Source organism: Microcebus murinus, chromosome 5, assembly GCF_040939455.1.
Source record: "Microcebus murinus isolate Inina chromosome 5, M.murinus_Inina_mat1.0, whole genome shotgun sequence".
Classification (NCBI taxonomy): domain Eukaryota; kingdom Metazoa; phylum Chordata; class Mammalia; order Primates; family Cheirogaleidae; genus Microcebus; species Microcebus murinus.
Genome location: NC_134108.1, coordinates 48,161,823 through 49,315,255, shown reverse-complemented (window position 1 = coordinate 49,315,255; position 1,153,433 = coordinate 48,161,823). Strand labels below are relative to the sequence as shown.

The 1,153,433-nt window shown below is 40.4% G+C and overlaps 17 protein-coding genes, 1 long non-coding RNA gene, 2 other non-coding genes and 1 pseudogene across 40 annotated transcripts; 11 read left to right on the top strand and 10 right to left on the bottom strand.

Moving 5' to 3' along the window:
* The first annotated feature begins 7,821 nt into the window (after positions 1-7,821).
* On the top strand, positions 7,822-34,807 carry LOC142861056 (uncharacterized). Its single transcript, XM_076003567.1, has 11 exons — positions 7,822-7,836; positions 13,633-13,825; positions 16,838-16,965; positions 22,326-22,526; positions 23,252-23,373; positions 24,927-25,155; positions 28,442-28,644; positions 30,983-31,138; positions 33,602-33,695; positions 34,047-34,254; positions 34,770-34,807. Exons 1-11 carry the CDS (start codon positions 7,822-7,824, stop codon positions 34,805-34,807), a joined length of 1,587 nt encoding a protein of 528 aa, XP_075859682.1.
* Positions 34,808-47,453: 12,646 nt separating this feature from the next.
* LOC142870945 (coiled-coil domain-containing protein 162-like) lies at positions 47,454-66,103 on the top strand. Its single transcript, XM_076003073.1, has 5 exons — positions 47,454-47,596; positions 49,189-49,354; positions 54,182-54,320; positions 64,035-64,188; positions 65,963-66,103. The coding sequence occupies exons 1-5, from the start codon at positions 47,573-47,575 to the stop codon at positions 66,065-66,067; spliced, it is 588 nt and encodes a 195-aa protein (XP_075859188.1). The 5' UTR covers positions 47,454-47,572; the 3' UTR covers positions 66,068-66,103.
* A 24,633-nt stretch (positions 66,104-90,736) lies between these two features.
* On the top strand, positions 90,737-105,033 carry LOC142870944 (coiled-coil domain-containing protein 162-like). The gene is made up of 8 exons (XM_076003072.1): positions 90,737-90,891; positions 93,552-93,704; positions 93,951-94,082; positions 95,049-95,201; positions 96,965-97,174; positions 98,698-98,818; positions 102,826-102,953; positions 104,878-105,033. The coding sequence occupies exons 1-8, from the start codon at positions 90,745-90,747 to the stop codon at positions 105,001-105,003; spliced, it is 1,170 nt and encodes a 389-aa protein (XP_075859187.1). The 5' UTR covers positions 90,737-90,744; the 3' UTR covers positions 105,004-105,033.
* An 11,949-nt stretch (positions 105,034-116,982) lies between these two features.
* Positions 116,983-133,676, bottom strand: CD164 (CD164 molecule). Of its 2 annotated transcripts, XM_012753078.2 has the most exons (7): positions 133,366-133,676; positions 130,876-130,959; positions 129,107-129,178; positions 126,865-126,900; positions 126,295-126,326; positions 121,238-121,294; positions 119,311-119,537 (listed from the first exon to the last, which is right to left on the bottom strand). In XM_012753078.2, exons 1-7 carry the CDS (start codon positions 133,541-133,543, stop codon positions 119,517-119,519), a joined length of 480 nt encoding a protein of 159 aa, XP_012608532.2. In that variant the 5' UTR covers positions 133,544-133,676; the 3' UTR covers positions 119,311-119,516. The 2 variants fall into 2 exon arrangements, with proteins under 2 accessions (XP_012608531.1, XP_012608532.2); XM_012753077.2 differs by lacking the exon at positions 126,295-126,326 and having other exon boundaries at positions 116,983-119,537; positions 133,366-133,673.
* Positions 133,677-140,489: 6,813 nt separating this feature from the next.
* On the bottom strand, positions 140,490-163,748 carry PPIL6 (peptidylprolyl isomerase like 6). Its single transcript, XM_012753207.3, has 8 exons — positions 163,363-163,748; positions 158,124-158,219; positions 154,697-154,885; positions 151,340-151,402; positions 151,086-151,233; positions 148,030-148,086; positions 147,059-147,194; positions 140,490-141,536 (listed from the first exon to the last, which is right to left on the bottom strand). The coding sequence occupies exons 1-8, from the start codon at positions 163,495-163,497 to the stop codon at positions 141,425-141,427; spliced, it is 936 nt and encodes a 311-aa protein (XP_012608661.1). The 5' UTR covers positions 163,498-163,748; the 3' UTR covers positions 140,490-141,424.
* Positions 163,749-163,765: 17 nt separating this feature from the next.
* SMPD2 (sphingomyelin phosphodiesterase 2) lies at positions 163,766-166,872 on the top strand. Its single transcript, XM_012753206.3, has 10 exons — positions 163,766-164,103; positions 164,304-164,400; positions 164,518-164,594; positions 164,954-165,047; positions 165,195-165,284; positions 165,494-165,576; positions 165,705-165,837; positions 165,931-166,035; positions 166,223-166,376; positions 166,469-166,872. Exons 1-10 carry the CDS (start codon positions 164,054-164,056, stop codon positions 166,855-166,857), a joined length of 1,272 nt encoding a protein of 423 aa, XP_012608660.1. The 5' UTR covers positions 163,766-164,053; the 3' UTR covers positions 166,858-166,872.
* Positions 166,873-167,014: 142 nt separating this feature from the next.
* On the bottom strand, positions 167,015-178,292 carry MICAL1 (microtubule associated monooxygenase, calponin and LIM domain containing 1). Of its 4 annotated transcripts, none has more exons than XM_012753195.3 (25): positions 178,095-178,292; positions 176,271-176,590; positions 175,969-176,176; positions 175,623-175,727; positions 175,196-175,300; positions 174,931-175,086; positions 174,260-174,360; positions 173,306-173,563; positions 172,952-173,067; positions 172,633-172,759; positions 172,377-172,458; positions 171,714-171,861; positions 170,892-171,082; positions 170,650-170,738; positions 170,494-170,547; positions 170,160-170,243; positions 169,877-170,033; positions 169,498-169,574; positions 168,924-169,200; positions 168,686-168,792; positions 168,303-168,416; positions 168,083-168,176; positions 167,739-167,838; positions 167,568-167,641; positions 167,015-167,228 (listed from the first exon to the last, which is right to left on the bottom strand). In XM_012753195.3, exons 2-25 carry the CDS (start codon positions 176,526-176,528, stop codon positions 167,080-167,082), a joined length of 3,231 nt encoding a protein of 1,076 aa, XP_012608649.1. In that variant the 5' UTR covers positions 176,529-176,590; positions 178,095-178,292; the 3' UTR covers positions 167,015-167,079. The 4 variants fall into 4 exon arrangements, with proteins under 4 accessions (XP_012608649.1, XP_012608652.1, XP_012608646.2 ...); XM_012753198.3 differs by having other exon boundaries at positions 176,271-176,587; XM_012753192.3 differs by lacking the exon at positions 178,095-178,292 and having other exon boundaries at positions 170,494-170,535.
* A 4,935-nt stretch (positions 178,293-183,227) lies between these two features.
* ZBTB24 (zinc finger and BTB domain containing 24) lies at positions 183,228-200,133 on the bottom strand. 6 transcript variants are annotated; one of them, XM_012753202.2, is made up of 7 exons: positions 199,557-200,133; positions 198,330-199,309; positions 194,885-195,052; positions 194,305-194,388; positions 193,565-193,648; positions 188,450-188,531; positions 183,228-187,670 (listed from the first exon to the last, which is right to left on the bottom strand). In XM_012753202.2, the coding sequence occupies exons 2-7, from the start codon at positions 199,279-199,281 to the stop codon at positions 186,947-186,949; spliced, it is 2,094 nt and encodes a 697-aa protein (XP_012608656.1). In that variant the 5' UTR covers positions 199,282-199,309; positions 199,557-200,133; the 3' UTR covers positions 183,228-186,946. The 6 variants fall into 6 exon arrangements, 4 of the variants coding, with proteins under 4 accessions (XP_012608656.1, XP_012608655.1, XP_075859184.1 ...); XM_012753201.3 differs by having other exon boundaries at positions 199,949-200,133; XM_076003069.1 differs by lacking the exon at positions 194,885-195,052.
* On the top strand, positions 189,536-190,200 carry LOC109730830 (single-stranded DNA-binding protein, mitochondrial pseudogene; annotated as a pseudogene).
* A 4,453-nt stretch (positions 200,134-204,586) lies between the features above and the next one.
* On the bottom strand, positions 204,587-315,414 carry AK9 (adenylate kinase 9). 2 transcript variants are annotated; one of them, XM_012753169.3, is made up of 41 exons: positions 314,672-314,731; positions 309,364-309,491; positions 307,656-307,719; positions 306,089-306,141; positions 305,893-305,989; positions 301,367-301,479; positions 298,741-298,929; positions 293,016-293,144; positions 288,491-288,565; positions 284,942-285,040; positions 281,599-281,738; positions 281,338-281,518; positions 276,174-276,318; positions 271,926-272,036; positions 271,719-271,838; positions 269,137-269,211; positions 267,150-267,286; positions 259,961-260,114; positions 259,167-259,281; positions 253,617-253,693; positions 250,299-250,451; positions 244,349-244,441; positions 243,672-243,872; positions 243,182-243,303; positions 240,441-240,653; positions 237,256-237,516; positions 234,881-235,005; positions 231,883-232,102; positions 227,819-227,884; positions 223,196-223,402; positions 222,461-222,679; positions 221,495-221,708; positions 219,166-219,367; positions 216,960-217,106; positions 216,633-216,853; positions 211,142-211,338; positions 209,685-209,854; positions 209,352-209,450; positions 207,273-207,375; positions 205,871-205,985; positions 204,587-205,273 (listed from the first exon to the last, which is right to left on the bottom strand). In XM_012753169.3, the coding sequence occupies exons 2-41, from the start codon at positions 309,478-309,480 to the stop codon at positions 205,071-205,073; spliced, it is 5,742 nt and encodes a 1,913-aa protein (XP_012608623.1). In that variant the 5' UTR covers positions 309,481-309,491; positions 314,672-314,731; the 3' UTR covers positions 204,587-205,070. The 2 variants fall into 2 exon arrangements, with proteins under 2 accessions (XP_012608623.1, XP_012608624.2); XM_012753170.3 differs by lacking the exons at positions 204,587-205,273; positions 205,871-205,985; positions 207,273-207,375; ... (17 more) ...; positions 250,299-250,451; positions 314,672-314,731 and adding an exon at positions 314,911-315,414 and having other exon boundaries at positions 250,478-253,693.
* Positions 234,555-722,354, top strand: CDC40 (cell division cycle 40). Its single transcript, XM_076003066.1, has 16 exons — positions 234,555-234,559; positions 675,556-675,763; positions 688,718-688,804; positions 695,722-695,851; positions 700,472-700,555; positions 702,203-702,342; positions 703,877-703,973; positions 705,314-705,453; positions 706,293-706,367; positions 708,246-708,291; positions 710,409-710,510; positions 712,298-712,413; positions 712,672-712,805; positions 716,832-716,908; positions 719,129-719,273; positions 720,401-722,354. The coding sequence occupies exons 2-16, from the start codon at positions 675,575-675,577 to the stop codon at positions 720,576-720,578; spliced, it is 1,740 nt and encodes a 579-aa protein (XP_075859181.1). The 5' UTR covers positions 234,555-234,559; positions 675,556-675,574; the 3' UTR covers positions 720,579-722,354.
* Positions 315,524-419,645, top strand: FIG4 (FIG4 phosphoinositide 5-phosphatase). Of its 2 annotated transcripts, XM_012753173.3 has the most exons (23): positions 315,524-315,771; positions 329,026-329,124; positions 330,369-330,492; positions 341,816-341,972; positions 346,357-346,407; positions 348,959-349,107; positions 352,151-352,279; positions 354,552-354,652; positions 356,929-357,091; positions 357,488-357,585; positions 363,930-364,063; positions 365,588-365,704; positions 367,410-367,455; positions 368,169-368,317; positions 369,703-369,869; positions 375,260-375,398; positions 385,040-385,098; positions 386,785-386,932; positions 389,882-389,965; positions 391,742-391,937; positions 392,940-393,022; positions 396,114-396,200; positions 419,296-419,645. In XM_012753173.3, exons 1-23 carry the CDS (start codon positions 315,706-315,708, stop codon positions 419,471-419,473), a joined length of 2,724 nt encoding a protein of 907 aa, XP_012608627.3. In that variant the 5' UTR covers positions 315,524-315,705; the 3' UTR covers positions 419,474-419,645. The 2 variants fall into 2 exon arrangements, with proteins under 2 accessions (XP_012608627.3, XP_075859180.1); XM_076003065.1 differs by lacking the exons at positions 315,524-315,771; positions 330,369-330,492.
* GPR6 (G protein-coupled receptor 6) lies at positions 512,802-516,368 on the top strand. Its single transcript, XM_012753286.2, has 2 exons — positions 512,802-512,960; positions 513,554-516,368. The coding sequence occupies exon 2, from the start codon at positions 513,573-513,575 to the stop codon at positions 514,662-514,664; it is 1,092 nt and encodes a 363-aa protein (XP_012608740.1). The 5' UTR covers positions 512,802-512,960; positions 513,554-513,572; the 3' UTR covers positions 514,665-516,368.
* Positions 602,684-602,751, top strand: LOC142871310 (small nucleolar RNA SNORD77). The gene has a single exon (XR_012919560.1). It is a non-coding gene; the product is annotated as a small nucleolar RNA SNORD77 (small nucleolar RNA).
* On the bottom strand, positions 605,619-675,217 carry WASF1 (WASP family member 1). 5 transcript variants are annotated; one of them, XM_076003062.1, is made up of 11 exons: positions 675,034-675,216; positions 674,567-674,651; positions 636,579-636,739; positions 629,783-629,917; positions 626,609-626,762; positions 625,433-625,550; positions 623,799-623,971; positions 622,047-622,226; positions 620,288-620,916; positions 619,238-619,391; positions 605,620-617,139 (listed from the first exon to the last, which is right to left on the bottom strand). In XM_076003062.1, exons 3-11 carry the CDS (start codon positions 636,709-636,711, stop codon positions 617,070-617,072), a joined length of 1,746 nt encoding a protein of 581 aa, XP_075859177.1. In that variant the 5' UTR covers positions 636,712-636,739; positions 674,567-674,651; positions 675,034-675,216; the 3' UTR covers positions 605,620-617,069. The 5 variants fall into 5 exon arrangements, with proteins under 5 accessions (XP_075859179.1, XP_075859177.1, XP_075859178.1 ...); XM_076003064.1 differs by lacking the exon at positions 675,034-675,216 and having other exon boundaries at positions 605,619-617,139; positions 623,799-623,968; positions 674,567-675,020; XM_076003063.1 differs by lacking the exon at positions 674,567-674,651 and having other exon boundaries at positions 675,034-675,217.
* On the bottom strand, positions 722,315-824,884 carry METTL24 (methyltransferase like 24). 2 transcript variants are annotated; one of them, XM_076003067.1, is made up of 6 exons: positions 803,875-805,137; positions 803,131-803,315; positions 793,325-793,423; positions 786,417-786,556; positions 774,670-774,898; positions 722,315-733,626 (listed from the first exon to the last, which is right to left on the bottom strand). In XM_076003067.1, the coding sequence occupies exons 4-6, from the start codon at positions 786,539-786,541 to the stop codon at positions 733,312-733,314; spliced, it is 669 nt and encodes a 222-aa protein (XP_075859182.1). In that variant the 5' UTR covers positions 786,542-786,556; positions 793,325-793,423; positions 803,131-803,315; positions 803,875-805,137; the 3' UTR covers positions 722,315-733,311. The 2 variants fall into 2 exon arrangements, with proteins under 2 accessions (XP_075859182.1, XP_020142962.2); XM_020287373.2 differs by lacking the exons at positions 803,131-803,315; positions 803,875-805,137 and adding an exon at positions 824,564-824,884.
* A 23,558-nt stretch (positions 824,885-848,442) lies between these two features.
* Positions 848,443-872,526, bottom strand: DDO (D-aspartate oxidase). Of its 3 annotated transcripts, none has more exons than XM_020287159.2 (5): positions 872,441-872,526; positions 870,461-870,636; positions 867,025-867,133; positions 862,635-862,811; positions 848,443-850,356 (listed from the first exon to the last, which is right to left on the bottom strand). In XM_020287159.2, the coding sequence occupies exons 2-5, from the start codon at positions 870,630-870,632 to the stop codon at positions 849,789-849,791; spliced, it is 1,026 nt and encodes a 341-aa protein (XP_020142748.2). In that variant the 5' UTR covers positions 870,633-870,636; positions 872,441-872,526; the 3' UTR covers positions 848,443-849,788. The 3 variants fall into 3 exon arrangements, with proteins under 3 accessions (XP_020142748.2, XP_075859175.1, XP_075859176.1); XM_076003060.1 differs by having other exon boundaries at positions 870,461-870,744; positions 872,441-872,518; XM_076003061.1 differs by lacking the exon at positions 870,461-870,636 and having other exon boundaries at positions 872,441-872,510.
* An 8,250-nt stretch (positions 872,527-880,776) lies between these two features.
* SLC22A16 (solute carrier family 22 member 16) lies at positions 880,777-915,950 on the bottom strand. Its single transcript, XM_012753282.3, has 8 exons — positions 915,768-915,950; positions 906,611-907,090; positions 897,869-897,986; positions 893,306-893,840; positions 890,412-890,539; positions 887,901-888,010; positions 886,980-887,079; positions 880,777-881,146 (listed from the first exon to the last, which is right to left on the bottom strand). The coding sequence occupies exons 1-8, from the start codon at positions 915,818-915,820 to the stop codon at positions 880,979-880,981; spliced, it is 1,692 nt and encodes a 563-aa protein (XP_012608736.1). The 5' UTR covers positions 915,821-915,950; the 3' UTR covers positions 880,777-880,978.
* LOC142871253 (U7 small nuclear RNA) lies at positions 906,118-906,179 on the top strand. Its single transcript, XR_012919507.1, has one exon. It is a non-coding gene; the product is annotated as a U7 small nuclear RNA (small nuclear RNA).
* Positions 915,951-951,400: 35,450 nt separating the features above from the next.
* LOC142870891 (uncharacterized) lies at positions 951,401-953,607 on the top strand. Its single transcript, XR_012919216.1, has 3 exons — positions 951,401-951,567; positions 952,274-952,357; positions 953,081-953,607. It is a non-coding gene; the product is annotated as an uncharacterized LOC142870891 (long non-coding RNA).
* A 40,192-nt stretch (positions 953,608-993,799) lies between these two features.
* Positions 993,800-1,140,465, bottom strand: CDK19 (cyclin dependent kinase 19). 3 transcript variants are annotated; one of them, XM_012753114.3, is made up of 14 exons: positions 1,140,095-1,140,228; positions 1,109,931-1,109,992; positions 1,092,851-1,092,926; positions 1,045,899-1,046,009; positions 1,043,387-1,043,527; positions 1,020,847-1,020,904; positions 1,015,916-1,016,047; positions 1,010,949-1,011,092; positions 1,010,723-1,010,792; positions 1,005,528-1,005,600; positions 1,005,036-1,005,133; positions 1,004,142-1,004,220; positions 1,003,186-1,003,452; positions 993,800-998,152 (listed from the first exon to the last, which is right to left on the bottom strand). In XM_012753114.3, exons 3-14 carry the CDS (start codon positions 1,092,872-1,092,874, stop codon positions 998,021-998,023), a joined length of 1,329 nt encoding a protein of 442 aa, XP_012608568.1. In that variant the 5' UTR covers positions 1,092,875-1,092,926; positions 1,109,931-1,109,992; positions 1,140,095-1,140,228; the 3' UTR covers positions 993,800-998,020. The 3 variants fall into 3 exon arrangements, with proteins under 3 accessions (XP_012608568.1, XP_075859174.1, XP_012608567.1); XM_076003059.1 differs by lacking the exon at positions 1,140,095-1,140,228 and adding an exon at positions 1,117,032-1,122,645 and having other exon boundaries at positions 1,109,931-1,116,960; XM_012753113.3 differs by lacking the exon at positions 1,109,931-1,109,992 and having other exon boundaries at positions 1,140,095-1,140,465.
* Between the last annotated feature and the right edge of the window lie 12,968 nt (positions 1,140,466-1,153,433).

Here is a 1,153,433-nt window from a genome sequence, read left to right as displayed (position 1 = left end):
GTTAAAATTAGGTTTGGCTGTTGATCATAGTAAAAACAAAATGACGGAAGATTAAAGGAGATGGAAATTTCTCTCCCTGGGTGTGGAAAAACCAACTCAAACTGTTTTTCCTCTGCTCTCACACCACAACAACAATTAACACAGAAGAAGACTTCTGTGACCAAATGTTTGGGCGTTTCTCCTCCACACACTAAGCAAGCAATCAATTCTGCAATGGACACTAGCTGGGTGTCCTCCAATTCAATTCTGACCCTGTCTACCTGGAGATAGCCTTGAGACAGGTGGAGGGCTCAGTCCCACGAGACCACCCCACTCCTTTCTACCAATTGCAAGTGTGGGCCTCAGGAACATCTGACATTCCCAAAGACTTCAAGTCCCATCACCCCCCTTTTGGGGTCAATTAGTTTTCTAGAGTAGCTCACAGAACTAAGGGAAAAACATTTACCAGTTTATTACAAAGGATATTTTAAAAGATACAAATAAGCAGCCAGATGAAGAGCTACCTAGGACAAAGTCTGGAAGGGTTCCTAGCACAGGCGCTATTGTCCCCGTGGAGCTGGGGTGTACTGCCCTCCCAGAACATGGACGAGCTCTTGTTCACCCTCCTGTTGGCCTCCATGTGTTCAGCTATTTAGAAATTCACTGAACCTGGTCCTCTCAGACCTTTTATGGAGACTTTGTTGGATAGGCATGATTGAAGCATGGACAACCATGTTGAAATGTGACTGGACAAAATGGGTATGGATTTAATACTAACAGGCTAAGTAGGGAAATCTAGTAAGACCTGCCTGTTCAGATTTTTTCTGGCCTCGCTGTGCAGCACTCCTTCCTCCAGGGTGTGGGGCAGGATCCTCTTTGGAATGAGGGTCTTATGAGGTTAGAGTCCTGCCTTGGGTGAAAGGAAATTAGAGTCCTGCCTTAGGTGAAAGGAGGGCAGGAGAAGGTCAGAGAGAGAGAGAGATATTCTGTTTCCTGAGGCCTGCTTCTGAGGCCTAAAGTGCCTCTCTATTATAGCAAAAGACTATAATAAGGGCTATGGGAGTTATAAACCAGGAACTGTGGACCAAAAACTATATATATGGTAATATCACACTCCCCCCTCATATTATCATCTAAGGTAGGAAGTGCAGAGCTGGTGTGGCAGCTCTGCTCCATGGCATCCTCAAGGAGCTCAGTTCCATCTCTCCTGAAGTTCTAGCAAATGTGGCCTCCATATTTGAGATCAACACCAGGTCTGAGGTGGAGCTACAGCTGCCACATTCATGTTCTGAGTAGCAGAATGGGGATGGGGACACTGACTCTGCCAGGAAATTCCCAGAAGCTGCAACATGGCACTTTTACTCCAATTCTGTCAGTCACATAGCTACACGTACCTGCAAGAGAGGCTTGGAAATGTAATTTTATCTGAGTGGCCAGGTGCCAAGATAAATATTCAGTTACTGTAGGAAAAGAGAAAAATGGCTATTGGTAAAAACCGTCAGTTTCTGCTATAAGAACTTGGAATTCCAAGAACCAACTATTAGAATATAAGTAACTCAGAGGGGAGTTTCCAACCTCAGCCATTGCCACTCAGTGCTTTTGTGGGGACCAATGCCACTATGAAAGGGCACAGCTTATGAGAATGGGGTGTATGCCCAGGGAGAGGCAGAGAGGGCAACAAAGAAGAGGCTGCCCAGAGAGCCAGCGGCAGGACCACAAACAAAAGTTACTCTCTTTGCCATTTTCTCTGGGCCCTGATAAGGATGGGTATATGGCTGCATCCTTCTCAGCATCAGGAAAAGTGACTCTGGAAATAAATGTAAACCACAATGCCATGGGAGATCTTACAGAGCTGACTGACCACTGCAATTCATGACAGGAGAAAAGTAGCAACTTTAGCACCTATGAGGTGCCAGGCACTAAGCCAGAGGCTTTATGTACATTCTATCATTTAATTCTCACAGCAACTTATTATCATTTTCCATCATCATACCACTTTACAAATGTGAAAACAGGCTCAAGACTAAAGAGAGTTTTAATCCATTGCTTTCTCTCAGTGTAGAACAAGACTAGGTTGGACAGACTTCAAGCTATACTACAAGGCTATAATACTACAAGGCTATAGCAACTAAAACAGCATGGTATTGGCACAAGAACAGAGACATAAACCAAGGGAACTGAATTGAAACCCCAGATATAAAGCCATCCTCACATAGCCATCTACTCTTTGACAAAGCAGAAAAAAACATACACTGGGGAAAATAATCCTTATTCAATAAATGGTGCTGAGAAAATTGGATAGCCACATATAGAAGACTGAAACAGAAGACTGAAACCTCTCACCTCTCACAAAAACCAACTCACAGTGAATAACAGACTTAACCTAAGGCACGAAACTATAATAATTCTAGAAGAAAATGTTGGAAAAACTCTTATAGACATTGGCCTAGGGAAAGAATTTATGAAGAAGACCCCAAAGGCAATCACAGCAGCAACAAAAATAAATAAATGGGACCTTATCAAATTAAAAAGCTTCTGCACAGCCAAGGAAACTATCATGAGAGCAAACAGACAACCTACAGAATGGGAGAAAATGTTTGCATGCTACACATCCGGTAAAGAGCTGATAACTAGAATCTATATAGAATCATGAAAATCAGCAAGAAAAAATCAAATAATCCTATCAAAAAGTTGGCAAAGGACATGAACAGAAACTTTTCAAAAGAAGACAGACTAATGACCAAGAAACATATGAAAAAATGCTCAACATCTCTAATCATCAGGAAAATGTAAATCAAAACCACAATGAAATATCATTTAACTCCAGTGAAAATAGCCTTTATCAAAAAGTCCCAAAACCATAAATGTTGGCGTGGATGCAAAGAGATAAGAACACTCATACACTGCTGGTGGGACTGCAAACTACTATAGCCTCTGTGAAAAGTAATATGGAGATACTTCAAAGAGCTACAAGTAGAACTCCCATTTGATCCAGCAATTGGATTATTGAGCATCTACCCAAAGGAAAAAAAGACATCTGCACTAGAATGTTCATAGCAGCACAATTCACAATTGCAAAGATGTGGAAACAACCCAAGTGTCCATCAATACATGAGTGGATTAATAAAATGTGGTATCAGTATACCATGGAGTACTACTCAGCCACAAAAAATAATGGTGATTTAACACCTCTTATATTATCCTAGATAGAGCTGGAGCCCATTCTATTAAATGAAGTATCACAAGAATAGAAAAACAAGCACCACATATACTCACCATCAAATTGATATTAACCGATCAACACTTATGTGTACATATAGAAGTAACATTCATTGGGTGTCAGGCATGTGAGAGGGGGGAGAAAAGGATGGGTATATTCACACCTAATGGGTGTGGTGCACACCATCTGGGGGATGGACACACTTGAAGCTCTGACTTGGACAGAGCAAAGGCAATATATGTAACCCAAACATTTGTACCCCCACAATATGCTGGAAAAAAACGACTTGGTTAGAGAGGTTCAAGGTTCCAGGCATATACATTCTTAAAAAATGTGTGTATCAAGTTTTGTAAAGTGAACCACACAACAGTCAGGAAGATGGGTGGCCTGCTACTATTTAAAAGCTGCGAATACTTTCATAAAACAAAGCTTTGTTTAATAAAAACAATGACTTCCCTAATTTACTGTAGAAACCCAGATTTTTATATGTCAGGTGGAAATGGAGCAAAATGTTCTTCTACTTATTCATCTAAATATCCTGTGGATTATGAGGTTTACTTTTGCAATGACCCAACTTTGATTTTGTTAATAATATTGCAAACGTTTATGTAATTCAACTAATGCTAATTTTTTGATAGAATGAAAATATGAAGGATGATGACCTCTCAATGGAACGAAATGAAAACAACCTAGCACAAATAAGTCTCAGCCAACACACTGCTCAGCCTCTCAAACAGAAAAGAGAGACAGGGTAAAGTTAAATCATTTTATTGGTGACTCAAGGAAATGAATTTAAAAACACTGTGGGGAAAACTAAGTGTCTGATTAATATGTGGTTTACATGTTGACGCAAAAACATTTGAAGTCAGGATGAAAGACTGTTAAAACAGGTCAGAAAACTAAATTATCCTAGACCTGTGTTTTTAGTGAGAGTAATTGCTAAGAGAGCTTTCTTTTTATATTTATACATATAATTATTTTCCCTCCAGTACATTTTTAAAGGGAAGCTATCATGAAACTCCCTTAAGTTAAATAAAATGACTTCAATTTGTATGTGAATTTTCTGAACCACTTTGAAGTGAAAAGCGTGATTAAATTTCTCCTGCCTGCTAAAGGTACAACTATGCAATGGCGCTACAATTGCTGGGCTTGGATGAGGGCTTCGAGCCCAGTGATAGGAGTCCTGTCCTGAAAAAAGGCGCCTACTTGTCCTTTCTGTATCTGCGCCATCTGCGAATCAGGGAACTGCAGGTATGTGGATGGCAGCAGAAATGCCTTGTTGTCTCGAAGGGGGGCTTTTCTGCTATTCTGGTAACAATGTGTTTTTATGCTTTTCCCCTGTGTTCTGATTTTTTTTTTACACATGAAATCAGCCCCTTTCTGGGGTGGTATGTTCCTTTCTCCACAGTAGGGTTGACCTGCCACCCTTGAGGCTCTCAAGTTTTTCTCTGTAGGGTGGGGCTAGGCAAAAGACAGGGTCCTGATTCTGTTCTTTTTGTTTGTTTGTTTCAGCGCATCTGCTTGGGAATTCTAAACTATTTCAGATCCGTTGAGCGAACCCTGACAATCAACACTTCGGGCCTTACCTTGGTTTCAGGGAACCTGGTTCCCACCGTGGAAGATAGTTCCTGGGTAAATATGGCAAAAGGAGGCTTGGGCACCTTGCATGGCCTGGGATCTGGCCACTACGTCCATGAGACACCTGCTGAGCACAAGGTGAGCCATCCTGCCACGGCTTTCTTCCTTGATGATTCTGTCTCCCAAGCCACCCTCTTCTCAGCACCTGGAATCAGTTAACATGGTAAAGTAACAGGTGGAGGGTTTCTTAGGAAAAATGGCCTTTTAAAAGAAATTATAGTACCTGCAATCCTGGCACTCTGGGAGGCCGAGGCGGGAGGATTGCAAGAGGTCAGGAGTTTGAGACCAGCCTGAGCAAGAGTGAGACCCCGTCTCTACTATAAATAGAAAGAAATTAATTGGCCAACTAAAAATACATAGAAAAAATTAGCCAGGCATGGTGGCACATGCCTGTAGTCCCAGCTACTTGGGAGGCTGAGGCAGCAGGATTGCTTGAGCCCAGGAGTTTGAGGTTGCTGTGAGCTCAGCTGATGCCATGGCACTCCAGCCCAGGCAACAGAGTGAGACTCTGTCTCAAAAAAAAAAAAAAAATTATAGTAAAAGGGGAAATGTCTTTTTAACCACAATGCCCCAACAATGTCCGCTTGAGAGCAAGACACAGGCAGCTAGTACCCTGAAAGCCACACTGGGGGCCTAGTAGAAGGGAGCTATTTCAGAGCATGAGGGGCCATTTCTGCTATCCTGGCCTGAGAGCCGCATCCTTTCAGAGCAGCTCTTCTTAGACCCTCCTTGGCATTGCTAGAGGGACCTTTTTGCCACTCGCCTGTTTTCTAAACCCCACATGAAAAATGTAGACTAAAAAACAGCTATAGAAAAGATTTGAAAGAGCTAAACAATAAAAGAAAAAATCTTTTATCCCTCCACAAACCTGTTTGCCCCTTGGTGCTTTTGATGTCTGTGGAGCATATTTTTTTATGAAGTATATATATTTTCAACTCTGCCTAACAAAAGGCTGGTAAGACAAAATTCATATTAACTCCCCTTCTTTGGGAACAAAGTTGAGAATGCCTACATTTTATTGGACTATTTTAGATATTCTTGTAATTTTTCAGTCTCCAGAAAGATAGAGTTCTGGAGACTGAAAAATTCCTGAAGATAGAGTTTAATATGAATTCTATCTTTTTAAAAATACTAGATTGACAAATGTGAAACATGAAATCTATTTAGCTACCGCAACAAGTCATATTCTAAGCTACTGTGACTCCTGATTTATGCCTGTCGTGTCTATAAAATCATACCATTAACTGTTGTTCATATGCACACAGTCTAGAGCAGTACTGTCCAATCTGTCCAATGCAAATATAATGCAAGCCACATACATAATTGAAATTTTTCTAGTAGCCAGAAGAAAAGTACAAAGAAACATGTGATATTAATTCTAATAATACAACCTGTTTAGCCCAATGTATGTAAGGTACTATCATTTCCACATGTAATCAATACTAAGAAATCATTGAGGAGATATCGTACATTTTTATACTAAGTTTTCAAAATCTTGTGTATGTTTTATATGGGCAGCACATTTCAACTCAGACAAGCTGCCTTTCAAGTGTTCAATAGCCACACGTGTCTAGAGGCTACTGTACTAAACAGTTCAGCTCTAGATATTGGGAAATGTTTTCTTATTTTCCCAACCAGTCACCTAGATTCCCACCTTCCCACCCTTCCTCCTTTGGTCTTCCTTCCTAACAAGCCCCCCCAACTCCTATCCTCTCCCCACACAGACTTCCTCTCAGATCTTCCCCACCGCCCTCCTTCCTGGATCCCAGCTCCTTAAGCCTAGTTTGCCCCTCAGTGGAGCTAGAGAGGAGGGTTAAGCCACTTTAAAAGCAAACACACCTACAAAACAAATATATCTTTCTCTTACTAATATTGATCCTACCACAGCAGTGGTATGTTATTATGCTAATAGACATTTAAAAAAAATTTTCTTTTTGCCAACGAGCCCTCTCTCAGTTTGTTTATTCTGGGGGTGCGGTGGGGAGATAAACACCATCCTGCCCTATTGTAGGAGATGCTTCTCAATAGTAATGCAATTTTTCTTTCCTACGCCCTCATGAAATGATAGGGATTACAGTGCCCTTTAAGGCTCCCAGCTGCTATTACTTTAGTGTACCATAAGAAGACCACTCAAGGAAGTGGCCTTCTGTCAGAGTCTTTAATAGGACTTTGTGGTTTAGCTACACCCCATGGATATGGACTTGTTAGCATTTGTGCCAGAATATCCAGGCCTGGTTGGTGTGATTCTTTCCCACATAAGGATGGGAGACATGGGTGCTTCTATATAGAGTTGATCCCACCAGGCCCAGCACCAAGACTGCTGGGGGTAAGACCACTGGGCTTACTAGACATCAGAGAAACTCCTAAGATGGGGATCTCTTTCCTGACCCTATTCCCTGGGCCCAGCGTATTTGATCCCATGAGGAAAGTCTTGGGTTAGGATTAACAAACGGTCATTCAACAATACCTAGCATGATTTCTAGGCAGAGAAGTCAAGTTTGATTCCAAAATTTTGGCCTGACCATTTGAAAGTGTGAAGTTGTTAACAACTGAGATATGATTGGAGCAGATTTGTTGGGAAGAGCAGTATTATCTTAGTTCAGAACATGGAAAGTTTGAGACACTTCTGAGATGTTAAGGTGGCAAAAGGAAGTAGAGAGTTGGATATACATCTTTCACATGGTATATGGTAAATGTTTATTTAATAAAAGAAAGGCTGCCCATAATAGAATGGTTGCGAGATTACAAAAACACCACGTACCTGAAAGTGTTTTGCAAAGTATATCACACTGTTCAAATGCAGAACAATTAGCTATGATAATAATATTATACTCTGCAAACTAAGAGGACAGGTAGAATACAAGATATATTTGAATTCTTGTTTAAAGGATTTATAAGATTATAGCCAATGGATTGAGTCATTCACCCAACAAATTTTGATGGGATTTTTAGGCTGAACTATTATTATCTGAAACTAATGTAAGATGGTTTATAAAAAGGTAAATTAGTCAGAGAAGTATTGTCTATGTTGCCAAAATGCCTAAAATTCATTAATTCACATTAACAAGTGATGGCAGAAGCCACTAAGATAAAAGAATGACAGGCCACGAATTTTCCTATAGTTACTGTATTCAGCAAATAGTTACCTTGGCATCAATTAATTTTCAGACTTGAAAACATATCCATCATTTCTAAGATCACATTATTTTATACCCAAAGGTAATTATTGCCCTCTCCTTTCTGTGACTCCTCCAAGCATAATATTGAAGGATCAACTCTCTAGACAGCAAAACCTTTAGAGGGAGGGTTTCCATGTGACTGTGAAAACAATTAAAATAAAAAAGAAACAAGAAAACATTATAGTGACTGAACCCTAACCCTGCATGAAGCAATTTGGCCATCAGATCTTTAAAGTGCATCTCCTGTGCTCCTGAGAGCAAAGTATGGCAGAAAGAGAAGGCATACGTATGCCTATATAGAGTTTGAACAATGGGGCATGGGAGGGGAGAGTGAAAAATGGCCATTTAAATAGATGGTGGTATTAAAGTAGGCATCTTGGCAATACTATCACTTTCCATCAGCTCCAGAACTCAATCCAGTAGCCATTTCCTGAAAGTCTTATAAAATTCCTCTGTACAAGAACACTAGAAAAGGCCTTTTCCAGTAAAGTGGATTAAGTATAACACGTTAAGTTGTCCCTTTTTTCCTCTAAGGAGAGCTCATTTTGATATACAACGAGACAGGCGCCAAATGCCAATAAGAGCCAACATGGTACTTTATAAATGTAAGAAGGCTATTTAATTTTTGTATGCAACATGTCATTTTCTCAGCATCTTTCCTGGTTTCCTCTGGTACCAATCGTTTTGAAAGCAATGATAATTTTATTTTTGGAATTCTAGTCAAAGGAAGCTCCCATTATTAAAAACTTTTGAGGCTGGGCAAGGTGGCTCACGCCTGTAATCCTAGCACTCTGGGAGGCTGAAGCGGGTGGATTGCTCAAGGTCAGGAGTTCAAAACCAGCCTGAGCAAGAGCAAGACCCCGTCTCTACTGTAAATAGAAAGAAATTAATTGGCCAACTAATATATATAGAAAAAATTAGCCGGGCATGGTGGCACATGCCTGTAGTCCCAGCTACTCGGGAGGCTGAGGCAGCAGGATTGCTTGAGCCCAGGAGTTTGAGGTTGCTGTGAGCTAGGCTGACGCCATGGCACTCACTCTAGCCTGGGCAACAAAGCGAGACTCTGTCTCAAAAAACAAAACAAAACAAAACAAAAACATCTTTTGGGACTAAAGCATAGCAAAAAGCAAAGCAAAACAATCATCATCCTGCTATTATGAACCATAGTTATTATTTAGAAAAGCTCACACTTTTACTTGTTAGAAGATTTTTAAGTTTCTGCTTGAATGATTAAGAATCTGAAATATAACAGCACATATAAACTGATTATAGAACTAAAGGGACCTAGAGAGCACCCCATCCACCTTTCTAATATTGGCAATTAGCCATCTAAACAGACAATAATCAGCCCTGTTTGTGAAGGTTCCAGAGGGATTCCTGTACTTGTACAATAGGCAATGCCGTATACACAAACCAATGAAAGGATGAAGCCTTAGGAGCCACTAGTTAATTCCATAGTTTAAATGAGCCATGGATAACAACTAAGAAAATCAGGTTGTTTTTCTTAAAATATGTTATACATATGTGTTTAAAAAAAACAGAAAATAACAAGTGGTGGTGAGGATATGGAGAAATTGGAACCATTGTGCTCTGTTGGTGGAAATCTAAAGTGGTGCAACCACTATGGAAAACAGTATGGAAGTTCCTCAAAAAATTAAAAATAGAATTACTATATGATCCAGCAATTCTACTTCTGGGTATGTAGCCATAGAATTGAAATCAGGAATCCAAAAAGATATTTATATGCCTATGTTCATAGCAGCATTATTCACAATAGCCAAAAGGTGGAAGCAATCCAAGTGTCCATCAACAGATGAAACAAAATATGGTGTGCAGATACTATGGAATATAATTCAGCCTTAAACAGAAAGGAAAGTCCCAAAACACATGCTATGACATGAATGAACCTTGAGTACATTGTGCAAAATGAAATAAGCCAGTCACAAAAGGACAAATACTAAATGATTCCATTTATATGCATACCTAGAGTAGTCAAAGTCATAGAGACAGAAAGTATAATGGTGGTTTCCAGGGGCTGCAGGGAGGGAAAAATGGGGAGTTATTGTTTAGTGGGTACAGATTTTCAGTTTTGCAAGATAAAAATAATTCTGGAGATGTAGGATGATGGTGGTTGCACAACACTATCAATGTACTTAATGTCACTGAATTGTACATGTAAATATGGTAAATTTTATGTTATATGTATTTTGTCATAATAAAATGCACACATATTTAAAATATATAAAATACAAAAAACAAAGCCAATGTTTCTTAACCTTTTCTCATTATGGCTTCTCCTACAAATACCCTTTTTAGACTTTTTTTCTTAATACCCACCTAAAGAAATGTTAACACCAGAAATATGCCATATATTTGTTTATGTATAGTTTGTATATATGTGCTTTATATGTAAAAATAAGAAAGCGGTCATTTTGCCCTCAAGAACCACCCTAGGTGTTATCTTCCCATATGGAATGTTTGTATTGTTAGGCTTTAGTGACATGAGATCAGAATCTATGAGGGCAAAACACAGGATTTTTTTTATTGGTATATGTTAAAACTACAGCTAGAGATCATAAATTAGATACCCAAAGAAACCTATGTGCAAAAGTATCACTAGCCATTCATATATTCATCCATTCTTTTACTTAACATATTTTCTAAGTACCTATTATACTATGTATTAGGCCCTGCACTAAGCAATGGGAATACAATCATGAACAAAAATGACACGCTCTTTACCCTTATAGTACTTTCTACTCCAGTGAGACAAATATTGGTCAAAAAAATCACACAAATAAATGTAAAACAGTGACATAATTAAGTTCCTCAAAAGAGAGATAGATATTTGGTGCTGTAGGGAGGCTGGGGTGGAAGGGTTTCTATGGAAGTGAAGATTGATTTGAGGCTGGAAGATGAAAAGGCTTTAACTGGGAAAAGAAGAGAGGGAGACTTTTCCACGGAATGGGGACAGCCTATGCAAAGGACGTGTGGCCAGAGGGAGGGTGGCACTCAGGGGACACCAAAAGAAGACGAGAGTGGCCGGGACACAGCAAGTCACATGGAAAGTGATGAAAAAGAGAACTAGCCCAGGGTTTCTTAACCTTGTCTCTATTGACATTTTGAAAATGATAATTTTTTGTTGTGTGAGGCTATTCTGTCCATTATAGGATACTGAGCAGCAGCCATCCCTGGCTTCTACCCACGAGATCCCAGCAGCACCTCCTCCCTCTAAGTTGTAACAACCAAAAGTATCTCCAGACATGGCTAAATATTCTCTGGGGGGCAAAGTCACCCTCAGCTGAGAAGCACTGGACTAGAGAAATAGGCACGTTTTACTTTATTCTGTGAGCAGTGGGAAGCCTTTTAAGGATATTACAGGGGGAGGGGGTGACATAATCAGAACTGTAATGTCTAAAAGATCCTCTGCCAGCAGCGAGTGAGAATAGAGAAAGCCCAGGCCAGAGGGGATGTGGATAGTACAGTTAGGAGGCTGGACCAGCTTCGAAGCTCCTACAGCAGTCCTCGTGAAAGATAATAACAACTTGGACTAGGCTAGTGGGTGGTGGAGATGGAAAGAAGTGGATGGATTTGAGAGATAGGAAGTAAAACCCGCAGGACTTGGTGATAGATTGGACATGGGAAATGAGCCAGAAGCGATGTCAGGAATGATTCATTCTAGAGGAAGTGGATGTACGGTGGTGCTATTCAGTAAAATGGGCTGGAGACGGTCGATGTTTGGGTGGGGAGGACTGCATAATTTAATCATGTTAAATTTGAGAGGCCTTCCAGATGCCCAGGGGCAGAGGTTAATTAGGTACTTGGATGTGTAGGTCTGGATTGGAGATATAAATTGGGGGGCAAATGGTCTGAACATGGTAATCTTAGCTGCGAAAGTATATGCCACCTGCTAGGGAAGGAATATAGGAGGAAAAGATGAGGACCTAGGATTGGGGCTTGAGTGTGGCCATCATTTAATGACCCGATCAAGAAAAATACACCTCAAGGCATCAGAGAAGGAATGGCTGGAAAGTTGGCAAGATCAAAGGGAGTGTGGAGTTCTAGATGCCCAGGGAAGAGAGTGAGTCAAGAAGCTGGGAGCACGGAATGATGTCAGATGCTCCTGAGAGATTACTAAAGTAGCTAAAGAAAGTTTGTTGGATGTGGAGCAATGGCCATAGTTGGTTTTAGCAAGAGGGGTTTAGCGGCTTGATGGGGACAGGGCCAGATGGGAATGGGTTGAAGAGCAGGAGGTGAAGAAATGGAGACAGAGGATATAAATAACGTCTTTGGAGGCTGGCCCGTGATGGGGAGGAGAGGCATAGAGTGGAATTTGGGGAAGAATATGAGGAAGTTTTAAAATAGGAGGGATATTCGAGTGTTTCAGGTCATTTGGGAAGGCTCCAGCTGAGATGAGTTGGATATCCAAGGGAGAAGGGATGCTCCCGAGGGGGCAGGGAATGGACTCAATGCATGGGAGGCAATGGCCTTGGAGAAGGGGAGGAAGGAGGAGAGGCGTGAGCACAGTGGGGTGTGGGAGTGTGGGGGAGTGGCGAAGTGGAGAAGCTTCTGCTGAGAGTAAGGAGAGACTGGGCCCAGGAGGGCGTGAGTTTAGAGGCTTGAGAAGAGTAGAGAAGTTTGAAATTGTGATTATTAGAATCATTAGAATAATGATTTCCAGGAAGTAGGAGATCCTCACTTATCTAAGAAAAATAACATTATGATTGAAATACTCCTACTCGTATTGATTTGCCATAACAAAGTGCCATAAACTGGGTGGTTCACAACAACGGAAATTTATTCTCTCACAGTTCTGGAGGCTACAAGTCCAAAATCATGGTGTTGGCAGGAGTGTGCTTTCTCTGAAGGATCTAGAGGAGACCCTTCCTTGCCTCGTGTAGCTTCTGGTAGTTGCAGGCAATCCTGTGCGTTCCTTGGCAGATGCTCTAATCTCTACCTCTGTCTTCATGTGACCTTCTCCCCTGTGTGTCTGTCTCCAAATGTCCTTCTTTCTCTAAGATACCCAGTCACTGAATTAGGATTTAACCTAATGTAGTATGACCTCATCTTAACTCGATTACATCTGCAAAGTTCCTATTTCCAAATAAGGTCTCATTCACAGGTTACAGGTAGACATGAATTTTGGGGGAGACTATTCAACCCAGCACATCACTAAAGACATGGGACCGTGCTGATGCATTTTTGAAGTAATTACAGAATTAAAGCGAAAACGTTTTTAACAGCTAGCTTATGGATCTCAAGTGCCTCACATGCACGGTGTCATACACACCCTACAATCATTGTCGTCTGCAATGTCTCCTCTGCCTGCTCTATTGCCTGCCTTTTTCTAGTTACTACTGAACTGATCAGAAAAGCAAACTAATCGGCTAGCTATCCACCTCAGGAACTCTCTCTCCCTGCCAGCATTCTTTGTTTGTGCATTTCTTTGTTAATATATGTTTTCCATACACAGCTTTTTATACATTCAGAGTGTTTCCAGCCTTCTGCCAACTGCCCCCCGCTGTGGGAGCAGAAGCCTGCTGCCTGGTCCGTTTGGGCTGGCCAAATGCAGCTCTCCCTTTCCAGTGACTGCCGGGCTTGGCTATCTTTCCCCAGGTCCACCGCGTCCAATTCATGGAGTTCTCGGAGGTGGAGAACCAGGACGACTGCTACAGCATGGAAGCTGGCTGCATCCACACGCAGGACCAGCGCGGGGTGCATGTCATGTACGAGGCGGCCTTGAGCGATCTGAAGGAGCTGGGGGCCGAGCTGCTGCTCGTGGCCAGCTGCTACATTGAGAAAGAAAAGGGTGAGAAGTCAGACTTCTAAAAATCAATCGGCCACATAAACAAACAATACCAAGGGCTCTGTTTAATGCTCCCCACCCCAACATATAAACACATATCCCATAGTGTCTGAAAATTTAGTAAGCGCACGCCACCCCCCACTCCCAACACACACACACACTTTAGAAAAGACACAATTCTGTTTCTAGCTCACGCCCCCTTCTGATGGAGAATGTGACTACTCTTTAATGGCTCCGTGGTAGCTCTTACTGCTGTTTAGACTCTGCCTGCTGCCCAGGGGCATTTCTGTGTCACCCACTGGGTACAGGGGATGTGGTACAGGGCCCTGAGGCAGGCAAAGGAAGCAAGAGAAATGAATGACTGTTTTTTTGTTTGTTTGTTTGTTTTGTTTGTTTGTTTGTTTGTTTGTTTTGTTTTTAAAGCGATAGACCTTGAGGAAACTTCATTTAGAAGCAGAGACATCCCTTGGTTCTTTAATAGGAAACCACCAGGATGTAAGAAGTTCTGGCTAGGAAAATGCCAGACAAGCCCCAGAGGAAGAAATGAAGAAATCATTACTTAGAGTAATCAAGTAACCTATAATCAGTATTTGCTCTTCCTTTTGGCATTACTCAAATTTATCCAGTTTAAACATAGATGAGCTAAGAATTTTTTTTTTTTTTTTTTTTTTTTTAGACAGAGTCTCACTCTGTCGCCCTGGGTAGAGTGCCATGATGTCATCATAGCTCATCGCAACCTCAAACTCCTGGGTCAAGCCATCCTCCTGCCTCAGCCTCCTGAGTAGCTGGGACACATGTCACCTATAGGCACACCTATGGGCGCATATCACGACACCTGACTAATTTTTCTATTTTTATTAGAGACGGGGTCTCTCTCTTGCTCAGGCTGGTCTCAGACTCCTTAGCTCAAGTAATCCCCCCACCTGGGCCGCCCAGAGTGCTAGGATTACAGGTATGAGCCACTGCGCCTGGCCCAAGAATATTCTTTTGGAATACTATGACAGCATTAACATTACATTTGGAAAGAGCTTAGAATTTCTAGATCCATTGCAACACCTAAAGGGAAATTTAGCAAGGGCTTGTGCTATTTTGTAACATATGTAGACTATACTTAAGGATAATTCACTTTTATATTGTTATAAAATGCTGCTCAAAGAAAGTATGACAATTAGCTTTTCAGATCCCAGGCAGAATTAATTTAATATAGGATTGAACTCTTTGTCCTATCTTTGCCACAACCATTGGTATCTGAATCGTGAGATGCAGCAGTAGCATCCAACATTCCACAGTGTTTAATTTCAGCTTTTAACTTTTATCTTTGCTAGTTATCCTACATACTAATGCATCATTTTTGTCCATACAATTTATTTATTTCTTTATTTTGAGACAGAGTCTCGCTTTGTTGCTCAGGCTAGAGTGAGTGCTGAGGCGTCAGCCTAGCTCACAGCAACCTCAAACTCCTGGGCTCAAGCAATCCTGCTGCCTCAGCCTCCCGAGTAGCTGGGACTACAGGCATGTGCCACCATGCCTGGCTAATTTTTTCTATATATATTAGTTGGCCAATTCATTTCTTTCTATTTATAGTAGAGACAGGATCTCGCTCTTGCTCAGGCTGGTTTCGAACTCCTGACCTCGAGCAATCCGCCCGCCTCAACCTCCCAGAGTGCCAGGATTACAGGCGTGAGCCACCACACTGGGCCTCATACTACTTATAATGCCATGCAACTATTTCTAGCTGCTAAGAATTTAATTTCCTTGAAACACTTAGTCAGTAGTCATTTAACCACATGGGCATCTTTTAATTGAGCTAGTAAATATATAGTCATCCATTGTGAAACTTCCTAACTGCTACTGGAGAAGTTCCTAATCAGTCTTTCTCTTTCTTAGTACCCATCATATACTTGATTATTATTATTATTCTGAGACAGGGTCTCATTCTGTTCCCATGAGTAGAGTGTAGTGGCATTATCATTGCTCGCTACAACCTCAAACTCCTGGCCTTAAGCCATCCTCCTGCCTCAGCCTCCCAAAGTACTAGGATTACAGGTGTGCCTAGTCTGATAATTATTGAACTCAAACTTCAGCACCTGAAAAATCTCTTAACTTCAAATATTTCATTCTGAAATAGACCACTTAAAAATTTAAAGCAATAATAATGCTGGTCATGAAAAGTAACATTAATACAGGGAAAAAATATTTCAGCTGAATAACAATAATAATTAGTTTTATTAATTTAAGTTAGTAATTAACACAATTAAGGAATATCTTGGAAACTTCTCTGAAAAATTTTGACTTGGCTAACAATAATGGAAATAGTAGGTTGAACTGAACCGTGTTGTTTAATCACAGAGGACCTGCTTTTATAGATTAAATGTGTGCTTTGCTTTTAAATTGTAGGTTTGAGGACATTTTGGCATAGATTACTTGTTAACTGAATTTTGGTTTTATTTCTAAAATTAATCTTTAAAACTAAAATTAGAAATTAAAACAAAAACTCCTCTGGAACCCATACTACTAAGTGAAGTATCCCAAGAATGGAAAAACAAGCACCACATATACTCACCAGCAAACTGGTATTAACTGAGCAGCACCTAAGTGGTCACATAGGTACTACAGTAATAGGGTATTGGGCAGGGGGAAGGGGGGCGGGTATATACATACATAATGAGTGAGATGTGCACCGTCTGGGGGATGGTCATGCTGGAGACTCAGATTTGTGGGGGGAGGGGGGAAAGGGCATTTATTAAAACCTTAAAATCTGTACCCCCATAATATGCCGAAATAAAAAACAAACAAACAAACAAAAACTCCTGTTGACTTAGAAGTCAACAAGTATGAACTTGGGGCCTAGTCTGTACAGATGGTTCTTTAGCTGATTCTTAGGAATCAGAGTGACTGGTTCAGTATTTCTGTTCCTGAGATGGATCTAATAGACCCCGACAGGGGCACATTTCTAACTGAAACAGCTTCACTTGGAGGCCTGTCTCTAATCAGTCCCACCCACCTCTCTCCCAGGTCACAAAGAGGACGGCCAATCAAAGCGTGGGCAGGACGGGGGATGGGCCCACCCAGGTGTGGACAGGTTTGCTGTGCTGTATGACATGTGGACTTGGGAAGCAGCTCTTCTGGAAAACAAGCGCCAGGTATTTTTGCCTAGAAGACAAAACATCTATTAAAAACCATTCTTACAAAATCCAGTCGTTTTCTAATTTGTTTTTGTTAAGCCCAGTGGGACTTTTAGAAAAGCTCTCCATAAAGCCAATAATTATTTTAAATAATCTTAGCTAATTATAAAGATGTACTAAATTTTATTTTCTTTACTGGGGTTTCTCATCTTAAAAAATAAAATGTGAAGGACACTACTTTATCTTACAGGTGTAATTCGTTAGAGGGCTGTGGCCTTTCTTATCTGTATGCTCTTAGTGAGAATGGACGGTGATTCCATTCCCCCTCACTGCGCAGTCCCAGGGACAAGCCTTACTTTGCTAATCACAGATAAACCGACTGACCGATCATGGCCTTTACACACAGACAAATGGACCTGATCATGTTATGTCACATGGGGGAAAGCAGCTGGGCAAGGAGTGCGGAGTGCAATGAGTTGTGAGGGTGAGTTTAAAGCAATGCAATCAGTTAAGTCATCACCGTATCATGAACAGATCATATCCCAGTAATAAATGAAACACTGCAGGTGTACTGCTCTTCATTTGTGTCCTTAGCATGGATTATCAGCCCTTCTGATAGTCACCAATTATCAGGAGCTTATCCATGAAACATTAAGTATTTACTCTGACAGGTACCATTGCAGGCATTAGGGACATACAGATAAATAAGAGAAGATGTTTTCTATCTTTAAGGAATTTGTAGTCTATAAATGTTTATCTAATCTCTAAGCAAAAATTATAGCCTACTGGCTAACAGCCTACAATCGAGGCATATTCAAGGGCCACTGGGACTCCACAAAGGGGGGGGGTTGTGCTGGCAGGGACGGGCTGTTGGAATGGAGGAAATGCTAAGAAGCCTTCCCAGAGGAATAGATATTTAATCTTGTTACTAAAAGATGAGTTAGATGTTGTCTGACAGAGAAGAAAAGATTCTTAAGCAGAGGACACAGCATTCGCGATGTCAGGGAGGTGGAAATGGGAAGGGCCAGTTTGGGGATGGTAAGGAGGCAGTGTGGCTGGGTGGCAGGCACGATGGAAACAAGCTGAGCGTGTGTTTTGGGTGCAGCCTGGGAAGGGCCTGCTAATCATTTTAGAGTTTGCCTAATAAGCAAAGAAGAGCCATTAGAGAGTTTTCGTATGGAGAAACATAACTGTGTTTCCAACAGCTATCTTGGGTGTCAGTGTGGAGAATGGATTGGATTAGAGAGCCCCTGAGAAAAGTGCAGTTATTGCAACAGTGACCTAAAGAGTGAGGAGGGGGCCTGGACTAAGGATGTGGCAGTGAGAATAGGAAGGGGGAGCAGACGTGAAAACACTTTTCAGAAGTGGAAAAATGACAGGGTTTGAAGATTGCCTCTGTATGCTGGAGTAAGAGAGTAAGGGTGGAATTCAAATGATTTCCTTAGGGCCAGGGAAGAGGCTATTAACTGTAACAGAATGCAGAAGGAGGAAGAGTCTTTAGAGGAGAATAATACTGACCCTAGGACAATAAGGCTTTTGAGCACGTTTGCTAAAACCCAGGTGTGAGAGTTTGGTGGGGAGCTATAGGTTGGAAGCTCAGGAGCAGGTATGAACTGACATATGAATGTGAAGTTGAGCCACAGTAATGAATCGGAACAACTGGGAAAACCTAGAGACATCTGAATGAGTCCCTGGGTAACACCTACACTTAAGGGCCAGGTCACAGAACAGGAAGGAGTCAAATTTAAAGACTGGAGGAAAACAAGGAAGAAATAGTATTGTGAGAAGCAATGGAAAAAAGAGTTTTAATTAGGAGAGGATGGGTACAAACATGGAGTGCAGTGAAATGAGAAAAATAACTCCTAAAAACCAAGCAGATTGATCAGGCGGTCTTTGGCAGCTTTGTAGATTGCTTTCAGAAGAGTTGTGGTGGTAGAAACCGGGTTACAATGCACTATGATGTGGTCAGAGATGGGGAAGTGGAAATGTTTTCTTTGAATTGTTTTTCTAGTAGAATAGATGGTTCACCATTTCATCTACTCTCTGGTTTGTTACTCAGAATGATGTAGGTTACCCGATGTTTGGAAAACAACTAGCTGGGCTGAAAGGGTGCAAGCCTTGGACTTTGAAAACATATTCCTCTTTTCAAAGATAGCTGGCCTCTACAGAGTTTGTCTGCAACCTTAATCTGCCAATTAGAACCTTACTTTAATCAACTGAGGAAATGAAGGCTTTAGATGCACAGTGTCACTGGGGAGGCTGTGTGAAATGTCTATAAGACAGAATCCCTACATGGCAGGTTTATTGGTCCAGGCTTGAATTTTAAACACCCCCCCTTTTCTGTATTCTCTCTCTCTCTCTCCACCTTTCCTATCAGTGCTTCTAGGCCTCCTGTGGAGGGTCCAGGCGGAAGTCAATGGCGAGAGAATAGAAAGGCAGAGAGGACTGAAAAACAGATTTCTCTACACTTTAGCCAATGATTCATTCCATGCTAAGCTATCAGGGCTGTCCACCAGTTTCTTCTATGGTGAATAAAACCGTTTTAACTGAAAAACAATTGTTGAAAATATCTCCCTTCTTTCTACCCTGAGAATAAGTTTCCTATAGAAACTGAGCTATCTGTGCCAAAACTATAAAATATGACCTTCTAAGTCAGAAATTTTGTCAAAGGAGCCTATTTTTAATGGATAAGCCAGATTTGTATCTAAAGTACAATTGATTCCCCTCGGTATTGATTCTACTGCCAAGTTTCCTCAGCTGTTTTTGATTGTTAGGTATATTGATATCACTAGAGTTAAGAATTGCTTGAACATATTGGGTTCTTTTAAATCCTTGAAATAACCATATTATGTATGAAGGCTCATAAAATTAGAGCTGGTGTGAATTTAGGTGGATTAAGGGACTCTTAGAGAAGCCAGGTATCAGCTGCACCAGCTCCTAAATGACACTTTACCATCTGCTAATTCTTTCTACTGCCACTAAAGGACACATGTAAAGGATAATTGAGTTGGTGTATGCAGCACTAAAAATATTTTTATGTATTATTCCTTTGAAAATGAATAAAAAACAAATTTCTGTGACAAGTTAGGTCTAGCAATGATTTTCTATTTTGTACTTTCTGTTTTGACCTAAAATACTATTTTTAAAAGTTTTCAAATCCCAGGAAAAAAAAGTTTTTGAAGTAAAAATAATATAACACAGTAAGGTTTGAGATTATTTATTTTGTCTATTTTCCTATTCTCTCCAATATTTGATGCCTACTATCAGTGGGCATTACATATTATTTTTGCCTGAGTGTTGGCCCTTGACACACACAAGTGACATTTGACAGGCTGGGAAGACTTCTTAGACAAATACCAGCCCAGAGTTAAATGGAAACGGGCCAGTTAGCAAACAGATAATAAATAGAACCCATGAGGCAGAAAGATCATGGTCCCACCCCTGTTGGGAAAGAATTCATAATAAAATTATGCAACCATCCATCTGAGAGCTGCTTGAGGTTGAGCCCGAAGCTTGAAGAAGCCTCATCAGTTTAAAAAGAGAGCCATATTTTCCTTCTCAACAGCTAAGGTCACCAGATACAATATTGCAGGATTTGTGACATGCTAAAAAAAAACTATTTGTTACTTATCTGAAATTCAAATTGGACTGGACGTCCTACATTTTTATTTACTAAATCTGACAACCCTATCAACAACAATAGTGAGCATGGCAACTGACCCCAGGCCTCTGCAATCAATCGGATATCACCAGATCGGAATCACCAGCTAGAACCATCCCCCAACTCCCTATAAACTTCCTCTGCCAAATAACCAAACAATTGGGATCTTTGTACAAAAACAGGTCAAGGAAGTATAAATACCATAAACCAGTTCCTGGGATTGCCCTGGGCCCAGCCCAAAAGATTCAAGTTAGTCCAGAAAGAATTAGGAAAGTGATTGTTTCTTTCCTAATCTCCACCTGGGGCTGCTTGATACCCCAGCTAGGCATTGCTCCTTCATTTCTGTTTTATCTCCTGCTATTTAATAAGTAAATGTTATAGGAGAGCAGAGCCTGTACACAAGGTAATTTAGATCACCCTGCTTGCTTCATATTCCTCAGGGCTCACTTAAAGGCAAGGGGATCTCCACCTTCCCTGCCATCTGGCTCTCGATGTGTGAATTTCTAGCCTGTGGACCATCTTCTGTGGCTTGAACTTTTAGGATCCTCTTGTGTTTTCATTCTCATGCTAAGGTTGATCTAAGATCCCTTATGCCAATGCTTCCCAAAGGTCATCCTACAAAACTTGGTGCCAAATAAAGTGCCCCAGGCTCCTTCCTTCCTCCCTGAACTGAGCCTTAGCATCGGGCCCTCTCAATAAAGCAGCATTTGATTCCTAACGTGCTATTCATTCTCAAGTGTTCAGCTCTCTTGTGTAGAGGAGGAAAAACTTTTTCCTCTGCCTTCTTAGATTCAGTGTTCAGTGCCTGGGCTGTGAAAACTAAACGTACCAAAGACAGATTAACAGGAGAAAGGGTTTATTATGTACTGCGTCGATCAGCACTACTTATCTTGGCCGAGGGGCCCAGCTTGGTATTCAAACCCAGTGATCTCTGAAGAGCTTTTTCTGCTTAGCATCATGACTAATCACACACAGAATAGAAATTCCTTAAGCTCACAGACAAATGTAAAAGCAAAATAAAGAGGCATCTCTTTCTGAATTCCCACACTAAGAACGCTCTTCAACTGTTAGTGTCTAGAAGCTTTCTTTAGTTTTTAGAAAAGGCTTGTGAACCCCACTAAAACCTAAGCTCCACTGGGATTTTGCACACTTGGTGGCTTTGAGAGTTCTGTTTATTTCCAAGGCCCTTTCTAGAGGAGTCCAGCCTGGGGTAAATCATTTTGTATTTAGGAAGCACTTTTACCCTCAGCCTTCCATTCTACCATCCCCATCATTTTTATGTAGGTGAAATTTGGGCAAGCTATGAAAGAGAAGGGGTCAGAAACAGGCCTGAGGATGTAGAAGGCAAGAAGCCACCTCCCCAGCTTTGGTGATAGAATAAATGGAGGAAGGAGAATGGGTCCTTAAAGAAAAGAGATATTTGATGAAGTGCCTTTGAATGTGTTGCCTTATTGGAGCTTATAATTATTACATATTATGTCATTGATTATATAATCCCCTTTTTATTTGTGGAGACCAGGGGAAGAGGGGATGGATGCAGAAGGGCAAATTCAAATCTCATTCTGGCCCCAAAGCGTGTGTTCTTTCCCTTGCCCTCCCTAATTCTGCCTGTGGGCCCACTGATTGCACTGAGTCCTAGCGGTACTGCTTCTGCCCCTCTTGTTGCTGGGCCCTCGGGCTGCCTCCGTTGTTCCCTAACTATCAACCTTACTTGCAGCTTCTCGACAGTTACTTTGAAGCCTACCAGCACACGTTGGACCCCGAGGAGAGGTTTGCTTTAGCACAAGTAATGACGGACATCATGCACCGGCGCCCGGGCTTTGATCTCAGCCACCCTTATTTTATTAAGGCCTACCAGGATGCATGCACCTGCCTGAGGCTTCACCTGCAGCTAGTGAGGGGCATCCTCAACCAGCAAGTAAGTACAATTGGGTTTGTAAACTACTACATGTGAGAAGAGGATGGAAAGCGCAGGCCAGAAATGAAAATAGTGTTTTCCTACCATTGCAGATCTGGAATCCGGGTTTTCTAGGGCGGCATGTTCAACATGTTCATTTGTAAGCTCATTCATATTGTTGGATTCCAAGTACAGCTGTGGTCTTAAAGGAAGATTTCTACCCCTATTTACAGTTATTGGTCCACAAGGAATCAATGATCTCAGTTTTTATTACATCATAGGGCTTACCAGAAGAACTAATGATACATCTTTTCAAGACATTAATGTATAAAATTGTGTTTATTTAAAAATTTTTGTGATTATTTTTAGGACACTGAAAGAAACAATCACATCGTGTGTTCTCTAGGGAAAAGCCAATATCATGGAGCAAGCGGAGACAAAGGATTGTTGCAACCTGGTTGGAATTTTTTCCATGCAGTGAATTATTTAACAGAAAGAAATTTTCCCTTTCACCTCTTAAAATTATCTGCATTTGGTTGCATTTTTGCTTCTCTTGGCTGACTGACTTAGACTCAGAGACCAGCATGTCTCATTGCAAACGAGTCTTCAAAACAATGTCTGGGTAAAACTTAGTCAAATGATAAAGAGACACAAAGGAATGAGATCCTTCTCATGTCAAGACTCATAACTCATGTCCATGGGAAAGTTTAACTTTTCTAATTTTAACATTTATGCTACATTTTTAGATAGAGCATCAGAGGGAGTATGTGCAGAGGCTTTGGCGAGATGATCATTCAGACAATAGCAGTACATTTGGACTTCCCCTTAACATAATTTGCAAACAACTTATTTCCATCAACAATAGCTAGTAAGTTGGCATTGTCTTTTACATTTATATTTTACATTTAGTCTTCTAGCTTAATTAAGGGTATAGTGTTAAATCTAAACACTGCTTTATAAGTACCTGTCAAGTATTTGGGGAGATGAGAGAAATAGGTCTAAAAGCCACAAGAGGGATTCAAATATTGAGTATCTGTTTGATTTGTAAATAATAAAATAAATAGGAGACTGGAATTTAAACTTACGCCACTGGGTGCAAAATCATCATTCCCTTGATAAGTCCTGGGGGGAAAAAGCAATTGCTCTTGAAATGCTGCTATAGGATTTAATCAGCACTAAAACACAGGCCCACATATATAAAACTTGGATGTGCTTCAAAGTTTCTTAAAAAGTAATTTCGTTATTCTAGCAAGTGTCACTAAAGAGGTTTCTGCAGACTTGCCTTGGGACTCCCACCCTTTCAAGGAGCAGAGTTAAATTCCCTGAGGCCACTCAGAGAGGGCATACGCCTTGTCGCCCACCCAACATATAGCATGACCAGCCCCCTCATTCCCTTCCAGCCTTGCAGGGGGAGGTGACAGGGCAGCAGCTGTGGTACTGCAGATAGTCAGGGTGCCGTGAGAGCTGAGAGCTGAGATTCTATCCTCATTTCTTGAGAAAGAGCCCCAGGCTTCTAGGCACAAGAGTCTGCATTTTCTCCATAGCGTTTTCTTAGGGCTGAATTCTTCTCTGCAATAAACTTAAGACACCAGCTGTGTGTGCGTAGCTTGCTGCTATGGCAAGAATCTACTGTTCAGGAAATGGTTTTTGGCAGAACAGGCTAGGGCTATATGGATGTTAAAACCTGCCAGAATAGTCTCAGAAGTGAATGTTACTTGCTTGGTGAGATTCCTTTCCAGACTTTGGGCTATATTTTTTAAAATGCAGGACTGAGAAGGATCCTATTTGCATAGATTTAAAGGGAAATGTTATGTTCTTCAGTTCTTTGTAGGTATGGAAGGACCCTTGACTTGTGCTGTGTCCTTTATTTCCAAAGGAATAACCTATTCTGGGCTCATACATTTATAAAACATAACATCCTTACATCATCCAGTATGAATGATTCCAACAGTTGTATACAGAATTTAAAAATTGTCTTTGTCCATTAACATTTTGGGAAACAACGGAAACAGATTCAAGTGAAAAATAGAAACTAATAACCATGGGGATTATTATTTTTTTATTTAGTCACTTTTCTTTTGAGTTATTTTGTTTTCAGATATTTGACTAAAACTATTTAGTGAAATATTGACAGTTTTGCTGTATACAGTCTTAATAGTATTCTTATTGGGCATTTAGAATACACACCCATGTCTTTCAGTTTTAAAAGGATTCCCAGTAAAGCAAAGAGTACGCTGTATAACCCAGTGGGTTCCCCGGACAGACTCTGAGGTCCCTCTGAGCTCTCAGTATTTTAAATAATGCTCTGGACCTAGAGGACCTGTTTTACTGGTCTATAAAAATATAAAATTCGAATACCTTCAGAGATAGATTAAATTCTTTGTTGTGTCAAATTGCCATTCATTGTTCCTCTTCTTCAAGCCCCGCTTTGAAAAATGTCTATCTGCTGGAGTTCCACCCTTCCCTCGGCCTGGCGGCGCTCATCCCCGGGGCCCTCGAGCATCTCCTCCGAGAGGCCTGCCGCGCCCGCAGGCCCACGTCGGCCGGTGGCCTCGCCGTGCTAGAGCGACGCGTCCTGCGGCTGGCCCTGGACCTGTGGCTCACTCCAGCCAAGCCCGAGGCCTGGTATAGCGCTCAGCTCCAGAAAGATGTAGGTTCTTCCTGAAGGGGGTAGTTGGGTCTTTGGCAAAAAGAACGCTTCCTTCCAGATGTTACTACTTAGCTTTGTTTTTCTGTTTGGCTCCATTCCCCACAATTTGGCCAGAGACAGATCACAGTCATAGGCTTTGCCAAAATTTTTATGTGATTTGTAGAGGGGATGCAGGGGATAGAGTCAAAGTTTCTAATTTATAAGGATGCAGCGACACTTAAAATGAAAAGAATGATATATATATAGGTACGTGGAAAATGTTTTCTGGTTTGTTATTTAGATTTTAACAATATTTTAAATTAAAAATTATATATTTTCTTTTCACTAAGACTCATCCTAAAATTTGCTCTTTTTTTTTTTTTTTTTTTGAGACAGAGTCTCGCTTTGTTGTCCAGGCTAGAGTGAGTGCCGTGGCGTCAGCCTAGCTCACAGCAACCTCAAACTCCTGGGCTCGAGTGATCCTTCTGCCTCAGCCTCCCGAGTAGCTGGGACTACAGGCATGCGCCACCATGCCCGGCTAATTTTTTTTTTATATATATATATCAGTTGGCCAATTAATTTCTTTCTATTTATAGTAGAGACGGGGTCTCGCTCTTGCTCAGGCTGGTTTTGAACTCCTGACCTTGAGCAATCCGCCCGCCTCGGCCTCCCAAGAGCTAGGATTACAGGCATGAGCCACAGCGCCCGGCCTAAATTTGCTCTTTTTTGTCTTGAGTCAAGTCCCAGCTACTCAGGAGGATGAGGCAGGAGGATCACTTGGGCCCAGGAATTTGAGGTGGTTGTGAGCTATGCTCACACCAGTACACTCAACACCAGGCAACAGAGTGAGACCGTGTCTCGAAGAAGAACAGAAAAAAACCTTTGTATACATATTGGCAGATTGCTTTCCAAAAAGTTGTGCCAACTTATAATGCCACCAATAATGTACAAAAGTACCAGTTCTGCTATATAGTGTTAGGCAAAAGCATATAATGTATGTTCTAATATCTACATATGCATAAGAGGACACATTATGCAGTAAATTTGCATTTCCTTGCTATTTATTGAGATTAAATGTTCTTCCAAATGTTTTGTTACTATTTTTATAAATTTTTTTTTTGTTTTCCTTTATTTATCTGCTGGAATCCTAATGTCATTCCTATCTACTTACATGAGCTTTTTTTAAATAAAAACTTTTACTTCTTTGTCTATCATTTTCTGCAAATATTTCCCCATTTGTCTTTCTATTTTTTTAACAGAAATTTATTTTCATGCAGTCAAATCTATTGATCATTTCCTTTGTGATTTCTTCTATACTCCTAAATTTAGAAAAAAATCTTCCTCCAGATGTTTCATATTTGTCTTATTGTAATTTTTTTAAGGATTTGGTTTTATTTTAAAAACTTTTAAAAACATTTAACTACTTTAAAATTTCACTGGAGAGAGGGAGAGAGAGAGACTGCATGTGTGTATGTGTGTGTGTGAGAGAGAGATATGTGAGGTACAAGTTAAAATTGAATTTTTTCCCAAATTACCAGCCATTTATCCTACGACGATTCATTGAAGATTTTCTCACATTGACTATGGTACCATATTTTTAAAATGTATTTGAAATTCTCTTATAAATTATAGTGAATATCTGGGATACCTGTCTAGTCTCTCACTGATGCCAAATAGTTTTAATTAAAATTTCTGAAATGTGTTCAAATTTGCACCTTGAAGTGATAAACATTCAGATAAACTGATGTTTATCTGAATTTTATCTGAATTTTCTGTATTGGGTCAGAAAATGGAGGAGGGATTGCCCTCAGAAGACAGGCAGGAATGTAATAGGTCTCTTTGTTATCACTCTGGAAGACTTTAAAAACCTAGCAGTAGCATTCTTGAGTAGACAGGTGCTTTGGTAGATAAGCAGGTGACAAGGGAGCTTATCTGCCCTTGGGAGCCAAACAGGGAAAGGCAGGTAGGGGATCCCCAGAATGGACATTGCTGGGCGTGGTATGTTAGAGGACAGCAAAGACGTTAGAGCAGAGGCACTCACCAAGGCAGAAGGATGTTAAAGGACAACGTGGTCGCTTCACAGGTCACTCAGGGCCTGCTCTGAGTGCAGGAGGACTACAAAGGCAGTTGGGCACACTCTAAAGTAGGGGTCCTCAAACTACAGCCTGAGGGCCACATGCAGCCCACCAGGGACATTTCTCCCATCCTGCCCGCCGGGTGTTTTTGCAGCCGCTGCCTGTCCTGCTTAGCAGCCGACTCGTCCCGGGCCCACAGTGCGCATGCGTGGAATGTGCGCCACACTCTCCAACGGACCTCCAATGGTCTAGGGGACAGTGAACTGGCCCCGTCTTTAAAAAGTTTGAGGATTCCTGCTACTGAACTTGGAATTAGGAAGCCCAAGTTGGCTATTAGTACTGCCATGTGACTTTGGAAAGTGTCAGTGTTGCTTCCAATCCCTCGTTGATAAAAGGGAATAGTGGCATCTGAGATGCCTACTTTATGGGGATCTTATGCAAATAAAAATGAGTTAATAAATGTAGAAAAACACTTTACAATTTTGAAACTGCAATAACAGGGGATATTTAAACCCCTGTTTAAAAAGTTATTGTTATTGGCCAAGAAAATACTTTTTAAAAGCAGAGATTTCTATTTAGGTTGTCTATGGAATTTCTAGTATTTTTTATTTAGACTTGAAACATTTATCATAATGTAACAGCAAATACTTTTGCATCTATTAACTCATTGAACCCTCTCTACAGCCCTATTAGGTAGTTATTATCTATTAGTATCTAGTAGATACTGTTGTTATCCTTATCCCCAGTTTATAGATGAGAAAACTGTGAAGGCAAAATTGAGTAAATTGCTCCAAATCTTACAGCTTGTAAGTGGCAGAGCTAGGACTTGAGGCCAGGAAAACTGGATCCAGAGTCTGTAGCACTGACAGTATTTTTTTTTTTAAGAGACAGGGTCTCACTCTGTTGCCCAGGCTGACCTGCAATGGTGCCTTCACAGTTCACTTCAACCTTGAACTCCTGGGCTCAAGTGATCCTTCCGCCTCAGCCTCCTGAGTATCTGGGACCACAGGCACACCACCATGCCTGGCTAATTTTTCTTATTTTTTTTAGAGACAGAGTCTCTCAGTGTTGCTTAGGCTGGTCTCAAATACCTGGCCTCAAGTGATCCTCTTGCCTCGACCTCCCAAAATGCTGGGATTATAAGCGTGAGCCAACATGCCCAGCTGAGAGTATTTTGTTTTAATGTGGAATTTCTTCTTTTATGTTTTAAAAAGTACTTTGCTTGCTTTCAGCTGTTTTCAGCTAAAGTGATGGGAGATCCCTTTCTCGTGGAGGAAATAGGCCTGCTTGCACTCAAGTCTGCAGCAGATGAAGGACAGAAACAAGGACAAGATTCTCATGTGCTGCAACTGGAGACGTTTTCCAAACTTCTGGAACTCGTGACCCTGCGCCACCGGCTGGTAGAGCTGAGTGTGGAGAGTGCACACTTAGCTCGGTCAGTAGGGGAATGGTGGATCCAGGTGGAATATAAGTTTGGTGGCAAAACCTGGGGAATAACACACCATGGGTCTTCCTGCCTACAAGCCACGTCCCCTCTCTGCTCCAGAGCAGCTAGAATGAGTTTTCTAAATGGCTAAAATGACCACTGGCTCCCTCGTTCCTTCTTTTTTGCAAGCCTCCCCATGTTCCCCTCTGACCACTCAGGTAGGCTAAGTCCTCCTACTGGCACCTGGGTTTCCTCTCCATTCAGCACATTTTCTCGTAATTAGATGCTTAATATTGGCGTACTGGTTTTCCTGTGAGCATAAGCTCTCCTTGAATGCAAAAGCCCCATCAACATTGTTTACCATGATATCCCATTACCTGGAATGGGGCCTGAGCCACACCAGACACTCAGGGAATATGGGTTGAATTTGCTCTTGAATGCAATGAAGGAGAATAGCAGAGGGCCTAGAGAAAGGAGAGAGATGAGTCAGTGACAGCATGTATTAATAGGTCTGGTGGGTTTAGTGAGTAGAAGGAGAAATTAATGAGTTATGTTTTAGGTGCAAGTATGAAATGATGGTAAGGTGTCAAGCATGCATGTTCCATAAGCAGAAAAAATATGAAACTAGAGGGTTTGTTGCAAATATGTATGAGTGCAGGTGTCAGAAAGAAAAATAAGTAAAAATAAGAAAAAAAGAAAAAGAAGTAAAAAAATGACATGAGTGCTGTTGTGCCCTGGTTCTCTTGAGAGGCCCTTGTAGACATAAAGAGTCCAGTCACCCACCACCAGCCATTATTAAGAGCCTTCCGTGGCCAGGGTCTATACTGGGGACTTCATGTATATTATTTCACTTAACTCTCAGAATATCCTTATGAGGTGGGTTACATTAACATTTTATCAGCAAGGAAATAGAGGTTCATAAAATTAAGTAATTTGTCTAAGATCATACAATCAGAAAGTAGTAAGAGCAAAATTCAAACTACTGGTCAAATATATTATTAACTTCTCTGCATAATTTATGATCCTTGCCTGAAGGGAGCTCATAATGAAAAATTACCCATAATGCAGTATAATGATACGTAATGTCTACTCATATGAACAAAAAGCTAAGGGAGTACAGAAAAGGAGGTGTTTCATTCTTTCTAAATGGATCAGGGAAAGTTCCCTAGAAGATGGGCTATTAGGGGTTGAATTGTGTCCCTCCAAAATTCTCATGTTCAAGTCCTGACCCCTAGTACCTCAGAATGTGACCTTATTTGGAGATACGCTCTTTACAGAGTAATGAAATTAAACTGAAGTTATTAGGGTGGGTCCCAATCCAATACGACCAGTGTCCTCATAAGAAGAGGAAATTTGGACACAGACACACAGAGGGAAGACCATGTGAAGGCAGAAGGAGAAGACAGCCATCTAGAGCCAACGAGAGAGGCCTGGAACAGATCCTTCTCTCACAGGAACCAACCCTGCTGACACCTTGATCACTCACTTCTAGCCTCTATGACTGAAACAATAAATTTCTATTGTTTAAGCCGCTTAATTCTTAGTGTGTTTCTGTGGTACTTTGTTATAGCAGCCCTAGCAAACTAATATAGGTGCCAAGAATTAAGCCTTCATGTGCCAACTTCTCAAGAGGGAGGAATGTGTTAGAAGTGGGGTGTTAGGGAAGGGGGAAAGCATTGTAGACATGTATGTAAGGCTGAGATGCCAGAGGGACAACTACATGGAGCCATGCATCAGGCCCCATGGACTTGGGATCGGAGTTCAGAGTCTCGAGTCGGGAGAGAGATGAGGGTCACAGGTTTTTACACGAAGGATTGGTCTGAGGGCCTGGGGTTGCACGTACTCCCCAACCAACTAGGGGATGTAGTGGATGAGAAGAGGGCCAGGTTTGGAACCCATCAGAATTTGAAAACAAGGAGGAGGAGAAGCCAGTGAAGACAGAGAGAGTGGTCGTTAGGCAGGAGCAAGCAGATCCCGGATCCAGGAGAACAAAGATGTTCCTCAAGGAGGGGACAGAGAGATCAGCTGTGAGGAGCCCAAAGAGAAGATAGTGAAGGTTGTATTGAGGCACATTGGTGACCTCATGAGGACTCTGAGGTCAGCGGCTGGCTTGCAGGAAATGAGAGTTGAGAAAGCATTCAAGCATATCTCCTACCATCTGTAACTGTCACAGCAAGAGCAGAACATGAGACCTTTGTGACTCATTCACCTCACACGGTCCTGGGCTCACTCTTGTTTGGCTTTTGTTTTTGTGCTTGTTCAGATGTTTTGGTTTTCTTGCCACTTGCTTTTCCTTTTAGGAGAAAGCACTAACAAATGTCTTTGGCTCTTTTTTTTTTTCTTTTAGGCTCTATAAGGAATTGGCATTGGAGATGGGTTTTGAAGAGTTCCATCTGTATCTGAGGCCTGTTCACTTTGAATTTGCATCACACAAGGACAAGGTGGACCAACCAACTCCTGTCTTTATAACCTCTCTGCTGGAGGACAGCAGTCAGGTAGATAGGTGAGCTTGAGAGGGTCAAAGGGAAAATAATGTAGTGGTAGAATCAATAACCAGTGAAAAATAATCCCTCTCACCGTTGGACATGCAAGTGCAATCACATTTCTAAATTTTCTTCTTTATAGTCTATCTGCTATGATGCTGGGTTTTTTTCTTTTCCTTTCTTTTTTTAATAAGAGGGGGGAAAATAAGATCTCTGTTGAGGAGGACAATCAGATTTAAAAGCACTGAGTAACTGAGAGATGAAAACACCACGTCAGAGAACGCAAATCTGATGAAATCACAGGCTCAGCAGCTTCCCAGAACATGTTACTTCCAGGTAGAAGGGGGTGTGAGGGTCGGTCTGACAGAGCAAGAGCCATGGATCAGAAGTTCAGGTTTCTTCTCTCACTGTCTTTGGAACCAGAAAGAAGTCACGTAAGTTTTCTGAGCAGTTGTTTCCTTGAAACTATACCACATTGTATAAATCTAACATCTGCCAGACTCCTTTGTTGGTTAGTGGCAGAAGCCAACTCAGACCAGTGAAACCTCCCTCTCATGCCCATAGATTCAGCCCATTGCCTGAAAGAAAACACTTTTGCTAGGAATAGATCATGAATCTACTCAGTCCGGGGAAGGAATCTTTTTTTTCCTCATAGAGTCAGCCTTTGATGTGTAGGGAGGAGAAACTTCTGTCTCCCTCTTCTTTCCTTCTCTGCTAGTCTGCCCTTCCCCCTAGGGGAAGGAAAAAGTGACTCCAAGGAGGCAAAGTCACCTCTGTTTTGCTAATGTGGATCACTGCTTAAAACACATCTCTCATGTGTTAGTAAGATAAAGGAGCAGGGGTGGAAGGAAGGGGTGGATGATAGAATATAGTATCCCAGGATTTCTCAACTTTGGCACTACTGAAATGTGGGGCTGGATAAGTCTTTGTTATAGGGGACTGTCCTGTGTGACTTAGGTTGTTTAGCAGAATTCCTCACTTCTACCCAGTAGATGCCAGTAGAACCCCAATACCCCACACCTCTCTTCCACTGTTTCTGACATCAAAGATGTCTCCAGACATCGCCAAATATATCCTACAGGCAAAAAAAAAAACACAAAAAAAACCCTCCCTGCACTATCCTGCCACACTAGCTAAACCAAAACAGAACTCACTGTAAGGACATGGAGATATCTGCAGAAGCCAAGGCAGGAAGTGTGATTGGGCCTCGGGTGAGGCTAGGTCTCCAGCTGGAAAAAAATGTCTGGAGCCACACTGTTCTCTGGCTCTTCCAGGTCCTCCTGCTGAGTTAGTATTTTATACTGCTGTAAAAATAGGGCACATTTTTGTTCAGTTGAAATCCACCAATTGGCACAAACTCTCTGAATGCTCTGTGGTCTGGCCAAGCCATGATTGGTCCTCCCAGTGATGATCCAGAGGTGCTGCAAGAGAAGGGGAACCTTCTGAATTCCCAGAGCAGGGTATATGCATTCAAAGAATTGTGTCTTGAGTTTGCATTTATTTAATGTATGCTAATTCCTTAAAGTTGCCACTTTGGTGTGCTGTTATAACAACAGCATATATAGTTGTCCCTCGGTGTTTATGGGCGATTGGTTCCAGGACTCCCTTCGTTACCAAAATCCAAGGCTGCTCAAGTCCCTTATATAAAATGGTATAGCATTTGTGTATAACGTGCTCACATTCCCCCTTATACATTAAATCATCTCTGCATTACTTATAATGATTAATATAATGTAAATGCTATGTAAATAGTTGTTATACTATATGGTTTTTGTTTATATTATTTTTACTGTTGTATTGTTACCTTTTGTTGTGTTATTTTTCTAAATATTTTTTATCTGTTGTTGATTGAATTCATGGATGAGGAACCCATGGATATGGAGGGCCAACTACACCAGACATCATGAGTATTGTGACTTACATTTTAAAAAGCACATTCATGCATATTATCCCACTTAATATGAGATAGGTGATATCCCCATTTATAGATGAAGAAACAAAGATTGTTAGATATGAAATTACTTGAAAACGTTTCATAGTTATAGACAAAGGACCATGTCCCAATGTGAGAACTTGGCTGTAAAGACTATTTAGATGGTTGTTGGAACCACAGGAGAAAGTAATAATTGGACAGCATTTAGGAGAGTATTCAATGGAAAGAGTCAGTGAGGGATCCTGAACAGCTCTGGTCAAGAAGAGAAAAAACAGGACAGAGTAGTGTAAGGGTGATCAAGGAAAAGAATTTCAAACATTGTGGCATGGTTACCACAACCAAACCGCAGAGAGATCAAGTCCAGTAAGGACTGAAAAGACCCCAGAGTCCTTATGGTCTTTCGATTGAAATATCATCTTGTATAAAACTTTGCATTTGCTATTACTACTGACTTTTCAGATCTGATCACATGCCATTCTGTTCCCTCAGAATGGGCATTTCTTAATCAGTGGCATGTCACATCAAAACAACTTCATATTTCTTCTTGCAGATATTCTCCTCCTACTCTTGTCTTAGCCATCTCTGAGTTAGATGATAACCAAGTTGGCAAATTTAGTTTTTATACAAAAGAAGGCATCCTTAAGGTAAACCATTTAATTTATTTTTTAAAAAAGAAAATAAACTAAAATAAAGCAATTTGCTCATGTATTCCTTTAAAAAAAATCGTAATACTTATGCATATAAATTTAGCTCCCATCTATAAGAAAAGCTTCCAACTTCATAATTAATAATGATGGTTGTCTTAGTTCATTTTCTGTTGCTATTACAAAATACCTGAGACCTGGTAATTCACAAAGAAAATAATTTTATTTAGCTCATGAATCCATGCTTAATTCATGTATTTACATGTTGAATAAGTGGTGATCTCAACCCTCAACCTCACCTCCTTCTTTATGCAAGAAATGCCTAACACCTTTCATGTTTTCTTTATTTAGCTCTTGCTCCATTCAGGAGTGGAAAATATGCAAGTGACCCTTGCATGCCAAGCTGCTCATAAAAATGCTTTGATGGTGGCTGTCCAGCAGGTGTACTTCTATCTTGTCCCTCGAGGGGACCATCCTGCCCATGTCAAGGTCAGCCTGCTTGATAGAGAAGCTGGAGTCATATTACCACTACCACCAGCTAATGTCAGGCTGCCCCTTTGCTTTCTTCCTCTCTCTCTTCCTTCCTCCTTACCTTCCTTCCTTCTTGTTTCTCCTTCTCCCTTTCTCCCTCTCTCTCACCCTCTCCCTCTTTCCTCCTCTCTTTTTATTTTTCTTACTTTCCTCTTTTCTTCCCTCTCTTCTTTCCTATTTGTGAATCAATGTACAACAAAATCCTTACTGGATCTCTTGATTTTCAGGGATGTGCTAATACTTTTTCCTTTATGTGTAACTCTATGATATTGACTGACTAGAATCATGCAGCAGAAAATATCCTGTTCCCAACCCTTACCCTCTGTAGATAAATGATTCCATTGTTTTCTGGTTTACCCTTCCCATAATTCTTTTTGCAAAAGTAAGCAAATACATTTGAATCTTCTTTTTTACTCAAAAGGTACCATAATATATACACTCCTTTTCTCCAGATTTTTTGGATTTTTTTGTTTGGGTTATTGAGATATAATTCATATAACATAAAATTTACCCTTTTATAATGTATAATTCCATGGTTTTTAGTATATTCACAAGGTTGTGCTGTCATCACTGTTATCTAATTCCAAAACATTTTAATCACTCCCTAAAGAAACCCTGTACCTATTAGCAGTCACTCCCCTGCTCAGTCTCTAGTAACCACTAATCTACTTTCTGTCTCCAAAGATTTGCCTAGTCTGGACATTTTATATAAAAGGAATCATATAACATGTGGCCTTTTGTGTCTGGCTTTTTTCACTTAGCATAATGTTCTCAAAATTTATCCATGTTGTGCAGGTATCAGTACTTCATTCCTTTTTATTGGTGAATAATATTTCATTTTATGACTATACCACATTGTGTTTATCCATTCACCAATTGACATATGTTGGGTTGTTTTACTTTTGGGCTGATAGGAATAATACTACTATGAACATTTGTGTATAGGTTTTTGTGATGACATATGTTTTCAGTGTTCCTGGATACATACCTAGGAATGGAATTGCTTAGGTCATATGGTAACTTTATACTTCATAATTTGAGGAACTGTCAAGCTCGATTAATTTATAACTGTCGAACTCAGCAGACTTTAGACAATTGCACTCTATTCTGGAAATAGTCACATTTAGTGCCTCACCCCGTCATTGTGCAAAGGGTTATCTCTCTTCCTGCCACTCCTCCTCTCTCACATACCCAGGCGTTTACATGTGTTTGGATTCAGTGTGGCTGTGAGATCATTTTATAGCTAGTACTGCAGGGTTTATACATCCAACAAATTTAATTCATTTTGGCTTAAAACATTCTAGGAAATAGGTTCAGATCTGAGAAATCATGGTGGCTTGGGTCCAACCAGAAGAAGACATTCCCGAATTGTGAATGGCAGAGAGAGCTTGCTGTTAGCTCCAAGTCCCAAAGCCCCAGACACCCTTACTCATTCTTCAGAAAGATTTCAGGCTACCAAAAGGTACTGTACCTGGATGGGGCTGGTATTGCTTAACAAAAATGTCGTCTTTTAAGTCAATTGATAAAGTAGTGTGGGATTTAAGGAGTCTAAACTCTCAGAGTGGCTGGCATGTGTTGTATTTTTTAATACCTTATATAAAGACCTTGTGTGAAAACTGAGAAGGCTCACCTCCTTCCAGTATACTCCAATCTATGAAGGACAGTCAACAGTTTCTAATTTTAACCTCTTTTCTGCTCTTTCTCCTCCTCTCTTCTCTTTTTCTGTCTCTTTCTCTTTTCCTCCTTCAACTTTAAACTTCAAAGAGGTGTATGCTTTCCAAACTTTGAAGAGGTAGATTACAAGGAAGAAGAGTTAGAGGCCTCTCCAAATTTTCCACATACTGTCTTAAATTGAAAAGCATAGAACTGCCCTCACTATTCTAACAAAGGTTTTAGCATTGCTTAGAACAATAGGACGGTGAGTTGTCAGAGAAGAGTGGCCTCTACAGAGACATGTCTATAAATCAGGGATTCCCTATTCTGTCTTGATCTCTTTTCACCATGACAGGGACAGATATTCATATTCTGTAATAATTATGATTACTCTGAGTATTTTATTGGGGCCTACCAATGATACTCTAATTTAATTCTGGCAAATTTAGAATAAAAAATAATAACAGGCAAAGCAACTCTGCTACTCAGGATGACATTAATCTGCCACATGGCCAAAATTCAGGTGCCTTAAGTTCTCCAGTGTGGATGGAAGGTTTAAGACCAATATATCTAGTCATAAGCACCCCTGGGAGGCCACTTAGCCGAGGTATCCCTACAGTTAAGGCCAGGAGGGCACAAGGGGACGTGGGTAGTACAAACACTAGCACAAGCTGGACTGTGGAGTTTGGGACCAAGGAGGGACTGCTTCAGACACATGGGGGTCCCCAGGAAGGATGGCGACACATCAGCATCCCTGGTGAATAATCAGAAACACTTGAAGCAGGTGAGAACCATGAAGACAGACCCACCTGCCCTCCTGCTGCAATGCCCAGTAACATGAGTTATCTTTGTGCTAAATGTCCACTTACCTCTCACCTTGGCCTCTCACATCTCTGCTCACTTGTCAGGGCTCCAGAGGCCTTCGTGTCTATTCAGCTAGAAAAGGTGGGGCTGCGGGACATGATGCTGAACGCCTTCCTCCTCAAGCAACAAACCGCGACTGACAGAATGCGGAGCCCCGTGAGTGTGCAGTGGGAAGTGCTCCTGAGAGCACTCGTCTCTTTCTACATCTGAGCAAATAAAAATTCTTAACTTGGAATCTGTTGCTTTCAACCTATTTAGCTAGGACCATTGAAAATACATCCCAAAGAACTGAAAAGGGGCCGGGTGGGGTGGCTCACACCTATAATCCTAGCACTCTGGGAGGCCGAGGCAGGTGGATCTCTCAAGATCAGGAGTTCAAAACCAGCCAGAGCAAGAGCAAGACCCCGTCTCTACTAAAAATAGAAAGAAATTAATTGGCCAACTAAAAATATATAGGAAAAATTAGCCAGGCATGGTGACACATGTCTGTAGTCCCAGCTACTCTGGAGGCTGAGGCAGGAGGATTGCTTGAGCCCAGGAGTTTGAGGTTGCTGTGAGCTAGGCTGACGCCACAGCATTCTAGCCTGAGCAACAGAGTGAGACTCTGTCTAAAAAAAAAGGGAAGTTCATTAAGAGATAGAAAGGAATTAATTCAAGCAGATTATTCAAAATGTTATTAAAATGTCATGTTATTAAAGAGGTATGCATTTTTCCAATGCCATACTTGGTTTTGTCACTTTCTGAATGAATTAGTTTCAGTACCTGCACTGGAAAATTAGCCCCCTCCAGGGGTTCAGGGGGGTTAGACAAAGTGAGCAAGGGCTCTCACCTGGCAACCATCTGGTTATCTTGGTTTTCCAGACACTACTGCCATGTTTCTGTTTAAAGGTTTTTATATTAGCCTAATCTGTTGAAAAATACTATAAAACTCAAAGCTTTAGTCAGTTAAAATTATTCCTTAATTTTATGAATATCATTTCATTATTCATTAATGTTTTGATGAGGAAATCATTATGCTAATGCCTAATGCATAGTTATTTGGGAGAAAATTGATAATGTTTATAAACTCTAGGCTTTGTCCCTACCTGTGACTAAAAAGGGAGGACTTAAATTTACTTAATCCAGTTCTACAAATGGGATATGATGGAGTCCAGACCTGCTAATTACTGTTCAACAATGATGAAGGCAAAGGGCCCCTTCTAATAAGGAAGTCTCAAAAAATATTGACCAAGTGGAAAAACATAGTAGTTCATTAAATGCTGTTCAGGATAATCCAACACCTATCAGATCAGAAAGAGCTCAGGCAATATAATTACCTATATCACTTTTGTCAGGGTCTGGGATTTGAGCCTACTTCCTAGCTGATAAGTTAACTTTTTACTGTTCCATAGATGCTGGCAGAAGACACAAGACTCGTAGGTCAAATACAAAGAACTTTAATACTCACAGCAGAGCAGGCAACATGGGCTAAATATTTCTATCAGTTCCCCTTGCCTCCCAAGTCTCATGGAAGACTATCTGCACACAGTGGATTTGTGTCACCGGAAAACACTGAACTTGGGGAACCCTCCTCTTTTATAGCAAATCTGATCTTTTTCCTAGGGGGAGCCATTATCTCATCCTTCAAGATTGCTCTCTGCAAACACAACCCTGAGAAATGGTTGTGAATTGGAGTGGTCAGGGCCTTGCATGCTTGGCATACTCAACAAGGTGTGCAGGAGCAGGAGAGACCCACGGAGCAGCGTGTCTCCCAACACATCTCCTCCTAGGAAGAATGTCCCATGTCTCTGGCCTTCTTCTGCTTGAAGTTTGCTATACGTTTGCACACATGTGTTAGGATGGGTATTTCTTATGGCCAACTGTCTAATAGAACTATCATTCTCTTTTATACAGGATGAAGTTGGAAAAGTCAAGAGAGACGTTATAGTTGACTATTGTCAAAAGTAAGTATGGTATATGTGAGTGACACGTGCTGCTTTCTCTGACTCTGAATGCGATGACCAGCAGCATGATGTAGAAAGCCTGACAATGATTCAGGTGGTTTGTGTTTAAATAAAGCACAGTTCTGTCGGGTAAGCCCACGTTAAACTGTCTCTGACGTGCACACGAGCATCAGCAGTGAGGGGCCAGGGTCGCTTTGCAGAGGTTCACGCCTCTGCTTTCAGGCAATAGCCACCTGACCCACGTGAAAATTTCCTCTTCACAGAGGTAACTCTATTCTCTTGGAAAAGTCCTCCAGGGAAGTAGAGCCTGGAACTTCTGTGAGAGGTGGATCAACTTGGATTCTCCTTCCAGGTGTCGTCTCTTCTTCTGACTTTCAGGTTTAACCGCCACATGTCTCACTGTGCTCTCCGGGGTCAGATCATGGCATACCGCAACAGCCTGAGAGCCCGGCTGGAAGATTTTCCTACCATCAGGGATACCTTTTTCATGGTAGGGCAGGCACAAGAGAAGAAGGGATTGAGGGACTCCAAGGAGGGCCTCAAGGCTGACCCCAGGTGCGTAATTTCCTTCAAAACGTGTTGCTCTCCTTCCCAGACCTGACCTCCCCCTCGGGAGAGGCATGTTAAGTTTCATATAGGAACCTCTGCTCCCTTTACTGCACTCAACCTTGATCTCCTGGTCTAGAAGGGCAAAAGAAAGAGTTAACAGTGCAAGAATAAGAGTATCTTTGTATTTAAACCCAGAAGGAGTTCTTTGTTTATGGGCTGTTTGACTGCTTTTTCAATCTATGCAGTTTTGTTTTCCCCTGGGTAGTCCAGAGATTTCCATCAGTCACGACCTTTTATATAAGCAAGCATCTAAATTATTTTAGGCAAACAAATAAGTTAACCTTGATCTTGAGCTGTCCTAGCTTCAAATATCCCACTCAATAGCACAGAAGAGGCTGATGCCACAGCGCTCCTAGCCTAGGCAACAGAGTGAGACTCTGTCTCAAAAAAAAAATAGCATAGAAGAAATCCTGAGAAAAAGAAATGATAAACCAGTGCCTTGGATAAATCAGTGTCCTTCTATTTTTCTGATAGGAAAAAAAATATATATGTTTAGATATATAAATATGCATATATATTTCTTTTAGAGAGAGAGAGGGAGAGATTAAGTGATAAGAGCCGAGCTGCTTTCATATTTTCTTATCATGATTTATCTGGTTTTCCAAATGTTCTAAACTCAGCCTACCTAGAGTTCACTCACCTGGATAGAGGAGTTAACATAGCTGTGTAGTCAGTGACCACATTTCCTTAAAAAAGAAAAGAGAGAGAGAGAGGGCTGTTATATGGTTGTGTAGTCCCCAAGGAAGAGCAAAAACACCCTGCAGAGTGAGCTTACCTCCCCCCTTACTCTTTCCCTTATAGCATGGAACTTGAGTAACAGTAATACTTAATAAATATGCCATAAACTAGAAAGATGAAAGGGAATTGAAAGATTGTTAGTATCAGGCTCCTCTTTCACCCATTCATGCGTGTGTGCATGCATTATTCAACCATCATTTATTCAGTGCTGCTTAGTACAGGGCACTTTGCTATGTGCTAGATTTATTAACATAAAGGTGAATAAGTCAATGACTCTGGCAATAAATTCAGTCTAGTGAGGGAAAGTTCAATAAATAAACAAGCAACTTCAAAGATAATACATTAGAGATATGTGAAAAGGTCCAAAGGTCACAAAAGAGGGAGTGTTTTGGTCTAACCCAAGGCTTTAGGAAGGAATTCAAAGAAGTAACAGGAAAGTTGTTCAAAGAGGATGTTCACTAAGCAAATGGGAATGATAGAACAGGCTAGAGAATGCAAGAGAATGAAAGAACTTGAAGTCCTTAAACCCTTGACTGACATAGCTGCCTATCAAGATAATGGTCAGTCCCACCTTAATACTTAAATGGTGCTGGTTTATGGACACCAGTGTTTTGTTTCCTGAGCTCAGCCAGTGCTCTCACTTGAGTGGACGTCAGGATTTACCTAATGGAAGAATGCAATTGAGAGAAGAGTGGGGGCAGAGATACTTCAGTAGACTATTTTGCTGAAGGCTTTGGCTGGACCCCTGCTGCCCACTCAGGCTGATATGCATCATTTTCTCACATGAAGCATCACAGGAAGATCCTCTAAGACTTCTTAGTTCCATTATTTCATCCATCCTCTCACCAAGTTAACCATTTATAAGCCCAATCTACATTTGGGATCGAACTTTTAAAATAGTTTCCGGAAGTCTAACCACAAGTTCACTAAATTTGTGTTTAGGATAAAATGTATTCAGGAAGTCTATTTTTGTTTCTCATGTTCTCTGTTTCATTTGCAGCAACCAAATAAGGAGGTCAGGCTGTAGAAGGTGGGAGGTGAATCTCTCTAACTTGCTCTATGTCCTTGTTATTTCTCATAGATGGCTGTGTGTTTCCTAAAGATTAAGGGAAACAGCCATTTAAGCTGGAGAGCCTCGACTCTAAACCATCTGGTCAGTTAATGTGTGATAACTTCCGGGTAAGGTCTTGGGCAGGAAAGTGGGAGCCAAGTGAGTGCCCAAGTCACATAGCCAGGCAGTAAATGAGCTGTGACTGGTACAGGTTCAGTGTTTCCCCACTACACTACTCCTGCTTCCTAAACTCTCTAGATAGTAATAAGTCCCTTTTCATATACTTATATAAAAGGGAGCATAGAGAGAGTAACTTCTGTCTTAACCGGAAGCTTGGAAAATGTACTACATAAGATTTTTTCTGACTTTAAAGCCAGTGTTCGCTACACTGAGTACCTACAGTTAAGACTGAACAGCAACCACAGGAAGATGTAGTGGAGAGAGACGTGGCCTGGGAGTTAGAATAGTGGGACTTTACCTAGCTCAGTCACATGTTGCCCTAAGGTCCTGGGCAAATCACTTGTCTTTTATCTCTGGATCCAATCCCTTCATCTAGGGAGTGAGGAAATTGAAGTTAACATGTTATGATCCTTAGTGCTGAGGTATCTGTCTCAAGCATGATTCCAAGAAATAGGACTGCTGAGGAAAGACTTTCTGGAGAAAGACCATTTTCAAGACTGCTCATGAAATGATAAACAGGAATCATTCCAGGCCAAAGTTAACTAGGGATGAAAGGACAGAGGACAGAGTTGAAGACTGTGTGTTGTAGAAGAAAGAGGTCCTCATCTCATTCATAAAATAAGGGGTTAGGTTGGATGAAGGATAAAAAGTAAGTTTTATTTTAAATGTCAGTTCCAATTATTTGTTAGTGGCCCTGCTAAGAATTCAGAGACATCCAAATTTGTGAGAATACTGTAACTGATTGGCAATGTCTGCCATGGTCAAGAAAAGGAAGACGGGTAGCATTACTGCCATGGGTTTGCCATCCCTTGACTAGAGCAGCCCCATGAGTCCTGTCGGTTTAAAATTCTAAAATGCTTCTTAATCCTTAAAAGACTGTAATGTACTGTGTTTAGGTTAGCAGAGAACCCCCCCGCCCCCCACCAAACCAGAGTCTCTATAGACCAGAGGGGAGCTCTCTTCCTAAGAAGGAAGTCCCTTGAGGCTTCCATTCCCTTCGTGGCCCCAAGGAGACAGGAGTCTGGAGACTAGGATGACACTCTGTTGGAGCAGGAGCAGTGCACCGGCAGATGGAAGAGTAAAGAAAGCACAGAGAGGACACTAACACTAATTGAGCCCTTCCTATGTGACAAGCAGAGCCACTGCCATCCCATACATCTACTTCGTGCAAATTCGAAGGTAGCAGCCCTTCCTTGGGGTTGGCATAGCCCCACACCTGGGTGCAGTGTCTGGCCAGTAAAGTACGGCTGTGGGGGAGGGATGGGGTGCGCACAGCAAGAGGTGAGCAGTAGGAGAGCAAGCAAAGCTTCGCCTGATTTGCAGCCGCTCCCCGTCACGTGCATCACAGCCTGAGCTCTGCCTCCCCACCCACCCCACTCCCAGCCCCCACCCACCACCATCCGTGGAAAAATTGTCTTCTATGAATCCAGTCTCTGGTGCTGAAAAGGTTGGGACCAGTGTATACAGCAATGAATTAGACATGGGCCTTGCGCAGCAAGGGGAATAGGTAATTATGTTGCACTGTGATAAAGAATGAAATACAATAAAATAATAAAATGTTTAATGAAACCACCCACCAAGAAATCCTCAGTATTATCTGAAGGATTAGGGAGATGGGGATGGAGGACCTGGGTCTCGAATGATTACTAGTACCAGGTGGACAAGGAAAGGAAATTCAGCTCACACTGGGAGAACCGCGTGTGCAGAGGTACAGAGACGTGAGATAGCACGTAGACTTCTGCTGGCCCATATCCAGGGTATGTGAAGACAGACAGCAGTGGGAAGGAGAATGTACTGAGGGTTGGGGAAAGATCCAGAAGTCTGGCATTTGCCCTCCAGGTCACATGGAGAAGGGGAGCAAGACGATTGTGCAACACCATATAGGGAGTGGAGGGAGTTCCAGCCGTGACCTTTAATTCAATCATGAAATAGACCATGTCATCATCTGCTGGCAGGAATTTGGTCTGGTGCTTAAAGAGGGCTTGGAATTATGGAATAAGAAAATGGATATGAGAGCTGATAAAAATAAAGAAAAAGGATCGTTCTGGGGTGACATAGCCCAGGCTGGAAACCATTTATGTGTCGTTGCATCAGTGTAATTAGTGGGGTGATTTCCTGCAGCTGTGCTCAGCAGTGTGCAACTAGAAGCAGAAAGCTGAACAGTTGGAGGAATCCAAAACTGAGGCTTTGCTAGGTGAGTACAAAGAAGCAGAGAACTGAAGGTGTTGGCGACCAGTTCACATGCTTGACTATAAGATCCAGTCTGGGTAGGAAAGGGAGTTAGGTCAGAAATGAAAGGGGAGGCCAGAGGATGGGGTGCATGATGTCAGGGAGCATATCTTGGGGGGATGAATAGGGTTTAGTTGGAATGAATGAGTAAGACAACTGGAAGAACAAAAGATCCGTCTGGGAAAGTTAAGACTTTAGAGGTGATAAGGCCTCAGGGGATGAGAAGGCCTGACCTGTGGGCCAGGCATGGGCCACTGAAGGGGAACAAAGGTGAAGGCCGCCATGTTGAGCAGGCCAAGGCACTGTCTGGCCAGGCAGTTGGTGGGCTGTCCCCAAGGCAGGAGGGAGCCCGTCTCCCCGAGGAGCTGAGAACCTCCGCTTCCTGTACCAAACCTACAGTTTTCTGCTCCCATCTCTGCCCCTAGGCAGATGGCTGCTCTCTGCAGGCAGGAGTAGAAATGGCAGGAAATAGCAGATAAGAAGTTAAGGCTAGGGCTTAACTTAGCACAGGGACACGTATGTTTCTTAGCGGCAAGGACTGCTTTAGCCCCGGTGCTGGGGAGCAGCTGCCAGCCTTCATCCCACCGCCCCTGTGCTCAGATGCCGGCCTTGCGACTTTTCGGTTTTGATACTCAGTGTTACTTTGGGGCACCATCAAACACTGCGCACTGAATGATAAAGATGAGACTGGATTAAGCTGGTTTTGATCTGCTCTAGGACAGGAATTATCTGAATTATATGCAGTTGCTTAAAAAAAAAAAAAAAAAGGAAATTCTCCGAATTAAGGCCATACTTTATTCCTGAGCTGAGCATTAACTGATTAAAAGCTTGAGGCTTAGAGTTACTGCAGCAGTATTCGAAATAGCCAAAATATGGAGTCAACCTAAAAACCTGCAAATCAATCCTTTGCAGCAACATGGATGGAACTGGGGGACATTATGTTAAGTGAAATAAGCCAGGCACAGAAAGGCAAATGTCACACTTTCTTATTCAGATGTAGAAGCTATAAAAATTGATCTCATGGAGGTAGTGAATAGAATGGTGATTACCAGAGGCTGGAAAAGGTAGTGGGGAAGGGGGTGACGAGGGGTTGGTTAATGGACACAAAAATACAGCTAGATAGAAGGAATAAGATCTAGCATTTGATGACACAATAGGGTGACTATGGTTAACAAACAATAAGCGATTGTATATTGCAAAATAGCTAGAAGAGAGAATTTGGAATGTTCCCAATACAAAAAAATATGAAATGTTTGAGGTTATGATTATCCCAATTTCCCAGATCTGATCATTACCCATAGTATAGTTGTATCAAAATATCACAAGTACCCCATAAATATGTACAACTATCATATATCCATAAAAATTAAAAAACAAACACCCCTGTGACTTGAAGTAGGTGTAAGGCCAATAATTCACTTCAAATAGAGTTGTAATGATTTTAAGTCTCATATTTGGAATGTTGGATGCTGAAAGCATTCAGCCCTCAGTTGAAATGAGTTACATTTTGCTTCAATAAACTGGAAACGTTATCTAAATATCTCCAGGAGACCCAGACATAATTTTGTTCCTCATGGGCAATCCTCATGACTCTCAAAAACTGCCCCTGCAGTTTCCAAAGTGCCCCCAGAAGGCGAGGCCGTCCCACTGAGAGCCACTGCCGTGGACAACAGCGGAGTGACACTGGTGCAGACGGGAGGGGCTGCGTCCTGGGATCAGTAGGGCCTGAGGTGTCGAGGGGAAGGGAGAATCTAAAAGCGATGCCTCGATTTCTGGCTTCAGGGACTGGGGAGGTTGTGTTTACTTTAGCGCAGGATTGGGGTGAAAGAGAGTGAAGGGTTCAGTTCTTGCCTTTTTTGATTGAGCTGATCTGAGTTGCCGCCAGCCTAGATGCCACAAGTTGGAACCCTAGAGCCGTGGAGAGGACCAGGCTGCCAGTGTGGTCTCAGGAATCACTGGCAAACAGAGGGTAGTTGCAGCCGGAAGAAGCAGGGAGGCTGCCTAGGGCTGGGGTAAGAGTGGGAAGAGCAGAGGGCTGGCACCGAGTGCCCTGGGCAGGGGGCAGGTGCAGGCAGCAGGGGTGGGTGGAGTGGGTGGGGAGTGTGGCATCTACTGCGCACCTCTTTCTGCTGTTCACCTCTCTGTGAGGCCGCCTGTTCTAGCAACCAAGACAGGCCTGAGGTGGCGCTGGTCTCTGGCTTCCCCACATAACCCTCTATTCTGGGACATCCCCTCATTAGCGTTTTCAGGTCCCCACTTCTTAACAAATTACCCTGAGAGTGCTCTGTGCATCACCCCTGGCCACTTCGCTCCAGCAGATGCCAGTCACCCACACCTTAGCATAATAATAACAAACTCTGTACAGCAACTCACAATTTATAAAATACTTTTTACATGCTTGATACTCTTTTTAAAAATTATTCCTGGCCGGGTGCGGTGGCTCACGCCTGTAATCCTAGCACTCTGGGGGGCTGAGGCAGGAGGATTGCTCAAGGTTAGGAGTTCGAAACCAGCCCGAGCAAGAGCGAGACCCCGTCTCTACTAAAAATAGAAAGAAATTAGCCAAACAACTAAAAATAGAAAAAGTTAGCTGGGCATGGTGGCGCATGCCTGTAGTCCCAGCTACTCGGGAGGCTGAGGCAACAGGATCACTCGAGCCCAGGAGTTTGAGGTTGCTGTGAGCTAGGCTGACACCACAGCACTCTAGCCCAGGCAACGGAGTGAGACTCTGACTTAAAAAAAAAAAAAAATTATTCCTTATAACAGTCTTGAGTTAGGAATCATTACTCCCATTTTATGGAGGAAAACACTCAAAGAAGACAATTTGTCTAAAGCCATACAGCTATGAATGATGGAAACTCAAATTCACATCCTCCGGTGCAAAATCCCACACCTTGTTAACTATGCAAGTCACCACTTTCCTGCACACCAGACAGTTAATTAGACTTGATGGCACTGAATCCATTCAAGTGGGATTACAGAGAGCTATGTCACTCATGGGATGATACAGAAACCAGGGCAGGATGCCACCTCTCTCCAGGGTGTATGGAAGAGAGATCAGGGGCTTCCATTTGCATGAAGGTCAAAAACAGGTAAAACCCAACAAAATATCTCCTAATGGTGTATCCATAAAACTGCAAAGAAAAGGAAGGCATTGATTAACATAAAATTCAGGATGGTGTTTCCCTTGGGGCCCCCAGGGAGGTGTGCATCATGCCTCAAGGGTGCTAGTGACATTCTATTGCTCGTATCCAGGTGGTGGATACCTGGGCTTGTGTGAATCCTCAAACCAGATGTATATGGATGACATGTTTGTATATAAGCCTGCAGCAAAGAAACAGCTAAACTGCTGCCTAAAAAATGACAAGGTTTTTGGAAGAGGAGAAGAGCAGAGAGGAGAAAGAAGGAAAATAGGGCCAGAGGCTAGAGAACCAGGCAAGAAATCTGGTGGCGATGGAAAGAAAACAGAGCCTGGTGTCTGGAGCCCAGATTCTAGAGCAGGACAGATATGCATTTAAATCCCAATTTCTTCTTTCGGGAACTGGGTAGGCAAGATCTCTGTAATCTCTCTGGGCATCAGTTTTCTCAGCTGTGAAAGTGGGACAAAAATAGGTCCATCCTAAGGCTGTCAGAAGAATTAAGTGACATAAAATATGTACCACCCAGGGCGGTGCTGGCCATATAATTCATCACCTTCGATTCCTTTCTTACCACGCCTCTCCCTTCCTCCGTGCCCACTCCTTCCCCCAACACGGCTCAGGCTAAAAGCAGCCCAGCTGCTCTTCTTCCTGTTGAGTTATTTATAAGTAACTCTGGCCCCCTGGGAGAGGCCTGAAAAGGAGGGCTGCTGTCGGGCTTGCAAATTGGCCCGGTGGTGACAGGCCTGTGTGAACAGAGGGGCGGTAGCTTAAATAGGGTAGCTCACACTCAGAGTCTCATTTAGTGGGAAAGACTGTGCTACAGGTACTTTCTTCTAACACCGCAGGACTTTTCAGCCCCGGCCACGACGTTTGCTGTCCGCTGATGGAAAAGTCTTCCTCAACTTATGGTTCATACCCCATCCTTCTGAAGTGCTGGTTATGTTCAAAACTCTGCCAGAAGAGGTTTGTATTTTTTTAATGTGTCCCAGAATGGACACTGGCTTTTTGTTTTTTTGTCTCATGGTTAAACATCAATTCCAGAGAACATCTCTTGTTTTTTTCAGAGACATCTAATAACTGAAATCTTTTCACAGCTCCAAACACTTTTGCCTGCTTTATTATAGTTTCTCTTGGGCCTCATTATTTCACGATTTCTGTTTCTCCCTGGTCACTGATGAACATTAATTCAGGCTTCTGACATTCCTTATTAATCCTCAATTTCCTCCCAAACTCTTCAAGAAAATCCCACCCTGATGCCCTAAAACTAATAAGAGATTGAGCTTGCACTTGCAACCCAGCTAGTTACTGGGTTTTTTTTTGTTTTTTTTTTTTTTTTTTGCAATCACACAAGAGGAGGTTTATTTTCTGGCTAGCCAGGGTCCAAGCCCCAGAGCACCAACGCAGTGGCCACTCTCGCAGGCAAGGACCTAGTTACTGGTTTTTGAGGGGTTGGTCTATGTACCTAACTTACTGACAGAGGGTAATACTGGTAGTCATTTTTTTAAGTAGATATAGAAACACATAAAATATATAAACATTAGCTAAATAAATAAAATTTGATGTTGAAAATGGCATTTGGGGAATATTCTGATTTTTCTTTGTAAGTAAAAATCTGTTTAGCAACCTAGGTTTCTCACCCTGTCTTCATTGAAGAATTTTCAGATTTTTTAAAAACAAATATAAAAATAGTACCTTCAGGCCAGGTGCAGTGGCTTACACCTATAATCCTGGCACTCTGAGAGGCCGAGGTGGGCGGATCACTCAAGGTCAGGAGTTCGAAACCAGCCTGAGCAAGAGCGAGACCCCATCTCTACTAAAAATATAAAGAAATTAATTAGCCAACTAAAAATACATATAGAAAAAATTAGCTGGGCATGGTGGCACATGCCTGTAGTCCCAGCTACTCGGGAGGCTGAGGCAGGAGGATTGCTGGAGCCCAGGAGTTTGAGGTTGCTGTGAGCTAGGCTGACGCCACGGCACTCTAGCCCGGGCAACAGAGTGAGACTCTGTCCCCCCCCCCCAAAAAAAAAAAAAAAACAGGGGAAGCCTGTTTCAAAAAAAAAAAAAAATTAGTACCTTCTGCAGTTACATCATAATTTTTCACTTTTCTGTCACTTGAAAATGGATATTTAAGATCCAAGGTTTGATTTTTAGTTATGTGTTGGTTTAAACTATGTGGATAAATACCTGTACTTTGCTAATAGGTATCCACTCAGGACAGTGTTGTCTGATTATGAGTGCCTGCTATGAATTTGTCTGTGACCCTTGTAATTCACTGATGGTCATGCAAACATGTTCATGGCCATGAATGACTTTACACAAAGAAACACATTGCTCTAACCCCCCACGGGAGTTACCTTGTCCAGAGGCATGCAACCCCTGTTTGTTAATAGGTTCCCTGTTCTCTTTTTCAGATATTATCCTGTATATACTGTCAACATGTATACTTAAATATCCTTATTTAAAGATATTGTCCCTAATCAGTACTCATATATTTTTATATGCCTCTTAGAAACTTCCTCAAACTTATTTCCTTATGTTGATTTTACCCACAGGAAGCTTTTAGAGCCTTAAAGTTAACTCTACAGCTGATGGCTCCTCTCCATGACATTGTGGCCTACCTGTTCAGTTTTGCTAAACTTGGCAATTGTCCCGCATGTTTTGAATTTCCTCTAAGTCCTAACCCTTTGAGAAGTGACTGGGGCGGAACCGAGGGCATTGGTAAGTGATTAAAGGTGGTTAAAATCGCCTTCAACATTTAGTTGAAATTCTATGAAGCTCTTAATACTTGGAAAGACAGAACGACAATATTTTCTCATAAATGACAGTAATAAGAAGGGCAAAGGAAAAGTCTCATTATATGCTGTCTGTCTCCAAACTGTGCGTTTATCTGATCGCCTGCACAGTTATAGGCCACACCACAAAGTGCACCAAGTCAGGAGTTGGAAGGCCGGGGGTTTGCCCTGCCTCTGCCACTTGGTCACTGCAAACTGGGCACTCTACTCTCATCGGGTGCTAATACCATCTCGTAGAGATGTTCCGTGGTTTGGAATATGTGTAAAAATTCTAGAAGGATATATAAGCCTCCATTAAATATTACTTTTCTCTCATTCCCTTTTCCTTCCTGGGCTTCATGAACTCACGTGGCAAGGTCAGAGCCAAGCGCCTGCTGTTAAGAAGCTTGCAGATAGCTTTGGTTAGCCATGACCTAATAGTCCCATAGCAAGAATGAGTAAGGCTTTAGTTTCATATGCTCAGTGCTCATCAGTGAACTCTTAACTCAGCACCAGGCTATAAGACAAACACATGAGGTAAGTTAAAGACACTGAAATGTTCAGTAAGCTTCATTTATGAGAAGCAAGGAAATTGATCTTAATAATGTGACTCCCATCCAAATTATGTCACTAGTCTTATAAATATTAATTAATAGCAAAATCTTGTAACATAGTAGCCAGGGATTTCAAAGACTGAGAAGAGCCAAAGAAATTAGGTAACATTTTTGTTTAAACCTGGTGGTCTTTTTTTTTCTTTTTTTTTTTTTGAGACAGAGTCTCATTCTCTTGCCTGGGCTAGAGTGCCATGGTGTCAGCCTAGCTCACAGCAACCTCAACCTCCTAGGCTCAAGCGATCCTCCTGCCTCAGCTTCCCGGGTAGCTGGGATTACAGGCTTGTGCCACTGTGCTCCGCTAATTTTTGTCTATTTTTTAGTTGTTTGGCTAATTTGTTTCTATTTTTAGTAGAGATGGGGTCTCGCTCTTGCTCAGGCTGGTCTTGATCTCCTGACCTTGAGCGATCCTCCCGCTTCGGCCTCCCAGAGTGCTAGAAGTACAGGCTTAAGACACCAAGCCCAGCCTAAACCTGGTGTTCTTAAAACAAAGGTGATATAATCTGAATGTATTCCCCTCTGGCTGGTGGGAGCATAAAGGAAATATGTTTGTAGAAGACCCTGGAGTTTGTGGCAGGTAGATTTGCATTGTGCAAGGGATATGGGAGAAAGATGGATGCAAGTCTGAGCAGAGACAGTGTGAAAAGGGGCAGCCACAGGCTACCTCAGCAGAAGGCACAGAATTGTTGCAGACTAATGAGCTCTCACAGTGCCTAGCAAGTCTTCAAGATAAGCCTCAAAAGATTAGAGAAGTTCCAAAGTACTCTTAGATCCTTTTTTTTTTTTTTTTTTTTTACTGATTTGGGGGCTATTGTAAATGGGGTTTACTCAGAAAATAAGGTAAGACACTCTTAGGAGAGCTGCTGGGTGTGGGAGGGTGTAGGGACTAGGCTGTAAACGAGGCACAGGAGAAAGGAGGACAGCCAAGAAAAGTGCCCTTCCTGCCCTTGCGATGGGAGGCAGGTGTTATACGGAGATGAAGAGGAAGCCGAGAGAGCCAGAGCCATGTTTCCAAGCAAGGTCACCGCACAGGAAGTCCTACGGCAGCTGGGAGTAAGGAGTGCCTTGGGCAGAACCTGCAGGGAGGTGATCTGGGGACAGCTGCCCAGATCAGGAAAGGAGTGGCCTTGGATCAGTGAAGAAAGCAGGAGGGACAGTCCCAGTAAGATAGGAACAGAACAGTGGTGAGGGCAGCAGGCAGGGCTGCACGTGGCCAGTCCAGAGAAGTGAGCCCACCATCCACCAGCGTGGCTCTGAGGAACAGTGGGAAATGAGGCCCAGGTGTGGAGGACCTAGAAATCGGGGTGAAGGGAACTGTTTCCTTGCTATTTGTGTGCTATAGACCTGGAAACCATTGCGATGTGTGGGGCTCAGGCTTTCCAAAGTGTGCAATTAGAGATGCACACCTTGTCACGTTGCCGGTGAAAACATTGTGTTCAGGGAGAATGTGCAAAGTATTGCATGCTCTTCTCTGCTGAAAATAAAGAGCAAACTAAAAAAAAAAAAAATCTCACTCTAAGATAATCATCTTTTTAAAAGGACTAGGCCACTTAGTGCCTGCCCTCATTCCCGGAGGAGGCAAAGAGAGCAAAGGTGAAAGATGACATGAGATTCTGTTCCTTTAAGCCATCTCAGAACTATTAGGAGTTAGATAAAATTACTTTTGTGGACTTATATGCTTTAAAATATGTTTATAAGGGATACTCAGAATTTCAGTTTTTGGTCCTCCCACTTGGTTGAAGAAGATAGGTCTTAGATACTGTGGACCAGCTCTGAGGTCTCAGCCGAATGCTCTCATTCCCAAAAGCCGGTGACTTCCTTTGAAGTCAGCGTGAAGCAGAGGGTGTCATCAGAACGTGGAGTTTACATTGTGGTTTCCTTTGTGAAGGATTAGAAGGCCAATTAAAGCTGGAATACTACACACTGAACTTAAGGTTTCAGGAACTCTCAAGACAACTAGGAACAAAGTGTCTTGGCTCTGAGTCTTCACGCGGAGACAGGGCCACTGTGATCTCTCTCCATCTCTCTCTCTTTATCCTTGTCCCTCTCTCTCCTCTCTCCATTGTGTCTCTCCCTCTCTCTCTCTCTCTCTCTGACTTCCCAAACAGGACCCTCTTGGGGAAAGACATGAGAAAAGGCTCCTTTCCTGATGTTTCCCAGTACAGGCCCCCCCACCCCGGACCCCACGACCATCACTGGTGACCGCCTGTCCCATCCTCACAGCCAGGCTGCTTGTCTTGCCCATCTGCCACTTCCCCTCCCATCAAGCACTGTCACCCCACAAAGAAAGGAAAGCCAGAATGAGGATTTTAAAATCAGTAAAATAACAAAGGAAGGTAGTCCTGCCTTCAAATCTGTATCTCAATGATAATGCCATACGTGGGAACTATTTTGCTCACTGTTTTGCTGGGAAGTGATCACATGCCAAAGTATACAAACAGCACTATATAAACAATGGAAATGATGAAAAGAGGAAAAATTACCTATAATCTAACCACTCTAGCAAGTGAAATATTTTTATTTATCTTTACTCCCTTCTAGCCCTTGTCCAAATATATTTTACATTTACAATTTATAGAGCTTTCATGACAGGGTTATGTGATTTTTATAATCTCCTTTTTTTCGTTGTCGTTGCAAAGGATTATGAACACTTTCCCCCGGTTGCTGCTTAGCCTGACAGAGTATGTTGCTTGTAGGCCAAACACACCAGGCCGTGAGCAGATGAGGCTCACCCTGATGCGATTCCTCTTCTTTTCAGCCCAATAGGACCATCAGATTTGGAGAAGTAATAAAGAGTTTCACGATTAGACTCAATCATTTGGAGCTGGAAAAGAATAAAAAAACATTTTTCTATTATATGTAAAACATCAAATGGTTGTGAAATCTGGATTGCTCATCTTTTCCTAAGCCAAGAGAATATGTTACAAGTATTAACAGCCATTCTCAGCCCTGGACCTGCCCTACCAAGCTCTGGCTTCCCGACTCCCACAGTCCTCAGCTCTCCAGCCAGAAGATGCTGGAGGAGGACCAGGACCGGGCTGGGGAGGTTAGAGGGTGAGAAGGCCTGGAGCAGCTGTCGAGACAGAGCATCTCCAGAAATGCCCTGCGCGTCTCCCGTCTCACTCCTGCCTTAAGCTACATATCAAGGCATAATAATCATCTTCACAATCCTTCCCATAACAGGGATGTCCTCTCCCGGTGATAGAAAACTATCACCGTTCTCACAGGGAGTTGATACACATATGTATGTTTTACCTGCTTTGGATGTTCTCGAGTCTTCTTTCATCCATGAGTCGGTGACAATGAGGGCTGATTTCAGACTAGCTGAGGTTCTGCTCGCCCTGTAAGCCCAGGCATGCTCCTTGAAGGCTGCTCGTTTCTGCTGTGCTCTCCTGTGCTGACTAGCTCCTTCTCTGTGCCAATAACACACCAGGACAGCCATCCAGACACAGGCCAGGTTCCACAACCCGCACTCAGCACCCTAAAAGGCCGCTAAGTTAAATTTTCATCTACAACAAACATAAATTTATTTATATGCAGCCTTCTCTTATGGTGAGGGTCTAAGAAATAAGCCAGATAGGGGTCTCCCACACCTACTCTCACAATGACTAGCATCTGCTAGGATATGTATGCACATGTATGCACATGTGTGTGTCTGTCTACACATATGTATGTTTTACCTGCTTTGGATGTTCTCGAGTCTTCTTTCATCCATGAGTCGGTGACAATGAGGGCTGATTTGGATAGCTCAGCAATGAGAAATGAGCACCAATTTATAATCTATAATAATCTCAAGTCCCTAATGGATATACTGAGGACTATACTTTCCTAGTCCTTGTAATTTCTCTTTTTTGGTCTATTTTGGGACCATAGCCTTATAAATTTTAAAACTCTCTTTCAACAGCATGCTCTTATTGTGCTGAGAAACAAAGGAAATTTTTATCTTCCTGAAGGAGGAAGGAAGAAAAGCGAGATAAATTAGACCTTGAGTCCTAGAGCATAAAGTTTTGCTGGTCTTGCAAAACATATAATTAGTACACCCACGAAGAAAGGGAAGTCTGTTTGGGTGACAAGTTGGCTCTGCAGATGAAATGACGGTTTATACTGGGTTAGCTAGAGTAGCCTATCTTTCACACTGTCTGACTCAAATGTCCATCTTCTAGGGTCTGAGCTTCAAGAACTGCAGAAAATGATTGACAGCCTCGAGAGCCCCGGGGACCCTACGCAGGTGGCCCAGGCACTCCTCCTCCGGAGGGAGGTTATGTTTCTGCAGTTTGATGCTGCAGTGAGGCATCTCATCCGGTAAGGGCTCGAGCACTAATCCTGTCTAGCAAATTCTGCTGGGCAGGTGTTTGCCAAGTGACCATCTAGGGAGGCCACTCTTGGCAAGATTAGATAATGAGCTTAAAATAGTCACGGGCACAACCAGATCCAGAACACTGTAGCCACCAAATGTGTCCTGCTGCAAAGGCTGCCTGTGTAGAATATGTTCTTGTTGGATAATAACATTCTTGATTTTATTAAATGTAATTTCAAAACCGTTTGTGTAACAATTGCTGCTTTCAATGTTCAGCTTTTATTGGGAGTAACATTTTTACACTCCTGAAGATTATTATTTCTAAGTGTTTTGGTTTTTTTTTTCAACCTTTATTTACTTTTCAAAAAGATAGAATTTTCATTTCACTTCTAAAGCTAATGGCATTGGCTGCCAGAAATTTGTAAATAAAGCAGTCTACCTCTGGCCTTGTAGATACCATTGTATTAAGTACTCCACATAAAAAAGAATGTTTTATTTGGCTAATTAATCCTGACTATGATGGGAAAATTAGTTTGGATTAAGATTCATTATGTTTCTAGTATAAATAAGTTTTATATGGGAGGCAGAGTGGGTTGGCCCTGGGGGGGGGGGTCTCTGCTTATTCTTTGTCAAAATTAACTGTTTTTGGTTAATTCCCAGTGTGAGCATTCATCCAATGAGAGGGCTTCAGAGGGCCTTGCTGTCACCTGTGGGTTGCAGATGCTTCCCACGGTTAGCATGAGCATCCTTAGGGAATGGAAATGTGGGAATTGTACCAAACTATATTTTTCTCTTTCTTCACTGCATTTTCTTTACTCTGATCACCAGGGGACTTTTGGATTCAGAATGTAAATTCAGCAGAACCAAAAATCAGGCTAATTTGTTTTCTATTTATTGACAAATAGCTTCCTGAGCTGTAGCTCAGGCTCAGGTAGTCAAGCAGGTAAGATGTAAAGCCTCTGACTCATTGTGGGGATGGCCATGTGTTAGCCCTCTGGGCTCTGAAAGCCCAAGGTCAGAATTTGTAAGGAATTTACACACTGTCAAAGAATCGGGAGTATCTACCAGAGGTCCTTTTTGGATTCCAGCTACTCAGTTTGGTGCTGTTCTTCTGGGGGACCCGTTCTGCCTTCCCCTGGAACTACTTTGCCAGGACTTTCTTTGTCCTCATCCTCACTCTGCAGGAACCGAGGGCGTTGTGTCCTCGCCCTGGTTTTGGTATATTTTTCAGAGGCGCTCCCGGGGACCCACCCAGATGGCACAGCCCACGAGTTCCTCATTGGCTACGTCTCCCTGGCCTTTTTTCTTCGCAGCCCTTTGGGTTTCATGTGTCTGGGATCACACAGCTAGTAAGGGGCGGACCAGAGTTAGAACCTCCGGTGTGTCTGACCCCAAAGCCTGAGGACTACACCAGGGATGGAGCGGCACATGGACAGAGGAGGGGACTCTGGAGAGGGGGCCTGTGTGTGTTCCCACTACAAGCTGTGTTCCCGGCGAGGCTTACTCTGCAGTAGCTTGGAAGGGCCTGAGGTGCAGGGAGGGCCCTGGCTTTCCCCTGGCGGTGCTGAGGGTTTAACTCCTGAGGAAGAAAGAGGACTATTTTCCTATGTTGGTAAAGGTGTCAGTTCTCTGTGAGTCCTGGAGGACCTTTCTTCCCTTGTCAGAGGAGGACAGAAGGGTGGCTCTTTTTTGCCCCCTTCCCTATGAGTCCCCACATGACTGGTTCCTCCTCTGCAGAGGCTCCTAAAAGTGACAACATTGTCTCTCTGCCCCTCTGGCCAGTTTATATACCCTGTAGTTTTTGTTTGTTTTGCAACGATGGGCTTTGATAGAATACCCATACATTTATATAAGGTATTTTATCTCATCTGTCCTGTTCCTTGTCAAATAGATCCAATTAGAGAATTTTATTATAATTAAGTGACCCATTCTGCAGCCATTTTTTCTGATGTTTTAGGAACTACTGGAGCAGGCCGTATTGCAGTGAAATATCATTGGCTTTCTGGTCACGGGTCGTTGTCCACTGGGAGAGGCCCTGTAGCGTGCTCTCTTCCAGTACAGAGACTCGGCTCCCCGTGTTCTAGGGTCTTTGCCTGGAGTTTGAGTCTACTATCTAAGGGGCTTGCACTGGGCATTGTGGCGATACAGATTTCCCCAGTTTCAGCTCACAGAATATTCTTAGTCCTCTCCACTTGTCACCACACGCACGCCACCCCAGAGTCCGGGGGTGATGAGAGGATAGTATGAGTTGCCCTTTTCTGGATTGTGTGCAGTCTGGGCAGCTCCCAGGAAACCGTGTTGAGGAGGCAGTGGGGTAGAAAAGGATCTGGCTCAGGCAGTGGGAAGGTGGACGGATTGATTAAATGGGTGAGGTGTTCCCTTATGAGGGGTGCGCTGTCTCTCTGTTGTCTCAAGGCCCTCTCATGGCCCTTCCTCGTCAAACCCATAGTGCCTGTCAGTGATTTCTGTAAGGTTGAAGCCCAGTGTCTCAGGGGCTGCCACTGACTAGAGGGCGGGGAATCAGACTTCACATTCTCTTGAAGACAAACAGTCCTATAGATACACCTGACAGGGATCAAAACCGAAAGATGATTGTTCTCGTCTTTCTGTTGGAGGTTCCCCTTGTTAAGACGGATGGAAATTTCTCTCCTAGACCTGAAGTAGAGTCTGTCCTTTTTTTCCTGACAACCCTGGATCCCTTAACCTAGGTTCTAATCCAGGGTCCTAATGATCAGACCCAAAATACTCTTTTAGTCAGTCCACGGAGCCCACTACCACTCACCGCCTCGAAGGGGCACTGAACATAAGGTTCAGGCAGCCACTTCCGCTCGCTCGGGGAGGTCCTGAGGCCCCAGGAGACTAGACACTGGGTGCGGTGTCCCAGGTCCCTCTCCACTCCCCCCTCTAGCAACTTAGAGAGTTAGCCGGGGCTTCCACAGCCCTCCACCTCCCTGCTTGGGAGCCAAAAGAGAGGGTCAGGTCAGGGCCTCCTCCTCGGTGGTCTCACCTGGGGCACCAGATTTGTTTCCCGAAAGACCAGCACTTGTTTGCCTGGCGAGTCACTAACAACTCTCCACAGGAGTGCGGGTCTTGATCAGTAGGAGTTTTTATTCCTTGTAGCAAGTTAAGGAGAGCCCCCTGGGAATATTTTGTAATATGGTATCTCCCCTAGGGAAAGTGGCATGGGGGTTTTATGGGACAATAGAGAAAGAAAAAGATGTGTCACATCACATGTAGGGGCGGGGTTCCCATTGTGCATGTGTGCTTAGTTTGTCATGATAGCAATAGGTTGTATGCCATGGTGATGAGGCTATAGTTTTTCCTGGGGTGGAGACTTCAGCATGGTAATGAGGAAAGTTTACTTGAGTTTATGTATAAGCAGCCAGGGTCTGTCGGGTGCTAGTTTTAGCCATCTAGGTAACCACAGACCTCACAAACAAAAAGGCTGTAAAACAGGTTGATTGTTCAAGTTGGTTGAATTTCTATAGTCCCTGGAGGCCCTCTCTTTCTACTGACAGTGGGAGAAAAAGAGAAGCTGAAAGATAAATGTCACTATTTTGATCATTTTACTTAGTTCTGAACCTACAAATAAGAGAAAGTCCTTAACAATCAAGAGACAGGAAGTTTGGGATAGTTCCCTGGCCCTTCCCAGAGCTCACCAAGACTGAGCAAATAGGATGTTTTACCCCAGGAACTTTTCACCTATATAAGCTGAAGGCTTCTCCAGAGTTTGAAAAGGAACTGAACTCTTACCTGGAATGAGAGCAGCATGCTGCCACAGAAGGGGGGTGGAGTGGGATGGGGGAAGGGCATGGCTCAAGGACAGCAGGACAATAGCCCTGCAGAGTCACCTAAAATCTGGCTCCTGTTCCTCTGGGGCATAGATCAGCTCAGATTGCTGGTTAGGCATGTTTCTAGTCTGCCCCTGTCAACCTGACCTCTGTCAGCTTAGGCAAAGACCTGATGGAAATCGGTAGCTTCCTCAGATGGGTTGGAGTCACACTGCCTAGGGCCCATCATGCATCTCTGGGCATGTCCACCTACCTGCGGAGTTACTTATTAGTCAATTCAAGAAATGCCTGAGGGGTGGAACTGGAGGCCACCTTCCTAAGCAAAGTATCACAACAATGGAAAAACAAACACCACATGTACTCACTATTAAATTGGAACTAAATGATCAAAAAAGAAAATGAACCAGTATCATCATAATTAATGAGGGTATACTGGGTCATACTTTATTAAACCTTTTGCCTACTAAAAAAAAAAAAAAGAAGAAGAAAGAAAGGAATGCCTGAGGATTGAGCTTATCTTTAATGCCAGGTGAATCAATCACTAGCATTGAAGGTAAATACTTGTTTGGTGCAGCGGTTCTAACCAATCTTGTATATTTAAGTCAGGAGTTGGCAAACTCCTGCCAGAGGTCCCTGACTCCTTTTGTATGGCCTCTGGGTTAAGAATGGCCTTTACTTTAAGTGGTTGGGGAAAAAAATCTATAAAGTAAGAGTATTTTGTGACACATGAAAATTAGATGGAATTTGTATTTCAGTGTCCACAACTAAAGTTTTATTGGAACACAGTCATGCCCAGATAACCCATGGATTATCTCTGCTTTTGCAGTACAACCGCAGAGCTGAACAGCTGCAACAGAGACTATGGGGTCTGCAAAGCCGAAAATATTGACTATCTTGGCCTTTAAGAAAAAGTTTTCCATCTTCTGACTTAAAGAATAGAATTCTTTTGCAATTCAGGAATAGAGGAAAGTGCAAAGAAAAAAAAAAGAAGTCCCTCAAAGGTACTCTATAGAATAGAATAAAATATATGGCATGGAAAGTGCCTCTAATCTGAATGTAATATTGATGTGGATGTGTTGATGTTCAGGGTGATTAGGGTGAAAAGGAGAAACCTGAAGAAATATCCTGAAGATACAAAGATACAATAACATCCTGCAGCAAACCTGATGCAGAAGTACATCAAGGGCTCTCTAAAGACAGCAACACCAGCCCCTCAGTCCTTGAATGTTGGTTGTTTCTCTCTTTATTTTTGAATTTATTTTTATTTTCATGGTCACCTACCTAGTGTCTCTAAACACAAGGATATGAAGGCATGCTTCAGCTTGTTGGGGATTTCAGGGAGACACACAGAAGGCCTCGTGTGAGCTGCGCCTGGCTCATGCCTAGAGCCCTGTTACCTGAGAGCTCCAGTACCTGAGAAACAAACAGCCTTATCTTTTGTGTCCACAGAGCTACTTTGCAGGTTTTATGAGGTCCTTACCTCCAGGAAAAACTGCAGCATGTGCCCTGTGAGTTCTCCACTCCCTGTGGTTTGAACCAGCTTGCCTGGTATCATGCTGTGGGTGGCACTCTCACACGTAAGGTGATTGGCCTTCTAGGAACATCTCGACCGCTTATGGACAGTAAGGCAGGGGAGTGAGGCAGAGCAGCTTGCAGAATTAAGATCATGTAGTGGATGGATGGGGAGACCTGCTTTTATGAGGCAGTGGCAGATGGCAGGTATACCATTAGCATAAGCGACGACTGGTCTTTTATTCTTATGGCTTTCCCTGAACCCCGAGTGCAGCTGACAAACTGCGCTGGTGAGACCTACTCTGAAAGCAGGCACGGGGGGGGGGGTTGCCGGCTGAGGGTCTGAGTGGGTTGTCACAGGGTTCATGAGCTGTTTTCAGTATTTCCAAGGGTGAGATGAAAAGGACACATTTGCCCAAAAGCTTTCCAGGTAGAGAAAATGTCAAGTCCCTTTTTTTTTCCAAACTGGAAGCATGAGAACTGCATGAGAAAAGGGGGAGAGGGAACTTGCTGTGGTTGAACTGCACCATGTGCCAACCCTGTGGGATATTTATTATTCCACCACTTTTTAAAATGAGGAAATAGAGATTCAAAGAATAACTTAGCCGGACTCACACAGCTTGTTACAGCAGAACTTGCATTTGTACAGTCTGTCTGACTCCTTTATGCCATGTTTCCTCAGCCCTTCCTGCAGCTTGGGCTGGAGGCTGACATGGATTTGATTTAAAAACAGGAAAAAACTTACTAGATGTTTGGTAGAAAAATCTTTCAAAATATGGAATCCACAGAGAGGGAGGAAATCAGAGGATGTAGTTCTAAAAATGCTGGTTATCACCATGAAACCCCTCTACATAGCATCACCCTGTGCAGTTCCCTAATAAGCAGTTCCCCTGGCAGGGGAGAGTGAGTCCCCGGAAGGACAGTGATCTAGACTGAGACATTGGGAATGGGAGAAAAGGAATAACCCATGTGACCAGTGGCGGTGCCTATAATCTGACTCTGGTCTCTCCAAGGAGTGCTTCATACTCTATGATTCTATAGCAGTGACGTTTACATCTGAACTGCATTGATAGTTTGGAATAGTCTCCAAGCAGCCACAAATTAATAGACCTAGTGTGTGCACAAAGCTGTGTTTGGGGCTCTAAAACTCTGCCAAGAATTGTGGTCACATCTAGCATTTGGTTGTTCCAAAGTTCTACACAAACTTGCCAGTCAAGGACTGAACAAGTAAGATGTTAAGGAGGCTGGGCCCAGAGGCAGAGAGAGACAGAGAGAGAGAGAGAAGTCCATGGATGGATGTCATGGCCCGTTTACAGGGTGGAGGATGAACACAGAACATAAAACACAAACGCAGAACACAAAGAAAAACACGGACACATAGACAGATGGTTGACTCAAGTAATAACACACTGGGTCCGTTTTATTTTTATACTCTAAAATATTAAAGTTAGTTCCTTGTACACAACCGCCCAGGCTTGGCAGTGATAGCCATAAATTCCAGAATGCATAACCTTAGGGAAGCAGATATCCCCTGACCAGAATTTCAAGGTGGTTGCTCTAGGCACTAGGCATAGATAAAGGACCGAGATTAGCAAGGATTGGCAAGGTGAGCCACAGGGGGCATTTCTCATCCCCAGCTTCTCTTAGGGTGACTCCCTAAGATCTTCGGCTGAACCCCTGGCGGCTGTGCCTGGCTTAGGTCGCCCCTCCCTTGAGGGGTCTTACCCGTCATTGACTAACCAGCCATCTTATGGGGTGTACACAGCAATCACAGGAACAATGTGTTTATCATGTGGCCTCCAGACCCCAATGCTGTGGGGCAGGGTAGCTCAGCTTGCTTACAACTCAGGTCCTTTGTTATGCCTCTAGGCAACAGCCTTGTTTATCACAAGGACCTTGTCCAGAACAGATTACTTTCAAACACTCTGGGCAGAACACGTACATTACTCACTAACTTTAATTCTTACACTAGGAAAATATATGTCAGTCCCCTAAAGATGGAGTCAAACATGAGCAGGAATGATGGGGAAGGAGCCAACCAGGGAGAGATTATGTCAGGATACTCTGCTTCTGTGCTCTTGTTTTAGGTTGAAAATAGCTATTTCTGTTAGAATCTTCTGCTTTTTGACCCCATCATTTTAAGAGGACATATATACCCAATAGGTGCCATCAGAGAGATGTGTGTGTATTATATAAAGTGCCTCAGGAGTTTAAAGGAAGGTGTGAAGCAGCTGTGCCCCAACCTCACCCTGGCCCTACTAAAGGTCAGAGCCCTTGGGAGATTCACCTTTGCATCTCAAACTGTTCCTTGGCGGGGTCCCCCTGAGTGTCATCAAAAACACGTGAAAGATGAGAAACAGGAAAAAACATTTATATATCCTTTGGGCAACTTCAAATGATGGCAAGCTCCATCCTTGAGCTATCATATGTTAAATCAGGCAAATGATAAATCAATTATTTTACCCGTGATCTGAGTATATCGCAGTACTCAATTGTCTTTTGTTAATTCTCATTAAAGTGTAAAAAGGACGGTATGATTTTTACACTAGTGTAATCGTTCAGTGTGCAAATATAGAGCTCCCTGTATCGGTCTTTGAACTCAAGTTCCTACGTCCTTAGCTTCTTCCTGGTGGCAAGAAGACTAAACTTTCCAATGCCCTCTCCTTGAAGCACACTTGGAGTCTACAAATGATCAGTCTGAGATTTAAAATCAGTGAATTCAAGCTTCTTCCCCTTTCTTTTTGTTTTAACTGCCTCCTCTTCACCCTGTTGGGGGGGGGGCAGGACCCAGCCCAGGCTTATGGGGGTGGCTGCACACACGGCACCTGACGCTGGGCAGATGGGATCGACTGCGGTTTATCAGTCACAGACGCAGTCCAGGGGAAGAGGACGTTGTGTGCCACGCAGGGCCACGTGGGAGCAGAGCGAACAAGCAGGGGCTTTGTAATATCGAGGGAGTGTGATACTCCCTGGTTCCCACAGGAGGACGTGACTGGTTTATTTGAATAATCCATGGTCTGGCAGGGAACTGAAACCATTACTCAGGGATGAGCAGGAACTGCACCTGGTCCCTTTGATAAGGAGCATTATTAAACCAGGAGACCTTATCTTTGGTAGTAGAGTCGGGGGGTGGGGATGGGGGTACTTGCGATTTTTCCAGATGTCAAGACAGCAGATAATCTTGAACCTTAAGTTTGGGCCTCAAACTACGCCTCTTCTCCTTCTCCGTTCCTCTCAGAGATGATCTAAGTTCCTGGGGTGCTTGTAAATCATCCTGGCAGTTGGGGAGGAGCAGCCAGTTCCCCCTTCTCTGTTGTGACTTGGCTGATCCACCCTCAGGCCTCTTCTGGTGGGCCTGCTGTTCAGTACCCTCCTGGACACCCACTTGTGGGGGCTCAGGAGCTCCCAGTCTCTCTCCCCACTTTGGGGGTCTGCTAGTCCCTGGGAGGCCACCTTATTCCTGTCGGTGCTGACTTCTCCCTCAGCCATTGCTCATCTCCTTCACTTTGGTGTCTGCTGCATGTGGGACTTGGGCCACTTCTGGGGGATCCAGGCAGAAGGTGCATTCCGCTCTGGGCTACCCTCCCCCTATCTTGTCCTGTGTCAGCATCTTTCCTTAGGCATCCACTAGAACTAAGCTCTAGAAATAGTCTTTCCTTGCTTGTTAAACTCCTTTTGGGCAAGAACATCATTCTAATTTATCATGCATACTTCCTTCTCTCTGACTTATGGTATAAATTTCATGCTCTGGTCTTCAGGGTTTCTGGTTTTTGACACACAAAGCCAAGTTTTGTTTAAAACAAAACAAAATTTTTTTTCTCCCAAACATCAAGTAGGTTTAAAATTTTAAATTTGGTTTACATATCAAGAACTGTTATTTTAGCTATTGGTCTTAAAACAATTCCACAAAACAACTGATATCTTTTTTTCTAGAGTTACAGCTAACTGTCCAATTCAGTAGCCACGTATGGCTATTTAATTTAATTAATATCAATTTAAATGAAATAAAACTAAAAAATAAATCCCTCAGTCACAGTAGTCACATTTCAAGTGCTCAACAGCCACATGTGGCCCGTGGCTACCACATTGGATAGTGCAAATATGGAACATTCCCACCACTGCAGAAAGTTCTGTGGGACAGTGCTGGTCTAGAGGATTAATACATCAACCTTCGCTGTGAGGGCTGTGTGTTAAGAGGGAAGGTATGGCTGAGAAAGAAACCTCTTAACACATGTCATATACCTGCACCTCCCTAAGGAAAAAAAAAATAAATTAAATAAATAAATAAATAAAAATAAAAAAGAAACCTCTTAACACCTCAAAATGTTATCTTGCTTCAGGATCCTTGATAAAAATTTTGAACTTTAGAAGCCTAAGTGCCTGCTTTTAATGCAATTTCCCACCATGTTTCGGTAGAAGAACATTTTTGGCGGCTGGAAATGCTCCTGCCTATCAGTCTGTCACAGACGGCATGTACCATGGGCTGCCCCCGCTGAGCAACTCCCTCCTGAAGAGCATTTTTGCTTCGCAGCTCAGCCTGCCCCAGCCACTGGATCCACGGAGCCCCCAGGTGTGTTTCAGAGGTGTTTTTATACTTCTAGAAGGTGTGTTGTGAGTAGGGGATTTTGTCACTTGGTTTCCATTTGGTTTATGTTTCGCAGGGAGCTCTCAATGCTGTAATGCCCTCGGTGGAGCAGTGTGGGCCCCAAGGCCAGCTCTTAATCCTAGAGCCTCCTCCAAACGCTCAACAGGCTGAGCTGGGCAACAGCTTGTGTGCTCACAGCTGGTAGCAAAAGAAACACTTAATCTTTTCCCTTTAATAAACAGTCATGATGGCAATGACAATACATAAATTAGGCCAGCAGCTGAGTGTTGAATAGCCCTGTTTACAACATGTCTTATCGAATGTAACCCTGGCAACTCCTGTGGCTCCTAGGCAGAAGGAATATGACCCACCTTCTGCAACTAGAGTCCAAGGGTCAGAAAAGCCAGAGATCAGACTATAGGAAAGTCATGGCAGCACCAGGTCACAAACTGTATTAGTTATCTATGGCAGCATAACAAATCTCCCCCCAAAATTAGAAGATTAGAATAATAAATATTCATTATCTCACACAGTTTCTGAGGATCAGGAATCTGGGAGCAGCTCAGGTGGGTAGTTCTGGCTCACCGTCTCTCCCAAGGCTGCAATCCAGGTGTTGGCCAGGGCTGTAAGCATCTCAGGGCTCGACTGGACGACAGTCTGCTTCCAAGCTCACTAATGTGGCTGTTGGTAGCACCAGAAGACCCACTTGCAAGCTTATCCACGTGGGCTGCTCCACAGAGCTTCCTTACAACACGGCAGATGGCTTCCCAGAGCAAACAGTCCAAGAGAGAGCGAGAGAGGGAACCCAAGATGAAAGTCAGCCTTCGTATTACTGAATTTCAGAAGTGGCATCCCATCACTTCCACCGTATTCTATTTATTAGAAGTGAGTCACTAAGTCCAGCTTATCCAAGCACCTCTTTTTGGGAAAAGTATCAAAGAATTTGTGGACATATCCAGAAAACCACTTCACAATCCCAGGTCTTTTGCCTCCAAAACCTCTGCCTTAATGTGCTGATGTGATAAAGGTAAGCCAAGTAACACCAGCGTCAACTCCAAGAAAGTCCCACATTTCAACCTTCATTGGCCCAAGCCTTGACTACCATTTAGACCCAGAACAGGGTTGGACGGTGACTGCTGCTCCTGCTGCCTTTGGATGTTGCCTGGGATTAGGTGGATACAGAGTCCTGGCTCCCAGCTATCAGAATCAACTCCAACTCCAGGAATTGACTAAAGCCAGAACCAGGTCTGAAAGTGTAGAACAGGGTCAGATAGGCGGGCCCGCTAGCTCCAGGGCTGCATCTGGTGGTGCAAGGGATGGGGATGCCTTGGCTACTGGACAGTCATGTGGAGAAGACAGAGACCCATGTACACCTAGAACTGGGGCACAATGGTGATTGAAAACAACTTTGTAAGGTTCCAAAGATTGAGAGCATTTGAGTAAGTTTATTTTTACTGATTATAAATATGTCCCATTGGTGTTATACCATTCTGAAACTTCTGAACGCTGGTGCTGATTAGTTACACTGAAACCTTAAATACTCTTGTGTTTCACCATCTGCTGAAAAAACAATGTAAAAAAATAGATTATTAATCTCTCCTCTACCTCACTAAGGACTATCTATCAAGAAATATTTCCATATAAATAAATTATCCAATAGTGTTTTGGGATGCAGACACAGATACCCTATTCATATACAGATGTTTATTATTTGTGAACTCAGTACAGCATTATCCTGTTTATTATTTGGTTCTTTTAGGCATTTATGCTGTTCCCTTGGAGAGCATTTCTGGAAGACGGAGGACCATTCCCAGTCATGAGTAGCAGCCCAGATACCCTAGAATATAACATGCAGGTAGGTTAGGTCTTCCACATCGTTGCAGAGAGAACTGAAAGCAGACTGCAAAGCAGGGTGTCAATGGGTCCACGGGTCAGAGCCTCCATACTCTTGCCAATGATGAATAATTTGTGAGATAAGCAGGGTGTTTGGTTATGAAGCTGTAAACCTGGTGCTACAGGTGAGTCATGTTGTCTAACAATAGGAGAGAATCATGGTTCAGCTGATATCAGCCTTGGCTGTAGACTCAACTGAAGTTCTCGTGGCAGTAGTGGTCTGGGAGAGTGGCTGTCACCCTCTGAGCCTCTTAGGGAAACTCTCAGGCTGGCAGCTCCGAGGCGAGTGACTCCTGATCCGTCTACAAGCAGGGGTGGGAAGGGAACTTTTTAAACAGGACTCATAAAGAGAATTTCCATTTATTGTTTTGTTCTCCATTGTTAACTTCTTTTAAACTGTTAGTTATAATTATTATATGTTTCCCCAATTAAGTAAATATTACTGTGCTTTATTTTAAAAAATAGAAAACATAAAAAAGTGTTAAGAACAATATAAAAATCAACTATAAATTTGCTTCAAAATAACACGGAGGTGGGGAGTGGATGAGATGGAGCAAGACTGGCCATAGGTGGATGGTTTTGGGGGCTGGGTGATGGGAACTTTTGTTTGCTTTTCTGTATTTAAAATTCTCCATAAGTAAAGAGGTTTTATTAAAGTAAAATAGGAAAAATGATTTTTAAAAAATCAATAATATTGCCAACACTAAGAGATAATTACAGTTCACATTTTGGTTTTTTCCCAGTATTTTCCCTATGCATGTATGTATTTATATCCATACTCTTAAAGGAAAATTGATATCGCACTGTACGTTCACCATGTGCAGACCTGCTGTAAGGGCCGGGAAACTTGGTTCTGCCATACAGAGCCGAAAATCTGATGTGGTCAAGGAAGATGTTAAGCTAGAAATGTTACTTTGGTTTTTATGGATTTGCTAATAGTTGAGAGGGTGGGGCTTGTAAATACAGTTTCTCCTAGTTTTCTTTCCCGAAACCATATGTAAAGAATACATGGAAGTCTCGACATCGAGGGTGGGCTTGTTTGTTTTTAGCTGTGCCTCTGTGGGCTGAGTGACGGTGACCGCAAGGTGGCTCGTAGAGAGCTGGAGGGCGTGCAGCTGCTAATGGAAGATGTTCTGAGCAGCTATCACGTGACCACGGAGGGGGCCCCAGGACGGCAAGCCACACTGGACAGAAACACACAGGTATTCTTGGCGAATAGTCCCCATCACTGGCCAGTGCTGTACTGTACTGAAATACCGTCCTTTCTGGGGGGTGGGTTAGGGAGCCCCGTCTTTCCCACAGCCTCTCCCACTGGGCCCCAGGACTGTGCTAATGGCACACGGGAGCAAGGGGGAAGCAGGGGAGCCCGTGAAAGCCACTCCAGGGAATTTTCTTTCACAGCAAGTTCCAAGATCAGTGGTATAACCCTCTGTTTTAATTTTAAAAGGAGGACAAATTTTATAAGAAATCTGTTGAAACCAAATGAAACATATACTCCAACCAATGCTTTCCTTGTGAGTCACACATTTAGGGCTGGAGCTGGAAGGGCCAAAGGGGTATATAATATAACAGAAGCCCCAGGTGGACATTTCAGGCTTGGGCTCTGATCCTCATTGTTCAAGTAACCCATAGACCCCAAGGCAAGCACTGCTGCCTCTGGACTTACCCCTTAGCCCTCAATACTATTAGTACTACTGCTGCTATTGCCTGTGAGTTGAGGTCTCTTCAGCATGCTTTTTTATGTATTAATTTATTTAATCCTCCTAATAATTCCATGAGGTAGGTACTTTCATTATCTCGTTTTACAGATAAGAATACCAAGGCTCAGAGAGGTTAAGTGGCATGGCCAAAGTCACATCATTAGTGAGGAGAGAAACTAAGATTCCAACCCAACAGTCTGGCTCTGAGGTCCCTCATGCTCTTTTCTGCTATGTTACTCCATTCCTCGTCCTCTCCCTTGGCAAACCCATCTACTTTTATGACTTTGATGGTATTTATATGTGATGACTCCAAAATCTATATGTCTAGCCCACTGTCAATCCTAGCAGATTCATATGTTTACCTGCCTGCTGGACATCTCCACTTGTTCTGTCTCAGAGATAGCGTGTCCTAAGCTGAGCTCATTTTACTCCCCTAAAACTTGCTCCTCCTTCTGTGTTCCCTGTCAGTTCACCACCACCTGCCCAGTTGCCCAAGCCAAAATCTCTGGGTACCATTTTTTTGTTTGTTTGTTTGAGACAGGATATCACTCTGTCACCCAGGCTGGAGTATAGTGGTGTCATCATAGCTCACAGCAACCTCAAACTCCTGGACTCAAGCAATCCTCCTGCCTCAGTCTCCTGAGTAGCTGGAACTACAGGCACGTGCCACTATGCCTGGCTAATTTATTTTTTGTAGAGACAGGGTCTCGCTATGTTACTTGGGCTGGTCTTGAACTCTTGGGCTCCCAAAGTGCTGGTATTACAGGCATGAGCCACCGTACCTAGCCCTTTTTAACTTCTATCACACCCTACAACCAAACATCCAAGTTTTAATGTCCTAATATTTTAATATCTCTCAAGTTTATCTACTTTTTCCATCCTCCCTCACCACCCCCTTCCCCCAGTCCAAACCATCATCATCTCCTATTGCTGGGCTATGACCATGGCCTCCAATTGGACTCTATACACTTACGCTTGCCTCCTTCCAATCCATTCACCAGGGTAATATTTTTACATGCAAACCTGATTATGTCATTTCCCTCCCCATAAATTTCCATGGCTTCCAAATGCCCTGGGAAGTCCAAATGCCTTAACCAGACCTTCATGACTCGGCTGGCACCAATGTTTTTACCCTCAGCTTCTTCCAGTTTGTCAAATGCACCATGGTCTCTTCTGTCTCTTTTTGCAAGCTGGTGGAAAACCTCCCTCTCCTCCCTCTTTCTACCTCATCTGACCTGATTAACTCCTACTCATCTTCAGATTTCAACTTCCTAAGCACTCTCTTTAGGAAGCTTTCTCTGATCTTCCACCTTTGAGCTGATATTCCTCTGTGCAAATTAAAGTGCCGCTGCTGCAGGCATTAATAACAGGTTGCCCCACTAGCCATGACTCACATTAAAGAAGTGTATTAATCTTGCATCACAGGAAGTTGAGAGGGAGGCAGTTCAGGTTGGTCCAGCCACTCAGCAGTTACCTCAAGGACAATCTCTGCCCTCTGGGTGTGTCAGCAAAACATCTCTCTCATCCACCTAAGATGAAAACAAGAGTAAAAAAGCTTTCTCCTTGAGGAACTCTATCTTTTCATCAAGGAAGGAAAATAATTTCCAGAAGCCTCCAATAGACTTTCCTTGTGTCTTTTTTGGCTAAAGCTGAGTCACAAGTCCACTTTAGGCCAATCAGTAGAAAAAGAAGTGGTCTTATATGTGCCATCTAAATTTCACCATTAGATGTTTCACCCAGTGTGATCATTTGCAAAGCTGGGTATAGACCAAGTAGTGTCAAGATTAAGGGACATGTTGAGACTTTGGTCCCTCTGTTTGCCACTTTGCAGCCTGTGTCTGATGCATTGCCATCTTTTCCTGACACCCCATACCAACCCCCACCTTGTTCTTTATCCTGTTTCCTGTCTCTTGTCCCTTCTCCCATGCGTTAAAACACTTAGGTAGAGAAGACTTCTCTTAATATGAACATATTAACAAGTTTGCTTTAATATTATTACTTATTTTAGTTAGTGTTATTTTATGGCATGTTTTTATTCAGGAGCATTTAGCTATTCATAGACAATAGGAAGCACTAGGACTCACACTGCCCTGAGAGTCAGGACCCCCTGGGACAAGTTCTATGATCCCTCTCTGGGCCTCGGTCTCCAAAGCTCCAAAGTGAAAGTGACAGATTAGCTCAGGGCCTTTTAAATTGTGGTTCAAGGAGCCCTGGGGTTCCTCAGAGAGTCTTTGGGGCTTTTATTTTATTTTATTTATTTCAGCGTATTATAGGGGTACAAATTTTAAGGTTTCAAATAATGCCCTTTCCCCCCTCCCACTTTGGGGCTTTTTGAACAGAGGGGGCCAATTATGTAGCCCCTAGGCTGCCCCCTCTTACCATGCTTGGCTGTGGTCTATTGAATATTTTAGGCCACTGCCCAGATCTCATTTAATGAAAGGGTTCTGAGGATAAAATACAATCTGGAAATCCATGGAGCAGCTGATAGCTGAGGGGGCTGGACACAAGACAGAGGGGTTCCCGCTGTCTATAGGAGTCACACTCTTCTGGGTCTTGCTTGACAGTTCTTCCAGCAACACTCCCACCAACCCTTTTCCTGGCAAACAAGCCTTTCTTTAGACATGTTAATAGCACTGAAGAGGATCCAGTTTCTCCAGGTTGTTCTTCCTGTTTCTAGCCAGGAAACTTGAGTGTCTATAGTACTGTCACCTGAACGGTCTCTGGGGCTCTTCTTGTCATAACATCATGGGATTTGCCATCCTGATGTGCCAAGGAAAGCTCCTTTTTCTGTTGCTGAGACACTGTGGGCAGGCTGAGGGCCTGGAGTCAGGTCCCCATCGTGTCCATCGCTGTCCGGGTGACTCTGGCCCTCACGCTGCTGGCTGCAGGAGAGCAGAGACATGAGCACCTGTGGATGTTTCCTCCACATGCTCCAGGCTGCACGTAAAAGTTATCCTCTACTGGTCCATGGTCAATAAAGAAGGATTTCTGTAATGCTTTCAGCCAGATTGGCCCAAAGTGCCAGGATTCGGAAGTCAGTTTCAAAGGAGCCCAAAGACCTCCAAACTGCTGGAGGGCCCATGCGATGCAGTGATGTCCCTGGCTTTGCTGAGATCATTTCTGATACTGTGGAAGCAGCTGGAAGTACTAAAGGAGCACTGGGGCCGACTCAAGCTGCAAGGCCAGGACGTCGACTCTGTCTCTCTCTACAAACAGTTCTCGGAGCTCTACGAGTGAGTGGCGCTGAGGCTGAAATTCACATCAGTGACTCGGGCCTGGGGGTGGGCAGATCCCAGCCCCTTCATCTGAGGGCGAGGTTTGGTCCATGAAGCCTGGCACACCCAGCTCCACTGAGGCCAGTAGAAGCCAGCAGTGATCTCTACAAACAGCGCTTTGTAGGGAAAGCTGGGTTGTATTCACTGCAGGGACAGGGCCGGATTCCACTGAGCTACAACTGTGTATCTTTTTTTTTTTTTTTTTTTTTGAGACAGAGTCTCACTTTGTTGCCCAGGCTAGAGTGAGTGCCGTGGCATTAGCCTGGCTCACAGCAACCTCAATCTCCGGGGCTCAGCGATTCTACTGCCTCAGCCTCCCGAGTAGCTGGGACTACAGGCATGCGCCACCATGCCCGGCTAATTTTTTGTATATATATTTTTAGTTGGTCAATTAATTTATTTCTATTTTTGGTAGAGACGGGGTCTCGCTCAGGCTGGTTTCGAACTCCTGACCTTGAGCAATCCACCCGCCTCGGCCTCCCAAAGTGCTAGGATTATAGGCATGAGCCACCACGCCCGGCCTAACTGTGTATCTTTTACCAGTCCCTACAGTCATCCCTAGGAACTTGAGCTTATGGATTGACTCCACAGTGCTGACTCTAAGCTTTTTAGCTCCTGGGGTCCCAGGGAACACTAGCTGCTGCTCACTTGCTGCCTCGTTAGCCCCCAGGGCTGAGTGTCTGGGAGCGCACAGCACAGGGGCCAGAGGTGGGCTACAGTGTGAGCAGCCTGAGGCCTTAGGTCTGCTGGGAAGTGGGGCATTCTAGCAGCTGCAGGCCGTGGCTGGGCTGACTTAGCTGGCAGGAAAGACACTTGCTTCTGCCATGTGTCTGTTACCAAACCAGAACTTACTAAGCACCCCCTCCCACTCCCTGGACCTTCCTAAACTTAAAAAGGTTCACTATGGCGTAGCCAGATTGTCTATCTTGTGAAGTTGTTATAGTTATATCATTCCCTGATAACTAGGGAATGAGAAGGCTTGTCAATATTTTGAAGAATGAAGACCGAAATTATATGCACCTGATGGGAGAAAGCCTTGAGGTTTCATGTTGACTCAGGGAGTGGCAACGGTGATGAATTTAGATGTTGATGTGAGTGTCTGTGAAGGGCTGGGAGGTTTATATGTGGTAATAGGAACTAGAAAATCAATGAAAATAATTGCCCGAGAATCAGAATGAGAAAAAAATTATGTTTGTTTGCTAATTTCTGTCTTTCTTCCTTAATAGAAGTGACATTCTCTACCCCAGCATGAAAATTTTAGCCAGGAAAATGGGGAAAGAAGATGAATTTGAAGTACTTACAATAAATAGTCAGTCTATCGTTCCCCCAAAAGGAGCTTCAGAAATTGAAATAAAAACTCAGCAGGTATGCAGGAGCTATTTTGAATTTGCCTTTGAAAACTTGCCTTATGGCATTTGCATGTAAAACTACAGATACACCCAAATGGTGTTTTTCTCTAAGAAGTTAGGTATCAATGGAAGGGCTGTAAATCATTGAACAGGCTGGGGGTGGGAGGACTATTTAAAGGCATTTGATTAAGCAAATAACTACCCCTGAATGTTTCAGTTCTGTAAGTCTAGATGTTCATTATTTTGATTTTCCTCATATTGAGGCGCACCTTCACCAGAAAGGCAATGGAAAATGTAACCACTATCATCTTAAACATAAAACCTAGCATACAAGTATACACAGGGAAACGAAATATTTTAAAAAACTCTTTATAATTGTTTTTCTGAGAATAAGAAAATGCAATTTGTGCACTAGCCCATTTGGTGTGTGTTAGATGATCTGTGTGGAGAGAAATTGTTTTCCCAAGTCTTTGTTCAGCTTGGTCCTGGGCACAGGCTCTCCACTGCTGGGCTTACAGCAACAGCAAAGCCTGCGGCTGCTGGTTCCAGTGTGGGGATGCCTGTCCACTGAGCCACAAGGAGAATTCGGGGCCACATCCATCACTTGCTCTTCTGGCCTCCGGTTCCTCTGGGGTCCTTATGCAAAGAGAAGCATGGGCTCCGAGAACACAATGGCTAGAGTGAAGGCTTACCGTTATTGGAACAGAGTTTTTTCTTGGTTGTGTATGGAGTTTTAAATCTTCTTGTGAAATCCTCCTTAGTATCTAAACCAACTTTCAGAGCTGAGAGCTTCTCTCATAAAGAAAGACAGCTCATAAAATCCTGGCAGTATTTAGAGACTTGGTAAAAAGGTTGTATTGTATCAAACAGGATCTGGGCCAGAAAGAAAAGATACTGGTCTCCAAAAATGTCTATCTACCCCCTGGAAACACCAAGGAGCCCTAGAATGGAAGCCCTCCTTCTTTCCAGGGAGAGAGGGGCTGAGCAACAGGACCTACCCCAAAGCCCTTCTGCAGGAATTTGACTTAGGAGCCCAAAGTACAAGCTGAATGTGGAGAGTGACCCTTGACCTATGCTTACTCTAGCTTCAGAAGATTCTGGAAAACTTTGAAATTCATATGATCCAGGAGGTATTGAGAAAAGTTAACAGAGAGATGACACTGGTTTTATCAGAAAAATCCAAGCAGGAGTGTACTCTCCCTACAGGTAAAATGTGCTTATTTTGTTACTTCGCAAAATAACTATTGGTTTTTTCTAATTATAAAAGCAATCAACGAATCCACATTCATTGAAAAACAAAGCTAAACGCCACTGCAATGCCCAGAAAATGATATAAAAATTAACCTGTAATACCTCAACCCTGAGAGAAGTACTGTTAACACTTTGGTGCATCTCATTGCACTCAAAAGGCTTAAAACATACTTTAATTTCAGTCTCAACTCTACTGATTAGCTCAGAACTGAAGTAAGGTTGAAATGAGGGAAACACATAAAGCCCTTCTTTTCTGTAATATATATAAGTATATACGTGTATCAAAATCGAACAAATCTATATATTTAGGGTGGCAAGGCAATCAAATTTTTTCCTTTCGTCTGAGGTCTAAACTCAGGGCCAGAGGTTCACTTGGGGTTTCACATTCTGTGGTCACCATCTTGAAACTCTTTTTTTTTTTTTTTTTTTTGAGACAGAGTCTCACTTTGTTGTCCAGGCTAGAGTGAGTGCCGTGGCGTCAGCCTAGCTCACAGCAACCTCAAACTCCTGGGCTCAAGCGATCCTCCTGCCTCAGCCTCCCGAGTAGCTGGGACTACAGGCATGCGCCACCATGCCCGGCTAATTTTTTATATATATATATCAGTTGGCCAATTAATTTCTTTCTATTTATAGTAGAGACGGGGTCTTGCTCTTGCTCAGGCTGGTTTTGAACTCCTGACCTTGAGCAATCCGTCCGCCTTGGCCTCCCAGAGAGCTAGGATTATAGGCGTGAGCCACCACGCCCGGCACCATCTTGAAACTCTTAATTATTTTAACTTGGAATTTGTGCTTTGTAAGTGAGGTCCAGTGAGTCAATGGAATACACACAAAACTTGGAGCCTTGACTCACGCACAGTCCCACCTCCTGCTGCCTCCCAACCTCTCCAGGAGGGCTTCTCGGCCACCTGCTCCTCTGCTCTCTGGCATCCTGGGTGTCCCTAACCTCCCTCTCCCCAGATCCCCCCAGCAATTACTGCCACCATCCCCCACCATGGGGACCTAGGCATGGGCATGTGCACCAGGCAGTGTCTCAGGAACCCCAGGCTGGCAGCACCACGATGTGTTCCACAGGTAACTCAGTGAGGGCAAGCCTCTTGCCCACCCCTGGGTACCTAGAGTCCCCCGGACTGAGGTTGCAACACCCTTGGGGGTTGCCTCTCCATAGTGGATTGGGGCAGTGGGCCCGTGGGAAGGGGAGATGCCTGGCTCAACCTCCCCACCCCCGGGCAGGCACGGTGCCTCCGTCTGGGGCTGGTGGGTCATGCACACTCATGCACTGAGTCCCAGGTGGGGCCGCTGGTGCTTACAAGGATCTCGCTTGCACTCCCTGCGCAAGAGAGTGCAACATTGAAAGCGAAAGTACCATGGCAGGTCAAGAGAGAGACTGCAGAAGAAAGGGAAAAGGTTTATATTTTAATACCTATAGCAGCCCTTTTTCCTGCTAGTTTGAACAAGAGGCATTTTTATTTTGCACCTGGCCCCAGAGATTATGTAGCTAGTCCTGTTGGAACTACAATGTCTATTTCTAACTCCTAATAATTCTGTAGGAAAATCCATAACCTTTGAGCTTGCGAGGAGTTGTCTGACTAGCAAAATAAATGTGGTTCTCCTTTTGAGACAGTCTACAAACACCGTAACGTTAATTAATCTGTCCTCACCTGAGTCATTGTAATTTTATCAGTGCTTGGAGTAACTGGATTCCGTTGGCTGGGCTTTGGGAAAAGGCTGTGCAATGGGAGGGCAGGCCTCTCCCCAGCTGGGCGTGTCCAAATGTCACCAGAGCCAGTGGGGCTGAGCTCTAGTTACGGAACATTTAACAAGACACAAAGCGCCTGTTGTTTGTGCTGTGTTTGCTGCATCCAGGCGGCTCCCTTCCGAGTCCTTGGAGAAAATCCACAAGCACGCAGCAGGTGTAACCATCTGCACATTTCCGAGCTGTGGTTCTCATGAGACGCCCAGGGTGAGGGTTGGGGGAAGCATCTTTGCTTTGTGGTTGTGCTGCCTTGTACAGGGTGCCTGTCAGCTGTGCTTGGAAAGGGCCTCAAATACGTACACAGTGGGGGGTCTGGCAGAGGAGAGGGGTAGAGTTATTTTTAATGGTGGTGGTAAGGTTGATATTACCAAACCTGACTTTGGCTGGAGTATACTGGCCAATTCTAAACTCTCGTTTGGAGTCTATACTTGCAAAACTTTTAAAATAAATCCCAATATCGAGGAGGGTTTTGTTGTTGTTGTTTGATTTTGTTTTCGTTTGTTGTTTGGTCTGTCGAGCATGACTCAATGTGGAGGCCTGGGTCTCCTCCACTGAGTTCCCCTAACACCAGTGACTGCGTCCCCACTGTGTGCCAAGGGTGCTTTTCTCATATATACATTTCTTCAATTTAGTCTTCTTGAGACCTCTATGGGCTGGGTAACTTTGAAGAAGGCAGTAAAACCTTGGAATCTCTACCCACCTGCTGTTTATCTCAGAAGTAGCCATAGTGGACGGGGCTTCCAAGCAGGGTCCTCTTCTTCATGCAAAGATCACCTTTTGTGGTCAAGGTTAGCTCGGGGGTGGGGGTTTCTCTAGAGAGAGTTAGGAATGGAGAGTATCGAGAACCAAGAGGACAGCAAAGGCTCTTGTCCTTTCCCTTGTGGGTCTCCTCTTTCCCTGCTGGCCCACTGTGGTGTCTACATTTATACTTGCCGAAAGGAACCCTGGAATACTCCTCTCCCTCCACCTCCTTCCTTCCTCCTCACCTGGTCTTGGAGCTTAATCCTTTCATACAACTCCTGAATGAGTTTCCAGTTTGTCAGTAGCCTCTGAAAATGAGGCATCCAGCCCTGGCCCTGGTGCTGGGTCTTGGTAGTTGAACTGGTACTCTCCTGAGAACTAGCAACAGCAGCTCCAGGCATCTTTGCTCAGCCTCCAAGTTTGCCTTAGCAGAGAGATGGGCTCTGTTGCCATGCCCCTCATCTTTGACATTTTGGTATCGAAATGATTTTTAATTGATTTTTTTAATTTTCTCTGAGCAGTTATAAGGCCAACAGTCTCCAAAGTAGAATGCATATATCCAGGGATGTGGGAAGAAAACATTAGAACTTCTAAATAGATTAAGTGCGCATGTAAGGAGTCACATGTCACATTCTATATTAAGGTATCCTAAAGTGACCAGGGGAAGGCCATTCTTATTTTTTTAATAAGGAGATAGTAGAGGTGACACTTCTAATCCTGATGTCTGTGCTTATCCTCAGCCACATTATGAGGTTTAAAAAGAAAACCTAATCACATCTGATAAGATATCTGACAAAAAATTTTAAAAGGTCAAGGAAACCACTGGGAATGTGGATTGAGATCCATTCTCACTGTTGATGAACCTCACCCTATATACATCGGGCGTTGTGATATTAGCTAGTGATAGTACTGTAGGTAGTTATAAATCATATAAATAAAATAAAATGTAAAAATATATAATAGAATTATAAACATGCACATAGTAAAGGTGAATAATCAAAAATGTTTTTACATCAGAAGAGCATCGTCAAAACAGTGAGAAGAGCATGGTGTCAGCCAGCGTCTCCCCGGCAGTGCGCCGTGGAACACAAGTCCCTCAGTGTATTACAGCAGCAGTTCTTCCAGCCACTCTTCACCAACAGACTCCTGGGTTACCTGAGCTTTCCGATCCCTTGGTAACGCAAGCCAACAAATCACACTCATCACAGTCTTTGGGTTGCCTATGCTTGCCTAACGTTATTAATCAGTGTTTGCTCCAAGTCTGTTTATGCTGGTTTTACTTGTCATTGAATTGAGTAATTTAATTAAAAATTATGTAAACTAATGATACAGGAGTACAAAAAAAAAAGAGATCTGTTGGTTCTATGAAAACTAAGTTGAAATCGATAAACTGTGGTACATCCAGTCAATGGAATATTATTAAACATTACAAAGAAATGAGCTATCAACCCATGAGAAGACCTGGAGGAAGCTTAAGTGCATGTGACTGAGTGAAAGAAGCCAACTGGAAAAGGCAACATATCATATGATTCCAACTATGACATTCTGGAAAAGGCAAAACTGTGGAGACAGTAAAAAGATCAGCAGTTGCCAGGGTTTACAGAGGGACGAACAGACAGAGCGCAGAGGACTTTTAGTGCAGTGAAACTACTCTGTATGACGCTACAGTGGCGGATAAATGTCATCATATATTTTTCAAAATCAATAGACTGCACAACACCCAGAGTGAACCATAACGCAAACTATGAACTTCGGACGATGACGATGTGTCAATGTAGGTGCGTCGATTGTAACCAATGTAGCACCCTGGGGTAGGACATTGGTGGTAGAGGAGGCTGAGTGTGAGAGGACTGGGGGCTTATGAGAACTCTGTACTTTCTCCTCAATTTTACTGTGAACCTAAAACTGCTCTTAAAAAATTAAGTTTAAGAAAAGAAAACAAGTTGAAATAACTAAGTTGAAAGTTTTGAAAAAACTCAAAAAGGCTAGTTGTTTAGAAAAAGGAAAGTTATCAAATTGGTTATAAGACAGATGACTAAAAACATTAGACTAAAGCATGAAAACATATAAACAATTCATTTGGATTTTTATGGTCTTTAAGTTCTCTCCTTAAAAACAAAGAAAACCAGGTATTGTAGACCATGCACTATATATTATGGTTTATAGAAGAAAGATGGTACAGAACTCCCGTTAGTGGGTATGTACAAAGAAAATACCTGGGCTCTATGTTAGATGATTGGCAAATGTTTGTAAATTTATGTATTTTATAGTTAAATAAAGAGTTCAAGATAGCACATGTCATTTCTAAAGTTTTCTTTGCTTTAACTGACTTATTTTGACTAACCAACCAACTCTTAGTCTTGATTGCATTGGATAGGAAGATTTCTACTGTGTTTTTCAGGGGTCAGGGAAGAAGGGTTTTAATTATTTGCTTTTATCAAAATAAATTTGGGAAACTCAGGGTAAATAACATTAAAAAGTTCCCTCTAAACCTCAGAGCCTTTTCTATCCTCCTGTGCACTGTTTACAGCTAGGAGAGAGATTGAATATGCAATATTTTTCTATTCATCATTGATTGATTTCTAAAATTTATTTGACCACAGAACATTTTTCTCCCTGGGGAACCTTTATTATCAACTCAAGGATCTAGTGTTCTGGAAAGCAGTTTGAGCAACACAGGAGTGCAAGACACATACATATATTGCAATAAGGCTTTCAACCTACCCACTCATTTGGGCCCCTGGCTGGGCGAGAGAACAACCTTGATTGGCAGTTGAGTGCCTTGGAGTTTCAGTTCTGCTTTGGCCCAGGACCCAGGGGCCACTGAGGCACAAAGGGCTGGTGGTTGTGCTGGGGAAGTGAAATGTCACCAAGCCAAGATGCCCTTCCTAGAGGGAGGAGGCTGGGTGAGGGTGTTGTTCAGAGAGGGAGGGAGGGGAAGTGGTTTGGCCGACAGAAAGTGAACAGTTTCTTGTAGTCAAATAACCTGGAAACAGAGAAGGAGGGGAAAACAAAATCCTAATTTAACCCCCAGAGTGCTGTCTCCTTCCTCTTCCATGCTTCTATCAAAAACTGCTGCTTCATCTTAAAAAAGCATTGACCACACACACGCTGAAAATAAGACACGTTTGGAGACAGCCAACTCCTCTGTGCCAGGAATTACTTCTCTTGGAAGCATTCCACTCTCCGTGGCTCCCTGACTCCTGCCTGCTGATGCGGATGCAGACAGATGTCTGAACTTGAACTCATGAGCAAGGAGGGTGCTGCCAGCACTCGGGAAAAATACTGTCAGCTGAGCCCAGAGCTGACCCCCAACCAGCTCAGTGGGCGTTTGCCAAGCTAGAGACGCGTGACAGATATGGTCCCTCCAGGCCTGTGAGCTGGAGACCTACCATGACAGTACCCTGGAAGGAGTGTCCAACTTCTTGTCTGAAGAATTTCTGAAATATACATGAGCTCTGTCTTGTCAAAGCTTAGACTTTAAACAGTCCTAAATATCGTAAGAAGTGTGAATTTCTGGGCACGTTAACCCTTGGATTTTCCACTTCAGCTGTGCTGGGACAGCAGTGATATGTCTTCTGGCCTTTATTTCCTAAAGGAAAAGCAAAACCAGATTTATATGTTTATTATGGAAAGTAGTCAAGTGGGATATGTGGGAACTCATTTTCAAAACCAGGACAACTCCCCTGTAAATAGCACAGAAATTGCAAATAGCAGAAGCTCTGGCTCTGTCATGTCCGCACTTCCGGGTCTATCGTGCTGGACGCTTCCCGTAGTGTGCATGGAGCCTCCTGTCAAGTAGTAAATCTCATCTGAAATTGGAAGCAGCTGGGCAGGGAGTGGGCTGGTGGGCATTCTTGCTGACGGCCAGCAACCTACACAGAAGAGGGAGCCAGGGGCTTGCTTCCTGGGTCCAACTCCAGAGGTCTCTTGTTTTCAAGACTCTCCTGGGACCACACACAAGGAGGTAGCCCGATCTAGTCTGTTTTTCCCAATGTGATTAATATGCACATATGCTTTTGCTCTTCTGTGTGGAAGTTAAGGAGTGTTCACATTCTTCCATTGTTCCAACACCATCAAATTATTTTTAAATTTTATTTTATTTTTTAACAGGTAATGTGTACATATGGTTCAAAACTCAAAATAATATTAAAAAATACATCTAGAAGTCTTTTTGCCACCATTGCCTTTGCACCCCATGATGCCACCTATATGTAACCACTTTTGTTAATTTTTATATACCTTTTCAGTGATTTTTTTAATGTCTATATTAATTCTTTCATCCAATAACTATTTACTGAGCACCTACTATGTTCTAGGCTACTCTATTTTTAGGAACTGAAAAATTTTTAGGGTTATATTCTCACCTTCATGGAGCAAAAATTCTTACTTTCATGGAGTTTATAATACAGAGCGTTGTAGACAACCAGCAATCAACATAAGAAAAAAGAAAACAATGGAGTAGGGAAGGATGGTGCTGTGGGGGTTTGAAGTGTGCACACTGCAGTTTTAGATAGGGGGTGATCAGAATAGATCTCACTGAGTTAGTGACATTTGGAGCAAAGATTTGAAAAAGGTGAGGAATTTAGCTATGAGGCTATCTGGGGCAAGAGCATTCTAGACAGAAGGAAGAGCCCATACAAAGGCCCTAAGCAGGGCATGCCTGTCACATTTGAGGAACAGCAAGGACCCAACTGTGGCTACAGTGGAGAGTGTGAGGAGAGAGTAGTAGGAGCTGAAGTCAAGGGAGAGGGAGAGAAAGAGGACAGATTATGCAAGGCCTCACAAGGCCTAGTGTTTACTCTGAGTGTAGTGGGGAGCCCATCCCAGATTTTGAGGTTCATGATCTGGCTTATGTTTTAATAGAATCTCTGACTGCAGTCTTGAGAATAGACAGTGAGGGAAGAAAGGGTGAAAGAGGAGAGAGGATGGTTTGGAGGCTCTTGCAATAATCCAAGCAAGAGGAGATGGTGGTTCAAACAAAACTGGGAGGAGTAGAAATAGTACATGGTCAGATTCTGGGCATGTTTTGAAGTAGGCTCAAATGGATTGTATATTATTGGATGTGAGAGAAAGTGAAGAGTTAATGATGACTCCAAAATTTTCAAGCTGAGCACTTGAGAAAAGAGAATTTCTATCAGTTGAGATGGGAAGGACTGTCGATGAAGCCAGTTAGGAAGGGAAGATCAGGAATTTGAATTGATGCACAAATTAAGTTGTAAATGCCTTTTAGATATCCAAGAAGAGATGCTAAGTGGGTATTGGATCTAAATTTGAGAGTTGTTGGGTTATAAATGGTATTTAGCTATGAGACGAGATAAAATAGACAAAGGAGTGAGCATATATATAGAAAGGAGCTGGACCAAGGGCTGAGCTCTGGGATATTCTAATGTTAAGAGCTGGAGGCAGGTAGAGAGAACAGCAAAAGAAATCAAGAAGGAAGAGAAGGAGCAAACAGTGAGGTAGGAAAACTAGGATAGAGCCGTGTCCCAGTGCCTAGGGAAGGAAGTTTCTCCAGCAGTAGGAAGCGACAAACTGTGTGCGATTCTGCTGGTAGTCAAGCAAGACCACTCTGGCTTTCGTCATGTGTTGATCACTGGGGTTTCTGAATAAATGAGTTCAGCAGAGTGGTGGGAGGTGAAAACCAGGTACGTGGGTTTTAGAAGGACTTTGAGAGATGTCGAAAGCAATTTAAGCGTAGACATCTGTTTCTGGGAGTTTTGCTATGAAAGGGTGCAAAGGAGTGAGGCAATAGCTGGCAGGCAAAGTGGAGTCAGGAGAAGGAGTTTTCTGAGCTGGGAGAAATAAGGAGTGAAAGACCCAGGAAACAGGGGAGAACCGATAATATAAAAGGAAAGAGGATTTCTGGAGCAACAACCCTGAGCAGGCTTGAGGGGCTATCCTTCCCCTTTATTACAATTATACCTTTCTTACCAGAGAGCCTTTTGTGTCCACTGTTCTGCACCTCCTTTGTCACGTAACAGCCTGTGGTTCTTGTCATGTCAGTATATGGAGAATTTCCTCTTCCTTTTTTTTACAGCCACATACTATTTCAGAGGGAGGATATGCCACGGTTTAAGTAACTAGATCCTGAGTGACGGACACTTGTGGTGTTTCCACACTTTCGCTGCCTGGCTGCCGTTCCTCTGGCTAGCTGTGCGTGCTGCGTCCCGTGTGTCAGCCACGTCCCCGCTTCCTCCCAGCCCGTCAGCTCGATGTTTCTAATCCCCGACACATTCTTCTCTCTTCTGGACTTCCTGCTCTTCTTTATTACTGTATATTCAAATGAGTTTTGCCCTGTAGCACTAGGAATGTACTTTAATATAAATATAAGATAAATATAATAGCTCTTCCTTTATTTCTGATAGTTGTGTTAGACCAAAATAACTGTTCAGATACATATAGGGCTTTAATGAAAGTAGATGTCACGTGGCTGTCAGTAACATTTCATCGGGGCTCTTCAGTTACAGTAACAGAGTATGTTCACTGGTCTTCAGAGGTGCTTTTCCAGATCTTTGCACTAGGAATCTTGTTCGAGACCTTCCTTATTCCCATGTTCCGGGGGGCCCTGGGTCCTCAGCCACCACCACCCCCCCACAGCTCCCCCACTATTTTTCGTGCACAGTTGACCCTGGGACAACACAGGTTTGCCCTGCGAGGGTCTGCTGATAGGCGGAGCTTTTTCAACCACGCGCAGATGGAAAATACAGTTTCTTGGGACATAACAGCCGCCTATGTGAAGCAGCTGACTGTGCATATTTGCAGAGTCCACAGGATGGACTATGGGACTTGAATATGGTGGATTTGGGGGTTTCCGGGGACCAATTCTCTGCATACTTCCAGGGGTGACTGCATTTGGAAATGACCACTTGCTGTGTCCAGTGTTATGTCTTAGAGAGTTGCACTTCGTGGCCATGCATGATTGCTCAATGTTTTGTGACACCAGTCATGGGATGTTTTTTCCCCTAGATCTTTGGAAGCACCAAGTCATGAAAGAAAACTTTTCAGTCATAAGACCACAGATAGTTGAAAAATTTACGCAGAGATTAATGGAGGATTACCAGGATGGCGGACTAGAGGTATGTATTGAAAATTAGTCATTCTGTTTGGGTTTTCTTTTAACATAAACCCAAACAAGGAAGACTTTCTCATTTAGCACATCTCCTAGTGCTTCCTTTACTCCACAAGAATGATATGAATACTGAGGCTAAACCCCAAATAGTAATCATTAGTTTTTAATTTTGGAAAAAAGAGTGATTTCTAGTAAAAATATGAGTGATTAAAATATATATGTTGGCTAATTTCAAATTTTGTCGATTTTTTAAAGTAACCTTGGAGTTTATTTATGAATGAGTTGATTTTAAGCTACATTTTCTGTTGTTGATTTGTTGGTATAGAAAATTCAAAAGAGGAAAACCAAAATAGCCTTTAATTCCACTACCTAGAAAACATTATTCAAGTGTACAATATGAAAAAATCCAACTGCACAGAAAGGTAACTTCTCACCCTTCCATACTCCTCCATCCCCAGTTTCCTGTCTGCAAAGGCAAACCACATCAGCAATTTTTGTGTGTGTCCTTCCAGAAAAATATTTGAATCTATAACAACTCTATATAATATCATCCTTAAAAATAGTATATATTTAATACATACACACATGCATATACACAATCCTTGGAGTTTTGAAACATGTTTGCTCTTGGCAAGAAATGCCTTGCTAAATCAAAGGAACCCACAGAAAAGGCAGGATAATAGAGTCTATGTGGATATTTGGCCATGACAGAACTTTTAGGAGTGTTAACTAAATGCTTTAGGTAGATTTGAATCCAGTTTCCTTTGAAACTCATCTATTTTTTTTTAAAATCTGACTTAGCAAAATGTGCTCCATTTTTTAAAACAATGTTTTCTCCAAATTTCTGTTTTTCTAAGTTCTTCAAATGTTCTCTGTCATTTTGTAATACACACTTCAGTTCTTAATTATGAGGTAGAGAATTCATCAGCTTGATTAGGGATACATTTTTCCTCAGAACTTGATGATTCACATGTATTTGTTTGAACTTTCAATTACCCACAAACATGGTACTCTGAGGAGAGGGTGAAGTGTTTTTCCATCCTCAAGATACAGAGTGATTTATGGTGGGACGTGCTCAGAAAAAGGTTTGAATCAAAAAATTTTGTGGCTCACCTCAAAAAGGAAGGAAATTCTGACACGTGCTACAACAGGGATACACCTTGAAGACATTATGCTAAATGAAATGAGCCAGTGACAAAAGCACAAATACTGCGTGATCCCACTTACATGATGTACTTAGAGTGGTCAAAGTCATAGAGACAGAAAGGAGAATGGTGGTTGCCAGGGACTGGGGGAGGTGGGGGTTGGGGAGTTACTGTTTAGTGGGTGCAGAGTTTCAGTTTAGCAAGATGAAGAGTTTTGGAGATGGATGGTGCTGATGGCTGCACAACACTGTGAATGTGCTTGATGCCACTGAAGGGTACACTTACAAATAGTAAAATGGCAAAAATGGTGTATTTTGCCACAATAAAAACAAGTTTTTGGCTCAAGTTCTTCTCATCCCCTATCTGTATGCTTCACCCCAACATTCAGGACAGGACCTTGTAGGAAAGCAAATGTGGGCACTGGCAGGCGGAGCAGACCACATCAGGTACAACCGAAACTTGAGGCATGCTTGGAGAGATTGGGGTCCGCTGGCATCACAGCACCTCAGGATGCTTCAAAGTCTGTGCCTGGTAGGCTTCTAGCCTCTTCTGGGTCATCTGCAGTGACAGGGAACTCACTCTCCCAAACCTGCCCCCCTCCCTGTCCCCAGGCAGGTCTTGTTTTACTAAGATGGATGTGGCCTCTCCCTCATCTCCATCTCGGCTCACCCATCCCAGAGACGCCACAGGTCGTGGCTCTGACCCCTGGCAACAAGGCTTTGGATGTCAGAGAGGCTCATTAGAGCCACTGCTAACGCGTGAAGACTCCACAAATTACCATGAAGGGCCTACCCTAGGGCAAGTCAAAACAGGCGACTACGAATCGTCACCCTTTCCTCCCGACAGTGCAGGCCTGCGCTGGCACACGTGAACGGGAACATGGAGCGGGCACTGGGGCCCCTGCACCTGGGAGCCTCCGAGCTGGGCACAGACTGCTCACACAGACCTCGGGGACCTCAGCCTGTCTGCTCTTCTTCAGACTAAGCTAGCTCCACTTCCCTCGGTCACTTTGTGGGAGCACCCTTGCCATTCTGGTTGGTCTTCCTTAAATTCAAGCTGGTCTGGCCGGCAAAGAGTGCCCTAGTCCTGGGTGCTCTGCTCTGATTAATACCCACGAGTGCTGACCATAGTCGACGCTGGGCTGTGCGCGTTCATCTGTGGCTATCGACTATAGTTGATGCTGGTACCGATGTGGTTAAATTGATATGAAGTATTCCAAGATGAAGCAAACCACAGAAGCTCAGTTTGCTCCCAGCAGGCCACAGGGCCAGATTTTTGCCATAACAAGACCTGGCACCTGCCATGCTTCACCCCAGGCTGGCACCCTTAAAGAATCCCTAGGGAAATCTAGTGCTCCTCCAGCCAGGGCCACCCATCAGGGTTCAGGTTTCAATATCAGTGATGGAACCAGCCCAGTGGAGGGAGGGTGGGGCCGCTTACTGGGCAGAACTGGGCCAATGGTCCTCCTCTGCAGCTCTGAGGCCACCTGGGCTCTTGGAGGGAAAGTTGGCAGATGAACCCTACTCACACTGCATTTTGACACAAGCACAGCTGATATTTACAGTGACCCAGGAAGGCAGGGACAGGTTGCAGAGCAGCTTTTAGGAAATAAATTGCTTTGAAAGCTCAGAAGGATTGTGCGAACAGAAGCCACATAGGCTGAATGTAGTCCAACAGCAGACGTTGCTCCAAGGTGGCTCCAAGTGCTGCTTCCAGAAGGCTGAGTGCACAGCCATCAGGGCCAACGTTCACCTGCAGAAAGGGGCTGCTGGGAGCCTGGGAGCCCCCTGCACCTCCCCATCACCTGTCAGTCATAACTTCCTCACCACACCTCCCCCTCAGCCACACTCTCCACTCCACGTCCTCCTGCAGAGCTCTGCCTGTGTCCTTGCCCCACTCCCTGCCTTCAGCCCTACCCCCTCTGGACCACCCCCTCAGGCTGACCTTTCTGCTCAACCTCCTGAGACCCCAGCAGAGCCACCAAGAGAAGGAAGTGACAAGGCTTCTCTGCCTCTGCAGGTGCTCAGGGGAGTCCCGGCCATCCCCACCTCTTTGGTGTTACACAGACTCGCCAAAGGGTTCCTCACCCTTGCTGGGAAAGCATCACGCCGGCTAAGAGGACGTGGCAGAGGCCACTGTGGCTCAAGTCTGCATTTCTGTTTGTCTGGGATCCTATATCTGCAGGGGCAGTGGCGGTGGTAGTTTGAGAAGTGTTTGCCTTGCGTCAGAGCTGTTGGAGGCCCTGTTGGCACACCCATGTCCTGGCACTGGTGTCCAGGACATCACCCTTTATGGGTGAGTCACTGTAGCTGGCTCCAAGCACTGGGCCCTGCCAAGGTCACTGGCCACACCTTCCTGGCCTCCAGGGTGTCTTGTGACTTCTCATGGCCCCAGGCTTCCATCACAGACCAGGAAGTGTTTCCTTTGTCATTACTAAACCCACGTAGCCTTGCCTTTTCACCATAAAAGGTCAAGCCCAAGGGATAGAATATTAAGTTCCCTTTGCCTTGTATCGGCAGCTCAACTATGGCTGCCCTGGTGCCATTTCCAGGGGCTGGGGTTGGGGTCAAGAAGTGTAACAAGCAGAATGACCTACCCTCACGCCACCTCACTGAGGGGGCCCCTTGAGGAGGGCCCTAGAGAGTGAGTCAGGGGAGGCTGAGCTCCTGCTCCCAGCTGCCTGGCTGCTGCTCAGTAAATCCAGCCTGCACGGAGCTTTCGTTGCACAAACATAGATTGCATCCCGCCAAGCTGGTACAGTTGATGACTTAAAAAAAAAAAGCTTAACTATCTTTTAATTATATATACATTTTAAAATATATTTAATAATTATTTTAATTATATGGTGTATACATTATAAGATTATAGTGTAGTAGCAAATACTCATGTCTTAGAAAATACACCCAGTCTTACCACTCATTGACAACCACTGTTATTATTTTGACATATTTCCTTCCAAACTCTATAACCTTTTTCCTACTCATGCACTTTTTGTTTTACAAAAAAGATTATATGTCGTTTTTTGATAGTGTGCTTTTTTTCACTTGACTATTTCTTATAAACGTCTTTCCTTGTCAATAAACATGTGTCCATTTTTGGTGGCCATTCAGTATTTCCTCGTGTACATGAGCCAAATGGAATCAACTCTTTTCCATTGGTAGGCAATTTAGATTGTTGCCATTTTTCTTTTCTATTGAAAAATGTATAAAGAGCATCTGTTAGCATATATTTTTGTGTAAAACTTTTCTTTCCTAAAGATAAATTCCTAGAAGAGGAATCACCGGGTCAGGGTCTGCCCTCCAGCACAGAGTGCAACTCCCCTCCCCACTCCTTCGTCAGTGAGGGGTGCCGTCACTACCTGCCACCTCTGCTAATTCGATTCAGTAACTTACCTTACCATTGCGAGCTTTCCCTGGAGGTCAGTGGGACACTGCAATGACAGGACAAGCAAATCAGAGCCAGGGGGACCACCCAGGCTCCAAGGGCAGGCTAGCTTCTACAGCAGACTGCCAGTGGACCAGGGGCCAGCCTGACCCCGGGAATGTCACAGATACAGCTCACCTAGAGGACGTGCCACGTGTCAGACTCGACCACATAAAACCGCACAGATACTCACACTCAGATACATTCACTGATACCTGTAGTCAAACACATGCGTAGGCAGGACAAATCTACCATGCAGGTAGATTTGTCCTGCCTTCCGTGTATTGGCTCCCACTTCTCTCCAGAGCCTAAATCTAAGCTTGCCTTGGAGGGGTGGACTTTTCCCCTCTTCCTTAATTGCTACGTTTTCAAAAGTATGCCCAGTCTCCTGGAGATAGAGGAGATAGGTGAATGGAATTGCCTAAAGAATGAGCTGTGTGGTGCCTAGACCAGAGCAGGCAGGGCTGCTTCCAGTTGCCCCATTCTGCAGAGGGCCCCTCTCTGGCCTTCCTCCTGCAATGCCCTTCTCCACAAGGCAAGACATGCCCCGGGCCATGGGGACATGTCCACACAGAGCCCTGCCTTCCTTCTAGAACATGCTCTAAGTACCTGGGGCACTGGAATTCCTTGAGTCCAGGGCCTGCATGGGCCTCCTCTCTGCACCATCCTCCCAGAGTGAGAGTGGACCTCACCACTAGTGTGCACATGCCTGGCCTGGGGGGTGGCCAAGGGCAACTGTAGGGCTGTGGATGGAGTTTGGACTTGCGGGCTTGCGTGTCTACTCACAGGCATGTGAGGGCTCTCACCGCATTCTGTAAACTGTAATTTGGAGACCAGCGATTCCCAGGTCACCACATTTCAGCATAGAACTCAGAGTAGTCCAAGAATAATAAATTCAAACCTGGCCTTCTGTGTCATTTTGAAGGTCTATTTTTCTAGGTAGGAGAATTAAACATTTCATTTTAATAATTTGTTAGTTTGATTTACAACCTTTAAATATTTCACCACATGCTATGTGGGCCCCCATTGTTCTCTTGCCCCTGGCCCTGCGGACCTGAAAGAGAGGTTTGCAAGGCTAGAGCCGATGTGTGGGTACAAGGAGAAATGACAGTGGGTCTGTGAGCCAAAGTGACACGTGCCCGGAGCCCTGGCATGGTGGGGCTGCCTGCTGGAGTGGCTATGGATGATGCCCCTTCCTTTTCAGATCACTTTCAGAAAAGACCACCTTGAAGCCTGCCTCCTTTCCCTGGGTTGTGATGTGATGGCAAGAGAGCGCAGCAACTTTGAGACCTACTCCATGTGTTACGAGCACATGTTGCAGCATGCGACACACAGGCTCCGCCGGAAGGAGCAGGTGGGTTCCCAGAAGACAAGAACTGCAGTGGGGAATGGGTGTGGGCAGGGAGGCTCAGGAGTCACTCAGAAATGGAAAGAAAATCTGAGAGGAGGGGAAGGTGGCTGGTTTTTATGCCAGAGTTGAGGCTGATCGGTACTCTCTCCAAATTTCTCTTATCATCAGCTCATTTTCTGGGGCTCTGGTATTCTCAGTTGTAAAGGTGAGAGCCCCAGTAACACTGGGTTATGTGCTTTGGAGGTGTCCGACAGGGAACAGTGAACAAAAAAGGGGCCGCCCTAGGGGAAGGTGAATAGCTGACCCTCCCACCCTCAGCAAACACAGGCACCTTGTGCTGCTCCTGGTCAGGCACAGAAACCAGGATCCTCGAGTAACCTCTGTCCTCAGAATGCATATCATGATCAGTCTCACTGACCAGAGTCCTTAAAATGCAATCCCATTGGTAGAATCCAAGAGTCACTTTTCCTGCCATCAGAGGTTCAGTGTGGTTTTAGTTTATACCTAAGAAAAGTGCAAAAGTCTGCAAGACTAGTCAAAAAATCAAACGAGGCATTAAAATGTCAAATAATGTGTGTGGGATTCATCTGCATTTTAGCTTATCCCCACTGCTGAGTTCTCTGCATCAGTGTGGATGCAGAGTTGGAGGTTGATGTTGTGTTTTGATGCTGTGTTGGACATCCTGAAGTCCAAGGGACAACAAGCACAGTCCCAGCTCCAGGTAGAGACCAAAAGTCTCAAAATGAGGCTCCATGAACTCAAACAGGAGGTGTCTGGAGCACATTACACTGCCCTGAGCCACGGTGTGTGTCTGAGTTTGGTTGTGCGCTGCTTTCTCCTCCTCAGGAATTCGATGCTATGCGAAGAGGTCAGGGTCCACCTGAAGACCATGCTGGCCAGGTAGGCCATTTACTATTAATATTAAAAAGGTTTTCTTCTCCATTCCTCACATCCACACGCTCAGGATTAGCCAGCAGCGGGACATCTTAGTGTCATTTGTTTGTGTCACCTGTAGAAGTCCCATCAATGAAGGTCCACTACAGAAACACCTGAGGAGTGTGCTTTTTTTTTTAAAAGCAATTCTGCTTAGAGGGCATTTTTTTCTTGAGTTTTTTGGTTGTTCTTGTTATTCTTGTATTGGCTTTTTGTTGAGTTTTTGTTGTTATTGTGGGGAAGGGTGTTGTTTTTGTTGTTTGTTTTCTTTGGGGCCAGTTAAAGTACATTCCAAAAAAGAAGGGATATTTGGGCTAAGTGCCAAGGGAAGGCCAGTTTGGAGTTGGAAGTCAAGACAGTTGAAGTATTTTCTTCAACTAAAAAGTGCTTAAATAGTGGTATTCTGGGGTCATTCACTCCCCAGCTCGTACTGAGTGTGTACTAGTGTCTGACACTGTTTGGGGACCTTTGAATCAACATAGAGTCTTCTGCTCACATTTATGCAGCAGAATGTCACTTCCTTCATTAGGTTCTACACAGACGTGCAGATTCAATACTAATCCATAAGCAACTATTTTGTTGTAGCAGTTTGGAATTCCTCAATTGTTTTCCGTGTTTATATTTCTGCTTCTAGGTTGCAGAGCTCAGTCACGATATGATCATGGAAATCACTGCTCTGAGGGCCCAACTCACGGACTTGGAAGAGGAGAATCTGAATCTCAAAAAGCAGATTAGAAAAGAAGTCCAAGAAGAATACGAAGCATTGGTCCAAGCTTTGTTTGTGACCTGTTTACACATAAAAGTGAGCGTCATGTGTCGAATGTCTAGGCAGCCCACCTGGGAGCGGGCCGCACACCTCGGGATCAGTGATAGAGTGGGCTTCGTGGTAGCGAGAGATTCTTAGGCCCAAGAATTTTCCATCTCTAAGCTTTCGCTGCAGAGGGAGAGTCAGCAATGGGTTGTCATTATTTTACCATGATAGACACTGAATTTTGGATAATTTAGCTGTTTATTTTTCACACTCTACTGCCAGTTGCCATTGTCGCCATCTGTTGCTGCCGGAAGAAAGGGGGTGTTCTGCTGCTCCAAATCCCCAGTTTCCACCATGGTTTTATCTGTTGAGTGTGACAACCCAAACGGGAGAGCACAGTGTCCTGGGCCAGGCCAGATCCCATGGAGGTAGCAGCAGGTGCCTCCTAAGAGCTCTCTGAGCAGATTCAGAATTTGAATCAGCTTTTGGAGATTTTTTTCCAACCCTCAAAATGCCTGCCAGAGTTTCTCTCACATTTGGTGTCAGGGAGCTGCTGACCTGGCAGTGAAGACCCACCCCGGAAGGGAAGTGATGGGGCGCCATTGGCCTGTAGCACTGCAGAAGCCAATTGCCGTCATATGATGTCTGAGCAGCCATAAGATCGATGGCCCATGTCCAAAATGAGCCATCAGGGAGCCTGGTCCAGCTGCCTCACCAGTGCGAATTTCAGTACAAACCTACCATCCCCAGCCCTGCCCCCTTCCCTGCTATTGGATGTGCCCCAAAGCCAGCCCTATGTAGGTCCTAACCTCCTAGTCGCTCCCTGGGGGTCCCACAATGGTCCCTAGGGCAGTTATGTTAATAGGAGCTTCCAACCAGGCCCACCTCGGCCTGGTTATTCCAGAGAGGATTGGAGATTTCTTCTTACTTGCAATGTATAGTGCTTACAAATATTAAAGGATCGAAACCAAAATGTACTCGGTCTGGTGCTGCAGGAGAGAGATGAGCAGACAGTGAAGGCTGGAATCTGCCAAGTGACCTTTTTGAATTTGAGATTATTGAGAATTTTCTTAAGTTCCTTCTAGCTTCTGCCAGATTCCTGGATAAAAAGTGGACTCTTCACTACTCCCAGGCTACAGTAGTTCTACCAAGTCCCCTAAAGTAGGGAATCCCTGTTCCACTCTAGGGTCCCAAGAAGGTGGTGAAGCTTCTGCTGTGTGACCAGCAGCCAGGCTCCTAGCTGGGCTCTGTCCTCCTGCCTTCCTCTCCGGGGAAGCAGTTTAGAAGTGGGAGGACACCCCTACTGCTACCTTTCACCCCAAGGACACTGAGTGTCTTGTCTTCTCAGGCTGCTATAACAAAATGCCACTGACTGGGTAGCTTACACCACAGAAATGTATTTTTCACAGTTCTGGAAGCCAGACGTCTGAGATCAGGGTGCCAGCATGGTCTCCTCCTGGCATACTGCTGGCCACCTTCTCCCTGCATCTTCACATAGCGGACAGAAAGAAAAAGATCTGTCTCTCTCTCTCTCTACCCCCCTTCCTCTTATTACAAGGCCACAGTCTTATCAGAACAGAGCCCCACTCTTATAACCTCATTTTAATCTTAATTACCTCCTAAAGATCCTATCTCTAGATGCTGTCACATTGGGGGTTATGGCTTCAACATACAAATTTGGGGGAGACACAATTCCGTCCACGACACTGTGTGTGCAGTTGTACTTACCACTGATCAAGCTGTTATTATCAAAAGCCATTAGCCATAAGCCACTCACAACAGAATATTTCAAAACGAGGATTTTGCTGGATCCTAAATAGAAAGGCAGCCAACCCGATTCCTTCCTCCACTTTATCTATATTTAATGGAGTTCCTGGGTGGCGGCTCATCTACAGCATCTTGTCTGGTCAGATTCTGCTCTGAGTCAACCTGATAGCAAAAATCCTCACTTCAGCTCTCCAGGCAAATCTCACAGGGGTAGTTTGGTCAGCCAGTCTTCTACCTGTGCCTCCCACTGCCCTGCCGGCTCTGCTGGCCTGGGTGTTAACAGGAAGGCAGGCTCTAAGACGTCAGCTGTCCAAATGAAGAAGCCCCATTGACAAAGGAGAATGTGAAGTTTTCTGGGAGTGAAAGAAACAGACAGAGAGACAGAGCAGGGCCAAACAACGTGGCTTTATTGAGCACTCCTGGGCAAGGTTCGAGGGTCCCAAGAGTGGGGGGGGGGGTTGAGAAGTCCTGCCCGTTTGGAGGGGGTGTGGGCCTTTATACTGTTTGTGGCAGGCTAGGGACTTTTGGCGGGAAGAGCTGGGGATTTTCCACTGTGACCTTTGGCAGTTATTGTGAAATAGGAGGGGTTGGCGGTATTTGAGGAATCCAGGAACCAAAAACTTTCTTCTCTGGGTGGACATCCAGGTGTTGTTGTTCTCAGTGGGGCCTGGCAGTTGTCCTTGGTGGGTCTGGTCTCATGAGCCTTTTCTTTTTGATCTAGGGAGGGGAGGGGGACCTGCCACCAGCCTTACAGAGAACACCCGCAGGGCTGCTGGTGTGACCTCCACAGAATGTGTGTTAGAACCACTGTCCAGGTGGATGATATTTCAATGTGAAATCACTTCCAAAGGTTAGGTTTTAGAAAGCAAAATGGCTGTTTCTCCACTGCCCTCCACTCCGCCCCAATCCATTTCACTTCCTTGACTTGAGTCTGCAATTTGCAGGAGAAACTGGAAGAGAATCAGCTTAATTTGCTCCAGAATGTGTGTGAGCTCATCGGCGAAGTGAGAACAGAAGGGATTGACAATATGAAGGACCTGAAGAAAAAGTGGGGCTCTGCCAGACCTGACAAAGGAAGGAAAGAAAACCCAGCCAAAGTATGTGATTTCATTTAGCACCGGGATCTCAGCATTTCATCCCAGCATCTGACCCCACTGTTCACCCCGTTAACACTCCGATCTGATGTCCCCAAGAAAGCATTGCAGCAAGCATTTTAAAGGGGCTCTGGGACTCCCTGCACAATTGTGTCATCTTCTGGAAGGCGTGTTTCCGAGGTTAGGATTCATAGCCTTCCCGGGGAAGTGTTGGGGGCAGCCCTTTCTGAAAGCAAGCCTTCTTTGCAGGAGCTGCTGTGGGTCTTGCAGCGGGACAACTGCAGCCTGGCCGCCCTGGTGTGCAAAGTGAGGAGCCTGGGTCGCTGGAGACTGGCGGTGCGGGAGGCGCACTTCCGGGCCCAGCTGAGCAGGGCGGAGAAGGTGAGCGCTGGGGAGAGAGGCCCAGCCCGGTCCCAGGAGAAGCTGGCCCCATGCAGCCTGCTGCACTGGTGGCACCAGTGACAGGTGGCAGGGCCAACCATCCTGAAGGATCTGACAACTGGCAATTCTTCCTGGGAACAGGCAAGGTCAGAGCCCTGGGAGAAATGGAAAAGAGGCAGAAGCAAGTGACGAGGGATGGCAGATCAGAGAATTTAGCACAAGGGGAGTGAAAAGATGGAAGAGAGACCTCACCAGGGCTGAGGCTGCTTTGTCAAAATGCTGCATTTCTTTAGGTGTCACACGTGATTATCCGAGGAAAACGAAGTACAAAAGTATAAATGGAAAATCTGCCTTAAAGCAAATTGCAACCAAAGCACATATGGATAGCACTTTGGAAACTTTCACTTACCGTTTCTGAAAGTGTATGTGGTCTGATCTGTCACACTATTCTTTTTTTTTTTTTTTTTTTTGAGACAGAGTCTCGCTTTGTTGCCTAGGCTAGAGTGAGTGCCATGGCGTCAGGCTAGCTCACAGCAACCTCAATCTCCTGGCTCAAGCAATCCTCCTGCCTCAGCCTCCCGAGTAGCTGGGACTACAGGCATGCGCCACCATGCCCAGCTAATTTTTTATATATATATATTAGTTGGCCAATTAATTTCTTTCTATTTTTATAGTAGAGACGGGGTCTCGCTCTTGTTCAGGCTGGTTTCGAACTCCTGACCTCGAGCAATCCGCCCGCCTCGGCCTCCCAGAGTGCTAGGATTACAGGCGTGAGCCACCACGCCCAGCCTGTCACACTATTCTTAATTAAAGTCATGGAAGCAGTTCCCTACAGGAGCTCCCTTCTATTAGTACCAGAAGTTTGAAAGAAGGGCGGATGATGAAGTAGTTTAGATACTGCTTATGAAGCTCAAAACATAGAAAGGAAACTTATTTCCTCCCTTACTGTGTTTGGGGTGTTTACAGGAATCTATTCAAAGTAAAAAAGAGTGTTTGAGCATCAAGCTGACAGCAGAGCAGGAGGCGGGTGTACTTCGCCAGCAGTTGCTGGCCCTCAGGCAGGCCCTGGCCAGGGCGCAGGCCGACAACGTGAGGATGTGGAAGCAGCAAGACGACCAGGTAACTGAGCCTCAGACCCCTCCCTCCCTCTCTTGGAACATGCTCTGCAAAGGCGAACGTGGCAACTAGAAGTGGCACCATGGCTGCCAGCAGCAGTCACCAAAGCCACACAGATGGCACAGCCAGGAAAAGATGGCTCGGGCTCGGGCTTCCCTTCTTCTCCCTCCTTTGCAGCCCAGAAACCAAAGGCAGTGGCCAAAGGCTTTTGTTCTTACTTGTATTTGGCTAAGATGATAAAATACTACTCATAAGCAAGATCATTGTCTTGTGTGTATGTGTGCGTGTGTTTGTGGTGTATATCCGTCAGCTTGAGGATCTTTGTGACCAGCGGTGTCTTGGGATCCTGGACTCTGCCTTGAACACAGGCCTTTCTTGGCACAAGCACACTCTCCGTTGACAGCAGCTCTGCACGTACAGTGTGCCCAGCCTTCATTATTGTCCACCAGACAGAGAATCTTGAGTCCTGTCCCCATCAGCCATTAAGTCCTATTATCAGAAGTTACTGCTGCTCAAAAGGGGCTGGCACCAAAGTTAAGGTGTTTTGAATCTAAGCTTTTCATAACTGTGCCAACCCTCTGAGGATGAATGAAGCAGAGAGACTCTGGGTTTAGAGTGAGTTTAGATAATAGCCTAGGAAAATTGGACATATTTAAGCATGAAATAGAATTTGTTCATCTTGGACCTTAATTCCTCCTTGATCATGCACCAGGTGAGTTAATTGTGTAAAGTCCTTGGAAAACTTTAAAGTCACCATACAAATGTGAGTAATTATTAATATTAAAATTAAGTATTGATCATCTAGTACTTACGATGCTACTTATTAGAAAAACTTTAGAACAGAACCAAATTATCACTACTTCTTTCCTTCTTTAACCATCTAGAATCTGACTTCTCTGAAGGTATTTTGTAAGTCAAAACAGAGCTGAGGCTGGGTGTGGTGGCCCACATCTGTAATCCTAGTACTCTGGGAGGCCAAGGCGGGCGGGTCAAGGTCAGGAGTCCAAGACCAGCCTGAGCAAGAGTGAGACCCTGCCTCTACTAAAAATAGAAAGAAATTAATTGGCCAACTAAAAATATAGAAAAAATTAGCCGGGTATGGTGGCGCATGCCTGTAGTCCCAGCTACTCAGGAGGCCTAGGCAGAAGGATCACTTGAGCCCAGGAGTTTGAGGTTGCTGTGAGCTAGGCTAATGCCATGGCACTCTAGCCTGGGCAACAGAGTGAGACTCTGTCTCCAAAAAAAAATACGGAGCTGAAATCAGACCCTCCCTTGGCCACTCAGTGTATGTGTGGCGTGACCCTGTCGCCTGGTGTTAAACCCCTCCATTGCTATCTCCTGATAAAGGCTCCATGACAGTATGAATGTCATTTGTCATAGATATGATTATCAAGTTAGTATGCTAATTAACATACACATTATTATCAAATCTTGGTGTTAATAACACCAAACCATTTGGTCTGGTATGGCCGCACAGGGGCACGATCACTGCCTGGCTTTTCTTGTCTGTTCTGCTCCCGCCTGACTATTGTCGCAGGACTTATGGCACAAATGCCCGGCCGGGCTGGGTCCTGGTGCTCTTGCTACTGGCTGGCACAAGACAGAGTAGTTGGGTTACATCACCGAGAGCCCAGCCCAATACACTATATAGCTCTGCCCCCGGGCCGCAAAGGAGGGGCTGGTTACTGTGCTGTCCAACCTCCCCTGCCTCCTGCTGAGAAGGGCTCTGTGCCTGTGTCATTTCCTTTGGCTGGTTCCTACCACAGGCTCAGCGGCTGAAGGAGTTAGAGCACAGAGTGACCCAGGAAGCCCTTACCCGGCAGCAGCTGGATGTCATGAAAACATCCATCATGGAGAAGCTCCTGGAAGACGTGGGGCAGAAAGAGCAGCAACTGCAGCTCCTCACGGAGGAGGCTGAGAGGGCGTCTAAGCTGGGCCAGCTGCAGCAGAAGAGGATGAGGAGGGAACTCCAGCAGGTACGCTCCAGCCCCAGGGAGCGTCCATTCGCGCACACCTGGGTGTCCCCGCAAAAGCCATTCCACCCTTCCCTGCTTTCCCGCGCCTCTCGCCTGCCCTCCACAGCAGTGTTTCTCAGCCTCCACAGCTTCTAGGAATCCCAGGAAAATGGTCATATTTATAGCCACACTGGGGTGATTGCTGGGCGAGTGATGAGAGCTTGATGGCCCCCTGGTAACATGCTTGAAAAACATGTTTCCATCCAGCTCTAATCTTTGAACTAGGACTTTTAGAAAATTCCAAGAAGCAATCTGGAAAAGCAGCAAGTATGATGGAAGCTATTATGAGAAATTTGATTCAAGTGTTTCTGGAATTGCAGAGACAAAACTGAAAGGCAAAAGTGGTTTGCAGATACAATATATTATGTTAAATTTACCCAACAGCAAAAAGAAAAAAAAAGGAAATACTATTTAATGTAGATGTGGATTAATGCAAGTTTCAGCAAAGCGGACCACAGAATGTGGTTCGATAAAAAAAGGAAAAAGAAACAGTTCCCTGCAGAGCAGGCACTTTCCGCATATCCACTGAATGAGTAAATCACTTCATTCATTCACCAGTGGTAACAGGAGACAGAAATCGGAAAGTTAAATTATATTATTTGTCAAGTGTTTCAAGTGCTCGCTTGAGGCCAGCAGTTCAAGCTCTGACCAAGAGTGAGACGCTGCCTCTACTAAAAATAGAAAAATTAGCTGGGCAAAGTGGCACATGTCTGTAGTCCCAGCTACTTGGGAGGCTGAGGCAGGAGGATCACTAGAGCCCAGGAGCTTGAGGTTGCTGTGAATGGTTGCACTCTAGCCTGGGTGACAGAGTGAGACTATCTCAAAAAGAGAAGAAAAAAACAACAATTAGGAGATGATAAATTTAAAAAGAAAAATGCCTGTGATTGATGCAGAGGAGATGCACATTGGGTTCGGGGACTCTCTGGCTGGGGCACCGAGGGTTTTTGGTGCGAGGGGACAGCTGCACAAGCGATTACAAAGGCTGCCTCTGGGGAGAGGCCTCTGTCAGGCCTGGGAGACGGTGCTCAGGCAGCCCCAGCAGACGCTGAACTGAGCGTGGAGATCTGGGAGGGAGATCAAGTCTTTCCTCGGCTCCACATTGTCCAGGGCTTTGCAGGTCCTAAGCGTAGGTGCCGTGGCTTGGCCTCCAAGGTCCCAGGTGAACTGGGCTCTCACTCCCCTCTTCCTCTACCCATCTGGTGAAGTAAACATGAAAGACAGAACTTTGTGAATAAGCTCCTAGCTGTTGTTTCGTAATAAGGGATTCCAAGGGCTGCCTCTGTTCCTTTTGGGTTAAGTGCTTGACCTTCCTGAAGCTCTTGATTCTCCAAAGGCTAAGTCCAACCTGTCTGGGACTTCAAGAAGACCTGGTTATCTTCCTGGGGTAGCCTGGACCCACAAGCTCCCTAGGAACGCCCCGTGAACTTAGGAAACCGAAGTGAGCACCACGAAACGTCTCTGCTTCTCAAACACTGTCCCCTCAGGTGAGAAGCCGGCTTGCCCAGGAGCGCAGCGTGAAGCTGGACGCTTTCCAGCGCATAGAAGAGCTACAAAGTCAGCTTAATGACGCTGCGCGATCATCTGTCCAGATGAGCTCACCAGGAGGTAAGGATATCCCTTCCTCTGGCTAGGAAAGTCTCCCAGTCTCTGGGGTCTGCACTGAAGGAGGGTCTTGGTGACTAGCAATGACAGCTCAGCGATTACTGAGTGGGTCATCCATAACGTTTATTGAATGAATGAATACACATGAATGAATATACCTCAATTCTGACTTATGGACAGTCAGAACTTTCTACTTCAGTTTGCCTTGGAGGTCTGACATCCTATACTAAAAAGTTTCAATAATAGAATCTAGTCCCAGGAGTGTGTAATATACCACTTAAAGAATATTGAGTCCTTCACTAGATTTTGAAACATCTTAATGCGTTGGGACATCAATGACCACGTTTCTCTGATGTTATTCATAAAGTACATTATGATTCTTGGATGCTGGGAGTCCTGTGAAAATGGCAATCAGAATAGTCCCCTGGTAGTACAGCCAGCAGGCAGCGTGGAGCAGACGCCAGACCCCAGGATGCCCCTAAATGAGCTTTCTCCTCTATAGGAGGACTAAATATTATAAATTCTGAGTTCTCCTCTAGGTCTAACTATGAGAACTATCACCAGATATCCACAACCATGGTTGGCCGAGTGTTATGATCAACCAAGTCCCTCCTTTCCTGTTTGGTAGTCTGGTGGTTGAGTGTGTGGGCTTTGGAGTAAGGCAGGCAGAATTCAAACCCTGGCTCTGTCACTGCTGACTGTGTGAACCTAGGTTAATTATCATCTCTGTAAAATGGGAATGCCCACCCCAAAGGTTTGCTCTGATGATTAAATGAAATCATGCACGTCTGGCACTTAGGACAGAATAGTGGCACGTAGTAATTGTGCAAATTTTAGTTACTACACTTACATACATGTGTTTGGTCCTTTATCTACGCTTCCTTTTGGCTACTTACCAGGATGGATGAGCTGAGGAAACACAGTCTTTCAGAAGCAAAGTCAAAGATCAAGTTATTTTGGGTTTACCAAGAGTAGAGCTGGGCTTGGCGGTAGAGCTTCGAGGGCCCTTTTCCCTGCTCTGTGTTGCTGTCTGGCCCCGACAGCGGGGGTGGGTGTCCCCTGCCCCAGCCCAAGGACAAAGAGGATCAACAGTACCCCAGGGCCTTATTTTGACACTGACCTTGAGCAGTTCTGCACCTCACATTGTCCTCTCCACATCCATGGGATTTTCTCTCTCCCTTTCCCCTCTGCCTCCAGCCTGCCCAGGCATCTTTTTAATCCCTGTCTGGGTTACTGTGTCCTAGTGAACTTCCATCCACGTCCTCCAACACCTGCACATTTACCACGGAGAACCAGAGTGAGCACAAGGCAAGTGGGGGAGACCCTACTTCCCAGGACTGGGGGTGGGGCAGGAGGGAAGGGCAGCCTCTTTCCCAGGAAGTAGAAGTAGAAGTTACTGCCAGGCCTCAGCCCCCATCTGCTCTCCTCCGCAATGAGGGGATGGCCAATTATCACCTCCACTATTAGTGCCAGAGGGTAAAAGATCAGCCATCTTCCCACCCTCCTTCATCAGCTGTTGTCCTGCTGGAAGTGACCCAGGGCTCTCCTTCTGCGGCAGCTGCAGCAGCTACACCCCTGCTTCCCACATCAGAAGCACACGCCGTCAAGGGGCGAGCTCGCTTTACTTGGTATTGACGAGGCTTCCCCCAGATCTTGCAACTCCTGAGAAATTATGATTTGTGTTAGAGCAGTTATTCTCGAAATGCTTAAGGAAAAAATGAAACCAATTGGTTCATAAAACCGTGGTGTGCAGAGTGGACTAGCTAAAGGTGAGGTGGCTTGATCCAGGTTTGAATCACTTCATGCGGACAGGCTTCGCTGTCTCCTGTCTGGAGACAAGGCTCTGACAAGGCTGGGAGCAGGAGGGAAGCAGGCCCCTCGGGAAGCCAGGTGCCTGCCGCCCCTGTGGGCTCCAGCGTGGCCAGGCTCAGCATGGCAGGAGCAGGTGTGGAGAGGAGCTCTGACTGGACCGACTTGGGCCGAGTTGCCAGTTTTGAACAAGTCACCAAAGCCAGAGACTGAGATGTCTGGAGGGCTTAGGCCCAGCTCACGCATTCTCCCGGGAGCTGAGATGGAAGCAGCAGCTCTCTCCTCCTCGCCACAGAAACTAAACCCTCCTTGTCTCTTCAGATTTTCATGCACTCTCCTCCCACCCCTCAACCCTTCATCTCCTACTTGACAGGGAAATTAGAATCCACTGGGAGGGAACTCCCTCTCCTTGCTGTCTCCTGGTCACCCCCGTCTACACTTAGCCCTTCTCCTACCTCCCGTGCACAGGGAAAAGGCGCCCTGTCTCCTCCCTGGGCCAGGCCTGTGGAGAGGAGCCCACAGGCTCCTACCTGCTCAGGGGCCTTGAGCTATTCTTCATCTGTTTCCTTTCTACAGACTCATCCTCCCACCCATGCATCCTTCTAATCACACAAACAAAAATTACTTATGGGTCATGGATGTACCAGGATCACAAAATCTACTGGAAAATAAAAACCTCCCTTGACAACACATTCCTTCTCCAGCTGCTGGCCTTTCTTTTCAAAGTCACACTTCTTAACATAGTTGCCAATACTCACTTTTGTCATTCACTTCACTGTGAATTAAGTATTCAGTATTAAGTATTATAAGTTATATAATACTTAATTCACTCTTCAGGCCATATCTGTTAGGGTTAAGTTAGGACATACAAAAAATTAAATAAAAAGTAGCAGTGGCTTAAAGAATATGAGAAGGTTATGTCTAATAAACAAAATCCAGAGGTAGGCTGTCTAGTTGGCTATTGTGGTGGCTCTGCTGTCATCGGGAAGCCAGGTTTCTCCCTGTTTTGCCATTCTCAACTTGTGGCTTTCACCTCCTGATCCAGGATGGCTCAAGCTGTCTGGCCAACAGGAAGAAGGAAGGCTACAAGAAGGGTGCTTAAAAGACACTTCCTGGAAGTCACATATGACATTTCTGCATATATCTCATGGGCCAACACTTAGCCCCAACACCACACAAAGGAGACTGGGAAATGTGGTTGTTATTCCAGGACACCGCATGTCTAACAAAAAATTTAGAATTCTATTGCTAGCAAAGAAAGGGCAGAGTGGCAGTTGGAAGCCCAGTACAGGTCTCTGCCACACCACCAAAAATCTGATTTGTATCGCCACCACTTCCTTGCAACTGACCTTGCCAGGACCGACATGTCTTCTGTGTCTCCAAGTCCGATGGACACTGTTGAGTCCTCACTTCACTTCTTAGCAGCATCTGAAACAGATGACGACGACGCCTTCTAGAAGCTCGCTTTCCTCTGTGCTTCCATGGCACTGTTCCTTGTGGTTTTCCTCTTCTTTCTCTGGCTGCTTTTTGAAGTCTCCTTTTCTAGTTCCTCCTCCTGCATCTAACCTCTAAACGCTAGAGCTGTTCAGGCTCTGTCTGGCTTCCTCTCCTCTCACCTTGCATGTGGTTTCTGGACAACTGCATGAGTTCCCACAGCCTTAGTCATTGTTTGCTGAGTCCACAGCTTGAAACTCTCCTCTGCCCTCTACACCCATGCATCCGATGACGGCTTGACATCTGCACTCACAAGTCTCTGGCTTACAAGTTAACAGGTCAAACGGAACCATCTTCCTCTCCTCCTTCCGTGCTCACTCCTTTTAGGGCCGAGAGAGGTGCTGTCCCAACAGATGGTATTGCCAGATATCCAGTTGCTTGAGCCAGAAATTCGGAAGCCATTCTTTCTCACCCTATAAATCCAGTTAATTATCAAGTATTGTTAATTTGAACAGCTCTCAGTCTACCCACTTCCACCTACCATAGTCCAAGTCTCTCATTATCTTCATTTTTATTTAGTCATGTGACCAATCCTCAGGCAAAAGATTATCCAGATATTGATGTCTTTGCTCAAAATTGATGAAGCTGAAAAGAAAAAACTGATGAAACTTGATGAGATGTCCATTTTAAGCTCTAAAATTTTATGAATTAAATCTAGGCCTATACGTTGCAATGAGAGATATAATTTAACATTTTTAACTTTATAGGTTTCATATCCCAGGCTCAATACTCCCTAAGTTCTGCTTCCATATCATCCAGATACTCCCAGCAATACTGTTTAAAGACTAATCTCACAGGCAGTAAAACAACAAGAAGGATTCCAAGGCCAAAGACTGTAAGTAATGATAAGTTTGATTATATGTATGGAACAATGAAAAATTTAAATCTGGCATTATGGTTTTAAGGTCACTTCAAACTTACATTAGAAAAATCACATATCAGGCTTTACCTAGGTGCTTTGGATCTGGATAACAAAATTCTAAAGTTGAAAGAATTAAGCTCAATAATAGCACCTGCTTAATTACAAGTCAATAAGTAGGTCCATACCAACACCTTGCTATGTTCAATCACTGACTTTCTTCTTTTTTTCCAATCATCTACAATACTTATTTAGTAGCATCAAATCCCTTATCTGAGTTCCCTGACAGAGCAGAAATAAAGAGTTTCAAAAGTCATTTTATTAATTATTATTATTATTTTAGAGACAGGATCTCACTTTGTCACCAGGTTGGAGTGCAGTGGCGAGATCACAGCTCACTGTAACCTTAAATTCCTGGGTTAAAGTAATCTTCTTGCATCAGCCTCTGAATAGCTAAGAAAATAGGCTTGCACCTACTTTACCATGCCCTGCTAAAATTTTTATTTTTCGTAGACACAGGGTCTTGCTATGTTGCCCAGGCTAGTTTTGAACTCCTGGGCTTAACCGATCATCCTACCTTGGCCTCCCCAAATGCTGGCGTTAGAGGCAGGAGCCACCACACCCAGCCAGAAGTCATTTTAAAACACGTGAGAAACCTACCCTCCAAGGAAATTCTTGGAATGCAGATTAACACATACTTGAAGAACTTTTTTAAGGTTTCAACTTTTGATTTATGTAAAACAACATTCACATCCTCTCTCACTGCCTTCTGTACATTACGCTAACAAGTATTTTACTCTTTGCTCCATTACCTTTCAGAATCCCCTCTAGAGATTTATATATCTAATCAACACATTAAACAATTTCTCCCCTTACCTTGAGAAAAATTTGCAGGAAAGGATTTAATCATTCCTTCAGAGAAAGTGGTGCCATTCTAAGAAGTCATTTGATAGTCTAATTCTGCAGCTGATGGTCTAGTAATTGAACCAAAAGTTGCAGTATTTCTAAACATGCAGTTAAGAGAGGGAAAAAGCAGGTTGGGAACATACCCAGTTGAGATCTTGACCTAGTGAGGGCCACGCTATTAGTGTCCACCGTTTGCCTCACTCACCAATCTGTGCAGTCATCTTTCCCCAGAGTGTGAAGTTCTAGTCCATGTCTATTTGTTCGTGCAAAGGCCTTTTCCAAAAGGAAGCACAGTTCAGTTTGTATGTGTGGGACCCCAAGGGCTTCCAAGATTCCCTTCAACTCCACTTCACCCTGAAACCTCCAAGTGGTGATCACAACTTTCGTGGTTGAAAAGGCTGCTAAATAGCTAAGTGCATTAGTGAAGATTCACTATATTTGAGAGGTTTAGGAGGGTGATGGTCCAAGGCTAAGTGTTTGAGGAACATTGCTCTACTAAATAAATAATCCCAACAGTGAAGTATCTTGTAGGCCCATTGGCTTGTGTATGATATAGGAACCCCAAGCAAAAAGCTTCAGGGCCAGGAAAGACACCAAATTAATTGGGACCTCTTAAAGTCTGTGTAATGTTTGACTTCTTAATCAAGGCTTATAAGACAAATCAGGTAAATACTTATTGAAGAGGAATTTATACCTGGCTGGAATGTCAGAACATAATTTTCTAAAAAATAGCACTGCACTAACATAAATGATAAAATATTAGGGAACGTTTTATTACTCTAGATACGGGATGTCTTTTCTTCCTCAGTTGGAAATGGCTTTCCATTGGTGCATTTATTCTTGACCAGTTCCCTTGATGTGCAAGAAAGCACACCAAATGGCCAGACCCAGAATGAGTCAATGATCTCCGTCTCATTAAAAACAGTAATTTTTTTATAACAAACTATAAAAAACCACCTTCTTAAAGAACAGTAATATCTACTTAATATTACAGGTGCCTATTAAATACAAAAAAAGGATTGATGATGTTTTCCTACCGAGTGTGGCAGAAAATGTTGAACTTCCAGCTTTTCAAGTTCAAACAGCTCCATCCAGAATCCCATTCAGACTTGACTGGTAATCATATCTTCTTTTTCCAAGTTTTATTTCCATGAGCATTTTATAAATAAAAATGACTATAAACTCTATTAAAGCTTATACCTAATTTTTCTTAGCCATACTTAGAAGATAGTGTTGAAAGATTGAGCTGAGTACATCTCAAGTGCCCCAGGTGAAGTAGGGTTTGGCCCTAGACTTTAAAACATAAGCATGGATTTGCATCCTTACAAGCCATCCCTTGTCTCTGGTCAACCAATAGCCTTTCAATATGAGTTCCAGAATTACTAGGTAGCAAAGATAGAGGGACTTACTGCTAAGCACTGTTTGCTAACAAGTGAAAAAACAGAGTATTTGAATAGAGATTAATCCAAATAAACTTCAAAGCATTTGTTTCACTCAAGAAACAGTATTTGCCATCCTCTACAAATAAGTGTTTCCATTTTTCCTACAAATGCCAAAGCCTTCCACAGATTAGTAAAGTCCTAACCCAAGTCTTTTTTTGTTGTTGTTGTTTATACAAGAAAATCTATCTTGCGTAAAGCAATAAATAAATAGAGGGATGGAACAGAATAGACCAGAGAAACATTTACATACATAAATTTATATGAGATATGTGGCTTTTCAAATTAAGGAGAAGGTTGAGGCTAATCAGAATAAATTATTACCTTACACCATACACAATGAATCCCAAATAGATTAAAGATCTAGATGCATGTGCACACACACACACACACACACACGCACACGCACACGCACACACACACTGATTTTTTGAAGCAAAATATAAAAAAGCAAAAAGCCAAGAGAAAGATTGATAATTTTGATATCAAAACTAAAACTTCAATATGTTAAGATACCTTGCCAATTATTAATTTATTACATCTCAGCTTGAGTTCGCCCTTTGTTGTCTGTTCTGCAATAATGAAAATAGACCCTGTAATAGAGCTGGAGCCCATTCTACTAAGTGAAGTATCCCAAGAATGGAAAAAGAAGCATCACATGTGCTCACCAGAAAATTGGTTTCACTGATCAACACCTAAGTGGACATATAGGAATAACATTTATCGGGTGTCAGGCGGGTGGGAGGGGGCAGGAGGGGATGGGTATATACATACATAATGCGCACCGTCTGGGGATGGTCACGCTTGAAGCTCTGACTCAAGGGGGGAGAGGGGGCAAGGGCAATATATGTAACCGTAACATTTGTACCCCCATAATATGCTGAAATAAAAAAAAAATAATTAAAAAAAAGAAAATGGACCCTGTAAACATTTCCTCTTTGGCAGCTGGCAAGATGCTAGGCTTTGTCAGTAGAGGGTGCTGGAGGGATCCTATAGGGCCGCAGCCAGGTGCCAGTCCGTGGCCTGTTTGGAACCGGGCTGTGCATCACTGCCTGAGGTACCCCCCCTACACGCCCCACCCTGTCTGTGGAAAAATTGTCTTCCATGAAACCAGTCCCTGGTGCCAAAAGGCTAGGGACCGCTGCTATAGGAGGAAGAACGGTTGGATCTCCTTGAGGAAGGACCCTACACTGTTGCTGCAGGTACATACTGTGAATCTTCCTCCAAACCTTTTCCTAAGGGACCTACAATCAGTTGCTAAAATGACTGTTCTTCAGAGTAAATGAAATACGCAGACATTTTGGTGATAACTAGACACTGGCTCTAAATTAATGCTAATTCCTGGGGACCCAAAACACCACTGTGGCTCACCAGATAATAGGAGTCTTAGCTCAGGTCTGAATTACAGTGGGACCAAGTTGGTCCATGGACCCAAAACCTGTGGTTTTCCACAGTTCCTGAAGTATAATTGGAATAGACATGACTTGCAATATGAGAATTCTCATATTGGTGCTATGACCCATGAGTTAAGAAACAATTATGGTAGGAAGGGATAATTGGAAGCCCCTGGAACATCCCCTCTCTATCAAGAAAAAAACCAGAAGCAATACCACAACCCTGGGGAAATTGCCCTGGGAATTAATGCCCCCATTAAAGACTTGAAATAAGCAAGGTTGGTAATACCCACTCCTCCACCGTTTAACTCCCCGCTTTGGCCTACGCAGATGTCTTAGAAAATGACTAGGGAGCATCAGGTCCACACTCTCATGAGGTGGTGACTGCAATTGCAGCTGCTTTCCAGATTTAGTATCTTTACTAAAACATATCAATATGTCCCAGCACTTGGTATAACAGTTACTAACTTGATCCCTTTTGCTCTACATCGATTTTCAAGGACCACGAGAGGCAGTTTACTTTTAGCTGGCAGGGCCACAGGATGTGTTTATAGTCTTGCCTCAAGTCTTTGTCCATTCTCTTGCTCTCTGCCATGATATAGTCCACAGAGACCTTTATCATCGTCACATTCCACAAAACAGCACATTGGCACACTATAGGGATGATTGGAAATGATGAGCAAGAAGTGGCAAGTACCTAGGTGCTTAGTAAAATATATTAAAAAATAGTGGGTAAAAGAGCCTCCCACAACTCAGAGCCCTTAACCTCACTGAAGTTTCTGGGGTTCAGTGGTTTGGAGCATGTTACAATATCCCCCTCCAAAGTGAAAGATAATTTGCTGCACCTCACACCATGTACCATGATCAAAGAGACATGATGCTTAGCAGGTCATTTTGGGTTTTGAAGGCAATGCGTACCATATTTGAGTGTGCTACTGCAGCCCATCTACAGAGCCACTCAGACAATTATCATTTTGGAGTGGGGGCCAGAGCAAGAGAAGGCTCTGTAGCAGGTTTGAGTTATAGTACAAGCTGTGCTATCATGTGCGTCTCACGATCCAGCAGATCCAATGACACTCAAAAGTATCATGGTGTATGGGGACATTGTATGGAGACTGTCAAACACCAGTAGGAGAATCACAAGGCAGACCTTTAAGCTTTTGGAACAAATTTATGTCCTCTTGTGAAGATGACTGTTCTCCTTATAAGAAATGGTTTCTGGCTTACTACTGTGTTTTGGTAGAGACCGATTGTCTAACCATGGGATAACGGGCCATCACGTGGCCCTAGCTTACCATCAAAATCTGGGTGTAGTTAGCTGGCCTAGTCATAAACGTGGACATGCACAGCAACAATCTATCATCACATGGAAATGGTCTACAATAGACTTAGCTTGCTCAGGAAGGAGGCTCAGACTCTTTTAACACCAACTCCTGTTTCATTGCCTTCTTTCCTTCCATCCATATGCATGGCCTTCTGGGGTGTTCTTAACAACTGGTTGGGAAAGAAAGAAAGAAGAAAGAAAGAAAGAAAGAAAGAAAGAAAGAAAGAAAGAAAGAAAGAAAGAAAGAAAGAAAGAAAGAAAGAAAGAAAGAAAGAAAGAAAGAAAGAAAGAAGGAAGGAAGGAAGGAAGGAAGGAAGGAAGGAAGGAAGGAAGGAAGGAAGGAAGGAAGGAAGGAAGGAAGGAAGGAGAGAGAGAGTGAGAAAGAAAGAAAGAAAGAAAGAAAGAAAGAAAGAAAGAAAGAAAGAAAGAAAGAAAGAAAGAAAGAAAGAAAGAAAGAAAGAAAAAAGAAAGAAAAAAAGAAAGAAAGAAAAATCAAGCCTGGGTAATAGGCTGGTGGTAGGTTGATTACATCTCTTGACAGATTAGGCACTTGACAGTAGTGCATGTCAACCTTGGTAAGGGGAAACCCATGTTGTACCTCCATCATGAAGGGGGAAGAGACTCATCTTCACTGGAATAGACACATATTCTGGATATGGATTGCAATTCCTGCCCACAATGCTTCTGTTATCCAATCCATGTGCTCACAGAATGCCTTACCCACCATCATGGCATTTCACATAGCATTGCTTCTAAGTATGGAATCAATTTCACAGCAAAGGAAATGCTGCAGTGATCTCATGCCCATGAAATTAACATACCCCAATACCCAGAAGTGGCTGATCTAATGGAAAGGGGGACTGGTTCACTGAACACTCACTTTATGGTAACAGTTGGAAGACATCACACTGAAAGGACAAAGTTCAACTTTACAGTAGTATGTGCTTTAAACCAGTGTATATGGGTCCTGGAATCACCGGGTGGAAGTGGGAGTGCTCCTTTCATGACTATACTTCTCATCCTAGTGATGTTGAGCTATGCTGGTTTGGAGGTCTCAGTTCCTGGGGACACACCATGGTTCCACTGATGTAAGATCTAAGATGAGACTGCCATGCTGCTTTCTTATGCTACAGAACCAATAAGCAACAAAAGGCGTAACTATTGGCTGGAATAATCAGGAATAATCCTGATTACCAAGGGGAGATTGTATTGTTAGTACACAATGGAGGCAAAAAGGAAAATATTTGGGATACAGGAGTGTCTAGGTGCCTGAGTATGCCTATGCCCAATAGTAAAGACTACTGAAAAACTACACCAAACAAAACAGATAGGACAACTGGAAGACTCCAATTCTTCAAGGGTAATGAATATTTGGGTCATCCACCAGGTAAAGACCCGTGGCCAGCTGAGGTTCCGGCCAAGAGCAAAAAAAATAGCAAATAGGTAGTGGAAGGAGGTCAAAGATTTACAGATACAAGGGCTGTGGTAGCTTTGAATATTTGCCATTTTCCTCTTATATGCATTTATTTGTATGTTCTAACCATTTTTATTTTCTCCATTTTCATTTTTTTTAGACAGGGTTTCGCTCTGTTGCCCAGGCTAGAATGCAGTGGCACAACCATAGCTTACTGCAACCTCAAACTCCTGGGCTCAAGTGATCCTGCTGTCTCAGCCTCCCAAGTCACTGGGACTACAGGCATGGGGCACCATGCCCAGCTAATCTTGCTTGAGCCTCCTGTGCTCATCTCAGCTTCCCAAAACCACAGTTGCCCCATTTTAATTTTATATACAAGTTTTTGGAGCTTAAATTTACAATTTGGTCTTTAGGTAGCAGAATATTTGGTGGAACAGTGACAATACTTGAAGAGTAATTAACATAGCCAACAATAGATACAGTGACTGTTGGTACTGGGCATCTTCTCGTGTTGGGGAAGGGGAGTGAACGTCACTTGTAAGAAGTATAGCTGCTATCTTGTTAGGTAGAAATAGAGCTGTTTCATTGTTGATCAGTTTTAAAGCATGTAGGATGACACATGGAAACTGAGTAGCCAAACGGGTAGACTGTGACCATTATCAATGTATTGCCCTCAGCTCCCAATTTGTCATTGCCTGCTCTGTGATAGCGGAACTGGAACACATGAATATTTCTCCTTTACTAGGTGGCATGTTTTGTCAGTAGAGGGCATGGGCAGGATGCTGGAGGAATTTCCTTTCCTGGTTCCGGTTCAGGTGTCTCTAGGCAGACACCCTCAGTGCCCAGCTCCAGCAGCTCAGAGCTTCACAGCGGAGGGCCACTAGTGTGGCATTTCATATGCATGGTGTACCTCATACCTCCCTAGATGACTTCCTAGAATACTGCCACTGGTGTGCCATCTCCCAATGGATGGCATCCCTGGCACCCTCTCAGATGGATTTGCAGCCACCACAAGTTTCACAATCCTGAGAGCCAAGACTGCATCCTCTCTGATGAGGTCTGGAATTCAGCTTTCAGGACAATGAGTAGTGCCTGCTTCCTGTATCTGATATCCCTGTATTCTTTAGCGTTCTCTTTACTGCATTGCAAATTTTTATTTAAAATTCTACAGATAATATGCCCCATCACTCCAACTCAGTGTTAAATTTCTCCTGTTCATATTGTGCGGCTTCTGTCTCCTGATTGATTAGGGTGTGTGTATGAACCAGAGTACAAAGACTTGAAGAAAATAATGAAAAAATCTTTTCACTGTGGGTATCTTGTAGTTCAATTAAAAAAAAAAAAAAAAAAAAAACAGACAAGGCTGCCCACTATCTCCACTTCTGTTCAACATAGTGCTGGAAGTCTTGGCTACAGCAATCAGACAGGAAAATGGAATCAAAGGTATCCAAATAGGGGCAGAAGAGATCAAACTTTCACTGTTTGCTGATGATATGATATTGTATCTAGAAAACCCCAAAGATTCAACCAAGAAACTCCTGGAACTGATCAATGAATTTAGTAAAGTCTCAGGATACAAAATCAATACACAGAAATCAGAGGCATTCATATATGCCAACAACAATCTAATTGAGAACCAAATCAAAGACTCAATTCCCTTCACAATAGCAACAAAGAAATTAAAGTACCTAGGAATATACTTAACCAAGGACGTAAAAGACCTCTACAGGGAGAACTATGAAACACTGAGGAAGGAAATAGCAGAGGATGTAAACAGATGGAAATCCATACCATGCTCGTGGATCGGCAGACTCAATATCATCAAAATGTCTATACTACCCAAACTGATCTACAGATTCAATGCAATACCTATTAAAATCCCATCAGCATACTTCACAGATATAAAAAAAATAATTTTACGCTTCGTATGGAACCGAAGAAGACCCCGAATATCAAGAGCAATTCTAGGCAACAAAAACAAAATGGGAGGCATTAACATGCCAGATATCAAACTATACTACAAAGCTGTAGTAATTAAATCAATATGGTATTGGCACAAAAATAGGAATATTGACCAGTGGAACAGATGTGAGAATCCCGATATAAAACCATCCTCATATAGCCATCTAATCTTTGACAAAGCAGACAAAAACATACACTGGGGAAAAGAATCCCTTTTCAATAAATGGTGCTGGGAAAACTGGATAGCCACATGCAGAAGGCTAAAACAGGACCTACACCTTTCACCTCTCACAAAAACCAACTCACGCTGGATAACAGACTTAAACCTAAGGTATGAAACTATTAGAACTCTAGAGGAAAAAGTTGGAAACACTCTTCTAGACATCAGCCTGGGCAAAGAGTTTATGAAGAAGTCCCCAAAGGCAATCACAGCAGCAACAAAAATAAATAAATGGGACATGATCAAACTACAAAGCTTCTGCACAGCCAAAGAAATAGTCATGAAAGTAAACAGACAACCTACAGAATGGGAGAAAATTTTTGCATCCTATGCATCCGATAAGGGACTGATAACTAGAATATACTTAGAACTCACGAAAATCAGGAAGAAAAAAATCAAATAACCCCATTAAAAAGTGGGCAAAGGACTTGAACAGAAACTTTTCTAAAGAAGACAGAAGAATGGCCAACAAACATATGAAAAAATGCTCAACATCCCTAATCATCAGGGAAATGCAAATCAAAACCACAATGAGATATCACTTAACCCCAGTGAGAATGGCCTTTATCAAAAAATCTCCAAACAATAAATGCTGGCGTGGTTGGGGAGAGAGAGGAACACTCCTACACTGCTGGTGGGACTGCAAACTAGTTCAACCTCTGTGGAAAGCAATATGGAGATACCTTAAAGTGATACAAATGAATCTACCATTTGATCCAGCAATCCCATTGCTGGGCATCTACCCAAATGATCCAATGACACTCTACAAAAAAGACACCTGCACTCGAATGTTTATAGCAGCAAAATTCATAATTGCCAGGCTGTGGAAACAGCCCAAGTGCCCATCAATCCAAGAATGGATTAATAAAATGTGGTATATGTATACCATGGAGTACTATTCAGCTCTAAGAAACAACGGTGATATAGCACATCTTATATTTTCCTGGTTAGAGCTGGAACCCATACTACTAAGTGAAGTATCCCAAGAATGGAAAAACAAGCACCAGATATATTCTCCAGCAAACTGGTATTAACTGAGTAGCACCTAAGTGGACACATAGGTACTACAGTAATAGGGTATTGGGCAGGTGGGAGGGGGGAGGGGGGCAGGTATATACATACATAATGAGTAAGATGTGCACCATCTGGGGGATGGTCATGATGGAGACTCAGACTTTTGGGGGGAGGGGGGGAAATGGGCATTTATTGAAACCTTAAAATCTGTACCCCCATAATATGCCGAAATAAAAAAAAAAAGAAAAAAAAACACTACAAATTGATAAGGAAAAAATAGAAAAATAGACAATTCACCAAGGATATTATTTCACTCACCAGAATATTAAAATGTAAACACTTTCACTTCAAATGATACCCTGCTGGTGGGAATTGGATGGGAATCTCAGTCTGTTAATATATTCAGTGTGCGCCAGGCATGGTGGCTCCCACCTGTAATCCCAGCACTTTGGGAGGCCAAAGCAGGAGGATCACTTGAGCCCAGGAGTTTGAGACTAGCCTGAGCAACATAGTAAATCCCCATCTCTACAAAAAATAAAAATTTATTAGCTGAGCATGGTGCCTGTAGTTCCGGCTACTCAGGAGAATGAGGTAGGAAGATTGCTTGAGCCCAAGAATTTGAGGTTGCAGTGAGCTATGGTGATGCCAGCCCAGGCAACAGAGCAAAAGACCCCGTCCTGGAAGAAAAAAAAAAAAAACTCATTATGGAAACCCCCGTGATACAGCTTTCCACATCTCCATATTTACTCTAGAGAAAGTCACACACAGGGTGGCAGGTACAAACGTATTCCCTGTGAAATCGCTATCATAAAATAACAACTGGAAACAACCTGTTTATCCTTCAATAGGTAAATACCTATGTCAATTATGGTATTCATACCACTTATACCAAACATAGAAATTAAGAATTTGGTACAGCCATGTACACTAACATTGAAAAATCTCCAAGTAATGGGTGAGAAGTTACAGGATGATGCTACAATTAAAACCCACATTATATATTCTCTAAAGGTACATAAAACTGTATGTTTACAAATTACAAACCGATTACAGTGATTTACCTCTGGAACACAGAGGGCAAGAAGGGAAATGGACTGGGGATGGTCAAAACAGACTTATACCTTATCTGCAATATTTAAAGAAAAAAAATAAGAAATACATTTTTGCATTAATATATTTAAATTTCAGAAATTAAACTTACGTATTACTTGAATACTTAGATGCTAAGACATTAAAAACCCTGTCTAGAACTTTTTCTTCCAGCCAGGATGAGACCGCATTTATTCTGAAACAACTAAAAAATTGAATAAAATATATGAAAGTGTTTTTTTCAATGCACTGGATATTAGGCGAAGGAGGACAGTGATCCCTGAAAGACAAGAAACCACTGACCCATCTTACTGCCTTGAATTTCTAGGTTACGATGAGGGAGGAGGAACCAACCCAGGCAGAGCCCAGTGGTCTTCCTGAACTGAGGAGATGGAGACGAAAGTCAAGGGAGATGAAGACAGCTAATGTTCCCATGGCAGTGGACCAGAGGAGAAAGCTGCAGAGACAACTCTAGGAATCTGCAGGGGATGCCCCTTGAGTATTCAGCAATAAACTAACTCATCCTCCATGCATGAGGGAACTACCCATGGCTGGGGAAAAATTTAGAGGAAACAGTGCCTGGAGGTCACACAAGGCTAGAATAGAGCTTGTTCCTACTAACCCACACTGGAAAGCCTCATGGAGGCACTGGGCACTCAGAAGGGTCTTGCCTCAGTGCTGAGCAAACAGCAACTCTAGAACAAATACTGTTCTACTCTCACCCTCACAAAGCTTAAAAGACCCAAAAGGATCAAACTGAACTTAACTTTGTCTCCAAAGAAAGCTCAATAGAAATACAAAACTTGGCCGGGCGCGGTGGCTCACGCCTGTAATCCTAGCACTCTGGGAGGCTGAGGCGGGCGGATTGCTCAAGGTCAGGAGTTCGAAACCATCCTGAGCAAGAGCGAGACCCCGTCTCTACTATAAATAGAAACAAATTAATTGGCCAACTAATATATATAGAAAAAATTAGCCGGGCATGGTGGCGCATGCCTGTAGTCCCAGCTACTCGGGAGGCTGAGGCAGGAGGATTGCTTGAACCCAGGAGTTAGTTTGAGGTTGCTGTGAGCTAGGCTGACGCCACGGCACTCACTCTAGCCTGGGCAACAAAGCGAGACTCTGTCTCAAAAAAAAAAAAAAAAAAAAAAAACTTATATTGTACTTATAGAAATACAAAAAAATTATCCAGCATATAGCAAGATAAAATTTACTGTTGGCATCCAATAAAAAATACTAAGCATGCTAAGAAATAGGAAAATATGACTCATAATGAATGGAAAAATCAATCAATAGAAACTGACTCAGATGTCAGAATTATAAGTCATGGGCATTAAAACTTCTTACTCTAACATGCTAAAAACCTAAACAATGATTGGCCATGTGGAGATGTGAAAGAGATTTTTTTAAAAGCCCAAGTTGAACTAATACTATATAAAGGAAAACATCTTCAGATTAAAAAACACACTGAATGAGATTAACAGTATATTTGATATAGCAGAAAATATTAGTAAACATATAGACAGTAATATAAATAATCTAAAATGAAACAAAAACATTAAAAAAACCCCACAAAACCTATGCATTGGTGAACTGTGGGTCAACTTCTAACAGCCTGTTTAATTTAAATCCTTAACAAAGGGAGAGAACAGAAAAAAAAATTGAAGAGAAAATAAATGGCTGGAAAACTTCCAAATTTGTTGAGAACTATAGATTCGAGAAACTCAATAAACGGCAAGAACAAGGAACAAAAACTACAGCACAGCATATCATAATCAATTTGCTCAAAACCAGTGATAAAAAATCTTAGAATCAGCAGAGAAAAAACAGACATGTACAGAAGAACAATAAAGACAGCAGACTTGTCATAGGACACAATGAAATGAGAAGACAATGGATCAACATCTTTAAAGTACTGAAGGCAAAAAAAGGTCAACCTTGAATTCTACATCCAACGTAATTCTTTCAAAAACAAAGGCGGTTTATACCAATCATGTGTAAGAGACACAAACAAGGTCAATGGTTTTTGCATTTGAAACAAAATACTACCTAGAAAAATAAAAGGCAAAAATAAATGGAAAGAATTTATCAATAGCTATACCAGCAGGTAACAGAGAAACACATTTCCATAACTAGAAATGTTAAAGGATATCCCTCAGGAAGGAAATTAGTAACAGGTTATCCACGTAAGCAATGAAGAGCACAGGACCCAGTACTTACATGGGTAAATGTAATGAACCTCTTACCTAAAAACCTTCAACCTTATTCTTATCAAAATAATGTCTAGCAACATTTTAGGGAGTTATTAAGCTTGGCACAGTTTTATAATACTTAGGAAACTTAACCATATATAAGGCTAATACAAAATCAATAGTTCATGATTTCTAAGGCAGATTATACACCTACCCCTATAGGTTTTTTTTTTTTTTTTTTTTTTTTTTTTTTTGAGACAGAGTCTGGCTAGAGTGCCATGGCGTCAGCCTAGCTCACAGCAACCTCAAACTCCTGGGTTCAAGTGATCCTCCTGCCTCAGCCTCCCAAGTAGCCAGGACTACAGGCATGCGCCAGTATGCTCAGCTAATTTTTTCTATATAATTTTAGTTGGCCAATTAATTTCTTTCTATTTTTAGTAGAGACGAGGTCTCGATCTTGCTCAGGCTGGTTTCAAACTCCTGACCTTGAGTGATCCTCCCACCTCGGCCTCCCAGAGTGCTAGGATTAAACCCGGCCTACCCCTATAGGTTTTAAGGCTTAAAGAGGAGTAAATTCTCTCAGTCCAAGTCCAGTGATTTAATACAGAATGTAATTATGCCCACGACATGGACCAACGTAACCAGACTTTGCACCAGCATGTGGCTTTTAAGTTATGTACACACCAAGTACTCTAAACAAAAGCCCAATTTTACATTACACACAATCCAAATTAACAAGGCAGAAAGTCACAATTTTCAGATATATAAAAATAAGATGGTATTCTTTTCATAAATTATTGGTAGAGCATGATACCTATTGATTTGTGGAAGACTAACTTGCATGTCGCACCCATAGGCATACCAAGTCCTCCCTACAACTATCATTTCTAAGGCTCTCTTCTCCACTAACGAATATGTACCTTTGCAATTATCTGCTGGTCTAGAGGAGCAAAAATTTTGAGTAGACAACCTACCCCCAAATTAACCAATAAGGTAAATTCACTAGCATTAAATTTCATAATAAAAATACAACACACACTCAGTCAATAAAAAATAGATTAATTCAATAAACATGTAAATTTATTTTAAATCAGTTTGGTACATGATACAGATTCATTTTGCAGTTTTTAATGAACTGAAATAGAAATTTCTAAATACAGCAGTGTCTGCCTGTGCAACAAGTATCTGTAAGGTAAAATAAGGTATTTGATAGAACATCTGCATGAACAAATCAGATGAAAAATCTGAAAAGGTTTCTGTATACCTTCTGGATTAAAAAAACCCAAAAATTATTAATGGCTCAAGATACTACATTGCTAAAGGAAGAAAGAGTCTGAAAAGGCTGTGAGTTCTGTTCCAAGAGCGTGTCTGCAGACTTGCAAGAACTAATTTTATATTATGCTTTTACTGTTAGAGCAGTGCTCAAAATTACAGAAGCTTCAAATCAAGTTACATTTTCACAAAATTTGCTACATGAGTTGACATTGATGTGTGGTAAGGAATTCGTGTTCAGGTAAATGACATCATTTACACGTAAATTACATCATTGTAGCTAATTTTTGCCACCTTGGAAGGAATGGAAATTCTGCATATTTTCAAATCAATCTTACAGCACTCCCTAAAAACTAACAGCCATGGCACCATAATAAATTTTGTGAGGTACCTATATTGTTGCTACTAATGGAAACACAAAAATGTGAGGTAAACCTACCTTTTCCCAAAAACCTTTGAAGCCAAGATTTTAAACAATTAAGGCACTTGAAAACATTAGGTGTATATACAAGTGTGCAAGTAAAACAAACTTTAGCTGTACCAGCAAGTAACAAAGAAACAGTAAATCTTCATTTTAAGAACCTTTAATTATCTAAATGCAAAGTTTCAGTTTATGAAATGAACCAGAGAAATCTGTCATTTCCTACCATAAAATACTGAAAACCAAGTGCTAAACTCAGCCACTATTGGCTAAAGAAACTCTAACAAAAAAACTTTAATGTCCTAGAAAAGCAAATCCCATTTCAAACTAATTAAAGCCCCTGAACTAATCCAATGTGTCAAAGGCAAAGGAGAAGTAACCCTCTAAAACTGAAAAAAAAACTAGTGCTTTTCAAAGAAACTAAAGAAATGAAAGTATGCATGCTTATTATACTATGGGATTGAAACCAAGGAAGGAAGAGAGGAGAAAGAAAGAGAAAGCAGTCTATTCATCCATGGCAATCATCAAAAATCTACAGTAATCTGATCAACCAAAAATCCTTGTTTTCTGAAATTACATTGGTTACATGTGCTGTCTGAAATCTTAAAATGATTGTCTCATTTAAAGAGTAAATGATCCTAAAACAACTTATTTCTTTCTTGCTTCATGAAAGAAGTTACTTTTCAAGAAAGCTTGGTGGAAATCCTTTCAAAGTACAATAGAGTTAGGATACTTTTTTAAGTACAAAGGAAAATATGTTTAAACCAATTTTATCTCTATACTTTTCAACAGCCATAAGAAAAATGTTGGGAGGTTCAATATATGGAGGCTTTTGATTTTGTATAATATCCTTTATCTTAAGTTTCTCAGCTCTGAAATAAAGTAGATAAATTTTCAATTAAATATTAACAGTATGATACCCAAAAGCAGGTTTACTACTGCTCACATCAACAGTTACATCTTCAGACCAATCTTTACCTTCCTTAATGTGAATGAACAAATCACAAACATTAAGCTAAACCATACCTTTCAGTCTGTCTTTTAAGGCACTGTTCTTTATTTTCTTAATGATATAAGGTGCTTTACAAGTATGAACAATAACCTGTTACACATTAATGGTTTGTAACCTTTCCATTCATTTCTTTAAATCTGGAATGTAATTCCCTGTGTGGCATCTTATTTCTAATGTAGAAAAAAATAACTTATCAAGCATAAAATTTTACTCTAAGGATACAGTTTAGCACTACTAAATTTATAAATTTATTCCAATTTTGAAAAGATAGCTCGAAATCCACCTGATTGATAATCATTTGGCACACTCTCAACTGTGTTCGCTAAATTACATCTTGAGTTAGGATGAAAATAATGCAGCTTTCAGGCTTCAAAATGACTAAATTTAAACTGCCAAGAGTCATGATGTTGTCTGCACAAGACAACATTTTCCATCACTTACAGAAAGTTACATTTGGCATGTCAAGAGAAAAACGTAATCCCACAGCAGCAGCCATTTAAAATAAAAGAAGACAGCTACTAGGATTCATGCAGAGTATTTTAAATATTTCTGTTGAACAAAATGATTTAACTGATTTTTCTTCAATGACGATGCTTCCAGAAAATCTATATGCGTCCTTTGGAAATTTAAAGATCCTGGAACAGTGTCTTCCATGTGGGACATCTTGAAAGATGGTATTTTGGTTTCAGTGAGTTACATGAATGAATTGCCAGTCCTTGTTAATTTATAGGGTCTGTTTACAGAGTGTGGTAATTTCGTTCTTTAGATTTGCAGAATTTATACAGAAAGAAAATTACAGCTTGCACACCCAAGACAAGGACAATTCCACCAATGAAACTGGCTGCATCAAAGGTAGACTTCCGCATAGGTTGTGAGGTTGGAGTCAAAGTGGTATTTGTTGTACCTGTTAGATAAGACATAAGAAATAACAATCCTCAGTAAGTATCATGATCCTCTATCATAATTTTAAGACCTACCCGAGCTTATTTTGCTATGTGTTAAATTCTATAAAGTACTTCCTTTTGAGTCAAGAATTTATCCATAATGAAGGCAACAATTTATCAGACCCATTTTTCATTCTACCCAAGGATATCAAGTGCTCAGTGTTGCCATACTATTTCAAATATGAAAATAACAGAAACAGATTCTCTCAGTATGCAAAATTATACCCTGAGAATATATCAACCACTTTAAAAAATGCAATAATTTCTTCAGACTATGTATTTTATGTTAATTATCAGTGTAAATATTAATGCATTGAAAATTCATATGACTTTTGAAATTAGGTATAAGGTAAAGGCCAGGTATAGTGGCTCACATCTGTAATCCTAGCACTCTAGGAGGCTGAAGCAGGACTGCTTAAACCCCAGGAGTTTGAGATAAGCCTGGGCAATATAGTGAGGCTCCATCTCTTAAAAAAAAAAAAAAAAAAAAAAAAATCTAGGTACAGTGGTGTGCTCCTATGATCCCAGCTACACAGGAGGCTGAGGCAAGAGGATTGCCTGAGCCCAGGAGTTGGAGGCTGCCGTGAGCTACAACTGTACTATAGCACTCCAACCTGGGCAACCCAGAGAGATCCCATCTCAAAAAAAAAAAAGGTCAAAAATTCAGTTGCAATTTTTCAAGTTACAAAAATAATCCTATTAATAATCCTGGCCTAAAATTAGGCCAGGCATGGTGGCTCACGCCTACAATCCCAACACTTTGGGAGGCTAAAGTGGAAAGATCACTTGAGCCCTGGAATTTGAGGTTACAGTGAGCTATGACCAGGCCACCGTACTCCAGTCTGGGCAACAGGGCAAGACCCTGTCTCTAAAAAAATTTAAAAAAATAAAAATAATCTGGAATTTATGATTTCAACAAGCAAAAGAATTTGTCATTAAAGGCATCTAAAATAGCACTGTCAGCAAGTTTTATATTATAATAAAGTATTTACAAAGTCATAAGGAAAAAGAACATGAAAATCTGAATTTCCTTTCAGGGAGTAAAATGTTTCAAGAGTAAATAAGAGAGAATAGTGGCAAAAACATAAAGCTGAAGAAATCACAAAAGGCAGGTAAAAGTATATTCATCAGCATCAAGACAACAGCTTATTTTGAGTATGAATAGAGAAAAGGGTTCCTAAACTGTGTCCCATGGCATAATCTCAATCTGATTTAGATTTCAATATGTCAAATCATCAGTTAATAACAAGTTAGTTTTCACATATACAGTCAACAATTTCTGAGGAATGTTAAGAAATGGTAAGAAGGATGGTGAGGAGCACATCTGGTAGTGATCTTGGCTTTTCTCAGTAAAAAGGATGGACACCAGTAGTTACAAATTAAATTTCAGTACATACAAGTTGTACTGAAAGTGTCTTGGAAAAACATTACTAAACTCTAAAGTTCATGCCAAATCTGATTATACATTAAAAACTAGAAGAGGACTCTCAGCAAAATTGTCATTATTATAACAGCTTCTACACTGGTCCCCTAAATGTAAGAGATGAATTTCAGCTCCATAACCATTCATGAACAAAACTGGAAAATGATGGTAGAAATAGTAGAAGGCAACATTGTATGCACATACTACATCACTGTTAGTTTTAAAAGCCTCAATTACCTGATGTAGTAACTGTGGTGGAAGTTGTAGAGGGGGAAGGCAGAGTTGTGTTTCCAGCTAAAATGAAAACAAAATGTATTAAAACCTTAAATTTCTAACTTCCCAGTTATCTAATATCTTTAAAAAAAAATAATGCTACCAACTTCAACATGCTTTAAATTTTTTTAGAGATAAAAGCTAAATTTCAGTTAATGGTTCCCTAACATATCTACACACCTAAGAACACTAGCTTTTAAATACATTTAAATGTATTTAAAAACATTAAGCAATCATAAAATTCTTATCTATGTTAATATCTATATATATATCTAAGTATGAAATCTACATATACATTTGGATAAAGTTTACAAAAACTTTATCTTGCCCACACACAAATGCAAGAGTATTTAGGTGAGGGAACTATAGGTTCTTTATAAATAACTTTGCATCTAAGAAAAAAATATTAAAGCCATGGGAATAAATAAGTGCAACTTAGTACCTCTTATGTGGGTATCAATATTTGCCTATCTTTATCTTCTTCACTTCAGGGATTGGCAAACTCTTCTTACAGGGGCAGATAGCAAACATTTTAGTCTTTGTGCACTGTGTAATGCAAAAGCGGCCAACGACAACATGCAAATTAATGGGCACGGTGTGTTCCAATAAAACTTTATCATCTTATGATGCCTCTAAATAAGTGTACTCTGAGAAGAATTAGCTTGAATATAAAATCATTTTAGGAACTGAAGTTCTCCTTTAATATATATTACAGAGAGTCATCTATAAGGGTTCTCACACCAGTATTAGAAAGGAAGGTCCTAGATACAGTTCACACAAAGTAACATTTTGCCTAGTCCCAGAGCTAGCTACTTAATGGATTCAAAGTTTGTTGGAACATTTGAGAAAGGTTTCACTGAGAGATTGTCCTTAAAGTTAGGGTCCAAATATTTGGAAAGAGGACATGCTCTAGGCAAGGAGTCACTAGCTAAAAGAGTTCTTTATCGTGTCTCAGGAAATAACTAGGTTGGTCAGGCTATAGTACAGGAGCTTCAATATGAGAATTTGCTTACTCTGGTGGGCAACTAGGGATGATTTGGGAGGAAGATAAGGAAAATTAATCACATGAGGCTCATATACATTTATTTCCTTTTTAATATGAACTTAGCATGAATAGTGTTTTATATTTTTATGAAAAATGTAAGGTGCTATATATACAAATGTTAGTTTTTGCACTGTTTCAGAAAAATGGATGTGAGGACTAAAAAGAATTTGGAAACAAATGCTATTTCTGTGTAAAGTACGTTAACTGAAAAGACTTCAAAATGATATGCTTAATTCACAAAAGACAGAGAAAGGGTGCCAAATAAATGTTGATAAAGCATTAGAGATGAACTCATCTTTCATTATATTATATTGTTTTTAAGCTGATTAAAAGAAAAACAGGAATAAGCATCCTCCCAAATTCCACTGATAGAAAAGAGGAAGTCCCGTTTTTAACAGTTTAAGAATATCACTAAAAAGTAGATCTATAAAGACAAGGACTCTCATAACACGTAGACTGCAAACACTCCAAGGTTGACAGGGATCCTATAAAGTTAAGGTATTCTCATTTTTATAGGACCATGAGTAAAAGGGAGTCTTTTCTGTATTTCTGAAAGCTCTGGTTGGACTTCTCTTTTTGTACTGAAACTATTAGAAGCTAATAGATGATATGCTAATAATCCTGATGGCTATGTTCATACACATCTGTTTTCTTTCCCCTCTTGCTTTGAACATTGCTGTACGTACTTTATCCATTCTGTTCTTGAGTCAATAGTTCTCTCATCCCCATTTTTCCATACCATGAATATCTTATAGGGAAATATCCGATCTCATCTTTGACAGAACTGATTCTTACACAGAATTCCTAGAGTAGAGGGTATAATTTTAAGACTCATTATTCCCTTCAAGGTTTTTATTACTTGGATAAGTTTATTTTATGTGTAACTGTAAAAAATACAGTTATGAGTTGAATAAAAAATTATTTTCAATCTTAAAACACTATTATTGATTTTGTTTGATAGTGTTAGGGGAAAAAAAATTCTGCAAATTTGCTACTTGGTTCTTACTACCACCCTCAGAACATGACAAAAACTAATGCTTTTTATAAATAGGCAAAACTTTTTTTTTTTTTTTTTGAGACAGAGTCTCACTTTTGTTGTCCAGGCTAGAGTGAGTGCCGTGGCGTCAGCCTAGCTCACAGCAACCTCAAACTCCTGGGCTCGAGTGATCCTTCTGCCTCAGCCTCCCGAGTAGCTGGGACTACAGGCATGTGCCACTATGCCCGGCTAATTTTTTATATATATATATCAGTTGGCCAATTAATTTCTTTCTGTTTATAGTAGAGACGGGGTCTCGCTCTTGCTCAGGCTGGTTTTGAACTCCTGACCTTGAGCAATCCGCCCGCCTCGGCCTCCCAAGAGCTAGGATTACAGGCGTGAGCCACAGCGCCCGGCCCAAAACTTTTTTTTTTTTAACATTCATTTTTTTTGGAAAAAGTATTTGGTTGGATGACATTTTCAAAATAAAGCCATTATTTGGGGAATATACCTCTATTAACCTACAATGTTAATATCATTTAAAAAAAATAAATTCATAGGTTATAAAAAGTTGCTCTTGGTCCTAAGAAAATTCAGGAAAACAGTAAAGATATTTAAGAAATCCCACCACCCAGAGTAACAAGTTACTTCCTCCCAGACATTTTTCTAGGTGTGCATTTAACAAAAGCTAAAATTATACTAGAACTGCTTAATACAGTTTCTCTTCTACTTAACATATTATGAATATTTCCCCCTCTATCTTTTGGTCCTTCTGCTGTTAGATATTTGTATTTTATATATTGGGGGAGGGCCATTATAATTCACCTCATTGCACATCTTTCTACATAAATCAGATTCTCTTGCACTGTTTCCTTAACAGTCCCTTAATTTCTCACTGTTCCATTCAGAGGAAGCAACATACATAGCCATGTAGAGACACCTAAAGTGTTGGTCAACTGATGCATTTTCTGAAGGCAAGCTCTTACTTCTTTCCACTTTACAGAAATAAAAATGGGTAAAAAACTCGTGGTAGTTCAGAGGAGGAGCTAGGATGGAGCAAGCAGCAGAGAACTACACCAAGAGTGGACTCATAGGGGAAGAAATTAAAAGTGAACCCACAGGCTGGGCGCGGTGGCTCATGCCTGTAATCCTAGCACTCTGGGAGGCTGAGGCACGTGGATCACTCAGGAGGTCAGGAGTTTGAAACCAGCCTGAGGAAGAGCGAGACCCAGTCTCTACTAGAAAAATAGAAAGAAATTAATTGGCCAACTAAAAATATATAGAAAAAATTAGCCGGGCATGGTGGCGCATGCCTGTAGTCCCAGCTACTCAGGAGGCTGAGGCAGGAAGGATCGCCTGAGCCCAGGAGTTTGAGGTTGCTGTGAGCTAGGCTTACGTCATGGCACTCTAGCCCAGGCAACAGAGTGAGACTCTGTCTCTAAAAAAAAGAAAAAAAAAGTGAACCTATAATGCTTTGGGGGAAATTGTCTACTCCGCCCCCGGCTCTGTTCATACCCCGCCTTTCTGGAAATGAGTTTTTTCCCAACACCTCTGCTTTCATTACTCTTTAACATCCTTCTTAGTCAATGATTTCTAATGGGTGCTAAACATTTCATACCAATCAGCTCAAAATAAATTTTGTAGCATTTGCAGATTCCCATGTCACTGTTATTTCCACCTTAGCCAATTTCAAATTACCAAGATGATATCACCAAGCACAGGGTTGGCAAAAGCTGTGCACAACTGGCTAGCAAAAACTGGTTCAAACCAGCTCCAACACACCACTGTCCAAGTCTTTCAAACCAAATTCTTGTCCTTGTTACAGCACTGGACTACTTTTTCCTTTGAAAAACTACACCTACAACCACACGTATGCGGTTAGTTTCTTGGACACACTTTTCTGGGTTTTCTTACTTCTATACCCATTACCCTATTTGGTTTCCACTCAGGTCCTCTTCCCAGCCCTTAGATATTGTTTCCTAGAATTTGCTCCTCAGGCCCTACCCATCCTCTATGTTCCTCCAGTGGCCTCTACAATTGCCTATGATGATCATCTGTATTTTCCCAGAGCTCTCTCCAGACTTACGAGTTTTCTGAAAATGGATCCATTAAGATCCCACTTAAATGGACTCCAGGCACCTGAAACTAAAATCCCAAATGACAGCCCCAATCAGCTGCTCCTTTCTCTCTTGCTTACTTTGGTGAAAACTCCTCCCCTTCTTTCTTACCACTCCGCCGCCCCTCAGCCACCAGGTCTTACCCTTCTACTTTGTAGGCCTATTTGCATACACCTGTAGCCTCCCTACTTTTCTCTAGAATTATGGTAACAGGTTATCTAACTTCCCTGAGTTCACCCTGGTCTTTTTCCAAACTGCTCTCCACAATGACAAAATAAGTCATTTTATTAAAATGCAAGTATGATCATATAACATACATGCTTAAAATCTTTTAAGATTACCATCAAGGCGTACAAAGGCACTTTGCAATTCTGCTCTTGACCTGGTGACCAGGTCCAGCTTAACTCCTCACTTTCTATTGGACACTCCTTCACCTCACTGTACTCTTTCACATCTCCACATGTGCCAACCAACCTGGACCACCTGGGAAGCTCTCCCCATATTTTACCAGTGTAGTCTTAGTCGACATCTTCACTAGCTGTCACCATGTCTACCATGCTACCCAGTACACTTTCCTACAAATTCCCCAACACATGTGCTCACTGACATCTTTCATTGTTCCTATGCTAGACAAAATGCTGGCCTATTTCTGCCTCTATATCCCTATTCCCATTACCTACCTAGCCTAGTTCATCTCCTGGAATAGATGTACTTAATGTTGGCAAAATGTTAAGTTATTTATTCTTCCTATCAAATTAGTAAGTTTTTAAAAGGAGATATTATCTAATGCTGCTGAGAGTGTGATAAAACTTTCCTGTTGTTGATAGAAATGAAAATCATTCATCTTTGTGGAAAGCAATCAAAAGCCTTAAAATAATCATACCCTTTGATGAAGCAATTCTGTTTCAATCAGTCCTATCACAGAAACACACAAGCAGAATTTCACATAAGATGTTCCCTCCATGGTGAATGAAAGAGCAGGATAAAATGTGCTTACAGAACAACGCTTATAGTAAGAGGGAAAATACAAACGTGCATAAGCCTATTATCAAATTTCATAAAAAGTATACTTATTTAGATGTACACATAGAAAAGACTAGAAGAAACCAACCACTGAAAACATTTTGGTGTATCTCTACATGATGGGAACTATAATTTTCTTTAGGCTTTTGTATTTTATTTCCGCAAAATTCATAAAAAGCAATTTTGTGGGCTAATATACAAAGCCACAACAAATCTGCTAAGATTCACCAAATGTGAAACACTGGAGCTACGTGTCACCATCACAAATGGTGCACACTGATGTAATTATTGTGGTCCAAGACCAAATAAGTCTTTACTGATCTTTAAAATTATACTAATAACTTTCAAGTATTTAATTACTAAAAATTTATCCATTAAGAGAGCTTAAAAATACTGAAAGAGGAAGAAAGAGTTAGTCATCTTAAATTACCTGTAGAATTGGTTGGCACTGGGGTAGCAGTGGGCACTATTAAAAAAAAAACAGAAAAATCATACATATCAAAGCTATCAAAATTTCACATTCTATAATGCTATATCCCAACCTGCAATCATTTGAGTATCACTTTCACAATTTTTACAACACTTAAGAACTACCTGTGGAAGAGGCTGACAATTGTCTCCACCCAACACTAGTCTCTTCTTCTTTAGAAATAGAGCCAAATTTTAGCAACACCTCCCTATCACCTTGCAAAGACATTTCTTAGCCTCCCACGCATCTAGTTAGCCACAAGTAACTTCCAGGAAGCATCCTTTTAAGGTAGATATGGGCCTCTCTCATTCCCTTCCTCTTCTTGCTGGCTGGAAAATCAATCTGATGACTAACCTTAGCATTCATATTGGACAGCAAGGTCAAAGCCATTTTTGAGAAATAAAAGAGTGAAATCATAAAGGAGCCTGAGTCCCTAATGGTTGCAGAGCTATATACTCTGGCACTCTAGATTTCCTTTACCTGAGAGCAAAGTAAATTTGTCCCTTGCTTAAGGCATTGTAATTTTGGGGTTTATGTCCTTCACAGTTTAAATTATTTGTAATTGGTACATCATCAAGTAAGTAGCATTACCTACTCAATCTTTAAATCAATGATTTAGAAAATGTTCTACATAATCTTCTAAGCAATATCATGCAATCACAAGTCTGAGTTATTAGTTTTTTCTAACACACATTAAAATAAATATTAAAAATGCTCTTAAACCACCTAACCAGATTATACACTCTACATAGAGTAAAACTAATACTAATGAAATTCTCAGTTACAACGTTCACATTGGGATGGCAGGTGGGGCAATGCCTACCAAAATTAAAGAGTCAAGGTAGTCTTTCAAGATTATTGACACACTCCACAAAAATCTTTTTTCTATTCAATTATCTATTCACCAAATCAGGAGTATGACTTTCCCATTAATTTATAATCTCATTTAAAAATTTAGCTGTTTCAACTAGGAATTTTAAATGTTATGCAGGACAAAGAATAATGGTTAAAGAGCAATCAAGTTCCTCAAATTAAAATACAGATTAAATTAAAATACAGGTTAAATTAACATTTAACCACAGCACACACTGTGCTGGAGACAAAATGTAACAATCACCAGTACTAGAACTCCAAAAGTGCCAGAACAAGGTTGTCCAGGCCTGTAAGATGCAAATAAAGACAGAGTCTATACTGCAGTGAATTCCTAGAAAAGCTTAAGGGAAAAAAAAGTAGATGAAACATCTACACTTATAACATTCCATAGTACAAATAAATCACTAAACCAAGCTTCGAAATATTTTAACAGAGGGAAAAGGAAAAATGTTTTAGGAGCTGTCACTTTAAAACTTCCATCATTCTTTTTGGAAATTAAAACCTGCATCTCTGGCCAGGCGTAATCCTAGCACTCTGGGAGGCCGAGGTGGGATGATCACTTGAGGTCAGGAGTTTGAGACCAGCCTGAGCTAAAGCAAAATCTGTCTCTACTAAAAAAAAATAGAAAAAAAAAAAAATAGCCAGCAACTACAAATAGGAAAACTTAGCTGGGCGTGGTGGCACGTGCCTGTAGTCCCAGATATTCTGCAGATCCAGCTACTCCTGAGACTGAGGCAGAAGAATCCCCCGAGACCAGGAGTTTGAGGTTGCTGTGAGCTAGGCTGCAGCAATCTAGCCCAGGCAACAGAGTGAGACACTGTTGTTCCAGGCCAGTGGTGGGAGGGGCAGGGAAGTGTCCTCTGTTCTCTTTGCGCCACAGGAGATAGGTCAACGGAACTGTCCAGGAAGTCACAATCAAGAGATTGTGGAGATGCACAGATGGCTCAGAATCATCAACTACAGTTAAACAGCCATAGCCTAAAGCTGAAACCCCTCCCTTTAAAAGCTCTGTATTTCTGTTTACAGTGAGGAAAATTGGTACTTTAAGATGGGAGTCTGCCATTTTCATTTGCCTGCAAATTAACAAACCTCTCTTTCCTTCTTAGATCACTTGTCCTTATTCTTCTGATGTGGCCTCGGGGACAAGGATGAATTGTAACAATATCATCCTTTTATTAATTAGTATGAATATGCTATTTACATCTAAATTTTTGACAAAATGAGAATTATGACAATGATTCAAACAAAACATTGAAACAAGGCTTTGGGAGGAAATGATCTTCCCCACCTCTCTTTGGCCACCTTCCCAGCAACCAATATGAATACATACCAGAACAGAGGTTGGTCGTGTTCACTACATGACAATCGCTTACTGTTGAATTGTGAGAACAATAGCTCTGATCTGTTATGGAAAAAAGAGAGAGACAAACAGCACAAACCATCATTTGTGTTATCTTTGACTTTGCTACTAAGTTCTAAAATCAAACCAAACACATTAGAAATCCACAGACTAATAAATACTGTTGTTATCCTTTTCCCATTGTCTTAAAGATATTATACATGATCCCTCCAAAATGTTATCCCTTAAAAATCCAAATGAGGCCAGGTGCAGTGGCTCATGCCTGTAACCCTAGCATTCTGGGAGGCGAAGCAGGATTGCTTGAGCTCAGGAGTTTGAGACCAGCCTGAGCAAGAGGGAGACCCTGTCTCTACTAAAAACAGACAAACAATTAGCCGGGCATAGTGGCAGGCAATTGTAGTCCCAGCTAATATCACTTGAGGCCCGGAGGTTGCAGTGAGCTCTCCTGACCCCACTGCACTACAGCAGGGACAACAGAGTGAAACTCTGTCGCATAAAAAAAAAAAAAAATCCAAATGCGTAGATAAATCTGAAACACTTAGATCTCAGAATTGTGGCATACCTACTGTACAATCAAGGAAGGCAGCCAGGATACACAAGAGACCAGAGTCAGTAGGGAGAAGTGGTCAGGATTTTTTAATACAGGCTTAGTAAGCAGAGGAGGTGCTTCAAAGCAGCAGAATCTCTGTTCCAGATCTCACTGCTCTAGTCTTCTGTACTCTCTAATAGCTTTCCTGTATAGGTAGACTTGGAGCAAAATAAGGGGAGAGCCTTCCTCAACACATCTTACAAGTACAGCATTCAATCTCCAAACTTCACCAACTCCTATATACATATATATATAGGGGGGGCACCCTAAAAAATTCCATTTTATGACCTAAAAGACACACAAAAGTCAACTTAACCCCAAATTTAGTTAGTACCCAAATTTTAAAGAGCTTTTTGAATTTTATGTAGTGATACAATTTCTAGAAGCATTAAAATTTTCACCAAAGAATAAACTTCACCTGCAGTTTTGGCTTTTTCTTTAGAACAAAAACCCCTAAACTGATTATTTTACTGATAAGGAAAAAATGCAAACCATTCTACATTAATAAAACAGATAAGAATAATTTATGGCATAATCCCTTGGTTCTAACAAACACCTTATTCCCATTTCAACATACTCCCCCCTCAATCAAATGCACACAAACTTATTGTAAAATGTAACAGAAGCACAGGAAAGTCAACTCCCCCCACCTCATTCTTCCCCCATATCTAAGCATCCAACAAAGTTTCATAAGGTCTTTTTATAGTTCACTTTGCAGGACATCTGCAAGGTAAACGTCTCAAACTGTTTTCAGAGGAAAGCTTTCTTTAACAGCTAATTCCAGTGTATTAGTGTACCCTTAATCCCTAACAATGGTCTAAAATCTTCCTTCCTTTAAAAACTACTGGGGGAAAAAAAAAGCAGGGCATGGTGGCATACACCTGTAGTCCCAGCTAATGGGAAGGCTGAGACAGGAGGATCAAGTCTAAAATTCTCTCTCTGAAGGGAGTGGATGGGAGACAAGAAGAGATTTTCACCAGGAGTGTTAAGCAATTAGCATTTTAAAGGAGTACTGGATTTGTAAAATAAACAGTACATGCTATCCAAATGTTCTACATAATTTTCAAATGGTCAAAGAATCAGAATATTTAAAAATGTTATAAAAGAAGTTTTGCATTCTCAAAATTACTGCATCCCCAAGGCTTCTTACCTTTACATTCTATCCAAAAGCAGGCAGTATTAACAGTGCTAGCATTAAAACAGGAAACACAGCTATTGCGGCCTTCACAGGTTTCTGGCGGAGACGGATACAGGGGAGAAAAGTATAAAATCAATGAATTAACTGGTATTTCATTTGAGTTTGTTCTACTTATATTTTTTGAATAAGCAGTAGACACACTGCCAGAATTACTAATTCAGAGAAATGATAAAACTTTATAAACTGGTTTACTAAGAAATTCCAATAATTACAAATTATGAAGCTGTAAGTAAACTTGTTTAAAAACAAAAACACGCTAGTGAACACATTCAGTACCTCACAACACTATCTTCTAAACAATCCTTTCTCACATGGCAGCCATACGAAAGCCACTCAGGGTTTCTTGAGGCATTTCAAAGCGTCCTTAATACACAAAAATATTGGAAAAAAGGCTTTGCTGTAAGACCAATACTACACATAAGGAAATCACTGCCCCCAAATAAGAGATAAAACCCTGGGATTTTTAATAGTAACAGATTTATTACAGGTTGAATCCAAGCTCTGATGATGTTCTTTCTGCAAAGGAGTTAATTTCCCAGGAATTCTTGATTCAAAAACCATTCACTCTTCAGAGTCCTCCACAACTGGGGACAAGATTTGGAAGGGCCACATTCATGTGCATGTAATTCAACAAGTTAACAAGGTATTTGTCAATAGTTTATCCCAAGCCAAATAGTCCAGAAAATAGTATTCAAAGAAAGCTAATTACAATTCAATGTCTGGACAAATGAACCAACCATAGTGGGCTCTATTCATTTTCCTATAAACTAGATGCCTCCCAACTCTCTCATTTGCTTTCCCCTGCAAACAACAACAACAACAAAAAAAAAAAACAAAACACTCTGCAAAGGCACTGTCACTGCATTACAATACTTTATCATTAGTATTTATTAAAGACAGGGACAACAAAGAAGTAAATTCTTCAGAAGTTTGTATAGATACAAAATGCTACCTGTGTAAAATCTTTTGTGCTTGATGAAGGGTGTAGTGAGTGAATGTTATTTACAATGACTAAACTTGCTACCTTTCAGACTGTACCTTATCCAACTAAGATTTCCAAACAATGCAAATTATCTCCTTTGAATGCATTTCAGTTATACAAAGGCAACTGATTCGTTTCCAAGCTTCTCTTACACTTACACACACACACACACACACACACACACACACACACACACACACACACACACACCCCTGAGAGGAAATTGCTGATTACCTAGGAGACAAAAAACATTCTGGTCTATCATCTTAAATATAGTGCGGTTAGAACTCCCAGTACTGTACTGCAATTTACTTTTCTCATCTAAAACTTTTTAAATTTTACTATTTCATATCTTTCTGAGGCTAACAAAAAAGCATTAATTATATCTTAAATTTTATAAATTACTAAAACTAGAGAAGATGTTTTAGAAGAATATGAATGACATGGTAAAATCATTACACTTCAGCAATCCTACGGTCAAGAAGCAAGATACGCCTTACCCCACTGTTAACTACAATAACCAATCATACCATACGGCAGGTTTTAAACATCTAGTGTTTCTTCACCTTACCACCTCCTATTTATCATCCCTCCCTCTCCTGCTGTCACAGCGTATGCCAATTTCTGCTTTAAAATTTGTGTATGCCTTAACCAACCCTACTTGACTGCAGAGTTTAACAGAAGTTACGTTCTTCATCAGGTTTTAGAAAAATCTACAGACCCGAGTTCCAATCCCGACTCCACAACCCACTAATCACACGGTCCCGGGAGTTACTTTGTCGCCGTCTTTCTGGCTTCTAGGTTTCATCTATTTTCCAGTTTAGACTTGAGTAGTAAAAGATACATATCCTTTGCACATAGCATAAAATGTAAAGTTTTCACTAATTAAATGATCAAATCTCAGTTATATCTCATATCCATCTGCAAAATCAATGTAATAAAATCTCAGGTGACTTATTTTCTCAGACCCTAGTCTGAGACACGAACAAGCATTAGCGTCTCTCTCCTTCCCTAACTTCCGGAGAAGGGTACCTCTGGAGAGCAACCCTGGGTGGATAAACGACTGGCCCCAGGGGGAGGGAGTTCGGTCTCACCGCCAACTTCAGAGGCGCGTCACCTCGCCCCATCATCAACCCCACAGCTGCCACCGCGGAAGGAAGCCACGTCCCCACTTCCGAGCCCAAGGTGAGACTAGGAATTACGATGCACTTTTCAAAAGTAGCGCGACGGGCAACACTTTGGGGTCGGCATCAGCCCAACGGCCACGGGGGCTCGCCGGGCCCCTTCCCGCCGGGGCGCTCCCCACTCGCGCCGGCCGCGGCTGCACTGGGGCGGGCCGCCATGTTGCCCGAGCAGCCGCCGCACCCGGAGCGCGGCCCGCCCGGCCCGGCCCGGCCCTCACCCGGGGGAGAGAGTGCGGCTGGGCGGGCGAGCGCAGTAAGCCTGCTGGCGGCGCCCACCTGGTACTGGAACGGTGACTGGCGGGGCGGATGTCGCCAGCGTCGTCGTGTTTATCTTGGTGGTGGGCTCCAGAGTCGTCCCGTCTGGGACGACGGTCGTGTTCTGCTCCGCGGATAGCACGCAGAGGGCGGCCAGGCAGGTGGCGGCCCAAAGCAGCGGACAGTAGAGCGCCGACATCGTGTCCTCAGCGCTGGTGTCCGGCCGAAAACTGCGGCGCACAACGCTCAGTCAGTCCCTCCGTCCCCTGCGGCGCCGCTTGCGAGACTTCGCTCCCCCGCGGGAGCGCGCTGGGGTCACGTGAGGGGCCCCAGGCCGCGGCGCGCGGGGGCGAGGCGGGGCGGAGGCGGGGCGCGGGCGATACCAACGGGATTCTACGGGGGTGAGCAAGGGACTCAAGACCAAGGTATACCAAGGAAACTGCCCAGATTCTGCAAATGGTTTTACTTGCCCTCGGATTTCCACACAAGGAGCAACTGGACTTTCCTCGTGCCTACCATAGGGAAAGCCCCCACCCTGGCTTGGATGGAACAACCTACATGACGTGGCGTGTGGCGTCCCCCTGAGCGCCCCGCGAGGCCGTGTTTCCGCGGCCCCACGTGACCTCTGGGGCCTCGCCTGCCAGACACAGGGCGGAAGTTGTTTTTGTGCGATGCTCGTAGAACTTGAGAAAGAACTAAATCTATGCTGTGCCACAGTGTCCCAAGAGTACTTATATCCTCAATAGGACCCCCGCCTTTTTCCTTGAAGATCGATTTTGCTGGAGGTAACCTTGTGATGGGACTCTCTGGGGAAATTGAGACACCACGTGGTTGCGTTTCTGCTCTGCCGCCCACAGTGTGAGCCGCTGAGGCGCCGAAGCGGTCCCAGCCAGAGCTGCATGCTATCCTGTGTCACACTTTCCCAGCCTGGCTTTTCCGAATTTTAATTTCAGACGGCAGTAGCAGCACTCAACTCCAGCACTGTAGTCAGAGAATCAAAGGCGGTCTGAGTTGCAAGGCCATTGGGTCCGTTGCCATCCCCACATTACAGGTGAGGAAGCTGAGGCTCAGAAAAGTTTCCTGAGCTAGAGCAGGATGGCCTTGGCGTCAGTGCTGGATTTTTAAGTGCCTGCCTGTAAGTGTTCAGGCACTGCATAGGCTTTTAAGTAAGGGTGAGCGCCATCTGATGCCCAGTCTCAAAATATTTGCAAAATTTGGTATGCTTGTGTCAATTGGTAAAAATTAGACTTTAAAAGTTATATTTAATGCCGTGTGTTTTCAGTTGTTTTATATTTATCGTGTAATTTTAATTATGGCATATTTACTCTAATATGAATATTAATTATTTTTGTAAAGCCTTGTTTTGCTGTGCCACAAACACCGGAAAAGATGACTGCATAAGCGCTTTACCTTTTTGCCTCGAGCTGAAAGCTTTTATTTTCCCGTGGAATCTAATCAGTGTGGTCCTTCTGTGTCCTCATAACTATGAACATTTGTTCCATTGACTACACTAGTTGGAGATTTGCTTGTATGTAAACAAACTGATGATTTTAACTGATCCAGCCTATGGCCGTCGAGTAAATAAGAGTCTGCTCTTCTCTCAGGACACCTGTCACACCATATTTAGCACGTGACTATCTGACACCCATACTAAATGAAGGCAGAGTCAACTTTTATTTCTTTAAGGTTAAAAATATAATAGAAGTTCTATTCTCAGACCCCCATGGATTATCATGTTTCCACTTTAGGATGAACACACACCACTTTGGAGACCTTTGTTTCACAATTTGTCATCTGAGTGTTCAACTCTAGTCCTCAGATTTTCATTAGTCCTCATAAGGGGGCATTTCACTGTTTTAAGACTAGAGAACCATTGGCTTATTTTATCTTGCATGGCATCTGTCGAGGTACATCAAGGACATTTTCACCATTCTAGAGAAACAGCTTTATTTTCAGTTCCTGAAGGAGCAAGGTATCTCAGCCTTGGCACTATTAAGATTTTAGGCTGGTTAATTCTTGCCTGTCCTGTGCATTATGGGATGTTTAGCAGCATTCTTGGCCTCTACCCACCCCTCAAAAATACCTCCCAACATTGTTAAATGTCCCTTGTGGGGTAAAATCACCCCTATTTGAGAACCACTCTAACAGAGGCTTCTGTTTGCAAGGTCAGCTATCACTCAAGTTATTTCCTTTTAGAGACTTTGCCTGCAATTAGATTATTGATTGGTGGTTAGATTCACCTTCCTAACCATTTCTTTTCTTGAAGGCAGCAAGACAGAGCGCTTCTGCTCTTGTGAATATACTAGTAGTATAAGCCCCCTCTATTTTTCTAAACAGAAAATTTTAAAAAAAATTGCTTTGACCTTCTGTCAACACCATCCCCCAAACACCAACACTCCAAACAGGAGCCCACCTTCTAGCTCTAAGTATAGCTAATATCCAGTGGTCCCTTAGTAATCAGAAGTTTGCCTGTACTACTTGATAGCAAGAAATAGAAACCCTCTTGTACTAGCTTATGTTAAAGGAGATTAATTCATAGTAAGAATATGCAGTAAATTTCATAGACATTCGGGGGTGGGAAACCAGGTATGTGTGGGCCACAGGAGATTTGAACTTAAAAGGAGGAATCCCTGGCATGTGAACCTGGTTTGCTAGGACATTGCTTCAGGCTCCAACCCCATATGACCTTGCCAGCTCTAGTCTCCACAGCTAACCATCTCCATTGGCCAGTATTACCGTTACAGTTCTTGGAAGAGAGAATTTGAATGACATATAAGACCTTCCCAGCATGTCCACTACCCACTGTCTCCTCTATCCCCATCCTATGAAATCTATACTAGAGTTCTTGGAACTTTCAGTTCTAACTGCTTATATTTTCTTTTGTGTCTGGATCTTCATGTAATTTCTTCTGCCTACTCTTATCCCCTTCTGGCACATAGCTGACTCCTACTTCTCCTTTCAGGTCTCTCAACTAAAAGGTCACTCCTGTCATAAGCCATCCTTAAAATCCTCAACTCTCCTTTCTTCCCACCCCTAGACTACAGAAGGTGTTCCTGCTTTGTGCACCCATGCACCCTGGACTTGCCCATAACAAAGCATATACCACATCATATTGCAATTGTCTGTCTTCCTCACTAGATTGGCAACTTTGAGAATAAGGCGGTCCTCACCAATTTATTCCTTGCTCCAGGCGTGAGGCCCTGTTCATAGTAGGCACTTCATTATTATGAGTAAAAAAAAAAAAAAAGAATGAGTTAATGAATAAACTGGCTCGCTTCAGTCAGTTGTCCATCCTTGCCAAAAACAGCAGTAGCTAAGAGCACAGGAGGGCAACTGCTATCGATAGCTCCCTGAACCACGCCCTTCCTCAGCTGTGGGTCACGGCAGATTCATTTAGAAGGGGTACTCGTGGGAGGCCAGGACTAGCACCTATAACACAGTTTAACAACATGGATTAAGCCTCATGTAATAGTATCTAAATCAGTTTTGACAAATGATCAGGACAAATCAAAGATTAATAGCTAAAACTGTATATTAGATTCTTACTATTAACACTGTGATTAGGATTGATGATGAAATACTAGAGATATTCTCATTAGGAGCTTTTCCACTTTGACTATGGATATTTCTTTGATATCTGTTCCAAAGCTCCAGAGGAGGAGTGTTACACTTCAGAGCAGTTGTTCTCAACCTTGGCTGCACCTGGTTGGGGACGGCCTGGGGCAGTTGAAAAATACTGATGCCTGAGTATTGATTTAATCAGTCTGGAGTAATGCCTGGGCATTGAGTTTTAAGAGCACCCCAGGTGTTTTCTAATATGCAGCTTAGGTTGAAAGCCACTGCTTTACTCTTCCCTAAGTGTGGTCCATGAACCTATATCATTTATGTCACCTAGAAATTTGTTAGAAATGCAAGCTTTCAGCCCTCACCTCAGAACTCCTGAATCAGAACCTGCATTTTAACAAGGTCCCCAGAAGACAAGCACACATGCATAGTATCAAAGTGTGAGAAGACTGCTTTACACTCTTTCAGACACTGTTCTGTCCCTGTAAATTGCTACTGTTCTTAGTAGCAATTCTTCATCTACAAAATTATATTAAGACATTTTATAGTTTTTGTTTTTTTCACAAACATATATAAGGTTAGGGTACCAACAACACAAAACTGGACGTGCAAGAGTCATGGAGTCCAGCATAGGTTCTCTTTAGGATGGCACCTAAGGTGCATAATTTTTATTTTTATTCTGCTTCAAATCCTGGGCCTGTGGAGCTCTTTGCATCATATGCCTTGGTTCTTTAGGAAATGGAAGCCTTTTTCTGACATGTTCCTTAGGAATAGCCTCCAAGTTCACGCTGAACCACACAGCAGCTTTCTGCTATCCTGCATCAGCTATGACTTCCCTCATGCCCAGGTGTCCACTGTGCTCCTCCTGCTCCTATCCTGGAGAGCTGATTTTCAGCCAGAACATACCCAATGGCCACTCTGATTATTAAAATACTCAAGTAATTCTGTACTGATTGCCAAAGAGCATGCCCTGAGCAGCCCAAATGTCCCAGTCCCTGGCCCAGGCCCTCAGACTGTCATACTGCCATTCTCCAGCAGCTGGAGGGCTACATCCTGCCCAGCCAAGAACCCCAGGACCTTGCAACCGGCTCTGGGCACCGTCTATTCTGGTCGGCCAGTGTATGCACACCTCCTCTGCTGCTTTGATGGAATCAAAGTTTCTGTCTCATCGCTTTTCTTCTTTCTTTTCTGTTTTAGGTCACACTTTAGTGTTTTATAGCTTTTCTCTTTCTCCTATATACGTATGTGCCACCAAGTCACTCATAAATCTGTCTTTAATATGTCCCAGTGGGGTTTAAAGTGTGGTCTCCAGACCAGCAAATCAGCATCACCTCAAACTTGAGATTTTCTTAACCAATATTTTTTATGATGTATAAAATTTGATATGGACTGACTTAAGATTTGCCAGATTTAAGTGGTGGTGATCCATTTTGGGAAGGGTAGGAGATAGTATGATCGATATAGTTTAAAAAATGAGTTTCCATAAGAGAGAGATTGCTAGGTGTTTAATTAAAAAGAATTATTTTTGAGATGGAGTCTCCTATGTTACCAGGCTAGTTCTTGAACTCCTGGGCTCAAGTGATCTTCCCACCTCAGCCTTTCCAGTAGCTAGGATTATGGCCATGAGCCACTGCATCAGGCTCAATTTTAATTTTCAAAGATATACCTTTGAATTAGTTCAGTCAATTGAAAGTTAATGTGCTGTTAGAACAGCTAATTCTCAGCATAACAGGGACTTGATGCTTCTTGAAATGATGATATTCTGTCAGTGACATCTTGACTGGTTTTTGTGGGGGGACATTTCAGAAGGAAAACTAATTTTTACTGAATATCTATGTGCCAAGTGTTATTAAAAAGTGTCTTTACTTGCTGTCTCAATCCTCAAAACACTGTGAGATAGATGTATCCCATTTTACTAATGAAATTGAAAGCCAAAAGTAAAAGATAGTATTGCTGTTGTACTTTTAAATGGTGGTAATAAGAACCACTGCACAGAGAGATCTGTGGTTGAAGTTTCTACAGCCCAGAAGTGGAAAGTTAGAGTGAACAAAGGGACCATGGACTTGCCATCCTTGAGAAGATTGGCAGACTTCTATTTTTACATTGCTGCTAAACTGACAAATGAAGCTGGAATCAGTTTCTTACACCCACTCAAATATCCCAGTTCTTTCACAATATCAACTAAAATGCTTGATGCCATTAATGTACAGGTTCGTCACCAGCAAGAATTGCTCTGCTGCTGGTCATTACATGACTAACACTTGTAACTAGTTTTCACCAGGGGCCCTGCAAAGCATTAGTTTTCATTGACTTATTGCTTCACTAGTTTCTTAGAGTGTTGGTGGCATGCTCAGCTCTCTTTTGTTTGCGATGTCCCTGGTGTGACCGGAGGAACCTGGCCAAAGGCCCAGAGAAGGGGTCTAGAGGCTTCAGACAAATAGCCTGAGTTCTCCTCTTCTTGCACCCTATGGATGTAGGAAAAGGAGATGCCTCTTCAAGGGTCCCCAAATCTGGCTATCAGAGTCATTGGAGGGCTTTTAAAAAAATAGTAGTTCTGTGACTATACTCTGAAGGTTATCAGTAATTTATTGAGTGTTACATTTATTGAGAATATATTTATTAAGCACTTATATCTGGCCCTGATTCTAGGTTCTTTATTCAAATTATTGATTCACTGAACCCTCACAACAATCCTAGGTGGTAGGTACCACTGTTTCTCAAATAAGGAAATTGAGTCACAGAGAAGTTCTTGCCTGAGTTTATGCAGCTAGGCAATGGCAGGGACAGGATTTGAACCCAGGCAATCTAGCTCTAAACACACATTCTTAACACTATGCTGCCTCTGAGTCAGTTGAGACTGATACAGGTGGTGTGCTTTCTCGTACTGTCAGATCTTAGTGTAAAAGCATATGTCACATAGCAATCAAGCTGTCATTCAAAAAAAAACATATGCCAGTTGTCAGGAGTTAGGGAGAGGGAGGCCAGGGGAGTGGGTGTGACTATTAAGGGGTAGCACAAGGGAGGCCTTTGTGGTACTGGAGAAGTTCTGCATATTCACTGTGGTCACACAAACCTACACTCAGTAAGATGGCATCACACACATTGTACCAATGTCAGCCTGGTTTTTGATACTGTACCATACTTGTCTAAGCTGTAACCACTGGGGAAACAGGGTGAAGGGTACATAGGACTGCTCTGTACTATTTTTGCAACTTTTGGTGAATCTATAATTGTTTCAAAATAAAAATGGGGGGGGGAGCATATGCCTACCTTTGGCAAGCTCCGTATAAACTAGAGACCTGCCTATTGAAGACTGAAGAGAGATCATTCTTGGAAGACAAACCTTTTGCCAGCACACTGCCCTGGGCAGAGCAGGGGCACAGGGTGGTGGCAGTGATAGGAGCTGAGCAAGGTCACCTAGAAGAGTCAAGTACTCTGCTGACTACACCAAGGGGGCTGAAACCAGTCACTTATGCCTGGTGGTGATTCCCCAGTGACTAGTGCCCAGCTGTCTCTCTCCACTGGGAGAGAGCTAAATGAACACAGAATCCCTGCCCCCGCCCCCCCTTAGACTCTGACTCAGTAGGTCAAGGACAAGGTCTGGCAATCTGTAGATAAAAAGATTCCCAGGTGACAAGAGTTTGAGAACGTTAGATTCTGGAGCAGCTGATAAAGCTGGATCTCCAGTAACATCACATGAGTCAACCACTATGGGGACTGTAACCCAAGCCCTTGCTTTTCCTACTGTTGGTATGGCTCAGAGAGAAGGATTATATTCTCGTCATATATAAAAACAACCAAGTGTATATACCCTTTCAGAATGCAATTTATGAGCAATGAAATACTACAATGAATTGTTTTTTTTCTGTCACATCACTCCTATTTGGTTATTAATATTTACCAAGTTTCTCCTGGTGGAAATGTAGTTACAAACAAGAACATAATTCTATTACAAATGTTTTAGGATTCAAAGACCATTAGGTACACTGCCAAATTAAAAATGTTTTCAGCTACAGTTACAAAATTCTCAGCCAACAGTAACATCAACAACACAGGGGTCTATTCATCTCATATAAGTAAGATTGCAGAGATAAGTGGTTGCTGGTATTGGTCCCGAAGCTTAAGAGTTGGAGCTGTTGTCTCTATAGTTCTCTTGGCCTTTACTTCATGGACACCAGGGGCCAGCTGCTAGCTCCGGCCGCTCTGCACTCAAGTCTGGATGAAAGGGAGGGGGTAGGACCAGGGCACGATACCTCTGTCTCACAGGCCAGACGGCATCTCAGGGTCATGCCTGGCTGCAAAGGAGGCTGGGAAATCGAGTATTTCACTTTTAGAGTCTGTATGGTGAAGGCGCTGACTAAAGGAAAATGGGGAGGGATTAGGTGTCAGATGAGCCAACCTACAGTGTCTGCCACAGCTTTCAAATTACATATTATCAAGCACTGTTTAATTAAATCTAGAAACAGCTGATCAGATAGAAAGCAATAAATTATCACAGAAAATATTGATATGAAAATCAGGCATAAATGTCTCCACAGTCAGCAATTATACATGCTTGTTTTGGTCTTTCATTCTCTGTTGGAACTAATTCTAGTTGTTTAAGAACTTCTGTTCCTTCAACCAATTGCCTACATAGGAGAAAAAAATGGAAAAATTTAGTCAAGTCATAAATTTTCACAGTTAGCTTACATTCCCAAATGGAGTCCTACCCAGCTACAGCTAAGGTTGTTTCCTGCGAAGTAAACTAACATCAGTCATAAGTCTCCTAAATAGCTCTAGATATCCACTTAGCCATGTCTACATGGGTAATACCCCCATCCAGGCAGCTGGCCCTCCTGCCTACAACTGGCTTCTGGCTGGCCCCTGCCACCTGCTTGGCAGCCTTTCCTCCATCTCCTTACTGCAATCAGGGTGATCTTTTAGAAATACAAATCTGATGTCACCTCCCTGCTCAAAATACAATAATTTCCCATTATCCTTAAGATAAAGACCAAAAATCCCTACCAGGGTCAGCATGGTCTGCTTCCCATGGCCCTCAGGGAACCTGGGTGCATGTCCTCTGCTCCAGCCAGGCCAGCCTCCAGTACCTCAAGAGCCCCATACTCTCTCCTGTCACAGCTGTCCCCTTTGCTCTTTCTCCTCACCCATTGGCTTGGTCACTTCCTGACCTTCCTTCAGACCTCAGCTCCGTCATCACTTCCTCAGGGATGTTTCCCAGGCCTTCCTGCTCATGTCAAGGTCCCCTTCTCCTTTAGATGATTTCCCAGGGTTGAAATCTTATATTTGTATGCTTCTTTGCTAAATTTCAGATTCTCGCATGAGGGCAGGGGTCACCTTTGTGCTCAACACCTCGCACAATGCCTGGTATACACCAGGCACCTGACCAGCATCCACTGAGTGCACCAATCAAACAGCTCAAAGCTGTGCTAATTTGATCTCTGTAAACACTCGCTGGCCAGGAGGAGTAAGGAGTGGAGCTAGCCTTCTGATGGTTCTTTCAATTAAAAGAGGACAGCATGAGGTAGAGAGATAGGCCAAGACATAGAACTGGTGCTCTCTGCCAATGTTTGGGCTGAGACAGTGGCAGGGGAAGGGCGCGATTCCATCTCATGACCTTATAGGGTGTGGTCAGTGCCAACCCGGGCTGTGCTCTGGCCCTTGCTTTGTCTCCAGGCTCTACTTTTGCCATCCCAATCAGAAACCATGACACGGGACAACAAAAGGTACATTCTGAGGATGAACAGCACAGGATAAATGGGCAAATTCACCTCTGTTCAAAGAGAATGTGAAGTGTGTTCTCCAAATGGGTTTCACAATTATTGAATGCACACTTACTGTGTATACTTCTCCACTGTGACAGGTATTAGGATATAAGATGAGTGAGACCCGGACCCCACTTTAAGTTGTTCACAATGTGCCAGAGAGGACAAAGAGGCCACTTGCTTTTGGTAATCAGGGAGGTTTCTAACCTGAGCCTTGAATAGGATTTTTATAGACTGAAGGGAGACAGGAAGGAACAAGATAAGCAAAGGCCCAAAGACTGTTCTGGAAGTGATGGTATTCTAGTCTGGCTGAAGCTTGACTGCCAATCTACAAATTGCTTCCAAATTTACATCTCCGGCCCTGACTCAGCTTGGATGTCTACCTCCTGGGATGTTACCAACTGGCTGTCCTATAGGTATCTTAATCTGAAACACAACTTGTCCAACCTGAACTCATAATCTCCTCTTCCAGCCCTCTCTACCTCGGTGAATGGCACCAACCATCCAACCAGTTCCCAGATCCTAGTAGTTACTCCAGACTGCACTGTCCAGTATGGTAGCCACTAGCCACATGTGGCTATTTAAGTTTAATTTGAATTAAATAAAATATAGTTCCTCAGTTACACTAGCCACATTTCAATTGCTCAGTGGCTGCATGTGGCCAATGGCTGTCAAATTGGGCAGGGCAGACTACAGGACATTTCCATCATCACACAAAGTTCTATTGGGCAGCACTGGTCTAGATTCCTTCTATGTACTCGCCCTCAATATCTTGACAGTTGTCAAGTCCCACTGGCTCTAATTTCTCATATCTTGAGTTTGTCCACCTATCCCCTGCTCATCTGTACTGCTAGTGCCTTAGGGCAGGACTTTAGCTGTGGTCTATGATGACCATAGCTTTTTAAGTGGTCTCAATACTTGCCTTTTTGCCCTTTGCCAATTCATTCCTCCCATCTGCTAAAGAGATTTTTTTTTTTCAAAATGAGAAGCTGGTCATGTTGTTCACAATTTAAAGTTCTTCCGTGGCTCTCATCAACTTTGCATGAGGGCCATGCTCAGGAGCACGGCACCCACAGCCTTTTGGGACCTCAGCCCAGGGTGACCTGCTTTTCCAGCTCTCTCTGATCTCGCCTGGGCACTAGGCTCTCTGAACCAGACCACTAGTATATAAAATGCTCTCTTCCTCCTTAGGGCCTCCCTAAGAGTGAAGAGCTCTTCACTCTTCCTAAAATCGATTGACTGTGATTTCTAGTCTTCTCCATCTGGCTAACTTCTACTTCGGCAATCCCCAACCTTTTTGGCACCAGGGACCAGTTTCATGGAAGACAATTTTTCCACGGATGGGGGAAGGGTATAAGGGAAGGGAGGTGGAGCTCAGGCAGTGAGCAATAGGGAGCAGCTGTAAATACAGATAAAGCTTCACTGGCTCTCCCTTCATTTACCTCCTGCTGTGCAGTCAGGTTCCTAAGTTTCATGAGGGTGGGAAGCTTAGGCAGTGATGTGAGGCCCAGTTCCAAATAGGCCATGGCTTATGCGTTGAGGACTGCAGTTCTACTTGACTCACTATTCAGCCCACCTTCTCATGAAGCTTTCCATGACCCTCTCCCACTGTACAAGTCTTTTGAAATTAATTCCCGTCACTATCCCCGACATCTACCCCCATCCACCACGTGTATGCACAAAAGGAGATCTTACAGGCCTGCGCTGTGATAGTCTTTCCCCAGGAGACCACCTCAGGAGAGCTGCCCATGCCCTGTGGATTGCTGCAGTCTCTCCTGAAGGGCATTACTAGTATCATCCATCTGAAGAAAGGCAGGTTCATGTACTAGAAACTAGAGCTTAGAAGACAGAGGGCCTGTCTCAGATCAGAGAGGAAACTTCTGTATCTCTCTGGACTTTGCTAACTATGTCTGCTTCCAGAAGCTCAGACACACCAGGGAATGCTATGAGATAAGGAGGAGGCAGCCCTACAACCGGGACAGAAGGTGCCCCTGAAGGGGTTATATTTCATCTAGTTTAACCAGATTGTCTAGTTGCCTATTATGTTATGACCTTTCTGTTTCTCCCTTAGTGTTCTGTAAGGTCTTGTTTAAATATTCCAGCCCAGCCCCAACTGATCTGGAGATTTAAGGGATAAATTTAGATCATACTTGGGCCAGAATAATAAAAGTGGTGCAGTGCCTCCCTGAGGCTAGAGTGGTGAACACAACAAAAATTAGAAATTTCCCCCTCCAAGAGGAAAGTGAATCATGGAGAACAGGAATCATCAAAAGGAGACCAATGCTCTCCCACTCTCCTGCCATCCTGTAAGGCTCTATGCTCATTTTGACGAAAGGAGTTGGAGGGTGTTTTCTTACCCCTGTCTTCTATATTTGCAATGAACCATTCACAGAACTTGCCTAGCCCGTGTCTCACCGCTGTATAGCTGTTGGTTTCCTAATATACTCTGAGCTTCCTGAAGAGCAGGAATTGTGCTCTTCCCCAGCAGAGTACCATGACTGGTATATTGCAGGTGCTTTATAAAGTTCTGGTTGAATGAGTCAGGAAAACAGCAGAAGTGAAGGCTGGAAAAAAGATATGGGGCCAGAGAGTGGAGGACTTGGAGTGGCACTGGAGACTGCAGGTGCTGCATATGTGGGGGTGGTGATGGAGGCCTTAAAGACTGTGAAGTAGTCACATTTGCATTTGAGAAAGGAACCTTTAGCTGAGATATAAAGGATCACTGAGCTGTCAGTAGAGGGCGGAGAGTGTATCAGCAAGATGGCAGAAAGAGATTTAAATGATTTGAGAAATGATGAGGGTTATTTGCATTTAAAATTAATTCAAGAATCCGTTTTCAAAATCACAATACAGTTTATTTAGGATGATGGCAAACTGAAGACAACTCATTATTTTAGGTTCTGCATCTACTAATGTAAAGTCAACTCTTTTTTTTTTTGAGACAGAATCTCACTTTGTTGTCCAGGCTAGAGTGAGTGCCATGGCGTCAGACTAGCTCACAGCAACCTCAAACTCCTGGGCTCAAGCAATCCTGCTGCCTCAGCCTCCCAAGTAGCTGGGACTACAGGCATGTGCCACCATGCCCGGCTAATTTTTTCTATATATATATTAGTTGGCCCATTAATTTCTTACTATTTATAGTAGAGATGGGGTCTCACTCTTGCTCAGGCTGGTCTCGAACTCCTGAGCTCAAACGATGCACCCACCTCGGCCTCCCAGAGAGCTAGGATTACAGGCGTGAGCCACCGCACCTGGCCTAAAGTCAACTCTTTAAATATATCTTTTGGATGAAAATACACTTTCTACTTTTTCAACCTGGAAATATCATGGAAGCATTATGTTGAATGAATTATAGTGGTTAAAATGAACACTGGTATGAAATTTCCTCAGGGGTTAAAGGTCAATAATTATCCCTATGGAGTGGCTGGAATAAATGTAACAGTTATTCAGAAAAATTCTAATACTTTATATCATTTCAGGGAAGACTAGGTAAGCTCTACCCACATTTGCTTCAGTAATTAAAGAGAAAGATGAAACACTGGAGTGATGAAAAATATGCCATCACCCACTCTAGGTCCACATGCCTATAAGCATCTTCCTAATAATATTCTAATAACTATTATCTGAGTTGTTTCCATATTTAAAGTTGTTCAGTAAAAAAAGTTACACGTAACTTGCATAGTTTTTATCTTTTCACCATGTCCATGGACAATTACTTAAATGGCTTTACCTCTTCATTTCTGCATATAAATCTATCTACATTATTAAGCACTATGGTATGGTTGATAGTAATTAAGAATTGATAATATCCTTGAGGCTAAAGATAGATAGATGGATGGATGGATGTATGGATAGATAGAGACACAGACAGATAGAACATAATCATGGCTGTCCCTAAATGGTTTCTGCATATTTTTTGTATTTTCTTTTAGAGACGGGATCTCACTCTGTCACCCAGGCTGAAGTACAATGGCCCAATCATAGCTTACTACAGCCTTGAACTTCCAGACTCAAATGATCCTCCTGCCTCAACCTCCTGAGTGGCCGGGACTACAGGTGCACACCACCACACCTGGCTAATTTTTTTATTTTTTGTAGAGATGGGAGTCTCACTATGTTGCCCAGGCTGGTCTCGAACTCTTGGCCTCAAACAGTCCTCTGGGATTACATGCATGAGCCACAGTGCCCAACAGTTTCTATGTTTTTATAGATAGCAAGCTTCTTCCAAAATACTTATTTCTAAATATTTTTGTCTTTATTTGTATTACTTTTGCTTTTAAGCCCTATCTTTAGCTATCCATAGACTATGTACAATACTTACCCAAATCTTTTTGAATGACATTTTTACATGTGTGAATATTATATAGACAAACCTACAATGTACATACCCAAAAGCCACATATTTTTTATCTAGATAGGGAGCTGATTGTAGTGTGATATAGAACTGTGATCCATTGCTGTGGCGGCCTCTGTTGGCCATTCCAAGAACTCCCCTTTTATTATGAAGGATTGAAAAGTTTTCATCTAGGAAAGACAATAACCAGTAAGTCATTAAAATATTTGTATTATTTCAGTTGATTGTAACAATTAAGGAACAAACAGAAGGCTTGGCAACAATGTCAATCATATTTATCAATACATTCCAAGTTGCTTCACATTACTTTCAAACATTCAAATGGGCTATTAAAAAAAGATAAGCTGTAAAATCTTATTAGAACTATTTGACTATTTAGCTTTAGTTTATCTTTGCCACAAGTAAGTGTGCAAAGAAAATTAATAATGTAAAAGGAAGTATACACAGTACTTTGCTTAAGAATAAAGGTTAACCAACTTTCTCCTGTTTTGATAGTGGCATTTCATTCAAACAACCAATGTGATCATTAAAAACACCTCCTCTGAGAAGTCATTCTCAGATCTGCCTGACTCCCAGCATCTTACACATAGCTCTAGGGCAGTCCTTATAACACTCTGTAATTATTAGTTTACATGGTGTTTCCTCTCTGGTCCAGAAGGCAGGAAGCTTGTCTCCTTGCAGCTGTAGCTCTAGGCCTCCTACCATGTTAATTTTCATAGGTGTGGCCTTAAGTGTTTGGCAGATACCACCATGCCTGGCTTATTTTTCTATTTTTTATAGAGACAGGATCTCACTACGTTGCCCTGGTTGGTCTGGAACTCCTGGCCTCAAGTGATCCTCAGCCCCTTAAAGTGCCGGGATTACAGGTGTGAGCCACCACACCTGGCCCTCCCATCATTTTTAACTCCCGCTTTTACTACAAGTGTTACCCACAACAACTTTCCAGTCTTATAAAGTCTGAATAATCACCTAATGTATGACTGATAAAAATGTAAAGATACGTACCTTCAAATATTGGTCCATAAATTGACTCTCCCTGATCTCCCTTTCCATTTACTATATCTGAGAAGTAGCAATATATAAACATTAGAATTCTCAGATTAAAAAGGAGTTAGAGTACAGTAATGCCACAGGAAGAACATGATGTTTTAAATTATGATTCCACTTATACCAATGAGGAGAGTAAGTTAGCTAATTGTTCACTATCTATACCATGAAAATATGACTATAATAATTTCACTTGTATTTTATAAGCATTTTTATTAAATACATTCATGATCCCATGTTTTCCTTACATGATCCCATGTTAACCTACTCTCTGAGGTAGGTTAAATTCTAATGCAAAACTTATGAAATGATGAAATATTAAATTATAATTGTCACAATTTTTTTAAATGTGTTCCCATAAATTCTGCTTACTTCATGATTCCATAGTCCATCTTTCTTTTCAGAAAAATGGAAAGATTAAACTGGGAGGATGAAATAGGAACAGTACATTCTTTTTAGAATGTGAATAAAAATAGGTGTTCTAAAAAGAATCCATGTTCAAACGTTCATTCCTATAGTTACCTTATAGTGATAATTCATTTATTTACCCAGTATTTTGGAAATGAAGTTCCTTATAATGTAAGGAAGGTGTTTATATGACATGCATATTCTGGCTTAGGGAATGCTCCCACATATAAAGATTCCAAGTACAAGTTGTTTTTTGTTTTGTTTTTTGAGACAGAGTCTCACTCTATTGCAGGCTAGCATGCAATGACATCATCATAGCTCATTGCAACCTCAGGCTCCTGGGGTCAAGTGATCCACCTGCTTCAGTCTCCTGAGTAGCTAGGACTACAGGTGCGCCCCACTGTGTCAAGCTAATTTTTCTACTTTTTGTAGACACAGGGTTTTGCTCTTGCCCAGGCTGGTCTCAAACTCCTGGCTTCAAAGCAATCCTCCCACCTCAGCCTCTCAGAATGCTAGGATTATAGGCATGAGCCACTGTGTCTGGCCTATTTTATCTATCCACAGCTAAAAGAGAAGCAAAGCTTACTCTGGTGAAAACAGAGGTCTCCGGCTAGGTGCGGTGGCTCATGCCTGTAATCCTAGCACTCTGGGAGGCCAAGGCAGGCGGATTGCTTGAGGTCAGGAGTTCGAAACCAGCCTGAGCAAGAGCAAGACCCCGTCTCTACTATAAATAGAAAGAAATTAATTGGCCAACTAATATATATAGAAAAAATTAGCCGGGCATGGCAGCGCATGCCTGTAGTCCCAGCTACTCAGGAGGCTGAGGCAGAAGGATTGCTTGAGCCCAGGAGTTTGAGGTTGCTGTAAGCTAGGCTGACGCCACGGCACTCACTCTTAGCCTGGGCAACAAAGCAAGACTGTCTCAAAAAAAATTAAATAAATAAATAAAATAAAATAAATAAAAAAAATATGAAATTCTGCACAGTCCTATGGGAATTTGACATCTGTAGGGATAACATTCCCAGAGCTGGTGCTTTCAATATGCCATGTCATTGAATCCTCACCACAACCTGTAATAGTCTTATCATTATCCCCATGTTATGATTAAGAAACTGATTCAGAGACGCTAGGTGGCTTATCCAACTTATATGGATCAGTTTGGATTTGAATCTAGCAATCCATCTTTTTCCCAAACTGTCTTTAACATTGTTGCCTCACTAAAAACACAACTGAAGATCTGTGCACTTTACTAATGAAAACTTTACCTCGAATAAATAAATAAACAAAGAAACACAAATAATAGGACTTTCTTTTTCCAAATCTTGCTGTGAGGGTGAGGAGTGGTTAACCAAACCAGGACGTAACAGAACAGAACAGAGCACCTGAGAGCCAAGCACACGAACATCAGCACCCAACGCAGTGCCAGTAGCCCTGATATCGGCCCCCTGGAGGAATGTTTTATATTACCAAACAGTTGAAAACAAATATGATAAAAAACTAAGCAGACTTTAAAAAGTTTTGTACATTTCTATTTATTGGCATGAGAAGATAAAACCACATATTAAGTGGAAAAACATTTAATATGGAAAAACACTTAAAAGTGAAGTTAGATATTAAATAACAGTATTTGTGATATGATCTTATTTTGGAGAAATTGAGGGGGAAAAAGCTGCTTTAACATGTAAGATGCTTGGAGTAAATCTATGCTTTTCTCCTCATCAGCCCCAGAATGTTCCAGATCATACAAAAAGAATTAAACATCAATTTATGCTTCTACATATGTCCTCAAGTTCAAGTAGATCTCCTTCTACACTAAGTGAATTATTTTTAAATTGCTGCCTGATTGCTCTCTATGGAATATTCCCCCTAAAGGCCTCCAAAATTTAATTTTCTGCTGTTAATCAGGCATGTACTCTGAGTAAAGCCAAAGGATTGGCCTGAAAAGCAAGCAAAAATGGAGACCAAAATCTTTTAGACATTACTTTTCACTTGGAACAATGTAACATCTTTGATGAGAAGTTGTTTTCCTTTTATTCTTTTCCAAATTCGCACGCTTAGTATATTTCTTAAAAGCACTGTACTTCTAGGTACTTTTATGTATTTAGGTGAGCTTTAAAATTACATTTTGATAAAATAAAATGTTGCCCCACTCTCCTGTGTTACCTTTTATACAGTTTTACATGATCTCAGTAACATAATTTACATGTGTTTATTTTAATAATTAGAGATTTTTAAAAAAGAATACAAATATTTTAATTTATCATTTAAAAAGATCCTTTAAATATATCTATTTAATATTAGGTGTATCTAATTCTATATGCATTTTATAAAGGTAGATTAACAAAATTTTGGACATCCTGATTTGATATTTTTTCTTTCTTTCTTTCTTTTTTTTTTTTTGTAGAGACAAAGTCTTGCGTTTTGGCCAGGGTGGTCTTAAACTCCTGGCCTCAAATGATCTTCCCACATTGGCCTACCATAGTGCTGGAATTACAAGTGTGAGCCACCACACCTGGCCTGATTTGATACTGCAGTTAAGTTGTATTCAGATTTAAACTAAATAATAAACTGAATTTAATATATAACTACATTTAGTTTAAACTCACCTCCCCCTTGTATCCAACCATTCTGTACTACTCGATGAATAATTGAACCTTTGTAATGTAATTTTATACCACTTCGAGAAAACCCTTCTTTTCCTGTACATAAGACCTGAAAATTTTTACACGTCCTGGGACATACATCACAGTACAGCTACAAAATAAAGATAAAAGGTTTCAAAGATCATATATTTAACATTTTGACAGTTATAAATACTACCCCCCTGCCAACGTACTAATAAACAACAAAAACATCTTACCTCAAAAATCAATCTTCCAACTGGAGAAAAATTAATAGTAATGTCCAAGAACACAAAATCATGCTATTAAAATTAGGGATAAAAGATAATATAGGTCAATGTCTTGTAAGAAAGCTTTATAAAATATAAAGCTGACAAAAAATATAACAGATACAATGTTTTCAGTGACAAAATTTCAATAGCATTATCAGTGGACAATATAACAGCAAAAGTAAATGAATTACTTAGAGAAGTTTATTTCTTTTCTTTTTTCTGTTGCCCAGGCTACAGCACAATGGTGCAACCATAGTTCACTGCAACCTCAAACTCCTGGGCTTCAGTAATTATCCTGCCTCAGCCTCCTAAGTAGCTGGGACCACAGGCATGTGCCACCATGCCCAGCTAAGAAGTTTATTTCATTTTATCAAGTCTTTACAACCTACATTACACATTTGAAAAACCCTTCAGTAGTGAAGCTTTGAAAAACATTAACCTATCACATGGAACTGAGAACACATGGCCCAGATATCCATGACATCCTAAACTAAGTGTGGAAAGGAATGCTGGTTAGTCTCCTTGAGTAAACAAACAGACTGGGGATTCTTCTCTATTTCTCTTTTCTTTCCTGAGTTGTTTTGGGGGAAGAGCCATCATGAACACCATGGATTTGATTACCCTGTGTCCTGATTTTCAGAGAGAGCACAGATTAGCTAAAAAGAGCCATGCCACACCCTTTCCAAGTGGAAGGCAAAGAGAAGAATACTGGGTTTTCGAAATATATACAATAATATCCTCATGACCACAGATGCTCAGCTAGTTTTCACTTGATACCTTTCTGGTAAAGACGAATATTTGTGAAACTTAGTCTAGCCCAATGAAGAGGCATCGAAAATGAAAACACTAGTCTTCATCACAATAGCATTCATTTAGGGGCCAGAGCACATTGAATAGAGTCTATTTTAAATCTTGGACACAATTTTCATACATGAAAATGCCACCTTATTTAACAAGGTATATAACTTGCCCTGCCTTCTTTCTTAAGAATCTAGGAAACGTAAATAAAGTAACTTTAAGTGTATCACTTTGATGTCATTTAATCCTTTTTTTAAATTAAAAGACTGAAATAATTTTGTGCTATCTGGCATCCAGCAATGAAGTATTATATCCATACTAAGTATAATTCATTTGTTTGTGCCTCTCAGCTTCTATAAGTTCTTGGAGAAGGACTATAAAAGAAAATTATAAAAGAAAATATTAAAACCAAAGAATAGGAAGCATAATATAGTAAACTGCACAGGCTTAGGAGGAAAAAGAGGATATACTGAAAATCATGGTTGACTTAGGAAATGAGCAAATCCATTCAGGTATCATTAAACTTCCCTGTGAATCAATACATTAGCTTTATGGGGTTGTCAAGAGTATATAATTCTGCAAATGCTAATGAAAGAGATCAAATGAATGCAATACAAGGTAATGTCCCAGTCATCTAGCAGCCAAACATGCAAACATACTTGTCTAGCATATGGTTCTAACTAGAAGTAAGCTAGTTCCTGGGTTTCACTCAGTAAGAAAAGTCTACCCTCTGTGCAATAATCTAAGGATTGGCTCTGGCATCTAGATCCTCTATCCTCACTGCTACTAATGAATGCAGGCTTTCATCATCTCTAGCTCATCTACAGCCGCTCTCCAAATCCCCGCTACCAAGTTTCTCCCATTCCAGTCTGCTTCTGCACAGCCCTAAAAATTTTTCCAAAAAAGCAAAGAGGATTATGTCATACTCTTTATGAAAAGCTCCATTGGCTTGGTTTCATTCTGTATAAAGTCTAACTCCTTCATTCATAATGCAGGATAAATCATAATCTGGCCTCAACCTTTCTTTAGGATCTGTTGGGTTTTTCTCTACTTAACATCTGAATGCCCTTCCTACCTGGGGAACTCCCCACAGGATCCACCACCCTCACTAGAACCTAAAGGGGCCAGATTCTCCCTCTCCTCACCCTAGGATAGCCAAGTTATGGAGATACGATCTAGGCTGGCCAGACAGGTGCATCCTCCAAGGAGTGATGATGCAAGGACACAATAGAGTTGAGAAGTTAATCTCAGTGAGGGCAGCAGTGTGAACCCAGGGCCAGCAGCACCCCTGGTCACACATTCCTATGGCATGACTCTGGCCATGTCTTCATGCTGCCAGGCCTCACTTGGTTCCCATGTGCTTTCCAAAGCTGGTTCTCTAGCTTTCCTGTCAGCTATGAAATAACCAATATCATTTCCATATGTACTTTTTCTCTTTTAGTTAATCAAAAGAACTCGGTATGGTTGGCACCAGGAATCGTGACTGATACTCTCATTTTCCCAGCCTGACCTCCTTGCTGTCCCCTATTATTCCCAGAGTATATCATGTACTTCTAGACCCCTTGCCCTCTGGGAATTAACTGCTATGAATCTTAATTCCCAGCTCCTGCTCCCCAGAGTTTCTAGCATTTTCAAGTATACTGTTTTTTCAACCAAGCTTTCATTGAGCATCTTCTATGTTTCAAGTCTGCTCAATGCAGTAGTGTTAATCAAGGATGAAGGTCTTTGCCTTTGCACTGGGTTATTCTGTGGGCACAGCCACCATAGGCATGAAATGACTTTCAGCATGTGACACGTGTAACTACAACAGGTTTGTGAGAGTAATTACAAGGTGCTTTCACTGCTATTGTCATACCACCCTGATGTCTGTCTCTTGGCCCGGACCTCATGCTTCATGATCACCTTCTACAACCGGACGCCTCCCTACTACCACAGCCTGTCTGAACCTGCAGCTATGTGTCATGCTTTAAAATGTCACCTTTCTCCAATCAAACTTGTCATTCTTCTACCACAGGAACTCTCACCTGGGTGCTAGAAAGTCTTAATATTTCATAAGGATGTATCTTTGACCTTCTCTGAGGGCTTTTTTAATATTTTAAAATGGATAATTCATGCATATAAATCTCTAATGGAGAGTAGAAATGATTAAACATGATGTTCTCCCTGTGAAGTCAGCCTGCTGTGAGATACACCTGCTTTATATGCCACCAAACCCAACCTTGTCATATTGTAATCTTTTGCAACTGGAATATAATAAGATCATAGAGGGCTTCAAACCTGGTCTCCCATCTATCTATCTATTTACTTTCTTTTAGAGACAGGGACTTGCTATGTTGCCTAGGCTAGACTCAAGTGTTCCTCCTGCCTTAGTGTCTCGAGTGGCTGGCACTACAGGCATGCCCCACTGCATCCAGCTCTCTTCTACTCTTTTATAACCTTCTTTCTTAGGATATCGATAATTAATGCTGAATCAATATAAGCGATCAAAAATTCCATTATTTTTCTTTAAAAGTTAGAGTGACTTGCCTTGGTGTCTCTTAAGAATTTAGCCGAATAATCCAGAGTGAGTGCCTCATAAAGAGCATAGGGTTTAAAATCAACTTCGTCCCACACTTTGTAGGCCCATTTCTGCAGATCAAATGCATCACCCAAGAGCTGATCATTAACAAAACATATCACATAGGAAGAATATTCCCATGTTTCATTCTTGAGTTCCTGTAAAGAACAACAAATGCGTAAGGAAGGGGAAAAAATCTTGCTTAACAACCATAAGCCAGAGCTTAGGACCAACTCTAGGTATGAATTTTTCAACTCTGGGATTGAACCCTTTACAAATATGTTTTTACCATCCTTCAGAATTTTGCTTTTAGAAAGAACTGAAAAATATTTTTAAGAATCTGACATCACTAGAAGCAAAGAATGAGCTAAAAAGTAATCACATTCAAAAAGGAGCAATCTCCACTGAAAGAAAGAAAAATTTTAAAAAAGCATCATAAAAATGTTATAATCAAGGGGGAAAAAACTCTTTTTATCTGAGGGATGTGAGCCCCTTTAAATTAGCAGGCCCAGAAAGGCATTTGATATGTAACAGTTGTCCCATCTCACACCCCCTTGAGCTAAATAATTATCTCTTGAAGCCACCTGCTTTGAGATCCCTGGACTAACTGATACCAAGTAGCCATAAAATGCCATATGCCCTGTAGTTCAACCACGGATAGCCAGTCACTAACCTATGTTATTTCCATAAGCCAATGTGAACTCCTGACAAAGAACTTTTGTAATTGCCCCCTTTCCTGATTCATTGTTTCTTTAAAAACTTAAGCCTCTCTTTTGTTCTCCTGCAGCACTCTGTGAGGCAACTTGGAGGTGTGTCCCAGGCTGCAGCCCTCAACATTGTCCCAAATAAACTCTCTATATTAATTTTGCCTCAGTTTCCTCCTTTCAGATCAACACAATCGTAGAAGATACATGGTAATCTGGTCATAAAAATCACTGTGCTTTCATCAACACGTTGCTGATGGTCAACCTCCTAAATCTCCGGCATGTGGCCACTGAGTAACCTCCTCTCTGAGAAGACCTGGGTCATTATTCCTGGGTCATTATTGCTAACTCAGGCAAACCATAGGTAATTTGGGACAACTATTCTTTGTTGTTTTGGGACAAATAAACTTTAGCAGGCAATCATAATCACAGATTCTTGAGCTCCACTTGATTCTGGGGTGAGGTCTGAGAATTTGCATTTCTAACAACATCCCAGGAGATGCTAGGCTGGAGATGGCACTTGCAGAAATACTAGTTTGGGGAACAGTTTGCCTGCAACTCTCCATTCTCTCTCTTAGATTTAATATCTTATTGCTTGCTTCCCAGGCCCTTTTCAAATCCTGCTTCCAGGTGGAGAATAAACTTGCTGAACTATTCATTTCTGATAGAGCCTATGGGTCAATACTCCCCGGAATATTTAAATTTATCAGTGTTATCCTATTTTACAGGACCCAAAACTTTAAGAAAGGGAGAAAAAATTTAATTGTAGATATTTTAGTTAGCCTGGTGAGAGAAATGCAGTCGAAAGTATATTTTATTCAGAGGTTAAAGATGTAAATGCCCTGTCTCTGTCTCTTCTACACATAAGGAGACCTCCTCATCTGCCTTGAGTTACCAGGCTAGACCTGATGGTTTCTGGGGCTTTCCAGCACTAAGATGTATGATGTATGCTGCTGCTGCCTTCTTTGGAGGGGAGACAGAGGCCTTCCCAAAGCCCCTGAAGCCACCCTTGAGGGTGGCATTCTAGTCTGCTGAATCATAAGGCAGCTGGACCTAATGCGCTGATTCACAGAGACCAAATGTGCTAAGAAGCACTGCATACAACACAAGACACAGTGACTTACACTGAAGAAAGACCAAAAAAAAAAAAAAAAGCCCTGAGGAGGAAGAAAAGGTTAAGGTGACAAATATCCAGAGGATGAGGGGGGCAGAAGGGGAGAAGGAAGAAAGGAAGGATAAGGAATAAAGTTCAGGTGGAAGAAGCAGCAATGATGAAAGCCTCGTTCAGGACCAGCGAGAAAGGCAGGAAGAAGACAGCACAAAACACCTCGCAGTAACACAGGCTGAAAAGGGAGGGAAGTTGTGGAATGGAATCACTAAGAGGAGCAGGCACAAACCACAAACTGAAATCATAGTTTTCCTGTAGGTGGACAGCATGACACTGGTAGGCAGTATAATAAATTTGATGATAAAAATTAAGAAAAAAACATTGTTTTATGTTAGGGTGACCAACAATCCTGGTTTGCCTAGGACTGTCCCAGTTTTAGCCCTGAAAGTCCCACATCCCAGGAAATCCCTCAGTCCCAGGCATACCAGGACCACTGGCCACCCTAGTTGTTGTAAGGATTAGAATTTATATATTTATATCTATATATAAGTGATTGGAGTAGTGTCTGGCACATAACAAGCACCATATATAAGTGTTTGCTATGGTTCTATTTAAATTGTGATGAAAACATTTTATGGCTATGAAAGTATGATCCTTAACAAATGGTATTCTCGACTCAGTCTTACACGGTTCATGTGACTGAGCAGAGAGTGAAGTGGTCTCATAAAGTAACGCTATCTAAATGATACTTAATCACAAGATCACAGGACATCCTTGTACAAGCAAGCACAGAACAATTGAAAGTGCTCTGGTCAGGGGAAATGAGATTTCATCAGTTACTGGGGAGATGGGGTGGATGGGGAAACCGGGCCTGGGACCCTCTACTGGACTAGGCCAGAGATGACAAGCAGGAGGTATACCCCGTCCCACCTTCCCCAACATGAGGTACTGCTAAGCCAGGATGCCACCTTAGTATTCTTCTTATCACATACTCCAGGAAGCTCTACCAACTGATCAGGTCACTTCCCAAGAGGAAACCTATTATCCCTGGCCAAGCTCTGCTAGCCCTAAGACATGGCATCATCTGAGGGCACTGTCAGAGGGGAGAATGCAAAGAAGGAAGCTTTACCTAAGGAGCTTGCCCTATAGGAACCTGGTACCTGTTGTCATCAGAGCTCCACAGGCGACAGCCCCGCACAAACCCATGCCCTCACTGTGATGTACACCACAGACACTTTCCAAAGTAAGGAGCAAAGAGAGGGTCAGGGTGTCACAGGAAGTATAAGTGATGTACAGGGAGATGGGACAACCATCAGCAGGGATAAATAGTACCACTGAGAGTTTAAAACTTACCTTTACCACATGCCTTTCTAAAGAAAATTTTGTTAAAGTTTTACTTAAAAAAAAACAAAAAAACCTAGCTTGGTAAATGATTCACGTAATTTAGGAAAAGTACAGAATTTAGAGAAATAAAATCTAGTTGTACTAAAATTACTTTTAGTTTTTCCAAAATAATGCATAGATAAGTATTCAGGTAAAATTTTGCTTGTTGTCAATATCCCCCAGACCCCAAATATCTTTTACCCTTTTTTTCTCCAGTAGATATTGATCCCATGCAAATTCTTGAAGAGGAACTATTATAGGATCTTCAAATTTGGATGGATGATTATACTTCAGACTCTAGGTTTCAAAATAGAATAATCATTTTAGAGTAAGCGTGCTTTTCAAGTTGAAATCATTTCCCCCAACTTTTATGGGGACTTCAGAAGTTTTCCCCAACACACACCCAGGCACATAGTCTGATGCCCCTGGTTTGCTCCCGGAGCCCCCTGTGATCACCTCTAATTCACTCCCCAGGCCACCCTGGGGCTCTGGCTTAATTGTCTCCCAATTCTAGAGTATAAACTCCTTTTGGTTTTTTGTGGGGTTTTTTTATTTTTATTTTTTTGAGACAGAGTCTCACTTTGTTACCCAGGCTAGAGTGAGTGCCCTGGCATCAGCCTAGCTCACAGCAACCTCAATCTCCTGGGCTCAAGCAATCCTACTGCCTCAGCCTCCCAAGTAGCTGGGACTACAGGCATGCACCACCATGCTCAGCTAATTTTTTGTATATATATTTTTAGTTGGTCAATTATTTTTGTTTTTAGTAGAGACAGGGTCTTGTTCAGGCTGGTTTTGAACTCTTGACCTTGAGCAATCCACCCGCCTCGGCCTCCCAGAGTGCTAGGATTACAGGTATGAGCCACCACACACGGCCAAGTATAAACTCCTTGAGGATAAGAACTATGTCTTATGGTAGACATTTTCCCCAGTGAAAATAGAAAAACAAAAAGAACCATGTGTTAATCTTCCTACATTCCCATCTGCCGCAACATTTCCACATAGTAGACTACCACACATACCAACTGAATAAACAAATGAATGAATAAATGAGTTTATGTCAGTATTTTTGTGATCTGCTATGTTCTTTTAGGACTAGTTTTTTCCCTAGGTTATACTCTTATTAAACTTCACTGGATCTACAAATACTTTACTTGTAACTAAAATAAACAAATGTTATTGCTTTAATTCACTGATGTATGGATATTGTTGTAGTCATACCTCTTAGGAAAAAGAGAAACAAATACTGAATAAGTTTAAGTTGAGGTATTGAGTATGTTTTGATTGAATATATATTGTTTTGTCTGTAGGAATCAGAGAAAATTCTACTGGTTAGCAACCCTTGTCAAAAAAAAAAAAGGTGGTTCTGAGTATCAGTTATACTTTGCCTGCCTCTAAAGCAAGAGAAGGCAGTTGAGGCAACAGCAATTAGGCCTCACTTTTCTGAGTGGGTTTGAGAAGTAGATGGGCCAACAGAGAAAAGTGACAACCGACACAACTGGCAACATCTCTGGTAGGGACTGTGCTTGGAGGCCCTGTGGTGGTCTAAAAGAGGGCAATGGCCAGGCATACTTCATCTGGGGTGAGCATTTCAAGGGAGGAGAAAGCCAGGCCTGCGTGCAACTTCCTTTGGGAACACTGAAGAAGATGGCAATAGCAATCTGGCCATTTCTGTCTTAGACTACTATACCCACCCGATAGATGACATGTCCTGTTTCTTCAGTTCTAGTGTCTGTGTTCAGTTTGAGGCAATCTTGCAGGATGACTGCTATTTCTAACTTAGGAACCATCTACAATAACTAGTAAGCCCAATACTTTTCAAATTAAACACATCATACATTTTTCATAATTTAGTATTTGTTCTAGAATGAACTATATCCAAATTAAAACATATCCTTACTCTTTACAAATGTCTTTTTTTGTTTTTTTTTTCATTTTTTAACTTTTAAAATTCTATTTGTTCATTGACATAGAATAATTATACATATTTATGAGGTACACAGTGATGGCTAGATACATATAATGGATAGTTCTTAGATAAGGGTAATTAGCATATCTATCATCTCAAACATTTATCATTTGTGTTGGGAGCATTCAATACAAATCTAAATCTCTGTCAGGTAATCAGGCATCTGAGATTGCTCACAAATTATCATCTTGGGAATATATTCAAATATCCTTTATTAAGATAGAACTAATTGAATTTTCATATTTGAGTAGAGCTAAAGTGGGTAAAAGCTTACAAAAGGAAAAATTAACATTATTAATATAATAAAGATATTATTTTCTTGACCTGGTATCCACTATATCAGGGGTTGGTGAACTGTGGCCAGTGGGCCTGATCTGGCCCATTGCCTGTTTTTCTAAGGCCTGAAAGCTCAAGGAATAATTTTTAGATTTGCAAATGGTTGAAAAAATCTAAAAGGAATCATATGTCATGTCACGTAAAAATTATATGCAAGTCAAATTTAGAGTCCATAATAAAGTTTTATTGAACACTCTCATTCATTTACATGTCTATGTCTGTTTTTGCAACACAAGGACAAAGTTGAATAGTTGTGACTGAGAAAGCCTATGGCTCAGAAGACCTAATATATTTACTACTCGGACTTTACAGAAAAAAAATTGCCAACACTTTTTCTAAAGTGTGAAGTAGGCACAGAAAACATGTGCCTTGACGGGCGTGGTGGCTCACGCCTGTAATCCTAGCACTCTGGGAGGCTGAAGTGGGCAGATCATTTGAGCTCAGTTGTTCGAGACCATCCTGAGCAAGAGTGAGACCCCATCTCTACTAAAAATAGAAAGAAATTAATTGGCCAACTAAAAATATATAGAAAAAAATAGCTGGGGCCGGGCGTGGTGGCTCACGCCTGTAATCCTAGCTCTCTGGGAGGCCGAGGCGGGCGGATTGCTCGAGGTCAGGAGTTCAAAACCAGCCTGAGCAAGAGCGAGACCCTGTCTCTACTATAAATAGAAAGAAATTAATTGGCCAACTAATATATATAGAAAAAATTAGCCGGGCATGGTGACGCATGCCTGTAGTCCCAGCTACTCGGGAGGCTGAGGCAGAAGGATTGCTTGAGCCAGGAGTTTGAGGTTGCTGTGAGCTAGGCTGACGCCATGGCACTCACTCTATCCTGGCAACAAAGTGAGACTCTGTCTCAAAAAAAAAAAAAAAAAAATAGCTGGGCATGGTGGCACATGCTTGTAGTCCCAGCTACCTGAGGAGCTGAGGCAGGAGGATTGCTTGAGCCCAGGAGTTGGAGGTTGCTGTGAGCTGGGCTGATGCCATGGCACTCTAGCTGGGACAACAAGAGTGAGACTCTGTCTCCAAAACAAACAAACAAACAAAAAAACCCAGAAAACATGTGCCTTCAAAAAGAAGCTAAGAAAAACAAGACAAAAATATCCCTGCAACTCATTAAATATATTAACTTTGTAATTAAGTTTATGACCATAAACTTTGGCCATAAAACGTTGCTGATCCCATCTACCCAGGCAACACAGCCTATAATTTCTACTTCTTTTGATGTTCCATGTATTATTTTCACATACTTCTGATCACTTGTTTTCTTCATCTTGATGTAAACTTTACCTACGTTCCAAATTAGTTACTTTCCAGACTTGACATAATTACAAACTTTTCTTTGAGGACTCTGCAGCAGACAAGAAGGTAGGGATTTCCCAAGATGGCTTCTGCTTGGGAACATTTTCTTGTTAAGTATCCAGCTGGGTACTTCAGGAGATACAAACATGAATAAAGTATGGTCCTGAAGTCTAGTGAGGTTTTGGAGAGAAGCTTGTTATAGACAGCATTTCTGGAGCAAACTTCAAAGACATTCCAACATTTCATACATTTCTCCTGCATTCAGGATGTAAATGTGCTGCAGCATGAGTGATCTGGCCAAATTCTTCCAGCTTATTCAAGTGCTTTTCTTTTTATATCATTCCGACTGTTTACAAAGAAATGATTCTCCAAAGCTGTGGTTCCCAGTCCCAGGGTGTCAGACTGGTATTGCTCTGTGGTCTGTTAGGACCTGGGCCACACAGCAGGAGGTGAGCTGTGGGCTAGCAGGGATGCTTTACATGTATTTACAGCCACTCCCCATCGCCCACATCACTGCCTAAGCTCCACCTCCTGTCTGATCAGCCCAGGCATTAGATTCTCAGAGGGTCTCAAACCCTACTGTAAACTGCGCGTGCGTGCGAGGGATCTAGGTTGAGTCTCCTTATGAGACTCTAATGCCTGATGACCTGAGGCAGGAGCTGAGGTGGAGCTGAGATGGTGATGCTAGCACTGGGGAGCGACTGCACCTACAGATTATCATTATCAGAGACGTTTGCCTGCACAATAAATGTGATGCGCTTGAATCATCCTGAAACCACCTGTGCGACTCCCCCTGGCTCAGTCCTTGGAAAAACTGTCTGCCATGAAACCAGTCCCTGGTGCCAAAAAGGTTGGGGATCGCTGCTCCAAAGCACTGTGGGCCATTTATTAAGAAATCTCTGAAGCATCTAAGACTGCTATATAAAATTTAAAGAAAAGTCTTAATGAATAGCTTTCAAAATCACTTGAGGAGAAAGTTAGGCTGAGCCTGACGGCTCACGCCTGTAATCCTAGTACTCCGGGAGGCCGAGGCGGGCGGATTGCTGGAGGTCCAGAGTTCGAAACCAGCCTGAGCAAGAGCGAGACCCTGTCTCTACTATAAATAGAAAGAAATTAACTGGCCAACTAATATATATAGAAAAAATTAGCCGGGCATGGTGGCGCATGCCTGTAGTCCCAGCTACTCGGGAGGCTGAGGCAGCAGGATTGCTTGAGCCCAGGAGTTTGAGGTTGCTGTGAGCTAGGCTGACACCACAGCACTCACTCTATCCTGGGCAACAAAGTGAGACTCTGTCTCAAAAAAAAAAAAAAAATCACTTGAGGAAAAAGTTTGTAAAAGTCAGCTAGTTATATAATAACACTTTGCCCTAATCATTTTCTTTATAAATTTTAAAATTTGTAATACAATAAAAAATTGAAGGCCTGGTGCTGTGGCTCACACCTGTAATCCTAGCACTTTGGGAGACCAGGGATTTCAAGACCAGTCTGGGCAACATAGGGAGACCTTATCTCTGGGAAAAAAAGAAAAAAAAAGTTGAAGTACAATAAATCTTGCAGATATGTTGGGGGGGGATGCTTTTTTCTCAGCGAGGTTCTGTATTCTTCCTTCATCCAGATATCCCTTTAAAGGTCGCCCTTCTCGAAGTCGAACGTCCGTCCTGGACCCATACCTGCCCCTACACTCACCCTGCGGTCATCCCGACTGAGCCCGCCCACCCGCAACACGCCGTCCCCTGCTCTGCGAGGTAGAACACTGACCCCTGCCACCAGCAGGAGGCGTCGGGCGCGCAGTCCACGCGGCCGAGACGCCCACCCTTGTGGTTTCTTTGCCATTACCTCAGCTATGCTCTTCGCCATCTGAAAGCTGGAACTTTTGAAAAGCCCCACCACCTTCATCTGCAGCGGCTGCTCGGGCGGCGACCGCGATTCGCACTGAGGAGGCCTGGGCCGGCGCAGCGCCGGGCTAGCCATGGCGGCGCTCTGGGACACCCGGGAGCACAAACACTACGCGTCGCCGCGGCAACCGCGTGGCCCCACCCCCGACGCTCTCAGGGGGCGGGCCCGGGGACCGGGCGCAGGGCGGCTGGCGTCCATGGGACATTTTCTCAATTTCGCGCCTGTTGCTGGTGAGACCGGCAAGGGGCCGGCTACGGCCAGTCGCGGCCTGGGACCAGCTCCTGAGACAAGGAACGGCAAGCCGCCCGCGCGGGCGCCCTCTCGGGACCCCCAAAGCCCCCGCGCGCGCCCCTTGCCGACCCGTCGGCGCCCGGATTTCGCAGCGGATCGCTTTTCCGGATTGGCGGGCAGCCGGATCCGGGCCGGCTGGCCGGTTGCCGGGGTAACGCGGGGGTCAGGCGGGGTCTGAGCCGCGCGGGCCTGGGGACCGCGACCTTCCTGGCAGCGCGGGGGCGGGGCAGACCACCTGTGCGCGCCGCTCGGGGAGGAGGAGCCGCCGGCCCGCCCTCCTCCTCTTCCTGGCTGTAGCCGGGGAGGCCGAGCTGTCCTGCGTCCCTGGAGCGCCCCCGCCATGAAGCCCAACTTCTCTTTGCGGCTGAAGGTCTTCAACCTCAACTGCTGGTGAGTGTGTCCGCGGAGTGTGGCCTTGGGGCCACCTTCCCATTCGCAGCCACACAGGCTTCCTCACAGCCGGGCCACGGCCCTATCCTGCCCTATGATGTCGAGTGCAGGGGGAACCCAAACCTCCAAAGCCCACTTCTGGCCTCAGCTCCGGAGGTGCCAGCAGTCAGCTTCCCTGGTCCCGTCCCCCCCTTCCTTAGGGGCATTCCCTATCTGAGCAAGCACCGGGCGGACCGCATGAAGCGCCTGGGAGACTTTCTGAACGTGGAGAGCTTCGACCTGGCTCTCCTGGAGGAGGTGAGGTTGTGGGGCACTCGTGCGGAACCCAGGCTGGGAGAAGGGCAGCTGGGGGCACAAGAGAAGACCTTCCTCCTGGGGAAAAAGCCAAGCAGACATCCTCACTCCTTCCCTCAGGTGTGGAGTGAGCAGGATTTCCAGTACCTGAGACAGAAGCTGTCGCCCACTTACCGGGCTGCACACTACTTCAGGAGGTGAGAAGCCCGCTGGCCTGAAACCTGTTCTCAGACCTGGGGGATCTTGGCTCTGCCGGCCCTTACCTATCCTGCCTGCACCCTGCTCCCTCTCCCCAGCTTTTTCTCCCTCTGGGTGTGGGTAAAGAGAGGGGGAACCAGGAAGATGAAGATCATTGGGGATCTTCCCTATCTCGTCAGCCTTCTTATCAGGTTGCCCCATCATCCTCCTACACAAAGGTTGCTGCCTTTGCTCTGGGGCTGGTCCTAGCAGTAGCGAAAGAAAAAAGTAGCTGATCAGAGCTGAAAGACAAGGGAGGGGAAGAGGGCTGGGTGTCTCTCCCTGCTTTTCTGGTTATTAAGCAGGGCTTGGCTTTCAGCGGAGTCATTGGCAGTGGCCTCTGTGTCTTCTCCAAACACCCAATCCAGGAACTTACCCAGCACGTCTACTCCCTCAATGGCTACCCCTACATGGTAAGTGTGACCTCTGACCTCTGCTACCTCCCTTCTCCACCTCCCTTCTCCAACACAAGGTAGAGGAGGCAAAACCCTCCTAGGGCTGCAGGGATGGGCAGAAAGAGGGTGGCTGTGTCCTAAGTTCCTGCCTCCTCCTGCCTGCAGATCCATCATGGTGACTGGTTCTGTGGGAAAGCCGTGGGGCTGCTGGTGCTCCATCTAAGCGGACTGGTGCTCAATGTCTACGTGACCCACGTGAGTGAAGCCAGCAGTGCTTAGGGCTGGGACGCAGGGATGGTACTCTAGTTCTGCTGACTGGGCCTGCGTGAGGTGTGGGGCAGGATCTCCTAAGGTCCACTCATTCTATACTGAACACTGTGCCAAGTGACAGACACAAGCTTGATTTAGACCTGCCCTCTGGGACTCTCAGTCTTATCTGCTATAATCTCGTCTATTCTGTTCAGCTCCATGCCGAGTACAATCGACAAAAGGACATCTACCTAGCACATCGTGTGGCCCAAGCTTGGGAACTGGCCCAGTTCATCCAGTGTGTGAGCCTGGGCTTGACAGGGGAAGTGGGTTGGGGTCCAGGGGCTGAGGGGTGGCCAAGGCCCTGTTTATAGGGCAGAGCCTGGCAAGGGAAGAATTCTTGTCTTACCAACCTGGCTCCCCCAGCCACACATCCAAGAAGGCAGATGTGGTTCTGTTGTGTGGGGACCTCAACATGCACCAGGAAGACCTGGGCTGCTGCCTGCTTAAGGAGTGGACTGGGCTACATGATGCCTACCTCGAGACCCGGGACTTCAAGGTGAGGACCTGCCTGATTATCTCCCCACTGGCATCCCCAGATTCTCCCCCTTGACCTTCCAGGCATCCTACCAGGACTCAACTGTTCCCTTAGGGCTCTGAAGAAGGCAATACAATGATACCCCAGAACTGCTACGTCACCCAGCAGGAGCTGGAGCCTTTTCCCTTTGGCATTCGCATTGACTATGTGCTTTATAAGGTCAGCCTCCTCCCCCTAACATGCCTTCACCAACTGTGTCTCATCTGTCACCAGCCTGTGCCAATCCTTTGTTCATTAGTCTAGCCTTGGGCCATCACTGATAGCCAGAGAATGGGATAGCTGGGAGCTGGTTCTCTGCAAAAAGGCCCTCATATATAAGCTGCTCTCTGACCCTTACTTTTCTTAGGCAGTTTCTGGATTCTACATCTCCTGTAAGACTCTGGAAACCACTACAGGCCATGACCCTCACAGAGGCACCCCCTTCTCTGATCATGAGGCCCTGATGGCTACTCTGTATGTGAGGCACAGCCCCCCAGAGCAAAACCCAAGCCCTATCCAAAGTAAGTCGCCCCCACCCTTTCCCTTGGTCCTTCCCCACCTCAAGCAGCCCCCCCCTGACCATCTGGTGCCCCCCTGCCCTGCCTTCTTCTAGGACCAGCAGAGAGGTCACCGTTGATCAGTGTGCTAAGGGAGGCCTGGACAGAGCTGGGTCTGGGCATGGCTCAAGCTCGCTGGTGGGCGACCTTCAGTGGCTATGTGATTGGTCTGGGGCTGCTTCTCCTGGCATTGCTGTGTATCCTGGCAGCCAGAGGAGGGGCCTGGGAAGCTGCCATACTGCTCTGGACCCCCAGTGTAGGACTGGTGCTGGGGGGAGGTGCAGTCTATCTCTTCCACATGCAGGAGGCCAAGGGCTTATATAGAGCCCAAGCTGAGCTCCAGCATGCGCTAGGAAGGGCAAGGGAAGCCCGAGATCTGGAGCTAGAGCCTCAGCCAGCCCCACTCCTAGAGCAGCAAGAGGGGGACAGAGCGGAGGAACAATAAAGCTTGACTCTTTAACGGCTCTGCCTTTTTCCTTTACGTAGAGACAGTGATGGGAGCCAAAGGTCAGTGTGATCATCACACTTTAGATCTTAAAGTCCTACGTGTCTTTTGCCTTCCCTGCACACCTCCCACTTCACACCTACAGACAACCTGAGCCTTGTTTATGACAGAAACATTTTAATTGTGAACAGTGAGGCTCTTTCCTAGGCAGCCCATCCTCTTCTAGCCCTGGGCCCCCGTCCCCAAGGCCAGCTCACTGAGCCTGCGCTCTTCCTGGAAGCGAATGAGGGCATCTCGCTGGTTCACCACCTCCACCAGTTTCCTCAGGACCTGGTTCTCAGCCTGCTGATCGGCAGCTGTCTTTAGGGTTTCTGAAGGGAGGAGATAAAACAGAGAACAGGGAACTGGGCAGGGAGGCAGGAGAGGCACAACCTAATCCCAGCCTGTGTGATTTCTACAAAAAGTCTTAATCTGTTTCTTAATCTGCAAAATTAGGTGCTTTGTCAATACCAGTGGTTTTCTGGCATTATCTAGAAGCAGCGCCGTTTTTGAAGCAAATCTTTTATAAAAGCCCATTGTGCAGCTCTCATTGAACTGAAAGGAGTAGGGCTTTGGAGCCCCATCGACATTGCTTGATCAGTATCTGAGATCGTGAGACTTGTGCGGCACCAGCTGTGGCATATGTCTGCCTCTCCCCTCATCACACCTACCTTCTCGGTTCATGTAGCTGCGTAGCTCCTGGTCCAGCTGCCACTGCTTCTCCTCCAGGTTCAGCTCCTGTACCCTGTGGAGGTCAGGGATTGAAGAGGCACACCTGTTCAGGATACTCAAGGGGCTGGGGCCTGGCTCTGGAGTCACTGCCACCATTCCCCACTCCTTACGTGATCATGAGCTCAGCCTCCTCAGCCACCAAGCTGTTTTTCTTTTGAACAAGCTGTAGCAGCTGTTCTACCCACAGTTCCTTTTGCTGTTCTGGGGAACCTGATAAGAAGATGGGTAGGGGGTGGTCAGGAGGCCTCTAGCCAGGGTCACAGGAGTCATGGGCTTAGGGGTGACAGGATCCAGGGAAAGAAGGGTGTTATGGGTGTGAGTGTCAGAGAGCTATGTGGCACAGCCATTGGGCCTGCTGTGGGCCATAGCCTGCTGGTTTGAGGGATGGCTGGGGGCTAAACACAGTGCTAGGAGACAGAGGGGTGTCCTAGCTCGTCCCTCCATCTTCACTCACTGCTCTGGCTCCTCAGAGCCTGCTCCAGCTTCATGCCCTCAGCCTCCAGTTCCCTCAGGGCAGCCTCAATCTCATTTAGTCGTCGCTGGATGGCCTGAGGAGTACAAGACAGGAGACCCAGGAATCCCTGGACTGCTCAAGAACAGAGCACTGGAGGAGCTCTGCATCCAGTCTCAGAACTCAGACCCCATCAGAACTTCTAGGAACCCCAGGGCCTCACCTGGGCCTTGCGGAACCTCTTCATCTCCTCTTCCTTAGCACGGCGCAGCAGAGTCCGACGCCATGTTGGGTACTTATTCATAGTGCCTGAGGACTTGGCCAAGGTCAGCAGGGCCTATGGGAGGGTCAGGCAGTTAGCCATAGGGCCTGGCCCCCCTGGTGGATAGAAGTGGCAGAAGCTCTGTTTGGAAAGGCAGGTAAGAACCTGGGCTGAAAGTGAGGTAAGTTCTGGTAGAAAAGATGGAAGCTTAGAGACAAGAAAATCAGGTTGAGAGAAGGGCGCAGAGAATGAAGTGTGGTGTGGGTTCCTCCTGTGGGGGGTGGAGAGTATTTAGTGGATGTGTGCTGGTTGGGACAGTAGGTGGCCACGTTCCACCCACTCACCTGTTCCATGTCTGAGTCCAAAGGCATATCTTCCTCCCCTTCCTCTTCTTCCTCTTCTTCTTCTTCTTCTCCCCTCCTCTCTTCTTCCTCCTCCATGGCCACAAGAACTGAGCCGGGGAGAAGCAGACAGGGCATGAGATACCCACAACTTACCTTTCTATTCCCCAGAATTCCCCTTGCAGGAATCCCCATTCTGCCCCATCCCCACCCCGAGTCAGTAACTGGGGAGAGCAGTTACCTTGAGCTGCCTGGACTGGCATGCCCAAACCCACAAAGCTGCCCTCCAGGGCCTGGCGGGCCAAGGCAGAGCAGCTGCGGGGAGGCTTAGGTGGCGGCTCCATTTCCTCATCAGGGGTAAGGTTGAGGGAGGACAACCGCTGGCGTTCCGGGCTGGGGAGGTGGATCAACCGACGGGTGGGCTGGCTGGGGCTTGGAACAGGACTGGCCCCCTCCTTCGACGCTCTGCGAGTTGAGGGGCCTGGTGGCATATTAATCTCACCTCGTGTAGGAAGCTCCTGGAAAAGCCACCATGTGGTCCGGTCAGTGACCTGCCGAATGTGGGGTTGAGGCCACTCCTTTGGAAAAACTGTGGGTCATGGCACTCATTCACTTAGCACCATTTACTGAGCAGTGTCAGGCAGTGTTCCGGGTGTTTTAGATAAAACAAGAGTAAAACAGATATCCCCCCTGCTTTCGTGGGGCTTACATTCTAGTGGAGGGCAACATTCAGTTACCCCCAGCAGTGTGCTGGGCTGGAGAGACCCCTCTCCTCTGCCCATGCCCCAACACACACACACTTTCACAGTTTTTACCGGACTCCCAGGGCCTCCGTCCCTGACATCCTCTTTGTGGTCTGGCTGGGGCAGGTGCTGGAGGCAGTAGAAATGTCCTGGGAAGGGTGGAGAGGGGAAAGAGGCATCAGGTATAGGCAGCCCAATGCCCACACAATCAAGGAAGGTGGGGTCAACTCAACTTGGGTTTGCAGGTAATTTCTGCCAGCCTCCTGGTTCCTTAGAACCTCTCATCTGGAGCTTTGGAGGGGACAGAAGAGCCTGAGCTCAGGGGAAGAAAGTGCCATCTTGAACCCATTTCCACCTTGTGCCTAGCACCCTGTCCTCTCCCATCAAGCTCCTTGTCCCCCAGACAGGGCCAGGCCCAAAGTCTCTCTAGAGGTCTCCCAGGCTCACTCACCATCTCCTGGGTGCCGCCCATAGCCACTTGGCCATAGTGTGGCCTCACAGGTATGGCAACGGAAGCAGCTCCGATGGAAGAAATAGCCATCGGCACAGAGGCGTTCTAGGATATAGAGGTGTTCCCCACAAAGTGCACACAGGTCCCCAGCACCAGCCTGCATGAATGCCCCAGGACACAGGGTTAGTACAGCCAAAGCCAGCTGCAAAGTTCTTCCCTTCCTTATACTCCTCTTCCCTGCCCTCCCCAGGCCTCTGTCCACAGACAGAGCCCTGGCTCTTACCTCCTGGTGTTGAGACGGGGGTGTCAAGGGTGCTCCAGGCTCAGGGACAAGTGGTTCCCCAGTACTTGGTGTCTCAGCCTCTACCTAAGAAGGTTAAGTGCTCAGGCTGGGAGGGTGGAGGGGTAGGATCAGATAGGAGTGGATGTGTGCAGATGCATAGAAAGGGCTGGAGGGAAGATGAGGAAGCCTGGGCAGAGAGGCAGATGGGGGATTACAGGACCTGGGGTGGGGAGCAGGACATGGGGGGCAGGACACAGGGAAGATAGTACCCAGGGAAGGGGAAGAAGTGGAAGAGAATGAGCAGAGGGGACTGTCCGGCCCTTGCCTTATTTACCTCCAAGCGAGGTTTCTTGCCACCAGCATCCTCCCCATTTTCCTGCAACAAGTCCTACAACTCTGAGCATGAGGCTTTGAGCCACCAGTCCCCCCAACCCCCTTTCTGAATCACCCCTGGGACCTCCACTGGGCACCCCCTGCCCAGACTCTCCACCTTGGCCCGAGTCCGTTGCAGGGTCCTCTGAAGTTTGCCAAGGAACAATACAGCACTGGAGGTCCCTGGAGAGGCTTGGGTGGCAGGGCCTGCAGGGAGAGTCAGGGTAGGTGGGGGGGCCAATATTGTACTCCCAGAACAGACACTTTTCCCAGGCTGGCCCTCAGAGGACACCTTCCTCTCTCACACACACACACACTCCCCTCCCCACCCCTGACCCACATGCCCACCCCCCAGGTCACCTGGGCTGTGGGTTGTAGTCTTGAAGGCACTGTGGAAGTGGCTGAGGTAGGCAATAAGGCCCAGTGGGTCACTCCCTGACACCACTGCCTGTGCAGATACCACTGGCGTGATGCCCAGCTCGTGCTCTGCCACCTTCAGTGCCCAAGCAGTGGCTTCCAGAGCCCTCATCCCCTGCAGGTCTGAGGGTTCCCTGGGGGAATCATGGAGAGAAGCCAATGGGAAACAAGAACCTGGCCCACTGAGGGGAGGATAATAGATGGGGACAGCAGGAGGGGAAGATGGCAAGCAGGGGCAGGGGTCCCACAGGCAGAAAGAGGCATGAAAGTCTGTTTGTTGCCTCTGCTACCCCCCACCCCAATGACCACTGCTTCTGCTTGGAAACCCTCTACATCAGGTGTCCTCAAACTACAGCCTGTGGGCCACATGCAGCCCACCTAGCACATTTATCCGGCCCTCCAGGTGTGTTGCCGCCATTGCTTGTCCTTAGCAGCTGACTCATCCCGGGCCCACAGTGCTCACTCTCAAACGGTCTGAGGGACAGTGAACTGGCCCCCTGTCTAAAAAGTTTGAGGACCCCTGCTACATTCCCGAAGCTCTTCCCTATCAGAATGCATTAGATTCTCACAAGACTCTGGGGCAAAGTCAGGCAGGAATTATTGTTTCTAGGGGGAGCGAAGTGACAGGCAGAAGTGGTGGAGCTAGGACTCAATTGGATGTGCTAAGTCCTGCACAGCGATCTCCCCACCATGACACAGAGAGAGGGGCAGGGGCATGAGTGAGAGTATAGTCTGCCAGCGACCCCATGCAGGTCCCAAACTCACAGCAGGCTGGGCTGCAGCCGGTGCACCAGGGCACACAGAGCGAGCCCGTCAGCCCAGGAGGAAGACAGGTCAGTGACATGGACTCCTGGGTACCCAGCTGTCTGCTCCTGGCACCAGCGGAGCAGCTCCTCTTGGGTGCCCGCCGACCCTGGGAGAGAAGGTGTGCTGTGCCTGAGGCCTCCCCCTGGCTCACAGGGAGCCCAGCTGCTGGGTGTGGGGGTTTGTCTGGGAGGAGGAGTCAGGGCACCAGCCCAAAGCTCACTGTCAGCACCTGCATCCTAGTGCTTTCATTTTCAAAAATCCCTTTTTGGAATAACATGGAGGGATGAATAAAGTGAAATCACTACTAGCCACACACAGGACAGCCAGTCAGGAAAGGCGGTATGGGGGTTGCAGGGCAGGAAGGGGTTGGCAGTACTGCTGCTGCAGCAGCAGTGGTTCAGATACTGAAACACATCCACTCGGACCCACAAACAGCTGCTGCTGGTGCCCCCTGCCCCTGCACCCCTCCAGGAGGCCCCAAAGCCTCCACTGTCCCAGTAGTGAGTGCTCCCATCCTGAGGTTACAGCTGCCCTGAGGCCGCAGCTGCTCTTATGAGTGCTTCCTGGGCCCCACAGGTTGGTAGATATTTTGGCCACCCCCCTGGAGGAAAGCTTGCTCACCAGTGGCCAGTGTCCCTGCGTCTATCTTGTCACTCTTCTTGCGCACAGGCTCCTTGGCCAGCACATCATACAGGTCTCGTACCTAAGGCAGTCCCTCTCAGGTCTCAAGCAGGCTGACCACGCAGCCCCTCAATCCCAGCATGGAGGGTCTGCCGGGGGTAGGACTGACCCCAATGGGTAGTGGCTGTGCAGGGAAGGCCTGACCTGGGGGAAGTGGGCTGTCTTGGGAAGTCCATGGGGGTGCCAGGGGTCTGACCTGATTGGGGGTCACAGCCCGGAGGTTCAGGTTGGGGTAGCGGGTGGCTGGGTCCAACCCATACTGGGCCACATTGCGATGCATGTTTTCTGGGGATGTCTGTGACAGAAGCTGGTACAGGCTTTCACTGAGGGGGTGAGGGTAGGGGACATGGCCATGAGTTGGAGGGTACCTGTCAGCACCTACCCCTCAGGAACTGCCAGGCCTTTCTTTTATTCTCTCTTGTCCATGCCCCCATCTATTCACCCTGCACTCCTACCCCTCTTCCTGACCCTTGTCCCATATCCCGCCCTACCCACACCCGTGACTCAGGCCTTACCGTTCGGCCAACACCTCTAGGGGCCCAGCGCCCTCTGCCCATCGCTTCACCATCCAGGCTGCATCAAAGGCTGCCAGGAAGCCCCGGGCCACTCCTGTGCCCAGGGGCCAGAAGGGCTGCAGAGTCAGAGGAACAGGAAACTGCTCAGGGAGAAGCCAACAGGAGCATATCAAGCCCAGATGCCCCCTAAGGTCATTGCACAGGGGCCCATCTCCGTACCAGGCAGCCTCTCACCTCCACCAAGCAGCCCTTAGCCCTTCCCCCTCAACAAGCAGACATTTTTTTATCCCCTCCTCCCTATTAGGCGGCTTCCTCCCCCAGCCGTGAAACCCTCATGTCTCCTGAACACCTCACCTCCACCAGGCAGTCCCCCACCAGTTCCAGCAGCAGGCGGGCGCCATGCTTCTCTTGCACGCGAGCAGAACTTTCTGCCCGCATCATGCTTGTGAAGTCAAAGGCAGAGACGTCAGGCTGCCCGTGGGCATCCCGGGCGAACTCTAGTTTTCCCAGCTTGCCGTGGGTGGCGAAGTCAGCAGCTGCCCGGGCAAAGCGCTGCAGAGCTTCAGGCTCTACATTGGCACTGCCCAGCAGCCGATCAGTCTCCGGCCAGTCCTACATGGCCAACAGATCAGAACCTCTGAGAGCAGGGCCGGTGTACCAGTCCCATGCCCTTGGGTGTAGAAGGTGCACATACTGAGGCCCAGAGAGGGAGGGGGCTGCCCTAGACTGCACAGCAGTTGAAGGCTGAGCTGGGACTAGAATTCCAATGGCCTGGAATTCTCAAAGCCGCTTCCTTAACACCTCCTCTGCTGCTGGGGGGCCCAGGCTCTGCTCTGCCCATGAAGCCAAATATCATTACTGTCACTTGCCACTGAATTTTTTGTCCATCATTTAGAGACAACACATCTAATTCACCAAGGTACTCATAAGAACTAGATGAGAAAATGCAAATTTAGCTCTCAACACAGTACCTAGCACAGAGTAGACGCTCAACTAGTTCATTCATTCAGCAAATACACATTGGGTGCTTACTACATATTAGGCACCATTCTAGGCACCAGGAATTAGCAGCAAGCAAAAACAGAGACAAAAATCTCTGCCCTCATGGACTTACATTTGTAGTACTGTGGCTGGTATAATGTGTTTAGCCCAGAATATGATTCCTGTTGCCATGAAAATCCCAGGGGTGAAGAGCTTGCAGGGGTGGAGTTAATGCCAGGGGAGATGGGGGCCCCCCTCCACCCAGGCCTGGCCTCTACCTCCCGGTGCCCACTGTCCATACTCTCCTAGCCTGGGCCTGGGCCCCACCTGACGCAGCACTCCCAGCCGCAGCAGGCACTGCTTCTTGGCTGTCATCACAAAATAGTGGGTGTCATCCTTGTAGTACACGATGTTTTCTAGATCGATGCCTGGGGGAACAAGGCAGGGGACAGGAGATATGCCTCCTCCAGATTATGCATCCCCTCTGCAAACACCCCTTCTGTAGCCTGACATCTGAGATCCCCAGCTTAGACTGCAGTGAGTGCTCCACACACAGAACCCTGCAAGTCCTGGTGGCACAAAGGACCATCTGAGGCCCAGGAGGCCTGAGAGCTTGGAGCAAAGAGGGAAACATGGGTGGGATGGCAGCTGGGAGACCTGCACCACATGGTCACATAGCAGTGTAAAGCCAAAGCAAACACTGGCTATCTTTTTGAAGTTTGTTTTGTTTTCAATATACGTTATTTTTATAGTATATCATAAAGAAGCACAAAGCAAAATGCATTTTGTAAGAGATTTACAGGACTTTTCATGCTTAGTGGCCAAGTGGGGCTGGGCCTGCTTAATCCCTGGGGGGAGAGGTTCTTTCTTTGCTGCTGAGATCACAAAGATGGGAAAGCTGAGATTCCCTGCACTGAGGGCCGGTCTAGACAGGAGAAGTGGCAGCCAGCCCACAGTCAGGAAGGGGGAGGGGAAACCCAGCAAGAGGAGGTCCTGACCTGTGGCTTTGAGCAGGCTCTGGAAGAAGCTCTGGTTGTAGATCCTGGCCACGCCGCTGATCTCTGGCACCTGCGTCTCCTCCACGGTGCGCCTGTTCACAAAGTTGACTGTGATGCCAATAGCCAACTTGCCTCGCATTTCTCGAACTTTGAAGCCTAGAGGTGGGAGTAGATGGGTAGTGGCAGGAGAAGAGGGGTATAACAGCCTAGAAAGGCCCAGTAGGAGCCAAACATGCTGGCTTCTTTGAGGGAAGGGATCACTCACCTTCAGGGATGAATTTACCGCCTGCAGCCGAGATGAGGACATCGAATTCATAGTTGGCCAGCTGGGCAGGGGGGTTGGGCTGGAGCTGGGCACTCCAGCCACTCCCTGAGGAGGGGGTCATGAGAGGCACAAAGGTGTAGAAGTCAGAGGGGCCCCTACACTCCCAGGACAAACCACTGAAATAACTAAAATCAATGTGTTAAGCACTCTGTAGTTTAGAAAGCAATGAAACATTGTCTATCAGATTACACCTTCACACCATGAAAAGCAGGTAAAGGCAAATGTTCAACTTGAGGCTCAGAGTGGTTTGCCCAAGGCTGCACTATTAGTAAAGGATTATCAGCTGACTCCCAGCCCCACCCTTTCCCAGGCGCTGGCCAAGATCTGCTTGGTGGGTGGGGATTCCTGGGAGCATAGAAGGACTTACCCTTTCTGGGAGGGGGCTGGAGGCCAGTAAAAGTGACACCCCAGTGAATTTCCACCCCCAGCAGTAATGCCACCTTCAGCAGAAGCAGCTGGAGCTGCCGGATGCCTAGAAGGAAGAGGACATTAGAACAGGGAACCCAGGGCTGCATAGCCTCCCCAAGCACCAGGTGCACCTGGTCAGAGCTGGAAAAGATCTTAGAGATCACTCAGATCAACTGCCAGCTTTACAGATGAGGGACCTGAGTCCTCAAGGTCACCTGGCTGACGTGAATCTTGCCCACTCACCCCACTGGCCTGCCTCTAGGGTCAGGCTCACCCGCCCCTCCAGGCCACCACGTGGTGCTCACTGATGTGGTCCAGGGTGCCAGTGCAGAAGCGTCCATAGAACTTCTTGGCACCAAGTGCCCTCAGGTCATGGATGGTGAAGGGCCAGAGGTGGAGCACGTTGTGGCGAGAGAACTTGGTGCGCTTTTCCACCAGTACCACACGGGCCCCCAGCAGTGCCAGCTCCACAGCTGCCCGCAGCCCGCAAGGTCCAGCACCCACCACCAGGCACTGTGAACACACAGGGTGGTGGGGGTATGGCATCCCGTCCCCCTCCTCTGGCTCCCCCATTCCCCATACCCCATCTCAGGCACCGCATGTCCACCTTGGTGCTGGTGCAGGCCCGGCCCTGCTGGTAGACAGGCTGGCCTGCTCGCTTGTCCAGCTTGGCCCACAGTGACTTCGCACTCCAGTAGTTGAGTTGAGCCTTGATCTTGTGGTACTGGGGCAGCCCCCCACCGGGCTCCAGCCCCAGGACCCCACATAGTCCCTGGAAGCTGTTTAGCACGTCCTGGCACAGCTGGGCCTGCAGGAAGCTCTCAAAGTGGGCGTGCGCTGGGTTCGTGGAGGGGGGTGAAGCCATGGCGGTCTCCTGGGGCTCCCAGGGAGGGGAGCAGCTGGACAGCTGGGCAGAGGCAGTGGCTGCTAGAAAAGAGGGAAGAGAAGGGGTGGAGGCTGGAGAAAGGAGGAAGGGAAAAAGAAGAGGAGGAAAAGAGAGCAGGCTTGTGTCCCCAGGGAGCTCCAGGCCCACCCCTGATTGGCTCCACTCCTCCCTCCAGCCCACTCCCCTGCCCTGTGTGCTCCAGAGACAGATGCTATCCTGTCCACTCCAAGTGAAATTTACCAAATTTGGAAATGAAATATCAGTAGTCCTGGGCACACAGGGCATATGAGAAGCCCTGGCAGTCTCCAGCTCGGCCTCCCTGTCCAAGGATCTCCAAGCCCTGGGGCAGGAATTCTTAGCCTGCCTTCCCCAGGTTCTGGAAGTAGTGCGTAGGGGACTTTTTCAGAAGCGGTGAAGGCAGGAGGAAGGCTTCCTTTCCGTGTAGACAGAAATAGGTAATTCCCACAACCCCAGCCGCTGGGCACACATACTGCCCCATCTCACCCCACACCTCCCAACGCTGGGTGCCCCTCGATGGCCTCAGTGCCATGCTGGGTGTGGGATGTGTCTCGTGCCAAGGGCAAAATTTTCCTCCTCAGCACTCGTGCTAGCCTCCTGACGCGAGGGAAGACAGCCTCAGCCTAGGGAGGTTCCACTTCCCACCACCAAACTACTTCAGCAAGCAGCCAGAGATGTTGCAACTTGACTGGGTAGCAAAGGCCCGGGTCTATTTCTGACTCACTGTGGTCAAAACACTTCCGCTGTGAACTTGCCCTGCTCCAGGGGGCCTTGGGAAGAGTGGGGGGCCACAGCAGCTGCTCTGCCCCTCCCAGCCTCCCTATCAACACCCCACCCCGCCCCGCCCGCTGCGCGCCCTCCCAGGAATCTCCGGACACAAGGCCGCTCTTGTCCCCACCTCCTTCGCTCCGGCCCCCACGCCACTTGAGGGACGTCGGAGGGGCTTTCTCACGCTGGGACCGGAAGGGATCAGAGGGTATGAAGGATGCGGCTGCCCATGGCAGTTAGGAGGGGTGGTGGCAGCAAAGGGCACAGGCCCCTGGGGCTCTCCGAGACCCCCGGCCCCAGCTGCCCCGCCGTTCCCAGCTGGCCGCACAGAGGCAGGAGACTAAAGCCGTCTGCTACGGGATGAGGGCGGACCGAACTTAAGAAAGGGCGAAGGTTCCTCTTGGGGTGGCGGTGGGGGTGGGGTGTGGAAGGAGGAAGACCTCGGTGAAGGGAGAGAAAGGGGCGACCCAGCCTGGAAGCGCCAGAACAAAGGATGTGCGAGGGATGGGGCGGTCTGAAAGGATGGAGAGGGAGCTGGAGCACTGGCGGCGGGTGGGAGTCACCCAACACTCGGGACGGAAAAGTCTGGAGAGGGGCTGAGCAGGGCGGGGCGCAGGGGATACCGGCCGGACCGGTCAAGCGTGGTTCCCGGACGCCCGGAGCCTCATTTTCCCGGAAGCGCCCGCGCGCCCGGACCTCCACCCTTCCCCGGCCCGGGCCGGCAGCGGGGCGCACAGCTGGCTCAGCTGCACGACTTACCGGGCGGCTCCGGGGCCGGGAGGCACCGCTTCCTGCCGGGCGGGCCACCAGTGAGGGCGGGGGAGGCGCCGAGCGCAAGCCGGGATGCGGGGCGGCCTGCCGCGTGCGCCCGGCTCGGGAGTCCCGCGGGGTGTGGGCTTAGGCTCGGGGCGCAGGGCCCAGCTGAGGATTTATTCGCTCTTCATTAGCATGTCATTACCCGGCGATCTCCCCCCGCTAGGGACAGTCCCGGGCCCGCCCACGCCTGCAGGGTGGCGCTCTAGGGCGTGGCGCTGCAGACACCCGTTCCGCTTGGGGGCCTCCGAGCGGGTCGGGCGTGGGGACCTCGGAGCCGGAGCGCCAGGGGCGCGGGGTGCCTCAGCGCGCACCCGCGGGCCGGGCGAGGACCACTCTCCACGGCGCGGCACCAACTCGGGGGCCTCCGAGCGCCGGGCGAGAGGGCGCCCGGCTTGGCAGGGAGTTGGGAGAAGCTGGCGGGTCCGAGGGTGGCGCCGGAATGTCTGCGTTCTCTTCATCTCTCGCCGGAGCGCCCCAGGATGGATCCAAGCGCCGGGTCGCCTCCCCGGCGACTGCTCTGCCCTTAGACCGGGGCCAAGGGCAAATGGCGCGGATTCAAGTCTTGGGAGCTCCGCAGTCTGCGACTTCCAAATGGGTGTGAGAAGTGAGGGGGCAAGGGGATGGGGTGGGGGTATTTAGACTACTACTAAGAGAGGGGGAAATGGGAGGGGTGTGTGGAAGAGTCGCAAGCCCCTCGTGTTCAAGAATGCCTTACAGTGAGGACCCACGGAACTGTCAGTGCTGAAAAGGGCTTCAGGAGACCTTCAGGATCGACTTCCTCATAGGTCTCGTAAGGAAACAGCACCTAAAGTGAAGGGAATCGTCCAGGGTCATTCAGATAGTTAATATTAACCAAATTTGCCTTCATTGAGCGTCATACTACTCAAGAGTATCACCTTAGTGTTCACAACAGTACCATTTACCAGAAAGGAAACAGAGTCACAAAGGTTCGTTACCTGTCCACAGCAAGTGCAGAGCTGGCACCCTGGCCCAGGTCTGTTCTGGGCTCCACCACACCCATGTTGATCCAACGTGACAAATGAAAGGCTGGCGTTGTAAGAAGCTGTTTCTTGTTTAGAGGAAGTGACGCCGTTACACTAAGCAAGGAATAAATGAGAGGGTTGCTTTCCTTGAGATCCAAGGACCAGGAAGAGCTGGGGGTTCTATGGCTCTCCCTCTCCCTTTATTGTCACTTTGCATTACGCAGTAAGATGGGAACAGTCCTGCTGCCAACTGGAGCTGAGAAGCAGGCAGAAGGAGGAAAGAGAGGGGAAGTGCCTGCTCTCTGCCAGGTCATACTCAGGAAACTAGGGCAGCCACCCTCCCAGCTGGGCCCATGCTAGCGCTTGAGTGCCACACGTCATTTGGCTTGAAATTAATTTGCTATATACGACACACCCGTATTTAAATAAAATAGTGCAAAAACGTTCTAAAGTCCACCACAGCTGGTTACCAGGCTTTTAGAACCATCCTATTTCCCTTTCATTAGCAGATGGCAAACAGCTGGCTGCTCCGGCTTTCCACATTTGCAAAGGGCCAACAGGGTCTGGCTTGACTCATGACTTCAGTTACAGCCAAAAGGGATATGTGGCTCTCTGAACAGCAAATCACAAAACATGTCTTTAAGAAAGATCACAGAAGTGAGTTCATCAGTGCTAAAAACCCCACTGACTTGGAGCTTAAATTTATGCTGCTTACAGACTTACACCAGAGCATGAAGTGTGGGGAATATAGGTCTGGAATCCAGAAGGCTTGGCAGAATCTAGCTTTGCTTCACACTAGCCTGGTGTAAACTTGCAAGTCACCACCCTTCAGTCTTTTCATCTTTAAATGGATGCAGTTTAGTTACTCAAACTCCTCAGTCCATTTCAGTTCTGAAATCCTGTTATTCAATGTTGCTGGCCCTAAGAAGTGTATAGAAGACCCAAACCAAGTTCTACTTACAGAGTTTCTTCCAAGAAAAACGAAACAAAACAAAAACCTGATCTCTATTAAAGCTAAAATCATACACTTACTACTTATCCATAAGTGCTTGTTGAGCCATGACTCACATTCTATGTATATATAGAACTATAAATACTGGCACATTCCTGCACATCATCTTGGGGCAGAAAAAATTACTGGCTCAATCGCATTGACCAGTTTATATTCGATCAAATAAGGAGCTGATACATGAAACGTCAGTTTTAAAAGAATCCATTCTAATGTTTTCACAAATAGTCACTGCAGCAGTGGCCATGAGTTAAAAACCTGAGCCACTAAGACAGCTAGGAACCTCTTTCCTCTGCCCCACACCATGTTCTGGCCTTCTGTAGTGCCATTCTTACCTCACCTCCCAACCTCTCATCTCCTGGGCCAACAGCCAGAAACTAGGTCCCAGCCACTGAAGGTGACATGTTTAAGCCAACCTGAAATATGACCTTGCATCTGCACGTCAGTGAGTTCAAAGAACAAAGTCCTGGGTTAAAAGCTGTGGCTGCAGAATGGCCAGAGAGACACAACTACTGATGTAAAATAATTAATTACATCTGAGCCTCGGGGTAGTGAATGCAATGAGAGGATATGACAGGGTGGCTTGATTGAGATTAGAGGGCCTCCTTGAATTCTGACAGGTGAGCAGTCATGAGTCAGAGTGGGGACAGACAGTTTTCAAGGTGAGAAGCACCTGCCCCAAAGCCCTCAGGCAGGAAAGAGCTGGGTGTGTTTGGGGAACAGCAAGAAAGCCAGTGCGCCTGGAAGTCAGAATTGGGAAGAGGGGCCCACGAGGAAGCTGGATTGTGGATTTTATTCACAAATAAACTGCAGAAGGATATTAGGCAGGGACATGATCTTATTTGTCTTAATAAATAATGCAAATCCATTCATTTAGCAAGGCACTCTGCTGGATGCTAAGCTAAGGGGACAATGGTGAGCCAAGTAGATCGCCACTTCTAGTGGAGAAAGAGGTGAGGGGAGGGTAGAAAGATCAGCCAGGCCTTGGCAGGACTCCAGGCAAGAGACATGGTATACAGTGAGGATGGCAGAGTGGAAGGACTCAAAAGATATTTCAAGGTGGAACTAACATGTGATATACTGGTGTGAGGGGTGGGCCCCATCAAGAATGATTGCCAGCTTTCTGTCTTAGCTTCATGGATAGATCACACATTTGGGTCCCTCTTTCTATCCTGTTCTTTCCCCCAACCTTATCCCTCTATGTGCTACTTTTTATAGCACTTTCAATACCCTCCCCAGAAGTCAAAGCATAATTTTGATTTCATAGACTCCAAGATAACACGAGGGACTCTTGAGAGGCTGCAAGTAGGTTCAGGATAAGTTTAAATACTTTCTCATATTTTTGTTTATAAGACTGCTTTTGCCCTTCAAACACTGATTATAAGAAAAATATTTCTAGAAGTCACAAAATCATACTAAAATTATCTGAGATGTGGATTTTGAAAATGTAGTTTTTTTTTTTTTGTTTTGTTTTTTAGGAAAAAAACCCCTCTGATTTAGCATAAGGAAGATTCAGTTTAACTTTTTATATAACAAGTATAAAAGTGAACTAAAACCAAGGGCCAAAGAATTCTGGAACATCATCTTCAAATTCTTATTTATGAGAGGATATTAAGAATTCAGCATAAAAGTTCCCTACCCTGACCCCTGCTCAAATTTTTTTCCTTTTCCACACTTCACACTGAATACTTCCCAAACTCACAAAATAAAAGCTAAGATCCCTTGCTAATGTTACCTAAGTGTGTTCAAGATCTTATGTTTTGTATTGAAAATGTGATTGTGCTTTAGTCTAAAAGCTTTCATAATGTGATAGGTTTCAAGTGACACTGACACGCACACACAGATGTATATGTTCAAGTCAACTAAAGTCTCTGCTGCTTAATTATGTGTAAAGAATTTAAAATCAGGATAAACTATCACAATGACATTCCAGCTGCTTTTGGAGGTCACTCCTTGATAACCTGCTATTCAGAAAAGGCAGGTAAGGGGGATTTTTTAGGGGTCATTCCCTCTTATCTGGTATTTACAAAAGCAAGATAAAGGTTTTCTTTCAATTCTTAGGAACTCAGGCTTATTTAAGTTTGAAAGCTAAGGATGAAAATTTATCTTAATACTTATAAGATTAACAAAAATAAATCTGTCCTAAACTTAAAATATCCTCAGTTAAAAGTCTGAAAAAAGGGCTTACAGAGGTTTGTGTTAACTAAGACATTTTCACTTTAGTAGTAACTTTCAGCCAATTGTAAATTTCAATTAACCTTTAAATCCATAGTAGTAAAATACTATTGTGAATATTAATATGGCAGTTACTGAATTTCACCATACTTTCACTATTATTGTTTTATGTTGAAAGCTTATGATTGTATGCTATAATTTCAGACATAGATCCTCAAGTTTAGTCAAAAAGCTTCTACTACATTAGGCAGATCATAGGTAATAAGAAATTCAACTTTGTTTCAAAAGCCCTGTGCCCCAGTTCTGGCGCTGCCACTTACTGTATGACCCTGGGCAACGGACTGTGTCTCTTTAGGCCTCGATGTTCTCATCTGTAAAACAGGCATAATAATATTACATGACCTCACTGGAATATCATGAAGATTAAGACATACCTCAAATGGGTTAGAGGTGTGTCCTAGACATTGCTTCCCTTCTCACTCCAGATGCCAGTTGTTATGAGGCCAATTGTGCCCGCCCCCTCAATTCACATGATGTTCTAACCCCTGGTACCTCAGAACGGGACTGTACCCTGTTTCCCCAAAAATAAGACAGGGTCTTATATTTATTTTTCCTCAAGAAGACACCCTAGGGCTTATTTTCAGGGGATATGTTATTTTTTTTAAGTATGGTACAACAATCTACATTTATTCAAATATAGTTAAGTCATCTTCTTCTGGAACATCATCATAACTCTCCAAACCCCAAATTCCATCCTGAATTTCTTGCGACTCTATTTCCTTTAGGACCATTGGTCCCAATCTCTCATGTTGAGCAATACAGCTCACATGGGACAGATGAGAATAGCTGTTCATCTTCTTTGCCGCTCTGCCACGAAATGCATGGGTGGGTTGTGCGGATAGATACATTGAGTAGCCACGCCCATCACTAGGTCCTATTTTTGAGGTAGGGCTTATATTGTGCAAATGCTTAGAAATCCTGCTAGGGCTTATTTTATGAGTATGTCATATTATCAGGGAAACACAGTATTTGAAGAAAGAGAAGGTGAAATTACAAATGAGGTCATTAGGGTAGGGTGGGCTAATCCAACATGCCTGTTCTTAAAAGAGATCAGGACGTAGACACACAGAGGGAAGAACATGTGAAGACACAGGCAAGACAAAACAGCCTGGAAGGAGGCCTCAGAAGAAACCAACCCTGTTGACACCTTGATCTTGGACTTCTAACCTCCGGAATTCTGAGAAAATAAATTTCTGTTGTTTAAGCCACTCAGTCTGTGGTATTTGTTACAGCAGCCCTAGCAAATTAATAAACCAGTTGTGGCCAGAGGTACCTGGAGTCCTCTAACCACAGAATGCTATTTTTTTCCTGTGCCACGATGTGGAAAATGTTTGAGACAGTAAGATAGGATATTCACCTGCTTTGGCTCCTGGCCTAAGGGAAGGACTCCATTTGTGGCTGACATTGTTATTGCTCCCATTTATGAAAACCCAAAAATCTATAATGAGAATTCTAGGAAATCATCAATAAGAAGCTTTTTTACTCCTCAGCATCACTTAACCTGTTCACAACATTTGTAACACAAGAACCAAATGTAGGAAAAACACAGAATAGAGGTGGAAAGAGTAGTTTCAAGAAACACTGGGTAAGCACAGGAGTAACTTATTTTGATGGTAGGAGCTTGAGTCATCCCAAGGCTAGTCCTCTATCGAGAGGAAACCAAAGATTCCCCTTCAGAACAGGGTATGTTTCAGTAGCCCAAATGCATAGTATTCTATTGCCTAAGAAACACACTTTGTATTTCTGTGTCAGTTACAATTTTAAAAACTGTACACATTTAGTACAAAATGAATTGTGAAACATTACACTGGCTATATAATTTCTCAAGGACATTGTGTATGACACTTCTTTTGGGTACAGAAGTCACTGAACTTTAAAAATAGGGATTTCATTCAAAGGGGTAGAATGTGTATTTGGGACACAGGGAGAGGCCAGATTGACAAAACTATCATTTTCTTGTTTCCCTTTGACAGTGGCGGGTCAAATAATCCAGGTCTGGCAGGGACTGACTCTCTAGCTGGAAAGAGGCCTGCGCTGTGGAACACAGGAGCCACTAGCTACATGTGGCTATCGAGCACTTGCAATGTGGCCACTGTAACTGACGAACTGGCTTTCAATTAATTTTAATATAAATTTAAAAACTGACATTTTTTTCAGTTATTGAAAAAAACCTTAAGTATGTCTGCAGCCACTTCATATGTGAATCTAGGCTTCAACTGTAAACTGTATGAAATCTAAATATAGATGAAGTATGTCCAGTGAACATTAGCATTGAACTGAGATATGCAGGAAGTATAAAATACACAACCAGATTTTGGAGACTTAGTATGAAAAAAAGAACATAAATTACCTCACAAATATTTTTACGACGATTTTACATGTTGACATGATAATATTTGGCAAATATTAAATAAACTTTTATTACAATTAATTTCATCTGCTTCTTGTTTTTAAATGTGGCTACCAGAAAATTTAAAATTACCCATGTGGCTCATGTTACAGTTCTCTTAGTACAGAGGTAGACTGATATAAAGCCAGTTAAACTTGATTTATAAACAGCTATGTAACCATATTTCCTGAATAATTACCTAGCTATCCAGAGTGAGCAAAAATTCATTTACATTAATACTATGTATTTCCTGAAGAAAATTTGGGTCAGCAAGCTTTGAAAAGCTGGTAAAAAATTTGTTTTAAAAATAAAGTTAAACAGTTTAAACAACTAAATCAAGAAAATGAAATAATATTTAGGGTTAAGTTTGCTCTACTTAGGCCTGATTTAACATTACTGTGGTTGATACACATATGTATCATTTTGGAAATTTTGTGAATTACATATAATAAAATACAGCTTAGCAAATATGCAACCAAAATGTTTTCACCTTCTCTCATAACTAAAGAATTCTCTATTACTTTAACCTCCAAAAGAACTTTTATGAGTTAGGTAGAAATCAAGGATGTCTAAAACAAGAAAATAATTGAAGTAAAGACCTTACTGATTTTAGAGTAATTACCTTACTCTCCAATATTATTAATTTAGATATACTAGTACCCATGTTTTTTCCTTAAAAATCCTCTACCAGTTTATGTGAAAGTGGTCAAAAAATTCAATAAAATATGCTGAGCTTGAAAACCTAACCCAAATATAATGTAATCCTTTGATGATTATTTAAAATCATACAACAACTACAGACAGATACTGGCTACTAAGTCTCTGAGGCTCAGTTATTTTAAAAGATTAGAAGATACTGACTTTTAAAAATGACATGTCCATTTTGTGGAATTTAACCTAATCTGCAATAAAAATATATGATAATATGCTTCCAACTCCAGAAAGTTATCAGATACAACACACAGATCAACAATTTCAAGAGATGTATATTTAACACTTAAATTATACTGAATACAATTTTATGTTCTAGGATAAACTTCACCATAAAAATCAAATATCATTTATTTGGGGTGAATGTCCTTTTTTTGTTTTGGTTTTTGAGACATAGTCTCACTCTATTGCCATGGGTGTAGTGCAATGGTATCATCATAGCTCACTGCAACCTCAAACTCCTGGGCTCAAGCAATTCTCCTGCCTTAGCCTCCCAAATAGCTGGGAATACAGGTATGTACCACCATGTCAGGATAATTTTTATATTTTTAGTAGAGATGGGTCTTGCTCTTGCTCAGGCTGGCCTGGAACTCCTGAGCTCAAACAATCCTCCTGCCTTGGCCTTCCAGAGTGCTAGGATTATAGGCATGAGCCACCACACCTGGCTGGGGTTAGTGTCTTGATCTAATTTCATATTTTAGGCTTTTTACTTAAAATTTTGATAGCCTTTTCCAAAAATATGTAAATTCAGGTTTCTCAGAAAAGTTAGATTCAGAGTTTTTAAAAAAAATCCTATACTTTTGGCTTTGTTATATGAATGTTGAGTTAAAGTAGACACTTAGTTTATATGAGTTTGAATCTACATTAGGCATGACACAATGAACCCACTGTACCGTACAAAGATTAAATGTTGAGGATTACACTGTCTTGGGAGATTGGAAGTTATTAAAAGGACAAATTCCACAAACATTGTGATCTGTCATATTTAGGCTTGACTTGTCTTAGAGTGGCAATTGTGATGACTAAGAAAAATAAGAAAGTGGAATCAACCACTCTACCCAGTTCAACCAACATGACTTCCTTTGTTCTAAAAATTAAAAGTATAATGGGAAAGGTCAACAAGACCATAACCTATGGCTGTGAATATTTAACATTTACAGAAAAGTCTAAATCAGTGCTCCCCCCCAAAAAATTACCCCCATTTTAAGAGATGTAGATAAGAATGAAAACCATTCATCAACATTGAAATGCTAAATCCAAATCATTACTACAGATTAGACATGATACACACACGTATCACACATCTTGCTGCCTGTATGGAAAGCATTAAAAACATCAGCTAGGTATCACATCTCTCACAGAAGGACCTGCAAGTTAGCATTCAGGGAGCCTGACTTTAAGCATTCACAATCCAGTTCTTGCTGGCTTATGAGAAGAGCCCAACTGAGCAGACAACCGTGTTTACAGGTCAGCTCTGCTCCTGGCCAAGTGGCGTGGGCTGGGGCACATGGTGAGTAGGTGGCGGTGGATCAGGCTCCCCTGTCAGCTGCAGGTGTTGAGCCGGATCTGAAGTGCTTGCTGCTAAGTGGAGCTCCTCTGTCTGCTCCTGATGGGCGTGAAGATGTTCCAGGGTTTCCTTGGACAGTGTGATTACATGCACTGGCTCTGTCTGTGAGGACTCCATCTGGCTTTCCATCATATTGAGGCTCTGAATGTGTTCTGTTTGCTCCTGTTGAGCCGAAAGAATTAAATTCTGCAGTGGCTCTGGCGGCTGTGTGAGCAAGGTAAGATTTGCAGCTTGGTCTGCGGTCATGTTCTGGGAACCCTCTGCAGTGACAATACTGATTCCCTGGCTAGGACCAGGCATGAAATTGATGTTATGTACAGAATCAGTTACAAGAAGCTGAATTTCCTGCTCTCCCGAGGTAGAGAGTTGATATGGCTGTAGCTGAAGAATATTTCTGACGTCTTCAGTATTACTATTGCCAGAAACACTGCTGGCATCTGACACATGTTTCTCTTTGCTATGGATTTTCAAGTGAGCCTTCAAGTTGTCTAAGCGCGCAAACTGTAAGTTACACTCAGGACAGGAGAAAGGCTTCTTGCCGGTGTGCAGAATGCAGTGTCTCCTCTTGGCACTGGAGTCAGAGAAGGATTTGCCGCAAATGCCACATGAGTAGGGCTTTTCTCCTCTGCAAGAAAATATACATTTTCTTTTACAAATGGAAATACTTAGTACCTACTTATTACTTCCTGATTTAGGGAGAAGCAATCAAGAATAGAGGAAAATTAACTAGGCTGCAAGTCATAAGTCACAAGTTCTGTTATAACTTGAGGACTTGAAGCAAGTCACGTTTCCATGGACTTCAGTTTCTAATCTTAGAAAAAAGGAGGAGGTGGTGCTTTAAGGAAGAGTGGCAGATGGGGCTGGGCTAGATGTAATAAAATTTTATGATCCCACAGTATTTATTTCAGATAAGAAAGTAAATATTTAAACTTGACACATATAGTTCTTTTTTGTTTTGTTTAGTACTCACAGGCAAGTTTAAGACTCTAGTAGCCAAAAATAAGTATGTATATGATTGATGTCAATTTAAAAATTTGAGTAGCCCCTAATTATTTGTGATGCTATTAGAAGCGCTCTTAAGTCCAACCTGGGAGTAATATAACATTAAATTTAATAGTTATTTTTGATTGAAGATTTAAGCTCTGGACCAACCCCAGACCTCAAATTGAAAGCCAGTAAATGAAATCAATAATGCAAACTTTCACTGGTCCGAATCACTATTCCTAATTTTGCCTAAGTGAGGAATTTCATTACTGAAAAGATAAACCAAAACAATAAACTAAACGGAAAATTCAGAGTATCAGTTCAGGGGAAAGGACTATGTAGGTGTCACATGTCATCCCACTGAGAGCCAGAAGTGAAAGTTGAGACCTCTATGTGAGAAAACTATCTGCAAAACTTTACCGATGGATTCTGATGTGGGTCTGAAGAGAACTCTTTGCCGTGAAAGATTTGCCACAGATTTCACAAGTAAATGGTTTCTCACCTAAAAAAAGGAAAGCATTTAGAAATAGCCATTCAACATAAAGCAAAAACCACTGCAGTTTCACAATATAGTAAGAACAAAGGCAATATTCTCCATAAGCATGAATGAATGAAGCACTCACCAAATACCTCCTCTGGACCTAAGAACTGTGTGCTAAGTGCCAACAGGATCAGAGAAAGCACAAGTTATGCTGCTTTCCCTTAAAAATGTGAACACTGAAATAAGGCGGTAAGTTTGCACACACAGGAAACAAAGGAAGGCACCGTATTTATTCCTGTATTCTCCCCCTGCGCCCCCTGACCCTGATGTAACAGCAACTTCTGCTCTCCTGCCTTACTGCTTGGTTAGGTGGTCCACTTGACCACAAAAGGACTCGTGGGCACTAGGGTGACTTAGGTATTAATCACATTTATGTCTACCTTCCACATATATCCAGAATCACACCAGTGCTCACCACCTTCACTGCCACTCCCAGTCCACACCACCCTTACCTCGAGCCTCCCACTGGGCCTTCTGCTTCTGTTCTTGCTTCCCTGCTATCCACTGTCAATGCAGCCACTAGAGTGAGCACTGATGCAGTCACCTCATTTCCCACTTGGACTGCAAACACTCCACTGATTTCTCATCCTGAGATAAAAGCCCAAGTCCTTGACCTACAAGGGATCACCCTTACTCCTGACCCCAAACTCCCTGACCTCATCTCGGGGTGTCTCCCAGGGAGGTTCACTTGCCTTATCTGTTTCCAGTCTCCGTTCACCCATTGCTTGACCAGTGAAGCTCCGTCATCACCAAGAGCACTACCTTGACTGCACGCAGCATTCCTTAGTCCACTTCCCTGACCTAGTTTTTCCACAATGCTATCACCACCTCATACACTGTATATGATACCCCCCTTCTTATGTAAGATAATTTGTGGGTGTGTCCACTTCTAGTACCCCAGTCATGCCGTTCCAGAAACCTCTCTGATCATCGAATTTCACAGGGTGGACTAAGGCCCACACGGAATGTCGCAACTGCTCCAGACCCTACTGTGCTTCTCTGTCATCAACAAGTGTTTATTCGGTCAGGGCTAGAGTGTCAGAAAGAGTCTAAAGATTAGACTGTACGAAAAGAAAACAGAAGCTGTGTTTCGAAGACCTCTATTATGGGCACTTCGTCAGTTTGTAAAACATGAGTCCAAAATAGCTAGCTCTTTGGTTCTTAAGGGATTCCTGAATCGTGTGCAATTACTCGGGCAGGTGGTCAGGACCATGCCATGAGATAGGTGGAAGGAAAAAATCCAGTCACAATATTTTCTCTAGCAACAAATGAGATGTGGTCCTCAGGGGACAGTGAAGTATACCAAACGGGTGATGTCAGTCAAAAGACAACACGGCACAGAATATCAGTATTCCAGTCAGGCCTCAGAGATGTGGCATATCAGTAAGTGAAAAATGGGGTCTTGAATTTGTATGGAAGGGAAAGTAGACTATGGTGAATATGTGGATAAAAATAATGTGAGGCAAGAAGCAACAACAATCATAGCTGATAATACTATATGTCTGAGTAACCAGGCAAAAGAGAAGGATTGTTCTTCTTTGGCCACTGTTTGTTTGGTACAATCTCAATTCCAAATCCTGTATAGTCTTTGTAGTTTCTAAAGTATTAAAATACTCTTTTATATATATAAAAAAAGAATAGAAAACCCCACAAGTGTTTATTCAGTGTTAGTTTGCACACTGCACATACAATGACAGGTTGTTCATGTCCTCTACAAACAAAACTAGCTTGGTGTGGTGACACGCACTGTAGCCCCAGCTACAGGGGAGCCTGAGGGAGGTCGCTTGAGCCCAGGAGTTGAAACCAGCCTAGGTAACATAGCAAGACCCTGTCTCACAAAAACCCAACTAACCAAGCAAACAAAAACTCCAAAACAGACAAAAAATTAAGTGATCCTAATGCAGGTGAGGAAACAAATGTTTTTTAAAAAAAGCAAGCAGCAAAATCCTGCTTAATTAGAGAACAGCCAGTGATAAGTGCAAGTAGAGGATGGTTAGTGAGCTTCCCTTTTAGTCACTGGAAAAGTCAAGCAATACATTTCTCCAAGCTCCAGCTAAGCAGAAGACACAGGTCTACTTGCCATTCCTATACTGACCAGGCCACTGCTATAATCTGTCTATAGCTTTCTACATCAGGGCTGGGGCCTGGTTTTCTCTGTCACCAGATTCAAAGACTGAGCACCTGCTGTTTGCATGTGAGTGTAAAGTTCTGTGTGGGAAATATGTGTAACAATGTTAACTGTTAATTTTATTCAATTACAGCTGGGTTTACAACATCTCAGAAAGTCTGTTGGCAAATGTTTTTAAAGGGCAAATGCTTAAAATAATAGAAAAATCTTTCCTAGAACAATAGCCTGCAGGTGAAGCTCTTTGAGGGCGTGAGCAGGAAAGTAAGACAACTTTTTCTAGCCAAGGTGAATCTGGGGGAAGTTTTTAAACTCCTTGGTTTCTGATTTGTTCCCTTGTGTATAGCTCTACCACCTTCAACTAAGAGACTCATTTCTTTTTAAGTTTATTCAGTTCTGAAATACTGATAGGCCATCAACAAAGTGCAGATTACATAGTAATCAAGTGACACAGGGCTGTGTTTGACTAAACATTAAAATGAGTGCAGCAACAATACTGAGTGCAGACAGGATGGTGGATGTGTGTAGAGGCAGGATCCGGCCAGACCAGAGAGAAGCCGGGACCAGGGCACTAGCATAAATACTATGACCAGAAAGCTGGCGTTGGAAATGGCCACGTGTGTGGACTGGGAGAGATGAGCACTCACTCTGCAGAGCGGTGGAGCTCAAAGAGGATGCAATGCCATGAAGAGCCATAAAGAGCAGACAGAGGCCCTTTGGAGGCTCTGGAAGTTTTTAGCAGAATGATGACATGACTAAAGTACTAAGAAAATAAACCTGGGAATGATAAGGGTGGGCTGGGGCAGGAGGGCCAGGCACAAGTTCCTGTAACAGTGTGGGGTCCAGGCATGGACCAGGAGGTGGCAGGACGCAGATGGAGAGGAAGGACAAGAAGGTGAGGGGACAGGGCCTGAGAGACAGTGGGATGAGGACGTTTGTTACAGGAGGAATAGAAAACGGTGATTAAAGGACAGGGCAGTGACATGAGGATGACTAAAGGTTCCACCCAGGAGGATGTCAACAGAACTACTGAAGTAGCTCCCCTAACCCCCAGAGCTTCTTCTCAGCAGTCTCCTCCACTGACCCCACCCTGATGACCCGTGAATCCCAGACCCGCTCCAGTTAGTACCCACCACTGGCTGCTTGCTGGGCACCATGGCAGTATCTCCCATCCCACTGGCTCAGACTAGAGTAACCTTCTTGGGTAACGCCAGCTTGCCCCGCCCGACACAGTGCTGCCGCCAGTTCCCTCTGCCAGCACGATCAACTGGCAGCCCAGTGCCACACACCTGGGCATCCTGCCGCCCACGTGGAACACAGCTTTGTTTTTCTTACAAAATCACCCGTGTTCATTATAAAAGAACCAAATACTGAAAAGTACAAAGAAAGCAAAAACCACCCCACAGTCTCCTCTCGAGATAACCAGTTTTCACTGTGATAAACATCTTCAGACAAACCTGTCAGTGCATATAACACATGAGTACAGGGCTTTACACCATGGGAGCATCCTGTGTGTGCTGCTCTGTCATGTCAAGTAAAGCCAAGCCACCATTTCAAAAGGCTGTGTTGTGTTCCATTGTATATAGCCCAAAATTTACCTAACTTACCATCCTTATTGGTGAACATTTAGGTAGTTTTTAAGCTTGTAACATTATAAATAATATCCTTCTGCAAATATCTCTTCACAACTAGGTAGTCTACATTTTGATAAATACTGCCAAACTTCTTTCCAGAAAGTTCCCAAATGATATCCCTACCAACGGGAAGTAAGGATGCACGGGAAGTAAGGATGCACATTTCCTGACATATTTGCCAATCTGCTGGGCAAAAAACCCCACACCTTCCCTTTTCTTTGATGATTAATGTGGTTAATGTGGTTTTATACCTGTCTACTCGCCATTCCTCCTCTTCTGAACCAATTTCATTCCTGTGCTCACACCTCTACTGTGGCTTTTGTCATGCCAAAGATTCTTAACAGATGGTATGCGGACTCTATAAGGGCAATGGTGAGGGGTCCCCAGATCTCAGAAAGATGGGAAAGAACAACATTAATGGACGGTTCCAACACAGTTGAGGAGATTTAGGAAGCTTAAAATCCAATCCAAGGAAGTGAGGCTGTGAATAAAATTATGGCTTAATTAACTTCATCATGTGTTACCAGGCAGGGCCATGTACAGTAAGTGGGAGCCCACTGGGTACAATCAGTGCTTAGCTAACACCATCCAAGGGACAGGGATACTGGAGGGGTGGCACTGGATATAGGGTCAGAGGTCACTCAGAGGCTTCTCCCTGGCCTGGGCTAATTCCCTTGACTCACCTTGACTCAGTAAAAGAACCACATTTTTACTTTTCTGAAAAAAATTTGACCTGCTCTACTCAATCCTGCCTCCTCTTCATCCCTGAAGCTGATTTTCTGGAGGTGGCGATGCTAGAGTTGTAAGTGCTGGTGCTAGGGCAGAAAGTGAAAAAATTCTCAGTATCTATGCTACCTTAGTGTCTGTTTCATTTTGCTTCCTTTTCTAAAAAAATTATCTTTAGAATTTTCAATGCTGCAGTAAATTAAAAGTGAAACTGAGAACCACACCCAGACTCATACATTTTGTGGCATAAAATGAATTTTCACATATGAATAGTACTCAGTCAGTGATCTCCTTTTATAAGTTTTGCTAACCTACAAGATGTGATTTTCCCAGACAGTACTGATAGCATTCTGCCTTGGGCATTTAGGCTATCTACTTATAAAACTCCCACCAAATTTACAACAAACATTCCCAAATACAGGCAGAGGAGGGGACTCAGAGAACTTTGTTCTTCGCACTCCTGAAAACGTCCAGTATACCAGGGAGGATGGGTGAGATGGAGGTTTTACCTGTGTGTGTCCGCATATGTTTCTTTAGCTGAGACACATCCATGAATTTGCGATGGCAGTGGTTGCATTCCGGTAATGAGTGGCCTTGTCGCAACAATAAAAAAAGTGTCAGTGCATATATGTTCTCCCTGCATTTCTTCAGTGATTTGTGTTAAAGCACTTCCCTGAAAAATAATCACTTTAAATGTTGTATTTTAACAACAAAATTTTTTACTAATTTGGTAACAGTATTTTCCTATGCACCTCAACTCACTAGTTCCCCTCAAGAGAGAGCTGGGACCCTGTTACCCCTCCCATCTCCTCTTCCCTTCAAGCACTGGTGTGTCTGTGGCCCCAAATGATCTCCCAACCCATATTCATTTCTTATCAGTTGGCAGGAAAGAAAAAGGACAATGGGCAGAACCATGTGGGAGAAAGCCTGGGTTGACAGCCATGGGGTGATGATGTCTCTGTCCTACTCATCACCAATCAACTGAAGCCTCCTCCTTGGGCAAGTGGCACTTTTGAAAGATACTGATTCTGTAGGGTTTCTGTGTGTGGCACCAAAACTGGAGTATAAAAATTAAATATAATTCACAAGTAGCATACAATAACACAGGAACATCTAATTGAGATTACTATCTAAGACTCTCTTTCCCAAATACCCATTTGTCATCTACAATATGAACCTAACGTTTCAGAAACAATCTGTATTTGCATGTCTTCCCCATCAATCCAAATTTTCTCTCACTTTATTGTACCTGTATGAACTCGGTAATGGCTCTTTAGTTGTCTTTTCTGGCTGAAATATTTTCCACATTGATCACAGGTAAAAGACTTCTGTCCTGCCAAAAAAAACAAAACAAAACACTAAAACATGCAAAAACCTATAAAGACCTAGAGTGCTCGCTAATAAGATAAACATCACAGTGGGCTCAAGTCCCTATTTTCTACAAATGATACAAGTGACTTATCTACAAACCCCAAAGCCTTCACAATCTACTGCAGAAACATAAATGTGCAAAGGTATATAAGGCAATAGGGGGTGGTGGAGATTGGGGTAGAACTGGAGAATTTAAGATTCCCCCAAAGGCACTTAAAGTAAAATAATTTAATAAAACATATTTGTACACTGAACTCCCAGAAGCCAGATTATAGGCTCTAGCTTAAGGACCAGTGCTGTGCAGAACTCTAAACTATACTCTGACAGATGTATAATTCTTTCTATGACACCACGTGGGAAATGATATTAGGCTGAGAAACACCATTTAGATCTCGGTAATGTCCACCCTGGTTGTGGGAATCTGCTGGCAGTTGGCCCTCTGGTGCAGGCCCGGCTACCTGAGTGCAGACTCATGTGCTCCAGCAGCGAATGCTTGGTGGTCAGAGCCTTGCTGCACACGGTACAGGTGTATGGCCGCTCGCCTGTGTGCATCCTGGTGTGGACCTGGAGGGAGTGCTTCTGGGCAAAGCCTTTCCCACACTCATTACATTTGAAAGGTCGCTCTCCTGAAATAAGAGCCCCAGAAGCACAATGTCAGCAAGAATCTGCACATCTTTCTGTTACCTCCCAAATTAAAAATAAGAATAAAGGGATTTCCCTTAAAAGGCATACATCCAAAAGGCCAATAAACAGATTAACAACAGCAGCAATAAAATTTTGAAACCTGGAACAGATGCATCCAAAGCCAACAGTGAGTAGCACTGACACAACCTAATTTTTAAGACAGGGCCTCCAAAAGGCTCAGGAATGGGTGGCACCTGCTATCTCTGGAAAGAGGGATGAGGGAGGACAAATGACAGTCTATTTCAAAGGTGGCTAGACCCCAGATCCAGTCTCCCATTCTACATAGCCAGGAAACTGGCCCTCTCCTTAGAAGAAGATAGAGAATATTCTCTGAAGATGGTAAAACAAAGGGTCTCTGGATTAGGGGTTGCCAGGAACAGCTGAGTGGGACCACCACAGAGAGAGTAAGTCAACATTTATATCTGAGTTGATGGGATTTCCCCCACCAGCCTTCTTCCCCCTCTAGCCCTATAGGGTTGCCTATCACCTTCAGGAGGGACAGTGAAGATCTTCTACTGGAATGTGAAAGGCCTGAGGTAAGAGAGCAAAGATGCTGAAGCCAGGCACCAGCAAGGAGGTGGGGTCCGGCCACAACACCTCCAGCAAGGCCACTATTTACAGGCTCTCTCCACACACAGTGTGCTGGAAGCTTTTAAGCAACCCACTCTAACATATGACTAAATGTGATTTTATTTTTTTGTTTATTATTTTGATTTTATTTCCAGCATTCAGGGAAACCCCTTAGTAGTAGAGACAGATGCCAAAACAAAAAAGAAGAAAAGGCAACTTGCCCAGGATGAAGAAAATGGTAAAATCTAACAAATATGTAAAAGTTATCATTAACATGCTCAGAGGTAAGATATTACATTGTGGAAAAAGAGAATTCAAATACAAAAGTTTAGAGAACAAAAAGAACTCACAGAAGTGAAAATAAAAATCCTATAAGGGCTGAAACATAAAGTAGAAATCTCACAGAAGGCCGGGCGCTGTGGCTCACGCCTGTAATCCTAGCTCTTGGGAGGCCGAGGCGGGCGGATTGCTCAAGGTCAGGAGTTCAAAACCAGCCTGAGCAAGAGCGAGACCCCGTCTCTACTATAAATAGAAAGAAATTAATTGGCCAACTGATATATATATAAAAAATTAGCCGGGCATGGTGGCGCATGCCTGTAGTCCCAGCTACCCGGGAGGCTGAGGCAGAAGGATCACTCGAGCCCAGGAGTTTGAGGTTGCTGTGAGCTAGGCTGACGCCACGGCACTCACTCTAGCCTGGACAACAAAGTGAGATTCTGTCTCAAAAAAAAAAAAAAAAGAAAGAAATCTCACAGAAAGTAGAGCCAAAAATGGTGGAAAATATGAGAGAAAAGGAAGTTAGAGGATGGGCCCAGAAGGTTCAACATCCAAACAGAAATTTTGGAAAGAGAGATCAGAGAAAACAGAGGGGAGGAATCACCTATGAAACAATTCCAAAAAATTTTCTGGAACTGATAGTTTCCAAACTGTGCAGATCTACCTGGTATCTACCCAAATGGAAGAAAACAGATTCACACTACAGTGACTGCAAAATTTCAGAATATAGATGCTCCTTGATTTATGATGGGGCAACAACTTGGTAAACTCATCATAAATTGAAAATATTGTAAATAAAAACATGCACCTAATACACTTAGAGAACTGAGCAGGTTGTTTACTCTTGCGGTGGTGGCTGACTGGGAGCTGCTCACCGCTGCTCCCTAGCACTGCAGGAGAGTATAATACCAAATATTACTAGCCTGGGAAAAGATCAAAACTCAAAATTCAAAATATGGTTTCTACTGAATATATATCACTTTTGCACCACTGTAAAGTTGAAAAGTTGTAAGTTGAACCATTGTGAATCGGGGCCCATCTATACTGGGGGCAAAAAGAAAGGGCCTACATGCTATTTTTTTCTTAAGTCTTGTAGAATGATTTAACTCTAACCGATTTACATACAAGTATCTTTGACAAAAATAACCAAAATACAATCTCTTACAGTTCAAATATTTCTCAAGTATCTACTTTGTTTTAAGTAACAGAATTCAGGGTTTTCAACCTATCTGCAGGTAAAATCTCTGGGGAGCTTTTAAAAGCACCCAGGCTCTAGACAATTAAATCAGAAGTTCTGGGTGGGGCCTAGGCACCGGTAGTTTTAGAAGCTCCCTAGGTGATTCTAACTTGCAGGCTGGGAACCATAGCAGCAGATACTGGATGTTACAAGAAGATTTAAGCGCCAGCCCCTATACTTGAGCTTACAATAAATTGAGGGACATACAAAAGTGGCAAATCACAATCTGATCCAAAGCACAAGTGAGTTAAGCACCTCAGAGAGGAGTCAAAGGAGGAAGGGATTTCTGGCTGGGGTTACTGTCCAACATTGTATAGCCACTAACCACATGTGGTTATTCAAATTTAAATTAACAAAAATAAAATTTTAAATTCAGTTTCTCAGTCACACTAGCCACAATTCAAATGCTCAAAATCCATACATGGCTACTGGCCACCATATTGGACAGCACAGCTATAGAACATTTCTACCATCAGTGAAGGGACTCTTGGCCTGGACTGGGCTAGGGGAACCAAAAAGGAGAAAGAATTTACATCTAGACGGGTGAGTAAGAAAACTGTCCACAAAGACCTGGGCAAAAGCATGGCTATGGTCAAAGTTAAGGAATGTTCAAGAATCAGAAAGCAAGTAAATTGGGCTTCTTCTCCATAACTAGACGTTAAAGCCTTGAACCAACAACCCCAAATAAGAGGGGTTCTGAAATCAGGCCATCTAGGTTCAAATCCCAGTTCTGTCACTGAATGGCTAGTGTGACTGAGAAATTGAATTTAAAATTTTATTTTCATTAATTTAAATTTGAATAACCACATGTGGTTAGTGGCTATACTATGTTGGACAGTAACCCTAGCCAGAAATCCCTTCCTCCTTTGACTACTCTCTGAGGTTCTTAACTCATTTGTGCTTTGGATCAGATTGTGATTGCCCTGGGAAAGTTATATAAATCCTTTGGAACTTGGTCTCTTCATCTGTACCACGGGGATCTTGTCTACCTTGAGGGGTGGTCATGAAAATTAAATGCAGTGACATTTTATTACAATGCCTGTCACATAGAAATTGCACAATAAATAAAAGCTACTACTATCATTACTACTTCAAATTCCAAAACACACTGCAATAAGCTTTGGAAGCATAATCACCTGTGTGGCTCCTCTGGTGGACTGCTAAGAAATGATTGTACTTAAAGATCTTGCCACAGTCTTTACAACGGGCCTCAGGACCACCAGGGCGCTTTCTCTTTCCACAAATCCTCTTGGCTGAACCCTGGTCATCTTCATCCCCAACAAGTTTGTAATCTTTAAGTTTGACTGATCTCCGGATTCTCCGTTTGCTGTACCGACTCTGGTTGTCCTGTCCATTCTGAGTCTTGGGATCATAGTTCTCATCTTTTTCAGTTGGCATGTCCTCCAATCTACCTGGTGCACAAGCAGGCTCAGTTTCTTCCTTTTCTTTTGTTGGAATCTGTTCATTCAGTAAACCATTGTCTCCTTTAACCACAAAGTTTTGTCTATTCTGAACTGAATTGTTCACTCTTAGCTGTATTTCTTCTTCTGCAGCCAGTTCTGATTTCTCCTCCTGCAAACTGTAGACTTTTTTGGGTCTTCCCCGTTTCCGCTTTGGAGGATCATTTTTCTTATTAGAAATAACAACCACTGGAGCACCAGCAGTGTTCAAAGTCGTTGGCTTTGGGGAACTATGATTATTTTGGAAGTCTGTGTAAGCCTTTACCAGGTCATAGATTTTTAAGAACTGAGCCGTAGCCAAGATTTGTTCTGTAGTTTTCTCACTGGTGTGGAGATAACCTGTGTAGATAAATTCCAGCAGGATACCAAAGGTGTCTGCAACCATGCCCTCCAGCATATAAATGGACTGGCCGATCTCCCCCTCTTCTGCAAACATCATTGAGAAGTATTCACTACTGGCAGCAAGTAAGGCTTTGTGGGCTCGGAAATGCACATTCTCCACGATTAAAGTAATGTCACAAAGGAAGCCCTTCCTCCTCTGATCCTCCAAACTGGCCAGGACAGTGTCACTGTGAGTGTCAGAGTGTACAACAAGCTGCCCTGAAGGTGCTGGTGATGTTTCTGCCATTTTCTTTAGAAGCCAAGAAGGCTTGAATCTGAAATAAGAAAACAATGTTTAAAGAGGAGGAAGCATTGTCTAAAACGTTAATCCCATACCACATGAACCTACTATTCACTTAACCTGATTAACTGAATTTTACTATTTAAAAAAAGTTCATTTTAAAATGTAGCTTTGAGTTTTCATTCCGGTTGCACCGTTACCTAGCTGGGTGACTTTCCATTATCTATGTAGCCTCTCAGGGTCTGTTTTTTTTTCTAAAAGGAAGGAATGGGATTAGTTACCTTTAAAGTCCTTTCCAACGCTAACTTTCTATGGCTGCACAAATATCGCAATGATTCCATCTCACATATTAGCTATTTCTTCTGTGAAAATATTGAAAAAGGCGAAGAAAACGTACACGTGAACTGTGAATTTGGGGTAGCCGCAAGATAATAATAACGTAAAGAGTAAAGGGGCCTCGCTGTGGAAGGGCAGCCGGGAAACCCCAGGCTGGCGCCAGCCGGCGCGTGAACCTCCGGAGCCCCGGGCCGGCAGAGCAGGCAGCGGCGGCGCGGGGGAAGCCCCCAGATCAGGGGTCAGGACCCTCGGGCCCGCCAGAGGAGCAGACGGCTGGGTAGGGGTGGACGCAGCCGGGGGTCCCCAGCCATGGACGGCGGGCGCGCGGCCGACCTACCTCTCAAGGGCGCCCGGCGGGGTCCGGGTCGCGGCCAGCCCACCCGGCTGCCTGGCGGGCGCCCCAGTACCAGACCAGCATCAGCCCTCCTCTCCGCCTCGCCGGTATCAGGGGCTTCTGCGCCGCCTAGACTTGGGTCCCTGCGCCGCCGCAGCCGCGGCAGCCAACCCGGAAGCGACGCCCGACCACGTGGCCCGCGGAGGCGCCCCCGGCAGCCGTCTCGGCGCGAGGGGGCGGGGCGCGACGCAAGGGGCGGGCACAAGGGCGGGCGCAAGGGCGGGGCGGGGCTTGGCGCGGCGCAAGGGGCAGGCGGGGCGCAGGCGGCGGGCGGGGCGCAAGAGGGGGCGGGGCGCGGCGCGTGGGGGCGGGGCGCCGGGGGCTCGCAGGCGGGCGTGGTCTTTGCGCTAAATTGGGGTTAAGGGATGGGAATGGCCTTGAAACCCTGCACTGTGGGAAGTTTTATGTTGTATTAAACGTTAGCTCCTCACTGACACCTTAATCAATTTTGCCTCTTCCCAGACATGGCATCAAGTTCTTGACTGTGTGGTGAAGGAATGAGAGCGCATTACCGTCACTATCTAATGCTAATAATAGTAACTTTTTCACGTCTGCCTCCTTTTCCTCCCCGTTTCCGATGGCCTTAGTCCAAGGGAATGAAGAGAGCTCTCTGGTTCGACACACCTGGGTTCTGAGAGATCTCGGGCAGATTATTCTCACGACCTTGTTTACCTGTAAGATGATGGAGATGTTAACACTAATGCCAACTTGGTAGGGTTCCTGTGGCGTAAGCAAGGTTAAGCAGGTAATGGGCTTAGTAAGTGCTTGGTTTAACTCATGTCTGCTGTAATTAAAATGATTATTATTATTCTGACTTACATCATCTTTCTTCAGTAGGCTGCTGAGGGTCTCTAGTCTTAGCTGCAGTGCTGTTCCCTGAATACACAGGAGGATAGAAAATCTCTAAGCACAAGTCAGATCCAAAGCCTAGAATCTCTCCCCTGCTTAGAATCCATTGTGGCTTCCACCTGCCCTCTGGATAAAGTCCTAGCTTCTTTTCTTCTTATTATTTATTTATTTATTTTTGAGACAGGGTCTCACCCTGTCACCGAAGGCTGGAGTGCAGTGGTGAGATCATAACTAACTGCAACCTTGAACTCCTGGGCTCCAGTGATCCTCCTGTCTCAGCCTCCTGAGTAGCTGGGACTATAGGTACAAGCCACCATGCCAGGCTAATTTTTAAAACATTTATTTTGTAGAGACAGATGGGGTCTTGCTATGTTGCCCAGGCTGGTCAAGCTTCTTTATATGGTCTGCAAGCCCCACCCAAATCTGCTCACCACCTATTTTTAACTATTTATTGCATCATTTTCCTCCTCTCAATTTATGCTTCACCAAATACCTACTTATTTATAATTTATTACCATCCCTCTTCCAGGTCCCCAACATGCCATCTGTAGCCTTCATGATTTTGAAACTGGAAGTGTAATTATTGGCCTTGCTCTTACATATTTGCTAGCTTTTATTAAAACTAGCTCAAGCCTCATGTTCCCCTTCTCTGAGGTTTCCCCTTCATCCTGAATTGCCTCTAAATCTTCCAGATTTGGGGGGGTCCAAGTGGGATGGCGGGGAGCTCTAGCTGACTTTGCATGCCAGCAGGAAAAGAGCTCAGTCCTAGGACTTGACTGCCCCATTATTTTTGCTGCCACATAGGTTGCAGTAGAAACACTTGTCCTCCACAGATCCTCAACAGCTGAAGATGACTCAGTGCCAAGGTAAGCCAGGCACTCCCATTTCCTCATTCAGTCAGTGCTCACTAGAGCACAAACTCTGTGAGAGGAAGCTGAGTCTGAAGGATCTTCCAGTATCAGCCACCCATAGTGGAGGCTTGCCTTTTCTTCAAGGCAGTTTTACTCAGGATCCATGTTGACTTTACTCCTTCCTCCCTCCCTTAAATTAAATATACTTTTTTAAAAAAGTAAGGGAAAACAGAATAGAATATTTATTAAATCTCTGGAGGTGGAAGAATTTCCAGAGCTTAGAACACTATTCAAAATCGTAAGGGAATGATAAACAGGTTTTCTTTTCCTAAAAAAGAGGATTCATTTACTACAAATACAAAGGGTTAACGTCTATGTTGCATAGAAGAACTCACACAAAACAATTTAAAAATGCTTAATAAGTCAGAGGGCAAAGGATGGGAAGACATAATTCACAAAAGATAAAATGAAACTAGTGACCAACATATATGTTCAACAATAATGTTCAATGACCAACAATAATGTTCAATCTCACTATTAATTCAGATTAAAGTAACAAAGTTCTACTTTTCACCTATTAAAGAAAAAACTGATAATGCTAAATGATAGTAAAGAAGTAATACAATTGGTGTTCTTGGGCACTCCTGGAAGCGGTATGAATTGTTATAACCACTTTTTAACCTAGTTTGGTAATATGAATTGTGAATGAATAGTCATTTAAGAATATTCATGCCCTTTAACTCAGCAATTTTATTTCTCAGAGTTTATGTCAGGCCAATAATCCTAAATACAAGAGGGAAAGATTCATCACAGCATTTTTAAATATGGTACAACAGTACAGAGTCCAGCAGTAGGAATGGTCACCTGTAGGATATCTACTCAATGGATCTGAGTATAACTTAAAAAAAGGAAGGAAAGGAATTATTCCAAAACCCTTTCCCTACTTTTCCACATTTCATTTATTATAGTTGCATGACTTTTTTTCTTAGGATCTGTCATATGAAGACTACTTCTCTGCCCTGGGTGAAATTATCATTCTTTTGGCTGCAGTGAAAACAAGTATAAACAAGCCATATAGAGGCATAGGCTGGCTGAAGAGTTTCCTTTGCCCTCAGAGCTGTACTGTCTCAGCCTCTTCCTGAAGCAGTCAAGGCTGGTACAGAGGCTTGAGGATAGGGGTGGGCACAAGGGAGTCTCAATTTGTGGGTGAGCCCCAGTGCCACCCACTCTCTTATTGTTTCACTCAGGGAAGATATTAAGGGTCTCTAGACACCCAGGCAGAATATTTTTCCATTATATTTGGTAATACTAGTTTACGTTTTATTTATAATAATATGCAAGCATAATTTCTAAACAAAAGGAAAATTTCAATAAGAGGTTTTTAAATGATACGTGTTCTCCTTTCTTATCGCAGAAATGCAGTTCTCCCTTGTTAGGGACCCCTTGACATAGCTTGCTAAAGGAAACACAACTTGCTCTCCTGAGAAGGATAGCAAACAGTACAGGTGGCTATGAGTGCATGTGTGGAGTGATACACACACCCCCACACACATGCACACGCACACACACGAAGGACTCTAGGCAATGACACACCTTAAGAACACACACTGTTATGGTGGTTTCCAGGATGTGCTTGCAGTTAGGAAGTGGTAAGGGTATGTGCAAGGCTCTATAGTTAGGCTGATAAGGTCTGAATTTGGATTCTACTCCTTATATGATCTTGGTGTAAGAATGAAGAGATAATGTGTGTAAAGCCAGTAGTACACTCTCTGGCCATGTGGCAAACAGACTGGATATGTAGCCCTGTCTGCAGTTATGCTAAATAAGTTCTCATTTGTAGACAAGGTGAAGAGAGCTGAGGACACTTACATCTTGTTAAGAATAAAAAAGCCAGTAGCTGGTAGTCTGGCAAAGGCAAGATGGTAAATTACAGGCATTAAGAAATGGGCAGGAACAAGAGTGGTTAGGGGCCTAAATTGCCACAAAAACTTGTTAGCTACTGGCAAGTCCCAGTCTCCTGGAAAAGTAAAGGCTTTTGAGGTTTATTTTAACTTTGACAATAGGCTTACAGCTTTTGTTTAAAAATCATTTTTTATAAAATAAATCATACAAAACATATATATAACAGGCTTCTACTTTTTAACTGACATTATTCAATTTATAGGGATCAAAGAACTAAATTATTCATTTTAGAGATTAAGAAACCAAGGCTCTCTGGGAGGCCAAGGTGGGAGGATCTCTCAAGGTCAGGAGTTCGAAACCAGCCTGTGCAAGAGTGAGACCCTGTCTTTACTAAAAATAGAAAGAAATTAATTGGCCAACTAAAAATATAGAAAAAATTAGCTGGGCATGGTGGCACATGCCTGTAGTCCCAGCTACTTGGGAGGCTGAGGCAGAAGGATTGCTTGAGCCCAGGAGTTTGAGGTTGCTGTGAGCTAGGCTGATGCCACAGCATTCTAGCCCAGGCAACAAACTGAGACTCTGACTAAAAAAAAAAAAAAAAAAAGAAAAGAAAAGAAAAGAAAAGAAACCAAGGCTCAGAGAAATTAAGATTTATCCAAGGTTACACAGTTAATGGTCATATTTTTTATAGTTTTAAAGAGCCAATCTTGCTGTTTCACATTCTAGATCTTTTTATATTGCTGCTGAAAAGTTGGTCTTATTTTTAAAATCTCATTCAAATTCAATTTAGTAAGTTTTCTTCTACATATGCTTTTTGATAGACGTCACATATAATGACTCTCTAGATGTCATCCTTCTTAAAACCACAGGTGATATCTAACTACAAAATAATGCATAATGGATGTTTCAGTGAATGCTTAAGAAATGAGGCAGGGAGTTAGTTATCAAAAAATCCATTTATTTTGGGAAAATAAAAGTGTCTTATGTTCACAAAGTTCATAAACAATTCATTATATAAAACATATAACCAATATTTCTGTTTTTATATCAATGTTAACTTTGTTTCTTGAAGCTTTCTAACCTTTAATGAGTAATTTTCTTTAACAGAGACTTTAACACTTCTACTGAAAATGTTAAAAAGAAAAGTAAACAATAAATCTATTAAAATAAGTTACTTCAGTATTCTAAATGGAATTATAAATGGAATGTCTATTTTGTTAAAGCATCGAAGTTCAGCGAAGAGCAATAAACCTTAAAATTGTATTGTATTAAAAGTTATGCTTACAGAAGAGTGTTGCTTCCTGGCTGGCAGAACTTTGAGTCCATTTGAAGTCTGGCAAGTGTGTGCGTTTCTTGGGAGGGAAAAGTACTTCAGAGAGGCCCAGATTTTCAGTCCACTGCTCTTGACTTCCAGCTGTCACTTTGTGACAACTTGAGATTCAAGTTGCAGTTACCTAAGCAAACTATCCATTAATTGGGTTGATATTTCGGAGAGAGAGGAAGGTCTGTAATTTATGATCAAAATCAATGGCTCTGAACTGAGGTTCCTTGTATTTTCTGGTCATCTTGGCACCCAAGTATGTTATGAGTTCACATCTCTCCACAAACTGTTCCATCTTCTTCTTATACTTTTTTCTTGTATATTCAGAACTGTTGGGATTAAATGCTGTAGAAAAATTTCACAGAACTGTGAATCTATTAGGTCAGTGAGTCATTAAAGGAAAGAGAAAGACAACTGGCTGTGTGATTGAGTTGCACAGCTATGGTTGAGGAGATATCCGAATCCCACATGACAGTCAGGATTATCCTATTTTAGATCATAATTACCTATATTCACCTTGCAGGAGTGGGGAACCTGTAGCCTCAAGATCATATGTGGCCCTCCAGATCCGCAAGTGCGGCCCCTCGACCAAATCCAAACTTCACAGAATGAATCTGTTTATTAAAAGAATTTATTCTGTAAAATTTGGATTCAGTCAAAAGGCTGCACTCAAGGATCCAGAAGGACACATCTGGCCCCAAGGCCCCAGGTTCCCCACCCCTGCGAGAGCTGACTATATTATAGTCTCTGCTTTGAAAACTAGAAATTCAATTTTTATATTATCTTTAAAATATTTGCCCTGTATTATATTTGAGACACACACACACACACACAGTCTCCCAACCAAGCAACCAACCCAGTTTAACAATCCTATTCATCACGTATGTTACCATTAATGTTACATTAGTTCTGAGTAGTATGTAATTTTAAAAAAAGACATACCTTTTAGATGAAGTGCTATGTATACTAGTGCAGATCTCCTTATACTTAAGAAGGGGAACTTGGGCTTTAAGCATCCTGCTGCATTCATTGCTTTAATTAGAGGAGCTGCGATGCCCTGCAGGTAGGGAACAAAGTCAAGTATGTGTATATTTAAGTTTGTTTTCTTTTCTTAGTGCAACCAAATAAAGAGGCTTATTCCTTGCCTCAAATAGCCTCCTGGGGGTAGGGATGGGGCTCATGAAGATGGTTAGATGATTACTTAGCCAACAAGAAAGAAACACAAACACATTTGATTAGGAAAAGGAAAATTACATATTGGCTTAGTGCCAGCTGGGTGGTGGGTACATGTATGGGCTTCACTACACAATTTTATTTTTATCTGTTTGGCATTTTTCATAACAAAAAGGAAAGAAAGAAAGAAAGAAAGAAAGAAAGAAAGAGAGAGAGAGAGAGAGAGAGAGAGAGAGAGAGAGAGAGGGAGGGAGGGAGGGAGGGAGGGAGGGAGGGAGGGAGGGAGGGAGACTGGGCTTTGAGTTGTCTTAGCCCATATCTGCTTCCACTCTCAAAACTGGCCATATTGCCTGCCACTGTGAGGACCCTTGGCCACCTGACAAAGAATTCCAGAGACCACAGTTATCACTGTAGCCAAGATTCGGGAGCCTAGAAGAAGATGTGAGGCCCTCCTGATAAAATTCAGCATTTATGAGAAGACTCATTTCTGGGTGAGCCTCATCTGGAATTTTCAAGTTAAACCAGGTCAAAGGATAACCGTTCTAGGCAAGTTGGAAAAAAAAATTTCTGATAAAGCAAAGTTGTGTCCTAGGCTTTTATTTTGTAGAAATTTAAAAAATAGCTTTAAGAATAGTTGGCTGCTGCCAAGTTTTATTATCTTTAAAAAGAGTTATATTTGAATAAATAAAATATGATGAAGTAATATCTTCATCTGAATTGTGGGCAAAATATGGGCTTTGTGGCTCAGTTGTCATTGTACTGCCACTCAACTCTTTTCAGTAGTGAATGAACCTGATGGAGACTGAATCTGCACATTTCAAATTATGAAAAAGTTTTACAGACACTGAAATTCAAAAATAAGAACCAAACTACATATTCATGCCAAATGTCAATAATTTTATGACATCAACTCTCTTTTTCACTTTAGTGCAGATATCTGGGAATTAGCAATGCAAGCAGGGGATTTTCACACATTTTATTTTAACAACCATCCATAAACAAAATAGGGTAAGAGTGGATTTGCAGCTTAACAGCAGAAAACTTTGACTTGAATTTTATCGTTTGCAGCTTAAAATCAGAAAACTCTGCCTTCAATTTTGAAAATTATTGCTAAAAAGAAGATACCATTGTACTCTTCTAACATGTATCATAGAAAATGATGAAAGATAACCTGTTCCAGATATCCAGGCAAAGGAAGACTAGTGAGACTTATAGGTTCCCTTAATGGGGGCAGTTTGTGCGGAAGCTTCTGATCCCAGTATTTCATTGGTGACCTAAGAACACAAAGTTCATTAGAAGGTTGTTCACAAATATACTCATTGTGTGTATATAGGAATATGCAAGAGACAATTACAAGATAAAGTTCACTACTTGTTTTCCTCCCCTGGAGAAAATTATACGAGTGGGAAGATTGGGGCTCCTAAAAGTTTATGGCCATCCACCCACCTGGGTCTCCATCCCTGCCCACCTAGTCTCAGCTTTCTTATTGTTCACAGCAACTATATAAGACTTTATTCCTCAAACTTCTGACTCTTCTAAGGACCCTCTTACCCCCAGGCAGATGCCGTGCTATACACAAAAAGGCCATCAGGTTGGACTTCCTCAGCTGCTGGTCACAAGCAGAGGTACCTCCCACCTGACACCAGTCTCTGCTCACACATTGGATCCTGCAGCTTCTCTCTGGGTATCTTACTATAGCAATTTCTCACTCCCTCTCCCTTGCACCTGGCTTTTCCTTCTTTATTGGGTCCTTCCCATGTATCTGCATGTAAACATCCTCATAATTCCCCCATTAAAAAAAAAAGACAAACCTCCTTCACTTCTTGCATTTCTTCCAGCAGATAACATCTCTTCTTTTTTTATAATTAATCTTCTTCAAGCAGTGAGCTTCCCTAGAGATTGCAAGCTACTACACAAATGCTATCTGTAGATGTGATTTGATCTACATGGTATATTATTTTTAAATTTGAATCAGTCATGAGTAATCTGAACAATTTAAAAAGAAATCTGGTTTCCAGCTCCTTGTGGAAAGGTAAAGCAGAAATGTCTGGCAGTGCATGAGGAGCTGCTGCTCCCTGTAGCCAGGCTATAGGCAGCCTGGTGTGCAGCAGTCCCCACACTGTGATGGCTTCACAGCCAATCTGCTTCCCTCGGGTCCTCTGCCTCCCGCCTGCTGTAGGCATCTGTGTTCTTAAACTCTGGACTACAGGCAAGGCCTTCATTTCCTCATCTTTCATCCACTCTTCGGACCTCTGTGGCTGACTTCCACTCACTTTGCTCGACTGAGCCTTTCTTGCCAACGGCACCCATGAGCTGCTGCCGCTTCAATCTCAAACACTTCACAGCCCTTGACTGCTTGACCTCTAAAGCAGCATTTCAACCTGCTGGTCACACCATCCCAGAGCCTTTCTGCCTCCCCTCCGACGCCTCTTTCACCTCACTGTGGTTCCTTCTCAGTCTCCTGTCTCAGCTCTTGGTGTCTCTCAGGGCGTGGTCCCAAGCCTGCTTTCCCCACATGACTCTTATAGGTGAGTTTAAACAGGCCGCCAAATGTTGGACAGGATTACTCAGACAGCCTCATAACTGGTCTTCCTGCCCCCAACCCATTATCAATACTCCAGTGATGGTCTCACTCCAGAGCAAATTTGATTATGACACTGACCTAACTTACAACCAATGTACTCATATTGCCCTTGAGTCAAGTCCAAATGCTTCGTAGTGGTTTTACTTGACCTCCCAAGCTCTGGCCCTGCTCCCCACCACCAGCCTCACCTTTGCTCCTTTGTCCCTCTTCATGTCACATCCAGCCATGCTGAATTCCTGGCAGTTCAGTGATCCCTGGGCCAGGTTTGTGTGTGGGTCCCTTTGCTTGGAACATGTCCCTCTTTCCCCTCATCTAGCCAAGTCCCACTCTTTATTCTGGCCTTACCCAACAGACAATTCAGTCAGACCTTCGGGCTACACTGTTCCAGAAGGCCAGGCATTTCCCCACCCTAAACTCCATCACATTCTGTTATCAGGTACTTAAAGTTCATCTTACCCTGGACTTCAGGCTTTGGGATGGCAGGGACTAGTCCTGTTCACCATCTCTCTCTCTCTCTCTCTCTCTCTTTCTTTCTCTCTCTCTCTCTTTCACACCCCCCCCCCCACACACTCTCACATATAGATCTCCCCTACCTAATTCCCCAGTATGCTGCATGGAGCACAGAAGAAATTCAATAAATATTTGTGATTTAGTGAATGGTCTCACCTCAAAAATTTCTGGAGTTTTTCTTCACTTTCACAAATATATATACGATTGCGATATTCTGCAGCATAGTTAATGTTACCAGGTACTAGGGCTTCATATCTGAAAAGCCAAAAAACAAACCCCAAACCCCGTACTATATAATTAATATGCAAAACCATTTAAATAAAACATAAAAAATGTTTAATTTTTCTACTTATGCAGCTTGAGGAAGAAATAGAACATTTTTCCAACTAAATGATAGCAACCTTTTGACAAAAATGTTAAGATTGTTATATGAACCACTAGTTCTGGGTACAGCTATCATTCTGTACTTGCAGGAAGGCGAGGACTTGCCTTTGTTGTCCATCTCGGTAGGTCACTGGGCAGTAGCCCTGGAGCTCGGCACACTTGGGGAACCGACTCTTCAGCTCTGACAGCGTCAGCCTTTTGGGAAGCATGTCAGCTGATGGGAGCGCATGGGGTGCTAAGGGAGGCACGTATAATTCTGGGTTCTCCAAGAATTTCTATTAGAAAAAGATCACAGGGTGGTGGGGGGACAGGAGGGAGTGGATGATGAGAAATTACTCAATGGGTACAATATACATTATTTGGGTGACAGATACCCTAAAAGCCCTAACTTGACCACTGTGCAATCTATCCGTGCAACAAAATGACACTTGCACCTCATAAATGTACACCAAAAAAGGGTTACACTAGCAAGACCATTTAAACCAGGAATGCTATGCCAATCAGAAATTCACCCAGGCTCTCCTGTGCTCTCCCCATTTTCAGTAAAAGGAAAAAGACTTATTCGTTTTGAAGAGAAACCAGAGTATCCCTCCCCATTTTCAGTAGTGGCATCTGTTGCTCCTGCACTGTGATAACTTCTCCCCTGACTGGAGGTTCCTTAAACTCCTGACTGATCACATCTACGGTCTCTCCTAATCTCACTCATTCATACAAAAACATTTGCTGCACTCCTATGACATGACGGGCAGTGGAGCATGCCGGCCTGTCTTCCTGTCCTGCCGCATAATTAACCAGTTGGGTGCCCTTTGGCAGGTGAGTTGACTTCTTCAGCTTGGGGTACCACTCTGTAAAATGGAGGGGGTGGGCCAGAGACATGATCTCTAATGTCATTTCAGTTTAAAATTTTGTGTTTACCATTTAAATAAGCAGGAAAAAATGGTGTCTCCTTAATAAAGGGATAAAAAATTCTAATTCTTAGCGGAAAATAAAATGTTCAGAGGCATCTTTGTTTTCATTATTGTTTTCAACCACCAATCTTTTTATATCATCCAATTATGGACATTATAATATCAGAACAAATCTATATTCTGCTCTATTAAACAGAAATATAAGGTGTATGGGAAATTCTAGCAATAGAAAACAATTTAAAGCCCAGGAGACATATGTCAGCTCTTGCTTCATTTCCACTGACTCTGATTTTCCTTCTGCAGCCCCTGAGCTGAATCCCTGGGGTGCCCACCTGTGGGCAGAGCCCTTGATGCTCAGCATCCCAGAACTGGAGTGGCTCACCTTGGCTCTCTCCATCTATTAGGCTGGTCCAGACCAAGGGGCCATCACTGACCTTGGACTTCTGCAATGTTTCCAAATATATCCTGCAGTGCAGTTGCAGGACTGACCACTGAGTTGCCTCACTGGTCCCAGACTCACACTTTCTAATAATGGAGCTCCTGATCCCAAGTTTCTGGGTGTCCCCAGCAATGCCCACCCCTTCCTATTTGACAAATTCCAAGATAAGGCATTTTCTTTCCTTAGTAAATTTTTGGAGTTAGGAACAAACTTACATTCAGTTTTTCCTGAGAACTCATTTTATAATAGTGCCCCCTGAACTCTGCTGCAAATTCCAAGGAGTCCGTTACAGAGCAATCAAGTAATTCATTTGTTTCTGCCAGGCTGACAGGGCAGAACTGTCCAAATTCTCCCAGGCGAGAAATCAGCTCTTGTGGTGTGATACATAACTTGTCAATGCAGGCCGCTTTTCCTGGTATTAACATATTAACTATTATTTTATTTTTTTCATAGAAAATACAATGATTTAAAAAATTAAAATAATTTCACCTATACAGCCTTATACAAGTACATACAAATTATAAATTCCAAATAATAGAGTAAAAAGTAAAAGTTACTATTCACACCTCCATCCTCCAAATCCAACACTTCTGAGAGGTAATCACTGTTGGGTTTATACCCTTTGTAGTCTTTTTTCTATACATTTGCATATATTCTTTTTTACATATAGTATACTTATGCCACTATACTGTAAACATTATTCTGCAACTTGCTTGTATCAGTTAGTTATGGTCTTTGACATCTTTCCATATAAGTTTACATAATTTACCTAATTCTTTTTAGTTTATAAATATTATTCCACTGTATAAATATATTATAGTTTACTTGACCACTTATCTATTGATGAATGTTTTGGCTGTTTTAGTTCTTAGCTATTATAAACTATATATATGTTATAAACAATACATATACACACAATTTATATATATGTGCATGTGAGTGAGAATACATACCCACTTACACACATGTGTAAATTTGCTACATATTTTAAAAATTTCTATGGGATAGATTTCAGGAAGTTCAAATAGTTTGTTGACATGATGTTACTCACACAAACTTCTCCTTGTGCCACCCAAGAGAAGGCAAAAGTGACTGGTTTTACCCTAAAGAATCTATTTTAAAAACAAAGAACCCAAGTTCCTTTAAAAGGCAAGTTAAAGAGTTTTTCTCTCCAGGGGCAGCACCCTATAATCTTTCACTTTAAATTTCTCCAACCAAATAGGATGGCCCTTCCCTACTAAGTGGGGTACATAAAGACTACAAATGGCCACATGTCAGCTTAGGTCAAGTTTTGCCTTCAAATGTCTTATAGAATAAACTTGAGGTTTTTAGAGGCTTTTGGGTTTTGGAATCACTGGCCAGAGGTGTGGACCTCACCAATCTGCCTGCCTCTAAGGAGAAGGAGGCTGGGGGAGTCCAGGAGATGAGGTGCCCTGATACTAACTACTCTCCCCACCTCCCCAAAAGGCCAGACTTAATCCTGAAAAGGAGATGGGTGGGAAGCCATGCCCAAAGAGGTTTGCATTATGCAATTTTGCTTTTAAACACGGGGTGGGAGGAGGAGGAAGAACATGCACAAAATAAAGGATCTTTTATTAACTGGCACTCCTTTAAGCAATTGTAGCCCTCCTTCAACAAAGCAGACATTTAAAACCATTGGCTTATTGGCTGTCATCCTCCATTCACCTCTTGAAAGCAAAGAATCATCATGGTGTCAGCACTATTCCCAACAGGTCTTTAAGAGGAAAATCAATGATAGTACAGTATTTTTCAAATGGTCAAATCTAAGACTCAACAGAGTCAACAAAGGTCAATTAGGAACCCCAACTGTACCTCTGAGTCCCACAAGAAAGGACACCAATGACGCATGCTGACCCTATCATCAGGTTCTGGTCTTCTCTGAAGAGTTCAGAGTCCCAGTTGAAACTCAGAATGCCAGACATCTCATGAATGTTTTTGTACATCTTTCACAGAATTAAGAGAAGGCTTTCTAGGGTAGCATTACTTGTCTTAAAACAAAATGACTTTGAAACTTACCAAATCTCACTACAGAAAATTCTTGTCACCTAACATTCCCAATTACCCTATTGATCTGATCATGAATCCGATTGTGAATTCCTTCACTGCATCATGTATCATGTACATCATTGGAGGCCCTGGGGTGGACTGATCTGACATGACTCAGTGGTATTCTGATCCCTGCCTGGTGGTGTTCCTTCCTTGTGTAACACCCACCCCTGTGTGACAGATGGACCCAGTCACTTGCTTCTAATAAACAGAATATGGCAAAAGTAATCAAATGTCACTTCCAAGATTAGTTTGCTGTTATGGGCTGAACTGTGTCTGCCAGAAAGAGATGCCAAAGTACTCCCAATACCTATGTTGTGACCTTTTTTAGAAATAGGATAGGATAAATAGACACTGACAGACACAGAGAGGAGAATGACATGTGAAGACACAGAAAGACACACACAGAGTGCCATGTGATGACACAGGAGGAGAACGGAGTGATGTGTCTACACACCAAGGAACACTGAGGATTGCTGGCCAACACTGGAACTAAGACAGAAGCATGAAATAGATCTTCCCCTAGAGTCTTCAGAGAGAGCATGGCCCTGCCAACACTTTGATTTTGGACTTTCTAGCCTCCAGAACTGTGAGAAAATACGTTTTTGTTATTTAGGACACCAAGTTTGTACACTTTGTTATAGCAGCCCTAAGAAATGGAAACAATTACAGAAAATTGTCATTTCAGTCTGGCTAGCCCTCTTTCTTGCCTTTTCAACTTGTTCACTTGATAAAGCAAGCTGCCGTGCTGGAGAGGTCCACCTGGTCAGGAACCCAGCGCCAACAGCCAGCAAGGAACTGAGGTCCTCAGCCCAATAACCCTCAAGGAACTGAATCTTACCTACACAGCGAGCATGGTAGTGGATTCTTTTTCAGCTGAGCTTTCAGAAGAGACCATAGCCCTGGCCAACATCTTGATTGTAGCCTTGTGAGAGACCACTCTGCTAAACTGTGTCCAGATTCCTGACCCATAGAAACTCTGTGTGTGTGTATGTGTGTGTTGTTTTCAGTTGCTAAGTTTTGATTAATGTGTTATGTAGCAATAGATAACTAACACATTATTCTATCTGTTGTTTATGACACAGATGAAAAGGCTAAGAAACTCCAATATTCATTTCCTACAAAGAATATTACACTACTATAGTACTATAGTAATATAATATATTAGTACTATAGAACAATACTATATAGTATTATAATATGTAGTGTTATAATATACTATAAGGTACTACAGTATTATATTAATAATACTATGTATTCATAGGTTGCTCTTTAGCTTAGATGTGCTGAACCTTACCAATCTGGACAGTGTAATTTAGAATCACATAATTTCAAGTTTTAAAAGACACTTATATGTTTCTTTTTGTAATTCTCAGGATATTCTTGGTGACATCTGGCAATGTCTACATATCCTATGTTGGAATGTGGCAGAATGAGGAAGTATCTCTTTATATTTTAGCCATGGCCTTGCACCATTTCATTGGTCAGGGTAAACCTTGACCCGATGGGCAGGATTACTTGAACAGCATACAAAAGGAAAGGCAGCATGAAAAAAAATGAACTTCAAGCAAATAGGTACAGGCTGGATTATTCATTGGAAGCTGGAGCAGAAGAGAACAGGACAGGCTTCAATTCGATTAAACTGTCTGAGGCAGAGACAAGGCACTAGAATGATGCAGTGGATGCTCTGGTACCCTATCCAGGTTCTTCTGCAGGGCTGATGTACCCATTCCTGGCTTCTGGGAACAGTGGCACTGATGGCTAACAGCTGAACTGGGATTTCCCCTTTGCCACAGGTTGTACAAGTTATCCTTCCCCTCCAGGTGGCCTGCGGTCAATGATAGACTGATGGGGGATACAAAGCCTGGACCCTCCCCTCAATTTGGGAAATTTTGAAGGTCCATCCCAGCTCTAGTATTTCCCTAAAGGATCAGCTAAGGGCTCTGTTTCCACTACTCTGCAGGTTAGTTTCTCCCTCTGCCCAATTCTACCTTTCTCCTGCCTACAGGTATATCTCCTGATCTGAGGTCCCAGAGAAAGTACTGGATGCCTAGTTACATTTGAATTTCAGATAAACAATGAATAGTTTTTAGTATATGTTGTGTGATATTTAGAATATACTTATACTAACAAATCACTTGTTGTTTATCTGAAATTTGAATTTAACTGGGTGTCTTGTATTTTTAGTTGCTAAATCTGCCAACTCTGCTTCTGAAAGTATTTCTTCCTGGTAAAGCTTCTGCACATGACTTTTTTATCTTGAGTCTGTTTCCAGGGAACCCAATCTAAGACAGGGAGGGTGAAATAGAGTAACAGAAAGGGGAATGAGGCACATTTTTTACTTTCAAAGTCTGCTTTGGCATGTTTAACTAATGCAATGCTATCCAGAGCTTATCGAGAATGGGTTTCTAGAAACTCAATTCTCCCTTCTCTTGCACTCTTATTTTCCTGTCTTATAATCCTCAAGTGAAAACAAATTCCCAATCTGTAGACAAACAGGAACCAGACATACTGGTCATGCCAAATAATGAAGCAAGATAAATGAAGCAGTTATCAGAATCCTCACTTCATTTTTCCTTGTACAAGGTTCTCTTATCATTTTGCTCCCACGTACCTCATCATATCTTCTCTGTGGTTTCCCAAGTTAAACAAAATCATTAAATAGATGTTTGTGAGACCCCTACAGATAACTTCTCATTAGTCATCACCCTTTTCAGAGATATCAGAGTAGGTAACTTTTCTCCTATTTTGTGTATTTTTGGAGAAAATCAAGAAACTATTTAATAGGACTATATAATCAAACATGTTCTTCCATGAATTCCAAATAGAGATCAACAATCATTTTAATGCTCTAGTTTTTTTCTTATAGACTAACATTTATAGCATACCATAACGAATGTAAATGGTAAAAGTAATTTTAATGCTGGATTCCTAAACAAAATTTTGCCAAGTGTCCCTCCACAGACTACTGGCCCCATATAACTAATCCGAGCATTCTGGAAAATAGCTTATGTGGCATTCCAAACACTATAAACCCTTCTAATAAGAGATCATGCATTATTTTTACATCTTAGGTTCACATAGGCATTCAATAAATGATAGCTTCAGTAGCAGCAGTCATTTATTAGAACAAATATGCTCACATGTCTTAGTCTGTCTGGACTACTATACCAAAATACTATAGACTGGGTAATTTATAAACAGCAGAAATTTGTGGCTCACAGTTTTAGAGGCTGGGAAGTTCAAGATCAAGGTGCCAGCATATCTTGTGTCTGGTGAGGTCCTGTTCCTCACAGATTACACTTTTCACATGGTGGAAGGGACAGACAGGCTCCCTCAAGCCTTTTTTATGTGGGCACATATCCCATTCATGAGGGCAGGGCACTCGTGACCTAATCACCTCCTAAAGGCCCTATCTGTTAATACTACTACATTGGAGATTAGGATTCAACATATGAATTTTAGGGAGAAACAAACATTCAGACCATAGCATCACAATAATTGGATAGTACTATAGGCTTACATTTAAATTAAGATTGTCAGGACAAATGCTCAAATTGAATACATTACAGTAACACGAGTCAGGCATGTTTAGACTTTAATTCATATTTTATTCTACCTTTTTAAATGTTTTCTCACCTTCTTGTATTCTTTCCAGGTATGTCTGCATATATTTATTCACCATTTGAACTTTCTTAATGATTTCATTCCAAACCCACCATTTGCTGTGAAATCCATCAATCACATACCAGTTATGATGCTGTTCTTGATAAAATTGCCTAATCTCACCAATATTTTTGTGGTACTTGGCATTCTTGACAGCTATAATTTGTGTACTATTGTGCAATGGATAAGGGAAACTAATAGAGAAACAGAGAAGGAATGGAAAAAGCTGTTAAAAACATACTTTTTTCTTCCTAGATGATTAAAGTTCATTCCTTTGTTGTTTTCATCATGGTACATTACCTTTGCTCACTTTTTTTTTCCAGGTGCAATCTTCTGAAAATCTCCTTGGAAGGCACATCCAACTCAAAGATGATCATGGGAATGATTGACCTAGCATTGAAGAGATTGACTTGATGTGCAGTTACAGGATATCCATCGATGACAACACTAACAAGGAGAAATGTTAAAATAAAAAACCCACATTTCTTGTTCTCTCATGCTTCCCTCTGCCTTCCAGAACGAGTCTATCTCTTCAGGAGCAGTCCCATGCTTTTGCTTTTGTAACTCGACTCATCTGCTTCACAGGTTGCCCTCTACATCTCTGCATCCTGAACCTCAGTTATTTTTAACCTCACGAGCCATGAGGTGGGCAGTAAACAAACACACAGACACAGCTGGGAAGGTGGAGGTAGGGGAGAGCTCCGAATTCATACACACTTAGCATCGCAGAGCTAGGTTTTGGCAGAATTCAAGAGATAACACATATAATACCTTGAACATTGTGTTCAACTGGTGCTATTAATCTAAGCATGGATGAAACAGTAGGAAGAATACAGGTCTTAGAGGCAGAGAGACTTAGATTTGAAACCTAGTTTGAACTCTCTGAGATTCAGTTTTCAGTAAAATAGGGGAAATGATATTAATAAGATATTTAATCTTATTTTAAAGATCAGAGATCAGGTATGTAAAGCCACTAGAACAGGGCTTGGCACATATTAGGTGTGCAATAAATAATACCTTAGTGAGGGATTAAGCAGATATGGGAAAAACTGTGTTCTAAAATTGCTTTTGTAGTAAAAGGTCTGTGAGGAGGCTGGGGCTGCAAAAGGGGAGATGGAAAATCGGTAAGAGGAGCCCTAGCAGATCTGCGTTGGGACCAGTCCATCAGGACTCATGATTTATGCCTCTGAGCAGAGGTGACAAAGAGAATTTAAGTTAGTCCAACAGTTTGAGATAATGAGATTGTTACTGTCACACTGAGAGGAAGAATAAAGGCTGTCCATAAATTCTGGAGGAGGGGGCCCCCAAGTCAGGACACTCGCTAGGAGGTGGGAGCAAGCTGTGCAAGCTGGCTGGCAGTCCTCAGGGGCTTGTTTGGCATAAGTCACAGACACCCTCCCTCAGTGCTCTCCAGCTAAGTCTCTAGACACTAGTGTTAAATTGCATGGCAGAGGGAATTATAAATTCACAGAGCGAGGCTGGCCTAACAGAGAATATATGAGGGTGCCATTGTGGTTTCTTTAAATAGAGAGCAGCTCAACTTCTTGAGCAGTGATGGGTCACTGAGTAACCCTTAGGACTCAGGAAATTCAGGGTGAATGAGCAGTCCTTGTCCTGGTATTAAGATGAAAAAAAAAAACAAAAAAAAAAAAACACCAAAAAAACCTTTTGACTCAACCAAGGTCCCTGCACTGAGGTCCTTCCTACACAAAGCTGAATACCAGGGAGCAGGTGGCTCAATTTGTATAAGTTCCAGAACTTCCTCTGGGGAAAAAGTCTGACACCCCAGAATCTGCTCCCCTATAACTGAAATTGGGAGAATTGTTCAAGGATTTGATTAAGGGCCAGTGGTAAGGAAGGGAAAGAAGGCTCTTACTAATAAAAACAACTTTAAATAAATTGGGGTGGGGGTGTGGAGGTGGGTCTCTAGGTCAGTGACCTGTGCTCAAACCCAGGGCCGCAGGCGTCACTGGGGAGGGCTTTTATAATGGGTGTGGCCAGTGGCTGTGTTCGGGGAGCACGGCTGAGCAGAGGAGCGTGAGCTGGAGAGAGCTCAAGCACACAACACTCTTGTCCAAATATGGCTTCAAGGGAGGGGCGCTGCTGCCTGTGCAGAGGGTGGGCCAGAGAGAACATCTAACTGGACCAGCACCATCTGAGGGGAGGAGGAGGGCAGCTCTTCTGTCACTCCATGGGGCAGTGAGAAGTCTACTAGGGTGAGCCTCCTTTGTGGACTGTGTGAGCCTGGAGGCTTTTGGACAGCTCAGGCATTGCTGGAGGGAGTGAAGTGTTACTGCCCGCTAGCTAATCTGCCATGTGAGTACTCAAGCCAAGTTGTAGCTTGGCAGGAAATTAAAATATGTAACCATATAGGTGTCCAGAGTTTGTAGGTCACATCCTTTACAAGAGCTTTAAACCCCATTTAAGATAATGTTTTAAATTCCTAGTGAGCCATTTCTTGAAAGATTTATCCCCCTCTGCCCCTCCTCCCACCCCACTCACTCACCCTGCAATATTGCATACGCTTTCCATCAGAGAAAGTTCTAAGGCTTGAATAGCCAGTTCATCAGGCGCCGTCATTCCTTTATGAAGATGCCAATTTAACATCAGTGCCAGCTCTGTTTCTGGGTGGTGGTTTAATATATAACGCAAACTGTCTCCTATTGACAAACGCTTTAACCCATATTCACTTGCAATTTTTTTGGCAACTGAAAAACATAAAACTTTAAACTCATTTCATTTCACAAATTCACCAGTTACCCTTAGTTTTAGACTCTAAGATCTAAAACTAAGACTTGAACAGCAAGCTAATCTTTACATTCCTCCATGAACTTTTGAAAATTAAAATCTCCACGTTACCGAATGAACTGTCAAAGGTCAGTCATTATCAATACTTCAGGTATGCGCCTGATGGATCTGGTTAATGAGCTAACTCTGTGATTTTTTTTCCCCCACAACCAAACCAGTGTTTAAGGTTTTCTTCCTTCTGCCTGAGGCAGCAAAATTTTTGAGAGCTTTGCAAGGCATTTTATGTGTTTTCGATATTTGGTATTATGCCCCAAATAACAATAACACTGTTGTTTCCCTGGATTGTACATTCCCCTGTCTGTCCATTTATGTACTCCATGCCGCAATCAGGACAGCATAGTCTATACAGTGAGGTCTCAGTGAATCCTCTAGGAGATAATTTTTAAAAATTATGATGGCATACCTGACATTTTAATAGTGATTTATATCTTATGAGGAATTTTTCATCTGTGACCTTGTTTGATATTTTCAACCATTCCATCAGATGGGTGGAATGGATATTGAAATTCCAATTTTATAGATGAGGGGAACTGAAGCCCACTAGAACAGAAGGATTTGTCCAAGTCACACAGACGTTGCCATTGGCTGACTGAGGACCCAGATTGGCTTCTCCTAAGTGAGACCATAGACAAACGGCTTCCAGTAACCACTAGATGTGGGAGTGCTCTGTTGTCTTTATGCCTTGCCTGAGCATTGTTTGGAGACAGCCATGGGTAAAGGATTCTGACAGCCCATCTCTTCCTATGAGGAATGTGCTTAACTGACCAGGGACCACCCAAAAGGGAAGCCCCTGTGAGAGCTACAGAGCTCTTAATCTCAGCTTTCTACAAATACTGGAACTAGACCAGATTTTTTTTAAAGTTCTAAAAATAATTAAGCTTTGAAATTTGCCATCTTGTTTAAAAATTGACTGACATTTCAGCAAAGAAATGAGAAATCATATTGTTGTGTCTACATTTTCGCCTTTTGCTCTGCATGTGGAATCTTAATATGAATGTCAATGTTCTGCTGTTTAGGGGAAATACCATTAGCTTTGTGAACATTTAGAAAACAGCTATTATAGACTCTTTTGTCATCTTAAGAAGTTCAAAGGGCAAAACAAACTTTCCATCTGAAGAGCTGGAACACAAAACTCTCCTTTATTATTCTTGGTGGCAAATTAATCTTTGACCTTCTCTCTCCCCTTCATTCTATATTCAGTGAGTCGTTAAGACTTACTGTTTTCCTTTAACATATATCCACATCTATCCTTTCCATCCTGTTCTCGTGACCAACCACTGTTCTTGTTATCATGTCATCTTGAAATATCACAACCAATCTATTTTGGGACTATTTGCCTTAAAAAAAAAAAAACAAAAAAACCCCCTACAGCCTAAAGTTAAACATAATTCAAACATTACCAGAATATGATTTATCAAACACCTTTTTCAGTAATGACTAAGACAATCGATTTTTTCTTTTTAAACTATTAATGTAGTAGAGTATATTTATAAAATCGTTTAATACAATTTTTATGCTAACACAATCTTGTAATACATTGTTACAGTCAGTTTTATAATTTTTATTTAGGATATTTGACTGTAATTACAAATATTGGTTTGTAATTTCTTTTCTTGTTATCTTACTATGTTTTGATGTCAGAGTTATGTTAATTCCAAAATGGATTTGCATTCTTTGTATCTTTTTGATTATATGGCCTATATTCTTTAATAAAAGAAAGAAAAGAAAAATAAAATGGGAAGCTCACTGTCTTTTCCCCTGCTATGGAAGAGATTATAAAAACACAGACATGATCTCTTGAGCTTTTAATTTTTTGAAAGTTTGATATCATTTTTCTCTAAAATCATTCGATCCTTTTTAGGAGCTGGGTTATATTTTTCGATGCTTTTTCTTCAATGGTTATTGGTCTATTTTGGTTTTCTATCTCTTTTTGAGTCAATTTTGATAGTCAGTTTCCTGAAGAAGTGGCACTAGTTTTCAGGGGTTCCTTTTATGCTTGAGGAAAACAAAGGCAAACACACACTCACCTGTAGTTTTCCCAGATTTTGGAGGCCCCACAATTACAATCTTAAGGGGCACAGTAGGCTTAGGTTTGGGTTGGCGGATATATTTGATTGGGTTCTTCATAAATTTCTCTTTAGTTTCCTTACTAGATAAAAAATAAATATACTGACGATGAATCACAGGATAAACTGGATTCTCTGCATTTTCAACTGGCCTGATTGTCTCTCCTTCACTTAGCTGCAACAAATACACAATTGCATTTGAAAGTTAGTTTTGATTTAAACAGCCTTTCTCCCAAAGACATTTAAAAAAATTTGTAAAATAAGAAACAATTTTTTCTTATAGAATAATAAAACTAATTATAATCAAATATTAATATTAGATAACTGTGGAAAAGTACAAATTATTTTCCACTCACATGTAGTCAATGTAATATTTCTTAACTGGCTTTCGGTTTATGACAGTTATAGTTCTTCTACTTCCTTTATAATATCAGTGTGTGCTGAATATTTCTGCCAAGGGGTGTGAGGTTGTTTGCATTTATTCATAGGCCAATTTATCTTCACAAACAGGTCCATTCCTAAGGTGGTGCTATGGATTGAATTTTCTCTCCCCCACCCCTCAATTCATATGTTGAAGCCCTGGCCCCCAAAATGGCTGTATTTGAAGATAGGCCATGACAGATGTTGAAGGTCAGTGGCAGTGTCAACATCACCATTCTTGGGCTGGAGTGAAGTTCATGACTGGAAGTAAATGCTGGAGACAAGGGGGAACTCAGGCGTGAGTGGGGGTCTCTGCTCTGTGTCATATAGTTGGTAATCAAAGTTGAAAGTTTAATGATTCCATTTCAAATTTCCAAGTATTTTTATAGCTAGAATACTACATGATTCTTACTGTCTTTGATATTATCCGGTCTTCTTCCTAGACACACCTTTAAAAAAAATAAATAAGGGAAGAACATGGCTTTCAGGTACATTTGCTGAAATTACCTTTACAGGGTCCCAATAGCCAAATGAGCTTGTATACTTATAGGTATAGTTGAGCATTTTCTGGGCAATGTGTGCCGATATTGGATAACATTTCTCAAAAATGCTTGCACGGTTTTCCACCAGTGGTTTCATTCTCAGATTCAATATATACTGTACAATGTGGATTTTCCGAGTTCCATTAATAAAAATTATTGGTATCAAAAACTTATCCAAATCATCCTGATGAGAGAAATAATAAAGCCAAATATATTTAGTGGGAAAAAGGCTGGTAGTATTCAGTCACAACATATAAATACTGCTGGTGACTGACTACTTCAGCTTAGAAAACAAATAGCTTCCAAGAGGCTGTGGTTGGTAGCTACATTTACTCTGACCCTGTGTGTGTTCTCTTTTTTGGAGACAGGGTCATAGGGTCTTGCTCTGTCCCCTCAGCTGGAGTGCAGTGGCATCATCATAGCTCACAGCAACCTCAAACACCTGGGCTCAAGCGATCCTCCTACCTCAGCCTCTCGAGTAGCTGGGCCTACAGGTACATGCCACCAGGCCCAGCTACCATGTTGCTCTTGATTTGTGGACTTGTTTTCATAATTCTTTAAGTGGTACAGACAAAAGGGAATACAGCCCTAAAACATGCATTTCTGTTGAAATGTTTAAAAGAAGGCATAAGCCAAATTGCTTTTGTCTCATTCTCAAATGTTACTTTTTGAATGATGAAAACTGAACAAAAAGTAATACCTGTATATTTTGAAAATTATGCAAATCTGCTTCAAATTTCTCTCCCAGTTCACCTCTCAGGCGTTCAATTGCTTCACTTTCCTGTTCATCTTCCTCAGTCATCTCTTCCTCATCTTTTGGAAACTCCTCTTCAAGGATGTTGTCAATATCATCTTCATCTTCTTCAGCCTCCTCTTCACTAATTTCTTCATCATCTTTACTAGAACTCTAAGGAAGAAAATATTCCCTTTTACTATATACATATAAAATATGTAACAAATGCTGCTGTTAACCAATCATCTGGAATGTTTTGTAATAACCAGATATTGGTTAGTATTGTATCACAACATTCATCTAGTAACCCAGTAAGGTTTTAAATATTAATATCTGGTATCCAGAAATTTAATACCTTCAAGACTCTGACATCATAGTGATACCACAAGTAAATGAATAGACAAGATATTAAATACTGCTTATGTCTATGATTGCCAAAATGTTACATGATTTTGATGGTCAAATAATGCAGTTCAAAGAGTATAAAACTAGCTGTATTAACTGGGACAAGATGAGTTTCCTTACCTGTAAAATGGGAATAATAAAGGTGCCTACCTCACAGTGTTGTTGGGAGCATTAAAATTAGTTAATACACGCAAGGCCCAGAGAAAAGTGTCTGGCACATGGTAAGTATTTGAATGATTGCTATTATTGCTGTTATGTGAGTATAGCTATTATTGTCATCTTGTGTAATGCACTGTACTAACAGGAGAGTAAATGCCATTCAGGAGGCTACAGCCAATTTAAGGAAACAAGAATAATACATAAATGATTATTAAAGACCACACCAGGATATTGGTACTAAGTTGTGTTGTATAGGCTTTAAGTGCTATCGTTCACTTTGCATGAAACTGAACCTTAATATTTATCCTCCTGCACTGCCTCCACACTGTTCCATGTCTCCGTTAGAGCACTGCCCTCCAGTCTGCAACCTGGGAGTCATCTTAAACCTGGGAGTTAGCTTGTCTCCTCACTCTCCATCCCTGCCCATCCAGTTACCAAGGATTGTCATCTTAACACCCAACTCTCTCCTTTCCCAGACCCTCTCCACTGTCTTATTATCTCTTGCCTGCAATCTTCTGATTAGCTGGCTATTCCCTAATCTTTCTGAATGACTGGGCCTTTGGTTCCTTGAAAGGTGCCTGGAGCTGAGATTTGGACTTGTGGGTGCAGGGGGAGGATGAGGGCACAAGGGCCTGTTCCTACTCCTGCCCAGGCTTCCTTTTCCTCAAAAGGAGCTTGGCCATGGGGCGGGGGTTCTCACTTTTGATGCCTTTTAAAGAATTTTGAAATCATTTGGTCCTCTTACTATTTTCCCTTTTTATTATATTTTGACTTTTTTTTTTAATCCTGAGATTTCCTTTTGTAGGATTATTGCAATTATGGTGGGATGAGTCCACACTACAAGCTGGGGACATCTCAGTTCCAGATGAAATTGGGGTCACTTCTCTGGCACTACTTTTTGGCCCTTCTAACTTTTTTTACAAAATTAAATTATATAATTTTAAGAAAAAACTCATTTTTGTTTCAAAGAAATCAAATTTTATAGCGTTATATAGGGTAAAATGTGGAACTCTCTCTTCACATTCCATCTCTATTTCTACTCTCCTACTTGGAAATAATTTTGGTTAACAATTTGGTCAGACTACTTTTGGATGTTTTTCTATATACATCTAATTATATTTTATTTTAAACATAAATGGGATCATTTTATTTCCTACACCTTATTTTTTTAAAATTAGCAATATACTTAAAAATAATAAGCTATATGTTGTGGTATGGAAAGAAATTTAATAGCCATATAGTATTTCATAGTATCACAGTTTATTTGACCATTTTTCTATTTTAAAAATGTGTTTTTTCCTATAGAATCCAGTTTAGAAATTAACAAAATAAACAGTAAAAAGAGCCACTTTTGACCCTTGTGATAATTTGATTTCTCTTGCCCACTAGTGATGAGAAATCTAGCTAACTGACATTATTCCTCATCTCTTTTCTCTTCTGTTCCCAGTTTTAGTTATATTTTTATTCTTAATTTTGCAATTGAATGCTTGCAACTTTAAAAACTATCCCCAAACCTCTATTTATTGAGTTGTCCTCTTTAGGCTTAAGTCTTGATTTCCTATCAAGAGGATGTTCTTCCTCTGCCTTCTAATTCTCCCTCTCTCCAGTCTCCAAATTTTTGTCTCATATTATTACATTTACATTTCTGTCCTATAACGCTAGTTCAGTATTTAGTGCTTCATGTAGAAATTGGTTCCAAAAATTGAAAGTAGACAGGATTGCAGTGTTTTCCAGCACCAGAGAGGGAGCCAGTGCGTGTGCAAGGCAAGGTCGGCTTCCAGCCCCAGCCTGAGACTGAGCATCCACAAGATGGCGATATTTTCCTATGAAATTAATGCAAGTAGTCACTGGGATGTTGAAGTCAGACAGCAAAGGCAATGATTTTGTTAAGGCAGGAAGACAAACCTGGGAAGCACGTTATCTGCATGTGATTTCCCAGTAAGTTTTAAAAAGATGAGTCATGGAGCTGCATATTCTGCACAAAGAGGCAAATGGGGAGAAATCCCCTGGATCTGTGGATGAGAGCAAGCTCAGGGTGTCACCTGGAGGTCAGCGTGGATTCGAGTCAGAGTGTCACATCAACTGATGGTAACAGTCCCAATAAACGATCCCTGAGATGCTGTATGTTGTTAGCATTTTGTTGTCTAAGGTAGTATTAATTGCGAGATGTATCGCAAGGAATTGGAAAAAAATAAATACATATGCTGTTTTAGTTTTTAATTCATCAAAAATCTCAGGAGTTGTGTTCCAGAAGTTTGTACAAATTAATTGTGTGGGATACATAGCCAATTTTATAAAAGATTAAGTCTTAGGAGAGCCAATTTACAAAATCTTATTTAACCTATAGCTATAAATATTGAATCCTTGATTGCAAAATAAGAAGAAATCACTCCATTCTAATGTTAACAAATGGAAAAATTATAAAGATCATTTTAATTTTATCCTGAAAACTAATGCTTAAGAAAAAAGATTTAACTAAAGAATAGCAAAGGAAGAGAATTAAAGTATTATTAATCAGGAAAACTATTAATTGATTTTTCCCATTCAACATGAAAAACCTAGGCTCATAGAGGCTAAAAGGAACTTGCTCAATGTTATACGACCTTAATAAAACAACTGTAAGTTGAGTGTCTGCCTGTGTCAGCTCTCTGCTAGGTACCGGAGAGCCAGCAGTGAACTGAGTCAGTGAACATTGGACAGAGGACACCAGTTTAGGTCTGCTCATCCTCCAAACCTGGACTCCCTTGTTGCTGAGACATTTGAAGTGCCTTAGAAGGGGACCGCTAGGATTTCTCAAGGGCTTAGAGTAGTTAACTATACTTGACTCCAGGTTAGGATGCCTGTCTTTTTGATCCTAAACATTAGCATGACACCTTGAACAGAGTAAATTTTCAGAACATGTTTGATATCGGAATAAGCCTTAGAATAGGGCCAGAGATGTCTGTAAATTTTCTTCGTGGCTGATTTGTCAGTATCTGAGACACTGTTAGCCACAAGTCTTAATTAATGTTTGCTGATGGACCGACTGAATGAATAAAGTCCAAGGTAAATGATGAAGAGGGTTCTTATTCTTAGATGGTGTCGTAACTTTCTCTGTCTAATGGTTTTGGATCTACTTTTGATTGTAAATCTTTTGTTTTGGTAAAGCAGCAATTGCTTCGGCCTCTCTTCTGCAATGCTTCATGCCCACAGTCACAACTGCGTTGCATCAGCAGTCCTCCGTGCAGACGTCCCACATGTCCACACCAGGGCGGCATATGGTGACACTTGTAGCTAGTTCCATTTTTGTATTCCTCTTTTTTTCTTCCTGCTGTTTGGCTGGATATTTTTATGTAAATGGAAATCAGATTACAGGAGGGTCAGCCTTGAAAAGATGCTACAGAGGTGTCATAAACCAGAAGGAAAAGGAAGAAGGCAGGGGCTATGCTATCATTTGCCTTGGTTACGAGAATGACTGTGTATATATGAGCCTCAGGTTCTTTATTGAACAGCTTGTCTAGTCACACATCGTCTTCAACTTCTGCACCCTTGAGTTGCTTGGCTGTAGCACTTGTGTAGGTTAGGTCTGCTCGGGAATAGCTCCTTTCTAAATAAAACAAAATCCGTGATCTGCAAAGTTTATCAGCAGATACCAAGAAGGTGCTGCATTCAGGGCAGGGGTCTGACCCTGAGGTTCACAGGCTCTGCCCCATTCCATTCCTTACCCTGAGTGAATCAGTGTTTTAACTCCAGCACAACTTCACAGGCTCTGTCTAGCCTCACCCAAGCTCCCAGCCTGTCTCCCTATGGCACTGGCTGGAAGTGTGAAAAGAAAAGATGAGAATCCCAGAGAAGCATAGTTCAATGCTGTATTATATTTTACATTAGATTATTTAAACACCTTTAGTGGTCTTTTCTTTAAAAAGTGTTCATTCTTCTGATTATAAAAATAATAGGTCATTGTAAACAGTTATGAAATACCAAAAAGTGGAAAGAAAATAAAAGGTGTATATATAATGCTTTTTTTAAAAAAATTTATGTACTTACCTCCCCTTTCTTTTTTCTATCTCTCTCTGCCATAAGTTCAGCCCTTCTTTTAGCAATCATATCTTCCTGTTAAAGAAAGAGACATTTAATAATTTTAATGGAGAATGGTAACACTTACTTTCTATGTATTCATGTATTTTTCTCCAAAGTGGAAATATTAATAACATTGGGGTGGAAGGATGGCAAAGTTTGCAGGAAAGGATGCAATGATGGTAATTATGTTGCTTGCATCCTCCTGCCTCTGAACCTCTTGATCAGCTATTTACCGCCAGGGCATAAACAGCACTTAGAGTCAGTCCCTCTTTCCACAAACTTTATAACTTCTTTTCAAAATTTATTACTCATTTGGTGGCAGGAAATAGGGAAATACTTTGGAGGTAATTTGTTGAAAACATTTATTATACTATTAAATTCAATAGCCCAACAAACCTAAAAATACACATGTCCATATGAGGAAAGCATGTGTGCTTGGGATATCCTCACAGACATGGTGTGTAGACAGCCAGTCTTTCCAGGGTCCTCTAAATCTAATGCAATGGATCCTTTGCCATGTCTCCCAGGTTTGCATGAACACTAATCAGCTTCCCTGGGGTTTGGGCCTTGTTGACTGAAGACCCTGCAAACTGGAGTCCCTTTAAATACCGGGAGAACAGAGCTGCCTGAGGACATGCTCTTAGGGTTCTGGTCTAGGCCAGCAGGACCTTGCTGCTTTCATCTGGTAATTGTTGAGTACATTTCCTGAGGACTTATACCTTAGGCAAAGAAATAGTTATAGGCATTCAAGAAGTATTTGTAGATAGAATTATAAAACTGAATTAAATGAAATTCATTTAGTTTATGAGCCCCCGTAGAGATTCTATAGCTCTTAGAGAGTGAGAATTTACAAACGCTTCTAGTATTTCTTTTTTTAAAACATAGTTTTACCATAGGTTCTTTAAATGTGGATCTGTGAAAACAATTTCCTTTGTGTTTTGATAATACATAACGACCACTCTATACACCCTAAAAATGCAAACTATACACAATAACACCCCTGTATATTCTGAGTCTACTTTTCCTCTGCTCCCTTTACTCAAAGAAGTAGTCAGTGAAGTTTAACTAATTATTGAATGTCTAAACAGATGCCAGCACTGTCCTGAACACTATAATATTTACTCTTTCTTTTCTTTCCTTTTTTTTTTTTTTTTTTTTGGGACTGAGTCTCGCTCTGTCACCTGGGCTAGCGTGCCCTGGAGTCAGCCTAGCTGGCAGCAACCTCAAACTCCTGAGCTCAAGTGATTCTCCTGCCTCAGCCTCCTGAGTAGCTGGGACTACAGGCATGTACCAGCATGCCTGGCTAATTTTTCCATTTTTAGTAGAGATGGGGGTCTCGCTCTTGCTCAGGCTTGTCTGGAACTCCTGACCTCAAGGGATCCTCCTGCCTTGGCCTCCCAGAGTGCTAGGATTACAGGTGTGAGCCACCATGCCTGGCTTATATTCTTTCATTTTCTGTTCAAACATATCTGCAGGGCAGACAGTGATATCCCACTCTATAGGTAAGTTAACAGAAATTCAGAGGGTTTAACTCATGTAATGTCACACAGCTAGTGTAGTTGGTTTTAGAAACTCCCAGATAGGGGAATGCAAAAGCATATGTTGTGGCGGCTACTGCACAGAACAGTTTGTATTTGTTCCAGTTGAAAAATAAAGTTAGAGAGAGGGTTTGGAAAAAGAGTGGGAGTTCAAACCTTAATGGGGTGGCTTGGCTTAATCAAAATAAGAGTTTTAGGAAAATCAGCCTGGAGGTAGTTGGAAGGATGGCCTGGAGGGTGCAGAGATGAAAGGCAGGAAGGATGATTAGGAGGTCACTATAGGAGTGCTGGTGTGAGCTGAGAAAGATCTGAACCAGGGCAGAGTTAGTGGGTGTGAAAATGAAAGAGCAAATGCATGAGCTTATAAACTAGCTCCTGGAACCTGCTGCTTTCCTATTCCAGGTCCCCAAAATTCTCAGATCATGTGATATCTATGATGGGGCTTCACTGCCCTAGAGCTGTTCTGTCCAATACGGTAGCCACTAGCCACCATGGCTATTTATATTACAATTAACTAAAATGAAATAAAATGAAAATATTTGATTTCTTAGCCACACTAATCACATTTCAAGAGCTCAGAAGCCATGTGTGGTTAGTGCCTCCTGTGTTGGACCGTGCAGACCTAGGACATTTCCATCATCACAAAGTTCTATGACAATGCTGGGCTGGACACTCCAGGTCCCACAGTGAGGCAATGTACAAATGTGCTTCTCTATGTCCTCTTCTTTGATTCTTTCATTTCATTTCTCATCCTTACAGAACACTCGCCTGACAGACAAGTTTGGTCTGTTTCCTTCAGAAAAACCAGGCAGCAGGAAAGGGAAGAATGTCATCAAGAATAAGGTGAAGCCAGATATTAATATCTCCCCTCATCTCTCTCCTTACACCACAGTTCTTGGACGGCTAAGAACTCTGCTTGCTTTGATTTTGTGTAGGAGAGGGCTGGCCTGGGATGCACAACTTTAATGTGGGTTGGGAGAGGGATGGATGGCAATGCCCTTGAAGGGATTTTGTCTGGCTAACCCCAAAGAGGGAAAGAATTTGACTACTGTGTTTCCCCGAAAATAAGACCTACCCATAAAATAAGCCCTAGCAGGATTTCTAGGCATTTGCGCAATATAAACCCTACCCTGAAAATAAGACCTAGTGATGGGCGTGGCTACGCAGCCTATCTGCACAACCCATGCATTTTGTGGAGGAGCGGTAAAGAAGACGAGCAGCCCTTCTTATCTGCCCCATGAGAGTTCTATTGCTTGACATGAGAGATTGGGGCCAATGGTTCCTAGGGAAATAGAGTTGCAAGAAATTCAGGATGGAATTCGGGGTTTGGAGAGTTATAATGATGTTCCAGAAGAAGGCGACTTAACTATATTTGAATAAATGTAGATTGTTGTACCGTACTTAAAAAAAATAACACATCCCCTGAAAATAATCCCTAGGGTGTCTTCTTGAGGAAAAGTAGGCTTCCTGCCTTCAATCTTGGTTCTTTTTGAATGTCTCACTAACAATAAAATATATTACCTGGTACCTTCCTTCTACCAATGGCAGTTCTTTCCTTTGTGACCACATGGAATACCTCTTATATAAGCTCTCTTCAGTATGAAAGCCTTTCAAACATTTGAATATGGCTCTCATGTCCCATCTTGGTCTTCCTAGCTCCAGACTCAAAAGCCCCATTCTTTCCACCCCAGCACAGATCTACAGATTTGCCTTTTTAGAGCATGCCATATAAATGGAATTGTACAATTCCTCCTTTTTTGCCTGGCTTCTGTCACTTAGCATAATGATTTTGATTTTTATCCATGTTGTGGGGTGTATCAATAGGTCATTCCTTTTTAATGCTAGGTAACTTTCAAGTATAAGGATAAACTCCCTTTTGTTTATCCATTCATCAGTGGATGGACATTTGGGTTGTGTTCACTGTCTGGCTATCATGAAAATGCTGTTATGAACATTCACGTACAAGTTTTTATGTGGACATATGTTTTCATTTCTGTTGGACAGATTCCCAGGAATGGAATTGCTGGGTACCCTATAACACTTTTGAACATTTTATGGAATATTCCTCAGAATATAATTTTAGAAACAAAGTTCTAATCTCATGTGGATCTGGTTTCACTAGAGGTTCACATGGCCTTGAAGGATGGTGTTGTCCATCATTCCAGGGGCTAGTGAAAAAGGGCACTGAAAACTCTACTTCTCTGTGTTTCAAGGATCCATTTGTTGCCTCTTTGCTGCTGGGTCTGGCAGAGGAAGCCTTGGCACTACCACTGCCTTCTATTTGCCTTAAAGAAAGAAGCATTAACACACTGATAATCATGAGAGCCTCAAATAATTCTTAACACATTATAAATAGTCTTAATATTTGCTGAAAAATATTTTTATGCTTCCTGTAGCATTAAACACAGAAAACTACATTTTTGTGAGGGCCACTTTATACTTTTAATAGATGCTGGACATATTTATTTTCATGCTTTTTTACTGGATACATACCCTGATTTTTGACTTCATGTCTTTGATGAGTTTTCTCCTTTCTAATTTCTTCTTTTGTTTCAGTTTCCACTTTTCAATTCGGGGAGGAAGGAGGCGATCGAAAATGTCTTGATCATCAACTTGTATAAAAACAACAGCATCTGGGAAAAATCCGTGCTCCCCTAGAAACAATGCCTCTTCGGGATATCGTGGGAAACCATCTAGTATAAAACCTGTGGACCTAGGTGAAAATGTTTGTAATTTACTTTATTTGCTTAAAATCTTATATTACAAATATAGATATAAAAGTAAAAAAAGTGTTGCTAAATCTCAATTTTATATAAGATATGTAATTAATACCTTAAAAATTCATTGTATATCTTTTATTTCTTTTATTTTTTTTATTTCTTTTAATACTTCTAGTTAATAAACATATTTCTTTTCCCAAATATATCAAATTGGATTAAAATTATAATATTTTATATGTATATTTATAATATAAAATTTTAGTCAATCAGTTTATAATTACTATTAATTAGAAGTTTACTAAAAGTAATGTAAAGATCAAAGGAAAAGAGAAAATAAGTTTTCTGCTTCGGAGGAGCCCGGCATAATGAATGTGTTACCCCTTAGATAAAGAATACACCTGGCTGGCCCACCTTTAATAGGAGTCCTTACCTTTAGTAGTTTTTCTTCTAATTATGCTTCCTTTTATGAGACAATTCATACCCTCTTCCCTGGATCTCCTTGTAACTAATGACAATTATTAATGCATATATGCTGGCTCCCAGGTGTAAGATGATTATTTTTAAATGGGATTGTCAAATTTGCCCAAGTATGATGAAACTTTAAGGATTGTGCAAATAACCATAATGTTATTACGTTCTCATTAGGGAGCATTTATAAAACAATTAGGCTTTGAGAACTTGGCTTTGTTTAGTCAAGAGATTTAATATTAGTCCCCTTTAGAGTAAGAGTCTGTTTCTCTTGCTTATCTGAAGTTTGGTTTGTTTTAAATGTTTATATTTAGATACATGTTTTCTTCTTAATATGAAGAGGACTTTCATGAACATCAAAAGTTTCAGCTTTCAAAGATGTTAATTCAAAAATATTAATTTTCTCTTCTCATTACGAGGACAAATTTCCACACATTGGCCATAATATATGTGTCTTTTTCGTTAGAGAGGTCTAGTCTCTTCTGAGAGGAGCAACTTTATTCCTACTGTTCCGATATCACTTCTTTGTCAATTATTTCTGAAGTTTTATCTCTACTCTTAACTTCTCTTCCGAGTTTTAATTCAGAATTTTCAAAAAGCTGCACAGTTTCTCCATATATTCATATTCCCTTCAGGAATAATATATGTATTATACTGTCAAAAATCATACTCACTGTTACCCTTCCAAACTGCTCTTCCTTCTGACCCAAATTCCAGGGGCCTTTGGACCTCCCTGCCAGCTCCCTTTTGCTTCTCACATAGAATAGCTGAGTCCTGGCATGCCCTCCTCTGTGCTCAATTTTCTTTGCTGCCACTTAGTTCAAGCCCTGACTATATGGCTGCAGGATTAATGCAATTTTTAAAATGTGTTGATTTTTTCCCATGATTATAAAAGCAATACATTTCACTATAGAAAAATTGAAATATAGAGAAAAGCATGAAAAAGGGCAAAGTTATCTATCATCTCATATCCCAGAGGTTATTGACATTTTGTTTTATTTCTTTCCAGTTACTTCTTCAAGTGTCTATCTCTCTATCTAAAGTTTTGTATCTTCTTTTTTAACTCAATAACATTTCTCATGTGATGACAAATTCTTCATTATAATAAATTTTAATGGGGTTGCATAATATTCAGCTATTTTATTTAGACTTTCACAATTTCACTTTTTACTTCTAATTCTTCAATTCATATCTATATCTGTCTACATATCTATATATCCTTGTCCATATCCATCTATCTGCCTATATTTTAATGTACACTGTGAGGTCAGAGCTAAATGAATGAAGAACAACCTGTGACTATATAGCTGCAGGTAACCTGTCTAAATTTTCTACAACTACAAGCACTACCTGCTTTTTTGTGTTTTCTTCCTTAATTTTAACACTGGCCTAAAGAGCAAGCTCTTCAAGTTCTTGTTTGGCAGCTAGTTCTTCCTTGTTCCCTAATCTAATTTAGGGAACAAGAAACTAAACATAAAATTTGTGACTAATAATCCCACTCACTCATTTAGACCAGGGACTAGGTGAACAAGAGTGCCCAGAGACTTAAGAGGAACACTGGAATTAGCCAGTTATTTAAATTTTCTGTGATTCAGTTTTCTTATCACTTAAATGAGATAATAAGAATTTTTTATCTCATAGGATTGTTGTAAGGATTAAGCAAGCTAATAGGAATAAAACATAGTCCAACCATACCTGGTACATAGTAAGTTCCATATATGTGTGTGTGCTATAATCAGTATTGTAAATATAATTTCATTTTCTTTTGGTGAATATCAAGGCAAGATATTCTGGTTAGGAAATGAAGGTGAAGTTTTAAGTTTGAGTGACCTGGAGATTCTTAAATGTGTCCTTTCTGGGGTCAGAATTGTTCCTGGCATTTGGTAAAGGGATAATATTATGAATAGCTATTAACTGGTCTTAACAGTAGTTGTTAAAAGACCACAAGTATAAATAGTCCAGCATGTGTTTAGAGTACATGGGTTTAGAACACGAGTTTGCCACACCACAACTGCACATTGGAATCACTGGGAGGTGAGGGGTTCCTTAAAAACATCAATGCCTGGGTCCCAGTGTCATATCCCTAGAGATTCTGATTCAACTGTTTTGGGATGGGGTCCTGGCAACAGGATTTTTAAAAAAATCCACAGATGTTTTTAATGTGTATCTCAAGTGAGAATCACCAGTTTACATGAATATAAATGAGAAAAAAATCTTGAATATATGTTGAACTACATTTTTAACTTTTAAAAATAAAACAAATAAAAGTAAGTAAATGTATAATTCTACATAAATTAAGGTACCGCATTGGTTCCTCAAACCACCACTCAGAAAGAATCATGTCGAGAATTTCAGAAGGCAATGGATCATTTTCCATTAGATTTGCTTTGATTGCTTCCTCTTCTTCTGTAAGTTGTAATTCTGGAGGCTAAAAACAAAAATCAGAAAATAAAACAAGTTTTACAACTCTATATTAGTCATTGCATGTTCTTATTTGTATGTGGGCACTAAAAAAAAAGCTGATCTCATGGAGGTGGAGAGTAGAATAATTGCTAGAAGCTGGGAAGAGTATGTATGGGGGGGATGAAGAAAGATGTGGCCGGGCGAGGTGGCTCATGCCTGTAATCCTAGCACTCTGGGAAGCGGAGGTGAGAGAATTGTTTGAGCTCAGGAGTTCCAGCCTGAGCAAGAGTGAGACCCCGTCTCTACTAAAAACAGAAAAAATTAGCCAGTCAACTAAAAATGAAACAAACAAACAAAAATTAGCCAGGAATGGTGGCTCACACCTGTAATCCCAGCTACTCGGGAGGCTGAGGCAGGAGGATTGCTTGAGCCCAGGAGTTTGAGGTTGCTGTGAGCTAGGCTGACGCCATGGCACTCTAACTCGGGGAACAGAGTGAGACTCTGTCTCGAAAAAAAAAAAAAGATGGAATGATGGGTACAAACATACAGCAGATAGAAGGAAGAAGTTCTAATGTTCCATAGCACAGTAGGGTGACTATAATTAACAACTATTGTACATTTCAAAACAGCTAGAAGAGAGGACTTGATGTTCCCAACACAGAGAAATGATAAATGCTCAAGGTAATGGGTATCCTAAATACCCTGATTTGATCATTACACATTCTATGCACATAACAAAATATTAATATCACACGTACCCCACAAATATGTACAAATATTATGTATTCATAAAATATCAAAACTATATTAATATAACAATTAACATAAACAATACTATATTACATAATTGAATAGGATGAAACCTGTTTTTTCTGAGATAATATTTTTAATACTATTGCTTATAAATATTTTAAAATTTGAGCTCTTTTCTTTAAACCAATATTTAATATGGTTATAAGCAATAAGTAATATTTATTATAACTAAGAGGAGTGACTTAGTGATAAGATGATTGATTTTCATACATAGCTTTGGGGTCATATTTCATTACTTTTTGCTAAAACCTTGTTTAATTTATTTCACACATTTATATGGCTTAACTTGTCTTTGCTGTTTGTCTTTTAATTATACAGTATTATCTCTCCGGCCTAGATCCTGATTATGGGATGGGCCAACCAGACAGCCCTCTGAAATACAATCTATAAGGGGATTCCAACACCATAATAACAAATAGAAAGTATTATGATTATTAACTCAGGTCAACTCTCTCTAATAAAGGTTCACCCTTGATTCGATAGTAAAAAACAACAGTTATTACTAGAATGAAACTATTTTTGTTTGAGTACTTTTGTTTTCCAAAATTATTATATGAAGCTGAATAAATAAGGTATGATGACAAACTGCTGCTTACCAGGAAGTAGGATTAATTTGATTAATATTATCTAGAAATAAAATTCCTTAATATGCCTCCTGAGAAGTCTACTAATTCAGAAAATAGCAAAAGAAAGCAAAAAAATGAAACAACAACAAAAAAACTATGGAAAAGCAGAAAATATTTGTGGTATTTTAAAATCTAGACCTGTTAAATTGAAAAACTTGGATTAATGTACATTTTTAAATTAGTAGAATATCAGTTTTTTCCTGATTCTACTAAATATAGGTAGAAAACATTTAGGGAATATGTTTGAAGGGGTACCCCATTACCTGTTAGGATACCACATGTCTCTGTCCAACCTTGCTCACACCTGGGTCCATCTACAGGGGATCATTTGAGAATGAAATGGTCTAGCTATATCAGAAGTAGTTAAAGTGTGAGTTGGAATTAAGAATTATCATTTTACAACTCTGGATAGAAACCATCTAAAAGATGCATACAAACTTTCTGGCAACACATCATTAGAAATTAATATTTTGAGATCTCCATTGGAGCTGGGGAAGATTTTTATAATACTTGATAGAAACCAGAAAACACAATAGTGGAAAACTTTATTGTCTAGGTCAGGCATATCAAACAACATAGTCCCAAATAAATCTGTATGACAGTCTTATTAGGGAAAGCTTTTCTGATTTTTATCGGAGTCATGTAAAACTCAGTATTTTATATTCTAGATGAGCAGGAAGGTCTGTATTTAACATATGGGGACAATGACTCTTTAAATGACATTTATAGATTAATTTTTTTCTCAGAAACTTTATAAAGTGTTATACTGCTTTATTCTACTTCCCCAAAGTAACACCAGTAAGTACAGCTTTCTATAAAGAGATTAATATTACTACCTGCTTTTTTGCATTTTCTTCCTCAATTTTAACATTGGCCTGAATTGCAAGCTCTTCAAGTTCTTGTTTTGCAGCTAGTTCTTCCTCTAAATCTTCCTCAAATTCAGGTCCAACTTTCTTTTCAGTTTTGAGCATTATTTTTTCTTGAAGAAATTCTTCAAACTGAATGTGAAAGATGCCCAATTTTTCTGCCAACGGTCTTCCACAAGTAGTTTTGCCAGAGCCATGAGGGCCAACGATGCATATTCTTAATGGAGGAACCTGCCACAGCGGGTGGATCAGGGAAGGTTGGGACAGAGACGGAGTGAAGAAAAGGAAGTTTTGAGTAATTTAAAAAAACATAAAGTTTATTAACTGTCCTTGTTAATAATAGGTAGGAATTATCACTTCATGAACTCAAGGATGTTTAGACATTAGGATTTCAATTAACATAATTCACTGCATCAACAATAGTCATCAGAGAGCATCAATAACCACAAGATTATCTTCATATAATATGCCAAAAGCCATTTAATAAAATAAAATTTAATTAACTTTGTTTTAAAAAATGTTTTGATTAATAAAGAATGGAAAGACTTTCTTAACATGATAAAAAAAAAGAAAAAATCTCTGTACCAAACAAAAAGCCCATTACTAATAAAACTCTAGAGGCTTCTCCATTTATTTCAATAATCTCTATACTGGAGATGAGGAAGCCTGAATCCAGAGAATCCACAGTTATGTGGATCATCCATTGGATGCTGAAATTGTCAAGAACAATGGTAGAGTTGAGATGAAGCAGGAGCTAAGTCTTCTGTGAGTGTGGGGAAATATGAAATTGGTAGGCGAGAGCAACAAGGAGGGAGCGTTGGTGATATATCTGTGTAGTATAAGCCTCAAAGGGGCTGGAGATTTTGCAAGGGGAAGGGAAAAAATAAAATGGTATAAAATGCAGCTGCAGACTCACTCCATACTTTTGGATCCCATTTTAAATCCCTCAGTGATAAAATTGCTCATCCACCAGTTAAACCTCTGACAATTAGAGCTGTCTGGCACTCAGAGGGTATTAAGGTAGCTGGGTAGCAAAGGGAAATGTTCCTGGCAAACCCAGTGCATTTTATGCTTTGCAGAAGAACTATGGAAATATCACCATGAGTTTAGGATTTTATCCACATGGATTTGTGTAAAACGAGGTAATAATCACAAGCAGCAAGCCAAGCTAAGAGAAAAATGACAGCTGAAAGCAGTGATAAAAAAAAAAAAAAAGACAAATGGCCACAGTCCTTAAATGATTGGCCCTAGCACCAGTTGATTGGGGCTTCTCAGTAAGGGCACAACTATCCCTGTGGGCACTTTATAAAAGTTGAGTTTCATGAAAATGGCCCAACTTATCCAGAAGAGTTTCATGTTCTGTGTGTTCAGTTTAAGAAGTCATTGGTGTTATCAAAAGTAACAAGACAACATATTATGATTTTATGTCTTGATCCTGTAATCCACCCCAGGGAATTATGGTATAGTGATAAAATAATTCAGGAAAAACAAACACAGCCTATTTATTTATGACAAAGGTGCCAAGAACATACATTGGGGAAAAGACAGTCTCTTTAATAAATGGTGTTGAGAAAACTGGATATCTATATGTAGAATAATGAAACTAGATCCCTATCTTTCACCATATACAAAAATCAACTTAAAAGAGATTAAATATTTAAATGTAAGACCTGAAACTATGAAACTACTAGAAGAAAACACAAAGAAAACACTATAGGATGTTGGTTTGGATGAAGATTTTTTGAATAAGACCTCAAAAACACAGATGACAAAAGCAAAAATAGGAAAGTGGGATTACATCAAGAAAAGAAGCTTTTACACAGCAAAGAAAACAATGAACAAAGTTGAAGACAATCTACAGAATGGGAGAAAATATTTATGACCTATCCATCCAACAAGGGATTAATAAGTAGAATATATAAGGAACTCATACAACCCAACAGCAAAGGAACCAATAATCCAATGAAAAATGGGCAAAAGACCAGAACTGACATTTCTCAAAAGAAGACATATAAGTGACCAACAGATATCTGAAAAAATGTTCAACATAACTAATCATTAGGGAAATGCAAATCAAAACCACAATGAGATATTATCTCACCCCAGTTGGAATGGCTATTATCAAAATTACAAAAAAATAACTACTAGCAAGGATGTGGAGAAAATGCTTAAAATAGTAAAATGATTTTTACCATTTTTTCAAGTGTACAATTTAGTGGCATTAAATACATTCACAGTGTTGAAATCATCACCACTATTCATCTCCAAAACAGTTTCATCATTCCAAACTGGAACCTCATACCTATTAAACAATAACTCCCATTCCCACCTCTCCACAGCCCCTGCTAACCACCATTATATTTTCTGTTTCTATGAATTGCCCTTCCTAGGTAAAACATATAAGTGGAATTATAAGGTATTTGAACTTTGTGTCTGGTTTTAATAAATATTTTTTAAAAGAATATAGAAAATTACTTCAATGATGATAAACAAGTAAGAATTAAACACAAACCCATTCATGCAAACTTAGGAAAAGATTGATTATTTTATAGTCATGGTAACTAGCCACTCAATCAATTTTAAACCAGTTTAATTGACCAAGGTTAACTTACCTCAGGGAACACATTTTTGCAATCCAACCAATCAGTGTCAGCCCTCACTCCTGAAAACCAATCAATCAGGGCTGCACTTACCTCCATGACATTCCTCTGAGTGTGAACCAGTCAACAGCAGTCTCACCTTAGTGATCACACTTCTATAGATGATGTCAACCCGCTTATGCCTCTGCAAGTCCACAAATCCCACACTTCCCAAAGCCCTCTAAAAGATCATCAGTCTGCTCCTCTCCAAGAGACTAACTAGGGTGGCTAGCCATCAATACTGTAAGCAGTAAATCCAGCTGTGTCTTTTTATTTCAGTTAAAAAGACAGATATTAAGTGCTGGTTTGACACAAGTCATTACTGTAGAAATCAAAATAGATAATTATTTTATGTTATATCCCAAAAAGCTGTTCTTTGAACTTAGATATTTCACTATATTGCCATATGAGATGGGGGACATCATTATTAAGTAAAATGATAGTGGTTGGTAATCTGTCTTTTAAAAAGTCCTCAGGAGCAACCAAAAGTATTTAGGACAGGAATACTTTTTTCACCTTCAATGGTTCTTCATGAGCCACATAGTCCTCAGGATGCTCCAAAAACTTTTCTTTTGCCTCAGGACTAGAAAAATAGTAGATCTTGTCTCGATATTTAGCTGCTTCTTCTGTGCTGCATGGTTGTAGGATGAAGTTTTCTTTGAGAACCACTGGACAAAAGTGCTTTGTATCTCCCAAATGCCTCCTTTTCTCTTTAATTCTCTCTTCATTCTAAAAATGTTATTCAATGTTTTAGAGAGCATTATTAAAAAGTATTTCGATGTAAATACTAAGGAGAAAATTTTTAAAAATGGATCTTGAATAATATTTAATGTATAACAATACAACCTTGAGGCAATCCACAAAAGAGCAGTCCTTATACTATTTTAATAATTTAAAAAATCATTTTTTCATATCCAGGGTCACATTATAATGAAAATAAAGCAGCATTGAGAACGAAGGTGTTCCCAGTCATCTACAGACATAGATGTAATGAAAAACTCCAGGTTATCAAGCAGAGTACAATGGATGGTGAAAGAGAAAGAAAAAGAAAGAAAGGAAAGAAGGAAGGAAGGAAGGATAAGAGGAAAGAAAATAAAAGAAAAAAGGAAAGAATGAAAAGGAAAGAATGAAAAGGAAGGAAAGAAAGGAAGAAAAGAAAGGAAGGAAGGAAGGAAGGAAGGAAGGAAGGAAGGAAGGAAGGAAGGAAGGAAGGAAGGAAGGAAAGAAGGAAGAAAGGAAGGAAGGAAGGAAAGAAGGAAGAAAGGAAGGAAGGAAGGGAAAAAACCTCCAGGATGTGCTGGTTCAGGGTCATTGTGAGGTTAGTTTCTAAAATAAAATTATTCTCAAGAAGTAAACAATGAGTCAAGATCAAAACTTCTTACCCATCACAAATTAAATGGCAGATGCAGATCTAACTGCCCATTAATTAGGCTTTCTTTAATTTTCTCAGCACAGTTTTATAGTTTTTAGTTCCTGGACATCTTTTGCCAGATTTATCCCTTAGTATTACATATTCTTCATGCTATTTTACAATGCATTTAAAAATCAATATCTGTTTGTTTATTGCTTATGTACAGGAATAAAATTGATATCTGTCTCTTGATTGTATATCCCGAAACCTTGTTAAATTCATTTATTAGTAGCTTTTTTGTGGATTCCATTGGCTTTTCTACATAGATGTGTTAATTTCATATTGTTGCTTAATGAATTACTATACATTTAGTGGCTTAAAACAATAAACATGTATTTTCTTATAGTTTTGGGGATCAGAAGCCCAAAGTAAGTTTGATGGGCCTAAAATCAATAATATTCTAAGCAACAAAATACATTTATAAATTCATATTTAATTATGCTTTGCTCTTATATTGGCTGGAAATAAATTATTACCTATTACTAAAACCCAAATTATTTGGATACTTAATATGAGTTTCATATAGAAAATTTAAATGTTAATAAAGTATATGAAACAAAATTTGATAAAATTCAGTGCTATCATCTGGTTAGACACACTTCTAATGGAATAAGCTAAATTAATATAATGCACACCAATTGGCATATGACATAGAAAGAATTAGTGCAACTTGGTTGCACTAAGAATTAGTGCAACTACCATATGATCCAGCAATCCCACTGCTGGGTATATATCCAAAGGACAAGAAATCAGTATATTAAAAAGATATCTGCACTTCCATGTTTATTGCAGCACTATTCACAATAGCTAAGATTTGGAATCAACATGAATGTCCATCAATGGATGAATGGATAAAGAAATTGTGGTGCATATGCACAGTGGAATATTACAGAGCCACAAAAAGAATGAAATCCTGCCATTTGCAACAACATGAATAGAACTGGAGAACATTATGTTAAGGAAAATAAGCCAAGCACAGAAAGATCAATCTCGCATGTTCTCCCTCACATGTGGGAGCTAAATATTAAAAACAATTGATCTCATGGAGACAGAGAGTAGAATGATAGTTGCCAGAGACTGGAAAGGGTAGCAGGGAAGGGGGAATAAAGTGAGGATAGCAAAAATATAGTTAGGTAGATAGAATGAATAATATTTGATAGCATAGCAAAGTAACTATAAACAATAGTTTATAGGGTATAAAAAATAGGGTATATTTTTTAAAAAACTGAAAGAGTAGAATTAGAATGTTCATAACACAAAGAAATGATAAATGCCTGAGGTATTGGATACCCCAATTACCTTGATTTGATTAATTCACATTGTATGCCTGTATAAAAAATCACATGTACATAATAAATATATATAATTATTATGCATCCATAATAATAATAAACAAATTCTGGTGTCAAGGGAGTAGATTGGTGCCTGAACATGGATTTTTTCTGCTTGAGAATACTGCACATTTTTATCATGCAAGCAGCCTTGCAAGACTTCATTGCTGTGTTTTACCTAAAACACCCACCTCTGTTAAATTTATAAATATACAAATTTGTAAATTTATTTACAGTTCTAAAACCTATACATCTTTTCCACGAAAGAAAATTTAAAAGATTTCTCTTTTATTTTTTCACAGGTGTCTTTTTTTCACAGTGTATAAGTTGCCCTGGCATTTCAAGGAGTCAAGTGAAGCTGGGGAGAAGTAGAATGTGTGTTAGAAAATGTTTATTTGTGCAGTTGAGACTGCCTCTTTGTTCCCTTGGGGTCCAAAAGTGATAGTTACCACTCTGGGTATGTACGTTTTCAGTGACTGGCCAAATGAGAATGAGGAGTAATAAAAGAATCATGCCTCTTCCTCTTCCTCTTCCTCTTCATCTGACTCCTCATCAAGCTCTCCTTCGGCCTGATAATCTTCTGTTTCTTCATCATAATCTTCCATACCTAACTCCCATGCAGTATACTGGAAAGGTTCTGTTAAAAAAAAAAAAAGAAGAATCACTGGGGAAAATAATTTTAGGATAAAAGGTTATCAGCATATTACCACAAATGTTAGGAAAATTAATTGTCGTTATTGATCTCTTAATCTATATATGTATGCAGATAGGCCTTTACAAAGTCCCTATGTGACAACTGGCCTGTATGGACAGTGCTGTTTGTGCCCCATGGCTGTTCTGACGGGCCGGAGCCTGTGTTATGATGGTTGCTGAGTATTTTCTACATCATCCTTTGATACATTGAACATTTACTTCATAAAGCATCAAGAAAGTCTTTCAAGTTTCAAAATGCTTTTAATACTATCACTTACTCTTGATAATAAATTTTATGATTATGGCTCTTACTTTCCATAGTCTCAACTACTTTTTGAAGTAGTTCCTTTGGAGTACTGTCTGCAATCTCCAAGTTTAAAATCTCAACGAAAGAGTCATGAAACAATGTTTCCAGAGGTTTCCAGCTGAGGATGAAAGAATTAACCCTCTCTTTAAGAAGCTCCATTTCAGGAACATCAGGATAAGAGTCTTCTGGAAACTCAGGTAGTACAACTTTTGAGTAAAAGACAAAGGAAAGAAAAAAGAGTCTGTCGATATCATATATTTAGCCATGTTGCCAAAATAATTTATACTTTATAATATTTTAAAGCATTTGAAACAAATAGTATTCTAAGCAACCAAATACATTTACAAATTCATATTTAATTATGTTTTGCTCTTATATTGGCTGTAAATAAATTATTACCTATTACTAAAACCCAAATTATATGGATAATTAATATGAGTTTCATATGGAAATTTTAACTGTTAATAAAGTATATAAAACAAAATTTGATGAAAATTGGTACTATAATCTGATTAGATACACTTTTAATGGAATAAGCTTAATTAATATAATGCACACCAACTGGCATATGACATAGAAAGAAATAAGCAGGAAACATATACTATGCCTAAAATAAGGGACTCTTCCTAAGAAAACATGAAAGCACTTATATGTACTAACTACTTTTATTTTACAGTCCAACCTGTTTCAGATAATTCTTCTGTTTCCAGGCCCTCTTTGGATCCTTTTGAAATTTCTGTGTCAACAATTGTAGTATCCTCAATAGGTTCAGATACTTAAGAAAAAAATCTAATAATTAGTATTTGAATTTTAAAATGTTATTCATTTATGAAAGTTTTGGTGCAAAGAAAACTTCAAAACATATTTAAATTTTATATTATATGTCTAACAGAAAATATAGTTCTTGTTAGGTAAAGTATGGCAAAAAATACATAATAATATAAGGCAAAAAATGAAAAATATTCTTAAACATATAAAAGAACATTGACTAGAATAATAACATGATACATACAATTCTGATATCTGTAGTTAAATATTATTTGAATTTTTGTTTATTGGCATCAGACTAGCAGTGCCTGATGTTCCTTTTAATTTCTCATTAAAATACCCACGAAGATATTAGGTTGGTGCAAAAGTAATTGCAGTTTTAGCACTGTTGAAATTTGCTGTTTGATATTGCGATATATTCTTAAATAAACGTGGTTATGTCATACATAATTTTAATGCACATTTTTTGCTTTATTGTTTTGCTAATGACTTGTTACTTGCTGTTTATTTTATATTTACTTTAGACTATGGAAATGATGTGTTAAACAAAAAGCAAATTCGAGCGATTTTCTTATTCCAGTTTAAAATAAACTCGTAAAGCAGTGGAGGCAACTGGCAACATCAACAACACATTTTAACATACAGTGCAGTGGTGGTTCAAGAAGTTTTGCAAAGGAAATGAGAGCCTTGAAGATGAGGAGCGCAGTGGCTGGCCATTGGAAGTTGACAACAGCCAATTGAGAGCAATCATAGAAGCTGATCCTCTTGACAACTATGTGAGAAGTTGCCAAAGAACTCACATGGAGCATTCTAAGGTTGTTTGGCATTTGAAGCAAACTGGAAAGGTGAAAAAGCTCGGTAAGTGGGTGCCTCATGAGCTGACCAAAAATAAAAAAAATCATCGTTTATAAGCATCGTCTTCTCAAGCATCGTTGTATACAACAACGATGAACCATTTCTCGATCAGATTGTGACGTGTGACAAAAAGTGGATTTTATACAACCACCAGCGATGACCAGCTCAGTGACAGAACTGAGAAGAAGCTCCAAAGCACTTCCCAAACCCAAACTTGCACCAAGAAAAGGTCATGGTAGCTGTTTGGTGTTCTGCCGCTGATCTGGTCCACTACAGCTTTCTGAATCCCAGTGAAACCATTCCATCTGAGAAGTATGCTCAGCAAATTGATGAGATGGACTGAAAACTGCAACACCGGCAGCTGGCATTGGTCAACAGAAAGGGCCCAATTCTTCTCCACAACAAGGGCCCAACCGCACATCGCACAACCAACGCTTCAAAAGTTGAACGAATTGGGGTATGAAGTTTGCCTCATCTGCCATATTCCCCTGACCTCTTGCTAACTGACTATCACTTCTTCAAGCATCTCAGCAACTTTTTGCAGGGAAAACACTTCCAAAATCAGCAGGATGCAGAAAATGCCTTCCGAGAGTTCGTCGAATACTGAAGCAGAGATTTTTACACTACAGGAATAAACAAACTTATTTCTTTCTGGCAAAAACGTGTTGATTGTAATGGTTCCTATTTTTGACTAATAAAGATGTGTTTGAGCGTGGTTATGATGATTTAAAATTCATGGTCCCAAACCGCAATTACTTTTGCACCAACCTAATACAGCAAGAGTGAGAAGGGGGTTGAGGGAGCTAACAATTGTATCAATCTATTTACACAGATTCAGGTTGCAGGATTACTTAGGGGCAGGATCAAGATTTTACTCAAGAAAAAAGTGATAATCCACCCAAATTCTTAAACAAATGCTCAACTAAAACTGATCTGTGCCTACCTCTGAGCCTTTTGAGTGAACTATCTTTGTCCAAATCCTTTTCAGCCTTTCTGTCTTATCTCAATCTCATCTTCTCAGATGACACTGTTCCTTGACCAAAATCTTCGGTGTTGCTTCTTCCAAACTACCCCCATGATCTCTACTGGGCTCATTCTTTCAAGAAGCATTTACTGAGCTCCTCCTCTATCCCAGGCACTGCATTAGTGCCTCCGTATTTTCTTCATTGCCCGTAACACTATCAGAAGTGATCTTAGTTATTTACTTGTTTACTCTTGTTCTTCACTCATGGAACATCAGCTCCTTGAGGATAGTGGCCTTAAACTGCCTTGATCACGGCTGAGTCCCTACTACCTAGGGTTGTGCTGTTGTTTTGCCTGGCACTTAGAAGAAATGCAATGAATATTTGTTAAAGGAATGAATGAATTCCTCAATGTTTAATGGCTGACTCTAGTATATGTCTACGTAGTGCTTGGAATGAAACACTGTGATGTGAACTAATGGTTACTGTAGGCTCATGTTCTGGCAAGTTCCATGTAATGTACCTATACCTAAGCAGTACAATCAAAGTGATTGTTCCCAAAGCCCTGGAATGCATACATTATTGCCCATGAAAGCACTGATTCTAAACAATGTATGTATCATTCCATTCTAAGAAGACTAGAATGACAACAGGATTGAAGTGAAACCTTAGTCATCCTACGTGGGCATTGACAGAGGTAATGATGATTTTGTGGCCCCAGCAGAAGTCAAACTCCAAAGGAAAAGATGTGTTCTCTGGGAGGAGGTGTAAAAAACTGTTTTGGGTATATACTATATTCTTGTGACTGCCATAATAAATTACCACAAACTCTGTGGCTGAAAACAACAGAAATTTATTTTCTCATAGTTCTGGGTGCCATAAATCAGAAACCAAGGTGTGAGCAGGCCCACCCTACCTCCAGAGGCTCGGTGGGGAGAATCACCTTCTCCTATTCAAGCTTCCCCTGTCTGCTGCCATTCCTTGGCTTGGAGCTGCATCACTCCAACGTCTGCTTCCATCTTCACATCACCTTCTCCTCTCTGTGAATGTTAATCTCTCTCTGCCTTGCTCTTTAAAGGATACTTGTAGTGGCATTTAGGGCCATCTGGATAATCCTGGATAATCGCCCCATATCAAGATCCTTAACTTGGTCACATCTGTAAAGACCTTCTTTCCAAGTAAGGTGACAATTCACGGGTTCTGGGAGTTGGGCTGTGAACATACCTTTGGCAACCATCATCAGGCTACCACAGGGTAATCCAGGTAAAGTAAAAAAAAATCCAATCTGATTTATGTCAGACAGGGCAGTTTGAAGTGGGAAAAAAAAGCCTACTTAATTCAGAGAAGAAGACTTTATAGAGAGGGATCCTTGCATGGAAGAGGTAATGACTAGCTAAATCAGATGCAAGCCCCTCTGTGAAATAAAATAGGGTTTACAATGGCAAAACAGACTCATGATCTCACAGAAGTTAACCAGCTCTGGAGAAGCCCAGTCATGTCTGCAGCATTGGGCTAGAACTGACCCTAAATGGAGTAGGACACTAGGTTTAGAATATCCAGAGTAGGTTACCTGGGGAAATAAGGAGATTAAAAGGCACATAACTAATCTTCCCCCACCTGCTGCCTTAGTATATATATACTTAATATATATATACACACACTAATTGTGAGACATTAGCACCTGGGGATATGTTTGATGTAACATATTTAATAGGGGTCTGTTTTCTTTTATTTCTTTTGGTATTTTATGGCCTATCTTCTTGCAAAGGTAAGTGAGTGGGGAGAATTGTTGTCAGCCTAACTAGTTGGGTAGCAAAGAAAATGATGAAGTTTCTGGGTGGGAGCTCCAGTCAATAGAAGTGTGAATCTCTCAAAAGGAAATTGAGTATTTTCCTGCTAGCTCCTCTGCCTAGTGCAAGTATTCTGACTTTATAGTTAATTGTTTGCTATATTCTGAATCAGGGGTCCTCAAACTACGTCCCGCAGGCCACATGTGGCCTGCCGAGGACATTTATCCGGCCTGCCAGATGTTTTTGCCACTGCTGCCTGTCCTGCTTAGCAGCTGTCCTGGGCCCACAGTGCGCATGTGTGGAATGTGCGCCGCACTCTCCAATGGCCCTCCAATGGTCTGAAAGACAGTGAACTGGCCCCCTGTTTAAAAAATTTGAGGACCCCTGTATCTGAATGTTTGTACCCCCCACATCTCGCCAAATTTATACATTGGAGCCTAAATTTCCAATGTTAAGGTATTTGGAGGTGAGACCTTTGGGAGGTAATGAGGTCATGAGGATTCAGCCTTCATGAATGGGATTAATGCCTTTATAAGAGGGGACAGGAGAGAGAAGATCTCTCTCTGCCATGTGAGGATATGACAAGAAAATAGCCATCTGCAAACCAGGAAGAAGGCCCTCACCAGGCACCGGATCTGCTGGCATCTTGATCTTGGACTTCTCAGCCTCTAGAACTGAGAAATTAATTTCTGTTGTTTAAGCTGCCCATGTTATGGTACTCTGTTATAGCAACCTGAATGAACTGAGATACTGTCCCATAAGGCTAATGTCAGTCCCTGTAGGAAAAATGTTCTATGTTGAACATGAGATTTTTCATTGTAAAATTTTCCATTAGTTCTGCTTCTTTTGCCAACTAGCAGCAAGTTCTCAGCCCTTAACTGCCCCAGGCTGGCATCTGAAGACCTTTAGTTTGTAGGATTAGTTTCTAACCCAGTACTAACAGTGCTCAGAAGCATTTAGGAGCCTCATCTAACCAGTGTGGGGGCTCCTGTTTTAAGCCTAATCTCTAGTCTTTGGAGTGACTTTCATTGGACATAGGCTCCTGGTCCTGCCCCAACCCACCAAACTGAACTTCTACAGTAGCGCCAGTTTCATAAAGTGTGACCTGATTTGCCAGGGTCATTTCAAGTGCTTCCCACTTACTTTAATGATCTTTGGTTGTCATTTTGAAGTTCAAAATAATTTCCCCTTGAATTTGTGTTTTGTAAGCAAAGTCCAATGGGACTCCAATGAGACAATTGAGCCTACATGTGACACATGCATGTGAACAGATGGGATATGCACGATACCTGTTTGCCATTCTGTGCCATCTCATTCTCATGAACATTCCTGATGCCCCACTGGGAGCACAGAATCCCAATGGACCCATGCTGTGTAGGTGTAAGAACGAATGAGTGGGCAGTGGGGGGAATGCCAACAGCCCTGAGAGATCATGCTTTCCTTCTGAACTAGAATGTGCTTCAAATGCAGAAAGTTAGCAATGGCATTCAAAGAAACACAAATGACCAAGGAACCCTGTTATATCCTTTCTTACTCATAGTACTTTCTTTCATAAGCCAACCACTTTAAAAATGATGACACAGAAGGAAAGGAAAAGATAGGGCATCCCAGGGTTTCTTTTCCTTTCAGTTCTTCCTCAATCAATGGTCAGCTAAAGGCAGAGAGTGCTGGAGAATAGGTGCATGTTACAAAGTCAAATAAAAAGTTGAGTCAGTTGTATGCAGCAAAACTAACTTAATATTCTGATAAGAATGAAACATATGTACATATGAGCTGTGAAATATAAATTGTGCAATTTTGGTGATTTTGCATGTGAGTTAAATGCTCTTATATTTGCATTTAAAAATTTCATCGTACAACATAAAGATGAACTATAAAAATCATGCTAATAATCTAAAAATTAAATTTTTCTTTACTGGGAATGATATTAAGTAGCAAACAAAAAACACCATCAGAAGTTGAAAGACCTTGGAAGAAAGGAAAAAGCTTTATATATTGGTACTTTTTTCCTGCTTTTTAAACAACATGCCCCCAAAATTACGTAGCCTGCCCTTCCCCTGAGTGCCAGTATGAGGCAGAGCAGATTTGCCTTTCCTGCACACTTTACTCCATGGAATCTGGGCAGAGCAGCTGCTCCCTGGGGGCTCATCTTTTCACTCTCAGCCACTTTCCATTTTATTAACACACACATACACATACAGAAGCACATCAGCGCCCATCAGTGGGATTAAGGACTTGGCCCTCCATAAAGTCTAACCTGAATCACGTTCTGTTCCAGGGACCTCAGATACAGATTCGTCAGGTAACAATGACCCTCTAGTCTCGTCGGATACCTCAGATGGCTCAGCATCCTCGCGAACTTCGGACTCCTCACCTTCACTCTCTTCAGCCTCATCAGGATCTTCAGCTTCTAGAAAAAATGAGAAGAAATGAATTATCATTCAGTCTAAGTCAATGCATATATATTGGGTGCCAATAGTGCTGAGGCCAAAACAAAGAATAAGGCAGGGGCCCCGCCCTCCTGGAGTATGTGGTATAATGGGGCAGAGAGACAACTTATCTCTATATTATATCTATTAAAATGTAGTGGTAAAGGATGATAGTCATCTGCTCAGAGTGCTATGTGAGTCCCAGCCTAAGGTATCCAAGTCATTTAAAAGAGGAAATGTTGATAGCAGTTCCAAATATTCTGGCAGTAAAAAACTGGAAACAGCCCGATGTCCATTTAATAAGGGAATGACTAGGTTTGCACTGTTCAATATGGTGGCCACTAGCTACATGTGGCTATTGAGCACTTGAAATGAGGCTAGTCCAGATCGAGATATACTGTAGGTATAATATATACAATGAATTTCCAAGATTTAGTATGAAAAACTGAATGTAAAATATGTGGCTACTAGAAAATTTAAAGTTACATGTGTGGCTTATATTTCTGTTGGGCTAGAATATGTATATAATCATGGATTTTCTTTCTTTCTTTTATTTTTTTTAGAGATAGGGTCTCCCTCTGTTGCCCAGGCTGGAGTGCAGTGGTACAATCATAGTTCACTGCAGCAGCCTTGAGCTCCTGGACTCAGGCTATCCTCCCACCTCAGCCTTCTGAGTAGCTAGGACTAAACACATGTGCCACCATGCCTAGCTAATTTTTAAAAAAATTTTCTAGAGATAGGGTCTTGCTATGGTGCCCAGGTTGGTCTTGAACTCCTAGCCTCAAACAAGCCTCCCACATCAGCTTCCTGAGTTGCTGGGATTACGGGCATGAAGATTTCCTTATAGCTAATTAAAAATAATAAATAATGTAGTATATGGATCAACACGTTAAATATAAATTTAAAAAGTATAAGTCTGAGTTTTATGTAGTTGCTGATAGCTACTAAGCGGATATGTGTTTGGAAGTCTTTCAGGAAGAAAATGGCATGAATGGTGGTGTCCAAAAACCCATCTCCCAAATTTCCTCTTATATACTTATGAAATTGACATAATATTCTTGTAAAAATGGAAAACAAGGTACTTTCTATGCAAAAATGATATGAAAAAATAAATGAGCTTGTTTTCTGGATTCTTGTGGGAATTCCTTTCCTCAATGAATACCTCCAAGAATCACTTTCTAGTGGTGTGACATACTTCTGGCATCTGGATTTTAATCTAAATCTGGATGATGATGCACCAAGAAAAAAGCATCTTCAAGTATTCTTATATGTAGGTCTGAATGAGGACTAAATGGATGTGGTTTCCAAGTAACTTGGAATGTGGTGAATCTTTCTGTGTTAGGTGGAGGATTTTATGGTAATATACACAAGGATGAAGCAGCATCTGCTAAATCCTATTATGGTTTGGGAAGCAGTTATGTGGTTTACAGGAAGGAACTTAAAACTTCTTTCAACTGCATATCTCTTACAGTACAAAAAATGTATCATATACCTCTAATATGTGTATATAGGTTGTATTCTTATCCATAGCAGGTACATTATAAAACATATAAAAAGAATTTATATAATGATGCAGAAAAATGTAAAAAGTTCAAATCATTTTTTTCTAGAGCCCCCAGGGGATAATCTGTGTATCATATAAGTCAAGAATAGATTGAAAAGTATTCTAAGACCCTTAAACTGTCTGGGATTTTGACTGTTAATTATGAGTTATTCTAGTTATCTACTGATTCATAATAAATGACCCAAAAACTTAGTGGTAAAAACAACAATAATCACATATTATCCTTGCAGTTTCTGTGGGTCAGGAATTTGGGAGTGGCTTAGCTGGATGGTTCTGGCTAAGGGTCTCTCACGAAGTTGTAGTGGAGATCTCGATCAGGGCTGCAGTCATCTGAAGGTGCGACTGGGGCTGGAGTATCCACTTCCAAGGTGGATCACACAAAGCTACAACTGAGGTGCTCAGGGAGCAGAGAAAAGCTATTATCATTGTGCATTGCCCAAAGTCCTGACCCAAAGAATCATGTGTGTAATAAAACTGGTGGTTGTTTTACACTGCAAAGTTGTGGGGTGGCTTGTTGCACGGCGTGGAAAATTGAAACAGACACTCTGTACTCCTCTGAGCCATGGACTCCTTTGGCATTATAGTGAAACTTATGGACCCCTTCTCAGAATAATGCTTTCAAATTCATAAAATATGTAAGAAACCAATTATGTTGATGTACAGTTATCAAGATAAAAATTTTTGTGCTATAGGCAATTTGTGCATTTTTACTAATATGTTAAAGAACAAGAACTAGCAGCTGGTTTAGTAACTACCATCATTTTGGATCAGTGATAAGCATAAACAAGATATGTAAAACTACAGGCCAGGCGTGGTGGCTCATGCCTGTAAACCCAGCACTCTGGGAGGCTGAAGCGGGAGGATCACTTGAGCTCAAGGAGTTAGAGACCAGCCTGAGCAAGAGCTCTGTCTCTAAAAAAAAAAAAAAAAAAGATAAAATATCTTCATTCCTATCAGTGACAAAGTCAAGGTATTGCTGATACTATTGTGGTTTCCTGACTATATTAATTACCTGTTGAAGGAAATGCTAAATTTCAATTCAAGGTTAGTGAAAATAAATTTGGATTTATTTTCCTATTAAGTTCGACAACCCCTGAATTTTACCCAAGGGCTCCAGGTTGAGAACTCCAGTCTTAAAAGAAACAGAGTAAGTTCTTCTATAATGGAGATAAAATTTCAAGTGAAAAGACAATGGGTGTGTAGTAACAGTTTGGCTGCTTTCTCAGCTCCTGCAGGATCTTTCTAATAGAAGTAATTCCAACAGGTACATGTCAGCTGTGACAAGAGTCATTTAGAGACAGAGTAGGCGTGCTATTCTGTGTATCCGTCATAGAGGGGTATGAGTAGGTGTTTGTATTGGGACTGTTTTGCCTGTGAATCCTCTACTACAGTGGCCATGTGATTTATTATTCCAATTGGAACACTGTGAGAATAAAAGGGAATACTATAAATACTTTAGGACTGTAGGCATAAACCTGGGCTCTCTGGGAAATGTTATCACCCTGTCTATAATGCACTTAAGATACTGCAATTGCTTGCAGTAACAATACAGTGACACATCCTGAGTCATATCAATGTTTGCCTTTTCTTTTCACATTCATAGCTTCCATTCGCTTTCGATTTTCTTCTTCTAGTTTCAATGCCTCTTCTGTGGCTTTTCTGAAATGAAAACATTCAAAATTTAATTCTCTTTGGAAATTCAGACATCCCACCATATTATAGGAGTAAATGCTTATAGTGGTAAAAGTAAAGAGTGAATTGTTTATAATATTCATCACAGTTTTTACTTTACAATGTAAATTTTTAAATTACTCTTGTTGAGACCAGTTAATATTTAGAACTTTTTTTTTTTTTGGTAAGAAAACCCGAAATGTTATACTTTGAAAAACTTTGCTTGTTAATTAGGAAAGCTGTCAAAATTAATAAAGGATTACCTAATCCTAAATTAAAAAGGCAAATGAGAAGACTCATACCATTTTTTCTTCAGTTAAATGTGAAATGTTCACAATATAATGTTAAGTGAAAAAGTTGAATATAAAACTGTATTTAAAGGCCGGGTGCAGTGGCTCACTCCTCTAATCCTAGCATTCTGGGAGGCTGAAGTGGGAGGATTGCTTGAGGTCAGGAGTTCAAGACCAGCCTTGGCAAGAGCAAGACCCCATCTCTACTACATAATAGAAAGAAATTTGCTGAGCAACTAAAAATAGAAAAAATTAGTCATGCGTGATGGTGCAAGCCTATAGTCCCAGCTACTCGGGAGGCTGAGGCAGGAGGATCACTTGAACCCAGGAGTTTGAGGTTGCTGTGAGCTAGGCTGATGCCACAGCCACTCTAGCCCAAGTGATACAGTGAGATTCTGTCTTTAAAAAAACAACAAAAAACCCCCTGTATTTATAATGCATTTTTAATTTTGTATTTAAAATGTTTATAAATGAGGAGACTAGAAGATAACCAATTGAACTGTCAATAGTAATTATCTGTGGATGGTGGCATGTGAGAATTTTACATTTTCTTTTAACATTTTTGCATTTAGGAGTTTTTTCTATATTGAATAAATAGAAAGTTTGTAAATTTATCTTTCCAATCAGAAAAAAAACTCGATTATTTTCTTTTTAACATTGTAATGATGAAATTTAAAGAGACCTAGAATATGGAAACTTAAGTATCTGGAGGAAATTTGTTTTTCATTAGGGTTGAAGCAATAAACTTGTCTTAACAGTAGTGAAGAAAAGTATAAGGAGAGTCAGTGAAATGATGGAGAAAGGCAATATTTATTAGAAATTAAAATATGTATACTTTTGATCTAGAAATTCTATGTGTAGGAAATTTAGCCCTCAGAAATAAGCACACCACTGCCAAAGAAACATATATAAAAACATTGACTATATCTTTTAAAATTTTTACCAAACAGCTATATCAAGCATTCCTCAATAGGGGACTAGTTAAGTAAAGAAGAGCCCATTGGTATCAGCAGCACATGCTGGGGCCACAGCTCTCCTAAGAACTGTCATTCTCTCATACTCAGCATTCTTTGTGTCCATTTTCCCCTTTTGAAATCCTTTGAAATTTCGTTACATATATTCTCTTCAGAAGACTCTACTACACCTCTTCTCCCAACAGGTCTGTTTCTTGTTAACAGATGGTGTTCTCTCACTGTATTCCAAACCCTATGTTCTAGCCTGAAGTCTTGGTATAATTCAAATTCTCTTTGTTTGTGACTCAGACCTCTGAAACTACTGCATATTGTTTCTGAACTCCTTCCCCATTCTGACTATGTGTGAGAATAGTCAGTCATTCTGCAGGAATGCCCCATTTTATTGTGCTTTGCTTTATTGCACTTCACAGGTATTGCGTTTTTTTACAAATTTGTGGCAACCCTGTATCAAGCAAGTCTATTGGCATCATTTTTCCAACAGCATGTTCTCATTTCATGTCTCTGTGTCACATTATGGTAATTGTCACAATTTTCAGATTTTTTCATTGTAGTGATCCGTTATGGTGATCTGTGATCATTGATGTTGCTTTTGTCATTGTTTGGAGTGTCATGAACTGTGCCCACATAAGATGGCAAACTTAATTGGTAAGTGTTGTATGTGTTCTGATTGTTCCACTGACTGGCCACTCCCTGTCTCTCTCCCTCTCCTCAGGCCTCTTGATTCCCTGAGACACGCAATATTGAAATAAGACCAGTTAATAACCCTATACTAGCCTCTAAGTGTTCAGATGAAACAAAAAGTCCCACATCTCTCACTTCCAGTCAAAAGCTAGAAATGATTAAGCTTAGTAAGTAAGATTTATCAAAAGCTGAGATAGGCCCAAACCTAGGCCCTTTGTGCCAAGTTGTGAATGCCAAGGAAATATCCTTGAAAGAAATTAAAAGTGCTACTCCAGTGAACACGTGAATGATAGGAAAGTGAAACAGACATTGCTGATATGGAGAAAGTTTTAGAGGTCTGGATAGATCAAACTGGCCATAACATTGTCATAAGCCAAAGCCTAATCTAGAATAAAGCCCTCTCTTCAATTCTATGAAGGCTGAGAAAGGTGAGAAAGCTGCAGCAGAAAAAGTTGAAGCTAACACAGGGTGGTTCATGAGGCCAAAGGAAAGAAGCCATCTCTATGACATCAAAGTGCAAGGTGAAGCAGCAAGCACTGATGGAAGAGCTGCAGCAAGTTATCCTGAACATCTAGCTAAGATCGTTGTTAAGGTGGCTACACTAAATAATAGATTTTTCATTGTTGATGAAGCAGCCTTCTATTGGAAGAAAATACCATCTAGGACTTATACAGCTAGAAAGAAGTCAATACCTGGCTTCAAAGCTTCAAAGGGCAGCCTGACTCTCCTGTTAAGAGCTAATGCAGGTCAGCCCGGTGGCTCACGCCTATAATCCTAGCACTCTGGGAAGCCGAGAGTCTGCTATTGAAACCTACTGCTCAGAAAAAAAGATTCCTTTCAAAACATTATTGCTCACTGACAATGCACCTGGTCACTGAAGAGCTCAGATGGAGCCACATACTACACAGAAATCTTTCAGGAAAGGAAGAGTAAATAGATGAGATAAACTTGTCTTATTTTAAGAAATTGCCACAGCCTTCCCAACCTTCAGCAAACACCACCCTGATCAGTCAGCTGGCAGCTATCAACATAGAGGCAAGATCCTCCACCACCAAAAAAGATTATGAGTGGCTAAAAGCTCAGATAATTGTTAACATTTTTTGCAATAAAGTATTTTAAAATTGTAATATGTATAGTTTTTTAGACATAATGCTATTTCCCACTTATTAGAATGCAGTACAGTATAAACATAACTTTTGTATTTGCTGGGAAACCAAAAAATTCATGTGACTTGTTTTATTGTGGTGGTCTGGAACTGACCCCACAATATCTCTTTTCATGAGATCTTCCTTATTCAAGACCTAGATAAAGTAGGTTGCTGCTAAGAATTTAAGACCTGACCATATATGAGGAGGAACTTTGCTGCCACTTATTAAAAACTTCTATAAACCACTTGGATAGAGGATCCAAACAAACAATGATGGTAGAAATTATCTTCCCATTTGACTGGCAAATTTGGAAACTGATGCTGGAAAAGTTGCCGAATGTGGTCTTTAGATATTTGACCCAAGGTGTAGTTCTTAATCCTGTTAAGTTTATCTCTTTTCTAACAAACTTGTAAAGCTTTTAAATGAGTCTCTGGCCACTTTTTTTTCTTTTACATTGTCTTAGATTTCATTTTCTGCAGTATATGAAAAAATTTGTTTTGAAATGCTCATGTTCAATTTCAAAAATCAACATGTAAAAACATTGAAAATCCTGCCTCTGGACAAGTGACATTAAGAAGTTTATAAAGATGTAAATATTTAGAATCAAAAGAAGTAAAAATTAATTATAGAAATAGCTTAGAAAATTTTATATGGTAAAAGAGGTGATGGTAGAGTTAGGAGAAAGTGGGGAAGGTATCTTTTTCTTTCTAAAAAAATTATAGATATACTTTTTATATTTTTAAAATATAGTACACTGTCAGTCTAGAAATCACATAAAATTTATTTTACCTTTATGTTGAGATTGTCATCTGTTCTCAAATATTTGACTGTTTCTTATACGCCAAAAAAAATTAAGTTTTCTTTAAACACTAGCAGATTATAGCTCTATTTGTAACAAAAGTTTTACAAGCTAAATGTAATAAGTAAGTTTGTAATTATCATCTGAATTAAAATATTTTGAGTCAATATATCAAATAATTTTATTAACTAATTTAGCTAAATTATACTCACATATCTTTATGCTAAGTTCCTAAAGGAATGACTAGCTTAAATGAATAATGAACACACACACACAAAATTCCTCTGACATATACATATTATTTAACCTCTCCACACCTTTGCAATTACCCACCTCCCAGCTTCGTAGTTTCTGAAGTTTAAAGAGCTCTCCTAGGCCGGGCGCAGTGGCTCACGCCTGTAATCCTAGCTCTCTGGGAGGCCGAGGTGGGCGGATTGCTCGAGGTCAGGAGTTCGAAACCAGCCTGAGCAAGAGCGAGACCCCGTCTCTACTATAAATAGAAAGAAATTAATTGGCCAAATAATATATATAGAAAAAATTAGCCGGGCATGGTGGCGCATGCCTGTAGTCCCAGCCACTTGGGAGGCTGAGGCAGAAGGATTGCTTGAGCCCAGGAGTTTGAGGTTGCTGTGAGCTAGGCTGACGCCATGGCACTCATTCTAGCCTAGGCAACAAAGCGAGACTCTGTCTCAAAAAAAAAAAAAAAAAAAAAAAAAAAGAGCTCTCCTAAATCTCAGCTCATGTTGCTAATATCTGAAGGGGGGAAGGAAATATCATTTGAGGAAGCTATAGGTGCCATCATCAAATAGTAGGAAGTTTAGTGGATTTACAATAGAGAAATTTAGTTATTATATGTCTAGGCCTTCATCACTTTGAACAGTAGAAAACTCAGTGCCCACATTAATATGTGAAGTATTTGAAGAGCATGTTTCAGCAAGGAAGAGCAATTAGCAAATTAAGTCACTTTCTATACTTTATTCTTTAAACTGAAGGACTTTATAGTCTATTAAAGTTTAATACTGACTCCTGCCATGAACAGATAAATATGTGTTCACATTTTAAAAAGTTATTCACTACATGTAGATTACAGAATAAGCCCTTAATGTTAAAGCTGTCCAATATAAATAACTAGTCTTGTTCTTTCATTTTGTGGAACTTAGGCTTTGGATTTGAGTCATATCACACAAGTATATTTTCCTTTACTTCCTTATCATATTGTTTCTTCAATTTGTGGATACTAGTTAACAAAATTAAGTCACAGATAAATATGGTAAAAAAATACATATCTTACCCATGTTCACTTTTTTACAGTGTCTTTGGAGAATAGATGCTTGACTTATTAATAGAATAAGTTTGATATAGACTGTGAAAACATCTGCAATTGTATACCTTGGAGATTCTGGAAGTATTGGTGAAATTACTGTTTTTCTTAGAATTAATTAGAATCAGACCAAGTCAATAAATTATCATTTTGATATTAAATATATTTCATAAGTGTAAATCCCAAGAAGATATTTAATAGCTATAAAAGATACATTCATCTATTTTATCATTCTAGGCAGATTTTACCTTGCTTCTTCTTCCTCTTTTTTTTTCTTTTGTAGTTCATCTAACATTCTTTCTATAATCTTAGAATCAATTTCAGGTTTATTTTTAAAATATAATCTATTAAGTAAACATTTTCCTGAAATACAGATAAAGAGAATATTATTATTTTCAAAGCTTATAAAATAGAGTGAAATATAGTTTGGAAATCAACACAAAAATTTATTTTTGCCTATATTCAAAGAATGTAAATAGAGCCCAGATTATTTAAAATATTTATAGATCATCTTAAATCCTTTTTAAAAAGGTATGTATTAGTACAGTCTAAGTAACTAAAACATGAAAAGAAGTAGTATACATATTTTTCCTCTGGAAATTCTCATTTCAAACATATTTCTTTCAGAGGCAAAATGAGAGAATTAAAATTTAGTTCTGCTATCTTTATGTACCTCTTTTTTATCACTTGAAGTGAAGGAGGATGAATATATAGTCTTTGCCTTCAGTCTTACATATTGTTCATTTAGAAGTTATAGCTGCTGACTCTGTGTGTGTGTGTGTGTGTGTGTGTTTAACATTCTCAGCTTCAAAGAACAACAATTACAAAGGCCTGCTAGAATGTTCAGCGCACCAATACTTTTCCCTGGCCACCTCTTCAGTAGATAGTAGCCTCATTTTGTGTACCTCTAGGTCCTGCAGGGATTGCTGGAATGGTATTTGTATCTAGGGAGGTGGAAAGTTTTCCATTCTGTATTTTAATCAAAAATATTATCAGCAATAAAAACTTCACTTTCAAATTTACATAGTAAATATTTACCAACCATTGTTTTCTGTATCTGATAAATAGATTATCAAATCAGGTGTAATTCCTTTCTCAATTATGGCCATCCATAGTTCTTTTATAATAGGGCAGTTGTCCACAACCCATCCTCCATTTGGGGCACCAGAAAACCTATCCTCGTTGTTTTTCTTTACCTGTGAGAAATTGCACACTGATATTACCATCATAGTTTGACAAGTCAAGGATGCTACCTTGATATGTAATTTTTGTAGATCTTAAACAAGTATCTTTTTGCTTCTTCTGACTTTGAGAAGGAAAAAAAATAGAATTCAAAGCAATAAAACAGTAAGTTTTAAAAGTTAAAAAGCAGGGTTAAATGAATATAACAATACATTTTTGCTATATATTATTCAGTATCACAGAGTACAGGTCCTGATTCAGAAGGTCTGGGGTGCGGCCCCAGAGTCTGCATTTCTAACATGCTTCCAGGATGATGGTACATGGCCCACTCTTTGAGTAGCAAGGTCCTAGTCCAGCTTGCCTTTTTAGTGACAACATCCTTCACTTCTTGTTTGCTTTTCATCACTCAGTGTGACAGCTGAGAGGTACTGAGATGCCTACTAACAGTAGAGCTGGTTTCATGAACAAAAATACCTTTTTGCAGTTCCCTTATGTTTCCAGTTCCCAGGTCAGTAAGATTTGCTGACCAGAACTTTGTCATTTTCTGTTTCACTGATCCCCTACCTTTTGAGTTGTTTTTCAGAAATGGCGGACCCTCCTTGCAGTAATGAGATAATCACAAGGCCTTATACTACTGGTTGTTCAGAGAAGTTATGACAAGCGACATTCCACCACATATCTTGCCCAAGGACCCGCTGAGCAACCTACTCCCTACCACCCACATGCCCATAAGATCAAAAATATGACTGATATTACTCCCTAGCTCATCATACCACTAAAATCTCCACCCTGGAAGGGGCTCATCTGCCATTTTTTGACCATGCCATGTACGTGCCAGTATGATTTCTCACTGCACTTGCATGCCCTGTACTCCACCCCAAACATGTAATGATGCTCACTCACTTCATGCATTATTCATTTCAATTCTAGAAAAACCCCTGACCCTGTCAGTTGAGGAGGCAGATTTGAGGCCATCCTCCCCTTTCTGGGTTGATATCTTCCCATAATAAATTCCCTTTTTTTCTTGACAATTCTCATTATTTCAGTAATTGGCTTTCTGTGCAACAAGCAACTGAGCCTAGGGGAAAAAAACAAAACAAACAAAAAAAACGCCTTGTGTGTTCTTAAAAAGAGCAGCAGGAAGAACTGGGTCAAAACCAATCTTGCAAGTGCTTAGAGAGTTCTGCTAAACTCTTGCCTTCTCTCATCTCTCCAACAGCAATAGCTTCAACACAAATATGGAAAATAGTAATGTGGATCTCTGAAGACACCAATTCTGAGGGCTTTAATAAGTTGTGTGTCATCAGGTAATCATAAAATATTAGAAACCAAAGGGGAGGAGATATCAAGAGCCAGTATAACCCTCAGGCCTATGGAAAATTTGAAATTATCTCCTTTTTGAATTTTTATCTGAATGATCTTTTGAAAAAAATTTTTAACTACTTTGAAATGTTTAATATAAGAGTTAAGAGAAAAAAATGAAAGCTATAAAAAAGAAATATAAATAGTAAATAAAAATTTTACTGTCCAAATTTCAAAGATATAAAAATTAAAATAAGGGATTTGGGGGTTGGGAGGGATAGTCCCACATCTGAGTGATGTGGTGAGCATTATGGAGGGGAAGGGCATACCTCTAACCCTTGCTAGGGAGAGGCAAAGACATAAAATGTAACCAAAATGTTAAAAAAAACCCACATTTATCGGGTGTCAGGAAGGTGGGAGGGGGGAGGAGGGGATGGGTATTTACATACATAGTGAGTGTGAAGCACACCATCTGAGGGATGGACACCCTTGAAGCTCTGACTCGAGGGGGGAGGGGAGGCAAGGGCAATGCACGTAACTTAATGTTTGCACCCCCATAATATGCTGAAATAAAAAAAAAATTTAAATAACTGAGATAATAATTTATAATTTCTCCATCTCGTTTAACATTTTTTTGAAAAAAAATGACTTTATGTTATTAAATAAACTTTAATTTGTTTAATCACCTCCCTACTATTAAATACTTATATCATTTATAATTTTATTATAACATCATGATGAACGACTTCATATCTAAAATCTTTATTATTTAAATAACAGTGTGATGAACATCTTTATATGTAAATCTTTGTCCAAATATTACATATTTCTTTAGGTTTGAGTCCTAGAAGACATGTTTTTAGGTCAAGGGGAATAAGGGAGTGAACATTTTAAAGGCTTTTCCATACACATTGCTGTCTAAAATATCTGTATCAATTTTCACTTTAAAAAATACTAATTTATTTTAATTTTTAAAATTCACAAATAATAATTGTATATATTCATGTGGTACATAGTAATGCTTTGATACATACAACGTATGATAATCATATCAGGTAATTAGCATACCTATCATCTCAAATATTGATAAATTTCTTTGTGCTTGAAACATTCAATATCCTCCTTCTAGCTATTTGAAACTATATATTATTAACTATAGTCAGCCTACAGTGGTAGAGAACACTAGAATTTACTCATCCCATTTAACTGTAATTTTGTATCCTTTAACATGTCTCTCTCTACCTCTCCCTTCCTTCCACCTTCCCAGCCTCTAGAATCCTCTGTTCTATTTTTTACTCTATAACATCAACTTTCTTTTAGCTTTAACATATGAGTAAGAGCATACAATGTTAACCTTCTGTTCCTGGCTTATTTTACTTACTCAACATTCTCCAGTTCCACAATTTTTATTCTTCCTAACAGTGGTTGAAAGTAACTATATTATTATAGCCTCACTAATATTGATTATTCAGAAAAAAAAGCTTTTCCTATTAGACCATGAGAAATTATATCTCATTGTTTTCATTTTCAATTGAAAAATTTTAATGTTTAAGTTTCAATAAAAATACTCTCTATTTTATCACTTGCGACTATAGGTATCATCAGGAATAGACAGAGGGAGGAGACAGACGGAGGGAATCAGAGGAAGGAAGACATGACCCAGAGAGATGTGGGAGGCATAGGAAACATACGACCATGCCAAGTACACAGATACAGGGCAGAAATTGCCCTGTACTCTACCCCAAGCATGTAACGATGCTCACTCACTTCATGCATGTGATGACTAACGCAGCGCAGGCTGCAGAGGTAGAGAAATAGGCTGTGGTTAGATGTGCAGTTGGACAACAGGTCACAGACTTCAACGGGAAAGCACACAGTGGATGCTTTGACACAAGAGGCCATTTCCCTAGAGGTTGCTACTGTAGTTCTGTTAGTTACCGGGCAAGTACCTTTTGTGTGGTCAGTGTAAAAGCTTTACTCAACAAAAGTGTGCAAAGCAATGGGAGCAGAGAACACAGCTGCTTCTGAGATAGGTCCCCCGTGTCCCTCAGCCTCTGCTTCCATGGGTGCTCTGTAGCTAGTCAAGCTAGAAACTGTGTAAAAGTACAAATGGTTTGGTATGCAAAAAAATAATTTCTGTGCACTCTCAATGGCAAGGGAGTGGCTCTTCTCTTCCCTGGGTAGAAATGATATCTATCATTATTTATGTGTTTTTTTTTTTTAAATAAAGATAGGATCTCTCTATATCTGCCAGGTTAGTTATGAACACCTGGGATCAAGCAATCCTCCCACTTCAGTTTCCTGGGTAGCTGGGACTACAGGTGCGAGTCACCACACGCAGGAAGTTTTTTTAGTTTTTAGAGACAGGGTCTTGCACTATGTTGCCCAGGCTGGTCTCAAACTCCTGGCCTCAAGTGATCCTTCTGGCTCAGCCTTTCAAATAGTGGGACTATAGGCGTGAGCCACTGTGCCCAGATTATTTATACATTTTTAAGGCTTTAAAAATATTGTTAAACTATAATTCAAGGAGATTCTTTAAAAAATGCCTAATTGATCAATTGGTGAGTAAATTATAACCTATTTGCTTTCCCTGGACTGGATCACACACATTAACCCAAATGTATCAGTCATAACTGTTCTGCACATGAGCTGTGAGCTTCAGATAAAAAAACAGAATTTAGTGGGAGGCACAGTAAAAAAAATAGGATAAAAAAATGGTTGCAGAAACAATTGGAAAATAAAATAAAACTCTAATGTCATTTATAATAGCATCAACATACATCAAATACCTAGAAATAAACCTAATGGAAGACGTTGAAAACTTCTACCCTGAAAATTACAAAAGAATACTGGGAAAAATTAAAAGAAGACCAAGATAAAGTACAGTCAGCCAACTGTATCCATGCAATCCATGGATCCATGGATCCATGGATTCAACTAATCAGGGATAGAAAATACTTGAAAAAAAAGATAGTGGTGTCTGTACTGAACATGTACAGACTTTTTCTTGTCATTTTTCCTAAACAATACAGTATAACAACTATTTACATAGTATTTACATTGTAGTATTATATGCAATCTAGAGATGATTTAAGGTATACCCAAGGATGTGTGTAGATGAAATGCAAATATTGCACCATTTTATATAAAGAATTTGAGCATCTGAGGATTTTGGTATCTGTGGGGGTTCTGGAACAAATCCCCCAAGAATAATGAGGGATGACTATACAGATATTCTATGTTCTTGTATTGGAAGACTCAATATTGTGAAGATGGTAGTCTTCATCAAATTTATCCATAGATACAAAGCAACTGAATCAAAATCCCAGCAGAGGTGTGTGTTTGTGTGTGAAAATTGATAAGCTGATTCTAAAATGTATGTGGAAATAAAAAAGGACCTATAATAGTGAGGATAATTTTGAAGAAGCAAGCAGAAGAAAACATAATGTATGACACAGAGAAGGATATGACAACAGGAGAAACAGATTGTTAAAGGATTCAAACTACTAGATCTCACAACTTGTTTTAAAGCTACAGTGGTTAAATCCTGTGGCACTAGTACAGATAGACAAAGAGACCAATGGAACAAAAAGCCTAAAAATAGCCCACACATGTATGGCCACTTGATTTATGGTAGTGGAGAAAGGATGGTCTTTTTAATAGATGGTGCTGCTAGAGGAAGTAGACATCTGTAGTGGAAAAAGTAAACCTTGACCCTCACATTGTGGTTTTAATTTGTATTTTTCTGATATTTTGTGATGTTGAGTACCTTTTCATATGCGCTTTGGCATTTGGATATTTTTGGGATGCATAAAAACTAATTCAAAATGAACCTTAGATTCAAATATGAAAGATAAAGTTTCCAGAAGAAAACCTAGGAGAGTATCTTCCTGATTTGGGGTAGGCAAAGATTTATGAAACAGAACCCCAAAAGCACTAACTATGAAAAAAAAGTTAATAAATTTACTTAATCATTAAAATTAACTCATATTATTCAAGATATTATTATTCAAGATAGGAGATATTTATAAAGATAATTGCAAAATATCCAATAGAGAACTCATATTCAGAACACATAAAGAAATATTTTTTCCGGGTGTGGTGGCTCACGCTTGTAATCCTAGCACTCCGGAGGCCATAGCAGGAGGATTGCTTGAGCTCAGGAGTTCAAGATCAGCCTCAGCAAAAGCGAGAGACCCTGTCTCTATCAAAGAAATATTTTTAAAAAGAGACAAACAATCCAATTTTATAAAATTCCTCAACAGCCCCCCCCCCAAAAAAAAAAACATGGGCAAATGACTTTCAAAAAGTAGCATATCTATGGCTGCTTGTGAAAAAATAGGTTTCCTAATTGTAGAGATCATAGAAACTGATGACAGGTAAAACAGTCTCCTGCAGAATTCTCTGGTCTCTTGAGAACTGACAATCTAATATGAGCTTTAATGTTACAAATGTTACAGTCTCATACGATTTAAACTCCCCTTCAGTCCCAGAGCTGCAGTTTACCATCTAACAACGCTCCACATATTCCTGTACCAGAGGCGCAGTGCTCCCTGTACATCTGCACCCTCCAGAATGAACTCTGAAGAGAATGGAGAAAATTTTCAGCCAAAGGCAAGGATGAGACTCCCAGTCCCAAGCATGTCCCACACTTGCATGTATGCTCGTCTGGGATGCTTTGTCTTCCCTTCCGGGCAGAGATGATAGCTCCAACCTTCATGGAATTTCCACACCTTGTACATATCTATTTGCCACTTAGTACATGATAAGTTCAGTCTTCCCCACCTAACTGACAGCTCCTTAAAGGAAAGGGCTGTGTTTAATTAATGTTCAGATTCTAGTATCTAGCGCAGTACAGAGCAAATAGTAGGTGCTCGTAATGTTTGCGAAGGAATACACCGATGGCGGAACAACCTGAAGAGATGCAGAAGGAGTTGAAAGGTCTGTATGGCAAACTCAGGAAGCGCCTTGGGAACCCAAGGGTCAGGGAGGCTGGTACAGCCCATGGCTCAAGGCCTGAGTCACCCTATGTGTTACAGGGTATTTCTATACTCTCATAGAATATAATTTTTCTTTTCACATAATAATTTTAAGGAAGACCACAGAGAAATACAGAAGTTCATTGAGAGTCCAAAACTGATTTGTTCTGTTTTTGACTTTTGCTCTGAATGTTCACCTGAGATCTCTGTGCAAAACAGACCCACATGACTATCGTGTTCTTTATAAACGAAAGATAAGCCTTCTGATTTGCCTTTGATAGGACATAGCATTGGACACCTTTTTTCCCATTTAGACTGGAACATCACTCATGTGTCCACCCATCTCCCCTATGAACACATGTTCAAAGTGATTGGATGAAATTATTTAATGATGGAGCAAAATTTGTCTTGGTCTATGATTAAACAGATGGAATATCTAACTTTGGTACTGGCTTCATATATGTCATCTTTTAACAAACTGAACTGAATCAAGAACAATAAAAGTTAATGAAGAATTAATTTGAAAGCCATGAAATTACATTATATAATTTTGTTCATAACCAAAACTTTACCAAAGACCATCAGCAATTTTTCACTAGGGTACTTTACATATAACGATGCTGACTACAAAATGTATATGAATTTGAAGGCTACAAATTTCAATACAGTGGAATAAGATACTAAAATAATTATACATATACTAGATGAACATTTTCTTAGTTATAGTTACATCAATGATAGAAATTAACAAACTGGATTTTTTTTTACCTCGTTGAAGACTTCCTGTAAGATTTCAGCATATTTTTCATATGGCTGTTCAAAGTTTATATCCTGTGCCATTTTTATAGTCTCCTCAATCATAGCAAGAACCTCTGGATGACTTGCAGTTACCTCTTCTATTGAGTCTTCAATTGAAAATAAAGTAAATTAATTTTTTTTTTTTTTTGAGACAGAGTCTCGCTTTGTTGCCCAGGCTAGAGTGAGTGCCGTGGCGTCAGCCTGGCTCACAGCAACCTCAATCTCCGGGGCTCAGCGATCCTACTGCCTCAGCCTCCCGAGTAGCTGGGACTACAGGCATGCACCACCATGCCTGGCTAACTTTTTGTATATATATTTTTAGTTGGTCAATTAATTTATTTCTATTTTTGGTAGAGACGGGGTCTCACTCAGGCTGGTTTCGAACTCCTGACCTTGAGCAATCCGCCCGCCTCGGCCTCCCAAAGTGCTAGGATTACAGGTGTGAGCCACCACGCCCGGCCAAGTAAATTAAGTTAATACATTAATGCCATTAATACTTTTAGTGGACAATCCTATTTGCAATGAAACATGATTGGTAATATCTGACCCAAGAAAGTATTACCTTTGTGCTACGGAAAACATGCTAGAATAAGGGGGAAGAAAGACTAGGGAGAGGAAATGTTAAGTCAGGAATCACAGAATCACAAACTATCAGAGGAGTGATTTAAAGCCAGTGCACCAGAATGAAAGCCAATGAGGGAAGAAGAAAGTTCTGTTAGGCAGGAGTTAAAACCAATGCAGAAAGGTAGGGACCAGAGGATTCCAGAGGTCAAATGGAAACACAAGCATCTAGAATGAGTCAGAAAACAAGATAAATACTTCCAGTTACTACCTGGGATGGTTAAAGAACAGGAGGGAGGCAAGTTGGAGGGGACAGGGAAAGGTGGCATAGGCTGGTTTTTCAAGTGTTACACTTGGTTCTTGCCCGCTTTCATGCTGAAGCGTCTCCCTGTGTGGATGAGTTGGCTGGCAGGCTGCATCGTGATGTGAATGTTTATCCATCCCTCCGATGAGACAGGAGCTTGGCAGCTCCACTTGACTCCTCTACCTTTGCATTTGCAGTCCAGCTTCTGAGCTGCTGCCCCAGGGCTCCATCTCTCAGGGTCTCTACTGGAGCCCAGTTGATCCCAGCCCAGAAAACCCCAACAAGGCCTTGAAAGAGCAGGTGCCTGCTGCCCTCCCTGCCTGAATGTGTTCTCAAGGATGGAGAGAGCCACAGAGCCTGGAGAACCAGAGCAGAAGAGTCAAGAACCCATGATCTTCCTACAGCCATGGAAGTGGGGGGGGGTATGCCGAGGCAGAAATACCCAGCGAAGAGAGAAACGTGCTCGGAGCTGCTAGCTGTCCACTCAGTAGCTGTTCTCTTCTACCTTAGTAACTGAACCCTGATTTTGTCAAGGCCAGCAATGTGCCTAGCTAAAAAAAAAAAACTACATCTCCCAACTTTCCTTATTGTTTGGATGGCCACGAAGATGCAAGCAGAATTTTTTTTTGTGTGTGTATATGTGTGTGTGTGTGTGTGTATATGTGTGTGTGTGTTTGTCTTCCTGTCCTCTCTTTAAGAGAGTTGACTCAGCTGAATGCAAAGGACAGTTTTGTCCCATGCTTTTTTCCCTTTTCTTACTCGGGACACTGTCATGATGGCTGGAGCTCCAACAACCATCTTGTAATTATTATAGTAGCTACATGTCAGGGATGGCAGAGCACAAAAATAGATCACCTGTCTTCCCAATATTCTTTTTCTCCAAAACAACATATCATGTGCTATTTTGTGTGTGTGTATGTTCCTGTATGTCCAACTGTTCATATTAATAATAGAGTAGCCTTTAATATAGAGTAAGTTGGGTATTAATAATGTTTTTTAAAAAATCACAGATTTCTTCAAATTCTGAAGGAGCTACTTGTGTTTTTTAAAAGCATAATATAAAAGAACCAAATTGACCAAATATTAATTTACCTTTGTCTGAAGATACTGTTAGACTAGGATATTCATAACTTCTAAATGTGGATGTTTCACTGGTTTCTTCTTTATCTGTGAGCAAAAAATTGTTTACACCTAAAGAATGGTATTTTAAAAATGTAGCTGGATTCCCAAGGAAAATTGTGACAAGAGCTTGGGGACCCAGGACTCACTTTTCTAATTTTTAATTAAAATAACAACCATAACATTCAAATAGTTAAACATATCTATCAGCAGGGAAAATGAAGATAACAACTTAACCTGTAAGAAAACCAGGAATAATTTCAGTTTACTATAATGCCAGTGGCTCTAATTGAAAAAAAAAAAAATCTACAGGGCCCTTTCTGATGCAACTCACACTGTCTTGACTCAAAAGGTAAAGGCTGTGCTTGTCTCAGAGCCATGAGGCAGGGAGGGTGCCTTTCTACCAAAGGCTACTGGCAATATTGGGCATCCCTCCAGCAATGGGTAGAGGAACCAATGCCTGCTTCTAACTTGGACTGCCCTCCCCAGAGAAAGAACAGAAAGTCTTGGGCAGGGGCTATCTGCAGATTGGTGCTGGAAACCACACAGCAGCAGAGATGGGGCTCCCAGCTGTGACTCAGTGGCCAAACTCTTAATGCACTTGGGGGGCTGGGGGGATTGTCTGTGAAGGCTGTGTGCGTACTGGGGAGAAGGAATGCCATACATAAGTTTCTTACTGTGCCAAGTTTAATTCCTACTAGGCTTGAAATAAACAGTAGGCAAGCATATCTGTCGGAATCAGTAGGAAAAAACCAAAAAACAGCTCTACATTATGTATCAAAATAAATTACAAATGTACTTAAAACCTGAATAAAAAGTTTGGATCAATAAAAAAGATCTGACTATAAGAACATAATAAATATTCTATAGAATATTTATATATATAAAGTCAGAATATAAGAATATAAGGGCTGTCAGGAAAGTATCCAGCCACCGTCAATACTATTTTTCATATTATATGGCTGGATACTATATGGACAGCCCTTGTATAATAACAGGAGAATATAATATATATTCTACATATAGAAGATTTATATATATAATGTCTGGCTGACAGGAGGACTTTTAAAGCCTAAATGCAATGGAAAAAATAAACAAAGAAAAAGGAATGATTTGACTGCAAAAATATGAAAAATAACTCTACTCCTAAAACAGCAAACTGACTTACATAGCAAACCACTCAATTTGGAAAAAATATGAAAAATAAGAGACTAATATAGGAAGTTTATGAAGAGACTGTGTAATTGACACAACATTTTAGAAAAATGGTCACTTCAGCAAAGAAGAAATATAAATGCTTCACAAATATTAAAATAAACTTTAGAAGTAAAAATTAAAATAACAATCAAAAAGAGAAAACACTGAAGAAACAATGACATTTATTTTGCATATTACTGAGAGAAACAATTTGGAAAATTTTTATGTGAAGCAATTTGACTCTATAGCTTTATAATCATTAATCTAGTAATTCCATTTATGTCGACTTGCAGACAAAACTTTATGTAAAACATTAATTGAAGCATTATTTGTAGTAGAAAAAAAAAGAGAGAAAAATAAATTTCCAACACAAACTACTACTGGTTAAAACTACTTCCTATAAATACAGAAATTATGCAGCAATTTAATGCAGCAATGAGTGTTGGATAGCTAACGTGTGTAATCCTAGCACTCTGGGAGGCCGAGGTGGGTGGATCACGTGAGGTCAGGAGTTCAAAACCAACCTGAGCAAGATCGAGACCCCATCTCTACTATAAATAGAAAGAAATTAATTGGTCAACTAAAAATATATAGAAAAAATGAGCTGGGCATGGTGGTGCCTGCCTGTATTCCCAGCTACTTGGGAGGCTGAGGCAGAAGGTTTGCTTGAGCCCAGGAATTTGAGGTTGCTGTGAGCTAGGCTGATGCCATGGCACTCTAGCCAGACTCTGTCTCAAAAAAAAAAAAAAAAAAAGAAAAAAAGAAAGAAAAAAAGAAAATTAGTGTTAAAATATTTCCTAATGAAGTAATATAATTAAATGGTATAAGTCAAAAAAGGCAAAAATAGTTTATATTATAGCTATTATGTAATATTATATTACATATATATAATTATTATGTTATATAATGTAATATTGTATGCTTTCAATTATATAAAATATGAATAGAAAAATTTTATAAGAGTAAATAGCACTGTGGATAAATGGTAAAATTTCACAGCTAAAATTGTGGGTTTAACATACTCTGATTCCAATACATTAAAGGAGATAAAGAGCTTTTAAGAAAGTATTTATAATTATATAATAATGATTGCATCACATTTGGAAATATTCAAAAATTTTTCTTTGGGCCCTAATTGTATTTGACTCCCCATTTTCTATGTTTTTCTCTTCATTCTAGTAAATTTATTTCTGTTCTATAGCTGTTCAGTTTAAGTGTGTAAGAGAGTAGCTAGCATTTTTTTCTCCTGAAGTTTCTAAAATTTTTTTTTGGTAACTTGAAGCTTAAATATAAACATGATCAATGAAATAAATGAAAATAAGATCCATAAGCATGGAATTTGTAGCTCATTTTGTTACCATCTTTATCAACTTTAGCAGCTTTAGCAGCTTGAACATGGTGGCTACTTCCTGACTTTGCTGGGGCTTCTTCCTCAGTGTCCTCTAAAAGGTTGTATCTTTGGAAGCCGGGAACTTTCACTGCAGTGAAAGAATAATACACTTTAACAGCTACTCCATTTACATTAGGAAGATCTGGTCAATAACATCAGCAATATATTTCTTTACCATCATCAGTTGAAGACTGAGTGTCTCCTAAGCTTTTGCGTGTTTCCATCGGGAATTCTTCAGACTCCTTTTTTTCATATTGTCCTTCAGTTTCTTTTAAAGCTGTCTGGGCTGAAATGCAATAATTGGCTGTGTTAGCAGTTGGGGACAGGGATGCAGGGATAGTGAGCACAAGCCCCTGCTTTAAGGTCAGACAGACTTAGGTTTGAGTTCTGACTGTCATTTCAGAGCTATGTGTGGCTTTGGTAAATCACTTGATCACTTTGCTTTACTTTCTACTCGGCAAAAAAAAGAGATCATTAAACTTAAAGCACTGCTGTGAGGATTAAATGAGGGAATTGATGTAAACACTTAACTTGAAAAATGATTGGCACACAGGAAGCCTGCTCCATGTTAGCTGTCATTCTCTGTATTATTATATAATTTTTGTATTTAAAAAAAATCTCAATATTCTCCACTAACAATTTCTCTTAAAAATATATTGGGGCAAAATTCAAAAGCAAAAAAAAAAAATTCCAATTTTTTTAAATTTTAAGAAGGGTTAATTCTATTGTCAGGTTTAGAATAGTGAATTTGAAAAAGAAAATAAAACGGTTTTTAGGTTTGCAGCATATGACAGAGAGCATCGATTTCTATATTTCAGTGGAAGAAGACAATTTGTGGGAAGCTTTAAAATCTATGATTTATTACCATAATTCAAAGTGAAAGAAATTACTACTGATTGCATGAAACATTACAGATCACCACTCTTCCTCCAAGAGCCCGCTAGCTTCCTCTCTTGACCCAGGTCTCAGTTAAATGTCCTCTCTTCATCCCAATATTTCAGCATCCCTACCTGATCACTATCTGCCCATTACCATGTTATATATATTTTTTCTATCTGTTCTCTGGTGCTTTTTTGCCCCTCTACCCTCTATTAAAATGTAAGCACCACAAGGACAAGGACTTCATGTGTCTTTTTCACATCTGTATCCCTAGTGCCTAGAATCATGTCTAACACAAAGTAGATACTCAATTATTTGTTGAATGAATTAATGCATTTTGTTCAGACTTAAAAAGGTTGAATAACAAGCCACCTTAGTAGTCTGAGCCAATATTCCTCCAGTTTCAGTTTTTAAGTTGCCTATGAGTATTTTTTTTAATTTTGACTTTCATTTTGAAGATAATATACTAAAAGTATAACTCCATTCTACATCATCTGGGTGATCATTTGGATGGCATATAATTTCAGCGCTGGTCTTTTTGTTGTTGTTTTTGAAATCTCTTGGGCATCATGTTACATTATTTTACTTGTTTATAGGCTAATGAGAAAGAAGATAAGCAGACTTATTAGGCAAGTAATGTGTTCTCATCTAGCAAAGCCCAACATTGCCATGTTGGAAGAGGTAATTTCCTTGCTGTTTAAATAGTTTCAAGCATAGAAAATAGGGAAGTTAGGAAGCTTCTTGATTTTTGTCAAGAGTTTTAAAAAAACCCTGATAACAAAATCTGATAAATAGCACATACACACACAAAACCCCCTACTATAAACCAATCACACTTCTAAATGTAGGGAAAAAGTCCTAAATAAACAAACAATAGTGAAAAATATGTTATAAAAATAATACACCATGACCAAATAAGGTTTATTTCAGAAATACAAGAATGGCTGAATATTGGAAAATACATTAGTATAATTGATCAAATCAGTAAGTCAAAGGATTAAAAACTTATGATTTCCTTAAAAGATGCTGAAAAGACATTTAATAATTTTCAACATTCATTTCCCATAAAAATACTTAATAACCTTATGGAGAAACATTGGCAAGAACCCCTTTAAAGAGCTCACCATCACTGCCACTATTTAACATCATTCCAGATCTGCTGGCCTACATAATTAGTCAAAAAAAGAAATAGGCATAAATATTGGAAAAGGAGGAGTTGAAACTATACTTTTTTTCAAATTATATGAAGGGCTCTCCAGAAGACCCAAGAGAATCAACTGAAAGTCTGCAAGAACTAGAAAGTAAGTTTAATAAGGTGAATAGTTACAAAGAAATAAACTTTAAATATATAATAAAAATCAAACTGCTTTTCAATAATCTGGTAATAACTATGTAGAAAATATTAGAGAAAAACTATCCCATTCAATAGTAACAAAATGACAAAATATCTGGAAATAAACTTATTAAGAAAAATATGGACAATACATGAAGAAAATTACAAAATGTGGAAAGATACAAAAACTAGACTAAAAAAATGGAGATTTTATGTGTCTGTATGAGATTTAATAGTAAAGATGAGAATTATTGCCAAATTATTATATAATATTAACACAATCCTCCCACTTGGATTTGTTGCAGAACTTCACAAAATTCTACAAGCATCCCAACTTAGAGTATAGTTCCTAGTACACAGTAAGCACCTATTTTTCAGAACAAATGAAAGAAGAACCAGGAAAAAAGTTAAAACAAAATGTTTTGAGGAAGGATTTATATTCCTGGATTTAAAATGCATCATAAGGCTTTGATAATTGCATTTTGCATTCAAGCCTATAACATGGAGAAAGATCAATAAATAGAAAGTTCAGAAGTTTACACCCACTTATACACACACCCAAACTTAATATTAAGATAATCTGGCACTTCAAGTCTCCAGTAAAATTATGGATAATTTAGTAATTATTATTTGTAACAGTGGTTCACCATTTGGGGAAAAAAAACAAATTTAGATACTTAACAAAATGTATTACAATAATTACATATTAATTAGAAGGCAGAGAACATAATGTTGCACATACCATAGGATCATAATTAATCATTACAAATATGAATAAAAAAAGAGAGAGGTGGAGAACACACCAAATTCTTAACAGATATCTCTGGGAAGGAAATATAAGTGAGTTTTCCTTTCATCTGCTTTTTCCAATTTTCTGTGCTCACTTGAAAGACATAGAGGAAAAGAGCACAGACCCTGATTTGAATCCCAGTCACTTGTTAGCTGTCACCTGTGGGCAAGTTACTTAACTCCCCTGAGCTTTAGTTTTTTCATCCACTAGAATTGGAGATAATAATATCTACTGCATAGGCACGTCATGAGGATTAAATAAGATAATATATGCAATGCACTTAGCATTGCTCCAGCATGTAGTAAATGCTCCATAAATATCAGTTATTATTACTTTTGTAATGAGAAAAATGTTATTTGGGAAAGGATATTTGGAAAAGACACACTGACAGCCAAATCAGGGGACAGTGCACTGTCATAGTTTCTGGGACTGCAAACAGTGGTGACTAAATCTAGTCTAAAATTGCTGGAGCTAATCCCAAACTTTTGGGTCCAGATCTTGGAAAATATGGAAGAGCCCATGTACTGCACAGGAAAAGCCCACGTAATGCACAGGAAGTGCTGCATTAAGGGTATTGCATTAAGAGGAAAGGTTTAGATTAGGCTGCTTTCATTTATTCTATTATGACTAGGTACAAGGGTGCCAACTAGAGATATAAAGTATACCAAAGCCAATTAATGAATTTCAAAAGTAGCTATGAAATGAAAATTCTCATTTTTCCTGGAGAAAAACAGAAGGGAAAAAAAAACCCAACAACTTTGTGTCAGTTCTAAGACAATGGGATTAACAGTCAGAGAGATACAGGAAGAGGCAGAATGGTCAGGGAGAAAGAGCTTTGGAAAAGAGGGTTCAAGCCTCAGCTGTGCCACTAGTTGGGCATTACCAGGCAGCCATTTAACCTTCCTGAGCCTCAGGTTCCTCATCTGTAAAATTAGGAAATTGTTTTAATTGATTACTATGGTTTCTTCCAGTTTCACTGAATTATGGCTTTTTGAATGTGAAATTATTATGCCCCAAATAGAAAGATTTAATTACAATCAGGGCTGACACATAAGCCTAGAACAACATCAACAACAAACTCCACAAGAGTCTGGTGGATTCTTGTTGTTTTAATGACTGGTGTATATAAAGGTGTAAATATTGCTCAGTCTGCCCAGTAAGTGGATCCATAAAAGTAATAAAAAAAAAAAAAAAAAAAATTCGAATGTGAAAGCTCCTTCTGATTCCTTTCCTTAGAGGTCTAGAATTGAATTTTTTCTCTGCTTATGAATTGCCTTATGCATATCCATTCTTTCATTAAGAGACTACAACGTGCAAGATTCCAAGGATACCAGGATGAACTACACAAAATCCTTGCCCGCAAGTACCCAGGTTTAATTGTTTACCTAAACTTAAAACATACATTTTTAACCATGGTTCACCTTGGTTTTTAGCTTGTAGTTCTGTGAGAAGCTTTCCTCTCACAACTTGAATAGCTGCTTCAGTGGCCTCAGCTATAGTATTTTTCATTAATGTTTCCCGGGCTTCATCAAAACGTGGTTGAACAAGTTGAGCAAAGTCAATTACCTGCAAAGAATATTTGAGAAAATCAACATAAGCACAAGTTTTTGCAAGTATTAAAGACATTGCTCATCTATTTATCTCTATCCCTATCTCTATTCTAAAAACATTAATACTTCCTGAAGTAACCTTTGGAGTTGTTACATTCAGAATTCTCTGATTTTTGAGTACTTGCTTCAGTAGAAATTCAGTCATATTTTTCATGTGAGATCTATATAATATATATCATGTAATATATAATATAGATCATATAATATATAGAGCATGTAATATATATTCAGGTGACATATTTTTTGGCTTAACAGAAATTAAAATAAAGATATATATTTAAAATCAACTTTGTATATATCATTTACATACAATGAAAGGCACACATTTTAGGTATACATTACGATGAATTTTTACAAACACATACATATCACACCACAACCAAGATGTAGAACTTTTATATCACCCCCAAAATTCCCTTATGCTCCTTTGTGGCAATCCCTTCCTGCCCCATCCCCTCCCCTAGTTTTCATTCCTGGCCCCTGGCAACAACTTTCTGCTTTCTGTTGCACTATAGATTAGTTTTGCCTTTTCTAGAATTTCATATAAATGGAATTACACAGTATATAATATTCTTTAGGCTTTTCCTCATTAGCAGAATGTTTTTGAGATTCATCAGTGTTAACATAGGTATCTTTTTTATTTTTGACACTATTTTATTGAATGAATATACCACAGTTTTTACCCATTCATCTATAGGTAGACATTTGGGTTGTGTCCAGGTTTTGGCTATTACGAATAAAGTAGTGATGAACATTTATACAAAAGTCTTTTTGTGGACATGTGTTTCCATTTCTCTTGGGTAAATACCTAGGAGTGGAATTACTGGGCCATATGGTAAGTGTATATTTGTCTTTATAATAAACCATCAAACTGTTTCTGAAATAGTTGAACTATTTTACATCCCTAGCAGCAATGTGTTCCAATTTTGCAATGTTGCAGTATCTCCACATCCTCACCAATAATTGTTTTTGTGAATATTAAATTTTTAGTTATTATAATGGATGTGAAGAAGTATCTCATGGTAGTTTAAATTTACATTTCCCTAATTATTAATAATTTTGAAATTCTTTTTAGGAGCTTATTCACTTATCTTTTTTAAAGCATATGTTCAACTTTTGCCTATTTTAAAAATTGTGTTAGAATTCTTTATATGTTCTAGATAAAAGTCCTTCTTTAGGTAGATAATAGACTTAATAATGAACGTTGGGATCTTAGAAGTAGATTTTTATATGCCCTTTAAGATTAATTAATATTTCCAGATCCATTCTAATATTTCCTGGATTCCATTCTGCTTTTCCTGTAATGGGCTTATATTGATTTAATCCATGGCAATAAATCTACAATCTACACCAGTTTTTAATGGGTACATAGTATTGCACTAGATGAAAATATTACAACTTATTTAACTAAAATACCAAAATTATATATTTAGGTATATGTATTTTTGTTGTTATTATATAAACTAAGCTGTGATGAACACAATTATGTACATATATTTGTCTGAGTTTCTTTAGGAACATCCATAAAACAGAATTGACAGTTCAAAAGATGTGCATGGATTTTAGGCTTGTATAATACATGTATTTGCAATTGCTATGCCTAATGGTTATACTCTTACCAGCAATATATAAACATGTATTTTTCCTCATTCTAGCTACACATCAGTATTTGGTGTTAATAGCAATCTTTTAAATGTAACAATGAGACCAACATGACACATCTTTGGTTTTTGGCATCTCTTTATTGGAGAGTAGTATCTTTTTCTAATGTTTAGTGGCTATTTGTGCTTATTATTTTGTGAATTGCCTGTTTGCTATATTTTTTCTATTGGGGACTATGTATGTATTGATTTGTCTCTTTATAATTTAAAATGATCATTTTTTTATCTGACACATATTGTGACAGGTTTCAAACGTGTCCACAAATCCTTTGATACTTCTCCCCGCTTCAGAAGGTGAAACCTAATTCTCTTCTTCTTTAGTGCAGGAAGAACTTAGTGACTTGCTTTAAATAAATAGTGCAAGTGACAGTGGGAGACTTTTCAGACTAAGTCATGAAAGACATTGAACCTTCCTCCTTGGTTCACTCTCTCTGAAAGAAGCCAGTTGCCATGTCATGAGGACATATAATAAGAGTATAAAGAAAGAAAATGTTTTGTACAGCTGTATAATATGTTTCATGTTTTAAGTTAAGTGTTATTACAAAAGAGTCAAAAGGTAAAAAAATTAAAAATTTATAAATGCATCATAAGGTGATTTTGTCATTGTGCAAACATCATAGAGTGTACTTACACAAACTTACATGGTGTAGCCTATTACATACCTAGGTTATATGGTATAGCTTATTGCTCCTAGGCTACAAACCTGTACAGCATGTTACTGTACTGAGTACTGCAGGCAGCTATAACACAAAAGGAAGTATTTGTGTATTTAAACATATCTAAATATGGAAAAGGTACAGTAAAAATGTGATATAAAAGATAAAAATGATACACATCTGTATAGGGTGCTTACCATGAATGGTGCTTGCAGGACTGGAAGTTGCTCTAGGTGAGTCAGTGTGTAAGTGGTAAATGAATGTAAAGGTCTAGGATATTTCTGTACACTACTGTAGACTTTATACATACTGTACACTTGGGTTACCTTAAATTTATAAAAAATATTTTTCGGCCGGGTGTGGTGGCTCACGCCTGTAAATCTCACACTCTGGGAGGCTGAGATGGGAGGATTGCTTGAGCTCAGGAGTTCAAGACCAGCCAGAGCAAGAGTGAGACCCCATCTCTACTAAAAATAGAAAAATTAACTGGGAATGGTGGCACGTGCCTCTAGTCCCAGTTACTTGGGAGGCTGAGGCAGGAGGATCACTTGAGCCCAGGAGTTTGAGGTTGCTGTGAGCTAGGCTGACACAACGGCACTCTAGGCTGGGCAACAGAGCAAGACTCTGTCTCAAACAAAAACAAAAACAAAAAACCAATAAAAATTAAAAATATTTTTCATTCTTCAATAATAAATTAACCTTAGTTTACTATACTTTTTTACTTTATAAGCTTTTAATTTTTTTCCTTTTTGATTCTTTTGTAATAACACTTAGCTTAGAACACATATTATACACTTGTACAAAATATTTTCTTTCTTTATATCCTTATTCTATAAGCCTTTTAAAATTTTTTAAATATTTTGTATTTTTTACTTTTTAAACCCTTTTGTTAAAAACTAAGACACAAATATACACATTAGCCGAGGTCTACACAGGGTCAGGATCATCAATATCACTGTCTTTCACCTTTATTCATAATGTTTATAATCAAAAAGAACTTGTATGTAGACAATAGTAGGAACACATACTAATAATATACAAAAAAACTCTCACAATAAAAACTGGGAAGACACTTGAACAAACACTTCAAAAGTAAATATCTAATGGCCAGTAATCTGAAAATATACAACTTTGGTAATCATCAGAAAGATAATAAATTAAAACCACAGTGAGATATGACTGTACACCCACTGAAATGGCTAACATTAGAATAACTGACCATAATAAGGGTGGGCAGGAATGTGGAATGACAGAACTCTCAGATACTGATGATAGTTTTGTAAATTAGTAGAACTAGTTTGGAAGACAGTTTGGCATTATCTACACAAGTTGAAGGTTATGCATACACTACGTCCCAGAATTTGTCTTCCTAGATATATCTCAGAAATTTATAAAATGTGCATGTGTGCATCAAGAGACACATATAGGAAGGTTCATAATACCCCAATCTGGCATCGATTCAAGTTTTATTAGCACTTAAATGTGGATAAATAAATTATGATATAATGTAATCATCAGAATACAATAGAATATAAAATGGACAAACTATAGCTATATGCAATAACATGGATAAATATTATAATCATAATGTTAAGTGAAAGAAGCCAGGCATAAAGAACATAAATTGTTTAAGCCCACACAGTTCAAAAAGAACATGCAAAACTAACCTATGGTATTTGGATATATGCTTTCATGGCAAAACCATAAAATAAAAATATGGAAGTGAATACCATAAAATTCAGGGCAGTGGTTACCTTTGTGGGAGGAGTGAGGGGATTGGTATTCAGAAGAAACATGAGGGGTTTCTGAGGTACTGTCAACATTCCATATTAGACCTTGGTGGCAGTTATATGGGGTTCACTTTGTGACAACTCAGGGGGCTTCACTTTTCTGTATGTTTGTCATAATTTAGAATAAAAAAGTTAAAAGCAAATAGAAAATGTTACCCCTTGTGCTTAAAAGAATTCAATAGCACTTTGAACAACTTCAATGCCCTTCCCACGGCCTGAACAGCTTTGACTATGCCTTTCAACCACCATCTTGTACCATTCCTTCTTTCCCAGGCAATACTCTAGCCACACTGGCCTTCTCATAATTCCTTTGCATGTCAATCCCACATCAAATCCTTTGGCTCTGCCTTCAAATTATATCCCAAATCTGCCTTCTTCTTACCACTTTTACTGCTATCACTCTGGTCTACACTAAATATAATTTCTCTTCATTTATTGAGAGTGGAGAACAAGATCACTGGGGGAGATCTTGGGAGGTCAAGGAACTGATAGGCCATCAGGCTGTTGGGAGGCTCATCTTTGTAGGTACTGAGATCACCAGGAACTAGGGCAGGATGAGTGTGTGGGGAGAGTGAAGAGTGAGCCAGGAGGAGTAGAACCCAGGAAACAGAGGAGTGGAACCGAGAGAGGTTAATGGTGGTGTAGCCTGGATGACACAACATTTAAATCGGGGGCTCTGGGGAAGCAGGCAGGGACTGTGGTCTGGAAATGGCAACAGGCAGCAAGGTGGATGCCTTCCCCACTCCAACCCAACGCAACAATTATCCAGTCAACAGCATAAAATTTAAAAAACTGAGTACAAACAAAATCCTACAAATTATAATCAAGTACAGGTAGATAGAAAGTAAGCTAAATAGGTAGTAGTTACCTTTCCTTTGTAATGTTCTGCAAGCAAATTGCCAAGTGTTGTTTTCCCTGACAATTCAGGTCCAAATATGAACACTTTACACGGTGGTGTTGGCATAGGTGGAAGAAGACAGGGACGTGGGTTCAAACAAAATGTTTTCAATTTTTCTTCTGAGGAAAGACAGTACATTTTACCTAGAAAACTTAAAATATGCCATAATAATAAACAACTGAAAAGATGTATGGACAAGTTTTAAAATTAGGTTCTGAAAATCTAACTTACCTCACAACAAAATCTGGTGATCCTGGATAAATGTTGCCTTGTTTTAAATTTACGGGACATAGACGTCCCCATCTGCTTCTCTGCCATCTATATCTGGGTGCAATAAGTTTATAAGATGCAAAATTACGGAATAGCTCCTCCTGTGAATCGCAAAGTATTAAACAATTTTATATATTAAAAATGTGGCCATAAGTTTTGTTGAAATCAGCAGTATCAAACATTTCATTTCTTATTTGATAGTACAGTGGTATTTAAGAAAGAGTTTAGAAAGCATATTTTTGCCTTTTCTTAATTGCAACATTCTGCACTTACCCTAGATTTAATAAGACTAGTTTTCATTTCTGTTTTAAAAAAAACCTAATTTAAATTTTAGTGAGCAGTTTCTATCATACTGTAGAATGAGCACAAGGTAGATAGAGCATTTTCTATCATCTTCCTTAGAAAACAGATTCTGTAAAATTCTTATTGGAAAAATTCAAAAATGTACCAGAGTTGTAGTTAATTTATGTAAGCATTTAAATAGTAAGCTGCTATGTGCAGATTGTTTTCATATTTACTTAGCTATAAGTGGTTCTTTCATTCTCAAAATTTAAAGTCTCTCTTAGTAATCATTTCTGTTGGTAACCTCTAGAGAAGTTAAGAAATATTAATACTTCCGTACAGACTTCAAGGATTGCTGAAAGGTTTACCTCTCCTTGTGGTACCTTAGCAGGGGATGAGAGAATCGGTGAGAGAGGGCATAGTGGGTATTATGATTTGAATGTTCCTTCCAAAACTCACATTTGAAATTTAATTGCCATTGTGACAGTATTACGTTGTTGCGAAAGTGGGCTTGTTATAATAAAGGTGAGTTGGGGCCCACGAACACTCTCACTCTGGCCCTGGCCTTAGTCATTTATATATTTTCTTTGGAGAATCGTCTATTCAAGTCCTTTGCCCATTTTTGAACTTGGCTGTTTTACTGTGGAGTTGAGGTTGTTCTTTATATATTCTGGATAGTAATACCTTATCAGATATGATTTACATATATTCTTCTCCATTGTGTGTGTTGTCTTTTCATTCTGTGATAGTGCCCTTTGGTGCACAAAAACTTTTCATTTTCATGAAATTCAATTTCTCTATTCTTTTTGTTGTTGTTGCCTGTGCCTTTGATGTCATATCTGTTTTGTTTTGTTTTAATGCCAGAACCCTATCCCAGAAATTTTGTTTTAACTGGTCTGGGCACTGGTATATTTGAAAAGCTTCCTAGATGACCACACTTTGCAGTCAGGACTGGAAATCACTGATTCAAATATTCCCATTATATTGCTTTTCTAAAAATCACCTGTCTTTAGCTGAAGGGCATTCAACTAAAGTCTTTCAAAACACACAGGAACCTATAGATCAATCAACTTTAATCAACCAGGCTTATTTAGTGTCCCAAACATTAAAGTAGGGGTTCTCAAACTTAAGTGGGTATAAGGATTCATTCTGGATCTTGTAAAAATACATTTTCAGGTCTCATCTCCAGGTGATTCTTTTGGGGGTGGTCTGGACTGCCAGGGAGAAACACTACTTAAGGGACAGGAATAATGACTCCAGTGCACATAGTCAAAAATTCTTCCCTTTTACGAAAAAGAGAGCAGGCACACATAGTTATACATCTTATGAACTACCACCTTATGCCAATGTATGCAATAATTTCTAAGGACAGACTTTCTAGCTGGGAAGGTTTTTTCTTGCCTGCAGGTTTTATGGATATTTTTTATTTTTCCTTCAGTAATGACCTAGAAGAGGAGGCCTCAGCACACAGTTTATTTATTTATTTACTTTCATTTTAAAGTCCCTGTGGCCCTTGTAACACTTAGTAGTTACCCCGACTCTCCATCACATTCAAAGCATATCAGGGGCCGGGCATGGTGGCTCACGCCTGTAATCCTAGCACTCTGGGAGGATGAGGCAGGTAGATTGCTCAAGGCCAGGAGTTCGAGACCAGCCTGAGCAAGAATGAGACCCCCGTCTCTACTATAAATAGAAAGAAATTAATTGGCTAACTAAAAATATATACAGAAAAAAAAAATTAGCCAGGCATGGTGGCGCATGCCTATAGTCCCAGCTACTCGAGAGGCTGAGGCAGGAAGATCACTTGAGCTCAGGAGTTTGAGGTTGCTGTGAGCTAGGCTGACGCCACGGCACTCTAGCTCGGGCAACAGAAGTGAGACTCTGTCTCAAAAAAAAAAAAAAAAAAAAGTGCATCAGGGCCAGGAACACAGTAGTTCTGTGGTCCCCAATCCCTGGGCCACAGACCAGTATCAGTGCATGGCCTGTTAGGATCTGGGCTGGCAGCAGGAGGTAAGCCATGGCAAGTGAGTGAAGCTTCATCTGTATTTACAGCTGCTCCCCATCACTCGCACCACCGCCTGAGCTCTGCCTCCTGTCAGATCAGCTGCGGCATTAGATTCTGCATTATGGTGAGTTGTATAATTATTTCATTATATATTACAATGTAATAATAATAGAAATAAAGTGCACAATAGGTGTAATGTGCTTGAATCATCCTGGAAACAGCCCCCTCCCCCCCATCCCCCTGCTGGTCCATGGAAAAATTATCTTCCATGAAACTGGTTCCATGGTGACAAAAAGGCTGGGGATCGGTGCAGTAGTTACTAAAAATAATTGATTGAATGATTAAAGGGATGAACGAGTATACAGAGTTGAGGGCCTTTATATCTTTGCCTTTTTTGGTGCTGCGAAAAGAAACTTGGGTTTTTCTCTTTTTCATTATTCCTGTGGTTAATTGTTCTGATTTTATTGTTTTTCTGTTTCTAAAGCTTTGCTGTGTTGTGTTTAGTGTCTAAAAGAATATTGTGCTAATATTATAGCTTCTTCTGAGAAGTCAAATCCATTTTTATTTTTATTTTTTTATTTTTTTTTTGAGACAGAGTCTCACTTTGTTGCCCAGGCTAGAGTGAGTGCCGTGGCGTCAGCCTAGCTCACAGCAACCTCAAACTCCTGGGCTCAAGCAATCCTCCTGCCTCAGCCTCCCAAGTAGCTGGGACTACAGGCATGCGCCACCATGCCCAGCTAATTTTTTGTATATATACTTTTAGTTGGTCAATTAATTTCTTTCTATTTTTAGTAGAGACGGGGTCTCGCTCAGGCTGGTTTCGAACTCCCGACCTCGAGCAATCCGCCCGCCTCGGCCTCCCAGAGTGCTAGGATTACAGGCATGAGCCACCGCGCCCGGCCCAAATCCATTTTTATAAAAGGTATCCTGAAACTTCTTTTAAACCTTAAAAGGATATAATTAAGGTCACGACATATATTGAAAAGGTAGGCTTCCAAACAGTTAAATGTAACTTACAGTGTCCATTGAGTCATTCATTTCTTCTTCTGCACCCTGAAGTTTGGTTAAAATAGCTGCTCTTCTTAGGTTCAGACATTTAAGTCGATCCATAACTATCTGAATTAAAAAACAAATGTTTAAATACATTAGCATATGAATATCTCAAACATCCTAAGAAAGGATGGGCTCATTGTTCAAGTCCACAGTCCTTCTGGGACTCTGGGTAGATGCCTTGATTGCTTCTTCCTGGCTCCTGGGGGTTTGCTGACATCTCTGGTGTTTCTAAACTTGTATATGCAGCACTCTAATCTCTGCCTCTGATGTCACTCACATAGCCAACTTCTCCCTGTGTGTCTCAGCCTTTTCTCCTACATCCATATGGGATTAGGGCCCACCCTAATGCAGTCTGACCCCATTTTAACCTGATTATATATGCAAAGACCTTATTTCCAAATAAGGTCATATTCACAGGTATTGGGGTTAGGACTTCAACATACCTTTTTGAGGGACATATTTCGACTCATAATAGTCTGTCCTCTGGCCCCCAAATATTCACACCCATAGAGGTCTGGGTCTGCAGGACCTCTTTGGCAAAGGGAAGACAGTCATGAGAAGATGGAGGCAGATAAAGAAGTTATTTGTTCCTGAGCCAAGAAATGCCTAGGGCCACCAGAAGCTGGAAGAGGCAAGGATGGCTCCTCCCCCTGTGGCTTTGGAGGGAGTGTGGCCAAGCCGATTCCTTGATTTTGGACTTCTAGCCTCCAGAACTCTGAGAGAATAAATTTCTGTCATTTTAAGCCACCAAGTTTGTGGCACTTTGTTGTGGCAACCCTAGGAAACGAATACAGACCCTACGTGGAAGAATCTGAAAAAAAGAGAGAATAGTATATAGAATTATGAGAGATGGTGAGACAGACAACATCCTGATGGTATGTGGTAGCCTATGGTAGATCATGTTATTTGTTCACGATCAGCCTTCCCTGCCCTTACACATTAATTCCCGAGCTCATCTTGAGTGAAGTATGCCTCCTTACCCCATTAATGTTGAGCTTCACCATGTATTAATATCTTGCTCTGGCCAATGGAATGTAGGTGAAGTGCCAGAGAACCAGCTCCAACTGGAGCCTTGTTAGGCCTGGCAGTTTCCAAACAGGCCTCTTGGAGTTTCTGCCCTCTACTTTGGAAAGTGTGTCCCAGGTAGTAGAAAGTGGTGAAATTCTGGCTGTATTTTGAAGGGGAAGCCTGCTGTGTAAGCTGATGGATGGATCGGATGTGGGTTGTGAGAACACAAAAAGAGGAGGGCAGTTGGCTGGATGGCTTTGACATTTAATGAAAGAGAGAACTGTGGAGGGACATACTTGGGGCAGGGTGGTTGTTGAGGGGAGTGTGGAGTGTGACCTTGCACATTTTCATCTGAGGTGAGCATTAAACATCCAACTGGATATGGAGCAGTTGAGTAGCACTTGACTATCATGTGTGGAATTCGGGGGAAAGATCTGGGATAGTAACACAACCTTACGAGTTTTCAGTGTTTAGAAGGTATTTAAAGCTGTTCGACGGAAGAAAGTCTCCTAAGGAGTGAGGGTAGACAGACCAGAGTTCACAAGCAGTGAGCTCTGGGGTCCTCCAACACTAGAGGTTAGAGATTTAGAGTGTCCAGTAAGGTGCAATGGAATGACCGTGGTGTGGGGTTCAAGGAGCCGGGGGAGTAAGGCAGCACGGAGGAAGAAGTAATCAGCCATGTCAATTATCCCTTCTAGATTGAATTAGGTGGAGACTGAAAAATGACCACTGGCTTTGGTCATGAGGAAATCACTGATCTTAGCAGGAGTGTGTCTCAAATAAGGAGTTTCTCCCCGATTTGGCTCCCTCACTAGCATTATTACCACATTGCCACCAAGGAGATCAAGCCAGAAATCTGGGCATTATCTTTGACTTTTCTCTCTCCCTTAATTCCTACATTAAGTTGCTCACCAAGGGCTGTCATGTAGACTTTTTACATCTCTCTCAAATCCATCCTCTTTGTCTATTCCTACAGTCGCTACCCTAGGTTAGGCCACCATCTCTTACCTGATCGACAGCAAACACGAGAACTAGCCTTCCTACCATCAATTGGATTCTCGGTCTGTTTTTACTTTGTGTTGCATGCTGAATGATCTTTCTTAAATAGAGATTGGATCATTTTCACTCTCTGACTTAAAACCTTTCACTGGCTGCCTAATCCCTCATGATGAGGTCTAAACTCAACATAGCTTATAAGGTCTTTCTTTCCTGGTGCAACACCTGCCTATTTCTAGAGTCTTGGCACTATTCCACCTCTGGCCCCCATGCCCCTATGTTCCAGTCCTACATTCAGTTCTTACAACCCAATATGTTCTTCCTGGCCTCTGGGGCTTTTACGCTGAGTGACAGACTCTTCCCTCAGCATAAAACAGTAACCCATCTTCCTCTCCTTCCTACTCTTCAAGGTACAACTCTTACTGGTCCTTTAAGTTTCGATTTCAAGATAATTTCAGACAGGTGGCCCCCCTTAGCAAACTAGGTTTTGTCCTTCTGCTATGAGCATCTGTGATACCCTTTACTTCCCTGGAGATAACACAAACTGCTCTCTAAATATTTATTTTCCCCAATATATTGGATACTACCTCAGGAGAGGGATGCGTGGACTCATCTGCCTCCTTCCCATCTGCATTCCTAGAGCTTATCATGATGCCAGACTCCTATTAGATGTTTAAGAAATAGTTACTGTATTTTTGTATTATATTATTATTTGTTGTAAAATATTTTTGGGTTCCAAATTTCTCCACATCCTTACCAACACTTGTTATTATCTGTTTTTGTTTATTATTATTATTTACTTTGGCCATCCTAGTGGATATGAAGTGGTATCTCATTATGGTTTTTATTTGTATTTCCCTAATGACTCTTTTTTTTTTTTTTTTTTTTTTTTGAGACAGAGTCTCACTTTGTTGCCCAGGCTAGAGTGAGTGCCGTGGCGTCAGCCTGGCTCACAGCAACCTCAATCTCCGGGGCTCAGCAATCCTACTGCCTCAGCCTCCCGAGTAGCTGGGACTACAGGCATGCGCCACCATGCCCGGCTAATTTTTTGTATATATATTTTTAGTTGGTCAATTAATTTCTTTCTATTTTTAGTAGAAAATAGACGGGGTCTCGCTCAGGCTGGTTTGGAACTCCTGACCTCGAGCAATCCGCCCGCCTCGGCCTCCCAAAGTGCTAGGATTACAGGCGTGAGCCACCGCGCCCGGCCTCCTAATGACTCTTGATGTTAAGCATCTTATCATGTGCTTATTGGTTGCCATTTGCTTTCACTTTTCTTTGAGGCACTTTTTGTCATACTGAGATTTTAAATTCAAATGTAGTTTAGCTTTAAATATGGACAGATAAATAAATATAACATCAAGCATTTTAATTGTCAAAACAAGTTTTTCAAAAATAAATGGTGTTAAAATACAAGTAAAGTTTTCTGTTTATTAAAATAAGTACAATATTGTATGTAGAGTTTTACTTTTTCAAGCTGTGAGGTCTTGTTGCTAAACATTTACTCACCATGAAGAGCTCGTCTGGTGGCTTATTTCCATCTAGCTCAATGAGATACTGGGGGTTGTGTTCAGCCATCACTTTCTGCAGATAATAGAAAAGAAAGCTTATAATCTGGGATAACTGGGAAAACTGAATACAAGATTAGAATCTTAGTATGTTATGAAGAAATCTTCAAAGCTAAATCCTTTACCTTAAACATGCTGTAATGTATGCTATTTTCAGTGCTGAAGAGATCTTTTGCAAAAGCCCCAGCTAGTCTTCTCACCATGAATTTTATTCTCCTGTATTTTCAGTTTTTTCCCTATACTGAAGTTTTAATGTCTTTCCCAATACAAAATATTTTGGGGAATCTGTTTATCTGTACATACTTGTAGCTTTGGTATTTGGCTTCAAACCATAGAAGAGTCTGACTGAAATTTAAATACTGACGTTCTTCATATAGATACTAGCATCGTTAAGAAAATACAATATCTTTTTATTATTTTAAAATATACTTCTTATAGGAAATGTAAAAAACAGAAAAGTAGAGAAAAAACAGTCTTTAATTTAGTCATTCAAAGGTAATTACTACTACTTTCCTCCCATCTTTTATTCTGTGAAAAATTGTTTGAGATCATAACTTTTTCACTTAACATTATAATTAACCTTCCCTATACTGTTATAAGATCACTGTCAACACATTTTAATGGTTTTATAAAATTACATATTGTGACTATAGCATAATTTATTTAATGTTCCTTTGCTGTTTGACATTTAGGTATGTTATCATATTTTGCTATTTAGGTATTTGCATATTTAGGTATTTGCATATATGCATTTTTAGGTATGTTTTCATGCATTTCTTTTTTTAAAAAAATTTAAAAATCACATTCTTCAATAATTACAAAAGTAACGAGCACTAACTGCAGCCCGTGAAGGAACATAGACGAGTATACCAAAGCAGCTAATATGACCCCTCCCTGCTCCTCCACTCTGTCACCCAACCAGGTGTGTCTCTTTTCTCCCCATTCTGCTCATTGATGTAAATATGTACATATGTATAAATGTTCGATAATACCGAATAAGCATCCTTTGGCATATCCTGATATATTGGATGTATAAGCCAGATTTCTAAAAAATAAGTTTTAATATTAATACAGGTAGGTATTGCTAGTTGGTTCTCTGAAAGGTTGGGGCAATTCAAAACTCTTTCCAGCAATATATGAGAATGTTCATTTTTTTCTGCCACCATTGGTTATTTTGGCTTTTAAATTTTCTACCAAACTGAGCTGTAAAATGGGATCGGTTTGTTTTACTTTTGACTTCCCTGGTGGGGTTCAGCATTCACATATGTGTCTCTATAAACTGCCAAATCATAACCTCTGTGCATTTTTCTATGAGATTGTTTATTTTCTCTAACATTCATGTAAAGGATGTTAACCCTTATCTGGCATATGGATTGCAAATATTCTACCTTTCCATGATTTATCTTTTAATTTTGTTTATGATGTCTTCTGAAATACAAAGTATTTTGACAGTCAAATATATCTGTTTTCATTGTTTCTAGATTTCCTTTCTTGTTTAAATTAGATATCACAAGATTATATTAATATTCTTCTAAATTTTTTTCTATTTATTTTTGTTTTTAATATTAAAATCTAAAGGCCACTGGATTTTATTTTTGTCCATTGACAATGTTGAACTCAGTCCTGTGTCCTCAGAAAGTAGAGATGGCTGAGAAATAAGATTTACATCCTTCCTCAAGGAGACTCAGATAAAATCTGTTTCCATCCCTGATGACTCTGTGAGACTCAGGATGGTCCCCTTGTTTTCCTGTTTCCATAAACCTCAGCCCCCTTCCATTTCTTTTAGAAGGTCCTCATTAATGAATGTTCTCCCTATTGCAATAGTCTCAACAAAATCATCCCTCTTTTTATCCAGTGTATTTTTTTTTTCACAGTATTGTGCAAGGTTGGATTCTAAGTGCTTTCTTCTAGACAGATAGCAGATTATGCTAGCGTTATTTATTTAACTATAAATAACCACATTACGAACAAGGAAGTACTTAATGCTCTTCTGTATCTGAGATTCTTTCCTTAAGCTAGATTTAATCTTAAAAAACGGACTTACTAAATTGAAGGGTATGAACACCCCTGAAAAGAGACACCTGCAGCAGGAGTCGAATCAGGATTCACCTGATCTTAGCCCACTGACCGAGAAGTGATGAACTGGGATTCAAAGACAGACAGGAAAGAATGAGGACCTGGCATAGGCTTACCCTTGAACCAGTGTGTAGGACATAAACCAGGAAATGATACAGCATGGTTTGTTCCCACTTGCTTTCCTTGTTTCTCTTGAAGGCATTCTGAACTTTGATGGCCTCCAAGTAAGTGATATCCCAGCTAGGTCAGAGGAGACTAGAATAGTAGACTTTTTATGGTTCTCCCCCGCTCCCACTATGCACACCAGTACCAAGGAATTAACATACAAGGCAATTGCTTGGCTATCCAGCAACTGTCACTCAGGCCTAAAATCTCGGTTCTAGGTTCTCGGCTTCAAAATTCTTACTCTGTTGGCACTAGGGCAATGAATTCTTACCTATCTGCAGGGCCTGGAAGTTTCTACTTCTAGACTTTTCGTCTAGTATGTATCAGCCATATATACACTTGCTAGCATTAGGGATTCTTATTACTAGTTCCTCTTTTAAAATTTGATCATGGAAATGATATTTCATTTTTGAGATTAGCATTTTATTATTAGTGAGGCTGAACATTTTCCTACAGGCTTGTTACCATTTTGTCTTTCTTTTTGTTAATTGTGGGCTCATATTTGTTGTCCATTTATCTCAGGAGAGGGTGAACTTATAGGTTTTAAAAAAATCATTTCTATGACCCTTTATGATTTCAAACCCTTAAGTCTTTCATCATAGTCAATATGAATATTTTTCCCATTTATTGTCTTTTAATTGCAGTGAGGCTTTATTGATTTATTTGATTTCCAGAAGTTTATATTTAATAAAATTGAAGCTATCATTCTTTTTCCTTCACAATCTTTGTGATTTGACCATTGTACTGGGTACCAGCAATGTGAGGAGGTATGACCGGGTGCCTATCCTTAAAGAGATGACCTTTGCATTTTTCCCCCCTGAATATAGTTTTTTATATTCTGAATCTGATGCTAATTTTGCTTTATTTCATACCCAGTGCCAGCCACTTATGGTGTACTCAGAGTACTTTTATTAAAGCAAGAAAAGATGTTATTGAAAGTAATGTAATTTACTTGTAAGAAGCTATGTTTAAAGGCCAGTGATAGAAGGAGAAGTGGGGAAGAATAAAAACCATATATAAGAAAACAGTTAAATGTGGTTCTCATTTTGGGGGATAGATGATGAGAATGAAAAGGATCTACTCATTTGTTTTAAAAAACATAAACAGGCCGGGCGCTGTGGCTCACACCTGTAATCCTAGCTCTTGGGAGGCCGAGGCGGGCGGATTGCTCAAGGTCAGGAGTTCAAAACCAGCCTGAGCAAGAGCGAGACCCCGTCTCTACTATAAATAGAAAGAAATTAATTGGCCAACTGATATATATATATAAAATTAGCCGGGCATGGTGGCGCATGCCTGTAGTCCCAGCTACTCGGGAGGCTGAGGCAGGAGGATCGCTTGAGCCCAGGAGTTTGAGGTTGCTGTGAGCTAGGCTGACGCCACTCACTCTAGCCTGGACAACAAAGTGAGACTCTGTCTCAAAAAAAAAAAAAAAAAAAAAAAAAAAAATAAAAAACATAAACATTATAAAACATCATGAAACAAATTCTTTTAGTTTTCTATCAGATGGGAAGAGGCAGTTTGAAGACTTTTTTATTTGTCTTCATAGTTCTGTTACTTAGCATATAGCGTCTGGCCAAATACCCAAGTTCAATAAATGTTTGTAGACTAAATCTTCAACACAGCTGCCTATATTTGGCAGAATCTGTCCTGGATTTTTGACCATATATGCTTTTCACATAATTATTATCTCAGTAATCATACCTTTAAAATACTAATTACTTTAATTAAAACTTTCCTATTGCAATACTTAATAGCCTTATCATGTTTACATGTAATTAACTTTGAATGGGCTCACCATGGAAACACCCTGGGGATAACAATGCTTTAGATTGCAATTTAACTAAACTAATAATTCCTTTTAGAAGAAAAAGTATGGCTTAAATGGATATTTGTTTTGATTAACCTCATGGATTGAAAATGTTTTTATAAAACAGTCTCTTAACACGAATTTTCCAACCCCCACCCATAAATGGATTCCCTTAGTGACTTTTGAAAAATGCAGTTCATTTGTCACTTTACAGGAACAGAGTTGCTTTGTAAGAGTAAAATAATATTACTGTGGGAAACAGTCTTTGGGATAGAATTCTTTTTCTAGTAGCTTTCTACCAGGATCAAGAGGAGAATCGGACAGATAATACTCAGGAATGAAGACATGAAAGCTATTTAACCAGTGGTGAAACACAAATATCAATATTCCCATTTTTAGCAATATATCTTGTTCTTACTTCTAAAAAACGAAGAATTGTTTCCTTATAAAGTTTAACAATGTTTTCAACATTTTCCAAATAATCCTCAGGCCTCTGAACTAGAAGGTGAAGAATTTCAGCCACCATCTGCATTTCAGCAAGGAACGCCTAAATGGAAAAGAAGAGATTTTAAATATCTTTAGGTCAATGATTATTCAAGTTACAAGCCACATGCCTCCTTCTTTACACCTAGAAATCATTCTGGGGTGAGAAGCTGGAGGTGGGGAGTTAGAGACTGAGGATTTTTTCTTTTTTGAGACAGAGTCTCACTTTGTTGCCCAGGCTAGAGTGAGTGCCATGGCGGCAGCCTAGCTCACAGCAACCTCACACTCCTGGGCTCAAGCAATCCTGCTGCCTCAGCCTCCCGAGTAGCTGGGACTACAGGCATGCGCCACCATGCCCGGCTAATTTTTTCTATATGTATTAGTTGGCCAATTAATTTCTTTGTATTTATAGTAGAAACGGGGTCTCGCTCTTGCTCAGGCTGGTTTCGAACTCCTGACCTCGAGCAATCCACCCGCCTCGGCCTCCCAGAGTGCTAGGATTACAGGCGTGAGCCACCGCGCCCGGCCGAGACTGAGGATTTTTATCCAAGAGAGCTAAGGGGTCTTTATCAGGTGGAATAGGGCTTTACATTGACTTAGATATTTACTAATTTATTTTTGCTCCCTAATATGTAGGGAAGAATAGCAGAAGAACATCATATTTTTAAAGACAAAATAGAGAAATCAGATTTTCTCTGAATGCTTAAGTTTGTAGTTCTTTCCTTCATTCATTCAGTAAGCATTTATCAAGTACATACTATGTGTCAGCCATTGTTCTAGGAGCTTGAGCTACAAAATTAAACAAATCAACTAACACCCTGGGCTTACGGAGCTCACAGTGCAGTTGAGGAAGACAGAGCATACACAAAGAAGTAAATAAATATATAATATACTAGGTGGTAAGTACCATGAAGAAAAATAAGGCAGGGTAGAGGATATGGAGAGTGATGAGAGAAGCTGCTATTTCATATCAAATAATCAGAAGACGGTTCTCTGAAGAAGTGGCATTTGAGTCAAACCCCCCAAAAAGTGAGCAAGAGAGCCACATAGATTTCTTTCTAGAGAAAGAACATTTCAAGACAGAGGGAACAGTATGTGTAAAAGCTCTCAGCTCAAGGCTTGACACATGTTAAGTGTTCCATATTATATTTATTATGATAATTACTCTTTCCAGTTTTTATCAATGCATACATATACATATTTTACACAATTTGAATCATATTATCTGCATAAGCCATTTTATGATCTTTTCAAACTATTATTTTAGTGGTCAAATAATATATTAATTTCCCTGAATATATGATCATTTAATCATTACTCTATAGTTACACAACAAGAATGTTTCAGATTTTTCACAATTATAATGTTGCAATGAATAGCTTTGTAGATAAATATTTATGTTGCTAATATTTCCCTTAGAATACTTCCTAAAAGTAGAATTGTTGAACCAGAAGTTAAATATTTCAAAGTGGCTCAGTTTATACTGTTTTTTTCCAAAAGATGCTACCATTTCTTCTCCCTCTAGCAGAGAGAGAAGACAGATAATAAGCAAGTAAAATAGTATAATTTCAGAAAAGTGACAACCGCTATAAGGAAAAGGAAGTGGGGCAAGGGATTAAACTTGTGCTGTCCACCACCTGACCATTAGCCACATGTATCTATTGAGCACTTGGAATTTGGCAGGCCTGAATTGTAATGCGCTGTATGTATAAAATACACACCAGCTTTCAAGAACATATTATAGTATGGCTGGGTGTGATGGCTCATCTGGGAGGCCAAGGCCAGAGGATAACTTGTGGCCAGGAGTTTGAGAAGAGCTTGAGTAAAATTAGCCAGGCATGAGTGGTGTGCACCTGTGGTCCCAGCTAACTGGGAGGCTGAGGCAGGAGGATTGCTTGAGCCCAGGAGTTTCAGGTTGTAGCGAGCTATGATGATACCATTGCACTCTAGCCTGGATGACAGAATGAGACTGTCTCAAAAAAAAAAAAAAAAAAAAAAAAGAATAAGAAAAAAATATATAGTATGAAAACAGAATACATCATTCTTAAATTTTTTATGTTGATTATGTATTGTAATAAAATTTTGGATGTATTGGATTAAATGAAATTTATTATGGAATTACTTTCTCATTTCTTTTTGCTTTTAAAAAGCACAACTACTAGCAAATTTAAAATCACATATGGCTCACATGCAGTCTTCTGGATCTTTGAGTGTGGCCTTTTGATTGAATCCAAATTTTACAAAACAAATCCTTTTAATAAAGGGATTTGTTGTCTGAAGTTTGGATTCAGTCGAGGGGCCACACTTGGGGATCTGGAGGGCCACATGTGACCTTAAGGCTGCAGGTTCCCCACCCCTGGATGTTCTCTGAGGATGTAATACCTGGGGTGAGATCAGGAGAAGAGAAGGAGCACTCGTGAAGAAGACGTGAAGAAGAGTGTTGTGGGCAGAGAGAAGAGGAAACAGTAAGTACGAAGGTTTCAAGTTCAAATGAGCTTAGCGCAGTTGAAGAGCAACTAGAAGCTACTGTGGCTGAAATACAGTGAGCAGGCAGGGAGAGAGTAGCCAGGGTTGAGATCAGAGAGGCTAGGGGTCCATGGCCTAGTAAGCCATGTAAGGGTGTTTGGATTTTAATGTAAAGGTAATGAAAAGCCACTGAGGGTTATATATATATATAAATATATTTGTATTGAAAGGTCTCAATTGGCTTTATTGCAATCCTAGAATTAGACAACACTTCATTCCTCAAAACAGAATAAGTGTTCCTGGATTCTATATTTTAAAAATGGGTCTGGCTTCTGGAAAGAGTGGAATGGGATGGGGATGGTGGAGAAGAGTGGACGCCAAGAGAACATTTACAAAGCTATTGCTGCAATTCAGGGCAATTGTTTAGATTTGTGTGTACATAAGGATGGGCATCCTTTCATGCAATTATTGGCCACCAACCTGAGTGGGCATCAGGTCTACTCCTCTAACTTCTGAACTTGCCTGTGCCAGCAAAGATCATGCAAACCACACTCCACAGGCTGAGCCTAGCCTATTGGTGTGAATTGATCATCTCCTATAGCATTATCCTACATTGTGTTTTAAACATTTTGGATTAATTGCCCAGTACATGTATTTTAAAATCCTGATTTTTGACTTCTTGGAAAAATCAGACTACCTGGTAAAAATGGGCTAAGTATTCTCACCTGGCAACAGTTGGCTGGGCTAGAGCTGAGAGGCAGCTGTGCTCTGAAGAGGGGCATGTGCTCTTTAGCTGTCCAGTGAAACTTTAATGGTAGCAGAAATGTTCTGTATCTGCATGTCCCAATTAGGAAGACACAGCTATATTTGGCTACCATTTGAAATGTGGCTAGTGCTACTGAGGAACTAAATTTTAAACTTTATATAATTTTAATTAGTTTAAATTTAAATAGCCATGTGGGGCTAGTGGCTACCATATTGGAGAGTGCAGCCTTAGCCTACCCTAGTTGTCTTAAGGATTATATCCCTGGCCAACATAATGACATATCCCATCTGGCTCCTGGAACTAAGTGAGTTGTGACCTCTGTATCTCACATATGAGTGCTATATTGACTTTGACTTAAGGCGATATACTTTATTTACGCTAAAATGACACACTTTTATTCCCAATTGCTAAGAGGGTTTCTTTGCTTTTCTTAAAAAAAATCTGGAATAGATGCTGGTTATTATCTAATACCTTATTTGCATAGGTGAGATTATTTTATGTTTGTAAATGGGCTTTATTATGTTACCAGTTTCTTTTAATGAAAGAATATATTTCAAAGATTCATTTGCCCCATTAGTGAGGGAAGCAACAGGATGTCAAAGCAGAAGTATTTCTAATCACTGAAATAAGATTGGAAAGTCAGATACAAGGCTGCTTAATGTCCTATAGGACTGAGGTCCCTAAGCCCCAGGCTGCAGACCAGCCCACAGAGCTCTGCTCCCCCAACCCCCTCATATGGATGCCTCCGATCCATAAAATAATTGTCTTCCATGAAACTCAGGAAGGGGGAAAGGGGCACACAACAGGAGGTGAGCGGCAAGTGAGTTAGCAAGTGAAGCTTCATCTATATTTACAGCCTCTCTTCTCCCCATCACTCCCATTATCACCTGAGCTCCGCCCCATCCCCCACACCCTTCCATCGGTGGAAAAATTGTCTTCCATGAAATTGGTCCCTGGTCTCCAAAAGGTTGAGGACTATTGCTATAGGACAATAAAACTGAGACCTTTGGGGCTTATCTTTTCTACTGGACAAATGATTTGCAATGTATCCATCTATAAATTAACAACTGACTTCACAGAGTCTAGCCCCTAATAGAAATAGTCAATCACAGGCACATTTCACTGGAGCAGAGATGGGCAAATTGTGGCCCATTCCACCCTGCTGGGCCTAATCCAGCCCAGCACCTGTTAAGAGATTTCTTTTTTTTTTTTTTTTTTTTTGAGACAGAGTCTCATTCTGTTGCCTGGGCTAGAGTGCAGTGGCACCAGGCTAGCTTACAGCAACCTCAAACACCTGGGCTCAAGGGATCCTACTGACTCAGCCTTCCAAGTAGCTGGGACTATAAGGCATGCACCACCATGCCTGGCTAATTTTTTCTCTATATATTTTTAGTTGGCCAATTAATTTCTTTCTATTTATAGTAGAGACAGGGTCTCGCTCTTGCTCAGGCTGGTTTCGAACTCCTGACCTCGAGCAATCCTCCCGCCTCAGCCTCCCAGAGTGCTAGGATTACAGGCATGGGCCACCACGCCCGGCCAACAGATTTCTTAATGTGAAATTTTTCTCTTTAAGTCATGATAGAAGAGTTTTTCGATCCCCTATTCATTATGTTTATTAGTATTTACTTTAGGATGGTTGTAATAATACGTATATGTGAAATTAGACAATGGACTTCTTTGTCAGAGTTTGGAAATCAGGATTGTGTTATCTTCGAAAATTGAATTATGCCTGGGCTACTTTCCCCAATGTGGCAGTATTAAGATGTGGGGCCTTTAAATGGTGATTGGGTCTTGAGGCCTCTGCTTTCATAAATGGATTAATATATTACTGGGTTAATGGATTATCATGGGGGTGGAACTGGTGGCTTTATAAGAAGAGGAAGAGAGATCTGAGCTGGCACACTCCACCCCTCGCCATGTGATGCCCTGCAGCACCTTGGGGCCCTGAAGAGTCCCCACCAGCAAGAAGGCCCTCATCAGATGTGGCCCTTCAACCTGGGACTTCCTAGCCTCCATAACTGTAAGAAATAAATTCCTTTTCTTTATAAATTTCCAGTTTCAGGTATTCTGTTGTAAGCAACAGGAAATAGACTAAGACATACTCCAATTCCATATTCTAACTTGTACAGTGTTTGACACATAGTAGGTGACCATTAACTCTGTTGCTGTGACATGAAGAAGGCTCCTTGCTAGGAGGTAGAAGGACTTCTATACTGACAGGAAGGTTAAACTTGACTTCAAGATTATGATCTCACAGTTCTTGCAAACATAAAATATTTTTGTTTATTTCGTTCAGACTCAATAAAAATGCAAAGAAAATGTAATTTTCTCTACTATTGGCTATTTCCCATTATCCACACTATCATTTAACTTAATTGTAGCAAATTTAAAAAGTATAGTGTACGGTAATGACCCATGGGGATATTACCTCTTCTTCTTCTTGCTCTTCCTCCTCTTCTCCTTCCTCTTCTATTTTTCCTTCTTTTATGGCCTCTTTCTTCCTTTTCCTGCGACTCTCAATGACTTCAGGATCCCATTGTTCTCTGGTGTATATGTACCCTGTATTACTGTGCTGTCTTTGCCCAGAAACTCTTTGGCATAAATCATAGTCAGGGCACTAAGGAACAATATTATTAAATCACTTAAACCATTTTGAATATTGAACCAAAAATTCATTAAAAACTTTAGCAAATACAATATTGTGACTGGCATTTTGCATCAGGTTTCATTACATGCCAAGCGAGGCATAAGACACTTCTAGGCTATGCCAACATCTTTATTTGTCTGAAATTAACAAAGTTTGAGTTTGGGGCAAGGCCTTGGACACTTTAAGAAGCATCCAATCACTGTCGGTGATTCCGACACTAACAGTTCATGTACTACGTGTTGAGAAACAAAGGAAGCAGGAAGTTTAGAACCTCCCTTGTTCATTTTCTGATTTCTTCATGCCACCTCTATGTGGAGAAGGAATGGGTATTTATTGAGGCAAGAGTTATATTTAGGCTTTATAATTTTTCACAAAAAGGAATTCAACTCATTCAGTTAATTTTTAAAAAGTATATTTACAGTACAGGATACAAGGACCATCCCCTTCAGCTGTCTCCTGTTTTCACTTGTAGGAAGTGATTAATAAGAGGGTGTGTCTGAAGGATGTGCCTCAGGGGAGTGGTCCTCAAGCTTTAGTAGGCATCAGTGTCACCTGGAAGGCTTTGCAACTCCCATAGCTGGGTGCCACCCCCATACATCCTGGTTCTGCATTCTGGGGTGGGGCCTGAGAATTTGCATTTCTAACAATCATCTGGGTGCAGCCCATGCCATTGGCTCTGGGATCACACTCTGAGAAATATTGCCCTAGTAGATTGCTGGCCCTTAATCATTTTCTGTAGCACAGACCCTTTAGACGATGATGAAAGCCATAGACTTTTGCTTTGGAAAAACGCACATACACACAAAGTTTTGCATATAATTTCAGGAGGTTCATGGATACTTAGTGATTCATGAATTTAGCTAAGAACTTCTGCTCTAGAAATTCCACACTGATCCACAAATTAAGGCCAAACCATGAGTGAAGTGAGTGTTGCACTGAGTTATGTCTCATGTTAGGCTCTCTGATAACACCCTGGTTACCCCATTGAAACTGGACACTCACTATCACATTTACAGTATGAATGTGGTTACAGGCTTCATTCCCTACATTAAACAGTCTCTTATATTAAGACCCTTGTAAGAAAGTTCTCTCATTTTTAATGGGAATTTTGTTTTTCCTGAGGAATGGCTTGTCTTCTCATGGACAATGCAAATTTTATAACTGGTTACATTTCCCCTTTTCCTTTGGCTCATCAAAATTAGAACCAAACTGATGACCCAAATTTAGTACATTTGGGGTCTCCTTGTTTGTATATCTGTGCTTTCCCTTTCCACCAGGTTTTTATTTCCTATTTAATCAGTCTGTTCCCTGGCTTAGACTTTATATTTGGTTTCAGTTAACTGTTAGAGACCTTCTCTCCATTATACACACGTTCACACGTGTGGCATTCTCAAGTTCACTCAAGATTTTGGTTGACCCCTTGTGGTCAGCTGTGGCTGCAGCTGCAGATGACACCGCACTCAGCAATGCAAGGCCACCTCTCTCACAGCTGACCTTCACACTCCACTGGGTCCCAGCATCTGAGCTGAGAATCATCTAATTTATTTTGAGCTGTCATGAACTCTTTGGGGAAGCAGCCAGGGTATGAATACAAAAGCTTATCATTCATTTTCACATAAAGAACCAGACATCACCTCAGTGAATTCTTATCACAGCCCCATAAAGCAGCTATTATTATCTTTGAAAAGAGGAAATTGAGGCTTCTAAATGTGATTTACCAAATTCTAAGAGTTAATAAAGGAGAGAATTAGGAACAGGACCCAGCCTTGACTCTTAATCAATGTAGCAGTATTTTTTAACCTTCATATGTCCAAATCATGTGTCTGTTCTTTCATTTTATTTAATTGGTAATCTTATTAGATGTCACTAGGTACCATACACTCTACTGGTTGAATTTTCTATGAGTAAGACATGGTTTCTACCTTCAAGTAAGACAGAGTCTAGGAGGAAATGGACAATTATAGTGAGATGAGTAATAGGGAGAAGAGAGGAACATGAATGGTCATTAGAGAAGTATTTAACTCTTCCTGTGGTAAGGTGTGGATGAGAGAGAGAGAGAAAGAGAGAGAGACAGAGACAGAGAGAGATTGAAAGAGAGAGATTGAGAGAGAGAGACGGTGGAGGGGGTGGCTGGTTGTCAGGGAAAATTCTGGAGATGAAGCCTGAACTGACTTTCAAAGGGTGGTTAAGATTAAGCCTGGTGAACAGGCAAGGAAATGTTCCATCTGGATGGAGCTGCGGGAGCAAAAGTACAGAGCTATGAGAAAGTATAACTCAGTCCTCATGACGGATGCATAAGTTACTGAGTATTTCCATAACCACTTAAAAAGTTTGAAAACATTCCTTGAATTTAACTTCCATGAAAAAGAATGGTATACTATACTAGAAATACAACTAATATCCTTACCTTAATATTGATTATAATATCAGGTTTCAAATTTAAGTTTTTAAGTATTTCTATTTGCTGCAAGGTAGTCATGGCATCCTGTGAAAGTGATGGTAGTTCAGTGATAATATAACCTGTAATGTTAAACATAATTTTAAAAGTTTTATATTACCAATATTATCAATATATGAGAGCATAGATTTATTACTACTTTATAAAATATCATCTAGTTATTGATGAATATTAATGCAGGTCATACAATCATCTGTCAGATTATTAAATTTATATTTAAGGTTATTGCCTTAAATATTACACATGAAGTATAACTATTAATAATGTTTTTCTGATAATGAAATAAATCATTGAGTTAAAAGGAGACATTTTTAAAAATTCCAAATCAATTTATTTTAGACAGATGAGGTACCTAGGGAAGTAAATTCTATGCCAATAATTCTTTTAAATCATGTTAGGAAAGCTTATATGATGAATTATAAAGGTATATTATAGGAGTTGCATGGTGTATTGTTTTCTTTCTTAAATTAACATGTCATAATATAATAGAATATATATGTGCATAGTGCTTATGTAAGTTACAGAGAGTAATAAAACACCCATGCCCCAAACATACAGTTTAAGAAACAGAACATTATCAAAGTGATTTTGGCTTAGCACATTTAGTGGCCTGCATCCCCACCCAGAAACCTAAATTTTCTCATTGAAATTCACCATATTTGCCACCATCACATTAATTTCCTTAATATATTTCTTTAATTACGGTATTCTCTTGCTTAAGAAATTTTCTTTTTCTTCTTCTTTTTTTAAATATGAAGTGGGGATAGTGAAGAAAGGGCTTCAGTTTCTGTTTTTTTGAGACAGAGTCTCACTCTGTAGCCCCAGGTAGAATGCAGTGGCACCATGAGAGCTCACTGCAACTTCCGACTCCTGGACTCAAGCAATCCTCCTGCTTCAGTCTCCCAAGTAGGTGGGACTACAGGCTCATGCCAGAAAGCCTGGCTAATGTTTCTATTTTTAGTAGAGACAAGGTCTTACTCTTGCTTATGCTCAATCACACCAACCAATGGAAAACTGAAAGATTGTCCAGACCACTTTCCAGAGGAAATCAACTGGTCCAGGCCAACACCATTACATTGCCCCCATTTCATGGCATAGTGGGAAGGAGAAGGCATTCCCTGTTTCCATAAAACTGAATATGGCAGGCTACTGCTTTCAGGTTGAAGCGAGAGATTCAGAGATATCAGATAGCTTCATGTCCAGCCAGCCACGCTACCTGTCTGTCCTCAAGCCAGCCTGACATGAGTGGACACATTGGTAACTTGCAAGGCCATGCACAAGGTGATACATGTGGGTCAGGGAATACCCAGATTGGGGCTGTCCATAATTCCCTTGGGAAAATTGAGTATTTCCAGAATTTAAAAGCAGAAAGCAGAGAGTAGTTTTTCTGCCCAGGCATTGACTCTATCTTTTTCTTTTGGGTGAGATTATAGCTCCCAGAAGCTGATTTTGGTTAATGGCCAACATAGCATGATAGATTGTGAATGTAAAGATTATAATTATAGATTGTGTAGGCACTTTTTAAATAGTGATGGAAGATCTAAGTATAAAGGGTTCTGGTACAGAAAAAAATTAAGATTATATTTGGTAATACTCTACTGTGTGATGTCCCTGGCAGCATACATCTCTCTTTAGGGATTTTTGGAGTCCTTAATTATCCAGCCTCACTCAGCTCCTGACTCAAGGTTATATCCCTGTTTTGAAAGCCCTTCACTTCAGATATCACTTCTACCTTTTACCTGGCTACTGGATAAGAGTAAATATCAGAATGAGAACCCTTGCTGGGAATTTGAACAGAGACTTGACTACAGTGTTTCCCCCAAAATAAGACCTATAAAATAAGACCATAAAATAAGCCCTAGCAGGATTTCTAAGCATTTGCGCAATATAATCCCTACCCCGAAAATAAGTCCTAGTGATGGGTGTGGCTACGCAGCGTTATCTGCACAACCCATGCATTTCCTCGAGAGCGGTAAAGATGACAAAAAAAGCAGCCCTTCTCATCTGCCCCATTGTGACAGCTACTATCCCAAAGGTGATCGGGAAGGTGCAGGCAGCCCCACCAAAAAGGTTGGCTCCCCCTGTCAGGTCCCAGACATCCTGTGCGTGCTGCAAGCTGAGGCTTTGAGGGGAAAATAACACATCCCTTGAAAATAAGCCCTAGGGTGTCTTCTTGAGGAAAAATAAATATAAGACCCTGTCTTATTTTGGGGGAAACACAGTATGTTTAGCAGAGGGCTCGGTTCCAAAAACATTCCTTTAGAGATGCTACAGGATGGGTGAAGGGAGGCTGGGCCGAAGGGGCTCTAGGTCCAGTCTCCACATAGTCTTTAAAGGAGCCCAGTTGTGCATGCCAAGGATGCCTGGCCATGCAAGCAGATAGTGAGACTGTGGCCCCAGACTCGAGAAATCATTTATATCACTTTTTCTCTGCCAGCTCTCAGGACAAGTAGCAGTGTACAGGAAGTATTGGATACAGGATACATTGAATGATACCGGGGGATGCAATAAGCCAATTCCAGCCAAACTCTGTAAAACAAATAACCAGTTTCTTCAACAAACAAGAAGATAGAAAGAAGTAGAGGACACATAAATGAAAACAGACTTGAGACATACCAATCAATTGCAATATGTGAAACCTGGCTAGATCCTGCTTAAAAAAAAGCAACTGAAAAAAAAATCTATGAGGCCATTAGTGAAATCTGACCACAGAGTGGTTAGTAGATGATGATGATTATTAAGAAATTATTAACTTTTTAGGTGTTATAATGGTAATGTGATAATAGGTTTATGAGTCCTTATCTTTTACAGATACATACTGAAAAATTTCTGGATGAACTGATATGATATGGATTAGCTTCAAAATAAAATAGGTTGGGAGAGGGAAGTAAGTGTATAGATGAACCCAGACAAGACACCATTGCTGAAGCTGGGTGATGAAATCATGTTGGGGGGAGGGATCTTCATATTAAACTCTCTACTTTTGTTTGAACTGTTTTCTAATAAGAAATTTAAAGTTATGAGCACGGTGGATGGCACAACTAAGTTTCTTTTTTATGTTTTTTTCATTCTCTTTTTACCAATACTTTATAATTTACACTGCCTTTACTGTAGCCATGTAAACTGCTCTAAATTTTTCAAGAGTAAGTGCAGTAACATATAAACAAATAGATATTTACTTACCTACCTATATACATGCTTCAGTGTCAATTACTATGCTTTTTGCCATCATTTATTGACCTAATTTGGAATTCTGTGATTGTCCTTTTTATCTTTTTAATCTTCTAACCTCCCACATTCTGGATATTTTCTCAAGTTCATCTACTTTATCACCAATGAATAGATAGATAAATAGATAGATACAGGTAGGTAGTTTACAGGTAAGCCTTATTTATCTATAAATATCATGATGCATTTATATTACACACGTATTTATAACACATAATCTACATACCTACATATTATATATAATCCATATATGATATATTAAGATATATCTATATATGTGGATAGAGATGGATCATTCCATACATCATCTCTATACACATGTCGTCTATGTAGAGAGAGCTCTTTCTAACTACAGATATAGACCATACAGATATAATTTGCACAGACAAGTCTGCTTCTGCTGCTTCCATCATGGATTTGCTTTGAGAGTCATAGTTTTTATTTACTGTGCTTTATTTTTATCCCTGCATTCTTAATATTTACAATGTCCTCTCTTACTGAGAATGTAAAGCAGCTTTCTAAATTTTTCTTCATTCCTTCAATAAATCTATTTCAGGTAGATAATTTTGTTCCAAGTTCATCTTTATTCTTCTTCCCTTCTTTTGCAGATGTCTTTGAGTTTGTTCTTTTCTTTTTAATCATTCTGGGCTTTAGTGGTTTTTGTCTTGAGAAATTAGACCCAAAGCCCCTGTTGGGGAGACTTGTCAGGTCCAGAGTCAGAGGGAAGACTGGATGGACACACTGAAGCCTGTCAATATCTGGAGCCAGAGGGCAAGTTGATGCCATTCCAGTCCCCATACCTGCCTTAGGAGTGTGGATTAATGCAGAGAAACCGAACCAGTGTTAACCCTATGCATTCGGATGTTGATTGTGGATAATGTTGAGTGGATAATGAGAAAAAAGCAAGCAAGTGCAAAGGGTTAAAACTCAGGTGAATGGGGAAGCAGTCAGCAGAGGCTAGCAGCGCTGCAAGATGGACCACAGCAGATTTTGATGCATTTGTTGGATAATACAATATTAAGTAAGATTGTATCATATAAACTTATTTTTTTTTAAATAAATGTACCATCTGGAGGATAAATACCCACAAGCAAATAAAACTCCCTGGGCTGCTCAGCTGAATATAGACACTGAGATTCCTATGCCAAGGCAAAAGAAAGAGTAACTCCAGAAACTATTTCTGCCTCAGATAACGCATGAGTTTTAAGGCTGCTTTGTGGGCTATAGGTGCATAAGAGTAAACAAACCAAAGTGAGAGACTTCTGTGGATTTGAGCTTCTCCAACATTAGGTTTATGATAAGTTCCTCCGGAATGCTTTGACCACTGATAAGCAATGATTGCACCTAAGAACAAGCAAAGACATTACACATTACTGTATAATATATCTGTGATGCAGAGCTTTTTTGGTAATCATAATAACTTTGAAATTTAGATTTGTTTACCGTAGCTCCTATTTCAGTTGTAGCAGCAAGCTGTTCCTCTAAAACTGATAAAGCTGAAAAGTGAATTCAAAATATTAGTACAAACTGGTATTAGGATTGCCAAAATAAGCAACCCATTTGAGTGTCTTGTAACTGATAACGAAGATTAACATTCATAGATCACTTTAGAATTTACAAAGCAAATTTATAAATTTATGCATATTATGTCATTTAAGCCTAATCAAAGTAGAGCCAACAGAATGTATTCCATAGAGAATTTGTTTCTGCCATTCTCTAGCTAAAGAAACTTGGGGGAGCTAACTCCCTAAACACCTCTGCGCTTTATATGCCCTGCCGTATGTAGTATGCAAGAGAATATGAGTATGAAATAAGGTGGTGATTTCTAAATTATAAAGTATCATACAAAATTAGATACTAGTATTATTAATTCAGACTTTTATAACCATATAGTTCTATCCAGAGTCCATTGATTTTGCACACTGATTGTATAAAAGGAAAATATTCATCAAGATATGTTAAAATGGATAAATATTGTTTAGAAAGAGGGAGAATGAGCCTGAAATTCCAATGATTTGTCTCCTTTATAAGAAAAAATACACAATTCCTTAATGGACGATTGATAGAACATGACCCAGGGAAGGACCCTGGAGCTGAAAACTATGTCACTAGCTGTTAATAATCTATGGAGTGTTTGGTACTCTTTAAGATTTCCTAGAAGTGAAATTTTTCGTCAAAGAAAGAAAAATTTTAGAATATTGTGTGTGTTTTATGTGTTACCAAATTGTTACTGAAAAAACTTATACCAGATTGCAATTTTACTAATAGCATGTGGAATGCCCATTTCATAACATTGTTACCAACAATGGTTATAGTAATTGTAAAGATCCATTGCCAGTTTGATAGACAAATAGGGATCTGTGTTATTTATATTAATATTTCTTTGAATAACAGTAATTAAACTCTTTTTTTCTTACATTATCTGTTTTTATTGCTACTTTAATGAATTGCCTATCATTCTTTTCCTTATTTTTCTATTAGGGCACAAATAGTTCTATTGATTAAAAGAATTTTTATATATAAAGATATTCATCCATTGTCTTATACATTGCAAAGAATGCAAGGACATTTATAAATAAAAAACACAAAAATTTATCATTGAAGATATTTAAGTTCTGGAAAATGCTCCCAATAAAAGCTATGAGAGTTCCTTCTCTTCCTTCACAAGAAGACACCCAAAATGCACATATTCTAAATAGTTATAAACTATGGGATTAGAGATTTGGAGGCAGTAGAATGGAGTTAAGGAAATTTCATAAACCTGTCTAAATTCTATGAACAGAACTAGGACTAACAGAAGGGCAAAACATGATTGGATTGATGCTATTATAAATATAATATTCACTGGGTTGATAGATGGATAGATGTGTAATAAAGCAAATATAGCAACATTTTATTCATAGAATGCAGATGGTGGATAGATGGGTATTCATTGGATAAGTCTTTCCACTTTATGCATACTTGAAAGTTTTCATAATAAAATATTGGGGGAAAAAAAGATAAAATTTACCTTCAACACGAATACATCTCCATGCCTGTGTTATCTGATGGGCTAATGTTGACTTCCCAACTCCCTTAAAAAGAGAAATGTTCTTTAAAACCCAATATATCTGTCACTTGCCAATGAAACAGATATACCAATTTTTAAAGATTCTATTGATGGTTACTATCATATTACATCAATGTTATAAAATAAAGTAATTTTTCTCATTTTTTATAGCTTCATTTTTCTCCACTAATTTTTGCATATGCCACATCTCCTGAAGTGATTTAAATAAAATTTTCTAAATTAAGAAAATAGCCTTGAAATCAGGAAGCTATACCATTATGGCATCACACTGTTTTGATTGTCAAATTTTGTAATTTTGATTACCAAATTATTGTGATTATATTGAGATTCTTCATTTTATTTCCTTCCTAAAGTTTATAATCATGAATGTTTTGACAAACTTCCATTTAGTAATTTTCAAGGGCAAAAATTCCTTCTTAACTGACATTTTGTAAAGTATCATGTTTTTCAGATGAAAGGTTATTTGCATGGAGTAACATTTGCATCTGGTTGCTTTCACTGTTGATTTTTAACTGTATTACGTTTTTGTTTGTTTTTTATTTAATTTTTTATCATTTTAATTTCAAATATTAAGGGGCATATTATGTTTTTGGAAACATAAGTGGTCGGAACCCTTTCTTGTTATCTGTCCCAGGGTCCATATAAAATTAAGGACGGGACCCAGCTCTTAATCTCCATTGTTCTGGACAGACTCCTTAATTACCCAGCTCAGGCCTTCTAATGCTAAGTGCCAACTAGCTCAGTGGCTGAAAATAGCTCTTATCTAGGGGGCCTCACTAGAACTGCCTAGAAAGGCAAACTATATCACAACAGCCACTTGGGTTTCTTCCTGTTTTGTGGAAAGACAATACATAGGTCCTCTGACACTGTGGTCTCCAACCACAGGACCACAGTCCACGGCATGTTAGGGCCAGAGCTGCAGAGGTCTGCCACAACCCACCACTGCCCTGCTTCCCCTGGCCACCCCCCACCCAGTGGAAAAATGATCTTCTATGAAACTTAGGAAGCAGGGTGCCACAGAGCAGGAGGTGAATGGAGGACATGCAAGTGAAGCTCCATCTATATTTACAGCTGCTCCCCATTGCTGGCATCACTGCTTGAGCTCCACTCCCTGCCTTCCCCAAGCCCGACTCTCCGTGGAAAAACTGTCTTCCATGAAACAGGTCCCTGGTACCCAAGAGACTGGGGACCACTGTATTGGAGGTAAGGGCTAAGGCATATTGTCTCCCAGCATCTTCAGGCATTAACAGGAGACCCTCCTAGCTCGTATCAATAGTGTCCTACCCTCACATTTCTAGAGAGCCTCACAACAAATTTCAAAGAAAGTTTTATATACAAATCAAGTCTGAAATAACCTTACATGACATTCTACCAATAATTGTCATGGTGCAGTGTTTTGATGAATTAATTTCCTCATAATATAACAAAAATATAAATACAATATAGATTCCTTTTCAATTATAGTGTATAAGACAGAAAGTTATGAATTTATAACAAATAGTATATCAGATTTTAAGCCATACAATGAAAATCTATCAGACAATCAAAAAACTAGCACAGTATGTGGTTTTCATTATTGTATGTTAACTCATAAGGTTGTGATTTTAAAAATAAAAAATTCTACTAAATAATACAAGACATAACTTACTGGTTTCCCAAATACAGCAAAGCAAACAGGTTTGGACAACAAAAAATTTTTTTCAGTTTCATCTTCACTAAATATATCTGCAAAAGGAAGCTCTTCTGTCTTCTCTTGAGAAATCATAATACAAAATACTGTAATAAGAAAGAGTAAGATTGTTAAAGTGCCTAATTTGGTTGGAGCAGGCAGGATAAACTAGGGAGAGCTGAAATATACTGTGAATTTACTTAGCCCAGAAACCATTTTACACTCCTAAATATATTGATTTTGTCAGTAATTGCAAATAAGTTAAACTTATCTATTAAAACAATAGTAGGCTTTTGGTTTGAACAAATACAAAATCTAACTATATATGATGTAAAAAAGAGAGCTCAAAGTGTTTCTGAAAGACCAAATCAAGAGAAAAACCATATATATGCATAAATACAGAAAAATGTCATTATGTACATATTATATTAAAAATCAAAGTTAAATATGTTATATACACACACATGCACATACACTATCTCCATATAAAATTTATATAGAGTGTATATAAATGTACATGCTTATGTGTGTATAAATTTTATGTAGAAATAGAAAATATAACACTAGCTAAATTTATTAGATTCATAGTTTCAGAAATGCAGAAACAATGCAGAAAATGTTTATATTCACTGTGTCATATTTTATAAATGTCTGTAAGAACATATATTTATTTTAAAATTATTTTTGGAAACTGTTTGCTACTTTGAGCTACTGAGTGGATTTCTAGGCACAGAACCCCAATTTTAAACATTATATCCATAAGAACTAAGTTTTCAACTTACAATAGCTCTTTTAGAGTCAATCAGAAACAGACCAGGTCAAATTATTTTTTTACAAAGTTTATTTTTGTACAAAAACCATGTCTTGTTTTCAAGCACTTAAAGACTATTTATATATTTATCCTCATAAAATATTTACAAGGACTCATAGGATATGTCTGTTAAGTAAATATTAAAAATAACATAGGACATATTTCTTGATCACAATAAAATAATGTTAAAAATAATTATATAAGTATTTTCAAAAGCTACTAATTCAATTCTTGAAAATTAAAAAGAAAAAATGAACAATATTCTTCTAAATATTACTGGATCAAAGAAAAACTTGAAGTGAAAATTATAAAATATTAACAAAATAATGATAATGTTATTTATTGGAACTATTAAATAATTAAAATTATATAGCAAAAATATCTTTTTAAAAACCAATCATTTTCTCTAAGACCAGTAATAATAAAAAATTCTCACAACTGCACAAAAGCTACAAAAGAGGTGTGAATAAATTTAGTAAGAAATGTACACTAATGATATATAGGTGCACTAACTATAAAATTTTGCTGACAGATACTAAAGAAGACTCAAATAAATGAAAAACCGTAATATATTTCTGGATGGGAAAATTTAATTTTGTAAAGTGACTATGCAACTAGAAGTGTCCTTCATCTGCTGGGTATGTCAGACAGATCAAGTCCTAAAGTTAGGTAGATGCAGCAGTAATCCATTGAACAATGAAAATGGAACACTGGAATTAGGCTCAAGCAGGTCTGGAAGGCACAAATAAGTTCTATAAATAAGCAGCCCAGACCACCGTGTCCACCTGTCTTTTGTGCACCATCATGTCTTTCAGCTCACACCTCATGTGGAATTCCCTAGGAAGGAACAGCTGGCAGAAAACGAAAACAATATTCATGGAAGAATCACAAAGTATTGGTGCGAGCTGTTAATTGAACGCTTCCAGGCTTTAGTTCCACTCCCAATAACCCTGAAAAAAAATGGCAATTAGGGGAAATTCTCCTGGCAGCAGAGTTTTAAGCAGTATTCCTAGGCCCTCAATTTGGAGGACAATCCTGAATGGCTTCATCAAGAGCCTAAAAGGAGCAAGATCAGAAGATAAAAGTTCTGGGGAAGGAGCCTGTGATTAGACCTGTGAGAATGGTGTAGCAAACACACCCTAAGGTAACTTCTAGTGAGTCACACTCTTATATGATCTCCTTTCCTTGAGTGCCAGTGGGATCTGTTACTTGCTTTTAAACATAGCAAAGGTGATAGAAATGTCACTTCCATGATTACGTTACATTATATAGGACTCTATCTTAGCTGGCTGGAGAGAGACTACCTGTTGGCTTGGAAGAAGCAGCCATGTTGTCAGAGGACCACATGGCAAGGAACACCACATGGGTGGCCTCCAGTAGCTGAGAGCAGCCCCGGCCAACAGACAGTAAGAAAACAGAGAAATCAGTCCAGCAACCACAAAGGGATGACTTTTGCCAACAAATATGTAAACGAGCATGGGAGTGGATTCTTCCCCTGTCGCATCTCCAGACGACAGCACAGTTAAGCCAACATCTGACCGCAGCTTGTGAAACCCTAAGCAGAGGACCCAGCTGAGCTATGCCAGGACTCTTGGTCATGGAAACTGTGAGATAATAAATGTGTGTGTTTGAAGCTGCTAATTTGTGGTAATTTGCTATGCAGCACAGAAAACTAATGCAAGTGGACACAAAATATGTAGATCTTTGTGTCTCATAAAGCACACACCTCAGTAAAGGCACTGAATAACCAGGTGGACAGGATGATATCCAGTAGGTGCCAGCCAGTCTTTGTCCTTGGTCACCTCAGTGCTTGCATAATGGGCTCATAAACAGCGTAGGCACGGTGGCAGGGATGGAGGTGGCAGAGGCTATGCGTGGGCTCCACAAGGCTCCCTCTCACCAGGCTGATCTAGCTACTACTACTGCTGAATGCTCTACCTGCCCACAGCAGAGACTGAGGCTGAGCCCTCAACATGGTACAATCCCTTGAGGAGACAAACCAACCATTCAGTGACAAATTGATAACACAGGACTCCTTCGCTATGGAAGGGGCAAGTGACATGTGTTCCCGGTATGTGTTTGCTTTCCCTACCCTCGGTACTTTGGCCAGCATCCCTACCTAAGAGTTTTGAGTGTGTTTCATTCACCTCCATGGGATCTCATATAACATTGCCTGGGATCACAGGTCCCTCTTTACAGTAAAGGAGATATGACAAGAGGTAAGTGAACATGGGATCTCATCACATGCCACCTCACCTAGAAGCTGCTGGTCTGACAGAAGGTTGGAATGGCTTCTTAAAGGTATAGCTAAGGCACTAGTTTGAGATTGTGTGGGATTGAGACAGTGTACTTCCAGATGAGGAATATGCTTCTAACCAAGGGTTCTAAGTAGGAGTGGCCCCTCTCATCCGGACTCTCAGTGATTGATTTGGGGAATTTTCATTTCCCTTCCAGGGGTGGGGAACCTCCGGTCTTGGGGCCACATGTGGACTTCTGGATCCTTGAGTGCAGCCTTTTGACTGAATACAACTTTTACAGAACAAAATCACTTTAATAAGGGACTTGGGTTTGGTTAAGGGGAGAGATGGATCTATTAGGGTGCCTTGTAAAGATTTCTAAAACTAAATTTAAGACTCTTGCTGCCACCTAGTCATTTTTGGTTCCACTAGCCTGTAGGGGTTACTGCACTGGGAAGTGGAGATAGGCTACTGCTATATGATTGGGGTGGGGGATGTATGTCTTGAACTCAGGGGATCCTCTGAGACACCCCTTGATGCTTTCATGTCCAGTGAATGGGTAATTGCAGCAATCAAAACCTCACAAGGACATAGTAATCAGGGGCTTATACTCTTCAGGGATCAAAGCTGGTTATCCAACTAGGCAAACAACTTAGACCAGCAGAAGTGCTAGCCAGGGGTAAGGAAAACCTAGAGTGGGTAGTAAAGGAAGGACATGATGAATTATCAATTACAGACCTACGATTAATTGTAGTAGTAGAGTCTATGGGATTGTCCCATTTGTCTTCTTTTTGTAAGTCTTTTTCTTTTAGAAATTCGGACTAGCCACTACCTTAAAGAATCAGTGATGGGATGGTGTGAACTTAATGTTGGGGAAGAGTGGATATAAGTGGTGCAAAAGGGGGAGTGTAGAAGATGTTATTAGTTCCCCATCCCTATCCACTTGACATGTACCTCTTCTATAGAGCATGGCTAGCCCAACTTCCAAAGGCCAGCATGTGTGACTCTTTGCCTAAGGGCTTTCTCCAGCCGCCAGAACCCACTCTGCCTGAGCACAGGGCAGACAGGATGTTCAGTGAATCAATGCTCTGCCATAGCAGGCTTCAACCAATAACTGATGGGAGGTGGTGAATAAATATTCCAGCTCCCTTGCCCCTTAAGAGGGGATAACTCTGAGACATGCATTCCAGTATTCCCTAGTGAATATTCAGCCACAGAGAAGTTTGCTTGATAATATTCCCTTTACTAGTTTCTTTCCCCTCGCTGCTGCTATTTCCTGGGATATAAACTACTTCCCATATAAACTACTTGCCTTCAAATTTTTGTCTCAGGATCTGCTTCTGGGTGAAACTAAGATAAGGTATGAATGGAAGTGCTTAATTATAGTATAATATAATAATGGAAAACCAGAATTCTACAGATATTTTAAGAGTTGTTATCCCATATAAAAACGTGCAAACATTTAGCTCCTATTCAGAAGCGTTGGTCTCCATTACGAAATAGAACAGAGCTAAGTATTTTTCCCAGTTAAAAGATCCAAGTCAGTGCAAAAATGCCAGAACTGACATGACCACCTTTCAAACTCACAGCTAATGGACTCGGTGAGCATTGTGTGGGGGAAGGGCACGCCTCTAATCCTGGCTTGGATGAGGGAGGCAAAGTCATAACACGTAACCAAAATGTTTGTACCCCCATAATATCCTGAAATAAAAAAAAGAGAGAGGAAAAATAAAAGTAATAACAATTTATAAAGAAAACAATCACAATAACATATAATTAAAAATTTGTTTAAAAATTGATTTCTCAATTTTGAATTTACCATATAATCTCTAATATAATATTATGTGTTTATGCTACAATTCTATAAACTTTTTAAAAAAAGTTTCACTACACTTTTAGCAGTTGAGAAACCCTAGAGCAGTGGATTCTGAGGTTCAGAGGGGTCACGTCTCCTGGGAAACCTCGCACTTCCGCCTTAGGCTAGGTTAGCTGCCACTCCACTATGTCTTATACTCTCGTAGTAGGTGTTCAGCAAATATTTGTAGGATAAATATATTCGTCGTTGAAAGGAGAAGTAGTTTTAAAAAGTGGATTTACAAAAAGATCCCGAAGTTTAGTTTTGCAAGCAAAGGAACTGATCTGGGGTCCCCGCAACAGGTGAGGTCCCGTGCGACCCATACCAAAATGCATGTGGGCGGCGGACAACGACCCCGCCGGCACCTGGAGAAGGGTCACTTACCTGGCGCCCGCGGACCCCGCAGTCCCGGCAGCAGCCGCCTCAGAGGCTCCGCGGACTGTTGAGCGGTTGCCGGGGAAACCTCCCGCGGCGCGCGGGGACTCGCGGGGCGGGGCCTCAGGGGGTGGGGCCGCACTTCGCTGGTTTCTTTTTTTTTTATTCTAAGTATTCACTTTTGTACCTAATTGTGTATTCATAACTGTAAAACACTCCTTTTCATAAATATAGAAGAGGGTGCATACCTTGTCGGTTTAGGTCACACGCACGAAATAGAAGAAACCTTATTTTAACACGGAACGGCCGGACTCCAAAGCCAGCGCTTGTTTCGCTACACGACGCTCAATAGTCCACTTTTAAAATCCACACACGGTTAGCCTCAGACACAAATACGTGGCAAAGTGCGAAATTTCCCCTTTTAGGTGATTAAAAAAATTTCCTTGGATCACACAGCCTCGGTACAACATAACCCTCAGAAGGAAAAAGCAGGCAACGAAGAGAGGTGAGGGGGAAAACATCCACACTCAGTGAAGGACCGTCGAATGGCACATTTCCAGGAAAATAAGGGCAGAAGTAGGTAGGGAAAAAACAGTCCAATTTGGGAATGGATCTATCCAGCAACTCGGAGAACCCGCTTCAAAAGAAGCAACCCAATCCCAAACCTTCTCGGTTTTTCCAAAGGGAGGGAGGAGACAAAAAAAAGAGAAACTCAATAAATCCTCTGGCATTTTCTCCGCCCACTTTTTCTATTGCCCTTACTAAAGATGGCGCTCTTAGCTTCTTCCAGCGGCAGTACGCAGGTTCTGGGATCCTCTATGCGCCCTATCGTGCATCCTCCAGCCCTGCTCCCGCCATGACTGGGCGGGGCTGGCCTGGAGGCGGGGCGCGGGCATCCGGAAACACCTGAGCTGTAGCTGATCCTGGTTGTAGTGCCCAGGAGGCTGGACCTGGGGCCTAAGGTCTGAAGTGTTTACTCGCCGGGTCTCCTAGGGCGGTCCAGCGGCTGGTGCCCTGGCGTGGGGCCCTCACTTGCTCTCGCCATGCCCGTGGCCGCCGCCCCCATCATCAGCTCGGTCCAGAAGCTGGTACTCTATGAGACCAGAGCTGTGAGTACCTAGGGCGGCGGGCTGTGGGCAGGAGGGTGGCTGCCGGCTGGGTAGGTGTGGGGCCCTAGGGCAGAGGATGCACCCGCCTCCCTCACCTCCCTCCCAGTCCCAAATCCCTGTCATACACAGCCTTGGGGGAAGCTAGCCCTCCTGGGCTGTGCCTAGGGGTCTTCACCCTGTTTTCACACCCAGGGCACTGCTGCGTTTGCATTTACTTATTTCCACTTAGGAGCCATGGGTGGAACACACTGGAAACAGGTGCTTGTGGTACCCCAGGAACTGTTCATGAGGTTCTGTACGAGTTACTGGATTCTTTTCAGCTTTCAGAAAGTCTGTAAAAGTTCTAAAGTTCACAAGTTACAGTACAGGCAGGATATGAAAAAAATTTGACCTATGACTAGGTAACTTTTCTTCTTTCCTCTTCCATGGTATATCATCACCGTGATTGATGTTAATTATGTGCGCTTTTATTGCAGAATTTTTTGTTCTCTTTTTCCACCCTTATTTGAAAGGAATGAAAAACATTCCTTTGTTTGAAGACAGCTAATGTGTTTGGGTAACATTATCTTTTCACTTTTTTCAACACAGCATTTATTTATTTATTTTTATTCAAATGGCCATGTATGTAGTGAATAAGCAGATCAGTTTTTATATATTTAGGTTACTAGTTCCTTAATTAAGGGAATGGTGTTTATAGAACTTCATACTTTGTCATTTTTGTGGTTGGAAAGCAAATTTGATACATTATAGCTTTTCTACATAGGGTTACCACAGTGATACTAGGGTCTGTGTTTAAGATTACTCAGTTCGTGGTAACAAGATTGCATATGCTGGATACTTGCATAATACTCTTCACATTGCCATGGAGTGTCTTATATGCCTTCAGTGAAACTTGGGTTGTCTCCATTAGAGGAGTACAAGAAGGTACTTAACAGTTTCTTAATTATAAAGTAGCCCTACTAGCATGTCTGGCTTAGGTCATCAGGAGTATAGAATCACTATTGATCTTAAATTAATTTTGCTGACAACTTCATTTGATTATATCTAGACCAGAAGATGAAATTATATAATAAGCTGTATTTGCAAGTATCTTTTGTTCTCTGAAAAGAGTCATATAGGAATATCAGTTGACATCGAAATGAAACCTTCTTTCTGTAAAATGTGCTGAAAAATGTCCCTAGTTAGAAACATAAATAACTTAAAACAGAGAAATTTCAACCCGTTACTCAGGTGAGCATTCATGAGAACTGGTGGAGTTGTTCTGTCCTTTCTACAGCACAATTTATATAATAGGGCTCTTCTCAGAAATCTTCAGTGGCCCCCTTTCAGAAGAGATTAAACTTTGAATCCCTTAGTTTGGCATTCAAAGCCAAATATGATTTGTCTTCAACTTGTCTTGTATTTAATTTAATATCAATTTGTCAAACACTTATTGAGGATCCACTATGTTCCTTATGTGCCTTATTCTGAAGTAAAATTGTACTGATTTCAGTTCCCTATATATACTCTGTGTTTTTCTAATGCTCTCTGTTCTTACAATGTCTCTTACCTTCCTGTCAAAACCTTGCTGATCCTCATAGCATAGAATTTCATATGAATGGAATTGTACTGTATATATTCTCTTAGGTCCAGCTTCTTTTGTTCAGCATAATGTCTTTGAGGTTCATCCATGTTGTTGTGTGTATCAGTAGTTTTTTCTTTTTTATTGACAACTATCCCATTGTATACATATTCCAATATTTGTTTATCTATTTTTCCTATTGATTTGGGCTGTTTCTGTGTTTGGACTGTTGTGGATAAGCCAGCTGTGAGCATTCTTGAACAAGTATATTTGTGGAGATGTGTTTTCATTTCTCTTGGTTAAAAACGTATGAATGAAATTGCCAGTTATTGGGTTCATGTATCTTAGAACTTTGGAGAACTGTTACATAGTTTTTGTGAAGTAACTGTATCATTTACACTCTCACCAGAAATGTATGAAAATTTCTATTGTTCCATATCCTTGCCAACATTTGGCATTGTTGGTCTTTTTAGTTTAGCTACTCTAGTAGATGTACAGTGGTAAATCATTATAGGCTTCATTTGCATTCCCATAAGGACTAATGATGTTGGGCATCTTTTCATGTATTATTGATCATTTGTATATCTTTCCTTGAGAAGTATCTGTTCTTTCACTCACTTATAAAATTGGGCTGCTTGTCTTTTTACTATTGATTTGTAGGAGTTCTTTATATATTCTGGAATCAAGTCCTTTGCCATATATGTGTTTTAAATATTTTCTTCCAGTTGTGGCTTGCCTATTCATTTTTTTAATGATCTTTTGATGAGCAGAAGTTTTAAATTTTGATTCAGTCCATCTTATCCTTTTTTTTTTGCTTTTGGAGTGCTTGTTTTCTGTGTCGTATCTTTGCCCACCCCCAGATCATAAAGATATTTTCTTGTGTTTCCTCTAAAATATTCATAGTTTAACTTTTATGTTTAGTCTGTGTTTCATATTAAATTAATTTGAGTATGGTATGATGCAGGGATAGTATTACTTATCTATTGTGGTATAACAAATTACCCCAAAACTTAGTGGCCTTAAACAATAATGAACATTTAATATTGCACACAGTTCCAGCAGATCAGAAAACTGGGAGTGACTTAGCTGAGTGGTTCTGGCTCAGGGTGTCATGAATTTGCATTCAAGATGTCAACTGGGTTGCAGTCTTCTGAAGGTTTGAATGAGCTAGAGGATTTACTTTGAAGATGGCTAACTCACATGCCTGACAAGTGAGCTTATTGTTGACGAGGGGCTTCAGTTTCTTGCCTCATGGACATTTCCATAGAACTCCATGAATGTCCTTAGGTGGTAGTTGACTTCATCCAGATAGAGTGAGGTGAAAGAAACAAGGAGAAAGCTGCAATGTTTTTTATGATCTAGCCTCAGAAGTCACATCATATCATTTCTGCAATATCCTATTTGTTATAGAGATCAGCCCTGTTCAGTATGGGAGGGCACTATACGAAGGGCAGAAATACTAGGAGATGTGAATCCATAAATGTTCTTGGAGGCTAGCTACTATAGAGATTGAAGTTCATTTTTTCTATACATCAATTGTCCATTGATACAAATGTCCTATGTATCATTTGTTGAAAAGACTGTCCTTGCTGTACTGAACTTTTTGGTACCTTTGTGAAAAATTAGTTGACTGAATAAATGTGGTCTATTCCTAAACTATTTTGTTCAATTTTGGTCAATTTGTCTTTGTTATGCCATTATCACCTTGTCTTGATGATTGTAATTTTATAGCTAAGTCTTGAAATGGGGAAGTTTTCCAATTTTATTTTTTCCCCAAGTTTTTGTGGGCATTCTAGTACTTTTGTATTTCCATATGAATTTTACAATAGACTTATCCATCTCTAATAAAAAGTCTGTTGGGATTGTGATTTGGATTTCACTGAATCTGTAGACCAGTTTGGGGAGAATTGAAATCCTATCATTTAGAAAGAGGAACACTTCTTTCTTCCCAATCTTGATGCTTTTTATTTATTTTTCTTGCCTTATGGCTCTAGCTAGAACCTCTAGTACAAAGTTGTACAGAAGTGGTGAGAACAGACATTTGTGTCTTGTTTTTGATCTTAGAGGGAAAATAGTCTTTCACTATTAAGTGTGATGTTGGTTTTCATAGAGGCCCTTTATTAGGTTGAGGAAGATTTCTTTCTATTCCTAGTTTGATGGCAGTTTTTTTAAAAAAACATGAATAGGTATTGAATTTTGTTAAATGTTTTTTCTGTATCTGTGTATGACATTTCCTTTATTTATTTATTATGGTCAATTACATTAATTTTTCAAATGTTAAACAAACCTTGGATTTTGGAGGTATACACTACTTGATCATGCTTCAGTATTGTTTTCATATATTGCTAGATGCTTTCTGCTAGTATTTTGTTAAGAATGTTTGCCTTTGTGTTCAGGATATTGGTCTAGCATTTTCTTAAACATCTTTGTTTGGCTTTGATATCAGGGTAACTCCACCTTCATAAAATGAGTTGAAAAGTGTTCCTTATGTTTTCTAAAAATGATTATACAAGATAGGTATTGTTTCTTTTCTCAATGCTTGCTAGAAATCACTAGTGAAACATTTGGAGTTGGAGTTGCTTTGTGGGGTGAATTTGGTAATGATAATACTCTCTCTAATGAATATAGGCCTATACAGATTTTCAGTGGATCTTGAATCAGTTTTAATAAATTGTGTTTTTCAAGAAATTTCTTCACTTCATCTTGTTGAATTTATTGATATCAAGGTATCTGTAATTCTTTTGATGTCTGTAGGATTTGTAATAAAATTTCCTCTTTTATTCTTGACATTGGTATTTTGTGTTCTCTTTCATTTTTTCTTAATCCATCTTGCTAGGGATTGATTCATTTTTATTAATCATTTGAAAGAACCAACTTTTGACTTGGTTAATTTTCTTTATTGTATATTTTCTGTTTAGTCAATTTTTGCTTTTAGGCTTATTATTTTCTTCCTTGTGTGAATTTTGCATTGATCAATGTCTTATTCTGTTTGGGGTGCTATAACAAAATAATATTAATATAAACTAGGTTGCTTATAAGTAATTAACATTTATTTCTCACAATTCTGGAGGCTGAGAAGTCCAATATCAAGGCACTGGCAGATTCAGTCTGGTGAGGGCATGCTGTCCCCTCACATAGTAGAAGGGGCAAACAAACTCCCTCAGGCCTCTTTTACTAATTTTATTAATAAATGGGCACCATTCTCATTCAGGAGGACTCTGCCTCATGATCACCTCCAAAAGGCCCCACTTCTTAATACTATGACATTGAGGAATTTTGGGAGGACACAAACATTTAGACCATAGGAATCAATTGATCTTTCTTTAGCTTCATAAGGTAGAAATTTAGATCATTGACTTATTTTTTTTCTAATATAAAGTATTTAAAACTATAAATGTAAATTTAAAAAGACTGCTGACAAATGGGTAGAGTATTAGTAGCCTGAACAGCAGAGAAAGCAGTATATCCTGACCTGCAAAAATATTGTATAATTAGTCTGGAAAAAAAAAAAAACAAACATCTAATAGAAAAGGACAAGGACATGAATAGGTAATTCCACAAAAAAAGAAGTATGAATATGAAAAGATTTTCAACTTGCTAATTAATAAAACAATAAAATGAAAGTAGATTCCTATTTTCCCTATCAGAATGGCAAAGATTGGCCAAAGTCATTATTGGCAAATATTTGAAAGAAATGGGCACTCTTGTTTTGGTTGGTAGGAGTGTATTTACAAGTTGAGCATCTCTAATCCAAAAATCTGAAATCCAAAATGGTCCAAAATCCAAAGCTTTTTGAGTGCCAAGATGATACCACAAGTGGTGATGCCAGACAACCACAGATTGTCCACATGGGTGGCTGAGATAGTGACACCTTTGCTTTCTGATGGTTCAGTGTACACAAACTTTGTTTCATGCACAAGATTATTTAAAATATTGTAGGAAATTACCTTCAGTCTTTGTGTATAAGGTATATATAAAACATAAATGACTTTGTGTTTAGACTTGAGTCCTATCCCCAAGATATCCCATTATGCATATGCAGATATTCCGCAATTTGAGAAAATTAGAAATCTGATTTACTTCTGGTCCCAAGCATTTCAGATAAGGGATACTTGACCTATAATTGTTTATGAAGCAATTAGGACACACATAAAGAGGCAAAAGAAACAGTGGGCAAGATGGAGTGTCTCTTGTCTTGAGCCTTCATTTAGAAGGATAATTAGGTAGACTCATTCCTAAGGTGAAGTTCAAGTTGTCATTGTTACCTCCATGTAGAGGTGAATTTTGAGAAATACTTGGAAAGGAAAGTGAGCTGGGTTGGTAGATGGCATACAAGAGGTGTAGTTCTGGCATTTGAAGCTGTCTCTGGAACTTACCTATTTTCTCTGGCACCCAGCACCTTCATTAGGCCCTTTAGCTCCTATGACCTTGCTCTTGTCCTTATCTGCCCTGTGGCCCAGGCCTAATCCGGCCCTAATGCTCATACAGCCCAATGCAACTAGGAGTTGCCCATGGGAGATTTAGCAACTCAAAATTATCCCAGGTGAAAATTGTTTGCATTTGCAGGCAGGTGCCCTTGCATAATATGTGATGCCCTAGCAGACTTAGCATCATAGTAAGTGACTATTTCATAACAAATTAGTGAACCCATTAACAGTTGACTTTCAGATTGGTAACTGAACAGAGCTAGGGCTGCATGTGTGCCTACATGTGTGTTTTATCAGAGTGAAATTGTTAGGATAATCTTTACTCTTATTAGATCACAATTGTTAGTTTGTATGTATGTATGTACAAGTGCATGTATTTTCTGCCTTGTTCCAAAAGGAGTTAAGGAAGCTTCCTCCCTACCCTTATCACACAAAGTAAAATAAAATAAGAACCACATCATGAGGAATATACCTTACTCAGTTAGCCTTGACTTGTGTAATCAGGGAATGGGAAAGAACAATATAGGGTGTAGTTGGCTAGGGATTGTAGCAGGGAACCAAAGGATATAAAGTAGGAGAGAGAAGCATAGTGATTGTAGCTGGTTTAGAAGGTGTGGTTGGAGGTGACATTTCACTCTTGTTTCTAAGGAGATTTGAAGCTTCCTGGTGAGTAAAGCCCTGAAGCTCTAATGAGTGAGCTTGGAGACCTCTCTGTAAACTATTAGAAACTCACTTGCCCTTTCTAGATTGCCTTATCCATTTGTTGGGGTGGCTAAACTAAGTGAAGGGGCAGGCCTGCAATACTGTTAGATTGTGAGAAGTAACTTTGTGGTGATCTTTAAAAATAATATATTTAATCTGAAAGTTCAAGTGAAGTTTAATGTTAATTGAAGCTGTCATACAGCCTAAAATTTCTTCCCTTTGAAGAAGGCTGATTTTCCTCCCTCAGATGAAAAGTGACTGATTAATTAGCTTGTCATTATAAAAGGAAATAATGTTAGTAGATACTGAATTTCCTGTTAAATGGATTATCTATTGTATTCCATTTGGATTTCAGGTATGTATTTTAGAAACATATTCATCTTTATACCAAGTCACCACTGTTAAAACTATGTGTTGAAAATTTTAAGCTTTTTCTTGAACAATGATGCTTAGCTTTCAGGAAAGAGCTGCTCAGGCAGTCCCTGCTGATGCATGCCTAATTTATGGAAACCTGATGTATTCTAATTACTGCTCCCTTTCCTTCCCTGTTACTCTTGGGCATTTTATTTATCTCTTTTATCTCCACCATTTGAACCCATGGGCTCTTTACTACTTCAGACTGTGCCAATGCTTGAGATGACCTTCCCTTCTTCCTATAATCCCTAATTCTTACTATGAATTTATAATAAACTTAATGCCCAATTTCCTCCAGATATGTAAATTTCCTCTCAACACATTCATGCACCTTAAGTATTCTTCTGGGTTTCATCTTCTTGAAGCAATGGCTTCAGTCTGGACTGGCTGCTCCCAAAGCCCCTACTATGGCTGCCATCCTGGGGTTTCCCTGCGCCATCATCCTATATCCTGTCTTGTCACAATTTTCCTGTTTTTCTGAGTCCCATAATTTCCTTCTTAACTATGCCCTCATTTTGGTGGAGTACCTCCTTTAATTGCCTCATGAGAAAGAGTTCATGGAAGGTAATGTTTTTAATCCCATGCATGTCTATAAATGTCCTATGCAGCCTCAATTTTGATAAAATTAATGTTGAATTAAAGACTGAAGTGCATTTTTCCCTTAGAATTTTGAAGGCATTATGTCCCTGTCTTCCATCTTCCAGTGTTACTGTTGAGAATTTCTAATGTTATTCCACTCTTGATCTTTAGTTTAACTGTTTTTTCTCTTTAGAGGTTGTGCTATCTTCTTTTTACTATATCTTCTGATATTCCAGAAGTATTAGGTGCCTCAAATTTCCAAGCCTTTTGGAGGTTCTAGAGTGTAAATTGGATTGCTTCTTGACTTATCCACTGTCAGTGTAGGATGCAGCTATGTTAGGCATACTTTTCAGTTTCAATTTTTTTTTTTTTTTTGCCTGTGATCTCCTTCATTCTTTCTTTTACTCTTGGGGCTTGAGCCTAAAAACTAATGTAAAAAACTTTACTATGGCTATGTTTGGGAGGAAAAGAGGTGTTCACTCTTTCATCTTTATCCAGAATTCTACTCATTTGCTCTTCAGCCAGCTCTGTTGTGGATTTTGCCCCCACCCCATCACCGAGACTGCCCACAGCAAGGCCACGCACAAGCTCCTGTTGGCAGATGCTCTGGGCACTTCTCTGTCCTATTCTTACTTCTGAGCAGCATTTGGTGTGAACGTGACTGCTTCCTCCTGTTTCAGATGATCTCCTCCTGTTGCTTTGAGGAGTCCACCCCTTGTTGGGGTGTTGCCATTCACTGGCCATTCCACTCAGTCTTTCCAGCTGGTTCCTTCTCCCTATCCAGCCTTTAAATAATGGAATTCCTCAGGCTAGTTTTTTGGGGCTCTCATCACTATTCTCACTCAGCCTTGTAGGTTTAACCGAGTACCGTGGCTTTAAATGTTGTATATGTGCTGATGGCACTCACTGAGATATTTCCTTTGAGCTCCAGACTCATATCCCAGTTCCTACTTGATCTCAGGGCATGTTGTGAATAGAACTCTTGATTTTCCCTCAAACCTGCTTCTTCTCCAGTCATCCCATCAGCAAGTGGTACCACCATCTAGCTAGTTGCTCAATCAAAAGTAATTGGATCTATTATTCCCTTTTCCAATCCAATCTACCAGTAAGTTATATCTGCAAGATATATCTTCAATTTATCTTTCCTTCAGGCATCTAGTACAGTGCCTGACACATAATGAGGCATTCACTAGTAAATGGTCAACTGAATGACATCAATAGAAAACTGAGAAAATTAGTAAAAAATGTGGGCTCTTTAAAAAAATTGAGGCCATGAATAATTACAAATTCGGGGAATTACTTTAGAGCAAAAGATATGTAAAAAGACGTGGTAACCAAATGCAGTGTAGGATCCTTCATAAGATTCTGGTTTTTAAAAAGCCAGATATAGAGGATATTATAAGGACACTTGGGAAAATTTGAATGTGGATTTCATATAAATAATATTATATCAATGGTATGATTATGTAGAAGGATGCCTTTGTTTTAAGGAAATAAAAATAGAGATTGCTAGGGGTGATATGTTATGGCACATGCAGCTCATTTCCCAAGGTTCAGAGGAGGAAAGCTTTTATCAGGAGGGAGGGAGAAAACAAGTGCAACAAAATGTTAACAGTTGGTGAATCTAGATGAAGAGTATATTGGTGTTCATTGTATTGTTCTATTTTCTTACAGTAGGTTTCAAAATTTTTCAAAATAAAATATTGCAAAATCAACAGTAGAAAAGGATTTAATGGAAAGGTATTTCAGGGATTTTTTTTTTTTCTTTTTGACAGAATCTCTCTCTGTTGCCCTGGCTGGAGTGCGGTGGTGTCATCATAGCTCACTGCAGCCTTGAACTCCTGGGCTCAAGCGATCCTCTCACCCCAGTCTCTTGACTAGCTGGAATTATGGGCACATGCCACCATGTCTGGCTAATTTTTAAAAATTTTTTTGTAGAGACGTGGTCTCCCTATGTTGCCCAGACTGGTCTTGAACTCCTGGCCTCCAGTGATCCTCCCATCTTGGCCTTCCAGAGGATTAGGATTATAGGCATGAGCCATCACGCCCAGCCATATTACAGAGAAAATTTTAATCCCCGAAATGCAGAGATCCATTTTGAAGCATACTATTAAATGTAACAAAGTTAAAGGATATACATACTTAGAGTGTTTATATATTCAACAGGAAGGAAACAAGACAAAGTGGAAACAAGGCCTTTCTGGAAAAGTTACTGATTAAAAATTTGATGTGGAAGTAAATATTCAACTGCCCACCAGAGGGCAGTGCAGATAGCAATAATGTGCCCACAGCGGGTCCCTGAAAGCGGTGGCTTGCTTTCCCCACATACTGGGCTCCACATGTGGTCGCTGTTCTCCGCACAAAACATTTTTAGGATTCTTAGACCATCTTAGTCCATTTTAGAAGAGTTAGAATGTGGTTAGTGATACTGCTTCCCATTTCTTTCTCTCCACTCAGATCTGTTTCTAAATTCTGTGGATTTTAGCTTTTGGCTCCTCTGAGACTTCATTGGAGTCTTTGGAAGGATCTAGATATGGAAAGTATAGCTCTGCCTTCCTATGTGTGTGCTCCAAAGGCCAGTAACTCGTTTGCCCACTAGCATGTCAGGATTTATATTTGTCTTTGTATTACATACTGACAAATCATAATCCTAGTGCAATTAATCTTTGGGTTTCCTAGGATCTATTAACATTCTGGGAATTTCATTCAGGGATTTTACTTCCCTTAAAGCTCCTTTTTGAGTGGTTGGCTTAAAAGAGTCATCTTTCTATGTACTTACCCAGAAAAGAGGGTTAGTGTAATTTTACATGTTGTAGAAAATTACTTAGCAAATTAAATGATTACTCTATGGTAGGTGATTGTTTTTTCACCTGACACTTGCCCAATGCCTGTGCAACCGTATTGTGCTGCCAGACTAGGGAATTAAAAACCACAGAGGTTAGAGTCTAAGTTTCCTAAAGTGCTTATATTAGGGAGTAGACAAGCCCCAAATAAATTTAGACAAAGCCTTCAGATGTAAGTACTAAATTTAGATATAAACACATGTGCTTTGGGGAGAACAGGTGATGAGTGAGTGTTGTAGGTGGAGATGGGTGGTATCACTTGTACTATCTTGGCTCAGTGCACGAAGTCCTGTGTAGAGGTCCTTCAAGGCCAAACTCAGCATCTGGACAACACCAGGCTGTCTGGGTAGCTTGCTCTGACCATCCCCAAATGAGTTAAGTGCCCTTTCTGTGTTCTCGTCCAGTTCATGCTTCTATTGTAACATGGTATTCATGGTTGTTAATTTGTATGCTCTTCTCTCCCAGGGACAAAAACAGACAACTAACAGATTGGTGAATTCTCCCAGTCTGGGTCCATTCTGGTCCTGTGCATGCTTTCCTCGATTTGGGCTGCTCTATTTTTTGTCTTTTTCCTCAAATACAATGGCACAGACTTGCTGACATCTTAAAAAGTAAAGGAGAGAAAAGGAACTAATACTCATTGAGTGTCTTCTTTGTGTTGACCACTGTATTCACTGTGTTGTGGTCTTTGTGAGCATTTTCTCACTTAATCTTGTTCCTCCAACAAAGGCACCAAGCTTCTTCCTCTTTCAAGTCTTTGCATTTGCTATAATATTTCTTCTTCTATGAGCTGTTTTTCAAGTCCTGGGGAAGGTATCTCTCTTTTCTACTAACAAGCATGTATAGTTTACAAGCCATTCTTCTTAAGTTAGTTTTAGTTTATTTATTTATTTAGAGACAGAGTCTCACTTTGTTGCCCAGGCTAGAGTGCCGTGGCATCAGCCTAGCTCACAGCAACCTCAAACTCCTGGGCTCAAGCAATCCTTCTGCCTCAGCCTCCCAAGTGGCTGAGACTACAGGCATGCGCCACCATGCCCAGCTAATTTTTTCTATATATATATTAGTTGGCCAATTAATTTCTTTCTATTTATAGTAGAGACAGGATCTCGCTCTTGCTCAGGCTGGTCTTGAACTCCTGAGCTCAAATGATCCACCCACCTCCTCGGCCTCCCAGAGTGCTAGGATTACAGGCATGAGCCACCGCGCCCAGCCCTTAAGTTAGTTTTATTAGGTTGGTTATCCCTTCTCCTCTCGGTAGTGGGTAGGGTCTCAGGGACAGGAATTAGCTAAAGCCTGGCTGAGACAACCTTTGACTTCCTCCGTCTCTCTCTTTCCCTCCCTTCTAGCTATGCCCCTGGTACTTTGAGTCCTGTCACTGGATGTCCCAACTTAGTTGACTAATTTTTATTATGCTTGCTTTATTTCCACTTAATTGTAACTGTCATCCAGACTGTACCTCTCCTAGGAGATGAGGGATTGAGTTTTTTGCTTAACATTCCTCTTGACACCAAGCTAACCCATCATCTTTTAAAATATAGTTTTACTCTTCATAACCTATAAGTACATCAGACCTTTATAAACAGATATATACTTAATAATAGTAAAAACTTCATCTATTTCTAGCAATTTAGAGTTAAAATAGTATAACCAAGTGCTCATATTCTGATATACAGTAATAGCTTACTTTTAAAAATCTTACTCATTCTTGAAGGCTCAATTCTAAACCTGACTCTTCTGACATTTTCAGCATCTGTAGTTAACCATATTAATCTTTCCTGACCTAATTTTCTATGGTTTACATACTTCAGTTTGGCTATTAATCTAGAAAGTCTTGTTATTTAATTGCTTTGTGTAGCTATACCTGTATATGACCAGTGGTAAATGGTGCCAGTTGATTGTGGCAATGGTTTCTCAATTTTTGCAATGTTGAAAAAGTGTCACTTTTTAAAGGGCATTTTTGAAGAAAATATCTTTAATTTTGCTAATGGAATTGTACTTATTTTCTTAAATGCAATTTAAAAATAATTCACCTCATTTAGTGTTTCTTAAAAGCATTTTGTTTAAATATAAAGTTATTATTTTTCTATATTTTTGTTATTCATTTTATTCTCAGTATTCATTTAAGAAGGCTGATGTTATTGTGTTCAGGCATAATGCTCCAAGGAAAGAAAGAATATTAATTATTTCTTGTAGCTTATCTATAAAAGGCCACTTGGGAAAGTACAACCATTTGAATCTTTTATAGGACTTTGGGGTGGATTGTTATAGTTGCTATATTGAAGTCATTTTAAGACTTCTATTGAAAATTTATAAAGATTTATTTGATAAATTGTCAATATTTTAATAGCGATAATTGTCTAAGCATTCCTAATTATATGTTGAGCTTTCTAGTTCTTACCAGAATTTCTTCCTGACAAAGCTTAAAAATCAGTCTCCAATCAGTTAGTTTAATCTCTAATTTTATAATATAATTAAATTCATCTGACGTGGTTACTGGACACATTTCAGACATCAGACTGATACTTATCATGAAACCACTAGGAATATTTCAATTTTAAAATTGACCTTTTGGAGTTGGCCTTTCTTTAATCTGCCAGTTAACAGAAATAATTCTTTAAAAAGTAATCTGACTTTATTAATGTATTTAATTTCAAAAACTGAAGTGGTTATAAGATGTGTATAGAGCAAAATGCCTTAAGAAACTCATGACATTTCTTTTTATTTACAGAGATACTTTCTAGTTGGGAGCAATCATGCAGAGACGAAATATCGTGTCTTGAAAATTGATAGAACAGAACCAAAAGATTTGGTCATAATTGATGATAGGGTAAGTATCTTCTAAACCTGACTACAAGCAGAAACTTTCATACCTGTTGTTTAAAGGATATGAGATATCCTTATAGTTTCTAGTGATATATTAATTTTTTTATCATGCATCTAAAAATTAGTTATTTTTCTTGGTTGGCTAGAATTTGAATCTCTAGTCTGTTTTCTAGAAATTACTAATGTCAAGAAGTATGCCAGAATTATAGTTTGCCCCTCATTTTCATTTGGTTTTGAAAACACACTCTTTGGAAAAAATAATGAATGTATTTTCTTAAAGAGTTGACATTTTAAGGATTCAATGTAACTTAATATTGCATCTACCAAAGAGATTATCTATCACTGTGCTTTAATATGAAGACTTCTATGCTACAAACTTTTTATTATGTTAAAAATCACCTCTAATATCTCTTCTTGATGACTTGCTATACACTGAAGAAATGTTAAGCTGTTCTTATCGAGATGTTGTGTTAGTCAGAGTCAGGAATACAAAGGCCTAATTCAGGTGACACAAAAACATGAAGCTGTTAGTCAGAAGTTAAATACAATATGGTGGTATTGTACAGTTAATTTTAACTTTGTCAAATGAGAGAACTTAACTTCTTATATTAAAGTTCCTGTCTGTGGATGTTTCTGAATTCATGTAGATTCCTGGTTTCTCAAGTATGTTAGTAGCTGCAGTTTGGAACCCATTTTCCCTTTGTTTTTTGCAGAACTATTTTCTGTATTATAATAATTTTAGGTAACTTCTTTGTTATGATTTCCCATACTACTCCTGGGAGTCCATCCTTCCTTCACCTCTCCACCACCTGTCTGGGAATCTTTATTAATGTAATAGTTCTTGGCTTTATTTGGGGTTGGGAGTGGTTGATCAGGGAGCCCTTTGAGAAGCTAAGAAAAGGTATGGGCCTTCTCATAACAAGGTACATATACTTCAACTTTTGCTATTGTTTTAAGATATTCACATACTTGAAATATGTCGGTGGATTTCTTAAATCTCTGAATGTCTGGTTCATAGTATACGGTTTGGACACAGTCTTTTAGTATAGCAACATGATCCAATAAGCAAACTTAATTGCTAATGGTAACGAACTTATTGGATTTGAAAAATTGTGGCTTAGTTGTGTGCTGTTATATACTTCTCTATGAAATAGCTAATGATTTTTGTAGGTAACTTTTAATTTTCAGGAGTAAATGATAATATAAAGAGTAAGCACAACCTTACAGATGAAATATGCTTATTTTTAGCATGTATATACTCAACAAGAAGTGAGGGAACTTCTTGGTCGTTTGGATCTAGGAAATAGAACAAAGATGGGACAGAAAGGATCCTCCGGGTTATTTCGAGCTGTTTCAGCTTTTGGTGTTGTAGGTAAGAAATCTGCCTCCCTCTTACTGCTTTTTTTTCCCTGCATAGACTACTTAAAAAGAGTTTATAAGGCTATACAGCATTATAATTACGACCCATTGTCTGTGGCTTGTTGTTTCAAACTTCATTACCCATCAATCAGATACCAAAGAGCATTTATATGGCATCTGCTTATGTGCTCAGCACTGCTCAGTTTTATATAGGGTATGAGCAAATATAAAAATGTTTTTGGCCTTTGAGGAGTCTGCTGTCTGGCTTGCTGAAAAATGAAAAAGTAAAAATTAGCCCAGACTATAAACATCTGCCCTGCTGTTTGCCAGCTGGAATAACAGATATAGTAAAACAAATTAACAGGAATTTCTCCTAAGGACAGGCTACAGTTGTAAAATGTCATAAACCCTTTCTTTGGATGACTCCTTCTCTTTCTGCTGACTGAGAAACTTTGCTCTCCAAAATCACAAATTGTCAGAAACTTTGCTGTTTGAAATTATAAGATAAACCATCCCACTCTTAGCTGGGCAACCTAAGTCATTGTGACAAAGAGAAGCAGCTTTGATTTACAATTTAGGTGCAGTGCTTCAGATAAGAGGTTTCTGGACACAATATTCCATAGTTTGCTAATTTTATTGTTTTCAAGGAAACAGGATCCTTGGTCTACTTCATAGTCCAGACTTGATATTGATCTCTTCAAATACAGTCCTGCTTTGGTTGGAGCCTCTTCATTTAAATTAAACCTTAGCTCCACATTCCCCCAATCCTGTAATAATGCCTTTACTTTGGTGAGATGCTCTATAGTTCCTCTGCTGTGCATCAGTTCCTCGTTGTGGTTGGTCAGTAAACCTGTCTTTACTGTACTGTGAGGTTGTCTCTGATTGGGGACAGAGGACAAAAACCAACACACATGAAATATCTCCAAGATTATAATAAGAGCCTAGCTATGCAGTATAAGTTAAATAGTGTTGGGCCTCACATAAGAGGTAGATTGCTAACTTTTTCAGCATGCCTAATTTGTGAATGATATCTTTGTGGGAATGTTTTGGGCTGTTATCATGCTTAATTTAGTCCAACTCTATAAGAATCTAAAGCAGTCCTCAACTACCTGTAGTAAAGGACCAGTTTCTCCCCCTAATATGCTATAGGTCAATACCATATGTGACTCAAAACACGAGTTCGGTAATACCCAAACTAGCCTATGTCTGATGCGAGGCAAGTTCATTGATCATGCACACAAATGTAGCAATCTTGAATTTTTCCAAAGTGTTTAAACCCTAACTCTCAGTTTATTTTCTGTTCTTCTCATGGGCTGGTACTGAAAGCTGATGGACCATATTTTGAGTATTACTGACCTAGAGGGTTTTCTTAGCTGTAAACATGGGTTGATCCAGTCCTATAGCTACCTTGCCAATTCCTGACCTGCTGTGTTATTATTTGACAGCCAGCAGGAAGTTTGGGGACCCACTGGATGGGAGCATGAGCATCCATCACAAAGTCATTTTATCTGGTCCTGGGGTCCCTGTGGCCTGTCATCCATACTCTCATTTGTGTGATCATCCCAGCCCCTTTTGATACTTAGCCCTCAGGTCTGTGTCCTTTTTCTGCCAATGTCATCCATCAGATGACACTGTTTCAGCTGCTCATATGTTGGAGGGGAGTGGTAAAATAAATGTCATTGTGGTAGACTAAGTGATGGAATAAGCTGCCATTTAAAACAGCACCCTTACAGGTAGATTGAAGATCCAAGGTAACAATGAGGATAACAACAAAGTGTGAGCCCCAGACTAGTTACAGAGCAGTGTGACTTCATACTGGAGATGTCACCTTGATCCCAGAGAGCTTTGTTGTGCAAAGCAGTAGTTACCTTGTGGAAAATTTTGATACTTCTCTGTTGGAGTGTTGTTCTCATTGAAGGCTTTCAAGATAATAGCTGGCTGGCATGGTGACCTCCCAAACAGGGTATTGCATTCTTTCCTGTTAGTGGGCTGGTGGGGTCCTATCCAGCCACCAGAAAGCCACATCACTCCATCCTTTCATACTGTCCCTTTATATATGCTTTGCTTGGCATCCCTCTCAAGTGACACAGCCTTCTTTACTTTGGAGAGAGAGCAATCACTTTTACATGATGGCAGTCATCTTCTGGAAAGTACTCAGTGAAATTGGCCTGGGTTCAGAAGTACATAAAATGGAGATGAAAAAAACTTGTCCTGGTTTTCAGTATGTTACCGTGGTGAATAGGCTGATTCTTGGTTGATGTCTGTGCCAAACTGAAGCCTTTAATTGTGGGCTGTATCTGACAGGAATCTTTTTTAAAAAGAGAGGCATTTCCAATTGCTAGTAAAAAGGAAGAGGACAATAATCTTATTTATAATATACGGAAGGCATTTGTGCCGGAAAATAAGTCTCTTTGGTACAGTGTATTTACAATATACTCTTGCAAATTATGAAGGAAAATAAATAGAATGATGTAAATAGGCTGGAGAGAAAAATATAAAATTAAATTCACTTGGAATGAAGGTTGAGATAAATTATTACTGAGAATTTTTGCGTAAAGATAAATATATAGCAAGAATAAAAGGAAAACTAATATATATATTTCGTAAATATTTATTAAACCCAATTAGATTCTCTCTTTGAGGTTTTTGTTTGTTTGGATTTTTTGCTTCTGATAGCTACTTCCTAACTTGCTTTTAATGAGGTTATCATAAGGTTTTTCTGCTTCCTTTCTGTGCCTGTATCCTTTAGCTTTAGTAAGGAAATTTTTGGCTAGTCTTTAGTGGGGAAAGGGGCCTAAATGAACATTTTTTAAAAAGCAGTTTGTGCTTTGTGGATCTCTAAAATATAAGTATTTTTCATTATTTTATTTTATTTTATTTCTGCATATTATGGGGGTACAAATGTTAAGGTTATGTATATTGCCAATGTCCCCCCTCCCCCTCGAGTCAGAGCTTCAAGCATGACCATCCCCCAAATGTTGCATATCTCACTCATTATGTTTGTATATACCCATCCCCTCCTCCTCCCTCCCACCTGCCCGACACCCAATAAATGTTATTCCTATATGTCCAGTTAGGTGTTGATCCGTTAATACCAATTTGCTGGTGAGTACATGTGGTGCTTGTTTTTCCATTCTTGAGATACTTCACTTAGTAGAATGGGTTCCAACTCTATCCAGGAAAATACAAGAGGTGCTATATCACTGTTGTTTCTTAAAGCTGAATAGTACTCCATGGTATACATATACCACATTTTGTCAGTCCACTCATGTATTGATGGGCACTTGGGTTGTTTCCACAACTTTGCAATTATGAATTATGCTGCTATAAACATTCGAGTGCAGGTGTCTTTTTCATAAAGTGACTTTTGATCTTTTGGATAGATGCCCAGTAGTGGAATTGCTGGATCAAATGGTAGATCTACTTGTATCGCTTTAAGGTATCTCCATATTGCTTTCCACAGAGGTTGAACTAGTTTGCAGTCCCACCAGCAGTGTAGGAGTGTTCCTATCTCTCCACATCCATGCCAACATTTATTGTTGGGGACTTTTAATAAAGGCCATTCTTACTAGAGATAAGTGGTGTCTCATTGCAGTTTTTATTTGCATTTCTCTGATGATTAGAGATGTTGAGTATTTTTTCATATGTTTGTTGGCCATTATTCTATCTTCCTTTGAAAAATTTCTGTTCATGTCCTTTGCCCACTTTTTGATAGAGTTGTTTGATTTTTCCTTGCTGATTTTCCTGAGTTCTAAATAAATTCTAGTTATCAGCCCTTTATTGGATATATAGCTTGCAAAAATTTTCTCCCATTCTGTGGGTTGTCTGTTTGCTCTCTTGACAGTTTCTTTGGCTGTGTAAGAAGCTTTTTAATTTGATCAGGTCCCATTTATTTATTTTTGTTGCTGCTGTGATTGCCTTTGGGGTCTTCTTCATAAATTCTTTGCCTAGGCCAATGTCTAGAAGAGTATTTCCAACATTTCCCTCTAGAATTCTAATAGTTTCACACTTATGGTTCAAGTCTGTTACCCAGCGTGAGTTGATTTTTGTGAGAGGTGAAAGGTGTGAGTCCTGTTTCAGTCTTCTATCTGTGGCTATCCAGTTTTCCCAGCACCATTTATTGAATAAGGTTTCTTTTCCCCAGTGTATGTTTTTGTCTGCTTTGTTTAAGATTAGTTGGCTATATGAGGATGGTTTTATATCTGGGTTCTCTATTCTGTTCCACTAGTCAATGTCTCTGTTCTTGTGCTAGTGCCAAGCTGTTTTAATTACTATAACCTTGTAGTATAGTTTGAAGTCTGGTAAATTGATACCTCCTATTTTGTTTTTATAGCCTAAGATTGATTTTGCTATATGGGGTCTTCTCTGGTTCCATACAAAGCGTAAAATTATTTTTTCTATATCTGTGAAAAATGATGATATTTTGATAGGGATTGCATTGACACTGTAGGTTACTTTGGGTAGTATAGACATTTTAACAATGTTGATTCTGCCGACCCATGAGCATGGTATATTCTTTCACCTGTTTACATCCTCTGCTATTTCCTTCTTCAGTGTTTCATAGTTCTCCCTGTAGAGGTCTTTTACCTTCTTAGTTAAATATATTCCAAGGTATTTTATTTTCTTTGTTGCTATTGTGAAGGGAATTGAGTCTTTGATTTGGTTCTCACTTTTACTGTTGTTGGCATATATGAATGCCTCTCATTTCTGTGTATTGATTTTGTACCCTGAGACTTTACCAAATTCATTTATCAACTCAAGGAGTCTCTTGGTTGACTCCTTGGGGTTTTCTAGGTATATCATGTCATCAGCAAAGAGTGAGAGTTTGATTTCTTCTGCTCCCATTTGGATGCCTTTAATTCCTCTCTCTTGTCTGATTGCTGTAGCAAGGACTTCCAGCACTATGTTGAATAGAAGTGGAGATAGTGGGCAACCTTGCCTTGTTCCGGTTCTAAGTGGGAATACTTTCAATTTTTCCCCATTCAGTATGATATTGGCTGTGGGTTTGTCATATATGGCTTGTATTATTTTTAGGTAAGCCCCATCTATGCCTATTTTGTTGAGCGTTCTTATCATAAAAGGGTATTGAATTTTGTCAAATGCTTTTTCTGCATCTATTGAGAGGATCATATGGTCTTTGTTTTTGCTTCTGTTTATATGGTGAATTACATGTATAGATTTGCATATGTTGGACCATTCCTGTATCCCTGGGACGAAGCCCACTTGGTTGTGATGGATTATTTTCTTAACAAGCACCTGGCTTCAATTGGCTAGGATTTTTTTGAGAATTTTTGCATCTATATTCATAAGGGATATTGGTCTGTAGTTTTCTTTTTTTGTTGCATCCTTTTCTAGTTTTGGTATCAGGGTTATGTTCACTTCGTAAAATGTGTTGGGGAGGATTCCATCCTTCTTGATGTTGTGGAATAATTTCTGCAGGGTAGGCACCAGTTCTTCTTTGTAGATGTGGTAAAATTCGAGTGTGAAACCATCTGGTCCAGGACTTTTCTTTTTAGGAAAGTTTTTTATTGCTGTTTCAATTTCAGTACTTGATATTGGTCTGTTCAGGAATTCTACTTCTTCCTGGTTGAGCCTAGGGAGGCTGTGTGTTTCTAAGAAATTGTCCATTTCCTCCACATTTTCCAGTTTGTGTGCATAGAGGTTTTTGTTGTATTCATAGATTATATCTTGTATCTCTGTGGCATGTTATAATTTCTCTTTTATTGTTCCTGATGGAGCTTATTAGAGATTTTTCTTTTCTGCTTTTCGTTAGTCTAGCCAAAGGTGTGTCAATTTTGTTTATTTTTTCAAAGAACCAACTTTTTGTCTTATTAATCTTCTGTACAGTTTCCCTGTTGTCAATTTCATTTAGTTCTGATTTGATCTTAATGATTTCACTTCGTCTACTGGGTTTGAGGTCAATCTGTTCTTCTTTTTCCAGCTCTTTGAGACGATTCATTAGGTTGTCTATTTGTGATCTTTTCGACTTTTGGATATAGGCATTTATGGAAATGAACTTTCCTCTCAGGACTGCTTTAGCTGTGTCCCACAGGTTTTCAGAACTTATATCTCCTTTGTCATTTAGGTCAAAGAATCTTTTGATTTCCATCTTTATTCCTTTGTTTATGAAGTGATCATTCAGCAGAAGGTTGTTTAGTTTCCATGACTTTGTATAGACATGAGAGTTCCTGTTAGGGTTGATTTCTACATTTATTCTATTGTGATCTGAAAAGATACATGGTATAATTTCTATTTTTTAAAATTGTTTGAAATGTGCTTTGTGTCCTAGGATATGGTCAGTCTTAGAGAATGACCCATGAGCTGATGAGAAGAAAATATATTCAGTGGTTTTAGGGTAGAATGTCCTGTAAATGTCCAGCCAGGCCCATTTTTTCTAGAGTTCTGTTCAAGTCCATTATTTCTTTGTTGATTTTCTGTTTGGAGGATCTGTCCTGTGCTGTTGGTGGGATGTTAAAGTCTCTGACTATTATGGTGTTGTTGTTTATCCATTTGTTTAGATCAAGTAGAGTTTGCTTTATGAATCTGGGTGCACCTAGGTTGGGTACATGTATATTTAGAATTGTTATGTCTTCTTGTTGAACCATACCCTTCACCATTATATAGTGACCTTCTTTGTCTTTTATTATTTTTGTTGATTTAAAAACTAAGTTATCTGTAATCAGCACCGCCATGCCAGCTTTCTTTTGGCTTCCATTTGCTTGAAATATTGTTCTCCACCCCTTTACCTTAAGTCTAACTACATCCTTGCAGGTTAGATGTGTTTCCTGAAGGCAACAGATACTTGGCTTGTATTTTTTTATCCATTCAGCCAGTCTTTGTTTCTTGAGTGGGGAGTTCAAGCCATTCACATTTATTGAGATAACTGATAGCTGGGGCAGATTTCTTTTCATTATGTTGGGTTGAACTTTGTTGGTTTTTTTTTTTTTTTCTCTTGAGCCATTGTGGTATCTTGGCTTTGATCTTTTGCTTTTGAGTGGATTTACATTCGTGAGTGTTTATTGGGCTGATTGGTGGGTAACATTGTTTTGAATACTTCTTGAAGGGCTCGCCTTATCTTGGTGAATTCCCTTAGTCTTTGCTTGTCTGAGAATGTCTTGATTTCTCCTTCGTATACAAAACTTACTTTTGCAGGGAATAAGATTCTAGGCTGGGCATTATTCTGTTTGAGAAGAGTGAGAATGGGGCCCCAGTCTCTCCTTGCCTATAAAGTTTCAGTAGAGAAGTGTGGCATTATTCAGATTGGCTTTCCTTTGTATCTTACTTGCTTCTTTCATCTTACAGCTCATAGAAGGGCCTCTTTAGTTGATATTTTGGTCAGCGTGATGACTGCATTTCATGACGTCTTCCTGTTTGCATTGAATCTCCCAAGGGTCCTTTGAGCTTCTTGAACTTGTATATCAAGATTTTTAGCAAGGCTTGGGAAATATTCCTCTATTATATCTTCAAATAGCTTATCCAACCCTTGAGTGTTTTCTTCTTCCCCTTCTGGTAACTCTATAACTCTCACATTAGGTTTCTTCACATAATCCCACATCTCTTGTAGGCTTTGCTCTTTTCTCTTGTTTCTCTGCTCTATCTCTGTGACTGATTTATTTAATTGGAAGGTGTTATCTTCAATCTCTGAGATTCTTTCTTCTGTTTGATCTACCCTGTTCTTGAGGCTTTCCACTATGTTTTGTAGTTCCCTGAATTGATTCTTCATTTCCAGGAGTTTGGTTTGATTTTTCTTTACTATTTCAATTTCTTTAGTGAATTTTTATTCCAGGTCCTGTAATCTTTTTGCTTTTTCTTTGTGTTGGTTATCCAGTTTTTCTTGTAAGTCTTTGAATTTTCTTACGATCCATATTCGAAATTCTTCTTCTGTCCTTTTAGTGGTCTGATTTTGGTTGATGTCCATTTCTAAGGGGTTGGTGTTCCTCTTTGGGGGTGTGCTTTCCATTTGAGTCTTCATATTTCCAGAGTTCCTTCGCTGATTTCTTCGCATCTGGATCAGTTGTTGCTTCTTACCTTTAGGTTTTTGTTTGGGTAATGACACACCCTGTCTGAGCCAGTAGGTGGTGTTTGTGGATGAGATTTGACCACACCCTGTACGATGAGTCAGCAGATGCTGTAAAAGGGTATGCAGAATCTCCTCCCTGTCAGTAGGTGGCACTTGCTGGGAGGAGCTGGCTACACTTACACTGTTGTTTTGGGGTCCTGTAACCAGCTCTTGTTTCTCTGGAGAGGCACTCTAGTGTCTCAGGTGGTGGGTGGGGCCCTGGGACTTCTGGGTGTGTCCTTTTCTCCCCCTCAGTGAGGGCTGGTCTGAGAGTGAGTCTGGGCGGAGCTGGGTTGGTTAAGCCTGCCTTCAGGCACCAGAAATGCTGTTAGCAGGGGTCAAAGTTCTGTTCTCTGCACCTAGGAAAAGCTGTCAGGGAGGGGCTGGAATGGCCCCACTCAGTCAGAAAGTCTGGGTGTCAGGGTAGGGCCATCTGAGACCTACAGTCTGGAGCAGGCCTTGCTCCTTTCCACCCTCCCCAACTCCACAGCTTCTCTGGGGCCTCTGCCAGCAGGCCAAACCTCACGACACCGGATCTCCCCTGGCTGTGATGTGGGCTAGGAGTTTCCCTGCGCAGTGTCGCTACCTGGGCTGGGCACACAGCCCCTCCTTGGGAGGAGTGTTGCCCTCAAGCATGCTGATCTGCCCCTGAAGGCACATATACCTCAGTAGGCTGTTCACGAATACCCCTTCTGTGCCCCGGGCAATGTGAGACCTGGGATCTGGTCTGCAGGTCTGACCTCTGGGTCCTGGAATTCAATCCCTGACCCCACCAGAGAGAGGAGTGCCAGTCCTAATTCACCCATGGGAGCCCAAGCTGGGTCGATGTCTCTCAGCCTCAGGGTCTGCCCCATTCTTCTGGAATCACCAGGCCAGCAGCACCTGGGAGAGCTGGTGGATAAGGAGCTCACCGTCTGAGTACCTCTCAGTCAGCTGTAGGGCCCCAAAAGGGAAGGTCCCATTCCCTGGAGATGCCTCCGGCTGGTGGCTGTATTGTCTCTCTTGGCAGCTGCGAATAGGAATGGGGGAGGGGAGAGTGTAGCAGTATGGCGCCTGCTGTGCGGCTTGGGTCTGTGCACAGTGAGGTGGCCTGGGGAAGTTAGGAGCCAAGTGCCGCATCTGCTACAGGCTTACCGCTCACTGGCAATGGCTGTCACTGGGCTGGTGTCCACATATCTGTCCAACTGCTGGGGAGCCCACCAGCAGTCCGAGATGTAAGGGAGGGAAAGTTAACTGCACCACCTACCCTGCCTCTGGTCTCCAAGCTTCTCAGGAGGTATCTTCTTCCAGTTCTCCGCAACCTCCTCCCGTGGAGTCTCCCATAGTCTCCGGTACCTCACCTTCTGACCCTCCTCTAATGTATGCTTGTCTGCTTGTTTCTTTCTTCTAATTTCTTCCAGAATCTGTCTTTTTTCCAGAGACACTCTGTCTGGTGGTGTTTCTCATCTGCCATCTTTCTCCCTGCCCCCCTTTTCATTATTTTAATAACATTTTTCTCTTAGTAGCATGGCTCATAAAATCTTTGAGGCACCTTTCCATTAAGAGGATTTTAGCTCTTTTATGTTAATATAGTCAGCTAGTATTTTTCTCTTTTGTCAGCTGAGAATAACAAGACATAGATAATAGGTATTTACCAATTCTAGAGCAAAAATTCATAGCACCAGGAACCTAATTTAGACTTTAGAGATTATAACACTCTGGGGAAGGGGGAGATATTGAAGGAGAGAGAGAGAGAGAAAGTGTGTGCGAGAAAGTTTTGAAAGATGGTTATGCTAGATCAAAGATTCTTGGTTGACAGCTATCTTTTCTTTCAATATTTTGAATATGTCCTACAGCTGCCTTCTGGCCTTCATTGCTTCTGATGAGAAATCAGTTTTATATGGCTGTATCTAACATGCCCTATGAGTGAGCTGGGGGAGGGTGTATGGACCTAGTATTCTTGGCCTGTCATGCCTGGGGGGAGAGAGGAGGAAGCCCTGTCTTCTTGGCTGTACTTTCCCAGAGTAGATATCCAGTCACACTGAACTGGTAAGGAAGGGATGCACACAAATTTGCTATTCTTACCAATATTGAATAGATTTTCTTGAATAAATGTTTCTCTACTTTCTATGTGCCCTTAGGGAAATTTCCAGAAACCTTTAATGTTTTCCCTTTTTTTATAGTTTTCACCAGTTATAGTACTGTAAGGTTCTGACAAGTTTTAAGTTTCTTAAGTCCAGTATTTCCCTAATTTATTTGCTCACAGCCACTCCTCTTCCTCTGAAATGCATGAACTAGTTGTTCATGGACAATACATTTGGGGCAATACTGCCATAGATATTTTAATTTTATCTTTGAATAAAATTAGATCACCATTCGGCCGTGTGCCTTGTCTACATTATTTTAGTTTGTAAGAGAATGACATTTATAGAATTAGGGGTTTTTTGGCGTATAAAACAGCCCTAAGGAATGTGTCCTTGACACTGTTAGAGAATTCTTCTGAGATTGTTGTTCCCTGTATCACACATACCTTTTTATGAAGAATCACTCTAGAATTATTTCCCAGTTCTCAGAACTACAATAGCTTCTTCAAGTAACTGGCTTGGTTTTATTTTTCAGCTACTGTGTATGGTATGAGTGGATAGATGTTCCTTTTTGCATTATTTGTTAGAGAACACAGAGGCAAATGTGGGCAGTAGTACCTAGGACCTTCAGTTGTATTCTTATGTATGACTTTTATTCTTAGTTTCATCTTACTAGGTTCTTGAACAGGCTTCTTTACTATAATTTCCTCCCTCATTTTTAGCAATTTTGTGTGTGCATATGTGTATCTATATACACACATATATGTATATATATACACATAGTTTGGTAAAAATACATAAAATTTACCATCTTAATCATTTTTAAGTGTATAGTACAGCAGTGTTAACTATATGCATTGTGTTGTGCAACAGATCTCAAGAACTCTTAAATTTATGCAAAGCTGAAGCTCTGTACCCATTGAACAAGTCCCCTTAATCTTATATATATTTTTGCTTAAGGCATCTCATTCCTATTTGAGATGAGACTAAAAAGAATGAATGAATTAAATACAGTGGTTTAAAGTAAATATTTTTAAGTCAGATAAATGTCAGTATAGATACTTCTAGAGAATAATGTAAGAGAACTGAAAATTTGTTTGACTATAAACATAGAAATAATAAAGTAGGAAATTTATCAAACATCTTTGGCCTTTTAAATATGCATCTAAAAGCATTACCTAGTTTACAAAACATCTCTTTTTCTTGTTGCATAGGTTTTGTCAGGTTTTTAGAAGGCTATTACATTGTGTTAATAACTAAAAGGAGGAAGATGGCAGATATTGGAGGTCATGCAATATATAAGATTGAAGATACAAACATGATCTATATACCCAATGATTCTGTACGGGTTACTCATCCTGATGAAGCTAGGTATGTACTGATGGTAACTGCTTTTTTTTTTTCAATGTGGTAGATCAATTAGAAAACCAAATATAGTCAAAGGATTGTAAATGTTATATAAATACATCAAATGATGGCTCAGAATTCTACAACTTTTATTCAAGGACTATTAAAAACCTCCATTAAAACAGTAACAATTGATTCAGCTGAGGATCAACAATTGCTACTAAAACCGTTAGGCGAGAGGTTGTTATTGAGGAACAAAATAATCACACAATCTCAGCATATTAAACTCCATGGATCTCTTTGTTACTACCAAAGAGAAGAAGTATTTTTATGATTAAAAAAACAGGCAAAATAATAACCAAATAATCAAACGTCAGTCATCACCAATAATGAGACAAAACTGACATTATTTGCCTCTTAACGTATGAAGCAGTGGGAAAGACAGAGATTACCTTGTAGTTTTCTTGCTAAAAATTTAGCTTGACTCTAAGCATGAGAAAATAATATATAAACCCATACTATGAGACTTTATACAAGACAACTAGTCTGGACTCTTCACAAATGGGAAAAAGCTATTGACAAATTGATAGATTCAAAATTATAAAGGTGGAATTGATTTAATATCGTAAAGATTGATATGGAACAAAGGAGTATTTATAAGTTTTAGTTTTTAGGTAACAGTTTAGATTTTAAATTTACTCTGTACTTTTATAGTGTTATTCTGATACATGAATCAAAATTTAATTTGGTGATGTGCTCTTTTGCTTGAGACCTTAGAGAATGGTTTTCTGGACCCTGTGACGTTGCTTTTGATGATAATTTGGAAGTGGGTTGTTAAAAAATAATTTGTTTCAGATGAGGATAAATACAGTTTCTTAGATATAGTTTTTGCTCCAACTGAAAAAATTGTATCTTATACAGTTTATGGGCAGGCATATTGTGTTGATTGAAAGTGAATCAGATTGACCAATGCATATGAATTCAAGGGATAGGAAAAAGTTGAAGAGATTTATATTATTTGAAAACCACATCTTTATGATTCTTTAGCCAAGAATGGTAATATAAATTATGTTGTTATGTATGGTGACTTGAATATCTTTAAAGAGTAAAAGTATTTTATGATTAATATGTGTAGTAAATGGACATTATTCTAGACAATTTGTTTATTATAGGTAGACTGAAATAATATTACTACATAGGAAAAACTTTTAACATATAAAACTGTTATTCAATAATGTAGTTAGGTAAAAATATTTGGTAAAATAATAGGAAATAAAATACAGTACCATTAAACATTTTATACATAATGACAAGTAGAGGTTATTCTCCAGTGCCTGATTGTATCAATTTTAGAAAATTTACTAGAGCAATTCACCACATTAAAATATTATTGGGGAAAATCATGATCTTCTTAATATTTGCAGAAAATATATTTGACAAAATGCAATACCCATTTGTGATCAAAAGTCTTAGCAAACTAGAAATATAAGCAAATTTGCTTAACCTCATAAATGATACCTATTAAAAGCCTATATCCAAAATTATTCTTAGAAGTGAAATTTTAAAAGCATTACCTTTAAGTAAGGTAAGGAACCATACAGAGGGATCTGCCATCACTACTAATATTCAGTGTCATGTTGAAGGCCCTGGCCAGTGTAATAAGACTGGAAAAATAAGGCATAAAGCTTGAGAAGAGGCAAATATTGTCATGCAGACAGCATGATTTTCTACTTGGAAAGTCCAAGAACACCTACAAACTGTCAGAACTAATGAAAAAGTTCAGCAAGGTGACTGAAGAGAAGATGGGCATGTAGGAACCAGTAATCTTTAGAAACTAGAAAATTTATAAAATACCTGGGAATAAATATAACAAAAGCTACACAAAATTTATGGAGAAAATTATTATTAAAAGATTTTTAAAATCCCTAAATAATTGGAGCGATGTCACTTGTTCAGGGATGAGAAGACTTGATATCATAAAGATGCTAGTTTTCTCCAAAATTAATTCATAAATTTAATGTAACTCTAACCCAATTCCAAGAGGAATTTTTGAAAATGGAACTTGACAAAGTGATTTTAAAATTGATATGGAGAAGGCAAAGACATAAAATGTAACTAAAATGTTTGTACCCTCATAATACCCTGAAATAAAAAAATAAAATAAAATAAAGTCATATGGAAAAGCAAAAGTCTAAGCATGGTCCAGACAATTTATAAAAGAAAAACAAGAAGGAATAAGTCCCACCAGACAGTAAGACATAGAGTAATTAAGATAGTCAGATGGTAAGCTAGAGTAAGACTGCTTGGTATTTATTGGTGGAGGAATTGACGTTGGTCAATGAACAGAGGTGAGAAAGCCCAGAAAAAGATCTGTTTTATGTGGGAAACTGGAATGTGATGGAGTGAGGATTCCAAGTCATTGTGGAAAAGATGGCCTAAATAGTGCTGGTTTTCCATTTGGACAAAAATAAAATTAGATTCTAATCTCTGACAATAGTCAAGAAGCAATTTCAGAAGTACAAAGACAATTTTAAGAAAATAAAAGTAAATATTTTTATAATTCTGGCTTGGAGAAAGATTTTATAAATAAAAATATAAAAAGCACAAACCATAATGGAAACATGATATATTTGGTGCTATCAATATTAAAAATATATTTACAATGTAGACAAATTTTAGAAGACAAGCAGCAGTCTGAAAGTAGGTATTTGCAACATATAACAAGGATTAATATTTAGAATATATGAAGAATTTCTACAAAGCAGTGAGGAAATGATAAGCAACTTAACTGAAATACGGTTAAAGTTAGAAACAGGCAACAGACAAAAGAGATTCTGAACCTTACTAGTAATTTGGGTAATGCAGATTAAAAAGTAGTATTTTATTCTCATTAGTCAGATTGGGAATAATCAGAATATCTGCTGTCATCAGATGTTAGCAGAGATGTGGGAAATGAGTTTTATACTATGAGTTACACACTATGAGTTGGAGTAATATTATTTTAGCCACTTAGAAGGATAATTTGACATATTTAGCAAAATTGAAAGTGCACATTATTTACAGCCCAGTAGGTTCTTGTTTTCTATGTATGTGCTCTAAAGAAACTCTTACACATGCATACAGGAAAACATGCAAGGGATGTTCTTGGCAGCATTGTCTCTCATATAATTGAAAACTAGAGAGAATCTAATAGTCTATCAGCAGAGGAATGGATAAATGAAGTGTGTCACATATAGTCGGCCCTTCTTATCCATGGGTTCTGTATCCATGGATTCAACCAACCATAGATTGAAAATAACTGAAAAAAAAATTGTATCTGTACTGAATGTATACATTTTTATTGTCATTATTTCCTAAATAATGCAATATGACAACTATTTACATAGGATATTGTATTAGGTATTATAAGTAATCTAGAGATTATTTAAATATACTTTATGTTGTCTTTAAGGGGTCTCTGAAGTATTTATCTTATATAGGGAGGATATGTGTAGGTTCTATGCAAATACTGTACCATTTTATATAAGGGACTTGAGCATCTGTGGATTTTGGTATCTGGGGGCGTTCTGGAACCCCTTCCCCGTGGAGACCTAGGGATGGCTGTATATGACAAGGTACCAAATATCAATTACAGTGAACAAATTAAATCCATAACTTTCAACACAACTGGACTTCAAAAAATGAGTGAAAAAAGTGGGTTCCAGGACAGTACACAAAGTTTGAAATGATTTGCACAAATATTTTAAATATACAGTGTAATGCTACATATTATTTAAAGATATCTCTAATCTAATAAAAGTAAAGGGACACATGGACTGGAAGGAATCGATAACAGGAAAAGGGTTAACCTCTGAGGGAAATCTAAAGAAGATTTTAACTTTTTACATCATTTTTAATTATTTACCTTAAAAAAGTTAAAATGAATATGAAAAATGTGAACATTTATTAGTCTTGAGTGGTAGATATGTGAATATTTTATTCCATACTTTTTTTTGAGTTTGAAAACTTTCCAACTTAAAATTATGGTGACACCTGCAAATATTTTGCTTATTTTTGTTGCTCTCCTCTCTCCATCCTCAAAGCATTTGGAAAGCACATTGTAAAAGCAGAAGCAGGATTTACTTCTGTCTTGTTCAAAATCTAAGTGCCCCACACATGGAGGTGCATGACTTTGCCTTTCACTGGCGTAATCAGTGATGAGGAGCAGCCAAAGTATAAAATTAGGGGTCTTGGAAGGGATGATCAACAGACTTAGAATTGCTTCAGATGAAATCCCTATTCCAGGTGTGGTTTCAATTCCTCAATTTTAGTGAGTGCATTTACAAATATAAATGTATATATGAGTACCTGTTAAACTATGAAAAATAGTAGTATTGTATGCATGTAACATACTTTGACTTTTTTTTAGGTATCTACGAATATTTCAAAATGTGGACCTATCTAGCAATTTTTACTTTAGGTAAGTTTAAGCTTAGTCACTTAAATTTTTATATTATTTTCCAAGGGTAAAGACAGAATCAGAACACACAGTAGTATTTACTCTATTGTTTGAAATAGCCAGATTTTTTTTTATCTGAAAGCATTAAAATACAAGTATTTCCTCCCTTTAAAAATCTGATATTTGAAAATCATAATGGATAAACTAAAAGGTATTTATTCTCACTATAAAAATCATTTTTGTTTTAGCTAGGATTTAATGTATTTTAAAGAAATATTCTCAGTTTTAAATTTTGAATTACAAAACTGAAATTTGCTTTCAGTTTCTAATACAGAGTTGTAACAATTTCACAGTTCAATTTTGAGTGAATAATCTGGCAAAGTTAGGTAAAAATAAATTTAAAATAGGAAGAACTGTTACATTTCTGATGGTGGCATTATAAATTAATAGTTTTCCTGAAAAGGATGTAGCATTAAGTATATATCAAAATGTACCCTAAGAAAATAAACCAGGAAGGAACATATGAATCCTTATTAGTAAAGAGATATTTATAGCTTTTTTATTTGTGATAGTCCACAAAAGCAAACCAACCAATCCAGGGACAACCCAAACATTGATACTTGAAGAACAGGCAAGTTAATTATGGTAGAGCATCGTGATAAAGTGTTAGGCCACCATTGATGTGACCAATATGTGGGCCTGATAGATACAGTTGTTGTGATAGATACAAAATTCTACCAGTTATAATATCCAAACTGAAACATAGAACATAAAATAACATGCACCGATAAGGACCTGAGTCATAAGGACTAAAAGAGGACCTGGGACATATGCAGCTATTGGTGTGAAATAATGATGGGGTACTTTGCATTTTTAAAAATTTATTTTTAATTGTTAATATAATTAACCATTTCTTTATGAAATGAAAACATGTGTACTATGTAGAGTGGACTATGTCTTTATTGGTGTAAAACTAAAGGAAGTTATTAATAATTATTTAACAGTAGTAGATAGAGGAGCTTCTAAAGAAATAGTTTTCACTTCCACAAATGTTTATTGAATGTATATTTCCTTTGTATTTGCCTCCATCATTTACTTTTCAGTCTTTATTGCTTAATTTAATATTTATAGTGTCTGAGAGTTATTACTGAAGCTTGGTGGTATTGTTAGAAATGGTCTTTCCTTGTTTCATGTTTCTCAATTTTGTCTGTATCCCCACAGAATTCTGATCAAGTTATGCCTTAAGTGAAAGTATGTAGGTTATATGTCTCATGAATAGGCTTTTTAAAAGGTTATAATACATTCTTAAGAATCACTAGAATAAAGCAATTATTTTAAATAAGAATTGATTATTAAAAATCAAAAACCAACGGGGCACAGTGGCTCATGACTATAATTCCATCATTTTGGGAGGCTGAAGCGGGAGAATTGCTTGAGGCTTAGAGTTTAAGACCAGCCTGGACAACATGGTGTGAGACTCCTTCTTAAAAAAAGAAAAATTAGCTGGGCATAATGGTATGTGCCTGTAGTCCTAGCTACTTGGGAGGCATAGGTAGGAGGATCGCTTGAGCCCAGGAGTTCGAGGCCACAGTGATCTATGATCACACCACTGTACTCCAGCTTCTGTGACAAAGACCCCATCTCAAAAAGAAAAAAAAAAAAATCAGAAACCAACTTCTTAATATGGCTTTTATCCCTTTGAGATTAGGTGCTCTTAAAATGAATGGATCCATCAAGCAAATGTGGTAAAATTGTCTTTCACAGATGAAATAGAAATCAAATTTAAAGTATATCAATAAAGCAGAGATAATAGTTAAAATAGTATGTGTGACTCCCCAGACAGAATTGTAACCATCTTAAAATATTACTAAAATACCTCAAAAGCAAATATAAACCTAAAGTATTCAAGATACTTTCTGAAATTCTGTGCTAAAAAGTATATAGCTAGAACTGTTTATAAAACAGTATTAATTACGTGAAATCAGAATTCTAATGAGTTTCTTTTGGGCCAACGGCACAGAGACTATTATAATTTTTCAAATGGCTTTTACTCTCCTAAAACAAGTTTCACTGTAATGGCCTATGATATTTGCTTATTCTTGTTTTATTATGAAGTCAGTTACGATACCACCATTAATAATTAATAGAATTATTTTTGCTCGTGGGTAAACTAGGGTACAGTATTGTGCAGTGTTGCAGCAGGCATAGTAATAGCTGTAGAACCCCATTCAGATACGTTCAAAAGTGTGACTCCTTTGCACAAGACCGTGACCTTAGATTGATTTCATTATGAAGCAAAAAATGCATTGTAAAAATCCAAGAATGTAGGTTACTCACACTGTATTGTATATTTCTAGTCATGCAGATGCCTAAGTCATGTAATGGGTTTTTTATTTCCAACTACATTCGTATTTTGCTATGTTTTGCAGTGTTTATTTGAACAGCATTGCTTCCAACTAAAGTAACAGGTGCTAAGTAGTTTAGTTCACAGATTTTAATTTCATACAGGAGCCAAGACCATGGAATATGCTCTACTTTTGTAATTCTTATTAAGTTTCAATTCTGGTCTCAGTTACAGCTATGATTTGTCCCACTCACTTCAATATAATCTCACTGTCTTGCGAATGCCCCTGGAGATGTTGAAGTCAGAAACGGCCCAGACTCGCCAGGAGAGCTTTGACATCTTTGAAGACGAAGGATTAATTACACAAGGTGGAAGCGGTAGGTGTTTTTGGCATACCTGATATATGTTAATGTGGCATCCATGAAATGGCACCTCATTAAATTCACTCACATTTCTCTCGTATTTCTCCATCCCTCATTGCTCTTTGTCCTCACATGGGGTTGTTTTGGATACATGAACTTGACCAATTCATTTTTATAGAGGTTATTAATCACCATGTGATTTCATTTGTAGGCCAGCCAGAAAATTGTATGCTGACATTTTCTAGCAATTATTCATGTACTTTTTATTGAACACATTCAGGTCTAGACTTTTGGTGAAGTTTAAATAGAGGACTGTTTTCCTCAGTATTGGATAATATACACTACCTTATTTTCCTTCATCGAGACCTGTTAGGTATGGACTAGATTTTAGAAAAAAATTACCGTGGGTTACCTATTATGTGCAATTTTTTTGCATATAATATCCTCGTAAAAACTCTGGTGAAATGCCAGTTTTATAGAAATAAAGACTAAGTAGGAAACTGAGGCCTAGAAATTAAAATCATATGGCCAGATGAATCAGTGCCACAGGTCAGAGGCTCTGATTACTTTGGTCCCAACTTGACCCATCAGTACTTCATAGCCCTTGCTTCTGCCAGGACCACTGTAGGATCACTGCAGGACCACTGAGTGACTCTTCCAGGGTGCCCCTGAGGTCATGGACTAAACCAATCAGATGGTACCTTTCTCCCCGTTTATCAGTACTTTGGTCTCCAGATTCTTGGGATGGTCTAGAACTTTAAAGCAAGAGACATTGCTAATGTGAATGTTATAAAGGAATCATTTCAAAAGTAAGGCACTTTAGCTGAATTGAACTGCCTATGGAAAGTAAGTTGGTAGTGTCTTTGGGCCCCTTGCTCCATGCATCTTCAATGGTAGTGACAAAGATGTAGGTGTAGAGGCAGAATCTCATCTAAAGTGATCCCAGAAGGTTTGCCCTTGCAGGATACTCAGAAAGAGACTGTGTTCTATTAGAGTTTTGTCAAAGATGCTGGTCAACTATAAGAAGGCTTAGGCTGTTGTCTGTACTGAATGTCATGCCCTTGACTCTTGTTAGTTTACTTGATTGATTATCACTTGAGCTAAGGTCAAACCCAACCAGATCATTTAGATCTACCCCCAGATCATTTATGATCAACCCCCAGATCATTTAGATCACATAAATTTCCCTTGGTTGAAACACCCAAATAATAACCCATCCCTCTAGAGACAGGTGGAGGACAGGACAACTAGTGTGTCTGAATGTTTGCTTATGTCACTTCTGAATATCACTATTAGTAATATAAAAGCTGAAAGTATCACTGTATTTGTACTACATGCTATCCAAAATCTACATGTGAGTATCTGCTCTGGGATCTAATTAAGCCTACAATGTTACTTAATTTCTTGCTTTCTCTGGAGGAATTCTACTTGGTAGATAGGAATGACAGGGCGTATTAGGTTCTCTGTTGTTGCTGTATCAGATTACCAACAACTTTTAGTGGCTAAAACAACACAGATTTAGTGTTTTATAGAAGGCAAAAGTCCAAAGTGGGTCTCAGTGGGCTACAATTAGCGTATTGGCAAGACTGCATTCCTTTTGGGGCCCCCCAAAAGGGGAGGATCAGTTTTCATGCCCTTTCCATCTTCTGAGGGCTGCCCTCATTTCCTGGCTCATGGCTTCCTTCCATCTTCAAAGCTAGGAGTGGCCAGCGGAGGTGTTTCCCCCACATTACATCATTCTGACACTCACACTCCTGTTTTCCTCTTGCACTTACAAGGACCATGTGATTACACTGGGCCCTCTTGGATAATCCAGAATAATCTTCTCATCTCAAGGTCATCTGATTAGCAACCTTAATTCCACCTGCACCTCTAATTTTTCTTTGCCATGTAATATAACATATTCACAGGTTCTGGCGATTAGAATGCAGACATCTTTGCTGGGTGTGGGATTATTCTCCTACCACTCAGGGGTAAACTTAAGAAACAGCCAGTGAAAGTAGAAGGTGTGGGCGTATGTAGAAAAGGAAAATAATACATTTTTTAAAAAGTCTCTACTGTGTGTCAGGTACTTTGCATATACTATTTTATTTAATCTAAATATTTCTGAGGTGAGTAGTATTAACATCATTTTATGGTTTAGAAAGTTGAAGTTCAGAGAGGTTAAGTAACTTGCCTAATGTCACAGAGGTGGTAAGTGACAAAGACAGGATCCTAGTCCATGTCTGTATGATTCATTCTCTTGTGGAATGCATTGAAAGGGCAGAGAAAGTTTAGTTTTCATGAATCAAACTAAAGTGTATTTGTTATAGCATATAAATATTAATAAACACTTAACAGATCATGTTTTGAAGAAAAAAGATGGTATTGACGGCAATCCAGAACTCTTACAATCTTTTAAGCTGTTATGTTATACATATGCTTATTTCTTATTTTTCACTTCATGTAAATATTGTAAAACTCACTGCTGTTTAATCAGTTTATCTGGATATGCTAAAATCATGTATGCTGAAATTAATTTATTCGTATAGAAAAGCCCTGATAAAATAGCTTCCATTTATGGAAGTATTAGTAATGCACTAGGCTTGTCCAAAGCACTTTATGTGCATTATGAACTCATTTCATCCTTACAGCAACCACGTGACACACGTATAGATGAGGAAGCAGAGGCACAGAGAGGGGTAACACTCTTGACTGTGCCTGTCACCCTGCCGATAAGAGGCAGAGCGAAGATTTGGACTCAGGACCTCTGACTCCACAGCCTTGTGGTCAGCTGCTACTCTGCCATCTCTTGGCTTTATCAATATATTTGTACACATGTCCTTAATTTCCTGTTTTCTTTTAAGAACTCTTACAAATCAGAATATGCATTTCTTATTTGACTTTGTACAGATCAGCACAGTGTTATCAACACTGATAGGAATGATACCCACTGAAAGTGGCAAGGCTGTTATGCAGGCATCTTATTTTAAAGTTAAAAACAGAAGTTTAAGAACTTAAAAATAAGTTGAGTGTCAACCAATTTCCTTGTCTTTCTGATCCAACTTTTATTTTTCAGGTGTGTTTGGGATCTGTAGTGAGCCTTATATGAAGTATGTATGGAATGGTGAACTTCTGGACATAATTAAAAACACTGTGCATCGTGACTGGCTGTTGTATATTATTCATGGGTTCTGTGGGCAGTCAAGTATCCTTTCTAAAAATACGTAAGATATATATTATGAAACTTATGCTTTACCAATTTGTAGAAAGCCACATATGAATTATAAGATTATAATTATCAGTCTGTGCACCCCAACAGGAAAACTTACCCGTGATGCTATGTAGTATTAATAGAAATACAAAGAAGAATGTAGACTACATGAACCAGGCTGTAAGTATGCAGAAAGATAAATAAATAACAAGGAGGGAAAAGCAGTGTGCACAGCAAGTGATATAGGCAGTAAGTATGCTTATCTGGGAGAAGGAGCAGAATCACTGAGAAGGTAGGGAGGATGGGGAGGCCCATGGGAACAGTAAGACTTGGCCTGGGCCTAAACAAAAATCAGGCCTTAGCAGCGAGAAGAGAGATCAGAGGTTGTGAAAACACAATGAGTGTAGAGGTGGAAAAATACACAGGAGTGTTCTCATGGCTTGTGTATAAAAGTCTCAGGAGGTAGTATGTCCTGGGAAGGAGGTTGGTAGGTGGGAGTCAGATTGCCAGCCATCAGGTTGCCTTGGTGATCAGGCTAAGAACTTTGGGTTTGGTGCTAGAACTTTTGAAAGTTTTTGTTTGGGAGGGTGATACTTGCAAAGTAGTATTTAGGAAGCTTGAGTTTTCAAGTTGGATTAAGTAAAATGGGACTAGAACAAGGGACATGAGTTAGGACTAGCCTCCAATAGTTCAGGGAAGGGGGTGTAATAGATTAAACAGAAGTAGGTTGAGCCTTGGGTTAAGCTGATGAATTCAAATTTATGAAACCTTTTTCCGTCTACAGCTTCATCTTTCATTTAAGTTCTAGCTACATTGAGACCTTTCAAGAAAGTGTAATTATGTTATGAGGTTTAAGAAGGCAGCGTATGCCTTGTAGAAGTGGTGTTTAGGTTTTTCCTGTCACTTTTTGAGATCATATGGGGCATTTGTGCACCTAGCATGTTTTCTAATTGACATTCTTCCTTATGTCTTAGGCTTTTAAAGATCTATGGTGAAAACTTTAAAGGAGTCGTTGCTTTGAGACCATTAAATGAGTGAATACGACTAACCATTATCATGCTTTCTTGCGCCAGGAGCATTTAGGAAGAGTGGAATCAAGGCGCAGCAGGAGAGATTAGCCTTGAAGAGTGAGTGGAGGGCTGCCTTATTGGTGGCAAGTGAGGGAGACAGAGGTTAGATGAAGGCATAGAGGGATTCTGAAATGGAGATGAGTGAGATTATGTGCTACGCTTGAAAATCAGTCTCGTTACTTTATAATCATTTTCAACCAGTTAGTGGTATTAATATTATCTGTGTGATCATTCACTGGATAACAATATTTGATCCTGAATTACTTTTGTCTGTTTCCAAAAGTAAAATGTACTTGGGAAGAACACAGGTTTTTCACCACCAAAGATACCAAAAAGAATGTGCTACAGTTTCTAATGCAGTTTTAAATGATAGTTCTAAACTGTTTTGTATTTCTAAGAGCCAACTTGGACCTCACATTCATTAAGCATAATAAATGTTTGTTTTTAAAAATAGTGAACAGCATCATAGAGTGTAATTTTAAAGCTCATTAGTTTAAATGATGAATTGAATCTCCTGGTTATCAAGCATTTAATGAATTCTGGAAGTCTATATGATGATAAAAGCAGCTGCTATTTGTTGAACATTTACTCCTAGGCACTAGGAGTTTTACACACATTTCCTCACTTAGTCCTCCAACCACCTAGTAAAGTAGTTACTTTATTATTACTCTAATTTACAGAAGATGAGACTGTGGCTCAAAAAGCTAAATAAGGAGACATTACTGATAAGCTGTGTGTTGATTAAGCAGGTCAAAGGAATTCATTCAGTGTTTAGATTTTGCAGTTAGGTGACAAATTTCAACTGCTTTTACAGCATGATACTTCATCCTCTCAGCATTATGTTATATATTACTCCATAATTTAAACAACCTGTTAAATGACACCTGTTCTCTTTGAGAGACATATGATCTCTGAAGACTAAGGAAGATTAGTTGTACTTGTTTACTTGGCTATAGGTCTTCCCTTGGCCAGTAACCCTACACCTGGTTACCATTTCCTCTGAAATTCGTAGAAACCACTCCTGAGGCAGTTTGGTTTTGCCTTCCCTTCGTCCTTGCATAATTCTGAAGAACCATTTGACCCAGAGCTATTCTTGGCATTGGACAAGATGTATTTAATTGTGCATTTAAGGTAGAGTGATTCTGTTGGGCTTGTGTGAATCATGAATGCTGAACAGCCTTAACGTGGTTTCTAAGAGCTGCTGATCTATGGGCGACCAGTGTATGTGACCCTAATAGCTAGAAGATCCAGTAAGTTTGCTGGGACCCGTTTTCTCAAGAGAGGTGCGAACTGTGAGGTAAGATGACAAACAGTATCATTAATGACGTTTAACATTTTACATCAGCTTTGCTGACATAGATGAAGCAAAGTGAAATTTTAAAAAACGGAATTTTTCAGATTGGGATATTATCAAGACAATATAGTTACCCTTCAGTATTCATGAGGGGTGGGGTCCAGGGCCCTCTTCCCCTTTCCAAAATCCAAAGATGCTCAAGTCCTTTATATAAAATGGTGTAATTACCTATGCACATGCTCTCACACACTTTACATCATCTCTAGATTACTTATAATACAATGTAAATGTAATATACATATATATAATACAATGTAAATGTTATTAAATAGTTGTCACACTGTATTGTTTAGGAAATAGCGACAAGAAAAAAGTCTGAGCATGTTCAGTACAGACACAGCCATTGCAGGCTTAACTATATTTTTGATCAGAGGTTTGTTGAATCCGTGAATGTGGAACCCATGGATACGGAGAGCCAACTGTAATTAATTCTCCAGAGTATCTGAAACTTGTGAGAAATATGACTAGTTTATAGATGTTCTGAAATGTCAGCTATCTTATTAGAGTTATGCAATGCTTTAGGGAGTTATGAAATATCGAATGTTTTAGAGGATGAGCCAGTTCTGTAATACATGAAAAAATGTAGTATTAATGCATGTTTAGTGTAGAGACAAAACAGCAAAGCACTTCCACCCAAGGAATAAGTAGAAGACAGCACTCATCATTGGAAGTACATTCTCATTGAGAAGACAAAGTAGAGCAAGGCATGGGAAATGCTTTTCCTCTTCCCTTTTTTTTTTAATTTATTTTTTTTGAGGCAGGTCTCACTCTGTTTCCCTGGCATCAGACTAGATCACAGCAACCTCAAACTCATGGGCTCAGGCAATCCTACTGCCTCAGCCCCCCGAGCAGCTGGGACTACAGGCATGCGCCACCATGCCTGGCTAATGTTTTCTATATATTTTTAGTTGGCCAATTAATTTATTTCTATTTTTAGTAGAGACAGGGTCTTGCTCTTGCTCAGGCTGATTTCAAACTCCTGACCTGAAGTCATCCTCCCGTCTTGGCCTCCCAGAGTACTAGGATTACAGATGTGAGCCACCACGGCAGCCCTTCTTCCCTTTTTTGCCCAGATTCCTTTTTCTGTTCACTATGAGAAAATAACAACAAAAATTCACCCGTTCTTCCATCAGCCATATTATGTTTTTAAGTGCTCCATCTATTTGTAGGAGACAACTTGAGTCTTGAGCACATGTGTGGTTCAGTAGACAGATTGAATGAGGTATTGAGTTTTGATCCTGGCTTAAAATAGCAACACTATTCTTAAAATCATATCAACAATGGAAATCATTATAACTGGTGTTTTAAAAAATCAGAATTTTGAAGTTATATTACTTTTGAATTTTTAAAGGATAATCAAACAGACATGTTATTAATGCCTCTAAAATTATTATGTCATATCTTTATATATTTTTATAAATAAAGCTTCTTCAAAACCCTTTTTATCCTTCTTTCCATCAGGTATTATTTGAATCTCACTCTTTTGTCCTTTCATTTCACTTGGATCTTCAGAATTGAATTTTGATATTCTTTGATATTCCTCACCTTATGTATAATTTCATGTAATTGTTTTTCTTTTCTCACCTTCCCTACCATTCATACCACCTGTTTCCTATCTACTGCTTGTATTATTAGCTATTTAATTGGATTTTTTCCTAGTCCATTCTCTGCTACTTTTAATTGCCTTTATTACATTTTAATGGTTTTGTTTTTCTAATGTACACATTGAATATTGATCAACATTTACCTCTTTTAAAGATAAATTTAAAACATTCAAAGAATGGGAATTATAATTTCATTGTATACTTGAAATTTTTTCCATTAAAAAATTCTAAGAACAGGCCGGGCGCAGTGGCTCACGCCTGTAATCCTAGCACTCTGGGAGGCCGAGGCCGGTGGATCGCTCGAGGTCAGGAGTTCGAAACCAGCCTGAGCAAGAACGAGACTCCCGTCTCTACTATAAATAGAAAGAAATTAATTGGCCAACTAATATATATAGAAAAAATTATCCGGGCATGGTGGCACATGCCTGTTGTCCCAGCTACTCGGGAGGCTGAGGCAGTAGGATTGCTTGAGCCCAGGAGATTGAGGTTGCTGTGAGTGAGGCTGACACCATGGCACTCACTCTAGCCTGGGCAACAAAGCGAGACTGTGTGTCAAAAAAAAAAAAAAAAAATTCTAAGAACAGAAAATATCTTTAAACACATCTTTCTTTTCAGGGTGATGTTGCAAATGAAGTGGAGACTGAACAAATACTCTGTGATGCTTCTGTGATGTCTTTTACTGCAGGAAGTTATTCTTCTTATGTACAAGTTAGAGGATCCGTTCCCTTATACTGGTCTCAGGACATTTCCACTATGATGCCAAAACCACCTATCACATGTGCGTACAACAGTCTTTTTAATATTAACTCTTCGATACTCACGTGTAAAGATAATGCACTCTTGTCACAGAAATCTCATAAATGTCTAGGTTTCAATGAGGTTTTAGTCCTAGAATGTAGATAATTTAGAAGAGGAATGTCTATAATTTTTATTCAATAATTTATATTTAATTTTGACTGTTAGTAAATTATTTATATTTCACTTCAGAAATGTAAGAATCATTCAAATTTAATAAATACATGATGAATGAGTGTCCAGTGAGCTCCTTGAGAGGGATTTGGAAAGTGAAGATTAGTCGAATTGCATTCTGTAAACATTAAAAAAATCCTGTACTTCTTTTATTTCTGCTTTATAATTTTCATTTAGGTGCTTATTTGTCTTTTTTCCTTCCCAGTGGACCAGGCAGATCCATTTGCACATGTGGCTGCCCTTCACTTTGACCAGATGCTTCAGAGGTTTGGCTCCCCCATTATCATCTTGAATTTAGTGAAGGTACAGTGCCCTCATCTGTTTGGTTGTGAGATTCAGACACACTGGGCAACCTTTTCCACAGCACCAAGGGGTCAGCAAGCTGTGTCTCTCCTCTCCCCAGAGGAGAGATTTGCAGATTATCATGCTGGGACAACTCACTGTGTCTGAGCTGAGCCACTGTCCTTTGGCCTCAGATTCCATGTGGCCCCTTCCCTGCCTACCTGGAGGAATCAGTAGTATGTTTCCAAGGGAAGAGAGTGATTCACTGTATCAGGCTCCTGATTTCCTTGTGTGAGTTAGGTGTGGGTGAAATTTCCACCTTAGTTTCCAGGACAACTTGGAGAAGGAAATATGAAGATCAAACTACCACAGCTTAGCTTTAATACAGCCAGCTCCTTTGACAATGCAGGAGAGCTCCTGGGCAAACTAATATGTAGTAATGGGATCAAAAGGCTAGGGTCAGAAATTGGGGTACTGTCGTGACTCAAGAATCAAGTGGGCACATGAGAAACCCAGACAAGGTGGTGGTAATGGCTCCTAGTTCACTGCTTCCTTGCCAGAGCACGCTGACTATCCACGTATCTATGTATGAGTAGGTGTACAAGTCAAAGGCCTGGGATGGCGGGCAGGGAGACCAGATGACAAACTTTATCTGCATCAGTTGAAACCAAGTGAATTGAAGGAATCTTAGCAGCCAAGAAGACCCTTACTATGAAAATTGAGGGGTTTGTTATGTAACATGGTTATGGCAGTGTCCAGCAACCTAGTAGTATCTGAGGTTATTCTGAGAGGTTGGTTAATAAATGCAAGTCAATTCACTAAATAACCAAGGAACCCTCTGTCCATTTAGTTAGTCATTTAGCCAGTGTTTTTGAGGGTTTCCTGGGGGCCGAGGCCTGGAGCCAGTGGTCTATTGGAGGAGGCAGTGAAGCAATGCAAAGGAACCAGTGCAGGCAAGTGGTGCTAGGAGAGCTGATGATGGTGGCAGGGAAGTCTTCTCTGGGGATGTAGTGAGTTAGCATCAGCCTGAAGGAAGAGGCATTAACCAGGAGAGAGAATCATATTCAACTTAGAACAAAATATACAAAGGCCCTGGGACAGGAAGGAGTGTGGCAGGTTTGAGGAAGAGAAGGAAGATCTGTGCTGGGGCCCAGATATCAGAGGAAGCAAGCTTGTTGTGACATGAGGCTAAAGAGATATTAGTATTTACAGCCAGACCATGAAAGCATCGTAGGATGTGTTAATGAGTCTGGTCTCCTTCTAAGAGCAATGGAAAACCATTGACGAGTCTTGTCTGCTTGAGAGGATCATGATCAGATTTATGTTTTGAAAAAATTACTGTGGCCTCAACATAGGGAACAAATGGATTGGTACAAGGTTCAAGTGAATGCTAGAAGGCCAGATTGGAGGCTGTTGTCACCGTCCATAAAAGAGGTGGTTCTGGCTTAAACCAGGGTGGTGTGGCTGAAATGGAGAGATGTGGAATTGAGATGAGGGAGGAGGAGGAGTCAGGCTCGGTTCCTAGGTTTCTGGCTTGCTCAGGTGGATGAACGGCAATGCCATTCACTGAAATAGGGAACACCGACTGACTCAGGTGTGGGGGAAGGTCACGAGTACAGCCTGGATGCGCCGAGGTTTGAAGTGTATTTGAGTCCCCTGAAAGGAGGTATATGTCAGGAGGTGGTCAGTATATGTCAGGAGCTCAGAGGAGAGGTCTGGGCTGAGATGTGATTTTGTGACTCTATACAGGTGACATTTGAAGGTGTGGGCATGGATGGAGTACGCATATGGAGAGTGTAGAGTAAGGAGAGGAAGAACCTCAGTCCTAGTCTTTGGGGTCTCCAATTTTTTTATTTTAATTTTAAAAGTTTGTGGTTGTTTTTTTTTTTTTTTAGAGACAGGTTCTGTCTCTGTCGCCCAGGCTAGAGTGCAGTGGTGTCTTCATAGCTCACTGTAACCTTGAACTCCTGTGCTCAAATCTTCCTGCCTCAGCCTCCCAAGCAGCTGGGACTACAGGCATTTGCTACCACACCCGGCTAATTTTTTAAATTTTTTGTAGAGACAGAGTCTCATTATGTTGCCCAGGCTGGTCTTAAACTCCTGGCCTCCCAAAGTGCTGGGATTACAGGCATGAACTGCCATGTCCAGCCAAGATCTCCAGCTCTTAACATCCAGTTAGAATGGGCTGACTCTCTAAAGAAATCAGAGAATAAAAACAGCCAGAGGGTAGGAAGAAAACCAGAAGGTGCCATATTCGGAACACCAAGAAAAGCATGTTTTACGATGGAAGGGAGTAAGTGGTGGACGGTGTCAAATGCTGCTGAGGGGTCAAGTAAGATGAAAATGAAAAAAATGCTCACTGGTGTAAGCACCATGGGCAGCACTGACTGATACAGACTGAAGTATGGGATCCAAGTGAGCAAGCGGTGGCAGTGAGTATGGTACTTTACCCTCAGTAGGAGTACCTAGTGAAAGATGGTGTGTTTATGTTGTTTTTTTTTTTTTTTTAAAGAAATCACATTGATACATTTAAAAGCCTATGGAAGGGATCTGTTCGGGATGGAGAGTTACAGAACACAGGAGAGAAAAGGGATGATCAATGATTTCCTGCATTTAAGAAAGTAGGAAATGATGAAATCTGAAAGATGGGTGGGGGAATTATTTTAATGGAGGGACAATGGAATAGTAAGGGTGCAGGTGTGTGTTTATGTGCACGCACAGCACATTCTGATGGCTTTACTTTCCGTTTAAGGGAAGAAGAAAAGTCATCTGAGAATGGAAGTTTGAGAGGAGTGGAGAAGGTTTAACAGTCTTGTGTATGTGGGAGGGTAAGTTGGCAAGAAATATCCAGGCAGTACTAAGAGCTAATTTCAAGTTGGTGACCTTGATTTCTTAAAGGGAACCATCCCGTGATTGCCTGGCTTTTTCCAGCAGAGCTTGTGTGTGGGTATAAGTACAGGTAAAATAGATGATTGGCCTCATTTAGTTTTTCCAGAGAGGTGTGACATAAAAAGGATCAAAGACATTTGGGATATTGGCAATATTATGATTGAGATGGACGATGAAATCTGAGCTGGCCAAGGATGGAGTGTAAAGGGGAGGAAGTAGAGCTGTCAGTGGATTGAGCTCCTCATGAGATGGGGTATTTGAAAGCATTTTAAAAATAAAAGGAGTTCTGGATAGGAAATTTTGAAGGCCGAGCAGTTACCTGTGATGATGACTTTATCTGAGATGTGAGGATGGGAATGAAGACTTCACTAGAATGGAAGAGGAGAAGGAGTTATTGAAAGTCACCGAGATGGAGGGAGGCAAAGCTTGCGGTGGGGAGGGAGACTGTTCACAGGGGAGGTCTGAATAACTATACACATGGGCTCATAGGAGCAGGGGATGTATATATATATATATATATTATATATATATATAATATATAATATATATATGTGTGTGTGTGTGTGTTTTAAATCAAGAGTGTGGAATATGTCCCAAAATTGGCAGTGAGAGGAAAGGAGGGAGACAATGAGGCAGTCGCCTTTATTTCTTCCTTTGGTGCTCTTTGGTTTATGTAATTGCATCCTACCAGGATTGGCTTTGTCAAATAGATCATTCAGATATTAAATACACCATTTTCTAGACATTTATTCACATTGATGCAGAAAGTTCATATTCACATTTCTCTCCCTGTCAGCTCAGAATAGTATTAAATATAAGGCAATGCTAGATCTAACCTTAGCCTAGTATTATACAGCAGCTATAATATACATAATTAAAAAATTAAAATAGGAAAACTTTAATAATGAAAATGTTCATGAACACCTTTCCAATAAATATATTGAAAATAAGATACTGTTAGTGTAGAAAAAATTATCACTTAAGTAAAGTATTACTGGAACATAAACCTCAACCTAAATTAGTAGATTTTGTTCATGTTTTACAGAGTTCTTATAGTGTGGTTGAAATGCTGTGGTAAATGGGGATTCAGGTCTATGCTGCTTGAAATAATTCTCTATTAATTATGCACATTCCAAAAATACTATCACATACATATGATTGTAAATTCTTCTTTGCTGGATTACCCATATGTACATTAATTTTTGAATTTTTTTTTTTTTTTTTTGAGACAGTCTTGCTTTGTTGTCCAGGCTAGAGTGAGTGCCGTGGCGTCAGCCTAGCTCACAGCAACCTCAAACTCCTGGGCTCAAGCAATCCTGCTGCCTCCGCCTCCCAAGTAGCTGGCATGCGCCACCATGCCCGGCTAATTTTTTCTATATATATATATTAGTTGGCCAATTAATTTCTTTCTATTTTTAGTAGAGACGGGGTCTCGCTCTTGCTCAGGCTGGTTTCAAACTCCTGACCTCGAGCAATCCTCCCACCTTGGCCTCCCAGAGTGCTAGGATTACAGGCGTGAGCCACTGTGCCCGGCCAATTTTTGAATATTTAAAGGCAAGTCAATGGATTTCAAAATTGTACTTGTTTATTGTTCCATTGTAATAAAAATCGTGACAATAACTACAAATTAGCTAGAGAATACTTTGGAGATTAAATTGCTGTTTCATGAAACAGAAAAAATATTGGTGTTTTTCTCATTAGTTATCTTATTCATGGGGAAAAAAGATGTTTATTTGGTTTACTTGGAAGAAGACCTTATTAACTTGTGATTAAAGAGCCAAAGAATGCATGTGAGAATAGAATGATACCAAGGGATATTAACTCTTTATCCTACCACTATATGAAGACGTTACTAAAGGGAAATGCTATTCTTGATTTCTGTTCTCATTTACCATGTTGTGAACTTCTCCCCAGCTGTGAAAGTTTGAGGCACCAGTTGAAAGACAGTTTGCAGCAATCTTTATGCCTTCAGTGTTACTGGGTAGCGATAGGAAGTCAACTTGCGATCAAGCTTAAACTGTATGTCAGAGGTGTTTAATCTGGGGGCCATAGATGGCTATTAGGGCCATCTCTGAACCCTTTGAAAGCATGTGCAAAATCACTTGTGTATGTGAAGTTTTCATTTGGTTGTTAAAGGAGTCTATAGCCCTAAGGAGGTTGAGTAAACAATATGCTAATACTAATCCACTATGGACAGACAGATTTTTTACACAGAGGTGAACGAATGTTGCTTAAATAGCCTTCCCTCTCCATCTCCAAAAAGTCAGATTTGGTATAAGAATTTCAGAAAGATTTTGTTTCCCTAGTTGATTTAAAGTACTTTGAGACAAATTCCAGATAGATAATTTTCTCAGATATAAAAATAAGCTAAATATATTTTCATTGTAAGTGGATTTAGCACTGTTCTTAATCAATTCTTATCCAGTTCTTCTATTTGGATTTGTTCAGTTGTGCACAATAGACACCCTTTTTTATTTCCACAGAGGTTATCTAATTCATGGCAATTGCAAAGTAACTTCATGATTGAAAACAGCGTAGACTTATTTTGATGCCAGCAATAGTGCCTTAACATCATTTCAGTGTCACTGTTGTGCAATTGTTTTTCTTTGTTTTTAAGTTAGGGCCTGATCAGGATAACAATAAAAATAGCTAATTTTTATTGAGTACTTACCATGTGGCAGGTGTTCTGATAAGAACTTACCATGCTTTATCTCATTTAAACCTCACATTAATGCTGTAAGCAAGATAATATCGTCACCTCATTTTTATAGATGAAGAAAGGGAGGCCGAGGGAAACTGAGAACCTTGCCCAAGGCCACATGGCTCGTGAGTGGCAGAGCTGACATTCCAGCCTCAGAGCTGTGCCACAGAGTGCTCGGCCCTCTTGAGTGAGAGGCAGTGCAGTATCTAAGGAGGTGCCACAGGCAGGGGCGGAGGTAAGCATTAGTGCCATGAATGCCTCTCAAGCTTGGACCATTCAGCCACTGTGTGAAAAGGAAGAAAATGCCTGTCTTGGCTATCTCACGGTATTTTGCAAGTCAAATTTAACAACACGTGAAAGGTGAGAAAGTGCTCTCTGCTATGCCAGTTTGGGGATTGTCCATCCAGACCAGTTGGTTTCTCTCTGGCCCTCAGCTTGCTAAAGTTGGGGTTTCCTATCTTCTGGTCCTTGGAAGGAATCTCCTCTACCAGAGTGGGGTATGGGGTGAGGCGGGATTCTTGGGCCTGTGGGGAGGTTACCAGGAAGAAGGCTGGTCTCCTTGACCCTTTAAAGCTCATTATCTGTTGACTTTAATTCAATGAAGCATTTATCTATTTGCATTTATATTATTTCAGTTATAGTAGCTAGGTTTTGTTTCAGTATATTTGAGACTTGGGCTTTTTATCTTACCGTAGCTGAAAAGTAAAAATGTTAAAAATCTGTTCCTCTGACTTAAGGTAATTAGAATGCTGAGAATGTTTAATTTTTGATTCAGGAGAGAGAGAAAAGAAAGCACGAAAGAATTCTGAGTGAAGAACTTGTGGCTGCTGTGACCTACCTCAATCAGTTTCTGCCTCCTGAGCACACTATTGTTTATATTCCTTGGGATATGGCCAAGTACACCAAGAGGTGAGTGATACTCCTTTGTCTGGTTGTGAGAGTTTCCTCTTCTTATAATGACGAACGGCAGGAAGCTGATCTTTATGGTGAAGTAAATGCTACCCTTTTAATTTCCTTTATGAACTTGCTGAGGGCCTGTTTTGAGAACTTAAATGAATTGACCAAACACTTTTTTTTTTTTTGCCTATTATGTCCAGTGGTCCCCAACCATTTTGGCACCAGGGGCCAGTTTCACAGAAGATAATTTTTCCATGGACTGGGGTGGAGGGGAGGTGAAGCTCTGGAAGTGAGATGGTGAGCAGCTGTAAATACAGATGAAGCTAGCCCACAGCTCACCTCCTGCTGCACCCCCTTCCTAAGTTTCATGGAAGATGGAAGACAATTTTTCCACAGGGGCAGGGGGTTGGGGAGACAGTGGAGCTCTGCAGCCTGGTCCCTAACAGGCCATGGACCAGTACCAGTCTGAGGCCCAGGGGTTGCAGATCACAGGTGTATACCATTTGCAAATTCTATTTGAAATATCTAGTTATTTCAGAACATCTCTACTACTATTCCTGGTAGGTGTTAGTTTCACTTTTGTCTATTGCATTCTGCCTTACTATTTAAACACTTTGTCAGACACCACTTGGTAGATTATCACATGTGGATAAACCTGCAGTCATTCCAGACTGTTTATAATAAGTCCAAACTCCTTAGTGTAATGTTAAAGCCTGGTTGGTTTCAGAATGTAATAATGTTTTATGTATTCCCATGGCTGTTCTAGTCCAGAAAACCTAATCTTCATTCTCTGCGCCAAATGTAGCAGCCAAGGTCCCATCCCTGAGCCTCTATTCCTATTGTTCACCCACCCTGGGATGCTTTTCCACCCCTCTTCTGTCTTTCAAGGTCTGATTCAAAACTCATCTCTTCTAAGGAACTCTCTTTCATTAAACCTTGCATTGTCTTTTTACTTACTACACATCATATAAGCTCTAGGTTTACTTTAAGGTCTCCTTCTTAAAATGTTACTATATTGTTTTATACTTATTTCATTGTACTTTATTCTAAATTATTTATGTAATTGGACATAGACACGCATGTATGTATGCACACACTTTCCCACAGTATAAGCTTGATTACAAGTTGTTGCAATTTAGATCACTTTCTAATTTTTTCTTCCCACCTATGCTGTGCATTGTGCCCTTTCCATAGTCATTTTATGAATGTATATTGACTTGACTGACAACTCTTGAGGAGTGAAAAGCTTTGGAGAAAGCTCTTGCAGGGATGTCATGTGCCAAGATTAAGGATCAGCAATACTTGATGTTAAGTGACAGGTTTTTTATGTCTCTTTTGCATCAGATGTGGCTAGTTATTGAGTACACATTATATTCTAGACGTTGTTATGGTGTTCCTATTAAGTACAAGCCAAGAGGTTCTAAAAATTTTATCCCTGAATGCCGTTACTTATAGACTTATTTTGCTTTAGATTTAAGGATAAATATATATTAAAACTTGGGTTCTCACTTTTCTCATTCTTCCTTCTCTCCTTAGCAAGCTTTGTAATGTTCTTGATCGATTGAATGTGATTGCAGAAAGCGTGGTGAAGAAAACAGGTTTCTTTGTCAACCGTCCTGATTCTTACTGTAGCATTTTGCGACCAGATGAAAAGTATGTATGATATTTAAAAACTTAAAATAAATCAAGATTTCTGCTCTTAAGTTTAAAAATATTTTAAATACGAGCAGTTTGTATACTTGGAATATGGATAATTTAGTTCTTTGGGAAAGCAAGCTGCCCATGTGACTGTGTCCTCAATATGCACTGTGGGCATGGGAATTCCTTTGGTGGTTATATACCTTGAGATGAAAGCTACAAGATCTTTGTCTCGTGCTTCATGGAATAAATATTACATAAAATATTTCTGTAAAGTGGAATTGTCTACAGTGAATTCAGTATTAAATAGGAGGAGGGGAATTTTTTCTTACAGATTAAATACCAACATTTTTATGAAAATAGAAATTATTGTTATAGTTGTTTGCTCACAAATCTTCTTCATTACTACTTTTTGAGCTTCCTCTAATCAAGGATTTATGCTTTATCTTTTCAAGAACCAACGTTATATATTTGTAGCATTTAATTTTTAGTCAACGTAGTTAACTACAATGGTAAAACAACAAAAAACAAATAACTACTAGTGCATATATCTTTGTAAGTAATCGTTTGTTATAGTTTGCATTTGTCATAGTTTGAATTTTAGTGCATCCCTGACAGGGATCCCAGTCATTCCCAGGTTCAGGGATTCACAGGAAAATTCAGGGACTCAGTATGTTGTTGTACTCTGACTATGATTTACTACATTGAAAGGATACAAAGCAAAATTTGCAAATGAAAAAGGTACAAGGGTCAGAGTCCAGAGAAAACCAGGCACAAGCTTCCAGCATCTTCTTCAGTGAAGTCATATAGAACACACTTAATTCTCCCGCAAACAAGTGACAACATGTGTGAAATGTTGCCAACCATGAAAGCTTGTTAGAGACTCAAGGTTTTTCATTGGAGGCTGGCCACACAGGCAGCCTCTACTGCCATGCACCAAAATTCCAGACTCCCAGAAGGAAAGAAGGTGTTCAGCAGAAACCATATTGTTTCTACAAATATATAGTGAGGCACTCTTACCAGTCCTGGGAATGGTGGAAACACTCCTGAAATCTGAGTTCCCAGACATTAGCCAAGGGCCAACCTGTAAGCAGGACTTTCTAAAGACAGTAGGCCTATTATGTTAGCTCTATTCCACATAGCACCTTCTTTTAAATAATTAAAATATTAATATCATTGTGTAGTATTTCATAACAAAATACATTCCCATGCATTCATTAGCACATGGAGAAAACAAGTAGTTCCTAAAAGGAAATCTGCAAAAACAACCAGAGGAATGTAACAAAGGATCCACTGAGAAAAGCTGGAGGAGGTAGAGAATCCTGATGCTGAGTGGAGAAGGCTGAGGCTTGGAAGACTTCGTTTAGAATGACGCCCTACAATTATTGTTCATATCTATAGAGACCAAACAGGAAATGGATTTGAATGAAAGAAAGGGAGTTTTGGTTGAACACGGGTAACAAAATGACAGTGTAGGGGTACCGGGGCAAATTAAGATGCCCCTCTCCTGGGCTCTCTTTGGGGAGAGGTTGGTGAGCAATCCATTTCAGTTTTTTGCATGTTCTCACTTACCTGAAAGAATAAGAGTATACAGAGTCAGTGGTTTTTTCAGGGTCTTTGGCTGTATTACTTTAATTCTGTGATTCTTAACAAAGAGCTAGTACCCCAAATAAATATATATTATGCAATTGATGTTTTAAGCATGTATTTTTAAACACAGGTGGAATGAACTAGGAGGATGTGTGATTCCTACTGGTCGCCTGCAGGTATAGACAATATTATATTCATAATGAATAGAATCTGTATCCACAGTGTACTGTATAATGCTTTCTGAAAGCAGCCATGGAGAGAGATACATCTTATTAATATTTAATACAGAAGTATTAATTATTTGAGAATAATTTTTAAATGCCTTACTGCTAGTGTTTAACCCTTATGGAAGAATATGTACCTGAAATGATAGAGATGTTTTTCTTATATATTAAATTTTGCTGGAAATAGAAACACAAACAGAAACTTGAAAAGAATAAATTAGAGTGACTTTGGAAAACAAGCCAGGTACATACACTATATATGCTGCCTATGCTTTAAAAATGATATGGCCTCAACTACTGAATATTTAGTTTGTACAGTAAAGGAGACATATCAGGAAAAAGCCCATAATTTACTAGTTGATACATGTAGAAAATTCTAGCTATTTATTTTATCTTGCTGAAGTGAAAAATTAAATTCAGATATAGACCAGAGGGTTTAATGATGCTGTTACAACAATGTAAGTGAGCAACAAAGATAACATTATATCAGTTTCTAAAATGTTCTTCATTATTTTGAACTTTAACTTTATATAAAACTAAATAATTAATATTTATTCAGGAAAGGCCCATCACCTTTCTTCTGCTTCTTAAAGAAATTTAAAGTAGCATGGAAGTAGTTTTGGTTACCGAATAATGATTGAGCATCTTAAGGTGTTTCTCTTTAGACTGGCATACTGCGAACCAACTGTGTGGACTGTTTAGATCGCACCAACACAGCACAGTTTATGGTGGGAAAGTGTGCTCTGGCTTATCAGCTATATTCCCTGGGATTGATTGACAAACCTAATCTACAGTTTGATACAGATGCAGTTAGGTAAGCCTTATTTTCTGCTCTATGAATGCCAATAACGACTAAAAGCAAGCTTGATTATTACTGAAGATTTTTATCAATGCATTTCTATTTTTAGCCTCTCAAAAATTATGTTGTTAGAAGACGTTATTCAAATTCATTCTGTAATAATTTTTTCTATTAAAAATTTGTGTATTGTCATGGTTTGGGGTGGTTTTTTTTTTTTTTTTTGCTTGTGTTAGTTACCAATAAACACTAAGTTCTTTAGATAAATCTAAAATGCTTAGACCAACTAGTAGGTGTTTTTAAAAACAAATCCAGATGGTATTTTTAAAAAAATAAGTACTGTGCCTTTATACCTTTTTAAGTAAAAATATGACTTATAAAAGATTGTTTCTTCATTAAGGATTACTGTTTCTTCACTGTCCATTGGATCTGTGACATTTTATGAAGTGCTGTTTCTTGAAAATGCAATGATAGCTGTTATTGGTCATCTGAGATTGACAGAAAGGCTTAGCTTAGGAAAGTAATCAGTTTACAAATGGCCAGATCCACAGATACCACTGCACTGAAAATATTAATATTAATAGGCAATTTAAGAAACACAGTTTCAAACATGTATATATTTCTAAGAAGGAATATGGTTTGTCTGCTGTGATCTTAATGTTTGTGTCTTCCCCAAATTCATATGTGGAAATCATAGCCCCTAAAATGATAGCATTAGTAGGTGGGTCCTTTGGGAAGTGATTAGATCTAAGAGTGGAACTCTCATGATTGAGATTAGTGCCATTATAAAAGAGATCACAAAGAGATAGGTAGCCTCTTCTATCTTGTGAGAACACAGTGAGAAGACAACATTGATGAATCAAGAAATGGGCCTTTGTCAGACATTGAATCTGCTGGCACATTGATCTTGGACTTCCAGCTTCCAGGACTATGAGAAATAAATATTTACTTTTTATAAGCCACCCAGTTTATGGTTATTTGTTATAGCAGCTCAAACAGACTAAGACACTGTGACAAGAGCATATCCTTTTATCAAAGGCAATTCAAAGGGCATGGAAAATTCTGTTATGGGAGGTGAATTGACCTGGAAGGCTGTAGAAAGTTAAGAGTCTTTTAATATGGTTAGAAACAGCATGGTCTACCTTTCGTGGGTTATGTTTTGGGTGCCTCTTTTTCCTTTTTAGTGTTTTCTGTGACTTTTATGATTATTGGAATATCACTATAAACTATATTATGTTTTCTATTTGCGTTTCTCTGCAAGATGTTGAAGAGTCTACTTAAAAGGAGAGGCTCAGAAAAAGTCATAAAGTAAAGACTTGTTTTGAGTCTGTGGCTAAGTAAATAACTGGTACAATAATTTTGGTAAAATTCTTCCATGTGAGTTTTTCTCTTTTTTTTTTTAGGTTATTTGAGGAACTCTATGAAGATCATGGTGATACTCTGTCCCTTCAGTATGGTGGTTCTCAACTTGTTCATCGTGTAAAAACCTATAGAAAGATAGCACCGTGGACCCAGCACTCAAAAGATATCATGCAAACCCTGTCTAGATATTATAGCAATGCTTTTTCAGGTAATTCTCAAGTAACAGGCATTTCTAAGACTTACTGTGATGTGCAAATTTCTTTTTAAACATATACATTTTTTAAGCTATCTGGGTAAGTAAAATGAATATTTTAAAATTTTAAATAAGTCAGTCTGTCACTTAGAAGGTGCTCAATAAATGTTCAATCAATGATTGAATAAGCATTTTATATTTTAAATAGGACACTTTTGCATTTTGGCACCCATAATTAGCATTTTTGTATAATGCAGCATACTTTAATTCCTGGGCTTCTGTGCCCCTCTATATTTCTGCTTGCAATATATGGATAGATTTTTTTGAGGATATTGAGTCATTGTTTTTTTAAAATAGGGTCCAGAGTCTTGAAAATTGTCTAAGAATGTATATATCACTGAAATTTTTAAATGTCAGCTAGAAATGAATTGTAACATAGCATTAAATTATACTCACTAAATTATACTTTCTTATGACTTGTGAATACTAAATGTAACAGGTTGTTAAAATGGCACTTTTCCTGCCTCTGTTCTGATGTAATTATTAATGCAATAGATATCACAGACCAAAGTGATTGTGAGATAAATTCTGATGCACAGAATTTACAGGGGAAGTGCTTAGTGATCTATTCCTTGAGTCTTCAGCCCTTGAACCAGATTACGGGTAAAAAAGTTTACAGAATATGGAAAAGATTGGTAAAGAGGTCCTTTGGCATGAAATGTGGCAGCCATTCCCAGTGGAAGAGAGAGTGGGCTTTAATAGGACTCTGGGTAGGCTTGACATGGTGTCCTGGCATTGGAGGGACCTCACACCTAGGCCTCAGACTGCTGCATAGGAAATCTAGAGCAGAGGGATGGGCTGGGGGGAGTGCTGCTGTGCCGGGAACTGCCTGCATTTCTACAGTTGGTTGGGCCAAAGGGTACATGATGTGTTTACTGGTAACCAGATGTGGGTCTCATGGAGAAGGGTGCTAGCACAGAGTTGGCCTCAGGCCCAGTCAGTAAGGCACCTGGAAGGACAGAGACCCTAGCAGCAAGAACCAGGAAGTCAACACTGTATACCTAAGGAGTTAAGGAAGTTGTTACAAGAAACTGCCTGATAAAAACAGATGCCTGTGCCCATACCAAGGGAATTGCAAGAGTCTTCCATGGTAGAAACCTCAGAAGCATCCTTGAAAGCATCTGCAAGAGTCATCTTTCAGCATTTTCTAGGCCCATAGAGATGCAAAGCCAGTCTGCTGTGCTCTTGTTCAAGTGTATTAGTTTTCTATGCTGTGTAACAAACTGCTGCAAACTTCCCAACTTAAAACAGAATATGTTCATTAACTCAGTTTCTGTGTACTGGAAGTTTAGGTACAACTTAACTGGGGCCTCTGCTTACGGTCTCACTAGGCTACAATTATGATGTTAGCCAGGCTGTCTTCTCGTCTGGATGCTTGGCTGGGGAAGGATCTACTTCCCAGCTCATATGTTGGCAGAATTCAATTTCTTGTGGTTCCTGGTGGCTGTGAGACTCATAGCAGCTTGCTTCTTCATAGCTAGCAAGGGAGAGTCTATAGAATCAATCTGTTAACAAGACCATCTTGTGTAATGTGATGTAATCATGGGAGTGACATCCCATCACCTTTGCCATATCCCATCTTTCAGAAGCAAGTCACAGGTTCCAAATACACACAGCGGCATATCAGTTTCTTAGGGCTGCTGTATCAAAATAGCACAAACTGGTGTCTTAACAGAAATTTATTGTCTCACAGTTCTGGAGGCCAGAAGTCAAATCAAAGTGTCAACAGGGCCCTGCTCCCTCTGAAAACCCGTAGAAGAGAAACCTTACTTGCTTCTTCCTAGCTTTTGGATGTTGCTAGCAATCCTTGGTGTTCCTTGGCTTACAAATGCCTCTCTTGTCACATGGTGTTCTCTCCTCATGTCTGTGTTTTCATGTCATTCTCCTCCTCTGTGTGACTCTCTTTCCTCTTCTTATGAGCACAACAGTCATTAAGGGCCCACTATATTCCAGTGTAACTGCATCTTAACTTGATTGTGTCTACAAAGAGTCTATTTCCAAATAATGTCACATTCACAGGTATCAGCATTTAGGACTTCAATGCATCTTTTTGGGAGACACAATTCAACCTATGAAAGTTATAGGGGAGGTGAAGGGGTGTAATTATAAGTCATGTGCCAGCAAGAACATATCCCTCTGGGTTTGTGTCACCATGAAAAAGAACATCTGCCCTTCTGCCCTCTCCTGTCATCATTGTCCCTGTAATGGGGGTCATTATTAACACTTAAGGACAGGTAATATGCTTTTTAATAAAACTAGAGGGCAGAGAGAATGAATGTATATCTGTACATGATTCAAAAAGAAAGGAGTAATATTAAAAGGTAAAGATGGTCATGAGAAAGTGATGTGCACATAATGGGAAGGTAAGGCAGAATTATGCACATCTGAAAAAGGAACTATGAAAGGAATGATTTCATGAATAATGTGGCTAAAACAGACTTCTTTATTTTAAGAAGTATGGTGTCATGGAGCATACAACTTATTTTTAAATTACAATGGGTATTATATAATGATGACAATATATTATAGAATAATTTTCTTTAAAGCACTCAGGATAACTTTGTGAAACTTAAATCAGTTTCCTCATGTTACGCCTCTGAGTTAGGCAGGAAGATACTGATTAAGGAACTAGAATAGTGAAATTAGGTTGTTAAGAATTTTACCCTTGGTTTGTATGGACAAATTGATGCTAGGCGACTTACCCTCTTTCAGGCACATTTTTAATACTGTTCTTGAGGCTTCACATGCTAGCATGCTCTGGGGTTTGTCTCTAGGAATCACCTTTCAGTTTCTAACATAACTAGTTACATAGGCAGTTGAAGGATACCTTACAGAGAAAGCATGGGTGTCTAGGTACTTCCTTCAGTATAAGGAAGAGCTTTTAATTCCCTTAAGGACCTTGTTAAGCTCTTTCTAATTTTATTTTGCAATCAAATTTTTTAAGCTTGGATTTTCTTGCTGAAGCTGTTGAATTTAAATCCTATTAGGAGGAAAAGAAAGTTGTATACCTGCAACAGTTAATAATAGATTTGCTGTATATATACATACGTACACAAATATATACACCCATACATACGTATGTAATTTAAGTGCAGTGAATGTGTGTGTATGCATGCATGGTTGGGGAACCATGTCCTCCTCAAACAAAGATGTAGATAAAAAGCTCACAGGGTAAAGACTTCAAAGTTTAGCAGGCCTGAAAAGCTGTAGTCACAGAAGGCAGCACTGAAATGGCTTCACCCAATATTATGATAAGCGGTGGTCCCCAACCTTTTTGGCACCAGGGACCAGTTTCATGGAAGGCAATTTTTCCATGGACAGGCGAAGGGGAGGGAAGTGGCTGTAAATATAGATGAAGTTTCATGCCAGGCCACCACCACTCACCTCCTACTGTGCACGCCCCACCTTTCTAAGTTTCATGGAAGACAATTTTTCCATGGAAGGGTAGGGCACAGTGGAGCTCTGCGGCCTGGTCCCTAACTGGCCTGGGACCAGAATTTGAGGACCTCAGCTTTAATGCACGATTGAATATAAAAGTAGCTCATGATTTTGCCCTCTTGTGATCCACAACTACAGAGAACTTACCAGTTTTAAGCTCCTGTTCATATCCAAAGTGTTAGATACTACCATCTTCCTTAGAGGTAGTTATCTTATTTGCAGTCAAAAGTAACCAGGATAAGAGCCTCAGGTTCATTAGGGCTGTCCTTATAGCCCATGCTTAGTAAGTGACTATAAGCATCATATATATATTTTAAGCTGTAACAACATCAGTACTTTCAAGAAGTCTTCTTTATGGTCCTTCGAAGGAATATCCTTTTTTTGGTTATGTTTCTCATGTCTTACATTTTACTATACTTGCTAAAAATTAAAGGAAGCTACTATTAAGTTTAAAGGATGAAAATCTCCTTGAAAACATGGCTGAAAAATGAAAAGCTTGTCTAGCTAATGTTAAAATATTTTGAGGTAGAATGAACTATTAAGTGCCATTGAAGCAATTTAAGAAGCATAAAGGGCAGCATGTTTACTTTTGTATTATATAATGAGGGTGCAGGTTGGGGCAGTAATGACTGCATTATTTAATACTTGATGTTTTCTCTCAAGTAGAAAAAAAAGGTCCCATATATATTTAGTATATAAACACATCCCTTGTATATATTTAGCCTGAAAGGTAAGTGCTATTTTAATGGAATGCTTCCTGTCAAAATACTAATAACTAAAATACATGTTTGATGTACCATATTTCATTCATTTTCTTTTGCTGAAATAATCAACCCAATGAGAACAATGTTGATAATTTCAGATATATCTGTGTTCACTGTAGCTGTTCGAAGAAAATTGATTTTATGATAATATTACCTTGTTCCAAACACAGTCATTTCTATTGTGCTATCATTTTAGTTCTATGCTCATTTTTGTAGAGAGGTTATTATATTGTGGATGTCTTCCACAAATGAGTATACAGGGCTCTGAGACAAGAATGGAAAGAAGGAAATGAGGGGATACAATGAAGGATACAAGGGAGGAGAATGTAGAATGGGGAGGGTGGTTCAGGAGAATACTTCAGTGCTTATTATCATTTTTACTAAATTATAATCAGGAAAAGGAAGAGGAAGTAAAACATGTATAGAGTCAGTTTTATTAGTTCAGAATATAGTTTGAAAAGGTAATTTTTGGAGTGGTTGAATAGATAGAATGAGCCTGCTATTCATGTGCTCTCTCTGCCTTCATTATTAACCACAAAAGAAAATGGACCAGGCTCACAGCTGAGGGAGAAAAATGTTATAAACATTGTCTCAGTTAAAGAAATGGAGAATATCTTTTCAAGGATTACAAGTAGAAACAGATGCAACTGACTTGTTCAAGGTTGTGCAATAGAATATGGATAGAAACTAGGTCATTTTATTTGTCTGATGTCTGCTTGTCTTTACAATAAAGTGAAGATATATTTACTTAAACTAACAAGTAGTGAGTATATATTTTCATTTTAAAAATAAAATTACTATCTAAGGTCTCTTACTAAGTTCTTAAGGATTTTTAAGAGTTTCTCAAAATTCAAGAAGCAGTTTATGTTCACTACACTATATATTATAAGAGATATGGAGCAAAAAGGAAACATTTTGAAGCAAGATTTTAATTCTGCTCAAAATCTTTGTGGCTGTTTTAGATTATATATATGTGTATATGAAGTGTATGTATGTATTTTGAAGTGTAAATACTACTTTGATTTTCAGAGATATGTTCTATGAAATGACAATTGTACCACTATCCTTCCTCCTAAGAAAACATTCTCCTGAGTTATATACATCAGTAATGGATTTTCCAACATACATATTTTTGCTTTTTAGATGCCGATAGACAAGATTCCATTAATCTCTTCCTGGGAGTTTTCCATCCCACTGAAGGGAAACCTCATCTTTGGGAACTCCCAACAGATTTTTATTTGCATCACAAAAATACCATGAGACTTTTACCAACAAGAAGAAGGTATTTTTTCTTGTTAGTCTATTATATAAACTCAGATTTGGTGTTATTTTGAATATAAGATACTTTTCTTTTTGAGAAATAACCACGTGGGCTAAAGCAGTGAGTTTTATTACACATTTGCCATGAGTTTAGTATTATTGATGTCCTAATAGTAGGTTGGGAAAATTGTGGTTAATAATTAATACTTTGCATTTTCTCTAAGATATAAAATGTTACCAAAGTTCATCAGTGAATATAAGTTGTAGCTCCATTAAAGCAAACCAGCAATGCCATTTTTCAGTGTCTCCGACAAATGTGAAACTCTCTAGTGTCCAAGGACTCAAACTGAGTTTTAAGTATAGCATCTAAGCATCATGTACTTTGTAATTCCAATGTTCTTTTCCTCCAGGAAACACAGTCAGTCTCGGTGACACTGGGAAAGATAGAAAACTAGAGCAATTGCTACTAGTGTCAAATAGCCACTCCCATCACCCCACCACTCTGGCTTTCTCGACATTCGCCAATTCAGGTTATTTTGATAACAGTCAAATTGGTAATAATATTCTCAAAAGAAATGAACAGTTTACCTGAAGCTTTTCAATATATGATACACTGAGGTATGGGCCTCAGGGTCAGGTACAGTTGAGTTGGAATCTCTGCAGTTATATGACCTTGGACTAGATATTTAACCTCTCTAAGCCTCATTTTCCTCATCTGCAAAATGTAAATGGCTGGACATACCTCACAGAGTCATTGTGAGGATTTAATGAGAAGGCTTTTTAGTGGTTTTAACTGAGAAGTCATGTACTAATATAATCAGTTTTGCCACATGAGCAAAATTCTTCACGTACTGTTTATGAGGTTGGAGCCTGGCCCATTATGCTCAAAGGGCTGTCATGTCAAGTTCTCCCAGCAGGGTTTTCTCTCACAGCATCAGTTTGATAGAGCCCCCTTATTTTCATTTTAAAAATAAAATTACTATCTAAGGTCTCTTACTAAGTTCTTAAGGATTTTTAAGAGTTTCTCAAAATTCAAGAAGCAGTTTATGTTCACTACACTCTATATATATATTATAAGAGATATGGAGCAAAAAGGAAACATTTTGAAGCAAGATTACTTGCTTCAAAGGTAACTTTGTGCAAAGGTAACTTCCACACACAAGCGTCCTTGCCAATCTGTGTTAATTGTGTGTAGAGACTAGGAACAACTGATGAAGTTGCAAGAGCTGATGTTGCAGTCGCTATTAAATTCTGTGTTGCTTCAGGAACACTTAAAATATTAAGAAAGTCTCAGAGTTTATATATTTCTCAAATGAATGCATATTACTGGAATAACCAACTTAATACTTGAGCTTACTTTCCCTATAAATGAAGCACTGCTATTTTTCACATTAAATTTATTATTAATAAATGATTGTTTATGTGAATTTTTGCTAACAAAAAATTTGGAACTAATTGTGTTTATTTGGTGAGAGATGAGTGAAAATACCCATATTTATCTTTGCTAATGACAATTGATTTTAGGTAAATGTGGCTGATTTTCTAAAAGAGGTGGGGAACGTTTTCATGTTGGAAGGCTGCATTAATTTAGCTATCATCAAATAAGGTCACATTAAAGAAACTTCAATTAGATATACTTAAAATGTACATTATTTTGTAAAACTCTAACTGCTATGTACTTAATAATTTCAAATAATGAAAACTATTTTTAAAGTGAAGTAACCTTTTAATGACTGTTGTGTCTGCTTTTTGTTGGAAATCATTTGAATATTTGGTTGCAGCATGGAGGTCCACAGTTTTAGTTGATCCCCTAGAAGGGTATCAGTCATTTGTGACCTTAAGGGCATCTTGATTTGGGTTAGATAGGAGAATGTAGATTCACAGCGATAAGTGGATGAAAAGCAAGAAAGCATTTTTCGGGCATGTTGCTGAAGGCATGGGTATTCTGCATTTTTCCATATTTCAATTGGATCTTTCTGAGCATCAGACAATAATTTTAAAATGTCATCTACTGAGAGCTCAATCAATTCCATCTATCGTTCTTTAGGTGCCTTGGTGATACCAACTAGGTAAGGCTGAAATGCTAATTCAAGTGTAATGTCATATTCTCTAAGTCAGTGAACCTTTCATTGCATTCTCCAATTAATAGGTCTATAACAGCTGTGTATTCTTCAAATGAGTCACATATATTATCCTGCTTATCAGTGATCTTTGCTAACTGGGGAAAATGTTCATCTGAAGTTTCCTTTTGAAGAAGAAGTGTTCTGAAAAAAGATAGCTTTTTTGGAAATGCTTGGAAAATGCCTTTTTGCCACACATCCTATCATAAACTTAGTTTTACCTTGCAAAGAAATATCAAGTAGTTTTGATTTGACATGATATCACACAGAAATGCTGCATTCCTTTAGAAATCTTCTTTCAGTAATTCACATTGCTGATTCTGTTCTTCACAAAATTTAACTATCTGTTCTTGCAGAGATAAAATTTTGGTAACACCTGTCCCTGTGATAGCCAACATATTTAGAATGATACGGCAAATCCACATTGAATATACCTCATGGCTCAATTTTAGCATATTACAAAACTGACTAGGATGTATTGTATTTGCACAAATGTAGTTAACAGTACTTATAACTTGTTACAAAGTGTCACTTAAAATAGTAGCTTTAGCACAGAAATTGCAAATGTAAGATACAATGAAAAGAAATGAGAGCATCTGGATCTGTTAATACTGTTTTTGTTTTTTGTTGTTTTTTTGAGACAGAGTCTGACTCTGTTTTCTAGGCTAGAGTGCCATGGCATCAGCCTAGCTCACAGCAACCTCAAGCTCTTGGGCTCAACCAATCGATCCTCCTGCCTCAGCCTCCCAAGAAGCTGGGACTACAGGCATGCATGCCATCACACTTGACTAATTTTTTTCTATTTTTAGTAGTATTTTTTGCTCTTGTTCAGGGCTCAGGCTGGTCTCAACTCCTGAGCTCAAGCAATCCCTAGGCGTGAGCCACCGAACCTGGCCTGTTAATACCTTTTTAAATCTATACAGTGAACCCTTTATGTTTTCCTATCATGGAAAGTGCACCATCTGTACATATACTCACTACATTTACCAAATTCAGTCCAATTTCATGACATTTATTTTGAAAGTTGCTGAAGATATCTATTCTGTGTTCTGTTCCCAAGAGTGCCAAAAGCAGGTAACTCTTCATAGCAAAGAAAATCTTCTGTTATGACCCAGATGAAGCATAAAACCTCTGCCAAGTCAGTAGTATCATTTGATTCATCCAAAGTGATTGAATAATATGTATTTTCATCTTGAAGTATTGCATGAAGTTGTTCTGTTAAGTTGAAGAATAATTCATGTTGCCAATCAGTTATAGTTCTCCTTGAAAGAGGCAGTTGTTTGTACTTTGAAACCTTACTGGGCATCCTAAGCATCCTACAACTTCAACAATGCATTCTTTCACAATTTCTACATCATTGAATGGCTTCCCTTCCCCCCCACCATCCCCCCACCCCGAGTATATAAGCTACTTTATAAATTGCTTCAGTGGCATTATTTCCAGGTCTTATTGCTGCTTGAAAGAATTGTCTTTGCTTTTGCTTTTCATCTTTTAATTTCTGCAATAAAACCTTTTGTGTCTCTCCCTTTAATTAAAAATATTTTTGGTCCTTATGAGTGTTATACTACTGATGAGCATTGAATTTCTTTAATGTTGATATTCCAGTATCACAAAGCAAGCAAATCATCTTATCTTTAGCAGAAACTCCCAGTCCTCATTAAAAAGTATGTTTTCTTCCTTCATCATTCTCTTGGTCTTCTTTGATGTGATGGGCTATTAAGCAGACAGAATTAAAAAATACTGTTGAGCTGTGCAACTATTCACAAATTTCACTTCAAAAAGAAACACAGTGCACCATTGTTAAAAGCTGTTAGCAGACAGGCATACTCGGCCCCCATAAACTCTCGCCAACCAGCCTCATGCATTAGTGATACCAGTCAGGCAGGGGCAGTTAGCACTAGATCATGAGCATAGCAGCCATCACTTTAGCCCTATGGCTGCCTAATGTTCTAATTGTGCCAGTCAATCTGGGGTGATATTTCACTGAAACTTATTGTATTCTTTGATACTTTAAATATGTTCATTTTAAAAATAAAATAAAAATATAAAAGACAAACAAAAATGTATTAATAAAAATAAAAGGATTTGTTCTGTAAAATTTGGATTCCAAAGGCCACACTTAAGGACCTAGAAGGGCACATGTGGCCTTGAGGCAACAGGTTACCCACCCCTGTTCTAAAATTTCATTTTACCTTAAAGTATTAAGCTATTAAGATATAATTTGGGAACAACCAAAACTTAATTTTCTATTGTAGAAGTTAACTACGTATTACAAGAATAAATTAAACCACTTGTTTACCTTGACTTACATAACTAAGGCAGGTGGTTTTGAAGCTTATATGTGGTAATAAAAGGAAGCTGGTATTACATCCCCATTTTCTTAAAAAGGAAACTGAGGCGCAGAGAGAATGTCTTGGCTAGGATTATTCAGCCAGTTAGATGAGCTCGCAAGAATCAGCTACGAGCCTGCCACTGAAAGTTTTATCAAAGTAGATAATACAGCTCACTTGGTTGATTTAGTCTCCTGTTTTTGTTTTTTTCCTCTAGCATTTCAAAAATTATTGTATCATCGTTATTGCTCATGAACAGTTTTGTGAATACTGTAAGATAAATTTCAGTGGTTTGTTTTGGACTTTCTAGTGTCACCCACCTGCACAGGTTATTTTGATGACAGTTAAAACTGTATTATTATAATTCTTAAAAGAAATGAACAGTGTAGCCAGAGGCAATAACAGGACAAGAGCATGGAGCTCAGGCTTGGGCAGAGCTGAGTTGGAATTTCTACAATTTCTCTCAAAATCTGAGGCCTGTTAACCTCTTGAAACTTTGTTTTCTCATCTGTAAAATAGAAATGACTGTTCATAGCTCACAGGGTCATTTTGAGGCTTTAATGAGAAAATATGTGGAAAGCACTTAGTACTAGGTCTGACACAGAATAAACACAGTCCTGAAGCAGCCGGGCTCTTGGAGGAGCCTTCGTCCACTTGATACCTGGGTGACCTTGGATGAGTCATGTAACTGATCCAATTCTGTTTTCACATCAGTTAAATAGGGATAATAATAGTATCTGACCTATAGATTTATCTGAGAGTTAGATGAGATCACATATTAATAAAAGCATAACACATAGTATGTCCAATAGATGTTAGTATTGTTACTATTCTTTAAGAAGATTACATTCCCTACTTGTTAACATTTATTAAAGATCATTCAGGATGCTGATAAAATCTGGAAACTTAGACAATATTTTATCACTTATTTATGTAATATCAGTAAACACTTTATATATTCAACTGTGTTTTCCAACTTAGTGGCCATCCTGTATTTTAAGCCGTGTTTACCAATGATTTACTTTGAAATTAATATTTTTATTGAATAAAGGAGGAAGGAATAATAAATCTAACTGCCTAGAGTTCATCTCAACCAGGTCCTCTTGAGATAACTACTTCTGTTACCCCAAATCCTACATACATTCATCTGTTCAAAACATGAATTGAAGCTTTGTTATGAATTTGGTTTAATATGGTGTACATCATCTAAGATGACATTTATTGAACCAGTATTTAGAATGTCAACAGGATGTTTTTAGATATTAAGCATTAATTATTTCATTGACTCTTAGAGTTGACAGATTTCCTGGACTGCCCACTGTCTAATATGTGAGTTCCCTTTCCATCTCCACAAGGAGAGGTCATCTGGCCTGGCTGAGATCTGCTTCTCTGTAATCTTGCCTATGAATACTACTAGTTCAGCCCATTGAGACCTTAAGAACAAGATTTCCTCATCCACTTGGTAGTCTTTTAAATATTTGAATATGAGTTCATACATTCTCAAAATCGCTTCTTCTCCAGGTTAAAAATCCCCAGTTTCCTCGGCTGTTCCTCATATGCTGTGGTTTCAAGTCCTGCTAGCATTCAGAATACTCTCCTCTGTGTGTGTGCTCCAGACTGTGTCACTATTCGTTTTAAACTGTGGTGTCCATATCAAGCCATATCCAGTAATAGAGTTTGGTCTGACTTGTGCCAGCTACTGTGGGACCACTGGGACCATTACTCCCTTATCCTGGATACTCTGTTTTTGCCATTAAACAGAAGATCACATTAGCTGTCTTCAGCATTGCCATCACAGTGTTCGCTCTGAGCTTCAGAACTCCCAAGTCTTTTTACCATCTCCTGCTCTCATGCCGTGTCTGCACCATTTTTGTCCTGCTCATATATGCTTTGCCTGCTTCCAAAAAAAAGTATTTAAATGTGTATTGTTTTCATTAACTAATACTTCTAACTTTGTAGCTTTTTCTGATTTAAGCAGCTGGCCATCTTGATCCCAGTATAAGTCCTTGATGAAAAATGTTGAATACAGTAGTGTACAGAGCCCTTGGAGGTACATCACATTCCACCTAATATTGTTAATGCTCTTGGTTGTAATCATTTAAACAGCTATAAGTTCATTTCACTATGCTGTTGCCTTGTCCACATTTCTCTACAGTGTTTACAAATACTATTTTGCTAATGTTCATACAATGTTGTTTCAGAGGGTTCCCAAGTTAGCTAGGGGAATTAAAGACAGTCTTTTAAAATTTTCCCTAACCTTCCCATGTGATGTGGTGGAACTCTTAATACTAGGGACTGAAAAGGAGAAGAGAATCTGACTTATTGGCTGTTGTACACAAAGGAGAAAGTGGCACCAACTTGCAATCTCCTGTTCACTGATCCCTGGTCCCAAAGCAGGTTTTGGTTCTGGCTCAGGTGTTCTTTCCCATATAAATGTGCCTGGTAGTAGAGGTGGTAAAGATTCCCACTGTCTTGTGCTTAGTCCTCTGAGATGCTTTCATCCTCCACCTGTCTCAGCTTATCTTCCCCAAGGCAAGTGTTTCTCATGGACTTCTTTGCTTCTGAGACTCACTCACAGGACTTGGACTTTTTTTTTTAAGCATTATTAAATACTTTATGTTCTTTTTAGGGAAATATAGTTTAGTAATATTTTTTTAAAAGTTTATGGCCAGGTCTTAAATCACTAATACAAGGTTATCTCTTAATTTTTGTTATCCACGTAATTAGTGCATTCTGAGCTAAAACACAGTCTTTATAAGGTTTACTTCTTTTTCCTAAGCATACTAATTGTAAGCAACATTCTTTAGGGAATTCCTCATATACTATCTGATGCCTTCTCTACTTTCCTCCTCTGCTGGGGTTAGGTCATCACAAAATAGGACTTATGCACACATGTGCATGTGTGCGTGCGCACGCACACACACACACACACACACACACACACACCCCTCATAAGCAATTAGCCCATGTATTCACTCCCCTGATCTGACAGTCTGATTCTCTTGACTTATTTAGTGAGTATATGTGAATTCAGAGAATTCACTGATCATCTTTCTAGATCACTCACAATGCATCTCTATCTAATACTCAATTCTGTTATCTTCCTGGGATTAACATCTCTTTTATTGATGTATAATTTTTGGAATCTGTCACTCTCTCACTCTTGAGCATCAAAACTATACCTGCCCATTTCTGATATAAGTTCCATGCTTCACTGTTCCTTAAAGACTATTGATCTCAGCTGCACCAGGACACTTGCCCGCTTTTAGCGATGCTCTACTGCTTGCCTCTGTCTCTTGGGTTGTGTACAGTTCTTTCTTGTGTTTTTTTCTTTCAAGCATGAATCTTGTTATGGCTGGTGCTGTGTGGAGATAGAAACAATACTCATGTTAAGTAGCTCTACTTTCTCTGTTATTATTTTCAGCATGGCACTTCCAACACATAGAGCAGCGCCTGACACACAGCATGTGCTTAATAAATGTGAAGCAACTGAATGAATTCTCCACAAGCAGCAGACCTATCCTTTCTCTGTTCTTTTCATGCTCTGAAGCCTCACTATTGGAAAAGCAGTTTGAGGATCTGCACCTTTGGCATCACTCAGCAGCTGGTCATAAATGCAAAATCCCAGGCCCCACATACTGATTTAGAATCTGCCTGATCCCCAGGTGGTTCTTATGCACATGAAATTTTGAGAAGCACTGCTGTAAAGTATAACTTCAGTCTAAATCAAAACTTTAGGAGCCTTTCCTATAATCATCATATCATACTGACCGACCCCCCACCCCCAGTTCTTTAGGCTTCATGTTCCTCTTCTCAGCATCATTGGTTGTGTATTCTGCTTGCCATCTTAGGAGAGTGTCCTGTGTTGCCAATTCCATTTGGAAACTCCCCTGTTTGTTCATAATCAGGATTATTCAAGATTTTAATTTCAGCATTTTATTTTTAGAAAGGTTTTCATGTATACTAAATTCTCTTTGTAGCATTTTTGACAATAGGCTTTTTTTTTAACATTTAGAAATCTGGGTTTTTAAAAATTCTTTTTTTTTTTTTTTTTTTTTTGAGACTCGCTTTGTTGCCCAGGCTAGAGTGAGTGCCGTGGCATCAGCCTAGCTCACAGCAACCTCAAACTCCTGGGCTCAAGCAATCCTGCTGCCTCAGCCTCCTGAGTAGCTGGGACTACAGGCATGTGCCACCATGCCCGGCTTATTTTTTCTATATATATTAGTTGGCCAATTAATTTCTTTCTATTTATAGTAAAACGGGGGTCTCGCTCTCGCTCAGGCTGGTTTCGAACTCCCAACCTCAAGCAATCTGCCCGCCTCGGCCTCCCAGAGTGCTAGGATTACAGGCGTGAGCCACCGCACCCGGCCAAAAATTCTTGATATACTATTTCACATTATTCCCCTTCCTAGCTCTCATGAACTTTGACATAGCACTTTTCCTCTAAATATCTATTTCAGTAGAACTCGATTTAGAATCAAATTCAGTTTTCAGAGAGAAGACAGGTCAGGCTGCTCTCAAATTCTCTGTTTATAGCAGATGAGCCTTCTAACAGAAATCCAGACAGTTGAAATTTCCTACCCTTGCTCTGATTATAATCAAGTGATGAATATTTACAGTTAAAGATTAATAGAGCCTGTACTGTTTTCTAAGGAAACTTGTTCATTAGAACTGTCCATTTCATTCCTTAATGATTTTGCTTAACTGTTTTAACTATACACACAGATTGCATACACATATAGCAGAGTAGGAAAAGTAATCTATCAGATAACTACATGCAAGGAAGTCCAGGCTGTAGGATTTGGATCAAGGTCTCACTGCTCACTGGAGGCAGAGTAACTGTACGTACAGTCCTTAGCAGAAGTAAACAGCGGTTCATAGGGTCAGCTTAGTATATATATCTAAGTCTTTTTTTAGCTGACAATAAATAACATCAGAGCATCTTGACTCCCTGGTACATTGTTGGCATTTTTGCAGATCTGTGAGGTAGTGGAAAAAAGAAAGGAGTTGGGAAGAGAATTAACATGTTGAAGATTTACTGTGTCAATAGTTTTGCAAACATGTTTTGCAAAACATTTCTTTAAAAAGGAAAAAACTAATTTTGAAGTAGGAGGTGACATCTTAATATAGACCATACAAATCTTTTTACGTAATGAATTGTAGAAAACCAACGTTTACATTCAGCCTATCTTATTTTTTTTTTAATTTTATAGTTATACTTACTGGTGGACACCAGAGGTTATAAAGCATTTACCATTGCCTTATGATGAAGGTAGGTAACTTTTTCTTTTAGTTTTTACACTGACATATTTTTGAGTTATAACTAAGTGAACTTCAAGCATTAAATCCTTTGTTTACAATATTTTATTAGAAAGAAACAAATGACTACTCAGTATTATATTGCTGTTTTAATAGGGAATTATAACATCTCTTAGCTTCTTAAAGGGCAGGGATTTTGTTATACTTCTTTTTATCTAAGTAGGCCAATACCTTGTATTTGTTTCTATTTAGGCCAATACCTTGTATTTGTTATTATTGTCAAATATTTAGTTGATATGTCAGTTCATCATTTTAAACTAGTACTGATTATATTTCTACATATTGGGGATGGAGACAAGGATTCATTTACAAGAAGAAATTAAAACTTTTTTCCTATACTAAGCAGTGAAAAAAGATACAGATGTGTGTATAAAAGTACATTTTAGTCACATTTAAATTTTATTAATTTGTCAGAGAGCAGGAGAAAATTTATATTAAAGCAATACGTTAAATGTATAATACATTAGAATGATGTTTCCAAATTTAAATAATTTCCAAATTTGAAATATAAGTTGGTTCTGGCTCTATTACTAGTTCCCCTGACATTGGACATTCCAGTTTTCCATTTGTGAAAGGGTCCCTAGTAAGATCTATTGGCAACCTGGAACGCTGGAGTTGAGGATGCCATCTAGTCATGGCTCACCATCCCAATTCTGGGAGGGAAAGCCATAAAATGAGAAGATTGCAAAGGATTTTTAGTTGTTTTTTTTTTATTTTTATTTTTTTTTATTTTTATTTCGGCATATTATGGGGGTACAGATTTTAAGGTTTCAATAAATGCCCATTTCCCCCCCTCCCCCCACAAGTCTGAGTCTCCATCATGACCATCCCCCAGATGGTGCACATCTCACTCACTATGTATGTATATACCCACCCCCCTCCCACCTGCCCAATACCCTATTACTGTAGTACCTATGTGACCACTTAGGTGCTGTTCAGTTAATACCAGTTTGCTGGTGAGTATATATGTGGTGCTTGTTTTTCCATTCTTGGGAAACTTCACTTAATAGTATGTGTTCCAGCTCTAACCAGGAAAATATAAGATGTGCTATGTCACCATTGTTTCTTAGAGCTGAATAGTACTCCATGGTATACATATACCACATTTTATTAATCCATCCTTGGTAGTTTTTAATAAATTATTAATTCATTTTGGAAATTGAAATTTGTAATTTGAAATTCTGGGAAAAATTATTGCTCATGTTGCTAAGAATGTTTGTTTGTTCTGGGAGAAGAAAGGAAAGGGCTTTAGCTGTCTAACATTTTAAATCATGTTAAATCCATTAACAGGATTTTGAAATATAAAGGAAAACTTAGTGGAAAAGTAGCATGATTTTTAGCTAGAACGCAGAATTTATTTAAGAGCAAAAAGGAATTTAAAGAGCTCCCTTTAGGTAACTGCACCCACCCTGGACTTTCAAAGGCCCTTCTGCCTCCTTAGAGCTTGTCACACTGAGCTTTTCATTGTGTTTTCTGTGCATACATAGTCTCTTCTACAAGTGTGTAAGTGCTGGAGGAGGAGCTGAGCCTCTTTTAGTGCTGTGCCCCTGCAGTGCTCTCTGTGAACACAGTTAATATGGCTAAATATTTGCTCAATACAATCTAAAGACTTAAGAGTAATAGGCAGTATCTCTCTTAGTTATCTGTGCTGCAAACTTAAAGAAGTTGATAGTGAAGAAATTTCACAAATATGAAGAAGAGATTGATATCCACAATGAGTTCTTTCGGCCGTATGAATTGAGTAGTTTTGATGATACCTTTTGCTTGGCTATGACAAGTTCAGCACGGTATGTTGTGAGTACTATGATGCTGTAAGTATTTGAGAATAGTAGTTTTCCTAGTTTATATGTCTATATTATATATATTTCTATCTCTACCAGAAATCCATTCTGCAAGCCTGCTCTCAGGTAGGTGTTCAACCTCTTGAATAGCCCCTGTGATGGGGAGCCCACTATTTCAAGAGGCATCTCCTTGTTTTGTTTAGACAACAGGAGGTGATTTCTCCCTATTAGTAAGTTGAAATCTGCCTCCGATTAATCCTTGTTTGCCATTTGGAATAAACTCAGTTTTTCCATTGAACAAAGAAATAGAGAGCTAACATAAGTTAGTGGAAAAAGTGTCGTCTTTGGTACTAGAAAGGCTGGGGTGTAAATCTTAAGTCAGCCACTGCTTAACTGTGTGACCTTGAGAAAATTATCCTAACTACCTGAGCTTTATTTTCCATATCTCTGTCTCTCTCTCTGTCTCTCTCTGTCTCTGACACACACACACACACCACGTGCCTCATGTAGTACTGGCACAGGTAGGTAATTAATAAACGGTAGCTATTACTATTACTATTTTTATTAGGCACAGGACAAGTCTAGTTCCTCTTCTGTGTGACAGCCCTCCAGATATTTGAGGAAGCAATATTAGTTTTTTTCATGGTAAATATTCTTTATTCTTTCTCATAACTCATGTGACATGATTTCTGGACTCTCCATCCTGGTCTGTCACCTTTGGACATACTTCATTTGTGTATGTCTCTTAGAATTTGATAGGACTTTTTAGGAAAAATGGTAGGACCAGCATAAGAAAATTGGGCAAAGCAAACTACTTCTTGATTATTATATTTTATGCTAAAGTTTAAATTTTTATATGTTTTATTCAGATGTGGTATATGTATGCTTAAACTTTATGTAGTACATGTAGGAACATATTCTGTGTTTTTGTTTCCTAGAAATCACTCTACATTTTACTTCAGTTTCAGATGGTCAGGAAAAGTTTGAAATTCTTACTTTCTTGATTTCAGTTAAGCTTATTAAAACTTAGCAGTTCTGACTGTAAGGAATTTGTCATTTCTAGAATTTTTCCACAAAAGATAAATAAGATTATGTATATATATTTGTATAGATATATACAGGAAGCCCTCACATCGATAGGTTCTTGGAAACTGCAACTTTAATCAAAATGATGTTGAACAAAGTGATGTTATTCATTGTTTTGCTTAATGTCAGTTTCCAAGAACCTGTTGATGGTGTTAAGTGAGGACTTACTATAGTTGATTTTATTTGTGGTAGCAATGGTAGTAAATACTGACCCATTGCTCCTAAGGGAAATACAAGATTAGGTTCCTGTGAGCCTCTGATCACAACCCTTTTGTCAATCAGTAGATAGTTTTGGGTGTGTTTCTGTTTAAAGACAAGTTTATTTAGTATACAAACAGCCCCCAAATTATGATGGTTCCGCTTATGATTTTTCAACTTTACAATGGTGTAAAAGCAATATGCATTCAGTAGAAACCATACTACCATAATAACTTTATTATAACGTAGACTTTGCATTAATTTTGCCCGACTATAGGCTAATGTGTATGTTCTGAGCATGTTTAAGGTAGGCTGCTGAGTCTGATGTTCAGTAAGTTAGGTGTATTGAATGTATTTTTAGCTTACAATGGATTTACCAGGACATAATCCTGTTATTAAGTCGAGGAGCATCTGTATATTATCAATTCATTAATATTGCACTCAACAGCCAACAGTGCTCACACCTGAACAAAGCTTATCTAACACGTGTATTTTCTCCATAAAGCAAATCGTAGCTTTCTTGTGCTTAGTAACACTAGACAGCTGCAGCACTATGCTTAGAAACCATTTTAAACAGCAAGATCACCTACAAAAAAAATGTGAAAAACAAGGTACTAAATAGACCATGAAAAAGACACTTGTTTATGGTATGAGAGCAGAAATTAAAAGGCAGAGTGCACCTTGTTTAACCTCAGCTGGGAACATAAGCGTTGGACAATTCATATTTTTTCACCACTCTGTGCATGCACATATCTGCAAATGACTACGAAAACACATGTGTTCATTTGGGGGTTACAAATAGATTTTAGCAAGTAAGCAAATTCACAATCATGGACTCTGCAAATGATGAGGATCAACTGTATATGTTCAAAAAGAAGGAAAAAATGAAGGCAATTACATCTTTAAAACATCTTCAAACTGTTAAAATAGACATTTTGAGCCAAATTGAAGATTACTTTCTTTTCCTTCAAAAAATTTAATATTCAGCAGAGGCCATAAGTCTTACCAGCATCAATCATGGAACTGTTGCCGTTTTGGCATCTATTACAGAATTTGATCTGGCTTTTGCAGTAACAAGAAGGTAGCCCTTGCATAATGAGGAAGAAGCCTTAGCTTCTCTCAGTAAGTGGTAAATTAAAAGTTTCTATTTAAAGTATTTCAACAGTGTTTTAATGAATTTACCTCAGCTTAATGAGGTAGATGTTGATATTTCTTTCAATTCAGACCACTGCATTTTTGATCATTATGTCTACCCCCTTAGGTGGTGGTATAGCTTAAAAGAGTCCACAAAACTGAACAGCTCAGTATTTTGCCTTCAGCCTTTATGAGTTCAGTTTTACCTGAGAACTAATTGTGATATATAACCAAATGGTATACATTCTATCAGAAGTTCAGATGTCAACACTGTTCCAGTAAACAAGATCTTAAATTCAAAACTACTGGGCATCGTAATAATAGAGAATCCATGATGAAGACTAATAATATTGAAATTAGTGCTGTTACTTCATGGGATTTTATGGCTGTGATCACCTAAGCTCCCCTAAACATTTGGCTTAGAATACATGTAACTCTGAGAGTGAAGGAATATTCTAAGAGTGGGAACTGAGGTGGAAGCCAATATCATCTGTATGGACAGAAATTCATATGGAATTTTTTTTCACCTTTCTTCAGTGACTTTATGCCTAAGACTGTTGGCATTGATCCAAGTCCATTTACTGTGCGTAAACCGGATGAAACTGGAAAATCAGTATTGGGGTAAGATACGTGTATACAATGAAATTTTAAAGATTCATGTAAAATAATAGCACTTATACTATAATTTCCACCAAAAACTAATAACTTCAAGTTACATAGCTTGGGGCACAGTCCATTTATTGCATCTATACTAATAGTTTATTTCTAGCACTGGGATCATTTAAAGTATGCAACATTGAGGTAGAATTTATGGGAATTTTAGCAATCCAGTGTATTTTATTATTTAAAATTGGGAATATAACAGATGGCAGAAAGGAAAATAACAGATATTATGTGTTATATCCTATAAATAACTCAGCATTCTCAGTTTCCCAACATAAAATACTTAAGCAAAAATTCATATTTATTATATTTATTTTTGTTGGCATCCTGAGGAAGATAAAAGCAAATACACTTGGATAGAGAACTTAATTTATTTTTCTGTGTGTTACTGAAACATTATTTTGGAGGGGCACTATTATTTTGTTACTTCCAGTGAAGAAGACATACCATGTTTTCATCTTCATGTTTAGACTGGGGTGAAATGTGTTGTTTTCTGGTCTAAGAATCTTTGACCTGCCTTGTCCCAGTGATAAGATTTCTTCTAGACTCTGGCCAAAAACCCCGGTCAGACTGTGAATACAGAGTCCTAATCTTATTTGGGGATGTGTATGGGGTCTTCATTGGATTCTAGCTACATGTTATTTATACAATGGGATATATATTAATATTTTCCAGATACACCATTTCTGTGGCTTAAATATGTGGCCTTTATATAGCTTCATGTTAGGCCCTGAGCAGGTGCTAAGAGGTATTTGAAAGACGGAAAGTCCTTAGGAGTTTAGAATTCAGGGAGTTCCCAGGACAAATGAGCAAATAACCAGCTATATTAGTTTATAGCACAGAAATGCTACCAACTTTAATTTTTAGTTGCAAAGAGTCAGAAATTAATTGTTTTCTATAAAATCTAACCTGTGGTCAAATAAAATTGCATTTTCCTTTCTTAGAACATTTTAGAATATTATGGTATTTTTAGTTCCTTATAGAGAAGAGTGAAATATTAAATATTTTTCATAAATGCGAAATGTATTACTACAAAATATTTTCTGAATTAAAAAAATATTCTTAAAGTACTATCTTGGGTAGGTGAAAATAAATATATAAGATATTCTTACTATCAAATTTGGCACTAAAAAGTAAAGAATTTTATAAATATGGGTTTTTTTCCCTTCTATTCTCTATTCTTAGAAGGAATGCTCAGCAAATATACTTGTTTACTAATAACACAATAAATTTTAAAGTTTAGTTTATGTTCATCAGTTGCTCATTATGGAGGTCAACTGTGATTAATAAAAATTCGTAGGAGAGAAATATACATGGATTTGTCTGTTGACCTTTGACCTTTTCATGAAACTTTTATAATTTATAGATAATTTTACTAATATCTCAAACATATAATCTTCTATTATTATACCATAAAATTTGGAAATACTGATTTCAGTTACCAAAGGAAGGCTCGGTAGCCAAGTGGTGAGAAGAGTTTTCTGTACTCTGCAAGTACATTTTGGTGTATTTTTTGAATTTATAACAGGGCTTACATTTGTATAAGGTCAGTACATGTACATGGAGAAGTATTAAGCTTTTCCCTTTAGGATAACTTGAATCCAGAAATTAGTTTCTCATAGTCATTTTCTTATGCTTCACTAGGACTAAGGCTTTAGGACAGAGTGATAGAGTGATACACAGTATTCAGGGTTCGTTTAAAGATGCTTCACATCCATATTCATCTTTTTAAAGAAACAAAAGCAATAGAGAAGAAGCTGTATTACAGAGGAAAACGGCAGCCAGCGCCCCGCCACCCCCCAGCGAGGAGGCTGTGTCCAGCAGCTCTGAGGATGACTCTGGGACCGACCGGGAAGAAGAGGGCTCCGTGTCTCAGCGTTCCACCCCCGTGAAGATGACCGACACGGGGGACAGTGCCAAAGTGACCGAGGTGCAGGAGAAGGAAACTTGCATAGTCCACCATGAAAAACTGGAGAATGATCTTTAAAATACTGCTTTCAAGAAAATGTCATGTTGTCTCACTCACACCATTTTAATGTGTGTTGTTGGAGGCTCTACATAAGATGAATACATTTAGGATAGACATGATGAAAAGTGGTTTCATTCTGAAATAAAATTGGTGCTTTTGCTCCCATGTATAATGGTGAATTGAGAATTTTTAAGAGAATACTGCCCCACTCCAAGCAGCCCATCCACTGGAGGCCCACATATTCCCTTGCTCAGCTCATCTTTGGGAGGCAGGATTTGAACCTGGCCCTCGCAATCTTTGAGTAGCTCCAATGGGAAATTCATCCTGTTCAATTCAATATTAAATAATATATTAAGGGAAAACAAATGGAAGTAAATAATAAAAGAACCAAATCCAGCTTGGGGCAATTCGATATATAGAAATAGCTGAAAGTCATTTAAAAATAGAAATGGTATGGCAAATAAAAATGTGTTAATACAAGAACTGAATTCGTATTCCAGGAGTTTGCAAACTACAACTGATTGGCTAAATCCAACTTACTGCCTTTTATTGGTAAATAAAGTATTATTAGAACCCAGCCATTCATCTTTGTTTACGTATTGTATGTGACTACTTTTGCACTGTAATAGCAGAGTTGAGTAGTTGCAACAGGGACAGTATAAACCAAAGAGCTTATAATATTTGCTAACTGTCCTATAGAAAAAGATTGCCAACTCCTGCATTAAACAAAAGCAACTAGTAACTATTTAATGGATTTTTTTACCCTAAAATAAACTATTTTTAGTAGAAATGGACATTAACTTTTTTAATCCATTAACTGAGAAGTTTAATGAACAGATTGAGGAAACATTGTGATTGCTTTGGGAAAAAATTCACAGGTTAATGTTTTCATCTTTGGACATTCTTAATATGCTAAATGTCTAAAAATTCTTCCTGGTTCCTTTTTTTTTATTTTAACCCCAGAATGTGGTCCAGCCCATGAAAGAGGTATATGGAATTAACCTCTCTGATGGCCTCTCAGAAGAAGATTTCACCATTTATTCAAGGTAAGATATTTTCATGTAGAGATTTAGTAAAAATACAAATTTATTATTAATAGCATATTTAGTTTAACTTCTAAGGAATGAAAATAGTCAACAGTACAGAAGGAAATGAATTCTACTTGGAATGCAGTATTAGCATTCAGTGGGGCAAATTCTGAAATGTTGATTTATATTTGGAGTTAAAGGGCTAAGTGCCTGAGACTCTGCCCCTCAACCCTCAATGATAAAAATTTATGATGTGTACAGGTATTTGCACTGCCTGTATACAAGCTGCAAACCAAAGTACAAATACATTCTTACATTCCCAGATCCTCAAGATCAAGGTACCTGCTTACAAAATAAACCTGAGATACTGGTGAGAGTGAGGACCTTGGTTGGATTCACTGTAGCTCTGGGGTGCTGCTGGGAGTGGTGGCTGAGGAGGAAAAGGAAAGCAGTGATAATAGGGCAGTAATTCACAGTGTTACAGACCTTCATTAGGCATATCTAGCCAAGAGGAGGTACTCCCTGAAATCATATGCATAATTATGTGTGTATATGTTTTCTGAGATTCATAGTTATCAGAGTCTCAAAATAATCCTTCACTCAGAAGTCCTTTAGAACTTGATGAGACCATTTTAAACACTCCTCAGCCTAATAATACGTGCATTCAGAAGACTTGATTGTGTAAACATTGTATACTATGTATACATGTGTAAATTGTATACTATAAAATGAGCACTGATGTTCAGTTATTTTTTAAGGAGGACATTTCATTTGCAGAATACATTGAACTGGATATTGGCAGCTTTTTATTTCAAACTAATAAGAATCTGCTCTATAATATATAAAATATAAAATGTGCAGCATTTCTTGACCGCAGAAGCAGCTCCCATAACCTGCACTCTTGTGGCTATGCATCATTGTCTGACTAGAAGCAAATTTGTCATTCAGAACACAGCCACACCTTCCTCACTCCTGGACACACAAACACATAGTACTTACTCATAATGGCTGTCAGAACTCTGTAGCTAAACTCTTTTGTAGTTGAACTGGGCCCTTATAAGCAACGTGGTCTAGAAGAATGAATTGTCTAGGCTTAGTGACTGAATAATATGACTTTGCTTATTGCAGAGAGCGTAAGTCTACTATATGTCAAGAACTAAAATTTTGGTTCAGATTAATTAAGCAAAAAATGTATCCTTTGCCTTGGGTATGACTTTCACCTAGAACCTTATTAGCTCAGACAGCCTCTGTGGCCCACTTTTAGTTCTCCCTTCTCAGGAAGCGAGATATAGCTTTGTTCAGCCACAACATCCCTGGAAACAAGACAGTCTAGGAAGGATGCAAGGGCCGGCCTGCAGGGCAGGGATCACTGCAGGGGAGGGTGGAAACCATGTCCTGAAACAAGATTCTGAGGAATAGCACCTTCTCCTTTAATTTGTATAACAATTCACAGTGCAGTATTTTATTTGCTCTTTAAACAACTCTAGTAAATTCTAAAGACATTCAGTGACTTATCCAAAAGACAATCTTCTGTTTTGGGGTGTCCTTGCTTTTAGACTATGCACTCCTCTTTATTCCCTTGATCATATCAGCTGCCTCTGCTTGTGATGCAGACCTTGGGGGAAAGGGAGAAATAGCGGGCCTGGCCATTCTTGCTCTCTGTGAGCAGCCCCTCCCATACTGGGCCCATACTGGGCTGTCTCTTCCCCACATGCCTGCCCTGGGGCATGTCCCCTCTCCATCTGTCATGGACAGTGCTTTAGGCAAAGGAAGCCTCTCTCCATCAGTATCTGTGGGATAACTGTGCCAGAGGGTGACCACAGGATGTTTGGGGATTGATTGGTACCTACTTTTGCCCCTGCCAGGACCTGGGGCTATCTTAGTGCCTCCTCTGATCCAAAGAGCAGAGCCCATGTACTTGGCCCTAAACTGTCAGGTGTCCCTCCCACCCAAATTCTACATCCAGTGGGCTGGTACCCACCGAAGTTTGTGCACATGATGGGCAGTGCCCTCACCTGGCTTGCAGGTCACAGCTCCCACCTGGCCTTACCTCAGCACTTTGTGGGGGAGGGAAGCCATGCAGCTAGGACTGGTTTCTGTAGCCTGTCTTCCAGCTTCCTGTCCTTCTGTTTTTCTGCCTGTTTTTCTGTTGAGCCTCAACACCTTCAGACTCTCAGTTTTGAAGTTCTCATTGCTGAGCCCTGCTCTCTGTGGCTTCCTGTTCCATTGTCTTTTCTAGAGTCTTTAGTTTGCTGTCTTGACCAGACCTAGAAGCGTTCTCTTTACTTCCTTGAAGCTTCATATACCTGCCAGTTGTTTTTTTTTTTTTTAATTCTGACCGTGGTTGTACACTTTATCTGTGAGAAATTAAAATTCAATAGAAATAGTCAATATTATGTGCCAATCTTCCAAAAAAATAGATTAAAATTTGTCATTTGCTGAAGATACAAATTGGATAAAAGTAGGCTACTTGAAAGTTTTTCAATAGCACTGTAATGATTTAATAATTGATAGTTTCTGCACTTTTATTGACCTTTAAAAAAGCTAATGAAAAATAAATGATAAACTTATCCATAGTCATCAAAAGAAAATATTTTTAAATAGTAGAAAAATATAAAGGAAATTAGCTCTTTAATCTACTCCCCCATAACCTCTCATGGGTACATTAGAACAAAGCTACAAAACCACATCCCCAGGGGAAGATCATGCGTGTAGCAGGGGCAGGCTTCCAGCAGGTGAGCACTTCAGAGTCAGCTGCTAGGTATGCTGTCACCCTGCTGAGCTGGCCTGGGCCACTCCCTCTGGCTCTTAGCTTAAAGCCGCATTAGTGCTGTTCATGTCTTCTTTGATATGTAAGTTAATAAAAATGTAATAACATGCACATTTTATTTCATTCTTATATGCATTAGGACTTATATTTTAAGCAGAAGCACTTCTCCTTCTAACAAACCCACTCTCAAATCAGGCAAAGTTTTGCATTCTGTAGGGTATTCTTTTCTGAAATAAGCATACTACTGTCATTTGAAAGCTCACACCATTTTGTGTGTTCTACTGAGTTAGTTGCAAATATTTCCTTCTTTAGCTTACTTTTATCCGTTGTAATTTGTAGATTTGTTCAGCTGGGGCAGAGTCAACATAAACAAGACAGGAGCAGCCAGCAGCTCTGTTCCAGGTGCTCAGATGGAGTTATAAAATTGTAAGTACAAGATTAGACCCTTAAGGAAATCTTCATAATTATGCCATTCGTGGTGCTTTTTCTGGAAGACATTTTAAGAGAAATATTCAGTCTTGTCACTAAATTAGTATAAGCACTAAAGGATCTCCTCTTATACCTTGCTCAAGGAAAACTGGGTCTCCATGGGAGATGGGGAAGAGATTGGCTGCCTTGACTGCACCTGAAATACACCCTTCGGAGGTGGGATTGGAGTTGGTGGAGGCTTCCGCAGGAACTCTGCCCTCCACTGGGGGAGAGGTTGGATAATGAAATAACTCTGACCCTGGAGGCAGGTTCCCCAAGTTCAATATAAGACTTTTGAGGGTATGGATGGGTTTGTCTCTTCTAGCTACATGTACTCATCAATTCTAATAACTTGCTGTAAGGTAAACAGATATTTAGTAAATTCTTAAATAAACTATGTTCAGAACTACATTCAAAGCATGCCACTTCCTGGTTTTTACCTTGAGCAACAACTTAAGTGCTGTGTGGCTCAGTTCCTCATCTGCAAAAGGGAATAACAAAATCACCTACTTCATAGGAAGCCAATGAGACTTAAATGAAATAATGTATACAGAGTGCTTAGAACAGTGTCTCAAATATGTTCTCAGTAAGTTGTAATCATCACCATCATAATCATCTTCTTTTTCATATTTATCATCATTATTCTCTGCTTATTGGGACCAGGAGGGCTCCCTGATCCCTGTGTGTAGTTGAGTTTCTTCCATAAAATGGGTCACTGTGGAAATTCAATGAGGTAGTATATTTGAGGCATCTAGATCAGTAGCTGGCATATAGTGGCATTTAGTAAATTTCTCTTTCCTTTTCTTAGACCAACTTTACCAGTTTGGTTAATGAATTATTCATTTGATAGGTACTGATTGCCTAACTTCTGTGTCCTACATCTGTATGTTCCTGATTGCTGGTTCAGAGGCTATTATAGTAATCCAGGTGAAAGCCTTAGAGAGTGGTGGCTATGCAGACTGAGAGAATGGAATGGCTCTGGGAAATATTTAGGAGGTGAAATGGGCAGGACTTGGATCCTGATTCATGGAGGGGGAGGAAGAGGGTGTCATCAAGGATGACCCTTAGATTTTTTGGTTTGTGTAACAGGTTTAATTGATTCATTCATTCACTTATTCATTCAGCAGATAGGTACTGAGTATGTCTGTGTTAGGACCATTCAAAGCTGCCATTTACTGAAGTAAGGAACACTGCAGGGGGACCCAGTTTGGCTTTAAAGTAGCATAAAGTGGAGTTTAGGAGACAGTTGAACCAACTGATCTAGAACTCAGAAGAGAGCCTGGGCTGGGGCAATAAATGTTTACAAGTGCTAATTAAAGCCACTACTTAAGTATGAGATTGCCTAAGAAGAGAGACTAGATTGGGAATAGTCTATAGCTGATCCTGGTGGTGCCCTGGAATCTAACAGCTAGGGCAAATGGAGAGAAAGAAACCTGCAAGGGAAACAGAGGTGGCTAATCCGAGAAGTGGAAGGAAAACCGGACAGTATTTTATCACAGCCTCCAAAGTGCTGTTGATTCCTTCTCTCTCTCTCTCTCCTATCACTGTTTTTTTTTTCTCCCCCCATCCCTCTCTTTTGGCATATAAACTCCTGTTAATTTAGAGACCATTTTTCTTTGTTGTAGCTATTTAGCATTTGAAAGTGTGGACTCCCAAATGAATTGAGATAGATGTGGCCAAAGAAGGAAAATATTTAAATTTGTTAGTAAAATAAGAGACTCTGTAAAGCAAATTGTTTATATAAAACGATTATTCCATTAAAATAGTATGATACAGCTTATGAGGAGATGATGATGAAATGGATACATCATATATAAAACCATTTCCTCATTTTCTTCAATATTATTTCTACTTTGATCTGTAATTGGTCTTACAGTTATTACTTTCAGATTCTTTCTTAAAATATTTAATATTTGCTTTTCTGAGTCTTGGCACAGATGAAAATCACATGGATCTAGAATTTTTAACCTTTTCCACTTAATTAGTAAAGAATCTATCATGAGTGTGTTTTTGCACAGCATCTTCAGCAAAATAACAAAGAGCTTGGTAAGCTCTGCATTATGTTGCCATGGCAACTGCCTAAGTGTTCTTAGTGTTTTATTTGGGGGGGGGTGTTGTAGTGTGTGCTTTAAATTGGAACTTTGTAACCAGGTTCTTAAAATGTCAGCTATTCATTTTTAGATTTCTAAAGCTATGCCAAAACCAAGAGAAATTAGATTTATGTGAGATTCTTGAAATTCTCCTCTTGTTATGTTTTAACTTCTAGTATATTTAAAAATCATTATAAGTTCATATACATATGTATCTATTCATCCCTGCATAGTTCATATTCTTACCAATTTTTCTTGAAATCATAAAGCAAACCAGTTTCCCTTTTCTAAATCTGAGGTATTTATAACACCAAATGTAAAAATTGTTGACAGTAACTGGCAGGAAGCCAGTGGAACACGGGGCTCCTAAAATAGAAGCACAGAAACCTGGATGGGGGAGCTGTGCACTGTCATCCAAGGTCATGCAAGACATTGCCTGGAAATGGATGTTTAACCCAAAACTGGTCAATGTGTGTACTGTCAGCCTTAATACTCAAAGTTGTGTTTTGCCTGCATGTGGCCCTCTCTGCAATTCATACCACTCCCTGAGTGTATGGGTGGTGATCTGAGAGAGTTGACATCAGCCAGTGTTAACAGAACACTCTGTGTACCTTACCCTATATTAACTCAGTTCTCCACAGTGACTTTGTGAACTAGATCTTATTATCACCTCCATTTTACAGATTGAGAAAGTGAAGCACATAGAAGTTATGCAACTTGCCCAAGGTCAAACAGTTAGCAACTAGAAGGACCAGGATTCAAACCCAGACAGCATAACTCTAGAGCCTATGATCTCCATCACTGGGGAAAGAATAAAGGTATATTTATTATATTTATTTTCTTTAAATAGTTTTAAATATTCAAGATCAACAGAACAGACATATTATGTCTGCATATAGATGTGTCTACAAATCCAGGTCACGTCAGAGGACCAACGTGAGGTCTGTTAATACTAATAACCCATCATTTCTACCCAGTGGTTAGAAAAACAGCTGGTAACACTAGGCGCTTATAGCTGAGTGATGGAGATCATAGGCTCTAGAGTCATGCTATCTGGCTTTGAATCCAGCATATTGTCCCTAACTTAGACATACTTAAGTTTCTTGGGCAAGCATACTTTACTTGACTGATTTGGTAACATGGTGTAGAGGTTGCCTAGCCATCACCAGAACCCTAATATTAGGGTTATTACAGTCCTCTATGATTATATGGTTCCAGAGAGCAACCCATCTTTGCATCCCCTCCTGTCCCCAGAATAGGACCTTAAGTTGAGTGAGTGCTCAGTAAATATTCACTGAAATGCACTGAATCTCACCCTCCATCCAGCCCCCCTATTACTCTCAGGGGCTTTACACAGACCCTGAACGTCTAGAATACTCCCCCAGTGCCCCACTGGTTTTCAGCCACCTTCCCAGTGACTTACTTCCCTATCCTTGAACTTGAACACCTTTTAGTGCCTCCCCTGTTCTGTTTTTTTTCTTATAAGCCCTCTGCCCCCTCCTGTTTCTTTGTTCCCCTACAGCCTTCTGAAAGAAAAAAAAAGGTAAGCACACTAAGTTTTTAGCACTTCTTCTCTTTATTCTGCTCCCACTGCACCTGTGACCAAATGCTGAATGAGAAAGACCAGAGTGACAGGACTTGCCATGCCTGGTGGGCAGGGTGCTCTGGGGCCAGGTGGTGATTCACCATATTTGTGTAAGACCAACATGTTCTCATTTTACACTCCTACCAGTTCTCTGAGAGTTTTAACTAAGCAACAAAGGCCAATCAGTAGTAGGTTAAAAAGATACAAACACACATATCATTAGTGCCTGCTATTCTGTGTAGTTCACCTATTCCAGGAATATGTCTCACTCATTTAAAAATTACCTCTAACAAATGCTTCAAAATATAATACAGAGTTTCTATAAATACTGTGTAATTCAGGATTCTTCCAGCACAGGATATGCGGAAATGTAATGCAAGGTAAATAAGTGTGCTTACTATTTTAGGACCATAAGGTTGCATTTATTCCCTAAGTATCTCTCATAAGAAGTGGTATTTACTGACCACTAAGTGAATGCCCATTGGTGTGAACTTCTGCTGGGGAAGTGTTTCACAAATCAGAGCATGGTCTTCCAAGTTAGAATTAGAGCACTTCTTCAGCTGATGGGTTGGCGGTGACAAAATAGCCATGATTAACTCAACTTCATTTATTTTTCATGATGTAATTTTCAATAATGTGTTCTCCATATACAAGTCACCATCTGGGCCATTCTCCCCACCCCCACCCCCAATTGATTTCATCCAGTCCTCTGTAGCTAATGCTCTGGTCCCTGTGCTGCAGGCACAGAGTATTTCTACTTTACTGGATAGTTCCTGTTATCTTTTCCAAACACCCGGAGTACCTCCAGTCGTTAAAGGTTTAAGGATTAGAGCAGTTGGGAGGCAGTGATCAATGATTAATCAGCTCCTTCCCTCCACAAGGCAGGAGATAATAGGTGATAACAGCTCCTCAGCCCAAGGAAACTGGGATGTGACCTCTTCCCTCACCCTAGAAATTACCAAAACAGACTTGTTCGCTCTTTCATTTTGGCATTTACTTTTTTCTCTCTTTTTCTTTAACCCTCTCTGACTTCTCCTATATATCTTGTCTATTTCTAATTATCTCTTTCTGTGCTCCATTCCCCATTTCTTTTATCTTCCTCTCATTTTTCCCCTCTTTCTCCTTCACCATCCCCTTACCATCCTGTCCAGGGTATTTGTAGCTTTTTTTTTTTTTTAATAAATACAGTAATCAGTCCCAAACACAAGTTGCCTTTATATATGCTAGGACACTGTTTTTCAGATTGTAATTCCAAAACTTAGTGGGTCATGAAATTAATTTACTATAGGTGTACACTATGAAATTAAACAGAACTGAACTGAATACAATATAAAGTACTATATAGCACATAGTACAGGGAAGTCTCATTTCATGAAACTTGTGTTTCTATGCATAACTATAGCACGTGTGTACTGGTTTGCCATGCAAAGTGCATTTCTTACTGTGGGTAACAGCCACACTTTGATTTATATGAATGTACCTTTTTTGGAACCACATGAATTAAAAACTTATCTCTGTTCTTGGTATCTAGACACTTAGTAAATAAATGTTTGTTGAACGGATGAAAGTACATGTGAGTGACTCCTGTTAGGGATAATTAGAAAAGGAGAAGAGGGAATAGAGGAGTTCCCATGATATACCCATAGTAGATAAAATAAAGGCCTTGGAAAAGATCATCCCGTTACTTGCAGTGAATTATGAGCTGGGATAGGCACGTGAGGGAAGAAGGTAGCAGGAAGCTACCACTGAAGGTCAAACTGAAAAAGCCATCAGACAGATTAAGGACCAAGTGAGACAAGTGAATGCTTCTTCATTTGAATATTATCTGCAATAGCATCTCCTTTTTAAAACAAGATAAATTTATTGGAACAAGGTGAACTTGTTAAAATTTTTCGGGAGGGCTATCGTGAAAGGTTTTTTTTTGCATATGTGGAATAATAAATGAAATTCAATTGTAGGTACTCAGGTTACTAATTTAAGGTATCCAAAATGACTATGATTTTAAAAAATTTAGTGTATTACAAAAATATAAAAAATAAAAATTTAGCATATTGCCTGTTTTATTTTGGTGAGTATGAAGCATTCCATTTATGGGAGCTTTCACAGGTTCACATGAAATGTTAACTATCCCCTTAATACAGGTGTGTGGTCTTGAGCCTCTGTCCTATGCACCACTTTTGGAGACTCATAAGTAATTGTGTGTGTCTAATACAAGAGGATGGTCAGTGAAGAGGCGAGAGACACAGACAAGCAGAAACAGATCAGGAAGAGATGCTGAGTAAGAGAGTATAGCCCTTATTCTAAAAGGTGTGTTTTAATCAGGGGAGTGATAGGCTTATATTTGCATTTTAGAAAGGTCATTCTGGAAATAGCATGGCAAATGGATTAGAGACAGGGCAATAAACAACATATCTGTTGGAAACATCAGAACAAGTAAATGATTAGAATCAGCTATTGGCAGTTGAAATAGAGAAAGGGGATTATTTTATAAAGTCAGAATATGTAAGGCTTCTCAAAACTTGGTAATGGATTGGTGTGTGAGAGGCCAAGGGTTTTATAGCTTGGTTAACTAGCTGTATCAGTGAGTTACCAGGATAGCAAAGATACAATAGATGCAAGTTTGGGGGCTCGGGTAGTGAGTTTCAGGCAATAATAGGACATCCAAGATGATGTGTCTAGGGGCTCAAGAGGTTTTAGATTAGAGAGATTTTATAAGTTAGGTTTTTTCCTGCTCTTGATTTAAAAAGCAAATAAATTTCTTAACTTTCTCTAAAGGTGTCCAAGTTACATAGATTATTATATATGCCTTTTAAATTTTCTAGGAATCCATGTCAGATTACAGGAAAAAAAATCGTTCAATTGCCAATAGAGATGAAGAATTTATTATGCTTTTAAAATATATTTTTATTACACAAAACACTTATTTTTTACATAAGCAAGCAGGTTAATTCTGGAAAAGCAGATTGGGATATCTGATATGGCCATGTGAGGGGTAGTACTCATTGGTTTTGATAGCTCTGTATACAATAACTACATTTTGTAATGGTTTAGCTTTTTGTTACTTTGTTAGTTTACCAAATTATCATCAATTTTGTGCGTAGAAGGTGGGTGGGATGATTTGGGGCAGATGGAGTGATTATCAAGCCGTGTGCTATGTCACCGTGGCTTTCCTGACAACCATTCCTTTTGTACAATGGAGATGAGTGTCAAGGTATGATATATTTATACTCCTTGTCTTCTCTGAGCATATGCTGGAAGTCTTTCAATAAGTTTTTGGCTGACATACAAGAAACACATTTCAATTTTGTATTTAAATATAGCTGTACTGTCCTAGGTGTCATTCAGAACCCACTGGGGTTTTCACACATGATTTTAAAAAGTACAGATCCCATTAAGTCCTAATTGTGTTTAAAACTCACCAATAGGTCTTTTAGTATTATATAGGTAATTTTCCATGTTAGATATTTTAATAGTATTAATTATTTTCCTTATGGTCTTATGAAGACATTTGAGAAATAAAACCCTGGAAATCATTTGTATTATATTTTCATAATTAAAGATATGTTCACATTTTATAAATCTTTCTGACATTCCTTCCAATTATATAGGAATAGCAAGTTCTTGATAAATGGAACCCACTATGTGTGGTATTTTTAATCTAAAACTAATCTAAAAAGACTATGAGTTACTTGAGGGCAGGGCTCATCTCTCTTTTTATACTCAGTCTCTGGCATGATACTGGGTACACAATAAGCTTTAAATAAATTATGAATGAGTAATATTTGGAATTCAATAGTTTTACCTCTTTTAGGAATATTATGCAATAATTATATGTGATGCAGAAATGCCAGGGTTAACAAGTTGAAACAAATGGAAAGAAAAATGATAAATATTTGTTAAGTTTTTATTTTACAATGGTTTATTTTAGATGTGGCAACTCAGAGTTCTTGGCAGGCATCTCTTGATTTTCTCAAATGATAAACTGTTGCTGTCTTTATTGGCTAACTTACACTTTGTGTTAGTGGGACAGGCTAAAATGGACCATGATTTTCTGATTTTCGATTCCCTGCTGCTACCAAATTTCTGAAGCTCTTAATGAGAAAATGTCCCCTTATATGTAAACAGCTCTCAAAATCCCTTGGTCAGCATGCCTAGAATAGAACCATGATTTCCTGATTTGCATTGCCTGTTGTTTCCAAATACATGAAGCTCTGAAAGAAGATTTGCTTTGTTTTTATATTTAACTTATTCTTAGAATCCTATGATTAAAAAAAATTATTGTGGTTTGATCTTAGTTGGAAAGAGTGGAAGTTTTTATATTCTTAAAAAATCTTTCTTCTCTAACCCACTTTCCATGAACTTGTAAAAACACTCTATAAGATGGTTTACATCCATTACCTAAAGGGTCACAGTTTCTATTTTGTATGTGTGATGTCACCAAAATATTAATTAAACCTCAAAATGTCTGCATAAAATTTATCCTGTCCTTATCCAGAAGAAAAAATGGATTGAGATGATCTTCACTTTCTTAATTATTTTTTTACTCTTTATAATTATGTTATTAATAAAATTTATTACTTAATGTCAAAATCAATTCATACTTTTTAAGCATTGTACATCAGAGAAATAAAGCTCTCTGGGGCTGATTCAAAAGATAGATAGTTAAATCGATAGCTCCTTTATCATTTGGCTTGAAAATAGAAAAGTAAATTAACAGAGTTAATGTGCTTATATGTATTTATTTTTGATAATAGTATAGAGCTAGGAAAAATATTCTGATAATCTCAGAAGCATCAGTAAGTGATTAGCAGATACAAAAAGAGCAAAAATGCAATTTTAGCAACTGTAAGTAAAATTATATTTGAAACTTCTTAGACCAGTAACTTTGTCTTACATACTCTCTTCTGTTCATTATTATTCACATAGGCCCACAGACTTTGCTTTTACTTGTTTGGACAGTTTTAGCAAAGTAGGTGTTACTCTTCTTAGACTTCGTCATGCTGTAACAGAATTAGTTACTGCTTTGTTTATAAATCATGTAGGTGATATAATTAAATTTAGTTTATTGTTTATTAAGTTTAAGTTTATCATTTCCTTTTAGCCTTTTTGTATTAGCATCTGGAACCTTGAGTATATTTCCCAACAGTCTCATGATGAGAAAATGAATTGGCCTGTCTATATGACTTCTAGAGATACGAAGGCGCAGTCAGACTTGTGGGAAGAGGTGTCAGATGGTATTCTTAGAATGTCCCATAGGGTACGCATACATGTGCACATGTTGGTGTATGTGTAGTGTATTAGGACCATAAAATTTGAAAACTGAAAGATATTTAAAGATCATAAGATTCCAACCTCTGATTTTGTAAGAAAAGAAGGCCTGGAGAGAGGGTCAGTAGTTCATTCAGAGTTATAAAACTTTTAAGTGATAAAACTGGGACTCAAATTCATTTCTTTGGAACTCAAACTCAAAGTCCAATAACATGATCTCCTGAGCTAGGCAGCTGGAATTTACCCGACCCATGCACTTGTAGTGTGCAGCTAAGAGTGGGGGAGCTCACACAGGAAGCATGGATAGTAGCAAATATCCGTGATGTGATAGCAAATGACGAGCAGCTTATTACCAAAGGAAGAAAAGGAAAAGATACAAAGCATACAGCACCAGTCCTCAAAATGTGGTCTGCGGACCACTGGGGGTTCCAAGACCCTTTCAGAGGGTCTGTGATATCAAGGCAGAGGCACAAAACTGTATTGGTGATTGTTATTTTCTTCACTGTTACACATTCACAGCAACAAAAAAAAGAAAAAGAGAGAGAGAAGAAAATGCCAGCTATATATGCTTAATTAAATCTTGACAAAGCAGTAATTATTATCAACCCTTGAATGCATGTCTTTTTAGTATTCTTTTCCAAAAAATGGGAAATATACATAAAGCACTTCTGTTTCATATGAAAGTACCGTGGTTGTCCTGAGGGAAAGGACTAGTGTGATTATCTAAGTTGTGAGCTGAACTCACCACTTCCTTCATGGAACATCAGTTGAAATAATGACTGACAGACAAACTATGGTTCTTTGGGCTTGGGTATTTGGCAGGTACTTTCTCAAAAAATAAAGCAAAACTGTCACTTCAAGGAAAACAATTGACAGTATTTATTACCAATGATAAAATGAGATCTTTCAAGTGAAAATCAGAATTTTGGAAAACTTGTATCTACCACCATAAGCAATACTTAAAAGATTCTTTTATGAGATCAGTGCTTATCTTAACAAATGTGATTTTTTGATATTGCATAATGAAATATGCTACCATTTAGAAAATCTTCATAACTTGGTGAACAAATGTTTTCCAAATGACCAACGCATGTTATTAAAAAATCATGCATGGGTTAAAAAAAATCCATTTCAAGTGTAAGAGACATCAGTGGATTTTAAGACGAGAGTATGAAAAGTTCACTGATATGATTTCAGTTCTACATTGTAACTAACCTTTAAGAAACTTGTCAAATTTTGTTATAATATTGAAGAAAAATATCCACAACTATTTGGAATGCTATTAAAATACTCCTTTCTTTTCCAACTATATATCTCTGTGAAGCCATATTTTTCTCATATATTAATACTTTAACCAAAACAACATACCATGACAGATTCAGCAGAGGCGATTTGAGATTCTAGTTGTCTCCTATTCAGCCAGATTTAGAAAAGATTTGCCAATATGTAAAGCTTTGCTTCTTTTGCCACTAATTGGAAAATACAGTTTTTTATTAAAATGTGATTTATGTTAACATTTATTAGATTTATTTATTGTTTAGTAAATATATTTAAAATTTCTGTTTTAATTTCTCATATGGTAGATATCAGTAGATATAACCCATATAAACCAAAGCTTATGGGTCTTAGTAATGTTTTTAAGAGTGTAAAGGGATCTTCAGATTAAAAAGTTTGAGAACTTGGCAGCATAGAGTATTTGACCATTAATGTCAGCAGGCAGCAATGGGGCAACAAAGGGCATTATTACATTACAGCCTTGCTTGGAATTTGCCAGCAAAATGGTATCCCTGACTGGTTGAAGAAATATTTATTTTCCATGGCTTATTATTGTTTAAACGATTAAGGAAGCACATGTTCTCTTTTTAAGGGTTTCTATCAAATAATGATCTGAACCTCTTACAATGCTTTCAGTTCCAAATAATAGAATATCCAACTCAATTAGTTTAAACAATAAGATAATTTATTATCTTACTTCATTGAAAGTTTGAAGATAGGGCAGCCTTCAGAGTTGGTTGAATCAGGAGCTTCATGTTTGTGATCATGAAGTGCCCAGGTTTCTTCCATCTCTCTGTCCTCTCATCCCCAGTGTGGCCTCCTCCTCAGACCAGAGGCGAGGGCTGCGGCAGTTCCAGACGCAGCGGTGCCTGGGGGTGAATGGGAATGCTTTCTCTGTGTCTCCTCTTTAGGAGCAAGGAGTCCCAAAACCTGCTTAGCAGACTTCTGCTCATCCCCTATGGCCAAGATTGAGTCACATGCCGACCGGAAGTGTGTTATTGCCGCTGGGCCATGGGCTTACTGTGATTGGCTTAGAGTAATCATTTGGGTTACGTGGATATTGGAAAGTCAAACACAATGACTTAGTTATTAAAAACAAAACAAAAAATTCTTTGTACTTATCCAGTTAACTGGAAACTCACTTGCACAGGTGCCCAGTAAGAGAGAGAGCATGAATCTGTGGAAAGAATTCAAGGCCTGAGAATCAAGAGCCCTGATATCTGGTCCTGTGTCTGGCACCAATGAGCTCTGAGTCCTTGCCTGTCTGGGTCGTGGCTCCCTTATCTGTAAAATAGTCTAGTGCTTGGATAGGAGCACTAGTTCTGCAGTCCTGTGGTTCATTGGGTCATTTATTCACTCTTTATTCACTCACAACAGACTAAGCATTCAATAAATAAATAATATTGCAATGCTTAGTCTATTCTGTAAGTCACAGCAAAGGATACAAATTGGCACTCAAATGCTGCCTGTTTAACTACAACAGACGTGCTTCCTCCTGCACTACACACATGTTGAAAGCCCACAGGGCTGTAAGATGTAAACTGAGCACTGGTAGAATGCTCACGGAATAAATCATTTCATGCCCTCAGCAAAGGCCCTTTGTCACAAAACTCATTAGCAGTTACAGCGTAAGAGTTTTCTCTCATTGTGTTAAATGTAAATTTACTCAGAAATGAAAACATAGGAAAATATGTACTGAAAAAGACGAGTCTTTGTTTCAGGAAAGACGCTTGTGGGCCTGGCTGGCTGTGGTGGTTCCAGCGTGCTTGGTGTGGGAAAGGCTGTGACATGGAGAAGCAGACTGCTAGCGCACCGAAGATAGCTGTGGGAAATGAGACCAGATTTTCTGAATATCCAAGGACACTCTTATGTCATAGTTTCCAGATAACATACTTAGAAAGGTTTTATTTTTTTAAATCAGACTGCTAAAATTTTGCAGACCATCCTCAGGTGCAGTGTTGGTTAATTTTTCATGTCACGTGAAGTGTTGTGATAGCTGGGAGTATTTATCTCAGAGAAGAGAATTAGGAGTCATGTGATCATTCTCTCAAGTAGTATTTGAAGCACTGTCAGGTGAAATAGGGCTTTTTGAGTTGCTTTAGGGACCAATAAGAGGAACATGTAGGGAGGAAGATTTAGGGTTGCTTAAAAGAAAATCTTTCTAACAGTTTGAGCTATCGGCAGTGACATGTCAGTATCCCACTGTTGAAAGTCATGAGTTCTTCCATTACTGAGAGTACTTAGGCAGAGGCTGCATGACCTTCTACCAGCAATGTTGTGGAGAGTTTCTTCATTTGGCCTGATATTAGACAAGGTGATTTGGAATAAAGGTCATTTCTCAGATCCTATGATTACTATCACAGCCAGGAGTCATCGAATAGCTGGAATCATTAACAGCTTGAAACAGAAATAAGCAATTCACTTATTCACCAAATATCTAAGCACCTGCTATATATCAGGCACTGTTGTGGACACTGGGAATACAATAAAGAACAAGGCTGACAAGGTCTCCCAGGGCACTCCTGTTCTAGGGTGGGCAGACAGGCACTGACCTAATAAACACATAAATACAACCATTTCATATTAGGATAAATGCCCTGAAGAACACAAACCAGGGGAATGGGAGAAAGTGGTTTGGGTGGTAAGGGTCAGGAGTTGTTTTAGATTAGCTTTTTAGGGAAGGTCTCTCTGAGGAGTTAATGTCTGGGCTGAGACCTGAATGAGAAGGAGGAGCTGCCATGGGAAGACTGGGGAAGAATGTTCAAAGCAGAGACGCATGGCGGGAACAAACTTGGCATGTTGAAGAAGCAAGCAGAAGGCTGGGCGAGAGGCACAGAGGAATGTGCTGTGGCATGCGTGGAGTGAGGCACAGGAGCTTAGCTGTCACTTGGAAGCCATCCAGTGGGAAGCTGCTGGAGGGTTTTCAGTAAAGAGTGGCATTCTTTCAAAACCATTCCTTCAAAAAATGTTGCTGTGAAGGAGTGCAGAGAAAGAGGTCCGTATCTGGAGGGGATTATGAACTCAAGGAAGGGATCATTTCTAAGGTAGGAGTTCCTGCAGCACATTCTCTGTATGCTCACGGCAAGGAGTCTGCAGAGAGACAGTTGCTAAGGACACTGGACAAAGTGAGTAATTGCAGGGAGATCCTCAAAAGGGCACTGTGAATTTTTTTGCATTTTTATTGAAATCCAGAATTTCATTATCTTTGATGTTGATTAGTTTGTTGCAATTTTCTTGTATTAAATGGAACCATATGATATTACCAATATTCACACATTTTTTTTACCTACCGAAACAGCTGTTTCATATAATTCAAACTTATGGTTTAATTTAGACAATTTAAAATTTCTGTCACTGGTCTTTTTAATTTATATGCATTTTTAATTTGGAAATAGCCTCAAACTTATCTAAAAGTTACAATTATAGAGCAGAGAACATCCCTCTTCACCAGATCATTTGAGAATATGTTTCAGACCTGATATCCTTTCTCTTCCTACCACTTTTGTGGTTATTTATTATAAATATGAATGTTCTACAAAATCACAATACAATAGCAAAATCAGGAAATTAACATCAGTACATTGCAACCATCTAATCCTCAGAACCCATTCAAGTTTTTGTCATTTTTTCCAAAAATGTCTTTAATTGCAAAAGGATCCAGTCCAATGTCTCCTGTTGCATTTAGCTGTCGTTTCTCTCTAGTCTCTTTCATTCTGGAATAGTTCCCTACTCTTCCTTGATTTTCATGATCTTGACACTTTGAAGAATGCAGACCAATTATGTTGTAGAATGGCCATTGATTTGGGTTTGTCATGATTACCTTCAGGTTGTGAATTGGGATATGACAGTGTGGGAGCCAACCCTCAAATTGGCCCCACCTCCTGTTACTCATACCCTGATGTAATCTCCTCCCACACTGTACCAGAGCTGATCTTTGTGACCATGAGCATGCAGCAAAAATGATAGGTTATAAAAGTGATCTGTTGGATCACTTGCTTTGGGGAGCAAGCTTCCACAAGGAACTTAAGCATCTAGCCAATAGCCAGTGAGAAATTGAGGCCTGTCAACCAAGTGGGTGAGCTTAGCAGTAGATTTTTCAGCTCCATTTTAGCCCTGAGTTGATGATAGCTATAGCTGACAGCTTAACTACAACCTGTTAGAGACCTTGAACCAGAACCACCAAACTAAGCCACTCCCAGATTCCTGGACCCCAGAAAATGTGACATAATAAAGGTTTGTGGTTGTAAGGTATATAACGTATACAGGCAGGACTATCACAGAGTAGTGGTGAGTTCTTTTCATTGCACCATATAGGTGGCACAATTTCACTTTATCCCATTACTGATGATGTGTGTTTCAATCCCTGAGTAAAGTGGTATCTTCTGTGCTTTTCTACTGTGAAGTTGTTCTTTTCTTTTTAATTAATGACTATTTTATGGAAGTTACTTTGAAACTATGTAAAAATCTTTTCTTCATCAAACTTTCAAATTTTTTATTGATTTTTCTCAATATGAGATCTTGGTTTCCCATTTATTCAGTGGGATTTAATCTGTTACTGACATTATTTATTTTGTAGCTCAAATTGTCCCGGATTTCACCAGAGTCCCTTCACCCTGGCTCTTGTGTCCTTTGAACATGTCCTCATCATTCTTTGAGCACTTCCTTAATTTCTGGCACAAGATGTTCTAGGCTCATCATGTTCTTTGCCTAGCCCAGCCTTGAAATCAGTTATTTCTCCAAGGATCCTGGTCCTTTTTAATGGATACTGGTATTAAGGCCAAGATCTGGGTACTAGGCATATCTGTTGCCATTGGAGGGTCAGTGCTCCTAGGCCCAGTCAAAAAACACACGCACATTTACATATACATATAGATATATGTGTAAATGTATATATACAAGCATATATATACACACATATATCTATTTATTATATAATTTAAATCTATATATTTAATATTAATATATATTATAAATATAAATAAAATACAGCTAAATATGTCTTTGAATCCATAGTTTCATTCTGATACCTCTAACTGTAGGGTATCCAGGGTTCATTCTATGCTTCTCTCTTTCCATATTAGTAACTGCCATCTACAACAGTGAGAAACTTGGCTCTCATTATCCTTATTATATTTATTTGATGAATCTCCCTGTATGTAACCAATCTCTCATCCCCTCTGCATCCACCCCTTTCCCCACGTGGACGCCTTCCATTCAGGCTCTGATTCCCATTGTGGAGACAGCCACCTGCAGGGGTGCCCTCTTCATCCCCGAGGCCCAGGCCACCCCACCATGTGGAGTCCCATGCCTGCCTCTCCCTGTGCAGGCTCTGACACACCTCTTCTGGCTGCCCTTACACACAGAGCCCGCCTTCCCCATTCAGGCTTTAACTCCCCACACTGAGTCTGTCCTCTGTAGGGATCCCTGGCGTGTACAAGAACTCTATACTCTCATAGTAATTCTATAAATCTAAAGTGGTTCTAAGATAAAAAGTTTATTAGGAAAAAAGGTGGCAGCTACAAGAGGTGTAACGATGTGACATGACAAACTCAGTGGTAGCTCTTTATAAATAAGCGGGAAATGGCGGGAGTTATCAGGACAGGCATGAAGAATACTAGCCGAGTTATCATCCCTACCACGTGGGAGATGAGACACGTGGCCATTACTGCCACCCATTGGTTTGTGTTTCCATGAGTGCCATACCACTGCTGCTCTGTTCCAGGAAATGTGAGGACAGAAGGGACCGATTGCTGCCACAGGTCACTGTGTGAGTGTCTGATGGAATACCAGTTGCCCCGAGGAAGTGTCTGGCCCTGCATGCAGGCAGGGAGGAAGGATGACTCTGGGAGGAGCAGTTCCATTCTTTGCCCTTTGAGGACAGCTGCAGTGTGCTTGATGTGCCACCTGCTCTGACTTGGCAGAAGAGCCCTCTCAGAACAGACCCAGTACTGTGCAGGGTAACCTGTCCCTGTGGCCTGTGGCTCCAAGCCAAGCATGTGCTCGTTAAGCAACGGTTGGAATGTTGGAGTAAGAACCTATAGACAATGCAGCCAAGTGTTGTTGGCTGTTCCTCGGTGTTTGTGATAACAAACACAGCTGAAACAGAGAAAAACTGCTTTGCTTTCTATACCAAGGCTGACGGTATGACGGTATGTCCTACAGATGGGAGGGAAACCATACCGCTTATAAACTGCATCCTAAATTAGAAGCATTTTACCTGTTTTAAGTCAGAAAATCATCATGCTTTATTTCTCTAAAAGCAAAAGTTCTTTTAAAATTACAAATGCCATTTTACTTTCTAGTTCTCAGAGAATATGTAAAAATAATGTCATTGTACCAATAAAAAATATTAATGGCTGTGGCTAAAACATAAAATGTGCCACCGTTGCCTCTCGCGTATGTGCCTGTGGCAGACGGTGCATTCTCTCTCAGCAGGGAGCAAACCTACATGTGCTCAGCAGCTGGAAGCGTCCCCTCCCTGCCAGAAACATCTGGGAACAGGAGTCACCTGGGAGCCTGCGCGCCGGCTCCTGGTTGAAGTGAGAGAGCTGGAGCTGGAGGTGCTTTGCTGTTGTCTGGCTGTGCTGTTCAGGGTTCAGTTACGGAGAGCGTGATCTGCTCGAGGTAGATTAAACAGAAAGAGATTTATCATGGGGTTTTATGGTGGCTTTCAGAATCATTGGAGGGCTGAGGAAACAGACTGTAATCCAGGCTTCCAGGAATGACTCCCAGAACCGTATGGCAAACCATCAGAGTAGCTGCTGCATCTGCCTTCACTGGGAAGCTGTCCCAGCAGCTGTTGGCTGCAAAACCAGCTGCCTCAGCTGTATAGTAGTCCCCCTTATCTGTGGGTTTAGTTACCTGAGATACAGAGCAATAGGACATTTTGAGAGAGAAAGAGATCACATTTACTTGACTTTTATTACAGTATATCATGGTAATTGTTCCATTTTTTATTAGTTATTGTTAATCTCTTATGGTACCTAATTTATAAATTGAACTTTATGTACATAGAAAAAACATAATGTATATAAGGTTTGGTACTATCCATGCTTTCCAGCATCCACTGGGGATGTTGGGATGTATCCCCCATGGAGAAAGGGGGACTGCTGTATTCAAAAACCCACCACTGCAATGGCCAACTCAAGAACATTTCCTTTGTCACAGTCTGCAAAACAACTACCCTGTACAGCCTGCTTCTTTCCGCATTACTCGGTTCCAGATCAAAGCATCATGTGAGTGCAAGTGGTAGGTAGAAGACAAATCATATTTAGAACCCAAATTGCAAGGGAGTCTGGGGTATTAGTTTTTGCTTTTCCACCTCTGCACACTAGAAGGGGAGTGCACCGAGGAATCTAATCTGCGCTCTGTGTTGCAGTCTGCCCTCTAGCTACCTAGCTATCCAGGCATACTCTTCTTGCTATAGGTGGAACCCACTCCCTCCCCTGCAAGTTACTGCATCCCACTCAGAGTCTAGGATCTTGGAGTATGTGCAGCTCTTTTCATCAGGTTCAGATGCAGCTTCTTGTAACGTAGTGACCTATAAACAGGCTACCTATCTGCTTCCGATATGCAATGGCTACAAAGGAAAAAAAAAAAACTGCCACTCAGAAAGGAAGAAGAGGGGAAACGTCTAATTGCTGTTTATCCTGAGCACTGATCCAATCCCACTAGGCAAGATTGGAGAAGGCACCCTGCTCAGGTAATGGGGCAAGGTCCTTAGGTAGCCATCCAGAAAGATTCCCTTGTGCATGAAGCACGAAGCCCAAATCTAACCATCTTCTATGAGCTGCAATAAAAGGATAGCTGATACAGTCATTTTTTAAGTTTCTCTGACTTTACTTGTACTTCCACTACTCTATAGGCAATACCTGATTAGCCACATGCAGATAAATGGCAAGATTAAGAGCTCTACTACCTCAGCCCTGCCAGATTTCTCATCGCTAGGATAGCTGCCCCATCAGCTGTCTGAGAGGGGAGCAGGAGTGGGAGGGGAGCTGGGAAAGAGCATCTCTGCGAGCAGCCCTGGGTAAGGAGAGGCGGGGTGGCCGTGCCGCCCTCAGGGGCAAGGAAAATGGAGCCATGCAGGTGACAGTATATCAAATTTAGGGCTCAGTTTTGGAGATGGGTGCAAAATATACTTTTAAAGGTAGATATACCTCTTTGAGGTATCTCCAAAGTACTTTCCACAGGGGTTGTACTAGTTTGCAGTCCCACCCAGTGAGTATTACTACCATGTGAGCACCTTAGTGTTGATCAATTAGTACCAGTTTGATGGTGAGTATATGTGGTGCATGTTTTTCCATCCTTGTGATACCTCACTTCGAAGTATGGACTCAATCACTATCCAGGATAATGTAAGAGGTGCTAGATCACCATTGTTTTTTGTAGTTGAGTAGTATTCCATGATATACATATACCACATTTTATTAATCCAGTCACGTATTGATGGGCATTTGGGCTGTTTCCATATCTTTGCAATTGTAAATTGTGCTGCTATAAACATTCGAGTGCGGATGTCTTTATTATAGAATGTCTTTTTTCCTTGGGATGGATGCCTAGTAGTGGAGATGGGGCACACTATATGTGGGAAGGACACACTGTGGCCCTGGCTTGAGTGAGGCAAATGCATTTCATGTAACCAAAATGTTTGTACCCCCATAATATTCTGAATAAAAAAAAATGTAGATATACCTAGCGGTTCTGGAAGAAGATAAGAAGATAGCAGCAGCAGCATTTTTTAAATCTCTCTAAATCCTCACACAAAAACAGAATAACCAGGTAGCAAAACCAAATACCCATAGGCAATACGTACCTCAAATTCTGTAATCAGATGTCCCCACAAACCCCAAAATATTAGCAGGTGGTAGAACTAAACCACCAACAGCCACAAGACCTGCATTTTAGTGTTTGTGCAAGAGGAAGAAGCGGGAAGGGAACAGTGGTGTGTCTGGCAGGCCTGAGAACAGGAGAAGCTCAGACCGCTAACAGGTATCACTAGAAATCGCAGTGGGCTGATGTGAGCACAGCAGCTGGAACTGGGAGCTCTTTCACCTGATGCAACCAGGGGAGTGCCAGGAGCTCCTGGTGAGTTCCGAAAGGGGCTGAGCTGTCTGAGCAACACGAATTCTTGAAACTGAATAGCCAGAGCTCTTTTTGTGGACAGCGGACCCATTCTGAGGAGAAATTCCTGAAAGTGGAGCCAAAATTGAGCAGGATAGTAACAATGGAGATGAAGGCAATTTCAGATAGAAGTGGGGAAAGGGAACGGAGAAGAAATCTCAGAAAGCAAGCTGCCATGGTTCTGAACACTTCACTAAAACAACCCAAGAGGGGGTTTCCTGAACTACATCTCCTTCTAAAGGTTCTGGAAAACTAATTTTGCATAACGAACAACAGAAAAGTATCAATGGCCAATCCTGTATAACATTATAAAGAACAAGCAGAATAACGTCCCTACAGATGCTGAAAGCATGCCAGAAAAGTCAATGGAAGAGGTGAAAACTGAACCATTACAAAATGAGCTAAAATGCAAAAATTCAAAAACAATGCAGACAGACATCAAAGGGATTTAAGACCAAGTGTCAAGTTATCATTGGACAGTCCCAGTGAATTACTGGATGTAGGCATTGGGCCTCAGTGGCTGTTCCCGTGGAGAAAGATAAACAGCCAGACGTGCTGGCCCTCCTGGCGAAACAGCACACCCACCTGCGGTCTTGCCAAAGCAGTAGAAGCAGAGTCTCACCAAGCCTCTGGATCCAACTGCTGACCACAGGAAATATAAAGGACAGAGAAACATTTTTAACTGCATCTTGAATATGTGGGCAGCAAAATCCAGACTGAGGGTGACTCTACAACCTAGATTCTATAATAGACCAATTGTAAGGAAAAGAAAAGAGAGAGAATCTATAGATTAAAAGGCATATCACACTTTTTAAGTGAGCAAGACTATAGAATCTAGGGATGCACATTTGAATGAAAACATCTTTTTTTAGAAGTGCAAAGAAGGGATTACTATAGAAGTTAGGATAATGGCTACTTAGGAGAGGAGGGAGGGGGTTGTGTTTGGGATGAGGCACCTGGAAGGGGTTTCTGGGTTGGCTGTCAGAATTTCTGTTTCTTGACGTGGGTAATATTTACCTTATAATAATTCTGTGTGTTTGTGGTTTCTCTTGTATCTGTGTTTTATTTTATAATAAAAACATAAAAAGTATTGATGTAAAGCACAGTAGTTTTTCCATGATACATATTGGATAAGTGTTGTTAGTTTTATATATTTAATTAATATACACATATGACAGTGATGTAATAGCATTTCAACTGAAAACTTTAACAACCATGTAGCAGGCTCTAAGGCTCTTTTATGTGTTGCATTGATTCTTTCTATATAACAGTATAAAATAAAAGCAGTCACATTTTAAGGGCAAGATGTTCTAACTCTAAGTAATAGTAAATGTTACAATATGTTATCTAGATTTATTGGATCCACAATCTCATATGCTCATCAACTATACTTTTCCAAAATCTGCATAATAGAATGGATATTGTAAAACTACACATGGACTCATTTGACATTACTTGGTGGGGATGGTTGAAATATATATATAGCCCTTTCCTTAGCATTGTGTTTAAAGAATATATACATATATGTATTAGTGGATATAAAGCATAAATATTATATATAAATATCATATCTACATACAAAGCATGTATGTGTGTGTACATTCATAAACACTGTTCTTTTATCTTGTAAATCTAATTACAAATGAGGCTACAAAAGAGTTTAGCAACCGTAGACATTACAAATGCATAAATTTCTTTGAGATCTAGTAAGGTCATTGCATACTTCGTGCTATAAATAGTTTTTCCACATCATTGTTGTTACTTAAGGTTAGGCATAAAATCCTCAACTTTTGCCAGACCGTTTTGTGGTGCCCTTCTTGTTGGTCTCTCATTGACATGGCTTCCTGCCATGTTGAAGGCAGATAAGTGTTTGAGAAGCACACACAATAAGTGTTTTGCTGTCCTCATGCTCTGTCCATAACTAAAATGTCGCCTCCTCCTCTCCTATCAAAATCTTTAAAGACCTAGTCTCTTGTAAGAAGCTGAGATTCCTTATTACTGAGCCTTTGAAGGGCCTTATTTACAGACAGGCCAACTGGCTCACCTGCTCACCTCTAGTTCAGTGTTATGTTAATGCAATTTGATGTAGAGTTTCCAGCCATCTCAGGACGTGTCCGAGTTCTAGATAAAGGCAAAGTATAGCAGGCTACCTTGACTGTTTCCTGGGAGAGTAAAAAAGACCCACATTTAATTGACAATAGAGCCCTTTTGTGGGGGGTGGGATTTACCGTATTGTCTTGTATGTCACTGCACCTCCTGGTGTCCAGTGAAATGTTGACATTCCCAAGTACAGACCCAGTTGGGTCTGAGATCCAATTCTGCTTCTAATTGCAGGGAATCTCCCCCAGCTCTGGGGATCCCAGCTAACCAGACAGCTGGGAATCCAGGATGCCTTTCTGATTCCTCTGACAAGATGCCCAAGAGCAAGGCTGAGGTCCCAGCCCAGCAGAATAGATTCTCCAGTTTCTCTTTCTCTGCGTTATCTTGAGTACCCTGTTGTGGAAAAGCACCGCCACCACACAGGGCCAGCCCTGAGCCAAGCGGCAGAGCATGTTGTCATCGTGCGCCCAGCCCCTCACCATGTCTTGTTAGTTTACCATCCTCCCCATCAGTGGCCTCTTCTTGACCCTCCTGGGCATGCACGCACGTGGGCATGCACATTCTACAGACATTCTGCGTCACACCTGACTTGCCGGTTGACTCATCCCTTGAGAGCCTACCCCCGGCAAGGATGTCAGACGCAAAGCTGCATTTTGACAAGGCCTTTCTAGAGTCATTGTCTTCTCCCAGGAATGGATGGAAGTTTCAAGACTATGGCAGACTGAGTAGAGTGGGAATGGAGTGATATTTTTGAATAGAGAGATTCTTAGGTGCTTTTCAAATCACTCCAGAAAGAAAGGAAGCTGCATATTATAGATCTACGATCCCTCATCCAAAATCCTGAGGCCAGGTGAGTTAGGGAAGTCAGAACTGGCTGTTAGCATAGGAAGATGGCACATACATCTTAGAATAACATCCCGAGCATGATCTGAGGCCACGTACGATAGTTAGACACACTAATGTTCACATGAAGTAGGATGATTGTCATTCATTAGGATGTGCCACAGAATGAGTTTCGATTGTATCAGATTTTGCTGGGGAAGTAACTTTTGGTTGTTAAGGCTTTTAGGATTTCAGAATTTCAGGTAAGGAATTGTGCACCTGTCATTGTTAACCATAGTTCCCATTTGCTGAGCACTTAGAGCAGTGCAGGCACTATGCTGAGTGCTTTACACGTGAATTCATTTACTCCTCTCAATAGCCTTGTGGTAGGAGTTATTAGTAGTCCCCTCCTTCACTTATTTCTACTAAATGTGCCTTTAAAAGCCTTTCAGTGCCTACCATGTGCCAAGGTAAGGGAGCAAAGACTGTACAGCCCCCAGCTCAGGTGCTGACAGTCACATGAGGGAGACAGAGGAGGGTGCTCGGGGCTGTGGGGACGCCAGGACTGTGGGGACAGCGAGGCTTCCCAGGCAGGCTCTGGCCCAGCTCCGCCCTGCAGGCAGAGGAGGACACCACCATGGAGACGCCAGCCACTGGGGAGGTCTTCCAGCTGCTTGTTAATAGCCAGCGTTCTGGAGGCTAGTGGCTCTCAAACGCTTCTGAGACCGTAGCTCCTTATGCCCCTTCCTTTATTTTCATTAACGCAGCCCTCTTCTTTCATCTTTTGTAGAACACCCATCTCGGCTTTCTCGCAAGACGATATTTATGAGGTCCAGCCCCCAAGAGTGGACAGGAAATCCACAGAGATCTTCCAAGCGCACATCCAGGCCAGTCAGGGTATCATGCAGCCCCTGGGAAAGGAGGACGCCTCCATGTACCGAGAGCACATCAGGAACCGCTACCTGTGAGAAGAGCGCAGGCTCACCTGGCCGCGGGGGGACCGAGAAGGACACGTTTCATTAGATTAGACTGCTATGTCTCATCTTAAAAAGTCATTTCCCAAAAGTCCCTGGCATCGGAAGCTATTCCCTCTTTGTAACTGCTAAATTCCAAATGGTAGGTAATAAAGGAATGACTGAATATTTTGCTGTCATCGCCTTTACTTGATTTTAGACATACTTTGTTCATAAGTGTAGTCAATGTAGTATCACATAATCACACTAACAGATTAATTTGACAGGTGTTTATTGAGTACCTGCTGTGTACCAGGCAGTACGGCAAGGTCTAGGAATATCCCAGTAAGCAAAATAGGTCAAAAAATTCCTCTCTTGCGAGGAAAGGAGGCAAAGTATTTTTTATAGCCTTAGCCATGAAGGCAAAGTATTTTTCTTTATAGTTAACGTTTTTAAATTTATTCTGAGGTTTTTATGTTAACTTTATATTTTGATCAAAAATGTCATTGCCTGGAAAGCCCTTGTTCTTAGAAAATAAATGCTGAAACACTTATGATAAAGGGACAAAATGTGGAAAAAATGTTTTCCAATGTTTCGGGGAAAAAGAATTAATGATAAAGCAAATGGAGCAAAATAGTAAAATTGGTAAATCCAAGTAAAGAGTAAATAAGAGTTATTTGAACTTTTCTTACAGTTTTTCTGTAAGTATAAAATTATATAAAAATAAAGTGTTAAAAATTGTTATTCTGAACGACTTTTTATGGCGCACAGCTACATTACATAATTTGACATCTGGTGTTCAGTCAGGTGTTGACTGGTCCCAGGCACGTGTGGTTTGTTCTCCATGTAGCCAAACGCTAATGTGGACAACTGTCTACATTTTCTAACAGTTGAACACAAATTATTTGATCTCAATAGATCTATGCTTTGATTACAAGTTATCTCAGTTCCCTCTCCCCATAAGCAACATTTGGAGAAGAAAACCAAGCTACGTAATGGGAGAAGGGAAACAGATCAGCTGAAGTGACTGAAAGGTAACAGCAACCTGGAGATGCTAAGATTCTGTGGAAGTTTTTATATCACAAAGAAAGGTTAAGTCCCCATTTAACAGACATTTTTGATTGACACCATCATGAAATCAAGATTAGAAAATGACACAATAATAGGTGAGAGGAATTTTGTGTTGGCGCAGTTTAGATGTCTCATACAATAGCTTGCTGTGGTGTGTGGGATCTCACATGAGTCTTCCCAAGTTGCTGCAGAGGTACCAACTATAGATCAAACACTGATCTTGGGTTTTAAAATTTATTTTTAACATGGCTTCTGGAGGTCCTCCTACTTATGAGAATGAACTTTATACTAAATCCTTTGAAAAGATCTAGAATCCAGATATTTTTTCGTAACTTATCTGAGTTTAACTATCGGTACCTGTAAAATGAGGATGATACTCCATATTTTGTTGGCTTATTGTAAAGTTTAGGGATTATGTTTGTAAAATGCATAGTCATGGTTCTGCCACATAAATGATGCTCAGGCAGTGGTAGCTGCCATTAATGATAGTGGGGTTCGTGGTGGTGGCAGCGACGGTGTTTTTATTACCAACATCCTTATGTTCTCTATTTAAGGCAGCTGCTGTGTCCTCAAAGCTAACGTAATTGTGATGTAACAAGATGAGATCTGAAGTATTAGTTTTGCCATTCAGATTACTTCAGCTATACAAGGAAGGCCTTACAAATTGATAGCAAAGCAGACATAACATTCAACCTCTAGAAGGAGGTTAATGACTTCAAGGAGCATGTAAGCAAAGTACGTATACATCTGAAAGCACTAAAAAGTCATAATATCATAGAAAAGGTAGAAGCTGCTATCTTTTGTAGACCCAAAGGGAAGAAATAAGTTATGGTTAAGAGCAGGAGCTTTGGTCTCCATCACTCACTAGTAGCTATGGGACTTTGGCGTCTGTAACCCTCAATTTTATTATCTAGTATAAAGAGTTGTTGAGAAAAAGAAATAAGATAATACCTGTAAAGCACTTGGCATGGTGTCTGTCACATGGTAAATACTCACTACAGGTTGGTTAAAAAGATCACTGATAATGTGTAGTCACCACCACTTGCTAACTGGTACTGAGCATCATCTCAGAACAAGGCCCCGTATTCATGCTTACCGTGCTCTAGCCCCTGAAAAAGGAGAATGCTTTCTAGTTTCCCTTGACATTGTAGATTTTGATTCTTTAAATCAAGCAATGGAAATGAACCTCGAAACATAGTAGATCATAAATTGAAATCTCAGCAAGTAATGTCCAGGTCCCATGAAATAAAATTTGCTTGGCATGTTAGATACCAAGAGCAAAGCACTCACATTAAAATTACAATGTGAACCTCCTAGGGATGCGTGTGTGTGAGTGAGTGATGGTGGGGGGAACAAGCTTCTTGAAGCCACTTGGCATAAATCTAGCCACTACTATTGAGGAAGTCATGCCTCACTCTGTCAAACCTGGCGATCCTGCAGTCTTGGTTGGATGTTTCCAGCTTACGCACTACCTCTCATGCTGTTGGGAAGACTGGACATATCTGTTGAACAAATGGTTCTGACCAAAAAAATCATTCTCTTGTCACGAGGCAAATTCGTATGACTGTGTTCTGTCCTCAGAAGAGTTTAACCTTAGACTTTGTGCATCCAAATGGAAATTATGTTATGTGAAGCCCATTTCTCCACAGAAAGTGACTCCTCTCAGAATTCAAATTGACTTTATTCTTCATTTTATGTGAATAAATTAGTTGCCACTTGAAAATGAGATTCCAACTTTAGCTGAAATCATCTTTATTACATGTTTCACAGTAAAGCTTTTTTCCCCAACTCAGTGAATTTTCTTCTTCCTGGAATTGACCAGCTGCTGAGTCAGAAGTGTTTTCTCCTTTTGGAAAATAATGTTCCTCACAGTTGTCCTCACACGTGCATTTGAGGTTGGCTGGTCAGAGTGAAATTGCTTAGAGTGGCCAGAGAAGGCGAAGATGTTCTAATGCCCCAAACGTGCTTATTCTTGAAATCACATTTTGCTCTTTTAAAATCAGTTTAAAGATCCATTTTCTTTTTCTGGTTTGCCCCCATAGCATTTTTTATTTGTTCAGTTAAGATAAGCTTTCTGGCCAATGAGCTAACTGATGGTTATGGTTAGATGAATGCTTTATTGAAGGAAGAATGATCTATTTTACTTACTTATTGGGAATTATTACCTTCTCTTTGGAAGGAGGTGATGATGATTTTGGAAACCGCATGTGTTCTGCTGTGCTCCTGGCATAGGTCAGGTTTTTCTGTCTGCACGTGGGCAACTTTCTTTGACAGACTCTTGAGTGCCCTTTTGCATTTTAAAAGCCGATGAGAGTCACTTATTGTAAAGAATAATAAGCTATCTTTTAACTCTTGGCTACCCACACACAAAATTTTTGTGAGTTCATTTCTTCAGTACATTCATTTGAGTGGACTTCAAATATAATTGTCAATCCAACTGATAAATAAAAATTATAGTCTGAATTGATCCTCAGTGGTTGAAGACTTTTTTTTTCCACAAAGAAAATTACAAAACTAAACCACTTGCACTAGTTTATAGAGACAGAGAAGGACTAGGAAATAGGATTTGCTAAACTATGTCGCAGCCAAGGTGCTGGTCAAATGCTGGGGAAAGGTGGCGTGGGGAGTAGGGAAGAGGAGTCACAAATACATTGTCTCAAGGTTGCACAAACAAGGCAAATACCTCCATCTGCATTTTCTTTGCTGCTAAGAAGCAAATAATTCCAGCATTCCTATAACAATATCATTTTTCCTTTTAATATAGGAGTTATATTTAATAATTTAAAAATGAAGTTTTCTTATCTTGTCCTTCTCCCTACCCCCTTGTCATTCATTGTTCTTTAGAGGAGGTTGGGCTGAAGATGAAACTTACCATCTGGTCCTAAAGTGGCAGAATATCTAAGGCACATCCTGAAGATCTGCAATAAAGGAACAAGGGCGTCATGACATCACCTGTGGCTATGAGAGCGAGATAGGTCTCTGGGTGGTTTCCCACAGGGGGCAGGACATAATTAAATTTGTATGTGAGTATCTTCAGCTTATGTTAAAAGAAGACATTTCTAGAAGTATGTGGGGGAAAGAAGGTGGCTTGTGTGCGTGCTGGGAGGCTACCCTTAGTAGCTCAAGTGTACACCTGCTGTCTAATCTTGCACAGCCCTCTTTTGGGGGTGCTCCTCCTCCACGTCACCCACCGTGTGCCCTCCCTCTGACACAGGGTCATTAAGTCAGGGCAGGAGAATAAGAGGTAATTTCCTCTCCTCCTTTCCTCCTTTCTCCCTTCCTTTTTTTGAATTTGTTGAGCATCAGCAATGTGCTTGGAGCTGTGCTAGCTGCTGGAGTTTAATGCATTAAGAATGAAGGCGACTCTTCCTTGCCCAGAGGAGCCTACAGCATAGAGGGAAGATAGATGTGGAAACAATCTAATACGCAATGATTCCTCAGCATCAGCAGCTGTGCACAAATATCTGGGGCCCCAGGAGGGTGTAACTCACATTCTAGGGTAATGAGGGAAATTTTTACTAAATAGGAGTTTAAGAGAACCTGTAGAGCAGCGGTCCCCAAACTTTTGGCACCAGGGACTGGTTTTGTGGAAGACAGTTGTTCCACAGAGCGGGGGCATGGGGGGAGGCAGAGCTCAGCTATGATGCAAGTGATGGGGAGTGACTGCAAATACAGATGTAGCTTCCTGCTGTGCGACCTAGTTCTTAAGTTTCATGTAAGACAATTTTCCCACGGACAGGTCAGGACAGGGTTCTGGGGTGGGGGTGGGGGGTAGACAGGGAGGCGGGGGCGAGCTCAGGCAGTGATGCATGGCCTGGTTCCTGACAGGCCACGGCCTGGGAGCTGGGGACTGCAGCCATAGAGACCTGACATAAGGGTACTAGAGAAGGCATTCAAAAGAATGACAGAAATACAGGTGTGTAGCCCACCTACACACCTGTGTAGGGGCCTGAAAGTCATGCGGCATTCTGGGCATGGGATGGTGGTGGAAGGAGAGGAGATAATGGGAAAGGAAAGGTCAGGAAATAATGTTGATAAGATAGGTGAGATTGCAAAGAGCCTGATAGCTAAGCAGTGGTTTTCAAATGGGGCTCAGAAGCCCATTACAATCTTAAAAATTATTGTAGACCCCTAAAGAGCTTTTGTTTACATAGGTTCTATCCATCAATATTTGCCACACTTAGAATTTGACACTGAAACTTTTAAAATATTTATTAACTTAAAAAGAACAATAAAAAACTCATCATTGTTAACAAAAATGCCATATTTTTTATGAAAAGTAACTTTTCCAAAACAAATGTTAACAAAGATTGGTATTGTTTCACATTTTTAAATCTTTTTAATGTCTGGCTTAATGGAAGACATCTGGATTCTGCTATTTTCTTCTGCATTCAATCTGTTTTGACATGTTTTGTTGGTTGAAACAAATGAAGAAAATCCATCTTTACAGAGATATGAAGTTGGAAAAAGGAGGAAAGAGTACATTAGCAGTCTTTTTAGATAATTGTGAATATTCTTTCTTAATGCACCAAAACTCAACAAGTCATCCTTCAAGGTTATTTTCATTGTGGAATCCAAAACTATCAATGAACTTTTCAATCTGTGATATTAAAATCCACTGGTCTATTTTGAATTTAGATTGCATCTTTTACCCATGCATGATTTTGTAATACCGTGCATTGATAATTTGGAAAATATTGCTTCATGGAGTCAGGCAGATCTTCCAAATGTTGACACATTCATTTATAGCCAACCAATCTTCTAGAAAAGCTTTTAAGCATTGAGAAGCTGCCAAACTCATAGTGGTGAATATAAGTTTTCCAAAATTATAATGTTTGCTTGAAAGCTCAAATTTTATTATCGGCAACAAATACTGCCAGTTTTCCTTGTAATAATAGGCAGGCTCACTTTGTTCATTTTCAAGAAAAAAATCTGCCAAATGCCCAGGTCTGAATAACTCTAGTTTGTCTCACAATTGTTCTTTCAAGTAAAAATGGTCTTCCATGACAAAGTGGCTCATGGCTCAGAGCTCAAACAATTGCAGTATTCCTTAAGGCACCCGTTATACTTGGGCATGCAGCCGAAAAGTGCTTTAGATGTACTTCCCAGTGCATCACAGAATATGTAAGAAGAGGGCACTGAAGCTTAGAGATTTAATAAAATTAATTTTTACTGCTTCATCAAGGACATTAAGTGAAACCGGTTGTTTCCTGAGCCTGTGTGGCAGTGATGCACACTATGCTACCAGTTTAGTTTGGTGTCCGCACCTTGATTGGTGCTAAGGCTCCAGCAGTTGCACCCTCATTGCTTTTGCACCATCAGTGCAGATGGCAACAGATTAAAAGGCATATCCTAGTATCATTATGAAAATAGCTTTGACCTGGCAGACTCCCTGAATGAGTCTCAAGAACTCCAGTGGGTATACGAGCCACGTTTTGAGAACCGCTGTGCTGGGGGTTACAGGCTCAGGGTGCTAACTTGTAGACAGTTGGTGGGACCCATGGAGGGTCTGGGAGAGAGTGCCTCAGTTGGACACACTGTCCACTAGGTGCTCACAGCACCCTGGATCTGTAACAGTGTGTTTCCGTGTCTGCCTCCCAGGAAGACTGTGCATCTTGAGAGCAGAGACTAATCCACGTGCATCTTCATCTCCCACACCCGGAGCCCACCTGGCTGGCATTCAATAGATGCTGCCGAGTGAGTGCCCCGAAGACAGCGCTGGCAGCATTGGGACTCTCTGGAATCTCGGCCTGCAGGAGACTGGAACCACCCTCTTGCCTTTGAGCATCCAACCCATTTAAAAAGATGTTAACTTGTCACTGTTTTAAAATATGTCCAAGGAAGATTTGCTTGTACCCTCCTTAACCACTCACTTCCCAATCTGTCGCTTACCTCTGTCTGCTACCACCCACGAGTGGTCTGAATACAGACTAGGTGCCTTGCTTTTCTTGAGGAAAGAGACTTACTTGTGTGTGTGAATATATATAGAATTTGCTTTTATTTCTCACATCCAAAAGAATCATTGCAGAACCTTAATTTTGTTGGACTTGGTCATTAAAACATAATAAAATTGTATTGGTAATGTTGAAAATTCTTGACAATGTACTTTTTCATCCTTATTTCTTTACTTTTGATTTTTTTTTTTTTTTTTAGCCAGGGAAGCTAGACTATAGATCATATTAATGTACTTTGTTTTTACTATTTACTTATTTGTGGAGAATTATGGTGTAACTCTCCACCTCCAGACACACTAGCTACAGGGGTCTGTTTTTTTCCAAGAGATGTGGATAACAATTTTGTTAAATTTGGTTCTGCCTCAATAAAACCTAGTGCCTCTGAAAAATAAATTTGAGAAAAGATACCACATGTTGGCAAATCACGTGTGATAAAAAAGGACCTTTATGAATCTCTCTGCCCTGATTATGAAGTCATCTTTAATTCAGTTCAATAAAACATTTAATTTTGTCTGTATCTTCAGAGAGAGAAATTCACAGGTCAGCTTGTTCAGAGAAAACATTTAGTAAATGGAAGTATATGACCTTTCCGACCGTTTCAGGTTTATTAAGCATGTGTAAAAAAATCTATCTTTTCCTCATGAAATCTTTGGTGGGGATAGAATTAAATCAAATGTTTCTATAAACCTTCTGAGAGACTTCTGTATTTCTATTCAGGAAACTCAAATTATTACATGTGTTAAGGACTCCTATTTTACATACTTACTAAGGTGAATTTATCTATTTGTTTTTAACAAAATCAACTTGCTGGAGGTTGGCAGCTGTGGGGAGGGGGGTCCCTGGGTCTGCTCCTGGGTCAGAGCTGTCTGTGTGTGGAAACACCCGCACTTGCGTGGGTGTGGGGGAGCTCAGTGTACCCCCGGGGGTTACAGCCAAGCCAGGGCTATGTGGAAACTATTATTTTCTTTAACAGTGGCCCTAATCTCCTTATGCCCTGGGGTGTGATAGTTTCTGATTGACAATCTTGCCCCAGGGAAAGGGAGCAGTTTGAAAAGTTTCCAGTTGGCCTTCCCCACTCAGAGAGCTATTAAACTCTGGTCCAAAGATCCCTCGTGGAGGTGTGGAGGTGACTCCAGCTGAAAGACATCAGTGCCAACGATACGCTGAGGGTCTGGGGAAATGACACGGCAGGCCCGGTGGGCCCATGGTGTGCTGCACGGTGGCCTGGACTCCATTTATTACCTGTTCTCTGTGAGCCCCTCCCCTAACGGGGCCGCGATGACACTTTGCATCTCCAGGTATCAGACCTGTGTCTAATACTCGGTCAAAGTGCAGGATTGAGAGTCAGCCTGGATTGTATCCCTAGTTCAGCACGTGGTGAACAAGGGACTTTGAGCAACGTTCAACCTCTGCCTGCCTCATTTTCTGTTTCTGTTAAATGGCCTAGTCTGTGAGTTTTAGAATAGCAAGAATCTCATTTGGATTATTGTGAAGATTATATGAGACATTTCATGGAAGGAGTTTAGAAGAATTCCTGGCCTGTAGCAGGCACTTTTATATGCTAGTTTTATTACCAAGAAACTAAAGGCCATTTGAGATTCTCCAGCTGGGGTGTAATTTTCTCAAGGTTTGGGAAGTCTACAAAAACTAGGCAGTCCTCTGTATCTCAGCACCTGGTTCTGCTCTGGTTTGGAGAAAAAGACTAGAAGAAGCACAGTGAGAAGGTGATGAGAGGCTGAGGAGAGCTACTGACTGCAAGAAAGGTCTCAACCACAGCACTGACAAGCAAGGTGGCGGGGAAGCAGTCTCCAGAGAGGGGGTCCTGACTCATGCGTGTGGCATAGTAAATTCCTGCTGATTGGCAGTGCCCATGGAGAGCAATGTACCCCACTCCTGGACAGGTATCCAAGGAAAGCAGGGTCTAGAATGGTTCTTTCAACTATGCAAGGAGGCCCAAACACTTTGCTGGACTATAACATATTTACTAAAAGAAGGGTACAGAACTGCTAAGACTGGAATTTAGAAAGATTTTCTGGGCTCAGAAGAGTAGCCTACACTAGAGGCATCCTGATTTTGTGAGGAAGACGTGATTAAGTGGCCTCATCCATATCCATCTCCATAAAGCCAAGTGGGGAATTCACATTCACCACAGTTCCAGGGCAGCAAATTCTCACTAGGAAAGCCATTAGGAAAAGACTCCGTGTGGTGTGGAGATCACATACTGGGGGCATGGAATGCAAGAGCAGCAAGGCCTGGCAGGGAAGAAGACAGGAGGGCATCATGGCAGGAGGAGTCCCCACAAGGGGGAGGTGGTAAGAAGAGAGGGAGGTGTGAGATCGAGAGTGACAGAGATGTCTGGAAAGTGTTGCCAAGAACTGAGTCTGAAATGGGATTTGACAAACTTTCAAGTATGTATGTGCATTTTTTTACATAAATATGTTTATAGATATCTGCATATATATTTGGAGGGAGGGGTCTGGATTGCTGGGTTTTTTAATGTGATGCCGTGCTGAAACTGGTCCTAGAGGTGGCCCAGTTGTATTTGGGTTACACAGACACCCCCCCCCCCAAAGGCTGGCACACTGATAGGGCTCATTATGCCAGGGGAACCAAGGATCAACCTAGAACTAAGGGCAAATGCCTGAGATTAGAAGCCTGACAGTCTGTTGCTGTTCCCATAGTGCCAGTGGGACAGCACTGTCCCTGCCTCTCGGCCTACCGCATAGTTGACACCACCAGACCTGCCCACAGCGCTGTGAAGCCTGCCTCTCCGACCGGAGCCTCCAGCCCCTGTGCCCCTGTCTCAGCAGCTTCCAGAACAACAGGAGGTGGCCCCCCCCAGTGTCTGGACTGGGTAGTCCAGAGCAAAGTGACCCTGGGACTTTCCCTCAGCTGAAAGCATGCAGACAGGATGGGGCAAGATGTTTCCCAGCCTTGAGGATGCAGCCCACCCCTTGGGCCTCTCCACCAAAAGCCACTCTGCTGAGAAGTTCGGAAGAGACAAATGGTAGGGCCCCTGACCTTAGCAAACATGTCAGGGTTCCAATTCCTGGGGATGCCATGTGCACGAGAATAAAAGGGACATCTCTGTTTGGGGACAGGGGCAGGGCAGCCTAGCCCAGTAGCTGGAGAGAGGCAGTAGGACTAAAAATATTTCTTACCATGTTGAGCTGGGCTTAGAGTCACATACACCAGCGAGGGGAGCAGGAATGCCACACCAGGACATGCTCTGCCCAACACTTCAGAGGTGATTTCATTTCTATTTAAAAAAATCCTTTTGGTAAAGTTGCTGATAAGCGAATGTTGTACCCAGAAAACCCCTGTATGTGCAAATGCTTAGGTTGTTTTACAATGATATGTTTTAAACTCTCTTTTTCACAACCAGAATCCGATTGAACTGGAGGGCCTACCTCCAGGTAGACAAACATGATCGAGCACTTACTGGGTCCCAGGCGTGCTGAGCTGCAAACCTCAAGCCTCAATTTGAGGGCGGCTCCGCGCTAGGAAGAGCAGAGACGTGGGGACGGCAGCAGCCGCACCTGCCGGCCACACTCCTCAGAGTCCCCGAGAGAGTAGACTCAGGGCTTTTGATTGCCCTGGTTTTGTGACTGTCCCACTTAATACATGTCAACCCCATGAGTTTTTTTTTTTTTTTTTTTTTTTTGAGACAGAGTCTCACTTTGTTGTCCAGGCTAGAGTGAGTGCCGTGGCATCAGCCTAGCTCACAGCAACCTCAATCTCCTGGCTCAAGCAATCCTTCTGCCTCAGCCTCCCGAGTAGCTGGGACTACAGGCATGCGCCACCATGCCCAGCTAATTTTTTATATACATATCAGTTGGCCAATTAATTTCTTTCTATTTATAGTAGAGACGGGGTCTCGCTTTTGCTCAGGCTGGTTTTGAACTCCTGACCTTGAGCAATCCGCCCGCCTCGGCCTCCCAGAGAGCTAGGATTACAGGCGTGAGCCACCGCGCCCGGCCTAACCCCATGAGTTTTTAATGAAACCCGCGAGGCAGTTAATTTGTACCTAATAATGCACAGGGGTTGGTTTCCAGGTAAAAAGTATCTACATATTTGAGAAAAAAACAAGTGTGCATTCTTGAGCATGAAAAAGATTCCGACTGGAACTCCCAGGGCCAGTAATGTCAGCTGTTTCTCTATTTGACAAATATGTTTAGGAAATAGCATGTCATAAACTCTTATCAAAACATCACATTGTAGCCCATCAATATTTAGTTATAATTTGTCAATTTAAAATAAAATTCAAACAAACAAAAGAAACCTACAATGGGGCAAATGTTTCCTCTGGAGGAATATGCAGTCAGACTTCCTTCCCCTGCTATAAAGAGCAGCACTCTTGGGGACACACTCGGCGTGGGGAGTCCTGCAAGCCTTCGTGGGGTGGGATTGCTGGGCTGACCCTGTGTCTCAGACAAACGCCACAGAGCAAGAAAACCGTAGGAACGTGGAGCCCTGGTGCCCATGTTTGGCTGGTGGAACCATCGCTAACAAGTAACCTGCCCTAAGAATTAGACGAGTGACCCCATGGCCCCAAGTGACACTTCAGCCTTAGAATGAGACACAAACCTCAACACTTCCAGAGATGAACACTCTTGGGGCCTGTCTGCACCCAAAGCATTCTGCCTAGATTCTCTTTCTCCCTAGTGCTTTGACTTGTTGGTCCCACAAAACCATTCCCTGGGCTTTGCCCCTTCCCGTCCCCCACCACACAGCCACCAGCCCATGTCACTCCTCCCATCTCAAGAAGTCCCCTTTCTCCTCCAAATAAGGCCCCCAAGGACTATGAGGGGAAGGCTGCCTTAGTAATACGGAAGCATCCCTTTACTCCTGAGTTTCAGTACACCTCCAGCTAAACCACTCAACAAGCTCTGTGTGTGTGTGTGTGTGTGTGTGTGTGCGTGCGTGCAGGCGTGCACACACTCGCATTTTCTACATGCTAGGCAAGGTGCAAGTACACAAAAGCTGGAGACTTAAGCGGACACTGGGTCTACCCAAGCATGCTGCCAGCTACCAAGAGGAAAAGGCAGCCTGATACATGGCAGGGTAGACCATTACAGGGTGAGAACTGAACACCTGCTACTGCCAGGCTTTGCTAAAGACAGAACGTGCTGGCAAGCACAACAGTGCTCCTTTTCTCCAGAGTTTATGGTCCAATGGGAAGACAAGCAAGATAAGGGCACTGAAGATCCACAATGGGAAGCGTGATTGTATGAGTCGGAGTTCTCCAGAGAAACAGAACCGATATGATATAAATACATAAATAGATGGTCCTTGACTCACGATGGTTCAACTTACAATGTTTCAACTTTACAATAGTGTAAAAGCAATATGTATTTATTAGAAACCAACTTCAAATTTTGAAATTCGATTTTTTTTGCTGGGCTAGTGATATGCAGCACAACATTCTCTGCTGATGCTGGGCAATGGTGGCAGTGGGCCGCAGCTCCCAATTGGCCCTGAGATCACAAGGGCAAACAACTGACACCACCATGTACTGTGTTGCCAGAGGATTTTGCCAAGTGCAGGCCAATGTAGGCACACAGAGCACGTGTAAGGTAAGCCAGACTAAGCTATGATGTCAGTAGGTTAGGTGTATTAAGTGCATTTTTGACATAGGATATTTCCAATTTATGATGGGTTTATCAGGACATAACCCCATTGTAAGTGGAGGAGCATCCATGTGTATCAATGTATGTATGTATTTATCTATGTATACACACAATCAGCCCTCTGTATCCTTCGGTTCCATATTCATGGATTCAAAGAAACATGGATCAAAAATATTTATAAAAATATGGTGTGTATACGGACTTTTTTCTTGTCATTATTCCCTAAACAATACAGCCTAATGACTATTTACATAGCATTTACATTGTATTCAGATTTATAAACAATCTAGAGATGGCTTAAAGCATATAGAAGGATGTGCATAGATTACATGCAAATTGTGCCATTTTGTATTAGAGACGTGAGCATTATGGATTTTGGTGTTCAAGGAAGGTGCTGAAATGGATCCCCCACAGATACCGAGGGTGACTCTGTATGTATATACATAACATGTAAGATTTATTATAAGGAATTCGTTCACATGCTTATGAAGATGGGCAAGTCCCAAGATGTGCAAGAGACCCAGGAAAGCTGATGGTTCCATTCCAGTGCAAGTCCAAGGGCCTAAGAACCAAGACAGCTGATGATACAGTTCCCATCAAGGCAAGCAGGTTTGAGACTCAGTAAGAGTCAAAGTTTCAGGTCAAGTTCAAAGGCAGGAAAAAAGCTGAAGTCCCAGTATGAAGGCTGTCAGATGGGAAGAATTCTCTCTTACACAGGAGTTCAGCTTTTTGTTCTATTCAGGCTTTCAACTGATTGGGTGAGGCCCACCACAGTAGGGAGGGTGACCTGCTGTACGTGGTCTATTGAGTCAAAGGTTAATCTCATCTAGAAATACCCTCCCAGACACACCCAGAGGATGTTTGACGAAATGTCTGGGCACCCTGTGACCCAGTCAAGTTGACAGGTAACATTATCACCATCATACTGTGTGCTAAGTAAGTAAGTGCAGGGCACCATGGGAGCATGCAGGTCAGCACCTCGACCAGCAGGGCTTTGCTGATTAGGAGGAAATGATACTTAACATTAAACAAGGTCTTTGTGTGGACTCATTATCCAGAGGCTCTCAACTGGTGTGCAGGAATCCTTTCGCAGATGTGCTGTGGATTCTTAATTGGTGTGTAGAGCTCATTTAACCACTGCTGAGTGCTGGCACAGCAGGACCAGCTTGTCAGCCAGAAGGTGACCTGGGCTGGGTGAGCAGCGTGCTGTGGACAGGTGCAGGTGAGAGGGGAGAAGTGGAGCATAGTCAAGCCCCCTCCAAAGAGAGGACTCCGAGCACTGGACCGAGTGCTGGAGAGGTAGTCCAGGCAGTCGCCGTTCCGTTCAAATAGCCACGCCACGCGGAAGGGGCCGACAGGAATGACACAGTCGCTGTGCACATGGCGGCGAGGCTCATGTTGCAAAGCTTGTTGACCGATTTTGCATCGTATCCATTTTTCAATACCTTCACATGCCTCGCCAAGCATACTGCTATTAAAATGAATGCTGTTGTCACCAAAAAGCTGAGAATTGCTGTATTATATTCTAAATCACAGAGAAGCAAAGGTGTCATTTTCTGCTTCCAACATCAGTCACGACAGACAGTCCAGTCTGAGCCCAATATGTGCCTTTCCTTGCTCTGAGAGGGTAAAAAGTTCACCCGGTGAAAGAATTTAAGCAAACTGTTCTTTTTGCTGTAAATGACAAAGCAATTCCTCTAACTGTATTTTGAAAAATTGTTTTCATTATGAGAGTTTGACTTTACTCCTACTGCCTGACGGAAGGGCACAGGAGATGTTAACAAATTCTGTGGCACTGCAAGGAACTAGTTATTACACATCCACAAAAACTTTCCAGGCAAGAGCACTGTGCAAGCACAGCTGATGGCCACAGCGCCTTGCAAGTTGGTTCAACTGAGGAGAAGGAAGGCAATTTCTTATCAATCAGGATTATCTGTCCTTTTATTGTCCTTAGGTGTAGTTATTTAGCAGTCACCTCAGAGGCTGGAGTACATTGACGGCTCTAGTCTTTGGGGACCCAGACACTGATTTTGAAAAAGCACCACTCTGCACTAGCCCCGAGTGCCCCCAAGGCAGGCCCCCCTCAGCTCGCAGAGACGGTCTTGGGGTCTAGTCTGCAACGAGGAGCTGCCGGCCGGCGGGACTCCCAGGGCACTGGGAAGCCAGTAAGTGGAATGGACTCTCAGAACCAGAGAGGCAGTTTAGAGCCATAAAGGGCCTTAGGAAATAGCACTTCCCTCCCTAGTTGCTCTTAAAGGAGTTACCTAAGTCGTCTCCCCTGTCAACTCTAAGTTCATATTAATTCAGTCTCCTCAAGTTAACCCTGCTCAGCACCAGCCCTGCACAGAGAGAAAGGGCTGCCCAGTCCTCCCTCAGCCGCACAGCTTTGCGTATGTTCTTATTTTAATTCTCACAACGAGCCTATGCGATATTTATTATTTTCCTGGTAGTAGGAGAATATTTGGGAATAGTAACTTTCGTCCCCTGACAGTTCATTCTTTTGCCCCCTGTCTCCTCACAGCCAGGCCATTTAGGGACCACAGACACTGAAAAGGGAACAAGAGAACCATTTCTGTGTCGGTTTCCATGGGCCAGTGACGTGGGCCAAGGAGAGGACTATTGCCATTGCCCAAAATGTTTGAGGGTTTAAATTTAAAAAAGAATAAGAGAAGTTCTCCTTTGCACACCTGCCATCCCCCTCCCCGCTAGGGAAAGGGTAAAGCAAAAATAGCCTTGGAGTGTCCTGGACAGAGGGGCTGTGGCAGGTTGTATTTTTCTAAAGAAGGTCACAACTATGTCTCCCGTCTCACACATGCTTCTTACAGTGTGAGTGTAACACTCCTTCCAAAAACAGATGAGGTCTCCGTCCTCTCCGGTGGGTCTGGGCAGGCTTGAGACCATGGTAGCAGGAGTTCTTAAGAGGCCACACAGCTCTGCTTTGGAAGCTGAGGCTCTCACCTGTGAGTCCTGAGCAGCCATGCTGTGAGGATGCCCAGGTGCCATGGAGGGGCCTCGTGTAGGTGTTCTGGCCAACGGTCCCAGCGGAGGTCCCCACTGACAGCTGCCATCAGTGCTGCACATGTGAGTGAAGAAACCTCCAGAAGATTTCAGCTCCCAGCCATCAAGGTGAGCCCATCTGAGGCCTCCCACATGAGAGCAGCAAGAGGAAAGGTGTCCCCATGGGCTCTTTGCAAGTTACTGACTGTAGATTCCATAAGCGTAATAAAATGGCTGTTTTAAGGCACTAAGTTTTGGAGTACTTTGTTACACAGAAATAACTGGAACAGGGCCCAGTATCCTTTCCCCAGGGCTGAGGGAAGTGGTCAACCCTGCTGGTGGGTTTGAGGATGGCCGTGCAGAAGATCTGTGTTTCCTGAGAGCCCTGGGGTGAGATCTAAGAGACAGAATAACTACTCGGTGGCAGACAGGGCCTTGGGCAGCTTCTTAGATTCTAGAAACCTAGGTTGGTCAGGAACTAGCAGGATGATGCCTCTACCCACAAGCATGGCACAGATACGAAGGGATGGGAAAGGAGTGGTGACCTCTACGGGCAGATGGGCAAGGTCGGACGGGGTGGTTCACACAAAGCCCACGGGCAGACGGCACTGAGGACCAGATTTCCCTCCCTGCCCACCCCCGCCCATGCGTGGCAATACGTAGACCCCTTGGAATAGAGACACAGCTAAGCATCCTTGGGCTATGCCTCTAACACACCACAGGGCCCTTCTCCATCCCAGGATTAGAGACGAGCCTTTGTGGGGCAAAGGCCTGACCCCAGGGAAGAACTGGTGTGCTGAGGAGAGGTAGAAAGCCTTTGGGTCTCAGTGTTCAGTGTGCGTGTCTCCCACGGGGTAGCTCCTATGGGGAGCCATGCAAGCATGCGATGGGGTTCAGGACACACCTCCCCAAAATAGGGCACCTTGGCATCTGAGAAAACAGCAGAAGCAGGAAGGTCCCTGTCACTTTCCCCTTGCCCTTCTCCCCTGGAGCAGGTCATAAAACCCCCACTCCAGAGGTGTGCCCACCCTGTGCCAGGAGGAAAGGTACATCCTTATCTCTGAAGACACAGGGACACAGAGAAGAATGTAAACAAATAGGCCTTGCGAAGTTCCCCCAGTTTATTACCTACCATTAGATCACACCCCCTTTTGTCTAATCAGTATGAAGTTATTCCGCAGGACCATCCAGTCTTCATCAACCCTCAGCATAAAAATATATTTCTCTGGGTCTTCATTTCTGAAGTTTTCTAAGTCACATAAACCTTATATTAAATAAATATGTATGCCTTTCTCTTGTTAATCTGGCTTTTGTTACAGATGCCTCCACCATGAACCTAGCAACGAGTGAGAAAGAAATCTTTCTTCACCTACGCATGCTTCTCTGGTTTGCTTGTAGAAAAACCCAGAATCTCATGGCAGACCACACCCATAAAGAGCCCACACTTAGTACTGAGGAGGCCAAGGTGTGCCGGGGGTGGGAGGAGGCGGGATGTCCTGGATGATCCAGGAGGAGCAGAGGTGGGAACGCTGGGTCCTGCAGAAGTGTGGGCGCGGCCAGCACCTGCTTCCTTTCCTGCATCGTGCTGCCAAGACCTTGGAGGAGGAGACAGGACAGAGGCCTGGGGAGGCCCAACCCAGAGGGGGAGTGACTGTATGGTCTGTCCAGGCAGATCGGTCCTGGAACTCCTCCAGTGATATCCCTGAACTCTGTTCCAGCGAGTCCCAGGCCAGGTGAGGCTTAAAGTCACAAACGGCCTGTGGATGCCCTGAGGAAGGGAACAGGAGGGGTCTTAGTGGTAATCTGTTTGAACCAATGGCCCGGCACAGAGGGGAGACATGTTCTAGTACGTGCCTGCATGGGCTCATGACATTGAGAACCACCTAGGGCTTTCCCAACACCTGCTAACATTTGGGGCAAGGACACAAAAGTGATAGAAGTTAAATCTCCATCACCTTGAGGAATATGGGGGCCACATTTAGGAATGGAGTTATAGAGAACCAAAGAGATCTATTTCTCACACACATGAATTCGTGGTCTGGGATTTGTACAAACTGTCAAAAGTTTGTACAAATAACTTCCCAAATACCAATAGAATCTGTTGATAAGACAAAAACTGGGTTTACTTTTTTAACACAGTAACAGAACCCCATCTCCACCTTGGCAGTGTCTCAAAAGGGGGGGGGGAAGGTAAGATTAGAATTGATTGAGAATTAGGAGCTTGATTTAAGGCTGGTCTTACAACTTGGGACTTGATTAGGATTGAGTGATCACCGTGATGCCACAGTCCAGGATTGGCGGAAACAGCAAGGGAGAAAAGAGAGTCAAAGAACCTTGCGGTTGGTACTTTCCATTCAAGATTTAGTTGATGAAGAATTTGAAGAATTTCTGACAGAAAATTCCTGCTGTGAGCCATCAAACCTTTTGCTTGTTGGAGGGTCCCAGAAAAGTCATGCTAATGAAAACATGCTAAAGATTTGCTAATGAAGATAGCAAAATCCTGTTAACTAGACAGTAACGGTGGTTTCAGTTCTAAGTGTCCAGGCTGAGGGTGGGAGCGGACTGGTTCTGTTCTCACTACGATATCCTCATTTCTTATTTAGTGTCACTGAAAACTGGGCACTTGTCCATGAGGCCGAAGAACGAAGACAAGTGGTTCGAGGAGGAAGGAAATAGAGTTTACTTTGCTAACAAAGGAGGAAAAACGGTAAACCTTCTTGTCTCAAAATCCCAAATTTCCCAACCATTCACAGAAATACAGAGCTTTTAAAGGATGGGTTCTCAGCTTCAGGCAAGTACAGTTGATAATTCTGACCATCCCATCTCTCCACTGGAGACAATCTCGTAACTTCCACCCACGATCTCCCTCTACCAGGTCGGCTGGCCCATCTCCTGTACAAAGAAACAAAAGACTCACCCTGCCGATGATGCCTGGTTCATGAATTCCTAATAAAAGCCACTTCGAGCTTTAAAACTCAGTTTGTCAATTTTTTTCTTTGACAGTAGTTCTACATTGTACCAACTTTCTCCTCCACATAACTACTATCTGAGAAATTTGGAACTCCAGTACCAGGTTGCTTTCCTGTAAAAACATAGCTGTTTTACCAACACAGATGCTTCAAGATCTGAAATGACTGTGCTATGTTAAGTTGCACAAAGCAGCAATTATCCACGGCCTTGCAGGCAGTCCCTTATGTGGAAGGTTAAAGAGTGATGCAATGCTCTTAGCACCTACCACGTGCCCTGAGGACACACTGAGCTTAGACTTCCAGTTTGATTCTCTAATTTTTCATTTGAAAATCACATCATGCCTGCCTCTGGTCAGCAGGATTGTGGGTGTATTACATTTTTTCTACATATTTTTCTGAGGTTTTCCTTTTTTAAGCAATTGAACATGGGTTGATTTTTAAATTTAAAATTATTTTAAACATGTTGTGTTTTATAAATCAGATCGTTCCAGCATGGTACAGCTATTCTAGAAATCTCATATATCTATCTCCATATAGAGCTTGAAGTGCTTCAAGAATTAGACTTCTATTGAGTCCACAGTTGGGAGCTTAGGACTTGGACCCTTAAAAACCTAAGTACAGAGAGAATAGGATCAACTGAGATTAACTCAGTGAACTTGGTGAGCTAGTTCTGCTTCAGACAAAACAGAGGGGGATGTTTTATTCGGTTCATACCATTAATAAGAGAAAATAAGGCAAAGTAACCAGAATAGAGGGTAACATAAAAAGTTGGTGCTGAATTTTGACATCTAATGGCTTCCTGGGCATTCAAGACTTTATGCAACCCATTTCCAGCTCTGGCTTCACTGGGAAAGAAAATTTCAAATGTTTTACAGCATTGGGTCTGACAAAGACCCTCTGGCCAAAACTTTAGTCAGGCTTCTCTGAGTCCTTAGCTTGACTAGGTGAGACCTTGGGCTTCCCTCTCTGTCTATTGTAGCATCCAGTTTGAGCAAGGATTCTGCTAAGTCACTGTAGCCCAAATCCTACCCCGAGTATCTGACCACCCTCGATAGTTTATCACCCTGGCCTGCTTTCAGCAATAATCCTATCAAGTCAGTTCAACCAGAGACTCTTTACCCTTGATGTTTCCTTCTAGTAGTTTCCATCCACCGATCCCCACCCTGCTCCTTGGTTATAAATCCTCATTTATCCGTGTTGGAGTCAGAGTTCAGTCACATCTCTCTCTCCCACTGCAGGACTACCAGTTGCCATGGCCCCCATGAACGAAGCCTGCCTTACCACCTTTGACAAATACCATGAGTAATTCTTTCTCTAAAGGATCAAATGAGGTAATACTCCTTTAGGAAAAACTATTAGAGTTAAAATGTCACTGCTTTTCCTGGTTCTCGTAATTAAAGTCTATTAGCCTCATTCTAGGGGAAGATGAGTTTTAATTTTCAATGAATGATGCAGTGTGTGAATCAACAGGTGAGGAGGGTGGTGATATTAACACACATGACCACTGTCACTGCTTTTCCTGACGGCCCGGCCACCAGCCACTGCTCTGCACAGGTCAGCAGCTCAGGTCCAAGATCCAGCCCCGACCTCCCGCAGGAGAGGTGGGGACGTGAAAGGTGTGAAATTGTAGCTGACAGGTGGTGGGAGAGAAAGGCAAGAGAGGGAGCGGGCAGTGGTCTTGTGGGGAGTGGGCCGAGGGCTGCCACCTGCCCCTGCAGCTCCTTAGTGTTGCACGTGCTTACAAGGCGTGGGCACAGGAGCTACATGGACAGCGAAACTGCCACGTGTGCAAGTGGAGTCTGAAACCTTCAGTTGTCCTGATGCTGGGTCAGTAAAAACCTTTTTTTCAGTCTGTATTGTCACACAAAGCACAGAAATAAAGAAAGTGAAACTTATAACCTACACAGCTGATTGTACAAGGAACCCAAAGTCACAAATGATTGAGGCCATCTCTTCCTAAGGCCCCATACCCCCCTCACCTTCCCCCTCCCCAGGAAATGAACTTGAGCCCACCTTTTGAGAGCAGGGCTGTGTTGAGCATGGGAGCCACTCACAGATTAGCCAAATTCATGTCTTGTCACGTTGGCTTTGCTGAATGCATTGCCGGTGGCTGTTCTAGAAGTGCAGCTGGGGAAGTGTGTGCCTCTGGCTGCTTGCTGTGGCCTGGGCTCCCACCTGTTCCCGGCATGTGTCGGTGGCAGGCAGGCTTGCAACAGGGTTCTCCAGCCCCTGGAAAGATCCTGCCTCCTTGCACTTCCAGGAAAATGTTTAATAAAGGAAAGGCAGTTTAGTCTCTGAACATGGCTGAATTTGCTACTTATTTAAGGCCTTAGAGTTTCTTCTTCAATTTTAGTGCTTCCTTCAAATCCTTTTTTTTTTTTTTTTTCCTAAAAATGACCTGTCGATTAAGTAGTTTGACTCCCCCTTCCACCCTGCTGCTGGAAGGCATGTCTCTGTGACCTTAAAATACCTTTCTGTCTCAAACACTGCTCTTGGCTGTGCTTCCTCAGTGGGAGCCAGGTTTATTTCCACAGAAGTGTTTTCCTTCCCTCACTGTTTATTGGTTTGTTTGCTGCCATTAAGTACAGTTTTGTGGTTTGGGCTTTTTCTTTTTTTTTTTTTATTGAGCCAATATCATTCGGTGCCGGGAGGCAGAGAAAGTCACGAAGGCTCCTCTGGCACCAACCTGATGCGGCCTGATCAGACACCCGGGATTCACGCAATCCCCTCGCCGACAGCCGAGAGGGCTGTGCCCCATACAGCTGCTGGTAAGGTGCTTTACACCTGGCCCAGTCCTGTGGGACGTTCACCTGGCCAGGCCACTGTCCTCCTTGGCAGAGTGAGAGGATACCTGCTTTCCGGACTCCGGGAGTTGTGTAGTCATGTTAGAAGCGCCTGGGAAGCTCTGATAAAATGCCCTTGCCGGGCCCTGGCCCCGGGACTCTGCTTCAGCGGGTCAGGGGCTGGACCTGGCGTTGCTCCGAGTTCCCCAGGGGATTTTTAAGGGCAGCCCGGCAGCTAGATTCAAGGCAGGACTGAGCAAGGTGTTGTTTCTGCTGCCTGTAGCATGAAAACCTCTCATGAGATTGGATAAGGAGGCTTCTAAGGTTTCCTCTAACCTGGAGAAATCACTGGCTCAGTACATGATGCTCGTTCCAACCCAGGAAATTCAGTGGGGGGAAGAAAGTCTTGATTTACACAACCATGTTACTAAGCAGCTCTCAGCTGGTGGCTTAAAAAAATTTTAAAAAGTTGGAACTCAGTAGTTTTAAGTCATTGCAAAACCAGTTGTGTTTTAAGACATGAGCAGTAATAAATGATACATACCTAGAAAGCATAGGATAGAAATTAGAGGCCCTGGCCCCAGTTCTATCTTTTCTTACTTGCAATGTGGCTTTACAAGAAATTGCTCCGGTTCCTTGTCAGCCTCCCATTGGCCTCTAGGTTTGCTCTGAAGATCAAACTGTGAGTGCCTGGAGATGTGGTGGGCTGGGTTGTACCGCCCTTAGACCAGGCAAGAGGGGTCTGTTGGGGGCCGTGAGCTTCACAGGGCCCAGCTCTGACCTGCCACCAGGGCCCTCCCCGGCGGCCAGGAATCCACAGGGCTAAGGGGGTGTGCCAGCTCAGAGCCTGGGGCCCCTCCCTTTCTGGGCCAGGCACCAAGTATGTGGGACCCAGTACCCCTACCTCAGTGTCCCTGAACCCACTTCTGGGCCTGAGTGGGCCTCTTCCCCCTGCCATCCTCCCACACCAACCCCTACGCTGGCACTTGTATCCCTGAAGGTTGGGAGTGGCCGATGGTGGCCTTTTGCAGGCATGTGGACATGCAGGCTGGGGTGTCCACATGTGTAGGGGCTGGAGCCAAAGGTGAGATGACAGGGGTGGGGGGTACCATAGTCTGGCCCTTGTTGGCCACCGGTGTAGGCATGGCACTGAGATTCTAAATTGGAACTTGGCCCTTCCAAGGTGTCATGATCTATAATTGTCAAAATAAGAGGATAAAACATACTTCCCTTGGCAGTTTATGAGCTTGATTTATGACTTCTAAAGAGTTAGGCGTAATGGTCCGTGGCCTGCCTTTGTGCTCCGGCCCCCGTGTGCGAGTGGTGGGGCTGGTCCGCGTGCAGGCTCACGTGCAGCGCTGGGGCGTGCACAGGGCTGCCTGTGCGGAACACACGACCAGCCTGTCCTCACGGGTCAGGGGGCTGTCTGCATTTTTATTGTATATTCTGGAAAATGTGTGTGTCTGGAGATTATTTCCACTTGCTGAGTGTTTCTGTTCATCCCCATCAGATTTTCCACGGCTTGGGTTGGGAGTGCACGTGCTCTTACAGGCACGTGGCCCCTGGGACAACAGCAGTGCCTTTGTGAACGGCACGCTGGTGATAACACCTCTACAGCAGTGTTCTGAACAGTCAGGGGAACAGGAACAAGGAAAGCATTTCTTTTTTAGTGGAACAATATTCTAAAAGCACGTGCTTCCTCGGCAGCCAGTTACCCTGCGTAGGTGCTTCTTTCCCAGCGTTTGCAGACGTTTGTTTATGCTCCTGTCTCCCCGACCAGCTTCAGAGCTCTTCAAAAGCAGGTATTATTAATACATCTTCATCCTCTTTAGATTTCAGGCACCCAGCCCAAGCTCTGCTTATAGATAATGAGCCTTATGTTGTGGTATAATAAAAACTATATATTTAGTCTTAGTCTCTGGTTACTGGCACAGGGCGCCTAAAACCCTTGGAATTTTCTCAGTGGTAGGAATGTCTTTTGTCTGCTAATGAGCTGACTTAAGGGGTAGGGGGCTGGGGGAGCCACCAGAAAAAACGAGTCAGGTGATTAGAGGGTTAGACTTTTCAGCACTCCCTTCCTCTGGGGAGAGGAGAGGGGCTGGAGAAGAGTTCAGTCACGGGGGGCAATGATTCCATCAGTGACATCTCCATATTGAGGTTTTGATTAGCCTCTCGAGCTATGATGCCAGGGGAGCGTCTGGGTTGGCGCCGCACCCATGTGCCGGGAGGGTGGCGTGCCCCGTTACTCCCCACACTCTCCCATTCGGCTGTTCCAGTGTTGCATCCTTTGTAATAAACCATCATTGTAAGTAAAGTGAGTCGTTCTAACCAGTTATCAAATCTGAGGTGGTGTCATGGGAGCCCCCAAATGTGTAGACAAGTCGGACAGGAGTGCAGGTAGCCTGGGACCCAGGACTCGAGACTGGCATCTGAAGTGGGGGCAGCCTTATGAGACTGAGCCCCTAACTTGTGGGGTCTGCACTAACTCCGAGTACTTAGTGTCAGAATCGAATTGCTGAACACTCAGTTGGCGTCAGAGAACTGGAAAACTGGTTGGTGTTAGGGCACTGTATTTGTTGCTGGAAAAACAGCACCACATATACACTGTAGTAATAATCGAGAAAAACTGTGAGGCATGAATTAAATTTGTGTGCTCGACTCTATTTTTGTCAAACATTAAGAATTCTATGGCAGTTTGACACTACTTGTGTTGAAAGATAGGGTCTGTGCCCCCTTCTTGAATCTGGGCAGGTGTATGACTGCTCTAACCAATAGAGTGTGACAGAAGTGACACCATTTGCTTCTAAGGCTAGACATGAAAGGTCATGTAGCTTCCACCTGGTTCCATCTTGGGATTCTTGCTCTTGGTGTCCATTTGGGAGCCCAGCTGCCGTAGTGGGAGATGTCCCAGCTAGCAGGCAGGGCCACACGGGGTGCTCTGGTCTAGCCGAACCCACCCATCAAGGCATTCCCTGCCAGGTGCCAGCCATGGGAGCCAAGAAGCACCCAGATGTTTGAGACACCCCAACCATCTGACTTCCCAGCTAAGATGCCAGAATCCTAGAGCAGAGACATACCATTCCTGCTGTGTCTTATCCAAATTCCCAGCCCACAAAATCCATGAGCATAATCTCATGGCTGCTGTTACACCACTGTATTGGGGGTAGTGTTTTCACAGCAAGAGTAATTGGAACACAATGTTCTCAACATTGTGTAATGACCAGCTGTTTAAAACTCCTTTTCTTTATTTTGAGTGATTCTATTTATTCTAAGGGCTAGTATATTGCAAACATACATAAAAATTAGATCCTCAGAAGTCTGTTAACTGTTGGTTATTGAAAGAACAGGTGATTTTCTTAAGATAATATATTATGGATTTTCAGGAGGCAGGGAAATATTTTCACATATGGCAATTATTTTACTACGTAAGTCTTTCCACACATCTCTGATTACCCCCTTAGATGAATTCCTAGCGAGGGCTGCACTGGGTCGAGGGGTGGGCATGCTTTAGAGCCCACTGAGTCGCATGACCAAGCTGCATCTCACTTCTAGCTCAATGCCCTTTCTCCTGCCCCAGGCTTGGGGACCTGCGCTGGGAAGGGGGTACATACTGTTTGTTCCTGCTTCCTCCTGCCCCTCACTCTGCTGTTTCCAGGTCCTCTGGAGCAAGGGGTAGAAAGGGGTAGAACAGGTAGAAATGAGACAACAGCCTTTTTACCTGGCATGATTCTTTCTTGGGATTTATGTCTTGTAAGTAGATGCTCAGAGCCTTATGGAGCATTTGGGTAAGTTCTTTGGGAGGTCTTTGGGGTGCCTCCCTCAGCATAGCTGCCTGCAATGGGGGATGTGCTTCTATTGCCCACCCCCCATTTCCAGCCCAGGCTAGAGAACCCCACAGGCTCTTGCTGCTCGAGCCATCTCTCTGCAGACACTCATTTCTGAGCAGCATGAGCCTGGCTTCCTTCCATATCCTGGGCTTCTAGAGACTGGAGTGGGGTGGATATGGGGTGGGGGCACAGGCTGGGGATCAGAGCACTGGGGGCTGGGTTGGGGAACTCCCCATTGAATGGAGAGATAGGCAGGGCCTCCACTACTCACCTCTTTGCTTTGAGCTCAGATAATCAGACAACAGAAGTTCAATTTGACATGCTCTTATTGGTCAAATAATTATAGAGTATTCTCCATGAAAGAATAAAATGTGGCCATTCAAAATCCAAGGATATGCATTTATTAACATATTTTTAATGATATATTGCTAAATGAAGAACATGCCCAAGCCACATAATTCCACATTTGTAAAAATACACAATGTATATTAATAGATGCATAGAAAAAAATCATTAGAAGAACATTCACCAAATCATTGTCTTCCCAGAGGGATAGAATTATGGCTGATTTCATTTTTCTCTGTGCTTTTTGGGGTCTTCAAATTTCTGTGATGACCACATGTTATTCTGATAAATACAAAAAAAAGTTTCTTAAATATAAAACTAAGTGTTAAACCTTAGTTTAACACTTATCCACAGCCCCCTACAAATGTTCTTTTTCCTTATTAACTTTTGAGTTTTCAGTATCAACAGAGCTATTCTCCTTCAAATCAAATGAAGGAGCAGAAATAAAATCCACACGTGCTGGTGCTAAAGTCTCAGCAGGCAGCAAAGAACACGTGTACGGGCCTGTATCAGCAGAGGCCAGCGGGGCTCGGACAAGGCAGCCCCCGCAGTGAGGGTTTCAGGAAGAGTCCCTGGAGCAGCAGTCTGCATCCTGGGTTGCACACTGGAACCTCCTGGTAAACTTTTAAAACTACTGATGCCTAGGAAGCAGGATTTAAAAAGCCAGAGTTATTCCAATGTGCAGCCAAGGCTAAGAAGCCCTGCTGGCGAGGGGAAGCCTCACCTATAAGCTCATCTTCCTCATTTTCCACACACCTTGTCCAGGAGTTTCCTGTGTCCTCTCTTATATTAATTGTCTGGAAGTATTTGATTACAAATGCAGCCTCCAAAATTATAACTAGAAGTAAGGGACAGGAAGATAAGAGTTTTAGGCCAGGTACTGGAATGGAGAGTATGCCCAAAAGATTCATATCCACCCATAACCTTAGAATATGACTGTTTGGAAATAGGGTCTTTGCACATGTAATCAAGTAAAGGTGAGGTCATACTGGATTAGGCTAATGCTAAGCCCTAGAGCCAATGGTTGGTGGCTTACAGAAGAGAGAGATTTGGAGACACACAGACACACGCAGTAGGAAGAAGACCGTGTGAAGATGGAGGCAGAAATCCATCTGGGGTGATGCAGCTACAAACCAAGGAATACCAAGGATGCCCGCCACCATCAGAAGCTAGAAGAGTGCCAGGCATGGTGACTCACACCTGTAATCTTAGCTCTCTGGGAGGCTGAGTCGGGAGGATGGCTTGAGGGCAGTAGTTTGAGACCAGCCTGAGCAAGAGCGAGACCCAGTCTCTACAAAAAATTGAAAAATCAGCCAGGCGTGGTAGCATGCACTTGTAGTCCCAGCTACTTGGGAGGCTGAGGCAGGAGGATTGCTGAGCCCAGGAGTTTGAGGTTGCAGTGAGCTATGATGGTGCCACTGCACTCTAGCCCAGACAACAGAATGAGGCCCTGTTTCCAAAAAAACAAACAAAAAAAAAGCTAGAAGAGAAAGAAGCACAGAATGGATTCTCCCTCAGAGCCTCCAAGAGGACCAACCCTGCTGATACCTTGCTTCTGGACTTCTGGCCTCCTGAACTGTGAGAGAATAAACTTGTTGTTTTAAGCAACCTAGTGTGTGGCAATTTATTACAGCAGCCCTAGGACACTAATGCAGGCTGGTTCAGAAGTCCACCCCAGAAGCAGGGGACGGTGCCCCAGCTGTCCCTGTGAGAGGCGGAGGCACCCCTCAGCACAGCCCTTTTCTGGACCCGGAAGGGCTCTCCTCTGCCGGCCCAGCTCTGCTTGTGTGTGGGGGAAAGATGCATCTTAGATCACACATGTCAATTTTCTTTCAATTACGTGTACACAGGACCTATTTGGTTTGCAAGGTGGGAAAAAAAAAACCCACTATACATTTTGTTCCATTGCTTTTCTAGCTCAGTCAGGAGACCTTTCTTATTAGATTCACTCACCTGGGAACTAATGAGAATTGCAAGCCTTTGAAAAGCAATTACTTCTAAGTAAAATAAGCACTTCTCTGAAAGAGTCAGCTAAGGCTGTACATACTGTAGACAAGGCGCTATATGAGTAGAAATCTGCTATTTCGACTTCAGTCTTAAAAAATTTCTTTCATCAAGACTCTCTTTAGTTTGGGGGATGGACACACTTGAAGCTCTTACTTGAGGGGAGAGGGAGGGCATGGGCAATATATGTAACCTTAACACTTGTACCCCCATAATACGCTAAAATTAAAAAAAATTAATTAATTTTTTAAAAAAAGACTCTCTTTAGCAGAGAATGAGAGAATTGATGAGACCTTGAGTGGTCATTTGCTTTTTTCTCCAGCTTTCCGACGGACAGCACCAACTGTATAAGTTCAGTGCCATGCCATTGAGTAAATAATGTGCCCCAGGTCTGCGACAGGGGCTGGGGGTGCACAGATACTGCTGCCCCAGGATAACCGCAGGGAGGTGGACGAGTCCCAGCAGAGTGGCTAGGGCACAGCACACAAGAGTGGGGGCATGGAATGACCTTCCAATTAGACACGGTGAATTGAACTTGAGTGTTTCTCGCTGCTCCCTCCTGACACTGTGCTGAAATGAGAGTAAAGGAATAAAAATAAATGTACACAAACCCAAAGGGACCAAGAGAAACGGGGAAGAGAAAACGAGGAATGAGAACCATCACTGAATTGGGTGGGATGGCAACTAGAGGAAGTGGAGGAAGAAAGAAACCCGACTAGGAAGTGCCTCAGAGGCTTTGCCGTTCAAAGCCGACCTGGCGGAACTCTGGGGGTGGGGGCCGCAGGTGGAGAACTGGGGACGTGAGCTGTGGAGGCAGAGGTGGCAGGAGGGGAAACACAAGTGGTTTCGTGGAAATTCAGTTTAAGCAGAAATTAGATCCCAGGTTGCTCGCCCATCCACAGCAGCTGAGGGGCCACCCCTCCCTACCCAGGTGGGACATTGGAGAGCAGAACTCAGAGGGCTGCAACCACAGTGGAGAGGGGGCAAAGTGAGTGGTGAGAGTGACCGCTGACATGCTGAACTGGGAGACTCCCAGCCCGACATGCAGCTCTCAGGCAGAAGACTGGAGGATTCCCTCTGATGAAAATGAAAGGCCCCAGAGAAGACATACAGATAACGACTGTTGGGGTTTCTGAAAAAAGGGGAAAAGAAAGCCAGATTCCCTCTGAACCATGCTGCAGGCCCCCACCCTAACCCTACACACACACCGCCCGCCCCTCCCCCATGGACACACAGTGTCAGTCAACATATTAATGTCTGATAACAAGCTCAAGTATCCGCAGGCATTTGAGGATACCTTTAATGTGAAAAATAGAAATTAAAATTTAAAAAAAACAGCAAAAAGGAAACTCAGCAGAAAGAGCAAACAAAAAATTAAAGAGAAAACAAAGCAAAAGCCTTACATAATCATGCGTTGCTTAATGCTGGGGATATGTTCTGAGAAACGTGTCATTGTTCAAACATCATAGAGTGTATTTACACAAACCTAGATGGCATAGCCTACCACTCACCTAGGCTACGTGGTATAGCCGGTTGTTCCTAGGCTACCAACCTGTACAGCATGCTACTGTACTGAATACTGTAGGCAGTTATAATGCAATGGTACATATTTGTGTATCTAAACATACTTGAGCATAGAAAAGGTACAGTAAAAATATGGCATGAAAGATAAAAAATGGTACACCTGTCTATGGCACCTACCGTGAATGGAGCTCGCAGGCCTGGCAATTGCTCTGGATGAGTCAGTGAGTGGTGAGTGAATGTGAAGGCCTAGGACATTACTGTATGCTGCTGTAGACTTTATAGACACTGTACACTTTGACTACACTAAATTTATTAAACATTTTTTCTTTCTTAAGAAATTAACTTCAGTTTACTACAACTTTTTTACTTTGTAAGCTTTTAATTTTTGTTTACTTTTTACCCTTTTATAATTACACTTAGTTTAAAACACAAACCTATTGTACAGCTGTACAAAAATATTTTCTATTTTCTAAGCCTTTTTCTATTTTTAAATTTTATTTTTAACTTTTTTAAAGGTTTTTGTTAAAAATTAAGACACAGACACACACATTAGCCTAGGCGTGCCTAGGGTCAGGGTCATCAATATCACTGTCTTCCACCTCCACATCTGTCCCCACTGGAAGGTCTTCAGGGGCAATAACACCTACGGAGCTGTCGTCTCCTATGATAAGGATGCCTTCTCCTGGAATACCTCCTGAAAGACCTGCTGGAGGCTGTTTTACAGTTAACTCTTTTTTTATAAGTAGAAAGAGTACACTCTAAAATAATAATAAAAAGTATAGTTTAGTAATACATAAGCCAGCAACACAGTTGTTTATTATCATTATCAAGAATTATGGAACTGTATTTTATACCACTAGTGGCATAGTAGGTTTGTTTACACCAGCATTCACCACAAACACATGAGTAACGTGTCATACTACCAAGTTATGACAGCTACAAGGTCACTAGGTGATAGGAATTTCTTGGCTCCATTATAATCTTATGGTACCACCGTCGTACATTCTATCTATGTATGTACGATGTCTGAAACATCGTTATACATGACTGGTTAATAGCTTTGGAGAGAGAAAGCATCCCCAAACCAAGAAGAGTTTGCTACTAAAAAGGAATGTTGGGAGAACAATATGAAATCCTGCATGTTAAAAATATACCAGCAGAAGAAACAAAAAATGAACTGATTGATGATTTCATTATATGGAAAATCACATTCAGAAGAGTCTTACAATTTTGGTGGAGAATTTGTGAAGAACGTGTGGTAGCAATATGAAAGTTAAGCCTTAAGAAAAAAGGAAAAGTCAATATTTATGGGAAAGAAAGGAAATGGAGTTGTGCTATTTGGCTTGGCAGTACACCAGTCATGTGAGCCAAATAACATAAACACTGAACAATGAGAATGGTGGCATCACTGAGTTGGGAAAAGGGAAAGTAGAGGTAGGATATAAAACAAAAATACTAAATCGTTACAATATAGAGCCAGTAATTAATATATAAAATGGATAAATCAGGGAGTCACGGTGTAAACATTACTCAGAAGCACTGAGGGGCCCCTAATCATAAGAGATAATTGAATGAGTGGCAAGTGCTTTTTTCCCCCAAACCTGGGCTCAAGATAGGGATTGGGGCACAGCTATCAACTATTATTTTTATCATAACCTTTTCAGTACCTTGGCTTTGAAAATTATGTAAATGTCTGACTTTGTTAAATTATTTTTTAAAGCTTAATGAAAGGAGGTAGTACTGAAGAAGCCGCGATTAACTTTACTTGGAACATGCTCAGTGTCAGTCTGCTCAGGCTGCCTTGACAGAGCGCCACAGACAGGGTGGCTTAAGCAATAGAAATGTATTTCCTACAGGTGTGGATTCTGGAAGCCTGAGGTCGGGGCGCTGACATGGTCTGTTTCAGGTGAGGGCTGTCCTCCTGGCTGGCAGGGAGGCAGGTGGAAGACAAGACCCAGGGCCTGGCTGCAGCCCAGGGTGTGTTGGGGGTGGGGTAACTCTTTGCACTCATGGCCGCCCCAGGAGGGATTTCCTTAAGCACAGACTTGGCTTTCCTCTGCTCCTTCACCTCCAGGCCTCTGGGAAGTGGAGCAGTTTGTCTGACTCTAAAATAACATGGAGTTCCTGTGGGGTGAGTTGTACAGGTGGAGGCAGCCTGCCCTGCCCAGGGCTGTGCCCAGCCGGCTGGCTGACGGACCTAAACCGTATCCTCCAGCTTAGCCTCACTCAGCAATAGATATTTTTACCTTTATCTGCCATTTTCCTTTCTTAATTCTTTTATTTTTCAAATTGTTCCCAACATGAGCAAGGAGGATGGGTAGCATTTTTGAGCCTCCTCAGAGACCTCAACAATGTTTGGGACACTGAAAATAGTGCAGGCTTGTTGGAGTGAAGATGGGGTGGGGAGCGGGCAGCAGGGAATGGTGGGGGAGGCAGGAGAGGGCAGGAGCAGGAGTGGCAGCGTCTCAGCAGCCCACTGAGGCACTGGGCTTCATTCGCCAGGCACCTGGCTGTGGTGGGAAGGATGGCTCAGCTGATACTGAAAGCCAGGTGACAGGTGAGGAGGTGACACAGAAATGCGGGCAGGGAAGGCAGGACCTTGGGAGAGGACATGACAGCGAGTGGGGGATAAATGTGAGTTATAGTTAAAAAGTAGAATCAATAGGATTTGGTGATGAGTTGAGTGAGAGACGGCGTTGACTGTGACTCCCATGTTTCTGATGCAATAACTGCGTGGAAAATAACTTTTCTTTTCTCAGCACTCCTGCAGCTCACTTGGATGACTCAACTCAACACAGCCGGGGGTCTAGGTGCCCCAGGACACTAACCTGGGAGAAGAGTTTCCAGTGCCTCTCTGACCCTCCCGCCCAGCGACATGCATGTAACCCACAGCCCGAGTCCTTTGGGAATTCCACTCCTACAATTCTATTAATAATTGAAGTTTCTAATCCTCACTTCTCCAATAGAGGGGTTAGAGAATCAGAAAACTTTAAAAACAAATTTTTTTATCTTGAAAAATATTTTAAACTTACAGAAAAGTTGTAAAAATTATACAGTAATCCCCCATATACTCTTTACTTAGATTTACCAATTAACATTTTGGCACACCACTTCCTCTATTTATCTATTTATCTATCTCTATGTAATTATGATTACATAGAACCGTATGAAAGAAAATGGCATATATTAAGCCCCTTTATTCCTAAATGCTTTAGCATATATCTCCTAAGAACAAAGACATTCTCTTCATAACCACAGGGCAATGATCAATTTTAGGAAGTCTAACGTTAACACAATATTATTATAGAAAATACTGTATGGTCTATAGTCAACTTTCACCAATTGCCACAATAATGTCTTTCATGGAAACTTTCCCCCCAATTCTAGATCTATTGTGCATTACATTTAGTTGTCACGTTTCTCTTATCTAGTTTAATTTGGAAAATTTGCAAAATTATTTTGCCTTTGATTTTCATGACATTGACAGTGTTGACAAACAACAGGCCAAGTGTTTTGTAGAATGGCCCCAGTTTGGATTTATTGGTGTTTCCAGATGAATATATTTAAGTTATGCATTTGGGGCAGGATTACAACATAAGCGATGCTGTATCCTCAGTGAATCACATCAGAAAACACACCAATGTAAGTGTGTTCCATTATTGGTGATGTTAACTTTGATCACTTGGTTAAGGTGTTATTGGCCAAGTTATTTCACTATAAAGTTACCCTTTGTCCCTTTGCAATTAATAAATCATCTGTGGGAAGATACTTTGAGACTTTCACTTCATAGTTTCAGTATCCATGAATGATTCTTGGCTGAATCAATTAGTACTATGATGTTGCAAAATGTTGATTTTCTAACTCCATCATCCATTCTACTTTTATTAGATAGCTTTCTATTTTAAAGAAGAGCCTGGCCGGGCGTGGTGGCTCATGCCTGTAATCCTAGCTCTCTGGGAGGCCAAGGCAGGCGGATTGCTCGAGGTCAGGAGTTCGAAACCAGCCTGAGCAAGAGTGAGACCCTGTCTCTACTATAAATAGAAAGAAACTAATTGGCCAACTAATATATATAGAAAAAATTAGCTGGGCATGGTGGTGCATGCCTGTAGTCCCAGTTACTCGGGAGGCTGAGGCAGAAGGATTGCTTGAGCCCAGGAGTTTGAGGTTGCTGTGAGCTAGGCTGACGCCACGGCACTCACTCTAGCCTAGGCAACAAAGCGAGACTCTGTCTCAAAAAAAAAAAAAAAAAAAGAGCCTGCCTCTCTACCTCATTTATTTATTTAGTATAAATATGAATTAATAAAATACTTTTTCATAGGCTATAATTCATCACTATCATTATTTGTTTTGATGTTCAAATTGTCACAGATTTGGCCAGTGGGAACCCCTTCAAGATGTTTCCTATGTTCTTGCAACATGCTCCCATCATTTTATGAGCACTTTCTTATTTTTAAGAAGAGCAAGATGTTCTTGTACTTTCCCTGCCCAGTCCTGGAATCAGCCATTTCTCCAAGAAGTCCTGGTTCCTTTTGGTGGGAAACGGAATTTAGAAACCAAGATCTCTGCTCATTGCCACTGGAGTGTCATTGCCATTTCAGTGGACAGAGCCAGGAGTACCCACTAATCCTAATCTGACACCACAATGTTCTTCTTTGCTTTTCCCTGTTTTATGTTTGTATCTTCTTTCTCTCATAGTGAGAATCCTGAATCCTCCCCATCCAAATCAAGCTATTTACTTTTGCTTGGTTCAACAATAACAATGTACAAAATCATTCCAGAATTGCTACATCCTTGCCTCTACAAACAACAAACTCACAAAGTCAGAATCCAAGGTTTGCTAGATTTTTTTGTCTTTAGATTGAGGGCATGTAGTTAAAGTATTGCACCCAAAAGTTAATTGAATCAATTATTTCTATTTTTCTTCTGTGTAATTATATTATTCATTTCAAACTCAGTCATTTGTTTCTATTTAAGTTCAATTTTCCTCAACTCTCATCTTTGTTCGGTTAATTATATTTATAAATAAACAAAACATTAGCACATTTCCAAAATCAAAACTAGATAAAATGTTGCACTTGGAGAAGTAACACTCCCTCCTGTATCCCCTTCTTCCCCCTCCCACCCCTTCCTTAAAGGTAACCAGTTTCACTAGTTTCTAAGTATCCTTCCTATGTTTCTTTTTTTGTAAAATACACCCATACACATTTTTATTTCCCTTTAGGCGTCAGAGTATTTTTATTCAACAAAAATATGGAATAATATCTGGTAGATGCAGAGTTGTGGTATTCAAAGACAAGGAAAAATATACACAGAAGAGAATACGGAATGTTAGGTGTCACATGACAGAACGGTTGAATAGCATGAGAATTTAGGGCTCTCTTTTGTCCACCCCTGGTCACTCTCTGATGGACAGTCATCACTCTACTGCTTATGGACCTCCTCAGGGGTTGGCAGGCAACGCAACATGCTCTGAAATCCGAGACTTACCACTAACTGTGAGTTTTTGGGCACATCACATAACTCCCATGAACCCTAGTGACCTTACTGTAAAATGCATACAATGGTACCCCTTTTATAGGGCGGTTGAGAAGATAAAGTTGCTTTGGCAAATCATCTGGCATACTCCGTGTGTTCAATTTTTCCACTTTCATTATTGTTAATGTCACCTTGGGGCAGATGATTGACTTCCTGAGTATAGGGTTGCCAAACAAAATACAAGACACCTGGGTACATTCTAATTTTAGATAAACCACAAATACTTTTTTATTATAAGTATATAAAAATTTTTAGTATAAGTTTATACAAAATTGTGCAAGACATGCTAAAAATTTATCTGTTGTTTCTCTGAAATTCAAATGTACCTGAGCATCCTGTTTTTCCTTTTCTTTTGCTAATCCTGGCAGCCTTGAGTGCAGCTGAGGGATCTAGCTGTAAGTGCTAAAGCTGCTCAGACAAGGGTAAAATCCGTGGAGGCTGGGAAGTCTATTCAACTTCTAGCTGAGTCTTCCTAAGGTATAATTTTCAAAAAGATAAAATCATACTCTCACACAAATATAAAAGGAACACGTCATGTATTTTTATTTGACTCATTAATTAATTAAGGAACCAGTAAAATTGGTTCAAAGGAAGATGTGAAGAACAAAATGTGTGTGTGTGTGTGTGTGTGTGTGTGTGTATGCCATCAGGAATGCTGCAGTGAGTGTACCAATGGGTGTAAACTAGTTAATATCCTATAAGACAATAAATGTATGTTGGTCTCTTTCTGCTGGATAGAAAACTATTGCATCGCTACTGGACACCAGTCATTTGCATTTCTATGGATAAGAATCATTTCCATTACTTTTGGTTTGCTTTAACTTCTACTCCTATAGGGCTATAAAACTGCCTGGTCATTAGCAACATAAAGTGTTCACTAGACAGTGCCCAGCAGTTATTACTGAAAGGACAGTCAGTGATTGTCCTGGCCCATTTCCAAATCTTTAGCAAATTTTTCCTTAGAGTCTTTATTGTACTTTGCTCCCAGAATTCTACATAAGAGAGTAAACTCCAATTGGAAATTGTATATTCTGGTTTAAAATATTGGCTTTCTAGTTAGCAAAGATGAGAAATTGAATAAAACAAGAAGCAGACTTAATTTTCGAAGACTAAACTTGTACTGTCTCCAATTCCTCTTTCTACTATTTAATAACGTGTATCTGAACCTGGTAAATTCTTAATGAGACAGTTGCTTTTAATCATGTGGAAATTTCTATTCATTTTCTAATAGCAACTTTTTAAAATATCAAAAATGATCACTAAATGAAGAGCTAACACTACCTTGAGAAGACTGCCAGCAATTCCATAAACTCAAAAGAGCTTTTGGTCTGAGTTTAAAAACAAACACAAAACAAAACTCAAAATGGCTAATAGACAAAAACCCTGGGGAAAATATTTTGAAATCATAGTTTTCACTCAACCAGAAAAGGAAATAATTCAACTAATTTACATGGCAGATACATTTTGTGAATAAGCCCCAAATTAAAATTTTACACTAGAGGAACCACATTTTATAAAACATACATAAGACTCACCCTTTTAACCATTTTAAGTGTACAATTCAGTGACACTAAGTATCTTCACAATGTTGTGCAATCATCACCACTGTCCATTTCCAGAACATTCTCATCATCCTAATCTGAAGCTCTACACCCATTAAACAATAACTCTCCATTCTTCTCACTCCCAGGCCCTGCTAGTCTCTGTTCTATGTCTGTCTCTATGAATTTGCTTATTCTACATAACTTATTTAAGTGGAATCATACAATTCTTGTCCCTTTGCATCCAGCTTATTTCACTTAGCATAATGTTTTCAAGGTTCATCCATGTCTTGGCAGGAGGAACCACATTTTATAAACGCAAGCCAATGTCCCAAAGATGACTTGGCAAGAAGAAGAAATCCATCCCACTAATTTAGCCCATTCAACTCCCCACCTCTGCCCTTAGACTACCCATCTTATAAAAGATATCCATCAATATTAATATTTACTTCTAAAGTGCAGGGGTGGGCTTTACTTTCCTTTGTGACACTTCATTCCCTATTTCATCAAATGATGGTCGGAGAGGCCCTTCATTTCACCACTTATTAAGCTCCCATAAACTCCTGTGGGAGTAAGGAAAAGAGCCCTGGACTTGATGTGAACTTGGACAACTCAATTAACTTCTAGGATCTTCAGTTTTCAGTGAGATGGAGACAAGAAAAGTTGCAACCTGACCAATGATGGTGAGAATTGAAGGATATGTGAAAGTGCTTTGCAAACTGTAAAACATGACACCAATATCAAATAAAGCTTATCAGAGTAGGTCCTTGAGGGGCATGTAAACAAACTGCGATCTTTTTACACAAAGCTGCTGCAAAACTATTTTCAAACTTAATCCTTGACCTTTAGGCCGGAGCAATGAGACCATTAGGATGGCGGTGGTGTCCGTTTTATATGAGATATTTTTCCTCCTGCAGTCTCACCCTTGGAGGGTCCCAACACTGGCTACTCACTGAGTTATCAGACAGTAACTAAGACTTTATGAAATATTATCTTGCTCATTGCTCTGTGAGACCAGCAGACAGTCAACTCCAGGTGGCTGGCTGATGGAGAACAGATGAGCGTGGAGAGCCCTGCCCCCACAGAAGCTAGCTCTCATTTTGCCAATAGGTTCAATCTTCCCACCACTGTGTGTCCGGAGTTGCTAATGAGTGGCAAAATCGACTGCTCTCACCTCTTCTCCCAGCAAGAGCTCGCCTCTAGTGGAACTGCTAATGAGCCCTGACGCTGTCCTCAGCGGGAGGCCCAGGGGGAGAAGTGAAGAGTCCTGAATTATCCACTCACTGTCATGGAATATTCTAGCACTGGCTATCAAACTGCAACAACCATCCTCTCTCCAGCTCCTTCTGCTTAGCCAGAAGTCTCTAGAATCTGCTTTTTGCACCAGGGTCTACACAGGTATCTCATGTGTAAATCCTAGTAGTTCCAACAAGCTCGGATCAGAGAGGATTTCAGTGACTCAGATTTATTCTGACCACTGGCCCTTGAGGAAGCAGACAGCCCTTTCACCTGGGAGCCTGTGCCCTGGCCTGTGTCTCTCCCACCCTTCTTCATCCGTTTCCCCAGCAGACTGGCAAATGGCTACTCTAGAAATGCTGAGCACAGTGCAAACACACAGGGTGAAGGAAATGTTAGAAACATGACTTCAAATTGGGAAGGCTGAAGAGGCTGCCAGAAGGGGTCAACACTTGAGCTGTGCTCGGCTGTGTCTGCATGTTGGAATGTGTGCACACACACGTTCGAGAGGGTGTGGAAGGGCGCACACCAGGCTGGGACATACGGGGGAATGCAATGGGGGTGGGGGTGGGGACACAACTGTCAAGCTTAGACCTCCCCCCATCCGATTGGTAATACCAAGCGTGAATAACTTTTGTATTAAAAAAAATTCAATAAAGCCAAAGAGAGAGTAAACAATCTAGGATTTAGTTGTTGAACAACAGTATTTCATATCCTGTAAAACATTTCATTTTACAGTGGAGTTGAATCATTCCCAGTCTCCTGAGAGCCTAAACCACAAACACGGGTGTGTTTGCCCCTTTCTAGGTAAGAAGAAAGAATGAATTTCAGAACAGAATTGGTTATTCCACGACACCCAAGGCTGCAGTTATCTGAGAAGAGAGTGCTGGAGACGGGAGGGCCCGGCGGCGCGGAAGTGCAGCTGCGTGGTGGACGGTTACAGCTCCCTGTCCGGCCGGCCGGTCAGCGCAGAGGACCGCGAGGACTCCGGGTTCAGGTACAGTAACCCAGGTGGGTATTAATGCAGCCAAGTTGTGTGGCCTCTGCAGCAGCTTTAGAGCTGGGAGCCAGCAATGACTTAAGATCGGTTCGCTCTGAGGACACAAAGGGCCCGTTCTGAAGTTTCTCCTGCCCTCGGCTCCCCGTACCTGGAAGGCACAGCCTCGAGCTTGCCATAAATTTAGCTACAAACCAAACAGTTGGGCCTCAAGGGTCATCTTCTCTGGCCTACTAAAATCTCACAGCCCAGTTTACAATCTTTTCTCTCTATGAGCTTCATGCAATTCTGGAGAGAGAAAACAGTAGTTAGTAAAGTAATCTTTAGAACAGAAATGTTTATAATTTAGGGAAGGAACTCACAAATATCACTGGATACAGCATCCCTCCCATTAAAGATGACAACGAATGTAAGCAGAATGAAACAAAACCTACACGGACCCTGTGTTGCACGGCTCTGGAGAGTCCTCAGGGAAATTATGCCTCAGAGTAAAACGCCAACATCAGTTACGTGGTACAGTCAGTTACGTGGTCAGTCCTGTCTCCCAGCAGCAGCACTCAAGAAGTCCCGCCAAAGATTTTAGTTAGATCTAGAACATAAAGGATGAGGAAAGACAGAGGAGGGACTCCCAAGAGAGCGCCCCGGTGTTATCTTGTATGTAACAAGGGACAAGCTGATAGAACACAAGATCCTTCCTGAGAGCAAGTATTGATAAACTGTGGACAGCACCTCCAAGGACCGTCAGAGACCCTCCTTTGCTTGATAGTTAGGTATTCTCTTCTTTCCCTGTGTCGGTGTAGACCATGCCTTGCCCATGGGCATCCAAGGCACCTGGGCTCTATGGACTAAGAGTCTTCTCATAGCTCCCTATTTTGGTCCCTAAGACTTTCTCCCTTCGGCCTTACCAGGCTTCATCTCCCACTGGCTGTCGTGATGGGCACGTGGCCGTGGCTGCCACACAGGGCAACATGTTGTCCTGCTTTGGAGACTTAAGAACGGTTATAGGTTGCTCAGGGTTCCAGGAAGGTCTCTTACGATTTCTTTTATCTTCACCCACAGGGATGAGTTACCAGAATGTGATATATTCAGAATTATCATCCCTTTTCCAACTTTTCCCAAAAATACATTTTTGCCCCTTGTAACCTGCTTGGCCTGACATCACATATTGAATGAGTCAGAGCTGTCTCACTTAAATGCAGCTAACACTAAAATTGTGCTATCGATTTCTGATGCTCTCTTTTACTTTTCCTTGTTGTTGGTTTGTAAAAGTTGCTTCAACTAATATTACTCTAAATATGTAATGCCGGTATTGGCCCTGTCTCCTCCACCTGCCTACTTTAGAGTTATCTACGTCAATTTTTTTTTAAGATCTCAAAAAATGGATTTTCCCAACTAGATGAGGGCAGAGTGGTCTGTGGAGACCCTGAGAAGGACCCAGGACTGAGAAGAGCTACGATGTCTCTTTAGTCACCTGGCAAAGCCATCTCATCGTTCAAGACTCAGCCTAGAAATTATCTCCATAAGAAAATATCCTTGAAATCCCCAGGGCAAAATGGATTTGCCTTTCTTTGTTCTCTGTTAGTACCTACCACAAGATTTCTCTCTAACTATGCAACACAGGCTCCAGAAAACTCCTAGAGAATCCAAGAGTTAGGAATGTAACACTTTATAAGAAAAGGCAGGTGGGGGAGTAGAGGTTATAAGAGACTCTATTACTCTATTTATTAAATTCACTAAAATAAAATAATAAAGATAGCACTTTAGATAAATAGAATATTAATAATATTTATATATTCTGCATTTGTACCTTATATGATTAATATCTATTTGTTAACAGAAAAATCTTTAGGCTCTCCCTTCCTTGGCTATTTCAGCAAAATGCTTAAAAGAAAAAAATCTTGCTTTTTTATACATAGTACAAGGGATTTACTTCTCTGCTTCTGTACCTGAATGTTCAAAGCTTTTCTAATTGTGTATCTTGGAGCTGTTGGCTCCTGTCTCCCAGCTCCCACCAATGCAAAATAGCTTGGATCATGGGGAAGTTTAGCTGCACAGATGTATCTCAACTACCTCTCTCTTACACAGTCCCTGGGCCTGTGCTCTGCCCATGAGAGCTTTATGAAAATCCCTCACCCTCTGCCTCTAGGGTAAACATCCCTGTTCCTCCTCTCTCTCCTTCAGGAAGCTCCCCTTTACATTCCCTCAGTTTCCTTGCTGTCTCCCCCAAGAGTGCAGTGGAAATGTCTCCATTCTGCCCTGCCATTCATAGTATCTCCTTGGCCTTTCTCAGCCCCGAGCTCTGTCCTCCCCTCCCCTCTAACTATCTCATATGGGAACGACTTGATGTGTAGACACTGGAACTAGAATTCGAATAGGATCTTCCAGGATTTCGTGCCAGGGAAGCTGAGGTTCTGGAGGATAGTAGGAGTGATCATCTCTTCAGCATCTGTCTCTCTCATGGACTGTACATTCTTGAGGGTGGGGCATTTTTTTAATTTGCCATTTTGTCTTTAGCACCAAGTAGAGAGCCTGACACACAGGAAGCCCCTGGTCCATAGTGGCTGAGGGGACACATGCTTGCCACTAGAGCACTATTGCGCCCTGGTCGGGTCTACTTCTGTTGGATGAAATGAATGTTTTCGATGTCCTCTCCCCAATTATAATTTCTGCTACTAAATTAGAACACCATAAAAAAAGTCAGGCAGGAGAAAAAGAAGCTAAAAAAACAGGCTCTACCTAGCTAAATGTGGTCAGGGTAGGAGAACCAGCTGGCCAGGGAGTCTTTGCAGAGCAGCCAGGAGGTGGGGGAAGGCAGGGTGGCTCAGGGATGAACTTCAGAAACAAACGTGCCACAAGCCTCCCCTGCAGCTGCAGACCCTGGCTGCTGTCTGCAGCCCGCTGCCTGCTGTCGCAGTGAGGACTGGGGGAATCTGGCCCTGCGGCAGGCTGCCCTCGCCATGCCAGATGCCTGGGACGCAGCCCGTGTGTCAGACTGGAACCGCAGGCCCAGTGCGTCTGCACGGATTGTCCTGCCACATCTCTCCCAGCCCTTCTCCAAGGTCCAGTTTCACAGCTTCATGTGAAGCCATTAACACAAATGTTCACTCTGAGTTCTGACTTCATCTCAGCTTGGGCACTTTCCTGGGCTGCCCGATGCCAAAACACGCACAGTTACAACCTCTCCGACTGGCGCGAATGCACTCTGGGGGTGGGAGCCGGCTGCTTTTATGGGAACTAAGTGACACTGTACTACTTCTTCTCTCGCACATGGAAAAGGGGGGAAAGCTGAAAGAGGCTGTCTTCAGGACAAGTCAGAGAAGCCAATGCCATTCCATCAGCGGGAGGCAGGCTGGGCTACGGTGGGGACATTGTGCAGGGAAAGAGGCAGAGACAGGGAGACTCCTGCCACCGGCGACAATGGAGTCGGCACACTCAGAGAGAATCCACTTACCTGCACTGTCACAGCTGCGGAGAATGCCCTCATTAGCCACAGCAGATTCGGGGATATGTTCACAACAGAATTAACACCTGGAGTCATATTAGTCCAGGGCCTAGAGAAAAAATAATGTTGCCCAGATTATAGTTAATCCAAGATCCTGTCAAAATACTGGATCTACTTTTTTGAGGCACCCACTCATGGAATAATTGACTCTTTATTTAGAGCAGTTTTAGGTTTGCAAACAAATTGAGCAGAGAGTACAAAGTTTTCATATACCCGTCTGCCCCCAACATAGTTCCCACTGTTAATGTCTTACATTAGTGTAGTACATGTGTTATAATTGATTAGTCAATACTGATAAATTATATTTTTATTATATATATGTATACATTATGGTTTTAACATAAATTAGATATTTATTATGATTACATCAATTGAGATCCATAGTTTACATTAGGGTTCACCTTTGGTGTCGTACATTCTATGGGTTTAGAAAAATGTATAATGACATGTATCCACCATAATAGTATCATAGAGAGTCGTTTCATTGCCCCGAAAATCCCTGGTGCTCTACCTGTTCATCCTTCCTCTCCTCTCTCTCAACTAATGGCCTGGTCAGCATTGGTTATTTTTTTCTGTCTCCATAGTTTTGCCTTTTCCAGAACATCATATAATTAGAATCATAAAGTAGGTAGCCTTTCAGATTGGCTTCTTCCACTTAGTAATATGTATCTAAGTTTCCCCCATGTCTTTTCATGCTTGACAGCTCATTCGTTTTTAGTGCTGAATAATATTCTGTGGTCTGGAAAGTAATGGATAAACCACAGTTTATCCATTTATCTACCGCAGGACTTCTTGGCTGCTGCCAAGTTTTGCAATTATGACTAAAGCTACCATCCACATGCATGTGCAGGTTTTTGGTGAACATAAGTTTTCAACTAATTTTGAGTAAATATCAAGGAGTATGATTACAGGATCATATGGTAAGAGTATGTTTAGCTTTCTAAGAAACCACCAAGCTGTCTTCCAAAGTGACTGCACTATTTTGCATTCCCATCAGCAATGAACGAGAGTCCCTGCTGCTCCACATCCTGGTCAGCATTTGGTGTCAGTATTTTAGACATTAGCCATTCAAATAGGCATGGAATAGTATCTCACAGTTGCGCTGTTTGCAATTGCCTCATGACATATGATGTGGAGCATCTTTTCTTAATGCTTTTTTGCAAGCTATATGTCTTGTGCGGTCAGGTGTCTGCTCAAATCTTTTGCCTATTGGGGTTTTGTTTTCTTAAATGACTGATATTGTAACTGAATGGGCTAACTGGAAAAATCGACCAGTTGTTGCCTCTTCTATAAATACGGATTTTAAGCAACTGCAAGAAATAGTTGCTTTAGACTAGGGCAGTAAAGACGGACCTGATTTATAAAGAGATACAGGTTTTTTGTTTCTGTTTTTGTTTTGGTAACTGTAGAACACGCCAAACTAGTTTTTCTGGAGATAATTAAGAAACATTTCATTTTCCTTTTCTGATCATTTTTAAATGCCATCTTTTTTTCTCATTAAGAAACTAATACATTTTGTGAAAGAAAAACAAAACTCAATTTTTTAGCACTGAGTGAAACTTTTACCAGCAATAGCGAAGCATATGCCAGGGAACCCAGCTTGCAGAACAGCCGGCTCCCACGGCAAAGAGGAAAATCTTTATAGTTCAAATTGGTGTGTGGCATCAGCAATTCTGATGGGGCACAGCTGGGTCCTTTTGATAAAAGCTAGATATTCCTGACTCAGAGGCTACTCTCAGGGTGATGAGGATCGCCCCCTCTTTGGCCTTTAGGAAAACTCCTTCATGGCTAGAGCCTGAGTTTAAAGCTTTCAGGAAGGTAAGCTTTCCCCAGCCACCTAGTGTGCATATTTTAACACTTTGATAAGTATTTCCAAGTACTTTCCAGAAACATTGTTTTAATTCACGTGTTTACTGGGAGGATAAAACTGTACCTATACCCTTACCAACCCTGAATAATTTAAAAGTAAAATCTTTGTCAGTTTGACATATGAAAAATGACATTAATCTTCATTTTTAATGACTATGTCAAACATTTCTTCTTTTTGTGTGTGTGTGTCAATGGTATATTTCCTTAGAGACTTGCCCATGCAAGACCTTTGCCTAAGAGAAGTGGCTAGGACTGTCTTTTGTGGCTTTCTTCAAGGAGACAGGTGACCACGGGCAGATAGGGGCTGGTGGTGTGTCACTGGGGAGGGGCATAAATGGTCTGGCAGAGTGACCACCCTCCATACTGGGATATGCTGGCATAGAAATGCCCCAGCTAACAAGGGTCTGCTGAGTAGATCCAACATTGGGAGTGATTCTGTTCTGAACCACATAAAAGAAAAAGTCAGACTTTGGACATCTACCTCATCTAGAGGATCCACTGTTAGATAGTAAGTGCCCCTGTCATTAGTGGCCTCTTTTGTTGCTAATTTCACCCCTTTACTGCAACCATGTAGCCCATACAAGTAGTGAAGGGGAAAAGAGGTGGACAGAGGTGATTCTGTGGGTCTCTGAGCTTGAGTTAAGCCTATAACTGGAATGAGAAGAAGCTTTAAATGGGATAAGGACTGAAGTTTCGATTTTAGATGGAATTAGACTTTTAATATCTCAACATGACCAGAAACGTTAAGGGATCTACCTGAGATTTCATCCAGGGGTGGAGATGGATACTCTAACAGTGTGGGTGTAGAATGGCAGTGGAAGAAAGAAAATGAAGTTGTTTTCTGCTTATATCCTATAGAGTTCATATTCATTTCCTCGAGCAGCTGTAACATAGATGTCTGCTGTGGTCTGAGTGTTTATGTCTCCTCCAAAATTCATGTGTTGAAACTTAATCATCAATGTGATAGCATTAAGAGGTGGGGCCTCTAGGAGGTGATGAAGTCATGAGCCCACAAGAATGGGATCAGGCCTTTTGTGAAAGAGACCTCACCATGCTTGGCCTCCTTCCCTTCCACCTCCCACCATGTGGGAACGCGGCAATGAGGCATCACCCTGGAAGCAGAGAGCAGCCCTCCCCAGGCACCAATGCTAGCACCTACATCTTGGGCTCCCCAGACTCCAGAACTGTAAGAAATAAATTTCTTTTCTTTATAAATTACTCAGTCTCAAGTGTCTTGTCATAGCAGCACAAATGGACTAAGACTGTCTGAAACCAAGGTATGGGCAGGACCATGGTCCCCCTGAAGCTTCTAGGGAAGGATCTTTCCTGGCCTCTTCTAGCTCCTGGTAGCCCCACGTGTTCCTTGGTGCATGGAGGCTTCACACCAATCTCTGTCTCCACCTGGAGTCTTTCCTCTGTGTCTTTATGTCTCTGTGTCTTCATGTGGCATTCTCCCCTTGTGTCTGTATCCAAACTTCCTCTTCACGTAAGGGCACCAGTCATAATGGATTAAAGCTCACCCTAATGACATCTTCTGAACTGGATTGAATCTGCAGAGACCCTATATTCAAATATGGTCACATTCACAGGTATTAGGAGGTAGGACTTCAGAATTACCTCTTTTGTCGGGACACAACTCAACCCAAGACAGTTCACCTTGTCAATAAACTGGTTTCATATGTGCTGACTTCCTATCCAACCTACGTGTGATGGCACTTTCTGGCCTACTCCTGGATATGCTTGTTGTTTCCTTCTCCTTCATGCTTGTCCTTCTCAGGCTGTCCCCTGCCTCACTGTTCTCTTAGAGAGTGGACAGGGCAGAGACCACTCTGAGCAACATTCAGCATCAAGCCAAGTGTAGTATTTCATGTATGTAGGGCCCTACTAAATGCATTTTGGTTATGATACAGTCTTTTGTACACATCTTCCTAAAACACTCATAGTTAATTGGGTAAGAGAGAATGGAAATGTCAGCCTAGAGGCAGGATCAGACATAATTTTTAAATTTTACAATTGACACTGCACAATATCAGAATTCCATTCATCAAATCTTATGTTCTTTGGAAAAAAATATTTTTTAAAAACAGCATTTGGCTGGGCATTCACACCTCTAATCCTAGTACTTTTGGGAAGCTGAGGCAGGAGGATCTTCTGAGGTCAGTAGCTCAAGAGCAGCCTGAGCAACATAGCGAGGGCCTGGTTCTACAAAAAGCAGCAAAATTAGCCGTGCATAGTGGTGCAGTCCTGTAGTCTCAGTTACTTGGGAGGCTGAAGCAGGAGGATCACTTGAGGGCAGGAGTTTGAGGTTGCACTGAGCTATGGTGCCACTGCACTCATACCCAGGCAACATAGCAAGACTTTGTCTCAATAAAATAAAATAAAATAAAATAAAATACAGCATTGAAAACATTTTAAAAGTAACATTTCCAAAATACAGAACCATATTTCTAAGAAAAGAGAAAGAAGTAATTTCCTCCCAAGTGAATGCTCTGACATGATTATGTATGAAGGGGAAAAGAAATGAACGTTAAAGGGCAATCAAAACTAACATCTTGGCACCTCTGTCCTGGAAACTGCAGGAAACAGCAGCCCTGTAATGTGTGTGCTGATAGCTGGGACTGAACTGAGCTTGTCCCTCCCAAACTGCAAAGGTTGGAGAAGACACAGTAAACAAAGGAATGAGGGCATGATGTATGTGCAAAGATGACAATAAGAAGCATCTGATTGTGTAATTTGAACATTAGAACACATCAAATACTGTTGCTGTCGGGAGAATGTTGGAGGAGAGGAGTACTGAACCCAGATGCTGGAGTGAAAAGGGCATGGAGAAGGAATTACCTTGCTGAACTTACAGAAAATACTTATCTTCAGACAGGTGTAGTATCTTGCAGACTTCCCACAGCCTTCTGCCTTAAATTTCAAATTCAATTGCAATTGGAAAAACTCTTGATTTCTTCTCAGGTTCCATCCATCCTTCTGCTCATCGGTTCATCAACCTATTTATCAAGAAAGATTGGATATAAATTCAGGCTCCACTTCTGTGTGACTCTAGACAAGTAAAATAGTTTCTTAGTGCCTCAGTTTCCTCATCTGTAAGATAGGGATAATTGTTTGGAGCTTATAGGGTTTTATGAGTGTTAAGTCAATTAATACCTATTTGTCCCTTAATAAGTGCTCAATAACTTTTAACTTTTTTTTTGAGACAGGGTCTCACTATGTTGACCAGGCTGGTCTCAAACTCCTGGCCTCAAACAATCCTCCTGCCTGAGCCTCCCAAGTAGGTGGAATTACAGGTGGGAGCCCCACTATGCCTGGCAATTTTTAACTATTTTATCATTGTAGTTTTTAATCATAGACTGTAAGAGCTAATATTAATTTAAAATATTAATAAAAAGTTTAATTTTCCCTTTAGGAAAGAAAGAAAGTGACTTCTCTCACTTTTCCCTTTTGTTTCAGAATTTCTTTCTCTGTCCCTTTCAAATGTATGTAAATCTTTAAAATTACTAAAGAAACCTCTTTTGCCAGTCTCACAACTGAGGAATGTTTGCTCAAGGACCTGGGAGACATCTTTTTGAAATGTGAGAACCAAGGGAGATAGTGTCCCTGTCTCCCAGTTCCTTGGGCACCTTGTCCCAATCTGCAAAGCTACCTCTTGTCATAAAGATATGAGAAGTTTGATTCTCCTCCAGGTAGAGCCAAACGAGCAGTCTTCTCATGGTAGCAAGAGGAAGAGCAGAGAACTTTCCTTGTGTCTGCTTTTTCTCAATTGCTTTCAGCTCAAAATAATTCCTACACCTGAGTGGTATATTTTGGGGTGGCATATTGTGAACCTCTTCAATGTGCATCACATTCTGGTTTAATGTTTATTCAATAAAAAAATGTTTTGTCTTTACTACCTTTGTGGAGAGGTTTTCTGGGTTACGAGAAGCCTTTGTTTCTTTTATATTTCCCCAGTACCATCCCATACAACTTTACTAAGCACCTGTCTGTGCTAGGCACAGTCTTCCTTTGCCCATTTACCTACATTATATATATATATTTATTTAATCATTATATATATTTAATCTTCCAGTATGATCCTATAAAGTAGGTACTATAATTCCCACCTTTTTATCAATGCAGAAGCTAATGAAAATGAATTAAATAATTTTCTCATGGCTGTAAGGGTGATGGAGCTGAGATTCAAACCCGTGATCTTCAGGCTCTCAACCTCTGCCAGGCCAGGCAGATCTGAGTCACGAGGGAGGACCAGAAGCCAGGGGAGGCTCCCGGTGGAAGATGACCCCAGGTGGTGGGCCAAAGGGAGAGGAGAGGGCAGAGTGGGCTTCAGTGCAGTTAGTGCTCCTCCCACAACAGTTCCCCAGCGCCCTTCCCCCAAGAACCTCAATTGAGACGTTTTCATGTCTTTCCACAGCCAGAGGGGTGGGGTCTCCAGGGCCCACCCACTGTTATCGGTTGTGCCGGGACAGTGCAGGGGGCTGGAAGCTACATAAATACAGGAGCAGGCACCTGGCTGGGGCGGAATGAGACCCTCTTTCTTGGCTGCTGGCCTGAGTAATGTCTGTTGCAGCCGCAAAGGGCGCTGGGACTGCTGACTCAAGGGAGAGCATCACTGGCTTTCCCCGGACTCCAGGGCCCTTGAAGGAGGCTTCCGGTGGGAACCTGTTGCCAAGACCACCCTCCTGGCCCTCCCACCCTGCAAGTCCAAGGCAAAGGAGGAAAACTCAGGGGATACAAAGACATAAGTTAAAATCTCAGATTATTGTTCCGTCACACAAGCATGTACATGCATTTACACAGCCTGCTTATTTTAGACAAATAGGAGCATACAGGCATGTGCCAGAGTGGCATGTTATTTGGTGGCATGTTTTTTCACAATTCTGGAGGCTGGACGTTCAAGATCAAGGTTTCGGAGGTTTGTTTCCTCCACATTTTGCCATGTCCCCATATGGTCTTTCCTCTGTGCACATATATTACCTGTGTCTGAGTTTCTCTTTCTTATGAAGATATCAGTCTGACTGGATTCAAGCCCAGCCTAAATACCTCATTTAACCTTCATTACCTCCTTAAAGGTTTTGTCTCCGAACATGGGGGTTAGGACTTCAACAAAGATTTGGGGGAGGGGCACAATCCAGCCCTTACTATCCGTTAATCTTTATGTATAACTACACATTTTTCCCAAAATGGGGATTATCATGTAATTACTATTTTGTAACGTGTGCTTTTTTTTTAATGTAAATGTGTTTTTCTATGCTAATTAGACACTGAATAGTTTCTGATTTAAAACTGATGGCCGGAATGGGTGCACGTGTCTCCCATTCCCGCCTGAGACTGCGCGAACGACAATAGCTCACATTTACGGGGCGCTTCCTGCATGCCAGGCGCTGTTCTAGCCACTTTGCACGTACTCGATTACAGTCATGCCTTGCTTAACGACATGTCCTGAGAAGTGTGTCATTAGGCGATTTCGTGGTTGTGTGAACATCACAGAGTGTACCTACGGAAACCTGGATGGCACAATCTTCTGCACACCTGGGCTATATGATGTCACCTCTGGCTCCTAGGCAGCAAAGCTGTACAGCAGGTTACTGTTACTGAATACTGGGGGCAATTGTAGCACAACGGTAAATATTCGTGTATCTAAACATAGCTAAACACAGAAAAGGTGCTACTTCCCTAGGTGATAGGAATTTTTCAGCTCCATTATAATCTTACGGGACCACCGTTGTGTGTGCTGTCCCTCACTGACGGAAACGTCACGGCCCATGACTATTTCATTCTCACTGCACTGTGAGGTAGGCATTGTTATTATTACTGTCTCCATTTGTCAGGTGCTGAGGGGTGAAGAAAGAGTCAGAGGTGTCTGCCTGGAATGTCTATGTGCTTTGGAGAAGCACCAGAAGAGGGAGGGGCTTGGTGGCCCTGCCCTGGTCAGGGCTGCCTGCGTCTCAGGCGTCCGCACCTGCAGAGTGGGCCTCTCCCCCGAGGCAGCCGTGTGTCCTGACTCCTACTCTAATCCCCGCTGTGCACTTATTCCCAGCACCTTGCTGTGCTCCGCATGCGTAATAAGGGTGTACAAAATATTGGAAATGTATATGCATTGATATCAGTATCCACATTTTTAAAGGTTTTTAAGACATTTTGAAACTTCTGGCCAGGCGCAGTGGCTCACGCCTGTAATCCTAGCACTCTGGGAGGCCGAGATGGGAAGACTGCTTGAGGTCAGGAGTTCAAGACCAGCCTGAGCAAGAGCGAGACCCAGTCTCTATTAAAATTAGAAAACATTAGCTAGGCTTGGTGGCGCCCACCTGTAGTCCCAGCTACTTGGGAGGCTGAAGCAAGAGAATCACTTGAACCCAGGAGTTCGAGGTTATAGTGAGCTATGATCACTCCATTGCACTGTAGCCAGGGTGACAGAGCAGGACTCTGTCTCAAAAAAAAAACAACTTCCAAAAAACAAAACAAAACAAAAAACTGGTCAAAACATTAAAACTTCCAGGGGGTGTGGTTCAAACGTTATCAGTTCAGTGACTTCCATTTTCAGCCACAGTTAAATATAACACATTTTTTTCCTTATTTAAATAGGGGAATGGAACTAAAGCAAAGCAGACAATCCTATGCCGCTTCTGTAAAAAACCTTGGCTAATAGCAACAGCATTAGTGCTACTGTCTCACTTCACCATTTGCAAAGTATTTTCAAGTGGTACAGGTTCTGGGCCTGAAATAACTGCTCACCTAGTGTGAATGACAATGTTCTCACTGTCACCCTCACCATCCGACTCCATTCAAGACACCTTGTTTCTACAAGACCGTCATCAGCCGGGATCACTCCCCAGCCCAGCAGGTTCTGCACTCTCTTCCCCTCCCCATGCTTCCCACGATGCACTCTCAGCCCCAGCATACGCCTAGAAGCCTCCCCTCTGCTCCACACCCCTCTCCACTAAAGCCCTGCAAAAAGTCCATCCCACCACGAGGCCTTACAGAACCACTACCCTGAGCACCTTACTCGGCACTTCCTTTGCCCCTGCAGTCCACAGGTGCCTGGATCCCTCGATGATAATTAGTCAACCACTAATTACCCTGCTCCCCCTCGCACAGAAGCAGAAGTCGCACACCGTATCATTGGCCCTGAGGAATCCACGTTGTCAGAAATGCACTGCTTGCCACTCTTGCGGTGTGGGCCCAGGGCCACGTCTGTGTACTGGAAGGATGTGTTGTCATGATGACTGATAGGGTTGCCACAGGTGGCCCGTCATTGTCCCTGCCCTCCTGTTCTGTTTTACTCACCAGCTTTTTAAGAGTTCTGAATCACTGGAATGGCTTTCTCCAAGGAAACATTACAAACATGCATTGTCTTCACCTTAGTGATCAGCATATTCTGATGCTTGGTTAATGTTGGTTTTTAAAAACTTATGACTACACTAATGACTATAGCTTATTACAAAGGACATGACTCAGGAACAGCCAAATGGAAGAGACAGCAGTCAAGTGGAATAAGGCAAGGTCTGGGGGTGGGAAGTCCCAAGTGCAGGAACTTCTACCCCCGTGGAAATGGGGTGCACCTGGTGTTGAGTAACTGTTTAAGGGTCATTTTGTTGCCTCCTTTGGCATCTGTCTTTCTTTTGAATGGAATAAGAAGTAATCAAGGTGTGGAGCAGAAATGGACGACTCTGTCCTGCAGTTCCTCCCCCCTGTTTTGCTGGAGCTACTCAGGTTAGATGACTGATCTCCATCATAATCGTGAAAAGACAATTCTAATCACACCACCAGCAATTGTCCATCTCGCTTGCCAAGAAACAAAACACCCAGGTTCTGAGTGCTTTGCCCTCTCACAAAAATATGTAAGAGAACAACAAAACGTGCGTAGTCTTTATTAGCCTGGTTTCTCTGTGTCCCCTGACATACTGTACCAGAAACACAAAGTACTACATTTAAGGGAATATAAACAGGCAATTCTGAAGAATTGCAAATAATTGCTAAAAGAACAGAGCTTGAATGAAAGTTAAAAAAAAAAAAAGAGGAAGAAACCCACAAGACAACTAATTGCCTATTATTGTAGGTCGCTTGTCCTTCAAAAAGGGACAAAGACTCAAACCTCCCTTCTGTTGCTATACAGTGTGTTCAGAACGGCTGTAACCTGCTACTCAGCCTTCTTCCCTGGCACCGAACAGGTTTCTGACCATGGGCGGCCACGCGGTGGTACAGCCTATAGGACACTGTGATGGTGGACAAGGGTTTTCCAATCTATGTAATAACTGTGGTCTGAACCAATTACGGCCTGCGTGTGTGGAGCCAGGTAGATCCCCAAGCCCCTGAGGAAGAAGATGTTCTCTTGTTCCTGTGAAGTCTGGGTGTGGGGGAGGGAGCAGTGAGCAAGGGGGAGGACTTGCTTCGAGTAAAGTCCCTGAGCCAGAGCGGGGCAGTGGGGTTCACAGAACCCGCCTTTTGGGCATCCTGGCCAGCCACAACTAGAGACAGGTGTTTCAAGGGAGCCAGCTTAGAGAGCCGCCTGGCAAAGGGCCAAGACCTGCCAGGGCTGGAATTCAGCAGTGGCAAAGGGGAAGCTCTCCGTTCACGACAGAGGATGTCCATCTCAGTCTGGTGACCTTGGGCAAGTCGCTTCACCTCTTGGAGTCTCACTTGCTAAACTGTGAAATGGGAGAGCCACCCAAGTGATACTAGAGTTTAATTCTGAAGATAAAACCCAGATAATGTGCATTAGAAACACTTATTAAACTAAAATTACTCTTACTGTATGATCCAGAAATCCCCCTCCTTGGTGTTTACCCAAAGAAGTTGAAAATCTATGTCCACACAGAAACCTGCACACAGATGTTTACAGCAACTTTATTTGTAATTGTCAAAACTTGGAAACAACCAAGACATCCTTCAACAGGTGAATAGATAAACTGCAGTACATCCAGACCATGAAATATTATTCAGCGCTAAAAAGAAATGGCTGTCAAGCCTTGAAAAGACATGGAGGAACTTTAAATGCATATTACTAAGTGAAAGACGTCAACGTGAAAAGGTTACGCACTGTGTGATTCCAACTATACAATATTCTGGAAAAGGCAAAACTGCAGAGACAATAAAGAGACCAGTGGCTGCCAGAGGTTAGGAAGGGATGAATAGACAGCACAGAGGATTGTTAGGGGAGTGAAACTGCTCTCTACGATACTGCAGTGGTGGGTACGACAATGGTGGATACATTGGGCAAATGTATAATGTATACCTGTGTGTGTATAATATGTATACGTTATACATTTGTCCAGACCCACAGAATACGCAACACAAAGAGTAAACTCTAATGTAAAGTATGGACTTTGGGTGATCATAATGTGCCAATGTAGATTCATAAATTATAACAAATGTACCACTCTCGAGGGGGATGTTGATAGTGGGGAAGTTCTGTGTGGGCTGGGGAGTGTATATATATATATATATATATATATATATATATATATATATATATATTCTTTATGTATATAAATATATTTTAAAACCCACTTATTAAACTATACAGTCTAAAACCACATCTGGCAGCATTATTTATTTTTTCATTACTTCTGATTGGCGACTCCGTTTTAAAGTCTGCTGTTATTGCTTCACTGATTCTTTGAACACAATCATACTGTCAAACTAGTTTTCTCTGTACTGGAAACTTTATAATTAATAAGAACACCCATAGAAACAAGTGACTTTAGCTCACAACGCACCGCAGACTGCTACTTTAGAAGTGAGTTCCCAGCCACAGCTCTTGAACTGCACGTGCAAACAGGATGCTCAGGCAGCAGGGGTGGGCGTGGAGATCCCCATAGGAGGTCCCCCAGGGGGTGGTGTAGGGTGACAAGCTTGGGAGGCCACATGTGAGATGACTTTGCTTGGGTTCAAATGAGGCCAGACACATAGCCCCATTCGCCCATGAAAATGCCACGGTCCTACCCAGTGGCTGGGAAGGAAAGCTTAGAGTCAGGTTTTGATCTAAGAAGGAGGGGCAAGGAGTTTTGGCAAAGGCCTGAGGGTGAAGAAGCACCAGCAAAGGGGAAACGCTTGAAGCAGGCAGGTGGGGGCGGGGGCGGGTGGGAGACGCCTGAGCCTGGCTCTTAGCCTGACTCTTCTTCCTACGATGGCTCTGACCCCAGGCCTGGCCCTCCCCAGGCACATCCCAGCGCTGGCTTCTGCTGAGCCTGCAGATGAACCTGGGCTTTCTCCACCATCCCTTGCTGGCCTGCTGCAGTGTCGCGCCCGCCTCGCCAGCAAGGAAGACGCGGCAACAGGAGTTCTTTTGACCGTGCTTTAATGGGGTTCCCTTTAGACTTACATGATCTCAATCCAGGGCTGTGGGTTAGACTTTTTCAGTGCATTAAAAGTACATAATTACTGGGAGGCTGAGGTGGGCAGATCGCTAGAGGTCAGGAGACCAGCCTGAGCAAGAGCAAGACACCATCTCTACTAAAAATAGAAAGAAATTAGCTGGACAACTAAAAAATATATATATAGAAAAAATCAGCCGGGCATGGTGGCACATCCTGTAGTCCCAGCTACTCGGGAGGCTGAGGCAGGAGGATCACTTGAGCCCAGGAGTTAGAGGTTGCTGTTAGCTAGGCTGACGCCACAGCACTCCAGCCTGGGTGACAGAGCAAGACTCTGTCTCAAACACACAAAAAAAGACACATAATTATCACTTAATTTTTAATATTGTATTTTAAATAAGTAATGGCTTTTTAAAAACCCCACATGATTATCACACCCAACAAAATTAACAGTGATTCACAATAAAGCCCATGTTCCCTTTTCCCTGGTTGTCTCAAACATAGCTTTTTAAATTGGCTTATAAAAGTCAGTATCCAAACAAGATCCATACGCTATGTTTAGTTGATATGGCTTTGATTTTTGGAAGCATAGCTCAAACCCAATTAAACCAGAAGGAAATTGTGGAAAGAAGTGGCAGGAATATCCCTGGGTCTCGGGGATCTCTGGATGGAGGGACCCGGATGGTGGGGAGACTGTCCATCTGCCGTCTCTGCTTCTCCCGCTGTGCTTATCTCTTGCTACAGACTGGCTTATCTTCATGGCAACAACAACAACAGCTATAAAAAACCCAAACAAAACATGATTTCAATGAAAATGTCTGAGTTATACAATCTGCAGTTTCACCTTTCAAAGACTGTCTTGGTCCTAAGTCCCAGAGTCCCCATGCAAGCCGGTGAGGGACAGGTCGACCAAGCAGTGGCAGCCCCAGGGCACAATCATGCTGTACATTTCTTGGGACCGACATTTCTTAACCCACTGATATTTCTGATTTTTTCCCTCTATTTTCTACATGTACTGCCCACCAAAGAGAATGCTGTCTCCATCCACTCAACATTAAATTAGAAAATCAAAGGAGATTATTTCTATTACTTCTATTCATTGGGAAACACCCAGACTACTGCCTAAGGAGAAATCCCCCTTGGCCAAGCAGCCCTGTTCTACTTTTGGTGGGGGCAGGGAGAATAGTGTGGAAAGACACAGAGACTGGGTAGGAGAAGCTGCAGAGGTTGAAAAAGGCAGGGGTGGGAAGAGAAACAAGCAGGCCAGGCATGGCAGCATGTCGGGGTGGTGGGCTGCTTGGAAGAGGGTCCAGAGAAGCTGAGAGGGAACTGGCGATGACCAGAAGTGGACGGTGGTGGGATATGGATTGGAATCCCTTTTAAGTTCTTCAGGACATGGGAGCAAATACTGAAATACCTTTACAGCCAACGTTGGCTCTTGGACACACATGTGACTCAAAGCAGAGAATAGACCGTGTGGTGGCTTTATTCATGTCAGATACAAAATTCTGGGACGATAAAAACACTGAGAATGGCAGTGGTGATGATGATATAAAACATTTATTGGACACTTACTATGTGCCAGTGTGCTTCATGTTCCACACAGTATTACAGGCAGGTATACTTGTTATATATTTTTTAAAAACCCAGCAAACTGAGGCTTAGAGAGGGTAAAGGACAAGTTCAAAGACATGCCTAGTGTCAGAGCTGGGATCTGGGAGAGTGCGATTTTGGAGTGGAGGCTCTGCAATGGATGAGCATACGAGGCGCCAACAGAGTGGAGGCTGCCATGCAGTAAGGAATTAGATTATTCCTAGAAAAGGGGGTGCTGGGCAGACAACCACACTAAGTCAGGTAACTTCACCCCAGCAGGGTTCCATAGCTTCTGCTGGGCTTCTGCGGAGGGTGGCCACTTGCCTTTGGATTGGATTAAGATGTCCTCCTGTGGTTTTCAAAGTCCTTCCCCAGGCCCTGCTGACTTCTCTCCTTGGCCTCTCTGAAACCCAAGCCCTGATTGGCCTCCCTGGTCAACACTGGCAAGTTTGATTCAATGGCTGCTGGACCTGCCCACCCAGCCATCTTACCTGGTGCTTTTTCCAAGCAGCCACCAGCCAGTAACACCACATCCCGTGTAACCCATGTCCTTGCTAATTTAAAGCAAGGTGACACCAGAGGACCAGGACGCATCAGAAGTAGGCCCCAGGGAAAGCAGGAAAGTGAGGCTTTAGAGCAACGTTGGAACCACCCAGGTGAGTGTCAGAGGCCTGCCGAGGTGGGGACATGGTGCTGAGAACCCAGAGAGAGCAGAGGCCAGTGCTGCCCACCGCCCCGCGGGGAGGGCTGAGACAGCAGGAATGACAAGCAGCAGTGGGTTCGAGGGAGAGTGGTCCCTGCAGTTTCAGCTTGAAGTAAAGACAATGAAATATTTTCCTCCAAAGTGGATGTAGCCCCAGAATCATAGGTCTTCTTGCTAACTTGCTTATTCTAGGATGATGCATTTTGACAATGTTCCTTGTGCAGGTCACATCTCTGAGTCCCCATTTATTGTTTGAATCATCTCTCACCTCAAAGTGACCATGTGTAGGGCAGCTCGCTGAGCGTGTATTACATGGAGATTTACACTGAGGTCATGCTCAAGGGAAGAGTTTGAAACATATAGAAATCTCCTCTCGTAGAAAGGCCACAAACTGGCAGACTTCTTAGGGTGCTAGTTAGCCCAGCTCGTCTCAGAACTTCTCAGTGTACGAGGAAGGGACTAATCGTGTCTGGCTGCAGGGAGGGGGGGGGCAGCCTTCCCTTGGAGCAGCAGGACGAGGCCGGACGGAGGACCCCATGGGGCCATCGATTCCCTCATCGTTACGGGGCGAGGCAGTTGTCATGTATGAGAGTCCAAGACCCATTAGCGATAATGCAGTCAAAATGGAATCTCAAAATGGTTCAAGCCCAAGGCAAGAGCAGAATCTGTGAATTAAGAGATTGAGTCATCCTTTCTAAGCATAGAAAAAAAGATATCAATTTATAGACTGTCACCTCAGAACCTGAAAGGAAGTGCAGAGAAACAGAAAAAGGAGGAATTTGCAGAAGCTGCAGTTGGCTTGTATTCTGCCAGTTATTTCCAATGTGAATAGTAATAATGCTTATGCAATATTACCACAAGCTGGGCACTGTTCTAAACCTTCTACATATATTAACTCATTTAATCTGACCCCCATGTGACCACCTCACCGATGTGACAAGTGGGGTGCCTACCCCTCTAGGTGTCTGCTTGATTTCTGCCCTTTATGGTAAAATGCTTTCAGGACTGGTGGAAGCTACAGATGATTGGGCTTGTGTGATGTAAGGAATAACTTAGTCATTACCCTCTACCGAATGCTTGAAAATCGATTATGAGCCACTAGATAAAGATGTTGACATTGGTTAAATGCACATCCATCCATAAGGAATAACCCTTCACATTAACAAAAAGTCTGTTAAATATCAACTATGTGTCAGGCACTGGCATAAACATTATTTCATTTAACTCCTACGGTCCTACAAGGCAGGTGGCATTTGGTGGAAACTGAGGCTAGAGAGACTAAGAAACTCAAGTCCTCCCAGTTAAAAAGTAGTAATACCAGGGTTTGAGCCCAAATCTTAGCTGTAACCTAACAGGTTCCTTCTCCTGTACCTTATGGCTGCCTTAACACTATCTTCATAGTTTTTCATTTATTACTAGTTAATTACATATTTTAAATAAACAATGGCTTTTAAAAAACATACCCACAGTACATTTAACACACCCAACAAAATTAACAATAATTCACAATAAAGCCCATGATCCATTTTTCCTGATTGTCTCAAATATATCTTTTTATTTTCTTATTTTTTTGTTTTTTGAGACAGTGTCTTGCTCTGTTGCCCAGGCTAGAGTGTCATGGCATCAGCCTAGCTCACAGCAACCTCAGACTCCTGGGCTCAAGCAATCCTCCTGTCTCAGCTTCCCAAGTAGCTAGGACCATGGTGGCATGTGCCACCATGCCCGGCTAATTTTTTCTATATATATTTTCAGTTGTCCAGCTAATTTCTTTCTATTTTTTTTTTTTTTTTTTAGTAGAGACAGGGTCTCACTCTTGCTCAGGCTGGTTTCAAACTCCTGAGCTAAAATGATCCACCCACCTCGGCCTCCCAGAGTGCTAGGATTACAGGTGCCAGCCACTTCGCCCAGCCTTAAATATATCTTATTAAACTGGCTTGTTCAAATCAGTATCCAAACAAGATCCATATAGTGCATTTGGCTGATACATCTTTAACTTTTTTAAAAATCTAAAAAAAATTGTAAACCTACAGAAAAGTTGTAAGAATACTATAGTGAACACCTTTCACTATACTACTATAGTCTACCTTATAGAACACCTTTCACTATACTACTTTCACTATATTACTATAGTGAATACCTTTCAACAAGAGTCACCAAGGTTGGTATACCTCTTAAATCTCTTTTTATCTATAATTGTTCCACTTGTCTTTAAAAATGAGCCATTTATTTCTGAATTGAATTGGTTCATTTGACCTGTAGAATTTCCCATGTACTTAATATTTCTGATTAATTATTCATGGCTTTATTTAGTGTGTTCCTCTATGTCCTGTATTTCTTATGAACTGGAGGTTAGATCTAGAGTTTGGTTACATTCAGGTTCTTTGGGTTTTTGTGGGGGTTAGGGGAGCATAATACTCTATAACAGCACTTCACAGGGGATGTATACTTCCTTTTGTATCACATCAGGACACACATACTATCCAGTGGATTTAACCTTGATCTTTGGGTTCAGGTGGTGTCAACCTGATCCAGACATTATAGATTTCCCCCTCAACTTTTAACCTAAAGGCTTTAGCAGCCATTGATGGCTATTACCTTGAATCATTATTTCTTTAGGGTTTGCAAACTGGTTATCTCCCAAGTTTTTCATTCTGATTGAATTTACTACTTGGGTTTCTTCTATGAAGAATCAAGTAGCAACTAATAGATTGCCATGAGGTCAAGTTTGTATAAAAAAGGTAGGATAATTACCTGATTCTTTGTCTTTATTTGTCAATTTTCTGAATAATGAGTTGGAGCACTAGTAACTTCCAAAGGTGATTAAGGAGGTTTTACATATTATGACAGTCGGGGAAGGAGGAAGGGGGTGAGGAGTATTGTTACGAACCCAAGGACGTTTGATATATTTAATTTATTTCAATCCATTGCAGTAATTACTTTAATGTTCAAATTATCTCATCCTTAGTCAATTGGAACCCCTTCAAGCTGGATACCGAATCATTTTTATATGATCACGGTAATTTTGACAGCTTCCTTGCTTTTAGGCATGACACGATGTTCCAGTTCAAGAAGTCTTTGTTCCTTTTGAGGAGAAATGGCATCTACAGACTACAATTTGGGAACTAGGGGTGTTTGCTGTTGTTAAGTTATTGCTGCTTCTATATCTTTCCAGTGGACATAACTAAGAAATATCAATTTTTTAGAAAAAGAAAACTAAATCCTTACTTAATACTGACATTTTCAATTTTAAGTGAAAATTATAGGATTTTATTTAAACTTCCTGAGTTTATAATTTATATTTTTATGTTTTTTCTTTCTTACACTGAAAGTCTTGGACCTGTCCTAATAATATTAGACAAATATATTTGCTCTTTTTATTTTCTGATTTCAAAGTAAGGATATCAACATTACCACCTACAATAAGACCACTGAATGCAGAGTAAGATTTTTTGATATCTCTGTGATTCTTTTTGGTCCTTGGGATAGATCCCACTAAAGATGTGTGGTGAAAATATTGTGGTTTTAAGTCATTCAAAACAAGCCTCCACCATGTGTTCATACCAACAACTAGATATACGATTAGATTCTTTTTTTTTTTTTCAGTTTGTTGTTCATTTCAGGGGAATTCTTTCTATTTAGTTAATTAAAAATTATTTTAAAAATTATATAAAATGGGCCGGGCATGGTGGCTCACGCCTGTAATCCTAGCACTCTGGGAGGCCGAGGTGGGCGGATTGCTCAAGGTCAGGAGTTTGAAACCAGCCCGAGCAAGAGCAAGACCCTGTCTCTACTAAAAATAGAAAGAAATTAATTGGCCAATTAAAAACATATAGAAAAAATTAGCTGGGCATGGTGGCGCATGCCTGTAGTCCCAGCTACTCGGGAGGCTGAGGCAGGAGGATCGCTTGAGCCCAGGAGTTTGAGGTTGCTGTGAGCTAGGCTGATGCCACGGCACTCTAGCCAGGGCAACAGAGTGAGACTCTGTCTCAAAAAAAAAAAAAAAAAAAAATTACATGAAACATTTACTGGTTCCAAAATCCAACTATAAACAAGGTTCATTCAGAGAGGTATAGCTTCTACTCTACTCCCTTCTTTCCCATACACTTTCAATGGCAGCAAAAATAGCTAATAATTTCTGAGCACCAACTATGTGTCAGGCACTATTTAAGAACCTTACCTGCATTAAGTGTTTTTATCCTCAAGGCAGCTTCATGGGGTGAGTGCTATCATCACCTCCATTTTACAGACGAGGATCCATGCACAGAAAGGTTGCGTAATTTGCTTATAGCATGTAAGTTACAGACAGAGGTGAGAGGATTTAAGCCCAGGCGCCGTTGCTCTGAAGTCAAAGCTTCTAGTTATCAAACCCTACTTCTCATGTCCATTATGGCTGAGAAATAAGAAACCAGCTGTATTAGTTATCTGTGGCCACAGTGGTACTGCATTAAAAAAACAACGAAAAACCACAAAACTTCAGTGGTACCACAATAAGCATTTACACAACTTGCAAGTCTGCAGGGTTCTGATGATTTCAGCTGGGCTCAGTTGCACATCTGCAGCCAGCTGTAGGTCAGCGGGGCAGCTCAGCTGATCTTGGCTGTCCTTCCTGGCATATCTGGGGGTTGGCTGGCTGTCAGCTGGGATAACTGGGGACCTTGGCTCTGCTCCAGGTGTCTTTCATGCTCCAGCAGGCCAGCCCAGGTAACATTCTTCTGGAAGTGCCAGGAGCAAGAACAGAGTCCCAGTTGAACAAGCCCCATTTAAGTCCCTATTCATATAGTGTTTACTGATATCCCATTGGCCAAAGCAAGTTGAGCCCAGAGTCAGTGGAAGAGCCTGCAAAGTTACTTTCAAATGTCAAGGATCCAGGAAGGGGTAAAGCATGGGGCTGTTAACACACTCAACCTACCACATCAACTTTCATCTATTTCAGTGGATATTTCCCCCTTTGGTCCTTACAGTGGTCCTCACTGTGGTCCTCATGTGCACATACACCAGATTCACTGGGGAACTCATAGCGTATGGAATGTACCAAATGCCAAGCTCAGAGATTCTGATTCAGTAGCTCTGAGGGAGGCCCAGACATCTGCATTTTTAACTTTTTTTTTTAATTTGAAAGTGTCTAATTGAAATGAAATATCTGCATTTTTAACAAGCAGTCTGGAAGATTCTGATGCACTTAATCTTTGGAAGACTTGACTGCTTTGCTAACCAGCTATGTGTTCAGCTGGCTCGGGGCTTCTGCTTCACTTCTCTTCTGTGAAATGGTAGGACAATTGGTACAACAAATGCATCATCAAAGCCTGTATGACCAAAAGGTTCCCCTCAGTGTGAGCTCAGAGAGCTTGTGAAGCTACCTGAGCTGCAGCGAGCCCGTGTTTTGCAACCTAGGATAATATTTATATGGCATTAGGCGTGGTGGGCAGATGGCTGTGAGCATCACATTCATCACACAGGTGGGACTCATTCACAGCAACCAAGAATGAAAGAAAATGCAAGGCGAGGCAGTATCTCTGGGTGCAGATTCTGACAAGGTTTATACTAGGAATTTGTAGTTGGGGAGATTAGAGATGTAAAAGCCAACTCCATAGCCGCCGGTTCCTTCTTGCATTTTCTTTCCAAGTTCTTCTTCTGTCACTGAAAACTGTACCAGGTGGGGGCTCCTCCTCCAGCCTTTAGACTGCCTTTTCATAAATAAAGTGGTTGGCGGGATGAGGATCTTCTCCTAAACTTTAATAATCTTATGTAATCCTCACAAAAATAATTCTATGAGATAGCTGTTGTTATCTGGATGAGAAATACAAGGTTCAGAGAGGTTAAGTAACCATTTGCAAACATGACGTATGAAAACATGCAACAGTGGGTTTAGCTGTGCTCTTAACCACTGCGCTGAGGTCCAAAGTCCGAGAGGGAGCCAGAGAGCAAGAAGGCCAGCTCCAAGAGCCTGGTAATCCCCTAGCTCCCATGTATTTCTTCTTCTAAGGAAGGGCCCCTAGAATGGGTGTCCGGCTGGGTAATTAGCCTGCACTGAAGGTTTGGCCACAGATCCTGATGTCCAGCCACCCATAGACTTAGGCCTCTCCTGCTGCCAAATGCCGGGGGAGACAGGCAACGACAGCCAACACCCTCGGGGGCAGAGGCTGGAATGCACTTGGATGGCCCATGGGCAGCCATGTGGCACTTGAGTGAGCACCGACTACACCTTTCCTCCCCAACTTCTTGTCCCTTTCTCCATGCTCCTGTCTATGACTGGATTCTAGGTCTTCATTTTCATTCCCAACCAGAAATAGCCAGTTCCCCACCCCCAGGGCAGACATTCCAGGTCCCCAGAGAGTGAACACAGTAGTCCATGTCAGAGTTGGTGTCCTCACCTTTCCCTAAACTCTCCACCTGCGTGTCAAATGGGCCTGTCACCCCCTTGGGTCCAGCAAGCACCGCTAGGAGCAGACAAGAGGTTAATTCTGTGGGTTCCTGGGCATCTTCTTCACAGTGATTCTTGGGGCCAGGCCCAGGGCTGACAGAAGGAGGGGGCTACTACTAAGGGGGCAAGAGCCTGGGAAAAAGGGAGAAAAATGAAAAGTGGCTGATGCCACCAAGGTGGTAAACGTGTTTCTTCCCTTTCCCTCTTAAGCAAAATTACCATATATTACTGTCAACCTTGCCCACCAAGACACCCATTGACCATATATTCTAGGATTCTGAGGGAAAGAGGTCCTATATTAATCTACCTTTTCCTTAATTGTCTCCAAACTTCTTCTGCTAAGGCTTCGGTCCCCAACCCCCAGGCCACAACCTGGTCCTGGTCCATGGCCTGTTAGGAAATGGGTGGGCATCACCACCTGAGCTCTGCACCCTACACCCCACAATGACATCCCACCCCTCCATCACCCCCAGTCCATGGAAAAATTGTCTTCCATGAAACTGGTCTTGGTGCCAAAAAGTTTGGGGACCACTGCTATAAAGTGTGCCCCTTCACCTGGCTTCTACTTCTAGTAGGGCCCAGCAGACCTGACCTCGACCACTGCCATACGGTCTCAATCCTCCCTGGCTTCCTCTTTCTTGTCTTTGAAAATGAATTTTCTGAATAATATTCCAGTCCTCTCTGGAGATACAGTTTGTGGGCAGGGCCATCCCATCTCAATGTTCTCACTGAGCTATAATGGCAATAATTAGTATTCACTTCTTCCTATCATCTTTCCAATAATTCACGTTTCTAGGATATTTTTCCCTCACATTTTCATTCTCTATCGTCAAAACTCATTTTATTGTCCTCATTGCACATACTTGAAGGCTCAGAATGAATTAGTGTGGCATCTATGTCCCCCCTCCCCTGCTCGCTGTGCCTTCCAGATTAGTATCCACAGTAGATTTAATTAGCACAATATGTAGCTCTGCTTTTTGCTCATTAATAAAGACATCCCGGCTGTGCAGGCTCCCGTGACAACCCTCGTGAGCCACACGCAGGTGTAAGAATGTGAGAGGAAGGCCGCGTGATTACTTGTGTGATAATCGCCGTCATCATGTGTTCATGCCCATTTCCCCAAAGCTTCAGCAGCCTTCTCAGAAGCAATTGTCAGACAGTTTACTGGAGTTACTTTCAAAGTGACATTTTTAAAATCAATTAAGCATTTACAAGATCTTTTAAAAATATTTCCTCCGCTGTTCCACTCTGTTCACATCTGCTTTTTGACTCAGAGCCCCCAAAATGGAGAAGATGAAAACAAAGCGAGAGGCACAGAGCTGAGGATAGTGAGCACGTGTTCTTCAGGGTGACTGCGGCTACCTGCCATGGATGGGGACACATCGTGTTTGTCCTGCCTTGAAAGGCATCTGTTGGGCATTTGGGGTTACCTGCTGATGTTCTCATCTAAACCAACTGGAACTGGTGTTTGAGGAGGGAAATCTCATAAACCAATTCAGGGAAGAGCTCTATCTGCGACACTTACTGTGAACTCTTCCAGAGCTCAGGAGTACGTAGGGCAATGCACAGAAGAACCCTTTCATGTGAACTGTCGCAGTAGGGGTACCGAATGCAGCTCTTCTGTGCACATTATCAATGTATCTGAGGACAAGAACATGAACTGTCCTCCCACAAAGATGCTCATAAGATATCTGTGAAGAGGCTGAAAGTGGCACAGAATATATCTGGGAGTGGGCTGTGGGGGGAAAAGTAACAATGACTTATAATCGTACAACACAGGGGCTGGTAACTGGAGCTGCAGCAGGAGCTTCTTAAACACCCCAAAGATTCAGATTCAGTTGAGCAGGGGCTGCGGCCCAGACATGTGCATTTTGGAAAGTGCTCCCTGGTACCTCTTCTGCACAGCTGCCCCTTTTGAGAAGTACCAATAGCCCTGCATGATTTCCAAAGCACGTTCCCATTCCACACGACTGCCCAAGGAGACGGCCTCCACGCTGTCAGACTCGGGCTCAGTTCTCTGACCTATGTTGGCCTCTCTCTTGACCACTCTCATGAGGGAGTTTTAGGGACACCACATTCTTCTACTTTTCCTCTGACCACACAGTGACTGCTGTTTCTCAGTTTCTTTTGCTGGATCCTGTTCCTCGAACATCATCTCTAAAGGTTAGAGAGACCCAGTACCCACCCTTGCACCCCTCCTCTCTCTTCAGGCGACCGTATCCTGTCCTGTGCTCCCAACACCTCCCTGTGCTTACTGACTCCTCAGTCCTGTCTCCAGCTCCGACCTGCCTCTTGAACGTTAGAGCCACATGACCAGCAGGCTGGATAATATCTCTCCTTGGATATCTAAAAGACAGTGCAAGCCCATCATGTCTAAAGTAGAATTCTTTTTTTTTAAGTAGAATTCTTGATCCTTCCAAACCTGCTCCTCTCCTCAGCTTCCTCATCTCACTCAACTAGCTGCTCAAGCCAAAACTGTGGCCTATGCTCTATTATTCTTTTCACCACATATCCAACCCATCAGCAAGACGCATAGACACTGCCTACAACATACAGCCCCAAAGAGTCCATTTCTCTCCACCTGTCCCTCATCACCCTAGGCCAGCGCACCATCGTCTTCTGCCAGGACTGTACAATAGCCTCGTACCTGGTTCTCTCGTTTCCAATTACCTGCTATTACCTCTCTCTCCGTTACCTGCTATTTGTTCCTTAGAGTGACCAATTACCTCTCTCTCCGTTACCTGCTATTTGTTCCTTAGAGTGACCACAGAAATCTTCTAAAAACAAAACAAAAAAAAAACAAATTGCACCATGCTGCCCCTTCTTAAAACATTCCCATGACTTCCTATCTCAGAATAAAATCCCACCTCGGTCCCTGGGCTTACAGGGTGCTGCAGGAGCTGGCTGCTGCCTCCCCCTCCCCTTCGCCCACCATGCTCCAGCCACACCGGCCCTTCTTTCAGTTCCTCAAACAGTCCACCCTTGTCCCCCTACGGGTGTCTGACTACATTTTCCTTCTGCTGGTTGCTTTTCCCCTTGTTTTTGCATGGTGGTTTCCTTCTCATCATGCAGATCTCAGCTTAGAGGCTTCTTCAGAGACGCCTTCCCTGACCCCCCAATCTAAAGCAGTTGTCAAATCATCTATTTCACACCCCCTTGTTTATTTACCTGCTATTTGTTACTTTTCTCACTTATTTATGCATGCTAGAATGAGAGCAGTAACTTTGTCTCATCTTCATTTGAAATATCCACAGCCATAGACAACTATTGAATGAATAAATCAACTCACTTGTCTGAATCAACCTTGCTGTGAAGGAGGCTTGATCACCCCTTTTCACAGATGAAAAAAATGTCATCCAGTTGGACCAGACGACCTGCTCAAGGTACATCAGAGAGGAAGGCAAGTCTCCTGAGTCTAAATCTAGTTCTCTTTCCACTGAAGCTGAGGCTGCCTCCACGTGGAAAATTCCACCTTGAATAGATGTCCTCACTTTCCTTTCCTTCCTTTAATAAATGAAAAGTCCTGCGATCCCATGGAAAATGTATGTGTGCAGACTCATTGCAGTCTCAATGCAGAGAGAGGCAAACTTTGAGTCCTAAGGCTCAGTGGCTCACCCTGAGAAATTTTGGTTGAGCAAATGTGGTGTGACCTTCAGGAAGGGAACATAGTGGAGCACAACAACAATTAAGCTGGGGGCTGTGTGTGGAGCATAAATGAGTATGTGCACATACCACTCATCCTCTGCTCCTTTGTGCCTGTATTGAGCCCTGGCTCCTAGGATGAGTCATGGCCTCCAGGATGCATTCCTTGAACTGAATCTCTAACACCTCCTTCACCAATCATTGTTTACCTAGGCAACAAGCTGAGAGGAAAGTTTGAATGCACCACAGGAGAGAGTCGGCAGGCACCCCTCTGATCAGAAATGGGGTTGTCAATTAGTTTGCAAGTTTGAAAGACTCTCCAGATTCTGCCTTTGGTAGGTGACCACCTGGCATTCTTTTTCTGATCGAACCCGTGGAAGTACACACATTAACAATGGCAGCATTTACCCAGGCTCCTGTGTTTCAGAAATGTGTAGGAAATTGTTCCTATGGCAACAAAGGGATGGCAGTTCAAGTGTGTTGCTCCTGCTGGATCACAGAATACAGTGGGTGAGTTCTTCCTTTTCAGACTGAAGCTCTCCTTGAAAAGAAAAATGATCATGCTCTTAAGAAAACCATGACCTCCACTTAGCTTCCAGATCTACCATTTCAGAAAATACAGCCAGAGGCCTCCATGCTGCATTTCCAAACTCTCCTGAGGACAACTAAGGAATAGAAGAGACTCAAAACCTGCTCACTGCCTGCTGGCTTGTCCCTTAAGCCTCTGCTCTTCTTCTGGGCTTTCTGGTCAGTTGTTTTGTTTGCCAGCTATTTGCAAGTGTTAGCACCTGGGCTTAAACTCTGGCTGTCACCCCTCCGTTTCTCTTTCTTTCCATGCTCGAGCCATGAAAAACTGTAGTGGGTAGGTGTGAGGATTAGCAAGCCCTTGTGGCCCTGGAGACTCTACCCCAAGTGAAAAGAACTGTCTGACGAACAGGGGAAGTTAGCTGGGGATGTTATCAGCTGTGTGATGTTGAAAAAATAAATCTCTTAATCTCTCTGAGTTTTAGCTTTCTCATTTCTAAAACAAGATTTATGTATTATCGAATTATTATAAGAATTTGATGCAAAAAAGTAGAGAAAGCATTTAGCACATTGCCTGGCCAGTGTGGGTCTCCATCAATGCTGGTTTTCTTCCTCACAATTCCCTGTCCTGAGGCCACCCTCCTTCAGGAAGACAGATTCTTCCACAGCGAGAGGCAAAGACATAGAGAGGAGAGTGCTGCCTGGTTGGGCAAAGGATGTTGTTCTTTGGGGTAGGGCATGTGTTGGGTGGAATCCAGCCTAAAAGGCTCATGAACATGTTCTGGGATATTTGATGGAAATCTTCCAGCTGGCATGAAAAAGTCTGAATAGTACTTTCTCGGTCAGTTGGCATCCTCTTTAGTCTTGTGTTGCTCATGAGTTTCACCAGAGCCCTGCAAACAAGGTTTGAATCTAGAGGGACAGGAAGATGGTGAATATAGCAGCCTGTAGAGAAATGAAGGTGGCCATGTGCCATCTTTGCTGGGCCTCCTGGTAGAGTCACCACGCACGTCTTTGTAGTGAATTGAGACACTACTGTGTTGGGGTGGTGTGGGGTGGGTCATTTATCTAATATTTTACTTCTTAATTCTGCAGTCTGTTCACCTTTGACCACAGACTTGAGAAAGCTTTTTTTTAAATTTTTTTTTAACTCAATTAATAACACATTGCCTCCCAAACCAGCAACAGAAAAATCACGGCACATGGATTACTCTTCCACACCCAGAGACTAACCTCTGGCTCCTAGCAAAAAATGGCCAAAACGTAACAGTAGGAGAAAAAAGAATAGGAAAACTTCCAGATAACTCATGCATGAACTAATAAACTTCCTATAACCAATTGCCTCTGGAAGACACAGATACTTAATGTTAGAAATGGGGACACTGAAAACATTGGAAGGTGAAGGCTCCCGAGGGACAGTGGTTGATTCTCAGGGAGGGTCTTCTTGGAGGAAGGACCCAGGCATCACACAGGAGTGTTGCAGAACCTCTGTCCCTGGTCTGGCCAGTGCTCCAGGGAGGATGTACATAGAGATAGGGGATCCAAATAGAGAAGTCTAGGAACTGGAGGAAGATGCCGACATGGCCTGTTGCCTAGCAACCACCCCTGGGCTCCTGTGGGTACTGCTGGTGATAACAGCAGAAACAGGAAAGCCAGGAAGGTCCTGCACCTGTTTTCAAGGGGACTAATGACACTGAGCCCAGCCAGTTCTTTCTCTCCTACACAGGCCCACCTTTAATATGCAGTGATGGGGCACTGATGACTCACCAGGTGCCTGCCATGGCTGGAAGAAGCTATCCTGCACCTTCACCGCCATGGAGACCAGGGCTGCTGAGCAGGGCGAGGCTGCCTGTTGCCTGCTGCCTGTGGGAACCAGAGAGAGCCACAGCCTGCCCCTCACTATGGTTCCTGGGGCCACAGGCCTCCAACCCCGGTTCTCACTGCCAGGCTGGTGGCTGACTGTTGGATGTAGAGTTTGGTGGCAGACGCAGCTGTGAGGCGGAGGAGCGCCAGGACCGGCAGCAGTGTCAGGGGCTGTTAGTCACTGAGGCATCCACCTGAGGTCTGAGTTCACAGCTACCTCAATCCCAGAAATGCCAGGGCTGCTGTACCCATTGGAAAGTGCAGAGGCGATTTAGGGAGGCACACCGTCTTTACCCTAATTGGTTTGGCTCAGGGAAAACAAATACTCGGCTATATTTATCACTGCTGATTATTACTATTGTTGCTGCTCACACAGAATTTTGCCAATCAATTCTTGTCCAAAAGATTTTCTGCCTCCAAATGATAAAACTAGCAACATCCAGCCTCCACTCCTGCCTGGCCCCTCCCTCCCATGCCGTTCCCGAGCCTCCACACATATGCATATGTGGAAAAACGGAGTGAATTGGTTAAGCACATGGATTCAACTCCTAGCTACACCACTTACTAGTTGTGGGATGTTGAACGAGTGACTAAACTGGTCTGTGCTTCTTTTTTAGAATTTGTATTATAAAATTAAGATAGAGAATCTCCCTCATTTTTTGAAGATGATTAAATTAGATAATGTATGTCAGTGGCCTCCAACATTTTTGGCGCAGGGATTGGTTTCCTGGAAGACAATGTTTCCATGAACTGTGGGGGGGTGGTGTCATGGTTTGGGGATGATTCAGGCACATCACATTTATTGCGCAGTCGAACCTCTCTGCTGATGATAATCTGTAGGTGCAGTCGCTCCCCAGCGCTAGCATCACGGCCTCAGCTCCACCTCAGGTCCTCAGGCATCAGATTCTCATAAGGAGACGCAACCTAGATCCCTCGCACGCGCAGTTTACAGTAGGGTTCACGCTCATGAGAATCTAATGCCGCCGCTGATCTGACAGGAGGCGGAGCTCAGCGGTGACGTGAGCCAGGGGGAAGCTGCAAACACAGATGACGCTTTTCTCGCCCATGCTCACCTCCTGACTGGTACCTGTCCCGGCCCAGGGTTTGGGGACTGCAAATATATGAGATCTATTTACATGCCTGCAACATGCTATTGTGTGTGTGGTGTTATTATTATTACCATCTAACACACAGTGTGCCTGGCACAACAGAAAGAGCATGGACTTTGGTCTAAAGTAGTCCTGGGTTCAAATTTTGCTTCTGCTACTTAATGGTGTAACCTTAGACAAGTTACTTAATTTGGGCTAGCTTCCTCGGGAAGGAACAGGCGAGGTAGGAGAAGCTGGCTCCATGAATAATGCCAGCGGGCTCTGGGCTTTGGGGGCTGTCCCTAGTTGTCTGGCCCCAGGGTGTTTTGGGTGGGGAATAGTAACCCAGAGTGTAAGAGCCTGGTAGAGGAGGTGTCTGGAGCTCAGGGGCTCTGGATTGGTTGGTTTGCCCATGAAAGCTGTGCTCACAGGTGAGTTGTTTACTTCGTCTCTGGGAACTGGCCAGCCCTGGGAGGGGGAGCCCCTCCAGGAACTGCAAGGTGCAGACTTCAAAGCATCAGATAGTAGAAAACAGAGTTAGTGCATAAGAGAATCCTTCAAATATGTCTTGCAAAGTCTGCTAGTGCTGTGAAGGAAAAATACAGGGTGAGAGGCAATGTGATGGGGACCCGATCCGCGCCGGGGGTGGCAGGTTTCCCTGCAAAGCAGTCCGAGCGCTCTAGAACACACTGGTGGGGCCAGATGACAAGCTTGCTTCTCTCTGCAAGACACACCTGGGCCCAGCGGCCCACTCCAGGTCAGCCCAGCTGTCATGAAATTGGGATGAGTTGGGGGGCCCTGGCTAAGGCTCCCGCCCCTGTGTGGTCATCGGGGTTGGTCTGCTGGTGAGAGCCCCTCTCCATCTCCTCATAGCTGTATGTGGCTCAGAGTCATTTTCTCAGAATCTTAGTAAAAATTCTTTCAGGAGGAAAAAAACATGTTTAACCAAAACAAAAGCTATCCTACTGACACAATTTTCAGAAAGGTCGTGTGGGAAGGCAGTCCGCCGGCTCAGCGGCTCCTACGGTGACGAAGCTACCTCCCCACTGGCAGCCCACACGTGCAATAGAAGGACCGCGGGGGCCGGGGCGCGTAGCCAGCTCTTTGTAATCAGTGTGTCCTAGTGAACTCTCCCTTCTGGGAGAAAGACAATTCCAAGGAAAAACAATTAGGCAAAGGATGCAGGCCAGAGAATAGTGAAACGTTTAAGCCAAATCTCAGCTTTGTCTAGAAACAAGGAAAAGAGAAGTCCCCGTTCTTGTGAGAATGTTGGCCGCCTGCTAACACGGCAGGGACTGAACAAAGACATTTTGCCACTTGTTCCTCTCCTTTCCTGATGCACTCAGGTTTCTCAAGATGCCTTTCGCCCCTACCTTGTCCTCCAAAGGACAGGAAAATATAAAGTCATTCAACCATTGGTACGAATTCGATATGTATAACATTTCAAAGAGCGTTTGTTGTGTATCTACTATGTTCCCAACCTGTGCTAGGTGCTGGGCCATGAGTGACAGCCCCCAGGGTGAGACATCTAGAGACAAAGAGAATTCCCAGGCTCTGTATGGGAGACTAGTGGACCCCTGGTCAGGATCCGTGGAGGAAAAATGCCCCAGTGTGCCCAGGAGAAGTCAGGACAGGCTTTTGAGAAGAGGTGGGGTTGCCAGGCTGACAAGTAGGGGGAAGTATTTGAGGCAGAGTGAACAACATAGGCAGAAGCTCAGAGGCATGAAATAGTATGGTAAAAGACTTTATATGATTAGATTTGTAATTAGCGATATCCCTCTAACAAAATATGGAGATGGGAATCTATAAGAGGATCACTCTAAAAATCTAGGCAGTGGATGAGGAGGGTCTGAACCAAGGTTGTAGAGACAGGGCATGAAAAGAAGGAAAACAGACACTAAAGATTTTTCAGCCTGTGAGCAGCAGCCGAGGGAAAATTGAAGTAGTGAGGGTTGTGCTTACTACAAGTGTGGGCTTTGGAGTCAGCTGGCATCAGTTCAAGTCCTAGCTCTGCTGCCTCCTAGCTGTGTAGCATTGGGCAAGCTGTTCAATCTCTCGGAACCTCAGTTGCAACATCTGTGAAATGGAGATAAAAATATTATTTGTCTCACAGCGTTGTTGGGATGACTCAGAGCATAGTAAGTAGCCCCAAAGTGTTGACTGTTCTTAGTATTACTGGATGCAGAGGAAGAGGAGGAAGAGTTTAGGGGAGTGAGTGAGTTTGGGAAATGGGACAGGTCTGTTTCAGTTTTACATTTTGTCTGAGTGCAGAGCCCTTGCCCCTGAATGTCATCTTTTCTTTTAAGATATATATAGCCTTCCTCAGGTCTTAATTGAATGTATGGCTGCTCAGCAATTTTTCTGTGCTCTGGCTAAGCCAAAACTCCTGCGGCCCTCAGCACTGTGAAGTCTGGTGTCCACATTCAGCTCTCAGCCCCCACCCACTTGCCTCTTCAGGCCTCACGAAGTCTCCCCCCGTGCCCTCTGGCACTGAGTGGCCAGGGACAAGGGGAACACCCTCTGTGCACACACCTCCCCTCAGCAGCCCCGGGCTCTGATCTTTTCTCCCCCTAGGTGGTGAAATTGCTGCTTACCACTTAGCCTGCGCCTCTCTGCACCAAGCCTGAGAAAGAAGTGTGGGAAATAGGGAGGGGATAAGGTAGGAGTGGAGTGTGGAGCTCACTTTGGGTGTTCCTGTCTCTCAAAGAGCACACATTGCGCTGCCTCTGACCAATGCCTGTTTCATGTATCTCATTCAATCGTATTGTTGTTTATGGCTAGTCGATAATGCCATTATTGGTCATTCTGTCTGTCGTGGCTAGATGCAGAACTTCTGGCCTTCGTTCCTCATCAGTGAGGTGTTGTTAATCCAAGAAAAGGATTAGAAGAGATCACTTATATATCAGTGCATTATATGGTATTTGTCACAAGGTAGATACACTATAAATGTGATTTCCTTTCTTCTTCAACTTTATATTGACTATGATAAAACACACCAAAAAAACCTATGCATATTATAGAAAAACTAAGCATATTATAGTAAAACTCTTGAAACCAAAGATAAAAAGAAAATCTTAGGAGCAGCCAGGAAAAAAAAAAACATCATTATATACAGGGAACAATAATAAGAATGAAAGTTGACTTATCATTAGAAACAACAGAGACCAAAAAGACAATGGAAAGAAAGTCTAGAAAGTTTTCAGAAAAACAAAGCCTGAGAGAATTAAGTGCCAACAGAACTGTGCTATAAGAAATGCTAAAAGGAGCTGTTCAGACTGAAAGGAATCACCAGACGAAAACTTAGATCTACAAGAAGGAATGAAGATTATGAGAAATGGCAAAGATGTAGGTAAATGTAAAGACTGTCCTTTTTAATTTTGCTAATTTCTTTAATGATAATTGACTATTTGAAGAAAAAGATAACTTTTTGTGAGGTTTATAGCATAAAAACAAATAAAATGTGCAGCAATAAATTGAATATTCTGTTATTAACTTCTTATAAGTGAAATGAAATAATACTAATTCTAAGTAGTCTGTGAAAAGTTCTGAATGTGTGTTTAAAACTGACAAGAAACTGTTAAGAAAAATATATGAGAAGGTATGACTAAAACACCAAAAGAAGAAATAAAATGGATTATTTTAAAAATTCAATTTTTTAACTCAAAAGAAGACAGAAAAGAGCAAACATCAAATGGAAAAATAGAAAACAAATATCAAGAAGAATGACTTAAACCCAATCATATCAATAAGTACATTAAATTTTTAAAAAATGAAATATTTCAATTAAAGTCAAAGATTATCTGAATGGATTAAAAAAGCACAAGATCCAAAATATATGCTGTCTATAGAGATATGCTTTGAATTTAAGACCCAGATGGTTTTAAAGTAAAAGGGTGTAAAATTATATACCATGCAAATAGTAAATATAAGAAAGGTGGGATGGCCATATTAACATTAAACAAACCACATTTTAAGATAAGTGTATAACAAGAGATAAAGAGAAATTATTTCATAATGGGCAAAGGTACAATTTTTCCAGGAAGACATAATAATTCTAAATGGATATGCATCTAGTGACAAAGCTTAAAAATACGTAAAGCAAAAACTGACAAAACTGAAAATAGAAATAGCCAAATTCACAATCATAGCATAGCTGTAGATTTTACCACTCCTCTCTCAGTAATTGGTAGAACAAAAAGACTAAAAAAAGTCAGTAAGAATATAAAATATTTGAACAATACTATCAACCAATTTGAGCAAATTGACATTTGTAGACAGTAATCAACAACTGCAGACATTACAACCAACCACTGCAGGACACATGTTCTCTGAAACGCATGTGGAAACTTCAACAAAACACATCAAATGCCAGGTAATAAAATAAATCTTAAAAAATTTCAAAGAAATGAAGCCATAACAAAGAATAATTTCTTACCATAAAAAAAATTAAATTAGAAATTAACAACAGTAAAGTATTAGATATTCTCCCCCAAATACTTGCAAATTAAGCAACACACTTCTAACTAATTTTCCCCCTTTCCCCTGTGCCAAAGAAGATATCACAAAAGAAATTAGAAAACATTTCAAACTGAATAATAATGAAAGAACAACTTATCAAAATTTGTGGGTTACAATTAAAACAATATTCAAAGAGAAATTAAGAGCTTTAAATACTTATATTAGAAAAATAGAAAGCTTTAAAATCAATAACCTAAAAAATAACCTAAACTTCCACTCTAAGAACTCGGAAAAAGAAAAGCAAATTAAATCCCCAAAAGAGGGTAGGTGGAAATAATAACAATGAAGCCAAATTCAACTGAAAACAGACAAACTATAGAAGAAATTATCAAAATCAAAAAACGATTCTTTGATAAGTTTAATAAAATTAGTAAACCCCTAGAAGACTGATGAAAAGAGAAAGAGAGAGAGAAAAAGAGAAGAGACAGAAATTACCAGCTATCAGGAATGCAAGGAGACATCACCAAAGACCCTAAAGACATTAAAAAGATAATAAGGGAATTTTATGAATAATTTTATGTCAAATCTAAATTTGACAACTTAGATTATATGGACAATACCTTATGTAAGATAATTTTCTAAAATTGACAAAACTATAAATAGAAAATCTAAATATCTCCTATATTAAAGAAATTGTATTTGCAATTACAAACATTTCCAATAAAAAAAAATTCCATGCCCAGATTATTTGTCTGGTGAGTTCTATAAATATTACCAACATTACACAAAATCCACAAGAAAACAGAGGGAAGGAAACATTTCCCAACTCAATTTATGAGGTCTCCAATAATCCTGATACAAAATTCTAATAAGGACATTATAAGAAAAGAAAATTATAGATTGCTATTCCTCATGAACATAGATTCAAAGTTGCATAAGCAAAATATTAGAAAATAGAATACATAAAGAAAGCATATATTATAGCCAATGGAGTTTATCTCAGCAATGTAAAGTTGGTTCAATATTCAAAAATCAGTGTAATCTACCATATTAATAAAATAAAGGAGAAAATATCATATGATTATTACAGTACTGTAAATGTAGAAAAATCACTTGAAAAATGTTACTACTTACTCATCATAAAAACTCTGAAACTAAGAAAATAAGAGAACTTCCTCAATTTGATAAAGCTGATACCATACTTAATGGAGAAATATCGAACATGTTCCCATTATACTTGAAAACACAAACAACACTCACTTTTATCATACTACTTAAAATTACTACTACTACACATTAGTAGTCCAACCAAGTGCAATAAGGCAATAAAAGAGAATTATATAACATAAAAATTGAAAATGAGGAAATAAAACTTTATTCAAATACAATTGTGTTTATAGATAATCCTAAGGCATCTATAAAAAGTTACTGGAACTAATAAGTGAATTTAGCAAAGTCACAGAATATAAAATCAATAATTTAAAATAAAAATATCAATTGTTTTCTCATCAATTGTTTTTCTCAACAAAAAAATGAAAAATGAAAATTTTAAATACCACCTAAAATAACATCAAAAATATAAAACTGTTAGGAACAAATTTTATGAAAAGCCTACAGTTTGAAAACTGCCAAACATTGTTGAGAAAAATTAAATAAGTAGGGAAATATACCATGTTAACAAATTGGAAGATTTAGTATTGTTAAGATGTCAATTCTCCCCAAATTGATCAATAGAGTCAACACAATCCCAATCAAATTCCTGCAGGCTTTTATCGTAGAAACTGAAAAGGTGATTTTAAAATGTGTATAGAAAGGCAAAGGGCCTAAAGTAGTAAAAATATTTTTATTTATTTATTTATTATTTTAGCATATTATGGGGGTACAAGTGTTAAGGTTACTTATATTGCCCATGCCCCCCCTCCTCCTTTGAGTAAGAGCTTCAAGCATGTCCATCCCCCAAACGTTGCACATCTTACTCGTTGTGGTTGTATACATGCATCCCCTCCTCCCCCCTCCCAACCTCCTGACACCCAATAAATGTTACTCCTATATGTCCACTTAGGTATTGATCTGTTAATACCAATTTGCTGGTGAGTACATGTGGTTCTGGTTTTTCCATTCTTGAGATACTTCACTTAGTAGAATGGGTTCCAGCTCTATCCAGGAATATACAAGAGGTGCTATATCACCATTGTTTCTTAAAGCTGAATAGTACTCCATGGTATACATATACCACATTTAATTAATCCACTCATGAATTGATGGGCACTTGAGTTGTTTCCATAGCTTTGCAATTGTGAATTATGCTGCTATAAACATTTGAGTGCAGGTGTCTTTTTCATAAAGTGACTTTTGATCTTTTGGGTAGATGCCCAGTAGTGGAATTGCTGGATCAAATGGTAGATCTACCTGTATCGCTTTGAGGTATCTCCATACTGCTTTCCACAGAGGTTGAACTAGTTTGCAGTCCCACCAGCAGTATAGGAATGTTCCTCTCTCTCCGCATCCACGCCAGCATTTGTTGTTTGGGGACTTTTTGATAAAGGCCATTCTCACTGGAGTTAAGTGATATTGTGGTTTTGATTTGCATTTCCCTGATGATTAGAAATGTTGAACATTTTTTCATATGCTTGTTGGCCATTATTCTGTCTTCTTTTGAGAAGTTTCTGTTCATGTCCTTTGCCCATTTTTTGATAGGGTTGTTTGATTTTTTCTTGCTGATTTTCCTGAGTTCTAAATAGATTCTAGTTATCAGTCCTTTATCAGATGTGTAGCTTGCAAAAATTTTCTCCCATTCTGTGGGTTGTCTGTCTGCTCTCTTGACAGTTTCTTTGGATGTGCAGAAGCTTTTAAATTTCATTAGGTCCCATTTGTTTATTTTTGTTGCTGTTGTGATTGCCTTTGGGGTCTTCTTCATAAATTCTTTGCCTAGGCCAATGTCTAGAAGAGTATTTCCAACATTTCCCTCTAGAATTCTAATAGTTTCACACCTAAGGTCCAAGTCTGTTACCCAGCGTGAGTTGATTTTTGTGAGAGGTGAAAGGTGTGGGTCTTGTAACAAAGTTGGAGGCTTATAGTATCTAATTATAAGACTTACTTTAAGCCTACACCAATCAAGGCAATGTGATATTGGCACAAAGACAGGTATATTAATCGGTGGAATAGAATAGAGAGTCCAGGAAAAAAAACACCCTACACTATATATTAGTTTATTTCTTAACAAAGATGCCAACACTATTCAATGGGGTGGAAATAATCTTTTTTTTTTTTTTTTTTTTGAGACAGAGTCTTGCTTTGTTGCCCAGGCTAGAGTGAGTGCCGTGGCGTCAGCCTAGCTCATAGCAACCTTAAATTCCTGGGCTCAAGCAATCCTACTGCCTCAGCATCCCAAGTAGCTGGGGACTACAGGCATGCACCACCATGCCCACCATTCTATATATATATTAGTTGGGCAATTAATTTCTTTTTATTTATAGTAGAGACGGGGGTCTTGCTCTTGCTCAGGCTGGTTTCGAACTCCTGACCTGAGCAATCCACCCATCTCGGCCTCGCAGAGAGCTAGGATTACAGGCATGAGCCACCGCGCCCGGCGGGAAGAAATAATCTTTGCAATAAATGGAACTGGAATATCTGGGTATTTATCAGGGGAAAAAGCCCACGAAATTGAACTCATGGCACTTAATTACAAACATTAATTCAAAATAAGTCAAGACCTAAGATCTAAATATAAAATCTATAAAATGTCTAGAAGAAAATATAGAAGAAAAATCCTCGAGACTTTAGAATAAGCAAAGATTTCTTAGAGCTCAAAATGCACTAGCTATAAATGAAAAAAATGGACTTCATCAAAATTAATATCTTCTCTTTAAAAGACACATTTAAGAAAATAAAGTCAAGTCACAGATCGGGAGAAAATATTCACAAAATATAATACATGCCTGAAAAGTTACTCTAATTAGAATACATAAAAAAACTTTTACAACTCAATATTAAGAAGACAAATGAAACAGTTTAAAAATAGGCAAAAGATTTGAACAGATATTTCACAAAAGAAAATTTGTGAATAGCTAAATAAGCACATGAAAATATGTTTGATGTCATTAGTCATTAGAGAAATGAAAATTGAAACCACAATGAAATATCACTTCACACTCGTCAAAATGACTGAAATTAATAAGACTGAAAAGACTAAATGTTAATGAGAACGTGGAGAAACAAACTGCATGAATTGGTTTGGCAATTTTTTATAAAATCAAACAGACATTTACCAAACAAATCAGTCATTCTACTCCAAGTATTTACTAAGAAAAATAACATACCCACAAAAGACTTGTACATCAATATTTGTAGTAGCTTTATTAATGATTGCCCTAAACTGCAAACAACCCAAATATCTAATGAGATGAATAGATACATTATGATGTATCCACTCAATGACAAAGTAATAAAAAGGAACAACCGAGTGAATCAAACGATGACATGAGTGAGTCTCAAAAACATGATGCTGAGTGGAAGAAGCCAGACACAACAAAGTAAATACTGATGATTCTACTTAATTTGAAGCTTATGAAGAGGCAAAAGTCCTGCATGCTTGAAAAAGCAGGAAGTGGTTGTGTCTGAGGGCAGCAATTGCCTATAAAGGGGCCAAGGGAACTTTTTTAGGGGTGATGGAAATCTTCAATATCTTGATTGCAATGTCGATTACATGGATGCGTTCATTTGCCAAAAGTCAGCGAATCCTATACTTAATATTTGTACATTTCCCTCTAACATTTTAAAAGCCTTGGTTTTTAAAAGGGTAAGAAAAATAAATTGAAACCCCCCCCAAAAGCAAGTCATTCTCTTCCACTTAAAAATAAAAGCACTTTCTATACCATGTCAGAAGTTTTGATACAACAACTTAAAAAAATAAAGACAGAGTAGAAGTAATCTCAAGAAGGAACAATATAGTAATTTCACAAATACAGAGATTCAGCTTCCTGTCCGAGGTGTTAGGTGCAGAGGACACTCTAAGGAGCAGGACAGCACTAACTCTGCCCTCAGGGAGCAAACAGTCTAGTGGAGAAACAGCAAAATTAATTATGCAAATAATGATGGTCAGACCAGTGCTATACAGGAAAAATTCAGGATGCCATGAGCTTAGGCATTAGACACCTAAGCTAGTTTAAGGACCAAGAAAGGATTCCCTGAGGAAGTGATACTTAAACTGAGAGCCAAGAGATGTGTAAGCATTGGCAGGGTAAGAAGCTGTAGAAGGCTCCAGCCAGAACAAACTGCACACGCGAAGACCCAGGTGTGACAGTATGTGGCAATCACGCCGGCGAGGATGTGGAGACAGAGGAACCCTTGTACACTGTTGGAGGAAATGTAAATTAGTACAGCCACTCTAGAGAACAGTATGAAGGCTCTTCAAAAAACTAAAAGTAGAACTACCATATGATCCATCAATTAATTCCACTACAGGACATAGTAAGGAAATCAACATATTCAAAAGACATTTGCGTTCCCATGTTTATTGCAGCACTATTCACAACAGCCAAAAGATGAATCAAGCTAAGTGCCCATCAACAAATGAACGGATAAAGAAAATGCACTGCATATATATACACAATGGAATATTATTATAATTGCATATGTTATTCTGCCAAGACTGAAATCCTGACATTTGCAGCAACATGGATGGAGCTGGAGGTCATTCTGTTAAGTGAACCAAGTACAGACCACTGCACATCAGGTCCTTGACAGGCTTTCTGAAATCTCCACAGAGCCCGGATCCACAGAAGAGGATGTTGGCAGGCTGTAAGTTCTCTCCTCATTGACTCAGAAAACATTTGCTGAGCACATAGCATGTGCCAGGCCCTGTCCTAGGCATCAGGAAACAGCACAGTGAACCCTCAAAGAGCTTACGTTCTAGTGTGCGTGTGTGTGTGTGTGGAAGACATTGAGCCATCACCACAATAAATAACTGAATTGTATAGTGTCTTAAAGCCTGAGAAGGAGCATGGGGCAGAGGACCGGGAGAGCAAGGAGGGGTGCGAGTTGCAGTTGTCAACAGAGAAGCCACAGCAGGCCTCGCTGAGAAGGCGGCGTGGCGCAGGGCCTCAGAGGAAGGGAAGGCACTGTCTGTGATATCTCTGGGAAGGGCATTCCAGGCTGAGGGAGCAGCCAGTGCAAGGGCCCCAGGTCTGGTGTGTTGGCGGAAGGACAAGGAGACCAGGGTGACCGGAGTGGTGGCCGGGACAGGCAAGCAGAAACTGTGTGCAGAGAGGACAGAGGGCGGCCAGACCATGTCGGGCCTGGTGGGATGCCAGCCTCGGAGGGTCTCCAGCAGAGAAGGGCAGAACCTGACTTCCACTGCAGCACCGCTCTTCCTGTCTGCAGAGCGCGGGAAGGCGATGAGCCAGGGTCAGCCGTGGAGGAGGTGAGAAGCGGTCAGTTTCTGCTTCTCTCGAAAATGGAGCCCACAGGACTCGCTGGTGGGTCTCGTTACCTGTGAGATCTGAGAGAAGTCTCCTCCAGAAGGCCATGTTTTTCCCTCCGTACACCACCAGTCAGTCATCATTTTAAACACTTTCAAAAAGAAGATTTTTCTTCACGTCATGAGATTATTCCTAATAAGAACAGCAACATCGCACCAAGGTGCTGGGCTATTGGCCTAGCCTGCTCATGAGCTAAAGCCGTCCAGAACAGGCATCAAGTCTATGCATCAATAACACGCCCATCTCCACCTGGTTCCTGTGTGGTCTGTGTTGCGAGTGTTCAGGAGGGAGCAGTAGTTAAGGGTAGAGCTTTGGAACCGAACTGCCTGGGTTCAAATCCCAACACAGACACAATTTCTATAATCTCAGACAAGGGACTTTAAACCTCAATTTAGAATATGGAAAATAATCTATTCATTGCTGAGTTGTGTGTATAATAGCCATCCTTATGATGCCATGTTTGCAGTTCAAGCACGTTCTCAGATGTGGCCTAAACCATCCATGAGGGACATGAGGCTCTAGACACTCTCTAAATGCCTGCCCACACCCACCTCCTCCTCATTTCACTTGGGCAAGCGCATCTCCAAGCAAACTAGGGACGGCCCAGCCCAGCCCTCCCCAGCACAGCATAGAAACACAGACTTCTCTCCTCAGGGACCTCTAAGGCCGGGCACCTTTGTGTTCCCTGTGAAAGAAACTTCAGGAGTGTTCTGTGAAGTCAGGAATTGCTATGTGTGTGAGGACATAATCTGTAAATACGCCCATAGGAGTGGAGTTTCCCCCCGCCCCCCTTTTAGAGGATTCCTGTTAACCTACACCTGCTCAGGAGCCACAGCCAGTGTAGTAAGGAAACCAATAAGCAAGAGATGATGGATTCCTCGTGGGGACAAACTGGTGAAGCGTGAGGTGCTGAACAATATTTTCACAACAAGTGTGTGAGAATAGCTAAAATATCAACATTGTGTTTCATTGACATCTGTTTTTTCTTCATCTGATACCTCCCTCTTAATTTTATTATTTTAAGTATTCCTTATGTTTCAGGATAATTTGCCCTTCGAAATGTAAGCAAATGCCTGGAAAAAAATTAACGTAAAAAAGTGACTTTTAGTCATGCGGAGCAGCACGAGAAAAAGTCCCAGCTGAATTGAAGCCAACTTAAACTGCGGATACCCGCCTGCAGTTTAGATAGCCGAACGTAATGTAAACACTGTGTTATTACTAGAATGAATGGGAAGGCCTGCAATTGAGAAATGTATGAGGAGGCGTGGTGAGGGTGGGGTCCTGACATGGCTTCTAGCTGCACTGAAACCTTCCTCAGGACTCAGAACCACAAGGCATCTCCTGTCACTGCCCCAGAACACACACACACACTGCAAACACACACCTATGTGGCACAGTGCACATCCCCACACACACCCCTGCACAACACCCAGGCTCAACAACACATGCCCCAAAACACATATGAACACCCATATCTCAAGAACACGTGTGCACCACCCACACGACAACACCACACACCCACACCAATCATGTGTGACACACAGCTGCGCCACATGCACACCCACTGTGCCTGCCCTCTTGGTCCTCACAGGCCCCAGTCTCGATGTTGATAGAAGCAGCTCACTTGGGCAGGGAAAGGTGCCTCCTAGACCATATCAACATTGCTCTTGCTTCAACTTACAGTGTCCCTAGTAATCTAGAAGCCTGCCACAAATATCCCAAAATCATTGCAGTGGAGCCACAATCAATACCTTATTCCCAGGACAGCTGTGAAGCCCTTTTAATTAAAATCAATACAGTCCACGGAGTAGGGATGGGACAATGTGTCCTTTCTTTTAAAAACTGAACATGGTGTTAAGTGCTGATTTGATTTGCAATTTGTTTGAATGGAGTATGAGAGCAAATATGAGTGAAACTTGGGACAGATGGTTTCAATAAAAAAAAATTTTCAGCTCGAAAAGTTATTCCATGTACAGTACTTGGCCTTGAATTCTCAATATGGCCCTAAGTATTTTGTGGCTTTAAAATATATACAAATGTATTAGCTAGGATTTAGTTCAGCTATCAAGTGACAGAAAACTCAAAATAGTAGTGACTTAAATAAGACAGAAGAGGAAAAATAATTCTCTCTCATGTGTGTATAGGTTGTCCGGGGCTGCTGTGATGGCTCCACAATTGTTAGGGACACAGGCTTCTTCTCTCTTGTTGCTCCAACACCTTCAGCATAAGGCTTCCATTTCAGGGTCCAAGATTATTGTTCTAGTTCCATCCATCATGCTGACATTCCAGCCAGCAAGAAGCAGGAAAGAGAAGAAGGGCATGCCCTTTTCTTTCAAGAACACTTCCTGAAAGGTAACATGCATTCACATCTCACTGATCAGGACTTATTAATAGTCACATGACCACACATAACTGAAAGGGAGGTCTAGAAAGAAATATGGTTTTATTCTAGGTGACCATGTGCCAGCTAAAATTTGGGGTTCCATTACTATAGAATAAAGAGAGAATGGATATTAGAAGATAGCTATTAGTTTCTTCAACACATTAAAAAAAAAGAAGAAAAGTAGCCTCTACTCAGACGCAATCACTACTAACATTTTCAAATGTAGCATATGTGTGTGTGTGTTTGTAATTTCTTTTATAAAACTGAGTCCATATTGTATGCACTGTTTTGTTTCCATTTTGTGAATATATTTTTATGACTGTGTATTGATATCTATCCTTTTTTTAAAACCTCAAAAGAAAATCTAATCTAATTCTACCTAATAAAATAAGCACATTCTACATGTCACCTGAATCAATAATTCTTGCTTGAGGTATCATTCAGTTTGGGGGAGAAGGAGGCTATTTCACACTAAGCAAAAAGCTGGCTGGGATTGAGAAGCTATGAGAGGGCAGAGTCCCTGGCTCAAGGATCATCTGGGGGCACGCAGACACCCCTGAGAATGCAGGTGGAAGGGACACCTGGTGGGCCCCAGCCCTGAGCACCTGGGAAGGCAGTGGGGGGAGAGTGCACACTAGTGCTGCTTCCGCCCCGCCTCCAGCCAAGCCCTCGAGTGCTGCTGGCTGGAGAATTGAGCTCATGATATTTTGGGGAAATTATTTTATGAATTCTAAAGTTCATAATAATTAGGGCTTTATCCCCTTAGCAACTTCTCCTAGGATTTAGAATCCTTCCCTAAAGATCAAAGGATTACATTTCAGATAAGCATCCAGAGTGGTGACTTATCTAAGCAGCAGCTCAGAAACCTCAGTTCCTATTTGCTCTCATTTAATAGGTCTGTTTTATTTACTTGGTGCCCACAAGTGTGCCACAGGAAAACATCTTCCTTTCTGCTCACCACTCCCTCGCTGTCTTCCTAGAGCATCGGTTCAAATCAGCTCTCTGCTCAGGGTACTCCCGTGGTCTTGCTTTTGCTTGTACCAGATCCAACCTTCTCTACTGGACTTGCAGCCCCCTCTGTGATCTGTGGGCCACCCCCCGGGATGGCCCTCTCCTGCTCCACACTGCACGGAAGCCAGTGTGCAACCTCAGGTCCCCGTTCCCACAGCTGAGACCTTTTCTTAAGGAAGCCAGACATTAAGAACCAAACAGACTATCTCTTATGAGCTATATGGTAGTGCATGTTATTTAAGGCTTTGAGCCTCTGTTTCCTTCTGTGTCAAATAATACATATGAGGGAATAATAAAAAGGAGTAATTAAAACAGTGCCACAGGGGCATGGATGGGCCAAATGAGATCACGCGTGTAAAGTGCGGTACATTGTGCCTGGCCCATGGCAAGGGACTATACAAATGTGACTTTTCTCTCCCCATCCTTTGCCCCTGTAATTTTTTTTCCTCTGTTTAGGGCCTTTTCTCTGCTCAGAGTTTGCAGCGGATTGTGTTCCACCTGGATGCCCCTCGTTCAGGGCTGGGCTGTCCAACTGTCCAGAGCCTATGGGCTTCCCTTGCAGCTGAGGTCCTCGTCCCCTACCTCCCTGGGGAACTCTGTGCCAGAACTTGAAAGCATCAGTCTCCAGCCTCCCAGCTGTGCCCAGCGGCTCCACTGTCCTCAAGGGCCAGCACCTTCCTTGGGTAAATGGGACAGGCCTCGGCCAGAGAGCCAGCCTTTGAACAGTCAGGCGAGGCTACAGCCTGCCTCAGGGCCTGGCCCCCTCCCACAACCTTTTATCTCCCCAGAAGATCTCCAGCCTCCCTTTTTCTCTTATAAATGACAAAAACACTATCATAAAGAAACGCATGTGCCTTTCTGAGGCCAGAAGCCTCAGTATATGTTATCTTTAAAAACCACCTTTATAAAACTGCAATTCTCCAGGACAACCAAAGATAAAGTTAAAAAAAAAGAAAATGGTAAAAATTTTGCTCAAGTTTGACATGCAAAGGCTTACTATCTATAGTAGATTTCATCAGCTCTATAAGAACAGCATTAAGTCCCAACAGATAAAGGTAAAGAATAAATCATTCAAATAAGAGGAAATTGAAATTATATTACAAAAAAGACAAATGTTCAACATAATTGGTAATCAAATAAATATAATTTAAATCTTTAATCAGGTACCACTTCTGCCCACTGGATTGAAAGAGTATTTTAAAATAATAAAATGCGGTGCTATAAAAGCTACAGAGAGACTAGTGCTTCCTCAGAGTGCTGCTGGCATTGTAAATTATCACCAAGCACTTTGAAAAGCGATTTGGCAGTGCATTCTAAGAGCCATGAAAATGCTTCTGCCCTTTGGCTAACAATTTTCATGCCAATAATCATGCAAAACAAAAATAATCATGTGCATGAAAGTAATCTTTGTAGGGTTATCTACAATAGCAAAAAAATAAGCAATTCTGAATGTCTAACAGTAGGGGAAATGAATTAAACGTTGCCCCATGTCCTCAGTGTAATATTGTGCAGCCATCAAAATGATAATTAAATGCCCTTACATTCACCATCTCACATTTCTCTGATGTCCTTATCCCCAGATTGCACAAGGAACTAGAGAAGGCAATCCCTTGATTTTCCAGCTCCCCACTTAACATTCACACGTGGCCGCATCTGCACATGTCATCCTTCCTGTCTCTGCCCCCTTTCTCAGATTAATCTTCACACCTGCCTTCCAGACCCTCTCTGTCTCTGTCCCCCACCATCTCACGCTCTCAAATAGCTACTCTTCCTGAAATCAACCTCGGCCTCTCAGATCTCTTTCCTCTTCTTATCTCTTTCATTTTTAAGTAATAACTGTCCCTTGAACCTACATCTCTCTCCAGCTCTAGCCCTCTTGCTCTTCCCCTTCCAGCCAAACTCCTAGCTAGGGACAGTGGCGCTGGCCTTTCTCATCCCTTCTTTACCCCCCATTCACTTTAGCTCAGCGGCCCTGGGCTTTCAGCAAAGTCACCAACAACATCCTAGTTGACAAGTTTAGTGAATATTTTTTTCTTCTTTGACCTCTCGCCTCATTTGATCTCTCAGGGTCCAGTTTGACTCTTTTCCTCCTGAAACTAACTCTTCTGACTCTCTTCTCTCTGACTGAGGCTGGGTTTGCATGACGTGCCCTGCCTTTCTCATTGCTCTTCTCAGCAGCCTTGGTGCTCCCTCTTCCTCCATCCATCTTATAAGACTGTATTCCTCACGGGAATGTCACTGGTCATCTTCACTTGGGTTCTTCAACTCCCTTTAACTGGAGTCAGAAAAATGGGGTTCAAATGCTGATCTCGTTTTCCAACCTTGTGGCAAAGTTATTCTACCTCTTACACCTCAGTTTTCTGTTCTGTAAAATGTGGTTAACAATAGAGCCCACGCTATGGGGTGGGTAATAAATGGTATGCATTGGGTGAATGGTAGCTACCATGATGATTATTATATGACACCCTAATTTACTTTCCAGTCTAGACTCTGTTGAGCTTCAGAATAACTCTTGTATTCAATGTCCCGCTGGAGACCTTTATCCTTCCTCAAACTCAATATGTCCACAGTTGCATTAACCATTTTGCTCCTCCCCAATCCCATTCATAACCACACCTGAAAACTGGGAGTCACCCATGACACCTTCTCCCTTCATCTGTGTCTTTCTCCCCACTTCCAGACCACCCTAAAAATACTTCAAATGGAATTCCCCAAGCTTATTCCCCAGTGACCACAGCAGTGAAATGCCAACGTGATAAATGCCAAACACGCTGAGATTGTACAGGAGGGCAGGACAAGGTAGAAAGACCCGGGTCCCGAAACCAAACCTGTGAAAGGATGCCTGCCACGCAGAAAGGCCTGTTTAAACTTCATGTGAGTAAGAAACAATCCCCTCATACTCTATGCCACCAAGATTTTAAGAGCTAACTTTCCCAACAACTAGAGCTACTTTAACTAATATAATGTCCAAAATATCTGATGGATCTATCAACTACTCCAATCCCCACTGTCACCACCCTCCATAAGCCTTCATAATCCTTTTGTCATAGATCACATAACAATCTCCTCACAGGGTTGCCTGACTCTTCACTTTCACTTTTCTCAAGTCCATTCTCCATACAAGTGTTGGTGGGGACTTCATGAGTTGTTAGAGGACCCCAAGTGTGATGCTCTCAACCAGTCCTGCTTAAGACGATCTGGCACTGGTTCTCCATTACCTTCAAGATAAAACGCAACTCTTGCTATGGCATAGGAAGCTCTTCATGAATTGTCCCCATCTACCTGGTGTGTCTCTGCTCCTGCCCGTTTGTCCTACTTGCCAGCCAGATTTAATCACCCACAGACCCAATGCCATGTGCCAGGCTCCCTTGACTCACACCTCTGGGCATGCAGCTCCCTCTGCCTGGAACACATTCGTGTCTTCCTTCCCTACGTGGCTCTTACTCATCCTTTAAGATTCAGCGTGGGCATCACCCCTCTGAGAGGCCTTCCTTGACTCCGCCAGGCTGGGTAAAAGTCTCCTGGGTATCCACATTACCCCTGTGATCACGTCCTTTATAACATGTGTCACTCTATTTTATAGAATCTGTTTACTTGTCTCTGAAGACAAACATATAGTTTGGCATTTTCATTTTCTAGCACCATGTCTAGTTATAGTTGGAGCTCAATAAATGTTTATTGAATGAATGACCAGGAAAAAGTATAATTACAATGCAACATATAAAAATATTGACAACATACACTTTATTACCAAGCAAAAACTTAATTAATACATTGTATGTAAAGTACACTGCACACTATGGAATACACCGACATAACATACACATGCATGTGGATAAATTCTGGAAATAGTCATTCAAGAGTCATTTATTTAACACTTGTCTGTGCCAGATCATACTATGGGAAAGATTAATTAGAAGTCCATTTCCTCAAGAAGTTTACAATCTAGGGAGAAAAATAAGCAATCCCCGTTAACTGATGGGAATAGTGGTAAATGATTTTCTTTCAAAATTATCTGTATTTTTTTAAAATAATACATTTAAAAAGCAACTTACAAAACAGATAAAGGTCATCTATAAAATATTATACATAGTAATATTGAAGTTGTAAAATTCGATCTCCATTATTTTGAGTCCATGTAGCCAAATAAAAGTTTCTTTGGGTCTACCTATACACCTTTGCACACATGGATGTTTGTTTTGCTTCCCCATGATATTATCAGTATCTTGCATACAATGAGTGTGTCTGAACAGGTGCTGGGAAGTCCATGACTGGCTTAACTTTGCCATCTAGTTTAAAGGTAGCCCTTTTTTTCATACAAAGCAGAAATGTTGGGGTAAGGTGGGGCAGGGAGCCTCTATGCTGGAAGTGGGGAGGAACAATTTTGAATTACTCATCCCTAAGACCTTGCTCACCAGCCCTTCAGAGAAAGTTAGGGGAGCAGGGGCTGAAGACTGTGGGAGGGGAAGCTCTCCCATGAACTAATAGAGTGAGAATTCACTCATTACCAAGGGAGGGCACGAAGCCATTGTGAGGGATCTGCCCCCATGACCCAAACATGTCCCACTCAGTCCCATCTCCACCACTGGGGATCAAACTTCAACATGAGTTTTGGAGGGGACATATATCCAAACTATAGTAGTAATCTAAGTTGTAAGATCATACATTTCTCCATGACCTCATTTCAGTCTTTTGAAAAAAAACACATATGCCCTCAAATGCAAATGATTTGTTTCACATACATACACACACACACAAATGTTCACCAACTGAATTAAACCCCAAAACTCAACTTCCCTGCACAGTGTTATGTATCCTGTAGATATGTAGTGATAATAGTGGTTGTCTGCTCCTTATCTAAATCTTTTGGGAACGTTAGGTGATGGTGACCTCCCAGAATGGCAGCCCTTAGGAGTGGAGACTGCTCACCTGGTATGAAGTAGGAACACCCCTGATGTGTTTGGACACGCTGAGGAAGCAGGTGTCTTGGAAGTTACAACAGCACTGATCCCTGAGGATGAAAGGAAACCCTTGGGACAAGTGGAAGTGGAAAAAAGGAGATATTTTTAACAGAATCCATCTATCTCAGCATGTGTCCCAAAAAGATTACACACCATCCAACATTTGGATCTGGACAAACCATTTAATGTATTCAGTGGCTTTTTGCGATTTCTGCCTCTTTCAGCAACAATCTTTCTTTATAAACAGCCTCATACATCTCACCAAGCACCTGCTCTCTCCCTGAGCTGTCAGCACAAGTACCTATGCACCACCAGATAGACTTATACTTCCCAGCAGAAAAATATACTGCTTGTCTCTAAGAACCAAAAAGATGGAGCATGTGTGTGAGTGTGTGTGTATATGTGTGTGTGCGTATGCCCAGGGAGAAGTGGGGGGAGAATTGTTAGTATGGGTCTTTCCAACTCAATTTCATAAGGATCTAGACAGCTTGGTTGACTGCAACTCTGATTTTGTAAAACAGAATTGATTCACAAAGATCTGGGCCAGAAGAGGGCACACCTGGGAAATGGCTTTGAGCTTAATGCAGAGAAAGGGTGCAGATGCTGAGATATCTTGAACTCAATAACAGATTGGAGGGTCCAGGGCAGCCTGGACCTGAGTCAGAGTTTAATGCTTTCTGATGGGACCATTGAGCTCACTGGGGCCAAGAGAGAACCAAGTGTCAGCCCTCATCTTGGGACAGAAAGGAGCTTCTGTGTGAGTGTGGAAAATTAAATTGTCCATGGAGGAGAGGCCTAGATACTGTGTTAAGCCTGAAATCACACTGAATGACTTGAAGTGAGATTTTTACTGAAATTCCTTTATTGCAAGTATTCCAAAATGCAATCCAATAATTCAGGAGTGTCACTGCACACTAAACTGACAGGGGAGTTATATGATTGCTTAGATGAATATTCTCGACCCTGGCTTCTCTTTAGGATCTTTAGAAAATACCATGCCTGGGCCTCACTCCAGATCAAATGAATGGGAATCTCTGGGTTATTGATCCAGAGATGGGAAGTTTTAAAAAGCTTTCTAGGTAATTTGAATATGCAGTCAGGGTTGAGAACTGATAGCTTAGGCTGAGATGGGATGGAGATACCAAAGGGAGCCCAAGATAGAGTTGAGATTGACAGGTTGTGATTCTTGGGTCTAATCTGAGACAAGGAAATTTTCCCTATGTTCACAATTGGATAGTCCTGGAATATGAAGAAATGAGACACCTAAGAGCTTGTCACAGGTTGGCAATAGTGAGTCTAACCTATGATTACTGGTCAGAAAGCAAACTTTGCAGACCTCAAAACATAAATAAGACCAGACAAGCTGGCAGGTGAATAATACATTTAGTTGTGTGTTTTAGTCAAGTATCAAGAATTTTTGAACTAGAAAACCCACTCCAGGTAGCTCAAGATTAGGAAGGTTTCTATCATAGGCACAAAGAGTAATTTCAAAAAATCCAGGGACTCCAAAACTCCAGGGAGTTCAGGACTCCCAGAGCCAGGAACCAGACACTCAGGGACTGAGGTCTCTTCCTCCACTCTCAGTCATTCGATCTCCTTCATCTCTGCTCCTCTCTGCACATCTGCTTCATTCTTCCATTGCAACTGGCTTCCTCTGATTATTCATTTCATACAATGGTCCAACACAAGTGCTCCAGCCCTAACTCATCACCATCTTTCAGGTCCAGAGCCCAACACTCACTGACCATTGTTGTGGCATCTCTTAGTTCAAATTTTTGAGAGAGGGATCTGGTCACTAGACCAGGAAAGGATGGCTGATTTTATCTAGGAGATTAACACCAGTCTTAGGTCAGGTGTCAATCTTCTCCCATAAACTAAGCTGGGAGTAGAGAATGTCATGTGGTTCAGAGGCTGAACATTCTAGGAGACCACTGAAAGGGCAGGTGCTTGGGTAGGAGCTATGGGCAAGACAGGTGATGAAGTACATCTAATATTCATCCATAACCAATGAACCACATACCTTTTTTCTCTCCTATCTTCTACCTCCCAATAGATGAGATAAGGAAGGTTTGAAAGAATGTGCCCTGTCTGCTCTTGGGACCCAGCCTAGCATCTGAGAAAAAGTAACTACATGCTGGCATGACCCAAAGACAGTCTACAAACCCTCAACAAGCATTTATGTACATGATTCTACATGTGCTGTCTTCCTCTGGAAACCACTGAGAGGTCCGTTCTTGGCAATGTTGAAGCCTGAGGATGTCCAAACAGAGATCCTGTTGTGGGTTCAATTTTAACTTCATGCTTTCTGCTACATTGTGGCATGTAAAATGGAACATATTTAGACATTAAGGAGGTTTCTCCTCCCTTTGGGCCTTTATCTGATCGTTTGGAAAATTTGCAGTTAATATGCTATTACAGTAGTTTGACAGTTCACTTGACAGCTCTGAAATAACATTCTTGGCTCTTAGATGACAATCTTGTGCTGAAACACAAAATGGCTCTTTTCAGAAATTTAGAATTTCAGCCAAGTTTTGGATCCACAAAAACGGTTGTGTGTGGATTTTTTTAAACTCCCGAATGCACAAATTGTGTGTAAATCCATTGTATGGCCCAACATCAGTTATTGTAGTGAAGAATTGAACTATCCTATGCCATTTTTTCCTCTAGTTAAGTTCAAGTGCATTGAGGCAGGAATGATCTAGAGTTGGAGGAAGCCCAGGGTCAACCCATCCCCCAGCCATGGGCAGTCTCAGTACCTTTTTCCCTCTCTTTGGGTCCATGGGGCTAGAGGGAAAGTGAAGTCAGATGTAGGAAGAGGACACACAGGGAGAAGTGGGGAAAATACTAGTAACAAATGTTGTCTATTTTCACTTTGACCAGACCACGTAGTCTCCGGAGACTGTCTGTGGCCTCAGCACAATGCCATCATGCTGATGTGCAATCATTTATTTTAGAATTTTAAATGGCAACAACTATTTTAGCTTTTGCCCAAGTACAGCTATTGGAGATCTGGCTGATTGAAAATAATGAGAAAGACAAGGAGAAGGAGAAGGAGAGGAAGGGGAAGCAGAAGAGGAAGAAGAGGAGGAAGAAGGTGAAAGCTAATGCTTGTATTTTACTGACAAAACACCTTTAAGCCACAAGGATGATTTATCTGGGCTGAAAATAAAACTCCTGCCTACTGAAGTCTGGTGCAGCTGAGTTATCACTATTTTCGTCCTGTAATTTGTTTTATAGGGTACTAATTAACAGGGCAAAGTCTGTTGCCAGGAAAGCAAATCACATTTTGCTGTTTTCTTTTCCCCTAACCCAACACAGACCTGGTCTTTAATTAAAGAGCAAGTTCCAAGGGCACTATCAACTACTCAAATCGGGAAATACTGGGCAGAAAAGATCATGGTGAAACCTGCTGTGTAGAGTTGAAGAAAGATAATGGGAGAGAGAGAAATTGCACAGGTAACCTCCCAAAGAGGAGATTGTTTTCCTCAAATGTTCCAGATGTCCCCTTTTCACTCATCTTTTCTCTGCTCCCCCCAACTCAGAATGTCTTCCCTGAACTGCACGAGTAACCCAAACACCCTTTTTAAAAAGTGGATTTCTTTCCCCAGATCATTCCGGTACCTCAAGCAGTACTTTTTTTTTTTTTTTTTTTTTTTTTTAAGATAGCTACTTTCCCGTCAGACCCCATCCCAACCTCCCTCTTCTCTGGGGCTTCTTTTTTGAACTGTCCCCTAAGTGACGCGGGGCTTTGCTTGCCCCACAGGTGCCATTCATCCCTACCCCGACTCTCTCCTCCCTGCTCACCCCCTTCGCCAGGCCTCAGGGTCTTCTTCGCTCCTTTCTCCCTCGCCTTCTCTCTCCCCCATCCCATTCCTTGAAGTTCTGGACTGGAGGTGGCCGCTGTGGCTTCTCCTTCTTCCTTGAACCCTCTGAGACATCTTGCTGGGGGTGGGGGGTATGGGATGGGAGAGGATAGGCTGGCTGGTGAGGAGAGCGCGTGCAGGGCTCGCACCTGCCTGCCGGAGCCAGGAGCCTGACGTCACCGCACCCTGCCTGTCAATCTCTGGCGCGCGCTGCTCGCAGCCGCCTTTTCTGCCACCGACTAGTCAGTCTCTCACTCGCTGCGGCGCCGGCACAGCCACAGCGCCGGGCGCTTGCCTCCTCGCCCGCCCGGCCGCCTCCTGCAGGCAGCTGCTCCGTCAGCGAGGGGAGCGCAGCCCGGCGCCCGGCCACGGCGCCCATGACCAGCGACTTCCTGGAGCCCTGACTGCCCAGGTGAGCGGCCCGGGGAACTTTGAGGGTTTGGGAGGGGACGGGGTGAAGGATAGCCAGGGGAGGGGTCTTCCCAGTAGCTGGAGAAATGAAGCTTGACTCCGTCCACCCCGATACACACACACCCCAGTGTCTCTCCTCCCAAACCTCCTTCTCAGGGGTCTCTGCGGGCTCCGGGGCTCTCCCGGCTAAGCGATCGCGGAAACTTGGCTTTCAGCACCGCGGACAGCGACTCCGCTGCCGGGCTCCGGGGAATGCCCGGATGGCGCCAGCCACAGCCCGGCCGGGCGCTCCCAGGCGGAACTCCAGCTTGGCTACTAGGGTGCGTGTGCAAATACAAGCACACGCGAAATTGATCTGGGGCATATCTGTGCAAAACCTCAGAAGTCTGTGCGGTAGACACGGTACGTTTCACTCACGCACGCAACAGGTATTTATTGTGGGTTCGCACTTAGCCCCTGCTTCCGCGCTCGGCTCTGGGGTCCTGCGGTGGTGTGGGCAGCGCGAGCAGGACTATGAGAGCGCGACACCTGCGCGCGGGGAAGTTTCCTGGCAGCTAGAACTGCACCTGACGCCTGCACTCCCTCTTTATGCAGGGTGCAACATCTGGCTGCGATGAACGCGAGCGCCACCTCGCTCAACGAGTCCCAGGTGGTGGTAGTGGCGGCCGAGGGAGCGGCGGCGGTGGCCACAGCAGCAGCGGCGTCGGACACTGGCGAATGGGGGCCTCCTGCAGCGGCAGCGGCGCTAGGAGGCGGCGGTGGGGCTAACGGGTCCCTGGAGCTGTCCTCACAGCTGTCCGCCGGGCCGCCCGGACTGCTGCTGCCAGCTGTGAATCCGTGGGACGTGCTACTGTGCGTGTCCGGGACAGTGATCGCGGGCGAAAATGCGCTGGTGGTGGCCCTCATCGCGTCCACCCCGGCGCTGCGCACGCCCATGTTCGTGCTAGTGGGCAGCCTGGCCACCGCTGACCTGCTGGCAGGCTGCGGCCTCATCCTGCACTTCGTGTTCCAGTATTTGGTGCCCTCGGAGACTGTGAGCCTGCTCACGGTGGGCTTCCTCGTGGCCTCCTTCGCCGCTTCGGTCAGCAGCCTGCTGGCCATTACGGTGGACCGATACCTGTCCCTCTATAACGCGCTAACTTATTACTCTCGCCGGACACTGTTGGGCGTGCACCTCCTGCTCGCCGCTACCTGGACGGTGTCCCTCGGTCTCGGGCTGCTGCCTGTGCTTGGCTGGAACTGCCTAGCAGAGCGCTCAGCCTGCAGCGTGGTGCGCCCGCTGACTCGCAGCCACGTGGCGCTGCTCTCCGCAGCCTTCTTTATGGTCTTCGGCATCATGCTGCACCTGTACGTGCGCATCTGCCAGGTGGTCTGGCGCCACGCGCACCAGATCGCGCTGCAGCAGCACTGCCTGGCACCACCCCACCTTGCAGCCACCAGAAAGGGCGTGGGAACGCTGGCCATGGTGCTGGGCACTTTCGGCGCCAGCTGGCTGCCCTTTGCCATCTATTGCGTGGTGGGCAGCCACGAGGACCCAGCAGTCTACACCTATGCTACGCTGCTGCCCGCTACCTACAACTCCATGATCAATCCCATCATCTACGCCTTCCGCAACCAGGAGATCCAGCGCGCCTTGTGGCTCCTATTCTGTGGCTGTTTCCAGTCCAAAGTGCCCTTCCGCTCCAGGTCCCCCAGTGAGGTCTGAAGGGTTCCTTCCGTGTCCTCTCTCCAACACCACACTCCCAGCAAGCCAGCCTTTGGTGAGCTTCTAGGTGCCTGCTGATGAACTCAGATCCCAATGGTGTGCCTCTGACTTTGGGAAGAAAGAGGGAATAAACATAAATGCAACAAACTCACAAGGACAAAGAGGCTTGTTGGCACTTTACATATACAGTGTATACATGTGTACATATATATACAAATATTTGTATATTCTGGAGGTGTTCAGGATGTAGAGCTTCCTGTTATGTGAGAAACTAACAAAAAGATGTGGTTGTATACTCAAATCATACATCACATTTGTCAAGTGAAGACATTCCAATACTGCTTAATTATAGCACTTTATTTTTAGCTGCTGAACTGCCAAAACAGTGTTGCCATTTTCAAGGGCAGGGTAAAGGGAGTAAAAGGTGTATTTTTGTTGTATGTGATAGACTATTTTGCTGCACATGCATCAACAAATTACAACATATTTTGTACACAAATAAACACACTATAAAAATGTAATTTGGAGTATGTGACTGGCTATAGAATTATTATAAGAGCTGAATTATATGTGTATTTACTTTAAAAGTTTATTATTCATCTCCCTCCTGAGAAAATCTTAATGTAAAAAATCATATGCATTTGCACATTGTTCATAAATTTTCACTGAAATACCTACTCTAGATCATTATGGTTGGGGAGGGGGCAGGAAGGGAGTAATATAGTCACATAACAGTACTCACTTCACAGAACAGCAAAGGGTTATTATTGTTATGAGTGCAAGTTAATCTACTCCCTTGGTTACGTGGTTTGGAAAACAAATGTCAGGGGATGTCTGGAACTATTCCTTCAATATCATGACATGTGCGCTTGTGAATCCTGAAACCACAACTTTCAGTTGTAGTTTTTCCAGTATGGCAAGAACTTTAAATGCTGAAAATTCATATTGACGTAGAACATTGTTGCTGGCCAGATCTGGTAGCAAAATGCACAGCCTTATAAATGAATAAATTTTTCTAAGATAAGCTTCCAAGACACAGACCTCAAATCTTCATGGGGTCAATGGAGGTATGTCCAGTATGCTCTCTTGAAGTGCTCTCATCTTCAAAACAGGGCATTAAGATCCTCAAGAACTAAACATTCCCATTTCACTGATGGGTATGAGTCATGGTTCCCCTCCTCCTCTTCTCACAGGATGATGTGAGGCTAAATCAGAGAACATATGTAGGCATGCTTCTGGGAAGAAATATGCACACAAGCACAAGTAGTTACTACTCTTAGGCCTTAGGAAACACACACGAGCAAATTTTTTTTTATATTCCACAAATATTTATTGAGTGCCTACTGTATGCTACACAATTCCAGGGCTGGGAATATGAAAGTGAACAAAACAGGCAAGAAGTGTCTGTGCTCATAATGCTACATTCTAGTGGGAGAGATGACCTACAAGTAAATAAACATACATATAATGTCATGTCACAAATAAATGCTAACAAAAAAATAAATAAAATAGAATGAGGGGTGGCAAGCAGTGGAGGGTGCCTCACTGGTTAGGGTGACCAGGGAAGGTCTCTCTGAGGAGATAATATGTAGGAGGAAAGCTAAGCAAAGTGGGGATGAGACATATGAACATGTGTGAGGAGAGATTTTCAGGCAGAGGAAGCAGCAAGTGCAAAGGCTTCAAGGCAGGAGCATGCCTGGCAAGTTCAAGGAACAGCAAGGAGGACAACATGGCTGGGCAGAGTGAGCAAGGGAGAGAGAGGCATGGAATTAACTTGGAGAGGAGCTGGGATTGGATCATTTCAATCTTTATAGGCCACTGCAGGAACTTGGGCTTTTACCCTAAGTGATATCGAAGTGACTTAATCTGATTTATATTTTTAAAGAGTGACTCTGCCTGTCCTATTGAAAATCATCCCTAGACTATTTCCTGCTGTCAGAGTGGGAGCAGAAGATGGGGGTCCATAACTATAATCCCCATGAGAAACGACAGTGGCTGGGACACATAATCCCCATGGCAACAACAGTGGCAGTGGTGAAGATGGAGAGCAGTGGTAGATTCTAGAAATATGTTGAAAGATAGATTGGATGTGGGACATGAAAGAAAAAAGTTCAGAATGGCTCTAAGTTTTTTTCCTTGGGCAAATGAGTTAATGCAGGGGTCTTTAGTGAGCAAGAAAAAACTGGCAGTGGGGTACATGGGGAAATGTGATGATCTATATTATGTGTCAATTTGGCTGGGCCATAAGGTACCCAGATATTTGGTCAAACACTATTCTGGGTATTTCTGTGAAAGTGTTTCTGAATGAGATTAATATTTAAATTGGTGGACTTTGAATACACCAGGTCGTCTTCCTCACCCAATCATTCAAAGGCATGAATAGAACAAAAAGATTGGCCTGAGTAAGAAAGAATTCTCCAGTGGACTGCCTTCAGACGTCATCTGCAACTGGCTCTTTCTGGTTCTACAGCAGACAGTCTTGAGACTTAAACTACAGCATCAATTCTCCTGGGTCTCCAGACTGCTGGCTCACCCTGCAGATTTGGACTTGGCAGCCTCCATAATCATGTGAGCCAATACCTTGTAATAAATTTCTTCACACACACACACACAGAGCCTATTGGTAGAATGTATGTGCAGATAGATAGATAGATAGATAGATAGATAGATAGATAGATAGATATACATACATGGTTCTGTTTCTCTGTAGAACCCTGACTAATACAGGAAGGGTGGGAAACTTGAAAAGTTTGTTTTAAACACCTAAATGGAGAGCTCATGTGTGCAGCTTATTCATTTATTTATTTCACAAAAACTTCTATATACTTACTATATGCCAGACACTGCTCTAAGCACTTCATAAATATTAGCTCATTTAATCACCATAACAGCCTGAATTGGTCAGGTCCCAGCAGGAGACAAATGGCATACTCAAACCAGGTGATTGAGGGAAGTTTAATGAAGGGACTAATTATAAAAGTGTGAGCATGGTTAAGTGAAATCAATGAGGGATGATGAAGTTCCCCCAAAGTTGGCACCAGCAGTGCTGCCAGAAGGGGAAAGGGGACACAGAGGTTACTGGAACCTGGAGGGAGGGCTTCAAGTGTTGGCTGCCCAGCAGAAGTTGAGGCTTTTAACAGAGGAAAGCAGCCACTGCCAACCTATGGCTTGACAGGGAGAAATCTGGAAGAATAAATTATTGAAACACCCTCTCTTCCCTCCATCCCACCTCTTGATGGTGGCTTCCATGCACCAAACTCAATGAGAAGCCAAAGATCAAGACAACTCTTTTATGCAGTCTCCTTAGGCCAGCTTCCCTGGGCACCAAACAGGTAGAGAAGGGTACAAATTGGATCCGCCAGTGCAAACAGAAAACGTCCACAAATGCCATGAGCTCAGTGCTGTTACTCTCCCCACTTTACAGCTGAGCAAATGAAGACACAGAGAGGTTAGCTATACATGTTTGGAGTTCAGGAAAGAGATCTAAGCTGGACAAATGAATTTGGGACTTATCAAAATATAGGTGGCATTTAAAGCCATAGTCTGGAAGCAGCCACTTCTTGTACTTGTAGACAGAGAAGAGAGCCAAGGATTGACCCCCAGGGAACTGAAGCACTTAGAAATCAAGAAGACAAGAAGAGTAAATCAAAGAAGAAAGAGAAGTGGTCAGTGAGGTAGGAGGAACCCAAGGGAGTACAGTGACTCAAAATAAAGAAGAAAAAAGTATTTGAGGGAGGTTGTCAACTGGCTCAATGTTGCTGAGAGAATAAGTAAAATGAGGACTTAAAAATATGAGTAGAGATTTTTGTAATGTGAATGTCGTTGGTGAACTTGACAAGAGAAACTTCAGGAGAGGAAGAGAGAAAAAAAGTTTACTGTAGAAGGTACAAGAGAAAATGCAAGAGCAATCTAGTTTCCAGCGACTCACAGCAGAACGGTGACCTTTTCAGCAGCATAAGACACACATGTCTTATAGATGTAGAGTTTTACAGTGTCTATAAAATTAAAGCTGGGAAGATCAGCATTGTTGCTCATTTATTAAATTAAAATTTTCTGAAGAACTAACCTTCATAGACTCTTGAGATACTGTTTCAGGTCCTATTAGCATCTGAAATGCATTTAAGAGGACTAAAATACAAAAGCTCTGGCTGTCAACTTTCCCAAACATGGTGGGGAAAAATATGTATAATTTTAGAGATGGAACAAAGAAGTCAATATTATTATACCTCTTATAATTACAAGGAAAAATTTCTTTCAATCAGCACATTAAGAAAGTTCAACACTAGAATAATAAGACACAGACTGTGAATCTGACCTGAATCCACCTAGTATTAATATTTAATATCAGCCTCTACCCTATCAAATGTTTGGGAGAGCGAAGAATAAGAAGATACTAAGCAATCAGGTTGTTATTAATGCTGACTCACACAGTTGGACAGGATGTATAATAGCAATAGCCTTGACATTAACCAACCTGATGATGTGAGAATATAAAACGTGGGTAGATCTTGAAACATTTCCATAGAGGAATGTCACATATTTATTTGATCTATTAAATATTAATTAAGAATCCTATTGCTGGGAGGCTGAGGCAGGAGAATCACTTGAGGTCATGACTTTGAGACCAGCCTGAGCAACAGTGAGACCTCATCTCTACAAAAAAAAAAAAAAAAAAATAGAGAAATTAGGCAGGTGTGGTGGCACACACCTGTAGTCCCAGCTACTTGGGAGGCTGAGACCGGAGGATCCCTGGAGCCCAGGATTTTGAGGTTACAGTGAGCTACAGTGATGCCACAGTACTCTAGCTGTGGTGACAGAGTGAGACCCTGCCTCAAAAAAAGAAAAAAGGGATCACCTATTGAAGGACCCTCTGCTAGTTGCTGGAAACATACAGTCGTTGAGAAAGGCAAGACTCACTCAAACATCCAACTGCCTACCCACCTTTTTGTCTAATGAGTATCCTAAATTTAACAAATTTATAATTGGGCCACTGATCTTTATCCCCTAACCTGCCCTTTCTCCCTTATTTACTATCTAAGTTAATGGCAATGTCATCTTTCTAGTTGTTCTGGCCAGAAACCTTGGAATCGTACTTACTCTTCTATTTCTCTCATACTTCACATCCAATGTGTCAGCAAAGCCTGTTGTCTTCAACTTCAAAATATACTCAGAATCCAGCCACTTCTCACCATCTGTACCGCTGTCACGATCTCTTGCCTGAATTACTGTAGTAGCCTCCTCCCTGGTCTAGCAGCTTTGGTTCTTGTACCCTTCAGTCTACAGCGTATACAGTGGCTCACCCCAACAAACAGTTGGTCTTTGGGACTCCTCTTTAGATCTAGGCATGAGCCCACCAGGAGTGTATCTGTCTCAAAAGAACAAACTTGGGGAAGAGGTTTCTAGGCCCTGGAAACAGGCCTTGAGTAAGAATTTCTTAAGTAAGGAATTCTGGAGTCCTGGGTACTGGGTGCCTGGTCTAGAAGAGAAGCCATAGACTCTTAACCCCAAGAGAAGCTGCGCAGCTGGAGGAGACCTAGAGCAGGGGCCTTTGGAACATGAGGCTCTGGGCAGAGCCCCACCTGGCCCAGCATTTTAGTTCCCTGTGCCTTTCTCTTAGGAGGACACTTGTGATTACATTGAGGCCTTACCCAGATAATGTAGGATAACCTCCCTATCTCAGGATCCTTCATCACATCTGCAAAGCCTCCTTTGCCACATGAGGCAACATACACAGTTTCGAGAACAGCACCAATGAAAAGTGCAGCATCAAAAGTATGCACGGAGTGGGAAATAACCCCATAGGAAAGTCAGGAAAATGTTGTGGAAGACCCCACTAGGGAGGCAACACAAAACTGAGTCTAGAAGAACAAAAGAAATTTGCAAGGCAAAGAGTATTGAAGGGGAGTGTTCCAGACCAAGAGGGCAACACGAAGCGCAAAAGCATGGCTCATTCAGAGAAATGCAGGCCATTCGTTAAGGCTGGAGTGTATGAGATGAGGGCCCTGGAGAGGCAGTGGCAGAGGCTGAGAAAGATAGCAGGAGCCAGCACACAAGGAGCTGCATTGAGAATGGAGAGCAGATGGGAAAGACTAGAAGCCCAAAAGATCATTTGGAGGCTGGTTGCAGTAATCCAGGTGACAGGTGATGCCAGCCTCAGCTAAGCAGGGCAGAAGGGGTTTGGAGAAGGAGACAAACTCAAGAGATCTCAAAGAAATAGAATGTCTCAGACTGTCAAAGTTAGTGATTGTAGGGTTGAGGAGTGGTCTTGGAGTCAAGGGTGTTAAACTGGGTGGGGTTAAACTGCTGGGCTGGGAACATAAGGGAAGAGGCAGATTTAAGGAAGAGGATGATGGATCGAGTTTTCTATGTATTAAACTTCAGGATCTGTGGGATATCCAAGTGGAAGCTGCTAGCCCTGTGGCTTTGTAGCTCACAAGGATGCTTGGAACAGAGACATCATTTCTATAGTCATGACTTTACTATGGAAGTGAAGCCATGGGAGGTAATGAGAAGAGGCCAAGGTCACAGTTTGGGACACAATAAGATATGGGAGTACAATGAAGGGAAGCAAAGGAAAGAAGAAGACCTAGGAGGGGCATCCAGTGGAGACTTTGAAAGGCCAGGAGAAAGTGATCAAGGGTGTAAAGGCTGCCAAGAGATCAAGAAAGACAGGAGTTGGAAATTACTAGATTTAGGAACATGATGGTCATTGGTCACCTAAGTGAGAGCAGCTTTAATGGAGAGCGGGATGAAAACTAGATCGAGTGAGTTGAGGAGGAAACAGGAACGTTCCAATTTTTTTTTTTTTTTTTTTTATAAATTTAGCTTTAAATGGAAAGAGACAGAGTGGTAGCTAGGGGGAAACACAAGGTCAAATACAATAGTCTTTCCCCGGTTTGTTTTGTTTTTTAAAGATAGGCAAGAACAGAATATATTATTAGATTGAGGGGAAAGTAACATATCACTGGAAAAGCTGAGGGTGGGAGAGGGGGAAAGATGCCTGACAGTGAGGCTTGATAGGAGACGGGATCCAGGACACAGTGTCAGAGGAGGGAAGGACCTAGACGGGAGGTGGGGACACAGTTTCCCTGCTCTGACAGGAGGCAAGGTGGGAATAATTGGTACTGATAGATCTAAGTTTATGGGAGGTGGGAGGAAGTTCACAGAGTTCCTACATGACAACCTCAATTCATCTGAAGGAGGAGTGCCAGTTAAGAGACTATTACAAGAAGTATCAAGAACCCGAGTTGATGACATTGGGAACAAAGCTGCACAGAGTACTACAATCATCTAACCAGAGTTAAAGGTCAGACCATACCAAGCACTGCAAGGATGCAGAGCAAGCAGAATTCTCACATATCGATGGCAGGAATGTAAAGTGATACAAATATTTTGGTGGCTCCTTAAAGAGTTAAACAAACTCCCCCCCATAAGACCCAACCATTTGCTAGTTAGTACTTACTCAAGATAAATGAAAGAATATGTCCATATAAAGACTTGCCCATGACTAGCAGCTTTATTTTTAATAGCCCCAAGCTGGAGACAAATTCAAATATCCATCAACAGCAAATGAATAAACAAACTGTGGTACATCCACATGATAGAATGCTACTCACAAAGTAAAAGGAATGAACTGTTTATACATGCAACTGATCAATGAGTCTCTAAATAATTATGCTGAGTAAAAGAAGCCTGAAAAAACAAACAAATAGTGTAGTATTCTGTTTATAAAATTCTTGAAAACGTATAGTGATAGAAAGATCAATGGTTGGGATTGGGGAAGTACAAATGGGAGAAAAAGGAGGGAACTGAAAAGGCACACAAGGAAACTTGATGGATATGTTTATTATCTTAATCACAATGATGGTTTCATTGCTCTATACGTATGTCAAAAGTCATTAATCGCCTTTGATGATTTCATCGCCATTCATGCTCCAGGCTTCTTCAAAGTATGCGCCTAAACTATTGACACAGTGTTTTCATCTTAACAGTAGCTTGTTTATGCCAGCAACAAAGAAGCCTGGATAGCAAGTGGCAATGAAATCATGAAAGGCAGTTTTCACAGCTTGCTGAGGATCTAGTATTTTTCCTTGCAAGAAGTGGTCCAAAGCCTGGAAGAAGTGGTGGTCAGTTGGTGCAAGGTCTGGTGAATATGGTGGATGACAGAGAGTTTCCAAGTCCAGCTTCTATCATTTGAGCAGCATTGTTTGTGCAACATGTTGTCTTGCAAGAGGATTCGCCTGTCTCTACTGACCAATCTCGGCTGCTTAATCTCAAGCATCCTAATCATTTCATCCAATTGGTTGCATCCATTGGCTTTTTTTGATGAATATTCCATTTTGGACTGTGTTTTGGCACTTCATCTTTATCCAACCATTGTGCCAAATGCTTGAGATTGTCAAAAAGAATCCATTTTCATCACACATAACAATACAGTGTAGAAATGGTTCGCCTTTATGTCGTGACAGCAAAGAAAGGCAAGCTTCCAGACAATTTCTGTTCTGACACTCGTTTAATTCATGTGGCACCCATCTATCCAGCTTCTCTACCTTGCCAGTTTGTTTCAAATGGCCCAGTATTGCTGGAATAGTAACATCAAACCTTGCTGCTAATTCACATGTAGGTTGAGATGGATTCGCTTCCACTACAGGTTTTAGCTCATCATTATACATCTTGATCTCAGGTGACCCACATGGCTCATTTTCAAGATTAAAATCATCAGAATGGAACTTCTAGAATCATCAATATTCTGTGTGTTCATTAGCCATCTCCTTCCCAAATACTTTGTTGATATTTCGAGCTGTCTGTGCTGCATTGGTTCCATGACAAAACTCATATTCGAAATTAACACAAATTTTTGACTTATCCATGGTTTCACAAAAATTGCTCTAAAAAAAATTTGAAAGACAAAAACAAGCCAAAATATGCATTTGAAAGAATGAGGATGTACCTTCACAATTAAAAAAAAAGCAAGAGGTGTCAAAGTGAAATGTCAGAGATATCAACTGTCAAACTTAGTGCTTAAGGAAATTGGACATTCCATACTTAATAACCTAATACATGAAAATAAAATGTAAAGTTTCAACGTGGCGTGATTTAGTAGTCAAAATAGGCTGTTATGCTATAGTAACAGACAACCCCCTAGATCACAGTGGCCTCACACAAAAAAGATTATTACTTCACAATGTTACCTGCAATGCCTAGGCAACTTCCCAAGGCAATGCTTCTCTATGCACCAATATAGCCAACCCTCTTCTGACTATCTCTGCAACTTGAGGCTTTCTCTATAATCACTCACAGGGAAGGGAGCACTTGAAGCTCTCATGACAGCTGTTAAACTCTTTGGCCCATAAGTTACACTTCCAGTCACAGCCCATTGGACAGACCTGGTCATAGGACCTCACCTAACTATGGAGGTAGTACTCCTGGGTGCTCAGAAAGAAGGGGAATCAGAAATGGATGAATTTGAGATTTTTTTAACCACTCATGGCTTCAAGAACAAATAAGTTGTCTTTGTCATCCCAAAGTGAACATCAAGATGCAGAGAAGAGAGTCTCAGGATTCAGACTCAAAATTTCAATACTTTTTAAGACTAGAGAGAAGTCTATGTATGGTCTTTTAATAGAATGTGTGTTGTAACGAGGTTGGGTTATGTTGGCGGAACAAGTGTGAAAAGGTCAAAGCTTGAGGTGAACCCAAAGAATGTGCTGTTCCAGAGAGAAGCCTGACTTTTTAAGCTCAATCAAACTTTACCCTGGGTCACACAGGAGGGGAGAAGTGTGAAGGTTTAGCACAAATCCTTTTCCACAGACAAATAATCCCAAGTCCATATTGCTGGATATGTTGTTGAGATTTTGTGGATACACACCATGAGTGAAAGAGTGCTAATGGATGGTGGTCAGGGATGCAGAAATACCTAATTCCACCCACAACCTTACCAAGTCCCTTGGGGAAATAATGAGGGACAGTATCAAGACCACATTACTTCCTGTTGAAGGGACCTAGAGGGAGGAAGGAAGTCTGCTATGACTATGAGCTATGCATTTGGCACAGAACCCAAATGCAGAGTGTTCTAGAATGCTGGGCTAGGCCATATAAACTGTCATTTTTCCTTAAACCAGGAAGTTCTAAAGAACCTTCGTCCAAAGCTTGATTTGCTTTGCCCAGTTTAAGCCCTCAATACTCAAACCCAGGTCTCAGATCTTGCCATGAATGATTATAAAACAAGCCAAACCAACTTTAAACCTGCAGACCTGGGGAGAAGAGCGAGAGACAGATACACACACACACACACACACACACACACATAGATGCCCAGTGGCCAGTTATCCTGGACCTAGCTGCCTCAGAGGAGGGGTCAGAAGGAACTGGCCAAGCCTTTAGACAAAGAGCAGTGCGTGACCTGTCCACTCCAGGCAGGAAAAAGGGAGAAATATTTGGCCACTTACCAGGGGACCAACTGGAGCAGCACTCCTGCCATTTAAGGATGAAGTGAACAGGAAGATGGAGAGAGAGAGAAAGAAAACAGTGCCTTACAGTGTGCTAGGGTTGTCATAAGGATTAAATGAGTTAATAAATAAAGTTAGAATAGTGCCCAGTACATATGCCTTTTCTACTGTTATGGTTGTTGTTGTTATTAAGCAGATTGTGTGAATTCTGAATTTCACATAGTCTAACTTTTATAGCCTCCAGCACATTTTGCTTTTCAAGTTTCCCCCATTACACCCATAAAATACTTTCCATATCTGACCTGTTTTCAGTAACCTGCAAATCTCAAAAAATGACATTCAATATCTTTAGCTCCTTCTCTGAAAATAACTATTATTGATATAAAGTTAAGATTTATCTTCAAGATAGCAATCCAAATCAATATTATGTACATTTTTTCCAATGGACTGAAATTGAGGTCTATGTATTTGCTATAAAATATTGGTCTTTAATTTTCCAATAGAATGTTGATATTCAAGAGTACCTGAGCAGAATAATATCAACACCAATTAATCATCTCTATTCTCCAAAAATCATATTCTTTGCACAGAAAAGAAAACAACCAGCAAACACACACATATTATCTCTGTCTCTATTTCTGTCTCTGTCTCTCTTTATAACACAGAGACACGTGCACACACGCACACACATACACACCATGTACCTGGGAATCCCTGTCACTTAACAGGGCTCCCTAGCAGGATATAGTACACACCCTGTAGTAGTTTGCATTCAAGGATGCTCCACAAAGCTGGATTATTCCCTAGAGAAATGCAGCTATAAGAAAGAAATTTCTTTTAGGATAAACTCCAAAGATGTTTTCTTAGTCCTTTTTGTGTTGCTACAACAGAATACCTGAGACTGTGTAATTTATAAAGAAAAGAGGTTTATTTAGTGCAAGATTGGGCAGCTGCATCTGACAGCTTCTGGGGAGTGCCTCGTGCTGCACCAAAACATGGCAGAGAAACAGAGGGGAAAACAGGAGAGGCAACCTTGATTTATAACATCCTGCTTTCTTGGGAAATAATCTATTCCTGCAACAGCTCATCCAGTCTTAGGAGAAAGGAATTAATCCATCTTAATGACCTAATCATCTCTTAAAGGCACCACCTCCCAGCACTGCCACATGAGAACCAAGCCTCAATGTGAGTTTTGGTGGGGACAAGCCATATGCAGACCATGGCAGGTGCACATAACCAGCAGGGCCAGCATTTCCGACCAGAGTAGTGGCTAGATGAGCATACTGAATACAGACAGACAGGTGGAAGGAAGGGGAGAGAAGAACCTACAGTCACTAAGAGAAATCTGAGTACAGTCACTTATCAGTCCCTGAATGTTGGGTTGGGGTAAAGGGGTCTGTGTATTACAGACTTTCTGAGTGTGCAGGTAAGAGCCATGTCCTGGGAGCCGCACTGTGTGTGTCAGGTTAAGTCATAGTGTAACCAAACCCAACAGTGATTACAGTGCCTTGCAGTGGGGAGTTGCTGTAACATTGGAGTACACTTTGTATTAAATGAATAATTGCCCCTTAGCTTTCACAATTACTATTATTAATGGGAACACACAGTAAATGAGCATGAGACAACATTCTTTCTTTTACCGGAAGGGTGTTAAATTTGTGTTTTGCAAATATTGTACACAACAGTGATAATGAAAATGATGGCAGAAAATAAAGATAGCTAAATAATAATTTGTTTCAGAACATTTTGATAAATCATGTTTCCACCACTGTGGATGAACATCCACTTTATTACTGAAACAGCTGAGAGCTGATAGCATTATCTTTTGTCGCCGAGGCATTTAATCACTATGCGACAGGTGTCACTGAACAGGCTGGTGCCAAACCATGAGCAGAACTTCCTACACCACGCAGAGTGCACGTGAAAGCCAACCCGCCTGGATTTGCAGATCGCACTTAACTCTGGGGAGCCTGTAGCTGTCTATTTGTGACCTTCTTCTCCACACAGGGCCACCTTCTCTATACAGGGAACCAACTGGGTCTGCTCGGAGTTTGGGTTGTATAATAGCATCAGAAAGAGTCAGGGCTGGAAGGAATCTTAGAGGCGGTCTTGTATGACTCCCCTGGGTTTCCATGATATTGAGCCTCAGAGAAAGTGGGTCACTTACCCAAGGCTGCACAGCTAGTAAATGGGGAAAACAGATCTGGAGCTCAGTTTACCCAGGGCTCTGGCTTTTCTTCCTTATCACATGAGGTGTTCAGCATTCTGTCAGCCGTGCAGGCAGGCCCAGGTGTGGTCTTATCTGTCTTTATAGCCCCTCTCTGCCCCTCCCTCTGCTCTCAGACATGTCCCTTCCTTATATCCCAGGACAGCAGCTGGGCCAGGCCTCCACTGCCAACCCTACAGCCCAGATTGAGCTATGAGTGTTGTTAGGGAAGGCAACCCAGGCCTGGCCTTTGGCAAGGAGGGCGCTGATGGAGCTGTTTGCAAAGCCTGAAGACACTCTCTCTTCTGCACTGCAAACCCAGGGCTCAGAGCAGATGGCCCCACAGCTCCAAAGTCTCGGGGCTTTGTTGCAGTGGAGGAAGGGAGTGTTGACCCAGGCTCTGCTTAGCATTCTCTCAATGCTCAAAGTTTGGCTGCCTTTTTAATTTATTTTGGAGCCCCACAAGACAGAATGATACCACTCAGGAGGCAGTCTGGTGGCAGTTTCTAGGTCCATTGTCGTGGAGGACAATCTTTGGCTAAGCATTCAGTGAGTTGGTACATAAGCTGTGTCATCAGCCCTTAACACCAGAGCCAAAGTCTGCTGGGTCTTGTAATTTCAGTCCAGGACCAGCTCTGTGTCTTCTTTGATGCCTGAAGCCCATCTTCAACAACAGAGACACACGGCTGGCCACCCTGAGGGCTGTAGGTAAAGCTTTTAGCCTAATGAATCAAGAGTTTTCTACCTCCTCCCATTAAGTTAAATATAGATTAACAGGTTAAAAGTTTAAAAATCTTTCTATTAAAAAATTAGAAGAAAAACAAGTGAGTACCTGTCTACCAAATTTCTGGAGTGGGAGGGAATTTCTAAGCTTAAAAGCAATGAACAAAATCATAATGGGACATAAGAAATTAAAGTATATGTGCAAAACCAAGCCCTGCCATACACAACATTAAAAGACAACATAGAGGAGAAAATATTTTAAAAATATATATGACAAAGTGTGTACTCTCCTACATATGAAAATTTTTCACAAGTCAAGAAAATGCTAATAAGCCCAATAGGAAAACTGACAAAAATATGAAAGGCATTTATTTCACAAGGGAAAATAAATGACCATTTAATTATACTACCCAAGGAATGTGAATTAAGAAACCATTTTTAATTTAGAAAGTTAGGCAATTTTAAAATTTGACCAATCATAATGTCTTGTTGGGTTTAAAATATACATAGAACTAAATGTCAGACAACAATAACATTTTGTTGTCTAAGAGTAGAAATTTATGAATTAGAAAAAACTGTATTGTGGAGAAAATTAACAAAGTTTTGTATTGTTTGGGAAACAGTAATAGTACTGTGTTAGCTTCCTAGGGTTGCCATGACAAATGACCACAAACTGGGTGGCTTAAAACTAAAGAAATTTATTCTATCACAGTCCAGGGGGACAGAAGTCTGAAATCAAGGTGTCAGCAGGGCCACACACCTTCTAAAGGCTCTGTGGGAGAATCTCGCCTTCCCTCTTCCACTCTCGGGTGGCCCCAGGCATTCCTTGGCCCATGACTTTGTAACTCCGATCTTCCCACAAGCTTCTCCCGTCTCTGCCTTCTCTCTGTGTCTTATAAGGATATCTATCACTGGACTTATGACTCACCAAGGTAATCCGGGAGGATCTCATTTTGGGATCATTAATTCTATCTACAAAGATGGAATGTTTTTCTAAGTAAGATCATAGTCACACACAGATTTTATTCAGCTTTTATAGTTGCTCTTGGTAAGAGGATTAGTTCATTACAAGCTAGTCCATCATAGTCAGAAGTCTCCAATATATTTTTAAGGGGTATTATTTTGCTCCTGATGAGCACATTCCTGCAGAATATATGTTTTCTGTGCATATATTTTGTATTTACATTACTGGTGGTGTGTGGTGTGAGATCACACTGGGTTTCTTACCCTTTCCTCTCAGCACCATTCCTTTAAGCTGCCCTGTGTCCCTAGTGGCCATGTGAGCATCTAAATCCTGCTTCTCACTGTTGGATCTCACAGGGTGCTTCCACCACATTCCAGTCTCCCAAGAACAATGCCGAATTGCCTCCAACTTCCTAACACCACCAGTGGCATCAGAAGGCACGTTCCCAGCTATGTCTCCTTGTAGACAGGCCTGAGATTTTTCTTTCAACTATTAGTATATAAACCCAGGAGCATAATTACTGGGTCATTTGACCCAGAATTTCTTAGTCAAACAGTTACTAAATTTGAATAAGTAGCACTATATTGCTTTCCAAAATGGATTCATATTAATTGTTCAGTATCATAGAAGGGTATTTGGAATTTTCTATATAGCAGAATGAATACAGTAGTGATGCTACTCACTGTGTTCTCACCCCCCATGCCTGCTTCCTGCTCTGGCTTCCTTAGTTTCACCACATGAACTGGTCCCACAAGCCACAGCTACCTGGACAAAGGCAGACATCTATGCTATTCTGAGCCAATCAAATTCTTTTTACCAAAAATTTGGGATAAGAACACTAAAAAACCCAGTTGGACAATCATGGACACTTCAACTGAAAGTTTATATAAAGTTAGGACTGGATTGGTTCAACCACCATCAACAATATTTTGCACTGGTAACTAAATAGGGAGAGTCTGTGAAGAGAGAGTGAATTGGGAGAACGGAGCTGCCTCATGGCTTCCTCAGAGATGGTAGGAAGTTTATCTCCTCGGCTCTCTTGACTTGGTGCTAGTGGATGGGGTTGAATTTTGTTTCCCATATTTGGTGTCTTCCATTTTTGATGTCTCCCCATTTTTTGATGTTCCCATTTAGTTGCCTGTTGAATCCTTTAAAAAAAAAAAGTCCTGACTTTACCTATACTAGCTCAAATGGGCTAAGTTGCCCCTAGCAATCAAATTGTTCCTAAGAAAATACAGTCCCAGCTACTCAGGAGGTTGAGGCAGGAGGGTCACTTGAGCCTAGAAGTTTGGGGCTGTAGCGTGCTGTGATTGTGCCTGTGAATAGCCACTGCACTCCAGCTAGGCAATATAGTGAAACCTCATCTCCTAAAAAAAGAAGAAGAAAAAAGAAAAAAGGAAACATATAACTTATTTTCCTGCCTAAGTAGACAGAGCATATTGTTTTTGTAAATAAAGTTTTATTATAACATAGCCAGCGCATTCATTTATACATAGCCTATGGTCGCTTTCGAGCTACTATACACAGGTAGAGTTGAGACGGTATGGCTCACGTATGAAATATTATCTAGATTGCCCTTTAACCTTTAGGTGGCTGAGTGGCTTTATGATGAATATCATCGATTGCATCTGCTTGGATACAGTGCTGTACTCAGGGCTTCTTGAGGTGTACTAAGGGCTGCTTGTCTCCACTAAGTACTCCCAGAGAGCTGGAATGCTCTAGCAGCTGGTTTTATCTGTCTTCTCCTCTCGGCCTTCTGTTCTTGGTGTTCCTTCTCGCTGCTCTTTGGTGGGACTGCAGCACCAGCGTCAGTGCCTGTGCCTGCGTCTTCCTGTGCCTGGCACCTCCTCTGATGTCTGCCAGGCCCTCCCCCTCTGCTGCTTTCTTCCCTCTCTTTGCCCTGCAGCTTTTCACTTGGCACTTTTGTCTTTGAATGTTGGGCTTTTAGGGCCAGCGTCAGTCATCCTATGATCTGCGGGGGAGCTGTCCGGACACGCTGCATCTTCTTTAGTCTTCTCATCCGAGGTCCTTGTTGTTTATTTTAATCATCAGTTAGTTTTCTGTTTGGACTCCTGGTCCTCTGCACTGTGGGCAGTGCTGGGAACCAAGCAGTGGGAAAGCACCAAGGATCTCAGCAGTTCTCCAAGACACGTTAGACACCAGGCGTCGGAACTAGGAGCACTCTGCGTCTTCACTCAGACTCCACTCGGCGCCGCCCCATGCCTCTGCCCCTCCTCCACCCGCCACGCAGGGCAGCGGCAGGCCAGCGTCCAGGCAGGCCTCTCTGAATATTGTCTTGGCACACAGAGAGCCCCCCTGAAACTACATCCTGCCCTTTAGAACCATCACTCTGGCCACCTTTGGAGTGAGGGGTGTGAGGCAGGCAGAGGCCCTAGACACCCAGCCCTTCTAAAGTCACCTGCGAGGCAGGTTTATACAGCAAAGCCCAGGTAGACCAGGAAGGATGTGATGCTAATCTGTGGCTGAAGCCCTGGGAGTCAGACGTGGGCCTCAGCTCCGACTCTTTCCCGAGTGGCTGTGTGACCTCAGATAAGGCTCTTTACCTCTCTGGGCCTCGGCTTGCTCATCAGCACAGTGAGGACTTTGGACTGAGATGAGCCTTGATTTCTCTTTTAGCCACCACTCTGTCCAAGATGCCATCTGTGAGGGAGCACAGAGAAATGCCATGCTGGCTGGGGACTAGCCCATTCCTAAGGATCTCCAGGGGATCCCTGGCTTAAGTATCTTGGGAAGGGGGTCATTATATCCAGAGGTTGTTCTGCGCTTTCTGACTTTGACTGAGGCAGAAATGCTTTGGACCTTGATGGACTTTCATATTCTAGCAGTTCCTTCACTCCAAAGGCTCCAACCACTTTGGAGGAAGGTCCATGAAGAGCAGAGAAGTAACTCGTTCACATCTGTTCCTCTGCGTAAATCCTCAGTAGCTCCCCATTGCCACTTACATAAAGTCAGATTCTTTAACATGACCAGAAAAATCTTCCATAATCTGATTTCTGCTACCTTCTCCCTGCCCATCTCTTCTCCTCAGACATGCCCAATGTATTTCGGTTTTTGAATGTGGTGGCTTCCCTCTATCTCCAAGGCTTTACCTCTCGCCTTGACCATTCTGGCCTCACTGCCCCCCAGTCTTCCCAACTGGTGACTTACACTCAGGTCTTAGCCCCCAGGTCCCTCCTCTACATCCCAGGTGTTAGCCCCCACGTCCCTCCTCCACATCCCAGGCCTTAGCCCCCAGGTCCCTCCTCTACATCCCAGGTGTTAGCCCCCACGTCCCTCCTCCACATCCCAGGCCTTAGCCCCCAGGTCCCTCCTCTACATCCCAGGTGTTAGCCCCCACGTCCCTCCTCCACATCCCAGGCCTTAGCCCCCAGGTCCCTCCTCCACATCCCAGGCCTTAGCTCCCACGTCCCTCCTCCACATCCCAGGCCTTAGCTCCCACGTCCCTCCTCCACATCCCAGGCGTTAGCCCCCAGGTCCCTCCTCTACATCCCAGGTGTTAGCCCCCACGTCCCTCCTCCACATCCCAGGCGTTAGCCCCCAGGTCCCTCCTCCACATCCCAGGTGTTAGCCCCCACGTCCCTCCTCCACATCCCAGGCCTTAGCCCCCACGTCCCTCCTCCACACTCCCAGGTGTTAGCCCCCACGTCCCTCCTCCACACTCCCAGGTGTTAGCCCCCACGTCCCTCCTCCACACTCCCAGGTGTTAGCCCCCAGGTCCCTCCTCCACACTCCCAGGTGTTAGCCCCCAGGTCCCTCCTCCACACTCCCAGGTGTTAGCCCCCACATCCCTCCTCCACATCCCAGGCCTTAGCCCCCACGTCCCTCCTCCACATCCCAGGTGTTAGCCCCCACGTCCCTCCTCCACACTCCCAGGTGTTAGCCCCCACGTCCCTCCTCCACACTCCCAGGTGTTAGCCCCCACGTCCCTCCTCCACATCCCAGGCCTTAGCCCCCACGTCCCTCCTCCACATCCAAGGTCTTAGCTCCCATGTTCCTCCTCCACATCCCAGGTGTTAGCCCCACGTTCCTCCTCCACATCCAAGGTGTTAGCTCACACGTTCCTCCTCCACATCCAAGGTGTTAGCTCACACGTTCCTCCTCCATATCCCAGGCCTTAGCCCCCACGTCCCTCCTCCACATCCAAGGTGTTAGCCCCCATGTTCCTCCTCCACTCAGGTGTTAGCCACCACATTTCTCCCCCACACTCCCAGGAACTCCATGTTCCTCCTCCACATTCCCAGGTATTATTAGCTCCCACGTTCCTCCTCCACTCAGGTGTTAGCTGCCACGTTCCTCCTCCACACTCCCAGGTGTTAGCTGGCATGTTCCTTCCCCACGCTCAGGTGTTATCCCCCACGTCCCTCCCCCATGCTCAGGTGTTAGCCCCCACGGTCCTCTTCATAGCTTAGCTTACACACTTCTTCATACTCCAGTCTAAACTTGCATGTTCCTCCACCTTAGACTGCCTTAGGTCTCCATGGGGTATTCTCTAAGTGCCTTGAACTTCTGCCTAGCCTGGTACTCTTCACCTTTTATGATAATCATTTCTCTAAATTGTCTGTCTCCTTTCTAGACTGTTAGCTTTAAGAAACCCTGTCTATCCTGTCAGCACTGTATCCCAAGGCCTGTGTCAAACCTGATATATAAAAGGTACTCAAAACACACTATTAAATTGGGGCTAAAGAATGAATTTTCTTGCTCTTCATGACCTTCTTTCCTTGGCACTACCATGGCAATTGGCCCCAAACCCCAAAGATGTTCTAGTTAAGTTACTTAATTAACTAAAATGCTAAGTGGTAGAGAGATTGAGAGGGTGGCAGATGGGGTTCCAGACCATTCTGGGACAGTGAGGCTATTAGATGTTGTCGCCACAGTACAGGTCAGAAAGATAGCTTATCTGGTCCAATAACTAGTTAAAAAGCAAAAAGTGAAGAGTCTTTCAACTGTTAGCCAAATAGGGCACTCAGTCTTTCTCACTTTGATCTCTTGACTCATTAGCTAAAGTTCATTTCCAACTGCCTAATGCCCCAGGACAGCAGGATACCCCATCCCCCAACATCCTACTGTGCACTTGAGCAGCTGCACACTACCCCACATGGCTAAACCACACACCCCTGGGGACGTTCTGGGGTCCCAGAGGCAGGGGACAGCCAAGAGGCCAGCAGGAAAGTCTGAGAAGCCCACCTGTTACTGCAGGCTGTACTAGGTCAAGGAGATATGCATTAGAGACTCAGCGAGATGCCCATTAAACACAATTTACATGAAAGACGTACTGCAACCCAGCTTCCTGCATTTTCAGAGGCAGCTGCTACAGCTGAACAATTACTTTTCCAGTCAGAATAGTTAGAAGACTCCATATTTACAAAAAGTAAGATAGAAATCTAATTTTGGGTTCAATCTGCTTTTTGCTAACCCAAAATAAAGCAAAGTATTTGCATTGTTTTATCAAAATAGTCGTGATTTAAAATGTTCCTTTGACCAAAAAGCAGTACCCTTTACCCAGGAAGGTCAATCTATTCCCTCCAGCCTCTAAGATCAACTGAACTGACTTTGGTGAACAATAGGGTGTTAGGAGTTCCCTGACATGGTCACTTTTTGTGCAGCCACCTAGCTCCCATTCTGCAACCCGTGGCCCCTTAACTTTCAGCGCCCTGTCTTTCCTTGCCAAAAATCAGGCAAAGGAGCCAAACTAGCCAACCAGACTATCTTCTGTAAGATCTGGATCTTGAGGGTGGTGCCTTGAGGATGGAGAAAGACTGCACCTATTGTAGTTGCAGTGCCCAGGGGAAAATGCTGCGTGCTTTCTACTGCCTGTTCTTGCCTGGTTTTCTATCCTCCTGTCCCTAAATGAGCTCCTCACATCCCTTCGATATATTACCTTTGTACTTAAGGTGACCAAACTCGGTTTCTGTTGTTTACAACCAAAGAATCATGGTACAAACTCAGATCCTCATTTGAAGACATTTTAAAGTTTAAAGCTATTATTATTTCAGGTTTATGACACGGCATTAAGTTTAAGAAGAAAAATCCGAAACTATAGGTACATTGATAGCATTTGAGTTAGAGAAAAACAACTGTATTTACAGAGAGTAAAGGACTGCAAGAAATTTACTAAATGCTGAAAGTGGTTATGTTAAGACAAAGGGATGCCTGATTGCTTTTTATTTTGTCTGAATTCCAAATTATTTGTGATATGGCACATTAATAATCAAAATATTAATTTATAATAAAGTATAAAATGAAGGATACATTGTCTAGTATTAAAGACAATATAGTATTTTGACCTTCTTCCAAAAGTTACGAATGTACTACTTGGCCTCTTGTTCCAAATTTCTAGTTCAATTTCCTGCCAGGATTCTCAATACACAGTAGCAAGGTCAGCTCTTAATCAACTCTTAATCATCATGGCGAGGAGCTGGGATGGCGTGGGCTCACAGCAATCATCTCTCGGTAAGAACAGCCTCCCTGCAACACATTTTAGAACTAAAGATGAGTCACTCAAAAATACGCTTGCTGGTGGGGTTTCACACAAAGTCCTACCAGTGACTGGTGGAAGCCAAGGCATGCGGGAGCCCACTGAAGTGAAAAGCCAGCTCTAATCCACAGAGGTTTTCAAAAGCTGAAGAAGAACATTTCCTTCTTTTAGGTTAATTAATTCTAAATTAAGAATTTATTTGGAAATCGAAAAAGGCAAGAAAGCTCATGCTTATTGTTCTGTTTAAGAATAAACAGGATAAGGAAGGTAAAATCTGAGCTGGCTACATGATTTTCATGTTAATGTCTGCTTGTCTTTAAGCAGAAAGGCTTTAGTGCCTTTATTTTCTATGTGTATTAGTTTTCTACTGCTGCTGTAACAAATCTCCACAAACTTAGTGGTATAAAGACAACACAAATTTATTCTCTTTGCTATGGTTTGGATGTTTGTCCCCTCTGAACTTCATGTTGAAATTTGATCTTGAATGTTGGAAGTGGGGCCTAATAATCTATTCATGGGGGTGGATCCCCCATGAATAGATTCATATTCTCTCTTGGGGGTGAGTGGGTTCTTACACTATTCGTTCCTGAAAGGAATGGTTGTTAAGAAAATCTTGGCACCTCCTCCCTCTCTTTCTTGCTCCCCTTCTGGCCAGGTGATCTCTGCACATACCAGCTCCCTTTCCCCTTCCGCCATGAGTGGAAGCAGCCCAAGGCCCTCACCAGAAGCAGATGCCTAATCTTGAACTTTTCAGCTATCAGAGTAATGAGTCAAATAAACTTACTTTCAGCCTCTGGGCTTCCTTTATAGCAACACAAAATGGACTAAAATACTCTTATAGTTCTAGATGTCAGAGGTCCACAATCAGTTTCACAGAACTAAAGTCAGGAAGGCTGGTCTTATGGAGGGTTTAGGGAGAATCTACCTGCTTTGGTTTGACTGTCCCCTCCAAAACTCATGTTGAAATTTATTTGCCATTGTGATGGTATTAAAAGGTGGAACCTGTAAGAGGTGATTAGGTCATGAGGGATCTGCCCTCATGAATTGATTAATGATGTTACCTGGGGACTGGGTTAGTTATCTCAGCTGTGGGCTCCTGATAAAAGTTCAGCTTCCTATTTAACTCTGTCTTGTTTGCCCTTCCACCAGGGAAGCATGAAGCAAGAAGGCTTCACCAGATGCAGCCCTTTGATCTTGCACTTCCCAGCATTCAGAACCATGAGCCCAATAAACTTTTATTACTTGCAAATTACCTGGGATGTGGTATTCTGTTATAGTAGCAGAAAGCAGACTAAAAGCTATCCTTGCTTTTTTCAGCTTCTAGAGTCTGTCCTCATTCCATGGCTCTGGGACTCCTCATCATGTCACATTTTCCCTTCTGCTTCTGTGATTACATGGCCTTCTCTTGTCTGACTCTAATCCTCTTGCCTCAAGGATAAGGATCCTTGTGATTACATGGGGCCTATACAGGATAATCTCCCCATCTCAAGATCTGTAACTTAATCACTCTGCAAAGTCCCTTTTGCCACATAAGGTAACATTCACACATTCCAGGGATTAGAACATGGACAACTTTAGAGAAGAACGGGCATTATTCAACCCATCACAAATAATTTTAAAATTAATTTTTAAATTAACAAATATTTTTGAAAATATAGAGAGCAACTTTTTTTAGTTAATAAAATTATGTGAATATCTTTTATGTCTGATAATTATACTATAACATGGCATAAAAGTACCCAGATTAGAGAGGGTTCATCTTTTAATTGCTTCATCAATTATTCTGACAGAGATGAAAATTTAAAATAAAATCAGCATTTGTTTCATAGATATGAGGCCAACAATTTTTTAATAATAAAACCACATGTTTAAAAACTAAAATATTGATTATGTTGAGTCTTGTTGACTTGATTAGTAATGAATCTATTTTATTGCAGGGAATAAGAATTTCTAACTATTACCTACATCCTCCATACATGTTCTTTAACTTGTGTGATAAGTGAAGGATTCTCATTAGCATCCTTTCTGTTAGTCAGAAGAGGAACTGCAAAGTGTTAAATACAAGTATAATATCACTCCAGCCTGGAAGTGCTTCAGCCCTTACCAGTCTGCAGCCCAGTTAAGAACTAGGATGTGAGGAGGAACTACACCTGAGCCTCCAAAACAGGAGGTACTGAAGACCCCCCTTAGTGTCCGTATTATATTTCAAGGAGAGCTCACTGGGCCTACATAGAAGCACATGGCTTTGACTTTAGGCATCATTCTAATAAACATGATTAACCAATTTCCCAAAGAGATAGAAGTTGATAGAAGTATCAAGTTAGAGGTTGGGACTTGTAGAGTATTTTACTATAGATGGACACAATGACCTCCACAACAGGGACAGCGTGGAGATTAATGAACATGCAAGAATATCAAGCGTGTGCTCTCACACACACACACACACACACACACATGCACACACGCATGCACATGCACACATACCGGACACACTTTCCAAGACTTCATTCTACTAGACAAGAAATCCTCCTTCCCCTACAGAGTCCTCTGAACAAGTGAAATAGTTGTTCAGAAAGTTTACTTTGAATTGCCTAAAAAAGACATGTGGCATTAGGTCAATACTTCTTAAGAAAACAGGGACAAATTTGGGTTATTTGGGGAAGAGTTTCATAAAAATTAAATATTTTGATTTTCTAATTTGCTTGAAACAATCAAGTCTCAACCATCCAGAAAACTTGGCTCCCCTAAATGACTTATGTCTGGTATCCAGGCTGGTATGACTTTTTTTTTTGTAAATTAAATTTGTATTAATTTGCATTCTACTCTTTCAGAATTTTTGATAATTCTATCTCAGCTGAAATGACTAAAATTTTGCCTTTGTATAAACTACAAAGAAAGAGTTTGCCAACCAAACTAATAACATAAATAAGACTTCTGAGAGATGGTCTGCTTATTTAAAAATGCAAATAAAAATCATTTCTTTGGGGCCGGGCGCGGTGGCTCACGCCTGTAATCCTAGCTCTCTGGGAGGCCGAGGCGGGCGGATTGCTCGAGGTCGGGAGTTCAAAACCAGCCTGAGCAAGAGCGAGACCCCGTCTCTACTATAAATAGAAAGAAACTAATTGGCCAACTAATATATATAGAAAAAATTAGCCGGGCATGGTGGCGCATGCCTGTAGTCCCAGGTACTTGGGAGGCTGAGACAGAAGGATCGCTTGAGCCCAGGAGTCTGAGGTTGCTGTGAGCTAGGCTGACGCCACGGCACTCACTCTAGCCTAGGCAACAAAGAACAAAGTGAGACTCTGTCTCAAAAAAAAAAAAAATCATTTCTTTGAAATATTTCTATGCAAATAGAAGCTACTTAGATATTTTCTATTCATTACTCTTAATGTGAAAACATCTTATTATCAGTTTCAGTTTATGTACCTGAAATAGCTTTAAAACGTATTTCTTTAAACATATTTAAAAATTCAGACTGATGACCTCTGTCCAAATTAATGACTCTCTGTCACTACATTGTAATTAAATTAGTGATGACCAAATAATTGGGAACTATTTAAGCAAAACCAAAATAATTTTAAAAGGCATAATCACCATTTATGACCACAATTCAAGATATGACTTATATCTAAAAGCCTTATTTTGTTAAGTTTAAAAGATCGAAAACCATTTTCAATTGAGAAATGCAGTCTAATATATTTAACACCCAGCAAAACTTACAAAACTTTCATGATTATTTTCCAGTTATCCTAATTTTTCTCCCACAGCCTTACCTAAAAACACAGGGATAACAATTTCACATTCTATAAATCACAAACATCATAACCAACAGATGATAAACTGAACTTGGAGATGCAGGAGAGTTTGAATGTATCTAGTGAGATAACCAGAGACCCGGAGTTGCTCACATAAATGCAGATGGAAACAGATCTCTTGAGAGATGAATCCAGAAGGTTAGGGATAGTATTTAACATTTTCTAATTTAAAGCTGGTTTAGCATTTTTCTACTTTATGTTCAGAAAAGTTTATAAGTGGCAATTGTATCTGATTACACAAACTATGTAAGAAAAAGAAATTAAATTCAGCCAAACAATTATTTTGATTCCTCTAGCAGCTGAATATGGCCAATCCAACTGTTTATAACTAGATAGTAATTGGTTAATAGTTTTGATTTCTAAACAATTGGTTATTTCAATGTTGGTTTAAAAAGAAAAGCTTTGAAAAAAATAATATTGTATCTGGAATTTGCTTTGAACTAATCGTGGAGTAGAAATGGATTATTATGGATGAAATTAGAAAATCAGATGGGCCATAAGTTGATAACTGCCAAAGCTGGGTGATGCGTGCACAGAAATTCATTATAGCATTCTCTCTACTTTTGGTATTTTGATATTTTCTGAAATAAAAAAGAAAAAGGAAAAGCCATCTGTGTTGAAGACAGTTGAAAGAAAACAAGACTACTTATTAGCTTAGCTAGGCAAGCTCAGCCCACCTGCCATTTTCATGCGATTAGGTACAAGAAATTCCTGGGTGAACAACTATGAAATTTCTGTGGGCCCCTCATTGGGTGAGAATTGACCACGATCCAATATCCGATTCTCAGTGAAAATGGGCATGCATGTACGAGCACACCTACACCTGTACATTTAAAAATGTATAATTACACCTCTACCTTGTTCCCAAAAGGATTTAAGATATTTGTGCACGTGAACTAAAACTTAAATTAGTTTTGCCATTTAAAATTTCTCTCCCTAAAATAAAGCTCCATGAATATTTATTTGCTATTTGCATAAAAAAGGCAAACACCTTGTCATGAGACCCTTTTGTTCAGCTGGCTCACATCACTCAAGCTCATAAGTGACTTTCCTACTTACGCACAGAATGTTAGGTTTGCTTTTCAGCGAAATGTGATTAAGATCAGAAAAGTTGCCCCATTAATAATTTTGCCTTTCTTCAGTGACATCCAGTTGAAACCATTTCATGGCTCCTAGGGTTGTTTTTGGTCATGGACTTGGCAGCCCACACCTCGTACCTTTACACGTGTAACCGCAGTTGTTCTACGACCCCCCACCTAGAAAGGCACTTTCTGCTGGAGACTCCTCTGCTTTCTCCCTTGTCATTGTCATCTCATCACCCGTCATCAATACAAGCCGTGGAATCAAAATGTAGGAAGCAATTTCCTTGATAAACTGGAGCAAAAGGAGTCAAACGACAAAAAATGACTTTGACAATTTAAAGGTTGAGAAGTCGGGCAAAAAAATATTCTGTTCAAGCACCACCAGTGGGGATAGTACCCCATCATACCCACTTATAATCAGTCTGCAGACTGAATCCCTCTTGCTGAAATTGTCTTAGTCTGCAGGCAATTGGGGCTTGACCGCCTGGGTGACAGGGCAGGGCAGGGCACACTCCAGGAATGAACACGCCAGCCTGAGGGACTCAGGGACTTGAGAAACATTAGAAATTCATTTCAAACCAAATTAACATGGAATAAGGAATTATGGTCACTTTTTTCCATTCAATATGACTGAGAAGCTATCAGTGCCAGGCACTAACCACAGGTTAAGAATTCAAGGATGCCTAAGTCCTGGCTCCCATCCTTACTGTGCCTCTGAGACCTATAATATGTCCTATCAACAAGGTCAATTCTTATTACATATACTTGTGAACATTTAATAGATCAACCAATGGGAGCAATGAAAAGTTGGTAAATGTGATCACTGATGAACAAATTTCCCTCAAGAGCCATTCGGAACAGCCTAGAAAATTAGTTTCAAGCATACAGACCAGAGATAATTCTCCAAATTATTTGGAAGACATTGAACATCAGTCCTGCCCTCAAACCCTCCCGAATGGCTTTCTTGATTGTCCACTTAGTGGGTCAGGCACCTGCCAAGTGCTTTAGATCACTGGCTCTCACCTGAGCTGCATTTTAGGATCACCTGGAGAACTCTTAAAGCTCCCAAGCCCCAGATGAAACCCCAGACCCAAAAAGTCAGAATTTCTAGGTGTGGAGTCCACATACCAATGCTTTTTGTTAAACTCCTCAGATGATTTGAATATGTGCCCAAATTTAAAAGGCAGTACTTCAGCTATTTAATCTCATTTAATTTTTAAAACAACCGTAGGAGACAGGTATTTTTCCATCCCTATTCTGTACAGGAAGAAACAGGCTCAGAGAGGTTTCTAAATTTACAAGTGGTTTCTAACCTATGTTTGATTCCAAAACTAAGGTTTGAACAAGTGCTTTCGTGGCATTGTTTAAAGAAAACAGTTATTAAAATGCTGACCTGATCCTGATGTATCAAAACTCAATGGCACATCAAGAGACTAGTTTACCACCCTTGGAAGCAAAAAGCAGGACCGCTAGTGAATAAAACTCAGGAAAACAATTTTTTGAAAGGAGAGAAGGTAGGGTGTTCTGGATATTGGGTTATAAGGACACTATGATGCCTTAGTTCCGTAGCTTGAAGGCCGTCTCCGGGCTCAATATTAGGTTGATTGCATTGTACTGAAATGACCATTGTCTGGTTAGGGCCTGAAGGGTGGGTGCTAATTCCCTTGAAGAGGAAGAAATTGCCCTTATCTATACATAGAGTGTTGGTGAGAGAAGGAAATCTTTCTTTCTCTTGAGTCAGGAGTTCTAGGGGTCAGTAGTAGAGGAAAACTGGCACATGCCTTAGTGGGGCAGGCTGAGGGCCAAGCAGCACTTTGTATTCTTAAACCTGGCTACATATTCCAATCCTTGGTGAGAGCTTTTTAAATATGCAAATTCCCAGGCCTCACCTCAATTCTACGGACCAGTCTCTAAGAGTAGAACAGAAATATTTCTTTTTATAAAGCTCTCCTAGGTGGAAATCACTTAGCTAGGGGACCACAGACTGAAGATGAGCAAGCTATATTTTATCAGCTAAATAACACATGACAACATCTTCCTCTCTGTGTCTATTTCGCTCTTGTCATCCCCTAGCCCACAGCATGGCCTTGTTTAGACACTCTAGCCCAGTCTGTTGTGTGCTGTGAGTTCTGTGTTCAAGCATGTGCCACAATATTAGAAGGGAAGTATCACTATACCTAGACTAGGATGGTGGCCAAAGTGGTATCTGTGACAGTTCCCCGTTAGAGTTAAATTGAAGAAAAACCTGGTTTAGATTATGGCCGTTACTGTGGGCTTAGACAACAACCTTCATCTCTCTGAGCACTGGTTTCCTCATCTGTCAGATGGTAAATGAATAAAGAATGTATGTAATACATTTAATTCAATGCCTATAGGTGCCCAATACACATTATTTTTTAAAACCTAGTTACCTTCCCTATATGGTAATAAACAAAGATTCTCTCTTCGCTGTCAGAGTTTTGCTATGAAACTCAGCAATGTCCTCCCATCCTTGGTCAGGGAGAACCGTGCCCAGGTGGAGGACATGAACAACCCACTGGGCAGTGCAGCCGCCCAAGGGAATAAGACCCAGGTCATGCATTGGACAGTTACAAAAGCACAAACTTGTATTGAGTGATGAAGGATTCATATTCATGTTTCATAATAAGTCTGTGTTGCAAAAAATAATTCAAAGTTGGAGTCTTTAATCTGCCAGTATGTACTATGTATATAAAATAAAATGTAATCTACATAAAGCTTTCTGGGGAAATCATCTCCTGAATTAGACAAGATCCAGTATTTGCCTTTATCAAAGAGATTTTCAATGTAAAACTAAGGTGAATTACAGAGGTGAATTACATGCTGGGAGCTCATTTTCCAAATCTTCTCACTAATTTACCCTTTAACAAGCCACCAGTGGTTACCATCATACTCAGCAAATCTTTGCTGTATTTGCCATGTCCATGGCATTGAGATGAGTGATGGAGCTGGTTTGGGGGTGAGCGTGGGGAATCGGGATGCATAAAGAGAACGAGAGCATTCTCCCTGCCAGAAGAGCCAAGCAGCCCGGTCACACTAATCCCGTCTCCTTTCTGCAGCTCTGAGTCCCACACCATCTGTCTGGCCTCACCTGGTCTCACCTCCCACTGCTCTTCCGTTGCTCCCTCCGCTCCCATCTCACTGGGCCCTTTGCTCTTTCTTGGCCCAGCTCATTCCCACATTGGGACCTTTGCCGTGTGGCCCCCTCTGCCTAGAGTGCCCTCCCAGCCCCCCTGCTGTGCGCAGACACTACTGCTCTTGAGTGGAGGGGTGGAAGCACTGATGTCAGCTCTGCTGGGAGGCCCTCTCCTGACCATCTGGTTCAAACTAGCATCCCCTTTTCTCTTCTCTCTGCTAATGTTTCTAGTCCCCTGCTGAATTCTCTCATGCCATGAAGCCTCTCACCACTTACTATGATTTTCTTTGTCTGGTAACTGGGGTTTTAATTGCCTTTCTCACAAGAATGCAAAGCCCACTGTGTTATTCCAAGTGCTTGGAAAATGGTTGGTGCCCAATAAAGACTCTTAAATAAATGAATGAGTAGCAAATCACATAGTAAAGCAAGAGGAAAGATTCTAAACTACAGAAACTAAAGAGACCGGAGTTCGGAGGAGGAAGAGACAGCCCCCCTGGTGCTGAGGTGAGAGGTTGGGATCCCTTTCCTGAGTGGCAAGTGTTAACTGTCTCACTGAACTTGTGGGAAGAGGTGTTGGCCACATCTCTACTGGTCACTTGGCAGAAAGCCACAGAGGTAATCCTCTAAGAAGCCACTGGATGTTTGCAGTGTCTCAAAAAGATTCCAGAAGATAGTAACATGTTTTCAGGTCCCCTGGGCCTCACTTTTTCACCTTGAACTTGACTCTGAGGTGCTCACTGTGAGTAGCCCTGAAAAGCCATCCCTTAGTGCCTATAGCATCCTTGCTCTTACATTGAACAAGAGTAATTCACATTTATTGAGCACCTATTTATGTGCTAGGATTGGCATTATCACTTAATGCCCACAGCAACCCTATAAAGCAGATATCACTGAGGAAACTGAGGCAGAAAGTAATTAAGTAACTTACCAAAGTCACCTAAGTTAGGAATTGATAAGGCTGGGGGTCAACCCAGGCATGCGACTTCAGAGCCTGTTCTTTGAGACCCTGCGAGACACTGCCTCTCAAAGCTGTTCATACACGCTGTTGGTTGCTTTTACTCCTACTACTTCAGCCCAAATGGAGTTTGCTAAATATTTAAAAGCAGTTCTTTAGTTTGACAACCTATTTTGGGAAACTCCATTAATCTTCTCTTTTGAGAATGTGGGAGCTCAATTAATTTCTCTATGACAGTGCTGTGGTCTTCACATGCACTGCAATGCTCTTACCAGCCTGACTGTTCAGCACTTCTCCCAGGACAGGAGAAAATCCCTTCCTGGTCTTACCCAGCTATGGGGCCTCATGGTCAACCTGCTGATTTGTTAAAAGTCTTCAGAGGTGTCCTTCTACCATTTGACAAATCCTCCTCTTCCTCCTCTTTCTTGACAGGATGCCTTTGGATTTCTTCCCCACCTTGGCTGGTATACAATCTCAAATTAAAACGCCAGCTGGAAGACCGACACACACGCAGTCACATGCCACAAGCTCACATGGAAGTGGCAAATGCTGCTATTCCTGAGAGATCGCTGGTATCACACAAGGGTGACAAGGCACTAATCCTCAGTTGTTCTCATCCAAAATGATGCAGAGGCAAAAAAGTGCACACCTTCCCTGAAAACTCAGAAGTGGCGTTGGCTTTTTTGGTTTGGTGTTGGCATACAGTTGTAGGAACTGTCCGCACAATGTGTATGTAGAGGGGGATGAATCTTTTTGGCTAACTGTGCAGAATATGACAACACCAGCATCTGGGACTGATAGGAAAGAGTTTGGGGAGACAAGAGCCCCCTGTTGTCTTTCCCCACATGGCTCTCACAGGAACAGGTATGCCCAGAGCTGCTTTTCATCTCAAAAGTCTTTATTCTGACAAAATGTACACAAAAGATTAAAAAGGGCCCAACCTAATATTCCACACAGTGTTACAGAACACCATGTTGCCAGAAATGTGTGCTTTTTCTACCCTAGGTCTGTTGCAATCCAAAATTGATTTTTTTTTCTCATCAGCCTATAGAAAAATATAAATTTGTTTACAGCCAAGTTCTAGAAAACCACTGAAAGACATTTTTAATTTTAGATGAAGCATCAAAATCTACCTTTTTTTCCTGGTTGCTTTTTGTGACCAAGCCATTCCAAATGTCTCCAAGTTCTTTTGGAGACAAAAGCCTGTGGTCAGAAACAGGCAGAGCTGAGTCTTCTTACTGAACGAGAATTTTCCTATCCACCTTGAGATACGTTAGCAGGGGTCTCCTAGAGATGGAGATGCCACGATGGCATGACCAGTAATGAAAGACTTCAGATCCTGAATACAGTTACCACATTGGGTGACTGTTAGACTTTCTTTGGAAAAGAATTTTGCATAATCTGCGAATGTCGGACATATCCATACCTTTTACCTCAGCCATTTTCATTTCCATTGAATCAGAATTTTCCAAAGTGGAACCAGGTCATTGTCATTCTATCAAATGCTTCAGATGTGGAGACATGTGTAAGAATGTTCACAGCAGGGCTATTTATAATAGTGAAAAGGTGAAAATAACCATAATGTCTATCAACAATAAAATGGATAAACTTAGGTCTAGTCACACAATAGAATTCTACACAGCAATGAAAATGAGAAACTTCTCACACACATGGTGTTGAGTGAAAGAAGGAAAGAAGAAACAAAGGAAAGAACAAACAAAGGAATACATATTGTTTGAGTCCATTTGTATAACAAAGTTCAAAAGTCTTGACCAATGGTGGATACACTTGTGTTCTCTTTGCCATTATTACCTGCAGTATATATTTGCATTTGGTACGCTTTGTCATATGTCAGTTATACTGCATAATAAAAAATGATTTTTCAAAGAAAATAAATAGGGAGGAACTAAAGTCCATGCATATGGTCCATATTCTCAATTTGGGGAAAAAAATGGCTTCATGTTTATCCTTTTTCCCATTCAAACCTGGGTGTTGGAAGCCAGAAGCCAAAGGCAAAAGCAGGTCTTTCCAGGAAGCTTTATGATTGCTCTAAATCAAATCAGCTCCAGAGTTCTGATTCTACAAAAAATACCTAGTCTTGAACTTTCAAGTTTCAAATTCCATGTGATCAACTTCCTAAAGGCTTTTTACTTGATGAACAAATTGCATGCCAAGAAAGCGTCAAAATTCTATCAAGCTTAATTATGCAATTTCTGTCTATAAATGACATACCTCCTGTACCCTACGAGACCCACCCTGCACTAATAGGATGTGACAGCTGCATCGCCAACAAAGCCTCCCCCGCCTTCAGTTCTCCTCAGAGGTGAGCGCCTCGTGCTTGGGAGGCACTGACAGCCCTTGAGAGATGTGAATGCTGTGAAGTCCCAAAGCAGAGACAGTGTGACCGCCCAGCTCACCCAGGGACCGTCCTGCACTGGTGGGCCACACCAGTGGGGTGAGGAGGGAGGTGGGGTTCATCACATTCTCACCTCTTCCACCAAAGTGCATTCCTGTTGGAAGCTGTGGCATTCTTTTTGTGAAGTGTTTTTTGTTTGTTTGAGACAGAGTCTCACTTTGTTGCCCAGGCTGGAGTGCCGTGGCGTCAGCCTAGCTCACAGCAGCCTCAAACTCCTGGGCTCAAATGATCCTCTTGCCTCAACCTCCTCAGTAGCTGGGACTACAGGCATGCACCACCATGCCCGGCTAATATTTTCTATATATTTTTAGTTGATGTGAAGTGGGTTTTTTTAATAGGGTAGAAAGATTTTTTTGCCAAGGTTGTATGCAATATATTTCTGTTCCCTGGCCAGGGAACAAAAAGGTACCTCCCCCGTGAGCTTCCTGCATTGAGGACTTGTCTAGAACCTCATATTGTGACCACCTCAAAGGCAAAGGGGAAAATAGCTGTTCTCCAGGTTCTCCTTGTCTTTTTACTCTCTTTGAATGAATAAACAAGTGACTGAAAGCTAAGGTTTCTGAGTCTTAACAGAAATGAAAGTTCTTCCAGCGTTGGCTACACACATATTCTTTTCCAACATATTTGGGTTGGGGAAAGGAAACATCCAGTGAACTGGAAATAAACAGGAATATTCCCCTCCACAATGACCCTGAATCACACACCCAATCCCTTGCTCCATTTTCACTTGCTTTGAGTTCAAAGGAAGATGCCAGAAAAAAAGGGTAGAGATTAATCAACATACGCAGCCTGGGATACAGTAACAGGACTAGGGTGTTTACTTATTTTTTTACTAGTGTTATCAAAACAACTCTTCTCTCTACAAAGGTACAAATGCTAGTAAAGGCTACGATATTCCTTTGGTGCCGACTCTACTGAAAACATTTTGGAAACAGTTATTTTGAAATTATATTTGCATGTGCTGGGGCCCTATTGAACATAAGTGTTGGGAAAAGTGTTTGTGGATGATTTCCTAGAGCTGTTTCAAAGGAAAGGGTGTGTTCTTTGCTTTCCCTGACATATTGTTAACAAGAAAGAAAAGGGAAAATGTCAGGAATAATAAAGGGAAATCCAAGGGTGGAAAAATTCTCTAAACTAGGGGTTTTCAACGTGTGGCTTTTGACTGGCAGCCTCCACATACCTGGGACCTTTTAGAAATGCAAATTCTCCACCTCACTCCAGACCTCAGACTTTCTAGATGTCCTCAGGGTTTTTTAGTCTGATTCCATTTTCACTTTTCTTTCTTCACATAAAAATAGGTACTAACACGTTTGAATTTCTGTCAAGTCATCACTTGGGGTACTTGTGAGCATGGACCCTGTCCTCCTCATTCTAAAGCATACGGTTTCACATTAATGCAGAATGACCCAGTTCTGCCTCAGGCTGCTCAGCGGCTCACTGATCTGGTTTTCCCATAACTGGGAGGAGAAAAAGGAAAATTACCAATGCAATTTCCCCTCAAGAAACAGCTTGTTTCTCATCTTTAATTAATTGTTCTTTTTTCCCCCGGAAACTCTATTATGAGTTAAACCTGGAGTCCCTGAGCCTCTGTGAGACAAAGGAGCTATTTTTTCTGTCCCTGAACATTTGAGATTTCCTAGGGGAGGGGGTGGGCTCGGTGGAGGGAAGGGGGGGGGCTGTGAAGTCCAGAGAAGGTGGAGGAGGAAGACCATGAGAGGCACCCTTGGGTGGAGACAGATCTAGAGGCCACAGTACGAAGAGGTCTGTCTGACTCTATTCCAGATGTTCTTTGTCTTCATAAAACCGTTTGGGGGCCCTTTTTGGTAAATTTGAATAAATTAAACAGCATTTTGTGGCAGTAGATGGTCTCTCTTTCCAGCAGTACTTCTATCTTTATTCCATTTCATCACAGAACTATTAGGTACTTGACAGTTGTCTGTGATTGAACATGAAAGATTACAATGGCAAGGAAGAACACGCATAAAGAATTCTAACTTTCCCTCAACCATTCCTGGTGACTATAGGAAGGAGCGAAAATCGAAAACATTCATGAAACTAAGAACTGCTCTGGGAAACCCTAGATAATTCCTCTCCCCGATTCCCCTAACAGGTGTTTCCATAGGAGGGGGATGTACACGACCTGAAAGCCAGGGGACCAGGGGTCCATTTCCAGCTCTGTCAGGGAGTCAGGGGGTGGTTGGACAAGAGCCCAGAGGACCTCCCAGAGCCCCTGGCTCCAGGTCTATAAAATAAAGGGTTGAGATTTCTAGTCTCAAAGGCCCGTTTCATTTCCAGCTTCTAAAAATCTATAAAAACGCAATAGCCAATAAGTGGAAGCAACCCAAATGTCCATCAATAGTTGACTAGATAAACAAAATGCATATCACACATATCACACAATGGAATATTACTCAGCCATAAAAAGGAATGAGTACTGACACATGCTACAACATAGGTAAACCTTATAAACACTAGGCTAAATGAAAGAATCCAGTCACAAAGGACCACATATTGTGTGACTCCATTCCCAGAACAGGGAAGTCTGCAGAGAGAGAAGGTGGATTACTGAGTGTGTTGCGGGACCCGCAAATGTAGGCTCACGTACCCGATGTGCAGTTAAAGCCAAACTGTGAAACTGGTGCTTGGAGATAAAGATTTATTTGATTTGGCCAAAGTGAGAAGATGGGAGAGCAACAGCTCTGTCAGGTCTGCCTATCTGAAGAAATGCAGCAGGGAGCTTTCATGTGACTAGGGAGTAACAGTAGGGTAAGGGAGGGGAATTGTGTTGTTTTTAGCCTCAAGTAACTACACTGCTGGACATCCTTAGTTAGTTGCAACTCTTTCAGGGGCATTCATTTCTTCTGCAAAATAAACTCTAAATTCTCTTCATGACCCTGGAGTTATTTTTTTCCTGCCTGACAAAGAAACAGTGCATCTGCAGTTAATACGTGCTCTAAGAGCAAGGGGTGCTGAGCAGGAAGCAGTTAACATGCGCAAACAACCGAGGGTCCAATTTTCTACATTATTTTCATCCTCAAAAAATGCCCATGTACTAATATTTCCAGGAGCCCAGCTAGGGCTGGGGATAAGGAATGACAGCTTAAGGTACAGACAGGGTTTCTTCTTCGAGGTGATGAAATGTTTGAGGATTGACTGTGGGGATGGTAATACAGACCTGTGAATACACTAAAAACCATTGAGTTGTATACTTTAATTAGGCGAATTGTGTGGTGTGTGAATTATATCGCAATAAAGCTGTTCAAAGAAGAGTCTATAAAAGCTAAGTTTTCATAAGTTGCTGAGTTTCTGACAGGAAACAAACTCATGGAGTTACACCAAGAACACCTTTATGAGATGGAGAAGAGTTATTATTTCATATAAAGCAGGTCCCACAGGGTTTAGCACCACTCTCATATAATAAAACCTGGAGGAAAATTGAACCCCAGGCCTTTGGGTGTAGCCAGGGGATGAGACAAAGTGAATCTGAGTGGAAAATGGAATGAAAATCATAGAAAAATTAGGTGAGGAAAAGTCACAAACAACATGGGAATCAGTATGAGAGCCGACTCTGTGTCCGTAGGGGTCACTGACGTGAAAACAGATCCTGAAAAGGACAGCAGGTGCTCGATGACCCCGAGGGGGGAGAGGCCCGGGTAGCAGGGCCCCAGGAAGGGACCGGATGGTGAGAAACGCACACACTGGCAGGTAACTGGGCAACACGCGTGGGGAGGGCAGAGGGCAGCTGGGTGAGGGCCGCGAGCAGTGCCCGGAGTGATGCCTGGACCGCCCAGCGGTAACTGCCACCGCGCACAGCCCAGCTGCTGGCTGAGGGCTTTTTCAGGTCACCGGATGACAGCTGGCACTCAGCAAAATGCTCTCAGCCCACAGAGGCAAGACCTGAAAACCGACCAAGTCAAAAGGCAGCACCTTGAGGCGGACCTAGGCTAACTCTCTAGATTGGAGAACAAATGAACATCCTTTGACAAAGGGTCTATAACGGGGCGCCAATGCCCTGCACCACCACAGCTCTTAGTGGACAAGGGGCTGGGTGATGATGCGGCAGAACCAGACCCTCCCCAAGTCTCACACAAGGCACAGTGGGCAGCCAGGCCCCCCTGACCTTTTAGCATTGGTGGAAAATGGATTCCTGGGATTTTCAGGGGAGGGGCTACAGCAGAGCCCCAGGACTCTCCAATCTGGTCAGCCCAAGGCAGTGTCTGGGACCAACAGAATCAGTATCACCTGGGAACTTAGAAATGCACATTTCTGCTGACTCTGGACCCAGTAATCTGTGTTTTAACAGGATGCACTGAAGTTGAAAAACTATTGACTAAGCCACTTCCTACTTTAGTGACTCTAATTTTGAGGAGCTGTGAGCCGAACCCTGCAAGCTTTCTGAGGAATGTTGAGTTGGAGGGTCAGCAGGAACTGTGTCTGATGCAGAGAAACATACAAGTGACATGTACCAAGGGCAGAAAGCCACCCCACGCTGGGCGCGGTGGCTCACACCTATAATACTAGCACTCTGGGAGACTGAGGCAGGAGGTTCACTTGGGCTCAGGAGTTCAAGACCAGCCTGAGCAAGAGCGAGACCCAATTTTTACTAAAAATAGAAGAAAATAGCTGGGCACTGTGGCACATGCCTGTAGTCCCAGCTACTTGGGAGGCTGAGGCAGAAGGATCACTTGAGCCCAGGAGTTTGAGGTTGCTGTGAGCTAGGCTGATGCCATGGCACTCTAGCCCAGGCAACAGAGTGAGAGTCTGTCAAAAAGAAAGAAAAGAAAAGAAAAAGAGAGAGAGAGAGAGAGAGAGAGAGAGAAAGAAAGAAAGAAAGAAAGAAAGAAAGAAAGAAAGAAAGAAAGAAAGAAAGAAAGAAAGAAGAAAGCAAGCCACCCTAGCTTCACCAGAGCCCTAGTCACCCACGCAGGACCCTCTGGTGACTCACTGTTGTGAGTGGGACCCAAGAGGTGGGACAGGGTCTCATCAGGACACAGCCTCACCCCCTCAGCAGCTCCCCGATCCTGCTCTGCCCTGCACACATTTCTCTCATGGCGATGATTCCATAAGGGTCCCTGACACTAAAACAGTCCTTTTTGGTTTACAAAGTTTCACCAACGACATGCTTGCTCCATTTATTGCAAACAACAATGTTGCATTTGTGTCAGGAGGTACTTTCCATCCAGAGCTGAGGAAATGGAGGTTCACAGAAACTGGGAGGCTCACTCAAAATCACCTGGTAGGGAGAGAGGACAACCAGGACCACACCCCAGTCCTCCCTCGCAGGGTGCTGTCCCCGCACTGCCCGCCTTCCTGGGAGAAAGCTCTTAAAAGGCTACACAGCCCACCCAAAGACTGGAAAGACTTCGTGGCCTGCAAAATGAAAGCAGATGTTGTAGATTTCTTCACTCTTTCTCTGAGGGATCCTCAATCACTTCCAGAATCTACTACCAGCCTGGGCACAGAGCACTTCCGTTGGCCACTGCCCAGCTGGGTGTGTGCAGTGGCTCCGAGTGTGTGAGCCTGGCCTGTGGGCCTCAGGAGACCTGTTTCTCCCAGCCTGGGGCCATGCTGACCAGCTCGCATGGGGACTTTATCTTATCTTCTTCAGTTCTGGATTCCAGTAAATCCTCCACAGTGTTATTTGGTAATAGTGAGGACAGGTGTTGTTCCTCTCAACAACCAGTTATTGGAGAACTTGTTCCACACAACTCCAGCATTCCACAATTTCATAGCTTCTTACTATGGAGAGAGAGAGAGAGAGAGAGAGAGAGAGAGAGAGAGAGAGAGAGAGAGAGAGAGAAAGAGAGAGAGGAAAGAGAGAGAGAGATTGTCATCTGACTTAGGTACTTTGGCAAATACTGTGTACTAAATTTTTCTAAAGAAGACAGAAGAATGGCCAACAAACATATGAAGAAATGCTCAACATCTCTAATCATCAGGGAAATGCAAATCAAAACCACAATGAGATATCACTTAACCCCAGTGAGAATGGCCTTTATCAAAAAATCTCCAAACAATAAATGCTGGCGTGGTTGCGGAGAGAGAGGAACACTCCTACACTGCTGGTGGGACTGCAAACTAGTTCAACCTCTGTGGAAAGCAATATGGAGATACCTTAAAGCGATACAAGTGGATCTACCATTTGATCCAGCAATCCCATTGCTGGGCATCTACCCAAATGATCCAGTGACACTCTACAAAAAAGACACCTGCACTCGAATGTTCATAGCAGCACAATTCATAATTGCAAGGCTGTGGAAACAGCCCAAGTGCCCATCAATCCAAGAATGGATTAATAAAATGTGGTATATGTACACCATGGAGTACTATTCAGCTCTAAGAAACAATGGTGATATAGCATATCTTATATTTTCCTGGTTAGAGCTGGAACCCATACTACTAAGTGAAGTATCCCAAGAATGGAAAAACAAGCACCAGATATATTCTCCAGCAAACTGGTATTAACTGAGTAGCACCTAAGTGGACACATAGGTGCTACAGTAATAGGGTATTGGGCAGGTGGGAGGGGGAGGGGGGCGGGTATATACATACATAGTGAGTGAGATGTGCACCATCTGGGGGATGGTCATGATGGAGACTCAGACTTTTGGGGGGAGGGGGGAAATGGGCATTTATTGAAACCTTAAAATCTGTACCCCCATAATATGCCAAAATAAAATAATAGAAAAAAAAATACTGTGTACTGTGCCCTCTTTACCATGAACATTAGCTTGTTTAAGGCTCTGAGAATTCCTGCAGTCAAGAAACCTATTGGAATTTATTTGTCCAGCCTGTCCCAAGTGTATTTGATTGTAGACTGCTCTTGCACGGAAGATCATAGCACGTGAGTGTTCCACAGAATGCATTTAGCATGATGAGATCCTCCCTCCTCCCGCTCCCCGCATTTCTCTCCCTCCGCTGCGTTTGTCTGAAGCCTGTTCACCACCTACAGCCTTCAGAGGACCACAGTTCTGATTCTTGGGGCTCTCCCCTAGCCCAGTGTTCTAGGTGTGGAAGCACCCTGTCCCTGGAGCCCGGCTGTCTCTCATGCGTCCCTCCCAACCATGAGAAAGGACAGAATAGCTCCCTCCTCCTATTCTGAAGTCCTTAATTCCAGGACAGAGAAGACTGTGGTGTTCCCAGCTCAGCGAATGGGCTTAGGGCAGGACCCCAGCCCCACCTCTTCCTGGGTTTCCTTGGTGAAGGACAAGTCAGGCTTCCCTACTGCTAGTTTCCCACCTGTTAGAGACACATGATGGCAGAACCCAGCCAGACCCAAGGGACAGTAAAATGGAGACTCACAGGGCACAACTAAAATGCAAGCCCGGGCTCGGGAGGGAGGTCAGCGCCAGGGCTGGAGAGCCGGGCTCAGGAGGGAGGCTGGGGGACTGCAGAGCTTCCTGAAGGTCAAAGGAAGCAGAACCTGGGGACCTTGGCTCACGAGGACCAAACTTTAAAGAGAATCTGAGAGTTCCTTTCGCATCCTCCACCGAAAAGCCCCTCGTGCTGTTCTCCTCAGACCCATTAGATTGAGTACATCTTGGAAGGCCAAGAGTCACCACTACAAATCCTGAGAAATTTAACCGTTAAAAACCAGGGTAGGCAAATACCAAACTTACCATTTTAAATTTTTTAACAAAGATACAAAGGAAAAAAATTAATGAAACAGATAAAACTCCTCAAAAGGTTTATACAACATTTTTCTATATAATACCTTTGGGAAGCTGAGAAAGGAGAACAGATGCGAAATCACTTCTGTATAATAATTGCAATGAAAATTTTGGGTATCTATTAGAACCTTTTATAAATAACAACATGTCTTTAAGCTGAGGATGACTTTCAGTTCACCATCTAAACTCAGAAAACTACCCCCAGTCCACACATTACTCACTTCCAAGCACTGTGGGTTTTGGAGCTCTTCATCTCCAAGGAAATAATTTTTATTTCAATAGAGATGTCCTATAGGAGCAAGACAAGCATATTATAGAGAACAAATGGAACTAGTTATCAAAAATAATTAGTCTATAAAAACAAAAATAGAAATCAAAATTGTATTCACTCAAAATCAGCTCAAAACGATTTGAAAGATGGAGCAGAGGGAAAGAGAGGAGAAATTACAGTCTTAGTGATTTTAAATGATCTACTATCTAGACTAGAAAAGATATTCTTTCCCTGTACTGAGCAAGCTGCCCCTAAATTCCCTCTTTGAGGCTTTGGCAAAAGATGATTTCTGAGGCAGTGGCAGCAAGCCCAATGCACTCACTGTCACAAAAGCCTGAGATTACATTATATTTCTCCTAAATTGGTCACCTAATGAGATTGGCTCCAGGTAAAAATCAAAAGTGTGTCTTCCTGCTATCTTTAGCTCTTGTTAAAGGAGAGTCTGTCCCTGGCACTTTCAAAATTTAGGACTTGCATTATAACATCAACAAAAATAACAAAGGGTGTTGCTGGGTATGCACACAGCGTGCCCCAATGGGAGCCCACAGAGATAACCGCTCTTGGAGCCAGCCCTGAGTCTGGCTGCCTTTCTGGGTGAGGGTCTCTCTTACCCACAAGAGCATGTGAAGACAAAACTCCAAAGTCTTAGCAATGAAATGCTCAGTCACTTCCCTGTTGTTCTCTAGGCATCTGGTTTTAACATGTACCTGGGATTTGTTTAAATCAAATATGGTTGACACACAGACATGGAAATAACTGTTATGAAGGAAGAATTTTTGACTCACAGAGCCCCAGGAAAAGGAAGCATGGCACACGGTGCAAGAAGCTACACAGGAAAGCACCAGGTCTGTCAGGAGGCAGGAGTGAGGGTGGTTTCCACAGGAAGGAACGAGTGAGGTGAGGTAAGCAGCTCAGGTGTGGCTGGTTTGGACAATTTCAGCAGGCTCCAGGTGGCCCCGTCTCCTCCCCTGCACAGGAGCCCTTCCCACAGCACCGCCTCCTGACATTGCTGGAGCACCACGGGTAAGAATCGGAGTCAAAGACACCAGCATGTCAGAATCAGCTGGGAGAATGTATTAAAAATCCAGACCCATAGAATCAGGACTTTCCAAGGCTGAGCCAAGATTTTGTGTGATGGTTAATTAAGTGTCAACTTAATTGGGCCATAGGGTGCCCAGATATTTGGTTAAACATTATTCTGGGTGTGTCTGCGAGGGTGTTTCTGGATGAGATTAACATTTGAATCAGTAAATTGAGTAAAGCAGATTAAGCCTCCCAGTGTGTGGCCTCATACAATCTGTTAATATGCACTGGGATTCTGTCAAGTGCTTCACATCTGCAGATTTAAATCTGGCATGTGTAGTCGCTAGTTCCCTGTCCCTTCTCACTCGTGAAGACTTCTCTGCTACAGCCCACACACAGTTCTGCTTCCTCTTGAACACCTGGTGCACTACAGTCAAAACTACACATGTATCTATAGACCTTTGTTTTATATGCATCTATATCAGGTATTGTAAATCCTATGAATGTGTTCTTTTCAATCAAAAATTTAATCAAAGTCAATTTTTTAATCAAAATTGTTTTGTCTGAGTACTGACCTATTCTAGGTCCTTTGCATTTATTTCTCTATAAATTTTAGAATCAGCTTACCAATTTCTGCAAAATTCCCTCTAGGATTTTGATTGGAAATGGATTGAGTATATAGATCAATTTGTGGAGCATTGGAATTATAACAACATTGAGTCTTTTCATCTATAAGCATGATATTTCTCTCTGTTTGCTCAGGTCTTTATTAATTTCTGTAAGCAAAGTTTTATGTTTTTTCATTGTGTACAGGTCATGCATAAATATGCATTTAACAAAAGGCATATTTTGTTAAATTTATCCCTAAATATTTAATATTTTTGATGCCATTATAAATGATATTATTAAATTTCAGTTTCTAATGACTCATTTATTGTATATAAAAATATGGTAATTTTTGTATACTGGCCTTATATCTTGCAACCTTGCTAAGCTCACTTATTAGTTCTTGTAGCTTCTTATAGATTTCTTATTGTATTAATAAGTCCCTTATAGCTCTGGAGCTGAAGAAATGAACACTTACTCAAATTAACCAACTTGCCCACAGTTACAGCGTTAATTGTTGATAGAGCTCAGAGTGGAAGCATTTCCACACTGCCAGCGGGTAGTGCTTGCCCAGAAGCGTGGCTCTCCTGGCGTTTCTGTAGTGATATGGGTGAGCTTTGCCCAGTGTGGTCCTGGTCTGGGCGAAAGGTGTGCTGTGACATCCGCCCATCCTCTGCTCCCTGCTGCTCCTTCTTAGAGACAATGATAGAAGGATTTCTGCTATAAAAGATACTCATTATTATACCTTGAAAAGCTTTCTTGGGAAGTCTTTGAAGAGCTATTGATGTTCCAGACTATTCACCAAGATCCATTCTCTCCCTGGAATGAGAAAACAAAGAGGCCCGATGCCTTCCATTCTTTTAGGGGTAGAGCAGTACTTTCATTCATATTGTGGCCCCATGAGGTACTAGAATGGGTGCTCAATAAATGTTGCTGATGGAATGATTCTTTTCCAGCCGAGTATAAGTGCTTGTACCCAGAATGCATGATTAGTTGCACACAAGGAATTAGCCCAGCAACAACAAAATGCAGTGTGCCTGCCGCCCCTTCTGCATCTGTGGTAACATAGCTCTCCCCTCCTCCCCCTCTGCACCCTCCCCAGTTCTCTACTCACACTGGCCTGGAGACCTGCTCTTCCCATAACATGAGATAGTGGGAAGGGAATATGATTTGTGTTAGTATCCCTGTCCACACGAAAGGAAAGAGTGAGGCCTGAGTCACACGGAAGGGTTGTGGGGGGCAGCTCTGACTCTGGCATGGACCTGCAATTTGTGGAAGTTAAAACAGATGTTAACCTGTTAGGATGCCCATTACCAAGGGAATCCTGTGAGGTAGCCTCAGCAGGAATGGCTCCACTCACAATGGCAACAAAACACAGAAGGTGCTTAGAAATGAGCCTCGCATTGTATGTCTGAGAATCTATAAAGAAAACGAAAGAGCTTTATCAAGAGACATAAATGAAGAAGGGTGCTCTATAAGCCCCAAATATGGAAACAGGACCTGGGAGAACTGCTACATAATGGATAAAATACCCATTGTTCTCTCATTACTTTATAGATTGAAAACTATGCCATTCAAAGTAAAGAAGGACTTGGAGACTGCCAAAAGTTTTATGTTTTGATTCCCTACAAGAATAGACTCATCAGGCTTTGGCTTTAACTGTCTGACCTTTAACAAATTATTTAACCTCTCTTAGCCTCAGTTCCTTATCCACACAATGAGACTGCAACAATCCCTATCTTAGAGAACTTGTAGCCAAGATTCAATGGCAGTGTGCAAATGAAGAGCCTCGCCCTGTGCCTGACACAAGGTCAGTACTCATTATGTATTAGCTGTTAGGAAGATTAGCTAATTTTCACCAAAAACAGAAACAAAGTATTCTTTTAAACAGAAGCAGAGAAAACTAGTTCTCACCAGATATTTAAGTATGATTTCAAAGATGAGTAAAAGCAACAGGCTACTGATAAAAAAGATTGATGTGTAAATAAATAAAGAGAATAGATTATTTCTCTTCATTAGTCTCTTCAGGAGACTTACTCTTATTGTGGGAACTTATTATGTAATAAAGGAACCATCACAAAATGATGAGGAAAAGAAGTATTACTTAAATGTTCTTGGGACAATGATTAAGCTCTTTGGAAAAAAAATAATTTAGATTAGCCTTTCATCGCATACACTAAAAATAAATTACATATGTGTGTTAAAGAGTTAAACATCTTTTTTTTTTTATAAAACACAGAAAAAACTGAGTGATTCTGAGTAATTATCAAATCTCTGGTGGGTTAATTATCTTAAAGCTATTAAATGATCAAAGAAAGTATAAAAGTAGAGATCAACAGAACTGACTACATAAAAGTGTAATAGTTCGACAGGACAAAAACTGAAAGAAAATTGATTAGAGAAAATAGTTTTATTAAAAATCTAAGGGATTCATATTTATATTATATGAAGAAATCATGAAAATTTACTAAGAAAACATTAAGACTCTGACTTATAAATTAGAAATGCTACATACAATCCACACAAGATATAAAATTAGCATAATACATATGAAAAAATGTTCTTCATTACTTAAAATAACCACCACAACCAAAAATTAACACAATAGAGAGGAACTAAATTATACATATCAAATTAGCAAAATGTAGACAATCTGATAAAACCTGTGCATTTATATATTGCTAGATTTTATTATAATTTGATGCAGAACTTTGACAATCAATTTGTCATACACATTAAAAGCCATAAAAATCTTAAAGGCTTTTGACTCTGAAATATAAAACCATCTGAGGAAAATATTCCAAAAGAAAAAAGTGGTTTCCTGAAGTTTTATCTGTAATTGTGAAACAATTGGATAAACCTAAGTATACAAGAAATAATTAACTTATGCTATATTTAATTAATTTAATATTAAGTCACTTAAAAATATAATTATGAATATATATTGATAACATTAAATTTATATGATATATCATTCCATAAAGCAGAATACAAATATAACATAATGAGATTAGTTGATAGACTGTAGTGGAAATATTGTGAGTAAATATTTTCTGTTTTATATTGCTGGCTATTAATAATATTATCCTGTCAATACAATTAAAAAATTAAAAGTTTCATAGCTGATAAAACTTAAGTAACATAGGTAGCTCAAAAATATGAAAACATTTGTACCTATTTGAATTGTTACTTTTTATCCTTTAATTTAGTTAACATATGAAATGGAAGAGATTTTCCCCTAGAATTCTAATATCTATTTTAAATTTTAAAATAATTTTTAAATTATAAATATTTTAATTAATTAATTTTTGGTTTTTTTGGAGACAGAGTCTCGCTGTGTTACCTGAGCTAGAGTGGAGTAGCATCATCATAGCTCACTGCAACCTCAAACTCCTGGGCTCAAGTGATTCTCCTGTTTCAGCCTCCCAAGTAGCTGGGCCTACAGGTGTGCACTACCATGCCTGATTAATTTTTAAAATTTTTGTGGAGACTGGGTCTCACTATGTTGCTCAGGCTAGAAAGCTGATGTATATAAACAGGCTATAAAGCTGTTTGCTATAACATTTATAGCAAAAGGCTTGTATTTACCTCTGGACACTGTGAACAGACTGTAATTATGTTTCCTTTTTTGCTTCAGTTGCAAGGAAGCTCAAAGTCAATTTTGCAGCCCACTTCTGCTGTTGTACATGACTTAATGTTAGATAGTTCTTAGTCCATTTTGTGCTGCTATAACAGAATATCACAGTTTGGGTAATTTATAAAGAAGTTTATTTCTCACAGTTCTGGAGGCTGGGAAGTCCAAGATCAGGGTACCAACATCTGGTGAGTGCCTTCTTGCTTCATCCCCACATGGCAGAAGGGCAGAGAGGACAAATGTTGTGTGCCCACATGGCAGAAAAGCAGAAGAGAGAGAACCCACTTCCACAAGCCCTTTTTATACAGCATTGATCCATTCATAAGGCCAGAGTCCTCATGACCAAAATACTTCCCAAAAGGCTTCACCTCCCAACACTGCTGCACCAGGAGTTGAGTTTCCAACACATGAGTTTGGGGGGACACATTCAGACCATAGTAGTAGCTATCTCACTGTTTTTACCCCTCCTTTAGCTTTATTTTCTTTTCCTCTATTATTTTCCCTTTGTCTCCATTTCCTCAACTGTTTATCGTCTACCCTTTTACACATAATTTTATAAGCTGACTGCAACCCATTTTTGAAAGGAGGAAACACACAGATTAGTCAGATCTTGAATTGTGCCTATTGTTAGAGTGCTTCTACTTCTTTTGACATCTGAGAATCTAAAGAGGTACAGCTGAAGACACGTGCCTGGCCCACCTCGGCTGCTCCTAACACGCTCTCTGACAAGGCCTGCTCTGAGAAATTGAACTGCAGAATAAAAGCCATCACTTATTTGAGCCCTAAACATTTCACCCCCACAAAATTAATTAATTTATTCAATCCTGTTTAAAAAGTAGAATATTAACATATTTTAAAAGCCAACTTTATGCACCAGGTTTAAACATAGACCCTTAAGCTTGACAAATGTATACAACTGTGGATCAATCACACAAATCAAGATATAGCAATTTTCCATCACTTCAAAAGTTCCCTTCAGTTCCTTTTCTAGTCAAACGCTCACCCCAACACCCTAACCCCAATACCACTTATCTGCCCTCTATCACCATAAACTAGCTTTGTAGAGTTTCATACAAATGAAATGATACCATATGCACTCTTTTATACCTGGCACCTTTCATTCAAATTAATGTTTTTGAGATTCATCTACACATTGTATGTATCAGTAATTTGATTGCTTATATTGTTGAGTAGTATTCCACTGTGTGGATGCTCCACATTTTGTTTATCAATTTAGCTGTTGATGGACATTTGGGCTCTTTCCAGTTTGGGGCACTTATGAATGAAGTTGCTATGAACATTTGCATAGAAATGTTTTTATAGACATTTATTTTCATTTTTCTTTGGTAAATACCCAGGACTGGAATTGCTGGGTCATATGGTAAGTATAACTTCATAAGAAGCTGCCAAACTATTCTCCAAAATGATGGTACCATTTTATACTCCCTTTAGCAATATATAAGAGTTCCAGTAGTTTCAAATTCTTCTTAACATTTGATATTGTCAGGTTTTTCTTTTCAGTTGTAGCCATTTTGGAAAGTGTGTCATGATATTTCAGTGTGTATTTTGTTTGTATTTCCGATGACTAATAATTTTAAGCATCTTTTCACATGCTATTATACCTTCATTTGTGAAATGATTATTCAAGTCTTGCCCATTTTTTCACTGAGTTTTACATCTTCTTACTGAGTTCTTTATATCTTCTGAATAAAAGCCTTTCATGATTTTAGATAGATTTAGATATTTACAAAATATTTGGAAATATATATTTATATTTAAAATGAATATATTTACATATTTTTAAATATAAATATTTAATTTTATTTCATTTATATATAATATGCAATATATAATGTGATAATATGTAAGATAAATATATATTTTATATATAAATTTAAGAATATTTTCTCCAGTTTGTGGCTTGCCTTTTCCTTTTCTTAACAATTTCTTTTGAAGAGTAGGAGCTTTTAGTTTTGAATAAGTCCAATACTTCAATTTTTTTTGTGGTATGAGCTTTGCCTACCTCAAGGTCACAAAGATTTTCTTTTACATTTTCCTCAGAAATTTTACAATGTCAGCTTTTCTGTTTAGGTCTGTGATCCATTTTGAGTTAATTTTTGCATGTGGTGTGACATATGATTCTAGGTTCATTTTTTTCCAAATGGATATCAACATCATCTGTTGAAAAGACTATCTTTTTCCCATCTAATTACTTTAGCTTTTATTGAAAATCAAATGACCATATATATGTGTGGATCTATTTCTGGCTATGTATTCTGTTTTACTGATGGTTATAACTATCATTATGCCAACACTACTGTCTTGATTACTATAGCTTTATAGCAACCATTGTAGTCAGGTGGTATAAAATCTCCAAATTTGTTCTTTTTCAAAATAATTGTACCTATTCAGATAATTTTGCATTTTCATATAAATTTTAGAATCAGTTTGTGAATTTCTATTTTTAAAAATACCTGCTGTACATACCACTTGCTGCAACTAAAGAAAAAAAAAATAAAAAAAAATAAAAATACCTGCTAGAATTCTGATTTGAATTGGGTTGACTCTATTGACCAGTTTGGGGAGAACTGTCACCTTAACAATATGGAAGTTTCTAATTCATGAATATAGTATAGCTCTCCATTTATGTAGATGTTGTTTAATTTCTCTCAATGATGTTTTGTACTTTTCAATATAGAATGTTAGATGCTTTGTTAAATTTATACCTAATTATTTCACCTTTCTAGATACTATTGTAAATGGTGTTATATTTTTAAATTTCATATTGCAATTATTTATTGCTAGTATATAAAAATATAATTAATATTTGCATATTGATATTGTATTCAGCAACCCTGCTAAGCTCAGTTTTCATTTCTAATAGCTCTTTTTTTAGAATATCGTACATACACAATCATGCAATAAGAACAGCTTTACTTCTTACTTCTTCAATATGTTGACTTTTATTCTTTTTTCTTACCTTATTATATTAGGTAGGATCTCCAGTATAACATTGGACTAGAATCATGAGAATGGATACCCTTGTCTTCTTCTTGATGTTAGGGGGAAAGTGCTGTCTTTCACCATTAAGTATGTAGTGAGCTGTAGGATTTATATAGTGCCCTTTGTATAATGATAAGTTTAACCTGCAGCTAGTCTGTGACAGTTCTGTGCTTATTTCTGAGGACATATGAAGCCATGAAACTCATCCTTGGGCAAGACAGGAATGAAATATTAATGTATTAGCTAGTAATTTGTAATGCACTATTGAAAAGTCTAAGACTCCTCTAGAGACATCCTGTGTCAGCTTGTCTACTTTGTTGATGGAAAATGTATAGACTGATGGCCAGAATCTAGTTTACTCTATATACAACCCGGTTTTGGCTGTTAGAGAAAGGAGACTGGCTTGGGATTTTTATGGTAGTTCTGGGGTGGAGCCAGGGTGAGGGTTCCTGTGTAGGGTTGGGAAGGGGCTTGCATTTTTTTGAACCTCCCACTAGTGACAAAAGAGAGAGCACCTGAGCTTTCTATCAGCTCGTCCAGACATGGCACAAGGGAAAGAGGGAAGATGGCACATAAAAGCTATCAACAGTCAAGCATCAAAAAATGGAGTCAGTTCTCATCTGCAAAATCAGGAATATAGCACCAACTGTTCAGGGTGGTTGTGCGGACAGAAAGAGGAAACACCTAAAAGGGGGCACGGCCCACAGAAGGTGGTCCATGATCAATGGCCAGCACCATTCTGCTGCCGCACGGGCTCCTCCCGCTTCCGGCCCTGATTCGCGCTGATCCATCCTGCCCTGCTACAGGCTCTCACCTTTCCTCTCCACCGCCCCCAATCCTCAAGGCTGGTGCTCCCAGACCCAGTTAAAATGCTCACTTTCCCGACCAGTCCAGTCCACACAAACTACTCCCCACATTCTCCTTCCTCGGGGACCCCCCACCTTCTGCACTTAGGCCCGAGCAGCCCCGGACTGCTGCTTAGCCAGCTCTGTCTCCTCTCACTCCCCAACTGCTCGAATGCGCCTCCAGGCAGGGCCACGCAGCTCCTGCGGCTTTGGTGCCCCCCATAAGACGGCGCTCGGGCAAAGCTGTTGAAGTGGACATGTGTCCTCAAACACAGGCGTCTGAAGTCTTCTGCAACCTCCAGCCCCTGACATTTTACCACCTTTTGTCCAAGTGCTGAAACCACAGGGCTGGATCTGCGGGCCTGTGAAACCCCACAGGCTCCTGTGGAACAGGCCACTCCAACCAGACTCTCCAGCAGGTTCTGCCAAGCTCAGATCAGCATCTAATCACGTTTCCATCACAACACGGCGAGAAACGTGTGACTGGCCCTTAGCAACGGTCTCTCAAGAAAGCTACCCCTATAGAGAGCTCATTAAGTTAGCTGAACACACGTGAGGCACAATCTAAAAACAGACCCATGCTGTCTGGAGCCTCATGCAGCACGTGGCACAAGCTGGCATGGCCAAGGCCGGAGCTCTGCTCACAGCAGGGGCAGGGGAACAGGGACAACCTGCCAGGCTGACGGCCCGAGCAGGTCCAGGGCCCTGGGGAAGGGAGCACTGGATTCCCTCCCTGGGCTGGGGACCCTGGGGAGGCCAGCCCAGCCACTCCCACCCTCATTCCCCACCCCCACACTGACAGTCGACAAGCTGCTCCCGTCCCCAGGAGTCGGGAGCTCTCCTCCACCCCCTTAAACACCTCGTATTACTTGGAGCACCTGGAACTGGCCATGAAGAGAATTTGAAATATAAATTTAATTCATTTCAATCCAGCAAACCTCAGGCACCAACCATGGTGAAAAATATTGTCTGGGTTGACACAGTCCTCACCCTTAAGAGGTTTCCAAGAACACATAGGACACGCAATAAATACCCACAACTCAGGATCGCACACAGTAAATGCTCAGTGGAGACAGGGAAGCATTGTGGAAGCAGAGAAGAGAAAGCAGGAATGACACTGAAGGAAGAATCAGGGAAGGCTGCATGGAAGAAGCAGTGCTCGCTCTGGGCTGTGGCTCCTGACTTCTGGTCCCTGCAAGCTGTCCTTCCTCAGAGTTCAATTGAATTCAGCGAGTGCTGGTTAATTAGTTAAATGAGAAAGTGTTCTGACAACTTGAGTATTGCCTGCTCCCTGGTTGCTGAGGGTAACCTAGAAATGCTGCAGCTTCTTTTGTCTGTGAGGAACCAACTGGAAGGTGGCTGGAGTGCAGGCACCAAGCCCTATAGCCTTGCACCCTGTGCTGGTCTTACCCGCTCCTTATGGAGACCATGGGGGTAAACAGACTCCTTAGCTCGCTTTGGTGCAAAAATAGGAAAGCACACTTGGGCAGCATACACTGCTGAGTTACTACTTTTAAAATGGTTTTGAAATGCAAGACAGTCTCAGCCACCTTCACTGAATGCTATCCTTAAAGCAAAATCAGCACAAGGGGTTAATACTGACCCTTTTCTCTGGAGTATACAAAAGGTAACCTTTCTGCACTAAAGGGAGAGCAAACCTGGACGGTGACACAGGACAGCATGCTAAGGAGTCAGCATCTTTACCAGAGGGTCGTAGTAGGCAATAGGAAATGGGTTAGAAAAACAGCAACACACGCACACATGCCAGAGAGGGAACTTCCAAGAGTGTCCAAAGTTTAAAACATGGCCATCAGACTTCTGGGCACTGGAGCTTGGGTCAGAAGCATCTGGGTACACACAAGCTGCAGCTGGTGAAGGTGAGGCATTATTATGTTAGCTGTGACAGTCCTGCACCATCTTCAGAATCTAATTTCGAAGGAAGTCAGCATCAACATTAACTACAGTTTGAGCAAGCAGCTGTGGTCCCAGGCTCTTAGCAGCTAGTGCCGTTTGCCTTACTTCCACTCTTCCTGCTGATAATTAATTAGTTCATTTATTTATTCCTTTACTAAGTTCATTCGAGACACACTGAGCACCTATTATGTGCTAGGCATTGCACCCACTAAAATGAAGAAGACATGGATGATGCCCTCAAGGAATCCCCAGCCTTGTGAGAATGTTCTAAAGCTACCAGTGGTGCCTGATACAAAGAAAAAGGTCTGCAAGGAAACGGACCAGAGTGGTTTCCTCTGGGAAGGGGATAGGATGGGGGTATTATTGAATTATTTACCAACGAGAGACTCAACTACGGCACCCAAGTGCACTTCTAATTTTTTTAAAAAATGACTAACGTGAGCAGGCTTTTCACATGCAACCAAATGAAAATGGCTTTGACTTTTGATTCTGGAATAAGCTGCTACTTCAATCAGTCAGAAGTTGTGTGAAATGTTCCCTGCTGGCTCCTGAGTGAATGTCCCAACCCTGCAGGCTACACTAGCACCAAACAACATTTAATCATTTCCTGTCTCACAGTGTCCGTGTGGAGTTTTGCTTCACGTGAGTGGAGCTACTCGGGCTCATTTCAGTGCCGCTTTCAACTTCTCATTGACCCAAATCCCTCTCTGGCTGCGGGGATGGAGCCTCTGTGTTCCAGTTACATAAATTTCAGGCCTTAGAATAGCCCCGCGTGCTGACAGCTCTCTCCCCTGCCCCTGGGCCCTCACATCCTGTTCTCCCGCCCTTTCCGATGACCACAGACCCCTTCTGCCCTCCCCGGTAGGCAGGGCCGGGAACCGTCCCCCAAGGAGAGGACCAGACCCCCCCTTTCTCGGGGGAAGAAGGCTTCTTAAGTGTTCTCTGAGAAGTTTTAAACATAAGCAGAAACCACTTAAAAGCTAATGGCGGAGTTCAAATAGAATCCATTGCTTCTCAATATATGGTCCCAAGACCTGTGGCATCAGCGTCACCTGAGAACTCTGTGGAAATGCCAGTTCTCAGGCCCTCCCCCAGGCCTGCTGAAGCGGGAGCTGTGGGCGTGGGGCTGGCACCTCAGTCTCATCAAGTCCTCCAGGTGGCCCTGCCGCACGGGAGAGTCTGAGCAGCGCCAAGAGTCAAGTGACGACTTGAAGCTGAGATGGGACACGATTGGTTTCTGGTGCACCCGATGGGTAGCAACTCAGCTGGTGCCTGCCTCAAAGGAATGTCAGTGTCCACTTCCTCACACATGCAATTCTACAGCTGGGCACGTGAGAGTAAGAGTTGCATTCCTTGGCTGGGGTTCGGGCAGCCATGACAAAATACCACAGGCTGGGTAGCTTAAGTAGCAAAACTTTATTTTCTTTCTTTTTTTCCTTTTATTTTATCATATTATGGGGGTAAAAATATTGTTAGGGTTACATGCACTGCCCCTGCCACCTCTCCCCCCCGCCGTGCCAGAGCATCAAGCGTGTCCAACCCCCAGGTGGTGCACACCGCACCCATCGTGTAAGTATACATCCTTCCCCCCCCCCACCTGCCAAAACTTTATTTTCTCACACTTCTGGAGACTACAAGTTCAAGATGCAGGCATGGGTGGGGCTGGCTTCCTGTGAGGCCCGTCTCCTTGGCTTGCAGATGGCTGCCTTCTGTGGCCTCTTCACAGGGTCCTCCCTGCCGTGAGACCCTGCATCTCTTTGCAGGTCCAATTTCCTCTCAGAGGGACAGCAGACAGACTGGATTAGGGCCCTCCCTAGTGGCCTCTTTGAAATGAATCACCTCTTTAAAGATCCTATATATAGTCATATTCTGAGGTACTGAGGGTTGAGGCTTCAACATACGATTATTGGGGGACACATCGCAGCCCATAATGAGAATCTTCTCAAAATGGACAGTTCTGTCAGGACTCACCAGTCCTGTCTGAAACCCTCTCCCTGGGTGTGGGACCAAGGTGAGGGATGCCGGATTCCCTCTCTCCTTCTCTTCAGCTCCCTCACCACCTCATGCCACGCTCCAGGAGGCAGCTGAGTCTATAGGCCCAACAGCCTCCAGGAAGTCGCCATGCCATTGGTAGAGGAAGAAACGGAGGGGAGATGGGAGAGCAGAAGGGGAAGGAGAGACAAAGATGGGAGCGTCTGTGAGCTCAGTGGGGAGGAGGGGCAGTTGACAGAGGCCTACCTGCCTCTGTTTCCACAATCAGAGGTGAAATAACCTGTCAATGCCACCCAATTTGGAAAGCCAAGCAGGGTGCAGGTTTAGAGCCAGACCAAGTCTATACCACTTGTGAGCTGTGTAGTCTTGGAGCAGCCACTTAAATCCTTGGTGCTTCTGTTCTTTCACTCATTCACTAGTTCATTCAATCATTTGTTTCTAGGTATTACTTCCTTGCTGGTAAAATGGAAATAGTAAACCCAATATGCAGAGTTGTTAGGCAGATTAAAGATAAACGCCAAACACAATGTCTAACACAGTAGTGATTGGTTTGTGAATCTAGCTTCACTAGAGTGTAAGCCTATGGGGACAGGCAGTCCATCTGCATTTGTTCATGTCTGTCTCCCAGGACATGCAAGAATGAGTGGTACTAAATCCACAGTGACAAAGGAAAGAGAAATGGAAGACGAGGGGGGACTGGGAGAGAAGAAAAGGGCCAGTGTGGCACACTGAATGGTCAGTGAATTACAGAATGAATGAGAATGATGAATTACTGCTACCACCTGGGATGGCCCAGACCCAGGCAGTCCTAACAGCATGATCACCTTCGCATCAGACCTCGAACCACATCACTCTCTTCTCCAGCGGGACTTCAAGAGATTCCAGGTCAGCTCTAAACCAGTCCATGAAGCAATTGAAATTTCCCTTGGACAATGTGCCACCTCCATCTCCTCCCCTCCTTGAGTTCCCCTCTTTTCTGATGCCAGGACCTCCTTGTTACTCACAGACTGCTCAGGCCCTCACCGTAAAGGGAAAGCCGAGAGGGAGAGAGGACAGAGCTCTGAACCCTCCCACATTCTCCCTCAACCCTGCATGAGGCTGCCCTCCTTTATGTTCCCAGACACTGAGTCTGTGGCGTTAGCTGATGAACAAGTTCTCACTACGCCATGAATGTGCATGGCAAGATGGCGTGTCACCCCTTCCGAGGGGGCTTGCCCTATGGCGAGGCTGCGCTTTAAGCCAAAGACAATAATTATGGAAAGTTAGTCTTGGCAGGGACCTTTACAGACCAGTCAGCCAGACCCTTCTTCTCCAACGGCAAGTTTGCAGCAAAAATGTAAAAACTAATACTGAGCCCCTAAAGATTAACAGAAAATCTCCTTTTGGCCACCTGAGCCCCAATTTCGCTGTAAACCAGGCTGCTCCTGCTGCCCTACATTTTTTACTTGGCAGAGACAAGCAAAACTCCTCTGTCTTACTGCCTTCTCAGTGCCCTCAAGCATTGCCAGGCATGTCCTATTATCACCTCTAATTTGACAAGAAGTCATTTCCTGACACAAGGAGCTCTCCCAAGAAGCCACCCACGGGCCAGAGCCTTCAAACTGGAACGCTGCAACACACTAGACATGAGGCCAGCGCCCCGCCCCACCTGCCCTCCTCCCTCACACTCTTCCTTTGGACCATAAGGGAAACCACATTTGCCGCTAGCCTGGGGAAACAGCCACTTCCAAAGCTGTTTTGACAGTTGGAAACTGAAGGCCTGGGATTACTGTATCTCCAACAAGGAAGTGGGAATTTAACCACAGACCTGGCCTTCCCTGCCCTGCGGCCCCTACTGAGCTGAGAGCTGTCCTGGTGCTAGGGAGCCACGCACAGGCCTGGTCTGCCCCGCCTGAGCCCAGCACAGCCGCTGACCATGGAGCCAGGACAGGAGGAACCCTCTGCCCTTCCGTTGTCTCAAGAGCAAGTAGAGGCAGATTAGCCCCAAACAGGGGAAGCGTTAGTGCCTGGACGCTTCACTTCCAGGACCTGGGAGGGGTCCAGCCATGCATTCATATGTCATGTGCTTTGAGTCTTATCCTCAATCAGTGAAGACATCCCTCCATCACATGTGTCCTCTTGTGGAGGAGAACCTTCTCGGGCATCTGGCAAAAGGGGAATTGAGTATGGGAAACATTTAATTTGTGTTTTCTGGAACATTTTATGTGGTCCATGGTTACTTCTATGTACTGTTAAGTTATTGCTAGTGTAACCGAGTCCAAGCTCATACCACTCACCACAAGACAGTAAGTCAAGAGATAAGGGGTTGGGGCAAGGAAGGGGACCTTTATTCAGAAAGCCGGCAAACAGAGAAGATGGCAGACTACTGTCCTAAAGAACCATCTTAAGGCTCTTTAGGCTCCTTTTTATGTTAAGGGAAGGGGGAAGGAAGAGTTGCAAAGGTTAACTGAGGGCCACAGACATTTGGGTGTCCCCAAGCGTCTGAGGAGGTTGTGAAACTTCTTTGTTCTTGGTCAGTGAACTTTGGAGGATGAAGGTCAGTTCACGATATTCCTACAAATCTTCAACATAACATTGTTACTTGTGGGCATACTTTCTTTATCACCCAGGGAGTTGGTTCTGGGAAAGAGACAGTTATCATCTTTCTTTTAGAGTTGAACTACAAATTAAATTCTTTCAATAATTAGCTGTCCTATGTGCAGAGTTCAGCAGAAGCTTTTAATCTAAAGGATAGTACTGCAGGGGGTCAGAAGCAAAATGGAGCTAGTCGTGCTAAGCCTCCCTTCCACTGTGACAATTTCCATCCTGAGAAATGGCTTCCAGGAACACTCCCACGGCCCACAGAGCATTTTCACCCGCCAAGAGGATGTGCACACGAGCACATTCTGGAAGCGTGGGGTGTTGATGGAGAATCAAGATTGGGAAGGGATGCAGCCAGAAGCAAGTCTGTGGAAAATTCATCCAGTCCTTACAACTCACATACGAAAGAAACTTAACAGTTTTCAAACATTTGACAACAAATGTAAAAATTTACATGACATTGCCAGTAAAGAGTTGTGAAACTAGAAGAAAATTTGCTAAAATATAATGAAATATTTTGGTCAGCCAGGTTTGAGGAAAAATGAATTACCTTCCTCTGCTCACCATAAAAAATAATTACATTGTCATGAAGAGGTGATTGAAAAATATGGAAGCAACAGACACACACGCAAAAAAGTGAAGGAAAAAATGAAGGGAATAAAGTGTTATAAGAGCATTTCAAAGAGTTAATGAATAAACATAGTATGTTGTTTGAATGTTATATTTGTGGCATTTCTCATTTGTTGTGACTTCTTTTCTCATTCTAACTAAATACTTTATTTTTATTTTTTTCCTTAACATAAAGTTATTTATTATTTTTTATTTTAGTGTATTATGGGGGTACAAGTGTTAAGGTTATGTATATTGCCCATGCCCCCCTCCCCCCTCGAGTCAGAGCTTCAAGCATGTCCATCCGCCAAACATTGCACATCTTACTCGTTGTGTTTGTATATACCCATCCCCTCCTCCCCCCTCCCACCTGCCCGAGATCCGATAAATGTTATTCCTATATGTCCACTTAGGTGTTGATCCGTTAATACCAATTTGCTGGTGAGTACATGTGATACTGGTTTTTCCATTCTTGAGATACTTCACTTAGTAGAATGGGTATCCAGGAAAATACAAGAGGTGCTATATCACTGTTGTTTCTTAAAGCTGAGTAGTACTCCATGGTATACATATACCACATTTTATTAATCTACTCATGAATTGATGGGCACTTGGGTTGTTTCCACAGCTTTGCAATTGTGAATTGTGCTGCTATAAACATTCGAGTGCAAGTGTCTTTTTCATAAAGTGACTTTTGTTCTTTTGGGTAGATGCCCAGCAGTGGAATTGCTGGAGCAAATGGTAGATCTACTTGTATCGCTTTAAGGTATCTCCATATTGCTTTCCACGGAGGTTGAACTAGTTTGCAGTCCCACCAGCAGTGTAGGAGTGTTCCTATCTCTCTGCATCCATGTCAACATTTATTGTTTTGGGACTTTTTGATAAAGGCCATTCTTGCTGGAGTTAAGTGATATCTCAGTGTGGTTTTCATTTGCATTTCCCTGATGATTAGAGATGTTGACCACTTTTTCGTGTTTGTTGGCCATTTTTCTGTCTTCTTTTGAGAAGTTTCTGTTCATGTCCTTTGCCCATTTTTTGATGGGGTTGTTTGATTTTTTTCTTGCTGATTTTCCTGAGTTCTAAATAGATTCTAGTTATCAGCCCTTTATCAGATGTGTAGCTTGCAAAATTTTTCTCCCATTCTGTGAGTTGTCTGTCTGCTCTCTTGACAGTTTCTTTGGCTGTGCAGAAGCTTTTTAATTTGATCAAGTCTCATTTGTTTATTTTTGTTGTTGCTGTGATTGCCTTTGGGGTCTTCTTCATAAATTCTTTGCCTAGGCTGATGTCTAGAAGAGTATTCTAACTAAATACTTTAAAATCTAGTTTTTAATGTGCATTTTTGTTTTAGAAGGTCCTCCAAAATTATATGAGCTTCAGGCCGCACAAAACTTGGATCCAGCGCTGGCAGGAAGTCACTAAGGTAACAATTTAAACCCATCAGAAAGAAGTCAACCATGTAACAACAGCAGTGACGTTCTTTCTGCAATCTCAAACAGCAATTACATCTAAGAAAGGCAATTTAGCATGGGGAAGCTTTGGGTTCATAAGTAATAGGGAGTTACGTCACTAACTTGCAGAAGAGTAATGCACACTCTTTTTTATGATTTGGCAGTTGGGAGAGAAGGCGAGATCCAATGTCAGGTGAACTTTGTCCTTGTTTCTGGCAGGGTGGGGCTGAAGTGGGGCTAGGGCTGTGCCCCATGGGGAATCATGCCCCACTGCAAGGTTATACGGGAGGACAGAAACTCCCCCCCCCACCTCCATTACAGGAGGATGGACTCATATCTCCAGAACGAATCTCCCCACCCACTGGTCCAAGCCTGGTAAGAGGTTCAAGTGCTTTTAATCTTCTGAATCTACTTTGACAATTCATTTTTCCTTGACTTTCATTTTCTTCCTGCCTTTTCAAGTTATTTCATATTTGGGGAAATGAGACATCAACAAAAAAATAAAATCGGCAACAATGTGCTTCTGCGGATTGGGAGGATGGCCAGGAGCACGCGCTGGTGCAGGATGGGGCTGGGATTTTAACAGGTTTCCCTTGGTTCTGTCTATTGGGCCTCCTAAGCCATGACAGGGCCCAAGGAAGACTCAGTGTGACAAATGGCTCACTCTGCCCACTGCCTCTTCTGTTGCAGGACCTTCAAGCCCAGTTCTAGATGGTAGAGAAGGGTACAAAAATAGCTATGGCTGGTACACCAGGATTCTCCAAGTGAGGCCACCAGGCCACTTTTTCCAAAATCACCCAGAAGCTTCTTAAAATGCAGATTTCCAGGCCAGCCCAGCACTTTTGAATCAGAGTCTCTAGGATGGGGCCCTGAAACTGCATTTTTAACAAAGTGACTAGGTGGCTCTCCTACCTAGGAGCTGAGATCTAACCCTGTGCCTAAGTGAGCCGAGCTCAAGGGCCCTAGACTAGAGGTCTCCTTTCATGGGTTTATAGATTTCAGGGATGGCAGGTCTCAGCCCTGGGCCTCCCAATTGAGCCCCTTCCCCATCTTAGGAGGCTCTTCCAGCTTCTACAGAGCAGACACATCTTTAGAGTGTCTCAGTTATCCAGGGCTCATTGTGAGGCTCAGGAAGTAGGGATGCCCCCTCTGGGAGCCTAGAAGGCTAGTCATTAGTTGCTGAGATCTAACAACACAACAGCAGCACTGGTATCCAAACCCTTCTGAATCCAGCTTTGACAGCCTCCTACAGAGGCTCCCTATGGGCCAGAAGACTTAGAGGTTAAAGAGTCCAAGGTAGCTTATAGATTATTATGTGCTGGAAAGAATTACTGTCTGGGTTTTAGAGCTGTGACTCTAATTCTTTAAGTTCTATTATATCCTTTGTTATGTTGTCTAGTTCTTTAGTAACTTTTTCATTTTTTTCATTGATTTCCTGAATTTTTATTGCCGATTATTGTTATTATTATTCCCATGCTGAGCACAGAGCCTAGAGTATAAGAGGTATCAGTAAATGCTTTCAGGATTGAATGAATGGAGGCCTGAACCATTCCATGGGGCAGAAGGAATCCCAAACACAAACCAGACACCAGATTGGTCACTGCTTGAGATCACTGCAGTGTCCATCGGAGATCGTTGCTGTCCTGTCCGCAGACCTTCCTCAGCATCTCTTAAGCTTGAAATGGAGGGCTCAGTGTTGTTCGTGCTAAATCACAGCCTAGGCTGTGGCTCCTCACTGACCTTCCCAATGTGGGTGGGCATTCCACGCAGCCCTGCAGACCATCCAGGTGGCCTTCACTCTGGGTTTTGGCCCCCTCTACTTGGCGAAGCCACAGGAATCTGATATTATCATTTCAAAATGGTGGGTGCAATTTTTAACCAACGATGAAGCTCCAAGTCATGCCTCTCAATCCAGATGTTGATTACCAGCCACCCCAGGACAGGGCAGTCCTGTGCACCAGAGGCTGACTACACACAGTGTTTGTTCTTTCTCAGCCAGAGAACTTGACTCTCCCCGACGAAACAGGTTCTCCCAGAGTGAATGCAGCAAGCCTCAGCTTCACAAGGCCTGAAGCTCTCCTCTGCTTGGTGCATTTGGATCAATCAGTGGCAGGAACGCAGAGCCAGACTCGCTAGTTTTAAGGTTCAAATTCTGGCTCCATTACTATTAATAATTATATGGCCAAGTTTCTCTCTCTGAAACTCAATTTCTTCATCTGTCAATGGATATAATAATAGTACCTATCCCACAGGCGGGTGTGAGAAATAAATGAAACAACTCATATAAAAAGCTTTCAACAGTGCCTGGCACATAGTAAGCCCACAGTAAATGTCTACTGTCACTATTGCTATTTTTATGTTCTGGTCTGGGGCGCATATGCAGTAGGCAATGGTCCCTGTGTCTGGATGTTGTTTTCACTCCTTCCTGCACCCACACAGGACTGTGATCTGTGCCTCCAGTGCAGTGATCCAGTGGGCTCCCTCCTCACCACCAGACAGTGGCCGACACCGGACAGGTGGCCACTGGGAACACCTCCCCAAATCCCATCTCCGACCTCAAGTATGCCCCTCTGTGCTTTCAAATTAAAAGCAAATGGGGAAAAGATATTTCAAAACATTTTCTAGATTAAACATGAAGACCATTGCAGTTAAGCCCAGCCTGGTCAGCATTGCGTTTCCGATTTCTCCTCCACCTGTTCCCATCAGAGAGATGAAGGCAGATGGTTCTGGAGGAGAGTACTGTACCAGGTGGCCCTTTGGTTAGGGAGCCGTCAGGTAAGTGTGGGGGGCTCGAGGGACACTGCCAGGCACTGGCTCATCGCACAGCCTGGCAGGATTTCTAGCAAAGTCTTTTGATCAGTGACCTGGAGGCTCCGGAATAACATTCTTCCCCAGCAGACTAGCAGGATTGTGTACAGCAGGGCAACACTGCCACCTGTTGATCATCCAGAGTGCCTGTCTCACCCCAAACAAATCTCCGCAAGCACACACTTGTAAAAAACTAATCTAGCCTTTTACTGGTGTGGAATACTTTGAAAAGCCCATATCTTGTATTTTGTACATGTCAATTTTTACACAAATAATGAGTAAATATAATTTTTTGTTCGTTATTTTATACTAGTTTTAAATACTTTAAAGACGTTTAATACTAGTTCCCTATTCTCAAAGTCACCTTTGGATAACCAGGTGCCCATTTCATTTATATATACATATACATCGTATTTATGAAAGTTATGTGTGGTCAAAGGAGCAAAGGAGTCTTGAACTTCAAGTCCAGAGTTCTGGGCTTGTCCTTGCAGAGCCACTAACTCGCTGTGGATCTGGGCAAGTCCCTTTGCCTCACAGCCTCTCTGACCAGTAGTTGGCAGAGGGGACTTCCAGCTCCCATGCTATGTGCTTCTGGGGACCTAATAACATGTATGGCAAGACCTCATGAGTAAATTTTATGCACTAAGGATACCATCAAAAATTACATTGCAGAAGTCCTTTTTCTATTTCAGCATATTATGGGGGTACAAATGTTAAGGTTACGTATATTACCTATGCCTCCCTCCTCGCTCGAGTCCAGAAGTCCTTTTTAAAGAAATTTAATAGAAAAAGCCCTCTTTGACACCTTCCCCAGTGTACCACACAGCAACAGTTCACCAAGCCTGCCGAAAAGTACATCAACAAGAGACTCACTGGGGAAATGGCCACACATCCATCTCCCTCATGTCTATCGCATGGTCTCTCATCCTTTCAAACAGGGTGTGTTCAAACTACCCTCGGCTGCTGCTGCCTTAGGAGCCCAGATCTCCCAGACGGAGCTTAGGAGCAGGACCTTCCCCAACTTGCAGAACCCCTGAGGCCACCAGCCAGAGACTCACAGGAACTTGCTACCTTTGACTGGCGGCCAGCAGGATCAGTCTGTCCTTCACACCCCGGACACCTGTGTGCATGTCCTAGAGGCTTGTGGGTTTGTGGCACCAGTTAGGACTTTTTTCCACACCTGGAAAGACCAGGGCTTGCAAGGTGGAGAGTCAGCCTCAGAAACCAAGAACTAAGGGAGTTCCTACCTGCCTTTATAATCCCGATATTACATCTTAAAATAAAAGTGTAAGTTACACATTTGCTAAAATAAGAAGTCAGGTATAATTTACATGAATAAAAAAATTAACCTTACATTGTAAAATTTTCCAAATGTGACTACTCCCATTAAAGATATCAATTATTTTTTAAATGTGCTTACTTATTTTACCTCACTCCTTCTCAGAGGTACTGCCTCAGAGTTGGGCTTAGTTATACCTTCACTCAGACTGCAGTGTGCACGGTCCAGTGAGGAGGATGTGTCAGCCACACCTGCCAGCAAATCTCTCTTCTCAGTGAAGCCCACTCCGTGATGACTTGTGCACCTAGGGCCTATTCTCCCTGAGGGAGGGTCTCTTTTTCGTAGTTTTACCTTGTCTTTGCAGTCAAGCTGCTCCAGCAGTCCCCAAAGCAGCATTGTGCAGGTAAACATTTAACAGCTTGCTTTCTGAAGCAATGCCTGGATGTGGGGCATTCGCCAGTATCTGTGGTGTCAAGTCCCTGTGAGGTGACCCAACACTGAGTCGGGAAGGGATTGTATAATCAGCAAACACCTCTGCAAAGTGAACTCGAATTCAAAATGCATGAATTCTAAGACACACAAACTTTTCCTGTACTTTTTTATAGTGAGCATAAAATTTTCTTCAAAATAAAAAAAACTTATGGTTTTAATCATCTGCAAAAAAGGTTGAAACAAAATTGCTTTTTTCACACTTACACCCCACCATTCCTGTGGACCACAAACAACAGCCTGGGGGAAAGCAGAATCACGTGTTTTACACCCAAAATCAGGAGACAAGGAGAAAAGTCTGGGAAGGAGGACCAGAGACAAGCAAGTGTGCCATGTGCAGACAAGCCTGAGAAGGAGCCGGGGCGTGGTGCACGTGGGACTGGCGTGCGTCTGCAAGGACAAGCCCCGGCGGAGGAGCCAGCGGACAGCGGACGCTGCGCTGACAATGAACCACACAGACCGCGGTCCCGGGAGCAGCCTCAGCACCCGTCGAACCTTCAGGAAAATGAGGTGCAGAAGCTGAAGCAGAGGCCCAGGGAATCCCTGAAAAGGTTAAAGTTGGCATCATTCAGACCCACCTAAGTGGTAATCGACAGCAGACAGTGTATTTTGCCCAAGTCTTTCCCATGCCACTGAAGCTTATTGGGAGAGAACCGGCCTCAGGAAAAAAGTGTGAAGAAGCAAAAGTGTGTTTCACCGCCCTGTTCACTTTCCTTCTCCGTCCTAATCCCCTCTTCCTCCCCCGCCCGCTGGCCCAGCTGTCGGCTGCCTTCCAACTAATCCGCACATCCAGGCATGCTGATCAATCTGCTTCAACTAAGAATCCCTTCAGAAAGCAATTTGCATTTTATTAATGGGTTCACAGGGACAGAGAAGCCTTCAAGACATCAGCAGTCAGAGCAGGCCTCTGGGGACGGGAGGCCAGGCCTCGGTCTCAAACACTGGTGCAAAGAAGGCCAGGCTGGGCGCCGACTACAAACGGAAGTCAGCATGTTGGTGTTCACAGAGCCGGCGACAGCCTTCTCTGGAGCATAAAATAGGAGTAGATGAGTTTACACTTCAGCATAAATTATATAATGGCCATAAGGAGAAAACTACAGATGACAACAGTTGTTTTAAATGATTGACCACACTGGCATGGGCTGTCCTGTCATTGTCTGACTCGGTGATTTCCCTTCCTTTTCCTCTTAGATGCTGTATTTTTTCAATTTATTTTTTCAATTAAACTAACGCATAATTTTGCTTTTAGAGCTATATTTTAAACTACATTACATAGGGAGACATCCTGAGGCATCCTGGAAACAATTTGGAAACAGGAGTAGTTTTTCTCATCTTTGCACAGTGCGAATTAATCAAAATTGACATGATTAAGTAGGAACTTCTCCAGCAATGCATCTATTAAAATGACCTCTACCCAGCTGTTTCTGAGTCTCACAGACGTTCTGTTTGCTTACTTGTTCATTTGTTTTTAAAAACATATTCCCTTATCCTCACAACCCACTCTCATTCTTCTCCCATCACATGGGTAAATATTCCACTTTTTTCATGTATGTGTGTTTGCTTGTGTGCTCCTATTAAAATTTATGTGGTTCTTTTATACACTTGTGCTTTATGTGCGTGGTATGGTATTCTGCAGCTCGCTCACTCTCTTACTTTTTTCACTGAGTATAAGGTCCACCCAAGCTGCTGTCTCATAGAAACTTCGCGGGCTATAACTACTGCAACCCCCCCATGCCATGCCTCCATCACATGCTAACTCTCTGCTCTTCTTCTGAGGGGCACCAAGTTCGTTTCCAGCTCCCTGCCACCACAAACAACACTGCTATGAGCAACCTCCTTAGGGATCTGCTGAGAATTTCTTTCGAATAAACACACAGGAGAGAATTGATGGGTCATAGGGGACGCATATATTAATACTACGTTTTCTAAATAGGACCAGATTGCTCTCTCCAGAAAGATCGAACCAGTCACTCCTTCCCTCCAGCAGCACATATGGGTTCCTAGATTCTTACAAACACCTGGCATCACCCACCTTCATGTTTTTGCCAGGCTAATTGGTATAAATTAATATCTCACATTTTAATTTGCAGTGTTTGATTACTAATTATTTTAAGCATCTCCTCATGTGTATTATATTAAGTGTTAAGTAATAAGCTTCCAGGGTGGCTATGAATTGCCTGTCCCTACATTTTACCCATTTTTCTATTGCACCTTCTGTCTTTTTATTTTTTTAATTGCAGGAGGTTCTTGTAGAGTCCAAATATTAATCCTAGGTCTTATTTAGACATTGCAAATATTTTCTTCTATCCTGTCCTCTGTCTATCTTAACTTTATCTTTGATGTTTTTCATTGAACAGAAATGTTTAATTTTGATAATTCAACTCATTTGTTGTTTGTTCATTATATTTTTGCACGGTGATTTGTGCTTTTGAAGTTTTGTTTAAAAAGTCTTTTCCCTGCTTTGGGGTCACAAAGACACTTGTTGTATTTTCTTGGATTAAGTTTATGATTTTACCTTTTACCTTTTGGTTTCTAGTCTATCTCTGGCATGCCAGTGGTGTGGCATTGGGTAGGGATCTAGTTTTACTTTTCTCTGTATAGTGAGCCCGATTTCCTAGTACATTTTTGCTAAACAATTTGTCCTTTCCCTACTGAATTTTGGCTTCACCTCCAACCTTTACTAGTCTCCACATACGCCTGCGCTTGTGTCTGAGATTTCCCTTCTGCTCCTCTGGTCAACTTGTCTATTCTTACTTCAAAACTACACTTTAAAAATTAATAGCATGTCAATGTCTGGGAGGATTACCCCTCTGCCCTATCTATACTCCTCTTTTTAAAGGTTGATTAGTCATGAATATTTATTTCTTCATATAAATGTTAGAGTAATTTAACTAACTTCCTCAGAAAAATCCAGCTGGAATTTTGATTGAAGTTACATTTGATTTACAGCTTGATTTGAGTGTTAATTGACATCTTTCTGATGTTATGTCACGCCATTCAAGAGCATGGAATAATCTCTCCATCTATTGACACGTTTATAATTTTTTAAAAGCAGTTTTAAAGTTTTCTCCTTAGAGGTATCATACAGACTTAGTTAAGTGAATTCCAGGATATTTTATAGTTTTTTGTTTCTCTTATAAATGATACTTTAATTTTGACTATATAGTGTAAGAGATGTATTGATTCTAGAGGTTGATCTTTACCCAGCAACATTGCCGAACTTTTATTACTGCTAACAATTTATTATTTTTATTGATTTTTCCAGAAAGATAATTATATATTCTGAGAGTGATGAGAGTTTGAACTTTTCACTCTTCACACACATCATTTTCCTTCCCTTGCAGCATTGCTCAAGACCCCCAGTGCTCTGTAAGCCAGTACCAGTGAAAAGGATGGTATTTTTCTGGTCCTTGTCTTAAAGGAGATGCATCTAAAGTTTTTCCATTATATATAAGTATGTATTTGCTGAAAGATTTTGGTGTGTAAGCTTTATCAATTTAAGGAAGTTTCCTTCTACTGCTAGTTTGATAAGAGGGTTTTTATAAAATCATAAATAGGTATAGATCCTTTTCAAAACCTTCTTCTACAGATATTGAGATAATTATATAATTCTTCTTTAGCTTTTTAATGTGGAGAGTAACATTTATGTTGACCCATCCTTCTATTCCTGGGATAAATCTACCTTGGTTTTCATGTATTATTTTTTAAATAAGCTGTTGTATCCCAAGAATGGAAAAACAAGCACCAGATATATTCTCCAGCAAACTGGTATTAACTGAGTAGCACCTAAGTGGACACACAGGTGCTACAGTAATAGGGTATTGGGGAGGTGGGAGGGGGGAGGGGGGCGGGTATACACATACATAATGAGTGAGATGTGCACCATCTGGGGGATGGTCATGATGGAGACTCAGACTTTTGGGGGGAGGGGGGGAAATGGGCATTTATTGAAACCTTAAAATCTGTACCCCCATAATATGCCAAAATAAAAAAAATAAATAAATAAATAAATAAATAAATAAGCTGTTGTATTCAGCAAATATTTTATTCTCTGATTATGCATCTGAGTTCATAAAGTGAAATTAGCTTATAATTTTGTTTATCTTTGGAATCAAGATTATACTAATGAAATGAGCTAGCAGCTTTCAATTTTTTCTCTTTTTTTAGTACAACTTTATAAGATGGGAATATCTGTTTCTTTAAAGTTTGGTAAAATTCACTTGTGAGACTGACTGAGCCTGTGATTTTTTAGAAGTTAGACTTTTGACTTCCTTTTCAATTTGTTTAATAGCTATTGATCTAGTTCAAGCTCCCTATTTTTTTCCTGCACCAACTTTAAGATTTCATATTTTTCTGTGAACTTATTTCTTTTATGTATTCAAGCTTTCAAATTTAGTGGCAAATAGGTGTCCAAATGCTCTCCTATGCTCTCTTAGTCTTTGTGTTGTAGTTATTTCCCTCTTTCCATTCTATATTTTAATTTATATCTTCTCTTTTTTCTTTATTAATTTTTCTAGATACTTATTGATACTTCAAACAATTTTTTTTGGTCAATCTTATCAATTGTTTTTGTTGTTTACTATTTTGTTAATTTCTGTCCTTATCATAATTATTTCCTTCTTTCTTGTTTCCTGTTGCTTTTTTGCAATTCTTCCATTAATTGCTCACTTCATTTATTATTTTTTGTGTTTCCTGATAAATGTATTTAAACTAAATTTTCCTGAAATTTTCAGGTGGATTCCACAATTTTGATGGGCAGTATTCACTGTAGTTCTGATATTTCTTTAATTTCTTTACAATTTTAATTCAAAGGTTATGTAGTGGTACAGTATTTTGCTTCTGAACATAAAGTATTATTTACCTCTTTTTTCATATTGACTTCTGAATGTATTTATTAGTTTGTTGCCTAATAGATGATCTATTTTTGTAAATGTTTCATGGGTGCTTCAAAAGAAATTTTTGCTTGCTTAATTTCATTGTTAGGTCTTTGATATCTCTGGTTTTTTCTTGTCTGTTTGATCAATCTGTTTCTCTAGCTACAATTGAAGGATTATCTATTTCTCTCTGCAGTTCCTACAGTAGTTGAAACATTTTGAGGCTCTCTTATTATATGTGTTTATAATGGATATATCTTTTCTTTCTATTATTTCTTTTATGAATATATAATGTCTATCATCTATCCCCTGTGACATTTTTTGCCTTAAATTCTTATTTTGTAACATATTACTGTTGCTACCCTGGTTTTCTTTTAGTTCATAATTACTTGGTATACGAGGGCTATCCAGCCAAATAGAGACATTTATTATATTAACAATGGTGGGTTGCTTTCCAAACAGCCCTCGTATAATTTTCTATTTTTATTCCCAATTTTCTATATCATTGTCCTAAGTGTGTTTTTTTGACAACATATTGTTGTATAATATTTTGTTTGTTTTTGAATCCAACCTAAGAGTCTATCTTTGGTGAGTTTTTGCTGATGCATTAAGATTTAGTTCCATTGTCATATGTTCCACTTGTTTTGTTCTCTTTTTGTTTCTTTCATTTCTCTGTTCCTAAATTCCATTGAGTGGACCAAGCTTTCTTCTATAAGATTAAAAATTCTGATAAAATATATTCTGGACAAAAAAATACATTCTAGTTTTGCCTTATGGTGGTTGACCTTCCATACTCACGCTTACATTTGTTTTTCTTAAACTTACTGCTGTCTATATCGTCTCCTTTGCTTACTGTGAGTCTCATGTCCCCTTGGGCTTCCTCTCACCTTGGCCCCTCCACCATGTTGATAGAGTTTTAGTTCTGGTTATTATGGAAATATTTTCCCTCTTCTAACTTTTAAGACAATAGCAAACTTTACCAAGATATATGATTACCCCTACTTCCCATAATTCTTGCTTCATCTGGATTTATTTCTCTTATTATTTAAGTACTTCCTAAAGTATTTAAGTACTTCCTAAAGTATTAAGTAGTTCCTAAAGTATTTTCTTTTTTTAAAAAAAATTTTATTTCAAAATATTAAGTGGCTACAGGTGTTTTTGTTACCTGAATGACTTGAATAATGCTGAAGTCAGGGCTTTTAGTGTGCTCATCACCTGATCAGATCAGCGGTCCCCAGCTTTTTGGCACCAGGGACCAGTTTCATGGAAGACAATTTTTCCATGGACCAGGGTTTAGGGGGTGAGGTATCGTGGATTCGAGGTGGAGTGCAGAGCTCAGGTGGTGATGCATGGCCCATTTCCTAACAGGCCACAAACTGGTACCAGGCCATGGCCTGGGGGTTGAGGACTGCAGACCTGAAGAGTGTTCATTGCACCTGAGAGATAGGTACACTTTTATCCCTCACCTGCCCCACCCTCCTTCTTCTTAGTTTCCAATGTCCTTTACACCAATATATGACCATGTGTATCCATCATTTAGTTCCCACTTATTAGTGAGAACTTGTGGTGTTTGTTTTTCCATTCCTAGGATACCTCACTTAGCATAAGGTTCTGCAGTTCCATCTAAGTTACTGCAAAAGGCATTATTTCATTCTTTTTTATGGCTGAGTAGTACTCCACAGTGTATGTGTGTGTGCGTGTGTATATGTGTGTGTGTGTGCATAAATATATGTTTCGCATTTTCTTTATCCACTCAGTTGATGGGTGCCTAGGTTGATTCTACATCTTTGCAATTGTGAATTGTGCTACAATAAACATTTGGTGCAAGTGTCTTTTGGATATAATGATTTTTTTCCTTTGGGCAGATAACCAGTAGTGAGATTGCTGGATTGAATGGTAAGTCTCCTTTTAGTTCTTTGAGGAATCTCCATACTGTTTCCCATAGAAGTTGTACTAATTTACAGTCCTACAGAAAGTGTGTAAGTGTTGCTTTTTCCCCATATCCATGCCAAGATATATTGTTTTTCTATTTTTTAATAATAGCCATCTGACAGGGGTAAGGTGGTAGCTCATTGTGGTTTTAAACTGCATTTCCCTGATGACTAGTGTTTGTGAGCATTTTTTCATGTGTTTGTTGTCTATTTTTCTATCTTCTTTTGAAATGATTCTTCATGTCTTTTGCCCACCAAAGTATTTTCAATATAGGTCTTCTTGTGGCAAAACTTCTGAAGCTTTATATGCCTGAGAATAATTTTATTGTGTCCTTTCATTTGATTAACAGATTCATTGGATATAATTTTTAATCCCAGAAAATGTATCCGCATTATGGGTTCAGATATTGCCTTTTGTCACTTTTACTTTTCTCTCTTCTTATGTCTCTAATTATGTGGATGTAGACATTTCTCTATTTTCTCTATTTCTGAGCTTAAGTTTTAAATACATATTTTCTTTCTCACCTTCTCTTCTCTGTTGTGTTCTGAGTAGTTGTATCCATCCTGCTAGTTGTTCCATCTATAGAGTTCCTTATTGCATTACTCACCTTTTTCATACCCTAATATTTCTAATTGGCTCTTTTGTGATTTTTTATTCTTGTTAATATCTTTTCATATTTCTTTAGTTATATTTATAACACTTAAAGTCTTGGGCCATCTGTTCAAATACTTCTGCCAGATGGTGTATGTTGTACGGTTTGTCTGTTTATTAATTCATTTGGTAGTTGTGTTGCTGTAGTCATTTTGGCTTGTGAGTTTCTATTTCTCTCCTCTCCTCCACTTACCCTAGCTGGTAATGTTTCCTCTACTCCATTTTCTGATGTGTATTGGGAAGAGTCCAACAAGTGGCTAGGGCTCTTGGTGGAGAACCCCAGGCACTGAATCACTACTGATTCCTTGGGCTGTTTTGGGTTTTTTTTTAATAATTTTTTAATTTTATACATTGAACTATATTTTGTTCTTTTTTTTCTTCCTGAAATGTATTTTCATCTACAGATGCCCCTCTGGGCTGTTGATCTGGAGTAGCCAGACAACTCCTCTGCTCAAGGCGTCATCTTCAAAACTTTGGGTAAGGCTGGATTGAAAGGAGGTAGTCCCCATGCCTGGGGGTGTCAGAAGGAGGAGGTGAAGGATGAATTTAGGAGGTGAGCTGTTCAGTCCACAGCTGTTTTCACTTCTTTCTGCTGGGGGCTTTGGTTCTGCCATGGATTTGCTCGGTAGACACCTGCACCAATAGTCTGGGCTACTGCCACAGAGCCCTTCACTGGAGAGACAGGCAACGACTGTCACCAGGCTGCTCCAGGGAGAAGCAAGGACAACCCTCAAAAGGCTTTTCTCCAATCAGTCTCTCCACTGCTGCCTCTGGGTCCCTCCACCCCAGCCAGCTACAGCCACTCCCCTCCCCCAGACAACGGTTCAAGACAATCTTCCCAGTGGCTTATTAGGGGTTTTTGTTTGTTTCTTTTGTTGTTGTTTTTGTTTGTTTGTTTTTTCCCCAAATGGACATTTCTTACTTGCATCTGTTTCTGCAGAGTTGATTAGCAAGCAAGCTGATCCAGTTTACCAACTTGGTAGGAACCTAACATAGTAAATACTTGATAAATGTTTGCAATTGATTAGCAAAGCTAACAAAGAAGCATGTCCTTTTTTCCAGGTTTGTTTTTGTTTTTAACAGGAAAAAGTTTTTGACTAGTTGCAAGGTTCGACAGGTAAACCCCTGACAAAAGGGGATAAGAAAGAGAAAGGAATAGATTTTTTATTGTGTGGCCACTAAATGCTGGGCATTCACTAAGTGCCTAATATGAGAGGTGGGTATAAAATTGACACCACAAAATTTGTTTTATTTCTCTAAATCAGATAAACCACTCTAGGCCCCCACAAACCTGGTGAGTAGAAAATTCAATCTCAGTAATTGGGGGACCTTTTCCTCCCTTGCGTCATATGGAAGTCCTACGAGAATGCATCTTATGCAGCCTAGAACTTTCCTGAAAGGGCATCTACTTGTCAGGTCCCACTGGCCTCTGTCCTCTGTCTGGGGACTCTCTGTGCAATCTTTGGAGACAGGGCTGCTCTGCCCTATCTGTGCGAGGCACCAGCCCGGGGTTTTTCCTGAGATTTCTAAAGCAACAACCCATAATATACCATCTTCCTCCCCCAAATGCACACACCACTTCTGGGGGGGGGGGCTAAAGAAAAGTAAGAAGGGCCCAACATTCACAAATTCCAAAATGCACACCCACTGATCTTAGTTTTAGGGAATCTCTCCTTTCCTCCCACCCCACACTTTAAAATCGGAGCATATTCGTCTCCTTTACTCCAAATCTTGCCTCCATCCTCTCTGGGCTGAGACTATCCAGCCTCCTTCTCCTAAGTAAGTTTGAAACAGTAGCTTTTTCTCTTCCCATAAGCTGTTGAGTTTAAGGACAGCTCAGAATTTTAAAAACATAACCCCACTTTCTCCAAGGATGAGGGGGGTGAAAATGAACCAGATAGTTTGTTGTTGTTGTTAAATTCTCACCATACTGTGTATGTGCTGTGTTGTTTGTCCTGCAGCAGTCGCTGCAGGGCGCTGCCCAGGCCCTACCCAGCTGGTGGCTGCAGGCTCACGCTAAGGTTCCTTACCCAAAGTCACGCCTTCTCCCCAGGGCAGCCTGTGTCCAGTGGCTAGCCGAGGGGCGTTGCGGGTGAGGCACAAAGGCCATGGCCCCTTTGACTCAAGGCAGTGCAATCTGAAAGGCCACCCATCGGAGCACTCTGTGTTCCCACTGCTCCCTTGCCCAGTCCTGCCTCCCTCCCTCCCCTGAAGGTGTTGTCCCCATCTCTACCTCAGAGTTTGTTTCCCAGAGAAGCCCCAGGAGATAGACATTAATATTCCCACTTTGTAGACGTGGACATTGAGGCTCTGGGAGCTCAAGTAACTTGGTCAAAATGGGAAACTTGGTATTTGATTACAAAATCTGTTTGACTCTCAAGCCTTTGGATATGCTGTTGGTCTGAGAGATTCCTGCCCTCACATCCACTCACCTGTTCATTCCCAGTTCCCCTCTGCTAGGCACCTGTCTCTCCGTGCCTCAGACCTACAGTTACATCACACACGCACACACACACACACACACACACACACACACACACACATTCTTTGCACAGGCTTTCTACTTCTTTCATGTCAAATACTCCCCAAAGGGAGTGGGAGCCCCAGGCACTAAGATATGCTTCAAATGCCTTTGCAACGCCAGCAGCAGGGCGCCAGGCTCCAGGGGAAGGGACAGTCAGCTCCGGCATCTCCTTGGTGCTGAGGCTGTGCTTCCCCTGCAGGGTCCTGAAGCAGAGAGGCTGCCAGCCAGGCTCCAGGAATGCTGTCCCCACCGTGGCTCCTCCATAGTGGACTTGCACCCACCCCTCCTTCCCCATTCTGGGAAAGATCAGAGCTGGGGGAGTGCTGTTTCTCAGTTACCAAGGCAGAGGCAGGAGCTGGTGCATTCTTTAAGAACAAATGCCACCTGCTGTCAGAGCACCGCTAATAACTTTCCTTCTGGGGCCTTTATTATAACACACTCACTCGCTCTCTCCCTCCTCCGCCTCCCCCTCGTCCCCACAGTAACCTGCCCCTGCCACATGCTGAAACATTTTCTAAGTGTAAGCACATTTGATCTTTGCCTAGGACCTTTTAAAGAGGTGGTCCTGTTCATGTTGTGGCAAAGCTACGCAGAGCCTGCCCGATTCAGGAAGGAGCCCTGATCTGAGAGTGACGCCCCAGCTTGCAGACGGCCTACTGTCCCCCACAGCAAAGCCCTGCTGGGCCGTGGGTCACAAGAAGCATAAAGGAGAAAATACAAAGAACCCTCTGCTGAATGGATTCTAGCCACAGGGTCCTCATGTGCGCAAACCGTATTGTTCATTTCACCCAGAGGATGCAAAATGACTGCGGGACTATGTGTGGCTTTGTGGTGCCCCGAGACCTGGCCCAGGCCTCAGTCCTCATGCTTTTCTCTCACAAAAGTGCCCAAGTGCCAGAGCAGAGGAGGACAGGGCAGGGCCCCTGAGGCTGTGCTGTGGCTCCGTGGAGGACTCTGCAGCCAGGGATGCTCTGGGACTGTTACGGCCACTGGGCAGAGGCGTGGGTCGGGCTTCCCACCTTGTTCCACGCCAGTCGAGCACCCACAGCTTGGAGCTGCAGCCTTCTCTGTTGGCCATTAGATGATAGCTCCATTTGTCCTGCGTGTTTTGTTTTGTTTTTTCCTAAATGTTTAATTAAAATATTAGAACAAGAAAGCCAAGTGGATCACTTTAAAAGCCTAGAAGCGTTCTGCCATTTTGGTAGCAGAGGACACTGCCAATGGCAGACGCACGGAAGCTGTGGGTGCCCAGCCTCGGCAGGGCGCGTCTCCTCTCCTTGTCGTCATGGAGCAGCTGTGGCTCCTGCGCCCCTCTGTGTGTGCAGCCCGTTTCCCCACAGGCCCCTCCCAGTGCTGAGGAGCGGGGCAGCTCCTCTTCCGTTCCCTGGACACCCGCCATGGCAGTCGTGCTCGCAGGGTATTTGCTGAGCCCCAGCCACCAGCCAAGCCGCCAGCCAAGCCCTGCATGAGGGCTGGGAACATGATGTGAGGGAAAAGACAGATTTAATAGCCATCCCAGAGCTTACCAAGTCTAGGGAGAAGACTGACACTAATCACAGAGCTAGGCAAATCAAAGTAAAACCTAGTGCCAAGACAATGAGGTACATGGTAGCATGAGGGCATGTAACAGGGCAACCTGCCCTAGTCAGGCTTACCCCAAGAAGTGGTGCTTGAGCTGACTCTGAGGGAACAGCAGGCAAAGCAGGGATGGCCATTCTAGGCAGAGGGGAGAGCATGTGCAAAGGCCCTGTGGCTAGAGGGAGTGCAGGCCTCAAGGGAACTGAAAGAAGGCCAGTAGGGGTAGGAAGGGGAGACTGATGGGAGGGATGTGTTGTGAGCTAAGGCTAGAGAGGGGCCAGATCAGGCAGGACAATGGAAGTGTTTAAAGGACTTGAGGCAATCACATGAAATAATCAGATTTGCACTTTTAAAAAAATCACTATTAGCTGTGGCAGATAACAAAATAGAAAGAGATAGTGGAGACCAGTTAGGAGGTTACTACTTGGACCAGACCGGTGTCTGTACAGATGGGAAAGGGAACAGGTATCAAAGACCTTTCTGAAGAAGGATCAGCAAGACTCGGTGGTAGACTTGATGTGGGGGGTGAGGGAGAAGAAGGTGTCAAGGAAGATGCGTGGGTTCTGGCTTCATAACCGGTTGTGTAGTAAGAAGGGGATAGATGAGAGAAAGCTAATGAACGCATTCAGATGTGCTGACTTTGAGGTGCTTAGGGACAGTCAGGTTGCGGAGTGGAAGAGGCAGCTGGTTATTCCTTACAGGAGCTTGGGGGGGTGGGGGAGGGGGGCAGCTCATTTACGCTGGAGGTCGTTGCTGAAGCCCAGGTGTGGCAGGTGCACTTGGGAGCAAGCACAGAGTAGGGGAGACAGGAATGTGACTGTGGCGGGTGAAGGAACTCCAAGAGGTAAAGGCTGGCTGGAGGAGACTGACAGGAGCTTCTAGAGAGCTAGAGACAAGGCAGGAGAATGTCAGGTGTCCGAAGCTAATAGAAAAGAAAGTGTTTCATGAAAGACAGGACTTCACTTGTGGCCAGAAGGGACTAACAGGGACCCGATTGACCCTCCTGCTTTAGACAACAGCTGAAACAGGCAAAGTGCATGAGAAATAGGCAGCCCTGGACAGTGATCCCTGAGACAAGAGAAATAAATGAGGTGAGTCCTACAATTGACACAGCCAACTGCCTGCACATTTTCCAGGCTCTGGGCAGGAAGGGACAAACTAAACAGAGCCCTGTGGTCTTCTTGGGTGAGGAGACAGAAGTCAGAGGTCAGGGAAACCAATCTATTCTTTCCCCTCTTTTCTTCCAGTGATCTTGAAGTGCTTTGAAATCTGTGTCTCCCCCTGGGCCCTCCCTGGGCGTGGCAGGCAGTTTGGAACCAGCTGCAAACAGCCAAGTGAGGGGTTAGAACAGGGCAGGGGCGTTGGCGGGAGCAGGGGCAGAGGGGCCTGCTCTGCCTGGAGAGTGCAAGTCCGGGGGAAAGCGGTCCGCTTTCCACAGTGGTGCAGGGCTGGTGAGAGGGGTGAGGCAGGCTGAGGAGATTTACACACACTTCAGGAATTCCAGCGTGTTAGCCAGGGCAGGCGCCTCCTTCTCCCCCTGCTGCTGGTTTGTCTTTGGAGAAACCTGCCTGGAAGTTCAACACTACACCTAGTTGTTAACTTCACAATAAGAAATAGCTGCTAGAAGCCTACCCACTGGGCCCAGAAGCCCATCTCTGTGAAAGAGAGGGACATGGCTGCCATTTGGTCCAACTTTTATCCTCCAGATCACTTTGGTATGTTTGGGAGTGCACGCAGTCCCCAAGCTCACCTCTTCCCTGTGGGCAGCCCATCCTGGCACACCTCAGAGGTGCAGACAGCCAAAGTCCTCCTTTCTTTGGTGTCACCCATTAGTTAGGACCAACACCATACAGAAGTGACCCCCAAATCAGTCTGCTGGAGGGCACGAGTGGTAGGAGTCAGAGAGCCAATGCTGCTATCGACAGGGCCCCCCACCTCCCTCAGCACCCCGAGCAACACAGCCTGAGGGAAAAGCAAAGCAGAGTCTGTGCCCAGAAGGTCAGCTCAGAGGGGGCTGGGCCTGGCCAGCCTGGGGGGGGCAGGAATGGGGGGTTGGGGGCCAGGAACCGACGGGAAGGGAGCTCCGGGACCACCACAAGCTGTCACCACGCCCACATTGCCATGCTGAACTAACTATAATTCCGGTTTGTGATCTGTGTATTTCCTTGAGAGCTGGGTGAAGAGAAAGGCTGTATCACCCACTCCATTAGTTTTATGAAATTCTACTTAGAACATTTGTGTCTGTCAAATAAGACAGGAGCTCAATTAGGCTCCAAATGTCACAATTTCTAGTAATTACACACACGCACAAACAATAGAAAAAGCTCAACAATGGGTCTGATTTGAAACATTAACTTTTAAAAATGCTCACAAATGAATCGTTTCATCTACAATCAACTTCTATTTTATTTTTTCTCCTAGAGAGAGAAAATAGATAATTACTGGAGAAAAGAATTGGGGAAACATTCCGCACACATAATCTGTGTCTAGAAACATAGAAACAAACATTCCTCTGGAATGTACAAAACGAATCCATATACAGTCTGTTATCATTGTAGAAAACCTTCTAAAATGGATTCAGCACAAGAAATTCTAGTTGAAAAGCATCTGTGATTTCAGGCATGTCAAACTTAAAATATGCGTGTATGGATGGGTGGGTGTACGCGCACACTCCCCATAATAGGGTTCCTGTGCTCCGCACTCTCGGCATAACCCACGCATAAGTGGGCATGAAATGATTAAATACCAAAATCCCAAGCTGCTCTACCCAAGGAGAATGTCTGATAGAGCAACATAAAAAAGTAGCATAGAGTCAGTGACTGCCATGCAGCGGGGAAGACTTGGTAACTATAGCAACTTGCTTTAGAAGTTGTTCTTTCCCTGCCAAAACCAGGTGAGCCCTGTCAACCCTCCTACTGTCACACCAGGGGGAGAGAGAAGCTATTCAACAGAGGCAGTGGCCAGCCACACAAAGGACACACGAGAAAAGTAAACCTCCTTAAGATTTGGCACTACATGGGTCCATGAAGGAACAAATTGGGAACAAGAATGAGTAGTACAATTGAAGAAGGCTGAACCTAGAGAGTGGATTTTCAACTCCTGAAACAGAATGAGAATTATCTGTCATGAATACATCAGGCCAATTGTGACCATTCTAATATAAACTGGCACGGGACACAGAACAAGATCAGCACACGATCAAGAACCAGGACAAGTTACCACAAGGACCCAGACAGGGTGGGGTTATGTCCTTCAGGCTCCGGGAAAAGGCTTCACCAAGTGCACAGGGGGGAGGCACTGGAGTTAACACCAGAACCTCACCCCCACGTACAGATAGATTGTGGCAAATTTTTTTGAAATGTTTAACTGTTAGTAAACTGCAGTTGATACCACGGGGTAAGCTCAGTTCTTCTCATCAACTCCTTTATTTTATCATTGAAAACCCTGGAGCAAAAAAAAAAAAAAAAAGAGCTCCTCAAGTATGGTTAATCAAAGGTCGCTATGCCAGTTGGACCTGGGCGACCTTCGGCAGTCGGGTCTCTGAAGTGTGCAGCGGGCAAGCGCCTCTCACGCCGCGGGACGTCTGGCATACCGCATACCACACTGACTCAGCCTCGGTTCCCTCGTCCCCCGCAGCACTCCGCGCACTTGGTCACTGCATCCTGAAACATTCCCGAAACGTTCCCTCCTCGGGACTTGGGGAAAACTCTCTCGTCTGTCTTCCTCTGGCCTTACTGGCTGTTCTTGCTCACTCCCCTTTGCACGATCTTCTCTCTTCCCTGACTCTAGATGACCTAAGCCTTGGAAGCGTGCCCCTCTCATTCCCTACGTGCTCTCATTTAATAGCATGGCTCTCCCTGCACCTGCATGCTGATGACTCCTGGATTGGTAGCTCTTGGACTCAGCACTGATACAGCCCACTACCTTCTCAGTGTGTCCACATGGATGTCCAGCAAGCATCACAAACACAGCGTGCCTAGGCTGCCTTCTCCTAGTAGATGGGCGCTTCCGCCATCAAGCTACATGTCAAATATGAGTCCTCCTCACTGGCTCCTCAGCTCCACCCTGCTTCCAGCTGCCATCATCTCGCCTGGATCGCTCCTGTGGCCTTGGCCTTTGCTCTTTCCTACAGTCCATTCTCCACACGGCAGCCGGAATCTTTTAAAATCACAAATCTTTTAAAAACACACTACCTGGCTCAAAACCTTCCAATGTCTTCATGCTACACTAAGAATTAAAGCAGGAGCTCCTGCCTCGTCCCCCGAGCCCCATCAGATCAGGGGCGCCTCCTCTCCAACCTCCCCACCCCCAGCCCGCTGCTCACTCTGCTTCTCCACGCTAGGTTTCTCTGCTGCTTCCAACGCGGCCCAGAGCCTCCTCATGCCGTTCTCTCTGCCTGGAACACCTGGAGGGGCTCATCCCTCTATCCAAGTTTCTGTTCTCTCCTTAGAGAGACTCCCCCTGCCTACTTCATTTAATGCCCTCCACCCCACTCCCACCTTCCATTCTATTCCTTTATCCTGTTTTTTTGTTGTTTTTTTTTTGCCATGCTAATCACTGCCTGTATTATCATAGTTAATTTGTCTCCCTCAGTAGAATGTGAGTAAAAACAGGGAATTACTGTTGTTTACTGCTTTCCCCCTAGAACACAGAACAGTGCTTGGCACGTGGTGGGTGATCAGCAAGTATCTGTAAATGGATGAACACGTGCATGAAAAAAACAACTGTACGTTTGTGTAACACATTGGCTGTGACATGTAATGGTTCAATGGTTTTTAAACTTCTTTTGATTTTGTTGCTAAATGATCTGGCTCCTTTAACAAATCAAGTAGTAAAATAGATCATCCTGCCAAAGAACTAAAAACATTGGGGGTCAAACACAGCACTAGCCCATGCCTCTGATATAAAAGAGATTTCAGAAATTTAGCTAACAGAGGGGTCTGAATAAAATGAGGACAATAGGACGTGAGAGCTAGAAGAGACTTCTCCTTATGTCCTCCTCCCCAAGAGCAAATGCAAACTGTTCCTCCCAGGTCCTGCGGGCTCACCTGCCTCAAGCTCACTCACCAAGGCATCCTCCCAATAAGGTGCCCCTCCCAGAGGAACTCTCCTCCTAGTTGCTAAAAAATGAATAAATACAATTTCTTCCATTATCGTTACAGAGTTTAAAATAACGACCATGTATTGAGCGTGAATTATGTGCTACACATTTGACATTCACTTGTTAATAATCACAGCTACGCTGTGAGGGGGTATTGTTTAGCAGTCTCATTTAACAGATGAGGAAACTAAAGCTCAGAGAGAAGAAACTTGCCCAAGCTCACACACACGGCAGGCGAGCAGCACAGCTGAGATGCAAACCTGGCAGTGCGGCCCAGACCCTGCACTCCTAACCGCTATAAGGTGGCAGGGTGTTCTCCTACAGAACCCTGGGGAGAAGAGGCGCCCACAGGGCACTTTCCCTCGTAGTACAGGTGGAGAGACTAAAGGCAAGAGAATTTGAGTGAGTTCTCCAAAGTCACATTGCCAGTCAGTGGTCAAGCTAACATGAACTGTCTTCCTGGCTATTTATGATGGCTGTCCACCAAGTGGATTCTGGAGAATGGGCATTTGCTCCATCAATATTTGATTAGACTTTAGGCCTGGTTTATTCACTTTTTGCCCAGGAACACATTAAAAACACATTTTGGAAGTTGTATGCATCTCCCACACATTAGGTTTATACATTATCATGATTGATTTAAGCTTGACCCTATGTGTCCTTTTTTTAAAAAAACAAAAACAAAAAACAAAATTTGATTGGAATTTGAATTCAGAATCTAACCTGGGTTTCACAAGGATGCCATTTGGTTGTCAAGTGATGTTTCAGTTCTTCTCCACAAGTCCAAAGGAAAGACAGGTGTGCAGAAGGCGGAGGCTGTACAGTACCTGCATCTTCTTCACATGCTAGGCCCTAAACTAATTAGTGTTCTCCGTCACACCATCCACAGACTTTTGAGTTTAAGACCACTTTTCGGTTAGGGCAATGGTTCTCAACTCTGGCTGCACACTAGAATCATCTGAGGGACTTCACAATCCAGTCATAATTTGAGGCTCACCCACTGTTGAAACCACTGGAAGCCCAAAAACCACTGATGGTGTTTGAGCAGGAACGTGATATGGGGAATAGTGTGTGTTAGGAATGCTGGTCAGGTTGCTGTATCCATAATTAATAGAGAGAGAGTTTTACAGTGTTTTGTTTAAATAGCCAGGTCTGCTGATGCTTAAACTCCTAGGTTCAGAGTTGTGCTGAATCACAGCACCTCATTCTTTTTTCCCATAGCTGTCCAGGGAGTTTACCTTATTTACTTATTTTTTGAAGTTCTCACTCCACATAGAACAGTGTGTGGAGAAATGTGTATCTCTATACTATTCTCTCCCTGTTTTATTCATTGTGAAAAGATATTTTATTCATGTCACAATATTCAAAAGGCATACAACAGTGTAAGCAATTAGTCTCCCTACTTCCCCATCTCTCAGCCTCTTAGTTTTCCTCCCTAGAGGCACCAGTTTTCAGTTCTTGGAGTGACCTTGCAGAGAGGGTTTATGCACACACAAGCAAATATTACGTACATGGATTAACCCAAATGACCACCTTTTAAACACTGTTCAGTAACTTGTTTTCCTTTTCTCTCTCTTTTTTTTATCTTTACAACTAAGCATGCACGCTCTTCTTCTTTTAAGGAAAATGAAAAGGGCCATGACAAGGGTCCAGACAGTGGATCCAGAACCTTGAAAGTTCTCATAGTCATATTTGTGAGGTCCTTGTTTAGAAGACCTTCTGAACTGCTGTCTTCCTTCCTCTTCTGTACATGAACGTGTTCTTCAAATCTCTTGTCCCTCCCTAGCCTCCTGATTCCCTAACCCCATGCAGCTTTTCTTCTGTCCTTCCTTCATGAAACTGCCCCTCACTAGCAAGAGGCACTGAATTTACAGTTAAGGCAAAACAGTGCTTATGAATAGCAGGCTACTGGGAGCTTCCTAACCTCATTTGGAAATTATACATCTCAGAGGAACTTACGATCCATGGTCACCCTAAGAAACCTTTTACATAGCAATTCAGGCAAGTGACAAGGCTCTGGGCTATGATGTTAAAAGTTGGAATTCAAAGGAAGGGGTAAGCAGCAGAAACAATGCAGAGAGAAATGTGATGCGACTTGATAACTGACTGGGTTCAAGGAATGGGGAGAAAAAAAGCTAACAACTCTCTCCACCTTAGAATCAAGATTTTAAGCTCAAGCGACCAGAAGAATGGTGGGATCACGGTTAAACAAGACATTCTTTGTAAAGGGCTTTCAAAAGCCTTATTTTTTTCTAGGTTGAATACCGTACTCATTGAATTTCAGAGGTGGCCAAAGCATGGGAAAATCTATGAGGTGACAGAGTTTGTCTCCAACACTTCTCTGTGCCTTTTCTGTCTCCCCGGCCTGCCTGATTCCATGGGCCATTTTCCACTGGGCGGCCTGTCATCTAACTCCTGCCAAAGTGATGAACAGTATCAGGTGTGGGTTGATAAAGGCAAAAGCTACGCCCTCTCCCAGGGGTGGTTACGTTTTAAAAGGAAACTCATGAAGAAATAAAGCCTTAAGACAAAAAAAGAATGCACCTACAGGAGTGGAATTAATGGGACTTAATTTTTTTAGACAAGCTAGTAGTCCTCAAATCACACAGTAGTTCATTAATCACAAGGTTAACATTCTGTTCTATTGGGACCATTTAATTTCAAAGCTTTTCTTGCCTGAACAGACCATTGCTTACTGATGGACTTTTAGGTCTATTATTGTGTGAGGCAGAAAGTTACTTTCTATCCATTCATTAATTTAAAAAATAACAACAGAGGTTGAATAATTTTCTTCTATATTTCCTGACAGTCTGTTTTAAAGGGATTTTCTGTCCCTAAATTGTCCATAATTGGTCCCCCCTTACTGAGACTATATAACATTTAATGTCTTGTTGAAGAAGAGAGGCAACTCCATCACTACATCCAAAGCTTTAATAGAGATACACGGCTCTTCTAAAGAGACACTTCCCACATCCCCATTAAGTTGAGCGAATGATGTAGGCATTGTGACGTCATAGTGTTAGGCTACTACTGATTTTCTGATGGAACGTCAGAAAGATCACCTGCTTCAGATGATCATCACCTGGATCATCAAACCATGACATTGTGATGGTTGGATATCACAAGCAGATGATGCCATTTACAAATGGGCAGGTAGTATATACAGCATGGATATGCTGGGCAAAGGAATGATTCACACTCTGGTGGGATAAAATGGGAAAGTGCGAGATTTCATCACACTACTCAGAACAGCGTGCAAATCAAAATTCATGAATTGTTTATTCCTGGAATTTTCCATTTGCCTGTAATGTTTTTGGACTGTGAGTAACAAACCTTGGAAAGTGAAAAAGACTACTACTGTACTACTCAGGTGCCCTCAAGACATTTATTTAACCTGCTGTGTCCTGGATTCTGTAAAATGGGGATCACATTAATATTATACCTATAGAGTGGGTATGAAGATGAAATGACATAATACATATAAAGCTCTTAGAATAGTGCATGGCATAGTCGCATATGAATGTTAGCAGTTAGTGTGTTTAATAATTTAAACAATTTATATTCAGATTTTTCAGGCAATTTTGCAATTAATTTTAGTTTGTTAAAATGTGACTAAGAACAAAAAGCATCTGTTTTTTCTCTTAACCATTTCCTCCTCTTCTACTGTAAAGTTTCCCTCTGATGTTCCAAGGTCCAGTAATGGTGTCCAGATGTGGCAATGAACTACAGCAGTTAAGCCACACACTACACAGCAGAGGATCAGGGGCTTCTTCAGAGTCATCTTTAAATTCACACTGCTCATAAGGGCAACATAAACCACCTTTTTATACCCGCTTCATTATCACACTGTCCGCTAGCAGAGATCCAGTTTTGACTGAACTCAGCCAACAACTCACTTCGCTTCATGCAAGCACCCCTGACAATGGAGACAAAGCAGTTAAAAGACATCACATAGAAAATATATTCCACATTCAAGCCATTATCTTTAAAAAAAAAATAATGTGTATGCCAAAGTAAGATTTTTAAAAAGGTGACATGCTAATATTAGTTTCTTTAGCTAGAGTCCATTTACACATATCTCAATGAAAGGCCGACCTGGGGTACCTCAGGGTTTGGAGAAAACTGACATTATTGAGGACTTAGGTAACATCTAACTAAATAATGAATGATCTTTTTCATCATGATTTTTTATTATTACTGCATGGTGAAGCTATACAGATATTTGTTGGATCTTTATGTTAGGTATTTTCCCTTTATACAAAATGCCTATCATATAAATGTAATTACTATTTGTTGATCTGTTGAAGAGTAATGGTAATCTTAAGCATTTAAATTGGGAGCTTGAAAATATTTTACTTAGAAGTATCATCACTTAGATACACTATCTTCTGTGATTTGGCATTTACCTAGGGTAGCTCTTCCTAAACTATCACAGCAGGAAAAGTTCAGAAGGATTCTAGTAAAGAAACATTGTGAGCATAGTACTTTTAGTTTAGCAGACAAACATCAAGAAAAACATCAAGACAGTTGGTACTGCTACTGATAAAAAAATTCACTTTGGTAGCATTATTTTTGGGTATCAAAATTGAGTATTTTGAAAGAGCTTCAGAAATTGTATATTTTCTGGAAAGACAAATCATTTCCTGCTGAAAATATAGGGTTGAATCAAGCACTTATGTTAGAGGTCTAATAAATTTTGTTGATAAATTACAAAAGCACATAAAATATATCTAAAAGGTAATTCATGCTAGGAGACTATATTAAATAAATTTATATGCATAATATATATATATATATATATATATATATATATATATATATATATATATATTTCCCCTTAATAAACCTTCTAAGAAATGAAATGAAGTATTTTAACTTTAATCAGCCTAGGAATGGTACTGTTTCATATCCCATTCTATGTTATCTTTTATTCTTTTACATTATCTCGAGAAGGACTATATCACATTTTGAATAATGGGATACCTAGCACAATTTGTCAAAAGATCTCAAAAGGTCACATCTAGAATAACGTGAGTTTTACCAAAGAAAAACAGAAGGTTCTTTAGGGTCACAGAATGTGCAAAACAGTGGGGCTAGAACTCAGCTGGCCACAGCTGGATGAAGCACCATGCTCCTTCCTCTAAAGCTATGTTTGTTGAGACATCATCACTTACAGGCTGTCTCTCAGTATTAAAATCACAAGATAGCTAAGACACCTCGAGTCATAAAATCAATCCACAATCTCAGCTCTTGGGTGTGAATTGAGAGGCATCCAGGAAGCTTTGGCCCAAAACTCTCTCAAAATGCCAAAAATCACCTGTTAATTATTATTCTTTTGGCTTACATCTTTCATTCTTTAATCTCTCTTACTAAAGATCCTATAGGTAATAAATTATTAGTGATCCACATTTTTGGTGATTAGCTTGTTAGCTCACTGCAAGTACATAATAAACCCACTAGAGATGTGGAATAATGGGACTAGTGAGTTTTGTCGGTAAGATGGGGTAAAGCATTAGTCTTTCTGCTCAGAGAAGCCAGAAATGGGTAGGACATGGTGACGTTAGCTGCAGAATTGCCCAGCACAGTGGGGAATGTGTGAGGTGGGATGAGATAGAGAGGGCCTTATGAGTGAGGTGGCAAATTTATTCTGAAAGGAGAGAATAGAAAGTATCAAAAGTAAAGTCACTCTCTTTTTCTCCACATATACATAGATATGCACTGCACATATATACACAGCTCTGTGTATGCATGTGTGTATGTTTCTTCCCTTCCCTCCCACCCCAGGCTGGCCCTTAGTTGGTCATTCTAACCAAGCATGGGTGTGGTCTTTCATAGATTTTTTTAAAAAACTCTTTTAAGATGTGGCTTTTATACATAAACACTATTTTGAAATAAATGTTTTTTTGTAGAAAATGCATATAAACCTGTAGGAAAAAAATGAGAATCCTACGATCTGGAGGTATTTTGACATAATTTATTAAGTGTTCTATGCATTTATATTTGTATAATTATGATTATGCTTGTAAGATTTTTAAGAATCTGAAAATGTATTTCCTCAAGTCTAAAAAGAAAGTATTAAATGTTCCCTTTCTAAGAAAGGGAATTATGATTATCTTCAATGTTCGTTTTTCCCTTGTGATAAAACCTAAGAGCTGCTTCCCATTGGCATACTCTATCCCTCCTCCACACTCTTGCCCTTTTGTCATGGTTTAATAGCAGTTATACTTTCAACTGCTTTTCAGAAGTCTTTATTCCTCCATCAAAAGGAAGGCAGGGCAAATTTCCCCCAAACAGACAGCTCCCTTGGGTTTAAGAATTTTCTTCACTCTCCCCTTTTTCTTAGTTGAACCCCTATCCCTTCTCTTCCTCTGTAACACAGCATGATTGTTAGTAATCTTTACTGTAGTAAAGGTAAAGTAAATCTAAAGTAATTCAAATGGTTGACACAGATTAAACTGTCTTGTTCAGACCTGTGAGTCCTATTCCTAGTTTTCAGCCCTGTGGAAGTGGGAGTGGGAGAGAGGTTGAGGGGCTGTTTGCTTGCCCTGAAGGCTTTTTTACCCCATGCTAGGTTGACTTCTCCCTTTCAGACAGGTTGTTCCTGTCTCTGGAAAAGAATATTTTCCTCTCTAGGCCAAGTCCACTCCTTTTGACATCAAAACTGCTCTCCTCGCTTCTTAGATCAACCTGCTTGTTGTCTTCAGAGCTCTGTTAGTAAATTACTGATATGCCTTCCTCTCCTGGCCTTGGGCCACCAGCTCTTTACCCAATAAACTAATCAGAGACAAACATCTCCCACTGGCAGATTCCAACCGTTAAATTTACTCTTCTCTGTCCTAGTTGTTAGATTCTTACCATAGTGAGCAGAGTGTCCCCAGCCTCTCCCTCTATCAGAATTATCTCACTCTGGTTCCCAGGAGTATAGTGCTAGAGACCCCTATCTCTGAAAAGCCTTCTTGGTGCTGTACATTCTGTCCCTGTCCCTTGGAATATCTAAGTCATGCCAGGAGAGTCATCCTTCATGAGAGTCACATTGTTCTACACATTAGAATGTTAAAAAGTTAATCATTTTTTCCCAGGAAAACAGGTATTTCACATGGTTCAACTCAATAAATGTCATCAACAGGAAAATAAATAAATCAGTTATAGTCTATTTCCACACTGAAATACTACTCTGGCAGTGAGAATGAATGAACTGGAGCCACATATATCATCATAGATGAAACATCAATTATTAAAGAAAAAAGCAAGCTGCAGAAAAATACATAGCATACCATGAATACAGTTTGAAAGCTATTCACAAAAATGCTACATATTTCTTAGGGATACACACGTGCACACATTTTCCTGACATATATATATGAAATATAAATATGAATATATGTGTGTATATTCATACATACATGTTATAAAAATACAAATAAATGCATAGAAATAATAAACACACTAAATTCATGGCAATAACTACAAGTGGCAAGGAGACAAGTATTTTCAACTGTATTGGTTAGTGTACATTTCTTAAGATGGGTAGAGAATATGTGGGTATTCATTATATAGTTTATAAATTTTAGGTATTGAATAACACAAAGAAAATGCCTTCCATTTTTGCTGTAATAGGTAATTCAGATATTTTATTAAAGTTAGCTGAAATTTTGATTGAATCATTTATTATTTACCTTCCCATAATGTAAAATTATGGTAAGAAGTTACTGGTTCTATTTTCTAAGGAAGATAGCCTTGGTGTCATTTTAAATTAATTTGACATTCCCTTTCTCTTGTTTAAGAACAAGTCACAGTCAATTCTAATTAAAACCAGCTCTTCTCTTTTCTAAAACTAACAAGGATTAAGTAGATCTGGCACTAAGTTTCTAAATGGGCATAAGCAAACTAGCAACAATTTCTACTCATCTCTATTTGGGATTCAGTGTTATAAATCACCATTGGCCAATAATAAAATCATATTTTAATGAAATATAAACTACCATTAATATTATTCCTGAATTTATGACTTTTTCATTACAATATTCAGAGAATATTTTCTGCCCTCTTGACCTCGCATCACAATGGTGTCAAGACCACATGCACAAAGCCCACATAATTAAAAAATTAATCTGTTATCAACTGGTTCATTGGTACCCTTTCTTTAAGGTACTTTTCTTTTTCTACAGATAAGACTGGCATTGTGTTTCCTTCTACCCTCATAAGGGGAAAAAAAAAGACTGATACTGTGCAGTTACTATTAATATAAGCCATAATTAATAATGTTTATGTAGTATTAGCATTTGAAAGTGTTTTCAATGTGAGCTAATTGGCCAAAATTCTTTTCTCTCAGTTTTCTTGTACAAACTATGTCACCAACATAAATAGAATCCTTGAGAAAATATTTTAAAATCGTATATTCTAAATAACAGTAGAAAATATGAAACTTTAAATTATATCTTATATTAAGAAATGAAATAAAACAATTTTAATGGTACCTCTAAAAACCATGCTTTAAATACAATTACATACTATATTCATGTGAAAATATGATATAAAATATAATATTCCTGTGAGGTGAAAATAGTTATTTTATTGGAGAAATACTAGGTGCCCAAACTTTCAACTACCAACTTCCTTAAGCTCTCAACAGTGTCCTAAGTACATATAACTTCAGGCTAATATTATTCACAACAGAATGGAATTTAGGAAAAGGTAGATCTGAAATAAAAGCTTATATACAAACATGAAAAGTCTGAATGTATATAACTTAGTCTCAAATAGCTTGTTAAAAAAGTGTACACACACATTGAATAAATAATAAAGGAAACTCGGTAAAAAGTCAACAGGTAAATCTGGGTTATGGGTATATGGTTATTCTTTGTACCATCCTTATTCTTACAACTTTTTTGTAACTTTAAAATTATTTTCAAATAAAACATTAAGAAAGATACCATGATGGTTGCATAGTTCAGCAGATTGAATCATGAAGAGATTTACCATTTGTCTGATGTATCTGGTGAAAAAAAAAAAAAAAAAAAAAAAAAAAAAAAAAAAAACATTAAGAAAAAAATTTATGGTCCAATTTTGAGGTATGGGAGAGAGAGAAGGAAGGGAGAGAGAAGAAAAGGCGCAGATGTTAAGTTTCCAGACAAGTACACAGGAATCCCCTGAGGCCTAGACCCTATAACAACTTCCAATTCTGATACTGGCTGTCATCTTTCATTAATTACAGGAAGAAAGATTTTATATGGCCAGGATTCCAGGGAAGAAAGTGCTCCTTTCTGGCCTGGGTTTGGAGACCCAAACCTTGGTTCAGAGAATAAGGCCACCCCCCCCCTAAGATATGCTCAATTTTCAGACTATTTCTGGAATGATGCAGAGAGGCTGAAAGCAAAAAGGGAAAATTCAATCATATCTGATAGATCCAGTTCCAGGCAAACCCAGACAACCTGATTAATGGAATAGCTATGGTTAAGAGTTTAGTCTGTCAGAACTATGAAGGGTCTGAGATTTTATCCTCCTTGTAAGCTAGTTTCATGGTTCCTGACAGAAGACCTGAGACGCCTGGGTAAGAAATGAAAGATTTTATTACTTAACAATAAAAGCAGGAGTCAGAATGTCAGATGTTTGCAATAGTTGAGGAGTTCCAATTCCCACAGGAGTGATGTTAATGGACCTAGATGAAGAGGGACCAGCACTTGCAGTGTGTTGCATTACAGGAGAGTAACTCTGAGCTTTGGGTACCAGTTGTTTCAGAGCAGGAAATAAGCAAGTTTACTCTTTGTCCTGGAGGGAGCTATTATCTCCTCCTTCAAGGTTGCACATTGCAAAAACAATCCTGAGAAATGACCCTGATAAAGAGAGGTTAGGGCCTTGCTGGACTACAAGAATCGCAGAGGACTGTCTCTAGCAGAGTCCCCCTCAGCAATAGTTAGATGACTAGTGTATGCTATTAGTCATAACCCAGAACGTTTTCAGCACGGAGATAATATGGAGGGATTGTCTAGGAAAAGAGAAGATAGGAACAGATGGATGGGTTGGGAAGTACAGCTCATCCAAGGTCCTACCTTTGTTTAAGAAGTAGAAGAGGTAAAAGAAGAAGGTCCCTATCAAATAAGGAGGCTGGAACCTACCAAGGAGAATGGGAAAGATTGCTCTTGTTTGTATTGTCTGTTTCTGTCCCTTAGCAGCTGCTTTTCTTCCCCTGAGCTCTTCCTTTTGTCCTTTGTGCTCTATGAGATGGCACTTTGGTGGCTGGCCCTAGTTTGGGCTGCTTTTCTCTCTGGTTTGGAAAATATCCTCTCCTAGGTATTAGCTGCAGTCATTTACATCCTGCCCCTCCTTTGCATCTTAGGCCTCACTAAAGGTTCCAACTTCACAGTGAAACTAATAGACTTTAATTTTTCAAACATTCAAAAACTTTTCTCAGTTCTATGCTTTCAAAGTTCCCAAGTTGCTACAATGCTAATTTTTTAACCAAATTTTTTTTACTTTTTAGTCACATATGGCTTCCATCCATTCCACAAAACACTGAACATTTTCTTTTCGAAGTGTTCAAAAGATTGAACACTTTTTCATTTATTGAACACTTTCTTTATCCTGTCCAATGCGTTAATGCTAGGGATAAAAGGTTAACAAGACATTGTTGCTGTTCCCAAAGATTTTTAAATATCTGCCTAGAAAATCCAAGGGCATCCATAAACTATTAGTGTTATTAGGCAAGTTCAGCTAGTTGCTAGAAATGTACCAATATTTGGAAAAATATTATGTATCAGCATTTAGAAAACATAATAAAAAGATACCTTAAACTGTAACTAAAAAGATTATAAGGTATCTGACAATAACATAACTGTAAAAAGGTATTGAGTTAGACTGTTTTCTGTTCTGTTATTTATGAATTGTTAAGACCAAAAGCAAGAACCAAAGCTTCAAAAGTACACCGTTTGTAGGAACACCACCATGAACCAAACACAAATGGGACCAGACTCCTCTCTCTAGGAAATGCAGATTTACCACCTCTACCACCACTCTTGTTCTGTGTGTTAAGTAGAGGACTGACAATGACAAAGCGGTAGTGGTCAGAAGTGGCCACATAAAGAGTGTGGTATCTATGGTTATAGCTGAGTAGGGATGGGTAGGGCAGAAGGTTCAAGCAACTGACAGAGACTGGAGATGCCTAACTATGTGTTTTCTAGCTGGTTGCTGGCTAAATTACAAAATCTGAAGGCCAGGCCTGATGTTGCCATCTAAGTGAGGAGAGGGAATCCTTGGGAAAGGCTGGACATGTTCCCTGAAAACTGGGGTCATATTCTACACGCACAATCTATGCATAGACAGCAATCTATTCAATTCCAAACAAAATCTCAAAAAAGGCATTTATGATATTTGATAAATTGGTCCTAAAGTTCATTTGGAAGAATAAAGCAGCAAGAACAGCCAAGATTATTTTAAAAAGAAGCAAAAGACTTAGAAATCTATTGTAATTAGGAAAATGTATTGTTGCTATAGAGGACTATTATACCACCAACTTATTTACACATGGGAATGTGATATATGAGAGAGGTAGCATTACAATTTAGTGGAGAGAGGAATATAATAATTTTTATTTATGATGAAAAATGATATTAGATTCCTTATCTCATACTGTAAACAAAAATAAATTCCAGATGGTTAAAAACTTAATATGAAAAGCTAACTTTTAAAGCTTTCAGAAGAAATTATATGAAAATATCTTTATGATGTCAGGGTACAAAAGATGTTTTTAAAACAGACATGAAAAGTACAAACCACAAAGGAAAATAATAGTAAATTGACTACATATTAAAATTTAAAACTTCTGTATGGTAAAACTCATATTCAAAGTTAAAAGATAAGGTAGAGATTGGGAGAAGCTATTTATAATTCCTATTATTATATAATATAAATCAATAAGAAAAAGATAACTATTCTATTAAAAATGGGCAAAGAATATTAGCAGACAATAGGATGGGGAAATTAAATAGCCAGCAAACATGGAAAAAATGATAACTAAAGAGATATTATTTCACATTTACCAGAAATGCAAAGATTATCAAATAGTATCTATTCTTGTTGGAACTATCAGACAGAGAATTTTAAAACAATGATTTTAAAGGCTCTAGTGGAAAAGGTAGACAACGTGCATGAACAAAAGGGGAATGTCAGCAGAGAGATGAAAACTATAAGAAAGAATGAACTGAAAATGCTAGAATAAAAAGTCTGATAATAGATTGGTAGAATGCCCTTGACATTAGCAGACTCAAAACACCCAAAGAATGAATCAGTGAATTTCAAAAATATGAAAGAGGTACAGCTATACTAGCTTCGATCCTTTATGAGAAAGTAAACTATAAGCTACTTCACATCTATATGTTCCTTATCTTGCCTTATGTCCGTGGTATATAATAACTATTAGTAAATATTAGTTGAATGAATGAAATAAATGAGGAAAGGAGATAAATGACACATGGAACTTTTCTTAAAGAAAGCAAGGTTCAAGTATAAGGATGGAAACACTACCCTTTTAGCTTCATGCACCACAATAATCTGTTTATTTCTGATTCTATATTTTTAGCACCTCACAGTAACTAATTCTGATAATAATGACACCCATTCATTCATTCTTTCATTATTTTAATGGACATTTACTGCAGGCCCCTATGTACTATGGCCTATACTGAGGGCTGGGAATACAAAAATGAACAAGACACAGTTCTCAAGATTCTCACAATCTAATAGAAGGAGCGAGTAATATCAACAAATTATAATACATTTTGATAAGTGCTACATTAGTATCTTTTTGAAAATAGAAATGATGCCCACAATATTCTTTTTTAAAAAGCAGAGAAATTCATAACATTGACTTTGGACATGAGCTACCAAAATCAGAATCAGATAGACCTGGATTAAAATCCAGACCTTATACAGGCTTACTTGACATAAGCTGTGAGAATGGGTCAAGTTACAACTTCTTTAAACCTCAGCTTTCTTCTGCAAAATGGAGAAAATATCATTTCCTACCTCATCCTATTGTTAGAAGGATTAAATAAGAGAAAGAATGTAAACTACTTAGGACAGTGCCTGCCATGAAAACAGATGGCTGATATGGGGTGGTAACAGTAGTAAAACTTCCTTCATAGTATGTAAAGTTTTATCCCTTAATTATCTGAAAAGGAGATCTATCCAGAATGATTTATTTCTTAAGGATGCTAGAGGGCTAATATTTTATTTTAACTAAACATGTATTATACCAAGAACTGGGAGTAAAAAGAAGAGAAAGACACAATCTCTACCCTGTAGCAGAGGTATTATCAGTGGTACCTGTTAGGGTATCATTTGTAATCAACAAAGATTCTACAGTCACTAAAAAGTTACAATAGAATTGAAGTATAAATAAATGTTTCAAACATATTTTCCCTCCCTCAAGCAAGAATGCTTCAAAGTGAAGTGCTGCTGGGGAATTCTGATTCATGATGAAGTTTCTGCAAGTTGTTCAACTTCAAACAGCATCCTGTAAGTCCCTGAGCAGTAAACTGGGAGCCATCTGACAGGTCTGCACTTGCTTTTTCTTATTCCTCAAAATACTCCGGGGATTCACTATTTCCATTTATATAAGCCTCTGTATCTATGCTTTGAACACTTTCCTTTGTTAGTTAAAAATAACCTGGATTGTTCACAGTTTTCTTTTTTTTCTCTTGATGTGTTTTTAAATACAGCTGCATACAACAAACAGTTTAATTGTGGCCTTAAAGAACTCAGTTACAATTTGGAAATTGTGCATTTTATGTAAGTCACGCTCATGATAAAATAATGGTTTGGCTATTAATATTTACTTTTTAAGAGTACCCCAAGTGGTTTTCATATTAATTTCTTTTTTATTGATAAATGAGCTAGCCAATATCTTCTGATAATGGTGGACTAGGTAATTTGGGTTTACCTTCTTGCTGAGGACATTTAGAAAAGCTGGGCAAAATATTAAAGGTATATGCTTGAACCAATTGAGAGCTAACAAGGTAGTAAAGAATTATAGGCCAACAACTGGGGGTGTTTGATAGCTTAGTATTTAGGATCACTTTTCTCCTGGATGATTCCTGAGAGGACTACTGAGAAAATAGCAGTACTTGTGACCCCCTCATGGTGCTAGGAAGATAGGAACTGGAGTGTGGGACTGGCCATAGGGGGAGGCCAGTTGAACCTCATCACTTTAGGTTGACACCCTAAAGGGCTGAACCCTGGGAGTAAAGGTGAATTCAAAGCATACAAGCCTTCCGAGAACTGCAACTCAATCTTACTGAATAGGGGATCCCAGATATTGGAATTATCAGATATAGAATATAAAATAGCTATCCTTATTACATTTAAGGAGATAAAAGATAAGATTTAAAATGTTCACAGAGAACTAGAAACTTTTTAAAAATTGGAAATTCTAGGAATGATAAACACATAACAGAAACTGGGAACTCAGTCAATGGGTACAATAGATTAGACACAGATTAAGTTAACTACAAAAGAGGTCAGAAGAAGATATTCACATGAAACACAGAGAAAAAGATGAGAAATACAGAATAAAGATTAAGAAACAAAGAGGGAACAGTGAGAAAGTCTAACATGTGGGTAATTGAAATTCCAGGAGGAAAAGAAAGAAAATAGGGCAGAGACCTTTTTAAAGAGATAATGACTGAAAAAATTCCAAAACTGATGAAAGACATCAAGCCACAGATTCAATAAATCCTTCGGATTCCAAGAATGATAACTAAAAAGAAACCCGTAATATCACAACAGGTTCTATTGACATTAAAAGGACAATAAGAACATATTATAAACAATTTTATGCTAATAAATTCAACAATTTAGGTGAAATGGACATAACTGAAAATCTAAATAACCTATTAATTAAGTCAAATCTTTTATAAAAAAACCACCCCACCCACAAAGAAAACTCTAAGCACAAATGGCTTCACTGGTGAATTTTATCAAACATTTAAAAAATAATAATACCATTCTCATACAAACTCTCAGAATATAGAGGAGGGAACACTTTTATGAGGCCAGATCAATACCAAAAGAAAAATCTGTCAAATAAATTAAAAAAAAAAAAGAAAACTATTATTTTTCCTAAGCAGCAATATAAAAATCTTTAACAAAACATTAGCAAATCTAATCCATCAATATATAAAAAGATCATGATTAATTCTAGAAATGCAAGGTTGATTTAATATTTAATAATTAATGTAATCCATCATATTAGTAAGATAAAGGAGAAAAAGCTATCATTAGTTAAATAGATATAGAAAAAACATATGACAAAATTCAAGGCCAAATCAAGATTTAAAACTTTCAGCAAATTTGGACTTATTCAATCTGGTAAAGGGTATCTACAAAAACCCTGCACCTAACATCATACTTAATGGTAAAATATAGAATGTTTTCCCATGAAATATGAGATCAAAGCGAAGATGCTGCTCTTACCACTCCTATTCAACATTGTGCTGGAAGTCCCAGCCAGAGTAATAAAACAAGAAAAAGAAATAAAAGACTCACAGATCAGAAATAAAGTACACTGTCTCTATTCACAGATGGCAAGATTGTTTAAAATTTCTAAGAAACCTACAAAACAACTATTAGAATAGTGAGTTTAGTAAGTGTGTAGGAGACAAAGTCAATATACAAAAATCAATTGTACTTGTGTACACTAACAGCCAACAACTGGAAAGTAAAATTTTTCAAATTTAAATACTATACTGTCAAGAACATAAAATACTTTAGGAAGACATATAAAATCTCTACACTGAAAACTATGAAACACTGCTAAAAGAATTTAAGAGGACTTAAGTAAACAGAGATAAACCATGCTCATTGATTGAAAGACTCAATATTGTTAAGCTGTCAATTCTCCTCCAAGTTGAGCTACAGAGTCAATACAATTCCAGTCAAAATACCCCCAAATTTTTTTTTCAACAAATTAGGCTTATTCTAAAATTCGAGAATTGCAAAGGACTTAGAATATCTAAAGTAATCTTGAAAAAGAACAAATTGGAGAGTTTACAGTACCTCAATCCAAAACTTGCAAAAGGTACCAGTAATCATTGTGTGGTATTAGCAGAGGACTGAAAAATAAACCAATGGGACAGTAGAGAGCCCAGAAATATACCCTTACATAGTCATCTGATTTTTGACAAAGATACCAAAGCAATCTGTAGTGGCCATGAAAATGTACCATTCATATCTCCTGGTGAGGAAAACATAGTTGACTAAAGGCCCCAGCTGCTGGCCTTCTGCATCTATTACACTACCCTGTTTATGCTGAAGCCAAGCTTACCTCATTCTACTCCCAGCCAATGACTGAGCACATCCCCATAGGCCTGGACAAAACTTTCTTAGAATAGTGCTGTAACCTAACTTTCTAACTAGTTCTCCTTTTTCTCTCCTTGTCATCTGGTTTCACATGCCTTCTCTGGCCCCCCCTCCCCTTTTTCCTTCCTTCATAGATTGCCGCCACTAAATCTCTTATATATCTAATCCTGTCTTGTCATTTGCATCTTCAAGGACCTAAACTAATATAGGTGGTAACAGAAGTAGTCTGAAAACATACGTGTTAGGAGAAAGTTTTAGACTGGCTTCCTCATTACCTGGTGGGCAAAGAGAATATCATCCTGAGTGGTATGTTGGGCATGGATAGTCCCTGGCACAAGGTAGTGGCCAAAGTACTGAAGACTTCACCAATGATAACCAGGGAAAACATCCTGGAAAAGAGAATTCCCTTGCATGTGCAACGATTCAGGCATTTGAATGAAATGGAGAAAACTGACTTCAAGGACAGTAGGCTGGTTATTGCTAAGTTGCTATGATGCTCTGCAGAGGAATAATGACAAAGTGAGGGCTGTTAACAAGCAGTTACAGTCTAAGTGTAAAAGCTTAGTTTGGTAGCTTACAATTAGGCCCTTATTTCTTGCTCTGAAAGAGCAGATACAGCTGAGAAGCTTACTGAAGATCTGTTCATTAGAGAGTTCTAGTGACATTTAAATGCTCAGTTGAAGCCCATTTGCAATGTTAAGGCCAAGTAAACTTGCCAAGGGCACATGAACAGAGTGACCACAGTGGCAGAAATGAAGGCTATGTAATAAACTCCATTTGCCAAGGCCACTATAGCTATTGCTGCTTCTGAATGCCTAATTGGTTGGCTGTCCATTTGATTTTAAAATGCATAAAGAGCCAAGTATGATAAAGATAATCTTGAAGAAAAACAAGGTGGAAAGGCTTGCTTTCTGGAAATCAACACTTACTATAAGGCTGTAACAATTAAAACACTATGATACTTGTATAAGGATAGACCACTTGAATAGAATCAAGTCTATAAATAGATTCATGTGTGTATCTATACGGTCATCATTACATAGTCATATCACAGTTATGTATCAACATAAATACATATGTATAATTATTTTTTGTCTATGCTTATGTATTTTTGATAAATTGGCTCTGCAGAGCAGTGGCAAAGGGACAATCTTTCTAATAAATGGTGCCGTCTTGACTGGATACTCACATAAAAACAAAATAAAACTTAACCCCTACCTCACACCACATATATAAAAATCAATTTCAGATGGATTATAGATATAAATGTGAAGGGTAAAACAACAAAGTCTCTAGAAGACAATATAGGAGAACCATTTATAACCTTGGCATAAGGAAATATTTAAATAGGACACAGAAAGTACTAACCATAAAAAGAAAAAACATGGATTACATTAAATTAGTAACTTCTTTTCAAAGAAGATTAAAGTGAGAAGATAAGCCACAGAGATATAACTAATAAACATATATAAAGATGCTCAACCTTGTAAGTAATCAGAAAAAAATATATAAATCACAATGAGATATTGCCATACTCTCACTAGAATGCCAAGATTAATGCCAGAGGGTGGCAAAGATGTGGACCAACAGGAATTCTCAGACTGATGGTGGGAATTTAAATTGGTACAACTTTGGAAAACAATTTGGCATTATCTACTGAAGTTGAAAATATGCATATCCTAGATTTAGTAATTCCACCTCTATATATAAACCTAACAGAAACGCCTGCACATGAACAAGAAACACATGCAAAAATATTCACAGCAATTTTATGTGTAAAAGCCCCAAACTGCATACTAAAATATCCATGAATAGTAGAAAGGATACATTGTGGTATATTTATACCATGGACTACTATAAAGCAATGAAAATGAATAAAGCAGTTACACTAACAACAGGGTTGAATCTCACAAACAAAATTTTAAGAGAAAACAGACACAAAAAGCATATACTGAAAAGTTCATTTATATAAAGCCCTCAAAATAGGCAAAACTAAACTACAGCATTCAGAAACACATGCTTAGATGGCAAAGATCTAGAAAGAAGCCAGAAAGTGACTACCATAAATCAGGATATTGGCTACCCTCGGGGTTGGTGTTAGGAAAAGGGTGGTGATTAGGAGGTGGCATGAGAGGAGCTTCTGGAGTGAAATCAATATTCTGTTTCTTGGCCTGGATGGTGGTTACATTGTGATAGATTACTAACCTGAAAATTTTACGCACTTTTCTGTATACATTTTGTAATAAAAAAAAGATTAAACAACCAAACAGAAAGAATGGTCTGGTTTTTGATATCAAGATGAAAAGCCTAGTATTTGGTTAGTAGCCCTTTTCTTTGAGTTATTTTATTAATAATGGTAAGCAGTTTACACTGAATTACTCACATTCTTTTGCTGAGACCCTATACCAGACATTTCAGAGATGGCTGGGTAAGGGTAAAAAGTTTATTGCCAAAGAGCTGTGGAAAATTAGCTACACCAAGAATCAAACCTAAAAATTTGGATTCATTTTAATATGCTCTAAAAAACACAATTAATAGTATCAAGCATAAGTATTTTTTGAGCTGAGGGAAGTGTCTTCAAAAGAAAAAGGATTCCTGCTAAAAGAGTAAATAAGAAAGATAAGATAACTCAGACATGAAAGGGATAGACAAAAAGTTAAATCCCAAAAAGCCTCCCTTTGCTGCTGCTTTGTTTCAAATTATATAACTTTCATGGCAAAATTATCTTTGACTGAATCTTTAGAAGTAAGTTTCTAGGTTTAAAAGATAACAGAATAAAGGGCAGCTGAGCATGTTACAATGGGAATAAGGAAGAAATTCTGCAGGTGTAACAGGAGAAAAAGGAGGCACTGCATAATAAGCCTAAGTAGAAAGAAAACTAAGATGATGTTCAGTCTAGGGGAGTGGAATGAAAAGTCTTAAAAAGACAGGAAGATTCACCTGCATGATTTAACAATCCAGGAGAGTCTGTGAATGCACTTAATGAGAAACGGAGCTCAAACTAGCATTAAAGCAAACTGGATGAGAAGAATTGCAACATGGGAGTTTAATCATGGGATTAAGATGTTAAGAAGACTAGTCAATCTTCCCTAGAAACAGTCCTTCTATCTCACTTAAAAACCCCAATTCTGGACAAATTCAATTGTTTGCTTCTTGCAATGGTCTTCAGACTACTAGGGGTGGAGGGGAAATCACATATTATATATTGGAGCCATTATACATTCATGGTCACCAACATCAACAATGACTTACCTTAATATTGTCTGATAATTTCCTCTTTCCCTGGTAAGCAGTCTCATTTTTCATGATGACTAATTCAAACCATCTCTACTTTTCCTAAAACTGTTGACACTCCTCCTGTTCCCCAGTCACCCTGAGCAGTGTTGTCATTTACTTCAAAGAGAAAATTGGTGCCCTTATCTCAATTTTTTGGCACCAGACCTTCAAATTTAAGTGCTTACACCCATCCTATTCTCCTTCCTAAATATTAGATTTCCTTCCACAAATATAAAATTAATCCTTCCCTCTAACCATGTCAGTGATCCTCTCCCTGCCTATGTCCCAAACTGTATCACCCAGCCTCCCAAATTTGTTTCTCCTCTAATGTTCCTCCTATCAGTAAGCTAGGACCCTGGAAGTCATCCTTGACTCTTTCCTCTCCAATTACCAAGTCTGGTATATTCCACATCCTAAATTATCTCTTGAATCTATCTCATCAATCTCCTCTGCCACCACTATAAATTTGTCACCTATTCTAATAGCCTGACTGGTCTCTTGACTTCCAAACTGATTTCTAATCCATATCACTTTGCAACCACCAGACATCTTTCCAAAATGCTATACTGGCATGTCACTTCTCCAATTTTACTTCCCATGGAATAAAATGCAAACTCCTTAATACTAAGACCCCCTCATGATTTGCTCCTGCTTCTCTTTCTAATGTATTTCTAGCCATTCCACTGCTTGCATTTCAATGCCTGCAACAAGCATTTTCAGACATTCTCATACCGTTTCCTTTGCCTGGGAGTCTCTTTACCCTCACTTCAACAGGTCCACCTCAAACCTTCAATGTCACTTTCTCTTGGAGGCCTTTCCTGACTTCCTAGACTAGGACTGGTGTCTGTGCTATGAGCTTCCCTAACAAAACATTCATTGTTCTTTGTTAATTTATCTGTATAGTCAGAAAGTAGGGCTCTGTCTATTCACTTTTGTGCCCTAATAGCAAGAAGAGTCTCAAAACTCTGCAGTCATCAAAAAATGTTGTTGAATAAATGAAAAGAAATATAATAATTTATACTAAAAAGAAATATAAAAATAAACCATTAATAATAGGAGATGTGCTCCTTTATCCAGAAAGGCCTACATAAATAGTTCCTATAGATTTTCATTAAAGTTAGAAGTGCAACACTTCATGGCTTTTGTAGGTAAGAATGAAGTTGCAGTGGAAGACATATTGTGATTTAAAGGCTTTTGTATCTTTTATATTGTTTCCAGGTCAGAAGGTGGATGGGGAATTTTATTACTCTGGGTGACATCCGTGCTCTATATAAAAAGAGTAGTATGGAAAAGCTAACCTAAAGGCAGGGGAGATTAATAAGAAATTTATCAAGGCCAGGCGCAGTGGCTCACGCCTGTAATCATAGTACTCTGGGAGGCTGAGGCGGGCAGATTGCTCGAGGTCAGGAGTTCGAAACCAGCCTGAGCAAGAGCGAGACCCCGTCTCTACTATAAATAGAAAGAAAATAATTGGCCAACTAATATATACAGAAAAAATTAGCCAGGCATGGTAGCACATGCCTGTAGTCCCAGCTACTCGGGAGGCTGAGGCAGCAGGATTGCTTGAGCCCAGGAGTTTGAGGTTGCTGTGAGTTAGGCTGATGCCACGGCACTCACTCCAGCCTGGGCAACAAAGCGAAACTGTCTCAAAAACAAAAAATTTTTTTTATCAAAAAGCCTTTGAGTGTAACACACACACATACACATATACACAAGGATCACACTTATCTAGATACTATTAATATAAAATATTGGAAATCATTACAAATAAACAGAAAAGAGAAGAAACTATAAATATACTGAGAAAGATGACTTCAATACATGTTCAGTTGTGTTTAATTTTTTTTTTCTAAAGGAAAAAAAGTCAGAGCAGCTGGCCTTACAATAATAAAAAGGTATTGATGACTAGCCTTTTAAAAAAGTATCTGAAACGTTCATTCAAGGCTGGTATTCACTCTTTATTCAGAGCTGGTTGTTGGGCTTGAAAAGCAACAGAGATTACTGATGCATTCTAGAGAACACAAATAAATTTGTTCTTAGTACAGCAATGAATAAGGGAGGAAAAAATGTATTCTCTGTATTACAAGGATCCTATGCATTCTGTTTGGCTTCAGTAAGATGACTTTAATTAATTATAAGTTATATGGCACAATTTATAAATATCATAATTTGATATTCCTTTTCATTAGTTCAACATGGCAAAGCTATAAACCCTGATATTGCATGATTAATATCTTGCATTGGCTTATTTGCATTTTTTTTACTAAGTGGATATTACGGAGATAATAGATTCTAAAATGAATTCTTGAACTACTTAGGAGCTTTAAATAATTTATTTTATAGTTGTTTCAGTTTAGGGAAGTGGTTAAAAAAGCTGGGGTTAAGACAAATGTAGTGAAATAAAAACGAAAAAAATAAACAGCAGTGGGATATTTACTAAGGGCAAATTTCAAGCTGTGTTTTGAAAGTAATTCATGAGAATTCCCATTAAATCAAAACAATTGATCAATTTTGCTCTCTGCCTTAAAAAGTGGCTTCAGAAATACTAATAATTTTAACCTTCGGCTAAAAGAGTCATTCCTATACTTTCCATTTATTAAAATACACACATACCAAATTTTGATGAAATTAGGAATAATTTTACATCAACTATGCTACTGAAATTAGTGGAGAAAGAAATTTTAAACAGGAGCAGTGCCTAGGAAGAAATAATTTTAAGAGTCCTAGTGGACAAAAGAAAGGGAGGGTGGGGATTTCTAAACCTGATTATCAGAAGAGATGTTGTGAGTTGTTTGTTTAAGACAACACTCCTGCTGTCTTGTGAATAATCTATTTGGCAAGCTCAAATAAGTAATAACTGTGATGCAAAATGTTATGAGTATCATTTGAGGAAAGCTTATAATAAGAGAATTATAGAAATTCAAAAGGCACATGAACTCCGGCTGTGGTAATCAGAGAAGACTTCATGAAAATACAAATGTGAGGTGGTTATTAAAGAAAGGGTAGGGCTTTCTAAAAGTGGAATAGAGCAAGGTGTTTCATAATTTACAGAATTCAACCCAAATGAAGATTTTTCTTATTTATCTTTTAATAAACATTTATAACATGAAAATGCCTTAGAAGTCATCTCGTCTGCCCCAATAAGTTATAAAAAGCAATGGTGATAGCTTAAAATGTCTTGTAAATCTGAAGCTTACAAATATCTCTTACTTAGGAAAAGATACAGAGAAACTCCCTTCCCTGCCACAGTAACTGCATTTCATCCCTAACACCACTGCTGCTAGCTATTTCCCCCTCCTTCACCATTATGGGGGAAAGAGAAGAGGAAGAAACAGTGTCACAAAGGTCAAAAGGATTGGAAGTTTCAAGGAGGGAGAATAAATACAGAATAAAGATTAAATGAATTAAGGACTAAAAAGCATTCACTGGATTTGGTAATATGCAGGTAAATGGGTAACCTCAACCAAATGACGCAAATTGTATCCCCATGGTATACAATTCATTTTTTCTGACTCTGCTTGTATATGATCTTGTTGAATAGTAAAATAATTCAATAAGAAGACAATCATTCACTACCCAGTAACTTTCATTCTTCTTAGGGTATTAAAACTGACCATTGACTGATCTGTTCCAAAAGTCTCTCAGCAAGTTAAGATGAATATTTAGGGTAAAAGGTTATTTTGATTTTAAAATGGACACGACATATTTGGCTTTGTCAGTCTGCAGGTATTTATTTTCTTATCTTCCGGGAATGTTCTGAAAAATAAAAAAAAAATCTATCAAACTATTAAGGATATCTACTGCTGGGTTTTACTGATTAACATGTCTACTTCTATTACTAAGAAATCTTCGTGAATTTCCTTCTGTATCCCTCTTAACTGCTTCAACACCAGTATTGTTATGTTTTAGTTATCTGACCACAGTCGAACTTCATAAAAAATATATACTAGTTGCTGCCTTTTGACCAGAGCACACTTAGGAACACAGACTTTAAATTGGGCCATACTTTCTTGAGTTAAATTTGACAATATATATTTTCATGAGGTTTAGAAAAGAACCCCAAATGGCTATCTAATCTCTTGCTCTAAGCTAAGCTACCCAAAAAAGCGAATCAAATCTTGTGTTTATTAATGTCATCAGGAAATGCTTATGTCCAAACAGAATTGCAACAATTGAACTTTGTTCATTATTCCTATTCTACAAAGATTATAGATTAGCTGTATGCCTAAATATCCCCTAAATTATCAAGTTATCAAGTGACCTCATATATTAACTATCAATTGCCACGATAATGCTGCAGAAAATAACATACCTCAAAACTTTGGTATAAGACAATAACCATTCATTTTTGCTGATGAATTTATGGGTTAGTGGACTGAGCTGGGCTAATATTGGCCAGGCATGCTCATCGGTCTACAGTCAGCCAACAGGTGAGCTTGGGCTTCGCTGGCCTAAGATGGCCTCATCTGGAATAGCTCTCTATGAGATTTCTGATCTTCAGTAGGCTAGCCTAGGCTCATTCCCATGGCAGAAGTGGGGTTGAGACAGACAGAGAGACAGAGAGAGAAAGTACTGAAGCTTACAAGGCCTCTTGAGGCCTAGGCTTAGAACTGGCACAATGTCACTTTTGCCACATGCTATTGGCCAAAGCAAGTCTCAGGGACACCCAGGTTCAAGAGTATAGGAACAGAACCCACTTTGTTGATAGCAAGAACCGGAAATTGTATTGCAAAAGGGGTAGACAGGCATGGCTGAAGACCGCCGTCATTTACAATGTACCCAAATCTCATTTAGTCTTTTCTTTAAATAATCTGATAGTAACGGTGTTTCCCCTTCACCCCTGAATCTGGACTATGCAAACATTATCTCATTTTACCATTACAAAATTTAATTTCAAGAACACTGCTAAACTGAAATCAAGGTGTGCTGAAAATAGATGGCAAGTTGAGATTTCAAGACAAGGAGTTGAGAAATACAAATTTTGTGACCATAGAAAAAAATGACATAAAAGCTACCTTACATATTAGACAATGAATCTGTAAAATTAAAAGGAAATTATATAGCTTAAGCTAAATTTTCCTTTACTACCTAGAGCCTACTTTATAATATTTGATAAGCTATCATAAATAGTTTTATTCAAAGAGCAACACCCATGAACTTTTAAAATGAACCATTTATTAAATCAAACTGTTATTCTTAACAGTTATGTAAGTTACATGTATGTTTAAGTCAGAGTATTTCACATGGAAGATTTTTAAACTCCTATAGGCAAGCAAAATTGTATCACACAATATATAAGTGGGAAGGGGGTACTGCTAAACATTCAAATAAGGCAAGTATTTAAAAAACCATAAAACAATAATTAAAAAAAATTCAAGCATTCCTTTAAGAGAATTCAACACTACAAGCTAAATGTACTTTCTGAGTGGATTCATATAATCAAGGCAGTGTTTCTTCTTTTAAAACATCAGGAAATTGAATAAGGCTCATTAATAGATACAGCTGCCCTCAAGATTTCAATCTCAGTCGCTTTCTTTAAATTAAAATTCACGAAGTGCACAATTAAGATATATCAAAAAACTGAATCTGCTACTCTAACAACAGCTGTCCATGCTTAATACTTAAGTGGTTTATTTGACCAAATTATGTCTTTTCAGGGAAAAAAATAAGCCACTGTAAAACATTTAGTTTGAAATTATGCTAATGTTTTTCTTAGAAATAAAAAATTATGGAAGGGTTATTTATAAGGAAAAGAAAGCAAAAACACTAGAATGACCAAACATTTTCAAAGAACAAGCACCACAAAGGACATCTGCATTCAGTTTTATAATATTTATCAATGTATTTTTCTTACTCCAACCAATCTACTTCATCAAATTCTGAATCATCTTCTGAATCACTATATTCCACAGCAATACGGCGAGACAGAATGGTAGCAACATCGTTTTCAATGCGTTCATGTTTAGCTTCCTGTTCACGCTGCTCTTCTACTTTGCGTAGCTGAATACCTGATACGGCAAATCCAAAACATTCATTTTAAAAATGAAATATTAAGTGCCAGATATTATTACTCTTTCTGGAATAAAACCAAACACACATGAGAAATACTAATAGAGAAATAAAAAGATTTAAAAAGAATTTGAGGGAATCATATGTAGAGAGGCATTAGATCATTCATTATGTTATCATCTATGATATTAGTTGATTAAACCTACCAGATATCCCAATGGATGTCTACAATTTATTTATCTGTCATGGTCTACTGTACCTCCCTGCTCACCACCCCCTACAAATTAAATCAGGTAATACAATTCTTCTATCACCTCTCTGGTCAAATAAACACTGTTGAATATATTTTCTGTGGTCTCATTATCCTCCACGCTTGAGGGAAAGGCACTATTATTATTCTATTCTCTTTATGTCTGGTGTATAGTAGTTGCTTAGGAAATGTTGACTGCATAAATAAATGAATATGAGAAGCCTTTCCTTTGTTACAAAGGAAGGAAACTTACTCCTTTAAAGACATCTGGTAGAGCAAGTGTCACTGATAACCCAAATAAACAGCCTTAAGAATGAAGAAAATGCTATTTTAAAGGAGTTAATACACATATTAAGCACAAAGAGTTTTAATTAAATTTTCTATAACATTTAACTCTGAGATTTTAAATTTCTCAAACATTTTAAGAATTCCTATGAAGTATGAAAATTAAATAATTAAATGTGATATATTTTCTTGAAAATGACTTAAAATATAAGTTGGACATAGCTTTACTTTCTAAAGGCCATTTGTACAAAAACATGATCACCTAAAATTTTATAAATGAAGGACACATTACTGTCTTAAATATTTAGAAAGTTTCCAGTGCTAACATAGTAATGTTTTTCATAGCTCTGAGAAAATTACCTTTCCGTATTGCTTCCAGTAGTACACTCCTGGCATCACTGATTACAGGTAGGGTTGATGGATGACGCTTTGGCTCAGAAGCAGGTATAACTTGTGATGGAGGAGATGGAGGCATTAATGGAACATGGGGACCTGGGGCAGTGGATGGAGTTGGATGTAGCCCAGAGGGAGGATGAGCAAGAGCTGCAACTGTGACAGGTGATGATGGTCGAATGCCAGGTGGAGGCAGAGGAGGCGGTGGTGGGGGTGGAGGCAGCCCCTGAACTTCACCTTGTGGGAGTGGATGAACTGGTACAGTCTCACATACTGGGGCAGCTCTAGCTACTGGTGGAGAGGGCTGTACTAGAGGAGGTGCAATTGGAGGAGGAGCTGGGTGAAGAACTCCAGGGGCAATCTGAAGAGGAGCTGGAGGTGGTGGTACTGCTGGAGCTTGCAAAGCAGTGGTTGGAGGTGGAGGTGGGGGAGGTACTGGTGGGGGAGGAGTTGAAGTCATTGAAGCTCTTAATGAGGAAGTTGACAAGGCAGATGGAAGAGGTGGTGGAGGAGGTGGGGGAGTGGGGCTCACAAACACAGGTGTTCTGCCTGTAGCTGGTGACTGAGGGCGATTTTCTATCAAACCTGTAGCAGAACTGAAATGATAAAAGAGATCCTAGCAAGTTATTAAAAGAGAAAAACCTGAAGAGAAAAATCTAACCACATAAACTATAAATGACTATCAGTAACTAAATCACAGTAGATGCATTAACATGCTCCTACAGAAATTTAAATTCTTCAACAATGTTTAGAAAGAAATGAGAACTAAAAGTACATCAATAAAAAAATTAATAAGTGGTACTTTGGTTTGTAATATTCTAAACAATCTCATCCTCTCATGCAACTTTCATGATCACTCATTTAATGCTTACTTTGATAAACAAATGCTAATTTATACACTGTAATATGAGTCTATGTAATGACTCGTATTGTTATCAGATTGCAATACTTGTGGCCAATACAATGCTGTATTTATACTAAAACTGTTAAGAGTCATCATATGTCCTTTTAGTTCAGTCAATGACAACTAACTACAAACCACAAAGGAAATTTACAGCTCTCTTTCTTCCTGAAGATGAGATATCAAATGAGTTAGTGACAGAGGCTAGTTTTTTTTAACTGAAAATTGTAAATTTGATCTCTATTAGAAAATTTTTCCAATAGAGAATATTTCTCTATTGAAAATTTGTGATTTGGATAACTGATACAATTAAGTTTTGGAATAGTTTTACTGAAAGATTACAAGCATCTGCCAATTCTCTCTGAAATTCTTAAAGTATTTTTCTTAATTATCAAATTAACACCCATAACCACACATCTTTGGGTATCATTTGTCAGACTCTTAACACATTCCAAACATTCTTAATTTTTCTTATTACAATGCACATAAGCTTGATAACAAAGCTATATAATAAAATGAAACACACTTTAAAGTAAATTGTTATTAGCCAAACTTTCCCAGAAGAATGTGTCAGCTCTAGTCAGAGGATGGCAAGTTACATCCCATAGGTCAAATCGGACCTGCTCCTTGTTTTTATAAATACAATTTTACTGAAACACAGACACATTCATTTATGTACAGTTTATGGCTGCTTTCATTGAACAATGGCAGAATTGAGTACCTGAGACAGACACTAAATGCCCAGAAAGCCAAAACTATTTACTATCTGGTCTTTTAAAGGAAAAAATTACTGACCTCTCAGATCACATGCTTGTCCCAACATACCTGATACAGGTGGGTATGGGTTTCGCATCTCCTGCTCCATGCATCGGCGGAGGTGGAGGTGGTTCATGTGGTCTGACTAATACCCTTTCCTCAGCTCTAGTCAGAAGCTCACTCATCTGACTAAATGGCAAGGCAGAAAGTGAATAAGATCCATCCATATGATCCACGTATGTCTGAGGTCTAAAAGAAACATACGGTATCAGTGTATTTTTGTTGAATTATTGGAGAAACAGAGTGTTCTACAGGAGATAATATTTAAAATTTATCTGTTGAATGCCAATATTTTAATGATTTTTAAGAAATTTTTCAGATATGTATTACATTAACCCTGATTTTAAAACAAAGAATGCTATTCACAATGCACTTTTACTTGCTAATTTAGGTTTATTATGATGACCATCAGTTATTTTATTATTTTATGATAGAATACTAAGTCAATTCACAAGGATGAAAAGTATTACATAAAAGTCTTACAAACAAGAAAATAATTAACTTGTAGCAAATTGTGTTCAAAGCTATCTGCCTCTATTTCATTGTTATCTTTACAAGAAGGTGCCAGTGACAGAAAGGTAGGCTATGAAAACTGGAATTTTCTACTACTAGGATACCTTGTTGCTCGCTAACATAAATGCCTTCCATAAGTCTTGCACCAGGGAAAAAGGCCTCCCTGATACTAGCACCACATCGTTACCTAGCTACATTGTTTCTGTCCTTTTGGTGTTTTCAAAAATGCTAGGGTACTCAGAAAATAGCTGAGCAAAATAGCAACATGTAACTTAGATTTAAGCAAAACTTCAGACATTTTGAGCATGTGAAGGTTTATAAATATTTATTTACTGAAATGCATTCTGAGGATGAAGTTAGGTTTAATAGATGTGCACAGAATAAGTCAGAAATTATTGTATTTACCACTAGTAGGTCAGATAAATACCTTAATTACTCAACTGCAGTAGAAATAGATGCTTAACTACAAATTACTAATTTTTTAAAATCTCAATACTTTCAGTTTTTTTTCTTTCAGTACTATAGATAAATAGTACCTCTCAGATATATATTTTTCCTAAAATAGGTCAGGATATTTCACACTTATGGCCTGACAAATGACATGTATTATTCAAAAGAAAACCTTAAGCTCTTTTCTATTCAAAATAACTAAGACTATACCCAAATAAACGTCTTCACAGGGAGATTGTTTGCTGTGGTGGCATGCTACTTAGATAGGATTCCTGGCCACTGAGAAAGGAAAAGGACCTATTCTGTATTTTTGCAAAAGGGGATGAGTAATTTTATTTGAAAGTCCTGATACATATAAGGTGAGAGATGTGGTAAAGAAAGTAAGTCAGGGGAAAGAAAAAGGAACAAAATAGAACCCCTTCTCAACTCCTATTTTACATAAAACAAATTAATAATACCTCAAAAAAAATTCCAGACCTTGCTCCTCTATTATGAAATTCTAGCAGACTTTGCCTGAAATATTGAGAGGGAGTTGAGATTTCTGAAAGTTAAAACAATGCTAAAGATTATCTATTCCAACCACCTCTTTCTACAGATGACAAAACTGAGGTGCAGGTATAAAAATCTCCTACCCAAGACTTTCGTAGGCTCACAGTGGTTGGGGTTTTTAAATCATCACTATAACAGGGTCTGCCAGTTCAACAGTTTAGGACTTAAGACTTAGAAATACAGGTATTATAAATAAAGTCAATGTTTTATCCATTAATTTTTTTAAAAGACAAAAAAAAGAAAAGAAACCTTGTTTCAAAGTGAGAGGCTGGGCCATTAGCAACTTCAATATGCTTATGTAACAGATTAGCATCATCTTCAGCCAGCTCTGGACCTTGGGCCAGCTTCTGCCATTCTCTCCGCCTGTCATGAGGTGCTCTTGGCACTTTTTCTGGTTCATGAGGACGATCTAGATTTTTCTGCTATAACAGATGTATTGAAATAAAGCCAAATGCTGAAGTTCTAATTTTTAAAAAGAGGTTACAATAATCAAAATAAAATTTTAATATCAACATTGTCATCATAGTATAGTACAAGTAATACCAAGACAGTTCATGTGTACATTCAGAGTTAAATCTTAGCTAGTGTGCTATAATCCCAGTTTCTTGTCATGTTTTTGAATCCCTACTTTGAACTGATATATCAGATACAAAATAATATGCCTAAATAATAAAACTAGAGGTCAGAAAGTCATTTCAGATGAAAAAAAATTCACCAACCCTTCTTTCCCTATCTATGGGTTTGAAATTTCTACCACAAATGGCACTAACTCTAACCAAAACATGAAAATTTACTAAGGTTATGTTATCTGATTAGCTAGAAAACATATCATAAAAATCCAATTATTCAATTAACCCATAATAATTGTGTCTCTCAACAGAAAACAAAAAGTGACTCAAATTGGGGGAGAAAGCATAGAAAGATCTAGAGTAGATATAACAAATTTGAATACCCAAAGAGCCCAAGCAGATAACATACATGAATAAAGCCAGTCAGGTGTAAGATGGGGCATGCAGTGAACTAGATAGACATGTCCATCTAAGGAATTCCAGTTAAAAAATTTGACGGCAGACAAAACACTGCCTGCAGGCATAATCTGGCTTGCAAATCAGCAGTTTGCAAATTTGCAGTTTGCTAGCTAGAGTGCTTGGGTATCTCATAGCACAGAAGATGATAAAAGAAGGGCATTTTAGGAATTGAGAAAAGTAGAGATAACTATAGGAGAAACAGAGGGTTGATGAAAACAGACTCTGCCTCCCTCATAATTCAGCCTAAACTCAACTTTGCTTCCTCCTTCTATATTTTCAATCATCATTAACATTAAATAAAGCATATCCAAGTGAATTTTATTAGAAAGTAGAGAATGATAACAGAAGAAAGATACTAGGGATTTCGTGAGAATACAATAACCTTTCCAAAACATTTAAGAAATATTAAGGATATACTGTGGCAAGAAAATAGTAGTTTAATCTACATTACCTATATCTAAACACTAATGTTCCTTTGTTCCTCCTTACCAGAATGTCATTCTCTTCCCTGGTCTATGTAATTCCTATCTGTTCTTCAATGTTCATTAATAAGTTTTGTTGGAAGTGTTTATTGACCCTGTTTGCTGGCTTAAACAGTTGCTATTTTGTGCCACCTAAACCCTCCATGCAAACCTCTGCTATGGCACTTATTATACCATACTCTAATAATCTAATTGCTCATCTGCTCCCCATTAGGCTGTGTTCTTTCTGTGTAGTAATAAAGACTTCAGTATTTGATTATATGAATCCAGTAAAATAAAATGTCAAACAAAGTATGGGACTAGTATAGTTCCATATATGCAACAAAAAACAAATATACCAAAAAACTTCAATTTTCTGAACCTCTTGTAATACCTTTTGTTTCCTCTTTTCCTTCCTCTTATCCTCTGTATCTTGCAACATTTTTTCTTTCCACAGATCGAAGAAATATGAAGGATTGGTATAAAACTTCAAACCTTCTTTACCATCATCTCTGAAATATAAAATATCAATTAAAATACACATTAGTAAGACTTAAAGAGGCAACCGGAATAGACTTTTACTAAAATGTTTATTCTCTTACAGTAATGAAATATGGTATGTTAAAATATAGCCAAAATTAGAATATTGCACCAATAGAAAATTTCATCCAAATCAGAAACGAAACTAAGAAAAATGGAAAACCAAATACTTTTCTGAGTTGGTACTAATACTTTAAAGTACAGCTGGGCAATTTTCATTCCTAACTTCTGCAGAATACCAAATTTTCTAAAAGTCCTTTGGGAAATTCCAATAATCACAAATAGTTCCACCAAATATAAAAGGCTGATAAGACAGTAACATCATTTAGAATAGAGAAAGTTTACAGAGTTTCTGCCAATACTCTAATTTACTCATTATCTTACTAAATCCAAAAGATATCACCTAATTAATAGTCATTCTAACAGTCACATTTATATCCAATGACCTGCATAATGACTTACAATTTCAAATAACTATTTGAATATTATTTTGTTCAGGATATGTGTTGCACATCTCAAATTGCCCACTTAATAAATCCTATGAAAAGGCTCCAAAGAAAGGCTAATTCTAGAATTTATTTTAAATATTAAAAAACATTTTTAAAACAGATACTACATATTCATACTGTAAGACATTAATGTATACAGATCAAAAGTAGACAAAATAAGCAAAAATTATATTCATTTTGTTAGTAGGGTAGAATTGTAACCTCTTTTTAACTTTTCTATATGATTAAAAATTAAACTAAAAAGACAATAACAACTCTCTATCTGTTCACATTAAGTTTGCCAGTGGCTTTTCTTAATAATACATGTCAAAACAATTCCCTTGAATAGGTCTTGACTTTTGTATGCCAGAAACTTAGGAACTCATCTAGTGAATAAAGCAAAGGTTTTCTCAAGATAGTGGATAGGAAGGACTCTGTGTGTTGGCTATAAGTACAATAAGATAAAAAATGTTTGGGGATTTAGCATTTAAATAATAAGTCTGAGATAAATAACAGGCCCTCTTATTTATTAGCTTACTGACCTATAAGGAGTGAGTATATTGAGAGGTGGAGGCTGTTCACAAACATCATATGTCTCCTGTAATGGAATAGGCAAAGTCTTGCGATCAAAAAGCTGCTGATCTTGAATTGTAGAACTTCGGAAAGCTTTTCTCATTGTTATATCTTGCAAAGACACTAAAACAAAAATCAAGAATTCATTTTATTAAGATGATTTAATAGAAGGACAAATTAATATACTGCATTTGTTTTAAAGTCAGCATGGCTCAAGAGGCTGTGACCTTAATGGCTTATCCTCTAGAAACAATATTTTAAATGTTCTATTGTTAAATTTAACCCAATCATTCTGTGCCTAATTTTTCCAATCAGATGGTTTTTGTTTTTTTTTTTTGAGACAGAGTCTCGCTTGTTGCCCAGGCTAGAGTGAGTGCCGTGGCGTCAGCCTAGCTCACAGCAACCTCAAACTCCTGGGCTCAAGCAATCCTGCTGCCTCAGCCTCCCGAGGGGCTGGGACTACAGGAATGCCCCACCATGCCCGCTAGTTTTATATATATATTAGTTGGCCAATTAATTTCTTTCTATTTATAGTAGAGACGGGGTCTCGCTCTTGCTCAGGCTGGTTTCGAACTCCTGACCTCGAGCAATCCGCCCGCCTCAGCCTCCCAGAGTGCTAGGATTACAGGCGTGAGCCACCGCGCCCGGCTAATCAGATGGGTTTTAATACAACATTTGACTTCTAAGTCACTTAAGATCCCAGTGATACCTGAAGCATACCTACATTTCTCATGAAATACACCTTTTCTTTTCTCTACCTGCCACCCTGGACCCCCACCAACTTAGATTCTCTTGTTCTATAATCTTTTTGTTCCCCATCTCCCTTTATTCCTTCTTTTTAGCTTACACCAATAACTCTGAAAGGAATTATTTATTAGTGGCATTCCAGGCTAAACACACTGCTGACCTCTATGCTATATGTACTATAAATATTACACTTGTATTATAAATTTAAAACAAATTTTACTATACAGAAAATTTTTTCAAGTAGTGGGCAATCTATATTATTCTCTCCTTTACTTACCTTTTATCTGTACTATAAGGATTTCTACCTAACTATAAGTTCTTGAAGACTGAGACTGTCTTATACATTGTATTCCCAGTAACTAGCACAACCTCATCACATATATACTTTAAAAATAACTTCATTTACTCATTTTCTTTTGGACTGTGCATTATGTTAAAATGAGAAATGTACCAAAATACTGCATTCTTAACTCTTACAGTGATTTCTTGATATTAAAAAATTAGGTAATTTCTTATACATCTAATATGGCCTAAGTACACAAATGCTTTATACCATACAAGGTCAGCACTGAACAATCATAACAATTCTTCAATTATTTTTCTCCCCAAAATAATAGCTCTATCATCTTCATAAGTAAAAAAGCAAAATACACTCAATGTGAATGTTTGGGCCTATGGTGCAGGTGGAGCAATGAGGCAATACATGTTACAACATGAATGAACCTTAAAAACATAATGTTAAGTGAAAGAGCCAGTCACAAAAGACCATATAGTGTATGTATATTCATTCATATGAAATGTCCAGAATAGGCAAATCCATACAGATAGAAAATAGTCTAGTGACTGCTTGGGGCTGAGGGGAAAGTGAAATGGACAATGACTGCTAATGAGTACAGGGCTTCTTCTTGGAGTGATAAAAATATTCTAAGACTTATTATGGTAACATTGAATATGCTAAAAAACAATGAATTGCACACTTCAACTTTAGATGGTGGACAAATTGCAAGGTAGGGTGTGAAATACATCTTAATAAAGTTTTAATTTTTTTTTAAAGTACTGGTTTTTTTTCTTGCATCCAGAGCTGTAAGTTTGTATCTTTCCAAGCCATAGAAACTTAGCATGGTAAGTATTTGCCTCTCCTTATTTATACATTAAATCAGATTATTTCAAAAGTAAATGGTTCAATCACTAAGACATCTATCCATCATTATATTATTTAATTTGTTTCCAGTGATATCCTTAATATTTTATTATTCAAGTTTAGGTCTATTATATAATTTGTATTTATACTAAAAGTTATTCAACTAAAAATATTTTGTAGAGAAGGTTATAAGAAATTTACATTAAACATTCTCTATTGCAGATAAGTGAAAATAATGTCTTTGTTGTTTCATTTCTTTTTGTTAAAAAAAAAAAAATCAAGCTGGGCGCAGTGGCTCACGCCTGTAATCCTAGCTCTTGGGAGGCCGAGGCGGGCGGATTGCTCGAGTTCAGGAGTTCGAAACCACCCTGAGCAAGAGCGAGACCCCGTCTCTACTATAAATGGAAAGAAATTAATTGGCCAACTAAAAATATATACAAAAAATTAGCCGGGCATGGTGGCGCATGCCTGTAGTCCCAGTTACTCAGGAGGCTGAGGCAGGAGGATCACTTGAGCCCAGGAGTTTGAGGTTGCTGTGAGCTAGGCTGACGCCATGGCACTCACTCTGGACAACAAAGCGAGACTCTGTCTCAAAAAAAAAAAAATCAGAGGCATTTGTGAAACATCAGCAATGTATTCTGTTAGGGATAATATGTGCTTTGCCACTAAGTTTCCGCTATTATTTACCCCATAGTATGGCTTTTTTATCTGATACTCTTGATTCAATAACTTGGTATAGAATATTTCTGCCCTAAATATGAGCAATTTGTTTTTAAAAAGTGCATTTAAAGTAAAAAGTAGCATTAAATTAAATAACAAATCAGACTTTAGCAAAATGAACATACAAAAGCATATTAAAAGGAGTTACATTCTTACAGACTCAAACCTAAGGATTTTAGGTAATTTTTAAATAATTTGTATTTCTAAGATAAAACTATACAAATAAATTAAAAGGGAGAGAAGAGAAAGAAAATTGAGGAAAAAACTATAGTTCAAATGTCTTCTTTATGTCAAAACATTAAAGGCTGTTTAGTGTACAAAAAGAGGAGATAAAAAGGAGTAGGAAAGAAAAGCCATAAGAGTCATGCTGATGGCATTTACAGATAATTTATTACAACATATATACCAAAGGACATGAGTAAAAAGATTTGTAATAAATTCATGCTTAGATACTGCTCTTAAATATATCACTTATCTCATCCTCATCTAACTTAAAATATATATGTAGACAAAAACATAATATAAATAAACTTACATTCTTCTTCCTTAGGATCAAGCTGTGTAACACTAACAGATAAACGGTCCACACGTTCTTGCAATGAGTTAACTCTGAAGGAAAAACTATGTGCTTCATTGAATAATTCTCCAAATATATCTTCAGCATATTTACCTAAGCAAAAATGAAACATATACCATAAAATTTAATGTGATCAGAAATAAACACTAAATGATATAACATTTAAAAGTGGCATCCTGTTGAATTTGGCATTTATTTGAAACTATAGTTGACCCTTGAACAACACAGGTTTGAACTGGGCTGGTCCACTTATATAGGGATTTTTTTCAATAAATATATTGGAAATTTTTTTTAGAAATTTGCAACAATTTGGAAAAGCCTGCAGTTGAGTCACATAGCCTAGAAATATCAAATAATGAAGAAAAGTTAAATATGTCACGAATGCATAAAATATACATAGATACTAGTCTATCATTTCCTACCGTAAAATATACATGAATCTATTATAAAAAGTTAAAATTTATCAAAACTTATGCACATGAACACAAACTATACTTAGTGCCACTGACAGTCAAGAAAAATGTAAACAAATGTAAAGATGTAGTATTAAATCAACATTGAATAAAATTAACTATTATACAAACTATATTACTATAATAATTTCATAGCCACCTCCTGTTGATTGCAGTGAGCAAGTGCAATCAAGTGTTGCAAGCATTCACTTAAAATGCTGTGTGATCAGTTCGTCTCTAGTAAACTGAGTATCACAGTAGAAAGTAATCTCTTGTGGTTCTTGCATATTTCTTATGTTTACTGCAATACCACAAACTTTGAATAATACCATGGGACCCATATCTAGTGCCACTAGTGATGCTGGAAATGTTCCCAAGAAGCAGAGAAAAGTCACATCATTATAAGAAAAAGCTGAATTGCTTAATATGTCCCCTAGATGGAGGCCTATAACTGCAACTGCCTGCTATTTCAAGGTAAATGAATCCAGTGAAAGGACCATTGTTAGTAACAAAAAAAGAAAGAAAAGGAAATTCATGAAACAGTTTCTGTAGCTATGTCAGCAAGCACAAAAACCTTATCCTTTTTTGTAAAATATCTTTTTATCTCATTGAAAATGCAGCCTTTTTGTAGATGCAGGATTACTATAAGAAAGGCACACCTATAGACTAATCTGATTCGGAGGGGGAAAGAGAAGGTATCATGTGACAACTTAAAACAAAAGGAAGGTGGAGGATCTAAAGCTGGAGAATTTAATGCCAGCAAAGGATGGTTTGATACTTTTAGAAAGAGGTTTGGTTTTAAAAAACGTCAAGGTAATAGGAGAAGCAGCTTCTGTCAACTAAGTGGCAGCAGATGAGTTCCTAGACACCATTAAGAAAATCACTGAGGAGAAAGGATATCTGCCTGAATAGTTTTTTTTTTTTTTTTTGAAACAGTGTCTCACTCTGTTGCCCGGGCTAGAGTGCCATGGTGTCAGCCTCACTCACAGCAACCTCAAACTCCTGGGCTCAAGTGATCCTTCTGCCTCAGCCTCCTGAGTAGCTGGGTCTACAGGCATGCTCCACGATGCCTGGCTAATTTTTTCTATATATTTTTAGTTGGCCAGCTAATTTCCTTCTATTTTTAGTAGAGACAGGGTCTCACTCTTGCTCAGGCTGGACTGGAACTCCTGAGCTCAAACAATCCTGCCATCTCGGCTTCCCAGAGTGCTAGGATTACAGGTGTGAGCCACCGTGCCCGGTTTGAGTAGATTTTTAATGCAGGTGAAACTACTCTATTCTGGAAAAGAAAGGCCACAAAGCACATTCAGTAGTAAGGAAGAAAATCAAGCCCCAGGATTTCAGGCAGGAAGGGATAGGCTAACTCTACTGTTTTGTGCAAATGCAATTGGGTTTATGATGCAGACTGCGCTTATCTGTAAAAGCTGCTAACCCCCAAGCCTTGAAGGCAAGAGATAAACACTAGCTGCCAGTCTTTTGGTTGTACAACAACAAGGCCTGGACAAGGAGAACCCTCTTTCTGGATTGGTTCCATAGATGCTTTGTCCCTGAAGTGAGGAAGTATCTTGCTAGTGATGAACTGCCTTTAAAGTTCTTGTGATACTGGACAATGCCCCTGGCTACCCAGAACCCCATGAGTTCAGCACCAAAGGTGTCAAAGTGCTGCAGTCCCCGACCCCCAGTCCACAGCCTGTTAAGAACTGGGCCACACAGCAGGAGGTGAGGGGTAGGTGAGCAAGCCAAGCTTTATCTGTATTTACAGCTGCTCCCCATTATTTGCATCACCGCCTGAGTTCTGCCTCTTGTCATATCAGTGGTGGCATTAGTTTCTCATGAGCCTGAACCCTACTGTAAACTGCACGTGTGAAGGATCTAGGTTGCACACTTCTTATGAGAATCTCATGCCTAATTATCTGAGGTGGAGCTGAGGCAGTGATGCTAGCACTGGGGAGTGGCTGAAAATACTCAGATTATCATTAGCAGAGAGGTTTGACTGCACAGAGACCATATTGATAATAAATCAATCACTTGCTGACTCATATTGAAACCCTATCGCTGAGTTGCAAGTGACAATTATCTGCATCTGGTGGCAGGCTTTACAGTGGCAAGTGAGCATCTTACTTCAATTGTACAGCTGCACCTGGTGGCAGGCTTTAAAGTCAGAATCTGACACTTATTTTAGTCTGCGCGTGGCCTGTCCATTATTCTATTTATCACTTCCATCCTCACCTCTTTCCCACACTGCGCGCTTGTCTCAGTCACAGTTTGGGTAAGCCCACAAGCTAACCCGAACAAAAATGAGTAAAAAACAAATGTTGCTGGAGAGCTTCTTTGAAAAGGGGGAAAGACCCACTGATGAAACAGCAAAAGGCTAAGACTTCCAACAAAATGAAAGCTGCATTTAAAAGAAAATACCAAGTCCTACTTAAATCACAGGTTCACGGCAATAGGTGATTCATATTCTCCAAGCCCACTTTATACATGTGGTAACCAAAGCCATGAAACCTTCAAAACTGCTTCGCCATATGGAGACCAAGCACCTTGCATTAAAAGACAAGCCTTTGGAGTTTTTCAAAAGAAAAAAATGTCAACATGAAGAATTGGAGGCCACCACTACTTCATGAAATGTGTCTGCACTGAGAGCATCATTCTTAGTGGCTAACCACATTGCTAAGGCTAAGAAGCCCTTTACTACTGGTGAAGAGTTGTCCTGCCTTCTATTAAGGACATTTGCCGTGAACTTTTAGGAGGCTGCAGTTCAAAAGGTGGCACATGTTCCTCTTTTGGCTAGCACCATAACTAGATGAATAGATGAAACAGCACAGGATACTGAGGCACAACTGTTAGAGAGGATTAATGAGTCACTGTGGTATGCAATCCAGGTTGATGAGTCTACTGATGTTGACAACAGGCAAAAATACCGGTTTTTGTGCAATATATTTTTCAGGAGGATGTGTTATGTGCACTTTTGTTGCCAACCAACACCACAGCTGCAGAACTATTCAAGTCTTTGAATGATTACATATTGGGAAAACTGAATTGGTCATTTTGTGTCGGTATATGCACTGATGGAGTGGCTGCCATGACTGGACAGCTTTCTGGTTTCCCTACATGGGTCAAAGAGTTCGCATCTGAATGTTAGTCTATGCACTGTGTCATCCATAGAGAAATGCTGGCTAGCTGAAAAATGTCACCTGAACTAAACATTTTGGAACATGTGATTAAAATGATCAACATTAAAGTACATGCCCTTAACTCACATCTGTTTGCACAGCTCTGTGAGAAGATGGACGCAGAGCACACACGTCTTCTCTTATACACAGAAGTGAGGTGGCTTTCTAAAGGTAGATCTCTGGCCAGAGTTTATTAGTTATGAGAGTCACTCTAGAAATTTCTTCTAGAAAAACAGTCACCACTAGCAGCACATTTCAGTGACACAGAATGGGTCCTAAAACTTACTTACTTGTGTGACATATTCAATTTGCTTAATGAACTCAATCTGTCACTGCAGGAGAGAACAACTGTGTTTAAGTTGGCAGATAAAGTAGCTGCATTCAAAGCCAAACTGGAATTATGAGGGCAACAAGTGAACATTGGGATTTTTGGCATGTTTCAAACATTAGCAGAAAATTTGAAAGAGAATGAGCCAGGGCCTTCTTTTTCCCAGCTGGTGCATGATCACCTATCTCAGCTTTCAAAAGAGTTTGAGCATTACTTCCCAACCACAAAAAGACCCCAGACTGGGAAGGAATGGATCCTCAACCCACTTGTGAATAACCCAGGTGAACTGACTTTGTCCGTGCTAGAAGAGGATCAACTGCTTGAGATCACAAATGACAGTGGCCTTAAAAGCATGTGTGAGATAACTTCAAGTCTCTATACATTCTGGATTAAAAGTCAAGGCGGAACATCCTGAGATTGCCACAAAAGCACTGAAAAGCCTGCTTCCATTTCCAACTATCTTTGTGAAGAAGGGTTTTCTGCTGTGACAGCAACCAAAAGGAGATTATGGAGTAAACCAGACATAAGCAACACACTTCAGGTGTCACTATCTAACATCACCCCCAGATGGGACCATCTAGTTGCAGGAAAACATGTTCAGGGCTTTCATTGACTCTGCATTATAGTGAGTTGTATAATTATTTCATTGTATATTACAATGTAGTAATAGAAATTAAGTGCACAATAAATGTAATGCACTTGAATCACCCTGAATCCATCCTCCCCACACCCCAGTCCGTGGAAAACTGTCTTCCATGAAACTGGTCTCAGGTGCCAAAAAGGCTGGGGACCACTGCTCTGAAGCATAAATGTTCGGAAATCACATCATCAAAGCTATTTGAACTATCAAACTAAATAGGCTCTGAAAGAGGGATCAATTGGTTGTTTTATGTGCATGTGTTTATTTATTCTGGCTATCGAGAGGCCTTTTAAATTTAATTCCAGGTTCTCAACTATGTCAAGTGGGAAAGCTGCCAGAGGAATTAATTTCAGGGCGGTAAACTATTGTTACACCTTGCTATATTTTATAGATTTTTCTCTTTGTTTTTGGATCTTTATAAACTGCTTAGAAAATGCCAATATAGTCTCTAATTCCAAATGCGAAGCACTCAAAACCTAATTCAGTTATATTTTCACAATGTGTTTATATTTTCCAGAGTTTGACTACATGACCATGTGCCTGCTGACAGATGTCGCTTATATGGACTATATTAGACTTGAAAATTCCTTCAATTTTTATCTTTAAGATATATAATCCATGCATTAGTACTGCAAATTAATCATGATTGTTAGTTCTAAATTCTATATTAGATATATACCTAAAACAAGATGCCTGTATTAGATCCAAAATCCATTTTAATTTTAAGAAATAGTTTATACAAAGTTACTAATGTCCTTTCTATGCTCTTAACATGTATTTAAATATTAACATGCTGATGTATTCATGTAAAACAAATTTTATATGAAGTCATGTTATATTGGACTCAATCAGTGCTAGATTACAAAAGTCAGCAAAATATCTTTAAACAATATGGTTAATGATATATTAATGCAATATCTGGGAACTATAAGACTCTTCTTTTGACCAGTTTCAAAAGTACAATTTATAATATAATGGCATTCCTAAGGAAAAAGCAAGTAAACAATGCAATATTTATTGATTCATATTTATTCATTCATGCCGATAACTAACCTAAAAAAAATAACCACCAAAAGGAACAAGGAATATACTTAAATTCAAATAAATAGCCTTTTATTTATTCTTATGACTATTTCACAGACAATGCAAATATGTAGTACTCTCACAAAGAACATTCAAATGTAACTTTTTATGTTTCTCTCACTACAGATGTATATGCCCAAACTTTCTCACTTGAAACAAATTAGATTAACAACCTCTTGTGCTAAGTACTCAATTATAAAAGAGAGGACAAAAGAAAGAGAAGCCTGCTTATCAGGAGAATCTATATGGCTGACAAGATAAATCTAGGAAAACCTGCAGAATATATCTAGGCCAAGAACACCTTGTTTTATCTTTAAAATGAAATATTGATGTCTTATTAAAAAGCTAATCCTTCAAAAGATAAACTGGACTTTAAAAAAATTTTTTTTAACTAATTAAATTTAGAATAATGGAAAATAATTGGTTTAATTTCTTAACCAAGAAGCTCTAAATGGAAACACACTGTCTCCTTCTCTCCACCTGCCTTTTCCATTGGCCTTTATTCTCTGGCCAGCATGTTTGCCTTCTGTCTGCCAGAGGCCGGGTTCATGTGCTGTTTTCACAGCATGCTGCATTATCAGATTCTTTACTAATATTCTCATGTGCCTCAGACAACTCACTCGATTCGCAATGACCCCACACCTTTCACTTAGATCTCTGATAATATAAAAATATTTTACTAGGCTAATTAAATATATGTTTAATATAATGCTTCAAAACACAAATAGCTGAAGCCTCTAAAAAGAGTAAATAGTGATAACAATCAAGCAAAACTACAACTCTGGTCCTATCTTCCACAGATCAAATCATATGTTAAAAGGCAATCTAAATAATTCTCATTCATCATGTGATTCTGTGCCTAAAGATTCTTTCTTTATTTCCCTTTCCCAGAAGAAAAGTTCAGTGCAAGAAGAAATTATTCCAAAACTCATTCATTTTACTTAAGATGACTAAATTTTTCAGGATAATTTTGTTTGCTTCTCACCAAATAATCCCCCCCCCCCATTTAATCACATCTTCTTAATACTCTAAAGCATAACCTTCTGGTTTGTAATGTTTTTAATTGATATATACTTACTCAGGCTACTTAGTTGTCTAATTATATTTGCCAAGGAAATATTGGTTACGCATTCCAGTTCATTCTTAATGCCTCTAGGCAGTGCTGTGTGGCACAAATGCCTAGGATCGATGTTTCTTTTCACTAATGGCATCTTGAGATCAACCCCTGTGCCACTTCACCTGTAGGAAATCAAAAAATAAATTAACAATATTCAATTTCAACCAACACAGAGTAAGACGTTATCTTTCATATTAAAGAACAAAATGCAGTTGACCCTTGAATAACACAGGTCTGAACTGCTTGGGCCCACTTACATGTGGATTTTCTTCCACCTCTGCCACCCCTGAGACAGTAAGACCAATCTCTCCCTTTCCTCCTTCTCTTCAGCCTACTTAACACGAAGAGGACAAGGATGAAGACCTTATGATGATCCACTTCCATTTAATGAATAGTAAATATATTTTTCTCTTCCTTTTGATTTTCTTAAAAACATTTTCTTTCTCCAGCTGACTTTATGGTAAGAATATAGTATACAATACATATAACATACAAATGTGCTAATCAATTATTTAGGTTGTTGGTAAGGCTGATCAACAGGAGACTATTAGTAGTTAAGCTTTGGGGAAGTCAAAAGTGATACATGAATTTTCAGCTGTGCAGGGGGCTGATACCCTTAACACCTACTCTGTTCAAGGACGAACTGTATTTGCTAGTACGAAGACAATAAAAATGGAATTACCTCATTAAAAGAATCAAAACTAATTTATTAACTTTGTTTCATTTTCAATTATTAGAATATCAACATTATATAAAATATTTTTTAAAAACTTGCTTTCAATGTCAGTTGCTACATGGTGAATTCACAACACCATCACAATTATTCTCCTTATTTGTACTTACTACAATGGATTTTTTTTTTAGAGAGTTGCTGTGAGAGGTCCTCAGTAAGTGCCCTAAAAGGATTAAAGAAGCTGGGAGAGTAGTATCAAATTTACATTTCCACACAAAATACATCAGATGTTCAATAGTTCAAAGAATAAATATTCCAATTTCATCAAAACCTATCAAATCTTTATTTAATTGATTAAAAAGTTCAACTTTCTTTGAATTACAGGTTGCCCCCACTTTTCATGTTTCCCATATACACAAACTTCAACTACCAGAGTTTAGTTAAATATCGTAACACCAGTCCCACAATAACATGGTTCAAATTCCACTTACCACAGTATATTAACTGTGAGTTTAACTGCATGAATACAAATTTTGTAGCTAGCACTTTTGTTCACAAATCACTACGTTAATAAGAGATGCAGATCATGATCATTGACAATAATCACTTCTTTAAAAGTCGGTTGGTGATTGGTCATGCCTCATTTGCTACTCATTTCATCACAGACAGCAAAGCATGTATCCATGTTGCCTTCTTGCCTCCCAGTGATAAACTCGTGAAATTTTACTAAATGGATAGTTGAAACAGAAATTGGCCAACAAAGATAAAAGCATAGCAAAAAAACCAAAAAATGATAACACTGAAAATAAAATTCAAAGCCAATATAAGTGGAATAATAGAAGATATAGTAGACTGTGGGAATGCAGTCACTGCCACTATTTGAGAGCCTCTAGATATGCAGTCAGTAGAACTTAGTGAAGACAAACTTACAGACGTAAGTGAGGAATGTGGTTGTGACAAAAAAAAAAAGAGTATGTTCGACAGGAGGTGATGCCAGCCACAAAAACCCACAAACAACAAAAACAAAAAACCACAAAACAACTTTAACTCTCAGAGCTATTTCACATTGAAAGTGCAAAAGATACTAATATTTAATACAATATTGGAAGCTGATCCAAATTTAGAAGACAGAAGTGTGACATTTTGGCAGACACAGAAAAGATGCTCACTGTTAGCTCTGCTATTTTAAGTTACACAAGGTAGCAAGCACTGTTCAAACTGCTCTTGATAATTATTTTTTCACAAAGAATTAAAACACTAATTCTAATTGTTTTTATGTTTTAAATTACATTCTGCCAAATAATTTTTTTTAATTTCCCTATATATTTTAACCAACAATAGAATTTTTAATGTTTAGACAAAAATTTTTAAAGAGGATAGAATTTTTCCCATTGATTAAAATCATTTTGCATAATTTCAACTTGCATGGTCACTTTTATAGTCCCATGCTACTGTGCAAAGTAAGGACTGACTGTGCCTACCTACTGGTTAACAATGACTACAGATGGAAGTTATTTATTATTAATTACTGAGCTTTAACGACTATTAAATGAGACCTTTTGGATAAATCTAATTGCACTGAAGTATTACCTATCAATATCCTTTTAAAAACAAATTTTTCTGTGAAATTTGTCTCCTCTAACCTACTTGTTCAGCATTCATTCTACATTTTAAATCTTTTTAAACTATGCAATATGAAACATACAGAAAAAAGCATATAAAACAAAATTGTATAATATAACTCAATGATTTAAGCACTCATGTAACCCCTTATAAGAAATAAAACATTGCCTGGAGCCCAGAACCCTTCTACTTTGGTCCTCTTCCCAATCATCCTTTCTTATCTTTTCCCCAAGGTAATCTCTACTCTTTTAAAGTATTTTCTTGTTTTACTTCCTTTTTTCACCACTTATGCAAGCAACTCTAAACACTATAGTTTTGATTGCTTTTTGAAGTTTGTGTAAATGGAATAATAAAATACATATTATGTACCTTGCCTTTTTCGTTTCACATGGTATTTATAACATTCATTCATATTGCTTTGTGTAGATGCAGGTGTTTTCATTGCTGTAGAAAATTCCACTGTGACAACACTACATTTTATTTACTCATTCTAATGTTGATATGAGGTGTTTCCAGTTTAAGGCCACTATGTATACTATGCTAAACATTCATGTACATGTGTCTTAGTGTACACATTTCTGTTGTGAATATATTAATACTTTAAGAAAATAGCCAAGTTAAGGATATATACAGCTTCAGCTTTAGAAAACGATGTCAAACTGTTCTAAAAGTGACTACACCAATTTATACTCCTCTCAGCAATGTAAGAGGCTGCTACTGCTCCACATCCTTACAAAACTTGATACTGTCATTTTCTAAATACTAGCTGTTCTTGACGGTATGTTGGGGCAACTTATTGTAGCTTCATGTTTCCCCAATTACTGAATTTAAGCAGCTTTTCCTGTTTATTGGTCTTTTGGATTTTTCTCTTGAAAAGTGCCTGTTCAATGCTCTTACCCATTTTCTATTTGCCATTTGTTGTATTAGGGCTGATTTTTAGAAACACTGAATATGAACCATCTGAAGGTTATAAACGATACACATATCTTCTCCTCTGTCACTTGTTATTTCACTCTCTTAATGATATCTTTTAATTAACAAGTTCTTACAATCAATATGATGGAATGGATCAATCTTTTCCTTTTAGGTTTAGTATGAAAGCAGTTTTTGAAATCTTTTTCTACACCCAGATCATAAATGTGACATTCTATGTTCTCTCTTAGCTTTATTACTTTGTCTTGCACTTTTACTCAGTAATTGCCATGGAATTAATTTTTGTGAATGCTGTGATATATATAGCATCAAGTTTCCTATGTATTATTTCAGCACCATTCATTTAAAAGATTATTCTTACTCCATTGCTCCACAGTGGCACTTTTTCATAAATCAAGTTTCTATTTATTTTTAAATCCAATTTTGGGCTATACACTATTCCGCTGTTCTGTCTAACCTGGATCTAATGACATACTATCTTATTAATAATTAGAGGGGCCTAATAGTAAATCTTGATTTCCAACAGGGCAAGCTCTCCTACCTTGTTCTTCATAAATGTCCTGTTTGTTCTTGGCCTTTTGTATTCCCATGTAATTTTTAGAATCAGATTATCCAGTCTCTCTCACACACACTCCCCTACTGAGAATTAGATTGGAACTGTATTAAATCTATAGCTCATATTGGGAAGTACTAACATTTATATGTTTCTTTCTATTCATGAATAACATATTGGTCCAATTATTTCAGGATTTTTAAATATCTCTCAATAATGTTTTACAGTTTTCTGAATAGAAGTCTTATATATCCTTATATTTATTTGTATGTGAATGATTTTTATAATACTGGAAATGGCATATATTTAAATTTTATTTTGGTGCCTATACAGAAAATAAATCGATTTCTGAATATTGGCCCTATATTCAGAGAACTTCCTAATAATCTCTAGTAACCTATTGGTAATTATTTTGGATTTTTAAGTATACACATCATGTCATATATGAATAGTGACTATTTCCTTTCTAATCCATCTTTTATCTTTTCTCTTTCTTGCCTTAGGACACTAGCTAGAACCTTTAATATAAGGTGAAACAGAGGTGATGACAGCAAACATTGTAGTCTTTTCCTGAACTCAAAGGGAAAATCTTCAACATTTCACAAGATGTCTGCAATAGGTTGTTATTGTTTTTGCAACACCTTCCAATAGACTTAAAGTAGTTCCTTTTTAGTCTTAGTTTGCTAAGACTTAAAAGTCATGAATGATGTTTGTGAGCCGTGGGTGTCGGTCTGTTGGTCCTTGCTTAACTGACACACAAGGAGCAACTGATGTTGATTATATCAAATGTTTTTCCTACATTTATTATGATAATCATGTGACTCTTATTCTTTTAATGTAGTAAACTATACTGATTGATATTTTTTTTGTTAAGCAACTTTCCATCTTTGGAATAACACAACTTTGTTAAGATGTATGTAGCAGGCAGAATAATGGACTCCCAAGGCTGCTCACCTTATTCTCTCGAATCTGTGAACAAGTTACATTACATGGCAAAGGGGAATTAAGGTAGCAGATGGGGTGAAGGTTGCTAATTAGCTGATGGCAAAATAGGGAGATTCTCTCTTTTTTTAATATTTTTCTGTATTTAGTTTTGGTTTGTTAATATGGCTAGTATTTTCGCACGTATGTCCACAAAAGAAAATGGTCCATTATCTTCCTTTCATGTAATGTCCTTGAAAAGTTTTTGTTATCAGAAAATATATACTGCATGACTTCAACCCTATAAAATGTATTTACACTTACTTCATTGTCTAACATATAGTCAATTTTTATAAACATTCCAAGTGTACTGAAAAAGAATGTACATTTTGTTGTTAGTTGTTGTAATGTTCCACATGTCCATTAGAGTTGCTAATGTGCCCAAATCTTCTATAGTCGTGTTCAGTTTTTGTCTGCTGGTTCTATCAGAGAGATGTGTTAAGATCTCCCACTATGGCTGCAGATTTGTTAAACTCTCTATGATTTATGTTTTTTGAGACTATGTTATTAGGTACATTTGCCAGTATGAAATTCCCTGTTTACCTCTAATATATAGTTTTTTGCTTAAAAGTCTATTTTGTTTGACATTAATATAGTTATACCAGCTTTCTTTTAGATGGTGTTTACATGATAAAGCTTTTCCTATTATTTTCCTTTTAACGTTCTTATATCCTTGTGTTTTAGAGACATGTCTCTTCACAGAATACAGTTAGGTGCTTCCTTTTCATTTCTTCTTCTTTAACCCAGTCTATTAATCTATGAATACTTTATTGGTATAAAGCTAATGTTCTTTCTGCCCAGGATGCTCTACTTGTCTACATTCTCTATTTTCCTTATTTCTACTTGTTATTCAAGTTTTAGCTCAAATGAGAGCACTCCCTGATCCCTCAGCTCCAACTAGATCTGGTACTCTGTTAAAATTCTCTCATAGCAACCTGTATTTTTCCTTCTAACACTTGTCTCAATTTGTAATTATGTATCTTCATGATTGATTTCTGTCTCCTGTATGTGTTTTTTTCCTCACAGTATACTGGGTACCTGGTAAATGCTTGGCACATACACAATGTTAAATATGGCCAAGCACAGTGGCTCATGTCTTGTTATCCCAGCACTTGAGAAGCCACGACAGGAGGACACTTGAGGCCAGGAGATGGAGACCAGCCTGAGCAACATAGCAAGACCCTGTCTCTACAAAAAAAAAAAAAATTAGCCGGGTGTGGTGGCATGCACCTTCCCAGCTACTCCTGAAGCAGGAGGATTGCTTGAGCCCAGGATTTTGAGGTTGCAATGAGCTATGATGGTGGCACTGTACTCTAGCCCGGGCAATAGAGCAAGACCCTGTTAAAAAAAAAAAAAAGTGAAATATATATGTGTTCAATACGTTAGAAATTTCTTAACTCCAGTTCAAATCTCTCTCCTAAGCTGCAGATGAAAATACACAGCTATCTTCTGGACATCTGTACTTGGAAATTCCATAAGATCTCCCAAATTCAATATGCCCAAAACTAAACCCATTATATTTCCTCTTCAAATCTAGTATCATCTTCAATTCTGCCCTACCAATGCAGTCCCTATCTATATTAAAAACAAAATCAAACCTTATTAATGCTAACCTCATTAACAATTCTCATATTCTACCCTTTCTTTTCTATTCCAACTAATCATTTCTCACTTGGCTGTCTTACAGCTTCTCCCTGCCATTCCGTCTATACCACCACTCTCACTACTCCAATTCATCCCACACCACAGCTTTAAGAACATAGTAGTCCCCCCTTATCTGAGGGGGGTATATTCCAAGACTCCCAGTGGATGCCTAAAATCACAGATAGTACTGAACCCCATACATACTATCTTTTTTCCTATACATACACAAATGTTTAATTTATAAATTAGGCACAGTAAGAAATTAATAACTAATAAAATAGAACAATTATAACAATGTACTATAATAAAAGTCATGTGAATGTGGTCTCTTTCTCCTAAAACATCTTCCTGTATTTGTGATATTGTGAAATATACATTTGGTCTTCAATCCCATTTCCTGGCATACAGCTTGCAAAATCCTTACAATTTTCAAAGTGATGTCTTTTTGTATGTTAATGATTGACTGAGGGTTGGCAGCCCCTTGGTCATATGAAAGACCAATTAGAGGGTTGGGATTTTCAGTCCCATCCCTCCCAACATCTGGGGAAGGGAGAAGGGCTGAAGGTTAAGTTGATTACCAACGGCCAATGGTTTACTCAATCATGCCTATGTAATGAAGCCCCCATAAAAACACTAAAGGACTGGGTTCAGAGAACTTCTGATAGCCAAACACGTGGAGGTTCCTGGAAAGTGGCCTGCCCATGGAGGGCATGGAAGCTCCTTTCCCCCATACCCTACCCTATGCATCTCTTCATCTGTATTCTTTGTAATATCCTTTATAAGAAACTGGTAAATGGAAGCTTTTCCCTGAGTTCTGTGAGTGGCTCTGGCAAATTAACCAAACCCTTGGGGTGGGGGGAGTGTCATGGGAACCCCAACTTGAAGCCGATTATCAGTCAGAAGTTCTGGAGGCCCAGACTTGCAACTGGTGCTTGAAAAGGGAACAGTCTTGTGGGACTACGCCCTCCACTGTGGAATATGATGCTATCTCCAAGTAGACAGTGTCAGAATTGAGTCAGAGGACCAGCTGGTATCCACTGCAGAACTAATTGCTGGCTTGGTGTATGAGGAGAAACCTTACACAACTGATCATAGTAGCATTCCTTTTCTTCCTGCCATTCCATCTACACTCTCACTAATCCATCCCATTGGATTGATAGTTGCTGTGGTGTGAGAGCAGAGGAAAAAAATACATTGAGTGTGTATTTACCACTCACAATACTATACTCACCTTTATTGTGAGGATGTGAAATGATAAAATGCCTACCTAATGAAATGAAGCGAGGTGAAAGACTTAGGCATTGTGATGTAGTGTTAGTCTACTATTGACCTTCTAACAATACATCAGAAGGAGGATCACCTGCTTCATTTGATCCTGGATCACTGAACCATGATGATGTCAATGGCTGAATGTCAGGAGCAGATGATGTCAATGACTAATGGGCAGCATGGATAGCTGGACAAAGGAATGATTCACATCCCAGGCGGGATGGAATGAGATGGCACAGGATGTCATTATGCCACTCAGAATGGTGTACAATTTATAAGTTATGAATTGTTTATTTCTGAAATTTTCTGTTTAATATTTTTGGATCATAGTTGACGGTGGGTAATTGAAACTGGGGAAAGCAAAACCATGGATAAGGACTATTGTATTACCAAAATTTTGAATCTGGTAATGTCTGTCTCCTGTTCCATGGTTTCTTGCTGTCAAGATAACATCCAAACATGATGTATAGGTCCTTCAGGATTTACACTCCCCTTCCCCACTCCAACTGGCCTCATTTCTCACCATCTTCCTACCTTATACTCTAATCACTCTGAATACACCTTGCTGTTTTACAGTCCTGCCTTTTCTCATGCTGCTCTTTGTCTAGAACGTTTTTTATTTTTTTATCCTGACAGAGAATACTTAATTGTTCAAGACCAGATTCAGACATCACCTCTTTTCTGAAGCTTAACTTAATTTCACTGAAGAGGACAAAACTATTCTTTTCACCAACCAAAATAGAAGAATACATATTTTTAAAAAGTAGCAAAGTACATCAGTATGCATCATAGATGAGAACAAGCCTATTCACAGACTCCTGCACATGATTTATGCCAAGATATGGAAACATTTACATATCCCCAATCCTAAATTTTTCTCTCACCTTCAGGGTAGGCCTCCTCTTATCTCTGGATACATATTTTCAAATATTTGCTGGTTATCTCTTACTCAACTCCCCTATGAATAAACCTCAAAATCAACGAGACCTAAAGTAATTCTTTTCCCCTGGCTCTTTATTTCTTATATTAGTTAACAGCTCTGTCAAGTAGTAGCTAACTTAGAAATAATGAAATCTTTGTTGACTCCTTGCAATCTTGCTATATTCAATCTGTATAAAAATATCCATTAGATAAATTCCTAGCAGAAAAACTGCTGACATCAAACTGTTAGTATATGCCTTAAAATTTTTGAAAATATCAACTTTCCAAAAATTTTTATTTCCATACTCTCACAAACACCAGGGAAAACACTTTTTAATTCTCACACTATAGTCTGTAGGATATACCATACTTTATTTAACATTCCCTAATGCTAGACATTTTGGCAACTTCCAGATTTGTACAGAAAATAACACTTATATTTAAACTTTTTGTTTTAATTTTGATATGAAAAGGGATAAACTTTCATTATATAAATCTTCGTCTAAGTTTCTGGCTATTTTCTTAGCATATGAAAAACTCAAGACTTTTGAAGTAGTTATTCCAAAATTACTTCCCCTAAGATTATACAATTTTCATTCTCACCACACATGAAGGTATTCTACTACTTTTTCAGCTCCATTATTTATTATCTGTAAGATGCTGGGCAAGTTAACTTCTCCGTGATTTTATTTCCTCATCTTTAAAAGGAGGATAATAAAAACACCTACCTCAAGGGTTTGATGTGAAAGTTAAAATGATTAATATATGTAGAGCATGTATCAGTTTCAGACAAGTCCCTTGCACATAGTGAGTGCACAATAACTACTACTCTCATAATTTCTCACCAACATTGAATATTAAGCAATAGAAGTGGTAGTACTCTCTGACTCATTTTAAAGTAAAAAAAAAAAAAAATGTCTGGAAGCAGCATCAGGGAACAAAGATCTTTTCCAAACTTAATATATGCAGGATGTATGGCTATAGATAGTACTTCCACATAAAAGAGTATGGAATTAATTTTAGGAGAGTTTTTAGTTAAAACAAGGAGATGGAAGGTTTAGGTTTGGAGAAGAGGTTGAATACACTTGTATGTAGGAAAGTTTGCAGGTCACAGAGGCAGAAGTTCTCTGGAGCATGGTGGAAGGATTTGGGAAGGTTGGAGAAATGGATCCAATGAGCTGTTCAAACGAGTATGAATTTGTGAGTTTAGAAGATAAAAAAAAAATGAAGGCTTATATCATACTTATGCCAGTTGATTTCTATGAGACATAATGAAATTATTTCTAGGTATTTTGAAAGTATATGGGCACTCTCTTGGGTTTATGCTATCATCTGAAGGTGCATGCTATGGCATGCAGAAGTAAATATCCTTTCAAACTTTACTGCATATAAACAATACAGCTAATTATTGGCATTGCAAGGACAGGTTCTGACTTTAATTCATAATTTCCTTCATTATAACATGTTGACACTTACTCTGAATCTTATTCATGGATTTGCTAACTAATTACTTGGAATATACAATCATTTAAATACTGTTTTATATATGTTCTCACTTATAAGTGGGAGCTAAACTATGGCTACTCATGGTCATAGAGAGTGGAATAATATTAGATAGATATTGGAGACTCAAAATGGGGGAGCGCTGGGAAGTGGGTAAGAGATGGAAAATTACCTACTGGGTACAATGTATACTATTTTGGTGATGGGTACATTAAATGCCCAGAATTTACCACTATACAATATATCCATGTAACAAAACTCCACTTGTACCCCCACGTCTGCTGAAATTAAAAAAGGAAGAAAAATAAATAAATATGGTTTATTATTCCTTAGTTTTATTCATTGTTTGCTACAAAGAAGCTCATTTGCTGTTTTCTTGCCCACTCATAGTCTTATGAGATCTTTACGTAATTTGTCATCTTGGCATTACACAACGCAGAGGATTGGTTTGGCATTTCAAACCTGGGCATTTCAACATGTACTTTTCTCTTCCTGGATGTTTTTAAAATATAAACTAAAAGCAGTGCCAACATTAATCCTCATTGTTAGTAATTTTCAATTCAGAAAAGCCTATTTTTAAAAGAATCTTAGTCTGGAAGAAATATTAAAAACCAACTAATTCATATCTCATTTTTGCAGATGAGCAAACTTACCTGAAAAAGTTAAGAAAATTCTCTAAGTTCACAAATTAATAGCAGAGTTGAGACCACATTTTAAGTTTCCAGATTGCATCTATTGCTTGTTCTACTCTTAATCTGTTACTGTTTTAAAATCCATTTTCTATTCTTGACAAATTTCACAATACACTAAAAGATTTTCAATGGTATTTTGAAGCTCCAAATAATGTTCCCCAATTCCCAGATGACTACCTCCTGAGTAAATATTTGTAGAGTACATGTTATGATTAAGACACAGACAGTGAAGGAGATATAAAAGAAATAAAACAGCTTTATCACCCAGAAGCTTACAAAATAATCAGAAAACAAAGATATATACCAAAAATTAAAAATAAATTAATGTATGGCTAAAGTCTAAAGTAGGGTAAGAAAAATTATAAGGTATGCAGAGAGAATAAAATCAAAACAAGCTAAAGAGGTTAAGAAAGACAACATTTATATAGACCTATGGTATCTAATACATTAACTGCTATCCATATATAGCTATATTGAAATTAAGTAAATATTTTAAAAATCAGTTCCTCAGTCACACTAGCCACATTTCAAGTACTCAATAGCTACATGTGGTTTGTGGCTGCCATATTAGGCAGGATAATTACAGAACACTACCATTACTGCAGAAAGTTTTACTAAACAGCACGGATGTCCATGATGGATAAAATGGCAAGGAGTGAGAATATTTTAAGAATAAAAGAGGAAGCCGGGTGCTGTGGCTCATGCCTGTAATCCTAGCTCTTGGGAGGCCGAGGCGGGCGGATTGCTCAAGGTCAGGAGTTCAAAACCAGCCTGAGCAAGAGCGAGACCCCGTCTCTACTATAAATAGAAAGAAAATTAATTGGCCAACTGATATATATATAAAAAAAAAAATTAGCCGAGCATGGTGGCGCATGCCTGTAGTCCCAGCTACTCGGGAGGCTGAGGCAGAAGGATCACTGGAGCCCAGGAGATTGAGGTTGCTGTGAGCTAGGCTGACGCCACGGCACTCACTCTAGCCTGGACAACAAAGCGAGACTCTGTCTCATAAAAAAAAAAAAAAAAAAAGAATAAAAGAGGAAAAATAAGTAAATTTGCTTGAAAGGACCACAGAGTTAAGAATAAAAGATAAACAAAAACAAGCACTCAAAAGTGAAGATTTTGAATTTTGATATTCAGTGAATAATAAGTCTTCTTAAAAGGGAGTAGAAGATAACAAATATTTTACCTTAAAGAGATTTGACTGTGTAGTATGGAGTAAATGTGGAATGATTAGAGAGAGTAAACCACTGGGTCACAGGGTATATATACACATACATATGTACAGCTTTAGTAAATATTGTCAAATGGTTTTCAAAGTGCTTGAGCCAATTTATACCTTCACCAGCAACTTACGAGAGTTCCAGCTGTTTGACATCCTTGCTAACACTTGATATTACAAATAATTTGATGACCTAAGCAAGACCAACCACATTTTATTCTAAAGTTTCGTTTATTAAAAATTTTAATCTAAAATTTTTGGCCTTTGAATAATATCATAATAAAATATTAATGTATTATTCTTGATTCAATCCTTTCTAGAAAATAAATAAGTAGATAAAATCTTTTACATGCTATAAAAACAGTACTTCCTACATTCTGTAATTATCACCAAAAAAAAAGTCCAAGTTTTCATGGAGGAGTAGCTTTGACAAAGACAGAAAAATGCAAATTAAAATTATAGTGAGATACAACTATAAATACTCCATTAGAGTTAATAGATTATAAAAAACATTTGATAAACTATATTCTGCTTATGTTTAAATATGAAAATAATATACATACATTTGTTTTAAGGAGGATGAGAAGAGTTGAGGGTACCTTTGTAGTAAAAAACTTAGAGGGATTCCTTTGAGTTCCAAAAGTAAATTTCAGGAGAAGCTGTGAATTCTCCTTTTCTGTATGTGGAAAAGTGTTAGAGGAAGTGAATTTCTACAAACTATTTGAATAATGGCAAAGAAGATGGACTGACAGGCAGAGAGACTAAAGTCTCTCTTTTTTAAGTCTACTTTTTCCAACATATTTTTCAATGTTTCTATTTTGGTGTCTGTATACCTAATATAATACAATATCACACAGATAACACCGATGGGAATGAATACTTCTCAAAGAACATTTCATGTACTAAAGTAATGAACAATATCACATAGAAACACAGGACTTAAAAATAGCTTTTTTTTTTTTTTTTTTTTGAGACAGAGTCTCAGTTTGTTGCCCAGGCTAGAGTGAGTGCTGTGGTATCAGCCTAGCTCACAGCAACCTCAAACTCCTGGGCTCAAGCAATCCTACTGCCTCAGCCTCCCGAGTAGCTGGGACTATAGGCATGCGCTACCATGCCGGGCTAATTTTTTGTATATATATTAGTTAGCCAATTAATAGAAATAGAATTTCTTTCTATTTATAGTAGAGACGGGTCTCCCTCTTGCTCAGGCTGGTTTCAAACTCCTGACCTCAAGCAATCCGCCCACCTCAGCCTCCCAGAGTGCTAGGATTACAGGCGTGAGCCACTGCGCCCGGCCTAAAAATAGCTTTTAATACTGAGGGAAGAGAATGAACCAAGTAATTTATTGATTTCCTTTAGAAAAGATAAATTAGGTATTACTAAGGGCAATACCTAAAATATATTGAAACAGTCATGGTTTGAGCCAGTATGGTAATTACATATTATAAGAAAGTATCTTATAAGAACTATATAAAACCTACAAACTTTCACTTGATTACATTTTCATACAGAAGCAATGAGGATAAAAATGAAAGTGTGTTTTTCCCCAGATTTCACAAGTTGTCTATTATTATAATAAGCATTTTCTATTACTAATAAAATTAACTATCCGGACCATATTCCTGAATATAATTACCTCTGATGGATAATTTACTGTAAATAGAACCAAACATTACACAAATTTAGAGATATTGAAAGGGATTCTTTTCTTCTATCTTGAAGATTTAAAGTATTTTTCAGCCATGACTTCTATCCTAACTTTACTGTGCTAAAAAAAATCAGAGAATTTGGATGAAAATTAAAATGCAAAGACTAATGAGATCCTAAGCCTGGATCTTATGTAAATTTGTCCTTGGAGAAAGTCAGGCATATGTAAAAAAATTCTGCTAAAAACACCCTAATGCCAAATAAGGAATAAAAGAAAATGCTGAAATTACAAATAGGATGGTTACTACTGATGAAACAGATACTTCTCAAAGAGATACCTTTACAGTGGATGACTTCACCTATGGTATTCAAAGGGATGGGCCTGGTGCTCTTAAACCCTGAACCAGACTTTACATATTCCCAATTTTGTCTAATTTCTAATTTTTTCTGCAGTGAAAATCAACATAGATTGATTTAATCTACAGTTCTTAAATATTTGGGCTCTTATTAATTAAATCACTCTCTAGTTCTCTTTTTGGATTCAATGTATCAATATACTACCACAATCAACATCTAAGTAAGCATTTTATTTGCTCTAAGGTCAAACTTGAACATAAGCTAGAAGGATAAAGATTTTCTTAAACTATTAATATTTTGCTATTATGTTTCCTGGCTCAAAATGAGGTTAAGAGACAAGAGTTCTCTCAAGGCAAATATAGCACAAATAGGTTCAAGTGATGAGGAAACATTTAATTTGGACATAAATAAAAACTTTTTATATCAGAAATGTCCAATAAGAAAGCCTCTGATTCTTTTACTAGATGAGAGGTTGGACTACATCACTGCTAAGGTGCCTTCTTGTTTGCAATCTAATATAAATGGGGAATTTTAAGGAATGAGTAGAGAAACACTCACATGAACTTCATTTACCTCAAGATAAAATAAGTGAATAAATCACTCAGATGACTTACCTGAATCCATGCTCTATGCCATTGGCACAGTAATGTTTAAAAAAATGATATTACCCATGTTAGAGTTAGCAGTGAAAATTAGAAACTACTATTCTATTTAGAAAGGATGTCTACTTTCCTCCCCATCTAGCTCAATCCAATTCACCCTTCAATGCCCTGAACAAATCCTTCCTTAGCCATGAAAACCTTCTCAATATACCTATTTCATGATGAGTTATCCCTTCCTCTGAATTCAGAGTTCTATTCTCTATGCCACTTATTATTATTACTAGCCAGATAGCTGCCTTGTGATCTTTCTTGAATTGTTTCTTACATTATTTCAATGTTTCATGCTTATGTCTTACCTAGCTACTCAATTATACTATAAGCTCCCTGAAGACATGGATCATAGCTTATATTTCATTGTATGTCCCATAGACGCTAATAGCATTCTGCATTTTGACTGTTCAGAATTGGATGAATTAGAATAGGAAATTACAGGCTACTTTCAAAACTGTGAAAGGCAAATTTGGTAGAAGCAACCATAAATAAAAAGAAAAAGAGTATATAAATAAAAATAATGTGCAGGTTAGTAGCAAGAATAGACTGCATTTGAAAAAAAAAAAGACGTCTGTTGAGTAAGAGAGAGCAAGGTTCTAGACCAAGCTCCATGCAATCGTGTCACGTTAGTTGCCAAAGATGCATACTAAAGTTGAGAACCACTAATACAGGGGATAAACATGGGACAATGCAAGATTCTGAGAGAAGAAATGCTATCACTGAAGTGGAATGACATACAAGATTCTTTCCACATCTTTAATTCCATCTTTTGGCACCTGATAGGGGGTCTTCAAATATCAACGCCAACTGACACCAGATGTTACCTGTTAGAGCCTAATGCCGGACCATGGCCAGCAAACCAAATAAGTAGCATTGTTCATAAGACCACGGTTACAGGTTGAGTATCCCTTATCCAAAATGCTTGGGACCAGAAGTATTTTGGATTTCAGATAGTTTGGGATTTTAGTTGCATATACATAATGAGATATCTTCGGGATGGGACTCAAGTATAAACATGAAATTCATATATGTTTCATATACACCTTCTACACATAGGCTGAAGGTACTTTTATACAACATTTAAAATATTTTTGTGCATTAAAAAAGTTTGCTTTAAATACTTATGTGTGAAATTTTCCACCTGCGGTGTCATGTTGGTGCTCAAAGTTTCAGATTTTGGACCATTTTGGATTTTGGATAGGGATTTTGGATTAGGGATATTCAACCTGTACTTTGGGAAGCATCTATTTCAATATGGCCCTAAAAGAACCATGGCTTCAGGAATTTTTCCACTCTTACTTAGTATTTAAAACAAACTTTTGAATTCAAAAATATCATCTTGAAAGTTTTATCTAGTTAGAATACTGTCTAATTTAAAAACAAATATAAGGCCAGGCGTGGTGGCTAACGCCTATAATCCTAGCACTGGGAGGCCGAGGCAGGTAGATTGCTCAAGGTCAGGAGTTCAAAACCAGCCTAAGCAAGAGTGAGACCCTGTCTCTACTAAGAATAGAAAGAAATTAATTGGCCAACTAAAAATATATAGAAAAAAATTAGCCAGGCATGGTGGCGCATGCCTGTAGGCCCAGCTACTCAGGAGGCTGAGGCAGGAGGATCTCCTGAGCCCAGGAATTTGAGGTTGCTATGAGCTGATGTCATGGCACTCACTCTAGCCTGGGCAACAAAGTGAGACTCTGTCCCAAAAAACATAAATAAAAAAATATATACATTTCTATCATACAAAAGAAAACTATATTAGAAATTAAAAGTCAGGCATATTTGTTACATCACAGTATAAATAGTATTTATTATAGTTTAGTAAGAAGAATAGCTGATTCAAAATCAAGTGTCTAATGAAAACTGTGACTAGGAAGAATAATATGTTAGATAATTGCAGGACAGACTAAAATAATGGAAAAGCTGGATACAGAACCCTTTTAGGGGCACCTATATTTTACCACCAATGAATTGATGAGGACCTAGGTTTAGATTGCTGGCTGTTGGAAAGAAGAAAAGAAAAATCATTAGCTATGGAAGAATGAAGGTTTTGAGCCTAGGAGACTACTACTATCTTTAACTGAAATGGAAAAACTGAGAAGTTGGTTTCAAACATGTAAAATCAACATTTTCTAACCCTGTCCCCATTTACTTAATTCTTAAAAATAGAAGATGTTTTCAAGACTATTCCACTTTTATTAATATAACTTCTGAAGTAGAAATCAGAAGTGGTTTTAAATTGATACCTGCTATCAGGAGTCGTTATTGAGATACATTACTTTTTAATTTATCTTGAAGATTTTAAAAATGTTTCAACCACAGCTTCTAGTCCAACTTTATTCCAACAGCTATCAATAGCTGTCTTATTAATAACTGCTGATTTCTCCACTACTGATTAAAAATAACATCTATTATTCATTTTTCCTCATACTAAAAGAAGCTACTTTTTTCTTTGAATTAGAACAATGAAATATTATATGAAGCCCAAGGAGTAATTTAAGTTTAACCAATTACTTATAATAGAAAACTGGAGGATCAATACATTAAAATCCTCATTAATCATAATCTACCAATTATGAATTTGAAATCTAGAAAAAAATAAATGCAATTCTTGTCTAACCAGAAGTTTGAAATATTTTTTAATTTGACAAATCTTTTGCTACCACTACTAAGGTGATATCTAACTGAAAATCATTACCTTTAAAAGCTCAAGAAATCAGAATCCTTTCAAGATGTCTTCCTCCAACTTCTAAGTTAAGTTAAACAGCAATATTCTAAATTCATTAACTCAACAAATATTTTAACTGCCTTTTATTCATGTTATTTATAAATAATTAGCTTTATGTAGTACAACTAAACAGTGTATTATATTTTCCATCAACCTCATTTTACTTTTTACTACCATCTTATTTAGAAGAAAATATATGTCCCTAGGAGGAAAGTATTAGTTTGTTTAATGTTTCAATTAACTAGTAACCAAACTAATCCAAAAGCCTGATCAACTACTGTATGAATTTGGCTATCGCTCTTTCCTTCCTCGTATCAGTCCCCTGAATGAACTCATCATAATCACAGGAGCCTATTAAATAACAGAAGATCATTCTTCAGTCAAGGGTACTCTTAGCTTACTGTATTAAACTTTATTTCTCCAGATATTTTTACATGCTCAAGATATATGAGACATTATTTATCTACAGTATTATATTGTTTTTCCTAAAGAAAACTGATAGTATATTGTTGCTTTCTACAACTTTCTGAAAAACTAAATAGGAATTCAACTACTCTTCACCATTCGGTCAAAAACTGGGGGAAAATGGTATCTTTTTCAATGCACTATTACAATGATGTCTGCATTCCAGATTTCTCATTTATTATTATAAACAATGTTACTTTGTCCTCTAGGAACAGGCTACGTGACAGGAAGAACCATGGCCCAGCCTTAACCTGACCTCTATGAAAGGACTACACTTTCAGCAAAAACCTAATCCATATAGGATCTTCAATTAATATATTATATATTACCCACACAAGCAAATACAGGTCTAAAACAAAACACAAGGGTGACTTTGTTATCACCAACTGAGCTTAATAAATCTAACGTTAATTATTAAGCAATTTAAAAAGAGTACAAGTAAGAGTGGTGAAATTCAGAATCCTACCGTGTACTGACATATCTGAAGTGTTTATTGGGCACTTCATTCAATGTATTTTTAAAGAGTAAAAGTATTATGAACATATCAGATATTATTAGTTATGAAAACAATTTCTGTTTTTTGGGACAGTTTCTAGAACATAAAAAGACAAATTCTGCTTTTCCTCTCCTATTTTTTGTAGACTCTTTTGTGAGAGTCTACTCTGAACTATTCACAATTTAACTTCTTCAATGTTCAGTATTAGCAAAACAAGCAAGATATAAACTAAGATTTGTCATGCAAACAGCATATTTCTTGCATCGAAAGTCACAAACAAAAGATAGAAGCCGAGGGAATACTTCATGAATCATTCTATAAGGCTAGCATATCCCTAATACCAAAAACAAAGGCATGACAAGAAAACTAAAGACCAACATCTTTCATGAACACAGATGCAAAAATCTCCAACAAAGTATTAGCAAATCAATTCCAACAATGTATAAAAAGAATTGTACACCAGGACCATGTGAGATTCATTCCAGATGTGCAAGGCTGGTTCTGCATTAGAAAGTCATAATCCATCATATCAACAAGCTAAAGAAGAAAAACTGCATGACCACGTCAAGAGATGCAAGAAAAGTATCTGACAAAAATCAACACTCATTTACTATGGAAACTTTCAGCAAACTAAGAATGAAAGGTAACTTCCTCAACTTGATAAAGAACATCTATACAAAAGCTTATAGCTAACATCATACTTTCCTGCTAAAATCAGGAACAAAGCAAGGATGTCACCTTTTACCATATCATACTGAAAGTCCTAGTTAATACAATAAGAGAAGGAAATAAAAAGTATATAGATGGGGGAGGAAGATATAAAACTGTCTTTGTTTTATGTCACAGGTGACATAATTCTCTATGTAGAAAATCTGAAAGAAATCAACAAAAAAACTCAAGGAACTAATAAGCTATTATACCAAGGCTACAGGCTACAAGATTAATATACAATAGCCATTTGCTTTCCTACATACTAACAATGAACAAGTGAAATTTGAAATTAAAAACACAATACCACTTACACTGCACCCTCCCTAAATGAAATACTTAGGCATAAATCTAGTAAAATATATACAAGGTCTACTGAGGAAAGCTACAAAACTCTATGAAAGAAATCAAAGAACCACCAAATAAATGGAGAGATATTCCATGTTTATAGATAATGTATTATTTGGGGCTATTATAACAAAACACCATAGACCAGGTGTCTTATGAACAACAGAAATTTATTTCTCACAGTTCTGAAGGCTGGAAGTCTAATATCAGGATGTCAGCATGATCATGTTCTGGTGAGGGCCTTGTTCTGGGTTGTAGACTGCTGACTTCTTGTTGTGTCCTCACATGGCAGAAAGCTCTCTGGGGGTTCTAATCATTCATGAGGGCTCCACTCTTAGGACCTAACCTAGGCCCCATCTCCTAATATCATCACATTATGGGCTAGGATTTCAACATATGAATGGGGGGGGGGGCAGGGAGGGACACAAATATTCAGGCCATGACAGGAAAATTCAATATTGTCAAGATGTCAGTTCTTCCCAACCTGATCTACAGATTCAACACAATCCCAATCAAAAAATTCCAGCAAGTCATTTTGTGAATAGCAATAAACTGATTCTAAAGTTTATATAGGCTAGGCACAGTGGCTCATGCCTATAATCCCAGCACTTTGGGAAGCCAAGGCAGGAGGATTGTTTGAGGTCAGGAGTTCAAGACCAGCCTGAGTAAAATAGTGAGACCCTGTCTCTACAAAAAATATAAAAATTAGCTGGACATTGTGGCACACATCTGTAGTCCCAGCTACTTATGAGGCTGAGGCAGGAGGATCACTTGAGCCCAGGAGTTTGAGGTTGCAGTAAGCTATGATTATGCCACTTCACTCTACCTGCAGCAATAGAGCAAGTCTGTCGGAAAAACAAAATTAAATTAAATTAAATTAAAATTAAAAAAACCAAAGAACTCTTAAAATTCAGTAATAAGAAAATGAGCAACCTGATTTTAAAAATGGGAAAAAGAGATCAACAGATATCTCACCAAAAAAGATACATAGATGGCAAACAAGCATGTGAAAAGATGCCATCATATGCCATTAGGGAATTGCAAATTAAAACAATGAGATACCACTGCATACCTATTAGAACGGCCAAAATCTAAAATACTCATACCAAATGCAAGAGGATGCTAGGCAACAGGAACTCTCATTTATTACTGTTTGGAATGCATTATTGAAAGACAGTTTGGCAATTTCTTATAAAACTAAACTAAACACAAACTCTTACCATACAATCCAACAATCATGTTCTTTGGTATTTACCCAATGAGGTGAAAACTTATGCCCACACAAAAACTTGTGCAGATTATTTTAAACTACTTTATTTTTAATTGCCAAAATTCCAAAGCAACTAAGATGCCCTTAAGTGGATAAATAAAATGTGGTAAATCCAGACAACAGATTACTCAGCACTAGAAAAGACATGAGCTAACAAGCCATGAAAAGACATGGAGGAACCTTAAAAGCATATTACTAAGTGAAAGAAAATTTGAAAGACTACATACTCTGCTTTCAACTATATGACATTACAGAAAATACAAAACTATAAAAATAGTAAAAATATCAGTGGTTTTCATAGGTTAGAAAGGAGACAGAGATGAATAGGCAGAGCATAGATGATTTTTAAGGCAGTGAAACTATTCTGTAAGATATTAAAAACTATTCTGTAAGATACATGTCATTATGTATTTTTCAAAAGCCATCAAATATACAACGCCAAGAGTGAACCCTAGTATAAACTGTGGACTTTTTTTTAGCAAATGTACCACTCTGGTATAGAATGTTGACAGTAGGGAATGCTGTGCATGTGTGTGGTCAGAGAGTATATGGGAACTCTACTTTCAGCTCAATTTTGCTGTGAACCTGAAACTGCTCTAAAAAATAAAAGTCTCAGAGGCCAGGCATGGTGGCTTACACCTGTAATCCCAGCACTTTGGGCAGCTGAGGTGGGAGGATTGCTTGGGGCCAGGAGTTTGAGATGAGCCTAAGCAATATAGCAAGATCCTGTCTCTACAAATAAAAAAATTAGTCAGTCATGGTGGCACATGCCTATAGTTCTAGCTACTTGGGAAGCTGAGGTGGGAGGATCACTTGAGCCCAAGAGTTGGAGGTTGCAGTGAGCTATGATCGTATCACTGTACTCCGGCATGGGTAACTGCGATCCTGTCTCTAAAAAAATTAATTAAGAATTTTTTTAAAGTTTCTTTAAAAAGTCATAAAAGATGTGACTATACTTAATGTCACTAAATTATACATTTTCAAAATGATTAAAATTGTTAATTTATGCTATGTATATCTTACCACAATTTTTTAAAAGTTATAAAAGAATTCTAGCAATATTAGGAACTAAGAAGGTATCCGTTCAAGATGTCTGTCTCCACTCCACCTCTTCTCATTCAAACTACCTACCATTCCTTTTTTCCTCTCCTTTGAATTCATATTTTATAATAACATGATCATTTAAGAATGCATCTCCTTCAAAGCAGTATTTTTTTCCCACTTCCTTCTGACTCAGATCTTCTATAGCAGTGCTAATGCAAAGTATTCTTAAAACACCATCAATAGTACCAGCATCACCTGAGAACTTGTAAGAACTGGAGGATTTTGGTTCCACCACTAAACTTCTGAATCAGAATCTGCTTTTTAACAAGATCTGCAGGTAATTATGATGCACAATAAAGTCTGAGTATAGTGCTCTAAAGCAGGCATCCTCAAACTACGGAGTGTGGGCCATATGTTAGTGTTTTTGCCTGTTTGTTTTTTTTTTACTTCAAAATAAGATATGTGCAGTGTGCATAGGAATTTGTTCATTTTTTTTTTTAAACTATAGTCCGGCCCTCCAACGGTCTGAGGGACAGTGAACTAGTCCCCTGTTTAAAAAGTTTGAAGACACCTGCTCTAAAGACTTAGCTCTTGTGCACCCCTTCTAACTCCTTTTATGTTCCTAAACATAAATTCTAGGAATAAAGGAAGCAAGGTACTACAAAAGTCAAATAGGTAGGCCCAGTTTTTGTAAAAGGAGAAGGGGTAGGGATACAGTAGTACAAAATTAAATTTAAAAGGTTGTCAAGGGTATAGTTGGGGAAGAGAAACATCCATGAGAAAAAATAGTGATATATCAAGCCAAAATGGGATAAGTCATTTATTCTATATTATTTAGGGAATCCTTATAAATGGGAAAGCAAATGAATGCTTATAAAAAAAAAGCATCTGATAGATTAGGAAACTAGGGAGAAAGAAGACTAGGAAGAGGGTTTACTAATGAGAAAAGTGATGTCCTACAATAATTTTCCTAATCTGCCTTCCTGTTTTGACCAAAGTATTTATGAACTTTCACCCTAAACAGATGTTATGTTTTTAAAATATCAGTGGCATTCTCCAAATTACATTTATATGCCAAAAATACAGTCTTACAGAGAATATGCAGATTACAATGAGAACAGTTGGCTTCCTCATTTTATAGAAAGCAAAGCTCAAAAAATGACAAGAGACACTAGAAACCAACATGAGATGAAAACTTTTAGTGTCACATACATTATTAAAATAATAAACTAACATTGGCATTTTATATGCACAATGGCTAAAAATTTTTCATTTACTTTGTCTTGTAGCAAAAATATTACTAGTTGTACTTCATCTGGAAAATCTAAAAGGTGATTCCCGATAGCAGTCAAGAATACAAAGTCTGACCACAGACCAGATGAGTTTGAATCCTGACTCTGCCATTTACAAACTGTCCTTAGGACCTTAACACTTCTCTGTCTCTCTGTGGCTAATTCTGCATACTTCACCTGGCTGTTTATAAGGATTAAGTGAGATAAAGTGATTAGCATAAAGCCTGGCACATAACATACAAGAACTCAAAAATGTTTATTTTTGTGTGTGAAAATAATTTTGAAAGTATTTCTTAAAATGGGATCTTTCAAGGATGAAGGATGAAGAACTATCCTATCTTAATATAACTGGAATTACAGTCATGTGCCATAACACGACATTTCAGTCAATTCAGACATTATCACACATATGTCCCCTATAGTTATTTTAGAGTATACACCTTCTACTTATAAAAAAAGTTAACTGCAAAATATCCTGATGCACAGGTCCTTCAAGAGTTATTGCAGAAGGCATTGTTATAATGGGAAATGACAGCTTTGTGCATTTTAGTGCCTTGAAGACCTTCCAGTGGGACAAGGTATAGAGGTGGAAGACAGTGATATTGATGATCCTGACCCTGTGTAGGTAGGCCTAGGCTAATGTGTGTTTCTTAGTTTTTAAAAAAAAATCTTAAAAAGTAAAAATAAATAAATAATTTTAAGAATAGAAAAAAGTTTATAGAATAAGAACGTAAAGAATATTTTTGTACAGTTGTACAATGTGTTTATGTTTTAAGCTGTTATTACAAAAGAATTAAAAAGTTAAAAAATTAAGTTTATAAGGTAAAAAAGTTATACTAAGCTAAGGTTAATTTATTATTGAAGAATTTAAAAAATATATTTAGTGTAGCCTAAGTGTACAGTGCTCATAAAGTCTGCAGTAGTGTACAGTTGTTGGGGGCTAATTCTGGTGTTATGCCCTATACTAATCATTCACTATAGCCTGTACGTGTGCTGCCTGACGCAGCAGTAGTCAGCATTTTCTTCAGATATGGTTGCTGCCTTGTGACACGATAAGAGGCCTAAGTTATTGCACATAAGCAAATGCTCCCAACTCCCACAGGGAGGGCCCCCATGGTGGAAGTCCGGAGGCCATGAAAACAAGAACAAGAAGAACTCTCCCAAGAACTGGCCCCCAATTGATGGTTGGTAGTCAATGATGGGTAAGACTCCCCATGGGGGGGGGGCGACCTAAGACAGGCACAACTGTGGGGGCCAGGGAGGAGCTGCCACCTGGGATTGAGACCAAGAAGCACTTCAAATGGCTGCATTGTTTTATGTTGCCTATCTCGGCCTTGGCTTTTGAGCTCTGTCTGGCACCTTAACTTTAGTAACCATTTGAGGTCTGAGAACATGGGACCATTGTTCCCTTGTGATACAACTCCAGAATTGACTGATATCGCTGCTATGCTCAAATGCTCACGTAAAAGGAACTAACCTTGGGTCTGGGGGGGTATAAAAATAAAGCAACTGGTGTACTGGATACTAGAGTCATTGTCATGTCCATGTGTGTCTGTGTTGTTACTTTATGTTCTGTGTTCATCCCCCTTCCTGTAATCAGGCCACGTCATATAGTAATGTCCTAGGCCTTCACATTCACTCACCACTCACTCACTGACTTAGAGCGACTCCTAGTCCTGAAAGCTCCATTCATGTTAAGTACAGTTATATAGGCATAACTTTTATTTATCTTTTATATCATATTTTTACAGTATTTTCTATATTTAGATATACAAATAATTATCATCGTGTTACAGTTGCCTACATATTCAGTACAGTAGCATGCTGTACAGGTCTGTTGCCTAGAAGCAATAGGCTACGTATACCATATAGCCTAGGTGTATAGTAGGCTATACTATCTAGGTTTGTGGGTTTATGTAAGTATACTATATGACGTTCAAACAATAATAACCTAATGATTTTTCAGAATATATCCCTCCCCTTAAGTGACACATGACAATATACTATATGATTCCATTCATATTAAGTTTTAGGAAATGCACACTAACCTATAGTTACAGAAAGCAGATTAGTTGCTGCTTAGGGAAGCAGTTTGGGTTGGCAGAAGTAGAAGGGAGAAATAGGATACAGGGATTACCAAAGGGAACTAGAAAACTTTTGGGGGTTCATTATCTTGATTGTCATTTTGGTCTCCTGAGTACATCCATAAGTCAAACTCATCCAATTGTACAGTTTATTATGTGTCAACTATATTTCAATAAAGCTGTCAAAAAGCCATTTAATCAAACAGCATTAACTATTCCAGCTAAAGACAGCACTTACATGTTATAAAATGCTTATTGTTTTCTACCACCTGTTAACAAAAAATAAATGATTTAAACTTAGTAATATTAGACATAAACTTTAAAATGTATAATAGAGCACAGTATATAGTTTTTCAAAAATCTTTCTGGAAATATGCAAGCAAAAATCTTGGACACTAATGTATTAAAGCAAATTCAGACAAGCTCAGGTAGATCAAAGAGCTTTGCTATCTTCTCACAACATGTAACAATCCTACACCTGACTTAAATTAATGCACTTATCACAATAGAAAACTTGTGTGCAGCTTTATTAACACCCATATCATCACTAAAGATAATCTACAACTATAAAATAGCAAACAAGTGGGTTACTAGACATTTGTAATTTGACTATGTCAACATCAAAAATTTGTCCACAGAAACTATTTCACATGGTGGCAAAGTTCCAGGCCAGTTCCCAAATTCTATTTAAGCAGTAGGAATTAATTATCCTCTCTTTCTTCTACATCATCATCATTTCCCCCTCTACTGGATCACTGCCATCAGCATAAAGACATGCTATGATTTCACCATCTTAAAACAACAACAACAACAACAAAAACTTCTCTTGATCCCATTTCTCCTTCCAGCCACCCCCCTCCCACACAATTTCTCTGCTTTCCTTTATGGCAAAATTTCCTGAATGAGTTATCTAATTTCTCTCCTCCAATTCTCACTAAAATCTGTACCATTCAGGCTTTGATTCCCGGTATTATATTAATACCACACCATCTTACCAAGTTATCTGCTATAGCAATGGTTAATTCTCAGGCTTCCTCTTACTCAACCTATAATATTAACATCTGATACAGCTGTTCACTCCTTGAAACACTTTCTTAATTTGGCTTCCAGGACATCTGAAGTTCTTGGCTTTCCTCCTACCTCCTCCTTAGTCTCCTTTGCTAGAACATCTCTTCTCCATATCTTCTGTACCTTTAAATCTTTGAGTACCCCAGGACTTAGTTTTGGACCTTTTCTCTTATTTTTACCAATACTCACTCCAATAGTAATATCACTCATATTAAGTTTTCTGAAGGTGAGAAACACCTGTAGCTAATTTACATGCTTCACTGTCATCCTCAAATAAAGTCAATTATAGATTATTCTACTATTATTTGATGAGATAGCAGCAAACGAAAAACAGATTCAAAGAGATACAAAATAATTAAAAATAAGTAACTTCATTTTCAATAAATCATCACCACTTTATTTAGTTTAAATTCAATATTACTGATGATAACAAAAACAAATACTTATTATTTATTCTAGTCATTGATTACATTGGAAACATTTAAATACCACATTGAATATTTCATAAAAGATGTAAATCATGACCTTGTCTATGGTCCTACTCCTATGGATTTAAAATTTAACAGTAGCACCTTATGTTAATATAGACTTGCTTCAAAAGCCCTTTTACAACAATTATCTCTTTACCCAGAAGATTTCATAAGGCTAGTAAGATAAATATTATTTTAACCAGCATTTTCTGGTCCAAATACGACTTCTCACATAACAGTTAATAATGAGTGAATTTAGTGAATTTAAAATTAATAGGAGTACTCATAAATCCATCCCTTCTATAAGAAATACAAATTAAAATTCATGTTCAACTGATAACAGGTCATTGATATCATCTTTCTGTAGTTAGTATAGCATTACAAAAAAAATTATTAGAAATTTTCTAATGAATGAAAAACTAATTTATGTACAAATCCATTAAGATACATATTCTATTTCATTTCCTTCCAAGACAATGAAAATGATGATTTTTATGATATTAATATTGATCTACTGTATATGAGGGCACACAGTTGTGGACTGCCACCATCAGAATGACAAAGACATTTTTGCAAGCAAAAATACATTTATAATAATGTAATCAGTAGTAATACATAACCCCTTTCATCCCTCCAAGATTCCCACCTCAAATCATGTGGCTTGTACTACTTGCCAACCCCAGAGCAAGTGTTCTTAGAAGCACATGGACTAGAGCAAAGCTTTTTAAATTGTATACCATTCTTCTTGAGGGCTCCTGTGCTAGTCCTGAGGCCTGAGGAGTAGCATCTTCCCTTCTAAGCACATCAAGTGTCTGTGTAGAGACTTTTAAACAGTTCTACCTCCAAGATCTCCCTCTGAAATGTCTCTTTCTGACCTATTCTATCCAATTCCTTCATTTCCTCATTATTATAAAACTTCTTTGTCCTTACCAAGTTCCTGCAATCCTTTCATTCTCCTCTATTTTCAAAACCATCAACATACTTTTGACTTTTCTTCCCTGCCTACTCATCAGCATTTCAGATTCCTCTTCAGAGAAGATCTTCCCAGACCACCAGGCCTTATCCTCTAGTTCTAAGAGAATAGTCAGAATGCAACACATTATATCCTCTCTGATCATATCTTCAGCATCCTCTTCTGTTGCTCCTTTTCTTCCCACTCCCACTCAGGAGTCAACAGTTTTGTTATATCCCAGTTCTTTCTAGACTCTCTCATCTTCATAAATCCATCTATTCCCAGATCTTGAACTATTACCTCTAAATTATTCACACAAACAACCCTAAAACCCCTGACAATATTTAATCCTGTACTATCAGTTTCCAATATAATTATAGGAATATCCACTAACTCAAATTCAACATATCCAAAATCAAATTTATCATCCACCACTCCCCATTCTTCCCCCAAAAGAAACTTACTCAGCCTTTGGTCTTCTCTATTTCTAGTAACACCACCAAATCACTTAGGATTTGAGATCATCTTTAAATTAAAGCAAAGTAATGGATTCTTTAATAACCAGTTCAGTCAACTTTTGATTGTGTGCAAAAGGCTGGTAAATAGTTGCATCTCATCAAAAGGATATAATATAGCTATTCTCATTCAACTTCTTTGATGGTACACTACTTTGATACACTGTCCATGGCTTGAAGTCTAAAACCAACCCCCAACATTCACCTCCAGGACTGCAACTTAACAAGTAAATCAAAATAATTCCATTTTTTTCCCTACATCTAGAGAATCTTGAGTTAGGAGTAACCATAAGGTACTGTTAAATTTTAGTCACTGTTGTAAAAAATTCTGTAGTAATCTATACTTAAAACTTAGTTCCCACCTCAAATAATAAGAATCATACCTCCTTACAGGGTTGTTGTGAAAATGAGATTACATGTGTAAGATGCTTAGCACACTCTAAGACAGATAGGTGCTCAAATTTTTCCAAAATTAATGAAAGAAACCAAATAAATCCATGAAGCTCGGAGAACACCAAGCAGGATAAATACCAGAAACTCTATAGCTAGGCATATGATATTCAAACTATAAAAATCAAAGACAAAGAAAAAAAAATGTTGAAAAAAGCCAGAGAGAAACCACTTTACCTACAGAGGGACAGTGTGAGAATTATTAATATATTGGACTTCTCATCAGTAACTATGCAAACAGAGTACAGTGAAATATTTAAAGCATTGAAAGAAAAAAAAAATCACCAACCTATAATTTCATATTCAGTGAAAGTATTCTTCAAAAGTGAAGGAGAGGGCCTGGCATGGTGGCTCACACCTGTAATCCTAGCACTCTGGGAGGCCAAGGTGGAAGGATCATTTGAGCTCAGGAGTTCAAGACCAGCCTGAGCAAGAGTGAGACACCATCTCTACTGAAAAAATAGAAAGAAATTAGCTGGACAACTAAAAATATATACAGAAAAAATTAGCCAGGCATGGTGGCACATGTCTGTAGTCCCAGCTACCCAGGAGGCTGAGGCAGGAGGATCACTTGAGCCCAGGAGTCCAAGGTTGCTGTGAGGTAGGCTGACACCACAGCACTCTAGCCCAGGCAACAGAGACTCTGTCTCAAAAAAAAAAAAAAAAAAGTGAAGGAGAAATAAAGACTTTCTCAGACAAATACAAATAAAAACTAAGGGAATTTGTCACCAGTAAATATGCCTTGTAAAAAATAACAAAAAAAAGTTCTTCAAGAAGAAAGAAACTAATATAGGTCAGAAACTCAGATCTACATAAGATAAAAAGTATCAGAGAATTAAGGTAAAATGAGGGTAAAATAAAATCTTTATTTTTTTCTTATTCCCATCTGATTCAAATAGATAACTGTTCAAAGTAATAAAAAGAATAAGGTATATAGGGTATTATCAGTAAGTGAACTGAATGGCAGTAATGTTACAACAGATAGAAAGGAGGGACTAGGGACACTGTTACAAGGTACCTGCCCTACCTGTGAAGTGGCATTAGTGTTATTTAAACATAGACTTAGATTAGTTGTAAATGTATACAGCAACTTTAGGGTAACCACTTAAAAATTTTAAAAAGAAGGATAATTCATATGCTAAGATAGGAGAGAAAATGGAACCATATAAAATGCCCAATTAAAGTCAGACAACACAGAAAAAGGATTTCTTAAAAAAGGGAAACATAGAATAAGTGCAATAAATACAGAACAGTGACAAATATGGTAGATTTTAATCCAATTATATCAATAACCACTTTAATATGAATGATCCAAATACCCTAATTAAAAAACGAAGGCCATCAGAGGAGATTAAAAAAAGAAGACCCAACTATATGTTTGTGTACAAGAAACCCACTCTAAATATAAAGGAAAAAACAGATTAAAAATAAAAGGGTGGAGAAAGATATACCATGCCAACATTAATAAGAAGAAAGCTGGAGTAGCTGTATCAATTTCAGACAAAGCAGACTTAGGAAAAAGGGAAATTATAAGGGATAAAGAAAGGCATTACATTATGATAAAGGAGTAAATTCTCCAAGACCTAACAATCCTTAATGTATATCCACTTAACAGAGCATCAAAATATAAGAGGCAAAAGCTGGTAGAACTGCAAGGAGAAATAGGCAAATCCATTACCACAGTTGGAGACTTCGATATCCCTCTATCAGTAATTGACAGATCTAACAGGCAGAAAATCAGTAAGGATATGGCTGAACTAAATAACACTATCAATTAACTGGAACCAACTGATATTTATATAGTACTTTACCCAACAACAGCAGAATATACATTCTTCTCAAGCTCACATAAACTATTCATCAAGACAGATCATATTCTGGGCCATAAAAATTTTACAAGAATAGAAATCATGCAGTGTATGCTCTCAGATCATAATGCAATTAAACCAGAAAGCAATAGCAGATAGATCCCAAAGCATTTGGAGATTAAACACTACACCTCTAAATAACACAGTTCAAAGTCGCAAGAGAAATGTTTTAATATTTTGAACTAAATGAAACCATAATTTATCAAAATTTGTGGGAATGCATCAAAAGCAGTACTTAGAGGAAAATTATAGCACTTAATGCACACATAGATGCTCAATTTACAATGAGGTTATGTCCCAATGAATTTATTATCATTAAGTCAAAAATGCATTTAATACACCTAACCATTCAAACGTCATAGCTTACTTAACCTAGCCTATCTTCAACATGCTCAGAACACTTACATTAGCCTACAGTTGGGCAAAATCATCTAACACAAATCCTACTGTACTGAAGTGCTCAACACGTCATGTAATCTATTGAATGTTGTACTGAATGTGAAAAACAGAATGTCATATGTGTACTCAAAGTCTCAAAAGTATGCTTTCTACTGAATGCATATTGCTTTCATACAATTATAAAGGCAAAAAATCACAAATCAAACAATGGTAAGTCAGGGTCTGCCTGTATTAAAAAAGTAGAAGGATCTGGAATCAATAATTTAAGCTTCCACCTTAGAATACTGGGAAAGGAAGAGCTATATGAGCCTAAAGCAAACAGAAGAAAAAATACTAATAAAAATTAGGGCAGAAATCAATGAAACTGAAAACAGGAACTCTGGAGAATATCAATGAAACCAAATGAGGGTTCTTTGAAAGCACCAACAAAACTGATAAATTTGTAGCCACATATAATGATGTACCACATAGAGCTTTTATTTTGGTTTAAGAAAGGAGTCCTACTCTTCATCCTGAACTAAAATATAAAATGCTTCACTTGTTCCTCCCTTTTGCTTAACCTTTCCACATAATCTGGCATAAACTTCTACCACATGCATGTTATAAAAATTTACCAGTAAAGACATATACAATAACAGGTGTCCCTGTTTAAAGGATTGGGAAAGAAAAAAGGTCACTTTTGTAGCACAAGGTAAAAATCTAACAGACTTTATATTTTTTGGCAGAACAATCAAACAAGTTAATCCATGCCCTAACTAATCAAAGCCCTTTTTCTTCTTCTCTTCAAATAAGTTAAGTCAATATAGAAGCATTAACTTATTGGAATAGACCTGGGTAACTGTTACTTAGGAGGAAAGAATGGCTAGCATCTGGACTACTGTCAAACATACACAAAAAATACTTTGCTGCCATCACATCCAATAGATGTCACCACAAAATCTACCTCCTTAGAATTCCTTTAGGACCGTTAGGTTAAGAAATGGCACCTTGGCAGCATAGAGTAGTATGGAAAAAAGCAACTTTGAAATCACACATATCTGTTAAAATTTCACCTCCATTTCTGTTAGCTATGTGACCTTGCACAAATTACCTAATCTATGAGAGGACTCAGTTCATTGGTTGACAGGTACTAAAAATATAATTCCAACTAGTTTATGCAAAAAGGAGGACTTATTACAAACATACTAGGGTGTTTCTTGGAACCCAATCTCAGGACCATGGACAAAGGAATCTGAATACAGTCAGGACTCTGTGGTCTCCTTCTCTTTGCACTCTTTGTTCTAGATGGCACTGCTTATCTAGTTCAAATGGCAAGAAACAAGGCCATTAACAGTTTCAGAGTTTTATATCTCATAGCTTCAGCAACTGAAAAGGAAACAAATTATTCAACCTCTGGACACTTACGGCCCAGGAAAATCTCTGAGTGACCCGGCTTAGGGTAAATGTCTAGAACCAGGTCAACAAGCTACAGAAACAGACAGAATTGTGATTGGTCTCCCTGACCCCTTCCAAGCTGGAGCGATCTTTATAAATGACAGATTTGACCCAGTGATTAATCTGATTAAAACCCTTCAGGGGCTTCCCCAATAGACTTAAAATAAAATCCTTAACCCTTATTGAACCAAGCCTTATTTATATAGGTCCTGCATATTATTTACCTCCACAATCTCTTATCAAGTCACAATCCCTCTTATACACTAAGCTTTACCTACTCTGGTCTTTTTTTTTTTTTTTTAGCTCCTTGAACCTACCAAGCTCCTTCCCACTTCAAAATTGTTTCACACGTATTCTCTGCATTATTCTCTTCTTTTTCCACCTAGCTAACTTCCACTAATCTTGCCTCCAAGAAGCCCTCCCTGATTCCCAATGCAAATTAGGTTCCCTCTTCCTTTACAGCATTCACAATTTCTAATTATAAATGTGTGTATTTGTTCAATATCTGTCTCTCTCACAACACTGTTAACTCCAAGAGGATAGAGACTTATCTACCCTTTTAGTACCTAGCTGGCCATCAATGATCATGTGCTGAATGAATAATTGGTTTAGCATGGGGAGGGTGGTAACCACCACTAGATGGACCAATTGCAAATGAAGGCGGGGTAGCAGGCAAAATTGCTGTTATCAAGTTATTAAAATAATTGCTCCAACAGTAACTCACTGAAGAAAGGGGAGAGAAAGCAGCTCCCAAAGAACATGGATTTCTGGTAGGCAGAATAAACAGCATGTTCAATTCAGTTAACCTCTTTCAATAAAATCCTCATAGGGCTAACATATCAATTAAATAAGATAACAGATGTAACAATACCTATACAATGACATGCACATATAGCAAGCATGCAATGTTACTTCCTTTCTTCTTAGGCCATGTTACACATTATTCTTGATATCATTAATCTCCACATAAGAAGTTAATTAAAAACCTACAAAATACGCCTATGTATTTGACATAGCTGTGACAAACATAGCTGTGTTTCGTGACCTTTTTTCTCACCGCACCTTGATCTTTTCACCCTAAGAAAATTACTTTCCTGCTATTCTGCAGTAATAGCATCTACTCAAAATCCATTTAGCTTACACTAAAAGCAGGCACTAGGAACACAGAAATGAGGTAAAACAAAACAACCAAACAACAAAATTGTCCCTTTCCTCAAGGAGTTCACAAATTCATTTTCTCAATCTATCTTCAAACCCACCACACCCATGCCAAAGCTGATCATGTCATTGCCAAAGTTCCACAGCACCCCAGGTAAGGTTGCCAAAAATATAAGATGCTCCATAGTTTATGTGGCAACCCTATCTCCAAACTATAACCTATCTTTTTACCATCATACTCCCACTCCACAATGTTAATTTCAATATTTTTTGTTTAAAAAATTTCTCTGGAGATTCACTGAATATAATCTTTCTCTAAAGAATAAATAAAATCTACCTTAACTTTACTAATAGCTGTTAAAAAAAAAAAAAAGCAACACAGAAAATCATCCCAATTCTTCTGTTTCTTGGCAGTGCTGGGAGTTTATTTAAAAAAAAAAAAAAACGGGAAAATAATATACCAAAAAACTAAAAAGTCTTGCTTTTGAGAACAGACATGTGAGAAAAGATTAAGACTATGTTCTTTTCACAGGTAAATCCAGAAAGGAGAAATTTCCTGACAGGAGGGATATAAGCAGTAATATTTAAAAGGGAAAATGAACTCCCAGAAAAAACGGGGGTTACACCAAGCTTCAAAGTGCCTTAGAATTTTACTTATAGCTAAAAGGGACCTCAGAGGTCATCTGATTCAACCTTCATTTTACAACTAATAAAAAAAAACCAAAGACCTTGAGAGATACAGTCATGCAGAAGATGACCCCAACTCTTTCCAATTTCTCTCATGCCCTAACTTCTTGTCCCACATGATGTAAGGCTAAACTCAATAAACTGAGGAAGACCCTCCTCTTCATATCCAGTGGGTGAAAGAGAACAAGTTCCTAACAATATGGTCATGTCTAACACAACAGTAACATGTTCCTAGCATTTCAAGGTAGATTTGAAATTGATTTTTCCCAGACAGTCATACACAGTTTTACAGATATTTTAGTATATTTATATTAGTTATTATAATTTTATAATTCTCTAATATTATTAGCATAATCCTATAATTCAGGTGTATTATGAGTTAAATAGGCTTTAGTAGCTATCTGTGAACCCAACCACTAAGTACACTGTTTCTGAGAAAAGAATTCTCAAGTTCCAAACCATTTTATAAGTTTTAAAATATAATCAATCCCATTTTAAATAGGGACTGCCAGTTCACAAAAGCTCAAAATTATAAGATGAATGTGATAAACGAAAACTATAAGATTCTTAATTTTATAAAAAGTTCCTTTATATCTTTATAAAATTTTATAAAAAGGTCATTTATTTTTTAAATTGGGTACTCAAGCATTAAACACAGTATTTAATTTACATTCATTTTTTATTATTATTTCACTAGGATGCTTAAGTAAATCAAAAAGAATCAAACACATATCTCTGTTCATTTAGTTTAGGAAAAGCAAAAAGGTTAATGTACATTTTCATGAAGCTATAAGAGATGAGAAGAAAACTGTTAATATATATCATTTCAAAAATGAAAAGTTGCCAACATATACATTATTCAGTAAACAGTGCCAGTTCAAAAATGCACAGGTAAAGGAATTATATCTGAACAGGTAAATCGAGTTCAAAGAACTTCCAAATTCATTTTTCTCTCGAGATAAAGCTATATGTTTCATTAAGATCTGTTTCATAAATCACCTTTTAAAACTTTTCACTAAGCATATTAATTCAATGGATATTCTTCACTCATTCGTTTTATATGTTCAACAAAGAAAACTGAGGCCCTACTATTTGCTAAACACTAGGCTAACAACTTTGGATTTATGACAGTAAGTTGCAGGTCAGTTCTTGTCCTCATAGAGGTAAGAAAAACTCTGAGTTAACTGCATTTACCCAAATGACAGCGACAGCTAAATTTTAGTTCCATCATTTAAGAAAACATTATAAAATGTAATCAAATGAATTCTCAAAAAAAGAAACCATACAATAGTAATTTCAAAGACACTTTAATAGTCTTAATATCTGATACATGAAGTTTTCCCATAAAGTACCCAAAAGCATTGTTTTGGTAAAAGTTCTAATAATTTTTAATAGTAGTTTTTGCTATGAAAATTGACTGAATTAATCCTCCAATAAGGAAATCAAAAGCTACTATCCACTGTGATAATGAAAAGATACCTTAAATTATTCTTAAAATAAAGCAAAATGTGTAATTAAATAAAGTCTTATACAACATTAACACATTGTCTCTGAATGTATATTTAAAAACCTGAATAATAAAGTAGTTCCATATCAGACCTTACAAATAATCACACCTATGTGCTTTGGATTGTGTCACCTACAGATTTTTAATGAAAAAGGCCTTAATATTTTCTGGATATATTATTTCTCACAACCTAAATTCAATGTTCTACTCGCTTTATTATTAAGTCACAATTTTTCTTCAGTGTTAAATACTTATACCTATATGTTTAAGTATATAAAAGTATTAACTGTAATATCTCTTAAGTCTTCAATTATTAAAAACCCTTGATAGATGTGAAACATTCTTCAATTTAGAGGCATATGTCTCCAAAGCAAAAATCAATGTAAATTAGCCATAGTAACATGCCAACGAAAATCCTAACACATTTTTCATCATATTTTACACTGAAATATTTTCATTACTCATCAGCTAACATATTTAAATTTTCTTTAAAAGCACTTTGAAAACATCTTTACTGAATTTAGCATACTACCTACTGAGGTAAATGAGTATTATCTCCATTTACATATAAGGAAACCAAGGCACAAAGGTATCCATTTTGTAAATTGCAAGGTCATTGCCTAACCAAGCAACTGATTCTATACCATCAACTTATATTATACATACACCACTTCCAAGTGACAAAATAATTACTGTACCTTAAAACTGTTTCTGCAATGTCTATGTGCAATTGTTTTATCAAAAGAGTAAATGCAACAAGCTTAAACAAGAAAAGATAGAAAGGGAAGATTACAAAAAAATGTATTTTTAGTAGTGAATCATTTATTTTTAAATAATAAGATGTAAGTAGTTCTTAACATAAAAATCAAGTAACAAACAGTTGTTTCCTATGTTTTCAAAAAAATATTCCATCCTTCAGGTAGATCATCCAAACTGGAGCCTACCCATCCTTGCAGAAATAAGTTAGGAGAATTAAAAAATTTCCAAAGCAATTAAATATATGATACTGCAAAGAAAAAATAAAATTCAAATAAAGTAGGAAATGATTAATATAGCAGTTAAAAACCTCACCTTAAATACTAAATCCTTCCTTTCATTCAACTGAAGGCTATGATTAGTAATCAAATATTCTGCTACTGAAAAATAAATACAAAACTTTTCCTGTTCAAAGCTTGAGAAATTTCATGTCAAATACTTTCAAATATTCGATGTAAATAAAAATACTTTTCAACAGAAACTTGGAGCATAAGGGATAAACTGTTTCTGAGAGTTCAAACAGAAACTGCATTTGTAATTAAGATATAGTGCTAACAACAATTAGAAAAACGAAAGTTACCTACCATACAAATTAAATTTAAGAACATTAGCGAGGTTGAATAACCAATAAATCAATTACATCAATTACTTAACAGAAATAATACTTTGCTAATACGTGAATCTAACATCAAAGAAAAAAATTAAAATTAAAACCTTATATAGAAAAGGGTATGATTACAGTGAGACGTATCTAAGTATCTAGTCTAGCTGGGGATAAATTAATCGGTTATTGGACCGGTCGTGAATGTTCAGGTCGGATGTGCTTTCTTTTCATCGTGATTCCAGTTCATCATCCGCAAGTGCAGGAGAAGGTGTCAGAGTACCGAAGCTAGGGGGCATGCTATAGCAAGGGGAAAAGACAAATGGGAAAGGTGCAATGGATGCTGCATAGTTGAATAATTATCTGGGTGGCACAATGGGCGAGTCCCGCCGACATCAGAGCTGAGTGAGCGGCTCCAACTCTGCCCAAGGCACCCCCCACTAACAGACTATTAGAAGCGACGGCACCGCTTCGCCTCCTCTTCAAACGAAAAAAAGGATGCCTACACTCGCTTTACCGTTATGTGTTTAGACGCAAACGCACAAGCTTGCTTTACAGAGCCTCGGGCACGTAGAGCGAGCAAAGGCTTCTCGGCCACCGGGGCTGCAGCCTCCGCCAGAGCGAGGAGGCACGCGGGCGGACCGTGGGTGCGGGTGGGCAGGGGAGCCCGGGCCATGGCACCTCAGGTGAGACCCGCAGCCTCTCCGACCAGGGCAGCGCAGGGCGGTCCCTGCAGCCGAGCCCCAGGCGCGCCCGCCGCCGTCTCCCTCGGCATCCAGCCCGGCTAGCGGATGGGCGGCGGGGGCTCGCGGAACCGCGAATGGGGGTGGGGGCCGTCGCGGGGGAGGCGCGCCCATCCATCCCCGTAACCTTTGCGGGCTGGAGAGCCACACACACCTCTTTCGGCTCCGGCCGGTGAGGAAGAGTTCCTCTCCCAGTACCCACTCCCCCGAAAAAAATAATTCCTGAGAGACTCGCGCTCACCGTGAAATCTTGGGGGGCTCTTGCCTTACCCCTTCTTCATGCTTCGGCGGCGGTCGCCGGTCCCCCTCAGCTCCCGGGACTCCACCTAGAGCCCGCAGGAGCGTCAGACTCTGGGGCGGGATCCGCTCGGGGCACCGGCCGAGGCGCCAGGCCACGGGGAACGCCGCCCGGGGCGCCCGCCGGCCGCCGGACCCACCGTGTGCTCGACGCGCGAGCGAACAACACCGCGAGCGGCCGCTGCCCCCCAGCCGCCCCCTCCCCGCGCGCGACGCTCCGATACCGGGCGCGGGGACCCGCGCCAGAAGCAGGGGGGACCGCGGGGCTCTCTCCACCTAATTTCCTACCCTTCCACCCAGGAGCTATTCCTGGCCAGTCTTAGGTCCTGGAACTCAAGATTCCCACTTTACGTTCCAGCCCCCAGTGCCCAGGTGCAACCGTGGTGGGAAATGCAGCCTCCGCCCACTCACCCATCAGTGGGAGTAAAGATCCCTCTTCCCCCCGTTTCGTGAAGCTCTATGGTACTACCCAAGCCTCAGTTTGGGGGAGGGGGACGGAGAGAACAGTGCTTGGCTAGGGAATGAGGGAAGATGATAGCCAATTGAAAGAACCATCCATGCAGGGGCGGGGTCAGAGAGGGACCTGCCTTCCCGCCCCGCCCCCTCGCTCCAAACTACACTTCCCATTGTGCCCTCTCGCACTTCCCGCCGCGCTGCACGCTGGGAGTGTGGGATCTCTAGGCCTAAGGTATTTCGGAAATCGTATTCTTTAACCAGCTAGGTCCTGAAAGTTGTAAGCTCCTAAAACTCTCCCTTCTGCCCTATATAAAAGTTTCCAAATTCTAATTTCGATTGTTATTATTCTAATAATAATTAGTTTATTGTTTTAAAATGTTTTAAATGGCTTTTTAGCAAAGGAGGTTAAGAATGTGTTTCATGCCAATCTGTCAGGACCCGGTAGTCGCTGCTTCTTCCGCCCTGGCCTGGTCTCAGCAGAGGATCTGATGCCGTCATGTCGGCTGCGATTGCAGCTCTGGCCGCTTCCTATGGTTCGGGTTCAGGGTCCGAGTCGGACTCGGACAGTGAGGGCAGTCGGTGTCCTCTGCCAGCCGCCGACTCGCTTATGCACTTGACTAAGTCGCCTTCGGCCAAGCCCTCTCTAGCTGTGGCAGTGGACTCGGCTCCCGAGGTGGCAGTTAAGGTAAGTGCTTTGGCAACTGGTGCGGTGCGGGAATTGTTGGCTTGAGCTTCAAAACCGCCGGTCGCATGTTAGGCCCCAGGTTACCTCATTTTCAGTGCCAAGAGATAAGGTGCTAACGCTTGGATTTCGTCTCCTACCTATATGCATCTTCCGCGGGAGAAACCAAGAATCGAAAGTTCGGGATAGCCCTCCGCTCCTCCCTGCCCTCGCCTGCCGCCATCAGAAAACAAGCGGGAAGAGGGAGAGAAAGTTGAATTTATGGATTGGGACGTGGACTGGATAAAGCAGGTGTAACCTTGGTACATAAATAAAACTACATGAAGACTTACCAAACCAAATTATGTGCCTTCACTTGAAGTAAGCATGTTTTGTTTTCGAAGAACTAGATTCTAATCCCGGCACCACCACTTATGTGAAATTGGACAAGTTATACAACCTCCTGTATCCTCACTTATACCGTGTAGGTAATTTTTAAAGCACCTGTCTACATGAGAAGATTAGGTTGAAGGTTAAGTGAAATTATATGAATAATGCTTCTAGCACAGAGCCTGGTAACTAGTGCAATAAATGTTTTGTGATCGTGTATGTCAATATAGTGAGGAAAAGGCCTTTGATTTAAGAGACAGCATGCATGATCACAATGGAGAAAGGTGATAAAGGGAGAAATCGGGTTATGTAGTTCATTTAACAAATATTTATTGAACACATGTTATTTATCAGGAACTGTTCTAAGGGCTGAAGATACCGAAGCCAACAGGCCTCTAGACAGCTTTGCAGTTATGATGCATACATTCTAGTGGAAGAGGCAGCAAATTAAAAGTTAAAGTGGCTACAGATTAGATTGAGTACTGTGAAGGAAAAAAATAGAGTGCCATAATAGGGAATAAGGTAAAAGTGTGATTTCAAAGGTTGGTCAGGGACATCCTTGTCAGAAAAGGTGGCTTTAAAGAATGAGAAGTCAGCCCTGTATAAGTTAAGGCAAGAGTTTCCAGGTAAAGGTGATGGGCAACCCTGAGAAGGCAAAGAGTTTAATGTGTTTGAAAAATTGAGGAAAGGCTGGTGTGTCTAGAGCCTGGTGGGAGCATCCACCAGTTGATAGTGTAGGCCCATTAGAGCCTGATGCAGGTGATCAAGATGTGAAGAGGGTAGGCAGTGTACAGAAATTCCTTTGCAAGTGTAGTTTTATGACTTAAGTGTCGTACAGGTTTTGAGTGAGCTGTTTATGAATTTTACTTTTTATTAATAACATCTGGCTTGAAAGAATGCTTAGAATCCTTCAAACTTTATAAGAAAACTTTCCAAACTTATGCCTCTGCCACAATCTCCTGAATCTTTATTCCTTTCACAGTTTAGCTTTTTGAAGCTCTCTTCACTTCCTCTCATTTTCTCCTCAACCCAATGCTGTCTGACCCTAGCCTCTTGGAAAACTACTCTGGCTGAACGATGCCCCAGGCCTTCCAGTTGTCAAGTTCTGCCTTCTGACTTGAGTGTCTGCATCAAATGACAATGTTAATTAATTCCTCTTTCTTGAAACATTCTCTCCCTTTGGCTTCCATTGGGATATCCTCAGTCTTCTGGTCCCCTGTTCTTCTGCCCTCCCCTTCATGATTGGCATTTCCTGGAACTCTGCCCTTAGTCCTCTTTGCACTCCACATGTTCTTCATATCTTCAATCTCAAGTCTGTCTGATTGCTCTCAGGTAAACACTGTGAAGTGGTTAGCACAGGCTCTGAAGACTCCAGGATTCAAGTCCTACCTCCAGCACTTACCCACATGGTAACCTTGGATAAGTTCTTTTAAATGCTCTGTGCCTAATTTTTTCTTGTCTATAAAGCAGGAATAACACCAGTAGCTATCTCATGGAATTACAAGAATTGTCATAAAGCATTTAAAGCACTTTTTACAGTGCCATGCATGCAATTAACACTCATTAAATGTTAGCTATCCTTATTATTTCTGGTTCTAAACTCCTTACTAGCTTAAAATCTAACAAATCTCTCTTCTAGGATGGCTCTCAGGTGCCTCCAATTTAGTGTGCTGAAAAATTAACAGTTTCTTTCCCTCAAAATCCACTTGTGCTTTCCCCATTTTGATTTATGACTCCACAACCTACCTGTTAGTACAAGCCAGGAACAAAGGAGTTATCCTTTTCTCTTCCTTCTTCCTCAGCCCCTGAAGCTAATCATTCAACTGGTTTTAACATTTCTGCTTCATTAACTTCTCTCAAATCAATTCCTTTCTCTCTATTTTCACTAGTACAGCCTTCATATCTTCCATATTTCTTTCAGGAGTTATTCTTGACTTTTCTTAGTCTTTCAGCCACTACTTTTGGGTAGTGGGTCCTGTTCATTTTAACTCAACGATATTTATCAAATCTCTTTCCTTTTCTTCTGCCACTGTTTAGTTCAGATTCTTGTCATTTCTCTTAAGACAATTGTAGCCTTTATCTGGTCTTTCCACTTCCTTCCTTCTTGTCTCCAGTTTCATATTCCTTTCTTTCCTCCACAGTGCACCTAGAATGATCTTTCTAAATTCTAATTTCATCTTATCACTTCCCTGCCCAAAGATACCACCTTGCCTCTGGATAATTTCTAAGTTTCCTTATATAGCATGTGAGGCCTTCATTCTCCCATGCTGAACTCTGTACAAATCCCCAAATGCCTAATTTTATTTTTTCCTCTCAAGATTTTGCTGACGCTAGTCTCTCTGCCTGGAAATCCCTTGCTTCATGCCTCTCTCCCTGACCCCAAACTCTATTGTCCTTCGGTCTCAGTGTACATGTTTCCTTCTGTGTCTACCTCAGCCCCTTTATCTTAACTATAATACTTGCCACATTCCTGTGATTTGGTAATCTTTTTTTTCCCACTGAACTGTGAGACCCTGGGGCCCAGAGATTGTTCTATGTGTTTGTGTCTCCAATGCCTAGTACATAAGATTAAGGGGAAAATATTCTTAGTAAGAGAATAAAATGAAAGAGTAAGTGGAAAAGAAAGTCTTCTAAAAGCATATACATTGAGAATCAGAGTTTTAGAGCTGAGCAGGCAGTAGGCGTGCGGGCGTGGGTGGAGAGGGTGTCTAAAGCTCACTTCGTTCTCTTGCTTATAATTAAGGAAATCCAGGAGGAAAGATTATGTAAGGTACCAGAGGTCCATTAGAAGCAGACCTAGGGCCACCCCACCTAGAGGTCCTGGTTCTAGAATGAGAGAGTAAAGGACATTGCTCATTGCTGGTTCGTGAACCAGCACTTGCTTATATGAAGAATAAAAAAAGCTGATACATAGTAAATGTAATGATTGCAAATGATTGGAAAATGACCAAGGGAGGAGATGTGAAGCATGCAAATAGGTTCATCTGTATTTGACTAATTGTACTGTGATTAATAGCATGCATTTTTGGCAGAGAATAAGTTTATACAGTGTTGTTAATCTATTTTTCCCTGAGCACTGATAGGGTTGAATTTTTTTTCATATATGTTATTGGTAATTTGATTTTTTTTCTTTTCAGAGAAACTGTTGGGTTGTCTTTTTTCTTTTGGTTTATAGGAGATCTTTATATATCCTGGATACTATTTATCTTTTATCAATTGTGTGTGTTGCAAAATGTTTTCTAGTTTGTGTCTTCTCTTTTCCCTATATTTTATAAACAGAACAGTTTATGTAGTCTAAGCTTATCAAATTACTGCTTTATGGATTTTAGTTCTGTTTCTTTTTTGAGCAATACTTAAGCCAAAGTCATGAAAATATTCTTCCATATTATCTTTTGAAAGCACTACATCTTTGCTTTTCATATTTAAGTCATCAATACACATTAAATTAATTTTTGTCTATGGTATGAAAATTCTTAAAATATTGCTCCATATCTGGTAAGGCAGTTCCTCCCTCCCCTTTTGTTGTTGTTGTTCAGGAATGTGGTAGCTATTCATGGCCCCTGTAATTCTACATACAGTTTATTTGTAAAGTTCTACTAACACCCGGGTGGGATTTTGTTTGGGATTTCATTGAATCATAGATCAATTTGGAGACAGTGTTATTGTCTATTCATTTGTTTGGCTCTCCTTAGGTTCTTTTATTTCTTCGAAGTTTATAATTTTCTCCATCAAGATCTTATGCAGTTTTGTTGGTGGTATCTTTAGGTACATATTATTTTTATGCTATTATATTAATAAATAGCATTATTTTTTCCATTTATTTAACTTTCTAACTAATCTTATTACTTACATAGTCCTATCAGCGATAAGTATGACAGTCTTCTTTCTTTCAGCCTTAATTTCTTTTAATATTTTTCTTGCCTTGCCATGCTTGCTAGGACCTTCAGAAAGATAAAAAATAAAAAAATAGAAAAAGGATATACCAGGCAAATTCTAACCAAAAGAATGCTGGTTGATCAGCAAAGTAGACTTTAAAGCAGAAAGGATTACTAGAGACAAAAAAAGTCACTCTCTAATGATAAAAGGTTCAAGTCACAAAGAAGTATATAACAATCTAAGCTCAGAATATTTCAGCAAAAATTGAGCTATATTGAGAAATTAATATATGTACAATGACAGTGGGAGGTTTTAATACAGCTCTCTCAATAATTGATAGAATAAGCAAAAAATAACAATTGTGATACAGAAAATCTGAACAACAAAATTACTAAATTATATAATTGTATCTAAAGGTCTTATGGAATGTGGCACTGAACAGTGCAGAATATTGTTTTCAAGCACGAATATAACTTTTTTTTTTTTTTTTTGGAGACAGTCTCACTCTGTTGCCAGGGCTAGGGTGCCTTGGTGTCGGCCTAGCTCACAGCAACCTCAAACTCCTGGGCTCAAGCGATCCTCCTGCCTTAGCCTCCTGAGTAACTGGGACTACAGGCATGCACCACCATGCCCAGCTAATTTTTTTCTATGTATATTGTTAGTTGGCCAATTTCTTTCTTTATTTTTTTTTCCCCTGAGCTCAAACGATCCGCTGGCCTTGGCCTCCCAGAGTGCTAGGATTACAGGCGTGAGCCACCGCACCTGGCCTTAATATAACATTTTTAAAAAACTGACCATATACTAGAACAAGGATTGGCAAACTTCAGGAAAGGGCCAGATAGTATTTTAGGCTGTGCTAGCCACATAAAATTTGTCACCCGTCCCTTCCCTCCTCCCTTTCTTCCTTCCCTCCCCCCTTCCCTCCTTCCTTCCCTCCCTCCTTCATCTTTTTTTTTTTAAACAACCCTTTAAAAATGTAAATACTGTTCTGAGCTTCTTGATACAAAAAATGGACTGGGCTAGATTTGGTCCACAGTTTGCTAGCCCCCATACTAGGCCATAAAATAAGTTTCACCAAATTTTAAATCATATTGCCATATTCTCTGACCATTTATGCATCTGAGTTAGAAACCAACCGCAAAAAGATAGACATAAAATTCCCACATTTGAAAACTGTGAAATTGTACTTTAACCCATACATCAGGACATATGAGATGCAGCCATAGCAATTAAAAAATATATAGTCTTAAATACATATAACAGAAAAGAAGAAAGGCAGAAAGTTAGGCATCCATTCTTTTAGGTTTTCTTTTTTTCATTCCATCCCCCCCCCCCATCTATAAATTATGCACCCAGTTTCTGGTGGTTACTCCTAGAAATTACAACATGTCTGATCAATACCTTCACCTTCTACTAAACAACACAAGAACCTTAGAACACTTTAATTTTATTCACATCCCTCCCACTCCTATTTTAGCTATTGTTGTCTGGTGTATATATGCATACACATACATACACTCACACACCCTCCACAAGATGATCATGAATGATCATGAATGATGATGTTTCTTGCATCCCGTATGCAAGAGATCATTTTCTTTCTGTCCATAGCACATCCCTAAGAATGTCCTTTAGTGAGGGTTGACTGGTGGCAAATGCATTCAGTTTTAATTTGTCTTTTAAAGGTTTTCATTTAACTCTCATTCTTTTTTTTTTTTTTTTTTTTTTTTGAGACAGAGTCTCACTTTGTTGCCCAGGCTAGAGTGAGTGCCGTGGCATCAGCCTAGCTCACAGCAACCTCAAACTCCTGGGCTCAAGCGATCCTACTGCCTCAGCCTCCCAAGTAGCAGGGACTACAGGCATATGCCACCATGCCCGGCTAATTTTTTTTTGTGTGTGTATATATTTATATATATTTAGTTGGTCAATTAATTTCTTTCTATTTTTAGTAGAGACGGAGTCTCACTCAGGCTGGTTTCAAACTCCCAACCTTGAGCAATCTGCCCACCTCGGCCTCCCAGAGTGCTAGGATTACAGGCGTGAGCCACCATACCCGGCCTAACTCTCATTCTTGAAGGATCTTTTTACGGGGTTCAGTTTGCTTAGCTGACAATGTTCTCTTAGCACATTCAAGATGTTCTACTGTCTTCTGGTTTTCATTGTTACTGATAAATCAGCTATTGATATAGCTGTTTTTCTTTGAAAGTGATTTTTTTTTTTTTTGACAGCTTTTAAGGCTCTCCACCCTCCTCCCCCGTTTTGTTTGTTTTTGTTTTTTGTGATTTGGTTTCATTCTTTAGTTTTATTATGGGATACACATGTGTGGGTTTCCTTTTATTTGTTCTGCTCAGAATTTTTTGGGTCTCTTTAACTGTGGATTGACTGATTTGGAGTGTGGATCTTTTGACATTTCTAGCCAGTTGTTTGTTTTTATCCCTTTACATATTTTAGTCCTCTCTTCTCTTATTTTGGAACACCAATTAAACATATTTGTATTCTACATTGTATGACAGTGGGTATTTTCTACTTAAAATTTTATTTTAATGCAACATTGTCAGATTTTGCACTTTAGAAATCATGTAATGGACCCTGATGGATTGCAAGAGTTGCTCGTTAAGTAACTTTAAAATTAAAAAAATAAAAACAAACCTGGTTTTCTCTCATTTCAATCAATGACTATGTTACTTTCCCCCAGTGTATTCCCTGCTTTAGTGTCGCCAACTTGAGTAAAATGAAAATTTTCCTTCTAATTTTAAGATAATATTTTTTAGTTTCTTCTTGGCTGATATTTCTTATATTTATGAGCTTCAAATGGATCACCTTTCCCCCTACATCTGTTAAGGGCCAAACTCAAAGGATATCTTTATCCGAATTTCTGTTCCTTTATCTCATCCACATAAATTAGAAAGCTTAGTCATTTCTACTTTCTGGAGAAAAAAAAATATGCCATTAGTTGACAAATACTTTATAATGATGATTAGTATTTGTGATATGCTTTATAACTTATGTAGTCTTTTCATGTCTATTTTCTTATTTGGACATGGGAAGAAATGTGAAAATACTAAAAAGCAAATTTTATTCTCAAATTACTTTGAATCAACAAAAAATAAACTTGTTTAAACCTGTTTGATCCATAGGGTGACCTTCACTTATTGCACTTTAATTTTTGTGGATAATTGAAACTAAATAGAAATCCTTTGTAATTCTGTGGCAATTCCAATTGCATACCTAATTGGTACTGAATTTCTCATGGGTATTAAAGCAAGGTTGTGGTATTGTCCAAGTTTTTCTAATTAAATATAAAATTAACCTTTCATTTTCTTGAGGGTTGTTCAATTTGTTCTATAATTTTAGCACGAACCAGAGACTGGTATATATTTATATTTTAAATTATACTTTGCATTTAAAAGTTGATGTCTTTTGATACTCTGTTCAAAATAATGCAAATTTAGAATATTTTAAATACCCTTCATTGGAAAGATCTGGTAACCTATATTATAAAGTGTTTCTAGCAACTGAACTAAAATCTATAGGGGGCTGGGCACAGTGGTTCACACCTGTAATCCCAGCACTTTGGGAAGCCAAGACGGGAAGATCACTTGATGCCAGGAGTTTGAGACCAGTCTGGCAACATAACGAGACCCGGTCTCTAAAAAAAATTTAAAAATTAGTTGTGTGTGCTGATGCATGACTGTATATTTAGCTGCTCAAGAGGCTGGGGCAGGAGGATCACTTTAGCGCCCAGGTCAGGAGTTGGAGGCTGCAGTGAGCAGTGATGATGCTTATGTACTCTAGCACAGATAAGACCCAGTCTCAAAGGATCCTTTGGGATGGTTATAAATATGGATAAGCCTCTTGTTATTTTAAGCAGTTTGTCACTGAGGCTTTGAATATTTAGAAGGAAAAGCATTTTTTGTGCAGTTTAAAAAATTGTATGTGACCTTTTGACTTTATGGTATTGGATTTCCTATTGGACCCTAGGCAAAATACTGTCTCTGATCAGTGAAGATTCTAGTGTGTATCCAAGGATGATATGTATTTGTCATCCTTTAGATGGCCCAGCCTTTGAATCCCCTTCCTTAAGAGTCTTAATGTGAAGAACATCCCTGTTTGCCACCCACTTCCAGAAGCTGAAAACCCAGATTCTCGGACTTCTAGGTCCTTTCAGCTAAGGGTCAGGACCATAAATTGGACTCAGCTAAACAGATGCACCCATCTAAGTTTACTAATCTGAAACTAATCCACAAAGAAGTAAGGAAAGAGGATTTTAAGGTGGCCAACATTTTCTGGTTTCTCAGGCCAGTACTTTCAATAGCAATATCTGGTGGCAGCCATAGCAATTTAGTAATGATGTTCATTATTGGTAAACTGTTGTCCTCACTGGATTGGCCCTGTGATATGCTTGGTTTTGAATTGTGATTCCATCCTTTTATTTCTGGTTCTCCGCCCTTCTTGGCAATTCTAAGAAAAACTCAGAAGGATTCAATACTGTTGAGTCAGCCTGTTGCTTGCAACCAAGAACCTTGACTGATATACCTAGTTAATCTGCCAGTAATGTTTTTGTTTGTTACTAATTGGGTCTCTTTAATGTTGTTCATTGTGGTAATTCATTTATTTATTATATATGTTATTGCTTGTCTCCCCCACTAGCATGTAAACTCCACAAGGGCAGGTGTCTTTGTCTATTTCTGTGGCCCTAGAACAGTGCCTAGCACATAGTAGGCACACAATCATTATTGTTGAATGAATAAATGAATCTGAAGTTGCTGTACTTGTTTTATAAAGATGCCTGCACCCTGGCTACACTAAGAAAATAAAAAGATCAATTATGACTCCCAAATCTCCCAGCATCTCCAAACATCTATTGCCTAGCACCCATTCTCACCTTTGTAGATAACAAACTATTTTGTCTCAAAGAGAGCAGTCCTCTTTTCAGAGGTTAATCTTCCAACTGTGTCCTGGATTCTATGCCTTCTTACCTCTTGTAAGATAACCAGACCTTTGAGCATCCTCTTACTCTTGTCATGTGTTTCTTATAGCTGTCACCTTTCCTCGAGTCTATAATTGGCTATGTCTTTGACTTAGTCTTTTTTAAGGGAAAAGAGAAACTTAATTTTACACTGAAAATCCTTCAACCTGACACCCTATCTCTTCTTCTGTTTTTTACCACCAGATGTCTTCAGAGTAAAAAATTATTACTGTCTTGTTTTTCTAAGTCCTCATTTATACCTCTGCCCCTTGCAACTGGCTTTCCATACTGTTCCTCACTACTAACGTCACTCTGGCAAAGGTTTTTTTGATGTAATTGCCAGTCCGATAATCTTTGGTCAGCCTTACCCTATTTAATTTCTCTAAGTATTTGGCTTTTCTTTCTTCAGTTTAATTTAACAAATATTTATTGAACATATGCTGAATGCCCTGCATTCTACTAGGCAGTGAGAATATAAGATATAAGTAAAAGTCATGTGCAACAAATAATATATCAGAAGTACTCTCAAAAGTACAACATTCCTTGGGTCTGTGGATTAAAAAAGCAATTTTTCCTGAGGCAGGAGGAGGGATGGTATCAGGGAAAATAAGAATATGACATACTATCATATAATAAAGGAAATGCCTAAAATACAAGGCAGTAACATTGCCTACAGTACAGAAAGCATCAAAGTTCTTGCTATTTTTAAAAATCAGCAGTTAGTCTAATATAGCAAAAGTACGGGTGTATTAAACCAGATAAGGAGGTATTATAATAGACCAGACAAGATATAATGAAGCCCCAAACTAGGACAGTGGTAGCTGGCATGTGGAGAAGAGAGTGTGGAAGTGGGGTTGCTGGAGAAATATTCAGAGGTAGAATCAGCAAGATTTGTTAGTGAAAGTGCCTGATTTGTTAGCGAAGATGGAGCCGTAGGAAAGTGATATGTTATTTTAGGCATAGCATAGTGTTTGATGCTGTGGAACATCCATAGAATGAAATTCAGTAGGCAGTTGGATATGTGGAGCCAGAGGCTAGGAGTGTAGTCAAGGTGCGATGTTACTTTGCATCATCTTTGAATTGTGTGAAAGGATGTGTCTTACCACCAGCAAGAAGCCAACAGAATAAAGATGGTGATATGAAAAGGGTAGTTCTAGGGGTTGATTGTACATTTGCTTGTACAAAATCCACTTTGTATAGCTTACATTTTAGTGGAGGGAGATGGATAATAAACATATATATCAGGTGATAATAAATATAATGGCAAAAAAGCAAGGTAAGGAGAAAGCAGAAAAACTGAGTAGAGACTTAACCACTTCCTTAAGGCGCTCACTGGCTGCGAAACTTGCCCACAGCCGGCACTCATGGTCCGCACGATAGTTTGTGCTATGCATTGGCAAAGAATCCGTTTTGTTCTTGTGTGATAAGGAAAGCTTTAGAGCACTGAAAGCTTGTTTTACTTTACAGGCAGCTTTACTTGTAATGTAAATCAGAATAGGTAACATATACATATATGTTTTCATTACGTTATTTTTAAATGTTCACAATTTTATTTTGATAAATGAAAAATTAGAAAAGTCATATCACGGCTGTCGGCTAAAGACACTGTGCTGTGCGCATTCATCTGTGGCTGTTGACTATAGTTGATGCTGTACTGAAGTGGTTATAAAAGGAGAGAGAATGATCATATGGATATCCAGGGGAAAAACATTCCAAAAGGAAAGAACTGTAAGTACAGAGACCTTGAGGCAAGATTGTCCTTTATCTTATTCCAGGAATGCAAATAAGCCAGTGAGACTGGGGCAGAGTGAGCACCGGCTTAGTGCTAGGTGAAGACAGAAGTTGAAGAGGATAGAGGGCAGATCAGGGAGGGTAAAATTCTCAACCAATTAGACTGAACTCTTTCATTTTACAACAGCAATTTTATAATGCCGGCTTTACCGAAATATAGTTCATAGATAATATGTGACTTCTTTAAAATTTTTAAAATATAACTTGAATGTCCTCACTAAAGGAAAGATATTTATAATGAAATAACATGTTTTTAATATGTGAATACTCAGACAGGATAATACAGAAAGATAAAAATGCCCCTTAAAACTACCCTAAGGAGGCCGGGCGCGGTGGCTCACGCCTATAATCCTAGCACTCTGGGAGGGCGAGGCGGGCGGATTGCTCGAGGTCAGGAGTTCGAAACTAGCCTGAGCAAGAGCGAGACCCTGTCTCTACTATAAAATTAAAAAGAAATTAATTGGCCAACTAATATATATATATATATATATAGAAAAAATTAGCCGGGCATGGTGGTGCATGCCTGTAGTCCCAGCTACTCGGGAGGCTGAGGCAGTAGGATTGCTTGGGCCCAGGAGTTTGAGGTTGCGGTGAGCTAGGCTGATGAAAGGGCACTCACTCTAGCCTGGGCACCAAAAAGCGAGACTCTGTCTCAAAAAAAAAAAAAAAAACTACCCTAAGGAGCCTACTTTCTGAAAACAACTGGTAATGGGCCTTGTAGGCCTTTGTCAGGCTTACTCTGAGTGAGGAAGCTAGTAGGATTTATAGCAATGGAGTAACATAATCTAATGTTTTGAAAAAATCTGCACTATCTCCTGTGTGGAATGAGGCTGTGGGTGGGCAAGAGCAGAAAGCAGGGAGACCTGTTGAGAAGTTATTCCAAGGTCAGACTCATTGGCTAACACCTGTAACCCCAGCACTTTGGGAGGCCAAAGCGTGAGGATTGCTTGAGGCCAGAAGTTGGAGACCAGCCTGACCAGCAAGACCCCATATCTACCAAAAAGGAAAAAAAAAAGCTATTCTGATAATCCAGATGCAAGATGATGAGTTTGGACCAGGGTGATAGAAGGAGGCCGTGAGAAGTGGATGAATTCTGGATGGCTATAGAGGTATAAGATTTGATGATGGATTGGATGTAGAGAGTAAAAGAAGGAGGAGTTAGATGTAACTCTAGAGATTTTCACCTGAACAACTGTTAAGGATGAAAGTGTGATTAATTTACATAGAGAAGCCTGGAAGGATTCACTGGGGAAGGGTAGACCAGGAGTTCCCTTTTGGATATATCAAATTTGAAATACCTGTTAGATGTCCTGGGAGTCTCGAGTTCAGAGGGGAGGTCCAGGCTAGAGGTACCGATCTGTGAGTTGTCATATTTGTTAACTGATAGGGTTATGCAAAAGATAGACTACCATGATTCATCAGTGGAGATGAGATTATTATGTCTGTTAATCTGGGGAATGAATTTAAGAACGTTAAAACATTGACATAGATTATAGAGACTTTAGATTTAGAAGATTTGGGCTTTGCCACTTCCTTTTGTTTCCTCTGCAGTACCTAACCAAGTGCCATATGGTTATATATCTAATATGGTTTGCTGAATAAAAAAGGAGTGCTGCTTCTGAATTTGGCACCAGAAGATCAGGTGTTTTGAGTTAATAAAAAAGAAGAGTTGGAATCTCTTAAATGTATGGCTTTGAGTAGTGTTAACTTATTAAGAAATTTTTAATAAAGTCAATATTTTGAAAAGAAAAGTTTTTAATATAGTCTAATCTCTAGAACTAATTATATACATTACTTGTGTTAATCTTTCATTTGTTAGTATTATTAATCATATGGTACTGATATAATAATCGTAAAGTTGGTATGAAAAATGGCTGGTATGACTTTAATGTGGCTTCTAAAATAAAATAATAAGTTATCAGATCTTTAATATTCGTTTGGTTTTCTTTTAGGAAGATTTAGAGACTGGAGTTCACCTTGACCCTGCTGTAAAAGAAGTTCAGTATAATCCTACCTATGAGACCATGTTTGCTCCTGAGGTAAGAAAACATTTTATTTAGATTCTGCCTTTTACTAAAGAATTTAAATTGTACATAGGTAGATAAACAGTTGGTGAATTTTAAAAAGCATTTTCAGGAAAACATACTACATAAGCTTTTAGAAAATAGATCCTTCTATTTTCCAAAAGCTTATTAAATAATATGCTTTTGTGAAAATGCTTTTAAAAAATCACCAGCTGCTATCTACCTGTATACAAATGTCTGACAACATGGAACTATGTCATTTGAAAAAGGAAATCTGAAAATACCTGATTCTTACATGTGAACTTAGTTGACATCTTCCTCTCAGTGTTGATAATGAAGTAGTATAAATTAGCCATAAAGGAAAAAATTTTGGTTTGTTAACATCAGTGCATAGTATATTGTGAGACATCTAGTTACAGATGCCTCTGAAATGTTTTATTGATACACTGCTGGGAAGTAGTTGTAGTGTTTGATGCCTGCTCTGAGTAAAATAGAGTATTGGGTTTTTTGGGGTTTTTTTCGTCTTGGTGATAAATGATAAAAATATTTTTTTAAATGGAAGAAAAAACCCAGAAAAGGTGAATATTATTCATTTAAGAAAATTTTTGAATATTCTCCATTCAGGAAAATTCATAGAAAAGATTAAATTTCTAGATAATTTGCCTTTTAAAATGGGAAAGAATGCTTGATTTATAAAATAGAGGTTCCAGAAAATAGTAATTATAAAACAAAAAAATAAAGTTTCCATAGCAGAAGCACTTTAAAGATGGGAGTAAGGAGCCATATCTTATTGCATCTTGGTGGAAAATGAGGTACTTTTTAATATTTTTCATTTTATAGCATAAGGTCATTGTCCTTTTTGTGACATGTCAGAGTCATAGAACTACTTCATGTAGTTCTTTGCCTGCCTCGGTTTCTATAGTCACATAAAGATGGCTGTTGAAGTATTGTAGCATAGCCAAAGTTGACAGTGGTCCTGTTTAGACAGTGCTCCAGCTGTTTCTCTGGATGTGCACTAGCAAAAAATCTTGTCATGCTCTGAGCCTAAAGTACATTTTAAATTTTATTCCATTGTTTCTTAAATCCTTGTAGCTTGTCGAACTTGTAGGCTGTTTCATATCCCTTGGCCCCGCTTCAGCCAGCCCATTGAAGAGAGCTTGTATATTATATGTATGCTTCATGATTTTTTAAATGGAAAGTACTTCAATAAAATATAGCCACTGAATTCAGAAAACAAATTTTCTTAATTTGAAGTACTGCGGTGTATGATATACTGAAGTCAGTTTATTTTGTATGAAGTCTCCTTTTCTTAGGTTTTTAAATCCTCTGTATAACTAATATACATTGCTGTGTAATTACATTTTTCAAAACTTTCAAGAAAAATTTAAGCAGTCAGTTGAAATGTTTTGTGGTGATATTGACAAGACAATAGGCCTATCATTCTCTTTGTGGGATTATCAATCCTTTAATGTTCTGTCCTTTTTCCTAATGTTAGGGAGCCTCTTGTTAAATATATAAGCTAGTTTATATTAGGAACACTGGGATACTTATTAATGTTTAAGAAAGGAGCAATGAGATTTAAAAGGGAAGCAAAATTATAATTTTTCCTCATTGCCAAATGAATTGTCTGTGACTTAATAGATTATGAACTTTGTGTTCTATGACTAGAATCTGTATCACTTGGCAAAGGCTGGAAAATTATTACCAGGAACTTTGTTAGATCAAATTCTAGTTACTGTATTTTGAGAATCTAATGTCAAAAACAAGATATAATCCATCTCCTCAAGCTAGTGTTTACCAGAGAGGATGTGTTAAGTGTTTTGTTTTTTTTTAAGATAGAAACCAGACTATTCCCTGTAATGCCTCTAAAGTACTATAAGGAGAAATTACATCAGTTTGTAAATATTACCAAAAAAAAGTTCCCTGAAAGAGGTAGTATTTGAAATGGACAATACAATCTAGGTTAAGAACATGAGATTTTTAGTTAAGCAGACTACTTATGGGCTCATTGTAACCTTGGGTGTTCTTAGTTTTCTCATAGATAAAATGAAGATAATTTCTACTTTATTGCATTAAAAGGTTAAAGGAGATAATGTACGATGTGGTTAGGAAACTCTGGCACAAAGTAGGCATTTAACAAAGAGTAGCCCTTGTGTTATTTACATTAATATTATTGGCATTGATGGTAGGATAGGCTTTTATGAGGAAAAAACTTAAGGCAGAAGGGAACAGGATGAGCCAAGTCATAAAAGATCTAAAGAATAGGAATGCCTTGGTCATTATCAGTAAGAGAAAATAGGGAAATAAGAGTATAATGATACTTTATTATTGCAAAGGCCAAGGTGAAAAGTTTAGTCTTGATTTAATAGATGACAGATTGCTGAGGTTCTTAAATGTGGGTGTGGCATAATCAAAAGTGAATTTTTAGGAAGCTATATTTGGTAAGGATTTGCATGATGAGAAAGAACAGGGATAGATACTAATTAAGGAAAAACTATCAACTCTCATTTATTACTGTATACCAAGTACCATACTGAGAGATTTACATATCTTATCTCCTATAGTCCTCACTACAACCTTATGAAGTAAGTGCTTGTATTCCTATATTGCAGTGAGGATACCAAGTTTTCTCAGATTCACTGCCAGCAAGTAGCATATTTGGAGATTATTTGAGTCCAGATCACTCTTAATATCTCTATAACGAAGACCTGTTCGTTGAAGGCCATTGTGGAGTTTGCAGAATTACACCCTATGCCTTTGACTTTGCTAGTTCTGAAAATTGACTGAATTACTTATTTTATAAAATATTGTTTCTCCCTCCCAAACAAGGACTTTTCCTAAATAGTCTACCTAGTTATCCAGATAAATTTTCTCAAATTACGGGTAGAACTTAAAGACATAATAGCCATTATTTTAGTCTAGTAATTTTCTTCATTTCACTCAATTCTTTTTGAATCTGCTTTGAGAAAAATGTATTAATTAGCCTCTCTAAAGTCATAAACCCATAAGTCTCAGGAAGAACTCTAGACTCCTTAAAATAATAGTACTTTTGAGAATAGAAAAAATACAAAAGAGTAAAAAATGCCAGTTACTATTAAAAATCTGGCTATAAGGGCTGCTATAAATATTAATGCTAGAATGAACTTTAGAAATAATATATTAATAGCTCATATATTTTATAGGTGAGGGAAACTGAGGCCCAAGGTCATAGAAACAGCACTAGTAAAAATTGTCTTTTGCCAGTAATATTTAAACTGTGCTTATGTCTGACAAGATTAAAGTATTCTGCTGATAGCATTGGATTGTGGGGATTGCTCTTTGACCAGCATCACTCAGCATCCCTCTGTCCCCCAATCTACCTCCTGGTAACCACCATTCTACTCTCTGCTTTTATGAGTTTGACTTTTTTATATTCCACATATAAGTGAGATCATGTGATATTTGTCCTGGCACCTGGCTTACTTCACTTAACATAATGTCCTTTAGGGTAATTTATGTTATCACAAATAACAGGGTTTCCTTCTTTTTAAAGGCTAAATAGTATTCCATTGTATTGAATACCACATTTTCTTTATCCATTTATCTGTTGATGGACATTTAGGTTGATTCTATATCTTGGCTATTGTGAATAATGCTGCAGTGAACATGGGTGTGCAGATGTCTCTTCAACATACTGATTTCATTTCCTTTGGACATATACTCAGTAGTGGGATTGCTGGATCATGTGGTACTTATATTTTTAATTTGTTGAGGAACCACTATACTCTTTTCCCTAGTGGTTATACTGATTTACATTCCCACCAGCAGTGTGCAGAGTTCCCTTTTCTCATCCTTACCAACATTTGTTATCTTTTTGATTTTTATCTTTTTGATAACAGCCATTCTAACAGGTGTGAGTTGATATCTTGATTTTAATTTGCATTTCCCTGATGATTAGTAATGTTGAACACTTTTTATATACCTATTGGCCGTTCGTATGTCTTCTTTTGAGAAATGTTGAGAAACTGTGGTCCTTGGCCCATTTTTAATTGAGGTATTTATTTTCTACCTATTGAGTTTTTTTGAGTTTCTTATATATTTGGGTATTAACCCCTTATTAGATGTATGATTTGCAAATATTGCTCTCTTAAATGTATATGTTTTATATAAGGAGATTACAGTTGTAATGGACTGTGGTGTACTTCGAAATTCTTTTAGCTAAAAACTGTTATTCATACCTAATTAACTTGAATATATATATTCATGTTTTATATTTACTTATATGTTGTTATAAATTGTTAAAAATCACTCAAACACAAATTTACTTTTAAACTTAGTTAATACCCAAAACTTGAAGTGTTTGGAAATCATCAGTTTTGTGTGTTCTTTTATATACTTTTTAAATTTTGTTTTGTTTTGCGTCAGAGTCTCACTCTGTAGCCTGGGCTAGAGTGCAGTGACATCATCATAGCTCACTGAAACCTCAAACTCCTGAGCTCAAGTGATTCTCCCACCTCAGCCTCTTGAGTAGCTGGGACTATAGGTGCACACCACCACGCCCAGCTAATTTTTCTATTTTCTGTAGTGACTGGGTCTCACTTTTACTCAGGCTGGTGTGGAACTTCTGGCCTCAAGCTATCGTCCTGCCTTGGTCTTGGTTTTTTTTTTAATGGTTGCCTCAGAATTCAGAGAGTTACATACTCACAGGGGCCAGGAACATCTGGGAGACATACTTTGAGTAATTGGGAAGAGCTAAGTCTCGCTGAATAGCATTCTCTGCCTTCTTCTGTTGATATTTAATGTCACTGAAGTGAGCTCTGATAGCTACCAGTAACCAGGCAGTTAAGGTGAGCCTAAAGTAGATGGAGAACTCCTCCTACCAGCTTCCCATAGCACTAGAAGATTTTTAGCTTAAATGTGTCTAAGACATAAACACATTTAAATTTTTAGATTTCTTTAGGTATTAATATACCACCATATATAATATATACTTAGCTTTAATATTTGGATCTGTATTTATATAGAAATCATAGTTCTTTAACACTGAGAATTTTTCTTTTAATGGAGCTAGTTTGATATATATATAACGTCTAGAAGAATTGTTCTCTTTTTTATAAAGTCTTAATAAAATAAGACTATGAAAATTGTAGCCTACTCTTTTAAATGGATAATTACCTATAAGCGCAATGATTCTAATTTAATATATGTGATAGGATTAACAAAAAAGGCAGTGGGGATTTTTATCATTTTAGATCCCCCCCCCCCACCTGACATACCAGATGCTACTTTGCAAATGATAGCTGATTATAGCAGGTAAAGCATCTAGGAAGCTTTTAAATCATTTTATTATCTTTAACTTTATGACTGCTCCTGTTTCCATAATAAATTTTGTGACTGAATGAAGTTAACAACAACTTCCAGCATTCAACAAACTATATTCTTTTCCTATGTTTTCCACCCATCAGCAGACACAGGATGGACATTTGGGCTGCAGAGTCTTACACTATCCATTATAATTTAGAATAAATAGTAATAAAAGCTTTGTACATGTATATCAAGTATTTTTAAATTGACTCATTTTAAACATAGAATTGGAAACTATCAATGTATAGGAATCTTATAATTTATTTTCTTCTAAAACAGAAAAAATATAAGGCAAATAATCTAACATTGACAGATTTTCATATATAGTATAACGTTGGTATATAGATAATGCAATGTACTGGTTAAGAGAAGATTAATAATTTATATTTGTGGCTCTGGTGATGTATCATAAATAGATGGTTTTTAATGGTAATGACCTAAGATGTTCTAATGTCAGAATATTTCATCATGACAGTCAGTCTTACAAAGTTCAAATGAAAATATCTTGTTACTTTCACTCTTTCCAAAGTGGGAAGCTCATTTTATTTAAAAACAAAAGGAAAAGAATTGAATTTTCCCAGGGCTTTTTATAATAGCATTAAATTAATAGCATTTGATATAATATATTCTGGTAATTTTTACCCAATTTTTTTTAAATTCAGGGGCTATGATTATGCATTTAAGGAATGTTATGATACAATAGAATGCTTGATTAGGATTTGTTCTAGCCTTGGTTCTACCAACCAATAAAACTTTTGACCCTACAGCAGATAAAATATACTGTCTTTGGCTTTTTTCTTCATTTGTAACATGAGAAGGAGTATACCTCTTTAACTTGCCAGGATTTTTGTACAGATCAAATTAGATAACATTTAGGAAAATGTTCTGGAAACTCAAAGCATTATAAACAAGTAGATAATAATAGTACTATTTTGTGTAAGATGTTTGCAGTGTGACTTCAGAGTGGAGAAATTATATATACATTTGTAATATCTTTTCCTAGGGACTTTTTTAAGCACTCTATTTTCATTATTTTCCTATTCTCTGACCCCACTGGGATTCTGATTAATCTTTCCTTCATTAGTGCTTTCTTTATGCCAAGCATTGTAGTAAGTATTGAGGATTCTGAGTCTCCACCTTTGAGGAATTGATAATCTAGTGGAAGAGAAACGTTTCTGTTTTTTAATTACATCATGGTACCACTATTGATATAAAAGTCACCAAAAGTCCCCCAAATCGTGGTTTAGACAAAACTGTAGTAACTCTCAGTTATCTAGAGCAACACTGTCAGATAGAACCTGCAATGATGGGAATGTAGTAGCCAATACCATGTGTGGCTACTGAGCTCTTGAAGTAAATAGCCATATATAGGTTTGCATGAGCTGGGTTCCTTTCCTTCTGTCCCAGGGGCTGACAAACAGTGCTAATCAGTCATTGCCCAATTGCACTGACCCATGTGAGGGTAGCATGTTCCCAAATATGTTAATTGGTCCTTGATCATTTAGAGTTGAAGATATATAGTTTAGTAATTCTAGCTTTCATACACTCAGAACTTATCTTTTTCTTTCTTTCTATTTTTCTTATTACAGTTTGGACCAGAAAATCCGTTTAGGACACAGCAAATGGCTGCCCCTAGAAATATGCTTTCTGGATATGCTGAACCAGCTCATATCAATGATTTTATGTTTGAACAACAAAGAAGAACTTTTGCCACATATGGTAAGGTGATAAGACTTAAGTAGTTTTAAGTTTGGCCTTATTAGAAGTATGGGGGAGCGAGGGTGGGAGAGAGAGAATCTACTCTATCTTGTGGCTTTTTAAATTTGTTAACCTAGATTCCTTCAGAAATGGTAGTATGCTGCCTTTTATGCATCCATAAATATTTATATACATGGGAAGGTAAACTAATGTTTTTAGCTGTCATTTTTAATCTACTGTGATTTCTAAGTACTGGAAATATTATGTGATCTTAAAAACAGAATGTTCTTTGTTGTTGTACTTGTAATGAACACTTGTTATTTCATGTCCATTACATGCAGACTGCTTTTAAAGTTGGTAAATGAAAGGACAGTGTTAAGAGGTTACTTTTTTATCTTATTATATGCTACTTAACTTTGTTGCTCAGAATTTATCTCTGAAATGTTTTCTCTTAATCACTGAGGAGTATCAGGGAATAGAATAGTCACAAATTCATTGTGTAAAATAGTTATATCCTATCAGTGATAGGATTTTAAAAAGTTAATGTGCATGGAAACTGGTTTCAAGAGGATTATCATATATTAGATCATGTTTCTCCATATGTTAGGTTATAATTGGCTTACACAGTGCCAAAAGTTGCAGCTCAGACTCTATAGCACTCAAATCACCCAAAAGAGTTCATTGACGCTTCCAGTCCAATATGATGGTTACAAATGCATTGTACCTATTGCTTGTGTAAAAGGTCCCATGTAAATCTAAAGTAAACGTAGCATATAAAAATCAACCCTATTACATCATGAATTTATTATATTCTAGCCTATAGTAAAACAGGCTTTTAAAGACTTTGCTTGTTCTCATAGACTTCTAGAAAAGTCTTAAGTGATAATATAGTTAATTCTTTAAAACAAACAAAACAGAATAAGCCCAATTAAGTTTATACTAATACCTAATTCTTAAATTACCTTATAGCAAGAATAAGCATTTAAAATTATTCTGTTGGCTTTAGACCTGGGTTCAGAAGGGCTTATTGAAAAAAAATTCCTGGTGATTTTTGACTCCAGCTAGGAGGTGGTGAGCTGGGACACAGGTTGAACTATTCAGTGAGTTAAAGACAAAGAACTAATGCGGAGCTGTAGTATATTAGGCAGCCTAGAATAACTGGAATGGCCAGTTGCAAAACTAAAAAAATTTTGGTCTGCTTACCTTATGATAGATCTTAGAGCTAAGAGCAATTTGTTTGAACTTAATAAATCAGTGAACCAACAAAAAGTTTAACACTCTCTTTTTTCAAGTACCAGGTACCAACCAAGTGTGGCTCCTGTTTAAGTCTTATAATTTTCTCATAGAAAGTTCATATCTGACTTCAGATAGTGTTTACTACACCAGCTTCCTCTATGTTTGTGGGTTTGGTTTTTTTCTCTCTACATAAGGAATGTAAGATGTAAGGCTATGAGACCTTTCTATTACCTTCCATCATTTGCAAAGTACCACGGAGCAAACCTTCCTTGTATCTTATACTAGTGTTATCTATGAGATATAAGAGAGATGGCACAACACTGCTGGGACAGAAAACAAACATTGATTCTACATTTCTTCCCATTTTTAAATGTTATAACATTGTTATAATCCCAGTGAATTATTTCTGGAAAATTTATATTCTACATTTAGTTTATCAAAGACCCTACCTGTCAAGTCCCTGTCAGTAAAGATAGTCTCGTTTACTGTATCATCCCATTTACTTACTTGACAGTTTTGCTTTTAGCTTCTGTTACGGTTTTTTCTCCTGACTTCTCAGTCCCTCAATGATTGTGTGAATTCTTTTGTGCCATTTTCCTCCCTTTTCCTCCTGGGTTCCTAGCCTTCTCCCTTGTTGGTCATATATGGGGCTTCTCAGTGGGATTTCTTCCCCTTTTTCTACTTTCATCCAGAATTTTTCTCTATACCCATCTATGGAAGTAGAATATAAAATTTTAAATAAATATTCTTAGTCTTACCATAGTTGTTATTAACATAAGTTTTAACTTCAATATTAGAAACTCTTTATTCACATTTTTAAATGATTATTTTAAATAGTCTGCTGAACAAAGATAATTCCTTGTATCATTTAGATTTCAAGTTGTTTCTACTTTTCACTATTAAAAGTGTGATGTATATATTTTACTGTAATAAAATGATTTTTAAAATGTGGTAGCAAGTATTTTTATACATATTACTTTACAGGGTTTTTAAAATTATTTTCTTAAATGGATTCCGAAAAGTAGATCAAAAGATGTGTTTTAAAGCTTTTGTTATATATTATCAAATTGCTTTCTAAAAGAATTCTCTCAACTTATTCTACCACCACCATGTGTGAAAGTCCTGTTCATTTTACCAAAGATCTATATGATCACTCCTGAAGTTGAAGGGTTTTCCATATATTTATGACCATTCTTTTGAAAATTGCTTTTTTTTTGTTTGTTTTTTGAGACAGTGTTGCACTCTGTTGCCCAGGCATGAGAGCAATGGCATCATCATAGCTCACTGCACCTCAAATTCCTGGGCTCAAGTGATCCTCATGCCTCAGCCTGATGAATAGCTGGAACTACAGGCATGTGCCACCATACCCAGCTAATTTTGTATTTTTTGTGGAGATGGGGTCTCCCTATATTGCTCAGGCTGGTCTGGAACTCCTCACCTCAAGCAATTCTCCCATCTTGGCCTCCCATAGTGCTAGGATTATGGGTATGAGCCACCATGTCCTGCCTTCCAAATTGTTTATAGTCTCTTTTCATTTACCTATAGGAATATTTATTAGTAGGAAGTAATCTTAAGGGTATAATAATAAAATTGATATTATAGCCATTTCAAATAAGACTATCAAAAGGAAGAAATTAGCTGTTAACTCTATTAAAAAGATAAAATGGGAAATAAGCTTCAGAAAGACAAATGAGAATATTTAAGAAATGCAGATAGATTCACTTGAGATGTAGGATAGTAGAAAACAAATTGGACTGAAAGTCTGTAGTGTTAGAGTTAGATCTTGCTTTATGACTGGCTGATTTGTAGTAGGACATATGGCTAAATGTTTAACTTCTCTTATTTGTAAAATGAAAATAATATTGCCTTCTAATCACCTTGGGTGGGAAGCAATAGTGGGAATGGTGATAGTGGCAATAAAGACTTTTTACCACAAAGGATGTGGAGCAGGAGGACAGCCTAAGTTCCTTTTCTCAGATATAAGACTGTGGCTAGATGAGTGGGGAATTGGTGCCTACATGGAGACAAGAAAGACCAGGGAAGCCCCTTCCCCTTGTCTCTCTCCTCCACCCCTCCGAACACATCATGCAATGCCATTTATTAATACGTAGACATAGGTATAAGTCTCCTTTCAAAGTAGGATTTAAATTCCAGAGAAGTTTTTGTGATTGTGACAGGAATTTTTAACTCAAGGTATATAAATATTTTAGATTATTTATATGAGCCCTGTAAAGTCTCATTTTAAAAAAAAAGTCACACAGAACAGTATTCTGTACATTAAAGAGATGAAAGATTTAAAAAATAAAAAACTCATGGGATTTGAACCTGTGATTTCTGAGATTCCACTCCAAAGCTGCTTTTCTGCTATCAAGCTCTCTCCTCTGGCTAAGAACATATAAAGCAAATGAGCCAATACCCAGGTGGTTGGTTCTATTCTAGCATATCATGAGGGTAACTTGATCATCCTTAGCTTGTTTGAAAAGCATGTTTCATGACAGATCTTTTTCTTTTCCAAGGATACCAAAAGAAGTATCCTAAAACCTTTACATGAAAAATGAAAATGTTAAATGTATCTACTAAATTGTGCCCTTTATAGGCTTGTACTTTTTATGTATTCCATGATTGTTTACATGGGTTGCAGGTCAGTGATCTCTCTTATGAATATGCTGGACCGATGTAACCAAGCATTTATTGTGTTTTTGTGAATAAAAACTAATTTGAGTTAATTTAGTTAAGCTTTCTTTCCTTAAGTTCCCATAGACCACTAAAGACCATGTTTATATGTAGCTACATACTCTATAACTGGTTAAAGGAGTGTACTGTTAGATGTCCTTACCTCTCTTACCAAGGAAATATAAAGAATGATTTATGAAATAGAAATATTTTAAAGATGGGAGGGAAGACTCCTTACTGAGAAGAAAATTTTCAAAATAATAGCTAGGTTTTATGTAATTCTTCTTACCCTATTTCTTTTTTATTATTTAATAGTTTATATAATTTGATAAACTTAGCCCTGAAATATCCATTACAAAAAGAAACTAAACTCCCGAAATGTATAATGTACATATATTTTTAAACTCTTAGAATATTTAAAACTAAAGTTTTTTGATATCTTGGCCAGAGAAGCTCTTAGTAATGTAGCATCAACATGCTAGATTCATTCTATAAGATAATTCTTATTCTGCTGAAGTTATTCATGGTCCAGCCTTAAATTTGGGCTAGTTCTAAATATAATAGAAACATAGCTGAGGAAATTATTGGTCCTAAGTTAGAGAACATTTTTGACATCTAGGAAGAAAAATGTGAAAAAAGAAAAAAAAAAAAGAAAAAAGTATATTTGTGTAGTTATAAAATTAATTATAAATGACAAAATGGAGTCAATAATTTGCACTTTTTTCGTTTCAGGTTATGCATTAGACCCTTCATTAGATAATCATCAAGTGTCTGCTAAATATATTGGTTCTGTAGAAGAAGCTGAAAAAAATCAAGGTAATTTATTTGAAATATTTAATATCAAATATATATACCTATAATTAGTGTTTTTCAGATTGACTTTAATTAGACAGTAGGAAAAAAGCTAATATTTTATTTACCCCTTGATTTTTTTTTTTTCTTTTTCTCTTTTTTAAAGACAGGGTCTTACTCTGTTGCCCAGGCTGGAGTACAGTGCTGTACAGGATCATAGCTCACTGTAGCCTTGAACTCCTGGGCTCAAGCAATCCCACCTCAGTCCCCTGTGTAGCTGGGACTGCAGGTGTGTGCCACCATGCCTGGTTAATTATTTTTGTAGAAATGAGATCTTGTTATGTAGCCCAGGCCTGTCTGGAACTCCTGGCCTAAAGATATCCTCCCACCTCAATCTTCCAAAATGCTGGGATTTAGGTGTGAACCATAGTGCCTCGCCTCTTGATTTTGTTTTTAAAGTTAAGACAATAGAGTGATACAATTTAATTATAATTAATGTATAGATAATTTTGGCAGTTGACTTAATCAACAATAATGTCAAGCTACATTTTAACAGGGCAGAAAAATTTTATTTTTCATGTCTGAAGAATTGTCTTTGAAGTATTGCTTTAAAGGCTGAGTGTGAATATGTGTTATAAAATATGTTTGTGCTCATATTCATTTTGTACTTATTATAATAAGACAAAGCATCATACTAACTTGTCACAAAGCTCATCAGCCCATTGGACCTGTTATCCATAAAGTGTCATTAAAGAAAGAATGTGCAGGTTTGCATGGGACACTTCTATTTAGTAGCTATAGACCCTATATGATCAAGCTGCCTTCTGTGTATGAGCTAGATTATTGTTAAAATCAAATTTTAAACTTTTGTCATGAAACATAGCCTAAAAGTAACTGATTAGAATTAATATAGGTAGACTTTTCTTTACGTTGGACCTCTGCAAGCCATATCTAAATATAGCTAAATTCTTAAGTTAACTTGTGCCCATGACTCTCATAAACCTTTATTTTTCCAATTTAAGGACTATGCCACCTTTTACCAATCAATCAAAATCTCAACCAGAAAACTGCTCATTCCTCTTTTATTTTACTGTTAACATTAATGCTATTAGAGATCAAGTTTGGATTACGATCACTTGGAAGAAATACCAAACAGGTTTTGTTTGATTTATATTGTGTTACAAGTGAAGTGAAGATAATTTACTAAGTACTTACTATAATTTAATTCCATTTTTTAAATGATAAATTAAAGTTTATTCTTGCTTTCAAAGGTAGCTTTATCATTATACAGCAATACTGAGTTACTGGGTTTCTTTCAAAAAGTGATAAAAATCCACTGATAGAGGTTTTTGATTCATTAAAAGGATTGTATACCATTGTAGGATTACATATTTAGGTCTTTTCTTTGAATACACAATATTAGAATTTGCAAAATATTACATTTGTAGAAAGCTTCTTTCTCTAAAAGGTATTCTGAATCCTTTCTTATGTAGCATGAGTTGGTATATGTGTCAGATTCATACAGATTTTGTTTATTTGATTTTTAATAAATTTTTGGTCATTTGAATAATCACCTTTCTTTAACCATATAAAATAAAGTTATATATATACTGATATATCTTTAGAAAGTATACATATTTGTGATCACTCTCTTTTTTTTTATTAATATAGGTTTAACTGTGTTTGAAACTGGTCAGAAGAAAATAGAAAAGAGGAAAAAGTTCAAAGAAAATGATGCATCTAATATTGATGGTTTCTTGGGACCATGGGCAAAATATGTAGATGAAAAAGATGTAGCCAAACCTTCAGAGGTAAGCTTTGATGTTTTTCATCGTCAATTCAGTTGTATGCTGTGCCTCTCTGAAGGATATCGATGTTAATTAATAAACTTGGGATTTCCTTAGAGAACCAAATGACTCATCAAAATTTCTCTTCCTGGCCGGGCGTGGTGGCTCATGCCTGTAATCCTAGCTCTCTGGGAGGCCGAGGCGGGCGGATTGCTTGAGGTCAGGAGTTCGAAACCAGCCTGAGCAAGAGTTAGACCCTGTCTCTACTATAAATAGAAAGAAATTAATTGGCCAACTAATATATATAAAAAAAAAAAAAATTAGCCGGGCATGGTGGCACATGCCTGTAGTCCCAGCTACTCAGAAGGCTGAGGCAGGAGGATCGCTTGAGCCCAGGAGTTTGAGGTTGCTGTGAGCTAGGCTGACGCCATGGCACTCACTCTAGCCTAGGCAACAAAGCGAGACTCTGTCTCAAAAAAAAAAAAAAAAAATTTCTCTTCCTTAGTTCATTAAGAAGATATAATAGAATTTCTTTGGTTTTCTTTGGAATATTTGTTTACCTTTTTTGCTAATTTATTTTCTTTTGTACTTATTAAAATATAATAGTGAACAATGTTCAATAAAGATTACTTGATATTACTATTAAGCTGCCGTGGTAGCTGTTCTTCTGATACCAGACATTCAGATAGTAACTACAGAATTGGCCTTTCTATGATACTAGAGCCCAAATTGTAGGGTTTATTTATTTAAAATTTTAAACAAATTTTATCTGTATTGTTTAAAATAATACTGCTATGAAATTTATAAAGTAAAAAGTACAGAGCTCTACCCATCCCTTCCCCACCTTCTAATCCCACTGTCTCTATGAGCTAAGTGTTCTAGGTCCCAGGGATGCAGCAATGGACAAGATCAAGAAAAGCCTGTCTTCATGAAGCTTACATTCTAGGTGTTACCTTTGTCTAGTAAATCTTTGTTGCTTACATCCAGTATATCTGTATCAATAAAAACAAATCAACAGATGATCTCTAAAATAAATAGCAGCATATATTTATTTTAGAGATCATCTGTTGACTTTGTTATGATAGACAGATTTACTGCCACCTCATCTTCCCTCCACAACTCCTCCCAAAAGAGTTGTGTCACAAATCTATAGGTGTTATTTATATCCCTGTGACTGTAAAAGCTGTTTACTGAAGAATATCATTGTCTACTAAAATTCAGTTTATTTTCTCATACTAGATTTTCTAATTGCTTTGTCTTTTCACTTGCATAATTAGCATCACATGTTGAATTTATTTCTAAGTGTTCAGAAGGATGAATTTTGTATATAAAAGTATTATCTAGTATTCATTATATGTTTAATGCCATTTCGTAATCTATGGGAGAGGTAATCGATCTCTGCTTATGGAAGAGTCAAGCTTGTTAGCCTGGGACATATACTCGTAAGCTGTTGCTTCAGCAAAAATGTGGACCTCATTATAAAGAATTTGTGACTAACTTTGAGCGTGATGGGGGTTCTAGAACACTCATTTTAAAGTTCACTCCTTAATTTCCTTAGGAAGAACAAAAAGAATTGGATGAAATCACAGCAAAGAGGCAGAAAAAAGGCAAACAGGAAGATGAGAAACCTGGGGAGGAGAAGACAATCTTACATGGTAATATGTTTTTTATACTTCTTTATTTTATGAAAATCTTTCATATTACCCTATTCTCTGTTCATATAATATTCATTAACTTTACTGTCAGCTATTATAAAATCATTATATTAAAAATAATTATGTTGGACAATTTGTATCTCAAAGAAATTACAGCAGACTCTTCTGTGTACTAATAAAGGAGAGAGAATAGAATGATTGACAGCCACAAATTTTTTTTGAAATATTAATGAATAAAAAAATGGTAAAGAAGAAATTAAATGGTCCCCAATCTGTTCTTTCCTAAGACAAAGTTGACTCTTTCGGTATATTAATAATTCCCCAGTCATTTTAACTGTTTTTAACCCCAGCCAAATATTCAGATATTCTCACAGTTCATGACCATTACTAAATTATACTTGAACAGGATAAACTTTGTTTTTCATGTGACTGATTGGAGGTTAAGACTCTCATACTTATTTTGACTTGTGAAAGTAAATGTATAGTCACCAAAATAAATTATAAATAGTCTAGAATGTACCTTTTCTTTAATAATCAGTTATATTCGGGAAATTATGTAGTGATTATTTGAAACTGTAAAGTATAATTCAGCACTGATAATGTTAATTATTCTGTTGTTATATCACATCAAATATTTAGGTTTGATGAAGCCATGTTGGGTTCCTCAAGTTTCAGTTTTATCTCCAATGAGTCTATTCAGTATTACGGTGCTTAAAACCATAACAATAACAGTAACACAATAATAATAGCATTTATTGAGTACTGACTCTGTGCCAGGCATGCTGCTAAATGCTTTATATATACTGTGTAATTTAATTTCTACAGGTGACTTTATTGTAAGATTTGTAGTGAAAGTGGGAAAAGAGAGATGAAAAGAAACCAGAAAGGCATAAAAGAGGAAAGTGGGGGAAAAGGATAGTTGATATTTTTTGTTTTGTTTTAACTTCTTTCTTATCCTGTTTTGCTTCTGATTCTTTACCAGTGACTCACAAGGCCCAAGTTTTATCTTTTCTTCCCTCACTGTAATTATACTGCAGTGAAGTCTTTATTATATATCACTAAAATGTGTAACTGAGTAATAGAAGTATAGATCTTCTTTAAAGGTCTAATAATCTTAGGGTATTTAGGAATTCCAAAATACTACTGTTCCAGTTGTAAATGATAGCAAATGATCTCAAGCAGCCAGATCTTAGCTGACTCTTGATCTTAACATTATCAGAGTGTTACTACCTAAACCTTAATATGGCATGATATCCCTGTGAATAAAATACTTTAAGAATATAGATTTCATAACTATGGCTTGTATTTGTTCATTGATTTCCTTTGCCTTCTTGTTTCAGTTAAAGAAATGTATGACTATCAAGGCAGGTCCTATCTTCACATACCTCAGGATGTTGGTGTTAATCTACGGTCAACTGTGCCACCTGAGAAGTGTTACCTTCCCAAGAAACAAATTCATGTGTGGTCTGGACACACAAAGGTAGGCAAGTAGGTTGTTTCTGTTCTATAATAGTTGTCACTATTTTAATGTTATAATAGTGAAGCCAACATAGTTTCAGCTATTGATGTGTAACATTCAGTATTTCTAGTAAAGGTGCAGGGAAGTCAAATTGAAGATAAACCTGAGTTAGGCTCTTAAGGTGCCCACACATATCAGTCACAAATGACTAATCAGTCTTCAAGACCATCTGAATTGGCCATGACATAGCATTCATGGTTCAGTGTCCTGCCCCCTTGTTATAGCCCAGGACTTTTCTCACAAGCTTCTGCCACAATCTGCTTCTTCTTGGGCACCAAATCAGTGAGTAGTGGGCTGGTACTAGCACTAAGTCTTCTGTTTAGCCTCAGTAATCTTGTGTTAGCTCTTGTGGTTATCACACTTGAAGAAATCAGATGCTCCCTGGTTTATAAACTATGGTAATGTTGAAACTAATGCAGAGACAAAATACATGAAAACTTTAGGTATTGATATTCTTTGTCATGTACACTATTTCAACTGATAATTTCCAGCTTTTTGCCAAGACCAAAGGGACTAAGTAAAAGAAAGAAAGAGAAGTGGAGGCATTAGCAATTTGATTAACTCAGGATTCCCTTGGGTGAGGAAGTCAATATTAAAGGTTAAAAAAAAAAAATCTTCAAAAGCTTAGTGTCAATAAGGCCTGCTCCTGGAATACTAATGAAGGTTATTCTAAGGCATGATTTTTGGAATGAAGAAAAATTGCAAATTTGGTTGCTTAAAACATACTGTCTTTTCTTGATGCTTAATTTTAGCTGATATTTAGAATGCTTCTGGTTGATAACTATAATACCTTTTTATAGGGGGTCAGTGCAGTCAGATTGTTTCCTCTCTCCGGCCATTTATTGCTCTCTTGTTCCATGGACTGTAAAATCAAGGTAAGTTTTCAGTAACAGGAATGTTGCAAAGCTAGTTCTTTTGTTAAATCTATTTGGTTAATTATAAATAAATTTGGGTTTATTAGGCAGTTAGAAGCTAATTATTTTCTCTTAGGCCCTGTGAATTTATGAACTGCTTCCAAACATGTAGATTCAAATATGGCTCTGTGGTTCAGTTGGGTAGGCTATTTTTTAAGCTTAGACAACTGATTAGAATGTAATCTAGTAACGTTGGCTTTAAATACATAAATATTTAATCACTAATAATGCATTTTTATAGATATTTTGGATAGGTAACTGAGTTCATTTGTTTCTCTGAACGTTATAAGGTAGAGAGGACACACGATAGAAATCCTATTTTTAGAGAGTAGACAACATAATTCATCCTTTTTCTTCTAAATACTAGTAGACACCAAGTAGCAAAAATGTTCCCAGCCCCTCCTCTCACTTTTTCTATTCTCAGGAAACTCCACCTTTAGCTTCTGTTCAGCCATAGAATGTGTGGTAGAAAAAAACTCAGTTACCAGTGCATGTCAACTTGAATATGAGGAAAGCCTTGAAAAAATTTTTTAAATCTTAAAGGACAGTTCTTATCTTTTTTGTGTCTTTATGTTCAGACCGTTAAGAACTGTTATGATGGTTCAATAAATACCAACTGTATAGTGCTCTTGGGGCTTGGAAAGTTGAATCATTAAAATTTAATCCTTTGTAAATAATTCATGGATATTAACAACATATAAAGGCAGCTTCCTTTGATAAGAGCAACCATTGGGCATTTGTCTCTAACAGCTTAAAATGACAGACCAGCAGTTTGGAGTAAAAACCCTTATCTCCTTTAACTTTTACTTTATATAGCATATGTTAATTGAGATTGTCTTTTCTCTGACCAATCAAAAAACATAGAATTCAGTTTAGTTCACTTCTATTAACATTTATTAGGTGCCTATTATGTGCAAGGGGCTGTGGGTAAAAAATTGTCAAGTTACTGTCCCTGACCTTGAGGTGATCATGTTGTTATGATATAAATGATTATTATAGAAGCAGACACAAGAGACTCTGATTTCAAAGAGGAAGCATACTTCAGTAGGAAGGTTAACTAAGTAAAGGGTGGGGGGCCAGAAGTAGAGTGTGCTTGAGACAAGTGAATAGAATGAATCAGTATGATGCGTGCTGAAAACCACAACAGTTCTGCGGTTGCTAGAGCATAAAATGTAAGAGGCAAAGAATGATTATAGTCATAGCAAGAGACCAGGTCTCACAGGTCATTGCCTGGTATGCTGCAGTAACTGAGACTGTATCCTTTTGGCATTGAGTAGCCAGCAAATGCCTTCTATTTTAGAACACTAGCAACAGTGTTGAGGATTGGATTTGAGGCAGACAAAATTAGAGCTAGTTTTGAAGCTTTTGTATTAATCTACTTTAGATGTGATAAAAATTGTGAGCCTATTATTTTACGCTATATATCATCGTCATATAGCTTCTATAATAGTTATTCAGAAAAGTAAAAAAAAGTCAATATCAAAATATTGTATACGCGGCAGTTTTAATAACATTTAATTCTTTTAAAAGCAGTTTGTAGTATTTTCGTCATAGAAAATATATAAAACAGAGAAAATAACAATAAAAAATGAAAGTCATTTTAACTCCATCTATAGTTCTCTTGATATTTTGATGTAAAGATCTTGAAAGCTCCTTAGTTTTAAGAAGTTTGTGTGTGTTCCACATAGTACAACAGTACTATTAATACAAAGTAGCTGCATCAAGCCATATTTAATGATTAAATCCCTTGTACAAACGCAGATCCAGCATATGACTGTTGTCACAGATTGAAAGACTTTTATTAAATATAGTATTTCCACGTATTGTTTTTTTCCCCAGCTATGGGAGGTTTACGGAGACCGGCGCTGTTTGCGAACATTTATTGGTAATATTTCTTTTCTCTCTAGTTATAAATCTGTTTGGGAAGACTTTTTAAAATAATGACATCATTGACAGTAATTTTAGTATGCTGTTACAAAGGAAAGTCTTCATAGACTTGTGCTGAGTCTGGAAGGAGGAATAAGTCTCCCCAGGTAGATAAAGAGAACTAGGAAGTGAGAGCAGTAGAAGCAAAAGCAAAAGTGATGTGAGAAATGTGCCGCTTTGGGAGACCCACATATATTTCAGGATTGCCCAGGGTATGGGGAATGGTGAGAGACAAACGTAGAGAAAAGTAGCAGGAGGGGACCAGAATGTGGATGACTTTGTGTACCATTAATAAAGAATTTAGACTCTATTCTAAGGCATTGAGGAGCCATTAAAGAGCTCTTGCAGGAAAGCAACATGATTTGAAGTTTACAAGGATCACTTAGCAATATGGAGGATGCTTTGGTAGGGCAAGCTTGGAGGAAGGGACATGAATTACATGGTTATTTCATTGATCTGAATTAGAGATGATGAAAATTTGAACCAAAGCAGCAGAAATAGAGAAGAAAGGAACTCTTAAGCATTAAAAGCAATAGGATTTAGTAATGGGAAGTCAGTGGTCAGAGTGCTGCAGAAATCTAGGGTGACTCCCAGGTGGCTTGAGGAATGGTGGTAACATTCACCAAGAGAGGGAACATAAGAGGATGATGAGGTTTAGGACTCATTGAGTTTGAGCAGCCTTTGGGATATTGAGGTGAAAATGTCCAGAAAGCAATTAGATAGCTAGATGTTGAGTTTCAAAGAGTGGCTGGGAATTGGCAGCTAAAGCATGCAAAAGGATAAGATTGAGAGAACTCTTTGAAGAAAAGAAGAGCGCCAAAGGGAGGACAGCTTTGTGATAACCAGCCTTTTTGGTAGAGAAAGGCTTATTGTCTTTGTCAAATTTCATGTGAAGGCTACTCTTTTCCAAATTTAACTGTACCACGATGAAATTCTGTGTACATGATAGTGGCTCTGTTTTTAGATTAAAGTGGGAGTCTGTTCTGCAGTGCTCTGTTATGATTTTAGAGCCTCCCTACAAATAAATTCTGCCCAAGATGCCACCACAGCCTGAAGGAAAACTTGTGGAAAGGCTCTTAGCTGCATGCAGGAGAACAAAATGTCTCTGTCAAACACAGTGTTTTTGGTTCCCATCTGTCTCCCCTGTTCTGGCAGATCATGTTTAGTGGAAAACTGAAATTTTCCTCCTTAGGAAGCAAGGATAGCAGCTCTGACCGGGACTCCTGCTGTAGAAAAGAATGCTTAATTGCAATGGCACATGCTGCCTGACAGGAGTTCACTGGTGTTGGTATAGTTTAGGGCTCTTGAATGTGGTTGACAATTTGTGCCATGCACATTTTGCACAACTGTACATGTCTTGGTCATGAGGTAGTAAAAATAGGAAAGTTCCTGGCTTTGTTTAGCCATACATAGTTTGTCCCTGTAACTTTCAAAAGAGTTGATTAGTCTGGCAAGATCGATTTCTAAGTAAAGCACCTTATAATTAAATACAATCTTAAAACAAAACAGAAGCTAATATTACAGTTTTCAGAAAGGCTCATTTAGTTTCATTCTAAATCAGTTTGTGAAATTTGGTAATGTGATCATAGAAATATACAATTATTGAACAAGGGCTACAATTTCTTGAGTATTAGGTTTAGGTCACTTTGTTTTTACTTCCAGCCTAGTGAGCAATCTAAGAGTGAACCTCCAAATTTTCAGCAGTCATTTCTTTCATTGGCAATAATTGGCCTATTATGTTTCCATAAATTCTTAGCTGGTTAGTCATCAGTTGTATGTACTGCATATTAAGAGATTGCCATGACAGGCTTTTAAAAAAAAAGGTTAGACCTTTTCTCTTGGTTCTTAACAAAATGTTATGCATCAGAATCACCTGAGGAAATTCTTAGAGGGGGAAAAACACCCACACTTCAAAGCCCACACATAACATAAATTAAGTGATGGGGTTCCAGTGACCTTGACTCACAGCTTAGCTGGAGAACTACTGTTTAATGCTGTTTCTCTTTGTGGTGTTTATGTTTTAAGAGAAGATATGAAACTTCATCTCACTGCCATTTCTATTGGTTCTGCCTTTAGGTCACAGTAAAGCTGTTAGGGACATCTGCTTTAATACTGCAGGAACACAATTCCTCAGCGCAGCATATGACAGGTATCTGAAGCTCTGGGACACTGAGACAGGTAAGAGCTTACTTATACATGTTAATCTTACAAGTTATCATTTTTATCTGAAACAGTCTGAGCAGTCTTTTGTGGCAAAATGGCTCCTTCTCTAACTGCTAATTCTCATAGCATCGACTATCAGTTAACATCACAAAATGTTTTTGTTCGTAGGGCTAAAACTGTTTAAGTAGCTCTTTCACTATCAAACTTTGTTTCCATCAGATACAATATATAAAGCAAACATTATTGATAGACAAGATAATTTGAAAGCTTCTATAGACCATCTAATCTTTTTGTTCCCCCACATCAACCTAGAACAGTGCATTTACATGTAATAGAAACACAATAAATGTCTGACAGACAGGATTAAATTTAATTGCTCAAATTGATTAAAATGTATATCTGAACTTCCATGGCACAGTTGGTTTTATATATTCACAGCCATGTTAATTGCATCAGTATGTTGTGGCTAATAAAATTTTATATAATTAAAAAATCATCTTTTAATCTTACTAAGGTTTAAGAGTATTGATAACAGTTAATATTTATTAAGCACTATTTACCAGGTGTAATGCTAAGTAAACATTGATATGCAGTATCTCCTTCAATCTTGATATATCCCTATGAGGTAAGTACTATTAATACATTATAGATAAGGAAACTAAGGCTTAAAGAGATAATGTTTCCAGGGTCACACAACTGGTAAGTGGCAGAGTTGGGTTCAAACCAATGTCTCTCTGATGCCAAGCCTGTGCTCCTCACCTGTTTAGCAATGCTTTAAAATTACTGGTCCCACCCTCAGAGGTACTTCTGTAATTGGTCCAGGCTGTGGACCATGATTTCTACTGTGTAGCCAAGATTGAAAGACCACCATTCTGCAGACTATTCTAAAAATTAACATAGAATATATCTACAGTAAAGTGTATAAAGTGCATAAATATTCAGTGATTTTTTTTTTTAAACATATCTGTGCGGTTGTTTACCACCAAGATCAAAATATCCCAACATAGGCCGGGCGCGGTGGCTCACGCCTGTAATCCTAGCACTCTGGGAGGCCGAGGTGGGCGGATTGCTCAAGGTCAGGAGTTCAAAACCAGCCTGAGCGAGACCCCGTCTCTACCATAAAAATAGAAATTAATTGGCCAACTAATATATATATATATTAAAAAAAAATCAGCCGGGCATGGTGGCTTGTGCCTGTAGTCCCAGCTACTCGGGAGGCTGAGGCAGGAGGATCGCTTGAGCCCAGGAGTTTGAGGTTGCTGTGAGCTAGGCTGATGCCACGGCACTCACTCTAGCCTAGGCAAGAAAGCGAGACTCTGTCTCCAAAAAAAAAAAAAAATCCCAACATTTCCAGTACTCAGTAAGGGTTTCTTATGCCCTTTTCCAGTCTGTGCCCACTCCCACTAACCACTTCTGTCATTATGGATTCATTGTTCCTGTTCTTGAACTTCTTAAATGCAATCATACCATATATGCTTTTTTGTTTCTAGTTCCTTTCACTCAACATAATGTCTGAGATTCATCCATGTGGCTTGTACTGGTAGTTTGTTCTCTTTTATTACTTGCAATATTCCTTTATATGAATGGAACTATAATTCTACAATTGGTGATACAGATTTAGTTTTGAAAAACATTTTTAATAATTTAAAATCTGAAAAAGAACAATATAGTTTATAGTAAAGAGCAAGCATGCTGCTCTTTCTCAAAATTTTTTAAGCAAATGACCTCTAGATCTTAATCTCATAGTCATCTTTTAGTGATCAAATTTATTTTACCTATTTTATTTGAATCTTTGGTGTTAGGACAGTGTATATCAAGATTTACAAACCGAAAAGTGCCCTATTGTGTCAAATTCAATCCTGATGAAGATAAGCAAAATCTCTTTGTGGCTGGGATGTCGGATAAGAAGATTGTGCAAGTAAGTGTTTTCATAGTATTTTTATTAAGATTCATAAGCGTTATGTTTTATCAGGGGGTAGAATAAAGCATATTAACTCATTTAATGTTTGCTACTCTTAGGACTGCTGATGCTCAGTTCTTAGTAGAAAATAGTAAATTCATAAAAATGTGATGTTGGAGATCTTTTCCCTCTCCACTTTCCAGAATTGTGATCCTTATTCATTTTCATAAATCTGCTTTGCTTCTGTCTTTATCTTTTCTCTTATTTGACATATAGTGGGACATTCGAAGTGGAGAAATTGTGCAGGAATATGATCGGCATTTGGGAGCTGTCAACACCATTGTTTTTGTTGATGAGAATAGGAGATTTGTGAGCACATCTGACGACAAGAGCCTAAGAGTTTGGGAATGGTGAGTTTCTATCAGTAGAAAATCTGATTTATGTAAAGCAAACAATTAAAAAAATTGTAGCCAAAGACAAAGCCTGATAATATGAAACTATTTGAGTATTTTTGCAACTATGACCCTGGCTTACCAAACAGTCTTAATTGTTTAAGTACCCACAATACAGAAATAAAAATCTAAATATATTTAGATACCCCTGGTAGTCTGGATAGTCTTTCCAAAGATGTGTATTTTAAGTTTGTTTTTTTTTTTAACAGTGATCATAGATTTGTATTGTGCTGTCTTACATTCTTTATTAGGTATCTTATTCATCTTTGTAAAATAACTAGCAAGAAGTCAGGGGCTTAAACATAAGATCCTGGCCTCAGAACCAATTAAGAAAATGTGGGTGTCTTAACTTTTTAAATGTCTGCTTTATGATTATTCAATGCTGAAAGTTGCCCCATGTTATCACCCTTGTATAAATGTTTTACTCATAGAATATAATCATAATATATTGGTTAATTTTGCTGTCCTAGAGAAAAAAAGATTTTACTAAAGTCAAGAATTGCTAAAGCTAATTTAATTAAGAATCATAGATCATGTTTTATAATTTAGTTGCAAAAACTGCATGATAATCTTTTTGTTAAAATGAATGTTTGGATGGAACCCAGCTTGTTTTTACAGTCAGTTATGAAGCACAGCTCAACCATGATTACAGCCTAGCAAGGACTAGAAAATGTGTCTTCCCACCCCCAGAAGTTGTTCTACTTTAAGAAGAATCGGAAAGCCTTGAAACATAGTCAGTGGTTTTCTCCTCAAACTGAGTCCCTTTAGGGAGCTGAGCAGATCCCTAACCAGTGCCAAGACAATTTGGGTAATTGAAGATCTGATATAATTTAACTGCAGTTTTTCCGACACTCACCACCACCACTACATGCCTCCAGATTACCCCCAATTAGTGGAGAGTCACTGTACTTTATAGCATTATCCTTAAGGTCCATGGTTTGAGACTACCTTATGACTAAAATCTTTCTTCAGAAATGTTCTTTACAGAGAATCTGATATAGACACCAAGTTTTATATGAGTCACCTTAGATCATTTGCACAGTACTCTGGAGAATATACATATGTGTGTGTGTGTATATATATATAATATATATGATTTGTTTTGTTTTGTATATTTTATCAGTTTGATTATACTTAAACTTTCAGATGTTTCTACCTGCAGATGATATTTCAACTCCATTTTTAAATGTAGGGTGGTATAAAACAAATTTGCAAATATTTAAATGGTGTAGCAATTACAGGGCTTAAGAACACTTGTGTGTCTTCTAAAGTAAAATGTTGGTCAGCAGAGATTTTTGATTAAATTAAGGGTGATATAAGCATGCTTATTTTTTTATTTCCTCTTGGATCTTAAGAAATGCTACTAAAAAGTCATTGTGGTGTTTGTTTGAAATGAGGACGTCCTTTAGATTTCAGTTTAACCCTTACTATCAGAGCTGTCCTGATCAATCCTCAGAGCCTGTACTCTGTCATCCCACACTATCTTTTGCTTTCCACAGCTTTAGCATACTTTAGTGCTTATTTGTTCTTCTTTCCTGACAAGTTCTTAACTTTGAGGGAAAAATTGGTGTTAGTCATGCTTACTGTGTGTCCCTAGCACCAACACAGTGCCAGGCACACAGTATGCACTTAATATCTAAAGAAGTCATTATTATAGTAATTATTAATGATGTTATACTTATTGAGCCCTTTCCGTATGCCAGTCACTATGCGCTAAGCATTTTTATGTGAACTATTTGATTGAATATGCAAAGCAATCCTATGAGGTAGGTACATTTGTTATTCCCATTCTATATATAAAGAAACTAAGACAGGTTGAGTAATTTTCCCAAGGTTATATAGGGCCTGAAAGGGTCAGAGTTCACATTCAGGTCAAACTGATTCTTGAGCTTGAGTTTTTTATCATATGGAAGGGGATAGTTAGATGAATGAAGGGACTGGTGGGGAGAGAAGGTATCTTGTATTCCATTTGATTAGTCAGAAATTAATAAATGTGAGGATCAGTCTTACTACAAAGACAAGTAGGAAGCAAAACCAGCACAGGTCCCCAGAACTGTGCTTCACTGCATAAACCATTCCTAAGAGCAATTACTAGTGATCCAGGCAGTTTGCATAGGAAGGCAGGCCCTGACCTGCTCAAAGTGAGAGTTGGCCCCAGCAATAGGGGCCAATGAGCAACTCTGGGGCCTTCAGACAAGTGGTGTTTGCCAAACTTTTACTACACCCTATACCTTCTTAGAGTACATAATATACAAGAAACAAACCAAAGGAAATTGGGCTTTCTTAAGCAATACTATATAAACTAACATTTATGTAGTTCTAAGTAGAATAAAGATTATATTAGAATTCAGCAGCCTGTGGTATTTTAATCAGCCAAATGCATAAAATGTCAGAGACGTGTTTTCTCCAGAAGGTCTTAATTTTGGTAAAATATTTTTAAAAGAAAATTTTACAAAGTATGACACTACTGTTTATCTTTTATCTTTAAATTTTCATAGACGTTTGTTAAGGTTTTTTTGGTGAATTAATTTCCAAACTGAAGATTATTTGCAACATGAGTTACTAACTTATTATGCTGAATTACAGTATCTAAATAGAAAATTGTGTGTTTATTAAATATAACGATGCCTAGCAGACATTTTTACTAGAAGTCTCCAAGGTAGTTCAGACTCATTTTTTGTTCTAGAATTTGTTGTATCAAATGAAGTGTCTGTTTGAATTTGTTTACTGAACCTGAACTATGGTTAATTTAATTTTCAAGTGTTCTTATGTTTTAATCCATGCTATAAGATTATAATAAGATTATTATAAGCCACTAATAATAACATGAAGAGGGAAAAAAAAAACATGAACCTTTTTAGATTGAGGCTCTTTTTAAAACATTTGTATCATTCTGAATGTCAGTCCTCACTGGTGGCTTATAGCGATAAAGGGCTGGAGATCTGACAGATGATGTTGTTCTCAAGGTCCCACCAGAAAATTTTTCTTTAACCAAGACCCTGACAGAAGTTCTCTTCTAATCATTTGCTCCTCCTGCTGGGTAAATGGATAAAGATAATCCTTACATGAAGGCAAATTATTATTTTCCAGTTAACGATAGTATTGGAACTCAAATCAAAGTTTGAAATTGAAATTGCTGCTCTATATTCTGTATTATTCTTCAGATCACATTTCCCACAGATTACTCTGTAAAAGACATTTCTGGTCTCATGAAAAGCAACAAGACCAAAAATCCTTTCATAATTACTAAAGCATTTTTATCATGGAGAATATTAAAAATGAAAAGGTACTTAGAACTTTTGATGGTTCTAAATTTAGGTGACAGTTTTAGATTCTTGTTTTTGCTTTAGCATTTATCTCTCATATAAGATTTATTTTTTTAAATGTTTTTTTTCTCCTGCATTGTACACATTTGAAATGCTTTACATGTAAACTGAAAATAGTCCAGGTACCAAGCACTTGATCTCCCTGGCCTTTGTCTGGATGTGCTGATTATTTCTGGATGTGCTGGACCAGTTCACTGTCCCTATCGCCTTGCCTGCCATCCACTTGCATTGCTGAAGGCTCTTTAACACTCTTACCCACTCACAGCAAGTTGAGGTTGACTGGCTGGTAAAATACTACTTCCCTGTGACAGTGCCTGAGACATCTTGCTCCTGCCTACATTTCTAGATGATTTCATTATTAAAGAACTTTTAGTAACTGATTTTTTTAACATAAAGACCAAAGTTTAAATAAAATAGAAAACAAAGTCATTGGCACTGTTATATATCATAAAGGATAGTCATTAATAAATTAAAAGATTTATAATAATAAATATCATTTTGTGATTTTCCTTCTTCTAAGAAGTTTCATTAAAGGTCTATTAAGTATATAAATTCAAGAATTTGCTTTTATTTGGACATTAACCCTTTGTTTTAGATATAATTCTTCTAAACGTGCTATTTTAAAATTACTTATTCTGATGCTATTTTAAATTTTTAGGGATATCCCGGTGGATTTCAAGTATATAGCAGAACCCAGTATGCATTCAATGCCTGCAGTGACTTTGTCTCCAAATGGTGAGTTAATACATAGAATGTGTTTTTAAATGAGCTTCTAAGACATGGTATAATTGCTACATTCAAAAGAACTTTGACTATTCCCTTCCAGGGGAGGTTTGTCACAGTGCCATACTTGTATAAGGAAATGTTTTCAGTATTAGAAATAATTATTGGTTTTCATATGTGAGTCACCTCACCTACTCTTGTTTTTCTAGAAAATAAAAATAAACAAAGATTTTTATCCATCACTGAGCATCTAAGGATTTCTATTTGACAGTAGGGTATTTTTTTAATTCAACTTCCAACATAATCAGTTTCAATAAATCATTTCATAGGGCAAAAATAAAAAAGATAAATCTATTTAATACTGTTTCCTATTCAACAATCCATTGCCTTTTAAGTACAAGATAATTTGTGCTATAGAGATACTGACAATATACCAATATAATTATAGCTCTACATGAAGGTATTAAAGTGGAGGTTCTGCACTTTGGGAGGCCAAAGCAGGAGAATCACTGGAGGCCAGAAGTTTGATACCAGCCTAGGGGCAACATAGTGAGATCCCTTCTCTACAAAAACATATATTAAAAACTAACCAGGAATGGTGGTACATGCCTAATAGTCCTAGCTGTTCAGGAGGCTGAGGTGGGATGATTACTTGAGAGCCTATCAGTTTGAAGTTATAATGAGCTATGATCCAGCCACTGCACTCCAGCTCAGGCAACAAAGCAAAACCATGTCATTCATAGATAGATAAACAGATAGTTAGATAGATAGATTCATAGATAGATAGATAGATAGATAGTCAGTCACCATGTCATAGATAGTTACCATGTCATTCATAGATAGATAGTTACCATGTGATTGATTGATAGATGGATGGATGGATGGATGGATGGATGGATGGATGGATGGATGGATGGATGGATGGTTGGTTAGTTATGATGTTTTGGGAACATCATCATCAAAACCACTATTAACTCACATAGCTACTGTAAGGGTAGGACAAGGAAGAGTTTGCTCTTCTATCAGGGCATCTGCCACAGGCAGATTGGTGATAGTTGTCAAATGCTCAATCATTTTTGTGAGAAGAGAAACCTAAGCAGATCCTATTTTGATAATCACTATATTATATACTTTATCACTGTGCATATACATTTTATGTAGTGTGCTTTTAAACTATTACAAATATTGTGCCCATCTTGAACAAGGGCATTTACCCACTCGGGCACTAAGATCATTTCCTTAGTAAGCATTGTTTACACGTACAATTGGCCCTCCATATCTATAAGTTCCACATCCTTAGATTCAACCAACCACAGATCAAAAATATTCAAGGAAAAAAACAATAAAAAAGTAATACAGTAATAACTGTTAACATAGCATTTACATTATATTAGGTATTACTAATATAAGTAATAATCAGAGGTGATTTAAAGTATACAGGAGACATACGTAGGTTATATGCAAATATTTTGCCATTTTATATAAGGGACTTGAACATCTGTGGATTTCAGTATCCATGGTGGGGGTGGTGGTTCTGGAACCAGTCCCCCATAGATACCAAGGGACTACTGTATATAGGATGCAAGTACAGTCATGTGTTGCCTGAGCAACATAGCAAGACCCTATCTCTACAAAAAATTTAAAAATTAGCTGGGCCTGGTGATGCATGCCTATAATCCCAGTAACTCAGGAAGCTGAGGCAGGAGGGAGGATTTCTTGAACCCAGGAGTTTGAGGTTGCAGTGAGCTATGATTACACCACTACAGTCTAGCCCAGGGTAACAGAGTGAGACCCTGTCTCAAAAAAACAATTGCTATAATTTAATAATCCTAGATTTTCTCACCAGACTTAATTTTCCTGATTCCATAATTACCACAGATAGGTCTCTTTCTTCCCATAGTTCTATTGTCTATACTTATTACGAATTGATTTATTTTCATAAGTTTTTGTTTAGGTCAATTGATACTAAGGTTGGAATTTTTGTATTTCCTTTTTTAAAAAGAAGAAAAGCTTCTATATGGCGACTGCTCAATGATTCAGGATTATATGAGCAAAATCCATTACTTTATATATTCCTCTTGCCGGTGACATATTTGTAACATTTTACAGGTGGTATGGTAAATTTATTTTCTAGTATTATAAAGTAGTTGGGAGCAAAAGAATATTAATCAGAGTGAACATATTTTTTTTTTCAGTCTTTCTCTAAAATATCCCATTTTTTTGAATTTACAGGCAAGTGGCTAGCATGCCAATCCATGGACAACCAAATCTTAATTTTTGGAGCACAGAACAGATTTAGATTAAATAAGAAAAAAATTTTTAAGGGCCACATGGTAGCAGGTTATGCTTGTCAAGTGGACTTTTCACCAGACATGAGGTAACTTTAAATCTTCTAATCTATTTTCATATTTAAATATGATATAAGCTATTGTGCAAATAACAATGCTTTACAAATCACTGTCACATAATATAATTGTATGAGAGCTCTGTAATCTGTCAGAATGCCAAATGTAAAAGCAAGAACAAGTTAGGAAACTTGTATTTTGAATTTTTAAGTTCTTCAGTACGTCTCCTTATATTACTTAGGCCTATGCCTTTTAGCCACCTAATAAGTCCCTGTGGTATATCAGCAATGCCTTATTTTCTCTTTGCTTTTCTAAGCAAAATTAGGAGTGCTATAATCTCTGTATTGCTATGATTGAATGAACTCTAGAAGAATTCTGTATTGCAGTGTTGAAGTTAACAACTTAACTACAGCTTGTCTGCTGAAACCTCAAATGCAGCTTTTGACTATTTCTAGGTCATACTGGATTTGTGAAGCCTACAGCACCATTCCTAATTAAAATACATAGATAGAAGTAATTTAGAAATCCCTGTAATACTGTATGTTTAGCCTGGTGATTGGGCTTTATACTTCTACCTCTGATTCAGTCTTAGATGTATTCAAAAGATATTGAAGCCCCAAAATAATTGTGGAAGTAGTAGAGTTACTATAGGGTCTATGGGTCTAAAAGTATTCACTGGCTATATGTGAAATTGGTTCCCCTACACTGTTCCTGACTATCTAGAGACTGTGATACATCATTCATTATGGCCCCTGGGACTCTCTGTACTCCAGTTAATAATAATTTTCTGGCCAGGTGCAGTGACTCGTGCCTGTAATCCCAGCACTTTGGGAAGCCAAACTTGAGCCCAGGAGTTTAAGGCTGCAGTGAGCCGTGAGCCGTGATCATGCCACTGCACTCTAGCCTGGGCAAGAGAGACTCTGTCTCAAAAAAAAAAATAAAAAAAGTTTTCTAGTCTTAGATTGGTAGCTCAATGGGGAGGTTTTATTATAGAGGTTCAAATTGATAGACTTTCATGTGTTCTGCCTTGTTATTTATTTGCATTGGGTATTATTTTTTCACGTTAAGGTAAAAAGATAAAATCTTTCTCTGTTCTTCATCTACTTTACCAGTTTAAGATATTTGAATTTATTTGGATTTATTTTTCTTCCCACTACAGCTATGTGATTTCAGGAGATGGAAATGGAAAATTAAACATTTGGGACTGGAAGACCACAAAACTCTACAGTCGGTTTAAAGCTCATGATAAAGTGTGTATAGGTGCAGTGTGGCATCCTCATGAAACATCTAAGGTCATAACATGTGGTTGGGATGGTCTCATTAAATTGTGGGATTAATGGAATTAATCCTTATACTATCTAGGATCATTTTTGATCCAATGTCATATTTAACTGTATTTAATTATTAAATGTGTTGGTTGATAACTTGATTTTTACAGGTAATGTTTCTTTACATGGCTTTATGACGCTGACCTGTTGTTTAAAAAAAAAAAACTTTGTACATTTGACTTATATAATTTCATTGGCAACTTCCTTTTGTTCTTTATAGGTGTTATTTATGTAGAGAATGACCATTGACTTTCTATTTTACAAGTAGTTACTGTTGGCAGGCTGTTTTGGTTTATTTTCATGACATTCTGAAAGGATCCCTTTGGGGTCAAAAAATAATCCCTAATGAATCTGGGATCCTAGAAGAGGTAATGTAATTAATGACTCAGAAAGGTACCGTGTACTCACCTCTTCAACCAAAAGGGCAATAAAGAACAGGGATGATATAATTTAATATAAATCTGAAAGAAGGATAAAGCCACCCATAATTACTATACCCATTATTTTCAGTGGGTTAAGTTCTAATCTTTTGGCTTCAAGAGTTCCACTATTTTTGGTGACATATGTTGTATATTTTTAGTTGTAAATCAGTACTCTTTAACTGCGGCATTCCTCTAACTGTTAAACAATGTAAAATAAAAATTAGTCCAAAGTTCATTCCTTGACTTTCTTCCCTGATGAGTGTAGACAGGACTATATTTATTTAATCAGAGAATCTACATTATTTCTGAAGATGGAACTCAAGAAAATGAGCCAAGACTTTGAATTTTATTTATATTCACTGTCAGTAATGACCTGGCTACATTTTCAGAAAACTGCTTCACAGATTTTACTACTGAGATCCTCCTCATAGGAGATAAGGTATGAGGGCATAGTCCAAAATGTCAGCTTGTAATTTCTTTGAAGTCATATGTTTTATCTTTAAAATTATTCTGATTTTGCTTGTGAATGTATATGACAGAACTTTTTAAGATTAAAAAAAGTTTAAACCTCTATGTAAGCCTTTGAAAAAAAATTGGACATTCCAAGAAGATAACTTCAGATTATGAAATCAAGACAGCATCTTGAATATAGTAGCTAATAGCACTTTAGTTTGATAAGCCATTTCTCCTGTTTTATTATAAGTCTATATTAGATGTTTGAATGTGGTTTGAAATATTTCAGTACCATGCTGGAAAAGATTGGTTGATAGCTGCTCAGAGTGCTGACTTGGAGATCAAAATCATGTTGAGTGTTGCTGACCTAAGAGCATTAAGCTCTGAGTCCTGTGCTATCATAATATTGCATGTCCCTTGCCCGTAGAAAGCTTTAATTTTTAAAATTTAAATTTAAAAAGGCCTAGCATATATGACCAGGCCCTATAGCCACATACAAGTAAATTTCAACAAGGAATAGAAAAGAATAAAAGTACAGGATGTATTTTCTGACACACAAGCACTGAAAGAAATACAAACACACTGCCTAATTGCTGCCATTTCTGTACTGCCAGGAAGGTTGGCAGATTCCTGCAGGGGAAAGGATTCAGACACGACCTTTTCTTTAGTCCCAGCTACTGGTTTTAACAAATGTGAATTATTGAAATGTGATGGGGCAAAAAGAATCATACATTTAAACTGTCTTGTTTAGCACCAGTATTACAAGTTACAAATCATGGTTTCTAAATCTGGGTTTATTTTATTGTGTTTTTGACTGTTTCTGAACTAAGTAACTGTATATAAAAGTTGTCTCTTTTTTAAAAAGATCCTATTTTTAAATAAAGCATTTTTGTAGAAAGTGTTACAGAAATGTTCGTCTTTAGTCTTCTTTTAAGTTGTATGTTGAAACACCAAATTAAACAATTTGCAGATTTAAATGGGTCATATGGAAAGAAATGATGCTTGAAAGATGGGTGTGGTATATTCAGGTATATTAATGAGTTTATTCTAACTAATAAAATCAGGGCAATATGCTCAGAACACACAGATTACATTTAACACATTCCATATTTATTCATTTAGTGGTGGTGCCAACCCCATTTTAAAGTACATAAATGAGTGGGGTTCTTTTCCTGCATAAAAAAGTCTCAAGATTATATTGTTACTGGACTTCAGTGGTTACCATCTGGCTCTTTTTCCTCACTGCAATCTTTTTGTCGTATCTAGGACATTTGCTTTCTAAAAGTTAGAATAAAAGTGATGCTTTAGTGAAACATTTAATTGAATATTTTAATATTGAAGCAAATGCTGGGAATATTTTGTTCTAAATAAGGAGACAATTTTAAGATAAAAAACAAGGAATAACACCAAACAGGCACATTTCTAAGTAGTTCTTAAGGATATATTATGGGGCTGGCTGATAGCCTTAGCATGTTTATAAAATACCTGGAAGAAAAATGTTGACAATGAAGTATCAAACCCTTAGATGACAACCATAAATACCACAACACTAGCAACGATTATAGAGGCTCTTCTTGAAGAACAGTGTTTCTCAGAATGTGGACCTGTCTGCATCAGAATTACCTGGGGATTGTGTCACTGAAATGTAGAATTCAAAAGAAAGTACAGGTTAGTTGGGGAGCCATAACGAATTCAGATATGGGGAAGGGAGTGAGTGTAAAGTGGCATCCAGATCACAATCAGTGTCCATCAGCAGTTACTAAATGTGGGTCTCAAAAGTGAGACCTGGGGGAGTATTGAAACCATATTTCATCAAAAATGCATATTTTTAACATTTTGACATTTCTGAATAGGGCTATGGTTACAATCAGTATGTGTCATCGTTTAATTGGCAACATTCATTCTTTTTAGTGGATGACAAAATAATTGATCAAATACACTAAAAACAGGGCAATCACTAAGGGGTTTGAGAAGGAGAAAAAAAGATCCAATGGAAGAAAAGTATGTCATAGATTATGCCTCAAAATTCTTGTTATGAAATGTTTATTTGATCAATGGGAAATGAATGAGCTAACAAAAGATTGCAATTAAAAACACACACATATCCATATACAATCACAGGGAAGCTTTTTAAAAATGTAGAAGTCTTATTCCCAAACTCACCTCCCAAATCAAAGTCAGCACTTACCAAGACCCCCAAATGATGAGAACCACTGAGGTAGAGTCCTGAACTTATCTTGGGCATTTAAGAAACTAGACTATTAAGGGCATGTAAAGTCAAAGAGAAATGTAGTTAGTCAAAAATATGTTTATATGTGCATGTGTGTATATATGTATGCCTGTATACTATATATACCTTCCATATTCATAGTTATTCTAATTGTGGAAACAACTTTCTCAACCTAAACACTGCATTTATTTGGAACTAAAGGGAAAAGAAGTCACAGACTTGCAGCCAGAGCCCTTAGAGTGGCTTTATTTTTAGTGACAGTAAGTGAAAGAAAGAACTCCTTTGATTCTACAGCTTCCTATAACTGTAATAGCTGTCTTCAAATGAATTTTTTAGCTCCCCATTTCCTACTCCAACCTCCAGCATTTTAGATCTGGGAAACCAACTCAGATCTCAAACAGTTTTTGATCCATGTTCTAGTATAGTGCCGTACAATATATACATGTGAGTCACATATGTAATTTTAAGTTTTATAGTAGCCAGGTTTTTAAGGAAGGGACATATATTTTATTTAACATATCTAAAATTTTATTTCAAGATGTACTCAATTATTTTTAAATTTTTTATGTTACTTTTTTCATACTAAGTCTTTGAAATCTGTTATATATTTTACATTTACAGCACATCTCAATTCAGACACTAAATTTTCATCAAAATACAGAGTTGATTTTTATGCCCAAGTTGTTCCAAACACTTAAAAAGTTTTCCAATAACTAAATCAAGTGTGTTGCCTAAAGACAGAGGTACATTCTAAGAAATAGGTCATTATGCAATTTCTTTGTGGTGTGAACATCAAAGAATGTACTTACACAAACCTAGAAGGTATAGACTACTCCATTATATAGCTCCATCATAATCTTCAGGCAGTGGTCCTCAATTTTTTTGGCACCAGGGACCAGTTTCATGGAAGACAGTTTTTCCAAGGGGGGTGAGGGGGGCAGAGCTCCGGCAGTGATGCGAGCGATGGGGAGCAGCTATAAACACAGATGAAGCATCCCTCACTCGTCACCTGCTTTGCAGCCCAGGTCCTAAACAGACCACGGACTAGTACTGGGGGACCCAGTAGTTGGGGACCATGGTCTTAAGGGATCACTGTTATACATGCAGTCTGTCACTGACGGAAACATGATATGGAGCATGACTGTGATTTTTAATTTAAATTAATTGAAAGTAAATATTTAAAATTTAATTCCTCTGTAAAATTTTAAGTGCTCACTAGCAACATGTAGTCTAGAGCTACCTTATTATGCAGTACAATTTTAATACCACATTTTATATAAGAAAAGCTCATATTCAATTTTACTGCCTCTTCTGAAATACATTCTAAGATTCAAACTGATAAGATATCTCATATAAATATACGAGATTTTTCTGTGCTACATCTTGGGTAGTTTCCTCAGGTCTGTCTTCAGTTCATTTTAAAGTCTCTTTACCTGTGTCTAATCTGTTGTTTAATCCATTAAACTTCTTGTTTCAATAATTATTTTTCTTTTCTGGAAGGTCTATTAGTACTCTTTTATGTCTACCTGTTATTTTTCATAGTCTCTTATTTTCTTATGGCTTCTATATAGTCTTTTATGCATTTCATCATGTTAAACAATGTATGTATTATACTTTCTTTAAGATTGTTATTCTAATATCTCAAGTCCTTGGGCTAAAAATCCCAGTGTTTATTGTATCTGTTGACTACTTCACGGTGGACCATTTATTTCCTTGTCTGTTGTAATTTTTAATTATGGGTTTTGTTTTTCTAAGGAAATCCTTTGTAGCCTGGATTGGTGAAGAGTCTTTTCAGAGTGGTCTTACATCTGCTTCTGCCACATACCCCTGAGGTATTGCCCCCTAGAACCAGGTTCTTATCTTCATTTCTCAGCTTATGGTTTTCCTCACTGTGTGATTAGGATAAATTCAACTATAGAATTCCTTGCACAGGCCTGAGGTTTCAGTTTCTCATGAGAACTTTTATGTGTACTCACCGATAGCAGAGATAAGCTTTCCTGTGCTGGTAGGTGTGGAATTTTTAGGTTCATTTTTCATTGAGGTCATAGCCTTTCAAGGACCCCACTTTGCAACAGGTGTCCTCAGCCCCAGTCCTTTCCGCCCTAGGTCTTTAGCCATTACTGGTATACTAACCTCCTGGGGCTACTGCAGTGTAGGTTCCTGCTCTACCTCTCTGGCTCTCCGTTCCTGAAGATTTTTCCTTCTTAGACATTCAGCCACACACAAACACATCTCCTACATACATGTATATACACACACATTATACATACATTATATGTATACATATGGGAGGATCTTTGAGAATAATATATAGCTGTATTTAGTATCTTTAGGTATTGCCATGTTGTCAGGACAGTCTAAAAACCTAGAAGTATAACCTGGTGCATTGTATGAAACCTACATTCTGATTCTGAGGACCATGTAAATTTAAGTATGTGATCAAAAAAAGTACTTTTCCTAAGGGCACTTCACTTGGTGACCAAAGAACTATCATAATGGATTTACTTTTTATCTGGGCTTTTTCTTCTGCATAAGCACATCATTTGGATTCTTCCGAATTTATCCTAAGACTTCCTTTTATAGCACATGTTTTAGTCTGTTCAGGCTGCTACAACAAAATATCTTAGTCTGGGTGATTTATAAGCAACAGAAATGTATTGCTTACAATTCTGGAGCCTGGCAAGTCCAAAATCAAGGCACACAGATTTGGTGTCTGGTAAGGACTTTCTCTCTGCTTCAGAGGTGATGCCTTCTTGCAGTGTCTTCACATGGTGGGAGGGGGAAACAAGCTCCCTCAAGGCTGTTTCATAAATACACTAATCCCATTCACAAGGGATCTGCCCTCATGAACCAGTCACTTCCCCAAGGCCGCACCTCTTAATACCAACACATTGGGGATTCAGTATCAACATGAATTTGGAGGGATACAAACATTCAGACCATAGCAGCACACAAGAAATTATCCTACCATTGTCTAAGCATCATCTAGGCACAATAGTCAAAATAATGAAATATTCAAGCTAGACAAAACCAGAAATTAAATATTCTAAACTAAGATCAAATAGGCCAAGAAAGGTGATGACTTGCTTGCATATAACATAGCTAGTTAGCACTGTGGTCCCCAGCACCTGGGCTCCAGACTCATACTGGTCTGTGGCCTGTTAGGAAACAGGCCATACAGCAGGAAGTGAGTGACGAGTGAGGGAAGCGTCATCTTATTTGCAGCCACTCCCATCGCTGGCATGACCACCTGAGCTCCACCTCCTGTCAGATCAGTGGCAGCATTAGATTCTCACAGGAGCGAGAGCCCTACTGTAAACTATGCATGTGACGGATCTAGGTTGCGTCTCCTTATGAGAATCTAACACCTGATGATCTGAGGTGGAGCTGAGATGATGATGCTCGCGCTGGGGAACTAGCTGTAGATTACCATTAGCAGAGAGGCTTGTATAATAATTATTTAATCATATATTACAATGTAATAATAATAGACATAAACTGCACAATAAATGCCATCCACTTGAATCATCCTGAAACCCTTCCCCTCCAACCCCCATCCATGGAAAAATTGTCTTCCATGAAACCAGTCCCTGGTGCCAAAAAGGTTGGGAACTGCTGGGTTAGCAGTATCAAGAGCACTTAATTCCCTTCACCTACTGATCTGCCTCCTCTATATAGTGCCACTTAATATTTATGTCATAATATTTGTGACTTTTAGCTTGCCATCTCTTGAGTTAAGTAGGTTAAAAGAAACAGCTATTTACATAGTGTTTATTTTATCCTTTAGTAAAACAGAACCTGTACCTGAAGACACATCAGGGCCCTTCCTTTAGAGTTAGCCCCATCACTTTTCTCTGTGCCCACAAGGAAATTTCCTTGGCTCATACATACTTCAGTCTTGAGAATGCAGTCTTTTCTCACCTTGATTTTACTCTTTGAACTATAGTCTTTTTTATACATTCGTCCTACAAAAACAGTGTGGATTCAATCATTTTTATATAAAATACCAGCCCCTATCTTTGGTAGAAATAGCTTCACATCATCCTTCTCTCATAAACTGAAAAATTATTATTGTATTTATTCAATTCAATTATTGTATAGCTCTCAATTCCCTAAAATCAAGATCTCCAGGGTAGCATTCTTTTATCAGGAATGGGGACTACCACATGCAGTGCAATAAACCATGTCAAGACAAGGACAAATTGTGTCCAAACTTAAATTAACAAAATGAGGTCCATCTAAATTCCAAAGGTATTTTTAATGCCAGAAAAAAACTTCAATAACAAATGATGATGAAATAATCAGATGGAAACATTCAGTGTGAAATACCTTTTTAGATTTATATTCAGCAATATTTATTGAGCACCTTTTACCTAGCGGGTTCCATGCTAGGCACTGGGGCTTGCAGACATGGGCCCTACCTTCCTGGACCTTACAGTCTGCTAGGAAAGACAGACATTACACAAGTAAAGTGCAGTGAGTGTTAAGGGCATTGTGAGGACACACACAGCTGGGGTCCTTTAACAGAGGGGTCCCTGAGAAAATGATGTTTGATCTGTCATTAATCCTTGAGAAATAATATTTTCTTGTACAGATAATAGCTTATTTTTATTGATAGATAAAGGTGGTTTCTCATTATGTTATAGAACCCACTTGGACCTTTGTTTATTATATTCACCCACCCAGGGGTGATATTCAAAATATCCAATGACAAGTAAGGCAGAAGATGGACCAGTTATAATAGAAGCTAGCCACCATGCTGAGTCACACACTGAGTCAGGGTCCTGGACGCTGCCTTTTGTGCTCTGCATTAACCTTTAATTACCTGAGCATTCTGTGACAGGCTCCAGTGGAGGAGGACCACCCAGGAACTCAAGGCCACAGCCATTTACCAACCTCTTATAGCTCTACTGGTACTTTTTTTTTAAGTGTAAATATGTCTGAAGGATTCCATGGAACACACTTTTTTTTAATTGACAAAAATTGTATATATCTATGGAGTGCAACATGACAGTTTGTTACATGGATACATTGTGGAATGACTAAATCAAGCTAATTAAGACACCCATTACCTCATATACACTGTATTTAATCTTTTGTGGTGAAAACGTTTTAAATCCACTCTCAGCAATTTTCAAGTATGCAGTTTATTCTTATTAACTATAATCACCATGTTGCACAATGATCTTCTCTACTGGTACATACTGGTTGGGTGTGAGTCCTGTATATGCTTGGCTTTTGTATTGAAATAGTCTTGTCTAATTGTAAAGAGTCTAGTTACTCCAGTCAAACTTGCCCCCAAATTTTTAAATCCCTTATTATTTCAGACAATTATATAGTAAAACCAATCACTAAGATAAAGTTAAAATATTCTGAGAAAAATATGAAGTTTCTGGTTTTAGAAAGCATTAATTTTAATGAGTTGAGAACCAGCATTTCTCCATATATAAAAGTTATAAACATAAAGTATGACAACATTGAGGATACTTGATTTATTTTTCTTGGGGAAAGAAATATAATAAAATTATTTAAATAATTTCAATAATCTCTAAATTTAGGCAATTTTAAGAATATATTGAATCTTTGGGTTGATTTCATATAAATTCAAATACCTCTTTCAATGTAAGAAAAAAGGAAGACATTTTAACATAAGGTTAAATGTATTCTTGAATTCACAAAGTGCCAGCAATTGGCTAGTACCAAAAGAATTATGTTATTGCTTAAAAATCAAACATAAGTTTATCTCCACCAGGAAAGAACAATTATACTAATTGAGCTTGGAGGTACTGCTGTATTGTTAAGTAGAATGATCTGTTTAAATTAGGTCTTCATTTTTACATTGGCAAAATATGAGGTGCCTGGCTTCCTGGTATTAATCCAAGCTTTGCAAAACCTAACCATTTAATACTTAAGATATGCAAATATTTATTTACTAAAATAAACCAAGGCAGAAATGTTTACATGAATAACTGATTTGGACTAAACACTGTAAATTCATGAATTTACTTTTTTTTCTACTCTGATATAAATATTAGTGGACCTTCAGTCAACCCGAATAGAAACTTGTTCACTTCTCCCAGGCTTTTTTCATTTAAACATGTCAAATAATTACAAATACTCATATGATAACCTATTATAACTGCATCAGCTACAATCACTCTAAGAAAAGAGGAAGGGTTGCTTGAGCCCGGGAGTTTGAGACTGCAGTGAGCTATGATAATGCCACTGCACGCCAGCCTGGGCAAGAAAGTGCGACCCTGTCTCTAAACAGAAAATAAACAAATAAATGAAGAAGAAGAAAAGAAAAAGAAGAGGTAGGAGAAAACTATTTTTCTTTGACTTTAATCTCAAATTGTGACACAGTTTATGCTGAAAGGTGACTTCTGGATCTCTTACATCCTCATATGTCTTATACCTAAAAAAAAGCAGTTATTTTTATCATTTGATAAGAGCATTATTAAATTTGTGTTTTCAGAATCATTTATAAACACTAGCTAAGAGTTAATTAAGGAGATGCACATCACAGATATTCTCATTGTAGCTCATTTATCTGCAAGTCAAAGACTAGTTTTAAGCAAAGGAGAATCACACTGCAGCTCCAAATGACTGTGCTCTTTCTAAAACCCAGGAAGCAAGTGCCAAGTATTGGGATAAGCCAGAGCAAGAGTCACTTCCAGGCCATCTAAGAGCTTTTCTGGCAGCCTAAATATATTGACAGAGAAGTTGCTCGGTCCCCATATTTCTTCAGTGAGCCTCCATTTGGCAGGCATAGTTTAATCAAGTAGATGGTTTAAGGTAAGTGAACCTGCATGCTACAAAATCATTCTGACTCTAACAGACTTGGAGGTCTTATCTATTTGTAGTTTTGTCTCCCTTTTACTAATGGAGAAGGGAAAATGTTTCCTTCAGACAAAGCCTCTTATGTTTGGCAAAGGTTGCAGAAACAGCATTGTGGAGGAGACCAAGCACAGGATTTGTGGGATCTGAAATACCAAAATGTGGATTCTTGTTCCTCCATCTACTATTGAGTCATCTAAATAAGCCATTTAACCTCAGAGGTTTTTTTACCCATACAATTGAAAAATTACACTTGCTTTTTGGGTTGTTGGGAGAATTGGGAATAAGCTATGCAAATTGTTTGGCAGACAGTAAGCTCTCAGTAAATAGCATCTCTTGATTGTTTGTTGCATTCCATTAGTGTTGCTTTTGTGGTGGTTACAGTGGTGATAATTTTTGTCTCTGCCTGTTCTTCACAAGCAAACATCAGTGCCACAGTAGCCTGGCCCTTCCCATGACACCCTAAGACATAGTTCTCAACAGTGGGTGATTCTGCTCCCTAGGGGACATTTGGCATTGTCCGCAGACATATCTGGTTGTCACAACTTGGGGCAGGAAGAATGGGGGAGGGGGTGCTCCTGCCACCCAGGAGGTGGAGGCCAGGGATGCTGTTACACTTCCTACAGTACACAGAACAGCCCTCCCACCTCCAATAAAGAATTATCCAGCCCAAATGCCAATGGTGCTGAGGTTAAGAAACCCTGGCCTGCATGATAAGCATAATAAATTCTAGAGGCAGGGAAACTTCAGCAACCATCAGAATATTCATCAGAAATTTCAAACTATCCATGAAGAGAATAAGGGACAGTTTTAGAAATAAGCATAAAATAAGTATGAATAACTATTAAACAGGCTGCCTAGTTGGTGGGTGTGGGTGGGTGTGTTTGTGATTTATTCTTTTTTAACAGTACAGCCATTCTTGCTTCAGATATATATAGTGTGATGAAGTCAATGTTCTGCACCACCAATCTGGAATAATGGTTAACCTGCCCTAGACAAAGGGGACTTTCAGTAATGCCCTGAATTGCTGAATTACAAACCTTGATATGGGTGTGTACATATCTAAAAGTTGATCAGACTGGACACTTTAGATGAGTACACTCTTCACACTTTAGTGTATAAAAATGTTTATTTCAGTATATGAAAAAAATTTTATGAAAAAAATCTGTGATATAATCCGGAAGTGGGCTAAAGTTAGCTTTGCTTTGGAGATGAGGCCATTAAAACTAACAGTATAAACCACTTTAGAGTTTTTATGGAAACTTTTGTACATCTGAAATACCTACATACATGGAAATGACTAAACTGCCATTTCAAATCACACTATTCAAGCTGGTTCTCTCAGCTCAACAACTTTTATTAGTGTACTATGAGTTTTAAAATAAAAACCTCATTTATATTTTTAAAAAAGCAATCACAACTAACTCAGAAAGTCTTGTTCTCTTTTGAACTCAGGTTAGTGAGATCATTCTATTGTAATATATTTTTGGTTTCTCATTTGAGGAATGGCATTTTCAAACCACTGCAAGAAACAAAGAGAAGGTGGGAAATGTCTGAGAGTAGGAGGAAGTACAAAACTGGGAGAAGGGATAAAGTCTAGTAATAATATTCTTCTATCCCGCCCCTCCCCCAAAATTTTGAACAATGTACATACCATTTTTACACTCTCAAGATGTAAAAAAATACCAAAAAATATAATTAATTTACAATTAGACAGTACTTTGATTTATTTTTATACTATGCAATTTATTTGAAATAGGATTTTTCTAAATTGTTCAGAGGAGTAATATCTAATCTTGTAAATAGGAATGATAGAGATCATTTGAACTATTGAGAACCTAAACTTTCCACTTAACTTTTTTTAATGTGAAAAGGATTGGTACTACTGAAAACTAGATAACCATCCTAGGAAAGAGAGACTGTGGCCCTCAGGCCACAAGCTTATAAATGATGCCAACTGGCAGTAAAGAAAAATGCACTTAGCATTTGAGATAATGTATTTTTAAAAAAAGATTAGACACCACAGGCAAGTCTGTAGTTGGAAAATCATGTTTGAAGGCAAAAAAGGCAGCAGCAAAGACACCCATATTCTGCTTTGTGCATAGTTTCATAGCAAGTGAACGGGATTTAAGGTTACGCATGACAAGAATCTTGAGTTGAAGTTCTTGACAGTCGAGTCTTCCTAACTCAGTGGCTGAATTTGGTGTGTCTGAGTTCCCAGAAACCAGAATCATTGTTTCTCACGAAGGCGCAGCATGAGAAACTATTGAAATCTGTAAGGTTTCAAAGAATATTATTGACAAGGCAAACAGGAAAAACCTTGAAAGAGGTGAGTCAGAGTCAAATGAAAGACACTATTTTAGACAGTAGGCAATGAACTTAAAAATCTCATCAACCTAGTAAAAATGGAAAACTTACGTAATCTCAACAAATGTTGGTGAATTCATGGAATATAGATATGTAGTGAATTTTAGGGAAGACTGGGATGAGTGGGGGATTATCTTTCAAGTTAAAGTGGAGGAGGACAAGCATCCACACTCTGTCAGAGGCAAAAGGCCAAAGGCCTGGTTCTGGGCAAATGGGGGTGACTGTGTGCACCCCTTCAGCAAGTCTTAACTGTGCCCCTGCCACAGGCCAAGCACCATGCTACATGCCCTACAAAGACAATACCACCTCCCTGCCTCAAGCAGGTACAGGCTAGTGGGAGACTGAGGGTGAGTAAACCCATTATTAGAATCATGAACATGCTCTGTTCTGCAAATAGTAATATTCCCTCGTGTTCTTGATGAGGTCCTGCATACTATTTCCACCTTGTATTCACCCAGCTCAGGGTATAACAGCTACTTGCATTGAAAATGTCTTTCTTCAGGAATAGCTGTGGTTTAGATAAATCTTTGTAACTGTGAAAAAGCCTGAAATCCTTTAGTTCTAACTCTTTGAGGAGGCTGTACCAGAACCGCACGACGCTGCTGTCACTACCGCCGACCTCGAACCCAGGCCAATGGAGATGGATCTCAAAGATGAGCTGTCCAATCTGCTCAAGGACATCTTCCAAAATAAGATTTTCCAAAACTTTCCATTCTGCACTTTCCAGATCTGCCTTGAGAATGTCAATCTGTAACACAGCAATGAGATGCGATTAGCAGATTTGACAAATCACTGTTGAAAATACCATCTTGTTATTAGGAGCCTCACGTTCTAACAACCTAACAACCTTCCAAAGAAGCAGAACTTAGAGTTGGAGGAAATTTTTTAGTGGCTGTTTATGACATGAACTTCTAACTTCATTCCATATTAAATGTTAATATCCAAATAATGAAATGCCAGGCAGAAATCATACTGGACCTTCTTGTTTTCCATCTAGTGGGAATGGACACCCAAGAAGGAGAAGCCGGAGTGTGTATTGTGGAGCTCCGTGCCCACAGCCTTTCCCCACAAGCTATGTGCCACTCTAAGAAACCCAGCCAAGCCCTGACAGAATGGTGATTAAAAGGAGGGACTGACAGAGGGCCACTGCCTGCAGGGACCACCTTCCAAGCCTCATTCCCCTCCAACATCATCAGTATTGGAAGCCAAGGAAAGAGTTCTCGGGTACCTGAATACTGGACTCATAAAAAATTATTATTATTATTCCATGACTTCTTTTAAAAATATTAATATATACTAGTACAGCATTCTAAATTCTAAAAAAGCAACACCATCCTCTGCTCATTTAATGAACACAAGTTCATATCTCAGGTGAGATGGAATAAAGGAAGAATACAATGGGAGAGAAATATTTTTACAATTAATCCAGTTACGAGAAGCAGCTCCTTTTGCTGGCTTTGCACAAAATCCATTAGAATAACAGAACCCTAAACATCTTCAGCAAGTAATGAAAGCTAATCCTTACCAAGTACTTATATGTGCCTGATACCATGCTAAGTGCTTCCCCTTGCAGTAGCCATTTAATCCTCTCAACAGTGATATCAGAGTGATCCTGTTAGTATCCCTAATTAAAGAGTAGGAACCAGACTCAGGAACCTATCCCTCACCACACAGCTGGGAGGCAGTGATGAAATCAGTCTGTGTTCTTAACCACTACAGGATGCTGCCTCCTCGATAGAACAAAGAGAAAAAAAATGGATAACCTCAGAGTCCCAAAGAGGTTTGGGTTTGGAAAATGAGGTGCTATCGGAGAGTGAATATGGGCCATGAGTAAAGTATTGTCATCAGTATAACCACTTTACATTTGCAGAGCACTTGTCAAGGGGCTCATTTTACCACACGGAGGAAAACTGACAGCATTCACACACAAATTGGCATAATTAGAACGGAGGGAATCACTGCAAAGGAGCAAAGGCTGTAGTCCCAAGAGGTGACACAGCCCTGCAGGGAGCTACCAACTGAAGCCACTAATATCCTGCCCCATGAAAGTGAAAATATCTTTGCTTGTTTAGAAGGGCGGATGAGCACCAAACCCAGCCCCTCCTCTTTCTCATGTGTATCCGCTTGATAAGCTTCTCATGTAAGGCTGAAACGTGAGACGCTCAGTGCCACGGAAACATTCCTTGTGTGACTTCAGAGTTGATTGGAAGAGAAAGTACAAAGAATTTACATATAATTGCTACAACAAAATGGGCTTTGCCTGACAACCGTGGGAGATGGTGGAGATGGCTGTACTCTCTTGCCTGACCAGTAGCTCCCGCTCTACCAAGGAAAAGGAATGGTGGTAAGCCCCAAAATACTGAGCGGCCTCAGAAAAGACTAGATAAGACTAAATATCTGTAAACCAGCTTGTCACTTCAACAGTTCCATAATCAAAGAGAAAACGTGAAAAAGAAAAACATTTCTTCATAAAAGAAACTGAGCAAAGGCAGGTTCCGTGAACATACACTGGGCCAAACTACTTCTTGTGAATCAGACACAATGAAACTAATTCATTCTTTTTTCCATCTCTGCTGCCCTGGCACTTCCATGGCTTTGTTAAATCTTGGCAGTTTTAAGCAGAATACTCCTGGATGAAGGGCAATGAAGCTGCCAAAAGAAATATTTAATCAAACTTTACAAAATTATCTAATTGCTGCAGAAAGTATCCAAAACTCAGAATCAGCATTTGTGGTATCAGTTCGCATAGCCAAGAATGTCTTAGGTTCCTTACAGATTTATTTTCATTGCTATTTTCTGTGAGTTTGCATAAATTGAATGTGAGCAATACATCAAAGTATTCAGAGAGCAGGGTAAAGTTAATCAGCTTTAAATCACTAATACATAAAACTGTGTTAGTGAAGTATAGGGAATATAATGTGTATATTTTTTCCAAGCATATTTTTAAATAAACTATCAATCAGAAGTTGTGAGCAACTCGAAGAGAACCAAATTGTTAGGCTAACCCATAGCAAATATATGAGTTCTTTAGAAATCCAATTCTCATTTATAAAATGATAATCTGTCTTAAAGAGCAAAAAGTATTTCCAAACACAACAACACCCACACCCTCTTTTGATGCCAGTGACTGAAAATCCCCCACTTCAATCAAAATTGAAGGGTTGATCTAAACCATGCAGCCCAGGGGTGGTATGCCACCAGGGAGCACAGAAGCTCCTCCTGCCTTCCGACCTGACAGCACAGACAGCCAAAAGGCTGTGAATAAAACATGTTCTGCTCTTCCACTGTGCTTTTTCTATTTCTTGCATTTCAGAATGTCCCATTACTACAATGACTCCGCAAATGTAATTTCCATTATTACTGCATAATGCATCCAATATTATTGTTATTATAAAGCATTAAACATTGCTGAATAAGATATGCCACTTTTAGGATTCTAATATCAGCTTTCAACAATTATGGCCCTAAAAATCATGCAAATTATTAGATCAGAATAATTAAGTGCCAATCCTAATACAGTTGGACTAAATAGGGTTTTTGGAGAAAAACAACTGAGCATTAAGTCCCTGTAAACTCTGGAATAAGTGAAGACATTATTCTTGGGTAGAAGAGTCTTGAAGAAGGTAGATGAGACAATCTTCTGGTATCAAAGGTATTAAAGGAGTCCTTCTATCAAAAATTATCCCCTTTCCTTTGTACCTGAAAAATCCAATAAATTGACTTTCACAAAACTCTTTGAAAAAATGAGAATTTTCATTTAACTGGGTTGAGATGTGATGCCATCTGGCAGCTTCCTCACCGTGGGCACAAGTTTATCCCCGTGATCGCCCACCCAGAACTGCAGAGATTCCAGGAAGGGGCAGGAAGGGACTGCCATAACAATGCACCACAGACTGGGTGGTTTAAATAACAGAAATTCATTGTCTCACAGCTGTGAAGACGAGAATTCCAAGATCAAGCATCAGCATGGTTGGTTCCTCCTGAGAGCCATGAGTGAGAATCTGTTCCTGCTTCCTCCTTGCTTCTGGTGGTTTGTTGGCAATCTCAGGCATTTCTTGGCTTTCACATCTCCTGAGTCCTGCTATCATCTTCACATGGTGCTCTCTCTGTGTGTCCGTGTCTGTGTCCAAATTTCCCCTTTTATAAGGACATCAGCCATACTAGATTAGGGCTCACCCTAATGACCTCACTTTAACTTGATTACCTCTGTAAAGACCTGATTCCAAATAAGGTCACATTCTGAGGGACTAAGAGATAGGACTTAAACATGTGAATTTTGAGAGGGACACAATTGAACCCATAGCAGTGTTTGAGGGAGCAATCACAATTGGGCTTTTGCAATATGTTCAGGAGTCAATTCTCAGGGCCAATGCTTAGAAAAAGTGTCCTGTTCCAAAGGCCCAAGGGCCAGCAACCACCTGAGGCAATAATATTACTTTATACAAATCCATAAATGAGCTACAGTATTACAATAGACATGAACCTTTACTGGACACAAGCAATACTCTAAGAAAAATGAATAATAAAGACTTTATTTATCAGAATGTTATTAAAGAAGGGACATTAATTAAAACATGGCATTTGCTGTTAGATTCAGCTTTCCTTTGAAGTTGAAAAGAACCTGGGATAGTCAATGGATTAGGATGAGTAATAAAGAAAATACTAAAAAGGGCAACTAAAGTAAATATTTGTAACTCTTAGATATTGTATTAGTCTGCTATGGCTGTGTCTTAGTCTGTTTGTGCTGCTATAACAAATGCCTTATGCTGGGTGATTTATAAAGAACAGAAATTTATTTCTCACAGTTCTGAAGGTTGAGATGTCCAAGATCAAGGCACTGGCGAGTTTTGTGTCTGCTGAGGGCCTGTTCTTCACAGATGGCACCATCTACATGTCCTCAGTTAGCGGAAGGCATGCAAAGGGTGAAAAGGGGTGGACTCCCTCCCACACCTCTTAATACTGTTGCATTTGGATTAAGTTTCAACATGAAATTTGGAGGAGATAGAAACATTCAAACCATAGCAGACTGAGTAGCTAAAACAACAGAAATTTATTGTCTCACAATTCTAGAGGCTAGAAGTCCAAGAGCAAGATGCCAGCAGGTTTGGTTTCTCCTGAGGCCTCTCTCCTTGGCTTGCAGATGGCTGTCTTGTTGCTGTGTGCCCACATGGCTTTTCTTCTGTGCAGGCACTCCTGGTGTCTCTTCCTTTCCTTCTAAAGACACCAGTCCTATTGGATTAGGGCCATACCCTTATGATCTCATTTAACCTTAATTACCCTCTTAAAGGCTCTATCTCTAAATACTGCCACCTTGGGAGTTAGGGCTTCAACCCATGAATTTAGGGGAAAAGATACAATTCAGCCCAGAAACAGAGATAAAACAGGTATTAATATTTTTGCTATCCTCTCTTTAGGGGCAACCACTATATCCATAAGGAGTTTTAAAATACATCCCTGTTCCTGTTATGGTAGCCTGCAGTTTCTCTTTTATAACTGATGGCTAACTCTGGTTCTAGGTAGTAAAAGTGTAAGCCACAAAATTAATTGGAAGTGAGTCCCAGAGACTGGGTAGATTTTATTTTTAGAGATGACCACACCATTATCCCCCATATCACACGCTTTCCCCTGTGCAGCCTTGACATTCTGCCCATCAAGAGATGAGGTCAACGTTCCCTCCCCTTGGCCAGCTTCACGAGTGTGCAACCTGTATAGTATAGGGCTTTGTGCTTGGTTTAATGCTTTGCTATCACTGTCTTGAAATTCTTAATTATTTTTTAACAAGGGACCCATCATTTTCATTTTGCACTGGGCCTCACAAATTATGTAGCTGGTCCCCTTGAATCTTAATAGGCTATGACTTATCGACTAACAAAGTCTGGTACAAGTGACTCTAGGAGATGTCCTAGCCCAGGTTATAAAAGGTGAAGCAGCTTGTACTTTGCTAACAGGTACATTCACTCTTGAAAACTTTAGCTACTATGCAAGATGTCTGATGGTCCTGAGGCCACCATGCTCTGAGAAAGTCCAAACTAGTCCTTGCAGAGAGACCACAGGAAGAGGCCCTGAGTCAGTATGAAGAGAGATGTGCCTGACCAACTCTCAGCCTTCTTCTGACTGCAACTGCGTAAGAGACCCAGGGCCACCTAGCAAAGCCCTTCCCAAAACTCTGACCCACATAAACCATGGGAAAGCATAAAAGGATCAGTTGTTGTTATTTTAAAAAGCTAAGTTTGGGGCTGAGTCCTTACATAGCAATAGATTACTAGAACAGAGACCAAGTGCTATTTATGTGAATCTTTTTAAAAGTTAAAAGTTACTTGTATTATATCAAATGCTACTATATATTCCGAAGCTGTGAGTTCTAGAAATTAATATATATTCAACCAAAAATATTTTCTTATTATAAAAATAATACATGATTACATAAAATTAAAATCATAGATAAGCAAAAAGAATTAAAATAACTATAATCCAGAGTTTAAAAACATTTTACTCCAGAACTCCTAAACATTTTTCTTTGCCATAAACACACACACAATAAAGATTATTACACATATGAGCATTACTAAAATGCATGTTTTTTTTACAAAATTGAAATTACACTGTGTTTTCAAATCTGCTTTTTAATGTAACAGGCCATGAATATCTTTCCATGTGCATAAATTTCCATCTAAAATTTTCTCTCAAACGAGGTCTCTAAGAGCTTTCATAAACTCTGATGGAGGTGACTGAGGGGCCCAGTGGGGGCAAGGAAGATGTCAAATGGGAGAAGCTCCAGACCTCAGTTCAACAAGAGCAGCACCCCTTTGATCTCTTTTATATATTTGGAATCCCTCACAAATTTTCATTTGAAAAAAGAGCTCTCCTGCTTTAATAAAAAAAAAAGTTTGAAAGCCTCCATATATGCTTTACTTTTTAACATCTTTTATAGTGATTTAAAATTATAACCAATCCTCCTTCTGATGGACATTTAAGTTGTGTTCCCAAATGGATGATGCTACCAACTGATGTGATTAACAAATGTGTCAGCTAAGTCTTTGAATGCCTTCTATTATTTCCTTAAAATAAACCCTCAGAAGTAGAACAGCAGGTTCAAAGTATGGGCACAGTTCATAACTTTTAATAATTTTACAACCCATATCCCCTCCCTGTTCCTGCTCTTGAAGCACTGAGGACAAACCAGGTAGTGCCAAGCTAGGATTCCAGTGCAGACAAACCACAAAAGACTTCTCTGTCACCAGTCCGGTAAACACCCTGTGACACTCTGCAACTTTCCTAAACCCACCTACCCCATGAGATCTGGAGAGTCAGTGGATTAGACAAAAACCTACATGCTATTAATATTTAAAGAAAGAGAAGAAAAAATAATATTTAAAAAGATAAATAAAATAAATAATTTAAAAAATTCCGAATAGTTTCTGCAGAAAAGAAAAAAAATATTTAAAAAGATAAATAAAATAAAATAATAAAAAAGAAAAACAAAATAAATAAATTTTAACTAAATGTATGTTAAATTGTCTTTACATAACTTTTTATTTAAAACATTTTAATAAAAAATGTTTTCATCTACTATTATATAGTAAATCTTTTAAAAAGATAAATCTTTTTTTCTACGCAGAAAATGCATATTAAAGCTTAAAGCTGGCTATTACACTCAGTTATAAAGATAACTAATCATTAATTATCTAAGAGCTAAGAGCCAAAGCTACATAAGCAACTCCAATAAAATGTCGATATTAACCATGCAGCTTATCAGTCACCTGACTCAGAAGGAGGAACTTTCCACTCAGGCTCTAAATGGCCTGCAAACGCAGTGGCTTCCCTCAATATGAGCTGTCTGTTTTTTGGGCCACAGTCATATACTATCAGGCATTTACACATGCCTTTTACAAAATTTCACATTTTGTAAAAGACAAATGGCTGAAAAGAAGTGTGGAAACTGAATTTTGTGATGGAGCTCATCTTTTAAAAATTATTATTTATTTGACCACATCATCTAGTTATTTATGAATATTTTTTAAAATTGAATTATGATCAAATACCTACCACCCCAACAAATCAAGCTATATTCATTCTCCATATTCATTACAGTTTGGGTCAATAGTCAATCCTCATTTAAAAATAATTATATCAATACAACTTCTTCCTGCATTTTAGTTCAATTATGAAAAGTTGTTATTTAAGGATAAAGTAAATCCAGGCTTTTCTGTATCAAGGCTACTTACAGGAAGATATATCTGTACCTACAAAACTAGAAGCTAGAAAGAGAATCTTGTTGTTGTAGAAAAATAGAGCAAATTAATCTATCTTGAATAAATAAGAGGATTAAAAGTCTCCTTGAGAGCCCTAGACTTTAAACACACTAAATCAGTTTTGATTATCATTGTCAACTGGCAGAAATGTACATTACAAGATTTCTGCTATTGCTAGGGAAAAAGAGATGAGGTAGCCCTGCATATTATGAGAAATATAAAGGGTCACTCTAAGCTAATGAACTAATAATAAAAGAAAATATTTTGCATGTAGTAATCAGCTCACAGAAATGACCTCTGCAGGGAACAATATTCTGCAAATGAATTTAAAAGGAAATGAGGAAAACATTTGCAAACAAAGACTGTTTTGTTTTGCTTTGCTTTGCTTTTGCCAGATATTCAGCTTGACCAGAGAATACAACGGGAGGCTGCTGGACAAGAATCGCCTGAGCTGGATAAGGTAATGTACTACGTAGCCCCACAAATCCAAGTTGGGGACAGGTAATGAGTGAGCCGGTGACAAGTGAAGAAGTTCAAGGTCAGCAGGGCTATTGGTAACATACAACAGCAAGGAATCAAGCAGTACAGATCCAGGCAGAATGAAGGCGGCAGCAAGGGACCGAGGGAGGGCAGTCAGGCAGAAAGGCAGGACCAGGGACAGCGCCAGGTGGCTGTTCTGTCTTTATTTCCACCCCACTTCCCTGGGCAGCTGAAAACATCGGTCATTCTCTGACCTTAACTTCAGAACCCGGTGCCTTAAAGTTACATCACCTGGTTAATTTATTTTTCTCACCTGATTGTATTTATGCAAGTGTTCTAATGTATTTCTGGAAAGAGGACATAAAACATATACAACTATAAATCACTCCTAAATGAACAGATGTATAAACAAATAAACAAGTAAGCACTCAAATAAAATGTTCTTTAGGAAGACACGTGCTTGAGGTTCCAGGGGAGAATCTCTGCCCTTAGATGTTGAGACCGGGTCAATCTCAGAACATGCTGGAGCCAGCAATGTAACTGAGGCCACGTTAAACGTAGAGGGACACAAAATAAACTCACTCGGTATTTAGTTTTTGTTTTTGCTTTCAACATATCCTGAATCCTAAGTGAGAAGAAATACTGTCCTGGGGAGAAAAATGAAAGGATTTGCAAGAAGTGGGGCCAAGTGTTAGAAGCAGAAATCAAAGGAGATGAGGGGACACTAAGAGGTCTCAGGACATGTGTGTGCACACATGCGTGCACACGGACACACACAGTTGAAGAATGCAACTTTGAAAAAATGCATAAGAAATTATCTTCAACACTTAGCCTAGCCTCACCTCAGACCTTAATATCTCCCTAACAAATCAACCTCCAGCTCTGACAACGCTCTGACAATTCCCTGGCCAGTAGTTTGTGATGTGAACCCCAGTGCCACAGTTAACACCATCACAACCCACACTAGATCTGTCAGGGCCGCCTTGATCTCCTCCATTTCTGGACCCTGTATGGCAGGCGTCCTCAAGCTACGGCCCTCGGGCCACATGTGGGTGTTTTTGCCCGTTTGTTTTTTTACTTCAAAATAAGATATGTGCAGTGTGCATAAGAATTTGTTCATAGTTTTTTTTAAATTATACTCTGGCCCTCCAACAGTCTGAGGGACAGTGAACTGGCCCCTTGTTTAAAAAGTTTGAGGACCCCTGCTGTACGGAGTTCTAGAAAAGTAGATGGCGTGGTTTTCACTCAGGTGTTGGTATGTCGATTACCTTACCTGAGCTATAAGTTCCTTCAGGACAGGAACCTCACTCCTCTTTGGGTGTCAAGCTTCTACCAGAAGTCCTGGCACACAGTAGGTGCAACATCCTAGCAGACAACAAGTCCTGCTCATTCTGCCTCCCTAACCCTCGGCCCCGCGTCAAGGGCTGGAAGTTAGGAATGAGAGCAGCTATGGATTCCGTCATGCCCTGGGCACACACACTGTGTCAGGGTCTTGATTTTCAACGCAAAGTCCTATTGGGTGGCACTGCTCAGAAGACACAGGCATCAGGACCAGCTGGAGGGCTTGTGAAAACACAGTTTCTGATTCAGTAGGTCTGACGTGGGGCCTGAGTATTTGTACTTCTAATGGGAGCCCCGCTGATGGTTGGTCCAAGGGCCACACTTTGAGAATCCCTGGACGTGGCTGATGGCACTGGGTGAGCTTCTCGTGGTGAGAGTGCACAGGACTGTTAGCCTCAGCACAGGCTGGTTTCTTCCCCTTCTCATGAGCAGATGCAGAAAGTATCTCCATGTTGGCAATCTTTGACTTTGGAAGGCATATGGTGGTTTTCTAACCAGTTTCTTAACTATGATAGAATTAGGTTAGAGTTTCCTTAACACATTGCCAAGGTTTCAGGGAGACTTAATATCTCCTAGAGCTATGTACAAAAATGTGTTTGTGCACATAAGTGCTTTTCCAAGAACAGTGGTGGTGCCCAAGGGCCTTGGCTCTGGGGCAGATGGCCCCACCACGAGAATCTGGGGCAGGTTGTTTAGTCTCTCAGGGACTCAGAGGAAAACAATAGGACCCAAATGATAGGGCTGTTTTGAGGTTAAACAAAGAATAAATGCATAGCACCTAACACAGAGTAAGAGCTCCATCACTGTTAGCTGTTAGCTGTTTTCACCAATTCTCCATAAGGCCCATCCAAAATATTAATATCATCTGATTTAAGCTAATATCAAAATGTGCCTTCTGTGCTTCAAAGCAGCTATGTTTTGGGAAATGACTCACAGGCAAAATTACAATTTGGTACAAGAAACAAACGGAGGTGTTTCAAACATGATAGTCAAAAGCCATCTATAATACAGCACATTGGCAGGTGAATTTGAAGACAGAGTTTCTTCAACTGCATTTTCATCTGACAAGAGGCAAAAGTGGTATACTTCCTATGCCTTATCCTGGACCATAAGCTTCATGAAGGCTGATCAATTATTTATTTTTGTATACTCAGCCTCTAGCACACTGCCAGGCCCTTGATGCTCAAAAATGTTTGATAGATGGATAGGTGGGTGGATGGATGAAGGATGTATGAACAGACAGATGGAGGGATGGAAGGATGGATGATGGATATGTGGATGGTTAAATGGACCCCCCCCAGGTTCTGGGTTATGGAAGATTAGAGCCAGTAGGGACTTTGTGAACATCTAGTCCAACTTTCTCATTTTACAGATAAGGCCAAATGATACACTCAAGATCACAAAGTAATTAATTAGTGACAGAGATTCCACATCTCAAACATCACTTCTCTGCTCTGAGTCCTAGATATGTGCACAAACACATACACACACACCCACACACACACCCACACACACACACACACACACACACACACAGCTTTGAGGCAAGTCTACAACTCTAAGCCTCATTCTCCTTGGGAGTTAAAGACTAACCAGGTGGTCACATTAAGGATGACTATGATATCTTAGAAAAAGGCACTGTTCCTTTCTTCTCCCAGTATCCCTCTCTGCCAAGAATTTCTTTGTACCAGAAGTACCCAAAAAAGCACAATCTGGTGTTTTCTAAATTTACTTCTGATCAATACCAGTTTGCACATTAATATAAACTCAGATCCTACAAAATGCACTAAGAAATGCATTTTATAAAATAAGGAAAATAGCAACATATACTATCATTTAGGTTAAAGGGAGTACAGCAGAGTTGCTTGCCCATGTAACCTTTCTTCCTTCTTCCTCAATAACAAAGCCCTGATTTCTAGCTGGCAACCATGGTACCTAGATAAAAGACTATACTGTATAGTCTCTGTATGCCATGTGGCCGTGACTAACATCTGACTGATAAGATATAAGTAAAAGTGTCATGTGAGATTTCCAGGAATTTTCCTTAAAGGAAAAGGCTGTATTTAGTGCTTCCTCCATCTTTTTGCCTGGAATGAGGATGTCATGGCTGGAGCTCCAGCAGCGATATTGGACCATGAGAAGAAGGATTACACACTAGGGGTGGAGGGAGAGAAAATTGGATGAAGCTTGGGTCCCTGATAACTGTGGAGTCTCCACACAAGACTTATACTCCCTACCTCCAGATTTCTTTTATGTAAGAGGAAGAAACTTTTTCTATTTTTAAACCAATGTTATTTTTCTTTCACATGCAACTCAACCTAATCTTAAATACATTCGACATATTCTAGTATTCCTGGCTACTTATTAAGAGTCGTTTTTGCCTCTAAGCTGGTGTTTTATAAAAAAAAAAAAAAATGGTGTCCCTACTGGAAAAGTTATGCAGAATTGAAAGCTTCTGAGAAGTGGTTGGTAGATGTGTAATAGACCAACAATCCACGTCTATTAAAAGTTAAAGTTCCCACCTAAACATTCACTCTCCTTACTTAGCACTTCTGAATCAGTAAGTAACTTTCTAATTCTGCGGTCTCTATTCTTCCTCTAGATTCCTATGTACTTCCTTCTTGCCTCCCTTTACTCTGCTCTGGGACCACAGCAATTCCCGCCACTCTACACTATCCCTCCTCTCTTAGTCTTGCAATCTAGAATACTTAACAAAACTGGGCTGCAAAATTACACTTGGTCAGTTCCTTTAGTCTCAAAAAATCTATTAATAAGTTTGATCCATCATGTTAATGAAGTCAGGTCTCTTCTTTACCTACTCTACATATCTGAAATTCTATAATATACTTAAGAAGCCAGATACTGACATTATTTTGAGCAGCCAATGGATTTTAATGAAGGCACAGATTTTTTTTTTTTAAGAAACAGAGCAAAATTTAATCAGAACCTCAAGTAGAACAAGAAAGTAAAGATATACTTAGTCTCCTAACATTCCCATAATAACATTCACTTTAGACAATTTTAAGTTAGATGTGTCGTCTTTCACCTGCAAAACAAATGTAAATTACAATTGGGGCAGATCTAGATTTTGCAGAGCTTATTTCATTTGAGGAACCCTATTTTTGAAAAAAGAAATACAAAATTATAAATATACCTAATATAGAATTAGGTGCAGGTCTTGGGAGGGAACTGTAGCCCATGCAAAGGACAGACCCTAAAGCTTGAGTTTCATTAACCTCATGGCAAAGTCACCTCTGCTCATAATCAAGACATATATACAAGGCCCAGCTCAAGGGAAAAGAAAGGCTTAAGTGAAAGCAAAATATAAACAGATGTATGGCTAAAAGCCAGAAAATAAGAAAAAAACCTGCAAGAAAAAATTCAGGCAGCATTACTTTTTAATTTTCTATTAAATTTATGTAGCAATTATAATGAGAGAGGAAAAACTTTACACACAAAAAAATAAGTACCTGATTATAACATATACATATCTCCTATACGATAACCAAACAAACATGCTAGATATACTCAGGTATAGATTAGATCTAAAAACCTCTTAGTAAAAATGCATAGACAGTAACTTGCAGAAATAACCATTCATTGGCTTTCACTGGATATTGTTTAAAAGCCTTTAACATTTGCTTTAGATGTGCTATTCCACAAAACACATGCTTAATCTTTTGACCTTGTATCTACTGGTAACAACAAACTAATACCCAATTTTAATTAAGCACTTGCTATGTGCCCAGCCAAGCAGTGTGCTAAGCACTTCACATGGAATGCCTCAATTCACCCTTAAACGAGCAAATAAAACAGGTTCTTTTTTTATCCCCATGTTACAGATGGGGAAACCAAGGCCTAGAAAGTTCACACAGCTTGTGAGAGGTGAAGCCAAGACCAATTCCATAGAAACCTTAGATTCAGAGAGGTTAAACAATCAACCAACATGTAGTAAGTGGCAGAATGAGGATTCTAACTGGGTCTGAATTCAAAACAAGTGTTCTTACACCATGTTCTTACACCCCCACAATATTAAAGGACAAAAGCACAAAACACAATATTGTTGAAAGTTTCTGACTTTACAGTTCTTTTGGTAAAAATGACAGGAAAAAAGCAAATGTGCGGTATTTATTCATCGAATACATCTGTTGAGCTGCTAGCACTTGCTGCCATTCCTGGGGCAGAAAGGACAGCAATCAGGCCTGGCTTCAAACAAGGCACACACATTTCAACAGTTGTAGCTTATTAGGTCTTTAGACCTGGTATCCCCAACCCCTTGTTCCATGTACTTTTTCTAGAGTAGTGGCATTAATTTCATAGCTTCTCAGCTATGCAGCAAGCAGCATAATTTGGGGCTGGGACATTTTCTTTACTAATTCACGTTTTATAAAATTCCATCTAAATTAACACAATTACATAAGAAAAAAGTGACCATCTTCATATGTAAATGCTGGAATAAATGCCATTAAGCCCCCATTCCTGCTACAGAGGGGCTTCCTCCCACCAATTCATCCCCCTCCATACCAGAAGTGGATTTTGCTATTCCCTTTAAAGCCTAGATTCTGGTAAAGTCCAACTGTAAGAAGCCAGGTCTACAGACAACATCATATCACATGTTAAATTGCCAAAAAAGGCCGGGCGCTGTGGCTCACGCCTGTAATCCTAGCTCTTGGGAGGCCGAGGCGGGCGGATTGCTCAAGGTCAGGAGTTCAAAACCAGCCTGAGCAAGAGCGAGACCCCGTCTCTACTATAAATAGAAAGAAATTAATTGGCCAACTGATATATATATAAAAAATTAGCCGGGCATGGTGGCGCATGCCTGTAGTCCCAGCTACTCGGGAGGCTGAGGCAGGAGGATCGCTTGAGCCCAGGAGTTTGAGGTTGCTGTGAGCTAGGCTGACGCCACGGCACTCACTCTAGCCTGGACAACAAAGTGAGACTCTGTCTCAAAAATAAATAAATAAATAAAAAAAAAAATAAATTGCCAAAAAGATAAAAACTTATTTGAGGCCTAACATACCAAGAAACAAGCATATGACACCCCAGCCTCACCCCAAGCTTCTCCATTTCTAGAAAAGGAAAACAATTTGGGAAGCTGTTTGTTTCTGTTTATAAAAATAAGATATGGCAACTGTTAAAAATTAGCAAAGTACAAAAAGGTACAAAGAAAAAGAAAATAATTTTCCAAAATCCCAGTCCCAAGAGGAAATGACTATTAACATTTTGGTTATATTTCTTGCAGTATTTTATTTACTTTAGAAAATAACTGAGATACAATAGTATATATAATTCTGAAATCTGTTTCTGGTAAGGTTTTCGGTTTTTCTGTTTTCTTTTTTCATTTTAAAAGGCTATCTGTTTAATACTCGTTACCAGCTTCCTATATTTCAGGCAAAGATCACTTCGACATCTTGACTTGAGTGTTCCAGAGATGTCTGCAAATAGCCCAAGCTTCTCTTTGGTGTAATTCAGCAGGCTATCCTAGGATTTTTTGATCCCATAGTAGTGAAGATGTGCCCACACAATTTAACCTACATAGAGTTATATGACATGAGAGCTGACCTTCCTAAAAAATATGATTGTCATTGCATTTTTATACTAATATTAATTGAGAAACTGTAATTTTTTTTTCATTTTTCATAACATCCACTGAGTCACACCTGGCAATCTTTGAATTGTATGAGCAGGAAAGATTACAAATTCAAAAGGAAGGAAGGGATGCAGCACCTATGGAGGAGTGAAGGAGTCATCTAACATTTATACGATGCTAAAAGCCTCGTTCACTTGACAAGAAGGAGGCAGAAGAAGAGGATATGAAGGGGAGGAGTGGGATGGGTAGTGTGAGGACTTCTGGCGAGATTTCTCCTCTCTGACTGCCCTAAAACTTCCCTTATTCCCACAATAGAGGAAATAGCAGGACGGCTGCTGAACAGCTGAAGTGAAAGATACTTTTAGTACTTTGTGTGGCAAATGATGATCCTTTGAAAATGATCCAAAACTATACACTTCTAACTGAATCAAAGAGATCAATACATATAATGGATTTTTTTAAAGTGTGTGTGTTGGCCCAGAACAGAGATAGTGGAGGTAATCATTAAAGTTTTATGGGTTGTCAACCAGGGAGAGACTTTGTCATTTTGCTTGATTTTGGTGGTGGCTGTTTTTATGATTTTTTAATTGAGGTTTCTAGGATTCCTTATCCTCTTACTCATCTTCCTTCTTTAAAAGAATTGTTGATGCCTGGGAAGCTTTAGCCATGAGGCAATGCAGTCTTATTGGAGCTGGGGGAATTTTCCAAATGGCATTTTTTTCAATGGAAACCAAGGGTAGAATGCAGCTTCCCCAAGTGCATACACCATTATTGAGCTTAGCAGCCAGCCTGTTGCTAACCTGTCACCATGAACACCTTCCCTAAATAAAATGCACGCTCTGTATTTCAGGGAGCGGATATGGTTTCAGGCAGACACTTTTCAGGCACCAAGAAGAGCTCTGAAGCAAGTTAAGTGGAATGAGAATCACTGCCTCACAGCCTAACAGCTTCTTTCCTGGATATGATAACATTAGAACTTCCTGGAAAGACAAATCTCTTACCGACACTATATTATTAACAGCAGGTTTAAGTTACTCTAAGTTCCTTAAGTGCTAATGAGTCTCATACCAGTGTTTTCTGTAAACATCTTAAAGGAGATGAATGTTTTCTAATTGTCTTGTTTTACATGAGGGGAGGAAGAACAAAATCATCTTGTTATTCCGAAGGGCAGTACCCATATTTCGTTACCTAACTTTAGTCCTGCAAGTGGATGTTTCCACTAATGAGTTCATGCTAAAGACAGCTTCCTAATATCTCAGTTAAGAGCATACACTTTCAATTTGCTTCCAAAAAACCGAATGTGATGAACAAGGCTGTACCAATTATAAGATTCTTGATCTATGTGCTGGAAATTTTCATCCACACAGACATATTTGAACTTGAAAAAACAATACACAGGGAAGGATTAACAAAAGAGAGTCCATAGTCTATGTAAAAAATCTCCAGGAGTTCAAGACCAGCATGAGCAAGAGCAAGACTCTAGCTCTACCAAAAAATAGAAAAAATTAGCTGGGCACAATAGCACGTGCCGGTAGTCCTAAATACTCAGGAGGCTGAAGCAGGAAGATCACTTGAGCCAAGGAGGGTGAGGTTGCAGCGAGCTATGATGATGCCACTGCACTCTATCCCGGACAAAAAAGTTGAGATCCTGTCTCCAAAAAAATTTTTTAAATAAAAAATTCTTTATAGTCTACATTTTTAAGTCAATTTTCAGTTATCTGTGGGATCATTTCCAAACCCACATTCAAAAGTAGTTATAAGTACACAGTTCATAGCTAAATATCAAGTATTTATTGGGAGTTATCTATAATTTGGATTAACAGGATCCATGGAGGAAAATAAATAAGTGCAAAAATAGATTTCATTGTTTGTGGGGAATATGACATATGTCCATTTTCTACACAAAAACTCAGTTCAAATTTGTTTATAGCAAGCCCCAGAGGAATTTTTAAATGCTTTAGGAATGAATATTCTTTTTTTAAATGAATTATTAAATAGACCTTTTAAATGTTTTGTGCTGTAGCTTTAATTTTATTACAGTGGGATTTGACCTTTCTCCTTTTCAAAAAAAATAATTTTATAAATATTTATAAATTATTTATAATTTATAAATAAATATAGCTATTTATAAAATTATTATAAATTATAATTTTATTATAAAATTCATAATTTGTGTTAATGGTAACATAAACAATGACTGTAAAAATACAACTAAGAGAGAAATATATAAAAAAGTAAAAGGCCCTCCTGCCTACCCACACTTTAACTTTGGGTAGCACCTATAGATGCTACAGCCATTGCTAAAATGCCAAGGCTGACTAATGTCAGCTTCTCCAACACTGACTATGATCAATCTTCAATCTTTTTAATGGTTGCTTGTCCAATATTTTTAATGAACTGTGTCTACTCTCTCAAGAGATCTTAGCCTTGAATTGTCCACCTTCCATAATGCTTCCAGAATTATCTACCTAATTTTAAGTCTCATTTTATAAGTCCCTTGCTTAAAGGGCCCTGATGGCTCTCTGCAGCCACAAAATAAATTCAGAGGCATGTAAGGCCTCACCAGCTGGCTCACAGCCTCCGTTTCTTACCCCGTGCCCTTGCTGTCTCCACAGATCATTCTTTGTGCTGGCCAGGCTGACTTTTTTACCTTTCTCGGAATCTGCCATCCTCTTTTTCACCTCTGTGCCCTTGCATTTACTATTTCCCCTCCCTTCCTCTGCCTTGGATAAACTGCTCAACTTCCCAGAGCCACCTCGATTATCACCTCCTCTGTGCCCTCTTCCTGACTCCCCAAGAAAAATGAGCTACATCTCTTCTGCTTCTCTTGTGGTGGCACTGAGTACATTATTATAATACATAATTTTTGTATAAATGTCTGCCTCATCTCATTGACTACAATGTCCTTAAGGGCAAGGGTCTTCACCATTGATTCCCTGTCCTTGGTAGAGATCCTGATTTATAGGAGGCCTTCAAAAAGTGTTTACAGAATACATAAATAGTTTTCAATATTACCCAGCAAAAGCAAACAACAAGAAAAACCCAGTCTCTCTTCTTCATCTATAGCATTAAGTAGGAAATACTTGATAGTAGTCAGTACACAGCAAGCATTAACAACCTATGGCCGAGCCACACAAGGAGAGCACGCCATGAAACTCTGCAGGTGGCACATCCACAGCCTCAGCCAAAGCAGTAAAGAAGGCAAACCATGCCCGAGTGTTTCTCCTTCTTGCCTTCCTTCTGCATTCCTCTCTCCCCTCCTGTGACTTCCCACCACAGCCAGATGCCCTCTGGCTGGCCAAGGCCCCTTATCATAAAACATGGAACACCACACCATATACAGAAATTCCTCCCTGTTCCGCCTCGGCCAACCTCAATCCCCTTAGCCAAGTATCACGCAACATCTAAGTGAGAAACCAGTAGGATTACATGACTTAAGTCGTTGATACTTGGGCAAGATTAAACTCAACCTCCCAGAGAGGAATGTCTTCTTCAAAGATTGCCTAATTAACCCAAATGAATCTAACTGGTACAATACAAGGAAGAGTATGTTTATTGGGAGGCCTTCCAGAGGTCCCTTGGACTTGCTGAGTCATAAGATACCACCAGTCCCACCATGCTAAGGAGATGGATTCAGCAGCTAGACCCCCCATTTCTGAAAGGTTGCCAACACCTGACCCTTCTGCAGGGCTTTCTCAGCATGCTCCTAAAATTGTAATTGCTCAATATATATGTAGTGAAAAAAAATCATTAAAAAACCAAATATTAATAGAATTAGGGCAAGGAGAACAGGAGAAAAAAGGTCAAAAGAAGGGTGGTAGATGAAAAAGCATGACAATATTGGAGGGATCACATGAAAGAGATGGCATTGGCATCCACACAAAGAGCCTACTAAAAGAATCAGAAATGTCCCCATTCCAGCATTTTTTTCTATTCAAATGTCTTCCACTTAAACTCGGGTGCCTGATACCACATTAGCTTTAAAAAATTACAAAAGACTGAGAAGGTAAAAAAAAACAAAAACCCAGAGCACTTTTCTTCATGAAATTATGAAAGCCTAACAAATAGATGGAAATGCCTCTGCTCTTCCTTCACTTTTCACGACATGAGTGTCTATCCCCCATTCGATCTTATTTCCAGGGCAGCCATTCCTCTTAGAGCCACACATGCTGAGATCAAAGGACAGAGAGGCTGTTACATAGAAGACTAACATTACAGGGAGAAGAGTTGGAAAGGGCTCAAACTTCATTATATAAAAGAATAATTTCAAGGAATAAAAACCGTTTCTAGAGTAAGCTGAAGCCAAAAATAGTAGCTACTTTAAACCTCATTTTAGGAGCTTGAGGGATGTTATGCCCTTCCATGCAGTTGCCTAGGGAACAGGATTCATTTATCCTTTGCTGTCCAATAATTTCTTGGAAATTGCTACCCTATATTAAATCTATGATTGTTAAATTCACTATACATGGAGAAGCCCTCAAAAAATGCAGTTTAAGTTATAGTAAAGGAATCTTTGTCAGGAAGATATTATAGAAAGCTAAAGCTCCTTTAATATCTCTTGCTGTCCCAATAAATTAACACTCTCCTACTTGGATAGGAGATTTTCTTATCCATGATATCTTATTCTTCATCTTGATTCCTGAATGTAGAGTGTTCTTATAAATAAGTGAATTTGTCTTGATTAAAAACATTTATCTTGCATGTCAAAAACTATAAATAGGAAGACTCTGGGCTGAACTAAAACATGCAAAATTATTCTGACTTAACCCCAGACATTCAAAAAAGAATATTCTTGATAACAGAATGTGTAAGAAGCAAAAAGAATGATGCTTGGCTTTCTTCACATGATAAATTTTCTTCAAATTTTGCCCAACCAAGAAAAGTTTGGGAAACTGTCATGGGGAGCCTTATTCAACATGCCATCAATGATATTAGCACATTGTTTTTTAGTAAAAACAACACCGCTGGCTAAATTCCTACCCTTTCTACTTTCTGTAATTCTTTCAGGCCAATCCCACTTGATATCTTCTTTCAGGCCAAGGTCGTGACTGCATGGGCAAGCTGAGTCTGTCATTTCTGGCTCCCTTGTGCTAACTGGAGAAAGCGCATTCTGAGAGCTCCCTCTCCAGCAAGTAGAATATTCCTTCTGTTTCTGTTCCTTGCTAATGCCTTTGGCTTCTCTACACATTATCACCTTTTACAAGGACACTAGAAGAGGCTAAACTTTATCTCTGTACTTTCCTCTTTGAAACGGCTTGTGTTAAAATCTAGATTGGGGGAGAAACTGAGAGCAATAGCTAAAGAGGTGATAATAAGTTATTTGGCAAGTTTCATTTTCTATGAAATTTTAAGAACCTGGCTGTACTAGGCCTGAGACCAGAGACTTTGGCCTCAAACACAATTCTTTAGTGGAACATCTCAGATATCATAGCCATTAGCTGAATAGCAAAATCTCAATTAAACGGAATTTAACCACAAGAGAAAAATTCTTACTTGTCAAAAAGCACTATCTTGGATACTGTGTGGCTTAAAAATACACCCAAATAACTTTTTTTCTGCAGATCAGTTTTAAGGGTATTGAATTATACCATTTCTACGTTCAGGTATGTTTAGATACACAAATACTTACCATTGTGTTACAATTTCCTACATTCCATACAGTAATATTCTGTATAGGTTTGTAGCCTAGGAGCAATAGGCTATATTATCTAGGTTTGTGTAACACATTCTATATGTTCATGCAACAACGACATCGCCTAATGGTGTATTTCTCAGAACATAGCCCCATTGTTAAGCAATGCATGACTGTACCTCACTTTGCTCACTCTGTTTTATTCATTAGGGCCCATTCCTGACTGTTGTAGGTTCCTGTAGAATACTGGATCAAGACGTTTGAACACTGAAGTGCATTAATGGCGAAAACAAAGTTAATCAACACAATCTTATCAATTTTAACTTTCAAACTGGTAATGTACACTTATTATTTTATTTGAGAATATTCTTGTACAGAAGATGAGAAGTTAAATGGGATACATGAAATTCACATGTACTAAGTATAGATAAGTAACTTATAAGACATATTAGGTATAAATAAAATAAGTACTACATATGTGTGCTAAGCAGAGAAAGTGATAGAGCTGCTGAGTAAACACTAAAATTGCCACTAAACATTAAATATACATGAAGTATATGAGTTCCTCAATATTAATGAGGTCTTCAATTGAATAGCCATTAATGACACCCATTCTGACCTCCCCGATACTTTGCTGGATAAAATCATAGCTGCTGATAGGCTAACTGGTGAGCTTGTAGTGTGACCAGATGCACTTGTCCCGGCGTCTCTGCAGTTGAACCTCCTTGCTGTATGCATCAGCTCTGGTCCTTTGGCCAATCAGCATGGAAAGCTGATGAGAGAAGAGGAGAGGGAGGAAGACTGGCCCACCAAGTAGGACTCATGCAGTGGGATCCCTCTACCTGCCTGTACCCGATCCTAAGTACATTAACTTATTCCACTTCTCTCCCCTTAAATCCCAGTGTGTGTTTTTTAATTGATTCAACAAACCATGTGATTCAAGCATCTTAATTTGTCATCCATAACCTGTGGGACAGCTTACCCAGTGGTATTTGTGGAGGCCTTGTTGCATCAAGGTAATTTCCCAAATGGCAAAACTCATCAGTGTTTCTTAAGCCTGCATACTGACTGCTAACTGTCTGCCACCAAGGGCCAAGAGAAAAATAAATAAATGACAAGTGGCTACCAATCATTAATGGGGAAATTTGAAGCAGTCAATCCTGTATAGTCTTTTTTTATTTTTACTTTTTTGAGACAGAATCTCACTGTGTTGCCCATGCTAGAGTGCCATGGCGTCAGCCTAGCTCACAGCAACCTCAAACTCCTGGGCTCAAAGCAATCCTTCTGCCTCAGCCTCCCGAGTAGCTAGGACTACAGGCATGCACCACCAAGCCTGGCAAATTTTTTCTATGTATTTTTAGTAGTCTGGCTAATTTCTTTCTATTTTTTTAGTAGAGACAGGGTTCTCGCTCTTGCTCAGGCTGGTCTAGAACTCCTGAGCTCAAACAATCCACCCGCCTCAGCCTCCCAGAGTGCTAGGATTACAGGCATGAGCCACCATGCCCGGCCAGTCCTCCATAGTCTTATGTCTTGGTTTCATGTGGTCTTTGTTGTGGTTTTATGTTTCCTACACATAAATAGTCATGCTTTCTTCTGGTAAAATTAGCTCAAATCATTAAATTAGGGATATTGGTATTTCACAAAGTTCCACAAAGAATATGGCGGTCTATAAAGGGGGCTATGACCACAGGATGCCCAGCCAGCTGAGCAAGTTTCAATACCATCATTTTAGAAAGTAGCTCACTAGCAGGGTGAAGCTAATTCATTTCAATACACCCAGTATTTACTTACTGCACATTTCACATGGGCCAGGCACTGTGCCGTGTGCTGTAATCGGAAAAATGGTGAATATGACTGAGTCACTATCATAGGAATTTCATGGTGTATGGTATAAATAGATACATAGTATATCATATAGACAGATACAGACTGTATCATAGACATACACTAAGTACCCAGCTAATTATGATGCAAGGAACTAACTTCCATAAAAGATATGCAATTTTGTGGGAATTCAAAGAAGTAAGAAATCACATCCACTGGACAAATCCTGGTAGAGTAAAATGGTACAAACTCTCGAGGGTATGTTAGCAATGCATATGAAAAGCCTTAGATTGCATAGTTTATGGTAGTCAACAACTGGAAATAATCTATATGTTCAAAAATTGGGGAGTAGGTGTTTAAATAAACTATGATACATCCATTCACTAAAATATATGCAGCATTTAAAAATTACATGTTACATTGTAACATTACCTACATTACCTACATTGTAGGTAAGTACAATGTAATTTATAAGATTTTATGGAAAAACTATAAAATATACATGGTAAAAAAAAAAAAGTACAATCCCTTCAAAGGGACAATGAAGTGTCTTTCTCCCACCCCAGTACCTTTACCCAAAGTATATTCACTCAAAGACACACCTTTACCCAAAGACCCAAAGGTACCCAAAGTACTTTTACCCAAAGAATCCCCAGTACCTTTACCTAAAACCTTTACCCAAAGATCTATGTGTTTTCTTATTGTTGTTGTTGCTTTTTTTGAGACAGGGTCTCACTTTGTCACTGGGGCTAGAGTGCAGTGGCATCATTATAGCTCACTGAGACCTCAAACTCCTCAAGAGATCCTCCTGTCCCAGCCTCCCAAGTAGCTGGGACTACAGGCATGCACCACCACCCCTGGCTAATTTTTCCGTTTTTTGTAGAGATGAGGTCTCACTCTTACTCAGGCTGGTTTTGAACTTCTGGCCTCAAGCAGTCCTCCTGCTTAGGTCTCCCAAAGTGCTAGAATTATAGGCATGAGCCACTATTCCCAGCCAAAGATCTATGTTTTAAAGTACATATACAAACACGAACTTGTATGCACACTGCTTTATTTTCATTAAAGGAGTGTCATGGTATACCCACTATTTGGCACTTTGCTTTGAACCCTTAACAATTTATTTTAGATATCTTTCCATATAAGCAAAATATAGATATAAAGCTTGTACTCTAATAGTCATTGAGTATTCAATTGTGTGGGTTTTACTACATTTCATTTATTCAGTCCTCTGTTAAAGAACAATTACATTGTTTCCAGAATTTTGCTATTATAAAAAATGCTATTATACATCTAGACAAAAAGTTTAAGAATATATAAAAATGTTCAAAATATTTTAAGTAAAAAACCCAGATTATAAAATAGCATATACAGCATGATCCCACCTTCATTTTTAAAAAATATATATAATAAAGCAGGAGTAAAGTCTGGAAAGAGAGACTATATATATTAATAGTAGTTATCTCAGTGGTAGAAATATAAGTGACTTTAATTTTCATCCTTTTACTTTCTGAGTCCTCTATTATCTAAATTTTCTACAATGAATATATGTCACTTATGTAGTTAAAAAACATGAAAATAAATAGTTTTGAGAAAGCCTTGATGGAAGAGACAGCATTTGGGATAGGACTTGTGAGATGGGTAAAATTTTTTTACTTGATCAGATACAGAGAAAATATTAGGCATGATTGGAATTGTTTTCAGTGAGGTGGAATACTTCAATAGACATTATAGGAATTACGATTGAAGCTACATAAGATGAGAAAATTTGGGCAAATTGGAAGTAAAACCATTTCATTAGGTTAGAGCATAGAATATCTATCTGCAGGAAAGCAATGGAAAATAAAGAGGTTGAGAAATTGAATTGAGATCTTGCACATCAAATGAGGTGTTTATATTCAACATGGTAGGTAGCACAGGAGGGAAACAACAAGCAAGAGGTAAGCAACAGTGCCTTTTTCATTTAGTTAGAAAATGTAGTTATCCAGAATATCCTGAGCACTTAGTTCAATCAACAATTGGTACTACACTTGATATGCCTTCCAAAAGGAGTCAAAATGAAATAACAGAAGGTTTCAGAAAGAGAGAAAGAGGTCAGACTAAAGGGAAATACAATGTCATAAGGCCAATGTAGTGAGAAGTATTGAACTATCACTATCTAAAACATTTTCAAAGATATCAATACCACTTAAATTATCTCACAATAATATACTCAATAAGCCTGCGTAGCTTTAAGTACTTACACCCAGGAGATGCACATGGGAAAGATCATCAAATTATAGGATTTCTGCAGATGCCATAAAGCAGGTGGAATATTTGAAACACACAACAATTATGTCCATGGCTGTCACTGGAGAAAAATCAGTTCCAAGAACACTGAAGGGATATCTGGATATCAGATTCACGCTACTGCTGTTCTAATACTTCTAAAATCCAATCCAGGATACTGACTCTCTTTAATGTTTTCTGGAGTAATGGGTTGACCTAATAGAAGTTCCCCCACTATCACTAAGAAAGTAAAAGAGCAATAAAATATACCAAATCATCTATAACATATACTCTCTCCTTAGTATTTGAATTTTGTCCTAAAACAATTCTAATCAATCCAACGCAATAACTATTTAATAAACAGCTCCCATATGGGGAACAACTGACCAGGCACTTAGTCTCTTTATAGTCCTTTTTTGTCTTTAATCCCCTCAACAGTTTTGCATGGAAGGTATTATCCTCCTCATTTTACAGAAAATGGAATGTAACTCAGAAGGCTTAATTCACCTTGTTATTCACACAACAAACAGGTTGTAGAGTTGGCATTTGGTTTTCTGTGGTTGAAAGCAACTCCCATGGCACCATGGCCCAATACTTGCTACATGACCCAAAGCGAACATCCTAAAAATGTCATCAACATTGTTCTCCTGTGCCAGTATCAAGACCAGAGCAATTATAATAAACACTCAGTACTCCTTCCAGACAAATAACTGATCGCTCTAGCTGATCAGAATAACAACACCATGGCAAACAGCAAAACCAGTAAAAATTTCTGAGGAAAGAAGTGTGCCAAATATTTCTGTGGCCAGCCTCTTTCTGTACCTCAGTTGTTAGCAAAATGAAAAACTGGACAAGATAATAACCATGTCTTCATTAGTTTGGGGATCATATGACCAGATTCCTTTCATAACACCAGAAACAAGAAGTTTAAGTCTTCAAATATAATGTCTATACATTTTTAAATGTCTGAAATTCTCTTGAAAAAAATCTCAAGAATGAAATTTCAATTTAAAATAGCTATAAATAGCATGCAATTGAGCAAAATGTTACTGACTAAAGCCAAAATGAGAAAATGAGCAAGAGGTCTTTTTGCTATCTTTATAGAACAAAATTCTTTAGAGAACAGAAGCAATGTTCTAATAATAGAGAGAACATTTCTCCCTGAATACCCCACTGCTTCCCAACATTGCTACACTTTCATCTCACATCGGCAGGCAGCTTTCTTTTTTCCCCAACGAGAAAAGGCAGAGACATATCTGGTGGAACTATCTCAACATCTCTGAATATTGGATCATAAACAGAATGAGAAAAAAAGCATTACTAGAAAAATGTTTTCCATAATCTCCCCAGAGATCTATAGAGGCAACCAAGGAAAAGCTGGTAAACCATTTGCAATGGCTCTCCAGCGCCATTCAACGGCAGGGATGGCGGCTGAATAGCAGGAAGGAAACACGGAGGGGATGGCCCACTCACCCACAAACCCAACACTTACTGAGCCTCCACTGTGGACTCAGCATCAGAAATACAGGAATAAACAACAGATTTGACTGGATTTCTCTATTAAACATTCCCATAGCACACTGTACTTTTCCTTTGTAGCACTCATTACAAGATCATATGTCTGTCTTTTCAGCTACATGTTAATATTAAAAAACTTGTTTATGGGGATGTAAAATGATGTATCTGCTATAGAAAACAGTATGATGGTTCATCAAAAAATTAAAAATAGAATTATCACATGATCCACAATTCTACTTCTATGTATATAACCAAAAAACTGAAAGCAGGATCTTGAAGACCTATTTGTTACTCACAATAGGCATGAAGTGGAAGCACCTCAAGTGTCAATCCACAGAGGAATGAATAAGCAGAATGTAGTATGTGCATACAATGGAGTATTACTCAGCCTTAAAAAGGAAGGGAATCGTGTCACATGCTACAACATGGATGAACCTAGAAAACATTACGCTGAGTTAAATCAGTCAGACACAAAGGACAAAATAGTGTGTGATTCCATTTATATGAGGCACCCATAGTAGGCAAATTCATAGACAAGAAGTAGATTAGAGGTTACTGGGGAAAAGGAAGAAATGGGAAAGTATTGTTTAATGGATATGGGGTTTCTCTTTTGCAAGATGAAAAATTTTTGGAGATTAGATGCATAACAATGTGAATATACTGAACACGATTGAACTGTACAGTTAAAAAAGATTAAGCTGGTAAATTTTATGTTAAGTGTATTTTACCACAATTAAAAATAAAAGAAATAAAAAGAGACTTGTTTATTCCTACATATTTAATATTTGAGCAAAGAACCTTGCATATAGAAGATGCTTAATAAATATCTATTTGATGGATAGAGAAACAGATGGATGGGGATATGAACAGAAATGCAATATACAAATAAACTGATCATTCCTCTGTCATGGGAACACAGGGAAATGTGCCCTGTGAATATGAAGAAGTGAAAACTTCTTATTATGGTTGAATTTAAGATAATATTTATCATAATGGAGTTACTATGTTTTACCTGCCAACATCACAAAAAATTTTAGTATAGATTTAGTTCTGCATAGTTGAATAATTCTTATTTATTTTTACTTTATTTCTCTTATACTATGGATACTACAGTATAATGTCTTATGACCTAGATGACATTAAAACAAAGAAAATTCCATTTTCTGTCACCTTTGCTCTTTCCAGTACCTCTGTTAATCCAAAAGGGTAATGTGAAAGAAAGAGTACACTTAACACTCTAGAACACAGACAGAAGCAGGGTAAGCTGCCAGCCCACAGGTTATTAATCAGCTGTCCTCTGGGGCATAGTGTTATGAAGCTGTGTCATGTAATAAACAGCAGGCAAGAAGAATAATCTTCATTTTCTGACTCTGAAGTGCAGGCATGTGCTATAAAACTAAATTGACATCTGTTAGCAGGCTTGTCACATGGATGGTTTATTCCTGCAGAATCTGGAATAAATTAAATCTTAAAATAAAACTTGGAACAGAGAGGCTCCTTTACATAATTCCTTCTAATGGTGTGCTGTGAACCCATCATGCTGATTTTAAAGAGAAGCTCTTGTAAGAAATGTTTCATTATCATTTTAATTGCAAAACTGTTGAATGCCACTCCACGCTAAGAAACTTGTGTTTCTTAAAAGGTCCTTATGCTTTTAACTAAAAAGTGGCAAATGAACTCCTCCTTTCCTGATATTTTTACTGACTGGAAAATAAATCAGGTTTTACCTCGAAAACCTAGGAACACCTTTTCCCAAGCACCTGGAGGCTGTTTCATGGGTGTGTCTGTTATGCTTGGGCACCTTTGAAAATTAGCATGGGCTGAGCTCCCAGGGCAGAAATGGCCAGCATGGGTGCGACCTGGAACGATTTGCTCAGGAATACACTCCCTCCGAGGATTCACTAATGTGATAGCAAGTTCTCAGAGCCCTTACTGTCAAAAGGCATTAAGCTTTTTTTTTTTTTTTTTAACATGCATAAAGGAACTGCAGAGCTACATGATCCTGCAAATCTGAGCTGTGCATTGCTGAACATAACAGTCCTTGACAGACCCACAGTCTTATATAGGAAAGGAAGTCGCACGAAGGGAATCCCAGGAACCTGATGGACACCTTCAGCTCACAGCCCTCTGCTTCCTCAGGATTCATTTGGTTCTCATTCCCCAAACTTTGGCCAAAGAGCAAGATTCTCAGACAAGTACAGCCACTCCTGATACACAGCAACAAAGAAAAACAAATGCCAGCTCCCTAGAGGCTAACTTCTTCCATATGTGAAATCTTCCTCTTCTATAATAATATTGGACACATTTGAAAATCTCAAAAAAGCAATAGTCAGTCATAATTCTCCTTAAAATAAAATCACAAATCTGGCCTTATGAAAACTTCTTGTTCCTTTCTCTCATTAATATGAGTTCATTGGCCTGCACAACATTCTCCAATGGCAGAGGTTCATATTACACACCTTACAATAGAGGAAACTGAGGCATAGAAGACTCAGAGACTTGGGAAGGAGGCAGGGAGGATGCTGCAGAAGCTGACAGCCAGGCTCCAGACCCCTTTCTTGTTTCCAGGGCGTTATGCACAGAAGAGGGCGAGGGATTTGCAAATGGAAGCCCCAGCCACTCAAGTCCTTTCTACACACTGACGTTCCTCAAAGGGTGATCTTCACATCACCTGGGTTAGAGTGGGGTGGAGTTGGTTAAAATGCAGGTTCCCAGGCTCCATGCCAGACCAACTAAATCAGAATCTCGACTCACTTTCCCGAGACGGCTTGTCCTTAGGGTCCACTGCACGTTGATGGAGACAGAAAGATGTCTCTGCATTTCAAATTGCAATTCAGATCCGTGAATGACTCATTACTGCTAAATTGCCACTGGCTTATTTCGCAGAAACACAGCACCTTCATGATTAAATAGCAATTCTGCAAGATGAAGTTGCCTTCAAATACACAGAAAGATACACACTTCTTTTTGAAAAAGGAATGTAAACAAATTTAGATAGAAAATTGTCCCAGGACCTAAACGAATCACCTGGACTTCTATCTTTACCACACAATATCTGGTTTTCTGTGCGGTTTCCTGCCCAAACGTTCTTCTGAAACATCAGTAACTGAGGCCTCTGGATGCCCAAGGCTGCTGCTTGTGCATCAGGGTAGGTTGTGTCAAAAGATAAGGTATCTAACCTTTGGTGCCCTGCACATTTTTATTTAGGAAGGTGCTGGAGAAACAGTTAGTCCAACTCATATCCTATACCCTTCCAGGGCGCTTCACTAGGTATTTCGAATGGGAGTCCATACAATGAGGGGTCTCTGCCTAGGAGACACACACAGCTCACTTAGGAGCACACATCTCAAAAGCAGAGCTCCAGCTCGAGGGTAAATCTGGGACTCAGGCACGCCTGAGTCTTGACCTGGTGTGGCAGACCAGCAGGGGCCGTTTTTTAAAAGGGGCTTTCTTCCTGAGAAAAAATTTGTTCCAGGATAACAGCTGGTACAGAAATCTGATGCAATAGGCTGCATGGGAATGAAAAAATGATCTGGATCCCGGCAGAGTGTCCGCCCCTCACATCACCTGGGCAGAGACTCAGGCTGTGGGTGGAAGACAACAACAGGGCACAAAATGGCCCAGTGCCCGGGCTCTGGGGGGGCACCACCTGGGTTCAAGTCCCAGCATTGCCAATTATTATGAAACATCCTCTGGTCCTGTGTTTCTTCAAGGGCACTGTACACCTTGCTACTCAAAGTATAATTTCCCAACCAGCAACAAACATTAGCATCATCTCAGAGCTAACTAGAAATACAGAATGCCAGGCCCCACCCTAGACTGACTGAATCACCACTTGCATTTTAAATCGATTCTCTAGGTGGTTCACGGGTACATTCACTTTGAGAAACAATGGTATAGAATATGATTTGAGGGCAATATAAATGAACATTTCAAAAGCTTTCATTTGTTAAGGTATTTTTAATATATATTAGTGAATATAACTAGGACAGCTGACTCATGAGTCCATGGACATTATTTCTTCAGACAATACTAAGAAAGGCAAATCCATTTTAAAGTTGATTTAAAGAAAAATATGAAGGTAAGATGCACCCCCTGCCCCTGTGCCAAGCACAAAGCAAAAAGGGAGAATTACATACAAGAAACAGAGAGAGAGAAAGGACAAAGCAGGGTTCAAAACCTGCTTTGAACGTCCCGGTGGACCAAAACACAGAGCCATGAGCAGGATGGCAGCCAGGACATGCTGGCTTCCATCCTAAAGCAGGTGGCAGTGGTGCTGGGTGTGCATCTCCTAAAGGAAATTGGACTTGCAGGTGCTCCCCTGAGAGAGCAACTGGAGCCACAGCATTGATTAGAGCTGAGGGCTGGGGTGGAGCTCCCTGGCTCCAGAAAGGAGCCTGAAATAAACTGCTAACAACCACTGGCTGGAGCTCTAGCTTAACAGCAGTCACTGGCCTAGTGAGACGGGAGGAGAGAGACACACCCTAGCAAACAGCAAATGAGCCGGATTCCAAATATCGCTGGGAGGAGTGCGAGCCCCCAAATGTATAAAAGACCGCATCCTGGAGGCTACTGCAAAATCACTAGGCATACAAGGGTGAGGCAAAAAAGAAAGAGAAAAGCAAAACGAAATAAAAAACTTTTCACTGAAAATAAGTCAACAAACCAAAATTCCAACGTATGCACAGAAACCAAAGGATAAGAGAAACAGCCAACCAAAGCAATGATTGGAACATTACTTCATTCCAAGATTAAATTAGTTTTGTTAAACAGTCTGATAAAAGTTTAAAATGAGTACATTAGGCAAACATGATAACCACTACACTATGGAAACTCACTTTAAAAAATGAGTATGTTTAGGATGTCTGGATCAATCAAGAAGAATAATGTCAACTTTCACAAACATACAAGTGACAATACATTGTTACACAAAAACATGCAAAACTATAATAGAAATGAATAGGTGAACAGGAAAAATACCAATTGAAAATCTTGGAAGTGAAAAATATAGTTATTTTTTCATAAAATATCAATAAATGGCATAAACTCTAGGCTGCATCCAGTTAAAAAGAAAATTAAAGAATTGGAAGCTCGTACTGAGGAATTTACCTTAAAGTAGAACAGTGAATGACATTTTAAAATACAAAAAAGCAATTAGGGCCGGGCGCGGTGGCTCACGCCTGTAATCCTAGCTCTTGGGAGGCCGAGGCGGGCGGATTGCTCAAGGTCAGGAGTTCAAAACCAGCCTGAGCAAGAGCGAGACCCCGTCTCTACTATAAATAGAAAGAAATTAATTGGCCAACTGATATATATATATAAAAAATTAGCCGGGCATGGTGGCTCATGCCTGTAGTCCCAGCTACTCGGGAGGCTGAGGCAGAAGGATCGCTCGAGCCCAGGAGTTTGAGGTTGCTGTGAGCTAGGCTGATGCCACGGCACTCACTCTAGCCTGGACAACAAAGCGAGACTCTGTCTCAAAAAAAAAAAAAAAAAAAAAAAAAAGCAATGAAGAAACAAGAAGGATTGTCTTCGAGGCTCCAAAAATCCATCTAAAAGGAACTCCAGAATAAAGGAAATGGAGGAGAAGCAATTGAAAATATTTTAATTTTTTGAATATTCACAAGGTACAAAATTCAAAAGATACAAAGAGTACAGTCTCTTCCTCAGCCATCCAGTTCTCCCTGGAGGCAACCAGTATCACCATTTTCTTGTATATACTTTCAGAGAGATTCTATATAGACAAAAACAATGTGAATGGTACAATGGTAGAAATCTACACACTCTCTTCTTCAATTTGCCTTTATTGAGGTGTAGTTTATAGACAATACAATTCACACATTTAAATATATATGTTGATGACCTTTGACATATGTATATACCTATGTAACAACACATTCAAAATATAGAATATTTCCATTACCCCAAAAAGTTCCCTTGTGATCCTTTTAGTAAATCTGCTACTCCAGCCCCTCACTGCCTGCCCCAAATAACCACTGCTCTAATTTCTATCACTATAAAATAGTTTTGCCCATTCTAGAACTTCATATAAGCAGAGAATCATATAACATGCAGTATTTTGTATCTGGTTTCCTTCATTTAGTATAAAGTGTGTGAGACTCATTTGTGCTGTATGTATCACTAAGCCTGTTCTTTTTTATTGCTGAGTGATATTCCATTCTATATGGATGTATGGTGTATGGTGTAGTGCAGGTGATACGGTCATACCATAACATCTCTACCCATTTACCCTGTTATGGACATTTGGATTGTTTCTAGCTAGGGCTATTATAAATATAGCATCTATAAATTTTCAATTATAAAGGATTTGTGTAGACGTATGTGTTTAGTTGTCTTTGGTAAAACACCTAGGAGTAAGCTTAAAGGGTCAATTGGTAAATATGTTTAACTTAACAACAAATTGCCAAATTCTTTTCCAAAGAGGTTGTTTTCCCACTAGAAATGCTTGTGAATTCCAGTTACTTTATATCCACACCATCATCTGGTATCATCAATCCTTTTAATTTTAGTTATTTTGGTAGTTATGAAGTGGCATCTCATTGTGGCTTTGTCATTTCCCTAATGACTAATGATATCAAGCCTGTTTTCATGTGCGTTTTTTGCCATCTGTATGTCTTCTTTGGTGAAGCGTTGGTTCAGATCTTTTCCCTATTTCCTGTTGAGTTGTCTTCTTATTTTTGGTTTTAAGAGTTCTGTATGTATTCTGAATACAATGCCTTTGATATACTTGTGATGAATGTTTTCTTCCAGTTTTCATGCTCTTAACAATGTCTTTTGATGAACCAAATATTTTAATCTCAGTGAAGTTCAATTTATCTTTTTAAAAAAAATCCTGGTTTATGCTTTTTGTATCCTGTCTCAGAAATCTTTGCCGATCTCAAAGTTGTGAAGATTTTCTCCTATATTTTCTTCTAAAAGTTTTATAATATTGGCTTTTATGTTTAGGTCTATGTTTGATTTCAAAATAACTTTTGTGATAATGTGAGGTCAAGATTCACTTTTTTTCCCCATTCAGATATCCATTTGTTCTAACACCATTTGTTTGAAAGATTATAATTTTTCCCATTACGTTAGCAACTTTGTCAAAAATCAGTAAATTATATATGTGTTTCTATGTCCAAATTCTCTTCCATTGATCTTCAGACCTATCTTTATGTCAGTACCATAGTATCTTGATTGCTAACACTTATATTAAGTCTTGAAATCAAGTAGTATAATCCTCTAATTTTGTTCTTTTTTTTCAAAACTGTTTAGCAATTGCTGTACATTGTAAGTTCCTTTTCATAAAAATATACTTCAAATATTGTTCTATAGCAGTACATAAAAATTTGCTTTGTTCTCTTTTTATGGTGCATGGTTAAGTAGTCCATGAAAAGATGTGCAATAATTCATTTAACCACTTCCACAGTGGTGTATATATATGTAGATTGTTTTGTACCCTTTGCTATTAGAAATGATGCTGCAAAAAAATCTATTTATCAGTTCACACATATGGGAATATGATTGTGTGGCAAATTCACCCAAGTAGAATTGCTGGATGTGCATTTGCAATGTGATAGATATTGTCAAACTACCATGCAGAAGGGTTGTACCAATTTACATTCCTGCTACTTTTTATCTTTGATAATCTGATGAAAACATTGTATCTAACTGTAGTTTTATTTGTATTTCTCTTAATATGAGCAAGTTTGAGTACTTTTTATTTTTCTTTCTTTCTTCCTTTTTTTTTTGAGACAGAGTCTCACTCTGTCACCCTGGATAGAGTGCAGTGGCAACATCATCGCTCACTGAACCTCAAACTCCTGGGCTCAAGTGATCCTCCTACCTCAGTCTCCCAAGCAGCTGGCACTATCGTGCACCATCACACCCAGGTAATTTTTTTATTTTTAGTAGAGACGGGGTCTCACTCTTTCTCAGGGTGGTCTGGAACACCTGAGCTCAAGCAATACTGCCACCTTGGCCTCCCAGAGTGCTAGGATTACAGGTGTGAGCCACCACACCTTGCCTGAGTATTGTTTCATATAAGCTAGTGGTCCCCAATCTTTTTGGCACCAGGGACTGATTTCATGAAAGACAATTTTTCCATGGATGGGGGGGGATGGTTTCAGGATGATTCAAGTGCATTACGTTTATTGTGCAGTCAAACCTCTCTGCTAATGATAATCTGTGTTTGCACCTGCTCCCCAGCACTAGCATCACCGCCTCAGCTCCACCTCAGATCATCAAGTATTAGATTCTCATAAGGAGACGCAACCTAGATCCCTCACATGCGCAGTTTGTGCTCCTGTGAAAATCTAAGGCCCCCGCTGATCTGACGGGAGGTGGTGCTTCTGCGGCAATGCAAGCAATGGGAGCGGCTATAAATACAGATGACGCTTCACTCACTGGCTCACCTGCCACTCACCTCCTGCTGTGTGGCCTGGTTCCTAACAGGCCATGGACCAGTACCGGGTTGGGGACCACAGATATAAACCATCTGTATCTTCTTATCTGTGAACTGTTTTTTCATCAACTGTCTATCAAGTCATAGATCTTTCTCTTATTGATTTGCTGAAGCCCTTTGATACTGGTGAAATTAACTCTCCACTTATGAAATGAATTGTCAATATTTTCCCAGTTTCTTATTTGTATTTTAATTTTGTTTGTGGTAGTTTTACCATGCAGAAATTTTATATGTAATCAAATTAATTATCCTTTTCTTTTATGACTTTCTGATTCTAGGATTATAATAAAAAAAATCCCATAGTTTTTTTTCTTAGTATTTTTATGGTTTTTAGAAATATTTATTTTTTTATTGGTTTGGATTTTTTGGAAGAAGGCATAAATAAAAATAAAGACTAATATTTTATAAATTCCTACCCATAATTTTGCTGTAATATGCATCTTTTTCCACTGATTGAGATACCATCTTTATCATATATCAAATCTGCATTTTTGGATGTATTTCTGGATATTCTATTATGTCCACTAATCTGTTCATGCACTATCCACTATCTGTTTATGCAATAGTACAGTTTTATTTTTATTATAGTTTGATAAGAAGTTTTAATACCTCATTGGGCTACTTAACCTCCTTTGTTACTCCTTTATCAGAATTTGATTGGCTATTTCTGCTTGTTAATTCAATATGAACTAGAATCAGCATATCTAGTTCTACAAAAAAAAATTCTACTGGCAATTTTGTTGGGATCATGTTAAATACATTGATTAACATAAGAAAAACTAAATCATTATGATGGTGAGTCTTTATATCAAAGAATGTGCTGTGCCTTTGAATTTGTTCAAGTCTTCTTTTAAATGCTTGAGTGGTTAAAGTTTTCTTCTTGTAGAATTTGCACATGTCTCATTAAGTTTATTTTTATCTTTTTGTTGCTTTTGTAAATGGTGTCTTTACTTCCTTTTTATATGCTAACTGATTTTTATTCATAAAAGTGTAGCTTTAAAATTTTTGTATACTGCACTCAGACAACTCATTATATTTTCTTATTGACAACTTTTCATTAGATTCTTTTCAGTTTTCAGTATATAATCATATTATCTTAAAATAATAAGTCCTTCGATAATAACATACTACATCTGCAAATAAAAAAATTTTACCTTCTTCCTAATTTTTGTTTCTAAATTAATTTCTCTTTTCTAATTGTATTAGCTATTATCTTAAGAACTAGGACAAATAACAATGATGATTAGACACTATATAATTCAATTTAGATAACATTATTAAAAACGATAAAATTATAAAAATGGAAAACAGATTAGTGGCTACCAGGGATTAGGGAAAGAAGAAAGGGGAAGAAGGTAGGTGTGGTTATAAAAGGGCAACATGATCTTTGTGGTACTAGAAATATTCTGTATCTGAACTGTATCAATGTCAGTATTGTGATATCATACAAGGGTTTGCCACTGGGGCAAACTGGGTAAAAGGTGTATGGAATTTCTGTATTATTTTTTACAACTGCAAGTGAATCTATAATTATCTCAAAATGAGAAGTTGTTTGGTTTTTTTTTTCCTAAGGAGTTCTAATCTACTTTTTAAAAATGGTAATGATAAACATCTTCATTCTCCCTCAACTTTAATAAGGATATTTCCACTGTTTCCACATTAATTATGATGCCAGCTCTTGGACTAAGATATACCAAAGTAAGATGCAATTAGTTCAAATATATCAGCAAAAACAATACGTATAAATGAATTAAATTCACATATATAGATATATGTATAATATTACGGAACTATTCATCCATTCCTTTCCAATGAGTTTTATAAATTTTTTAATTTGCTGAGATAATGGTTAAATTATCTCTGCATACATAAGGGGGGAGAGAGAGAGCCAGCAAATGTGGCTAAATATTAATAATTGGTGAATCTCACTGAAAAAAATACATGAGAGTTCATTGTCTTATGCTAGCAACTTTTGCATTTAAAATTTTTTCAAAATAAAAACAGGATAAAACTCCAGATAATAATGTAGAAGCCCATGTTCAATGGGTAGTTAACTTGCTATGATCTTTTGTCATGTTTGGGAGGAATATGGAAATATTGAATAATTTTACATGGTTTTAAATTTTATAGTTATATACATTTAAAATTTAAAGCTAACCATGAAAAATAAAAATATAAGCTTTGACAAGAAGAAAGGAAAAAAGAACAGAAAACCAAAGGCCCAATTTAAAAGAGTAGAAATTAGCCCCCCAATACCAATAATCACAATAAATATAAATGAATTAAAGTCACCTGTATAAAGACAGATCATCAGATTGGGTTTAAAAACACAATCCAGACATATACTGAATACATTGGTCTTATTTGCCACACATAAACTAAAACTGTATCAAGAGAATGAAAATAAAGGAATTCAGGATGGTATTCATATAAATACTTATGAAAAGAGAGCTGGTGTGGTGGAATTAATATCAGATAAAATAGAATTTAAGGCAGAAAAGATTTCTGGAAATAAAAAGTGACATGATATACACCCATGATGGTTGAATGTTCTTCCTAAAAGGGTGTATTATTTTCCATCTTCAGCAGCAAAGTGTATTATTCCCAACAAACATTCCAATTGAGGGCAGTATCAGTATCTTGTTTATATTCGCCAATTTATTATAATATGCAAAAAGGAAACAAATGGGATCTTTCTGTCGTTTAATTTCAAAGCCCACATTCTTTCAAACATGGTAGAGACCACACAACGAAACTGACGTTCTGGAATCAATGGTGAGCCCCCTGAGCTCCCAGACAAGGGAGACAGGAACTGGCGGTCCTGGCAGGGTCCACGCAGACACTCAGCTGCCGCCAGGGTGGTGACAAGAGTAGGCAAAGGACCTGTCACCCGGCCTGACCCGCAGGAAGTTCAGCTTCCCGGGGTCGTCCGCCCAGCCCCCGCAGTCTACATCCACTCTGTGTGGAACAGAGCCCAGTTAATCCTCAGCAGTGTATTTAATCTCTATACAGTACGGTATTCACTTCCTATACATGCGCCAGAAAACTGTTCAGTGCCCCGAGGCAGTGTATATTAATATAATAATAATTCTCTACGACCATATTTGAAGGACCAGTTGCCCTTCAGCTTCACACAAAGCTTTCATTAAAAAAATCTTCACTGGAATTAGGTGCAGTTAGCAATTTCCAGAGAGGTCTCTGATATATTTTCCCTGAAAACAAAGAAAGAAAGAAAAAAGACAAGATTTTTCATAAAATTTCCTAAAATTAAAAAAAAAAATCCTTTGAAATTACTGAAAACAAATGAGTGACTAATTCACATCAGGCATTCTGAGGGAGACTTTTCACATTGTGTTCTCATATCTACTTCTCAAAGAAACAATCCACAATTTAGGCAGTTATCATTGTCCTCATTTCACTGACAATCCAGCTAAGCACCAGAGAGGTTCAGTGACTATACCAATGCCAAAAGCCACTAAGAGGACCCATTCTTCAAACCTAGATTAATGAGCTTACAAAGGTAAATTCTCTGGCAGCTGTGTTGTTCATATAGCAGCAGCATGGTTAAGACTGGAAGTAATAATAATTGTTATAACGTCTCATTAACCAGCTTGGATCATTTAGGACACTCTTTGTGTGTAATAAAGACTTTAGGAGAAAAGCATACATTATGATTAATATGAGCAGAAACTTCAGATTCAATATGTCTGGTGACATTCTGGAAAAATTCCTATGCTTAGTTAATAGCAACAAGCACTCCAGTGAGGAGTAGACAGTTAATCATTTCAAATAATGCGGGATCCAGGTGATATCATTCCCTGACAGACTGGGCTCCTGGTCCACATGGTTTTGCTGATGCAGCTGCTGTAGCCTGATGCTTTCAAAAGGTTATTTTTAATTTATAGTTTGAAGTTAAAATTACCAAAGAGTTTTAAAAGCAGTGCAAAAGCCAAATGCATCTTTCTGTCACTCTCAGAATACTGCTTTCATTTTTGCCCATATTTTTGGCTCAATGAGCTGAAATCTAGGTGTGGATAAAGAGAATAACAATACCCTAACATTGAAATTATTACAAAACAATATGAGATATTTCAAAGTCATGAAGTAAAAAGAAAACAACTAATAGTGCTTTGGTTTCTACAGTCACTTTCAGAATGAAGGAGTCAAAAAGGAGGCCAGGCAAAAAGTGTTGACATTTGTTATTGTGTTTTTTCCTATCTGCTTCCCCTGACACAGCCACATCCGATTTACCAATGTCTGTACATGCAGAAAAATGAAAACAGACCATGCTTGCTACAGGCCACAAACAACATTTCCTTTTATCTGGCACCACATAGCTCCTAGAAGCATGTTCCTAATGGAAGCAATCACTCGCCGGTGGGTTTAGCTTTTGTTGTTTTTGTTTTAAAGCATTCCCTAAAAAAATCACTATGAAAGAATATCAGTATCTTTTAAATTCTTCAAGAAGGAAAATTTTTTTTTAGAGCAGCAAATGCATACCTGGCGATTCTGAGCCTGATCACTTTCACTGTGAATGTTTTTAATAAAAATAAGTAGCCTTATAAATAGCAGCAATCCTTTAAAGCATTCCTTCTTTTTAGGTATTATTGTAAATATTTCTGTTGTCTCAGGAGCAGTGCTGCAAAAGGCTCCAAGCTGGGGGCGTAAAGGTTCGCCCCCTGCAGATCCCATGGAGCTAAACAAACACAATTCAGGTACATACCTTGTTATCCAAAAACACATTTTCCATCAGAAATGTGGTTAGATAAGTTATAGCCACAGATCATTTTTCAAAGTCATATTTTACCCCTATCCTTACCAAATCTTTTGCTAAAATGTTATTGAAAAAAGCAAAATGGCACTGAGTCTTCCCTCTTTCCCTACTCTTTTCTTTGAAGAGTGCGGCTGGAGAAGGCCAGGAAATAAAGAGCATTAAGGGAGAGCAGCAAGAGTCCTAACTGCACACAAAGAATAAGTAGCTGGCTCACTGAATAAGCTAGAGTTGACATGTTAGAGAATCAGGCCTGTAATTTTCAGCTGTAAAAAACAGGTCTACAAAGGTAACAAGTAGCAAAAACATAAAATAATATAAAAATAAAGTTCTGAAAAATGCTCCTGCTTCTTCCCACACATATTTTAAACATCAATAGCATATTAAAAAGGGTTCTGTTCTGGGATTTTACCCAAAAAAATTATGTATGTGTATGTGTGTATATATATATATGTTTCATTAAGGATCCTGACTATTAAATGCTAGTTACTATCAGTGGAAAGGCAAAATATAAATCAATAGTTAATCACATGTTAAAAGAACAGCAAATTCTTTGAAGTTGTTCTTGAAGAAGCTTGGGCTGTCTAATTAAAGGGGTTTAAAAGAAGGAGGAGGAGGAACAGAAAAAGAAGGGGAAATGGGGAGAAGGAGGAGGAGAGGGAGGAGGGACAACAAGAGGAGCAGGAGGAAAGGAAGAGGAAGAGGAGGAGGAGGAGCAGAAGGGGGGAGGAGAAAGAGGAATAATAATGTAGGCCTCTCATTAAAGAACTTCTTACTAAAGATCAAAAAGCCAGTTCAACTTTAAAATTGAGTCCCATACACATTATTTCTCAACTATAAACTCACATTCTGACAAGTTCTAAATTACATGGCATCTCTGGCTGGGAACAATAGGCCATCATAGGCCAAACCCAACCAGGGTTAGAGATCAAACACAAGCCAACAACACTCAGGAGAACTCTAGTATCTGCCTACGGAATGCAGTCAGTTTGGGTATACTACACTAAAAATTGCTTTCAAGGAACACAGTGCAAAGATTCAGTTCCACTTTTGCTGTCCATTTACAATAAAATATTTATAGAGATTTGACATCCTTTGACATAATTATATGAAATACATAATGTTCATTCAATTTTATAAAGTAGATTTTTATCAAAGCTACACATATTTTCCAAACTTTAAGAACCCAGAGGTGCAAAATAGTGCTTAGCATGAGACATATGTTACAACAGTGAGAAACAATGCACAAGCAATCTCCTGCAAACATAAACCCGGCTCTGATTCTTTTTTGTATTAGAGGTCAACAATAAGTAGTTTGCTCTTTCTGAAAATATTAAATAATTGCCAAACAGAAATGGTATTCTTCAGCCTATGCCAGAAGTAAGTTTCTCAGTCTTCTTGCTCAGTGTTGGCCAAGACCTCAGCATTACCCAACAACAACTAAAATCTCCAAATCAATTTAAATATTTATATCTTTGCCAAATCTTTATGTTTACAGAGTTGACTCTATAAATAATTTTGAGTGATTAGTAAGATTAAAACTGCACCTTCAACTATCCAATACCAATGCTGTTATCAGCATTGGTTTGTATTTTAAAAAAAAAGTTTACGGGTCTGTTCGCTTTATTTAACTATGAAATCAAATGAAAAGTCTCACCTTATGATGCCCAAATTCATTCAAAATGCTGCCCAGTTTCCTGGTGCTGCTGTGTGGTTTCTGGGCGGCAACAGCTGGATGGGGGTCCCGCCAGTCGATGGACAGACGGTGATGCCAAAGGCGCTGACTCTCCAGAGCATGAGCCGACTTGACGCTGGGATCGAAACGGTGCACTTCGCATCCGACGTTGGCCATGCTCACCTCGAAACGGGTATCCTCACTTCCCAGCCTGCACAGAACGAGGATGGAAACAAAAACAAAAACTGTCATGAGTCCCATACATCCTGCTGGATTGACAAAAGGACAGTTGCAAAGCCAATTTTCTTAGCCCATGTCAAGCTTTCCCTTGTTTTCTTTTCTTTTTTCTTTTTATTTATTTTTTTCAGCATATTATGGGGGTACAAATGTTAAGGTTGCATATATTGCCACTGTCCCCCCTCCCCCCTCGAGTCAGAGCGTCAAGAGTGTCCATCCCCCAGCTGGTGCACATCGCACTCGTTATATAGATATATATAGATATATATACCCATCCCCTCCCCCCACCTGCCCGACACCCGATAAATGTTATTCCTATGTGTCCACTTAGGTGTTGATCAGTTAATACCAATTTGCTGGTGAGTACATGTGGTGCTTGTTTTTCCATCCTTGGGTTACTTCACTTAATAGAATGGGTTCAAGCTTCTGAATAAAGAGAATTTATCTGCTAAACAGGCCAGAGAATCATATGCTCGCACATGTAGAAGCAATATTATCAAACTGATTGTTTTAAAAGGTGTAAATCACAATAGCAATGAAACAAGGAAGACTACCCAGTAGTCTAAAGAGATCTTCTCAGAATATATCAAAAAATATAAGCCCTAGGATCAGTTCCTTTGAGGAGAGGTGTGTTCTATTAATGAGGTCATTTGTCTCCATTCTAATGACCACATTGCTGTGCATGCACTTAGACTTAAAGACAACAGCTGTTTTCTTAGAAATAAAGTATATTTTTAAACAGTGCAAAGAAAAAAGGCAAATGTATATGGTTCCGCTGGATCCAGAACTGAAGAAGCAGAAGAAATTCCTTACCTAATTCATATCAAAAGGGGAAAAAATTATGTTATTGTATTAAGTACCAAATAGGTAGCACCTCATGGAATATTGTAAACTAACAAATATTGAATTTACTCAGAAATATTCTTTTTTAGTGGTGTAAGGTATCACTTTGATTAAAGGACCAATTTTAATGACAAGCATGAAATTAACCAAATAGTAATTTTTAAAAATGGTGATTATGGCTTCTCTGCCCAAAATACTATAATTATATGTGATTTAGGACACCAAAATCCCAGAATATCTATAATACATTGGCCAAACCTAAACCCAGTGCAGAAATACTTCATTGTCTTACACTCTACTACAGTCGACCCTTGAATAATGCAGGTTTGAACTGCCTGAGGCCACTTATAAGTGCATTTTTTCCCAATAAATACAGTAGGCCCTCCATATCTGTGGTTCAATATCCGTAGATTCAACCCAATTTGGATTGAAAAACAGATATGGAGGGGTGACTTTTCTATCCGTGGGTTTTGGTATCCATAGGGTAGGAGGGGGTGAGGGTGTCCTGGAACCAACGCCCACCCCCATACTGAGGAATGACTGACTATTGCATAATTTGGAAGTATACAAATTCGGTGGATGAGAATCATTTCCCTGGTTTTATTTAACTAAAATAAGTGTTCACTACAAAGATCATCCACCTAGACATTCTTAATACAGTTGTTCCTCTGTATCTGCAGGTTCCTAGCCCCAAGTTCAACCAACTACAGATTTAAAATATTTTTAAAAAAATAAAAATAAAAAATAACAATACAACAATAAAAAATAATACAAATAAAAATCAACACAGTGTAACAACTATTTACATAGCATTTACGTAGGTATTATAAGTAACCCGGAGGTGATTTAATGTATAAGGGAGGATATTCCTAGATTATATGCAAATATGAGGCCCTTTTATATCAGGGACTTGAGCATCCCTGGAGTTTGGTATCTGCAGTGGTCTTGTGACCAGCCTCCTCGGACGCTGAAGGATGACTGTAGTCTCGTTTGCCTCTTCTTGAACCTTCACCCTACACACGGCTCTTTTCCTCACTGTATTCCATTGCATGTCAGCCCTCCAGCTCTTCCAGCTCCTTTTGCTTAAAAAAAAAAAACTCAGCACTCCTCTCACAGACACTTCCATTTCTTCTACCTAAGAGATCCTATTCCTTATTTTCAACCTCCTATTAATCCACAAAACTCAGATCATTGTAATCTCTACCCTAGTTTCCCCCCAGTTTTCCATGATCTAATCTGGTGTGGCAGATTGACTTGCTGGCTCTAATTCTTCACCTCTCCTCATCCACACTATCGCCTGCTCATCATGAGGGAGTGTCCTTCCCTGTGCCTTGAGTTTTTGGCTTTGCCGTGTGACTTGCTTTATGGAAGGAAGTGACAGTATGCCAGTCCTGATCCTAGGCTTTGAGTGTTTCTGCTCCCTCTCTTGCACCATTATCACAATAAAAATGTGCTCTGGATAGCTTGCTGGTCTCAAGAAAATAAGAGATATGAGAAGCAGGGTCACCCCAGCCAGTCCACCAGCCTTTTGTAAAAAAACAGAACTGCCCTTCGCCACCTCAGCCTCAAGTAAAGCCTCCCAGCTGAGCCCAGCCCGGACCCATGGAAACCCAGCTGACATGCAGACATCCAGGTGAGAGTAAATAATGGTAGTTTTAAGCCACTGGGTTTTAGAGTGATTTATTAAACATCAGTAGCTATCTGATATACCTAGATTAAGTATAAATCCAAAAGTTGCAGTTAAAACTACAAAGCTTTTTTTAGTAGACAGATTTGTTTCCATATAGATCAGAATATTGTAGAATTTATCTTTCCCAAGGATTTTTCAGTTAATTAAATTTTTTTGAAACTTAGATGAACAAAGCGGTGTTATCATAGATCCCCCAGTAGAAATGAGCAGTTTTGTACCTTCACTAAGAGAATAGAGAACACTGTTTAAAAAAAGTACTCACTAGGCCGGGCGCGGTGGCTCACGCCTGTAATCCTAGCTCTCTGGGAGGCCGAGGCGGGCGGATTGCTCGAGGTCAGGAGTTCGAAACCAGCCTGAGCAAGAGCGAGACCCCGTCTCTACTATAAAATAGAAGGAAATTAATTGGCCAACTAATATATATACAAAAAATTAGCCGGGCATGGTGGCGAATGCCTGTAGTCCCAGCTACTTGGGAGGCTGAGGCAGGAGGATTGCTCGAGCCAGGAGTTTGAGGTTGCTGTGAGGTAGGCTGACGCCACGGCACTCACTCTAGCCTGGGCAACAAAGCGAGACTCTGTCTCAAAAAAAAAAAAAAAAAAAAAAGTACTCACTAAATGTAATTTGTATATAAACCTTTTAGAGTGAAAAATGTAAAGAATTTCTTCCTGTGAATTTTCAGAATATTGTTTTCAAGAAAACATTCTCCACTCTAGAACACATATGTGTATTTTAATCAAGACCTCAAAAAAAAAAATCCTTAAATTAGCTGCATACAGTTCCATTTTGGGGGGGTAAAGCACTTTATTATATATTGATGTTTTCAACTTAAACTAGTTGCTTATAATTAAAAAATAAATACACGTAGAAAAACTTAAATTATAAGAAGTGTACAAAATGAAAAGAAAAAGTTTTCTACCACTAAAATTTTAGCCAATAATTTCCAGAGACAGCCATGGTTAGCAGTTTTCTGTGTATCTTTCCAGAAACTTTCTACGTGTATACAAGTGTTCTCTATTATAAATATCATAGGCAAACACATACACATATAAGTTAACCATTAAATAGTAGGGAACTATTTTGTATAATACATTAGATAACCTGAAACTATTTGCAATTTGTAATTTTTTGATTAACTTATGTTACTTTTATTCAATCTATTTAATCTTAATATATAAATATGTACTATATTGGAAAGTAATAAACTATATTCATTTAATGAATGTCCGTAATTCTTACTTTAATCTATTTGAAATGGTACTTCTTTAAGCTCAATTTAAATTAGTCAAGTTTGTGGCGGCTATAAAAAGCAAGAGCAGGAATAGCTATAACATGCATAGGTGTCGCAAACCACAGCCCAAAGTGCTAAAACCAGGAGTCAAATCCAATCCAGGTGATTCCCAATCATGCGCTCTCTATACCATACCTTACTGCAGATGAACGCAGGACACAGGATCATAGAAGGAATATTTATGATCTCAGGTCTAGGGAACTGTCAGTTACTAAACCAGACAGTAAATCTCCATGAAGAAAAAGGCTGTGTCAATATTCCCATTTCTGAATCCCCGGTGCTGAGTAGATGAATGACAACAGACAGACCTACAAAATGCTGCCCTAGGTGGAAGAAAACTATTAGGCAGAGTCTGGAATTCCCAAGATACACAGTACAATATCCAATATCCAAATGTAGCCTGTAGTGGGCTACATTTCATTGATTTGTTCATGTATATAAATAAATATTTATGGAGCACTTTATATGTGCAAGATACTATACTGGACACCAGGGACAAATAGATAAATTAAACATGGTCCTTGATCTGAAGAAGTTCACAAAGTAGTAATGAAGAAAGATTTTTGAGCAAATAACTATAATAAAGTGACAACCATTATTTATAGCAAAAATGTATTTAGTCTATCAGGAGACCATTTTCTGCTGTTCTTTAACTGGAAAGAGAATTCATTGTAGAAAATTTAGTTGATAAAAATATGTTATTTAATGTTTATTTCATGAAGCAAGAAATACAGATCACATGGCTCTCATCTCAAGGTCTGAGATGACTGTCCCATTTCTGCCACTCCATCTGTATTCCAGCCATTGGGAATGGTACGAGGAGAAGTGATGGTCTCACCTTTTCCTCTTGGGGGCATGGCCTAGAAGTTGCACAAAGAACTTCCACTCATATCCTACTGCTAAAGATAGTCATATGGCCCCTTATAGCTATATCAAAGGCTGGGAAATACAGCCATCAGCACAGTGGCCCTGTGCCCCACTAACATCAGGAGTTCTGTTACCAAAGAAAAAAGGAGAGAATGGATATGGGGGGACAATTAGCAGTCCCTGCTACAATGCATTGCTGAAATAGTTAAGCAGTTACTATGTATAAGCCTTTGAATTAAGGCTTATACTGCAACCTCTCCCTCCCTAGGGAGGAGAGATAAAATTATATAACCCATGTTTATAAATATTATTCTGTATATGTTAATGCTGGGGGGGTTGAAGTCATGACAAATTTATCAGGATAGAAGGACTATCAAATCTGAGAGTTGAGGAAATAGATAAAGGGAGATTTATAGGGCTAAATCCAAAGGTGATAGAATAGCACAGTAGCCATCTTGGCCCTCTTTCTCTGACAGCTCAGAGAAAAACAACCAGGATCCCTGCATGTGGTTGCGTGGGTTGTGTGCTGAACAACTCTAGAAGGTGCCATTCACATTATAATTACCATAATGATGATTTTCTAGCAGATGGCAATAAAGGTTCTTGAGGAAAGGGTGCCTTTTCCTGAGTTGTACAAAGGTGTTCTTTGGACCAGCTGTGGGTGGTGTTGGCAACCACATGCCTTTTAACGCTGCTGAAGGGTAGAAGGGATGGGTTGTGGCACTACTTCAGGATCCTGGTTCTTAAAATATTCCTGAGAGTATTAATGTAAGTAAGTGGCTTTTTTTTTTTTTTTTTTTTTTGAGACAGAGTCTCGCTTTGTTGTCCAGGCTAGAGTGAGTGCCATGGCGTCAGCCTAGCTCACAGCAACCTCAAACTCCTGGGCTCAAGCGATCCTCCTGCCTCAGCCTCCCGAGTAGCTGGGACTACAGGCATGTGCCACCATGCCCGGCTAATTTTATATATATATATCAGTTGGCCAATTAATTTCTTTCTATTTATAGTAGAGACGGGGTCTCACTCTTGCTCAGGCTGGTTTTGAACTCCTGACCTTGAGCAATCCGCCCGCCTCGGCCTCCCAGAGAGCTAGGATTACAGGCGTGAGCCACAGCGCCCGGCCCAGTAAGTGGCTTTTATGCTCCTCAGGAATCAAAAACTCTGAGCATAAGCACATAAAAGATGCTCAAGATCATTAGCCAGTAAGGAAATACAAATCAAAATCACAATGAGATAACACTTCATATCCACTAGGATGGCTATAATCAAAATGACCAATAATAACAAGTATCAGCAAGGATGTGGAGAAATTGGAACCTCATAGATTACTGGTGGGGACGTAAAATTGTACATACCCAAGAGAAATGAAAACACACATCTACATGAAAACTTGTATAGTTGTCTACACAAAAACTTGTATATGAATGTTCATGGCAACATTGTTCATAATAATGGAAAAGTGGAAACAACCCAAATGACCATCAACTGATGAGTGGATAAATAAAACGTAGTATATCCTTACTACAATCCACACAATGGAATATTATTCAGCCATAAAAAGAATGGAGTACTGACATAGGCTACAATGTGGATGAACCTTGAAAACATTATGCTAAGTGAAAGAAGCCAGTCACAGAGTCCACATATTGTATGCTTCTATGCATATGAAATGTCTAGAATAAGCGAATCTATAGAGACAGGAAGTAGAGTAGTGGGCACCTAAGGCTGGGTGCTGGGGGCTTGGTGGAAGAGGGTTGGAGAGAAATTGAGAGTGATTGCTACTGGGTACAGGGCTTCCTTTTGGGGTAATGAAAATGCCCTAAAATTGACCATAGTGACTAAAAACCATTGAACTGTGTATTTTAAAGGGGTTAATTGTATAGTATGTGAATTATATCTCAATAATCTGCTTAAAAAGCTAAAACTAAATAAATAAACTCAGAGCAGATACAGGGAGCATTTTTAACCCTCCCCATTGAAGGCAGAAGAGTTGGAAGAGGTAAGACAATTAGTGCTTTCCCCAGGAGTTTCAGCACTCCATTCTCCAACCAGCAGGAACCAGAGAAGCTGGCCAAATGACTTTCTAGATCTGCAAACTGCCAACTACTGGAGGGGAAGAAACAGGTTTTTAAAAGCATAAATGACACAACAGTGGATAAAAACTATTTTATGATTATTAATTTTCATTATATAACATTGCATGAAATACCGAGATTTCATCTATAATATGTATTCTCAACAGGGACACTCCCACTCCCACAGGGACAAAATGAATTTTGGAGACAAAAATATCTTTCTTCTTTTAACATATAAAGCACAAATATGCACACATTATATAAACAATTATACACTTTATCTATGATATTAAAATTACATGGAAAGGGTGATTCGGGGGAAAATACCTAAAAAGAGACCTTGGTGTCCATGAATTTCTGATTCCTCATTCACATACACTATACTAACACCCTTCCCGCTGTGTTCAGCTGTTATAAGATGAAAACATTTAGCTCCGGAGCTCATTCATTCTTCTTGAAATGCTCACGGTAACCAAAAGTCCCAGATTTTCTGTGTAAAATATTGGCTTCTGCTACCTAACCATGTGTCACTTATGAAATCTTCTGCTTATACTGAGAATGTATGACTTGAAACCAAAAGGCACAACCTACCACAGAACTAAAAAAGAGATGAAAAATATTTGCCTATGTATTATCCTTTCTCAAGCCTTTCCCTCTCCTACCCCTAAAATACAATCTTTAACATAAAAAGTTAAATAGGTGATTTTTCTCCTTTCACTTTATCTACCAACCTCATCCCTCCCTTCCCACCACCGCCCCACCACTATATATACAAGAAGACTTGCAGGGCGGGCCCTGTCTGAAGTCGTGAGGCAGATGATATTATCATCTGACCCACAGCCTCTCCTTATTTCTCTTCTCCATCCCCTTCTAATATATACCTTTCTTCAGCGCTTTACTTTATCTTAATTGATCTAGTCTACTTTATTTCAAAACTGAAAAAAAGGATCTGATTTTCATTTTCAACTGAACACTATATGGAGTGCACTCTTTCATACAAATGCCTTTTACATTAACTGTGGAATAAAAAGCTTTTGACTCCCAGCTCTTGCTCCTCATTTCAGGAGCACCACTCCTGGTCAGGGGCTCCCTCCTCCCCAGCATCAGCTGAGATGTTGTCGGCCAGCTAGCTATTAATACTTGACCCCAGGCAATTTACCTGAGCAGAAGGATGATTGTCTAGGTCCTGGATCCTTAACAACAGTGAAATCAACATATTCACATGCAATCCAAAGCATCCCTTTTTAGGTATCAGAAATATTTTCTTTAGTCTCAGTTTTCAATGAAGCACTTTCACGTTTTTAATCAAATATTGGCCCTTAGAATCTATTCATTTCTTTTCCCAGTGGAATTCAGATGTTCTTGCCTGCTCTGCACAAAGTTGATTTTCAATGGTAAACATTTAAATGAAAATGAGAAACTTCTTTTGGGAAATGGCCGTTCATGTCCTTTGCCCACTTTTTAATGGGATTATTTGGGGGGTTTTTTGCTGTTGAGTTATTTGAGTTCCTTGTATATTCTGGATATTAGTCCTTTGTCAGATGAATTATTTACAGATATTTTCTCCCATTCAACAAGTTATCTCTTTACTCTGTTGACTGTTTCCTGTGCCATGCAGAAGCTTTAAAGTTTAATATAGTCCCACTTGTCTATTTTTGTTTTGAACAAGTCTATGAAAAAATTCTCAACATTCCTAATCATCAAGGAAATGCAAATCAAAACCACAATGAGATATCATCTTACCCCAGTTAGAATGGTCATTACTAAAAAGACAAAACAACAGATGCTGGCGGGGATGCAGAGAAAAGGGAACTCATATACTGTGGCTGAGAATGTAAATTAGTACAGCCACTGTGAAAAATAGTATGGAGATTTCTCAAAAAACTAAAAATAGAACTATCATAAGATCTAGCAATTGCAATTCCACTACTGGGTATTTATCCAAAGCAAAGGAAATCAGTATATCAAAGGAATGCCTGCACCCCCATGTTTATCATAGCACTATTCACAATGGCAAAGATATGGAATCAACCTAAGTGTCCATTAACCGATGAATAAATAAAGAAAACATGGTATATACACAATGGAATACTATTGGGCCTTAAAAAAGAATGAAATTCTGTCATTCACAGCAACATGGATGCAACTGAAAGTCATATGTTAAGTGAAATAAGCCATCCAGGTTACGTACACATATGGAAATAACATTCATTAGAAATCAATCAGGTGGGAGGGAGGAGGAGGGGATGGGTAAATTCACACCTAATGGGTACAACACACACTATCTGGGTGATGGGCACACTTACAACTCTGACTCAAACAGTACAAAAGCAATTTATGTAACCAAAATGTTTGTACCCCTGTTATATGCTAAAATTTAAATAAATAAATAAATAAATAAAAATTAAAAAAAGAAATAAGCCAGGCACAGAATGACAAATATCACGTGTCCTTACCCTTATGTGGGAGCTAAGAAAGTTGAGGTAGTGAATAGAATGACTGACACTAGAGGCTGGGAAGTGGGTAGGGGAGAGGATAGGTTGATTAATGAGTACAAACATACAGTTAGATAGAAGGAATAAGTTCTAATGTTCAATAGCACAGTAGGGTGACTAAAGGTAACAACAATGTATCGTATATTTTAAAGTAGCTAGAAGAGAGGTTTTGAAATGTCCCCATCACATAGAAATGATAAATGTTCAAGGTAATGGATACCCTAAATACCCTGACATGATCATTACACATTCTATGCATGTAACAAAATAACACATGTAGCTCATAAATATGTAAAATATTATGCATCAATAAAAATGTTTTTTTTAAAAAAATGCTTTTAAATGATAAACTTTTTTTTCCAGACAAGAGTCTCACTCTGTTGCCTGGGCTAGAGTGAGTGCCGTGGCATCAGCCTAGCTCACAGCAACCTCAAACTCCTGGGCTCAAGAAATCCTTCTGCCTCAGCCTCCCAAGTAGCTGGGACTACAGGCATGTGCCACCATGCCTGGCTAATTTTTTCTATATATTTGTAGTTGTCCAGCTAATTTCTTTCTATTTTTAGTAGAGATGGGGTCTGGCTCTTACTCAGGCTGGTTTCGAACTCTTGACCTTGAGTGATCCCACCTTGGCCTCCCAGAGTGCTAGGATTACAGGAGTAAGCCACTACACCCGGCATAAATGATAAACTTTTTTACATGTAATAATATGAACTCTTACTGCAGAACTATCTTATCGAACAGGCTCTTAAGTACAAGGAAAACAAAAAGGAATTTGAAAATGTTCCCCAAAGCTTTCCAAGTTTTCTTTTATTCAGTTATATGCTTTAAGTGAAAATATTCCAGGGTGTAAAATATTAAGTAAAATATAAAGGCACTTTGGAGCAAGAAAATAGGACCAAGCTGAGATTTCCAATTTGCATGTGGTACTATGCAATTATTTTTATGACCTACTTTCATACATTTTTAATGTGACATAAAATAAACTCTGCTGTCACAACTTCCCATCCTTCCTACAATCTCGAAGCATAGCTGGTGGCCTCCCAGAAAAAGAGTTCTGTTCTAATCAACTGGCAAAGCATCTCATCTTCAAATTCACAGCCTCTACATTTAAAGCAAAGCATAACCAGCTTCCCTCCCTAGTCTTCTCCTTTCAAGCAATCCTTAATAGCAAACACGTGTTGAGGGCCCTCTGTGTGCAAGCTCCGCTGAAATATACCATTGCTTTTCATTTAGCCCACATAAAAATGTTCCCACTATCTTTAAATTCTTATTCGAATCTTTACAAAAATCCACAATGACTAGTAATTTTTGTTTGCTTATAGTTTGAGAGCAATGGCGATCCTTTCCACATTGGCACCTAACCCTGACCACCTAGGATTATGGCTGGTGGTGTCATACCTGGGCCTGAGTGTAGACTGCAGAGGTGGGAAAGCCTACAGCTGAGGAACAAGTATGTGACACTCCTTGGGGCCCCAGTACTTCAGTGGTCTAGCCTGAGAACCTACATTGTTCCTGTTACAAAGAGTCTATGGAATAGGTGTTCCAAACAAAACATAATTTCCTCCTGCCTTTTTTTGGAAACATTTATCATTTATAAGTTCAGGCCTCTTTATGTAAGTACTGGTATATTTGATGAAACAGTCTCATTAGTTTATATTCATTCTTTACAAAATGCTCTCTAAATCTATTTGTATATCCAGGTCATTTTCAACCTGGATAACTGAATATCAATTTTTTTCCAAATAGTTTTGACAAAATCGCATGGTTTTCATAAGAGTTTCCTTGCTTTTTAAAAAAAATACATATATAACTATACATAGATTTATCATTGATACAAAACATAAAAATCAACAGTGGCCATTACTTGTCTTGGGTCACTCGCAGCTGTGTATAAAATTTCTAACATCTTTTTTTTTCCTGGCTGTGCTCATTAATATTCTTCTCTCTCGCTATAATAAGGATACTCTTAGTATCACTGGTTTCACCAAGAGGATCAGCTCCCAACTTACTCCCAGCAGAATGGGGGGGGGCGGGGAGAGTGGCTCTAGTCAAGGAGACATCTGTTATCTGCACATTCCTGCAGTTGCACAACAAAGAGATCAGTCTGAAACAATGTCAAGATGCAAAGCACAGCACCTGTTATTCGCTGCAACCATTCCTAACCTTGCGTTGCTGAAGAAGCCTCAGCTGCCTAAAGGAGAGTCTGTGTTTACTTCTGCTGTGAAAAATGTACTCACCCTAAAGAGTAGAGGCGGCATTGCTTGCTGTGGATTTGATGAGCTAAGCCAAACCTGTCATCAAGACACACCGACCAGGGCTTCTGTTCAGGGCTGGCATCAGTAGCCAGGTTGTCTGTATTCATGTGATCGCATGCAATCTGTAAGGATTGGAAATCAATGTGAATAATTTAAAACCCTGGATGATAAATGGCAGGTAGGGACTTACTGCTTCCCCAGTCCCTGAAAACCATAATAGGAGAGTTATAGCCTTCTCTACAGCTAACTACTCCCCTCCCCAGGGAACCACAAGACTGCTATAAAATGTTTGGAGGGATTTCAATTACCAGATAATAAGTAACCTCATGGAGACCATATGCAGGCATGAAGGGAAGTTAAGAGTGGCTACAGCCATGTGCACAGGGCGTATAGGAGAGACCAAATCAGGGGCAAAGACGGAGGGTAAGAGGGGTCAGAACGGCTTTGTAGAGGTGTGTTGGTCTTGGAGGATGAAGAGAAGGTGACCAAGAGGCTCAGACCCAGGGCATTCCAGACACAGAGGACAGTGCTCACAAAGCATAGATGTCTTTGCTACCCACTGTGGCCCTGCTACAAGATGTGAGATAGGATCACAGGCATAGACCTCAGAAGAATACGGTACTCACAAGATTATCTATCCCTTATTTCAGGCAGATAAGGTGGGGCCACTAAGGTCCAGAAAGGTGGCAGATGTTATCCAAAGTAAAGGGCTGATCATGGGTCAAGTGAAATTAATAGGCAGTCCCTGCTGATAAGGCCTGTTCTTTGTGACTTACTGCTCTAATGAGCTTCCTCCCGAGGAAGGAGGGCAAGAGCCCCAGGCAGGAGGCACTTCCTGAGCTAACCAAAGCACTTCTCTTAACTCATCCATCAAAATTAGATAAGAAAACCAAAGAGAATGTATATCTAAGTCAAACAGAAGCAAGTCTCTAATTTCAACTGCACATTAAGCAAATACGCTCCATAAGGGATTCTGACTTGTGTTTGAGGCTGGTGCATTTTGCACAGCTGAGGCTGCGGGAACCAGAGAAAATAAGTTCTGTGGATAAGATATTTACCTTACCAAGCAATGGTATTTCCCCCGGCTCCCTCAAAACTCTCACAGTCATCATGATGCTCCACGAATGCAGCAGCTCTTGCTAGCATATCACAGATGAAAGACCATTCCAGATGTTTTGAGGTTCACTGCTTTCACTCATTGGAAAATATAACAGTAAGCAATATTCTTCTTAAGCAGATATCCTAGGCTTGCCTAATCCTTTTATTTAACTGACTTGCCAAAATTTTAATCTAAGAAGAGCATATTATGAAGAGCCTATTCAGCTACTAATACAGCATCTGCACTACTCTTGCTAAAACCTAGGGCTGGCCTAGCAAAATCATCCTGGCACTATTTACAAGTGACAATGAGAGACTCTTCCGCTAGGATTTGGGTATCTAGGAGGAAAGTTGAAAAAGTGAAACCCTTATATATTCTTTTCCTTCAACCAGTATCTTTCTACTTCTCTACCCCCAACCATTGTGTAAAGGGAAAAATAATAACAGAAAATGGAATGAGTCTTTTCTCAAGCAATCACCACAGAATACATTTATTAGCTGGGTGCATCAGCATGTTATTTTGTATAATTCATCTCCTACTATTCTCCCACAGATAAATGGAAATTATGTCTCTGCCTGCCCACCTCCCATTCCCCACCCACCCACTCAAGGGAAGAGAAGTTGCTAATCTAATTAGTCAGAGCTCAGAGTCTTCGCTGGGCCTGTTGACTAGTGGGCAGATAACTGTGCCTTAAATACCAGCACTTTCCCTAGCCCTCTGCTCCATTCCTCACCTCCAGCAGGAAGTTACTTAATCTAGCACAGTTCTATGGGCCCCCAGAGCATGCCTGGACCTTAAAAGCCTAAGCTATTTACTCCAGGGAAGTTTCCCAGGGTACCTTTAGAAGTGGTAGGATGATTCCCATTGCTATTGTTCTTTGTGTGCCCTTCTCCCTGAGAACCTCCATGTGATAGATCAGGATATGGATGTTTACCAGTCATTGTTTATAATTCCCTCCTAACATCATCCAAACCTATTCTAGCCTTTTTCAGTGTTTCTCAGGGTGTGGTCCACCTGCATCAGAATCACCTGGGAGGCACTTAAAATACAGATTCCTGGGTCCCACCACAGATCTGCAAAAGCAGATTCTTTAAGGCTGACACTTGGGAACATGCATTTTCATAAGCTTTCCTAGGTGATTCTTAATGTAGGTGGCCCTGTGAGTTTATTGGAGCCCTTTTGTAAAGCCCCTGCAAAATGTTCCAACCTGGGCACACCTGTGCCTTCACAAATTAAGAGAAGATGCTATTCTTAGGCCACAGCCTCAAATAGAAAACAGCAGCCCCTCTGACCCTACCCCTAGCACTGCAGTCCCCAACCCCTGGGCCTGAGCTCTACACCACACCTACCACCCCCACAACACCCCTGCCCCACCCCCAGCCCGTGGAAAAATTGTCTTCCATGAAACTGGTCCCTGATGTCAAAAAGTTGGGTACCACTGCTTGAAAGTGGTTGGCACCAACAACCAGCCAGAGGCCTCCAAAAGCTAGGTAAATATTTAGGGCCAAGTGTCAGGGCTTGGAGGTCCTCCTTTGCCAAAGTCAAGGACGAGGGCTTTCTTCTCTTCTACTTTAAGGATTTCTAATTATTCTACAGATTTCAACTTGCACAGATATATCCCTAGTGGAGAGACATTCTTTTCCACTCAGTCTCTCTAACAATGTTCCCCCTTCCTCTCTAAGCTCAAAAATAAAACACAGGAGTTATTCAGTTTTAACCATTTATTAACCATCTCATTGATAGTCATTAGCCTTTGAAAACAACTAAAAGTCCTCCATAAAATTCTGCCTCTAAAAATTAATTAAATATTGATTTTTTTCAAACTTTCTAGTTAAGATTTATGGCCACGGCTTCCATAAACTCTCTTGTAAGCAAAATAAGTGAGAGTAGTAACTTCTAGCTAAGCTCTAACTCAACTAATTATGTTCTGTGTCTAATTCCCCTTGTAATTTTAGCCATGTAAAGCAAATTAGGTCTGGACAAAGGAAAATAAACTCCAGGAAAAAATACTTTCTTCAATGTTTTTTAGTTATTGGACTTAAAGGGATCTAACTTATTTTTGTTTCATTTTGTATCCCAAAAGCTTGCATAGCATTTCTGCCAAGCCATAAGTAGAATCTGGCAAAGGGAATAAAATTTTGGAACTTTTGGCAAGAATCACTTTAATGATCAACTGTATATTTATACAGTACCATTACTTTTGAAAGGCTCAAGGGCAGAAGTGTATTTTTATTGTTTTTATCCTGTGATGTGTGTGTGTGTGTGTGTGTGCGTGCGCGCATGTGTGTCTGTAGCAGTAAATACAATAGATATTATCGTTGTAAAGCTGTAGTCCAAATCTCCAGAGCCTGGGTTCTTAGGTTATTCTTACAAATAGACAGATGTATAGATAACTAGGTAGATGGATGGAAGGATGGATGGATGAACAAACAGGGTTTTAAATATTTATTTTCCTTTTTAAAACAGCCACCGTTGCTTAGATTAATTTTGTACTGTGAGGCATGCTTCCTGGAGGCATATGGTTTGGGGGTTGACATAAAAAGCTGGATCTGGAGCCTTCCCTTTAGAACAGAGTGCTGTGTTTATGACTTAACCGTTTCGTGTCAGCGACAGACAGTGTATCATCAACTGCAGAACTTTGCCATGCATCATGGTCTTTCATGTTAGAAAAAACAATAGTACCTAACTAACCTGAGCTTGATGTTCTGCACACTCTACCCAAATGCCATTTCCTCTGGTCTGGTGTTTCACCAAGAAATGCGTAGCCCCAACCATGCCTCCAAGTTCACTACGATGGACACGTCCAAGGGTACCACGCCCACTGCTCTCTATTGCCAGGCTGTCCCATGCCCTGTGCCTCTGTTCCCAAGCTCCTTCAGCCTAGACAGCCTTCCTCACCCATCTGTTCACCTGTTAGAGAACACATAATTCTTGCACCCTTGCTATTTACCAGTGTGTGTGAGTGTTTTATTCAGGTTTGATATCCCAGTGGCCAGCACAGTGCCAGCCACAAAGCAGGTGCTCAGCAAACAACCTGCTGAACTGTGGAATGAATAAATCAGTGATGAACGTATCAAATGCTGGGCTTTGCTGTACAAGCTTGAATACAGATTTGAGAAAAATAATTTTTTTATATATTTTAAAAAGTAGCATAAGAGAATGGGGGTGGAATTCACTTTAATAACTTCAGAGGTTTTATTTTTTTCCTTGCCCATTATGACTCACTTCTGCTAACTGTGAAAATTTTAGGTAACAATGACTCTAATATTCTGCCAGTTTTGCAGGCTTTCATTGTCAAGATGAGTTCTAAACGAGGCATAAGCCACAAAAGCCTCCAAAAAGCTATACATTACATGGAGAAGGGGGAGGGAGCATTTGGCTGGTAAAAGACTGTGATTAAGAACCACGTAGTGTCATCTTTGATGGCTCCCACCGGTTGGCCTGCTAGTAACCCAGAAGTACATCAAAGCACAGTATCATACTTGGGTAAAATGGCCCCTGATTATAAAACCAATGTGAGGTTTGAAACTTTATCTCATTCTTTCTGGAAGCCAAAAATCCTTCTAGTGAGCTTCAACAACCAATTCTCTACTAAAATTATACATCCATTTATCTGCCTTCAAAACTAATTAGTTAGAACCTTGAGGGCAGAGACTATATGCCTCTGCCTCTAGACTATAACCGTGCTAGAGCCTAGCACAGCTCCTGGCCATGTGTGGGCTCTCAAAAATACTTGGTTAATAACAATTCTATACTACTCCGTGCACAGTACAAGCCACAGAACTGGAAGGGATGGACCTTAGAACCTTAGAAATAATGTGACACAATCTCTTCCATTTCAGGATCCGAACAAAAGCCAGAGAAGCAAAGTACATTACCCAGGTTTACAACATCACATTGTAGGATGCTTCATCGTTTTTTTTGTTTGTTTGTTTTTTCAAGAATTTTTCTGGCCGGGCGCGGTGGCTCACGCCTGTAATCCTAGCACTCTGGGAGGCCGAGGCGGGCGGATTGCTCAAGGTCAGGAGTTCAAAACCAGCCTGAGTGAGACCCCGTCTCTACCATAAAAATAGAAAGAAATTAATTGGCCAACTAATATATATAATATAAAAATCAGCCGGGCATGGTGGCGCATGCCTGTAGTCCCAGCTACTCAGGAGGCTGAGGCAGGAGGATCGCTTGAGCCCAGGAGTTTGAGGTTGCTGTGAGCTAGGCTGACACCACGGCACTCACTCTAGCCTGGGCAAGAAAGCGAGACTCTGTCTCAAAAAAAAAAAAAAAAAAAAAAAAAAAAAAAGAATTTTTCTCCTCTCTACCCATAGCACGGGGAAAGATCCAAGAGGGGTCTGAAATGGCCATTTTATGCCTCAAGAGCTTCCTCTAAGTAAATATGCCTTTTATAAGTTACAGAAAAGGAATATGAAACATATATATATAATGGAATTTGGAGGCTTGCACTAGGTCAATTTATTTTGCAGGGGAGTGGGGGGGTCAAGCCCATAGTTCTCAAATTCAACTCCTAAATTTAACACCTCTTGTTTTTCTCGGGGGCCTTTAAGGGCTTTTTACAGTCACAGTTAAGAGGTCCAGATTCTTATCCTTCATGTAAAACCAAACTGTAAAATTAAAATTTCAGTATTTTAATTAAGTCTGCATAAGTGTGCCAAATTAATTTGCAGCAGCAAAATAAGATAAAATGATGTGCAGCACAGGGACCAATTCATCCCATCACTCATGATTAATTCAATAAGCTTTTACTTCCATGTTTGGGTGACAAATATTAAAATCCATATGACTGTCTGACTATATCATAAGCGAAATGGGACTTTCTTTTACCCCTAAACTAGCCTCCTAAAGATTTAGAAATATATTCTCTCCCATGGATGAGTGAGGTTGGAGAAGAGAAGTCGGATGCCAAAAGCCCAGGCTGGAGGGAGATGAAAAGAGTCCAGGACCCCCCCACGCACCCCCAGCCCCACCCCCCCGCACAGCTCACAGGCAGTCTGAGCTCCTAATCTGCTAGCACCTCACAGTGCAGGGCTGTTTCCCTAGGGCCTTGATTTCCTCTTCTGTCTCTCTGTCCCCCGGGATCAGGCAACTTCAGAATGGAACCTCCTGATTAACGTGTCAAGAGCCATAGACTCTCCTTAATGGACAGTCCCTTTGCCTGCTTGGGGCCCTGGCTCAGCCTGCAGCCGGGCAGGAGCTGCCACAGTGTGTTAAGTCACTAATAAAGGCCAGCGCTCAGTAATGATTTAAACTGCTCTAAGGACAGAGAGCCTTTGGATTCATTAACTTCTCAGCACACTGCCTGCAAAGTCTCCTCTGCTCTCTTGCCTAGCACGTCCCCGGCTGCCAAGCATCTGTGGCAGGAGAGTGAAAAGGCAAATGCCTCCAAATACAAAATGGAACTGGAACCTCCAGATGATGGTTTTGTTTTGTGACACACTTGACTGCCTACTCACGGGGACCAATCTGTCGCTTCAAATGGTTTTCCAAAACAATTTCCTAAAGTGGATCTTTAAAACACTATAGGATGAATCATTAAAACATTTCAGGTTGATGATACTCCTGGAAGGAAGAAGGTGCCCGAGCAAATGCAAGGCATCTTATCTGCCTCCAGCGCGTGGATGAATTTAAGCAGCAATGCCTCAGAAATCACAGCCCTACCAAGTCCCGATCGGGAGTCGCTGAGAACTCCCCAGCCCCCCTCACTGACAGATCCTTCTTTCAAAGGGGCAATCCGCATCTTTTACGTTCTTCTCAAGCCCACGTGAGCCTGAAACACAACCTGGGTGGTGCTGATATATCTCAGGAACCTCCAGGCTTCTTCATCCAGGGACTGAGCAGGGCCTGCCCAAGGCTGGAGACGGATCTGCCACCGGGGACCCTGTGGGAGACACACAGCACGGGCAGCGTCAGGAACGAGGAGCGTGGTGGGGAAGGGGAGGACAAAGAGTGTGAGATGGGGGCAAGGCTGCTTGAGCTGCCAGCAAAACAAACACGTGTGCACACAGGCTCAGGGGGCTCTTAGGGAGCTGCTGTCATTAAGGCCACATCCGTCACAGGGAGACAAATGAGGCCCGAGACAGCCAGCGCCCAGGTTAAGCATGAGATGGCACAGGCCCCGGGGACTGTCTGACTCCGCACTTGTGATCAAAGGCAAACTCCACTCGACCTCATGGGGCTCTCCCTTAACGTGGCTTTATACGACATGATGCCGGCCCTCCCACTCAGAAAAAAACCTGCCTTATCTACTAGTTTCCCAAAGCGTAGAGCTTCAAGAACATGCGCCTCCCCACTTATCAGTGGGAGCTCCATAATGTGTGCACGCGGACACAGCGTGGAATGACAGGCACTGGAGACGCTGAAGGCCGGGAGGCTGGGGGTTACGGGTGCAATGCACATTATTCGGGTGAGGGATATAATAAAAGCCCAGACTTCACCACTACACGACATATCCATGTAACAAAATTGCACTTGTGCCCCTTAAAGTTATACAAATTAGAAAAGAAAGAAAGAACTTCGTGGGTGGGGAAGAACATGTGCCTCCTTACAGGCCAGTTTTGTTGGCTGCAGCACCACGATGCTGGAGGCTTGTCTGTGTGGACAGGAAAAGCCCAGGGCCCTCAGTTATCCTCCTCAGCACAGGGCGATGGGGTAATGCCACCTGGCTGCAGGGCAAGGACCCGGCGCTGTCACCATCAGGGACGGGGGTGGCTTTCCAACACTGTGAGGCAGCCCCCTCCTATTAGCAGGGGGCAGGAGGAGCTCCCATGAGCAGAGGGGTTAGGATGACCCCTTAGCCTCGTTTTGCAGCAAGGATGAGTGGATGAAGGGTTGGGTGGAGGCAGTGGTCTGGAAGAAGCAAAAATGGGAACTCTTCCATCGCAAGGAGGCACTGGCTAGAGCCCAGAGCTCTCTACCTATAGCTGTCACCACCTGGAGACCTCCAGAAAATTCCCCGATTCCAAGGGGAGGGGGGACAGGGCTCAGCATGCAGCGTGGGAAGGGCTGGGGGCAGGAGAAGCTCCAGCTGCTGCCTGGGTGGATGTCTAGCATCAGGAAGGATTTGGGGTGTCACAGCACAAGGGATCCTGTAGAGTGGTTAGGATGGGCCCCTAAACCCCCTCTCATGGTAAGAAAGGGGCAGGGGAGGGTCCTGGGGACAAGATAAAGGGAACATTCATGTATACGCATTGTTCTCTAGGCAGCAAATGTCTGTCACCCAAAAAAGAAACATCTAAACAGGCTGGCCCCGAGATGCTTTAGTACAAATGTGGTATGTTGGGGTGGCAGAGGTGACTTGGGGTTAGACTGCCTTGGTGCAGGGCAGGAACAGGCAGGTTGGTCATTGTGAAGCCAGGTGTCTGGGCTTGGGGAAGAGGAATCCACTGTGGTGGGAGGGTCTGAGATCGCTGCAAACGCTTTGGAAGCGATCGAGTGTTGGGTTAGGCATTATCAGACACGCACCATCACGGACGAGTAGAGCCCGCAGCCCTGGCATCCGACAGCCTGTGCTGCCCTTGCAGTGGCTGAGCACCATGCGGTCCCTCCGGACTGAGGAACCCTCCCCAATTCCCCACAGGCTGCCTTTCGTTCAGGAATCCACAAGTCAGGGCCGGCCTCCTGTCCCTCTTAGAAGGGCCAGGCTTGGTTCAATGCTCGCTAGCACTGTCTTGAAATCCTTCCTAATTTTTGAAGAAGAGGTCCTGCATTTTCATTTTACACTGGGCCCCACAAATGCCCTGGCCGCTCTTCCCTGAGGGCCCCCTTTCTGGGAGAACAGCCTTTCCCCATGGCTGCCCTTGCTCTGTGAAGGTTGAGCAGGCACTCGAGTCAGAGAGAGCTGGAGAACATCAACTAACGTATCTTCCAGTTACTGCCTTCCACCACCCCCTTATTTAATGCTTCCTTCTCTGAGTTCACTGTTGATGACCACTCAGCCAAACAGTATTTACTGAGCCTCAGCCGCTCCGTGCCAGGCGCTGGTGAATACAGATCCGAATAAGACCCAGGCTCTCCCAGAAGGCGCTCACAGGCCGGTGGGGGAGACAGACAGCTACAAAATAACTTGATAGGGAACTGCTAAAACATTCCAGAGAGTCATTCCTTTCAGGAAATTATTCGATTCTGAAATCATACATTAAATACATCTAAACACACGTGCCTCCTAGTTTGGCTTGGTCACACGCTTTCTGCGTCGCGTTGACAGTTGCCACAGCAGCCAACACGGCCACGTGACGTCCATGAGCACTTACGCCTGGGGCTGGAAACCTCCCACTCAACTGTCATGGGACCGCTCACAAGCGCCCCCAGCATCCGGCCCTGGAGCTTCTTGATGAAAAAAGGAATGAAGTTCGCATGTTTTGGTTTTCCTCTAAATCAGGGGTTAGCAAACCTTTGCTATCATGGGTCAAATAGCCAATATTTTAGACTTTGCAGGCCAGAGTTTCCATTGCAGCTACTCATGTTGGAGCTCAAAAGCAGCCACAGACAATAAATAAACAAATAGTCGTGGCTGCATTCCAATAAAGCTCCATTTACAAAAACAGGCGGCAGGCTACGTTTGGCCTGCAAGCTGCAGTGTGCTGCCCTTGCCCTGCTTGATGCTAATTTGGAAGTAGACTGGCCTAGAAGTGGGTGTTTACTTGGAATAATTCAAGGGAGACAGATTATGATATTGTTGGGGCTCAGAACATGACACCCCAAAACACAGCACTTTGGCATGCTGAGTACTTAAACCGAAGGTCATTGAAAGGGCCTCAAAAGCAAGTTCTCTCTGACCCTCTCCTGCCTTCCTTTTTCTTCCCTCTTTTTCCTTCTGAAGCAAGTCCAAGAAACTAGAATTCCTCTTCTGCAAGGCAGGTCATAGAAACTAGGACCCCTCTTCCCCAAAGCAAGCCATAGAAATGTCACCCTCTCCCTCTCCCTTCTCCTTTCTCCCTTGAATATCCTCAGTCCGGAGGGTTCCGCTCCATCCCAGCTGGGAGGACTGCTTCACAGAGAAGCCACCGAGAGGCCAAGAAGAATCTGAACAGACAGGCCAGGCCCGGCTGGGTTTCCCTACTCAGTCTATTAGTTTAAGATTATATCCTTTTAGTTCAATCATATCTCTGCACAGCTGTCCATTCTTCATTGAACCTAAGCATTAAAATAGATCATTTTCCTTGGATCTTTGGGTCTTCATTTCTGACAACTCCCATGTCAGGTAAACCTTGATTAAATAATTTTGTTATGCTTTCTCTTGTTAACGTGTCTTTTCTTACAGGAGTGTTGGCCGTGATGCTTATGATGAGTGAGCATGGGTGACTTGGACACATTAGTTGAGATCCCAGCCGGATCCAGTGAGTTCGTTCAAACTGGCTAATTTAACAGTAAGACTACCAACAAAGGTGTGGGCAGGGTATAAGGAAACCAATGGGGAATAATGCAATACCTGTGTCTGGCAACACCAGAGAGCCCTGACAAGCCCAAGGGAAACCACAGGGAGAAGAAGGCCTTTAACAGAGGAACACAGCCAGTCCTATTACATACTCCACCCTGACTGTCTGCCCCACCACCCATTTCCTGCCTCCTGTTGGCCAAACCCAAAGAAAAGAGGGATGGTGTGGTTGGTCCATGCAGGTCAGCCTCTCAGGGGCAGAGCAGGGGGCAGGGTGGAGATTGGGCATGGGGGGCAAATGGAAGGCCTCTTGCACAGCATTCTTTGGAAAGAGGCAGTGAGATCTGACCAAAGAGTCGTTCATTCATTCAGCGGGCACTTGTGTCTCATGCCAGGCTCTGCGTTGCAATGTAATATAGGACACAGCTGTGTAAACCAACGAATGCAACGAAGATTATAGGGCTCCCACAGAAATCTCTACAGGGTACAATGCAGGCACAAAGAGATGGAGCACCTGAGTATTACCTCAAAATAAATGCCTGAAAACACAAAGCAGCTTTTGGGAAGCAGCCTCCACTGCTAGAAGCCCAAAAGCACATCAAAGTTCTTTCCAGCATCATTAAAGAGACACTGTCAACACAGAAGTATCATTTAACCTGGGCTAACACGTGAAAGGCACTTCACAGATGAGTAATGTGAATCCCTATGGTGAATCAATATGGTGAAACTATAGAATTATCTTAAGGATCCACAAATAGTACCCTTCTTGCAATCTGATATTTCTCATTTCCAACTGAGTGTTGACCACAAAGAAGCTAAACACAGCCAGCTAGAATATAGTAAATAATATAAGTTGAAGAGTCTCAGATGGGGATAAAATAGAAACATACAACAAATAAATGCCCTCAGAAGTGCTCTGGCTTAATGCATTGGTTGGGCTGTTTAAAAAACATTTCACAAAAAGCAATGTTCTTATTGGAATCAGTCTGACAGCAGTTTGTGATTATTTCCCCATGGAAACCACTAGCTTTTATCATCTCTTTCAATTATCATTTGTCTTAATTCTCTAGTGCACATATCAACATTTGTCCTTCCCAAATTCCCACAAATAGAATTCTCCGAGCACCTCAAAACACCAATGGCGGCACGCTTAATAGGAAAGGACAAAAGCCATCTTTCTCTTTTCAAAACAATTGTTATTATTATGATTTTACTCCAAACAATTCCCTAAATACCAGGGTACACTAAATGCCTATTATCCATGTGTTTCAACTATCCGGCGGCCATAACAATGCCACCTTCCCAGTCCTGTCTGCCACCTGCACTTCCTCTTCAGACAGGTAAAGCAGCAGCTTATGCAGAAGGCGGTTGGAGGTTCCATCCTTTTGGACTGTCTGTCTGTCCCCAGCAAGCCTGAGCTGAAATGTCGAACGGAGCATTGCAGTGAGCTGCCACAGAGAAGCGGCCTTGCTCCTGAGCTCCCGCAGGGATGGGGGCCGCTCTATACTCCTAAACCAGCAGGACATTCACACAGAGGAACCTCCCTGGCCTCTAACAAGCATTTCTTAGGGCACACGTGGTCCTGGATTTCCAAGGAAAGGAAGCATCCCCCTTTTTGATTTGGGAAGGCCGCATCTGGCCCCCTCTCCAGGAAGTGAGTATTGGAAAACAAGCTGGCTTCTTCTAATGAGAGGCAAATGTCTTCCTTACACAGAAAAAATTCCAAAAATTCAGATTAAGGACAGCACAAGATTCGATGCACAAGTAACTCATACTGTTTAGTAGCTATTTTGCAGATATCTGAGATTCTACTTCTCAAAGGGTAAAAAGCGATCACTGAGTCATTCGGTGCGTAGAGGTAATGGATCTGACTCAAAAAGACTGCAACAAGCACAACCACGAGGCTTTGGGACATTTTTACCATTTGTTATCTCAGCATCAAATGTTGTTTTTTTAAAAAAGAAAACGATTCTCTCAAGCAATGAAGCTGAATTCTGAGATTTTACTCCTAAAAGACAGAGCAAAAAATAAAGCAATCTTTTAAAATACTCCTTTGCCCACCAGCCTACCTTTGTGCACATGAAAGAAATATATTAGTTCAATACCATAAGCCCCAAGCAAAACTAGTAGCATTTTTTAAAAATTAAAGAGGCCCACCCATGACCTAGAAAAGAGAGCTATCGATTCTGCCTTGTGCAAAAGCTTTCTTTGTCTTAAAATTTGGAATAACAGCTTCCTTCTTCACAGGCTATATCCTCACATCCATGAATGACCTCAAGCAGCCTAAAAAGAAATTGTCAAACTAAGAACAGTGACACCAGCAGCTTTACAAGTAATTTTTGTACATGCATTTTTTTACATTGTTTTGGTATAAAAACTAAATGTAAAATAAGCAAAAGAAACCTTCTAATGGTCCACTCCCCTGTGTTTCAATGCTATGGTCCTTTTGGGGATGAAACTGTATGATGAATGATTTAATGCTCAGTTCCTTCATCATGATGGACAACTGATAGAGTGTTCAGGATACTTTTTATAAAGTTTCAGCACTCCCGAATGCACGTTTCCACCACTACTAAGCTCCTGAAAGGTTTTAGAACCAGCAATGTTCTGCTGGGAGAGATAGCTAACAATTGATCCTGTGCATTACGGTTGTGCTCCTGGAAAAGAACAAGGTTGTGAGTCCTTGACTCAAGCAAACTGAAACACGGAGAGTGTGTTGATGTGTTGATGATGGGGAAGCCTAAACTTTCTGGGAGAAACACACCCAAAACAAGTAAAATAGATTTATTTAGCAATTTTGCTGCAATTTTGCGCTAATTAAGAGCATCTGTGAGTGGGCGGGAAACAATGCCTGAAGGAAATTGTTTATTCCTTTTTAGCAGGAGGGGATGAGAGTTGTTGGGGGCGGAGGGGAACAAAATGGTGTCTGGACAGAACATGAATCCAGCCACAGCGGAGAGCTCCCGAGCATCGGCCACGAGGTTTCTGTAACGCCCTTAGAGTGTGCGCAGGGGCTCTGAAAGCTGGGTGGGGTGCAGTTCACATGCCTTTGTCTCTGCAGTCTCATGTAATTGGCTGGTTTCTCAGAATCAGCCCTACTTCAGAAAGAGCAGGGCTGAGTTATACATTGTGTGATGATGTTTAAAATTCAGGTACCCCATGCAAAGATTTCATTTAAAAATAAAGGATCTCAGATTCAGTTGTGGGTCAGAATCACATTCGCACCCTGTGTCTCCCACTGGATGCAGCAAGGAAAGCTCGTTGGAATGCAGGGAGCAGTCATTTGAGGAATCTAAAAAGTAAACAGCAGCAGGTAGATTAGGGAGGAAGACCAGAATTCAAAGTACCTGGGAACTAGCAGTGAGCTCACCATTGTTTTTCCTTCTGGTAACGCTCCTGTCCCCCTCCCGCACCCCAGGCTGCTGCCACAGGCAGAAGGGCTCAGGAGCAGCCCTCTAGTCAGGCTCAAGGAGGGAAGGCTTCTCCTAGTGCCCAGAAAGAATGGAAATTTCCCATTTTTCCTCCCTTTTTTTCCTTTCTGTTTGTGCCTCTCAACCCCCAGGCAATCCCATGGAGGTGGTAGAAGCCACAGTGGGGGCCGAAGAAGCCACAGTGGGGGCCGAAGGCACCTAAAACCAGGAGGAAAAGGAAGCTTCCTCTCTGATTTGAGGCTGTGACCCCCAGAGGGTGGAGTGAATCCCCGTGACTATTGTTATAGTCCAGATTTATAAGGCCGCAGGACAGAGAGACAGAGACACCGAGGCTGTAATTATCAAAAGGAGTTTTATTGTCTAGCTCGAGCTAGGGTCCGAGCCCCCAGAGTGCCAGCACAGTGGCCTCTTCTCTGGGCAGGGACCCTCCTTTGTGTGTTAGTCCCCTTTTTATAACTCAGTTGTTTACACACTGGTCATGCATCTGCCCCCACAGTCATTTTTACTTCATCCTGCCCCTCATAGGCTCTAACCTGTTCCAGGTCCTAGCTGAGAGACTCCGGTTTCTGCGTTTTTTGTCTTTCTCCTCTACATCCCATAATGTACTCATAATGCCTTGCGGTTAGCAAACAAGCAGTAAACAGAAGCTGGAAGGTCTCCATCGTCCTTATAGCCCAATATCTTACACTATTTTCTGTCTCCCTCCTCCTGCTGCTGGCCCAGGACTCAGGCACAGTCACAGGTAGTGTGTGGCCCAGCACAGACAGAGCAGGGGTAATAAAGCACAGACTTCCCAGACAGAGGTTCAGAAACTGCAGGGAACCAGATAATCCTATGGCAATTGAGGAGAAGGAGTAGCTTAGGAAAGCAATCCCATAAAGTGGTTTATAAAGTCCTGGGCTCACTCTAGAACTGCGCATGCATGGATCCAATCCTGGTTAGTAAATCAAAGTGTGAGAACTGAGCTAGCAGACAGACCTCTGCCTGGATCCCAGACTGGCCCCTGGGTGGGATGCAGATGGGATAGAACTGAACCACACTGCACAGGCTTTGAAAATAGAATGGACGTTGAAACCACAACCCACAGAAGGCTGGTTGGAACTTGAGGCCTGAACCCAACCAGGTCAATCGCCTATTAAAACAAATATGTCATCATTATCCATAGTATATGACATAATATTCAAACGTCCAGGATACAATCCAAAACTACCAAGCATATAAAAAGCATGAAAATCCCAACTGGTATGGGGAAAAGACCATCAACAGATGCCAATGTAGGCATGACACAGATGTTGGAATTTTGATGAAGACTTAAGACCAACTATTACAAAATACTCCATAAAGTAAAGGTGTACACTCTTGAAAGCAATGGAAAGACAGAAAGTCTCAGCAAAGAAATGGGAGGCATAAAGATCCAAATGGAAATTTTAGAACAGAAAAATACAATAACCAAAATCATTTCATGGATGGATTTCTAATAGAATGAACTTGAAGACAGATCAATAGAAAGTATCCAATCTGAACAACAGAGAGAAAAAATGATTTGGGGAAAAAACCAAAAAAGACCTCAAGGACCTGTGCAACAATACCAAGAGGTCTGACATTCATGTTATTGATGTTTTGGGGGAATAGTAGAAAGAATGCAGTGGAGAAAAAGTATCTAAAGAAATAATGGCTGGGCCGGGCACAGTGGCTCACGCCTGTAATCCTAGCTCTCTGCGAGGCTGAGGCGGGTGGATTGCTCAAGGTCAGGAGTTTGAAACCAACCTGAGCAAGAGCAAGACCCCGTCTCTACTATAAATAGAAATAAATTAATTGGCCAACTAATATATATAGAAAAAATTAGCCGGGCATGGTGGCACACGCCTGGAGTCCAAGCTACTCGGGAGGCTGAGGCAGCAGGATTGCTTAAGCCCAGGAGTTTGAGGTTGCTGTGAGCTAGGCTGATGCCACGGCACTCACTCTAGCCTGGGCAACAAAGCCAGACTCTGTCTCAAAAAAAAAGAAAGAAAGAATGGCTGAAAGATGCCCAAATCTGACAAAGGACATAAACCTAAAGATTCAAGATGCTAAGCAAACCCCTAAGAAGAAAACTCAGTGAGTTCCACACTCATACACATCATAATCAAACTGCTGAAAATTAAAAACAATGACAACAAAAGCTGAGCCTCTGTGACTCTTACGAAAGACAGGGTCAAAATGGCCAGGTAAGAAAGGGCAGAGCCAGCCCATCCCATAGAAGCCCCTTCCCCGGGGGCCCCCTCCCTGCCAAGGCCCAGTCCCACCTCTCCGGGACCATCTGCTAAACATCTCTGGCAGCAGCCAGCACGCCGGCTGGAACCCAAATCCAGGGCAGCATTCTGAATCCTTTCCCCATCAATCTGCCGCCTCTGCGTCATTACACAGTGTGGGCTGGGAGGCAAGGGAACCAGAAATCAAATCAGCTCTGACAAGAAAAAATGCACCATCATTCAAGCAGGCCCTGATAACTTTTAGGAAGGAATAAACAACAAAAAAAAGGACAAGGAGGAATAAATACTCAGCTCAAGATTTATTCTCTAAGTTATCTTGGTTCTGCTGGTAGGTTGGAAAGAGAGGCCAAACAAGTCTGAGCTGGGCTTTGTTCTTAAACTGACATCTTCACATTCACCACATTTTCTGGGTATGTTAAAAATGGTTCAAATGTGGGTGAGATTGAAACACACGAGGGGATGGCTAAGAGAATAAAACATGGTGTATTTTAGGTTCTTACCACAGGCAGTAAAAAGAGAAGCCAAATACCTGGAGTAGATCCAGTGAAAGGCAGAGGTTTTTGTTTTCATGACACAGAAACTACCCAGCACCTGCAGGCACGCAGCAAGGACCGAGTGTCAGATCGTGGGTTTCACTGAGGTGGCACGTCAACCCGGACAGGAGGGAGAAGTTTCATTTGTCTTATGAAAGTAAGTTTATATAAAAATATTTGCCTAGGAAAGCAAATGGAAATTCAGAAGAGCATTAACCACATTTTTAAGGATTTTTTTTTCTCTCTCTCTTTTTCTCTCTCTCTCTCTCTCCACACACACACATACACATACATACACACACATACATACGCCTGCACATGTACGCACAGTTTCATCAAACTATGTAGGGCACCTCCTGGACTTTCTGGGACTCTGAATCCTAGAGGGTTAACATCATCTGAATCAACATCAGTTGCTATGGTCATGGACTTGCTGCAGTCAGAAAATTCCAGTCAGTGACCGTCCCACCATTTACCAGTGCCTGAAACATAGGCTTCTCGGGACGGACGGTCCGCAGCACCCCATAAACTCATTTCAAAGATGCTTAGAATCCCAAGTAGCTTCCAAAGCCAAAGGAAAACTGGAGTTGGCAGAGGGTGGGGAGGACATAAAAGCCACTAGGAGGGAGGAGAGGAATGGAGAAGGGAACAGGAAAAGGGGGGACATGAGAGAAAGGAGAGGACAAAGGAGTTTTCCCTCAACACCTGCACCTCAATCTCCATCATCCCCATGAGTTTACCTGCAACCCACGGTTGTCCACAGGGGGTTCCTAGGGCCATTTTGGTGGCTCTCAGCCCACGTCAGTCCTCAACTTCATTCAAACCAGGGAAGGCATTTCAGTTTTAGACTCTAAACAAGAAATAATTTTTATCACCAAAAAGAATTAAAATGCCTCACCCAGAGTCACCAAGTGCAGGGGAACAGGAACTATGGCAGAAAGAATGCACCCCGGGGCCACACAGGGCACCTGAAACACAGTCTGGCAGCATCCTATAGCCACCTTGAAGGGACAAGGGGGTGGCAGCCACCTGTGGCCCAGTGCCTTGACAGGAAGCAAAGCTTTCCTTGGAAACCAGCTGTGGCCCCTGCATGGTGCTTAAATCATCTCTGAGAAAGGACACAGCAAGCAAGATGTTAGGTGCTCTGCCATGGTTGGACAGCCAGGTTGGGGCAAACCACATGCCATCTACCACCAATTCCCTGATGAGACTGCCACATCCCATTGAATGTCACTGTTTGCACACAACTCTGTGTGTGTGTGTATTAATATGCATGTATTTCTCAGTTCTCAGCATGCATTCCTTCATTAACTAACTCTTTTGTCATTTTCATATTGTCCATGTGTCATACTGTCCAATCTCCCCCTCTGGCTGTTAGACAGTGATACAGTATTTGGTAGCCTCAGTAAATCCTACTAGACACTTAGAGATAAGACTCTGGTTCCAGGACATTCTTTGCATGATTCTATATTTATAGAACATTTTCCTGTCTGAGTGTGCTATAAGTTATAGTGCCTGACAAGTTAGAAGAAGCCATACAAATGCTGCTTTTTCATCTGTGGGAAGCTGCCAGCAAGGCAGCACAAGGCGGGCAGAGGGGGCCGCACTCCTCTGGAACCAAACACACTTCAGCCTCAAACCTAAATGGAAGGAAACATCTACACGCTTCATCACTAAGTGGCCCCTTTCAGGAACATGAAGAATTGCTGAAGGAAGCGGACCTTTCCAGAGGTCAATTATTACTGGGTTTGCCTCCGTGCAACTGTCTGGACTCAGGGTTCTTTGGTGAACCGGAGTGAGTATCTCCAAGGTTAGAAGTAAAGCTGCCAAAGTGGCAACTGATCTCGGCCCACGGCCCTTTCCCTATTTCAGACTGGATATCGCAAGAGTCAAAAGGGGGAAAATTGTACAAATAAATGTACATCTAAACTGATGAAATCTTGAAACACAGATCCTCATTGAATGAGAAAGGACTAATATTCCTTGCATTAAAGAAAAACAAATTTGCTTCCACAAGGAAGAACTTTAAAAAAAAAAAAACAAAAAAAAAACAGCTTACAGATTCTAGAAAACACAAACCATTTCAAGCCTTAAGTTTTACTTGCTTCTGACTTGTAGAGGATCATGGTATTGAAAGAGACTTTAGGGATAATGTAGACCAACCCTTTTATATCACGATCAAAGAAAATGAAGTTCAGAGAGGTGAAACGACATGTGAAAGTCGCCCAGGGAGGAGGGGGCAGGGATGAAATCTGGGCCCAGGCCTCTTGGCTGCTGGTCCCCTACCTGCCCTACCACACCACACCGCCTCCATCCCAGGTCCCAGAGCTTTGTCTTCCCCACATCTAGTTTTCCCAGTAATACAGATGTGACATACCCAACAGCAACTTCAGAAGGAATTCCCAGGTAAACACCACAATGACTGTCTCGAGCTGATAAACTCATCAACGCAATGGGTTAAGAAATTCATGAAATTCTTTATCCATAAGATGTGGAACATACTAAAAAGCTCACTAGTGGTTCTGAAAATGTCACAGAGGAAGAATCCTCAGTGAGCTACAAAGGAGGATTAGAGTGTGTCAGGGGAAAGGATTCAGGCCTTTCTGATGAATGGCGATGGTATATGTAAGTAGCAGAATGGGCACCCTGAGTCCCTGAACGGCAGCCACGAGCTGAGACCTCACCTCTCACTTCACCAACCCACACTAGACTTGTAGCATGAGCAAGTAATAAAACTTTGTTACTTTAATCTGCTGAAATTTGAAGGATGTTTGTTACTGCAGCATAACCTGGCCTACCCTGACTGATACAAGCCCCTAAAAGGCACTCAGTAAAAGATGGTTATCATTATTATGAATGCATCCCCACAGAACCTTCCCAGTGCACACTATCAGAGACTGAATGGTAGTCTAGGACACTGTTGTTTTAAGGAGAAAGAAAAGAAGTATAGCCAAAAACAAGCCAGTGTCCAGATCAGACTCAGAGAACTTAGGAAGTGCTCATATAAAAACCATGAGGAAACTCTAGTCATAAAACAAATGCTACCCTCTGGTCTTTTATTCTAAGTGTGTCCTGCTCCTAACAGACTGAGCTAAGCCTTTTTCCTCCTGCCCAGAATCCTCTCCCTTATCCATTTGTCAGTTCAAATACCACTTATTCTTTAGAGTCCAGTGTTAGTCCCACATACTTTTCTCAAATTTCCTAATCCCTCATGCCTCTGCTACGTGCAAAGCAGGTGCTTCAGCAATTATTGCTTTTATTTCTTATTTTATATTTAATCAAACATTTGGTAGAATCTGTTTCAAGTGTGTCAATCTTACTTCTCTAACCAGACTCCAAGCCTCATGAAGACACCATGTGTTTTACTTCTTTTACAGTCTCCCTCAGAAGTGATTCCAAGGGACATTTTTACATTGATTTAAATGCCAAGGAAGAGAGAACATGGTTTAATCCCTGGAGCTGAAGACAATTTTTTTTCTATTACTTTGGAAGAAAGTAAGGAAATTCACTAACTTCTCTTTACAGTAATACCTTAATTTTGCTAAATATAAATACTCTTTTTTTAAGGTGGAAATAAATTATTGTAAACCCTAAATGTCTTTGATTCAGCTTTGTTCAAATTAAAATATAAACCAGAGATGACAAGTAATTTAGCAGGAACCCTAAGAAAAATCACAAGAAAACATTTTAGAGAATTTGAAACACATCATTAAAAATTAACATTTGTTTTGATAGATAAAAGTTAAGTATCCACATATCCAGTTATCATGAACTTTAAGCTAAAATCTGTATATATTCTGTACCTTGAAATCATAAAGTTAGATTTTGTCCAAATCTGTTTAAGTAGAGCACCGAGCTTTTCTGTAACATTGAAGGCTTGTTTTCATAATTCTAAAAATTGTTGGCATGTAACCTCGAAGCTATAGATATTTCTTACTGTAAATTTTATTTGTTAAATGCAGAAAAAGTAGTTTTTCAGGTAAAGATGAAAACTGTATTTGTCATGAGAGGTTGATCCCACAGAGACAACTTCACAGGGAGAACCTTCTGGTCACAACTGCTCTGGTCTGGTTCTTACCATTCATCCTGTGTAAGAACAGTGTTGTATGGATTCTCTTAATGTTAAGTGAGTACATTCCTCCTTGTAGGACTTTATTTTATAAGTAAAATAAGTTTGCTTATATATTCAAAACATGGTACGCAATTTTTATTTTCTTCCATATATTACAAGAGAAGCACACTTGACCTGTTCCTACAAAACCCCAACTCAGAATTTGCCCTATCTGTACACTTCTGCAGCTTAGTTTATCTTCCCAAGGAGCCATTTGGTTTGTTCCCAAACCAGGCCATATCAGTTGCACAAGTTATTGAAATGATACAATTTAATTGGAAATTAGGTCAATCCATGAAACGTGTGCACAGAAAGAAAATGGGTTCTCTTTTTATAAAAATCAAGTCAATAAAGGCTAGGTGCTATTTTTAAATACTGTCGCATTAGGTATGGGTGAAGTAACTGTAAAAGAGAATAACAAAATCACTAAAATCTAGAGGTGTTCTACACTCAGATTGTTTCGCAAGTGTCAAATTCTTGCTCTACTTTGAAGGAAACAAAACTGGAATGACTGGGTGATGTAGTTTTGATGAGTTTTTGCAAGAAAGACCAGAACTCCAGCCAGGGGCCATAGACACAACAAAAGATTGACAAATGAATGCATATGCATATTTTCAGTATAAATAGACTGTGTATGTATACGTTTTTGTGATTCACTGCATGAACCACCTTTTAATGTATATAACTAAGTACTGCAAACCAGGGACTTTGAATATGAGACTTCTACTCAACTTGTTAATTAAATGAATGGTTGTAGAGATTACACAAGTGCATAGTTAGAGACAGTGCAATGTTATTAATCAACTCAGAAAGGTGCTAGAGATTAATGTCAGTGAGTAGCTGGAGGAATATAAACATAAATCAGGATGTGGACAAGGTGGAAGAGATGACCCGTAGCTTCCTTTATATTTATTTTCTCAAGAAGCTATAAATTTTCCAACCTTTAAAATTTTTTTTAGCATTCATCATCTTTACAGCATAGAACAAGCACTTATTTACAAATGAAATAACACAAAAATCAATAGCAGGAGGAACCATTGGCTACTATCCTGAAAACAAAACATGGCTCTTCTTCAAGGTGTAGCTTAAGGAGTCCAAGATGATCACACATCTCAGCACCACGAGGAAGTAGCTAGGCCTGGCTAGAGGGTGCTGGTAGGGATGGGTCCGACGCTACAGGCTATCGCCCAGGACGCTGGGCCTCATGTGCTGAGGGCTCAGCCCAACCAGCAGCCAGGCAATTCCAGCAGAGAAAAACCCATCATCATACTGGGCAGCCTCAGTTAAAGGTGAACACTAGTTATTAAACCCTCTACCCGAAGTTTAGATATCAACCATCCCAGCCATCACTGGCCACATCTTAACTTGGCACTCATGCCTCCCTGCAGGAGTGGTCCGTCACAGGAGGTGGGTCAGGGGAGGCCAAGGTATCTGCATTCTGAAAACTCCTATGAACAATTCTGATCCACTCTCAGATTAAGAGTTTAAGACTTCACAAGGGCCTTGAATCTCCTGGATTTGCAAATCAGTGTGCTCATGTGCAAATGCTCAGTATTCCGGAACACTTGTCCCTAGCTTCCATCAAATTGTTTTCATCAAATCTGTGTAACTCAAAAAGGTAAAACCACCGTTGTGAACTCAGGCCAAGTCTCAGCTGTCCTGGTTACCTACACGGCCCTCAGGAAGTCTGAGACGAAGCTGAACACAAGCACTCCCTATGCAGAGCCCTCCTGCTGTACTTCTCTCCTTCTTTCTCCAAATTTTTTCCTCTAGACTCCAATCTGTTCCTATTTCTTCGCTTCTATTTTTAAATTGAAAAGTTTGGTTTTCAAAATAACTGTAACATAAGAATTCCTCAGATAAAAGACACAGAAAATTAAATTTCCAATTTCCCTTGCCCTTCTCCCATTCCTGTATGGTTTTATTAGTATTATAAAACGTTTTTTAAAAAACCTTAAGAGCACTTTCTGTTTTTCCTATTAAGTTAATGACTTGACCAAATGTACATGTCTTTGTTTTAATTGTCAGTATCATGGCTTACCTGTATTTTTAAAATAACAAATTACACATGTAGGTAAGTGCTCTTTTCTCCTGTTTCTTGTCTCAACACATCAACATAACAAGGAAGGATGCAATGTTATATGTGTTAAACAGGCTCCAATCTGTGCTGGTGGTTTCATTTTATAAATAAGAACATTCCCTGTCCAGGAATAACGCCCAGGCATTCAGATTTTCCAAAACAACTCTCTGTAACCAGGGTACCCAAATAAATCCCAGCATTTCAATTTCAAAACCAATGTAGCTATCTGTTCCTGATTGAGTTTCCTCTAAGTGCACATTAGTTAAATAAGCCATCTTTTACTATTTCTGTGCAAAATGAATATTCACTACTCAAAAGAACATGCCCTATCATAATTACATAACCAGTTTAAATTTGTTTTTTAAGCAATATAAGACATACTTGAAACTCCAACCTGACAAAATAGCTAAACTTAAGCTTTAAAATATATTAGTTGATTGGGAAAACATTTAGGAAGTCTTAATATCAAACCTAAAATCTATAGTAATTAACATATTTTTCTGAGATCCAGGTTTCAGCATAGAGGCAGTCATGGCACAGAGCAGAGACAACACTAAATCTGGCTTGGCTGACCTGGGTTATAAACTCAATTTATCTTGAGCCAATAATTTAACCAGATTCCCTCTTGGAGGAATGGAAATAACGTCCACCTCACTCATAAGGGTATTATAAGAACCACTCGGTATAACAACAGGGCAAGCCTTTGTGAGCTGGGAAGAGCTGTCTAAAAGCAAGGTATTCATATAACTGCTGTTCCCTTTAACACAAACGCCCACCAACATCTATAGGATGCTGCCTGCATGCAAATCCTTACGAATGAGGTGACAACAGTGATTTGGCTGAGAATGAAAGTGAGAAAGAAGAGTCGAGGTAGCTGAAGTCCTTAGCAGAACAAGAACTCATTCGTATATACGAGGTGCAGTCGGCTGACAGATGCTTGGCCACATCTTTCGACAAAACCCTGGTGTTCTGTGTCAGTGCTTTGTGCAAAAAGCTGACTCACTAGGAGGCCAGCAAGCTCAGAGCTGTAGCAGCTTGAAGCTGCCTCTCATCTGGCACACGGCAAGCTCCTGGGTTTCAAACGCAGGGCTGTGTGCGCCTGGTTCTGCAATGCATCTGCCAGGCCGGGGCAGCTGTCGGGAGAGGGAGCACCAGGAGGTTCATCAGGGCAGGGGCCAGGAGACCATTCCTGAGAGGCCAAGCCGGGTGCTACCTAGAGAAGCAAACACGTGGCCTCCACATTTCTGCTGAACACACCTGTGCCCACCAGTGAGCACTGTCAGGCTGAGATCCCAGGGTGCTCTCATAGTTCCTTTATCTGAACAGAGCGAAGCATGTAGTTTCACACCTGTCATTCATTCTGTAGGCTCCTGGGTATTTTTTAAAACTGACATATAATTCACATATCACAAAATTTACCATTTTAAAGTGTACAATTAAGTGGATTTTAGTATATACACAGGTTTGCAACTATCACCATTATCTAATTCCAGAATATTTTCTTCACCTCAATAAGAAACCTTGTTCCTAGTAGCAGTCACTCCTCATACCTCCTACCCCCTACCCCACCACATCCACTGGCAACCATTAATCTACTTTCTGACTCTATAGATTTGCCTATTCTGCACATTTCATTAAAATGGAGTAATACAGTATGTGGCCTTCTGTGACTCTTTTCTTTTACTTAGCATGATGTCCCAAGGTTCACCCACATTGTAGCATGCATCAGTACTTCATTCCTTTCTATGGCTGAATAAGATTCCACTGTGTGGATATACTCCATTTTGGGTACCCATTCATTAGCTGATAGACATTTGGGTGGCTTCCAATTTTGGGCTATTCTGGATAATGCTGCTACATAAACATTCATGTACAAATTTTGAATGCAATTGCTGAGTAATTTCTGGGAATTTCTGAACCCTAAAGTTCATGTCATCACCCTCTATGTGAACCTATTTCTATGGCAGATAGAAAGAAAGGCAGTTCACCAGGGACTCCAAAAGTCAAAGGAGGAAACAAAGACATGTGTGAAGAAAAAAGGGGTTCTACATGAAGCAACATATTGCTGCTCCCAAAATACCACTAATAACGTATTTCCCATACCCCGTAACATAGCAAATAATGACTGCTTACTATTTTCGAGGCACTGTACTGAGCACATTATATGCATTGTCTGATAGTGGAGAGGATGGGGAAACATGATTACTGAAAACAAACACTGCTTGCAGCCAATTCTGCCTTTTGCCAGCATGGCATAATTCATGTCTAGGCCAGGCCTGGACGAAGAGGGGAAAACAAAGGACGCTAAATTGGCTGAGTAAGAAAAGGACACGTATTTGGCATTTGTCTGCTAGAAGCTCAAGAGAGTGGGGTGGGCGTGGGAGTGTGAAGCCTTGAAATGGAAGAAAAGGACTGATGTGTAGATGAGAGAAGGCAGAAACAATGGAGCAGAAGCCTACAAAGAAAAGATAGCCTGTAAGAAATCCCGATGGACAGGAAAACTTCAAGTCATCAATTTTAAGTTGATTTCTGTTTAGAATCACGTTGATATCTTCCTCCATTTCTGAGACCTTCAGTAAGCCCTGTGTTGGTGTCACTCTGGAAGAGCAAAGTGGGCAAAGCAGAGCAGAGGGGAGACCGCAGTGGCCAGAGGTGAGACACTGAGCTAGCCGCAGGAATTCAGAGAAGGGTGACCGGGAAATGTAAGCCCCAGATATTATCAGAATACTGGAGGGAAGAAAATATACTGAACTTCTTATAGTACATGGCTCAAGACATTTTAATTTAAGTATTAAGGGAAACAGTGACCCCAGAAGCTGGAAGAGATGGGATCATCTGACTTTCATATTATAATCCGCCCAAAATTCTTACAGTTGTGTTAGAAAAAGTGGGTAACAGGTTATAGTAGGCAAAACCAATATTTGTCACTTTAACGTTCACTGCGGCCTCTTAAGACCTTCAAGACTTTATGGTGACATTCCCATGAATGGTCAGAGAGTACCAGAACATTCTCTTGGTGCCCTATTGAAAGTCTAGGACTATTCTTCTCATGCTACAAAACTCTAGCAAGAGAGTCTCCTGGACTTGATTGGGTCCACTGAAGTATTTTTCTCACCTCGACTCTTAGAACAGTCACAGTTAGGTGGCCCTGGGCCACTTCTACAGCAGGGGTTGGTAAACATTTTTTGAAAATAACCAGATAGTAAATGCTTTAGAATTTGTGAGCCAAGAGGCAAAATCAAGGACATTAAGTAAGTACTTATATAACATAAGAGAGAACAGATTTCCACAACACTTTTATTGATAAAATCCCAAACATAATAATAATTATGCATAATTTTTAGTAATACAGATCCACTACGTATGAGAAGAATGAAATTTATTTTTTGATAGCATTTTGCTTTATTGAGGTTCAAAATTCATGTTTCCTAACATCAGATTGATTGCAAAGGTTTCTCTGTAAAAACCATTCTTAGCTCATGGGCCATACAAAAACAGGTGCAGGCAGGATGTGGTCCTTGACCTCTGCTCTGTAGTCGCCATTAGCTGAAGAAAGTGAATGCTGGGTTATCTGTGCTAACAGTCTACGGTGTAATACCCTGATTTGGAGATTAGAGACCTCAAAGGGACTCTGGAGTAGTACCCGAGAGATTCAGCTGCTCCTCAAACCCATCAGTCTAGTGCCCCCAAGATAGAAACAACCATTCTTTCAGCCACTATTTGCTGTGCAAGTACTATGTACCAGAACTACCACAGTCACTGCGAAAACGGTGGTAAGACAGATGAGCTCCCTTACCCTCATGGGGGATGAGGCTGCAAACAAAAACTAAAGAAAGTAAAACTTGTCAGAGAGTGGAAATGCTATAGAGAAAATAAGAGAAGGTATTAGAAGGGTGGGGCTAGGGAGCTACTTAGGATAAAGCAGTGTGGTAGCTAACGAGTTCCCTTTTCTCCACATCATTATCAATCTTTGTTTTATCAGATATACTGCATTTCTTACAATATGATGGGGATGAACTAGAATCCCATCGTGTTTCCATTTGCTTCCCCTTCTTATTAGAATTGATCATCTTTATATATATGTACAATTTTTGGGTTTTTGGCCTTTCGGTTTTCCGCTTCTATTAATTCCTAGTTGATTCCATGTGTATTTCTCTGTTGTTTGTCTTTTGTTTTGTTGGTGTCCTTTTAAAGTTTTGGATATTAATCTTTTATTGATGATATACATTGCAAATATCCTGTCCCAGACTATGACTTGTCTTTTAACTTTGTGGTGTCTTTTGTTTATAAGATTTTAATTTTTATCTGGTAAATAATCCACTTTATGTCAGACTTGGTTGTTAGCTCCCTTCTCAGCAGGCAAACAGAAAAGGCATGGATTTTGAGTTCAAACCTTCATTTAATCCCTTATAGCTATGTCTTGCCCAAATTTATTAATGTCTCTGACCCTTGACTTCCTCATCCACAAAATGAGGACAATTCCTACCTCACAGGTTGGTTTTGAGAATTAAATGAAAGAATATAATGCAACTCCCCTAGTACAATGACCCCCTCCTAGCCCACTCTTTAATTAGAAGCTTCTTGAAGGAATTATATTCCCCATAATACTATGTGCAACGTTGATACTTAGACTTTGTTTATTGTGTTGATTAAATTGAGTTTATCTTTAAAATGCATATAAAGTACCAAGTATATTAATATGCACTTACTTGACTAAAATGTGGAAGACAGGGCCAGAAAAACAATTCAACAATTAGCTCTTTAATCTCTGATTACTCCAAATGGCCTCCTTTGAACTAAAGAGGTAACAGTGGTAGTAAGTGACTCAGTTAATAGGAGATTTGTTAATATTCTTTTGAGGGAAAATTGTATTTTAAAAGCTTGGAATTTATACATTTATACAATCAATCCTAATACAGACCAAAATTATTCAACAGTATATTGTAAAAGATATTTGTAATTAGTTTTGAGGAAAACAAATCATAAATAAATATGGACAGGTAAGCCACAAAAATTTCATAACAAATGATATATATGGAATCAATTTATAATACAAACACTAACAAAAATGTACTCATTACTGCTAGCTTTTAACCCAGATTTTTAAAAAATATTCCAACTCCTCTGATCTCTAAGAATATTGTTTCAAGAATAAAAGAAATATTAAAAATTACAATTGGGCTTTATACACCAAAGACACAAATACCTTTTTTTTTTGAGGCTGGGTCTCGCTCTGTTGCCTGGGCTACAGTGCAACAGTGTCATCATAGCTCACAGCAGCCTCAAACTCCAGGGCTCAAGTGATCCTCCTGCCTCAGCCTATTGAGTAGCTAAAACTACAGACACATGCCACCATGCCTGGCTAATGTTTCTATGTTTTTTTGTTTTTTGTTTTTGGTAGAGATGGGGTCTTGCTCTTGCTCAGGCTGGTCTCGAACTCCTGTTCTTAAGCAATCCTCCTGCCTTGGCCTCCCACAGTGCCAATATTACAGGTATGAGCCACTGTAGCCAGCCAACACCCCTGTACCTTTTTGAAAATCACAGGCCAGTGTCCCAGCTTGCAACACAAGGTTGAACACAGACCAGATTCATTTACTGAACTATTTCCATGTGCCAGGATACCTGGTAGGTGCTTTCACCAACATGCTCTTGTTTAATCTTCACGACAATCCTGTGAATTAAGTATTACTAATTTTTTATAGAGGAGGAAACTAAAGTTCAGAGAGGGTATTCCATTTGTCCACATTCAGTAAGTAGGGGAGCAGAATTTAAACTTCTGACTTCAAGTGTAAAAATATGAGCCCATCTTACAGGTGAGGCTGCACCATACTGAAGTATTTTTATGACATTTGTAAATCCAGGTAAACAGGTCTCCAAGGAACCCATGTATAAGCTTCACTGACTTCTCCCATATTTTACTCCCAAAACTGTTGAAAGAAGAAGGCTCCTTCCACAACCTAATCACTCTAAGCTGGATGAGCATATATTTTGCTCATTAGGATTTTTTGTTGTTGTGCTCCACTCAAAGATGAAAAATAAACTACAATGACTCGCTGTCATATTGTGCACAATAGCAAATGCTATTCAACATGAATTGCCTCTGATTTGTGACTGGATTCTGAAAACACGTTTGGAAGTCTTTCGACTAGCTCCAGCTAAAAATGAGTAAGTGATCACCATGAAGATGGATTTAGACATGGCGTTTGATTCATCTCATCAGAGGTCTTCAGCTCATTTACACTCGTGGCTTTATTTATTCCAATAACTTGCTTTTCCCCCCCAGAGAAAAAGACCAGCAGACCATCATCCCATCCCTGCTTTGTGCAAAGAATCTAACATAAGCAATGTCAACAAGAATGATCGCATTTAACAAACTCCAGGATGCACCACAGCACTGCTTATAAGATGTAAATCAAGTCTTGTTTTATTTCACTATTCTGCCAAATTCACGTCTGCTTCATTTTAAATCTCAGTCCCCTGAAAAAGAGCCTCCTATGCTTTATTCAATACTGTGAAATGTGCAGATTCAGTGAGGCGTTCAAAACGGTGAACGTGAAACATGACCTAGACAATGTCCGTTTAGACACGGATGACTGAAGGGTTACCATACTGTGGTGGCCATAAGTGCTGCTCACCAGCTCTCTGACTCTGGTGCACAGGATGGTATGGGTGGCATTGGGTGGGGCCAAGCGACTACTCTGTCCATTGGGTTGTGCGCAGGAGTGACGTATGTTGCTTCCAGGCCAGGGCTTTTAATAATGCCATGTGAGACCCTCCAGAGCACTCACCCCTCTGCCAAGGTGATCAGCACTGTTCCAGATGGTGGCTGTGCTGCTAGCCTGGGGTCCAGAGGGAGGATGACGCCAGAACAAAGCAGTGCCCCACCCCTGCCAGGCCACAATGCGTACACAGCACCAGCAAGAAATAAACCCACGTTAGTACAAGCCCTGACACTGGAGCATTGTTTGTGACCGCAGCATAAAGCATAAAGGAGCCCCTCCTGCTGGATTCCCCAGACAAATGGTGTCACAAAAAAGGGCTTGGTGTCTCTAGTGATAAGTTAGCAGATTTGTGTAATTTAGTATCTGAAGCAAAATGTTATTATCTTGCCAGGGAAAGGTCCCTAGGCCCATAGTTCACTTGGCCCCCAATCATCATGTTCCAAAATCTGAATTAAACAGACCTAAGCAAAATTGAAAAGGAAAAGTTTTGCCATTGTAACCTTCCCATCTGCCAGTTCTAATTTATTGGTCTGTCAGGGTTCCCAGTTGTAAACAATAGAAACCACTCTGGCTAGTTAAGCAGAAAAGGAACTGATTAAAGATTTATTAGCTTACAGAATCTCAAGGGCAGTAACACCACCTCTGGACATGCCAGTGTAGACTACACTGCCCCACCGCTGGGCACGAACACCAGGGCTCTTTCCACTACCCTGAGCTGTGGATGCCACTGCTAGAACCTCAGCCCCTGAGCCACCTCCTTCTTTGCATCTGTAAGGTCCGATCCAAACTCTCATGCAGGTGTATCTGAATGGTGTCGTGCAGGTCATGTGAATGCACTGTAGGTGCAAGAAGTGGGGAAAAATTTTTTGGCTTTTTTCTTAGAAAGGTAGAGAATTCCTTAAACACAAAAAAGATATTCAAAGGTATGTCTGAAATGAAAGATAAATACCCAGTACATCTGTAGTAATGGGTAACACGGATAACTAAGGTCTTCAATGCTCATTGTAGACATCAAGTTCCAGAGCCTTCCTGGTTTCTGCAGCTCTTCTTTTTCTCCCCAGCACTGTTTCAGTGGGTCCTTGTCTGCCGTTCATACTACTTTCATTTCTGTCTGTCTTCTGCAACCTAGAAAGTCCTGACAGAAATCACCATATGTTAAAGAATCCCAGACTAGCCAGTTGCAAAAGGGCATAAATATCCAGATGCTCTGAAGAATTTTTCAAAAAAAATTTTTTTTGCAAAGTAACTCTGCATTGACAGAAAAAAAGAACCAAAGAACCTAAGACTCTAACTTTGGTTTGAGAACCCTAATTGGGATCATGGGCTAAATACTGATATTTATTGTACTTTCTCTACTAAAAGTCCTCACAAATAACTTTTTACTTAAAAAAGTAAAATATGAAAAAGTATAGGAAATATATTATATATATTACATAGATCTTGTGTGCCTACACCCACTGAATTAAAAAAAAGAGTCAGAAGTATACACAAGGTGCCAACTTACTGCCCAAAGCTACTTGGAAATAGGGTTATCTATAAGAACACATCTAGGCAGATAAACAGTTAATATTTAAAGATATATATATATATATATACATATATATATTCGCACACATTGATGCTAGGGTCTGGGATTATTAAAACAAAAACAACCTTATACTCTATTTCTAGGTGCTCATGTCCAAGGGCTAGTTGAAGTAAGAGGATAAAATATGAGAAAAACAAAAACCAAAGGGCAAACCTGCACAAAAAGTATACTGAATAAAGAATGCCCAGGACCTGACTTCTTAGGGAACTTAGAGAAAGTTTCTCTTTTCTTTAAGATAGGGAGGGAGCCTTGGGCTATGACAAGGGCCAGTGGCCAGAGCTGGGGGATCCAGGGTGAGTATCAGAGACCCAGCCCCGGAGTTCGGCGAGGCGAGCTGCGAGCTGCGTTACAGCAGCGCTTGTAGAAGACAGTCAGGAATGCAGAAAGCTGGGATTTCCAAAGCAGCTCTAGTCCTTCTTTCTTCCACAGGGTTGTCATCAACTCTTCCTCTAATTCAGTGAGAAATCCCCAAGGTTTCCCAATACATTTCTTTAATCCTTTTTTTTTTAAGTTAGGTCAGAATCCAGTTTTCATATTTACACGCAAGAGAACATTATATTAACTAAGTACATTATCCTACAATCTTACCCTCCCAAGTATCCAGCTCCAGCCTCAGGTAACTCATCTTCCTTAACAGGAACAATTTAAAAGGGCCTTTAGTTCTTGTGTATCTAGTAGCCATGTGCTGTGCTGCCACTGTGCTTAGCAGCATTAACCTCACTTGTCACTTTCTAGGAAAACGACTGCTAATTTTGACTGGCATGATCTGGCTCAGGGTTGTAACTTCAAATGCCTTCCGAGACAAGACAGGTGAGGTCAATGGAGAGGATGGTGAGCTGACCCCACCAGGAACTCTATGCCCCATCTAAAGATATTTATGTTCAAATACTTAAAACACCACGTGGCTCAAACAAAATTCGTGGGCCAAATTTACCTCCTGACCTGCCAACTAGCAACCCAGCTTGCTATTAGTTTACATTACATCTGGACCTAGATTGTGAGGCTCATAAACTCAAGTTTTTTCAATCACTTGTGCAAGATAAAAATGCTTCTTGGACAGCAAATTTTCCTACACATTTTTAGCAGAACACTCCACAAGACATTAATGGGACCAATGTGAAGTATCTAGAAGACTCAAGAGCTGCTTTTAAAAGAAGCTTATCAATGCTGCAGATTCCTGTCTTAGTGTGTGTCTCATGGTTAATAAAACAGGCTCGTGTTACTTTCTATAAATCACAGCACAAAGAGCCAAACCCCTTATAAACACAGGACTCCAAAGGTATCACCAGCACAGCTGGAAAAACTCAATTGCCTACTACCCTTGACAGTCTTCCGTTTAACTACTCGGCCCTGATTCTCTTCAGAGACTAAAAAGGAAATCCAATCCTATTCAAGAAAACTGATAAGACATTCTTTTCCTTGGAGAAAATGGACTGGATATATTACACACAAAATCCTAAAATCTCCACCACCAGTTGTTGAAAAAACAATAGAGCCTCCATTAGCGGTTCCTTTACCCACAGAACGCTCTGAGGAACTGCGGGGTTTGGAAAGAGTGCAGAGCCCTGTTCCCCATCTAAGGCACATCAAAGTCATAATGAAAGCCTGCTTTTCTTTGTGCAACTAAGCAACTGCTATTTCACACCCACATATTGCTGGAGTTCATTCAATTACCCTCAATGACTTTGTTTAAAATGAAAATGCTTTGCCTCCTAAGGACGGTGTGAGAGGGCTGATTAATGTTGTTCCCTGAAGGACTGAAGTGTAGGCACACACACAAAAACCTGGGGAGCTGGAAACCACTGCTGGGCCACATTTCACAAGCCATTCGAACCTACCTTCAAGCATTTCCTAAAGAATAATGACTCTTAAGGCAGTTGGCTATACGAGGGGACACACTATGCCATTTTTCCTTTCTTCTTGATGACAATCACAGAACTAGAAAACTAAGACGATGGCAAGAAGTGAGAAAGAAAGACCAAACTTTGCCATATGGTTTTTCAGGAGAAGAGGAAACAGCTTTTTTTTTTTTTTTTTTTTTTACCCCTGACACATTGTTCCAGAGAATCTGTAACTAACAAACCAAGCCAGCACATTGCTGGGTTCTGTAGCTCTGTGACTCAGAAGTCACTTTTCTATCCAACATATTAAATGTCAAGTAAAATGTATCCAATAAGAGAGAAGAAATTTCTCCGGGAAGCTTGGCCCTTGAGTTAGTTTCTCTCTTCTGCAAATGAGCCCTGTATTTTGCTGCTGTCTTTTAGGTGGATTGTCAACCTGTAAGAGGTATGACATCTGCCCAAGAGCTGCATAAAAAAAAAAAAGCATAAATCATGAACACCATAGCTTAGTCCTCCATAAATCCTCCCAAAAGAACATTACTCGTGGTAAACATAATAAAAGTCTGTTTAATTTAAGAAAGAAAAAAACACACACAGAAAAAAACACATGCAGATAGAAAACAGAGAAGAGAAAGAAAAAGAGTCACAGTGATATATTTATGCATGGGTAATATACAGAATTTGGAGATTAAGAGCTCTGATGCAATGCTTAAAGAGTCTGTAATATACAAGAATGAACAGGTTCCAGGGTGGTCATAATCAAAAAGAGCAGTATTTATTAATATCTATTCTCTGTCATTTGCCCTCATTTCACAGTGCTGTCAGATTAGAACCCCTGATGCAAAAGAGGACTTAATATTTAGAGCTAATTCTTCCATGCCTCAGGGAAAGAAAGGCATGAGGAAAGAGGGAAAGAATTATATGAGAACTACACCTCACTTCTCTTTTTTATAATAGATTGTTTTCTTTAAGAAGAGCATAAGCTCCGATTAAAGTGGCAATATAATTGCTGAATTTTTGTGCCTCTAACACCTGCGAAGGAAGCTTGGTGACAAGACACACTCAGCAACCCAATTATTTCATGCAGGTTTTCATCCACCCAGAAAACCATCCTCAAAATAGAATGGGGCCAGGCACCGGTGGCTCACGCCTGTAATCCTAGCACTCTGGGAGGCCGAAGCGGGTGGATTGCTCAGAAGTTCGAAACCAGCCTGAGCAAGAGTGAGACCCCCGTCTCTACTATAAATAGAAAGAAATTAATTGGCCAACTAATATATATAGAAATAATTAGCCAGGCATGGTGGCGCATGCCTGTAGTCCCAGCTACTCGGGAAGCTGAGGCAGGAGGATTGCTTGAGCCTAGGAGTTTGAGGTTGCTGTGAGCTAGGCTGACGCCACGGCACTCACTCTAGCCTGGGCAACAGAGTGAGACCCTGTCTCTAAAAAAAAAATAAAAAATAAAAATAGAATGGACCTTTTTCTCCTTTACCAATGGGAGGTGCCCAGGGCAAAGTTACCAAGAACCTAACAATATTGTTGATGACATTCTCAATGAACAAAATTTAAATAAAATAAGATCCAAGGAGTTTAACAAACAACTTCCAAATTTTATTTCAATTACTTAACAGTGCATTCAACTTATATTATACCACCTTATGATGTGAGGCTGAAAAGGAACAAGACTTGTCCCTAGGGAGATGCAGGTTATTGAGCTCTGTTCCCTGAAGTGAGAGGACAGATTAGATAATTGGTCTTTCCAGCTTTAGGGAATATTTTAATTCAAGTGTGAAATCAAGGAAAAATGAAACAAATTCAATTTTCTCACTATCTAGGAATTTGGGGAGGTTAGATGTACATCCTGACAATAGGTAAATAGCTAGGGAGAAGGAAATCCAGTGAAAATTTTTCCTTAGGAGGTGGCTAAAAACTTAATATTTTAAAAACAGCAATAAGCCTACTTACTTCTTTCCTATGTATTTTTAACCAAAGACATTTAGAGTTACCCATAATAGGCTGAAATAATAACATTCTTATATTTTTACATATTGGTGTCTCAGGAGTAAACATTTACTAGGGATCACTATGGGAAACACAAATCCTTCCCATCAAGAACAACAGTGGCTGCTTCTGTGCTTAGATTGAAAAAAAAAAAAAAGAAAAAAAAAAAAAAAAAGAACAACAGTGGCTGGCCTGGCCTGGTGGCTCAGACCTGTAATCCTAGCACTCTAGGAGGCCAAGGCAGGAGGATCCCTCGAGGTCAGGAGTTCAAGACCAGCCTGAGCAAAAGCAAGACTCTGTCTCTACTAAAAATGGAAAGAAATTAGCTGGACAACTAACAATATATAGAAAAATTTAGCAGGGCATGGTTGCACTTGCCTATAATCCCAGCTACTTGGGAGGCTGAGGCAGAGGAATTGCTTAAGCCCAGGAGTTTGAGGTTGCTGTGAGCTAGGCTGATGCCACGGCACTCTAGCCCAGACAAAAGAGCACCACTCTGTCTCAAAACAAAAACAAAAACAAAAAAAAACGAGCTAGGCTGATGCCACGGCACTCTAGCCCAGACAAAAGAGCACCACTCTGTCTCAAAACAAAAACAAAACAACAACAAAAAACAGTGGAGACAGAACATTCAATCTGAACTGGATTATTGGGTCACAACATGTACAAAGCAACTCACAAATCAGACAGCATTTCTGTTGTCACCCCAAACTGGGGAGAGATCAGCATAGAAGAAGGATTGCTGTGGGAAGGTTTCCAGATGATGAACCTTGACCTGAATGTTCAAGGATGGAAAGGGCAGGAGTCATAGGAAGGGGGAAGAGGGGCCTGGCAGGTAAACGAATCAGCAAAGCCAAAGGAATGGAAATAGGTTATAACAAACTACACTTGGCAAATGGCTGAGGCTAAAGAGCTGGGGACAGACTGATGAAAATTAAAGCTACTATTATTGAGTGCTTACAGTATGTCAGGCACTATGCTAAATTTCCTTTTTTTTTCTTCCTAATTTAATTTTAATTAAAGTTAGCCCCAGGGTCCAGACTGGGGTCTCTTTTCTTCGTTAGCCACACTCATTTTCTAGGTGAGCTCATATAGTCTTATGGTTTTAGTGCCACTTGTACACAATGACTCTCAAATCCCAAACTGCTACCTTCTTTCTTATATATTTTTATATAAGCAACCTTGGATGTTTGCTCCAAGCTCCAGATTCACACGTCCAGCTGCCTATTTGACATTTCCACCTGAGTGAGCAAAGAATATCTCAAAACCAAACTCCTGCTTTCCATCCATCCCCCAAACAAAACAACCAAGCAGGAACCAACTGCTCCTCCCTCGTCTACCTTCCAAACATATCCTTCTCACCACCTCCACAACTACCACCCTGTCTAAGCCACCTCCGTCTCCAGCAAGGATCACTGCAGCAGCCTCCCAATGGGATGGGTATGACCAGTGGTCCTCCGAGCCTATGCATTCCAAACCTTGCTATTTGTAGGACAGGCTCCAGTTATCTATACTGTTGTCTCAGTGGAGACAAAGACTTAAAAGTAATTCTTGGACAGGTGACAGCAGAAAGAGCAGACACTGAGAGTGAATCTGAAAGAAGCACAGGGTGGGGTTGAGGGTATCAACGATGGGACATTTAAGGACAGCCACAGAGGAACAAAAGAAGCCCAACTCTTAATATATACCAAGTTGTAGATCAAGTGTCCCTCTACTCAGTTAGCCTTTCTGGACTGAGCAGGCAGAGTTCAAGGCCTCAGTTGCAATACTGGTCACTCAGCTTGTGCTGAGTGCCTCTCCCACAAGCATTTGAACTAATTTTGTGCCTCCAGCACCTGGTGCAACATAGGGTACTTGGTAAGCCCTTGGCAAAACTGTGCTGAATGCATAACATGATATCAGGGAAAGCGCATTAGAAGCATGGGGAAGGAGTGGCTGCTTTCTTCTGGAAGAGCTAATTAAGACTTCACATAGGAGACGAGGTTTCAGAGATAGAAACAAATATTTAAGTTATCCAGGAAGATAACACTGATGGCCTGGAGAGGAACAGCAGTGGCATGGAAGGACAGAGTGCAAGGCCCTAAGCCTTGGGCAGTGGAGGAAGTTGTGGGGTGTGACACTGGGAAGGAAGCTACACAGTCAGAGGAAGAGCTTTTCTCCCTGCCCAAGAGAGGTGGGTGTCCAAAAGAAATGAGGGAAAGCCAGGCAACAGAAGGAAGTGCTTCGCAGGATGTGGATGGGGTTGGGAGGAGTGACAGGTACAAGCACGATGCCAGCTTGTAACTGTAGTCCTTAATCTGTTCATTCCCAAGTACCATGTAAATTACCGAGATCCAAAAAGAAGGGTAGGAGGCCTGAGGCTTACCAATCAGAGGCTAAAACGGACTGCTCAATGAGGCATGAGCCAAGAAGTTAATGAGGAAGTGCAACACTGCGGAGTGATGTTAAGACAAAGCCAGGTTATTACGTGGGTTTTCGAGGATCCAATTAACCTCCCTTTAAGTGGCTCTGGGGTCTGGACTTCTCACCCTGCACCACCAGCCTTCCTGCCAACCCCAGCAGTGGGATTCAAGGGAAATTCGGCTAGAGGGTGGATCTTCCCCGTGATGTGGGGAGTGGACAAGCCACTCACAGTGGATTCCCAGCCAGCTTCGTCCTGGGCTCTAGGGGAAAACTGGGAGAAGCGCAGCACGTGAATGGCAACTACAGCTCCCTTCTTTCCCTGTCCTTGTCCATCACTTTCCCTGCCTATTGCTCAAGCCGGGCCCTCGCTGAAGTGTACGCTCCGTGAGAGCAGGGCATCGTCCTTATTGCTGGATGGCCAGAACCTAGGAGGGCGCCTGGCACCTAGTGGACGCTCGGCCAGTATTAGTTGAATACTGAATGGACTCTGCTCGGTCCCACTTCACTCTCTCTGAGCTTGGAAGGATGCGACCCGTGGAGCCCCCTTAGAGAGCACGGGGTTAGGAAGAAGCCAAAGACTTTGGAGGGCCCAGCGGGGTGGCCTGGACCCGGCGCGGAGGCCCCCGCTGCGCGGTCGGGGAGGGGATTCCGGCCCGAGGCCCGAGACTGCACGGTTCGCAACTGACCTTCCGGCGGGGGCGCCCGCGCGGGGCGCAGCAGCTCGGCTCCGGCGTCCCGCTCCCGCCGCCCCCCGGCGGCGCTCGGCGCCCGCTGCGCACGTAGGTCACCTGCCTCCTGGCGCCGCGCGGCGGGCCGGGCGCGGGCGGCAGGTGCGGCCCGGGCGGCCCGAAGGCCGGGCCCGGCGGGGCGCTGCGGGCGGGGGGTCCGGGCGCGGGCCCGGCGCGCCACAGCTCCGCGCAGAGCCGCAGGCCGAGCAGCAGCGCGGCGCCCAGCAGACCCCGGCGCAGGGCGCCGCAGCCCCTCCCGGGCGGCCTGTCCCGGGCCATGGCGGGGGCCGCGCCCTGGGGACAGGCTCGGGGTCCCGCGGGCGGCGCCCGGCCGGCTACAGGGCTGTGGCCCCGGGAGCCCGAGCTGCCAACTGTGGGAACTCCCCCGCGGGCCGGGGCGCGGGCTCGGACCCGCCTCCCCTCCTCCCCACCGAGGAAGCCTCGGCGTAACCTTATCCCGCCCAGCCGAGCGCGCCCTGCCGCTGGAAGGGGCGAGGGGCGGCGGGCCAGGCGCGGCCCGGGGCTGCGCGCCCACCCCGGCCGGACACGCGGGCGGCCGGCCGAGCAGGGCTCTCTGAAGAGGCGACCTCCAGCCCGCCGCCAAAGGCTAGCGGAGCTGAAAGAGACAAGGCCAGAAAAAGCGCATTCCTCATGGGATCCTGAGCCGCAACTTCATTTTCTGGTATTAGTATTGTTGGAGAAACACAGGATGAGCATAGGTGAGCTGCCAGGTGTGGCTACCATCAACAGTCAAGCAGTTTGTGCCATTAAACACAATATAAAAATAAATCTCACTTATGCTCCGGTTTACAACTGCTCCCTCTCAAGAAAGAAAGGGGGGCAGGGGACGAATTGAGCTCAATGCAGAATAATCAAATTAGAGTTATTCCATTTCTAAATTCTGCCTGAAGCCAATTCGTGCTTTCTCTCCATGTTACGAAATGTGTGGGGGTGAAGGAGGAGAGGGAAAAAGCCAGCTAAGACATCTGACAGCAGGGAGAGAGAACAGAAGTTACCATGGCATGATGTAAATCAAATTAATTTAGCTCCAAACACACACCTCACTGCTGTCTTGCAGAGATACAGAGGGACAAATTTATCTTTCGGCAAAATGCTCCCCAGCTGGTATTTCCATCACCACCTTGACCTTAATTAATCAGACTGAAGGCTCACAGCCTGAAGTCCAGTGTTGGATGTGCCATTTTCAATTGTTAGTAGAATTCTTTCCCACAACCCATTTGGTGTGAATTTGGGCTTTAGGTTTGGGGTTCTTTTTTAACTGTGATCACATTTTCCCCTTGCTTTAACCCTTACATTTTCCATATTTCTGTGTGAGACTGCTCCTGCTTGCCTATCTTCTTTTTCTGCTTAGCCTACAGCGTGGTCAACAGAGATCAAATATGGAGGGAGCTTCATCCCCTTCCCTTTTGAATTTCAGGAATTTTCCATAGGGAACCCTCGTCTCTAAAATCCTCTTTTCTTCTTGGCTTAAAAAAAGATCCAATTTATTCTTTGTCACTGAACCAAGCACTCAGGCTATTTCTCTACCCAATCTAGTCCATTGCCTGGCCACACCAGGTCCTCAGGCTCCTGTATGTTTCAGTATGATTGACTTTTGTTGTTTTCTTAGATGCAGCCTGGGGGCTATTGCAGATGGGCTCTGTTATAAGGAATCCAAACAAGTACAGTTTTCCTCACGCAAACTGTGAGAGACAGCAGCACATCCTGTGACCGTTTACTTGAACTGTGTTTGAATCAGGCCCCCACCATTCAGGCGCCGTGAAACTTAGGACAAAGAACTTAAGCTCTCTGAGCTTCAGTTTTCCTGTGCATAAACAGACCCATATAGGTGGTTTGTCTGGGAAGTACCCAGCCATGTAATATGAAAAATAGAGACATTTATTGAAGAAGATACATAAAACATAGTACACAGGACAATGACGCCTCAGTCCCTTTTAAAGTAGGCACATTGGGACCTCACACAGTTCTCCCAGTGTCTCTTAACCTAATCCGTACACATTCAATATTCTCAGCTGTTCTGCTTGCTGCAGGCCTTCCAAAACGTAGATCACTTTCAACAGATTCTCAACCATCTTTGGAGCATTTGTGCCACACTTTTATTTGCGCTGCACTCATTGCATCGTCCCTGAAAGCCACCTGAATCATCCAAATAGGTTCCTTGGAGGAATGTTCAAGAGTAACGCAAAATGTGATGCAGATTCGTTGCTCTACTCACTCAGTCATTTTGAATACGATGGCCACACAGCACACATGCTCAATCAACCGGGTCTAGCACCCCACTGACTAATATAGTGAAGTAGTCATTGTTCACACGTGGACATCCCAGTCCACTCACCTTGGCTGCCAGGTTACGTTGAAGTCGCTCAAACTGTTCTCATTATATTAACATTGGCTGGATACTTTCCAGACAGACCTCATATATAGTAGGATTACAAATATTGCATAAAATACGATGTTTGGTGGCTAAATAATACCTGCTTCACAGGAGATGCTCAATTAATAGTGATTATTTTTGTTATTTACCATTAAAGAAAATCCTGGACGTTGTCATGAAAATCAAAAAGTAAACATTGATTCTGAGGTAGGCGTGCATACAAAAGTATAAGGAGATGATAAATATCTTACACAGTATTCTCTGGAATTAGTAGTACCCAACAATTCCAGGAAAACACTGTTAAAATTCAAGAAATGAACTCTATTACGTTGTAAAATTATGTAATGCTATTTAAGATGCAATTTGTATGATGCTTGATAAACCTGGATCAGTAATGTCTGATGTAGACTTTGCTAAAGGCTTTATTTTCTGTGCAGTCAGCACAGTGCCACTAACTAATCTTCTAAAGATCATGATACCATGAATGTATACATTCTGCTCATCTGTTGAGTTTCTCTCCAGGGAAAAAACATGAGGAGTATCCTCATTATCAAAATGGGAACATTCACTAAGACTCTGGACTGGGAGTGGAGGATGAGGCAGGGGGTGCATATAGAACAGTGTAGCTCTTGAAGAGAATGGGCAAGATGACCTCATATTTTCCCTTAACTCATTTCTATGGTTCTCTAATAAAATGTTTCCATTATGGGGGAAAAAAAATCCAAATTCAATGCGATATTTAATTAAGTACCATTTTCCCTTTTCTTTTGCAACTATGTCTATGTGTTTATTACTAATAAAAAGGAACTTTTCATATGCATTGAATATCACTAATTTTCTAGGAAGAAATCTCCTGTTTTTAACTTCCACTCAATGTTTTCCTGTGTCTCGGACAATAATGAATAATAACATGGGTCAGTTGGTGGGCTGGAGAGGCAAGTCTTACTGATCACTGCTGCAGCTGACAAGCAATCTTTCATTCATGACCTTTGCTCTTCTCATAGAGTTGAATGTGTCTTGGTCATTTCTGGATATGTTTCAAAATGCAAATAATCATTAACCGCTGTGTCATAGGTTGGTTAATTAAACGAGCAGGTCAGGAAACCACAATAGCAGCTTTCATCAGATCACAAATTACATACTCCTTGAGCGTTCAGCCAGGAAAATGAGTGAAAAATGGGACATTTTTACTGCTAATCTCCTAGACAACATGCATTTCAACTTGCATACATGCTGTAGCGCAGTGGTCCTCAGCCAGGGGTGATTTTACCTTCCAGGGGACATTTGGCAATGTCTGAAAACATTTTTGGCTGTTAGACTTGGTGGGTATGGGGAGGATGCTACTGGCATCTAACAGGTAGAGACAAGGGATGCTACTAGGCATCCTTCAGTACAAAGGATAGCCTTCCACACAAAGAATTGTCCAGCACAAAATGTGAGGAGCTGAAGTTGAGAAACCCTGTTGTAAGGATGGATGCTTATGTGGCAGATTTTCATTACAGACTGCCCAAAGAGGAAACAGAGCTGACCAGGAAGGATCCTTACATCCATCAAGTGGTTATTTCTTTCTCACAATGTAGAATACCCAGCCCAAATTAATCAAATTTACAAGAGGAATGAAGCTAAAATGTCCAGCCTCAATATCTTCCCCCATCCCCTCATCTTTTCTCTGTGTAATGCATGTTCATTGTGGAAAATACACATAAGCAAAAGAAGAAATCAACAATCATTCACAACATAACAATTCAGAGATAGCTATCCCATCAGACTTTTTTCCCTACAGATATATGTAGTTTATAAAAATGAAATCATATTGTACATATTTCTGCACAGTCTGCATTTGTAACGTAATGTGTTGTATAGTTTACACATTAACTAATATGATGTCTGGAATTTGCTTACCAAGAACCCAGTGGGGAGGTGGGACATAAATGGGGGCATAAATGAAGCAAGAGTGGCTGTGAGTTGATCACTGTTGCAGCTGGATGATGGGCTCACAGCTCTCTGTCATTGAGAATGTTTGAAGTTTTCCATTATAAAAATATCCTTGAACAGTACCCTCTTGATTTACAACATGTACCGTAATTTAACCATTCTTCCACTGTGAAACAATTAGATCATTTCCAAGTTCTTATTTTTATAAACAACGCTGTGATGGGCATCTTTAATCCAATGGCACATATGTGGAGTGTGAGAGAAAGAAAAAATCCAAGAATGATTCCAAAGTGTTTCCTGAGTAACTGGAAGCATGAAGTTGCCAGGAACTGAGAAGGAAAAGACTCAAGTGTAGTTTGGAGTAGAAAATCAAGGGTCTGATTTTGGTAGTCATGTTGCGTTTGGGAAGCCCATTACACATGCAAGTGGACATGTGGAGGAGGCCATTGGCTGGAATTCAAGGGAATGGTGAGGACTGGAAATGTAAATTTGAGTCATCAGTGTACAGATGTGAAGTATTTGAAGGCTTAGCTCTGGGGTCCCCAATTTAAAGTCAGGAAGATGAGGAGGATCCACCAGAGGGTACTGAGATAAATAAGCAGGTAGGTAATAGAATGTAGAATCCCAGAAGCCAAATGAAGAAAGTATTTCTAGAAGAAAGAGACTGAGAGGTCTAATAAGATGTGGACTAAAAACTGCCCGTGACATTTGGTAACACGATGCCTTGTTTATCATCTGTCTTCCCCAACTAGAATGTAAGCTCCATGAGGTCAGGGACTTTATTTACTTTAATTATTGCTCTAATCCTGGTGCTTAGAACAGTACCTGGCATGTATTAATATTAATAGTATGTGCTTACTAAATAATTGTTGAATTAAAGAGTGAAGAATGAATCAAGTCTGTGTGTATTTATAATTATTTTATCACATTAAATTTAATTCTTAAGAGTAGAATGCTAGGTTAAGTCAAAATTATAGGTGTTTTGATACAAACTGCTATTATTAATTTTTAAATCCACCAAAAAGGCCCTATTAATCCTATTTAAAGTCCATCAAATATTCCTTTGTTATCATTGGAAAACCTCAAAGGATAGCCTTGAGACATCTCTGAACAGAAGGATGAACTAAGAGAAGTTTATTTCTAGTTCCCTTCTATTTCTTCCATCACCACACTTGAACTCACTCTTCAACTCCCCTCTAACAGCAATCCCAAGCCACACCCCAGGTGGGATTTGTGTTTACTGGACTGTCGTTTAGTTTCCTCCTCCCCACCCTAAAGATGTAGCTAAATATTAAAGATACTAGTTCCACATGACAATAGTCCCATCAGAAGCATCTATGTTAAAAGGACTCATGATGGAAGCTCTCAAGACCTAAAAGAACAACGTTTTAATAGAAAGACGGACACTGGAATTGCTATTTGAGGCTGGGAGTCCTGCCTGAAATCACACCACTGCATATTCCACAACCGAATATAGCTGACTCGGGGGCAGTCACACGGAAAATGCCTAGGGAATGTCTCAACGGCCTGGCCTGCTTGGGAGAGAGAGCATGAGCCTTTCCTGCCTCTTCTGAATCCCCCTCACACTGTGTTCTCCCACTCTTTTGCTAACATCTGTGGACTTGCTTTAGCCTTCCTCTGCCTGCGATGTCTCTCAGGAATAGGGCTGGGGGTCCCACTTGCCTCTGAACTGCCAGCAGTGCCTCGCATGGGATGGGCCTCAATCATGTCTCTGGAATTGTTGGAAAAACAACAAGCATCACACCCCAATTCTGCTGAGGTCAGACCCAAGCTACCACAGTTCTCCCAGCAGACCACGTTGTCATCCACCCTAACCTAAGAAGAATCACAGTCAACCTCTGTTGGCTGGCTCACAGATAATCCCTCCCACCTGGTACCTTTTCCCCTGAAGGAACTTGGGCAGAATCAGGGAATGCATCACACAAGCCACTGGGGGAGAAATACACGCAAGGTCAAAGATGCTGGTGTGGGAAGGTCAGTGCAGGCACAGGGTGGAGACTGCTGGGGCTGGTGGCTCTGAAGTAAACCCTAGGTCCCAACGCCCCTGGGCAGGAAGTCCTGACAAAAAGATGTAACACACACATAGACGCACATACACGTGCACAAACACACACACTTTCTTGGTTGTGTTCTGAAAACACATCTGAGGAATTATTAGAAAGGTTTATTTACAGACATAAGCTCCCACAATGAGACATTCCTGGATTTTATGACAACAAAGGGGCTTAGGTTAAGAATTATCAAAACATTGCCTTTTTCATAGGACCACCTATAGAGCCTTTCCTCTCTTGCACCTCGCGATTCATCTTATCATTATGACACATGCCAGAAATAATCTCCCAGCTACAGATCACTTTGAAGTCAAAAACATTCCTGGCTGAAACTTTCCCAAAGTCAAGGGCTTAAAAAAACCTTTTAAGGTCAGAAAAGATCACCAGGGAACTGACAGGATACAGTGAGGCCCAGCATGCCCAAGGCGAAAATCTCAGGGCTCTGTCATTTCCACTCGGCTTGTGAATATATTAAAAATCCTGAGGTCAAAAGCCATTTTACTTTCTCATCACATTACTGCTGTAGCCCTAGGCAAAACCCTAAGAACTATTTTATTTTCAGATCCTAATATAGAGGCTGTGAAACTCAAGTGTACATAAGAATCACCCTGGGGAGCTGTTCAAATGTGGTTTGAAAGCCCCACCTCCAGAGAGTTTTCAGGCAGAGGTGAGTCCCCCAAATCTTTATTTTAACAAGCTTCAGGCGGTCCACAATCAAACTTTTAGAAACCCTGGCACAGTGCTTCCCACCGTGGTAATGGTTGAGGGTGGGGAGTGGAATGTAGGAAGCAGTTGTTACAGGGTATCCTTGTATCCATGGGTGCAAATGTTCTCCCCCAATCCTTTAAGAACAGCTGCTAGCAAAATTTCAGGCATTAACAAGGAATCTTCATATTCAATAGTTCAGGAAGTCCCTTGGCCTCCTGTTCTACCCAACCATTCTGTTCTACCCAACACCACACAGGGAGGTGAAGGGAGTACCAAAGTCCTCCCTCCCTCCTTCCCTCCCTCTTTCCCTTCCCTTCCTTCCCTTCCTTCCCTTCCTTCCCTTCCTTCCCTTCCTTCCCTTCCTTCCCTTTCCTTCCCTTCCCTTCCCTTCCCTTCCCTTCCCTTCCCTTCCCTTCCCTTCCCTTCCCTTCCCTTCCCTTCCCTTCCCTTCCCTTCCCTTCCCTTCCCCTTCCTTCCTTCCTTCCTTCCTTCCTTCCTTCCTTCCTTCCTTCCTTCCTTCCTTCCTGTTTGTGCTGAGAATTTCTCACTGCCGTGGAATGAAAGGAAGGAGTTGTAGTTACCCATAGGAATTGTATGCAGCAAGAGCCTGCTCCTTGATCGCCCTTCAGGAGGCAGTAGCACCTAGAACTCTAGAGTGGTCTGACTGGGATGCAATGCCCTTCAGCTCACAAGTTACCTTACTCCCTGTGCCTCAGTTCCCTCATCTGTAAAATGGGCATAATAATAGTAACTTCCTCATAGAGTATTGAGATATTGTTGTCATGGTTAAATGTGTTACTAATATATTTAAAGCACTTAGAGTAGTGTGCCTGGCACGAAGTGTCATCATGTGTAATTTGTTATTGTTGTTCACTATAAAATCAGAGAGGACATTTGTTTTGTACCAGTTTATGTTCCTCTTTCTCTTGCTTCAGGTTGAATTGTTGGGCACATGGGCTTACTGGGTCTCGACTCTACTGAAATATTAATAAGAGGAGAAATGAAGCTGGGTGTGGTAGCACGCCTATAAATCCCAGCTATGAGAGAAGATTGCTTGAGCCCAGGAATTCAAGGCCAGCCTGGACAGCATAGTGAGACCCTTTTGCTCTAAGAAAAAAAAAAAAAAGAAGAAGAAATGAAAACCAGAGCTATTCTGTTGGCAATACTACCAAGACTCTACTTCTTAGAGTCAACACATGGCAGGCAATGTCTCACTAGGTTTCTATTATTTCTGGGAAAGCACATTGATCCAATTTAACTAGCAGATCCTTTCCTTCCCGCTTCGACCGGCACTAGTCTAAAGCAGTTCTTTTCGTCCTTTTATTTCTGATTGCTGTGGGTTTTTAGTGCCATACAACCACACCGCTTTTCTCTCCTTTACCTTTCTCATCCTGTTTTCTGTGCTCACTTCCCCCTTGTTTCCCTTTAAAGCCGGATCTTCATACTGCCCCAGCTCCATCACCTCTCATGCCTTTTCACCTGCCCCTTGGAATAGCCTGGGCGCTGATCACTGGACTATGAGTGTGCACCGTTAGGATCAGATGCAGGGCCAGTCGCAGTGCTCACGTGGCCCCACCCCTCCGTCAGGAATGCGCCTAGTGCTAAAGACAGCCCAGCTCGTCTCCGAGCTGCTTCCTCAGAGAGGGGGCAGAAGGCCTGAGCAGCCCTCTCCTCCCTCCTGCCCTGCCAACTTGGATGGTTGCTCAGAGAGGGAGACAAATGCTGTCTGTGCAAGAATGTTGCCGTTGCTAGGAGAGAAAGAAGGAAAAAAAAAATAGTTCCCTGTCACAAAGGGGGGCCAGGAGAAAAGCCGCCCTGAGCTGGACGACAAAGAAAAGTGGGGAGGAATCTCCGTGTCTCGCTGATGTTGCTGGTGTGTGCACGTTAGCTGCTTCAACCACGGGGCATGAGATCACTGGCTAGGTTTTTAATAGTAGCAGTCCTTATTTTAATGTCTTTGTGGGTTTTTAATTCTGCCTTAAGGTGGGGAAATTGTATGTAAAAATCAGGAAACAAATTCCCATTATTGCCATCACTGTGTCCCAACCGGGTATACCAAAGCAAGGAACCGCGTCTGCGGTGATAGTTTACTAGACTATGTCCCACGGCAGCTGCAGCTGTGGAGGGTGAATAATTCATTTTTGCCTCCTTGCTGGTAAATCTTCTCTGGCATGGAGAGGAGCTCAGTAAAATGTACGCAACAGAGGATTTCGAGAAACCTGCAGTGCTGGACTTGTATATATGGACCCAACCTCCGAGTGCCCCCACGCGCTGTACTGCAGCTCCCACTGTGCTGTCCTGCCACTGGACCTTTGCTCTTGTCATTCCCCCTGCCTGAAAAGAGCACTACAGCCCTGTCCTGGAGATGGGACAGCTATCCATGATGGTTTGGAAATAGGCTGAGGAGTTTGAATTTTATTAAAAGAGCAATGGGGAGTCATTGATGGTTTTGAGCAGAAGACATTGGCATGAGTAAGACCTTCACAGGCCCTAAAAATGCAGGCTATGACACTCCCACAGCCCTCACCTTATATTCTCCAAAGTAAAATGGTGCCAAAACTGTAAAACACAAAACATCAGATATGTTGACATTGAAAAAGATTGATTTCAGATCTTCCAAATGCAAAACAAGAATACTTTTCCAGGCCTTTCTCTACTTCTTCTCCCAAGACTGAAATAGGTCTCTTTCTTTGCTGTAGAATGTTCTTCCAGTAATCTATAGAATTTTATAAGGTTTGAACGCAGAAATTTAACAAAATAAAATGGTCATTGCCCAGCTGTGCATTTTCTTCACACAGAGTTAGATAACAATGTATTAATAGTTAATTATTTCAGAATAAATTCTCTCACCTTTTGCTGCCACCTCACAGAGTGCACCAAGAATAGCCTCATGGCAATATTACAGTACACCTGAAGTGTCTTTCTTCAAGTCGCTAAAAGCTACACTGATGAAATGTTAGAGGAATCTTGATTTTGTATATTTAGTACCTTAGATTATAGCCTTCCTAAGTTTAGTGGACAATAATGAAAATTGTTTGCAAGCCACATCATCATAGTCCAGCATTCAATTTCCGCAAAGGGGGAAATCTGGTGGCCATTGGGCACAATATATGACCAGCTAAATACTTCATCTTGCCTAATTCTGGTTTAACATCAAAAGGGTATTGACTTCACAAAAGGCAGCCAGCCCTAAGCTTTTTTAACAATCTAATTAAACGTGAAAAGGAGATAACATGAAGCTTTCATTGATAAGAAATAAATATCGAAACTAAATCCATAGCCTGTCACAATCAAATCTCTTTGAAACACAGGAACCTTGTTTAACACAAAGGTTTTCATCTTGTTAACCACCATGCTCTGATGAAACACAACTCTTTCCATGCAGTTTGCCTCGATCCCCATGTTAAACAAAGGGGAGACGTTGCATTATCTTTCAGGCTCTAGTAACCCAGAATAAATTGGCTGTATTTTTCTATTATTCACCACCAGTGTTAAAAATTAGGTCTTTGTTACTGGCAAGGGTAAAACTTAGCTGGGCAGATCAATAGAATTATTTCTCTCCTCAGACAATAGGAGGTAGGAAGGTAATAACTAGCAATGACTTTTAAAAAAATATTCTGCCTGTCATTAGCAGTTCATGTTCCAGGAAAGGCTTTTTGAGTTGCTGAACAAAAGACCGCTCCTAAGGTTCAACAGCTTCATGTATCAGAGAAATTTCTTGCAACTCTGAAACCTCTCTAAATGCCTAGCAAAAAAGAAAGAAAGAAAAAGAAGCATATTCTATGCACAATCCACTCTCCAAACCATAGGAAAGCCTTCATAATTAACGCTCTTACCAAGCATTAGTGGTCAATGCTAAGCCCTGCATTACTATATTGAAGACCATCAATAACCACGAATTAGAAAGGAGAAGGTACAGACTAAACAAAATGCTTCTGCAATAAGAATAACAGTTTTGCTCTCAGAAGATAGACTTTTCTGACTAACTTTACACTTTGGCCCCACATGGTTTCTCTGGAAAATACTTGTCATGTAATTTTATGATCTGTTAAAAAAAAGTGTAAGAATATTCCTTCTTACCTACCTTACAAGAACGTTGGAAAGATTAAAATTAGATAGTTGTGAAAGTGTTTCTAATTCTCCCAGGAAAGACTGAAGAAATGCTTTGTGGATAAACTTCTCTGCTGCAGCCTGTAAGTAGTCATAATGCCTCTGTCTCAGCCTTCTCCCATGAACAGCCAGCATTGTGCTGACTCTATTCCCTTGTCTCTGAATAGCTCTTTAAAATCGTTCCACCAGGAGGGGATGGCTGAAAGCATACCTGACGGGTACAATGTACACTATCTGGGTGATGAACACACTTATAACTTAGACACAAGCAGTATAAAAGCAATCCATGTAACCAAAATATTTGTACCCCTATAATATTCTGAAATTTTAAAAAGATCATTCCACCCATAGCCCCAAAGTATTTAATTCATGACTGACAAAAAGAAAAAACATGCTTCATTCCTCCAAATTCTTCCCAGATTAGCCAGAAAAGAAATCCCAGAAGTCCTGCCTTGTCTAGGAGTGAAATGATTCCCTGTCACCCCCTCACTTCCTCTAAACACATTTTTCTTTGTCTCCTTCGAAATATAAGAACTAGCGAATGCATTACCCACTGTTCATACATCCTATTCACATCTGCGCATGTCAGTATTTTCTACTCTTTCACTTAAGCCCCCTTTTTTTTTTTCTGAGATAGAGTCTGGCTTTGTTGCCCAGGTTAGAGTGAGTGCCGTGGCATCAGCCTAGCTCACAGCAACCTCAAACTCCTGGGCTCAAGCGATCCTCCTGCCTCAGCCTCCCGAGTAGCTGGGACTACAGGTGTGCACCACCATGTCCGGCTAATTTTGTCTATATATATTAGTTGGCCAATTAATTTCTTTCTATTTATAGTAGAGACGGGTCTCTATCTTGCTCAGGCTGGTTTCAAACTCCTGACCTTGAGCAATCCGCCCCCCTCAGCCTCCCAGAGTGCTAGGATTACAGGCGTGAGCCACAGCCCTGGCCTAACTTAAGCCTTAATGGGCACAGTCACAGTCACCCTCAGCAAAACACATCTTCATAAACCTCTGTGCTCAGCGCACCACCACCCTCAACAAAAACTCTGCCAACTCCAGCAGAGACCCAGTGTATGTTGGTTTCCCAAACATTTCCACCTTTTACCCCAATAACCCTCCCAATCCGAATTCTAAGTTATGAACACTAACCCCCGGCTGAGACCTGAAACACACCCACATTAAGTTGTAAATCACTAGAGTCTTCTTAAAGACCTTTGCCTTCCCAAACACTTTTGCTTCATATGAGTCTCCTGTGGACTCTGATATGCCTTTCCTCTCCATCCTTCGCGTACAACAGGTCTTCAGAAAGTTCATGAAAATGGGTATTATGAAAAGAGCTCTGCATGACTTTCAAAAATTTCTTCCATCAAACTAAACCCATACTAACTTGTTGTAATATGTCTGAATAGGATCTAATTTGAGGCAGTAAGAATGATAAGATAACAGTTTGAAAAGAGCCCCTATCAGACTAGGAATTCGTCTAAAATTGAGGCAAGAACAAGCATCAAGTTGATGGCTCAGCTTGGGTGGAAGAATGGTGAAATCACTGATGCTTTATGGAAAGTTCATGGGAACAATGCCCCAAAGAAATCAGCAGTTTACAAATGGATAACTTGTTTTAAGAAGGGACTAGACAATGTTGAAAATGAAGCCTGCAGTGGGAGACAATCCACATTAATTTTCGAGGAAAAACTTAATCTTGTTTGTGCCCTAATTGAAAAGGATGGACAATTAACAGCAGAAACAGTAGCCAGCACCACAGACATCTCAATTGGTTAAGCTTACACAATTCTGACTGAAAAATTAAAGTCAAGCAAACTTCTCACTTGATGGGTGCCAAAGCTGTTGTGCCCGCATCAGGTGCAGACAAGAGCAGAGCTTTCAGTGGAAATTTTAATCAGGTGGGATCAAGATCCTGAGGCATTTCTTGAAAGAACTGCAAGAGGAGATGAAACTTGGCTTTACCAGTGAGATCCTGAAGACAAGGGACAGTCAAAGCAACGGCCACCAGGAGGTGGAAGTGGTCCAGACAAAGCAAAGCGAACCAGTCAGGGCAAAGGTCACGGCCACAGTTTTGGGGGATGCTCAAGGCATTTTGCTTGTTGACTTTCTGGAGAGCCAAAGAACAATAACATCTGCTTATGATGAGAGTTCTTTTGAGAAGACTCAAAAGTCAAATTTTTAGCAGAAAAGTACCCAGGAAAACCTCACTGGAGAGCCCTCTGCACCATGACAACGTTCCTGCTCATCCCTCTCATCAAAGAAAATTTTGAGAGAATTTTGATGGGAAATCATTAGGCATCCACATTTCAGTCCTGATTTGGCCCCTTCTGACTTTTTTTTTGTTTCCTAATCTTACAAAATCTGTCAAGAACACCTAGTTTTCTTCAGTTAACAATGTAAAAAAGACTGTGTTGATGTGGTTAAATTCCCAGGACCCTCACTTTGTTAGGATGGACTAAATGGCTGGTGTTACCACTTACAAAAGTATCTTGACCTTGATGGAGTTTATGTTGAGAAATAAAGTTTATATCTTTATCTTTTAATTCCATTTTTCCATGAACTTTTTGAAGTCTCGTCATATATTCTCCCCTACAACCTGTCCCCAGTGAGCAGAACAGAGAGGACATTCTCTTCCTGTTGAAAGTTACTACATGGCCTGTGAGGTACACTGTACACTGTTCAGGTGATGGGCACACTAAAAGCCCAGACGTCACCACCGTATACTATATACACATAGCAGAATTCAACTTGTACCCCCTAAATCTATTAAAACTTTAAAAATAAAATAAAACCAAAGAGTCACTACCTATAATAAGAAATGGAATCTCAGGTGAAATTTGAGGTCAGTAAAGCCAAGGAACAGAGGACATTCTAAGTACCCCTGATGTCACTGGCTCGGGTGCCATTTAGTTGCCCACAGGTGAGCCTGACCCTGATTACTGGGCTGCATGGTGCCAGGCACCGAGCCCTGAGTGGTGGAGGTGATTATGATGGCTTCTCAGGCACGTGATTATTTGTACCTCCCCCCTCACCCCCCGCAACTACACCATCTCCTCCCACGAGGTTTTCATCTCGGAGCACGGCAGCTTCATTCATCCAGACGCTCACACCAAAAACCTTGGAGTCATCTTTACCTCCTTTTTCATTTTCACGTCCTGCATCTGATCCATCCCCAAATCCTGTAATTCTACCTTCAAAATACATACAGAATGTAGCCCTTCTTGTCACCCCCAGCCCCTAGTCCCACCCACTGTCCTGTCTCCGGTAGGTGGTTATAATGGGCTCCTCACAGTTGTCTGCCTTCTTATTTTCTTATCTCCCCTTCATGGCTGCCACAGTGAGGCCAGATCAAGTCATTTCTTCGTTCTCAACTCTCCGATAGCTTCCCACTTCATTTAGCACACAACCCAAAATCCGTACGTGATCCACCTGGGTCTCCCTGTCTGACCGGATCCTCTCCCATTCCCCTTCCTGTGGGTTGCCCCCGGCCACCCTGACCTCCTCGCTGTCCCTTGTGCACACCACGCACACTCCACTCCCCCCAGGGCCTTTGTACCTGCTGCTCCTTCTGCCTGGAAGGTTTGTTCCCACATGCTCCCGTGGATCATAATCCCCTCACTTCACTCAGGTTTCTTTCAAGTGCCACCTGCCCAGGGAAGCCCAACCAAAGCTCTTTCTACAAAATTGCAGACATTGATCCTTCTTGTTTAAAAAAAATTTTTTTTTTCTCATAGCACTTAACAATTCCTAACATTAGGGTATGTATTTATGTATTGTCCAGTTGAATACAAGCTCCATGAAAACAAGACTTTTGTCTCATTCACCGCTCTTTCCCCCTGTTTGGGAACACTGTCTGCCACACCATTGGCATTTAATAAATATGCCTTTAATTAATTAATTCAATTAGTTTTGCAGATTTGGGGCACCACGGGTTTAGGATCACCAACCTCCAAGCATTACCTACTGATTCATTTCATGCGGTCCTGGTCAGTTCTCTTCCACACGTCTCTTCTAAAGCTTCATCCCTCTCTTCAAGCTCCTTCTCTCTCCTACAATTTTTTGCATTATCAGCAAGAGATTCTGCTGACTACTTTACAGGGAATGACCCAGGTCATCAGATGAGAACTCCAGTGGTGTCTTTACCAACACCTACAAACCTGCCCACACCACTTCCCCTTTGTGAGCCTTCCTTCTGTCTCAGTGGCTGGTTCCCTGCACCAGCCCTTCCCTGCCTTCCCCGGGGTCCTTGTACACCAAGGCGCCTTGACCCTTAGCCTTCCATGGCTCGGATCTTCAATTTCTCCCACCCTAGGGCCTGTTTCCTTCAGCATCTGAGCATTTTCAAGTCTCTCCCATCTTAAATAGCTCTCTGCCTACCTCGGTCCCTTTAGAAGCCAGCAGATGAGCTTCTTGAAAGAGCTGTCTATCAAAAAATCAAGTTTGTGAAAAAAAGAAGAAATAAATAAATAAAAAGAAAGAGCTGTCTGCATTCTCTGTCTCCACTTTCTCACAGCAGAATCACTCCTGGGGCTTTTGCATCTGGTTCTCGCTCTCAATCCCCCACTGAAAAGGCTCATGTCCCTAGTGTCCTCCAAAACACCAGAAACAGCGAGTCCTTTTCTTTTTTATATTATTCTTTTTGAAAATTATACAATTAACACTCCTTTATAATATAAAATGTAATCACTATAAATCAATGTATAGTAGAAAATAAATATCTCCCACAATTCTTCCCCAAGACATTCATGGTCAACATTTTGTAGATATATCATCCTTATTGTTCCTTGGTATATAAAGAAATATAAACATTTATACTTTGTTATGGATATTTTATTCAAAAAAAGATACTATAGCATGTTACTGTTTGCAATTTGATCTACTAAATATATCCTGGTCACATTTCTATGTTTGTACATAAAGATTTGTAACATTTTGAACAACTCCATAGCATTTCATCATGTGGAAGTATCATTATTTATTTAGGATAAATTACTAGAAGAGAAATACAGGGTCAAAGGGAACAAATATTTTTTAAATATTTTATTTTAAAATAATTATGGAATTCTCCTAGAAAGCCACTTATACTTTCACTTGTAGCTTATAAAAGCCTATTTCTCCACTTCCTTCGATATCTAATTTCCCTTTTATCTTTGCTAGCTTGGTAAGTAAAAAACTAAATCTCACTGTTGAGCTCTAATTATTTAAATATAAGTAAGATTGAACATATTTTCACAGATTGATTAGCCATTTCACAAGTCTTCTGTGACCTTCTTGTTCATATCATTTGCCTATTTTTCTATCAGGTTGCTCATTTTTTTTTTTTTGACTTGTAAGGACTCTCTTAACTTTATGAATATTAACCTGTTGGTCATTACAACCGTAATGATCGAGAACCTACTATGTACCAGACACTAAGCTGGACATTGAAGTTGCCCTGGTAAGCAAGACTGAGAAGCTTCTTTCCCTGCTGGAAGGAATGGAGTAGATTCTAGAAGATGGAGAAAGCTTCCTAGCATTATGTGTCTTATTTTATAGACTAAATGGTAAATATTCACAGAACTATGCTCCTGCAGGGTTAGAAAAATCATTTTCCTTTCTACACCTGAACTTAGACTGCTCCACTCTCAAAAATGATTGTTTAGACTGCAATATGTGTGGAGAATGACCTACAGAGAGATGAGGGGGGGGGCTTTAATATTCAGAAAGTCCTGGAGGAAATAGGGCTTGAGTGTGCACAAAGAAGGGATTAGAAATGAGATCCCTGCCTGAGGCACAGGAGACCTGGAAAGTACAGGCCTGTCCCCCCCCACCGGCTAACTGAATGGACCCCCTCGTGGCCAAAGGAATATCCTAAAGCAAAATTGCCTGCCAGAAGGAGGGAGGTCAGACATGCCTTAACATGCCCCCCTCCCTTCTTGGAGACTTCCTTTGCAACCCATTAATAGGCCTAAGGGTATGCAGGACAAACCTGCAAGTCCTCAATTTACACAACAAATGGTGGCTTATCTCTGGTAAACAGTTTATGTTAAAACATTCCAAGCCTTTAGACAAAGCTTCATGTCTTTAGCCAATTACAATCCAAAGAATCTTTAAACCCACCTATAATTTGTAAGCCCCTCCCCTTCGAGATGGCCCACCTTTTTGGGCCAAACCAATATATGCCTCCCAAGTATTGATTGATGGCTTTACCTGTAACCCCTGTCTCTGAAATGTATACAAATCAAACTGCCACAAGAGTCCACTTGCCCAAGACCTCTTGACAGTGGCTCCGGGTTATGGTCCTCAAATTTGGCTCAGAATAAATCTCTTTAAAATTCTTTTGCAGAGTTTGGCTTTTTTTCCGTTGACAAAGCTGACCTCAGTCCAGGGCTCTGGGCATCTCCTGTGATGTAGAAATTCCCAAAGAGAAATTAATGTAAAAATGGCAAAGACCTGTGGTCCTGAGGATTTTGTTCAGGGCAGTTAACTTGCATTTGAGTGAGTGCTGGCGTAAGGCAAGCCATAGAAAGACCAGACAGATTATTATAAAAATGCTATTGGTGGGCCAGGTAGACAGCAGCACCGGGGGTCAGTGTGGGAAGAAGGTGCTGAGATGAGCCATCAGCCTCAGAGAAGGTTCTGGCTAAAGCTGTTTGCTGGCGCAGGTCTGATGTTTATCTTTTATCTCGTTCTGCTTGTAGTAGGAGCCAAATCCCAGGCGCAAAGTCCTGGAGGCTGCAGAGAGCACAGAAGCAGGGAGGAGATGAAGCCTTAAGCTGTTCTTTTAGCCGAGGGCACCCTGAACACCCCACATGGCCCCAGCTTAGTGGAGTCACGCCAGGAAGATACACAGGCCTGGGCGGAGGCACAGACATGCTGGCTTTTCTCCCAAGAAAGATTTCTCCGGCCTGTTCCTTGTAGTTGCTTCAGCTGTTTGACAGTCCAGGCCATAAATGTAAACTGTGAGATCTTAAGAGTAGATAGATTTTTACAGTTTTTAAGGAAAACCAATCAGAAGACCAAGAAGAGAGCTTACCATATAGGGCTTATCATTTTTTTCCCCAAAATTTAAGCTGGGGTAATCTGCCCTTTGATATCACAGTAATAGTTTACTCACCCCGTCATTCAACAAATGTGTATCAAGTGCAGGCTTGGTGCTCGGGGCTGGGTGTTAAGTGTTAAATCAGACATGTCCATGACCACATGGAGCTTATAGTCTAATACAGGGCAAACTACACCCCTGAGGCCAAATATGGCATTCTGCCTTTTTTTGTAAATAAAGTTTTATTGGAACACAGCCATGACAATTTGTTTATGTATTGTCTACAACTGCTCTCAGGTTACAATGGCAGAGTTGAGGAGTTCAGTGGTTTTTTGTTTGTTTGTTTTAAAGAGGCAGGGTCTCACTCTGTTACCCAGGCCAGAATGCTAGAGTGCAATGGCATGAACATAGCTCACTACAACCTCTGCAGCCTCCAATTTCTGGGCTCCAGCGATCCTCCTGCCTCCACCTCCTGAGTTGCTATGACTACAGACATGCATAACCATGCCCTGCTGGGCTTTTTACAGACGTTTCTGACCCCTGGTCTAGTGGACTGTTGAACTCTGTTTTCCCAACAGAGAGATTCACTTGTTTTTTTATAAACTGACTTAGACAAGAATTTGGGTTGAAAGGAGAGAATCCACTTACCTGGGCTGAAGGGAAAAGGGGGGTCATGATAAAATATTTCCCCATTCAGGGGTAAGGAACCTCCAGCCTCAATGCCACATATGGCCCTCTAGATCCCCAAGTGTGGCCCCTCGACCAAATCTAAACTTTATTAAAAGGTTTTTTTTTTTTTTTTTTTTTTTTGAGACAGAGTCTCACTTTGTTGTCCAGGCTAGAGTGAGTGCCGTGGCGTCAGCCTAGCTCACAGCAACCTCAAACTCCTGGGCTCAAGCGATCCTCCTGCCTCAGCCTCCCGAGTAGCTGGGACTACAGGCATGCGCCACCATGCCCGGCTAATTTTTTTTTTTATATATATATCAGTTGGCCAATTAATTTCTTTCTATTTATAGTAGAGATGGGGTCTCGCTCAGGCTGGTTTTGAACTCCTGACCTTGAGCAATCCGCCCGCCTCGGCCTCCCAAGAGCTAGGATTACAGGCGTGAGCCACAGCGCCCGGCCCTATTAAAAGGTTTTGATCTGTAAAATTTGGATTTAGTCAAAACGCCACACTCAAGGATCCAGAAGGCCACATATGGCATAGAATCCATGGACAGGAAATTAAATACAGGCATTACTCTTAATATATGAGTTTTTGCCCTACAAATTGGTTATAACTCAATTCTATTAATTAAAGAACATAATCTGTATTACTAAGGTCACCATTGGTTATAACAAGATCTTGACTAAGAACTAATAATGTCTAGAATACAAGAAAAACTGTTGGCTAAGCAACCCAAAGGCTTTGTTTGAGTAGCTCTGACTTTGTTTGTCCTAACAATGGGTGATAATAATGATAAAGGAAGTAAGAATATGTAAATATCCTGAGTTGGTGATAGGAAAGTAAAAAAGGGACAAGACTTTTAAGCAAAAGCCACAAGTTACCAAACAGTGGATTTGATCTGTGATGTTTAGATTTTACTCTTTATCTATAAAAAGGATTCTTATTATTGAAATTATTACAGAAAAAAATCTTCTTTTTGGAGGGATCTGAAACATTCCAGCTTTCCTCTCCTTTACATTCTTAAAACAACAATTTTTAAAAAACAGCTTTTTAAAAATATGAGGTTTCTCAGAAATAAAGAATTTACTGTCCAGTAAGACCTCATAAGAAGTGGGACTGGGTCAGAAACCAAGGTCACCCTCAGTGCTTGAGCAGCAGGACAGGGCCCTGGGGCTTCTGTCACTGTGCTTTTCTCTTCCTCCTCTCTCTTGCCTGGCTTCCTCTGTGTAAACCTGAACACCCTGGACTCCCCAGAGCCTGCCATCACCAGAAAATAGTTTTAGAATCTCTTAGTACAAATGTTTAACCTGACCAGCTTAACCCAATTTATGGTTTGATACTTTTAGCAGAGGCTGCTAAAACCTTGATATTTGCATTGCCACCAAGCCAAGAGACGAGATTCCTAGCTTCCCTTGAATCTCAGTGTAACCCTGAGACTAAATCCCATGCACTGAACTATAAACAAAAATGTTATGTGAGTCTTCTGGGAAGTTTCCGGGATGTGGATGTGATGATGGGATGGCTGGAGCTCTGACTGCCATCTTGGACCTGAGCACAAGGGCCATACCCTTGAGACAGCAGAGTGTGAGCAGGAAGGAGCCTGTGTCACTGATGATCATTGGAGACCCCACACCAGCCCTAAACTCCCTATATCTGGGCTTATTTTATGTGAGAGAGAAATATATGCCCATCTGGTTTAAGCAAATATTTGTAGGGGGGGGGCAACTGAACCTAAGCTTAACTGATAATTTCCTCTGATCCAATAAGCTGTAACCAGAGAGGGTGTGGGGGATACTGCCCACTAGTGAGTCCCCCAGGTCTGAGCAGATTTCCCAGGAAAGGAGGCCTGGACAGAGCAGGCCACATCGACCATGCTGAGTAATACTGCCGGACGACCTGGATCTGTGCAGAAGGTAAAATACTAGGATAAACGAAAAGTTTGGACATGGACTGATGCCAGAGCACATGCACCAGGGTAAAAATGACAATTCAAGGGGAACAGGCTCTGGGAGGTGGAATTGTGGGAAGCATGGCTACAGGCCAGGCAGGCAGGTGCCCTGAGCAGATGGAAGTCAATTGTTCTGCTAATAATTGAAGAAACATTGCTTATATTTTTGAGGGAACTGGTTAACTCATTTCCTTTGGTGACTTAGGGCTGTGATTTATAGCCAGCAAAGTCACTTAGGATAATACAGCCCCCAGGCCTGGTGGCAAACCGCTAAGATTTTTCAAGAAGAAAGAGACCACTTAACATCTCAATCGGCTTTTCTTGAGTAAATGATATCCTGAGGAAACAGTCTCCATCATTTACATCTTCAAGGAGAAAGATGAGAGAAATCAAGAAGAAGAAAAAAAGACTACAAACGCTACATTTATTTCAAATATTTGACAAGTTATGAGAGTCCTAGAAGAGGTTTCCAAGAACTACAACTCCCAGTGGACAGAGGTCCCACCCTCCTTTTGTTCCTTCTCTCCAAAAGCTTTTAATTGATTGAGAAAAACTGGTTTGAATATCAGCTGATTTGAATGCATCTATTCCATAGAAGGAAGCATATACGTCATTTTTTAAAATAGCTTTTCCTATGTGCAATTGTGTCCAACTGGGCTATGGCCTTTCTGTTTAATTTCTTTTCTTCCTAAGCAAATATCCTGAAAGTTTGTGCATAAGCTTGGCTGAAGCAGCGCCGTGCAGGCAATGCCAGGGCCTGCAAGCAGCCTTGTTCCCCTGGGTCACAGGCCCAGTAGGCACAAACTCAGCCACCTTTGTGTCAGACACTTAAAAGCTGGGATTTGAGGAGGACATCAGTTGTTCTCCATGTTCAGAAAAACATAAAAGATGTTCTGAAATAGACAACAAGGCAGGAAAAAAAAGAAAAAGTCCATTCTTGGGCGGTAGCACGGATCACTGGGGAGGACCTCCACTTATATAAACATAGAGTCTTTGTAGAAATAAACAAAGACCAGCTGTGATGGTTGATTTTATGTGTCAACTCTACTGGGCCCAAATAATCGGCAAAACATCATTTCTGGGTGTGTCTATGAGGACATCTCCAGAAGAGATAAGCATTTGAATCAATAAAGTGAGTAAAGACTGTCCTCACCAGGGTGGGCAGGCGTCAACCAGTGTGCTGAGGGACTGAACAGAGCGAGAAGGTGAGGAAAGACAAGTGTGCTCTCTGCTGGAGCTGGGACACCCATCTTCCCCACACTCCTGCCCTTCCGACTCAGACTGGGACCTACTCCATTGGCTCCTCTGCTTCTCAGGCCTCCGGGTTCTGACTAAAACCACACCTCTGGCTTTTCCGGCCCTCCAGCTTGCAGACAGCAGATCGTGAGACTTCTCAGCCTCCAGAACCATGTGAGCCAACGCCTCATAATAAATCTCTTTCTATGTATCTATCTATATCCTCTTGGTTTTGTCTCTCTGGAGAACCCTGACTAATACACCAACCAAATCAGAAAAGCAAAGGCTATTTCTTTAGATTTTGCTGTAGCAAAGGCGTCAGCCACTGTCACTTGTGTTTGGCAGAGACTCAAAGGTGGGCAGAGGAGCGTGAAAGCTTTATAGTACAAAAAAGAGAAGATGTCAGATATGCCCTGATTGGAGACTGTTGGCATGTGAAGATGCAGGCAGGTTAACAAGAAGCAGAGCACCCTATGTGATTGGTCAGGGGTGCGTATTTTGCTTTCTCTGGTTGATCCTGAGTTAGAAGTGGGAATAAAAATTAGGGGAGCTGTCAGTTATTAATCAAGTCCTGGTCATTTTGTGCCAATTGTTACAGAAGTTATTGTTCAGCTTTCTGGATTACTCCTAGAGATGGCAATCTGGCTTCCTGCAAGGCTGACATATAGCAGGCTGGCTTCCTATGTCATGTATTATAGAAAAGGGGATTGATTTTGGGTGGAGGGCAGGTTGCTGCAGGTTGTAAGTCAGAGTTTTATTTTTGTATGATCTGGACTTTGTCCATTTGTATATTCAGTCTCTCATTTTTCAGACAATGACAGACAGGTGTCTCTGGGAAGCTGACCTATATAGCCAGCAAGGTGATTCTCAGCTTTTCTAGGGAGACAGCTAGTTACTATAGGCCACCTTGCCAAGCAGTGCCTAAGTAAATACCTGCTTAAGTGAGGACATACCTCTTAGCTCAACACACCAAGGTGGCAAAGAAGGAAGGGAAGGATTGTAGTTATACTAGCAGGGGAGCCCTACGAGGAGAGAAGAGAAACAATGTTCAGTGGTTCTCAGCACCGGTTGTCAGTTAGAACCCTGTGGACAGCTTTGAGCAAATACTGATGCCATAGTTGTAACCCACCCACAAAGAGTCTAATTTCATAAAGCAGGGCTGGACATCAATATTGTTTCAGAACTTACCAAGGTGATTCTAAGGTGCAGCCCAGATTGGCAGATACTGACCAAAATAAATAATCTTTGAGAAATACTGGGAGCAAATATTTAGCAATTAGCGAAAATGAAATCAGGGCATGCAGCCATGACGACTTTTTCAAGAAGCCCCTCCAGTCTTGCAGTCTCATAGTGCTGAGTTTTAGAAATACAAAATGCATCGTGAAGCTAAACTAGGGTAGCAAATAGGCAAAGGTCTTAGAGTGTGAGCCTGTGCACACAAAATAAAAATGCAGCAGCATATAGCACAAAGGAATACACCAAAAACCACTGCGAAACCACTGAAATGCTACCTATTCTGAGCAGTATCCTTCCTTTTTATTTTTAACTATTAAAAATTTTGTTTCCACCCCTTGAAATGACATTTTATCATAACATTATTTCTCATGGATTATGTGAGATGCGTATGTGTGTTTTCAGCCTATCTAAACTTATACATTTCACAAATTCTTTAAAAAGAATTCAGAATCATTGCATTTTGGACATATAAACTCCAAAGCCTCAAAAGAATCACACACGCTCTGCACACCTGGTATCCATTTTTTATTTCTAGTCATTTCTAAATATTCAAACATACCAATTTATCTGAATTTGATACAACACCACCCCCTGGTGGAAATCTATAGAAAAGCTCCCACACTTGATTAAACTTAAGAATTTTAATACTGCAGGGAGTGATAAAGATCATCCAATATATGCTTCTCTCAGCCTCTACCGGCAGAATCTTCTCTTTAAGCAAAATCATATGCCAACGCTCAATGATCAAGACAGTAAAGCCAGAGCTGTGCTGGGAACTTTCTCTTTCCCGTTTTCATTGCCAACCCCACATCTCAGCCAGGATGTCCAAAATAGAACCTATTATCACTAAACATAGGTCATCTCTTTCAAAAGTTAAAATTAAATTCATTTCTCCTCAAGCCTCCTTAGCTCAATGAATAGCATCTCACTTTCCATTCACCCAAGCCAAACACCCTCCTGAAGATTCACAAAACACATGAGCAGGTTAAAGGCTCTGGGCATGCCTGAGACAAAAAGCCAGGCAAAATTTATTTAACTCAGCAGTCCCCAAACTAATTTTGTCGTGAGACACACTCCTCTTTTCCCCAATACGTTTTAACAACCTACAGAACGCCCTTTGCTTCGATGTCATGCAGAATGATTGTTCCATGTTAATTAGCAAATTAGCTCTTTGGCTGCACATGATTTTTAATCTTCAAAAATGCGTAGGCAAAGTTGACTACACAGCAAGCCAGCTCGCAGTCATTTGTGGTAATGGAATGTACCACACTTAGGTGATCAACTCTGGGCAGCTACTGAATTGATGCCACATCCCTAAGCAACTTCTTCTCAGTCTTCTACCATCATTACCAGCTGAGGGGAGGAAAAGGTTGCCACTAGTGCTAACAGTCCTCATACTTTGTCTTCAATTAAATGTAACAAGTCTGCATTTTGTGATCACTATGTATTTAGAGGGATTATAATGCTCACTATAATAATCTAAGAGGTTCACAGGTAGCTCTGCCACTGACAGTGATTTTTCCATACATTATCTCTTTCTGTGGATTTACCAGCTCCAAAATGTCAAAATCCCTCTAGCTTCCAGCATTCATATAAATTAGCATAGGTCCTTGGACATCAGATCTAAAAGAAATCTTACTCTATAACAAGTATTTTTAACAACAAAATAAGAGCTTTATGCCCTGTGTCATCAGTACTAGGCTTCTTAAGTCTATCTGTTGCATTATTTCTGATTTTGAAAACAAAGAAATGCCTAAACTTTCATGCAATGAAAAAAGTATTTGAACCTGTTCTGATGCTTTAAAGTGTGCTTTGATCAATAGTCTCCAGAGCCATTTGCTGTCATTTCATGACATCTACAGCTTTGACTTGGGACCAGGGGTCCTGAGGGCATGGACACACTCGCTCACCAGCCTGGCAGCCTCCAGGGCAGTGCCCCAGTGCACCGAGAAGCCCCCAGCCCCATGGCCATAGTGGTGGACCACAGGTAGCCTCTGGCCGTCTCGGGCTAGGAGCTCTTTCTGCAGCCGCACGCCTGGCCTGGAGGGTCTCAAGCCCACCTTCTCCCTTATGTCCCAGGCTCCGCGGAGAGAGGGTTCTAGAGCACAACATCGGGAAAAAATATCTCTGCTAATTTCTGCATCTGGGGACAGATTCCAGTCTCCTTTTTGCCTAGTTCCACCCAGGGTTACATGGGATATGCCAGGATAAATATACGTCAGCCCACTCCCATCTCGGATAAAATGCTTCACCCAGGGAGCCTGAACTTTGAGCACTTGGCCCCTCACAGGGAAAATCTCTGAGTCTCCTGCAAGCTGTCTGCTTCCAAGGCCTGTACAGTTGACCACGATGTCGAAGGACGGATGAAGCTCCCACAGGTCTTCTACTCGTCGGGTGAGTATCTGCCCTCCGCTCCCTTTCACCCTGGGGAAGAAAGACCATGAGATGAGCCGCAGTCGCCTTCCGCTCAGCTACTTCCAGGAACTGAAGAACAGGAACACGGGAACAAAAATGAGGCAACGACCTGCTGAACAAACCTCGAAAACTTCCAGGGCCAGACTCCAGCCATCAGCGGCCCCCTAGCTTTGGGGTCTGGGGGTTCCTTCAGTTGAACCGAAATGAAAACCTATTTTGAAATGTTAAAACAAAGGAAACTATACTTGTATGTCTTGCCCTTTTTATGTTTTGTAGAATTCCTATATCATTCTGGATGCTCAATAAATAACCAAGTTGATCTGATATTTTAAGCCAGCATTTCTTGTCTATATCATTTATTTAACACTGCCTTGGACATTTTGTCTCATATTGTTAGCTCCCGCATGTTCCCTTGCATTAGTCTGGTCTCCCTGACTCAGTGGTCGTACGGGGTCCCATGCCCCCCTCCCTATGTCTACGGGGATGTTAGCATGAGAACACAACATATTTGAGCCCATAGACTCAATGACAGTTGTAACTGGTAATTATTTTTTGGACCAAGTATATCAATAATGAAAAGAGATGGCTTATCCAGGTCCCATAATCCTTTAAGAAAAAAAAACTGTGGTAAAATACATATAACATAAAATTTTACCATTTTGACCATTTTTAAGTGTAGAGTTCAATGGCATTAAGCACATTCACATTGTGGTACAGCCATCACCACCATCCATCGCCAGAACTTTTCTAATCTTACAAAATGGAAACCCTGTACCCATTAAACAATAACCCCCAGGTCGTGCGTTCTTATTCGTAGGATTAATATGAATTTAATATGATTAGGTATGAGCCTGAGAAGGTTGGATGTGAGATGGAGGCTATGGGCAGCTGTGTTCGACAGATGCGGGTTGGACGCTCGCTGCCAGGCGCTGCTCAGAGGGACCACGAAGGTGTGAGGCCGGGCCCTTCCTCAAGGGCTGACGAAGGCACCGGCAGACAGAGGTGCGAACGCCTGGCAGAGTGAAGTTCTCTTAATAAACGATGCAGGGTCAGGAAGGTTAGGGATTAGGTCCCAGTTCTGTCTCACATTAGCTTTGAGCTCTAGGCCAGCTCCCCTGGGGGCTCTGATCCGCAGTTTCCTCACCTGCGTCGGGAGGACCCCACGCCCTTGCCTGCCTGGGTGGGAGGGAGGGCCGTGAGGTCACAGTGAGATAATGGCCACTACTTTGAAAGCCGTTAAGCACAATCCATGTTAAGGGACTGATATCAATGAATCATAAATTCCCCAAGGGAAGAGACTACATCTTACTCTTCTTACTGCCCTCGTGACCCATCGGGGCCCATTAGCAGGTGGGCTTAAAGGAAATGTCAGCCAATACCGAAGACAACGTGAAATCCTACTTTTGGCCTGTGACGGTTAATTTTATGTGTCAATTTGACTGGGCCAATGGGGTGCCCAAATATTTGGTCAAACATTATTCTGGGTGTTCTTGTGAGGGTGTTTTTGAATGAGGATCAACATTTAAATCAGTACACTGAGTAAAGTAAATTGCCCTCCATAATGTGGGTGTGCCTGGTCCAGTCAGTTAAATGCCCGAATAGAACAAATGCCGCCTGCCCTCCAAGTGAGAGCGAATTCCTGCTGCTGGACTGGAACTAAAGCATTGGCTCTTCCCAGTGTCAAGCCTGCTGGCCTTTGGACTGGAGCTATACCATTGGCTCTCCTGCGTCTCCAACTTTCCTGTCAACTCATCCTGCAGATCTTGGGTCTTATCAGCCTCCACAACTGCGTGAGCCAATTCCTTGTTTATACACACACACACACACACACACACACACACACACACACACACACACACACATCCTACTTGTTCTGTTTCTCTGGAGAACCCTGAAGAATACAGGGTGGCACCACACTGGCATCCTCTCTCCCTGACTGCTGCAATCCCAGCCTGTTTCAGGGAGAAACTGGGAAGGGCTGACATGGGAAATGGAGGTAGAGTGCTTGCACCCCACCTGTCCCTGAGAGAGCAGAAGTGGTCATGCCAGCATTTCTGAGCACTATCTACCTTCAAGGCCAGATACATAAAAGTTTAATGTGAAGGAAAACATAAGAAAAGGCAGAAACTTCCAGAGCACAAATGAGAGGTGGCTGAGAAGGTGGTAAATGATGGCATGGTTTGACAACTGATTTTTTTTTTTTTTTTCTGAAACAGAGTCTCTCTCTGTTGCCTGGGCTAGAGTGCTGTGGTGTCAGCCTAGCTGGGGCTACAGGCATGTGCCACCATGCAGGGCTAATTTTTCTATTTTTTAGTAGAGACGGGGGGAGGGAGGGAGGTCTCACTTTCACTCGGGCTGGTCTCAAACTCCTGACCTCAAGTGATCCTCCTGCCTCAGCCTCCCACAGTGCTAGGATTACAGGTGTGAGCCACCATGCCCGGCCAACAACTGATTTTAATGTAATAAGGAGGGACCTCACTTCCTGGTTGGAAAGTTCAATTGAAACTTGTATCAAGATCAGCAGGAAACTGACAGCAGGCCTTCTGACACTGGGTCCCATTTTTAGAAAATACTTCAAGTTGATGAGAGTGGAAGAGACCAACATTGCTGCTCAACTGCAATGAGCTTGACTCCAATAGCTCAGTTTCCTATTACGTAAAACAACAGCCTTGAGCCATCTCAGCGGCTCCCCAACTTCTCTGCATCTGACTGAAAGGAACACTGCTGCACTGGGCTCCATCACCTCAGATTCATTTATTATTAAACAAATATTTGCTGGGGCCTGTGCCGTGCCAAGCACTGTGCTAGGTGAGAAGAGCTCAAAGGCCGCGTCTTGCTGTAAGATGACGTGAACCCGCAGTGTGCTTCCTACTAAATACAAGCTGTATGTCCAGCATCAATGCTCCAAGCAACAGGGCTTCAATCCTAAGCTCTGGCATCTCTACTTTATGCGTTCTTTCTTGTTATTCCGAAAATCCATGGAAGACAGGATGTTTTTCACCTGAGAGAAGGAAACCAAAGAAACAAATCTGGCAAACATTCATACTTTAGGGCTGCAGAAAACCAATAAAGCCAATGGATTACTTTCTGGTGTAAGTAAAAGTGGCTAAAAGAGGGAGATTGAGGCTGGAGCAGTTTTGTTTGTTTTCTAAGTAAAAAGCTCATAGATAAAAGTGCTTAATGTAGCAAATTTTATGGTCACAAGTTTTTAGCTCTCTCTGTAGAATAAACAATTTGGAAGCTTAAATTATGTGTTTTAAACATACTAAAATTGATGAATGTTTTAAAAGGTAAAGTAACTCTGTAAAGTTTTATTCCCCCCAACACTTGCTTAGAAATAAGAGTACCTTGGAATTTTGTGGTGTTACTGACCAACACCTTGCAGTGTTTATAATCTCTAAGCAACTGAACACAAAGAAAAGACATTTAAAAAGGGGTGAGGAGAGCTCTACTCTTTACCATTCACATTATCCTGATCAAGTTATTAAACTTCTGTAAGCTTTTAATCCTTCAATCCATAATACAGGGATAATAGTACTGATTTCATAGGCTTATTATGAAAATGAAATGAGGTAACATCTGGAAAAAGTCTGAGATAGTGCAGAGCACATTACAGTTGCTCAATAAAGATTTTTTATAAGAAAAATTAAAAGGTTTTTAGGGGGTTGTTATGCTACTGTAAAATATAAGACCTAGTGCTTCATCTATCAGTATTCCTACTCTCCATACCTGTACACCACTTACATTTAATTAAGAATGACATTTCAATTAAAAACATTTTTTAAATTAATCATTATTTGAACATTATCTTGGTTTTGCTTTTTTTTTTTTAATAGATTGTGGATTCCATGTTGATTGTGAGTCTATGTTCTAATATTTGAATGTAGGTTCTATGTTCCAGCCATCCTAATTAAAACCCAGAATTATTTTCCTAATTCAGGGAAATAAGATAATTACCAGCCTTGGGATTTAAGCAAATTTCTTAGACTCACTGAATTTACTGCTTCAACTATAAACCAGGGATGAGAATGCCTAACTCACAGAATTGTTAGGACAATTATACAGGAATTCAGTAAATGCAAATGTACTTCTTTTCCATTTCAACAGTCCCCTGAGATATAAGCTACTGATGAAAGTCCAACCTGTTCCTGGAGACTTCTTAAATTATTAGAGTGGCTGGGCCATTGGAAGGCCCTGTCAGGCCTACTGTGCTGCGTCTCTCCCAGGCCTTGTTCCCCAAGAGGAAACTTACTGAGTATGCCCAGAGACTGGGCAGCTTTATGCTGCTGCAATGCAAATGGTGATGCCCAGTCACTATTCTACATGCCATGGGCAATGCATCAAGATGACAGCAGTGCATAGGAGGAAACTGTACCCAGAAGCTGGATGTTAAGTTAGGTGACCAGGTGCCTACAATGCTGTTTTGACGACCATATGAGATAGTTATTCTGGAAGTCTGGGGGGACATGATTGGGTATCAGAAGCTTAACGACTTTCCTTTTGGTGCTTCCTGTAACTGAGCAAGACTTCATCCTGGAGAGAGAGAATACCATTGTCCCAATCTCCCATAAGAAAATAGGGGTCAGGGGCTCTCAAGAAGCTGGGCTCACTTCAAATAGCCCAGCCTAATGTCCTCTGGTCCTCACCCTAAAACATGAATGCCCATTTTCCCTAAGCCAAAGTCAGCCCTCTGCTGGACTATGTCAGCCTGACCCATAAACATGGGGGACTGTCATCTTCGGGGCCCTTCTTTCAACTCAGTGGGAATTTCAGCAAGGAGGGCAATTGAGCTGGCTGTGCCCCTGAGAAGGACGGGGGTCCACTAAGTACTTATTTACACATACTCCCCTGTTCCCCCTACTCCATCTCCCACCAGCAAAGACGAGTCCCCTCATCCCCTCTCTGCTTCTGGGATTAGAGGCAATTGCCGCACCCCACTTCCCATCCTCTTCCTCAGCTGAAGCCTTGCTGAGAGAAGAACCCTAGGCAGCACTAAACAGAGAGGTGGGGGCTCTGCTGTGGAGACGCCGTGGCAGCAGGGGCACAGGGGAATGGCCGCCCTGGTGGGCTCCAGTGCATGGGATGCAGCATGGGTGCCAATAGGTGTGAGCGGCTGCTTTGACAGCAGCCCTGGGGGCAGTGGGACCAAGGAAGGAACAGGAATGGGAAGACAGGGCAGGAGGGAGGGTACAGCTCTGCAGGGACACACTGAGGGGTGGGACAAGGCAACTAAACCAGCAGAGCCAACATATTTCCTGGAGCCCATGTGGCCCTGCGATTCACTTGCTAAAACTCAGACCCTAATTGTTTTTGGAACTTAATGAGTAGAAACTAGGGGAAAAAAAATTTTATTTTCACTTAAAATTTACAATTTTTGAATCTCTCTTCTTGGATCTAAGACTACTTTGGGGTGAGAAGGTAAATGACTGTGTGAAGGCCGAGCTGCTTCTCAGCAGGCCAGACTGCTTTGGGCCCAAGTTTGAAACAGGGCAGCAGGGCTGGCGTGGAGGTTCAGAGCTGGGAAGGGGATACTTCTCCCCACCTCTGCATGGAGCCCGGCTCTACTGTGATCCAGGAAGGCCTGGTGGCTCCCAAGGTAGCATCTGTCTTTTAAAGTAAGTTGGAATGAGGAAAACAGCATTGAGTTTTTGAGTTACTACGTGAGGACAGCTTGGAGAGGAGAGGTGAGAAGCAGGAGGAGGCAGCTGTGGCCAGAGCTGCAGAGAGACGAAAGGGTGGCTGGGCCTGGGCTGGTGCTCAGGGACCAGGGGGCAGGGCTGTCTTTGGGAGATATTTTACATAAAGAATTTATTAGACATAGTAGTAGAATATATTATGCATGCATTATTAGATGTAGTCAGTTTTTGAAATTAGTCCTTGTTTCAAACCTGAAGAACGATGCCTTATTAACAGTGATCTACTTGTTTGAAACCAAGGAAAAAAAACTAATTTAAAAATCTCAGTTGGCAAATAGTACTATGCATACAGATTCATGGGGAAAAAAATCCACTGTTTCTTCAGGGTGACATTCAATGTAGCTATACCTAACATAGCTTATAATGGTTAGAATTTAAAAATATTTTTTAGGTTTGCGAAGCAACTAAATCGATACAGTCTGATTTTGACCTGACAACATTATCTCATTTGATGACCACCTTCCTCGCTCATGCCCTTGCAATGGTACTCCAGTAAAATAAACTGCGTTCTGTTGCACACTTCTCAGGAAGTCCCTTCCTGCCTTGTCCATATCGGGCGTGGAGCAGCCTCTGGCCCTGTGGAGGAGGTGGGTGTAGATGAAGCCCAGGGTCTCTGCAGGCAGGGTGGTCCTGGAGTGGGCAGCCCTCCACACTTACTACATCTAGTGAAGAGCAAGTTCACCCCTGCAGCTGCCTTGGAGCAACCTCCAAAGCCCTAATGGAAGCCCCCAGTGCTGCTGCACCCCACACCTATAGGCCTCCACCTATTCCCTACCACCCTTGTTGCCATCATCAGAAAAACAAACACCATCATTTTTGCACCTTCCTGGCCAGTGCCCTCTCACTGCATCCTTGCCTAGCCAGGGAGGAAGTGGGGTGCTCCTATTAGATGGGGAGCCTGGGCCTTTTGCTGACTGCTCCTCTAGTTAGGGGCTGGGGGGGGGGAGGGCAGATGGTTAGAAGGGGAGGAGGGGGCGCTGAGAAAGGAAGGCTGTGCTCTAGCAGGTCCCGTGTCGGGCACAGGAGCAAGGGTCAGCTGTACACAGGATGGGACCTCCGCGAGTCAGGCCGAGCGGGAGAACACAGACAGGTGGAAGACCAAGACGGGAGACAGAGGGCTGTCACAGAGGAAGAAGTAACAGAGAGGCCATATCAGCGCATGATAAGGAAAGCATGGTGGAAGGGGAAATACTGTGGTCAGCGTGGGCCGCCTCGGGACAAGGCGTGGCCTCCTGGGAAGAAGTCAAGGCTCCTGGTTACAGAATGGGCCCACGGCTTTCCGGGTGGGCGGTCCTGGTCGCTCCGGGATGATTTATCTAGCTAGGCTGCCGGGAGGAAGACTTACTGCCTCTATGATTCCTTCCTGGAAGGAGCTAGTAAAAAACCAGCAGAATAAACCTCTGAGGGTTTTTCATTTGTTTGTTCATGCTGGATATTGTTGGGCGTTGTTATTTCCTTTTTTGAGAAGGAGGTGATCTCTTCTTTGAAAAATACTACACACCTAATTTGTAGTAAAAAAAAAAAATTTTTTTTTTCCTAGAAGTTTGTATTATTTCAGAAGGACAGTGCTTGGGCCCAAGGCACTGTCGTGTGGCTTACTGAGCGAAGTGCTCATTTTCGAGGCAGAAGGCTGAAGGTCAAACACTTAACATTGTGTGGGAGGGGCGTGGGAGGCCACAGAGTACGCGGGGAGTGTGGGGAGCAGGCAGGGATTGCAGGCTCACCACCCAGGTCTCACTCGCCCACCGCACTCCTCACCCTGCCCTGCAAGGCCACCCCCAGGAGGCCAGGGGATGCCAGGTTCTGGGGGCTGGGTGCCAGCTGGACCCCACAGACGGGAGGTGGCTGCATGCTGCCCAGGCGTGGGGGCATTGCAGGGCAGGAGGAAGCAGGTATCAGGGCACGGGGGGCTGAAGAGCAGAGCTGTTGATAGGGTCGGGTCTGGGGGCCCTGCTGGGACAAGGGTCTCCTCCTCCACGTCCTTCCTGCAGCAGACTGCGGCTGTCTGTGTGAGCCACTCCCGTCCCAGCTGCTGATGCGCATCAAAGCCAGCAGAAGGCCTCCCCAGGACTCTATGGGGGCCAAGAGCAGCCCCTCCATCCTTTTGCTGCCGAGCTACAGACAGGAAGCACGACAGCCATCTGCCGGGTCCTCAGGCCGCGTGGTCAGCAGGTGGCTGCATCCTCTCCAGGCTATTTTGAGCGGAGTGAAACGCTGAGAGGGGCCTCACACCTCCTGAGCGGGAAGCAGCATTGCTCCCGGGCCTTCATCCCGCAGTGAGAGATCAGGCCTGAAAATATGGTTATCGTGGAAACCTGGGGCCCGCTTTCCAGAAGGTGATACTTTGGATGCAGGAAGAAGAAATTGTTCAGATGACTTTTGTTTTGTGTGGGAATGGCTGAGAGCTGCCCTGGAGCTAAAACCTTCACTCGTGGCAAGAGTGGCAGCATGGAGGGTGGCCACGCAGGTGCAGGACAGTGCTGGGGACTGGCGTCACTCCCTGGCCAGACTGGGGACTCTCGGACCCCCACTGCAGAAGAGATGGCTCAGAGCAGAGCCAGGCAAACTGGAGACTTAGGAAGACTGCTCAGAGGAGGTGACCTCACGCTGGGGGTGACGCGGCTTCCCTGCCTTTGTTCCTCCCACAGTGACATCTCTTCAGGTGCCCTGGGCCTTCAGGTTCCCTCCCTGCCTCATCAAAACATCCCTTGTCTCCCAATGACCTTATCGACTATTTGTCTCCTAAAGCAAAAGGAAAGCAATGAGCCCCCTCTCCCAAGAGGGATCACGAGTTAGGTCTCGTTTCTAGACTTTACATCCAATGCTTCAGTGAGAGATTGGGAGAAACGCCTCACATCCTTTCCCTGTGGTTACCCAGAAGCTCAAGACCATTACTAGGACTCACAACTTCCCCTGGTTCATCTGAGCCCTTCCTTCCTTGGCTGGGCGCCTGGAAGACCCTGCTCTGGCCGGTCTCCAGCCAGGCCCCTCCCCTGCGGCACAGAGATGTGCTCAGCCACAGTCCTTTCCCTTCACTCCTAGTTCGTGTTCTGGAGACCAGGACCCCCAGATCCCCTAGACTTGTCCAGGGCCTGCGCTGTCTTCCTCCAAGGGCCACCCACACCACTGTGTGCACCCAAATGGTGGCCAAGGGGCTATTTTCAGGGGGAGGGCATGGGATGGAGGGGATGGGATGGAGTGTGGGTGCACGGCCTGGGGTGTTTCCTGGTGTGCACTTAAGCCCCCTTGCTGCCATGTTAAGATGCAGCACTCTTGGGAATCCAGGAATTCTAAACGTAAACTTGGTCTTCTCAGTGGTTGTGGTAGAAGTGGGTCTGGTACTGGGTATGTTCTTTGGCTACACCCAAAATCAGGATTCCTATCACAAGAGAGGGAAAACTTCAGGGGACAGAGAGAAAGAGAAGAAAAAAGAGTAAAGGCAATTTATTTCTGTGATGAATCCATAAAATTAAATTGTGGTATTGCCTCAGGTTTGTGTTAAGGAAAAGTTGAAGGAACATATTCATGAAAAGAAACATTTTTTTTCTTCTCAAAACTGGGGGTGTACAGAATCTCGTTGTGTCCCAAAGTAAGGAAGCGCTTAAAAAGTGATGTGAATGTGTCAAAAAAAAAAAAAAAAAAAAAAAACCAACACAGGAGCAGTTTAAAGGGGCTCCCACTGACCAAACCTTGGACAATTTGAATATCAAAATAAATAGTAAGAGTGATTATAAATCATTGAATAAAATAGGAATCCATGAGTTCATACTCATATAAATAAATAATTGAATAAAAATATAGGAAAAGGAAATGCTTTTTCTTACAGTAGAAAGCAAACAAAACATAGAAGGAGTTATAGAATGATAACTTGGCAAACATCACAGTAATAATTGATTCAGGTGAGAATCATCAAAGAAGGCTAAAACTAGTAGGCAAAAATACTACTTTCATGGGAACTAGTGTCTACAGGAACAGGATGTTTGTGTAGTCACAGGTATATCATAACAAAACATTTAGTAATTACAAAGAGAAAAAGTAGTAACTTCACAGTGGAGACACCTAGCAGACCAGGTGATAAAAGTTAACATTGCCAGCAAAGGAACAAACTGATGTCACGTGCTCGCAGATATGATCCAATCAGGATTCAACGTTACTTCTATGGCTTCCCCAACCCAAATGCAAAACCTCAATCCAATCCTGTGGAAACGTCAAACCCCAATTGAGGGCCACTCTACAAAACTGTTTATACTACTCAAAGTTATAAAGGTAATAAAAGATAAAGAGAGACAATAGACTAAAGAGACACGACAACTGAAGGCAATGCATGACCATGTGATTATGGATTGGATCATGGACCAGAAAAAAATGTATAAATGCAGTTACAAAGGACATTATTGGAACAGTTGGCAGAATATGAATCAGGTCCATAGATTATAGTGTTGTATCGATATAAAGATCTTGATTTTTGTCATAGTACTGTGCTTACATAAAAGAATAGCCTTGTTCTTAGAACAAGTGTTTAAATAATGAGTCATCGTGTCTGCAACTTACTTTCAGTGGTTCTGAAAAAATATGTATAAAGAGGAAAGATAAAGAGAAAGCAATAAAGCAAACTGTTAGGACTCTGGATAAAAGGTTTACTGGAGCTCCTCACTTGGCTTAAGTCTGCATCCTTCACCAGCCCTCTGGCACAGCCCCAGCCATTCCTACACAGAAAAGCCCTTGGCCAGCCCTTGACAGTCTCTCTGAGTGAGAACAATGCTCTCGGGTTCTCTCTCACCCATCTTTTCCTCGTCTGCCAGAGACCACAGGGCTCCAGCCTGGTTCCCTATAGACCTTTCTGATCCCTGAAAAAAAAGTCCAAGATGAGAAGCCAAACATGATAGCCTTGGGGGTAATAATGAAACTTCAGCACAAGACAATTAAAAATAGCAAAAATTTAAAAACTTTCTAATGACATCTCACCTTTTTTACACAACATTTTGTACATTTCTTCCATTTGGGGTTTTTTTGGGGAGGTCATAATAAAAAATATATGCATCGTATTGAAAGTAAAGCTCAGACACTATTTGGCATGCCTAATAATTTCCACTTTTCTGAATTTTATAAACATAAGGTATATGACACCTCAACTTCTTATCACTAGCATTAACACTTTTAGTTTTCTACTTCCAGTCATTTGTATAATATTAGGGGAAGAGTGTAACGCTACACAGCATTGCCACTCAGAAAAGACGGTGATGCTGCTGAAACTTGCATGCTGGCTGGTATGCAACTCCATCGAGTGATGGCTCAAAACGTACACTTAACAGCTGAGGCATACAAGTCCAAATTTAGCACACAGTGATTTATAGGCCCATGAAAAAGGCACAAAAGCACGGGTTTTATGAAACTGGAACTTAAAAAAGCAAAATGCCCTATATAAATTGCTAAGAGGTACCAGTGAGAAAAGTGCTTTAAAAGCTACAAAGATACATCATGATGTCACTGACATGTGCCCAGCAGAGTTGGGCTCCTTCCTCTGTGCTCCCAGTCCAACTGGCATGAATCTGGACTTAACCTTTACCATGTGTGTCACTGTATTGTTAATTCATGTACATAAACACACACACACACACACACACACACACAATCACTCCCCATCAGCCAGGAATTTCTTTTTAAAAAGTAATCATATGTTATCCTTTTTTGACCAGCTTCTAGCACAGTGCCAGGTATATATAGGTGTTCAACAAAGAATTGTATAATCAATGAATTATATGAATCAGGTATCCCATAACCTACATCTGGGACCAGATCATTGTTGCTGCTGCTTTGCTTCAAGTCACTTTTCCAACATTTATGCAATAATTCACATTGTTCCTATTCATCTATCCAATATACAGATTTTAGAATTGAAAGGGCCAATGTTTCACGACACTCAACATGCCTGCAGTGTCCAGACCAAACTAAAGATAGATTTATTGATGTATCTCAAATAAGGATACTCTTGATGTGTTTCCTAACTAACTGGAAACCGTCCTGAAAACCAAGCCAAAATGCAAGTTTAAGATATTATGAGCTGAACTTGGTCAGGAAGAAATCACATGATTTGGATAGGCCCTCAGTTTTAGGGTTCTTATTTATGACAAAAGAGAATAACAAAGCTATTTTCTTTACCACAAATGAGAAAAAAAGCTCAAAAATAGTTTATAATAAGCATAGGATTCTCTCATCCAAAGAACTAGAGTAAATTACATTGTTTTATAGCTGGAATCCTATTCTCCGAACTTCTCCATTGTACAGATGAAGAAAACTAAGGTACTGTTTCAGTAAGTGGGTTTCCCCTGGGGCTGGGGAAGGTGGGAACAAACTGGGCACACTGAAAATACAAGACAGGCATGTCCACGAGCATGGTGTGACTTAGACCTTGTGACACAGACAGTGTCTCCAGGCTGTTTTATAAAGCCTGAACCATTTGTAAGCAACAAGACACCATGCAGAAGAGCTCTGAGGGAGGACATGGTTTTCAGCACAAAATTGTATGAATAGCTATGAAGTTATTTGCTGCTGTGACAGATAAAGGAACAGTGAAAAGCCATTTCAACCCACCTTTTCTCCAACCACGGGAGGTAGGCAGGGCTTTCGCATTTCAGGGTGGTGAAAGCCTGACCACACACGTGTTGAGGGAATTTCTTCAGCTCCGACTCAGTCATCTTCCGAAATCCCAGAACCACATCAGCCCAGAATGGCTCCTCTTCGGTAGGAAGGCTCTGAAATATCTGCCAACTCAAAAATATTAAGTGGAAAATTTCCCTAAAATTTTGTGAAATAACATATTTCTAGTAAACTCCATGTGACATATTCTCTAAAGCACTCTATTAATAAAAATTCACTTCCTATAAATACAAAGAGAAAAAGATCTATTCTTCCATTCTCTTGGGTTTAGATAACTCAGTAGCTAAATTTCAAATGTTCATGTTTAGGCCAATAAGATATTTTTTAAATAACATACCTTTTTGCTTTTTGAGATGGGGTTTCTCTATCTGTCGTGTAGGCTGGAGTGCAGGGTGCAACCATAGCTCCCTGAAGCCTCAAACTACTGGGCTCAAGTAATCTGACCCTCCTGCCTCAGCCTCCCAAATAGCTGGGACTACAGGTGCCCACCACCATGCCTGGCTATTATTTTTGTGGAGACAGGGTCTCACTCTTGCTCAGGCTGGTCTTGAATTCCTGGCCTCAAGCAATTCTCCCATCTCAGCCTCCCGAAATGCTGGGATTACAGGTGTGAGCTACTACACCTAGCCAAAATAACACATTTTTTTTTTTTTTTTTTTTTTGAGACAGAGTCTCGCTTTGTTGCCTAGGCTAGAGTGAGTGCCGTGGCGTCAGCCTAGCTCACAGCAACCTCAATCTCCTGGCTCAAGCAATCCTTCTGCCTCAGCCTCCCAAGTAGCTGGGACTACAGGCATGCGCCACCATGCCCGGCTAATTTTATATATATATATATTAGTTGGCCAATTAATTTCTTTCTATTTATAGTAGAGACGGGGTCTCGCTCTTGCTCAGGCTGGTTTCGAACTCCTGACCTCGAGCAATCCGCCCGCCTCGGCCTCCCAGAGAGCTAGGATTACAGGCGTGAGCCACCGCGCCCGGCCAAAATAACACATTTTTTAAAGGTTGAATTTAATTCTCCTTTTCTAAAAAGCTCTCGCCCAATTTTTCTTTATTTTCTTATGCCAGTGTATTTTTGAGGAAAGTCTTTCCTGCTTTGCACAATGGTTTACATAAATTGTAAGCAAAACATTAAAAGTTTAAAGGTTAGCCTCAATTCTGAATGAGATATCTAAATTGCAACAAGCAATGGCAGGTGTGAAGGAAGCAGAGGTACAATTTATGAGTTAAGTTTTAAGTCATCAAGTTTAGCTATAGGACTAGTGAGAAGGCAAGGGTTGCCAAGAGGAGCCCTGTTATCATTAAGTCACTGGCATGATTGGGGTGGATGAGCCCAGAACAATATTGGTGGTTAACAAGAAGCCTATAATAACAGTACTACTTATAGCTGCTATGCATATGTTTGGATTTATAAATATTGGGTTGTCTTCATCAGTAAATGAATAAATGTTGTAAATCATTGCTCTAAAATAGCATTAACAATAGTTGCTAATGATTAACATACCAGAATTTATATCTCTAAGTAATTCATTCAGAGCAGTCCCCAGGAAGGTATTAATATAAACGTTGCTTGCTGCAGGGCTGTATGCTGGCCCACTTCCTGCTGCATTCTGCACACTCGCCCTGGGCTACATTGCCCTCTTTCATAAATTCACCACCAGCTACAGGCCAAACACTCAGAAGGCTATGTCTCCAGCCCTCTTCTCTCTTCTGAGCTCCAAAACCAGATCCAGACCATGTTGCCTACTCCCCACTGGATAACTCTTCCTAGATTCTCATGCGTTTACACACACACACACACACACACACACACACACACACACATGCTCACACTCACACTTGCTCTTTCTCCAGCCTTACCCAACTCAGAAAATGGTAGCCATCCACCCAGGTGCTAACACAGAAACTCACGAGTCATCCTTGATTCTCCCTCCCCCATTATCCTCCACATGCCATCAACTGTCAAGTCCCATCCAGTCTCCTCTTAGGCATTTCTCAAATCCATCCACTCTCTATCCCAACTATCAACACCTGATTGATCCCATCATCTCTCTCTTCCCACAAAGCTATCCTCCACACTATAGGCAAAATATTTTTGAAATGCAAATATGATCAGTTACTTCACCTTGAAAACCCTCTCAGAGGCTCCCCGTTACCCTGGACATTCTTCAGTCCCTCCAACACACCGCAGTTGCCCTAGACTCAGGTCTATGTGTGTGCTGGTCTCTCTACCTGGACTGCTGTCTCTTCTGTCTCCCACCTGTCTCTGTCCCCTTTCACCTCCACGACATTGCCAGACTAGCTTACACTCTTCCTCATGGTCTCAGATGAAACTCTTTGTTCTGGGTGGCTTCTCATAACTTCCCAGATCAAGTTTATTCTCTAGACATCTGCTTCCATGGCACCCTGTCCTCTTTCTCTTTGTCAACTCATGCCCCAGTGAGTTTGGTAACTGATTAGATTTAGTGCATTCCCTACAGACCATAAACTTCATGAGGGCAGGACTGTGTCTGTTTTCCTTAAAAATTCACTGAACACACATTTATCAAGCACGCATCTGCTGTGTGTCAAGCGCGTGACTAAGTTGCTCACTGCTGCGGCCCTGATACGTAAGAGAGTGCCCGACACCAGAGAGTGCTGAATGAATCATTTTGAATGAATGCATAAATGAATGAATAAGGCTATACGCTTATGCTAGAGATGCACAGGGCATTTGCAAAATCTTCTTCTTGAAAGAACATTTGAATTTTGGACATGGCTGTTTCCAAAAATTACTTAGGGCTGAAGTTTGTGAATTAGACTGGATCATGTTGGTTTTGGACAAAAACAAAGAGTGACCATAAATCAATGTAAACAGTTTTTCTCTGTGGTTCATCAGCTGGCTCTGGAGATAGTTACAGAGAAGAATCGATCCATAGATTGATAGAGGAGCAAAAGCTGCTACTTGGCAGAGGGGCTTTTGGGAAATTATTGATGTTAGCGTCGTCTTGGTGTTTGTGATAATGAAGAAAGACAAAAAGAGGGAAAAAAGGGTTGAAATCCATCTGAGGGAGGTGTGTACACCCACTGAAAATGCCAGTGGGCAGCCTGACACCAAAAGAGGAGTTGGGGCAAAATGTCCAAAGCAGGAATAATGGTACAACAGATGTAGTGGTCTGGGGAGCTTAGCAAAAGGCAAACATCCTCTGCTCTTCAGAAGGCTGTAGAGAGGCTGTGTTATCACACTCGATTACACAGACAGCACAGACAGTGTTATGTCAGGTGATGATATAAATTAAATTAAATTAAGTTAAAAGTGGTAGGCCGGGCATGGTGGCTCACGCCTGTAATCCTAGCACTCTGGGAGGCCAAGGCGGGCGGATTGCTTGAGGTCAGGAGTTCGAAACCAGCCTGAGCAAGAGCGAGACCCTGTCTCTACTATAATTAGAAAGAAATTAATTGGCCAACTAATATATATAGAAAACATTAGCTGGGCATGGTGGCACATGCCCGTAGTCCCAGCTACTCGGGAGGCTGAGGCAGAAGGATTGCTTGAGCCCAGGAGTTTGAGGTTGCTGTGAGCTAGGCTGATGCCACGGCACTCATTCTAGCCTGGGCAACAAAGCAAGACTATGTCTCAAAAAAAAAAAAAAAAAAAAGAAAGAAAGAAAGAAAAAAGTGGTAGAATATTTAATGATCTCTTTAAGAAGATATTAAAAGATATTGTCATTTTTTAAGTGCTAGTCTGTGTTAGAAACGTTAAATAGAATTTATTCTCAAACTTCCATTTAATTATGCATGTCTCCTGAAGTCAGATATTAAAAATCAAATAGAAATGTGTTAACCATTTCAGAAATCTTTTTTTCCAAATGGCACTTCAAAAGGCAACTTTAGTGACTGCAAAATTTGCTTCTTTAGATTATCTCATTCTCCAAGGACACCAAATAAGTAAGACGTCCCTGTACCTTAGGTCTCTGCTCTCATTCCAACGTCACACCTGTTTGCTCTCCATTAGCCACAAGGTCCCCACATAACACAAGCTCAATGTTGACCTCCTTTGTAGTTTTTTTTAGCCAAATTTGCAAATCACTGCATAGTTCCTGAGGAAACTCAAAATAGTATTTGTGATGAGAAACTGCAGTGGTTGTTTATTGTGTAAAAAGTCTAATACTGTAACTTGTCTTTCTTAAGTTCTTTGGAGCAAAGCCTATAATGTTCTTTCTAAATCCTCCCGCATCTAATTCAGCACTCTGCTTGCTGGAGATACTTGATAAATAGTTCATGTTGAACTTCAATGTCTGTTAGGATCATCCTAAATTCTAAGGTGACTGGAGATTTCCTCACTTACCCGGACACCAGGTGAACACCGGCATCCCCAGCTTCTGCAGAACTGGCGATTGAGAACAGGTGATCAAAAGTCTCTCTGAACCACTGCTTCTGCTTGGGCATGGGTGTGTCTGCAATCACGGAGCAAAGCAAAGTGGAACAGAAAGGAAAGTGATGATAATGACAGTGCTTCAGATAAGCTCCTTCCTAGAAACGGGGGAAAAACAGGGAGGCAGGGAGCAACATTTTGCATAAAGTACCACAGTGTGGAGGATCCGTCAGCAGCCGGAGTGCTGCATGTTGACACTCGCCATCCGTGTCTGCTCATATAATGATTAATTGATGGATGGGAAACAGGCCAATCACAGAAAAACCTAACATGTGAGCCAGCTGGAAGGTGGTCCTTGGCACTAGGTATGTTCCAGAGGTCGTCGGAGGGTCTGTAACCAAGCTGAGCAGAGGTTAGTTTACAGCTGAGAGATCCAGCTGGCCGCACAGTTGAGGCGATAGGACAAAGGACACAGGGCTTCTTTCCTGGGGGCTGAAATGCAGTGGATGACAAGGGTCTGGGGGGCCCAGGTCCGCCAGGGCAGGGAACAGATTGCATGTGGAGGAGTTCCTTGTAGCTCGCCCTACAAGGAACAAGGGGAGAGCCCCCTGCAGGCCGGATCTCCCTGCCAGGGCGGCCATTACCCTCCACACCACGGACTCAGGGGCCAGCTCAGAGGAGCATTCCTCAGGCCAGCAGGGGCGTGTGGGGGCCACACCATCCCCCAGGCATCCCTGCCGGAGCACAGGGACTTGGACCTGGACACAGTTCTGGAAGGGTGCCGGGCCTGTCAGGGAGGAAATAAGAGGCAGGGTTTAAAGCCCCAAATAATAGTGTCCAATGTAGGCAGAGAGAGCAGGCACAACCCAAAGTCACAGGCAAATCCAGCTGTGGGTGAACTATGTGGCCATCTGATTCCTGCAGAAAGATCATGAGAGAGATCCTTGGAAACATCCTGCTCCCCACACAAAGCCCCCAGGTCAGGGAGGGCACTTTGGTAGTAGAGTTTTAAAACAATTCACCTGTTATAGAGCCAATAAATATTTCTTTAGATCGGATCTGTACTGTTGTCTTTAAACATGTGCCCATGTGAACTCAACGCTATATTCCAACATTGCAGACCAGGGCTGCTGGTTTAGAAATAAGGAAAAAACAAACAATAAGCTGCAGAGAAAACTAAATGAGACCTCATGTGGATTACATCCCAGCGACCTGTGCCAGCGTGTGGGGCTGTATTGAAACATATCCCTCTTCCCACCCCAAGCCTTAAAGACAAAACCGTGGCTGAGACTCACATGCTGCAGAAGTCATCCCCAAAGAATAGACAATTCCCGTTCAACAGTGGGTGAAGCAAGCCTGGCGACATAATTCATGTTCAAGTGCTGGTAAAACAAAACTGTAGCCAGAGAGGCGGAAATACTAGCAAATGCTGATATAGCACTTACCATGTGCCAGGAACTGCTCTAAATGCTTTCTATGTATTAACTCACTTAATCCCCACAGCAACCCTATGGGACAGGCATGGTCCCCACATGGGATTGACATTTATGAATACAGGAGATATTTAGTAGTGGGGTTGGTCTGAATAGGGTCTAGGAGAGAAGTCCAAAGAGAAGACCAAAGTCTTTATCCAGCAGCACCAGGGAGAGAAAGACCCCGGCCCAGGAGACCCAGCCATGTGGCTGAAGACAGCTCAGGCCTCAGTGGACTGGATGAACTCTCAGATGAGCCTCCCTCTTTGAAGATGACTCCGTGACTACCAGGCAGTCTTCTGACCACTCAGGCCTAACACGAGCAAGGGAGACACTGGAAAATAGACATGAGAACTCCAGTTCCAAGAAGGCACCTAATGTGAGGGGGCATCCAGCAAACACACCAGGCTTCTGTGTGTGTTTCCTGGGAGGCAGCTCCCAGGAGCTGACCTAGCCAAGTTCCTGAACCTGCAATGCTGCAAGCACCCAGAAATTCCCGTCTGTGCAGGGTCCCTCTCATAAACATCAGCAGGCAGGTAAAGAATCCCACATAGGCAAGGAAAACCTCTCTCATGAAAAATAAGAACATCACACACAAAAAAACACAACTTGGAGATGACAGAAACTATGTAGGGAGAAAAACTTTTACTAGTATCTTCAGAAGATTAAAAAAAAAGGGCATTGTAACCATATGACACAAATAGGATGTTATAACAAAGGAAAATTCAGAGGACAAAATAAAAGCTCTGCAATATTAAAAATGTTATAGTAGAAAAAAAAATTCAATAGCAAGGAAAAAGATAAAATTGGGTAAATCTTGAGAAAGGAAAATAGAGACAGAGATAGAAATAGGCGAGGGGAAAAGCTAAAGAAATTGGAGGGCCGGTCCAGGAGGCCCCATATGACAGCAATTTCAGAAAGAGAGTGAGAGATGTCAGGAGGAGGAAATTAACAATTGAGCGCTGCGAGGCTGCTTCCTGTACTGCAGAAAGATGTTTCCAGATTGAAAGGACAAGGCGATTCTCATATTCCAGATTGTTGCTTTGTGTAATCAACCTTGTAAATTACTTGAATGCTTAAACTATGTGCACATATAACTTTGACAAAGAATAAAAACTAAAACCAAAGGGAAAAAAAGAGAGTGGAAACGAGGAAGTGGGGACGGGGTGTATAAACCTCGTTAGCTGCAATGTGATCTTGGTTGATGCTATTTCCTCCTCTCACTGAATGTGTAGAGGGCAGAATGCAAAGAATGTATGGCTGGGTTCAAAGATCAGTGCATCTTCAGGCCTAAATACATACTGACTAATTGTTTTTATACTGGCTTAGAAGTTAGGATAATTTTAGTACCATTACAAGTAACTTCTGAAAGGCTTAGAGTCACCAGTTGTTTAGTCCTCAGTGCTGCTCATCAAATGCTTCTGCTCTGCATCTGGGAACCTCAAAGAACGGCACCTGCTGCCTCCTCCTGAGGGGTGGGGCTACGTAACTAGCTCTACTAATGAGCTGTCATCAGACGTGTTGAAAATCACCTCCCCACCAGAGCATTTAACCGTGAGGCAAGACCCCCGGAGCTCCCTTGCCCCCCTGGCACGTGTGCTGCGATAAATCAGGATGACAGCTGCTCCACGGCTTGGGTGCCTGGGTGACAAGCCCCACCCTTGCTGACATTCAGCCCACATACAGCGTGAGCGAGTATGAAAAACCTTTGCTTTTTTTTTTTTTGCTGAAAAACCTTTGCTTTTTCAGCTGCTAAGATTTGGAGGTTGGTTTTGTCCTGCAGCAACACTGAACCTTTCCTCGGAGATGACCCAACAGGATGTCACAACTGCACGCTGCACTCACGCACACAGCCAGCCGTGTCTGCTGGCAGAACTCCACCAGCACCCTTCCATCCCACATCCGTCGTCTCTGACAGAGGACCTGGGATCGCTCACCTGGATAAGCGTGAGGGATAAGCATCCCGGCTGCCACATCGCTGGTGGTGTCAGGAGCGAACTTGTCTGAGATGACAGTCACGGAGCATCGGGGGGCCAGTCTGGACACGCACACCGCGGTGGAGAGCCCCACCAGGCCTGCCCCCACCACCGCCACCCGGGCCGTGTCCATGGGCCTGTGAGGAGGGACACGTGGGCTGCACGCCTTGTCTCCAGGATTATTCCGTCCAAAGTCTGGCCCTGACAGTTTCTCGCTTAGGTTTCAGCCTCTCAGAAGACCTCTCCTGTTGGTGTTTCAGTTTCTTTTTTTAATCTACCCCCACCGTCCCCAGCCCTGTTGATGTTTCTTGTGGGATAAAGAAAACATTCCTCTAAGCTCTCTTCCCATTAAACACTGGGGTATGGGCAGCAAGGTCTCTATGGGCTTTTAGATGTTAGCACCAAACTGGACTGGATTTGCCTTTAGAACACACGGTTGGTTAGTAGGTCTGTATTTGGGGGTAGATTTCTACACATTCTGCCCCATTTCCTAACCCATTTTCCCTGTGGGCACAACCTAGGGTAGGTTGGTGAGGTAAGCCGGGTACTTTCTGCTCCCAAAAACCACCTGGGGGCAGTCAGGAGTGGGCATGACCCATGAGCAATTTAGAACTCAACTCTCACTGTTCACAAACGTGCTTTGAATGATAAGGACGTTACAGAAAGTTTGAGTGACTGAACTCATCATCTCCTTACCATCTGCCCTGGTCACTGTCCCCACCTTGTACCCCCCACACCTGACCTCCCCCAGCCCTTGGAGAGCTTGCTTCCAGATAGGGAAACATGCATTCCTGCTGGACTGAGTCCTGGGCTGGTTCTGTGACCTGGGGAGTGGCCCGTGGTCTCCTAGCCTCCCCTCCCTCATTGCAAAACAGACTGATGCATTCTTGATTAGCCCCTTTAGGTGGTAACTAAGGCAGACCCACTGAGCTTGTCCCATAGAGTGGGCTCCTGTGAGAGTCTGAGTGGACGTGCAGGAGCCCGGGCTGGGCGTCCCCAGACCAGCACCCTGCATAGGGACGAGGGCTGCTGAGGGCTCGACACCCGCCCACACCCTCCCACTGGGCCCTGCTCCACTGTCGGCTTCCCTGCCTGCCTTGGCTTCCCTGTCTGTCTGTCCATGCCTGCTCACGCTCTCTAACTCTCTCTGTATGGCTCAGCTTGAAACTCTGGAGAGAGGAAATGCAGTTGTCCCAGGTGGTCATTGCCACCCCTGTTGGACAGAGCGCCAGCCCCAGAGCAGCCTATTGGCCTAAGCCAGCCCACAAATCTGCCCCGGGCACAGCTGTCCTCCTCTGTCCAAAGAGCAGTGGCCAGGGCATCAGGGCACGCAGTGAACCGTGGCCTCCCTCACACAGCAATGCGCCTTTGCTCTGGAGGGGGTAAGCAGGGGCTGTGGGCAAACGTGGGTGTGGCTGTCGGTGGTCTCTGCTTTCTCTTCTGCTTCTGAATATCTCTTGCACTGTGAGACTTTAAAGCCCTCCAATGGGGTGTAGTGTTATTTCTGTTCCTCAAGCAGTCTATGCGTTTCCACAGCCATTTTTTTGTTGTTGTTGTTAATCTGATTGCTGTCCCATGGGCTGCCCAGCCGAGGGAGCAGGCCTGCCGAGGCCGGGACGGGCCAGGCCGAGGAGCGCAGCCCCTGTGTGTTCCCTGGAGGCAGGAGGCAGCCAGCCATGCCCAGTGTACTGGCTTCACTATTTCACATCGGCCTCCTCTTACAGCAGCTCTCTCAAAATAGCTATAATAAATTGAGAGGGAAGGCAGTCTGCGGCTTAGAATGCCCAGCTGCCAGGGAGGAGAGGAGTGAGCTGGCAAGGCGGGTGCTTCCTGGCACAGTGACCTTTCAGTCACTGTCCCCTGACCTTACTAAGAATATCCCCAAACTCCCAGAGTATGGGTAGAAAGACCCCTGGGCCCAAAGCAGGAGGATTCAAGTACCTGTCTCTGAAAAAGCAGTCTTGGAACCACCGAAGGCTCTGGCACCAAAACTTGTTTTCCAGTGACTGGTTGGTCTCATGCCCTGAGGGACGGAGGCAAAGCAAAACTGCTTCCCATTGGGGAGTTTATTAAGGACATTCCTTCTAATCTTACTCTCCATTGGCCCATGTGGCTGTGTCTCTGTCACTCATTACCCTGGAGAAAGGAGCAAGTGACCTCATCTCATGAGCTCTGGGAAGCCGTCTCTGCCCAGCCCCAGGGAGCGGGTTCCCTTTCTGGTCCTCGTCACCAGCCTGGGATTTCTCCAGCTGATTTGGAGGTGTGGTAAACAATAGGAGAGCCTGTCCAACTTCCAGCAAGTTCCAGCCAGAAGCCAACACTGGTTATCTCATGTGGCTGCCCAGAGCAAGCTGCAGTCTCCAGTCTCCCGATGGGTGCCTAGCCCTGCTGGGTCAGTGGGGGTGGGGCAAGGAGTGGGGAAGGGCAGAGCAGTGTTGTTGTCACTAAGATGATGACCCGATCAGAGCTGAAAAACCTATTCAGGAGATAATCCGGGACAGGACCCAAACGACTCTTTAGCCCAAATATTCAAACAAGGGAACCAGTATCTGCCAAGTGTCTACTGAGCACAAGGCACTACACACTTTGCAGCCAATGAGTTTATTTCCAGGCAGGTGTTTAATGTACCAATATAGAGATAATAATATTTTAACTAATATATATTTAGCATCAACCATGTGCTAGACACATGTATGACACCATATCACATAACCACCCTATGAAGTAGGCACTATTAATATCATCCCCATTCTGTAGATGAACAAATTGAGGCTGAATAAACAAGGAAGGGCCCTGGGTCTGCCAGGCCCAGTCTGAGGATCAGACTGCAAGGCTCAAGCTCTTAACCAAAGCATGCACTTTGGTGTCAGGTGGCCTGTTTTACCTTAAGCAAGTAACCTAACTTCTGAGTTTGCTTCTCTGCCTGAAAATTGGGAACGAATCAAGATCCCTTGCAAATAGTTGTAAGCCTCTGATAAGTCAAGATATGTAAAATTCCTGGTAAAGTGGACCAAGAGATAGAAGGGAAAAAACCCACATTGCTTTTTCTCGTACCATACTTATTACTCTCACAGTCACTGAATGTAGAACATTTCTGTGACCAAAAATATGGGGCTCTTTCCCCCACACCCTAAGCCAGGCATCCTCAAACTACGGCCTGCGGGCCACATGCAGCCCACTGAGGACATTTATCCGGCCCCCCAGGTGTTTTTGCCACTGCTGCCTGTCCTGCTCAGCAGCCGTCCCAGGCCCACAGTGCACATGCGTGGAATGTGCGCCCGCACTCTCCAACAGCCCTCCAACGGTCTGAGGGACAGTGAACTGGCCCCCTGTTTAAAAAGTTTGAGGACCCCTGCTAAGCAATCACTTCTGCAGATTCTCTAGCAGACATCGGCCAGGTGTCCTCTAACTCAATGCACTTCTGACGCTAGCAACCTCACCTGGAGATGGCGTCAGATCCCACAGGTTGAGGCTCAGTTACAGAAGACTGCTCCCCCCTTTCAGATGCCAATCACAAGCCCCAGGCTGTGTGTGGCCTGTGCTTCTGACCAATGGGCTATAAATTGGGGTTCCCATGACCCTCTCCTCACAGGCAGCTGATAAAGGTCCAATTTGCTAGGGCCAGTCACAGAACTCAGGGAAATACTTTACTTACATTTGCCAGTTTATTGATAAGGACGCCAGGAAGGACACAGGTGAACAGCAGGTGGCAGAGATGCACAGGGCAAGGCCTGTGGGGAGGGTTGTGGGGCTCCCACGCCCTCTCCGGGCACCATCCTCCAGGAACCTCCATGTGCTCAGCTATCTGGAAGCTCCCCTGCCTGTCTTTTTGGCCTTTTATGGAAGCTTGTCTACTAGGCGCAATTGATTAAATCATTGGCCATTGGTGATCAACTTCACCTTCAGCCCCCTCTCTCCTCTTGGGCCTCAAACCTCTAATTATGTCTGGGTCTTTCCAGGTGACCGGCCCCCATTCTGAACCTGTCTAGGGGCCCCCAGCCACCAGTTATCTCATTAGCATACAAAAGACACTCCTATCACTCCAGAGAGTCCAAGGGTTTTAGGAGCTGTATTTCAGCAAACTGAGATGAAGATCAAATAAATATATTTCACAACAGCACAGGTGGTGTCATATTTTATCGAGCAGCTATTATTAAAAAAAATCAATCAACAAACATTTGTAGAGCAGTCACTTTGTTCAAGGCATACCGTCAGGGCTATAAGAGACTCAAGGATTTTTAGGAGGTTTTCTCCTTCAAGAAAGGAAGCAAGACAGTCCTCTAACAACCAGCACAGCTGCGCCATGAGGGCGCGAGGGCTCCAGAGAGAGGGCAGTCTGGTGGACCCACATGGGCCCAGGGGAGAGGATGGCAAGTGAGGAAGGCTCCGAAGAATTGGTGGGATTTGGATGGACAAAGGAGAGGAGGGAGAGAAAACTCAGGAGGGAGAAGGGTGTGAGCAAAGCCTCAGAGGCAGGAAGCTCAAAGAACTGAGGAAAGGGAGGGTGTGAGCAAGGGCAGAGTGTGAAAGTGCGGGAGGCAGGCCAGGCTGCAGCAAGGGGTGGCGCCACAGAGGTAGCTAGGAAGGCCCCTCCTTCCCCCTGCCCGGGTCAGGGCTCCACTTTCCTCTGAAAAGCAAGAAGAAGTGAATGTATTTAGAAATGAACCCGAGAAAGCAAGCTTATTTGTATATGGATAAAACTCATAAGTCCTTTATCTTTCTTTACCTGGAGCTGTAGCAATATGACTAGAATGAGGGATCATTCAGAAACCTGACAGGAGAGCGGGGTAGGCATCACCGAGGAGAGAGCTAACACAGCCCTGGGGACCGTCTGGTGGGATCTACTGCTATCACCTCACAGGTGAGTGGCTGAGGTCCGAAGAGGTGACGTGGTCTGCCTGAGACCGCAGGCGAGCTGGGCTTCACACGCTCCCCACCGCCAACACTCTTTCAGAGACGTTTGAACTTGGGCTGCGGGGTCCCCAGAACCTCGCATTTGGGGCCTCCCTTCCCACACCGCCCCTCCAGCTCTGCCGTCCCCGTCCCCGTCCCCGGGTGTTGATGGCTTGTGCTGTGTTAGCCTTGCTTCTTGCTCGCGTGCTAGATGCCAGTAAATAAGGTCCTGAAGCCAACGGAAGCTGCTCAGGCTCAGGGGCCAGGATTCCCACGCGTACAGCAACGGGTCAGGACAGGGCGTCAGGGAAGGTGTGAGCCAGGGCGGCTCGAGCCTCCGCTATATTGGCAAGTAGCCCTGATTCCAGACACGGAAGTAGTGCAGTTATAATCAGACTCCTTTCCTCTTTATAAAGTTAAGATTTTCAAGACTTACTTATTGGAACTTCCATGAAGCTCTCTAAGGTTTGGTGTCTGATGCGGTGGGTGAGCCCAGAGGGAGGTGGGGAATAAATGACGAAAATGAACTGACTTCGAGAACTAGCAGTTGCCAGTAAAATACCAGTTCACTGTAGACTTCAGAGATAAAAATAGCACCATTACTGGCTTCTGGCAAATTCAGACACGACAACAAACACCCACAACTCTGAGACACCCCACTGGGGGAAGCTGCAGAAGACGTTGGCTTCCATAGTCAGCCTTTACGATCTGAGATCAGAAAACGCTCCTCTTCGCCACGTACAGGAATTTGTTACAGGCCTCTTTGCACACATCATTTTGGAGAATGAGCCCTTTGCATTTCATATGTTTTCAATAAATATTTGAGGCTGGGCTTGGTGGCTCACGCCTGTAATCCTAGCTCTCTGGAAGGCCAAGGCGGGTGGATCATTTGAGTTCAGGAGTTCAAAACCAACCTGAGCAAGAGCGAGACCCCATCTCTACTATAAATAGAAAAAAATTAATTGGCCAACTAACATATATATAGAAAAAATTAGTCGGGCATGGTGGCGCATGCCTGTAGTCCCAGCTACTCCAGAGGCTGAGGCAGCAGGATGGCTTGAGCCCAGGAGTTTGAGGTTGCTGTGAGCTAGGCTGATGCCACAGCACTCACTCTAGCCTGGGCAACAAAGTGAGACTCTGTCTCAAAAAATAAATAAATAAATAAATAAATAAATAAATAAATAAATAAGCATTTGAAAGGGGACCAGCAGAACTGAGCACGTGGTTGAATACATTCAGAGCATATTTTGAGTATGAACTTACCCAACAACACACTTTTTAAAGGTGATTTAGGGGGAGATTCAGCTTTTGTGGGGTCTGAAGTTGATACAGTTTCAAAAGCCCTCTTTATAGTAAAAAATACATACCAAATCATGAAAGAAAAACATGCCCATGACCACTCTGATGCCATCTGACAGAGGAGGAAATTGATAGAAGGAAAAAGAGTGGAAAAAGACACTTAACTGATCATAGTGAATATTTTAATTTTGTAAAATTTATTCAATGCAAAATTTTACAGAATCTTATGACCAAGTGAACCCATTACAAGTCCCTCACAAGAGCCAGTGCAAGTGAAGGGGCCTGACGTTTACGCCTCGTTGGCGTCAGAGTTAGCCTTTCCTGCCACTATCATGGACCAAAACTAACTGCCAGTCACAAGAAACATGGCGCTTACCCACAGATGACGAAATTGCAGAGTCCACACGGGAGGACAGCAGTACGTCGTAGGGAACAGTCAACTCAGGACAGCAACAGCATAATGGAGCACTGACAGATGGGTCCCAAACGCCCACTGGCCAAGACCAAGACTGGACAGGACACCTAACAGGTGGTAGAATAGTAAGTACACAGAGAATGAATGGAGAAATAGCATTGTAAAATATCATGCCTGCGCAGGGTGGCATTAAATGATGTAGATATATTATTTCATTTAATCTCCACATTCCCAAAAGGGACATTATGCCCCATACATTATTATGCCCCTGAATTTCCAAATGAGAAGATTGAATTGAAGAAAGTTGATTTGCTCAAGCAGGAGGAATTTTAGCCAGGCTTTTTAATTCACAGGCTTCCACTGCCTCTCCTGCTTCACTGCCTGTCAAAGTCAAGTTAATGCAGGGAACTCAGTTAAATAAAACCAAGTAACAAGGGCACCCGCCTGAAACTTACCTACTTGTATGTGGCTTGTTCTCTGACCTTTCCAAGGCTGTGGTAAAGTACTCCTTGAAATATTCACAATCAGAGTCAGCTATGATGTGCTATGACTAGATTCCAACTATTAGAGAGATATATATATCATCACTATTTTCCAAGTATAAAATCAGAAGGCTTCACATATTAAGAAATCCTGAAGGAACAAGGGATGTTCAGCTTCCTGTATGATGAATCTTTGAAAATTGTCAGAATGAAAAGCCTAGTTTTCCTCCCAATAAAGAAAATATTTTTATCCTTTTGAATTAAAAACACTTTTATCAATGTTTCTGGATATAAGATCAACATATAAAAATTAATCATATTCTCTTATATCCCGGCAATATGCAGTTGGAAAATATAATTATTAGAAACTTAGCATTTCTAATTGTGATGGACATTTATAACTAGGAATAAATATAACAAAAAATGTGCCTGACGTTTATGGAGAAAATTATATTTCATTGAAAGATATTAAAGATGACCAAGTAAATGGAGAGATAACCCATGACAGTGGATAAAAAAAGTCAGTACTAGAGAAGAGTAACTTGGCCCTAAATTAATCTAAAAATTTAACTCAATTCAAATTGAAAGCATAACAGGCAGTTGCAGTAGCATCAGTGGGAATGTAGGCTCCTGGGTTTCTGGTCAGCAACAGATGTTTCAGTGTGAGCAGTACATACAGAAAGTGCATGTCTGTCAGCTCCCAACCTAGCCATGGTGGCAGCTTCCTGATCTCCACGTAACTTCTCCTTCTCTATTTTGTTCCACCAGTCCTTTCTACACTTTTGTGACTAATTCTTGCATTAAATTCCTCTCTGTTTGAAATATTTTGGATGATTTCTGTTTTTCTGACTGGAAATTGACTGATACAGAGATACATACATGGATGTTGTGGTCTGAATGTTTGAGTCCCCCAAAACTTCATATGTTGAAGCCCTTACCCTCAATGAAAAGGTAATTGGAGATGGGGCCTTTTGGAAGATAATTAGGGTTAGATGGAGTCATGGGAGTGGGGCCCTCATGATGGGATTAGCGCCCTTATAACAAGAGACTTCACAGAGCTTGCTCTCCGCATATGCACAAGGGAAGGCCATGCAAGCCCACAGTGAGATGGTGGCCACCTACAAGCCAAGAGAAGAGGCCCCAGAATGAAACCTACCTTGCCAGCACCTTGACATTGGGCTTTTTGGCCTCTAAAACTGTGAGAAATAAATTTCTGTTATTTAAGCCAACCGTTTATGGTATGTTGTATGGCAGCCCACACTGACTAAGACAATGGGCAATAAAAATGTAAAGAAATGCCCCCAAATTCGTGTGTTGAAATTCCAATGCCTAGAATGTAATATATTTGGAGATGAGGTCTTTAAAGAGGTGATTAAAGTGAGGCTGTTAGTATGTGGCCCTAATCCAATATGACTGGTGTCCTTACAAGAAAAGGGAGAGACACCAGAAGTGTCCACGCACAGAGGGACAGCTACGGGAAGAGGCAGCAGGAGGGTGGCCAGCTGCAAGCCAAGGAGAGGCCTCAGAGGAAGCCAACCCTGCTGGCACCTTGATCTTGGACTTTCAGCCTCCAGAACGATGAGAAAATAATCTTCTGTTGTTGAGGCCGCCCAATTGGTGGTATTTTGCAATGATAGCCCCAGCAAACTAATACAGAATATAAAAATAAAGTCAAGAAAATATCAAATATTAGCTAACAGGAAAAATTTAAATGACAGTAGAAAAACAGGCTGGGGTAAAATAAACAGGAGACAAAATAAGAGATAAGAGAAAGGCTAAAGAAACGTCTTCCTCCTTTCTTCTCACATCTGTTTGTTTTGTTTTCTTTCATAAAGGGAGAAAGTTTTTGGTTTTATTTTTATTTATTTATTTAATTGTTTATTATTTATTTATTTATTTTTACAAGTGGAAAGTCCACATGAAGAACTGAGCAATTACCCAGAGAGCTGACTTAATATAAAAAGTCTATAATTCAGGTCAAATCCCTCCTTTTTCCCTTAGCAATGCTTTTTTTTTGTTTGTTTAACTTACATCTATATAATTGTCTTCTTTTACTTGCCTCTGCGGATAACACCAATACTTCATCAATTTAATGCACTGGACGTAAGACACATCCAACAGCAAAATTTCAAGAGCAAAGAAAAAAGAATGAACTTATGATTTAACCATAGTAAGAAAAAAACCAAAACCTCTGGGAAACTTACTGTAAATCTGAAATGCATTCTTCTAACAGATAAGACTATGACACAATTTGCAGCTGAAATGTCCAGGATATTAAACTATTTTTGAAAGACTATGGTTTTTTTTATTTTGTTTTGTTTTTGTTTTTTGGTAGAGACGGGGTCTTGCTCTTGCTCACGCTGGTCTTGAACTCCTGACCTCAAGCAATCCTTGCGCCTCAGCCTCCCAGAGTGCTAGCATTATGGGTACAAGCCAAGACTATGGTTTTAAGTGAAGTTGGGGAAACAAAATTTAGTAAAAAAAAGAGTAAAAATCATCAGGTAAATTACTTTTAAAGAGGAAAGAATACTTGCAAAATTTTTGACATTGGCAACAGATCCAGATGGCACTTCAAGTCAGTTTCCTAGATGATCTACAAACTGGAAAAGTTTTTAGTGCACCAAAATGCCACAGTTTCTCTGTACTATGAGGGAGACTTATAGAGAGGATTTGGTAAATAGAATATCAGACTAGAAAACTCACTCTTGGAGCCTGGCAGGTGTGTGTCCCTTAACCAGACCAAACACAAGCACATTTGTCTGCACATTCAAAGACTTCTTGGCTCAAGCTGGCTGAAAAGCAAGACATCTTTTTTGTAGCTCTAGTTTTTTATGGTTCAGTTATGAAGACAAACATTTTTAACAGAGCATTTCTGAGTAAGACTTGTATTTAGAGCTATGATTCTCAGAAGAGGGGAAAGAATATCAGAAATGGAATCTTCAAGGGGCTTTGTCAAAAAGAAACCCACTCTCACACGGCGCATTCCCAGGTGACACACCTGGAGAAAGAGGGAGGGGCAGCCTTGGTACTGATGGGAACACGAGTAATCCCTCAGGCCTGCGTGGTGGCGTTGGAGGGGGGAGAAGGTTGAGAATCAATGACATAGAAAAACAAATGTTGAAACAATACTTTACAGCGATAGGAAAGCAGTTTTTAAAAAATGAGAATTCTCATCTTGGTTTTTTAATTTCTTTTACTTTTACAAAACAATTGTTTCAAAACTTTCTTACAAATTTTTTTTAAAAGACACATAAACAACATGCAGGAAATGAGAATAAGACTCCTATAATACAAAGGCATTAACATAAACAGTATCTCAGGTGCTAGACAGCACATATGGCACATTTATTCACCAGGACTAGAATCCCTGGGGTTAATCTCTTCTGTTTTTTACAACGCAATATTACTAGTTGTGGAAGGTAATTTACTTGAACTTTCATCATTTTCTGACTCCAGTTTTGCAGCCTCCTCCCAAGTCATTACCAGCGGCTTCCCGCGAGTTTCTGGAAGATGTAGTGCTAGCACTCCACTTATAAAGGATGTAATCCCAACTAATAACTAGAAGGAATTAAAAATAATAAGAATGATGATGATAAGTGACACATCAGGAAAGAAATGTACCCTTCAGACAATAATAATTTCTAGACCTTTTTCAGAGGGTAATAGAATTGAATTTGACCTAATAGTTGTTATTCCTTGGTGAGATCTTTGGTTACTTATGCTGGACTAGGAATTATTTAACTCATCAACTAAGCTTAATCTGATCATTCATTAATTCACTCATTCATGACCCATGGTGGAGCGCCTCCTCCACTGCCAGCTTCTATCTGCATTGTTATTCCTGTAGCTACTGTCCTAAGAGCGGTGGTCACAGAGAACAAACACCCTGACCCACTTTCCAGATCCCCGAACCTCCCGGAGGAGTCAAGCAACTGAGGCCTGAGTTGGTACTTCCCAATCAGGGGCTGCCTCAGTCAACCCTGTCTGTGCCAATAGTCAGTGCACTAACCGCTTGCAGTAAATGATGGGGAATGAACGAATGAATAAATGAATATATGCCTTGATAAACCGGAACCTACAGAATTTAGGGACAAAACAAAGGCAATGAAAACTAATTGGTACTTTGGAGGCTGAGGGAGAGTCTATTTGATTTCCTATAAAATTCTGTATGGCTTCTTTACTTTCCAGATTTTGACACAAAAAAGGCAAACTTTAAGACTAGCACCAAGGTGTTTGCTTTCAAAAACACAAGTCACATTAAAAATTAAAGTCTGCATAGCTATTCTCTGTTGATCATTATGAAGACGTTGGGTGATTTTTAGAACTAAATCTCTAGACAATCTGTCAAAATACAATCCATCCTTACATAATTTAAACTCTTTTAGCAAAAAAAATACTTGCTGGAAAGACCCCATAAAAATAAATTAAGGCATGGTTTTTCAATAAATCCACATACTTGGTACATTTACAGCCTCTGAGAATGAGAATCATAAAAAACATAGTGCAATTGTGAAGTGATGTGAGACCACATCCATAACAGATGAGACCTGGGAAAGCAGTTTTTTATTTTGTTTTGCAGAGCACTGATAACCTAATTCTTAGAAATATATGAGTAAGCTCAACCTAGAAGTGTTAGCAGAATTTAAAGTGACATTCCAAAGGATTTTTAAAGGTGTTTTCTGGTGTCTCAAGACATAGCAAGTAGATCCACTAATCTGGAAACCCCAGAAGAGCCCTACGTCAGGGTCTGAAAAACACTGGATAAGTCTAAAAATAAAATAGAATCAAATGGAAAATCCAAGACAGGACTGAATTTTTCTTCTCAGCTTAGGAGTAAGAATAGTAAAACAAACTCCCCATCTCCTCCTCACTTCTGCTGCCCTGGGCTGCTCCCTCCATCCCCACAAACCCCAAACCAAACATCCCAACAAGCCTCCACCTCTCCTTCTCCTGGCCAGGGGCTCCTCTCAGGCTCTCCAGACCCCCTCACCCCTCACCTCCTCCTTACAGGTCTCCAGCAATATAGTCCTCCCTCCTCACAAACTTTTGATGTTTTTCTTTCTGCTGGCTATTTTCCCTGAGGAAAAAGGAAAGTTCTAGAGCCTTTTATAATCTCCATACCCACGGTGCCTGGGTATTTGCCACTTGCTACCTGTGTGATCTTGGACAAATTACTTAACCTCTCTGCTCTTCAGTTTCCTTATCTGTAAGTAAAATGGATATAAGAATAGTACCTGCCTCAAAGGACTGTAGAGAGGATGAGATTAAATAATATATTTAAGGCACTTAGAAAAGTGCCTTGTCCACGGGAAGCAACCAGTAAATGTTAGCTATTGTTGCTGCTATTATGTCTAGAAAAACAAGATTTTTTTAATGTTCCATCATTATTGCTGTTATAGCTTTTAACAAGATGCATACCTCAGGCCACATCTGCTTCCACCTTCCGGCCCATGCTCTCCCCAGCTCTCTGGCTTCCCCTGCGCCTGACTCTCTGCAGCCTGTCCCACCCCCACCCTTACAGAAACTGCTCTGCCTAAGCCAGGGGTCCCTCAATGTGCAACCCCAGGGACTTTTCCTGTCCTGCTCTTTCCTGGCCACTGTCCTTTCCCGCCTCCCTCCCCTCTCTGCTCTTTTGGAGTGCAGGTCACCCACCACCCTGGCTGCTCCTCTGTCCCCACCATGGACCCCTCCTTCTACTACACCTTAAATGCTCCCAGGGTTTCTCTTCAAACTTTCATCTCTAGCCAGGGCTGTTCCCTGAGCTCCAGGCCTGTGAACCCCTCCACTTCCCAGACGCACCCCCCCCCACACCGGCCATCTTGCAAGCACCTCACATGATATTTAGTGTGCTGCCCTGCCCCACCACAGGCTTGTTTGCCTTCCTGGGATCCCTCCAGCTTCCAGAGCGACTCCCCACTCTCCACTATAGCCATCTGGTCACCAGGTCCTGTCACTATGACTTTTCCCTTCTGTCCTCTCCAACCTGCCTTTAGCTTGAATGTTCTTCTGTCCTGGCTTCCTTTAAGATCTTTGCCTCTCTTTCCAGATGTATCTCCTGACTCCCCACAAGCCACTCCGGTGTGAGCAATAATGCCTGTGTCCAAACCCAAAGTGGCCACGCTCCTTCCTTTTCCCCTCTGAGCCTTTGCTTTTCTGTTCCCTCTGCCTGACATTCCCTTCTCTCCTCCCTCACCCAGCTGACCCTTACTGGTCCCTCCACACACAGATGCCTCCCTGGGACCGGGCTGGGTTGGCAGCCCTCTCCTAGAGCCCCACAGCCCTAGCACTTCCTCTCTCCAGCCTTTTGCTCCAGGTCTGGTGACGGTTTGCTCTCCCGCCTTCCCCGCCAGACCGGACAGACAGAGGCTGTTTCCTTCATCTTTGCTCCCCAGCACCTCGCAGGCTGCTCAGTGCAACATCAACAGTCAATACACCTTTGCCAAATGAGTTTATGAACACACACACAAAAGAATTATGTCCACCTTTTTTAGATTACTAGAAAATAACTGTTGATAATAACAGCATAACGAGTGGTTTTCATGTGCCTCTTTTCAAAAGAGAAAATATAAACTTATCTTCTCGACCAATGTTTCCATTCTTCAAAATGAAAACACTGGCTTCCCAGGCAGTTTGACATTCATAATCAAGAATAATGGGAAATTTAATCATTTATTTCTTTTTTTAGTCATTAGAAACAATAGGCAACTTCTGTTGCATCCAAAGGAAGCACCTTCACAGAATATTTCTGAAAAGATACACTAGACCCTGCTGCCAGGGGTTGTCTTGAGGAAGGGGCCTGGGACCTTCAGCATCAGGGTGGAGGAGGAGCTGGTTCTATATCCCTCTATACCGTTTGTTTGCTTGCTAACCTTAAGTAAAAGGTAGTGGAGCATGTTATTTGGGTTCGAACCCCAGTTCCGTCACCTTTAAGGTGTGTGCATGGGCTAATAATTACCTTCCATACAGCAGTCTCCTCCTCTGTAAGATGGGGGTAACAATGGTATCTGCATTAAATGAAGGCTAATTTTTGTAAAGCACTTAACAGGACCTGTTAAGGATCTGTTAATCAAAATAAAGACCCCTTTTAACTTCATAGTCTTTAATTGACCCTTACAGAGATACTTATTTAAAAAAATTTTTTCATTTGGTTTTAGTCAATTTAAAGAAGTTTGCTTTTACATATATATTTTCTTTTTGTGTGTTTTAACTTATTGTTCTAAAAAACAGCTTTCCATTTTTATCTTTTTTTTAACAAGGAACACAAAATTCTAGCACAAAAAAAGATGCTTCTAGAAAAGTCCAATGCCCTAAATAGGGTGGGAGAATCTCCCAAATCACCTCCCTATGCAGGCCAGACAGCCTATGTTACTTTTCAACCTCAGAGTCAGCCTGTGAAAGAGGATGGGACCCTAACACCCCAGTGAAGCAGACTTTGCTGAGCCCTGCTACTGGGACATGGGAGACACTCGTGCTAAGCCAAGGATTCCCAAAGAGCAGCGTCCACACCACTTGTGTGCACAAAGTGGCTCCAGGTGGTACCAAACACTTTGTTTTATTACTTGTCAGATTATGTTAGTGTATTTTAGAAAAACATGTAACTACCCCAACACCCATGATTTCACTGATACTATTGTTTAAGACAAAGCTAACTTCAAAAATCCAATCTATTTGATTTAAAACACGAAGCAAATTACAGCATGGGTGGCACACAAAGTGAGGAAAATGCTTTGCTGGACCCAGTTGTGGGGATGCAAAATGCCCTGCTCTGCAAGAGCTCAACAGTCTAGCCTGGGAGACAAAGCCACACATGCACACGATAAAGCCAGATTGTGCTGTGAACCAGTGGGGTCATTGGATCTGGGTGGCCTGGGAAGGGGGATATTTGGAAGGACACTTAAAGGACACGTGATGGATCAGTGGGGTTGGGGTGTGACAGGGAGGATCATTCTCTTTGGAGAGGCTGTTAGGCAGAGGCATGGAAGGGGAGGGAGTAGGGGTGAGGACAGGGAGGAGGCGGGCAGGACTTGGATGGCGGGTGAGTGTGGAGAGGAGGGGAAGCTGTGTGGGGAAACAGAACAACAGGGAAGATCCACAGACAGTGGGTCTGGAAAGGCACTGGGTATCAGCTGAGCTTGGATTTTATTCTTAAGGTGACAGGGGTCCTGGGCCATGGCTGTGGTGCCTTCTATGCTCTTCTGATGGGGTGGGGGGATGGGGTACAAAGAGAAGACCTGGGAAGTGACGAGGAATTGAACTGGGCACTGGAAGCAGGCAAGCAGGGGTAGTTTTGAGGGAAAATGTGAGGATTTGATGACTAGCAGATTGGGAGAAGAGCAGGAAAGAACAGTGTGAATAAAAAGTTGGTGCTGCAGTGTCACGCTTTAGGCCATTGACTTATCGGTAACCAACAGTGGGAGACAGTGAAGTCACCGACCAGTCCTCCTGGGGAAATGTCAAGTTTGTTGTAACACATCTAGGGAGAATATCCACAAGGCTAGCAGAAGCAGGGGCTGCAGCTGGGAGAAGAGGTGGGAACTCAGGACAGGTCACACAAGCAGAGAGAGGGGAGGACAGCCAGGAGGGAATCTTGGAGAATGAGTCTATTTAAAGGGCAACCAGAAAAGGAAGAGGAAGCACTGAAAGAGACCCAGAGGCAGCAATAGCAAAGAAACTCAGGGGAAGCTTGGGGGAGGAGGGTGGGCCCCCAGGTCCCTGCTGGGATGGCAGTGCTATGCACCACCATGCCTCCCCTCCCCAGGGCCCGCCTGGCCCATCCTCCTCCTGAGCAGAGGGTCACGTTAAAGCCAGGTGTATCAGTGCTCTGCCTGCCTTCCCAGCCTCTCAGCCCCTGCAGGCGGCACTCTGTCACCTGAGCACAACTGCTCTCACTCTTCAGCACCAGGCCAGCGGCCCACACTGCTGAGCCAGAGGCCCCAGAAGGGAAGCCCCGCCCACGGGTGGCCCCTCAGGCTCAGGTGTGCTGAGAACCACAGATCAGGCACCACAGACCCTTCAGGGGAACAGGAGCTTCCAGAATCCTCCTGGCCTGGCAGGCACACAGTGGGAACACAGAGAGTGGGCGCAGAGGCTCCAAGAGGGACAGAGACCAGAGCTCTGCCTTCCTGGGGTCATGGATTCTTGACAAGGGTGAGGACAGGCTCTTTCCTGACAGGCGGGTTGGACTGACAGCTGGGCTGGGGTGGAAGGCAATCAACCGACAATAAAGCAGCAACCACCCGCCTACTTACCGGCAGGCGAGCTGTTCATCGTGTTGCTACACCCACCCCCATTATGAAATTATAAACTGGCTTCCAATAAGTAAACATGGAAAAGGCAGTTGGCCTCTGCGTCTCTCTGCTGTCCCCGTTAGGGCCTGTAAACTGAGGCACACCTGCGGTAGGAAGATCCACTGGCTGCTGAGGTAGACGAAGAACGGGGCCAAGATGCTTGCCAGGCGGCACACCATGCTGCCACTCCCCACGGCCAGAGACCTGGAAACACGAGGGGGTTAGGACAGCAGCTAGAGCCCGAACAAGCCAAGCACCGAGGACGCAGAGAGTGAGAACTGCCTGCTGCGGCCCCTCGCCACCCTCCGGGAACAGGAGCAAATACAGCCCTTTCGCTGCCTAACCACGTTGAGGTCAACAACGGACACACACAGGACCGTGGTCGCATAAGATTGTAACACTGTATTTTTTTCTGTACTGTACCTTTTCCATGTGTAGAGATGTTTAGATACACAGATACTTACCACTGTGTTAAATTGCCTACAGCATTTGGGACAATCACACACTGTTCAGGTTTGTAGCCCAGGAGCAATAGGCCGCCAGATCAGATAACTTAGGTATGTGGTAGGCTTTACCATCTCAGTTTGTGCAAGTAGACTCTATGATATTTGCACAATGACGAAATCACCTAAGGATACATTTCTTAGAGCGTACCCCTGTCATTAAGCAACATGACCATACTTACTTAATAACCTCTTAAAAATTTTAAGTGAATTATAAATTTTTCTCTTAAATTTTAGCTTCCAAATTGGTGAAATTAGCTATGAGCCATACTAATTTCATTTGAAATTTAAAATCATTTTAGAGTGATAGTGTTATTTCAATATAATTTCTCTAATATCCTTGCTAATAAGGTGATAGACAAAGCCTCAGATTCAGAATTTTAGAAAATGTAATTTTCCCTTATCTCAGAGTTCCAGGTAACTTCTATGAAAAGAAAGCATTTATATGTATTATAAATATAATGAAATGATACACAAGTGAAAAATAACAGGAAAACAACAGAAAAAATAAGTAATCCTTACCTTACAATGGTTGGGTACAGCTCAGCTGTATAAAGATAAATAATGCCAAACACTGCCCCTATGGCAAATTTTGCAGCCATAGTTGCCACCACACGCCGCATCTGAAAACTCTGAAAAATATTTAGCAAAATAGACATCATAAGTAACTTTTTTAAAAGGAAGATATAAGATCTTTAAAATTATCACTTAAAAACTTTCTAATTCCTTCAATATTTTTCAGACCAATGAAGAACTTTCCTTTTCTGTTTGAATTTATTTTGTAAACTCTACTCATGATCTGCAAAAACTTTCCATCTTTATGAAATTTAGAAGAAAGTTTTATTTTGCCTCAGCCCCCATCCCAACTTTGGAGGATTTGAACTGTGCAAGAAAGCCAGTTGGTAAGACTGCTTTGGAATGAGACATGCCCAAACAGTGCTGGTTGCACCAATAAAGGACCTACTCCTTCTGGAATGAATCCAGCAGAATGACTCAAGGGGCCATAAAAACAAACTGTGCCCTTTGTGGCAATAATCCCTGGTTTATAAATGATCTTCAGCAAATAATTTGAAAGTGATAACTGAACTATTAGTACAAATTCTCTTTCTCTCTCTCTCTCTCTCTCTCTCTCTCTCTCTCTCTCTCTCTCTCTCTCTCTCTCTCTGGCAGATACACTCCTCAACAGCAAAACCTGTCAGTATCTTCTCCTGGGTTTATGCTATTCCTAATGTGTTCCACTTCCAGCAGTGGCTAACAAAGTCCTTCCATATTCCAAATCTTTGCTCTCCTCTCCCATCTGTTAGGGTGACCTTGGAGTTCATGTGTTAAGTATAGCAGTGCCTGTTTTAGCCTGCATCCCTGAATGACTCCATGGAGCCAGCCAAACACCCCCCACCACCAGCACTGCAGCCAACCAGGGACACCCACACGGAACTTTCTATGAACAAGAAATGAATGTCTATTATGTTAAGCCATAGCGACTTGGGGATGTCTCTAGTATAGTAGCTAATGTCACCTTAATTATATTGTAGACAATATTTGTTAAATAAATTAGCATTATTTTTTTTAAAAAATTGTATGTTTAAAATCATTTGTATGTGTTGATATTACCATTTGGGGAAAAAATTTATTATAGGGGAGTGATTTGTGGTTGTGGGTTAGTGCTCTATTTCTAGAAATTTTCATCAGCCACTTTCCTGTCTTCCCCATTACTGTAGAACTGAAAGGTTCTAGGGTTCCCCTAAATCTTCACCAGCTCAAAGGCAGTTGCCATCAACTCAACTAGTATAACTGCAAAGTATTAAACTATTAATACTTTTTAAAAGGTATGGATAAAGTTCCCTCAAATTAGCAGAGACCTCCTTGTCCTGAGTAGTTTTATTGTGTTCAATTAGTTGTGTATCAATCACCTGGAAAGTTCAGTTACATAAAACATTTGGCTTACCAACCCTTATAATTAAGTAAAGACTATAAAGGAAGTCACTTGTCAGCTTAAATTAAATTTCAAGCAATATGCAAAACTTAAAATGCTTTGCTCTAAATATTGATATACTACTGCTTAATAATTATATAATCACTGGAGAAAATTATATAGAATATTTTAAAGTATTATTATAGTGGTGTTTTCCAAACCAAGAATTCAAACACAAGTTCTGATAACATCTTTTGGGGTAAGAGGAGAAGCACTTCTGGATGCAAGAGGTATTCTAGGGGACATAGTTTGCTAAGACACAGGAATGTGAAAGTCATTTCAGTAGTTTATGGCAGTGTTTCTCACTAGGAAACTGTGTTTTTAAAAACAAGCTCCTTGGGGTTTGTGCATACTAAAAATTGGAAACTACTAATCTACTGCGATGAAAAACAAGAGTATTTAAATTGGAACAACCCTGAATATTTGGCTCATTATAGCCTTCAGCTGTCTCCATGGCTTCCTCCCCCATTCAGTTTCTATTCACGTTACCTTCTCTGACAGGCACATAATCATCGACCACTCTAGACAAAATCATACCCATGCATGCCTTCTCTTTCTCTCTAATTTACACGCACACACAAAATCTATCTCTATCCTTCTCCCTGTTTCATTTTTCTTCATTACACTTACAGAAACTTGACTCACTGCATGTCCCCAGCACCCAGCACATAACAGATGCTGGATAAATCTTTGTTGAATGAATAAATGAATGAGTGGATATTAATATGAGGATAATTACTGGAAGCTGTGATCAACTTTCTTCACACAAGATTACTGTGTTTACAAAATACAACACTGAGCATCTCTGGGAAGTGAGATTATGTACTTTTTAAAACATTTCCTTTTTTCCTTAAATTTTCTACAACAAAGTTATATTATTTATATAACAGAGAAAGAATGTTTAAACATTTTAAAATATTATGTATTAACATATACTCTGTCCAATATATACTCTGTGTCTGAATTGATCGTCATACTTAATTGTAATAAGCTAAAATTCTTCCCATCAAACTGTCATCGTATTACTAACTGTTCCCTAAATAAAACATGAAATAACTCACCTGGGGGATCACCATAATCACCCCACAGGACAGTGCGCTGAAGAAAAGGGAGAAGGCCAGAACTGCTTTTCTCCCCACCCTGTTCATCCCGATGCACACAAAGATATAGGCAGGAATTTCCACTGCACCTGTCATTGAACAAAAGGCCCTCTATAAAGCCGTGCGCCCCACAGCACAAGAAACCCCACCTTCTAACTCAACACCTAAAAGGAACAGGCAGCCCTCTCCTCACTTACAGGGGCCTTTAGAAACTATCTGAGCACTGCCCAAGAGGCAGCAAACCCTACCACCCACTGGAGCAAGGATGAGTGTTTCCCATGAGATACTCTCATGCCCATAATCTGTCTCACACCTGCAAAACCAGAGCTGAAATTCCCACCAGCCCCAAACCATCTCAGGAGATGAAAACTTGTTCACAAATTTCACAGCAAAGAACTACTGACCTGCTATCTCCTTGCATCTGTCAGTAAGAGAACTAATAGGAAGAAGAGTCATGACATGAAAAATCCAAACAGTAGATAATATAAAACCATATATGTTTGTCTTTGGAAACATCTCTGTAGGTATGAGATTGCCCAGTTTCTTGAGAATTTACAGATCCAGGAAAACTAAGAAACTATATCATGAAGATCTAAAACTCCAGCTTTTCTAAGCTTCCCTGTGTGTACTCTACCCCACCTGACCCTCCTACCACTAATTGCTCTATCCTAGGAACACTACATCATTTCTCACATTGACATGGAGAATGGGTTTGAAGTCAAGATGGGCTCTTCCTACAAACTTGTTAGTTTGCCCAAAAACAGAGTGAAAATTTTTTTCTTCAAATGACTTCTCTCATAATTCCTGCTGAGCTATAACAAACACAGATGATATCCTCAGAAAACTTTAATGAGAATTCTTAAAAGCAAGATGTTCTAGGAATGATATAAAACACAGGCAGCCTACACAGAAATAACCAGGAATTGAGATTAGATAGATAAATACTGATTCCTAATATTTTTCTCATGTTGAGTTCAAATTTGGTTTATGCTAGAAGTCATGTCTCAAGCTATCCAAAGCCATTGTAACCTGCTATTTAAATGAAAGAAGCATGACAACATAAATTATAGTTGCATGTATTTAAAAGTTATTTTACCAACTAAAATCTCTAAATTAAGGACACTTGAAAGTAGAAAGATCCCAAAGATACCAGATCTCCAAGACATATTAAATTTTAAAATTAAAGGAACTTACAAATAACATGTAGTGAATAACCTATGTTAAAATATAAAGCATTTATATGCACAAATATATGGAAATGTATAGAAAGAGATGTGAAAAGGTACAAGCCAAACATTATAGAAGTTACCTCTGGGAAGAGTTCTAGGATGGAGATGGGTGGGAAGGAAGGAAGCAAGCAAGGAGAGGTGGCAAAAAAGAAGGGGGAGGACAAATTCTTCTGACTGTATTTTCTCAAAAAGATCATGGGAAGTGGGTAATTATGAAAAACCTGTGCATGGATTTCAAAAATGTTTTGTACCAAAATGAACTCATACTAACTTGTTACAACAAGTCTGAACAGGATCTAGTTTGAGGCACTAAGAATGATAAGACATCAGTTTGAAAAGAGCCTCTATCAGAGGGACATAAATTTGGCTAAAATTGAAGCAAGAACAAACATCAAATTTATGGTGAAGCTGGGGTAGAAGAGTGGTGAAACTGGTGAAATCACTGATACTTTATGGAAAGTTTATGAGGATAGTGCCCCAAAGAAATCAGCAATTTACAAATGGATAACTCATTTTAAGATGGGAAGAGATGATGTTGAAGATGACGCCTGTAACAGTAGACCATCCACATCAATTTATGAGGAAATAATTCATCTTGTTTGAGTCCTAATTGAAGAAGACGGACAATTAACAGCAGAAACAGTAGCCAACACCACAGACATCTCAATTGGTCCAGCTTACACAATTCTGACTGAAAAATTAAAGTCAAGCAAACTTCCCACTTGATGGGTGCCAAAACCATTACATGCGGATCAGCTGCAGACAAGGGCAGAGCTTTTGATGGAAATTTTAAACAAGTGAGATCAAGATCCTGAAGCATTTCTTGAAGGAATTACAACAGGAGATAAAACATGGCTTTACCAGTGAGATCCTGAGGACAAAGCACAGTCAAAGCAATGGCCACCAAGAGGTGGAAGTGGTCCAGGCAAAGCCAAAGTGCACTGGTCAAGAGCAAAGGTCATGGCAACAATTTTGGGGGATGCTCAAGGCATCTTGCTTATTGACTTTCTGGAGGGCCAAAGAACAATAACATCTGCTTATCACGAGAGTGTTTCGAGAGAGTTAGCCAAAGCTTTAGCAGAAAAACACCTGGAAAGCTTCACCAGAGAATCCTTCTCCACCATGATGATGATCCTGCTCATTTCACTCATCAAACAAGGGCAATTTTGAGAGTGTTTTGGTGGGAAGTCATTAGGCACCCACCTTATAATCCTTATTTAGCTCCTGCTATTTCTTAGTCTCACAAAATTTGTAAAGGGCACCTATTTTTCTTCAGTTAATAAAGTAAAAATGACTGCATTGACATGGTTAAATTCCCAAGACCCTCAGTTCTTTAGGATGGAGTAAATGGCTGGTATCATCACTTATAAAAATGTCTTGAACTTAATGAAGCTTATGTTGAGGATAACATTTACAGTTTTTATTTTTATCTTTAACTCAATTTTTCCATGAACTTTTTGAAGTCCCCTCATATGTGCCAGTGTTATAGTATAATAACACCAAAAGATATCGTAATAACATGGTTGGCAATATTGTTTCTGATAGAAAAAGACTATTAAAAACAAACTAAAAACATGGTAGATATCTCACTTAATTGCCACATTTAAATATATTTTAACTACTTACCCAGGAGGAAGAGGTTTAAGTATTCATTGCCTCCTAAATTAAGAGAATTCAAGGACAGGGAGTAGAATCCCAAACTCCCTGTGAACCAAATCATCCAAACAATAAGCGTCCTTGTTGCAACATTACAGTCATAAAACAGATAATATATGCTGTTCATCTTAATTCTAGGGGGACTACTATCACCAACAGGCTCTGTTAGATCGAGTGAAAAAAGTTCTGACAGTTTACAGGAGCTCTTTCCATTCCACTCGGCCATCATATCAACTATTTGTTGTGCTTCTTTGTATTTTCCCCCTGAGAGAAGCCAAAAAGGTGTCTCTGGGAGCATCCAACAACAAAGGATGAAGGGGACAGTCACTGTGGAGAGGATCATCTGATAAAGCCACCAGATCCTGACTGAGTAGCCTGTTAAAGCCACCACCATTGTTCCAATCGCAAAAAAGGAATGCAACTGGATAGAGGCCCACATCCGAAACTTCATTCCGACAAATTCCATGACATAGACAAACACCACCACGAGATAACCACTTGCAGCCTGAAAAACAAAGAAGTGGGATGCATATTTAAGATCACATTTAAAACTACTGAGGCTCTGATCTCTCTGCAAATTGCATGTAGGCACAAAAGAAAATGACAAAGAATTGTTTTCTGACACTCACATCACATTCACAAAATGGCATTCAATCTGATCCATCTTTCTTCTTTAAATGGGTCTTTTCATCTTCCCCCACCCTCTGCACTCCAAATGACAAACTTGAGAAATTATTATAACTGTTAGACATTGCCTTTTGTTTCATCTAAATGTTCCATTATACCATGAATTTATTTCTCAGTTCCTTGTAAGTGCACATATCAATTTATCTGTACACAGGAGGTCTTTATTGTTAAATCCTAATTGTTAAATGTAGACCAAAAATATATGCTACACCAACACCCTATCCTCACATATATCCAACACCCTATTCCTCACATCTTTTTCAACTTCGCCTCCACAGAGTGGCCAAAATGACCACTTCCCCCGACTTGAACCCGTTTGGTGGATTTCTATCACCTTTGGGAGATAGAGCAGAATACTGACCACCCTACGAGGTCTTGCCTAATGGCCCCCATCCCCTTAAGCCTCATATATTTATGAGGAAAGAAATTTGATTAAAACTTTATTTTGACAGGCCACAAGAAAAACAAGAGACAAATGAGACTTCATGAAAATTAAAACTACTGTGCATCAAAGGACGTTATCAACAAAGTGAAAAGGTAATCTACAGAATTGGAGAAAATATTTTCAAACCATATATCTATTAAGGCATTATAGAGAATTCCTAAAACTCAACAACGAAAATTACAAATAATACAATTTGAAAATGGGCAAACGCCTTGAGTAGACATTTCCCCAAAGAAGAAATACAAATGTTCACTAATCATCAGGGAAATGCAAATCAAAACTTCAGTAAGATACCACCTCATACTCATTAGGATAGCTACTATCAAACAAAACAAAACAAAACAAAATACAACAACAACAGAAAACAAGAAGTGTTGGTGAGAATGTGGAGAAACTGGAACCCTTGTGCACTGTTGGTAGGAATGTGAAATGGTACAGTATCAATGGAAAACAATATGGCAATTCCTAAGAAAAATAAAAATAGAGTTACCATATGATCAGCAATTCCACTTCTTGGCATATACCCAAACAAATTGAAAGTAGGATCTCAAAGAGATATTTGTACCCCCCTGCTCATAGCAGCATTAGTCACAATAGCCAAAACATGGAAGCAACGTAAGTGTCTAGCAATGGATGAATGGATAAGAAAAGTATAGTATATACATACAGTGAATATTATTCAGCCTTAAAAAGGAAGGAAATATCAACATATATCAGAATATGCTACAACATGGATGAATCTTGCAGATATCAAGTGAGATAAGTTGGTCACAAAAAGACAAATAACTGTAGATTTCATTTAAATGAGGTACCTAGAGTAGTCAAAATTATAGAGATAAGAAATAGAAGACTGGTTGTTAGGGGCTGAGGAGAGGAGCAATGAGGAATTGTTGCTTAATGGACACAGAGTTCCAGTTTTGCACAATAAGAGTTCTGGAGATGCATGGTGGTGATAATTGCACAATATAAATGTATTTAATATCACTGAACTGTATACTTAAAAATGGCTAAGATGGTAAATTTTATGTTATGTGTATTTTTACCACAATAAAAAAATTAAGAAAAAACTTCATTTGGAAAATATACCTATCTTCAATTAAAAAAAAATTTAGATTATAGTAACAATATGTGGTCATTGTTGGAATAAACAAAGAATGACTCAGATGACAGGTTTTTGCGGGAGGAGGGAGCTTGAAGGGATTATAATTCTTCCTACAAAATTATTTTGCATTTGACTTTTACAACACAAATCATAAAGTTAATTTTTGCAAAATTATTTTAGTGCTCCAAAGGCCTCTCATAATCCTTGGATATTCGAACATCAGTTCCTGTTGGGTTGTTCAATGCTAATTATTTCTCATGAGTCTACTCCTACTTCCTACTGATTACCTCTGTCACTAGATTGGGACAATCCATATACAAACTGGCCAAGTAATTCAAAAAGACTCCTTGAATTCATTTATACCCATCCCCTCCACTGACAACACCCTATTCCTCACATCTTTTTCAACTTCGCCTCCACAGAGTGGCCAAAATGACCACTTCCCCCGACTTGAACCCGTTTGGTGGATTTCTATCACCTTTGGGAGATAGAGCAGAATACTGACCACCCTACGAGGTCTTGCCTAATGGCCCCCATCCCCTTAAGCCTCATCAATGTATCACACCTCCTTCCCTTTCTCCAGACTTTCCAGCCTTTAATTCTTTCTCATCTCAGAGCCCTCCCACCTGCTGCTGCCTTTGCTGGAATGTTCTTCCCTCATCCACCCCTCAGAACTAAAAAGCCTCTTACCCTCCAGGTCCCACTGCAACCCTCCACTGCTATGCCCCCATTCTCAACATTATATTTAGTTTTGAAGATGTCTAATTAGCATCTTGCCTTTTCCACTAGATGGTAGGGTTTTGGAAACAGCTGGGTCTGGTTTACCTAGCTGCTAGCACTGCTTGCTGTATGTAGGCAGATCAATAAATATGTTGAATAAATGAATCTGCCTACATCTCCCACACTCAGAATTCTGCCAAAATTTCATTTCCCATGAAAATCAAAGAAAATAGTCACAGAAAATTAAGGCCACATTTCACAGATGTATTCTATGAATGCAGCCCCATTTTCTTGGTTCTAGAAACCACACATGGAATTTTGCAAGATGGAAACAACATTTTTCAGAAATGTCCTCTTAAGTCTTCCAAAACACCTCATACTCTCTTGGCACCTGTGCCTCTGTAGAAACGTCAGTCCCACCAGAAGGTCTCTCTCACCATATCTTACTCTGGAGTTACAGAGCCGTGTCCTCAGAGGAAACAGAACTACTAGTTGCTATCTTTTGTATTTAAAACTCTTTACATTCCTAAATATATGTATTTACTTTTTTTTAAGTACAACACCTTCAATTCTCCTAAATTTATTTTTATGCATCCTCCCTATGCTTGACCATATGGTGGCCCCCTAGGAAACCTTTCTATCCATCAATAAAGACACCAGGACTGAACACACTACCTTATTCTCTGAGGTGGAGCAGCGAGCGATCTCTTTTGAGATTGAAGTCCTTTGGCTTCTCTCTGATCCTCCATCCTGCTGCTCTGCAGTTAGCAACATCACAAGCTCTTCCCCCTAGATAAAAACTTCCCTCTATTATCCTTGATCAGTGATCTCCAATCAAAAATCCCCACTGCTGTTGTTTGATAGTTTGGGAACTTGTCTGGAAACCTCACTGAGCATGGGAACAGCGTCCTTCCTGGCTTGTCCACTTACAATGACAGTTACCATCGTGAGGCCTGCCTGTTCCACACCAGATGCTATAAATACCACGGATGTTTACATTTAATCTCACTAAATCCTGATAACAACCCAATGAAACAGGGATTATTTTCTACAGTTTACAGATGAGAAACTAAGGTTCAAAGAGGATAACATGTTTGCTCAAAGTCACACAGCTAACGAACCACTGTACAACAAAGCTAGTATCAAACTCATGCCCCTTCTGCGACACTCCTCTGTTCCTCACAGCACAAAGGCCTGATGCCTTCTTATTTTCATTCTTACTGTACATCATGCAAACAACTTTAACAATATACCTTAACTCTCTGTTTGGTTCATGTGTACAGGCCCTGACTAGACCAATATAATTGCTCAGAAATAAAATAATGCCTTAGTAATTGTGAGATGTGGGCCACGTGCCAGGCATAGAGTCAAACAAAAAGTTTCAGCCTAGTAAGCAACGATTGTTCATTTTAATGAGTTCCATTCTAAACATAAGTCATTAACATTCCACTTCTGCAGTGAACAGAGATAAGTCCCTGATTTCTCTTACTAGATCCTAAATGAGCAAAATTAAGAGAGTTAAGGCGTAACATGGAAATACTGCAACAGAATTAAAGAGGTAAAACAAACCACAACTCACCATGGCAAGAAAAAAGCGTGCAACCATAAAGCTGTAATAATCACTTGCAAATGCCGATGCTATTCCAAACAAAAATATGCCAGCGCTTGTGGACCACAGGACAACACGTCGTCCTAGCCTGAAAAATAAGAAGCACACAGTGGAGGAAGCAAGGGGTAGTTGTAACAGTTTAAACATCCACTCCAATTCATGAAAGATAAGTGTTACCTGTATTTTTAATAGCTTATATATTTGATTGTTGTTATTTATTTATGTTGGGTAAATCATGAGTGGCATGATTTCTTTAAGAGACCAGCCTTTCAGAGGAGAGACCTCTACCTAAGTACTAATATGCACACATGATCACTCTGAGTCAGCCCCATAGGACCCCCTAACCTGGGACTGGGGAGAAGAGGAGGAAGAATTTGTCCTTTCCCTCTCAGGACTCTGCCTCTTTATTGGATCATCTTCCCTGCCAAGCTGGCTCTGTCCAGCAAGGTTGTGACAGCTCTTGCTAAGCCTCTCCAGAAACGGAGGTCTTGCTACCTTCTGCTTCTAGAAATGAGGTGCTTATTTGCCCTACATTTTCACAACTGAGAGAGGTATTTCTTTGTCTAAAACAACAAATAATATTACTGACATGCTTTTAAAATTGTGATATAATTCAAATGCCATAAAATTCAACCTTTTAACCCTTTGCACTCGCTTGCTTTTTTCTCAATTCCTTTATTCTACTCGGGATTTAATTTTTTAAATATCCCAGATTTTACAATGCGCGGCAGTAGAATAAAAAACTGGAGTTTCTTTTCATACAAAATTATTTATTTGGATTTTTTTATATTTCAAATTATTGATACATTCAAAGAGTAATTTTAATCTGTATAATTTTTGCTAACCGTGTCAAGTCACACTCGACATCCAAGTGCAAAGGGTTAAAGTATATAATATACTTTTAGTATATTCACAAGATTGTGCAACTATCATCACTGTCTAATTCCAGGACATATTCATCACCCTGAAAATAAACTCTGTATCCAGGAGCCATCACTTCCCATGCCCGGCTCCCTCCAGCCCCGGACAACCACCAATCTACTTTCTGTCTCTATAGATTTGCCTGTTCTGGACATTTCACATGAATGGAATAAAACAAGATGTGGCCTTTTACTTTAGCATTATGTTTTCAAGGTTCATCTGTATTGTAGCATGTATCAGTATTTCATCCCATTTTCTGTCTGGGTAACATTGCATTATACAGATTAACCACATTTTGTTTATCCGTTCATCAAGTGATGCACATCCTCAGTTGTTTCCACTTTTTGGCTATTATAAATAATGTTGCTCTGAACATTCATGAACAAGATTTTGTGTGAACTTATGATTTCAATTCTCTTGCATTGACACCTGCTACTGGAATTCCTGGGTCATATGGTAACTATGTTTAACTTTTTGAAGAATTGCCAAACCCCATTTTTTCATTCCCACCATCAATGTATTAAGTAAGGTTCCAATTTCTTCACCTTCTTACCAACACTTGTTATTGTCTGTTTTTTTGATTATAGCCATCCTAGTGGGTGTGAAGTAGTATCTCATTGTGATTTTGATTTATATTTCCCTAATGATTACTGACATTGAGCATCTTTTCAAGTGCTTATTGGCCATTTGCATATATTCTTTAGAGAAATATCTATCCAAATCCTTTGCCCATTTTTGAATTAGTCTATTTGTTTTTTTAAATGTTGAGTTGTAAGAGTTCTTTATATAGTCTGGATACTGAGCCCTCATCAGATATATGATTTGCAGATATTTTCTTCCTAAGGGATGTTTCTGACAAATAGTTTTAAAGCAAAAGAATACTGTCTGGTTGGTAATGTTGTACCAACCAACGGGTTTTCTTGGTAGAGAATATTCAAATAAGAAACTGTCATCTTCTTCACACCCTCAGACTTCTCTGCTCCTACATACATTAGTAGGGATTGCTGGCTCTATGCAAAGATGTTTCCCAATCTCATCTTAGCCCTGAATGCCACTGAACACTATTTTTACCTATTGCTGTTTGACCCTCTCTTTCACCTCCAAGTGTTCACTTTGGCAGATGAGTGTCCATGTCCTGCAGAGATGCAGAGACCATAAAAGAAGAAGCTCCATGATTTCCTGCTCTGCCCACTTACCCACACAACCTGCATCTGCATTCAGCCTTCCCTTTGTCCCATCTCTCTGGAGACACATGCTTCTTTCTCTCCAAATGCCATTATGCCTTCTTTGTATTGGATCATGCCTCTTCCTCCCTCCTCTGAGACCTTAATATACCCATCACTTCTCTTTATCTCTCCACCTCCTCTGACTTCTTTCATTCAGTTTAAGTTTCCTCCAACCAAAGACAAGAAACTTCTCTTGACCTCATCACTTCTTTAGCCACCCCACGTTTCCTCCCCTGGTAGACTTATAAGAAGGGAATGTCTACTTCCTCAACTGCTATGCATTTCCTCAGCCAACAATGACAAGCCGCAACCACCTTCTCTGAGATCACTTTGCAGTCACCAGAGATCTGCAAATTGCCTCTCTTGCTCTTTTTCTGCCTGTCCTCTCTAGTGCCATTGACCATGCCTACTCATCAGGACCCTGTTGTCCCTTGGCTTGCAGAACATCACTCTCTCCTAGTTCTGCTTGTACTTCCCTGCTGGCCCACCTGCCTCACTGCTGGCACTTCCTAAAGGCCTCTGCTGCACACCCTGCCCTGGTGATTTCATCTACTCCCCTGGCTCTGATTCCTAAGTATGTGCTATTAACTACTCTTTCACCCTCTGGCCCTAGTTGCTCTTCTCCACTCTAATGTCCTGCAGAGCTGCAATCTTTCATTGCTGTTGTAATGGGTATTAATTTTGAATACATTTTCCCTTTTTTCCCCTTAGTCCAGGGATAGTACAAGCTCATTGGAAAATGTCCCAACCTATTTCCCTCTCTTCTAAAGCCGCTCTCTCCCTAGTATTTCCTGATTGGCTAGCAACATTACCTGAACTTTAATACAATCCTCCTCCAACACCCTTCCATCCTGCATACTGGTCATCAAATTATGTTATTTAAAAATGCCTCCCAAATATGTCTTCATCATTTCTTCCTCACTTTTCCTGCTTTCACTCAAGCCTTCACCATTTCTTACATCATTCATCCCAACAGCCTCCCAGCTGGTCTTCCTAACCTCACACCAGTACACCTCCCACACTTTCTAGAAATAAAACAATCCCAAGCATGGTTTTGGCTCTTGTTTCCTTTATCTATCCTACACATCTGCCACATTGATCTCCCCACAATTCCCTGAACATGCCAGGCTCTCTCATGACACAAAGCTATTCCTTCCCCTTGGAAACCTTTCTCCATCTGGCAACTTCATTAAGCTCTTAAAACCCATGTCAAATGTGAAGTCTTTTCCGATCATCCCCTGGGGTCTCATGGCAGAAATTAAAAGACAGTGTGACATAGTATTAGGCACACTGGCCTGGGCTCAAAGCCCAGCTCCATTCCTTACTTTCCAAGTGCACTTTCCATGCTTCCTTTTCCTCATTGGTAAAAAACAGGACCAGTAGTGCCTACCTCATAAACTTCTTTAAATAATTAAATGAGATATTAATAATACACACAAGACATTTAGAATATTGCACTGTAAATTGTCCATAAATGTGAGTCATTATTTTAAAAGCATTTATCACTTTTTTTTTAGATACAAAGTTGCCCAGACTGGACTGCAGTGGGGCAGGATCATAGTTCACTGTAACCTCGAACTGCTAGGCATAAGGGATCCTCTCACCTCAACTACCTGAGTAGCCAGGACTACAGGTGCATGCCACCACACCTAGCTAATTTTTTAATTTTTTTGTAGAGGCTAGATCTGGCTATGTTCCCAGGCTGGTTTTGAACTCCTAGCCTCAAGTGATCCTCCCATCTTGGCCTCCCAAAGTACTGGGGTTACAGGCATGAGCCACTGTGCCCAGCCTCATTGAAATTATCCGTTTAAAAGTCTATCTTCTCCACTCTTAGCTCGTTAAGGATAGGATCAGATCTCATTTCTTTTTTAAAATAATATATGATATATACATAAGAATGTATAAAATATATGTAGTTTGAAGAATAATAAAGAATGAAACACATAGAAATCACAACCCAAGGCAAGAAAGAGATCATTGCCAGCCTCCCAACAGTTTCTCATGCCTCTCTTTATGAATACAAACCTCTTGCTCCCTTCAAGGAAGAACCATTAACCTAATTTTGGTGATAAACAATCCCTTGCTTTTCATTCCATTTTACCTCTTTCATTATATAAGCAACTCTAAACAATATAGGCTATTGTATATAAGCAATATAGGTTAGTTTTGCTATACCAGAATAATAGCATGTATACTATTACTGACTTGCTTCTTTCAGCAAACATTATGTTTAGGAGATTCAACTATGTTGTTTCATGTAGGTGTGGTTCATTCCTTTTCATGGCCACATACTCTACTACAAGAATATACTACAGTACATGTGTCCTTGATATGGCTAGAGGACATTTGGGTTGTTTGCAGTGCAGAGCTGTTAGGACCAATGCAGTAGGAACATTCTTATGCATGCGCCCATGTGGACCAATGCAAGCGCATGTCCAGGGAATATACCCTAGAGCATGTGGGCTGTGCAAATCACCAACTTCTCTATATAATACCAAATTGCTTTTCAAGGTTTTCCCAATCTGCATTCACACCAGCAGGATGAGAGATCCTATTATTCCATATGCTTACCAATACTTATTACAAGACTTTTTATTTTTGACAATCAGTCAAAAATGAATGATGGGATTATATATCATTGACACTCTTTTTATCTTTTCATTAGCCATTTGGAGTTTCTTTTCTATGAAGTGACTTCAAATCTTTTTCCTATTTTTTCTATTGACTTGTCTTTTTCCTTTGACTATTCTGGACACTAGTCCTTTAATTATACTTGAAGCAAATATTCTCTCTCTCTCTCTCTCTGTACATATATATATATATATATATATATATATCATCTTTCTTCTTTTAATGGTGTTTGATGGAAATACATTCTTCTAATGAAGTCAAATTTATCCATCTTTTCCTTCATGGTTAGTGCTTTTGTGTCTTTTAAAAAATGTCTTCCATTCCTTCCCATTAAATTCTAAAAATACTCTCCTATATTATCTTCCTAAAGTCATATAGTTTTGCTTTTCACATATGTACCTTTAATCCTTCTGGAACAGATTTTGTACTGTAAGGTGTGAGGAAGGGAATTCAATTATATTTTCTTCTGTATGGTTAGACATCTGTCCCAGTACCATTTATTGATCCTCATCCCACTAATGTGCAATGCCTTGTTTGTTCTGTACTTAGGCTTATGAATGCACAAGTCTATTTCTGGATCCTCTAAGGCTGCAGTCCCCAACACCCAGGCCACAGACCAGTACCAGTCCGTGACCTGTTAGGAACTAGGCTGCACTGCGGGAGGTGAGCAAAGCTTCATCTGTATTTACAGCCACTCTCCATTGCTCACTATCCCCCAACCCCCAATCCAGTCTGTGGAAAAACTGTCTTCCATAAAACAGTCTCTGAAGCCAAAAAGGTTGGGGACCACTGCTCTAAGGGACCATTAATCTTTTTGTCTAATAATATATCCATTGACTTTAATGATTTGACTTGTAAAGTTTGTAATTTTCTCCATAGAAGGATTACTCACTTTTTGTTATATTTATTCATATATATTTCATATTTTAGGCTTCTGAAATAGTATTTTAAAAATTTTATGTTTGCTACTGATATATAGAGATATGATTAATTTTGATATATTGATAATACATCCAGGAACATTATTAAATGCTCACTAATTCTAATCTTCAGGACATTTTTCATACAGAATTGTAACGACTATACACAATGACTTGTAAACATAGTTTGGTTATTTGTGCCTGATAATTCCAGTATTTGAAGTCTTTGTACATAGGTCTGCTCCTGCTCCCTATTGCTTCTGTTGATTCTCACTCATGGTGCCTTTTAATCATGTGTTTTATGTGTTTTGGTTTTGACTAAGCTACTTATTAACCTTGAAAAGGAATTTATGAGAATCCTCTCAGGCCTAGGATGATGCTAAATGAAGAGTGTTAAATTTGATTTTACTCTGCTTTTAAGTTAATAAGTTAATCTGTTGCTGTTTAATGGATGCAGGCAGAAAATACAGGACTCCTGGGTCAGAGACAAAAAACTTCGTTACTTCATTAGCAAGCAGTAGAGTGTCAGCATCTTTGTGTCAGTTCCCCTTATCTCCAAGCCCCACAATGGACCCACATGACACCTCACATGTAGTGGGTTGCATTAGAGAAGAGGAACACTGGACTTGGTGAATCCACCACTTTTATAGCAGCAGTTAGCAAGCTTGCTCTTTGTGGCAGATAAAGGACATTACCTCGTCATATTAGTTCATTTTGTGTTGCTATAAAAGAATACCTGAGACTGGGTAATTTATAAAGAAAAGAGGTTTATTTAGCTTACAGTTCTTCAGGCTGAGAAGTTCAAAGGCATGGCCTTGGCTTCTGGTGAAGGCTTTCATGCTGCATCACAACGTGGTGAAGAAGGTCAAAGAGGAAGCAGATACATGCAAAGAAAGAGAAAACTGAGGGGCATCCTGGTTTGTAACAATCCACTCCCATGAGAACTAATCCAGTCTTGTGAGAGCAAGAAATCACTGCCATGAGAACAGCAACAAAGGATTCATGAGGGACCTGTCCCCATACCAGAAATACCTCCCACTAGGCCCCACCTCCCAACACTGCCACACTGGTGATCAAATTTCAACGTAAGCTTTGGTGGGGACAAGGATGCCATATTCAAACCATAGCACTCATATTAGCTACATAAACAACTCTGAGAAATGGCCCATGTAAAAGAGGAGTCAAGGACTTGCAGTCTTGGCACACTTGGTAAAATGTGTAGAAGAATACAAGAGATCCAAAGAGGACTGTCTCTATTGATGACAACTTCCTCTGAGAGAATACTAATTTTCTTCTTCCAAGGGTCTAAAGACACTAAGAGTCTGGAACCATGTTAAAACTGATTTCTTAGTGTGAGGTTTTTTTTTTTGGAGCTCCCAAGTGATGTTAATTTGAGCTATACAGTCAATTGAGTACTGGCTTGTGGTTACAACTTCTCAAGGACTTTTAAAGATATAAACCTCTGAATCTAGCAAAGTGGTGGGTACACAGTAAGTGTTCAATGTTTTTATAAGTACACTAGGTTTAAACATGAAAGAACTAAACTTTCTTTCAGTTAACATATTTTGTACTTTGATTTCTTTTTTTAAGCATTTTTGATATCCCACTTTTGTCATATAGAAAATGTATTTCAGTACATTTAGTATATGTAGTTGTAAATATTTTTAGTTTCAATTGTCAAGCACTAAACACATTTCAACAGACAAAGCTCAAGTGACAGTTTGTGTAATAGCTTGCTGAACGAAAACAGTCATACCTAGCACCTATGAATGTACTATGAGAAGTATGGCCCTAGTCACAACAAAGCCCTATGATTTGTCTTTGGCCATGTCTGTGAGCCCCATTAGACTCGTGTACAGAGAGGACAGGAATTTTTGACCTAAGCTATTATCTTTAGGTCTCCAGTGCCCAGCATATGTCTGTAAAATTCACAACTATGGAAATCAAATAAGTTCATCTCTGTGCTTAAGCGTAGGTACTTAAAGTTACTTAAAGTACTTAAATTGAACTTTGCTTTAAGAATTATATATCCATTTTAATGTAAATTTTAAAAAATGTGGTTGTGCTATGGTTTGAATTATGATGTCCTCTCCAAAATTCATGCTGAACGTTAATCTCAGTGCAACAGTATTAAGAGGTGTGGCTTTTGAGAGGTGACTAGAGCAGAGCCCTCAGCACCATTACAAAAGGGGTCAAGGTTAAAAGAAGTGCTCTCATGCCCTTCCATCCCTTCTGTCATGTGAGGACACTGCATGCGTCCCCTCCAGAGGATACAGCAACAATGAGCCATCTTGGAAGCTGACAGAAGCCATCACCAGACACCAATCCTGACAGCACCTTGATCTTGGACTTCTCAGCCTCCAAAACCACGAGAAATAAATTTTTATTGTTTATAAATTACCTAGTCTGTGGTATCGTGTTATTACAGCACAAAGAGACTAAGATAGGCTATTATATTAAGCCCACAATTTCATAAATAGCACTGCTTAGAACCAGTCTATCACTCTTAAAAAGCAAGTCTAAATGTTACAGCTCTTTTAGAATTTGTCTAGATGGTTTTCTGGTCCTTGCCAGGAGACCCCCCCCCCCAAAAAAAAAAAAGGAAAAGGAAAAGCAAGTCTATTTAAAGAAAAGAAAATATTCAAAGTAATAACCAGCATCTATTAAGTAGTTATATGGCCATGGTACTTTTTCTATAATAATTTTGCAACAACCCTTTGAGATGTGTGATATTATTTTCATCACCAGCTTATAAACAAAGATTCTGAAACACAGGTAAGTTAGGTAATTTGTCCAGCATCTACAGCTAATAAGTGGTATATCTAGGATTTGAACGCATCCTCTTATCATATTATTTTGCATCCCTAAATGATAGATCAGCAAAAAGATGGATATTTAGATAGGAGGTATGAAAATGACTGAAGTTTTAGACATAATTTCCTGTCTCCTAAGAAAACCAGTTAGGAAAATGAACCCTACACACTGATGCAACAATTCTAAATATTTCATTTTACCTGTCAGAAATGTAGCCAAAAACTGCTGCTCCTATCAGGACCCCAACCATAAATAGGGGCTGGACCAGTGCTGCGAACCATTTTCGATCACAGACCAGATTCCACTCGGTCACCACGGTGCTTTTCCACTTTCTCTGGTCATATATGTAGCCATCCATACAAGAATATTTTGTCTTACTGCCACTGTATTCATAATTCAAACTCGACATGTTCTCCCTCTTCATCCTGTTACACATTGAGAGCTCCCAGATTTCACCATCTTGCAGTTGCACTATAATGTGATCTTTCGGGCCTAGAGGCACCAGTGACCAGGTGTCCTCCAACCTCCAATGAGAGAAATTCTGGAAAAGAACCCGACTCACATTGCCTGGGGGTTTGCAGGTATGATCTGGGGTAAGTACCAAGAACACAGAAGCCAAGTAGTGGATACCACAAGCAATGTTCTGGAAGGCACATATGAAATAGATCATTATCTGGAATCTGCAAAGAGAAGAAAAGCTAGTTATTATATCTGGCTGTAGGTTGAAAAAAAGCATAAGCAAATATGAAGGGCCTCCATCATGTTTACCTTAATATATATACCATAGATAAATACAGAAATAACTATAGATATGTTTGTATCTATGAATTTGTGTTTGTGTGTGTGTGCATGCATATGTGTATGAAACCTAGCTCTGTCTACTAAGAAGGCCTAGAAACAATAACAGACAACCCAATAGCAACAAGCACACTCTCTGCCCAGATTTTGCTTTCTAAATACCATTCTCCAATAAAAGGAGCCAGGAAAAATGGCTGATTCTAAGACTAGGAGAGGGAAGATACAAGATAAGCCTAGAGTATCTTGTAGTATCACAAAGTAAGGAAGTGCTCAAAAAACAAAAGGATAAGGGTATGTCAAAGGGACCCAAGAACCAATCTGAAAGAGCTCCCAACAGCCAAAGCTGAAACAATTTGAGCAACAAAATAAGTAGTCCCCAAGTATAAATATAGTATGTCCCAAAGAATAAAATAAATATACATTAATCCACACTGTGATGGTTAATTTTATGTGTCTAATTTAATTGGATTAGGGGAGGCCCAGATAGCTAGTACATTATTTCTGGATGTGTTCTCTAAGATGTGTGTGGAAGAGATGAGCATATAAATTAGTAGACTGAGTAAAGAAGATCACCCTTTCCAAAGGGAACAGGCATCATCCAAGCACTGATGGCCTGAGTAGATCAAAAAGATGGAGGAAGGGCAAATTCACTCTCTGCTTGAGCTGGGACATGCATCTTTCCTGCTGTTACACATTGGAAGTCCTGGGTTTTCAGATACAGACTGAGAGTCACACCACAGCCCCCCGATTCTCAGGACTTTGGACTGGGAATGAATCACACCACTGGCTTTCCTGGTTCTCCAGCTTGCAGACAACAGATCATGGGACTTCTCATAACCATGTGAGCCAATTCCTATAATAAATCATTTGGCCTGTTTCTTTGAAAAACCTTAATCAATATAGATTTTGGTACCAAGAGTGGTTCTACAGGAGGAGAATTTTAAAGATGAGTTTTCTAAATTGGTTCTAGGGCTTCTAGAACTGGCACTCTAATTTGATTAGATTTAAAGATGCTAATGACTCTGGTTTCCAGCAGTAAATAGAGCACTGATGGTCCATGGCATGAACTGTTTATAGAGATATGCAAAATATCTGCATTGGATGCTTCTAGTCAACCACTTAGAAGAAGCAAAGAGCTAAGTGACTATATATAATACTTTTGAACATTTTTTGAAAACTAAAGAATATAATGATGTTAGTTGGTTGCTCACAACATCCCTGGACAAAGTTGTAAAATAAGGGATTTGAATTCCCAGCGTAAGAGCTGCACAAATGACCTAAGAGCTTCTGGTGTGCCCTGGAGGAGAGCTTTATCTACTATAGCCACAGGGCTGAAATTGCTGAAAATTGAACACAGAAAAACCTCATCCTGCAATTGAATGAATTACAATACCCAGTGGGCCTCTTTGAGTTTTGGAGGTAATATATTCTTCATTTGGGTGTGTTACTCTGGCCCATTTACTGAGCAGCCCAAAAAGCTGCTAGTTTTAAGCAAGGCCCAGAGCAAGAAAAAGCTTTGCAACAGATTCAAGCTGCTGTGCAAACACACTTAAGCTATATGATCCAGCAGATCCAATGGTGCTTGAAATGTCAGAGGCAGATAGGGATACTGTTTGGAGCCTTTGGCAGGCCCTTATAGGCGAATCACAGCATAGGCCTTTAGGATTTTGGAGCAAGGCCTGGCTATCACCCTCAGATAACTACTCTCCTTTTGAGACATTCTTGGCCTGCTAGTGGGTGTTAGTGGAGTGTAAACCCTTGACCATGGGCTACCAAGTTACCATGCAACCTGAGATGCCCATCATAAACTGGGTGTTATCTGACCCACCAAGCCATAAAGTTGGGGCATGCACAGCAACATTCCATCATCAAATGGTAAGTGTTATATATGTGATCAGGCCCAAGCAGTCCCTGAAGACACAAGTAAGTTATAAGAAGTGGCTCAAATGCCTATGGTCCCCAGTCCTGCCCCACTGCCTTTTCTCCCTCAGCCTCTGCTATGGCCTCTCTCTCCTATGGCCTCATGAGGAGTCCCCAGTGATCATACAGAAGAAAAGACTTGGGCCTGGTTTATAGATGGTTCTGTATGATATGCAGGCAGCATCCAAAAGTGGGTAGCCAGAGCACCACAACCTTTCTCTGGGACATCCCTAAAAAACAGTGGTGAAGAGAACTCTTCCCAGCAGGCAGAACTTCAAGCAGTACACCTGGTTGCTCATGTCGTTTGGAAGGAGAAATGGCTAGATATGCAATTATTCAAGGGTACTTCAAAAGTTCATGAGACATGCATGTTATAAAAAATGCATAGATTTCAAATTTTTTGGCACCAAAATAAATTCACACTAACTTGTTATAATAAATCTGAACAGGATCTACTTTGAGGCTCTAACAATGATAAAACATCAGTTCAAAAAGAGCCTCTTTCAGACCTATATAAATTCTACTAAAATTGAAGCAAGAACAAACATCAAATTCATGGTGAAACTTGAGTGGAAGAATGATGAAATCATTGACACTTTGTGAAAAGTTTATGGGGGTAGCACCTCAAAGAAATCAGCAATTTATAAATGGATAAAGATGGGAAGAGATGATGTTGAAGATGAAGCCCGTAAGAGCAGACCATCCACATCATTTTATGAGGAAAAAATTCACCTTGTTTATATCCTAACTGAAGAAGAAAATTAACAGCAGAAACAACAGCCAGCACCACAGACATCTCAATTGGTCCAGCTTACACAATTCTGACTGAAAAATTAAAGTCAAGCAAACTTCCCATTTGATGGGTGCCAAAACCATTACATGCAGATCAGCTGCAGACAAGAGCAGAGCTTTTGATAGAAATTTTAAACAAGTGGGATCAACAACCTGAAGCATTTCTTGAAAGAACTGCAAGAAGAGATGAAACATGGCTTTACCAGTGAGATCCTGAAGACAAAGCACAAAGCAATGGCCACCCAGAGATGGAAATGGTCCAGGCAAAGTCAAAGTGGACTGCTCAAGAGCAAAGGTCATGGCAACAATTTTGGGGGATGCTCAAGGCATTTTGCTTGTTGACTTTCTAAAGGGCCAAAGAATGATAATATCTGCTTATTATACGATGTTTTGAGAGAGTTATCCAAAGCTTTAGCAGAACAACCCCAAGGAAAGCTTCACCAGAGAGTTCTTCTCCACCATGAAAACACTCCTGCTCATTCCTCTCATCAAACAAGGGCAATTTTACAAGAGTTTTGATGAGAAATCATTTGGCATTCACCTTACAGTCCTGATTTGGCTCCTTCTGCCTTCTTTTTCTTCCTAATATGCTTCCTTGTAGTCCAACTTCTTATGTGCCTGTTATATTTCCCTAATAAGATTGTAAGCAGGCCAAGTGCAATGGATGATGCCTGTAATCCCAGCACATTGGGAGGCTGAGTTGGGAGGATTGCTTGAGGCCAAGATTTGAGATCAGCCTGGGCAAATGAGCAAGACCCCCATCTCTACAAAATGTTAAAAAATTAGCCAGGAATAGGGGCCTATGCCTTTGGTACCAGCTCCTAGGATTTGTGCATGCTGCTGGCTGGGAAAAGTCCCTAACTGCAAATTCCTGCCATTGTGGGTTAGGTTCTAAGTGCTCATTGGTCTCCTCCTTTTTGCCCCCCTCCTCTTTTCCTGTGGTTAACGCTGCCCACCTACACCTGCCCTAATAATAGCAACTGTGGTTCAGTCACTTAGTATCTCCCGCACCAGTGGATGTATAATGTCAGTGAATACCTCTGGATGAAAATGAATAGCCCTGAAGTTGACACATACTCAGTACCCTGGTGAGAAGAGAGATTCAATAGGCCAGTGTATCCAAAAAATTTTGCCTGGATTCCCCAACAACAACAAAAAATGAACTTGTCTATGTGTGTGCAGACACATAAAATGAACATACACATACACACACACACACACACACACACACACATCATATGATGCTAAATTCACATATTATGCATACTAAAATATAAACTTCCAGATGTATATATTTACTTCTACACATGCATTTATACATAAAATGGGTGTTTTTTATGGCACTCCAAAGGATCATCTTTGCCCTCCACTGGGGTGAACACACCCCACTTTGGAGATTATCTCAAGTGGCAATGCTTGGCAAAGTCACAGAAGTGATGCTGTGAAGTTATCAACCTAGTTAACTCCCCAGGTCCGTACAGATAACTGCCAAGCTGGTATGCGGCCACCATTCCTCACTTCTTATAGAACCTCATACAGAGAAATAATAAGTAAAATGGCATCAATTTCAAGAGTCATGTCTATCAGGACACCACAGGCTGCTCATGTTGGCCACAGTTTCAAATTTGAATTCCAAATCTAGCACTCCCTCGGTTGCTAGACCAGAGAAGAAAAACACTCAGGCAGAAAGTAAATAGTTTTCTTCTAGCTACACAATGAGAGGGAGAACACACAGATTACTATTTTCAGAGTCTCTTTGAGATGAGCAGCGAAGAGAAGAGCTTGGAGCCTTGATGCTTGAGTCCTTGGGGCTAATGGCCCCAGCTCTATTTTTCCTGAAAAGATGCCCCTGTCATAAGAAAAATGATCAGAAATCAGCCTCAGTCCATCCACACAGAGAGGGTAGACAGGACAGCAGACTAAGAAGGTATGCCTGTGTTGCTGTGCCTCAAAAGACCCTAGGGGTTAAAATCATGGCTTGAACGAGTGGTGCTGACACCTCACCCCTGCAGGTTAGAGCCCCAAGCACTGGCTGCCAGGTCACTACAGAGTCCCGGAGTCTCAGTGCTCCTGGGACCTTATGGGGTGAGCACCTGGCATGGCTGGTTGGGTCACCTGTCCCCAGACAACAGGCTTGCCCAGTCAGGAGGTATTTCTTCTTTTCCTGGCATTTGCTCAGGGAGTATTTTCCAGCCTGGAGGAATAATCACTAGCAAGACTCTCTGATAGAGATTCTTCGACCCCACAATTCCATCCAAACAATTCTGCTTCTGTCTTGCAGACTCTAGATGGGCCTCGTCTTATACAGTGGAGGTTATTTCTCCTCTCCCCCACTCCATTTATATCCATTGCCTGTGCTGAATATAATAGCTTATTCAGCACTGCCCTGGCTTTAAAGTTAAAACACTTTCACTCTCATTATCTCATTTAATCATTTCAACATACTTCAAAGTTTGTGGGCTAGCTGAACTTTACTGATCAAAAAATCTTTGCTTAGCAAATCACTGATATAAGTGGAGAGCTAATCTTACTTGAGAAAATATTCATATTTACCAATTGTTTGTAAAATCAAGCACCTAAGTATCTCTACTTTGCTATAAGATATTAGACTAATGAGCATTACTGTCTGCCCTCAATAATAATAAAACTTGAGTTCCCTAAAAGTAACTAATAGTCAACATCATAAAGATATCAACTCTCCCAAAGTTAATTTATAAATTTAATTTGCAGCATTGTCTATAACTGCAAAACACAGGAAACTTAAATGTCTGTCAGCAGGAGATTGGTTAAAGAAATTATGGTAAAAGTATAAATACTGCCTGGAGATGCCAGCAGGAAAGGGCAACATGGAGTTTGTCACTAACGGAGAACCCTTGGGGTCTAAAACAGATTGAGAGTCGCCCTGTCCAGATCACTGCAGTGTTATCTGTGGTGAGCTAGACACTGTTAATAAAGGCCGTGGGTGTCAGGTCCTCTTGAAACCAAATCCTGTTTGGGGGCTTAAGCGGCATCCTATAATAACAATCCCATAAGAATAGGACTGGAAATGTAACACAAATATATATATGACACATATAATTCTTTGACTCCAACCCCCAAAGTTCAACTCACCAAACTACCACACAGTCCCTGCAAACAGTAGACGTGTTTTGCTTGTGTAAAGTTGACCTGGCACATTTGGGTTTGTTGCCTAACTATTCTCATCGCCTAAAGCGCTCCACCCCTAAAAAATTCACATTCTGCATTCTGATCATGACCTTCCACTCTCTTACTTCCCATATCCTTCCCACAGACCCCACTGCCAGCACCATCCAGGTGTCCAGTCTTTGGATCCTACCAGTTACTCTAGTTTATTGCTGCCTTCCTGGCCTCAGTTCCTTCCCCAGCCACTGACCCTACAGTTGTTACTAGAACTATTCTCTCGTGCATATGCACACACGCATGCATGCACACACACACACACACACACACACACACACACACACACCCCAACAGAGCACCCAGCCTGGCAGGCCTCTGAAGCTAGGATTTGTCTTTTCTGCCTCACCCCTAGCGACTGTGATTTTTAGGATCTCTAAGTGGGGTCTAGGACTCTACAAATCTAAAAACCTTCCTAGGATTGCATTATGAAAGAAGATTGAAGCTGGCAGACAGGTAGCAGGCCATGTCATAACTTCTTTAGTTGTTTTATACTTAGATTTCCTACCACATTATGGAGTGGGAGAGTGGAATCCCTACTCCAGTCAAAAGTAGGCTGTCAAAAGAGTCAGTAACACACCCAAGTTTCAGAGGTGAAACACAAGAGCAAATTTAAATCATTGCTCTAAAAAGAAAAAATTCCATTATGGCTACTACTTGGGCTGAGGGCTCCCTGGAGCAGGGACAGTTTACTTCCAGATGGTTTCAATGCATTGTATTCTGCAACTTTCTGCTTCACACCCCACCCCTTTAAGAAACACACTTTGGAAGAAGAACTAGGAAAATCTCTCTTTTGCCTTCCTCAGACCTGTCCTTATTTTGGGGCTATTTTGGTCATTGTCACTGTGACAGGCAGCAGCCTCTGAGATGCCATTGTCCTTCAGCTCACTCACAGACCTATAAACACAAACACATTCACACAGACATACACATACACACATCTTGCACCTCTTTACCGATGCTGGTAAAATATATCTTCTGCTGCATTCTTTACATTTCTAACACCATGTTGTAACATTCAAGGTTCCCAGCCAAAAATTGTATCCATTTCATGCATTTATAAAGAGACCAACAGCAGTTATTCCAAATCTTTTGCACATTCCACAAATACCCTGTTTCATTTTTTTTTCTAGTGTAGTAAGAGGGAGAATATTTTATTCACCGAATCTTCCTTAACATGCTACACTTGTTCAGGAACCAATATTTTTAAAGCTGTTCCAGGTAGAGCCCTTAGCAGGTGTGTAAGTGAAACGCACCAGATAAAGACTGTGCTGTCCAGCATGAGAAACTTGCCTGGCCAAGTCCTGGGGTTGTTACCTAACTGTGCTCAGGAGAACATCATGGTTAAGAGTGTGGGCTATAGAAGTGAGGGACATCCAATGGCATTCAGTTCTGCCCTGCTATTACTAGATTTGTGACTTAGGCAGAAGTCCTGGTCTCATCTGTAAAATGAGGGTGATACAACCAATTTCATAGGGCTGTAGAGAAGACTAAAGGAGGCAACATGTCTCAAGAACTTGTGACAGAACCAGGCATCACTCAGCCTTCAATAATGCAGGTAGCTGGAGGAAGCAGGGGAGAGCTGGAAACTCCTGCCCTCCTCCCTCCGCCCAGTGCTTCCTTTCTGCAGACGCTGAGAATCACGACCAACATTCGCCACTCTCCTGCCTTAAGAACAGCACCACATCATCTCTTCACTAAGCCAGGGAGGAAGGTAAGGCAGGAATTATTATGGTTCCCATTTTATGGATAGCAAACTGTGACACAAGGCATCCCTGGAATCCCTTTAGAAGTGGCAGGCCAGGATTCAGACGTAGCTCCAAATCTCTGGCCATCATATTGTACGGCCCCACACCCAGCTGCCTCTGCTCTCAAAACTGAGGAGCATTTGAGTCTTGAATGAATGAATGAACAATTTTTTAAAAGATTTTTAATCAATTTAACAAATGAAAAGAGGGTGTACAAAGATTAAACCTAGGTTCCACCATGCAGTGGCTGTGGGTTCTTGGCCCTACCAGCCTCAGTTTCCCAATCACTAAAATAAGGATTCGAACACCTCTTTTGCAGGGGTCCTGTGCACATCAAATGAAGAACTGTGCGTAAGTAGCCGGCATAGCGCACCGGGCACATACTAGGTTTCTGTAAACTGGAACAAACTAACGCTTGTCCCGGGGAATACCGGTCAGGCAGAGCGGAGACCCTACTTCGCGAGGCGGGGCCCGGGATGTGAAAGAGGAGACGGTTTGGCGGATTAGAGAAGCAGGCGGCTAGGAACAGGCACTCGTGTGATCCGTCTGGGCTCCTACAGCAGAGCCACCTGGTTCGGGCTCCCTGGGAGAGCGCGCTCCAGGTGCCCCTCCCGCCCCGTAGGAGGCTCGCCGGGCGGATCCCGCACCCACCGCGCCCTCGACGAGCTGCAGCGCCTCTTTGCTCGCGACAGGGAAGGTCCCGCTGCCAGAGTCCAGGCTCCGGGCCCGGGCTAGGCATCTAGACACAGGTCTCCCGACTTCCCTAGGGAAGGAGGGAGTGGAGTTGTTTCAGGATCGCGAGCGCTGCGCGAGAACCCCCACGGCAACGGAAAGAAACAGACCCCACCGGCGCCTCCATCCGCGTGGCTCCTGATCACCCTCCCCGCCCCCAGCTCCCTACCTGCCGAAGTGCCCCACGTGATCAAAAATCAGCTCGAAGTTGCGGTACCCCATGGTGCGGCAGTGCACTAGGCGCCGAGTTCGCCAAGCGCCCGGGGCAGAGGGCAGAGCGCTCCGCCCCGCCCCGCGAGGAGGGCACCGGGGCCGCCCCGAACCACCCCCACCCGGCCAGCGGCGCCCCGGGGTGCCCGCCCGCCCGGGCTTCCTGTGGCCCCGCGCGTCAAAGGGCTCGGGCAGCGCGCGTGGCCAGAATCCGTTCCTCCCTCAGATGCTCAGTCCCTCTGTCTTCCCGGGCATCTTTGTCTTCTCCCCGCCGCCACGGCCTCTTCCCTAGCGCGCTGGGGTCCCCAGAACCTGCTGTCACACATGTGCCCTCACCTCCAGATCCGCAGCTTACCCTGGCCTCCCTTGCTGCCCCGTCTGACCCCTGGCACGGTGCTGCGCCGTCGCCACCCTCGAGGGAAGCCCCAGGGCCTCGGGAAAGGTTGTCACGCGACAGCCCAGGGTGCAGAGGCCTGGCTGGGTCTCGCTACAAGAACATACTGTCTTCAGAATGACACGGCTTACAACCAGTGGCTCTCAAACTTTCGTGCCTAAGAATCTACTGCAGTACTTGGTTTTAAATGATTCGGCCTGCCTGGAATGGATCCAGGAATCTGATTTTTAATAAGCAGACCAAGCCATACTTTGCAGTGGTCCGAGCTTTGGCACATACCCAACCCAGGCAAGGGGTAACATTTTGACGGAAGGCAGTGGGTGAACGAACTTTTGGGAAGAGAGATCTAATGGCCAGTCCCCAGCGCTGGAGCAGAAAAGCCATTCTCCATTCTGTCCGCGGCGAGGTGCCCTCCCCTAGTCTTAAGGTCTCCAACCCCCTGCAGTCGCTGTTAGGGATCGGCTGCAGAGCCCCGCTCCGTACCCACCTCGCCCGTGGAAAAATTGTCTTCCTGGGAAAGTGGGGGGGGGGCACAGCATGAGATGAGCATCCAGTGAACAAGGGAAGCTTCATTTGTATTTACAGCCGCTCCCCATCACTTGCATCACTGCCTGCGCTTCCCTCCCCACAACTCACATACCACCATCAGTGGAAAAACTGTCTTCCATGATACCAGTCCCTCATGCAAAAATGTTTGGGGACCGCTGCTCTAGTCAGCCTGGCCGTCACTGGTCTCAATGTCAGTGTGCACTCTATTCTATATGCACTAGACTCTGAGCTCCTAGAGGATAGGGTTGCATTTGCTTGGTCACTTCTGTAGCTTCAGTCGCATAGCAAAAGCCCTTCCCTTTTCCTTTCTCCACCTCTTCCTTAAAATCTGAGCACAAATACTACTTTCTCAGAGAATTCCAACAGTTTGAGGGCCAGAGTAGGGATCCACTTAGAGCAGAGCATAGAGTGGATTCCGATGACTTTGAGAAGTGGCAGGATTTTGCAAGAATTTTACTTTAATCAAAGAGAAAATAGCTCTATTTTTTTTTTTTTTTGAGACAGAGTCTCACTCTGTTGCCCAGGCTAGAGTGTCATGGCATCAGCCTAGCTCACCTAGCAACCTCAGACTCCTGGGCTTAAGCAAACCTCCTGCCTCAGTGTCCCGAGTAGCTGGGACTACAGGCATGTGCCACCATGCCTGGTTGATTTTTCTATATATTTTTAGTTGTCCAGCTAATTTCTATTTTTAGTAAAGATGGGGCCTCACTCTTGCTCACGCTGGTCTCGAACTCCTGACCCCAAGTGATCGTTCCGCCTTCGCCTCCCAGAGTGCTAGGATTAAGGGTGTGAGCCACTACACCTGGCCTTGGAGTGGATTTTTTAATTAGGTAAATTCCTGCTAACTAGGGAGACTTAAGAAAGCCTAAGTCCTTTGGGTGAGGAATGCTGGGGAGATACAGGTGGTGGGAATGGATGAGGGAGGTGGTGAGGAGTCGTTTTGTCAAGGGCTGACCCCAGGAGGAAAGGTGGGACCCAAGGGAACCAGTGAAGACTCTACATTGCTTCAAAGAACCTAAGGGAGCATTAGCTAGAAAAGATATGGAGAAATTGAACTTTTATCCGCTATTCTGATTACACCAGATAGAAATGCTAAAACATAGATAAAAATGGACAAATTCTTTGAAAGATACAAACTATTAATACTCACTCAAGAAGATAGTGAAGCAGAATTAGCCCTCCATCTATTAAAGAAATTGAACGTGCAGTTTAAAACCTTCCCACAAAGAAGACCCTAGGGCCAAACATTTTAAGTAGAAATAATGCCAATTCTGCACAAACTGTTCAAGGAAATTGAGGAAGAAGAAATACCTCCCAACTCACTCTATGAGTCAGCACTAATCTGATACTACAATGAGGCAAAGACATTATAAGAAAACTATAGACCATTATACCTCATGAATATAGATGCAATAATTCATAATAAAATTTTAGCAAATTGGATACATCTTTATATAAAAAGGATACTACATCAAGACTAAATCAAGATTTACCACAAGAATGCAAGAGTGGTTTAACATCTGAAAATCAAGCAATACAATTCATCCATCATATTAACAGACCACATGAAAAAACATATGATCATCTCAATAAATGCGGAAAAATCACTTGACAAAATCCAACACCCTTTTATAATAAAAACACTCCACGAACTAGTAATAGAAGGGAATTTCCTCAATCTCATAAAGGGCATCTACAAAAATCCCATAGTTAACAGTATGCTTAATGTGAAAGACTACATGTTTTCTCCCTAAGACCAGGAATAAGACAAGGATGTCTGCTCTCACTACTTCTATTCAGCTTTGCCTCAGGTTCTAACCAGGACATTAGGTTGGGGAAAAAAGGCATCAAGCTTGGAAATGAAGAAGTTACACTGTTTTCATTCACAGATGACATTATTATATATGTAGAAAACTGATGGAGTCTACAAAGAAAAAGCTACTAAAGAAGGTGATTTTATCAAAGTTACAGGATACAAGATTAATATACAACAATTAACTGTATTTCTATATACTGGCAAAGAACAATTAGAAATTGAAATTTTTTAAAATATTTTTGATGGCACTAAAAATATAAACACTTAAAGATAAATATGACAAAATGTGCAAGATCTGTACACTGAAAACTAGGTATATACATATATTACACAATTTACTTTTTCCCCTGAACATTTGTTTGTGAAATTTATCTATATTGATATGTGTAGCTCTAATCTAGTCTTTTTCATTGCTACAAAGTATTCCATTGTTCCAATAAACCACAATTACTTAACCATTTTCTTATTGATGGACATGCAGGTTATAGCCAAAATTTTCTATAGCAATACTACTATAAACAGTACCCATGCACATATATGGGAGTTTTTCTAAGGTATATACCTAAGAGTAGAGTTGTTGTGTTATAGGGTATGTACATCAAGTTTATTTAATATTGCCTAATTGCTCCCCAAAGTGATTATACCAATTTACCTCCCAACCAAGAAGACATAAAAGTTCTAATTTCCACACACCTCTGCCAATACTTGAACTATCAGTCTCTTAAAGATTAGTCAGTTTGAGAGATGTGAAATAGTATTACATTGGGATATTGATTTGCATTTCACTAGTACTGAGGTTGTACATCTCTTCATATGTTCACTGATCATTTTTCTCTTTTGGGAATTTCTTGTTCATACTTTTTTACACACTTCTCTATTAGGTTATTTTTATTTACATTGATTTGTAAGTGTTCTCTGCAGAATCTGGATACCTATCCTTTGTCAGTTCAGTGTTTGAGTAATTGTAATTTCAATCTCTCTAAGGTGTTCTTTGACAATCAGAAGTGATTTTTTTTTACTTTAATGATGTCAAACTAAATGATGTTAAAATAAATAAAATAAATATTTTCCTTTATGATTTCTGATTTTGTGTCTTATTTAAAAATTCTTCATTTATCATAAGGCTACAAAAATTCTCTTATATTTTCTTCTAAAAGTTTTGGCCTTTGGCTTTTCTTACTTATGTCTTAAATCCACTGGAACAGATTGATTTCTTTGAAGGAGAGATCCATTTCTGTTTTTCTCCATATAGGTGATAAATTTTCCCAGCACCATTTATTACTCTATTCTTCTGCTGCATTGCCACCTCTGTCATTTATAAAGTTTCTGTTTATGTGGGAGTTTGCTCTAGGCTCTCTAAATCTATTCCATTGGTCTATTTATTTATCCCTGTGTTTATGTGTCTTTATTATTATGGCTTTATACAATTTGCTCCAATCAATTTTTCACTCATCCTACTCCAAAATAGCTCTTTTCAAAGATACCATGATCTCCATATTGTCAAATTCAATGGTCTATTCTTACTCTTTATTTTACTCAATCTCCACTGTTAAACGATAATAATTTTAAAAGGTAACATCATGAACAAAAAAATAAATAAAAATAATAAAAAATAAATAAAAGGTAAAATCATGACTTGCATATAAATATAAAATTAACACTTGTCAATGATTTTATTTTAGTCACTAATGAGGGAACCAGTAAGCTTTACAACCAATTCAAAGAAGCCAATGAACCTCACATATAAAAACAATAAGGAATGCTACTATAAATTTACAAATACAATCATGTGCCACATGATGACATTTTAGTCAACAATGAACTGAATGATGGTGGTCCTATAAGATTACAATGGAGCTGAAAAATTCCTATTACCTAGTGATATCATAGCTATCCTAAAGTCCTAGCAGAATACATTATTCATGTGTTTGTGGTAATATTGGTATAAATAAACCTACTTCACTGTCAGTCATATGAATGGATAGCATATACAATTATGTAAAGTATATAGTACTTGATAATAATAATAAACAGCTATGTTACTGGTTTATGTATTTGCCATACTATGTTTTTATCATTTTAGTGTATTCCTCCTACTTATTAAAAAAAGTTAACAGTAAAACAGGCTCAGACAGGCCTTTCAGGAGGTATTCCAGAAGAAGGCATTGTTATCATAGGAGATGACAGCTCCATGTGTGTTATTGCCCCTGGAGATCTTCCAGTGGGACAAGAAACAGAGGTGGAAGACAGTGATATTGATGGTCTTGTCCCTGTGTAGGCCTAGGCTAATGTGTGTGTTTGTTTCTTAGTTTTTAACAAGAAAGTTTTAAAAGTAAAAAAAAAAAAAAAAAGATAAAAATATTCTATAAGGATACAAAGAAAGAAAATATTTTGTACAATGTGGGTTTTAAGCTAAGTGTTATTATAAGAGTCATAAAGTTTTTAAAAATGTTAAAACATTATAAAGTAAAAAAGTTACAGTAAGATGAGGTTAATTTATTATTGAAGAAAGAATTTTGTTTTGTTTTGTTTTTTTGTTTTTTTTGAGACAGTCTCGCTTTGTTGCCCAGGCTAGAGTGAGTGCTATGGTGTCTGCTTACCTCACAGCAACCTCAAATTCCTGGGCTCAAGCAATCCTGCTGCCTCAGCCTCCCGAGTAGCTGGGACTACAGGCATGCGTCACCATACCCGGCTAATTTTTTCTATATATACTAGTTGGCCAATTAATTTCTTTCTATTTATAGTAGAGACGGGGTCTCACTCTTGCTCAGGCTGGTTTCGAACTCCTGACCTCGAGCAATCTGCCTGCCTTGGCCTCCCAAAGTGCTAGGATTACAGGTGTGAGCCACCACGCCTGGCCAAAAGAATGTTTTTATATAAATTTAGTGTAACCTATATATGCAGTGTTTATAAAGTCTATAGAAAAGTACAGTAATGTCCTAGGCTTTCACATTCACCCACCACTCACTGACTGACTCACCTAGAGCAATTTCCAGTCCCACAAGCTCCATTCATGGTAAGTGCCCTATGTAGGTGCACCATTTTTTATCTTTTATACTGTATTTTCATTGTCTCTTTTCTATATTTTGATGTGTTTAGATACGTAAAACTTACCATTGTGATACAATTGCCTATAGGATTCAGTACAGTAACATGCTATATAGCTTTGTAGCCTAGGAACAATAGGCTATACTATAACCTAGGCTATAACCTATAACAATAGGCTATACTATAACCTGTGTAGTAGACTATACTGTCTAGGTTTGTGTAAATGCACTCTATCATGTCCACACAACAATGAAATCACTTAATGATGCATCTGTCATAACATATCCATGTTATTAAGCAATGCATGAGTGTAGTGGTTTATCCATAAGGCAACTGTATCCTGCCAATTCCACCAATGCAATCAATTGCATTCCATGGAACACAATTCACCTCTATAGATAAGAATCATTTGCATTATTGTCAATTTTCTACAACTTACAAAGTTATAAAATAGCTCAATGAGAATGAAATGTGAATATAACCCTGAAGGGTAACACTCTGCAATTTTTTTTTTTGGATCCATTTCAAAGTCTTTCACAATGTTTACTGGCACCATAATATTGATTTGTCCTTCTTGAAACGTCTTCCTTGGCTTCCATGCCACCCCAGTCTCTTAATTTTCCTCTTCCCTTGCTGCTTGCTGCATCTCAGTCTCTTAGTCCTTCTCCTCCTCTCAATTTCTAAATGTTGGAGTGCCCCAGGACTCTAAGTTCTCTTCTCACCTAGTCCAAAATCTGGCAAACTATAGCCTATGGGCCAAATTTGGCCCACTACCTGCTTTTATAAATTAAGTTTTATTAGAACATGGTGATGATCATTCATTCATTCATATATTATCGCTGGGCTGCTTTCATGCTACAATAGCAGAGTTAACTGGCTGTGACAGACTGTATGACCCACAAAGTCTAAAACACTATCTGGCTCTTTACAGATAGCTTTATGGCTTTCAAAACATACCCTGATGACTCCCAGATTTATATGTCCAACCTGATCTCACCCCAGCACCATAGACTCATTAATACCACCACCCTCTCCATATCTCCATCACATGTCTAAAAGCCACCTGTTGCCACAGCTACCCTCCTCTCCAGCACTTCTCATCTCAGTAAATGGCACCACTGTCACCCAGTTGCTTAGGCCAAAACTCTTGGTATCTTCTTTTACTCCTCTTTTGCTTTCACACTCCACATCTTTTTCCATCAGAGAATTCTAGTTGCTCTTCCTGTACAAGAGAGCCTGATTCTATTATACTTCACCCCCACTGCTAAGCTTCTTGCCCAAACAACTATCATCTCTTGACTGAATTAGCAACAGTCTCCTAACGGCTCTCCTTGCTGCCTCCCTCACCCCACACAGCAGGGAAGTGCTCTGTAGAAATATAACCCAGATCAAGTCACTCCCTTACGCAGCAGCTTCCTATCATGCTTAGAATAAAATTCAAAATCCTTCCATGGCTCTGGCTGCTCCTCTGACTCACCCCCTAGCACTCTTTCTCTACTACTTCTCTATTCTCACCACACTGGCCTCCTTGCTTATGCTCAAACACAGCAAATACACCCCAGTCTCTGGACATTTACACTTGCTATTCTCTCTGCCTGAAAATGTGGCCCCAGAGAGCCATTTGGTTCATTTCCTCTCTTCAATCAGGCCGTTGCCTCTTCTGACAAGATTTCTCTGCTCCTCCTAAAATATCAATCCTCATTGCTCTCTGGCCCCTTACCATGCTGCCCTTTTTATTTTTCTTCTGCCTGAATATATATATGTATACATATATATGTATAGTCTGTTATCACTATTATCTATAAATATGTATTGAATGAGTGGCTGGACATAGTCCAAGCATAGGGAATAATAAAACAAGATATAAGCAATTTCTTAAGAGCACCAGTTTCTCCACAAGTGAATGGAAGAAGACTAGGGCCTGGCTCGAACCCTACCAATCACTCAAGCAAGTCTTGAGATCTCCTAGAGAGAAGCCTGCCAACAACACACTTTCCCCTTAGAAACACAGTAAGGTCATCTTAACACAAATACAGGGCAGATACATTTCTGCCAGTAAGTAGAAGGGAGGTAGGGGGATAGGGAGGGAAGAAAAAGGGCCTAAGAGAAAACACTGTGCATCCTTCTAAATCTAGAAGGAACAGTTGTCAAATTGGGTGACTTAGAATCCCTGGCATGTGAGTGAATATTCTGACGTCCTGTGGCCCAGTGGTCTCTAAGCCACAACCTTCATCTCAGCCTGGCCTTTCTGTTCAAAGTGTCCTTGGAACCACATCTAAGTCCGTACAAGGTATACACAAAGTGGAAAGACAACAGAGAGCAAGCATCATGGCTAAGTTCATTGATGGGCAAAGAGTGACCCAGAGGTATACTTATAATATGATAAGTGTATATCAGATTATAAGGTTAGTTGTAAATGCACTAGAAACAGATGATCTCACCATGGCTAAGAAATCACCAACAAAGCAGGAAGGGGATTTGGTGTGGTGGGGGAAGGGAGGGATGGCAGCTCACTAAGTTCCTGCCAGAATATTCTAGCAGCCATTGTCACAGGCTTTGCTCCCCCTTGTCTTCCCCATGATCCAGACAGTCTGCTATAGCTACAAAACCAAAGTCCTTCCTCCAGAGAGTCCAGTCAGGACCTGCTTAAGGAAATTCCAGGGTAAAGTTTGTCTTAGCATCCTCCCACTCCCCCTCCCATGCTGCTCACCAATTCCAGCTACCTCATGCCCTCTGCACGCTATGCTCTAGGCTGGGGCTGCTTTCTAATTGCCACCCCCACCCTCACCTAGCACTGTGCTCTTCCCACCTGAAATCTCCTGGCTCCAAATTACCTCCTCTCCCTCTCTCAAAGGCCTACTTCCCAGGGCCTATGAATCTAGATGGAATGTATGCTAACACTGGATTCTCTGTGGGAAAAATACCTTGGCTCCTCCACTGCCTTTGAATGTTGTTGTTTCTCGCATTTCTTATTCCTGGACTTCATTTATCTCTTCTTCCTCTATGCACTCTCTCTCTCTGTGTCTCTCCCTCCATTTTTTTTTTTTTTTTATTATTAGAGACAGGGTCTCACTATGTTGCCCATGCTGGACTTGAACTCCTGGGCTCAAGTGATCCTCCCACCTCAGCCTCCCAAGTAGCTGGGACTACAGGCACACAACACCATCCCCACCTCCTCCTCTTGATCGAGCAGATTCTCCAGAGCCAGATTCCAGGAAATATCACCAGCAAAACGACTTGACAAGGCCAAGCCTCATAGCAGTAAGAGAGAGCACCACCTTGCCAGAGTGTTCATAGTGCTCAGAGAGGGGAGGGCAAAGACAGATGAGGTTTGGGAATCTGGTTTCAGGCAGGTCTTTCAATGGAGGGACTTGACTCCTGATATAAGAGTTTAGGATCGGAGGACAGAGCAAGGTGAGGATTTAGAAGTGAGGGGTTCAAAGAATCCTCGAGAGTAAACTTATTTCACGCTCTTTATTGAAAAGTTGAACAGTCTGATGTTCATTTAAATGAGTTTGAGAAGTTCGTGAAATGAACCACAAGCTATTTGTAACTTTTATATTCCTGGGCAAGGGTTTCCTGGAATAGAAAAGTCATGTTGGCCGGGCGCGGTGGCTCACGCCTGTAATCCTAGCACTCTGGGAGGCCGAGGCGGGCGGATTGCTCGAGGTCAGGAGTTCGAAACCAGCCTGAGCAAGAGCGAGACCCCGTCTCTACTATAAATAGAAAGAAATTAATTGGCCAACTAATATATATACAAAAAAAATTAGCTGGGCATGGTGGCACATGCCTGTAATCCCAGCTACTCGGGAGGCTGAGGCAGTAGGATTGCTTGAGCCCAGGAGATTGAGGTTGCTGTGAGCTAGGCTGATGCCACGGCACTCACTCTAGCCTGGACAACAAAGCGAGACTGTGTCTCAAAAAAAAAAAAAAAAAAAAAAAAGAAAAGTCATGTTAATGAAGACAGTGGAATAGTAAAATTATGTCCATGTAGACAGTGAACCATGTCAAGGTAGACTGTTTCAGTTCTCATCACACACCTACAGGCCCCTCGAGGCCACCCCTCTCTTGTTAGCTTAGATCTTACTCTCCACTCTCTACTGGACAAATTCATCTGGTCATGCTTCAGGTCACTAGAGTAACCTCTTTAAATTCCCGTGTAAATAGGTCACCCCATTGATAAAATCCTTCCATGGGTCCTTGGCTTTCAGAATTAAGTTTCACCTCCTCTTCATGGCCACTAAGGCATCCTAAGACTGGATTCCTGTTTACTTCTCAGGTATCGCCTCCAGTCACATTCCCATGTAACCCCCTTGCTCCAGAATTGTAGTGCTCCATCGGTTCCCATGATGCATGGTGCTCACTGGCACCACCACACCTTTGCCCGTGCTGTTACATCGACCTCGAAACCCCACCCACCTTACTGGCTAAACCCTACTAAACCTTCAGTCTCAGTACAGGTGCCACTTGATGTTTGATAAAGTTCTGACTCCCATCTCTAATTCAAAAGAGTGAACTGTGGAGTCAGACTCACCACTTACCACCTATGTGACCCTGTGCAAGTCATTTAACCTCTCTAAGTTTTCTCTTGAAGTTAATAATAGTGCCTACCTGGTTATGAATATTAAATGAGACCAGTGATCCCCATACTTCAGCACCCAGCCAGTAATGGTCATCTTCATGATAACTGCCATATCTCTATAATTTTCTAAATATGGTTTTTAATAAACTTTAAATGGACTCACATTTTTAAAACTAATTTTAATATGTTTGTTTGTATATACCGTGTATATTTGTCAGAGCTAAGTGCTGGAAACAGAAACTCCTCTAGGTATTTCACGCAGAGAGAGATATAAGAAAGGGAACTGTATGCTTTCAATATTGCTGGAGAAGTCAGGAGACACAACATGAGTACTGGCGTCAAGGTCACACAACCATAGAGGAGCCTGCCAACAATACGCTTGCCCTTTAGAAACACAATAAGGTCATCCAAACGATAGTTTCAATCTGGGGGTCGGGAAGTGGCTGCAGCTGCTGCTACCACAACCATTGTAGCACCACTGTGGCCTCAAGTCCACTTACAGGACGAGAATTGAGCTGAGAATGCTGAACAATTCCTAAATGAACGATGCAGCCCATATCATTTACCATCTCATCTAGTGTCCACTGAGAAAAGACAAAGTAAGGGATGAAGTGTGGGCCATCTAAGGAACAAAGCTAATCCTGGTTTCTGCTCCCCTAAATACCTGCACTGCTCTTGTGACAGCCTTTCTTAAAAAGGGTGTTTATTTTCTGACTCTCACCTCTCTCCCTCCCTTCTATCCTGCTGCTTCCAACTCTCTTTAGCTTCCTCAATCAACTGCAATTGGTCAGTTGTTATACACTAGAAAGAGCGTTTAAAGGAGTGGATATTTGTAAGATTTGGTTTTTCATTTAATGGGCTTAACATATAATCCCTACCTTAAAATAATAATAATTATATATACGGTGCCAGACACTGTGATGAACCCTTAACATTTATTATCTCATTTACTTCTCTCAACTAAGATCAATACTGCTCTCATCCTCATACTAGAATAAGAAAAATGAGTAATCTGCCAAATATCACCCACGCTCGTGTGTTGCAGAGCTAGATTCAAACCCAGCCATCTTACCTCAAAGCCATTGCTAATAACCATGAAACTGGCACTATTTGTTATCAAAAAGTGTGGTGTTTTGCAGATATGCCAATGAAATGACCAGAACCTAAATCTGGTGACTTCAAACCAACAGTCCCCCAACCTCCCTAAGAAATGCCTACAAGTGCCTGTGCCATGAGCCCTCAAAGACAGCCACCTGGCCAGGTGTTCACATCAAAGGCTTGAAAACTCCAGGGAGGAAGTACTTGCTTCTGGGTGTGGTATCGAAGGCTTCCAGAAGGATGTGCCATGGATCCAAGATTCGAAAGGTAAGTAAATGCTGCCAGACAGAGGCGGGGCACGGAGTGTGTTCCAGGTAGAGATTCAGATGTGGGAGAGCCCAGGGCCAGTGAGAGGCGGCAGCGGATGAGCCGCGGGCCGGCGTGCGGCTCAGCCCCGGGCCTGGCACACCGGAAGAACTGGGGGTACGTCCTCCTGGGCGCCGTGGGATGCAGCTCCATCACCGCCACTTAAAAACTGCAAGACCTTGGGCAGGTCGCTCATCTCTCAGGTGTCACTTCCCCATCAAAACGATGACAGTAAGAGTCCACCATTTCAGCTGCAAGAAACAGAAGACTTAACTCAAACAAACTGAGGGAAGAAATGGACGATCTTGACTCACTGTGGGGAAGTCCAGAGGCGGAGCTAGTGCATGAGCGGTGGGATCCAGAGGGACAATGTCATCAGGTCTCCTTTTCTCCCGCATTCTCCATGTCCTCTCCTCTCGGCCTCTCTGTGTAGATTTCAAACTCCGAAGGAGAGAAACTCACTCTCTCACTTGTAGGCGTTTTCCTCAGGAAAGCTGAGGGTAGGGGTGGGGTGGGAGAGAGCAGAGCGCTCTGATTGGCTAGGGGCATGGAATACTCTGATTGGCTGGCCTCCGTCACATGGTCATCAAGAACAGCCCAACAGAAAGTCGGGGGAGGATGCGCCTTCCCGGAAGGGGATACTAAATGCACAAATTACATTAAGAAGCTTTTAATAGAGTACCTGGCTTGTAAGAAGTGCTCGATAAAAGCTACTGCTATGAAGATAGGCCAGGAAGGATAAGTTGAAGCCACAATGCATGGAGGCTTGAATCCTAAGCCAAGACTGCTGAGCTTTAGTTAATGGGCCCTGGGGAGCCACGGAAGGCTTTGTCCAGAGTGATAAACAAAGTTTGTTGTAGGAAGATTGGTTTGATAATGGGGGTGTGGCAGAGGGTGGAGGAGAGGGAGAAGTTGATGGTAGAAAGTTCAGCTGGGAGGTGGGTGTTCAGGATCTAGGTTAGAGAGGTGATAGTAGACACGGCACCAAGGGGATTCACTCAAGTGGTGGAAAAGAAGAAAGTCAGGCTTTGGCAACTTACTGCCTGGGGAGGACAAGGAAATGTGAGGAGGTGAGGAGTCCCTGAGGTTAGAAGCCTGGGCGACTGAGATGATGGTGGTCTGGCCTCTGTGGCTCCTCTCTTTCCTCCTCCTTCAGTCTTCTCTCCCCACCTGCGCTCACGCTATCTTTCAGAACTGACGCAAGTTTCTCATGCTGGACAGCACAGTCTTTATCTGGTCTTTATCACAGTCTTTATCTTTATCTGGTGCGTTTCACTTACACACCTGCTAAGGGCTCTACCTGGAACAGCTTTAAAAATATTGGTTCCTGAACAAGTGTAGCATGTTAAGGAAGATTCAGTGAATAAAATATTCTCCCTCTTACTACACTAGGAACAAAAAAGAAAAGAAACAGGAAATTTGCGGAATGTGCAAAAGATTTGGAATAACTGCTGTTGCTCTCTTTATAAAAGCATGAAATGGATAAAATTTTTGGCTGGGAATCTTGAATGATACAACATGGCGTTAGAAATGTAAAGAATGCAGCAGAAGGTGTATTTCACCAGCATCAGGAAAGAGGTGCAAGATGTGTGTATGTGTGTGTCTGTGTGAATGTGTGTTTACAGGTCTGTGAGTGAGCTGAAGGAGAACAATGACACCTCAGAGGCAGCTGCCTGTCACAATGACTATGACCAAAGTAGCCAAAAAATAAGGACAGGTCTGAGGAAGGCAAAAGAGATTTTCCTAGTTCTTCTTCCAAAGAAGAAGGGGCTGGAGTGTGAAGTGTTTCTTAAGTGTTAAGTGTTTCTTAAGGGGCTGGGGTGTGAAGCAGAAAGTTGCAGAATATAATGCATTGAAACCATCTGGAAGTAACCTGTCCCTGCTCCAGGGAGCCCTCAGCCCAAGTAGTAGCCATAATGGAATTTTTTCTTTTTAGAGCAATGATTTAAATTTGCTCTTGTGTTTCACCTCTGAAACTTGGGTGTGTTACTGACTCTTTTGACAGCCTACTTTTGACTGGAGTAGGGATTCCACTCTCCCACTCCATAATGTGGGTAGGAAATCCAAGTATAAAACAACTAAAGAAGTTATGGCATGCCCTGCTATGTGTCTGCCAGCTTCAATCTTCTTTCATAATGCAATCCCTCGAATAAAGACCACATAGGGGATGGCAGAGCAGCAATTTAGAAGGAGCCTATGACCCTGACAAAGTGGCACAGATCTGAATGGGGCAATGACAAATGATGTTATCCAAAATGAGCTGAAAGTCCCCTATGCTCAAAAGTTTTTGTCTGCCAGTCTGCTACAGACAACTGACATGGCACCCTAAATGTCCTGCTTAAGGATAAAGTATTTTCTCCTGACAGTGCTGGCCCTCCCTTTCTTTCTAACAAGGACTTACTCGTCATTTCTAGTTTAGCTTCAGTGCTGTGCCTCTCCCAGGAAAGTTGCCCTGATCCCCACTGCCCGGTACCCTTCATCCTCTTGCCTCCAACTCTCTTTCCAGCAGGGAGCTGACTCATCTCTAGCAGCAGCCAGACTCCAGAGGATAGGAGTCTCATCTTCTCAATTTGGCATCCCCAGCACCTAGCGTCATACCCTGTAACAGGTGCTCCAGAGAAGAAGGAATGAGGATGATGTAGTGGAAGGTCACCGTACTTGGATAAGTGACCATGCCAAACAGGCTCTGTAGCTGGTACTATAGTTTGAATGTGTCCCCTCCAAAATTCATGTGTTGAAACTTAATGGCCCATGTGATAGTATGAAGAACTGGGGCATTTAAGAGGTCTTTTAGATCATGAGGGTGCTTCCCTCATGAATGATGTTAATGCTATTATAAAAGAGGCTTCATGTAGCTGAAGGAAACTAGAAATATTTTTTACCCCCAAAATATGACATTTTAACATTCTGGACTGATTTGAAGAAGCCTTTGACCTTTCACACCCCCACCACCATGGACTCTCCCGAAATTGTTATTGTAGTTAAAGTTTTATTTCAGCAAATACTAGATACATAGTAAATAGATAATTATTTGAAATAAGTGGGTCAATGGCCAAGACTTAGGTCATTGTCTTGTTCTATAAACATGTTTTGCTATTGTTGTAATAATATGTCCTTATAGGGTCTTTTGAATTTTATGATGTAACTCCTCCATGGAATTTGGACTCCTCCATGAAACTCTCAGGTGTGTTCAAGTAAAAAGAAAGTACAGTTGACTCATGAATAACACAGGTCTAAACTGCACAGGTCCACTTATATGTGGATTTGTTTCCAACCAAATGCAGATTGAAAATACAGTATTGGGGGATACAAAATCTGTGAATACTGAGGGCTGAGTATTTATATGGGAAGGGGGGTTCCAACCGTGGGACTGGAGTATGCATGGATGTTGGTATAAGGGGGAAGTGGTCCTGGAACCAGTCCTCCCTCATATACTGGGGACAACTGGATGATCTATTTGGAATCACAGTCCTGAAAAGAAGTATTGCTAAATTAGCATGTTTTTCCATAGATGTTACTTTGCATATCACTGGGGGCACAACCAGAGAAGTTTAACATATAATCCCTGCCTTTAAATTGTTTCATTACCAATAAAAATATTTATCAGACTTATATAGGCAGAATTCAAAGCAAAGAAAGCTGAGAACAGGTTTAAAATTTTAGTGGTCTTGTCTTGTTTTTGCCGTTAGATGTCCTTTCTCCCTTATTTTCATAAAATATTTCCCTCTGTCTCCTCACTTTAGCAGACAGATCCAGGTTTTGTGAGACATAAGATTTACACAATTTGGGGAAACCACTTTAGAAGATTAAAAATTACAAAATTATTTAGAATAAGAAAAGAAATTATACTGTATTACAATCTTTTTTTTGAGACAGAGTCTCACTGTTGCCCAGGCTAGAGTACCATGGCATCAGCCTAGCTCACAGCAACCTCAAACTCCTGGGCTCAAGCGATCCTCCTGCCCCAGCCTCCCAAGTAGCTGGGACTACAGGCATGTGCCAACCATGCCCGGCTAATTTTTAGTTGGCCAATTAATTTCTTTCTATTTTTAGTAGAGACGGGGTCTCACTCTTGCTCAGGCTAGTTTCAAACTACAGACCTTTGAGCGATCCACCTGCCTCAGCTTCCCAGAGTGCTAGGATTACAGGCGTGAGCCACCGTCCCCGGCCTGTATTATAAATTTTTAAAAACTGACAAATATGTATAGAAGTAATGCATATGTCAATTAGCTCAATTTAGCCATTCTACAATGTGTACATATCTCGAAACAATGTGTTATATGTGATAAATAAATGCAGCTTTACTTGCCAATTTAAAAAAAAAATAATGTTGAAAATATTTTTAGAAGATCATAACATGAAAGCAGAGGCACACGCAAAACCTGAAACCAATTAAAATGCACAAATGTGAACACACATCCATCCTCAGCAGCTGACAAATATAACAAAAATTATAAAATCTTAAAACCTAACCTAATATTTTTATTAATGAATGTTCTGATACTTTCTATGATATTTTTCTCCTACAAGATATTTATTTTTTTGCTGGATCAGGCATTACCTGAGTTCAACTACCTCTGGATTTTCTGTTATATAAACCAATATTTTTCTTTATTGTTTAAGCTATTTTGAGTTATTTGCAACATAGGATCCTAATCCATACAAAGATATATGAAAAACTCATACGTTTTAAGGATAGATGGACCCTAAGGTCATGAAGAAAAGCATTTGAGGATTTATCCTAGCTTGCAAAATATATGGGGTGTCCCAAAAGTCACCATACATAGGGAAAATGGGAAATTGTAGCTAAAATATTCATTACAAAATTTTTCCTTGTATGGAGACTACAAAGGAAAAATTTTGTAAGATGTTATAATGAAAATTTTATAAATAAAGGTACATTTAGCTACAATTTCCCATTTTCCCTATGTATGGAGACTTTTGGGACATCGTGTAGAATGGTTTGTGCAATCATATACCAATTCCATCCAATAGCAGAAGGAACTTAGAATCACTTAATTTTCAGCACTGTGATAAATATAATTGAACCACACAAGGGTATGTGGGAAAATAAAAACATCTGTAAAACCAGAACAATAACACAAAAATATTATTATGCCTTTACCAACTATTTAGTAATTAGCTCTTAAGGGGAGATGGTAATATGGCTTCTTTGATGTGGTTGCCTAGAATTAATTATTGCTAAGTACTGCTTTGTTTGCAGTGGAATAAAGAAATAATCAACTGTATAAGGCTGGGGGAAGAAAGGTGGAAAAAAGTTACAGTAAAAACTGTATATTTAAAAAATTCATTAAGTAAGGGCATTAAAAGAAGCAAATGAAAATCATAGCATGCAGCAAGCATTAGTAATGTAGCTTTGAGATATAAATGTGCCCTGGGAAAACAACAGCAGCTCTTGGATAGAAAATTCCATACAACTTTCTGTAGTATAGGGAAACAAATAGTCATTTTGAAAGTGTGTGAGCTCGATGTGATTCTGTTTGCAATAATGAAAGAAAGGAGCCAAAACAATAATTGCAGAAAATGATTTGGGACGGAATTCTGCTGGGATCCATGGTTTTATTACTGCCAGCTAAAGAGCAGAGGCGGCCAAGCACACTAAGTATTAGCATGTCTTTTACAATTGGGGTTTATTTAATGATGACCTTCTTGGATTTACTTGGACTCATAAAAGAGGAAAGGGACAGGATGACTTAAGAGGTTTAAAAAAACAGTTCATATTTGGGATGGATTTTCTTTACAGCAATTTGAAAAACCAACTTCTCCAGTTTTTGCTCATACTGGAAAAGTAGATCCCATGGCAAAATCATGGCACTGTGGGCTGGGGCCTCAGAGAGCACCTCATCCAGGATGTACTTTGCACATTAAGGGACTTGTCAAAGGCTGCACAGTCACTTGGTAACAGAGCACGTAGCACCGAGCTCTGCATAACTTAAGAAAAAGTAGAGTTGAGCCTAAGGAGGAATGTTTGTACCTATTCCAAGTCGTAAGAATTATGCCTCCCATCCCTTGCAAATCTTCCTTCAGTTCTCTCAACTTTCCTTCCCTCCACCTACTCCCACCAGATACTTGAGAATATCGCTTTCCCCTCAGTTACTTCAATTATAAAAATGAGATTTATTCTTACAGAAAAATACATGTCCATAGGTTATACACTCCAAGAGTGAGTGACCTGTCTTGTCCATAATCACAGCTCCCCTCCTGGCCTAGTGCTGGCTCTTAGCCAGTGTTTGTTGAGTGAATGCACTGCCACAAAAGTAAGTGAGCTGCTCAGTAGGGGCTCTCCCCACACCCCCAGCTTGGCCTTATACTTCCTTGGTTTGCTAAGACGGCTTATCAGGCTGCCTTGCAAGGAGACATGATGGCCTTTACTTGTTAATTCAGTTATCTTTTATGGCACAACTTTAACCATCTGTCCTCTGACACAGGCATAATTGCCTTCAATCAACCACCCCCTTAGTCTCAGCTCATGGTAACTTCTTATTGCATCAAGAACATAGAAGCGATTGGTAGAGAACCTCTGCACACTCCCAGCACCACATCTAACCACTCTCCTGCACTGATGCCTGTGCACTGTTTTCCCACTGCTATGAAGGACAAACTCTGTGCTCCTAAGGCCAGTACTGCAACCTGTGCACTGGGTCCCCATCTCCTCTTAGCTACTCGACCCAGTGTTTGTTGAATGAATGAACTGCCACAAAAGTAAGTGAGTTGCGTGAGGACATCAGTCCTCAATCGTGCAGTCAGCTCCTTCCTTCCCTCCATTTCCCCTCCTCCACTTGGGATCTCCCAGCAGCATACAAGAATGTTGTGATATTTTGATGTCAGCATTCTCACTTGATTCCTCATCGCCTCAAGCTACTGTCTCTTTTTTCCCCCACTCCCCTTTAAAGCAAAATTTCCCCAAAGAGTTGTAATTAAAATCACTGTCTCCAATTCTTCTCCTCCCATCCTCTCTTGAGCTCACTCCACTCAGGCTTTTGTCCACATCAGTGAGCTCCACTTTGCCAATTCCTACAGTTAATTATATGCCTTTTTCTTATCTAACCTGTAAGCAGCATTTAACAAATTATAATAGATCACTTCCTTTCCCTGGAAACTCCACACTGCCCTGGTGTCCTCCTGCCTCACTGGCTGCTCCTTCTCAGTGTCTTTTGCTGCATCCTTTCCCTCTGTGTGGTCTGTAATTGCGGGAGTGCTCTGAGAGTCTGCAGACCTCTTCTCTCTCTTCACTCTCTCATTAGCCTCATCAATTTAAACACCATTCTTATGAAAACCATCCCCTTACATCAATGACTCCCAATTAGTATCTCCAGCCCCGAGATTTCCCCTGAATTCCAATTTCTTGACATCTCACTGGGAAGTCTGATGGGCACTCAACTTCAGCATGTCCCAAACAGACTTTGTCTTATTGATCTTCTCCCTAACGCTGCCCATCCCACAGCATCTTCGTAACTGGTTCTCTTGGTTGTTTAGGCCCCACACTTTGGAATCTTCTTTGATATTTCTTTTCTGCTCAGATTCGACATCTAATCATCAACAAATCATGATACCTTTACCTCCAAAATGCACCTCATTCCAACCACTTGTCACCACCACCCTTGCTACCACTCTCTAGGACAAGCCACATAATCACTTACCTGGACTATTTGAATGGCCTCCCAACGAGTCTCCCTGCTTCTGTTCTTTTCTCCTGACCCTCAGTCTATCCTCAACACAATAGCCAAGGTGATTCTTTGAACATATAAGAACTGCTGTCTTAGAGAAACTCTTTCTCCCAGGCTGAAGTGCAGTGGCATGATCATTCTTCACTGCAGCCTCTAACTCCTGGATTCAAGTGATCCTTGCACCTCAGTCTCCTGAGTAGCTGGGACTAAAGGTGCATGCCACCTGCCCAGATAATTTTTATTTTATTTTTTGTAGGGATGAAATCTCACTATGTTGCCTAGGCTGATCTGTAACTCCTGGCCTCAAGTGATCCTCCCACCGTGGCCTCCCAAAGTGCTGGGGTTGCGGGCATGAGTCACTGTGCCCGGCCTAGAGATTTTATTGTTTTTAATAGAGAAAAATTGGAAACAACCTGTCAATGGATTAATAAAGTGTGGTATATTCTTACTGTGGAATACTATGCTATAAGGAAAAATTAGGTAGATCTATAGCTTCAAAACTTCAAAAACATTGCCTAATGAGAAAAGCAATTTAGGAAAAGTGGTTAAATAGTGGTACATCTATCTATACAATGGAATACTAGCCAGTCATTAATAATGAGTAGGTAGAACAATATGTACTAAATGGAAAGATATTCAAAATGTTTTGTGGAAAAGTGACTAAAATAATCTTTCCTATCTAACAGAAATGTCTTTTAATAAAAGGTATACATAAATATGTTTAAATATACACAGATTATCTCTGGATTATACACAGATTATCTCTACACACAAGAAAATGATAAGTTGGTTTCTCCTGGCAAATAGAACATGGGATCAGGTGAGGAAGGGAATTTTTTTTTTTTTTGAGACAGAGTCTTATTCTATTGCCGTGGCTAGAGTGTGTGGCATCACCGTAGCTCACAGCAACCTCAAACTCCTGGACTCAAGCGATCCTTCTGCCTCAGCCTCCCAAGTAGCTGGGACTACAGTCAATGTGCCACCATGCCCAGCTAGTTTTTTCCATATATTTTCAGTTGGCTAATTAATTTCTTTCTATTTTTAGTAGAGACGGGTCTTGCTCTTGCTCAGGCTGGTTTTGAACTCCTGGCCTTGAGCGATCCTCCCACCTCAGCCTCCCAGAGTGCGGATTACAGGCGTGAGCCACTGTGCCCAGCAGGGAACATTTATTTTTTACTTTACACCCTCAGATGCTACAAAATTTTTATCATGAATGTAGATAATATGTGTACACACCCACAAACACACATATATACACAAACACACATAAATATATGTTTTTTCTGATGCTTTAAGGTTTGTTTGTATTTTTGTTTTACTTATAAAACTTCACCTGACATTTTTATTGGTGTAAAGAGTAAGGTAAGGACACATTCTTCCATATGACAGCCAATTGTCCAGCGCCATGCACTGACTAACCCATCTTGTCTCTACTGACTCAAATGCCATCTTTATCATATACTGCATTTCTTTTTCTACCATTTTAATTATTATCTTCATCAGCAGGTTTTGAAACAAAAGCAAATTACCAGTTCAAAAAATTTTCCCTTGGGTTTGTACTACCAGGTTACAAAAAAATACTGACCCAAATGAAGGCACATATGCATATTTACTGCATCAATTATGTATTAATTTATTTTAAGAAAAAATTCATCCCAAACTAGAAAGACATTTGAGCATAAATATTGGCCTTTTCTTTATTAATAAAAAAAAAAAAGCAAAGGAGATCCTGTATTCCTTTTATAGCCATACTATTAACCCTGAGAAACCGAATGCTTATTGCCTGCCTACATGTTTTCAGTCCACACTGTGGGTGTGTAATTGTGTTTTACAAGCACTCACCTGGATTTATATAGTCATTCTGCAGTAACTGCCTCAGAACCAGCATGTGGTTAAGACTGTTCCTCTTCCATTTAAATGCTGCTATATAACACTCCCCAGCTGGGAGGTGGGCTTAGTGCTCACCAGAGGGACATTTAGGTGTTGAAAAGGACTTGGAAATTTTCAGATTTTACTGGGTTCTGAGCACTTTTCTTTGTCCCAATATATTCAAAAGGAGAAGTATTGCTCTATTTCTTCTTCCTCCCCAAATAGGATAACTCTGTGTTCTGTGATGAGACTGCACTGCAGAGAAACAACTTGTACATCTTATACAATTAATCTATAACTATAATGGAAACTAGAAGAAAATAGCAGCAATAATAGGGAAGAAAATAATTGCCAACTTCTGTTTCTGGCAGTATTGCAGACTCCATTACCTGGACGTCCCCCCCTCTACAAAGCAATTAAAAATCCTAGGTGAAATTATTTAAATATGTAAGATTTAAATTTAAATGTGGACCAGGCATGGTGGCTTATGCTTGTAATCCCAGCACTTTGGAAGGCAGGAAGATCGCTTGAGGCCAGGAGTTGGAGACCAGCCTGGGCAACATAGCAAGACCACATCTACACAAAAAATTAAAAAATTAGCTGGCTGTGGTAGTGCATGCCTGTAGTCCCAGCTACTCTGGAGACTGAGGCAGGAAGATTGCCTGAGCCCAGGAGTTGGAGGCTGCAGTGAGCTATGAGTGTGCCACTGCATTCTAGCCTAGAAGACAGAGCAAGACCCTGTCTCTAAAATAAATAAATAAATTTAAATGTATAACAAAACATTAAATTGGGAGTTTTGAGTGAGACACCAAGATATAAAAAATGTTGGACACAAAACAAATTTTGAGACAGATCCAGGTGAAGATGTTCAGTGCAAGTGACTAAGAACACAATCCACACTGAAAACACAAGACAGCCCAGCCACTCTCTGGGGAACTCCACCGGAAGTGGGCTTGTGGGAACAGTTCCTGGATGAGAGCTGCTGCTACCCCGGGAAGGATGATGGCAACTTCTCATGATAAGTCCAGACAGGAGCTTAAAGGAACCCTTTCAGAGAGCTCCTTGTATGTCCATTGAAATTATGAGACACTGGGGACAGGTGACTCAGGGCTGAGGAAGCTAAAGGAAGGAGGCTATGGCTCTTGGCCTGGGGCAATAGAGCAGAAGAGAAGGGTGTTCTCATATTGTGCTGAACTTGCATTCTAAAATTTACATGGAAATGCAAAACATAGAATAGTCAAAAATCTGTGGAAAAAAAGACAAAGTTGGAGGACTTATACTATCTGAATTCAAGAATTATTACAGCTAGGCACAGTGGCTCACGCCTGTAATCCTAGCACTCTGGAAGGCCAAAGCGGAAGGATCACTCAAGGTCAGGAGTTCAAGACCAGCCTGAGCAAGAGCGAGACCCCGTTTTTACTAAAAAATAGAAAAAAATTAATTGGCCAACTAAAAATATATAGAAAAAGTTAGCTGGCTATGGTGGTGCATGCCTGTAGTCCCAGCTATTTGGGAAGCTGAGGCAGGAGGATTGCCTGAGCCCAGGAGTTTGAGGTTGCTGTGAGCTAGCCTGATGCCACAGCACTCTAGCCCAGGCAACAGAGTGAGACTGTGTCTAAAGAAAAAAAAAACAAAACATTAACTTGAAATGTATCAAAGACCTAAATGCAGGAGTTAAAATTATAAAACTTCAAAAGATAATTGCACTAGTTATCTATCACTAAGTAACATTATTACTGCCAACTTAGTGGCTTAAAACTGCACACATTTATTATCTCACAATCCCCATGGGTCAAGAGTCCAGGTATGGGCTGGTGGGTCCTCTGCATAGGGTCTCAAGGCTTTAGTCAAGGTGTCAGCCGGGCTGTGCTCTCATCCAAGATCAACTGGGGGCAGTTATTGGCTGAACTCAGATTCTTATGGTTGTAGGACTGAGGACATCAATATATTGCCCTCAGCTCTTAGATGCTGCCTACAGTTCCTTGCCACCTGGGGCTCCCCAACATGATAACTTGCTTGCTCAAAGTCAAAGAAAAAGAGACCTTAGAAAAAGGGGCACTGATGTAACATAATCATGCACATCCCATCAGTTTTGCCATATTCTACTGCTTAGAACCAAGCCATAGGTCCTAGGTCATTAAATATGAAATGTCCGAGATTTTTTTTTTTTAAAGACAGAGTCTCACTCTGTTGCCAAGACTAGAGTGCTGTGGTGTCAGCCTAGCTCACAGCAACCTCAAACTCCTGGGCTTAAGTGATCCTCCTGCCTCAGCCTCCTGAGTAGCTGGGACTACAGGCATGTGCCACCATGCCCGGCTAATGTTTTCTATATATTTTTTAGTTGGCCAATTAATTTCTTTCTGTTTTTAGTAGAGACAGGTTCTTGCTCTTGCTCAGGCTGGTCTCGAACTCCTGACCTTGAGCATCAAACCTCCTCGGCCTCCCAGAGAGCTAGGATTATAGGCGTGAGCCACCATGCCCAGCCAAAATGTCCGATTTTTACTCAAAAGTGTAGTTTATTATATCTCAAACAAAAAGCAGTACAATTTTTTTTTTTTTTTTGAGACAGAGTCTCGCTTTGTTGCCCAGGCTAGAGTGAGTGCTGGGGTGTCAGCCTAGCTCACAGCAACCTCAAACTCCTGGGCTCAAGCAATCCTGCTGCCTCAGCCTCCTGAGTGGCTGGGACTACAGGCATGCGCCACCATGCCTGGCTAATTTTTTCTATATATATTAGTTGGCCAATTAATTTCTTTCTATTTATACTAGAGACAGGGGTCTCACTCTTGCTTAAGCTGGTTTCGAACTCCTGACCTCGATCAATCCGCCCACCTCGGCCTCCCAGAGTGCTAGGATTACAGGCGGGAGCCACCGCACCTGGCCCAAGAAGCAGTACAATTAATCAAAGTATACACCTAAATTATTGACACAGTTTCACCATCTTAATGGTAGCTTGTTTATTCCAGCAGCAAAGAAACCTTGAGAGTGAGTGGCAATGAAATCCCAAAAGGCATTTTCACAGCTTGTTGAGAGTTAAATATTTTTCCTTGCAAGAAGTGGTCCAAAGCCTGAAATAAGAGGTAGTCATTTGGTGAAAGGTCTAGTAAATACAGTGGATGTCAGAGAGTTTCTAAGTCCAACTTCTGTAGTTTGAACAGCGTTATTTCTGTGACATGTGGCTGAGTGCTATTTTGTAAGAGGATTGGCCTGTCTCTACTGACCAATCTCAGCTGTTTAATCACAAGTATCCTCATCATTTCATCCAACTGGTTTCAGTAAACAACCACTGTAATCAATTGACCAGGTTTCATGAAGCTGTAGTGGATAATACCAGCACTGGACCACCAAACAGACACCAGTAGCTTTTGTTGATGAATATTTGATTTTGGACTGTGTTTCGTCACTTCATCTTTAACCAACCACTGTGCCAAACACTTGAGATTGTCAAGAAGAATCCATTTTTCATCACATGTAGCAATATGGTGCAGAAATGATTCACCTGTATATCATGATAGGCAAGAAAGGCAAGTTTCCAGATGATTTCTCTTCTGACGCTTGTTTAATTCATGCAGAACCCATCTATCCAGCTTCTTTACCTTGCTGATTTGTTCCAAATGGTCCAATATTGTTGGAATAGTAACGTCAAACCTTGCTGCCTACGCGTAGGTTGAGATGGATTCGCTTCCACTACAGCTTTCAGCTCATCATTATCTACCTTGGTCTCAGGTCATCCCCATGGCTCATTTTCAAGATTAAAATCATCAGAACAGAACTTCTCAAACCATCAGCATACTGTATGTTCATTAGCCACATCCTTCCCAAACACTTCATTGATATTTCCAGCTGTCTGCGCAGCATTGGTTCCACGAAGGAACTCAAATTCAAAAATAACACGAATTTTTTACTTAGCCACAGTTTCGCAACACTAGGAAAAAAATTTCCCATGAGTACACAGTGCTTTTTTATGAAAATTGAATAAAAACGTCAAAAACAAAACGATCCTTTCTAACTTGATGAAAATTTTGTTACTTTATTGTTTTCTGTGCATGAGTTATATGCAACTCATGTGGTGCTAAAATCAGTTTTTACACTGCACACCACTTGAGTTGTATGTGACATGCAACATACTTATTGAATCTGTTTCAGAGAATTGAGTCTTCATATGCTTCACGAGGCCACAGGCTCAAAACTAGCGTGAGTTAAATACAACTCACATGGCAGTTAACTTAATAGAATAATTGAAGAAAGTATCTAGCTTTTCTGCATTGATGGGGAAAAAATTGTATGTGACTATACAGATCCTTTGTTTGTTTGTTTAAAAAAATAGTTCTATGTGAAAGAAAATAGAAAATAAAAAATAGTTCTACATGGATATTCCCTGTATACTGCCTTGTATTGTGGTTTCTTTTCAATGTATTTTTTTATTTCCCTGTGTAGACCCTGAGTTCCTGAAGGGTGGGGAGTCTCCTACATGTTGTGAGATCCAGGGCGCCCAGCAGCAGTGTCTCACATGTATTCAGCACTCAAGAAATATTTGGGTACAGAGTCAGCTTGGCAGAATGGAAACTGCACAGGCTTTTGGAATCAGAGGAAGTTTATTTCAAATCCCAGCTCTTTCATTTACTACTATAGTTAGGTAAACTAGAGCAGTTACGTGCTATCTCTGACCCTCAGTTTCCTGATATAACCTCATAGTTTTGAGATTCAATGAGATAATGTAAAGATAAACTGCCTTATCCACTAATGATAGCAATTACTATTATTTATGGACATGAATAACTAATAATGAAATGTTAAAAATGAGTAAGTTTAACATTAAACAGAAAATTAAAAAACAGCGTTCTGTGATGTGTATTTCCTTGCATGTGTTAAAATATCAGGATTCCTTTTGACTGCTGCTTCCCTGTGTAAGCAATGACAAGAGCAACGACACTTTGCCAACCACCTTTCTGCGAACTATCTTTTCACTTGTACAAACTTCCCCAAAAGGAATCTGATTAGTTATTTAATAAAATACACTAGGGCGTGTCTTCTAATTGTAAAAACATTTTTGCCACAAGAGGGCACAATGTGACTGTCTGTATTGTATAAGAATGACAGTCCTGGAAGTTAATACTACGTTACCAGATACACTGTGTTCCGGTAATTGTTTTTATTTGGATATTGTTCTTTATATACTTGAGTTAATTTTATTTTTTTAAGGCAAGAATAATTGAAAGCAGGAAATTTCCACAATTTCCTTCCGGAAATTTTTTTCTCAGGCTGTAACTGGTTAAATACAAACTTAACATCATTGTTTTCTGTTTAAAATACTGTGATTCATCTGCTATCTGGGAGTCATTTCCTGTAGAGGTTTAAGAGGCTTTCTAGCTCCAAATTACTCCACATTCCTAGTTCTTGTTATGTTTCCTGAAGGCCATCAAGTTCATGGGTTTTATTATAGCCTTGCAAATTAGTAGAAAAAATTTACTAGCCCATAAATATTTTATCAGCTTCATCTTGCTCCTGGGGGCAGATTGGTAATGAAATAGCTGAAAGCACTATTATTCATAACTTACTCAGCTATAAAACTAATGATTGTTATGCAACCAGTTTCTAGCTTTTTTTCCCTCTCCTTGGGAAGAGTGTACACGCATAGTGGACATGGGCATAAATGTGGCCACATAAACCTGTTGCCCAACACCACATGCAATCTGTGGAATGCGTGGCAAGAGCAACACATACCCAATCTGATTTCACTGGCAAATGGAAGTCACCATCTGGAAGTGAAAGTCACCAAATGGAGCCTAAACATTGGTGTCCCCCTCAAATTCATATACTGAAATCCTAATCCTCAAGGTAATGGTAGTAGGGCCTTTGGGAAGTGATTAGGTCATGAGGACAGAGCTCTCATGAATGGGACCAGTACCTATAAAAAAGGCCCCAGAGAGACCCCTCGCCCCTTCTATCACGTGAAGTTACAATGAAAGTTTGGCCATCTATGAGAAAGAGGGCCCTAACCAGACACTGACCCTGCTGGCATCTGGATCTTGGACTTCCCAGCCTCCAGAACTGTGAAAAATAAATTTCTGTTGTTTATAAGCCACCCTGTCCACGGTATTTTGTTATAGCAGCCTAAGCTAAGACACCCTCATTTGAGAAGTCCTGCTGGCAACAATGCACAGCCCCTGTTCAAGAAAATGACTGGCCAGAACATGCCTGCTCCCTCTTCTTCCTCTTTGTCTCTTCACACACACACAGACCACTCTACCCAGTGGGGAGTGGGAAGAACCTCGGCACCCTGTTTTACAAAAGTTTCTGAGCTCTGGACTGAGATGGACGCTTCCATGCTCAGGAAGCTGACATGTTCCTGGTGAAGCGCAGTTGTCCAAGTCACTGTCTACCTTTGCAAAGTCACACATGTTTCCTCGAGGTTGCCATCTCCATTTCAACTTGGACTTAATATTCCATGCTGGGCATGTTATGGGAATGCCTGCCCCTTTCTAGAAGAATAGCTGTGGTTCAGCATTCTTCTTCACACCAGTTGTGGCTCTGCCCACCCACACTGGTCCACCAACAGAACAGGATGGCAAAGGAACTGCACGGTAATTAATGATGAAAGCAAATGCACCCCAAAAGAGAAGCAGCCCCCAGTAGGCAGGGGGGCAGGGAGCACAGCCATGGAGAAGAGGCAGCTTTCTTTCTCCACCATCAGCCCCTCTCTCCTCTTCGCTCAAGGCTGTAAGGAAGTGTTGGGACCCTGACCAGCCCCATTACTGGGCAATGGCTCCTGATTTGAGCTGTGCCCCATAAACACAGGGAATGAGTGAGGACCAGTGGGGAGACGGCAGCAGTAGGACGGGGTGCCTGAAACCAGGATCCCCCATGGCTCCCAGACCCAAGGCTGCCAAGCAGCATGTACCTGAGGATGCTGATAACATGAACTTCAAGACAGATTTCAGAACCTGTTTTTTAGTCCTGACTGTACTGAGAGAGGTTAATAAATGTCCCACAAAAACAGACTTCTACAATGTTTCTTTGTCACAGGACTTCTTGGAGCCTTTAATGTGCCAAAACTCTTATCTCCCAAAGGGAGGTATTATTTAACCACAAAACTTGTTTTTGAAATAGTGTCATGCAAACCTACTGTTTCAAGTTACATACATGGGAACTATTTTTCTAATCATCTAATTTGGACCAATTATTCTAAAAGAAATAATCATAATGTGTTATTCCCTTATTAAGAGCAAAATTTGTTTAGTCGTGTGTGACAAAGAATAAGACTGAAGAGTATCTTCTGGGGATTATTAGGGAATTGGAGGTAGCGTGATCACTATAGATCATGCAAATACCTAGGGGTACCTGTGAAGGGTACAAAGTTTGTTGTTTATCTAGGTATATCTTTATTTCAGCAAGTTTACAGTGATTCTCAGATGTCACCTTATAAAAATTCCCAAGTCCTAAAAATTGGTTTAGAAGTGGCCTGGCCCATGGTGTGATGAATGAATAAATGAAGGGGCTCAGTGTTCCTTAGGCAGGATTTGAATATCTGAGATCACAGGGAGCAACTGTCTCTTCTTACCAAAGTATAAGAAGCTGTCCTTTCCAGAAGTTGTAGGCTACACCATTCCCCCTCGAATAAATCAATACAAGTTGATCAACTAAAAGAAGATAAATTGATTAAAAGGAGGCAAGTTGTAGGCAAAGAATATCCCAGGAAAACCTGAAATACCAACTTGATGTTGTTACTATTCTCCTATGTAGTAGGAATTGCTATGGTAACACATGGCACAAGGGTGCAGGAAAACATTTTGTTTGGTTCCATCTGCATGGTAGGGAGTGGTTTTCACTCATTTACAAGACTTCCCTAAGCCCTACTGATCTTGCTTTACCATCATTCCATGAGGGCAGTGATGAATGGCAGTGTTCTCAGAGCATGCCCAAGGAAGTGGGGATTGGCGAGAATTATCTTCTGAATTACAAATAAAGGAAGCAAACCATCAATGTTCAGGACTCAAGAATAGATGGCAATAACCAAGTCCATGTCTAATCCTGCTCATGTCATCCAGCCACAACCATCAACACTTTGCACCTATAGCAACTTCCTCTTGAGTATCTTATATGAATACCTGTGTTGAGTTGGCCCAAAAGGTAATCTGCAGGGTTCTGACCTGGGACCAAACAAACTCAGACATCTATTCTGAAAGACCAAAATCTGACTTCAAAACCAAAAACAGAAACTGAAGAAACGAAGGAAGAAAAAAAAAACAAAAAACAACCACAATAAAAATAAAAAATAAAAACCCTTAGTCTCCTCCAGAAACCTAGGGAGAGGCAGGAGGGCACATACCAATACTCGTGGCCACATGGACAGAGGACTTAAATGGCCTGAGAAAAAAATGTGCCATTGTAAGTGGAGAAGAAAACAGCTATTGTCTAAGGCTTAAATAAAAAATACTGTATAAACAGCTAACAGCTGTTTTTCAGCCTTTGCTTTTTTAGAGCAAAAACCAATAAAAGAAAAGACATACTCTTTCAAATGTGGTGTTTGTTCGGAGCCCAAATTTTCTACAACTAATTTACAACCCAGAAGTAGGCCCTGTTTCAGATAGTTTTGTTTGGAAGAATAGAGAAAACTACAAAGTTCAATGGAATGCCACAGGTCCAGATAGAGGCTGAGTCAGACAGAGAAAGGTGGACACATCTGCAGTGATTTTAGTGTTAAAAAACAGAAACCGGTACTTTCAAACCCCACCTCAATAAGTGGATATTGAAAGGGAAAAACATTAACTTTGCATGCAAAATTGGGAAATAAAGTGCATCTCTCTGCGATGCTGTTGTCTGATTCAGCACCCTTAACTATGATGATCATCAAGGGAGTAAATAACACAGTCCATTCCTTGTCCACATATAAAAGCCACCTGATAAGACTAAGAGGACTCTAATGAGCACCCATCTTGTAAATAAGGAAATTATGGGGGACTCCCAAAAGGGATATTCATATAAGAAATTACTAGCTAAGTCCTATAATTATGAAGCCAGAGGGATAAATTAACAGTGAGGCGAGGCCCTTTTTCTGAACAGAGACTCAGAGATGAGCCCTTACTAACTCCCTGTCACCGTCTCCATTAATGCTGCTTATGCCATTCTGAATACCAGCTTCGGTCCCTTAATGTCTTACACTTACTTTGGGTATCAGCTCTTCACCCATTTCTAACTTTTTCATTATACATAAATATATTTAAATATAGATATAGAGAGAGGGAGATAGAAACTTTTGAAATGTTCTCTAATTGTTTCCTATATCTTTGTTTTATCTTTCCTAAAACTTTGTTTTATCTTTCCTAAAACCTTTCCTAAAAGTAGGCTACGTCTACTTCTGCCCAGGCATATCTTGCTGCTTTGCTCATATGCTTTGTATATTATAAGCACATGACACCCATTCCCACCATTATGGCAGAGCTGATCTTCTGAAGGCCTTTCTGCCACAATTCTATTACATTCTGGACACAGCATGGTTTTTAGTGCACTCCTGGGCTTGCAGATGGCAAAAGGACTCTCCAAAGTCCAAACAAAGAAGCAAGAGCCATGAGCTGAAATCCAAGTGGGAAGTAGTAAGTGTGGGACAAAACCCAACACTAAGTCGTAGGCCCACTGCAAGGTGCAAAAGCAAAAGTCAGATCTCCCGCTTTAGACCCTGACCCTTGAAGGAGGCTCAATCAGAAAGAAATCAAAAAAGAAAGAAATAGTATCTTCTGCTGCAACTTGGATGAAACTAGAAGCCATTATCCTAAGTGAAGTATCTCAGGAACAGAAAAACAAATACTGCATGTACACAATTATAAGTGGGAGCTAAGCAGTGGGTACACATGGTCATACAGAGTTGCATAATAGACTTCGGAGACTCAGAATGGGGGACAATGGAAAGGGGATGAGTGATAAAAAAAAAAAAAAACCTATCAAGTAAAATGTATTTTACTATTTGCATGAAGGATACACTAAAAGCCCTAATTTCACCACTATACAATTCATCATGTGTCAAAAAAACACTTGTACCCACTAAATCTATTAAAATAAAAAATGTAAATAGGTAAAAAAAAAAAAGAGGCAATATTCAAAGAGATAATGAATGAGAATTTCCAGAACTGATGAGAGATATAAGTCCACAGATACGGGAAACACAACACAAACCATGCAGGGTAAATTTTTTAAAATCTACACCCAGACTGCAAAATGTAGTAGTAACATTGCAGAATGCTAAACTCAAAAAGATCTAAAAACAGAAAAAAGGTAGATCGCCTGCAAAGAAACAATAAATTGTTAGCACACATCTTTATACAGCAACAGAAACGAGAAAACTGTGGAATAATATCTTCCAAGTGATAAGAGAAAATAACTGAGAATTGAAGATGCAGCAAAACTATTTTTTAAGAATGAGTGTGAAATAAAGAATTTTCAGATAAGTGTTATGTATGAACTAGAAAATTGACAATATGAGGGGTGCTATGCTCAAGCTCTGTCTGAGCATCATACCAGGAACCCTTTTATGTGAAAAACAGATTTAAGTATGAGGTTAACATTTGCTTAGTTGAGTGACAAAGAGAGTTTTTTCATGTTCCCTGACTCTCTGGGAATTCAGGAAACAATTGAGTTATTGGTGGTTTAAAATGTCAGAGAGCAGTACTCACAATGTACTTCCCACTCTCAATTACTTAAGCATTGTCTGAGTCTGAGGCTATTCTTGAGAACTAAAATGTTTTTCTAGTGTATATTGTGTAGTTTCCACGTGCTCAGTATGACTAATGCATTAGTCACAGGTTATAATATGAGAGACTCAAGAAAAGACAATCTTGATCTCTGGAATGACCTTGCTTCCCAACTCTTACTTCCTCCACTCCGACCAATTATCCCCTCACTCCCGCCTCCATCTCTGAGACTGGTTCTATTCCTGGCAAGAGATACTTACTGAGTTGGGACTTGCTGCTTCTTGAAGCCTTTAGCTCAGTTAAAATCTCCACCCTCCTTCCTATGCAGGCATTCTCCCTGGATTTCTCACCCCTTTTCCTATAATCTCTTGTCTGTCAGTGAGAAGATGTGTGAGCCCAGCTGTTAGAAACTGAGAAAGGAAGAAATGAGGAAAAATTAAATGGAGTTGATGCAACTTGAACAAAGATATTTTAAATCTGTGCTTTTTATAATATGGAAAAGTGTGAACCAACTCAAGCATCCAACAGTCAGGAACTAGCTTAGCAAATTTTAGCATATGAAGAGAAGGGAATATTACCTTGCCATAACTGATGATAAATGCAAGGACTATATGGACAGTGGCTACATGTGGATTATAGGGCCATTGAACTACTTATATGAACTAACGCCAACTGATAAACATTAAGTACAGACTCAGTTATGCACAAGAGTTACAGCTATGTAAGAATCAGGCAGATAGAGAGCCAGGGATTAAAAGAAAATATAGAATCTTCTAATTTATTAGTAAATTTACAGTGAAAGTGTTTATATATTGTTCCTCTTGCTTCCAAGATTCTTGTATGCTTTTCCATAAAAAGGGGGCTACATTCTTATTTAAAATGGTGGATTGAAAAAATATAGAGAATGTATTAGAGTCTGAACAGGAGACAGGAATCACACAGTGATATCTATAAGGAAAGTTAACTATAAAGAATTATTAACAGGAGATTGGAATAATGAGAGATTGGATAATGAAAGGTAAAGAGAGCTCTAAAGAATACGGGAATGGCAGATGCAGAGAGCAGCTGTCTTCCCTCGGGCCGAGACAGGGCATTCAGGGAAGAGGCCCCCTTCTCCCAGGGCTGAGATCCAGACCTCATGGGAGAAGGGCTGGCAGGGGCTCTCAGGATGGTGGGAAAGTTCACAAGGAGCCTCACTGCTGAGACATCCCAGAAACCTGCTCTTGGGAATGCTGAGGGAGCCCTCCACTGCAAGGCTGTCCAAGGGGGTGCCGGGGAAATCATCCAGCGGGAGGTACCCCACTTCTGGCACTGTACTGCGAAGCTTCCTGAGGAGGTTCTGGCAGAGGCCGCTCCTGAGGAGGTGCCCGGAAGCTGCCCACAGGAAGGCCTCACATGCTGCTGGCCCCCTGAAGCTGCAGGGAAAACTGTGCACTGCTGGAGCCTGGCAAAGCCTGACAAAGCCCCTGGAACTGGGAAGAGAAGCCCCCTCCTCTCACAATGTCCCTCCAGCAGCCCCTCCCCAGAACGCTTAACCCGCACCAGCAGCAAAGGAGAACTGCTTACAGAGGCCAGGAACAATCTCTCAGAGCAAGTAATGAAGGGTGAATTTGGAGCCGAGAGGCAACAAATTGATAATTGTCACAGTAAGTTAAGCTGATGGGTGGGTCGTGGGCCATATATATGTTCATCCCAGGCCTGGGCCCTGGATTTTCCTGTCACAGGGCCAAGCTCATGTAGGAAGCCTGGGCTGATGATCAGACAGCCAAGCAAGCTGGTTCTTAACTTCCTGGTGTGCAATATCTTTTATGAAAGCCACTAGCTTTCCACATTAGTCATTGCTATTATGTACCAGACCCTAGAATATATATATATATATATATATATATGATGAAAACAATATTACATGGCTGGATACTGTCTGGAAAGTATATGTGTTCTATATATATATATAATATAACAATTTTATATTACATATAAGAATATATAGTCTTGTCTGCCCCAAGGTAGGCTGGACAAAATGGGTCTCTCCAGTCTTGTGACTTCGAACATATACATATAATAATGAAAGTATGTCTTTCAGTTGTGTTAAGGAAAATGTGACTTAAGAATACTGTAAAAATGTTTAAGAGCTGAATAAATGCCAATATCATGGTTTTAAAGTTTTTGCACCACACTCTTTGACAATGTAGTGATCAAGAGCGTGGGCCCTGAGCTACTTACTAATTGTGTGAGCTTGGACAAATTGTGTCACCTTTCTGTTCCTCAATTTCCCCATCTGTAAAGCGGGTAGGTATAATAGTAACATTTCCGAGGACTGTTGGGAGGATTAAATGAGTTAACATATGTAAGAGAGCCTACACGTATTAAGTGCTCCATATGTTGTTGTTATTAATATTTGAGAAAGACCCATGTGTGCCAGCCCCTACGATCTCTCCCAGGCCCCATCCTCAGAATGTTGGCCTTCCTCACAAACACTGCCTAAGGGGCACCTGGCCACAGTGGGACCACTGAATCACGCCGTGTAGCCCATCGGCACCACTGGCCGCCCAAGATACCAGCTTGCTCTTCTACTGTCGGCGCTGAGCAGAAGGGCTGAGAGCCAAAACAAGTAAATTGGCTCCCGCACAACTGATCCAAACAGCCTGGGGCCTGGCAGTGCCAGGGGAAGAGCTTGAAAAGAAAAACAACCAAAAACAACACACAGGCTTGTCTTTGTCATGGCCGAGCCCGCTCGCGGCCAGGCACGGAAACAGAGCGGCTTTATGAGAAAATGCCTTTCTTTCAACGCAGTAATTGAATCCAGTTGTGGATTGAGGTTGTACATTAATGGGGCTTAAGAAGGGTTTGCCTCTTAGACACGTCTGCCCCAGCTGAGCAATCGTTCATTTCTGTTGAACGCTGGGGAAGCAGGGTGCTGAGCATTCATCCTATCGTATAATCCTGCGGGCTCTGACTCTCGCACTCACCCAAGAGATACGCTGGGAATCCTTTAGGCTCTTTAAAGGCTAAACCTCTTGGGTGGAGTCCAAGGCAGCCCCTCTGGATATGAACTCTGCTCCGGAGCAGTTCTATGGCAGCTGAATTTTCAGAACACTTTATTTTGACTTCAGCGTAATTCCTCTTCCAGGGGGCTCCCCTTGTCTGATTAACACCTCCTGGAGACCCCCGGAGGAGAAAGAGCTTGGCGGTGGCTAGGGTGGGATGTTTCAGAGTCAGAGGTGGCCGCCTCGCGTCCCGTGGCTCTGCCGCCTGCTGACAGCATGCTTCACTCTGTTAATGAAACCAAACAGTCCCTGTTCTAGCAACTGCCACCCACGTCAGGACAGCAAGTCTTACACTACCCAGCTGGAGTCCTGCCCTGCTGCCCTCAGGGGCACAGATTCAAAGGTCTTCGCCAGAAGCTATTCAGTAAAGCAGACTTTAAAAAAAAATTTTTTTAATTACTTTAGTTGTCCTGAAATGATGAAATGCTGCACGTGGGAAGCAGAGTGGGGTATGGGTTCAATTAAAAAGAGTAAAGTTCTTTTTGCAGACATAAAAGCCCACTGTGTGCACAGGCCGCTGGCTGCGTGCAAGCTGCGGAGTGTGTGCGGTCTCTCTAGTCCGCAGCACTGTGAGCACGTCCCCTACTTCTCCCCGGGACAGGCTACCGGCCAGGGCCTGGGCAGGAGCAGTGGCACACATGGACACGTGGCGGACTCTGGTAAAGCGGCTGTTTGCAAAGGTATGGGGCTGGTGAGCCTGGGGGTGAAGGGAACCCATGGTCACTGGATCTGGAGAGAAAGCAGCTCAGGAACTAACAGGACCCATGACACAGCCGACAGGGCGACCCCATGGCGAGAGGCAGGGGAATCCAGCCTCTGCCGCCCCCATCTCTGTTCTCCTGCCGGGGCTCCCCAGGGGGTGCCCTCTAGAAGCCAAGGGCAAGGGGGCCAGGGAAGGCCACATGCGGGTCAGCCTCTGCCTGCTCCTGCCAGCTCTGCTCCGGCACGCCAGGCCCCAAGCCGTCTGGTCGCTTATGTGGGGGCCAGTTTGCTTGTTTGGGCCTTTGGCCTTTTTGCCCAGGGCATTAGCAGGGCAGAGGATGGATCTGGAAGAGCCAGTGGGAAGCACCCAGCATACCCACAACAGCCAGAAGCTTCTAGAAAGCAGGGACTAGGTATGACTCATCTTTATATTCTAGGGCCTGGCACATGGTAAGTACATCACACATTTTTATTGTTCTCTCTGGGTTCCAGAGGGCAGGAGTCTGAAATCAAGATGGCAGCTGTGCCGCGCTCCCTCTGCCGGCTCCAGGGGACAGTCCTTCCTTGCCCCTTCCAGCTCTGTGTGATGCCAGGGGTTTTGTGGCGGTGTCACTCCCATCTCTGCCTGTGTCTCCACGTGGCCTTCTCAAGCTCTGTGTCTTCTCCCCTCCTGTCCCCTCACAGGGACAACTTGTCACTGGATGCGGGGCCCACCTGGAGAATACAGATGATCTCATCTCAAGGTCCCTAATTAATTACATCTTCTAGGTAAGGTCACATTCCCAGTCCCAACCCACTGCCACCCCGTCTACACTCTTGCCTTTCCTGTGGATTCTCACACTCAACCTAGAAACATGTTCTTTTGCCTCATCAAAGGAAAATTGAATTCTTTCTCTCCTGGGACCCTTTCGAGGTGTGCCACCGTCCTTTTGCCCCTTCACTTAGCCATCCAATTTCTCCCAAGAGTGGTCTGTATAGCTCCTTCCGTTTCTGACTCACCACTTACTTTCTTCACTTACTTTTCAAAGCAATTTATTATGATAATGTTTCAAACATAGAGAAAAGCATAGAGAACAACATGATTTTTTTTAAATGATAACATTGCCCTCCGTTTACTTTTTTGTGGCAAAATATAACATAAAATTTGCCGTTGTAACCTTTTTGAAATGTACCACTCCGTGGCACTGATTACTCCCACCTACTTTTCAATGCTTTGTGGTTTGGCTTTGACCCTCAGTGCCGTCCAAGAAGGGTTCTCTCAGAGATGGCCAGTGTCCCCCTCTGTCCTCACCCTTTCTGCCCCTGCACAGACCTGCTCACCAGCCTCGTCTTCAGCCTCACTCCTTCCTCCGCTTCCCAGGTCCCTGAGCTCTCCTTGTTCTCTACCCTAGCCCCTCTCCCCCATTCCCCAAATCAGGATTTCTTCCAGGATCTGCCCGGTTCCCCTGAGTTTTTATTGCTCCCTTGGAAACCTCCTCTGTTTTCACCCAGGGTGATGGCGTCAACCAGCTCCGCGCCATGCAGGTGACTCACCTGTGAAGCAGAAGCCCGGACTTGTCTGTGACACCCAGGCTCACACTTCCAATTGCCTCCTGCGCGTTTCCACCTAGGTGCCCTGTTGGCACCTCAAGCTCTGCACGTCCAAAGGCGCCGATGAGCTCGTCTTTCAAACCTGTGCTTTCTCCATGTCCTCCCCAGTCTGTACACGGCACTGATGAAGAAACGACATTGCTCACCAACAATCTAAGGAAGAAAAATGAACTGTCTAATAGGAAAAAGAGAGAAAGATCACAGCACATAACTGCCCCTTTGTTTGATTAATCACCTGTGGCTTAACTCATTGTCTTTAAGATTAACCACCTGTGGCTGAATTGCGGCCTGTGAGAGTTTGTTTTAGCAGCACTGAAGAGTCCCCAAGCAGACAGCAGGGTGCCAGCTCCCTCCCCCATTCACCAGACCACAGCCCAAAGACCCTGCTAAGCCAGCTCCCAGAGAAGGAAAAAAAAAAAAAGGAAAAACAAATGCAGCCGCTTCACAGCTGTCTTGTTATCAGCTGGCAGCAATAACTATTCTTTTTTTTTTTTCTTTGTCCTAATAAAACCCCTGAACTCCTTATCCTCAAGGCCAGCAGTCCTTCCTCTCTCTTGGGGAAAGTAAAATAAACTTTTTACTTCTTTTTATCCTAATCTTTGTGTCAAGAATTCTTTCTCAGCCTGCACCATGAGTTTCCACTCTAACTAACATTGGTGGCCCGCACAGGGAGTCGCTTCTCTACCTCTGTATAAGGAACTCACTTTTCTGCCCCTGTCTCCAGACTGGTCCCTCTGCTGTGCAATTCTGGGGACATCCTTCTCGGTGCCCTCAATACCATTCGGAACTTGCTAAGACTCTAGGACTTTGGAAAAGGTCATTTATTTGAGAAAGAGTGGCAGCTTTGTGGTTATAAACTCAGGTGCCAGGTCTACCACTATCGGAGGGGTGCCTTGGAGAGACACCTCCTAACCACCCCCTCCCAGACTTCACCAGACCCAGGGCCACCTGGCTTTGGGGAAGCTCCTCTCTAGGTTTCAGTCTGGATCAGAACTCAGAGATGCCGCTTTCTGGCCAACACCCTAGGTTTCGGTCTGACTCAGACTCGGGGACGCCCAGTGTCTGATCCATACCCCAAAGGTCATCTAGTGGGGGACACCCCTCTCAAACTCTTGGTATTTCAATGTATGACTGTCCCTAAAGTCCTTTCCTTTTTCTTTCTCCTAGTTAATGCCATGGTCAACATTCAGTCAGCCCCACCTAAAGGGTCCCCATTGGGATGTTTCCTTAAGAATTTGATAACTGTGGGACTTATCGGCCTTCAACCCAAATGTTTAGTTTACTATTACAGTACAGCCTGGGCACAATGCAAACTAGATGATCAGGAGATTTGGCCTCCAAATAGATCTCTTAATCATAATACCATTCTATTAATACAACTGGACCTGTTATTGCCGCTGGCTCGACAGCAGTCTGAAGTCATCTATGTTCAGGCTTTCTTTGAACTTGCAAGACATCTTGATCTTCACTTCGCCTGCCACATATTACTTCTCACCCCTAGATCACCCCCACTGTCTTCACTCACCCATTCCCTTTCATATCACCTCCCTCCTTCAATACCCTTTCCCCTACTTCTCTCCTTCCTTCCTCTTCTTGTCCACCACTCTCACCTGGCCACACTCACTCCAGCCAGCAGCTCCAAAATCCCTCCCCACCTGTATACCATCTCCTGCTCCAGGTAGTTGCTGGATCAAAAGACATTATAAATTATTCAGAGCCAGGATGAAAATCCAGCCCTTTTTCTTTCACGACTGTCTGAGACCATTCGCCCCTTTACTAACTTAGATCCTGACACGGGGAGAGACAATCTAATACTACCCAATTGCCCTACCCCTTACTGGAAAAAGATCTTCTAGTTAAGTGAGACACCAACTCCTTTTAGCACCAAAGGCTTCCTTTCTCAGACTCCTGGGAAAGACTTAACTGAGACTTTACATACAACCTTTTTCTTTCCCTTGATATAAACAAATGACGGTACAATATTTAGGTCTAAAATCCTAACTCTGTACTTTTAAAATATAAATTTTCCACCGTATTTCACCTAAAAATATCTACTTCTGTCTATATGAGTGTATGTTTATATGTCTAACTATATCATGTGTATGTCATGTTTTACTACCAAAATATGTAAAAGAGCTCTAATTAATTGGCTTAGGAAAAGTTCAAAGACGTGCCAGGTTTGCTAAGAATCCAACTCATCTCCACATTAATGTTCTGTTCTTATACACATGTTTAAACTAACAGACAAATTACATCAAAAAAAGTGAAAAACTCAGATGGTCAATCTGACACTATAAAGTTAAAATACAGAATCTGTTAAATGCTTTATTTTCTTTTCTTCCTTCTTTAAAACTATAGTTACTAAGTTACTGGTATTAAGATAAAGCTCACAGTCTATGATATTACTAATTCAAGGTTACTTGAATAGCCAGTTCTAACAATACAAACATTAAAAACTCATTTAAAACTAAAAAAAGAAAAGAAAAGAAAAAAAAGCTAAAAAAGTAGCCAATACCCTTTACTAACAAGACAATTCTAATAGATTTAATTAGTGAAATTTCAAACTCCATATGTGACCATGAGTTCTCTTGATTAACACCTCTCTTAGGATCCCAACAACTCTACTTTTAACACTCATTTTCAGACCCTATATTCTCCACTAGTTAATAACATTCACACAAAACCAAATTCAAGCCCTTACTATTTCTTTCCAACAAAACCCCTATCCCACCTCTACTCTGACTTTTAAAATAGTCTGATTTTCAACCACTCCCCCTTAATGACTCTCCAATAGACTCTCAGGTAGGTACAAGTGTACAACCCTAAGTCAACAAAAAACAATTACGAAAAAGATCCACCTTCATCCAAACACCCCAGTCTCGAGTCTATTAATAAAAATATAAATTCTACCCAAAGAGGGGGGGACTGAAAGGATGGCATTGCTAATAAACTAATAGAAAAAAGAGAAAAAGATCACAGCACACAACTACCCCTTTGTTTGATTAATCACCTGTGGCTTAACTCATTGTCTTTAAGATTAACAACCTGTGGCTTAACTTGTGGCTTTGAAAGTTTGTTTTTAATAGCACTTGAAGAGTTCCCAAGGAGACAGCAGAGGTAGGAGTTCTCTCCCACATCTGCCAGACCACATTCCAAAGACCCTGATAAGCCAGCCTCACATAGAAGAAAAAACAAAACGATAAACAAACGTAGCTGCTTCACAGCTCCCTTCTCCTATCAGCTGGCAGCAATAACTATTTTTTTCTTATTCTTCCTTTTTATCCCAATAAAAACCCCAAAACGCTTACCCTTGAGGCTAGCATTCTTTCTTTCTTTCACTTTCATGTTGTTGCCTTTCCTCCCTCTCTCTCAGGGAAAGTATTAATAAAATAAAATTTTTACTTCTTTCTATCCTAATCTTTGTGTCAAGAATTCTTTCTCAGCCTGCACTATGAGTTTCCACCTTAACAGGTATCACCCACCACTCACCCAGTGTGGAAATCTTGGCACTATCTGTGGCTTCGGTATCCACTCTAGTCTGTAACTTCCATGTCTACAGTCTACAATTGCTTCTCCCTCCTGACGCCTTTTCCATGCTGACAGTGTGCTGATGCCAGAGCCTGCCTCCTGACCTCAGCCTGGGACCCCAGTAGACTTCTCACAGGCTTGCCTGCCTTCACCCTCTATTTCTGTTCTATTTCACATATTGTTAATAAATTGTTCTCCCTAAAACACAGTTCTGATCCACCTGGTCAAAAACTTTCATTAACTAACCCTACTTTGAGAATAAAGCCTAAACCCTGTAGCTGAGCCTCCAGTGCCCTCTCAGAGCTGGCCCTGTCCTACCCCCCCCCACCTTCCTCGAATGTCACGTATCCTTCACTCCAGCCAAACAATCACACTGTCGCACTGTCCCCTGTACACATCCACACTTCCCTCCTTACCTCTCCCTGTTCAAAGTATGGGTTTCAGGGCCTCCTGAAAGACTTCTTTCTGTTAAAATATGCGTAACAAAATCAGGGATACTGGCTGAAGAGAAGACTTCAAAATTCCATAAATTGGAATCATCCTCTTCTTATTTCCTGTGCCAAACAGAAAACACACCCCAGATTATTCTTATCCGACAAGGTTACAAATAGAGCTTTGTACCCTCTTGGAATTTACCAGCTTGGAGTGGACCTGTCACCTTCCAAAGACTCAAAACTTTTCTTGGTGACTTACCTGTGGGGGAAAGTATCAGCTTTCCTGCTCCTAATTTCTGTAACAGAGAAGGAGCTCTGGTAGCAAACAAGATGGTAACAAGCACTATCATCTCAAACTTGAAATCTTGTGAGTGAGATTTCCAGGAAGTCAAATAGTACTAAAGATGTCATGCAAAAATTAAAATGAAACTTCAGTCTATAGAAATAATGGGAGGCACAGAGAGGATGGACTGCAAGGTGCTTCACTGGGTGTTTATTTCTTGTGCATGTCAGTTCCCAAGCCCCGGGCCTTACCAAGAGATGGCATTGGAATGCTCTGAAGAAGCCTCCATACCTCATCAGTACAGCCACACCAAAAGGAATGAGTTCGTTCAGAAAACCTAGGTGTGGCATCCTTTAATCCATTTGGAAAGACCTAAGTAGTACGTCTTTCGGTCTATACAATACCTAAAATTTGAGATTCTTCTTTTGAATCCCTTCTCCATTTAGTCTATTTCTGTCCCCATAGCCACCGAGAGGTTCCAAAGCAGCAGCTTCTCAAGAAGCAGGAGCACTTTGGGCACTAAGGGGACTCAGAAATTCAACCAAACACAGGCTTAGGGAGTTTTATGTTTTCTTAGCAGAGAAAAGCATACTGGTAAAGCATACTAATTCTGTCACTCTGGAAAAGTTTATAACCTCTCTCGGCCTCTGTTTACTCCATAAAATAAGAGTACTAAGAATACTTTGAAGAGTTGTTGTAAGGATTAAAAATAACAACTTGTAAAGAGCCTAGCTCAGGACTTGGCACTGAAAAGATTCTCAGTTAATAGTGAAATTATTTTTAAACACCGTAAACTTAGGTGAAAAGGAAGACTGTGTTATCCTTCATTAAGAATCCTTTTTGTGTTTACAAGACACATAAGGACTTCTCTTTAAATAAAAAAGAACCTGTAGTATTAGATAAGTTCAAGTATGCCCTTTAGATTTGTGTCCTGGGAATGCACATTTGGAGTTGATCTACTTTAATATTCTTATTACTGTTCTTTTCAGTCCTCTTTAGATGTCACTCTGGTTATCATCACATTTAAAAGCACAATCTCCACATAGTGCATCTGTCCCATCCTCCGCTGTGTAAGGCGAGTTTCACTGTCTACCTGAGATGGTTCCAAGGATGTTCCCACTATGCCCAGAGCAGAGCTCGGTTTGCATCTAAGGCTCCACCTCTCCCGCTCTCAGCTCCTGGGGGCTGGGTGAGGCTTCACCCCACGACTCTAGGGCTCCAGCAAGTGGCCCAGGTGAGACCCCTCAAAACATCATATCCTCCAGCCACAGTCACTGCTCAGCGATGGGCGCGTGACCTGCACCAGGCCAACTAGAGAGCCACCTACGGAGTCGTGGGAGCCACCAGAAAAGACACTCTCTCCTGCACTGCGCAAGACTGAGGGCATGAAGCTGGCACTGCTGTGGCCGTGCTGTGACCCCAGGGTGCCAGGTTGGGAAGCTGGCACGAGGAAGGCAAGCTGAGCACTGAGGAAAGTCTCAAAGCCCTGAAACAGAATGAGATTTGAGCATAGGAGGTGAAAAATCCAGAGTTGAAATGGTAGAAGGGGCAAAGGGTGAAGGAATCAAAGGATGAGAGAGGGAAGGGCTGGGTTACACGGCAGGAGGCAGAGGAGAAGCTCAGCTTCCAGGGCCTTCTCTGAGGCCCAGCCCCTCCTGCTCCCCCCTCCTCTCAAGGGCCTCCTCCACCACTACTTGCTAGAAACACAGCTGCTAGACATGAAAAATGTGCATCCTCCCTGGTGTAGCTTCCTTTCTGGAACTTATTCGAAGAAAACTGTAAAGACTATGCACAAAGAATTATATGCAAGAGTCTTCATTGCACCTTATTCAAGATAATAGAAAGTTGTAAACAATATAAATGCCCCACAATATGTGTACACAATATTAATTTATTTTGTTTATATATATTTTTATTTCATATGCTCACCCAATTCAAGAGGAAATACTGTTTGGTGGTGAGATTATGAGAGGTGTATATTTATTTGTTTGCTTACTTCTAGTTTCTAATTTGTTCTGTAAAGGACATGCATTACTTGCAGAGTGAAAGAGAAATAAAATAACCATGTGTCAAGGCTTCAGCTGGGGCAGATCCCAGCTGCTCTGCCCGTTTACCAAGGCCCCTTCCCAGGACAGCCAGGTGGGTGCCCCACCCGCCCCCTCCTCAGACAGAGGCACCACCTATGGCTCTCCTGTGGGACCAGCCTGGACTGCAGCTGCCAGGGCCTCGTGGCAGCCCCAGACCTGAGGGTGAGCTCAGAACCCCTCCACCTGCTGAAAAAGGACAGAGGGCACACACAGCCTTTGCTTGCTGGACCAGGTCACTGCTCCAGTTTTCCTTCCAGGCAGACAGGCCACGCACTAAAGAACCGCTGCAGAGAAAAGCCTGCCCCAGGTGTGCTGGCACTTCACCAGGAGCATGGCAGTGATGGTGAAGTGGTCCCCTGAGCCCTTCCCTGGCCGTGTTAGCACCTCACTCACTGCTGGGAGCCCGGGCACTAGGACGGACAGCATTCGCACAAGCCTAATTGTGCCTGCAGGGGGAAGACAGTTTCTGTTTTTGGATTTTCTTAAAAACATAAAAGGCTTTTTCTGTTTCTTAAACACTCTTTCCAAATGTGCTATACCAAGTCTTCCTTCTCCAGTGGGGAGTAGATCTCTTAATGACATCTTGGGCAGATCTATCATTTTCTGATTATATTCAGATATCAAACCTCAGTCCACTTTAAAACATTCATTCCCAACGTGATGCTATTCCCACCTCATCTCCCCACTCCACCCACAATTCAGTGCAAGCTTGGATCTGGACCCTGAATGATCAGAGGTCTATTTCTGGGCCACCACCCCCCTTACCCCCACTTTCCCCTTTCAGGACTGGTTCCTGTAGTGTGTTGGGCTGAGAGGTAGGACAGGGAAGGGACAGAGGGTCTTATACTAACAGACCACGGCTATAGCCTTCTCTATAGCAGTGGCTAACTTGGACTGGCTGTGAGGCAGGCACCCAAATGCTGGCTTTCTCTGGAGGATACATGTGAACCCTTCAGAGGGACGTGTAGGGCAGGAATATGGCAAATCCAGCTTCAATCACTTCCATGCTCTTGGGCTCCCATCACTGAATGTGTATGCTACAGTCTGAGCTCAAGCTTCCTGGGAAATATGAGAGAGAACCATCTTGGGAGGTGGATGGAACAAACCTAGCTACTTTCTAAGTAGCATCCACTTGGACCACAAGAAACACATTTCCTGGCCCTGACAAACCGCACAGTTCAGACTGTCCATGCAACCTTTCTTTCTGCCCTCGTTTCTTTCCCCTGGTAGCCACTTCCAGGTCAACAGAAGAGTTTCCCTCCATAGTTTGTTACATGTTTAAATTAGTTGCAGTTCCATTTCCAGAGCTCTTCATTTCTTTCTGTAGAGCCAGATTTTTACCTCGGATTATTTTTCTTTTGCCTAAAGGACTTTAACATTTCTCATAGTACAGGTTTGCTGGAGATTAATTTTCTCATCTTTTGTATGTCTGAAAAAGTCTTTCTTTTGCATTTGTTTTTGAAAGATCTTTTTGCTGGGTATAGAATTCTAGGTTGGCAATATTTTTCTTTCATTACTTTAATGATTATTATTCCTCTGTATTCTCACTTGCTTTGTTTCTAACAAGAATTCTGCTATCATACTTATCTTTGTTCCTCTGTTTATGACATAATTGTTTTTTCCTTTGGTTAATTTTTTTTTTTTAGTCCTCTGGTTAGTTTTAAGATTCTCTATCACTGGTTTCAAGCAATTTGATTTAAGATGGCTTAATGCCTTGGGATAATTTTCTTGATGTTTCTCTTGCTTGAATTTTACCTTGTTGAGTACTGAATGTACTCAACAATTACTTTTAAAATAATGACTGCTGTTCTGGGACACAGTTAAGTTACTTGTAAATAGTTTAGGATCCTTTCAAGATTTGCTTTTAAAAAAAAATTTAAGAGTCATGCTATGTTGCCCAGGCTTATCTCAACCTCCTAGGCTCAAACAATCTTCCTGCTTCAGCCTCTTGAGTAGCTGGGACTAGAGGCACATGCCACCATACCCAGCCAAAACTTGCTTTTGAACCTTGTTAGGAGGAACCAGAGCAACCTTTAGTCTGGAGCCTAATTAGACCCCATTACTAAGACAATATCCTTGTGAGTATTCTACTCAAGCCCCAAGAATTAAAAGGTTTTCAACTCTAGCTGGTAGGACTGTTACCTGTCTGGTACGAGCTCTGGAGATTGTTCCCTCTAGTCCTTTTGGGTGATTCTTTCCCTGGCCTCATGGATTTGCATGCAGGTGCTGATCAGTACTCAGCCAAAAACTCAAAGGAGACACCCTGTAGGACTCTAGAGTTCTCTGTGTGTGTAGCTTTCTTCTCTCCTGTATTCTGTCCTGTGAATTCTAGGTGCATTGGTCTCCCTGGGATGCTAGTCCCATCTCCTTTACTCAGGGATATCCCTGTACTCTACCTGTGCTCCCCTTCCCTGCTCCATGGCCTAGAACTCTCTCTAGGCAGTAAGCTGAGGGCAGTCATAGGACTCACCTCATTTGTTTCCACTCTTTCAAGAATCACTGTCCTGTGCTGCCTGTGCTCCAATGTCGAAAATTATTGGTTCAAATATTTTGTCTGTTTTTGTACTTGTTTCAGAACCCTGGTTCTAGTGTGTACATTTCCTGGAAATCCTGGAATGATGGATGCTAGCTGGGCTTTCAAGGTCATCTAAGTCTATAACTTCCACCTACCAGTGAAGAAACTAAGGTGGGAGAAGGGACCTTGCCTGAGTTTGTGGCAGACCCTGACCTGGCCCAGGTCTCCTGACTTGAGATGGAAGTTGATTTGAATGCAGTGAGCTCCCAGCCGAAAAGGAATTGGAGAACTTCAAATCAAGACTCTTGTGTGTCAGAGCGTAAGTAGAGTGTGTTGCTGACTGTGTCTCACTGTCTTCTCTATTCCAACATCTGCCTTCAGGGATGTCAACCTCTCACCTCAGTTTCTGCATTGATCATGGAGAGAATCCCATTCCCTCTGATGTATTCTACCAAATCAGTCCCAGAATAATTGAGAATATTATGGAATCTCAGCACTAGGAAGAGGCAGAGAGCAGAGCCAGGGTTTGAGCTAAACTTATCATCAGAGTCAACATATCATTTTATAGACAAGGAAACTAAGACCTGGACGGGTTCACTGACACACCCAGGCAGACCTAAGTTGGTTTTGCACCCAAACAACAACCTCTGAAAGGCGACGTGCTTAAGTGTCAAACACTCAGCTCTTAAGGATCTGTATTTTGAATGCATGTTCAGTTTACTACATCTCTTGCCTGCAAGAACCACACCAAACCCAGCTGGGGGTCTGTATCAGAAGCATTTCCATGGCTTTTTGTCCAGGTTAACTGAACACTTTTAGCAGTCTGCTTTGCTCATTCCTCCACACAGTGGGGTGAGAATTCCCAACAGAAGCCTTTGGCCACTGTGAGAGGAAGTTTTTGGAGAGGGTAAGGACAAACGTCAGAGAAGGTTGAAGAACGAGAAGGAAGGAAGCAATGAAAGCAATAAGCCCATTTCTCAGGTCATTTTAAAAGCCTTTAATTGGGGACACTGAGCAGATAAGCATCTATTTTTCTTTGCTTTGGTTATTTTTGGAGGAACTTCCCCGTCCCCATTTATTTTAATACAATACTAAGCACACACTTCTCAGCACGTAAAAAAAGTCAGGATGTCGCAGGTTTTGATGCACAGAGCAAACTTTGCTTTGCCTTGTTGACCAGCTGTCACAATAGGGCCTTTCATGGCAGGAGCACATGATTCCGGGCAACGTGACCTCAGCGCTGGCTAACATTCCAGGACAGCACAAAGGAACTAAACTTGTTTTTGTGCTATGAGTGCGCAAACCAGTGGACAGCGTCTGGGGGTCACTCACGAGTGCTCCTCAGCCCAGAGCTTGGGCAACAGTCTGAGCCACGCGCTTGCTTTTCTTCTGCCCTTTCCTGTGCAGTCCCTGGGCAGCCAGCACGGGGCAGGCTCCCGGCGCTCCCCTGGGGGACACACACCCTATGTATTAATGCATATGAAGAAATTTTACCAGGGTCACCCCTCTGTACAAACTGTGCTCATTATTTTAACTGCCTTTATGAACTTGTACATTTTCAGAGAGAGTTAAATTAAACAGAGTTTGAGAGTGGAGAATTTTCACATAGATAAAAGAGTGGGGAAAACTGGGTCACCAGGAAGTGTCTCGTGGCAAAATGCACTTTGTGTTGCACTGAAGGAAGGAATAAATATTTCAAACTTTGTCTTTAAGGGAAGCGTGATGGGTGATACTTGATACCGTCCACACCGACCTGCAGTACGGGGTGGTTGGTGCCTTTGGGGACTTTTTATCTCAGTGTACAGGAAGAAGCACCAATTTGGAGGAGAAGGAGGGAGCTGGGTACAGCTGACTGGAGGGGCATTCTGTCCACTGATTAGTCTTCATCTCTCTCTGTGGGAAGTAAAATGGTAAATGGGACCTTCTTAAAACAGCAACCCCAAAACACCGGGAGGGTCTCATGTGCTTTCCAAACCGTCACTGATTCACTGTGGTCAGCGCAGTTTGGGGCCCCCCTGAAGACTGTACTCATCACGTGGAGTTTATTGAACATCTACTAGGCACACTATGGAGACTCTACTACCCTCCATGATCACCATTTCACTGAGGACCAGTCAGCAAGAAAATCTAGAAAGCCATGAAGATATTGATGCCAAGAATAAACATTATTTATCAAATTCTTACTGTCTACTGGGCTCTTTACATGCAGCATCTCACTTAATGCTCATAACCATCTCATGGCAAGGGGACCAGCATCTCCTCCATCTTACAGAGGAGGAATCAGGCTCAGAGAAGTTAAGGAACTGGCCTAAGATCACACAGCTAGAGCCTGCACTCAAACCCAGGCGACGTGGAGGCGCAGACCATGACTCATCCACCACGGTGACTTATCAGTACGTACGGGACCCAGGACAGGTGGCGTGGGCTCCATTGACATCCCCTATGAATCTCAAGAAGCCAGGCTGCAGACGCCCTCTCCACTAAACAAGACCAACAGATTATAGTAGGAAAAAAAAAAAAAAAAAAAACCTGCTCCAAATGAGGAAAGAGAAGAGAAAGAGTGCTGATGGCAAAACATCAGTGAGACGCCACGGTTTATGTTCTTTGCCTTTTCTCTCTGGGTGCCCTCGCAACAGTTAAGAAATATCGATGTTAATGCGCAGGAACATGCTGACACGACTGTTCCACCAGGCACAGCGTCGCTGGTGAACAGAAACGCGTGCTCATTTCTGCTCCGTTAAGCAGGGGAAACAACATTAGGGTCCGCCCTGTGGAAAAGGGAGATGGAAAGATGTTCAAATTTCAAAGTTACGTAAGAATGGAGAAGAAAGAACAGGTTGTAACTTATAACTTATTTTGTGAAATATTAAGCTATTCACAAAATCCTGACACTCACCAAGACAGACAAACGCAAGGGCGGGGGAGACACTCGCGATTGAGGCTGTTTTGCCACAACATACTGCTACTGCCACATTTTTCTAGAGTGTCTGAAAATATCAGTCTTGAAAATGCGTATGTATTATTTTTTGAGAGGTGTGCGTCTATAGCCTCAGGGTTGAAAAACAAACAACTCTATTGCCGTGAGCTCATGCCGGAGCCTGTGTGAATTGTTTCCCCTACTTCTGTCGAAGGTTTCTAATTAGGTCTATTATGGAGACTGAGCTTTGTGGGCTGTTGAATCAACTCTTTGTGCTAATTGCAAGTCTAGGGCTCTATGCTTGCCCTTGCTCGGGCTGACCTGCTTCTCAGCTGCCCGCTAGGCCGCTACATGGGGAGGGTGACCCTGGCCCTGCCTCCCGCTCCCTGACGTCTGTAACAGGGCTCTGGGGAAACACCCCAGGGATGTGCTCTCACCTCTCCAGTGGCCCTTCCCACACCTGCTATTAAAAGCAAGCTGTTTTCCAAGATGAATGAATAGATTGGTGAATAGATGAATAGATGGGTGACTCTGGTTTCTAGTTATCACATGCTCTTAATAAACAAATGGCTATCTTGAAGTCATTTCCCTAAGAGAGAACTATTTACCTAAAAGGAGAAGGGTGGATAATAAACACTGGCTCCTCCCCCTGCATCAAGAATTTTAGAAATGTTAAGTGACAGTGGAGTAGGACTGTACTTCCTTGAAAGGGGGAGGAGATAACCCAAAGGGTCTAAGTCCCCCTGACTTGGACCCTCTCCTCCTCCCTAGCTCCGACAGGTTTCTCTTTGTAGGTCAGAGACACTTAGGAAATTAACCCTTGACCATCTGAGTAGCTGACTGTCAGCAGATAATGACAATCAGGTAATAACTCAGGCAAAACCTCAATCATTCTTTTAAAAAATACCTTCTTGAGGCACTGTATCCTTCCTGGGTGTAGCTATGGTGGGCAGTGCATAGAAATACAGTGTTGGCTTGGCTTGGAGGTCTACAGTTACTTGGTCTCAGAGGACCAAGTAACGGTCCCTTGTTGATTTGGTAGAACATTTCCATTGTGGTGCCTGGAGGCCACATAGTAAGAAGTGCCAAAAATTCAAAGAGAGTGGAGGTAGGTGCTGCAAATCTTCTCCCAGTGATCCTGGTTAGCTCAGGCAGGGTGATGGTGCTGGTCGTGGGCAGGCTGCCCATTGCATAAGCACAGTTCTACAGACTTCTGTCCAGCCGCTGAGCTGAAGCCACATTAGAAGAAGCCCAACATAGGCCAGAGAGCCTGACACTGCTAGAGAAAAAGCCCCCTCGGGGTGGCCCCAAGGCAAGCTCTAGACGGCAGGCAGATCTTTCTGCCTATGAGCCTCTTGGCACCTCCCTGGGAACTGGCCACCAAGTAAGGAGGTAAACCCCTGAAGCCAGCAGGACACAGCTGCAAGGCAGGCTGAGGAGGCAGCAGTGGGCTACTGCCCTGAACCAGAGAGGTGCTCATGCCTTATGCCTGGTGGATTCCAATGGACGCTCTACCCATGGCCTGGTTTTCTACCTGGTCTGAAATAAGAAAACAAGTACAGCATAGTGAGTTTTTCATTAAGCTACATTTTTTTTTTTTAAGAACTATGTCCTTCTACTTTTTTGGTAGGAAAAAAAAGGACTTTTAAGGAACAGATGTGATAGTGGATGACAATATTTTTGGTTTTGCTTTTTAATATTTCTTTTTTTAAATATCAAAATACTAAGGGAGTACAAATGTTTTTGTTACATAGATAGCTTTTGTAATGCTTGAGTCAGGGCCAGTAGTGAGCCTATCACCCAGATAGTGTTCATTCTACCCATTAGGTAGGTTTTGTTCCTCCCCTCCTCGCTTCTCCCCCTGCTTGATTTCCAATGACTTTTACTTCCCTCTGTGCACATGTGTGCCCATCAGTTAGTTTCAACTTATTAGAGAGTACAGAGTACACGTGGTGTTTGTTGTTCCATTGTTGAGATAATTCACTTAGGAGAATGGTCTCCAGTTCTATCCAAATTGCTGCAAAAGATAGGAATTCATCCTTTTTTATGGCTGGGTAGTACTCCATGGTATACATATATACCATGTTTGTTAATCTGGTCATGAATTGATGGGCACTTGGGTTGATTCCACATCTTTGCAATTGTGAACTTTGCTGTAAACATTCAAGTGCAGGTGTCTTTTTGATAAAACGACTTCTTTTCCTTCAAGTAGACACTCAGTTATGGGATTGCCGGATCAAATGGTAGGTCTACTTTTATTTCTTTGAGAAATCTCCATACTGTTTTCCATAGAAGTTGTACTAATTTGCAGTCCCACCAACAGTGTATAAGCATTCCTTTCTCTGCATCCACACAAGCATCTATACAAAAGAATACAATGAAAAATAAGCTTTATTCTCATCCCAGCCACCCAAAGGTAACCACAGTAATCAGTTTCTTGTGCATTCTCCTGAAGATACTGAGCCATATAAAAGCATCTATTTTTTTTATGAAGGCCAGCCCTTGGCCTGTGGTTGATTTACCAATAAGGCTTCCCTGTGAGGCCGTTCAAGGAACAACCAACCTATCTGTTGACCAGGTGTGAGCATTTTCTCTTGTATAATAGCTTTTAATGCAAATATTAATAGAAACATACCATATACATTCTTCTACACGTCACTTTTTTTTTTTTACCTAACAATAAATCTGGGAGATAAATAATTTATCATCTCTCTTTTCACAGCCACATTCCCTAGCACAACACCCTCTGCATACAGCAGGTGCTCAGTGAATGTTTTGGCTCATGGTAATCGTAGTTTGCTATTGAGAATTTGTAAGTACGGGAAAGCTGTTTGCAACTATAAACTGCCATGGAAATGCAAGAAATAGTCATTACTGTGTGCAGCTGCTTTGGAAAGTATTCAATCCTGTGTTGATCAAGATTCTTTCCACTTTAAGGACCAAACCCAGACTAGAGTGTGCACCTCTTCCCCGAACTCAGCAGAGCAGGGGCTGTCAGTGCAGACAACACTACTTAGCAAGCAGGAGTCAGAAGTAGATTTCCTGTCCAGTCAGACCTTCAAAGTCACAAAGACGGTGAAATGACTGAGGAAGAAAAGAACCTCAAGGGCATGGTTTATTTACTGCGGAAGAGAGGCTGCAGAATGGCTTTTATAGCCTTTCCTCGAAGAGCCTCAAACAGGAAGAAAAGGACTAAAGAACCACAGGAAGAGCGGCGTGAGCTGCAGACAGGTCTCTGGGATAGCGCTGTGGACTGCAGCCTCCACCCCGCCTCTGCCAGCACAGATGGCCCCTGGGCAGGACTGGGGACAAGGCAGCCCTCGGGGCACCCCCGGCCAAGAGGACACAGGTATCCCAAGGCAGGGAGTCTTTGCCCAGGACAAGACTCCGATGCAGGGGCCAGCTGGATTTCAGACCCACTCACCCCTGGCTTCTGCAAAGCGCAACCCCCTGACTCCAGGCGGGAGGTACTTCCTCTTCCCTAGTGTTCGTGCATTTGTTCCTTGGACACATATGTGTTGATTCCTACTCTATGTCAGATGCCATACTAGGTACTGGGACACAGCATGAACAGGACAAGCTCTAGCTCGTGAGGAGCTTAGTTCCTGAGAAGAAAGACAGAAAATAAACACCAAAAGAGCTGTAAGAAAGGCAATTTCAGAGAGTGAGAAGTGCGAAGAAGAAGTACATGAGATAACCTGAGAGTGCCTTGAGGGCAGTGGCTGTGCTTGGCCAGTAAAGTCAAGAAAGGCCTTTCTGAGGAGGAGACACTTGGGGTTCCAGGCTCCAGACTCAGCAGTCCTTCAAGACAATTCTGCTGCTCTTCCATCCCTCCTGGTTTTGATCTAGGACCTTCCTCATGTTTCCCACTGTGGTATCAGCCTCCAAGATAGCCCCTAGTGGTCTGTCTCTCCTGGTGCCCATGCCCTTGCGGACTGCCCTTCCACGCTGACTCAGGGTTGGTCTGTGTGGCCAACAGGGCACAGCAGAAGTGAGTGTGTGTCGCTCCCAAGGCTACATCATAAAACCTCACGGTGTGTTCTCTCTCTTGCTCTCTCTCTCTCTCTTTCGATGATTGCTTGGTCTGGGGAAAGGGACCTGCTACGCCATGAGCAGCCACATGGCATGGAACCGAGGCCTCTTAGCAACAGCTGTGCACGTGAGCGAGCTTGGAAGCAGATTTTGCTGCCCCAGCTGAGCCTTCAGATAAGTGCAGCCCCAGCTGGTATCATGACTACAACCCCATGAGTACCCTGAGCCAGAACCACCCAAGTAAGCTGCTCTCAAATTCTTTTTTTTTTTTTTATTTCTTCCATAAAATAGACAAACACGCTCTCAAATTCTTGATCCATGAAAATGATGAGATAATAAACGTTTGATGTTTTAAGCTACTAAGTTTTGGTGTTATTTGTTACACAGCAATAGAATATCAGTACATAATCAACAGCCCTTGCACCTCTGCCTCACTGCACCCCTGCAGTCCAGAGCTCCCTGCCTCCCGTGTCCTCTCCACCATCCAGTCTGCCCAGCACCCCCACACTGACACTCCCACTGCTTCAATTGTGACCCTGTCCCAACTGGCTCAAAGACCCTGTCGTATTTCTCAATCACCTCCAGGAAAAAGGTCAAATCAGCCTGACTTTCAGGTCTGTCTGTAATCCAATTCTGCAAGCACATATTGGCATTTGTGATGTATTTGTTGTAGTGTTTCATGCTGCACAGAAAACACGGAAACCATTGATTGTGGTCCCAGCCCTCAGTGTTGGTGAGATATCCGATGTCTCTGGAACTATCAGAAAGAAGACAGAGCACAAAGCAGAGGGGCAGTGGGAAAAAGAAGCTAAAAAGAAAAAGAAGAAAGTGCAGAGCAGAGTTCAAGGCTTGTTAGGTTGGCGGAAAGCATTAAATGAAGAGGGTGGAGAGCTCCACGTGGGCTGGAGGTGGGAGCCGGGCCGAGTCAGTCCTGCAGGGCAAGAGAAGGAGGGCAGGGGCCCGACTAGAGCAGAGGCAGGCTTAGGAGAACAAAGCCTGGACCAGCTAAAGACGTGGAGGGCCTTGCATGCCTAGTGGAGAAGTTCAGACTTAATCCAGCAAGAAGTGCTGTGAGCCCCTTCAGATTGATGAGATTAAAACGAGGGTGAGGTGGGAAGAAGATGGAGGGAAGAGATCGGGGCTCAAGCAAGATGACTTTGGAATGGTTGGCTGCCACTGAGATGAGGGGACCTAGACACCAGGGGAAAAAAGGAGCACGACCTTGGTTTGAGACTGCTCGGCCCCACCCCCACCCAGCCTGGCACCCACCAGCTACCCAGTGCACACAGATTCTGTGAGACTGGAACCACTGAGTCTACGGCAGAGGTGCTGAACTCATCGGACATGAGGATCACCTGGGAGATGTTTTAGGGTGCTGAGGGCTCAGTGTGAAGCAGTCTAGTGTAATGCTTGAGGGCAGAACCTGACTAAATGCCTGAGTCTAATCCATGGCTCTACCCTCACAGACTGAGGGACCCTGGACCAGTCACTTAACTCCCTGAGCCCCATAGTCCCCATCTAAACATGAGGACTATGAGGACCTACCACACAGGTTTGTTGTGGAGATGAAACAAAACGAAAAGCACTTGGAACTGTAAGCTCTGTAAATGTGTTAGCTTTTTTGTAATGCAAGTGTTCTTTGACCTGGCGTGCAGTTTGGGCATCAGTATTTCTTAATTTCCTGGGTGCAGCCAAGATTAAGAATCACAAATCCATAGGATAAAGACACCTCCATCCTCCCTACCATCAGAAGAAGGTGCTAAAACTGTCACCACAAACATGCTCCTTGATTCGGAGAACATGAGACCTAAGCAGACTACATGGTTTTGACTCAGAACCATGGACAAGTTCATGGTCTTGGAGGGTTTCTGCAGGAAGCGTGTGGATGTTCAGCAGTTCAGCTGAACCTGGCTCTGAGTCCCAAGTCTTTGAAATCTCAACACTCAAGGTAGAGCAAAGGCATCCCCAAGGACAGGGACTGTGTGCCACCATCCAGCTCTGTACCCCCGCACCTGCGTGACACCCCACTTGGCTGGAGAAGAGGGGCAGGCCTCACCGGCCAGGGAATAGAGCCGTCTAGCCTCTGATATGGACGGAAGGAGGTCCATTTGGTGAAGCGATGACAAAGCCATAAAGGAAACATGCTTTGAGCCTATTTAGGAATGCAAATTAGATTTTTTCTTTGCTAGAGAATTCTCACACTGCTAAACCAGAAATGCTTCAGACACCCACTTCCCACCCCCGGTTCAGGATATTTATGTTAACTGAAGACTCAAGAGGGAGACGACTTGTTGGGTCCTTTAAGAGGAAGATGCCACGTTCAAAGTACACCTGACACAGAGGTGGGCAGCCTTCAACGCCCACCAGACCAGGGCTTCTCAAACTCCCAGGCACCAGGGGAGCCTGTTCAAATGCAGATTCTAATTCAGTAGGTCGGAGGAGGGGCCCGAGGTTCTGTTCTCCCAGCAGGCTCCCAGACACTGCTCGTGCTGCGGCCCAGAGACCTACCGCACTCTGAGAGATGAGGCATCCAAGTCCATTTTCAGTGGGAAGCCCACCCAGCTTTGGAGAATCCTGTGGACAGTATCCCTGACTGGGGTTTGAAAGAATAAACAAGTCCCTGCCCACTGGTCACATATTTATCATTTTTTTCCTGCCTTTAAAAAAATCCTCCAAACAAACGTTTGAGAGTCTGAACAGTTTTAATGATATCGAATGGGGTCATTAGATTTTAAATTTTTTCTTGTCACTTCTGGTGTAAATAGGCACCTTGGGCTTACTGGCTCTGAAATATTTTCTGTGATTGTACAGGAGTCATCTGCCAAGGCTCACCCTGCCCGCTGCACAGGTCAGGGGACTCCTGGGCCTCCAGGGGACTTCAGGTTGACTATTTAACTCCATGGCTGGTTAACTGAGGCCCAGCCAAATTCGGGACTTTGCCCCGCGTCTCAAGGCTGGTGGAAGAGCTCAGTTGTGTTTCCCTGGCACGCTGCTGGGTGGTTGATGTTTATGGAATATCCTGCTTCCCTCGCAGGGCACTGATTCAGTTAACTGGCTCCTTTTCAGGGACCACAGCCCAGAGGTGGCCCATGGCTATCCAGGGTGCCAGGAGAGAAGGTGAGGGCAGGAAAGTGAGCTGTCTTTGCACGGACTTCCCCCCAACCCCAGGGAGAGCTTCCTATTACACCCTCTCGGCACCCCACACCTCCCCGTGAAGCGCGTTTCCTCTTATTTACAGCGTAATTATTGATTAAAGTCCGACTGTCCCTCATCTAGACCGTAGGCTTTCTGAGGGCAAAGTCAGAGCTTCTTCATGCTCACCGCCATAGCCCCCTGACGCGGCATGTAGCCAGTGGGTGCTCAATAAATGTGTTGAAAGAATAAATAAATAAGAGCCAGAGCCAACCCTTGTGCCATATGCGAGCCATTATTTCGTCATTTATATGTATTTACTCTTTCAATTCTTACAGCCTCACGAAAACAGCCTGTGTAATTATCCCCTTTCACACAGAGGGAAACTAAAGCAGAAAGCGCTTGCGGAGCTTGCCCACGGTTGACCAGGTGGTGGGAGGGGGACGCTGCGGCCCACCTGCTCGCCCGCGTGTTGCACTGGGTTCTAGGCAGCCACCTAAAGAGTGGGACCCAGGTGGCGAGTGGAGCAGTATGCGCTTGCAGAGCCCAGAGGACAGAAGCGAGCATGAGACAGGGACAGGAAGCATATGAAGCAGGCAGACCAGTCTCTGGTCTCTGAACAGGGATGGAAGTGTTCAATAGGAAGACTTGACCTTCCAGCCTAAAGGGTGACCTTCCAGCCTAAAGCTGAAAAGCTCAGATTCCTCATGCGTGTCCTGGCAGTGGCCAAACCCCAGCAGAGCAGATTCTGAGGTGACATGGGGGTGAGGGTGGGATTTAGGACTTGCAGGGAGGGGCCCGAGGATGTCAGGCAGCCCCAAGGGAGGCAGGGCCTTCTCCGCCAACGCAGTGGGCCTCCGGGAAGCGGTGGACACACAGGCACGCTGGTGACTGCAGGCCCTGCCCTCTGCGGGCCTCTGCAGCCTCCCGGAGGGCTCTCGGCCTCCTTGCATGCTTTGAACTCTTTGTCTGATCATCTAATTTCTGGGCCCACTCAGCGTCAGATTGTATTATTTGCTCTTTTCCCAGAGCATGGGTTAGATTTTATGTTTTGTCATATGTCTCACAAGTTTAGTTTAAAACTTGACATTTTAGATAATATACCGTAGCAACTCTGGACTCTGATTTATTTTCCTGGGGTAGTAATTATTGACTTTATTAACTTGCCTGGACTTAATCTGCAGAATCTTTGCCTCCGACAGCATGTGGCCGCTAATGCCTCTGCTCAGTTGTCTTGTTTTTAAGTCTTAAGTTTAATTTTTAGCCTGGCTTTCTAAGGGTTGTCCCTGCATGTGCATAGCTTAGCGACCAGCCAATGACTGGGCAGGGGTTACACTCAAACACCTTAAGCCTATAAGATCCACCCTCTGCTGATGGATCTATGTGTGGGTCAAGGAAGGAATACATTTAAAGTTCAGTCCATTTCAAGTCTGCCTAACTTTTAATTTCTTCTAGGCTCTCCTGGTTCTCCCCTGTACATATGCATAGTTTCCTCTTTAGGGAGATGTGGAGAGCTTATATAGCTTTTCTGCATCTCGTTCACTTATAGAATTTCTCCACTAAATTTCTGGCTGATCAGCTGTTCACTCTAACCAGGACTGCAATCACAGGCCAGCAAAGCTCTGAGTTTTCCTTTTCAATTCCTACCGAGTTTGCTGTTTTTACTGATACCACTACAAGGTATAGGTTTGCAGCTCCCTCCAAATCAAATCTACTCCCTTCTGAGAGTGAAGCTGCTGGTTTTCACAGCCAGTATCGCCCTGGTAAAATTACCAGGCTCAATGTGTTCAGGGCATAGGGAAGGGGGAAGCTTCAGGCATGAAGGCCACAAATTATCATCATTTTTACATAAAATTTTAGCAATTATTCATGACTAAATGCTCCTCAATTAGTTGTTTCCCTTTGGTTGATTTCCAAAGCCCTAGAATTGTTTTTTATAATTTTGATCAATTAAACAGGTTTGAGACTTTGCCAACCTTTTCCCTCTGCCATAGCCAGAAGTTCCACCTTATATGTACTTTTAAAACGCAATCAGGCCGGGCGCTGTGGCTCACGCCTGTAATCCTAGCTCTTGGGAGGCCGAGGCGGGCGGATTGCTCAAGGTCAGGAGTTCAAAACCAGCCTGAGCGAGACCCCGTCTCTACTATAAATAGAAAGAAATTAATTGGCCAACTGATATATATATAAAAAATTAGCCGGGCATGGTGGCGCATGCCTGTAGTCCCAGCTACTTGGGGAGGCTGAGGCAGGAGGATCGCTTGAGCCCAGGAGTTTGAGGTTGCTGTGAGCGAGGCTGACGCCATGGCACTCACTCTAGCCTGGACAACAAAGCGAGACTCTGTCTCAAAAAAAAAAAAAAAAAACGCAATCACACAATACATCCTGTTTTCTACACTGAAAAGTCTATATATTCTTGTTGTTGTTTTATTTACATATTTGATAACGTGGCTCCTTTTAATTGATTTTCTAAATTTTCAAGTTGAACTTTTGGGATCATTACCTCCTGTTAAATATAATTTATACAAGCCCATTGTTTTGGACAGACCTCCTGCATTAGGCTCTCATAGACCAAACCAAAATGGAGTCACTCATGCTAGAGTTCCATACTGAAACTAAGTTGTTTATCTGACCTTCTGAGCAATCAGGAGAGAGAGATAATAGCCAAATCCCAAACAGTCCATTTCAGCCAGCATGATAAGGAAGCCTGCCCCCTCTGCTTTAACCTTTATAAAGTAACTTTGAAATGATCCATCTGTTTTTTGTTCCTTGTTTCTACTTTCTTCAGCCTTTTTCTGTCTATAAATAGTGACTGCCCACATTGCAGAAGAGAGCTCTCTAACCTCTTCTGGTTGTGTAGGCTGCCTGATTCATGAATTGTTCTTTGCTCAAATAAACTCTGCTAAATTTATTTTGTCTGAGGTTTTCCTTTGAGAAGATCAAGTGTCAGAAGTGAGGATTCAAAGGAGCCCCTGGCGAGGACTTCCAGGAGCAGTGAGTAGACAGGCTTGGTCCCTGGCTGAGATGCCTGTGCTCACTGCTTCTTGCTGTACATATGGAGGTCATCATCAGTAAGTCCCTCTTGGAGATGAGCCCTGTAACTTGTGTCAAGTTCTCCATGTTTATTTGGACATTTTTGATACAGACCAGGTGTGAAAGTCACAACAGAAACTGGACTGGATCCTGTAAGAAGGCTTCGGATGTCTGATGGGTCAGACAAAAATTAAATTGGGTTTGGCAGAAGACGTCTTGTAGGAAAGGTTCCAGAAGGACAGAAAATAATGAGTTCATTTAAATCCAGGGAGTTTGGGACTCCATCTCAGAACCTGTACTGTTCTAGAGAAATGGGTGAATCTTACCAAAAATAATTTAGAATTTGGGGACCATGATGGGGAAGCTTTAACCTCAATAAAATTGTTCATGTATGAAGCACATTAAAAAAAAAATCTCAAATGCTTTAGAAAAAATGGGAATTTTTTTTTTGTTGGCATGAGGAAGATTCTAAAAGACTAAATAAATTTTTTAAATTGTTTCTCTTTTTCTCTATTCTCCTCTGCTTATTTCAAATTTATTAGCCTTTTTGCTAAGGTACATTAAAGGGGAAAAAAAGCTAGATAAAATATTTATATAAATTAGACCCTCATATCAACCAAGTCAGTTTCTTAACCACCTTTGTGTCTAGGTCAAAATCTTAAGCCCAGAGCAATAATGAAATGTATCCCTATTCCACATAGAAAATGCTTTGTCTGCCCTATTCATTAAGGAGCTCCACCTGTAACTCAGGAATCTCATTAAAAACAGACTCTAAATTGAAAAGCCACCTATCTAACTAAATTGGTCTCCAAAATATGCCTTTCTGGCACTCAAACTGTTATTTTGAGAAATCTACCTAACAAGCCTCATCTTTGCTGCACATCTTAACTGGACTTTTTACCTATACCCTTCTCTGTTTTGGCAAATGATGGTATTTAGACCTAAAATCTAAAGTTTCTGACTTCGAGATGTAAATGTTCTACTCTTTCCTACCTAAGAGCCATACTTTGCAAATGCAAATTTACAGTGGACATTTTTTAGATGGTTGTTAAAGTTGGGATGAATTAAATGAACATTGATGGGGTTAAAACAAAGGTTTAATTTACCCAAGGTAGAGTGAGCTGGAGGGCCCCTCAGCTGGATCCCCAGCACTAAATGGCCCCAAACCAGTTTGAAGACATTTATTTATCCCAGTTTGAAGACATTTAAAAAGCCAGAAAGCATGTTTCTAGAAATTAAAGTTACTAAGATTTAAAGATTCTAATTAATATATGTAATTAAAGCTATTATAAATAATAAGAGAAACAACTCTGTATATAAAGAAAGTGAGACATATTCTTCATAAGGAAATTTATAAGGTGTGAGGATGTGTTTTTGTTGTTGTTTTATTGTTATGATGTCTTAATCCATTTTCTGTTGCTATAACAGAATGCCACAAGTTGGATAATTTATAAAGAAAAAATTTGTATTTAGCTCACAGTTCTAGAGACTGGGAAGTCCAAAGGCATGGCATTGGCATATGAGGAGGGCTTTTTTGCTTCATCATAATATGGATGAGGGCATCACATAGCAAGAGGGCAAGATCATGAGTGTCAGCTCAGATCTCTCTTTCTCTTTTATAAAGTCACCAGTCTCATCATGGAGGCCCTACCCTGATTACTCTATCTAATTTTAAATACCTCCCAAAGGCCACACCTCCAATGAACACATGAATTTGGGGATTAGGTTTCCAACATACAAAATCCAGGGTACAGATTCAAACCACAGTATTACATTCCTGGCCCCCAAAATTCATGTTCTTTTCACATGCAAAATGTATTTATTCCATCCCAATAGCTCCAAAGTCTTAATTTGTTCCAGTATCAAAAGTCCAGAGTACCATCTAAACCAGATATGGTTGAGACATAAGGCACAATTCATTCTGAGGCGAATTCCTTCTGGTTGTGACTGTGAAATCAAATAAGTTATCTATTTCCAAAATACAATGGTAGGACAGGTATAGGATAGACAGTTCCATTCCAAAAGGGGGAAAGAGGCAAGAAAAAGGGGGTAACTGGTCCCAAGTAAGTCCAAAACCCAACAGAGAAAACAATATTAAATCTAAAGGATCCAGAACAATTTTCTTTAACTCTATGTCCTGCTTCCTGGATACACTGATGCAGAGGTTGGACCCCTCAGAGCTTCAAGCAACCCTGTCCTGTTCAGTCCACTTGTCACTTATCATGGGTTGGTGTCTTTGCCTGCAGCTCTCCCAGGCTGAGACTGCACGCTGATATCTCTATGGTCCTGTGGTCTCAGAAATAGCCCCACTCCAACAGCTCCACTAGGCATTGCCATAGTGGGGACTCTCTCTGGTGGCCCTGACCCTGCAGTTCCACTGGGCATAACTCTAGTAGGTATTCCTTGTGGTGGCTCCACTCTTGTGACAAGTATCTCTCTGGGCCCCCAGGCTTACTGTGACATCCTTTACTAGATGAAAGAAGCCATACCCCCAATGCTTTTATGTTCTACACACCTGCAGAATTAGCACCATGTAGACACCACCAAGGCTTACTGCTTGCAACTCCTAGAGCGACAGGTTGAGCAGCATCATGGGCCACTTGAGCCACAGTTAGCATGGCTGAGGCACTGCACCAGAATGCAGGGAACAGAGAACTGAGGCAGCCCTGGGCAGCAGCCCACCCCTTGAAACCATCCTGCCCTCTTAGAGCTCTAGGCAGCCTCAAAGATCTCTGAAATGTCTTTGAAGTTTTTTTCCCATTGTCCTGATGAATAGCCTCTCATTTCATTCTATCCATTTTAATTTCCTTATCAATAGGTCACTTGGTCACATACTTGGTTTTCTCTGCTGAAAATACTTTTTTAACTTATACCACATGGCCAGGCTGTAAATTTTCCAAATCTTTCTGCTCTGTTTTCCTTTTAATTATAAATTCTGTCTTTAAATCATCTCCTTCCTCATTTATTTTATTGTAAGCAGTTAAAAGCAGCCATGTAGTAGCCTGAATGCTTTGCTGCTTAAATATTTCTTCTTCCAGATATACTAGTTTGCCACTCTTAAATTTTGTCTTCCATAAAGCCCTTGTGCATGGACACAGTTCAGGCAAGTTTTTTGCTACTTTGTAAGGAGGATGACCTTTTGCTTCAATTTCCAATACCTTATATCTCAGTTCCATCTGAGACGTTGTTACAATGGGCTTTACTGTTCATATTTTTATCAACATTCTGGTCAAAACCATGTGAGTAATCTCTAAGAAGTTCCAGACATTTCTGGTGAGGCCTCAGAAGAAAAAACTTCTGAGGCCTCACCAGCATTGTCTTTAACTCTCCATTTATGGCAATACAGGCTTTTTCTAGCTTGCTCCTCCAAACTCTTCCAGCCTCTATGTGTTACCTAGTTCCAAAGCTGCTTCCACATTTTCAGGTATCTGTTATAGCAACGACCCCACTTCTCAGTACCAATTTTCTGTCTTAGTCCATTTTCTATTGCTATAACAGACTGCCATAGATCAAGTAATTTATAAAGAAAAGAAACATACTTGCTTCATAGTTCTGAAGGCTGCAAAGTCCAAGGGTATGGCACCAGTATCTGGAGAGGGCCTTTAGCTCAAGTCTGTCTTCCTTTTCTCATAAACTACCAGTCCCATCATGAAGGCCCCACCCTGATGACCATTTCTAGTCCTAATTACCTCCCAAAGGCCCCACCTCCTACCAGCACATGAACTTGAGGAGTAAGTTTCCAACACATAAAATTTGGATGACACATTCAAACACATAAAGGAAAAAGTGAGTAATTTTTGTCCTCATGTAAAGTGACTGGTTGTTCCACAATGGAAAAGAGAAAAAGTGACAAACCAGATGGATATAAGAAAGTTATAGAAGGTTTCGTGAAAAAGAAAATTTGACAGAGGAATTGCATTTGTGGTCAGGATGATTAAAATTGAATAAAGGGTTATTAAACTGTACTTTGATATCAAAAGTATATTGGTTCTTAATATTGGTTATTAATATCAAAAGTATATTGGTACAAGCTGGTTGTCACTAAGCTACATATGTTGAGCTCCAGTAGACTCATGAGGAAGGACACAAAATTCTGAGTAGGGTATTTTCAGATCCTGTACCTGAGCCTAAACGAGCTAAGTGTCCCTTCAAGCTTCTGGCTCGAAGTTCTGAAACTAGAAGTGAGTAAAAATGAAATAGCTCTGCTCCACTATCGAACTTTTCTTGTTTTTTTATCTGTAGGAGGTAAAATCCACTATTTCATAAACAGTTGATCAAGAAAATCTAATCTGAATTGGTTTAAGCAAAAAGGGAAATGTGTGAAAAGTCCACAGGTAAATTTGACTACAGGCTTAACAGGGCTCAGGAACTTAAATTATGTCCTCAGATCCAAGTGTCTGGTACATCAGCTCTGTTGGCTTCTCTCTTAGACTCTACATGTTAGTAAGATGGCTGCCCACAGTGCAGTTTCTAGTATCTTCCCCAACATAATGCAAGTTCTGGGCCTGACTCCCATCAGCCCATGCTGGCTCACAGGCCAGAGGAATGCCATCGCTGATAGGCCAGTCTGAGTCACACGTCCACCCTGAGTCAACTCTACAGGAAGCACTTAGGCAGAGTGCGGCGGAAGGGGCAGTTCGCCTAGAAAGTTCACATTAGCGTTAACTAAAAGAAAGGGAAATATATACTGAGTAGCCAAAAAAAGCACACATGTCCATCCAAATGATAAGCTTATGTCTCTCAGGAGAGAAATTTTGCCATTTGTAAACTGGATTCTACAGCAGAAAGAGCTTGGATTAGAAGTCAAAATTTTTTAGTTATAATGTTAGTTCAACTGGTTTTAGCTACAGGACAGGGTTCTTGTAAGAACTGAGTGAGTATGCAGGCCCGGCGCGGTGGCTCACGCCTGGTAATCCTAGCACTCTGGGAGGCTGAGGTGGGTGGATTGCTTAGGGTTAGGATTTCGAAACCAGCCTGAGCAAGAGCGAGACCCCGTCTCTACTAAAATAGAAAGAAATTAATTGGCCTACTAAAAATATATAGAAAAAATTAGCCGGGCATGGTTGCGCATGCCTGTAGTCCCAGCTACTCGGGAGGCTGAGGCAGAAGGATCGCTTGGGCCCAGGAGATTGAGGTTGCTGTGAGCTAGGCTGATGCCACGGCACTCACTCTAGCCTGGGCAACAAAGTGAGACTCTTTCTCAAAAAGTAAATAAATAAATAAATAAATAAATAAATAAGTTTGCAGTGTTTCATTAACATATGAATAATACTTTATAGTTAAATACCATCACTATCACCCTAGTGGCTGAGAATATGTCCCTTGGAAAGGTACTTTTTAAATATCTGAACTCTATCAAAGCAACTTCTTTATTATGTCCATAATAAAGAAGTTATAGTAGATATTGTGTGTTACCCATGTTGTCTTTTATTAGGTCTTTTGATTATGTCAGAAAAATGATTCTTCTCAATATTAAAAAGGCCAAGGTTTTTTTCCAACTGTATAAATTTTCTACATTTGCCTTTGAAATCTTTTGTCACTCTGTTATTGTTTCATAATGATCTATGATCCTGTTTAATCAAGTGTTTTGATATTTTTGACAAAGACCCCAAAACCAAACCTTTGATATTAATAAAATCAAACCTTTGATAGTGATATTCATAAACCTTTTGATATTTTTGACAAACTTTCCAAAATCAAATTCTAAATTAAGTCTTTTTTTTTTTAACTTCAAGTCAACTTTGGAATCTTGTAGGAGGAGGTCCTGAAAAGTCTCAAAAGAATGTGTTATCTTTCTTTATGAAGGAGAGATGTAAACGAATTAGGCTTATTTATTTATTATGTTAAATTTGCACTGGAAGCAAATAAGCAATTATGATGTTTAAGTGTTCCAAAAATTGTATGAAATTTCTAGAAATATGATATGCCCTAGTATGATGTTATCACTCATAATTCTGGTTACTATGTTAAAATGCTGTATGTCACAGACATAATAAAATTTCCACATCAATTGTGTCATTATCATAAGGAACTCTCATCAGATCTTTAACCATGACTATTTTAAGTCTTATCATCCACAGACGGTTGTTTTACTCTGCATGCTTTTCCTCAAAGGTTCTGCAAGCAACTATAATCCTAAAGTCTGTGTTTTCAAGGAAATTCATGAGAAGGACTTTGACAAGTATAGCTTTCTGATAACTTAATAACATACCATTGGAATAAGTAAGAACTTCCAGAACGCCAAGGAAGAAATCGATTGGCTGCTAATCCAACATCACACAAAACAAAAATTAATTATATGGGACTCAATAAAGTGTTGAAAAAAATGGTTTTTTAAATGATCTCTTTAATGTTTTGTTTGCCAGATTTAAGGAAATTTGTTTTCTTTTTAAGCTATTTATAGCTTACAGCAATTTGGTAAATTATACCTTTGTAAACGTAATTGAAACAATTACTCTTTTTTTCTCCCTACCTGATTCTCCCAAATTCAGAAACTATTAGTATTCTTGTTTTATGGCAATATATAGTTATTTGCATAAGTCCAATATTAGTATTTATATTATTATAATTTATAATAATATTATAAAGTATTCTATTTATAATAGAATGCAATTAAAAGCACTAGTTGTATTAGCAAGGCTATGAGTGGAATGCCATATTTGAGATGTGCATGGAATACCAGTTTTCTTAACCTTATGAAAAGAGGCCCAGAAACCTGAAAGATAGTTTGGGGATCTGGAAAGGAGACAAATTCCCCTAAATCTAAGAGTTTTAGGCACACCCTGATGACAAGTCCTTGGCATGGGTTCTTATCTGAGATTCCTTATCAAAACTTCCAGCAAAGCAGGCTTAAAAATACCTTGTATGTTATTCTTCTTACATTTGTGTAGGTGATTGGATGTGTTTAATGAAATTAGACCTGTTTTGCAAGCTGATTGACCTTGCTGTGACTGACTTTGGCAGGAATGGGGGTGAGTGAAAAGTTATGTTTCAGAAGAAAGGTACAGTGCACCTGTTATTAGATTCTAGCCCTGTTTGTTGTTTTTAAGGTTTTACTTATACGGTGGCCTGGGTCCTGAATTCTTTTAGTTCCTTCCACTATCAGGTTGTGACTCTCCAAACTAACATCAATTTTCTTTCACCTTTCTGACTCAGAATCACTAAGAATAGGAATTGCCCTTTTGCTGGATGTGGTGGCTCATGCCTGTGATCCTAGCACTCTGGGAGGCTGAGATAGGAGGATCACTCTAGCTCAGGAGTTCGAGAGCGGCCTGAACAAGAGATAGACTCCATCTCTACTAACAATAGAAAAATCAGCCAGGTGTGGTGTTATGTGACTGTAATCCCATATACTTGGGAGGCTGAGGCAGGAGAATTGCTTGAGCCCAGGAGTTTGAGGTTGCTGTGACCTAAGCTGATGCCACAGCACTCTAGCCCAGGTGACAGAGTGAGATTCCATCTCAAAAAAAAAAAAAAAAAGGAATCACGCTTTTCCTGAAGTCCTGCAAGCTGAAGCTGGACAATTTGGTATAGACTTCGGAGGACTCTGCACAATAGCTGATGTACAGACCTTTGAGTCTGTTGCGTGCAGGCTGCTCAGACATCATTGGAAACATTCAAACTGCAAAAGATCCCTGGAATCCAACATCTGAAAATCTTTTTGACTGACGGCCCTTTGGACTCAGAGACCAAGTTCCTAGCTATTAACCTTTGTTTTTATTTTGTTTATTTAAGTTGTTTTGGTGAATGGGAGCCCTGGCTAAGGAACAGACTCCACATTCTTGGTTTTATCCTCCTGACTGCTGTCATAGTAGTCTCCCTCTAAAAACGTCTAAAATGTTTTCATGAAGCCATCTGTTGAACACCAAATGGCCTCTGTCTGGCTGCAGTAACAAAAACTCAAACAAAAGCATGATCACAAGGACACCATGATGTATGGATGATGTGAGGCTGAGAACCTGGAATGATGGTAACTGAGAGTAGCGCTGATGCCCTACTGTCAATAAAATTTATAGGAAGCCATTGGTTTGGACTGAGCTCCTGCGGTAGGCCCCAACAGACCAAACCAAAATGGAGTCACTCATGCTCAAGTTCCACTCACCAAACCAACACTAAGTTGTTTAATCTGACCTTCCTAGAAATCAGGAGAGAAACATAATTAATGCCAAATCCCCAACACGCCAGGTTTAGCCGGCAAGGTAAGGAAGTGCCCTCTGCTTTCAACCTATAAAGAAAGTAACTCTGAAATGATCAGCCTGCTTTTTGTTCCCTGTTTCTGCTTCTTCAGCCTTTTCCTTCCTTAAATATTCACTGCCCATTTGCAGAGTGGGCTTAAAGGGTACGTTGAGTTGCCATCTCTGAGCTTTTTCTGGTTCTAAGGGCTGCCTGATTCTTGAATTATTCTTTGCTCTAATAAACTCTGCTAAATTTATTTTGTCTAAAGGTTTTCATTCCTTGGACCTAGATTCTCTTTCAAAACCTAAAGAAATCTTAAGGGATCCTGTAGTCAGAAGACTCCTAACTTGGGATGCTTCAGCCCTCAGGGTGGGAGAAGATAGTCAGTCACATGGACAGAAAGGAGCAATCAATAAGTTATTTTCGATACTTGAAAGACACCCCATGGAAATGTGCAACTGCCAGAGATAAGGCCACTAAGCTAACCATAATGTCCTGTTTCTAACTTTGGGCTGGAATTACTTCAACTCAATATGAGAATTCTGATAATCTTAGGCTGATCAGAGGTTTTGTTGGTGGTTATAATTAGCCTTGGTTAACAAAAGTGGAAGGGTAAGCCAATTATTACCTAATAAAGCAGTTCATTTGAAACATGGGTGTGGGTCTCAGAGAACAATGAAACAATCAAGGGACCCTTGGAGGTAAAATAGATGGAAACCTCTGATGTGACTTGGAGCTCCCGGTAGGGAGGAGGGAGTGTGAGGCCAGTCAGGTAGGCCACGTAGCCAGTTCATAAATAGCAGGACTCGAACCTACTTCTGTGGGCAACTCAATGTACTCTTTAAGCCCACAACCATGGTACAGCATAGAGTATACAGCCACTGTCAATTACATCCTATGATTTAAACAATATAAAATATACTACAATCAAGGTGTCAGCTGGAAAAAAAATAAATAAATAAAAAAAATAAAATATAGAGTAGCAATGTCTAACATGACTTTCTGCAAAAATGAGAATGCTTATACCTGTGCTGCCCAAAATAGTAGCTGCTAGCCACATGTAGCCATTGAGTACTTAAAATATGGCTAGTGTGATTGAGAAACTGAATCAAATTTTTATTTTATTTAATTGTAATGGCTAATGTTTTGGACAACAAAAGATACTTACATCACTTGTAAAATTAAATTCCTCCTCTAAACTAATTCAGTTATTTTCAAACTTTAAATCACAGAATCCCTTCTTTAAAAAAGAAAATATTGTTCCCAAACCAATGTAAATGTAAACTAGCTGTGCAAACATAGGGATGGCCTGGAGTCCAACTTCTCTCTCCCCAGATTCCTCCCGATGGGTCTCACCTGCCCTGGCCCACCTGGGCCCTTGGGCACCTTCTCAAATCTTCTAGGACTGCACTGGCACAGTGCGAAAACCGCCAACCAAAAACGCGGAAGAGGCCAGGTGCGGTGGCTCACGCCTGTAATCCTAGCACTCTGGGAGGCCGAGGCAGGCAGATTGCTCCAGGTCAGGAGTTCAAAACCAGCCTGAGCAAGAGCGAGACCCCGTCTCTGTTAAAAAGAGAAAGAAATTAATTGGCCAACTAATATATATAGAAAAAATTAGCCAGGCATTGGTGGCACATGCCTGTAGTCCCAGCTACTCGGGAGGCTGAGGCAGAAGGATTGCTTGAGCCCAGGAGTTTGAGGTTGCTGTGAGCGAGACTGACGCCATGGCACTCACTCTAGCCTGGGCAACAAAGCGAGACTCTGTCTCAAAAAAAAAACAAACGCGGAAGACAGGTGCAACAAGTAATGCCACTAACAAATACTTACTGAACAGCAACTGGAAACCAGGTATTGGGCTAGATGTTGTATGAGTTACACTGAAAATGAGGCCCCTACCACAAAAAGACAGAAAAAAAGACAATAATGTTTATCAATAACATCCTAGCCAGATGCTGTATGTTCCTTATCTCATTTTGTCATTTTATTAGCCCTGTGATCCTCATTTCACGTGAGGGCACACACACAACTAACTAGTCAAGGAGGAGCCGGGACTCAGGTCTGCCTGACCCAAAGCAGTGCCGTGTCCCTCCAGAGCTCCCCATGCAGACGGGCAGTCTGCCTTCCCCCAGACACTCCAGCGCGGTCCCTTGGGAACTGGAAACGTGAGAAATAGTACTACTCCCTGAGCGTTAAACTGTCAATGCATCAAAGAGAAGATATTCACAAGTAGCTCCCAGACCCAGAGGCTCCACTGTAAACAGAGTGAACGCATTCAATGCCTAAATAAAGTTGTTAGATGGGGTGGGGGCGGTTGGCCATGAAAGGACAGGAAAGGAAAGGCCAGGGCGGAGAGAGACAAGGCAAACACAAGCACAATCAGGGGACCGGAAACTGCCCAAGGACTTGGCAGGGCATCCCAACCGGGAGATGAATTCACCAGCCTCTTAAGCTTGAAGCCAGAGAGTCTTGTGTCCCTCCAGCGCCCGAGGTCCTGCGTCCAGGCTGACCGTGTGCTCTCTCACGGGCAAGAGGAGGGCGAGCCCGCGGGAGGCGGCTTCCTCTCCTGCTCCTGAAGCCTGTGATCGCAGGTCCTCCGGAAGGCGCTGCCCCCTGTGCCAGGCCACCCTTTCTCATCCTGGAGTCCTCTCTCCTTAGCTGTTCCACAGCCGCAGAGGTTTCTGTCCCTGGACAGGGATTTCTCATGGGGAATTTTACAAGTGGTTATGCACAATGGCATGGTTTCCCACGAAGCTTCGACCACAGAGAGGATGTGCTGACTGAACACTGGGATGGCAGATTCAGGTGTGAGGGGCCCCTGCACGGCCCGGAAGTCAGACTTAGCAAAGGCTTCAAAGCAGCTATCGCAAGTATGTTCAAAGAATTAAAGAAAACTATGACGACAATCACTGAATATGTGGGGAGTCTCAACAGAGAGGTAGAAACTATAAAAAAGAACCAATGGAACATTCATTTTAGGCATGACAGAGTGAAAAGACGAACATGCTGTTTCCCGGAAAGTCAGTTATGAAGCTGAACAAAACTGCCAAAACATATAACACTTCTTCTTTTTTTTTTTTGAGATAGAGTCTCACTTTGTTGCCCAGGCTAGAGTGAGTGCCGTGGCGTCAGCCTAGCTCACAGCAACCCCAGACTCCTGGGCTCAAGCGATCCTTCTGCCTCAGCCTCCCGAGTAGCTGGGACTACAGGCATGCGCCACCATGCCCAGCTAATATTTTTCTATATATTTTTGGTTGTCCAATTAATTTCTTTCTATTTTTTTGGAGAGACCGGGTCTCGCTCTTGCTCAGGCTGGTTTCGAACTCCTGACCTTGAGCGATCCTCCTGCTTCGGCCTCCCAGAGTGCCAGGATTACAGGCGTGAGCCACCGCGCCTGGCCCATATAACACTTCTTAAAACTGAGGAACCCTTTGTTCAGACAGAAGCCTCCATGGAAGAAACAGAAACTGCTGAGGAGGAAGCCGGCCCTCCTGCCCCCAGTCTGACTCACCGTCTCCTCTGACTGGTTCCAGCAGCCTCCCCCCCCCAACCCGGGCAGGGAACCAGCGGGGGCATTCAGGGGACCTCAGGCTCTCGGGGCCTTTAAAACCGAGGGTCAAGGTCTGGATTGTACTGGAACAATTTTGTCTCCAGGGGGCCTTGGTTATCTCAGTGAATCTCATTAGAACCAGTACCCCCCACTCCTGGGGCCTTTCTAGAGATTTGTGGGGACTTTCGGGGTTATCCAACCATGGGGCGTCACTTGTAGCGCCCTAGGGCGGAGCTGTGGCATGCTGAGCCAGCGAGACGACGCCCCCATGTGGAGCCGTCCTGCCCTACTTGCAACTTTTGAATGTCCTTTCAGTCCTCTGTTAAATGAAAACCCTATTTATAATTATGTAAACCTAGAATCTAACTTACTTTTCATATAAACAAAAGTACTTTGTCTATATTTTTAATATACGCTGAATTGCTAGGAATGAGACTACCACATAAAACAAGGTAAACTGTACTTTAGCTTTTTCTAATCCTTACCAGAAGTTGTTTATTGTTTCAGAAAGTCGCATCACTAATAGCACCATGGCTTGTGGCATTTGGGTTGCCAGTATAATACCTCACGGTGGTCTGCATTTTCCCACTAATTCATTGTGGTGGCTTGCTTTTTCTTTATCTTTTTTTTTTTTTTTTTTGAGACAGGGTGTCACTCTGTTGCCCAGGTTAGAATGCCACTGCCACCTCAAACTCCTGGGCTCAAATGATCCTCCTGCCTCAGCCTCCTGAATAGCTAGCTGGGGCTACAGGTGCACACCACAATGCCCAGCTACTTTTTTGTACTTTTTGGTAGAGATAGGGTGTCACTAAGTTGCTCAGGCTGGTCTCAAATTCCTGGCCTCAAGCAGTCTTCCCACCTCAGCCTCCCCAAATGCTGGGATTACAGGCTTAAGTGATCACTCGCAGTCCATTGTGGCTTCTAATGAAGTCATGCCAAACACCTACCCCAGGAAATACACATTACAGACATTGCCTGACTTGCAGTGGTTTGACTTCCGATTTTTCAACCTTCTGATGGTGTGAAAGCAATATGTATGCCGCAGCCCCTCCGTCTAGGGCCATTTGCACTTTATCATAAGTTACTTTTGTTTCATTCTCTCTTCTAGTACAGCTAGGGCATTGTACTGATGCATTTTGAAATTATATGTGTAAGTCTGCTGAATTATCCATGATTTTATGATAGATAAGAGGCATCACAAAAACATATCTTATAAAAAGGAGAGTCTGGGAACCACTGGCTTAGAAAATACTCTTATCACTCCCACCATCTCTTTACTACTTTCATTCAATGGGGTTCATTCCACCATCCCTTTACAACGCATCCTTTATCTGTCGAGGGGCAGATAAAACATAAATAAATAAGAGAAAAATTTAATGTGTATGTAACTAACTGCCAAACCAGATGGTTCAGACTGGGCATCTGGGATGAATTCTTCCAAACGCTTGCTCAGCAGAGGCTGGAGTAATTCGGGAGGCTTCATGGACATGAAGCCCAAGCAGGACTTCTGGGGTGGGGGTAGGACTCGGAGGACGGAGGAGGGCAGGCTCTTCTAGTGCCTGGCATACAGGAAGGACTCAAGGCAAATTCGTTGAAGGCAAAGGGGAGAAGAATCTCAGCCCAGACATTGTGCAGGAGAGGCACCCGCTGCCGTGGAAGTTCTGCTTCCTGCGAGGCTCCAGGGCTTTCATCAGTTAGTTATGGATTTCATTGTTACAGAGCTTTGATGGTTGTTTATCATCATAGCCTGTCACTGCTGCTAGGGAATAAATGTTTAATTTTCTAATTTAGAGACACTAAAAATAGTAATATTAAACTCATTCATTTAAACAGAAAGATTACAGCTCCTAGTAATAATGGTAGGAGACACTCCGTTTGTAACCAGCCACTGCTTTTTAACAGTAAACATTTCCAAACATAATGCTTTGCATGTTCTGTAATCATGCCAGCGGCATTAAGTAAGGCTCTGATGGGTTAAACCCACCATATCTGGGTGATTTTGACTGCTAATATCAGAAAATACAAATAAAATTGATTTTAAAAATAAGGACATTTATAATCTCCCAGGAAAGAAATCCAGAGGTAGGGCAGTTCCAGGGCTGGTTAACTCACTGATTCGATGCAGTTCTTAACGATCCCAGCTCTTCCCAGCTTTCTTCCCCTTAGTCCTTGGCGTTTCAGGTTGGCCTCTAAGTTTGGCTCCCCTCGTGGTCTCAACACAGCTGCTGCAGTTCTCAGCTCATATACAGATGTCCACAGGTAGAAAAGGAAATGTTGGTGTCTTGGTTATCTTTTTAAACTTGAAACAAATCCTCCTAGAAAACTGCCCAAAATTTGCCCTCACATTTCAGTAGCCAGAATTGTATTACATCCCATGCTTAAACCAAGAGCTTCACAAAGGGAACGAGATGGCTGTGGTTTGAATGTCCCCTCCAAAACTCATGATGAAATTTAACCACCCTTGTGATGGTATTAAGAGGTGGGACCTTTAAGAGGTGATTAATGGATAAATGCCTTCATCATTCTGTTTCATGCACTTTTGTCCTCTTTAGCCATGTGATGCCTCTGCAACGTTATGATGCAGCAAGAAGGCCCTCACCAAATGTGCCCAACCTAAATCTTCTACAGCTTACTTAACCAATGTAATTGGCCATTCATTTTATGTACAAGGCCCTGGGGAGACTCAAAGGTGAACAAAAACAGAAACATGGTTCTTGCTCTATCTAACAAGTACACTATTTAGTTGGGATCAAGATACAAGCCTAAATGTTAAAAGATGATAGAACAGCTAAATAACATGGGGCAATTTCACAAGAAAAGTCACCAGGCAGTATTAAGACTACATGAAACACACCCTGAATTTCTGCTTAAAAACTTACTTTCCCTCGTCTAGTCCTTGCTAGAAACAAAGAACTCTTCACACAATGTAGTTGGTAGGAGCCTCTACTTAACCTGTAGCTCTCTTCTGGATCATTTTCTTTATATGAAAGTTTCTATTAAGCAAATAAGTAATCACATAGGAAAATACTATGTACACATATGTATTACATTCAGTGCTAAGCTCCTTCTTCAGACCAAAATAGCTTTTATATTTTATATATAGTGTGGGTGGAGAAGCAAATACAAACCTTGTCTAGGTGAAAAAATGGAATTTTTTAAGCCATTGGAAGATCGAGTGTTTTTTTAGATGTTTAGATTCATGGGTTGAATGGAAATGCTCGTGGTTAGAAGGGCTTAATAAGTTTCTATGAATACCTTAGGGGAAAAGATAATTGCCTTAGAGCAATTATGGACTTCCTTGTACCTCTTGGTGCCAGTTACTGAATGTTAGAGAGGATGATAGGTATAGGAGCAGAGATGTGTAGTCATCCCAAGTGTCTCAGTTCATTTTGTGTTGCCATAACAAACTGGGGAATGTATAAAGAAAAGAAATTGATTTCTCACAGTCTGGAGGCTGAGAAGTCTCATATCGAGTTGCTGGCATCTGACAAGGGCTTTTGCGCTGCATCGTCCCACAGTGGGAGGCAGAGAGGGTAGGAGAGTGCGAGTGAAAGAGGGGACAGAATCTACTTTTATAGCAAACAAACCCTGCCTCTGGAAAAAAAAAAAAAAAGTATGCAGAAAGTTTTAGGGGAAAAAACTTATAGAAGAATGTTGACAGCTTTGTTAATCATAGCCCCAAACTGAAACTAACTCAACTATTCATCCACAAATAAATGACTAAAAAACTTATAGCATATTTATATACTGGAATATTATCCAGCAATAAAAAAAATTACTAATATGCCCAACATGAGTGACTCTTAAAAACATTATTTGATACAAAAGAATCCAGACACAAAGGAGTACAAACTCTATGATTCCATATGAAATTCTAAAAAGGCAACCCTAATATACAATGATAGAAATCAGAGCAGTGGTTGTCTCTGTGGGTGTGGAGGAATTGACTAAAAAGGAGAAAGACAGAATTGGGGGGAGTAATGGAAACGTACTATTTCTTGATTTGGGTTTTGGTTACATGAATGTATACATTTGTCAAAAATTCTTTGAACTGTACACTTAATATCTCTGCATTTTACTGCTTACAAATTATACCAATAAAAAGAAAATTTTAATCATACACTTACGACTCAAACAGGGAACCTACACCTGAATTCCATCAAATCTTGTTTATAACTTAAGGCCTACAGGTTTCAATTAATTTAGGCTTGCAACCAAAAGGAAATGCTCAGTACTGGATAGCATTTGCTTGGAAGACCCAGATTTTTCAAAAGGGTTTTTTTCCAGTACCAAAAAATACATGTAAGAGAATAAATGCAGAGGATAAGACCAGAGGAAGGTAAAAGTCTGCAATGTTTGAAGTTTGCCCGCCTAGTCTCCAGTCTGCCTTCTGAAAGTTGGACCTATTCAGTCCATCCTCCCTACCACAAGAGACTTCCTAAGATGCAAATCTGAAACTCACATAGTCTCTCCAGATTCATCTGCAGCCTCTCCCCTTCCCCCAACCCCACATCATTCTCAGGTTCTTGGCTTTCATACATGTTCATGCTTCTTTCTCTACCTAGAACCCTTCCACTCCAGTTCACTTGTCAAACCATATCATCCTTAGACAGGAGCTGTAACCTCAGTTAGTTGCCCCTCTCTCTACTCCATGCCCTCTTCTATAGTCCTCATCACATTGTTTTGTCTTGTTACCTGTGCTCTGGTTTGTTGCCCCTCTTCAACTCTAGTTAAAAGAAATGGAATGTCTTATACACATCAGCCACATTGGCATCTCCAATAGTCCGGCATAGTGCCTGTTTCACAGTAGGTATTTATCAAGTATTTGGGGGTAGGGGGCAAAGGAATGATGATCTGGGTGAGGGTTGGGGAAGGACACATTTACAGTTTTCCTTACTAGGAACGTTGGTAATTTTTAGGAAGACAGAAGAATCATCTCTAGGTGTGTGTAGGTGCATGGGCATGTTCAAGTATGAGGATAATCTTTGGGTGGGAGACTCTTGGAGCCTTTAAATTTACAGCAGATAGGTAAGAAGGAAGCATCCAGAATTCACTTAAAATTAAGTCAGCAAAAAAGTTATTGGAAAAGACTGGAAATGGAAGGTAAGGACTGTGCTATCACTTCACAGACAACTGATCTCTACAGAGGAGGAGGGAAGTCAGAGATCAAGCAAGGATGACTGGCTTTGCTAGCTTAAAAGGTGAGGTGAGCATTTGTATTAGCTCGGGCTGCCATAACAGAATACCATAGACTGAGTGGCATAAACAACAGAAACTTACTTTCTCACAGTTCTGGAGGCTGGAAACTCTAAGCTCAAGGTCCAGCAGGATCACTTTCTGGTGAGGGCTCTCTTCCTGGCTTGCAGATGCCAGCCTTTTTGCTGTGTCCTCAGGGGAGAGGGGAGGGGGGAAAGAGGAGAAAGAAGAGGGGACAGAGAGTGAGCTCTCTGCTGTCTCTTTTTATAAGGACACTAAACCTATTGGATCAGGGCCCTACCCTTATAACCACATTTACCTTGAATTACTTGTCTCTAAATATAGTCACACTGGGGGTTAGGGCTTCAACACAAGACTTTGGAGGGAACACATTCAGCCCATAACAGCATCTTTGTATAAAGAGACTCAGCAGCACTTTTGGAAAAAGCTTGCGCAGCAAAGAATGTGCTGAAGAGATACATTTTGATGTTTTAAGTCAACATTTTCACTTCTTTCCCCTACACTATATTCTCATTTATTTCGACAAAATAAACAAATTTTCCTATTGGGTTTGTGTGTTGCTTGTCCAAACTGGCTTCCTACTGCCTACTAGATACAATGATGCTACGCGAGGCTTTAAAACACCTTCCTCTAAGCAGCCAAAACAAAGATGACGTCTACAGAAGATTGGCAGGTAGGACTAACTTTGCTTAATTTTTCACTCAAATGCAATTTGAATTGTTTGTCCCTTTGGGGTGATATTTTATTATGACTTTGCAGCCAAAAATATAAGCAATGAACATATTTTAAGAAAGTGATGCCTATTTCTAGCATTTTTATTATCCATAGAACAAAATTACGTGCATCCCCATCCATATACAGAGACGGCATATTGTATGATCCAGGCATTCTATGCAAGCGCGCAGAGTGATGCTAACGAGTTGCCACATTAAGCATCTGCTCTGTGTTGGGCACTATGCCAGGTGCTGGGAGTACAGAGAGTAAAACCCAGGCCCTGTCCACAAAGAATGTACAGTCTGCTGGGGAGATGGACACAAACCTCCCAGTTGTTCTCCCGGGGATGGTAAAGGGTTTGTCCAGTCACCACTTTCTCTTACACAGATGGCTGGTGAGAAAGGCAGCTGAGGTCAAAGAACAGTTTTCCAAGAGAAAATCTACCCTACAAACAGCACAATATTAAACATACAATCCATCCAACCAGTGAAGCAGCCAAGTTGGACTTGTGCAGTCACTATTTTAAATAGAAATGAAAGTTTTATATTCACGTCACTTAAACATTGTTCAATTCATTCCATGAATTGAATATTGGAGTAACCATAGAAGATGCATCAGGTAAATAAGAGAAGGGCTGGCTACGTGCAGCAGAATGCTCTTATAAAAGGAGAAACTAACAACCCAAACCCATCCACAAAATGCTGCTTATTTGTTTTCTTCTAAAAGTCATTCTGATTTTCCTTTTTTTTTTTTTAAAAAAAAGATGTTTCCCCTGAAGATGTTTTAAAAACTGTAATTTTACTTCTGAGGTATTTGGACGCCTTGCTTTTGTAGTTTTGTGACATCATAAGCGTCCTGAACAAAATAACATATTGCAACTCACAGGGAGACGTTGTATTAATATCTCTGCAGGACAAGTGTAATCATAAAAGCTTCTAGGCACACAGATAAAATTTCAACACCAAAACTTATTACAAGAGCTTTTTACACTTAAAAAAAGCCACACAAGCAAAGTCAATTAAATTTTATTTCAACCAAGAATATAAAATAAATGCAATGTAATTTATTTTAGTTTTAACAGTCATTTTGAGAAGGATGTCAGAACAACTCAAAAGCAGGAAACACCCGCTGCAAAGTGGCAGCTCGTCCCGTACCCCACGCAAGGGGCTTGCTGGGGCGGCTCCCGGCACACACCTCACGGCAGAGTGTGGAAAGCTACAGTCATCTCTATAATCATGTAAAGAGGGATGCGTGCAGAAAATGACTGAAAAAAGAGACAAGAACTGGTACACTTCACAAATAGGAATTATAGGAAATACAAACTAGGCAGTTTAGAAAGGATATACTACATAACATATATAAAAAGTACTTTAAATTGTTGTTAAAAAGGACACCTTCAGTCCAGATTTTGTGTAATACTTTTTAGTGTCTACACAGACAAATCTTTAAAAAATTAAATAGTATTAATTTACTAAATATTTAGGAGATAACAGTGCATTAAGGATTTTTTTTTTCATATAATACATACGTATCACTTCTTTGCAGTGATAGCATAGAAGAGTAAGTATGGCCTTAGGTACAACACATTTTTTAAAAATCCTAAAACAATGAACTTTGTTTTATGGTATTTGTGACTATTCTTGAGGATTATGGGGATCTAAACTGCTATGTCTTATATAAAATATTACTTGTCCTTGAATCCTTCAAGTCTCTGTTAGTCTAACTGCCATTTCACTACCTTTCTCCGCTCCCTAGGAAGACATCACCAGAGTTTCGGATTTGCAATATTCATAGAATTCTTCCTTCATCGTACAGTTTCTGCTACATATATTTTTTTCAAAAGCGGATCAAGCTGCAAGTCTTAGTCTCCAACTATTTTTTCTTTTACTTTTAGCAGGGAAAACAGCATCATTGTAGAGACACAGAGAACCACCAGCAGTTGCTTCACCAAGAATGAAGCCAAACACACAGGTAAATGTCATCCCTTTCCATTCTTAATACATTTGTAAAAGAGTAGTGCAGAAGGCCAAAATTCTAAGTACTACAGTTTCAAAACCACACAGATATAAAAATATACATGATCCTTGGTTTTTGTATGTCATTGCATGATCTACTTCATCACAAGGACTGTTTCAGCCTCATAGTATCAGCCCTGCACCAAGCTACCTTATCTTGGGCTCATCTGTCCTGAAGCTCTTGAATCCCTTTTCCCAAATGCACACCTTACTATAAAGCTAACTCTAAAACTGGTCTGTCATAATGGACAGCAGAAAGCCTTCACTTTGACTCATGCCTTCCTTTCACTAACCTCCCCTGGCTTGGTGTTCCCATAGACTGAGGGATGACTGTCCTGAATCCATGGGGGACATAAGAGTATCTAATAAGTTTTCAAAGAGGAATGTGGTCATTTGGAAACCACAAAGGTAATTTTGTCCTCAAAAAGCTTCGGTCCTGCAGTTTCAGGGCCCTTAAGGTGTGTTAAAGGCTTTGTTTCCCTTCATAGAGAAAGGAAATTGTGAACCAAAATGACTTCAAAGGGCGATGGGAACAAATGGGCAACACCAACCCTGAGGCAAGAAGAGAGGAGAAAAGAGCCAGTACCAGTGTGGTGACAAGAAACCCAGTCACATGTGTAATGGGGTTTTCTGGCTAGGTACTGGAGAACACTGCCCCTCTGCCCTCACGTTTATATTTCAGTCCTGCCAGTAAAATTCATAATATATAGGGAAAGCAGCGTAGTCCTGTGAATGTATAAGCGCATATCATAAGACCTGTATATCAAAGTTGCTTATAAAGTATTAAGGGGCATGGTATTTGGGTTCATGTATCCATTTGGGTTTGTCTTCTTTTATTAATTGTAAGCTCCCTTGAGGGCGGGAAGAGAGCTTCTATTTTCATTATAATTACCTACAACCACTTAGTAGAGTGCGTTCTGCCTACAAGAACCACCCAAGTGTTGCTGAAAGGCTGCTGTGAACATTGCAAATATACATGAGTGCCCTTTGTGATATTTAATGACTGGCTTTCTCTAAGGTGGACAGACACAGAAATCCTTCTGTGACACTGTTAACTATAGAGCAGAATTTGGAATTATAACTATCCAAGTGGGCTTAGAAATAAACAAAAAAGGACCTTCATATTATCACATGGCATAGATATCCCAGGAGAGCTTACTGTCCCAAATTGGCCATAAGCTCCTTGAGGACAGGAAGTGCATCCTGCCCTTTGTGTTTTCTACCCAGCAGGGCACTGGGCACATGCTGAGGGTGCAGTGGGCATCTGATGATCAATAGCTCTGGACTATGAGGCTGTAGGGCACAGGACAGAACTTTCTACAGGTAGCTACATTATGCAGAGGGCTGTTAATTTCTTATTTTAAAAAATGGAAGGGTTAAAATATAATGGAGATGATCAGAAATTCCTTCCCATGGAATATGTCACCTGTTTCATCTTTAATCTTGGTAAGTGTCACTATACAGTCTTATTATTATTAACAAGCATTATTATGCTGAGATCAATAAGGTCCTGCCTGGCTACAGTATCACATCAATAGTGCAAAATGTATACTGGCTTTTGTCTAAAATCTTATTTTACTTGTGTATGGACCCAGAGTATCATAACCAGGTAGATAAGTTCACAAAGAATAGTTTTAAAAAATGCATATAATTTGCATATACAATAATCAGCTATTTCTTCTAGCTCAAGAAAAAAACGTTTAAAACAAGGCTGGTGCTGCTAGTAGCATTCAGAAGAACACAAATTGCTTGCCCCACACATTACAATGGGAGCTCTAAGTCTTTACATTTCCTCTTGACTCTGGGGAGTGAGGGCTCCTTGCAGCAGCTAAGAAAGAACTCAGCCACTAATTCATAGATAATGGAAATGCAAATATTCACTTTATCTAGTATAGTCTTATACTATCTGCCCATAGTTTTTAGGCACAATTATTAAGTTTTCTCCTAGGGGCAAAAGAAAGCATTCAGTGCAATGAAAAGATTCTTGATAGAATTAAGTTTCAGTAACAACAGCAAAATTATGCATACATACATACATACATACATAATACATACTTTAAACATGATAAAACCTAAATTTTTAACATGCTTTAAAAATAGTCACTCTATGTCTAATGCAAATACGAATGGAGAACACTGCTTTTTATTTCAAAAGCAGACAAATTTTCAGGCTTCCACTTGAGTACCCTTGATTGTGTAAGAAAGTTACTCACGCAGACCCAGATGTGAAGAAATCAACAGTTCTTTAGAGAAGCCAACTTTATGTACAATGCACACTAAAAGCTTTTCCTTCAAAGGGAAGTAACACGTCTTTTGATCAAAATTACTCCTTAAAGAAATCCTAGTGCAGTTGATATTCTCTTCAGCATTTTGGTGTGGGTCACCAGAGACTCTATTTCATCAAAGCTCTTGAAACCCTTTTTAAGGTAGACTTAGCTACATGAAGTTTAAAATTATAATTCTTAATTACTGAATACTATTCAGAATAAGATGATTCTGGGAACTATGTTCCATATGAATGATTATATAAAAATTATCACATACTTCAGTTCTTCATAGCATAAAGCATAGTCACTGCAAAGATCTAGGCTGTTTTTGGTTGTAGGTTCCCTCTGTCCCACTACTTGTCTTTTTTATTAGACCTTCCCTGAAACTAGATAAATAGAAACATGATAGTAAAGTACTTTGGGACAGGAACAGTTTCTGTTTAAGACTTCCACGAGCAAAACAGTTATAGTCTGTGAAAACAACGTAGTGCTTTTAAAAGGTGCATTTTCACCTGTGTTGCTAAATCAGTTCATGAAGTATAAAACTATACACCACGGGAATCCTGTTTCTAAAACATTAAAATCCTATTAAAAGAGCTTCGAAAAGATAAATCATAGTGATTGCTACAGCATGAGAAAGGTGCACCAGGAAATCCTTCAAAAAAAATGCTGAAGGTTACAGAAGTGCTGGGATTAGATCAGACGCTTTATCAGAGAAGTCACAATGGAACACATGCGGGGAAGGGGTGCTGGGAAACTTCACAACGCTCTTCTTTAAGTCAATAAAGAAGAGATATTAGTCCTGCAAAATGCTCAATATAGAAAGTTTTCCTCCCAAGTGTATGAGTTTTAAATGGCATCATAGTTTGCATTTTTTGGTTCTTTTCAATGCAGACATCATATTGCTGGAGTCTGTGCTCTGGGCTGGCCTGGGCTGAGTGGAGCTGCTCAGTACCGATGGGCCTGGTGAGATGAGTGGTACTGTGAGCTCTGCTGAGACGAGGAGGAGTAGCCTAGTGTGCTCTGGGACTGAGAGGATCCCTGAACGCTGCTTTGGTAATTCAGGCGAGAACTGGAGTGCTAGAGAAGGAAAAACGAAAAGGGAATTACTGATGGAAAAGAATGGCTCAAAATGTTAATCACAAGAGGATGGAGATATTAATATATGTCATTTTTATCATGAGGCCACTGGTTCAGAGCCACACAGCTGACAGTTAATTTGTTCATACATTTTGCTTACTGAAATCATAGCCTAATCCCACTGTAACCACACATTCTGGCAAGCACAAAGTTTGGCTAGATTTCTTTGGGAGATAAGCTACAGTGGCAAACAAAGGCAGAGGGGAAACTTAAGCTGACCCACTGCTTTTTATACTGACTAATTCTGGGGTGAAATTTAACCCTTTGCATAACTGAGATTTACAAACAAGAATAACCATTTTGGCACATTGTAATCAATGGTATTCATAATGTATAGTGACGTGTTAATCCTTTCATTAGAAACAAGAAAGCTCTGATTAAGAAATCATCGCTTTAGAACAAAGAAGCAGAAGCTCAGGGGTTCAGCAGCCCCACCTGCAAGACAGAGCAAGGCAAAGTCAGGCAGGTTGTGGTGGTGATAAGTGGGTTTTATAAACTTCAGGTAATATTTAGAATAAAGTAATTTTTGTGATTTTTGTTCTTGAGAGGAGACAAAGAAAAACGTATTTCAATTCAACCTATCTTTATTACTTTAAATGAAACCTTCATCTTCATAGTACCTAAGGCAAATATGAAAAACTGTATAAAAGGAAAATCAATCCACAGAATATGAAAGGTACCTGGTTAAACATATAGCACAGCTGGAACTAGCAATGTCTTTGGCTATACTAAGACGGCTGGGTTTTTTTTGGTGAGCAAAGTGGGAAAGAATGTATGTAATAAAGCTATTACTTTGAGTTAAAGATGTAAATGACCTTGAGGTGGCACTGGGGGTTGAAGGAAAGACAAATCCGCAAGGTCCTCCCCCTCAGTGCTCACAGGCTGCCAAACTGGACTGCAGCATCTGGTCCAAAACAACCAGGCAGTAAGACAGTCTTGGTTAAAAACAACTCCGCTTCGTGCCTTCCTAAATTATATAACTGACGAGTTGTGTTGGTGAAAGAAGCCTTTCAAAATTCCAAATTTTAACTATATGTTTTATTTTGAAGTTTATTATGAAAAAATATGCTTCCACTCATAAGTCATTAGTGGCAATTTTGCCATAAAATACAATGTAAAGAATCTAATATGTGACATATCTTTCTAAAAAGCCAATGTTCCTCTTTTCAAGGTACTAATTGTACTTCCTTACAATAAATACATTGATGAAACAGTCCAAAACCCTTGAAACTCTACTAATGGAACCCACTGAAAAACATGACAGAAGTTCCCCTATGTTTAGTTAAGTCTGAGTTAAGTCTGGCCTGGAATCAATTGAGATAAAAGTAACTCAGGGAAAATCAAATACAACAAAATATCACATTAGTCTTTCTTAAACATTATGAAATATGGCTATTAATTTTTCATTTTAAAAGTGTTCATGGCCACGCGCGGTGGCTCATGCCTGTAATCTGAGCACTCTGGGAGGCTGAGGCGGGCGGATTGCTCGAGGTCAGGAGTTCGAAATCAGCCTGAGCAAGAGCACGACACCATCTCTACTATAAACAGAAAGAAATTAATTGGCCAACTAATATATACAGAAAATATTAGCCGGGCATGGTAGCGCATGCCTGTAGTCCCAGCTACTTGGGAGGCTGAGGCAGCAGGATTGCTTGAGCCCAGGAGTTTAAGGTTGCTGTGGACTAGGCTGATGCCATGGCACTTACTCTAGCCTGGGCAACAAAGCGAGACTCTGTCTCAAAAAATAAATAAATAAATAAATAAATAAAAAATAATAAAAGTGTTTATGATGGAAACTGAAATAAATATTAAGATGTCTTATTCCTGAGAAGGCCTCAAACTGGAAAAGGTACGGAAAAAAGATGAAAATGTTAAGACCAATGCCCTGCAATTCTTAGGCTAGCTATGATTGCTTTTACTTTAGCAGATTAGACTCAGCCGGTACAACAGCTCTTCCATACTAAATCAAGAACAAATATGCTGATTATAGATGAGCTACAAATTACATGCAATGGGACTCCCTGCTCCACCTCATGCTAGTCTCTCCAACTAAATAGCTGAGGTATCCATCCATGTCATAGATATGCTGGAAGGTTTATTTTTAAGTAGACAGAACAACATGGTCAAAGAAAAGAAATGCATTTTGAAGAATTTTTGAATTTGGAAAAAAAAAACAGAAGGAAATACCCTAATGTGTTTATAATTGATTATAAGCAGGTGACAAAGACTCTCTCCTTAAACCAAAATTCAGTCTCCTCTGAGCCCTCTGATTGACTAGGCCTGACCTTGGGCTTCCCTCTCTGTCCTTGTAGGATCTTATTAGCAAAAATCTCCCACCCTTGATAGTTTATTTCCCTGGCCAGCCTTCAACAATAATCCCATCAAGTCAGTTTCACCAAGAACCCCTTTATCCTTTATCCTTGATGTCTCTTCTCAGTTATTTGCTATCCACTGACCCCCTACCCTGCTCCTTGGTTATAAATCTCCGCTTGGCCTCCTTGGAGTTGAGTCCAATCTCCACCCCACTGCAAGACCACGTTGCACTGGTCTCCAAACCTATTGCCATGACCTCTCTGGAATAAAGTCTGCCTTACCAACTTTAACAAGTGTTTAGATCATTTTTTTCCTTAACACAGGTTAACATAATACAATCAGAGACACAAAAATGAACCATTATATATTAATAGTAAACATTTGTTGTTCATATAACAGGGATAAACTGAAGTTTGCGGAAAAACTGGTTTTGTGGCAAAATTCAAATATGCTCATGACTGCTACCCAAATAGCAGGCTGTTTTTAGTAGATCAAACTGAGAAGCCTTGATTAGTTTAATTGGAACCAACTCTAAGTATTATATACTCTTCTGCTCGCAGGGAATGTTCATGCAGAGAAGTTTTCAGAGAAGTAGTTGTTGAGATATTCAAAATGTAAAGCCAGGCCGGGCGCTGTGGCTCACGCCTGTAATCCTAGCTCTTGGGAGGCCGAGGCGGGCGGATTGCTCAAGGTCAGGAGTTCAAAACCAGCCTGAGCAAGAGCGAGACCCCGTCTCTACTATAAATAGAAAGAAATTAATTGGCCAACTGATATATATATATAAAAAATTAGCCGGGCATGGTGGCGCATGCCTGTAGTCCCAGCTACCCGGGAGGCTGAGGCAGAAGGATCACTCGAGCCCAGGAGATTGAGGTTGCTGTGAGCTAGGCTGATGCCACGGCACTCACTCTAGCCTGGGCAACAAAGTGAGACTCTGTCTCAAAAAAAAAAAAAATAAAAAAAATAAAGAAAAAAAAACAAAATGTAAAGCCAGTTTAAGCAGCTATTTATTCTGACTTTCTTGTTAACTTTTCTCTTTATTATAGTTCCTTATCAGTGAGTTTATGGCTCCCTTGCCAGTGGCTTTGTTTTCTATTATCTCTATCCTAAGTATCTGCTTCCATGAGTTCCCTGAGGGACCATGGCGCTAAACCTTTTTTTAACCTTTCATTTAAGTTTTCCCTGCTTCCTAGGTCTTTTCTTAGCTTGTTATTGCCTTGAAAATGGTTTTTCTTTTTGCAAGATTCCCTAGGGTTATCACAATGAGAATCTTTACCTCTCTCTCCAAATACCAATCCTTAGATTTACTTCCTTTAATTTCCTGGATTAGTAGCACAACTGTACTTCTCTTTTTATCTAAATAACAAAAAGTATTCCCTAGTCTCAAAATTATTTCTAGTGAGACTTGACAATTATTTCTCAGAAGTCTCAGTCTTAATCCCTCTCTCTTCTATATCTATGTGGCTACTTACTGATTCTTTCCTCCCAATAAGAATAAATCTTTCTGAAGAATGCAATTAATTTTGTCCCAGGTAAACCACCATGCCCTTCCCTTTTCAAAGGAACTATCTTGGCCTGGGGTGGTGGCTGCCTGCAATCCTAGCACTCTGGGAGGCTGGGGTGGGAGGATCACTCAAGGTCAGGAGTTCGAAACCATCCTAAGCAAGAGCAAGATCCCAGCTCTACTAAAAATAGAAAGAAATTAATTTGGCCAACTAAAAATATATAGAAAAAAATTAGCCAGGCATGGTGGCACATGCCTGTAGTCCCAGCTACTTGGGAGGTTGAGGCAGAAGGATCGCTTGAGCTCAGGAGTTTGAGGTTGCTGTGAGCTAGGCTGATGCTACAGGACTCTAGCCCAGGCAACAGAGTGAGACTCTGTCTCAAAAAAAAAAAGAAGGAACTACCATGTTTCCCTGAAAATAAGACAGGGTCATATATTTATTTTTCCTCAAGAAGACACCCGAGGGCTTATTTTCAGAGGATGTATTTTTTTTTTTTTAAGTATGGTACAACAATCTACATTTATTTAAATGCAGTTAAGTCATCTTCTTCTGGAACATCATCATAACTCTCCAAACCCTGAATTCCATCCTGAATTTCTTGCGACTCTATTTCCTTTAGAACCATTGGCCCCAATCTCTCATGTCGAGCAACAGAGCTCTCGTGGGGCAGATTAGAAGGGCTGCTCTTCTTTACCGCTCCGCAACAAAATGCATGGGCTGTGCAGATACGCTGTGTAGCCACCGGCCATCACTAAGTCTTATTTTCGGTATATTGCGCAAATTCTTAGAAATTCTGCTAGGGCTTATTTTATGGGTAGGTCTTATTTTCGAGGAAACACGGTATCTTTTCTGATATACCAAAGCTAATAAGGTAGCTGTTAGGTGAAAGATGGAATTTTCCTTAAGAAGGGAGGTGCCTGCCTGCCCACCTTCCCCTTCACTTGTGAGGATAAACAGGTCAAGATATGAACCATCTTACAATTGTCTAAAATACGATGAAATCTCCATTTTCACATGATGCCCTAGAAATGGGACTGTACAGTTTGTGTAGTCAAATGTTAAAGTATTCCTTAACTCTGTAAGGCTCTATTACAGATCTAGTTCCCATTTCATAAAACATACAAACATCAAAAAGCACAAACTTCAGAGGAGTACCTGATAATCCGACGGCATGACAGGCCCGCCTGAGTTGGCGCCCGAAGGCCCGAGGCGCGGCTTCTTGCTGGGCGGCACCTGGCTCAGGCCCGAGTCCTGGCTGTGCTGCAGCCCCGCGCCCGCGCCCCCCACGCCCGCGCCCGCCCCGCCCGCGGTCCCGTTGGTCTGGGTGCTGTTCTGCTGGGGCGGGGGCGCCTGTGGGGGGGCGGCGGCCTGCTGTGCGGGGGCTGTGGGCTGCTGATGCTGGTTCTGCTGCTGTTGCTGATTCTTTTAAGGAAAAAGAAAAAAAAGCAAGATTGGTATGAAACCAAATTAAGGAAAACTTGACCTGCACCTGTGACTGCTGACCAACCTGGGGTAACAACCCATGGGGAACATTAAAGTGACAACAGGGACTGCGGAAGGGAGCAGCCCGGGAGCACAGCGGTCCCAAAGGTCGACGTACCAAGCTCCAGGTACTCTCGGAAGGTCCCTTCGACTGCATGGTGACCCCCCAAATCAGTCACACACACCTACTGAAGGCCATAAAGCACAGAGGAGATAGTTCCGTACTCATTAGAACAGCTGTAAGAAGTCTTTTTCATTATGATTTTGGAAAAGGGGAGCAGTATGGGGAGGTGGCTGATGAATCCAGCTAAGATAAAAGAACAGAGCCATGCTTGCAAACGCCACCTGCATTAAGTGATGGCAATGACATCGAACAAACCAAACGAGCAAGAATCAGGAATCACAGGATAAAATAGGCTATAAAATAAACCAGGAAGTTCATCTATCTATAAGCTTATTACATTTCAAACTTCAAGGTACATCTACAATCCCCAAACTTCCATAGAAAATAAATACACATGTAATTAAATAAAAGGTGGTTAAATACACAGGAAATGTTAAATTATACCTAAGTTATCTTTCTGCCTCCCTTACTCTCTGGAAGTTAAAGTGTACCATGCAATTTATACCTTGTCACCCTTCTCTTCTGGTTCATCTTCATTAAGGAATTCTCTTTTAGGGTACGGAATCTGGCAGCCAGCAAATACACTAAAAATCATTGAAAAGAAAAAACATGTAATGACCTAAAATCTACTATATCATTACCTTGTTAATTTGAAATTTCACTTTTTTTTCATAACGTATTTCCTACTCTTCCTCTGTGGCTGGTGTTTGCTGGATACCTCTCAACACAATTTAACTCAAGCAATAAGAAAACAATTAACTCATCTGAAGTTTTACACTAATTGCCACTTTCAATTTCAAATCTTGACTGCTGTTAGCTAGTCGACATATAAGACATAAAAGTTTTTCCACACTAACTTCATTAGCACCAAAAACAACTCAATTTGCATTTGCTTCAACAAGAAAATACTTTGTTTTTCTCCTCTAGAAAAACTACACCTCTAATAAAAGGAAGCACCAAGTACTTACTTGGGTGTGATAAGGATGAAGGAGTCCAGGGGTTCTGCAGTGCAGTGCTGCACGCGCTCTGGAGAGCATTTTAAGTTGTCATTTCCCTACTGGTTTGGTTTAATCTCTGATCTGGCTGATTGGGCTACAAAGGTCTCATCTGTTCTCAGCTTTAGTTTTCATCTGTAAATCTCATTAACGGTCAGATTTCTAATTAATGGTGTTTCTAAAACACTCATTTAATTAATGGTGAGTGTTTCTGAAACACTCATTTTTACTCACACCTCTCTACAGCTCTGCCTGTTTCGAAATACAGGACCGTTCTCCAGAGCGGCTTCTCTCTAGGTAGTATTCATGAAGAAAGTGAAACAGTGCAGTAAATGAGTGCTTCCTTTTGCTTTCAGCCACCATCTGACATCCTCAACCTACAACAAAGGACACAGGATACATACTCTAAGGTCGGCAAGGGGTCCTCCTGAAAATAGGGGTCCTGCAGGGCCTGCTCCGAGGTAATTCTCTTGGTTGGATCCATGGTGAGAAGTTTCTGAAGCTAGAATAACATAAAGGAAATTGATAGGACATGAAAAGGTTCTTTACAAGTCCACGTTTTTGTCTTTTGTATTGATTAATGTCCAATAGGATTAACATCAATACATTGTGAATTGAATAGCTCACTACAGATTAGTTTACTGCACACATTTATGTAAAACTGGCAGAAAACATCAACATTAAAGCCCTTTTCTGTAATAAATCACTAACAAAATTAAGGCTAGAAGTCAAGGGTGACATCTCAACAGAAAAAATATTTAATTTTGCCCCAATATCCACCAATTTTTTTTGTTTGTTTCTAAAGAAGAAGAATAGCTGGGACAATTCCAGGGTAAATGGGATGAGGTGAGACTTGTGCTAAAGGTCAGATTTCAGCCTGGGAGAGAAGCACCTACCAAGAGGAACACTTTGCTGTCAGGCTTGACCTTGTGTTTCTCCATGTACTTTATGAGGCTACTGTTGGCGTACCTGCAAGGACATAGACAGTCACGTGTCACTGGGAACACTCACACAATTTACATTTTTTAATAAACAGCTCCAACACTGGTTTTCCTATAAGGTATGTGTTTAAGCCACTGATTTTTTTCTGATTAAAAAGGAACACTATCAAATATTGGCAAATGTGTAAAAGAAATGGGAACTGTTCCACACTATATTTCAGAGTTTACGTTGTTATAATCCCTTCAGAAAACAATTATTTATTAATCATTAGGAGTTGAAAATGTGTATAACCCATGACCCAGCAATTCCATTTCTATGCACATACTCGAATATAACAGATGCTTTTTCTACATGTTTCTCAGGATACATGGATAAGAATGTTCTTAGCATTAGCAAAAAAAATAGTAATAGCAAAAAATCATTAACAACCCAGATGTACATCAACTGAAGAATGGGGTAAATAAATTGTTATATAGTAACAGAATGGAATGTTATACAATACTAAAAAATAATACATAGGGTTGAGCGGAGGAAAAAAAGGAAGCTGCAGAAAAAAATAGTATGATAGCATTTGTATAAAGTTCAAAGACGTTAAACATTTAATCATTTTTTAGAGATAAATGTGGAGTAAAACTATGATGAAAAATGTGGAATGATATACACAAATTCAGAACACTCAGCATCTACCCTCGAGGACGGTGTGAACAGGAAGAAAGGATATACAGGGTACTTCAGTAATTTTAGCAATGTGCTATTTCTTAGGTTGAAGGGTGAGTGAAAGGGTATCCATTTTATTATTCTAAATATACTATATATCATATTCAACATGTTCTTACCTACATATGAAATATTTCAAATTAAAAAGGTCTAAAATATGTAATATATGTTCATGGTTAAAACAATTAGAGAATATGGAAAAGTATAAATCACTTAAATCACTCATAATCCTAATAATTCAATGATAATGAACTACTGTCAAAATTTTTATAATTTTCCTTTGCATGTGTTTCCATAATATACATATATATGATACCGACACAGGGATTTTTCTTCCTTTGTTTTTATAAAATAGGAATCATAGTATATTACAGAATGTTTGGGAATGCCTAAAAAAAAAAAAAAAAAAAAATAGGAATCATAGTATAAAAATTGTTATAGCTTTTTTCACTTAATATTGTTTCATAAACATTTTCCCCTGTCTAACACTCTTTAAATTTATTATTTTGAGTGACTGTATATCCCCTACTGGTACAATGTTGTTTTTATAATAGCTATGACATGCAGGTCCCTGTAGGTAAATCTGATGCACATGGCAGGGAGACAATACTGCACTGCAGGTGAGAATCACAGACCCCTACTGGACCCTAACTCAGTCATTTACCAATTGTGTGATCTTGGGCAAGTTAGTTAACCTCTATGAAAGCTTGAAGAACCTCACCTGAAAAATGGGGATTTATAATTATATCTACCCTATAGATCTGCCATGAAGATCATGAGAAATGTATGTCAAGGGCTTAGCACCATCCTAGCATCTGGTAAGTACCCAGCTATTTGTGGCAGCTCTGGTTAGTTCCACAGGATAAATTCCTCGAATTATCAGGTCAAAGGGATGCTCATTCTAAAGCCTTTTTTGGGTGCTCCAGAATCTTGCTACACAAATGTGGCCTTTGTCAGCAGCCTGGGCATCACCTGAGAGCCTGCATTAGAAATGCAGATTCTCAGGCCTCCAGATTCTAACTCAGAAGCTACATTTTTTTTTTCTATATATATTAGTTGGCCAATTAATTTCTTTCTATTTATAGTAGAGACGGGGGTCTCGCTCTTGCTCAGGCTGGTTTCTAACTCCTGACCTCGAGCAATCCACCCGCCTCGGCCTCCCAGAGTGCTAGGATTACAGGCGTGAGCCACCGCGCCCGGCCAGAAGCTACATTTTTAACAAGATCTTCAAGTGATCTGTATGTAGGTAAAGTGTGAGAAGCACTCATTCTCACCAGGAGCAGAGGAATGAGAGTGCCCATTTTATTGTACCCTTGCCAACACTAGATATTTACATTTCAAAAATCTTTGCCATGTTTAAAAAAAATTCCTCCAATACCAGAAAAATTTTTATTGGCAAGGTACCTGCTGAGTGTGGTAATGGAAAGCAACCTTAAAGTGTACATAGAAATGGGGTCTGTCTTCATGTGTGTGGCCTTCATGTTGAATCAACTTTTACTTAGGTTAATTCCAGATGCTAGGTTATTTGTTTCTGTCATAACATAAAAGGTCTTGAATTTGAGATGTCCTATCACTCAGTTCTCATTTGGGTTTCTTCTTATCTTACCGAGTATTAAAGTCAAGTTCAACTGTTTGTCGTTTTCCGACTTATCCCCTTCCAGGTTTGCTATAGTTTAGGAGCTAAACAGTCTTCAAAGATATCCAAACTCTTGATACACTTTATGAAGCATTTTATCAGACTATGTTCATTTGAACATTCAATGTTTTAAAGTCAACTTAATGATTTCTTTTTAATTCTATTTTTACCTTGCTTTCTAATGAACTAATTGGAGTTGACACTTTGGAGAGATTACAGAAAATTCTGTTGTCATTATTCCCAATTCATTTTAAGAGCAATTTATTTGATGCAATAAAAACAAGTGGTTATCCTTTTACTTGTTATGTCATTTGAAGTAATATTTTCTAGAATCTTTTTCTTCACTTTGTTTTACTTTAGTGACTCTTATGTACTGTATTAGATTTTAGTAATTCTTAACAAACCCTTTGTTGTCCTATGTATTAGCAGCCTGTTTTTATGTTGGGTAGGATTGCTTAAGAGGTTGGGCTCTTACCTCTGGACTTTTCCATTATTCTTCTAACCAAATTTGTCTTTTTACATTTCTCTCCTTTTATTTCTGGTTATTGTGAACATTATCATTTTATGTAAAACTTCTCATTTGGTGTTTAAATACTAAATTAGACATTAAGTGCTTCCATTAATTTTCTCCATCATTTATATTATTAGAGTATCTTCAGTTACTTGAACTACTTTCATTCAATATCCATTTGGCAAGTAATTAATCAGCATGTACTGTGTGCCAGGCCCTGGGGACACATATAATGGCACACGGAGGAGGGATGAGCCATACATCTGGAGGGAAAGACAGATAGTATTCAAAAGCTAACTATAGTGCACACGGTGACCAGTGCTGACAGCAGCAGCACACGATGTGACAGGACTGCAAGGGGGAACCGCCTAACTCAGACCTGGCAGGTCGGAGGAGCCAAGACCTAAAGGATAAGTAGAAAAAATTAAGTAAGACTCTGATGAAAGGGGTGGGAAGAAACTATATCGTATTGAGAGAACAGCATGTGTAAAAATCCACAGGTCAAAGAAAGCTCAGTGTGTTTGAGGTACTTAAAGACATCCCCAGTGTTGAGGCTACAGGATACAACAACGTGGACAGTGGTTAGCAGATGGACCTGGTGATGAAGAAGCGGAAACTCTGTAAGCCATGTTCAGGAATGGAAAGCAAGGGTAAATTCAGAGCAACCAGGAAATTGACATGATCAAATTTGCTTTTGATGACGCCTGCAGTACAGGCAGTGAGTTAGAATGAAGAGTGAAGTTAGAAATACCACTAAGGGGGCCATTGCAAGATTCTAGGAGAGAAGAAGGTAGTTTGGACTATAATAGAAGTAGGGTAGATGGAGAGAAACAGAAAGATTCAAAGGACCTTCAGAAGAAAGAACTAGGACTAGATTTGCTAATTGTTTGGATGCTGGCGGTGAAAGGGAAGAGAGTGAGACAGAAGGAGGATCAGGGATAACTCTCAGGTCTTTAACTTGAACAATTAGGTGAATCAGGGAGCCATTTTCTAAGACAGAAAATACAGCAGGAAAAGAGGTTTGGGAGAATAGATGATGAGTTCAGTTTTGGACATTTAATTTAAAGTATTTATGGAAGATTCATGTTGGGATTCCATAAGGCAATTAGATAAATGGGCTTGAAACTTAGAAAAGAAATCTGAATAGGATATATACATTGGGAGTTATCAGCATAACTGATGGTAAACTGTGGCCACGAAAATCAGGGAGTCTGCCTGAGAAGATGTCTAGGGAGAGAAGAGAGCCCAAGACAGAACCTTGATATCAGTGCTGTCTTTAAAAAATGGACAAGGGCAAAGGACCCTACTAAGGACTGTGCAAAAATGGGGCCAGAAATGATCAATGCCATTCTCTACTTCTCTTTATGATATCTGCTTTGTTCCTACAAGCCATCCTGTCCTGAAATTTTCTTGGTAAGTTGCCCACAAAGAAACTCTTCTACCATTTCCTCCAGGTGTGCATATTTATAACAAAGTCCTCACATGCCATCGCCTATACTCTCCTCTCATTTCTACTCAATGTACATGTCCCACCAGTTTACTTACTCAGATCCCAGGCCATGTGTTTTTCCTTCTGCCAACCTTCCTGGTTTCCTAGTCCAGCATTTTGGTTACCATTCATTCATTCATTACTCAGATAGAGATAAAACTACTACTGTTGTTATGGCCCTGAACTGAGTCCTTTATCATGCTAAAACAAACTATCTATTGACCCTTAAATTCTTTAAAGTTTTTAATACTGTAGCCTAAACCTGGCATATATGTTAACAGATCTGGAAGATCTTCTTTAAATCATAGGTATAATTAATATGCTAAAATCTAAGTTTTTGGTTTAAATAATAATCTATAGCTACATCTAATCTACATTTTTAAAAAGATTAATTTAAATGTTCCCATTGAAGTTACTACCTATAATTAATGTGTGATATATTTGTATCCCCTCCCAAATTCATGTTGAAACTCAATTCCCCATGCAACAGCACTGGAAGGTGGGGCCTTCAGGAAGTGATTAGTGATTAGTGGTGAATGGGATTAATGCCTCATAAATAGGCTTCACATAGCATTCACCCCTTTCTGCCTTCCACCATGTGAGGACACAGCAACAAAGTGCCATCTTGGAAGCAGAAAGCAGCCCTCAGCAGACACCAAACCTGCTGGTGCCGAGGTCTTGAACTTCCCAGCCTCCAGAACTGTGAGAAAATAAATTCCTGTTGTTTATAAACTACTTAGTCTAAGGCAATTTTTATAGCAGCACAAACAGACTAAGACAATATGGAATTACTTACGTTGTTCTTCTAAAGTCTTTTTGAAGTGTGGGATATTCTGGCATCTTTCTAATATCTTCCCAGTCTTTATCTTACAAAAAAAAATTGAATATTGTTGTAGAAAATAATGTGTTAATTCTATTTAAAATCTCTTAATTATTTTAGTTTAAAATATACATAAAACATGCTTTTGAAATGATTTTTAAATATGACTCAAAATATTATCTTGAAAAGCAAAATGAATTACCTGCTGGAAACCCCATGACGCTAAATATCCTATCTAGTTGATCATGATGAAAGGGATTGCTTGTTTTTATATCTTCCTGACGACAGTGAAAAATAGGTTCTGAAGTCAACAATTCAGCAAATATGCAACCTATTGCCCATATATCTATGAAGGAAGAAAAACAAGTTTTGTACACATTTATTATATTTCCTTGCTTATTCCTGAGTATAATCTCAACCTACAGATAAAAATACGCTTCAGTAAATAAATGTATAAAATATAGAAAGTGCATTAACATATAAATGCCATGAAATAGCTATATCATGTAACAGATTGAAAGCCAAATAAAAAACATTTACTTGTAAATTTTCTGATGAAGATAAACTTGGGAAACTCAATTTAGCAAGCAATGAATTTTTTAGATTTAGGCAAAAACTTTTCTAACCACTATTAATAATTTAATCACTCAAGCATTCAACTGATAAGCTAATACCAGGCATGATACTTAGATCTGACAGACTGATAAAATATCATCATCAGATATGGTGATGTGAGTCCCTTACAGTAATCGGATGAATAATGATAGAGCAAAATTTATGAATGTTGAATACATGGATAGTACACACCACATAAAAGGATTTAGAAAAAAAACCTTTTGTCTGGAAGACTACCAGCTTCAGTTTTTTTCAACAAATTGTAAAGTCTAGAAATTCATAAATAATACAAATATATATAAGCACTGCATGACAGTAGTAGAGATAGATCTTATCTAAACATATTCACTCAGATGCTGCCCTATCCTCATCACAACCCCCAGGATAAAGTTAGGCATTTTTTTAAAAGTTCTATTAACTATTTAAAATCACCAGTTATAGATTATTCCATTGAATTTTACACATTGAAAGACTGTGATTTATATTTTGAGACCATATTATAGTCACAATGTTTTGCCAAATGTATAAGGAAATTAACTCTTGTGAGATGTATATTCACCCTTGTCCACTTAAATAAATGCCATTTCATAAATATTTTTTAAAAAGAAAAGATAGTAATGCAAGGACTATGGTATAGTATAGAAAAGTACACAGTGTTTAGTAGCCTAGCAACTGTGAGCATCACATTCTATAGATAAGCTAAATAAGAAAAAAGTGTAATTGCAGTAGTCCCCACTTATCCTGATTTTGCTCTCTGTGATTTGTTACCCGCAGTCAGCCGCGGTCTAAAAATATTAAATGGAAAAATCCAGAAACAAACCATTTATAAGTTTTAAATTGTGTACAATTTTGAGTAGTGTGATGAAATATCACACTGTCCTGCTCCATCCACCAAGGACAGGAATCCTCTCTTATATCCAGTGTATCCACACTGTATACTCACTACCTGCCCGTTAGTCACTTAATGGCCATCTGGGTTATCAGACAAAACAAACAAACAAAAAACAACAACACAGTATCAGCTGGGCGCAGTGGCTCATGCCTGTAATCCCAGCACTATGGGAGGCTGAGGTGGGAAGATCACTTGAGCCCAGGAATTAGAGACCAGCCTGAGCAACATAGTGAGGCCTCATCTCTACAAAAAATTAAAAAATTAATTGGCCATGGTAGTGCACACCTGTAGTCCCAACTACTTGGGAGGCTGAGGCAAGAGGAGCACTTGAGCCTAGGTGTTGGAGGCTGCAGTGAGCTATGATCACACTACTACACTCCAGCCTGGGCAACAGAGTAAGACCCTATCTCAAAAAACAACCCCCAAAACATAGTACATTTAGGGTTCGGTGCTATCTGTGGTTTCAGGCATCCACTGGGGCCTTGGAACATACTCCTAGCAGATAAGGGGGACTACTGCATACTCACTAGCTAGAATGAATGTTGTATGCTATTTCATAAAACAAACTGCCGAATGGAAAAAACTACATAGTAACCCGTCACTTATTTGACCCCATCAGCAATAGTTTCCTTCCACAGAAGTTACCTTCTGAATAATGGGAACATATCCCTTTAATATACATTTTTTTTTTCCGCCATCGTAATATACATTTTTTATTACACCACTACCTGCCATCGTAAGAAGCTATAAAACATAATTTCATCTTCCTTAATGATGCAGCAAGGTCATCAGCATCATGAACATCATCACTACAGGGTAGAGTAACAATACTGTTCAGTGTCTACTTTTTAATTCTTTTCTCTCTCCCACATCATGTTGGTTGTCACTCTTGCCCCCAACATGGCTGTCTCTGATGGTCCCATCTCTCTTTCTCCTGCTTGCCTCTACTACGCAGTCAGCTGGGGCTACTACCGCCCCTGCTGCTCATGCCAATTCCTGGTCTGTTCTCTCCACTCAAGGAACAGGAGCTAGGATCTAGATTTCCTTAGGAATTGCTAAGATAAGGAATCTCACAGTGGCAGGGAGCATTAAATTCTAGGGTTTCCTGCCTCATATTAGCCTATAATTTTAAATGGCCACCTGGCTCCTGCACCATCTATCCCTGCTGATCAGGTTTCTTTCCTGTATCAATGACTTGTTCTCTGATACACACATACATGCACGCCCCACCACCACTACTGCCACCACCATTGTCACTCCTCTCCCCCACTAAATGTCATTCCACTGATATCAAATTTATCACACTTTCTTTTTTCTATGCTCTGAAAATAAATACTTCTTTCTAACATGGACCAGGTACGGAGAAGAGTGAGAATGAGTGACTATGTATGTACTTATGTATGTCTGCTATGAATATATTTCAAGCCCAAAGATAACTGATTTGGGGATTATTCTTTTTCTCTGTCTTAACTTTTCTTCTAACTTCTATCCAGAATGGATAATTGGGACTTGACTAAAATTAGAAATTAGTGATTATGTTTTTATCTTTAAGTGGTAAATTTCATTTACTGAGCAAGTAAGTTGCAAGCTGGTTAAAATTCAATTTCAGTTCTCCTTACCCTGAGGAAATAAGAACTATAATTGGTTTTCAATTCATACCCAATTACCTTTATTTCAAAAAAGTCACATCTATTTTCATTTAAACAGTAGAGAAATTAATCAGAAAATATTCACAAAACTGTGCTTCTCAAAGTGCGTGGGTCACACACAACAGACTCACCCAAGGGTACGTGTAAAAAATGGGCCTTCCCGTGGTTCTGCTGCATTAGATTCTCTGAGAGTGGGACAGGCATTTAGTTTAACAGAAACGTTTTGGCTGAATTTGCCTTTTCTTAATGGAAATCTCCCTTATAGGTACAGACAGCACTAGCAGTTGGTGAGAACCCAAGACATCGGGATTTCTACTAACATTGCATCCTCTACCCCCGCCTGGGCCCTGGATTAGCACCATCAGACCTGTTCTGGGGCATCACCTGGTACTTCCTACTAATATTCCCCCTCTCCCTGGCCTAGTCTCTTCCTATCTTCTGGTGCCTTCTGGGATGGTCTAAGGGATTGGACTGTTCTCAATAGTGAGTAAGGAGAGACCCAAATAATAATAATAAAAAGAAGCTTATAATTCTAAAAGTCTCAAAAATATGGCCCCCCCAGTGAAAGTTACTTGTTGGAGTGTAAAAAGGGTCAAGGTCTGAATGTACCTCCTCATTCTTAAAGCCACTCAAGCCCTTCCACTTGCTTTCTGCATCCTTCCTCCTTTACCCTGCACAGACAGCTGCCACCATCCACTGCTGACAGCATGGCCGCGCAGACTCTGAGCTGCGCCTTACCTTAGGTGCAACTGCTGAGTACGCGTCTAATGTCAGTCTCACACTCCTCTTCTGTCAGGCACATGCTGGTTTCCTCATAGTTCTGAGACTACTCACAGGCTTTTTCACTAATTTAACAAGACCATTCAGCAGTATTTATAAAATATTTACAAAATTCCAGCACTGTACTAGTGTCTTAGTCCCTGGGCAAAATATAAACGTGTTCTGGGTAGAACTGTAGAAACTGGGTAGATTCTGTAGAAATCAGACTTTCTGATGAATGACAACATTACTATATTTTGATTTTTGTTTGTTTTTACCCATGAATAGATTTACTATCAAATGTGAGAACTTCCTTTGTAGTTCTTTGGGTGCCCCCAGGTTTTTTGTAAGCTTGTTTAATGTAGAAATTTAGGTACCTTATAGAACTAGCACTTCTAATAGATACAACTTACTCTCCCTGTACCCTCACTTTTTACTCCCCATAAAGAAATCTCCAGGCTTGAGGATGGCTCTCCCCAGCTGACTCCTTCAACTCATAGCTGGGCCCTCTGAGGACTCTATAGTGACCAGGTAGCAAAACCTCTGAAGCCTCTGTTCTAAGGCAGCCTCTAAATCCTGCAGAGTGTGTGCTTATAACAGGTTTTCTTACTCAGTTTTTTTACTTGGTGAGATAGCAAGAAGCTGAGCACAGCTAATCTACCTGGACTCTATTTCCTACCTTAAAGGAGAACTGCCATTCTGATAACTGTGATAGTAAGAGAGAGAGATTAGTCATTTTTTCTTGCTTAGGAAAGGATATGACTAACTTCTCCCCAAATAGAAGGGGCTCTCTCCAATACTGTACTATTCCTGTTTTCTTTTAGTGAAGAAAACAATTCTAAACCTCTCTCCAGTTCTTCTGATCAATAGCTAGATAAATACAAAATCAAATATGCATGTTATTGTTCTATAGCAACTCAACAGGATCAGATACATCTATTCTCTATAAGAAAATTCTTTTTGTTTGTTTTTTCCTCAAACGTAAGGAAACAAGCAGAAAATGCTTTCTTTTAAAAGAACCATATTCTCAAAAAATAAAAAATAAAAAAAATAAAAAATGAAAAAAAAAAAAAAAAGAACCATATTCTCCTATATAGTTAAAAACCCAAATATACCAGAATGTAAAATCTAGGAATACAGAAAACAGGGCTTTTATAAAGATATATAAAGTAGTTTTTATCAAGAAGCTTTATTATTATACCATTTGGTATTTAGGATAGTTCAATGGCAAGATAGTAAATCACTTTAACTTACCAATGGCCTTTGTATAATGCCTTGCACCAAGCAAAAGTTCTGGAGCCCGATACCAAAATGTCACAACTACTGGATCCAAATCTGCTAGTGGCTTTAGAGGAGAATTGAATAATCTGGCAAAACCCATGTCAGCTAAAAAATAAAATAAATTAATATAAAATTCAGTTCGACATGTTATTAGAATCATGCAAGTTTAATAATAGCAGCTGCTAACGTTATAAAGCAGTCATTTCCTCCCTTTTTAATCAGACGTCTACAATAGGCACCAGACAGGAATTACTGTATTTATCTTTAGTATCTCCCCTCTGTAGTAGATACTATTCTTGTGCCTCTTTTACTGATGAAGTTGAGGATTAAAGATATTCTGACTTTGCCAAGATCATAGAGCTAGAAAGTAGAGTCAGAATTAGAATCCAGGTCTGACTTCAGATTTCTGGGCTTTCAGACACATTACAATAACATTCTTCAATGTTTTTAAAATCTAAAATAGACTACAAGTCTCCACAATTAATTATGACTTCTATATGCCTACACATCTAAAAACTGACTATGTCTTAGTTCAGTGTGTACTGTAACCATATCCTACAAACTCACAAGAGCTAATTTGTTGATCTCTTCCCAACTCTGCATTCAGTGACGGCATATTGGTGACTAGGAATTGGCTATGGTGGGAGTATTTACATCATGAAAAACAGCAAATGCATATGCAAATGCATCACATACATATTTCCAAGAACATAAATAAAACACATAAGAGATAATTTGTTATAATTCAACATTTAACAAAGGTCTAAACCAAAGCTAATCAATTTAAGTATTTGGGGTATACAAAAGTAGTAAAAAGAATACTTATCACTATAATAAGGTCCAGGAGGCTAATTTTCTTAAGATTTCATAAATAACAGATACTTTATATCTACAAAATGCTTTGCAGTTTACAAATGGTTTTTACATACATCATGTATCACTTCATTTAATCCTCATAAGAACACTGGTTTGATAAGTATCTTTTTCCCCACTTCTGCCCAAAGCAGTTAAATGACTGAGGATATAGTAAGCAAAGAAATATTAAGGAAAGGAATAGTAAGTAAAGATGCCAGTACTTGAACAAAAACCATGTTATAATTTAGGAGCTACATTCTTAACCACTGATCTGATATCCAATAAATTATACATATGATAACTGCAAGTCACAAAAGGAAACTCACAAGAATGATAAACCTCTATAATTTGAAGTATATAATATACACAGTGCATTTTAATTATAGAAGGGGCCCCAATGTATTATAAAATGCACAAATGCACATAAAAGTTTCAACTATAGTGTCATTTAATCTAAAACTAACATGCTATGATATGACATATGTTAAAATTTTAATTTACAATGATTTTGTTTCTTTAGAGTTTGAATAATTTATAAGACTTCCTGAGAATGCTTTGCAGTATCCAGTTCTTAAAAACTAAAGCTATCCAAGGAAGCCTGTGTTGATACATACTCTTTTTAAACTCAATTTCCCTGTAGTAACAAAAATATTCAAAATCATGCTCTCAATATGATACCTATTATTCTACAATATGACACAACATTCAAAGCACTGCTTTAGATATTTCATAGATGCTGATTGTTGTTAATGGAAAGTTGTATGATAGAATGCTGTTTCATCTGCTAAAAAGCATTTTGAAGTAAAGGCTAAAGCCAGTATTTCTCCCTTTATTCTCTACCTCCTTAGTTTTAGTTTTACCTAAGCCTCATCTCATAGTCAGATGAAATCAAGGCCAGAAGGAAATAATAAATATTCTTAAAAACAATTCCTGTCAATTGTATGAACTTTAAGAGCGTTTCAAACCACTTTTCAAATAATTACTAATTTAGACAAAAGGAACTAACTTAAAGATTACTATAACATTTATTTTCCTAAAATTAGATATGGATGAAATTGTTCAATTCCATGGCTATGGGGAAGTAAAATTCGGGTGTGGGTGCTCATTATAAAATGATAGAAAAGCAGCAACAGACAAGGTCTACCATCTAAGGAGCTTAAGTGGAAGAGAAATGAAAAAATATATGGAATAGATGAAAGTTAAAAAAGGGATAAGTACTGTGAGAATAAAGAAAGGTGCTACTGGTTTCTACTAAATGCTAAGTCCCTTGGGGGGAGGATCTATGTCTCCTTCTTGGCATTATCTGGAACAATGTTTAATAAATATCTCTAGAAGTAGACTAAATTGAAAGTGGCACTTGGGCTGGATCCTAAAGGAGAATCATTTTGCATAGTGAAAAAGGCAGGCAATAATGTTTTAGGTAGGGCCTGGGAAGTCTGTAGGTGGCTGGGAGGGGAAGGCTCAGATACAAGGAAAGGCACAGTATGTTTTCTATTCAACTATGCTTTTCTTTTATGCCAAAAAAGAACTATATTAAGCATTAGGCATAGGCATCTGTATTACTAACTTTTTAAAAAAATAATGGCTATTAAAATAAAATTTAAAGGCAATTTAATGAGCTAGCTTGCTTGTACACTAGATCTTTATTAGTAATTACTGCTTACTATTAACCCTGGTTTTATCCCTAATCTTGGGTAGAATAACGATCCTAAATCTCTGAACAGTAAGGTAACTAACTAGCCTGGCCAGAGTACAGAATTTTATGTTGAGGAGTAATAGGAGAAGACATTAGCCTTGAGTGACTGGGATAAATGTAATAAATGGTATAAACAAAAGAGAACATAAGATGACTAAAAATCTGGTTTTGGACAACACAGTGTAAGTTGCCAACAGGACATCTAAAGAGAGACAAAGACTCCAGCTAGGGTGAGAGACTACAATTTCAGATCCAGATCTTAGAACCATTTTCATAAAATCCAAGATTTTGAGGCCACAACTTATCAATTCCCTAAAGAAATAATTGTACATGGAGGTCATGTCCCAAGCCAGTGCCTACAGTGTCTTGAAACAATAGGTTAACAGGAGTAAGAGACAATAATGAATAAAACACAGAAGGAACAGCAAAAGTTTTAGGTAGAAAAGTGGAATTATGTTATATCATATAGACCAAGGGAGAAGACAGGCTCAAAGCCAGACTGGTCAGAAGAACAAATGGTGTATTCTCCAGTAAAGGAGAACGGTGACTAACACAGGCCACTAGATTTGGTAAGGTAGTGGTCACAGGTGTCCTTTTAGAGAGGAATTTTGATAGAGGCATGGAATTAGAGACCAGATTATAACAAATTACAGTAAGTGAAACCAAAGGGTGAACATCATGTGTTCCAGGAATAGAGGAACAAGAGGAGAAATAAATAGAACAATGCTAAAGAAAACAAGAAAATAAATGTGATTTATTTTATTTTAAAATCAGGAAAAGGACTATGTTTAGATTTATTTTAAAATCGGGAAAAGGACTATGTTTAAAGGTGAAGAGGAGAAACTTGAGAGAGAGGAAATGGCAATATCGTAACATGGGGAGCTTAAGTAAGGAAGATAATTAGAAGCTAGGAAAGGCACAAGTACATGGGACTTAGGAAGGGAAGAATCACTCTTTCGCTGAGGCTGTTTCAAAGGCAGAGCCACCAAAGAGTAGAGGTCAGTGAGGTCACACCAGACAGCTCTGATGCCACTAGGCAGGGATGTTTGGAGGGAAAAAGTCTCAGCACTTGGCATTCAAGTCCTAGCTTTGAAAGGCTGAGCAAGCTACAACCTCTCTAACTCCAGTTTTCCCTATCTGTAATATCTACCTTTACAGGGTGGTTGTGTAAAATAAATGAGGTAACACATGGACGCACCTATCACACTGTATAGTAAACTGTTTATTTTACTCTCTCTCACAGGGAGGGACCATCCTTTATCTCCCTCCTTTCACCTGTGTCTGGCAAAAAGCAGAGACTCAACAAAAGCCTCTAAGAAAATAAATGTAAGAGTAAAATAAAAATAGAACCAAGTGAGAAGTGGTGGAAAGGGGAGGAGGAGGGAAGAGAAGGAAAGCAGCCACCGGGTACTTAATTAACATCAACAAACTTTTGTATGAATCTGAGTAGAGTTTTAAAGAAAAGGAAGTTGGTTTAGAACAGCTTCTTCAGGAACTGGGCTAGGGAGTTAATTGAAGAAGTAGAAAAACAAGTGACAGGTCAGGCTTGAAGTAGGACAGCATGAATTTGTAGTAGGTCAAGTTAGCACAATTTTTCACTACCTCTAGCACGGTATTCTAATAGCAAAGAATGCAGGCTGATGAACAAAATTTCTTTCAAATTCCTTCTAAAAAGCATTGAACATCCAATTAATGTAATAGCTATTAAAAGAGAATTAGAATAAAGCATTTCTTAGCTCATTTTCTCCCCCAAATATGTCATAGGTACAAATGATGCTGATTTCTTTTAGAATCTTCAGGGATGCAAAGGAAAATTTTTAAATATACAGATAAGACTCCTGCCAGTGCAGGTAAAAGAGGCTGTAAACATATATATTCATTTGGAAAAGATATGTTAGTACCTGGCACAGGGCATGCAGGCCTGGGGTGGCCAAGTGGGGAGAACCTGTGAGGGTTTGTATGTATTAGTTCAGGGTAGGGAGGGAAGTATTCAGAAAGAGAACATTGGTAAACCTCAGACAAAAGCAAGATTTAGGGAATTATGTTTAGGGTGACTATGCAGGACAGTGGTGGTGAGATAAACACATGCTTGGGATATTGTATGGGAATGAATGCTTTTGTGAGCTTGCTTGTTAATTTCCAGTGATGCCTCAACCTAGAATTATAGAATCTTATTTTGGGGGAAAAACCAGGGGTTTTATAGACTATCTATCTACATTTTCCAGCATCTTTTCTAAAAATCTTATGAGGAAGTAATTTTAAAATTAGCTATTTAAATAAGGGTGTTGAAAAGGGAAAGCATCTTTGCAGTCACTTCAGTTTCTTAATAAATTATTTTAGGAATATTACCTACCTATTTTGACTCTCCCCCTTTCAGGACCTTCTCCCATTACTAGGATATTTGCTGGTTTCTAGAAATAAAAATAGAGCATTCAAATTACTATGTTTATTCTTTTGACATGCTCTAAAATGGAGAAAAGTTCTTAAAAGAATATATATCATTTCTGTATTTTTATCAAAACTATAATCAAATATTAAGTACCCTCTGCATAGTAAAGCATTTGACATACCTGAAGTTAGCACTAACTTTATGTAAACATCCTTGCCATGGAAACATATCTTATTTTCAAAATTATATCATACAAATAATTACAAAGCAATTAAAGCTATCATTTCTAGTCACCCTGTAAAATAAAACTAATAATTTTTAAACCTCCACAAATTATACACTGTCTACTTACTGCCAACAAAGAGTTTATGTGGTTGAAAATTTTCCTATAAAATTTCAAATCACAACACAATTGCCTTTATTTAAGTATATCAAATGGAATGTTGCTTCTTAAATATTTTCTAAACTACCATAGGAAAACATGATCAACATTCAACAGACTCCATTAAAATTCGTGTATCAGCTATAGTACATGCAAAAGCAAGATAGTCCAAGATAGTCCATTTTAAGATGTAGGAAAATAAAAACCAAGGCTAATACAGAGCTATATAAAGAAAAGGGTAGGCTGCAAATGTATCTCCACCATTTTTTAAGTCATCCTTATCTGTAGACATCTGGAAACAGAGAAACTGTGGAGATAGGTTTTTGTTGGGTGAGGGGGACAAGTAAGTCTCCTGTGTAGACTCTTCAGAGAGAAAATATATTGTTGTTAACTTATTGGACTCATTTATTCAATCAATGAATATATTTTTAGTGTCTTCTAGGGACAAAGAACCATGCTAAGCATTAAGTGAAAAAACAAAAGCACAGTAAAAACCAAGTTCCTAAACTCCAGATGCTCACTATGTAAGTAGAAAGAAAATTAAGAAGCATTGTATAATATTAGAAGATAATGTATGATGCTATGTATGAGTTACAGAGAGGATTGAGGTCTTGGGCTGGAGATTAAACTGGATTACTTTTAAGATCCCTTCCAATTTGATTTTCTTTGAACGTTTCAATGAAAACAATAAGCACTAAAAAAATACTTCAAAGGAGAAAGTGATTAACTAGAAATTTCACTATTAAGGGAAATGTTCATGGGGCTGGGGGGGGGAACAGTGTCCATTAGCCAGATCCTGAAAAATGACAAGGAACCAGCATGGCGGAGCAGAGAGAGGGTGAGGACGCCACGGAGATGGCAAAGGCTGTAAACAGGGATGCACAGGACACAGTGACAGAAATGAGAGGGCTCTTGTTGAGGGTGGCAGGATGAACCTAGATCTGGATAGTCTTAAATACCAGGTCAAGTAATCTGACCCTCATGTTATAGGCAGTGAGAATACAGGAGACGGGAAACCAATGGAACTGGGTGTCAGGTGATCAGACTTTTGTCCAATGTCTTGACAGCAGAAACAAAGAGGGAGGTATGGAGCTGAGAAGCACTTTAGAAGAGAAAAGTAACAGGACTTTAGACTGGTTCAAGTCAAAAGATTGAGAAGAGAGGTGGTAAAGACTTTGCCAAGGTTTTGAGTTTGTGTGACTAAAGGAATGCTGGTGCCTTTTTATGGTAATAGAAAAATTACGAGAGGTACTGGTTTGGGATGGGAAATAACCAAGAGAAGGCCGGGCGCGGTGGCTCACGCCTGTAATCCCAGCACTCTGGGAAGCCAAGGCAGGCGGATCACTTGAGGTCAGGACTTTGAAACCAGCCTGAGCAAGAGCAAGACTTCGTCTCTACTAAAAATAGAAACAAGTTAATTGGCCAACTAAAAATATATAGAAAAAATTAGCCGGGCATGGTGGTGCATGCCTGCAGTCCCAGCTACTCGGAAGGCTGAGGCAGAAAGATCGCGTGAGCCCACAAGTTGGAGGTTGCTGTGAGTTAGGCTGATGCCACGGCACTCTAGCCTGGGCAACAGAGTCAGACTCTGTCTCAAAAAATAATAATAATAATAATCAAGAGAAGGAGATGACATACTGAGTTTGAGCAATGTGACATGCCGAATGCATACTAGCCAGGGGAGTGGGAACAGGAAGATTTGGGCTTGAAGTTATTGTCACTGGAGTGTGATAACTGAAGACATGAGACTGGACTGGTTCACCACAGCAGAAAGAGAAAAATAGCATCAGACAGAACCTGGACCTTCAAAATTCAAATCTGGCAACTATTATATTTATCAAAGATCCATTATGTATAAAATGTTGTACTTCAGACTTTCAAAGAACAAAGAGAAATAAAACATGAAGACTTTGACTTTAAGGAGCTTAAACCTAGTAGGGAAAGACAGAGATAGCTTTTTAGAACATGATGCAGATTATGAAAAGTACCAAAAGAAAAATTGCTGCGAATGAATTACTTTTTCCATTGTACATCAGGATAGTCTTTAGGAAGATGACTTTGGATGACTTTAAGCAAGGACGACTAAGATTTTGATAAGCATTAAAAAAAAAAAAAAAAAAGAATGACTTTTCAGGCTGATAGACCCCTACAGGTTAATGGCATGGTCACATAGGGTCACAGACATGGTATACTGAGAGCCTGTGTTTTGATGTGACTAAAGCATAAAATGTCCAGTGTAGAAATAAGACCAGAAAACTATGTCGGGAATAAAATGCTACATTAAAGACACTGGAATTTATTCTACAGGCAAAGCCAAGACAGAACAGTGAAATAATCAGATCTATATTTAGGAAGAAAGTCTGGCAGTGATGTGAAGGACAGAGTGGAAAGGATGAATGCACCACAAAGTAGAGAGACAGAGAGACCAGCTGGAAATGGGCTACAGTAGTCGAGGGAAATGTAAGGACACCCTGTGACAAGGGTCATAGAGGAATGTATAAAAGCATTTCAAGGCCAAAGTTCAAGATTTGACATTGCTTTTCGCTTTTTTACACCATCCCCTCCGCCCTCATTCATTCAACAAATATTGACTGATCAGATCACATACAAAGTAACAGTCAGTGTTTTAGATGCTAAAGATGCAGCAGAAAACAAAAACTGGGAAAAATCCTTGCCCTCAGAGAGCTTACATTCTGTCGGGAAGAGAAAGGCAATAAACAAGAATATAGCACATCAGATATTGATAAATACTGTGGAAAAACAAAACGAAACAAGGAAAATACAAAAGACTGCCACAATTAGATGCTCTGAGGGACTCCACCCTTCCAGAATAACTACATGCTCCATAAGAAACAAGCCAGGTGCGGGGGGTGTGTGCCCGTAGCTATGTGTCTGAGCTATTTGGGAGGCTAAGATGGGAGAATCGCTTGAACCCAGGAGTTCAACCCCATCACTAAAAAATAAAAGAAACATTCCTTGAAGCATGCTGGTCTCACATCTCACAAGACCTTAGGGATATCTATAACTTTTACCTCCACTCCAAATAATGTGTCCTTCTGGCTGGAAAGTTAAAGAAAGGCAGGATGGGCCTGACAGCAGATGCCAATAATGCACTTTGGGAAATTTATAGCCTCAAATATTTATGTTAGTAAGGAAGAAAGGCCGAAAAATAATGAATCAAGTGCCCAAGTTAAGAAGTTTTAGAAAAGAGAGGGAAGTTCAAGAGAATAAACCAAGAAAAAGTAGAAGTAAAAAGGTAAAGATAAGGGCAGAAATCTATAAACCAGAGAGATTTATGAAGCCTTTGACAACTGGAGCAAGAAGAGAGAAGGTGCAAATAAACTCCACCGCAAATGACAAAAAGGAACATAACTATAGATCCAGGAGATGATAGAAGGATAAAAGAATCCTATGAAGAACTTTGTATCTATTAATTTTATAATGTATATAAAATAAACAAAATCAAGAAAACATAATGAACAAATTGATTCAAAATGAATTAGAAAATGTGAAGAAACCAAAAAGTACTAAATAAATTGCAACTGTAGTTAAAAACTTCCTGAGAAAATACCAACCCCAGATGATACTGGGGGCAAGTTTTCAATGAATAGATTGTTTCAATATTACTCAAATACTTTCAAAGAATGGAAAAAGAGCGAATGCTCCAAACATATTCTAGAAGGCCAGTATAATCTTGATAGGAAAATCAGACAAAGCATGAAACAGATATATTTCAGGCCAACCTCACTCATGAGTATAGATGTAAAATTATGAAACAAAATATTAGTAAACCAAATCCAAGAACAGGAATGCCAGGATGGCTTAACAAAGGAAAATCTATAAAAGCTCCTCACCACATCAACAGATTAAAGAAGAAAATGACACAAGCATCTTGAGAAATGCTCAAAAAGGCAGTTGATAAAATGTTAACTCTGGCCAGGCACAGTATTTCACACCTGTACTTCCAGCACTTTGGGAGGCCAAGGTGGTAGGATTGCTTGAGCCCAGGAGTTCAAGACCAGCCTGGGCAATTTAGCGAGACCCTGTCTCTATAAAAAAATTTAAAAATTAGCCAAGTGTGGTGGTGCACACTTGTAGACATAGCTACTCAGGAAGCTGAGATGGGAGAATGGCTTGAGCCCAGGAATCGGAGGCTGCAGTGAGCTATGATCATGCCACTGCAACTCCAGCCTTGGCAACAGAGCAAGACCTTGTCTCTTAAATTGAAAAAAAAAAAAAAAAAAAGTAATGTGCAAAATTTGAAGATCTGTATGCAGAAAACCATGACACCTTATCTTAAATGACATGTAAAAAGTCCTAAATAAATCAAAATCCCATGTTTATAGGTAAGAAGACTCAATATAGTAAAGTAAATTCTTTCCATACTTATGTGTAATCTCAATGTATAGTAATTTCAATCAAAATCCCACCAGAGTTTTCTTTGTGTGAAATTTGAAAAGCTGATTCTAAAATAGATGTGGGGCTGCAAGCCAAGAAATGCAGGCAGCTTCTAGAAGGTAGAAAAGGCAAGGAAATACATTCTCCCCTAGAGCCTCCAGAAGAAATGCAGCCCTGCCAACACCTTGATTTTAGATTTCTAACGTCCAGAGCTGTAAGACAATGAATTTGTGTTGTTTTAAACCAAAAATAAAAAATGTATGTGGAAGAAGAAAGAGCTCAGAATAGCCAAGATACTCATGAAGAAGAGTATATTTGGGGTAGAGAGGTGAGAAGAGGAATCTGGCTCAAAACAAGATGTCAAGAATCATTTTAAAGCTATAGTCATTAAGGCAGTATGATATTGGCACAGGGACAGAAAAACTGATCAATGGGATAGAGCAGAGAACCTAGACGGACCCACGATCCTGAGGGACTAGGAACTTGAGACCAGTAGAGAAAGGAGGAACTATTCATTAAATGGTGTTGGCATGACAGGCTATTCAAATGTGGAAAATACAGATAAAGTGAATCCTCACTTCATACCATACACACATCAACTTCAGATAGTTTAAAGACTTATATGTGAAAAGCAAAACTTTAAAACTTTTGGAAAAAAATGTAGAATCTCTTTTAATTCTAAGGTAGGAAGAATTTCTTAAACAAGACTAAAGGATGAAAAAACATTAATCACAAAAGAAAAGACTAATAAATTTGGTTGTATTAAAATAACTTCCAATCATCAAAAGATAAGGAAAATAAAAAGACAAAGCACAAACTGGCAGAAGGATTTGCAACACATATAAGCAACAAAGGTATGGTATCCAGAATAAAGAACTCCTACAAGTCAGTATAAAAAACAACCAAGTAGCCAGTCGCAGTGGCTCAAGCCTGTAATCCTAGCACTCTGAGAGGCCAAGGCGGGCGGATTGCTCAAGGTCAGGAGTTAGAAACCAGCCTGAGCGAGACCACTCGAGACCACCATCTCTACTAAAAATAGAAAGAATATATAGAAAAAATTACTGGGCATGGTGGCACATGCCTGTAGTCCCAGCTACTGGGGGAGGGGAGCAGAGGCAGGAGGATCCAGGAGTTTGAGGTTGCTGTGAGCTAGGCTGACACCATGGCACTTTAGCCCAGGCAACACAGTGAGACTCTGTCTCAAAAAAAAATAAAAACAAAAAGAAAAAACAACCAAGTAAAAAAATGGGCAAAATGTCTAAACAGGCGTTTTAACTAAAGCAGAAACATGTTTAACCAATAAGCATATGAAAAGATATTCAACTTCATCAATAATGAGGGAAATGCAAATTAAGATCACAGTGAGATACCATTTTACACCTACTAGATGGGTTAAAAGTGAAGAACTGTTGAATAGGAAGTGGGTCCATGGGAATTCTAACACATTGCTGGTAGCAGAATAAATTGGTACAACTTCTTTGGAAAACAATTTAGCATCACCTTGCAAAAGTGAACAACTGTATATACCCTTTGGCTCAGTAATTCCACTTTTATAAATACCAGATTGTAATTTTTTAAAAAATGTGTGGTAGAGTCACACAATGAATTTTAAAACAGCAGTGAAAAATCACTGAATTACAAATAAATGTAAAAACATGATCAAATCTTAGAAGCATTATGTTGACCAAGAAAGCAAGTTTTAGAAGACTATATACAACAGGATGCCATTTTCACAAAGCTTAAAACCTAGCAGAGCTAGAGAGCATACTGTTGGCATACATACAAATGTGATAAGCCTATTTTAAACAGAAGAGAATAACAGATTCAAAATCCAGCATATCTGTTACCCGTAGGGAGGAGCAAGAGGATAGGACGGAGGAAAAATATAGACAGAAGCACCCTATTGGCAGTCTTCCTCTCACTGGGTTAAGAGACAGGTTCTTGACAGTTCACTGTATTTGTATGCTTTGTAAATTACATAGATATTCCAAATATTCTTTTGTTAAGTATCAAATATTAAGAAGATTATAAAGACAAAAAATAAAGCAAGGAATGTGAATAGGAATTGTTGGGAGTGGGTTGGACAGGTATCTTCAACATTATTTAAGCATTATTTTAGGTTTTTCAGAGAAAGCTTCCTTGAGAAGGTAGCATTTAGGATAAGACCTCAAGGAAGTGCAGTAACGAGCAAGCTGCGATCTAAGGGAAGAGCGGTGCAGGCAGAGGGAAAACAAAGTTGCAAGGCCTGAGGCAAAAATGTACTAATAAACTGAAGGCAAGGCTAGGGAAAAAAGTGGGGGTCAGGAAGGACAGAGAAATACAGCCATGGCAATTCTAACGAGAAAAAACCCAAGGAAGGGCTTGGTTGCTGTTGCAAATGGTTCCATTTTTGGGCAAGTCATTGCAGCACCAGCATTAGATAGGTTCTTGAGCACTGTCTGGGCTACGCTCTGAGAGTTGGTGAGGGCTGCCCCAAGGTTGGCAGATGGGCAAGGGCAAGGTCACAGTGCTTGGAGCAGTTAGAAAGAAGGTAAAGGCAGATTTAGAGTATAGGCCTTAGTGAGAATGGGATCTCCGGGTACCATAACAATTTTTAAAAGTATAAAATTATCAAATAAGCCATTTGCTACATTATTTGTCATTGTTAAAGTTTGAGCTTTAAATCCTTCCAAAATGAAGATAGTAAGATAAAAACACTACAAAGTATGAGATATGGGAGCAAAATTGCTTCATATGAGAAATAAAAATAGATTATGAGCTGCTGAATGTGAGAAACACAGGAAGCTGGTTTTAGATCACTTAGTTAACTCTTGTTAGAAGCTCTTGCAGTCACGCTATGTCGAAACAGAGACTATGAGCACCACAATGACATAAGGATATGATGGAATGAGAGAGAAGATCTAGCTAGTACTGAAGTTACTAGAGAATATCTTTGCTATAACATACTGAAGGCTATGGAAGCTCTAAGTGTGTACTGCCCATGCAGAGTCTGAGATGAGGCCAGAGGCAGTGACACTATTTAGGAAAACCTATGAGCTCTTCTGTAAACTCTAAAAAAGGAACCCAGAGCTTGTGGAGTTATCGACAGAGAAGGGTTCCTGCAAGCAAGTTAAGACCTAAAATCACAGAGTCTTTAGTTGAGATCTAAAATCATTTTTATTTTATTTTATTTTTTTTTGAGACAGAGTCTCACTTTGTTGCCCAGGCTAGAGTGAGTGCCGTGGCGGCAGCCTAGCTCACAGCAACCTCAATCTCCTGGGCTCAAGCAATCCTGCTGCCTCAGCCTCCCGATTAGCTGGGACTACAGGCATGCACCACCATGCCCGGCTAATTTTTTCTATATATATTAGTTGGCCAATTAATTTCTTTCTATTTATAGTAGAGACGGGGTCTCGCTCTGGCTCAGGCTGGTTTCGAACTCCTGACCTTGAGCAATCCACCCGCCTCGGGCTCCCAGAGAGCTAGGATTACAGGCGTGAGCCACCGCGCCCGGCCTCTAAAATCATTTTTAAATGTGCATCCCTTAGCTGGGATGACCTGTTCCCTTCAGAATAAGTAAATAAATATAAAGTTTACAAGATACTTGATGTTTCATAATAATAATAACAACAAAATAAATAATACGATCACCATTAAAATGCATTTAACTTCTCAAAGCATTTTTCACATCCATCATTTCCATTCCCTTAATGGAAATATTCAAGGGTCTACAGGTTTCAGAGCAACTCCATCCAATCCTCAAGATTCTATACTGAATTGTATTTACAGATGTGCTTTATTTTCAAAAGACTAACTTTAATGATGATTAATTTCAGTGAAAGTATATGCTTTAAAAAAAAAGGAAACTGCAGTTGACACATACACAACTTCACCCACACACAAACCTAAAAGGATGAAGAAAGGATACCAAAATTGTTCTGACCTAGTTACATCCCAATTAACACAGACTATGCTTTACTAAAACTCCTCTTCTTACTGTGAACACAAAATGCCAGCTGTGAAAGAAAGTGATACTGCTGGGTTTGCACACTTTGGTTACTATAGAAACAGTAGAAATGGCAGGAGTTGGATGCCACACATTTAAGTTATCGGCAATAAAATCAGACAGATAAATCAATGCTACAGGCTTCGTTTTAGTTAAATTGCATTTTAAAGGCAAAAGGCAAGGAAATGTGTGATAAATAATATGATTACTCAGAAGCTATTCATGAACTATCTACATTTTAGCAGAATTTAGTTAATTCTTGAATTTATATTCATGATGGTTTACATGTACTCCAGATTTGCTTTTTCCTTTTATAGAATCAATTTTTTCACAGGGTTAAATTTATGTCGGTTAATTGGCACATCATAAATAGAACAGCCTAAAGGTACACAATCATTCCACTACATTTGCTCTGCACTCCCTATCCCAGGACACTTGAAAAAAAAATATGAAACTCACAACATGGCTCTTATCAGTACCAATAAAGAATAGAGGAAAAAAACAAACACAATTATCTATAATCCTGAATAATAGGAACAAAGATAATCAGAATATCAATTAGACTAGTTTCTGAAACAATGAACAGTGCAGGCCTGATAGTAATGGCTACAACTATACTTTTATTTAAATATAGTGGTGACACAACCCTCCTTATATCTGATACAGAAGTACATTCCCAGGAGGAAACCTACAAGTTCATGTTCCTTTCTTTACACTGTTTTCCATTGTTTACCCTGAACAAATAAGATTCTGTGTCATAACTAATAGAGAACTACCTAAGAATAAAATCCATGTCTTTTTCTTTTTTAGTAAATAGTCATTTGCTAATAGCATTAGTCTATCATAACTGTTTATCCCCTAAAACAACCTCACTGATCAGATAATAAAGAATTTTGAAATATAGAGAATCTGAACATTGTGATTGCTACCTCCTGGAAGACAGGGAAGATTTCTGTCACTACGTATCTGCTGAAATCAAGATGATTAATAAATAGTTGTTGAATGAGTAAACAAATAAATGAATAAACTAAATTGCCCATGGTTAACACTCATAATCCATCCAGCTAGGGGTTAAGATATGAGTGTCCTTTGACAGGCAAGTTCCCAACTGGAAAACAAACTGGAAGAAACTAAAGTAAGTATTTACCCCAAAACATGACAAGCTCACTTCTGAATATGTGTTTTTGTTTGTTTGTTCATTTGTTTTGCTTTTTTGAGATAGGGTCTCCCTTTGTTGCCTGGACTACCATGCAGTGACTTGATCTTAGCTCACTACAGCCTCAAACTACTGGCCTCAAGAGAGCCTCCTGCCTCAGCCTCCTGAGTACTGGGACTACAGGTGTGAACCACCACACCCACCTAATTTTTCTGGGTTTTTTTGTTAGAGACAGGGTCTCCTTATGTTGCCTAGGCTGGTCTTAAACTCCTGGCCTCAAGCGATCCTCCTGTCTCAGCCTCCCAAATTGCTGGGATTACAGGCATGAGCCACCACACCCAGCCAGGTTTTTAAAAATTCTTAGATTTCAACTTGAATAAGATAATTTGTAAGAAAAAAATTCTGATTTTAGTTTATTTCAGGGTTTCAAAAATCACCTATATGCTAATGACTTCCAAATCTATACCTCTAGATCTCTAACCTTCTATATTTTAGAGATATGCTAACAGTATGTGAGCAGTTATATCTCTACAATCATTTTTTTTGAGCATTTATTTGTATTTTACTTTAGCGTATTATGGGGGTACAAGTGTTAAGGTTACTTATATTGCCCATGCCCCCCTCCCCCCTCGAGTAAGAGCTTCAAGCATGTGCATACCCCAAACGATGCACATCTTACTCGTTGTGGTTGTATATACCCATCCCCTCTCCCCCCCACCCTCCCAACACCCAATAAATGTTACTCCTATATGTCCACTTAGGTGTTGATCCATTAATACCAATTTGCTGGTGAGTACATGTGGTGCTGGTTTTTCCATTCTTGAGATACTTCACTTAGTAGAATGGGTTCCAGCTATATCCAGGAATATATAAGAGGTACTATCACCATTGTTTCTTAAAGCTGGGTAGTATTCCATGGTATACATATACCATATTTTATTAATGCACTCATGAATTGATGGGCACTTGGGTTGTTTCCATAGCTTTGCAATTGTGAATTGTGCTGCTATAAACATTCGTGTGCAGGTGTCTTTTTCATAAAGTGACTTTTGATCTTTTGGGTAGATGCCCAGTAGTGGAATTGCTAGATCAAATGGTAGATCTACTCATATTGCTTTGAGGTATCTCCATATTGCTTTCCACAGAGGTTGAACTAGTTTGCAGTCCCACCAGCAGTGTAGGAGTGTTCCTCTCTCTCCGCATCCATGCCAGCATTTGTTGTTTGGGGACTTTTTGATAAAGGCCATTCTCACTGGAGTTAAGTGATATCTCATTGTGGTTTTGATTTGCATTTCCCTGATGATTAGAGATGTTGAACATTTTTTCATGTTTGTTGGCCATTATTCTGTCTTCTTTTGAGAAGTTTCTGTTCATGTCCTTTGCCCATTTTTTGATAGGGTTGTTTGATTTTTTCTTGCTGATTTTCCTGAGTTCCAAATAGATTCTAGTTGTCAGCCCTTTATCAGAAGTGTAGCTTGCAAAAATTTTCTCCCATTCTGTGGGTTGTCTGTTTGCTCTCTTGACTGTTTCTTTGGCTGTGCAGAAGCTTTTTAATTTGATCAGGTCCCATTTGTTTATTTTTGTTGCTGTTGTGATTGCCTTTGGGGTCTTCTTCATAAATTCTTTGCCTAGGTCAATGTCTAGAAGAGTCTTTCCAACATTTTCCTCTAGAATTCTAATAATTTCACACCTAAGGTTCAAGTCTGTTACCCAGCATGAGTTCATTTTTGTGAGAGGTGAAAGGTGTGGGTCTTGTTTCAGTCTTCTACATGTGGCTATCCAGTTTTCCCAGCACCATTTATTGAATAAGGGTTCTTTTCCCCAGTATATGTTTTCGTCTGCTTTGTCGAAGATTAGTTGGCTATATGAGGATGGTTTCATATCTGGGTTCTCTGTTCTGTTCCACTAGTCAATGTCCCTGTTCTTCCACACTCATCTTGAACTCAACTTGTCCAAATTTAATTTTTATGTTTCCCTGTCTGCCTCTTTGGTTATTCCCTTCCCAGTGAACAAGAGCAGAAGTCTGAACTCCACCCTCCTCTTTATCCATCAAACCTAATAAATCCTCAGATTTGACTACCTTCCATCCTATTTATCTATGATCTCCCCTCCTGTCTATGCAACCACCTCTACCCTAGTCAAGCCCTTCCTCATTTCCCAACCACCTAAACTGCAACAATCTGATAAAGCTGCTATCCTCACATCCTCAATCCAACTCTCCATAAGCTTGTCGGACTGGTCTATCTTAAACAAAAACCCGCCCAGCTCAGGAAACTGGCCACAGGAAAAATCCAAACTTCTAAATAGGACAATTAAGAGCCACCATAATCTGGCCCCTACCTCTCTTCTTTTACTATTTCTTGCTTTGCCCCATTAACACCAAAGCTTCTTACCCTGTTGCCCCTACTCACGTTGTCTCCTCTGCCTGAAATGCTCTCTCCACCCACCCCTTTTCATCTGAACTTCTTATCCTTTTAGATTCAGCTCTATATTGTTGGAGCTTAGAAACCAATACCCCAAAATATGGCTCCCTAGCATGCTGAACTGAAGAAGCCTCAAGGTCTCTCTGACCCCATCCATACAGTCTCTCTTAAAGATGGTGCAATTTCTGTATCTGCCTAAGATCCAGACCCACCAAGGACAACAACTGTTTTTTCTTCCCCTCCACATAAAACCAAGAATGTAATTACACCTGAACAGACGGTCAAAGGGAACTATTTACAAGTTAATCTCTGATCCATTCATTCTCCCTGGTAATTCCTCTTCTCCCCACCCTCCCCATAACCTGTTTTGCCAGAGTGGTATATAAACTTCCAAACTTCCCCAGCTTGGGGTTAGGCAATCACTTTGTGACTCTCCCCATATACACATTAAGTTTGTATACCTTTTCTACAAATAATCTGCCTTTTGTGAGTTGATTTTTTAGCGAATCTTCAGAGGGTGAAAGGGAATTCTCCCTTGACCCCTACAGTATGACTCCTACAAGACAGCCCCCATCCCAACTGGTTAGGTCTTCTCCTTCCCTGCTCTCAGTACCTTATGCTTAGCTGATCCTTGAATGTATAATTGCGTTTGTGAACCTTATTTATGATGATCTGTAGATCAACAGAATCTTCCCACCCATGCACTTGTTGAGGGAAGGGATTGTATTTATTAATCTCCGTATTCCCAGTGGCCAGCATAGTGTCTGATACATATTAGGAAGTTAAAATATGTTTGTAATGCAAATATTCTAAGTACTGTAAACCAGTACTTCCCTTCATAGAAATTCAGTTAGAAATAAATAATCTAGTTTAAAATGACAATTAGGTTCCACAATTCCATTTGTGTCATACTTGAGGTACCTAACCACTGTTTACAATGTTATTTCTAAGCAAAAATGCCTTTCCTGTTCAAAATTATGTATTTATAAAGAGCAAGGTGCAGGCTATCTGTAAATCAGGAGCAGCCTAAAATATTAATGCTGTGATTAACTTCATTTTACCTTAAACTGGTCTAGCTGTATCTGTAATACAACACTTACGTTAATCAAACTTTGGTATTCACAGTAAACAGTGCCTGCCAACCCGGCACTGCCAACAGTTAACAATGCACTTCTTTGTCTGTCTTTTAAGAGTGGTTATAGGCCTGAACAGCAGAGATAAGATTTTCTTTTCTCTAACAAGAACCAATAAAAAGCAACCATTATAAAAAGCTCAGTGCAAGACAAATACATGTATCTAGAAGGCTATTTACCTAGCTAACTTCAAGGTCACTAAGAGAGTATAATCAAAATATATTCCACATTGACATCAATGGCAGGAATATAACGCTACAAAGGCGTTGGGATTCTATCCTGTTCATTAACAAGTATAGTCTCTCCTCAGAGAAGCAACACTAGTAGAGAGTAGCTTTCTATTTACAGGTGTAACATCTACATTCAAATCAAATAAGTCAGTCCTATCAGCATGAAAAATTAAGAGTGTCAGAGATGGAAATTATCCAACCTTAGCTTTACTGATAAAAAACAGAGGGCCACAGAGGTGAAGGGCCCAGAACCTTGTAGAGTTCACTCTCTACACACAGTGGCAGATCCAGGTAAGAACCCAGTTCCCTCAGAGACGCACTCCAGGCCAGAGTTGTGAGAGCAAAAGCACACTAGAAAAACGAATGGTACTTAACTGATGTATGGCCCTCACCTCTAGAAGACGTCTACCCAAATGTGCGCTTAGTTGAAAATATGATCCCGCAAAATAAGCATCATCTGTAATTTCCTGGTAAAATGAATGATCAGTTCTTGTACACAAGATCCCCTCATTCTCAATGAGGGATCTATGCTGCTAGTTTAATAGAATGCGGATGGTGCTAATTATCTGAGTACACATTTATCAAAACCCATCAATTTGTAATTAAAATGCATACATTTTATTGTATATAAATTCTACCTCAATGAAATTAATTTAATAAAATTAGCATCCCTAAACGGATTCTTCAGTTTTTATCACAGGCCTCAAAGTAGTGGGATTCCTGTCTGGAATCTTTGGTTCCTACCCAGTTCCTGCCATCGCTATCTATGGAATACATCTTGATTATGCCCTCTTAGTTTGGGAAACAGCCTTCTAAACACATGTGTTTGTCAGTACAGGCTACTAAAACTTTATGTTAAAATCAGGGACATCAAACGAGCCCTATACCTGAGCTAACCATTAAGGGGCCTTATATGTCACTGTGAGTCAAACCACACCCACTTTAAAGCTTGCCCTCGTAGAAGTGTGATTCTTCGTGTTTATCCTCTGCCTATGGAACAGACGGTGGAGCAAAATACTAACTCAAACTGACAAATGTGCAGGACTCTGTTGAAAGCTCCGGTTACCGGGCGATGGGTACATATGATGGAAAAACTGTCATGCAAACAAAAGAAAGTCACAGCCTATGTTTAGAAAACACCTCAGTATTACCTCCTGATATATGTAAGGTGTGTGTCACAGTATTCAGAGCAAGCACTGTAAGAAACTTCTCATCTGATCTTCACAAGGCCTCATGTAGTGGCAGAAGGACAGGAGTCCTGCTCATGAGTGACATCACTGCCATCAAAGGCCTCCAGACTGCAGACCTGCCAAGAACATCAGGGATCCAGCTCTAAGGAACTGGTTAGGAACCAAAGGTCACCGGCAAGAATGCTAGGATGATTCTGCAGCACGACAAGATTTGTAATTGTCCAAATCACCTAAAATTGCAGGTTGGAAGATATCTAAGCCATATTTTGCTTTTTAATTGTTAGCTCTGCGTTTTAAAAGAAATTAGAATGATTAAGTCATACTAAAATAACCACTACCTCCTGCCATAACTCTCTTTAAGTAGAATGTTAACTTAAATAAATCAAATAAAAAATAACAAATAGAAAGTTGTTCGACTAGCATGGAATTGTTACCTCCAAAGCCTCTCTTACTAAGATCTCATTCACGAAAGAAGAATAAAAGTAAGTTTGAAGAACTTGTTAATTTTAATCTCATTTTATCAAGCTTATTTTAGCCGGGCGTTGTGGCTCACGCCTGTAATCCTAGCTCTTGGGAGGCCGAGGCGGGCGGATTGCTCAAGGTCAGGAGTTCAAAAAAAGCTTATTTTAAACTTTCATATTATTAAATATGGAGATTTGGCAAAAATATTTGCAATATTGAAATATAAGCAGGAATAAACATAGTCTACTTTTTTTATTTTTAAAAATCTAAGAGGAATGTTTCACGTATTTATACTAGGTCTGTACTTTGTAATGCAGAAGGGGCTGGGAAGAATATTAGGCAAAAGGAATTCTGGGGAGGAAAGAGATTAAAAGAAAGGGCATCTCTGGGCTACTGATGGGATCAAGAAAGAATGTACAGAAGCTTCTACAGAAGGGAAATTAGGAGGAATTCATGAACTCAGGATCTAAGTCTGGGGGTCAATAACCATATAAATTACCTATTATTATCCCCATTTTACAGATATTAAAAAATAAACTGAGGCTTAAGGATCAAGATTAGCTATCTTAGAAGTAATTTTTTTTAAAAAGCATAGGCTCTCAAAGATTCCATATCATAAGAACCAAGTAAGGCTAAAATTCTAAAACAATATTGAAATGCCTGCAAAATGCTGGCATGAAGGTTACAGTAAGATTTTAAGGGTTTCCTTGAAGTGTAACACATTTGCCTTATCAGGCCCTGTTTAGCCAAGACAAAATTAAAGACTTGCTGCATCTCCTTGTCAGACCAGTATGAATAGAAGCTGTGCTGCATGCAGAGATTTCTCTAACCACTGAGCACTTATTCTAATCAAACTTTCAGAAAGATTAACAGTACAGCATTTTTCTTCCAGCTGAGTGAACACAGAGGGCAGTCTTTGACTTTCATATACACTGTACTGGACTTTCAAACAGTGATGTCTTTAAATACTCTCTTCTGCTAAAGCTCTTTTTCATGCTTCCACAGGGTGTCTTTTCACTGCCTCTCAGCTAGCTGTTACAACTCAGCAGAATTACCCATCTTGGAAAACAATGTTTTTGCCATTGCTTAAATTTTTCTTTACATTTTTGTGTCTACTTTACACAAATATATAAATAAGAAAGTACTAATATGAGTGTTAAACATAGGCCTCAGACTGCCTAAAAAGATGGAAACCTCTAGGTATGTTCAAAGTGATGAATTCTAGGTCTCCCTTGAGTATACCCTTTACACTAAGTAAACTTTGGTTCAGTAAATAGCAGAGAGGGGAAGAAGATGAGGGGAGAGGAGTGGAGGGGAAAACTAAGGAACGTATTCTCAATTTTGAAAATAAATAACTGAAGAATGTATTTAGGCTGGGCACAGTGGCTCACACCTGTAATCCTAACACTCTGGGAGGCCGAGGTGGGAGGATTGCTCAAGATCAGGAGTTCGAAACCAGCCTGAGCAAGAGCGAGACCCCGTCTCTACTAAAAATAGAAAGAAATTAATTGGCCAATTAATATATAGAGAGAGAAAAAATTAGCCGGGCATGGTGGTGCATGCTTGTAGTCCCAGCTACTTGGGAAGCTGAGGCAGAAGGATTGCTTAAGCCCAGGAGTCTGAGGTTGCTGTGAGCTAGGCTGATGCCATGGCACTCTAGCCTGGGCAACAGAGTGAGACTCTGTCTCAAAAAAAAAAAAAAAAAAAGAATGTATCTAAAAGGAAAGATAATTATAACATTTTTATAATAATATTTTTTTAGCTTTTTAGAACCCCAAACCCCATCATTTGTGCAAATTTTATACATGGAAAAATTATATATTGAAAGAAGGGGACTTTCAGCATTTTATTATATTTCCACTAAATAAAAAGGATAACAAGATCCAAATATCATTTAATTAAAAAAATTTTTTTAAGAGACAAGATCTTGCTATGTTGTGCAAGCTGGACTCAAACTCCTGGGCTCAAGGGATCCTCCTGCCTCAGCCTCCCGGAGTGGCTAAGACTACAGGTGCCACTGTACCCAGCCTGCATCATTTTCTTTAATCAACTGAAATCATATCTGATTCTAAGTATTGGAAAGGGTTTTTTGTTATTATTACTATTCTAGTAGATCTCTAACAGTATAAACAGTCTGTGACAGAAATGACTTTTTGAAAATCCAATAATGTTTAGTAGATGCCAATTAATAACAAAACCCAAAAGATTCATGGATAAAAATTATTTTCTCTCTCAACTGGATCTCAAAAAATTTCCATATACTGTACCATGTTTGTAGATCATATAGTAATTTGTGTCTACAAACTTCAAAAGACTGCAAATTCACTCATTAATATGAAAAATAATTATTATTTGAAACCCAAGTTATAGTTTTGAAATAAAACCTCCACAAATATCTTTTAAAAGATAGAGCTAGGGTCAAGGCCTGGGAACTTTCATTCAAATACTTTATTCAGTAAAGACCTAGTGCTTATAGTGTGCTAGGTACTGGGATATAATAGTGAAAAAGAGATAGTCTAATTGATAGTTCAATTTATGCCAGTGATCCAATAGCAATATTCTAAAACTAAGGAGCCATAAATCCACTTAATAATATTATCATTTACCCAGCAATTCTCTATCTTTGCCAAAGAATAATGTGAAATTGTCAGATACTTTGCTGAATTCAAGTAACTTATGAACACAAACAATATGCCAATGCAAGGACCACAAAAATTAGTGCAATATGGACCTTGCTCTCAAGAAGCTCATAATTTTGAATAAGAGATAAACTATGTCTTGGCATTCCTCCAGTCGACCAAAATAGTAATCCCATAAAAATGAGTCATCCTGTATTTCATCTTCTTACTCTTAGTTATATCCTGCTGCAAAATTAAAATACATCTTTTCTCTCTTGGTGTTTACAAGTTCCAAATATTTGTATACTTATGTCTCTACTTCACTGTCTTTCAGCCAAGATGAATATATTTAGCTCTCTTTCTCCTTTCCTTTTAAACCAATTCCTCAATTTAAATGATCTTTTTGGTGACTTTATTTAAATTCTCTATTTCTGTATTAAATTCTAGGATCCAAATGACATAATTAAAATACTCTTCCTGATAGAAAATCAATCATAATGAAATATACCAATCTTTTTGATGATATAATGCTTCTGTGTGTGACTGTCTAAAACATTGACTTTCATTGACTTTTTCAGGGGTTATAGTATTACACTGCAAATTTATATTTACTCTCTAACACCTTTAATTGTATGGAGTTTCCAGGTTTCTCAAATGAAAATTTGGTGAGCACCCTGAAATGGTGGTGACTAACAAATAGTGTAAAGCCAGATTTCTGATAGCAATAGAAAATGAAGCATTAAAAAAAAAAAAAAAAATCATTGACTAAAACAGCAGTTCTACTCCTAAGCTCACAAATAAAATGATTTTTCAAATGTCTCCATCATCCTTTTGATACCATATTCATACACAGTATATTTTATATTTCTGTATCTACTACAGATTATATCTATTAAGTAAACATACAGTTTAAATCTTCTACTCCTGAAATAACTTTGGCAAAACCATGACAAATATATACAGATATCAGGACTCATGATCAGTGAAAAGAATTGAGGAGGCTGTCACAGACTAGATTCCTGTTGATTCAAAATTTCAAATCATATTAAAGTTATGCAGGGAGTGGAGGCATTCAGTAAATGTGTGGGTAAAACATAAACAAGTGCTATCCTAGATCAGAACCACATTCAGAACACATGTTCAATATTGTGGTCATGCTATGGACAAAGTAATAATAATCAGTGGTGGTTTCTTTAGTGGGGGCAAAAACTTCATTCTGTTGCTCACAAACTTTCAGTACTTCAACAAACAAACAAAAAGACCGCCTAAACTCTCTAGCCTGATATTTAGGGCCTGTCTCAATCAGGCTCCAACCCATGTTTCTAGTCTTACTTCATGCTACCCCAATTCAGCGCATCCATATTTCAGCCAGGCAGAACACCACACCCTTTTTTGAAATAATTCAAGTGCTTTCTAACCTCAGAATTTTTATATCCAACACTCCCTTAGGTTACCTCCATCCCCTAAATTTCTTATTTAAATTCTACTCATCCTTCAAAGTCCAGCTCAAATGCTGCCTGCTCTCTGAAACTTTCCTGTAACCCCTACTCAGAACCTCTTCTGACCTTGAATAGCATTTAGTCTGTACCACTCATGTAGCTACAAGCACAGTCTCTCTCATGTATCTTACACTATAATTGCTTGTGGGCATATCACATTTCTTCTCTCAGACTGTAAGTTCCTTGAGAAGAAGGTCTTTGATGCAGTCATATTTGTACTGTCCCTGTGCCTCCACGCTTTATACATACAAAAAAATAATAAATGTTCATTGAACACAGTGTGTTCAAATACTTGATCCAAAAAATGTAATAATATCCTCACTGATATTCATTCACAGAGGAAATATTTTCTCAACATCTCTTGTGTACAGGGGTAGTAGTATATAAGAAGAAGCAGATGTAGACCATGCTCTTTCAAGAATTTTACAGGCCAGGAGATGATCTAAGACATTTACATAAATTACTATATACTAATAGATAAACACCACGAAAAAAGTAAAAATGAAGCACAACAGGAACCAATAATAAGAAGAGATTATTTCCAGGTAGAAATGGACACGAGGGTAAATTTTAACATTTTTGCTGGAGCCTGAAAGACAAGAAGTATTTGAATATGTAGCTAGGACAGGGGAAATAAGGGCCATTGAGGCAAGAAATCTCAGAAGGATACAGGGAACAACCAATAGTTTAGTAGTAAAGTGTATGTGAAAAATGACCAGGAATAGAGAAGAATTTTAAAAACAGTTGGAGCTATATCTGGTAAGACCCTGAAAGCCAAATAAAGAACTAGAGCTTTCGTCTGTAAGCAGTGAGGAACTACTTCAAAGTTCTTGGCCCGGCACGATGGCTTACAACTGGAATCCTAGCATTTTAGGAGGCCAAGGTGGGAGGATCACTTGAGCCCAGGAGTTAGACCAGCCTGGGCAATAGAGACCCCCATATCTACAAAAAATTGAAAAATTAGCTGGGCCTGGTGGCACATGCCTGTGGTCCCAGCTGAAGCAGGAGGATTGCTTGAGCCCAGGAATGGGAGGCTGCAGTGATCTATAAATATGATGATACAACTGTACTCTAGCCCTAGTGACAGAGAGAGAGCTTGTATCAAAAAATAAAATAAATAATATTTCAAAGTTCTTGAGCAGGATCTGAGTAATTAGTTAGAAGGTCTAAAGTGGACTGGAGGAGAAAGAGATTGTTGACAAGGAGATAAGTTAAGAGGCTAGTACCATAACACAAGAAAGAGATAATAAAAGGCCTGAACTAAGGAGTGAGGCACTGGAGATAAAAATAGATGAATGGTTCAGTTTTAGCATCAGAGACATTAAAAATGAAAAGAAGAGAAAAGATATGAACAGAAGAGATATTTTAGAGACAACACTAAACTAAAAGAATTTGGCAAGTTCTGGATGTAGAGTGCAAAAAAGAGTCTTCAAAGCAGCAAAAGAAGTTTCTAGGCTAGGAAGAGTGCCATAACCAAATCAGAGGATGGTAAAGCAGCAGCAAGTTTGGATGGGAGAAAACTGAGTCCTGGTCATACTGAGTTTTAGTACCATCATCAATTTCTCCTTTTTTACTCTAATATCCCACATTTGCACTATAAGCAAATCCTGGGCACTCCACCTTCCAAATATGTCCAGAATCTGACCACTTCTCAGTACCTCTATTACTCTCATTCAGGTGACACTATTGTGAGTAAAATGTGTTAAACTATGCTGTTTAGAACAAAATGTACAGTTTTGTGAAATAAAAGAGAAGAGCTCAAATTAATCAACCCTCCATAAAAGACTCTGATCAATGATTCAAACAAAATTAGAACCTCAAAAATATAACTCTCATAGGTTAAATTAAGCACATAGCCGATTAAAAGCCCATTTCTGAAGGAGCGCATGATAAGAACAACCTCATATACCCAACAATCAGTTTAAAGCATACTGACTATGGCTAATAGTAAGGTGGGGTGGAAGTCTTGAAGAACCTTTCAGTTAAAAATTATAATTTACCTACCATTTCTGTTAAAATAAAAATTATATTTACCATTTCTGTTAAAAGGGTAAATGCATCTTTTGTGGGTGCTATCATTTGGCGTTAATTTAACAATGCCACAGCAAGAGGTGATCAACTCATATCACTAGCCCTGACTGACAAGGTACCAAGGGATACTAACTAGATCTTTTTTCGCATTTAATTTTTTCTTTAATAAACACCTCTCCTCAGTTAATAAAATGGAGTCTACCTAGATGTATCCCTACCCTATCTCTAGAATTCTCAAAAGCCTAAGACAAAAATGATCATGATATCACTTTGGGGATGGGGAGCACAAAATAAAATCTCTAATGATAAACTGAGGATAAAATGAGGATTACAGCTATTCTGTAATCATATCTTCTTAAGAACAAACAAAAAACTCATCAACATAAACTAAAATGACAACAATGTGAAGATGAATATCTAGCATATAATCTGATATTAATAAATGGTTGTTACATGTATACTGAATAGAAAATTAAAGTCAAACATTTGAATTATGGCTAATTTGCCTAATAAGTATATCCCACCTATTAAGAGTTATTTATTCATTTATTTATTGTTAATGCTGATAACAAAATTCTTTTTACCAGATGCCATGCCAGTATTTCAGTTTAAATCTTAAGGGAAAAACGTAAGAACCCCGTCTTTAATTATGTTTTTACTAATGATGAATAATAACATGAAGAGCAAACTAGACCGAAATGTACTTTTCTCACATGGAATTACTCCATTAAAATTATGCAATAATCATTTGCTTAAAATCACATTGACATTTTATAGCCATGCATAAGTATAATGGAATCATATATATACATCAAATGTTAATAATGGAACTCTTTTGATTGTAGGTTTATGGGTTTTTACTTCCTTCTTTTTTGCTTATGTGTATTTTCAAAATTTTCTATAATTAATGTTTTATTATAATTGTACCAAGAAGAAAAGATATTTTTTAGAAGAGGAGAAAAAACCATATTGATGAATTTAAAAGAAACATACTTACCAAGTCTCTGTGAAGCACCCAATTTGCATGGAGGTAATGGATACCATCAAGAATCTGGTAAAGTAATGATTTAACCATAGATCTTGGCAACTGCATGGGTTTTTTATTTGCTTTTGATGCACGGTGAAACTTAATAATATGCTAAAAAATCAAAAAATAAAATATACTATAATAATATATTCTTTGCTAATATCTATGCCAATAAAATACAATCAAGGCTATAATAAATGCTCTATATTTTAAGATTACTTATTAAAGGCCAATAATAACAGGAAGGAAAATAATTTGAATAATAAGGTTGACTAAAGCTTATCTATGTTGGGGGTGAATGTAATGTTAATGTGGGGGTCAAAATGATTAGATTTACTGAAACCATTAAAATTTTCATTAAATAGGACCAAAAGGTAAAAAGGGTTGATATCTAACAGCTGCTTAAGAATAGTGTTAGTTATATTCTCTACTGACAGAATGAAAGATTTAAAAAAAGAAGAAAAAAATCTGTAAATCTTTATTATTCTATAGAAAGTTAGCACTAAGTGCATTTGGGTAACATCACTGACTATGTGTATACTTGAATTATTAGGAAAGGTCCACCTTCTTTTGGCACAGAATGAATTAGGATATATTCCCAGGTGTTAATATTAAATAGATAATCACTAAAAGGAAAGAAAAATGGGAAATTCAATCTCACTAAAATAAATACAATTGGACCATCATATTCAAATTTTTTCATCCACACATTATACTGTGGGTTATAAAAACATTGTGATGAAAGGGAAGAAACGGTACCTGCTCCCCATCCCCCACACTGCCACCTCCATCCCTACCTCACCCTCTGTCCAAAACATGCCTAATGGACACTGAGGGCCTTCAAGACCCTATCAAACAATATTGGTAAAGTCATCAGTGTTCTACTAACTTTAAAATGACCAAATGGTATGTAAAATCGTGGAGCTATTTATGCAGATTTCCTATTTTTTATCAACTATTCAATAAAATTCACTTGATTTTAAGAAATAATAGAAAATCAGGCTGGGCATGGTGGCTCTCGCCTGTAATCCTAGCACTCTGAGAGGCCGAGGCGGGAGGATGGATCGCTCAAGGTCAGCAGTTCGAAACCAGCCTGAGCAAGAATAAGACCCCCGTCTCTACTAAAAAAATAGAAAGAAATTAATTGGCTAACTAAAAATATATAGGAAAATTAGCTGGGCATGGTGGTGCATGCCTGTAGTTCCAGCTACTTGGGAGGCTGAGGCAGTAGGATCGCTTGAGCCCAGGAGTTTGAGGTTGCTGTGAGCTAGGCTGACGCCACGGCACTCTAGTCTACCCAACAGAGTAAGACTCTGTCTCAAAAAAAAAAAAAGAAGAAATAATACAAAATCAAAATCAGAGTTTATACTTTAGCAGCAATTTCCATTAGAAATATAATGGGGGCCACATACATAACTTTCAACTTTTTAACAACCACATTAAAAAAGGAGAAACAGGTACAATGAATGTGTGCACCATATTGTACAGTACAGTTCTACAGGATCTGACTAGTCTAATGCACTACATCCTTCATCATACCACTAATGTTCAAAGTGAAGTACATACATTATCAATTAAACCTTGGTAGACAAATAGGAGAATACAGAAAAATGGAAAAAATACAATTTTTATGAATATCCATGAAAAAAATTGAAAAAAGCACACTGGAGATTTTTGTCAATACGTGCTATAATAGCAAGAATTCCAAAAATTCCTTTAATACCTGAGTCTGTTAAAGTTATTCCTAAACAGATGTATAATTTATATACATGACAAACCACACCATATTGAATCAAAATTTAATTACCCATAATTTTGACTTACTGCTAAATTTGAATTTGTTTTACTTTTAGCAGTCCTTCAGATAAAATGTTCAAATGTCCTGATTCCTAATTTTAAAAGAATTAAAAATTTTTGCTTTTATCATATATTGACAAAGTATCTTTAAAATCTGCAAAGTCACACATATACTTTTAAAATTTTTTTATTTTTAATTATTATGGGCATACATATACTTCTATCTGGTGGAGCTAGTTTTAAACAGAAAAATGCTTCAGGAGGTAGACCTTAACTTGGAAAGAGAAACTATTCACAAGTACATATCTAGTTAAATTTAAGCTACTATGAGTATCACAAAAGAAAGTAATCTTCACTACATGTATTGTTAAACTGCCACTAATTTACTTACATAAAATTATAGTCTCCCACTCACTAAAATAATCTGAAGTGAAATTTTTGAATATTACAAATACTGTGTTCTCAGTAACATGTTTATTGTACAAATTCTTTAAAATCAACATTTACATTTATTATATTTATTTGGGGTTTCTTTAACAGCCCGAGCTAGGATATATTATATTTATTTTGAACTATGATTATCAGAGCAATCTTTTCTTTCTGTACATTAGCAATATGTACCACATACTTATATGCTCCATACCTATATAAAATAATCCTAAAAATACAGTGAATTTATACTTACCCACAAGTCATGTTCTGCATAATCAAACAGCAGCCACACCTTCCTGTCACTGTGAGAAAGGAACACCTTCTGCAATGCGATCACATTAGGGTGCTTCAATTCTCGCAAAAGCTAAATGCAAGAGAAAGAGATAGGTCACTATTCTGTTAGCAAGGACGTGGAAATGATGAATTTCTTGTAACTATTTCAAAAGGAAATTTTTAAAAATTTAGAAAATCCAGGTAAGCAAAATCAAAGAAAAAATGCCACCCCAAATAGGTGCATACCTTTCCAATCCTTTTTCTATATGTATGTGCATGTTTTTAAAATAGGATCAATATAAATGGCAAAATGTAAACAAAAGTGGTATCATATCGGTAAAGAATTAATTACACTTTGGTACATGCATATCTTTTTTACTAGAGAAACAGTTCCTTGGGAGGCAGTAATCATATATTGACACTGGTTATATCCACCCCAGCCCAGTATTGGTGCTCAATAAATATCTGGCAAAAGAAGGAAAGAGAGCCAACATTCTTTACACTTATCCATGCCTATACTGTATGGTTGAGGTTTTGTTTGAATTGAGTATAAGGAAATGACTCTTATACACACTGATAAAAATAGGAGTTGAGAAGAGGTCCTGTAAATAGAACAAAAACAAAAGGAATAGGCCTTCACAAAGTATAAGCTTCAAGCTGGACTTTGACAACATGGAAGACAGACCAGATCAGCAAGTGAATACTCAGCATTTGGCACGTAACAAACAGTTGCTTGATAAAATATTTAACAACAATGACATTAACTGTTCAAGGTGAAAGCCTTATAAATATGCCTGCCTCAGGCTGTCCTTAACCAGGGTTCACATTTACTAGGTAGAAACATACTCAAGTTGATAAATATTTTGAATAACTTTTAAATGTAAAGCTCTGTGGAAGATACAAAAAGGAAAAGGGAAGAACATAACTATTGAACATGTTGTATGTGCAAGATAATTATATACAAAATGTTTTTCTCCCATTTAATCCTTATGACAATCCAATAATACACAAAGAATCTGAAGTTCAGTGTGATAAAAATGACTTGACCAATGTCTAACAGCTAAAAAAGAAGGGGTTTAGCCTTAAATAGATCTGCCTGATTCCAAAGTCCATGCTTCTTCCACTATAGCTAAAGTCCTTGTCTTCAACTCCCACACGTAGTAGGGAAGACAGACCTATAAATAGATCCATGAGGCAGAGAAAAATAAACTGCTTACCCATTCTAATAACTTTAATAACTTTAAATGAGCAACGTGTAGCTTGAGTACTTGTGCTGGAATCATGTAAAAATCATCTGAACTCCATCTCTGGAATTTTTATAGACTATTTTCCAGTTGCCTATTTCTTCATTATTTTCAGTTACAGACTTCCTAGTTCTTAATTCTCTCATTTTGGCTCTGTACCTTGGCTCTTTCTGTTCATCTACACCTTGAAAACTTTGCCTTAAAGTGCTCTTCTGGCTATAAATTAGTCATGATTCCAGGATATAACTCCCTGGATTCTGCTTCTAACCCATATGCCCTGGAACACAGATATCAAGAGCTAGGATGGGCTGGGCTGTCTCTAGCCCATCTTCCACTTTTCCCAGCCTGCCTCAGTGTTCTCTCTCCATCTCCTGTTGGGTCTAGGTGGGAAAGGGGAGGCTGAAAGGGAAAAGACCAGGGAAGACATAACAATCCTACTCCCTTGGGTGGGGAGAGAGATTAGGCAGTGCTCACCTATCAGCTGCTATCTCAGTTGGTACTGTCTAAGAAATACAAAGCAGCTCTGCTTCTTGCTTCAGATGCAAGTGTTAGACATAATATGCTCCCCATTAATGATGGAATCAGAGAAAGTCGCATTTTGGAGAGATATAGAGCTATAGCTAGAATTTGCTGCTTTTGAATGCTTTAGGCTAACTCTGTCAAATAATATTTTTCATGATCCCATTGCCCCTGCCAGCCTTGAAGTCCTTGGACCCTGGTAAAAGGCCTCATTCCAGGCACAGTGACTTATCTCCCTTTTTCAGACTCCTTGGTATTGATGAACTTCGAGAGTCTGCCTTTATTTTCTTCCAAAAATATGCTCTCTATGCAGCCTAAAAGAGATATGAAGAGGAAACTCCACTTTTGCATCTCAGCCAGGCTCCTGAAACAACACACACTGGCACTGACTCCAGATCCCTGGATCTCACTTGTCTGGGAGAGGGGATGACACTTGTAGCAGTAGTTAATCAACACCTCTAAATACTACGCTCTCTGTAACTGAACATTGTTGATCCCTTTACAATGAATTCATTTTAAGTAACATGTTAAAATAACTAATTTGACTAGATAATACATTTATGTTATTACATATAATTTGACTAGATAATACATGGTTCAAAAATTAAAATTACACACAAGGAGAAATATTGAGATGTCTCACTACTACTACTCTTGCCTTCCTGGAGGCAACAACTTTTATTAGTTGCTTGTTTAATCCTTGCAATGTTTCTTTATGCACATAAAAGCAAATGTGAATTTATATTTTTATCCTCTTATTTACATAAAAGATAGTATAATATACACACTGTTCGCATGTTATTTTTTTTACATTTAATCTATCTTGGGTATCTTTCAATATTACTACAGTATCAATATATAGACATCTTTTCTATTCGTTTTTACAGATGCATGGTACCTCTACATCACCTTTTTTCTTGTGGTAAAATACATATAACATAAAAGTTACCATTTCAACCATTTTTAAGTGTACGGTTCAGTGGAATTAAGTATATTCACCATCACCACTACCCATTTCCAGAACTTTTTCATCATCCCAAACTGAAAATCTACACGATTAAACAGTATCTCCCTATTCCCCCCACCCCATTCTGCAGACCATGAATCAAGGAGTAATTTTGACTACCAAGTCTTATTCTTTAAGAAATACATTTTGAGAGGCTATGGCTGACATAGACAGTAATTCCTCTGATGGATTTGGGCCATGTAAGTTGAAAACCTTCTGGAAAGCATTCACCATTCTGGATGTCATTAAGAACATTTGTGGCTGGGCATGGTGGGTCACGCCTGTAATCCTAGCACTCTGGGAGGCCCAGGTGGGCGGATTGCTCAAGGTCAGGAGTTCAAAACCAGCCTGAGCAAGAGCGAGACCCTGTCTCTACTATAAATAGAAAGAAATTAATTGGCCAACTAATATATATAAAAAAAAATTAGCTGGGCATGGTAGTACATGCCTGTAGTCCCAGCTACTCGGGAGGCTGAGGCAGTAGGATGCTTGAGCCCAGGAGTTTGAGGTTGCTGTGAGCTAGGCTGACGCCACGGCACTCACTCTAGCTTGGGCAACAAAGTGAGACTCTGTCTAAAAAAAAAAAAAAGAACATTTGTGATTTATGGGAGGAGGTCAAAATATTAACATTAACAGGAAGCTTGGAAGAAGCTGATTTCAACTGTCATGGATGACTTTGAATGGTTCAAGATGTCAATAGAGGAAATAACTGCAGATGTAGTGGAAATAGCAAGAGAACTAGAATTATAAATGGAGCTTAAAGATGGAGGTGACTGAATTGCTACAATTTCATGATAAAACTGGAAGGGAAGAGGAATTGCCTCTGACAGATAGATGATCAAAGAAAGTATTTGTTTGTTTGTTTGTTTTCTGAAGCTATAGTGAGCTATAAAGAAAGTGGTTTCCTGAGACGAAATCTATGCCTGGTGAAGATGCTGTGGAACATCGTTGAAATGACGAGAAAGGATTTAGAATATTCCATAAACTCAGTTGATAAAGCAGCAGGAGGGTTTGAGAAGATTAACTCCAATTCTGAAAGAAGTTCTACTTTGGTAAAATGCTATCCAATAGCATCAAGTGCTATGGAGAAATTTTTCATGAAAGGAAGAGTCAATGAATGCGGCAAACTTCATTGTTGCCTTATTTTAAGAAATTGCCACTCAGTCTTCAGCAATCATCATCCTGATTAGTGAGCAGCTATTGACATCGAGGTAAGACACTCCACCAACAAAAAGATTACAACTCACTAAAGGCTCAGATGATCATTAGCATTCTTTAGCAATAAAGTACTTTTAATTAAAATATATACATTGTTTTATTTTCTTTTTTTCTTTTTTTTTTTTGAGACAGAGTCTCACTCTGTTGCCTGGACTAGAGTGTCATGGTGTCAGCCTAGCTCACAGCAACCTCAAACTCCTGGACTCAAGCAATCCTTCTGCCTCAACCTCCCAAGTATCTGGGACTACAGGCATGTGTCACCATGCCCAGCTAATTTTCTCTACATATTTTCAGTTGGCCAATTAATTTCTTTCTATTTTTAGTAGAAATGGGGGTCTCACTCTTGCTCAGGCTGGTTTCAAACTCCTGACCTTGAGCGATCCGCACAGCTCGGCCTCCCAGAGTGCTAGGATTACAGGCGTGACCCACCGTGCCCAGCCTTATACGTTGCTTTTTAAAAAAACTTTTTGCCTCATCCACCCCTACATTGTTTTTTAGATATGCTATTGCACACTTAATAGACTACTATATAGTAGTATATTAACTGGGAAAAATTTGTGTGACTTGCTTTTTTGTGATATTTAGTCTACCGCAGTGGTATAGAACTGAACCTGCAATATCTCTGAGGGAAGAATGTGAAGTATACAACTACATGTATTCCCTAGGAATTCTTCCCTAATCCCCAAATTTGCATTTTCTAGCATAGCAATATACACTTTCTATTTCTGCACACCTGTTATGCTTTTTCTACCCTACAGATTTCTATAAGACAGTAAATGTAACTGTGAAGACAAGTTGAGGAAAACAGCAAATTAATGTCACCTATGTCTCCTTCTAATTCCTCTTTCACCCTCATCTCCACCTCTAGGAAGTGGTCTAGGAATCAAAGCAAGAGACAAGGCAAAGACCGTATATAATAAAGCAAAGGCCTCATAAACAGGCAGAAGTGTCACCACTGAGGTTCTCCAGTGTCACTGAGAACATGCTAGGGAAAATAGATTAGTGGAGAAGCCACCTGTTAGAAAAGGCACCACATTTTGACTACCTTCTGTACTTGTTTCATGGTCATACCACTAAACAAATGAGTTTGAGGGTGGTGGATGACTCTCAGTTTGGCCTCATTGAATTATATCCATATATTTTACACTGTTTTAACAGCTTACATCTGTCCCTCCATTAGACCATAAGCTTCTTGAGAACAAAGACAATTCTTAATTTATCTCTGTAACCTTAGATACTAGCACAATGCCTGATACATTAAAGGAGTGTTTTTAAGTGACCTCATCTGGTTTGGAGGCTTTACATGTCACCTATATGCATTAACTCTCAAATGTTTACCTCTAGCCCACACATCTTCCCTGAACTCCAGTTATGTGTATCCAACTGCCTCACCATCTCTACTTGAATGTCTGAAGACCAAAACTGAGGTTATGATCTCCAGCCCCCGCCACCCTCTACTCCAACTTCTCCTCCCCCATCTCAGTTAATAGCAACTCCATCATTCCAGTTACTCAGACACAAACCTTATCTACTCTAACTCGACTCTCAAATCACCTCCCCAGTGAGGCTTTCCTGACCCTTCTATTTAAAATTATAACCACACTTCTGCACCTTTACTTTTCTGTAAGTACTATCACTATCAAACATACTACAGCTCTGATACCTTTATCTACAATTCTAAAGATATTATAGAAAATCAAAAGTTTTCTAGTAACTCAGGTAGGAAAGAGATTTGTATTGCAATGGAAAAAAAAATGCATTGTCAGGGGTACATCCTTTCAGTTATCTCATTCTGATTTTATGGAAGCTATTTTACAACTCTGTACATTATATGTAACTGATAGTAATGCAGAATAATTCTTATCTATAAGGCATGCAAGTCCTATGCTGTCGAGTAGAGGTTCATTGACTTCCCTTCCTAAAAGTGGAAAAGCTAGTTTTGCACCTTCATTTCAATATTCAAGATCTATACATGTATCTGTTCTAAGTGGCTCTCCTTCATTTAATAAGTTAAATAAAACCTTTAAAATGTATTCATTTTATATCTGTATCACAGTAATAACTTTACCTTTTGTGAAATCTATCCTTTAATATTCATTGTATAGAAATATGTCACTTGAACTGACAAGAAGCTGTTCATTGTTTGAAGTGATGCTGTTTATATGTTATTTGTTGTCCGTTTCTCTTCATTAACATATAAGCATCATGAAGGCAAAGATTGTTGTTGGCTTTCTATCCCAAGTGCTTAAAATGGTACCTAGTACATAGTAAGCACTCAATAAATGTATGTCAAATAAATTTAAATTATTGACTTAACTGGTTCCTACTTACAAAATAAATCAGTAAATGGCCTGTAACCTTATAAAATAATTTCATAAATTATTCTCTTTCAAAAGGTATTTTGAATAATTTTGTTTTTTAACAAATTGAATAGACCATATCTAAAATAGCTATTCCAGGAACACTAACTCTCCACAAGCTACATTTATTTCAGGCCTAAAAAACAGCAGTTCTCTCAATTAGCACCTACTCTGCTAGAAGTATAGAGTGCTGACTTGATGTAAAGAACAGAAACAGCTCTGAATATCTCAGGATAAGATACTTAACCTGGCATGTAACCTGAACAGCAAAGGAGTCTATGAGAGTGTTCCTGGAAGGGCTGTGAGTGCAATAAACACTACAAAATTGGCGCGGTGCCTCACGCCTGTAATCCTAGCACTCTGGGAGGCCAAGGCGGGCGGATTGCTCGAGGTCAGAAGTTCGAAACCAGCCTGAGTAAGAGCGAGACCCCGTCTCTACTATAAATACAAAGAAATTAATTGGCCAACTAACATATATAGAAAAAAAATTAGCTGGGCATGGTGGCGCATGCCTGTAGTCCCAGCTACTTGGGAGGCTGAGGCAGGAGGATCGCTTGAGCCCAGGAGTTTGATTGAGGTTGCTGTGAGCGAGGCTGATGCCACAGCACTCACTCTAGCCTGGGCAACAAAGTGAGACTCTGTCTCAATAAAAAAAAAAAAAGACCACAAAATCTTAAAGAAAATGATACATAGAAAAAGGAGATAAAGGAACTAAAAGAACTAAAGTTGAGGAACTTGAGGAACTAAAGCAGAGGTTAATCCAACCAGTAGTTACAATCTAACAAGGCTAGATTGTTAATAAAATGCCAGCATTTGATCACAAAGGAAAAAATTATTCTATAAAGCTATAAAGTTGTGATATAATAAAAGCTATAAAATAAAAAATGGTGTTTATAAAGCAGGAAATATACCAAAGCATGAATAGTTCTTACTTCTGAATGTGAGATTATGTGTGACTTTTCTTTCTTTTTATTTTTCTATTTTACAAGTTTTCGACAATGGGCACTGCTCTTAAAATTTAAAAAAATACATACCCAAACACAAAAAGACAGCCCTTTCCAGAAATCTACCTGCCAAAATGGGATACCATCATACTATCTCAGCTGCTTCTCATGTGGTTACCTGAGAAGGGACACAATGAAAGGAGGAGATGGTCATGATTGTACTTTCCCTAATTCTTGGCAAAATCAGATTTTACCAATGGACTTTAATCTCTCGTCTCACAAATGTTTGTTCAACATGACATCATGCAACTGCAAATATGTTTTAATCATATTTAAACAGCAGTTAAGTAGACCATGATTCTCCTGTGACCCACACTAAATGATAACATCTTCAGTGCCAGATACTCACAGCATAGCAACGTGATCCCAAAGGAGCCTAATGAAGAATACTCAATGAACGTGCCAGTATTTTATCTGATCCCCCTAAAGGCATGTAATTATTAAAAGTGCCATTTTTTACTGTCCTAAACATATAATAATCTAACGTTAGAATCCTAATCTTTTTTTCTCTAAAGCACTATTTAGGATCCTGATTCAATCTGGAGAGCCTTGTGCTAGACTAAAATTCCAAAAGCCATCTGCATTTTTATCCACACATCACATCTTTCTTCCCTTTTCATTCCCACTTTCTGTTCTCCAAGTCTATGGTGCCTCCATGGGTCCCTGATTCTTTTCAAGAGTATTCTGAATGGAAAGGTCCTCTTATACTTCAATAATTCACTCAGCTCAAAGTAAACCCAACTTTCTATTCTTGTTTGATCTCTTGATTCATTTGACCATCGGTCCTTCTTCTTGGGTTTTTTTTTTTTTTTTTTTTTTGAGACAGAGTCTCACTCTGTTGCCCAGGCTAGAGTGCCATGGCATCAGCCTAGCTCACAGCAACCTCCAACTCTTGGGCTCAAGCCATCTTCCTGCCTCAGCCTCCCGAGTAGCTGGGACTACAGGCATGTGCCACCATGCCTGGCTAATTTTTTTTTCTATATATTTTTAGTTGGCCAATTAATTTCTTTCTGCTTTTTTTTTTTTTAGTAGAGACGGGGGTCTCGCTCTTACTCAGGCTGGTTTTGAACTCCAGACCTTGAGCAATCCTCCCGCCTCAGCCTTCCAGAGTGCTAGGATTACAGGTGTGAGCCACCAGGCCCAGCCTTCCTCTTGTTGAGAATAGTGTCAATGACTTTATTTTAGAAAGTACTAAGTTGTGTAATTTTTTAAATGTATAACAAGAACTAGCATTTGAGACACCTTCTTACCTGCAACAGGGCTTTTGGAAGCTGGTCTTTACAAGCACATCAGATGCATTTTAACCTTCCAGCAGGTGGCACTCATACTCTGAAAAGGGGTCTATGAAGACAGTAACCCAGCTATGGTTCAAGGATGCCCTAAATTTTTTGCTTTACTTTACCTAGTGACATGGCTTAGGTACTAGTCATAAGCTCCAGGAAAGTTAGTGTTTCCCATTGCCACCCAGTACAAATGACAGTGAAGCAGTAGGTATCATGCAAAAAACGCAGATTTTAGAATTCAGACTGCATTTGAGTCCTGACTTACTAGCAGTATGACATTAAAGCAAGTCATTTAACCCTTCTGAGTCTCATGGAAGAATAAAGATATCCACTTACAAACCTACACACAGTTTCTATAAGGAACAAATGAATATAAGTAGATTAAGTACACAATGCTTGGAACATATTGCACACTTGACAAATTATAGCTTTTACTCTTATGACCTCTACTATTTGCAAGAATGTTATGAGTACTAAATAAGAGAATCTATGTAAATGCCTGGCAAACGATAAATTCCTGATAAACCATAGCTGTTATTGCTGTTGTTGTTTTCATACTTAAGTGAAAATTTCAAAGCTATCCACTCTCTGCAATCAGAGAGACAATTTAGAGAGAGGCTAGATGGAAAATGCATTAGTATTTCCTTATCAAAATGCCTGAAACACTCCTTTAGTAGATTCTGTTCTAATACTATGACTACATGAAAGTTATTTCCCTTTCCATTTTACAACAAACAATCTGGTTTCTTTTTCTCTCTGACTTATAAGTTCTGCATGTACTTGGTCTGGTAAGATATTTGAAACCAAGTGAAGTCTGTAATAAATAACAAGTTCACATCTCCTTGACTATGACAGCTTATCTGTTCTTTTTAAGAACTGAATCTTTTAGGCCAGGGCAGTGACTCATGCCTGTAATCCTGCATTCTAGGAGGCTGGCGGGAGAATTGCTCGAGGTCAGGAGTTCGAGACCAGCCTGAGCAAGAGTGAGACCCTGTCTCTACTAAAAATAGAAAGAAATTAGCGGAACAACTAAAAATAAATAGAAAAAATTAGCCGAGCACGGTAGTACATGCCTGTAGTCCCAGCTACTCGGGAGGCTGAGGCAGAAGGATTGCTTGAGCCCAGGATTTTGAGGCTGCTGTGAGCTAGGGTGATGCCACGGCTCCCTAGCCTGGGCAACAGAGTGAGACTCCATCTCAAAAATAATAATAATAATAATAATTTAATCTTTTTTGTAACAAATTCCATATGAGAAAATTGGATATACTTCTTATAAATCAATGGCACTCTGAATATACAAAGATGTATTAAATATTAAATATTAAATATAAAAAATAAAACAGAAACAAACCAAAACAGAGTTTACAAAGGAAAATCTTAATTACCTGGAATTCTCAAGGACATTGTAACTCATCTGCCGATTGATTAAGGGGTAATCAGAAAACCTTTTCTTGCAACCCTACTTGTTGGAAACCTGTCAGGTTCAGGGTCAGTAATCTCATCAGTTCTCAGTTCTTGGCATACTGTTGGCCAAAGAATGACCAGATGCACCAAAAGCTAGGTGAGTGTGAAATTAAGTTTACTGAGGAAGGACAAGGTGGGTTTACAGAGTAATAGCAAGATACTAGCAAGATTCACCACACAAGGGGGAACAGGCCTCTTGTTGTAACAAAAAGGCTCCGATTATGGTCTGGGGTCCTGAAATAGAAAAATTAGCTAGGTGTATGGCACGCACATGTAGTCCCAGCTACTCAGGGGGCTGTGGCAGGAGAATTGCTTGAGCCCAGGAGTTTGAGGTTGCAGAGAGCTATGATGACACCACTACACTCTAGCTGAAGCAAAAGAATGAGACTCTGTCTTAGAAAATACACACACACACACACAAACTGCCATTATCTTTCACCTACAAAAAAACCTTTCAAATAAAATCAGATATCTCAAAGAAATTAATCATAAGTCAGAAAAATAACTTGAAGTTGCTATTTGTTTTGTTGTTGTTATTGTTGTTGTTGTTTTTGAGACAGGGTCTTGTTCTCTTGCCCAAGCTGGCGTGCTGTGGTGTCAGCCTAGCTCACAGCAACCTCAAACTCCTGGGCTCAAACGATCCTTCTGCCTCAGCCTCCCAAGTAGCTGGGACTACAGGCATGTGCCACCATGCCCAGAAGGATTAAAAATAGAAAGAAATTAGCCAAACAACTAAAAAAAATAGAAAAAAATTAGCCGGGCATTGTGGTGAGTGTCTGTAGTCCCAGCTACTGGGGAGGTTGAGGTAGGAGGATCGCTTGAGTCCAGGAGTTTGAGGTTGCTATGAGCTAGGCTAAGGCCACAGCACTTTAGCCCAGGCAAGAGAGTGAGACTCTGTCTCGAAGAAAAAAACTTCATTAAGGCCATAAGGATCACAACTGTATCAACTCCCTTTAGAGGCATAAGATAAAAAAAAAGAAAAGAAAGAAAATTAAAAAGATAAAAGAAAATTTAAAAATAAATAAGGCCATAAGAAGCCATTTATACTAGCTACTTTTGTGTAGAAGGGTCAGGTAAAGATTCTTATATCTTTTTCGATTGCTTGAATAGAATATAGCAATTATTATACTGTATGAATTCTTATCATACATATATATTCCTCTTATATTTCTGAAATGTCAACAGCAGTTACCTGGGGGAATAAATTATGAGTAAATTTACTTTGCTACCTTATGCTGCTCTGCATTTTTTTAAATTATTTTTTGTAAGACTCTAAGTATTGTTTTTCAAACTGCAGCTTATGACTCAGTAGATTCTGAAGTCAGTTTATTGTGTTGCAACCAGCATTTTTCCCCCCAAGTGAAATCACCTGAACTGGACTTGAATAGAAAATAATTGAAAACACTAGTGCACATCATAGGTTGTAAGCAAGAGAATCAGCAAACAGATTCAAAGTTTGAAAAATGCTACTGGAATACATTACATTAATAGTATTTTGAATAGGGTGCTTAGGAAAATATATATAAATATTTTTTGAGACAGAGTCTCACTTTGTTGCCCAGGCTAGAGTGAGTGCTGTGGCATCAGCCCAGCTCACAGCAACCTCAATCTCCTGGGCTCAAGCGATCCTTCTGCCTCAGCCTCCCGAGTAGCTGGGACTAAAGGCATGCACCACCATGCCCAGCTAATTTTTTTTTTGTATATATATTTTTAGTTGGTCAATTAATTTCTTTCTATTTTTAGTAAAGACGGGGTCTCGCTCAGGCTGGTTTCAAACTCCTGACCTTGAGTAATCAGCCCGCCTTGGCTTCCCAGAGTGCTAGGGTTATAGGTGTGAGCCACCACGCCCAGCCAGGAAAAATCTTAATAATGTTATAATTTCCATTTTAAAACCAAGAATCATTTTATGTTAAAGTGAGTTTCTATATCAATTATTAGCATGAATAACTTGAAAAATGCTATAAATTTAAATAGTAATGGAGAAAAAATATAATTTCTAAAAATTCAGAGAGAAAGCTCCAAAGACAGATATACAACACACACTAAGTCTTCAGTGAATTCTAAAAAATGAACCCATACACATATATTTGGAATAGCTCCACATTATAAATTATACACATTAATGTCTTTGGAATGGATAAGACTTAAAGAAGTGTAGTTTGTAGTGTTGTTTATCTATTAAGAGGTCACCTAAATAACAATTTCTAAAATGGTTAACTACCTGAAAATTCCAGAATATGGACAGAAGACCACATAGTTCAAATATATATACATATAACAATAATCAGGGCATGTATTTTAAGTTGTGTTTTTTTGTCTGTTTTTGTTTTGGTGTCAAAGGATGTGTTCGTTCTGGTTAAAAACACAATCTATTTCCCAATTGCTTCTTTGATCAGGGCAGATAACTACAAAATGATAAGCCAGGATTAGGAACCTAGTTCAGTCAATAAATTAAGTAAAATTAAAGGATTACAGGAGAATGAAATCAAAAGACTTTGTTTTCATGAACATGTACTGTATATTGTGCAGTCTGAGCAACCACAGAAAGCTTGTTTGTCTTTTTAAAATTTCTCTAACTCCAATTTCATGTATCTTTACTATTTATCTTATATCCTCTTTTTCTCCCTTTTCTCCCCCATTCTCCCACCAATCCTTGCAAGCTTTTTATTTCCTTTGTTCCTTTCCATTCATTAAGGCCTTTGTTCCTTTGTTCTTTTTTTTTTTTAAACAGGGTCTTGCTCTGTTATCCAAACTGGAGTGCAGTGGTACCATCATAGCTCACAGCAACCTCAAACTCCTGGGCTTAAGTGATTCTCCTGCCTCAGCCTCCTGAGTAGCTAGGACTACAGGCATGCCACCATGCCTGGCTTATTTTTCCATTTTTAACAGAAACAGGGTTCCATAACCAAATAGATTCAGGTAAACTACATGTGCCCCAAGAGTAAGGAACCATAAGACAAGGTGAAATCTAGAAGTAGTGAGGCCAATATATCAGAGAACAATTGAGAGAAAGAGGACAATACCTGGCAAGAAAGACAGAAAGGGGGGGTGGATAAAAAGGGGCCAGGACAGAATCAATAGGATTTAGTCATTGATAGGCTAATGATCCAGGATGGTACAAGCAACTGAATAAATAATGGTACTATTTGGAAATAAGGAAAACAGTACAGCTTTGGGGAGAAAGGTTGATTTTAGAATCAGACAAGCTCAGAAGAGAGTCCTCAACTAGAGGTAAAGGACTTGGGAGTTATCAGCATAGAGAAGAGATTGCCCAGGAAGTGTTTTACATGAGAAGATTTAAAGAGCAATTAGTAGAGAGCTCTTCAGGAAAACAAAAACATTGATGGGTCTGAAAAGGAGATGTTTAAGAGAAAGAAGATCACATAGACTCCGGATGTATGCTCAGAGAAGTAGAAGCCTCCTCCCAAGAGAGGATATTGTTATGAAAGCATAGGAAGAAAGGTTTCCATCTTCCCAGAAGGGAGAGCAGATAATGATTTCAAGTATTAAGAGAAGTATCTGGTCGGGCGCAGTGGCTCACACCTGTAATACTAGCACCCTGGGAGGCCGAGGCGGCCGGATTGCTCGAGGTCAGGAGTTCGAAACCAGCCTGAGCAAGAGCAAGACCCCGTCTCTACTATAAATAAAAAGAAATTAATTGGCCAATTAATATATATAGAAAAAATTAGCCAGGCATGATGGCACATGCCTGTAGTCCCAGCTACTCGGTAGGCTGAGGCAGGAGGATCGCTTGAGCCCAGGAGTTTGAGGTTGCTGTGAGCTAGGCTGACACCACGGCACTCACTCTAGCCTGGGCAACAAAGCGAGACTTTGTCTTAAAAAAAAGAGAAGTATCTATTGGTTTGTCAATCTCTGTTGGAGGTATTTAAGCTCAGAAAGAACAGTTCTCACCACTGAAACTGTAAATTCCATGAAGATAGATATCATGTCTGTCTTGTTCACCGTTATCTACTGCACTGAGAACAAGGCCAGCCATGTGTGGGCATTTCACAAATACTTTTGGAACTAAACTGAAAGTGGAAACAAAGCCAGATTGCAACAAGTTAAGCTGTCCTTGATGTTAATGGTGAGGAGAAATCTCTTGGGTATGAATGGAGGGGCACCAAGGGCTCAGCCAGGGGTTTTTGTATTGCTTTGCTTTGTTATGATGGGATTGATTTCAACATTTTTAAAATAGGGAGACAGAAGAATCCATGGAGAAGAAAGAAAAAGTAAACATCTGCTCAGATTTCACATACGACCATTCTCAGAATTATCTGCTAATTTTAGCCCAAATGAATATCTAATTTGTTGAAGATTTGAAATGTTTTTCAAAGAGTAGGAGAAGAAAAAAAATCAAGCAACATAGGATTATAGTACAGAACAGAATGGCCTCCTTATAAGCAAGTATGGCAAAATAGCTACTAAACCACTGTATCTTTTCCCAGCTTCTTATCTTCCTTTACTTCTAAACTCACAAATCCTTTAAAGATGTCCCTGAAGCAGTGGCAATAAGACATTGTGGGAGTCAGAGGTTGGCAAGGGGATGGTGGTAAGGAGGGACAGAACTAAGGGAATGGAGAGCCCATCAGGAAGGGTATTCTTAACTCAGGGGCCACCAACCTAATTTCAGTTGTTAACACAGTGATACAGTAAGATCCACATCATTTAAAAACAAAATCAAACCAAACCCATGATCTCATACAAACTCCCATGGTTCAGAACTAAATCCATGAAATCTACTAATTGTGATGAGCACTTTTTAAAAGACTGGATCAAAGAAAATAATGATACTGTGTCAGCAGTTTCTCTTATCCTAAAAATATTTCTGAAAGTGTCAACACTGAAGCTCCTTGACCTGATTCTCCACTTTCTCACTGGCTGACCTCTTGCTTGCCTCCTACCTCCAACCACACCAAACTTCTTGGCTGCCCAGGTTCACCTCCCTGCCCCATACCACAGCTGCTTAGTTGCCAGAAAGGCCTTTACCCCAACCTGCAAATGCCCGCTTTCAAGATTCAGCTCAAGCACACAGACATCCTTGAAGTCTTTTCCTGACTCTTTGCTTCATGCGGAAGAGGCCCCTCTTTGCTTCGTGCTGCCCCCTACCCACTCTGTTTCAAAATATAACAGGTTGCTTTCATTGGTACCCCACTATAACCACTTACTTCTATCACATACTTATAACATCTGGTGGTTTTAGCTGCTTAATTGTCTCTCTGACCAACCTAACACCACTTGGTGGCTGGAACCCTTTTATTCATTCATCGTGTATTCTCCAGAGCCTGGAACAGAACTTAACACATAATGTGTGGACTCTAAGCAGAGTGAAAGATAAAAGACTACTGCCAAAAATCGTAGAAACACAAAATTTGAAATTATTCATGAAACCTATATCCTAACTCGATGTCTATAGATTTGCAAACATGCCACATTATAATTAGAGCTGTTGAATTTGAATCACAGAAATAAGCAATCACAAAACAGAACCATTTTCAAATAGTAATAAATGTGCTATTTTTGCCCAGATTATGAAGGATACAAGTTAAAACATAACTCAGTGTATACTTTGTTGTCTTTCCAGATGTAAATATGATTAAAACTAGAATTCTGCATGTAGCGATGTGTTTCAATGACACAACCATATTTCCATTGGCCTCAATTTTGCAGATCCCTATAGCCACAAAAATTGTGCAATTCTAAAATAAAATCCATATTAGAAGTCACAAATCTTTCATCTACTTAACATGAGTCCTTTTTTTTTCCCTTAACTGGTATAGCTTATGTTAAGGAGGCACGTAGAAAGTTTTAAACATTTTTAAATTCAAAAAATGACATATGCTCAAATATTACAACATATAACACAAATATAATAACAATACAAATAATATATGGTCAAATGCAAGACCAGAAGCACAAAGGAGAAAATATAAACCACCTGTAATTCAACCAACTAAAGGCAAAAATATTGTAATATTTTTATATGTATCTTCTCAACTTCTTCCTATGCACATATACATATAACAACAATCACCATGATCACAAAAAAAATTGCTAGTATGCTTTTATTACTGGATAATACAGGTACCATGCTAAACAAAACAGACACATCATTTCATTTAATCTTCAAAACAACACAATGGCAGATACATCTTTTTTTCTTTTCCACAGTCTGGAGGTCTTTATTTTTTAAAAACCTATTCTCCCATGAATTCATAAGGCAACAATTGCAGTAGCTCAGGCTCTTTTCCACTGGTTCTCACAGAGTGTGTTTCTCTGGGTGGAGCAGGCTAGAACTTGAGTTAAATTCAGGTAACTTTTTCTTTGGCTTCCTTCTTTTTCTGATCATTTTCCTTCATGCATTTCAGGAATCTGTCTCAGCTCTTAGAGTGCCTAATACACTCAATATATAATACAATAATTCTCTTGGCAAGAATCTGGCCCTTAACTTGTTTGTTTACAACAATGTCAACAGCATGCTGGGTAACACTGTTGATAGACTCTTCCGGTTTTGCTATGGTAACACTCTGGGACACTGCTTTTAGAACAGTACCCAAACCCTTGATGTTACAATATCACCTTTCTTGTAGATCTGCATGTATGTGGCCAAAAAAAACAATTCCGTGTTTTCTAAAAGGCCTAGAGGACATATAGCAGGTGCCTCTACTCTTTCTCTCTGTGTTTGTCATTTTGGCACATTACTAGAAGATGGTAGTTCTGGCCAGAAGACAATGTTTTTTGTTTTTTGGGTTTTTTTTGAGACAGAGTCTCGCTTTGTTGCCCAGGCTAGGGTGAGTGCCGTGACGTCAGCCTCACTCATAGCAACCTCAAACTCCTGGCCTCAAGCAATCCTGCTCCCTCAGCCCCCTGAGCAGCTAGGACTACAGGCATGCGCCACCATGCCCGGCTAATTTTTTCTATATATTTTTAGTTGTTCAATTAATTTCTTTCTATTTTTAGTAGAGACGGAGTCTCACTCTTGCTCAGGCTGGTTTCGAACTCCTGACCTCAAGCAATCAGCCCGTCTCGGCCTCCCAGAGTGAGGCGTGATTACAGGCGTGAGCCACCGCGCCCGGCCAAGACAATGTTTTTAAATCTCTCTTTTACAATGGAAAAACTAGGAGGCTGAGAAGTTAAGCAACTTATACAAAGTCACACAGCTAATAAATGGCAGTACAGGGATTAATTAAGATAAATATTTGGATGCCTTAGCTCCAGATCATATCTAGCTAACTAGCTATCTTTCTATCTACTTGCCTATCTATTCACACACACTGTCATATAATATTTTCACCCAAAAATAGTAACACACTAACCACACAGTTTTGTAACCAGATTGTTTTCCTTTAGCATATTGTAAACAACCTTTCCGGCACTAAATGTCTATCTACAACAGCAGTTTTAACAGCTGCATGGTATTCCACTGCCTGAGTATGACATAGACTGCTTTAAATGTACATTTATGTTATTCTAGTACTAGATGTACTTTTTAATATTATAAACAAAACCATAATGAATAGCTTTATACATTTGTTGGACTAACTCCTTAAGACAAAAAATATCCAAAAGAGGAAAGCCTTTTTTCTTTTTCTTCAGAATTTGGTACTTATTCAGTTCCTGGCTACAGTTCAAGTGCTCAAAAGCCCTTGTGACCGGTGCCTACACTACACTGGACAGCATAGCTATTTCCCTCACTGCAGAGAGCTCTACTGAACAACGCTGGTCTAGATTGTACTAGATCATGCAGATCATTGTTGACTCTTGGATAAGGCCCAGGCTCCCTTTCAGCCTGAAGCTGGTTGGTGTAGGAAATGCCTTTCTATCTACTCCTGAGGGCCACCCCCACAGTGACTTCTGCTGACCCTGCAGCTCCACCACACAGGATGTACACTGGAGAGTTGGCTCAATTCTCCTGTACCTCTACCCGGACTAGGAGAACAGAGATTTCACCTATTGACATCACTGTTTCCACTCTTGTTCCATCCCCAGCTTCCAGCCTATATTACCAGGTTTATATGGAGGGACAGGCTCTCTGACCAACCGCCTTGAACGTGCTGGCCAGCAATCGTCAGGCTGATGCGTATCCTCCCTCTGCTCTTACTTGTACTGTTTCATACCAGACCTCTTCAACACAATGACACTGTGACTGAGACATTTCTTTGATTTTGCAAGGTTGATATAAATTTTTCTACTACTATACCATTTAGGTTGTTTCAACAAAAAAATGGTAAGACAGTGAAAGGTGAATCACCACGTGGACCCAGAAGTTAAAAGCTTTTTAAGTTTACAGATATTTCAAAGAGTTTTAAATAACAACTTGATGTCTCAACTAGCTCTCTTTAGGTCTCCCATTTGAAATCTGCTTAAGAAATAAGTACCTAGAAAACGTTTACCTAGTTAAGAGTCAGAATGTAATAAGCAAGAAACAGCAGACTGTTACAAATTTATTATGTGAACCTAGAGGACCTATATTCACAGAAATGCAATTTCTTGGAGGTAGAAAGGAAACAGGTATTTTCCAGTAATCTCCTTAAGAAAATAAATAATAACCCACATGTAAGTACAGAAAGAAAGAGCAAAGACTAAAAAACAGAAATTCGAATCTCATTCTAACTCACAATTCTAATTCTAATTCACAATCATTCTAGAAAGCCTACTTTAAGAAGCTGTAGGCCCTTGAAATTTTTACACACCATCAAAATATACATACAAAGGTAGAATCTGACAAAACAAATTCAAGATAAAACTTCTTATGTACAAATCATCTATTTGTTAGTAATATATTTCTGAATATTATTATATTACTATTTTTCCAAACAGATAAATTGGTTTTGACTTTAGGAATTTATCATTGCAAAAGAAGATTATAGTATCAATTCTAATTTCATGCTCAAACTTGCTTTAACAAAATATGTACGGGGGTGTGTGAAAACACTATGATATACAACTAGTAGATCACATATAGCAATGCAAAGTACTAAACATCATTTGAGAAGAATGAATACTTGTGACTAGAAAAAGTCAAAACAAAATAGTAATTTCTAAACTAACAAAATTAGTCTTGAAGCCAACTCAACCAAACAGTTTTGTTAGATGAGCCTTCACACTTCATGCTTTGTCTAAATGCCAAGACTCCTGTGAGAGAAGATCTGTTCTGGCTCTTCAGCAACTTACCTGGGAGTCACTTTTGTCTTATCTGGGAAAAGCTCTGAAACCACTATGCTCTGTCACTGCCAGATCTGGCTGACTTGTCTATAGGAGCAGAAGCCAGCCACATAGAGACAACTGAAAACAGGCCAGGCACGGTGGCTCACTCCTGTAATCCTAGCACTTTGGGAGACCGAGGCGAGGTGGGCGGAGTGCTCGAGGTTAGGAGTTCGAAACCAGCCTGACAAGAGCGAGACCCTGTCTCTACTACAAATAGAAAGAAATTAATTGGCCAACTTATATATATAGAAAAAATTAGCTGAGCATGGTGGCGCATGCCTGTAGTCCCAGCTACTCAGGAGGCTGAGGCAGAAGGATTGTTTGCTGCTTGAGCCCAGGAGTTTGAGGTTGCTGTGAGCTAAGCTGACTCCAGGGCACTCACTCTAGGCTGGGCAACAAAGCGAGACTCTGTCTAAAAAAAAAAAAAAAAACAAAAAAGAAACAACTGAAAACAGAACCCAGGGTCACCAGTCAAAACACAAAGCAAGTCTAAATAGAAATAGCATACACTCCTTGTCTCAGTCTGTGTGGGCTGCTGTAACAAATTACCATAGACTAGGTGGCTTATAAACAAAAGAAATTTATTTCTCACAATTTCTCCTGGGAAGTCCAAGACGAAGGCACAAGGAGATTCAGTGTCTGCTGAAGGCCCACTTTCCCTGAGTATCTTCTCACTATAACCTCATATGGGAGAAGCGGTGAGAACTCTCTTCAGTCCCTTTTACAAGGGCACTGATCCCATTCATGAGGGCGAAGCCCTGGTGATTTAATCATCTCCCAAAGGTTGTATCTCCTAATACCATCACCTTGAAGATTAAGATTTCAACATATTTCCACAGATGTAGCCAATCAAAAAAAATAAATAAATAAAAAAAATAAAAAAAAAATAAAAAAAAAAAGATTTCAACATATGAATTTTGGGAGACACAAATATTCAGACCATAGCACCCCAAGAACATACAAAAGTAATCTAGACTGGTTTCATCAATATTTTGGTAGAATGCCTTCAACATTTTCCTCATTTCTCCTCTAAGTTTACATCTTACAATGCCTTCTAGGGTGCTGAAGACCAGTTCATGAGACCTAATATATCTAACAGTGCTTTAATTTTTTTTTCACTAAGTGAAAAAGACAACATTATGCTAACAGGTTAACAAAGTCAAAAATAGCTTCATCATTTAAACTCAGCCAGCATTTTCTGAACACTCCTACATACAAGGCACTATATGGGGCTTTAAGTACTTAATGAATTAAGAATCTGATAGAAAAGGAGATTTTTGGTTTTTTTTAGACAGAGTCTCACTCTATTGCTTGGGCTAGAGTGCCGTGGCGTCAGCCTAGCTCACAGCAACCTCAATCTTGTGGGCTTAAGCAGTCCTTCTGCCTCAGCCTCCCGAGTAGCTGGGACTACAGGCATGCGCCATCATACCCTGCTAATTTTTTTCTATATATTTTTAGTTGGCCAATTAATTTCTTTCTATTTTTTTTTAGTACAGACAGGGTCTCCCTCTTGCTCAGGCTGGTTTCAAACTCCTGACCTTGAGCAATCTGCCCGCCTTGACCTCCCAGAGTGTTAGGATTATAGGCGTGAGCTACCGCACTGGCAGAAAAGGAGTTTTTGATGTCTTTACAATGGTACCAATTACTCTATCATTCATTTTGTGTGTTCAGTTCTTTGACAAAAAAACTTTATTTAAATGATCATCTTAAGGAAGGAACAGGATTAAAAAAATAAAAATAAGTGATCACCAAAAAAAAAAAAAACAATCATCAAAGTCTCGAAATCCTGAAAAGTCACACAGTTTGCCTTTCACAGCATTTTTATATGACTAAGTAATACATCAAAAATAATGGAACATCTTCGTTTTATAAGAATAACTTTAAATTATTTTTGGCTTGTAAATATTTTTATTTTAACATCCTAAAATAATTTGGAGCCACTTTAAAGACATTCTTTATGAACAAAAGCATACTACATTTACTAAGAAAGTATACATTTTCTCTATGGAAAGAAGTGTAATAATGATAATTATATTGTAAATCCATAAGATTCATTAAAAGGAACCATATAACTAATATTATCATTTCTATTCTGAGCTTGGGGTAGGTAGATTATATAAAGAAAGATAACTAATTTAAAGATATAAAACATTTCTTTTTTTTTCCTGAGACAGAGTCTCACTCTGTTGCCTGGGCTAGAGTGCCCTGGCATCTGCCTAGCTCACAGCAACCTCCAAACTCTTGGGATCAAGCCATCCTCCTGCCTCAGCCTCCCGAGTAGCTGGGACTACAGGCATGTGCCACCATGCCCGGCTAATTTTTTCTATATATTTTAGTTGTCCAGCTAATTTCTTTCTATTTTTAGTAGAGACGGGGGTCTCTCAACTCTTGCTCAGGCTGGTCTTAAACTCCTGACCTTGGGTGATCCTCCCGCCTCAGCCTCCCAGAGTGCTAGGATTACAGGTGTGAGCCACCTAGCCCAGCCAAAACATTTTCTTAATTACACATCTAGCACCTAACTTTTAAGAACATTCTTTTAAAATAAAGGAAGCTCAACAGTATCATTTTTATCAGAGCATATATTAAACTATAGAATTAATAAGTATTCTTATAGAAAAATATAAGGCAAGCCATAACACTCATGTTTTCTATTTCTAAAAAGTATCAACCACTCAACCACCTATGAGTTCAAATATTTTATCAAGCTTTAATTTAAAAATCATGACAAAGAAGAACACCTACTGAATGACTTGGGAACAGTGTGTCCTATATGATCCCAGGTGATGCTGCTGCTGAGGACTCAGGAAACATACTCTGAAGACAACTGCCTTAGATCATGGCAAAGAATCTTTCTACAGAAGTTTAAAGAAGTATTAAATAATCTTTTTAGAACAGTCAAATATTAACTGAACATGCTTAGGGTAATCTCAGGCTCTGACAGATTCCTCAAGTTAAACTTGAAATAGGGGACCAAGTGTATCATTCCAGAAGGGCTATGTGTACACTCAAATAGCACTTTAAATCTTTTCATCTCATAAGGCAGACAATCAGTTAATCAATCAATAAGAACTTAGAGCTCTGGACACATTATACCCTTCAACTAACATTTATAACAGCACTCTAAAATCTCATGAGATGGAGAAATAAATTCTCCATGTTTCAAAGGTTTCTGATTCCATTATGACTCATCTTTTCCAGACTGTCTCATTTTTTTTTCATTCCTACCATTAAATATATTTTAAATGGCAAATTTGAAAAGACAGAAAGATCCCCAGGTGCTACGGTTTGAAAGTCCATTTCCCTTGCCAAATTCTTATGGTGAAATATAATTCCCAATGCAATAGTATTAAGAGGTGGGCCTTTAGGAGGTGATGTATGAGGGTAGAGCCCTTATGAATGGGATTAGTGCCCTTGTAAAAGAGGCCTTAAGGACCTTTTTGCCCCTTCCTCTATGTGAGGATACGGAGAAGGCTCCATCTATGATGCAGAGAGTGAGCCCTCACCAGACCCCCAATCTACTGGTGCCTTGATCCTGGAATTCCCAACCTCCAGGATTGTAAGCAATAAATTTCTGTTGCTTATAAATTACCCAGTCTAAGGTATCTTCTTATAGCAGCCCAATGAACTGAGACAGCAGGTGCCAGAAATGAAGAGAAATCAAATGAGAGCCAGAAGAATGCAATGAGCTGATATGTAATGGCCATGATGGTTTGAGACCTGGATACAGGCCCTAAAGTCCTTCACTACTCTGGCAGAAGCTGGATAAGCTTGCATTTAAGTCAAATATGTATGTAAAAATGCAAGAGTAATTACTATATTAGAAAGAGTATAAGTTATTTTCAAACAGTAAGTTCAGGGGAAGAGGGAAATAAGGAAAATGCAGAAAATGCGATTAATATAACAGAAGTCAGAAAAGAGGGGGAGAGCAAAGCATGAGACAGAAAATACCAAAAGTAGATAGCAGGAATAAATCTAAATATATGAATAAACACATTAGTGTAAACAGATTAAATTCTCCCAACATAAAAAGAATGCTTAGGCCGGGTGCGGCGGCTCACGCCTGTAATCCTAGCACTCTGGGAGGCCAAGGCACAAGGATGACTCAAGGTGAGGAGTTCAAGACCAGCCTGACCAAGAGCAAGACCCCGTCTCTACTATAAATAGAAAGAAATTAATTGGCTAACTAAATATATATATATATATATATATATATATATATATAAAATTAGCCGGGCATAGTGGTGCATGCCTGTAATCCCAGTTACTTGGGAGGCTGAAGCAGGAGGCTGGCTTGAGCCCAGGAGTTTGAGGTTGCTGTGAGCTAGGCCAACGCCACGGCACTCACTCTAGCAGGGGCAACAAAGTGAGACTCTGTCTCAAAAAAAAAAAAAAAGAATGCTTAGATTAGAAAAGATAATAAAATTAAAGGAAAATAAAAACAAATTTCACAAAAATCCATTTCAATTAGAAGCTGCCACTGTTTCTCTTGAATAAAAGACCTAGGATAGTAAGCAGTATGGTTTTAACACAGCAATGGTTTTAACAATCCAATAGATTATGACAAGTGTTCTAAAAACCCCGATTCATGAAGATATATAGCAACAAATGGAATCGGAATTCCCAGTTCTTTGAGGCTTGTTCTTTGGAGAATCAATGAACTTCTCTGGAATAGAAAATAACCTCATATTCCACTCCTATTTCTCAAGAGAAGCTCTTGACAAGGCAGTGATTCAAGGCCCTGACTAGGATAAAGTGTGACTTTCAAGACCTTAGACAAGACTTCTTTCATGATCTTTGGCAGAGTCTTTGATGCCAATGTAAAAGCAATCATTCATAAGGATCTGTGGAGCTTCTTCCTTCACCAAAGCAGCAAAACCAGATGTGTTACCAGGTACTTGATCAGTTTTGTTGGTAAGCCACTTTTCACTGTTTTATATCTCAATGCTCTTTCCAGTTTCCAAAATGTGTTCACAAAACAAGAATTCTTTGATGGCATCAGCATGCTCTTAAAGGACAAAAAAAGAGAAGCTAGCTTCACTAAGAAACACTAGAATTTCATCTGGTTACATGCTGAAAGGAAATGGCATAGCTGCCAATTCCTTTAAAATCTTGATTTGTGATACTGCAAGGAAAAAAAATGTCAACAATTTTAGAAGAATAATGTCATGTGAAAGAGGCCTTCAATGTTCTCCTACACCCAACCACAAAGCATCCAGAGTTCAGAGGGGTTTTTACCAAGGCCTCTCCAATCATATCACTTCTTTTGTTTGCAAGATTTGTAAGATAAAGCTTCAGTGTTGGGGCAAATTCCAATTTAGGTAACATTCCTAGCTTTTTCAAATTAAGCCACCTTCTAATCAAAAAAGATTCATACTGTCCAATATGTTTTCTGGCTAGGCATATATAAAGGGCTCTTCAGCTTTGTTGGCTTCTTGCTTCCATTAACAAGAACTTTGCCAGATAAGAAAAAAAACATGGTTTTTTGTGTTCCAGCATGTTCAATCTTTAGCGTTAAATCAAAGGACACGTAAGTTTTGTCCTACTTTCTTTTTCTTCCCTCATCTTTTTTCTTGTCTGCATATGTGTGATCTTTTTAAATTTAAACTAGAGCCTGCATAAATAAATACATATGACATGGCAAATTTTCATTGATTCCTATCAATATGAAACTCTTCAGCCGGATATAATGGCTCATGCCTGTAATCCTAGCACTCTGGGAGGCCGAGGCAGGAGGATCACTAAAAGTCAGGAGTTCAGGACCAGTCTGAGCAAGAGTGAGACCCTGTCTCTACTAAAAATAGAAAGAATTTAGCTGGACAACTAAAAATATATAGAAAAAATTAGCCAAGCATGGTGACGCATGCCTGTAGTCCCAACTACTCAGGAGGCTGAAGCAGAAGGATGGCTTGAGGCCAGGAGTTTGAGGTTGCTGTGAGCTAGCCTGATGCCAGGGAACTCTAGCCCAAGAAACAGAGCAAGACTGTCTCAAAAAAAAAGAAAAGAAAAGAAAAGAAACTCTTCTATACAGTCTTCACATACTGTTAACAACAGTGAAAACTGTAAGAATCTAATTGGATACACTAACAATCTAATATACTTGCTTAAAGCAGGGGAAGGAAAACAAATATCTAAGAAAAAAAGTTTTAAAAACTCAATTTTCAAATTAATAGAAAATTACATCTTAAAAATGCTTTTTTTGCAATATAGTAAGAACCCCATATCTATGAAAAACAGAAGAAATGCTTTTTTAAAAACTGTTTTCAACTTTCAGTTCAGACTCTTCCTAAAGTTCTAAACTCCATTGACAAATAAGGTTAAAGAATTCCTGATCTTTTATCTCTAATGTCTATATTATAAAATACAGATGTGAAACTAATAATAGTGGCAAGTATTACACTTGACTATTGTAGAATAACTTGTTTTCTAAAGATGGTCACAACCGTACTGCTATACCACATGCTCTTATAGAACTTTGCCATTCCCCAAGCAAGAGGTGAAGTCTGATTCCCCTCCCCTATCTGGGTGTGCATGTGACTCACTTGTAACCAATAGAATGCAGTGGAAGTGACAATGGCTCTGCTGAAAAAAGGGCAGCTTTCTCCTTGTTCACTTTAACACTTGAGGGCCCCACGTTTTATAGAAGCAAAGCCACATATGGGCACTCTGGTCAGCAGTCCTAGCCCAGGTACTAGACATGCTAGTGAATAAGCCCTCAAATTGTTCCAGTCTCCAGCAGCCAAGTGTGTTGATCCCAGCCTTCACATCTTCCCAATTGAGATCCTAGTCATCACAGAGCTGAGAAAATCCATCCCCACTGTGCCCTTTCAGACCTCCCAACTCACAGAATCAATGTGCATAATACAAAGTGTTTCATGCCACTAAGTTTGGGAATGGGTATTAAGCAGCAATACTAACTGTAATAACTATACACAGCGGGGGAGTTAGTCCCATTTCTAAAATTGGATATTTTTTAGTCTAAACAATACTACACTCCTGACTTACAAAACACTGACAAAATTAAATGCAATAAAATGACATACGGGCTTTCTCTTGCGTCCACTACCAAAAGTCCTAAATAAATTAAACTTATACTAACCACTCTTGATTTCCACAAATGATAATCAAAGGCCTTTTATACTTCAACTCTTAAATAAGCCCCACAGAAATTATATGAACAGATGTTCACACACTCAGCCTCTCACCATGTGATACCCTTGGCTGCCTCAGGACTCTTTGGAGTCCCCACCAGCAAGAAGGCTCTCACCAGATACTGCCTGTCAACCTGGGACTTATCAGCCTCCAAAACTGTAAGAAATAAATCCCTTTTCTTGTAGGTTGTCCAGTTTCAGGTATTCTGTTGTACGCAACAGAAAACCGACAAATACACATGCTCACTTATAGCAGAACAGTTTAAGTCACCAGAACATCCTTTAAAAACCAGTACAGAAATCACCTCATAAGTTTATCATTGCTCCTTATGTAACCTTGGATAACCACTCTGTACCTGTTCCCTTGTTAAAATGCTAACACTACCCACCTCTAAGATCTTTAAATAATACACATTAAATAACTTAAAACACTAAAAAAAAGAGAAGAAATTACATGAACAAAGTCATGGCCACAGGCTCAATGCTAGCTAGCTAAATTGCTTATATAAATTGTGATGCTTTTTCCCCTGCTGAGTATTAGAATAGTTTCTTTCCATTATTTAGAAAGATTAATAACATCCCAGTAATACCCAATATATCTTTTATATGTAGGTGTATAATTGATGGTGATCAATTATCATACAAGCTGAGAGACTGGGAAACAAACATTCTAAAAGAAACTACTTTAAAAGGAAATAATCAGGCCGGGCGCTGTGGCTCACGCCTGTAATCCTAGCTCTTGGGAGGCCGAGGCGGGCGGATTGCTCAAGGTCAGGAGTTCAAAACCAGCCTGAGCAAGAGCGAGACCCCGTCTCTACTATAAATAGAAAGAAATTAATTGGCCAACTGATATATATATAAAAAAAAAAATTAGCCGGGCATGGTGGCGCATGCCTGTAGTCCCAGCTACTCGGGAGGCTGAGGCAGAAGGATCACTCAAGCCCAGGAGTTTGAGGTTGCTGTGAGCTAGGTTGACGCCACGGCACTCACTCTAGCCTGGACAACAAAGCGAGACTCTGTCTCAAAAAAAAAAAAAAAAAGGAAATAATCAAAAACTAATCATAATCATTAAAAATAATCAAAATCATTAAAAATGCAACAAAGTATACAAAATTGCAATTACTAAACTGCAATTACTGACTGAAGGCAATAGAAATTGGTTCTGAAATAAAATCTCTAGCACTACTATTCAGAAGCATCCTTATCTATTCCAATATCCAGAAAGAAAAAGAGAGAAAGAAAAAATCCACATCCCCTCCCCAAATCTTACTGTAGGGTTCTAGGTCTCTCTCTGGAAAGGTTCTAGAGCAGAAGAGTGACACACCTGCATCTATACTTTGAGAAGATTAGTCCAGTGATTATGTTTAGGATAGGTTAGCAGACAGGCAAGGAGAACAGAACACTATTGCTAAAGTTTAGGCATCAATGTAACCAAAATGTTTGTACCCTCACAATATCCTGAAATAAAAAAACTAATAAAATAGGTCAGGCGCGGTGGCTCAGGCCTGTAATCCTAGCACTCTGGGAGGCCGAGGCAGGCGGATTGCTCGAGGTCAAGAGTTCAAAATCAGCCTGAGCAAGAGCGAGACCCCATCTCTACTATAAATAGAAAGAAATTAATTGGCCAACTAATACATATATAGAAAAAATGAGCCGGGCATGGTGGCGCATGCCTGTAGTCCCAGTTACTCGGGAGGCTGAGGCAGCAGAATTGCTTGAGCCCAGGAGTTTGAGGTTGCTGTGAGCTAGGCTGACGCCACTCACTCTAGCCTGGGCAACAAAGTGAGACGCTGTCTCAAAAAAAAAAAAATTAAAAAAAAAAAAATAATAATAATAATAAAATAAAAAGATATAATAAGGGTTCAGGCAAAGGCAGTAAAAGTAAAACTGGAAAAGCTAAAGTTGAAAAGGTTTTTGAAAGAAAAATTCGGAAGACTTGGTAATCAAGTAGGGTGAATCTTAACTATTACATAAAAGATCTCTTCTAAATTGATAAGAAAAGATACATAGCTTGATACAGTCTCTGTATTGTTTCTGTGCTGAAATAAACACGTCTAAAACAGGCCATGCACCATGGCTCACTCCTATAAGCCCAGCACTTTGGGAGACAGAGGCAGGAGTGTTGCTCGAGGCCAGGAGTTTGAGAACAGCCTGGGCAACATAGCAAGGTCCCCTCTCTACAAAAAATAAGAAAAATTAGCCAGGCATAGTGGTGAGTGTCTGTGGTCCCAGCTACTAGGGAAGCTGAGACAGGAGAATTGCTTGAGCCGAGCCGTTCAAGGCGGCAGCGAGCTATGAATCCTACCACTGCACTCCAGCCTGGGTGACAAAGCAAGATCCTATCCCTAAAAATAAATACTAAATAAATAAATATGCCTAAAACTATAGTGTGGTAACAAAGGAAAGAGAATGGTAGCCAAACTAGAACATGGAATTAGTTCATGTTTTTGGAATGTTGTAAAATCCCAAAAGTCTAAGTTAATGAAATTAATGAAATTAAACCAAATTTAGAAAGAGAAAACTAAAGTAAATAGAAGAGGAAAACATGGGATTAATAATTTCAGTTATAAACGTATCTTCCCTAAACCCTCTTAGAAGATTAATGAACCAAATATTGAGATGAACCTGAATATTAAAGATAAATGGATAGTAAGAAGCAGCATAAAATGGAAAATATAATTTATACAATTTAAATGCAAAATGTTTTAAAATATCTTAGCATTGATTTTACAACATCATTAGACAAAAAAAAAATTAAAGGAACAAATCTTGAACAAAATCTACCATACAGCCTAAAAGGCTGGCAAATCATCCCAAGGGTGTTACGGGCATTGCTCTAACAGTCTCATGAGCTTTGGGTATAAATAATAGGCACCTTCAAATAGAACACAGATATTGTTTAACTGAAATTTGACAAAACTTAAGCTTTTTATTTAAGCTGTTCAAGTAAAATTATGAGGGAGAAAATGTTGATTTAATACAAATTCAAAGATAAACTTACATAAGCAAGAAACACTGGGAAGTTTATCTATGTAGATGTGTAAAATTCTGTTATATTGTGCTTAACAAAACTTTTTAAAAAATAACGTTCTGTTGGAATAATTTTATAGATAAACTTTCAGAAAGCATTTCCCTTTTATTTTTTAATTTTTTTTTTTTTAATTAGCAGGGTATAGTGGCACATGCCTATAGTTCTAGGTATTTGGGCTAGGAATTTTTTGTTTTGTTTTGTTTTGTGTTGTTTTGTGGGCACCACCACGCCTGGCTAACTTTTTCTATTTTTGGTAGAGACAGGGCCTCGCTCTTGCTCAGGCCGGTCTCGAATTCCTGACCTCAAGCGATCCTCCCACCTTGGCCTCCCAGAGTTCTAGGATTACAGGCATGAGCCACTGTGTCCAGCCTGCAGTGGCTTTCTAACTGTTCTCCCTATACCTTCTCCTCCATTTTTACTCTCATCTCTTGATACCACAGAATAGTAATTAAAAAAAAAATAAATCTGATAGTGCCATTCCCCTGCCAAAGCCCAAGATCTTCAACATAGCCTACACAGCTCCATGTGACCTAGCCCTGTCAGGTGATCTTTCTCTCTCAGGTCACTCCTAAACATCATTTGTCACTCCAGGAACACTGGCATCCTCTGTACCCTCCAATGTGCCATGCTACCTCAAGGTTACACACAACGTTCTCTCTACTCTTTCCCTAATTAACCCTCAAATCTCTACACAACTGTTACTTCTTTGGGGAAATTCTCCTTGATACCCTAAAATTAGATGACATTCTCCTGTTATCCTGCCACGGTACTGTGCTTTTCCTTAGCTCTTATACTGTGTAAATACTTGTGTGAATAATTGCTTATTAACTATTTCCTCCAACAGACTTACAGTGCCTAGCACATAGAATAATCAATATATACCAACTAAATGATTAATAATAGTAGAATCTAATAATGATCTACCCTATATGCCAGGCACCATGCTAAGTGCTTTCTACACACTAGCTCCCTTGACCTTCACAAAACTCTATTAGGTAAATAATATTATTTTCTCCATTTTTACATTGAAAGGAGATTAGTAATTTATCCAAGGTCACAGAGCCATTAAGTGGAAGAAGTAGGACTGGCACCTAAATCTGTCAGGCACAAAACCCATGCTTTTTACCCTTAATTGAATTTGCTCCCTCAAACCACTACTTGTAGAACTAAATAAATATGTGCTGATTGCTTAAAATGTCTACTCATACTAAGCAGATAGATACTAAGATACTTTTACACTAAGATAAAGAGCAATGGCAAAGAATAGTTAATGAGAGTTTCATTTTTTTTAATTTTTTAATTTTTAATTTTTTTTAAATTGACAATAATTATACATATTTATGAGGTACATAGTAACATTGCAATACATACAATGCATAGTCATCAGGATAATTAGCATATACATCATTTCAAACATTTATCATTTCTTCGTGTTGGGAACATTCAATATCCTCCTTGTAGCTACTTTAAACTATATATTATTGTTAACTATAGTCACGCTACAGTGCTATAGAACACTAGAACTTATTCCTCCTATCTAGTTGTAATTTTGTATCCTTTAGCAAATCTCTCTCTATCCCTCACTTCCCAGCTATTTTTTTTTTTTTTTTTTCAGATGAGGCCTCTCTATGTTGTCCAGACTGAAGAACAGTGGATATTGTAAGCACAATTACTGCACACCACAGCCTCAAACTCCTGGGCTCAAGCAATCCTCCCGCCTCAGCCTCCAGAGTAGCTAGGACTACAGATGCATGCTACTGCACCTGGCTCAGAATTTCACTGAATTTAGGAATATTAATCTATTGAGTTACATAGCAGAGTTACCAACCAGGTCCCAAACAGAGAGCAATAGTTGTCCTGAGACTAACTATGTAGGGAAATAGGCCTCCACTGTTATGAGCAAGGCTGAGTCCTGGAATAACATAAGCCTTGCTGTAGGTAACTATATCCCCATTTTTGCCTTCATCAGGAGTCTTAATAGCCAAACCAGGATCTTTCTTGATGGGATTTATTACGCTCAAACTAACTGAGGAGTAGGAAGGAATCTTAATGAATTCTCAAAAAGTTTTTCTGTGTTCAGATTAACTTGTACTGTAAGAGGTAGCTACAGTGGCTGTTTTACTTCCTGGCAATACTAATCAACCCAAAGACAGTGCAAGGAAGCCATGCAGAATTAGACAGAGAACCAATTTGCATCTACCAATAATCTACTAACATAAAGTTTATAGAAACGCTTCTTTCAAGAATTAAGTAAAGGCCGGGCGCGGTGGCTCACACCTGTAATCCTAGCACTCTGAGGCCGAGGCAGGCGGATTGCTCGAGGTCAGGAGTTCGAAACCAGCCTGAGCAAGAGACCCCGTCTCTACTCTAAATAGAAAGAAATTAATTGGCCAACTAATACATATATAGAAAAAATTAGCCTGGCATGGTGGCCCATGCCTGTAGTCCCAGCTACTTGGGAGGCTGAGGCAGGAGGATTGCTTGAGCCCAGGAGTTTGAGGTTGCTGTGAGCTAGGCTGACACCACAGCACTCACTCTAGCCTGGGCAACAAAGTGAGACTCTGTCTCAAAAAAAAAAAAAAAAAAAAAAAAAAAAAGAATTAAGTAAGGGTGACTATCAGAAGATGTTTAAACCACAAGTTCTTACCTACAGAACAAGTTCTAACTTAATTTTCTTAACTATTTGATTTCACTAACCTAATTATCGATACAAAACAGCCCTTAATAAACTGTCCAGGTCGGGTGCGGTGGCTCACGCCTGTAATCCTAGCACTCTGGGAGGCCAAGGCAGGCGGATTGCTCGAGGTCAGGAGTTCAAAACCAGCCTGAGCAAGAGTGAGACCCCCGTCTCTACTATAAATAGAAAGAAATTAATTGGCCAACTAAAAATATATATACGAAAAATTAGCCGGGCATGGTGGCGCATGCCTGTAGTCCCAGCTACTTGGGAGGCTGAGGCAGAAGGATTGCTTGAGCCCAGGAGTTTGAGGTTGCTGTGAGCGAGGCTGATGCCATGGCACTCACTCTAGCCTGGGCAACAAAGCAAGACTCTGTCTCAAAAAAAAACAACAAAAAAAACTGTCCAATAACATGTAAAAAGTCAGGATGTAGGGGAGAAATGATCACTTTGAGAGATAATTAACAAAGAAACAGTACTAAGTAAACTCAACAGAGTAAAATAATTTCCACTAGATTAGTACCAGCTAGAGATTAGTACCAGCTGCTATTCAACAATTCATCTATGTTTATAGTTAATTCTTCTGATTCTGAGACATCTTTGAGTCTCAATATTCAAAGTGTCGTCTTCAGACCAGCAGCAGCAGGCAGTACCTGAGAGCTTGTCAGAATTCAGAGTATCAGGCTCTTCCCCAGACCTAGTGAATGAGAATCTGTATTTTAACAAGATCTCCCATGCAAGATGTAGGCTGATAAAACCTGGAAATCCCTGGATTATACAATGACTCAAGGAGAAATAATCTTCATAGCCCATAGTGTAGGATCACATGCTAGAGACAGGCTAATATTAAAAGAATATTATATAAGCAAATCCATACAGACAGAAAGTAGTTTAGATCAGTGGAGGCATCAGCTGAGAGGAAGGAGGAATGAGAAATGATGACAGGGTACAGAGTTTCTTTGTGGTTCTGGAATTAGATAGTGGTGATAATTGCACAACCATATGAATATACTAAAAAACCAATGAATTGTACACGTTAAAAGGTATGTGATTTATCTCTCGATTTTTTAGAAAATAAGAATATAATAGCATTGGACCCTTTGTAGTCCCTCTCATGAAGGAATCTAACTGGTTATTTCAATACTACATGGTTGGCTATTCAAATTAAATATGGAGACCAGCCTATTTAATTAAATATGGAGACCAGCCTAAGTAAGAGCAAGATCCTATCTCTACAAAAACAGAAAAAAATTAGCCAGACCTGATGGTGCACATCTACAGTCCCAGCTACTCAGGAGGCTGAGGCAGAAGGATCACTTAAGCCCAGGAGCTTGAGGTTGCGGTGAGCTACGATGATGCCACTGCACTGTAACCCGGGTGACAGAGCAAGACCCTGTCTCAAAAAAGTTAAATATGGACAGTTATACTGAAGGCCAGTCTATTGAATACAATGACTCAATTGTTTTTCTTTCTTATTCTTATAAACTATTCAGTGTTCAATAGTTGTATTTTGTATAGACTATGAATGGGAATTCATGTATCTCTTCAGACAAAAGAGAGGAAGGGATAATGAATGGCTAGAACAGAAAACAATATACAATTATTTATTTATTTAATAATTTTGGGGGGGTTGTTTTTTAGAGACAGGGTCTCACTCTGTTGCCCAGGCTGGAGTGCAATGGCATGATCATAACTCACTGTCCCCTCAAACTCCAGGGCTCAAGCAATCCTCCCGCTTCAGCCTCCCGAGCAACTGGGACTATAGGCATATGCCGCCACATTCAGCTAATTTTTACATTTCTTGTAGAGATCGGGGGTGTCTTGCCATATTGCCCAGGCTGGTCCCAAACTCCTGACTTCAAGTGATCCTCCCCTGTCAGCCTCCCAAAGTTCTAGGATTACAGACATGAGCCAATGTACACAGCCCAAACTTAGGCTGTAGTAATTCCTTGAAATGATACAGTATTATTATATTTCTAATCATAATAATACTATTATATAACCTTCTATATCTTTTGCAAAACTAAGGAATCAGATCTGTGAAATTCAGGTCACCATCTCTACCTAACCCTCCCTTTTCCACTCACTTCTGCTTCTTTGCTCAGTAAACTGTGCCATCTAGCTAGCTGATCAAGAGAGCAACCTGTGACCAACCTTGTGTTCTCTCTCATTCCACATCATTAAAATTTTTGCTTCCTAAATCTCTCTTACACCTCAAGTACTTCTCTCCAACCCTCTGTTATACTTTAATACAAGCCACCATCATCTTTCACTTTGGCTTCAGGAGAAGCTTCTCAACAGTTCTCCCTACATCCATTCTTGCCCCTATCCAATCCACTCAGTAGGCAAAGATGGTTTTAAAACTCAAACCTACTATTATCTCTCTTAAAAACCTTCAATGGTTTCCTCATGTTCTTAGGATAATCTTAGATCTTAGCACGTTCTTAGGCCCCAGCCTAATGTTTTAACCTTTCTACCCTCAACTCTTCTTCTCAACCATATTAGACTTATTCCATTTTTCCATTCCTTTAAAGCACCAGGCCCTCTAGTCTTTATTTTGTATATTTTATATTACCAGTACTCCACTTTCAATTACCCTGTCCACTAGCTCTGTCCACTGACTTAAGATAGTTACTCACTAGCCAAGCAGCTCCATTCCTCATTTACCTGATTATACCTGAAACCCCACCAGCTGCCTCCCAGGTCCCCCAGCCTGCCTTAGCTCTCTCATTATCTCCTCCTTTCCTTCCAGGCAAACTCCTAGCTGTCAATCCCCACTGACTGAATAAGACAATTTCTATTCTGACCCATGTTTGCTATAAGCTAGGGCCACCTAAAACTTACCTTTCCATCTTACAAACAAACTAGAGAAAGGAAAAAAACTGGCTGGGCTCAGTGGCTCACGCCTGTAATCCTAGCACTCTGAGAGGCCGAGGCGGGTGGACTGTTTGAGCTCAGGAGTTCAAGACCAGCCTGAGCAAGAGTGGTCTTGAACCATCTCTACCAAATATAGAAAAAATTAAGAACTGCAGTCCAGGAAAAATATAGAGGAAAAAGTAAAAGTAAAAGTAAAAGTAAAAAAAAAAAAAAAAAAAAAAAAAAGGCCGGGCGCTGTAATCCTAGCTCTCTGAGAGGCCAAGGTGGGCGGATTGCTCGAGGTCAGGAGTTCAAAACCAGCCTGAGCAAGAGCGAGACCCCGTCTCTACTATAAATAGAAAGAAATTAATTGGCCAACTGATATATATATAAAGAAAAATTAGCCGGGCATGGTGGCGCATGCCTGTAGTCCCAGCTACTCAGGAGGCTAAGGCAGAAGGATCGCTCGAGCCCAGGAGTTTGAGGTTGCTGTGAGCTAGGCTGACGCCACAGCACTCACTCTAGCCTGGACAACAAAGCGAGACTCTATCTCAAAAAAAAAAAAAAAAAAAAGAATATAAAAACAAAAATTAGCCAGGCATGGTGGTGCATGCCTGTAGCTCCAGCTACTCAGGAGACTGAGGCAGAAGGATTGCTTGAGCCCAGGAGTTTGAGGTTGCTGTGAGGTAGGCAGATTCCACAGCACTCAAGCCGGGGCAACAGAGTGAGACTCTGTCTCAAAAAAAAAAAAGAAGGGAAAAAAGCTAACCGTCACTGAGAACTGATTATGAGACAAAGGTTGGCTGGCTTTAATTTATCCTTGGGACAATTCTGTGAGGTCAGGCACTATTCATTTTAGACACAAAGAAACTAAGAGTCACAGAAATTAGATAAATTATATTGGTAGTTGGTTTATGGGATTAATACTTCCTTTAGGTCAAAAAAGAAAAAAAGTGACTGCATAGACTGAGAAAGGTATTTAATTCCAAACCCCAATATACCACAATAAGTAGTCTGAAGAACAAACTAGAATAAAAGTAGAGCTTATCCATATTATAACCCAGGAGTTTAGATGTGGTATATAGCACTAAGATGCAAGAGTCAGACTCTGCTCTCATAGGCAACCACTCCCTCCTGAGAACTTAGAAGATTCCAGAACATATTTGGAAATAGGTGCTTTGTCAAAACATTTCATGAGATTCAGCTGATATTCAGGTTATAGGGTGGAGCAGAGAATGACCTGGAACATTAGCAAGGAAAGAAAGGCTCATGGATTCTGAGAATCTGGGCAACCTGTGAACTGCTCCATGGCCTGCTTCCTTGGCAATGGCCAGCCCTACAAGCAAATCAAGACATACCTGATTCCTCTTTAAAATCTCCATCTCTATAGCTACCTAGAAAACAGGTCCTGGCCCAGGACATTCTCCAGTAGTGCATTCAATTCAACAAGGCAAGTGCTTTACTCTGCATGGGAAGCCCTTTGAAAATTAAAGACAAATCTCATTTTTTTTTGTAGCCTTCCTGATATTTACAGTAATATCATCAACTATTTTCTTTGACAGCAAAAAAAGCATACTTTTTACAACGTAACTAGATGTTCTATAGTGCAACAAGAAATTGCCTTCCAAAACGGAGCTCATGTATAATATTCATTTACAATGCAATTAACTAGGCAAATAATTTTCAAATATAATCAATAATAAAGACTATTCTGAGGCCAGGCACGATGGCTCATGCCTGTAATCCTCAGCACCCTGGGAAGCCGAGGCAGGAGGATAAATTAGGCTCAGGAGTTCGAGACCAGCCTGAGCTAGCGAGACCTTGTCTCTACTAAAAACAGAAAAAATTAGCCAGGCATGGTGGCATGCACCTGTAGTCCCAGCTCCTCAGGAGGCTGAGGCAGGAGGATGGCTTGAGCCCAGAAGTTTGAGGTCGCTGTGAACTAGGCTGATGCCACAGAACTCTAGCCCGAGGAACAAAGCAAAACTCTGTCTCAAAAAGAAAATACTGTTCTGTGGATGGTAGTGTTTAATACATTTTATATTTTGTATAGTGATTTCAGGCTTTTTGTTTTCTTAAAGTCAGCAGCTATTTAGCCTAATTCTTAGCATTATTTTGTCCTTTGTACCAATACTTTTTTGTGCACAATTTTTGTGATCTATGTTAAAAATCTGCATTGCCAACATTGCAGCTTGAACCTAAACTTGTTATTCAAATAAATATTTAATTTTTTATTTTTTTATTTTATTTTATTTTATTTTTGAGACAGAGTCTTGCTTTGTTGCCCCGGCTAGAGTGTGATTGCCGTGGCATCAGCCTAGCTCACAGCAACCTCAAACTCCTGGGCTCAAGCAATCCTACTGCCTCAGCCTCCCGAGTAGCTGGGACTACAGGCATGTGCCACCATGCCCGGCTAATTTTTATCTATATCTATTAGTTGGCCAATTAATTTCTTTCTATTTAGAGTAGAGACGGGGTCTCACTCTTGCGCAGGCTGATTTCGAGCTCCTGACCTTGAGCAATCCGCCCGCCTTGGCCTCCCAGAGTGCTAGGATTACAGGCATGAGCCACCACACCCGGCCAATAATTAATTTTTTAAATTGCTCTTATATAATCAGATGCCCCTTTCATTTTAGAAGCACTGGGAGGATTTTGCCTAAAGTACAATTTAATGGGGAAACTAGATTTTAGTTTTATAAAACTTTCAAGTTTTTCCTGGGACCTATATTTTCTTGAATTAAATTTTGTAGTTCTAGAATAAACAGGTAATCTAAAGAGGTGTTATCTGTGTTTGTTAAAACCAGAGGCTTTCTTATATTTTAACCTACTAAACAGTTAGGAGAGATTCCTGTCATTAAGCACAAAGGCACTGAATACTCAAGTGCTTGTCTTCATAAGAGAAAAAGCACCATATCTTTCAAGTTTCTGAATGCTTCCTGCTTACAGGCACCAAAGCCACGGTGTAAACCAATCAATTTCTTGCCAGACGAAACCACCACTGGGAAGATGAAACTCTCTGGAAGAGGCGTTCACGTGGATGCTTCCTCCTCCCTCAGGAACCAATGGGCAGCCTTTATGCATGTGCACCTGGAACTCAAGCCATAAGCATGGTGTACAGCACAGAAGAGGCTGCTGCAGAACTGTAATTAAGTGGACATTTTATAGGAATTTATATAGATGTTAGTCCTCAAAAGCTACAGACCAATGGTCTATAAAATAAAATGTGTTAGAAACCTCTGGAAAAAAAAGAAATTGGGTCCTAAAACTAATAGTAACTTGCCCAAAATATACAGGAGTAATGGTAGAGTCCAGATACAATCTCAAGCCTACTTAAATCCAAAGTCCAAGTTCTTTCCCATTTTACAATCAAGCTCTCACTATGTTGCCCACGCTGGTCTCAAACTCCTGGGCTCAAGTGATCCTTCTGCCTCAGCCTCTCAAGTAGCTGGGATTAAAGGCACAAGCCACCATCCCTGGCTAAAGTCATGCTTTTTTAAAAAAAAAGATTTTGTTTTACCACTTCAATCTCTCGTTTTGAATCTAGAATTACCAACTTTATATTAAATTTTGCACTTTGGGAGACTGAGGTGGGAGAATTGCCTAAAGGCAGGAGTTTGAGACTAGTCTGGGCAACATAACAAGACCCTATCTCTAAAAAATGAAAATTTAAAAAAATTTTTTAAATTTTATACTTTGGTATCTTCTGTAAGAACACATTTTAAGATTAAATGTATAGTCTAAAAAATAATTTACTTTGACCACAGTGAAAACAATTTCAGCTAAAAAATGTATTTTCTTTGATTAGAGTTTAAGTATGAAAAGTTGTCACCAATAACAATGACTACTACCACTATTTATCGCACATTTATGTTCAGGCTCTGAGCCAAGCCCTTCACATGCCAGTATCAGATTTATTTTTAATCCTTTACTCTGTATCTATATCACTAGCACAATTTTGCTTCAATATTATTCAAAAGAAAAATAAACAATACTAAAAATAGAGAATAGCCAATTAAATTTAATTGCTTAGAGGAGGAATATGATGTTGATAATTTTTATATTTTTAGGAAAACTAAAATAACTCCACTGATGTACCTAGGAGGGAGGGATAATGACATAGCAGAAAGCCAATTCTTCAATCATAACCAATCAGGTTCTTCACAGTAGGAAAGGAGTTGCAGCTATCACAAGTACCTAAAGGTGCTACTAACAGCCAACTAGTCTAGTTTCCTAGACTGGGGGAAGTGGAAAAGTTTGACTTCTGTCACCACATCATCCCATCTTCCTTCACCATCACACATACACACACACACACACACACACACACGCACACACACACACACACACGCACAGGCACTCACACATAAGGAACTAGTGAGCAAAGCCAGTATCTCTTTTCAAACTGTTTCTTCTCCCTCTGTCACCTTTACGTAAAACCCCAGAACCCCAGCTACTTCTTTTCTACCGCTGGCAACAATAGGTGTTTAAGTCACCTTTTGACAATACAAAGATTTATCACTTAGTTTTCTCATAGGAAACATAAAGTAGCTTGAAATATATTCCAAAAGGTGTACATGCACGCACATACACATAACTTTCAAGAGACTGATGAGCTAACAGATATAGTGATGCAGACAAATATACCAAAGGACTGAAGAGTTTGTTTGCTGGCTGGCTCCTTGTCCCTTTTCTCTCTCAAATAGAAATGATAATTGCTACAGTGTGGTTCCTTCCCATACACTGACTCTGCATCAGTTTCCCAGAATCTTCATAGCAAACTCCATTCTCAAACTCTTAAAAGACTTCACTTTTAATCATAGGAGTTAGCAGAAATATTATTTATTTTGCCAAGCTAAATATATATTTGAGAAAAATATTAACTATCACCATATATTAGAAGAAAAAACACATTTTAATAAGGAAAAATCTATACTGAATCTTCAATCACAAAAGTAAAATTTTTGTTTGTTATGAAGGAGAACACAAGGATCGCACACACAAAAAAAGATCTTGCTCAAAGGCAATTTCATATATAATTTATTTAATTATAGCCTCTTAAAAATCATGCCAATATTTTTAAGAAAATAATCATTACAGGCCGGGCGCTGTGGCTCACGCCTGTAATCCTAGCTCTTGGGAGGCCGAGGCGGGCGGATTGCTCAAGGTCAGGAGTTCAAAACCAGCCTGAGCAAGAGCGAGACCCCGTCTCTACTATAAATAGAAAGAAATCAATTGGCCAACTGATATATATATAAAAAATTAGCCGGGCATGGTGGCGCATGCCTGTAGTCCCAGCTACCAGGGAGGCTGAGGCAGAAGGATCGCTCGAGCCCAGGAGTTTGAGGTTGCTGTGAGCTAGGCTGACGCCACGGCACTCACTCTAGCCTGGGCAACAAAGCGAGACTCTGTCTCAAAAAAAAAAAATAAAATAAAAAAAAATAATCATTACAGAACATCGTGTTAAAAGTCTACTTCAAAAAAAACTACTTTTCTACTTTTAGTGGTTTTCACAAAAATCTTAATACTATACTTCGATTTTGTCCCTTTCATAAAAGGGTAAAATACCTGATTTACACATCCATTTCTACTAATCTGTACTTTCCTAACATTACATACATATTTAAAAAGAAACTTGCATGAAGTGAAACATAAAAGCAACTGAGATGATATAATTAAATTAGCTTAATGAGACTAAAGAGATATTTCTCAACTTTCAATACATGAAATTTAACAAAACAGTTTTAAGGTTGACATAAATAAATTAATGAGAATTGGAGCCTTGCTCATGAGCATTTTAAAGTTTTTCTCGAGGGAATCCTCAGCAAACATACATTCAATCAATTCCATTTCATAAATTTTAAAAAGCAAAGGTTTATTCATCTATGCCAAGAGGAAAGTTCTAGGCATCCCAGGGAAGTTTACATAGCAGCCTGCTCCACCGCCATGCTGGGAACAGAGGAAAAGAAATACTTAAGACATAAGGTTGAAATCCTAACCCCCAAAGTGATGATATCAGGAGGTAGGGCCTCTGGGAGGTGATGAGGTCATGAGGACAGAACCTTCATGAATGGGATTGGTTGCCTTTGAAAGGGAACTGAGAGAGATCATTGCCCTTCCCACCATGTGAAGGCACAGGGAGAAGATGGCCGTCCAGACACCTGATCTGCCAGTGCCTTGATACTGGGCTCCCCAGCCTCCAGAACAGTCAGAAGTAGGTGATTATAAGCTACCCAGGATATGGTATTTTGTTATAGTGGCCCAGACTAAGACACCTCCTCAACCTATCCCTCAGCCCTATTTCCCTTGACTAATTTTCCTTTCAGCTTCTCTTCCCTTCATTTGGAAACACCTCAATTTTTTTAGAAGTATTTAGGAGAAATATCTTATACTCTTTTTTATATCCCACAGAACCTAGAATGATTAATAAATGTTCTATCAACTTATTTTTTTCTTTTTGTTTTTACCAAGAGCACTTCAAGCCAAGACCAACTTATTTTGATAGTTGAAATTTACCTTTGTAATACTCCAAATCAAATTATATTTTATAAAAAATTAATGGACTCTCCACTCTTGTGGGGAAAAAATTCTCTGTATTTTTGCAAAGAAAAAGGTTGAGAAAAATATACACAAAGTATTAATAATGATTATTTCTAAGGGTTGGCATACAGATGCTTTTACCATCCTTTTTCTAACTTGTCTGAGAATTTTATCACGAGCATATTTTAATTTCATAATGACAAAACAAACTAATGGGACCTGAATTAATGGTATTTACTACATTTCCAAACTAGAACAGGCCACAAAATAATAGATTTTATAATAGAATTTCCCTGTAATCCCAGCCTAAAATGCTGATGTTCACATGTTCCTGATATGTTAATCACCCAAAATTACTCCCTGTTAAGGCATACTGAAACTATAAAGCACTGTACAAAGATATGAGGTTATAATTCATCTTTGGCCAATAAGGTTCAAATGAAATAAAATGTAATATGACATTCTCTCTTAATAATAATTGTGGTAATACATTTTAGTTCTTAAACTTCTTCCCTTTCTGTACACATTCTTCCAAGTTCATCCCATGCCTACAAGTTCTTTGACGTCTTTTCCCAGCATCCACCCTTGCCCCCAGAAGCTCCTCTGCAGTCACAGCCCCACCATTTTGGAGTAACAAGTAAAAATGTTCCTTCCTAATGGTCTCTACATCAAAAGCCTCTTGCCTACATGCACCTATATGAGCTAGAAAATATTAGGAGTTAGATGGTATTATTGCATATAGAAGAAAGAAGACAAAGAACAAGCTTTATCTACTCTAATTTATGGTGCTATCTCCATTCTCCCCAATCTATCAGTCCCTCTCCACTTCTCTGGCTCTTAACTCCCTTGCACTCTCTGTCCTTTCACCACACCCACCAGCAAAACTAAACAAACAAGAACTAAAATGAAAATTTCACTAGAGGGGCTCAGTAGCACATTTGAGCTGGCAGAAGAAACGATAGGCAAACTTGCAGATAGACAATTGAGCATATCTAGTCTGAGCAACAAAAAAGAAATGAGGAAAAATGAACAGAGCCTCAGAGACAGACCATCAAGCCTATAATGCATAATGGGAATACCAGGAGGATAAGAAAAAAAGGGACAGAAAGATTATCTAAAGAAAAGATGGCTGAAAACTTCCCAAATTTGATGAAAAACATTAACTGGACTAGGGACAGTAGTTCATACCTATAACCCAGTACTTTGGGAGGCCAAGGTGGGAAGATCAGTTGAGGCCAGAAGTTAGACACTAGCCTAAAGAGCAAGACTCCGCCTCTACAAAAACTAGAAAAATTAGTCAGCCATGGTGGTGTATGCCTCTACTCCCAGCTACTTGGGAGGTTGAGGCAGGAGGATGGCTCAAACCCTGGAGTTAAAGGTTGCAGTGAGCTATGGTGATGCCACTGCACTCTAGCCCAGGAGACAGAGCGAGACCCTGTCTCAAAAAAAAAAAAAATTAATCTACACATCCAAGAACCTCAACACACTCCAAGATAACTCAAAGAGATCTACATCTAGACACATCATAGTCAAATTGTCAAAGCTGACAACAAAAAGAGAATCTTGAAATCAGCAAGAGAAGAAAAAAAAACCTAATGTTATAATGGATTCTCAAGATTAACAGTTGATTTCTTATCAAAAACCATGGAGGCCAGAATACAATGGGATGACATAGTCAAAAATGTGAAAGCAAAAGACTATCAACCAAGAATTCTTTTTATTTTTTTATTTTAGCGTATTATGGGTGTACAATTGTTAAGGTTACATATATTGTCCATGCCCCTCCCCCCCTTAACAACCAAGAATTCTATATCCAGCAAAACTATTCAACAAAAATGAAGGAGAGGTGGGTAAAGATAGAAAAAAGAAAAAATTAAGACATTCCCAGATACAAAAATTGAGAGAATTCATTACTAGTACACATTCTCTACAAAAAAGTACTAAAGAAAAACTTTCAGCTAAAATGAAAGGACTCTAGATAGTAACTCAAATCCACACAAAATATAAAGAACACTTATAAGGGTAATGACATAGGTAAACAGAAAACAATGGCATACATGTATTTTTTGCTTGTAACTCTTTTCTTCTATATGATTTAAAGAACAAATGCATAAAACAATAATTATAAAACTGTATTAGTAGGCTTAATGTGTAAGTTATACATATATAGCCATTGTGCAATAATATCCATGCTAAACTCATGGCAAAATCCTTATCATATTTGGGCTAAGTAGTTAGGGCAGCAATAAAATACTATTCAATCTAGAAACTGCACACCTTCTAAAGTTCTAAAAGGCAAAAATCTCAGTAAAAACAAAAAGGCTGTCTCTGACATTAAGAGGTAAGTTTTTCCATCACACTCCAAATATACATAAAGATACACACACACACACACACACGGATTCCTCAGCACATAGACGTGTCTCTGTTTCAAGAAGGACATCTACAATTGGGTTCCCATTTCCTATTAATCAATACCTTAAATATCAGCTATTTACCGAATTAACTCACAGAAGGTAAGGCTGAAAAATGCTATTGTAAATTATGGTACTCTCAGATGGCAAAACAGCACACCAATGATATTTATATTGGTTGATATAATAATGTATAAGAATTCTAGGCTGGGCACAGTGGCTCAAGCCTATAATCCTAGCACACTGGGAGCCCGAGGCAGGTGGATTGCTCGAGGTCAGGAGTTCGAAATCAGCCTGAGCAAGAGCGAGACCCCGTCTCCACTATAAATAGAAAGAAATTAATTGGCTAACTAAATATATATATACATATTAAAAAAAATTAGCCGGGCATGGTGGCACATGCCTGTAGTCCCAGCTACTCAGGAGGCTGAGGCAGGAGGCTCGCTTGAGCCCAGGAGTTTGAGGTTGCTGTGAGCTAGGCTGACGCCATGGCACTCACTCTAGCCTGGGCAACAAAGTGAGACTTTGTCTCAAAAAAAAAAAAAAAAAAAAAAAGAATTCTAAGAAGACACACGTCAAAAAAAAAAAAAAAAAAAAGAATTCTAAGAAGCTAAAAATCACTTATCAAATACTTATTCTGGTAAGGCATTATAAACACCACTTTATAATTAATGGAACACCCTCAAATTGAAATTTCTCAAATAATAATTTTATATCCTAAAGCAAACTTAAACTCATGGACCACTAGTAGAACTTTTTAATTCTATTCATTCAGTTATTTATTCAAGAAACACTTATGGGGCACTTGCTATATGTCAGGCATTGTTCGAGGAACTAGGAATAAAAAGATAAGGACTCTGACCTTTAGAGTATACACAGTTCAGGGAGAAGCTCCCATTCTGGAATCAAAGAACTTATGAGAAGAAGGGACCTAATAGCTCCCTTATTTCACATATAAGGAAACTGGGACTCATCACTAACTTAGCCACTAAGACAGACAGATATCCAGGTCTACAACTTCTGCCACATGTGTGTGTGCCATATTTTTTTTTTTTTTTTGAGACAGAGTCTCGCTTTGTTGCCCAGGCTAGAGGGAGTGCCATGGCATCAGCCTAGCTCACAGCAACCTCAAACTCCTGGGCTCGAGCGATCCTTCTGCCTCAGCCTCCTGAGTAGCTGGGACTACAGGCATGCGCCATCATGCCCGGCTCATTTTTTCTATATATATTAGTTGGCCAATTAATTTCTTTCTATTTATAGTAGAGACGGGGTCTCACTCTTGCTCAGGCTGGTTTCAAACTCCTGACCTTGAGCAATCCTCTCGCCTCAGCCTCCCAGAGAGTTAGGATTACAGGCGTGAGCCACTGCGCCCAGCCTCCATACTTTTTCTTATGACTAAAAGTGATGAAGGTGTGTTTCCATATGAGTGAAGCAGACCATGGAACTGAGGGCAACATACACAATAGCTATTAAATTAGTGACAGAAATCCCTAATGTATATGAACAACATAAACAATTATTTAATAATTGTTAAATAACAATGATTTAAATAAATATCTAGCAATTTAGAGAGAAATCCCTAATAGATGTGATATCATGACAAAGCCCTAATTATCAATTTACTGAAGAACTAAAATAAGATAATATAAGAGTAAGCCTTCTGGCTGGGCGCAGTGGCTTACACCTATAATCCCAGCAGTCTGGGAGGCTAAAACAGAAGAATTGCTTGAGGCCAGGAATTCAAGACCAGCCTGAGCAACAAGGCAAGATACTCTCTCTACAAAAAGTTTAAAAATTAGCCAGGTGTAGTGGCATGCACCTGTAGTCCCAGCTACTTGGGAGGCTAAGGCAGAAGGATTGTTTGAGCAAAAGAGTTCAAAGTTGCAGTGAGCTGTGATAGTGCCACTGCACTCTAGCCTGGCTGACAAAATGAGACCCTGTCTCTTAAAAAAAAAAAAGAGTAAGCCTTCTAAGCCATAATTATGGTTTTGCCTCTGTTTTCTGATCTGTAAAATAAGGATATTGTGAGTACTTGTTTCAGAGGATTATTGGGAAATTTAAGTGAATACTTGAAAGCACTTAGTAAGCTTGATACCTAGTAAACACTTAGTAAATGTTTCATATTCTTATGAACAATCATTTATTAAATGTACTGGTGTGTTATATAACAACTAAAAAAAAGAAACTAGCTTGCTTTCTCATTTATTTGTTTTTTATTTTTTTAAGACAGTGTCTGGCTCTGTTGCCAGGGCTGGAGTACAGTGGACTCATCATAGCTCTCTGCAACCTCAAACTCCTTGCTGGGCTGAAGCAATCCTCCTGCCTCAGTTGCTCAGCCTCCAGAGTAGCTCAGGTGGGATGTACCATGACACCCAGCTAATTTTTCTATGTTTTGTAGAGACAAGGTCCCTCTATGTTGGCCCAGGCTGGTCTTGAACTGCAGATCTCAAACAATTCTCCCACCTCAGGCTTCCAAAGTGCTCTGATTATAGGTGTGAGCCACTATGCCTGGCTGAAATTATCTTTCTTTAAAAGATTATCTTATTACTATGATGGTCTTATTTTTCTGGGAACTAACAGAATCTATCACTAAATTGTATTTTTCACTAAAAGTATTTAAAATGTTAAGATTTAATAATATGACCCCTTTCTCTATAAAGATATATATCAGCCTTAAAATTACAGAAATATAAACATTAATTAAAATAATTAAGCATATTCCATAATTTTAATTAATCAAATCATTTCAGTATTTCTAAGATTATAGATCTTAAATATTAACAGAATGTTCAAAGATGACTTTCAAGTAATTAAAGTTTGTACAGATTTTCTCATTCTACTTAAACTAACTAACATATGGGAAATAACCATGCATTATGTACATTAATGAAAGTCTTTTAATATAAAATAAATAATTGCCCAATATCAATAATAAAGTAAATAACTGTATTTATATCCACTTACTGCAATCTCTCTACAAGCCGACATGGATATTCCTGTGCCTTCAATTTGCTTCAATGCATATTCCTTTTCATCTTTTCTGCACATAAACAAAAAAATATTTTTATTTTTCCACATATTACTTTCAAATTCAAATTTATAACTTTAAAAACAATGGAAACACACTTAATTTCTCAGTGATATGTAAATACTGTCACTATGCCACATATTGCTTATTATTTTTGATAATATTTCAACTAGAGAAATATGAAATACCAAAAGAAATTCATGTCACAATGAAAACACCAGACAGAGCCAAAACAAAAAATTCAAAATTGAAACAGAACAGGATACTAAACACAGCACTAGTTTCAAAGAATAAACAAGCATAAATATAAACTCAAACATATTGCAAGATAATTCCACTCCTGTCTTAATTATCTGGAGTCTATGAAAGCATTCTGTTATAAACATTCACTACAAAAATAACTGACAGACATAAACTCCCAGAAGCATTTAAAGTAATTTCATTGTATAAGAAGCATTTATAAGGATGAGAACCCACTAAAATGCTCTGGTTCTCACCTAGGATGGGGACATTCAAAAGCCCCAGGACCTCAATCAAAAGCCTTTAAAACTGGATGAATGACCAGGACAAAAAAAAAAAAAAGCCTTTAAAAGATTTCAAAATTCAAGCCACCACCAACACATTCTCAGGAACTCTAGGAGAAACCCGGTAGTTAGAGGGGATTTTCCAAACAATAGATACAGGATTAGGAATTCTAGGAAATCCCAATAGGTACCAGGGTGCTTAACCAAGAGAAGACAGGAGTTCAATAATGGTGGTATATCGTATAAAAATATTAATAGTTATCAGATGAGTGGCTAGCGCATCACAGAGAGTATCCTCAGAGTACTGACACCAGAACCAGCCACACAAAGGCCCCAGCTGAATGCCATAAATGTGGTTCACATTGTGGCTTGTACTTAAAACAGGGGTATAATCCATGCCCTCCAAGTTTTTTTTTATAGCTATTCTTCATTTTCCCCATCCTGTGGTTATTAACAGATAAAGTAGTTTAAGATGTTATTCATAATGTGCATTTTTTTTTTTTTTGAGACAGAGTCTCGCTTTGTTGTCCAGGCTAGAGTGAGTGCCGTGGCATCAGCCTAGCTCACAGCAACCTCAAACTCCTGGGCTCAAGCGATCCTTCTGCCTCAGCCTCCCGAGTAGCTGGGACTACAGGCATGTGCCACCATGCCCGGCTAATTTTTTTTTATATATATATCAGTTGGCCAATTAATTTCTTTCTATTTATAGTAGAGACAGGGTCTCGCTCTTGCTCAGGCTGGTTTTGAACTCCTGACCTTGAGCAATCCGCCCGCCTCGGCCTCCCAAGAGCTAGGATTACAGGCGTGAGCCACCGCGCCCGGCCCATAATGTGCATTTTAAAACATCATTTTTACATGCCTTTTGAAGATTTTCACACTTATCTATGATTGGAGCAAATACCTGAGTTATGGTTACTTTCTCCCACAATCAGTTTGAAAATTATATCCATGTTTCTTCCAATACATGGCATTCAGGAAATAATTAAGCAGCATTTTGATAAACAGAAAACATACTAGATATGTCAACAGGATAGACTGCAAAGCAATTATTAAAATGATGGCCTTGAGGGTCATTAGAAACACACAAATTATACTATATAGAAAGTTACATTAACTAACTTTAGTGCTACTGTTATATTATTGCCTTTTAAATTAGAATTAGGAGGAAAAAGAAAAAAAAAACAACAAAATAATTTGACACTCTGAAAATCCTGCTAAAACAATCTTAAGTATTTTCAAAGTGATAGTTTAGGCATATTTTAAAGAACAAAGTAAAAAAAATAGGGAAAAATTTAAGTGATCATTTTTTTCCCTTTTCATCCATCCTGCTTCCTCCCAAACATAAAACTAGACGTTTTCCAGACCACTCAGAAGCCACAAGCAGCAAGTGACTGAATGTAATTAAAGCCAAATGGCCCCCTCTACCTTAAATGTATGTGTGGGTAACGGAAGGAATGAGAGCACATGTGCCTAAGATGCTCCAACACAATGCTCACAATGTAAATTTTATACATTTAATAATTAAATTAACCACCAGATATCTACTGCTAAATAAATAAGTTTTAGTAAATTCTTAAAACAAAATCATAAAAGCTTTCTGAAAAATTTCTCACATGAAACCATAATTTTTTTCAACAGAAATATTTCAATCCCTAGTTCCCCTAAATGAAGCACTCCAGAAGCTCATGTAATTGCATAGTTTTATTTTTAATACTGTAAAGAATATTATACAATCTGGATATGTTATCGTTGCTATGGAAACTATAAGATCTTTGCAGTAAGTCAAAAAGTGCAAAATTAACACATCAAATTAATGGCTTTTGAATTTCACATCAAGGCTGTCAAAGGAATTTGAAAGCTTGAGCAGAACAGACTGAAGCATGGGCCTTTTACTCTGAGTTTTATGGGTAGGAACATGGAATAAACCCAGTAATTATTTCACTTAATAAGTTTAAATATAACTTCCATCTGTTAAATTAATAAAGTACTCAAAAATCTGCAATTTTAAGATTTGCAACGTTTAAACTGAGAACGAAAGAAAGTACATATGTCATTACGGTTTTTCTTTGTGCACTGTCAGATGGTAAGCAGTGATGTGGCATCTCTGAGGTTCACCATATGAAGAAGGGGCAAGGTCCCACAGGGCATATGGGACTCCTTGGCACTGTACTATGTCAATGCCAATCTTTGGGCAGATGCCAGTGCCTTAGTACAAAGACTAAAGATGCATCCTTTACCACAATGCCCAGAAATACTTCAATGACTAGGCACCTAGGGAAAGGATGCTTAATTGCTCTCATCCTATGGGAGTGCCCCTCTCCAGGAGTTCCTCCAAGTGGTGTAGCAATTCATACCCTACAGCTTAGATATTTCAGCTACACATAACATGAAGTATCATAAAAATATAATTTCTTCTTTTACATGACAAGGCTGAAAAGCAAATGAACCTGACTTGCACTGTTATGATAGCCGGCTTTTTTAAGGTAGCTTAGTTCTTCCTTAAAACTCATTTCCTTTCATTTCTATGTAACGTAAAGGCAGACAAAGCCATTACAAAGCCTTTAGGGAATCTGCTTTCTATACTTTAGCATTTATTAGACAGTATGTTTGAAGCAACAGCATATTGAAGATAATCAAAGTTTACTAAATAAATCCAGGAAAATTAAAATATATATATTTGTAGTATAAGCATGATATATGCTATACAGAATTTTTCAAATATGCTATACAGAATTTTTCAATACAAAGACATTTTTCCTACATGTCCATAAGGTATAGCAACACTGTGTAAACTTCACTCTCACCAGTCACAATGAAAAACAATTTATTCAATGGGAACATTATGTAATGACAAAACAGAAAGTAAATTTGGTAGATTCTATTAGATCTTCCATCTGAGACACTATATTCTAGGAAATTCTAGAATATAGAATTTATATTCTATTAGATGATTCTACTAGGCCTTTCATCTGAAGCAATATATTCTCAAAAGTTCTTTTTTTTTTTGAGACAGAGTCTTACTCTGTCAACCTAGGTAGAGTACAGTGGCATCATCGTGGCTCACTGCAACCTCAAACTCCCAGGCTCCAGTCATCTTCCTGCCTCAGCCTTCCAAGTAGTAGCTGGGACTACCAGTGTACACGACCATGCCCAGCTAATTATTTCTATTTTTGGTAGAGACAGGGTCTTGTTCTTGCTCAGGCTGGTCTCGAGCTTCTGAGCTCAAGCAATCCTCCCACGTCAGCCTCTCAGAGTGCTAGGATTACAGGCATATGCCGCCACACTCAGCCTCAGAACTCCATTTGTTACAGTCATAATTAAAACGGCCCAAGGCTCTTTGGCTCCTATTAATACTACTACCAGATATCCAGCCCTGGGCCATATTTGATCCTAAGGACCTATAGCAGACAAAACATTTAGAAGTGTCTTTTAAGAAAACATGATGGAATTCAAGCTCAAGCAAGGCTGAAGGAAAAGTCTTCAAACTAATAGAATTAAAGTCCTTTTTTGTTTCTAGTGAAAACAGAAGAGCCTTATTATTTTATATCAATTAACAAGTACTGAGTACATATTACCTGTCTCAACACTGTGCCAAACGCTGGGATGAACAAAATTAGAGACTGACTACCCTAGATATCAGAGACTTCACAATCCACCCGGGAAGGGATTCTAAGTGAGCACAAAGTACAAATGAGTAACCCTGATACACTCCCCACCCTAGGAGATATGCACAACAGGCAGACAGAGAAAACAACTAACAATTCTTCAGAGTTTTAAGGAAGGTAACTCAATGAATTAGGCCTTTAAGGGAGGTGTTGCCCAGAGAAGGGACAAGGTCAGAGAATTCTAGATAGAAGTATGGCATAAGAAAAATAACAGAGGCATATTCAGGAAATGGCTGATATTCAGTATGGCTGGAAAGCCAGGTGTGTGATGATGAGAGGCAAGTGATATGGTTAGAGAAGTAAAGGAAAGGGACCATGTGAATCCTACAAAGAAGTTTTCTATTTCATATGTAAACAGTGAGGAGTCAAAGGTTTTTGGAACAAAGAAGGTACATTATAACAGATCCTTGCTCAGAAAGATAACTGTGGTAACTATAGGGAAAAAATGTTGACAGAGCAAACATTTGGTAGGTTGTATCAAATGTCCAGATAAGAAAAGATGAAGTGCCAGATTAGAATAGTAGCAAAGGAGAAGAAATAATGGATTCAAAAGACACTTCTAAGTCAGAACTGACAGAATTTAGAAACCAATTTGATTCTATGTCTGAAGGAGAAGATGACTCTGAAGATGGACAGAGTTTTCACTTTGTCTAATTGTGTGAATGATAACACCATTAAACAGAGAAATGATGGCATGACCTAAATGGGGAGTGGAAACATAAGGTTTTATTCTAAAGGCAATGAAAATTACATATGATTGTTTATCTTATTAGAAAGGATTTTCAATGGCAGCTTATACTTAAAAAAAAAACAACAGAAAGGACTGAGATTAAAGGCATGAAAAACAATTAGGAGGCTATTGTAATGGAAGTAGGAGAAAGTGAGAACCTGGATTAGGAAAATAAAATGTTAACTCTGAAAGGGGCTTAAGACAATCCTGTACAATCTCTTCACTTTAACAATGAAGAAACTGGGCCAACAGCTAGAGGCACCAGATTTTCCAATTCTAACTCCAACATTCTTCATGACAGAAGGGTAACAATAAGGCAGGAGGAAAGGAAAGGATACCTGTGATAGTGATTTTAAAGGAGGAATTGGGGGGGAGGGGAGAGAGAAAAAACATTTCTGGAGACACTTCTCTCTCACATCCCTTAGAATACAGACAATTCTATCAATTTGTCCTTTATGTTTGCTTTTCCAAACTTTGAGAAAACAAATAATGAAATCATTAGAAATACAGTATCCAAAATGGTACAATATTACCAGTTTTTATAACTAGGTGTTACCAATAAGACATTCTTCAAACCATATGATACCTGAGTCTTGCGAACAAATTTTTTCTTCAAGAAGAATGCCGGAATAAATCAATGTGGTACCCCTTTCCTTTATTGTATGATGATCTGGCTTAGCAGATAAGGAGGCTTCCACATCACAGAAAAATAACAAAAAAACCAACATGGAATAACAAAAACCAAAAAAGATCATTTATTTTTATACTGGTATCATTCTGAATTATTTGATATCATGAGCCTAATAGTCAGCTACCCTAATAGTAATGATTCCTTATTTGGAAATAGTTTTCCTGATTATATAATACCATATTTTAAAATGTTATATCATGAAACTTTTCAAAAATAAATAAATGACAATAATATTCTATATATCCATCGCACAATTATCAACATACAGCCAATCTTATTTCCATTGCCTCTGCTTTTATTATTCTGAAACAAATCCCAGAGATCTTTCCATTTCATTCATAAATAGTTCAGTGCCATATACTTTTAATATCGGGAATTGTTTTTAGTTTGAATGATAGTAGTCTTTTAAAATAATTCTGAAATATTTAAAATCTCTAACATTAGGTATTGCTATTACTTTGTACTCCCCTTACTAATGAATAATGTCAAATAATAATACTAGCATCCTCATTATGCCTTCATCTACCAAATATTTCATCTATTCAATCTCTAAAATCACCAAAATACAGTACTGTCATCCTTTACTCAAGTTCAGGATTCCCTTGGAACACAGAAAACTAACAACAGTTTCTTTGCTTTCATTCTTTAAAAAGACTGCTTTTATTTAGTCCCTTTTCTAATAAACTGATTCACCAGTGTATCAATTTCTCCAACCAATGATCTTATTTTATACCATTCCCTTCATTCAAAATTCCAATTCAGATAAACATTTATTATTTTTTTTTTGAGACATAGTCTGACTCTGTTGCCCAGACTAGAGTGCTGTGGCATCAGCCTAGCTCACAGCAACCTCAAACTCCTGGGCTCAAGCGATCCTCCTGCCTCAGCCTCCTGAATAGCTGGGACTACAGGCATAAGCCACCATGCCCAGTTAATTTTTTCTATATATATATTTTTAGTTGTCCAGCTAATTGCTTTCTATTTTTAGTAGACAGGGTCTCACTATTGCTCAGGCTGGTCTTGAACTCCTGAGCTCAAACGATCCACCCACCTCAGCCTCCCAGAGTGCTAGGATTACGGACATGAGCCCCTGAGCCCGGCCAACACTTACTATTTTAAAGGCTCTAAAATTATAAAATTTTAGGGCCGGGCACGGTGGCTCACCCGTGTAATCCTAACACTGTGGGAGGCCAAGGCAGGCAGATTGCTCGAGGTCAGGAGTTCAAAACCAGCCTGAGCAAGAGTGAGACCCCATCTCTACTATAAATAGAAAGAAATTAATTGGCTAACAAATATATACAGAAAAAATTAGCCAGGTATGGTGGCGCATGCCTGTAGTCCCAGCTACTCAGGAGGCTGAGGCAGCAGGATTGCTTAAGCCCAGGAGTTTGAGGTTGCTGTGAGCTAGGCTGACGCCACAGCACTCACTCTAGTCTGGGCAACAAAGCAAGAGTCTGTCTAAAAAAAATAAATAAATAAAATTATAAAATTTTAGAAACTTCCCTTAGTTTGACCAAAAAGTCTCAAAACATAATTAGAACAATTATTTCACTGATCAGTGAACTGCATAATTTCTCTTTTAAGTGTTCAAAATTTAGTATATGTATTCATTTGTATACAGTCACATCTTGATTGGAGAGTTTTAATTCATTTTAATGAAGAATAACAATTCACTGAATTGAACTCACATTTCAACATATTTCATCAGTGGTTCACTAAAACTTCAAATCTTATTAATTAGGATATGTTGATAATATTTTCCCAAACCTCTTACTTTTAGGAGACAACTATATAAACTGTCAATGTACTTCTAAAATCTCAAAGCCAATGCTGCAATGGTAAATATATTACCAGATATCATCAACATTTAATGTTTAATATGTTTCTAAAAATGGCAAGCTCTTATTGCTCAGAAATAAATTTAAAATGAATGTATCTGCAGTAATGCTTAAGACTTCAGGCATTACTTTTAAGTGTTTAGCTTAAAACATAAATAATTAAGGAACTTACATAGAATGTAATCATTAGCAAATATTTACTTTAAAACAAATTTTTTACATAAAACATTTTCTTACTTTGAGAATTCATGACTCTCAAATCAGACTTACTTGCTACAAAAGGTAACATGGCAGCTCGATGTCCTTTTCTGCTGAGCACCTTCCCTTCCACCTTTTCTCCTTCTAACTGATCTCCCCTTCACCTCAAGGCAAACAAGCAGGCATTGATCCAGGCTAAGCTAAGCACAGTAGCTCACCAACATTGTCTAGATATTACCTTTTGTGGCAAGTAAGTCTGATTTGAGAGTAATGAATTCTCAAAGTAAGAAAATATTTTATGTAAAAAATTTGGTTTCAAGTAAATCTTTGCTAATGATTACATCTATTTCCGAAATATTTTACTAAGCACATGCTCTGTGTCAAGCACCATGCTAGACTCTAGGAGTAGAAGGAAAAAGGAGGCAATTCCTTCCCTTGTGAATCTTTACACAGAGAGACACACAAGCAAGGGGGACAGTCTGGTAAGTGCTATAACAGACAGATGTGCAAAGTATGTATCACGTAAAGAATAAAAAGGGCAGGGAGCAGCAGCCCAAGCCTGTAATCTTAGCACTCTGGGAGGCCAAGGTGGGAGGATAGCTTAAGGTCAGGAGTTTAAGATCAGACTGAGCAAGAGTGAGACCCCATCTACACAAAAAACAGAAAAGTTAGCCAGGTGCAGTGGCATGTACCTATATAGTCCCAGTTACTCAGGAGGCTGAGGCAGGAGGATCGCTTGAGCCCAGGAGTTTGAGGTTGCAGTGAGCTATGAGGACACCACTGAACTCTACCCAGGGCAACAGAGTGAGACCCTGTCTGGAAAAAAAAAAAAAAAAAACAGAAAGAAAGAAAGAAAAGGAATATCTGATGAATAAATGCATATGTGTGCCTGTGTGTGTGTATGTGTGTGTGTTCTGTGGCAGACAGCCAGAGAAACAGCTGAAGGTGACTCAGGTTTCCAGTTAGAGTGCTATCTTGGTAAAATTAAGACCATTTACCAATAATAATAATAATACGACAATGAACTACTTTGGAGGTAGAGAATAAATTCATTTTGGACATGGTAATTTGAAGTGGCTACTAAATAGCCAGTAGAATAACAACAAAAGGAAATAACAGAAGTGGAGTGAAGAAAAGAGAATATTATTACAGAGGTGACTGCTACAACCAAAGAAGTAAATGTGACCACAAAGGGAAACAGCACAAAAGAAGAAAAGGACTGCAGATGGTGGCCAGTGCTCCCAAAGCTCTTTCACATAATGGCACCCATGGCTATTATTTCTACCCTGGACAATACAGTAAACAGACAAGAGTACTCACAGGCAGAGGTGAAGGAATTAATGGGCTTCCACTGCTTAAACTCCACTAGTTGCCAAAGAACTTGGAGGATTGGCCGGGCACAGTAGCTCACTCCTATAATCCTAGCACTTTGGGAGGCCAAGACACGAGGATTGCTTGAGCTCAGGAGTTCGAGAGCAGCCTGAGCAAGAGCCAGACCCCATCTCTACTATAAATAGAAAGAAATTAGCCAAAAAACTAAAAATAGAAAAAATTAGCCGGGCGTGGTGGCGCGTGCCTGTAGTCCTAGCTACTCGGGAGGCTGAGGCAGGAGGATTGCTTGAGCCCAGGAGCTTGAGGTTGCTGTGCGCTAGGCTGACGCTATGGTACTCACTCTAGCCCAGGCAACAGAGTGAGACTCTGTCTCAAAAAAAAAAAAAAAAAAAACTTAGAGGATTAATAATAGGACCCACAGCCCATTCACAGCACCCATGCCACGGTGGTCAGGAAGCCCTTTTTCAGTGAACACCCTTTAACAGGCTGCAAAAGAGGGAACTATTAACAGTCCCTGATAATAGGCAAATCTAGATATGGGATATTCTATTAGAAAACTGGCTTGGCTCCTTCATTAAAAAGGTGAGGTGTGGAGATATCTTAGATTAAAAGAGAATTAAAACATAACCACCAAATACTATGCATGAAAATCTTGACTAGATTGTGGTTCAAATAAAAATAGCTATATACCACTGAAGACCACCACCACCACCACCACCACCACCACCCCTGCCGGGCATGGTGGCTCATGCCTGTAATCCTAGTACTCTGGAAGGCCGAGGAGGGGTGGATTGCTCGAAGTCACGAGTTTGAAACCAGCCTGAACAAGAGCGAGATCCTGTCTCTACTATAAATAGAAAGAAATTAATTGGCCAACTAATATATATAGAAAAAAAAAATTAGCCAGGCATGGTGGCACATGCCTATAGTCCCAGATACTCAGGAGGCTAAAGCAGGAAGATTGCTTGAGCCCAGGAGTTTGAGGTTGCTGTGAGCTAGGCTGACGCTATGGTACTCACTCTAGCCTGGGCAACAAAGCGAGACTCTGTCTCAAAAAAAAAAAAATATGTGTGTGTGTGTGTGTATATATATATATATATATATATATATAAAGTCCAGGTGGGCAAGAACATCAAACGTAGTAGCAAGGTCAAATACAAGAGAATGGGAAAAAGCTCATCAGTTTTGACAGTTGATGACATTTTGCAAAAGCATCACTAGTAGAGCAAACACTTTGCTCAGAACTCTCTCCTCAAGGACTTACCAAACTCTATTTCATTATAATTACTTGGAATTGACTCATCCCCCTTATCCCATCCCCAAATGAGGAAGGGAACTATCTTACTCATTTCTGTATATTCTATAGGAGCTAACAAAGTACTTTGCAGACAGTAGAAAGTGAACATTTGTTACATTGAAATAAACTTGTTCATTAGTCTTGATCAAAATTAAAAAATATTTTCACTATAATAAAATAATATGGAAAATTTTCTTTAAAAAATATATACTCCAAAGATAGTAGAGATATACATTCTGGAAAATAAAATTAAAATGACAGTGATAATTAAACAGCAATACTTTCATTGGAAAGGTAATCATATCTAAAAATTCACCAGAAAGCAAGCACCTCCTTCTGGAGGGAAGGAGAAAAATATAAATATTTTGTCATTCTCAAATCTAGCACTGTCAGATCCTATAGAACTAAATCATCAGATCAGATAGTACTAGGTCAACAACCTGCTCCCTTAGGTACATTTTTAGATTTCAGTCTTCATGAAATCATCTCAAAAGTATCAATGAAAAACAAATACTCAAAAATGAAAGTCAAGATATCAAAATCAACACTTGTAAAATATAAATATATATTTTGTGCACTATATCACTAAGGGCTCTGCCGAAACCTAGGTCACTGAGGAATCTTCTCTGGATAAAATGTGCGTTTTACATGTTTTTCCTAGCTGATCTACTACTGTGATGAGAGTCTCTTTCCTAATATAGTAAGTATCCTTGCTAGAATCCAAAACATTTGAACATTTTTTAATAACAGAGATGGGGTTTCGATACATTGCCCAGGCTTGCCTCAAACTGCTGGGCTCAGCCCAGGAGAAACTCCCACCTCAGCCTCCTGAGTAGCTGGGACGATAGGCACATGCCACAACACCTAGCTCATTTGGAACTTTATAATCCACAATCTCTGAAATACACTTTAAAAAAAAAGTTGGGCCGGGCGCTGTGGCTCTCGCCTGTAATCCTAGCTCTTGGGAGGCCGAGGCGGGCGGATTGCTCAAGGTCAGGAGTTCAAAACCAGCCTGAGCAAGAGCGAGACCCCGTCTCTACTATAAATAGAAAGAAATTAATTGGCCAACTGATATATATATATATATATATATATATATATATATAAAAAATTAGCCGGGCATGGTGGCGCATGCCTGTAGTCCCAGCTACTCGGGAGGCTGAGGCAGAAGGATCACTCGAGCCCAGGAGTTTGAGGTTGCTGTGAGCTAGGCTGACGCCACGGCACTCACTCTAGCCTGGACAACAAAGCGAGACTCTGTCTCAAAAAAAAAAAAAAAAAAAAAAAAAAAAAAAGTTAATTCCTTTGGAAGACTTTACTTGAAACTTTTAATCACCGTGGCACATAAATCATAAAGTCAAATCAAAATGTCATCTATCAACTATTAAAAATTATGTTGCATAAATTATGCTACATTATTTATAAATTTTTAAAGGCAAATTTTAAAACCACATGTTCATTTCTGTAAGAAAAGAAGTGTATTATTGTATATGCACTAAAATATTAACAATGGGAACCAGGCACATGTAGTCCCAGCTACTCAGGAGGCTGAGGCGAGAGGATCATTTGAGCCCAACAGTTTGAGGCCAACCTGGGCAACACAGTGAGACCCCATCTCTAAAAAATAAATAAATGAATAGATGAATAGCATATTAACAATGGAGAGAATTTTATTTCCTTCTTTATCCATACTTTCTAATTTTTCTATAAGGAATTAACTGTTTGTATAATAATCATTTTCTTTTAAAATTTCCATATAGGGCCGGGCGCTGTGGCTCACGCCTGTAATCCTAGCTCTTGGGAGGCCGAGGCGGGCGGATTGCTCAAGGTCAGGAGTTCGAAACCAGCCTGAGCAAGAGCGAGACCCCGTCTCTACTATAAATAGAAAGAAATTAATTGGCCAACTGATATATATATAAAAAAAAAAAAAAAATTAGCCGGGCATGGTGGCACATGCCTGTAGTCCCAGCTACCCGGGAGGCTGAGGCAGAAGGATCACTCGAGCCCAGGAGTTTGAGGTTGCTGTGAGCTAGGCTGACGCCACGGCACTCACTCTAGCCTGGGCAACAAAGCGAGACTCTGTCTCAAAAAAAAAAAAAAAAAGCCGGGCGCTGTGGCTCACGCCTGTAATCCTAGCTCTTGGGAGGCCGAGGCGGGCGGATTGCTCAAGGTCAGGAGTTCAAAACCAGCCTGAGCAAGAGCCAGACCCCGTCTCTACTATAAATAGAAAGAAATCAATTGGCCAACTGATATATATATAAAAAAAAATTAGCCGGGCATGGTGGCGCATGCCTGTAATCCCAGCTACTTGGGAGGCTGAGGCAGAAGGATCACTCAAGCCCAGGAGTTTGAGGTTGCTGTGAGCTAGGCTGACGCCACGGCACTCACTCTAGCCTGGACAACAAAGCGAGACTCTGTCTCAAAAAAAAAAAAAAAAAAAGAATCATGACACACTGAAATTAGCATTTCAGTCTCATCTAGTTGATATCACCAAGCCAACTAAAGAACTACAGGTGGAATTGATTAAGCTTATAGTAGATGACATTTTAAAGTCATTGTCTGGGCCGGGCACAGTGGCTCACGCCTGTAATCCTAGCACTCTGGGAGGCTGAGTCCGGCGGATTGCTCAAGATCAGGAGTTCGAAACCAGCCTCAGCAAGAGCGAGACCCCGTCTCTACTATAAATAGAAAGAAATTAATTGGCCAACTAATATATATAGAAAAAATTAACTGAGCATGATGGCGCATGCCTGGAGTCCCAGCTACTCGGGAGGCTGAGGCAGCAGGATTGCTTGAGCCCAGGAGTTTGAGGTTGATATGAGCTAGGCTGACGCCATGGCACTGGGCAATAAAGCGAGACTGTCTCTAAATAAATAAATAAATAAATAAATAAATAAATAAATAAATAAATAAATAAATAAATAAATAAATAAAGTCATTGTCTGATGCTAAGAAAGATCCAATTGAAATATGGAAAAATGCAGTAGCATACCTACGCCTTCTACAACATGCCCGAAAATTGCTTTCTTGGTTTCAACCACTTATTGCTACAAATCTACATTATCCTATCTAACCCAAACCAAGATGACCCTAAAGTCACAAATGACTGATAGCCATCTAGAGGATAACTGAAACTGTGGACCTCCATGCTGCAACCAAATATTCAAATGCTTTCCAACAAAAAGCAGACACAACAAAGTCATTAAAAGGTTAATTAACATTGAAATTAACAAATAGTTTTCATTTTTTGAAATTATTAAGTACACAGTAATTAGACTTTTACAAAATAATGTATATTTTTAAGTATATCTAATTGAAGTTTCTTGAATGCGAACTTATTTGATTACAGCTAAATTAAAGCAGCCTTCCAACATGAAAGGGTGTCATATCCCTATTCTAGTCACTTAAAAGGCTGAAAAATAAGAAATTAGGAAAATAAAGCTGCTACCCATCCAAGAATAAAATAAATACAATAATGAGCTAATTGACTCATAACTTTTGGGTAAAAACTTATGTCATTTAATGATAAATGAAAGTATTTTTTCATTTATCATCAAATCAACTTTAAAACAAAAATTAATACTATAATGACACACTTATAATAAGAGTTATAATAATACTCACACTTACATGGTACTTACTATATGGCAGAGACCAATCTAAGAACCTCAACTATATTAATTCTTTTAATCCCCAACAACATGCTATGAAGCAGGTACTATTATTAATACCATCCCCATTGTACAAATGAGGACACTGAAAACAGAGAGGGTAGGTAACTCGCTGAACATCACAAAGCTAGTTTAAGTGGCAGATCCAAGATTCACACCTAAGTAGTCTGGCTCCAGAGTCTGTACTTTAATCACTAAACAGCAATTATTTTCATGTCTTCATACCTCTCTTCTGAGAAAAAAGAATAGCTTGTGTTGAGGCTCAGAGGCAAGAGAGTACAAATATTTAATGCACTTAATACAGTGAGGCTGGTTTAGAGCAGGGGAAATCAAGTTAAAGATGAAGAAGCAGTGGGCAGGGCCAAATGAAACAGAACAGGTAAGCCATGTTAAGGAAACTGGACTTCTTTCCAAGGAACAAAGGTAAAGATTTTAAGCGCCCTGTGCTTTTGTGACTAATTTGGAGGTAGGAAGACGGCACAAGGAGACTACTTATGAGGCCTTTGTAGTAATTAGAGTGAGGGGTAACTACAGCCTAAATTAGGATGGTAGCAGAGGGAACAAAAAGAAGCAGATGGATTTGATAGATAATTAGGAAATAATGTCAACATAACATGTGGTTAAGAAACCAGAGAAAGAACAGCAAGAATGGTTCCAAGTTTCTGGCTTGGACAATGGATGACAGTGGTAACATTCACTGAGTGAAAAAGAACAGAACGGGGAAGTTTTAGATAAATTGAAGGTGAGAGTACTGTGGTGGTGTCTAAATGGAGGGGTCCAAAAGGCATTTGGACAAACCTGTAGCTTAGAAGAGTGATGTGGGCTAGAGCTAGAGATGTGAAAATATTTAGTTATGAGTTATACTGAAGTTATGAGAAAAGGAGAGGACAGAACGCTGAAGAACATCATTTAAGGAAAAGGATTCCACAGTATTCACAATAAACACTACATTATTTGGTACTCAAGACTGGTAAGTGGTCTTTAGTTATTTTACTTTACTCTTTCCCAACAAAATACTACGTTCACTGAAAGCAATGATGCCTCCTATAAGCCTTTGTAACTCCACAATATGAATGGGTATTTGTGCAGTACTTAACCAACTGAGATATGGAGAAAGGATCAATAAAATATATTGATACTTGATTTTTAGAAACTCCTTTTCTTAGGATGCCTTTGATCTTCCATTTTTCCCCAGGCTTTTGCTCCCTCAATTACTGCTGCACTGATTGTGCTGAACCAGTGAAAAAAGATGAGTTTGAGGATTGGTAACTTGGAAGTTATGCAATGGTTCTGTGATCTACTCTTTCATATTCAATATCTTGTAAGCAAATCAAGGAGAAATTATTTTGTTTAAGAGAAAAATAGAAAAAAAAAGGTCCTTGTATAAAATAAAAGGCTGTCTGAGCATGGTGGTCACACCTGTAATCCCAGCACTTTGAAAGGCCAAAGGAGCAGGATCACTTGAGCCCAAGAATTCAAGGTTACAATGAGCTATAAGCACACTACTACACTCTAGCTGGGTGATAGAGTGAAACCTCATGTCTAAGAGTACAACATTATGTTAGCTGCTATAGATCTTTTTTTGAAAAAAAAAACTCTATTTAAATACCTGAAGAGGCCAGGCACAGTGGCTTACACCTGTAATCCTAGCACTCTGGGAGGCCGAGGCAGGAGGATCACTCAAGGTCAGGAGTTCGAAACCAGCCTGAGCAAAAGTGAGATCCCGTCTCTACTAAAAATAGAAAGAAATTAACTGGCCAACTAAAAATATATAGAAAAAATTAGCCAGGCATGGTGACACATGCCTGTAGCCCCAGCTCCTCGGGAGGCTGAGGCAGAAGGATGGCTTGAGCCCAGGAGTTTGAGGTTGCTGTGAGCTAGGCTGATGCCACGGCACTCTAGTCTGGGCAACAGAGTGAAACTGTGTGTGTGTGTGTATAAATACCTGAAGAAAGTTCATAAATGGCTGCATAAATTCACAGAAAGTAATATCTATGATATCTGGCACATAAATGGCAAACTGTTTCTATTCTTTTTTTAAAAAAGTCAGGTCGATGCAGTGGCTCATGCCTGCAATCCTAGCGCTTTGGGAGGCCAAGGCAGATTCCTTGAGGCCAGGAGTTCCAAACCATTCTGAGCAAGAGCCCATCTCCACCAAAAATAGACAAATTAGTCAGGAGTGGTACTCCACACCTGTAGTCCCAGCTACTTGGGAGACTGAGGCAAGAGGATTGCTTGAGCCCAGGAGTTTGAGGATATAATGAGCTATTATGAAGCTACTGCACGCTGGCCTAGGCAACAAAACAAAACTCCTGTCTCAAAAAAAAAGAAAAAAGAGAGAAAGAAAGAAAGAAATCAAAGAAGCATCAACCATGAAAGATACCTATGTCAGAACTTCAGATCTCTAGTCACATTATTTTCTTAAAAAGCAACTCATTAAGAAGGTCTCTATAAAAACATATTTTACGAGTATGTGGGATGTGTTTGTTTCTCTACTTAAACAAGAACTAACTTGAGAGAAGAGCATATTAACAAGTTCTGAAGAGAGAGGTAATTAGCATATTGGAAACTAACATTTCTGGCACATGGAACCTATAGCAAGAATGTCTATCCTCCAGCCATGAGTCATGGAGAGGCTGCCTCTCTATTTATTGTGAAGCAATCTTTCAGTAAAAAGAACAGCAGGGAAGAATACAACATATGAATAATGACTTGGACAAGTTCCCAGGAAGAAATCACACTGAAGCTAGGTCTGAGAAAATTATACAGTATATATTATACATTATACTAATGTTCTCTTTTCTTAATCACTCCTACTCTTTGTTAATAACAGAAAAAGTGAAATTTGGAGTCCTTAGTTCTATCTAAAGTTTTCTGCTTTTTATGGATTTTAGTAATACTAAATAAAATTATGCAGGTAATTATCTTGGTTTTAAATTTTATGAAAGTGAATCATTTAATGCATCATTTTAAATTATTTTGTGATGATAACTGCAAAAACCTCTCACCTGTCACATACCCACCCCATCACACACACACAATGACACCAGAAGGCAACACTCTGCTTTACCTTCTGCTGAAAAGTCTGCTACCTCCAACGCTTGAGGTCCATACACGAAGCCCTCCTGGAATCTATGAACACAGCAGAGGCAAAAGGCAGAGAAGTTTATGTAGATTTAAAGTTACACTGCCCAAAACATAAAATGCCAAATGCCTATCACAAGTCTACATATCTCCCATGGAAATCAGATTTTAGATTTGACAATGAGCAAATCAATAATATATGAATAACATTCACAGTTCATTATGTATTATGCAGCCAACTATATGAAAAGACCAAAAGTTCAGTCTTAACCGAAAGAAATGATTTATACTACTGGAAAAACTAAAAGAGCAATAAAGTAAGACTTCATATACACTGAAAGTAGCAATTCAATTGTTAAAATTATATGAGCGAGCCAGTACATACACAGTAGTCCCCTCCTTATCCACGCAACATTCCAAGACCCCCAGTGACTACCTGAAACCTGGGCTAGTACCAGACACCCTATACATACTGTTTCTTCCATCTAATAACCAAGACAGCTAAGTGACTGATGGGCAAGTAGCACCTACAGCATGGATTCAACAGACAAAAGAGATGATTCGTGTCCAGGCGGGACAAGTGTCACAGTGCTGGAGGAGCACTAGATTTCATCACACTACTCAGAATGGCGCACAATTTAAAACTTATAAACTGTTTTTTGCTGGAATTTTCCTTTAATATTTTCAGATTACAGAAGGTAATTAAAATTGAAGAAAGTGAAACCACAGATAAGAGGGACTACTGTATAAGGAAGATAAAAAAAATTAAGTAGTACAATGAATACTATCTGAGTGATGGGCACACTTATATAGCCCTTGACTCAAACCTTATAAAAGTGATCCATGTAACCAAAAACATGTGTGCCCATGTAATATTTTGAAATTAAAAAAAAAGGAAAGACCTCTTGAAAATAAAAGTGTGAAATAAAATATACAACAAATATTGTAAAAAAAAAAAATTAAGTAGAAAAATACACTTCACAAAATGGAGTGTGGTGGGCTCCATAGCTCAAGGTACATTCTCTTCTAAGAACCAGAAATTGTTGAGAAAGTAGGAGAAAACCAATGAAAAACAGACCTAGAAGTAGACAAAGGTGGAGCAAAAAAGTGAAAAGTAGTACAGTAAAGGTATCCCAATGGCCAGATTCAATTTAATTCTGACAGTAAATGTTGAAATAAGCAAGAAACTACATATGATAGGCAGTATGGAGGAAATCTACCTCGTTCCAATATTGAAAATAAAAATAAGCATGAAACATAAAATGCTTTTCAAAAAATATCCATGTAAAAAATCAAGGATTTAATCAGGAAAAATATTTAGATCTCAGATGTTATTTCATTCTTTTCTGGTGATAGGTATAAAGACTACAAAATATAGTTGATGGGCTAGGCACGGTGGCTCATGCCTGTACTCCTAGCATTCTGGGAGACTGAAGCGGGTGGATTGCTCAAGGTCAGGAGTTCAAAACCAGCCTGAGCAAGAGCGAGACCCCGTTTCTACTATAAATAGAAAGAAATTAATTGGCCAACTAATATATATAGAAAAAATTAGCCGGGCATGGTGGCACATGCCTGTAGTCCCAGCTACTCGGGGGACTGAGGCAGCAGGATTACTTGAGTCCAGGAGTTTGAGGTTGCTGTGAGCTAGGCTGACGCCACGGCACTCACTCTAGCCTGGGCAACAAAGCGAGACTCTATCTCAAAAAATACATATATATAGCTGATATATGAGAAAAAGGAATCAGATAAATTTTATCAGCTATTAAATTTAAAAGACAGGAGCATATTATTTTATTTATTTAGAAACCTTTAAAAATATCTACATATAATTAGGAAAGAAGGAACAAAGCATTCTCTTAAAACATGATGTCAAAGAACAAAGAGTATTGTACAACATTGGAAGTCAGATGATTTGAGTTCAAGTTCAAGCTAGATCACTTAATCACTTTGTGACATCAGGCATGCAATCTCTCAGTATAACCAGAGTTGTTCAATGAGGACCCCTTTACCATCTCTCTCAGATTTATATTGAATATCAAATGTAGTAATATATTTAAAATACTGTAAATCACAGAATACTATACTATGCAAAAATTTAAGTGAGTGCATGTGACATAAATTAGCAACTTTAAATAAAAGGCATTAACTAAGAACCAGAAGGAATACTCCTTGCCCAGTCAAGGAATTTGGGAAGCTGTGTGAGGAAGTCCAAAGAAGCAAAGCAAAAGGGCTGAGCTGGCAAAAAGAGACTAGAATAGGTGTCAAGGCTAAATGCCTACCAGCAGCACACAGTCCCCAAGAGATGATTGTATCAAATTACAAATTTAGCAATTTGCCCAGCACTATCTGCTTCAGATGTATCTTAATTCCAAAAACAACCTTCTAGACTGCACTCTTCTCTAAGGCAATGATTATGTCATTCTAAGCCAAGTGCTTTTGACATACTATGTTTGGAACACAGTAATTACTTGCATATTACATTTATTTCTAAAAACCAAAGAAATAAAAATCCCATCCAAAAAAAATAATAATAGCAGCAAAGGCTTATGTAGAATGTATGATGTGCCAGGTACAGTTCTAAGAGCTTTGAAGTATTAACTCATTTGGTCTTCAAAACTCTGAGAAATGAGACATGGGGAATTTAAGAAACTTTCCTGAAAGCATGCAGCCAGAAGTGGCAGTTCAAACCCAGACCACTTCTACGGCCATGTTCTTAAGTCACCACATCATCCAATCCGTGAAATTAAAATCACACAAACCAGGCACCTATCTGTATGTAAGAAGCTAAACAATTATATGCGTTCTTAAGCATTTAATCATGCTATATATTCTTCACCATTTGCAACATTTTCTTGGAAAATTAAAATGATGTTGTATAAAATACTAACAAAATGAGAAACACTTATGATATGAAACTTTAAGAAAAAACAGAAATTTTTAAAAACAAAAAGACTAAAAGAATTAACATATATCCAAATAACAATGATGTTAGTAGCAAAATTGAGTGATTTTGGTTTCTGAATTTGTCATGTAATTACATAACTCAAATATTTTATAAACTTTTGTTTAAAATTCAATACAATGAGATACCGTCTCACACCCATTACAATGGCTCCTATCAAAAAAAGAAAAGAAAGAAAAAGAAAATAATAGGTGTTGGTGAGGATAGGGAAAAATCAGAACTCTTGTATACTGTGGATGGAAATGTAAAATGATACAGATGCTATAAAAAATAGTATGTCAGTTCCTCAAAAAATTAGGCATTAACATAGGATCCAATAGTTCCTCCTCTGGGTATATAGGCAAAAGAACTGAAAGCAGAACTCAAAGAGATATTTGTACACCCACGTTCATAGCACCATTATTCTCAATAACTGAAAGGCAGAAGCCATCCAATGGTCCGTCAGTGAACAAATGAACTAAACATAGTATGTACATAGAATGGAATATTACTCAGCCTTAAAAAGGAAGAAAATTCTAACACATGCTACAACATGAATGCTCCAGCAACCTTGAAGATACTATGCTAGGTGAAATAAGCTAGTCATGGAAGGACAAAAACTGCAGATCCCATGTACATGAGGTACCTACAGTAGTCAAATTCACAGAGACTGATAGAAATGAAATTCAAACTTTCTGAAAGAAAGCAAACGAGCACAACTGATAGAAACGAAATTCAAACTTTCAGAAATAAATTTGAAAGCATAAACAAAAACCAGCACCAAAACTTCAGGATGTATCTTTCTCATGGTCTTCTTTAATTTCTTCCAGTATAAGTAGGAAAAAGCATTGCAGGGACACCGTCTCTCCTGAATTCTATGTATCTATTATGCAATTCCAATTAGTAAGCCTAAGAAAAGCCTATTTCTCACCACATAATATTTAGAATAATAAGTAACAACATGCATTAAAAGAGTAAAAATAGTAATAATAAAGCTAAACAAGATAGTAACCTAAATTAACTTAATTAAAAAGTTAATTTAAGCCGGGCATGGTGGCGCATGCCTGTAGTCCCAGCTACTCGGGAGGCTGAGGCAGGAGGATTGCTTGAGCCCAGGAGTTTGAGGTTGCTGTGAGCTAGGCTGACGCCACGGCACTCACTCTAGCCTGGACAACAAAGTGAGACTCTGTCTCAAAAAAAAAAAAAAAGTTAATTTAATTCTGTGACTGTTGTATTTCAATAGTCCTTACTCAGATCTTCTCAAATCTCAAAGAAAAATGTATTACTGTGACAGTGCATGTATATTCAGGCAACCCTTTATAACAGATTCATGAAAAATGAAACTAAACAAGATATGCCCTGAAGGCCAGATGCAGTGGCTCACTCCTGTAATCCTAGCACTCTGGGAGGCCAAGGCAGGAGGATTGCTTGAGCCCAGGAGTTTGAGGTTGCAGTGAACTATGACACCACTGCACTGTACCTGGGGCAACAGAGCAAGACTCTGCCTCAAAAAAAAAAAAAAGGAAACGCCCTGAAATAGTGGCACAAGGCATTTCAATAAGACAGAATAAAAAATGCCCCAACAGTGAGGATTGTTCAATGCAAAGATGAACCACCAAAAGTAAATGTGAAATTTCCTACTATGGAAATATTTTTAAATACAGAAACTTTTATCTATATGAAAGTTCATGTTTAAGCCTATCTGAAAGCAAGAACAGTAGGCATTAGTGATCTAAGTCTTTCTCACCCAAGAATGAATGCTTTAGTGCCATAAGCCCCAACCACTAACCAGCCAATCATCTTACCTAGACACTGAGGGTCCTTCATTGTGTCCCCTAACTCAGTGTCTATGCCAAGACTGCATTATATGCCAGGCGTGGTGGCTCACACCTGGAATCCCGCCACTCTGGGAGGCTGAGGCGGGGAGATCATTTGAGCTCAGGAGTTTGAGACCAGCCTGAGCAAGAGTGAGACCTCGTCTCAAAAAAAAAAAAACAATAAAAAAGACTTCATTATTGTGAAGATAACATAGAGCATGGTTTTATGAAGTAAATGCTATAGCCCTGCTCCCAGTGGTGAGAAATACAGCAAAACCTAGTAAAAGCCAGATCCTACCCCAAGATCCAGTCAGCTCTTAAAATCAGTCAAAGAATCACTGCCAATAACTTGCCCAAGTGGCTCCCTTTCCCCCTCTTGATCCCATATCTCTAGAATAAAAAGTTTTAAATTCCAGCATGAACCTCATGAAAGCAAAAGCTGATGCTACAATTATACACCAAAACAGAAGCAACTTCTCAAAGGAACTGCTATCCTTAACAAATACAAGGGAGAAACATAATTAGTAAGAAAAAAAAGGCATGATATAATAGCTTTTATCTGTTGAAACAAATCTGAATTCTTACTTCTACTCTCCCCTGTTAGATAAACCTGAAAACACAGGAGGAAAATAATAGCAAAAGAATAGACTCTCCACTCTGAAATTACACTGTTGCTATTTTTCCTTTATAGACCCAGTCAATGATGTCACAATTTGGTCCCAGATTATGGGAAATCCACTCAACTACCATCCTGGTCACTGTCCTTCACCCTACTCCAACTGGTCATTGAATCCTAGCTCCTAAACGTCCCTTGAACTCTTCCCCAACCCCTCCCCTTTCTACCCTACAGCCACCACTAAGGAAGGAACATGTCCTAATCATTTCTCATCTGGACCTCACTAATAGTCTCCTTCTTCCACTCTCATTCCCCTTTCATCCTCTAAACCATTTACACTGCTGCAAAACTCATCATAAAATTCCCCTCCATAAAGCTATACAGCAAACCTATACAATGGTTATCCCTAGTGAATAGGATCATAGGGGTCTTTTGCTGCCTATGTTTTTGTATTGCTTTTTTGCATTTTACAACAAGCACATATTCCCTTTACAATAGAAAAAAAATTCACCATTTTCATTGTGGGAACTATTAGAATCTCCATTTGGAATCTATTACTCTCCTTCTCCGTCAGGTTAAAGGCCAAATACTTTAGCATGACATACATGATCAAGCTCTGCCTTTCTCTGTCGAATGCATTTTCAACCTCTACCCTGAGGATTTACTCTACCCACCCTGAATGATTTGCTGTTGCATTTCCTTCCTTCATAATTTTATACATTTTGCTTCCTCTGCATAGACTACAGAGATGAAACAGTAATCTTGAGTCTGTTCCTAACAGGCAATCTAACTCCCACTAATAGTTATCACAAATCATCTAACAGGAATAGTCTTACTTGTCTCGCCTTGCAGCACACTGTTCCTAACCGTAGCCTATAGTCCCACCATCACCAAAATACACTCAATTATTTCATAGGGCAACTGATATTTTAAAAGGATAAAATAAAGTAACACTTTTTTCCTGAAACTCTGTGGTTAACAAAAACAAAAAATAATACTAGTAAATAAAATGATATTTTGCATCCATAGCCTGAGAGATGATGATATAGAAGGAAGAGGCACAATGCAGAGTACTAAATGTGAGCAAAGGAAGGAAGAGTAAAGATAAATAGGGAAAGGACTCTTGTTAAATTTGCAGCAAAACTTTTCACAGCGTGTAATAGCTTTATGTGAAGTATTATAAATTTCTATATCAAGTAAAAGCACAATAAAGTAAAATCTGAATGCTGGGCACAGTGTCTCATACCTATAATGCTAGCACCTCAGGAGGCTGAGGTGGGAGAATTGCTTGAGCCCCGGAGTTCAAGACCAGCCTGAGCAACATGGCAAGAACTATCTCTACAAAACATTTTATAATTAGCAAATATGGTGATGCACACCCTTAAGTCCCAGCTACTCAAGAGGATGGCTTGAGCCCAGGAGTTTGAGGTTGCACTGAGCTATGATGATACCACTATACTCCAGCCTGGGCAACAGAGCAAGACTTGTCTCAAAAAACTAAGTTTTTTAAAAACCTGAAAATAGCAGGAATATCTTTATTAAGTATTAAATTCCAATTTCCATAAATACTAAGTTTGACAGTTGATATCGCTGACATTTCTCTTAGACACATCTTGTTTTATATTTATTGTGAAGGTACAACCTCAGTCTTTATTTTTCTTTTTTTTTTTTTTTTTTTTTTTTTTTTTAGGAACCTACGAGGTAGAATACAACCTCAGTCTTTAAAATGCATGTTTTGGCTTGTGATTATCTTTCACATTTTTTTAGAGCAATTTTTCTGAAACCATGGATAAGTCAAAAATTTGTATTATTTTTAAATATGAGTTCCATCATGGAATGAATACAGCACAGACAGCTGGAAATATCAATGAAGTGTTCGGGAAGGATGTGGCTACTGAACACACAGTAGGTTGATGGTTTGAGAAGTTCTACTCTGGTGACTTAATCTTGAAAATGGGCCACATGGGTGACCTGAGACCAAAGTGGATAATGATGAGCTGAAAGCTATAGTGGAAGCGAATCCATTTCAATTTACCTGTGAATTAGCAGCAAGGTTTGACGTTACTATTCCAATAATATTGGACCATTTGAAATAAATGGGCAAGGTAAAGAAGCTGGACAGATGGCTTCTGCGTGAATTAAACGAACGTCAAAAGAGAAATTATCTTGAAGCTTATAGTTCTTTGCTGTCACAACATAAAGGCGAACCATTTCTACACCGTATTTCATTTATATGTGATGAAAGATGGATTCTTCTTGACGATCTCAAGCATTCGGCACAATGGCTGGATAAAGACAAAGTGACAAAACAAGTCTAAAACTGAATAGTCATCAAAAAAAGCTAATGGTGTGTGTTTGGTAGTCCAGTACTGGTATTATCCACTCTAGCTCCATGAAACCTGGTCAGTCCATTACAGTGGATGTCTACTGCAACCAATTGGATGAAATGATGAGGATGCTTGTGAATAAGCAGCCGAGATTGGTCCATAGAGACAGGCCAATCCTCTTGGAAGACAACACTCAACCACATGTCACACAAACAACATTGCTCAGACTAGAAGCTGGACTTGGAAACTCTCTGTCATCCACCATATTCACCAGACCTTGCACCAACTGAATACCATTTCTTCCAGGCTTTGGACCATTGCAAGGGAAAATATTCAATTCTCAACAAGCTGTGGAAAATGCCTTTCATGATTTCATTGCCACTCCCTCTCCAGGCTTCTTCTCTGCTGGCATAAACAGGCTACCATTATGATGGCAAAACTGTGTCAATAGTTTAGTCACATACTTTGATTAACTGTACTGCTTCTTATTTCACATAAACCATACTTTTGATTCGAAATTGGACATTTCATATTTAATAACCTAATATTTTTTTTACCCTTCTTAACATAAAAACTCAAAAGTTGGCCACTTTTAAAAGTACATAAATTCAAATCTGTCTCCATGATCAAAGAAAAAAAAAGAAAAAAGAAATTTAAATTTAAAAAAAAAAAAAGGAAAAAAAAAAAAAAAAAAAAAGTACATAACTGAGCCGGGCGTGGTGGCTCACACCTGTAATCCTAGCACTCTGGGAGGCCGAGGCGGGCAGATCACTCAAGGTCAGGAGTTCAAAACCAGCCTGAGCAAGAGCGAGACCGTCTCTACTACAAATAGAAACAAATTAATTGGCCAACTAATATATATAGAAAAAATTAGCCAGGCATGATGGCACATGCCTGTAATCCCAGCTACTTGGGAGGCTGAGGCAGCAGGATTGCTTGAGCCCAGGAGTTTGAGGTTGCTGTGAGCTACGCTGACACCACGGCACTCACTTTAGCCTGGGCAACAAAGCGAGACTCTGTCTCAAAAATAAATAAATAAATAAAAGTACATAATTGGCTTCCCGTTCCTTCAGCTTCCTCTACTATTTAACAAACACAATCAAATAGAAACTACAGAGACTATGTATAACTTAATGAGATCTCTTCTTTTTTTTTTTTTTTTTTAGAGACAGGATTTTGTTCTGTTGCCCAGGCAGGAGTGCAATGGCGTGATCTTAGCTCACTGTAGCACCCTGAGCTTAAGCCATACTCCTGCCTCAACTTACCAAGTAGCTGGAACTATGGTGCATGCCATCATCCCCTGCTACTTTTTAAACTTTTTTTAGAGACAGGGTCTCTCACTATGTTGCCCTGGCTGGTCTTGAACTCCTGGCCTCAAGTAATCCTCCCATCTGAGCCTCCCAAAGCACTGGTATTACAGGTTTAAGCCACTGGGCCCAGCATAATTCTCTACTTCAAATCATATAAGATATAGAAAATCCAGGTTTTTCAAAATACAAACCAAACACATGAAAAAAAAATCAAAACATTCTTTTCATAATTCTCTATTTCAAATCATATAAGATACAGAAACACACTCTGGGAGGCCGAGGCCAGCAGATTGCTCGAGGTCAGGAGTTTGAAACCAGCCTAAGCAAGAGCGAGATCCTGTCTCTCCTATAAATAAAAAGAAATTAATTGGCCGACTAATATGTACATAGAAAAAAAAAATTAGCCAGGCATGGTGGCACATGCCTGTAGTCCTAGCTACTCGGGAGGCTGAGGCAGCAGGATTGCTTGAGCCCACGAGTTTGAGGATGCTGTGAGCTTGGCTGACGCCATGGCACTCACTCTAGCCTGGGCAACAAAGCGAGACTCAGTCTCAAAAAAAAAAAAAAAAAAAATGTTCAAAATCCAGGTTTTTAAAAATACAAACCAAACACATAAAAAAAATCAAAACATTCCTTTCATTTGGTATACCACTGGGTCAAATAAAATCAGCAAACAGCTTTACTCAATGCAGACTTCTACTTGCATAAATAGATCAAGAAAAGGATAAGGAAAGAGGAATAGGGACAGGGACAGTACAATAGGCTAATGGTTAAGGAACAAATCTAAAGATTTTCATACTTTTGTGTAATATATAATCTTGATCTAATAAAAAAAGAAAATTATAATGTTTTACCTGTAATAATGGAATTATGATTATATAATAGAATGTGTTTATTTTTAGGAGATGCACACTGAGATATTAAAGGGTACAGTGCCATGATGATATTAATAGCAACTTATTTTTGAGTGGTTTAGAAAAATATGTATGTATATACATACACATTTACAGAGAAAGCAAATATAGCAACCTGCTGTTTAATCTGGATCAGGGGGTGGCAAACTACAGCTCAGGCCAAACCCAACAGCTGCCTATTTTTGTAAATAACATTTTACTGAAACATTGCCATTGTCATTCACTCAACCTATTGTCTATGGTTGCTTTCTCACTACAACTGCGGAATTCAGTAGTTGTAACACAAACCGTATGGTCTCCAAAGCCTAAAATATTTATTGTCCCTTTACAGAAACACAGAAAATATCTGATCCTTCATTTACAGAAAAAAAATTGTCTGGATATACAAGACAGTAGATACACAGGCGATCATGGGACTAAATCTTTAAATATTTCCATATGTTTGAAATCTTTTATAATCAAGTTAGAAAATATATACAATTTCATACATGAATCTTATGAGTTCTCAAAAACACAGATAATATAGAAACAGATCATTGAAATAGAGAGCTCGGACACAATCATAATACTGAGACGATACTAAACAGAGTTATTATACAGTTTTCACACTGAAAAGAACATTTTAAGGCAGCAATTTGGCATATTTATTTTTAAATACTCCTACCTTTAAGGGAATTATCCAATAGAAATACACAAGTGTGAAATGATTAACAGTAGTACCTGCAGCAGTGCTTGTTATAGGCCAGACACCGCTGTAGGCACTTTGCATGCATGTGTTACCTCATATAACCCTCACAACAGACCTATGAGGCAGGCACTGGTATTATCTTGTGTTATAGATGAGGAAATTAAGATACAGAGTTAATTAATCCAAGTCACACAGCTAAATTGTATAGTGGGGATTATGAATCCAGACAGTACAACTTCAAAGCCCAATCTTAACCCCTACTATTTACTCCCATAGCATTCAGTGCATCCCTGTATAACAGAATTTATAGCCCTATATCATAATCTATTTGATTTGCTCTCTTTACACTGTGAAGAAAAGAACTGTGACTTTTATCTCTTAATTATACCTCTAATTTCCACATAGGGTTATTCAGTAAGTGCCAAATAAATGAATGAATGGTATTACCAGTTAACTTTTCACTGTATATATTATATATATGATTTGACCAAATACACTATATAGTCCTTGAAAGTTGGCAGCTATAGCATATCCCTTCACTTTAAAAAAATAAAATAAAACACTCCAGACTTAAATATAAGAGCTAAAACTACAAAACCAAGAAGAAAACAAAAGAGTAAATCTTTGCAGCATTGGAACAAACAGCGACTTCTTAGCACAAGCAAGAAAAGAAAAAATGAGATAAGTTAGATTTCACATTTTTGTGCTCTTCAAAGGATACCATCAAAAAAATGAAAAGGCAACTCACAAAAATGAGAGAAAATATTTGTAAATCATATATCAGATAAGAGCATCCAGAATATATAAAGAATTCTTAAACTCAACAAAAAGACAATCAAATTTAAAAATGGACAAAGAATTTGAGAAGATATTCCCCCAAAGAATATATGCACATAGCTGCTAAGCACATGCTAAGATTCTCTACATCATTAGTTATTAGGGAAATGCAAATCAAAACCCCAATGCAATACCACTTCACACCCACTAGGCTGGCTAATATCAAATAGAAAATAGCAAATGTTGACAAGAGTGAAAAAAAACTGGAACCCACATACATTGCAGGTAGGAGTATTAAACAGTACAACTGCTCTTGAAAACAGTCTGGTAGTTCCCCAAAAGGTTAAACATCATAAGAGCTAACAGATGACCCAGCAATTCCACTTCCAGGTATATATATACTCAAAAATGAAAAAATATGGTCCAACAAAAACTTCTACACGAATGTTCACAGCAGCTTTATTCATAATAGCCCAAAAGCAGAAACAACCCTAATGTCCATGAATTGATGAATAAACAAAATGTGATTTATCCACATAGTCATTTAAAAGAATGATGTACTCATACATGCTACAATATGGATGAACTTTGAAAACATTATGCTGAGTAAAATAAGCCAGACACACACCACCACAAATAATACGACTTCATTTATATGACATCTCCAGAATAGGCAGATCCAAGGGCAATCTACAAAAAGTAAACTAGTAGATGCCAAGAGCTAGGGGAATGGAAATGGAGAGTGACTGCTAATGGGTACAGGATTTCTTTTAGTGGTGATGGAGTGTTCCAAAATCAGATAATAGTGATGATTATACAACTCTGTGAATATACTAAAAACCACTGAATTGTCAAAAAAAAAATAATAATAATGGGGCCAGGTGCAGTGGCTCATGCCTGTAATCCTAGCACTCTTGGAGACCAAGGCAGGAGGATTGCTTGAGCTCCGGAGTTCGAGACGAGCCTGGGCAAGAGCAAGACCCCATCTCTACTGTAAATAGAAAGAAATTAGCCAAACAACTAAAAACAGAAGAAAATTAGCCAGGCATGGTGGCACGTGCCTGTAGTCTCAGCTACTCAGGAGGCTTAGGCAGGAGGATCACTTGAGCCCAGGAGTTTGAGGTTGCTGTGAGCTAGGTTGACACCATGGCACTCTAGCCCAGGCAACACAGTGAGATTGTCTCAAAAAAAAAAAAAAATTAAAAAATAGTCCCTGCCTAGAAGGACCTAAATAAATATAACTAATGGAAAATGCACTAACTTATCAATCAATCAATATCCTAGAAAGTTCATAGAAAAGTACATTCTGACAACCATGATAAATTTTTTTTTTTTTTGAGACAGAGTCTCGCTTTGTTGCCCAGGCTAGAGTGAGTGCCGTGGCGTCAGCCTAGCTCACAGCAACCTCAAACTCCTGGCTCAAGCAATCCTCCTGCCTCAGCCTCCCAAGTAGCTGGGACTACAGGCATTCGCCACCATGCCCGGCTAATTTTTTGTATATATTAGTTGGCCAATTAATTTCTTTCTATTTATAGTAGAGATGGGGTCTCGCTCTTGCTCAGGCTGGTTTCGAACTCCTGACCTCGAGCAATCCGCCCCCCCCCCTCGGCCTCCCAGAAAGCTAGGATTACAGGTGTGAGCCACCGCGCCCGGCCAACCATGATAAATTAATCTGCCTTCATGTTGATTGACGGTTAGGGTCGAGACATGAGAACCCCAGGAGTGGCACAGGACTTTGCCAAAGAGCAACCGGTGTCAGTTCACTAAGCAAAAGCTGACCTTGAAGGGGACATTCCACTAATCAGGGATGACCCCACCTTGAAACCGGAGGGCCACAGCCTGGATGTTTGCAAATGACCCAGGGGTTTGTAGTCCCAAGGCAGAGAGAATGATCAAAGGATGTCAGCCCAGCAGATAAGAGCAGTTTGCTGCTGGGCGAGGTGGCCCCTGCCTATAATCCTAGCACACTGGGAGGCCCAGGCGGGGAGGAGGCGGGAGGATTGCTCAAGGTCAGGAAATCAGCCTGAGCAAGAGCGAGACCCCGTCTCTCCTATAAATAGAAACAAATTAATTGGCCAACTAATATATACATAAAAAATTAACTGGGCATGGTGGCGCACGCCTGTAGTCCCAGCTACTCAGGAGGCTGAGGCAGTAGGATTGCTTGAGCCCAGGAGTTTGAGGTTGCTGTGAGCTAGGCTGATGCCATGGCACTCTAGCCTGGGCAACAGAGACTCTGTCTCAAAAAAAAAAAGCAGTTTGCTAGTCTAATCCTGAGGCAATGTTCCTCTCTCTCTCCTGAGTTCTTGTCTCAGTAAATGAGGAACTAGATAAAGTAGAAAGAAGTACGTATTTTTCTCATTTAGATTTGTTCCCATTTAGATTATACGCCTTAATGCTGACTCGAGATTTTATCTTTAACTTGTGCATACTTAGCTAGTTTATTGTTACTTTGGGGGACATTGAAACTTAAATTCATGATAACAGTTACTTGCTGAAATAAATACCGATGCAGGACTCCACTCATGGCCTCCCAGCTCACGGGAATGCTGGAGGACCCCCGATTTCCCCATCACTTTAATCTATACTTTGTCTCTGTCTCCTTTATTTCCAATCTCTTATGATGTTCCTGCCTGGGACCCAATTTGTGGGAGAGTCGTGGACTCCCGGCACCTCCATCAGTCTCTCTTCATTAAAGATCATCATTTATGTCCCATAGACAAATACAGTAGATCTTTGAACAACACAGAGTTAGGGGCACTGACCCTTCCACACAATAAAAAATCTACATGTAACTTTTTTTTTTTTTTTTTTTTTTGAGACAGTCTCACTTTGTTGCCCTGGCTAGAGTGAGTGCCCTGGCGTCAGCCTAGCTCACAGCAACCTCAAACTCCTGGGCTCAAGTGATCCTCCTGCCTCAGCCTCCCAAGTAGCTGGGACTACAGGCATGCACCACCATGTCCAGCTAATTTTTTGTATATATATTTTTAGTTGGTCAATTAATTTCTTTCTATTTTTAGTAGAGACGGGGTCTCGCTCAGGCCGGTTTTGAACTCCTGACCTCAGCAATCTGCCCGCCTCGGCCTCCCAGAGTGCTAGGATTACAGGCGTGAACCACCACACCCGGCCTACATGTAACTTTTGACTTCCCAAAAACTTAACCAATAGCCAACTGTTGACTGGAAGCCTTACCAATAACAGAAACACTCAATCAGCAAATATTAATATTTTGTGTTATATGTATTATATAATATATTCTTACAATAAAGCCAGAGAAAATAAAATGGTATAGGGAAAATCATCAGGAAGAGAAAATATATTCAATACTATTTATCAAGTGAAATGGATCACCATAAAGGGCTTCATCCTCATAGTCTTCACACTTCAATAGGCTGAGGAGTCGGTCTTGCTGTCCCAGGGGTGGAAGAGGTGGAGAAGGTGGAAGGGGAGAAAGAGAGGCAGGTGTAACTTTATGGAAATACAATGTAATTTCTGTCTTTTGTGCTTTTTCATTTCTCTAAAAATGTTTCTATATAGTACCAATCCTTCTTACACCATTTGCTTTAGTTTCAGTGCCCAAATCAGAGAAGGGTTGATATTGTAAAAGGAGTCAAATGCAGTCTTGAATAACTGGAACCCTGCTGCCAGATTGTCTAATGTCAATTTATTTTCTGCACTGCCTTTTCTAAGTCTTCTTCCATTGATTTGGAAGCACTCACCTGCATAAAGTCATCTTCTGTTAATTCTTCTGGAGTGTTGTCTATTAGGTCTTGAATTTCTCCAAGACCCGTATCTTGAAACCCTTCACTTCCCACCTTTTTTTTTTTCTTTTGCCATATCTACCATCTCTTTGATAATTTCCTTGATTGGCTGTGTCATAAATCCAGTGAAGGCATGTACAACATCCAGATTCAGTTTTCTCCAAAAGGAATTTATTGCTTCTAGCTTGATGGCTTTCACAGATTTTACTGTAACCACAATGACTTCGTGAATGGTATAATCCTTCCACATTTTCAAGATGTTCTATCAAGGTTCCTTCCAAGGTGTCGACAATCCTTTCCACAGAGTATCATGTGTAATGAGACTTAAAGGTCCTTACGGCCCAATGATGTAGAAGCTGAAATAGAGTCACTGTGTTTGTGGACAAGTAGACTATTTTGACACCTTCAGTGTTGAACTCATGGGATTCTAAGTGGCCAGAGGCATTGTCCAATATCAAAAGAATCTTAAGAGGCAGTCCCTTACTGGCAAAGTACTTCCTGATTTCAGGGAGAAGGCATCGGTAAAACCAATCCAGAAAAAGGTTCTTATTGTCCAGGCCAGGGGTACTCAAACTTTTTAAACAGGGGGCCAGTTCACTGTCCCTCAGACCATTGGAGGGCTAGACTATAGTTTAAAAAATACTATGAACAAATTCCTATGCACACAGCACATATATTATTTTGAAGTAAAAAAACAAACAGGCAAAAAAACTCGCATGTGGCCCGCAGGCCGTAGTTGGAGGACACCTGGTCCAGGACTTCTCCTTAAACAACCAAAAGACTGGCAGTTCATGTTTATCTTTTCATTTCAAGGCTGAGGAGTTAGCAGCTTTATAGATAAGGGCCATCCGGATCATAAACCCCACTGTGTTTACACAGAACAGTACTTAGCCTATCCCTTCCTGCCTTAAATCTTGGCACTACTTGTCTTCCTTACTAATAAATATCCTCTGTGGCATCTTTTCCAGAATAAGGCACTTTCATCTACATTAAACATTTGTTTAGGGGCCAGGCTCCGTGGCTCACACCTGTAATCCTAGCACTCTAGGAGGCCAAGACAGGAGGATCGTTTGAGCTCAGGAGTTCAAAACGAACCTGAGCAAGAGTGAGATTCCATTTCTACTAAAAATAAAAAAATTACCTGGGCATGGTGGCGCACAGAATGCTTGAGCCCAGAAGTTAAGAGGTTGCAGTGAGCTATGATGATGCCACTGCACTCTAGCCAGACAACAAAATGAGACTGTCTCAAAAAGAAAACACCAAAAAACAAAAAACACAAATAGTTCAAGCTAGGCACAGTGGCTCATGCCTAGGCAACACAGTGAGACCTGATCTCTACAAAAAATAGAAAAATTAGCCAGGCACTATGGTGGAGTCCTATAATCCCAACTACTCAAGGAGGCAGAGGTAGGAGGATCTCTTGAGCCCAGGAGTTTGAGGCTGCAGTGAACGATGATGACCTCAGTACACTCCCACTCCAGCCTGGACAACAAAGAAAAACTCTGCCTCAAAAAAAAAAAAAAAAAAAACTGCTCAGACAAATATCCTTTCTCCTCATTTATTTTCTTAATAGCATCTGGGAATTTGTCTGCTGCCTGTTGGTCAGTAGAAGCTGCTTTTCCTATGATCTTGACATTTTTTAAGCTAATCTCTTTCCAAAATATCAAACCACCCTTTGCTAGCTTTAAAGTCTCCAGCTTTAGATTCTTCACCTTTCTTTTGCTTTAAGTTATCATATGACCACTTTTTCTCAAATCAGTTTAGAGTCTATAGGTGTGCCTTTCTTATAGCAATCCTGCACCCATGTAAAAGCTGCATTTGCAATACAAGATAAAGAGTTATTTAGCAAAAAGTACAGTTTTCACACCTGCTGACAGAGCTGGAATGACAGCTTCACAAATTACCTTTTCTTTTTTTTTTTTTACAACAGTCCTTACGCTAGATTCATTTATCTTGAAATGGTAGGTAACTGTAGCTGCAGACCTCAATCTACAGTACATAACAAGCAATCCAGCTTTTTCTTCTCACGTCATGACTTTACTCTGCTTCTTGGGAGCACTTTCAGCATCACTAGTGGTACTTCGTGGGGGTGTCATGGTGTTATTCAAGGTTTACAGCAGTAATTCTCAACCTTTTTGGCACCAGGGACCATTTTCATGGAAGACAATTTTTCCATGGACTGGGGGAGGAGGCAGATGGTTTGTGGATGATTCAAGCACATTACATTTATTGAGTTCTTTATTTCTATTACTATTACATTGTAATATACAATGAAATAATTATACAACTCACCATAGGTTGGGAACCCCTGGCTTACAGAATTGCATTAACCACTTTGGTACCAGCGTCGACTATAGTCGACAGCCACAGACCAACATGCACAGCAACTTTAGCCGACAGCCGTGATATGACTTTTCTAATTTTTCATTTATCAAAATAAAATTGTGAACATTTAAAAATAACGTAATGAAAACATATGTATATGTTACCTATTCTGATTTACATTACAAGTAAAGCTGCCTGTAAAGTAAAACAAGCTTTCAGTGCTTTAAAGCTTTCCTCATGACACAAGAGCAAAACGGATTCATCGTCAACGCACAGCACAAACTATCGTGGGGACTATGAGTGCCGCCCGTGGGCAAGGTTTCGTGGACCGTGAGCTCAGTACCAAAGTGGTTAAACATGAGGCAAAATACCCAAGAATCACAATACCCAAGAATCACTTTTCAGTGCAATATGTAATTTAATGGAGAGATAAACTGCCCACGAGAAGATGATTACATCAAAAGGCATTTTAAGCAGATACTCCCAACACAAGAGCTCACCAAAATAGCAAAGGGAGGTGGTCACAAAATTATTATAGTAATAAAGCATGTACTATGGTTAAAATTTTATGCAGGCTAAGCACAGCAGCTCACACCTGTAATCCCAGTACTTTGGGAGGCAAAGGCGGGACAACCACTTGAGACCAGGAGCTCTAGACCAGCCTGGACAACATAACAAGACCTATATCTACAAACAAAAAATTTTAATTACCCTGGCATGGTGGCATGCACCTGGAGTCCAAGCTAATTGGGAGGCTGAGGCAGAAGGACTGCTTTAGTTTAGGGATCAGAAGATACACTGAGCTATCACTTTGCCACTGCACTCCAGCCTGGGCGACAGAGTAAGACCCTGCCTCAAAAAAACATTATGCAGGCCGGGCGTGGTGGCTCACGCCTGTAATCCTAACACTCCTGGAGGTCGAGGCGGGCAGATGGTTCAAGGTCAGGAGTTCGAAACCAGCCTGAGCAAGAGTGGGACCCCGTCTCTACTAAAAATAGAAAGAAATTAATTGGCCGACTAATATATATAGGAAAAATTAGCCGGGCATGGTGGCGCATGCCTGTAGTCCCAGCTACTCAGGAGGCTGAGGCAGCAGGATCGCTTGAGCCTAGGAGTTTGAGGTTGCTGTGAGCTAGGCTGACGCCAGGGCACTCACTCTAGGCTGGGCAACAAAGTGAGACTCTGTCTCAAAAAAAAAAAATGCAGTTATTTAACACTACATCTTTACATTTGTTTACATCTCTCTCAACTGCAAATAGTGCCATGAATGCTGTGTTTGTGTGTATAGGTTTTGATAATTTTTAACTTTTTCTAATAGACTTGTATATACTTTATAGTAGTAAATGATAAAACAGACTAGTATCTACATATTTTATGCATTCATGGGGTACCTTTTTTCTTAATTTTTTCAATATTTCTAGGCTACATGGTTTACCTGCAAGTTTTTTTCAAACTGTTGCAAGTCTCCAAAAAAGTGTCATATATATTTATTGAAACAAATCCACATATAAGTGGACCAGTGCAATTCAGTACTTTGTTGTACAAGTGTCAACTGTAATTCTCATTGCCTTTATTATAAACATCCTGTTATAGATAAAAGTGTTAGGGCAGGAGTTAGCAAAACCTGTATATAATTATTCATGTACTCAACACCAATATATCAGACATTGAAACACTATGTGATTTTTAAGGGAGGCATTTTATATTTCTGGACATCTTTGGGGGCAAACAATTTAAACCAGATAAGATTCCATGGAACTCCAAAGGCTTACGTGGTGATTTTACTGCTATCCATTGAGTACATCTAGGAAGACAACTTTATGTTTTTAATTAAATTATATAGGTTCTTAAAACATCTGATTTATGCAGATCAATATAACAAAAAGAAATACTCCATTTTGAAGTTTCATAATTATGATCATTTTAAAGTAAAAAATTATTAAGTACATTTGATTTATGTGCTCTTTTCTATTCACCCTGTATATATTTTCACTTTAGAAAGTTCCTTCTCTCCAGCACAAAAACAGCAGAACAGACAGAGGGAAGGAGTGATATCCTTGAACAACTATACCAGCCCTGCACTCCCTATCTCTGGACTTTTTGTTACAAGAGGAAAATGAATCTCTTATTTGTTCAAGATAATATTAATCAGTTTTTCTGTTGCACACAGCCAAAATGACACATCCACACACTATGAACACCTTCAAGTGTACTCTTTCTCAGTTTTAAAGGACAGCTAGATCTGCTCTTTACCCTCTCCAGTAGTTTAAAAATTTTTAAAATGCTCTTAACAATTTCCACATCAAAATACAGCATGGAACTTTGTTTATTCTTCACCACTTTTTAGAATGATATATATCTTTGAAAAAAATCACATTTGATTCTAATAAAAATTAAAGTAGGAAGTTAAGATGACTAGAAAACCTCATGGGGAATCACATATTAACAAATTATATTTCTGAACATATCTTTAGCATAAAAGTAGAAAAATGTGGATGACAAGATTACATATATAGTTTTATGAGGAAAAATTACTTTTTAATGATCCCAAAATACTTACCAACTATAAAATGGATAAAGACTAGATAAGGAGGAGGAGGGAGAAGTATGTCAACCATGAACTACAGAACTACAGTCACCAGGAACTAAGTGATGTAAACTATAAGTGATGTAAACTATAAGCCTGGTCAGACCTTTAGCTTAGCTTTAGGCAATGCATAGAGAAAACAGCCCTGATTCCTATGGGCTAAGACAGAAACCATCTCACCTACCAAATTGTGACAAAGAATATTCAAAGCCCCTGAGGTTGATATGAAGGGCACTTTTAATATTGTTAGTGGTGGTAAATAAAACTATATATAAAAAGAAATTAGGAAATATATATTAAGAACCTTGAAACAACTACCCTTTGACACAGTAATTCAATTTATAAGACTCCATTATAAGGAAACAATCAGATATATGGACCAAGATTTGGACACAAGAGTATCTATTAGTGTTAAAGTGTATTATCAGGCTGGGCACAGAGCCTCACGCCTGTAATCCTATCTCTCTGGGAGGCCGAGGTGGGAGGATCACTCAAGGTCAGGAGTTCGAAACCAGCCCAAGCAAGAGTGAGACCCCATCTCTACTAAAAAAAAAAAAAAAAAAAAGAAAGAAATTAATTGGCCAACTACAAATATATAGAAAAAATTAGCTGGGCATGGTGGTGCATGCATGTAGTCCCAGCTACTCGGGAGGCTGAGGCAGGAGGATCGCTTGAGGCCAGGACTTTGAGCTAGGCTGACACTATGGCACTCACTCTAGCCTGGTCAACATAGCAAGACTGTCTCGAAAAAAAAAAAAAAAATTGGGATACATTGAGAAAGAATAGGAAGCATGTATTATTATACTTCCTTTAACATTCACATTAGGAAGACCAGAGATAATATAAGTTCATAAATAAAGAAAAGAAAGTCAAATTTATATTTTTTTCTTTTTCTTTTTTTTTTTTTGAGACAGAGTCTTGTTCTATTGCCCAGGCTAGAGTACCATAGCATCAGCCTAGCTCACAGCAACCTAAAACTCCTGGGCTCAAGCCATCCTCCCGCCTCACCTTCCCGAGTACCTGGAACTGCAGGCACTCACAGCCACACCTGGCTAATTTTTTCTATTTTTGGTAGAGACAGGGGTCTCACTTTTACTCACTCTGGTCTGGAATTCCTCAGCTCAAGCGATCCTCCCACCCAGGCCTCCCAGAGTGCTAAGGATTACAGGCATGAGCCACTGCACTCGGCCTAAATTTATAATTTAAACCCATAAAAAGTATTTATCAGAAAAATTTTAAAATAAAAGTAATAAATTTGACAGTTAAGATGGGAAAAGGGAATACAAGAAGACATAGCGAGATTTAACGAAATTTATCAGCTTTTCTAAGGGAAAGTCAACAGAAACTAAGTTGATAAATGAAGAAAATTAATTAAGCCAGGCACGGTGGCTCATGCCTATAATCCTAGCACTCAAGGCCGATCCCTTGAGCTTAGCAGTTTAAGACCAACCTGAGCAAGAGTGAGACCCCCATCTCTACTAAAAATAGAAAAAAATTAGCTGGCCAACTAAAAATAGAAACAAAAACTTAGCCATGCATGGTGTCAAGCACCCTGCTACCTGGGAGGCTGAGGCAGGAGGATGGCTTGAGCCCAGGAGTTTGAGGTTGCTGTGAGCGCTACAGCACTTTAGTCCAGGCAACAGAGTGAAACTCTCTCTCTCTCTATATATATATATATATAAAAAATTAAAGAAACTGAATTATATGGATGTTATTAATTATATGGATATTATTTAAAGTTGTAATGATAAACACCAGCAAAACTTAAAAGCAGAAATGGTTAACAGTGGTTACCTCTAAGTGAAGGTGACGGGCATAGACCGTAAGGAGGAAGGCTTTTTGTTACTTTTCATTTTATATAGGATTGTACTGCTGAGGTTTTTTACTATGTACAACTACTATTTCACAATTTTTAGTAGCATAAATATAAAAAATATTTCCACTTTGATGTAAATATACTATAAAGACCAAGAGATTGCTAAGAAAATAAAGTTAACAGAATTCTGGTTTTGTAAATTACACAAGGTCAAATTATACAAAACTTTTCAGAAGAAAGTCCAACTTTTTGAAATTTGCACTTAAACCCAAAACAATAGGATTTACTTTTTTTAAGTCACTCTTAAAATGCAACTAAAATAATTAATATTGCAAAAGGGCAAGGGAAAAAGGAAACTATTGTGAAAAGCAACACGCTTTATGCTGCGAACTTCTTGGTACCTATATAAGTGAGCTTATTTAAATCATTTCCTACAGAAAGACATAACTAACCACTTGGAAGGCAAAAGTTTTACCTTAGTTTTCCAGCAACCATGGACTTACCTTTCTGTACAAATGTAAATATCTACAAATATCTGTAAAAGATTTTGCCATGATTGGGTTTTGATTTGTGGTTGCAGAACAAAACAAAGTTAACTGGCCTACTTGGTAATTAAATCCATTCCCTCATCACATTCAATTTAGTAACTGGAATTATCCACCACAAAACCTCCATGAAAAGTGTTTTTAAATAGAAAATACACAGCAGGTTTAAAGCCTCTATAAGAAGGGTATATTTTCCTTTAGCAAGACTTATTTATATTTGAAGTTAAAGATATTTTATAAGGACAATTATTTGAGGACTTTACGGGCTTTTATTTGTCTTTGATCCATCACCCCCTACTGGATGAGAACTCAAACCCACGATAAATAACAACTGCTGCACACTAGTATCCTGAATTACATCCTGTCTTCCCTCTTGAGAGTCTCTTTTATCCTTCACAATGCACACTCAGAACAGCTATTACAGGAAGTGTTGGACTATCAGCTATTTATAAATAGACAAAAATCTTTAAATAGCTTTATGGCTCTTTATGGTTCTAGACTCTGTTTTTAAAGAAATGGTCATGTTAGTTATTCAAAACATTAAAATGTACTCTGAAAAAAGGTTTTTTCTCCCTTTGTTTTGGAATCCAAAAGTAGTAACAACATTATACAGTCACAACATTACAAGATAAAGAACAAATTTGGCCTTTAAAAACACAAAATTTCAACTTTTAAATATCAAGGCAGCGGTATGGTGGCTCCCGCCTATAGTCCCAGCACTCTGGGAGGCCAAAGCAGGACAGGATCCCTTGAGGCCAAGAATTCCAGACCAGCCTGAGCAACCTATCAAGATTTCCCTCTCTACAAAAAATTTAAACATTAGCCAGGCTTGGTGGCACGTGCCTGTCGTCCCAGCTGCTCAAGAGGCTGAAGCAAAAGGATCACTTGAGCCCAGGAATTTGAGATTACAGTGAACTATGACCATGCCCCTGCACTCCAGCCTGGGTGACAGAGCAAAACCCCATCTCTAAAAATAAAAATGAAAATTTCTCTAAAGGACAACCAAAACGACTACCTCTAGAAATGGAAAAGGGTGAAAGGGTGTCGGGGAAAGGGAAGACTTATGTTTCATCGTGTATTTTTTGTGCATATAAACTTACTAAACACACTTTTCAACAAATACTTTTTTGAAAAAGTAATCAAATAATCAAGTATTAGTTTGCTTTATCAAGCTATTCCTGTAATTTGAAAGAAGACAGAATAGTTTTCCTATTTCGTTTGTCCACACCCTCATTTATACATTTTTTTAAGAGGTGGTGTGATCATAGCTCACTGCAACTTCCATTGCTGGTCTCAAATGATCCTCCTACCTCAGCCTCCAAAACTGCCAGGGTTATAGGTGTGAACCACCACACCCAGCCCACTTATACATTTTTATTAAAAGGTCTTGAATGTCATGCTGTATTATAGCTATAAAAAAAATAAATAGAAATTTTTAAAAATGAAAAGTCACTTCATGGATCACAGAATTATATATGTGTTGTTAAGCCACTTGTTCAAAAGACTCTAAACCTGCACAGTCCAATGTGATAGCTACTAGCCAGTTTTTCAATCACAGTAACCACATTTCAGGTGATCAATACCCATGTGTAGCTTGGAGCTGCCATACTAGACAGCAGAAATACAGAACATTTTCACATCACAGCAGAAAGTTCTATCGGATACCACTGCTTTAGACCAAGAGTCAGCAAACTACAGCCTGTAGGCCAAATTCAGCCAACCATGTGCTTTTATAAATAAAGTTCTATGGGAACACAGCCATCACCATTCATATTTGTTCATATATTATCTGTGGATGCTTTGGCACTACAACAGCAGAGTTGAGTAACTGCAACTGAGACAGTATGGGCCACAAGGCCTAAAATATTTAGCATCTACCTCTTTATGGAAAAACTTTGTTGACCACTGCTACTCCTCTAGACTATCAAATTTCATTGAAAAAAAAATTTATTTCCCTTAGAACTCAAAAATAGTTTTTAAAGGTTTGCATTGCAAAAATGACAGATTAAACATAAACCAATGTCCACTTCATTTTCTAAGTGCTAAAGATACTTAAGTTTTACCACAAATCCATATCAAAAAATCTCCTAAAATACATTTGAATACTGACATTTTCTAAGCATCTCCATAAAATAGCTAGTAAAGACACAGAATATAGATTACTACAGCCTAGCAATTCTGAAAGAGCTGGCCTAAGAGGAAAAAAATGCTTAATATTTCAAAAAAAAGTACCTATTTCCTTTAGCAATTTCTACTAAAAAAATGTATCAACTGTCTCAAAAAGCAGTATATAATTTCTTAGAAAAATGCATTAGACTTAGTGCTATATAGAAATATTTACATCTAACCACCTATCTCATGCAACATCACTGTATTTCAGGCTTTCAAAACAATTACTGAAAACACTGCTTTTTAAGAAAAGTAAATAAACTTTTTTTTTTTTTTTGAGACAGAGTCTCACTCTGTTGCCCAGGCTAAAATGCTGTGGTGTCGGCCTAGCTCACAGCAACCTCAGACTCCTGGGCTCAAGCAATCCTTCTGCCCCAAGTAGCAGGGACTACAAGGCATGTGACACTATGCCAAGCTAATTTTTTCTATATATTTTTAGTTGTCCAGCTAATTTCTATTTTTTTAGTAGAGAAAGGGTCTCGCTCTTGCTCAGGATGGTCTTGAATTCACGACCTTGAGCGATCCTCCTGCTCCATCCTCCCAGAGTGCTAGGATTACAGGCGTGCGCCCGGCCTTAAACTTATTTTTAAAAAGATTTAAATCTGCTTTTTAGATAGGTGAAGTATGTTTACCAATTTAGGGCATTTTTTAACACAACATAATTTTCAAGTGTATATTATATGCCTAACCTTATGCAAGACCCTAGGCACAGAAATGACTTCTTTACAGCTAATAGTTTATAAGGCACATTAATAACACTCACAGTGATTTTACATTTGTAAGAACAAAGATGTACACTAAGTGAATAAAGCTTCTAAGAAGAAAGCTTTTTGAATTGGGTATTGAAGTATAAGCAGGAGTTTGCTAGGTTTGTAGGGGTAAGGGAAAGGGGGAGGGAGGAATAAGAGACCAACACCATTCTAGTTTGAATGTAGAAAAGAAAATTGAGACATAAATGGACTTGGTAAGTCCCAGAGAGCATAAGCAGTTCAAATGCTAGAGAAGTATATAGCTTGAATACGTTGGAAAAAAGGATGGAATTGGTGGTAGGTGTAAAGGCTATAGATTTCAGGATCCAAATGCAAATGTCTTTACATGCCAAACTAAGGAATTAAGATTGGATCTGATCATATAAGCCACAATGAATGCACAGTTTTCCAAAAAGAAATATGACATGACTGATTTTTATAGGAAAATGACACTAGTAGCAATTTGGATTTTAAACTAGAATAAGAAAAGGTTAATAGCCAAGACCAAATCAGCCACTGTCCAAATCAGAGATAATGGCCAAGAGTGGTGACACAGAGGATGAAGAGAAACAAAATGAAAAAAGCAGCTACATGTGGTAGAATATGCAAGCCTACACTCCTATTTTTTTTAAATGCCCCTTATATATTTTCCCTTTTCCATATTTTTTGGTATAAATGTATGTTTTGCATGGAAGAAGTTTATACAATAAGACTGAAGGTAACATGGCCTTTTCTGGTTTTCCTCCTATGGCATCAGGAAGGAAAACATACTGGAAAATGCAAAAATTCAGAGTTAGATCTGGATTACAGGCTTCATCTTTGCTGTGAGACTATAGGCATGACAACCTCTCAAAGCTCTGGGTTTCTCATTTGTAAAAAGAGGAAGTTGAACTAGATGATCTAAAACTCTTAAAAGTTCTATTACACTATGATCAAACTGATACCTCTCTAATCTTCTGGAGGTCTCCAATAAAAATGCAAATTTGATCATCTATTTTAACTATAAACCAATTGTGAAAAACCCATCAAACACAGGCAGATACTATTGGGTCTATTATTTACCTATATGTATCTACATGTACTTACTACATTTGTGAAGAATTTCATAACATACATTAAGCTATGTAGTCAACAACTACTCATCTGAAACCCTGACAAAACTGGGAACTCCGTAAGTTGTCTGTCAGCCATTTCACTTCCATTACTAAGTATTTTTCAAAAACACGTATCCAAAGAGCATTCTTTTATTGGAGTGATTCAAGAGACTAAATGTCTGCAAAGTTGAATGGTAGTATTGTTGGGTACAAGTTTTCAGACATAATATATGCTATGGAATCATGTTCGTCGGAACCTCTGTTGACAAAAGAACTTTTTAATATTCCTTTATCAATCAAAATAAAAAATGTCTTCAACAGAAGAAATGTAGTCCTGAGATTTGTAACCATGTATGCATGACTTTTTAATAATAAAGAAAACCTTTTACAATTCTTGCTCATACTAAAAAGTTTAGAAATATTTTTAACTTGTTATTCCTCAAGATTAACTTTAAGCCTGATTTTTTTTTTATTCTTCTCCCTCCCCCACTTTGGCCTTCTCATTTCTGAGCCTGATTTTTTTTTTTTTTTTAAAGATAGTTGGGTCAAAAGCCTCTTTTCCTTCAACACAAAAAGGTGAACAAAACACCTCTATGAAAGGTGAAAAACTCAAGATGTAAATCAGCCTGTTACAAATTTATGTAATGTACAGCCTAAAGTCATATTTCAAGGGAAATAACATTCTCAGGTTTTATAAACTATAGTATTAAACTAAAAAGCCTCTGTGAGCAGAGGCTTTTCTAATGATATTTTATGTTGTTACTTTTTTCAATGTTTCCTCTAAAGACCTGAACAATTTTTGGGTTATATACTACATTACGTACACCAGAATAATTTATCTTTAACATACCTATGTGATTTCCCTCCTGCTCCCTAAAATAGTATATTTTTCTGAGTTACCCAAAAATAAAATCTGCAAAGAGCTAAACTAATTTACCATGATCAGAGTGTAAAATCCTTTACTATGCAAATCTGGATCACAGTTTAGAACCATCACTAAAAACTTTTTGTTCTTTCAAATTGCTGGTATCAATGGACATAAAACTAATCCCACTACCCACCCACAAAAGATGTGTCAGGAGGCCGGGCGCTGTGGCTCACGCCTGTAATCCTAGCTCTTGGGAGGCCGAGGCGGGCGGATTGCTCAAGATCAGGAGTTCAAAACCAGCCTGAGCAAGAGCGAGACCCCCGTCTCTACTATAAATAGAAAGAAATTAATTGGCCAACTGATATATATAAAAAATTAGCCGGGCATGGTGGCGCATGCCTGTAGTCCCAGCTACCAGGGAGGCTGAGGCAGAAGGATCACTCGAGCCCAGGAGTTTGAGGTTGCTGTGAGCTAGGCTGACGCCATGGCACTCACTCTAGCCTGGGCAACAAAGCGAGACTCTGTCTCAAAAAAAAAAAAAAAGATGTGTCAGGAATTTGAGGCTGCAGTGAGCTATGATATGCCACTGCACTCCAGCCTGGGAAACAGAGAAAGACCCTGTTTCTAAGAAATAAATAAGTAAATTTTTAAAAATAAAAATTAAAAAAGATGTGAGTTTTTACTGTAAAGCCGTAAATCTCAAACAAAACTTTGGTCCAAGCAAAAAACCTTTATTAGGGTTTTTCTTACATGTACTATAGTGATTGGAACTAATGCTTTCAGATCCTAAAAGTTTAAAAAACAAAAAGAGCATTATAATTTGAAGATACACAAGCTGATCTTACTCTATTAAAGAAGCTTTATTAATTCGAATTTACAAATTTCACTCAAGAAGGAAGTACATTCAAACCAAAAATTTTATTATGGGCGAAAATATTTAAAAAGAATAGAAGCGATTATCTGTTTTTTGTTGTAAACCTGAGCTATTCAAATACAATTCAGAAGCAGAATTTTTAACTTCTCAAAAGTTACCTGATAAAAGAAAGCTATTTTAACAACTACAAAAAAAATCAGAATACATATTTAAAATTCTGGACAAAGTATATTACAATGTTAGCATAAGAGTATTGGGGGGAGACTCAGATTTATTCTGTAACAACCATGTCCAAATAGGAAAACTGGATGTGCTTCCCCCAAATATACCTGATGAGAGTTCCACAGGAACACAGTATAACAGGTAGAGTGGATATTCCAAACTAAAATATAAGTTAATTATAGTACTTCACATTCCATGATACGCATTCAAGAACACCTGGTAATTAACTAAAAGAATGATGACAACTGAGTACCATGGGGTTTGTTCAGTTATTACAAGAGAAAAAATCATCTACAGTAATAATGATTTACACCTGGATAGAACTTTATTTTCACAATACTTTATGATAAAACACTTTATAAAGTTGTACTTTGTTGTTCCTTGTATAAAATTAGCGCGCACACACCCTACCTATTTTGGTACTGGAGTTCAAAAACCACAGCAAATTACAACAGCGTGCAGAAAGAGTAGCAACTCTTAAAATCTTACTAACGTCACTGGTGGCTGATAATTAGTTTATTAAGAAATGTCCCGTTACAATCCTAAAAAGTCTCTCCGTATAGATTGACCGTCTTTACAGTCTACGATGGGCAGGCTCCCCAACATTCCTAGGCTCCCTAACCTTGGGGGAGGGTAATTCCTGCCCGGATGGGACAAGAAGTGATGAATGGTTTAAACCTACCCATCGCAGGCAGGGAGCTGGTTCCACCTGTCCTGCTGTACGAGCTCATCTGCCCTCCAGGAGGAAGGAGAGGCTCTCTCAATACATTATCCAGCTCCTCTTATCCTAAGAGAACAATCGGTAGAGGATTCCCAAGGGGTTCCTACAGTACTCCCTTAACTCCAAGAAAAACAAAGGTTCAGGCCCAGCTCTATGTCACTCCATATTCCATTCTTGATAATCTAGGTGCTCGATAAGCCCCACCACGCAGTCATTTGGCAGAGGATGGCGTGGAGGGCATAATACTCCAGATACACAAGGGGGTGGGGGAGGTAGGTACCAAAGAACTGAGCGAACTCTTAAGTTGTCGCTTGCAAAACGCAGCCTGTCAGGAGGTCCCCTTCCAGGGGGAAGGTACAGAATTCAGAATGTGACAATGAGAAATCCGGGGTGGGTGCAGAGAGGGGTCCAGAAGTCGCCAGGTATATGACAGGGACGGGATAGACTGTGCTGAGGGGCCAACAGGCAGGCTGGCCGCAGGCACTGGGGTCGTGGCTAGGGGCAGCGGTGCCCAACGGGTCAGACTCTCGGGGCTGGCGAGGACCCCGGCGCTCGTCCGCCCGACGGGCTACCCGGCGAGGTTTCAAACCGCCGCCCTCGGGAGGCGCTCGGCCGATTGGAAGTTCCACAACAACCGTCACCAGCCCAGGGCCAGAGCGGCAACTCATCCGCGCAGCTCTCCCAGCCCTCTGCGCTCCCCCGAGACACCAGACCCCACACACGCAACCTCCGACCGAGGTCCCAACTCGAGTCCCGCCACCAGCTCCACGCACGCCGAGGGCGCCCGCCCTCCGGACCGAACCGACGCCCCCGACCGGGCTCCGCCGCGGGAGTTCGAGGGGCGCGACGGGGCCTCGCGGGGGGGCGGGCAGGATGGGAATCCCTCGAGTCCGCCTCGGGACGCAGCCCCACGACCACCTCCGCCTCGCCCCTCAGGTACGGCCCGCGGGGCTCCGACCCACCCATCCCGCCGAGTCGCGGGGAGGGCGAGAACCGGAGCGAGCCTACTCCCCCCGCCCCTGCTCTTACCCATCTTTCCGCCTCGCCTTGTAGACGTGCCCGTAGGTGCCGCGTCCCACTTTGCACCCTTCGTACTCAAACAAATCCTCCACCCGCTCCCGCTCCGCCGCCAGCTTCGCCTTGAAATCATAATCCATTGTCTGCTTCCCCCATAGAGGCACCGGGACGCGGGGGCCGCCGCCGCTCAGTCCCTCCTCCTCCTCCCCCCGCGGCCGCCGCTCCACTTCTCTAACAGCCGCCTCTCGGGCGCGCGCGCGCCGCCCGCCGCTCCGCGGTCCGCCTTCAGCAAGGGACTCCTCGGCGGCCGCGGCAGCCACCTCCTCCACCTCCTCCTCCTCCGCGGCGGCGGCGGCTCCCGCAGACACCCCCAGTCCCGCCTCCCCCCTTCATTTCCTTGTTTTGGAACCTGGTGGGCCGCACCGCAGCTTCCTCGAGCTCATTAACTAGCCAGCCCGCCCGCCCCGTGTCGCGGAGGCTCCTGGGAAATGTAGTCCCGAAGGCCTGAGAAGCCGCGGCTGCTTGGGCCGCGTAGGAAATACAGCTCCCAGGTTACCTCGGGCCGCCACGGCCTCGCCCCCGAAAGGCATGTACGCCTGCGCACTTGGGCCGCACCCCTCAGGTAGCAACCGACTCCCAGCTCCTGGGAAGGTAGAAAGCGCAAAGTTACAGTGTGCTGTCTGCGATTCTGTGGGACGTAGTGGAAAGGAGGCCCCTGCTCTGGTAGATAAAGGATGCTCCACTGTGGCTAGCCCCAGACGAGAAGGAGAGTGGAAAGCATGCAGTCAGCGCCATGCTCAGGAGTTAGCTCCAGCTGCTAGGACTGTGCTTAGTACAGTTGTACTGCAGATCGTTGTTTGTTTTCTAAGGCAATTAGTCCGCCTATTGCCCCGCCCCCCGTCCAGCCGCTCATTGGCGGGGACTAGGGAATGACGTCCTCATCGGTGCCTGGGTATCCCCAGGCTTTGGCTTCTTTCCCGCTCTTGATTGGTAATTGGATGTGCTCGGTTCTTCCTGATAGGTTAATCTTTTTTCTTTAGGATGCAAAAACCGTATTTCAAAACCTGAACGTTCAGCGGTTTTTTAGTTCCTGCGTTGGTCTGAGGAGAACATGTAACTTCTCAGCCCCGGCAGCCAATCATCCTTTGCTTGGCGCTCGTCAGCTTTCTCCTAGCATATGCTGTTCCGGTAGCCAAGCTTTGGCCATCTGTCTAAGGACAATTAAAGTGCCTGGAGGATGCATCATTTTAGAAACAATCGTTTGGGTTGGATTGTAAAGGATTTTTTACAGTTTATGTATAATGATGAGATTCCCCTAGAATGTTTAAGAAAGTCCCTTTCTTAAAGGGACTGGTTCATTATGGTGCTGGGGCTCAGGACAAAATATGGCTGCAGGAATCCAGAATATGACACCCCAAAATGTGACACTCTGACATATTGATAACTTTAAGCTAAAATAAATTGAGAACCAGCCACACAGGAAGTGCTTCACCTCCCCCTCTACGGCCTAAAAGAAAGGATAAAACTCCCCTTTTGTAAAGAGGAATTTACATCTATAAACGAAAATTTCATTAATGTGATGTCCTTAGTACAGAAGAGAGCTGCTTCTAGTCAGCTTCTATCACCTGAGAGACTTGTCTGCATAACAAGGCAACCTTTAGTCATGTTATAGTTCTACTCCCAAACTTCCCTTAATTTGTCTCCACCATGCCCAAGAAGCCCTAAGCTCCAATTTTTTTGTTTTGTTTTGTTTTTTGTCTTTTTCAACTGACAGGTTCTCACTATGTTGCCCAGGCTAGCCTTGAACTCTTGGACTCAATGATCCTCCCACCTCAGCCTACAGCTGCTACAGCTGGGACCATCTCTCCTAGCCCATTTCTTTGTGTAGGTCAGGATGCTATGCTATCATCTGCCCCTTCTTTGAGTCTCGCATTTTGTGAGAGTCCCAAGCATATATACCTAATTAAAACTACTTTTCTCCTGTTAATCTGATTTATGGCAATTTAATTTATAGACCAGCCAAAGAACCTGGAAGAGTAGAGGGAAGCCATTTTTTCCTCCCCTACAATGAATAGAGTGCCTAACGTCTCAGATGCTTGGGATACAAACTTAAACATGATTGGTGCTAGGATAGGACTTACATAACACATTCAGCAGAAGCACAAAGAAAGGAGTGGTCAATTCTATCTGCAGTGGTAGATAAGGAAAGTTAGTGAACCACCTGCCAGGTTTTGAAAGAAACTTGGAAAACTAGAGGGGAGGAAAGGGGAAGGATTGTTATTTACTATGACACCGTCTCCTAGAAAACTTCCTCAGACTCAGAAGGTATCTTCAATCTAGAAGAATCTGAGTTGCTTTTATTGCCAGGCACTACAGTAAGTACTGGAAATACCAGACAAAAATTGGTCATTTTCCACCTGGAAACTAAAACTACTTAAGAAATAAACATACAAGCAAATAAAAAATATACTGCATGAGTACAAAGAGCAATGGTAGAATAGGCAGAGTTCTAGGGAAATTAGAGTAGGCTTTATGAACTAGGTGGGTTTGAGCCAAAATTTAGAGAATGAGTAGGACCTTATTCGAAGGACAAGTGGAGGAGTAGAAGACACAGAATTATGTCAGACAAAACAGCATGTACATATATTATGAGAGAACATGATATATTCTGAGGGATGCAATTAGTTTGAATATTAAAGATCAAGGTAGGAAAAGGGAATGTTATCCAGTCCAGAGGAGACTGGACAGACAAGCAGAAGTCAAATTATGAAGAGCTATATATGTTGAGCAGAGGTGTTAGATTTCATTATTCTGTAGGCAATAGGAAGTCATTAAAAACCTTTAAGCTAAGGAGAACTATAATCAGTCCATTTATTTATTTATTTAATTTATGTCGGGTTTTTTTTTTTTTTTGACTCAGGGACTTGCTCAGTTGCCCTGGCTAAGAGTGCAGTGACTCTAGCATAGTGACTCTTGCATAGCTCACTGCAACCTCAAACTCCCGGGTTCAAGCCATCCTCCTTCCTCAGCCTCTCGAGTAGCTGGGACTATAGGCATGCACCACCACTCCTGGCTAGTGTACCTATTTTTTGTAGAGACAGAGTCTCCCTCTTGCTCAGACTGGTCTCAAATTCCTGGCCTCAAGCAGTCCTCCTGCCTTAGCCTCCCAAAGTGCTAGGATCACAGGCGTGAGCCACCAGTCCTGGCCTATAAGTCTTGTGTACTCAAAACATCCTTCTGACAAAAGTGTTCAGCATAGATTGGAAGAAGGTGAGAAAGAAGATAATAAAGAAGCTATTCGGCCGGGCGCTGTGGCTCACGCCTGTAATCCTAGCTCTTGGGAGGCCGAGGCGGGCGGATTGCTCAAGGTCAGGAGTTCAAAACCAGCCTGAGCAAGAGCGAGACCCCGTCTCTACTATAAATAGAAAGAAATTAATTGGCCAACTGATATATATATAAAAAAATTAGCCGGGCATGGTGGCGCATGCCTGTAGTCCCAGCTACCCTGGAGGCTGAGGCAAAAGGATCACTCAAGCCCAGGAGTTTGAGGTTGCTGTGAGCTAGGCTGACGCCACGGCACTCACTCTAGCCTGGGCAACAAAGCGAGACTCTGTCTCAAAAAAAAAAATAAATAAATAAAAAATAAAGAAGCTATTGCGGGCCTGGTGTGGTGACTCGTGCCTGTAATCCTAGCTCTCTGGGAGGCTGAGGTGAGTGGATTGCTCAAGATCAGGAGTTTGAAACCAGCCTGAGCAAAAGTGCAGCCCTCTTGAGGAATTGCCTTTGCTGAAGAGTCACCTCACCTAAAGGTTGTGCCATTTTCCCAGAACAACCTATCTCCAATGACTGATCATGCAGGGGGCATAAAAAGCCTAAATCTCTCACCCCACTTTAGGATGATTCTAACAGGTCATCCTATCTTCAGAACTCCCTGTGGGGTTACTTGAGGCCATCACTAAGAATGCATTGCAGACCAACTGCTTAGTCTCCCCAATCTTGCTTGCTTTCTTTCCCTTCCACAGATATAGAACCCAAGTACACTCCCTAATAAAGTAATCTGTTATTCTCTATCTCATAGTCTGCTTCTCCAGGAGCCCAACTTGTGATACTCCCCCCGATGTGCATGATGATATAAAACAAGGTCATTCATTGAGCATTGTTTATAGTAAGAATAGACTAGAAACAACATAAATGTTCATGGGGAAGGGACTAGGTAAAGTATAGCACTTCCATCAATAAATAATTATGCAACACTAAGAATAATGTAAAGGCTGTGAAAATATTCCTCTCAGATCTCCGTCTGCAGGGAAGCCCCAGCTGCTGAGCTCTGAACCTACAGCATTTGCACCTAGTCCACACTTCCCATGAGCTATTCACAGCCCATGACTGAGCATAGCAAGGATAGTAAGGCAGACCCATTCCCACAGGAAGCAGGATTCCTCTAATGAGTGGCTTTGCTTGAGGGCTCTCCATCAGCCTGGCTAAAACTTTCTTAGAACTGTGTTGCAGTCCAAGTCACTGCCTACCCAACCCTCCTTCCTTCCCTCTCCTCTTCACAGAGGTCAGACCTTGTGGGGCGAGAGTAATTGAGGCAGGCCCACAAGGAGATTAGCTACTTCTCCCCACGGAGCCAGGTCTCTAAGATAGGGGTTGCCACAGAGGATAAGGAAATTGATAGGCAACAGAAAGAAATAAAAGAATACACAGAGACTAAGGTATAGTTTATAGTTATATATATATATATATAAAGATCAGATATAACACAGCAGGAAGTTCCTAGGGGACTGGCAGATCTCCATAACTGCCAGCAATATGATTAGATTCATACAGGTTTTTATAATCACAGACATCAATTACCAGTTGTCAGGGTAACATATTTGCATATTAGGGAATGCAGTTGCTAAAGGATACAGGTAGTGGGTTAGGGTCAAAAGTCCTCTCAAGGGGCTTTTAATCTATCCAAGTGAACAAACAGCTACAAAGTCTTTCAGGGGCTAACTTCTAAAGAGGTAGTTGTCAATTAACAAAGGTAAAACAAAAGAGGTCTAGTGACTCAATATTTCTTTGATTAGTTATGGTGGACTTAAAGGTAGACAGACAGGAGAGAGCAAGAAGCCCATCTCTAATAAAATAGGTTGTTTAGATCGGGCGCGGTGGCTCACGACTATAATCCTAGCACTCTGGGAGGCCGAAGCGGGTGGATTGCTTGAGGTCAGGAGTTCAAAACCAGCCTGAGCAAGAGTGAGACCCTGTCTCTACTATAAATAGAAAGAAATTAATTGGCCAACTAACATATATATAGAAAAAATTAGCCGGGCATGGTGGCACATGCCTGTAGTCCCAGCTACTCGGGAGGCTGAGGCAGCAGGATTGCTTGAGCCCAGGAATTTAAGGTTGCTGTGAGCTAGGCTGACGCCATGGTACTCACTCTAGCCTGGGCAACAAAGCGAGACTCTGTCTCAAAAAAAAAAAAAAAAAAAAAAATGGGTTGTTTATATCCACCAGGACACATCTCTGGGCAAAGTGCATTTATTGTCTCCCCATCCTGTGGGCCATATTTGCCTTGTCTTGTCTTTCAAGACACAAGGAAGATCACAGATTTTGAGATACCGGGAAGCCTTCCTAAAAAACATCCCCACTGGAGATTTGAGAGCTCTCCCATGATAGCAGCCTCTAATAAGTGAACCATTGAGACTACACATTCCTTTAGGGCAAAACCCTGCAAACTCCTGTTTCTGTCTTTAATATAGTAATATTGGGTTATACAATAAAATAATGGTCTTATGAGCCACATTTCACTAATTCCTCAATCATATTTTCCCAACAAGACCTGCATCACAGCCTGATGGCTCCTCCAGCTTCCTCCCCTTTTTTTCCTCACAAGCATCTCCTCCAATAAATCTCTTGAGTGTCTAATCCTGTCTTGGCATCTGTTTTTCTGAAGACATGAGCAATGGGAGAATAAATTGTTTATGTACTGACATGAAAAGACCTGCAAGATATATTTTAAATGATAAAAGCAACAATCAGAAGAGCATTTATAATATGCTAACATTTTTGTAAAAAAGAAAATGTACACATTTGCTTGTATATGCATAGACTTAGCTCTAAAAAAAGACCACAAAAAACTGTTTGCTCAGAAAAGGGGAACTGTGTACTTGAGAATTGGGAGTAGACAGGAGAAGTGTTTTGTTTTGTTTTGTTTTGTTTTGTTTTGTTTTGTTTTGTGAGACAGAGTCTCGCTTTGTTGCCCAGGCTAGAGTGAGTGCCATGGCGTCAGCCTAGCTCACAGTAACCTCAAACTCCTGGGCTCAAGCGATCCTCCTGCCTCAGCCTCTCAAGTAGCTGGGACTACAGACTACAGCTGGGCATGTGCCACCATGCCCGGCTAATTTTTTCTATATATATTAGTTGGCCAATTAATTTATTTCTATTTATAGTAGAGACGGGGTCTTGCTCTTGCTCAGGCTGGTTTCGAACTCCTGACCTCGAGCAATCCGCCCGCCTCGGCCTCCCAGAGTGCTAGGATTACAGGCGTGAGCCACCACGCCTGGACTAAAGGAGAAGTTTTACTGTATGCATGCCTTTTTGAATTTTAATCCATGAGATGTTTCCTTTTCATATAAATAAATTTTAAGTTGGCAAAAAATGTAGGAGCTTGGCTAAGAAAAGAAGGAGAAAGTTAGGACTGTAGCTACTGTGGTTAAGAGAGATTGAGAGTTTTGTTTTCCGTTTATTTTTAATAAGAGAAAGGAACTTTTCATATATTAAGGGGAAAGAGCTGGTAGAGAAAGAAAAGGTGAACCAAGGAAATAGTGGGGCTAATATATGGAGCCCCAAGAGGCAGAATCCAGGCACATGTAGCTTCACATCGAAAGAAGAAAAGGGCGCCTTCCAAAGGTGGATGAGGAGAGAAAGATTGTGTACACATGAAGAAAAGGGGATTGAGAAGGTGAAGGTGATTCCTAGCCTCATTATAATAAAAATAATAACTTGTATTTTTCATATGTAGTGGAAAGCATGATCAAATGCAGAGAAAAAAAAGCAGTGGAGATAAGCAAGGGGCTTGAGGAAAGAATGACAGCTTTGGTGTGTTTCTTAGAAATTAAGAGGAGTAATAATGAGAGCTAACATTTATTGAATCCCAGACATGAGTTAGGTAATATCCTTATAGCTGCTCTATGAGAAAGATATGTATTATATTATCTCCATTTTACCTATAAGAAAACTCAGGTTCCAGGAGGATAATTTATGTTGTATTACAGTTAATCAGTGATAGGATTTAAACCCAGGTCTCTAAGACTGTAAGGGACAAAGACTGCAATGTCCAGTACAGTGGTCCCCTCAATCCTCAGGGGATATGTTCCAAGACTCCCATGTGGATGCCGAAACCTAGATAGTCCTGAATCCTACATACATCGCTTTTTCCTATATACATATACCTATGATAAAGCTTAATTTATATATTAGACACAGTAAGAGATTAACAACAATAATAAAATAGAGCAATCATAATAATGTACTATAATAGAAGTTATGTGAACGTGCTGTTTCTTTTTCTCTCTCAAAATATCTTATCATACTATACCACAGGTAACTGAAACCATGGATAAGCAGAGACTACTGTATCAATATTGCCATTTATCACTATTAAATGGTCCCACAGAATAACTCTATCCTCCCTATTTTAAAGACTGTTTTGTATATGTTCAAATGACTACCACTGCTTTCTTTTTTTTCTACGTATGGCTGATATCAGTCATGATTTCCCCTTTCTCAGCGTATACAAGGGTCACAGAGCTCATGAAATACAAAGAATGTGTAGTTACCATTGCCTTTGAGATGTCCATTGTCTCAGTATGAGGCCATTGCTCTTTCCACTCTACCAGCAACAGTTCTCTGGCCAATCAGATTTCAGAGCATTTAACAGCCATGTAAATACCTGTTACTCTACTGGGAGAGATATTCAGACTACTTAAACATTGATTAAAAGTCTGAGGACAGAGCTCCTTTAAATAAAGATGCCCTAAGCTTGAAGGCTGTTGGTGAAACAGACTCTGGTCTCCTTAGTACAGCGTGGATGTCAGATCAGCTGAGAGGGGGAATGGGAAACAGTGGGATAAGAGGCAGGCTCCTCTCTGTTGGATGAGGATGCAGGCCAGACCAGGGGAAGGTTGCCCGCTTGCCGCTAATGGGGTATAAGAAGAGCTTGATTAATGCCTGTGTCAGTTTCCTAGGGCTGCTGTGACAAATTACCATAAACTGAGTGGCTTAAAACAACAGGAATTTATTATCTCACAGTTCTGGAGGCCAGCAGTCTGAAATCAAGATGTCTGCAGGGCCATGTTCTCTCTGAAGGCTACAGGGGAGGATCTTTCCTTACTTATTCAGCTTGGGGTGGTTGCCTGCAGTCCTCAGCATTCCTTGCTTTATGGCAGCATAACTCCAGTCTCTGCCTCTGTCTTCACAGGGCTGTCTTCCCTCTGTGTCTCTGTGTCCAAATTTCTCTCTTCTTATGAAGACACCAGTCATACTGGATTTAAGGCCCACCCTAATCCAATATAACCTTATTTTAACTTTATTTCTGAATAAAGTCACATTCACAGTTTCCAGGTAGACAATAAATTTCAGGCGGACACCATTTAACCCAGTGCTGTGCCCAAGCTTTGTCTCTGACTTACTATGTTTTCAGAAAAACAGAAAAAGAAAGAAAAACCACCCAAATATGACATAGCCAGTCATCCTTGCATTCTCAGCTTTTTAGCCCTAATTCTAAACTTTTCAGTTCCAATATATGAGGAATTGTTCCCTGACACCAGAATGCAGCCTGCCCTATGCTTTAAACAAAAACAGCTAAATGATAATCCCATAAATAACTAATAAGACCTAATCACAGGCCAATAAGGAATTTGAAAAGTATGGTCTAAACATTAAAAAGTTGGGCGTGGTGGCTCATACCTATAATCCTAGCACTGTGGGAAACCGAGGCGGGCAGATTGCTCTAGGTCAGGAGTTTGAAACCAGCCTGAGCAAGAGCGAGACCCTGTCTCTACTATAAATAGAAAGAAATTAATTGGCTAACTAATATATATATAGAAAAAATTAGCTGGCGCATGCCTGTAGTCCCAGCTACTTGGGAGGCTGAGGCAGGAAGATCGCTTGAGCCCAGGAGTTTGAGGTTGCTGTGAACTAGGCTGATGCCACGGCACTCACTATAGCCTAGGCAACAAAGTGAGACTCTGTCTCAAAAAAATAAAATAAAAAAATAAAAAATAATTAATAAAAAGTTGATTGTACTTGGCACAGGTAGAGAGCCCACAATGAAAAACAAAAGTGATGGTTTCAACAGTTTGTTCAATAAAAAAAAAAAAAAAAAAAAAAAAACTCCTTCCTTCCTTCCTCCCTCCCTCCCTCCCTCCCTTCCTTAAAAAAAATAAAAAAAATAAAAAATAAAAAAAACAGTTTGTTCAAGTCAAAAGGAAAGGTGGGTGTGCCCAGCATCCAATGCATTAGTCATGGGGAAAACCGAGCTGCAAATCTTGCAAGTCAGGTTTGCTGCATACGTGATGGAAGTAGTAAGCAAAATTATGGCTATTTTTTAATGCTTATGCCCTTAGTCATTATCAGTTAGTCAGCTATGTAGAAGTCAAATTTGAATATGGAGATAAATTTTCTCTTACCACCGTCTAATCTAGGCCAGGGAAATTTATGGAAGAGATTTACCAAGTTGTTCCTCATTGTTTAAGGCTCAGCTAAGGATTATCTCCATCAGGAACTTTTCTCTTGCTTTCCTGAGACTGAATTGGGTGCCCCTCTTCCATTCATGCTGTTTTTGTTTGCTTGTTTGTTTATGAGACAGGGTCTTGCTCTGTCACCCAGGCTGGAGTGCAGTGGCATCATCATAGCTCACTGCAGCCTCCAACTCCTGGGCTCAAGTGATCCTCCTGTATCAGCCTCATGAGTAGCTGGTCTACAGGCGTGAGCCACTGCGCCTGGTCCATCCATGCTGTTAATACCTGCTACAGACTTCTTTCCACTTCCCTTACCTGATACATATCATATTGATGTTTCTTCCCAGCTAGGCTATGCGCTTCTCAATGAGCAAGGATTAAACTGGTTGTTTTCCCAACCCTTAGAACTAACTGTTGTTCTGGCTGTGTATATAATTCTAAGTTAAAAACGAATTTTCCACAGAACCCTGAAGGCACCACTATTTTGTTTTTTTTCTTTTCTCAAAAAAAAAAACTGCTCAGGCACAGAGGCTCACACTTGTAATACCAGTGCTTGAATAAGCCAAGGTGAGGGGATCCCTTGAGGCCATGAGTTCAAGGCTGAAGTGAGCTATGATTTACCACTATACTCCAGCCTAGGCCACAGAGAAAGGTCCTGACTCTAAATAAATAAATAGGCTGCCCATGGTGGCTCAGGCCTATAATCCTGTCAGGGTGGCAGCCTGCCCTGGGTTCTTGGTGTGCTCTTGGCGGAAGAATGACCAGGCACACCAAAGCATCAAGTCCAGTCTATTATCCTAGAAAAACCACCATTAGGGCCAATATGACAGAGTAACCCCAGGCAGGAAGCAGTTTCACAGGAGCAGCTCATTGCTGTAGAACAAAACAGGTCTGTCTCTGAGAGTGGAGAGAAACAGAGAGACTCACTCACTCTCTTCCTGAATTCTCAGAGTGTTTCCTTTTATTAGCCCAGTCTAAGGGTGGGCTCTCTGGAGGTGTGGGATGTTATCAAATGATCAACAGATGTCCTCAAAATTCCATCTGCTTATATGAGCTCCCTCTCCAAAAGCCCACCTTGGGGGTGAACCACAATGGAGATTCCAGCTAATGGCATCTACACTCTGTACTCTGGGGAAGTTAAAAAAATAAAAATTTAAAAAATAAGAAAGCTGGCCAGGCGTGGTGGCTCACGCCTGTAATCCTAGCACTCTGGGAGGCCGAGGCGGGCAGATTGCTCGAGGTCAGGAGTTCAAAACCAGCCTGAGCAAGAGTGAGACCCAGTCTCTACTATAAATAGAAAGAGATTAATTGGCCAACTAATATATATAGAAAAAATCAGCCGGGCATGGTGGCACATGCCTGTAGTCCCAGCTACTCTGGAGGCTGAGGCAGCAGGATTGCTTGAGCTCAGGAGTTTGAGGTTGCTGTGAGCTAGGCTGACGCCATGGCACTCACTCTAGCCTGGGCAACAAAGCAAGACTCTGTCTCAAAAAAAAAAAAAAAAAACAAAAAAGATAAAAAGAAAGCTCATGGCATAATAATTACCCTTAGGTTACTCCAGGTCACTTTCTAAATCCTATCTCATGGCTGGACTGGGGAATTCCCAGATTGATAAAGCATTCCTTCCTTCCCCAGGTGTTGCTCAAGGCAGGATTAAGGGTGGGGCAACAGCAAAACCCAGTGCCCACACTTATCCTTCTTCCCAGGAGCAGTAATTGCTTGAGACAGCACCAAAGCAGGGCACCCTTGTCCCTAGAAGAGCCGGAGATCCTAACTAGTTACCTAACAATCCCAGAACTTTGGGAGGCCTAGGTGGGAGGATCACTTGAGGCCAGAAGTTTGAGACCAACCTGACCAACATAGCGAGACCATGTCTCTCCAAAAGATAGAAAAATTAGCCTGGCATGGTGGCACATTCCTGTAGTCCGAGCTACTCAAGAGGCTGAGGCAGGAGGATCCCTTGAGCACAGGAGTTTGAGGTTGCAGTAAGCTACGATAACACCACTGCACCCTAGCCTAGGTGACAGAGCAAGACCCTGTCTCAAAAATTAAAAAGACTGTGTAGTCTTTGCTTAAATGTATAATCAAGCAAAACATATATATATAAATGAGCAATACGAGCCTCATTTTTCTGAATTCAAGATGTCAATAGGGGCCGGGTGCTGTGGCTCAAGCCTGTAATCCTAGCACTCTGGGAGGCCAAGGCGGGCGGATTGCTTGAGGTCAGGAGTTCGAAACCAGCCTGAGCAAGAGCAAGACCCCGTCTCTACTATAAATAGAAAGAGATTAATTGGCCAACTAATATATATATATAAAAAAAAAATTAGCTGGGCATGGTGGTGCATGCCTGTAGTCCCAGCTACTCGGGAGGCTGAGGCAAAAGGATTGCTTGAGCCCAGGAGTTTGAGGTTGCTGTGAGCTAGGCTGACGCCACGGCACTCACTCTAGCCTGGGCAACAAGCGAGACTCTGTCTCAAAAAAAAAAAAAAAAAAAAAGGATGTCAATAGGGTCATGCTCCCTCAGATAGCTCTAGGGAAGAATCCTTCTTTGTCTCTTCCAGCTTCTAGTAGCCCCAGGTGTTTCTTGGCTTGTGGCCATGTAACTCCAGTCTCTGACTGTGTCTTCACAAGGCCTTCTTCCCTGTGTGTGCATCTCTGTGTGTCCTTTCTTATTCGTATAAGCACCCCAGTCATTGGGTTTAGGGACCACTCTAATCCGGTATGACCTCATCTTAACTAGTTACATCTTCTAAGACTCTTATTTTCAAATAAGGTCACATTCTAAGGTTTTGGCTGAACTTGAATTTGGGGGAGACACTACTCAACCTCCTAATACCCACCAAAATTCTCTACCCCTGAGCTATGATTGTTGGCTGCTAAAAGTTCACAGCTGCCTTCTCTGTAGAGTCTAAAGAATTGCCCTGGACTAAAGGGAGCTGTTTCATCGAAGAAGTCACTTACCTCTCCCAGAGGCAGCTCGCAGCCAATAACCGACTGATGCATATTGTAGTCCCCTTGCCTCAAGGTGGCACTTTAGTGGTGAAAGAGCTCCCTTTGGAAACAGGCTAAAGCTTCAGTCAGCCGCCAGCTAAGACCATACCCCAACTTGGTTTTTTTCCCCCTACATCATTCTGCTTCCCTCACTCCCTTTCTTTTGATAATATAACCTAAAATTATCCTTGAATCAATTTTCATCTCTCTGGCAAATATTTAATTGGCTGGTGCTTGCTTTTCACTATAGATTGGAAAATTAGGCCAGGCATGGTGGCTCATGTTGGTTATCCCAGCACTTTGGGAGGCTTCGGTGGAAAGATCACTTGAGCCCAGGATCTCAAGACCAGCCTGGGCAAGAGAGCAAGACCTTGTCTCTATAAAAAAAGTTTTAAGGCCAGGCACGGTGTGGCTCATGCCTGTAATCCTAGCACTCTGGGAAGCCAAGGCGGGAGGATTGCTCAAGGTCAGGAGTTTGAAACCAGCTTGAGCAAGAGCGAGACCCCATCTCCACTATAAATAGAAAGAAATTAATTGGCCAACTAATATATATAGAAAAAATTAGCCAGGCATGTTGGCGCATGCCTGTAGTCCCAGCTACTCGGGAGGCTGAGGCAGGAGGATTGCTT

Excerpts from the sequence above, each read along its gene's own strand:
- MICAL1 (XM_012753195.3), bottom strand. The coding sequence starts at position 176,528 with ATGGCTTCACCCCCCTCCACGAACCCAGCGCACGCCCACTTTGAGAGC. Across the intron at positions 172,760-172,951 it reads CTAGAGGTGTTGGCCGAACG|TGAAAGCCTGTACCAGCTTC; the intron begins GTAAGGCCTGAG and ends TCACCCCCTCAG. Across the intron at positions 168,793-168,923 it reads GCCAGTCCAGGCAGCTCAAG|TTCTTGTGGCCATGGAGGAG; the intron begins GTAACTGCTCTC and ends TCCCCGGCTCAG.
- CDC40 (XM_076003066.1), top strand. The coding sequence starts at position 675,575 with ATGTCGGCTGCGATTGCAGCTCTGGCCGCTTCCTATGGTTCGGGTTCA. Across the intron at positions 705,454-706,292 it reads TGTGGTCTGGACACACAAAG|GGGGTCAGTGCAGTCAGATT; the intron begins GTAGGCAAGTAG and ends ACCTTTTTATAG. Across the intron at positions 712,414-712,671 it reads CGGATAAGAAGATTGTGCAA|TGGGACATTCGAAGTGGAGA; the intron begins GTAAGTGTTTTC and ends TTTGACATATAG.
- LOC142870945 (XM_076003073.1), top strand. The coding sequence starts at position 47,573 with ATGTTCAAAACTCTGCCAGAAGAG. Across the intron at positions 47,597-49,188 it reads TCAAAACTCTGCCAGAAGAG|GAAGCTTTTAGAGCCTTAAA; the intron begins GTTTGTATTTTT and ends TTTTACCCACAG. Across the intron at positions 64,189-65,962 it reads TGGATCCACGGAGCCCCCAG|GCATTTATGCTGTTCCCTTG; the intron begins GTGTGTTTCAGA and ends TGGTTCTTTTAG.
- LOC142870944 (XM_076003072.1), top strand. The coding sequence starts at position 90,745 with ATGATCATGGAAATCACTGCTCTGAGGGCCCAACTCACGGACTTGGAA. Across the intron at positions 94,083-95,048 it reads AGCTGAGCAGGGCGGAGAAG|GAATCTATTCAAAGTAAAAA; the intron begins GTGAGCGCTGGG and ends GGGTGTTTACAG. Across the intron at positions 102,954-104,877 it reads GGATTCCAAGGCCAAAGACT|GTGCCTATTAAATACAAAAA; the intron begins GTAAGTAATGAT and ends TTAATATTACAG.
- DDO (XM_020287159.2), bottom strand. The coding sequence starts at position 870,632 with ATGGACACGGCCCGGGTGGCGGTGGTGGGGGCAGGCCTGGTGGGGCTC. Across the intron at positions 867,134-870,460 it reads TATCCCTCACGCTTATCCAG|ACACACCCATGCCCAAGCAG; the intron begins GTGAGCGATCCC and ends CCGTGATTGCAG. Across the intron at positions 862,812-867,024 it reads GGTGTTCACCTGGTGTCCGG|TTGGCAGATATTTCAGAGCC; the intron begins GTAAGTGAGGAA and ends AATATTTTTGAG.
- SLC22A16 (XM_012753282.3), bottom strand. The coding sequence starts at position 915,820 with ATGGGGTACCGCAACTTCGAGCTGATTTTTGATCACGTGGGGCACTTC. Across the intron at positions 907,091-915,767 it reads CACGTGGGGCACTTCGGCAG|ATTCCAGATAATGATCTATT; the intron begins GTAGGGAGCTGG and ends TTCTCTTTGCAG. Across the intron at positions 897,987-906,610 it reads TTTGGCTACATTTCTGACAG|GCTAGGACGACGTGTTGTCC; the intron begins GTAAAATGAAAT and ends CTTATTTTTCAG.
- SMPD2 (XM_012753206.3), top strand. The coding sequence starts at position 164,054 with ATGAAGCCCAACTTCTCTTTGCGGCTGAAGGTCTTCAACCTCAACTGC. Across the intron at positions 164,595-164,953 it reads GCTGCACACTACTTCAGGAG|CGGAGTCATTGGCAGTGGCC; the intron begins GTGAGAAGCCCG and ends CTTGGCTTTCAG. Across the intron at positions 165,838-165,930 it reads TCGAGACCCGGGACTTCAAG|GGCTCTGAAGAAGGCAATAC; the intron begins GTGAGGACCTGC and ends CTGTTCCCTTAG.
- LOC142861056 (XM_076003567.1), top strand. Across the intron at positions 13,826-16,837 it reads CTACATTGAGAAAGAAAAGG|GTCACAAAGAGGACGGCCAA; the intron begins GTGAGAAGTCAG and ends CCTCTCTCCCAG. Across the intron at positions 25,156-28,441 it reads GCGCTCAGCTCCAGAAAGAT|CTGTTTTCAGCTAAAGTGAT; the intron begins GTAGGTTCTTCC and ends GCTTGCTTTCAG.
- PPIL6 (XM_012753207.3), bottom strand. The coding sequence starts at position 163,497 with ATGGCTAGCCCGGCGCTGCGCCGGCCCAGGCCTCCTCAGTGCGAATCG. Across the intron at positions 151,234-151,339 it reads TTGGAAGATTGATTTTTGAG|CTGTACTGTGATGTATGTCC; the intron begins GTAAGATGTTTT and ends TTTATTTTGTAG. Across the intron at positions 141,537-147,058 it reads AAAAAATATGTGGCTTTTGG|GCAATTGGTTGAAGGAACAG; the intron begins GTATGTACATTG and ends TCTCCTATGTAG.
- CDK19 (XM_012753113.3), bottom strand. The coding sequence starts at position 1,140,222 with ATGGATTATGATTTCAAGGCGAAGCTGGCGGCGGAGCGGGAGCGGGTG. Across the intron at positions 1,092,927-1,140,094 it reads AAGGCGAGGCGGAAAGATGG|AAAAGATGAAAAGGAATATG; the intron begins GTAAGAGCAGGG and ends GTTTATGTGCAG. Across the intron at positions 1,020,905-1,043,386 it reads GGGTGCTTCACAGAGACTTG|AAACCAGCAAATATCCTAGT; the intron begins GTAAGTATGTTT and ends TTTTATTTCTAG.
- METTL24 (XM_020287373.2), bottom strand. The coding sequence starts at position 824,884 with ATGGCCCGGGACAGGCCGCCCGGGAGGGGCTGCGGCGCCCTGCGCCGG. Across the intron at positions 786,557-793,324 it reads GATATATCAGCACCACCCAG|ATTGCATGCGATCACATGAA; the intron begins GTTGTGTTTCAG and ends CAATCCTTACAG. Across the intron at positions 733,627-774,669 it reads ATGAATTTGGGCATCATAAG|ATTGACATTCTCAAGGCAGA; the intron begins GTGAGACTTTTC and ends GCTGTGTTACAG.
- AK9 (XM_012753169.3), bottom strand. The coding sequence starts at position 309,480 with ATGATTTCTCAAGAGAAGACAGAAGAGCTTCCTTTTGCAGATATATTT. Across the intron at positions 301,480-305,892 it reads CACAGAAGTCTCTCACTTTG|GTTATATTATCACTGAACTA; the intron begins GTTTGTTTACTC and ends TTAACATTACAG. Across the intron at positions 260,115-267,149 it reads TACAGGAAGTCTTCAACGAG|GTAAAGAAAAACAACGAGGA; the intron begins GTAAAAAAAAAT and ends AATTTCTCACAG.
- ZBTB24 (XM_012753202.2), bottom strand. The coding sequence starts at position 199,281 with ATGGCAGAAACATCACCAGCACCTTCAGGGCAGCTTGTTGTACACTCT. Across the intron at positions 194,389-194,884 it reads GCACATGAGTCTGCACTCAG|GACAGAAGTCTTTTACCTGT; the intron begins GTAGCCGGGCCT and ends TTTTTTTGGCAG. Across the intron at positions 188,532-193,564 it reads ACATATGCGGACACACACAG|GTGAGAAACCATTTACTTGT; the intron begins GTAAAACCTCCA and ends TCCTTTTTTTAG.
- GPR6 (XM_012753286.2), top strand. The coding sequence starts at position 513,573 with ATGAACGCGAGCGCCACCTCGCTCAACGAGTCCCAGGTGGTGGTAGTG.
- FIG4 (XM_012753173.3), top strand. The coding sequence starts at position 315,706 with ATGCCCGTGGCCGCCGCCCCCATCATCAGCTCGGTCCAGAAGCTGGTA. Across the intron at positions 346,408-348,958 it reads TCTAGCAATTTTTACTTTAG|TTACAGCTATGATTTGTCCC; the intron begins GTAAGTTTAAGC and ends TTCTGGTCTCAG. Across the intron at positions 386,933-389,881 it reads GCTATGACAAGTTCAGCACG|TGACTTTATGCCTAAGACTG; the intron begins GTATGTTGTGAG and ends ACCTTTCTTCAG.
- WASF1 (XM_076003063.1), bottom strand. The coding sequence starts at position 636,711 with ATGCCATTAGTGAAAAGAAACATCGATCCTAGGCATTTGTGCCACACA. Across the intron at positions 622,227-623,798 it reads GCCTCTCACTTTGAAACAAG|ACCTCAGACATACGTGGATC; the intron begins GTTTCTTTTCTT and ends TGTTTCTTTTAG. Across the intron at positions 619,392-620,287 it reads ACTGGAAGCAATACGGAAAG|GTATTCAGCTACGCAAAGTA; the intron begins GTAATTTTCTCA and ends TTGCCGTATCAG.
- CD164 (XM_012753077.2), bottom strand. The coding sequence starts at position 133,543 with ATGTCGGCGCTCTACTGTCCGCTGCTTTGGGCCGCCACCTGCCTGGCC. Across the intron at positions 121,295-126,864 it reads AGTGCCAACCAATTCTACAG|CTGGAAACACAACTCTGCCT; the intron begins GTAATTTAAGAT and ends TTTTCATTTTAG. Across the intron at positions 119,538-121,237 it reads CACCACAGTTACTACATCAG|GTACAACAAATACCACTTTG; the intron begins GTAATTGAGGCT and ends CTTATCTAACAG.